At 44.5% G+C, this 1024902-nt stretch overlaps 7 protein-coding genes and 1 non-coding gene across 36 annotated transcripts; 4 read left to right on the plus strand and 4 right to left on the minus strand.

Moving 5' to 3' along the window:
* Positions 1 to 6560: 6560 nt before the first annotated feature.
* Positions 6561 to 6631, minus strand: TRNAR-UCU (transfer RNA arginine (anticodon UCU)). The gene has a single exon. It is a non-coding gene; the product is annotated as a tRNA-Arg (tRNA).
* Positions 6632 to 20152: 13521 nt separating this feature from the next.
* GSG1L2 (GSG1 like 2) lies at positions 20153 to 25689 on the plus strand. The gene is given in 5 exon segments (XM_049860293.1): positions 20153 to 20174; positions 22368 to 22511; positions 22991 to 23041; positions 23044 to 23110; positions 25431 to 25689. Coding segments are annotated over 5 exon segments (543 nt in total).
* Positions 25690 to 28949: 3260 nt separating this feature from the next.
* Positions 28950 to 220533, minus strand: USP43 (ubiquitin specific peptidase 43). Of its 24 annotated transcripts, none has more exons than XR_007514248.1 (22): positions 219128 to 220533; positions 198606 to 198737; positions 191750 to 191850; positions 184259 to 184351; positions 181697 to 181832; positions 179462 to 179597; positions 178100 to 178214; positions 174973 to 175084; positions 165045 to 165148; positions 164154 to 164231; positions 162887 to 163013; positions 162436 to 162784; positions 150233 to 150391; positions 148485 to 148649; positions 130842 to 131078; positions 78771 to 79017; positions 74421 to 74522; positions 72343 to 72519; positions 66931 to 68782; positions 64746 to 64899; positions 64119 to 64238; positions 28950 to 31219 (listed from the first exon to the last, which is right to left on the minus strand). XR_007514248.1 is itself a non-coding variant. In XM_049861512.1 (15 exons), exons 1-15 carry the CDS (start codon positions 219632 to 219634, stop codon positions 129988 to 129990), a joined length of 3405 nt encoding a protein of 1134 aa, XP_049717469.1. In that variant the 5' UTR covers positions 219635 to 220533; the 3' UTR covers positions 129291 to 129987. The 24 variants fall into 24 exon arrangements, 7 of the variants coding, with proteins under 7 accessions (XP_049717472.1, XP_049717475.1, XP_049717473.1 ...); XR_007514246.1 differs by having other exon boundaries at positions 72343 to 73422; XR_007514250.1 differs by having other exon boundaries at positions 74380 to 74522.
* DHRS7C (dehydrogenase/reductase 7C) lies at positions 37164 to 74565 on the plus strand. Its single transcript, XM_049860294.1, has 7 exons — positions 37164 to 37317; positions 58840 to 58952; positions 61406 to 61408; positions 64744 to 64954; positions 66948 to 67040; positions 73233 to 73388; positions 74357 to 74565. The coding sequence occupies exons 1-7, from the start codon at positions 37164 to 37166 to the stop codon at positions 74563 to 74565; spliced, it is 939 nt and encodes a 312-aa protein (XP_049716251.1).
* Positions 220534 to 222547: 2014 nt separating the features above from the next.
* On the minus strand, positions 222548 to 279028 carry CFAP52 (cilia and flagella associated protein 52). 2 transcript variants are annotated; one of them, XM_049861520.1, is made up of 14 exons: positions 278831 to 279028; positions 266635 to 266834; positions 266105 to 266241; positions 260926 to 261054; positions 256711 to 256810; positions 256028 to 256144; positions 248695 to 248795; positions 244332 to 244502; positions 240747 to 240895; positions 238452 to 238597; positions 234049 to 234200; positions 230804 to 230906; positions 224127 to 224238; positions 222548 to 223061 (listed from the first exon to the last, which is right to left on the minus strand). In XM_049861520.1, the coding sequence occupies exons 1-14, from the start codon at positions 278898 to 278900 to the stop codon at positions 222886 to 222888; spliced, it is 1863 nt and encodes a 620-aa protein (XP_049717477.1). In that variant the 5' UTR covers positions 278901 to 279028; the 3' UTR covers positions 222548 to 222885. The 2 variants fall into 2 exon arrangements, with proteins under 2 accessions (XP_049717477.1, XP_049717478.1); XM_049861521.1 differs by lacking the exons at positions 266105 to 266241; positions 278831 to 279028 and having other exon boundaries at positions 266635 to 266801.
* Positions 279029 to 279864: 836 nt separating this feature from the next.
* STX8 (syntaxin 8) lies at positions 279865 to 623896 on the plus strand. 2 transcript variants are annotated; one of them, XM_049861531.1, is made up of 8 exons: positions 279865 to 279926; positions 288569 to 288668; positions 297462 to 297556; positions 304780 to 304890; positions 344671 to 344795; positions 366326 to 366418; positions 489922 to 490023; positions 623714 to 623896. In XM_049861531.1, the coding sequence occupies exons 1-8, from the start codon at positions 279910 to 279912 to the stop codon at positions 623779 to 623781; spliced, it is 711 nt and encodes a 236-aa protein (XP_049717488.1). In that variant the 5' UTR covers positions 279865 to 279909; the 3' UTR covers positions 623782 to 623896. The 2 variants fall into 2 exon arrangements, with proteins under 2 accessions (XP_049717488.1, XP_049717487.1); XM_049861530.1 differs by lacking the exon at positions 623714 to 623896 and adding an exon at positions 529458 to 531763.
* A 9370-nt stretch (positions 623897 to 633266) lies between these two features.
* NTN1 (netrin 1) lies at positions 633267 to 885628 on the minus strand. 2 transcript variants are annotated; one of them, XM_049861263.1, is made up of 7 exons: positions 885618 to 885628; positions 864709 to 865790; positions 717696 to 717884; positions 701832 to 701981; positions 700295 to 700348; positions 650173 to 650247; positions 633267 to 633895 (listed from the first exon to the last, which is right to left on the minus strand). In XM_049861263.1, the coding sequence occupies exons 2-7, from the start codon at positions 865724 to 865726 to the stop codon at positions 633567 to 633569; spliced, it is 1815 nt and encodes a 604-aa protein (XP_049717220.1). In that variant the 5' UTR covers positions 865727 to 865790; positions 885618 to 885628; the 3' UTR covers positions 633267 to 633566. The 2 variants fall into 2 exon arrangements, with proteins under 2 accessions (XP_049717220.1, XP_049717219.1); XM_049861262.1 differs by lacking the exon at positions 885618 to 885628 and adding an exon at positions 866247 to 866586.
* Positions 885629 to 914834: 29206 nt separating this feature from the next.
* On the plus strand, positions 914835 to 1016209 carry PIK3R5 (phosphoinositide-3-kinase regulatory subunit 5). Of its 3 annotated transcripts, none has more exons than XM_049861254.1 (19): positions 914835 to 914958; positions 978072 to 978187; positions 979336 to 979436; positions 985129 to 985197; positions 985900 to 986038; positions 998816 to 998885; positions 1002043 to 1002217; positions 1002766 to 1002919; positions 1004615 to 1004698; positions 1004960 to 1005674; positions 1005774 to 1005936; positions 1006455 to 1006580; positions 1007084 to 1007212; positions 1007382 to 1007475; positions 1007848 to 1007924; positions 1010198 to 1010291; positions 1010364 to 1010446; positions 1011008 to 1011120; positions 1011249 to 1016209. In XM_049861254.1, the coding sequence occupies exons 2-19, from the start codon at positions 978085 to 978087 to the stop codon at positions 1011394 to 1011396; spliced, it is 2637 nt and encodes an 878-aa protein (XP_049717211.1). In that variant the 5' UTR covers positions 914835 to 914958; positions 978072 to 978084; the 3' UTR covers positions 1011397 to 1016209. The 3 variants fall into 3 exon arrangements, with proteins under 3 accessions (XP_049717211.1, XP_049717213.1, XP_049717212.1); XM_049861256.1 differs by having other exon boundaries at positions 1011023 to 1011120; XM_049861255.1 differs by having other exon boundaries at positions 1006458 to 1006580.
* The last annotated feature ends 8693 nt before the right edge of the window (positions 1016210 to 1024902 follow it).

Genomic DNA, 1024902 nt, shown 5'->3' on the forward strand with positions numbered 1-1024902 from the left:
AATGAAAATCAAAGCACGACATACCAAAACTTATGGAATGCAGTGAAGGCCATGCTCAGAGGAAAACTTATAGCAATAAATGTCTCCATAAAAAAAAGAAGATCTCAAATTAACAGCCTAATTTGACAACTCCAGGACAAACCATCAGCTAGACTGACAAAGACGCAAATAACCAAAACAAAAAAAATGAAAGAGGGGACATTATAACTGACCCAATAGAAATAAAGTGAATTATGATGGAATATTAAGAACAACTGCATGGCAGCAAACTGGATAACCTAGATAAAATGGATGAATTCTTAGATGTACACAACCTACCCAAAGTGACTCAAGAAGAAATAGAAACTCTCAACAGACCCATAAAAAGTGACGAAACCAAGTCAGAGATCAAAAACCTCCCAACAAAAAAACCTCCCAACAATGGCTTCGTTGGGGAATTCTACCAAACATTTAGAGAAGAATGGACATCGATACTGTTTAAACTCTTCCAAAAGATAGAGAAAGAAGGAATACTCCCTAAATAATTCTATGAAGCAAAACCCAGACCCAAGCAAACATAACCTTTATACCCAACCAGACAAACACACTATAAAGGAAAAAAAAAAAAAAAAGAAACTACAGGCCAGTATCTCTTATGAATGTAGATGCAAAAACCCTTAACAAATTACTAGTGAACAGAATCCAACAGCATATTAAGAGTCTTATATCCCCAACAAGGCTAGCATTAATCCAAAAAACACAAAATAATAAATGTTGGAGAGGTTGTGGAGAGACTGGAATAATTATACACTGCTGGTGGGAATGTAAAATGGCACCACCACTTTGGAAATCAATTTGGCACTTCCTTAAAAAGTTAGAAATAGAAGTTCCATACCATCCAGCAATCCCACTCCTTGGAATACATCCTAGAGAAATAAGAGCTGTCACACTAATAGACATATGCACACCCGTGTTCATTGCAGCACTGTTCACAATAGCAAAAAGATGGAAACAACCTAGGTGTCCATCAACGAACGAATGGATAAACAAATTATGGTATATTCGCACAAGGGAAACTACGCAATGATAAAGAACACTGATGAATCTGAGAGGCATCTCATAACATGGCTGAATTTGGAAGGCATTATGCTGCGTGAAATTAATCAGTTGCAAAAGGACAAATATTGTATGAGACCACTATTATAAGAACTCGAGAAAAGGTTTAAACACAAAAGAAAACATTCTTTGATGGTTACAAGTAGGGGGGAGAGGAGTATTCACTAACTAGACAGTAGACAAGAATTATCTTAGGTGAAGGGAAGGACAATACACAATACAGGGGAAGTCAGCACAATGGACTAAACCAAAAACTAAGAAGTTTCCTGAACACAACCAAATACTCCGAGGGACAGAGTAGCAGGGGCGGGGATCTGAGGAACATGGTTTCAGGGGATATCTAGGTCAATTGGCATAACAAAGTTTATTAAGAAAATATTCTGTATCCCATTTTGGTGAGTGGTGTCTGGGGTCTTAAAAGTTAGCAAGCAGCCATCTAAGATGCATCAAGAGGTCCCAACCCACCTGGAGCAAAGGAGAATGAAGAACACCGAAGACACAAGGAAAATATGAGCCCAAAAGACAGAAAGGGCCACATAAACCAGAGGCTCCATCAGCCTGAGACCAGAAGAACTAGATGGTGCCCAGCTACCACCAATGACCGCCCTGACAGGGAACTCAACAGAGAGTCCCTGATGGAGCAGGAGAAGAGTAGGGTGCAGAACTCAAATTCTAGTAAAAAGACTGAGACTGGAGGGACTCCAGAAGACATGGCCCCCGGACTCTCTGTTAACCCAGAATTGAAACCTTTTCCAAAGCCAGCTCTTCAGACAAAGATTACACTGGACTGTAAGACATAAAATGATACTCGTGAAGAGAGTGCTTCTTAGCTGAAGTAGAGACATGAGACTAAATGGGCAGCTCTTGTTCAGAGGCGAGATGAGAAGGCAGAAAGGGACAGGAGCTGGTTGGATGAACACCAGAAATCTGGGGTGGAAAGGAGGAGTGTGCTGTCATGTTATAGGGAGAGCAACTAGGGTCACATTACAACGTGTATATAAATTTTTGTATGAGAAACTAACTTGAACTGTAAACTTTCACTTAAAGCACAATAAAAATTTGTGTGTGTGTGTTAGAAAGTAAGAAATAAGCTTTTCAACACTTAATATAGGAATGACACTGGCAACAGCAACAAAAAAAGAATATGCTATCTGATGTCTTTGAACTTTATCTCAAAAACATCCTTTTTCTGAAGGGACAAAGGTTGAGTCCACACGTGGCTTCCCCACCAGTGGGATGGGCGCCATCTAGTGGTAGAATATGGCAACTTCTCCTACCAGGATGTGCGGAAAACAAAAAAAAAGCACAACCTAAATGCACACAATTTATAAGGCAATTGTGAGCACGGAAACTCTGGTGGCATAGTGGTTAAAAGCTACGGCTGCTAACCAAAAAGCCAACAGTTCTAATCCACCGCTCCTTGGAAACCCTGTGGGGCAGTTCTACTCTGTGCGATAGGGTCATTATGAGTTGGAATCAACTCAACGGCAATGGGATTGAGAGCATATAAAACAGTTTCTCAAGCTTCGCCAGCAGGAAAGAGCAAACAAAGTGATGTTAACCCGGATTTCACCGCCCGTCCTCCTACCTGCCCTTGCAGGTATAATCTTGGTTACATCTGGGGTCTTCAGAAGGCGTCTGACATCTAACCAAGGGCCTGATTGTTCCAGATGCCATGTGGAATCTCCTGCTGTCTTTCTCCTGCCCTTGCTCCTTCATCATGTCCTTTGCTCCTTAAACACCCTCAGCATCAACACTCCTGCCACGGACACTCTGGTGAGGGCATCAGTGACGGTGCCCAGAGATATCTCTGCCAGCTTTGGAGGTTCCAGCATAGTGCTGAATTCTGCACCAGAGTGGGGGGCAGACTGTCCCTTCCAACTCTGCACAGCACACAGGCCCTGAAGCAGCCCCGCCTGTGTCTCGTGTCACTCAGAGTCCCCGGACCGAGCAGCCCTCCTCTGCAGTCCTCTCAGTAGGACTAGGCAAGGAACACACCCCATGCAATCTTCAGGAGTCCCTGTTTCTGGAACCAATACTGAGGGTCCTGCTCAATGCAAACCGCAAGGGTGGTACAGTCCCACCCGGACACCCATCAGCCCTCCCCTGGCTTCATCCAGAAACCAACACCTTGCAGCAGGCAATCAGACAGATACGTGTACACCCATGTTCATTGCAGCAGTATTCACAATAGCCAATGAGCGGAAACAACCCGAGTGTCCATCAGCAGGTGAACAGATAAACAAAATACGACACATCCGTACAGTGGAGTATTATTCAGTCAGAAAGAGAAACGAAGACCTGATGCACGCCACAACAAGGATGAACCTGGAAAATAGTACGCTGAGTGAAAGAAGCCAGTCACAAAAGGTCACATATCGTATGATTCCACTTGTATAACATGTCTAGACCAGATAAATGCGTAGAGGCAAAAGTTTACTAGTGGTTCCCAGGGGCTGGGGAAAGAGAGGAAAACAAAACAAAACCTGTTGCCATCGAGTCAATTCAGACCCATAGCAACCCTAAAGGACAGCGTAGAACTGCCCCATAGGGTTTGCAAGGAGCACCTGGTGGATTCAAACTGCCAACCTGTTGGTTAGCAGCTGTAGCTCTTTACCACTACACCACAAGGGCTATTGGTTAAGGGGCACTCAATTTCTGTTTGAGGTGATGAAAAACTTTTGTAACAGCAGTGATGGATACGTAACATGGTGAATGTAATTAATTTCACTGAGTTGGACACTTCAAAATGGTTAACATGGTAGATTTTACGTTACATATTTTACCACAATAAAATTAAAACAAACCATCACCGGTTGGTGTAGAGTCGATGCCGACTGCTGGTGACCCATGTGTGTCAGGATAGAACAATGCTCCACAGGGTTTTCAATGGCTGATTTTTCTGAAGCAGATCCCAGCCCTTTCTCCTCAGGCATGTCTGCTCTCCACTCAGACCTCCAAACTTTCGCTCAGCAGCCCATCGATTTAACCATCTGCACTGCCAGGGACTCCAAAACATACAAACAACAGAAATCCCAGAGCCCCCCTCCACACTTAGGTCCTGGGAGGACAGGAAGATGTCCTGGCTCTGTGCCTCTCCGCGTGGGCCTTCTCAGGTCACAGGTGCTCACGTGGACGCTGCACACTGGAGTACCTTGGATTCCGGGGCAGGAGGGTGTGAGGCGAGGCTCTATAAGGAGAACAATAGTAGTACCCACTTCCTAGGGTTGTTGTGAAGATTAAATGAGTGAATTCACACAAAGTACTTGAGACAGTGCCTGACACATTGATCATAGGTGTTTGTGTTTATTAAATGATAGCAATGACCATTCACTGTTGTTACCCAAGCTTTGGAGATTCAAAGATGGCTCCTCCCTAGCTCTGAGCTGTATCCCTCGTATTTCTCCTGCACTTTTAGGAGGTCTTGGAACAGAAGATTCTCTTAGAAAACAAATTTTCACCATCACAGATGGGAAGGGAGCTACCTTTACATAGCACTTACCACAGGCACAAACATGACCCTTGACAAGTCAGACCCTTATCCCAGGCAATCAGTAAAATAACCCGGAAAGTAGAGATTATTTCCTCAGCTCATGAGTGAGGAAATAGAGGCTCAGAGAGCTTCATGTCACAACCCTGGTAAGCCTGCTCCCCTTACCACCATATTACACCAGTTTCCCTCAAGTCAGCTCCAACTCATGGTGACCTTGTGTGTGTCTGAACAGAACTGTGCTCCATATGTTACCAATCGCCAATCTGATACAAAGGGTCCTTGTCTTTTCCCAAGCAAGACTATATGCGAAAGACAAGATTTATCTTCAGCAAGCTTTATTTTGTTTCAGTCAAGCAAAAGGAGTCAGTGGGGGACTAAGCCTCTCCAAAAGGCCGGCTGGAAAAGGGAACCAAGGCTAGGGTTTATATGGGATCAGTGGAGACAATAGAGTAATGAATATTTAGTGGGCTCCTTTCAAGGGGCGGGTACTTCTCAGAATAGAGGTGCATGTTAATTAGGTTGCGTGCACATCTGGAATCCAAGATGGAACCCGCTGATATTCAAGATGGAGTCCTCTTGGCAGCCCTTGGCATCACTTATTATGGGATACAGTGCAAGCGGACTGATCTTTGGCACTACATTGCCATCTTCAGAGAGATAAGGAAGGTGGTTAAGTGCAACAGCTGCTAACCAAAGGGTTGGCAGTTCGAATCTGCCAGGCACTCCTTGGAAACTCTACGGGGCAGTTCTACTCTGTCCTATAGGGTTGCTATGAGTCGGAATTGACTTGACGGCACTGGGTTTACTGGGTAAACAGCCATCACACTTTGTTCTTCTGCACATGCAGAGCCTGTAAAGGAGGAAGGGACTAAAAAAAAACACTAAGAAGGAGATAGTAATTCACGAGTTGTTTCAATCTTATCTCATGTTGACAGGATGTGGTTCCTGTTTACCCAACTTCTAGATGGTAATCTTTTAACAGCTCTTTTGTTCCACCAGCACAGTTAACCTTATCTGTCTCACATAGACTAATTTTTTTGCAGTAGATCACCAGGCCTTTCTTCCAAGATCCTCTGGGTGGACTCAAACCTCCAGCCTTTTGGTTAACAGCAGAGGACATTAACTGTTTGCATTCAGCCCCAATTTATCAAAATTTGCACCTTCTGTGGAGTTGGGCTTGGTGGTGGTGAGGGAAATAGTGAAGGAAAATGAAAAAGAAGAGGGAAGTGAGGGTGAACATTTAGAGCACATGTTTCAGAAAGGAGTGCTTTTACCTCACACAGAACCGAGAGTGAGGAATTCCACCTCTTGACATTCAGCGGCCTAGTTTCAGCACCCACCCTCCAGGGAAAGCAAGGCCCCCAAGGGTGAAAGTAGAGGACTCCCCTCCCCATCCCCATTTCTCTCCTGACCTCATGCTTTTGTCTAAGTGAGAGGCAGCAAGAATGAGTCTCTGAATGCTGCAGCCTCAGTAGTGGCGGCCGAGGGGCAGTGCCCTGTCTTACCTACTCCGGTGCCCAGGTCAGCACCGCAGCAGTGCCTGGAACTAAGGCTCCTGGAGGGGCCTCTCCCTGCACCCCACCTCTGGGAAGTGTTATCGTCCTGTAAGTCTACTCTCTCTTCATGGACAAACTCAGGAGTCTCACTACCCTGCATCCTGGAGGATTCCCAAGACAGTCCCAGGGTTTGGGTACGGAAAATATGATCACCATGTTGTTGTTGTTAGCTGCCAGCAAGTTGGACCCTGATTCACGCACAAAGGAACAAAGCATTATCTCCATGCATTGTCTCCATGATTGGTTGTGGATCAGACAGTTGTGATCCATGGGGTTTCCACTGGCGGGTTTTCTGAAGTAGATCACTAGGTTCTTCTTCCTAGTCCATTTTAGTCTGGAAGACCTGCTAAAACCTGTTCAACATCATAGCAACAAGTAAACCTCCACCGACAGAAGGGTGGTTGGTGCACGTAAATTGCATTGGCTGGGAATTGAACCCGGGTCTCCAGCATAGAAGGCAAGAATTCTACCACTGAACCACCATCGCCTTCATGGTCACCAGACCATCTCATGGTCACAATCTGAGGATTCTCTCCTTCTACTTCCACAGCTATATATACGCATCACGTTAGTTATCAAGTATCGTTGTGTCATAGATTGAATTATCTCCCCCCAAGATGTGTGTATCAATTTGGCTGGGCCATGATTCCCGGCATCGTGTGGTTGTCCTCCATTCTGATTGTAATTTTACCTTAAAGAGGATTAGGGTGGGATTGTAACACCGTTACCAGGTCACATCCCTGATCCAATATAAAGGGAGTTTCCCTAGGGTGTGGCCTGAACCATCTTTTATCAAGAGATAAAAGGAAAGGGAAGCAAGCAGAGAGTTGGGAACCTCATACCACCAAGAAAGCAGCACCAGGAGCACGGCACATCCTTTGGACCTGGGGTCCCTGTGCCTGAGAAGCTCCTTGACCAGGGGAAGATTGAAAACAAGGACCTTCCTCCAGAGCAGACAAAGAGGGAAAGCCTTCTCCAGGAGTTGACACCCTGAATTTGGACTTGTAACCTACTAGACTGTGAGGGAATAAATTTCTCTTTGTCAAAGCCACCCACTTGTGATATTTCTGTTACAGCAGTACTAGATGACTAAAACAAGGTATAAAACTCCATGTGTCCAACCCTGGAGATTATGACTCAGTAGGCCTTGGGTAAGGTCTAGAAACATGCATTCTTTTTTTTTAAGCCAACTTTTATATCTATATATATAGATACATAAGATCATATCATTTTGAAAGTCTTATAAGAAAAACCAGAAGTCCCTTGCCTCTTCCCATCCCTCTCTATAACCTAGTCCCACCCTTCAGGGAAAGCCACTTTTCACTTAGTTGTTTCTTCTGGTATTTGCTTCTATGTTTCCAAAAAATGGGCTGACATGTCTACAATCTTTATCTTAGATGTTAGCTATTGACTTCCTGTAATAATAGACAGGATTTAATTCTCTCACACCACCACCCCCCACAACACCTTGGCCATCACCCTAACTTAGTTATATTACTATTTTATTTAAATCAATTAAGCCAGTCATTTATTTTGTCTACAAAAATACTGTTCATTGCAGAATCAAGGGGGGTTCTATGATTACATTCTTTTTCTTGTTACAGCTTTTTGCTTTTCCTGGAATTTTGAATTACCTTTTCTTTTCCCATCCTTGGCATTTGTTTTTTTTTTCTCCTCAGGTCTCTATTCCCTCTGGTGATATCTGCATTTCAAACATGCACCCCTGCGATTATCACACACACCAGAGTCAGAGAAGTATGCCCCAGTGTAAGGCAAAGACCTTGGGGAAGAGGAGACTCGGAGCAGCATGGAGCCAACTGGCACACATTCACTTAACAACCTTACCTGTGTAGGGCACAGGGCTAGGTAAGCGAGCGACAGTCTTAGTTTCTCAGTGCTGCCATAACAGAAATACTACAAGTGGGTGGTTTTAAAGAAGAGAAATTTATTTTCTCACAGTTCAGGAGCCTAAAAGCCCTAATTCAGAGCGTAGCTGTAGGTAGAGGTCCTTCTTTATTCAGCTTCTAATAGCTGGCAATCCTTGGAGTTCCTGGGCTTGTAGATACATCTGCTCTCATGATCGTCAGGTAGCATAAGTCTTCCCCTGTTTGTGCTTCCTTATCTCTGTGTCTCTGCTGCTCCTTGTAACTCAGAAGCAATAAAGTTTAGGACACACCTTGCGCTGATATGGTTCCATTAACATGACAAAAAAAACCCTATTCCCAAATGGGAATGCATCCACAGGTATACCAAACCCATTGCCCTCAAGTTGATTCCGACCCACAGCATCCACAGGTATAGGGGTTAGGATTCCAGCATATATTTGGGGGGAACACAATTCAATCCATAGCAGCCACAGTGCTGAGAGCTAACGATCGAGCAGGAGACATCTGGGATAAAAAGAAAATAAGAAAAAATATAATGGTTATAACGGACAAAACTGCTTTAATTCTCCTGGAATCCAGATTTCTGGGCCGTAGAATTGAGGTGACCCGTCTAGGCCGTTCGCCCTTAAGTGTCCTTTTGAACCTTGAGCCTTTAGGGAACTGGTTCCCTAAAGTCACCTTCAAGTCTAACTATAGCTTAGTAAGCAGCTTAGCAGAGACAGTTTTGCCTTAGGCATTGAGTTCTTTTAGAAAATTATCTATGTGCAGCGGGCTTCAAGAAGCAGGATCTCCAGGGTCTGACTGTTGAAAAAAAACTGTTGTCATCGAGTCTATTCGATTCCGACTCATAGTGACCCTCAAGGACAGAGGAGAACTGCCTCACAGGGCTTCTAAGGAGTGGCTGCTAGATTTGAACTTCTGACCTTTTGGCTAGCAGCCAAGCTCTTAACCATTGCGCCCTCAGGGCTCCAGGGTCTGACTAGAGGCTGTCTTTTAGGATGTATGGCCGGTCCTTGGAGACTCTGTAGCCCACAGGCCCTGAAACCCTTCACTGTACTTTGATGCTATCTCCTGAGAAATTACCATAACAATGACACATATAACCTGCTTTCACTGTCTCCCCTTTGGAGCACCTTCCCTATACCTTCATACCTTTGGGTTGACACTGCCTGACTCAAATTTTATCTCTTCACAATAAGTATATCCTGTTACACTAGTTTTTGATGTTTCTCTGTGCATTTAGGTTTTTGACATAACGAAGACTCAAACATGACATGGGAATGCAGAAGAAGGAGAGGTTATTTACAGCTCCGGGGATGGAGAAGGCTTCACAAAGAAGTGGCCATTGTGCTAGGTCTCAGTGTAAGACTACCATCTTAACAGATGGAGATTGGAGGTGAGGACATTGCAGGCAGACAGCACTGAGTGAGTGAAGGTCTGAGGCAGGATAGCCCAGGTGTCGCATCAGAACACAAGGCAGGAGAGGGAGAGAAAGCCTCATCACAGAAGAATTTAACTCACAGGGCTCTTACATGTCACCTGAGGCAGCCTCTCCTCCTACACAATACAAGACTGCAATCATTCCAGCTCAAGGAAATGAGCAGGACGATATTCCCTAAAAAAAAAAAAAAAGGCTTAACTGGATAAAATTGGGAGCGTTACTATTTGTAATGTCAGGGGAGGCTGGGCATAGAGTAGAACCTGAACTTGAAGACAAGAATTAGAAAATTAGAGATATGGGAGCTGCTTCTCAGTGAACAGAGAACTGGGAGAAGAGGCTCTACATGAGTTGGTTTTTGGAAAGCGCCGAAGTGGAAACCTCATCTATTAAGTGCAATCAAGGCAAAGAATGCTTGGGGAAGATTGGAAGCAGCTATAAACTGTCTACCTGCATGCGGTGAGTACCTTACATATTCACACAAGTGCTATGCAGGTATATGATATAAACTGCTCCTGAGCTCTCTGATAAAAACTGTTACCCAGGCAGGGTGGGCCTTCTCAGCCTAAAACATATTTAAGGGCCCATGTGAAGACTTTTCTGGTTCCTTCCTCTAGAGACCAGGAGTTCCATTTAAGACAGATAGGGTTAACTGTGCTGGTGGGACAAAAAGAGCTCTTAAAAGGTTACCATCTGGAAGTCGGGAAAACAAGAATCACATCCTGTCAACATGAGGTAAGGTTGGAACAACCCTTGAATTACTATCTCTTTCTTGGTGTTTTTCTAGTCCCTTCCCCCTTTACAGACTCCGCATGCTCAGAACAAAGTGTGACCGCTGTTTAACCTTCCTTAGCCCTCAGAAGATGGTGATGTATTGCACTATATCCCATAATAAGTGATGCCAAAGGCTGCCGAGGGGACTCCATCTTGAATATCAGCGGGTTCCATCTTGGATTCCAGATGTGCGTGCAACCTAATTAGTATGCATAGCCATTCTGAGAAGTACCCGCCCCTTGAAAGAAGCCCACTAAATATTCATTACCCTATTGTCTCCGCCAAACCCATAGCAAAGCCCTAGGCTTGCTTCCCTTTTCAAGTCAGTCTTTTGGAGAGGCATAAGGCCCCACTGACTCCTTTTACTTGTCACAAGTAAAATAAATCTGTTAGAGCTGAACCCAAAATTGTCTCCCCTGTGTATCCTTACAAGAAAGACAAAGACTTATTGAGTCCAGAGGGCCTCCATTCCCTTGGTGGCAACAGCTTGGCACCTTTGCCAACTGTTTAGTCCTCAATGACACACACACAAACCCCACCTTCTCATTGATTACACCACTGAAGGGTATTTTATATGTTGGCAGGGACACACACTGAATTTTAAGGAGTACTGACATTCTCAATGATTCGTAGAAACAAAGGATGAATTTCTTGACCTCTTTCTGATTTATGGGCAACTTACATACGTCATGTCAGGACAGAAAGAGACCTTAGCAAGTGTTTAGCCGGGTTTTCTCAAAGATAATCCCACAGAGATGCCTTGTGAGATATTCTTTGTAAAAATAAATGAAAAGAGTTTGATAGTCAAATAAATTTGGAAAATGTTGCATATTACATTTTCTTCTTAGAAATTCAATGCACACTAGCATATTAAAATCTCTGAGAAATCTCACAATAAAGAAATTACATATCCCAGTGTTTCCCAAAATTAGTTGACCATAGACATCTCTGGTGGCACAAGCAGTTATGAGCTCAGCTGCTAACCAAAATGCTGGTAGTTTGAGTCCCCTCCCCGCTCAGAGATGCCTCTGAAGAGAGTCCTGGCATTCTACTTCCTAAAATCAGCTATTGAAAACCCTATTGAAAACAGTTCTACTCTGACACACATGGAGTAAAAAATTATAATAATTTAAATTTTTTTAATTAAAAAAAAAAAATTAGTTGACCATAGGAAAAAATATTGTATAAAATATGGATATTCGGTGAGACTAGTGTTCAGGGGAACATAACTTTGGAAAAGGCTGACATAGAACAATAGACTCATTTTGCAGATACGAAAACTGAATTCTAGAGGTGTACGTATCCCGTTGAAGGTTGTACAGCTGTCCTGATAGAGTTAAACATGGAGCTCTGTCCAGGCATAGACCAGTACTTGAAATTTGTCTCCAAAGAGACCAAAAGGAGTTCTGGTGGCACAGTGGTTAAGAGCTCAGCTGCTAGCCAAAATGCTGGCAGTTTGAATCCACCAGACACTCCTTGGAAACCCTATGGGGCAGTTCTACTCTGTCCTATAGGGTTGCTAGGAATCAGAATCTACGCAGTGGCAATAGGTTTGGTTTTTTGAAGAGACCGAAAAAAGAGGCAGGCAACTCCAGTGTGGTGGCAAAGGACTTTTTATTAGGGAGACTTACCTACAAGGCAGTAGTTCCCTGGCAGCAGCAGGACCAAAGCAGATCTCCGCACCCAGCAGTAGAGGGGGTGGAAATTCTATGTGGTCAAGGACATGCCAGGGAGTTACATAAGACTGTCTCAGCAAGGTCACATAACAGGGGCCTGGAAAAAAGCAGTGAACTAACAGAAAGCACGAGGGCAGCTGTGTGCCGCCTTTCAAGCTCAAATTTCTTAACTCTTAACCTAGAACTTTTTATATTATCCCACAATGCTGCAAAATTTAACTGAAGGGCAACCAATCTTCTAATTGTTGTGTCTTACATGGAGCAAGGACATGAATTTTGGGGGGGCCAAAGGGTGGCAGTGTCATAGATTGAATTGTGCCCCCCAAAAATATGTGTCAACTTTGTTAGGCCATGATTCCTAGTATTGTGTGTTTGTCCTTCACTTTCTGATTGTAATTTTATGTTAAAGAGGGTTAGAGTGGGATTGTAACATCCTTACTAAGGTCATATCACTGATCCAGTGTAAAGGGAGTTTCCCTGGGGTGTGGCCTGTACCACCTTTTACCTTACAAGAGATAAAAGGAAAAGGAAGCAAGCAGAGAGGAGGGGCCTCATACCAACCAAGAAAGCAGTTCCAGGAGCAGAGCATGTCCTTTGAACCCGGGGTCTCTGAGCACAGAAGCTCCTGGTCCAGGGGAAGATTGATGAGAAGGCTGACAGAGAGAGAAAGAATTCCCCTGGAGCCGATGCCCTGAATTTGGACTTTTAGCCTACTTTACTGTGAGGAAATAAACTCTTTGTAAAAGCCACCCACCTGTGGTATTTCTGTTACAGCAGCACTAGATGGCTAAGACAATTGTCAACAAATAGCTTTGTGTCTAAGCAATCTAAAAAACCTCTGCTCACATTTAATGTATTTCTAAATACATAAAGATGTAAACCAGGGTCTCTAAATATTATTATCACTTTATTAAAAAGTACACACTTAGGAATAATTTTTACTAAATAAAACTAAAATAATATCAAACATACTGGAGATTAAAACAAAAGCTATGTATCAGGGATTGAAAACTCAAATGGTTGTAAGAGATGGTAACAAAAAATGAGTGAAGCAGGGCTAGCTGGGAATGCCCATGACCTTGAAAACTCTTGCCTCAGCTGACGAGAACAGCGTCTTGCTCAGAGAAGCTTTGTGGTCATGTGGGCTTATGGGCCCAGGACTATCAGATATTTTGATTTTTCAAGGAAAGTATGACATCTGGATTTTTTTCTAAAAATATCTTTAAAACATGGCACAGGCCAGAAAAGCACGTCTACAGCAGAATGTGGCCTGAGGCCCCCAGATGGAGATTGCAGCATACAATCACCTGCTGTTTAGTCTAATTTATCTCCTGCATCTGGAAGATTTGGGGCTTAAGAAAGAAAAGGATTAGGACTGGAAGGTGAACAGGAAAGAACCCAAACTGTGTTTTAGAAAGAGGGTCACAGGACAGGAACCATTCCCGAAGCCAACTCTTCAGACATGGACTGGACTGGACAATGGGTTGGAGAGGGATGCTGGTGAGGAGTGAGCTTCTTGGATCAGGTGGACACTTGAGACTATGTTAGCATCTCCTGCCTGGAGGGGAGATGAGAGGGTAGAGGGGGTTAGAAGCTGGTGAAATGGACACAAAGAGAGAGAGTGGAGGGAGAGAGCAGGCTGTCTCATTAAAAAAAAAAAAAAAAAAACATTAGGGGGAGAGTAATTGGGAGTGTGTAGCAAGGTGTATATGGGTTTTTGTGTGAGAGACTGACTTGATTTGTAAACTTTCACTTAAAGCACAATAAAAAAAAGAAAGAAAGAGGGTCAGCAGCGGCAAGGTGGGCTCTGTAGATCTACCAGAAAGAGCTCCAGGGTGGGGCAGATGTTCCTTGGCCCCAAACAAGTTCAGGAAAGAGGCCTCTAGACATCTAACCACCTCCCAGCCCTGCCGTCCCCAAGGACTTCACCGGGTATTTTCCTTCCGAATTAGCTGTATCTCCATCTGCCGCCCCAAATGCGCTGCTGTCCAGTCAGTTCTGACTCACGGTGATCCCACGTATTACAGGATAGAACTGCTCTGTGGGGTCTTCTTGGCTGTAAACATTGTGGAAGCCGATCACCAGTCTTTCTTTCATGGTGCTGCTGGGTGGGTTTGAACCATCAACCTTTAAATTAGTAGTCGAGAGCAAAGTGTTTACACAACCCAGAGACTCAATCCCCCTAAAGCTGACCCTCCAGGGAAGCCCTTACCTAGAGGGTTACACGCCATCGTCTGTACACGCCATCTTGTAGTTGTCCACGTTCTCACCAATGCCTAAAATGCCTTCGAGAGGAGATAAGGGCTTTTATACCACACTCTGAAGTGCAAGTTTGAAATGAAAATTCCTGGCTGAGGCAGCACTCAGATGAAATGTCCTTTTCTGTGGGCGAATTGGGCAATCAACAAAACGTATGAATATTACATTCTATGCTGTTCTGCTAATCTCCAAAATTTCAAGAGCAGAGGGTCCTGGGCACCCCAAAGGAGAGGGCAAGGCTTAGAAGAGGGGCTTTGAGGGGAAGCAGGGTGGCAAGCAAATTGGAAATGCCGAAGTCAAGTGCTGAGGACTTGGATACCATTTCCTGGAGCTGGCTAGCTGCTTCGCTTGGCTGGAGAAGCACTCAGGAGCTATTTAACACCCGCCTCTGTGGCTTCAGGGATTTATAAAGATTTTTCCTTTTAATCCTGCTGGCCTCATTCAAAAGGAACACCATTTTCTGAGGATTTATATTAATCAAGGGGTCACTGTGATCTAACTCTCTTGGCCTGAGTTAAACTCAGCCTTCTAAACTATTGTGAAGTCTCTTAATCTCCTTGGCTGGCCTCCACGCCCTCCTTACCTTGCCCCTGGCTCTGCACCCGGCCTCCCCCTTAGTCCTATTGGAAAAGGTGACTCCCTTCAGAAGACGAGTTAGACTCTTACTCCTCCAGGCACTGTGTATGGAGACAGCAGGGGCTGATGCAGGAAAAGGGACTGGGTCTCAAGAGGGAAAACCCAGTTTGAATTCCAGACTCTACCAGTCTGTTAGAGCCTGGCTCCCAAATCTGTGAAACGGGAATATTGGTACTTGCCGTATCAGTAATGAGGAAACCCTGGTGGTACAGTGGTTAAGAGCTATAGCTGCTAACCAAAAGGTCAGCAGTTCAAATCCACCAGGTACTCCTTGGAAACCACATGGGGCAGCTCTACTCTGTCCTATAGGGTCACTATGAGTAGGAATCAACTCGATGGCAACGGGCTATCAATAATGAAATGCACACAAATGTGTAAGGCAATTCACAAAATATTTTCACAGCTTTCTCATTGGAGTACTTTTATTACGTCCATTTTGCAGATGAAGAAAGCAAGGCTGGGAGAAGTCATGAAACTTCTTGTGATTACCAACTGTAGCAGACCCAGGCATGGAAGCCAGGCCTTACAGATTTAAAGGCCCGTGCTGTCCGTGAGGTCTGTCCGCTGCTTTCCCTGCCGGCCTGACTCACGGGGTTGTGGGGAGGCCCCGAGGAGGTGACATGCCAAAAGTACTGCATTTCTTTGTTTCTCCATCTGCTGTACCTGAGGGCCACAACACGGTAGCTTAGAACAATAGAAATTTCTGGTCTTATGCCTCTGGAGGCCAGATCTCTGAATTCAGGGTGTGGGCAGGACCGTGCTCTCTCTGAGGGCTTGAGAGGAAGATCTTGTCTCTTCCAGCTCCTGCTAGCCCCAGGTGTTTTTGGCTTATGGCAACATCACTCCAATCTCTGCCTCTGCTTCACATGGCCATCTTTCCTCTGTGTCTCTTCTCCTTTTTTTGTAAGGACCCCAGTCATAAAGAGATTAGGCCCATCCTAATGACGTCATCTTAACTAATCACATTTACAATACCCCTGTTTCCAAATAAGGTCACATTCCCAGGTCCTGAGGGTTAGGACTTCAACATATCTTTTGGGGGCCACACAATTCAACCATAATAAGTCCTGAGTGCTCTGCAAGACAGCAAGGAATGAGTGTCATAATTCCCCAAAGCTAGGGGACCTCCCAGGTAGATTTGGGGAGCCTTGGACTAATTTTTGCTACTATAACTATGATATATATGGCTGCTCCTGCCCAAAACAGAGAATAAACCCAAAAATATTTCCAATTGCATAAATCCAAGGTGGACTTAGTTAAAAATCTGCAGAGACCGCTGTGACTGGAGATGAATGGTCTGGTTCCTGATTTTGTTGCTCTCAGCCCTGGTTGGGTAAACACCCGTCCTAATGCCATCTGTGTGGACAGTTATGCAACAAATGAAATCTTGCCTACCCATTCCATCGGAAAGTATCCCAGCCAATTGGTCGTATCATAAACCCACCCTTCGTTTCTCTTCTTTCCATAGCTCAGCAGAGGGGCAGTGCAGAAGTGTGAAGGATGAAGGCCATGGGCACTTGGGATTTCATGAGAAAGAACATGGTAAATCTCAAGGTTTATAGCCTTTAGACAAAAGACCAGGTGCCACTGAGTCAACTCCAACTCATGGAGACCCCATGTGTGTCAGAGTAGAACTGTGCTCCACAGAGTTTTCAATGGCTGATTTTTCAGAAGCAGATTGCCAGGGCTTTCTTCAAAGGCACCACTGGGTGGACTCAAACCTTCAACCTTTCTGTTAGCAGTCAAGTGTGTTAGCGATTTGCACCAGGGACTCTGACCTTAGACACATATCATCAAAAGCGTGTGCTGGCTGATATATGTGATGCTTCCCATTTGATCCCAAATGCAGTAGAAGGTGGATGCTAGGTCGTGGTAAAGAAGCAAAGAGATGGGCTCTGTGTTGGGAGGTCAGGTTGATGGAAGGGGGACATAAAAACTAGGAGGAGGGATGTGGTCTTAATGCTAGAGTAAACAGGGAGCCATTCAAGTTCTTGAAGAAGGAAGTTACCTAGAATTTTCTCTTCTATCAAAGAAAAGCATTTTCTGAAGCCTAAACATGCTCCTCTAACTTCCTTCTGATCCTGAAAACAACCAGAAAAGGTAGGTGAACTGACCCTTGCCTTTTGGGTACTCGAAGTGTAGGAATAAATAATGATTCGTACTTGCTACATGCAGAAGGACCCACAGAACTTATTTTATTTCAGTAAGATTTAAGTGCATATTAAATATAATAGAAGACTTCCCATCTATTAGCTCCTTTATCTTCAAAGCAAGGTTGAAGTGGAGATTACTGAGGCTGTTTTAGAGACGAAGAAGCCATTCCTTTGAAGAGTCCATGACATATGCCCCTGTATATTCCACACCTTGCTCTATTCTAGCTCCTACCAGACAAGACTGGGAGCACCTCCTGAGGCTAGTCATCTTTGCACTCCCTGGCCCTGTCCCTACCATCCACTGGATTGCACTGTGCCAGTGCTGGAGAGGAATGACTTCATCACATCTGAGTTCTAATACTAAAACTGCCACAGCCTGTGCTGTCCTGTACAAGTCATTTTCCCTTTGTGGTCCTTGGACTCCCTTTTCTAAACTGCAAGGATGAACCAGGTGATTTCCAAGGCTCCTCCCACTCTATGGTCTATGATTCCGTTTTGGAAGGAAGTGTTAATGAAGAGTGAGGCAAGAACCCTAGAGAGTGACTTGCTATGGTCTCAATTCCCTACCTGTCACGCACCCCCAAACCAGGATTTGATTACATCTCTACATCAAGTAGACATTCATGGACTTGGCTCTTTCAAAGGAATTATGTACCTAAGGCAAACTTTTCACCCAATGCGTGCAGCATGACAGGTGACACTCACATGCAAAGCACAGCCCCCAGGACCACATAACTAAGCCTGGTTGTGGGTTATGGGTTCTTCCCAATATCTGGCGCACGAATAATCCAAACCCATTGCCGTCGAGTTGATTCCAACTCATAGCTACCCCATGTGTTACGGACTAGAACTGCTCCATGGGGTTTTCTTGGCTGTAATCTTTATGGAAGCAGTTTGCCAGGCCTTTCTTTTGTGGAGCCTTTAGGTTAGCAGCCCATGGAAAACTGCTTGCACCACTCAGGGACTCAAACAATAACTCCTCCCTTTTCTTTCACACTCAGGAAAGCGCAGTGTAATGCAAGTGACTAGTGTTGCTAGTAACAGATAATTCTGAATCCGCTCTACATTAAAAAATAATAATCATTACAATCTTTATTACTTTCCCTGTAACCAGTAATGAATTATTTGAGACTCACATCATAACTGAGGTTGTTTCTGAAGCTGAGAACCGCTGGTCTAAGTCTCACAGTTTCCGTCCAAATGGGCTGGGTTATGCTGCAATAACAAACAACCCCAAATCCCAATGGTTTAAACCAGCATATTTATTTCCAGCTGGTGTTTGTGTACTTTTCTGGTTGATAAGAAGTCTTTCCTCATTGTAGCCATTCAGGTCCCAGGCTGATGGGGACCCATCTTGGTATGTGCTCCATAATCGCAGAGGCAAGGGAAAGAGAACATGGGGACAAATGCTGGGCTCTTAAAGCTTCTGACCAAAAGCTGCCTGCCTTATTTCTGCTCCCAGTTCACTGGCCAAAGAAAGTCATATGACCAGGCCCGAGTTTAATAGTGCAGGATTGTATCATGCTCCCATAGGGAGAGGCACCACATACATGTGAACAATGAAGTAGTCCACCACCTTCCCCATTCTTTGTTCAAAATGACCTGGGATACTATTTGTTGTTGGTATTTGCTGTCAAGTTGGTTCTGACTCATAGCGAGCCCATGTACAACAGCACAAAATGCTGCCCAGTGCTGTGCCGTTTTCACGATCTTTGGTATGTTCAAGTCTATCGTTTCGGCCACTGTGTGTTTTGAACGCCTTCCAACCTAAGGGACTCATCTCCCAGCACTATATGGGACAATATTCTCTTAGGATCCATAGGATTTTCATTGGCTATTTTCAAAAGTAGATGACCAGGCCTTTCTTCCTAGTCAATCTTAGTCTAGAAGCTCTGCTGACACCTGTCCACCATGAGTGACCCTGCTGGTATTTGAAATACCGATGGCATAGCTTCCAACATCACAGCAACACGCAACCTACGAACAAATTGAAATGGATGATGGGGGATACAATTAAGGGAATAGAAACACAGTTTCCCCCCGTTACGAATTGAATTGTGTCCCCCAAAAATGTGTGTCAACTTGGCTAGGCCGTGATTCCCAGTATTGTGTGATTGCCCACCATTTTGTCATCTGATGTGATTTTCCTATGTATTGTGAATCCTACCTCTAGAATGTTAATGAGGCAGGATTAGAGGTGGTTGGGTTAAAGTGGCAGGACTCAATCTACAAAATTAGGTTATGTCTTGAGTCAATCTCTTTTGAGATATAAAAAAGAGAAGGGAACATAGAGACGGGAGCTCTCACACCACCAAGAAAGCAGCACCAGGAGCACAGCACGTCCTTTGGACCCAGGGTCCCTGTAGTGAGAAGCTCCTCGAAGGTGGGAGATTAATGACAAGGACCTTCCCCCAGAGCTGACAGAGAAAGCCTTCCCCTGGAGCTGGCACCCTGAATTCGGACTTCTAGCCTCCTAGAATGTAAGAGAATAAATTTCTCTTTGTCAAAGCCATCCACTTGTGGTATTTCTGTTATAGCACCACTAGATAACTAAGGCAGAATTTGGTGCTGAGAGTGGGGTGCTACTCCAACAGATACCTAAAATGTGGAAGCAGTTTTGAAATTGTGAATGGATAGAGGCTGGATAATTTTTTAAGTACCTAATAGTAAAAGCCTAGATTACCATGAAGAGACTGTTGGTGGAATTATGGACATCAAAGATAATTCTGGTGAGGAATCAGGAGGAAATGAGGAAGGTTGTTACACTGGAGAGAGCACAGATGGCGAGAACCAGCTTCTGAGAAATGGCAGCCACTGAACCAGGAGACTGGCATGAGACAGTGCTGGAGCTGACCCATGGAGGGAGAGAGCTGAGTGCCTTTGTGCAGGAGGCTTCCTGGTGGAGTAGGGTGCCTTCCGGCATTTAACAGTGGAGATAGGCTTGCCGACCCACAGAGCAAGAGAGCTGAGTGCCTTCTGGCTGAAGTTTCCTGGCAGAGTGGGGTGCCTCCAGGCACCTATCACTGGAGCTACAGAGCATTGGAACACCTGCCCCAGCAGGGCAGACGTACCGAGGGGCCAAGGAACCAAGAAGTAGAAGCTGAAGAAACAAGGAACACAGAAAGAAGAGCTGCTTCAGTCTCAAAGGGTAAGACCACGGCCTCTGGGGTCCCCAAGAGTGGAGCCATGACCTCTGGAGTTTCTAAGGGTATGGCCACACCCTCCTAGGTTTCAAAGAGTCAGATCATCACCAACTCGGTTCCAGAGTGTGGGGCTGCAGTTCACAAGTGCCAGCAGGATGGGGCCTGATCTGCCGCCCAAAGCTGTGGGGGTGGCTTGCCATGCTCAAGGGGCAGAAGAACGGGGTCTGCTGGGTCTGGGGGTACAGTGACCACTCAGATGGACTAGGACAATGGGGCTGCCCAAAGCTGAGGGGACAGAGTTGCTGTTTCCTGGGGCGTGGAAGGCTAAGCTGAAGCCCAGGGCCGTGGGGCCTCCACCCAGAATCCAGAGAGTGTGGCTAACATCCAGAGTCTGGAGGGCAGGGCCACTCTATAAATGGTCTCAGAGAACAGAGGATTATTTTCCAGCCTTGAGAGCTAATGTAATGTGTTTGGCTGATGTAGTGTAATGTGTAATGCTTGGTGCCTGTTATCCCTTCTTTCCCTCCAATTTCTCTCATTTGTAATGGAAACGTCTAGCTTGTGGCTGTTCCGCCATCGTTCTTTGGAAGCAGATAACTCGTACTCTAGATTTCACAGATGAAGAGGAATTTTGCAGAAGGTGAGATTTCGAACTTGGAGATGATTTAAGACTTTTGCTGTGATGTGACAAGGTGAATGTGTTTTACATGTAGCAAGGACAAGAATTTGGGGGGACCAAAGGGTGGAATGTTATGGATTGAATTGTGTCCCCCAAAAATGTGTGTCAACTTGGCTAGGCCATGATTCCCAGTATTGTGTGGTTGCCCATCATTTTGTGATCTGATATGATTTTCCTACGTGTCATAAATCCTGCCTCTACTATGTTAATGAGGTAGGATTAGAGGCAGTCATGTTAACGTAGCAGGACTCAATCTACTAGATTCTGTTGTGTCTTGAATCACTCTCTTTTGAGATATAAAAGAGAGAATCGAGCAGAGAGACAGGGGACCTCATACCACCAAAAAATAGCACAGGGAGCAGAGCCCATTCTTTGGACCCAGAGTTCCTGTGCTGAGAAGCTCCTAGACTGGGGGAAGACGGATGACAAGGACCTTCCCCTGAGCTAATACAGAGAGAAAGCCTTCCCCTGGAGCTGGTGCACTGAATTTGAACTTCTAGCCTACTAGACTCTGAGAGAATAAATTTCTCTTTGTTAAAGTCATTCGCTTGTGGTATTTCTCATATAGCAGCACTAGATAACTAAGATGTCACGCTTCTGTCCATTATCATACCTCACAACTTGGACTGTTTTTATTGTTTTTGTTGGGGCTGGAGAAAAAAAAGATGAGAGAGTTATTTACGGTTGTTCCATGAAGTCAAGTCCAAAACCTAGAACCACAGGCTCCCCCCACGTGCTCTAGGGGAAGCTATGATTGGTAGCATTTGCTGATTCCCATGGTGTCAGTGCTCCTACTGTGGCCATTTTCAAGCTGTCGATGTGAGCTGAACACAGTAGAGAAGAGAAGAGCTCCAACACACCACCGCCTACAGCACACTTTCTTCTCTATAACACTCTTCAGGTTTGTAATTACTTTCTTACTGTTTTCTCAGCTGGAACATGGGCTTTGAGAAGGCAGGGATAATGTCCGTTTCATTCATTGCTACACCCCCAGTACCTAACTTGGCTTGTAGTGGGCCTTTTACAAATATTAGTTTCCTTTTCTGTCCCCTAGATTCTCCACTCCCCTCCACACCTGATAAAGTTCCTTGGAGCCAAAGACTGGATCCCATCCAAAGGGTAAACAAGTGGCTCCCACAGAAATAAATGGGTTTTGGTACCTCTAGGCAGAGCCCTTCAGCTCTCAGACTCCCCTGCTCTGTTTGTGTATCTTTTTCTTTACAAAGGCAAAGATAATGTCTTCTGGTGGATTTGGAAAAACATGTTGACTTTCTGGACTGGGAAGTAGAGGTCCTCAGTATTTCTCATGTTCTTAAATAAGGGCTTTGCTTAGCTCTTGCTTTGTTTTGTTTGTTTGTTTGTTTTCCTTCTTCCAGCTATGTGTACTCCTTACAAATTCCTCTTTCAGGCCCAAGGAGACCCTGTTCGGTACCAATGTTCCAAGATTCAGCAGAGCCATCTGATTTTCAGTCCATCGTGCTTATTTCAGAATGTAGAGGTGAACTAAATCAAAGGATTGAGCGTTGCACTACTCCTGAATTCTAAATGCCAGCACTTCTGCCATCTCCTTGTTTTACAGGTGTTTTGTGACTGTCCATAGGGGTTGAGATCCTGCATATCTTTCTGATATTGGCAAGTGCCATCCTCCTGGGCTTCAGAGTGACTTATCATGACTCTGGGTTCAACTGGCTCAAGGTGGATGCCTCTGTAGCCATCCTCATGGTGCTTGCAGATACATCTATCTCAGCCTGCCCCAGAGGGAAAGGCAAAACTTCAGGTTGGTTTTACCTACTGTCAAAGAACAGGCTGACTTTTTCCTGCCAATAGCCTGTTCAGCAGGAAAGCTGATCTACTGGATAAGTGACTGAATTAATCCCATTGGGTAGAAGCAATAGTGCTTTGAGTAAGATTTACAGATGTGTCTTTAGCACTATTCTGGGGAGAGGGTACACTAGCTCTGTGAAGAGAAATTGTGTTGTTTAGTTATAGTTGTTAAGCAGGAGTCTGTGGAGAAATCCTGCCCAGGTTCAGATCTCTGCTACTTCATGGTCGTGTGACACTGGGCAAGTATACATCTGAGACATGGGTGGCTACTTGGAAGGGTTAAGGAGGAGGATGCTGGAAGGCTGCCTTATATCAACTTCATGCAAGGTGGAGAAGCTCTTCCATTTTATTGCATTTAAAATGTATCTCACAAAGCTTTCCTCGCAGGGCTACTAGGCATGGTGGCCCACGTGAGGTACACAACCATTTTTAAATCAGAGTGAACCTTGGACCAGAAGATTGGAGGCCGCAGACATGGGACTATGGGTGATCATACTAGTAAGTTGCTGATCATGGGGCTTAAGCCCTGGTGGACCAAGAGGGATGCATGTAGGTTTTGTAGGGCAATGGACCTCGGCCATAGCTCTGCCACCTGTTACTCTTATGAATTTGGGTTAGTTTCTTAGCTTTTTTGTAGTTCAATTTCCTTGAATGATACCTGCCTTGCATATTTTTATAGAATTTAAAGAGATGGTGTTTATAAAATTCTTGGTGCATAGTAAGTCTTCAGGAAATTGCGACACTGTTTTTTGTTTGTTAGTTTGTTTTTGCATTTTTAAACAAAGCTGAGGGGAAAATGTCCTGAGATGTAACTCCTAAAAAATGCTTCAATGAGGGGAGATCCAGCCCGTTTCTAATAGAAAGACAAGAACATGATATAGAAGTTCTGTCTCTAATAGAAACTCTCAGCCATGTCATATAAGGTCACAGCAGTTCTCTTTGATGTGGACCTCAGAAGCATATCTACTTCTTAAAAATATGTGTAAGTGAACAGATACATGCACACCCATGTTCACTGCAGCACTGTTTACAATAGCAAAATGATGGAAGCAACCAAGGTGCCCATCAACAGATGAATGGATAAATAAATTATGGTATATTCACACAGTGGAATACTACACATCAATAAAGAAAAATGATGAATCCGTGAAACATTTCATAACATGGAGGAATCTGGAAGGCATTATGCTGAGTGAAATCAGTCAGTTGTAATAGGACAAATATTATATGAGACCACTATTATAAGAACTTGAAAAATAGTTTAAACAGAGAAGAAAATATTCTTTGATGGTTACGAGAGCAAGGAGGGAGGGAGGAAGACGGGTATTCACTAATTAGATAGTAGATAAAAACTATTTTAGGTGAAGGGAAAGACAACACACGATACAGGAGAGGTCAGCACAACTGGACTAAACCAAAAGCAAAGAAGTTTCCTGAATAAACTGAACTCTTCAAAGGCCAGCATAGCAGGGGCAGGGATTTGGGGACCATGGTGTCAGGGGACATCTAAGTCAATTGGCATAATAAAATCTATTAAGAAAAGATTCTTCATCCCACTTTGGAAAGTGGTGTCTGGGGTCTTAAACACTAGCAAGCAACCATCTAAGTTGCATCAATGGGTCTCAACCAAGGAGCAAAGGAGAATGAAGAACACCTAAGACACAAGGTAATTATGAGCCCAAGAGACAGAAAGGGTCACATAAACCAGAGACTACATTAGCCTGAGACCAGAAGAACTAGATGGTGCCCAGCTACAACCGATGACTGCCCTGACAGGGAACACAACAGAGAATCCCTGAGGGAGCAGGAGAGCAGTGGGGTGCAGACCCCCAAATTCTTGTAAAAAGACCAGACTTAATGGTCCAACTGAGACTAGAAGGACCCCAGAGGTCTTGGCCCCCAGGCCTTCTGTTAGCCCAAGACAGGAACCATTCCCAAAGCTTACTCTTCAGACAGGGGTTGGGCTGGACTGTGGGATAGAAAATAATACTGGTGAAGAATGAGCTCCTTGGATCAAGTAGACACATGAGACTATGCGGGCATCTCCTGTCTGGAGAAGAGATGAGAGGGCAGAGGCGGACAGAAGCTGACCAAATGGACACGAAAACAGAGAGTGAGGGGAAGGAGTGTGCTGTCTCATTAGAGGGAGAGCAACTAGGAGTATATAGCAAGATGTATACAAGTTTTTGTATGAGAGACTGACTTGGTTTGTAAATTTTCACTTAAGGCACAATAAAGAAAAAAATATGTATATGTATACTTACATTTTTATCTTAAATAGCAAGCTCTTATGTTACTCTCCTCTTTGTAAAATAAATAACCCTTTCAGGACTCACTCCTTCACCTTATTATTCTAGGATTTGGTGAACTCGTCTGTTTGCTGTTAGCTTTATGCTTCATGATTTATTAGATTTTGAACTCTTCTTACTTTTAACCTTCCCAATCTGAAAAAGTTATTTTTTACAAATATTTGTGAGTTAGAGATGACAACAACAAGCTATTATTATGTAGCAGACACTATGCTAACTAAGCACTTCCCACGTGAAACCTGACAACAACCCTGTGTGGAAAAATGAACATTACTTCAGTTTTGTGGATAAGGAAACTGATACCGAGAGGTGAAGTCATCAGTTCAAGGTGGCACAGCTAATAGGAGGTAGGGCATGGTGCCAGCCCAGGAGGATGACTCCAAAGCCTGTTCTCTCAACCATTGCACAACAATAGGTTGGATGGTCTCTGGGACTGTCCCAGTTGGGTACATTCAGGATCTGGGAATCATAGCCTCAAGCCCTTCCCTAACTGTGCCCTTCGCTGGCAGCCTCACCTGGGGTTCTTATGCCCTCTGCATGGCTGTATCGGTCACTGACACGAGGAAATACACATCACCCCATCTGGAATCCACAGAGGAGCAGAGGGTACAGAAGTGCAGTCTGTACCCTCAACACAACTTCCCAGAACCTGAGGCTCCGAAGAGTATTCAGGAAATAGGAGCTGCTTCCAGCCCCGCTCAACATGCCCTTGTGAATGGATCTGGGCACCTGCCACCAGGTGCCCCAGGCCGAGTGTCTGTGTGCTAGCCAATGCCTGTTAGTGTCAGCTCTGCACAGGCAGGCAAGCCAGGCACATGTACTCACAATGAGCATCTCGTGGGTAGGCTTTCAAAGGCTGCAGTCCACATACACTCCCCATCTCACCCCATACTAAAGACCTCTGGCTTCAGCATCTGATTCTTGTTAAAATACCAGTGTGTTTAAGTGAGATAATGGTTATTACTGGTCTCGACCATTTACACTGTAGTGTAAATCAGCTTACCAAGCTTTCCTGACAGTGAGTTTAATAAGGGTAACAAAGAAAGAGGGTGCATGTGAGCACTAAGGGGAAGAGAAGCTGAAAAAAGGAAAGAGCAAGGTTTTAACTACGAAGCATGCAAAAGGTATTGCCCACATAAGTTCGTTGATAGAAGACCTCAGAATTTTTTCTTTTTTTTCCTACTTGGCACACACAATGAAGTATGTATGGCTATCCCCAGGCTTACTTTATTTTAATCAAGAAGACAGAAACTTACAAATAAGTTTTGTGTTACTTTTGAAAACACATTTTATTTGAAATCTCCTAACTTCTAGCTTATAGTAAAATCACTTTGGAAGGATAGCCAAATAATAGAACAAAGATGAAAACACAATCAAATGGAATAGCATCTTATCACAGTTAAGTGGAACAAATGTTTGAATTGTCCTGCTTAAATTAACTTGCCAGCCACTTTTGTTTCTAAAAATAAATACTGCCAACCTTGAAAGTCTTGTTTGAAGCTGTGGCCTCCTGAGTGTTCCCTAATGTGTTCAGTTACAATCCCTGTATACATTTGATCCTCTATTTTAAGCTAGGATGTTACTGAGGCCACAGGTTGGTAGACACTGCACAGTATTAGCTTCCTAGGGGCTGCCATAACGAAATATCACAAACTGGGTGGTTTAACATACAGAAATTTATCGTCCCACAGTTCTGGAGGCTGAAGTCCAAATTCAGCGTGTCAGCTATATCAATTCCTTCTGAGGTTTTTGGTAAGGATCCATTCCATGCCTCTCTCCTAGCTTTGGTGATGGCCGGCAATCATTGGCATTCCTTGGCTTGCAGCTTCGTTGTGGTCACAGAGCCGTCTTCCTTCTGTACCTTTCTTTCTGTGTCTTTTCTCCTCTTTTACAAGGACACCACTCACATGGGATTAGGATTCACCCTACTCCAGTATGACCTTATGTGAACTTAACTGATCTTAATGTCTTCGAACAAGATCAAGTTCACAGGCACTAGAGCTTACAGCTTCAACATATATTTTTAAGGGACACTATTCAGTCTATAATAGACACATAGCTTGTGTTTTGCAGGGAAAGAGTGGACTGCCAAAGTCTAAAAACTCTAATATGTCTTAGTTTAGAATTGTTAAAAAAAAAAATTGTATTTATGTCATTAGTAAACATGTCAATTTGCTTGTCCTAAACTGTAAAAAGAAACACTATCATAGAATAAAGAGGAAAAAATCTGTTAACTTCATGTTTGGGGTTCGAGTCAAGTACCTACCTAACAAAGACTGGTTTCATGGCATTTTGTGTTTCCTTGCCCCAAGCATATCTGAAGAAATATAAAATGGAGTTTTGCCAGAATAAGCCAACCCAGAGAAGGCGTGCTGGCACCCTCTGGACGGTTTCCTCACGTAGAGCAGGATGTAAACCAAGGACTTCGGGTTTCCACAGTGTGTGCGTGTGCTTAGACGTGGTTTATCTCCATGGGTAGGTCCCGTGTGACGAACAGGCTATCAAGCCAAGGTCTGATTCTAGAGAGGTGGAAATTAGCCCGAACCGTTCCCAAAAAGACACTCTCTTAGTTTGCTCTTGGGGAAAAAAAAAAAAAAAAATCTGTGGAGATTGTAGTGGAAGGTGCCAAGGAAGAAACAAATGACTTGGAGCCACATGATTGAGGCTTGCATCATAGGATGGCACGAATGGCATTTGGGGAAAGGAGCCAGTAATCAGTTAGACACCAGGCAGAACAGAAAGCCATCGGTCACTGCAGCTCAAGTCAAAATCCGTTCTTTGTTCACAATGCCAAAGGGTGGAAACAACCCAACTGGCCATCAACAAACAAGCAAAATGTGGACCATACATTAAAAAAACCCATTGCCGTCAAGTTGATTCTGACTGACAGCAACCCTACAGGACAGAATACAACTGCCTCCTAGGGTTTCCAAGGCTGTAATCTTTACAGAAGCCAACTGACACATCTTTCTCCCACAGAGCGGCTGGTGAGTTCAAACAGCCGACTTTTTGGTTAGCAGCTGAGCGCCTAACCACTGCGCCCACCAGGCAAGCCTCCTTGGAACACACGTGCAATGGAATATTGCTCTGCATAAAGAGAAATGAAGTCCTGATGCATGCTACAACATGGACGAACCTTGAAAACATGCTGAGTGAACTAAGTCAGTCACAAAAGGACAAATATTGTATGATCCCACTTACGTCAAATATCTAGAATAGGCAAGTGTATAGAGAACTAAGTTTATTGGTGGTTCCCAGGGGCGGTCGGGAATGTAGGTAAAAGGGAGTCATTGTTTAGGGGATGCTGTCGAGTGTGATGGAAACTCCAGAACCCGGTTAATAGTGATGGCTGCACGACGTGATGAACACAACGTCACTGAACCGTACTTGGGAAGGATGCTGAAATGGTAAATGTTTCGTTATAGATATATTTACCACGATTTTAAAAAATGAACTCTTTGCTACGGCCTCTGGACCCCCAAGTCATTTTGTTTCGTTTTAGACTTTTTAGATGCTCCTTTGTTGAAGTTTAACATACATACAGAGAAGTACACACATCATGGGGTACAGCTTAATGACTTCTCCAAAAGTGAACACACCCCCATAACCATCCCCCAGGTCAAGAAACAGAACCACCCCATTTTTATCTACCTTTGCTGTTTTTTTTTTTTTTTTTTTTTGCTGTAAGGTGGACCCAGGTGGATTTTAATACCTCAGTACTAAAATAATTTTTTTTTTTATGTATCTATTCCTCCATTATAGATTGCAGACTTCTCTGTGGCAAAAACTGTTTTCTGTACTCCCATCATCTATAACAATGATTGGTAATTAGAAAATGCTCAAATATATATTTTACAAATATATGTATATATTAAACTTATATGTTGAAATATATTTTTATATATAAATAAATATATATTCAATATATATGTCTACTTGATAGACATATATGTATTTCTTTATGGCTATTTATATTTTTTTTATCAAATAGACTTTTTTTTTTTTTTTAAGCATTTTGTGGGAAGTAATATAGCTCTTTATTAAGACCATGGACTCTGGAGCCAGACTGCCTGGATTTAAATCCTGGCCCCTCACCTTGGTTTTGGGCAAGTCATATAATCTCTCTATGCCTCAATTTTCTCATGTGTTAAAAAAAAAGAGAGAGAGAGAGAGAATTGGGGGCAGTGGAGGTTCAGCGGTAGAATTCTCAAGTTTCATATGGGAGACCCAGGTTCAATTCCTGGCCAATCCACCTCAAGCATAGGCACCGCCCATCCTTCAGTGGAGGCTTTTTTGACTCTGATTCTGAGCAGGTTTCAGTAGAACTTCAAGATTAAGACAGACTAGGAAGAAAGGCCTGGCAATCTACTTCCAAAAATCAGTCAACAAAAACCCTGTGGATCAGAGTGGTCCAATTCACAACCGATCCTGGAGATGGAGCAGGAACGGGCCGCCTTTGGTTTCATTGAGCATGGGGTCCCCATGAGTTGGGGCCAAATCCGTGGCAGCTAAGGACAACAACAAAATGAGATAATAATCACATCTATCTTAAGGGTTACGAGGATTAAATGAGTTAACGTATGTGAAGATCTTTCAACAATGCCTGGGACTTAATAAGCACAATGGTGAATACAACTCCTGTATCCACCACGTGTGAGCACTAAGCTAGGCCCTGTGGGAGTACAAGGAGACCAGATAGAGTCCGAGCCTTTGCCAGCAAGTTGGGGAAACATTGGTGAAAATCTTGGTGACCGTGAATGGCAGAAAGCTGGGCTCAAAGGTGTGAAAATCCACCAGCCATTTTTAGCCTGGACACCATCATCCTTAGGTGACCACTCACTGAATTTTATCAGGTGTCTGCAATGTTCTAGGCATCACACCCTTTCTCCTGGAAGTAAGGGGTCAGGCTTTCTTCCTTTTATAGTATTAGCAAAATGTCTGTTTGGGGCCAGTCTTTCAAATACTGATCCATGTCTATTAATTACATCACCAGGCAGGGCAGTTTCCAGGGTGTCCCCGGTTCTGAACAACAAATACGCCATCACGTGGAACAGACTCTGGCCCTCCTGGATCATCCACAACCGAGTGCAGGGGACTCCAGAGGCAAAGGGTCCATGTTTCCTCCAAAAAGATGGGTCAGAGGGGTGGCAAGGAAGAGGCAGCAGCTGACTCAGGTGGCTGGACAGGAGTGAGCGATGCGTTCAGAGATGAAGCAGTGAGAAAGCTACAGTCCGAACCCAGCAATCCAACTATTTTTCCAAAATCGATCGATTCAGCCCTAAATCACTCAGTTGACTCAGAATCAGTAAACGATCCTTTTGATGCAATTGACAACTTAGCTGCGTTTCTGTCATAAGGTGAACACCCCTGGGAAGCACAGCTGGGTAGTCTGAGACTGAGAGGGACGTTACTGAAGACTGAAATTAGGTTACTAGGCCTACTTAACAAGACAAGAATTAGGTTTGCTCCTGTAAACATTTTCTAGTCATAAAACACCTATGAGGTGTGTGTGTACAAGTACTATGTGGGTGGATACAAGGGCAACTGAGAATCTGCCCCGAGAAACAATTGTGTGTGTGTCCATGTGTATCTGTGTGTGCATCTGTGTGTGTGTGTGTGTGTGTCTGTGTGTGTCTTTGTGTGTGCATATGTGTATCGGCCTGTCTGTGTGTCTGTGTGTATCTCTGTGTGCAAGGAGGGTGCGTGCATGTGTGCCCACACATATGTCTGGAGTTTGGGGGAAGATTGGAAAACAGCCCCATGATCTGAAGGTTAAAGGACACTTCAGTCACTTAGATGGCTGACCAACAAGGTTATTCACTCTCGTTGAATAAACTTTCTCCTTACTAAGTCTGGGTTTGTTTTTATTTGACATGGTCAAGCTCCTAATGAAATTGCGACCATCCCCAAGTCTTCTAGGGCAGTTCATGGCTCACAAAGCACAACCACCACACCCGTCATCTCGCCATTTCCCAGTGTCGTATTCAATCCCACTGCCACCCCAGAGGTGACTCTGGGTGCTTCTCAGGAAGCATGTTTAATTTTAATTAGTTATTATATGTACAATAGAAATAATGTAACCAGAATATACCTCAAATTACTTTTTAAAGAAATTTAAGTTTTTTTTTAAAGGAGCTGATTAAAAAACACATTAGCTTACAGTTGAGGTAGTGAGCAGAAATGTAGAATACCATGATGGGTTCCTCAAAGGACTGAAGTCTGGGAAGTCTGCATCTCTCCTGGGATGTCTATAACCTTATAGGGTGTGTCTTCTTACCGCCATTTAGAGATAACAAGTCTGAAAGTCAAAGAAGTAGCATAGCATATACTAAATAAATAACCAACAACATGGCTAAATACATGAGACTTACCCAGACCAAAAGGGGGTAATGGCAAACACCTAAAAGTCTGTAGGCTGGAGAGCAACATGCCAGATTTGGATTTTAACCAATCAGAGAGGGACAACACTGGAGGCGAAGGGGCAACCAAACCCGTTGCCATCGAGTCAATTCCAACTCATAGCGACCTTATAGGACAGAGTAGAACTGCCCCATGGGGTTTCCAAGGAGGGGCTGGTGGATTTGAACTGCCGACCTTTTGGTTAGCAGCCATAGCTCTTAGCCACTATGCCACCACGGTTTTCCAAAAATGAAGAGGGCTACCCAATTTTAAAATGCTCAAAGGATATGAATAGACATTTCTCCAAAGGAGGTACACAAATAGCCAATAAGCAAATGGAAAGATGCTCAATATCATTTGCCACCAGGGAATGCAAGTCAAAGCTGCAATGAGGTAGCACTTCACTCCCACTAGGATGGCTATAATACAAAAGACAGACAACCGCAAGCGTTGGTAAGGGTGTGGAGAAACTGGAACCTCATACGCTGCTGACGGAAATGTAAAATGGTGCAGCCCCTGTGGAAAGCAGCCTGGCGGTTCCTCAAAATGTTAAACATGAAGTTACCATATGACCCAGCAATTCTACTTCCAGGTGTAAGGGAAAATGAAAACATGTCCAGACAAATGTTTGTAACAGCATTATTCACAATAGCCAAAAAGTGGAAACAACCTAAGTGTCCATCAAATGGTAAATGGATAAATAAAAAGTGGTAAGTCCATACAATGGAATATTATCCAGCCGTAAAAGAAATGATACCTACTACAACATAGAGGAACCTTGAAAACAGTATGCTAAGTTAAGGAATCTAGTCTCAGAGGACCATATATTGTATGAATCCATTCATATGAAATGCCCAGAACAGACAAATCCAGAGAGACAGAATGCAGATTAGCGGGTAGGTCAGGGGAAGTGGAACTGATGATGGGTACAGGGTTTCTTCTGGGGTAATTAGAATATTCTAAAATTATGAGGATATTTCCGTAACTCTGTGAATATACTAAAACCCATTGAATTGTACACTTTAAACAGGTGAATCGGATGGTACAGGAATTATATCTCAATAAAGCTGATATTAAAAAAGAGAGAGAGACTGAAAAACTCAAATACAATCTCATTTAATTTTCTGTTAAAACAAATGAAAAAGGCTGAACTATAGCCACCACAGCAGAGATGGAGAGGAGAGAAGATAACGGGAAAATACATCAGAGATAAATTATCAGGATTTAGTGACACTGATGAGGAGGTGGGAGGAAGGCGGGATGAAGCCTGGCTTCCAGGTTTCCAGCTTCTGAACCATGGTAGATGGACATATCATTAACTGAGGCAGGCCTATGGGAGGAGGGTTGACTGGAGTGAACAGGGCAGGTGTGACCAGCAAGGGGAACATCTCGTCCATTAGCATCAGAGACTCCCAGGTATGCCTGGGTGATTAGCTCTCAGTCACCTAGATCCAGGTCAAAGACCTTGATAGACCACGACGGCAGTCATCCGAGGACAAGGGAGGAAGCTTGGGCTTTTAGAAAGAGTAAGGCACTGGTCTAGCTGAAGGCCTTCCTCCCCAAGGCAGACAGCAAATTGTGGAGCCTGGTAAGGAACAGGGAGCTGGGCTCTGGCACAGATGGCTACAGGTGCACGATGGACTCTCTGTTGGTGGGCGAGTCTTAGAAGCAAACCAAAAAACCGTACCAAACTCACTGCCGTTAAGTCAATTCCGACTCATAAGGAGACCCTATAGACCAGAGTAGAACTGCCATATCCGGTTTCCAAGGCTGTAATCTTTACAGAAGCAAATTGCCACATCTTTCTTCCATAGAGTGTAGGTTTGAACCATCAACCTTTTAGTTAGCAGCCGAGCGCTTAACCACTATGTCACCAGGGCTCCTCCTTTTTTTTTTTTTAAGATTTTTTTCCTTTTTTGTGCTTTAAGTGAAATTTTACAATTCAAGTCAGTTTCTCATACAAAAACTTATACACACATTGCTATGTGACCCTAGTTGCTCTCCCTACAATGTGGCAGCACACTTCTTCTCTCCACCCTGCATTCCCCGTGTCTATTCAGCCAGCTCCTATCCCCCTCTGTCTTCTCATCTTGCCTCCAGACAGAAGCTGCCCACAGTCTCCTGTGTCTACTTGAGCTAAGAAGCACACTCCTCACCAGTAACGTTTTATGTCTTATAGTCCAGTCTACTCTTTGAAGAGTTGGCTTCCAGAATGGTTTGTTTGGAGCTAACAGCGATTCTGGGGGCCATGACCTCTGGGGTGCCTCCAGTCTCAGTCAGACCATTAAGTATGGTCTTTTTGTGGGTATTTGAGGTCTGCATCCCACTTTTCTCCTGCTCCATCAGGGATTCTCTGTTGTGCTCCCTGTCAGGGCAGTCACTGGTGGAGGCCGGGCACCGTCTAGTTCTTCTAGTCTCAGGCTGATGGAGTCTCTGGTTTATATAGCCCTTTCTTTCTCTTGGGCTCATAGTTTTCCTTGTGTCTTTGGTGTTCTTCATTCTCCTTTGCTCCAGGTGGGTTGAGGCCGATTGACACATCTTAAATGGCTGATTGTTAGCTTTTAAGACCCCAGATGCCACTTACCAAAGTGGGACGCAGAATGTTTTCTTAATACACTTTGTTATGCCAATTGACCTAGATGTCCCCTGAAACCATGGTCCCCAGGTCCCCACCAGAACTCCTTCTTAGAAGGAGGGGATCCAGGAAAAGACAACACACAATCAACCAGCCTACAGAATCCTGGCTGGAGTTTGGAAAGAAGCCAAGTTTAGAGTTCTAGAGGGGAAGCTGAATAGAGTTAAGGAGAGTATTTGAGCCTCCACCAAGTAGGTAAGGGTTTGCATTCAGTCTTAGCAGACATCGAAGGACTAAGGCAGAAATGGAAACAGAAGCCTAATGACATGTCCTGAGCCAAACTAGCAGAAGGGGCATTCATTCACTCAACCTGCAGTTATTGAAACTTGTCCTGTGTCACACTGTGCCAGGCACGGGAAATAAAAACGGGAATTAGACAGAGTTCCCGTCCTCAAGGAACCCACAAATGAGTAAGGAAATGGACAAGAAATTAATACAATGTAATAAAGACTATCCACCACCCATCTTTCAGTTCGTTGTACTGTGGTGTCTTGCATGTTGCCATGATGCTGGAAGCTATGGAAAGCTCCACTGGAACCTGTCCACCATGGGTGACCCTGCTGGTATTTGGAATACCAGTGGCATAGCTTCCAGCCTCCTGACACAAGTCATCACAAACTAGCAGATGAGTTGTGGTAGCAGCAAATGTTAAACTCTAGAACAGACGTCTTCCAGGCATGACTGTTGTTGTTAGGTGCCGTCGAGTCAGTTCCGACTCATAGCGACCCCATGCACAACAGAACGAAACACTGCCCGGTCCTGCGCCATCCTTACAATCGTTGTTACACTTGAGCTCATTGTTGCAGCCACTGTGTCAGTCCGCCTCGTTAAGGGTCTCCCTCTTTTCCGCTGACCCTGTACTCTGCATGATGTCCTTCTCCAGGGACTGATCTCTCCTGACAACACGTCCAAAGTATGTAAGACGCAGTCTCGCCATCCTTGCCTCTAAGGAGCATTCTGGGTGTACTTCTTCCAAGACAGTTTTGTTCGTCCTTTTGGCAGTCCGTGGTATATTCAACATTCTTCGCCAGCACCACAATTCAAAGGCGTCAATTCTTCTTCGGACTTCGGACTTCGGATTCGTTGCCCAGCTTTCACATGCATGGGATGCAATTCAAAATACCATGGCTTGGGTCAGGCACACGTTAGTCTTCAAGGTGACATCTTTGCTCTTCAACACTTTAAAGAGGTCCTTTGCAGCAGATTTACCCAATGCAATGCGTCTTTTGATTTCTTGACTGCTGCTTCCATGGCTGTTGATTATGGATCCAAGTATGATGTAAACCAAAAAACCAAACCTACGACCACTGAGTAAATTATGACTCATAGCGACCCATAGAGTTTCCAAGGAGTGCCTGGCAGATTTGGACTGCCTTTGGTTAGCAGTCGTAGCCCTTAATCACGACACCACCAGGGTTTCCAGGCATGGTATAGCTTCTCTGAATTCCTGTCCTAAAGCAGAAACCTCAGCAAGAACGAATACTAACATGAATATTGAACAAATCTTGGCGCCTGACAGGACTTCCAACACCCAAGCTCTTGTCTTCATCTTCGCTTCCCCCTCCACCACAGCCCTGACACCTATGCATGAATAGCTCCGCCAGCGGGGAGCGCCTACCCTTCCAAAGGCAGATCAAGAGTGGGCAAGGGTTCACACAGCAGAAAAAGAGCTGGACCTGGCTGGAAAGAAGGACCAAGATAGCAGGAACTGCATTTCAGCCTATTGAACATTCGTGGGGGCCCCCACAATTTACTGTTTATAACAGTATCTGCCAGCCACAACAGGCCACATACTGTGTGACTTTATTTATATTAATTACCCAGAATAGGCAAATCCATTCAGACAGAAAGTAGACTAGTGGTTACCAGGGACTGGGGGGAGGGGAGAATGCAGATTAACTGCTGCTTTGTATTTTTAATCATTAAAGATTAAAGGAGACTTGGGGTTTGGGTTGGTGGTACAGTGGTTAAGAGCTTGGCTGCTTACCAAAAGGTTGGCAGTTTGAATCCACCAGCCACTCCCTGGAAACCCTATGGGGTTGCTATGAGTTGGAACCGACTCAATGGCACCTAACAACAGCGACAGTTTTCTTCTAGTCTATGCTAGGTTGATAATATGCAGTATCTTATTTTGTCCCAGCAAGCCTCCAGGATAAGACTGTTAAGCCCATTTTATAGTTGAGAAAGATAAGGATCAAACCAAAAACAAACCAATTGCCATTGAGTGGATTCTGACTCGTGGTGACCCCATGTGTTGCAAAGTAGAACTGCACTCTACAGAGGTTTCCTGGCTGTGACCTTTCACAAGCATATTGCTGGACTTTTCTTCTGAGGCATCTCTGGGTAGGTTTGAACCACCAATCTTTTGAGTAATAGTCAAGCACTTAACCAAGTATGGCACCCAAGGACTCCAGCTAAGGCTCGGAGAGGTGCAATAACTTGGCTGATGAAAAAACATTCCTTAGACAGGGCCCTTTCGAATATTTCACGCCACACCTCCAAGTTGTTCATCCTTCAACAGGCTCTCTTCCATTTAACAGCTTTTCTATGCTTTCCTCCCCCACCAGGAGGGAAAGTTTGGGCGACCTGACAGAGCTACCTGGAAGCTACCTGATCTGCGTGTTACAGGAAGCGAGAGCAAAGATGTTTGTGCTGAAAATCCCAAGTCCTGATCCCAAATTCTCAGCCCCTAACTGTGAAGGAAACCTCTAATTGCCAGCAAGCCAGGAGGGCTTTCAAAGTCCTGACAAGAACTGTGAAACCAGAGCCGGCCAGCATGTGTTTCCAAGTATCAGAAGAGACTATATTTACCCTGAAAAGTCCTTTAGAGCAACAGAGGGTTATAAATAGCCATTAGGGCCCAAGCAAGTGGCCTTAACACATGGATTCCCTTCCGACAATGCAGGCCCATTTTAATTAAATTATAATAAGCCTTGGGGGAGGGCAGGCCCCCTGGATTCGGTTTTGCCTTCGGAGACACCGTGAGTAACTTCCTATTCGTGGGGCCTTTGGGGATTAGCAGGCTGGCTGGGTGCTGGGCTCAGCCGCCGTCTACAAGCTTGCACAGAGCTGAGCTCCCGGGAAACAGGTCCTCAGGCTGGGTGCACCAATGCGTGTGGCCTTGCAGCCCTGGTCCTCCCCGCCCCAGGTGTCACCACTGGGTCTCCTTGAAAAGCCAGTTCTCTTTGCCGTGTTTCCGCAGAGCAAGATGGGAGTCATGGCAGTGCTGATGCTGCCCCTGCTGCTCCTGGCAATCAGCGGCCTCCTCTTCATTTATCAAGAGGTGTCCCGGCTCTGGTCCACGTCGGCCGTGCAGAACAAAGTGGTCGTCATCACCGATGCCATCTCAGGGCTGGGCAAGGGTAAGCTGGCTTCTCTTCCACGTGTGCCCACCTCTGTCCTGAGGGACCAGCAGTGGTAGGGTGGTGTGTGGGCGAGCCTGTTGGACAGGGGGTCAATCCTCTTCTAGTGTCTGTCATTAACCAGCAAGTTCCTTTTCTTTTGGAGCTGGCAGCTTCCTAGCCTGATACGGGAAAGGACAGGCTAACGGGTTGCAAATGCACTGCCTGAGGGCCAAAATTGGTCTGCAGGTGTGATTTGTTTTGCTTTCATGGGGTTTGCAGAAATTTTGAAGTGTATAATCCTTAGCTGGCACTGGGTTTTTTTTTGGGGGGGGGGCAATATAATTGCTACAAGCTTAGATTTGGGAGCTGGGTTTAATTCCTGGATCCAGTACTTACTGGCTGGGACATTTGGGCATGGTACTTAACTTCCCTACCTTGGTTTTGTCATCTGTAATAGTGATAATAGTAGTCTCTAACTCAGAATGTTGTTTCGAAGAACAAATGAATTAAAACCACTTGGTACCTGGTGTTGTAAGGGACACCAAGTATGATGATGATGAATAATTTTAGGCAGAACACTCCAAAGTGCCACATACCCTACTAGTCTAAATTGTGTCTCAAGCACTGATTTCATACTACCATATTACATACTCACCATATAACCTCCTGGCCTTGGAGGCATTTGTGTTTGCAACCCCTGAATTGGATGTCCTCAAAGGGCCCTTCCATTGGTGGCATCTGTGAGATGCTGTTGTTAGTTAGCTAGAAGATCTTACCACGTGACCCTTGCTATGGTCTTCAATGGATCCCTGGGTAGTACAGTTTGCACTCATCTACTAACCTAAAGGTTCACGGTTCAAGCCCTCCCAGCAGAAGAAAGGCCTGGTGATCTTCTTCCATAAAGATTATAGCCAAGAAACCCCTACGGAAGAGTTCTACTCTGTAATACATGGGGTCCTCATGAGTCAGAATTAACTCAAGAGCAGTGGGTTTGGTTTTTAGGTTTGGATAAGATCGTCACCATGAAGCCTTCCCTGCCACCTTAATTGCTCTTTCCCCTTGGATAGTCCTTGAATGATGGGCCTCTTGGCCCCGTGGCTCCTGTATAAACACACTGCCGTCAGCACACTTCTTACACCATCTGCATTTGGTGTGTTTCTCAGTTGGTCCACTAGACACAAGATCCCTGATGATGGAGCCCGTGCTTTGCTCACCCCGGTACCCCCAGCACCTAACTAAATGTTGGGCCTATAGTACCCCTGTAGTAGGCACTTAAAAGAAAATGTTTATTTAATGAATAGCCTTTTGATGAGAAAAGACCCTCATTTGGATAAGTATGTTCTTGTACATTTGCTTTATGGATTTCTATTGGATTCTAATATGGACAGAGAACATAGGCTGCATGAGTTCAATTATTTTAAATTTGTTGAGGTTTGTTTTATGACCAAGGATATGGTCTACCTTGGTGAATGTTCTATAGATGCTTGAAAACAATATGTGTTCTGCTATTTTTGAGGGGAGTGTCCTAGAAATGTCTAATACAGCCTGTGGGTTGATGGTGTCATTCGGTTCTGTATCCTTGCTGATTTTCTGTCCAGAAGTTCTATCTATTGCCGAGAGATGTCGTTGTTAGCTGCCATCAAGTCAGCCCCTGACACATGGCGACCCCACGCACAACACAACGGCTGCCTGGTGCTGCGCCAGCCCCACCATTCGTGGCTGATTGGATTACTGTGATTAATAGGTTCTCGTTAGCTGATTTTCCAAAGTAGATCACCAGGTCTTTCCTTCTTAGTCCGGAAGCGTCACTGAAACCTGTTCAGCGTCATAGCGACACATGAGGTACACTGTCTGGGAATCGCACCCAGGTTTCCCATATGGAAGGCGAGAATTCTGCCACGGAACTACCTCTGCCCTCGCTGAGAGATACATATTTAATAGTTTCGTCTATTTTTTTTAAATCATATTAGGTAATAGTCACACATTATACAAATGAGGTACCAAGAAATACATTTAGGAGCAAAATGGCATTTTCAGAGAAACAGGGCCTTGTTCCTGTCATGACCAATATCAGTGGTTTTGCAGTTTTTGTTTTTCAAACTGTATCTGATTGACCCACTCTGGAAATAAATGCAAAGCAGAAAAAAGAAAGTCCAAGTATTTAGAAGTAACTTGAGAAGCTGGGTGTGTGTGACCTTAAATAAATGTCCAGCCTGAATCGGCTACTGACCACAGTGACTGAAGGACCTAGCTGCTCCATTTCTCAGGTCCAAGGCAAGTAAAAAAAAAAAAGCGCAGCCACAGCCCACAGCATGGCCTGGTCCCCTGGAACCCGAAGGAGCCCAGTGAATATCACTGAATAGTGGCAAGGAGCCCAGAGCTCAGTTGCTTACTAAGGAAACCAAGCAGACAAAGACAGGGATATTTAATGCTCCCCTCAAACCCACACAACGCAGCCAAGTTTGGGAATTGTTCTTCTTGTCCCTATTGTGTCTACAGTAAGAGTACCAGCTGAGTTTCAGCCCTGCCTGTGTTTCATCGCTTCCAGGAGGAAGCTTCTCACTTTTACACATTTCTGGAATTGGGGTGATTGTCTTACAGTCAATGGTATTACAATCCTCACAGGCTATTCTTTTTCATTTTAATATCTCTGAAATCAGGAAGCATCTTTACCTTGGTGAAATATGGAAGTAAGGCTCAATTGATGTTTGTTAAGTGAAAAAGAAAAGGCCTGGTGCCAACTTGCTTGACACAAGATAAATGCTGAGCTGATGTTAGGTGGCATTGTATCGGATCTTATGTACAACAGAACAAAACACTGCCCGGTCCTGCACTATTCTCACAATTGTCAAACTTGAGCCCATCGTTGTAGCCACAATGTCAATCCATCCCATCGAGGGTCTTCCTCTTTTTCACTGACACTCTACCAAGCATGATGGACTTCTCCAGGGACTGGTCCTTCCTGATAACATGTCCAAAGTACGCGAGATAAAGTCTCGCCACCTTTTCTTCTAAGGAACATTCTGGTTGTACTTCTTCTGAGACAGATTTGTACGTTTTTCTGGCAGTCCATGGTATAGTCAATATTCTTCACCAACACCATAGTTCAAAGGCATCAATTCTTCTTCAGTCTTCCCTATTCATTGTCCAGCTTTTGCAGGCATATGAGGCGATTAAAAACACCATGGCTTGAGTCAGGAGCACCTTAGTTCTTAAAGTGACATCTTTGCTTTTTAACACCTTAAAGAGGCCTTTTGCAGCAATTTTGCCCAATGCAGTGGATCACTGGATTTCTCAATTGCTGTTTCTGGTTGATTGTGGATCCAAGTAAAATGAAATCCTTGACAACTTCAGTATTTTCTCGGTTTATCATGATGATGCTTATTGGTCCAGCTGTGAGAATTTTTCTTTTCTTTATCTTGAGGGGAGCCTCGATGGCACAGTGGTTAAGAGCTCAGCTACTAACCAAAAGGTCAGCTGTTTGAATCCACCAGCCGCTTCTTGGAAACCCTATGGGGCAGTTCTGCTCTGTCCTATTGGGTTGCTATGAGTCAGAACTAAATGGCAACGCGTTTGGTTTGGTTTTGCGTTTTGTATTTTGTTTTTTATGTTGAGGTGCAGTCCATACTGAAGGCTGTAGTCTTAGATCTTTATCAATAAGTGCTTTAAGTCCTCTGCGCTTTCAGCAAGCAAGGCTGTGTCATCTGCATAATGCAGGTTGTTAATGAGTCTTCCTCCAATCCTGATGCCCCATTTTTCTTCAAATAGTCCAGCTTCTTGGATTGTTTGCTCGGGATATAGATTGAATAAGTATAGTGAAAGGATACAACCCTGACACACATCTTTCCTGATTTTAACCCACATAGTATCCCCTCATTCTGTTCAAACAGCTTCCTCTTGCTCTATGTACAGATTCCACGTGAGCACAATTAAGCGTTCTCGAATTCCCATTCTTCATAATGAGCTGATAAAGAAATAAAAATAAGAACACCTGGGCATACCCAAGTCCTGGCTTCAGCAGAAATGACCCATTTGGGAGCGCTGACTCTGGGCTTACTGTTCCCAGGAAATGAGCGTACCCCTGAGCTCCAGCCTCCCTGTCCCACTCGGAAAAAGTGTCAGCAGCATAGAAGATGGAAATAGCATGGTGGGAGCACTCCTGGCTGTCTCTCCTACGGAGACTGAGGTCAGAGGTTTGGTCTGGTTCCTGGCCACAGGCCCCCTCAGCTACCCAGTGTCCTTATCATAAGATGGAGGGAGCATGTGGGTAGACAGTGATAGACCCCAACATGCTCCTTTCTCAGCAGTGGGGAGGTTGCCAAGGAGCAGGCCTCTTGGTTAGTAGCCAAGTATTTAACCATTTGTGCTAAGAACTTCTTATTACACAAACTTGCAAAGTCAAGTATTACAGCACTGTATTAGACACACTGTTCTGAATCTTTTTTGAATCTTACTATATCATGAACTTCTTCCTCGTCAGAAGATCCACTTCTGCAACATTGTTTTTTAAGGGCTTAGAGATATTCCCCATAAAGATAACTTACTTAACCAATCTCCTGTTGTAGGGGACATTTACAGTGATCTCCAAATTTTTTACTGCTACAAATGCAGCCAAGATAAACAATATTATAACTATGTCCATGAAGACATTCTTAATTATCTGCTTAGAATAAAAGCCCATAGATGAAATCACTGGGTCAAAGTCCTCACTTAGTTTTAAGGACACTGTCAAATTCTTCTTCCAAGAAACTCCAGCAATTTACATTGCCACCAACAGTGAGTGTAAAACCAGCCCCTTTTCTCATAACCTTACCAAGACTATTGCCATTTTTGCCTTTAATTTTTTGATCACTTAAAATTAGTGCTATAAACAGAAAACTCTAAAGAATCCTCAAGAAAACTACTGAAACTAATAGGACAGTTTAGCAGAGTATCAGGATACAAGATAAACATACAAAAATAAGTTGGGGTGGAGACAAGATGGCGGAATAGACAGACACTTCCTGCGAGCCCTCTTTACAACAAAGACCCGAAAAATACAAGTAAAATGAGTATATTTATGACAAGCTAGGAGTCCTGAGCATCAAAGGCAAGCTTAGAAAACAAACTGAGTGTTAGGGGCAGAAAGAGACTGTTCAGAAGCGGAGAGGAGTTACCAGACCTGAATCGCGGGGAGCCCTCAGGCACCATTCCCGGAGCGTGGCGGTGGGCTGGTACTAGCGTTCACCAGTAGTTTCCTCAGGGAGAAGCAGCCAGCCACACAGCCTACTCATACCTCCAGAACCAGAGAAGAATGTGCTCTCGGCAAAAGCATATACTTGCCTATATTTTACTGCACCCCCCGCACACTCCCAAGGCAGCTTCAGCAGCTGTTCATTTCCCTGGGCCTGAGATAGGCCCTGTAGAGAGCCTAGGGCCATGATCCCGGCCTTGGAGAAGGAAAAAAGGTTGCAATTGTGGGAATAGATAATTTGCCAACTCCACTAACCGGGGGAGCTCAGGGCAGAAGTGACTCCTGTCTAGCCATACGTGGTCCATGGACTTTGAGTACCTTTCCCCTCTGCATGGACCTGTGTGGGCCTATTTCAGGAGAATAGGCCCTTGTTGGCAGACTCCAACTGTTTCAGCTATGCGGCAGAGAGTTGGGTGTTTGATCTTTGAGTTTGCTTTGCCTATTAAACAGGGTACACACCTACCCACATCAGGGCCCTAAGGACTGGTAGCTCCACTCAGGTCCCCCAGCAACCTGCGACAGGGATCCAAGGATAACTGGTACCTCCCAGTCCTTACAACCAAAAACACTGGCTGCCCATGGTCCATCTGCAGAACCCACCCACCTGCACGCTCTAGGCATCACAGAGATGTTTTCCTCAGAGACCCATGGGGGACAATTCTCAGCCCCCTTCCTAGTTCAGGGTGTGATCCCCTCCTGCAACCAGATACCAGTACCTACACCAATCACCCCTGTCCCTCTAAGACTGTAGGACAGAGCCTGTACCACACACTTGATGATCAGCTACCTGGAAACCTGAGCTGAATTCATACAAGAAAACTGAATGTGACTCCTACACTGATATACCTGATAACAGCTCTAGCCATCTGGGTACAGGACGTCAGAGCTCCAAAGGTGAAAATAATCAGGTCAGCTCACTCAGGCAACCCATTTGGGCATATCAAAACAAAACAAAGCAAGAAGCTATGACACAGTAAGCAAACATAAAATAAACTAATACAATAACTTATAGATGGCTCAGAGACAACAGTCAATATCAAGTCACAGAAAGAAACAGATCATGATCACCTTAACAAGCTCTCAAATCAAAGAATCAAGGGATCTTTTAGATGAAAGTGCCTTCCTGGAATTATCAGAGCCAGAATACAAAAGATTAATATACAGAACCCTTCGAGACATTGGGAAGGAAATGAGGCAATATGCAGAATGAGCCAAGGAACACACAGATAAAGCAATTGAAGAAATTAGAAAGATTATTCAGGAACATAATGAAAAATTTAATAAGCTGGAAAAATCCATAGACAGACAGCAATCAGAAATTCAGAAGATTAACAATAAAATTACAGAAGCAGACAACTCAGTAGAAAGTCAGAGGAGCAAAATTGAGCAAGTGGACGGCAGAATTTCTGAACCTGAAGCTAAATCACTTGGCACTAACATAAGTGAAGAAAAATCAGATAAAAGTATTTTTAAAAAATGAAGAAAACTTAAGAATCATGTGGGACTCCATTAAGAGAAATAACCTACCAGTGATTGGAGTACCAGAACAGGGAGGGATAACAGAAAATACAGAGAGAATTGTTGAAGATTTATTGGCATAAAACTTTCCTGATATTGTGAAAGATGAGAAGATATCTATCCAAAATACTCATGGAACTCCACATAAGGTAGATGTTAAAAGAAAGTCACCAAGACATATTATAATCAAACTTGCCAAAACCAAAGATACAGAGAGAATTTTAAGAGCAGCGAGGGATAAACGAAAAGTCACCTACAAAGGAGAGCCAATACAAATAAGCTCAGAGTATTCGGCAGAAACCCTGCAGGCAAGAAGGCAATGGGATGACATATTTAAAAAAATTGAAGGAAAAAAATTGCCTGCCAAGAATCACAAAAAAAAAAAAAAAAAAAGAATCATATATCCAGCAAAATTGTCTCTTAAATATGAAGGTGAAATTCACACATTTCCAGATGAACAGTTTAGAGAATTTGTAAAAACCAAACCAAAACTACAAGAAATATTAAAGGGAGTTCTTTGGATAGAAAATCAATCATATCAACCCAAGACTAGAACATTGGGCAGGTGTCAACCAGAACACTGGGCGGAGCAATCAGAAGTCAACCCAGACAGGGAAATCAAAAAAATAAAGCAAAAAAAAAAAAAAAAAAGCTCAAAACAGGGTAATAGCGATGTTATTATGTAAAAGAAGACAACATTAAAACAACAGAGGGATTAAGAAATGTAGTCATAGATCTTCCATATGGAGAGGAAGACAAGGCGATACAAAGAAAGGAAAGTTAGGCTTAAATTTAGAAAAATCGGGGTAAAGAATAAGGTAACCACAAAAGAGACAAACTATCCTACTCATCAAAATAAAATACAAGAAAAAAATAGAGACTCAGCAAAAACAAAATCAACAACAATGAATATGAAGAAAGGACAACATATAAGGAAAATCTACTCAGCACAAAATCAAGTGGGAAAAAGAAACTCAACAACACACAAAAAAAGACATCAAAATGATAGCAGTAAATTCATAAACCAAAAACCAAACCCAGTGCCATCGAGTCAATTCCAACTCATAGCGACCCTATAGGATAGAGTAGAACTGCCCCATAGAGTTTCCAAGGAGCGCTTGGCGGATTTGAACTGCCGACCCTTTGGTTAGCAGCTGTAGCACTTAACCACTACGCCACTGGGGTTTCCGCTAAATTCATACTCATCCATAACTACGCTGAATGTAAATGCACCAATAAAGAGACAGAGAGTGGCAGAATGGATTAAAAAACACAATCTGTCCATATGCTGCCAACAAGAGACACACCTTAGACTCAGAGACACAAACAAACTAAAACTCAAAGGATGGAAAAAATTATACCAGGCAAACAAAAATCAAAAAAGAGTGGGAGTGGCAATATTAATTTCTGGCAAAATAGATTTTAAGTTAAATCCACCACAAAGGATAAGAAAGGACACTATATAATGATTAAAGGGTATACCAAGAAAATATAACCATATTAAATATTTATGCACCCAATGACAGGGCTGCAAGATACATAAAACAAACTCTATCAGCATTGGAAAGTGAGATAGACAGCTCCAAAATAATAGTAGGAGACTTGAACACACCACTCTCAGTGAATGACAGGACAGCCAGAAAGAAGCTCAATAAAGACACAGAAGATCTAAATGCCACAATCAACCAACCTGACCTCATAGACATATACAGAACACTCCACCCAATAGAAATCAAGTATACTTTCTTTTCTAGTGCACATGGAACATTCTCTAGAATAGAGTACATATTAGGTCATAAAGCAAGCCTTAGCAGAATATAACACATTGAAATATTACAAAGCATCTTCTCTGACCGTAAGGCCATAAAAGTGGAAATCAATAACAGAAAAAGCAGGGAAAAGAAATCAAACACTTGGAAACTGAACAATACCCTGTTCAAAAAAGACTGCATTATAGAAGACATTAAGGATAGAAATAAAGAAATTCATAGAATCCAATGAGAATGAAAACACTTCCTATCAGAACCGTTGGGACACAGAGAAAGCAGTGCTCAGAGGTCAATTTATATCAATAAATGCACATATCCAAAAAGAAGAAAGGGCCAAAATCAAAGAATTATCCCTACAACTTGAACAAATAGAAAGAGAGCAACAAAGAAACCCTCACATACCAGAAGAAAACAAATAATAAAAATTAGAGCAGAACTAAGTGAAATAGAAAACAGAAAAACAATTGAAAGAATTAACAAGACCAAAAGCTGGTTCTCTGAAAAAATCAACAAAATTGATAAACCACTGGCCAAACTGAAAAAAGAAAAACAAGAGAAGAAGCAAATAACCCAAATAGGAAATGAGATGGGCGATATTACAACAGACCCAACTGTATTAAAAAAAATCATATCAGATTACTACGAAAAACTGTACTCTAACAAATTTGAAAACCTAAAAGAAACAGATGAATTCCTAGAAACACACTACCTACCTAAACTAACACAAACAGAGGTAGAACAACTAAATAGACCCATAACGAAAGAAGAGATTGAAAAGGTAATCAAAAAACTCCCAACAAAAAAAAGGCCTGGTCCGGAAGGCTTCACTGCAGAATTCTACCAAATTTTCAGAGAAGAGTTAACAGCACTACTATTAAAGGTATTTCAGAGCATAGAAAAGGATGGAATACTCCCAAACTCATTCCATGAAGCCGCCATATCACTGATACCAAAACCAGGTAAAGACACCACAAGGAAAGAAAATTACAGACCTATATCTCTCATGATCTTAGATGCAAAAATCCTCAACAAAATTCTAGCCAGGAGAAATCAACAACATATCAAAAAAATAATTCACCATGACCAAGTTGGATTCATAGCAGGTATGCAGGGATAGTTTAACACTAGAAAAACGATTAATGCAATCCATCCTATAAATAAAACAAAAGACAAGAATCAGATGATTTTATCAATTGGTGCAGAAAAGGCATTTGACAAGTCAACACCCATTCATGATAAAAACTCTCAGTAAAACAGGAATAGAAGGAAAATTCCTCAACATAATAAAGGGCATTTATACAAAGCCAACAGCCAACATCATCCTAAATGGAGAGAGCCTGAAAGTATTCCCCTTGAGATCAGGAACCAGACAAGGGTGCCCTTTATCACCACTCTTACTCAACATTGTGCTGAAGGTCCTAGCCAGAGCAATTACGCTAGACAAAGAAATAAAGGGTATCCATATTGGCAAGGAAGAAGTCAAAGTATCTCTATTTGCAGATGACATGATCTTATACACAGAAAACACTAAGGAATCCTCCAGAAAACTACTGAAACTACTAGAAGAGTTCAGCAGAGTATCAGGATACATGATAAACATACAAAAATCAGTTGGATTCCTCTACACCAACAAAAAGAACATCGAAGAGGAAATCACCAAAATAATACCATTTACAGTAGCCCCCAAGAAGATAAAATACTCAGGAATAAATCTTACCAGAGATGTAAAAGTCTTATACAAAGAAAACTACAAAACACTTCTTCAAGAAAACAAAAGAGACCTATATAAGTGGAAAACATACCTTGCTCATGGATAGGAAGACCTAACATTATAAAAATGTCTATTCTACCAAAAGGAATCTATAGATTTAATGCAATTCCGATCCTAATTCCAACAACATTCTTTAATGAGATGGAGAAACAAATCACCAACTTCATATGGAAGGGAAAGTTGCCCCGATTAAGTAAAGCATTACTGAAAAAGAAGACAAAGTGGGAGGCCTTACTCTACCCGATTTTAGAACCTATTATACTGCCACAGTAGTCAAAACAGCCTGGTACTGGTACAACAACAGATACATAGACCAATGGAACAAAATTGGGAATCCAGACATAAATCCATCAACATATGATCAGTCCATATTTGACAAAGGCCCCAAAACAGTTAAATGGGGAAAAGAGAGTCTTTTTAATAAATGATGCTGGCATAACTGGATATCCATCTGCAAAAAAAATGAAACAAGACCCATATCTCACTCCACGCACAAAAATGAGCACAAAGTGGATCAAAGACCTAAATATAAAATCTAAAACGATAAAGATCATAGAAGAAAAAATAGGGACAATGTTAGGAGCCCTAATACATGACATAAACCGTAAACAAAACATTACTAACAATGCAAAAGAAAAACTAGATAACTGGGAGCTCCTAAAAATCAAACACCTATGCTCATCCAAAGAATTCACCAAAAGGGTAAGAAGACTACCTACAGACTGGGAAAAAGTTTTTAGCTATGACATTTCTGATCAGTGTCTGATCTCTAAAATCTACATGATACTGCAAAAACTCAACTACAAAAAGACAAATAACCCAATTAAAAAAAGGGCAAAGGATATGAACAGACACGTCACTAAAGAAGACATTCAGGTAGCTAACAGATATATGAGGAAATGCTCACGATCATTAGCCATTAGAGAAATGCAAATCAAAACTACAATGAGATACCATCTCACTCCAACAAGGCTGGCATTAATCCAAAAACACAAAATAATAAATGTCAGACAGGCTGTGGAGAGATTGGAGCACTTCTACACTGCTGGTAGGAATGTCAAATGGTACAACCACTTTGGAAATCGATTTGGCACTTCCTTAAAAATTTAGAAGTAGGACTACCATAGATTCCAGCAATCCTATTTCTTGGAATATATCCTAGAGAAATAAGAGCCTTTACACGAACAGATATATGCACACCCATGTTTATTGCAGCACTGTTTACAATAGCAAAAACATGGAAGCAACCAAGGTGCCCATCAATGGATGAATGGATAAATAAATTATGGTATATTCACACAATGGAATACTACGCATCAATAAAGAACAGTGAGGAATCTGTGAAACATTTCATAACATGGAGGAACCTGGAAGGCATTATGCTGAGTGAAATTACTCAGTTGCAAAAGGACAAATATTGTATAAGACCACTATTATAAGAACTTGAGAAATAGTTTAAACTGAGAAGAAAATATTCTTTTGTGGTTACGAGAGGGGGGAGGGAGGGAGGGTGGGAGAGGGGTACTCACTAATTAGATAGTAGATAGGAACTACTTTAGGTGAAGGGAAAGACAGCACACCACACAGGGAAGGTCAGCACAATTGGACTAAACCAAAAGCAAAGAAGTTTCCTGAATAAACTGAATGCTTCGAAGGCCAGCATAGCAGGGGCAGCAGTGTGGGGACCATGGTTTTGGGGGACATCTAAGTCAATTGGCATAATAAAATCTATTAACAAAACATTCTGCATCCCACTTTGAAGAGTGGCATCTGGGGTCTTAAACACTAGCAAGCAGCCATCTAAGATGCATCAATTGGTCTCAACCCACCTGGATCAAAGGAGAATGAAGAACATCAAGGACACAAGGTGATTATGAGCCCAAGAGACAGAAAGAGCCACATGAACCAGCGACTACATCATCCTGAGACCAGAAGAACTAGATGATGCCCGACTACAACCGATGACTGCCCTGACAGGTAACACAACAGAGAACCCCTGAGGGAGCAGGAGAGCAGTGGGATGCAGACCCCAAACTCTCGTAAGACCAGACAATGGTCTGACGGAGACTGGAAGGACCCCAGTGGTCATGGCCCCCAGACCTGTTGGCCCAGGACAGGAACCATTCCCGAAGCCAACTCTTCAGACATGGACTGGACTGGACAATGGGTTGGAGAGGGATGCTGGTGAGGAGTGAGCTTCTTGGATCAGGTGGACACTTGACACTATGTTGGCATCTCCTGCCTGGAGGGGAGATGAGAGGGTGGAGGGGGTTAGAAGGTGGCGAAAAGGACACGAAAAGAGAGAGTGGAGGGAGAGAGCAGGCTGTCTCATTAGGTGGAGAGTAACTGGGAGTGTATAGCAAGGTGTATATGGGTTTTTGTGTGAGAGACTGACGTGATTTGTAAACTTTCACTTAAAGCGCAATAAAAATTATTTTAAAAAAGCTAGAAATAGAACTACCATATGATCCAGCAACCCCACTACTTGGAATATATCCTACAGAAATAAGAGCCTTTACACGAACAGATACATGCACACCCATGTCCATTGTTTACAACAGCAAAAAGATGGAAGCAACCAAGGTGCCCATCAATGGATGAATGGATAAATAAATTATGGTATATTCACACAATGGAATGCTACCCATTGATAAACAACAGTGATGAATCTGTGAAACATTTCATAACATGGAGGAATCTGGAAGGCATTATGCTGAGTGAAATTAGTGAGTTGCAAAAGGACAAATATTGTGTAAGACCACTTTTATCAGAACGTGAGGAATAGTTTAAACAGAGAAGAAAATATCCTTTGATGGTTACGAGAGGAGGGAGGGAGCAAAGGTGGGAGAGGGGTATTCACTAATAAAATAGTAGATAAGAACTACTTTAGGTGACAGGAAAGACAACACACAATACAGGAGAGGTCAGCACAACTGGCCTAAACCAAAAGCAAAGAAGTTTCCTGAATAAAGTGAATGCTTCGAAGGGCAGCATAGCAGGCACGGGGGTTTGGGGACCATGGTTTCAGGGGACATCTAAGTCAACTGGCATAATAAAATCTATTAAAAAAACATTCTACATCCCACTTTGGAGAGTGGCATCTGGGGTCTTAAACACTAGCAAGAGGCCATCCAAGATGCATCATATGGTCTCAAGCCACCTGGATCAAAGGAGAATGAAGAACACCAAATACACAAGATAATTATGAGCCCAAGAGACAGAAAGGGCCACATAAACCAGAGACTACATCAGCCCGAGACCAGAAGAACTAGATGGTGCCCGGCTACAAACAATAACTGCCCTGACAGGCAACACAGCAGAGAACCCCTGAGGGAGCAGGACAGCAGTGGGGTGCAGACCCCAAATTCTCGTAAAAAGATCAGACTTAATGGTCTGACTGAGATTAGAAGGACCCCGGTGGTCATGGCCCCCAGGCCTTCTGTTGGCCCAGGACAGGAACCATTCCCGAAGCCAACTCTTCAGACATGGACTGGACTGGACAATGGGTTGGAGAGGGATGCTGGTGAGGAGGCAGCTTCTTGCATCAGGTGGACACTTGGGACTATGTTGGCATCTCCTCCCTAGAGGGGAGATGAGAGGGTGGAGGGGGTTAGAAGCTGGCGAAATGGACATGAAAAGAGAGAGTGGAGGGAGGGAGAGGGCTGTCTCATTAGGGGGAGAGCAACTGGAAGTGTGTAGCAACGCGTATATAAGTTTTTGTGTGAGAGACTGACTTGGTTTGTAAACTTTCACTTAAAGCACAATAGAAATTTTTTTTAAAAAGCAAATGAAAAGACAACCCACAGAATGGGAGAAAGTATTTGCAAATCATATATCTGACAACGGACTTATATCCAGAATATATAAAGAACTCTTACCACTAGACAATAAAAAAGTAAATAATGCAATTAAATAATTAACAAAGGATCTGAATATTTTTCCAAAGAACATATACAAATAAGCAATAAGCACATGGAAAGACGCTCAACATTATTAGCCGTTGTTGTTGTCAGGTGCCGTCGAGTCGGTTCCCACTCATAGTGTCCCTATGAAAAACAGAACGAAACACTGCCCGGTCCTGCACCATCCTCATAATCGTTGCTATGTATGAGCCCACTGTTGCAGCCACTGTGTCAATCCATCTTGTTGAGGGTTCTCTCCTTTTCCGCTGACCTTCTACTTTACCATCAGCCACTGAACCTGTTGCCGTCAAGTCAATTCTGACTCACAGCGGCCCTATGGGACAGACTAGAACCACCCCTTGGGCTTCTGGGGACAGGCTGGTGGATTCGAGCTGCCGACCTTTCGGTTGGCAGCTGAGCCCTTAGCCACTGTGCCACAAGGGCTCCCCGTTAGCCATTAGGTTAATATAAATCAAAACCACATTGAGATGCCACTTCCCATCCATGAGGAAGACTAAAATAAAAAGATAATAACAAGTGGAACCAACGATACGGAGAAACTGTAACTCTTATGTTGTTGGTGAGAACGTAAAATGGTGCAACAGTTTTAGAAAACAGTTTGGCAGTTCCTCAGAATGTTAAACATAGACTTACCCACGACCTAGGACTTCCACCTCTAGGTATATACCAAGAGAAATGAAAACATATGGCCACACAAAAACATGTATACGAATGTTCACAGCAGCATTTTCTTAATAGCCAAAAAGTACAAACAACCCATATATCCTTCAACTTATAAAATGTGGTAAATCTATACAACAGAATATTATTTGGTAATAAAAAGAAATGAAGTAACAATACTTGCTACCACAAGGATGAAACCTTGAAAACATTATAAATCACACACACGCAAACACACACATATCATATGATACCATTTATATAAAATGTCCAGAATAGGCAAGTCCATAGAGACAGAAAGTAGATCAGTGACTGCGCAGGGCTGGGGAGAGTGGAAACCCTGGTGGTGTAGTGGTTGGGAGCTACGACTGCTGACCAGGGGGTCGGCAGTTCGAATCCGCCAGGCGCTCCTTGGAGGCTCGGCGGGGCGGTTCTACTCTGTCCTATAGGGTGGCTGTGAGTTGGAATTGATTTGACTGCAACAGGTTTAGGGCTGGGGAGTGACTGCCAATGGATAAGGGATTTCTTTAGGGGATGATAAAAATGATCTAAAGTCAAATTGTGGTAATAATTGCACAACTTTGTGAATATATAAAAAACTATTAAATTGTAGACTTTAAATGGGTGGATTTATTGTATGTGAATTATATCTTAATAAAGCTGTTTTTAAAAATGGGCAAAAAAAAAAAAAAAAATCAGTTGGATTCCTCTACACCAACAAAGAGAACATCTAAAACGAAATCTCCAAATCAATACAATTACTATAGCCCCCAAGAAGATGAAATACTTAGGAATAAATCTAACCAGAGACGTAAAAGGTCTATACAAAGAAAACTGCAAGACATTACTGCAAGAAACCAAAAGAGACTTACGTAAGTGAGAAAACATACCTTGCTCGTGGATAGGAAGACTCAACATTGTAAAAATGTCTATTCTACTCAAAGCAACCTGTAGATACAATGCAATCCTGATTCAAATACCAATAGCATTTTTTAATGAGATGGAGAAACAAGTCACCAACTTCCTATGGAAGGGAAAGAAAGAGGCCCTGGATAAGTAAAGCATTACTGAAAAAGAACAAAGTGGGAGGCCTCACACTACCTGATTTTAGAGTACAGTATACCGCCACAATAGTCAAAACAGTCTGGTCCTGGTACAACAGATACGTAGACCAATGGAACAGAATTGAGAATCCAGACATAAATCCATCCACATATGAGCAGCTGACATTTGACAAAGGCCCAAAGTCTGTTAAATGGGGAAACGACAGTCTATTTCACAAATGGTGCTGGCATAACTGATATCCACCTGCAAAAAAATGAAACAAGACTCATACCATGCACAAAAACTAACTCAAAATGGATCAAAGTCCTAAATATAAAATCTAAAATGATAAAGATCGTAGAAGAAAACACAGGGACAATGCTAGGAGCCCTAATACATGGCATAAACGGCATACGAACCATAACAATGCACAAACAGCAGAAGAGAAACTAGATAACTGGGAGCTCCTAAAAATCAAGAACTTATGTTCATCCAAAGACTTCACCAAAAGACTGAAAAGATCACCTACAGACTGGGAAAAAGTTTTTGGCTATGACAAATCTGATCAGCACCTGATCTCTAAAATCTACATGATACTGCAAAAACTCAACTACAAAAAGACAAATAACCCAATTAAAAAATGGGCAAAGGATATGAACAGACACCTCATTAAAGAAGAGATTCAGGCAGCTAACAAATACATGAGGAAATGCTCTCGATCATTAGCCATTGGAGAAATGCAAATCAAAACTACAGTGAGATTCCATCTCACCCCAAGAAGGCTGGCGTTAATCCAAAAAACACAAAATAATAAATGTTGGAGAGGTTGCAGAGACTGGAGCACTTGTACACTGCTAGTGGGAATGTAAAATGGTACAACCACTTTGGAAATGGATTTGGCGCTTCCTTAAAAAGCTAGAAATAGAACTACCATACGATCCAGCAATCCCACTCCTCGGAATATATCCTAGAGAAAGAAGAGCCATCACATGAATAGATATATGCACACCCATGTTCATTGCAGCACTGTTCACAACAAAAAGATGGAAACAACCAAGGTGCCCATCAACAGATGAATGGATAAACAAATTATGGTATATTCACAATGCAATGATCAAGAACAATGATGAATCCATGCAATATCTCATAACATGGAGGAATCTGGAAGGCATTATGCTGAGTGAAGTTAGTCAGGTGCAAAAGGGCAAATATTGTATGAGATCACTATTATAAGAACTCAAGAAAAAGTTTAAACAAAGAAGAAAATATTCTTTGATGGTTAAGAGGGTGGGGAGGGAGGAAGAGGGGTAGTCATGAATCAGATAGTAGATAAGAGCTATTTTAGGTGAAGGGAAAGACAACACACAATACAGGAGAGGTCAGCGCAGCTGGACTAAACCAAAAGCAGAGAAGTTTCCTGAATACAACTGAATGCTTCGAAGGCCAGAGTAGCAGGGATGGGGGTCTGGGGACCGTGGTTTCAGGGGACATCTAGGTCAATTGGCATAACAAAATGTACTAAGAAAACGTTCTGCATCCTACTTTGGGGAGTGGTATCTGGGGTCTTAAACGCTAGCAAGAGGCCACCTAAGATGCATCAATTGGGTCTCAGCCTACCTGGAGCAAAGGAGAATGAAGAGCACCAAAGACAGAAGGTAAATATGAGCCCAAGAGACAGAAAGGCCCACATAAACCAGAGACTGCATCAGCCTGATACCAGAAGAACTAAATGGTGCCCTGCTACAACCAATGACTGCCCTGACAGGGAACACAACAGAGAAACCCTGATGGAGCAGAAGAACAGTGGGATGCAGACCTCAAATTCTCATAAAAAGATCAGACAATGTTCTGACTGAGACTAGAGAGATTCCAGAGGGCATGGTCCCTGGACCCTCTGTTAAGCCAAGACTGGAACCATTCCCAAAGCCAACACTTCAGACAGGGATTGGACTGGACTATAAGACAGAAAATGATACTGGTGAGGAGTGAGCTTCTTGGCTCAAGTAGACACATGAGACTATGTGGGAAGCTCCTGTCTGGAGGGGAGATGAGAAGGCAGAGGGGGACAGCAGCTGGTTGAATGGACATGGGGAATACAGGGTGGAGAGGAGGAGTGTGCTGTCTCTTTAGGGGAAGAGCAGCTAGGAGTACATAGTAAGATGTGTATATGTTTTTGTATGAAAGGCTGACTTGACTTGTAAACTTTCACTTAAAGCACAATAAAAAAAAAAGTGTTGTGTTCTAATTTGCATTTCTTCATTATTAGCATTGAACTCTTATCTTCTTTATGTTAGATCTTTGTGCTTCTCTTATGAAGTATTTACTCATGTCCTTAGCCAATTTCTTTATTGGGGTCTTTATTCTTTCCTTATTGATTAGTAAGAGTTCTTTGTATATCAAATAAATTAACCCTTTTCTGAATGTGTAGTCCCTGGGTTGTTCAAACAATCAATGCACTTGGCTACTAACCGAGAGGCAGGCAGTTCAAATCCACCCAGAGATGACTCAGAAGAAAGGCTTGGAGATCCACTTCAGAAAACCCTATCAAGTATGGCTCTATTCTGAGAAACATGAGGTCACCAATTGTTTTGTTTTTCTTGACATGTGGATTATAAATATCTTTCTCAATTTATTTTGCTCTTAGTTATATTTATGGTTTCTGCTTTAAGAAAATTTTTTAAGGGTAAAACTATAAATCATTTCTGTTACGACTTCTTTCATAGAAGATCTTTCCCCAGCACAAGACTACAGAGTCATCTCTACTTTCTTCAAATTCTTTTATGGTTCTGTTTTTACGTTTGACTATTTAAGACATCTTGTTGCGATGTATCTAGCTTTTTGTCCCTTCCAAATATCTGCAATGGGCTCAAGCTATAACAATGATTGTGAGGTTGATGCAGGACTCGGCAGTATTCCGTTCTGCTGTACTTAGGGTCGCTGTAAGTCAAAACTGACTCAATGGCACCTAACAACAGCAACAAATATTTATCCCACAGCCCAAATACCACTTTTTAAATAACAGATTCTTCTCCCACTGATACAGCGTGCCTACTTTTCATATTCCGAATTCTTATCAAAACTTGGCTCTGTTTTTATCAATATTTCTATCTATTCTTGAACCACTAACACTGCTTTAAATGTTCCTTGCTTTTCTTGCATATGTATCATTTCAAATAAAGTTTGTAAGTTACTCCAAATAAAACTTAGAATTCTTCTGTCGCTTTCCAAGACCTGTCGGGATCTCGATTTACTGCATCAAATCAACTTGGAGACGAGCTGACATCTTTACTGGGTTTTGCCATCCAGAATCATCATGGGCAGTCCTTTTCTCACTAAGCGTCTCCATTTGAGATATCTTCCGTTCTTGATGGTCCTAACAACTCAAGGTGACATCGCTAGCCCAGTGGCTTCTTGACTCAGGATCCCTCATTCAGCAAAGCGGACCACAGTACCCTTCCCTCCAGTTCTCTCAGTTGCACCCACAATACTGTTTTCAGGCTTCTCTGAGACCTCCCTTGCCTAGAGCCCTCTACTTCATTCTTTTTTCTTTGCTCTTCCTGCCTTCACTTCTCCCCCGCTCTGGCTGAGACTACATGGCCCAGCATCTCAACCGCTCTCTCTCCAATACTGCAATTCCCCTGCCCTCAATGCCCACTTATCAAACCCCAACCAACTGTTCTCTCCAACTGGCCCCCTTCTCTCCACCCACACCAGAGTGCTGAGCCCTGCAGGATAAATTCAGCCAGCATGAGATCACGTTGTCCGTTGCACTCATGGTATCCAGCCTCCAGGGGGCACTCTGTGCTGCTCAACTAGCCTTTGGCATCCCCAGTCATTCTGGGTCCACCACATCCTGCTGTAAATAGGGACAGCAACGGGTACATCCTGTAGTAGCTGCTATGAGTGACTACCCAGATCCCTGTACCTGGCCAGTTCACCCAGGTGCTGTGAGTGTTAGCTGCTAATGGCTCACCGATGCCCCTTCCCCAGAAATCTGGCTGTCAAGTCCAAAACCTGTGGGTCAGTGCACATCACCTGGCCCAGGAGTTACATACCCTCTCTACCCTCCCTGAGAGGGCCAGCCCTCAGCAATGCCTGATTGAGACAGGCACACCAAAGGCTAGTCCTCTTGCCCAAAAAGGGAGCCCCGGCGGTACAATGGTTAAGCACTAGGCTGCTAACCAAAAGGTGGGCAGTTGGAGCCCACCAGCCGCTTTGTGGGAGGAAAGACCTGGTGATGTGCTCTATAAGTTCCCCGAGTCTGGATCAACTTGACGGCACACAACAACAACTTGCCTCAAGGTGGGACAGCTCTACAGTTTGGCTTATGCTCCTAAGCCCTTGTCTTAGGTGTCTCTAGAGAAGCAGAAAGAGTATCAGAGAGAGAGATTTACTTCAAGGAACTGGCTGACACGATTGTGGGGGGCTGTCGAGTGCAAAATCTGTAGGTCAGATGACAGGCTGGAGACCCCTACTGGCTTGGGTCCCAAGGTGCACAGGCCAGGTGACAGGAAGAGTGCAGAGTAAAGACAGACAAAGAGTTCTGTCAAAACATCTATTTACAGTCTGGGGGCAGACCACATTCTAAGGGATTTCCTTTTCAACTGATTGATTGATTATGTTAGACTACAGCATGGAACAGCAACTAGACTAGACTGGCACCTTCCCCTGCCCTGTCCTGCTTCCCTCTCCCACTGTCAGAAGAGCATTGGCTCAGTCAATCCCACTCTCCTGAATCCTTGTCCCAGGCTCTGCTTCTAGGGAACCTGACCCGAGCTACTCCCTCATAAGGTTATTGTGAGAATTAAAAGTGCTAATATAAGTAAAGATCTTTCAACTGTTCCTGGACCCTCAAAATATGTTAGCTTTCGTTGTTTTTAAGTATCATTATTATTAATGTTATTACTACCCATCTGTCAGGTTGTCTTACTGTGATGGCTTATGTGTTGAAAACCCTATGGATCACAAGAGAATATCATCTGATATGGTGCCGGAAGATGAGCCCCTACATTGGAAGGTCCTCAAAATACACAGTGGCCACATATGGACTTGATCAAACTAATGACCATGAAGATGGCAAAAGACCAAGCAATATTTTGTTCTGTTGTGCATGGGGTCGCCAGGAGTTGGAACCAACTCAATGGCAACTGTCAACAATTTTTAGTATACAAGAATGCTCTGTCTACCAGGCATTGCTCAGTTTAGAAAGTCCTGTGTTGGGTGAGTCAGGAATTAGTTCAAAGTCAAATTAGACACATAAGCAATATGGAAGGAATTGGTGACATTTGGTCTGAAAAGACATAGTGGTGTTTCCAATGTCTTTAGATTTAGGTAAACTTGGAATTGTGGTCCTGGAGGACTAGGTGGACAAGGGTCATCTTTTTGTCTGGTATGAAGAGAATGTTCTCATAATCAGAATATTCCAGCCACAGAAGGGGCTGTTTCACCCAGTGGTGAACTCCCTATCACAGGGAGCAACTAAGCTGAAACTAGAAAAACGTCCAGCCCTGGGAGGGGGTTGAATGAAATGACCACTAAGATTCTTGAATTTGTAAGAAAGGGGTCCTGCCATCAGTGGTTCCATCCCCATACTGCCCCACTCTCTTTCCTTCTTCTCCACAGAGTGTGCACGTGTGTTCCACACCGCAGGGGCAAGGCTGGTGCTGTGTGCAAAGAACTGGGAGAGGCTGGAGAGCCTTTATGATGCCTTGATCAGCGTGGCTGACCCCAGCAAGGTAAGGCCTTCTAGCAGTGGTTTGAGCACGCTTAGCTTTCATTGATTGTTGAGGGGCAGCATTTTGCCAAATGTATTCTTTCAGTGAGGTGAAATTGGATGAGTGCTTGGGGAAGTGTGAGGTAATGGTCCCACTGCTCTTGACACAGGCATGTCTGCCAATCGCAAGAGGTCTATTAATTTTGAGCACTCACCATGCCAAAAATTTGTTCTGTGTCCATGACACCCCCACCATTCTATTTGAGTCAGACTCAAAGAGGATGTAGGAGATAAAGAATATCACGTTGTTATTCTTCTTAGGTGCCGTCAAGTCAATTCATACTCATAGCGACCCTATGTACAGCAGAACGAAACACCACCCAGTCCTGCGGCATCCTCACAATTGTTGGTATGTTTGAGCCCATTGTTGCAACCCATTGTTGCAGTCAATTCATCCCACTGAGGGTCTTCTTCTTTTTCACTAACCCTCTACTTTACCAAGCATGATGTCCTTCTCCAGAGACTGGTCCCTCCAGATAACACGTCCAAAGTACATGAAAGGAAGTTTCGCCATCCTCGCTTTTATGGAGCATTCTGGCTGTACTTCTTCCAAGACAGATTTGTCAGTTCTTGTGGCAGTCCACGGAATATTCCATATTCTCTGCCAACACCATAACTCAAGGGCATCAATTCTTCTTCCATTTTCCTTATTCATTGTCCATCTTTCCCACACATATGAGGCAATTAAAAACACCATGGCTGGCATCAGGCTCAGGTTAGTCCTCAAAGCGACATCTTTATTTAACACTTTAAAGAAATCTCTTGCAGCAAATTTGCCTAATGCAGTACGTCATTTGCTTTCCTGACCACTGCTTCTATGGGCGTTGGTGGTGTATCCAAGTAAAATGAAATCCTTGACAACTTCATTGTTTTCTCCACTTATTATGATGTTGCTTATTGGTCCAGTTGAGAGGATTTTTGTTTTCTTTATGCTGAGGTGTAATCCATACTGGAAGCTGCACTCTTTTCCTTCCTTCCTTCCTCCCTTCCTCCCTTCCTTCCTTTTTCTTGTTTTATTCTGCTTTAGCTCAAGTTAATTTCTCATACAAAAATTCGTACACACACTGCTTTGTGACCCTAGTTGCTATCCCCATAAGGTGACCTCACATTCCTCCATTCTGCCCCAGGTTTCCCATGTCCGTTCAATCAGCTCCTATCCCTTTCTGCCTTCTCATCTTGCCTCTGGACAGAAGCTGCCCATTTAGTCTCATGTATCTACTTGAACTAAGAAGCACACTCTTCACGAGTATCATTTTGTGTGAAGGCTGTAGTCTTTGATCTTCATCAGTAACTGCTTCAAGTCCTTTTCACTTTCACCAGGTGAGGTTGTGTCATCTGCATATCACAGGTTGTTAGAGTCTTCCTCCAATCCCGATGTCCCATTCTTCTTCATATTGTCCAGCTTCTTGGATTAGTTGCTCAGCATACAGATCAAGTAAGTATGGTGAAAGGAAACCACCTTGACACATACCTTTCCTGATTTTAAATGATGCAGTATATCCTTGTTCTGTTGGAACGGCTGCCTCGTGGTCTATGTATATGTTCTGCATGAGTACAATGAAATGTTCTGGAATTTCTATTCTTTGCAATGTTATCCATAATTTGTTATGATCCACACAGTCCAATGCCTTTGCATGGTGCATAAAACAGAAGTAAACATCTTTCTGGTATTCTCTGCTTTCAGCCAAGATCCATCCGATATCAACAATGATGTACCTCATTTCCATGTCCTCTTCTGAATCCAGCTTGAATTTCGAGAAGTTCCCTGTCAATGTACTGCTACAACCATTTTTTAATGATCTTCAGCAAAATTTTACTTGTGTGTGGTATTAATGATATTGCTTGATAATTTCTGCATTCTGTTGGATCACCTTTCTTTGGAATGGGCACAAATATGGATCTCTTCCAAATTTCTTGGCGTAGACAAGTGAGTGCTTCCAGCATTGCCTCCATTTGTTGAAACATCTCAGTTGGTATTCCATTTATTCCTGGAGCCTTGTTTTTTACCAGTGCCTTCAGTTTTTTTTTTTTTCAGTTGGCAGCTTGGACTTCTTCCTTCAGTATCAGCAGTTCTTGATCATACACTACCTCCTGAAATGGTTGAACATCGACCAATTCTTTTTGGTACAGTGACTCTGTATATTCCTTCTATCTTCTCTTGATGTTTTCTGTGTTGTTCAATATTTTGCCCATAGACTTCTTCAATATTGCAACTCCAGGCTTGAATTTTTTCTTCAGTTCCTTAAGCTTAAGAAATGCCGAACGTGTTCTTCCCTTTTGATTTTCCAACTCCAGGTCTTTGCACCTTTCATTATAATACTTTACTTTGTCTTCTTGAGCCACCCTTTGAAATCTTCTGTTCAGCTCTTTTTTCTTCATTTCTTCCATTCTCTTAAGCTACTTTACTTTCAAGAGCAAGTTTCAGAGTCTCTTCTGACATCACTTTTGGTCTTTTCTTTCTTTCCTGTCTTTTTAATGACCTCTTGCTTTCTTCGTGTATGACATCTTTGATGTCATCCCACAACTCATCTGGTCTTCAGTCATTAGTGTTTAATGCATGAAGTCTATTCTTGAGATGGGCTCTAAATTCAGGTGGAATATACTCAAAATTATACCTTGGCTCTTGTGGACTTGTTTTAATTTTCTTCAGCTTCAGCTTGAACTTGCACATGAGCAATTGAAGGTCTGCCCCACAGTTGGCCCCTGGCCTTGATCTGACTGATAATATTTAGCTTTTCCATTATCTTTTTCCCCAGAAGTATTCAGTTTGATTCCTGTGTATTCATCTGGTGAGGTTATGTGTATCGCCTCCATTTACGTTGTTGAAAAAGGTTTTTGCCAAGAATAAGTCATTGGTCTTGCAAAATTCTATCATATGTTCTGCAGCATCGTTTCTATCCCCAAAGCCATATTTTCCAACTACTGATCTTTGTTGCCAACTTTGGCATTCCAGTCACCAGTAATTATCAATATATCTTTAATCAATTTCAGACTGCAGACATTGGTAAAAATCTTCAATTTCTTCATCTTTGACATTAGCATTTGGTGCATAAACTGGTCTTCCTCTTAGGCCTATGGATACTGTCCTATCACTGATGGCATCGTACTTCAGGATATATCTTGAAATGTTCTTTTTGACAATGTACGTGACGCCATTCCTCCTCAATTTTTCATTCCCAGCATAGTAGACCATATGATTGTCTGATTCAAAATGGCCAATACCAGTCCATTTCAGCTCACTAATGCCTAGAGTATCTGTCTTCAAGCATTCCATTTCATTTTTGACAGCTTCCAATTTTCTTAGATTCATATTTTGTACTTTCCATTCTCTGATTGTTACTGGATGTTTGCAGCTATTTCTTCTTATTTTGAGTCATGCCACCGCAGCAATGGAGGTCTCAAAAGCTTTACTCCATCCATGTCATTAAAGTTGACTCTACTTTGAGGAGGCAGCTCTTCCCAAGTCGATTCTGAGTGCCTTCCAACCTGGGGGCCTGATCTTCTGGCACTGTATTAGACAATGTCTGCTGCTATTCATAAGGTTCCCACTGGCCAGTTTTTCTTTTTAGAAATAGATCACCAGGTCTTTTCTCTTAGTCTGGAAACTCCAGTGAAACTCGTCCACCATGGGTGACCCTGCTGGTATTTAAAATACCAGTCACATAGCTGCCAGCATCTCAGCAACACACAAGCCACCACATTACAACAAACTGACAGACAAGTGATGGAAGAAATATCATAAAACTAGTAAAACAGGTGCTGCCCAGTGGATTTCAACTCATGGCGACCCCGTGTGTGTCAGAGTAGAACTGTGCTCCATGGAGTTTTCAATGGCTGATTTTTGAGAAGTAGATTGGCAGGTCTTTCTTCCAAGATGCCCCTGGGTGGATTCGAACCATCAGCCTTTTGGTTAATAGCTGAGCGCTTAACTTTTTATGTCACTCAAGACTCCTAAGGAATGCCGTAAGTATGGGTTATTAGAAACACTCATGGCTGATTTTAAAAATAATAATAATACCTCAGATGACCTCTCTTGCAAAGAAATCAGAGAAATGATGTCCCTTTCCAAAAAGTCACCCAGGAGGTGAACACTTATTTCAACGTGGTTTCAGTTTTCACAGCATTTCTGGAGCTTTGTTTGGGGAATTGCCTTCAGAGCCCTCATCAGGATTTAAGGAAAAAAAAAAAAAAAAATCTTTGCCTTCGAGGTTGAATTTGACTTTTGGAAACAACCAAAAGTAATTCAGAGCTAAGTCTGGTATTTGAAGAGAGAGATCAAATAGAACAACACAGCATTCTCCAAAATGTGTTTCTTGGGATGTTATTAGATACTGGGTAAAAACGCATTTCTGCGGTCAGTTGCGTGGGAAACTACTGCAAGACTTTTCTGCACCTTTGATACAGTAATGTACATTGTGTATATCCAAGGAGAACATATAGAACTCTGCGTTTCCCAAACAAATTTGACCTGGGAACCCTCTTTTCTAGGCTGTCTGTCAAGCACTGGGGTTGTATTTATCACATGTATAATCAATTATCACAGCATCTCCCCCTCTAGACCATTAGAGTGAACTGAATGTCTAGGGCTGAACACAGAGCCTGGTGTGTAGTAAGATGCACTAAAAATATTTGGCCAACTATATGACTTTGGTCAAAAACAAAATGTGGCTACGAATTACTGTTGTTAAAAATAATCTAAACTCACCAAAGTTTGAATAAAAAGTTTGTTCTAAGCAGTTATTCTACATACATGTAGGGAGACCATTTTGATTCCAGAAAAGGGAAATGGCCGAAGAAGCTAGGTACAATGGGCTTACAAAGAGAAAGGAGGGAGAAATATGGAAGATCATCAATCATTCGCTAACCTTAACATAATTGATTGAACTCTCCCCTCCCCCTCTTACTGAGATCAAAGGATATAAATTCTCAAGATGGTCTCTGCCTCTCCACCCAGCCATATCTTTTGAAATTCAAATTTAGTAAGCCCATCCTCCAAACTCCTTGCCATCAAGTCGATTCCAACTCATAGTGACCCTACAGAACAGACTAGAGCTGCCCCATAGAGTTTCCAAGGAGCGCCTGGTAGATCTGAACTGCTGACCTTACAGTTAGCAGCCGTAGTACTTACCCACAACACCACCAAGGCCAGTCTTCCAGCAGGAAAGAAAAGATCTGCAACTTCGGGTAAGAGAAAAGCTGCTGATGGATTCATTTTGGTCAGGGGTTTCTTCAAAGTGATTATTTGGTTCTGTGGGTAAGAAAACACCAAAATCAAAGCAAGATATCTACTATCAATTTCTCTCTTTGACATTGTGATGGATTTTCTTGTGGCTTGTAAGCCAGTTTGGAAGGCCATTTCCAAAAAGAAGCTCAGAAAGGTTGTAAGTCACAAGGTCACCACTGGATAAGTACACAGCCTCCAAAGGGGACAGCTGTGAAGAGTGATATCCATTTGGATTTATCAGTTCAGGCAACCTTGTCGAAGGTTCAGAATTATTACTGCATATTCACATTAGGAATTTTTGTTGTTATAGTTGTCCTGGTCCCCAAGAATGGGTTATCCTTGAATCTCTCCCTCCCCCCTCCCCCCCCCCCCACCCCAGAGGCATTTCTGCTGCCTCCTGTTCACTTTTTTGGAGTTGTTCCATGAGTTCTCAGTTTCAGAAGGGGTGGCTATTAAATTGAGAGACCCCAAGGTCTAAGCCAAGAAGGTATTACCACAAGTGTGTTGATTCTCTCATTGGTTTCACCAGACCTTTACCCCAAAGCTGGTCCTCTTGGACTTCTCAGACATCAGCTGTGTCCAGGATGTGGCCAAAGAGGTCCTAGACTGCTATGGCTGTGTGGACATCCTCATCAACAACGCCAGTGTGAAGGTGAAGGCGCCTGCCCATAAGATTTCTCTGGAGCTCGACAAAAAGATCATGGATGCCAATTACTTTGGGCCCATTACGCTGACCAAAGGTCTCGTGAGTTTGACTTTCTGTGGGTTTCTGGACCAGCGGCTGCTAGGGAGGGCTCTGTTACATAGCCAGATGGTTATCTACTTCTGGGTGGACTCCTTAGGTACTCTTCCTCCTGAAAAAATTCCTACTTATTTGGTGAAAGCTTTCAATGTTCTGACTGTGAATTTTGATGAAGGAAAGGGGACTTTGAAAGTATCTTACTGGTATATTCCAACCTCCCTCTCTTTGCAACTCACGCTCCTCACCCAAGCCCTGTCCTTTACCCTTTTCTTCTTACTCCTATCCAAGAGACCCTGTATATTATCACCCTCTTTACAGAAACAGGGAAGTCAGGAGGATGTCGCCCCTGAAAGCACAAAATGATGGTTCTTATGAGGCATCTGGAAACCCTGGTGGTGTAGTGGTTAAGCCCTACAGCTGCTAACCAAAAGGTCAGCGGTTGGAATCCACCAGGCGCTCCTTGAAAACTCTATGGAGCAGTTCTACTGTGTCCTATAGGGTCGCTATGAGTCGGAATTGACTCCACGGCAATGGGTTTATGAGGCATCCAGGTGGAGATTTCTCACAGTCAAGTTCAAATGGTGATGTGAAATCTGGGAGACTGGGACAGGAGATGACTATGGAATAGAACCAAGAATGGAAGCACTTCTCCCAAAAAAAAAATACAGATTTATCAGAACAGAACTTCATTAGGAAAGGGATAGTACTGATAGTCACACAACATGGTGAATGTGATGTCACAGAATTTCACACTTAAAAAGTATTACAGTGGCAAATGTTTTGTTTTACATATATACTTAAACAAAATACAAGTTTTTTAAAGAAAAATTAAAAAAAGAACCTCAAAAGGGAGGATGTACACATGGGGGAAAAAAAATCTTGCATTTAGGGAGTGGAAGGCCCTGGCAGGGACTGAGAAGGCACAGTCTGAGAGTCATCCCCTCTTCAGCTGAGAATAGTCCCATACTGGGAACCTCTAATAACGGGATTCTGAGTTTTAGGACAGGTGAAGGGAAAGAAGCATTTGGAGCAAAGAGATGACTTCCAAGAGTCCCTAAAATGATGTTCCAAAGATAAGGGTTCCCCTAGCTCAGTCCCTGTGACCAAGCAGGCCAGCACAGGTGTGCCTTTCCATCAACCCCTGAAGGGGCTACTCACTGGCATTAAATTGAGGGATGCCAAAAGTGGAGTGGAAAAGACCAGGGCCGGTTTCTCTCTCTGTCTGGGCCTCTAACATGCTGAGGCACCTGAGTCTAGCCACCAGTTCTGGGCCTCAGTTGTTCATCTCCAATCTGGAGTGGGTTTAATCAACCATTCCAAAAACTGAGCCTTCTGTGTCTCGTCTTTTCCTTTTTTGCCACATCCCCACCTGTACTATTATTTGCTGAATATCCTTCCTTAAATTTCCTCCCTTTAAATGAAACTTACTTTAGAAGAAAACGTATACCACCATAAATTTAAAAACACAAACAAGATCTTTCACTCTCAATACATACAAGGCACCCTGAAAGCAAATCTCACCATCATCCCTTCTACCTTCTAACCAATGCTGGTAAATTCTCCCCCAAGAGAGCTTGAGAAAGCTTAGAGCTGAGCTCTTTCCTCTCTTTGTTAAAAGACAGCACAAGCAAGAGAGCTGTCAAAGACATATTAGCATCAAAATGAGACTTTTTTCTTGACATAACCGGAGAATTCAAAGAGAAATTCCTTTCTCACTACTGAAAAGAGTGCTAATTAATGGCTCATTGGTGGGTCATTTTAAAATTGCCCAGCAATTCACCAGCTGAACGTGGCCCACTCTTTGGAAACACTGGACAAAATGATGCCAGAGTCCTTCCCAACTTGGTCTTGCTGCACTCTAATTACCCGGAAGGTAGAAGAACCATTTGTGATGTCAGGTGTGGGGTGGGAGTAGGGAAAAGGGGATTGCCTGCTACTGCCCAGGTCGGTCTCAAATTTTTAACAGTGACTCACTGTCCTGTGTTTTCCAGCCCTGCTTCCCAACATGATCTCCCGGAGAACTGGCCAGATCGTGTTAGTGAATAACGTCCAAGGGAAGTTTGGAATTCCGTTCCGTACTGCCTGTAAGTCACTAAGACAAAAAGGCCTTCTTCAGAGATGTGATGTCCAGAACTAGGCCTCTGGTTACAAGGGAGGGAGGGGTCTGCAGAGCAGAGGGGTCTGCTGTTTTTTCCTTTCATTCCTCAGTCCCACTTTTCCCAGCACCTAGGGAATGCAGGGCACTATGGGAGCCAATGAGACAGAGAAGATAAGGTCCCTCTCAAAGTTGACATTCTCACATGTGCCAGCTGAACATGATCAATTCAGGAGAAGGTCACATTCCTGATGTGGGTGAATGGAACCCAGCTCAAATGTCCCTTCTTCCACAAAGATACCTTCAAAGGACTACAATTGGGAAAGGAAAGATGGGTGCACAAAGAGAGGAAGAAGGAAAAAAAGAAAGGGTCAGAATTCTAGGAAAGGGGCAGTTCCAAGGGAGAGAGTCCTTTAAAAAGCCCAAGGAAGAGAGGGACTTCTAGATGTATGTTCTTGGGTTCCATTTGGAAAAATTTTGGAGACACTCTCACCTCCCATGATGTACATCCTGGGAGGGTGCAGAGCATGTACTTCTTTACTGCCTGCAATACCACCTATCAGCTTGTCACCCTGTGGTTGTAACTGATCTATTAGCCGATCAGAATAAAGACAGATGCCACACCACCAGTTGCAAGGGAAACAGAAAGTGGAAATTTGTCTGCGCAGACAAGGAGCAATGCGGGGTCTAGCAACCATAAGGCCACGTGCTCGCTATGTGAGGGGGTTGGGAAGCTTTTTATTCACCATGGCATCTGGAGTTGGGTTTAGTGCACCAAGCTCTTCACCCTTAGCCCTCCCATGTCCACATTTGGAGGTCCAGATGTTGAATCATGTCGGTGATGTTCAGGTGATGTTGAGGACACAGCTCTTCAGGTCCTGCGCGTGCACCAAAATCTTGTGTGGGATTCTGGCACCAAATTCAAACTATGGCTAGGGCCGCAGTGTAGTCCTATTTTCCTTCCATGCAGTTAGAAGCCCTGGCTTGGTGGGCTGCTGGAGTGGGGGAACCCTGATGGAGCGGGTGGAAGTCTCGGCAAAGGCTTCATGGTGGCTCACTTGTTGCTGTGATGCTGGAAGCTATCCCACTGGTATTTCAAATACCGGCAAGGTCACCCACCCATGGTGGACCGATGTCACCAGAGCTTCCAGACTGACAGCAAGACCTGACGATCTACTTCCAACGATGAGTGAAAAGCCTGTGGATCATGACAAATATCATTTGATATAGTGCTGGAAGATGAGCCCTTAAGGTGGGAAGGCACTCAAAATGTACAGTGTCCGTGACAAGGGACTAGAGCATGCCAACAATCATGATGATGGTGCAGGATTGAGCAATGTTTTGTTCTGTTGTACATGAGGTCGACATCAGTTGGAGCCAAGTTGGTAGCAGCTAACAACAACACTGTGTGCAAAATAGGAGCTCAGTAATTGTTTGATAGATCAAGGGGTAGGATGAAAAAAGGAAGGAAAGAAAAAAGGGCAGGTCCCCCAATAGTGTTTGATTTTCCTCTTCCCTTGGCATTAGTTAGCTTAAGCCTAAGTCATGGTGCTATAAGACTATGACGTAAGAATGAAGAAGAGTATTTTTTTTCCATGCAGCGTCAGTGTGATGGTCCAGGTCAGCAGGCACCACCGCTCTCAGTCATTCAGGGACCCAGGATCATGCCAAGTCTTTGCTTTGACATCATCTTCCACACAGTCAAAGCTGAGTCCCTGCTCCATCCGGGTTCTGGCTGGGCAAAAGAGCAAGAGAGTGTCAAAGAGGCATGTCCAATGCCTAAAGCCCCAGAACAGGAAGTAGCACACATCACTTCTGCTCACATATTGTCCTCAGGAACTCAGTCACATGACCACACCTAACTTCAGGAGACACTGGGAAGCGCCATCTACCTGTGGCGCCAGGAGGAGGGGAAAAATGGAGTTTGGTGCACACTAGGCAGTCTCTCCACGTTCCTCATTTCCCTTTTCTTCCACAGGCCACTTCTGAATCTCACCACTATTCCTTCTATTTCTTTTTCAATTGTGATGAAAAAATATATATCGAAACATTTGCCTTTTCAACATTTTTTTACATATACAATTCACAGGCACAAATGTTCATTGCAGCACTATTCACAATAGCCAAAAGGTGGAAACAATCTAAATGTCTCTCAACAGAAGAATGGATAAACATAATGTGGTATACAGTATCCACACAATGGACTATTACTCAGCCCTGAAAAAAAATGAAGTCCTGATATTCCTTCTATTTTTAAACTCCACATACATGTTATTTTTCAGGAACTGGATAACTTTTCACTTTCCTTGCCTTCATTCATTCAACAGGTAGCAATTGGATGCTTAAAACCCGGTGCTGGGGTCACAGGCGGAGGTGATAGGATACACTGAGGTACGGGCATCCCAGTGGACACTTTGCTCACCAGCCAATATGGGGCATGTGGTTCCCTTGGAGCATCTCTGAAACACAACAGAAATGAGGACTAAGAATTCTAACCAGGCTGTCTCTACCTGCGCCTGCCAAGGTTTGGCATCTCTGCAACTAAGGAATTAAGTGGTGCAGAGTTCCCCATGTAAATGTCAGAACTGAAGAGATCCCAGCCTGGGCTAGCCCTAAGTTCTCTTTCTTCTTCCTTTGGGTCTGGCTTCTGACAGGCACTGGAACTCCTGGGGAGGGCATGAGTGTGGCCAGGGTCCTCTGCACAGGTAGGACCTTCGCTTAGCATTGACCCAGGTGGGGAGATTGGACGCCTTGGCAACCCACAATGGCTGGAGCTGGGCACCGACGTTGTGCTGTTTCCTTGCTGTCACGGGCACACACCCTTCTCACTGCACTAGCCCCACCACATGGAAATCACCCATCGGTGTGTCTGCTTCACCTGGGCTCTATGAGAGCAGAGCTACCTCTGACTCACCTCTTCCTCCCCAGCTCCTCGCCCAGAGCAGGTGCCCTAAACACGTGTGTTGAATGAAGGAATCAGGAAATTGGTGGATGCGTGAAAAACAAGCTGGTAACTGTTCATTTTTTTGGTAATAGCTTTATTGAGATATAGTTCACATACCATACAATTCACCCACTAAGAGCATTCAATTCCGTGGCCTTTAGTATATTCACAGAGCTGTGCATCCGTTACCACAATCAGCTTCAGAATATTTTCACTACCCCAAAAGGAAACTCACACTTAGTTGTCATTCTCCAATCTCCCCACACCCCAGCCCTAAGCCAAAAACCAAAACTGTTGCCATCGAGTGGATTCTGACTCATGGTGACCCTATAGGACAGAGTAGAACTGCCCCACAGGATTTCCAAGGAGGTCCTGGTGGACTTGAACTGCCGACCTTTTGGTTAGCAACCGTAGCACTTATCCACTGTACCACCAGGGTTTCCACCCCAGCCCTAGGCAACCACTAATCTACTTTCTATCTCTATGAGTTTGCCTATTCTGGACACGTCACATAAAGAGAGTCATATAATACTTGGCCTTTTGTGGCTGACTTGTTTCACTCAGCGTCATGCTTTCAGGGTTGATACACATTGTAGCATGCGCTACTACTTCCTTCCTCCTTATGGCTGAATGATACTCCATTGCATGTATGTACCACAATGTATTTACCCCTTCATCCCTTGATGGATATTGAGGTTGTTTCCATTTTTTGACTATTATGAATAATGCCACTATTAACATAGGTTTTTGTGTGGGCGTGTTTTCATTTCTCTCGGATATATACCTAGGAGTGAAATTGCTGGATCATATGACGACTCTATGTTTAAGAGTTTGAGGAACTGCCAGACTGCTTCCCAAAGTGGCTGCACCATTTACATTCCCACCAGCAGTGTTCCCATTTCTCCACATACTCGTCAACACTTGTTTTTGTCCACCTTTTTGGTTATAGCCATTCTAGAGGGTGTGAAGTGGTATCTCAGTGTGGTTTTGATTTGCATTTCCCTGGTGGCTATGCTAACCCTTTTCATGCAGACAAAATTGCATTCACCATGAACCACATGAAGAGCCAGGAGGCCTGGATTCTAGTCCAGGCTCCGCTACGTCTTGCTGTGCAACCTGGCACCGTTCACGTAACCTCTCTGAGCTCCTCATTCGAACTTATTCGTGAGGCAAGGATAATATTTCCTCTGCCTCCCTTGATTCAGTATATTACGTTCATGGGACAGTGAGCCACATAAGTGCAGATGATGTACGTAGTCATTGTATAAACCCGGGGGTCGGGGGGCAACCTGAGGCTGGTGTCCAGCTCGGTTTGGTTTGGCCAGCATGATGGTATTTTTAATTAAAATCCATTGCTCTCAAGTGATTCCGACTCATAGTGACCCTACAGGAAAGGGTAGAACTGCTCCATAAGGTTTCCAAGGCTGCGATCTTTACGGACGGAGCCCTGGTGGTGCAGTAGTTAAGTACTTGGCCGCTTTGCAGGAGAAGGATGTGGCAGTCTGCTTCCGCAAAGACTATACCCTAGGAAATGCTACAGGGCAGTGCTACTCTGTCCTATAGGGTCGCCACGAGTCAGAATCGACTCAACGGCAATGGGTTTTGGTCATCTTTACGGAAGCAAATTGCTACATCTTTCTTCCGAGGAGCAGCTGCTGGGTTCAAACTGCTGACCTTCTGGTTAGCAGCCGAGCGCTTTAACCACTGTGCCACCAGAGGTCCTTTTTTCTTTTGAACTAGTTGTCAATATTTAAATACGGGACATTTTAACAAATACCAGGATTTCCAGCTTCGCTTAAACAATCAGAAGATCTGATGCCTTGTGGAAAGGAAATAAGGAGCACAGAATTTCCCACATAAATGCCACAGCTAAAGGGATGCCACCCTGGGACAGCCCCAAGTTTCCCAAGAGGCTACCATCAGCTGGAGCCAAGTGGTGATGCTGCCTTTGGACAGGGCCCATGCTTCCTGGTCACCACGGCCCCACTGGGCTGCTCCTCTCCTCTCCTTCTCACACTGTGCACCACAGACAAAAAAAAAAAAAAACCCAAACCCGTTGCCATCGAGTCAATTCTGACCCCTAGTGACCCTCAGGACAGAGTAGAACTGCCCCATAGGGTTTCCAAGGAGCAGCTGGTGGATTCAAACTGCCAACCTTTAGGTTAGGACCTAATGCTTAACCACTGCACCACCAGGGCCCCATTGTGCCCACAGGCATTTTTAATTTGCAATCCTGCTGAAATCCAATCATGGAAATAACCGATTGCTGTTCAAGTTGACTTCAACTCATGGCAATTCAACGTGTGCCAGAGTAGAACTGTGCCCCACTAGGTTTTCAGTGACTCACTTTTCAGAAGTAGATCACCCAGGCCTTTCTTCTGAGGCACCATTAGGTGGACTCGAACCTCCAACCTTCAGGTAGCAGCCGAGTGTGTTAACCTTCTGTACCACCCAGGGACTCCCTTTGTGTCAGTAAAGTCCACGGTATGTCCAACCGCTGCCTCATTCAGCCTCCAATAAAGACCTGCAAAATGTGAAGTTGGGGTTCACTATATTCCAGAGACGGCTCCAACTTTCCTAAGATTTAAGGAGTGTCCAGTCTTTCTCCAATTTCTGGAACTATTGTTTACCTGACCCATGGCCTCTACGATTTGAATTGAATTTGATGAGTGGATTACATGGACAGGTTCTCTGAAGCAAAGGGGGGCAGGAAGCAAAAGTCATACAACAATCGCCACAACCCGGTTTTAGAATATTACCGTCACCCCCAGAAAGATATCTTCTGCCTGTTTGCAGTCAGTCCTTGCTCCAGGCCCACTGCAGCCACCACCTGGCCCAGGAACCTTGGACAAGTCACTCAGGTGTCCACCTTCCCAGCAAGGAAAGGGAATGGCGGCTTGTGCCAGCCATTTAATACACATTTGCTCATTTGGTCTTCACAACATGGCAAGGGAGACATTATCTCCATTTCGAAGATAAGAAAACTGAGCCTCAGAGAAGTAAAGGGACTTGCCCAAGGTCACACAGCTGGTAGGTGGGTAAGCTTTTTCCATCATACCCTGAAGAAGGCTGTTTCCTCATCTGTGAAGGGAGGGGCGGGGTGAGGGAACATCAGAGGCCCCTTCCAGCTCTGACCTTCTAGGAACATGGCATGTCGCCCCTCTTGTTCCAAGGTTCCCCCTGGGAAGCAGGGCTGGGGTCCCTACCGTACCCACTTCTGGCTGCTTTCTCTTCTAGATGCTGCCTCCAAACACGCTGTGCTAGGCTTCTTTGACTGCCTCCGGGCCGAAGTGGAGGAATACGACGTTGTTGTCAGCACCGTGAGCCCAACCTTCATTCGGTCGTACCACGCGTATCCGGGGCAGGGAAACTGGGAAGCCTCCATTTGGAAATGTGAGATTCCAGAGGGCAGCTGGAGGCACAGGGGCTGCAGAGGGACAGAGGCGCCAGGAACGTGGAGGGTGTGGGAGGGAGAGACCTCTGGGACAGTCTGGTTTCGTTGAGCACAATGGGGTGTTCTTGGAGCTTAAGACTGGAGGTGATGGGACATTGGCAGCCGGCTAACGGCAGGGAAGGGGCCCCAAACCTTAGCTCTGAGGCACCAAGTGGACAGAACCCTAATCTGTAAGCCAGTGGACCAAGGCCTGGTTGAGCTCAGTCACTCACTAGCTCTGTGACCTTGGTCAAGTCACTGCCTGTTTCTGAGCCTCAGTTCTCCAAGTTAATAACTAGGAGATGGTCTTTAAGAACCTTCCTGTTCTTTTTCACTAGGACACAACCCAGAGGTTAAGAGTCTAGAATCAGGCTGTTTGCCCTCAGAGATTGTGTCTGCCATGTTAGATGTTTGAACATGGGCAAGTCCCTTAATCGCTCTGTGCCTCAGTTTCCCCTTCAGAAAATGAGGGTTAAAGGGAACACCTGCCTCATAGAGTTGTTGGGGGAGTCCCTTGGTGGTATAAACTGTTAACATGCTCACTGCTAACTGAAAAGTCAGTGGTTCAAGTCCGCCCAGAGGCACCTCGGAAGAAAGGCCTGGTGATTTACTTCAAAAAGTCAGCCACTGAAAACCTCATGAACCAGAGCTTCACTCAGACACACATGGGTCGCATGAGTCAGAGTCACTCATCCAGTACTGGTAGCGTTGTTGGGAGGATTGAAGGTTACTGCTGTAAAGACTTGGAACGGCAACCAGCATGAAGTAAGCGCTCCATAAGTACACCTCACCGTTATTATTACTATTCTAGAATACTCTAAACTCTAGGCATTGCACACACACCCTCTTTGGGCACGCAGAGGGTTCTGGCCAGCTTGTTCCCGCTGAGGCCGTAACAGCCCCCACCCCCCCTCCTGGGGGCTTTCAGTTTTTTTCAGGAAGCTGACCTACGGGGTGCACCCGGTGGATGTGGCCGAGGAGGTGATGCGCACCGTAAGGCGGAAGAAGCAAGAAGTCTTCATGGCCAACCCGATGCCCAAGGCCGCCGTGTACATCCGCACCTTCTTCCCCGAGTTCTTCTTCGCTGTAGTGGCCTGTGGGGTGAAGGAGAAGCTCAGTGTCCCAGAGGAGAGTTAACTGCAGTAGCCCAGTGGGTCACCTGAGGGGAATAAAGGCTTTCTTGCAGGTGTTGGGTTTTCTGTCCTCTCAGCACAGAAGCTACACCCCCAACCCCGACCGGCTCGAGGGGAGATGTTCACATCCCAGTAGATGTCCCCGAGGCCAGCCCAGACGCTAGAGGTCTCTGGGTGTTTCCCACTCATCAGTCCCTGTCTTAGTCTCCTAGCACTGTTTTGACAGAATGCCATGTGTGTATGGCCTGAAAGAACAGAAATTTATTTTCTCACAGTTCTTGAGGCTCAAAGTCCAAATCAGGTTCATGGCCATGTCGATTCCTCCCTTGTCCATAGTACCAGATGTTCCCTGGCTTCCCGGCAATCCTCAGGTACACGGGTCTTCCCATGTGTGCCTCTGCCTGTGTCTAACCTATTCTTTTTATAACTCCGCAGTGATTAGCTTTGGGACACACCCTACGCTGACATGGCCTCACTAACATAACAAAGAAAACCCGCTTTCCCAAAGGATCACATCCACAGGCATAGGGAGTAGGTATAGGGATTAGGATTCCAACACATATTTTGGGGGACACAATTCAATCCCTAACATTCCTGGACACACTTCCAGAAGCTTCTACACTCTGTAGGTGACAAAGGAGCAGAAAAACAGAGCCCTTTTAACAGCCTACTGCCTCTTCACACTGTGACCATCAGCCTGCTCACTCAGAAAGCCACCTCCATGTTATACAAGGGTGACCTGCCAAGACACCATCCAAAAGTGGCAAGACTTGACAACACCTTAGGAGAGTGCTGCCCAGTAGAACGTTTTGCAACGATGGAAATGCTCTATATTTGCACTGTCCAATATGGCAGCCACTGGCCACACGTGGCTATTGAGTGCTGGATATGTGGCCCATGAGACTAAGAAGCTGAATTTTTTATTTCAATTTATCTTAATTAATTTACATTTTCATTTTATGTAATCTTAATTAGTTTACATTTAAATGTTCACCACACCTAGCAGTAATTTTCAGGCTGGGCAACACATCAGAACCGCCTGGGGAGCAGTTAAGTTGATGCCAGCTCCTCCCCAGAGAGACTGGTTTAACTGGTGTGAAGCAGGCCCCAGGCACCCATCTGGTGCTTTCATAACACAAATACCACAAGTGCGTCGCTTTAAAGAACAGACATTGATTTCCTCACAGCTCAGGGGGCTAGATCTCTGAACTCAGGGTGTGGCCCTAGGGAAAAGTCCTTCTTTGTCTATTTCAGGTCTAAACCCTGAACCTGCTGTTGAGTCAATTCTGACTCATAGTGGCCCTATAGGACAGAGCAGAACTGCCCCATAAGGTTTCCAAGTAGCAGCTGGTGGATTTGAACTGGTAACCTTTTGGTTAGCAGCCGAGCTCTTAACCACTGCACCACCAGGGCTCCAGCCTAGCAGCCAGCAGTTCTCAGAGCTCCTGAGCTTGTAGATGCATCTGCTATGTGTGTTCGTCTTTATGTGGCATCTTGCCCATGAGCGTCTGTCTCCATCTATTCTGCTCTTTTTATAATGCAGAAGTGATTAGGTTTCAGACCCACCCTATTTGAGTAGGCCTCATTAACATAACAAAGAAAACCCTATTTCCCAATAGGAGGACACAATTCAACCACGCAGCTCCTTTGAAAAATCCTTAGTTGGTTCTAATGTGTAGCAAAGCTTGAGAATCTCTGCCCGCAAACCGTCCACCTCACTCCAGGCTTTCTTACATCCTCAGAGCAAAACTCACTGCAAACTGCCATCCTTGCTCTTGGTGGATGTTTAGCTTAGCTTAGCTTGTCTTATACAAAATAGTTTATTATTTTCGGGCTTTTGTAAAGTGTAGGGTATGGGTCACTACAAGTAGGAATCGACTCGATGGCAACAGATAACGGGCAGGGGACGTTTTTGCTCTAATCTCATAACTGCTGAGTTAGCTCTTCTAATACGTGCAGACGAAAGAGGGCTCAGATTTCATCCCCGAAGGTACGTTACTTACAAAATGAATACATCTCCCTGGGAGGTGCACGTGGCTGACGCACTTGGCAGCTAAATAAAAGATTGGAGGTTCGAGTCCACCCAGAGGCACCTTGGAATAAAGTCCTGGTGATCTCCTTCCAACAAGTCAGCCATCGAAAAAATCCTACGGAGCGCAGTTCTACCCTGACACACATGGGTTGTCGTGAGTCAAAAACGACTGGACAGCATCTGTTTTACGGTGTGCACAGGGACACGTTTGTTGTTGTACGTGCCATCGAGTCAGTTTTTGACTCATAGCAATCCCATGTACAGGGGCAGATAATCCAACAAGCAGGGTAAGCACAGTGCTTACCTTGCTTACCAGATTAGCTGTAGTGAACAATTTCACATTTTTTCACATCAAAGACTCTGCTTCTAGATACAGCTGGCATCTGTCTCCCTCCCAACCCCACAGCACCTTCCTACAGAATCAAAGCCTCTTTTCGAATTTACAGTCCCTGACAGTTTATTGACAGGGCAGATGACCCAGCAAGCAAGGTAAGCACAGGTTTACTTGTGCTTACTTGCTAATCTGTACTTAAAATTGTTCACTACAGATTAGTGAATAAATCAACCCAAACCAAACCTGTTCCCGTCAAGCTGATCCCAACTCACCGCAGCCCCGTAGGACACAGCAGAACTGCCCCGTGGGGTTTCCAAGGAGCAGCTGCTGGCTTCCAGCTGCAGACACGATTAAATCCTGCTTACCTTGCTTATCAGATAATCCGCCCCTGCCCATGAGACAGAGCAGAACTTCCCCCATGGGGTTTCTTGGCTATAATCTTACGGAAGCCGACCACCAGGTCTTCTCTCCCACAGAGCGGCTGAATGGGCTCAAACCACTAACCTTTCAGTTAGCAGCCGAGTGTTAGCAGTTGTCCACCAGCCCTGGGGTCCCGACCTGCACTCTTTAGGGCCTCAGGTGACCCCAGAGTGGGACCCTGGGGGGGGGGGCGCTGAGAAGCGTCCACACTAGCACTAATGCCGCATTCTGAAGAGCGAAGGATTCCCCGGGAATTCCCAAAGGATGACGCCTGCCTCAACAGGACAGGAAGAAGGAACCTCCGTGTAAGGGCGGGTGGGGTGGATCGGCTCTGCTCTGCTGTTCCCCTAACAGCCGGCAGAGGGCGCCAGAGATCCGCGCACGGACCCAGACCCAGGAGGGCGGACTGGCAGGTGCCCCAAGCGCCTGCAGTTGAGTTTCCTGTCCGTGGTTGCCTCTATTGCCTTTCAGCTGTTCCAGTGTCCTCCCAGGCCCTGCTACCCTCTCAAGATGGCTTATCTCACCGGGTTAATAAAAGAAAACCCACAAATCATAGCGACCCTATAGGACAGAGCAGAACTGCTCCATAGGGTTTCCAAGGAGTCGCTGGTGGATTCCAACTGCCTACCTCCCATTTGGCAGCCGAGCTCTTAACCACTGCGCCACCAAGGCTCCAAATTATACATATAAGAAAAAGAAAATTATTTTAATGGTAAAAAAAAAACATGTCATGCAAGATCAAGAATGGCCACCAGGTGTCACTGAGGCTCCAAACATTTTATAGCTACACTTCTCGCCGCTGGAGTCCCCGGGTGGGTGCAAAGGGGTCAACGTGCTCGGCTGCTAACTGAAAGGCTGGGGGTTTGAGTCTTCCCAGAGGGGGCCTCAGAAAAAAGGCCTGGCGATCTACCGCCAAAAAATGAGCTATTGAAAACCCTGTGAAGCACAGTTCTATTCCGACACTCACTGGGGTCTCCCCAAGTTGGGGTCAACCTGATGGCAACTGGTCTTCTCTCCACTTTACCCCTGCAAAGCCAAGCAGAAATGGTCCCACATAATTACATTCGGTTTCACGGTCTTCACTGGGCGCTCCCTTCCAAGATCCCATTTGGTCTACCCATCAGCTTTGATTCACTGGAAGGACTGATATTTTCAAACCCATTTTACAGACGAGAAACTGAGGGCGATCACGTTCCGTGAGATACAGCAGCCAAGGGAGCCTGGGGGTGGTTAACCCCCCGGGGGACACAGAGGGACAAGGCTTTAGGGTCCGTGATGGTCCCAGATCACAGAGCGACCGCCCCAACCAGCCCTCACTACTCACCACAAGTAGACATTGTTTTCCTTCTGGCCCCCTCCCCTGATATCTATAAAAGTAGAAGACATGGGAACACATAAAGAGACAGAAGACACAGTCACGTACCCCGGTAAGCACTGTTGACAACTGGGCATTTTTCTGTACAGCACTAGAATCTTTACATAGTTGAGAGCAGATTACAGGCTGGTGTGACGATAGCAAAAATACAGACACGGTGCCCTGGGTATTCTCCACTTGTCCCTGCAGTTTCGGCAACTCTCCGTCTCAGTGCCCTGGAGGCTGGCCTTCGTGGACTGCTGCAACGGGCTCCCTCGCTTCTTGACTGTGGCTGGGTTCAGCCATTGGAGGCTGGCTGGCAGGAAGAGAACGAGGCTGGAAGGTTTAGTCTCTAGTTTCCTCCCATCAGGAGGCTGTGACTTGGTTGCCACCCCCACTAAGGGCCACAGGTCCTCCTAGGCCAGCTTCTCCTGTGGCCACACTCAGTAACTGCTCCCTCCTGTCACCCCCTCAGGCCTAGGGTTACTAATGGCTCCTGGCTGTTGTTAGACTTGGACACTTCATCATCCTTGTTGGCTTCCCTAATCTGCTCATCTTGTATCTTGTCCCTTCATTAAACTCTCCACCATCCCATCTGAGTGGGTACCTGTCTCCAGCCTGGACCTTGATTGGTACAGCCAATACCCAGAAGAAATTTGTGAGATTTCCTTAGGGATGTCAAGAACCAGAGGAAATGGGGCGATTCCTTCAAGGAGGCACAAAACATCCTTCTGAACACACTTGGGTGGTGCAAATAGTTAATATTCTTGGCTGTTAACCAAAAGATTGGAGGTTCAAGTCCACCCAGCAATGCCTCAGAAGAAATAGCTGGCAACCTGCTTCTGAAAAATCAGCCATTGAAAACCCTACAGAGCACAGTTCTACCCTGACACACACGAGGTCACCATGAGTCAAAGTCGACTCAGCAGTACCTGGATGCCAGCACCAACAACAAGGAAGGTGTCGGCAGCCCAGCCAAGAACGGTCCCGCCATGCTGCAGGCTCTCACCAGGCAGCCCCCAGCCCTGCCTCCCTCACCTCTCATGGAAGCTGAGGGTCTTGTCTGACTTGTAGTCCCTCCCAGGAGTGAATCAATAGGCTGATGGAGACACTCCATGACCCAACCAGTGTGGACCATGGGCCACCCTGATTGTCCTAAGCCCCTCAAACATTTTACCACTCCATCTCCTGGACGATTGGCTCCCTTACCCTCCTCAGTCCTTCTGGTAGCTCCCTGTGGGAACTGTCATTGCTGCAAGGAGCTCCCACCGCTACCCACCCTGCGTGCTAACAACTGTCAAAACCTTGACTCAGTAAGTAGCTTGTTTTACAACACTGTCATCTTGTGGCACTATCTTTTTCTCTGCTTAGCCCCAAAATCTCTTAAACCTACTACACAGGGTTTTTGTGAACTGGAATGTGTTGGGGCGCTTCTCCGTTCTCTCTCTCTCTCTCTGCACATAGTCTCTTGTCTGATTCTCTTTATCTGCCATATTTTTCTCTCCTCTTTGCAAGCTGTCTTCTTTTGCTAACTCAGGGTTTCTATTCTGGTTTCCACAAGGTCTTGACTTGCTGAGACGTCAAATCTGACCTAAATGTACAAAATCTCAGAGCTTAATTCTCTAGAGCAAGCTGACTCAGTCTCTCAAACCCCAGCTTGTCCCCCTTTCCCTCTGCCCCGCACTGCCACCACCATTCCAAGTTTCCAGGAAAGAAAAATTGGCCCAAGTTGAGTCAAGAGTACAGCCCTGACTCAGTCACCCCTAGGGCTGCCCCTTCCAATTCATGTGGATGAGACTGACTCTCCAAGGGAGGGGGAGGAAGAAGAGGGAACGAATAGTCAAACAAGTAGGGCAGAGCTAAGCTACAGAAAGACAGCAGTGGGACAAGTGTGTCAGAGCAACTGGAATGGCAACAGTTGAGTTGGGAGACATGTTAGGAGGTTGATGCAATAATCCAGGTGAGGGTAGGGAGAGTCAGGTAGAATGAAGGGCAGAGACAGGTAGGAGTGACACGGAAATGTGTAACTGGTGAGATTAGGAGTGAGGGGTAACGGAGGAATGGAGGTCAAAGATGGCTTGGAAGTTTTACTGGGAATCTGGGAAGCTCGATCATAGAAAAAAAGATGCTGAAGTTTGTGATATAGTGAGTTTGAAGAGAATCAGGATGTCTAGTTTGTGTTCACCCAAATCAAACAAATCAATCTACATCCTTGGGTGGTGTTTGGTTCACTCTTTCGTTCTGCACAATGAGATACGATATGGTTGTTTATCTTAGATGATGTTCCGATCAAGTTGAATTGAATTTCACACCCAAACTTACATCATCTGAGGTTTTGCAGAAGTGAAGAGTAAAAATAAAGATGAAGAAAAGAATTTAGTCAAATAGAAAAGTATGTCCAGTTTAGATATGACCACTGTCATGGATTGAATTTTGTCCCCCCAAGCTATGTGTCAACTAGGTTAGGCTATGATTCCCAGTATTGTTTGCCCTCTGTTTTGTGATTTACCTGGGTGTTATAAATCATAATCTCTGCCTCTGGTTAAAGAGGATTAGGGTGGGATGTAACATTCCTGATCCAATGTAAAGGGAGTTCCCTGGGGTGTGGCCTCCACCACCTTTTATCTTACAGGAGATAAAAGGATAGGGAAGCAAGCAGAGAGATGAGGACCTCATTCCACTAAGAAAGAAGCATAGCAAGCAAAGCATGTCCTTTGGACCCAGGGTCCCTGTGCCTAAGAAGCTCCTAGTCCAGGGAAAGATTGATGACAAGGACCTTCCTCCAGAGCTGACAGGCAGAGAAAGCCTTCCCCTGGAGCTGATGCCCTGAATTTGGATTTGTAGCCTACTAGACTGTGAGAGACTGTGAGAGAATAAATTTCTCTTTTTTGACACTATCCACTTGTGGTATTTCTGTTATAGCAGCACTAGATGACTAAGACAACCATTCATAAAAGAAAGGAGAACAAATTAATGACCCTAAACCCAAATAAATGGCCTTAAATTAAAATTTGCAAAGGCAGGAGGAGACAGGAAGGCTGGTAACAGGGAACCCAAAGTCGAGAAGGGGAGAGTGTTGAAAGTCGTGGGGGTGGCAAGCAATGTCACAAAACAATATGTACATTAATTGTTTAATGAGAAACTGACTTGCTCTGTAAACCTTAATCCAAAGTACAAGAAAAAAAGGAAAAATAAATAAATAAAATTTGCAAAATTAAAGATACAGACATCGAAGATAAAATTTAAAGTTCAAAAATAAGCAAAATTAAACAGTATCTTATTTCCGCATAAACATACTCATGATAAAAATATAAAGAAAATTCAGGAAGGAATTAACAGGAATACGGAGAGTGGTTGCCCCTGTGACAGGAGGGGTGGGGATGTGACCAAGGAAAGGCACAGGACTTCAGAGTTGGTGGCCCTTAAGCTGAGAGGTGGGTACACAGTGATTATTATTCTTAACGCTGTTTGCATATGTGATTCACATTTCCAAATTTATGATATATCTTATAACTTTTAAACGTTGTTTAACATGGAGGAACCTGGAAGGCATTACGCTGAGTGAAATTAGTCAGATGCAAAAGGACAAATATTGTATAAGACCAATACTATAAGATCTTGAGAAATAGTATAAACTGAGAAGAACACATTTTTTGTGGTTACGAGAGGGGGGAGGGAGGGAGGGTGGGAGAGGGTTATTTTACTGATTAGATAGTAGATAAGAACTACTTTAGGTGAAGGGAGGGACAATACTCAATACAGGGAAGGTCAGCTCAACTGGACAGGACCAAAAGCAAAGAAGTTTCCAGGATAAACTGAATGCTTCGAAGGTCAGCAGAGCAAGGGCGGGGGTTTGGGGACTATGGCTTAAGGGGACTTCTAAGTCAATTGGCAAAATAAATTCTATCAAGAAAACATCCTGCATCCCACTTTGAAGTGTGGCATCTGGGGTCTTAAATGCTAACAAGCGGCCATCTAAGATGCATCAATTGGTCTCAACCCACCTGGATCAAAGGAGAATGAAGAACACCAAGGTCACACAATAACTATGAGCCCAAGAGACAGAAAGGGCCACATGAACCAGAGACTTACATCATCCTGAGACCAGAAGAACTAGTTGGAGCCCAGCCACAACTGATGACTGCCCTGACAGGGAACACAACAGAGAACCCCTGAGGGAACAGGAGATCAGTGGGATGCAGACCCCAAATTCTCATAAAAAGACCAGACTTAATGGTCTGACTGAGACTAGAAGAATCCCGGCGGTCATGGTCCCCAAACCTTCGGTTGGCCCAGGACAGGAACCATTCCCAAAGACAACTCATCAGACATGTAAGGGACTGGACAATGGGTTGGAGAGAGATGCTGATGAAGAGTGAGCTACTTGTATCAGGTGGACACTTGAGACTGTGTTGGCATCTCCTGTCTGGAGGGGAGATGGGAGGGTAGAGAGGGTTAGAAACTGGCAAAATGGTCACAAAAGGAGAGACTGGAGGGAGGGAGCAGGCTGGCTCATTAGGGGGAGAGTAAATGGGAGTATGTAGTAAGGTGTATATAAGCTTATATGTGACAGACTGACTTGATTTGTAAAGTTTCACTTAAAGCACAATAAAAATTATTTAAAAAAATTATAAGCCCCAAAGACAATCTTTTCTTCAAATTTTAAAATACAATTAATGGATCTTATTATTCTATTTGGAAACCCTGGTGGCGTAGTGGTTAAGTGCTACGGCTGCTAACCAAAGGATCGGCAGTTCAAATCTGCCAGGTGCTCCTTGGAAACTCTACGGGGCAGTTCTACTCTGTCCTATGGGGTCCCTATGAGTCGGTATCAACTCAACGGCACTGGGGTTTATTATTCTATTTAGAAATTTTAAAAAAATTAACAATGATTTAAAAAAAAAAAGTTGTTTAAGAAAAAAGACAACAGCGTTTTTTACACCATGTATATATGTAGCTGTGGTGCTAATATACTCTCATAAAAGTATGGCAGATCCACCTCCCTGGACCATTAGGGAAGGCCATTAGGACCTTAGATAGGTTGTAATCTAAAAGAGGTTGAGAAGAGTTACGTCAAGTCTGGAGCTTCTAATTGTTCCTGAAATTACAAAGACCTACGTGACTGAGGTCAGACAAAACTGCCAAGAGTTCTGCCTGCAGAGCGTACTGGCTGTGTAATGTTGGGTAAGTTATAGGCTTTTCTAAGCTTATCATTGGTGAAATGGAGTGAAGCTAGTACTTATTTCACAGCATTGTTTTGGAGATAAATGAAGTAGTTTGAGTATCTGAAGATCTAAGAGTATTCAGGTGACAAGAACTCAGCCCTCACACCTTCAGCACCAGAGTGGCATTCTTTTAGCATCCTGCAAGTAGGAGTTATTCCTGAGCCACGTAAGTCAAATACATGGGTGTCTTAGTTACCTAGACTGCCAAGACACAAATACCACAAGTGGGTAGCTCTAAAGAACAGAAACATCTCTCTGTTTTGGAGGCTAAAACTCCAAATCAAGGTCTCAGCTGTGTTGATTACTTCCTAGTAGGTAATACTGGGCTTTCCTTGGTCCCTTGGATTATAGACAATTTTCAAAAGACATCTGTCTTCTACCTTTGTGTGTGCGTGTGTGTGTGTGTGTGTGTGTGTGTGTATGTCTAACCTGCTTTTTTTTATCTCAGAAGAGATTAGATTTAGCATCCACCCTATTGAGGTATGATCTAATTAACATAACAAAGAAAACCCAATTTCCAAAAAGGACCACTTCCACAGGTAGGGGGTTAGGACCCCAACACATATATCGGGGGAACACAATTCAATCCATAACAAGGGTCATGTAAATAAGGACGAGAACGAGATCTCTAAGAAGGGACCAATGATAAGGACAGACGGCTTGTAACATCTCACTGATTCCCACCTTATGGCTCTGGGTCTTGTTAAGTCTGGTCCTAGGTGGGGGCACAGGGGAGTAAATCACAGTGGATTAGTGGAAAGAAAAGACCTAAAGAGAAGTCGGAAGCAACAAGCCAAAACAATGAAGACACTAACTTTCAAATTTCCTAAGAATAACTTTTATTGTTCATTCATTTTACTCTAAGTAGTAGGAAAGCCTGGTGGGGTAGTGGTTAAGAGCTATGGCTGCTAACCAAAACATCGGCAGTTCAAATCCACCAGGCGCTCCTTGGAAACTCTAAGGGGCAGTGAATACCCACCATGTGCCAGGTGCTACAGGTGTTTCAAAGATAAATACGGCTCAAGGCTACAATCTCAAAGAGCTCTCAACGAACGTGACTCCTCGCATTGACCAAAATGTCTAAATAAGGCTGTCCATGAATTTTATTGTTATTTGATAACCAGCTTTGCTATTTCTTTATCAATTTATTTCTTATCGTGATGGAAATAAACACACTAAAACATTCATCCATACAACAATCTCAACATCCACAATTCAGTGACATTGACTTCCTTCCTCGTGTCGTACTGCCATTATCACAATCGTTTCCAAACTATTCCACCACCGTTAACACAAACTCAGTGCTCCCTAGTCTTTACTAATTTGTGTAGTAGTCAGATTAATAAGGAAAAAAAAAAAAAAAAACATTGCCGTTGGGTCAATTCCAACTCCTAGCAACCCTGTAGGACCGAGTAGAACTGCCCCATAGGGTTTCCAAGGAGTGGCTAGTGGATTCGAACTGCCGACCTTTTGGTTAGCAGCCATAGCTCTTAACCACCATGTCACCAGGGTTTCCATCAAATTAATACATGTTCATTAAAGTCCTATACAGAAAAGCATAGCATTGAAAACGAAATCCCCACCCTCTACTGCAATTCTGTCCCTCAGGGTTTCTGTTCTGGCAGAAATACCACGAAAGAAAAAAAAGGTCCTGTAAAGTCAACTGGTACCTAACTTCCCAGTTTGTTTTGAAGCATCTCACCGTGCCATACTGCTGCAGAACCTGCTTTCCCTTTTAGGAGTACGTCCTGGACATCTTCATTCACACACAGACGTAAAGGTCCGCCTCTTTCTTTTGGTGTAGTCGACACGCGGAAAATCCCTTTAAATATCATTTTTATAAAGATAATATGGGAACGTGGGGGAAAAATAACACAACAGAAGACTATAAAATGAAAGTAAAATTCTTCATCTAATCTCTTAACTTGCAATCCCAGTCTCCAGAGGTATCTACTATTTTGGTTAACTCTTTGATTAAAGTGTAAAATATGTAGAGAAAAGTGCACAGATCTTAAGCATCAAGATCAATGAATTGGCACAAAGGTAAAACATCTGAAACCAGCACTCAAATCAAAAAGTGGAGCATTGCCCCCCCCAAAAACAAACAAAACAAACCCATTGCCGCCAAGTCAATTCTGACTCATGGTGACCCTACAGGACAGAGTAGAGCTGCCCCACAGGGTTTCCAAGGAGCGCCTGGTGGATTTGAACTGCCGACCTGTACTGCATCACCAGGGCCCCAAAATTTCCATTAACGTTTCTCCTGTTTCTCCTCACTTATCTTTTTTAATTTTTTTTTTATTTTATTGTGGTGAAAATATACACCTCAAGTTGTGGGACCGCTGTCGCTATCCTTTTCCAAATTATTTTCTAAATCATTCTACCACCATTAACATAAATGCAGTGCCCCCTAAAGAAAAGCTCACCTCGCCCTCTTCCTCCTACCCCCAGTAAAAAACCAAGACCAAACTCTTTGCCATTGAGTCAATTCAGGCTCATAGCAACCCTACAGAACTGAGTAGAACGGCCCCATTGGGTTTCCAAGGAGTGGCTGGTAGATTGGAACGTCCGACCTTTTGGTTAACAGCTGAATGCTTAACCACTGAGCCATCAGGGCTCTAAGGTAACCACTCATAATCACTGGTTTCTATATACTTGCTTTTTCGTATAAATGAGATCATGCAATATTTGTCCTTTTGTGAATGACTTATTTCACTCATCATAATGTTTCAAGGTTCATCTGTGTAGTGGCATACATCAGATGTTCATTTCTCTTTATGGCATTGCATGGATACACCACATTTTGCCCATCCATTCATCTGTTGATAGATATTTCAGTTGTTTCCACCTTTCAGCTATTGTGAAAAGTGGTGCAATGAGTATTGGTCTACAGGTTCTCCTTGTTTGTTTTTAAATAATAAAAACTGATATTAAATATTTCAAAGTAAGATAGGTACAGAGTATAAAAACTCAGCTTATAACTAACTCAGTGTGTCATGAAAAGCTTGAGATTCTGCCCCACCCACCCGTCCTTACTCTCTTGATTTCCGCTTCTCAGAGGCAACCGCTCACAACTCTGTGACCCTGACAAACCCAAAAAGCCAAACCCAGTGCCGTCGAGTCGATTCCAACTCATAGTCTGTGACCCTTAGTCCTTTGATTTTTAGCACTGGGTGACTCCCGCCTAGTTCAACATTTAACACATCACGGGATATGCCAAATCCCTTTAGAAGAACAATATCTGTTTAAAAACAAGGTGAACCACTTGCTGTAATCAAGACAGTGTTTTGTTGGTGAAGGGATGGTCAAAGAGATGAGTGGAGCAGAATAGAAAGTCCAGAAACAAACCCACACAATACGTCCAATTGATTTTTGACAAAGGTGCAAAACTAATCCAATAGAGAAAGGATAGACTTGTCAACCAATGGTGCTGGAATATTTGAATGTTCTTATGGAAAAAAAAAAAATGAACCTTAATCTAAATCTCACACTTTATATAAGATTAACGTGAAAGGATTCTAGACTTAAATGTAAAACATGAAAGTACAAAAATTTTACTAGAAAATCTCTGGGACCTGCATTCAGCTAAAAGTTTTTAGACATGATCAAAAGCAAGAGTCATAAAAGAGAAAGAGAAAAAAAAAAAAAGTTAAATTGGACTTCATCAAAATAAAAAACTTTTGCTCTGAAAATGAGACTTGTAGAATGAAAAGACAAGACACAGACTTGGTGAAAACATTTGCAAATCACATATCTCACAAAGGGCTTATATCCAAAATATATAAAGAAGCCTCAAAACTCGATAGTAAGAAAACAAACAACTGAATTAAGAAATGAACAAAAGACTTGAATAAATACTTCATCAAAGAGGATATATGGATAGCAAATAAGCTCATGAAAAGTTGTTCATCATCATTAGCCATTAGGGGAAGGCAAATTAAAACCACAATGAAACACTACTACACACCTATTAGAATGACTAAAATAAAAACTACTGACAATACCAAGTGCTGACAAGGACGCAGAGCAACTAGAATTCTCATACATTGCTGGTGGGACTACGAAGTGGTACAGGTACTCTAGAAAACAGCCTGGCAGTTTCATGAAAAGCTAAACACACACATACCATGTGATCCAACAATCGCTTTCCTGGGTATTTACCCTAGAAGAATTAAAACTTATGTTCCTACAAAAACCTGCACACGGATATTTTTAGCAGCTCTGTAATTGCCAAAACCTGGAAACAATCCAAATTTCTTCAACAGATAAATGTATAAACAAACTATAGTTCATTCATGTAATGAACTATTATTCAGCAATAAAAAGGAACTAACTATTGATAACCGTAGGAGGCCCTGGTAGCACAAAGAGTTAAGCACTTGGCTACTAACCGAAAGGCTGGCAGTTCAAACCCATGCCGAGGTGCCTCAGAAGAAAGGCCTGGAGGTCTGCTTCCAAAAGGTCACAGCCATGAAAACTCCATGGAGCAGTTCTGTTCTGACACACGTGGGGCTGCCAGGAATCCGAATGGACTTGACAACAGCGGGTTTGGGCTTTTTTTGGTTGTTTTTTTTCTAATAAACACAAGTTTGAATGAAACTCAAAGGCATATGCTGAGTGAAAGAAGTCATTTTCAGAAGGTTAAATATTGTCTGATCCCGTTTATATGACATTCTCAAAAAGACTAAACTATGGAGAAGAGATCAGTGATCCCCAGGGGCTGGAGAGTGCTGGGGAGGGAACCATGAAGGGACAAGGGACTTGCTCTGTACCCCGATTGTGGTGGTGATCACAGGATTATACACATGGTTAAAATTCATAGAACCACACGCCCTCCTCCTGCAAAAGTTAACCTACTGCCGGTAATTTTTTTTAATTTTTAAAGCAAACCCAAAGTTCTAGCTAAGGAATAACTATTGTAAGCAACGGTCAGTATGACCCAATTCTGACATGACTCATCTACTGTATTTCATTAAATCTAAGGTGCCATTGATTTTTTTTTAATGTACACTGACGAATCAATAAAGACACAATGCTAAAAAAAAAAAAAAAAAAAAAAAAACGCTGCTGTCGAATTGATTGCAACTCATAGCGACCCTATAGGACGGAGTAGAACTTCCCCTTAGGGTTTTCAAGGAGCATCTGGTGGAATCAAACTGCCGACCTTTTGGTTAGCAGCTGAGCTCTTAGCCACTACGCCATCAGGACTTAGCACCCATTGTGGAACACTTCCCAATTTCATAGATGTTTAAGAGTGAAAAGTCGCTGGGTGCTGCAAATGGTTAACGCACTAGGCTGCTAACTGAAGGTTGGAGGTTCAAGTCTGTCCAGAGGTACCTTAGAAGAAGACCTGATGATCTAATTCTAAAACATCAGCTTTGGAAAACCGTGTGGAGCACAGCTCTGCTCTGACACACACGGGGTTGCCATGAACCAGAACTGACTTAACGGCAACTGGTTTAAAGTGTGAAAACACGTGTGCTTGGAATCACTGAAATACAGTACTTCCTTTAATGAAGACTATTTTTATTGCTCAAGGGCCATGGTACTAAGGATTTTTCTCTATGGCTTTACACCTCTCCTCATGTTCATGACAAGGAAGGCCATCTCCAACATAGTTACCTTCTAGTTGAAGATGCCTTTGGCATAAAATCTCTTTTCCCTGCATAGAAAATAGCAGTTTGAAAAGTTATGTTAGGTGCCTTCAAGTCGGCGCTGACTCGTGGCAATTTTATGTATAACAAAATGGAACGTTACCCAGTCCTGCTCCATCTGCACAATAGTTGCTATGTTTGAGCCCCTTATTGCAGCTTGAATGTTAGCAAATCTTGAATATTTAGCATTGCCACTCACCCTTTTCTGATATATAACTCCAGCTGTCCCCTCCCTAGATAAAGGATAGGAAAGATTTTAGAATGCACACGGGTCTAAAATGGTGTAAGGCCAGGTACAGGACCAAGCTCCACTCCAAGTCTGCGGCTCTCTCAGGCCACGCGGGGAGGCTGGATGGCATAGGGGTTAAGAACGTCTGCTTCAAGGGCAACAAGACCTGGGCCCTGCTTTGCCCTATCACGTACTGTGCGATCTTGGGAAAGTTACCTGGCCTTCCCAGACCCCCATTTCCTCATTTGTAGAATAAGAATAACGACAGTTCTTGCTTCTTGGGTATTAATGCAGGGATTAAAGAGATAAGGGATAGAAAGTGCTTTAAAAAAAGAAAAAACAGTTGCCATCAAGTTGATTCCAACTCATGGCGTCCCCATGCGCATCACTGTAAAACGGTACAGGGTTCTCAACGGCTGAGCTTTCGGAAGTCGATCTCCAGGTCTTCCTTTTCAGGCACCTCTGGGTTGATTCAAACCTCCAACCTTTCAGTTAGCAGCCAAGTTAATCTTATGCATCACCCTGAGACTCCCGAAACTGCTCAGCACTCAACAAATAGAAAGATTATAAACAGAGGGAAGGAGGTGCCTGCTTCTACAAAGCTCTGGCCAAAAGCATTCCAGGGATAGAGAAAGCTCTAGGCAGGAATACGTCTTTGAGCCAAAGAAGGGTTCTTTCACTTTACCCCTTTAGTGATTTTACATATATTTATGTACACTCACTTCTCACTTATCAACATGGATAGGTTCCAAAGCTCACTATGTAAAAATTGAAATTACACAAAAGTGGAGGATGACCACATTAGATCACAAAATGGAGGATGATTACATCATTACATACCTGGCAAATTACATCATTACATAACTGCCAAACCACTGAGAATCATGGCCCAGCCAAGCCGTCACAGCCAGTGTCACTTTCACCTCCCATCTTGGCATTCGTTACTACGAGACTTACATTGTTAATGCACAAAATGGCTGGATAGAAGATTTTTACTATTATCATAATGGGAAATGTCAAATAACGAGACAGCCAAGAAGCGAGGAGTAGGGATATGTGTGTGTGTGTGTATACATATATATATATACAAACATACATAAAACAATATTTTCCCAAAGGGTGCCTAAAAAGAGAAAGTAAGATTTGGGTGACCTAGTCTTGTACATCCTCTGTGCACTCTTGTAGGGGTAATGCAACAAGAAAAGAGAAGGAAGAGGAAAGAAAGGGTGGAGAAAGAAGGCACATGTACTGAATCTTGGGACATGTAAGAGCTTTTTGAGGCCTTCGAGTTCTGTTGTTGTTGTTGGTTACCGTCAAGTCAATTCCAACTCATGGAGAGCCCATGTGTGAAGAGTAGAATTACTCCATAGAGTTTTCAAGGCTCTGACATTTCGGAAGTAGATCACCAGACCTGTCTTCTGAGGCACCACTAGGTGGCTTTGAGCCACCAATCTTTCAGCTAGTAGTCAAGCACTCAACCATTTGTACCACCCAGGGACTCCCCTCCAAGTCCTAACTTCCTAAAAATGCAGGGAACCCTATGATATCCCTGATCACTCCTGCGTAACGCAGCCCTTTGACCATGAGCAGTGAAACCTAATAGAATGTACATGTTTTCAAGGAGTCAAGATCTGCCTCTGAGTACCTTTCTTTTTATTGGTCCTAGTTTGATCATCAGGGACAACTCAGAAAAAATGGAATCCCTCTTTAGTACGGTATCCCTTCGATATTTAAAGACAAGTATGCTGATCTCTGGAGCCCTGGTGGCACAGTGGTTAAGAGCTGGGTTGCTAACCAAATGGTCAGCAGTTCAACTCCACCAGCTGCTCCTTGGAAACCCTATGGGGCAGTTCTACTCTGTCCTATAGGGTCACTATGAGTCAGAATCAACCTGTTGGCAATGGGGTTTTGTTTTGTTTTGTTTTTTTGGCATCCCGATTCTTATGGAACCCTGGTGGTGCAGTGGTTAAGCACTCTGCTGCTAACTGAAAAGTTGGCAGTTTGAACTCACCAGCCACTCATGGGAGAAAGATGTGAGGGTCTGCTTCGGTAAAGATTACAGGCTTGGAAACCATATGAGGTAGTTTTACTCTGTTCTATAGGGTCACTATTGGCAACGGGTTTGGTTTTTGCATCCTGATTCATGATTCTTTTCACCAAGCTTTAAGTAAAATTCCTGTCTGCAAGCCTTCCAAATACAACATGGTTTCCAGCCCCCATTACCATCTTTTGGAGATGGTATAATTTGCCAATGTTCGCCTTAAAATAAGATCCCAAATGCGGTTTAAGTAGCCCAAAATATACAAGAATACTCTTGCCCTTACTCTCAGCTCAGATCTATCCTTAAATTTATTTACGCAGTTGGCTTTTTTAACTTGAAAGACTAAGTACACTAATCCATGTTACATTGTGCCTTTAAATCATTTTAACTCAATCGTTAAAGAAAAAATACATCTGCAAAATGGATAAACTCTGCCTCCATCGAGCTATGAACCAAAAAAGGAAAAAAGAGAGCTAAAAAAGGAAAGAAAGTAGCTTGAACCTGATAGCATTTATACGTCATGACTTGAGGCCACTAATTATTGAAACCATGACTGTATTAGGCTGGGTTCCCCTCAGAAGCAAAATCACTGAAGCATATATATAGAAAAAGAGATTTATCTCAAGGAAATGGCTCCCACAGATGGCTCCCGCAGTTGTAGAAGCTAGCAAATCCCAAGTCCACGGGTCAGGCATAAGGCTGGAGGCTTCTCCTGTCTCACGTAGCTGCAGGGGCTGATGAACTCAAAGTCAGCAGGCAATATGGCAGGCCACTGGTTCAAGTCCCAAGAACCAGAGGACAGATGACGATGAGCCAGATGCCGGATCTAGAGCAAGCAAAAGCCAAGAGCTTTGCCAGAATGTCCCCAAGGAAGCCACACCCCAAGGAAACTCCTCTTACACTTGATTGGCTGGTCACATCAGATCACATCATGGAGGTGGTTACATTATATCAGAAAATGGAGGATAGCTACATCATTACATAACTGCCAAATTATGTCATGACATAACTGCCAAACTATTGAGAGCCACGCCCCAGCCAGGTTGACATACAACCTTAACCATCACAATCCACTCCTTGTCAACTTGGTATCTGTACACATCTCCTTAAACCACACACGATCTCTAAATAAAGACAATTAAAAAGTCATGCTTGCTCCTAACATGATACAAGTAACATATGTGAACCAAAAACCCGCTGGACCCATTTATATTTTATAAGCGAAGAAAACAAAAATACTCGATGCACACATACAAAGAAGGAATACTCATAACAATTACAGTCCTCATTTCTGCAACTGGTCACATGGTTGTAACTGGTATTTAGAACTACCTTCTTCTACCGCCCATTCTCTATTCCCTTTGTCCTCAGCAAGCCTCTCAACTGGTCGTGGTTCTTTGCCTGGTGAGGTGACCCAAACCTTCATTTCTTTCTTTTTAAAAAAATTTTTTTATTGCACTTTAGATGAGGGTTTAGAGAGCAAACGAGTTTTGCATTAAGCAATACACATATTGTTTTGTGACAGTGGCTGCCAATCTCATGACATGTCAACTCTCTCCCCTTCTGACCTTGGGTTCCCCATTACCAGCTTTCCTGTCCCATTCTGCCTTCTCGTCCTTGCCCCTGGGCTGGTGTGCCTCTTTAGTCTCGTTGTGTTTTGTGGGCCTGTCTGCTCTTCGGCTGAAGGATGAACCACAGAAGTGACTTCATTACTGAGTTATAAGGGCGTCCTGGGCTATATTCTCATGGTTTCTCTAATCTCTGTCAGACCAGTAAGTCTGGTTGGTTGTTTTTGTTTTTGTGAGTTAGAATTTTGTTCTACATTTTTCTCCAGCTGTGTCCAGGATCCTCTATTGCGATCCCTGTCGGAGTAGTCAGTGGTGGTAGCCAGGCACCATATAATTTTGCTGGACTCAGTTTGGTGGAGGATGCGGTAGTTGTGGTCCATTAGTCCTTTGAACTAATATTTCCCTTGTGTCTTTGATTTTCTTCTTTCTCCCTTGCTCCAGACAGCGTGAGACCATTGGAGTATTTTAGATGGCTGCTCACAAGCTTTTAAGACCACAGACACTACTCATCGTAATAGAATGTAAAATACTTTGTTTATAAACTATGTTATACCAATTGAGCTAGATGTTCCCCGAGACCATGGTCCCCACAGCCTTCAGCCCAGCAATTCTGTCCCTCAGGGAGTTTAGATGTGTCTATAGAGCTTCCATGACCTTGCCTTGGACAAGTTGTGCTGGCTTTCCCAGTATTGTATACTGTCTTACCCTTCACCAAAGTTGCCACCTATCTATTGTCTATTTAGTGTTTTCTCTCCCACTTCTCCCCTCCCTGGTAACCATCAAAGATTGTTTCTTTTTTTGTGTAAACCTTTTCATGAGTTTTTACAGTAGTGGTCTCATACAATATTTGTCCTTTTGTGATTGACTTATTTCACTCAGAAGAACGCCCTCCAAATTCATCCACGCTGTGAGATGCTTTGCAGATTCAAGTTTGTTCTTTATCATTGCATAGTATTCCATTGTCTGTACGTACCATAGTTTATCCATTCATCTGTTGGTGGGCACCTAGTTGTTTCCATCTTTTTGCTATTGTGAACCATGCTACAATGAATGTGAGTGTGCATATGTCTATGCCTGTGACAGCTCTTATTTCTCTAGGATATATTCCTAGGAATGGGATTGCTGGATCATGCAGTATTTCTATTTCTAGCTTTTTAAAGAAGCCCTGGAAACCCTGGTAGCATAGTAGTTAAGTGCTATGGCTGCTAACCAAAAGGTCTGCTGTTCAAATCCACCAGGCGCTCCTTGGAAACTCTATGGGGCAGTTCTACTCTGTCCTGTAGGGTCGCTATGAGTCGGAATTGACTCGATGGCAGTGGGTTTTTGATAAAGAAGCCCCAAATTGTTTTCCAGAATAGTTGTACCGTTTTGCATTCCTACCAGTGGTGCATAAAAATTCCAATCTCCCCACAGCCTCTCCAACATTTGTTATTTTTTGTTTTTTTGATTCATGCCAATAACGTTGGGGCAAGATGGTATCTCTCATCATGGTTTTGGTTTGCATTTCTCTAATGGCTAGTGATCTCAAGCATTTCCTCACGTGTCTGTTAGCCACTTGCATGTCTTCTTTGGGGAAGCATGTGTTCATATCCTTTGGCAATTTTTAAATTGGATTATTTGTCTTTTTCTTGTAGCATTGTTGGATTTTCCTGTAGATTTTAGAGATTAGGCCTTTGTCGGATTTGTCATAGCCAAAAGTTTTTTTCCCAGTGTGTAGATTCTCTTTTGATGAAGTCTTTTGATGAGCATAAGTGTTTAATTTTTAGAAGATCCCAGTTATATAGCTTATCTTCTGCCATTTGTGTGTTGTTAGCTATGGTTTATATCCTGTTGATGCCATATATTAGGGACTCTATCATAGACCCTATTTTTTCTTTTATGACTTTATAGTTTATGGTTTTATATTTAGGTCTTTGATTCATTGTGAATTAGTTTTTGTGTATGGTGTGTGATATGGGTTCTGTTTCACATTTTTGCAGGTGGACATTCAGTTTTGCCAGTGCCATTTGTTAAAAAGACTGTGTTTTCCCTATGGACTCTGGGTCTTTGTAAAAGATCAGGTGACCGGAGGTGGATGGATTTAAGTCTGGGTCTTCAATTCTGTTCCATCTGTCAAGGTGTCTGTCATTGTACCAGTACCAAGCTGTTTTGACTACCTTAGCTGTATAGTAGGTTCTGAGGTCAGGCAATGCGAGCCCTCTTACTTTATTCTTCTTTTTCAATAGTGCTTTACTTATCCAGGGCCTCTTTCTTTTCCATATGAAATTAATGATTAGCTTTTCCATCTCTTTAAAGAATGCCGTAGGTATTTGGATCAAGATTCCATTTTATTTGTAGATTGCTTTGGGTAGAATTGACATTTTCACAAAGTTGACTCCACCTATTCATGAGCAAGGTATGTTTTTCCTTTTAGGTAGGTCTTTTTTAGTTTTCTTTGTATAGGTATTTTACAACCGTAGTTAGGTTTATTCCTAAGTATTTTGTTTTTTTACGGGCTATTAAAAATGGTATTGTTATCCTGATTTCCTTTTTGTCATTTGCTTTATTGGTGTACAGGAATCAAACTGATTTTTGTATGCTTATCTTATATCCTGCTACTCTGTTGAATCATTCTATTAGTTCCAGTAGTTTTCTCATGAGGTTTTTTGGGTGTTCTGTATGTTATATGTAGTATCATATCATCCACAAATAGGGACAGTTTTATTTCTTCCTTACAAATTTTGGATGCCCTTTATTTCATTTTCTTGCCTTATTGCTCTAGCTAGTACTTCCAGCACAATGCTAAATAGGAGTAGTTATAAAGGGCATCCTTGTCTTGTTCCTGTTCTCAAGGGGACTGATTTCAGCCTCTCTCCTTTAAGAATGATGTTGAATGTTGGCCAAACCTTCATTTCTGATGGGTCTGGGCCATTAGTAGTCTTGTCAAAACTAGGTTGCTGTAGTTTTCCATTGACTTTAGTCACAGGGCATAGGAGTATTAAGAGACATCCTAAGGAATTGCCCATATTTCAGACATACTCTTCTTTACCTCTACTATGTAATATCAATCTGATTTCTTCTTGCTAATTAGAATCAATCACACCAGCTAATAAGTAACTCCCTTCTTTGCCTGATAATCCAGAGACATGAGGAGCCCAAATTGGCTGGGTGGCATTCTTAACTTCCAGTTCGATGGAATTAGTGTTGTGTCTCCTTTGGAACTCAGACCTCTACACCAACAGAGCATAGGGTGGTGGGACAGGAAGCAAAAATTTTGTGAGTGGGTCACTAGGGATAATAGTGAGTGTTGTGACTCATATTTCCATCCCTTGATTCCTGGACCCATGAATCCTGGTTATGGAAGAAACAGTACCACATATCAGATGCTAGTTTAGAGCATATACAGCCTCCTGGAAAACATTTCCCCAACCCCGCAAGGTATTGCCACCTTGCTTGTACCATAATTGTGCCTTTAGAAAGCCATTCCATCATTGTATCAAGCCAGCTGCTTCAGGATGATGGAGAACATGGTAAGATCGGTGAATTCCATGAGCATGGGCCCATTGTCACATTTCATTTGCTGTGAAGTGAGTCCTTTGATTTGAGGTGATACTGTGTGGGATATCTTAACAATGGATAAGGCATTCTGTAAGTCCACTAATGGTAGTTTTAGCAGAAGCACTGCATACTGGGAAGTCAAATCCATATCCAGAGTAAGTATTCTGGTAGGAACAAAATGTGGTCCAATGTAATCAACCCACCACCAGGTTGCTAGTTGATCACATCAAGGAATGGCACCATATCAGGGACTCGTGTTGGTCTCTGCTGCTGGCAGACTGGGCAGTCAGAAGTGGCTGCAGTCAAGTTAGCCTTGGTGAGTGGAAGTCCATGTTCCTGAGACCATTCATAACTTCTATCCCTGTTACCATGGCCACTTTGTTCCTGAGCCCATTGGGCAATGACGGAAGAGGCTGGGGAAAAAGGATGAGTGGTTTCCACAAAATGCGTCATCCTATCCACTTGATTTTTAAAATCCTCCTCTGCTGAGGTTACCCTTTGGTGGGCGTTCACATGAGACACAAATATCTTCACTTCTTTGGCCCATTCAGAAAGATCTATCCACATGCCTTTTCTCCATACCTCCTAGTCACCAATTTTCCAATCATGTTCCTTCCAAGTCTCTGACCCGCCAGCTAAGCAATGGGCCCAGCCCATGAATCACTACACAATCACACATCTGGCCATTTCTCCTTCCAAGCAAAGTGAACGACCAGGTGCACTTCTTCAAGTTCTGTCCATTGGAAGATTTCCCTTCACCACTGTCCTTTAGAGAGGTCCCAGAAAGGGGCTGTAGTACAGCCATGATCCACTTTTGAGTGGTCCTTGCATATCACGCAGAACCATCTGTAATCCAGACATGAGTTTTCTCTTCTTCAGTCAGTTGATCCTGAGGAATTCCCCATGGGCCCATAGGTATAGACTGGGAGAAGGAAGGTAATGTGACAGGAGTGGGGACCATGGGCATTTGGGCCACTTCTTCATGTAACTTACATGTGCTTTCAGGTTCTTCTCAAGCCTGATCTTGTATATACCACTTCAATTTAGTAATAGAGTGCTTTTGTGCACATCCGACTTTATGATTCTGTTGGTTAGACAACACCTGGTTCATGATGGGCAGCTCAGGCTGCATAGTTACTTGGTGGCCCATGGTTAAGTGTTCAGTCTTTACTAAGGCCCAGTAATAAGCCAAAAGCTGTTTTTCAAAAGGAGAGTAGTTATCTGCAGATGGCGGAGCTTTGCTCCAAAATCCTAAAGGTCTGCATTGTGATTCACCAGTAGGAGTCTGCCAAAGATGCCAAAGAGTACCTCTATCTGCCACTAACACTTCAAGAATCATTGGATCACCCAGGTCACATGGCCCAAGTGGCAGAGTGGCTTACCTGGCAGCCTGAACCTATTGCAGAGCCTTCTCTTATTCTGGGCCCTCTCAAAAATAGTCAATTTTTAGAGGGATGCTGGTAAGGAGTGAGCTTCTTGGATCAGGTGGACACAAGACTATGTTGGCATCTCCTGCCTGGAGGGTAGATGAGAAGGTAGAGGGGGTTAGAAGCTGACAAAATGGACACGAAAAGAGAGAGTGGAGGGAGGGAGGGGGCTGTCTCATTAGGGGGAAAGCAACTGGGTGTACGTAGCAAGGTGTATACAAGTTTTTGTGGGAGAGACTGACTTGATTTGTAAACTTTCACTTAAAGCACAATAAAAACTTAAAAAAAAAAAAAACTACTCAATTTTTGAGTCACTTGATAAATAGGCCAAAGTAGCCACCCAAATAAGGGATATGTTGCCTCCATAATCCAAAAAGACTCACCAGGCATTATGTTTCCTTTTTAGTTGTGTGTGTGGAGGGGGGCCAGATACAATAATATATCCTGCACTTTAGAAGGAATATCTCAAAGTGCCCCACACCACTGGACCCCTAGAAATTTCACTAGGTGGAAGGTGCCTGAATTTTTGTGGAATTAATTTCTAACTGTGCCACCAGGGCCCCTTAGCATGCAGATGTTTTGCCAACAAGTCTAGAATCATTAGTACTTCTTCCTTACTAAGTCCAGTCAGTATAACGTCATCAATGTAATGGACCAGTGTGACAACTGGTGAAAAGGAAGGCAATCAAGGTCCCTATAAACTAAGTTACGACATAGGGCTGGAGAGTTGATATACCTCTGAGGTAGGGCACTAAAGGTGTATTGCTGGCCTTGCCAGCTGAAAGCAAATGCTTCTTGTGGTTCTTCGAAATCAGAAGCAAGAAAAAGGCATTGGCCAGATCAATAGCTGTGTACCAGGTACCAGGAGATGTATTAGTTTGCTCAAACAATGAAACCACATCTGGAAAAGCAGCTTCCATTGCAATCACCACCTGGGTAAGTTTGTGATAATCCTCTGTCATCCTCCAAGATCCATTTGTTTTTTTCACAGGACAAATAGGTGAGGGGATGTGGTAGGAACCACCACTCCTGTATCCTTCACGTCCTCCAAAGTGGAAGTAATCTCTGCAATCCCTCCAGGAATGCAGCATTTCTATTGGGTTACTATTTTCCCAGGTAGGGGAAGTTCTAATGGCTTCCACTTGGCTTTTCCTACCATAATAGCCATTACTCCACTTGTCAAAGATCTAATGCAGGGGTTCTGCTAGTTGTTGAATATATCTATTCCAATTACACGTTCTGGAAATGGGTTCACGGACCACTGGATCCACTATGAGACAAACCTAAGCTAAAACTCCATTAATAACCTGACCTCCATACACCTCCACTCTGACTGGTGGGCCACAGTGACATTTTGAGTCTCCTGGAATTAGCATCAGTTCAGAACCACTATCCAGTAATCCCCCAAAATCTGATTATTTTCTTTCTGCCAATGAACAGTAACTGTCATAAAAGGCTATAGATCCTCTTGGGGGAAGACTGGGAGAAAGATTAATGGTATAAATTTTTGGCATTGTATTGGGGTTCTTCCTCAAGGGGACCAAGCCTTCCCTTTGTTTAAAGGGTTGTGGGCCTGTAAACTGGCTCAAGTCTGAGAATTGATTGAGAGGCCATCGCTTTCTCTTTTGCCTTTCATTCACTTGATCTAGAATTCTTCCATTTGTACAGATGAAGTAAATATTTAATATTTTAATATTTTTCTCATCTATTTCACTCCTAGGAAAACCATGACTAAATAGCTAACACCATAACTCTATGTAAGTCAAATTATTCTGATTACTGTTTTGACTCCACTATACACTATGTGTGTTCTTTTGTGTGTGTATATACATATACATTTATAGAGAGAGAAAGAGAGAGAGATCTATCTCAAGAAAATGGCTCATGTCATTGTAGAGGCTGGCAAGTCCTAAGTCTGTGGGTCAGGCATCAGGCTGGAGGCTTCTCCTGACTCATGAACTCAAGATAGGCAGGTCAAATGACAAGCTGTTGGCTCAGAGACTGCAGACACTGATGAATCCAAGATCAGCAAGTAAGACTGCAGGCTGCTGGCTCACAGGCTGTGAAAGCTGACAAATCCCAAGATCGGCAGGCAGTATGGCAGGCCACAGGCTCAAGTCCCAAGAACCAGAGGTCAGATGATGACAAGCCAGATGCAGGATCCAGAATGAGCAAAAGCTGGGGAGCTTTGCCATAACATTCATATATATTAGATGCAGGCCACACGCCCAAGGAAACTTCCCTTACACCTGATTGGCTGATCACATCAGGTGGTTACATTATATCACAAAATGGAGGATAATTGCCAAAAACTACATCATTATATAACTGCCAAACCACTGAGAATCATGGCCCAGCAAAGTTGACACACAACCTAACCAACACAATGACTAAGATAATACATTCTCCTTTTTAAAACTTCCAACATTGTCTTGTTTTTTCCTTTCTGTCCCAGAATGGTTGGCCTTTAATTCCAATCTCCCAGTCTTCATATAGTCCTATTTTGTCACCTCTTAACTGAATCACATTTCAGCTGTCACTGGGTGACTCTGGGCAAGGCAAATAGCCATTTCCTTTTCATAGCTGTGAAAAGGGTTTGGTTGGACCAGATGTATTCCAAAGCCCCCTTCTAACTCTACATTTCCTCAAATCTTTGATATCTTAGGTCCCAGTATTTCTTGGAAAAATTTTCTCTCACATATATTGTGCACAAGGTCTACTCACTGGTCAGAAATATCTGCTACCCTTTTGGTTCCCACAAGGGTCCTCAAGCCAAATCTGACCAGGTTGTATGTCAGAATAGGAGCTTTATTTCTTTTCTTCTTTTGGAATGCTCTGGGAATAATCTCAAGATATCATTTACAGTGAATTATTTTAGCCATACTAAAATTCTAAACAGAAACTATTCAGTTAGACTACCTACTTATTTAGAATACCAGCTTGAATAAAATATTTTAAATAAAATATTTTAAAAGAGTTTGGGGAGGTTAGGCAGAATTTAGCAATACATTTTTAGGTCTAGCTCGACTGAGTATTTTACTTCTCAATTACTAATCCTGGATTTGCTTTAGTACAACCTAAGTTAGAGTGGGCAGAGGCTAAACCATTTTATGAAAGAAACACTAAGAGGCAGCCTGCTTTGAGACAAAGAATGCTGAGCCTGATAATTTGGAGACAGACAGTGGTGATGGTGTACATGATGAACACAATCAATGTCACTGAATTGTACATGTGAAAAACATTGAATTTCAAATATTTTGTTATATGTATTTTTACCACAATAAAACAATTAAAAAGAAAAACCTCGAGCCACAAACCAGGAGTCTTAGATCTGGTCTACATTCAGACATCATTTCCCTGTGCAACCCTGGGCAATTCGTTTGACATTTCTGGTCTTCAGTTTTCCTCACCTGCAAAACAAGTGTCTTAGAGTAACGTGACTCTAAGCCATCTTCTAGCCAGTGTTCTCATTGTTAACAAAGCAAAGAGACAAGCCCCAGACTGGCAGAAAATATTTGCAAATCACATGTCTGAGGAATAACTTGCATCCAAAATATATAAATAACTCTCAAAACTCAATAATAATAAAACAATCCAATTAAAAAATGGGCAAAAGATTTGAACAGATGCTTCACCCAAAGAAGATATATGAATGTCAAAAAAGCACATAAAAAAATGTCTAAAATCCTCAGTCAATAAGGATACTCAATTAAAACCATAATGAGGTACAACCACACATCTATCAGGATGGCTAAAATTAAAAAGACTGACCTTACCAGAGTTGGTGAGGAGATGGAGCAACTGGAACTCCCATGCACTGCTGGTGGGAATGTAAAATGCTGCAACCACTTTGGAAAACAGTTTAGTAATTTCTTAAAAAGTTAAATCATACAACTACCATATGACCAGCCATTCTGTTCTACGTATTTGTTGTTATCTGACATTGGGTCAACTCTGATTCATGGTGACCTTACGTACAACAGTACAAAACACTGCCCGGTCCTGTATCATCCTCACAACCACTGGCATGTTCAAGTCCATCATCCTACATATTTACCCAAGAATAATGAGAGCATATGTCCACACAAACACAAATATTTATAGCAGCTTCATTTGTAATAGCCAAAGCTGGAGATGACCCAATGTCCATCAACAGTTGAATAAATATATTATGGTATATTCATGTAATAGAATACTATCCAGCAGTAAAAAGGAATGAACTATTGATACAAACAACATGATGACTCTCAAACTAATTACACTTAAAGCCAGACCAGAAAAATTGCATACTGTATGATACCATTTATACGAATCTCTAGAAAACACAAAGTATAGTGACAGAAAGAAGATCAATGATTGCTTGGGGAAGGGGGTGGGGAGTGGGAGGAGGGACATGAGGAAACTTTGGGGGATGATGATATGTTCGCAGGGAGAAACCACCGTCATCATCTCTTCTTGTCTTTGTCATTATGAATTTATATATTTTTATTCCTTTGATATCATTTTGGAGAGTAGTGGAAGCTACAGGGACTAGCTCCTCTCTGCTAAGGTTGAAAGGAAGTGGGAGTCCTTTTCCTTCTTAACAGATAACAAAATGTATGCTTATTAAACAGTCACTGATTTATGTATGATCCCTGAAGACTTAAAGGGTTACAAGCAAATTCATATACCAAAATACTATATGGATCACAACTATGTAAAAACATGGATGACAGATCAGAAGCTAATTTATGGCAAGGTTTATAGGTGGTTTTGTCTATTTAGAATAAGCATTTTTTTTTTCCTCTAAAGTTACTATCTTAGTTATCTAGTGCTGCTATAAGAGAAATACCGAAAGTGGATGACGGCTTTAACAAACAAATCTATTCTCTCACAGTCTAGGAGGCTAGAAGTCCAAATTCGGGGCATTAGCTCCAGGAGAAGGCTTTCTGTCTCTGTCAGCTCTGGGGGACAGTTCTTGCCATCAATTTTTCCCTTGGTTCAGGAGTTTCTCAGTGCAGGGAACCCAGGTCCAAAGGATATGCTCCGCTCAACTCCTCCTGCTTGGTGGTAATGAGATCCCTGTCCTCTCTGCTCCCTAGTCTCTTTTATATCTCAAAAGAGATTGACTCAAGATACAACCTAACCCTGTAGATTGTGCCCTGCCTCATTAACATAACTGTTTCTAATCCTGCCTCATTAACATAACTGCTTCTAATCCTGCCTCATTAACATCATAGAGGTTAGGATTTACACATAGGATAATCACATTAGATCACAAAATGGAGGAAGACCATACAATACTGGGAATCAAGGCCTAGCCAAGTTGACACACATTTTTGGGAGACACAATTCAATCCATAACAGTTATCTACAAGCCCTTTTTAAAAAGTGTAGTATTCATCCACTTTAAAATAGGGCTTTTAGCAATGAAAAAACCCACCCACTGCCGTTGAGTCGATTCTGACTCATAGCGACCCTATAGGACAGAGTAGAACTGCCCCATAGAGTTTCCAAGGAGCACCTGGCGGATTTGAACTGCCGACCTGTTGTTTAGCAGCAGTAGCTCAATAATATAATTTCTAACTGTTGGCTTAAAAAAAAAAACAGTCAATTAAGAAAAGGGTACAGCAGGGTTTCTCATCTTTGGCACTACTGACATTTGAGGCTGGATAAGTTTTTGCTGTGGAAGGGTGTCCTATGCATTGTGGGATGATTAGCAGCTGGCCCCGACCCCTAATGGTTAGATGCCAGTAGCACTGCCCACCCTACTCCCACCCCCCAGTTGTGAGAATTGAAAATGTATCCAGACATTGCCAAAAGTCCCCTGGAGGGCAAGGTCACCTGCCCCCACTCCCTAACTAGTTGAGAACTGGTACGCATGAAGGTTATAAGAACCTGAATTTAAAGTGCTTGAAGACAATCTCACTTGCCCCCCTGAGATGAGCTGCTCTCAGAACCTTCTCTCTAGAAAAAGGGAACAAGATATTTCAGAGGTATGTTATTAAGAGAATAAGCTAGGAGCTGGGAGTAAGGCACCATCTTTCCCTCTTCCCTGCCTGGTGAACTCGTCCCCTCCTCCCTCTAAGCCCAGCTAGACAGCTGCTTGCTTTCTGAAGCTTTTCCCAATTTCTCAGCTGCAAATCTGGTTTCCCCACAGATGTGAGAGGGAGCTGAAAATTGTAGTGTCACAAATTTCAAAGAAAATGAGCTTTCCAAAAAGAAGTAATGACCCACAGTGTCAAATGCTGCTGAAATATGGAACAGGATTAGGATAGAAAGTAAACAAGGATATTTGGGATTTATAGGAAGCCATTGAATAAGCCTAGAGGAAATCACTGACAATTTAGCAAAAGCAGTTTCATAGCTTTGGATGCGTACAACTAATTGGAATGGCTTGAAGAGTGAAAGGAAATAAAGGGGGAGTGAAGGCATCCAGGACAGAGAAGTCAAGGGCAAGGATGAGGGAAAACTTTGGCTCCATGGCTCATGATCTACTCACCTTGCCCTCTTGGCACCCACTAGAGTCCTGGATTCAAACCTAACCATGTCATGTGTGAGCACACGCTTCTCTTCCTCCCAGCAATGAGTCATCTGTGTAGAACAATGACATGTCAGTCAGCCATAGAGACTGGCTCCTCTCTATTGAGGCTGAGAGGAGCTGGGGTTCCTGTTCCTTCTTAACAGATAATGAAATACTGATTGATGTGTGAACTCTGGAGATTTAAAGAGCTTTAAGTAAACTCCATTTCTTGGCTCGTGTTCCAGAATTCCACATGCCTCTCTTTACCTCTTACCTTCCTGTGTTTCTACAGACAAATTTTCCTCACAAACATATTTGTTATTCAAATAAGTACAATAAATCCTGTCCCAATTACTGCAATTTACCAATTAGACAAAAATCTTATAAAAAAGACCCAAATATTCATTGCATAAGAATTTAGAAGAGAGAATTTTAATAGAGAGAAAAGAATGTCTATAGTCAAAGGGGTTTGAACTGGAATCTGTAATAATCACTAATCATTTCCCAGTTGTTTTGGAACATCACCCTGCACCACTATCTGAAAATGCCTCTTGTTTTTTGTCTCTCCTTGATGAAAATGTAGGCTTCCTTAGAGCAGGGCTTTGTCTTCCCTTATCAGCAGAGTACTCCAAAATCCAGGACAATGTTTGGCATATAGTAGGTTGAATGGATGGATTCAAAGATTGGATGGATGGATGGATGGATGGATGGATGGATGGATGGATGGATGGATGGATGGATGGATGGATGGATGGATGGATGGATGGATGGATGGATGGATGGATGGATGGATGGATGGATGGATGGATGGATGGATGGATGGATGGATGGATGGATGGATGGATGGATGGATGGATGGATGGATGGATGGATGGATGGGTGGATGGGTGGATGGGTGGATGGGTGGATGGGTGGATGGGTGGATGGGTGGATGGGTGGATGGGTGGATGGGTGGATGGGTGGATGGGTGGATGGGTGGATGGGTGGATGGGTGGGTGGGTGGGTGGGTGAGTGGGTGGATAAATGGATGGATGGATGGACGGACAGACGGACGGATGGATAGATGGATGGATTAGTCAATTTCTCTCTATTGGACTCAATTGTGCAACCCTACCCAAATAAAGGCCCACTCAGACCCCCGTTATAATCTAACTCCATCCAAATACAACTGAGTTTTCAACATTTAAACAAGGAAAAGATGTTGGCTCACTTTTTTATCTTCTCTTCCAGATGCCTTCTCACTAGGAAATGGGGAAAAGGAACCCATTAGAACATTTCCTTCTTTTGATCAGTTATGAGTAGTTTAGAATCACTATCCAAATCTCAGGTCTAAATAATTACTTAAACCTGAGATTTCCTGTTGAGAAGACATTAGTCCCATTTTTCTTTGAGTCTGTGGGCAATGAGCCAGGGACCATGGAGGAGAGAGGAAAGCTACAAACCCATTCTTTTTCCATGCCCTGACCTGGCACTGTCCAGCTGTCAGGAAGTGAGAGAAATGTGGCTATTCCTAGGGTTTTCGACCAACAGAAAGGGTTCAGGTCCACCTCATCCCATGTGCATTCAATAAGAACATGCTTATTTTAGACATCAATGTACCTCAAGGGTTTACATAATGAATAACCTGGGATGTGAATAAATACCCTTCACCTTTTCTCTGTCTGCAGTGTAACCTTTTGAACATGACAGGCCACCTAAGTATTCTTGTTCAAATGAGATGCCACATGCTTTAAAAATAACTGTTTAAATTTTTGATCCCACTAAAAATTTGGACAGACCTCAACAACCAAATGGGGCTTGGCTCCCCAAGGGCCCTATATCCTCCTTTCAGCTCCACCACACAAGCTCACCGTTCCTTCAAAGCCAATTCTTCATCCACCAGTTCTACCAAGTCCTTCCTGATTATCTGCACTCCCCACGTAGAAACTCAACGTACTCCTAGAAATCCAAACTGAAAGCTGATACGGGAAAATCCAGTTATCCATGCATTGCATACTAACTGCACATGTACTTCACTCATGGAGGAGTGAACAGTGCAACTTGGCAAAGTACTGTGAAATGAGCAGAGAAATGAACAGGAGTGGTCTATGCTCAAGTCCCCACTTATCTCTTTCTTCTCAGTCATAACTCTTAATAACTCTTACTGCTTTCCTCAGCAGTACCCAAGTTAGGTGCTAAATTTTTCTCTGCTCCTTTCATGAGACTATAATGATTATTTTTCAATTATGCCACAATAATTCCTTTTTAACTACTCAGCTGCATATAACAGGGTCCAAAAATAATAATATATACATATATGAAGTCAAATTATATGGCTTAAAACCACTCCTTGTCAAGGTTTTTCGGGGTCTCCAATGTTTCCCCTTCCACTTTCTTAATGTTCCTGCAAGGGTGTGTTCACTTACCAGGAAGTCAAGGTCTTGGTTATCTTTCTCTGGATTCTGGGGCAGATGTTGTCCAAAAAAGAGTTTACTTTTCTCACCTCCAAGGGACGCACCTCATGGTAGACACCCTGCAGGAAAGGACTCCAGATAGGATCCAAATCAGGAGAAGAACCTAAGTCTTCCAATTCCAACACTGATGTATTCCTTGGACCATAAAAAACTAAACCAATCCCATTGCCGTCGAGTCAATCCCAACTTATAGTGACCCTATAGGACAGAGTAGAACTGCCCCATAGGGTTTCCATGGAGCAGCTGGTGGATTTGAACTGCCGACTTTTTGGTTAGCAGCCGAGCTCATAAACACTGCACCACCAGGGCTCCTTAGGCCATAACACAGAAAAATTAGATAAATTGGCTATTGTTTCATAAACACTGCATTGTGTGTGTGTGTGTGTGTGTGAATTTGCCAGTGTGTGCATTTCTGTGGTATTGACAGCCAGAGTTTTAAACAAAAGTCAATCTGGAAAAAAGATGAAAGGTCAAGAGCAATTTTTCAGGAATAAGAAGATCTCTGAGACATCAGGGCAAAGGAAAAGGCAAGACTCAATAGAGGATTCTTGTTTTCATTTCTTTGTCACAGCTCCAAATGCTCTCACCATTTCTGTTTTCTTCTATACTTTCTTCCTTATTTATTAATTTGAGAGCAACCATATAAAGGTTACAACTGGTTCAGTTGTCTAGTGCTATAATTAACTCATCTGTGGCCATAAGTGAATACTAAAAGAAACTACTTGAAACCAACTGCTCCATTTCTGTGTTGCTAGGCTCAGATATAGAACTGTATGGATAAAAGGATAAACCAAATGTGGTATATATATACAACGGGATATTATACAGCTGTAAAAAGGAATGGATTTCTGATGCCATGCTACAACATGGGTGAACCTTGAAAACATTATGCTGAGTGAAATAAGTCAGTTGCAAAAGGATAAATGCTGTATGATCTCACAACAAGAAATAAGCAAATATATAGAAACCAAAGATTATTAATGGTTGCCGGGGGTGGGAAGGAAGGGGAAGGAGGAAATTTTTGTTTGGAAGGTATTGAGTTTATATGAATGGTGCTGAAGTGTTTTGAATGAGGATAGTGATAATGGTGGCATAACATGGAAAATGTAATCAATGTCAGTGAGTTATAAATGTGGAAGTTGTTGTGCTGGTGGAGTTTTGGTGTGTGTGTTTTCACTGCAATAAAAAGAGAGAAAAGAATTGCAAGAACTCTAGAGCTGCATAGATGGTTTATAGTCAATTCTGTTTTAGTGAACTCACGAATTTTTTTCCTTTAATAAGGACTTTTTTTTTTAAAGGACCACCATGCCATTTTCACGCTTTAAAAATAATTCCTTACAATTCAACAACAAAGACAAACAGCCCAATTAAAAAATGGGCAAAGGACATGAACAGACACCTCACCAAAGAGGACATTCAAGTATCCAACAAACACATGAAAAGATGCTCACCATCATTAGCCATTCAAAAACAAACAAACTCATTACCATTGAGTCCATTCTGACTCATAGCCATTTAGAGAGATACAAATCAACACGAAAATGAGATACCATCTCACCCCAGCTAAAATGGCACTGATTAAAAAACAAAAAAACAGATAACAACAAATGTTGGTGAGGATGTGGGGAGATTGGAATCCCTCTCCATTGCTGGTGGGATTGTAAAAGGGTACAATCAATATGGAAAATGGCATGGTGCTTCCTCAAAAAACTAGAAATAGAAATACCTTATGATCCAGCAGTCCCACTCCTAGAGATAAATAAAAAAAAAAAATACAGACAGACATATGCACACCTATGTTCATTGCAGCATTATTCACAACACCAAAAAAATGGAAGCAGCCTAAGTGCTCTTCGACAGATGAACGCATAAGCAAAATGTGGTACATACGTACACTGGAATACTAAGCAACCATAAAGAACAATGTTGAGTATGCAGAACATACTATAACGTGGATGAGTCTGGAGGATATAATGTTAAGCGAAATAAGTCAATCACATAAGGAAAAATATTGTATGTTTTCACGTTTATAAAGAGATGAGAATAGATATATAGAGAGAGACCGATGTTCATTGGTGGTTACCAGGGATGGGTGGTGGGGGAGTGAGAATTACTCTCTAGATTGCAGATACTTGTTATTTTTTGGCAATGGGAAAAGCAGCAATGAATGTGGGTGCAATGAGCACAGCTTCAACAAAGTAAACGATACCGCTAAGAAGTTCACAAGAGAAAAGAATGTTCGTGCTAAGGAATATAACATATATAATTTGGTAGCAACATCAAAAAAACAAGTGTATGGTCACAATGTACGTATACAAACATATATGTGTGTGCATATGTGTGCACAGATAAAAGTATGTGTATGTCTACATATATGTGTGTGCACACATAGATGTTCATAGAGGACAGAGTTACAGATACTTCTCAGACATAACCAACCACCTTGTGAGAATGGTTTTCTGTGTTTGAAGGCTTAGGACCTTAGTCTCATAGGACAACTTAGGCAATTGGCATAACATAGTTCACAAAGTTCATGCTCTGCATCCTAGTGAGGTGAGTAGCATATGGGGTCTGAAAAGCTTGCAAGCAGCCTTCTAAGATACAACCATTGGTCTCTACTCATCAGGAGCAAAAGAGAAAGAAGGAAACCAAAGTGTCAGAGAAGAAACTAGTCTACAGAGATAATAGCCTACATGAGCCATGGCCTCATCTATCCTGAAACAAGAAGAACTAAATGGTGCCAGGCTACCACTACTGACCATTCTGATAAGGGCCACAATAGGTGGGCCCTGATAGAATGGGAGAAAAATGCACAGAGAACTTAATTTCTTAAAAAGTCCAGACTTACAGGACTGGTTGAAACTAGAGGACTCCCTGAGGCTATCACCCTAAGATACCCTTTAAATCTTGAATTGAAACTACACCTGAAGTCACCTTTTAGCAAAATAACAGATTGGCACACAAAATGAAGGATATTACCCATGAGTATGGTGCTCCATCAAAAAATCACCTAGGGAGACAGGGCCAAGAGGATGGAATAGCCAGATGCTTCCAGCGATCCCTCTTACAAAAAAGACCCAAAAAATCAAGTGAAACAATTATATTTATGACAATGTAGGAGCCCTGAACATCAAAAGCAAAGTTAGAAAACGGACTGAGCAACGGGGGGAGAGAGAGGCAGTTCAGAAGCAGAGAGGAGTTGCTGGACCTGAATTGCCAGGATCCCTCAGGCACCATTCCCAGGAGTGGCTGAAGCAGGCTGGTGGTAGTGTTCGGCCACAGTTTCCTCAGGGAGAAGCAGCCAGCTGTGCAGACTACTCACAGCTCCAGAACCAGAGAAGAACGGCGCTGTCCGCAAAAGCTAAGTACTTGTGTGTATTTTACAGTGCCACCAGCCCCTAAAAGCTGGCTTCAGTGGCTGATGATTTCCCTGGGCCTGAGATAGGCGCATTTGAGTGCACTGAGCCATGCTATCAGCCTTGGAGAAGAAATAAATTCACATGAGGGGGAAAAGATAATTTGCCAGCTCCACTAACCAGGGAAGCTCAGGACAGAAGTGGCTCCTGTCCAGGCAAGAACGATGCATGGACTTTGAGTACCTTTCCCCCTTGCTTGGACCTGTGTGGGCCTATTTCAGGAGAATAGGCCCTTGTTAGCAAACTGCAACTGTTTAAACTGTGCGGTGCAGAGGTGGGTGTTTGATATTTGACACCGCTTTGCCTGTTAAACAGGGTCCACACCTACCCACATGAGGGGCCTAAGGACTGGTGGCTCCATTCAGGTCACCAAGCCACCCACGACAGGGGTCCAAAGGTAACTGGTACCTCCCAGCCCTTACAACTAAAAGCATTAGGTGTTCATGGTCCATCTGCAGAACCCACCCACTTGTACGCTTTAGGGAATAGGGACATGTTTTCCTCAGTGATGCTTGGGGGACAGTTCTCAGCCCCCTGCCTTGTTCAGATCATGACCCCCTGCTGCAACCAGATACCGGTACCCAGACCAAACACCCCTGCCCCTCTAAGATTATAGGACAGAGCCTGTACCACACACTTGAAGACCTACTGCCTGGACATCTGAGCTGAATCCACACAAGAAAAGTGAATGGACCCATAGCTCATATACCTGATAAGTGCTCTAGTCATCGGGGACAGGACTTCAGAGCTCCAAAAATGAAAATAATCAAGCTAGCTCACATACCCCCATGTGTCTGTCAGTTTGTCATACTGTGAGGGCTTGTGTGTTGCTGTGATGCTGGAAGCTATGCGACCAGTATTCAGATACCAGCAGGGTCACCCAACGAGGACAGGTTTCAGCTGAGCTTCCAGACTAAGACAGACTAGGAAGAAGGACCCAGCAGTCTACTTCTGAAAAGCATTAGCCAGCAAAAACCTTATGAATAGTAGCGGAACATTGTCTGATATAGTGCTGGAAGATGAGCCCCCCAGGTTGGAAGGCACTCAAAAGATGACTGGGGAAGAGCTGCCTCCTCAAAGTAGAGTTGACCTTAATGACGTGGATGGAGTAAAGCTCTTGGGACCTTCATTTGCTGACGTGGCACGACCCAAAATGAGAAGAAATAGCTGCAAACATCCATTAATAATCGGAACCTGGAATGTACGAAGTATGAATCTAGGAAAATTGGAACTTGTGAAAAATGAAATGGAACGCATAAACATCAATATCCTAGGCATTACTGAGCTGAAATGGACTGGTATTGGCCATTTCGAATGAGACAATCATATAGTCTACCATGCTGGGAATGACAACTCGAAGAGGAATGGTGTTGCATTCATCGTCAAAAAGAACGTTTCAAGATCTATTCTTAAGTACAACGCTGTCAGTGGTAGGATAATATCCATACACCTACAAGGAAGACCAGTTAATGCAACTATTATTCAAATTTATACACCAACCACTAGGGCCAAAGATGAAGAAACAGAAGATTTTTATCAGCTGCTGCAGTCTGAAATTGATCGAACATGCAATCAAGATGCATGGATAATTACTGGTGATTGGAATGCAAAAGTTGGAAACGAAGAAGGATCAGTAGTTGGAAAATATGGCCTTGGTGATAGAAACAATGCTGGAGATCAAATGATAGAATTTTGCAAGACCAACGACTTCTTCATTGCAAATACCTTCTTTCACCAACATAAACGACGACTATACACATGGACCTCGCCAGATGGAACACAGAAATCGAATCGACTACATCTCTGGAAAGAGAAGATGGAAAAGTTCAATATCATCAGTCAGAACAAGGCCGGGGCTGACTGTGGAACAGACCATCAATTGCTCATATGCAAGTCCAAGCTGAAACTGAAGAAAATCAGAGCAAGTCCACGAGAGCCAAAACATGACCTTGAGTATATCCTACCTGAAATTAGAGACCATCTGAAGAATAGATTTGATGCATTGAACACTAGTGACCAAAGACCAGGCGAGTTGTGGAATGATATCAAGGACATCATCCATGAAGAAAGCAAGAGGTCGTTGAAAAGACAGGAAAGAAAGAAGAGACCAAGATGGATGTCAGAGAAGGCTCTGATACTTGCTCTTAAGCAGCTAAAGCAAAAGGAAGAATTGATGAAGTAAAAGAAATGAACAGAAGGTTTCAAAGGGCCTCTCGAGAAGACAAAGTAAAGTATTAAAATGACATGTGCAAAGAGTTGGTAATGGAAAACCAAAAGGGAAGAACATGCTCGGCGTTTCTCAAGCTGAAAGAACTGAAGAAAAAATTCAAGCCTCGAGTTGCAATTGTGAAAGATTCTATGGGGAAAATATTAAATGACGCAGGAAGCACCAAAAGAAGATGGAAGGAATACACGGAGTCATTGTACCAAAAAGAATTAGTCGATATTCAACCATTTCAAGAGGTGGCATATGATCAGAAGCCAATGGAACTGAAGGAAGAAGTCCAAGCTGCTCTGAAGGCATTGGCAAAAAACAAGGCTCTGGGAATTGATGGAATATCAATTGAGATGTTTCAACAAACAGATGCAGCGCTGGAGGTGCTCACTCGTCTATGCTAAGAAATATGGAAGACAGCTTCCTGGCCAACTAACTGGAAGAGATCCATATTTATGCCTATTCCCAAGAAAGGTGATCCAACTGAATGTGGAAATTATAGAACAATATCATTAATATCCCACACAAGCCAAATTTTGCTGAAGATCATTCAAAAACGCCTGCAGCAGTATATATACAGGGAACTGCCAGAAATTCAGGCTGCTTTCAGAAGAGGATGTGGAGCCAGGGATATCATCGCTGATGTCAGATGGATCCTGACTGAATGCAGAGAATACCAGAAGGATGTTTACCTCTGTTTTATTGACTATGCAAAGGCATTTGACTGTGTGGATCATAACAAATTATGGATAACATTGCAAAGAATGGGAATTCCAGAACACTTGATTGTATTCATGAGGAACCTTTACATAGATCAAGAGGCAGTTGTTCAGACAGAACAAGGGGATACTGATTGGTTTAAAGTCAGGAAAGGAGTGCCATCAGGGTTATATTCTGTCACTATACCTATTTAATCTGTATGATGAACAAATAATATGAGAAGCTGGACTATATGAAGAAGAACAGGGCATCAGGGTTGGAGGAAGACTCATTAACAACCTGTGTTATGCAGATGACACGACCTTGCTTGCTGAAACTGAAGAGGACTTGAAGCACTTACTAACGAAGATCAAAGACCACAGCTTTCAGTATGGATTACATCTCAACATAAAGAAAACAAAATTCCTCACAACTGGACCAATAAGCAACATCATGACAAACGGAGAAAAGATTGAAGTTGTCAAGGATTTCATTTTACTTGGATCCACAATCAACAGCCATGGAAGCAGCAGTCAAGAAATCAAAAGACATATTGCACCGGGCAAATCTGCTCCAAAGGACCTCTTCAAAGTGTTGAAGAGCAAAGATGTCATCCTGAAGACTAAGGTGCACCTGACTGAAGCCATGGTATTTTCAATCACATCATATGCATGTGAAAGCTGGACAATGAATAAGGAAGACCGAAAAAGAGTTGACGCCTTTGAATTGTGGTGTTAGCGAAGAATATTGATAACACCATGAACTGCCAAAAGAATGAACAAATCTGTTTTGGTAGAAGTGCGGCCAGAATGCTCCTTAGAGGCAAGGATGGCAAGATTGCACCTTGCATACTTTGGACATGTTGTCAGGAGGGATCAGTCCCGGGAGAAGGACATCATGCTTGGCAGAGTACAGGGTCAGCGGAAAAGAGGAAGACCCCCAACGAGGTGGATTGACACAGTGGCTGCAACAATGAGCTCAAGCATAACAACGATTGTAAGGATGGCACAGAACTGGGCAGTGTTTCGTTCTGTTTTGCATGGGGTCACTATGAGTCAGAGCTGACTCAATGGCACCTAACAACAACAAAAAAAGCTCACTTAAGCAACCCATTTGGGCACATCAAAACAAAACAAAGCAAGAAACTAGGATACATTAAGCAAACATAAAATAAACTAACACAATAACTTATAGATGGCTCGGAGACAACTGTTAATATCAAGCCACATAAAGATACAGACCATGATCACTTCAACAAGCTCTCAAAACAGAGAATCAATGGATCTTCTGGATGAAGGTGCCTCCCTGGAATTACCAGATGCAGAATACAAAACATTAATATACAGAACTCTTTAAGACATTAGGAACGAGATCAAGAAATATGCAGAGCAAGCCAAGGAACATACAAATAAAACAGTTGAAGAAATTAAAAAGGTTATTCAAGAACATAAGGAAACATTTAATAAGCTGCAAGAATCCATAGACAGACAGCAATCAGAAATTCAGAAGATTAACAATATAATTACAGAAGTAGACAACTCAATAGAAAGTCAGAGAAGCAGAACTGAGCAAGTGGGAGGCAGAATTTCTGAACCTGAAGATAAATCCCTTGGCACTAACATATTTGAAGAAAAATCAGATAAAAGAATTAAAAAAAAATGAAGAAACCTTAAGAATCACGTGGGACTCCATTAAGAGAAATAACTTACAAGTGATTGGAATATCAGAACAGGGAGGGATAACAAAATTACAGAGAGAATTGTTGAAGATTTCTTGGTAGAAAACTTCCCTGATATCGTGAAAGATGAGAAGATATCTATCCAAAATGCTCACTGAACTCCACATAAGGTAAATGTTAAAAGAAAGTCACCAAGAAACATTATAATCAAACTTGCCAAAACCAAAGATAAAGAAAGAATTTTAAGAGCAGCTAGGGATAAATGAAAAGTTACCTACAAAGGAGAATCAATAAAGAATAAGCTCAGACTACTGGGCAGAAACCATGCAGGCAAGAAGACAATGGGATGACTTATAAAAAGAACTGAAGGAAAAAATTGCCAGCCAAGAATCTTATATCCAGCAAAACTGTCTCTCAAATATGAAGGTGAAATTAGGACACTTCCAGATAAACAGAAGTTTAGGGAATTTGTAAAAACCAAATCAAAACTACAAGAAATACTAAAGGGAGTTCTTTGGTTAGAAAATCAGTAATATCAAGTATCAACCCAAGACTAGAACACTGGGCAGAGCAATCAGATGTTAACCCAGACAGGGAAACCACAAAAATAAATCAGGATTTAAAAAATGCTCAAAACGGGAACAGTGATGTCATTATGTAAAAGATAACATTAAAACAATAAAGAGGGACTAAGAGATGTAGTCACAGATCTTTCATATGGAGAGGAAGACAAGGCAATATAAAAAAAAAAAGTTAGGTTCCAATTTAGAAAAATAGGGGTAAATATTAAGATAACCACAAAGGAGACTAACTTTCCTACTCATCAAAATAAAATACAAGAAAAAAATAGAGACTCAGGAGAAACCAAATGAACAACAACGAATAAGAGGAAAAGACAATATATAAAGCTACTCAGCACAAGAAATTAAGTGGGAAAAAGAAACTGTCAACAACACACAAAAAAAAGACATCAAAATGATAGCATTAAATTCATACCTATCCATAATTACGCTGAATGTAAGTGGACTAAATGCACTGATAGAGAGTGGCAGAATGGAGTAAAAAACGCAATCCATCTATATGCTGCCTACAAGAGACACACCTTAGACTTAGAGACACAAACAAACTAAAACTCAAAGGATGGAAAAAGTATATCAAGCAAACAACAATCAAAAAAGAGGAGTGGCAAAATGAATTTCTGACAAAATAGATTTTAAGTTAAATCCATCACAAAGGATAAGGAAGGACACTATATAATGATTAAAGGGACAATATACCAGGAGGATATAACCATATTAAATATTTATGCACCCAATGACAGGGCTGCAAGATACATAAAACAAACTCTAGTAGCACTGAAAAGTGAGATAGCTCCACAATTATAGAAGGAAACTTCAACACACCACTTTCGGTGAAGGACAGGACATGCAGAAAGAAGCTCAATAAAGACACGGAAGACTTAAATGCCACAATCAATAGACTTGACCTTATAGACATATACAGAACACTCCATCAAACATCAGCCAAGTATACTTTCTAGTGCCCATGGAACATTCTCTAGAATAGGCCACATATTAGGTCATAAAGCAAGCCTTAGCAGAATCCAAAACATCAAAGTATTACAAAGCATCTTCTTTGATAAGGTCGTACAAGTAGAAGTCAATAACATAAAAAGTGGGGAAAAGAAATCAAACACTTGGAAACTGAACAATACCCTTCTCAAAAAAGACTGGGTTATAGAAGACATTAAGGATGGAATAAAGAAATTCATAGAACCCAATGAGAATGAAAACACTTCCTATCTGAACCTTTGGGACACAGCAAAAGCAGTGCTCAGAGGTCAATTTACTTCAATAAATGCACACATACAAAAAGAAGGGCCCAAATCAAAGAATTATCCCCACAGCTTGAACAAATAGAAAGAGAGCAGCAAAAGAAACCCTCAGGCACTGAGAAAGGAAATAATAAAAATTAGAGCAGAACTAAATGAAATAGAAAACAGAAAAACAATTGAAAGAGTTAACAAGACCAAAAGCTGGTGCTTTGAAAAAATTAACAAAATTGCTAAACCATTGGGCAAACCGACAAAAGGAAAACAGGAACGGAAGCAAATAACCGAAATAAGAAATGAGACAGGCGATATTACAGCAGACCCAAGTAAAATTAAAAAAATCATATCAGGTTACTACGAAAAATTCTACCTTAACAAATTTGAAAACCTAAAAGAAATGGATGAATTCCTAGAAACACACTACCTACCTAAACTAACACAAACAGAAGTAGATCAACTAAATGGACCCATAACAAAAGAAGAGATTGAAAGGGTAATAAAAAAAACTCCCAACAAAAAAAAGCCCTGGCCCGGACCGTTTCACTGCAGAGTTCTACAAAACTTTCAAAGAAGAGTTAACACTGCTACTACTAAAGGTATTTCAGAACTGAGAAAAGGATGGAATGCTTCCAAACTCATTCTATGAAGCCAACACATCCCTGATACCAAAACCAGGTAAAGGCACCACTAAAAAAGAAAATTACAGACCTATATCCCTCATGAATTTAGATGCAAAAATCCTCGACACAATTCTAGCCAACAGAATTCAACAACATATCAAAAAAATAATTCACCATGACGAAGTGGGATTCATACCAGGTACGCAGGGATGGTTTAACATTAGAAAAACAATCAATGTAATCCAGCAGATAAATAAAAGACAAGAACCACATGATTTTATCAATTGATGCAGAAAAGATATTTGACAAAGTTCAACACCCATTCCTCATAAAAACTCTGAGCACAATAGGAATAGAAGGAAAATTCCTCAACATAATAAAGGGCATTTATAAAAGCCAACAGCCAACGTCATCCTAAATGGAGAGAGCCTGAAAGCATTCCCTGTGATATTAGGAGGCAGACAAGGAGGCCCTTTATCACCACTCTTATTCAACATTGTGCTGGAGGTCCTAGCCAGAGCAATTAGGCTAGATAAAGAAATAAAGCACATCCAGGTTGGTAGGGAAGAAGTCAAAGTATCTCTATTTGCAGATGACATGACCTTATACACAGAGAACCCTAAGGAATCCTAAAGAAAACTACTGAAACTAATAGAAGAGTTCAGCAGAGTATCAGGATAGAAGATAACACATACAAAAATCAGTTGGATTCCTCTACACCAACAAAAGGAACATCAAGGAGGAAATCACCAAATCAATACCATTTACATTAGCCCCCAAGAAGATAAAATACCTAGGAATAAATCTTACCAGAGATGTAAAAGACTTATACAAAGAAAACTACACTTCTGCAAGAAACCAAAAGAGACCTACATAAGTGGAAAAACATACCTTGCTCATGGATAGGAATACTTAACATTATAAAAATGTCTATTCTACCAAAAGCAATCTATAGATACAATGCAATTCCGATCCAAATTCCAATGACATATTTTAATGAGATGGAGAAACAAATTACCAACTTCATATGGAAGGAAAAGAGGCCCTAGATAAGTAAAGCATTACTGAAAAAGAAAAACAAAGTGGGAGGCCTCACTCTACCTAAAAAAGACCTAAATATATGGAGAGACATACCATGTTCATGGATCGTAAGTATCAATAATGTTAAGATGTCAATTCTCCTAAATTTTTCCTATAGATTTAAGGTAACCCCAAGTTAAATCCCAGAACCTTTCTTATTAAAATTGACATGCTGACTCTAAATTTTATATGGAAACACAAAAGACCTAAAATAGCCAAATAACTTTAGCAAGGAACTAAAATAGCCGAAACAACTTTGAAAAAGAAAAAATAAAATATAAGCACTACCAGATTTCAAGCCTTTTATGAAGCAACATAATCAAGACAGTGTAGTATTGATGTAAACATAGACAAAAAGTTCAGTGGAACAGATTAGAGTCTAGAAATAGACCCACACATATGTGGTCAATTGATTTTCAGCAAATATTCGAAGATAATTCAATGGGAAAATACATTGTTTTCAACAAATAGTGCTCGCACAATTGGATACCCATATACTAAAAATTAAATTTCAGTCTTACACTATACACAAAAATGAACTAAAAACGGATCACAGATCTAAAAGTATAAAACTTCTAGAAGCAAATATAGAAGGAAAATTGTGACCTTGGGCTAGGCAAAAAAAAAATTTTTTTAGCTATGACACCAAAAGCATAATCCATTTTTAAAAATTGATAAATTGGACTTATTTTAAATGAAAAATTTCACTCTTCAAAAGACACTGTTGGAAGACTAAAAAGCCAAGTCATAGACCAGGAGAACATATTTCGAAGAATATACCTGATAAAGGACTTGTATCTAGAAAAATTAAAGAACTCTCAAAACTCAAGCTGGTGAGAAACAAATTCAGAGGTTAATTCCACAGGCTTCTGGATTACACTGACAGTTGAATTCACAATCTTTCCAAGTCTCCTGTATTAAAATCAAGGCATTGCTTGATAAAGAGTATAATGTGACAAGTTGGAATTAGGATATCTGGAAGAATTCAAAATACTTGGACTCTAGTGTGTCCCTTGACCCCTCTGAAATGATCTTCACTGGGCTTCTCTTCTGATTCAATTATGCCTGCCTTTTGGGAAACAGCTGATCATTTTTCTAATGCCCTGCCTTTCATTGCTGCTTCTCTAGTAACCAAAGTCAGAGTTCAATAGAGACTTTAGAACAAAATGCAGCATGGTAAGGGTAGGGCTGTAAGGCGCAGATAACTAGAAGCATCAGAAATTCTGCAAAAAGTGATTTTTTTTTAAGGAGATGAATTTCTAAGTAGTCAGCCAGGACAGATGAAATATAATTTTGGATGATGCTCAATGTATTGATATATATGACACACCCTACATACCATACCAACTGCTGTCGAGTCAACTCGGACTCACGGTGACCCCATGTGTGTCAGAACAGAACTGTGCTCCACAGGGTTCCCAATGGCTGATTTTTTTGAAAGTCGATTGCCAGGACTTTCTTCCAAGAAGGCTCTGGATGTACTAGAACCTCCAACCTTTCAGTTAGCAGCCAAGTGTGTTAACCATTTGTACCATCCAGGGACTCTGATGTTTAGATACATTTACCAGTAAATTCAAAGTCTGCTGGTCCGGTTAACACCACCCAGACCTAACTGTGGTCATAAAGAAATGAAATCTAAAGGCTCTGATTCCCTCAGTGCCGTCGAGTCGATTCCGACTCATAGCAACCCTATAGCGGCCCTATGGGACAGAGTAGAACTGCCCCATAGAGTTTCCAAGGAGTGCCTGGCAGATTCGAACTGGCAACCCTTTGGTTAGCAGCAGTAGCACTTAACCACTACGCCACCAGGGTTTCCAGGCTCTGATTAGAAGGAATTCATAGAGTTCAGAAGAGTGGTGCGTGTGGCTCTCTCCTTTGTATTCTGCCCACACACCACTTCTCGTCTTCACATGTCACCAATAGTACACAGGCCTTTCAACCTTGCCATGAGCGATGGAACGATGAAGGAAGCAACAAAGTCTATAAAAAGCACTTAACGGCTATCCTCGAGTTAAATAGGAATGGATAGGGCTGCTGTTCAAATGAAGAGCTTGATCTTGCTGGAAATGGGAGAAGCCCAAAGTGGCCACTCCCAGGTAACTTGGATGGCAATTAACTTTCAAAGGCAAAGTGGACAGTTGTGTGATAGGCTACAGGGCAGGCGTGCTAGTTAGATCTCCAGAAATTATGTAACATTGAGATAACTCTGGCTAGGGCTTGCAATCCCCAGAAACTAAATCAACAGGCAGGTTAGTCAAGTCTTAATTACTTGGAATAATCAAAAAATTCTCCAGGCCTGGAAATTTGACTTGCATTAGAGTGCCTTTTTATCCAATTCCCTGATCCGAGTCAGTTCACAAATCCAGACTTCCTTAAATGATGGGGTGGCTGGATACCATTGTGGAAAAACTCTGTTATGATACCACAGCTGTCCCATAAACCTTTTTCCCAGCCATTCCCAAAAGGAACTGCAGCCATTTACCTGGGCTGACCCCAATCTGCAGAAATCCATGCCACCACTGACTTTGTCAGCCTGAGAGGGGCATATGGTGACTCGGTAATAAATAGATGTCAGTTTGATAGCAACACTGAGGGGCAGTGGTGGGTGGGTCAGTAGTAGAATTCTCACCTTCCATGTGGGAGACTTGGGCTGAATTCCCCACCAATGCACCTCATGTGCCACCATCACCCACCTGTCAATAGAGGCTTACATGTTGCTATGATGCTGAACAAGTTTCAGTGGCACTTCCAGACTAAGACAGACTAGGAAGAAAGGCCTGGCAATCTCCTTCCCAAAATCAGCCAATGAAAATCCTATGAATCACAATAATCCAATCTGCATCTCATCATGGGGATAGGGCAGGACTGGGCAGCGTTTTGTTCTGTTGTGCACGGGGTTGCCATGAATCAGGGCAGACTGAACTGCAGGTAATAACAACCCAAGTTTGCATTGTGGCAGGTCCAGTGGAAACGGGGCCCTTTCTTGGGATATTGCAACATTCTGAGTGTATAATTGACAGGTTGAATACCCTCATTGGTTTCCCTTTGCCAAGTCTCATGTGATCCTGTTTATTTATCTCACAATACTTATACCACAAGTGGTAGAAGACTGAAGTAAGCAACAAGTCTTTAAAAAGCACTTAATGGCTATCCTTGAGTTAAACAGGAATGGATAGGGCTGCTGTTCAAATGAGGACTTTGATCTTGGTGGAAATGGGGGAAGCCCAAAGTGACCGATCCCAGGTAATTGATGGCAATTACCATAGTTATGTCTACTAGTTTTTTGTCTCTTCCAACTGTAAATTCCCTGAAGGCGAGAATCATGCTTGTCTCCTTTACTATTATACTCCCAGGGCCTGACCTCGAGCTCGGTACATGGTGGACCCTTAAATGTTTATTAAGTACATTATGGTAAGGCCAGGCAGGTGTCACCGGAGCAGACCCCCCTCCCCACCCCAAATAAGATGAATCAAAAGAAAACTACACCCCTGGAAGGATCAGAAATTAATGCCACCGAGATGTAAAACATGCAGTATTCTGATTCCTATCACATCACCACTCGGTTCCATGGTTCTACTAGCGCAAAAGGTTGACAGGTCTTGGAGAATAACTGCACTTACAAGATTTAATCAAGCAGTAAGTCTACTCACAGGGGCTTTTCCAGATGCAGTCTCCTTGCCAGAATAAATAAATACAGCTCCTGGCGCTTGGGAATAAGCTAGTGATCTGCAAATGCATTTTTCTGTATTTTGATGAACAAAGATCACCAGAGAAAATCTGGTTTTAATTAGCAGGGTTAAGCAGGATACCTTCAGAGAGGTGGTGTAGCCTAGTGATTCAGAGCATGGACCCCAGAGCCAGGATTACCTGGTGTCTTAGTCATCTAGTGCTGCCGTAACAGAAATACCACAAGTGGAAGGCTTTAAAGAACAGTAGTTTATTCTCTCACAGTCTAGGAGGCTAGAAGTCCAAATTTAGGGCATCGGCGCCAGGGGAAGGCTTTCTCTGTTGGCTCTGGAGGAAGGTCTTTGTCATCAATCTTCCCCTGGACTAGGAGCTTCTCCACGCAGGAACCCCTGGTCCAAAGGACGCACTCTGCTTCCAGCCCTTTCTTGGTGGTATGAGATTCCCATCTCTCTGCTCGTTTCTCTCTTTTATATCTCAAAAGAGATTGGCTCAAGACACAATCCAATCTTATAGACTGAATTCTGCCTCATTAAAATAACTGCCGCCTATTCCACTCACTAACATCATGGAGGTAGGATTTACAACACATAGGAAAATCACATCAGATGACAAAATGGTGGACAATCACATAATATTGGGAATCATGGCCTAGCCATATTGATACACATATTTTGGGGGGACACAATTCAATCCATGACACCTGGGTTCAAATTTTAGTCTGCTATTTACTGTGCGACCTTGGGAAAGTATTTAACCTCTCTGTACCTCAATTTCCTCATCTCTAAAACAGAGATGACGGTACCTACCTCAAAGGATTATCATTAATTAAATGAATTAATATTGTAAAGTGCTTAGAAGAGGTCTAACGCACAGTAAGTGCTATATAAATGGTTAGCTGTAACTATTAACTGCTATATCTGCAGCTCCGGGATGCAATAAAGTCAGCACAGGGCTTGATTAACTCACCATCCCTCAGGACATCAAGGTAGTGCTACAGATGGTACAGGTGAGATCCTGCTGATAGAATGTGGAGAGGCTGATGTAACACACACATCTTCGTTTGTTCCCAGAACTACACTTATGCAGCTACGTAAGTGCAACTACACTTATGTTCTCCCCTCCTCTAGTCTTCATATTTTTCTCCTCTGACCCTGAGGGTCCTTGGAGCTTCTGACCTCCCAGTCCAAGGTTCTGGACTTCAAAGCCCTTCCTTCCACCAGTGGAAGAAAAATGAAGGGGGTTCCAGACCTGGGGACACTTTAGGAGTCAGGGATGGCCTCTCACCATCAGACCAGTGATCATACCTCAGGCCACAGGGATAGAGGCAGGCAGAGCATTTGGGCTTCCAGAGAAGGAACGGGAGGCCCTTCCTGCCCCACTGAGCTAATTCTATCTTTGGTTACGCTCTGGCACAATGACTCTCAACATTTCCCTAGCCCCAACCTAAAAATTTCCAGGGGATCTTTGTGATTCGAAAAAGCATCCAAATCCCATGCTCCCTCCTTAACTGCCACTTGTCTAGATGCTGGTAGCCTTAGAGTCAGATGCATGGCCAAGCTGGAACCACAGTCTTAACATTCTTCAGTCTGGGAAGAAATTCCAGAAATTCTCATGCTCTGTGCTCACAGCCTTCCCTACCAGGGCCCTCTATTAGAGGGGGAAGCAAGCTCAGTTGGGGGATGTGCAGAGCATCCTTGTTTGAGATCTGGGATGGTTGATGTACCCACCAGGGTCCAAGCATGATTGCTTCTTTCTGAACCTCCAGAGTGAGGAGCCTGGGGTCACTGGTCCAATTTGTGGTGCACGACAGAGAACATCACTAGCAACCGGAACCTTCCCAAGATACCCCAACTATCCAAGAGTATGCTAAAGATTGAGGCCTTCTAGGAGAGAGACCTGGGGGCTCATGTCTGCGTCACAGCTCAACCCCTTGGAGAACACAGGAAGTGAGATTGAGTTTAGCAAGAGCACGGAAACTAAATATGACAAATTGTCCAGGGCATGAGCAGAGGAGAAAGAACCAGACAGAGAAGAAAGACTCCTAGATTTCTCCTATAACCCAAGAGGGCACGGACCACCATGTCTTCCACATTGCCTCAAATTACATCAATTTAAGACTTGGAAAGAACACTGACTGTTTTTGAAATGCCTACTATAAAATGGGTGTGTCAGACCTCATCTAACTTCAGGGGGAGGGGAGAAAATCAAGATCAGCATCAGCCCAAAGCTGATTCCTACGTGGTGGAACTCAGATATATTTCCATTCTCCAACTTTTTCACCATTTCTGACACCAGCCGTCCCTACCATGGCACTCTCTATTTCTCTGCTGGGTTCAAGACTTCATTGAAATGGCTACATAGAACTCACAGACCATACTCAAAATTACAGGATTTATTAGGGAAGTACCAGGTTACAGCTTAGGATCAGGACCAACTCGGAAGTAACAGGAACAACTCAGGAGACAGGATTACAGTTTGTCAACAGATTCCAATCTCTTAGCTCCTTCTCCACCATGCCTGCAGGCAGGCCTTGCTCTAGGCCGTGCCCACCACTGGCCCTCACTCTCAATCCTCACTCTCAGCCTCGGCCAAATGTCACAAAGCTCTTAAGCTCTGCCAACAAGTGCCCAAGACACCCCACTGTGCCAACAAGTCTCCTCCCCAAAAGTGCTCAGCTCTCCTGCTCCGTGGGTCAGGAAGCCCACTGTAGCTGCCTCACTCCATGGGCCAGGCAACCCACTGTGCCATCTCCTGCCAGTCTGCTGGTTCTGCTGCTGCCACTTCTCTGCCACTGGACTTTGCCATGCTTGCTGCCACTTCTTGCCATCTCACACTATCTCCAGTGTTACAGCTCTGTCTCCTGGGTCTAGGAGGTTCTCAGCAGAGGGACACTGGGTCTAAAGGACACACTCTGTTCCCAGCTCTTCTTGATGGTAGTGAGGCCCACCTCAACCTCTAAGATTGGCTCCCTTTAAGCCTAGAGGGATGGCAAAACTGGCCAATCCCCTACAAGGGTTCCATGCACCTTATTTGCATAACCTCACCCCTGCAAGGGTTCTATGGACCTTATTTGCACTAGCAAACTGTCCAATCCCCTTTGTGGACCATAGCACCTTATTTGCATAGCCACACCCAATCATTTTGCAAGAGTAGCCAGACCATGGCTATTGTTGTTAGGTGCAGTCAAGTCAGTTCCGACTCATAGCGATCCTATGCACAACAGAAAAAAAAACTGCCTGGTCCTGTGCCATCCTTACAATTGTTGCTATGCTTAAGCCCATTGTTGCAGCTGCTGTGTCAATTCATCTCGTTGAGGGTCTTCCACTTTTTCGCTGACCCTCTACCAAGCATGATGTCCTTCTCCAGGGACTAATCCCTCCCAGTAACATGTCCAAAGTATGTGAGACACAGTCTCACCATCCTTGCTTTGAAGGAGCATTCTGGTTGTACTTCTTCCAAGACGGATTTGTTCTTTCTTTTGGCAGTCCATGGTATATTCAATATTCGTCAACACAATTCAAAGGCATCAACTCTTCTTTGGTCTTCCTGATTCACTGTCCAGCTTTCACATGCATATGATGCAATTGAAAATACCATGGCTTGGGTCAGGTGCACCTTAGTCCTCAAGGTGCCATTTTTGCTTTTCAACACTTTAAAGAGGTCCTTTGCAGCTGATTTGCCCAATGCAACGCATCTTTTGATTTCTTGACTGCTGCTTCCATGGATGTTGACTGTGGATCCAAGTAAAACGAAATCCTTGACAACTTCAATCTTTTCTCCGTTTATCATGATGTTGCTTATTGGTCCAGTTGTGAGGATTTTTGTTGTCTTTATGTTGAGGTATAATCCATACTGAAGGCGTGGTCTTTGATCTTCATCAGTAAGTGTTTCAAGTCCTCTTTACTTTTGCAAGCAAGGTTGTGTCATCTGCGTAACAAAGGTTGTTAATGAGTCTTCCTCCAATCCTGATGCCCCATTCTTCTTCACACAGTCCAGCTTCTCAGATAATTTGCTCAGTATACAGATTGAATAGGTACAGTAAAAGGATACAACCCTGTCGCACACCTCTCCTGATTTTAAACCATGCAGTATCCCCTTGTTCTGTTCGAACGACTGCCTCTTGATCCATGTACAGATTCCTCAGGAGCACAATTAAGTGTGCTGGGACTCCCGTGCTCCGCAATGTTATCCGTAATTTGTTATGATCCACACAGTCAAATGCCTTAGCATAGTCAATAAAATACAGTAAACATCTTTCTAGTATTCTTTGCTTTCAGCCAGAATCCATCTGACATCAGCAACGATATCCCTGGTTCCACGTCCTCTTCTAAATCTGGCTTGGATTTCTGGCAGTTCTCTGTCCATATACTGCTGCAGCCGCTTTTGAAAGGTCTTCAGCAGAATTTTGCTTGCATGTGATACTAATGAATGATAGTGTTCTATAATTTCCACATTCGGTTGGATCACCTCTTTTGGGAATAGGTATAAATATGGATCTCTTCCAGTCAGTTGGCCAGGTAGCTGTCTTCCAAATTTCTTGGCATAGACGAGCGAGCACTTTCGGTGCTGCCTCCCTTTGCTGAAACATCTCAATTGGTATTCCATCAATTCCTGGTTTTTCGCCAATGCCTTTAGGGCAGCTTGGCCTTCTTCCTTCAGTACCAGCAGTTCCTGATCATATGTTACCTCCTGAAATGGTTGAACGTCGACCCATTCTTTTTGGTATAGTGACTCTGTGTATTTCTTCCATCGTCTTTTGATGCTTCCTGCATTGTTTAATATCTTCCCTATAGAATCCTTCAGTATTGCAGCTTGAGGCTTGAATCTTTTCTTCAGTTCTTTCAGCCTGAGAAATGCTGAGTGTGTTCTTCTCTTTTGGTTTTCTATCTCCAGGTCTTTGCACACATCATCATAATACTTTACTTTGTATTCCCAAGCCGCCCTTTGAAATATTCTATTCAGCTTTTACTTCATCATTTTTTCCTTTTGCTTTAGCTACTCGATATTCAAGAGCAAGTTTCAGAGTCTCTTCTGACATCCATTTAGGTCTTTTATTTCCTGTCTTTTTAATGACCTCTTGCTTTCCTCATGTACAATGTCCTTGATGTCATTCCACAACTTGTCTGGCTTTCGGTCAATAGTGTTCAACTTGTCAAATCTATTGTTGAGATGATCTCTAAATTCAGGTGGGATATACTCAAGGTCATACTTCAGCTCTCATGGACTTGTCCTAATTTTCTTCAGTTTCAACTTGAACTTGCATAAGAGTAATCGATAGTCCGATCTACAATTGGCCCCTGGCCTTGTTCTGACTGATGATATTGAGCTTTTCCATTGTCTCTTTCCACAGATGTAGTCAATTTGATTCCTGTGTATTCCATCTGGTCAGGTCCATGTGTATAGTTGCTGTTTATATTGGTAAAAAAAAGATATTTGCAATGAAGAAGTTGTTGGTCTTGCAAAATTCAATCGTGCAATCTCCGGCATTGTTTCTATCACCAAAGCCATATTTTGCAACTACCGATCCTTCTCCTTTATTCCCAACTTTCGCATTCCAATCACCAGTAATTATCAACGCATCCTGACTGCACGTTTGATCAATTTCAGACTGCAGAAATTGATAAAAAATCTTCAATTTCTTCATCTTTGGCCTTAATGGTTGGTGCGTAAATTTGAATAGTAGTCGTATTAACTGGTCTTCCTTGTAGCCATATGGATATTATCCTATCACTGACAGCACTGTACTTCAGGATAGATCTTGAAATGTTCTTTTTGACGATGAATGCAATCCCATTCCTCTTCATGTTGCCATTCCCAGCATAGTAGACCATATTACTGTCCAATTCAAAATGACCAATGCCAGACCATGGCTAGAAGGACCATATAAAGGCAGTTCACTGCACCACACTAACACACAGGTCTACTAGTATACATGTAGTCCTCTGGGTTATGGCAGGGTCTTCCTGCTTTCTCTATTATGTTAATTATTTCTATCTCCTGACTGATGCTCAGTTCTAGGAAACAGGAGCCAAGCCAAGCCAGTTGCCATCAAATCAGTTCTGACTTATGGCAACCCTACTTATGCTGAGTAGAACTGTGCTTCATAGGGTTTTCAGGGCTGTGACCTTTTGGAAGCAGATCACCAGGCCTTTCTTCTGAGCCTCTGTGCGGACTCGAACCATCAACCTTTCAGTTAGCAGTAAAACGTTTAACCGTTCTCACCACCCAGGGACAGTCAATTAATGGTGCATCAAGGCAGGCCTGAAACCCAGCAAGTACAAGAACTCTAGAGAGAAAGGAGTCACAAGTGTGAGCTGATAGACTTCTATTTCTTTAGAAAAAAGGAAGTACTTTTAATTAAAAGCATTTTCAAATTTCAGAACAACTCAAGTAACTACTTTCTGTATCAGTAGCAATGAACCAGGCTTACACAGTAGGAACAAAAATTAGTCAATCACAAACCTAAAAGAAAAGAAAAGAAAACAAACCACGTTGCTGTCAAGTCTATTCCGCTTCATAGCAACCCTATAGGACAGAGTAGAACTGCCCCACAGGGTTTCCAAGGAGCAGCTGGTGGATTCCAACTGCTGACATTTTGGTTAGCAGCCGTAGCTCTTAACCACTCTGCCACCAGCGTTTCCTCATTTATCATAAAAAAAAAAAAAAAAAATAGATGTCAATAATTCAGACAACCACTTGTATATTTCAGTGATGGACTTTTATTAAAATTATACATAGATCTCATAACTAAAAAAAAAAAAAACTTCCTTTTGTTCATAGTACCAAAATAGTTATCTTTTTAAAATACCTTGAAAAAACTTTAACACAATTAATTTATTATATATTAAATATTTTAAAACTTCATCTTTCCCATCTCTCTCCTAGAATTTTGCCTTAAAATCCCTATTACATTTTTTCTCTCTTTAATGCTTTATCCCAGAGAAGCATTAAAAAAGGAAGAAAAAGATTTTAAGTCCAACCAATGTTTAAAAAAAAAGATTTTTAAAAGGAGTTGCCAATGACAATATTTGATACAACAAAAATAATAAAGATTTTTATTAATTATGCTCAAAGGTTTACCTACATCCAAATCACTCTGGAGTACAGGTATTCAGGTCCTGAATTATTTAAACAAAAGATCAGTTCTTGCCCTGAAATGGTAATGCTGACCCAACAGTACCCTCTAGTGGCCTGGCGGTATAAAAGCACCCAACAATACAGGAAGATACTTGGACATTGGGTGCTGGAAGTCTAGACATGAAGAAGGGGGAAAAATAATCCACCCCCCGCCCCCACCCAAGACAACTGACTTAGCAAAAGCCCACTCAACACAGGCTACCTATGGGTGTGCCCTGACAATTGTAGCTACTCAGTGCAAAATTGCAAGAATGCCAGCCAGTTTCACACAACACTGGAATGGGCCTTCAAAAGCTGGATTCCGGTAAGTTCTTCTTCCGGCCTAAGGAAAGAGTGTGGTATTTCACCCTTTGCAAGGTGCTGTAGGAAGTCTGTTCCCCCGGGACACTCCTTTGGGAAGTGCCAAGTGCACTGCCCTTCGTGGGCCTGCTGGCCTTGCGAGGAAGGGGGAGAGAGCTGGGCGCCGAGCAGAGGTCCCTCTCCAGGTAGCTGGCCGGGCCCCTGGCCAGGCTCTCCCTAATCCCCAGGGAAGGGGACGGGCCTCGAGTTTGCGCCTCGGAAGCCGGGCTCAGCCTGCCACGCACCAGGGTGCCTGAGGACGCGTGCGGGGCAACTTCGGCCCTGTCGCTCTTCCTTTTGTTCTCCTTCTTCCGAAACACAGACCTCAGGAGGGAGAGCGTGCCCTGATGGAATCTGTCTGTCTCTGAGTCCCTTTCGTCCACATCGGCCCTTACCTTGGCTACCGTGTTCTGGCGACTGTCCTTGCTATTTCTATATAACCCCACAGCATTGGGCACCTCCTTGGGGGAGGTTACACTGCTATTGCTTCCCAGATGGCTGCTGGCCCTACAGTTCCCGCTCCTCTGGCCCTCGGGTCGGGCTGGTCTCTCAGTCTCAGCTGAGGGCGTCACAGTGAGGGGCAGGTCAAACTTTTTGGGAAGCCTGATATCCTGACTTATGTTTTCCTGTAGTTTTCTTGCTGCGTTTAGAGCGTCTGAGTTTCCAGGGACCGGACAGTGGTTGGCATGGGCCGAGAGGTGGGACACCCCGACCTGTGCGCCCCCACTGGCTTGTCCACTGTCTTCTTCATGCGCGGAGAGGGTGGAGTTAGAGCGCGGCGTGGGTGACCTCTCTTTCCTACCTGTGGCACGGGTCAGCAGCGGAACAATGGACCGACTTGTGGATCGAGGTCTCCGTCTGGACTCCAGGTACTCCACCAACTCCACGGATGCACCGGGTGGTTTCTCCTTGTGTCCAAAAGACCACCGGAGGGGCATGGTCTTGAAGGCTCCCTGCTTGGTTCGGGAAGGGGTGGGAGCCTTCATGCTGATGCTTCTGCCTTGGATGCTCCGTACCAATGGCCCGGACTCCAACCCTGCTGAAAGACACCAAGAGCGTTAGTGCCAGAGAATATTCCAGCCGCAGGAAGGGGAACTGCAGCACTGCCGTTCATAGGACAAGGATTTATAGCGTGCCTCTGACATATCTGGTACTAAGCGGCGTAGTGGTTAAGTGATATGGCTGCTAATCAAAAGGCTGGCAGTTCAAATTCACTAGCCGCTCCTTGGAAGCCCTATTGGCAGTTCTAGTCTGTCCTATAGGGTTGCTATGAGTTGGGATGGGCAGGGGTTCCCTGGGTGGAAAACCCTATAGAGCAGTTCTACTTTGTAACACGTTGGGTCATTGTGAGTGGGAATCGACTCAACGACAACAGGTTTTTTTGTTTGTTTCTTTTAGTATTCTAGGCATGAGGCATTAGTGGTTCTGTGGTAGAATTCCCGTGGTTTGATTCCCGGCCAACGCACCTCATGCATGGCCACCACCCATCTTTCAGCGGAGGCTTGCGTGTTGCTTGATGTTAGACTGGTTTTAGCAGACCTTCCAGACTCAGATGAACTAGGAAGAAAAAGCCTGGCAATCTACTTCCAAAAATCAGCCCATGAAAACCCTGTGGATCACAAAGGTCCCATCTGCAACTGATCACAGGGATGGTGCAGGATCGGACAGTATTTCACTCCCTTGTTCATGGGGTCACCATGAGTAGAGCCAACTCAATGGCAACTATCACCCACAATGCTAGATATAGGGGATACAGCAGTGAACAAGACCATATTGTTCCTGCCCTTGTGGAGCTTCAATGTTTTCATCCACAGTTCTATGGAAGTCCGTTGACATATATTTGAAATCACTGGGCAAGGTAGAAGGTACTTATAGGCCATGGTATCTCAGATTCCTGATAAAGTCCAGTCTCAGGGGCATCTAACTCCAAGATTTAACTTCATTTTCACCCATCTTTAAATTACTTCCATGAAATGGACTGCTCAGCAAAAGTCCCTGCTTTTCCAGGTCAAATTAGGGGACTACAGCTTTCAAACCCAAGGATCTCAGATGTTCATCCTGGGCTAAAAATGGAACTGTGTGTTTAATTTCATCAGAGTTGCCACACATACCTTCTTCCTTATTTGCCTTGAAATAGCTGTATGTACGTGGGAAGTTTTTGATATATACTGCTAAGTGACAAATAGAGTCTGGGGAAAACTAATGTAATCCCACTTGTAAAAATAATTATATACACATGCATACGTGTATAGGTGTGTACGTATGTGTATTACACATGCATGTGGAAACACATAAACGAACATGAAGAAATGAATGCTAAAACAACGAGGTGTGCAGGGGGCCAGGGGGTGCTATTATGGCTTACTTTCTTCTTCATTCTTTCCTGCATCAACAATCTAAAGCAAACATACTCATAACCAAACTGTGTGCTGAAGTTTAAGAAACACTCAGCCACTAGTTCTTGTGCCATTAAAATGCCTTGATTTACAGGATGCCTACAATCACCGAGAAAGAAACCTTCAGCAGAAACACACAGTCCACATGGTCAAGGAAAGTCACATGTGTTTAGGGAAGACTCAGTCAACAACACAAACCTTTCACGCAACTGTCCACTCTCAATATGCTGGATCCTCAAGGAGTATGCGAGCAACTCCAAAAATGAGCAAGGGCCACTGTCACAAAAAAAAGAGTTGTGACAGTTTATGTGTCAACTTGGCTAGGCTTTGGTTCCCGGCTGTTCGGCCAAACACTCGTCCAGTTGCTGTCACGGTGTAGCTGCAGGTGATTAGATCAGCTGGCCTTAAGTGAGCAGATTAGCTTCCATAATGTAACCGAATGTTGTTGTTTTGTTGTTAGCTGCCATCGAGCCTGTTTCCGCTCATGGTGACCCCATGAACAAAGGAACAAGATGCTACCAGTCCTGTGCAGTGTTTGGCTGTGGATCCATAGGGTTGTCATTGGCTGGCTTTGGGAAAGGGATGGCCAGTCCTTTCTTCTTCGTCAGGAAGCTCTGCTGAAACCTGTTCAGCATCAAAACAACACCCACTGATAGCCAAGTAGGGACGGTGCACGAGGTGCAGGGGCTGGAACGGCACCCGGGTCTCCTGCACGAAAAGTGAGAATTCTACCCTCGAACCACAAGTGTCTCCCGTGATGTAACATAACCACATCTAATATAATGTACTGTATTCACCTGCCATAATATCATCTAAGGGAATGTAAATAATCAATCAGTTGAGATCATATCAGTGTAGGGTAGACCCTAAACCTAATCACTTCTGTTACAAAAACACCAGAATAGACACATGGGTGACACACACGGGGAAAGACAGACACCAGGTGACGATCGCCTACAAGCCAAGGAACCAAGGAGTGCCCGAAGCTACCAACAAGGAAGCCATCCACACAGCAAAGACTCCGATCTGGACTTTTAGCCACCACAGCTGTGAGAAAATAGACTCCTGTTCTTTAAACCCACCCCCTGGTGTCTGTGCTCCGGTAGCACAAGCAAAGCGAGACAGTGGCGCTTTAAGGAGAAAGACCCCGGGCTTCCAGAGGCACAGCAGAGGGCTTGGGGAGAACAGAGGAACGGGGCAGGGTCCCTGTGAGCACCACGGGGGAAGCACAGTCCTCGTTAGCCAGGCTTCCCAGGAAGAAGGGACTGAAGAGGGGTAGAGCCTGTTAGCCACAGGAGGACTTTGACAGCACATCAGGGGTTCCTAGGACATTTTGCCTTTCAGGGTTTTCACAGATAATTTTTTTTGTATTTTTTTCTGCCCTCTTTTTTTTGTGTTACCAGCAATAGACACAATTGCACTCAAAATACTTGTAATTTCCATTTGGATTGATCTGGCTGCTCCCCCATTAAATTCCCATACCTCAGAAAAAAAGGTTCTGGTATCTGGGACATGTGTGAGATTTGTTCTGTCCCCCAGCCCCGGGAAGGCCAGAAGGGAGGCTTTGTGTGAGGAGGACAAAGCTGTGACTTTTAGCCTTTCAAAAGGAGAGAAGGTCGTCTGCAGCCCTCGCAGGTGGTTAGATGACTTGGCAGCCGACCTAAATAGCTGCCCTTCCTTTCTTCCTGGTATGAAAGGCCCTGCGGCCAGAGCTGACATCAGCACTTGAGCTATATTTCACAGACCTCGCAGAGGCCAGAGAAACTCGTTTCTCCTCTTTCTCAAGACAGCGCTGAAAAAGCCCCCTCGGCACTCTTTTCTTTCTTTCATGCTATTTATTGGACTATAACGCGATCTGAGAAAGAGCATTGGGTAAACTGAGACATAAATGGTGTAAGGACAGAAGGAAATGAGAACACAGCTGTCCCAGTTCCAGTTGCTGTCAACTCTGACTCATGGCAACCCCACGTGTGTCAGGTAGAACTGTGCTCCATAGGGTCTTCTTGGCTGTGGTCTTTACAGCAGTAGAACGCCAGGCCTTTCTTGTGGTGCCGCCAGGTAGATTCTAACTGCAAACCTTTCAGTTAATACCCGAGGGCAAACAGTTTGTGCTCTCTAGGGCCTTTAAGGCAGAGCCTGCTGCCATATCTACTAAGCAGCGCCCTTCTTGTCTGGATGCTCCCCGCTTGGGAAATGGACTTCTGGGATGCTGGGAGCTAGATGCAGGTGTGCTGTTCAGGCTCCCCCTCCCCGAATTCCCCATCCCCACTCCAAGAGGAGTCTGTGGCCTTGCTCACACCCAGTTTGAACCAGGAAGGACCCGGAGCCAATGAACAGTTGACATTAAGAATGTGGATAGCTAAGTTCTTCCTGAAGGTTATACAGGCCCCAGAGGACACAGGATGAGCTTCTCGGGTCCCGCGAGAGCCCTCTTTGCACAGCTGGTGCCTCTGCCCTGGTGGGCACGGCCGCACCCACAGGAGGGCTCTGGAACTAGTGGATACTGTCCTGAGAAATGCCATGCCTGTTCCTGTCCATGTAGCCACCTTGATTCCTATATGACTTTCTATCCTTGGCTAAGGAAATCGGGCATCTCCACCTCTGAGACTGAGACAATGGGACAAGGCTGTGAAGGAAAAAGGATATGCTGCAGTGGTTAAGAGCTACGGCTGCTAACCAAAAGGTCCACAGTTCAAATTCACCAGCCGCTCCTTGGAAACCCTATGGGGCAGTTCTACTATGTCCTATAGGGTCGCTATGAGTCAGAATCAATTTGACGGCAATGGGTCTGGTTGGTTTTGGTCCTACCACTGGCCATCGGCCATCGGGAGCCGAGACCACTGTGCCTTCCTTCGCTCCCAAGAATCACAGCCGGTCAGAGCTCCACTGGGCAGAAACAGAAAAATAACCACACATAGGGGTCCTGCAGCCAGAGAATTAAGAACAAACAGAACAAACCAATGGGTCAAGGAAGAAACCAAAAGAGAAATCAGAAAACACTTAGTCGAATGAAAAAGAAATATAACACCTTGAAACTTACGGGACACAGCGAAAGCTGTGCTCAGAGGGAAATTGATTGCTGTAAACACCTACATTAAAGAATAAACAGAACAATCAAACTACTAATGAAATAGAACCACTGGAGAAAACAGATAACTTAAAAATTCCTAAGGACATTCAAGTACAGAAGAACAAAATAACCCAAAAATGTGACTTCCAAGTTTTAAAATTGAGAAAATGAACTGAAAGATTGGTTACTATCGAGACTCAAATGAACAATCTGAAAGACAAAGTGAAAGAAACATCTCAGACCACAGAGCAAAATGGCAAAGAGATATGCATCACAAGGGAAAAAGGAGGAGGAGCAGGTACTTAGAGACCAGAAGACCCAACAGACAAATGGTAGGGATTTAGGAAGCAGGAGAGACAACAAAACCAGCTGCCATCATGCCCATTCTGACTCATGGCAACCCTGTGTGTGTCAGAGTGTAACTGTGCCCCACAGGGTTTCCGATGGTTGTTCTTCTGGAAGCAGATCACCAGGTCTTTCTTCCAAGGTGCCTCTGGGTGGACTCAAACCACCAATTTTTAGGTTAGCAGCCAAGTGTGTTAACTGTTTGCACCATGCAGGGACTCTGGAGAGACAATAATGAAGCAAAAAATAAATGAAAATTTCCCCTACAAAAAAGGCCTGAGCTTATAGAAAGAAAGGCCTCCCTTAGCTCTAGGCAGGGTTGATGAACGAAAACACCCTGGGCATATTCTGTAGAATTCCTGAACCCCAAGCTCAAAAAGAGAATCTGTAAAGCTTCCAGGCAGAAATAACAAGTGACTCTCACATCAAAAGGATTCTCACCTGCAATTCTGGGGCTTGGGAGACCGTGGGAAAGTCTCTACAGACGCCTGAGAGAAAAGGATGTCACTCCAGAGCCCTGCAGGCAACCGAGCTGCCACTCACTTGCAGGTGAAAGAAAAGATTTGTGGCTGGGCAAGGATTTAGAGAGTGTATCAGCCACATAGCTGAGAAAGAGCTCTGACCAAATAGGAATGAACCAGAGCCAAGCCTTCCGGGAGGGGATGACAAAGGGCAGAACAGCAGCGATGAGCTGTGGCCCTGCATCCATGCGGTCCGTTCTGCAGACAAGGACAGACGGACAGAGCATGGAACATCAGGCTGAGTCAGTGCGCTCGGGACAGAAGAGGGACCACAAGGGGCATTTGAATCAACACTGCAGAGTACTGACCCATCTCAGCAAAAGCTAAGAGTTGGGCGTGGGGGACTCTAAAACAGCCCAGAGGGAGGAGGTGAAAGGCAGGGAAAGAGTGGTGACACGGAAGTATTGTCTAGGTCTCACCTTATGGAGGAAGGAGAGGAGCTGGTGGTGACACAGAGTGCCTTGGGGGATTGGCCAGTTGCCATCATGTTGATTCTGACTCACAGCAACCCATGAGCGTCAGAGTAGAGCTACGCTCCAGAGAGTTTTCAGTGGATGATTTTTTGGAAATAGATCACCAGGCCTTTCTTCTGAGGTGCCTCTGGGTGGACTCGAACCTCCAACCTTCCTGCTAGCAGCCAAGCATGGTAACTGTCTGTACCACCCAAGGAATCCTCAGGGAAGTAGCTGGCCTCTGACATCCACATAACAGTAGAAAAATGTGTGAAGTAACAACAGCAGAACTTACAAATTAACAAGGGGGATAAAAAGGAAAAAGTAACAAGACCAAACCAGGAAAGATAAAAAATACAAATTCTCAGATGAAATCACGTTTTGCAGGTGTTACCTTAGATATGAATGAACTGCATTCTCCCATTACAAGACAGACACTGAAATTTTTACTTATTAAAAAAAAAAAAAAACCATAGGATGCTGTTTACCAGAAATCACTTAAAACTAACTCAAAAAGGTAGGCTCATAAAGCAATAAAGAGATGGGTAAAGACCTACCAGGCAAATGCGAAGAAACAAAAGGAGGAGGTGAAATTATTCATCTTGAACAAGACCTAACTTGAGGTTAAAAACACTAAACAGGATGAAGCACAACATTAGAAGGATAAAGGGCACAAGTTATGAAGATCTAATGGTCATAGACTTGTGAATACCTATTAACAAAGCAGCTTACAATATAACCCAGAAAGTATTAAGATTCAAGGATTACTTGATAAAAATACAGTTAAAGAGGAAGGTTTTATTATACCTCCTAAATCCAGGCAGAGCTAGATAAGGCAGATTTAAAAGCATAGGGGAATTGAATAAAACAATCACCTAACCTAATAGTTACGATACAAAACTCGCAGCCCGCAAACAGAGAACATACATTATTTTACAGGGAACATTTACAAAATGATCAGCATGTACTTTATCACAAAGACAACTCAGAATCAATAAAGGAGTAATTTTCTAAACCACGTTCTTGAATCATAAGCCACGAAATCGGAAATAAAGAAAAAGGTGACAAAAAAATGAAATAACTGAAACTAAGAAACAAACTCCCAGATAAACTTTTAGATCAAAGAGGAAATCAGAATTGAAATGCCTTCCTCTGCAGTAAACACTGAAAAGGAGAAAGCCAACCTCTGAGGCACAATAAAAGCCACAGAGGAAACTTTTATAATTGAAGGTTGTTATTATATGGAGAAGCTAAGGAGGCTGAAGTCTCGAACCCATAGGCATGTTTTTATAAAAATGGCACAATAAGGTATTTTTATATTTTTTTCTTATGGAGCACCACTCCCCCACCACTCCCAAGTGTATACGCTATAGCCAGGGAGCCCGTCAGTGGTGCAAACATTAATGCCCTTGGTTGCCAATGGGACGACTGGAGGTTCGAGTTCACCTAGAGGTGCCTTGAACTAAAGGTCTGAGGATCTACTTCGGAAAAATCAGCCATTGAAACGGTATGGAGCACAGCCCCTCTCTGACACACATGGAGTCACCAAGAGTCAGAGTCAACCTGAGGACAGCTAGTTTACTAGATATTCCCTACAAAACTTGGACTCACCCATCTCAGTTTAAGAAGTCTTCATTGTTACTATGTCCCGCCATAACCAGAGCCACCAGAAAGATGATGTTCTCAGGCCAGAGGCATAGCGAGGGGGACCAGAAATGAGCATTTGCCTGAAGGCACAAGTCCAAGGGGGCACCAGATGAGGCTGGCCGGCAAGCCCCACCCCCTGCCAGCATCATGGAGGAGGGAAGGGAGGCTGATTACCCTCGCTACGCCTCTGCCTTAGGCTTAACAGTGTTTCTCTAAAGTGGGGTGCTGACCTTGGTAAGGACAATTCTTTACTGACTGGTACCATCCCTAAGCATTCCAAAAAAAAAACCAAACCCACTCCTGTCAAGTAGATTCCCACTCATAGTGACCCTTTAGGACAGAGTAAAACCGCCCTACCAGGTTTCCAAGGCTGTAAACCTTTACAGAAGCCGACTACCACATCTTCTCCCGTGGAGCGGCTGGTGGGTTTGAACTGCCAACCTTTTGGTTAGCAGCCAAGCACTTCAACCACTGTGCCACCAGGCCTCCCCTGGGCATTGCAGGACACTAAATGCCAGTATACAACCAGAATGCTTCTTAGAAGCGGGGATGGCGAGACTTCAGCTCACTTACTTTGAACATGTCATCAGGAAAGACCAATTGCTGGATAAGGACATCATGTTTGGTAAAGTAGAAGCTCAGCAAAAATGAGGGAGACCCTCAAAAGAGATGGATTGACAAGAGAGCCACAGTAATGAACTTAAGCATACAAACGATCATGAAGGTAGTGCTGGACCAGGCGACATTTAATTCTATTGTACATAAAGTCGCCAAGAGTCAGAGCCAACTCGATGGCAACTAACGGCAAACGTTGGTGGCCTCCCTCTCTTCCCCAGCTCCTAGTAACTGTGATAGCCAAAAACACCCTCCCACATATTTCCAAACCCATGGAGGTGAGGGGAAGTGTTGGCACCAACTGTTAGTGAAAATCAATATCCTAGATTTTGATCTTGCCCAGGTTTATGAATAACAAGAAAACAAGGCTGGATTTTTCAACCATTTCATAGCCTTTCAAACAGGTTTCAAAATCTGTGAAGAGGGAAAGCTCCCCTTAGAGGCAAGGTTATTGCAGTGTCTGAATGGAAGAAACTCTAAGTTGGAATTTACGTCTGAGAGTCTCGGAGCTAGGACTGGCAACCAGAGGGGACTGAGGTCCATTTTCAGCCGTGCCACACCGGTGGTTCAGTGGGAGAATTCTTGCCTCCGGTGCGGGAGGCCCAGGTTCAGCTCCTGGCCAACGCATCTCATGCACGGCCGCTACCCATCTATCAGCAGAGGCTTCTGTGTTGTTGTGATGCTGAACAGGTTTCAGGGGAGCTGCCAGACTAAGAAGGAGGAGGAACAAAGCCTTGACGATCTACTTCCAAAAATCAGTCAGTGTAAAACCCACGGATCACAACTATCCGATCCACAACCAAGCTTGGAGATGGTGCAGGACGGCGCAGCCTTTTGTTCCGTTGTACGTGGAGTCGCCACGAGTTGGGGCCAACTTGACAGCAGCTAACAACATTTCCAGTAGGTGAGCTTATGGTTGGTGACTTCCGGGTTCCATTTTCTCCTCTGTAAAAATTGGCTATAATTGCGCCTCTCCCTGCGTTTTTGAGGACTACGTTAGATAAAGTAAGTGAAATGCCTGCCAGGATCTGGTGGAAAGTTATTCCTCAACAAATGTTACTTCCCACCCTGCCCCTCTGTTGCAAGCAGCAGAGATGGGGAGTTTTCCTGTGGCTGCGCCTGACCCCTATCTGAGCACCTTGTGAAAAGTTGGGCCATCCTTTGAAGTTGCCTCCTCAAGGGAGTGTCAAACACATCTCTCCGTGGGAGCCCTGAGAAATGGCCTGAGGTACTGCTCCGTAAGACAGAGCTGGGATGGATTTATGAGCTTGTCAGAGACAATGCTGATGGGAATGAACAAGCTTGGGAAAGTCTTTTCTGTTTCACATAAAAGAAAACAAAAAAAGTCGCTGTCAAGTCAATTCTGACTCATGGCGATCCTATGCGTGTCAGAGTAGAATTGTGTTTCAGAGGGTTTCCAATGGCTGATTTTTCAGAAGCAGATCACCAGGCCTTTCTTCCAAGTCTCCTCTGGGTGGGTTCGAACCTCCAACCTGTCAGTTAGTAGCCCAGTGCTAACCCATTTGTGCCACCAAGGGATTCCTTTGTTTTACAGGTGTTGCCCTAAACGTGCAGTCATGAAAATACGAGGGGAAAAAGCAATGCCCAGACAAGGAGAGCCAGACCACAACACATTAAACAGTGTGTCTGCACAGAAATGTATTCCAAGGAAATCAGACACAAATCCAAGATGCACGCAGAGATGCATTTTTTCTAACAGTGAAATATCGTGAGGCACAACGCCAAACACTGAAGAATAAATTAACCAAAATGTGAAACATAAACCATTGTAAACCAGAAGGTTGACTTAAATAATCTAAAACCATAGCTTGAACATTCTATTCTTGCAGGGTGATGGATTGCTTTTACATGGCCTTTCCCACCATGGTCTTGTAACTCCCACCAAATAACTGGGTGGGACTATACAGATGAGGTGTTTGTGGCCCACCAAGGGGCTTGGATAGCTTTCTAAAAATGTAAATAAGGTGCACGGCACCCTTGTGGGAGTGGGACCATGCAAACAAGGTGTATGGAACTCTAACGAGGGTCAGTTTTGCCATCCCACTAAGCTCAAAATGAGCCATCCCAGAGGCAGGAAGGAGGGACCTCACTACCACCAAGAGGAAGAGATGGAAGCACAGCATGTCTTTTGGACCTGGGGTCCCTGTGCTGAGAACCTCCTAGACCCGGGAGACACAGAAAGAGAGGTGCAATCACACAGAGGACAGCGAGAGAGGGTAGTGCAGCAGCAGCTAAAGCAATAGTGGCGCGAGGTGGCAGGAACGAGGAGGCCAGCGCGAGACGGCTGCAGTGAGGCTCACCAACCCGTGAAGCAAGAGAGCTGAGCGCCTTTGGGCCAAGGTTTACTGGTGGAGCAAAAGAGCTTTTAACACTTACCAAGCAGGGAAGAAGCTGGCCCAAGGGGCCGAGGGCCGGAGAGAGGTCTGCCTGGTGGCACAGCTGAGGGTAGGCTGTACTGATCCAAGAACTGTATCCTGAATCATTTCTAATCCTGAATTGTAACCTGTTCCTTCCCTAACAAACCCTATAACCTATGAGTTCTGCATGGCCACTGCAACGAATTATCAAACCCATCAGGGAAGTTGAGAGCCCCGTGGGAGGGATGGCTGGTGTCAGAACTGGTGGAAAAAAAAAAAAAAGTTTGGAGGGTAGAGGTATGTCTGACCTCCTCCTCAGAGGAATCAGCCTTGGGCTGTTGATCTTGACTCTCCTTCCCACTTGTGAAGTTAGAGGAGGTCTGATGCCTCCACCACACCATTTTTACGATCCCATTTATTCACTAATGAATATCTAATAAGAATCTGGTAGATGCCAGAACTGTGTTGAGTGCTTTGATACAGTGGCGTTATAAATACAAAAATAAGCAGCTGCTGCCCCAGCAAGTCCATTCCTAGTTATGCACTCATCAGAAATGCAGTCATAAATACAATGAAAGACATGAACAATTAAGTTCATAGCAGTAATTTTCCAAAGCAGCAAACCAGAAACAACCCCAATATCTAAATACAATAGAATAAATAAACAAAATGTGAAATACTCTTATAATTGGGAAATTTTGATGCTGGAAATGGTGCAATCCACCAAGGCAGAGGTGCCATGGGAGGACAGAGAAGGAGGAGCCACAGAAGGCATACACTGCACAGAGAGAACCAGGAGGTTATGGTCCACAGCAAGGATTTTTGGAGAACCCATAAATAACTCAAGAACCCAGAAATCCATAATAGTTCAAGATGTTTCCCCTGACGGTCAAGTCAAACTTTTCAGGTCAGACCACTCAGGGTGACCTCTGTGGTAGATTCTGGCCCATCAGTGAACCCAAGAAAAGAAGGAGGGGGCCACGCATATGATCATCTCTATGGATGCAGAAAAAGTGTCTGATAAAATCCAACACCTTTCTTGACAAAAATCCTAAAGAAGACTGGAGTAGAAGGGAAATTCTTCAGTATGATTCAGGGCATATATGAAAAGCCAACAGCCAACATTATACTTAATGGAGTAAGACAGAGCTTTCCCCTTGAAATCCGGAAGAAGACAAGGGTGCCCGCTCTCACCACTTCTATTCTATATTGTATCAGAAGTCCTAGCCAGAACAATAAGACAGAAAAATAAATAAAAGCTTTCAAGATTGGAAAAAAAGAAGTAAAATTATCTCTACTAGCAAATGATATGATTCTATACATAGAAAATTCCAAAGGGTCCACAAGAAAACTTCTAGAACTAATAGAGGAATATAACAAAGTTGCAGGGTACTAGGTCAACAAACAAAAATCAGTTGGACACTAGCAGTGAGAAATCTCAAAGGGAAATAGGGAAACAACCCCACTTACAATAGCTTCTAAGAGATTAAAATACCTAGGAATAAATCTATCCAGGGGCGTGAAGAACTTATACAATAAGTATAAAACATGCTGAAAGAGATTTAAGAAGACTTAAATAAATGGAAAGATGTTCCATGTTTATGGACTGGAAGACTTAATATTGTTAAGATGTCAGTACTACCCAAAGCGATCTACAGATTCAATGCAATCCCAATCAAAATTCCAACAGCCTTCTTTACAGAAATAGAAAAACCAAGCCTGAACTTTATATGGAATGGCAAAAGGCCCTGAATATCTAAAACAATGTTGAAAGAGAAGAACAAAGTGGGAGGACTTACACTTCCTGATTTTCAAATATACTCCACGGCTACAGTAGTCAAAACAGGCTGGTACTGGTATAACAATAGACATTTAGACCAACAGAATAGAATTTAGAGTCCAGAAATAACCCAGCACATCTATGATCAACTGATTTTTGACAAGGGTGCTAAGTCCACTCAATAGGGAAAGAAGAGTCCCCTCAATAAATGGTGCTGGGAAAATTGGATTTATACATGCAGCAAAATGAAACAGAACCCACGTCTCACACCATACACAAAAATAAATTCAAAATGGATTAAGGACCTAAATATGCAAACTAAAACCATAAAATTCTTAGAAGAACAAGAAGGGGCAACGCTGTCAGGCCTAGCTTTCAGCAATGGATTATCTAACATAATAACAAAAGCACAAACAGCAAAAGATGAAATAAATAAATGGGACCTCATAAAAATTAAAAATGTTCATCAAAAGACTTTACCCAAAAAGTAAAAAGACAAACTACTGACTGGGAGAATATCTTCAGAAACCTTATCTCTGATAAGAATCTAATAACCAAAAAATATATATAAAACTTTGACAACAACAAAAAGACAAGTAACCCAATCATAAACTGGGCAAAGGACTTGAATAGACATTTCACCAAAGAGGACATTCAAATGGCCACAAGACACATGAAAAAATGTTCAGTGTCATTAGCTGTCAGAGAGTGCAAATCACAACCACAATTAGATGCCATTTCACTCCTACTAGGATGGCTAAGAATGAAAAAAAAAAAAAAAAACAGAAAATAACAAATGTTGGCAAAGATGCGGGGAAATTGGAACTCTTATCCATCACTGGCTGGAATGCAAAATGATACAGCCATTGTGGAAATCAGTGTGGCAGTTCCACAAAAAACTAAAAATAGAACTACCATATGACCCAGACATTCCACTCCTATGTATATACCCAAAAGACTTGAAAGCAGAGATTGAAAAAGAGACTTGTATACCAATGTTCATTGCACTATTCACAATAGCCAGAAGGTGGAAACAACCTAAAAGCCCATTAATAGATGAATGGATACACAAAATGTAGTACATACATACAATGGGATACTACTCAGCCTGTAGAAGAAGCCTTGATACTACAGTGTGGATGGAGCTTGAAGACATTATGCCGAGTGAAATAAGCTAACCACAGGAAGACTAATATTTTATGACCCCCCCTTGTATAAAAAGACAAGAAAACATAAATGTATAGAGACCAAAGTTCACTAGTGGTTACCAGGGGCGGAAGAGAGGAAGAAAAGGGGCATTATCAGTGATGGAAAAATTGCAATGATTAATGGTAGGGTTGCACAGCTGATTATTGTAATTGCTATCAAGAAGTTGTACACTTGTAAAAAGCTGAATTGACAAAAGTTGTATGATAGATATATTTATAAGAAGGACAAAAAAAAAAAAAAAAAGAGTAGCTCCTGAGGCTGCTTATGTGCAAGCAAACACGTCACGGGATTTGGTTCCTTGTCTGGAGGTTTAGAGTCATGGTTTCACGGGATACCCCAGTTAACTGGCCTAATAACATATTTAGTGCTTCTGTTCTACCTCCAAGTTTGTCGCATAGAGCCTGGGGTCTTAAAAGCTTAAAGCAGCCATCCAAGGCACAACAATTGGTCTCTCTCTGTTCATCTAGATCAACAGAGGAAGAAGGAGAGTCAGGAATAGGAGGAGGAAATGGATATATGGCTAATTGCCTCCATGAACAACTGTCTCCTTTGCCAAGAACTGGATGGTGCCCAGCTACCATTATTGAACATTTTGATCAAAGATTCCATAGAAGAATCCTGATCAAAAGGCAGAAAATGCAGAACAGAATTTAAAATTCTCATGGACTCCAGACTTTCTGGAACCACAGGGTGGTAGATGAACCCCTGAAGCTATTGCCTGGAAATATAATCTTTAAACCTTAAACCAAAAATATTCCCTGAAGTCATCTTAAAACCAAACAATAGTTTCACTTACCTAGCAAAAAAGGTCTGCCTTGATCATTATGCTCTTTTAAGAACTATGGCACATATATGGTACAGTGGTTAAGAACTTGGCTCCTAACCAAAAGGTCAGCAATTCGAATCTACCAATTACTCCTTGCCTATGGGGCAGTTCTACTCTGTCCTATAGGGTCACTATGAGCTGCAGTTGACTCAATGGCAACAAGTTTGGTCTGGGTTTTGCATATGGGATCAAAGTGACAACAGCAACTAGAAAGATTAGATAGGAACCTTAGGGAGCAAAAAGTTTATGTTAATGAGGGACGAACAACTCAGAAAAGGAGCGTGAGAATGGTTGCACAACTCAAAGAATGTAATCAGTGTGCCTCAATGGTACATGAAGAAACTGTTGAATTGGTAAATAAAACTTAGAAGAAAAAAAAAGATGGGTTCCCCCAACCCTTTGCTCTTTCTTTTGCAAATCTCTGGATTTTTTTTTTTTTTTTTAATTGACAATAGTGAACAGTCAAAAGACAACAGCATACCTTTCTCTTTCTCATATATAACATAGTACGTAAAACTATATGTCTCTGAGTTATCTCTTTGACAAAAGGCATTAAATGAAAGAACTATTGCTACAGACCAAATATATATGTCTCACAATGTTAAGCAAAATAGGCTAAACAAAAAGAATGTATATAATATGATTCCCTTCATACAAAGTTCCAAAACAGGCAAAACTAATCTACAGTGTTAGAAGTCAGAATAATGCCTACTCTGACCTCTGGGGAGAAGGGAAATAGGAATGACTGGGGCAGGAGCAGATTTCTGGAACCTTCTCTATCTTAATCAGGGTGATAGTTACATGGGTACATTTACTTTATGATAATTCATCAGGTGTACACTTGTGATTAGTATACTTACTGTATGTATACTAGACTTTAATAAAAAAAAGCTTAAAAATTGAATACATGCGCTAATAGGAATCAAGAAAATTAAAGAGTAATTAGAATGTGTTACAGTCTTCTCACTGAAGGAGCACAGAGGCTGAAGACACATACACACCAGACCACACACACCCCCCAGACACTACACATATACACCCCCACATGCATACCACATACCCCATAGCCCACACACATCACACACACCACACTATACACACACACCACAGACACTATACATACATACATCCCACAAGCCGTATAACCCCACACATATCATACACAGCACACACAAACAGCACATGCTACACACACCACACATGTGCACACCATACATACACACCATACAAACGCACCATGTACACTGCATACATACATTCGACACCACACACACACACCCCACATACCCCATATCCCCACAAACACACACTCACACACACACCACACACACACACACCCCCCACACACCCCATCCCCCCACACACAAACACACACTCACACACACCCCACACTCAATGCATACACATATACACACCATTCTTATTTAAGGACCGTTTCCACAGTTATTCCCCCAGTCTCCTGCATCTTCCTCTCTCTCGCCCTCTAGACTGGATCATCTGAACACTAAGGTGCTCTATCGTCTCCCATTTAGCAAAGAAAAACAAAACCTGCCGTGAGCCCACACTCCTCAGCAGCCACCGGCCTTCTAATGACCATATATGGTGGCATTTACACCCACAGTCACCTCCTCAACCCCAGCCTCTTCTCCGTCTACTGCAGCCACGCTTCTAATCTTCCTCCCCTACACTAACTACAGATGAGCTTGGCCCGCGCTGGGCATCCTCCCCCGGTCAGCTCCATGGTCAGCTTCCGTCCTCATCTAGCTCAGTCCCTCGGTGGTATTTCACACAGCTGACCACATCCACGACCGTGTTCTTCTCGCATCTCTGAGTCACATTGGACTGGCTTTCTTCCCATCTCACTGGCTGCTCCTTCTCAGTTTCTTTGTCGGCCGCTTCACCTCTGCTCAACCAAGCTCCCTGTGGGGAGCTCCAGGGTTTGATCCTACGTTTTCACTGTTTTCTATCTTTACTATATCTCTGGGAGAGCCCAGCCAGCCCCATGGTCTTACATTCCACGCACGGGCTGATAATTTCCAAATTTTTACCTCTAGCCCTGGGCACACTTCTCAGCTTAGATTTGTGCTAGACAACTGCCTAATTATCGTCTTGACTTGGATGTCTTCCAGGAATCTCAAAATGACCATGTCAAACATTTCTTGATTTCCCCCAAAACTGACTCTGCTCCTTCCCAATCTTTCCATGTTATGAAATGTATCACTATTGACTTAGTTATTTAGGCCCTAACAAAGAGTCATCCTTAATTACTCTTCCCCTCACACCCCACAGGCAAAATCAGAAAATGCTGTTAGCTCTGTCTCCAAGATATATCCCGAACCTGACCATCTCTTACCTAACACACTAGTCTGAGGCACCACTTTCTCACCTAGATAACTGTAATAGCCTCCTAACTGGCACTCTTCCTTCTACTCTTGCCCCTCTATGATGTAATCTCCACTCAGCAGCCAGGGTAGGTGTTTTAAAAATACAAATAAGATCCCATCTTTCCCTGTTCAAAATCCTCTATAGCTATCCACTGCACTTCCAGTAAAATCCATGCTTGTACCATGATCCGAGGTCACGATCTAGCCCCTGCCTCCCTCCCATCGCCCTCCTCCTCATTCATCCTGCTCTGGCCACGACTCTGGTTTCCTTCTGCTGCTGACACCTATCCCATGCTCACTCCCACCTCAGATCCTTCACTGTTGGTAGTTCTCTGTCTGGAACACACTCTCCAGACTTCAACACGACTCATTCTCTCCCTCACTTCAGGTGTCTGCTCAAGTGCCACCTACTCAGAAAGGTCTTTCCTACCCACCTTATCTAACAGGGTCTTCTGCTCCCCTTCTCCCTCGTCCCCAGATCAATGTCTTCTTCCTCCGATTATCTACCACTTAGCCCTTGGTACTGCTTCTAGCCACATCACTCTATTAGTTTGCGTGTTTACACTTCATCTTCCCCATTAGAACGGAAACCCCAGAAGACCAGAGAAAGAACGCGCCTGTGGCTGGAGAGCAGTGGATGGGGTGGGAGAGGTGGGCGAAGGCTTGGTCAGGGAAGACCTTATTTGAGAGTCAAATAAACTCTCCTAACAACTGATTCTTTACACTCAAGGCTATAAAATGCAAACACTTTCATAAACATGAGAAATAATGGCCTTTGTAGAAAATGAAGTCAGCGATTTAAACAAATGTGGTAAAACATACCCTTTTCCTGATGGACGAGGCTGTTGGTGAAGACAGGAGAGTCGGGCATGGGGGGCAGGGAGGGGCAGGGGGCGGAGCTCCAGGACAGCAAGCTCCCCCTCGTGCTGCCATTGTTGCTCCCAAGCCTCAGGAGCCAGTGATCAGATAGGGAGGAGCTGACGGAACCTGCAGAGAAAACAGACAGGGAAGGCTAGATCCCGGCTTCATTGCTCCATTGTCCCAGAGAAGCTTTTCAAAGCCGTGCCCAGCCCCACTCCCCCATCTCTGAGCCCTGGAACAAAGAGAACCACAGCAGAATTCCATAAAAAACAGGCTTTTTAACTGTGATTAACAAAACCCCTGGGCTGTGCAAATGGTTAACACACTCAGCTGTTAACTAAAAGGTTGGAGGTTCAAGTCCACCCAGAAGTGCCTCAGAACAAAGGCCTGACAATCTGCTTCCAAAAAACCAGCCACTGAAAACCCTATGGAGGACAATTCTACTTTGACACACATGGGGCCACCATGAGTCGGAGTTGATGCCACAGTACCAGGTGATCCATTGTTCATGTGACCAAGCTTAAAAATCAGGGAAGGCATTTGGGCACAGAAATCAAAGTATGGTGATGAGTACTGAAATGGCTTTCATGAAATTACTTGTCACCAACAATAAATATGGTATATTTTCTATTCTTCTTTCAACATTTATCTTCTGTAAAAGAAAGCCAGACCTTGCTTAGGTTTGATTTAGACTTGCTGGAGATTCTTGGTGTTATTTTTCAAAAACTGTTGTGGAGAAAATCTGAGTAATAAAAAAAAATGCTTTCTTGTCTCAAAGATAAGGGTGGCTGGTGTGCAGAGTGAAATAAATCACCTAAGAAGGTCAAATTTGACTTTCTATCGCTAGACTTCCAACCAAGGTTGAGGATCTTATTCCAATAAACATATCATTCGGAATGTGGTTAAGGAGCTAACATTTCCTAGAAAAGGCCCTGCATCCCTTACAACTGGCCCTCCCTTTCTAGAAGAAGGACTAACATAGGTTTATATTATCTACCTATCCACTTGCTAGGAGCCCTAGTAGCACAGTGGTTAAAGGGCTCAGCTGCTAATCAAAAGGTCAATGGTTTGAGCCCATCAGCTGCTCTGTGGGAGAAAGACGTGGCAGTCTACTTCTGTAAAGACTGCCTATGGGGCGATTCTACTCTGTCCTCTAGGGTCTCCATGAGTTAGAACCAACTCAACAGCAGTGGGTTTTGATTTGTTATCCAATTGCTGTGGAGCTGACCCTAACTCACGGCGACCCCACATGTGTCAGAGTAGAACTGTGCTCCATAGGATTTTCAATGGCTGATTTTTCAGAAATAGATTGCCAGGCTTTTATTCCAAGGCACCTCTGAGTGAACTCAAATCACCAACCTTTTGATTGGCAGCCAAGCATGTTAAACATTTGTACAACCCAAGGACTCCTATTCTTATACTGCATGAGTTTAACTAAATCTGGCTTGACGGGAGTAAGACCAGGAATACAGAATTCCATACCACCAAGTGTCACCTGCCCCAGACATGAACAATTATTCTTTTCCCCCTTTTTGGATTTCAATATGTCTACTCCATATCCTTACAAACAGGACACTTATACAGCAACAACCAGGCTGCTTCTTTCTGATCCTTCCCTGCCTCTCCTCTTCACATCTTATTGAGCATCCTCCCAATTCCTAACGTGACTTCCCAACTCCCCATCTCCTGGAACAGGAAGCAGCACCTACCTCTCATGGAGCTGCTGGCCGACCAGGGAGGGATGCTGTCTCGTTTCTGATAAAATAGAATGTAAGCCCCTCGGGTATTGACCTCATCCTCTCGAAGCGGTTCCACTGTGCTGTCGTCGTAACTGTACCACCGACCATCCAGGGAGTTCCGGCAGTAGGCTGCAAAGGCCCAAACCCCAAGTCTCAATTATTGGAGCCCCAAAAGCCAGGAAGGCATTTCCCACTGGCAGAGATGAAAATTGGACCTGCTTGTAATGGAGTGAAAAAAATTAGTCCATTTGTAGCCATAAATGAATTTTGTAGAATTAGAAATGACCAGTAAGTTGTACTCTCACATTCTTACTAATACACTGATAAAGTATATTGTTATTTTAAATTGAATTCTTATTTTGTAGCTCTTGCTCAGTCAAAAGTCTCCAATAAAAGGAAGCGCCAAGTTATTTTAGCCAGAAATAATGTGAAGGAGGTGGGCGAAGATGGCAGGATAGTCAGATGCTTCGTGTTGTCCCTTTTACAACAAAGACCCAAAGAAACAAGTGAATCAGATATATATGACAATCTAGGAACCCTAAGCATTGAACACAAAGCTGAAGAATCAGATTGAATGACAGGTAGGAGAAACAATTCCAAAACAGTAGAAATGGAGAATTATGGATCACTGGCGTCCTGCTAGCCAAATCTGCACAACACAGACATATTGAGGCAAGTAGCATCCCAAGCCAAAACCCACCCCACCTGGTACAGTTAAGCAGAAGTGACTCTGCACGTACCTCCAAAGTCAAATAGGAGTGATACCAGACCTGCGAAAATTAAGTGCAAGCACCCAACACATCATGCACACCACAGCACCCCCGCCAGAGCTCCACGAGCTGAAGGGCACTTCCTTCCCCTCACCCATCGCCCTCCTCACTCTGACACCAGTCTGGTGACATTCAACACTGCCAAGCCCCCTAAGCCAGGAACTCGCGGCCCCGACCTGGACGTGCCCGTCCCTTTGCCCAGCCGCTGGTGCAGGTGGTGCATGGACTTGCAGCACCCTCCACCCCCTGCAATCAGCTGCACCAGCACCTTGCTGGCTGAGTCAGCACAGCATGTCCTCATTAGGACAAGGCAGGCAGGGTTCCCAGCCAAAGCCGGCTATCAGCAGCCAAGCAGGAGATACAGATCTGTTGCATTCAACATCGGCCAACCCTGAAGCCAGTAACTCTCTGCCTGGACCAAGGTGATCACCCCTCCACCCACCCACCCACTGGCACAGGGGGTCCACAGACTTACAGCACCCTCCAGCCCCTGCAATCAGCCACACCAGTACCTTGCTGGTCAAGCTGGCACAGCATGACCATATTGTGACATGGTGGGCAAAGTTCCAAGCTGAAGCCTACTTCACTTGTAGCAGTCAAGCAGGAGTTGTAGACCTGTGGCATTCACCACCATCCTGCCCCCAAGAAGGGAGCTCAACCAACCACACTGGGAGCCCGAGGGCTGGCAGTACCACCCATGCCACCCAGCTCCCATAATGGGGGCCTGAGGATCAGTGGTGCCCCTCAATCCCTCCAGCCAATGACACTGAGCATTCAAGGACAGGCTGCACAACCCCCCCCCCCACACCCAACCATGACATGCTCTAGCAGACAAGGGCATGCCCTCCAACCAGGCACCTGTGGGCAGTTGACAGCCCCCTGCCTCTCCTCTCACATCACCCCCCACTACAACCAGAGACTTGTACCTTCTCAGAACACCCGGACGTAGCCCTGCCCAACCAAGACTGTAACTGACAGTCCCCACACAGCACGCCTGGTAACTGATGACCTGGGCATCTTTGCCTCGACCATCCAACAAGCAGCAGAGCACACACACAACACCTAACCCAATGACCAGGGAGAATACCCCCTGTAGCCATGCCGGGTGACCAGCAGGACAGATACATTATCTCACCAAAAATGCCACCTACATCCTCAGCAGCCCTGCAAGAATAGTGAACAGTCCCATGCTCACACACCTACTACCTGCCCCACCCACACAGAGACAGGAGCTTCAACTTGGCCAGAATAGCAACTAGAGTAGCACACACGCACAGCCTACTGGATATATCAAAACAAAACAAAAATTCAGCATGCAATAAACAAACATAAAATAAATAAATACAATAGCTTCTTGATGCTTCAAAGACAACAGTCAATATCAAATCATATAAAGAAGCAGGACAAGATGGCTCCAGCAAGCAAACAAAATAAAGAACCAGAACACCTTCCAGAGGATGATAAGGCAATGGAACTACCTGATAAAGATTTCAAAAGACTAATACACTGAACTGTCTAAGAGGTCAAGAAAAAGATCAGGAAAAACACAGACAAAACCAAGGAAAACACAGACAAAGCAATATAAGAATTGATGAAAACAATACACGAACAAAATGACAGTTGTATGGTTTCTAGTATGGTTACAAGAAACCATATAAAAACAGCAACTAGAAATCCAAGATTAAAAATAAAATTTCAGAATTAGACAATTCAATAGAAGGATATAGGAGCAAAATTGAGACAATGGAAGACAGAATTAGTGAGACTGAAGACAAATCCCTTGACAACAATTTGTTTGCGAAAACCTCAGAAAAAAGGATGAAGAAAAATGAAGAAAGCCTAAGAATCGTGTGGGACACTATCAAGAGGAAAAACTTACGTGTGATCAGAGTTCCAGAACAGGGTGATAATGGGAAACAAAAAGAGAATTGTTAAACATTTGCTGGCACAAAACTTCCCTAATATCATGAAAGACAAGAAGATATCCATCCAAGAAGCTCAACGAACCCCATACAGGATAGACTCCAAAAGAAAGCCACCAAGACATATCATAATCAAACTTGCCAAAACCAAAGATACAGAAAGAATCCTGAGAGCAGCTAGAAAAAAATGAAAAGTCACCTACGAAGGAGAACAAATATGATTAAACTCTGACTACTCAGCAGAAACTATGTAGGCAAGAAGGCAATGAGATGACATACATAAAGCCCTGAAGGAAAAAAACCTGCCAGCCAAGAATTATATACCCTGCAAAAACTGTCTCTCAAATACAACTGCAAAATTAGGACATTTCCAGATTAACAGAAATTAAGGGAATATGTAAAAACCGGACAAAAATTACAGGAAATATTAAAAGGAGTCCTCTGGTTAGAGAACCAACAACATCAGAAAACAATCTAAGACTAGGACACAGGACAGATCAACCAGATACCAACCTACATAGGCAATTCTCAAAAATAAAGCAAAGCTAAAAGACTGAAAATAGGGAGCCAGAGATGTCAATATGTAAATGACAACAATGTCAAAATACAAAAAAGAGGGAGTAATGGTGTAGTCACAGAACTTCCATAAGGAGAAGTCAAGATGATATCAAAAAATAAAAGACTGGTTTAAACTTAGGAAAATAAAGTTAAATTTCAAGGTAACCACAAAGGAAGCAAAACAAACAAAACAAACAAACAAAAAAAAACCTACCCATCAAAATAAAAAAGAAGAAAAACAAAGAATCAGAAACACAAAATCGATAATGAAAAAATGAAAAGAAAATCCATAAACAAAAAGAACTCAGCATAGAAAATTAAGTGAAACAAAGAAATCGTCAACACCACAAAAATGAAAAATAAATTTTATATATATACACACACACACACACACACACACACAATAAAATGACAGCAGTAAACTCATACCTATTGATAATTACACTCAATGCAAATAGCTTAAAGGCACCAGTAAAAAGACAGAGAGTTCCAGAATGGATTAAAAAAACACGATCCATATATATGCCGTCTAAAAGAGACACAAAGACATAAACAAACTAAAACTCAAAGGATGGAAAAAATATATATATCAAGAAAACCATATAAAAAAAGAGCAAGAGTGCCAATATTGATCTCCAATAAAATAGACTCTACAGCAAAATCCACCATAAAGGATAAGGAAAGACACTATATAATGAGTAAAAGGTCAATACACCTGGAGGACATAACCATAATAGATATATACACACACAATTACAGGGCTCCAAAATACATAAAAGAAACTCTAACAGAGTTTGTTAAAACAGTTCCACAATAATAGTAGGAGACTTCAACACACCACTTTCAGTAAATGACAGAACGTCTAGAAAGAAACTCAATAAAGATACACAAAATTTAAATGCCACAGTCAACCAACTTGATCTCATAGAAATATACAGAACCCTCCACCTAAGATCAGCAAAGTATTCATTCTTTTCCAACGCACATAGAACATTCTCAAGAATGTTTTTTAGGCCACAAAGCAAGCCTCAACAAAATCCAAAACATGGAAAGAATACAAAACATCTTTTCTGATCACAATGCCATAAAAGTAGAAATCAGTAACAGAAATAGCAAGGAAAAAAAAGATCATATACATGGAAACTGAAAAACCTCTTGCTTAAAAACTACTGGGTAATAGTCAATCGCTTATTTCAATCACTTCATCCTTGAAGAACTCAAGGATGGAATAAAAAAATTATAGAATCAAATGAGAATGAAAAATACATCTTACCAAAATCTTTGGGACACAGCAAAAGCAGTGCTTAGAGGTCAATTTATAGCAATAAACGCAAACATCAAAAAAGGGCCAAAATAAAAACTTTAATCCTACATCTCAAACAAATAGAAAAAAAAAAAAAACCCAGTGCCGTCAACAGATAGAAAGAGAGCGGCAAAAGAAGCCCAAAGGCACCAGAAGAAAGGAAATAATAAATAGAGCAGAAATGAATGAAATAGAGAACAAAAAAACAATAGAATTAAGACCAAAAGTTGGTTCTTTGAAAAGATCAACAAAACAAACAAACCGTTGGCCAAACTTAAGAAAAAAAAAACAGAAGAAGCAAATAACCTAAGAAATGAGACAGGTGATATCACGACAGATCCAAGTGAAATAAAAAGTATTATAACAGAATACTATATAAAATTGTACTTCAATAAATTTGAAAACCTAGAGGAAATAGATAACTTTCTAGAAACACAATACATACCTAAAATAACATACACTGAGGTAGAAAAACTAAACAGGCCCATAACAAAAGAAGAGATTGAAAAGGTACTTTAAAAAACTGCAAACAACAACAACAAAAAAAAAACCTGGCCAGAGAGCTTCACTGGAGAATTCTACCAAACTTTCGGAGAAGAGCTCACACCAATACTACTCAAACTATTTCAGGGCATAGAAAAGGAAGGAATACTCCTGAATTTATTCTATGAAGTCAGCATAACCCTGATACCAAAGCTAGAAAGATACCACTAAATAAATAAATAAAACTACAGACCAATATTCCTCAGGAATACAGATGCAAAAGTTCCCAACAAAATTCTAGCCAATAGAATTTAATGCCATATCAAAAAAATGATACATTGTGACCAAGCAGAATTCACACCAGGTATGCAAGGATGGTTCAACATTAGAAAATCAATCAACATATTCCACCACATAAATAAAAGAATCGCATGATCATAATTGATGCAGAAAAGGCATTTGACAAAGACCAACACCCATTCCTGATAAAAACTCTCAGCAAAACAGAAATAGATGAGAAATAAAGGGTATTTATATAAAAGCAACAGCCAATGTCATTCTCAACAGAGACACAACATTCCCCTTGAGAATGAGAACCAAACAAGGATGTCCTTTATCACCACTCTTATTCAGCATTGTGATGGAAGTCCTAGCTAGAGCAATAAAAAAAAAAAAAATTTTTTTTTTTTTTATAAGGCAAGAAAAAGGTATAAAGGGCACCAAATTGGCAAGGAAGAAGTAAAGCTATCACTATTAATAGATGATATGATCTTGTACACAGAAAACCCTAAAGAATCCGCAAGAAAGTTACAGGAACTAATAGAAGACTTCAACAAAGTAGCAGGATATACAAGATTAACATAAAAAATCAGCTGGATTCCTCTATGCCAACAAAGAGGACTTCGAAAAGGAAATCATCAAATCAATACCACTTACAACAGCCCCCAAGAAGATAAAATACTTAGGAATAAATCTAACCAGGGATGTAAAAGACCTACACAAAGAAAACTACAAAACACTACTGCAAGAAACCAAAAGAGACCTACATAAATAGAAAAACACACCATGCTAATGGATCCAAAAACCCAATGGACAGGAAGACTCAACATTGTGAAACGTCAACTCTACCCAAAGCGATCTACAATGTAATCCCTATTCAAATTCCAACAGCATTCTTTAACGAGATAGAGAAACAAATCAACAGCTTTATATGGAAAGGGAAGAGGCCTCAGATAAGTAAAGCATTATTAAACAACAAGAACAAAGTGAGAGGCCTCACACCACCTGATTTTAGAATCTATCATACTGCCACAGTAGGCTGGTACTGTTACAACAACAGACAACACAAACCAATGAAACCGAATTGAGAAGCCAGATGTGAATCCATCCATCTATGAGCAGCTAATATATTTGACAAAGGGCCAAAGTATGTTATATGGGAAAAGACAGTCTCTTTAACAAATGGTGCTGGCATAACTGGATGTCCTTCTGTAAAAAAATAAAACAAGATCCATACCTCACATCATACACAAAAACTAACTCAAAATGGATCAAAGACCTAAATATAAAACCTAAAAGGATAAAGATCATGATAAAAAAAGATAGGGACAAAACTAGGGGCCCTAATAAATGGCATAAATACACTGCAAACCATAACTAACAATACACAAATGCCAGAAGAGAAACTAGATACCTGGAAACTCCTAAATATTAAAAACTTGTTGTTGTTGTTTTTAGATGCCATCAAGTCGGTTCCGACTCATAGTAACCCTATGCACAACACAATGAAACACTGCCCAGTCCTGAGCCATCCTTACAATCGTTGTTATGCTCGAGCTCATTGTTGCAGCCACTGTATCAATCCACCTCGTTGAGGGTCTTCCTCTTTTCCACTGACCCTGTACTCTGCCAAGCATGATGTCCTTCTCCAGGGACTGATCCCTTCTGACAACATGTCCAAAGTACGTAAGACACCATCCTTGCCTCGAAGGAGCATTCTGGCTGTATTTCTTCTAAGACAGATTTGTTCATTCTTTTGGTAGTCCATGTATAGTCAATATTCTTCGCCAACACCACAATTCAAAGGCTTCAACTCTTCTTTGGTCTTCCTTATTCATTGTCCAGCTTTCACATGCATATGATGCAATTGTAAATACCATGGCTTGGGTCAGGCGCACCTTAGTCTTCAGGGTGACATCTTTGCTCTTCAACACTCTGAAGAGGTCCTTTGCAGCAGATTTACCCAATGCAAGGCGTCTTTTGATTTCTTGACTGCTGCTTCCATGGCTGTTGATTGTGGATCCAACTAAAACAAAATCCTTGACAACTTCAATCTTTTCTCTGTTTATCATGATGTTGCTCACTGGCCCAGTTGTGAGGATTTTTGTTTTCTTTATGTTGAGGTGCAATCTATACTGAAGGCTGTGGTCTTTGATCTTCATTAGTAAGTGCTTCAAGTCCTCTTCACTTTCAGCAAGCAAGGTTGTGTCATCTGCATAACGCAGGTTGTTAATGAGTCTTCCTCCAATCCTGATGCTCTGTTCTTCTTCACATCGTCCAGCTTCTAAGATTATTTGCTCAGCATACAGACTGAATAGGTATGGTGAAAGAATACAACCCTGACGCACACCTTTTCTGACTTTAAACCAATCAGTATCCCCTTGTTCTGTCCGAACAACTGCCTCTTGATCTATGTAAAGGTTCCTCATGAGCACAATTAACTGTTCTGGAATCCCCATTCTTCTCAATGTTATCCATAATTTGTTATGATCCCCACAGTCGAATGCCTTTGCATAGTCAATAAAACACAAGTAAACATCCTTCTGGTATTCTCTGCTTTCAGCCAGGATCCATCTGACGAAAGACTTTATCAAAAGAGAACCTTCAGAGTAAAAAAAAAATTTTAGGTGTGACGTATCTGATAAGGGTCTAATCTCTAAGGTCTATAAAATACTTCAACACCTCAACAACAAAAAGACAGATAATCCAATTAAAAAATGGGCAAAGGATATGAACAGACGCTTCACCAAAGAAGACATTCAGGTGGCTAACAGACACATGAGAAAATGCTTATAATCACTAGCCATTAAAAAAAAAAAAACGAGAAACACAAATCAAAACTACAATGAGATACCATCTCACCCCTACATTATTGGCACTAATCCAAAAAACAGAAAATAACAGATGTTGGAAAGGTTGTGGGGAGAGTAGAACTCTTAAGCACTGCTGGTGGGAATGTAAAATGGTATAACCACTATGGAAAACAATATGGCACCTCTTTAAAAAGCTAGAAATAGAAATACCATATGATCCAGCAATCTCACTCCCAGGAATATACCTTAGAGAAATAAGAGCTGTCACATGAATAGACATATGCACACCCACGTTCACTGCAGCATTATTCACGATAGCAAGAAGATGGAAACAACCTAAGTGCCCATCAATAGATGAATGGGTAAACAAATTATGGTACATGCACACAACGGAATACTACGCACTGATAAAGAACAATGAGGGATCCAAAGAACATCTCACAACATGGATGAATCTGGAGGGCATTTTATGCTGAGTGAAATAAGTCATTCACAAAAGGGCAAATTTTGTATGAGACCACTATTGTAAGAACTCAAGGAAAGGTTTACACACAGAAAAAAAAACATTCTTTGAAAGTTACCATGGTGGGGCGAGGGGAAGATAAAATCACTAACTAGATAGTAGACAAGCGTCAACTTTGGTGAAGGGAAAGACAACATACAATATAGGGGAAGTCAGCACAACCTGATGAAGGCAAAGCCACAGAACTTCCTTAGACACATCTAAATAACTTGAGGGATCGAGTTGCTGGGGCTGAGGGCTGGGGATCATAGCCTGGGGGAACATCTAGGTCAACTGGCATAGCAGAGTTCATGAAGAAAATGTCCTACATTCTACTTTGGTGAATTGCATCTGGGGTCGTAAAAGCTTGCGAGCTGCCATCTTAGATACTTCTATTGGTTCCATCCATCTGGAGCAAAGGAGAATGAAGAAAACCAAAGAAACGAGGAATATATTAGCCCAAAGGCCTAAAGGACCACACGAACCACAGCCTCTACCAGCCTGAGCTCAGAAGAACTAAATAGTGCCCAGCTACCACCGCCAACTGCTCTAAGACAGGGACCACAATAGAGAGTCCTGGATAGAGCGGGAGAAAAATGTAGAACAAAATTCAAATTCACAAAAAAAGACCAGACTTACTGGTCTGACAGAGACTGGAGGAACCCCCAAGACTACAGCCCCCGGACAGTCTGCTAACTCAGAACTGAAGCCACTCCAGAAGTCCGCCTTCAGACAAAGATTAGTTAGGCCTATAAAATAAACAACAGCACACGTGAGGAGCACGCTTCTTAGTTCAATCAAATGTACGAGACCAAATGGGCAGCTCCTGCCCAAAAGCAAGATGAGAAGGCAGGAAGGGACAGGAACTAGACGAATGGACACACGGACCTGGGGTGGAAAGGGGGAGAGTGCCGTCCCATTGTGGGGTTTACAACCAATGTCACACGAAAAAAAAAAATATCTATAAATTTTTCAATAAGAAACTAACTTGAGCTGTAAATTTTCACCTAAAGCACAATAAAATTTTTTTAAATTTAGAAGAAATAATGTCAACACTCTCCCCCATTTCTTCTGAGAAACTTCCAAATGCACAGCTCTAATGAAGTGTGTAATAAAGTAGATTACAGTGCGCTTAGAAGAAAATATTTTAAAGTATTTTTAAAAGTGGAAAAGTCTATGTTATTCTCGAATAGAACAGACCAGGGAGCATCAAATGTAGTAAGAGTGACTACTCTTGAAGCTTCTGTTTAGTATGTATACATGTGTATGTTTACAGGTAGTCTCCGACTTACGATGTATTCGAGCTGTGATGAACTGCACTTACTAACGTGTTTGCTTTGCTTTGCTTTGTTTTGTTTTGTTTTGGCGTACATCTTATGGTTAGCAGTATGTACTACATACAGCATTGCAGCAGAGTTTGCTGATGTTATCTTTCTCAGACGTTCACTCGCAGAGGTTCAATGTTATGATTTATAAAGACACTGATAATAAAAGGCAATAATAATGAAAAAAAAAACAAGGTATGCAACTTACATCAGAATAGACTTAGAATAGAGCCACTGGAATGGAACCCCATCGTAAATTAAGAATTCCCTGTATAAGTATATGCATATATACATAAACTCACACACATACACACATAAATGGGTGAGCATACTGGGTCATACTGATACCCAATAAGTCAAGAAATTCAGTCAACTTATTTAGGTAGGTGGTACCTTATTTGAGTTCAGTAAAAATATTTTAAATTTATTTATGACATGTTAAGTGGGGGAAACATTGAAAACAAAAATATATCCATGATATGACAGCAATTATGTAAAACATGGTACATGGAAGCTACAAAATGTTGAGAGTCTCCACTGTGAGATGCAACTGGCACACGTTAGGTTTAATCATAAGCATCCCCACAAGGCAGGTACTATCCTGCCCATGTTGCAGAATGACAGGCTGGTAATTACATGGACAAGGAAGTAGTGAAGAGAGCTTTGGACATGAAAGAGCCATTTGGGTTACAGAAAACTAAGCTACATTCCTTATACCCTAGAGGTTGAAGTCTGAGATCCACACCTACCACACTGACATCTGCACAGGCTCTTGCCCTGGACTGCAATGGATAAATCCTGACAGCCTTGATGGTTTTCTGAAGGTTCCATACAGCCCACCCCTCCTGGTTAATACACTCTCCTTCGACACAGGCTCTGGCCTTCCCAAGGTCCCATCATTGGCTAAAGGCAAAACCCGGAGTTCCCAACTTCCGGTCCACAAGGGGTGGAAAAGACTAGGCTCAGCAGCTGCAGAAAGAACTGGACGGCAGCATGAACCAGCTGCCTGGGAAGTAGGGGCCACTTTGGTCACACCATCATGTTAGGCCTGACCAGCCCAGGCCGGCCCAGCATCTCTCCATTCTCCTAATAACTTTCCTCCCACTCCTGCGGTCCCTGCCTGGTAGTACATTGTCCTTTCTCTCTCCACGGGTATCTGTGGTCTCCTGCCATGGCAGGGACTATGTCTGGACCTCTCCGAATCATAAGGATCTGTCTCCACTACGATACACACAGTAGTTATACTCAGTTACTATTTACTGCTGCCGTTTACAAGTCGCTCTTGTACAGCCTTGCTGTTAACCATTTCACTGCATGGGTGGGGAAGAAACAATGAATAACAATGGAGAAAAATGGCCAATCATGATGCTCTTTCCAGTGCTTAAAAGGATAATTAGGCACAACTGAGAACACTGTGCAACTGTTCGTTTCTGTCCTTCCACTAGTCTACTGCTCTCAAGTTTCCCTGAGGGATTACATACCCCACAGATAAACAGAATAAACCACCATCCATCTGTTATTTTGTGAGACTCTGGTGGCTTGTGTGTTAACTATGATGCTGGAAATTCTGCCACCAGTATCTCCAATACCAGAAGGGTCACCCAAGATGGACAGGTTTCAGTGGAGCGTCCAGACTAAGACAGATCAGGAAGAAAGACCTGGTAATCTACTTACAAAAATTAGCCAGTGAAAACCCTGTGGATCACAACAGAATATTGCCTAATATAGTGCTAGAAGATGAGACCCATAAGTTGAAGGCAACAATGGACTCAAACACGCTCACGATCATGAGGATGGTGGCGGGACTACTCAGTGTTTTCTTCTGTTGCACGTGAGGTCACCATGAGTCGGAGCTCTCTCAATGGCAATGAACAACATCATAGAATAAAAAACACCAAACCCAGTAGGTAAGTCTCCTTGCATTGAATCACAGATGAAGATCAATGTCACTCTCTCAGCTCCAACAACTACCATCCTGCATTTGACATGATCTTAAATTCAGGCTGGAATTAACTCTACCTTCCAACCACCAACCTAGCTCTGTGGTTTGGGCTGGGTCTCCTCCCTCTTGCATGCGCCCAGTGTGCAGTGAGGACTCAGCTCACGCTGAGGGCCTGAGTGAGCTCAGCCTTCCAGGCTCTTCCCATGGTGCCCCGGTGCTTAGCCCCACAGCCACTACACGTGAAACCCCTACTGTGCACCGAGAGACCAGGCTCACCTGTGTAATGCCCACCTTGGAGACTGCCGTGGTGGTTGCAGACAGCATACAAGTCATACAGGAAGTCCAGTGGGTACCCATTGGGCAGGCAGGCTGGCTGCTTCCAGGAAGGCCAGGGGCCTGAGCCGGGCTGGGGGCCAGTGCTTCTTGGCGCCACATGGGGGGCCATGTTGAGGCCGGAAAGCGGAAACTTCACCAGCGTGGAGAGCTTGTTTCTTCTCTCCCCGACCTGGCAGAACCTTTTGAGGTGGATGATGAGGATGTCGGGTAGGGTCCACAGACTCAGCTTCACTGTCCCCTGCTGGAGGACTTTGCAGTGGGGACACTTCCACGCATCATCCTGGGTCAGCTGGAAAGGAAGCCACCAGGACCCTGAAGCCCCCTGGCAGACGGCCAACCCACCGCAAAGCAGCCAGCCCCCTTCCCACTGGGGTGTGTGCCCAGGGCAGACCTGCTCCTCCTTGGTGTAGAACTGGAAACACTCATCCAGGGTGCAGCTGGGCTGCTGGTGTGCCTGCTGCTGCTGCCACACACTCTCCGCATCCTGGACCCGCTCCTCCTGGAGGCTCCCAAACAGGCTGCACGGGGAGAAGACCAATGGGCAAGGAAGGCTCCTCACCCTGAAGGCTGGTTTATCTATGGCTCTACAACCAATAGGGAGGAGGGCATCCCCAGGGGTGGCTACAGCGCCTGTCCAGAGGGTTCCTGGGGTGCCTCATGCATACGTCTGACTTTGCACTCACTCCATTTTACTGCGGCTGTCTGTCTCCCCCACCAGCTCCTTGAAACACCAAGTCCTTGGCTTAATCACCAATGTCTTCCTCACCCTACACAGGACCTGGCACCTCATACATCAGTAAGTATTTGTTGGACTGAACAAGATACTTTTGCAAAGTAAGACTGATGTACTCATCGTTATAGAGGTAGCCAGGCATGATGATTAAGAGCATGGCCTCATGCCAGACAGCCTGGGTTCAAACCCCTGCTTTGCCAAGTACAAGCTGTGTGACTGAATAATTGCTTAACCTCTCTGTGTCACAATTTCCACTGAAAAATATGGATTAAAGCAGTGCTTTCTTTATCAGCTGTACCGAAAATGAAACAGACTGTACAAAGGTACAGTGCTCAGGAGGGCGATGGTGGCCCAGTGGTAGAATTCTCGCCTTTGACGTGGGAGACCCGGGTTTGATTCCCGGCCAATGTACTTTATGTGCAGCCACCGCCCATCTATCAGTGGAGACTTGCGAGTTCTGATGCTGAACAAGTTTCAGCAGAGGTTCCCGACTAAGACAGATGAGAAAGAAAGGCCCGGCAATCTACTCCTGAAAGTCAGCCAGTGAAAGTCCCACGGGTCACAACAGTCCCATCTGCAGCCAATCATCGGGATGGCACAGCATCAGGCAGCATGTCATTCAGTTGTGTGTGGGGCCGCCATGAGTTGAGGCCAACCTGATGGCACTAACGGTAACGCTGGAAGTGCTCGGAGCAGCGCCCGGCACAGGGTAGAGCTCCATAACTGTTACCGCCACTGCGAACACCACCACCACTGTGAACACCACCACCACCACCGTCACTCTCCCCAGGGTTTCTCAAGGAATGGCGTGCACTGTATCAGAAACGCGTGCACACTGCCTTACACTCACGCTGGGTTCAGGGAAGACCGATCTGTGGAGGCAAGGCCTGTCTTCCCTCTGCTGGAGGCAGTTCAGTTAACTCACCGCTCCTTAGCACAGCTATCCCATTCCACCGCCAGCTTCACGTGTGGGGGGCCGCCCGGCCTCCTAAGGTGCAGAGCCCTGAGCAGAGAGCAAGGAAGCCATCAGGAAACAGAGAGCGTCCTGCCCACAGCTCTACAGGCCCAACAGTCTGCCTCCAGCCCCAGGACTGGTCTTCCAACCAGAAATACACAAATGGGCCATAAGCCAAAATCAGGTATCTTGACGTAAAGAAAGAGACAAGATCCCAAATCCTCCATTTTCACAATGGAAGGAGGGAGGAAGCCTCCAATTGGAGAAGATTAATGTATAGAGCAAAACTGCCACTTAGATACAGTACTGGCCAAGCCTGTGTAGCTGCTGAGTCTGCTGAAGGCTTGGTCCTAAAACAGCCTCACAGTCCTCTCCCCTCACTCCCTTGGAAGCTTTCAAGCTCTGAGGACTTGGGTGACTGTAGGGATACAGGTCAAATCTCCCAAGGCAGCCCCAGCTACCTACTTGAACGTCCTACACAAATACCCAACACGGGCAAGGCCTAAACCGAGTTGCTCATCCCCCTCCACCTGGTGCTAAAGCAGCACCCACTAGCAGCTGTGCAGAGCATCCTTGAAGTGTGTCTGTCTAGACGTAACGGTTGAAAACTCAGCATGTGTAAATGCATGTAACATGATGGTTGTCACCGGCGAGGCAAGTGATCAAGAGCAGCTAACACTGTGATCAATTTCATTAACACACTGCCTCAAAGTCAGGTATATATTGTACCTATTGATACGCCGCCTCAAAGTCATACACATTTTTGTATGTTTATGTATTTATTAACACATAGCCTCAAAGCCTCATACTCATATAATAAGGACACCTTCATGCTCTAACTGAATCTGGTGTACCACTTACCTGTCAACGGCCCAGTGACAGAGGGGCCGACCGTCCTGCGGTGATAAGTAACTGCAGGCCAGGGAGAGCCCCACGACCCGGATGGAGAACGGCACCCCCAGGTTCTGCCAAGACAGGAACAGAGGAAAGGGGTCATCCTGTAGTGCCTACACTGCCTTAAATCAAGACTCCAAGTGGCACATAAACTACTCAACCATGTATCTTTTTTTTTTCTATAGTCTATTTTGAATATTCTCTTAAGAACTGGTATTCAAAAACAAGACAAATGAAATGCTTTGTTTTTAAAAAATATCCATACTACATCTTTTAATGTGTGATCTAATGCTATGTTTAATACATGAAACTTCTCCCCCCCAAAAATGAACACAGTAAGTTCAAACAACAAGTGTTTAACTGGGACAGATACTAAAGTTGTCACTGATGACCTTGGCTACAACTGGAAAAAAATAAAATTTTCTTCCAAAATCTGACAAAGGTAAAAGGCAGAAATTCTTACTTAAAAAATAATAATAATGATGAAAGATAGGTTGAACTTAGGGGAAGAGGAAAGCACTATAATTCCAGGAAAGAGGAACAGGCCCTGGGAAGACAGAATGATCCAAAAAAGAGAGAGCGAGCTCTGAGTCCTTTGGTGGTGGGCAGACCAGGTGGGCAGGGGAGCAGCAGGACGTGAGGTCAGTAAGGTAAATCAGAACCAGGCTGTAGACAGTCCTGAGTGTGAAGCTCAAAGAGTTTGTATGTCTAACTGGACCTTTTTTTTTTTTTTGTATTGTGCTTTAAGTGAGTTTACAAATCAAGTCAGTCTCTCATACAAAAATTTATATACACCTTGCCATGTACTCCTAGTTGCTATCCCCCTAGTGAGACAGCACATTCCTTCTCTCTACCCTGCATTCCCCATGTCCATTCAGCCAGCTTCTGTCCCCCTCTGCCTTCTAATCTCCCCTTCAGACACGAGCTGCACATAGTCTCACGTGTCTACTTGAGCCAAGAAGCTCACTCCTCACCAGTATCATTTTCTATCTTATAGTCCAGTCCAATCCCTGTCTGAAGAGTTGGCTTTGGGAATGGTTCCAGTCTTGGGCTAACAGAAGGTCTGAGGACGATGACCTCTGGGGTCCTTCCACTCTCAGACCATTAAGTCTGGTCTTTTTATGAGAATTTGAGGTCTGCATCCCACTGCTCTCCTGCTCTCATCAGGGATTCTCTGTTGTGTTCCCTGTCAGGACAGTCATCAGTGGTAGCTGGGCACCATCTAGTTCTGGTCTCAGGCTGATGCAGTCTCTGATTTATGTGGCCCTTTCTGTCTCCTGGACTCATGTTTACCTTGTGTCTTTGTGTTCTTCATTCTCCTTTGCTCCAGGTGGGTTGAGACCAATTGAAGCATCTTAGATGGCTGCCTGCTAGCGTTTAAAGCCCCAGATACCACTCACCAAGGTGGGATGAACCATGTTTTCTTACTAGATTTTATTATACCAACTGACCTAGATGTCCCCTGAGACGATAGTCCCCAAACCCCCACCCCTGCTACTCTGGCCTTCGAAGCGTTCAGTTTCTAACTAGACTATTTAAAAAAAAAAAAAATCCACTGCTGTTGAGTTGATTCCAACTCATGGTGATCCCATGGGTTACAGAGTGGAACTGAGCCCCATAGAGTTTTCTTTTTTTCTGAACATGTTATTGTAGTTTGGGTGAAAGTTTACAAAGTAAATTCATTTCCCATTCAATAATTTATACACATTTTGCTTCATGACATAGTTGCAATACCCTCAACGTGACAGCACTCCACCCACTTCTTCCCTGAGTTCCCCATTTCCATTTGCCCGTCTTTCCTGCCCCTTCCTGCCTTCCGAACTTTGTTTTTGGGCAAATGCTGCCTTTTTGGTCTGTTATGATTGATCGTTTTCAGGAGCATGTTTCTCACGGGTGTTACTGTTCACCTTCTAGGCCTGTCTACTGTTTGCCTGAAAGGTGATCTCCAGGAGTGGGTTCAATTCCAGGGTTGAAGAGTATCTAAGAGCCATGGTCTCAGGGGTTCTACCAGTTTCTGCCAGACCAGTTAAGTGTGATCTTTTTTATGAATTTGAATTTTGTTCTACATTCTTCTCCCACTCTGTCCAGGACCTTCTACTAGAATCCCAATCAGAGCAGTCGGTATCGGTAGCCGGGCACCATCTAGTTCTTCTGGTCTCAGGCTAGTGGACGCCGTGGTTCATGTGGTCTCCATAGGGTTTTCTTGGCCGTAATCTTTACAGACGCAGATTGCCAGGCTACACTTCCATGAACTGCTGGATGGGTTTGAACTCCTAACCTTTTGATTAGTAGCCAAGCACAGAAAGGTCTGTACCACCCAGGGGACTTGTTGATCTATAGCTTGGACAAAGAGAAAATCAATGGCTGACTTCAGGGGGCTTTGGTTCAAAGGTGGCCACTGAAGAGAGGGAGAATATTACTTAGATCTGGGGAAACCTTTTCCTTCTGTCATCCCTACATCAGAGCCCCAGTGTTCAGACGACACAGGTGTGCATAATCAGACACCAACAACTGCATGGAGGCAGCCTTCCCTCCATGCAGGGTAAGATCCAGTGCTGGCCTAGACCCTCAAACATTTTTGCTGATGACAAATCTTTTTTTTTATAACGCATGTAAATTAATTCCGCAAAATGTCTATGATTTGTACAAGAAATTTCCCGTCTTCTATTATTGGCTACAGAAATCTGTTTCAGAGCCTTCGACACACATTCACCACTTTTAATCTCTTCAGTTCCAGTGTTAAGAATTCTGGATATGTTCTTCTCCAACTTTTATCCTATTGAGCCAGTACTTAATATACTACGAAAAGGAGTCCCTGGGTAGTGCAAACTGTTAAGTGCTTAACTATTAGCAAAAAAGTTGGCGGTTCAAAATCACGCAGAGGCGCCTCAGAAGCAAAGGCCTGGCGATCTACTTCCGAATGGTCACAGCCATTGAAAATCCCCTGGGGCGCAGTTCTACTCTGTATCCAAGGGGTCTCCATCAGAATCAACTGGATGGCAACTAACAACAAGAAAAGCATTATAGGCTAAACAGGTGGGCTAGCTGGGAAGCTCACAGCCATTTAGAACACATTATTCCTAAGGAAGATCCCTGGGTGGCACGATGGCATTGGGTTTTTTGGGGATACCAACCCACCCAGTGGTGCTGCAGAAGAAGGGCCTGGCGGTCTAATTCCATAAAGGTTACATCCAAGAAAACCCTATGGAGCAGTTCTACTCTGTAACATATGGGGTCGCCATGAGTTGGAATCGCCTTGACAGCAACGAGCCTTTTTTTCGTTTTCCTAAGGAAAATCATGCCCAACCACACATTTGCCAATGGGTCTGTCGGAAAGCATCTAGTGCCAGGATGGAAGTTGCCTGTATTAGACTTTTGCTGCCCCCAGTGATTGCCTGATCAAATTCTAAAATAAAAATGAATATAGAGGTATGGAGGTGAAGGTGCATGGATATGAGCAGGTGCAGTGCAGTGATTTACTTAACATGGCCCTTCTAGCTAGCCACAATCTTTGTGACTCCCACACGATGATTAGATGGGACTATGCAAATAAGGTGCCTGTGCACACCAAGGGTATTGGATAGCTTACTAATAATGCAAATAAGGTTCATGGAACCCTGCAGGGTAGGACCATGCAAGTAAGGTATATGGAACCCTAGTGAGGGGACTGGTCAGTTTTGCCAGGCTGTCAGGCTATCCCAGAGGTGAAAAGGGGGGACCTCACTGCCACCACGGAGAAGAGGCAGAAGTAGAGTGCGTCCTTTGGACGCTGGGTCCCTGCACTGAGAGCCTCCTAGACCCAGAAGACAGAAAGAGAGCTGCAACACTGGAGATGGCGCAAGACGGCGAGAAGCCGTGGCAAAACAACAGAGCCAGAAGACCAGCATAAGACAGAAGAGTGGGTTTCCTGGCCCATGGAGCAAGACAGTTACAGTGGGTGTGCTGACCCTCGGGGCGAGAGAGCTGAGCAGTTTCCGGCCAAGGCTTACTGGCACAGTGAGGTGCCCCTGCAGCACTTATTGGCAGAGCTAAAGAGCTTTGTAACACTTGTCAGAGCAGGGCAGGGTTCCCGCCCAAAGCAAGTGCCAGAGGGAGAGGCCTACCTTCCCGCACGGCTGATGACAAACTGTTCTGATTGAAGAACTCTATCCTGAGTCATTCCTGATTGTGAATTGTACCCTGTTACTTCCCTAACAAACCACTTACCTGTAAGTATAGTGCATGAGGTCTGTGAGACATTGCAGTGAACTATAGAGCCCAAACATCAGAAGGAGAGGACTGAGGGGAAGGGAAGTAGCTGACACTAGGACGATGGAGTGGGACAGCAATCTGGAAAAGTTGAACATTTAGAACATCCTTAGCCTCTGCCTCACAGAAACCAGCTTGGTGCTGATCCTTATAAAAGAAATTATTCATTTAGTTGGTGTCAGAATGACGGGATTCACTACAACAGCCCAGACTTGCTGGAATATGTGGTTTTGGAAAAAGGTGGATAAATGGGAGAAGGAGAAACCTTAGGTTTCTGGATGGGATGAAAAACACCCATGGATGAACGCAGCTGTGACGTTGCCATCAGTTAAGCAAGGCAAAGGCTATTCATGGAAGTAGGAGTGGTGGATCTAACTCCTGAGCAACTGGCTAGTTGGATGAATGTGGAAACACAGAGTGATAAGGAAAGGGCCAGACACACAATTCCTTGGTTTCTGTTATCAGTAATAGCAGCAATGGCAGGGAAAAAGACTGTAGGGGCAAAGCGGAGCACTGAACCAAGCCCGGATCCAGTCCAGTTTAGTCTCTGAGGCCAACCCAGAAAGGAAAAATCAACAGGAAGTACCCCCACCACTGCTGGCCACCAAGAAGGTAGTCCAGGAGGGGAACAGGAAAAACCAAGAAACTACAGAAACCCGGGGTGGTGTATAGTGTAAAGGAGTTGCTTCAATTTGTCGATCGCTATTTTCAGCTTCCTGAGGAACCATTATTAACATGCGTTGTGAGGGTGACTAATTTAGGGGTAGTGTCTTTAGTTTTGGAAACCCTGGTGGCATAGTGGTTAAGCGCTCCTTGGAAACTCTGTGGGGCAGTTCTACTCTGTCGTATAGGGTCGCTATGAGTCGGAATCTACTCGACGGCACTGGGTTTGGTTTTTTTGGTTTATCTTTAGTTTTGAATGCTGCAGAATGTGGAAGAGTATGTTTGGGTTGATTCAAGACCCACAGCTCACTATGGAACAGTCAGGAATGATGATTCAGGATCTAGTTACACAGCAGGTTAACCCGATGTGGACGGCCAGCCTGGTGGACTGAATAAAATTTACAGTGAGATTTGTGTACCCTAAGAAGGGAAACCGCCCCTCTTCCACTCTAAACACCCAATAGAACATTCCAAAAGAAGCAGTTGATGTGCTTACGCAAGCCATGCTGGGCTGGCTTTGGGTGATTAGGATATTCATCCAACGAGCACGTCCCTTACACAGGTCGTGGCAGATACCGTAATCAAGGGAGCCCCTCCTATACAGGGGCACCCCATGTAACCTTGCTGCTGCAGAACAAAGCAACAATCCAAGAAACCTGGTTGAATGTGCTGGCCCAGCTTCTCCGCATGGGTCTTCCAGATGTGAGAAACATGAGGGTGATTCATTGGAGAAATGCAGAGGCAAGGGAAAGAACTTACCCCAGCAGGACAGAGGTTTTTAAGTGGTTACTAGGAAATGGGGTGAATACAGCAGACATTGATGGAGTTGAGACAAAGGCTCTAATGCAGCACTATAGGAGGCTGGGTGGACCAATGGAAGCGCCTGCTGGTCACCCAACGTTAAAAAAAAAAAAGAAAGAGGCCTAAATAGGTCCATTCTATTCACCCTAGTCAGGAAGAATTTAGTGATGGGAAGTCCCACCTGGGATCATTTGAAGCAGAGGCTTAGTCAATCAAGATAAGGATTAACCAGGGGGCCAGGGTTTTTGGTCCAGCCCCCAGCAGGGGACCTGAGGCCACATGCATGCGTGGGGTGAGTGGCCCGGAAGTGGGCAAGAGACCTTCTTGAGGTTCCTGGACACAGGAGCCTAATGTACTGTAATTCCAATTCCAGTATTGATTATTGTACTATAATCTATAAAGTTTTGAAGGGGCCTAAGGTTAGACTGGAGGGATTGGGGGATACAATGGTTGATGGGACTAAAGTGAAAGTCTGGATGAGAATTAGAAGATTTAAACAGATCTTGTATGAAGTAGTTGCATCTCCCTTACCTGAATATATTATTGGTGTGGATATTATGTCTAATTGGGGAACACTCCTTCTACGTGATATTGTAAAACTGAAGGCACGGAAGTCTGCCCTTAGGCCAGTATTGATTGGACATGCTAAATGGGAACCAGTAGAATTGCCCAAACCCATGCAGGTTGTTAACAGTAAGGATACCAGGTGAACAAAAGGAGATTACTGCTTTGATTAACAACATGCTAAAGGCTGGAGTGTTGGTGCCAACAAATTCTGTGTTTAGCAACCCCTGTATAAAAAAAAAAAAAAAAATGCAGATGGCTCACAGAGGCTGACAGTAGACTATCGAGGGCTAAATAAAGTAGTACCACCTGTTGCTTCAGCTGTTCCAGACATGGTATCAACGGTGCAGAAAATACAGCAGGCTAAAGGAGACTGGTACTCAGTTATTGAGCTTGCAAATGCCTTTTTCTTAATCCCAATCTTGGAAAAGAGCCAGCTGCAGTTTGCTTTTAAGTGGGAAGGATCCCACTTTACTTTCACTGTATTGCCACAAAGTTACTTGAATTCACTGGCTTACTGTCATTGTATGGTTAGAAGAAAATTGGACTTGGTGCAGATCTCAAGTGTGATAACACATTATATTGATGATATTATGTTAGTATCAAACACTGGAGAACAGGCTAGGGCTGATTTGAATACAGTGATGGCCCACATGACCAACGAAAACCCCAAAAAAGCCCAACCCGCTGCCGTCGAGTTGATTTCGACTCATAGGGACCCTATAGGACAGAGTAGAACTGCCCCATAGAGTTTCCAAGGAGCACCTGGCAGATTTGAACTGCCGACCTCTTGGTTAGCAGCCGTAGCACTTAACCAGTACACCACCAGAGTTTCCTGACCAACAAAGGCTGGTTAATAAATTCAGCATAGATCCTGGGCACTGCCCAAATGGTAAAATTCCTGGGTATAACTTGGGCAAAAGCCACCCACAATGTTCCACAGGCAAGCAAGGATAAGCTGTTGTCACTACCTACCCCCAAGACTAAGCAGGAGGCCCAATGTTTGACTGGTGTTTGATTGGTTTATTTGGATTTTAGAGAACACATATTCCACATTTGGGAATACTGCTCGGCCCCCATCCATAAAACCACTCAGGGGGCCAGAGCCACAGCAGGCTATGTCTGAAGTACACAAAGCGGTCTCACTCTCCCCGCCTTTAGGCTCTTACAATCCACATTCAGACATGATTTTGGAGGTGTCTGCCACACGTCCTTAAAAAGACTGGAGTTTATGGCAAAAACCTGAGAATGCTGCCCTACGGTGACCACTGAGATTCTGGACTAGAAAGTTTCCAGGTGCTGCATCACGGCACGTGCCATTTGAAAGACAATCACTTGCCTGCTGTTGGGTTTTGATTGAGACTGCCTCAATGGCAGAAGGACATAAAATTATTATGAAACCTGAAATAACCATAATGTCTTGGGTGATGTCAGAGAAACACTCCAATAAGGAAGGCAGTGCCCAAAATATTTCTATAATAAAATGGAAATGGTCGATACAAGAACAAGCTACTGGGGGAATGCAGGGAGGCACCCGCTGCCATATCCACGAGCAGGTAGCCTCTTTCCCATAGGTCCTACCCTAGAATCACCCGAGAAGCTGTCAGAGCCCACTGCCACATGGACAGTGCCCTGGGAACCACTTTCTGCTGACTAGTGGAAGGCTGCTTGGTTCATGGATGGCAGTCCCAGGGCAGGTGGACAACATCTGATGTGGAAAGCTGCAGCATTCAGACCAGGAGTTGGAAAGACCCTGATTAAGGAAGGTAAGAACAGGTCAGCTCAATGGGCTGAGCTGCATGCTGTCTTCCTAGCCGTGGAAAAAATTGGGCAATGGTGGAGTGGGGTGCTTCTGGGCACTTACTGGTGGAGCTAAAGAGCTTTGTAACACTTGCCAGAGCAGGGCAGAGGCTGGCCCATGGGGCTGAGGGGCCAAAAGCCAGAGAGAGGCATGCCTGTGGGCACAGCTGAGAAGAGGCTGTCCTGATAGAAGAACTGTATCCTGAGCCGTTTCTGATCCTGAATTGTAACCTGTTACTTCCCGAATAAACCCCATAACTGTGAGTGCGGTCTGTGAGTTCTGTGTGGCCACTGCAATGAATAATTGAACCCAGCAGAGAAGTAGAGAGTGCCATGGGAGGGACGGTTGGTGTCAGAGTTGGTAACAAGGTTGGAGAGAGGTGGCATTTCTGACCTCTGCCTCGTAGGAATCAGCCTTGGGCTAATAACCTTGATTCTTCTCCCTTGTAAAGTTCAACGAAGAGGTCTGACGACGACTACGCTGCTGCCATGCCATTTTTAGAGCAGGTGAAGATCAAGGACAGCTGAGCTGCGTGTTCACATGAAGGTGGTTTTATCCAGTTTCAACAATCAGGGGCACAAGGGCTGCAGGATGTAGAAGCTATTACTAGATACCCTGACCTACTTGCGAAGAAGTGAGGATTTCTAATTCTGGCACTCTGACAGATATGCTGTGCAGGACATAGCAGAATCCTTCAGAGATAAAGGTGGCAAAGCGTTTAACGAAGTGATATGTGGTATACATACTGAATCAAACATATGGTTTTCCCTGAGCAGGAAGGAACTAATTGTGAGGATTAATCTCCGAAATAAGTTTGGTATATCCCCCAAATGCAAAGCTCTTACTAATACAAAAAAAAAAAAAAAACGATGGCTGTTGATCGATTCTGACTCATGGCAGCCCTACGTGTTACAGAGTAGAACTGCTCCATGAAGTTTCCTTGGCTTTAATTTTCATGGAAGCAGATGGCCAGGACTTTCTCCCATGGTGCTGATGGTTAGGTTCGAGCTGCCAACCTTTAGGTTAGTAGTCAAGCACAAATCGTTTGTGCCCCCCAGGGACCCTACTGCTTGGGGAAAACAAAATTCAGATCCTATTGGACTGTTCCCAAAAAATTCAACATCTCCTCTGTCAAGCAAACATCCGAATTGTTTCTGATACTATAGGGCTAAAAGTAATGATTTCAGGATGTATTTTTTTATTATTATTAAGAGACTATCAATCTACGAATAAATAAATGAACAAGGCAAAGAGGTGTCTTCCTTTGAGTTTCATCTCAGCTTTTCGAAAACTGGACGATATTATTTTAGTACCTAGACTTTTATATTGGGGTATAATGATCAATTTCATTTTTTCACAAAAATTTGTACCTTAGCCCCTTGCAATTTTTGATCCAAATATGTTACCATTTATTACAATATGCTATCCTTGAGAAAAAACTATGAAAAGCCGTAAATATACAAAACTGAGAGTTAACTACGTAAACCCCAGTCGTTAACCCAAGAGTGTTTTGAAAGATTTAAAAAGAAAAAGCTCTGTCCCATGAAAGGCATTCCGTAATGTCACAGAGAGTAAAATACTACGGGTCGTAAAATGGTTACTTCCCAGAGCATAAATTAAACTTGTTTTATGAGCCGATGGGGGCCCTCTCATTAACAGCAAATTCTTCTCCCTCATAAGCTACGCCTGGAATCCCCACCCCTACCCCTTCACATACACGCACCATACACACACACACGCCACACACACACACACACACGGCACACAAGCCACATGCACACACGCACACACGCACACACGCCACACACACGCACTGACCTGCAGGGGGGCCTCCCTCTTCATGAGATAGCAGACTTTACTGAGAATACACTGCTGGAGCTGGGGCCAGGAAATGCCTCTGTCTTCCCTTACCAGGAAAGGTGGCCCAAACCTGAAAACCCAAGGAAAACAGGTCATTTCAGTAAAGGAAAAACCAAAAATATCAGACAGTCGTGAGTGTTTGCTCAGCTCACGGGCTCCTCAGTTGGATGATGGAGGAGTTCAGCACGAAATACAAGGCTTCGTACACAGTAGGTGCTCAGTGCAACTGCCAACCATACACCCAGGTCACACAGTCCTCGTTACACATGGAGACCAGCTGCCATCGAGTCGACTGACTCACGGCGACCCCATGTGTACAGAGTAGAACCGCTCCATAGGGTTTTCAAGGCTGTGACCTTTGGGAGGCAGATCACCAGGCCCGTCTTCTGAGGTGCTTCTGATGGGTCAAACCACCAAACTTTTCGGCTAGAAGTCAAGTGTTTAAGCGTTTGCACCACCCAGGGGCTCTGAAAAGGAGACATTAGGATGTAAATAAAGGCCCAAAGACACAAAACCTGAAAACCCTATGGAGTACAGTTCTACTCGGACAAACGGGGCCATCACGAGTCGGGAGTTGACTCAATGGCAGCTGGCTACAGCAGAGAGTAGAATAAAAGCACGATGGAACCAGAGGAAAGCAAGGCACAGATAAACCCAGAGGGAACCCAGTCCAGCTGACATCCTTGTCAGTTTTGTGTCTCAGGAATATTTTCATAACTGGGCATATTTTCAATATCCCAGATTCATAAGCATCCAGCAGGGAGGTAGCAGAGCCAAGAACACTATTTGTGAGCGTGGCTGTCAATCCTAGCTCTGCCACGGGCAACTCTGGACAGACCACCGAGCCACTCACTGTGCCCTGGCCACACATGAGGTAAGAATGTGAAACTGTTGGGTAAACTTTGGTCACACACAGCTCAAACACGAGGCGGGGTGTCTGTACCAGGGAGGTCACTGGGCGTTCATTGTGTGGACGGATCAGTTTATTTAACTAACCCTCTATTGACAGGCATGCAGGTGACTTCAAAGTTTTTATTTAAACAATGCTTGTTGATTTCAGGAGCTTCATATATTCTTGTACCTATATCTTTGGGTGCATCTGACCAAGTACTTCTTCAGGATAAATTTGCAGAAGTAGAACTGCAAGGCCAAATTTTTAAGGCTATTTCTTCCCAAACTGTCCTCCGGAAAAGTCATACCAACTTACCAGTGAGGTCAATACCCGATTCCCTGGCCTCTTGCCCAGAATGAGTATCGCCAATTTTCAAAAACTCTTTGACAATCTCAAAGGTTAAGAATGGTATCTTGCTATTGCAATCAGAAATTCTTCCACTACTGATGAGGCAGACTATGTTAACGTCTGCTTCCATTTCTTCCGTGAGCTGTTGTTAATCCCTGTGGCTCACGTTACTAAGAGTGTTTGTCCCTTAATCATTTGAGAGAGCTAGGTTTTATATAATAGGTCTCATTTCTTCACCTGTCGCATGGTGTAAGTATTTTTTACACTTGTCCTCTGCCTTTCAAATTTGCCTCTAGTTTCAAATTTGATATTTTAAATACATTTAATTTTTTCCTTTATAGCTCCTTGCCTTAGGTATTAAAACAGGCCCCTACCCAAAGACATAAATATTCCCTTATATTGGCTTCAGTAAGTTATTTTAAGGTTTCCTTTTTGTAATTCTCTCTCCAACCAACCCGGAATTTATATATGAGAATTTATGGTGGGAGTAAGAAAAACATCAGTTACCCAGTCTCGCTTATTAAATAATGCATTCATTCCCTAGTGGTATGAAGCACCATTTTTATCATAGGATAAAAATTTACATATAGTTTGACCTATTCTGTTCCCTTGATTTAATTGTATATTCTCTGACTGTATCACAATATTACAATAATTAAAACTTTATTCTGTTTTAATAGTACAATCCCTCATCCCTCCCCCCACCCCCATATTTTCTGAGTATTCTTACCAGTTTATGGTTTCAGATAAATTTCAGAAACATTTTGTCAATCTAAAACTTTTTATTGGAATTCTACCTTTACAAGAAAGTTACCTGGCTTTGTACATTTGTAATGTAACCAGTCACTTTCCTGAACTCTTTCATTGGTTCTAATCACTTTCCAGTCCTTGGTTTTCTAGACAATCATATAATCTACAAATACCGACAATTTTATCCCCTCTTTCCTTAGAGCAAGCTCCTTTTTCCTTGTCTTGTTATACCCTTATATCACATTGTAAACGACAGAGTATAAAAATTATGTTTTATATCATAAATATAAACACAAAACAATAGTGATGAGAGCAGGAACCTTGCTTCCCGCAATTAACAGGAAAACCTCCAATGTTTAATTTTTAAGGATGATGTCAGCTGTCTGCTTAAGGTAGGTATTTTTGACCCTCCTGATCAGGAAGTACTCCACACCCTATTCCTAGCTTATTCCTTGGGAATATGTTGTTAGCTACCATCAAGTAGCCCCCCAACTCCTGGTGACCCCATGCACGATGGAACAAAATGCCTCCCTGTGCCATCCCCATGACCGAGATCAGATCAGACCACTGTGATCCACAGGGTTTTCATTGGCTGATTTTCAGAAGTAGATTGCCAGGCCTTTCTTCCTAGCCCATCCTCAGTCTGGAAGCTCTGCTGAAACCTGTCCAGCATCACAGCAACACACAAGCCACTAACGACAGAAGGGTGATGGCTGTGTGTGAGGTACCTCAGCTGGGAATTGAACACAGGTCTCCCGCGTGGAAGGCAAGAGTTCCACCGCTGAACTACTACTGCCCTCACTTGGGAATATACGTTTCATTTTATCAAATTAGAATCACTCTAGACAGAATGGAAACCCTGGTGGCGTAGTGATTAAGTGCTACAGCTGCTAACCAAAGGGTCGGCAGTTTGAATCCACCAGGCGCTCCTTGGAAACTCTATGGGACAGTTCTACTCTGTCCTATAGGGTGGCTATGAGTCGGAATCGACTCGATGGCACTGGGTCTTGGTCTAGACAGAATCCCAAGTACATGTCAACAAATCTCTGATTTCACATTTAAAGAAAGATAATAAAAAGCATGAGCTACACATACCTGCTAGCCTGCTGCCCTGACCCCACCACGTTACAACAGAGGATCAGCACCTTGTTGCCTCGCTGACCTTCACGGGCTGCCAAGCGGGGGGAGACCGGCAGACCCGACGGATGAACTGGAAGACAGAGAGTTGCGTTTGCATTCTTAAAGCATCTGTTCGCTGGGTCAGAACCTCAGTCTCTCTAACCCCTCTTTCTCTTTGAGCATCTCTAAACCACCAGTGAGACAACACTAGAGGGCTTCAGGAAAGGACACAAGAAGGGTCTGGCACCTGGGTCACCTGCGTACAAAAATCACACAAAGGGTGGTAAATCTGCAGTTGCGTTCAGTCCATCCTTTCGCAATAAGGGCAGGGATTTAATGAACACTTTGCAAAGCCGATCTGACAAATACTCCAAAACGGTTTTGGTTGCTTTTTTGCCTGGATCAGAGAGCCCCAGAGCAGCCACTCTTTTAAAAAGTCAACAGAAGTAGTACACAGAAGGTGAGGATTGTTCCGCTAAAGAAGTAGGGGAAATGGACTACCCTCAATTCCCCGTCAGTTCTGAAATTTCGCCCCCGTGACAGAATGTGAACTGAGGTTATCGTGTAACCAGGGTCAGTCATGTCTAGTTACAGATTCCGGGCCCTGAGCCTCCCCGTAGACTTGGGGCAACTGAAGACGTCCAGTTTCCGCAGGCTGTTACCCAGGCTGGCTGAGGGTACGGGGCCAGGGCACAGGAGTCATCTGGGGAATTTGATAATGCTGGCACAGGACCCTTTAAACATGGGTCTCCCTGACTGGTTAATTGGTCCAAGATGTATACTGACCAGCAAGGAAAGACTGTCAGAAATGGACCACTTTAGCTAATCCAAAGCTTAGAGAAAGCTGGCATTTGGAAGTGAACTATTAGCAAAAAGTCACTAACTTCCACTTTTGTATCTACTGACCAAATTTGTAAGACTTTTATTCAAAGCACAGACCTTGAAGCGTAACAGCACCGAAGACAGAGATTACCCCGCACCTACACCACAGTGATTCTTCAAGTCTGGTCCCCAGAACCGGCAGCATCAGCATCACCTGGGAACTTGGTCAACATGCAAACGTCTGGACCCTGTGCCAGACGCACCAAACCAGAAACTTCACGGGTGGAGCCCAGCAATCTGCTTTAACAAGCCAGCCAAGTGATTCTGATACCCTCCAAGGTTTGGGAATCCTTGTATGATATTTTAGTTGAATTAAGTTTTAATACAATTGTCTCTACACCAAATATTAGGGGGAAAAAAACATAGTACATGTCTTATACCTTAGCCCTCAATGAGTGCTCTCTCAAACCTGTAACTCACAATATCCCCACAGAACGATGCAGAGCACTACTGTACCTGAGCGTCTCCCCTGGCCAGGTGACGAAGGACAGTGGAAAGCATACACGTTATCTCCCTCTGCAATGCTGTTCAAGTCATCGTCATCAAAGAAGGACCGATGGAATCCACTGGGATGCAGTTCAACCAAGATCACCTGGAAGGAGAAGGGTCATTTTCCCCCTTGATTTCTCAGAGAACTTGGCAAACAAGAAATCTGAAAGTGACTGACAGTCTTACAGCCCTCTTTGCCCTTTCCTTCGTTTTGACTAATTGCTTACTCGGTTTTACTAATGACACACAGTAGGTACAACAGATTGATCAAAGACATGTCAACTGCGACAATGGAGTATCATCTAAGTGTTGGAAGGAGAAGGGAAAAGAAACTGTGATCACAGTTGTTGTTAAGTGCCGTGGAGTCAGTTCCAACTCATAGCAAACCTATAGGACGGAGTAGAACTGCCCCGTAGAGTTTCCAAGGAGCAGCTGGTGGATTTGAACTGCCAACCATTTTGGTTAGCAGCTGAGCTCTTAACCACTATGCCACCAGGGCTCATAGTTAATAAGTGGAATAAACTTGCCAGTTAAAGAAAACAAAATATCAAAATAGATTCTAAGTTCCAGCCAAATATCTCCCTGAACAAACAGGTGTTACTGTTGTCAGTTCTCATGGAATGAGTCAATTCCAACTATCGGCAACCCCATGCATGCAGAGTAGAACAGGGTTTTCAAGGGTGTGACCTTTCAGAAGCAGATTACCAGGCCTGTCGTCCAAGGCACCTCTGGGTGGGTTTGAACCTCCAACCTTTTGCTTAATGCTTAACCACTTGCACCACGCAGGGACTCCAACAAACACATTTTACCTCTCGGATCCCTCAATGTCCTTCTACTCCATTATTTAAACTTGACCTCTCTCAGACGTCCTCATTTTGATCTTTTATTACTGCCATTTTTCCCAAGTGCCCTTACCCACTGTCCCACTCTGTCTCTCTCCACAGGTCCCTGTACTTTGGAGTTTACAAAGCAATATACATGAAGATTTTTCCATCTGATGCTCAGAAAGAGTCTAGGAGGTGATGGTACAGGTCAGAGGAGTGGACTGGGTGGGGGCAGCAAGGAGCCTGCTGAGGTGACGGAAATGCTTGATACCCATGGTACTTACACAGATGTAGGTATACGTGAAATTCAAGACTATACAGTTTTAAGATATATTAAACTTTATTTATGTGGTAAACCTTAATAAAAAAAATTTTTTTTTTAACTTAAAAATATCCCATGAGATAGTCAGGAAAATGACTCTTTCCATTTTATAGTTAAAGAAATAGAGGTTCAATCACTTTGTCTAAGGTCAGAAAGCTCCCAAGTAACTGAATGGCAATTAGAACCCCTTCCCTCACCCATAGTGGGGGGCCCTGCTATGAGTTCTGTCCCCTAGAGTCACAGTGAATCCATCCTATCACCAAAAAAACAAAAAAAACAAACCCGCTGTCATCGAGTCGATTCTGACTCATAGCGACCCTATAGGACAGAGTAGAACTGCCCCACAGAGTTTCCAAGGAGCACCTGGTGGATTCGAACTGCCGACCTTTAGGTTAGCAGCTGCAGCACTTAACCACACCACCACCAGGGTTTCCATCCTATCACCAAGGCCCCTTTAAAAAGAAAGAAGTCTCCTCTGTCATGCTGAGCACCCTCAGCTTCCTCAGTAGTTCCTCGTATCTCATTTGCCCTCCCTTGAGGGTCCTGGTCTGCTTCTCAGGAGTGAAAATGCAGCATAGTAGCTTAGGCTCTGAAATCAAGCCATCTATACCCAAATCTTGCCTCAGCAGCTTAGCAGCTGTGTGACCTTGGGCAAGTCACTTAACTTCTCAGTGCCTCCTTTTCCCTCATTGGTAAAATGAGGATAATTGTAGTATCTGTTTCACAGGGTGGCTGTGAGGATGAAATCGGCTAGGAATATAAAGTTCAAGGAATAGTCACACAGCGAGCACTACTGATGGGCAGCTGTTATTAGAATGATCACAATTATCACCACTTTCTCGGAAGACAAAAGTGTCCTTTTCTGGTCATTCTGTGTAATGTAGGGAGAGGCCAAGGCCCAGTCATCACAGGCCCCAGACACTAATCAAACAGAAACCCGTGAGTCACACTACAGTCACCTGGAGTCACTCATTAGCCTAACAACCTAGATGGCTGGCCCAGTAAACATGCCATCATCCAGTGACCAGCCCCCATGGAAGTGTAATTGCACCACACCTCGTCTGCAAGGACGTTGCCTTCGTCTGCAACCATCTTCCTCAAGGCTGCCACCGTGCTAAGGATCGGCACAGCCAGGCCAACCCGCAGGAACCGCTGGCTCTTAGATGGGAAGGCCAAGGTGACGCTCAAGAATCTGGAAAATAGGAAGAGGGCCACAGCCTTAGAGAACTGACAAGAACTGTCCCAAAACCAACAGCACTGACACTGGGCTGAATTCAGCACTTGGGCTGATCTTGGCTTCCTGGTTGGGACCCTGCACCTTAGGTATACTGTCACCAGGTGGCAGTGGAGAGACAAACTTCCCAGGGTCACAGCGGGGAGTGCCTGTGCTTTACCAGTGAGTTAAAAAAAAAAAAGTGGAGGGGGGGAATACTTGATTAAGAATCACCATACAGATCTACAATCTCAAGGATCAATTTGACAAATTGATAATCTTAAGGAGAAGCCAATGTAAAACAGTCAGGCTGCTGCTTCCAGTACAATCCAACGCCTTTAATGATGCTCTCCTTACTGAAATCCTCCCTGGGCACTGAGCCCTGGTGGTGCAACGGTTAAGCACCTGCTGCTAACTGAAAGGCTGGCAATTTGAACACACCCAGCAGCTCCAATAGAGAAAGAGCTTCCATAAAGATTACTAGGAAACTCTATGGGGTAGTTCTACTGCTCTGTCACATGGAGTTACGAGGAGTTGCAATCAACTCGACAGCACCTAACAATGACATGGGAACATAGCCATTTTGCCCCCAATTTTTCTAGTTCCACTTCCTACTAACTCCACCAGCACACCAAGGCTCACTGCTCCAGCTACGGTTTCTCCTGTTCTCCATGGCGCTAAGCAGGCACCGTTCTAAATACTTTAGATACACTCATCCAATCCTCACCCCAACCAACCCTCTGAAGTAGGTACTACCAGTCTCCTTATTTACAGATGAGGAAACTGAAGCACAGAGAGGTTAAGAAACTGTACAAGTCATATAGCTCATTGGTAGGGCTGGGATTTCATCCCAGGTGGTCTGGCTCCAGCACCAGTGAGCCTAACCACTGTACTGTTCTGCATCAAGTCCGGAATCTTAGGGCACGTCGATCAGGAGACATTATCTGAGATGGCAGTGATGATGACAGTCCGAGCCAGTGTTACATTTGTGGCTTCGACAATCAGTAGCACAGGATTTCAGAGCAGAAAGAGTTAAGTTGCCAAGTAAGGCTTTATGAAGATGTCAGGTCCTCAGCTACATCCTAAAAATCCAGGATTTCAGTGGGTAGAGGACAAGAGACATGGTATTGATGGAGATGGGAAGTACCTCCGACAAGGAGGCTAGTTACCAGGACACCAGCCATGCAGGACAGAAGTGAAAGTGACCGGTCTGACCGCAACAGACAGCAGTGAGAGAGGGAGGGAGAAGGAGGGCTGGGGTAAGCCATTGTCTCCTGGGTTGTGTATCGCAACATGAAGAAGAAATGTTGTTGTCGTTACTGTTGTTAGCTGCCATCAGCTCGAGTCCAACTCATGGCAACACTATAGGCAACAGAACAAAATACCGCCTGGGCCTACACCACCTTCATGACCATTGGTACGTCTGAGTGCAGCTAGACAATATTCTGTTCTGATCCACAGGGCTTTCACTTGATAATTTTCAGATCACCAGGCCTTTCTTCCTAGTCTTAGTCTGAATGCTTCACTCAAACCTGTCCACCATGGGTGACCATGCTGGTATTTGAAATACTGATGGCATAGTTTCTAGCATCATAGCAACACACAAGCCACGACAGTACAACAAACTGACAGATGGGTGGTAGAAAGAGGAAATGCCTTTATCTTAATGCCAGTGAAGGTACTTCATATAGGATAAGAACTCACTAGAATTTCATGACATTGACATTGGCCAGTTGCCTGAACGGTCCTTGCTAAGACCTGGGCTTCTACAGGCTCCCTGATTTTAGAGACCCAAGCCCCCACGTCTCTCACCCAACCCCACCTCCTCTTTTCTTTTCTCAATCTCCCCCAACCCTTTTCCTTTTCTTTGCACCTTAAAGAAATCTGTTTCCTACAGCCCACAAAGAAGAAAAAGATTTTAAAATAAAGCCGGGAAAATCAGGTGGCAACAGATTTTCTCTGGTTTGCCCCCGTCTGACCAAGTGATCCTAACTGGCCAGTGCCAGTTCCTGAACGGGCCAAAGACGCAAGCCTGGCAACGGTGCTGAACAACAAAACCAATCTGTCTATATCTCCTTTCTCAGCTAAGAAGGGACACAGTAACCTTTCACTTTAATTCACAATGTTACCCGGCTACAAGACTAATTTCTTGAGAAATGCTGGCTGAGAAGCAAAAGAGCAAACACTGCAGCTGCCAAGCTGGAAGGTTCCCAGTAATGAGCACGCACAAAGTGGAGCTCTCTGGGTGGAAGGTTCCCAGTAATGAGCACGCACAAAGTGGAGCTCTCTGGACGGAAGGTTCCCAGTAAGGGGCACGCACGAAACCGGGCTCTCTGGGCGGAAGGTCCCCCGTAAGGAGCACTCACAAGGCCAAGCTCTCTGGGCGTGCTGTGACACTCACATACCTGGTCTGGCGTAAGGGGATGGGTAGTGACACACACAGGAAAGGGTCGAAGGTGTTGCTCTGTTTCAGGCAGTGGGGGCAGGTCAAGGAAGATCTGTGAGGGAAAAGAAAGAGATTAAAGTTTAATCACACTTCGTAGTGCTGCAAAAGACCTCTTTAAAGTTTTGAAAAGCAAAGATGTCATTTTGATGACTAAGGTATGTCTGACCCAAGCCATGTTTTCGATCACCTCATATGCATGTGAAAAACGGACCATGAATAAGAAAGACAGAAGAACTGTCACATTTCAGTTATGGCACTGGCAAAAAATAGTGGGTATATCTTGGACTGCCAGAAGAACAAACAGGTGGGTCTTAAAAGAAATTACAACCAGAAGGGTCCTCAGAAGCGAGAATAGGAAGACCGACTTGCTTACTTTGGACGCATCATCAGGAAAGACCAATTGCTAGAAAAGGACATCATGGCTGGTAAATTGGAAAGCTGGCCTTGGATGAGACGGACTGACACAACAGCCGCAGTAACGGACTCCAGCATAGCAACAATCACACACACGGCGCAGGACCAGGCAACGTTCACCGTGAGCCGCAGCCAACTCGATGGCAACGAACGACAACGTCAGCGCACTGAGAACGGGAAGGGAGCTTCCACCCCTCCAAACAGAAGTACGCAGGCCAGCTTTCAAGCTGGAAGGGATCTCAGGCCCATTTATATACTTCCCTGGTTCACAGCACAACTGTGCCCCAGAATCATACAGGAAGCCTTGTAAAAATGCAGATGTCCAGGCCCTATTCCCAGAGATTCTGTTTCCACTGGGCTGTGTTGGGGCCCAGGCATTAGCATTTTTAAAAGCTCCCAGGCTGTTCTAGCCTTCCGCCAAGACGGAGAACCACTGAAGCAGTTCAGTTTCCTTACTGTACAGACAGATGCAGAAACAACCAAGTTCAGAAAATAGCAGCCAACAGTAGTTGCTAGAACTGACTTGAAGGCAACTGGTTAATAATCGCTAACACTTAAACAGTGTTTACTAAGTATGGGCATTGTTCTGAAGGCTATGCATACCCAAAAAAACCCACTGCCGTCGAGTCGATTCAGACTCATAGCGACCCTATAGGACAGAGTAGAACTGCCCCATAGAGTTTCCAAGGAGCGCTTGGCAGGTTTGAACTGCCAACCTCTCAGTTAGCAGCTGTAACACTTAGCCACTACGCCACCAGGGTTTCCTGGCTATACATACATAAACCCATTTATCACCCATAACAACCTTATGGGGGTAGGTACTCTGATTATCCCCATTTTACAGAGGAGAATATTGAGGCACAACGAAGTTAAGTAACTTGCCCAAGGACACACAGCGTTTAAGTGACAGAGCTAGGCCCAGGCTCTAGAGTCCAGGTTCGTCATCATTCCTGCAGAATCTTATATAAGGAAGTGAAGGGTCACTTCTTTTTCAGCGTAATATACACACAGTTATTTGTATCCTCTATACTCCCTTACTTTAACATATATTAGACTCATGGCGACTCTATGTGTGTCAGAATAGAATGTGCTCCGTAGGGTTTTTAATGGCTGATTTTTCACAAGTAGATTGCCAGGCCTTTCTTCTGAGGCACCTCTGGGTGGACGTGAACCTCCAGCCTTTCAGTCTGTAGCCCAGCATGCTAACCATCTGCACTACTCAGAGACTCCAGAAAAAAAAAACAGAGTGATCTAATTTCATGTTTAGAGAATGTACTGTTTTCGTAATATAAACCACACAAAGAATGTGAAGGGTTACCTGTTTCTCAGAGTGAGTGTGATCAACAGATCAGGAAGTGGAAGGAGAAACAGCTTCACTTACACAGAAAACGCCGGATGTTACCTGGCTACAGCAGTAGTCCAAACCTGGGAGGTCCTTGCATCCTAACTGTGCCCTCCAGAACATGGACAACCAAGTTCTCACCAGAGAAAGGGGAAGAAAATCACCCCACTGCCCTTGCCCACTTTTCTAAGGCATTCTCCTTATCAAATCGTATCTGTTACAAAGCGAATCCAGTCGGCTGCTGCCAGACTGAGTACTGCTATTTGCTTTCCACCAGTTGCAAACACCCAGAAATGGGCCCCAGGTTTTGATGCTGCCCGTTATGCCGTTCTGACCTTCCAGAGCTGCTGAATGCCTTTACCTGCTCACCAGACAGGGGAACGGGTATCCAGGTGAATGACGGTCATCATGACAACACGGAAACAAGGGTTCACCTTTCCTTGACGTGCCCTAAGAAAGCCTTCAAAAACACATTGTTGTGAGTCACCGTCGAGTCGGCTCCAACTCACGGTGACCCCACGCATGACACACAAAATGGTGCCCAGTCCTGCGCCACCTTCACGATCCTTGGCGTGTTTGAGCTCATCGTTGCAGCTACTGTGTCAGTCCGTCTCACGGATGATCTCCCTGGTTTGCGCTGGCCCTTGCTTTACCAAACACAATGTCCTTTTCCAGTGACTGATCAAAAATATATTCTGCCTAAAAGAAAACACTGCCTGCAACAGGGACCACAAGTTACACTTTCCATGAACAAAGGCTACTAATTACACGAAGAACTGAAATACCCACGCACACACACACACTCTCCCTCCTCTAGCCATAAGTCCAACGTAACAGATGTTTCTAGGTTGAAGTAATAACCAAATAGAATAACTAACGTTTATTCCAAAGGTCTACAACCTCCAGCGCATACTAGTAATCTTCCTTCTTTCCAACCAAAATCAAAAACCCAGCCCCCCATGGGTGATGGTCACACAACACAATTAACACAACTGATACCACAAAACTGTATACCTGAAAAATGTTGAAGTGGCAGATGTTGTAGTATACATATTTTTTAACAATTAAAAAAAAGAAAGAAAGAAACCCGGCCCCCTAAAAAGGGGAGAAGGGATGGAGGAAGGAGAACCTCAATGAGCAGAAGCCCTAAATTAGGCTATGATAGCACTGCCATGTCTCAACGCCATGATTTCATGGTACCTGAGCGACTTCCCATCCCGGGCAAGCCCTCCTCAGTGGCCAGGAAGCCAAAGAACAGCCAGAGCTGCAGGTACCACAGCTCATGAGCATAACTTGGGGCTGGGCCCCAGCGGCTGCTACGGAAAGTCACTGCTCGGACTTCAAGAGCCCCAATTAGATGGGTACGGGGACTTGCTTTTTCCTCTACTAGACTGTCAGGCACGAAGCAGGTGTTTTGAGCTGTCACCAGCCCGTTTGTGGTATGAACATCTCACCTCATAGTCATCAGCCTACGGGGGAGAAAGCTACCCAAACGGCACTTGTAGCCCTTAGAACCTGATCTGCTCAAATGTCACCTCCACCCCTGCCTGATTCGCCCCACACTGAGTCAGGTACCTGTAATATGCACATAAGAGCTCAGCAGTTATTACAGAAAAACCCAGATGTCACCCTAGGCTCTGGTCTTCCCTCAGTCCCTCTACCCCATTCCCTGAACCCATTAGTAAGTCCTGTTGAATCCACAACCAAAACACATGCGGAACCCATCCATTCTCCCCACCTTTACACCCCCTCTGGACTAGCCACCATCAGTCTTTCTTCTGATTTAGCTGCCATCGACTTGGTCCTCGCCTCAATGCACAACGGAACAAAACACTGCATCCCAGTGATCACTTAGGGATTGGGCCATCGTGATCCAGAGGGTTTTCACTGGCTGATTTTCAGAACCAGATGACCAAGCCTTTCTTCCTAGTCTTAGTCTGGAAGCTCCACTGAAATCCGTTCTGCATCGTAATAATACACAGGCCTCCACTGAGGGATGAGCGGTGGCTACGTATGAAGTGCATTGGCCAAGAATCCAACTCAGGTCTCTTGCATTCAAAAAAACCCATCGCTGTCGAGTCCAACTCACCGTGACCCTATAGGACAGAGGAGAATTGCCCCATAGGGTTTCCAAGGAGCAGCTGGTGGATTTGAACTGACAACTTTTTGGTTAGCAGCCAAGCTCTTAACCACTGTACCACCAGACCTCCTGTCTCTCGCATGGAGGGTAAGACCACTGAACCACCCCAGCTTCGGCATTCCCTTTCTGCATCTCCACTACTGCTCCTGCTTCTATTCTTCCCATAACAACCAGAGTAACCAGCTGATAGACAGCACCTGCTTTAAACTTTCCAACGGCTTTTGGTGCCAGTTAGGCTACAATCCACACTCCTTACCCATGGACTGAATTTCAGTCTGGCCACCAGGTCCTGCCTTCCTGTCCAGCCTCATCTCCTATCCACTCGCTGCCTGGCAGCTACGATGGCCTTTCTGCTCCTTGATCCGGCCAAGATTATTCCCACCTTAGGGCCTTCACCTTTGCTGTTTCCTCTGCCTGGAATTCTCTGTCCCCAGCTGGTTTGAGTGAGTGGTTGACACCTTGTCACTCAGCTCAAATGTCCCCTGTGAAAAGAAGCCTTCCCTGACCACCTTATCTAGGGTTGGCTGCCTCCCCCACCTCCTAAGTGACTCCCTATCATTTCCCTTATCACGATCACAAGTTGTTTATTTACCTGTGTATTATCTAACACCTCCCCCAACAGAATGTGAGCTCCTTGAGAACAGGCACTGGGTCTTGGTCACAGCTCAACTCCCAGCACCTAGAAATGTACCTGGCACATAAAGCAAACCATGTGCTACTGAGTCAACACTGACTTACTCATGGTGACCCACGTTACATCTGAGCACACCTGTGCTCTACAGGGTTTTCAACAGCTGATTTTTCAGAAGGAGACTGCCAGGACTTTCTTCTGTAGTGCCTCGGGGTGGACTCTAACCTCCAACCTTTCAGTTAGCAGCCAAGCACAACTGTTCGCACCACCCAGAGACTCTACCTGGCACACAGCAGGCATGAATTAAATATCTACATAATCAGTGAATACATATTTGCTCAGTATTTCTCTCTCACGGACAGGGAGCTTTGCCCCTCACTGTAACCACTGTACCAAACACAATAGCAGGCACCTAAACACTTGGATGACAGAAAGGGGGAGAGAGTTTGTGTGGATGAAAGGAGAAAAGGGCAGAGAAGAGTGTGAGTAGAGGAGTGAACTTATTTTACAACAAACCAAATGAATTCTACCCAGTGGCAACTATTGGAGACCTTTCCCTAATCTCTAGCATGCCCCCCTTATGTCCACCTTTCCCTTCTGGATTTTCTTCTTTCTCTTCCTCTATTTTTCTTTTCCTCTGTTTCCTTAATTGTTTCTAGTAACCTCTGCTTTCAGCGCCTCAAGATAACACAGATGCCCTACGAGAAGCCTTCGTGGCTACAGAAGGTTGATAGCTATTAGGGTTGAATTTTGACCCCCCTAAAAGATATGTTTGGAAACCCTGGTGGCGTAGTGGTTAAGAGCTATGGTTGCTAACCAAAAGGTCAGCAGTTTGAATCCATCAGGTATTCCTTGGAAACTCTAAGGGGCAGTTCTACTCTGTCTCACAGGGTCACTATGAGTCAGAATCAACTTGATGGAGACGGGTTTGGTTTAAAAGATAAGTTCAAGTCCTAACCCCTGGTACGTGTGAATGTGAACTTATTTGGAAATAGTGTCTTTGCAAATGTGATTAATTAAGATGAAGATGAACCCTAATCCAATATGGCTGGTGTCCTTCTAGGAATAGAAGAGATATAGAGACAAACACAGAGGATGGCCATGTGGAGACACAGACAGATTGGGCTACCCTGCCACAAGTCAAGGAACACTTGGGGCTACCAGAACCTGGACAAGGCAGAGAAAGATGACAGCTTTCAGAGGGAGTGTGGCTCTGTCAACACCTGGATTTCAGACCTCTAGCCTCTAGAACTTCAAGAGAATAAGTTTTTGTTGTTTTAAAGCACCCAGTTTGTGGTGCTTTGTTATGGCAGCCCTAGGAAAACTAATACAGTAGCCATGATATCTCGGTGTCCTGTATTCATACTTCATAGTTTGTTATCACACCCCTCAGGAAACACCTGGGCCTTTCTTCAGGTACAACAGTGAAATTTGGGGTCCTTTAGAAGAAATTTCCATAACTTAATATTCTAAGCAACCAAGGATAGAAACTGGGTACCCCTGGTCGTTCTGGCTATTTCTTCATGGTCCTCCTGTCTGATGGAGCAGAGCAAGAGAACATCAAGGGTGTGGATTTTCTGCTCCAGTGAAAAGCAACTCTGGTCTTCTTCCAAAGCGTTTCAGAGAATATTTGGTCTTCCTACATAAACAATCACCCTCGAAGACAGTGATCACATCCTATTTATTTTATTGGTGATTATTGAATATAATATAAATCCTAAATCAGTTTCTGGGCAATTTTGAGTGACCTCCTTTTCAAACACAAAGAATACAAATCTCCAAAATAAGTGGACAAGAAGTGTGGAAATAAATGGCTGTAAATGAATTCTAGAAGACTGAATGATCGTTTGAAGAAAAGTAAATAACATGAAAAAAACCCAAAAATGGCTGATGAAAAACTGCAGAGCACAAGGAAATGGTATTCAGGAGACTCAGAGACAAGTACACCTTTGAAGATGATTTAATGCAGTATTCAGAAGAAAACTATACATTAAATTTTTTTTTTAGTACTCATGTTAGAGAACAAGTGGGCATACGTTCTGTGTAACTGATATAACAGAAAATCACAATAAAAGAGAAGCCGGTGAGATAGGAAAGCAACAGAAGACGAAGAATTACAAAGAGAGCAAATCCAGAACTTGTGCTTCAGAGACAGAACAGAGGACACATCCTGGTTGTCACTTACATGTGTCCTTGGGAAAAGCCCAGCCTCCCAGATTGTAACATTCATGTCCTGAGGCTCTTTTAAGAATTAAATAAAACGTACATGAGCAAGCACCTCACCTGGAGGAGGTTCTCTGTAACCTGGCTTCCCCTAAGTCCAGATCACTGAGCACATCTCACCTTTAAGCTTATATTCACTCTTGTTGAATATGCTCCTACCCATTCAATCCTATTCACCCTTCAGAGCCCATCGAAAGACACACCTCCTCCATGAAGCCCAGGGGGATTTTGCCTCTCTCTGATCTCCCGCTATAATTAGTGTTCTGACTGAAGTGTGGTGCTTGAAAATGTTCTGCCTTGTATGATTCTCTGATACTGTCATATATAAAACCCCAATAGGAGGTACATACTTTCTGAAGTCAAAAGCCATGTTATTATCTATTTTTTAATAACCTCCACAATGCTGGTATTCGACTCTCTGGCTTGAACAGAAAATAAAGGACGGGCTCCCCTTACTTCACAGTGATTGCTCACTGGTAAGATCTTGGCCTCCGCATTCACATAAGGGGAGAGGCTGGAAGAAGGAGAAGAAGAATTACTAAAGGTCGGATAGGCATAAGTTGTTAAATGGAAATTAAAGTGGGAGAGAGAAGGATATTTCTGGGGTTTGTTTTTGTTTTTGTTTTTAATCTCAGGGTAAATCTGGCAAATAATTAGGCTGAGCCCTGGGTAATGAATTCTAAAGACATCCCATTCTTACCTATATTGTGCTTGAAAGTGGCTTTGCACAAAGCTTTGACCTAGAGGAAGCTGAGCAGTTGGTGACAGGTTCTCAGAGTGTTTACTGGCTTCAGGCTGAAGCTGCAAAGAAATGAGGAAAGGAAGGAAGATTAGATGTACCTCAATCACTCAACCTCCTCCAAACCATTGAGTCTACTGCCTCCTGCTGGCCCGTCATCCCTTTCGGGCCCTAGGCCCTGCACAGAATTTGCTGCCTGTACCATAACTCAATGCGCTTTCAATCCCTTGACCTCCTAAATTCTCTGACAGGCAGAAAGAAAATGACGAAAGAGCAAAACTGACGGGTAAACGTTGGCAAATGCTCACTTGTACTCACACAGCTCCAACTACCTCTCCTGAGCTGATGACCCCTCTGTTCTTTATCTCCAACCTGCTGGCCTCATGCGTCTAGATGCCACTTGGGTGGGCTGGCATCACCTCAAACACACCCACACCAAATCTTCCCATCTTCCACCCGCTAAACTGTTTCTGTCCACATTTTCCAGTCAGCCAGTTTGCACATCAACACCATTAGTCCTTCTGTGTGTTCCCCTGAGTATCAGGTTCCTGTGGCTGCTGTAACAAGTTACCACAAACTGGTGGCTTAAAATAACAGAAATTTATTCTCTCAGTTCTGGAGGCCAGAAGTTTTATTGGGCAGAAATCAAAGTGCCCCCAAGGCAGAGCTCTCCCCTGAGGTTCTATGGGAGAATCTATTCCTTGCCTCTTCCAGCATCTGGTGGCTGGCACTCCTGGGCTTATAACTGCATGACACCAGCCTTCAAGGCCAGCATCTTCAGATCGCTCTGCTCTGTCTTCATATGGCTTTTTCCTCTGTCTCTCAAATTTCCCTTTCTCTCTCGTATAAGAACGCTCGCATTTAGGACTCACGTGGGTGACTGAGGATCATCTCCCCACCTCAAAATCCTTAATCACGTCTGCAAAGTCTTTGCCATATAAGGTTACATCTAGAGGTTCCAGGGATTAGGGCCTGATACGTCTGGGGGTCATTCACTGTAAAATTTTGGAATACAGTATAGTAGACATACGTTTACCTGCTCAGCATTCCTTTCTTTGGGGAAACAACCTATCCCAATTCTAGAAAAGCTGTCTTTGGCCACATAATTTGTTGGAGTTTCACTACCACAGGTATCCAAACCAGGATGCCTGATTAAAATACTCCATTTTGCTGGCCACATGTCCATGGGTGGACATGCAGACCGAGATGAGACAATCAGGTCCTTCAGAGACTGCATAGCTTTGGGATTACAGGGGCCCTCTTGCCATCATATGTGCCGAGCTGGGCTGAGAAGCCAGAGAGAAGAGCTAAAGAGAGTCAAAGACCTATGGCATCGTCTGAGCCCTTGAATCCTGCCCTGTCTGAAGCTGACCCAACCCTTGGACTTCCTGGGTACAAAAGCCAGGAAATTCCCTTTAAGTTGCATCAGGTGAAATTTCTGTCACTCACAACTAAAAGGATCTAGATAAAATAAACAGAAAATCACAATAAATAAAAGAAAAATCACCCATAGTTCCACAACAAAGAGAAACCCCCATAAACTTTGGGTGTATCGTACATCCGGGTTTCATTGCAGCGGTGACCGTTTTGTTTGTGTGTTTTCGGGGTGATCTTGTTGCTATGTTGTCAGCTGCTATTGAGTCAGCCCTCGACTCACGGCAACCCCATGCACGACAAAACTGAGTGCTGTCTGGTCCTGCGCCGGCCCCGTGATCAGTTTCGGATTGGACTGCTGTGAGCCCTCGAGTTCTCACAGGCTGATTTTCGGAAGTAGGTCGCCGGGCCTTTCTTCCTAGTCCATCTCAGTCTGGAAGCTCTGCTGAAGCCTGCTCAGCATCGTAGCAGCGCACAAGCCTCCACCGACAGACGGGAGGTGGTTACACACAAGGTGGCCATAAACCAAACCAGGTCTGCCTCACGGAAGCGAAGAATTCTACCACGAACCACCACCACCAGCCACTCTGGGGATGCTGCTGTTGCCCAAGGTGCCACTGAGTCAACCACCGACTCGTGGCAACCCCGTACACAACTGAACAAAGCGCCTTCTGGCCCTGCACCATCCCCACGATCAATTGGTGATTGAACCGTTGTGGTCAATAAGGTCTTCATTGGCTGATTTGTGGAAGCGGATCACCGGGCCTTTCTTCCCTAGGGATGATGGGGGTTATTTCTAATATAAGAGTATAGATTTTCAAGTCAGACCCCCTTAAGCTTGAATCCTGACTGTCCCTCCTTTAGCTGTGTTGCTTAGGGAAGGTTATCCAACCTCTTTGATTCTTGGTTTATGAAATGGGAATAATAACCCTAGGAGCACTCTGTAAATGGCAGTGGTTATTCACAGTATACGTAATATTCCAATTTGTGATCGGAGAAGCACAGAGTACAGGACAGTCGTTACTTGTTCTATGCATTTTGACAACCAATTAATGCTGTTTTAGGCATTAAAACTGTTGTCACAGCTAGGGAAAGCTATTAGCTTTTAATAACATTATATTGTTGTTTTAAATAGGTCTATTCAAAACAACTCAAATGTCCATCAACAGATGAATGGATAAACAAAACGTAGTATATCCGTACAATGCAACATTATTCAGTCACAAAGAGAAACAAAGCTCTCACACCTGCTACAACACACAGGAACCTTGAAAACATCATGCTGAGTGAAATAAGCCAGACACAAAAGGACAAACATTCTATGATCTCACTTCTATGAAATATCTAGAATAAGCAAATGCATAGAGACAGAAAGTAGAGGAGCGGTTACCGTGGGCTGAGGGGAGGGGGAATGGGAAGTTTTTGCTTAAAGGGTACTAAGTTTCTATTTAGGGTGATGACAAGGTTTTTGGGAACAGTGGTGATGGTTGCCCCTGCACACACACAAATATAGGTCTCTTCTTACTTGAGACATACAGTTACATTCTTTAAGTTGCGAGTTGTCATTATAAAAGAGAAAGAAAAAAAGATGACATCCGGCTATGTGGGTAAAGTTGAAGAAAGAAAAACCCTCAGCTTGCTGAGCCTCTCATTCCTCTTATTCAGAGCAATGGGCTCCCAACAATGAAGGAATGGGAAGGTAGCCACTGACAAACCTCAAAATGACCTGAGAGGTTTTTAATTGATTCATGAGAGGAACAGAAATAAAGTGTCCAGATTCAAAAAAAAAATAAACTGGTATGGCAGTTCTCATGGTTGAGTCTAGCTCATTTGTGAAATACAACAAAAGTAACGCGTTGCTGATTAATTACCAAAGTCCGTGAAACCCCTTCTTAAATATTGTTGTCATAACTTTGCTCACTCAGTTTATAACTTCACTCATCTTTACTTTCTCGAGTGGGAGATAAAAGGATGGGATTAGAACATAACCCATCCTTGATTCTTGTTTAGCAAAGGCCACAGGGAACATAGTTGATGTATCAATTAACTGTGGCTAGTATCAATTATTATAGTCCTCTCCTCCCCCTAAAAAGGTTTGGGGTTTCATCAAAAACTGGAAATGCTAAATGCACACATGTGAAAATCATCCATCATGTGTCTTAAAAAAAAAGGCTGGGAATTGCTGCTCTGTAGGATAAATACCACCTTTTTACACAAATAACCTGCGCCTTCTACGTTTGTTTACCAACTGTGCCCTTCGCCCTCCTCCCCCCAGAGGTATTTTCATAAGCACCACTATATGAATTTTTTTTTACATGCTGCTGTTTAAAAAATTAGCATAATTAATTGGTCTCAACCCACCTGGAGCAAAGGAGAATGAAGAACACCAAAGACACACGGAAAATATAAGCCCAAGAGAAAGGGCACACACACCCAAGACTCCATCAGCCTGACAGCAGAAGAACTAAATGGTGCCCGGCTACCACCAATGACCGCCCTGACAGGGAACACAACAGAGAATCCCTGATGGAGCAGGAGAAAAGTGGGATGCAAACCTCAAATCCTAGTAAAAAGACCAGACTTAATAGTCTGACTGAGACTGGAGGGACCCCACAGGTCATGGCCCTCAGACTCTCTCATAGCCCCAAACTAAAACCATTCTCAAAGCCAACTCTTCAGACAAAGATTAGACTGGACTGTAAGACATGAAATGATACTGGTGAGGAGTGAGCTTGGCTCAGGTAGACACATGAGACTACGTGGGCAGCTCCTGTCTGGAGGGGAGATGAGAAGGCAGAGGGGAACAGGAGCTGGCTGAATGGACATGGGGAATACAGGGTGGAGAGGAGGAGTGTGCCTTCAGATTGTAGGGAGAGCAACTAGGGTCACATAACAATGTATGTATAAGTTTTTGTATGAGAAACTGACTTGAATTGTAAACTTTCACTTAAAGCACAATAGAAAAAAAAATTAGCGCAGCATGCTTAGGAAACTACCTCTTGAAGGAGGGTGCAGCTGGCAAACAAATGTAGAAGACATACATTATTTGCATAAAAATATAGTAACGGAACCCACAGTGGTAAATTGAGGCAGTACCATCTGAAAGTAATAAGGAATGGTACCCATGGTCTCCAAACGGCCACACTAACACACAGAATATGGACAAAAAGAAGGTTTTAAAAATGTTAAGCCAAAAGGAAACCCTATTCATTTCATCAGTCCCTGGGTGGTGCAAATGATTAACAGCTCAGTTGGAGGTTCAAGTCCACCCAGAGGTACCTCAGAAGAAAGGCCTGGCAATCTACTGCTGAAAAATCAGCCACTGAAAGAAACCCTATAGAACACACTTCTAATCTGACACACATGGGATCACCATGACTTGATGGCAACTGGTTTGGATAATCACTTTATCACTGGCATTCAAACCTAAACCAAACCCGCTGTCGTCGAGTCAATTCCAAATCACAGTGACCTCACAGGGTTTCCAAGGCTGTGCATCTCTTTGAAAGCAGTCTGCCACATTTCTCTCCCATGGAGCCGCTGGTGGTTTCAAACAGCCGACCTTCTGGTTAGCAGTCGAAGGCTTTAACTACTGCACTACCAGGGCTCCAAGAAATACTGCAATAGGAAGGATTGCCTTGTCTAAAGCACACAGAGCTCAGAGAAGGGAGTAGGGAAAGGCAGCCCTGGGTATACAGTAACCAGACTATACAGGAATCTAATTTTCAAGATTCAGTCATGAAGAACTAAATAAATATTGAAGGAAAAATTATAAATCAAACACAATTTGCTGTTTCAAGAGTGACGCCTGGAGGGAGGGAGAGGTGTTTTCACTAACTAGATAGTAGACAAGAACTATTTTAGGAAAGTCAATACACACTATAGGACAGGTCAGCACAACTGGACTAAACCAAAAGCAAAGAAGTTTCCTGAATAAACTGAACACTTCAAAAGCCAGCATAGCAGGGGCAGGGGTTTGGGGACCATGGTTTGAGGGGACATCCAAGTCAATTGGCATAATAAAATCTATTAAGAAAATATTCTGCATCCCACTTTGGAGAGTGGCGTCTGGGGTCTTAAATGCTAGCAAGCGGCCATCTAAGATGCATCAATTGGTCTCAACCCACCTGGAGCAAAGGAGAATGAAGAAGACCTAAGACACAAAGTAATGATGAGCCCAAGAGACAGAAAGGGCCACATAAACAGAGACTAAAACAGCCTGAGACCAGAATAACTAGATGGTGCCCGGCTACAACCAACAACTGCCCTGACAGGGAACACAACAGAGAATCCTTGAGGTAACAGGAGAGCAGTGGGATGCAGACCCCAAATTCTTGTAAAAAGATCAGACTAATGGTTCAACTGAGACTAGAAGGACCCCAGAGGTCATGGTCCCCAGACCTTCTGTTAGCCCCAGACAGGAACCACTCCCAAAACCAACTTTTAAGACAGGGATTGGACCAGACTATGGGATAGAAGGAAACCCTGGTGGTGTAGTGGTTAAGTGCTATGGCTGCTAACCAAAGGGTCAGCAGGTTGAATCTGCCAGGCGCTTCTTGGAAACTCTATGGGGCAGTTCTACTCTGTCCTATAGGGTCGCTATGAGTCGGAATCAACCCAAAGGCAGTGGAGTGGTTGGAATAGAAAATGATACTGGTGAAGAGTAAGCTTCTTGGATCAAGTAGACACATGAGACTATTTGGGCAGCTCCCACCTGGAGGGGAGATGAGAGGGCAGAGGGGGCAGAAGCTGGCCGAATGGACACGAAAATAGAGAGTGAAGGGAAGGAGTGTGCTGTCTCATTAGAGGGAGAACAACTAGGAGTATATAGCAAGGTATATATAAGTTTTTGTATGAGAGACTGACTTGGTTTGTAAATTTTCACTTAAATCTCAATAAAAATTAAAAAAAGAATGACGCCTAAAAACATTATGCTGAGTGAAATAAGTCAGACACAAATGGACAAATATATGCTTCCACTTATATGAAATACCTAGAATAGGCAAATGCATAGAAACAAAAGTTGGCTAGTGGTTACCACAGGCGGGAGGCTGGGAGGGGGGAACAGCAGTAATTGCTGAAGGGGAACTAAGTTTCTGCGTAAAAAAGAACCCATTGCCATCAAGTCAATTCTCACTCATAGCAACCTGGTAGGACAGAGTAGAACTGCCTCACAGGGTTTCCAAGGAGTGGCTGGTGGATTCAAACTGCCAGCCTTTTGGTTAGTAGCCAAGCTCTTAATCACTGGGCCACCAGGGCTCTGGGCTTCTGTTCAGGGGATGAAAACCATTTGGAAATGGATAGTGGCGACGGAAGCACAACATGATGAATGTAATTAGTGCCACTGAACTGTACACTTAAAAATTATTAAAATGACAAACTTCTTGTTACATATGTTATTTTACCACAATAAAAATTAAAAACAAAAAAAAGAGTAACTGACCTTGTCAGACACTCCTCTTTGGGAAGAGCCATCCAAGTCCTCATGCACACGGTCCAGCAGCCAGAGGAGGAACTCCAGGGCGTCGTGTTGGGAATTGCCTTGGAACTGAGACCCATACTTGGAAACAGCATTCTGGAAGGACAAAAAGAAATCTGGATGTTCAGCTTGGTCCTTTCAAACAACCAGCTAAAGAATCTACTAGCACTAAGTCTGCCGGTGGTCTTTATTCACCCCCAACCTGGGATGACAACAGAGAAAAATGACAGGGAGTACAACAGAAGGTCCTGGACAGAGCTGGGGAAAAAATGTACAACAAAATTCTAACACAAAAAAAGACCAGACTTACTGGCCTGACAGAATCTGGAGAAACCTAGAGAGTATGGCCCCCTCCGGACACTCTTTTAGCTCAGTAATGAAGTCACTCCTACAGGTTCAAACTTCAGGCAGAGATTAGACAGGCCCATAAAACAAAACGAAACCAAAGGCGTACACCAGGGCAGGGGGCAAGGACGAGAAGGTAGGAGGGGACAGGAAAGCTGGTAAGAGGGAACCCAAGGTAAGGGGGGAGAGTGCTGACATGTCATGGAATTGGTAATCAATGCCACAGAGCATTATGTGTACTAATTGTTCAATGAGAAGCTGGTTTGTTCTGTAAACCTTCATCTAAAGTACAATAAAAAAAAAAAAAATGCAGCGTAAGAAACATTCTTTCCTAATGAAGCCTGGGGCAGTGTCCCAAAATGGTACAAGGGTTCCCTGAATAGGAGAACCAGAACTAGTTGCCATGGAGTCAATTACAACTCATAGTGACTCCACCTGTGTGTCAGAGTAGACCTATGCTCCACAGCGTTTCCAATAGCTGGTTTTTCAAAAGTAGATCACTAGGCCTTCCTTCCGAGGCACCTTTAGGTTTTTGGTCAGTAAATTCAAAACCAAACCCGTTGCCATTGAGCCGATTCTGACTCATAGCAGCCCTGTAGGACAGAGTAGAACTGCCCCACAGGGTTTCCAAGGAGCACCTGGTGCAATCTTTTGGTTAGCAGCTGTAGCCACACCACACCTATGCCATCAGTGTTTTCTTTTTGGTCAGCAGCTGAGTGCATTAATCATTTGCACACTCAAGGACTCCCTACATAAGAAAAGGTACACCTTCTTCTCCGAAAAGACTACTAACATATGTCCTGTCCTTTTGAAAACCCAGTGTTTTCTAGGTTGAGTATCTTGATATTGTTGACTGTCCTGTGCGTCCTGAAGTGCCCATCCTTTCATCTCTGGGGCCCTGCACCCCCTTGCCATCCTTCCATCTGTCCATTCCCACGCTGTCTCTGCCCCACAGGTAAATAAGTGTTCCCCAGCCTTCCTGCCCTGCTCTCTCCCTCAGTGATTCCACTCACTCCCACAGCTTCAACTCTCTCTTCTTTGTGAGCACCCGACTCTCAACAGTGGGTCTAATGAAAACTTCCTCCTTAAATATGACCAATGTAGCTTCCTTACTGACACTTTCTAATACGCATGAAATTTAAGAGACACAATCAAACTTCTCTTCCTGTGGTCAGATTTGAAACCACTGAGCCAGCCCTTCCTTCCTTTAATAAATACTTATTAGTTACTGAGTACCAACCATGTGCTACAGGAGTCCCTGGGTGGTGCAAACAGTTAAGCGCTCGACTGCTAGCCAAAAGGCTGGCAGTTTGAAATGACCCAGGGGCTCCTCGGAACACAGGCCTGGCAATTTGCTTCTGAAAGTTCACAGCCTTGAAAACTCTATAGAGCAGTTCTGCTCTGCACACATGAGAGGCCCATGAACTGAAACTGACTCCACAGCAAGAAACAACAACGACCATGCTGTTCTGTTCCAGGGGCTGGGGACACAACCGTGACCAAGTCAGACGAGACTCCCTGCCCTCAAGAAACTACATTCCCTCGTCCCTCTGTGCTGTCCTTCTGTTAAATTGTATAACAACTTGGTCATTTTCTGTGTATATCTCAGCATTTTAAAAGTTTATTTCAGGAGGCGGAGACAAGATGGCCGAAGAGACAGACACTTCTGGCAAACCCTGTTACAACAAAGACCTGAAAAAACAAGTGAAATGAGTATATTTATGACAAGCTAGGAGCCCTGAACATCAAAGGCCAGCTTAGAAATGAACTGAGGGGCAGGGGGAGAAAGAGACGGTTCACAAGCGGAGAGGAGTTACTGGGCCTGATTCGCAGGGAGCCCTCAGGCACCATTCCCTAAGCGGTGGCGGCGAGCTGGTACTAGCGTTCGGCCGCAGTTTCCTCAGGGAGGAGCAGCCAGCCACACACCCTACTCACACCTCCGGAACCTGAGGAGAATGGCACTCTCGGCAAACACTATGTACTTGCACGAGGAGAAAGAGGGGAGGGAAGTACTACGCTATCTCATCAGAGGGAGAGCAATTAAGGAGTGTATAGCAAGGTATATGTAAATTTTCGTATGAGAGACTGACCTGATTTGTAAACTTTCACTTAATGCACACACACACACACAAAAAAAACACTAAGTACTCGCATACATTTTACCGCACCCCCCCCACCCCCAAGCCAGCTCTGGCGCCTGAATTCCCTGGGCCTGAGATAGGCACTGTTGAGCGCCTAAAGCCATTCTCCTGACCTTGGAGGAATAAAAAATTTGCAATTGGGGGAAAAGATAATTTGTCAGCTCCAGTAACTGGGGAAGCTCAGGATAGAAGCGGCTCCTGTCCAGGCATAAACAGCCCATGAACTTTGAGTACCTTTCCCCTCTGCATGGAGCTGAGTGGGCCTGTTTCAGGAGAACAGGCCCTTGTTGGCAGACTCCAACCATTTCAGCTTTGTGCTGGAGAGTTGGGTGTTTGATATTTGACATTGCTTTGCGTATTAATCAGGGTCCTCACCTACCCATATCAGGGACCTAAGGACTGGTAACTCCACTCAAGTCACCCAGCCACCCATGACAGGGGTCCGAGGTTAACTGGTACCTCCCAGTCCTTACAACCGAAAATAATGGGTGCCCACGGTCCCTCTGCAGAACCTACCCAGCTGTACGCTCTAGGGAACAGGGACACACTGTCTTCAGAGACACACAGGATGATTTTCAGCACCCTGCCTTGTTCAGAGTGAGACCCCCTGCTGCAACCAGATACCGGTACCTACACCAATCACCCCTGCCCCTCTAAGACTGTAGGACAGAGCCTGTGCTACACACTTGATGATCAGCTGCCTGGACACCTGAGCTGAATTCATACAAGAAAAGTGAGTGGACTCCTACACTGATATACCTGATAACAGCTCTAGCCATCTGGGGACAGGATGTCAGAGCTCCAAAGGTGAAAATAATCAAGCTAGCTCATTCAAGCAACCTATATGGGCACACCAAAACAAAACAAAGCAAGAAGCTACGACACAGTAAGCAAACATAAAATAAACTAATACAATAACTTGTAGATGGCTCAAGACAACAGTCAATATCAAGCCACATAAATAAACAGACCATGATCACCTCAACAAGCTCTCAAGTCAAAGAATCCAGGGATATTTTAGATGAAAATGCTTTCCTAGAACTACCAGAGGAAGAATACAAAAGATTAATATACAAAACCCTTCAAGACATCAGGAAGGAAATGAGGCAATACACAGAACAAGCCAAGGAACACACAGATAAAGAAGTTGAAGAAATTAAAAATATTATTCAGGAACATAAGGAAACATTTAATAAGCTGGGAAAATCCACAAACAGACAGCAATCAGAAATTCAGAAGATTAACAATAAAATTACATAAGTAGACAACTCAATAGAAAGTCAGAGGAGCAGAATTAAGCAAGTAGAAGGCAGAATTTGTGAACTTGAAGATAAAGTAATTGGCACTAACATATTTGACGAAAAATCACATAAAAGAATTAAACAAAATGAAGAAAACTTAAGAATCATGTGGGACTCTATTAAGAGAAATAACCTACGAGTGATTGGAGTACCAGAACAGAGAGGGGCAACAGAAAATACAGAGGGAATTGTTGAAGATTTGTTGGCAGAAAACCTCCCTGATATTGTGAAAGATGAGAAGATATCTATACAAGAAGCTCGTGGAACTCCACATAAGGTAGGTGTTAAAAGAAAGTCACCAAGAAACATTATAATCAAACTTGCCAAAACCAAAGATAAAGAGAGAATTTTAAGAGCGGCTAGGGACAAACGAAAAGTCACTTATAAAGGGGAGTCAATAAGAATAAGCTTGGACTACTCGGCAGAAACCAAGCAGGCAAGAAGGCAATGGGATGACTTATAAAAAGAACTGAAGGAAAAAAACTGCCAGCAAAGAATCTTATATCCAGCAAAACTGTCTCTCAAATATAAAGGTGAAATTAGGACGTTCCCGGATAAACAGAAGTTTAGGAAATTCGTAAAAACCAAACCAAAACTACAAGAAATACTAAGGGAAGTTCTTCGGTTAGAAAATCAATAATATCAGGCAACAATCCAAGAATAGAGCACTAGACAGAGCAATCAGAAGTCAACCCAGACAGGGAAATCACAAAAATAAATCACGATTAAAAAAATACTCAAGACAGCGGAGCCAAGATGGTGGACTAGGCAGACGCTACCTCGGATCCCTCTTACAACAAAGACACGGAAAAACAAGTGAATCGATCACATACATAACAATCTACGAACCCTGAACAACAAACACAGATTTAGAGACGGAGAACGAACTAATACGGGGAAGCAGCGATTGTTTCCAGAGCCTGGAGCCAGCGTACCAGTCAGGTACGGCACAAGCACAGAGACCTGCTCCACCCCCCTGAACTAACCCCGAGAGGGAGACCAGCCGGTTCCACTGGCGGCGTGGGACGCAGCCGGTAGAAGTCCCCGGGAGGCAGTGACTGGTCTTGGAGCAGGAAGAGCAGCGTCCCAGCCGGGGAACCGTCTCGCCGGGATTTGGACTGGACGCAGCGGATTTTCTGGAAAAACTAGTTTCCCAGTGATGGCTCGGAGACAACAATCCATATCAAGCCACTTAAAGAAGCAGACAATGACATCTTCTCCAACCCCCCAAACAAAAGAATCAAACTCTTTCCCAAATGAAGATACAATCCTGGAATTATCAGATACAGAATATAAAAAACTAATTTACAGAATGCTTAAAGATATCACAAATGAAATTAGGATAACTGCAGAAAAAGCCAAGGAACACACCGATAAAACTGTTGAAGAACCCAAAAAGATTATTCAAGAACATAGTGGAAAAATTAATAAGTTGCAAGAATCCATAGAGAGACAGCATGTAGAAATCCAAAAGATTAACAATAAAATTACAGAATTAGACAACGCAATAGGAAGTCAGAGGAGCAGACTCGAGCAATTAGAATGCAGACTGGGACATCTGGAGGACCAGGGAATCAACACCAACATAGCTGAAAAAAAATCAGATAAAAGAATTAAAAAAAATGAAGAAACCCTAAGAATTATGTGGGACTCTATCAAGAAGGATAACCTGCGGGTGACTGGAGTCCCAGAACAGGGAAGGGGGACAGAAAACACAGAGAAAATAGTTGAAGAACTCCTGACGGAAAACTTCCCTGACATCATGAAAGACGAAAGGATATCTATCCAAGATGCTCATCGAACCCCATTTAAGATTGATACAAAAAGAAAAACACCAAGACATATTATCATCAAACTCACCAAAACTAAAGATAAACAGAAAATTTTAAAAGCAGCCAGGGAGAAAAGAAAGGTTTCCTTCAAGGGAGAATCAATAAGAATAAGTTCAGACTACTCAGCAGAAACCATGCAGGCAAGAAGGGAATGGGACAACATATACAGAACACTGAAGGAGAAAAACTGCCAGCCAAGGATCATATATCCAGCAAAACTCTCTCTGAAATATGAAGGCGAAATTAAGATATTTACAGACAAACACAAGTTTAGAGAATTTGCAAAAACCAAACCAAAGCTACAAGAAACACTAAAGGATATTGTTTGGTCAGAGAACCAATAATATCAGATATCAGCACAACACAAGGTCACAAAACAGAACGTCCTGATATCAACTCAAATAGGGAAATCACAAAAACAAACAAATTAAGATTAATTAAAAAAAAAATACACATAACAGGGAATCATGGAAGTCAACAGGTAAAAGATCGCAATAATCAAAAAGAGGGACTAAATACAGGAGGCATTGAACTGCCATATGGAGAGTGATACAAGGCGATATAAAACAATACAAGTTAGGTTTTTACTTAGAAAAATAGGGGTAAATAATAAGGTAACCACAAAAAGGTATAACAACTCTATAACTCAAGACAAAAGCCAAGAAAAAGTAACGACTCAACTAACATAAAGTCAAACACTACGAAAATGAGGATCTCACAATTTACTAAGAAAAACGCCTCAGCACAAAAAAGTATGCAGAAAAATGAAATTGTCAACAACACACATAAAAAGGCATCAAAATGACAGCACTAAAAACTTATTTATCTATAATTACCCTGAATGTAAATGGACTAAATGCACCAATAAAGAGACAGAGAGTCACAGACTGGATAAAGAAACACGATCCATCTATATGCTGCCTACAAGAGACACACCTTAGACTTAGAGACACAAACAAACTAAAACTCAAAAGATGGAAAAAAGTATATCAAGCAAACAATAAGCAAAAAAGGAGTAGCAATATTAATTTCTGACACAATAGACTTTAGACTTAAACCCACCACAAAGGATAAAGAAGGACACTATATAATGATAAAAGGGACAATTGATCAGGAAGACATAACCATATTAAATATTTATGCACCCAATGACAGGGCTGCAAGATACATAAATCAAATTTTAACAGAATTGAAAAGTGAGATAGATACCTCCACAATTATAGTAGGACACTTCAACACACCACTTTCGGAGAAGGACAGGACATCCACTAAGAAGCTCAATAGAGACACGGAAGATCTAATTACAACAATCAACCAACTTGACCTCATTGACTTATACAGAACTCTCCACCCAACTGCTGCAAAATATACTTTTTTTTCTAGCGCACATGGAACATTCTCTAGAATAGACCACATATTAGGTCATAAAACAAACCTTTGCAGAGTCCAAAACATCGAAATATTACAAAGCATCTTCTCAGATCACAAGGCAATAAAACTAGAGATCAATAACAGAAAAACTAGGGAAAAGAAATCAAATACTTGGAAAATGAACAATACCCTCCTGAAAAAAGACTGGGCTATAGAAGACATCAAGGAGGGAATAAGGAAATTCATAGAAAGCAACGAGAATGAAAATACTTCCTATCAAAACCTCTGGGACACAGCAAAAGCAGTGCTCAGAGGCCAATTTATATAGATAAATGCACACATACAAAAAGAAGAAAGAGCCAAAATCAGAGAACTGTCCCTACAACTTGAACAAACAGAAACTGAGCAACAAAAGAATCCATCAGGCACCAGAAGAAAACAAATAATAAAAATTAGAGCTGAACTAAATGAATTAGAGAACAGAAAAACAATTGAAAGAATTAACAAAGCCAAAAGCTGGTTCTTTGAAAAAATTAACAAAATTGATAAACCATTGGCTAGACTGACTAAAGAAATACAGGAAACAAATAACCCAAATAAGAAACGAGAAGGACCACATCACAACAGAACCAAATGAAATTAAAAGAATCATTTCAGATTATTATGAAAAATTGTACTCTAACAAATTTGAAAACCTAGAAGAAATGGATGAATTCCTGGAAAAACACTACCTACCTAAACTAACACATTCAGAAGTAGAACAACTAAATAGACCCATAACAAAAAAAGAGATTGAAACGGTAATCAAAAAACTCCCAACAAAAAAAAGCCCTGGCCTGGACGGCTTCACTGCAGAGTTCTACCAAACTTTCAGAGAAGAGTTAACACCACTACTTCTGAAGGTATTCCAAAGCATAGAAAATGACGGAATACTACCCAACTCATTCTATGAAGCCACCATCTCCCTGATACCAAAACCAGGTAAAGACATTACAAAAAAAGAAAATTATAGACCTATATCCCTCATGAACATTGATGCAAAAATCCTCAACAAAATTCTAGCCAATAGAATCCAACAACACATCAAAAAAATAATTCACCCTGATCAAGTGGGATTTATACCAGGTATGCAAGGCTGGTTTAATATCAGAAAAACCATTAATGTAATCCACCACATAAATAAAACAAAAGACAAAAACCACATGATCTTATCAATTGATGCAGAAAAGGCATTTGACAAAGTCCATCACCCATTTATGATAAAAACTCTTACCAAAATAGGAATTGAAGGAAAATTCCTCAACATAATAAAGGGCATCTATGCAAAGCCAACAGCCAATATCACTCTAAATGGAGAGAACCTGAAAGCACTTCCCTTGAGAACGGGAACCAGACAAGGATGCCCTTTATCACCGCTCTTATTCAACATCGTGCTAGAAGTCCTAGCCAGGGCAATTAGGCTAGACAAAGAAATAAAAGGTATCCGGATTGGCAAGGAAGAAGTAAAGTTATCACTATTTGCAGATGACATGATTATATACACAGAAAACCCTAAGGAATCCTCCAGAAAACTACTGAAACTAATAGAAGAGTTTGGCAGAGTCTCAGGTTATAAAATAAACATACAAAAATCACTTGGATTCCTCTACATCAACAAAAAGAACACCGAAGAGGAAATAACCAAATCAATACCATTCACAGTAGCCCCCAAGAAGATAAGATACTTAGGAATAAATCTTACCAAGGATGTAAAAGACCTATACAAAGAAAACTACAAAGCTCTACTACAAGAAATTCAAAAGGACATACTTAAGTGTAAAAACATACCTTGCTCATGGATAGGAAGACTTAACATAGTAAAAATGTCTATTCTACCAAAAGCCATCTATACATTTAACGCACTTCCGATCCAAATTCCAATGTCATATTTTAAGGGGATAGAGAAACAAATCACCAATTTCATATGGAAGGGAAAGAAGCCCCGGATAAGCAAAGCACTACTGAAAAAGAAGAAGAAAGTGGGAGGCCTCACTTTACCTGACTTCAGAACCAGTAGTCAAAACAGCCTGGTACTGGTACAACAACAGGCACATAGACCAATGGAACAGAATTGAGAACCCAGACATAGATCCATCCACGTATGAGCAGCTGATATTTGACAAAGGACCAGTGTCAATTAATTGGGGAAAAGATAGCCTTTTTAACAAATGGTGCTGGCATAACTGGATATCCATTTGCAAAAAAATGAAACAGGACCCATACCTCACACCATGCACAAAAACTAACTCCAAGTGGATCAAAGACCTAAACATAAAGACTAAAACGATAAAGATCATGGAAGAAAAAACTGGGACAACCCTAGGAGCCCTAATACAAGGTATAAACAGAATACAAAATATTACCAAAAATGATGAAGAGAAACCCGATAACTGGGAGCTCCTAAAAATCAAACACCTATGCTCATCTAAAGACTTCACCAAAAGAGTAAAAAGACCACCTACAGATTGGGAAAGAATTTTCAGCTATGACATCTCAGACCAGCGCCTGATCTCTAAAATCTACATGATTCTGTCAAAACTCAACCACAAAAAGACAAACAACCCAATCAAGAAGTGGGCAAAGGATATGAACACACACTTCACTAAAGAAGATATTCAGGCAGCCAACAGATACATGAGAAAATGCTCTCGATCATTAGCTATTAGAGAAATGCAAATTAAAACTACGATGAGATTCCATCTCACACCAGCAAGACTGGCATTAATCCAAAAAACACAAAATAATAAATGTTGGAGAGGCTGCGGAGAGATTGGAACTCTCATACACTGCTGGTGGGAATGTAAAATGGTACAACCACTTTGGAAATCTATCTGGCGTTATCTTAAACAGTTAGAAATAGAACTACCATACAACCCAGAAATCCCACTCCTGGGAATATACCCTAGAGATACAAGAGCCTTCATACAAACTGATACATGCACACCCATGTTTATTGCAGCTCTGTTTACAATAGCAAAAAGTTGGAAGCAACCAAGGTGTCCATCAACGGATGAATGGGTAAATAAATTGTGGTATATTCACACAATGGAATACTATGCATCGATAAAGAACAGTGACGAATCTCTGAAACATTTCATAACATGGAGGAACCTGGAAGGCATTATGCTGAGCGAAATTAGTCAGAGGCAAAAGGACAAATATTGTATAAGACCACTATTATAAGATCTTGAGAAACAGCAAACCTGAGAAGAACACATACTTCTGTGGTTACGAGGGGGGGAGGGAGGGAGGGTGGGAGAGGGTTTTTTTATTGATTAATCAGTAGATAAGAACTGCTTTAGGTGAAGGGAAAGACAACACTCAATACATGGAAGGTCAGCTCAATTGGACTGGACCAAAAGCAGAGAAGTTTCCGGGATAAAATGAATGCTTCAAAGGTCAGCGGAGCAAGTGTGGGGGTCTGGGGAACATGGTTTGCGGGGACTTCTAAGTCAATTGGCAAAATAATTCTATTATGAAATCATTCTGCATCCCACTTTGAAATGTGGCGTCTGGGGTCTTAAATGCTAACAAGCAGCCATCTAAGATGCATCAATTGGTCTCAACCCACCTGGAGCAAAGGAAAATGAAGAACACCAAGGCCACACGACAACTAAGAGCCCAACAGACAGAAAGGGCCACATGAACCAGAGACTTACATCATCCTGAGACCAGAAGAACTAGTTGGTGCCTGGCCACAATCGATGACTGCCCTGACAGGGAGCACAGCAGAGGACCCCTGAGGGAGCAGGAGATCAGTGGGATACAGACCCCAAATTCTCATAAAAAGACCAAACTTAATGGTCTGACTGAGACTAGAGGAATCCCGGCGGCCATGCTCCCCAGACCTTCTGTTGGTCCAGGACAGGAACCATCCCCGAAGACAACTCATCAGACATGAAAGGGACTGGTCAGCGGGTGGGAGAGAGACGCTGATGAAGAGTGAGCTAATTATATCAGGTGGACACTTGAGATTGTGTTGGCAACTCTTGTCTGGAGGGGGGATGGGAGGATAGAGAGAGAGGGAAGCCAGCAAAAAAAAAGAAAAAAAAAATACTCAAAACGGAAACAGTGATGTTATTATGTAAAAGACAACATTAAAACAATAAAGAGGGACTAAGAAATGTAGTCATAGATATTCCATATGGAGAGGAAGACAAAGTGATACAAAGAAATAAAAGTTAGGTTTAAATTTAGAAAAATAGGGGTAAATAATAAGGTAACCACAAAGGAGACAAACTATCCTACACATCAAAATAAAATACAAGACAAAAATAGAGACTTAGCAGAAACAAAATCAACAACAACAAATACGAGGAAACGACAATATATAATCTACTCAGCACATAAAATTAAGTGGGAAAAAGAAACTGTCAACAACACACAAAAAAAGACATCAAAATGATAGCACTAAATTCAAACCAATCCATAATTACACTGCATGTATAAAGACTAAATGCACCAACAAACAGACAGAGAGTGGCAGAATGGATTAAAAAACAAGATCCATCTCTATCTTGCCTACAAGAGACACACCTTAGACTTGGAGACACAAACAAACTAAAGCTCAAAGGATAGAAAAAAATATATCAAGCAAACGACAATCAAAAAAGAGGAGGAGTGGCAATATGAATTTCTGACAAAATAGACTTCAAAGTTAAATCCATCACTAAGGATAAGGAAGCACACAATATAATGATTAAATGGACAATATACCAAAAAGATATAACACCATATTAAATATTTATGCACCCAATGACAGGGCTGTAAGATACATAAAACAAACTCTATCAGCGTTGAAAAGTGAGATAGACAGCTCCACAATAATAGTAGGAGCCTTCAACATGCCACTTTCAGTGAAAGACAGGACATCCAGAAAGAAGCTCAATAAAGACACGGGAGATCCAAATGCCACAATAAACCAACTTGACCTCACAGACATATACAGAACACTCCACCCAACAGCAGCCAAGTATACTTTCTTTTCTAGTGCACATGGAACATTCTCTAGAACAGACCACACGTTAGGTCATAAAGCAATCCTTAGCAGAATCCAAAACACTGAAATATTACAAAGCATCTTCTCTGACTATAAGGCCACGAAAATGGAAATCAATAACAAGAAAAGCAGGGAAAAGAAATCAAACACTTTGAAACTGAACAATACCCTCCTCAAAAAAGACTGGATTATGGAAGACATTAAGGATGGAATAAAGAAATTCATAGAATCCAATGAGAATGAAAACACTTCCTATCAGAATCTTTGGGACACTGAGAAAGCAGCGCTCAGAGGTCAATTTATATCAATAAATGCACACATCCAAAATGAAGAAAGGGCCAAAACCAAAGAATTATCCCTACAACTTGAACAAATAGAAAGAGAGCAACAAAAGAAACCCTCGGGCACCAGAACAAAACAAATAATAAAAATTAGAGCTGAACTAAATGAAATAGAAAACAGAAAAACCATCTGAAGAATTAACAAGACCAAAAGCTGGCTCTTTCAAAAAATCAGCAAAACTGATAAACCATTCGTCAAACTGACAAAAGAAAAACAGGAGAGGAAGCACATAACCCGAATAGGAAATGAGGTGGGTGATATTACAACAGACCCAACTGAAATTAAAAGAATTATATCAGATTACTATGAAAAATTGTACTCTAACAAATTTGAAAACCTAGAAGAAATGGATGAATTCCTAGAAACACACTAGCTTCCTAAACGAACACAAACAGAGGTAGAACAACTAAATAGACTCAAAACAAAAGAAGAGATTGAAAAGGTAATCATAAAAAAAAACTCCCAACAAAAAAAAGTTCCAGCCCGGAGGGCTTCACTGCAGAGTTCTACCAAACTTTCAGGGAAGACAACACCACTACTACTAAAGGTATTTCAGAGCATAGCAAAGGATGGAATAGTCCCAAACTCATGCTATGAAGCCACCATATCCCTGATACCAAAACCAGGTAAAGACATCACAAAAAAAGAAAATTATAGACCTATAACCTTCATGAACTTAGATGCAAAAATCCTCAACAAAATTCTAGCCAATAGAATTCAACAACATATCGAAAAAATAATTCACCATGACCAAGTGGGATTCATGCCAGGTATGCAGGGATGGTTCAACATTAGAAAAACAATTAATGTAATACATCATATAAATAAAATAAAAGACAAGAAAGGCATTTCACAATGTTCAACACCCATTCATGATAAAAATTCTCAGCAAAATAGGAATAGAAGGAAAATTCCTCAACATAATAAAGGGCACTTATGCAAAGCCAATAGCCAACATCATCCTAAATGGAGACAGCCTGAAACATTCCCCTTGAGATCAGGAACCAGACAAGGATGCCCTTTATCACCACTCTTATTCAACATTGTGCTGGAGGTCCTAGCCAGAGCAATTAGGCTAGATAAAGAAATAAAGGGCATCCAGATTGGTAAGAAAGAAGTATCTCTATTTGCAGATGACATGGTCTTATACACAGAAAACCCTAAAGAATCCTCGAGAAAACTACTGAAACTAATAGTTCAGCAGAGTATCGGGATACAAGATAAACATACAAAAATCAGTTATATTCCTCTACACCAACAAAAAGAATATCGAAGAGGAAACCACCAAATCTATACCATTTACACTAGCCCCCAAGAAGATAAAATACTTAGGAATAAATCATACCAGAGATGTAAAAGACCTACACAAAGAAAACTACAAAACACTTCTGCAAGAAAACAAGAGACCTACGTAAGTGGAAAAACATACCTTGCTCATGGATGGGAAGACTTAACATTATAAAAATGTCTATTCTACCAAAAGCCATCTATACATTTAATGCAATTATGATCCAAATTCCAACGACATTTTTTAATGAGATGGTAAAACAAATCACCAACTTCATATGGAAGGGAAAGAGGCCCCGGATAAGTAAGGCATTCCTGAAAAGGAAGAACAAAGTGGGAGGCCTCACTCTACCTGATTTTATAAGAGCCTATTATACCGCCACAGTAGCCAGCACAGCCTGGTACTGGTACAACAGATACATAGACCAAGGGAACAGAATTGAGAATCCAGACATAAATCCACCTACATATGAGCAGTTGATCTTTGACAAAGGCCCCAAAGCAGTTAAATGGGGAAAAGGCACTCTTTTTAACAAATGGTGCTGGCATAACTGGATATACATCTCCAGAAAAATGAAACAAGACCCATACTTCACACCATGCAAAAAACAAACTCAAAATGGATCAAAGGCCTAAATATAAAATCTAAAACGATAAAGATCATGGAAGAAAAAATAGGGACAACGTTAGGAGCCCTAATACATGGCATAAACAGTATACAAAACATTTTTAAGAATGCAGAAGAAAAACTAGATAACTGGGATCTCCTAAAAATCAAACACCTATGCTCATCCAAAGACTTCACCAAGAGTAAAAAGATTACCTACAGACTGGGTAAAAGTTTTTAGCATGACATTTCCGATCAGTGCCTGATCTCTAAAATCTACATGATACTGCAAAAACTCAACTACAAAAAGACAAATAACCCAGTTAAAAAAATGGGCAACAGATATGAACAGACACGTCACTAAAGAAGACATTCAGGTAGCTAACAGATACATGAGGAAATGCTCTCGATCATTAGCCATTAGAAAAATGCAAATCAAAACTACAATGAGATTCCAAAGCCCTGGAATGGTAGATTGGAAAGTGGCATAGTGAGCACTTTCAGGAGACTGATGTGGGAGATTGCATTATTGCCAGGACAGTAGAAAGCAACACACATTCAAAGTGCCGCAGTCCGCCACAGTCTTTGAGCCAGGCACCGCTGTTTCTGACTCTGCCAGTCAAGAGGATTGGTTGCTATGCAATGAGCATGCTGCCCTTGTTTTCTAAGAGGTAGATTAAGTTCCTAGCAGGGCCTTAACCTGTAATTTTTCCTGTTTCAGGTACTCTTGTGGTTCACCCACATTTTAAAAAATCGAGTCCATTAGGGTTTCTCTTCATTGGCCATGACCGTACTGGGCAGAAGAGGTTCAAAGCCCTGGTTCAAATCCACCAGCCATTCCACTGGAGAAAGACGTGACAGTCTGCTTCTGTAAAGATTAACCCATTGCCGTCAAGTCAATTCTGACTCATAGTGACCCTAAAGGACAGAGTAGAACTGCTCCATAGGGTTGCCAAGGAATGTCTGGTGGATTCGAACTGCCAACCTTTTGATTAGCGGCCAAGCTCTTAACCACTCTACCACCAGGGCTCCTAGGAAACCCTATGGGGCAGTTCTACTCTGACATACAGGCTTGCTATGAGCTGGAATTGACTCAACGGCACACAACTATATGTGTATATGTATATATATGTATCTGTATGTATACATGCATATGTGTGTATGTAGGTTTATATGTCTGTGTGTGTTATGTATGTACACAGTCCTGGGGTGGCAAATGATTAATTCTGTCAGGTGCTAGCAGAAAGGGCCTGGCTGTAATCTACTCCTGAAAACTCAGCCGTGGAAATCCCTATGGAGCACAGTTGTCTCTCACGCATGAGGTCACCATGAATCAGAGTTGAATCCATGGCAACTGATGGGGTACACATCTCCATGTAGCAAAGTTATTTGGGGGAAAACTTAACAGCATGCCCATAGTAACCAAAAAAAACCGAACCCAGTGCCGTCGAGTCGATTCCGACTCATAGCGACCCTATAGGACAGAGTAGAACTGCTCCACAGAGTTTCCAAGGAGCGCCTGGCGGATTCCAGCTGCCGACCCTTTGGTTAGCAGCCGTATCACTTAACCACGACGCCACCAGGGTTTCCATGCTCATACTAGGTGACTCTAAAACTTATGTTTGAAGAAACACTGATGGGGAAAGAAAACAAATGATCCTGTTAAAAAAAATACAAAGAGTGCAAAAATATGTATTTGGGATTGTTTTATACATATTTATAGAAAGAAAGATAAAAGACCAGAAAATAGATGCCAAAATATTAACAAATGGTTATCAGAGGATGGGATCATGGGTGATTGTTTTTATTTGTACGTTCCTTTTTTTTTTTTTTGTTACAGTGAATGTTGTTTTTTATTGGTCTTTTTCCAGTTATAACAGTACCTGGCAACATTTCCCAGGATTTTTTTTTTTTTTTTAAATAACTTAACCTATTTATTCCTACTGAAGACATTCCATAGACAGTCTATTGAAATGTGACTACAACTGTATTAGAGCTGAATACTAATTTTGGAGGGATGACCAGCAATATTTGGTATTTCTGTCCTATAGGGTCGCTATGAGTCGGAATCGACTCGATGGCATTGGTGTTTTGGTTTATCCTGCAACATGGTACGACTCTATCATGTGTTATTTTCTCTCCCAAAGACAAAATTTTTTATATATTTCTTATTAAAATTATTCCTAATTATTTCATATTTCTGAACTTTTATGAATGGAATCTAATTTTTATGTATTCCAAATAGCTATTGCTTCTGATGTCTTATCTGGTATCTAACCCCGTCAGTGACAGCAATAATTATAAAATATGGATTTCTATAACTATTTAGCAATTTTCTTTCTGTTTAATGCTTTTTAGGCTATTTACATGTCAAGTCTTACTGTTTTGTCCAGAATTTCCAAAGCACAAGACTGATGAAGAAAGCGTCATTGTTCTTCCAAAAATGCTTCTAGTACCTCTTGAGGAATACTTCTGGCTGCAGGTCTGAAAGTGATCCTCACTGCACATAAGCCGAGATAAACTCCAGATGGCTGAAATCCCTAATATAACCACAGAGAGACTAGAAGTACACAAAATAGAAACTTTATCCAAAGGTTTGCTATAAATAAGTCTGAAACTGCCGATATCGGGGTAGGAGGAGGAGGGAGACAATTTGGGGAAATTATTTACGGCAAATACAACAAGGGATGAGAACTCAGAAAAACAAGTAAAAAGGACATCATGACCCAGGCAGAATGCATCGATAAATGACACCAACAGGAAGTTCCCAAAAGCAAACTTTCCAAGCAAACAGGAAAAAATCCTCTACTTTTCTCCTAATCAAAGAGATAAAATGTTATATTTTCTTTTCTTTGATAAATTAATAAAAAAGAAGAATATTCCAATGCCCAGGAAAAGACATATCATTCTGAAACTTGACATAATTTTTTTTGGAAAGAAGTTTATCAATATGAGTCCTAAAAATGACTATATCCAATAAAGGTGATACAAAAAGTAAAAAAATACTTAAAACTGTGGTGGCGATTACACGTATAGGTAATACACATTTGTCAAACCTCACTGAATTCTACAATTACAATGGGTTCATTTTACTGTTTATAATTTATACCTCGACAAAGTTGAACTAATAAATAAAAAGGAAGTAATAAAGTAGTCATACCTCTGCTTTCACCATGAACGCTATCTCTAGGAATTAAGCTTACGAAAATAATCAGAGCTGAGGGCCATGATCTCACTGCAGCATGAGAACTGGAAAATTGATAGTATGTAAATGTCTCCATAATGAATTAGTTAATTCTGATTAATTTAGTGAAATATTATACAAATATTAAGTTTTAAAGGATATTTTTAATGACCAGGAATAAAGTCTCAAGGAAAGACTTAAATGAAAAAGGCAGAACAAAACCTAGAATTCCAATGGTTTGCATATGCTTATAACATCAATGTGTTCACAATGGTTATCTCTAGATGGAATCACAGGTCTTTCTTTTTTTTTCACATTTAGTACTCTCAGACTCTTAGAATACACATATTCAATTACATCATCAGGAAAGCCAGGCACTACAGACAATAACGAGGACAGGAGTTCCTTTCCGTATTTATTCATCTGCTGTTAAAACAAATTGTCGTCGTAGGTGGCTCCGGAAGGGAGAGCACGGAAAACCCACTCCTTAACTTACTCTGGGATGCAGGCCCCTCCTCAGTTTCCTTCCTTCCTTTGTCTGAAGCTAACAATCTGTCTTAAAGACCAACTCCTTAATATGTGCTATCAGACCTTATACAACCTGTCCCATTGGCTTTCACGGATTCACGTCTCCTAGCCTCCCTAAGGGGCTCTTAGCTGACCCTTCGTTCTCTAAAATTCAACTCACTGGCCCTCCAGCTATAACCCATTGCCTACAAGTCGATTCCAACTCATATTGACCCTATAGGGCAGAGCAGAACTGCCCCATAGTGCTTCCAAGGAGCCCCTGGTAGATTCCAGCTGCCAAACTTTTGGTTAGCAGCTGAGTTCCAAACCGCTGCACCACCAGGGCTCCCCCCCGGCCATAGTGCCATGTGTTTTCCCTTTCCAGCATTGTCACCGTGTGCCTGTGTGATCATTTAATTAATATTCATCTCTCCCACGAGGAGTCCTGGTGGCACAGTGCTTAAGTGCTTGGATGCTAACCAAAAGGTTGGAAGTTCAAACCCACCAGCCACTCTGCAGGAGAAAGATGTGGCAGTCTGCTTCCGTAAGGACTTACAGCCTTGGAAACACTATGGGGCAGTTCTACTCTGTCCTATAGGGTCGCTATGAAGTCAAAATGGACTCTAAGGCAATGGGTTTTGGGTGTGGTGTCTCTCCCACTACATCGTAAATTCCCGGAGAGCAGCCCCAGGATCTGGTTTTCTACTTATCACTCATCAGTATTCCATGCTCTGGGCACAGTGTCTGGACACCCCATAAATATTTGTTGAATGAAATTAATGTTTCCTCATCTGTAAAATATGAAGAACCCACCCAGATTTCAATAGGAAAGGTTTTTAAAAACCTGGATTGTGGAATCCTCCAGGACTGGCTACTCCAAAGCCCCAGGAAACTCCAGGTTAGGTCACCCTCATTAACATGTTAACTACTAAAAAAAAAAAAGGTTAACTACTAAGTTACACTTAATTCCCCAAGGTTTGAAGGGAGCTTCCAGGCCTCAGGGACTTGAGAGCAGAAGATAAGAAACCCTGGTGAGTCACCAAGGGTCATAACCTGGAACTTTTTTTTCAAGGTACTCCAGCCTCTCCCATCAAGGCAGTAATTGGATGGGACTGCATCTGGCAAGAAAAAAGCAACACAAGGAATACCTCCCTCCCTCCTCCAGGTTTCTGCAGGTGAGAAAGTATATTCATAGTGACAATAACAAACACTTCCTGTGGACCAGGCACTGTTCTAAGTGCTGTACATATACAACTCATTCATTATGACCCAATTTTGCAGATGAGGAAAGTTGAGGCCTGGCCAAGTTTAGTAACTTCCTCAAGATCACAAAGCTAAGGAGGGCTCTAGGATTCCAGCTATAACCACTATACTGTCTCTCGCACTAAAAAAATAAAATAAAATGTTATCCAAAAGAGGCATTAATGACATTTGCTTGATGATCCACTGACTACTCAGAACACTACTTCGCTAAAGACATAGGAGAGAGGAAGGTGGGGGCTGGCCTCCTTCTGGGTCACAAGGGCTGCTTTCTCAGGCTGAAACTCAAGAGCCCTAATGCCTGTGGAATGAACACTGACAGGTTCCCCCCTCCCCCAAAGAGCAACAAGCACTGGTCTGTGGGCAGCTTCTGCTCTCTGCCCGGGCTGTGGTTTTCCAGCAGGAAGCCAGCCATGGGCATCCATTATCATGAACTCTACTCCAAACAGACCCAAACGCTGTGTTTTACCCTGGGTGACGTAGTACAATTCACAAAGCCTCCTCCCTGCAGCATCCGCAGCAGGTCGACGTGATCCTGGGGTCACTGGATGCAACCCCATGCTAACACATAGTAGGGCATCAGGCCAAAGGATGTCATCTCCAAAATGGCGCACCACTGCCTCTCCTGGGCACTCAATACAGTGCCTGGCCCACAGTGGGTTCTCAGCTTCCACTGGACTTAGAATAAAATTCGAACTCCTTACCATCGCCTCCATGACCGTACTGGCTCCAGCCACCCTCACCTCCCTCCTTATCCCCCTTAGCTCCAGAGACAGGAGTTTTCTTTCCTGCTTCCAGTACTCAGCTTTCCTGGCCTGTACTGTTGCCTCTCCTGGATTACTCCCTGATCTTGGCCTGGCTCCGTGCTTCTCATCACTAGGGTCTCAACCCACCTCCTTCCTCCCAGGCCTTCCATGAACGACTCCCCGCTCCCCACCCCTGCAGACCGGAAGCTCCGTCACTAGCATTACAACACTGTCTGGCCCATAGGCCTTCGACGCTTCAACAAATCTATTTGTTAGATAAACTCAGAGCCCCCTCTCGGACCTCCCCACCGCGCCGCCGCTCAAAATACCTGGGAGAAATTAATTCACAAAGAAAATACAGGCAAGTGACAAAACATCAAACTAACTCAAGACAAAGGCGGTAAGCGAGGCTGAGCTGGTCCTTGCCATCTGAAGAAGGCCCAAGAAAACCCTTCCCTGAACATGCACTTCTCAAAAAGCGAAACCAGAAGGGCCGGCTCGGGGCTGTGGCCGCACGCTGCCTACCTTGAACTCGGCGGAAAGTTGGGGCGTGTATTCGCGCGTCCAGAGCGCGCGCACCAGCGCCGCCAGCTGCTCGGTGACCTCGGCGCGGCCCGGCGCTGCCCGGTAGCGTCCCAGCGCCAGGAACTCGGCCAGCAGGTCGGTGTTGCTGAGGCACTGCACCACGGCGTTCATGAAACAGGTGTTGCCGTGGTTCTTCAGCCCCTGCGCGCCTGGGGGCCGCGCCCCGTCGCCAGCGGGGAGCTGGGGCTGGGGTCTGGGCTGGCGCTCCTCCCCGGGGCTCCCGGGCGCGGACGGAGCCGGGACCCGGGCGTGGGCAAAGCCCCCTTCGCCTTCGCCGTTGCAGGATCCGGGCCGGAGCGGCGAAGCCCCCGGGCGGGCGCGGCTGCCCAGAGCCAGCAGGAAGCGGCTGAGCAGGCGGCGTAGGGAGCTGCGGCGGCGGGGCAGGGGCGGCCCCTGTGCGCTCGCATCCCCCGGGCCGGCCAGTTCCGCTCCCGGGTCGGGGTCCATGGCTCCCGCCGGCGCGGCTCCCCGCGCAGAGCCCACGGGCCCGAAGCGGGCGAGCGGCTAACAAGCTCTTACAGACTCGGAGAGGGGCCGGGGCGCCGGCTACCTGCGGGCCAGGTGTGCGGGAGCGGGCGGGGGTGGAGCTAAGGGCAGGGCTGCTCCGCCCCTCGGGGAATCCGGCCCCAAGGCCAGCCCCGGGCTGTGCCCGGCCACCCTACTGCGAGTCGCTGCTGTCACGGTCCCAACCCTTCCTTACCTCTGAGAAGCCAACGAACCTGGGTTTAACCTCTGCCTCGGTTTCTCCGCCACCATAAACGGGGGGGGGAAAAAAAAAAAACCAAACCCGTTGCCGTGGAGCCGACTACGACTCAGAGATCCTATAGGACAGAGTACAACTGCTCCATAGGGTTTCCAAGGAGCGGTTGGTGGATTCGAACTGCAGACCTTTTGCTTAGCAGCCAGCTCTTAACCACTGCGCCTCCAGGGCTCCTCCCCTACCACGGAAGAATGATAAACTTGAAAGCCCCTAGTAAATCGCAAAGCCAGGGCTATTTGTAGGCTTCTTGAAATTACGTCCAGGTGAATGAAGGAAAAGGGGAGATGGCCTTAAAAGGGCGGCCTCAGGAGCAGTGAGAGAGGTGCACAGCTGCGAAGGGTGGGGAACGTTTCAGCGACTGCTAGTTCCTCCGCAGACTCAGGTGTGTGCGGGCACGCTGCCCCCTTGGAAAAGAGCCTTCGCTCTGCCGCGCCCTCCTGGGATCAGACCTGGGAACCGCGTGTTACCCACTGAAGAATCACCCGGGTGGCTGTGGTTTGTTTTTGGAAGTACAGACCAAATCACTCATTGTCCCTAAAACTTCCAAGTGAGACTTGATCGTCCTCGTTCTAATTGGTGGAGAAACGGGCTCAGGGAGGTTTAACTTAGCGTGCAGGAGCTCAGCTCCCGGCTGAGCACGAAAGCGGAACTGGAGCCCGGTGCTGCGAACTGCCCCGCGCAGGCCCTTCCCACAACCTCGGTATTAGCTCACCAGGAAGTTTTCCGGCTCTCAGGCGCGCCCCCTACGCGCTTTCCTGTTCACTCCTTAACACGAAATCCTTGCTGAGTCGTCATCGTATCAGAATGAGTTTGGCCTTGCCCGGCCCTTGATTCCCTGGGTAACTCCGGGGCCTCTGCTCACATCATCCTCTGTCAGGTTTATAATTAATCAGGCAAGGTCTTGCAAAATGAATTTCTCATCACTTTTTCGCTTAAAAAGAGATCACCAGGATGCATATTACATCAACGCCCTGAAATGTTGCTTGTTATTTAATAAGCGAGCATCCTTTATTAAATATCCTTCTTGGTATTTCAAATAGGATAGCGGCAGTTTTCCTGATGCAAAAAAAAAGAAGTACTCGTTGAAGAATATTCTTAGAACAAAAGATTGTGAGTGGAGTCCTGAGGTGTTTCTGGAAAACTGCCTTCATTTACCCTGTCTGGAAAAAAACGGTCCCTTCCATCACCTCTCTGGTAGTAAGCATGGAAGAAAGATTTTATGACCGTCCCCAACAAAACATCTCTGAAATTCCATCTTTGGTAGTCACCCCAAGATTCCTAACTGTCATAGATTGAATTGTGTCCCCCTAAAATTGTGTCAGCTTGGCTAGGCCATGATTCCCAGTATTGTGTGGTTGTCTTTCATTTTGTAACCTGATGGAGTTATCCTCTGTGTTGTGAATCCTAATCTCTGCCTGTGGTAAGCGAGGCATGATTAGGTTGTGTTAAAGAGCATTAGGGTGGGATGCAACACCCTTACTCAGGTCACAGCCCTGATGGGATGTAAGAGGAGTTTCCTTGGGGTGTGGCCTGCATCACTTTATTTTACAAGAGATAAAAGGAGAAAAAGGTGAGCAGTGAGTTGGGGAGCTCATAGCACCAAGAAAGAGGTGTCTGGAGCTAAGCGTGTCCTTTGGACCTGGGGTCTCTGTGCTGAGAAGCTCCTAGACCAGGGGAAGGTTGATGACAAGGACTTTCCCCCAGAACTGACATAGACAGAAAGAATTCCCCAGGAGCTGGCATCCTGAATTCAGACTTCTAGCCTCCTAGATTGTCAGAGAATAAATTTGTTTGTTAAATCCATCCACCTGTGGTATTTCTGTTATAGCAACAACCAGAGAACTAAGACAATAACAAACACATTTAACTTGCCAACACAGAATAATTCACATTTCAGTCTATACTCTGTGCCAGGAATTCCACTGCTGCTTTTAACACATTATTGTTGTTCTTGTTTTTGTTAGTTACCATTTAGTTAGCTCCTGACTCATGCTGACCTTGTGTGTAACAGAATGAAACATTGCCCAGTCCTGCAGTCTTTGTGACCACTGGCATCCTTGAGTCCCTTGTTGTGGCCATGGTGTCAATCCATCTCATTGAGGGTTTCCCTTGTCTTCGTTTGCCCTCCACTTTACCAAACATGATGTCCTCCTCCAGTGACCCATCCCTCCTGATGACGTGTCCCAAGTAAGTGAGTTGAAGTCTCGGACAACACTCTGTGATCCACAGAGTTTTCACTGGCTAATTTTTCGAAGTAGATCTCCAGGCCTTTCTTCCTATGTCTTAGTCTGGAAGTTCTACTGAAAGCTGTTCACCATGGGTAATCCTGCTGGTATTTGAAATACTGGTGGCATAGCTTCCAGCACCATAGCAACATCACAGTATGACAAACTGACAGACAAGTGGTGGCTTTAATACATTGTATCACTAAATTCTCACAATAACCTTTTGAGCAAGAATTTATTCTCACTTTACAAAAGAATAACTGAGGCTCAGAGAGTTAAGAAATCTACCCGAGATCTGGATTCAAACCCAAGTCTTGCCCCATGCAGCTTGACTACTGAAGTGATGATTAAGAATGTAAATTCAGCCCGCCTTAATTTTAGGGGGTAATAGCAATGCTATCCGGGGAAGGGCTGGGGCTTTTCCACAGAAAAGAGCTGATGACAGGGAACAAACAACTCGGATTTAGTCACAATAGAAAAAAACGCTGTTTTAATTAGTCTAGATATACCATTCTTGAGCACATTTCAATTTTAATATAAAATTTATGAATGTGAAATGCATTCTACAAGGGAAAGGAGAAAATTAGACGTAAGATAGTTGGGCTAAGGAACAAAAACACAGGCATGAGAAATCCAGACCAGTCTTGGAGTGACCTAAGCTCAGCCTTCAACACAACTGGGTGAGGCGGTGGCTCCAGGTGGTCCAGGCTGCTTCATGAGGCATAGGGATACTTCCACCTCAGGATGGCTCCGTCGCCACTTACGCTGACAATGTATTGGTTGCCTGGGCTTATCCGGATGCGTGTGATGTTGCCACTATGTCCCACTCCAACATGAGTCACTTCACCCTCGTTATAATCCCAGACTTTCACCAGGTGGTCATTTCCACCTGAAAAAGACAAAGTTATCTAATAATGCGGCAGTAGTGCCTGGATGGAGAGAAACAGCCCTGATTTCAAATAACTGGATTGTTTTCTAAACATTCTTCGTGTTTAGACGAACACTTTCCCCTGATTATAAAAATCTATGCCTGTTGTAGTAAATTTGGGAGGAAAAAAATACAAAGAGGGTAAAATCACCCTTAAACTCACCACCCAGAAAAACCATAAATAACATTCTTGGTTTAGTTCCTTTCAGTCTTTTTTCTCCAAGTGTTGTTGTCGTTGTATGCCGTAGAGTCGATTGCAACGCATACCCACCCTATATGGCAGAGCAGAGCTGCCCCACAGGGTTCCCTAGGTCTTTTCTCCCTCGTGGCCTGGAGGGTTCGAACTGTCGACCTCATGGTTCCAGCCGAGCATTTGGCCATTGTGCCACCAGGGTCTCTTTCTAGAAGTGTACAGGTAAGCATATACAACTGTGTGCCTAACTGGAATGACACTCTGTCTAGTTTTATAGCTTTAAGTTAATATATTTGTGACGCGTTAACTCATTTGGAGCATTTACTTCTTAATATCTTGGAGGATCAAAATGCCTGGCAAGAAACAACGTTGATATTGTTCCAACTGGCATGTTTTGTGATAAATGACCCCTTGAAATGCTGATTTATTCATTTATTTTGGTGGAGGGCATAGTGTCATTCCATAATAAAAGTGAATAAAAAGACTCACATTTAAGGCTTTGGCAGGAAATAAAATAGGAAGGCATCTGAATAGACCAGGCCATTTAAAGTTCCATTTTTATCATCAGTGGCCACCAAAGAAAAGTAAGCCCACAATGGAAGGCTGATCTTTTTGTGTGTCCCTAATGTTCCTGTGCAAACATTCCTGTCTTTGAAAGGCAACTTTTGGATTTTTCTTTTCCAGCCATGTTAGCTGCAGTGTTCAAGTCCGAGTCTAACCAGGTTGCCCTTTAGACCCTTTTGTGGTCTCTTCGACTTGTCTCCCACCTGAGATTCCCATGTTCCCATCTAAGGAAGCCAAGCCTGACGTTTTTTTCTGATCCCAAGACTAACCTGTAACAAAATGCACTCCTTCCACTGTGATATCCATCCCATTTATTGACCCAGACAAGGAACCTTCCAGCTCTCTGATTACCGACCCATCAAATACTTCCCAGTAAGCAATCTGGAATTCAGGAAAGAAGCATTAGGCAGGATTCAGCTCAGTGGGATGGTCCACGCACAGGTTCCCAGAAGATGGCTTGACTTTATATAGAAGGTAGTAAAAATACACTGAGGGGTGAGATGGGCTGAAATTATAAATAGGCAAAGGCAGGGGGAGGAGAAACCATTACCCTATTTTTGTATTTGTTTAATATTTTGCATTCTATTTCAAGAGATGTTGATATGCTGATAAACCTGGATTGGGGCAGAAAGTGCTTTTGATAAGACTAAGGGGATTGAGTCTGAAGCAAGCTGTAAAAGAAAGAAAACAGCAAAGGCACCCGGGGTTCCAGCTTTTGTTCTGAAACAGAGCCAGGACAAAGCATTTCCTTCCTTCTGATTGGGGAATGAGCGGTCTGGAGAGTTTCAGGAGGCAGGGCCTTACCAAGTCACCTTCCCACTGTGGCTGGATTCTCCCTCTTCCTCCATCACCACCACCGATGCCATCAAGTCTGTCTGACTCATGGCGACCCTGCATGTGTCCGAGCAGAACTGTGCTCCACAGAGTTTCTAATGGCTGATTTTTCAGAAGTAGATAGCCAGGCCTTTCTTCAAGGTGCCTCTGGGGGCCAGCCTTTGGGTCAGCAGCCAAGAATGCTCGCCATTTGCACCCCCCAGGAACTCCTTCCTTTTCCTCACCCCACCCTTAGTTCAACTCTTTCCTCTTCCTTGAAGCAATAAAGCATTCAGCAGGGTGGGGTTTAAAGACAGTGATAACATTGGACCCCTCCCCAGGAGGGAAACTAGGATAGGGAGGCTGGGAGAAGGGCCGAATGGAAAGAACTCTTTCTCTGAATATACTGTTGCTGAACTTTGAAACTTGTGAATATACAGCCTACTCAAAAATAAAACTTCTTTCTAAATGAAGAGCAGGTTGACCAGGAATCAGGAGTGTTGGGCATGTATTACCCCACTTATCTTTGCTTCATGTTGGTGGAAACATGCTGTGTTCCAGCCCTTGTGCTTAGAAACTGTGCTCTTCTGAGCCTAGCTACAAACTGGGTATCCCACTTAAAGTATTTTTTCCTTATAATTTCTACTGATGCTTAAGTTGCTTTAATAAAAAGTTCTGTTTTCATGGTAGAAACACAAAGAAGTATATGAGAACATACCAAAATCCATGCTTCTGAGGAGTCACACCCACAGAAGTAGCTGGGGCTTGACTACCTGCCTTCCATGGCAAGGAAGTCAAAGCCACGCTTTCCTCGGTAACCCTATCAGGGGCTCAGTCTTTCTCCAGCTTCCTCTGTCTGGGATGCTCTTCCCTTGGATCTAAGGCCTCAGTCAAATGTCACCTCCTTAAAGGAGGCTTTCACCCCTGACCATGCTAGCTAAAGGAGCTTCCCCCCACTCAGCCAGTGCACATATAACTTGTTCTCTTTCCTTTTTGGAGTTCCCAGGTGATACAAACTCTTAATGCACTTGGCTGCTAACCAAAAGGTTGGAAGTTTGAGTCTACCCAGAGGCACCTTGGAAGAAAGGCCTTGTGATCTACTTAAAAATCAGCCACTGAAAACCCTGCGGAGCACTGTTCTACTCTGACACACACTGGGGAGCCATGAGTCAACTTTGACTCAACAGCACCTGCTGTTTCCTTTTTAGCCTTTCCACCATCCATATCGTCTTGTTCATTTATTACTCATTGTTCACTCATTTATCCATCTACATGTGTATTGTCCAAATCCGTCCCCTCCCACCCAAAATAAATGAGGAAATAAATAAAGTAAGCAAGCTCCACAAGAACAGGGACATTGTCATATCCCCAGCACCTAGAATAATGCTAGGTTTACCGATTTATTCCAGACTACAGACTGAATGTCCTGGTGAAAGTTCTAAATTCCAATAAGAGGAGAATAGACCGTTCATGGAGGTCGTGTCTCATAAACGGGAATCTAGAATATGGCAAACATCACACTAATTTAGAGATTTGATGCGCCATACATCCATCATAGCATTTATTGTGATATCATGATTGATTCCCTAATACCCATTCCACCCCTAGTCCAAGCAGGGGCCTAGTAGACCATAACTCAGCCATGGGGTTGAAGGCTGGGCAGGTATAAGTCAGCTTGCACGGGCAGGTATAAGTCAGCTTGCACTGGTGAGACACAAAGAGGCCAACATGGCCAATCATTAGAGACTAGAAATGTGGCAGACCTCCCTGCCCACCCCGCCGGCCCCCTCACCACCCCTCCCCCCGCCATGATTCTGTCACTGTAGGGAAAATCCTAGCTTGGGCCAGGTAGCATTTCTTGGGTTTTGATGACAAAGTATTTTTGGACAGGTGTTTCCCAATCTGGGTTGGCATTGCAATCACCTGAGAAACTTCAGAAGGAATAAAGGCCCACTCCCAGATTCTAACTGGGTGGTGATAGTGAGAAGGGGAGGAATCTATGTTCAGAAGCCACCTTTTATACTTTTAAAATCATCAACCTTCTCTACAGCTGGTGAGAAGATAAAATGCAACCTATTTGTTATGGATTGAATTATGTCCTCCCCAAAATACGTGTTGTAAATCCTAACCTTTATGCTTGTGGTTATAATCCCATTTGGGAATAGGTCGTCTTTGTTATGTTAATGAGGCAGGATTAGTATAGGGTGTATCTTGAGTCAATCTCTTTTGAGATATAAAAGAGATTAATAAACAAGTGAGCAGAGGAGAGATGGGGGAAGAAAGATGCCAAGCCACACGCAGATTGCCCAGGAGCAAAGCTCAAAGAGACAAAGATCTTCCTCCAGAGTCCACAGAGAGAGAGAAAGCCTTCCCCTAGAGCCAGCACCCTAAATTCTGACTTCTAGCCTCCTAACTATGAAAAAACAAATTTGTTTGTTAATGCCACCCCCTTGTGGTATTTCTGTTATAGCAGCACTAGATAATTAAATCAACAACATCTGTAGAAAGTAATGAGGGAAAAAAGCTCAATATCATTAGTCAGAACAAGGCCAGGGGCCAACTGTGGAACAGACCATCAATTGCTCATATGCAATTTCAAGTTGAAACTGAAGAAAATTAGAATAAGTCCACGAGAGCCAAAGTACGACCTCGAGTAAATCCCACCTGAATTTAGAGACCATCTGAAGAAAGATTTGATGCGTTGAACACTAGTGACCAAAGACCAGACGAGCTATGGAATCACATCAAGGACATCATACATGAAGAAAGCAAGAGATCATTAAAAAGACAGGAAAGAAAGAAAAGACCAAGATGGATGTCAGAAGAAACTTTGAAACTTGCTCTTGAAAGTCAAATAGCTAAAGCAAAAGGAAGAAATGATGAAGTAAAAGAACTAAACAGGAGATTTCAAAGGGCAGCTCAAGAAGACAAAGTAAAGTATTATAATGACACGTGCAAAGAGCTGGAGATGGAAAACCAAAAGGGAAGAACTCGCTCGGCATTTCTCAAGCTGAAAGAACTGAAGACAAGATTCAAGCCTCAAGTTGCAATTGTGAAAGATTCTATGGGGAAAATACTAAACGATGCAGGAAACATCAAAAGAAGATGGAAGGAATACAGAGTCATTGTACCCAAAAGAATTAGTCGCCATTCAACCATTTCAAGAGGTGGCATATGATCAGGAACTGATGGTACTGAAGGAAGAAGTCCGAGCTGCTCTGAAGGCATTGGTGAAAAACAAGGCTCCAGGAATTGACGGCATATCAGTTGAGATGCTTCAACAAACGGATGCAGCGCTGGAGGTGCTCACTCATCTATGCCAAGAAATTTGGAAGACAGATGCCTGGCCAACCGACTGGAAGAGATCCATATTCCCAAGAAAGGTGATCCAATTGAATGCACAAATTATTGAACAATATCTCATGCAAGTAAAATTTTGTTGAAGATCATTCAAAAGAGGGTGCAGCAGTTTATCAACAGGGAACTGCCAGAAATTCAGGCTGGATTCAGAAGAGGACGTGGAACCAGGGATATCATTGCTGATATCAGATAGATCCTGGCTGAAAGCAAGGAATACCAGAAAGATGTTTACCTGTGTTTTATTGACTATGCAAAGGCATTTGACTGTGTGGATCAAAACAAATCATGGATAACATTCTGAAGAATAGCAATTCTAGAACACTTAATTGTGCTCGTGAGGAACCTTTACATAGATCAAGAGGCAGTTGTTTGAACAGAACAAGGGGATACTGATTGGTTTAAAGTCAGGAAAGGTGTGTGTCTGGGTTGTATTCTTTCACCATACCTATTTAATCTGTATGCTGAACAAATAATCCGAGAAGCTGGACTATATGAAGAAGAATGGGGCATCAGGATTGGAGGAAGACTCATTAACAACCTGTGTAATGCAGATGACACAACCTTGCTTGCTGAAAGTGAAGAGGACTTGAAGCACTTACTAATGAAGATCAAAGACAAGCCTTCAGTACGGATTACACCTCAACATAAAGAAAACAAAAATCCTCACAACTGGACCAACGAACAACATCATGATGAATAGAGAAAAGATTGAAGTTGTCAAGGATTTCATTTTACTTGGATCCACGATCAACACCCATGGAACCAGCAGTCAAGAAATCAAAAGAAGCATTGCATTGGGCAAATCTGTTTCAAAAGGCCTCTTTAAGGTGTTGAAAAGCAAGGTGCGCCTGATCTAAGCCATGGTATTTTCAATTGCATCATGTAAGACCGAGGAAGAATTGATATCTTTGAATTGTGGTGTTGGTGAAGAATATTGAATATACCATGGACTGCCAGAACAATGAACAAATCTGTCGTAGATTCAAAGTACAACCAGAATGCTCCTTAGAAGCAAGGATGGCAAGACTACATCTTACATACTTCGGACGTGCTGTCAGGAGAGATCAGTGCCTGGAGAAGGACATCATGCTTGGTAAAGTACAGGGTCAAAGAAAAAAAAAGAAAGACCCCAATAAGATAGATGGACACAGTGGCTGCAACAATGGGCTCAAGCATAACAACAATTGTGAGCATGGGGCAGGACCAGGCAGTGTTTTGTTCTGTTGTACATAGGGTCGCTATGAGTCAGAACCAACTCAACAGCACCTAAAAAAACCGACAGCAGATAACTAAGACATTATTTTTCAGTTGTCTGAAAGTCATTTCATAGTTCAAATTGTTGTTGTTAGGTGCCATTGAGTCGACCGATGGTGACCCCATGCATAACAGAATGAAATGGGGCCCAATCCTGCACCATCCCATGATCAGTTGCAGATCAGACAGTTATGACCCATAGGGTTTTCACTGACTGACTTTTAGAAATAAATCACCAGGCCTTTCTTCCTAGTCTGTCTTAGTCTGAAAGCTCTGCTGACACCTGTTCACTATCACAGCTACAGGCAAGTATCACTGACGGGTAGGTGGCGGCGATGCATCAGGTACATTGGCTGGGAATTGAACCTGGGTCTTCTGCATGGAAGTAGTCTGAGTTAAACCTGTTGCTGTTGAGTTGATTCTGACTCATAGCAACCCCATAGGACAGAGTAAAACTACTCCATAGGGTTTCCAAGGAGCACCTGGTAGGGGAATCCAAAGTCATTAATTGGATGTGCAAGTAATGTGGCTGAGATCTGGCTGATCTCATACGGCTGTCAGGTGGATGACCTCTTAGCATTCTACGTCTCTCTAAGGGGAAACCTTCCCTCAAAGAGAAGGACCAATCTTCATCCAGGGGCATAGACTTCTCAGTGCAAGAGATTTTAATACATTGATGAATTAGAGAGATCAGAGGTGAGAAGCTCTATTATCTTTCAATTTGAATTTAACCAAAGTGACACCTGGCTTGGGCATAGCAGTTTGGTTTCAGCCTCAGGAATTTCCTGATAATAAAAGCTGATTTTTGTTGAGTACCTACTATGCGCCAGGCCCCTTGCTATAAGCATTATATATATGTATGTATGTATGGAAACCCTTATGGAAACCCTGGTGGTGTAGTAGTTAAGAGGTATGGCTGCTAATCCAAAGGCTGGCAATTCAGATCTATCAGGTGCTCCTTGGAAACCCTATGGGGCAGTTCTACTCTGTCCTACAGGGTCGCTATGAGTCGGAATCGACTCAACGGCAATGGTTTTTATATATATATATATATGTATGTATGTATGGCTTTAATCCACACAGCAACTCTACAATGTCAGTGGTATCATCATACCCATTTTACAGATGAGCAAGCTAAGGCACTGGAAGGGTACATCAACATCAACCAAGAAAAAATAGTTGCCATTGAGTCAGTTCCAACTCATAGAGACCCAATGTGTGCTCCATAGGATTTTCGATGGCTGATTTTTTAGAAGTAGATCACCAGGCCTTTATTTTGAGGAACCTCTGGGTAGACTCAAACCTCCAACATTTTAGTTAGCAGCCAAGCACATTAACCGGTTGTACCACTCAGGGACTCTACAAGGGTACACAGCATTTCCAAAGTGACACAGCTGCTCAGCAGCAGAACCATCCTTTGAACTGGCGACACGTCTCAGGAGGCTGCACCCTCAGCCACAGTGCTTCACTGCTTTGCTTTTGTACAAGAAGGATCTCGAGCCTTGCTGGGAGTACGTACCTTTCTGTCTGTCCCACTGGTAATGATCTGAAACTCTTCAGGATGATAGCAAACGCACTGGAATAAGGTATTGGCCAGGATCATCTGATTCCTCCTAAGACGCCTGAAAAACAGATTCTAAAGCTGTGAAAGTCGACTTTCTCTTCCCCAGAAAACTGACTATTCAAACTAGATTTGGCACAAGCTTGGATTGGTTTATCTATCCCCAACAGCAAACACTGCTGAGCACAATGGCATTTGTATTTTCTCAAAATAGAGTTCTGGCTATTCTGTCTACTCCATTATGTGACCTGGCATTGCACCTAAGGGCGGCTGTCAGAAGATGGTGGGCAGGGCCCATTTCTAAACACAAAGCACAGAACTCAGCACGGATTCCCCTAACTCAGACTATGAGGTCATTGGCGGCTCAGTGGTAGAATTCTCCCCTTCCACGTGGGAGACCTGGGTTTAATTCCCAGCCAACATAGATGCATAGCCACCATCCATCTGTCAGTGGAGGCCTGGGTACTGCTCTGATGCTGAACAGGTTTCAGCAAGGAAGCCTGGGTTCTGACTAGAAGGAAGTAGGAGAGGCTGACCTCACAGCCAACATGCTGTCTCCCGCACGAGATAATTTTATTCTCGAGGCCACCACTTGGAAGAAGAGGTCCCTGTAGGCTGAGTGACTGACTAAGTGTGGGGAAGGGCTTTTTTTTTTTTTCTCCCACTTTTCTTTTCATTGTGGTAAATATATATGCAATAAAACATTTGCCATCTCAACATTCTCCATGTGTACGATTCAGTGACATTAATCGTTTATCATGTTGCTCAACTATCACCATTATCTGTGTCCAAATTTTTCTACCACCTTTAACAGAAGCTCAGTGTCCCCTGAGCACTAAGTCCCCCTCTTCCCCTCCCTCTTGCTCATCCCTGGGAACCACTAATAAACTTTGGTCTCTATATACTTGCCTATTCTAGAAATTTCATACAAATGGACTCATAGAATATTTGTCCTTTTGTGACTAATTATTTTATCCATATTGTAGCATGTTTTGGGACTTCATTTTTCTTTAGGGATGAGTAATATTCCATTGTACGTATGTACCACATTTTGTTTATCCATTTATCTGTTGATGGACATTAGGGTTGTTTCCACCCTTTGGCTGTTACGGAGAGTGCTGAAGTGTACAAGTATTCGTTTGTGTTCCTGCTTTCAATTCTTTTGGGTCTATACCTAGGAATGGAATTCCCGGATCATATAGTAGCTATGAGTCGAAATCGGCTCAACGGCAGCGGGTTTTTTTTTTAATGACAATTCTATGTTTAACTTTTTTGAGAAACCAAGGCAAAGCACGATGTCTGCACCAGTTTACATTCTCACTAGCAATGGAGGAGGGTGGAGAGGGCCTTTGAAAAATGGGTGTTGTTGGGCTCCTCCCATAAAGACTCGGATTCAGTTCGTTGGAATGAGGCCCACAGATTTACATTTTAACCAGCTTCTCAGTTGAGTCTTATGTCCATAATCATTTGAGAATCATTGCTGTAGATACTACACCAAGAGATATATAGACATCGTTTCTTTTTCCATAGACAATAGTACTGGGTAACCGTCTCACAGGCCAGGCTCTAGTCGCTAAAAACGCACCTTCTTCACAGTTTCTTCTTGCTATGGAAGAGCTCAAACATAGCTGAGGGTTTTTAAAGATTTTGGTGCCAACGATTCCTGCTAAACAAGAGGGAGGCTGTAGGGATTTGAGATGGTCACAACCAGTCATCGAAATAAGTGTAGACATGCCCTTCTAGTTACATGTTTTTTCCCAGTGGGAAGTTCAACTGTAGGCTAACACCTTCCTATAAGAGTGGTCCTTGGATCAGCACCACAGGCATCACTTAGGAGCTTGTTAGAAACGCAGAATCTCACTCCTGGCCTATTGAAACAAAGTCTACTTTCTACAAGATCCCCAGGCGATTGGTGCACGTAGTGAAGTTGGAGACACACCAGGCTAGAAGACAGAGGCTTACTTTTGTTTCTATTTTTAATGTGTTAAATGAAAAAAACTCTCTGCCTTTGCCTTTCTTGCCCATTCTCTTGTCTCCAACAAGAACATTTCACATTCTTTTGCTGTATATATCGTCTTCCTTCCAACTCTGACTTATTCAAGTCTATTATGCAGTTATACAGAGGCAATGATTCTTAGGAGTGGTACAGGGGTGCAGGGCAGGGGTTGGTGGAACAGGGTCCAATTCTAAAATAAAAGCACACAACAAAAATGCTTACTGTCAAAAATTCAAAATTTACCCTTGAAAATCCTTGAATCACTCCTACAATCAAGTCTACGTGCTTCGGTCTAGTTGACTTGGATTTGGGCATCCTGTGAAAACTCGTTGCTGCCAAGTTGATTGCAACTTATGGCAACCCCATTTGTGTCAGAGTAGAACTGCGTTCCACAGGGTTTTCAATGGCTGATTCTTCAGAGGTAGTTTGTCAGGCTTTTCGTCCCAGGCTCCTCTGTGTGGACCTCCAAACTTTCAGTTATCAGTCAAACACATTAACCATTTCTACCACCTAGGGACTCCTAAGCACCCCACGAGGGTAATGATATGCTCACTTTATAAGAGATCCCGGGAATGCAGCCAACTGAAAAAAAAAAAAAAAAAATCAAAAAACCAGTTGCCGTGGAGACAGAGTAAAAACGCCCCATAGTGTTTCCAAGGAGCAGCCGGTGGATGTGAACAGCAGACCTTTTGGTTAGCAGCCATAGCTCTTACCCCCTGCACTAGTGGCCAACTGAAGGAGAGGGCAAATTTATGCCACCACTGCTGCCCCATCACACGCTCCTTCTGGGCTTGACTTGACTGGATGAAATGGCAAGAGGAGCTGAGCTGTCTGCATTACTTTAGTTAGTTTCCTTGCTTCCTTTTTTTCAGAAAACTTGAATTTGTGTAAGTTAAATCATTTTTCACTATGTATATTCAGAAATCTACTTCCCCCTCCATCCAGAAACTTCTAAGATTCAGTTCTCCGCGAAGCTATACCCTTTCCACCAGCATCCGTAAGCCTTGAATGCCAAGGAAGAGTGACAGAGATGAACGCCTTCTGATGAACGTTCCTTTTACTGTCGCCTTAAATAAGATTCCTACTCTTCATTTGAGCCTTCTCTCAAGTTCAATGAGATGCTGCAGTTGTTGGGTTTTGTCCTGTGTAACACTAGATTCTGGTGCTTAGTCAGTGTCGCTTCCTCCTCCCCATCACAGGAACCTACACAAGATCCCAAATGATGCAAGTCCCATCTGTGCTGGCTGTGACGCACTCCTCGTTATTCTTCTTCACTCTGATGCAGGACACAGAGGACTTGTGTTCCTTCAGGGCCTCTTCCAGCTTCTGGGTCTGGCAGCCTATCTGCCATACCCTCACCTGAAACCACAAAGCACATCCTCTCAATACCAAAACCAAAAAACCAAACCTGTTCCCTGTTGAGTCAATTCCAACTCATAGCGACCCTACAGGACAGAGTAGAACTGCCACATAGGGTTTCCAAGGAACGTCTGGTGGATTTGAACTGATGGCCTTTTGATTAGCAGCCGTAGCTCTTAACCACTACACCACCAGGGTTTCCATCCTTTTAATACAAGCTTAGTTTTGTTTTTTTTTTTTGTAATTTTTTGTGCTTTAAGAAAAAGTTCACAAATCAAGTAGGGCTCTCATTACAAAAATTTATAAACACCTTGCTGTATACTACTGATTGCTCTCCCCCAATGAGACAGCACACTCCTTCCCTCCTCTATTTCTTTTCAAATCCATTCAGCCAGCTTTTGACCCTCTCTGCCTTCTCATCTCCCCTTCAGACAGGAGATTCCAACATAATCTCACATGTCTACTTGATCCAAGAAGCTCATTCTTCACCAGTATCATTGTCTACCCATAGTCTAGTCTAATCCCTGTCTGGAGAGTTAGCTTAAGGAATGGTTCCTGTCTTGGGCTAACAGAAGGTCTGGGGACCATGGCTTCCAAGGTCATTCTAGTCTCAGTCAGACCGTTAAGTCTAGTCTTTTTACGAGAATTTGGGGTCTGCATCCCATTGCTCTCCTGCTCCCTCAGGGGTTCTCTGTTGTGTTCGCTGTCAGGGCAGTCATCGGTTGTAGCCAGGCACCATCTAGTTCTTCTGGTCTCAGGCTGATGTAGTCTCTGGTTTACGTGGCCCTTTCTGTCTCTCGGGCTCATAATTACCCTGTGTCTTTGGTGTTCTTCATTATCCTTTGCTCCAGGTGGGTTGAGACCCATAGATGCATCTTAGATGGCCGATTGCTACTGTTTAAGACCAGAGACACCACTTGCCAAAGTGGGATGCAGAATGTTTTCTTAATAGATTTTATTATGCCAATTAACTTAGATGTCCCCGCAAACCACGGTCCCCAAACCCCCGCCCCTGCTACACTGTCCTTCAAAGTGTTCAGCTTGTTCAGGAAACTTCTTTGCTTTTGGTTTAGTCCAGCTGTGCTGACCTCTCCTGTATTGTATGTGGTCTTTCCCTTCACCTAAAATAGATCTTATCTACTATTTTATTAGTGAAAATCCCTCTCCCTCCTTCCCTCCCTCCCCTGCCTTGTAACCATCAAAGAATATTCTCTTCTCTGTTTAAACTATTTCTCTGACTTCTTAAAATAGTGGTCTTATACAATATTTGTCCTTTTAAAACAAGCTTGATATTTTTGAAAAGATAAGAATCCCAAGAGCTTTTTAACCTCTGCTGTGCTTGACTTTTTTTTTTTTTTTTCGTAAATTCCATGTTCTCATCTCAGTTGTATGGAGTGGGAATGCTAAGTTGAAGGCCAGGAATATTCATGCATAAAATATAATCATCTTCCATGGAGCCTGTACCTGTCTCTACCTTCAGGCTGAGAAATTTATCAGACATCCACTACTAAAACCAATAATGCAAGGGCCACGGCTAAGCCAAGTGAAATAATTTGTCTACCGTATTTTTTCACAAATAATGCACCCATGTAAATAACGTGCCTACACAGAACAAGGCCAGGGGAGAATTGCAGAACAGACAATCAATTGCTCATATGCAACTTCAAGTTGGAGCTGAAGAAAATTAAAACAAGCCTACGAGAGCCAAAGTATGACCTTGAGTATATTCTACCTGAATTTAGAGACCATCTCAAGAAACATTTGAAGCACTGAACACTAATGATTGATGACCAGACAAGTTGTAGGATGACATTAAGGACATCATATGTCAACAGAGCAAAAGGTCATTAAAAACACAGGAAAGAAAGAAAAGCCTAAAATGGATGAGACTCTGAGACTTGCTCTTGAACATAGAGTAAACAGTTAAAAAGAAAGGAAGAAATGATGAAGTAAAAGAGCTGAATGGACGATTTCAAAGAGTGGCTTGAGAAGACAAAGTATTATAATGAAATGTGCAAAGGCCTGAAGTTAGAAAACCAAAAAGGAAGAACATGCTCGGCATTTTTCAAGCTGAAAGAACTGAAGAAAAAATTCAAGCCTCGAGTTGCAATATTGAAGTATTCTATGGGCAAAACGGAGTCCTAGTGGCTCGGTGGTTAAGAGCTACAGCTGCTAACCAAAAGACTGGTGGTTCAAATCCACCAGCCACTCCTTGGAAACCCTGTGGGTAGTTCTACTCTATCTTATAGGGCCTATATGTTGGAATCAACTCAACGGCAATGGGTTTGGTTGGTTATCATGGGCAAAATATTGAAGAATGCAGGAAGTAACAAAAGAACAATGAAGGAATACACAGTCACTGTACCAAAAAGAATTTGTTGACGTTCAACTATTTCAAGAGGTGGCACATGATCAAGAACCGATGGTTCTGAAGGAAGAAGTCCAAGCTGCACTGAAGGCATTGTGAAAAACAAGCCTCTAGGAATGGATGAAATACCAATTGAAATGTTTCAACAAATGGATACGACACCGGAAGTGCTCACTCATCTATGAGAAGAAATTAGGAAGACAGTTACCTGGCCAACCGACTGAAAGAGATCCATATATTTGCTCATTCCAAAGAAAAATGATCCAACGGAATGAGGAGATTGTTGAATAATATCATTAATATCATACTCAAGTAAAATGATGCTGAAGATGATTCAAAAACAAGTAGCAGTACATCAACAGGGAAATGCTAAAAATTCAAGCCAGATTCGGAAGAGGATATGCAACAAGGGATATCATTTCTGATGTCAGATGGATCTTGGCTGAAAGCAGAGAATACCAGAAAGATGTTTACCTCTGTTTTATTGACACACTCCTCGTTATTTGATTGTGTGGTTCATAACCAATAATAATATTGGGAAGAATAGGAATTCCAGAACACATAGTTGTGCTCAAGCAGAACCCGTACATAGACCAAGAGGCAGTCATTGGAACAGAACGAGGGGATACTGCACGGTTTAAAAACAGGAAGGTGTGCCTCAGGGCTGTATTCTTTCACCATACTTATTCAATCCGTATGCTAAGCAAATAATCCAAAACGCTGGACTATATGAAGAAGAATGCAGCGTTAGAATTGGAGAAAGACTCATTAACAACCTGTAACATGCAGATGACATACTCTTGCTTGCTGAAAGTGAAGAGGGCTTAAAGCACTTACTGATAAAGATCAAAGACTAGAGCCTTCAGTATGGATTACACCTCAACATAAGGAAAACAAAAATCCTCACAACTGGACCAATAAACCTTGGATCCACAATCAATGCCCACGGAAGCAGCAGTCAAGAAATCAAATGATGTAATATTGGGCAACCCAAACTCTCAGCCACTAAGCTTTATTGTCTAAACTCTACTAAAGGCTGCATCAGGATGCTGTTTCTTCTCCCCAAGAAGCTTTTCCTATGACAGTGTCAAGAAGAGAAGGGGAAAAAATGCGTGCAGCTAAGAAAAAACTGACAGACAGACAGAATTCCTAGGTAGAGGAAGGGAAGACTTTGGGATACAAAATGAGCCGGAGGCCTTTTAGACTCCTTGAAGTGATGGAAGAGAAGGCTGAGTGTAATTACAAAATAACAGTCAAAACCCCTGGTTGCATTAAAGGGTTAGTTTTAAAAATATCATCTGCCTTAAAAGATAAAGACTTATATAAAAATTTATATAACTGTGGTCCTCGGGAAAAAAGGAGTTACCCCAAATCTCTGGCAAAGCACCACCTTGGAATTTGGACCTGGGGATTATGAACGGATGTCCCTTTGCCACCTGGTTAACAGGCTGCCGAAAGCCATGGAAGGTTTCTTGAAGAGAAAATAACCCCTTTGAAGCTGAATTTGCAAAATAAATTATGAGATGACAATATGTGCCAGTAAAAACCCCTTGTCCATCCTATCCCCACCCCACATGTGACAGTCTATCAATGTGGACCTGGCAAAGAGTAAGCACTCAGTGTTCGTGGATTCATAGCTCAACTCTATATAGAATCAGAATTCACGCCTGTCTTTTCTCAGAACAAATATATTTATATGTATAATTATATTATTAGGATTTTAATTTATGATGTATTTTAGAATGTAAACAAAATCTTCATTTGGTCCTGCCAGAATCCTAGTACAGGTATGTATTTAAAAATCAAATTGATGGCCTCCTGTGGGCCAGGTGCTCTAAATCAAGGGCTCTGTTTTAGAAAGAGTCTGCTTTCAGAAACAGTACCTCTCCTTCCCCACCGCCACTGATGACCCTTTTACAGTCGCTGGTGGTAGCGATGGCAGTCACTCTGATCCTGTGAGCGCTGTTAATGACATACATCAGTCGGCCTGTCTCTGGGGCGAAGGCTCGGATTTTACCGTCATCCCACGCTGGCATGAAAGGGAAACAAAAAGCAGGCGGGATCAGTAGACTTGTCCTCTCCACAGAGTGCTGCTGTCCTACATCATCAGGTCTGGGGAGTATGAGGGTGATAGAAGAAAGAGGAAGCCCCCACAACTGCCAGTAATTACATCCCTGTTCCCCCTAATGTCCCAAACTGGTAACACCTGGCTGAGGCAAAAAAGTTCTTTGTCTTGGTTGAACTTGCCTCCAGGTGTATCCCACCCCAGGTAAGGGAGGTGGGAAGTGAAGGAAGTAGGGAGGCCAGCTCCCATCTCTCCATGAGCTGCAGACTTGTACACACAACTTTCTAGTTGATATCGCCCCTGGGATGTAGAATTTCCCATATTTTCGGATAAAGCACTGACTTTCTGCCACACAGCCTTAAATCTGATGCTCCTTACCCCACCTTCTTCCCCATCTTAATAGAAGATGACGTCATTCATCAGTTGCTCAAGCCAAGAAGCTCAGAGCATCTTTGATTCTGCTCTACTCCACACTGCCCCCCACCCCACACATTCAATCTATCCACAAGTCCCATCAGCTGTACCTTTAGAAAACATCCAGAATACAATCACTTCTCAACCCTTCCACTGCAACCACCCTCGTCCAGGCCACCACCACCATCTCTTTCTCGGATTATTAGAACAGCCTCCTCTGGCTTCCACCCTTGCTCCCCTACAATCCGTTATCTACACAGGAGCCACGGTGAGCTTTTAAAACCATGTCACCTCCCTGATTAAGACTTCCAGAAGTTTTTCTCACTGCACTCAGAATAAAAATCCAAATTTCTTAATCCTACGCAGTAACTACTATCCTCCCCCTACCTAGCTTTTCAACCTCCCCTAATACTACTAAAGCTCCCAATACACTACCCAGTGATTTCCCATCCCCAGGGCCTTTGCACTTTCTATTCCGTCTGTCTGGAATGCTCTTCCCAGGTCTTCCTAAGGCTGGCTTTAGTGTCACCTCTTGACCAGTTTTAAATAGGATGCTCAAGGTAGATCTCAGTTCACCAAAGATTTGAAGGAAGTGGGGGAGTGCAGGAGTGAGCCATGGGGGCCTCTGGGGGAAGAACATTCCAGGCAGACAGAACTAGAGCAAAGTTCATATGCCCAGTGTGTTTGAGGAACTGCAAAGAACCAAGGATGGCTGGAAGGGTGAGGAGTAAGAGAAAAATCAGAGGTAAGAAGGTAGAGGTGGCAGAGAGACATCATGTAGGGTCTTGTAGGCCATTTCAGGGACTTTGTCTTTGGAGCTTTAGAAATGATATAATCTGCCTTACATTTAAAAACAGAATAGACTGGAGAAAGAGGGTAATGGGCAAATGTACACACAGGGAGTCCTGGTAGGAAGCCATTAGAGTAAGCTAGGAGAGAGCTGATGGTGGCTAGGACTAGGGTGGAGATAACAGAAGTGAGAAGACGTGCCTGAGAAAGAAGCCAACATGGAGGAAACAGAGCCAAGAAGAGAGGGAATGAGATGGGTTCTTGATCTCATCATGTTAATAGCTGCATCTAAAGATCCAGCCTCTTGACTTTTCATTGATGTGAACCAGTAAATTTATTTTTTGACCACTGAGAAATTTGCATATGTATTGGACGTAAGAAAATATTAAGAAATTGTTATTTCATAGGAAAATATTATTTTTTGAGATGCCTGCTGAAGTATCAAGAGGTGGAATATCATGGTGTTTGTAATTTATAGCTAAAATACTTTGGTATAAAATAATATATTGAATTAAAAATAAACTCCCTTGGGGGCATAACTTGGTTTGATTTGGATTTGTATCTCGGGTTTTTTTGTTCGTTTGTTTTTTTGTTTTTGTGCCCTGTGCTCAGTAAGTCCTCAAAACCACATTGTAATTGCATTTACTAAATTTCTGTGCTCTAGAGAAAGATAATGTGCTATATGCAGCAATCTGGGAGAAGAGAAATTACTGTTTGGTTCTTCCTAGCTCTGAAAGTCTCCCAGCTGGAGGAGAACTCAAAAGAGAGTCTAGATTATAAGAAAGGAGAGGGGTAGGCAGTGGGAGGCTATTCCAGGTGACTCCCACATGGAGACTACTGTAGAAAGAGAATGACGAGAATCAAATCCATGGCCGGAGCCCGAATCCGAATCTTGACAGGGGGATGTTACCTGAAACAATGCTCTTCCCATCTCTCATGAAATCAATGCCGTGGCAGGTCATGTTGGGCACAGTGATCCGCAGCAGCTCCCTGTTGGACAACGTGTGCCACACTCTGATGTCTTTCTTGGCACAGGTAGCAAATAGCTCAGCAGTGCCACTGCAAAGACACCATAAAGAGGCTGAGAGGTGCGGCCATAAAAGACAGACACTGCTTCTCAGATGCATCTCTGACAATAAAATGTGTTTCACCAGGATATAGGGAAGGGTGCGTTTTAGATTTCACTGACTCTCCAAAGGCTTGATGATCTTAAAAGTTTCTGGTGTAAAATAGCTTTCGATGCCCTCAGGTCATCTGTGGTCAATTTTTTGTAGTCCTTTTCCTTTAGGAAGGGTAAGGCAAAGCTGCTCAAAAACAAAAAATCAATTTAAGAATCTCTCAATGCTCTGGTAGACTAGAGGCCGGTAAGTAACATCTCTTGAGATAAATATATCTGTGGAATATTTATATTAAAAGAGGCTCAACAAACCCTTAAATGTAAAGTAGACAATCTCACTAAAACTTCAAAGGAGAAAATGATAAGGGTGCTAGGATTTATGTTTGCAGACAACCCAGACACTTCTTTGCTTAGTTTTGAGGAAATAATGAGATGTGGGCAAGGAAGAAAAGCCCAGTAAATTTGTCTGCCAGGTTTTTTTTTTTTTTAAAAAAGGATAACTTGTAAATAGACATATAAGAAAGTACCAATATGTCAAAAGATTGTACACTTTATGTTGATAGTGGTGGAATAATTCAGAAAAGGATAGTGAGAATGGTTGCACAAAATGAAGAATACAATCGATGTCACTGAATTATACGTATAGAAATTATTGAATTGGCAAATGTTTTGTTAAGTATATTTTTACCACAATTAAAGTAAATGATTGATTTATTTTCAAATACAGATTCATACGGTGAGAAAACACCCACCATGTTCACTATTAGAAATATTCGTAAGAACCTAATCATAAGGACTCAGGGAATCCCGATCTCATGATCTCAGGATTGAGTTTTGAAAGTGAGTCTCACTAATCTAAACAACAATGCTTTTGAATTTCGTAAATTCAAGCTAAATAATGAGGACGTTCAGAGCAAAAACTGTCTGACCAACTTCCTGGAATGGATCTTACCAAGGACAAAATGTGTTTCATCATCAAATAATGGCAAACCATGACCGAAGTTCTTTTTGATGGTGTTTTAGGCTGGATTCTCTAGAGAAGCAAAACCAGTAAAGTGTATAAATATATATAGAGAGAGATTTTTATCAAGGAAACGGCTCAGATGATTGTAGAGGCTGGAATGTCCCAAATCCCTGGGTCAGGATAGGGGCTTCTCCTGATTCACATAGCTGCAGGGGCTGGCAAACCCAAGATCAACAGGTCAGAGGGCAAGGCTCTTTCTCACAGGCTATGAAGACCAACAAATCCCCAGATCAGCAGGCAAGACGGCAGGTAAGCTGCTACCTCAAGACCCAAGAACTGGAGGTCAGACAAACAGGAGCCAGTTGCAGGATCCAGGGAAAGCAAAGGATCCAGGGAAAGCAAAAGCCTTCAGCCTTGCCAGAGAGTCCACCTATATGGGATGCAGGCCACACCCCCAAGGAAACTTCCTTTCGACTGATTGGCTACTCACAGCAGATCCCATCATGGAGGTGATCACATTATATCAAATCTCATCGTGGAAGTGACCACATCATCATACAACTGCCAAACCACCGAGAATCACGGCCCAGCCAAGTTGACATACAATCTTCACATTCACGGATGGCTATTCGCTTGTTCTGTGTGGCATTTACCGAGAAATACAGCCACTAGATCCGGGAGGCCTCTTATGCCCACCACCCCCAGGTCTGCCAAATCTGGAGAACCAAAGACATACAAACAAATGACGTGAAAGAGGTTTGCAAGAAGGTACCACTAAGCTTATTCCAGACAGCACTGAGAAAAACATAGAAAAGTTCTGCTAGTCTGTTATATTCTTTACATGATGGGTTTACTAGAAAAGTCAAAATTCTAAAGAAGCCCAAATCTGAGTTGGGAAAACTACTGTAACTACATGGTGAAGGCAATGGCAAGTCTGTTAAAATAATTTCACTACATCAGAGAATTTGAAAGAGATGCAGTGCAGCGAATTACTTAATATAGCCCTTTTAGCCGTAGTCTTTGTGACCCACACACAATGACTGCCAAAAGAATGAACAAATCTGTCTTGGAAGAAGTACAACCAGAATGCTCCTTAGGAGCAAGGATGGCAAGACTACGTCTCACATACTTTGGACTTGTTTTCAGGAGGAATCAGCCCCTGGAGAAGGACATCATGCTTGATAAAGTATAGGAAGGCCCTTGATGAGATAGACTGATGCAGTAGCTGCAAGAATGGGCTCAAGCATAGCAACACCTGTGGGGATGGGGCAGGACCAGGCAGCGTGTTGTTCTGTTGTGCATAGAGTCACTATGAGTTGGAACCGACTCAACAGCACCTAACAACATGCAAAGAAGGTATATGGAAGCCTAACAAAGGGAATGCTCAGTTTTGCCCTCCTGCTAGATTTAAAATGAGCCCTACCAGAGGTGGGAAGAAAGGATCTCACCACCACCAAAAAAGAAGAGCCAGGAGTGAAGTGAGTCCTTTGGACCTGGGAGTCCTGGGCTGAGAAGTTCCTGGAACCAGGAGGCTGAGAGAGAGAAAGACAGAGCTATAAAAGCAAAGACAGTGAGAAGCAGGGGCAGAAAAAGGTGGGCAGCAGAGGCAGGAAACCACAGGAGACTGGCAGGAGATAGTGCAGTAGGCTTCTGGGTCCACAGAGTGAGAAAGCTGAACACCTTCAGGCAGGAGACTTCCTGGAGGAGTAGGGTGCCTCCAGGCACTTCATGGAGCTAGGTTTGCTGACCCAAGGAGCTAGAGCTCAGCGCCTTCAGGCTGGGGCTTACTAGCAGAGTGGGGTGCCTCAGGGTACTTATCAGGAGAGCTAAAAGAGCTTTGTAACACTTGCCAAGCAGGGCAGAGGCCAGGCTGAGGGGCGGAGGGGCGGAGGGGCGGAGGGGCAGAAGGGCCAAGGGGCCGAGGGGCCAAGGGGCTGAGGGTCAGGGAGAGATCTACATGCCGGCACTGCTAAGAATTTCTCCTAATCAAAGAACTGTATCCTGAGCATTCCCGAACCTGAATTGTAACTTGTTATTTCCCTAATAAAACCCACAATCATGAGTATTGTCTGTGAGTTCTGTGTGACCATGGCAACGAATTATCTAACACAGTAGAGAAGTAGAGTGTGCCGTGGAAGGGAAGGCTGGTGTCAGAATTGGTAAAGAAGGGGGAGAGAGGTACGTCTGACCTCCACCTGAGAGGAATCAGCCTTGGGCTGTTGATGTTGATTCTCTTTCCCTCTGGTGAAGTTAGCAGAGGTCAGGCTCTGGCCCCATGCTTTTTACACGAGAGAAATCATAATTATATGAAGAGATGTTGAAAATAAATTAATAAAATTAAATTCCCTTGTACAAGGCATCATATATACGTGATCTCAATGCTTAGGATGAAAATGTTTTTCTCTTCTACTTACAATGGAAAGACAATATCCTGAACAGCTTCACAGTGACAAGTAGCAATGAGAGTCTCTTTGAAATCTGTGAAGTTGATGCGATAAATGTGCGATTCTTCTGTCCCTACAAAAAACTGGTGTCCTTCACCTCGAAGTGTGATGGAAGTGATGCCACCTTGTAGCTGGATTTTCCTTTAAAAAGAAAAAAAGCAAAGTAGATTCATTCGATCAATCACAAATACTTATTAACCATCTAAATCATTGTTGTATGCCATCGAGTTGATTTCAATTCATAGTGACCCCAGAGAACCAGAGTAGAACTGCCACGCAGGGTTTCCTAGGCTGAAATCTTCACAGAAACAGATCGCCGGGTCATTTTTTCCTTTGGAGACACTGGTGGGTTCAAGCTGCCCACTTTTTAGTTAGCAGCTGAGTGCTTAAACATTGTGCCACCAGGGCCCCTTATCTAAATCGTTACGGTGTACAAATCCTGCACGTATCCTGGGACATGACCTCAAGGAGATGACACAGTTGTAGAGGCAGGAATATTGTGCACCCCATGGTCAGCAAAGGTTAAATAAATAGTAAGGGAAGATTCATCAGCGGGATACAATCTGAAACGTGTTGTGCAACGCAGGTAAAATATGAACAGAGAACATTCCGGGTAGGCATATGGGTGCAAATGACCAGAACCATGGCAATTAAACACTCTATTAATTCCATTTCTGGAAACTAATCCTGAAATCATAAAAAAATGATATTATACCCTTGTTTAAGAGAAAAAGTTGGAAACAATCTAAATAGCCAACGGTAACAGAATGGTTGAAAGATCTATGAGCCATCAACTTCATAGAGTATTTAGCTGGCCATTCAAATGATGGTTAAAAGGCTACTCTGTAACATTGAAATGTTTATGAGGCTTGCGTTAAGTAAAAAAAATCGGGATGCAAAATTTTATATTATTTAAAATTTATATGAATAACAAAGAAAAAATAGTAAAATGTCACCAGTGGTTGTCTTCACTAGAACTTGCAGGGATTATTTTTTTCTTCTTCCACACTTTAGACTCCACCCCCCCCCCCATCTTTAATGAGCATGAAGTGTTTTGTCTGGTTTACAGAATGTATAAATAAGTGAGGCCAGGAGCACAAAACCTTGCTCTGCAACTAATTTAGGTTTTTCGTTTTTGTTTTAAGGGGAAAATAGCATCTATATTTTGTCGAAAGTTCCCACTCAAGAGCCTACTCTTCTTTTTATTTATCTGAATTCTGTGCCTATTTGTCCCTCATGAGGAATTGTGTGTGTGTGTGTGCGTGTGTGTGGTGAAAATACACACAACAAGAGACACACCAATTCAACAACCTCCTAATTTAGTTTTGACAATAAGCATTCAATGGGGGCTTTGGACAAGGAAGCAGACTGAGAAATGCAGTGTTTTAGAAAGGTTATTTGTTGGTAGGACACAGAACAGTTAATGAAGAAAGAACGTTTAAAGCAAGGATTTTAATAAAATGGACTCCAAAGAATATTCCAGCTTCTTCACTAACTAGAGCTCTGAGACTCTCAACAAGTTGCCTCAGTTTACTCAATCACAGAGTTGTAGGGAAGATTAGAGGCAATGGAGGTAAAGCACGAGAGCTCATAGGGAGCAACCAGGAAGCACTGGCTATGGCATAAGGGATCCCGAGAAGACAAGGGGAAGCCCAGAGCTATGGCATAAGGGATGCCCCAGAGCAAAGGAGGGTAAGGCCAAAGGCATCACGACTTTAGCAGTCTGTTCTGAGCACATTCCTTCCTTTTTTAATCTCCACGACTTTTCATGTGAGCTGCTTTATCAATCTACTAAAATCTAAGGAGGCAGAAATCCCTGCATCCAATTTGAGCCTCTCTGCCACACAGGGTTATTTTGGAGACATTAATAGCATATTTTCTGGAGGCAGAATCTTATAATAATTGCGGAGTCTCATTATCTTCATCACAACGTGAGCAACTGCATATTAAAAACAAGAGGTGACACTTTGGAAAGTGGCGTCTGGGGTCTTAAACGCTAGCAAGCGGCCATCTGAGATGCATCGATTGGTCTCGACCTACCTGGATCAAAGGAGAATGAAGAACACCAAGGACACAAGGTAATTACGAGCCCAAGAGACAGAAAGGGCCACATGAACCAGAGACTACATCAGCCTGAGACCAGAAGAACTAGATGGTGCCCGGCTACAACCGATGACTGCCCTGACAGGGAACACAACAGAGAACCCCTAAGAGAGCAGGAGAGCAGTGGGATGCAGACCCCAAATTCTCATAAAAAGACCAGACTTAATGGTCTGACTGAGACTAGAAGGACCCCGGTGGTCATGGCCCCCAGACCTTCTGTTGGCCCAGGACAGGAACCATTCCCAAAGCCAACTCTTCAGACATGGATTGGACTGGACAATGGATTGAGGAGGGATGCTGGTGAGGAGTGAGCTTCCTGGATCAGGTGGACACTTGAGACTATGTTGGCATCTCCTGCCTGGAGGGGAGATGAGAGGGTAGAGGGAGTTAGAAGCTGATGAAATGGACACGAAAAGAGAAAGTGGAGGGACGGAGCGGGCTGTCTCATTAGGGGGAGAGCAATTGGGAGCATGTAACAAGGTGTATATAAGTTCTTGTGTGAGAGACTGACTTGTTTTGTAAACTTTCACTTAAAGCACAATAAAAATTATTAAAATAAAAAAACAAGAGGTGAAAAAAATAGAGAGCTAATTTATTATGGAAACCCTGGTGGCCTAGTGGTTAAGAGCTACGGCTGTTAACCAAAAGCTTAGCAGTTCAAATCCACCAGGCACTCCTTGGAAACCCTGTGGGGCAGTTCTCCTACTCTGTGCTATAGGGTCACTATGAGTCACCTCGACAGCAACAGGTTTGGGTTTGTCATTTATTATATTCACCTCATGTATCCAAAGTCTGTCCAGCATTGTTCTACAGTCCTCTCCCTCCTTATTCTTCCTCATACAGCCACTTTAAACTGGTCAAAATATATTTTCAATAAGACTTACCCTGACCACTAAATGTAAAATTGCAACCTGATCCCCCGCTGCCCCCCTTTAAGCCCCAATCCCCCTTAAACTACTTCATTCATCTCCATTATACTGATCACCCTATAAAACTACGTACTTTTCAGTTTATCTTGTTTATTACTTATTGTATTTTCCCTTCTGCTAGAATATCAGCTCCATGACGTCAGGGACCTCTTTTCTTCTTTGTTTACTTTATTCATTGATATATCCCAGGCACCTAGAATAGCGCCAGGCACACAGCGAGTGCTCTGCATATGTTTGTTTGAGTGATGACAGCTGATGCTTGTATCTACGACACACATGCTTTCTAGGAGCTAGCTGAGGCCATATGGAGCAAGTCTAGGACTGGCTGGCTTTTTTTAGAGCTGAGCTCAACTTCTGCCTCTGTTTCTCTGTGAAGACTCTTCCTCGACTTCTGCAGCCCAACGTGATCCCTCCCTTCTCTGGTCTTCTCTCCAACACCCATGGTATTTTTTACTTTATCTGAACCATGAAGTTTGTGCTTATGTACCATCTTGTAGTGTAGTGACTGTTTCATGTGTATATATTTTATCCCCAAACCAGATTTTAAGCTCCAGGGGAACAAATACCACATCTTATTTTTCTTTACTATTTTACTGTTTAGCACATTGGTTTGGACAGAAGAAGTACTCAATAAATATCTGCTGATGACAATATATAAGGTTCTACTTTATTTTATTTTAATTAGATAAACCATGACAAGTGCACAGCATACTGTCTGGCGTATAGAAATTGCTGGTAAATGTTGGCTATTTGTGTTAAAGTTTGTATTCAAATGTATTAACTACTAGCACAGTGCCTGGCACATAATAAAAAGTGCCCAATAAATTTTGTTGAATGAACCAATTTTGAAAAGTTTGAAATTTGGGGTTATTTGTTGGATATGTTTGTAACAGCACATTTCCTTTGTGATGGCTCAATGCACTAGCTTAATAATAATGTGTCTATTAAAAGGACAGTATCCCCTTTAGGTAGGTTTAGAGCTCAACTGTTAATCAGAAGTTCTGCAGTTCAAAACCCCAGGAAACCTTATGGGGCAGTTCTACTCTGACCCTTAGCATTGCTATGAGTCGGAATCAATTCAATGGCAACAGGTTTGGTTTTGGCTTGAGTGGACATAAGCTGTTGTCTTTTCATTGGCAGAGAAACCATCATTTATTGTGATTCCAACTACTCATTTTAACACCAAGATGAAATTGTTTCACCAAATGTCAATTGGCCAATATCACTTAGTTGCTAGCTTGAAGCAAACCGCCCTCTGGTGGGTGTCTCCCCATCACAACCCTGTCGGGCCCAGAACTTACTTGATGACTTTGTAGCTGGGGCTTTTACAGAAGACGAGCAATCCAGCTCCAGAGCCCAACAACAGACCCCCCATCTTCAGGCACTTGACAGCTGACACCCCCTGGGGGGAGAAACACCCTTTAAGAACAAGGCCAAGGAGTCTTATCATTAATATTCAGTGCAATTCCACCTGAGAATGGGAACCAGACAAGAATGCCCTTTATCACCATTCTTATTCAACATAGTACTGGAAGTCCTACCTAGAGCAATAAGGCAAGATAAGGAAATAAAGGACATCCACCTTGGTAAGGAAGAAGTAAAACTATCTCTGTTCACAGATGATATCATCCTATACAGAGAAAATCTAAAAAATTCCACAAGAAAGCTACTGGAACTAATAGAAGGATTCAGCAAAGTAGCAGGATACAAAATCAACAACCGTTGGATTCCTCTACACCAACAAAGAGAACTTTGAAAAGGAAATCAGGAAAGCAATACCATTTACTATACTCCCCCAAAAGATAAAATACTTAGGATAAATCTAACCAGGGATGTAAAAGCCTATATAAAGAAAATTATAAAACACTACTGCAAGAAACCAAAAGAGACCTACATAAATGCAAAAACATACCACGTTCATGGATAGGAACACTCAACATTGTGAAAATGTCAACAGTACCCAAAGCGATCTACAGATATAAAGCAATCTCAATCCAAATACCAACGGCACTCTTTAGCGAAACGGAAAAACTAATCACCAACTATGTAAGGAAAGGAGAGAGGTCCCGGATAAGCAAAGCATTATTGAAGAACAACAAGGCAGGAGAGTTTACACTACCTGATCGCAGAACCTCCTGTACAGTTGTTATGGACTGAATTGTGTCCCCCAAAAATATGTGTATCAATTTGGCTAGGTGATGATTCCCAATATTGTGTGATTGTCCACTATTTTGTCATCTGATGTGATTTTCCTGTGTGTTATAAATTCTGTCTCTATGATGTTAACGAGATGTGGTTAGTGGCAGTTATGTCAGTGAGGCAGGACTCAATCTACAAGATTAGATTGTGTTTTAAGCCAATCTCTTTTGACATAACGAAAGAGAGAGGCGAGCAGAGAGACAGGAGGACCTCTTATCACCAAGAAAGTAGCACCAGGAGCAGGGCACGTCCTTTGGACCTGGGGTTCCTGTGCCTGAGAAGCTCCTAGACCAAGAGAAGACTGATGGTAAGGACCTTCCTCCAGAGCCAACAGAGAAAGTCTTCCCCTGGAGCTGACACCCTGAATTTGGACTTCTGGCCTACTAGACTGTGAGAGAATAAATTTCTGTTTACTGAAGCCATCCACTTGTGATATTTCTGGTATAGCAGCACTAGATGACTGAGACAACAGCTATAGTAGTAAAAACAACTTGGTACTGGTACAAAAAACAGACACATAGACCAATGGAAAAGAATCAAGAACACAGAAATCCATCTACCACCTATGGTCAGCTGATCTTTGCCAAAGTGCCCAAGTCCATTAAATGGGGAAAAGACAGTCTCTTTAACAAATACTGCTGGCATAACTGGTTGTCCCTCTGTAAAAAAATGAAGCAAGGTCCATACCTCACACCATACACAAAAACTAACTCAAAATGGATCAAAGTCCTAAATATAAAACCTATAACTATAAAGATCATGGAGGAAAAAAATAGGGACAACACTAGGGACCCTAACATATGGCATAAATAAAATACCAAACATAACTGAAAACACACACAAAGCAGAAGATGAACTAGATAAATAAGACCTCCTTAAAATTAAACAATTATGCCCAACAAAGGACATCTCCAAAAGAGTAAAAAGTGAACCTACAGATTGGGGAAAAAAATTTTGCTACAACGTATCCAACAAAGATCTAATCTCTAAAATTTACAGAAAACGTCAACACCTCTACGAACAATCCAGTTAAAAAAATGGGCAAAGAAAATGAACAGACTCTTCACCAAAGAAGACATTCAGGCAACTAACAAACCTATGAATAAATGCTCACGATCATTAGCAATTAGAGAAATGCAAATCAAAACAACAATGAGATACCATCTCACCCCTACATTACTGGCACTGATCAAAAAAAACAGAAAATAACAAATGTTGGAGAGGCTGCAGGGAGACTGGAACTCTTATGCACTGCTGGTGGGAATGCAAAATGGTATGACCGTTCTGGAAAGCGATACGGTGCTTCCTTAAAAAGGTAGAAATAGAAATACCATACGATCCAGCAATCCCACTCCTAGGAATATATTCTAGAGAAATAAGAGCCTTCACACAAATAGACATATGCACACCCATATTCACTGCAGCATTATTCACAATAGCAAAAAGATGGAAACAACCTAAGTGCCCATCAATAGATGAATGGGTAAACAAATTATGGTACATGATACGCACTGATAACAAACTGTGGTACATCCACACAATGGAATACTATGCAACAATAAAGAACATTGATAAATCTGTGAAACACCTCACAACATGGAAGAATCTGGACGGCATTATGCTGAGTGAAATAAGTCAATCACAAAAGGACAAATACTGTTTTTGTATGAAAGACTGACTTGATTTATAAACTTTCACTTAAAGCACAATAAAAAAAAAGGATAAATACTATACGAGAACTCTATTATAAAAACTCATGAAAATGCTTTCACACAAAAAGAATCAATCTTTGATGGTTACCAGGCAGGGGGTAGGGAGAGAAAAACACTAATGTACGTGACCCTGGTGGCACAGTGGTTGAGCATGTTGCTGCTAAACAAAAGGTCAGCAGTTCAAATCCCCCAGCTGCTCCTTGGAAACCCTATGGGGCAGTTCTACTCTGTGCCATAGGGTCACTATGAGTCGGAATCCACTTGATGGCAACAGGTTCAGGTTTTTTTTGGTTTAGATAGTATCTAAGTGGTAACTTTGGAGAAGAGTGAGACAGTACATAATACTGGGGAAGTCAGCACAGATTGACCAGATCGAAGTCATAGAAGCTTCACAGACACATCCAAAGTCCCTGAGGGACCGAGCTACTGGGGCTGAGGGCTGGGGACCAAGGTCTCCAGGGACGTCTAGCTCAACGGGCATAACACACTATAGAGAGAGAATGCTCTACCTCCAACTGTGGTGAGTAGTGTCTGTGGTCCCAAAAGCCTGCAAGTGGTCATCTAAGGTACATCTACCGGTCCCATCCCATCCAGAGCAAAGGAAAATGAAAACCAAAGACACAAGGCAAAGATTAGTCCAAAGGCCTAATGGACCAGACAACCAGCACAACCCTCCGCTAGACTGAGCCTAGAACAACTAGATGGTGCCTGGTTACTACCACTGACTGCTCTGGCAGGGATCACAATAGAGGGTTTCAGATAGCGCAGGAGAAAAATGTAGAACAAAATTCAAATTCACAAAAAAAAGACTAGGTTTGCTGGTCTGATAGAGACTGGAGAAAGTCCCAGAGTACGGCTCCCGGACAATCTTTTAACTCAGAACTTAAGTCATTCCCAAGGTTCATCCTTCAGTCAAGATTAGACAGGTCTATAGGACAAATAGGAAACCCTAGTGGCGTAGTGGTTAAGAGCTACAGCTGCTGACCAAAAGGTCCGCAGTTCAAATCTCCCAGGCGCTCCTTGGAAAACCTATGGGGCAGCTCTACTCTGTCCTATAGGGTTCCTATGAGTCGGAATTGGCTCTACAGCAGTGGGTTTGGTGGTTTTATACGGCAAACAGTAACGCATGTGAGGAACATGCTTCCTAGTTCACTCATGTATGGGAGACTAATGGATAGATACATCAGCCCAAAATCAAAGACGAGAAGGCAGGAAGTGACAGGAAAACTGGACAAATGGAAACAGGGAACCCAGGGTGGAGAAGGGGAGAGTGTTGACACATCACAGGGTTGGCCACCAATGTCACAAAACAATTTGTGTATTAACTGTTTAATGAGAAACTAATTCGCTCTGTAAGCTTTCACCTAAAACACAATTCAAAAGAAAAGAAAAGGAAAAACAAAACAAAACAAAACAAAAAAACGCTTGAATGAACATTCTCAGCATTTGTTCACGGACTGTAAAGTTTGAGGAAGCAAGGAGTATAAAGCATTAGAGCCTCTAAGCTACATATGTGTAACTTCTAAATGAACTTTTTAAAAACTATAGATGACAGTGGTTAAGCGCACAGGTTCTAGAGCCAGCCAGTGGCATCACTAAGAGGGTTCAGGGGTGCAAATCGCACCTTCTAACACTGTCAGAGGGGTACCACCAAAATGACCCCAGAGTCCGAGGTGGCGGTGGGCAAGCTGGCGCCGCTGGGGAGGGGCACCAAGGCAGTGGTGTCACTGGAGTTGGTGTCGCCCATCACGCAGTGCAGTAAGACAGACTAGGAAGAAAGGCCTGGTGATCTTCTGAAAATCAGCCAATGAACCCTGTGGATTACAACAGTCCCATCCCTTTGTACATGCGGTCACCGTGAGTCAGGAGGCAACTCGACAGCAACTAACAACAAACTATTGCAATTCTTTACTTTTCTAACCACAGGGAAAATATCTAAGAAGGGTTTAAAAATGGGTAACTGCCCAAGATCACTTGGTACTCAAACCAAAAGTCTTCAGTGGTGCCCCATCCCCTCTTTCCATAAGAATGATTTTCTTTCCACCCTTATAGGAGGCATCCCATTGCTTTGTGGAATTTACTGTCTGACCTGAATGGTTAGGAATTAAAGCATACATGTGAGACGAAAATGCTAAAGGTGTGAGGATGCTAAAACAGCCAGCCATCTTTTCTGGACAGGCATTTGGTCCCAAGTACTAGGAATCAGAAATATCCAGATCACATCAGTTGATCCCAACCCACATGGAGCAAAGGAGAATGAAGAACACCAAAGACACAAGGTAATTATGAGCCCAAGAGACAGAAAGGGCCACGTAAATCACTGACTACATCAGCCTGAGACAAGAAGAACTAGATGGCGCCTGGCTACAACCAATGACTGCCCTGACAGAGAACACAACAGAGAATACCTCATGGAGCAGGAGAACAGTGGGGTGTGGAACTCAAATTCTAGTAAAAAGACCAGACTTAATGGTCTGACTGAGACGGGGGAACCCCAGAGGACATGGTCCCCAGACTCCCTGTTAGCTCAAAACTAAAACTAAAGTCAACTTTTCAAAGATTAGACTAGACTATAAGACATAAAATAATGCTTGTGAAGACAGTGCTTCTTAGCTCAGGTAGATACATGAAAGTAAACGGGCAGCTCCTGTCCAGAGGTGAGATGAGAAGGCAGAAAGGCACAGGAGCTGGTTGAGTGGACACGGGAAATACAGGGTGGAAAGGAGGAGTGTGCTGTCATGTTATAGGGAGAACAACTAAGGTCACATAACAATGTGTGTATAAATTTTTGTATGAGAAACTAACTTGAAGTGTAAACTTTCACTTAAAACATAAAAAAAAAAAAAAAAAGAAGAAATATCCAGATCAGTAGTTTTCAACTAGTATTTTATGGAGCCCTTTGGAGGTGTGTCAGGAGTCCCCGGGTGGCACAAACCGTTAAGCCCTCGGCTTCTAACCAGAAGGTTGGAGGTTTGAGTACACCCAGAATTGCCTCAGAAGAAAGGCCTGGCAATCTATGTTTGATAAAAATCAGCCATTGAAAACTCTACGAAGCACAGTTCTACTCTGACTCACTTGGGGTCTTCCAGGAGTTGGAACTGACTCAGCGGCACCTGGTTTAGTTTTAGTTTTGTCTCAAGTGTCGGAGCTGGCAGGGCTCTGAGTCTTGCCTTCTTTTAACCTGATCTTCTTTGCTTTTCTCTACTAACATGTTGGAATCCCTCTCCTAAAAGTAATTAGAAGAACCCTGACCTCTTGCGGAGTCTTTACCTATACACTATAGCTCTCTCCCATTAATATAAAATCCGTCACTGTAAAGTTGATTCCGGCTCATAGCAACACCATAGGACAGAGTAGAACTGCCCCCATCCGGTTTCCAAGGCTGTAAATCTTTACAGGAGCAGACCACCACATCGTTCTCCCTTGGAGAAGCTGGTGGATTCAAACCACCGACCTTTCAGTTAGCAGTTGAGAACTGCACCACTGCGCCACTAGGGCACCTTCCCATTCCTATGTTGTTGTTAGGTGTCATCGAGTCACTTCCGACTCATAGCGACCCTATAGGACAGAGTAGGACTGCACCATAGGGTTTCCAAGGAGTGCCTGGTGGATTCAAAATGCCAACCTTTTGGTTAGCACCCAAGCTCTTAACCACTACACCAACAAGGGTGTCCCCCATTCCTACAGGTCACCTTAAAATTTGGATATTAAGTGATTATGTGATTAAGAAAACTGACATTTTCTTAGGTACATGGCACAACATTTCAAACCTTCTTGGGAATATCTGCTAAGTGGAAAAGTAAGCTTAGTTAAAACCATCTGTTCTGTTATCAGAATTGAGACAGGCAGGTGCAGAACCCAGTATAAGCTTCAAACACAAAGTTTAGAAGAAACAGCCTTTGGAACTTTCTGAGGTGCCAGAAATAACCCTTACTATATAAAGTTACCCTTTGATTGTAGTCTTTCTATTTTGGTTTAAATACAAAGTCTCTCGCTGGACTTTTAACCAGAATTATCAGAAATTCTGCAAATGTAAGCAATTGGCAACATCTAGGTCTTTCTCATTTCTTATAAAGTCAGCTGAGGTGAAAATCTGATCTGAGTTATTAAATTAGGGAAAACATACGTATATAGTCTTGTAGATCAAGGAGCACACTTCTTTTACCCGGGACGACTGGGCTGCCCCAGTGTTGGGCCAATCGGTCACAAATCACAAAGCCACGGGCCCCGTGCCTTCAAGATGTGAAAAAAAGATGTGGTTTGATTTCCAAATTGAGGACACCTAAACCAATTTCTGTCAAGTCAGTTCTGACTCATGGCGACCCCATGTGTGTCAGGGTAGAGCTGTGTTCCATGGTGTTTTTTTAATGGCTGGTTTTCCAGAAGTAGATCGCCAGGCCTTTCTCCTGAGATGCCTCTGGGTGGACCTGAACTGCCAACCTTTCAACTGGCAGCTGGGCGCATTAACCATTTGCAGCACCCAGGGATTCCTAACGACACCTAGATAGATGTGCCTTTATCCCGGATGTGAACTGGAGATCAGGGCTCAGAGAACTAGTCGATGCACCTTTTGCTAATTTAAGTGTGGCCTCGGTTATATCACAGACTTTTTCCTGTTTGTTCTTCCATAGACCCTTTCTTAATGCAAGTCTGTGCTACCTGTGGAAAGAAGAAACGGCTAGGAAAACAGCAGGGCGGAACAGTGCCCGCTGTCTCTGCTTACCAGGCTGAATTTGTCCTTCAAGGGGCCAGTGTCCGTCAGCAGTTTAGTCCTGGGGTTCATTTTGAAAATGTCTCCAGTTGTGGTGCCCAGGTAGAAAAAGCTATCATCGTCGGCCATCTGGGGAAGAGAGTGATATGCCATGAGCACCCGTGGTCAGCAGTGGGATGAGCTTTCCCTGAAGACCTCATAGGAGTGCTCATGGCTATTTCCTCAGGCTCAAAGGCGAGTTAGAGCAGCGCTGAGAGGAGCAGAGCCAGGACCAAACACAGATCTGAAGAAGATACTGGACCCGACCGGCCTGTGCACTTCACCTGAGGTCTATGTCTGATGTTAACATGCATGCTCTCTTTCTGTCTTTTTCCTTCCCTCTCTCCCTCCCTCCCTTCCTTTTTTTCTGTTAGTAATTTCCAGGTAGGTGTGTATTTACTTTTTGTTGTAATCTTTCTGTGCCCATAGGTTTTAAGTATGGTCTTTTGCCATATGCCCGGGTCATCATCTCCCCATCCATGGCTACTGCACCATCAGTACAAAGAAGAGGAGACATTTACCTTCCAGGACCCCCCAGCACGCATGCACACACACACACACACACACACACACACACACACACACACCTTGGTCAGCACTGTTAACAAGAGCTTGCACCAACAGCTACTCAACGTAACACTTAAAGTAATGCTTACTGTAATACTCATCACTATTCTTTTCATCTGTCCCGTTTGGCACTCAGTTGGCCAGATTTTTCGATTTGGGAGATCCAGTTCCCATACTCGAATTGTCCCACTATAAAAAAAAGATTTCACAATCAAATAACTACATATTTGATAACTGTGTCATCTCTTCTCTGTGTTCTGTGTTCTGTTGAAGAAGCTGAAGGGCAGAGAACGAAACATTTCTGAGGCCTTGCTACAGCTGACAGCTCTACAATTAAGCTTTCATTAAACACTCACAGTGATCCCATGAGGTGGACTTTACACAGAGCGGAGCAGGGACTCTCTGAGTCTGAAGTGAGTGCTCTATCCACTATACTGAAAACAAGCAGGCATATAAATAAGCAAGTAAACAAATGAAGAGCAAACCAGCGTTTCTTGCAAGGTTTTTTTTTTTTTTGAGGGAAAAAATTTTCATTTTAATTTTATTGTGCTTTAAGTGAAAGTTTACAAATCAAGTCAGTCTCTCATACAAAAATTTATATACACCTTGCTATGTACTCCTAGTTGCTCTCCTCCTAATGAGACAGCGCACTCCTCCTCTCCACCCTGTATTCCCTGTATCCATTGAGCCAGCTTCCGTCCCCCTCCGCCTTCTCATCACCCCTCTAGACAGGAGCTGCCCACATAGTCTCATGTGTCTACTTGAGCCAAGAAGCTCACTCCTCACCAGTATCATTTTCTATATCTTAGTCCAGTCCAACCCCTGTCTGAAGAGTTGGCTTTGGGAATGGTTCCAGTCTTGGGCTAACAGAAGGTCTGGGGAACATGAGCTTGGGGTCCTTCTAGTCTCAGTCAGACCATTAAGTCTGGTCTTTTTATGAGAATTTGGGGTCTGCATCCCACTGCTCTCCTGCTCCATCAGGAATTCTCTGTTGTGTTCCCTGTCAGGGCAGTCATTGGTTGTAGCTGGGCACCCTCTAGGTCTTCTGGTCTCAGGCTGATATAGTAGTTTTGAGGAAAATTTTTTAAAGAGGAGCACTTTAGTATGGGGAGTCCCTGGATGGCTCAAACAGTTAAGTGCTCAGCTGCTGAGAGGTCAGTAGTTCCAGTTTGAGGTGCCTAGAGGCATGTCAGAAGAAAGGCCCTGCGATCTGCTTCCACAAGTCTGCCATTTATCAGCTATGGAGCACAGCTCTGTTCTGACATACATGGAGTCCCCTTGAGTCGAAATCAATTTCACTGCAACTGGCTTTTACTTTAGCATGGAGACTCCTGTCTTTAAGGAAGGCAAAATGAAGCTAAGCAACTCAGAAAGTTAAGGGAAGTCAGCCCTTCACACAGGGCCTGGTTTATGGTTGGCATTTAATCACTGTATGTTGACTTAATCTGAACTGATAGGTGTATAACAATTTCATAGTCAATATCACAGTCAAAAGATTTCAGCTAACATCCTAAGGCAGAAAAGATTGATTAAAAAATATGTTGATCAGGCTCAGTTTCTCTCTTTTTTGTTTTTCTTCTTTTGCTCCTCCCCACCCCGAGTTATGTACACAGTAAGTGCTTAAAAAAAAGCCATTTTTCCATGGCCTTCTGATAGATATAATCTAGATGCTAAAGTTTTTAGTTAGAATTTACACCACATCTCATGAGAACAATATAATGGAATACACGAAATTGGGACTGTGGTGGAGAACCCAGGGTATATGGGTGCCATGTCAGAAGTCTTATTTACAGGGTCAATTTCTCCTCCGTTATCAGTATCACGTGAAATTGAGGCAGACCTAGAATATCAAACCAGTTGCCGTAGAGCGAACTCTAAACCATGGTAACACCATGTCTGTCAGAGCTGGACTGTGCCCCACTGGGTTTTTTGTTTATTTATTTTGTTGTTGTTGTTGAGAGTATACACAGCAAAACATACATCAAATCAACAGCTTCTACATGTACAAATCAGTGACACTGATTACAGTCTTCGCGTCGTGCAGCCATCCTCACCCTCCTTTTCTGAGCTGTCTCTCCCTCGTTAACATAAGCTCACTGGCTCCTGAGATTCCTATTTAATCTTTCCAGTTGCTGTTGTCAATTTGATCCCAGATCCATAGTCCTTAAAGGAGCATAATGCTCAGGGAAGACATATTTTACTAGTTAAGCTAGGCTACTGTTTGGTTTTAAGAAGACTTCAGGGGATATTTTTGTTTTAAAATTTAAAGATTAACTTACGGCAATAGTTTCAGGAGTTTTTCCAGCTTTTATGGCTCCAGGAAGTCTGGATACTATAAGAATAAAAAATTCTGTTCTGCATTTTCCCCTTTTTGATGAGGATTCCTCTATAGAATCCTTGATCAAAATGTTCAGTGATGGTAGCCAGGCACCATTCAGTTCTTCTGGTCTCATGGTAAAGGTGGCGGTAGTTCGTGGAAGCAATTAGCCACCCATTCCATATCCTACTAGGATTCCTGCCTCTTCTTCCTCTGTTGCTCCAGGCAAATAGAGATCAGTTGTACCTTGGATGGTAATTACAAGCTTTTAAGACCCCAGGCACTATGCAACAAGCTAGGAGCCAGACCAGAAGCATTAAAAAAAGTTATTAGGCCAATGAACTGGGATGTCCCATGAAACCATGACCCCAAACCTCCTGAGGAACCAAATCCCATAAGGTGTTTGGCTGTACATAAGCAGCCTCAGCAGCTACAGTTTTTTTTTTTTTTTGTCATTGTTGTAAATATATCTATCACACAACTTTTGCCAATTCAACTTTTTACAGGTGTACAACTTCTTGACAGCAATTACAATAATTAGTTGCGCAACCGTACCTCCATAGGGTGTTCAGTGGCTGAGTTTTAGGAAGTAGGTCATCAGGCCTTTCTAGCGAGGTACCTCTGAGTGGACTCGAACCTTCAACCTTTTGGTTATCAGCTGAGCACATTAACTGTTTATACCACTCAGGGACTTCCCCTAGAATACAGATTGTACTAGATTGTGTGTGTGTAAGATTCAGTGTTTGACTCCTGGAGGAATGCTGTCCATAGACATCAGGATGGGCCAGCTCCTGCCATTTTTTTTTTTTTTTTTGAGAGATCTCATAAAACAAAGGCTTAGTCAAACCACTCTGTAAATGTGAACAGAGTTGAAGGGCTTCGTGGGCACTGGTGGGTGGCCTCAGAAGACAGGGAAGAACACGGTCTGCTGCTTTAGGAGTAAAGCACTGTCCTACTAAGATTTGCTCGACGGGCCTGGCATTCAAGTTGGCCAGTTAGTTTCATGGTCTCTTCCTTTCTCTTAATTTGCCTCTGAACAAATGCATGCTGCATACCACAAGGTGCAGCCAAGAAACAGTGCAGACCTGGAGCGGCATAAATTCTTTACTCCCATGAGAAAAGTAACCAACAATGTGTGCCGTTCACCAATGGGAGGCCTCAATGACATTTTCATGAGGGTTGGAGAGGATGGTTCTACCCAACCTATACTTCAACCCTACGTTTTCCGACTGACATAAAAAAGGATGGTTTTATACATGTCTAATATTCACTTCAAACTCTACACAGGGCTCTGAAGAGTGAATCTGTAAATTAATTTCTTCTCTTGGACAGATGCTGGCCTCTGTTCAGGCCTCCAGCTGGGTTACAATTAGCTCGTTCCAGCTGGTCCTATCAGAAATGATCTCATGTAACTAATGGTCAGCCAGCTGAATCTTCCTGGCACAGTTCATTCACAAACTATCATTTCGTGAGTGGTTAAGCGCTCAGCTGCTAACTGAAAGGTTGGGGTTCGAATCCACCAGCTGCTCCACAGGAGAAAAATGTGACAGTCAATTTCTGGAAATATTTACAGCCTTGGATACCCTGTGGGACAGTTCCACTCTGTCCTATAGGGTCACTATGGCAACTGGTAAACCAAGAGCAGGTGGTAAGAAAGGTCAACCAGTGGGTGAATCTTTGCAATTTTGCAAATTAGTCTGTGAACATGGATTGAGCATAATGTGTTATCAGTGGCAAACAAGAACCTGGAATGCATTTCACAGATAGGCAGAGTTTTTTCCATAGGAAGCACAGGATTTTTGATAACCGTAATTTAAAATATTTTCAGCTAAAAGGATTTCTAATGACTACAAAATTGTGAAAATTATGGTAGAAGGTATTTGTCCAGGATGAAAGACATGTTTCCCCAGATTGTAATTAACTAATGTTTTCTAGACAAGTAAATAGCGATTTATGAGTTCTGGAAAGACAGAGCACTGACACGTACTTTCCAGCAGTAACAAACATCTCATCCTGGCAGTGTGAGAAGATCACGGTGGTGGCGTTGCCGACATTGAGGCCGGCGGCAGGGCTGCCACAGATGGCATCTCTCCTGGCTATGCTCCACACCACCACACTGCCAAAACGGGAAAACAAAACAGACTTTAAAAACAAGAAACAACTAGTTTAGTGGTTCCAGAAAGGAAAAAAACAAAGGAATAAAAAAATTACACTGACCTTTCCCAACCCAACCCTCCCGCCCCCCAGCTCCTCAATAACACTGGATATCAGGAAACAAATGGGGTGACATGTAACACGTTTTGGAGGGAAATAATTATGAGGCTAGCATCCAGGGAGCCCGTCAATCAAGTCTGGTGATAAAATAGACATTTTGCAGCAAAGTGTTAAAGCTTATTACCCACTTATGCCATGTAAAAGGTTTCCTTGGGGAAGTGTTACAGCAAAACAAAAAGAAAGAAAAAGAAAAAAAATGGGAGAGGATTCAATAAAGAATATAACATAAGGCAGTGTTCCCCAAAACAAGTGAGCATCACATTGATTTAGAAGGACTGTTAAAACAGTCTACTGGGTCCACCTCCAGAGTTTCTGATTCAGTAGGTCTAGGTTGGGGCCCAAGAATTTGTTTTTCAAATAAGCCCCAGGTGATGCTGAGGCTGATGGATCTGGGGGCCACACACTGAGAAGCACTGATTTAGGGTTGCATTTCCTTCTTCCTGGGTGCAATCATATGACTTAGTCCTCAAATGAGTAAACCCCTTGCCGTGGAGTTGATTCCAATTCACGGCGACCCCTTGTGCTTTAGAGTAGAACTGTGCTCCCAGGGTTTTCTTGGCTGTAGTCTTATTTCGACTCGATGGCACTGGGTTTTGGGTTAGTCTTATGCAAGCAGATCACCAGACCACTCTTCTACAGCACCGCTGGGTGGGTTCAAACAGCACCTCTGGGTGGGTTCAAACCACACCGCTGGGTGGGTTCAAACCGCACCGCTGGGTGGGTTCAAACAGCACCTCTGGGTGGGTTCAAACAGCACCGCAGGGTGGACTCAAACAGCACCGCTGGGTGGACTCAAACAGCACCGCTGGGTGGGTTCAAACAGCACATCTGGGTGGGTTCAAACAGCACCATGGGGCGGACTCAAACAGCACCGCTGGGTGGGTTCAAACAGCAGCGCTGGGTGGGTTCAAACAGCTAACCTTTTGGTTAGTAGCTGAGGGCAAACCGTTTGTCCCACCTAGGGACTTCCTAAAGTGAATAGTGTTTGGATAATAATACCAAAAATGCTGGGGAGGGGGTGTTGCGTTAAATAGTTGGTGCAAAATATTAAAGAAAAAGAATGCAAATGTTACAAAAGTAAATAATATAAAAACACGTACGTCTGTGTTTGCCAGACTTTCTGCATGTAGAATGTGTTATCGAAGGTTGTCTAAAATCACGTTACAACCAAACATAACGGGGAACAGGGAGCTAAGAGGTGGTATAAGCACCACGAACGATTCCTTTTACAGTGGGAAATTGATAGATAGCATCTAAAGTGGACGAATGGAGAGAGAACTCACTTAAAAAGTTACAATGATGAAGTAAAAAACAAAGACTGTGAAAACCAAGGTCCTCATGCCTGAGAGAAGACGCATGTTCAAACGAAATCTTGTATGTGAATGTTCACAGGCGCATTATTCACGATAGCCAAAAAATGGAAACAACCAAATGTGCGCGGACAGATGAATGGCTAAACAAATAGTGTCGTATCCATACCAGGGCACAGTATTCAGCCACAGGAAGTGAAGTACCGATACGACATGGGTGAACCTTGAAAAATTATGCTAAGCGAAAGAAACCAGACACAAAAGACCACATATTATATGGTGCCATTTATATGAAAGCTTCAGAATAGGCAAATCCATAGGGAGAGAAATACTTTAGTGGTTGCCTGGGACTGAGGTGGACGTGGGAGGGAGTGAGTGGGGATGAGGTGTGACTGCTAATGGGTACTGGGGTTCTTTTTGGGGTGTTAAAAATACTCTAAAATTGATCACAGTGATGGTTGCACAACTCTGTGAATATATTAAAAACCACTCAACCATATCCTTTAAGCAGGTGAATTTTATGGTATGTGAAGTACTTCTCAATACAGCTGTAAAACAAAAAAACAAACTCAAGTGCTTCTGGAGAGTGGAACTCTTCATGACCGAGGGGAGAATTTGAGGGGTGGCATTAGTACCTCTACTTTTGAATTTTGGCTTCTTCTGCATAGTAGGACAATACAGGGTCTCTATAAAGACACCCACATAGACAGCTGGTAAAATAAACCCCAGCGCATTCAATCCATTCAATGGAATACTAAGCAGTTATTGCAAAGAATGAGGTATAGGTCTCTAGATACACACATATAAGATGTCCATGGTGCAAAGGTAATTAAAAAGCAGGTTGCGTTACAACATGGATAGTATAACATCAAGGCAAAAAAAGTTACATAAATAGGTTACAACTGCAAACAGTTCCCAGGGTCCCTTCTGTTCCTCCCCTCTGTGTGGAAGCCAGCTGGTTTGGGGAGAACGGACCCCTCCCACAGTTTCACGGTTGATCTTGATTGTCCAAAACGTTCAGCATAAGCCCCACCTCCTCACCGCAATGCGGACTCAGGGATGGGTCTCCTGCGTTTTCCTAACACAGAAAAGTTTCTCTTTCTTTCTTTAGGCTTCTCAACATTCCCCAAATTTTCTGCAAGTGAGTTTTAGATAGCCTAAAATCGAGCTGAAAATTACAGAGGAGATGGACACTTTTGCAGATTAACTTTGTTTAAAGGGCATTTCTCTCCTCCAAGGCCTAGCCTCCGCATCTCCCTGGCAAGGTGCAGGGGTGGGGATGGGCCAGTGGCTAAGCTCCAAGAATCTCTGGGGGTAGAACCCAGGCATCAGTAGTTTTCAAACCTCCCCAGACCATTCCAGTGTGCAGCCGAGGTTGCAAACATCTGCTTTATGTTGAGCTAAGAATGTTAATACTATGATGTTACTAGAAGATTTCTGGATACATTTTTCATCCAAAACAGTCAAATGGGGATGGCTCCTGGGAGGCGTGACTACTTAGATGCAGATGGAAGGAGGAAATCTTAGGAAAATTTTGTTGACTCACTATACATTAAGAGGAGAACTGTCAATACATATATAAATACATAATATATGAGTACATATAAATGTAATGTCCTTTTTAATAAACCTGTGAAGCTCAAATGAGAAAATATATGTGAAAGTACATCAAGGTATTAAAACAGACACAAGCCTCAGGGTTACTATTTTTCTTTAGACTATATTCCTTTGGAAACCCTGGTGGCATAGTGGTTAAGAGCTATGGCTGCTAACCAAAAGGCCGGCAGTTCGAGTCCACCAGGCTCTCCTTGGAAACTCTATGGGGCAGTTCTACTCTATTCTATAGGGTTGCTCTGAGTTAGAATTGACTCCACAGCAATGCGTTTGTGTTTTTTTTTTTTAAATGTTCTTTTAGCATTTACTTAGGAGTACATACTGCATTGATTCTTGTCCCTAATATAATGCTTTTAAATATACTTTTTTTTTTTTTTTTTCATGTATATGTGTTCTCTTTCTACCAAAGGTCATGTCTTGGTGAGGAAAATTTAAAATGTCACCTCTGGACACCTGACACTACCAGGGTTTGTAACCCAGCTCTGCTATTTACTAGCTGGTGACCTTGGTTCCTTGTCCGTCATTGTAGTTGTTAAGTGCCCTCGAGTTGGTTCTGACTCATAGCAACATTGTGTACAACAGAACGAAACATGGCCTGGTCATGCGCCATCCTCACAGTTGTTGCTATATTTGAACCTTTTTTTGCAGCCACTGTGTCAGTCCAGCTCGTTGAGGGCCTTCCTCTTTTTTGCTGACCCTGTACTTTACCAAGCATGATGTCCTTCTCCAGGGACTTGCCCCTTCTGATAACATGTCCAAAGTATGTGAGACAAAGTCTCATCATCCTTGCTTCTAAGGAGCATTCTGGCTGTACTTCTTCCAAGGCAGATTTGTTTGTTCTTCTGGCAGTCCATTCAATACCCTTCACTAACACCATAATTCCAAGGCATCAATTCTTCTTCAGTCTTCCTTATTCGTTGTCCAGCTTTTGTACGCATATGAGGCAACTGAAAATATCATGGCTTGAGTCAGCCGTACCTTAGTCCTCAAAGTGACATCTTTGCTTTTTTTTTTTAAAACACTTTAAAGAGATCGTTTGCAGCAGACTTGCCCAAAGCAATACTTCGTTTGATTTCTTGACTGCTGCTTCCATGGATCCAAGTAAAATGAAATCCTTGACAACTTCAATATTTTTTCCCTTTATCATGATGTTGCCAAGAGGCAGTTGTTTGAACAGAACAAGGGGATAGACACTTTGTAATTTAAAATCAGGAAAGGTGTGCGACAAGGTTGTGTCCTTTCACCATATTTATTCCATCTGTACGGTGAGCAAATGATCCACGTAGCTGGACTGTATGAAGAACTTGGCATCAGGATTTGAGGAAGACTCACTGACAACCTGCGATATGCAAATGACACAACCTTGCTTGCTGAAAGTGAAGAGGACTTAAAGCACTAACTGATAAAAATCAGAGATGACAGCCTTCCGTGTGGATTGTATACCTTAACATAAAGAAAAAAATTATCTGCCATATGGCATCAATAAGTCCCAGTTCATAGAGTTGTTGAGAGGCTTAACTGAGACAATGCCATTAAAGTGTTCAGTACACTTGTGACACATTAAGTGCTCAATTTTAAAACAATTAGCTCTTCTTCATGAAGACAAGGGCAACAACAATGACACTGATGTCTTTCTTTGACGACAAGGGTTTTCAAAATTGGCTGCACATTAGAATTACCTGGGAATCTTAATATTCCTAAAGCCCAGACCATAGCCCGCACCAATCAAGTCAGACTCTCTGAAGATGGGAACCAGGCATTAGTAATTCTTTAAACATCTCTTGCTGATTTTGATGGTAGGCTAGGTTTGAGAAGCACTGCCCTCTGGCATTTTTCTCACAGGTTTTTTACACAACACACACTCAAAAACGGACTGGCCAACAGAGAACGCTAGACAGGAGAGGGTACTTGGCGTTTACCTGTGGAAACACACCTGGTAGAAAAGTGTAAATGTGTTTAGCTCATTACCTTCCATCATCTGGTCCTCCTAGCGACACCAAGTACAAATCATTTGGTGAAAAAGCCAGAGCCTCAATTTTGCCCTTGTGAAGTGACAGCCGAGCAACCAGCTCCCTTTTCTTATAATCCCACAAAATGATATCTGCCTGGGGGAAGAATACACTGTCAGAAACGTAGACAGGTTTTAAAAAGATCTGAGAAGATAGGTACCCCTCTTGGCGAAAAGGCATCAGTAATAGTTACTTCTCAAGAAATGAGATCATGTTTTACACACATGACAGCAACCAAACGGGAACATTTCTAACAACAGTGACTTTTGCTCCTGAGCATTACCACACATGCCACAAAATACGGTGTAAAAACATCAGATTCCTTCGCTCCCAGCCTGATAAAATGAAATGAGCAGAAAGAAGAGTCAAGGATATAAAGAAAGAAGAAGAAAAACACATGGCCACATAGAGTTAACAGCCCAAAGTGGTAGTCTGTCAATGTAGGTACCTCTAAATGTATTCACAATGAGTTATGTTCAGTGTACTCACCTTAAAGCCCATGAAGGTGACTTGTCCAGAGGCAAGGTAAACTCCACTCTTGGAGACGGCCACGCAGGAGACATTGTTACCATGGCCGTGCAGGAAATTCTGTTCGTTAGTATTTATCGACTGAATGAGGACTGTGCAGCCCAAAGGGTAAATCAGATGCTCCTGGTCAGGATGGCATTTCAGACCATTGGGCACGTGTCCTAAAAGAGAGAGAAGATTAAAAAAATAATCAGGTACGTAAGTGGCTGGTAATTGCTCACTTGAACACCAAAAAGAAAGGTTTTGGGAGGGGTGTGGCACACTGGTTTAGCACTATGGCTGCTAGACAAAAGGTCGGCACTTTGAATCCTCCACGGCTCCTTGGAAACCCTATGGGGCAGCTCTACTCTGTCCTGTAGGGTCACTGTGAGTCAGAATTGACTCAACAACAATGAGTTTGGTTTTGGTCATTGCCATGGATTGAATTGTGTCCCCCCAAAATATTTGTCCACTTAGCTGGGTCATGAATCTCAGTATTGTGTGATTGTCCACCATTTTATGTGATTGCCTATCGTTTTCTGTGATTTTCCTATATGTTGTAAATCCTATCACCGTAATGAAAGAAGACGGATTAGCGGCAGTTATATTGATGAGGTCTACAAGATTAGGTAGTGTCTTAAGCCAATCTCTTTCGAGACATAAAAGAGAGAAGCAAGCAGAGAGACATGGGGACCTCATACCACTGAGAAAGCAGTACCAAGAGCAGACCATGTCCTTTGGATCTGAGGTTCCTGTGCAGAGATGCTCCCAGATCAAGGGAAGACTGATGACAAGAACCTTCTTCCAGAGCTGACAGAGAGAGAAGGCCTTCCTCTGGAGCCAACTCCCTGAGTTGAGACTTGTTGCCTACTGGACTGTGAAAGAATAAACTTCTCTTTGTTAAAGCCATCCACTTGTGGTATTTCTGTTATAGCAGCACTAGATGACTAAAACAGGTTTTTGTTGTTGTTGTTTATTTAAGGTGGGGAAATCACTAACTAGATAGTAGATAAGTGGTAACTTTAGTGAAGGGAAAGACAGCATTCATTACAGGGAATGTCAGCACACCATAACCAAGGCAAAGTCTTGGAAACTTCATAGATGCATCCAAACACCCTGAAGGATGAAGTTACTGGGCTAACGGCTGGGGATCATGGTCTCAGGGACATCTAGGTGAACTGTCATAAGATAGTTCATAAAGAAAGTGTTCTGCATATCTGACTTTGGTAAGTAGCATCTGGAGTCTTCAGCGGCCATCTAATATACATCTACTGGTCCCAACTACCACAGCCTCCACCACTCTGAGCCCAGAACAACTAGATGGTGCCCGGCTACCACCACTGACTGCTCTGTTAGGGATCGCAATAGAGGGTACTAGACAGAGCAGGAGAAAAATGTAAAAGAAAATACAAATTCACAAAAAAAGACCAGACTTACTGGTCTGACAGAGAATGGAGGAACCCTGAGACGATGTCCCGCAGATACCCTTTTAACTCAGAGTTGAAGTCACTCCGGAAGTTGACCCATCAGCTAAAGATTACACAGGTCTATAAAATAAGCAATAACACCTGAGGAACGTGCTTTTTAGCTCAATCATGTAAATTAGACCAAACGGGCAACATCTTTTCAAAAGCAAAGAGAGAAGGCAGGAAGGGACAGGAAAATGAGACAAATGGACACGGGTATCTTAGTCGTCTAGTGCTGCTATAACAGAAATACCACATGGGGGTGGCTTTAACAAAGAGAAATTTATTACCTCACGGTAAAGTAAGCTAAAAGTTCAAATTCAAGGCGTCACCTCCGGGGAAGGCTTTCTTTCTCTGTCGCCTCTGAAGGAAGCTCCTTGTCCTCAATCTTCCTGGTCGAGGAGCTTCTCAGGCAAGGGACTCGGGGTCCAAAGGACACGCTCTGCTCCTGGTCCTGCTGTCTTGGTGGTATGAGGTCCCCAACTCTCGCTTGCTTCTCTTTCCTTTTATCTCTTGAGAGATAAAAGGTGGTGCAGGCCACACCCCAGGGAAACTCCCTTTACCTTGGATCAGGGAGGTGACCTGAGTAAGGGTGGTGTTACAATCCCACCCTAATCCTCTCAACATAAAATTACAATCACAAAATGGAGAACTACCACACAATACTGGGAATCATGGCCTAACCAAGTTGATACACACATTTTGGGGGGACAAAATTCACTCCATGACAGTGCGGAACCCAGGGTGGAAAGGGAGAAGAGTGTTGACACATTGTGGGATTGCAACCAATGTCACAAAACAATTTGTGTATAAATGAGGAACTAATTTGCTCTGTAAACTTTCACCTAAAGCACAATTAAAAAAAAAAAAAAGTTTTGCAATAAGCCTTGTTGTTGCTGTTAGGTGCCTTCGAGTTGGTTTCGACCCGTAGCGACCCCATGCACAACAGAACAAAACACTACCCGGTCCTGCGCCATCCTTACAATTATTGTTATGCTTGAGCTCATTGTTGCAGCCACTGTGTCAATCCACCTCATTGAAGGTCTTCCTCTTTTCTGCTGAGCCTGTACTCTGCCAAGCATGATATCCTTCTCCAGGGACTGATCCCTCCTGACAACATGTCCAAAGTATGTAGGATGCAGTCTCGCCATCCTTGCCTTGAAGGAGCATTCTGGTTGTGCTTCTTCCAAGACAGATTTGTTCGTTCTTTTGACAGTCCATGGTATATTCAATATTCTTCGCCAACACCACTATTCAAAGGCATCAGCTCTTCTTCGGTCTTCCTTATTCATTGTCCAGTTTTCACATGCATATGATGGGATTGGAAATACCATGGCTTGGGTCAGGCGCACCTTAGTCCTCAGGGTGACATCCTTGCTCTTCAATACTTTAAAGAGGTCCTTTGCAGCAGATTTGCCCAATGCAATGTGTCTTTTGATTTCTTGACTGCTGCGATAAGCCTTAGTGTAACTAAAAGAAGCTGGGCTGGGGATGGGGGAGAGGGGAAGTGATGGTAACAGTTCATTCTGTTCCCTCGACAAGGAGGTTTGTGTAATATGTTGTTGTTGGGTGCCTGTCGAGTCAGCTCCCTGACTCATGCACCGTGGAATGAAATGCTGCCCGGTTCTGTACCATCCCTAGGATTGGTTGAGGATTGGATGGCTTTGATCCCTAGGGTTTTGACTGGCTAATTTTCAGGAGCAGATCACCAGGCCTTTCTTCCTGGTCCTCTTAGTCTGGAAGTTCCACTGAAACCTGTTCAGCATCATAGCAACACACGAGCCTCCACTGACAGGTGGGTAGTGGCTGAGCATGAGGTACATCGGCCAGGTTTCCTGCATGGAAGGTGAACATTCCAAGAATGCCCCCACATATACTGGTCTAGTACAGTGCTTCTCAAACTTTAATGTGATAAAATCCCTAGTTGTCATTAGGTGGCATCCCGTCGGTTCTGACTCACAGAGACCCTACTTACAACAGAACAAAACACTAACTGGTCCTGTGCTATCCTTACAATCATCGAGATGTTTGAGGACATTGTTGCAACCACTGTGTCAATCCATCTCATTGAGGGTCTTCCACTTTTTCACTGACCTTCCACTTTACCAAGCATGATGTCCTTCTCCAGGGACATGGTAACGATGTCTTCCTGCGTGGCCATCTCCAAAAGTGGAGATTACCTTGCCTCCAGACAGTCACCTTTGGATAACATCTTGTTTGGGATAACTTATCTAGTGCTGCTATAACAGAAATACCACAAGGGGATGGCTTTAACAAAGAGAAATTTATTCTCTCACAGTCTAGGAGGCTAGAAGGCTGAATTCAGGGTGCCAGCACCAGGGGAAGGCTTTCTTTCTCTGCTAGCTCTGGAGGAAGGTCCTTGTCATCAATCTTCCCCTGGTCTAGGAGCTTCTCTACACAGAAACCCTGAGGCCAAAGGACATGCTATTCTCCTGGCTGTTTCTTGGTGGCATGAGGTCCCCATGTCTCTCTGCTCTCTTCTCTCTTTTATATCTCAAAAGAGATTGACTCAAGATGCAACCTAATCTTGTAGATTGAGTCCTGCCTCATTAACATAACTGCCCCTAATCCTGCCTCATTAACACAATAGAGGTAGGATATATAACACATAGATAATTACACTAGATGACAAAATGGTGGGCAATCACACAATACTAGGAATCATGCCCTAGCCAGGTTGATACACATTTTGGGGAACAGAATTCAATCCATGACAGATGACATGTCTAAAGTAGGTGAGGTGAAGCCTCACTACCCTCACCTCTAAGGAGCACTCAGGCTGTATTTCTTCCAAGACAGATTTGTTCACTCTTCTGGCAGTCCCTGGTATATTCAATATTCTTTGTCGACACCATAATTCAAAGGCATCAATTCTTCTTCAGTCTTTCTTATTCATTGTCCTGCTTTCATATGCATATGAGGTGATTGAAAATGTCATGGCTTGGGTCAGGTGCACCTTAGTCTTCAGGGTGACATCTTTGCTTTTTAATACTTTAAAGTGATCTTTTGCATCAGATTCGCCCAATGCAATACATTGTTTGATTTCCTGACTGCTGCTTCCGTGGTGTTGATTGTGGATCCAAGTAAAATGAAGTCCTTGACAACTTCAATCTTTTCTCTGTTTACCATGATGTTGCTTATTGGTCCAGTTGTGAGGATTTTTGTTTTCTTTACGTTGAGGTGCAATCCATACTGAAGGTTGTAGTCTTTGACCTTCATCAGTAAGTGCTTCAGGTTCTCTTCACTTTCAGGAAGCAAGGTTGTGTTATCTGCGTATCTGCGTATACTTACGGATAACATTGTGAAGAACGAGAATTCCAGAACAGTTAATTGCGCTCATGTGGAACCTGTACATAGACCAATAGGCAGTTGTTGGAAGAGAACAAGGGCGTGCTGGGTAGTTTAAAATCAGGAAAAGTGTGCATCAGGGTTGTATCCTTTCACCATATTTATTCAATCTGTATGCTGAATAAATAATCCCAGAAGCTGGACTATATGAAGAAGAATGTGGCATCAGGGTTGGGGAAAGACTCCTTAACAACTAATGAACAAAATCCCAGAGGATACCTTTAAAAGGCAGAATCTGATTTCAGGTCAGGAGTGGGACCTAAGATTCTGCATTTCTGACAGCCTCCCAGGTGATGTGATGCTGATTCGTGGATCAGACTTCAGGCAGCAAGGCCCTAGGGCCAATTCTTGCAATTCCAAAAAGCCTTTGGTGTTCCCAGCAGCCTGTCTGGGTGAGGTCACAGGCTTAGGTAGGATGTGAATCCACTGCCTTAGCCAAAAGTTTGGCAAAGATAAAAATTTGGCTTCAGTTCTAAGTAACCACCAGGTCCATCCTCCCACAGTGAGACCCCATTCCTCTGGCATCTCCCTGTCCTTTAGATAGGTGGCTGCAAAAAACCACCTTAATATTTACAAATCTTTGTACTAAATTTTAAGATGAAATATACTTAGGTCCTCCATTAGCATTCATCTTTGGTCAGAATTTTTATGTTATTCTTGCACATTTATTTTATAACATAAACTTTAAAATCAGATTGTCTAGTTAAAAAGTCATGCTTGTATTTTTATTAGGAAGATAAAATGTATAGATTAATTTAAACAGAAATGATTTTTATAAGGATATATTATGGCACTTTCCAAAAACAGAGTATGTTTTTCCATTAAGTCTCTTTTTACGTCCTCTAGTAGCACTTCCAATTTTTCTTCATAAAGATCTGATATATTTCTAAGTTTATTGCCAGGTCTAGTATGATCGATGGCTTTTAAAAGGTCTTTCTTGCCACAGTCTTGTAATCCCCACTAAATGATTGGGTGTAACTATGCAAATGGGGTTCTTATAAGGTTCTTATAGGTCGCGAATAATGCAAATAAGGTGCATAGCACACTTATGGGGGTGTCACCATGCAAATAACGTGTATGGAACCCTAACAAGGGGATGGGTCACTTTTGCCATCCCACTAGGCTTAAAATGAGCCATCCCAGAGATGAACAGGGAAGGACCTCACTACCACAAAGAAAGAAGAGCTAGGAGTGAAGTGTTTCCTTTGGACCCAGGATCCCTGTGCTAAGAACCTCCTAGACCCAGGAGATAGAGAGAAAGCTGTAACACTGGAGATGGTGAGAAGCAGCTGCAGAAAAATGGCAGCAGTAGAGGCAGCAGAACCACGAGGCCATCTCAAGATGTTGCAGTGGGCTTCCCGGCCCATGGAGCAAGGCATTTAAAGAAGATGTGCTGACTCGTGGAGTGAGAGAGCTGAGTGCCTTTGGGCAGGAGGTTTCGTGGTGGAGTGGGGTGCCTCTGGCCATGTGTCAGGGAGCCAGGCTTGCCGACTCATGGATAGAGAGAGCTGAGTGTCTTCGGGCCGAGGCTTCCTCAGAGAGTGGGGTGCCCCCAGGCACTTATTGGCAGAACTAAAGAGCTTTGTAACACTTGTCCAAGCATAGCCGAGGGTTTGCGGTGCTGAGGGCCAGAGAGAGGCCTGCCTGCACACAAGGCTGACAAGAGGCTCTCCTGATCGAAGAACTGTATCCTGAGTTCTTCCTGATCCTGAACTGTAATGTGTTACTTCTCTAATAAACTCCATAACTGTGCGTATGGCCTATGTGGTCTGTGTGGCCACTGCAATGAATTATCAAACCCAGCAGAGGAGTAGAGAGTGCTGTGGAAGGACGGTTAGTGTCAGGACTGGTAAGAAGGTTGGAGAGCTGAGGTATGTCTGACCTCCACCTCACAGTAATCAGTCTTGGTCTGTTCATCTTGATTTGCCTTCCCTCTTGTGATGTTAGTGAAGGTCAGATGCCTCCATCATGCCATTTTTACACTGGGTATTTTCTGTCTTTTTGTTGTTGTTGTTGCTATTTCCTTCCCCATCAAAGAGTCAAAAATATTTATTAATATTGTCTTCTGTTTTTAAATGATTTTTCCCCCATATTTAACTCCCTCTGGAATTTATTTTGGTGCATGACGTGATTTCAGTATTTAAATGAATTTTTTTTTTCCTCAAATGGCTGAAAATGTAGTTATGGCCTCCCCCATTCATTTCCCTTTAATTATGTTGATTTTCGTTAGGCACTAAGTTCTTATAATACTAAGTTTGTTTTTGGGGGCTATCTATTTCTGCAAAATACATGTATTTAAACTCTTTTCCTAATTGTAGGCTCCTTATAAATAAATCATATGACTATCCATATGGAAAAAAGTAAAATTAGATCCCTACTTCACACTATTCACAAACAATACATTCCAGGTAAATCGAAGAACTAATTATGAAAAAGGAGACTCAAGGTATGCACAGGTGTAGGAAATGACTTCTTAACCATAACGCAGAAAGACCTAATCATAACAGGAAAGGCTGATATATTTTTCTGAATACATTACAGTTTAAAAGCTTCTTATGACTAAAGACAGAATGAAAAGTAAAACCAAAATCAGGAGAGGATATTTGCAACTCTGCTTTGAAAAACAACGTGTCCACATTGAGTGTAGTTGAAGATGCACATACCCTAGACCAAGCCTTTCCACTTTTAGGTGTATGGCCTAGAGAAATTCTTCCAATTGTTCCCATGGGTCATGTACAAAGGTGTTCACTGCAGCATTATTCATAGTAGTAAAAAGTTGGATACAAACTAAATACTCATCTCTGTTAGCCATCTAATGCTGCTAATAACATAAATACCACAAGTGGATGGCTTTAACAAAGGGAAGTTTATTCTCTCACAGTCCAGGAGGCTAGAAGTCTGAATTCAGGGCGCCAACTCCAGGCTAAGACTTTCTCTCTCTGTTGGCTCTGGAGGAAGGCCCTTGTGACGCATTGGTCTTCCTTTGGTCTAGGAGCTTCTCCACACAGGAACCTCAGGTCCAAAGGATGCACTCTGCTCCCGGCACTGCCTTCTTGGTGGTATGAGGTCCCCATGTTTCTCTGCTTGCTTCTCTCTTTTATATCTCGAAAGAGATTGGCTTAAGGCACTACCTAATCTTGCAGACCTCATCAGTATAACTTCCACTAATCCGTCTTATTACGTCATAGTGATAGGATTTACAACATATAGGAAAATCACATAAAATGGTGGACGATCACATAAAATGGTGGACAATCACACAATACTAGAATCATGGCTCAGCTAAACTGACAGATATTTTTGGGGGACACAATTCATCAGAAGGAAAGAGAAAACTAATGTTGGTATATTCGTAAAAGGGAACATAGTATTGGAGTTAAACAAGTGAAATCAACATGAGTCAACATAGACATAACAAATAATTTTGGGTGAAAAAACACAGGTTTTAAAATGTGCACAGCATAATACTATTTATGTAAAATTTTCCAACATGGAGATTTATACTATAAATTCTGTATATATAATACATGCACCATAGTACATTCAGTGTTATATATACATATAGTAAAATTTAGAAAACATAGCTGGGAAGAGTACACATCAACTTCAGGATAAGTGTTGCCACTAACATGGGGGAAAGGAGAGTGATAGGAGTGGAGACTTGAATTGTACATTTTCTTTCCTTAAAAAACTAAACAAGGAAAAAGATCAACATTTACTAATTCCATGTGCAGATACAGAATTATAGCTTCCTCTCTAATTTTCTGTAGGAAAATATTAAAATATTTATGATAAAAATAAACAAATGTGAAAGTGTCCTGCAAAACCCTGTCCTGGGAGATAGCCATTGTTAACGGGTGTGCATTTCTTCAGATGTTTTTTCTGGGCTTTTAATTATGAGGGTTCTTGCTTACAATCAAAGAGAGCCCTGGTGGCACAGTGGTTGAAGTACTGACACAAAACAAAAAAAAACAAAAAACCCACTGCCATTTTTTTTATTGAGTCGATCCCGACTCATAGCGACCCTATAGGACAGAGTGGAAGCGCCTGGTGGATTTGAACTGCTGACCTCTTGGTTAACAGCCCTAGCACTTAACCACTACATCCCTAGGCTTTCCGAAGTACTGACAGCAACCCAAATTCGGGGTTTTGAAATCACCAGAGGCTCCACAGGAGAAAGATGTGGCAGTCAGCTTCCCTAGAGATTTACAGCCTTGGAAATCCAAGGGGGTGGCTATAAGTCAGAATACACTGAGGGCAATGAGTTTGGTGGTTGTTTTTTTTGTTTGATTCCTATCAAGAAGGGTCAACTTCCGCTAACATTAGCAGAAAAACAATTTTATGGAAGGAATACAGATAGCTCCCAGAATCCACAGGAAGTGTGAAAATCACACTTGAAAAGTGGGCAGGGCCAATGAGACCGCAAGACCAAGCAACCATCATCTTACAAAAGCTCACAGCCCCGCTGCTCCACTGTTTGACTCCCTGCTCTCTCCCACAATGCTCTGCTTCTTCGCAGCTCCCTTTAAGCGTCAACCAAATTCTGAGTGGGAACTTACAGGGTTTCCAAGGCTGTGATCTTTAGAGAGAGAAGCCCTGGTGGTCCAGTGGTTAAGTGCTTGGCTGCCAACCAAAAGGTCCGTGGATTGAACCCACTAAGCTGATGCATGGAAGAGAGACGTGGCAGTTGGCTTCTGCAAAGATGTACAGCCTTGGGAAACCCTATGGGGAAGTTCTACGCTGTCCTATAGGGTCATTATTAATGCCTCCACGGCAATGGATTCAGTTTTTTTTTTTGGTTTATCTTTCTTCCCACAAAGTGGGGCTGGTGGGTTTGAACCCACCTTTCGTTATCAGTTGAGTGCTTAACCACTGCACCACCAGGGTTCCTTGTTCAAAACAAATAGGCAGACATAGTCAAAACTGACTGGAAAAGATTCATATTTATGCCTATTCCCAAGAATGATCCAACCGAATGTGGAAATTGTAGAACAATATCACATGCAAGCAAAATTCTGCTGAAGATCATTCAAAAACGGCTGCAGCAGTATATCGACAGGGAAGTGCCAGAAATTCAGGCCGGTTTCAGAAGAGGATGTAGAACCAGAGATATCATTGCTGATGTCAGATGGATCCTGGCTGAAAGCAAAGAATACCAGAAGGATGTTTACCTGTGTTTTTTTGACTATGCAAAGGCATTCGACTGTGTGGATCATAACAAATTATGGATAATGTTCTGAAGAACGGGAATTCCAGAACACTTAATTGTGCTCATGAGGAACCTGTACGTAGATCAAGAGGCAGTTGTTTGGACAGAACAAGGGGATACCTATTGGTTTAAAGTCAGGAGAGGCGTGTGTCAGGGTTGTTCTTTCACCATACCTATTCAATCTGTATGCTGAGCAAATAATCCGAGAAGCTGGACTACATGAAGAAGAACGGGGCATCAGGATTGAAGGAAGACTCATTAACAACCTGCGTTATGCAGATGACACAACCTTGCTTGCTGAAAGTGAAGAGGACTTGAAGCACTTACTAATGTAGATCAAAGACCACAGCCTTCAGTATGGATTGCACCTCAACATAAAGAAAACAAAAATCCTCACAACTGGACCAATGAGCAACATCATGATAAACGGAGAAAAGATTGAAGTTGCCAAGGATTTCATTTTACTTGGATGCACAATCAACAGCCATGGAAGCAGCAGTCAAGAAATCAAAAGACACATTGCATTGGGTAAATCTGCTGCAAAGGACCCCTTTAAAGTGTTGAAGAGCAAAGATGTCACCTTGCAGACTAAGGTGCGCCTGACCCAAGCCATGGTATTTCCAATCGCATCATATGCATGTGAAAACTGGATAATGACTAAGGAAGACAGAAGAAGAACCGACGCCTTTGAATTGTGGTGTTGAAGAAGAATATTGAATATACCATGGACTGCCAAAAGAACAAACAAATCTATCTTGGAAGAAGTGCAGCCAGAATGCTCCTTCGAGGCAAGGATGGCGAGACTGCCTCTTACATACTTTGGACGTGTTGTCAGGAGGGATCAGTCCCTGGAAAAGGACATCATGCTTGGCAGGGTACAGGGTCAGTGGAAAAGAGGAAGACCTTCAATGAGGTGGATTGACACAGTGGCTGCAACAATGAGCTCAAGCATAACAATGATTGTAAGGATGGCCCAAGACCGGGCAGTGTTTCGTTGTGTTATGCATAGGGTCGCTATGGGTTGGAACCAACTCGACGGCACCTAACAACAACAATAGCAACAGTCAAAACTAAGATTTTAACAAAGTGACAAGGCTTCCTCTGATCAAAACATCACTCCAGCTTGCCATGGATTCCATCTGTTTCTTACCAAACAACAACAACAACAACAAAACCATTGCCGCCGAGTCTATTCCAATTCATAGAGACCCTATAGGACAGGGTAGAAATTGCCCTGTAGAGTTTCCAAGGAGCGGCTGGTGGATTCGAACTGCTGACCTTTTGGTTAGCAGCCTGAGCTCTTAACCACTTCACCACCAGGGCTCCAAATGGTGACCTAAAATCCTTCTCTTGGCTTAGAGGACCAAGATCGTCCTCTAAATAGGTTGCTCAAACACACATCCTTTCGCCAGCGTTTTCTCAATAGTACATCAGCTGAGATTTAGAAGGGGCCGACACAGAAGGCAGCATCCGGTGGTTAGGAAGGTCGGTGCTCTGCGGGCTGCGTGGGCTTAGAACCAGGGAGGGGTGTCCTAGTGGGAAAGGGTTAAAAGAGGAACCTCTCATCATTAGCTCTTCGGCCAGAGCCAATTCCCACCCCCTTACTCATCCTTCCAGCTCCGAGAGACATTTAGTCCCTTTTAGGTGCTAGAGGAGGAGCCCTCGTGGTGCAGTGGTTAAAGAACTCAGCTGCTAAGCAAAAGGTGGGCGGTTCGAACCCACCAGCCGCTCTGCGGGAGAACGATGTGGCAGTCTGTTTCCATAAAGATTTACAGCTTGGAAGCCTACTCTTGTCCTACAGGAGAACGATGTGGCAGTCTGTTTCCATAAAGATTTACAGCTTGGAAACCTACTCTTGTCCTACAGGGTCGCTACGAGTTGGAAAGGACTCCACGGCAGTGGGCTTGGTTTGGTTTTGGTTTAGGTAGTAGAGGGTGTACAGCTCAGAGGGAGGAAGTGACTCTCCAAGGTCTTCGGACGGGAGAGGCCAGGCTGGACCTCGGGCCAGGGCTTTTGCCGGTGACGTCCACCCCATCCCGGCCCCAGGTGCTACCCAGAGTCTCACTGTCCCTGTTTGCGCTACACGTTCCCGGGGTTCCTAAACTACGCAGCCCAGAGATACTCGAGGCCTCACCATTGAAGCCGATCACCGCCTCAAGCTCCAGCTCGGCCACCTCGGCCTCGGGCGAAGTTTGGGTATCCATCCCCGGACCGCTCACTTTTCTTCTTAGTCTTCTTGCCGGTGCAGCGTCTTCTCGTCGTTATGGTAATGGCAGCGCGCATGCGCACCAGATCTACTTTCCTGAAACCCGGCCAGGGCTGGTCCAGTTGATTTTCCTTCTTGCAAAAGGGGCACTAATTTTCCCCTTCTCTTTCTCTGGAAATTATTTAAATAATTTTTATTATTTAAAGGCACAAAAGTGACACTCCCTTCCTTCCCATATAGAGTCTGTGACATTCTTGGTAACTATATAATCAAGCACCTAGCGAGATTTTTTTTCTTTATAATCCAATTTAGAGGATTGCCTCTGATGGGAAGGGAGCCCTGGTGGCACAGTGTTCAAGAGCTCTGCTACTAACCAAAAGTTAGGCAGTTCGAATCCACCAGCCGCTCCTTGGAATGTCTATGGGGCAGTTCTACTCTGTCCAGTAAAATAAAACATAATTGATAGTTCGTTCGACCCCTTGTTTAAAGCAGGATAAAATTTTAAATAACATGGTTAAGCGCTAGGTCACTAATTGAAAGGTCGGTGGTTCAAATCCACCAGTAGCTCTTCGGGAGAAAAAACTCTGCTTTCTTATAGATTACAGCCTTTGAAACCCTATGGGGCAGTTGTCCTCCGTCCTATAGGGTCGCTATGATTCAGAACCGATTCCAGGGCACACAGCAGCAGAGAAAGGTCTAAAGGCGCTCCTACGTTCCTGCGAAAATAAATGCTTAGATTTTGCTCAGCTGCAATTTCATTTTAATTGCACATAACAGTTTGCGTTTCTTAATAGGCACAGATTGCTGCAACGTACCGTTGCCCAGGGGAGCGCTTTCTTTTTTTTTTTTTTTTAAGCGTAGTTTTCGGGCCCTGGCGTTGCGGTTCCCCCCTTGGCAAACTCCAGGCGCCCCGGCGCACGGCGGAGCCGCGGGGTGTGAGCCGCGTGGGCCGCCGTAGTCAGCGGCCGCAAACAGGAAGTGCCCCAGCCTCTGGCGGAGACCGCGCCATGGCGCCCGACCCCTGGTGAGCCCTGGGCGGGGGCGGCCGTCCGCGAGGCAGCCTGGCGGGAGGCCGGGCGTCCGGGGAGCTGGCGGCCGCCCGGCCTGAGGGCTGGAGGGCCCTCGGGGTGAGGGGAAGGGCCGCAAGGGCCCGTCCTCTGTGGAGGGCTCAGCCGCGTCCCGCCACCCCGGGTCTTTGCGGCGGCGGGTGGCCGCGGAGGAGACCGGGGGACCCCTGGGGACCGGAGGGCGCGGGTCGGATCTCCGAATGTTTCCCTGGCCCTTCCGGGGTGCCTTTCGCTGCGGGGTTTCCCGCCCGTCCTACTGGGGGGCCGGCTGGTGTAGGCTTTCCCCGAGTCCTGTCAAAGTGAAGTAAAAGTAATCTTGTGGGGGGACGTCCGTCCAGCTAGTGAACCTCCTTATTTCACAGATGGAGAAACCAGGGCTCAGAATCCATCGTCCCCATCCAGTTGGGGGTAGGACCTAAATCTCGTCGTTGAGAAAATTTGTAGGAACCTGGGAGGAAAATTACGCACTTTTTTGTATAAGGTATTTTACTCTGTTGTGTGTAATTATCACGAAGACTCGTTTCAGCAACGTCTTCTGCAGTAAAACATCAGCTGATAAGGGCGATTAATAACGACGAACCGTTCGGTCTCAAGGACTGAATGGTCAAAGACAAGCTCTAATTCCGAGGAATTCATCCTTGTAGCATATTGAACTTGAACTTTTTGTTTAATAATTAAAAATGTATTGTAGCATCATAAAGTTCTTGTTGGCGTATATGTTTTATGTTGGTATTTTAAATATAGGTTATGATTGTCTAGGTTGCAGGCGGTCTGGATATTAGGAGAATGGATTCCAAGATCAAGGTGAAAGCAGCTGCCTAATATCTACATCATTTGTGTCAGTCTCATCATTGGTGTAAAACTAATTTTAACAGTTCTGTACACTCGGGGTAGAAAATTTAGAAAATAGTGAAAATTTGTAGAGAATATATAGCATCTTTAACTCTACCATTTGGAAATAGCCACTATTGATTTTTCAAATGAGTTCCTTACTTTAATCTGTGTAATATATATATTCCAAAACAGAGCATATTTCCATGTGATTACATATTCTCTGAAAACAAGATTTTTATGGTGTTAAAATAGTCATATGAATGACTTATTTAACCAATATCCTCTTTGTTAGAGTAGGTAATTAATTAATTAAAAAACAAAAACAAACTATTGCAAAGGCTGGCCCATTGTTCCATCTCTTATTCCTTGAGCTCACTGTCTAAAAGTGAAACTGTTGGGTTCAAGAGTATGAACATTTTTTAGTCCCTTGATACATATTGCTAAGTTGCCTCCACCTCCTGGAAGCCAACCCCTTCAGTTTACACGTAATACTAAAAACCAGTTGTTGTCAGTCGGTTCTGATTCATGATGACCCCGTGTGTGTCAGAGTAGAGCTTGTTCAAAAGGGTTTTAAATGGCTGATATTTGGGAGGGACAAAAAGCCAGATGCACTGCACCAAAATGTACTACAGTGCTAAATGTGGAAACAGAACCATAAAAGAACTAGAAAAAAGTAGTGATGAATATACAGCCTTGTGTTGGAAAAGACCTCATGTGCATCACAGTGGAGTAGTGCTCCATAGGGATTTCAGTGGCTGGGTGGACTTGAACCTTCAACCTTTCGTTTGTAGCTGAGCCTGTTAACCGTTTGTACCACCAAGTGACTCCCAGTTTACACCCAACCCATTTCTGTCAAGTCGATTCCGACTCATAGTGATCCTAGAGGACAGAGTAGAACTGCCCCATAGAGTTTCCAAGGAGCACCTAGCGTATTCGAACTGCCAACCTTTTGGTTAGCTGTAGCACTTAACCACTACGCCACGAGGCTTTCCGCAGTTTACGCAGAAGGTAGGAAATAAAGCCCAGAAATAAGGGACAGGCCCAACACCATTTATTTAGATTGACGGAAGCCGTAACTGGGGACTCAGGCCTCTTCCATTGTTAATGTTGGAAAAGCATTTATAATATTTTTCTGTTATCCACTAGTTTGAGTAAGTGGCTTTCTCATTTGACCTTTGGGAGTGACACAGTAAGGGACCTCTGCTTTGCTAGTGTCCACTAGTTTTTCAGAGTGGACTGCCGAGCTGCTGATTAGGAGGTAGAGAGGGGTGCGGAAAAGGACTTTGGAAAACCTGTAAAAACAGATTTGACTGCAGCTTTACCCGAGCGCTGTTGGCTACAGCTTTGCCCGTGTGCTGTTGGCTACAGCTTTACCCGAGCGCTGTTGGCTATTAGAGGTCACTGAGGCCTCACTCTTGTGTAGTGTTCTAATGCTTACCAGTTCCGACTCATGATGACTCCAGGTGTTTCACTATAGAACTGTGCTCCACAGCGTTTTTAACGGCAGATTTTTCAGAAGTAGGTTTGCTAGACCTTTCTTCCAAGGCACCTTTGGGTGGATCTGAACCTCTTATACTGGAGCCTCCAACCTTTCTGTTAGCAGCCAAGCAGACTAGCCATGTGTACCACCTAGAGAATCCGGTTCTATTGTTTACAATGGAACAGTAGTTACTACTTTAATGGCAGGGTCCCTAGGTGGAGTCCCTAGTGGTACAAATGGTTAGCACTAAACTGAAAGTTGGCTATTTGATTCTACCCAGATGTGCCTTGGAAAAAAGGCCTGGCGATCTGCTTCCAAAAAACTAGCCATTGAAAACCCTGTGCAGCACAGTTCTACTCTGACACACGTGTGGTTGCCGTGAGTTGGAATCAACTTGATGACAACTGGTTAGTTACTGTTTTAATGGCATATTAAAAACAAGTGATAAGCTCATTGTTTAACAGAAGTAGTAAGTTATTGCCATACTGTGTATGAACTGGTTCTTTGCTAAAGTTAATTAGCTTTATCACTATGGCAGCTGGTTTGTTGATGACATATTTCTGAAAAAAAACCGTAAGACCTCCATAATTGTATACTATAGTTGGACATTATTTTTTCCTTGTAACCTTCATTAGTACAAGAAATAAACATTTCAGAGTAAAGGTATTAGGGAACAGTGGATGTCAGTAACGTTCTTTTTTTCGTCTTTATTTAAATAAAATTTTTATTATGTTATTAAGCTAAAAAAAAAAAACCAAGTATAATAGTATAATGAGCATCTTTATTCCCATCACCCAATTTCTGTAACTATTAATATTCTGCAATTCTTGTTTCATCTTTGCCCTCCACACCTTTTTTTTTTTTTTTTCTTTTTGCTGCTGTATTTTAAAGTCAGTTCCACATACTCTTAGTTGCCCTCAGGTTAATTGCAACTCATGGCGACACCGTGCGTGTAGAGTAAAACAGCTCCATAGGGTTTTCGAGGCTGCGACTGTTCAGAAGCAAATTGCCAGGCCTTACTTTTTGAGGTACCTCTGGGTGGGTTTGAACTGCCAACCTTTTGGTTAGTAGCCAGGCACTACTAACATGCAGTATTTTTCTGATAGAACAGAGGTGTACTTCATAGTTCAAAGTCTGAAAAATTATTTCACTTACCCCTTTCCAGTTCTTCTGTCTCTGTGGAACAGTGGTTAAAGCATTTGGCTGCTAACTGAAAGGTCAGTGGTTCAAACTCACCAGCCACTCTGAAGGGCAAAGATGAGGCAGCCTGCTTGTGTAAAGATTTACAGCCTTGGAAACCCTATGGGGCAGTTCTACTCTGTCTTATAGGGTTGTTTCGAGTCGGAATCTACTCGATGGCAGCGGGCTTTGTTTAGTTTTGTCTGTTAGTGGCATCACCACCCTCTTAGTCACTTGGACCTGAGAACTGTAATCATTCATTTTTTAAATAATTTATTTTTGTTGTTATTGAAAACATACACAATAGAACATATACCAATTCAGTAATTTATACATGTACAGTTCAGTGACATTGATTACATTCTTCGAGTTATGCAACGATTCTCACCTTCCTTTTTGGAGTTGTTCCTCCCCCATTAACATAAACTCACTGACCCCTAAGTTCCCTATCTGATCTTTCTAGTTGCTGTCTATCAGTTTGATCCCATAGAGATAGTTGTTAAAGAAGCACAGTGCTCAAGGCAGACATTCTTTACTAGTTAAGCTAAACTACTGTTTGATTTTAAGAAGACTTTTTCAGGGGATATTTTTGGTTTAAGGTTTAAAGATTATCTCAGGGCAATAGTTTCAGGGGTTCATCCAGCCCCCTGGCTCCAGGAAGCCTGGTGTCTGTGCAACTTTGAAATTCTGTTCAGCATTTTCTCCCTTTTGATCTGGATTCTTCTGTAAAATCTTTGATCGAAGCATTCAGTTATGGTGGCCAGGCATCATCCATTTCTTCTGGCCTCCTGACAAAGGCAGCTGTTCGTGGAGGCAGTTAGCCACACGTTCCATTTTCTCCTCCTCTTATTATCTTTATGGAAGCAGACTGCCACATCTTTCTTTCCAGAGCAGCTGGTGGGTTTTCAGTTAGCAGCTCAGTGCTTAACCACTGCACTGTGAGGGCTTTACCTCAACATAAAGAAAACAAAAATCCTCACAACGGGACTAATAAACAATGTTATGATGAACAGAGAAAATACTGAAGTTGTCAAGGATTTCATTTTACTTGTGTCCACAATCAGTGCCCATGGAAGCAGGAGTCAAGAAATCAAACGATGTATTGCATTGGGCACATCTGCTGCAAAAAGTCTCTTTAAAGCATTAAAAAGCAAAGATGCCACTTTGAGGACTAAGGTGCGCCTGACCCAAGCCATGGTAATTTCAGTTGCCTCGTATATGTTCAGAGCTGCACAATAAATAAAGAAGGCAGGAGAAGAATTGTTGTCTCTGAATTATGGTGTTGCTGAAGAACATTGAATATACCATGGACGGCCAGAAGAATGAACAAATCTGCCTTGGAAGAAGTACAGCCAGAGTACCCCTTAGAAGTGAGATTTTGCCTCACATACGTTGGTTATAAATATCAGGAGGGACCGGTTCCTGGAGAAGCCCGTTATGCTTGGTAAAGTAAATGGTCATCGAAGGAAAAGGAAGACCCTTAATGAGATGGATTAACACAGTGGCTGCAACAATGAGCTGAAACATAGCAACGATTATGAGGCGGGTGCAGGACCGGGCCGTGTTTTATTCTGTTACACATAGGGAGGGCACCTAATAATAACAACGAGCATATCCTTGTATGTATGTATGTACCACGTTTTGTTTATCCATTCACCCATTGATGGACATTTAGGCTTTTTCCACCTTTTAACTATTGTGAATAGTGCTCCAGTGAACGTTGGTGTACATATAGTGTTTGTGTCGCTGCTTTCAAGTTGTTTGGATGTTTTCCTAACGGTGGAATTGCTGGGTCCTATGGTAGTTCTGTTTTTAGTTTTTTGTGGAACCACCGCACCGTTTTCCACAATGGCTATACCATTTTGCATTCACATGGACAATGGGTAAGGGTTCCAGTTTCCCCACATCCTCACCAACATTTGTTCTTTTTTTTTTTTCTTAGCCATCCTAGTGGGAGTGAAGTGGTATCTCATTATGATTTTGATTTACATCTGTCTGATGCCTAATGACATTGAGCATCTTTTTATGTGTTTGGTGGCCATTTGAATGTCCTCTTTGGTGAAGTGTCTATTCAAGTCTTTTGCCCATATTTTGACTGGGTTGTCTTTTTGTTGTTCAGGTGTCCGTGCTTTATATATATATATAGGTTTTTAGATTCTTGTCAGCTATATGTTTTCCAAAGATATTCTCCTGGTCAGTAGCTTATCCATTCACTTTTTTCGTAAAGTCTTTTGATGAGCAAAAGTTTATAATTTTTATGAGGTCCTGGTTATTTATTTTGTCTTTTGCTGTGTACGCGTCTGCTATCGTATTTGATAATCCATGGTTGAAAGCTAGGCTGGGCAGCATGGCTCCTGTGTTTTCTTCTAAGAACATAATGGTTTTAGCTTTCACGTTTAGGTGTTTAATCTATTTTGAATTTGTTTTTGTGTATGGTACGTGGCATGGATCCTGTTTCATTTTTTTGCACGTGGAAATCCAGTTTTCCCAACACTGTTTATTGAAGAGGCTCTTCTTTCACCATCAAATGAATTTAGCACCTTGTCAAAAATCAGTTGACTGTAGATGTGTGGGTTTATTTCTGAACTCTCAGTTCTATTCCATCGGCCTATGTGTCTATTGTTATGCCATTTCCAGGCTAATTACTGTAGTTGTATAATCTGTTTTGATACCAGGAAGTGTGAGCCGTCCTACTTTGTTCTTTTCTTTCAGCACTGCTTTAGCTATTCAAAGCTCTTGCCATTTTATATAAAGTGGAGGATTGATTGGCTTTTGCATTTCTGCGAAGAAGGCTGTTAGAACTTTTATTGGGATTGTGTTGGATTTACAGATCGCTTTTGTTAGTATTGACATCTTTACAAATTAAGTCTTCCAATTCATGAACACAGAACATCTTCCCATTGATTTGAGTCTTCTCTAATCTCTCAGCAGGGTTTTATAATTTTCATTGTATAAGTCTTCTAATCATTCACTTTTTCTTTAGTCGTCATATCGAATTAACCACTAAGCTCCACTGACTTTATTTCTTTTAAATATCTCTGACATTTCTTTTATGTGACCTGTTTCTACCATACATTTCAGAAATATCCTTTATCTTTTCCACAATACCTTGTAGATACGAGTACTCAGTAGCTAGTTATGGAATTAAATAGCTGGAGAAATCTTCCAACCGGTCTCTGGTCATTATGCTGTCACTTTCAACTATTTATGTAAGTGGATGTCAGGTGAATTTTCCTAAACTTGTGCTTTAGGCACCTGTATTCTTGACACCATAATGTGGTGCCCATTACTTCTAAGCTAAACCCCAGTACCCAGTGCTGTTGAGTCGATTCCTACTCATAGCGACCCAGTGGTCCCCAAACTTTGTTACAGGTTGAAACCACCTGAGGTGCTTTTGAAACTCTTGCCTGGGTCTCGTACCAACAAAGTCAGAATGCCTGGGGTTGGGTGGCAGGTATTGTTATTTTTAAAAAAGATTCCCCAGGTGATTCCAATGTGTAGCAAAAACCCACTGCCTTCTAGTGCTAAAGATATATATCTATATGTATGTATACACACACACACAAATGATGCTATTTAAGAGCATAGTGGTTAAGGTACAGCTCTGGAATAAGACTCTGAGTTTAAAATGGGCTTCACGCCTTTAAAACTGGGAAAATTTTTAGTATTTTTATAAACTTTTAAAACTGGGAAAGCAACTTATAAAGGCTTACTTACCTTATAAGTGAAAGAGGGATAACAATAGCACCCATTCCGTGGGAGTTCCTGGGTGGCACAAATGTTTAAGAGCTTGACTACAAACGAAAAGGATGATAGTTCGAACCCATCCAGAGGCGCTTTGGAAAACAGTTCTTGTGATCTGCTTCTGATAGGTCACAGCCTTGAAAACCCTATGGAGCAGTTCTACTCTGACACACATGGAGTTACCACGAGTCGAAATCGACCCGACAACAACTAACAACAGCATAGAATCCTTATGAAGTTTAAAGTGTAAAGCTCAGCGTGGCACCTGGCCCAGATCAGGCGCCTAGTTATTAGCTGATGGGAGATCATTTTTCCTTCATTCAGAGAAACATCAGTGTACAAGTGATATGTAGCAGTTCAAAGATTTTAGAAAATGGATTGTTTATTTTCTCAAGTGAAAATTAGGACATCATAGTTCCTGCTCTAGGAGTAGACGGTCTGGTAGGAGAGGTGAAATAAATATACATACTTTAGTGTTTTTCTCTGAACAGGATAGAAAGTCAAAATGCTATAACGGAAGGAAAAATAAAGGGCTCCTGGGAATTCATCATGAATCCAAGAGAGCCCCAGCACAGGTGAATAACAAGTAGGAGCTCAGTAAATTTTTTGAGGGAATTCCGGAAGGCATTGCTGTCAGGTGTGTGTGTGTGTCCTTGTTTTAGGATACACAGTACTTGCCATTCCTGCCCTATAAACCCATCCCCTCACCCGCACCCCCAACTGTTGGCATGACTGACTCCCTTACCTGACCTCAGTAGCACCTCCCCTCTCCTTCTCTGTCCCTTTGTGTGCTTATTTTTCTTAGCACACATCAGCACCTGACATACGGCGCATTTATTTGTTCTGTGCCTATCACCACTAAAAGGTAAGCTCCTTGAAAGCAGGGGCTTTGTCTATTTTGTTTTCTGTTGTTTCCTTCAGGGCCTAGAACGGTGCTCAGTACAGAGGAGGCCCCCGGTAAATGTTTGTTGACTCTTTCATGAATGAATGAATACAAACACTTTGTCATAGGCAGAATAACGGAGTGGTTAAGAACACAGGCTCTGGGATCAGACAACCTTGGTTTGAACCTGGCAGTACCACTTGGCCTAGTCACTTACCCTCTCTGGGGCTCCATTTCTACCCCCCATAGTGTTCTTTGTGTGAATTAAGTGAGTTGTTACAAACAATGCATTCAAACAGTGCCTGGACAAAGGAAGTACCATTTAGTACACGCTGTTACTCTTATTAACTCCTCTTCTTAAACTTATGCTATCCATCTCAGAAGATTGAATTTTGACGAGAATTAAAAACTTAAACTTAGATAATACAGAGATGTCTTGTATAGAGACAAACATTTTTCTTCTTTTGACTTTGATGCAGGTTCTCCGCATATGATTCCACTTGTCAAATTGCGCAACAGATTGCAGAGAAAATTCAACAAAGAAATCAGTATGAAAGAAATGGTGAAAATACAACCAAGGTAAGACCGGGAGAGGGTTAGCATTTAAAATGATTTGCTTGAGTTTTGAGGTCTGAAGATACATACCTAAATAGACGTACAGGCTCAGAAGTAGTAGGAGCCCTGGTAGTGCAGTAGTTAAGAACTATGGCTGTTAACCAGAAGGTTGGCAGTTCGAATCTACCAGCCATTCCTTGGAAACCCTATGGGGCAGTTCTACTCTGACCTATAGGGTTGCTATTATGAATCAGAATTGACTCGATGGTAATGGGTTTGGTTTGGGTTATATGAGTGTATATGCGTATAATGGCCTGTATGCTTGCCTACATTGAATTGACATTACAACGAACCAGTTAATAGTCATTTGATCGCTGAGACAAGATGAAGCATGAAATTCATTTAACTTCTCCTGTTTTATCTTAAAAGTTTCTTCCAGTTTTCTAGTCTAGTTGAGGGGTTAGTCAACTTTCCCCATATCTTTTAGGCTTTGCAGGCCAACAGGCGATGTCCTTAACCCTTGACCAACTATCCTCACCAAAAGGATAATAGTCTTTTTTACACTAAAAAAAAAATAAAAGCCATCCTTAGCTCTCGGGCTTTCCAAAAACAGCAGTAGATTTGGGCTGGGAAATAGTTTTTTTTTTTTTTTTTAATCATGAGTTCATACCAATACCGTCCATTCATCCAGCACCACAGGTTTCTTCCCAATTTTTCCTGCTCCATCTTCCATTTTCCTTCTCCTGCAGTGAGAGCCCTGGTTTCCAAAAGCATCAGTATATTGTTACTCATTTGGTCTGTGCTTACAGTTTACAGAAAATAGTTTAGGAATTACTACACTAGTACCACTACAGACACTCAACGTTCAAGATTTGTGTCTTTTTTGAGCTTAGAAGATACCCCACTAAGAATACTCAGGTTATTCTCTTCAAAAGTTCTTACAGTTGATTCTTTGTGTGTGTGTGTGTGTATGTGTATTATACTATCTTTTGTTTCTGTTTGTATTCTTTTTTAGGATTGGTTTTCTTTCTCCCAACCTTTTTGATGTAATATAAAAAAAGTGTTACGTTGTTCAAAAGTCAAAATTATATAAAAAGGTACATTCAAAGTCTTGTTTCCATCCCTTTTTGTACTTCCCTGTCTTCATCTGCTGCTTTTAAGTAACCATTTTTATTAATTTCTGGTTTATTTTTCCTGTGTTACTTTTTGCAAGAATAAGCATATGTGTGTGTGTACGTGTGTGCATGTGTCTGCTCATGTGTGTACTCTTATTTCCTTTCTTTTTTCTGCACAAAAGATGGCGTACTATGTATACTTTTGTACCTTACTCTGTTCACTTGATAACATGCCCTAGGAATCTCTCCATATTAATTCAGAGAGAGCTTCTTTGCTTTTCTTTATGGCTGCATGGCGATCTGTTGTGTGGGTGTACCACGGGTCACTTAACCACTCTTCTAAGGATGGGCATTCAGATTAGTTCCAATCTTTTGCGCTTATGAGTAATGCTATGATAGATGACTTTGTGCTTTTTTTAAAAAAATTTTTTTGGTGGTATCTTTTAAGGGTGAGTTCTTAGAATCTGGATTTTAGGGTCACAGGATCGAAAAGGAAACCCTGGTGGCGTAGTGGTTAAGTGCTACGGCTGCTAACCAAAGGGTCAGCAGTTTGAATCTGCTAGGGTCTCCTCGGAAACTCTATGGGGCAGTTCTACTCTGTCCTATAGGGTTGCTATGAGTCGGAATCGGCTCGACGGCACTGGGTTTGGTGTTTTTGGTTTGGTTTAGGGTCGAAAAACCAAAAATCCAAACCTGTTGCCATCAAGTCGATTCCGACTCACAGTGATCCTGTAAAGGCATATGTAATTTGTTAGCAGATTCCTTTCCCTGAGGGTTTTCACATTTGCCACCCCCACCAGGAATGTGTGCGTGTCTGTTTCTTTACCGCCTGGCCATCCAGAGGGTGGTGGCAGTCTTCTGAATTTTTGCCAATCCGAAAAACGAGAGACTATTTCAGTGTAGTTTTGAATTTGCATTTCTCATACTAGAGTCAAGTAGAGTATGTTCTCCATCGTGTAAGGGCTCTCCAGTGAACTAGCTTCTCATCTTTTGCCCATTTCTCTGTTGGATCATTGGTCTTTTCAATTTTAATCTTTAAGAGATCTTTATATATTAGGGAGATTATCACTTTGTGATGTAATTGTTTTCTCTTCTTATATCATTTGTCATTTGACTTTGCTTGTGGTATTTTTGTCATGTAAAACATTTTTTTTGATGTAGTTGACATCTGTGTTTTCCATCATAGCTAGGTTTTTGCTATTTCCAACTTATGAAGGAATTTATTTGTTTTCCTCGAGTAAATAGATGGTTTTATTTTTTACATTTAGGTCTCTGATCCATTTAACCAGTGTCTTCCCGTTGGTCAGTTCAGTTATTTCTAATTACAAATGATTTTTCAGTGTAGCCAAATTATTGCCCATATTAGAACAAATTCCTATATGTGGAATTCCTAGATTTAGGCTGTGTAAAATTTTAAGCCTTTTAAGCATTTATATTGCAGAATTACATTTCTACGGCAATAGCAATTATCTTTTAGAAATCTTTGTCACTCTGATGGGTAAAAGTATTATGCCACAATAATCGAACATGCATTTTTCTTACTGCTTACACCATTCAGTAATAATGGCCTGTAGTTATGGGAAATTGTGCTTCTTTTATGAATTGCCTGTATATGTCCTTTACCTATTGCTTTATTTGAAAGTAATCTCTATATATGTTAGCTAAATTAAGCCTTGATTTGACATATTTGTTACAATCTTTTTTCTACTAATTTGGCTTTTGATTTTGTAAATGACATCTTTTAACGTTATGTGTTTTGAAAATGCTCCTGAACTTACCAGTATTTTTATTTGTGGTCTATTCTTGTGGGAGAGCATGCTTAGAAAGGCCTTTCACACCCAGACAGTGTATAAGCAGTTTACCTAATGATCGAAATTTTATTTTAGTTTTTTTTTTTAACATATGAATCTTTAAAATATTTTAAGTTTATTTTGGTATGTTGTAGGCCTCTAACTTTAGTTTATTTTTTCCATCTGTTAAATTATTCACCCCACTCCTGGTATGAAGTGTCCAGTGTTCCATTCACTAAATCTCACACTGCTGCACCGTTTCTGGGCCTTCTGTTCTGTTTCACTAACGAAGCTGTTGAAACTGCCAGCATCAGACTCTTGCAGTTCTTGGTTTTTCATAATGATTGTTCAATGCCCCCGTTATTACTCAGCTTCATGGCTTTTGCATATTCTCCTTCTTTTTTCTTTCGTTTGGAGTAATGTAACAAAACTTTGGTAGGAAATCTTTGTACTGAGTCTCAATTACCACCCTGTCCCCCATAAAAGAACTCCAAAAGGGATATTGAAGAGACGTGTCGTATATTTATGGATTAAATTGAGAAGAATTTCTATTTTTATAGTATTATTTACTTCCACTTTTTTCTTCAGCAATATCTAACGTGCAGTAACTGTATGCCAGGCACTATACTAGATACTTTTTAGATTTTCTTGGTATTATTAATGAAGTTTAAAAAATACGATTTAAAAAATTCTTACTAGTTATTACTTAAATTTAGGATTGCCCTTGATGTTTTTCACATTATGATTGATGACCGTACAGAACTCCCTTGCCGTTTCTAATGGTCTTTCGGTTGAGTCTCTTCGGCTTCCCAAGTAGACTGTTATCAACCAGCAAACAGTGATTAGTCCATCTGCTTTTAGGAATGCCACCCCCCTTTTTTTTTTCAGTTTATAATTGATCATTGTACTCAAACTCCTGGTTTCTCATAATCTTTCTTTTTTATTGTGTTTTAGGTGAAAGTTGACAGCACAAATTAGTTTCTCATTCAAAAATGTATACACCAATTGTTTTGTGACGTTGGTTGCAATCCCTGCGGTATGTCAGCACTCTCCCCTTTTCCCTTTACCCCCCAGGCTCCCTGTTGCTATTGATCCAGGTTTCCTGTCCCTTCCTGCCGGCTCTTGCTTTTGGGCAGGTGTTGCCCATTTGGTCTCATATACTCCATTGAACTAAGAAGCTCTTTCCTCAAATGTGTTATTGTTTGTTTTATAGGCCTGTCTAACCTTTGGCTGAAAGGAGGACTTCTGGAGTAGCTTCAACTTTGAGTTAGCAAGGCCGCCCGGGGGCCATAGTCTTCCAGTTTCGGTCAGACTAGTAAGCTGGTGTTTTTTGTGAATTTGAATTTTGTTCTACATTTTTCTCCCGCTCTGTCTGGAACCCTCTATTGTGATACCTGTCAGAGCTGTCAGTGGTGGTAGCCAGGGACCATCTAGTTCTTTTGGCCTCGCACTGGCGGAGGCTGTGTTTCATATGGTCCATTAGTCCCTTCAGACTGATATTTTCCTTGTGTCTTTCGTTTCCTTCATTTTCCTTTGCTCCAAATGTGACGGGACCAGTAGATGTATTTTAGATGGCCATTTGGAAGCTTTTAAGACCATAGACACTATTCACCAAAGTAGGATGTAGAATGTTTTCTTTATGAACTGTGTTATGTAAATTGACCTAGATGTCCTCTGAGACCTTGGTCCCCGCCCCTCAGCCCCAGTAACTTGGTCCCTCAAGGTATTTAGATGTGTCTAGGAAGCTTCTTTGGCTTTGCCTTGGTCAGGTTGTGCTGACTTCTCCTATATTGTATGTTGTTGTTCTTTTTACCAAAGTTAACACTGGTCTCTTATCTACTTAGTGATTTCCCCTCCCCCTCCCCATCCCTCATAACCATCAAAGATTGCTTTTTCCTGTGTGTAAACGTTTTCTTGGGTTTTTATAATACTGGTCTCATACAATATTTGTCTTTTTGTGATTGACTTTTTTCACTCAGCATAATACCCTCCAGATTCATCCGTGTTGTGAGATGTTTCGTGGATTCATCTTTGTTCTTTATTGTTGGATATTATTCCATTGTATGTATGTACCATAATTTGTTTATGCATTCATCTGTTGATGGACACTTAGGTTGTTTCCATCTTTTTGCTATGGTAAACAATGCATGGGTGTGCCTGTGTCTATTCACGTGTTGGCTCTTATTTCTCTAGGATATATTCCTAGAAGTGGGACTGCATGATCATGTAGTATTTCTAAGTCTAGTATTTTAAGGAGGCACCATATTATTTTCCATAGTGGCTGTACCGTTTTACATTCCTACCAGCAGTGTATAAGTGTTCCAGTCTCCCGCAACCTCTTTAACATTTTTTTATTTTCTGTTTTTTGATTAGTGCCAGTAATGTGGGGTGAGATGGTATCTCATTGTAATTTGGATTGCTGTTCATCCACCAGCCTGCTCCTTAGAAACCCTGTGTGGCAATTCTACTCTGTCCTGTAGGATTGCTACGAGTCAGAATCAACTCCATGGCAACGGGTTTGATTTTAGGGGGTTTAATGGCTAATGATCGCTAGCATTTCCTCATGTCTCTGTAAACTGCCTGAATGTCTTCTTTGGTAAAGTGTCTGTTCACATCCTTTGCCTATTTTTTAATTGGATTATGTGTGTCTTTTTGTTATTGAAGTATTTTACAGATTGTACAAATTAGACCCTTGTCAGATATGTGGTAGCCAAAATATTTTTTCCTGTCTATAGGTTCTCTTTTTACTCTTTTGGTGAAGTCTTTTGATGAGCCTACGTGTTTAATTTTTAGGTGCTTTCAGTTATCTAGTTTATCTTCTGGTGTTTGTGAATTGTTAGTTATGGTTTGTATTGAATTTATGCCATGTATTAGGGCCCCTAGCATTGTCCCTATTTTTTCTTCCATGATCTTTATCATTTTAGGTTTTATATTTAGGTCTTTGATCCATTTTGAGTTCGTTTTCGTATATGGTGGGAGGTAGGGGTCGTGTTTTTTTTTTTAAAGATAGACATCCAGTTTTGCCAGCACCATTTGTTAAAGAGACTGTCCTTTCTCCATTTAATGGACTTTGGTCCTTTGTCAAAGATCAGCTGACAATAGGTGGATGGGTTTATGTCTGGGTCTCCATTCTGTTCTGTGATGGTCTATGTGTCCATCATTGTACCAGTACCAGGCTGTTTTGACCACTGTGTCTGTAGAGTAGGTTCCAAGCTCAGGTAGTGTGAGGCCTCCTACTTTGTTCTTTTCTTCAGCAATGCTTTGCTTATCTGGGGCCTCTTTCTTTTCCATATAAAGTTGGTGATTAGTTTTTCCATTTTGTTAAAGAATGCTGTTGGTATTTGGATTGAGATTGCTTTTTATCTGTAGGTCACTTTGGTTAGAATTGACATTTTCACAATATTGAGTCTTCCTTTCCATGAGTGTGGTATGTTTTTCCATTTATGTAGGTCTCTTTTGGTTTCTCGCAATAACATTTTGTGGTTTTCTTTGTACATGTCTTTGATGTCCCTGGTTAGGTTTATTCGTAAGTATTTTATCTTTTTAGGGGCTATGGTAAATGGAACTATGAGTTGGAATCGACTCAGCGGCAGTGGGTTTGATAAATGGAATTGTTTTCCTGATTTCCTTTCGAAGTCATTGTTGGTGTGTAAGAATCCAGCTGATTTTTGTATATTGCTATTGTATCCTGCTACTCTGCTGAATCTGTTTGTTCCAGTAGTTTTCTTGTGGAATTGTTGAAATTCTTTATGTATGGGATCATATCATCAGTGAATATATATAGTTTTAGTTTTACTTCTTCCTTTCCAATTTGGATGCCCTTTATTTCTTTTTCTTGCCTTATTGCTCTAGTTAGGACTTCCAACACAGTGTTAAATAGTAGTGGTGATAAAGGGCATCCTTATCTTATTCCCCTTCTCGAGGGAATGCTTTTAGCCTCTCTCCACTAAAAATGATGTTTGCTGTTGGTTTTGTTTAGATGCCCTTTATTATGTTGGGGAATCTAGTAATCTTTCAGTTGATTCTCTTAAGTTTCCAAGTAGACCGTCAGTCTGCAATTAATGGTTATTTCATCTCCTTCTAATGTATTTCTTTGACTTGTCTTATTGCATTGGTTAAAATTTCTAGAGCACTGTTAAATAAAATTACAGTTAAGGTAGTAGTGTTTGGTTCTTAGTTTTTCTCCTTTGCTTTTATTAGAAATTAATTTTAAAGGAATTTCATCCGCATAGTATTAATCACATATTTATTCTGCTTTAACCATTAACACTGTGAGCTTTATTAATACCAGCCTGCTCTTAAATTACTAGAATAAATTCTACTTGGTTATGATATATATTTTTTTAATGTAATTCTGATTTTGCTTTAAAAAGACTTTTACATTTATAATCCTTAAGTGCAATTGGCATGTGATTTCCGTTTTCTGCTGTCTCTGTCTGTGGTTTTTATCAGGGTTATGTTAGCTTGCAAAATGAATTAGGCTTCCCATCTTTTCGTGTGCTTTGGAAACCTTCTGTTTAATTGTGGTAACAGAAAATTTTTCCAGATAATAAAAGTAGTCATTTTCTTATAAGATGCTAAGAAATCCGACTACTTAAGAGAAAACCGTACATGGCATTTTGGTGTACCTAATTCCTGGGCAGTTTTTGCCTATGCGGGTATACTTATACTCTACAGTTCATCTTATGGCTTGATTTTTTAAAAACAAATCGTGATGGATATATTTCTATGTTAACAAATTTGGATTTGCGTCATAATTTTTATGGCTATACACTTCTTCATCTCTTGGATACTTTTGGTCTTTAATTCTGTAGACTCTTTAATAAGCCTGTTGTGTGTATATCGTGTTTTTGTGTTTGCTTTTTTTACCCTTTACTCCTCGAATTAGGTCTTTCTCTGATTCCCAGAAGTATTGGCATAGTTAAGGTCACACTTGTCTTGTTTGCTGACCCCTCGGCAGGTTGCTAGGTTGTGCAGCCAGGGCCAGCCCCTAGCGTTCTGCAGGTTTTCCTTCATGGGACCCTGTTGATCTCAGCAGGAGCACCTGGTTCTATGGCAGTTATATAATTGCTACTTTTAATAAAATAGCAACTTAAACCTTTGATATTCTGTCATTTTAAAGTAATGTCACATCTCTCTGATTTTATTCATCCATGGTTGATTATGTTTTAATTTAAATGGGCAGCTTTATTGTTTATATTTCCAAATTCCTGAGATGCCCCCCGCCCCAGAACCTTTAATGTAGCATTTAGAGTCACAGTGTTTGTGAACAGTGTTTGTAGAACGACTGGAGAAAATTCACACACTCCTGGAAAAAGAAGTCACGTGTAATTCACATTCCTCTTGTGAAAAAACCACATTGCTATGAACTTTTCAGTGGGAGGTAAATATACCAGGCTTTTAGAGAAGAATGGCCAGGAAGGCCAGGGGACTTGAAGCCCTGTTGTTTGAAGCGTGGTTGAGGGAACTGTGGGAGAGAAGACTTGGGTACACAATTGCTGATGTAAAGTAGTTGAACACCTTTGTGTGAAAGGAGGATGATGACACTTTTCCTTCATGGCCCTGAGGTAGAGAAGTAGGATCAGAGGGCAGAATCCCAGGGTACTGAGTTCAGCTTACTGTGAGGGCGAGCTGACAGAGGGCGCCTTGGAAGTAGCGAGTCAGTGCAGAAATTCATGGTGGGCTGGTTTACCACTTGGTCAGGTTGACGAATGGATACAGGTATCAGATGGGTGGCTGGATCAGGTGGCCATTAAGCTTCTTTACAGCCCTGAGTTTCTGTCATTTGGAGACTAGACATGTCTTGCAACCCGTCCTTGGTAGAATCATAGAATGTAAAGCACAGTGTACATAATGTTACTTGGTATACACCTCTGGACTGGAATACTTAGGATGTGTTCTTTTCGTTTCAGCTTACCGTGACAATCAGAGCTTTGTTGCAGAATCTGAAGGAAAAGATCGCCCTTTTGAAGGACTTATTGCTAAGAGCTGTGTCAACACATCAGATGTATCCGTGTAAACATTTCCACCTCTTTTCTAGAGTGGGAGGAAAAGCAGTCTTATTTTAAGAAGGGAAGGAATCTGGGCCACCCAGATTTTTTTCCACAGTTTGAGGAAGACCTGGTTTCCAAAATATTGCCTATAATCTTGATTTCTATTTTTAGTGTCTGTTATATGTTTTACAGTGAATATGCTGGCCAAGCAAGACCTACTGAAGGAATTAATTTATTTGGGTGTAACCTCTACAGAGCAGGAAGCTAACGCTTTCCATTAGTACTGTATTTATGCAGAGCGGTGCACTGCCGCCTGTCTAGACTGCCGTGAAAATGGCTAGTTACTCTCCAACAGGAAAACTCCCGTTACAATCCTAAGCTGATTCTGCTTCTGAAGTTTGCAGGGTTTTAATGGTACGTTCTGTTCTTGACGAGGCCAGTGCCAGTTGAAACCATACATCTTTTTTTTTTTTTCTGTTCACGTAGCTGTTTGGGATGTGACTGGTTTGCCATGTTATCCTAGAAACCCGGCTCCTGTTTCTGGTTTGTGGGGAGGGCACTTGCTTGACGCAGGTCGTGCTATCATCTCAACTTCCCACCAGCACTGTCAAATATTAGCAGCTTTGTAAGAAATTTATAATTTTATCAATTTAGGAAAAAATACATGTGACTTGTTACCTGAACTAATCCTTTAAACCTGAGTTTATGTTGGTTTGGAAACTGACTTCAAGCTGGTCTTCTCTCATCGTTGCATTGAATTATCAGCAATCTGTTCTAAAGCCCCCGAAGTTCGGTATCTCAGGAAATGGTTACTGCCTGGTTTTAAATATGGGAAAATGTAGGAATATAAGTTTTTAGGTAAAACATTAAACAAACAAACAAAAAAAAACCATTGCTGTCGAGTCAATTTTGACTCATATGACCCTACAGGACAGAGTAGAACTGCTCCATAGGGTTTCCAAGGAGCTGCTGGTGGATTCGAACTGCTGACGTTTTGGTTAGCAGCCAAGCTCTTAACCACTGTACCACCAAGGCTCCAGGTAAAGTAATACGAGATGTTAAAAAAAAGTTTTTCCCCCAAGTGTAAGTCCTTTATGTCACCAGGGAAGTTGGTTTAGATTAGTTGCATAATTTTCCAGATATTCAATTATTAACCTACTAAGTTTCAAATGGAAACCCTGGTGGCGTAGTGGTTAAGTGCTATAGCTGCTAACCAAGAGGTCGGCAGTTCAAATCCGCCAGGGCTCCTTGGAAACTCCATGGGGCAGTTCTCCTCTGTCCTTTAGGGTCGCTATGAGTCGGAGTCGACTCGACAGCAGTGGGTTTGGTTTGGTGGGTTTAAGTTTCAAATAAAAGCTTAATTTCAGTAAACAAGTGGGGTCTTATTTTTTAACATAATTGGAATATTATGATACATTTAGTTTGTAACTTTCCTCTCTGTCTCAGTATCATTTGTTAGTGCACAGTTAATCTATTATATAGAGTTTTCGTTTTACCAAAATTAACAAGTCTTAATATGTAGACCTCAGGTAGTTTCAGGTGGTCAGGGGTGTTTTCTCCACATTCGGAACTGAGTCCAGAACGTCTGTGTAAACTCATTGTGGTGTCACCCAGAACACATGCACTAAAATGCCTAAATATTGTTTCACAGTATAACATTCATAACTGTGTATTTGCTGTCTTCCCTTAAGGTAACTGGTTGTTATTCATTTTATAAGTTTATGTGATAAACTTGTCAGATAAGAAACATATAAAAATTAAGTTTTACTTTTTTCTATTAATAATCTCTAAAAAAAAAAATAATCTCTACTAGTTAGTAATTATAGAGTCTTAAGCATTCCACAGTCCTAACTCACTTTGTTTTCCTGAGTGCTTACAATCTGGCTATCTTTTGAAATCTCAGACTTTGGATTTGTGGGGATCTCAGAATTACACCCCAAACTTGCTGAATTATGTAAAAACATTAAAAACACTGAACAGAAATGATTAAACACATGAAGAAAATAAGGAGCTTAATGTGGCTAATTCAGAATTTCCTAAGGAGAGAGAAAAAAAAACTCAACTGGAATCTAACAGTCTTATTTAAAATCTTATTTATTTTTGCATCGTGACTAAGGGGTTGGGTCCATTTCTACTCTAACTGCAGTCGCTACTTGGGGATGGAACTAGAATAATCTACCACACGGGGGTGCTCATAGCCTTCTGAATTTTCAGGGAGACCATTTTTCTTTCGATAGTCTAGGAAGGAGGAAGTAAGTAACTTCTGTATAATGAAGGCCTCTTTTTAATTCTCCTTTTATTCCACCATCTTGTGTTCTCTTCTCTTCACCTCCTTCCTCTTCCCAAATACTTTAATAATTCTGTGGGAATTATCATTCCAGATTTAAGATCTATCAGACCCCCTAACCTTATAGTATTATTTTGCCTTGGTGGTTCTTTCATTGAGGCTGAGTCCAATTTTGCACCTCAAGTCACTGAGGGAGTTGGAAAGAGAATCCAGCACTCCAGCAGGGGAGTTTTCTACACTGAGGAGAAGAATGTTTGAGAGCTTAAGTAATCTACTCAGGACCCCACAGCTGGGAAATGGACGAGCCAGGATTCAAACACTGGTTGGTCTGACCACATAGCAAGTTTTTTAATTTTTATTTTTTTTTGTTGTGCTTTAAGTGAAAGTTTACAGACCAAGTTAGTCTCTCATACAAAAACTTATATACACCTTGCTGTATACCCCTAGTTCCTCTCCCTCTAATGAGACAGCACACTCCTTCCCTCCACTCTCTATTTTCTTGTCCATTTGTCCAGCTTTTGACCCCCTCTGCCCTCTCATCTCCCCTCCAGACAGGAGCCGACCACACAGTCTGATGTGTCTACTTGATCCAAGATGCTCACTCTTCACCAGTGTCATTTCCTATCCCATAGTCCAGTCTGACCCCTATCTGAAGAGTTGGACAAAGCAAGTTTTTTAAGAGCTGAATTCTACTTTAGTAGAAATAATACAGTCAGTGTCACCTGGCACATCCTCAACTAGAATTCCCCGTTACTGTAATGAGCAGGTTGCTGTAGCACCAAGACAAATCCTGTTTATAATGGCAGTCTTCAAGAACCTTCTTCATCAGAAAGACGAAACGGAGTTGACTTGTTCAATAGGGTGTATTAGATATACTTTGTGGATGTTCTAATTCTTAGACTTCATAATCCTTTTTTGAGGTATAATTAATGTTGGTAATTTTTTTACTGTGAATATTTGAGTATCACATTTCCTTACTGTGCCAGGTAGTTGAGCATTTATGACCCTTTACTTAATAAATTTATGCCTTCCTGCATCAGTGGGGTTTTCCAGAGAACACTAAGAGTTGCCAGAAACATAAGTCCTGTGAAAATGCCTTCTACACAATTAAATTCATGGAGTTTAGGCATAAATGTTTTTGCTCTTTCCTGAAAAGGTAGTTTTCTGCTGGCAAGAGTAAATGTGAAATTAAAATGAAAGTTCTGTACTTTTGAATGAGTTAGCTTGCGATTCCCAAACCAAAGTCCTATAGCCAGAGAGTTTAAAATCACTGGAAAACATGCACCTCTATTGGCAGTGCTTCTTTGAGATGTAATTGTGATCACCTTGACAGCTGAGGAGAGGTGTGCACTGCAGGGGGCTGTGCGTGAACGTCAGGTAGAGCGGAAGTTATTGTTAGAATTGGCTTTAAGGGAAGCCCGTCTTTTTGTTGGGCTTTGAGAGACAGCACTTTTACGGCTTTGAAGGGAATAAGAAATCTCTTTACAAAGGGGGTTCAGTATCACAAGGTGTTTTCGTGTTTTCAGGGACCCACAACACACCACCCACTGCCGTCAAGTCGATTCCGACTCATAGGGACCCTACAGGCCAGAGTAGAACTGCCCCATATAGTTTCCAAGGAGCGCCTGGTGGATTCGAACTGCTGACCTTTGGGTTAGCAGCCGTAGCTCTTAACTACTGTGCTACCAGGGTTTCCGTTTTCAGGGAAGGCCTACAGAAATAATTAAAAAAAAATCTCTAACTTTTCTCCGCTTGGTATTTTAGGGCAGAAAGATAGCTAGCTAGATAAGTAGGTGGGTAGAGAGGTAGACAGAATGCTCTAGGTGTGGAGAGAGGCCAATTAAATCGATTTTTGAGGTATTTTGTGGCTCCAGCAGAGGTAAAGTGGTTCTCAAACAGTGCATCTGCTCGTGACAGAGTTTTCACTGGTGTCTGGTAAAACCAAAAACCAAACCCATTGCCATCAAGCTGATTTTCACTCAGCGACCCTATAGGACAGAGTAGAACTGCCCCCTAGGGTTCCCCAGCCTGTAAATCTTCACTGAAGCAGACTGCCATGTCGTTCTCCCGTGGAGCTACTGGTAGCTTCCAACTGCTGTCTTTTTGGTTGGCAGCCGTTGAAAACCCTCTTGAGCACATTTCTGCCCAGACACACGTGGGCTCGCCGGGAGTTGGAATGGACTCTGCAGCAACTGGTTACTGTTTTAAGGGCTCTTCTAGCCTGGAAAGTCTGGGATTCTGTTCTTCGGTCACTAACCTATAGACGTAGTCATCAGATTTCACTGGGGAGGGGTGGCTGGTGGGTTCAGACTGCCGACCCTTCGGTTAGTAGCCGAACGCTTAACCACGGTGCCATCAGGGCTCCAGGTCTCTGTATAGATGTGTGAATATATTGTAGGAGAAAATCCTGCTGAAACAAAATGCCTTTTAAATTTTGCTAGATATTTAGAAAACAATCTGGCGGTTGGTCGGACCTGTCTACATTCTCGTCACGAGTGTCTGAGAGCGCTCAGGTCCGCATCTTTCTCCGTAACTGTCCTGTCATGGCTCCGTAACCCACATTTCTTCTGCTCGTGTGAGGCGTGTCTCCATTTGAGGAGAGTTATTAGTGTTTCTTTTTTTTTCCTGCGCTTCGTTATGTACTTTTTATTTGCCGCTATTAATTTGTCATTTGCAATTTTATTTTGCAAATATTTAAAATTTTTATATAGCCAGATTTATATACTTTTTTTCATGGCCTCTAGGTTTCAGTCTTGCCTAGAAAGGTTTTCCCTACAGGATTATTAAGAAGTTCTCCTATGTCTTCTTCTTAGGATGCTTTTACACTGTCATTTTCTGTGTTTAAATCCTTGAGCCGTTTTGAATCTGTGCTTGTTTTAATGTTAGATTGCAGAAGAGCAGATATGTCTGCGTGGTTGGTCAGACACTGAAGTGCTACCGGGCAAAGGTTGCAAGGGAAGGTTGAACAGGACACTGTGACACAATCAGTAGTTTGCATAACTTAATATTTCCATTTTGTCTTGTGTAATTCCTGTCACAGCTTCTGACATTTTTTTTTTTTTGAGGAGCTTCTTTCAGATGGCAGGAAAACTATTGGTAATTTACCACAAATTCAAAACACGTATGTATTGTTGATAGTGTATTCATCAACAGGGTAACGTTTGGCCCTTATTAATATTGAGGAAGTACTTAAGCCCCCTGTTTCTTAATTGTCGTTGCTACGTCAAGGTTTCCAAGATGGTTCGCTTGGAACTGGGAAATAATGGTAGTGATATGACTCAGAAAAGTCTGGCGTTGTGGAATGCTGACAGAATCCTTTTTTATCTTTTCATCTGAAGCCACTAGCCCTGTTCAGCTACACTGGTTAGGAGGTTTATGATTTTCTAATTACTGTCTGTTACTGGATCCATCTACTGTTCTACTAGCTAGTCAGCTTTTGTTTGTTTTTTTTTTAAATCAAAATGATCACTGAGAAATTATAGACTCACTGGACCCTGGTTTTGCACCCAGGGAAATGGTGATGCTATTATTTGAGTCTGCCAACTTCTCAGAAACTTTTTTGGGCCTAAACGTAATGTTTTAAAATCTTTTTCTCAAAAGAAAGTTATAAATCTAAAGTATCCATTTCATTAATGGCTTGCCATTACTAGAACTAGGAAATTGTGCCCAGGGGCTATTTTGAATCATCAATGTTTTAGCTTTAATAAAAGATAGGACATTTAATAAAAGAGCAAAAGCCAGGTAAAGCCCAAAGAGTAAAGGTAGCTTGTTTTTACTCTCATTTTTTATGCCTGGGTGAGATATGTCCGTTCGAAAATCGTCATTAGCTTTCTCCGGTTCTCTTCAGTTTTCTCCGTCAACAATTCCTTTATTTTGGTTTTTAAAAAACACACACACACACACACGTACGATTTAGCCTAGAAGAGCTTGTGTAGCTTTATTCAAGAAAACTAATATATAAAACTAGGTTTAGTCATGCCTTATTTTTTTTAATGATCACTAATGGATTGTGCTGGCAAAGGTGTTAGAGATTATTTGACCTCATATATAAGGAAACAGATCCAAAAAGGTGAAGTAACCTTTCCAAAATCATATAGATAGTACTCGAAATAGGACTAAAACTCTGGCATTTGAACTCCTAGTCTGGCATACATATTAGAATAACAAAACTGATTTTTAAAGCAATTTTCTTTGGAGCTAAAGATCATATATTTAATTAATTAACTGATGGTGGCAATTTTAAGAGTAAATCTGGTGCACAAAATAGCATTTTATAAAATGTACTTCAGGTATATTAATAGGTGTGTTAATACGAAAGAAAGGGCATTATAGAGAACCCTTTTTTTTCCCCCTAAACAGAGCATCTTAGGGCATTAATGTTCAGGAAAACACTCTTTGAGCACTGACGCTTAGAACTTAAAATCTAAGGCATCGCGGAGCCAGATTGCCTTACTGACAGGAATACTCACTTAAATATTGGTCGCTGAGAGGAAGAGGGAAACCCTGGTGGTGTAGTGGTTAAGTGCTATGGCTACTTACCAAAAGGTCGGCAGTTCAAATCCACCAGGCATTCCTTGGAAACTATGGGGCAGCTCTGCTCTGCCCTGTAGGGTCATTATGAGTTGGAATCGACTCGACAGCAACAGGTTTGGTTTTTTTTTGAGAGGAAGAGAATATTTATTTAGTATATCTCTCAGTGAAAGAAGCCGTATCGTGGGTCTGTGTCTGTGTTTGTAAATTCTCTGCTATGGCACTGTCGAGGTCCTAAGCTTGAAGGATCAGTGAAGTGGAAGGTCAGAGTGGGGAAAGGATAAGAATGGTTCAGATACCTTTTGGATGTTGTTGATTAGAGTCTGTAAAATTACCACTGACTTGGAGAGCTAACTTAATCACGTAACTGGTAAAATGACGCAGCTCATCCACTGTTGCACCTTAACGAGATATCTGCAGAACCCAGCTTGAAGGGGATCGAAGACAGAACCTATTGGATGATCTTGTAACTCGAGAGAGACTACTTCTGGCATCCTTTAAGAATGAGGGTGCAGAACCAGATCTAATCAGGTATGATGTTTTCACTTACAGGGATTACTTGGTGGGTGAAAATTTATTGGCACAGATGACAGCTTTTTCCTGAATAGTTTAATTTCTTTAACTAGTAAAATGTATTCTGTTCACTTACGGTGTTTGACTACAATTTTTATTCAATTTGGTTTTCATTCGTTTTCTAGGTTGAATAAAGCAGGTATTTTCAGCTGGTCCCATCTTGGGTGGATCATGCTTAGGTAGAATACAAGACTAAGTCGGAAAATTTCTTTTGCATTCTTTGGTTGAGCTTTCTGCTCTGTTAGTTGACTCTTAAACTCTTGAAGTCATTTGAGTTATCTGTGCAGAGAAACGAGTTTTTTATTGGCATGTTGAAAAAATGTCTGTAAAATAAGACTGCAGTCCAGCGTTCAAGGAGGCCGAGGAGCAGGTAGTTGAATTATTCTCACTGTTTGTTGCCAGTGAGTGATTCACACTATACAGTTGACAGCTGCTCTGAGCTCAGCTCGGCTGGAAGACCCAGAGAAGCGGTCCAGCTTTCCAAGGCTGAGGTTAACGAACCATAAATTGTTACGTCTTTAGCATTGGGTTCCCCCTTGCTTCCAGCAACTCCCTTGACTTCATTGTGGGAGCCATAACAGAAGGAAATGAGCTTAGGATAGAAACTGGCCTCTCGCCCTCTTCCCCACTAGGGATGATGCTTTCATTTGTGGAGAGGCAGATTGTTTCTGCCTCATTCCTAGTTAGGAATAATCTGGCTTCCCAAGAGGAATGGTTTTTGACCCTGCCTACGCATTCCTGAACCCCACCTCAGACCAATTAAGTCAGACTAGGGGTTGGGTAAAGGGGGTCCTGGATGATTCTAACACGCGGCTGGGGTGTGAGCCACAACCTAGGGCAAGCGTAAGAGGATGGAGCTTTCTTTTCTTGTCGGCCCAGTCTTCTCAGTAACGAATGGTCCAATATTTTCAGAAGGAAACTACGACATTTGGGAAACTAAATGAAATTTTAAGTCATTACTGTGGGAGTCAGTGAGGGAGGAATAGCTTGTGTTTACTGTTTGGTCTCTGTGTGCCAGGCACTGTGCTTAGCTCTTTCCGTACATCTGTTCAGGGCGTCTTCTTTTACAGTCGCCTTTTGAGGTAGGTGCTGCTGATACCACCAGTTCACCAAGAAGAGACCGAGGCCCAGAGGGTTCAAGTAACGGTTAGAAGATTGCAAAACGACTAAGTCTCAGCCTGAATTTCATCTAGATCTCTATGCTGCCAGATCTAAACTCTTGACCATTGTACGGTAAAAAGAGCTGAACTGGGGTTAGAAGGTCTCAGCTCTATTGTTTATTATCACCCCACTATCTGGGCTTCAAAGTTGTTGACCTTAAAATGGGAATACACATCTGCCTATTTCTCATCGTTGTTGGCATCAAATGAGGTGATAGATGGCTGAAGCCTGTTGCTGTCGAGTTGATTCTGACTCATAACAACTCTACTGGACAGCGTAGAACTGCCCCATAGGGTTTCCAAGGAGCGCCGGGTGGATTTGAACTGCTGACCTTTGATTAGCAGCTGTAACTCTTAACCGCTACGCCACCAGGGTTTCCAGGGGTTTCCAGAGAGGTGAAAGCTTTGTAAATACTGCAACCTTTACAGATTTGGAAAACAGTTGCCGCTGAGGCAGCCTCAGCTCGCGGACCTCGTGTGTGTCAGAGCAGAGCTGTGCTCCGTACAGCTTTTGGGGACTCGTGTTGGAGAAGTAGGTCACCAGGCCTTTCTTCTGAGGCACCTCTGGTTGGAGCTGAACCTCCAGCCTTTTGTGTAGCAGCTGAGCGTGTTACCTTTTTGTACCATCCGGGACTCCTTTACAAATGTGAAATGTATGAGATGTTATTATTGAAGTGTGTGCTGTCATCAGACTCGGAGTGAGTGTATGCTGCCCCCTTGCTTCCCAGAGGCCTCCTGTCCCTCCTCAGATACCCTCTGAGTGCTCCAGAGGGACCTGGTCCCTTGACCTCTACTGCTCCATGTTCTGCACCTGGTCCCCTACACTTTCATCCTTACCTTTCAAATCTAATTTGTCTGTCAGTGCTTGGCTTGCTGCTCGATGTCTTATCAGAAAACAGCTTCACGTTAATTCTAGCAATGGAGCCAGTGGCTGGCAGTGACTTATCTCCTGAAGCCTCCTTGAGCGCCAGGACTTAAACCGAAGTGAATTAATTGATGGGAGACTTTTAGGGAATTTGGCCGGTTAGTGGTAACATGTCCTCAGGCCTTCTGAGGACATATTAAGTCCTACCCCTACGGCTGCCCAAACGGTGGTCCTAAAGGTGTTGCTCTTTGGTGAATGGTTAGGGGGCAAGAGGCCAGGGGGACCAGATAGAGGGGAAACTGGGAAGGACTTTGAAACTGAGGATTTTGAAATAATCAAGGCAACTGACCAGGCATATTGACATGCTCTCAAAATGAAAATGAGGGCAACATATATATCGTTGTGGTTTTTTTTTTTTGTTGTTGTTATTCAGGAACAGAAGTCTAGAATAGTTCAGAATAAGCTTCTAGAAGAATTCTGTTTAAAAATATGTAAGTACTGTAGAGATGCAGCAGTGGGCTCAGACACAGCAATGACTATGAAGATGGCGCAGGACCGGGCAGCATTTTCTTCTATTGTACACGGGTGGCTGTGAGTCAGAACTGACTCAGTGGAATCTAACAAAAACAAATAGAGGAGAAATGAGTCCTGAGGAATAATTTGAAGAAGGTAAGAATGGGCGTAACAGTGGTCATCCAGTCCAGGTGACGTGGGTCTAGGCTGAGAGTGAGAAACCAGTGTGGCAACTGGGTATTGATCACCTTGAAGAAAGTAAGTCATTGCAAGTAAAATGAGGAAGGAGAGTAACGGGTGACCTGGGAGGTGAGTTCCTGCGTCATTCTGGTGAATCCTTTTCAGGCTGGGATTGCTTTAGATTGTACCTACCTGTCATGGATTGAATTGTGTCCCCCCCAAAATGCATATCAATTTGGCTGGGCCATGATTCCCAGTTTTGTGTGGTTGTGCTCCATTTTGTGACTGTAATTTTATGTTAAAGAGGATTAGGTGGGATTGTAACACCCTTACCCAGGTCACATTCCTGATCCAAGGTAAAGGGGGTGTCCCTGGGGTGTGGCCTGCGCCACCTTTTATCTCTCAAGAGATAGAAAGGAAAGGGAAGCAAGCAAAGAATTAGGACCTCGTGCCACCGAGAAAGAAGCACTGGGAGCAGAGCGCGTCCTTTAGACCTGGGATTCCTGCTCAGAGAAGCTCCTAGTCCAGGGGAAGATTGATGAGAAAGACTTTCCTCCAGAGCCCACAGAGAGAGAAAACCTTCCCCTGGAGCTGACGCCCTGAATTTGGACTTTTCGCCTGCTTTCCTGTGAGGAAATAAATTTCTCTTTCTTATGGCCATCCACTTGTGCTATATCCGTTATAGCAGCACCAGGTGACTAAGACACCCCCCTAACCGGAATGCGTCCACATATACCTGTCCAGAAAGTGGAAGTCCTATCGACGTTCCAGGGGAATCTGGTCAGTAAGAAAATGTGTTCTAGATAAGATCATTCTCAAATACTGTGTAGAAGAATCCTGGGGAAACTTGATCCAGCACTATGGAAATGGACACTAGGTAGTGTTGACCTAACTAGTCAGGGAGGATAGCCCCAATATGGACCTACTAGGGGCAAGTACTGCATGTAAAGATGAGTTCATGAATGAATGTTAAAGTCAGTAGGTTGATAGGAATAGATTGTCTTAGATTTGACGTCAGAGTGGCTGGTCTTTGACTTACTCACCTGCCTATGTCAGTGTTATTTTTGCCTTTTTTCCCCCCTAATCCCCAAGCTCGAGGCCTCTCTTTCCATCCTCAACTTCTCATACCATAATCATTCTTTTGCTTGCACCTAGTCTTCTGAGGCTCTGAATTCAGTTGTAGACATGACCAATTTCAGTTCACAGTTCAGTTTTATCCTTTGCTTCTTGATTGTCAGATTGTCTCATCATTTCTAACACCAACTACAGGGACCTTTCAGCCGTGTCTCTGGAGAAACCTCATTTCCTTCTCTGCCGGTTGGATTCTCTGCTGTCTTCAATGACTCACAAAGATTTCCCCAGTCCTCTCAACCGTTTATTCCTGTTTTTGGGCTCCTCCAACATTTTTGTTTGCTTCTGTAATTCTTGATCTCAGAGAGGTCAGTGTGGGCTGCTTTGTCACTTTGGGAGCCAGGCACACGTCTTTTCCTTAGGTCATACCTACAGAAACACATTAACCATAAAACCTTGTCAGAACTGGGAAATGCTATAGACATACTCACTGCTGCACATTTTGTCATTAATGCTAGGCTATGACAACAACACATTTACTGTTGGAGCTCTGGGGCTGATCTGCTGCTCATCAGTATTTCCAGGCCCTGTGATTACCGACAGCAACAACAAGATCAGTCAGCCCTACCAGAACTCACTGGGAGCCGCGTGACCGTCTCTTCTGCTGGAATCCCCTACCTCTGTTTCTCTTTTTCCTGTTTGCTTTGTGTAATCCTCCCCTGACTTGCCCTTCACCTCGGCCACTCTTGCCTAAACCCTTGAGTCTCCTCTGTCTGTCTTCCCATCCCTTGTTCCCAGGAGTCCTCCTGTCCCTGTTCCCTTCATCCTCATCTGTGACCTTATTAAGGGGAGAAGAGTCTTGTCAGGATTCGGTTTGGATTAGCATTTCCTTCAAGCAGACATTAATGTGGCAATCACATCACTGAATGCGGGCCTGTCATGTGACAGAATCTTCGTTTTACCTTAAGGATTACCGATCATTATTCTAAAGCAGTAAGCCTTGATGTGAGGCCTTGGACTAAATAAGCAATGGTTGACTAATTTAGGGTATTTGGAAACTTGTTAAAGAAGTCTCTGTGCAGCACTGTCTCTTAGAAGAAGATAAGCCCCAACTTAGCAAGCAGTGACACAGCTTCAGATTTAAAAGTCCATTGCCCCTTTATATCTGAGGGCATTGCTCAGTCTCACAATTAGTTAAATCTTTGTCAGTAAAGAGAAAAAAAAATCTTCACATTCTCCACTGCCCTGTGACCATCTCAAAGGTTATGTGATTAAGTTGGCTGTAGTGGGTGGCTAATTGGCTGAGCTTTAGTCTTCACACCACCAGCTCTGTTGGGGATTTTAGGAAACAGGAAGTTAGGCAGAGTTTGAGATGGTAGTTATATGTCAGGAAGGCTCTATTGACAAGCAGAGCCAATTACTAAAAGCAGAAAAAAGAGCAGGAGATGATAATGAAGTATTCACATTTTCTTAGACTAGAAATTTTAATTTTAGGTATTTGCTTTTTCTTTGAGCTACTGACAAAAGCATTATATTTCCAATTTATATTTCTTATCACTGTATTGGAAGCCAAGATGGATAAAAGAAAAATCCACATTAAATCTTATATTAAAACCACCCCGCCCCCATTTTACGTCATTGAATGTGTTCCTTGGGTTTAAGTCTGTTTTATAAGAGGGATGATTTGTACCTGATAGCACTTAGATTTCGTAAAGAATCATTGATTTATGCTTTTTGTTGCTTAAAGTTATTAACATACGACCCACCTAGTCTTCTAGAAGTGGGAAATTGCTAAGGAGTATACATACATATGAATCATTAGCCTGATCATGTGAGACAATAGAAAAAACCAAAAACCGTTGCCATCAAGTCGATTTCAACCGTAGAGGACAGAATAGAACTGCCCCATAGAGTTTCCAAGGAGTGTCTGGTAGATTTGAACTGCCGACCTTTTGGTTTGCAGTGGTAGCACTTAACCACTACACTACCAGGGTTTCTGAGACAATGGAGAAGCCTTAATTATTTCTCCCTTTTATTTATGCCCCAGAAAGACACTAACTTTCTGGTTTTTCTACCATGTAAAAAAAACCAAACCCAGTGCCGTGGAGTCGATTCTGACTCATAGCGACCCTATAGGACAGAGTAGAACTGCTCCATAGAGTTTCCAAGGAGCGCCTGGTGGATTCAAACTGCTGACTCTTTGGTTAGCAGCCGTAGCACTTAACCAGTACGCCACCAGGGTTTCCACCGTGTAAAGGATGTGCTAAAATTACTAAAGCTTTGCTTTTTTCCATTTAAGTGGACCCAAGAGTAATTGAACCAAGAATGTATTAAGTACAGCTAAGAAAAAGAAAATGTTCTGCTAATTTAATGAAAAATAGGTAAGGAAGCAAAACCATTGTGATGAAGAGGAACCTTCTTTCATTAAAGAAATGTTTATTGAGGGCTCACTGTGTGCTAAGGACTGGTACTGGGAATGTCGTGGCAAAAAAACAAACAACAAAGAACAGCTAGTGTTTTGCTTTTGAGCTGTGTATACTCCAATGAAAGAAATGGCCATGAATTAAAGAACCACACGAATAAGTAAAATAAATTAACAGGAAAGCACATTGTGCTTTGAGCAGGTATCAGGGGGAACCAGTTTAGTTACGGAGGCAGCATGGTTAGTACTTAACTGTGTTTCTCTTTTCTTTGCAGTGTACATTTTGTTTCTCCATCTAGATTTTAAATACCTTGAGGATAGGGACCAAAGCCTACCTCAATGCTTAATAAATATTTTCTCAACGACTGATTGTCTTTACTTTTTTTCTGTCTCTCCTTTAGTACCCAGGACAGAATTGGATATATAGTAGGCACTCAGCAAATTTTTGTTGATTGATGGATTGAATGAGTCAGCATGTGATAGCTATGCTCTAGCAACTAAACATACCTGGAAATCTTAGGAGGTTAACACCTGAGAACTGTTTTGCTTCCCTCTTGTAAAATCTGGTGATTCTCCAAGACTGTTCCCTTCAAACAGTGACTCAGGGATTCAGGTGTCTCCATTTAATGGCTGTGGTGTCTTGACACAAGATCTCCATGTTCATCACTACAGGAGAAGAGAGAGGTGTGGAAAACTCACACCCCTCATATGCTTTGGTCTGCAAGTGGCATAACGCAACCAATGGCTGTAACTAATCACATGACTCCAACCTAGCTGCAAGGGAGGCTGGGAAATGTTATCTTTTTTGCTCAAGAAAAGGAAAGTGCTCTCTGCTCAAGAAGAGGAAAGTGAAATGAAACTTGGTGAAGCATGTATCCTTATATCTGCCTCACTTATTATTTTGGGTCGTTTGTTGGAAAGATAAGTAACTTTGGTACATAATCTTGCTACTTCCTTAGTAAGATTAGAATCATAGTAAAATTAAAATCAGGAGTTCATAGAAACAAATGAGGTGGACTGAGAGGTGACCCTTGTATTTGTTCATTATTTATAATGCTTGGTTCTTGAAAACTTCAGTCAGGTGGTGGTTGTTGTTAGGTCCCATGGAGTTGATTTTGTCTCGTAATGATCTCCTGTGACAGTACAGTTTCCCCATAGGGTTTTCTAGGCCGTAATCTTTATGGGAGCAGATCGCCAGGTCTTCTTCCCTCGGAGCAGCTGGGTGGGTTCAAACTGCCAGCCTTTTGGTTAGCAGCCTAGCTCTTAACCATTGTGCCACCAGGGCTCCTTTCAGTCAGAAAGGGGAAACATAAAAACAAAGAAATTACAGTGCAGTGAAATATGTGCAAATGGACACGTGTAATGTGCTACGAAGATTTAGAAGAGGAGATTGTTTCTGCAGTAGTCAGAGGAGGAGGACTAGGTACAGTCCCTAAAGGTCTGAAGGAGATGGTGTTTATCATTCTTACCACCCAAGCCAGCATTTACAAAGTGGATGGCACGCTAGTCAGGAGCCTCAGCCACACGTAACAGATAACCCTACTCAAAATAGCTTAAATAGGGAAAGTATCTCACAGAATAGTAAGTTTCAAGTTAGAGAGGTGGGAGGGTTGGTTAATTCAACAGCCCAGTGACGTCAAGGATCTCGGTTCTTGCTACCCCTTTGCTGTGCCTCCGTCAGGGCGTTGGCTTTGTCTTCAGGCTGACTCCTGTTACCCTCTCAGGGCAGCTGTAGCAAGTCCCAGCCACACAGCCAGACATACTACCAAGAGGAGAGGAAGGACATTGTGTTTTGCATGAGTAATACATTCATGTGGCTGAAAGATTTTTTAAAGTGTCTGACAGCATCAGTGAAAGGCTTAACCTCACACTGTGTTGCCCGCTGCCCGGCATAAGTGATCATGGTTAATAATTTCTGGTGTATCCTTTAAGTGTATACCAGCAAATATAAATACATTTTCTTCCATGTTTTACACAAATGGTAGCAGATTATGCATATTATTCTACAGCTTTCTTTTTTCACCTCATCAAATATCTTGGAGGGCTTCCCAAGTCAGCACATTAAGGTTTTTTCATTAGTTTTTATTGCTTATAATATTTCATTGTATGCATGTACCATACTTTATTTAACCAGTTCCCTACTGATAGATGTGTGTATTGTTGCCAATCTTTTTCTGTTAAAAAATACAGCAGCGAATTACCTCATACGTGAGGGATCGTGAGTATGTGAAAGAATACCTCTACATAAGTTGTCAGAAGTAGATGGCTAGGTCAAAGGGTATATAGGTACCCCCACTTTTTGAAAGTTTACCTTAAGCTATTTTGCTTTTATAAAAGACCTACATTAGTACCTGTTTTCGCTAACCGAAAGAAATCCAAAGAGGATTTTTGCTTTTATGAAAAAAGGCAAAAAACGGAAACAGTGTTCAGTGTTCGTTTTGCAGCGAGCCATTAAAGAGGCAGCTTGCACCTCAAGCAGCAAGAGCAGCTTTGCCAAGCTCCTTCCCTGGGGTCTACAGTTACAAAGCCGCCATAGCTTTGTTAGTGTGATTTTAGGTTTTATGTGTTATTTGGTAGGTTATTTTCTGGGTCTGGGAACTCTCAAAAATTTTTTCTATATAAATTAATGGTAATTGCTTCTTCGCATTACCACATTTCAGCATATGAAAGGTTTTATAGGAACACTCTACTTTCAAATATCGAGGGAGACCTGTGAGCATTTGTAATTTTGATAGCATTTGGCACATTGCCCTCCAGAGGGGTAGAACCAGTTTATACTTCTGGCAGCAATTTATGTCAGTGCCTGTTTCCATATAGGCTTCCCTGAAAAAAAGAGAGTGCTATTAACCTTTTGAATCTTACTCTAATCCGATATATATATATCTGTGTGTGTGTATATATATATATTTCTAGCTATACATTTCTATGTATGTATCTCTCTCTCTCTCTATATATATATATGGTGGTGCAGTGGTTGAGAGCTACGACCGCTAACCAAATTCGAATCCACCAGCCACTCCTTGGAAACCCTACGGGGCAGTTCTGCTCTGTCCTATAGAGTCACTGTGAGTCCGAATCAACTTGACAGCAATGGGTTTTAAGGGCGTATATATATGAATAGTTTTATATAGTTATAGCTTAGAGTTTTATGTAGTTATTATATATAATTATAGTGTATCCAAGGCTATAATGAAATTCTCCAGTGTATTTTTTCCCTTAATTAATAAACTTTATTTTATAGAGCCGTTTTAGTTTTACAGAAGATGGAGCAGACGGTAGAGAGTTCCCATCTACCCCTTATTGCTGACATCTTGTGTTAGTGTGGTACATTTGCTACAGCTGATGAGCCCACATCGATGCGTTCTTATTAACTGTAGTCCGTAGTCCACATTAGGGTTCTCTCTGTGTGTCGTACAGCCCTATGGGTTTTGACAAATGCGTAATGCCATGTGCCTACCATTACAGTATCACGCAGAATAGTTTCTCTGGCCTAAAAATCTCCTATGCTCTGTGGACTCTTGCCTTCCCTCCACCCAAACCCCTGGTACTCATCTATTTACTCTCTCTATAGTTTTGCCTTTTCCAAAATGTTATTTAATTGGAATCATACAGTATTTAGCCTTTAACTTTCAGACTGACTTCTTTCGCTTAGCAATATGCACTAAAATTCCTCCATGTCTTTCTGTGGCTTGATAGCTCATTTCTTTTTATCACTGAGTAATATTCCATTGTATGGGTTTACCACAATTTGTTTATCCATTCACCTATTGAAAGACCTACTGGTTGTTTCCAGTTTTTGGTGAGTATGAATAAAGCTTCTAAAAACACTCATGTGCATGTTTTTGTGTGGATGTAAGTTTTCAACTCATTCGGGTAAATGCCTAGGAGTATGATTGCTAGATCATGTGGTAGGACTATGTTTATCTTTGTAAGACATTGCCAAACCATACCATTTGTTTCTGTTCCGCATCCCTGCTAGCATATGATATTGTCAGTTTTTGGGATTGTAGCTGTTCCGATAGGTGTATAATAGCATCTCATTGTTGTTTTAATTTGTAGTTTCCTAATGACATACGACCATGAGCATCTTTTCATATGTTTATTTGCTATCTGTGTATCTCCTTTAGTGAAGTGTCCAGATATTTTACCCAGTTTTTAATTGAGTTGTTTGTTTTCTTACTGTTGAGTTTAAGAGTTCTTTCTAAATTTTGCATACAAGTCCTTTATCAGATAAGTGTTAAAACAAATATTTTTTCCCAGTTTGTGGCTTGCCTTTTTATTCTCTTAACAGTATCTTTTGGAGAACGGAAGTTTTTAATTTTAATAAAGTTCAACTTACTGGTTTTTTTCTTTCATGAATCATTCTTTTGTTGTTGTATCTAAGGTCACCTAGATTTTCTCTGATGTTGTCTTCTAGGAATTTTATAATTTACGTTGTCGTTAGGTGCCACCGAGTTGATTCTGACTCATAGCGACCCTGTGTACAGCAGAACAAAACACTGCCTGGTCCTGCGCCATCCTCAATCTTTGCTAAGTTTGAGCCCACTGTTGCAGCTACTGTGCCAATCCATCTTATTGAAGATCTTCCGCTTTTTCACTGACCCTTTACTTTGCCAAGCATAATGTCCTTTTCCAGGAACTGGTCCCTCCTGACAACATGTCCAAAGTAAGTGAGATGAAGTCTTGCCATCCTCACTTTTAGGCAGCACTCTGGCTGTACTTCTTCCAAGGCATAATTTATGTAGTTACTATATTTCCAGAGCCCTGGTGGCGTAGTAGTTAAGAGCTTAGCTGATGTCCAAAAGGTCAGCAGTTCAAATCTACCAGCTGCTCCTTGGAAACCCTGGGAGGCAGCTTTACTCCATCCTAGAGGGTTGCTGTGAGTTGGACTTGAGTCGATGGCAGCAGGTTTGGTTATTATATTTCCCAAAACAATATATCGTTTGATTTCTTGACCAACTTCCTTACTTTGGACACGTCATCAGGAAAGAACAATTGTCAGAAAGGGACATCATATCTGGTCAAGTAGAGGGTCATCGAAAACGAGGGAAACCCTCCATGAAATGGATTAATGTGGTGGTTGCAACAGTGGGCTCAAACACACCACAATTGTGAGGATGGTGCAGGACTGGACAGTGTTTCACTCTGTTATACATAAGGTCAGCATGAGTCAGAGTCGACTCAGTGGCAATTAACAACCACAACAACAACAGTTATTATATATAATTATAGTGTAGCCAAGGTTATAAAGAAATTCTATTTTTTTCTAGTACTTTCATGGTTTTATAACTGTTCAACTATTTGATCCATTTGGAATTTAATTTGGTGAAGGGTATGGCTCACATTTTTTTCATATTTGATTACCCTATTTTTTGACTGGCTTTTTAAATAATTTTTATTGTGCTTTAAGTGAAAGTTTACAAGTCAAGTCAGTCTCTCACACAAAAACCCATATACACCTTGCTACACACTCGCAATTACTCTCCCCCTAATGAGACAGCCCGCTCTCTCCCTCCGCTCTCTCTTTTCGTGTCCATTTCGCCAGCTTCTAACCCCCTCCACCCTCTCATCTCCCCTCCAGGCAGGAGATGCCAACATAGTCTCAAGTGTCCACCTGATCCAAGAAGCTCACTCCTCACCAGCATCCCTCTCCAACCCATTGTCCAGTCCAATCCACGTCTGAAGAGTTGGCTTCGGGAATGGTTCCTGTCCTGGGCCAACAGAAGGTCTGGGGGCCACGACCACCAGGGTCCTTCCAGTCTTAGTCAGACCATTAAGTCTGGTCTTATGAGAATTTGGGGTCTGCATCCCACTGCTCTCCTGCTCCCTCAGGGGTTCTCTGTTGTGTTCCCTGTCAGGACGACAGTCTTTTTAATAAATGGTGCTGGCATAACTGGATATCCATCTGCAAAACAATGAAACAAAACCCATACCTCACACCATGCACAAAAACTAACTCAAAATGGATCAAAGTCCTAAATATAAAGTCTAAAATGGTAAAGATCATGGAAGAAAAAATAGGGACAATGTTAGGAGCCCTAATACATGGCATAAACCATATACAAAACAATACTAAAAATGCTGAAGAGAAACCAGATAACTGGGAGCTCCTAAAAATCAAACATCTACGCTCATCCAAAAAGTTCACCAAGAGTAAGAAGACTACCTACAGGGTGGGAAGAAGTTTTTAGCTATGACATTGCCGACCAGCGCCTGATCTATAAAATCTACGTGATTCTGCTAAAACTCAACCACAAAAAAATAAATAACCCAATTAAAAAATGGGCAAAGTATATGAACAGGCACTTCACTAAAGAAGACATTCAGGTAGCTAACAGATACATGAGGAAATGCTCACGGTCATGAGCCATTAGAGAAATGCAAATCAAACTACAATGAGATTCCATCTCATTCCAACAAGGCTGGCATTAATCCAAAAAATACAAAAGAATAAATTTTGGAGAGGCTGTGGAGAGATTGGGGCACTTATACACTGCTGTTGGGAATGTCAAATGGTACAACCACTTTAGAAATCGATTTGGGGCTTCCTTAAAAAACTAGAAATAGAACTACCATACGATCCAGCAATCCCACTCCTTGGAATATATCCTAGAGAAATAAGAGCGTTTACATGAGCAGATATATATACACACACCCATGTTCACTGCAGCACTGTTTACAATAGCAAAACGTTGGAAGTGACCAAGGTGCCCTCAACCGATGAATGGATAAATAAACTACGGTATATTCACACAATGGAATGCTACACATCGATAAAGAACGATGTTGAATCCATGAAACATTTCATAACATGGAGAAATCTGGAAGACATTATGCTGAGTAAAATTAGTCAATTGCAAAAGGACGAATATTGTATAAGACCACTATTATAAGAACTGGAGGAACAGTTTAAACAGAGAAGAAAGTATTCTTTGATGGTTACGAGAAGGGGGAGGGAGGGAGGGTGGGAGGGGGTATCCACTAATTAGATAGTAGATAAGTTTTATTTTAGGTGAAGGGAAAGGCAGTACACAATACAGGAGAGGTCAGCACAAATGGAGCAAATCAAAAGCAAAGACGTTTCCTGAATAAACTGAATGCTCCAGAGGCCAGCGTAGCAGGGGCAGGGGTCTGGGGACCATGGTTTCAGGGCACATCTAAGTCAATTGGCATAATAAAATCTATTAAAACATTCTGCATCCCACTTGGGAGAGTGGCACCTAAGGTCTTAAATGCTAGCAAGCAGCCATCTAAGATGCATCAATTGGTCTCAACCCACATAGAGCAAAGGAGAATGAAGAACACCAAGGTCACAAGGTAAGTATGAACCCAAGAGACAGAAAGGGCCACATAAACCAGAGACTACATCATCCTGAGACCAGAAGAACTAGATGGGGCCCAGCCACAACCAATGCCTGCCCTGACAGGGGACGCAACAGAGAACCCCTGAGGGAGCAGGAGACCAGTGGGATGCAGACCCCAAATTTTCCTAAAAAGACCAGACTTAATGGTCAGACTGGGACTGGAGAGACCCCGGAGGCCATGGTCCCCAGACCTTCCGTTAGCCCATGACAGGAACCATTCCCAAAGGTAACTCTTCAGACAGGGATTGGACTGGACTATGGGATAGAAAATGATACTGGCAAAGAATGAGCTTCTTGGATCAAGTGGACACATGAGACTATCTTGGCATCTCCTGTCTGAAGAGGGGATGAGAGGGCAGAGGGGGCCAAAAGCTACACGAATGGACCCGAGGAGAGAGTGGAGTGAAGAATTGTGCTGTCTCATTGGAGGGAGAGCAATTAGGAGCCTATGGCAAGGTGTATGTAAATTTTTGTTTGAGAGACTGATCTGATTTGTAAACTTTCACTTAAAACACAATAGAAATTAAAAAAAAAAAAGAAACTAGGATAGTTAACACCATATGTCATCCTGATGAGGTTTACGTACCTTTGAAGAAGAACCCCCTTACCAGTGATCCGTACATTCTGTTTTTTAGAACTGCAGACAGATGATTGCTTGCATTTGTTAATTCTTGTTAAATTACATTTCTGGAGTCCGTAGCTTCTGATCTTGTCTCCATATTCTGTACGAATGTAAAGGTTAATCTGATGTGTGAACTGATACTGAGTATGACGTCAAGAGGGAATATTTTATACACACACACACACACACACACACACACACACACAGAGTTATGCTGTGAACAGACCACAAGATGGGGATGTAGGTAAATAGAAGGGGAGAACTTTTACTCAGGCTATCTCCCAGTTGTGGATTTTGAGGAGCTGGGATTTTTCTCCCTTGTGAGAGAGGAGAGAATGATAAGATTATTCTTGACTTCCTAACTTTATAATAGAAATCATATCACCTTTATAAACATCTTTCAATTCTCTCTTTAATTTTCTCCATCTGTGTAACTGCAGACCTGTTTGTCATTTTTACTCTTCCTCCTTAATGACTTCTTACAGGTTTTTGTCCCATCCCTAGTCTTTCTTTGTTTCTTCCTGTTTCCCTCTCATTTAACTTCCTTCTTTACTTTTTCCTTTTATATCTTTTGCTTTTTCCTCCTAGGAATGTGTTTGGTTGGGCGTTTCTCAATTTTAGTTTTTATTTCCTATTAATTTTAAAAGAAGAGGGATGCTTTCAATTCCTCTAATTGTCTCCACCCAAGTTGTCTTTTCCTCACCTGGGTCTTTGTTGCCCTGTTATCTTCTCTTCCTCACTCCCTTCACACCTCCTATGGGGAAATGAACTTTCTTGAATTGGATTTAAAAAAAGTTGTGAACATGATACCTGCTTATTATAATAAGTCAGATTGTTATAATTTAGAATGAATACATATAACCCAAAAGTTAATAGTCTCCCTTTTCTTCCCTCCAGTGCCATTCTCTCGAAGTAACCTGAATTAACTGTCTGGAGGTTTTTTCCCCCACTTCTATCTGTGCTTGTACAAATATTTACAAATTTATCTACGTAAATACGGGTTTTCCTTTCCTATTTTCTATGAAAGTAAAATTGTATTACACATATAAGTCTGTAATGTACTTTTTTCACTTAAATTTGGCCATTTCTCCAAACGAGTAGATGTAACAAATTGTTTTCAATACTTACATAATTCCACAATATGAATATATAGGTATTTTTTCAACTACTCCCCATTTGATGGATATTGGGGTTTAGGTTTTTTTTTTTTTATTTTTTTATTGCCATTAAAAGCAATGTTGTAATTATCCTTAGGGACTGTTGTTTTGATTTCTGTAGGATAGTTACCTACAGACAAAACCCATTGCCATCAGGTCAATTCTGCCTCATAGAGACCTTATTGGACAGAGTAGAGCTCTTATATGGTTTCTAAAATGTGACTGGTGGATTGGAACTGCAGACCTTTTGGTTAGGAGCCAAGCTCTTAAACCACTTGGCCACTAGGGCTCCATTGTCACATCTGTTTCTTAAAAGTTGCAGGGCTTTCCATTCCCAGCAGCAGCACACCTGCAAGGCTTTCCATTCCCAGCAGCAGCACACCTGCAAGGCTTTCCATTCCCAGCAGCAGCACACCTGCAAGGCTTTCCACTCCCAGCAGCAGCACACCTGCAGGGCTTTCCACTCCCAGCAGCAGCACACTTGCAGGGCTTTCCACTCCCAGCAGCAGCACACTTGCCGTGCTTTCCACTCCCAGCAGCAGCACACTTGCAGGGCTTTCCACTCCCAGCAGCAGCACACTTGCAGGGCTTTCCACTCCCAGCAGCAGCACACTTGCAGGGCTTTCCACTCCCAGCAGCAGCACACTTGCAGGGCTTTCCACTCCCAGCAGCAGCACACTTGCCGTGCTTTCCACTCCCAGCAGCAGCACACTTGCCGTGCTTTCCACTCCCAGCAGCAGCACACTTGCCGTGCTTTCCACTCCCAGCAGCAGCACACTTGCAGGGCTTTCCACTCCCAGCAGCAGCACACTTGCAGGGCTTTCCACTCCCAGCAGCAGCACACTGGGGATACCATTTTCATACATCTGAGCCATCTGTAGACGTGGCAGAGCTTGTTGGGCTTTGCTCATCTGATGGATATCTTGTTTTGAATTGTGGTCCGTGACTATTGTTATAGTTGTGACTTTAGTTCAGGAAAGTAAAAGGGTTCCCTACCCTTATATGTAGGTCCCTGGGTGGTGCAAACAGTCAGCCACTGGGCTACTAGCTGAAAGGCTGGCCCTTCAGACCCACCTGGGGTGCCTCGGAAGACTGGCCTGGCAGCCTGTGTCTTAAAGATCGCAGCCTTGAAAAACCTATGAAACACAGTTCTGCTTTGCACACATGAGGTCACTGTGAGTTGGAGTCAACGTAATAGCAACTAACAACAGCAACAACCCTTACACATATTCATTCTAAATTGTAAAAATCACTCAGAAATTGAAAAAGGAAGAAAATTCCCACCAATTAATTAGCAGGAAGAAGAAAGAGGACTTACCTGTAAAACTTTATGTTGATTAAAAAATGTTTAATACTTTCCAATTTGTAGTTTTTATAAATACATTTTTAATTAAAAATATTTTGTTGTTTTGCTAAAAAGAGTTTTCTATTTCTCTTCTCTGTGTACCAATTTTTATGTACATTATTTTGTTTAACACTCATAGTGATCTTTTTTTAAAAAATAGCTTTATTGAGATATAGTTCACATACCATACAATTGCTAATTTAAAGTGTACAATTCAATGGTTTATAGTATATCCACAGATACAAGCAACTACCACCACAGTCATTTTTAGAAAATTTAGAACGTTTTATCACCTCAACAGCAGCTCTGCACCTGTTAGCTGGCACTCCCCTGCATCCCCAGCCCTAGGCAACCGCTAATCTGCTTCCTGCCTGTGTGGATTTCCTTGTTCCCTATATTGCATATGAGTGGAATTATGCCATATGTGGTCTCTTGTGATTGGCTTCTTTTACTTAGCGTACTGTTTCCAAGGTTCATCTGTATTGTAGCACATATCAGTACTTCCTTCCTTGTGGCAGGAGTGTCATCTTCCATTGTATGGATAGCCTACGTGGCCATTATCCATTCATCAGTTGATGGACATTTGGGTTGTTTCCACCTTTTGGCTGTCATGAATAATGCTGCTGTGAATAGTCATGTGTAAGTTTTTTTTATAGGATTTTTTTTTTTTTTATGTTTTTATGTCGTGGGTATATACCTGGGAGTGGAATTGCTGGGTCATGTGGCAGCCATTTCACAGACATTGATAATAATCTTAAGAGATGATTAGAGAAGGGGTTTTTTTTTTTGGTTTACAGATGCTTCTCAGAGAGGTCATTGTGTGCACAGAGAATGAATGGCAGGGAGAACTAGGACTTCACTCTCTTGGTTTTGGTTTCTTACCATGGTTCCCTTTTGTTGTTGTTAGGTGCCATTGAGTCAATTGCGACTCAGTGCGGAGCCCTGGTGGTGCAACGGTTAAATGCTCGGTTGCTAACTGAACGGTTGGTGGTTAGAACCCACCTCGTGGGAGAAAGACCTGGCGCATAAAAAGTACAGCCTAGAAAATCCTATGGGGCAGTTCCAGTCTGTCACACGGGGTTGTGATGCGGTTCCCTTTTAGGGGCCATCGTTCATCTCTTTCTCTGGTTTTGAGTACTTTGTTCTTTGGACATTGTTATCCACTACCGTGCGTTGAAGCAGCATGTTGTTAATTTTGCACGAGTAATTCAGTGGAAGGAACAAAGGAGTTAGAGTTAGAAGACCTGGGTTTCAATTTTGACTCAAGATAATAATGACTCCCCAAAATATTGTGAAATTCAAATGAGATAAAAATATGAGAAGGTACTTTGTGTTCTGGAAAGTGCTTTATTGACACCAAGTACTTGCTACCACTGATCTTAGCAGAGGAGAATGCAGAGACTGCAGGACCTCTGGGGAGACTGTTTTATCCTGCAGAAAACAATTAGAGAACAGTACACGGTAGTGTATAATGAAGCGCTGAGTTGTGTGGTGTGGACCATAAATGGCTTAGGCTAGAAAAGGGAGAGACTGGTGCAAGGAAGAGGAGGTTGAGGAGACTGCGGAGGTAACGAGACTTGAGATAGCCCTTACAGAGTAGGCACGATTTGTATACCTTGTGTTTTCTCTCTTGTCTCGTGTACTTTCTCTAATCCTCCCCTTTCTAGACCATTAGTTTCCACTGGTGCCCAGCTGGTTGCCTAAAAATCCGCTGGAGAAGCTTAAAATACAGATTGCTGGGCCCTAGCCCAGAGGGAAGGAATGTCATAGGGAAGAGCATGAGTTGATATTGGTGTAATAAAAAGTAGGGATACTGAGATGAAAATGGTGCTTATATAGGCAGCCTTGGCTTTTGTGCGTCCTGAATGTATGCTCACTATTCATTGCTACCCCTGAACAGTCTTTTAATGCCAGATTTGGGGTTTTGTACATCAGCTGACAGACAACGCATTCCTGACTCCTGTTGGTGGCTCTGCTGCCAGCCAACAGTTTAGTTTCAATAGACTTGCCATCTTTGTCCATACAGCAGTGTTAATTTACATAAGCAATAGAATATTTTATTGCATTTCCTCTTTATTTTTTTAAATGAATGAAAATGGAAACAAATATGCTAAGTAAGGGGAAACAGTAGAACTGAGACAAAGATAGAAGTCATCAGGCGTGCCCAGAGCAGCAAATTGTTAGCCTCAATCGGACACTCATTGGATTTGTTGTCTAACCGCGTTCGCTTTTGAAGAATAAAGTCAAAGAAGATATAGAGCTGTTGGAACGATGTTATCAAAGGTTGTGTCGAAAAGGCGCAGCTCATAATATCCAGGCAGACTGTTGACTTTTGCTCAGTCTGTATCTGCGCGTGTTTTCAAGAGCGCACTGTGTAATAAAGCAGGGAATCTGGTGGGGCCAGCAGTTAATGCATTTGGCTGCTAATGGAAAGTTTGGAGGTCCCAGTCCACCCAGAGGTTTCTTGGAAGAAAGGCCTGGCAATCTACTTCTGAAGAAGCAGCCACTGAAAACCCCGTGGAGCTCAGTTCTACTCTGACACGCTTGGGGCATGAATTGGAGTGAGCTCGCAGCAACTGGTACCCATCATTGAATTGCTTAACACACGTTTTGTAGCTGAGCTTTAACTGCTGCCCAGCAGATGGCTCTCAGGCACCACAAACTTGGCAGAGCAGCTCTTGATTTTGCTAACGCATCACTCACTTGGAATTCTTGCATTCCTATTGTGTGTTACCCCCTACTGCCCATTTTCTTTCTTTTTGTTGTTGCTGAGAATATACATATATGCACAGCAGGATATATGTACCAATTCAGCATTTTCTATGTGTACAATTCAGTGGCGTTGTACAACCATTCTCACCCTCTTTTTCTGAATTGTTCCCCCCCATTAACATGAACTCACTGCCCCCTAAGGTTTCTGTCTTATCTTTTGACTTGCTGTTGTCAATTTGATCCCATACAGATAATTCTTAAAAGAGCACAGTGCTCAAAGCAGACCTTTCTACTGGCTAAGATAAACTATTGTTTGGTTTTAAGAAGACTTCAGGGGATGTTTCTGATTTAAGATTTAAAGATTATCCATCTCAGGGAAGTAGTTTCGGGGGTTCACCCAGCTTCCGTGGCTCCAGAAATTCCGTTCTCTGTTTTCTATCTTTGATTGGAATTCTTCTATAGAACCTCTGATCAAGACATTCAGTAATGGTAGCCGGGCACCATCCAGTTCTTCTGGTTTCATGGCAGAGGAGTCAGTTGTTCATGGAGGTGGTTAACCACATATTCCTGACTCTCCTTATTCCTCTTCTGCTCTAGGCAAATAGAGACCAATTGTTGTACCTTGGATGGCTGCTTGCAAGCTTTTAAGACCCCAGACACTACGAAAGGAACTAGGAAGTAGAAGCACTAAACACGATGTTAGGCCGGTTAACTGGGATATACCATGGAACCATGACCCTAACCTCCAAACCAAGAAACCATATCCCGTGAGATGTTTGGTTTTACTGAAGCAGCCTCAGCAGCTGCCGTTTTTTGTGGTTGTAAATTTATCTATCACACAACTTTTGGCAATTCAACTTTTTACAGGTGTACAACTTATTGACAGAAATTACATTAATCGGCTGTGCAACCCTGCCTGTAATCAGTGCGAATTTCCATCACTGTAAACAGAAGCTCAGCGCTCCGTAAGCAATGACTCCCCCTCCCTCTCCCTCCCACCTCTGGTGACCACTGATAAACCTTGGTCTCTGTACACTTGCCTGTTCTTGTGTTTTTATCTAAGTGAGGTCATACAATACTTACCCTTTTGTGACTGACTTATCTCACTCAGCTGGATGTTGTCAAGCTCCATCTATGTTGCAGCGTGTATCAAGACTTCATTTTTCTTTTTGGCTGAGTGGTACGCACGCACTGCCTTTTGTTTATTCTTTCATCCACTGATGGGCATTTAGTTTGTTTATGCCTTTTGGCTGTTGTGAATAGTGTTAAAATGAACACTGGTGTATATGTCTGTTTGCGTAACTGCTTTTAAGTAGCTTGGGTATATTCCTAACAGTGGAATTGCTGGGTCATATGGTAGTTGTTAGTTTTTTGAGGAACTGCCACTCTGTTTTCAACAATGGCTGTACCATTTTCCATTCCCCACATCATCGCCAACATTTGCTATTTTTTGTTAGTAATTTTTTTTTTTTTTATCTTAGCCGTTCTGTGGGAGTGAAATGATATCTCATTGTGGTTTTGATTTGCATCTTTCAAATGTCTAATGACATTGAGTGTCTTTTTATGTGTTTGGTGCTGTTTAAATGTCCTCTTTGGTGAAATGTCTATTCAAGTCCTTTACCCATTTTTTATTAGATTGTTTGTCTTTTTGTTGTTGTCGACATTTTATATATATTTTGATTGTTACATTCGTATTGGATATATGGTTTCCAAAGATACTCTCCCAGTTGGTAGCTTGTCTTTTCACTTTTTTGTTCAAATTGATGGACAAAAGTTTTGAATCCTCTCTTCTCCTTTTAAGACACCTCACAATCATACATTTAAGAGAAGGAATAGTTCCTTCTGAGTTTATTTGCTTGATGTCATAGTGCTTGGATGACTCTCTCAGGAATAGTAAACAGGGGTTTCTGAAATCTAGGTTGGTGCTCAACATAATGACTTCTGATGGCCTTTTACACCTTGTATTTTTATTCTTCTGTGAACTGTTTTGTTAAGGTTTTATTTTAATGTTAAAACTTTTTATTGGTAAATTTGACCCCCAGTGGAAACCCTGGTGATATAGTGGTTAAGAGCCACAGCTGCTGGACAAAGAGTCAGCAGTTCAAATCCACCAGGTGCTCCTTGGAAACTCTATGGGGCAGTTCTATTCTGTCCTGTAGTGTTGCGGTGAGTCGGAATTGACTTGACGGCAGTAAGTTCGGTTTGGGGTTGGCCCCCAGTGGGTGGAGAAAAATGGGATTGGTTTAAAGTAGAGAAAGATTTGATTGTGCTAGATTATAAAGATACGCGGTGATTAAGAGCTCAGGCTGCTGACCAAAAGGTTGGCAGTTCGAACCCACCAGCCACTCTTTGGAAACCCTATGGGGCACTTCCACTCTGTCCTATAGGGTTGCTATGAGTAAGAATCGACTCAACGCAATTAGTTTTGTTTAGGTTTTTGGGTATGGTGAAATCTGTGAATATGTAAGATATTTTTCACATTTGAGTTCTTCTTTATTTTGCATTAATACTCAATAAGATTATTTATTTTAAAAATTTATACAATATATGAAGTGTTTACACAATGTTAAGAATTGATTGTCCCTAGAGTATCAGCCTGCCACTTGTCTGGCAGTTTGTCGTACCATGGTGGCTAGCGTGTTGCTGGAGGCTGTGCTACCAGTATTTCAAATACTAGCAGAGTCACCCATGGCGGATAGGTTTCAGCAGAGCTTCCAGACAAAGACAGACTAGGAAGAAGGACTTGGTGATCTACTTCTAAAAAAAAAAAATTGGCCAGTGAAAAAAACCTTATGAATAGACAAGGGAACATAGTCTGATCCAGTGCCGGAAGATGAGTCCCTCATGAGGCACTCAAAACATGACTGGGAAAGAGCTGCCTCTTCAAAGTAGAGTCGATCTTAATGATGTGGATGGAGTGACGCTTTTGGGACCTTTATTTGTTGATGTGGCATGACTTAAAATGAGAAGAAACAACTGCAAACATCCATTAATAATTGGAACATGGAATGTATGAAGTATGAATCTGGGAAAATTGGAAGTTGCCACAATGAAATAGAATACTTGAAGACAGATATCATAGGCATTAGTGAGCTGAAATGGACTAGTATTGGCTATTTTGAATCAGATACTGATATCATCCACTGTGCTGAGAATGACAAATTGAAGAGGAATGGTGTCACATTCATTGTCAAAAAGAACATTTCAGGGTCTATACTGAAGTACAACGCTGCCAATTATAGGATAATATTCATATGCCTGTGTCTTAGTTATTTAGTGCTGTTACAACGGAAATACCACAAGTGGATGGCTTTAACAAAGAGAAATTTATTCTGTCATAGTTTCGGAGGTCAGAAGTCCAAATTCAGGGTGCCAGTTTCCTGGGAAGACTTTCTGTCTCTGTCAGTTCCAGGGAAAGTCCTTGTCATCAATGTTTCCCTGCTCTAGGAGCTTCTCAGCGCAGGGACTCTGGGTCCAAAGGACGCACTCCCCTCCTGGTTCTTCATTCTTGGTGGCATGAGGTCCCCTCTCTTCTCTTCTGGATTCTCTTTTATATCTCAAAAGGAATTGACTCAAGTTATAACCTAATCCTGTAGATTGAGTCTTGTCTCATTAGCATAACTGCCTCTAATCCTGCCTCATTAATATCATAGAGGTAGGATTTACAACACATAGGAAGATCACATCAGATCACAAATGGTGGACAACCACACAATGCTGGAAATCATGGCCTGGCCAAGTTGATAAACATTTTTGGGGAATCATTTCCATCCATAACACCTACAAGGATAAGCAGTTAATACGACTGTTATTCAAATTTATGCACCAACGACTAAGGCTAAAGATGAAGAAATTAAAGATTTTCACCAGTTTCTGCATTCTGAAGTTGATCCAACATGCAATCAAGATGCATTGATAATTACTGGTGATTGGAATGGGAAAGTCGGAAACAAAAAAGAAGTGACAGTAGTTGGAAAATAATGGCTTAGGTGGTAGAAATGATGCCAGACACCACTTCGAAGTATGCTGTCTGGGGTCTTAAATGCTAACAACCGGCCATCTAAGATGCATCAATTGGTCTCAACCCACCTGGATCAAAGGAGAATGAAGAACACCAAGGTCACACAATAACTATGAGCCCAAGAGACAGAAAGGGCCACATAAACTACAGACTTACATCATCCTGAGACCAGAAGAACTAGATGGTGCCCGGCCACAACCGATGACTGCCCTGACAGAGAGCACAGCAGAGAACACCTGAGGGAGCAGGAGACCAGTGGGATGCAGACCGCAAATTCTCATAAAAAGACCAGACTTAATGGTCTGACTGAGACTAGAAGAATACTGGCGGTCACGGTTCCCAAACCTTCTGTTGGCCCAGGACAAGAACCATTCCCGAAGACAACTCATCAGACATGGAAGGGACTGGACAATGGGTTGGAGAGAGATGCTGATGAAGAGTGAGCTACTTGTATCAGGTGAACACTTGAGACTGTGTTGGCATCTCCTGTCTGGAGGGGAGATGGTACAGTAGAGAGGGTTATAAACTGGCAAAATGGTCATGAAAGGAGAGACTGGAAGGAGGGAGTGTGCTGACTCATTAGGGGGAGAGTAATTGGGAATATGTAGTAAAGTGTATATAAGTTTATATGTGACAGACTGACTTGATTTGTAAACTTTCACTTAAAGCACAATAAAAATTATTTTAAAAAACAAACAAAAAAGAAATGATGCCAGAGATTGCCTGATAGAATTTTGCAAGATCAATGACCTGTTCATTGCAGATACTGTTTTTCAGCAACATAAACCATTACTATACATGTGGACCTCACCAGATGGAATACAAGGGAATCAAATTAACTATATCTGTGGAAAGAGATGATGGAGAATCTCAATATCATCAGTCAGAACAAGGCCAGGAGCTGACTGCGGAATAGATCACCAGTTGTTCATGTGCAAGTTCAAGTTGAAGCTGAAGAAAATTAGAACAAGTCCAGGAGAGCCGAAGTACAACCTTGAGTGTATTCCACCTGAATTTAGAGACCATCTCAAGAGTAGATTTGATGCATTGAACATTAATGACCGAAGATCAGACGAGTTGTGGGATGACATCAAGTATATCATACCTGAAGAGAGCAAAAGGTCGTTAAAAAGACAGAAAAGAAAGAAGAGACCAAAATGGATGTCAGAAGAGACTCTGAAACTTGCCCTTGAGTGTAGAGTAGCTAAACCTATTGGAAAAAAATGATAAAATAAAAGCTGAACAGAAAATTTCAAGGGGCAGCTCCAGAAGACAAAGTATTGTAATGAAATATGCAAAAATGCAGAGTTAGAAAACCAAGAGAGAAGAACACAGTAGGTATTTCTCAAGCTGACAGAACTGAAGAACAAACTCAAGCTTCATGTTGCAATACGGAAGGATTCTACAGACAAAGTATTGAACAACAGAGGAAGCATCAAAAGAAGACGAAAGGAATACACAGAGTCACTATACCGAAAGGGGCTGGTTGATGTTCAACCATTTCGAAGTAGCATATAATCAGGAACCAATGGTACTGAAGGAAGAAGTCCAAGCTGCTTTGAAGGCATTGGTGAAAAACAAGGGTCCAGGAACTGACGGAATACCAGTTGAGATGTTTCAACAAACAGATGGAGTACTGGAAATATTCATTTGTCTATGCTAAGAAATTTGGAAGACAGCTGCCAGGCCAGCTGACCGGAAGAGATCCATATTTGTGCCTATTCCAAAAAAAGATGATCCAACAGAATGTGGAAATTATCGAACAGTATCATTAATACCATCCCAAAATGCACTGCCGTTGAGTCGATTCCGACTTATAGCGACCCTATAGGACAGAGTAGAACTGCCCCAGAGAGTTTCCAAGGAGCGCCTAGTGGATTTGAACTGCCAATCTCTTGGTTAACAGCTGTAGCACTTAACCACTATGCCACCAGGGTTTCCATTAATACCATAAGTAAAATTTTGTTGAAGGTAATTCAAAAATGGTTGTAGCAGCATATCAACAAGGAAGTGCCAGAACGTCAAGCCAGATTCAGAAGAGGACGTGAAACGTGGGTATCATTGCTAATGTCAGATGGATCTTGGCTAAAAGCAGAGAATTCCGGAAAAATGTTTACTTGTGTTTTATTGACTATGCAAAGACATTTGAATCTGTGAATCATAACCAATGATAACATTGGGAATAATAGGAATTCCAGAACACCTCATGGTACTCATAAGGAACTTGTACATAGACCAAGAGGCAGTCATTTGAACAGAACAAGGGGATATTGTGTGGTTTGAAATCAGAAAAGGGGTGTGTCAGAGTTGTATCTTTTTACCATACTTGTTCAGTCTGTATGCTGAGCAGTTAATCTGAGAAGGTGGACTATATGAAGAAGAATGTGGCATCAGGATTGGAGGAGGACTAATTAATAACCTGTGATATGAAGATGACACAACCTTGCTTGTTGAAAGTGAAGAGGACTTGAAGCACTTAATGATGAAAATCAAAGACTATAGCTTTAGTATGGATTACACCTCAGCATAAAACAAAAATTCTCACAACTGGACCAATAAGCAACATCATGATAAATGCAGAAAAGATTGAAGTTGTCAAGGATTTTGTTTTACTTGGATCCACGATCAATGCCCATGGATGCAGCAGCCAAGAAATCAAGCGACTTATTGCATTGGGCAAATCTGCTGCAAAAGACCTCTTTAAAGTGTTAAAAAGCAAAGATGTCACTTTGCGGGCTAAGGTGCGCCTGACCCAAGTAATGGTATTTTCAGTTGCCTCATATACGTGTGAAAGCTGGGCAATGAATAAGGAAGACCAAAAAAGAATTGATGCCTTTGAATTATAGTGTTGGCGAAGAATATCGAATATGCCATGGACTGCCAGGAGAACAAACTAATCTGTCTTGGAAGAAGTACAGCCAGAATGCTCCTTGGAAGCAAGGATGGTGAGACCTTGTCTCATGTATTTTCAACATGTTATCAGGAGAGACTAGGCCCTGGAGAGGGACATCGTGCTAGGTAAAGTAGAGGGTTAGTGAAAAAGAAGACCCTTAATGAGATGGATTGACACAGTGGCTATAACAGTGGGCTCAAACATAACAACAATGGTGAGGATGGTGCAGGACCGGGCAGTGTTTCAGTCTGTTGTGCATAGGGTTGCCATGAGTCTCTGTGAGTCGGAACTGACTCAATGGCACCTAACAACAACAAAGAGTATCAGTTCCATGAGGTCAGGTATGTGTCTCTTTTGTTTATTCCCAAGCCCATAGATTAGTGTCTGACACATAGAAGGTATTCAGTAAGTGTTTTTAAGATGGATGGATGGATGGGTGGGTGGGTTGCAACGAAAAGAATAAGACAGAGGACTGGACTTAAAGAAGTTAACAGTCTGGTAAAGATGGTTACAGTTATCCACACATCCATAAATCATGTTCTTAAAGGAGCAGTTTTACTTTGGGGTTGTTGTTAGGAGCTATGTTGAAGCTTGAGAAAATTCTGAAAGGAAATGAAAATTTCCCCTCTCCCTAAGTCATGTCAATTCTCCAAGTCACCCAGGTTTGGAATCTTTACCCCATAGCCAGCCTTTTCACCAACACTGTGGAGTTTTCCTTTGAATCGCTGTGTTAGTTGTCCCTTTTGCCCTGTTGCTTCTTGTTATTTCCCTTGTCCAGGCCCGCCTCACTCACCCCTGAATTACTGCACCAGCCTTTGGGCCTCCTTCCTGACTGCAGCCTTTCCGCTGTGTAATCCATTCTGCATATTGCTGCCAGACCTTGTCTCCAAAGAATGCATGTCAGAGAATCTATTTCTGATTGAAATTTGAGCCTCTGCTCATCTTTGTATTTTCACAGAATGAAGCTACAAAAAAAAAATATTCAGAAGGAATTACTCCTTTCCTACCATAGCAGCTTTTTCACATCTAGAGGCAAGTCCAGCTGCAAAGATTTGCAGACTCCACTGAATTCACTGACACCCTGGAAATACCTTCTTAGGCCCAACGGCAAACCTCCCTGTGGCCTGTGAACCCTCAAACACTGATATTTTTTCAGACAAAACAAACATTTTATAGAGTCACTTTGACATCATTTTGAAATGCTAAGAAAAGCGAAAGAAAGCTACCTCTTGGAATTCACGGCTTTTTAATTTCTATATTCAGTTGATAACTCCCTGGAAACCCAAACTTCAGCTTTATTTTTGTCAGCAGGAAAATATGGATTTATCTGTTCCCCACATTATTTAATATTATAATTTAGTAGTGTTCATTATTTGCTAATTGGGATGAAAATTAGATCTTTTTATGTCTTTAGAAGTAGCCATGAAAACTTTTTGATAAAACCTTTGTAAGATAAAGATACTATTTAGTCCATTTATTCATATGGTGTTTATTCGAGAAGTTCCATTTGTTAGAAAAGTTCCATCTTAAAAGAATATGGATAAAAATTATTGATTTAAAATAATTAAAAAATTCTCTCTTAAGCTCAAACACATAATATTTAGCATTTCCTTTCTTTAACTTATGTTCCAAGAAGAAACACTCCTTAGTTTTTATTCCAAAAGTGAGGTTGAGCTACAGAAGGGTTTTACTGATAGAATCCCTTTCTGGTAATGTCTCCAAATTCTTGAACTTCATTGCCCACTGTCTTTACTGCTGATGTCTTTTGAAGGCTGGTAGTGGCCCTGGTGGTGCAACAGTTAAGCTCTCAGCTGCTAACCAAAAGGTTGTGTGGTTGGAATTCCTCCAGTGGCTCCGTGGGAGAAAGCCCTGGTGATCTGCTCCCATGAAGATCAGAGCCGGGGGAACCCCACGGGCAGCCGTGCGTGGTCACATGGGGCTGCTGTGAGTCCAAACCAACAGCGGCAGTAGATGAAGGAGCCCTGGTGGCGAAACGGGTAAGTGGTCAGCTGCTAACTGAAAGGTAGGAGGTTTGAACCCATCTGGCGGCTCCGGCTCAGCTCCATGGGAGAAAGCCCTGGCGATCTGCTCACTGAAGACTGCAGCCTAGAACACCCTCTGTGGCAGCTCTACTCTGTCACAAATCAACTCGAGGGCACCTAACAACAGCAATAGCTGTTGATCAAGTTTTGTGTTTTGTTTAACTTATTTTTTTTTAAATCTCTCAAGATAGAAATGCTAAATACCACTCTCATTTTGTCTCTCTCCTGCTTAAAAACCTCAGTGGTTTTCCTAGTTCTGTTTTGTCAACATTTGCTGCATGCTTTATTCTCTGGCATACTCTGAGGCTCTGCTTTTGGTGCCGGGGATATAAACATGACTGTCCTGCGGCCTCCTTCCTTGCAGAGCTCATAACTCAGTAAGGGAGACAGATGAGTAAATAACTGACTACAATCCGGCTTGATAAACGCCACGTCGGAGGTTGTGAGCAAAGTGCCCTGGGAGCAGCAAGGAGTGATTGATTCAAGGGAAGGGGGTGGGGAGAGGATCGGGGAAGACTAAACAGCACAAGTGACGTTTGAGTTGAGCCTTAGGGGATGAATAGAGTTTTGCCAGATGGACAAAGGGGTGGGGGCGGGGACCCTCCAGACTCACACAAAAACCTGAGAGTGTGAAAGTTTGTGCCTTTGTCTAAATAGTGGTGAGCAGCCTGTGGAGCTGAGGACGAAGTCGGGTGTATAAAGGGGATGTTGGGATCTGAGGCTGCTGAGATACTCTAGGGCCATATTGTATTGATCAAGCTTCGACTTGATCTATAGCTTCTCAAGATTAGTGAAGAAAAATAGATTCCTATTTTAAAGTAGGGAAATGGCGTGGTGAGATCTCTGCTTTAGATGGATGATTCTGGCAGCAGTTGTAAGGTGATTTGAATGGTGGTGCCAGGGGACAAGAAGACCAGTCAGCAGGCTACTGCCGTGTTCTGCACAAGAGATGAGGGTCTGAGCCAGTGCGGGACCAGCAGTGATGGAAATGAGGGCACAGATTTGGAAACCATTTCTGAGGGGGCCTTGGTAATTGATGACATGTGGGAGAGGGGGCCAAAAAAATTGGCCTGGGTAACTTGGGAATGTAGTGATGCTGCTAACCAAAACAGGGAGCCTAGGAGAAGAAACAGCTTAAGGGGTGAAAGTGATGAATTTGATTTTGGATATATTGAGTTTGGATGTGGAATACCCGGTTGGAGATGCCAAATGAAAAGCCATAAATGCAAACGTAGAGCCTGTAGGAAAGTATCTTGGGTAGAGATAAGTTTATAATCCTTTAGCAAAGTGATTTTCAGTCAGGAGGAGGGTGGGAGGACATTGTTCTCCTGAATTTTGATATGTGGGATTTCTTTTTAACTATTTATATGCTGTTCTTCCTCCCCACCCCAGGTTCTGATATTGCCCTGCTAGAGTGTTCCCCACTCACCCCCAGTTGAGAATCCACCACCATAATGACTCATAGGTACATGTCCTATTTCATTTGTGTTGGGGCATAAAAATGTTTAAGCACTGTTAGCATCTTTTCTTACAGACTGAAACCAGAGAACAGACCTAAATAGACTCCCTGAGGACCACCAACATTAAAGGGGCAGATGGAGAAGAGTTACCTGCAAATTAGAGAGGAGGAACTGTCATAGGAGAGAGTGAGGAAGTGGGGAGGAGAGGTTTCATGGATAAGGGAAGGAGGTCAGCTGTGACAGTTGAGACCTTGAAGGGGGCAGAGCGAGCACTGGGAGGCTTTGGGGTGAGGAGGTCATGGGTGCGAGCAGTTTCAGTGGAGTGATGGAGCAGAAGCTGGGTTATGCAGCGGGTTGAAGAGTGAATGCTGTTGGGAAGTGGAACTGGTGAGCATTGTTCTTTTTTTGTAAATGATATTTTATCGTGTTTAAGGTAAAAGTTTACACAGCAAATTAGGTTTCCATTTAACAATTTCTGTACAAATTATTCAGTGGTATTGGTTACCTTTTTCACAACGTGTCATCATTCTCATTTATTCTGTTCTAGTTGTACCATTTCCAGTACTCTAGTTTTCCTGCCCCCTGACCTTCTCGGCTTTGCTAATTTTGGACCATTCAGTCTCCTATAGATGATTTTTTAATGTCACAAGAGGTACTCTTTATTTTATGAGCCAATCTGTTATTTAAAGGTGATCTCAAAGAGTATTTTTAGTTTAAGGTTTAAAGAGTATCTCAGGGCGATAGTCTCAGGGAGTCCACTGGTCTCAACCAGTCTGGTAAGTCTGGACTTTTTAACAATTTGAGTCTATTCTACTTTTTTCTCCTATTTTACCAGGATCCATCTATTATGGCCCTGATCAGAATGGTCAGTAGTGGTAGCCAGGCACCATCTAGTTCTTCTGTTCTGTGGACAAGTTTTTTCTCTGAGCCTTTGGTTTCCTTCTTTCTCTTTTGCTCTGGACGAGTAGAGACTAATAGTTGTATCTCAGATGGCCACTCAAAAGTGTTTAAGACCCCGGCCACTACTCACCATGTGGGGATGTAGAACCAGTGGTATCACTAGGGTTTGTGTCACCCCGTGCAGTAACTCATGGTGTCATCCTTCCCTGCCATGGACCTCCTCCCATGGGCCTCCTCTCATACCAGACCATGCAGAATCCTTAGTAATATTTATTATCAATTTTAATCATAGGATAATATTTGATAAATATAGTTGTAAATTGCTTAAATGTAATATTTCTTAGATTACATGAATACTAACAAAATTATTTTGTAAAATCTACATTGGATTACAACATTATCAGTAACTGAGTAGAAGCCTTTTTTGATTTTTCTCCTTTTCCTTTAATTACTACTTCATTCTTTAAAAAGTTACTGATACAAGTTTCAAATACTAGTTACCACAATAATGTAGCTAAAACACCAGAAAATTTGACAAAATTGGCGCCTATAAATACACCAGCGACAATGAAAACAGCAGCGCATGCTTGTAGTGCGCGCAGATGGAACCACGTGATTCGAAGCGTCATTGTAATTGGGTGATAGTGACCACGTGGCTGGAGCATGTCAGAGGTTCCAAAAGTAAATGAGCCTAGAGTTTTAGCCTTGTAGGTATATTGATGCATGTAAGCTGGGCTTACAAAAAATGTTTTTGTTGCTAATAACTAACTACAGGGATATTTTTATAAAAAAATAATAAATTTCTGCTGAAACACTGCACAACAAATTTATGCACAGTCATTTTGGTGTCATCCCCTCTGACAGTGCCACCGAGTACAGTCCATATCCCCTGTACACGCCCCCCCGCTCCCCCCCATGATGCCACTGTGGAGAACACAGACTTCATGAACTGTATTACGCCAGTTAACTGAATTGTCCCATGAGACGATGGTCCTAAGCCTTCAAACCCAGAAAACCAGTCTCGCGAGGTATTTGGTTATGTCTAAGGATTATCTGTAACTATGTCCGCTATGTGGTTTATTATACATATATATGAATATACATGCATGCACACAGATATCTATAAGTACATATACCTACAGACACATCTTTCTGTGTACACGTATGTACCCACATATTCATACCAATACACATATATGCCTATATACATATTTGTGTAACCACACACATATTTTTTGGTTGTAGCTGGTGGTGTTGCAAAATTATATTTGTCACGTCCTTTACCAAAAATGTTCTTTTCTCTTGTGCGGTTCTTAGTGACATCATTTACCTTGGTCAAGCTGTGTTTACTTCACCCACATTTGATGCTGCCTTTTCCATCACCGAAAATAATAAGTGTCTGCTGTCTTGAGTGTGCTTCCTCCTGTCCCCTCCATCCTCGATAGCACCTATGAGCGTTGGTCTCTGTGTATATGTCTTTTCTTTTCTTATAAAAATGCGGTTATATAATATTTGTCATTTTGTGATTACCATCCTCCAGGTTCATCCACGTTATGTTTTGAGGGCTCGTCATCATTCTTTATGGCTGCATAGTATTTCGTTATAGGCATCTACTGCATTTCGTTTATCCATTTATCCGTCGTTGGACCACTTATTTCTTAAGGAAATTTGGCTGTGAATGGGAGAGAAAGTAGTTGCTTAAGAATTTATATGATGGGAAAGAACTAATGGAATGCTAAAATGATAAGATTCTGGATGAGTGTGAGGATGAAAGGGTTAGGAGAACCTATAGAGGCTTGCTAAATCTTCCTGCCTTGGTATTAATTCCTTTACTAGATCCAAACAAAACGAAAGACCATTTGCGTTGAGTCAGTTCTGACTCATAGTGTCAGAATAGAACCGTTTGGTCCATGGGGTTTTCAATGACTGTGATCTTTTGGAATTAGGTGGCCAAGCCTTTCTTCTAAGATGTCTCTGGGTGGATTCAAACCTTCAACCTTTTGGTTAGTAGCTGAGCATTTAACCGTTTGCACCCGGCCCCCCATAATCTGGCCCACTCTTTGCTTTTATCCCACGCACAAGTGGGCACACATTCTCTGCCCTGGAGACACCCTTCGTGCTTTTACCCTTTCTTAGAGTGTGTTGCCATCGTTCCGTCACATCTCTAAACCGTATCCGTTCTTCAAGGCTGTCGTGAGTCTCCTTACCTTTATGGAACCTTTCCTGAATTGGTAGTAAAAAGGAAGTGCATTGGATTAAGTGTCAGAAGATGTGAGTTGAACCCTTAGCTCTGCCACAATGTGTATGACCTTGAAAAAGTCACTTGATACCTCTTTGCCTTGGTTTTCTTGTCAGTAATGCCTGATCTGACTTACATTCAGGCTTGTTTAAGACTCAGGTGAGATCATGTTTGTGAAAGGTCTTTGAAATTTCAAAACACAGCACCAGTGTGTGATGTTACGATTTCCTGACTACTTTTTAAAAAATGGGTTTCATTCATTTACTTACGGTTTTTACTGAATAAATTTAGTCATTCATTATACCGAGGGTGTAGTGATGAACAAGTCCCTGTCTGTGGGGCTTCGGTTCTATTGCTGGAGAGAGAAAACAAACAAGTATATAATGTTTGGTAGCTTAAGTGCTATAAAGAAAAATAAGGTGAGATCAGGGGGTGGGGACTAAAGAGTTAACAGGGAAGAGTGCTGTTTTAGATACTGTCGGCAGGCAGGGAAACCTCTCTGAGGTGACATTTGAGCAGAGATTAAGTAAGGGAGCAAGGCCGAGTGGCCATCTGGGGGAGGAGTGCCTTCACAGGGGGGAGGGCAGCAGATGCAAAGGCCCTGAGATGGGAACATGCTCAGTGCGTTCCAGAAACAGCAAGGAGGCCAGTGTGACCTACAGGTTACCCTGAGGATGTTGTATTTTATGCTAAGGGTGATGGGAAGCAACTGGAAGGTTTTGAGCAGAGGAAGGACTTGCCTTTATTTATATATTTATTCATTTATATTTTGCTTTTTATTGTGGTAAAATGCACATACCATAAACGTCACTCTTTTTTAATGTGTGTTGTTCAGTGGCATTTAGTACATTCACAGTATTGTGCAACCATCCCCACTATCTAGTTCCAGAATGTTTTTATCACCCCAGAAGGAAACTTCAAGCCCATTAAACAGTTATTCCCCATTCGCCCCTCTCCTCCTGGCAGCCACTGATGTGCTCGCACCCTGTCTCTGTGGCTTTGCCTGTCTGACCAGGCTTGCGTGGACAGTGCCCACTCTGGCCTCCGTGTGGGAATGGACTGCAGAGGGTAGGCGCAGAAGCAGGAGCCAGAGCTCTGGGATCGTGGCAGAGGACCAGAGGAGAGAGGGTCAGATTCTAGACATGGTTTGAAGGTATCGCTGATGGAATTTGCTAATGGACTAGATGTTGGGGAGTGTGAAAGAAAAAGGGGAGTAAAAGTGATTCCACAGTTTTTGGCCTGAGCCAGTGAGTCAGTGGTAGGCTTTTACTGAATAGGGAAGACCGGGGAAGAGGGAATGGGTTTTGGGGGGAAATTGATCCTTTTTTGGTGATCTTGTTTATACAAAGATGTCACCTTGAAGACTGAGGTGCGCCTGACCCAAGCCACGGTATTTCCAGTTGCATCACATGCATGCAAAAGCTGGACAATGAATAAGGAAGACAGAAGAATTGATGTCTTTGAATTGTGGTGTTGGCGAAGAATATTGAACATACCATGGACTGCCTAAGGAATAAACAAGTCTGTCTTGGAAGAAGTACAACCAGAAAGCTCCTTAGAAGCAAGGATGGCAAGACTGTGTCTTACGTACTTTGGACAAGTTGTCAGGAGGGATCAGTCCCTGGAGAAGGACATCATGCTTGGCAGAGTACAGGGTCAGCGGAAAAGAGGAAGACCCTTAATGAGATTGATTGACACAGTGGCTGCAACAATGGGCTCAAGCATAACAACGATTGTGGGCATGGGGCAGGACCGGACAGTGTTTCGTTCTGTTGTACATAGGGTCGATGGCACCTAACAACAATGACAACATTTATATAATTTAGAACTTAATGAGAAAATTTTAATTAAAGCTGTAAGGATCTTAGAGATCATCTAGTTAAAGGTGGAAAATAATATGTAAGATTAAAAAAAGATACTCGTGCTCTGAGACCAGAACTGGATGGTGCTTGGCTACCATTGCTGCACATTTTGATCAAAGATTCCATAGAAGAATCCTGATCAAAAGGGAGAAAATGCAGAACAGAATTTCAAATTTGCATGGACTCCAGAATTCCTGGAGTCACGGGGGCTGGGTGAACCCCTGAAACTATTGCTCTGAGATAATCTTTAAACCTTACACCAAAAAATATCCCCTGAAGTCTTCTTAAAACCAAATAATAGTTTAGCTTAACTAGTGAAAAAAAAAAAAAAAGGCCTGCCTTGAGCATTTTAAGAACTGTCTATGTGGGATCAAATTGACAACAGCAACTGGAAAGATTAGATAGAAACTTTAGGGGACAGCGAGTTTATGTTAATGGGGGAGGAACAACTCAGAAAAGGAGGGAGAGAATGGCTGTACAACTCAAAGAATGTAATCAATGTCACTGAATTGCAGATGTAGAAACTGTTGAATTGGTATGTGTGTTTTTCCTGTGTATATTCTCAACAACAACAAAATAAATAAAATTTAGAAGGAAAAAAAAGGATACTCGCCACCTCCTATCAACATGGTGAATCTTTCCCACTCACCCCCAGCCCCTTCAGTGTTTGTTGACTAACTGCTGTTAACAAGTGTGTCATATTCCTCAAGTGTTGGGCCAGAAAGAGGGTTGAAAACCACTAACCTACTTAGATCCCTTATTTTATGCATGAGAAAACCAGGGCTGAAGAGCCCAAGGATTCAAAGTGAGCTGTTCTCTTAGTAATTGCTTCATGTGCGTTAGTCTTTCCTTTTAATTTGATCATAAACTCCTTGATAGCAAAAATTACGTCTTAAATTCTTTCCACTTTTCTTTGTACCTAGAACAGTGCCAAATAATAATAGGCATCACCCCAGATTGAGCATAAAACCTAATGAAGAAAAGAAGTCCGTAAAATAAGAACTGTGGTCTTACCCACTCTTCTTAGTAAAGGCTTATTCAAGGCTGGATTTCCCAGTAGGTTTGGGGCACCAGCAAAAAAGAAACACCAAAGCAAACAAAAAAGAGAGAGTGCTAGAGATTGATTGATCCGGTTTTGAAGAACTAACCAAACATTTGGAATTGGATAACCCAGAGAGAAGGCACTAAGAAATGATTTTTATTTCCTTAGAGCATGTAACTTCTGTGCACGACAGTTCAGTATTGCTTTGATATTGAATTACATGGGGGTGGGGCCAAAATAATTTTCCCAGTGGTTAAGATTTTAGAGGTGTTACTCAGCCCTGGGGACTCTTTCATGTATGTCTGGTGCTTTCTCATATGTGTGTTTGACATCAGTATTAAGTTGTGCCCATTGTCGCTGTTATTCTCTAATTGGTGGTTGTTTAAAAGCATGCAATTAAAGGCTGTAGCTCTAATTTGCTGTGTTTTGAGATGGCTGAAAAATTCTTATGTTTTTTCCCCTTTCATGCTAATTTTAAAAAGTAATACTTTTTGTGTGACAAGAGCTACCAGTGGGACATTCCAGCATTAACATTAAATGAGAAATGTCACCTGGGATAAAAATCAAAAACCAAACCTGTTGCTGTCGAGTCGATTCTGACTTACGGTGACCCCATGTGTTACCGAGTACAACTGCTTCATAGGGTTTTCTTCACTGTAACCTTAATGGAAGCAGGTCACCAGGCCTTCCTTCGGTGATACTGGTGGGTGGGTTTGAATACAATAGACTAACTTGAATGGATGCTCACAGCTGATCACTGATGTACTTTAGAGGCAACTTTATATACCTCTGACCCATGGTACTGGTTTTCAGCCCTTGCTTTTGCAATGAACGGTGCATACAACCCCGGATGCCTTTTTTTTTTTTTTTGTACAGGCATACAATTTATTTATTTTAATTGTGCTTTAGGTGAAAGTTTACGGAACAAATTAGTTTCTCATCAAACAATTAATACACAAATTGTTTTGTGACATTGGTTGTCAACCCCGTGATACGTCAACACTCTCCCCTTCTCCACCCCAGTTTCCCTGTTCCATTTGTCTAGTTTTCCAGTCCTTCCCTGCCTTCTCGGATGGTGTATCCATTTAGTCTCGTATACGTGACTGAACTATAAAGCGCATTCCTCATGTGTGTTATTGTTTGCCTATAGCCCTGTCTAATCTTTGGTTGAAGGATGAACCTTGGGAGTGACTTCAGTACTGAATTAAAAGGCTGTCCGGGGGTCATACTCTTGGGGTATCTCCAGTCTCTGTCAAACCAGTAAGCCTGGTCTTTTTTTTTTTGTGTGTGAATCTGAATTTTGTTCTACATATTTCTACTGCTCTGTCCAGGACCCTCTATTGTGATCCCTGTCAGAGCAGTCGGTGGTGGGAGCCGGGCATCATCTAGTTGTTCTGGGATCAGTCTGGCAGAAGTTGTGGCAGTTGTGGTCCATTAGTACTTTAGACTAATCTTTCCCTTGTTTTTTTGGTTTTCTTTATTCTCCTTTGCTCCAGCCATTAGATGTATCTTAGATGGCCACTCCCGGATGGTTTTTTTGATCTAAAGCTGGCTCTCATAGGCTGGCTTAAGAATTAGGGATACACTTTGATTGTAAACTTCCTTCCTTCCTTTCTTTTCCCATTGCCTTCTGTCCCTGGCTTCAAAGCTAGATAAAACTGAGTGATCGTTAGAGGGAATAAACCTGAAACCTTGACATTTTGGATACTTGGGGTCAACCAAGTACAGCAAGGCTTATAGAAACACATCTGTATTTTCAATAAAGTAGAAAAAAAGCTATACTTGTGTTTGACATGTTAGTACTTTTGAGTAGAGAGACCAGCTCTGTGTTTAAAATTTTAGTCTAAGGAATCAAAAATTTTCTTTCTGCTTTACTTGAGTTTGTTTCTTAATATATATGATATTTTTCTATGGGTTTTATGGTTCTAAACTAAAAATGAAATTGATATGTCCTTTTAGGACATATTCCTTCATTCAGAAAATAATTTTTCAGTGTCTTCTGTGTATTTTCTTTTTTTTTTTTCTGTGTATAGAATGCAACAGTTGGTACAATGATAAATTGTTGATATTTATTATTATCTTCTAAGATTATTATCTTCCAAGCACTGACTGCGTTAGGCGTTTGCATACATTTCACACATTATTCCCCCAACAGTATGAAAGCAGTAGTCCTAACAGGAATGTGGAGCTCTGGTGGCACAGTGGTTAAGAGCTCAACTGCGAACCAAAAGGTCAGCAGTTTGAATCCACCAGTTGCTCCTTGGAAACCCTGTGGGCAGTTCTACTCTGCCCTATAGGATCACTATGAGTTGGAATTGACTTGACAGCAATGGGTTTGGTTCAGGTTTGGTAGTAAGAATATATGCTTTGTTAAGGGCAGGGGCTCTTCTCTGTCTGTGTTCTGTTTCTCCTTTATTTGTGTTGATGAGAACAATGCCTGCCACATAGTAGGTACTCAGCAAATGTTTTTCTAACAAATGAATTATTTTTTGTTTAATTCTCAGGACCACCCTATCAGGTAGATGTTACTCTTCATATATTGCCATTGGTAGCAGAGCCAGGATTCAAGGTTATGCTCTTAGCCATTCACTCCATGTTGTGTGAAAGGTAATTTTCAGTTCCTGCTTCTACATAGTAGACATGAAGCACATCAATATAAAAGGTTGAACACTAAGGCAGCAGTTATTTCTATACAAGAGATGTCAAAAGGGCTGGAAGAATTAAAAGCAACTGAGATATGAGTAACCAAAACCAAACCCAACCCACTGTCGTCGAGTCAATTCCGACTCATGGCAAGCATATAGGACAGAGTAGAACTGCTCCATAGGGTTTCCAAGGAGCACCTGGTGGATTTGAACTGCAGACCTTTTGGTTAGCAGCCGCAGCTCTTAGCCACCAGGGTTTCCCTGAGATACGGGTAAGTACATGTAAATCACCTAGAGCTGGTTCTGTACACAATAAATGCTTTATGTGTTGACTATTACTGTCACTACCCTTGTATCGGCATCGTTATCATCATTGTTATTTTTATGAATCCTGTGGGCTGTCTAAAGTATGTAAAGTGTCCATGTCTGGGTTGAAGTGGTCAGAGCTGGTTTAGTGAACAAGAGGATCCTTGCAGCTGGGACAGAAAGTGGGCAGGCAGGGTCAGGAGAGGAGATGCCGTTGATGAGAAGGTTCCTATAAACTTGGACTGATGCAAACGTCTCTGTTCCCTCTTCCTCGGACAGTAAGGAGACCAGTATGTCTGGCCCCGATGGGGTATGTGGGTTACTAGGGAGAGTAAAGATTAAGATTGACAATTGGGAATTGTTTATTTTGTTATGAATGCTACACTGTATTCGTAAAATTGGATTTGAAACCCTGTGAGCAACCAAATATCCTTTAAAGCAAAACAAAATTATATGGTCCTTTCTTATGCTAGAATCTGTAGTCACAATATTGTATCTGCTTGATAAATAATATTGCTGCCTTTGGTGTCACGTGGCCTGTGAGACAAACTTTGTCCTAATAAAAAGGTCACTTCCATTTGGCCTTGAATGGAAGTTTTTGAAAGTTAAGAACCTAATTTACCAACGTCTTCCACAGTGATTGACTCAAATGTATCTGTAAGGATTTGTAAGCGTTTATAGATGCGGCCGTAGACTCCTTAACAGGCTAGAACTGTCTAGGAGACCAGGCTTGTGCCTTGTCCATCCTTGTCTTTCTTCCAGCATTGACACTGTTCCTGGCATACAGTAAGAATGCAGTAAACTGTAGTTGAATTGAATTTTTGAAGCCCGTGAGGCTGGCCACTTTTGCATTTGTGGGACTGATTTGCACCTGAGCTATATTTTTGGGATCTGTAACCCCTTTAATGTTGTTTTAGGTCCAGCCTGATGACTGGAGGGGCTAAGCGAGGAGCTTCCAACCCGTGGCTCCTTGAGGAGCCGGAGGAGACCAGAGGCTTGGGCTTTGACGAAATCCGGCAACAACAGCAGAGAATTATCCAAGGTACTGACACCCCCGGAGTGTGGGCTCAGAAGCCTGGCCAGATTTGGACTCCAGCCACAAATGTTCCTTATCCCCATTGAAAATCAGAGTGAAAACTGTTGGTCTTTCACAGCTCTTGATGTTTTTGTGGCTTAGGCATGCCTGGGGGAGAGATAGCTGCTGTCATCTGTTGGGAGAGCTCACTGAGGCAGTGATTCTAAGTGGCCGAGAGCAGGGAGAGCGGTGGGGAGTGTACTATGCCCAGGGGAATCAGCTGTTTGTGCCCTCCCTTTTCTTTGCCATCAGGAGTTATTCCCTGAACACAAGACTCCATCTTTCTTTTGTATAAAAATAAGTCAATTTGGCTTTTACCTTTAAGTTCATCTTGCCTAGCAGCTGTTAAACCTGCTAATTATTATTATTTATTGTGGTAAAAATATATATAGGCAGTCCCCAGGTAACAAATGAGATCCATCCTAAGTGTGTCTTTAAATCTTTAAGTCGAATTTGTAGGTAAGTCAGAATGGGCGCATCCAGTTGTTAGTTAGCCTTAGTTTAGGGCAAGAAAAGGCTCGAAGCCTTTTAAATGATGTAAAAGCTGGATGTGCAGTGAGCGGAGGTGATTGTGATAAAGAATTTGTTGTGAGCAGGGGTTGGTTCAGTCATTTCAGAGTGAGGGCGAATTTACATAACATTAAAGAGCAAGTACCAGCTGTCTATATGTCAGAGATTCCTAACCCGAGGACTGCCTATATAACAAAATGTTTGCCCTTTCACCGTTTTTTTTGTTCAGTGACATCAGTTACGTCACCATGTTGTACAACCATCAACCCTATCTGTTTCCAAATTTTTCCTCAGCCTTGACAGAAGCTCAGTGCCCCTTAAGCAGTAACTTCCCATTTCCTTCTCCCACCCACCCCTGGTATACTTTAGCTTCTATACATCTGCCTCGTCTAGATATTTCATATAAGTGAGATCATGCAGTTGTTCTGTTGTATCTGACTTACTGTATTTTTACACAAATAAGGCAAGCCTTATACGGTTGTTTGCCAACCACACTTCCCCCAGCGAGGTATTTTCCTAAGTGCCGCTATGCCAGTTTTTTTTTCACATGTTGCTGTAAAAAATTAGCATAATTCTCATAAGACCAGACTTAATGGTCTGACTGAGACTAGAAGGACCCCGGTGGTCGTGGCCCTCAGACCTTCTGTTGGCCCAGGACAGGAACCATTCCCGAAGCCAACTCTTCAGACATGGATTGGACTGGACAATGGGTTGGAGAGGGATGCTGGTGAGGACTGAGCTTCTTGGATCAGGTGGACACTTGAGACTATGTTGGCATCTCCTGCCTGGAGGGGAGATGAGAGGGTGGAGGGGGTTAGAAGCTGGCGAAATGGACACGAAAAGAGAGAGCGGAGGGAGAGAGCGGGCTGTCTCATTCGGGGGAGAGTAATTGTGAGTGTATAGCAAGGTGTATATGGGTTTTTGTGTGAGAGGCTGACTTGATTTGTAAACTTTCACTTAAAGCACAATAAAAATTATAAAAAAAATTACCATAGCGTGCTTATGCAAATACCTTGCTGGGGGAGCGTGGTTGGCAAACATAGAAGGTGTGTGTCATTTGCGTAAAAATACGGTATTTTACTCAGCATGTTTTCAAGGCTCATCCATGTCGTGGCATGTATCAGAATTTCATTTCCCTTTATGGTTGAGTAATATTCCATTGTATGTATATACCACATTTTGCTTATCCATTCATCCACTGATGGACATTTGGGTGGTTTTGGCTATTGTGAATAGTGCTGTAGTGAACAATGACGTACAAGTGTTTGTGTCCTCGCGTTCAAGTCTTTTAGGTGTATACCTAGGAGTGGAATTGCTGGGTGCAGTGGTTAAGAGCTCACCTGGTAACCAAAAGGTCAGCAGTTCAAATACACCAGCTTCTCCTTAGAAACGCTGTGGGGCAGTTCTGCTCTGTCCTATAGGGTCACTATGAGTCGGAAGTGACTGGACTGAAAAAAACTTTTTTTTTTTTAATGGTAGTTCAGTGTTTAACTTTTTGAGGAACTGCCAAACTGTTTTCCACAGCAGCTGCACCATTTTACAATCCTACTAACAGTAGATGAGGGCCTGAGATTCTCCACATCCTTGCCAACACTTGATGTTTTCCGTTTTCCTAAAAATAGCCATCCTAGTGGGGGTGAAGTAGTATCTCACTGTGGTTTTGATTTACTTTCCCCTAATGAGCCCTGGCGGTGCAGTGCTTAAAGCAGTCAGCTGCTAACCAAAGGTTGGCAGTTTGAACCCACCAACCATTCCTCAGGAGACAGATGTGGCACCTTACGGGGCAGTTCTACTCTGTCCTACTGGGTGGCAATGAGTTGAAGTCAGCTCAATGGCAGTGGATTTTTTTTTCCCCTTTGGTAATGAATAGTGACGTTGAGCATCTTTTCATGTACTTGTTGGTCAATTGTATATTTTTGCTAAACCTGCTAATTATTTTTTAAATTTTCTCCTTTTTAAATTTCAGAACAGTGCATGATTGTTATTTAAAGGTAAAGCAATACAAGGCTATATAAAAAGAAAAACCCTTCTTATTGTTTCTCCAAGCCCAAACTGTAAATGGGTTAATATGTATTTCCCTGGATGTTTTTTCTATTCATGTACATGCGTATATACAGTACAAACACACACATTTTATATAAATGGGGTCATGATATACTTTTTTTTTACTTAATATGTGTCACGGACATTTTTTCATGTCAGTATGTACAGATACGTTATTCTTTCTAACTCTCCCTTTCTTAAACAGTTTAAATGAGGTATAGTTGATACAGTACAAATTACACATATTTAAAGTGTATGATTCTGATAAGTTTGTATTTGTTTTTTTGTTTTTAAGAAACCATGTACCCATTAGCAGTCACTTCCCGTTCCTTCCTCCCCTGACTCCCTGGCAACTAATCTACTTTGTGTTTCTCTGGATTTGCTGCTTCTGGATATTTCATATAAGTGGGATCATATAGTATTTGTCCTCTTGTGTCTGGCTTCTTTCACTTGGCATAATTTTTTTTTTTTGTACTTCAGATAAAGGTTTACAGAATAAACTAGCTTCTTCTTAAACAATCAGTACATGTATTGTTTTGTGACATTGGTTACCAACCCCACGGCATGTCAACGCCCTCCCTTCTCGACCCTGGGTTCCCTATTACTAGCTTTCCTGTCCTCTCCTGCCTTCTAGCCCTTGCCCCAGGGCTGCTGTACCCATTTAGTCTTGTTTTGTTTTATGGGCCTGTCTAATCTTTGGCTGAAGGGTGAACCTCAGGAGTGATTTCATTACTGAGCTAAAAGGGCATCTAGGGGCTATACTCTCAGGGTTTCTCCAGTCTTGTCAGGCCACTAAGTCTGGTCTTTTTTTGTGAGTTTGAATTTTATTCTATGTTTTCCTCCAGCTCTATCCCAGACCCTCTGTTGTGATCCCTATCAGAGCATCGATGGCGGTAGCTGGGCACCATCTAGTTGTACTGGACTCAGTCTGGTGGAGGCTGTGGTAGTGGTGGCCCATTAGTGCTTTGGACTAATCTTTCCCTTGTTTCGTTAGTTTTCTTCATTCTCCCTTGCTCCCGATGAGGTGAGGCCAGTGGAGTATCCTAGATGGCCACTCACCGGCTTTAAGACCCCAGACGCTACTCACCAAAGTAGAATGTAGAACATTTTCTTTATAAACTATGTTATGCCAGTTAAGCTAGATGTTCTCCGAGACCATGGTCTGCACACCCCTCAGCGTAATTAAAAATATGTATATTTTATTGTGTTTTAGGTGAAAGTGTACACAGCATATATAATATATATGATATATAATGATAATACATATATATATAATATACTGGCCCAAAAAATAAACAATAACACTTGTGAGGAATGTGTTCCTTTAAACAATGAACTATACAAGACCAAAGGGTAAACATTTACCCAAAAGCAAAGATGAGAAAGCAAGGGGCGGCAGGGAAACCAGTTGGATGGAAACAGGGCAGGCGGGGTGGAAATGGTGAGAGTGCTGACACATTGTAGGGGTAGTAACCAATATCACGTGTCCCAGGCAATTTTTGATCTACTTCTGTTACTCTAAATTAGTTAATATTTTGTATAGTTTTATGTAGGTAGAGTCATACAGCCTGGCTTCTTTTACTGAGCACGTACTGTTTTGAGATTCGTCCATGTTGTGTGTGTCAGTAGGTCATTGTCTTTTGTCGCTGGGTAGTATTCCATTGTACAGATTTACCACAATCAATGTATCCATTCACACGTTGATGGACGTTTGGATTGTTTGTAGTTTTTGGCTATTACAAATAAAACTGTTATGAGCGTTCATGTTCAAGTCCTTGTATGTACATAAGATTTCATGTGTCTTAGGTAAGTACCTAGGAGTGGAATGACTCAGTCATGTAGTAGGTTTATGTATAACTTTTAAGAAAAACTGCCAAACTAATTTTGAAAGTGTCTGTACCATTTTACATGCCCGCCAGAATCATATAAATGTTCCATTTGTTCCAGACGCTCACCAAGACTTGGTATCATCAGTCTTTTTAATTTTTGCCATTCTAATAGGTGTGTAGCGATATTTCATTGTGGTTTTAATATACATTTCCCTAATGACTCATGGAAGCCCTGCCGGTGCAGTGGTTAAGAGCTCACAGTTTGAATCCACCAGCTGCTCTTTGGAAGCCTAGGAGGGCCTCGTTCTGCTCTGACCTGTGGGGTTGCTATGAGTCAGAATCGACTCTACGGCAGTGGGTTTGGCGTTTGGTTTAAAGCCCAGTGAATCTCCTTTGCATGTGCTTTTTTATTGTCTGTGTGTCTCCTTTGGTTAAGGGTTTGTTCAGATGGTTTATCCATTTTCAACTGGATTATTTGTTTTTTTTTTATTGAGTTATAACAATTTCTTATATATCCTAGATCCAAGTCCTTTGTCAGATGTGTTTTAGAAATATTGTCTCCTAGTCTGTGTCTTACTTTTTTCAGTCTCTTAACAGTGTCTTTGAAAGAGCAGAAGTTCCTAATTTTGGTCAAGTCCAATTAACTGATTTTTTCTTTTATAGATTGTGATTTTGGATATATATAAGAAATCTTTGACTAACCTAAGGCCACAGAGGTTTTATCCTAGAAATTTTATAGTTTAAGGTTAAAAAAATTTTTTTTTTAAGTTTTACAGTATTTTATTGTATTTTTGGTGTAAGTTTGCACAAATTAGATTCCCATTTAAAAAGTTCTATACACATATTGCTCAGTGACATTGGTTACATTTTTCACAATGCATAAATATTCTCATTATTTCCCTTCTGGTTGTTATGTTCTCATTAATCTAGCTTTCCTGCCCCCTTTATCATCTCATCTTTGTTTTAGGCTAAATGTTGACTCTTGGTCTCATATAGATGATTTTTTTTGAAAGCTCAGTAACTCACTGGTGATATTGTTTGTCTTATGAGCCAATCTGTGATTTAGCCGAAAGGTGCCCTCTGGGAGTAGTTTCTGTTCCAAATTTAAAGGATATCTCAGAGTGACAGTCTTGTGGGTTCCTCTAGTCACTACTGGTTCAGTAAGTCTGATCTTCTATAAGAATGTGAGTTTTGTTCTACATTTTTCTCCCGTTCTATCAGGGACTATCTATTGTGTCCCTGTTCAGTTGGTAGTGGTAGCTGGGTACCATCTAGTTCTTCTGGTCTCAGGATAGATGAGGCTGTGATTCGGATGGACTCTTAGTCCTGTAGTTTCTTTTTTGAGTCTTTCGTTTCATTTTTTCTCTTTTGCTCCAGATAAGTAGAGACCTATAGTTGTATCTTAGATGGCTGCTTACAAGCTTTTGACTCCAGGTGCTACTCACCAAACTAGGATGTAGAACATAAACTTTATAAACTATGTTATGCCAGTTGACCAAGTTGTCTCACAGGACTATGGTCCTAGGCCTTCAAATCCCGTAAACCAGTCCCGTGAGGTTATGTCTAGGAAGTATCCGTAACTGTGCCCCCTACGGGCTTTATTATATATATGAATATATATGCAGCACACACAAACATGTATATGCATGTGCCTGCAAATACACCTGTACCTGCACATGTGGATACTCACATGTGCCTTCCTGTACACATACATGCATACGTATCTACCTGAGTAACCACACGTAAATCTTTCGGTTGTTATTGCTTCGGAGCCCTGGTGGCACAGTGCTTAAGAGCTATGGCTGCTAATGAAAAGGTCAGCAGTTCAAATTCACCAGTTGCTCTTTGGAAACCCTATGGAGTAGTTCTACATTGTCCCATAGGGTCATTCTGAGTCTTTTTTTTTTTTTTTTTTTTTGCTGTTATTGCAAAATTGTGTATGTCATGTAGAATTTATCCCTTATTCTTGTATGTGCATATTTAACCCATGTTGGGTATTGCCTTTCCCATCACCAAAAATGACAAATATCTGCTATTTAGAAAGTGATTCCACCTCCATCCCTCTCCCGCCCCTGGTAGCCACCAAAAAACATTGCTTACCGTATGTACACCTATTCTTGTCTTTTTATGACAGTGAAATCATACAATATTAGTCCTTTTGTGATTGACTTATTTCACTCAGTATACCGATTCATCCGTGTTGTAAGATGTTTTGAGAACTCATCATTATTCTTTATAGCTGTGTAGTATTCCATTGTATGCGTGTACTACAATTTGTTTATCCATTCACCTGTTGATGGGCACTTAGATTGTGTCCATCTTTTTGCTATTGTGAATTAAGCTGCAACGAACATAGGTGTGCGTATGACTGTTCGTGTCACTGATCTTATATCTCTTGGGTGTATACCTAGGAGTGGGATTGCTAGATCATAAGGTATTTCTATTTCTAGCTTTTTGAGGAAGCCACCATACTGTTTTCCATAGTGATTGCACCATTTTACAATCCCACCAGCAGTAGATAAGGGTTCCAGCCTCCCTACAACCTCGCCAGCATAGTTTAAGGTTTTACATTAGGTCTTTGACCCACTTAGAGTTAATTTTTTATATATTAGGGTATGTTGAAATTCATCGTTGTTTTTAATATGCATATCAATTTGTTATTGAGCCATTTTTTAAAACAATTATCTTTTCTCTACTTTTGTTAAAATCAGTTGACCATGTATGTATGGGTCTATTTCTGGACTCTCTGTTCTGTTCTGCAGGAGAAAGACATGGCAGTCTGCTTCCGTAAAGATTTTCAGCCTTGGAGACCCTATGGAGCAATTCTACCGTGTCCTATAGGGTCCCTATGAGACAGAACTGACTTGACGATATTGGGTTTGGTTTGAGTTTTGTTCTGTTCCATTAATCCAATTGTTTATCTTTATATCAATACCCCACTGTCTTGATTATTGTACCTTTATAAATCTTTTAAGTCAGTTGGTATAAGCTTTTCAGCTTTGTTCTATTTCAAAAAATTTTTCACTGTTTTAAGTCCTTTGCATCTCCATGTGAATTTTAGAATTGCTTTCAATTTCTACAAAAAAGCCTCCTGGGATTTTGATTGGGGTTATATTGAATCCATAGGTTAATTTGGAGAGAACTGACGTCTTAATAGTATTGAGTCTTCCAGTTTGTGAATGTGGTCTATCCATTTATTTAGTTCTTCTCTAATTTTTCCTCAGAAGTATTTTATAGTTTTCAGTGTACATACATGTCTTGAACATATTTTATTAGACCCATCCCTAAGTATTTCATATTTTTATTTTATTGTAAATGACAAAATTTTTAATTTCTAATTGTTCCTAGTATATAAAAATTGATTTTTGTACATTTATCTTGTATCTTGCCACCTTGATAAACTCACTGATTTGTTTTGGTAGCTTTTTTGTATACCCTTTAGGATTTTCTATGTAAGTGATCATGCTGTCTGTGAATAAAGGCAGTTACTTCTTTATTTCTAATCTGGATACCTTTTATTTCTTTTTCTAACCTATTGCACTGGCTACAACATCCAGAACAATGTCGAATAGGAGTAATGAACACAGACATCCTTGCCTTATTCCTGATCTTAGGGGAGAAACATTTAGTCTTTTACCATTAAGTATGATATTAACTGTAGGTTTATTGTAGATGCCATTATGTCAGGTTGAATAAATTCCTTCCACTCCTAGTTTGCTAACAGTTTTTATCAGAAATGACGTTAAGTTTTGTCAGATGCTTTTACTGCATCTATTGAGGCTAATGGAGCCCTGATGGCTCAGTGGTTAAGAGCTCGGCTGCTAACTAAAAGGTCAGCAGTTCGAATCTACTAACTGCTCCTTGGAAACCCTGTGGGACAGTTCTACTCTGTCCTATAGGGTCACTATGAGTCAGAGCTGACTTGATGGCACCTAATAATAACAACAACATTGAGGCTATTGTGTGGTTTTTCTTTTTTAAGTCTGTTAATATGATGAGCTACACTTACTGGTTTTCATATGATGAATCAACTTTTCATTTCTGATATGAATGCTACTTAGTCATGAGGTATTTTCTTTTTAATATATCGTTGGAGTTGATTTGCCAAAATTTTGTTACAAATTTTTGCGTCAGTATTTTTGCATCTAATACTGGTAGTTTGTATCTCTTAAGGAGTTTGTCCATTTCATCTAAAGTTGTCAAATTTATTGGCATAAAATCATTAATACTTTGTTATTACCATTTTAATAGCTGTAAAATCTGATTTTAATTTGTGTCTGTTCCCTCCCACCTGTCCTTTTAGGCTAGACACTATCAGATCATCTCAAAGAACTACTTTTTAGTTTGATTGATTTTTTTTTTCCCTGTTTTTCATTTTACTTATTTTTGCTCTGATCTTTATTATTTTCTTTTTTCTCTATGGATGGGATTTACTTTGATCACATCATGCCTTCTGAGGCTTAGTCAACATCAGTCCCGATGGTCACTCTGGATCTGGTCAGCCCTCACTCCTTGGCCTCAGGTGTGTTCTGGCTCTCAGGAATCAGGACCAAAGACAAATTGTTCACTGCAAGGGGGCTCCATACCTTGCAATAAACATTTAGGATTGTTTGGTCCTCTTGATGCATTAACCCCTTTGTCATTATGAAATGATCCTCTTTATTCCTACTAATAGTCTCTACTGTGAAATCTACTTTGATATTAATATAGCCACTCCCACTTACTTTTGATTGGTGTTTGCATGGTATGTATTTATTCACTTTTTTTCTTTTAACTTATTTAAAGTGCTATTGTTGTAAGCAGCATATAATTGGGTCTTGCTTTTTTATTCTCTCTGACACTGTCTTAGTTACCTAGTGCTGCTGTAACAGAAATACCACAAGTGGATGGCTTTTAACAAAGAGAAGTTTATTCTCTCACAGTCCAGTAGGCTACAAGTTTGAATTCAGGGCGCTGGCTCCAGGAGAAGGCTCTCTCTCTCTGTTGGCTCTGTAGGAAGGTCATTGTTGGTCTTCCCTTGGTCTGGGGGCATCTCAGCGGAGGAACCTCAGGTCCAAAGGGTGCGCTGTGCTCCTGGCGCTGCTTTCTTGGTGGTATGAGGTCTCCATGTCTCTCTGCTCTCTTTTATATCTCAAAAGAGATTGGTTTAAGATACTATCTAATCTTGTAGATCTCATCAATATAAATGCCACTAATCCATCTTATTACATCACAGTGATAGGATTTACAACACATAGGGAAATCACATCAGATGACAGAATGGTGAACAACCATACAATACTGGGAATCATGACCTAGCCAAGTTGACAGGTACTTTGGGGAGGCACAGTTCAATCCATGATAGACATGCTCCACCTTTTTCATCTGTTTAGACCTGATATTTACATTTAATATGGTTGTTGATGCGGTTGGATTTAAATCTACCATCCTGCTGTTTGTTTTCTATTGTCCCATCTGTTCTTTATTGTTTTTATCCTCTTTAGAATATTTTTTATGACTCCTTTTTACTTCCTTTTTTTGGCTTGTTAGTATAACTTTTTGTTGCATTCTTTCATTGGCTTTTTTTTTTTTAAGGGTTTATAGTGTGTATTTTTAACTATCGCAGTCTTAACTTCAAGTGCTATCAGACCACTTCATGTGTAGTGTAAGAACCTTTCAATAGCCCACTTCAGCTTCTCTCCTCTTGGCCTTTGTGCCGTTGTTGTCATCCGTGTTCCTTCTATACATGTTATAAACTCCACAGTACAATGTGACTATTTTTGCTTTACACAGTCTTTATCTTTTAAAGGCATTTACATGTTAAGAGTAAAATTCTTCTATGTTTACCCACACAGTTATCTTTTTTTGGTGCTGTTTGTTCCTTTGTGTAGATTAGATTTCCATCTGTCATCCTCTGACTTCTGCTGGAAGGACTTGCTCTCAACATTTCTTGTAGTGCAGGTCTACCGCTGATGAGTCCTTTCACCTTTTGTAGGTCAGAAAGTCTTTATCTTGCCTGCATTTTTAAAAGATATCTTCGCTTGGCATAGAATTCTAGGTTGAAAGGTGGGTTTTGTTTGTTTTTAAAATTTAAGTATTTTAAAGATGGTGTTGTCTTATGCTTTAGGTTGTTTCCAACCGGAAATATGTCATTCTCTTTTCCTTCCTCTTGCCTTTTTTTCTTGTCTGCTTTTAAGATTTTTTATTTATCACTGGTTTCAGTGATTTGATGATGATGTGCCCTGATGTAGTTTTTTTTTTTTTTCATGTTTCTTATGTTTGGGGTTTATTGAGGTTCTTGGATATGTGAGTTTATAGTTTTCACAAAGCTTGGCAAATTTTTGGCCATTGTTTCTTTTTTAAAAAAATTAATTTTTTTGTTGTTGAGAATGTGCTCAGCATAACATACAACAATTCAACAATTTCTACATGTGTAATTCAGTGACATTGATTACATTCTTCAAGTTGTGTGACCACTTTTCCTTTTCTGAATTGTTCCTCCCCCATTAACATGAACTTACTGGCCCCTAAGTTTCCTTTCTAATTTTTATTGAGGTGCTGTTGTCAATTTGGAAACCCTGGTGGCTTAGTGGTTAAGTGCTATGGCTGCTAACCAAAGGGTCGGCAGTTCGAATCCGCCAGCTGCTCCTTGGAAACTCTATGGGGCAGTTCTACTCTGTCCTATACGGTCGCTATGAGTCGGAATAAACTCGACGGTGCTGGGTTTGGTTTTTGGTTCCATATAGATAGTTTTTAAAAGAGCACAATCCTCAAGGCAAACATTGTTTACCAGTTAAGCTAAGCTATTGTTTCGTTTTAAGAAGACTCCTGGGGATATTTTTGGTTTGTTTAATGATTATCTCAGGGCAATAGTTTAGGAATTCATCCAGCATCCATGGCTCCAGAAATTTTGTATTCCATGCGAATTTGAAATTCTTTTCTGTATTTTCCTCCTTTTTATCATGATTCTTCCATAGAATCTTTGATCAAAACATTCAATAATGGTGGCCGGGCACGATCCAGTTCTTCTGGTCTCATGGCAAAGGAGGCAGCTGTTCATAGAGGCCGTTAGCCACTCATTCTGTTTCTTCCTCCTATTCCTGACTCTCCTTCTTCCTCTGTTGCTCCAGGTGAATGCAGTCTAGTTGTTGTCCCTTGGATGGCCACTTGCTAGCTTTCAAGACCCCAGGCACTCTGCAAAGAACTAGGAGGTAGGACAGAAGCACTGAACACAATAGTAGGCCAATTAACTGGGATGCCTCATGAAACCATGACCCTAAACCTCCAAACCAAGGAACCAAATCCCATGAGGTATTTGGTTGTACATAAAAAAAAAAAAAAAAAATTTTTTTTTTTTTTTTTAAGTAGCCTCAGCAGCTGTTGTTTTTTTTTTTTTGGTAAATTTACCAATTCAGCTTTTTCCAGGTGTACAGCTTATTGACATCAGTTACATTGACTGACTGTTCAGCCATTACCCTTAATCACTGTGATTTTCCCATCCCGTAGGCATAGCCACCCTTCCCCTATCCGTTCTGCTCCTGGTAATCACTAATAAACTTTGTTCTCTGTGCATTTGTCTATTCTCATCTTTTTGTATAAGTGAGGTCATACAATATTTGTTGTTTTGTGATTGACTTATTTTACTCAGCGCAATGTTGTCAAGCTCCATCCATGTTGTGTCAAGGCTTTGTTTTTCTTCCTGGCTGAGTAGTAGTCCTTCATATGTATGTACCACATTTTGTCTATCCATTCATTCATTGATGGGTATTTAGTTTATTTTTACCTTTTGGCTATTACGAATAGTTCTGCAGTATGCATTGGGATACATATGTCAGCTCACATTGCTGCTTTCAAGTCCCTTGGGTGTATTCCTAACAATGGAATTGATGGGTCATATGGTAGTTGTGTTTTTAGTTTTTTGAGGAACCACCACACTGCTTTCCACAGTGGCTGTACCATTTTGCATTCTCACCAGCAATGGATAAGGGTTCCAATTTCCCTACATCTTCAGCAACATTTGTTATTTTCTGTTTTTTTATTTTAGCCATCCTAGTTTTTTTTTAGTGAGAATGAAATGATGTCTCGTTGTGACTTTGATTTGCATCTCTCTGATGGCTAATGACTTTGCATTTCTTTCCGTGTGTTTGGTGGCCATTTGAATGACCTCTTTGGTAAAAGACTATTATTTCTTAAAATAAATTTTTTTTTTGTTTTTGTTAGGAGCTCCAATTGATTATATGTGTATCGGGCCACATGAAATTGTTCCATAGCTCACTGATTCTCTCTTTTTTTTTTTTTAAATGTTTTTCCCTTCTGTATTTCATTTTGGGTAATACCTGTTACTATGGTTTCAGGTTCAGTAATCTTTTCTTCTGCAATTTCTACCTGCTGTCAAATTCATTCTGTGTCTTTGTCTTCTTATACATTGTAGTTTTCTAGAGTTAACAATTTGGTTCTTTTTTTAAAATATCTTCTCTATTTTTGCTTAACATGCTGTCTTGCCTCTAGCTTCTTGAACATACAGAATAGAGTTATAGTAACCATTTTGATGTTCTTGTCTACTAATCCTATCACATGTTTCATGTCTGGGTTGGCTTTAGGTGACTGATTTGCCCTTAACTGAGTGTGTTTTCCTGTGTCTTTGCGTGCACTGTTTTGTTTGGATGCCAGATACTGGAAATATTTCTTTGTTCAGTGCTAAGTATTTTTATATTTTTAGGAATATTGTTGAGATTTGTTCTAGGATGCAGTTATTTGGATTTTGCTCTGTGAGGCGGATCAGAGCAGCATTAATTCTAGAGCAGGGCTTAGCAAACCACGGCCTGTGGGCCACATCCTGCCCCCACCTGTTTTTGCATGGCCAGCAAGCTAAGAGTGATTTTTGCATTTTTAAATAGTTGAAAAATAATCACGAGAATAATGTTTTGTTACTTGGGAAAATTATATGAAGGTCAGAGTTTAGGGTCTGTAAATAAAATTTTATGGGATTACAGACACCCTTATTTATTTACATATTAGCTATGGCTGCTTTCCTGCTACAACGGCTGAGCTGAGTAGTTGCCCTAGGGACTGCGTGGCCCACAAAGCCTAAAATATTTACTATCTGGGCTTTTACAGAAAACATTTGCTGACCCCAGTCTGGAGGTGATTTACTCACTACTGAGCCAGAACCATGCCGAGTACTCTTACCTGATGCTCCGTGAATTATGAGCTGACCTGGGTGGTGGGAATAGGAGCTATGCTTGAACTTACTTGAGCTCAGAGGAATCATTTCCTCTACCCTTTGGGTGGTTCTTTCCCCATCCTTGAGGAGTGTCCTTGAGCACCCTGACCAACACTCAGCTGAAGATTCCAGGTGGACCCTCTGGTGCTCTGCCCTGTGTATTCTAGCCTCATTGGCCTATTTGGATCCTCCTTACCTCCGGGAGACTGCTGGGCTCCACCTGGGCTGCTTCTCCCTTTTCACGAGTACAGACCCGTGTTCCTGAGTCAGGTTGCAGACTTTTATTCACTAGTACTCTGTTTGTGAGGTTTTTCTTAATTGGTTCCATCTAGCCCTTTTTTTTTTTTTTTTTTTTGCAGACCCATTTTATTTATTTTTGAAAAATAACAACAATTTATTAATTCGATCAAGTCTGGCATGAGTAAGCATTCAGATTTTCTCTTTTTTTTTTTAATAATATTTTATTGTGTTTAGGCAGAAGTTTACACAACCAACTAGGTTCCCCTTTAACAATTTTTATACAAATCGTTACATGCCATTGTTATAATTTTTACAAAGTGTCAACATTCTCCTTTATGTATTTCCCCTTTGTTCCGTTTCCATTGATCTAGCTTCCCTTTTCCTCCTTGCCTTCTCATCTTTGCTTTTGGGTAAATGTTGACCATTTGATCTCATATAGTTAATTGTTTAGGGAGCACATTACTCACAGGTGATACTGTTAATTTTATATGCCAATCTATTTTTTGGCTGAAAGGTGACCTGTAGAAATAGCTTCAATTCCAAGTTCAAAAGCTACCTTTGGGCAATAGTCTTGGGGGTTCCTCTAGTCTTTATTAGTCCAGTAGGTATGGCCTTTTTTTTTTAGGAATTTAAGTTTTTTTTCTACGTTTTTCTCCCATTCTATCTGGAACTTTCTACCGTGTCCTTGGCCAGAACATTTGGTTGTGGTAGCTGGGCACCAAATAGTTCTTCTGGTCTCAGGTAGAAGAGTCTGTGGTTCATGTGCACTGCTAGTCTCATGGACTAGCTTCTTCTGGAACCTTTGATTTCCTTCTTTCTCTTTTGCTCCATATAAGTAGAGACCAATAGTTGTATCTTAGGTGGCTGCTCACGAGAATTTAAGACCCCAGACACTACTAACCAAACTAGGATGTAGAACATTATCTTTGTGAACTATGATACGCCAATCAACTAAGTTGTCCCCCGAGACTGTGGTCCCAAGCCTTTTAACCCAGTAAAACAATCCCAAGGGTTGTCTAGGCGTATCTAGGAAGCCTCTCCATCTAGTCTTACCGTAATTCTGTAGATGTTCTTCCTAGATTCTAGCAGAAAGTCATGCATTAGTTCTAGATTTCTGTGTCCTTAGGTCTCTCAGTACTTTCATATGAAGTGGTAGGGTTGGGAAGAGTGGCTAACCAGACTCCATGTTACACTGGGCAATCTTAGTAGCTAATCTTTGAACTCTTGCAGTCAAGACTTTTCAGACAACTTTCTTTGAAGATACCCTATCTTGTAGCTGTTACCTAGACCAGAAGGATTCCTTCTCTAAAATCTTAAAACAAACAAAAACGCTGTCTTTTTTTTTTTTTTTTTTTAGTTGTCTACTGCTGCTATAAGAGAAATACCACAAGTGAATGGCTTTAACGAACAGAAATTTATTCTCTCACAGTCTAGGATGCTAGAAGTCTGAATTCAGGGTGTCAGCTCCAGGGGAAGGCTTTCACTCTCTGTTGGCTCTAGGGGAAGGTCCTTGTCATCAGTCTTCCCCTGGTCAAGGAGCTTCTCAGTGTAGGGACCCTGGGTCCAAAGGATACACTCTGCTCCTGGCTCTGCTTTCTTGGTGGTATGAAGTGCCCTGTCTCTCTGCTCGCTTTTCTCTTTTATATCTCAAAAGAGGTTGACACAAGGTACAGCCTAATCTTGGAGATTGAGTCCTGTGTCATTAAGATAACTGCCTCTAATCCTGCCTCATTAACATCTTAGAGGTAGGATTCACAACATGTGGGAAAATCACGTCAGATGACAAAGTGGTAGACAGTCACACAGTACTAAGAATCATGGCCTAACCAAGTTGACACACATTTCTGGGGGACACAATTCAATTAATAACAAACACCAATTCTTAAAGCTTGCTCCAAGGGTCTTTTCAAAGTAGTGATTAACTTCTTTAACCACCTTTACCTAATCTTTCCTTATTTGTCCCTGTTGTTGTCATTGTTAGCTGCTGTCAAGTTGGCCCCCAACTCACGGTGACCCTTTGCACAATGGAATTGGACTGTTGTGATCCACAGGATTTTCATTGTCTGATTTTTTGATAGTAGATTGCCAGGACTTTTTTCCTCGTCTGTCTTAGTCTGGAAGCTCCACTGAAACCTGTTCAGCATTGATTATAAAGTAAACCCTGATTTATCCAGATTGTTTAGAGACTGGACTGTTCTCCTTTTTATTTGCCAGATAATTAGGCATTCCCATTCATAGGTTACAAGTTAGAATACAGCAAAAATATACTTCAATCAAAAACTGAATCAAACATGATTTACTTTTTCTTTGGCTGTTTGGAAGACATCTCAGCACAGTGATTCAAGCTCATTTTATTTTCTCCCTGATATGTCTGATCAGTTACCACCTGCTCCTATTTATCAGGTGGTTTACATTTTTTTTTACATTGGAACATCTCTAAGATGGCCCTTCCTCTCCTCTCAGGAATGCTGTTTTAGGACTTGGAGAGCCTCAGGTCATCGGAATGAATATCATTAATACATACACATTGTGGTTATCTGGGCCTTCTGTGGCTTTTAATAATGGAATGGAAAATTTATGGTAGCACTTAACGTGGTGAGGCAGTGCTAAGGGTGAATAGAAATTATTTGAGCAGAGCAGAATTTTTAGCCCTCTTTCTGTTTTGCAAGGAGCCCTGGTGGCGCAGTGGTTAAAGCTATCTACTGCTAACCCGAAGGTCAGCGGTTAGAAACCACCAGGTGCTCCGCTCCAAGGGAGAAAAATGTGGCAGTCTGTTTCTGTAGAGATTTACAGCCTTGGGAACCCTTTGGGGCTGCTATGAGTCGGAATTGACTCGACAGCGGTGGGTTTGGTTTTTTGGATTCTGTTTTACGTTAGAGAGATGGACTCTAGGTAGTTGAGTCAGATAATGAGCCAAATTTGATAGAGCATACTGGTGGGAATGCAAAATGTTACAGCCATTTTGGAAAATGATATGGCGCTTTTTTAAAAAGCTGGAAATAGAAGTGCCATACCAGCAACCCCACTCCTAGGAATATATCCTAGAGAAATAAGAGGTATCACATGCATAGCCATATTTATGCCAGTCCATTAGTTTAAAATAAATTCCAGATGATTTAATGAGTTAAATGTAATGGTTTGTAGAAAGATGAGGAAAAAAATGTAAGTATTAATGTGATCTTGGGCAAAAAGACTTTTGTGATTTCATTGCAGCATTATGCACAATAGTGAAAAGATGGAAACAACCTAAGTGCCCATCAGCAGATGAATGAATAAAAAAACTATTGTACACACACATAATGGGATACAGCACAACGATAAAGAACAATGATGAATCTGCAAATCATCTCACAACATGGATGAATCTGCAGGGCACTATGCTGTGTGAAATAAGTCAGTCACAAAAGGACAAATACTGTATAAGACCATTATTGTAAAAACTCCTGTAAAGGTTTACACACAGAAAGAAATAATCTTTGATGGTTAAGGGGGCAGAGGGAAAAACACTAAACAGTAGGTAGGTGGTAACTTTGGTGAAGGGTAAGACAGTATACAATACTGCGGAAGAGCACAACTTGACCAAGGTGAGGTCATAGAAGCTTCATGGACACATCCAAACTGAGGGACAGAGTTACTGGCTGAGGGCTGGGGACCATGGTCTTAGGGGACATCTAGCTCAATTGGCATAACATGGTTTATAGAGAAAATGTTCTACATCCTCCTTTGGTGAGTAGCATCTGGGTCTTAAAAGCTTGTGAGTGGCCATCTAAGATACGTCTACTGGTCTCACCCCATCTGGAGCAAGGGAGAATGAAGAAAACCAAAGATACAACGTAAAGATTAGTCCAGAGAACTAATGGACCACAGCTACCACAGCTTCTACCAGACAGAGTCCAGCATAACTAGATGGTACCTGGCTACTACCACCGACTTCTTTGACAAGGATCACAATAGAGGGTCCCGGACAGAGTAAGAGAAAAATGTAGAACAAAATTCAAACTCACACACACACACAAAATACCATACTTCCTGGTCTGACAGAGACTGGAGAAAGCCTGAGAGTATGACCCTTGGACACCTTTTAACTCAGTACTGAAGTCACTCCTGAGGTCCACTCTTAGCCAAAGATTAAAAAAAAAAAAAAACAGGCCCATAAAACAAAACAAGACTAAATGGGCACGCCAGCCCAGGGGCAAGGAAGAGAAGGCAGGAGGGGACAGGAAAGCTGGATGAGTGGAAATAGGGAACCCGAAGTTGAGAAAGGGAGCATGTTGACACATTGCAGGGCTGGCAACCAATGTTACAAAACAATATGTGCATCAATTGTTTAATGAGAAGCTAATTTGCTCTGTAAACTTTCACCTAAAGTGCAACAAAAAATACATATAAAAATTTTTTTTTATTGTACTTTAGATGAAGGTTTACAGAACAAACTAGTTTCTCATTAAACAGTTAGTACACATTGTTTTATGACATTGGGTAACAGCCCCATGACATGTCAGCACTCTCCCTTCTCAACTCTGAGTTCCCTATTATCAGGTTTCCTGCTCCCTCTTTCCTTCTAGTCCTTGCCCCTGGGCTGGCGTGCCCCTTTAGTCTCGTTTTGTTTTATGGGCCTGTCCAATCTTTGGCCGAAGGGTGAACCTTAGGAGTGACTTCATTACTGAGCTGAATTGGTGTCTAGGAGCCATACTCTCAGGGTTTCTCCAGGCTTTGTCAGGCCAGCAAGTCTGGTCTTTCTTTTTGTGTTAGAATTTGGTTCTATATTTTTCTCCAGCTCTGTCAGGGACCCTCTGTTGTGATCCTTGTCAGAGCAGTCAGTGGTAGCCGGCTACCATCTAGTTGTGCTGGACTCCATCTGGTAGAGGCTGTGATAGATGTGGTCCTTTGGACTAATCTTTCCCTTGTATCTTTAGTTTTCTTCATTCTCCGTTGCTTCCGAAGGGGTGAGACCAGTGGAGTATCTTAGATGGCTGCTCACAGGCTTTTAAGACACCAGATGCTACACCCCAAAGCAGAATTTTCTTTATAAACTATGTTCTGCCAACTGAGCTAGATGTTCCCCAAGACCATGGTCCCCACAGCCCTCAGCCCAGCAATTCAGTCCCTCAGGGAGTTTGGATAGAGAAGATTATAATCTAGGTATTTTTCATTCATAACCTGTGTCTCTACTGCATAAAGCAACTTCAGAACATTAATGACTCCCTAGTTGAAAACCCTGGAAGAATCTCCTTTCCTCTTTTTAAATTGTTTGACCTTTTCATTTATGTTGACACTTGACCCCCAGTTCTATATATAGATTATTCTTTGGATGCGTTTGGAATTTTAGTACAACATCGGCCATCCTAGAGTAGAACTAGGTTGAAGATAGGTTTATCTTGGAGGCCATCCAAGTGGTTGTTACTAAAGACCCCAAAGAACCTCATTATAAAGTGATTTTGCTATAAAACGATTACTTGGAACAATCCCTAGAGACAACAGGCTGTTTCTATGGTTAAAAAAGTGTATAGTGTCAAAGTATGTCACCAAGGGGTCCTTACCTCACACCATTAGTTTAAATAAATTCCAGATGAATTAATGAGTTAAGTGTAATGGTTTAATTCCATAAAAAGATGAAAAAAATATATAATTATTAATGTGATCTTGGGTAATAAGACTTTTGAGATTTCTGCTTTTATAGATCGGTCTTTCTGTGAAACAATTCTTTTTAAAACCCCATAAAAGAAGCGAGAGACCACCTGGCATATTGCTTGGGTAAAAACAGTCATTGCATTCAGCCTCACAGGTTTCTTCCTAATGCACCCGAAAGCAAAGGCGAGAAGTTCTCACAAAGACACTTCTGAGACAGCCTAGTTCAAAAAGCCAATATCACATTTTAAACGAAGGCTCTTGAGTTATTTGAGTTCTTTTCTCTCTAAGTTTTCAAAAAACCAGAAAAGGAATACATTTTCCTTTTTTAAAACAAAAGCACTGTTTTACTTTACATGGTTTTGTATCCTGCCTTTTTATTTGTTAACATACTATAGGCTCCTCTCTACATCAAAATACACTTCTGCCGTTGTTTTTAATGGCCATATAGTGTTTCATTATATAGATACACTATAAATTGTAACCCAATCCCTGTGTTTGGGCATTTTTAGGTAGTTACAGTTTTTTCACTGTTATGAATATGTCAGTCTGGGTGCAACTGGGAGAGAATTTTGAACAGAGCAAGTTTAGTATACAGACTCGTTAACTGTAATGGGGATCAGAGTGAGCGTAGATGAGCTAGTGAGAAGTAAAGCCAGCAGCAGCTGCTGTTGAGGGGATCCTGGCCCACAGCACCCCGTGTGTGTCGGAGTAGAATGTGCTCTATGAGGTTTTCAGGGACCGATTTTTTGGAAGTAGATCTCCAGGCTTTTCTTCTGAAGCACCTCTGGGTGGACTTGAACCGCCAGTCTTTCAGCTAAACAGCCAAGTATGTTAACCGTTTGTACCACCCAGGGACTGTAGTCCAGTAATTGGCATAAGGAGCAATCACAGCCTCTGGGGCTAAGACAGCATACTCAGGGAAGGGCACCACACCCCCAAGGCTGAGATTCAGACCTTGTTTTAGAGGGCACAGCTGGGATTCCTGGATGGCAGAGAAGTCACTGTGGTGCTCGAAGAACTTGCTGGAAATCTGCGTCCTGGGGTGCCAGGGAAAGCTGTTCATGGGGAGCCGTCTGGCTGCAGACACTCTGCTACAAATTGCCAGTGAGAGGGTATGTCAGGAGGGTTTGTTTTGGGAGAGGTTGCTGCTCACCGGGTGCTGCTGGCTGCTGTGCAGGACCTGTACTGAAGCGCACAGCATCCTCTCAGGAGAGCAGGCTGGAACCGGAAAGCAAACACCCTTTTCTTCCTGCAGTGTCTCTCCAGCGCCCTCAGGTGACAAAGCTGGCAAAGGAAAAAATATTTTAAGGGTCCAGATCCATTTTGACAGAGCAGTCAAAAAGGGTGAATTTGGAGCTGAGAGGCAGTAGATTGATAACCAGCGTAGCAAGCAGCCTTTCAGGGAATATCCTTATATAATATCGTTACATACCGTCTGAACATGATATTACTATATATGCCTAGAAACAGAACTGATAGATAAAAAGATGGGCCGGTTTGCCCTCTAGAAAGGTGTATCCACTTACCCTCCCATCACATGGTACATAGGAGCCTCTAGTCCTTCGCACTTTAGTTAGCCCTGGGTATTATCATTTTTTAAAATCTTTACAAATCTGATAAGCCAAAAGAAAAAAAAAAAGTAGTAAGGTCAAAAGTTTTATTTATTTTCTGTTTTTTATTCTGTTGTGAATTTCCAGTCTATATCCTTTGGCCATTTTTAAAATTGGGATATTAAGTCTTTTTTTTTTTTAATTGATGTTACGTGTTCTTTACATGTTATATGTTGGAAAGTTTAAATGTTTATGTAGTCAAATCTTATTTTTAATATTTAGAAACAAATTATCTGGACATCATTTTAGTATAAGGTATGACTTATTTAATTTTTTCTTTGTTATGTTCTGATAATGTTAACTGTTTTATCTGTCTTTTCCTGAGTGACTTAAAATATTAGTTTCATCATATATTGAATTGTGGTACATTCCTGAGTTTAAATTATCTTTCACTGGTTTTCAGTTAGTTGATTGTTTTTCTTTTTCTTCCAGAACAGGATGCAGGCCTTGATGCCCTTTCTTCCATCATAAGCCGCCAAAAACAAATGGGGCAGGAAATTGGAAGTGAATTGGATGAACAAAATGGTAAGGAGAAGTCTGAGATTGACCAGGTTTGCAATTTAGTGTATATATTAAAGGCTGAAATATTTGTTGAGTCTTCTTATTATTATGAAACATGTAAAGTGGTTTAACACTAATGGAATGGATTATTATAGTTTAATGTAATTGAGGGTGGTTTGTGACAGATTTAGATTGTAGTTATTAAATACTGCATAAGGAAAATTTGTTCAAAAAATTCCAGTTCTCAGTAGCTGCTTTTAAAAATATTTTGCTTTATGATCCATTTATCTGAGCTTTACTTTCACGCAGTAATCATGTGGCATTGCTCAGTGCTTTGTACACTGTGAGGCTAGGACACTCAGGCTGCGTGTACTTCATATCATCAGTACACCCAGTGGATTTGTCATAAATGCCAGGCTGCAGGGGTCGGGGCGGGGGGGAAGTGTTTGAAGATTTTGTTCAGGACTTGGTGTGACAAATCTGATTGGAGAAAGAATAACTTGCAATCTCAGGCAGGATGGATTAGGGGAGACAGAGCTTTAAGTCAGGGAGGTGGCCGGAAAGGCTCTGTGCTTGAGGTTTGTGGTGTGAGGTGATGAGTGCCTGAGCGAGAGTTGTAGTAGCAAGAATGGGAAGGAAAGGATGGATACAAAGGACTGACGGCACTTTTAATGTTACGAATGAATCCGGAGAAATAGAGAAGGGTCACTGGTTTGTGAGTAGGATCCTACGTCCAGTTTGGGGCATGTCTCATTAGAGGTACCCATGAGAGATCCAGGTGGAACTGTCAAGTAGACAGTTGGAGGTACAGTACCAGAGCTCAGAGAGAGGACAGGGCCAAAGAAAATAAATGTGAGGAGCTTTAGCATAGAGGTGATGTACGAAACTATAAGAATAGTTGAGTTTTAGTGAAACTAACGTTTATCGAAAGGCTCTACTATGTGCTAGGAAGCACTTTCTTAGAAGTCGATGTGGTACGGTGAATTACATAATATGGCCCTTTGTAACTCTCACCAAATGACTGGGTGAGGACTATGAAAATGAGGTGCACCAAGACAATTGGCTAGCTTGCTAATAATGTAAATAAGGTGCATGGCACCTTGTGTGGTTGGGACCATGCATATAAGGCATGTGGAACCCTAAGGAGGGGGTTGGTCCGTTTTGCCATCCTGCTGGGCTTAAAAGAGCAGTCGATCCAGAGCAGGGGGGGACCTACCACCACCAAGAAAGAAGAGCTAGGAGTGGAGCACGTCCATCAGACCCAGGATCCCTGCGCTGAGACCTCCTAGACCCAGGAGACAGAGAGAGAGAGAGGTGTAACACTGGAGACAGCGAGAAGCAGTGGCAGAGAAACAGTGGCAGCAAAGGCAGCTGAACGAGGAGACTGGCAGGAGACGGCATGGTGAGCTTCTTGGCCCACTGAGCAAGACGATTACAGTAGGTGTGCTGACCCATGGAGCAAGAGCTGAGCGCCTTCGGGCACAGGGCTTCCGCGGAGTGGAGTGCCTCTACGCGCTTGGCAGTAGAGCTAGGCTTACCAACCCATGGAGTGAGAGAGCTGAGGGCCTTTGGGCCGAGGCTTACTGGCAGAGTGGTGTGCCTCCAGGCACTTAGCAGAGCTAAAAGAGCTTTGTAGCACTTGTCTGAACAGGGCAGAGGGCAAGGAACCAGAGAGAGGTATGCATACAGGCATGGCTGAGGAGAGTCTGTCCTGATTGAAAAACTGTATCCTGGGTGTTGCTGAACCTGAATTGTCCCTAATAAACCCAAAAATCCTGAGTCTTGTTTATGAGTTCTGTGTGGTCATTGCAACAAATTATCAAACTCAGCAGAGAAGTAGAGACTGCTGTGGGATGGACAGTTGGTGTCAGAATTGGTAAAAAGGTTGGAGGGTGGAGGTATGTCTGACCTCCTCATGGGAATCAGCCTTGGGCTGCTGATCTTGATTCTCCTTCCCCCTTGTGAAGTTGGAGGAAGTCAGACGCCACTGCCATGCCATTTTTACAGTCATTTTATTTAATCTGTACAATGACATCATGAAAGTCATGTCACCCTGTTTATTAGAGATGAAGGTCGGAGAAGCTGAGGAACTTGTCCAATGTCTTATCGCTTAAAAGTGTCAGAACTGAAATTCAAACTCAGGTCTTCTTATTCTAATTTGATTGCCTTTTTGAGTATGTTAGCTTACTCTCTAAGGAAGACAAAGTAGGGAGGGAAAAGTAAAAGGGTCTAAGGGTTGAGCTTTTGGTGATAGTACTCATGATGGAATGGCTTTCAAGAAAAGTTGTGAACATCCAGCTCAATTGGCATAACGTAGCTCATAAAGAAACCGTTCTACATCTACTTTGTTGACTAGTGTCTGAGGTCTTAAAAGCTTTTGAGGGCCATCTTAGATACATCTATTAGTCCCATCCCATCCAGAGCAAAGAATAATGAAGAAAACAAAAGGCACAGGAAGATATTAGTTCAAAGGACTAATGGACCACATGAACTATAGCTTCCACCAGCCTGAGCCCAGAGGAACTAGATGGTGCCCAGCCACCACCACCGATGTCTCTGAAAGGAGTCATAATAGAGGGTCCCAGACAGAGCAGGAGAATAATGTAGAACAAAATTCAGATTCACAAAAAAAGACCAGACTGGAGGAACCCCCGAGACTGTGGCTCCCGGATACCCTGTTAACTCAGAACTGAAGCCACTCCTGAAGTCCAAAACAGACAGTAACATGCTTGAGGAATGTGCTGCTTAGTTCGATCAAGTATTCAAGACCAAATGGGCAACACCTGCTCCGAAGAAAAGATGAGAAGGCAAGAAGGCAAGAAAACTGGATGAATGGACAGGGGAACCCAAGGTGGAAAGGGAAAGGCGGGGAGTGCTGACACATTACGGGGATTGCAACCAATGTCACAAAAAAACTGTGTATAAATTTTTGAATGAGAAACTAATTTGCACTGTGAACTTTTACCTAAATCACAATAAAACTTAAAAAAAAAAGAAAAAGAACAGTTGTCATCATTGTATAAGTGACAGTTGAAGCCCTGAGAATGGATGAATGCTGCCCTGAAGGGGAGACTGCACTTGTTGAAATCATACGAGTGCTTCCTTTCTCCTTAGGATACCTAGGAAGAATGAGTTCATTTGTTACCACAGTGCTATTTATTCCTTTCAGCTATTGTGAAAACCCTGATGGCGTAGTAATTAAGTGCTATGGCTGTTAACCAAAACGTTGGCAATTTGAATCCACCAGGTGCTCCTTGGAAACCCTATGGGGCAGTTCTACTCTGTCCTATAGGGTTGCTATGAGTCAGGATCAACTCAATAGCAACTGTTTTTTTAATCATAAATGAGTAGATTACTAAAGCAAACTGAGAAGCCTTCTCCTTTCATAATCCTAATAGTGGTTTTTAATAGTTTAAGCACAGGAAGGAAGACAATTTAATAATTTTCCTGATGGTGCCAATGTGAATATAGTACAGTGAAGCCTGTGAGAACCGAAACTCAGTGGGACTGCCTTGTTTTTCTGAGTCTCCCAAGTTTTCTGCCTTTGACAGAGTGCAGCCTTACCACTTTTCTATTGCTCATTTTAGTGGAAAATATTTGAGTTTTCCTTTTCTTACAGTTTTCTGCCTCACACAGGTTCCGGCTTTTGCAGGTTTTCCTGTAATATAACAAATATTGTAATATGTGTTGTATATAATTACATATATATATAATTATGTTATCATATAATCCAGTTTTTGGTTAGTTTCTTCCTCGAAAGACAGTTTTGACAAGAAAATAAGCTCTATAGAAAATCTGCGTAATTGTTGGTGTATAATTATTCTTTGTCCCAAGGTAATTCAGTGGGTCAGACTAGAAGGAACTCCAGCCACCAAACTAGTGAAACGTGCGTATCCTGGGATGTGTTTAGATTGTCCTCGGTGTAGCAGTCTGTGAATAGATGATGAAGAATTGATGGTGCCTGATTTGCTGGAGTGATTTACTAATTTCCCAGATCACATCACTGCACCTTATTCCAGAGTAGGAAATACCACCAGCAGTCCTTAGTCTTATCTTTCCTCTGCTTCAGAGTTAGCACACTGTGCTACATATTAGAATCACCTGGGGAGCTTTTAAAAAACCCCAAAGCCCAGGCCCTACCTGCGTTAGTTTTCTGTTTCTGCTGTACAGATTACGATAAGTTTAGTGGTTTAAGATAACACCAATTTATTATCTTATAGTTCTGTGGGTCAGAAGTCTGACATGAATCTCATGGGCTAAAATCGAGATGCCGGCAGGGCTGCATTCTTTTCTGGAGACTCTAGGGGAGAATACATTTCCTTGCCTTTTCCATCTCCCAGAGACCACCCACATTTCTTGGTTCATGTCCTTTACACAATGCTGAAGACTTGTCTTGGTCCCTTCTTCCATCTTCAGAGCCAACAGCAGCGCGTTCAGCCTGTCTCACATCGTATCTAATTTCCGCTTCCTTCCCTCTTCTACTTCCGCGTACCTTTGGGGTTACACTGGGTCCGCCCAGGCAATCCAGGGTAACCTCCTTGTTTCAAAATCAGCTGACGAGCAACCTTAACTCGCCGTTGCCACATAACCTGACACATTCAGCAGTTGTGGGGCTTAGAACATGGACGTCGCTGTTGTTGGTAGCAGCCGTGGAGTCACCAGTGCGCAATGGACTAAAACGCCGCCTGGTCTGCGCTGCCCCCGTGATCGGCTGCGTATCGGACCATTGTGATCCGTAGGGTCTTCATAGGCTGATTTTCAGTAGATCACCGGGCCTTTCTTCCTAGTCAGTCTTCGTTTGGAAGCTCCGCTGAAACCTGTTCAGCGTCGTAGCAACATGCAAGCCTCCACTGATAATGAGTGGTGGCTGCATACGAAGTGCATTGGCTGGGAATCGAACCTAGGTCTCCCACATGGAAGGCAAGATAGGCAATATACTGTCATAGTCACAGTCAGAGACTCTTTCCCCTAATCACGAATTTCCCCCCCCCCGTCGTTTTCGCTTATTCCCCCCCGCCTCCCCATTCCAGACTCAGATGGATGTGTGTGTACAGATGTGAGGTATTTTTCCATGAGTTGTCTAAATAAGCTGGATTTTCTCTGTGGTGGCCTCCCAGAGAGAACCCAGTTATGATGGTGGTTTTCAAATGTGCATATTTGCTCCTCAGAAATAGGGCAGAGTCAGCCATTTTCTTTCACAATAACCGAATGACTCTGAGGATAAAAAATTATATCCCTGCCAGGGCCATAACAATCCTTTATTCGTTTAGTTAAAGTCAAAATAGGCCATCATTATGTCTATAGGTGTTCGGAACAGGATTGAAGCCCCCTCTGGATTTTTGCTGTGAGCCAAGCGTGTAAGGAGTCGTCGAGAACTCTGGAGAAGGATACCGTGTTTGTTGTAACCATCACTGTGTGATTTAGTGCCCTGGTGAATTATTCTTTTGTTTTTCATTAAATGAAAGCAACAGTGGGCTTGGATAATGGCCAAATAGGCCGTTTTGGAATTAAGTATGGAAACCTTACTAACAAAATACGTTGTACTTAGAGCATAACAATAAAGCTGAAGGGCCAATTTAACATCAGTTAGGAATTCAGTTTTCAATCTTCCCATGTAGAATTATGAAGGGCCTGAGTAACACCACTAATTACGTTGTTCATGTGCCAGTGACCAAGCCTAATGTCCAAAAAGACTAGCAGTTAAGAGAAAATGACAGTGATGGAAGACAGTATATGAGGGTTGGGGCGCTGGGGAAGGTGGCAGGACGGCAGGAGGGAGGGATGGGGAGGTAAACCAATGAGATCATCTCATAAACCCATTGCCGTCGAGTTGACCCCAACGCATAGCCACCCTAGAGGACAGAGTAGAACTGCCCCGTAGCGTTTCCAAGGAGCGGCTGGGGGATTTGAACTGCTGACCTTTTGGTTAGCAGCCAAGCTCTTTTCCACTATGCTACCCAGGGCTTGCCAGTTTAAGGTGAACTGTATGAATGGGTGGACACCAAGGACACATACCGGATGACCCAGTTGCTGTTCCATAATGAAGAGTTGTGGTTCTGGTTTACTGAAAAATTCTTTAAGGTTAATATTCAAGAAGACTGGGCCTTTTAAAAATTAGAATACCAAAACAAGAAAATGAACAGGTATCATGGATTGAATTATGTCCCCCCAAAAATGTGTGTATCAACTTGATTAGGCCATGGTTCCCAGTTTTCTGTGGTTATGCTCCATTTTGTGATCGTAATTTTACGCTAAAGAGGATTAGGGTGGGATTTTTATCACCACCTTTACCCAGGTCACATCCATGATCCAAATGTAAAGGGAGTTTCCATGGGGTGTAGCCTGCACCACCTTTTATCTCTCAAGAGATAAAAAGGAAAGGGAAGCAAGCAGAGAGTTGGGGACCTCATACGAGCAAGAAAGCAGCACCAGGAACAGAGTGCATCCTTTGGACCGGGGGGTCCCTGCGCCTGAGAAGCTCCTCCACCAGGGGAAGATTGAGGACAAGGACCTTCCTCCAGAGCCGACTGGGGGAGAAAGCCTTCCCCTGGAGCTGAGGCCCTGAATTTGGACTTTTAGCCTACTTTACCATGAGAAAATAAACTCCTCTTTGTTAAAGCCATCCACTTGTGGTATTTCTGTTATAGCAGCACTAGATGACTAAGACAATAGGGCTCAGTTATGTAAATGGAACAGGTGTTTCTGACACCTCATTTTGGCATTCGTGAAACCTTAAAGTCAGCACCAGGAGGAACAGCAGAGGCCTGATTCTCATGGATGAAATAGCACGTAGAACAGGCTGTGCAACAAAGCCCTGCGGGCGTGTGCTGGTCCGCGTTATTCTTCTTGTTGCTCAGATTATCCCTGATTTGGCCAGTCCTTTTGGTGCCTCTGTGTGTGTGTGTTTGCAAAGTCAGGACCTCTCAAATGCATCCCATTGTCACCACCATTTGTATCAAATCAGCCCAGGGAGGCCAAGACCATCCACCTCTGATGCCAAATGAGGAGCTCTGGTGGTGCAGTGGTTAAGTGCTCGGCTGCTAAATGAAAGGTTGGCATTTTGAACTCACCAGCGACTCTGTGGGAGAAAGATGTGGCAGTCTGCTTCTGTGAGGATTACAGCCTTGGAAACCCTGTGGGGCAGTTCTACTCTGTCCTGTAGGGTTGCTATGAGTTGGAATCGACTCAACAGCAGTGGGTTTTTTTGGGGGTATGGGGGGGATGCCAAATGTGTAGTGGATAATAAATCCCATTCCACACACCAACTGCATCCTCTGGAAATCTCAGCTTCCCTTCCCTGGTTAGTTCAGACCCCAGCTACCAGTGCAGCCTTTTCTCCAAATTCTGTCTTAGTCATCTAGCGTTGCCTTAACAGAAATACCACAAGTGGATGTCTTTAACAAAAAGAAATTTATTTCTCACAGTAAAGTAGGCCAAAAGTCCAAATTTAGGGTGTCAGCTGCAGGGGAAGCCTTTCTCTCTCTGTTGGCTCTGGAGGAAGGTCCTTGTCCTCAATCTTCCCATGGTCGAGGAGCTTCTTAGGTACAGGGACCCCCGGTGCAAAGGACATGCTCTGCTTCTGGAGCTGATTTCCTGGTGGTATAAGGTCCCCGACTCTCTGCTTGGTTCCCTTTCCTTTTATCTCTTGCTCTCATCCCCACTCACCTGGGCCTAGGTCAGCAGGTGCTGACCCATTTTCTTCTCATCCCCATTCACCTGGGCCTGGGTCACCGCGTACTGGTAATTCATTGGAGTGACTCACAAACTCCAGGGAAAGGGCCGTCTTTAATCTAGCAGGAAGAAAGGGTACAAGCACATAGGGCGGGCAGGTCTGAGAGGGTCTTGGTACAGAGCTTCCATGTCCCCACGTCCCCAAGGGATGCACCTACCCTCCCGAGAGCAGATGTTCACTCTTCTCCACTGAGGCCCCATCTTCCAAGGCCTTTTTTGGCCTCATCACATCTCCTGAGGCTTAGCCATCGTCGGTCCCCAGTGGCCCCGCTTGGTCTGGTCGGCCCCCACTTACTGGCTTTAGGTGTGGTCCAGCTTCCAGAAACGACGACCAAAGGTCAAATTGTGTACTTCAAGGAGGTTCTATGCCTTGATGTGTGGTAAATATACATATAACAAAACGTCTGCCATTTCAACAGTTTTTGTGTGTACAGTTCAGTGACATTATGTTCGTCTTGCTGTGCATCCGTCACCACTGTCCACACCCATGTTTTTCCGTCACCCTAAACAGAACTCTGTGTCTGTGTCAACCTTTGAGCACTTCCCTGCGTTTTACAAGAATACAGTGTTCTAGACTCGCCTTGTTCCTGTCCTGGCCTGGAATCAGCTATTTCTTCAAGGAGCTCTGGCTCTTTTCACCAAGGACTAGTGTTTCGAAACCAAGACTTCTCTGCGGGATATACTTATTGTCACTGGGGTATCATTGCTTCTAGGCCTTTTATCGTTAAGATTCCAGATACTTTATATGTGATACTTGATATTTTTCCTCTCTCTGGAACCCTTTAGGATCTTTTATTTATCCCTGGTGTTTTGAAATGCCACGATCGTATGCCTTGATATAGGTATATTTTTATTCATTGCGTAGGATGATTGGGAATCCCCTACAATCCCAGTGTTCCATTCTGGGAAATTTTCTTGTAATCCCCTTCTATTTTTCTTCATTTTCTCTTTCTGTAACTCTTGCTTGTCAGATGTTAGATCTCCTGGATCAATTCTCTAAGTTTTATCTTTTCTAAGTTACTATCGGTCTGACTTAGTGTTTTCCTTTCTGATTTCAACAACAATAACAATACACGCATGTATTTTTTTACTATTTAATTTGAGAGTTTTTCCTGGGGAGGCAGAATAGATATATATAAATACATAGTTTAAGCCAGTGTAAATTCCCTATGTCCATGAATGCCTCCTCCATCTATCCAGTTACTCTTTCTTCACCCATCTTTGGTGAGTCATCAAATTCTGCCAGTTGCCCCCTTAAAGACCCACTAGAATTTGTCCACTCTTTTCATGGCCATTCCTTAGTTTGGGCCACTGTCATCTTCTGCTGTGATTACTGGGACAGCCTGATACCTTGCCTCGTGTCTTATCTCTTCTCAGCCTTTTGTCACCGTGCATCAGAGTATTCTTTTTAGAACACAGGCCTGGTCACATGGTTAATTTTGTGTGGCTGCCCTAATTGGTCACAGCGGTCTGGTCATCGCATACTTCTCCCTGGAATTACACACTCCAACTGTATTGATCTGCTTCCGCTCCTCAGCTGGGCCAGGACACGTGGCCTGGCTCGTGCTGCTTTGCTTAAGCTTTTTCCGTTGCCTGGAACGTCTCTCCTCTCCTGCCAGGAGCTGTTCCTCCCTCCCTGCCGCACTCCCCCTTCCCTACCGACACATTTTACTGTGGCTAACATGGACTCGTTCTTCTCCTTTCAGCTTAGGGTGGTACGTCATTTCCTCTGGGAAATCTCCCCTCCTGCACGCTCCCCTGTTACCTTACGTGTCCCTGGTTGTGTTGTTGTTAGGTGCCATCGAGCTGATTTTAACTCACAGCGACCTAGTGTGACAGAGTGAAGTTACAGTTTACAGGAGCAGGTCACCAGCTCTTTCTTCTGCAGAGCTGCTGGGGGGTTGAAACCAGCAACATTTAGGTTAGCAGCCGAGTGGTTAACTGTTGTGTCACCAGGGATCCTTCTCCCTAGTCATAGCATTCATCATTTGGTATTCTAATTGACATTTATCTGTCTCTGTTTTCCATTGGGAGCCCTGGTGGTGCAGTGGTTAAGAGCTCTGCTGCTAACCAAAAGGTTGGCAGTTGGAATCCACCAGCGGCTCTTTGGAAACTCTGTGGGGCAGTTCCGCTGTGTCCTGTAGGGTCGCTATGAGTTGGAATTGACTCAACGGCAACAGGTTTTTTTTTTTTTTTTCTTTCCATTGTACTATAAGTTACTTGAAGGCAGGCACTCTATTCTTTGTTGTTGTTGTTGTTAGCTGCTGTTGAGTTGGGCCCTGACTCATGGTGATTCCCTGTGTTACAGAGTAGAGCCGCTTCATAGGGTTTTTTGTCTGTAAGCTTTATGGAAGCAGTTGGTCAGCCCTTTCTTCCGCAGAGCTACTGCGTGGGTTTGAACTGAGAACTTTTAGGTTTGCAACCTGTTGCAAACTGCTTGCGCCACTGAGGCTCCTCGTCACCATTATATCCACACTTTCTAACTCACATGGCAGGGAGTTAGTGATGGATAAATACTTGTTAAATTAGGGAATACAGCTTCAGAAATTGGTATTTTAGATATTTCTAAAAGTCAGGATCATTATAGCTAAAGGTGTTCACTACGTATTTGCTGTATTGAATTAGAAAATTTTGCTAGGCATTTGTGGAAGAGATTACCACTCATGAGGCAGCAGTCCAGCACCACCGTAGAAGCTGACAGACCTGTGGGCACATCTTACCGCAGCAGGTCGGTCAGTTGGTAGAGACTCTTATTTCTGACTCAAGTTGCTTCATATTCCCACCCCACCTCTGACCCACATGCCAGATCACTGAGTGTTCACTATGTTTCCCTGAAGGACAGAGCGGGGACTAATGAGCCAGGGTGGGCATGGCCTTGGTGGTCTGGGGGGCACACTAGTAACAGGGTGGTAGAAAAGGCTACTTGGATGGATGGCATTGATACTGGGATGGAAGAGACCAGTGTGTCCTTTGAAAGAGCTAGAAGGTGCAGCTAGACTCCTTGAATGATACCAAACGATAAAGCTTTTACATTTGAAAAAGGTAAAACAGTGGAGTAACATTGTAAGGGTCTGTTAGAACCGTTCACCTGAATTTCATGTGAAAAGTTTAGAAAAGTAATGTGGTAGACTGAATAACAGCCCCCCAAAGATGCACGACTTAATCCCCATACCTTGTGAATACTGCCTTACGTGTGGCTGAAGGGACTTCACGAATGTGATTAAGTTAAGGGTTTTGAGATGGGGAGATTATCCTGGCTTATATAATCACTAGTGTCCTTATGAGAGGGAGGCGGAGGGAGACGGGACACAGAAGAAAGCAGTGTACTGACTGAAGCAAGGTGCTGTGCTGCCGGCTTTGAGGATGGAGGAAGGGGCCATGAGCCAAGGGATGCAAGTACTGCAGCTCTAGAGCCTGGAAGAGGCCAGGGAAATGCATTCTCCCCTGGGGCCTCCTAGAGCACGTCCCTCCGGACACCTTGACTTTGGCCCAGTGTAACTGATTTTGGACTTCTGATCTCCAGAACTGTGAGAGAATAAGCGTGTGTTGTTTTAAGCCACTAAGTGTGTGACTATTTGTTACAGCAGCACAGGAAACGAGTACGAGTAATCACTGTGTCTTTTTGCCAGTCGTCGGTGAGTTTAGGCTGACGACTTTTATGCCAGAAATGTACATTGAGCCATCCACAGGTCTGTAGCCCCTCTTACCTTTTGAAGAGAGTGTACCTAGCCCTTTGATAACAGAATTTAGTCTTGCACTGGAGAAATGTATAGGCAGTTTGGTGAAGGAATCTCTTTGTGGCTTACTCATTATAAAACCTTCCCGAAGTGTGTTAGGCAGGCTGGTTTTAGGTAACATGTAGAGAAGCATTTTACTTGTCAATAGTTGTATATCTCAATGTGTGATGGAAGACAAGAGGACTGGCGCGTGAGACCTGTGATTTCACAGCGGTGTAAGATTTCCTTATTCGGTTGACTTGGATAAGTAGAAAAATAACAGCGAGTTGATATAAAGAAAAACATTAAGTCTGTCTGGTCCAGGTGAAAGAGGAGTCCAGCAGAAATTCTGAAGGTGGTGTTTGAAACTCTGATGTCGGGAAGTGCTGCTGTAAGAAGATGTTTTTGTTTCAGTCTGGAGTGCTCAGAGCGCGGACTTCGGTTTCAGCCGTACCCTAGGTCGATGCTGTGTGATTTACTTGCGCTCTTCCCCTTGGCCCTCCTGGTGCGGAGATCACGTCTGAGCTGAAACGACGCCTTCTAGGTCCGTGAGTTTGTAGTTAGTAAGGCAGTGGCTGTGGAGGAGTGACGTTGTCTGACACTGCACCCTCAGAACCTAATGTGCTTGCCTTCTGAAAGAAAACAAAAATCCTCGCAACTGGACCCATAAGCAACATCATGATGAATGGAGAAAAGATTGAAGTTGTCAAGGATTTAATTTTACTTGGATCTACAATCAACACCCATGGAAGCAGCAGTCAAGAAATCAAACGATGCATTGCATTGGGCAAATCTGCTGCAGAAGACGTCTTTAAAGTGTTGAAAAGCAAAAAATGTTACCTCGAAGACCAAGGTGCTCCTGACCCAAGCTGTGGTGTTTTCAGTAGTCTCATATGCATGCGAAAGCTGGACAACGAATAAGGAAAACCAAAGAAGAATTGATGCCTTTGAATTGGGGTGTTGGTGAAGAATATCGAATATACCATGGACTGCCAAAAGAATGAACAAATCTGTCTTGAAGAAATACAGCCAGAATGCTCCTTAGAAGCAAGGATGGCGAGACTTTGTCTTGCATTCTTTGGACATCTTATCAGGAGAGATCAGTCCCTGGAGAAGGACATCATGCTTGGTAAAGTAGAGGGTCAGAGAAAAAGAGGAAGACCCTCAATGAGATGGACTGACACAGTGGCTGCAACAGTGGGGTCAAGCATAACAACTATTGTAGGAATGGTGTAGGACCGGGCACTGTTTCGTTCTGTTGTACATAGGGTCACTATGAGTTGGAACTGACTCGACGGCACCTTAACAATGACAACAAGGAGAGGATTAGTGGAGTGACTTCTCAAGTCCGCATTTCCTGCATAAGTAGATTTGTGAGTTGTCTGGTCTCAGAGAATCTTGGGCTGGAAAGGAGTTGGTGAGACCATTCTCTCCCCTCACCTCTGCCATCTTTGGGAAGAACCACAGTGAGTCATCTCTGATCTATAATCATCTCCTTCTCTCGACAGTCTTCCCAGAAGGTGTCATAAATTCTCTTGTTGTACAGAATTATCATCAGTGTTAGAACTCACCTTTCTTCTGCCCGCATTTGTATACATGTTTGAACATGTTACTGGATAGCTCCATAACTTTTCTGTATCTAGATTAAATAAACGTTTACTACTAAGTTTTTCCCACAAATCCAAAATAGTATTTTTCCTTCTTTAGTACATTCTCCAAACTGTTCATCCATTCAACCAATATTGAATGCCTATTATGTACATAGTGGTTAAGAGTTATGGCTGCTAACCAAAAGGCCGGCAGTTCAAATCCACCAGGCGCTCCTTGGAAACTATGGCACAGCTCTACTCTGTCCTGTAGGGTGGCTATGAATCGGAACGGACTTGATAGCAACGGATTTGGGTTTGTTTTTTTATTATTATTATGTGCTAAACACTGCACCAGAATCCACATATACAACGGTGGGCAGAAGGCATGACTCCTGTCCTCAGGGAGCTTTTGTCCTAGTGGGGAAGTAAGATTTTGGAGAGGTGATTACCTTGTATGTAGTAAAAAACAGCAGTAGCAGCTACAAATAAAATCCCTTCCTTTGTGGCTCTTACCGTTTGGCTGGGGGAGACTGACGTTGAATGACCATACCCCAAAATAAAGGTATTATATCAAACTGTGCTAAGTGGTGTCAGGGAAAAGAATAGGCTGCTGTGACAGGGAATGATAGGAGACCTAATTGTGAGTGATGGGACAGAGCTGAGGTTTGAGGAATGGGCAGCAGTTAGCCAGTGAAGGAGTAGTGGGAGATGAAACCTGCAAGGGAGAGAGGGGTCATCTGTGTGAAGGCCTGGGGGCTGGAGAGAACTGTGCAAGTTTGGGGAATCTAAAGAAGGCCTGTGTGGCTGGAAATGAATGCGCAATGAGGAGACTGTACCAGGATGAACTGGCAGAGGGGTTAGGAGCCAGGTCTGGGGAAAGAGGGGTGCAGGGCTCTGTGTGAATAGCTTGTAGGCCCTGCAAGCTACAGAGAATTTGTTTTCCTGGGAAGGACTTTGGTCATTTTAGCCACAATTAGCAATCTTAGTCATTGTATGTCAACAGTAACTTTGAACAGGACTATGACTCCTTACTAATTTACGCTGTTTCTTCTTTCCATATATACAAAAGGCTAGACATTCTCCTTTAGATAGCTCCTCTGTACCTCGCAAATACTGATGTCTAGTGCTTTTATTATCATCTCCTACCTAATGTTTTATAATCGCCATTGATTTTTGTCTTTAATGCATTACTTCAACATTTTCAAACATACGTGTTTTTAAACCATCTTTTTATTGTGGATTTTCTGATTGGAATGCACAGGGGCCAGAGGGTTATGCTCTGGGTGTTACCAGTTCTTCTGAACTTGCTAAGATTTCCTTTGAGGTTTGGTAACACAATTTTTAGTAACTATTCTAATGTGTGGAGCCCTGGTGGTGCAGTGGTTAAGAGCTCTGCTGCTAACCAAAAGGTCAGAAGTTTGAATCTACCATCCGCTCCTTGGAAACCCTATAGGGCAGTTCTACTCTGTCCTGTAGGGGCACTATGCTTCAGAACCTGCTCAACCAAAATGTTTTTTATTTTTGGAGGGGGGTAATTCTAAAGTGTAGGAGCCCTGGTGGCGCCGTGGTTAAGGTGATTGACTGCTAACCGCAGGTCGCAGGTCGGCTATTTGAAACCACCGGCAGCTCCTCGGGAGAAGGATGTGGCAGTCTGTTTCCGTAGAGATTCACAGCCTGAGAAACCCTGTGGGGTCACTGTGAGTCGCAATCCACTCAACGGCAGTGGGGGTGGGATTCTAATGTGTGCCTGCGAAGAGTGTGTGCGCTCTAGTCTGATGGAGACAAGGTTTTATACATATTTTTAGATCAAGCTTTTTAATTATGTTGCTTACATCGTCCATATTTTTACTGCCTGTTTGCTTGCTCTGTCAGTTTCTGAAAGCAGTGAGTAAAATCTCCTTCAAAGCTTGTGAACTAACAACATTTCCTTGAAATTTATAAAGAAAAAATTGATCCAATAATCTCAAGGAAATGTTGTTAGGCGCATAGACATACATGATTGTTTTATCTTGGTGGTGGCTGTATCTTTCTATCACTATGGAAGTATCTATCTCTAATGTTTTTCAGCCTTAGGCCTGTTAATCTGATATTAATATCACTACATAAGCCTTCTTTTGGTTAGTATTTATCTGGTATAGTAATTCTCAAACTTTGTGGTCTAAGATCTCTTTATATTCTTAAAAATTGTTGAGAACATCAGCGAGCTTTTATTTATGTGGGTTATAGCTAGCGATTTTAACTGTATTTGAAATGAAAATGGGGAAAGTTAAAAAATTAATTCATTTAAAAATAACAATAATAAATAATTACATGTTAACATAAATAAATTTTATGAAAATAGCTGTATTTTCCAAAACAAAAAGATTAATGAAAAACAGACACATTGTTTCATGTTTTTATAACTGTCTTTTTATGTCTGGTGTAATAAAAGACAGCTGGGTTCTTGTGTCTGTATTCCTTCTGTTGCAATATTTTGTTCCGGTTGAAGTATATAAAATAAATGCCACAGAGATATGTAATTGAAAAAAGGAGGAGTTATTTTAGTAGTTTTCCTGATATTGTAAATACTCTTCTTTGATATTATGCCAAAATTTGTCTTAAAAGTTTCTTAAAAGTTAGTTGCAATGTGGAACTCAAACATATCTACCTGAAAACCTACCAGTTAATTTTTTGTACTCGTTACATTTCAATCTCGTAGTCTATCTTGTACTTCCAGTGGATCTTTTACCTATGCATGCTTTTGTAAAATGCATTGATCATTCGGAAAATATTGATTCACTGAGTTAGGCAGCTTTTCCAAATATTGACATATTTCATTACAAAAAATGAAATAAAAGAAATTTTTTTCATCATCATGTAACTACCAGTCTTATCAGGAAAGTCTTCAGGTATTTAGAAACTGCCAAGATCATGGTGGCAGATACATTCTAATTTCCACTCAAAAGCTTAGATTTCGCCATTGGCAGCCAACACTGTCAGTTGTTTTCCTTGAAGTAACTGGCTTACTTTATTCATTTTCAAGAAATTATGTCCCAAATACCCAAGCTTTTTAGCTTGCAGATTTTGTTCCTATTGTCTCCTTTTTCACCTTTTTTGTCCTTTATTTCCTAAAAACAAAAAATCCCTATGCCATTATTTTCAGAGCGTTTGTAGGAAAGAGCAGAGGCCAGTAAGTATCTTCAGTCTTGCATCTTTAACCAGAAATCTACTTGATTTGTCATCAAAATCGCTTCTTCTCCTTTTGTACTGACCTTTCCTTGCCTCACAGATTCTGTTGCTTTCCTGACCTTGTTGAGAATTTTAAACATTTAAAACCTGTCCCTGACTGTGCTGTTGTAATAAAGTTCTTTGAGGGTGACTTTTTCTTTATTGCTTTGCTGATTTCTCTCACGGTGACTCCTCTTACTTGGGAATTTTTCTGTGTTTGAACTTATCTTTGACCAGAGCTATTTCCTATAGAGGGTCCCACGGTGGGTTTTGGATTATAGAAGCATCCATATGGTACAGTTTTGGGGCTGCTACTGCTAGCATCTTATGGGGACATTGGTTGCAGACCAGTTTTTCTATTAGTTTCTTGGCTTGGGTGAGAATTTAGATCCTTAGCCTCAGGGAGCACTCGCTAGGCCATCTAGTCTCTCCTGGGTGATTCTACTGGTTTGGAAGTTATATATTCTGTTTGTCTTTTAGTTAGTTAGTTATCCACCCCCCTCTCCTTTATTTTTTTCATTTAGAAAAGTAGCCGAGAGGCTGTATCAGTCAGGATATTTTATTCTATGGTAGCAGATAGCCCCCAAATGTAAGTGACTGAAAACCCCAAATGCTTGTTTTTCTCTCTATACGTGTCCATCGTGGGTCAGCAGTGGGCATAGTTACTCAAGATCCCTGGATGATAGAGCAGCCACCATTTCAATCATTGCCGATCACTGTCCCAGAGGTTAAGAATGTGCTCGGGTAATTAAATGCTCTGGCCCGGAAGTGACACATACCACTTTGAATCACAAGGCATTGCCCAGAACAAATTATATGACCACACCGACCACTAGGAAGTGTAATCCTGCTCATGTGTCTGGTTGGTGTCTGGTGGGGGGTGGGGACCAAAAATGTTGAATTGCATGGATGAATATCAGAGTGGCAGCAAAGTTTAGTAGTTAGGAGCCAGACTACCTCCGATACTAGCTATGTGACCTTGGCAAGTTACTTAATCTTTCTCTGCCCTTTCTCATCTGTAACCTGGGCATTAATAGTACTTCCTTTATGGGTTTGTTATGGGGCTTAAATAAGTTATATATTCGAAGTTCTTAGAATAGTCCTCTTTCATACATTGTAAGAACTCTAAACATGTTTTCCATTATTATCTCTTATTATTCACAATATAGACTTTTGATCAAAATGGTAGACTGAGCCAATGGGGGAGTGCCCCCATTCATCTTTCCAAACACATGAACATGCTAGTTGAAACATCTTAAAAAATTGTTTTAAAATTCTTAGCTGATGGAGAAACCCCGAGAGTATGGCCCCTGGACACCCATTCAGCTCAGTAATGAAGTCACTCCTGAGGTTCACCCCTCAGCCAAAGATTAGACGGGCCCATGAAACAAAATGAGACTAAAGGGGCACAACAGCCCAGGGGCAAGGATGAGAAGGAAGGAGGGGACAGGAAAGCTGGTAAGGGGAACCCAAGGTCAAGAAGGGGAGAATGTTGACATGTTATGGGATCGGTAACCAATGTCACAAAACAATATGTGTACTAAGTGTTTAACGAGAAGTTAGTTTGTTTTATAAACCTTCATCTAACGTACAATAATAATTAAAAAAAAAAATTCTTAGTGAACTTGAAAGCAAAAAAGCGAGCTCTCTAGGTGCCAGACACGAAGACACTAGCCCACAGCAGTGAATGGAATTGAGACTTCATGGCCCTCAGTGAGGCTGAACCGGATACGGACCTTACTGACTAAGGTTTTGACACCTGCGGAGATGGGAATTGAGTCTGCTTATCTGTGCATTGGGAGGGGCTGAAAGGGGGCGCTCCCTATAAAGCCAGGAGGTAGGAAATGGCAGTTTTATGGAAAAACTAATTTCTTCCACCCTCAGCCAAGAATGGGACACTCAGTCAGGCCACCCACCTTGGGCCACAGCCACCCTAATATTTTAAACATGCATTCCTAAATTTATATTTTTCTATCAAAGTCTAAATCAAATAAACATCTCTGAACAAAGCAACTTTAGAATTCTTAAACTCCCCTTCACACTTCAAATCTTCTGTGTTGTTTTAAAATGAGCTTCTCCCTTTTTTCTACAATCAGTATTTTATTTATATTTACTTACATGTCTTATTGACTTGTTCTCATAATTGTCGTATCCATTCTATTACTCAGCTCTTCTAATTTTTTAAATTTGGGAACTATAGTTCTAAACACCAAGAAGTTTTTAATGCTCACAATGTCTTTTTTTTTTTTTTCCATGGCAGTGTGTTTTTTGTTTTCAGGTCATGAAATCTTTTTAACCTCTAAAGGATACTGATTAGAACCTTAGACATTATCTCTGCCCCTTGAAACTATTTCTTTTTCCTCCAGGTAAGTTTGGGTTTGCTTGTCTTCATCTTTCTCTTCGATAGTACAGGTTTTTCCTTACATACCTGCTAATTCTGCACGGACTCTTCATATTTATGAATGAAGGACCATGCTGATTAGTATTGGTAACCAACACAGACTTTGTTTGCGTTCGGGTAGATTTATTTACCCAAAAGGCTTTTTTTCCTGAATGAGGTGAGTACGTACGCTGTGTAAGGAGGCTATACTGATAGGCAAGTTTCTCTTTAGGGTATGTGGGTAGATAGAAGAGAAGGCAAGCAGATTCAGGATCCTTTGCCACGCCCCTTTCACGTTTCCTAACATTGACACCAGTACCATGGGCACTCCACAGGCAAAACCTCCTTTCTAGAGAGAGCTGTCTGCGGCTCCCTCCAGCTGTTAGCAAATACTACGTCTGCAGGATCCACAGGACAGGGGAAGGGCTGACTGGCTCAGGTGTTCTGTAGAGAAGGCTCCGCTCAGATACCCCAGTTACTGCCTTACAGCCATTTTTTGGTAGGTCGTTCCGTGTCTCCAGTAGCCGTTGACTCCAAGCTTTGAGTTTCTCCAGGGTTCTGCCAGGAGGAGAGAGCTTCTCTCTGTCGCCTCATGTATTTCAAGTTGCAATTTGTTTTCAGTTTTGGTTTGGTCGTCAGGACCAGCTATCTTCCTTTTTTAAGAAAGCCTTCAATGTTATTTCTGCACCATAGTACTCTTTTGTGTTTTTCACTGCCACCTGGATTTAGTCTCTAAAAAAATATCTGTAGTGCCATTTGATTGTGCTCCTGGGAGGAAAGGAGGTGGCCACATGTGCTGTCTTGAACACTAAGTCTGTCTTCCGTTTTTCACAAAGTCAAATTATCTACAGGAATTGTTTTGCAGAAGCAGCTGGGGTTCTGGAGGCTTCGATAAAACAAGGTTTTGATATAGTCTGTGAAGATGTGTTCTGGGGCTCCTGTGATTTGAGTGATGCCTCCAAGTGATCATCTGATGTGTTTGTGGGTGAATTTGACTAAAGATGAGACAATACAATTGCAGATATGGAAGACTGTGGTTATTGTCTATGCATTTGTGGCATTAAATATTTGGTGATCGGTTCTTTATCGGAACATTCGATTTTGTGTACTAAAAATAAAGTTCCTTTCGAGTTGATTCTGACTCACGGTGGCCCCATGTGTGTCAGTGGAATTGTGTCCCATGGAGTTTTCAATGGCTGAGTTTTGGGAAGTAGATTGTTAGGTCTCTCTTCTGAGACACCTCTGGGTGAACTTGAACTTCTGGCCTTTTCTTTAGCAGCTGAGTGCATTAATCATTACACCACTCAGGGACCCTAATTTATGTATAGGAGGGGAATTTACAGGGGCTGTTGTTGTTGTTAGGTGCTGCCTAGTCAGTTCCAACTCACAGTGACCCTATGCACAACAGAACAAAACACTGCCCAGTCCTGTGCCATCCTCACAGTTGTTAAGCTTGAGTCCATTGTTGCAGCCACTGTGTCATTCCATCTCATTGAGAGTCGTCTTCTTTTTTGCTGACCCCCTACTTTACCAAGCATGATGGGCTTCTCCAGGGACTGGTCCCTCCTGATAACATGTCCAAAGTACATGAGATGAAGTCTCACCATCCTTGCTTCTAAGGAACATTCTGGTTGTACTTCTTCCAAGACAGATTTGTTCGTTCTTTTGGCAGTCTGTGCTATAGTCAATATTCTTTGCCAACACCGCAATTCAGAGGCGTCAGTTCTTCTTCGGTCTTTCTTATTCATCATCCAGCTTTTGCATGCATATGATGTGATTGAGAACACCACGGCTTGGGTCAGTTGCACCTTAGCCTTCAAGTTATAGTAATCTGGGGAGGCAGGAGAGAGAGAGAGTCAGTGGGTGAGTGAGGGTAAGGAATCCAGATTCTCAGAATTTGCTGACTATGCTAAGAAGACACTTTAGATGTAGGCACAGGGTCTATCACACGGCTTTGCTGCACGGTGTCTATCACACGGCTTTGCTGCGCGGTGTCTATCACACGGCTTTGCTGCGCGGTGTCTATCACACGGCTTTGCTGTGCGGTGTCTATCACACGGCTTTGCTGCGAGCTTGAGTTCCGATGATGACCTGAACCTTGCCCTGCTTGACTCACAAGGACTTCTTTTGCCCTCTGGCCTAATACTTCCTTTAGCCCTTTCTCTAGGCCCTTAGTCTCAACCCTTGCCATTTAACCAGTTGGAGAGGCCAGAGAAAGGCAAGGGTTTTCCAAAGGAAAAGCTGTGGAAAAGCTTGTCAAGGAAAAGGACATTTATCCTCAAGCCCTAGAGCAGCTGGGCTAGGTTCAGGCGTCCTTTCCCCTGGGCTTCATGTTTTAAGGTTTCTGTTTGATCTCCAAGAGGGCTGTTGTAGGCCCATCCAACTGTAGCAGCTGAATTGGAGGAAGGACTACAAAAGGCAAGCCGAAAAGAGAGGCCGAAGAGAATCTCCAAGGAAAAGGCAAGCAGTCACACTGCACAGGCGCAAAGAGCTCTTAGCAAGCAGCACGGGAAGCTCCACGTCCTACCACTCTGGCCCAATAATGACATTGTTCCTTTTCCTGGGTGCCTTTGCCAGGAGGGGAAACCTGGAGCTCTCCCTGGAGGCTATGTTGGGAGTCCCCAGGACCACCCCAAGGTTTGATGATGGGATGAGGACTCACAGAACTCAGTGTATAGTTGTACTCACAGCTATGATGAAAGGAAACAAAGCAAGACCAGCAAAGAGAAAAGGTGCATGGGACGAAGTCCAAGGGAAACCAGGAGCTAGCTTCCAAGGATCTTGCACCCGTGGAGTCACATGGGACACAGTTAATTCCCCAAGCAGCAAGTCGGGACAGCACATGTGAAGTGTTGCTAACCAGGGAAGCTCATTAGACCCTTGGTCAGTGCCCAGGGTTTTTATTGGGGGCTGCTCATGTAGCCACCCCCTGCCTGGCATGTACCCAAATTCCAGACTTCTAGAAGGAAAGCCCATGTTCAGCATAAACTATATTGTTAGTACAGGTTAGTCACAGTGAGCCACTCTTATCACGTACGGGATCCTCCCAAAGTCAGAGTTCCCAGATACGAGCCAAGGGCCAACCATATAAAAAAGCCTGTCTAAGGGTACAGTTAGGCCTGTTCTGTGTACTGTTGTCTGCGCAGAGCCCTACACCAGATACAATTTGTTTATTGTGTTAACTTTTCTCTGTGATAGGAAGAATGAGATCACTGATTCTTGGGAAAAGTAGGAGTGTGTCCTTCAGAAGGGAAGGGATACAGGAAGAAGGTGAAAGCTACTGAAGACAAGTGTTAGCTCTTCACAGCTTCATCTAGAGTACGTGAAGGCCAGTCACCTTATTGAAGACCTTTAGGTCCTTTGGCTCTTCTTTAGGGTTCTCAGAGAATGTGGGAGTTGTTCAGCAGATGAGGTGGTGAAAAGGATTGAAGAACTTTGGTAATAAAAACCAAAGCAGCAGGAAGGAAGTGGCCTGATTAGAACCAAGTGCTTAAGCAGGGAAAGAGCATAAGAAAGGAACTGAAGTTGCTGAGTAGTTGTTTTGATTGATTTAGAATCCTTAAAGGAGCTTGAGCAGGAAGGTATGTGGTCCTGGAAGTTTATTTTGGGGAGGGACACAGCATTCTCATTCTAAACTGGACAGTCTGGCCAAGAGGGTAAAGTCTTAGGGAAAATATTTTGATGCCATGATAAGGACCCTGTATTATTATTATGACCGTTTTAACTAGTGGTTTAGGAACTGAACTGACATCAGATTGGTCAGTCTGAAATCCATAAGTACAGCTTTAAAAAGTCTTCATTATATACGGAATTAACAACTAGTCATTTTCAGTACTGTGTTTCTAATCAGCTGTCTTGCCTTTGAGTATATTTCAGTGGCGAGGTTGTGTGCCTATGATTGACTGAACTTAAGGAGACCCCTAGTGTGTCTCTGTACCCTTTTGGGGCATTCGCACAGGATAATCCTGAGCTTCCTTTCATGTCTAGGAGCGACCCTCACTTCTGCCTTCCAGCTCATGTAGGACGGGGCTCTTAAACTCCTTCTAAGCCTGGCCTGTCTCCAGGGGTGGGAATAGGGTGAAGACTCATTTCACTGTTCTCTTTTGTCATCCAGCTAAAGGGCATGAGAACAGCCATTTTTGCCTTCCTTTGGTGGTCGTGGTTGTTTTAAATATAACACTTTCCCTATAGGCAGAGTCTAGGAAGAAGTCATTGTGTTTATGTGAGATGTGTTTAAGGTAGGCCCATGGAGAGGTCGGGCTGGAAGTCGTGGTTTAGGATATAAAGTAACGAGGTGGTCATACTTGTTTTTCATCTTATATCATTTTCATACATGTAACCTGAATAATGCCAGTGTAGTTAGGCCTCAGTTTTCCAAGTGAAGGAAGAGGAAGAGACATGGAGCATCTTCAGGGTGTGAGGGTAGGGTGTGTGTGTGTGTGTGTGTGTGTGTGTGTGTGTGAGAGAGAGAGAGAGAGAGAGAGAAGGGCAAGGGTGGCCTTGGACCCTTCGGGGTGTGAGGGTGTGTGTATGTGAGAAAGAGAAGGTAGCGTTAGACCCGGATTCGAGTGGATGGTGACACTGCTCGCCCAGCTCCCTGGGGAAAGTGAAAGCTCCACCTGCCTTGCTGAGCCTTCTAGTTTTCTTCTTTATCCAGCTGTAATCATGCAGGCGTCCAACCCAGGCTGCTGTGCTCGGGCTTTATCTAGGTTAAATTTTAAAGACCTATTGGGATGTAGGTTGTGTAGAGAAGAAAAAGTACCAAGATAGTTAGCAAAGCTTTTTTTTTTTTTTCACCCCACTTGTGCCACTTACCTTGAAACTGGGATTTCTTTTAGCCACAGAGGTTTTGAGTCACAGGCTGGATTCTCAGGGGAGCAGACTTAGGGAGGGAGTTAAGTGCGGGATTTTGTTAAGGAGGGCCTTGGGATGGTCACCTGTGGAAGAGGGGTGATGAAAGCCAGAGTGGCCAAGGCAGAAGTCGAGCTTGAGGACAGCCTCAGCCAACCCCGCTGGGAACTTTGCAGCTAAAATGGCCTTTCAGACTTGTCCTATAGCTGAGTCTTTATGCCACCGTCTTGATCAGTTATTGGATGATAGACGCCCTGGGAAGGAGGTACCACTGGGCGAGGCGGCTCTCTTCCCTTAAGAAAATTCCCGAAGAGGCTGACAGCTGAAAGGCTGTCTGCTGACAGCACGCCCAGTAGCTGGGGCAAAAAGTCCTTCCCTGGTGGGGGAACTGGATGAGGCACCTCCATGGCCACCACACATTGGGTATGTACCTGTCAGTTTTAAGCATTTGCGGGTGTTTGGTGTAGACTAAGAAACTGACCAGGCCAGATGGGGAGTGCATTAACTAGAATGTACATCTTTGGAAATTATGCCCCATAACCAACATTTTAAGATAGCGCAGTGGTTAAGTGCTCAGCTGCTAACCTAAAGGTCGGCAGTTCGAACCCACCAGATGCTCCGCAGGAGGAAAGACTTGGCGATCTGCTCGCATAAAGATTACAGCCTATGAAACCCTGTGGCGCAGTTCTCCTCTGTCATATAGGGTTGCTGTGAGTCAGAATCGACTTGGTGACACACAGCAACAACAACCCAGCATTTTTGCAAGATGTTTATAAATTCTTGAAGTCAAACCAGTGTATTGCTTCTACCCTGTTTCTAACCATAGCTTTTGTTAGTTAAACCAGTTGCCATCGAGTTAACTCTGACTCACGGTGACGCCATGTGTGTCAGAGCAGAACTGTGCTCCGTAGGGTATTCAGTGGCTGATTTTTCAAAAGTAGATCACCAGGCCTTTCTTCCAAGGCATCTCTGGGTGGACTCAAACTTCCAGCCTTCTGGTTAGCAGCCGAGCACGTGAACCCTTCGCACCACCCTGGGATTCTGCCTTCGTTAGTAGTGATATTAAAAATATGGAACATTGTGTCTTTTCACCTTTGCTTTTTGGAGTTAAATATGTATTATTATGGGAGCTTTATGTTTTAGGGCTTTCTGTGTTTACATACTTATTCAATTACAGCTTGTTCAAAAACAACTAGAATCTGTCAGCCAGATACAAAGGGCCCTCTCCAGGGAATCAAAAACAAACAGTAGAAATTATTTGCTGCATTTTGTAGGGGTAATGTCCTACTAAGTACAGCTTCAGCATAGTGAGTGCTCCTTTTACTTTACAAAAGAAAATCAGTGAGATTTTATCATTTCCTTCTTTTTAAAATTTCACCCTTCATTGGTAATTCTTGCTGTTAATTAATTAAGGGAAAAATGAAAAGGGTAGATTTTGAATTGGGGACAGGTAAACTTCCCCACAAGAAACCACTTAAAGATTCTAAGCCTTCGTCTAGTTTCCTAGGAACTAGGTTTTGTGCTCTTTCTCCCTTTTATTTTAAATGGAACACAGTAGCTACTTTCCCCAAAGTTGTGTTCTGTATCTTATATTAACTGCCAAGAGAATGAACCAATCGGTCTTAGAAGAAATACAACCAGAATGCTCCTTAGAACTAATTGAGGATGGCAAAACCTCGACTTGCTTACTTTGGACATATCTTCAAGAAAGACGAATCACTAGAAAAGGACATCATGTTTGGTAAAGTAGAGAATCAGTAAAAATAAAAGTAGAGGGTCACCAAGAATGAGGGAAATGCTCAATGACACGGATTGAGACAATAGCCACAGCAATGGATTCAAACATACCGACCGTGGTGAGAATTGTGCATGACCGATCTGTGTTTTATTCTGTTATACGTAAGGTCACCATAAATTGGAGCTGACTTGACAGCAGTTAACAACAACAGTATTAACTCAGGTCTGTTATGAATTGAATTGTGTTCCCCAAAGATGTGTGTCAACTTGGCTAGGCCATGATTCTCAGTATTGTGTGATTATCCTCCATTTTATGTTCTGATGTGATTATCCTATGTGTTTTCAATCCTAACTTCTGTGATGTTAATGAGGCAGGATTAGAAGCAGTTATGTTAATGAGGCAGGACTCAATCAACAGGATTAGGCTGTGTCTTGAGTCAATCTTTTTTTTTTTAATTGTGCTTTAAGTGAAAGTTTACAAATCAAGTCAGTCTCTCATACAAAAATTTATATACACCTTGCTCTGTACTCCTAGCTGCTCTCCTCCTGATGAGACAGCACACTCCTTCCCTCCCGTCTCTATTTTCGTGTCCATTCGGCCAGCTTCTGACCCCCTCTGCCCTCTCATCTCCCCTCCAGACAGGAGCTGCTCACATAGTCTCATGTATCTACATGAGCCAAGAAGCTCACTCTTCACCAGTATCATTTTCTATCCCATAGTCCAGTCCAATCCCTGTCTGAAGAGTTGGCTTTGGGAATGGTTCCTGTCTTGGGCTAACAGAAGGTCTGGGGACCATGACCCCCGGGGTCCTCCTAGTCTCAGACCATTAAGTCTGGTCTTTTTATGAGAACTTGAGGTCTGCATCCCATTGCTCTCCTGCTCCCTCAGGGGTTCTCTGTTGTGTTCCCTGTCAGGGCAGTTGTTGGTTGTAGCCGGCCACCATCTAGTTCTTCTGGTCTCAGGCTGATGTAGTCTCTGGTTTATATGGCTCTTTCTGTCTCTTGGGCTCATAATTACCTTGTGTCTTTGGTGTTATTCATTCTCCTTTGCTCCAGGTAGGTTGAGACCCATAGATGCATCTTAGATGGCCGTTTGCTAGCGTTTAAGACCCCAGATGCCGCTCTCCAAAGTGGGATGCAGAATGTTTTCTTAATAGATTTTATTATGCCAATTGACTTAGATGTCCCCTGAACCATGATCCTCAAACCCATGCCCCTGTTACGCTGTGCTTCGAAGCGTTCACATTATTCAGGAAACTTCTTTGCCTTTGGTATACTCCAGCTGTGCTGACCTCTCCTGTATTGTGTGTTGTCTTTCCCTTCACCTAAAATAGTTCTTATCTACTATCTAATTAGTGAAAACCCCTCTCCCTCCCTTTTTCCCCACTCTCGTAACCATCAAAGAATATTTTCTTCTCCATTTCAACTATTTTTTGAGTTCTTATAATAGTGGTCACATATGATATTTGTCCTTTTGCAGCTGACTAATTTCACCCAGCATAATGCCTTCCAGATTCCTCCATGTTATGAAATGTTTCACGGATTCATCATTGTTCTTTATCGATGCGTAGTATTCCATTGTGTGAATATACCATAATTTATTTATCCATTCATCCATTGATGGACACCTTGGTTGATTCCGTCGTTTTGCTATTGTAAACAGTGCTGCGGTGAACATGGGCGTACATATATCTGTTCATGTAAAGGCTCTTATTTCTATAGGAAATATTCCAAGGAGTGGGATTGCTGGATCGTATGGTAGTTCTATTTCTAGCTTTTTAAGGAAGCGCCAAATCGATTTCCAAAGTGGTTGTACCATTTGACATTCCCACCAGTAGTGTATAAGTGTTCCAGTCTCTCCACAGCCTCTCCAACATTTATTATTTTGTGCTTTTTGGATTAACGCCCTCCTTGTTGGAGTGAGATGGAATCTCATCGTAGTTTTGATTTGCATTTCTCTAATGGCTAATGACCGTGACCATTTCCTCATGTATCTGTTAGCTACCTGAATGTCTTCTTTAGTGAAGTGTCTGTTCATATCTTTTGCCCATTTTTTAATTGGGTTATTTGTCTTTTTGCAGTTGAGTTTTTGCAGTATCATGTAGATTTTAGAGATGAGGCGCTGATCAGAAATGTCATAGCTAAAAACTTTTTCCCAGTCTGTACGTAGTCTTTTTACTCTTTTGGTGAAGCCTTTGGATGAGCATAGGTGTTTGATTTTTAGGAGCTCCCAGTTATCTGGTTTCTCTTCTGCATTGTTACTAATGTTTTGTATACTGTTTATGCCGTGTATTAGGGCTCCTAGCATTGTCCCTATTTTTCTTCCGTGATCTCTGTCGTTTTATATTAGTCAATCTTTTTTGAGATATAAAAAGAGAGAATCCATCAGAGAGGAGGGCGACCTCATACCACCAAGAAAGTAGTGCCAGGAGCTGAGTGTGTCCTTTGATCTAGGGTCCCTGCTCTGAGAAGCCCCTAGACCGGGGGAAGATTGATGACAAGGACCTTTGCCTAAATCGTCTCAGAGAACAGAGGATTATTTTCAATCCTTGAGAACTAATGTAATGTGTTCTGCTGACTTGCTTGGAGCCTGTTATCCCTTCTTTCCCTTCATATGTAGAACAGGGATCTACCTTATGGGTTGTGGATTAAGCTAAATAGGATAATGTATAAACAGTGGATAGGCACGGTGACTGCCCGAGATTAAGTCCTGTAAGTCCTCACTACATGGCAGCTATTGTTGTTGCTGTTGTTGTAGTTATCAGATACAACGTAGAGTTGCTCACTTCTTTGTACTTTGTGGTGACAGGCGTGCTGCTTGCAGGCATGTTGAAACTTGCCTTTTTTAAAGTTCGGTTTCTCCAGGTGATCCCGCACACCTGTGATATGGCTGATCTCGGGGTATAAATTTCTCCAGCACACAACGTTGCCTTTTCACCACGTACAGTTCATTTCTGATATCAGTCACTGAACTTGGAACCTTCTGGTTTTGATTGGCCAGTCAGGGTTCACCGAGGCAAATTCTTTCCTGAGATTGCTCGGTGTGTTCAGGAAAAGGAGTGTTTATGAGCTGCATAGGCCGTAACGTGGACACGAAGCCAGAAGACAGCAGTGTGTTGCCATTTTCAGCTACTCCCAGTGGACAGCCGGGCAGGATGATTAATATTTTAGCATCTTTGTTCTTTCTGTTTAGTTATAACACTAGGGCTGTTTAAATCACTCTGAAAATAACATGCCTGACATTTCTCCAGTTAAAAAAAAAAATATAACTGAAGTAATAATCCTCTGTCTGTTACCGAGGAAGTGTTCTTGTGAGAAAGGAAAGAGAATTGGATGACTCTGGGGAGCAGGGTAATGCTGAACAGCTTCGTGACGGAGAATACATTAACTCTGAGGCAGCTCAAAGGCGTGACCGAGAGTTTGTGTGTCAGAGGGTGAGATTGGCATCGAGGCTCCTTATGTTCCGTAGCTCGTCCCTGTGTCTGGCTCTCACGCTTGTTTTGAACATTCGTTAACTTGCCCACTTAGGACACTCTTTACTTCTGACACACTCTTGAGATTTTTTAACACGTTGAGCCTTCCAGAAACCTCAGTATTGTACTTAGTAAGTTCTACAGGCCAGAGATCAGGGTTTCATTTTATATCTCAATACTTTTCTTTCCTCCATGTGCTATTTTATAAATCTAAAAAAAAGTTGTCCAGCAGTCATTTGTCCGTCTCCCACTCTCTGAGGTATTGAGCTAAGTTCCAGACTTGGGTTAAGGATCCTAGCCAGCAGTAGGTTTGTAACAGAGGTATAAATATTTGCCTTGTGTCATGGCTGTCTTCTTAATGTGGGTGTGTGTCATAATTGCAAATCACAGTTTAAATCCCTCAGCACACCTTTCTATTTACAGGACTACCTTAGAAGATCTTTTGCTAAGACAACTACTCTTGTTTGTAATTGTTTCTTGCAGCTGCTGGTGTTTGAGAATCAGAACGAAGTATGGAGCGGTGTGGTTACTGTCTCAAAGTAGACAGTTTCATCCCTGTGATCAGTAAATAAAATACTTGCCTTTGAACTGGAAAGTTATAATCATTTTATTTGGAAGAAATAATTTAAGAATTTTTTAAAAAGCCTCAATGAAGTAGATTCTATTTACTGATACGTTTCGTTGTCAGTATCTGTGTTATCAGGTGAATAAACATCAGCACGGCTGTGGACTGGGCGCCTGCCCTGGTTCGGGAGCATTTCCTCACGGTTTATATGAAGCATCATGTTGAGTCCTCACAGCAGCCTTGTCAGTGGCAGTGCTATTCCTATTTTATAGATGAGGAAACAGACTCAGAGAACTGAACGTTTTCCTAAGGTCACCCAGTTAATGAAGTGGCATTTGTTTTTGTCCTGGAACTGTGTATATGGTGAGAAATGTACAGTTCTTCTTTTAAAGAACTCTGATTTTGGTCGGAGAGGTGATTATACTACAGAAAATCATCGTAGTGCACTGAGGTGAGTGCTGCCCCAGAGGCAGGACCCTCGAAAGAAAGGATGGGACACATCTTTCTTAACTAGGCTGTCGATGCAGGAAAAAAACAAACAAACAGGTGAAGGCCAGCTTAATAAATTTTATGGTGGCGGTTAGTTAACCTTCACAACCACCACTTATGAGATAAGTACCATTATGATGCCATATGATAGCTACGGACAGGCTGAGGGAGTCTAAGGAACTTGCCAAAGTCACACAACTACTAAGTGTCAGAACCAATATTTGAACCCAGGTCGGTCTGATGACAAAGGATGCCCTTTTAACCACTGTACATATTCATCGCTTTCCTCCAGGATCAAAAAGTTACCGTGAATTTGGTAATTCTTTTTAAAGGATAGTTGACATACAAGTATGACTGTATTCTTGTCTACCCTTCCCTCAAGCCTAAAAAAAAGAATGGACGTGACAGTAACATCCAAGAACTTAGAACTAAATATTGTGATGTGATTGTAGAGGGAGGAAGCAATTACAGCCCTGAAGCTAAATAAGAAGTCCAAAATGTGAAAGCTGTTTTTAAAAGCCTTTAAATATGCTCTGAAGCCCATTCACCTCCTTTATCATTCTCAGAGAGGTACTACCAAGTTACAAAGAGACAAATGCTTATCGCCTCTGGAATCACAGGGTAGTTGCTTGTTGTTCTCCTTATTTAGCTGTTGTCTCCCAGCTCCAAACAGTTCTTCCATCCTCTGCTTTGTGATGCTGAAGCCACATTTCTAGCAACCCATGGAGTGGACTTCTCAAAGTCCTGAGTACTTTTTTTATTTTTAATTTTATTGTAGATGGAGATATATACACACACACATAGATATATCTCCGTGGTTTCATATATATATATATACATAAAACAAAACAAAAATTACCATTTTAAGTGTAGCATTCAGTGACATTAGTTACAAATACTATGTTATGCACCCATCACTACTATATTTCCAAAGGTTTTTTTCATCATCCCAAAGAAAAGCTCAGTACTCCTTAAGCAATAACTCCCTATTTCTCTTTCCCCCCTGGCCCCTGGCAACCACTAATCACCTTTGGTCTCCATGCATTTACCTATTCTAGATATTTCATGTAACTGGGATCATACATCGTTTGTCCTTTTGTGTCTGACTGACTTCACTCAGCATAAAGTTTTCAAGGTTCATCCATGTTGTAGCATGTGTTAGGACTTCATTCATTTTCACGGCCAAGTAATAGCTCAATGGCAGCTAACAACAACAACATTCCATTCTATGTATGTACCACATTTTGTTCATCCAGTCGTCTGTTGATGAACACTTGGGTCATTTCTATCTTTTGTTTGTTGTGAATAAGGCTGCATTGAACATTGGTGTACAAGCATCTGAATTGTCATGATTATTTTTGACAACGCTGTCATAGTATTGAGGAGTTTTCTTTTGATAGAAAACTTTGAATTTCAACTCAACTTTCCTGTCCTTAATAGCCAGCCAGTGCATCTATATCTACACATATGATAGTAGTATATACAAAAGTATTTATAGTTAGAATAAACCCATTGCTGTCGAGTCGATTCCGACTCAGAGTGACCCTATAGGGCAGAGTACAGCTGCCCCATAGGGTTTCCAGTGAGTGGCTCGTAGATTTGAACTGAGGACCTTTTGGTTAACAGCTATAGCTCTCAACTGTTGTGCCACTAGGGCTCCATGATTAGAATACATAGTAAAATTCAAACTGAGCCTCAGTGCTCTTCATAAAAAAAATCATATTCATTATGACTCTTTGACATCCATCCCACATTATTAGTCTATGTCAATCATGAAAAAGCTGTTTGTTTTTTTTGCCAAAAATTGGATTAGTAATGGGCAGTTGACCCATCTCAGCCAATTAAACATGAAGGAAAATCTGCTCTAGGACTTCTGGGAAAGGTTTCTTTCCTTTGAAGAGTGTCACAAGAAAGAAATGGCTCTCCCTTTTCTTCCTTTGGAAGGTAAATCTGCATGTGACACCTGAAACTACTGTAGTAACCATCTTATGACTGTGAGAGGAATCAGCCTAAGGGCAAAGCTGTCATGGAGGCTGGAGAACAGAGACTGTGGTAAAAAGAATAATGACCCCCAAAGGTGTCTACCACCTGTCCGTCACACTGTGGTGGCTTGTGTGTTGCTATGATCCTGGAAGCTATGCCACCAGTATTTCAAATGTCAGCAGGGTTACCATGGTGGACAGGTTTCAGTGGAGCTTCCAGATTAAGACAGACTAGGAGGAGAGAGGCCTGGTGATCTGCTTCTGAAAATTAACTAATAAAAACCCTGTAGATCACAACACACTATTTTACAATACAGTGTGGGTAGATGAGCCCCCTAGGTTAGAAGACACTCAAAATATGCAGTGGCTGCAGCAATGGACTCAAATGTATCAATAGTTGTGAAGATGGCACATAACCCTGTTGTACATGGAGGTGCCGTGTGTGGGAGCCAACTCAACGGCACCTAACAACAACAAAGATGCTCACGTCCTAATCCCCAGAACCTGTGAATATGTTATTTTATGTGGCAAAAGAAACTTTGCAGATGTGATTAAAGGTACAGAATTTGAGATGGGGGGATTATCTTGGATTATCTGGATGGGTCCAATGTAATCACAAGGGCCCTTAAAAGTGGAAGAGGGAGGCACAAGACTGCTAAGCCTGTGTGTATCAATCAGGGCAGCTTAGGCTACAAGTAGCAGAGACTCTCTAAGCGGAATGCAAGCAGGCTCTAGGAGCCGAAAAAGGCAAGGTAATGACAGATTCTCCTCGAGAGCCTCCAGAAAGGAACATAGCTCTGCTGACTCCTTGACTTTAGCCCAGTGGGACTCATGTCAGATTTCTGACCTCTAGAATTGTAAGGTAGTAAACCTGTGTTGTTTTAAGCCACTTAGTTTACAGTGGTTTGTCACAGCAGCAGAAGGAAACATAGAGAAATGAGAAGAACCTGGGTACTTCATGGCTTGTTGAACCTCCAAATCAGCCTACTGTGGACGTCTCCTCCCCCCAAATTTCTTACCATGTGAGACAAGTCTCTGTGTTGTTCAATCCAGTTTGAGTCAGATTATCTGCTACTTTCAGCCTAATTGATGTATCATAATTGATTAGAATAATTGATGTCCTAATTCATACATACGTAATTAGCACAAACCAAAAGAAGACCAAATCCATTGCCCTTGAGTCAATTCTGACTCATAGCGACCCTATAGGACAGAGTAGAACTGCCCCCTAGAGCTTCCAAGGAGCGCCTGGTGAATTCGAACTGCCGACCTTTTGGTTAGCAGCCGTAGCACTTAATCACTACGTCACCAGGGTTACCCATGATTAGCATGGTACTGTGTATACCCATAACCACCCGTTGCTGTCGTCGGACTGTGTATACGGTAGAATTCAAATGAGTATTTGTTGAATGGTGAAGAAAATGTTGGAGCAAAAACCCAGAATCCACATCTAAAAAACAGAGCTGTTTTCTGAGTCACAGTATAGTATAAGACACAAAAGGCGTTTGGAAGGATGGATAAATTGTTTGAATACCGGGATGGCCTGGAATGTCAGCAGGTGCACGTTCAAATTGCCGGATTCATTTCCCATTGTGACCTCCAGGCATCCAGATTCTCCTTTCCGAAATAACGTTTCAGCAGGCTCTGTGAACATGCCAAGAAGTGATTATTTTTACAAATCCAGATGATTTCCTCATTTAGAATAGCTCAGGCACAGGTAGAAATGAAGGGAAACATAGACCCTTTTCCCGCCTCCACAAAGCGGGAACAGCCGTCGCGCTGGTTTTAACCAAATGCTGCTGACAACTATGAAGGCAGTTATCATCTGCCAGCTGTTCACTGGCCTCCGTGAACTCAGCTGGAGGCTCAGCCTGGCTTCAGATCAGAGAGGCCAAAGATCAACTGCTATTTCATGTTGTTTTCCAAGCCTTTTCTCCACCACTTCTGGGTTTCCAATTAGTTCTTGTCATTTGTGCTTCAGAGACCATCCTGAGACCCACAGTCATCCTCTGCACTTGCCTTGTCCCTCATCTCCTGGATACACGTGCTCGGCCTTGCCTCCTCCTCCTCCCTTTCACCAGCAAACTTTTTCGAAAGTAGACAAAGATCAATATGGGTCCCTGGGAGCATGGGGTTCTCTTCTCAGGGTGTCCTGCGCCTGCCCTGTGTAGTTGGGGCCTCCTCTAATGGTTCCAAAAAACCAGACCTGTGGCCATCAAGTCGATTCCAACTCATGGCGACTCCATGTATTACAGAGTAGAACTTCCTCATAGGGTTTTCTTGGCCGTAATCTTTACAGAAGTGGATCTCCAGGCCTTTCTTCTGTGGGGCTACTGGGTGGGTTCAAACTGCCAACTTTTAGGTTAGTAGTTAAGCGCAAACCATTTTTGCCAGCCAAGGACCTTCCTCTAATGGTTGCATATTTAATGTCCTTGATCATGATGGTCCCTCCCTGAATCTGAATCCTTTTTGACTAGAATTGTATTGTTAGCCAAGTGGGAAGGGGGTGTTGGTAATACTAATAAAAGCACAGAGCGGGTGTCGGTAGAGTTTTTCATTTAAGAAATGATCGGAACCCTGTGTAGACTTCCTGGTCGCAGACTTTCCCTTAGAGCAGCAAGTTACAGAGTTTTGTAAATAATTTTCATAGAGCCTTGGGTAGAAGATTGTGTGTATATAGTGAGCCCACTCTGTGAATAAAAATGTACTGTCTGCAAAGCACGTTTTCTGTATTACTAGAGGGTCTGTGTTCTTGTCCATAGTTTGGGTTCCTCCTTTCCTTCCCTTCTCTTCCCTTCATGATACCACTGTCAAAATTTTACTGTTTTTGATTCAACTGCTCTTTTTATTACCTACTACATTGTAATCTTTTCAGTTGTGCTTTTTTTCCACTTCAGCATGCCACATTGTGTTCCTGGCTGTGCCTTACCCCTATCCGCAAAGCCTTCACTATTATTTGTCTACTGATGTAAAAATGCATACCTGAATGTGTGCCTGAATATAACATAGTTCCTTATTTTTCCACAGAGAAGACTCCTCCAAAAGTTTTTTGCCCAATTTGAATTATATTTACTTTTAGGTCTGTAGTTGACATAATCAAAAATCTACTTAGGATATTCAATTTGTTATTTAAGTATTTTTTATATATATATATATATATACATATATATATATATATATGTAAAACTTAGGAGTCCCTGGGTGGTGCAAGCAGTTAACACGCTGGGCTGCTAACCAGCACCTGGGAGGTTTGAGTCCAGCCAGAGGCACCTTGGAAGAAAGGCCTGGCGACCTACTTCTGAAAATTCAGCATTAAAAACCCTGAGGAGCACAGTTCTTCTCTGACATACATGAGTCACCATGAGTCCGCATTGACTCAGTGACAACTGTTTTTTTTGTTTTTTTTTTTTGCTGGTTGTAAAATAACTTAGAAAACATATTTAGAGATACAGCTTTTCCACTTTAATTTTATGAAATATTTTTTTTCACCCTCCTCACATGAATCTGTGGCATCACTGTTTTTGTCAGCAAAAACAATGTTAAACATAGCAGTATCCCACAGCCTTCCCTTCCCTCTTCTGCGTTTACAATCTACACTTACCTGTCACCTATAGTCTGGACCAGAGGCTTTTACAGAAGGTTCAGAGGGTCTTAACAATAAGTCCTCTTAAGAGAGCAAGAGACTCATGGTTTATTTTATTTAATAATTCAACAAACATTATCCAACATCCACCAGGTATGCTGTGCTAAGTGGTTTACCTGGAGTTTTACATTGGGTTGGATGAACCTACCCTGTGAAGCGGTGTTAGTGGGTTTCAGGGCCTAGGAAATAGCCATTTGGATCTCCATACAAGGGTCAAGCCAGGCTGGGCTATAGGGCTTAAAAGAAGGCTGAGGTTCCAATGCTTATCCTACTCAGGCATGTGGCTATCTGAGAGTACCCAAGCAGATTTTTTAACCTGGAAGTCATCGACAGCTGAAGGGTTATGGAAGTTCACGTTCCCGAGAATGCTCGTCATGGATCTGAACCTTGCACGTGCCAATATTTCAGGGGTGCTCACCTATATCGAAGCACCACTCATTGTACAGCTGCTGCCATCTAGAGAGCCAGAAGTCACTCTCAGTTTGGAAGGGCTACCTGCCCCATGTGTTCAGACTCGGCTTCAGTTCCCAAAGGTGGGCACTGCTTGCCATCTCCCTGAACTCGTCAGAGCTGCAGTGTGCTTTACATGACTGATGCCCTTTCCCAGGAAGCATTATGATTGAGTAACTGAGATCAGTGTTTAGAAATAGGAATACACTTATATTTAACTAATAGTTAAGATTATTTTTCTGGATTTGGTAGCTAAATTTCCTTAAAGATTGAACAGAATTTTTCTTCTCTTAGCTCATCTTTCTCCGGAATCAATTAACGCCCCACAACCACAAAAGTGGTTTGAATGAGGGGAAAATAGAGCTAATCATGGAGGCGTTTCTGGGCACACAGAGGCTCCATCAGGAAGCTTGGGTATTGAGAGTACCCAAGTCGATTTTTTCACCTGGAAGTCACCGACAGCTAAAGGGGTATAGAAGTTCATTCCCTGAGAATGCTCGTCATGGACCTGAACCTTGCCCATGCTGATCTTTCAGGAGTGCTGACCTCAATTATAATGCTTCTGGGGTGAAAATAAAATACTTGCTCAGAATAAAACATCAAAGAGGAACCAGATTATGTACTACCTACTAGTGAGTAACTAGAATTTGAGTCACGTACCTGCCCCGTCATAGTGATAATGGAACTGCCATTGGGACAGATCTTATAGTTAAGCATTATTGCTTGACCCCAATAGAAAACTTCATGTTCCTTATATTAAGAGAGATTACTTTGCTTCTGTATTTTAACTGTAAATTATCAAGGGAACTTAATAGGATTAAGAGAAAAGCATAAATCAGATATAGCTTTAATTAAACCAAGGAAGAAAAAGAAAGCAAATTATCAAACTCAGATTTTCTAAGCAATGAAACTTCTGTTCATTTTTCTAAGAATCCAGGGAATAAGTGTGTGTATAGATACATGTATGTGTGTCTCTCTGTATTTGTACTTGTATATGTATATGTTTTTGATATATATATACATATGTATTATGTATATATTGTTACATATATATACACAGACATATTAACACACACATATATATTTAAATCCCACATTTGTTTCTTATGGAGTAGTCAAAAATCAGTGATCATTTTGGGAAAACACCAACATCTTGGGTATTTTTCCATTCTTCCTGAAACAATCATTTTTTTATTGAAACGAAAACTTTGAGATAGGTTTATTTATACAATTGTAAAAATAGTTCAGTCATTTATGTAAGAGTTAAATTATAACTCTTAGAATAGGGATTCTATTTACTTTGAATTGACACTATATATATATATATATATATATATAAAATATTTTAAGTAAGTCCTGTAGGTCATTAGAAAGCATGAGCTCTAGGAGGGGCCGTATCTTTTTTTTTTTTTTTTAATTGTGCTTTAGATGAAGGTTTACAGAGCAAATTAGTTTCTCATCAAACAGTACACATATTATTTTGCGACATTGGTTGCCAACCCCACAAGATGTCAGTACTCTCCCTTCTCAACCTTGGGTTCCCCATTACCAGCTTTCCTGACCCCAGGAGGGGCCATGTCTTATGCCAGAGGTGCTATTTGATTTAGAAAAATTGTGAAAACCATTACACCCAAAGGGAAAGAGTACTGACTTTGGAAGATTACATTAAACATTGAAAGAATGCCTTGTGTAAGTTCTCAAATGGGATTGCCCATGTCCCGAGATAGCACGCTTAGTAACAGAGTGTGCGGTGAGAAGATGTGATGAAATGATACCGACTTCTATGACCCTGCTCTTTCTCTGCTAGGAGATAGAAGTGGAATCAAGCTGACTACTCTTTGAGTCAGGCTTTAAGAAGTTGATGGGATTATGTTGTGGATTAGGTCTGGGAAAAGTGGGGAATTCACATGATAAATGGTGGAAGGGAGGGACAGTATAAACAAAGGAGAGAGTTTTAAAATATAACATATGCCAGAAGTTTTGAGGGATAAAGTTCGTGTGGACAGCATTGCCTTAGGAGAGAGAGAAGGCATGAGGTGAATATGGTTGCCTTACTCAGCGTTGCGTTCCTGGTGCAGAGCACAGGACCCGGTACACAGTCCCTGCTCAGTGAAGGTTTGCTGAGTGGCTGGAGTAGGGGAGAAGGCAGCAGCTTTCATGGAGGAAGGCCACTAAGAGGGTCTTGCTTCAAGATGTTAGTCGGAGTTCCTCCGTTGGGCGTTAAGAGCACATACATCTACCAAGTCCTGAGAATACAACCAAGAGAAAACACTGCTTCATGAGAGGTGCTGCTGCATGGGCAGGAAAAAGCTGCTGGTCTGAAGTTGGTTCATGGGCCTGGCCGTGCCACGTCACCATGCTGGTCTTTGCCGGAGCTGCAAAGTTAACCCAATTTCTAGAAATCATAAATTTATGCGGTAGCTATATAAAAATGTGCCTGCGAATACTGGTGAAAGTCAGAAGTAAATTCGAAGGGACGTCTATCATTAAAGCATTACTGTCCTTTCGTACCTTTTTTTGTTGTTATTCTTGCTAGGTTCTACCCTTTTCAGTGAAAGAATTCTGTGAATTTTGACTAATATGTACAGTCAAGATATAGACCAGGTTCATCACCCCAGAAAGTTTCCTCATGCGCCTCACTAGTCCAGTCTCTCCCACCTCCAGGCCCTGGCCGTCACCGGTCTGCTTTCTATCCCCGGGGTTTTGCCTTTTCCAAAATGGAATATAAGTGGAATCCTACAGTTGATAGCTTTTGTATCCTGCTACTTTTACCAAGCGTGATGCATTTGTAATGCGTGCGTGTTGTCCCGTGTATCACTAGGTAGTCCCTTGTTGCTGAGAAATAGCCCATCGTAAAGCTGTACCACAGTTTGTTTCTTCATTCACCAGGTGAAGGACCTTGGGTTGTTTCCAGTTTTAGGCAATTTTGAATAAAGCCACTATAAACATTTGTGGTCAGATTTTTACGTGGATAAGTATTTTTATTTCTCTTGGGTAAATAAATCCCTAGGAGTGGGATTACTGGTTTTTATGGTAAGTCTGTTTAATTTTCTAAGAAACTAAACAGTTTTCCAAAGCGGCTGTACCATTTTACCATTTTGCATTCCTACTAGCAATATTTGCACCTCATCCTTGCAAGTACTCAATATTGTATCTTTTTAAAATTCTTAGGCATTTTTAGTACCTGTCTTAGTCATCTAGTGCTGCTGTAACAGAAATGCCACAAGTGGATGGCTTTAACAAAGAGAAGTTTATTCTCTCACAGTCAAGTAGGCTGCAAGTCCGAATTCAGGGCGTCGCATCCCAGGGGAGGGCTTTCTCTGTCAGCTCTGGAGGAAGGTCCTTGTGATACATCAGTCTTCCCTTGATCCGGGAGCATCTCAGCGCAGGAACCGCAGGTCCAAAGGACGTGCTCTGCTCCTGGCACTGCTTTCTTGGTGGTATGAGGTCCCCATGTCGCTCTGCTTGCTTCTCTCTTTTATATCTCAGAAGAGATTGGCTTAAGACACTCGCTGAACTTGTAGCCCTCGTTAGTGTAACTGCCACGGATCCATCTTACTACATCATAGTGATAGGATTTGTAACACGTAGGAAAATCACATCAGAAGATAAAATGGTAGATAATCACACAATCATACAACCTAGCCAAATTGACAGATATTTTGGGGGGGACACAATTCAATCCATGACAGTCTCCTTTAAAAAATTGGTACCGTGAATAGTTTTTATAATGTAGAGCACTTACCCTTACCTTTAAAAAGCAAAACCTCTCTTTGTCTGAGTAGTGAAAGTTTTGTGTTCTGGCCATTTAAAAAATAATCTTTTTTATATTTTAGAAAGTACTTAAATTTAGTTCAATTTAAATAATGATTTGTAGTGATTTGGTTTAATGCCAAATATAATAATAATTATTTTTTATTCCAATACATTGATAAGAAAATCAGCTTGCCAAACCAGGACCATTCAGTGTGAAAGTTGCTTGAAAAACACCTCAAAACCTTACTCAGATTCTGTAAGCGCAAAGACATACTCTTGATTTTACGTCAGAAGATCCCAGTCAAACATATAAAGCACACACTTCATTCTTACAAAGTAATATAAAATGTTGACTCAGAATTTTGTCATAGCAATGGCTCTAGGGTGTGTGTTTAAATTCACAGAGACAGATTAATGCACTTACCAAACCTCCATTGCCTAAAAGTAATTATAAGTTTTCTAGATTGACTGCCAATATGATATAGGCCCCAAAGAAATCACCCCTCTTTAGTGAGACAGAACAATAAATTGGTTTTCCTGAATACAGTGGGTAAAGAATCCAAGTTCCTGACCTTGAACATTTCACCGGTAGTGTTCTATGCAGTAGGGAACAGTCAGGATGACATTTGCTGAAATGTTGGAGATTTATAATATAATAGCTTAAGCATATGTGCCAAAAAATAAAAATCTTAAGTCCTATCAAATCAAGATTAATCACCTATTAAAATACTAACAAATACTATGATACAGGTGGTGTAACAAGCTGTCTTTCTTCATATATTGTTACAAAACAAACTATTTTGGCGGTGACATGAAACATCGTGTATCTTCTATCTCACTCGCAGTGGGAAAACGGAAAAAAAAAGGCTACTCAATCACTCTCGGTGTGGATTTTGGCATTTCATTAGGAAGTGCTATCACAAACCCTTTCACTGAAAAGCATACGAAACTCTCTGGAAACTGCTAAATTTCCCGGCTTTGTACTACTGCCAAAAAACTGTTGCTTCTCCCCGTCATGAACTACTACACATTTATTCCTTTCTGCCTTTGTGGATAGTAACCTGTGCAGCACTCACACCAAAAGGAAAACAGTAGTTTGCTCTCTCCCCCTCACTAGCCTGGGAGACATTAATCCCAGGGGCTACATTGCTGCGTTACATCCAGCTGTATGTTTACGCTAATAGTTCTAACTGCGGGCCAAGTGGTAATAGCAGAAATGGTGCAGTCACGATTGTGTTTCTTCATTAAAATGTTTGTGGGAAATTGTGGGAAAATTGCTCGTGAAATTTTGTCATTAAACCTACTGACTGACTGACTGAGCCATTGCCGTTGAGTCAAATCCAAGTCATGGCGCCCCCATATGTGTCAGATTAGAACTGTGAAAACCGTAGGGTTTTCAGTGGCTGATTTTCTAGTGGTAGATCACCAGGCCTTTCTTCCAAAGCACCTCTGGATGGACTTGATAGTATGTAATGGTGGGCTAGGATAATAGGTAATGGTGTTGCTAATTTGGCTTCCGACAACAACAACAACAAAAAAAACCAAAGCTGTGGCTATCAAGTTGATTCCAACTCATAGTGACCCCATAGGACAGAGTAGAACTGCCCCATAGGTTTCCAAGAAGTGTCTGGTGGATTCGAACTGCTGACCTTTTGGTTAGCAGCCATAGCTCTTAACCACTAGCCACCAGGGTTTCCTTCCGGCAAATAGTCAGCAAATATTTAATGAGGACCTAGATTGTATCAGGTGTTCTTCTAGGCTTTGGCAATACTGTGGTGAATGAGGCTACCCCTGACCTCTGTGTAATAATTCCACTTTTTTGTGTTAAATGTCTTTGGTTGAAGTATTCATTATTGCAAGATAATGGAAAAGAAGTGGAGAAAATAACTACTGAGATATTAATGTACTTAAAACATCATTATGGTTGAAAGAACAAGTAGTAGGCTGAAAGTGCTTTTTTTTTTTAATAAATTATTTTGTTGTTGTTATTGAGAATATACACCAATTTAAAAGTTTCTACATGTGCAGTTCAGTAACACTGATTACATTCTTTGAGTCGTGCAGCCGTTCTCACCTTCCTTTTCTGAGTCATTCCTCCCCCATGAACATAGAATGTCCCCTAAGTTTCCTATCTAATATTTTGAGTTGCTGTTGTCAGTTTGATCCCATATAGCTAGATCTTAAAAGAGTACAATGCTCAGGGCACATGTTTTTTACTAGTTAAGGTAAACAGTTGTTTGGTTTTTTGTTGTTGAGAATATACACAGCAAGAAGTATACGAATTCAAGAGTTTCTACATGTACAGTTCAGTGACATTGATTATATTCTTCGAGTTGTGCAACCATTCTCACCCTCCTTTTCTGAGTTGTTCCTTCTCCATTAATATAAACTCATTGCCCCCTAAGGTCCCTATCTAATCTTTTGAGTTGCTATTGTCAATTCGATCCCATATAGATAGGTTTTTTTATTTTAAGAAGACTTCAGGGGATATTTTTTGGTTTAAGGTTTAAAGGTTATCTCAGGGCAATAGTTTTAGGGGTTCATCCAGCCTCCTGGCTCCAGAAATTCTGGATACCATGAGAATTTGAAGTTCTGTTCTGTATTTCCCCCCTTTTGATCAGGATTTGTCTATAGAATCTTTGATCAGAATATTCAGTAATGGTAGCTGGGTACCATCCAGCTCTTCTGGTCTCATGGCAAACTAGGCAGTTGTTCATGGAAGCAAGGAAGTGTGTTTTTTGTGGTTTAAAAAAGTGGAAAATTTAATAACTCAAACATAAAAAATAAAGCATATCACCAGGTTGATCTGTTTTTCAAATGGTACCTTAGGTGCCAGTTTTCTTAAACAAGGAGATAGGTCTTGCCTGCTTATATGGTGTTACAAAGCTCTGCGTTTTATGAGCCTTTGTCCCCCTCCCTATTCTGAAAGAAACCCAGGCAACACTGTTCTCTTTCTTAGATCCTGGACTGTCTTGCTATGGGTGGTGTAACAAGCTGTATCTCTTCATTTGTTTTTACAAAACAAACTCTTTAAGCAGTGACATGAAATATCATGTCTCTTCTTTCTCACTCGCAGTGGGAAAAGAAAAAAGAAAAAGTTCCTGGGTCATTTTCTTTGTGGATTTTGGCATTTCATTGGAAAGTGCCAATAGGTATTCATTTTTTATGTTGTTCTGGAAAGCTGTAAGCAGCCTTGTAAGTCACAAAGCAAACACAGCCCCTAACGGTTTTCCAAACTCAGGTCAGGAAGGTGAGAAACTTTATTTTTCTAGGCAGGGAGTGCATGAATAATGCACTTGCAACCTGCTTAGCTTCCCCAAGCTCTCTTCAGCCAGCTTCTCCTCTCAGAGAGCTGCATATGAATCTGTCGCTGATGGCCAGCGGTGAGGCAAAGAGCCAACGTTATTGTGAGCCTACAGCGGAATGACTTGCTTCCCAGCTGGTGATCCATCTGGGTTAGACGGCAACATGTTTGCTTCTACAAATGAGCTGGACCCCTCTGCCACCGATCTCTGCCAACTTTTGAAAGAAAGAGTCTGTTTCAATTCTCTTTGGGAGTAAAGACAAAAAGTCTGTCTCCCTTTACACATCCAGCTATTGAAAAATCCATGCAAATATTCACAGCCAGTATCCTAAAGAATTGCCTTGAAAGATCAGGGAAGTCGTACTAAAAGCATTAATTAAAAAAAAAAAAGTATATATGTGTACACACATACACGTATGTATACACTCACATGTAAATACAAGATAAATATCTTTTGTTTGTCTTTAGTAAAGATGATACGTTTATGATACTAGTTATACCATCTCTGGAGACTGCGTACTTAAATAAAAACATCCTGGGGTTTAGGATTTTAGTTGACTTCACCAAGCTCAAGGTGAAGCCAGTGTTATGATGTGGCTGTGAAAAATGCTACAGAACTTTGAGGTGTATTGTTTTTATTATTGTTGTGGGGCCCTCGGCAGTGTAAATGGTTTGTGCTTGACTACTAACCTAAAGGTTGGCGGTTGGAACTCATTCAGAGGCCCCATGGAAGAAAGGCCTGGCAATCTGCTTCCATAAAGATTACAGCCAAGAGAACCTTATGGAGCAGTTCTACTGTGTAACACATAGAGTCACCATGAGTTGGGATTGACTCAATGGCAACAGGTTTGGTTTTAGTTTATTATTATTGTTATTCATTGAGGTACAATGACTAGATCTGGGATGTAAATAGTTCCATGGAATGAGTACTAATCAGAACACATATAATGTGCTTTACCAGTTGTGAACTTTTACGAGAAATCTTCCTTAAAGTTTCCTGGGGTGGGGAGGGGCCAGAATAGTCCAGAAACCATGGCGTAGCAGAAGGACTTGAGTTGGTAGATCTGAGGAAGTAGCTTAAGGGAAGAATGCATGGAAGGGTATGTGGATGAGGAATGGCATAAGGAATAGTGGGTAGGAAGTGGAAGTGTAAGGAAGCCTTTTTATATCAAATTAGCTGTGATACAGTGCTCTGGTGTTTTCAGGGCAGGTGTGAATGAATTGATGATAACAGAGACGAGGGAATTATTTAAGGATAGCGGGAAACAAAGTGGAGAACTTTCAAGAAAGTTGGGAATTTAGTAACACGAACTGTTCTTTCTTGTCTATGATTACTTAACCCGCTGGATACACAGATTCTGTTCAATTGTCATTTAGCCCAGAGATATAAAGGAGCAATGGGACATTGCGCACTTTGGTCAGGGTAAATGGAGTATGTCATTTCTCCCTAGAGAGTGATGATCACCAAACCCATGGAGCAGCCAGTAAAATAAGACAGATAAGGTGGAAAGAAGGGAACTCTGGAAGAAGAGGGTGGAAATCACTTAGGCCTCAAACTGCTGTTCAGCGGGGCATTCCACTGGGTTGTTGAAGGAATTTCTGGGGTTGGTAAGTTGGTTACATTAAATGAGCCTTTTGTTACCTTCCAGTACCATCCTGTGTGTAACTGTAGCAAACTGTACCGCGTTGCTGAATTTAAAGTTCCATCGGGCTAGGGACTGTGGCAGATCCATCTTTGTGTTCTCCACTTACAAATAGTCGGCACACAGGAGATGCGTGAAGGATGAATGAACCAATCCCTAGTTCTGTTCTGGCAGAGAGAAAAGAAGTGAAGAACCTACCGCTAGTTTTAGTAACTGATTCAACTCGTCATCCCCAAACAGGGATATTCTCAACTCGTAAAATTAGTGTGTTGCCCTCCTCATATTGGACCCTCCTCCTCCCCAAGTCTGCCTTTGAAGGTGTGTAGGGAGGACGTGCCGCAGAAGGGCGTGATGATTGACATTATCTGCCAAGATTGGGAGTATCTCCCCACATATCTAGTCAACTCTTCATAGCCCCAGTTAACTCTTCCATCTTTGAAATTATGTAGTTATCAATCTATAACCAGAATATCTCCAGATTTCACCAGCTTTTGAGTATAAATGAATTTATACTCACATTAAAGCCCAAGGAGTTTATATTAATGTCCAAATGTCCAAATCTCATTGGTTTTCCTTTTTAAATATTTTTGTGAGTTCCAAGAGGCTATCTCACATGTCCTCTGAGCTGCTGATACCACTTCCCCTGTTGCTGCAAGATGACCAGTTACATTTACAGGAAGAAGAAATGGTTTTGGATAATGTGGATGATGAACAGGAGAGGGTCAGGATTAAAGGCAGGAAAACCAGCCAAGAGGTGATTTGAAATAGTCATGAGATGATATTGGCCTAGACTGGAATGGTTGGGGGTGGTGAGGCTATGGAGAGAAGTGGACAATTTGAAACCAAAAAAAAACCAAACCAAACCTACTGCCATCGAGTCGATTCTGACTCATAGCAACCCTATAGGACAGAGGAGAACTGCTCCACAGAGTTTCCAAAGGAGCGCCTGGCGGATTTGAACTGCCGATCTACTTGAGGGTGCATTAGGTTCTGGCTTGTGCAGTTGCATAGATGGTAATGCCGTTAGTTACTGATAGAGGGCACATAGGAAGAGGAACGTGTACCTGCAGGTCAGGTGGGAAGACTTTGAGTTCAGAGAGGCCTGAGGCACTCTCAGGTTAGGTATGCAAGTCTGGAACTGGGTGGGGAGGGCGGGAGTGGGGAGCATAACCTAGAAATTTACATCTGAGAGTGAGCCTATGGATGGTGTAATCAAAGCCATGGTACTGAATGTACAGAGAAGCTGTGGTACTGAATGTAGAGAAATGCTGAAGTCCTAGGGCAGAGCTCTAAGGAACACCATGATTTATGGGAAGTAGCAGCCAGATAAGTATAAGGAAAATCAGGGGAGCTCAATTAACAAGGTCAAATGATTTTTGACTAAATTTCTAAGGTCCCTTCTCATTGTAATCTATTCTGTTCTGTTGTGCCCATTTTAGCATTTGCCTTTCCATACTCAGGATTGCTAATTTTCTGAGTAGCTCTGTACGTTTGTTACTTGGCCTGAGGTGGAGATGTTGAGCACAGCTTGAGTGAAGCAGGTGAGGGAAGCAGGTAAGAAGGACTGAGAGACATGGGAGTAAAACATACCCCTGGGTGCTAGAGACCAAGAGGAGGCCAGTCACAGTGAAGTGAAGGGTAAGTGAGCGAAAGCTTCAGAAAGACTTAAGAATGAATAGGATATGAAGCGAATATTTTAAGTATTGGGAACTACTGAAGATAGCTTAGAACAACAGCGACAGTAATAAAAACAAACAAAACAAAAAGCAGTGATTAATTGTGGATTTAATCAGGCAGAGATGTGAAATATCGTGGATGTCAGTGACCAGTTGGAGACCACTATAGTAAGTCTGAAGCCCTGGTGGCACAGCGGTTAAGAGCTCGGCTGCTGACCAAAAGGTTGGCTGTTCAAATCCACCAGCTGCTCCTTGGAAACCCTATGGGGTGGTTCTACTCAGTTCTGTAGGGTCACTGTGAGTCAGAATTGACTGGCAATTGTTTCTTTTTTTTATATAGTAAGCCTGGGGTGAAGCAGTAACTAAGAGAGTGGCAGTAAGAATAGAAAGAAGGGATACTTGAGAGAGATCATAAAGGAGGAATCAGCAAGCTCTCGTGTTGGATCCGAAGGTCAGTCCAAGGGGAAGGGATGCATCAGAGATGATTCCCAGGCTTTGAGGCCATATAACTAGATAAGTACAATGACAACTAGATAAGAGGTGATGTTGTGTGCTGCGGAGTTGATTCTGACTTCTAGTGACTTTATATGACAGAGTAGAACTGCCCTGCCCCGTTGGGATTCCAAGGAGCGGCTTACGGATTTGAACTGCTGACCTTTTGGTTAGCAGCGGAACGCTTAACCACTGAGCCGCTAGGGCTCCATATATGCTAACAATAAGCTATTATTCAGCCATTAAAAGGGATGAAGCTCAGATACATGCTACAACATGGACGAACTTTGGAAACATTATGCTAAGTGAAATAAGCCAGACACAAAAGGACAAATAGTTTATGATTTCACTTATACGAGGTGGCTAGAATAGGCAAATTTAGTGAAAGAAAGTCGAATAGAAGTTAACGGGGACTGGGGACGGGGAAATGAGGATTATTGTTTAATGGAGATCTTGTGAAAACACAGATTCTGATTCAGGAGGTCTGTGGTGGGGCCTGAGAGTCTGCATTTCCGGCAGGCTCCCAGGTGATGCCAAAGCTGCTGGTCCTTGGACCACACTTTGTGTTGTAAGGGGCCAGCTATTTAAGAAAAAAAAAGAGGTGTGGTATAGAGGAGAGATTATAGAGATTATCAAATTTTAAAAGTAGAAATATGCTTGCCCTGCCTTACTCTAAGGAACCCTGGTGGTGCAATGATTAAGGCGCTCAACTGCAGTTTGAGCCCAGCATCCACTCCACAGGAAAAACATGTAGCAGTCTGCTTCTGTAAAGATGACAGCCTTGGAAACCCTACGGGGCGGCTCTACTCTGCCCGGCTGGGTCACCACGAGTCAGAATGGACTCCACGGCAACAGCTGCGTCACTCTAGAGGCCAACACTAGGGCCAGAGGGTGCCAGCTTTGGCTTTTGCCTCACGAAAAGCTTTCTCATGGTTAAAGATGAGCCACAGTTGCTGCAAACCAAGGCTAGGTTGGGAGCATTAGAGGTTCCTAAGCTGGGAAAATGGCTGCACTGGATGCCTTAGGTCCCATCCCACTTAGTGTCTTTGACAGTGAGAAGGTGAAGAGAAAATCCGGAAGTGGGAAATCACTTTCTTGCTCATAGATACAAAGTTTAGCCTAACAGGTATGGTATCATGCTTGGACTAATCGCTCTTAAATGGCGCGACAGCTGGTCTCCCTTTGTAGCAGGAAGGACAGTATTAAATGAACTCCTACAGAATAAACGTTTAGCAGTGACTTTTATAATTTAGTTTGTCCTTAATCGATCTATGGGAGTTGGCCCTTAAACGCACGGGAAAAGCTGTGGTCGTTGGACTCACATAATTTCATTTGTTCACTTGTGAACCCGTGAAAAGATAATCCCTGCCCTTCTTACTCTCCATTTGGGTTACTTCCCCCCGGATCCCCTTCCCCTTCCTGAACTCTGTTAATATCAGCCTTATGAATGGATCCATACTTGTAGGATCTCCCAGCTGCAAATCATTTGAGGCCTGACGAGTGAATCCTCCTGTTAATGGCTCCTTTAAGAAGTACTTAATAAGAAAAAAAGAAAGGAACTGGCCATTTTGAGCGAGCCAGTAAATGTTGGGAACTGTAGCCCATTTAGACAGATGAGTGAGTCGTGGCATATTTAAGCCACCTGATGTTTAGCTATTGATGAATACTTTTGAAACCATAAAACTCATTAAGTTACTGTAGGACTCTGTGCTCAGAATCCAGTGAGTGGCTGCAGTAGTGGTCTCATTGTATGTTTCTACTCTGAGTGCTTTTCATTTCAGTTTGTCATGGGCCTTTACAGACATGATTTATGCTTCCTTATACCCCAGGGAGATTACTAAGTATTCTCATATTTATTGCCCTGAAGAGCATTCTGTGATTGCTTGCCTGTCCTAAAATCTGTTTGGCTGGAAAAGGACACAAGAATTCTGACCTCAGCTCTCCATCCAAACCAGGAGTCAGCACTTGAAAAATGTGAATCAATATCTTGCCCAGAGAGTCTGCTTCATTCCACTAACCTGGGGGAAGAACAGATGGTGGGAGGCCACATACAAACAATGCTGCTTTTTCTCTTGTAAATCCGCCTGGGTCCCTACATCCCAGAGCGGGGCCGCACTGATATCAGCCAAACATGTTTCAGCTCTTTCAGACTTTTCAGAGAGTTCGTCATCATCCACTATATTATATTCATCACCATCATAATCATTATCCTGAGTATCACAAAGAGGCAAGGTTCTGTCCTAAGCACGTTGGCCATATTACCTTCAACAGATGTTTTCTTGTATTGATATTTTCCAAAACCATAATCATTTTCCATGTCCAAGCCCTCTTCCTTTTATCTCACGTATACCAGGTCTCTTACCACTTTTGAAACTAAGCAGACACCTTTGTCTACTCTTCCCATTCTACCTGTCTACATCTTATTTGCCTTTCTTGCAATCATTGGACTTACCATGGTAACACCAGAAAGAGAAACAACCTAAAAAAAACAACAGGCAAAGGCTTCGAACAGACATTTCTCCAAAGAAGAAATACAGATGGCCAACAAGCACATGAAAAGACCTTCAACATCGTCAGTCATTAGGAAAATGTCATTCGAAACCACATGAAATACTACTTCACACCCACTAGAATGGGAGTTAGAGAAAAAAAAAAAAAGAAGAAGTGCTGATCAGGTTGTGGAGAAATTGGAACCCTGGCCTATTGCTGGTAGGAATGTAAAATGGTGCAGCCTCTGGAAGAAACTTTTGTGGTTCCTCAAAAAATGAAACATAGAATACCGTGTAACTCAGCAATTCCACTCCTAGGTATATACTCAGATGTATTGAAAGCAGGAACACAAATAGATACTTGCACACCAGTGTTCATTGCAGTGTGATTCACAATAGCCAAAAGGTGGAAACAACCCAAATGCCCACCAACAGATGAATGGATAACCAAAATGTGGTATACACACACAATGGACGAAAAGGAATGGCGTTCTGATACATGCTATGACAGGAGTGAACCTTGAAAACGTTACGCCAAGTGAAATAAGTAAGACCCAGAAGGGGATTGTATGATCCCTCTTACGTGAAATATCTAGAATAGGCAAATGCTTAGAGACAGAAGTAGGTTAGTGGTTACCATGGGCTGCGGGGAAGGGAGATGGGAGTTACTGCTTAATGGGCACTGAGTTTCTATTTGGGGTAATGGAAAAGTTTTGGAAACAACAATGGTGATAGTTTCACAACATTGTGACTATAATTAATGTCACTGAATTGTATACTTAAAAGCAGCTAAAACAGCAAATTTTATGTTATATATATCTTACCACAATGAAAAGCACACAAAAAGCAACTCAGATTGTGTTATTCTCAGGCGAAAAACCTCTGGTGGCTTCCTCTCACATCTGGGCTAAAATAGCAATGGTAAGAGGTTGGACACTAAGGCCCATCTGAAGCCCTAGCCGGCCTCATCAGCTCAATGTTAAGAGGTTGGACACTAAGGCCCATCTGAAGCCCTAGCCGGCCTCATCAGCTCCATGTTAAGAGGTTAGACACTAAGGCCCATCCGAAGCCCTAGACGGCCTCATCAGCTCAATGTTAAGAGGTTGGACACTAAGGCCCATCCGAAGCCCTAGACGGCCTCATCAGCTCAATGTTAAGAGTTTGGACACTAAGGCCCATCTGAAGCCCTCGCCGGCCTCATCAGCTCCATGTTAAGAGGTTGGACACTAAGGCCCATCCGAAGCCCTAGACGGCCTCATCAGCTCCATGTTAAGAGGTTGGACACTAAGGCCCATCCGAAGCCCTAGACGGCCTCATCAGCTCAATGTTAAGAGGTTGGACACTAAGGCCCATCCGAAGCCCTAGCCAGCCTCATCAGTTCTGTGGCCTCACTGGGTTCCGCAGTCTTTGCTATGACTTCTTACCTTCTCACATGCTGTTCCCACTGATGTGGTGCCCTTGCTGAGTCCTCATGTAAAAGACACAGTCACAGTTCAAATGCCACCTTTTCACAAAACTCCTGCTTTCATAGGAGGGTTTTCCTGCTTTTCGAAGAAGGGGTTCTTTGGACCCCCACTATACTCTGTGCAGTACTCACTATTTTAGATTTTTTTTTTTTCCTGTCCTAATATCTGCATGTTCCTTAAGAGAAGGGACTGAATTTGATTCATCTTTTTATCTCCAGCGAGCACAGTAGACAGTTGGTGACCGAGTGAACGAATGAATGTGTAATGAGTGATGTGGCGGGTGGAAGACCCGGGGGCGGGGGAGGGGCGGCTTTGTGAAGGAGGATCCGCTTGACTTCATCCGAAGCCACTAAATGAGCATCTACGCCATGCCGATGCCCTCAATAAAGCCATAGAGTGAGAGGTATTATTCCCATTGCGCAGATCTAGAAACCACGTCTCGGGTTAAATTATTTGGTTAAGGCCACATAGCTAATAAGTGAAGGGAGTCATGGTTTGAACCCACACTGCTCTGTGGCCCAGGCTCCTCTTGCCTTGTCTAATGTGTCAAAATGTTAACATCAAAGAATAAATCTGAAGGGTATATTAGAAGGCCCTCGATGAGTACACCGATTTCCTGATGATAAAGCGCCTGGGAGCCTGCGAAGGAAGGTTTTTATCGGCCTAGAACTCTTTTCACAACTGGTTGCCGGGACTGTGTCCATACCTGTGTGGCCTTATTATTGTTTTACTCACAAAGGGAAATTGTTGATTCAGAATGAACCAGTTCAACTTTTCTTCTCCTCGATCTCAAGAGTATTCCGTGGAGGGAAATGTTTTAAACCGCACCTGAGCCATAAACAATTTATTCTGAAGGTAACAGTGTTAGTCTTGCAGTATGTAAACCTCTAGCTAATAAAAATCAAAGGAGCCTAATTTGGAAAGTACACGGAAGGTTAGAGGGAAAGCTTGTAAAGTTTTCAAAGACTCTATACTTAATTCTATCACCAGCTAGCATAATAAATAGCCCAGCTGCCAGCTCTGAAACAGACACGTGTTGGAAACGAAATGTTAATCGTTTTAATGCATTGGTCATTAGAAATCAAAAGGAATGCGGAGTACACTTTCTAGTTTATGAGAAACGAGGTGAAAGTTCCCCCCCAAACATTTGTGGTTACCGTGTTTAAAATTGCTTCCTCACCTTTAATTTTAGTGGCTGATATTTAGCATGGGATGCGTGTGACTATGGGGCATTTTTTTTTTTTTTTTCTATTTGGTTGCAAAGGCTTGGGAATAAAGGGAGAGTGGGAATCAGGAGTTGTAAAATTCCACTTTTCCATGTGTTCAAGCCGTTTGCCGTAGATTGCAAGCTGCATGCCAGACTCTTCAGAGGAATGGGAGGTTACTTTCAATAATGTGCTGAGATTGACCTGAAATTTTTAGCCAGCACATCTGCTTGCAAGCACTGGCCTTACGTGAGGAGGTTACAGTGGAATTAATTAACACTGTTTGGTGCTCTGAAATGTTGGCCCCACGTCGTCTTCTGCCATAATAAAACTTATAGAATCAGTGGGAACTTATTGTTCTTTGAGAACTTAAAAAAAGAAATCTGTGAAAGCAGTGTTTTCTTGTTGGAAGAAAAGGTTAGAGAATAGGCTTTAGAACTGGAATTTTATTCCTTCAAATACTTGTTTTTAACTTAAAATTATTGTATAGTTGTACCCCTTTCATCCACTACAGCAGTGCCATTTAAAAAAATGTGTAGTTTGCTTGTTAGAAAGAAAACAAGGAGACAGAGTAGAGGGGAATCTACCGTTTGGTAAGGTACTCACAACATTAGGAGACATTCTGTGAACCAAAAGTCGTAAGAACACGCCACCTTCAGAAAGGAGAAGGAAGGAAGGTTTCTGGGAAACGTCTACTCACTCAGCCTTGACCCGTATTTGGAGAGTGCAACATCCATGGTCCTAACACCTGAATGTCTGAATGTTGATCTTGGCCTTACAGTTGCTGTTAGTCTACTAATTAAACAAGTCAACTTTATCCTGTCAATTATCTATTAATTAAATAAATCAGCTTGTTTTAATTAAACAAGTCAGCTTTACCTTGGCACTTTCGCAGTTAGTAAAGCTAGGAGAGCCTTCTAGAACTCTACTGCAGCGTCAGCATCATGATGGTTTTCTCTCTTCCCTAGAACCTGCCACCCATTGACATGCTCACCAACTCATTATTTATTCAATAAAAACCAGGCGCAGTGGTTAAGAGCTTGGTTGCTAACCAAAAGGTCAGCAGTTTGTATCTACCAGCTGCTCCTTAGAAACCCTATGGGGCAGTTCTACTCTGTCCTGTAGGGTCACCATGAGTCGGGTTTTTGGTTGGTTATAATGAGGGAATGGGATGTTCTGATTAACTCATGTTCTGCATAATTATGGATTAATACAGTTTTGTAGTGAAACTGACCAAGTCAAAGGTACCCTTTCCTGGAGTATAAGAATATGACCTTGAAAAGCATTTGTGTGTGTGTGCACTTCGTTGGGTTGTATTTTCTTTTGATTATTTATCTTTAGAAATAGGATGCCTTGCTGTATACAGGACTTGCGAGTAGAATCGTGCTGTCCAATAAGCCACAGGTGGCTCTGAGCACCTGCAATGTGGCTAGTTCAAATTGAGAGGTGTCGTAAGTGTAAGACTTAGTACCCCCCAAAAAAGAATGTAAAATATCTTGTTAATATTTTTATATTGATTACGTGTTGAAATGATAATATTTTGGATATATTGCGCTAAATAAAGTATATGATTAAATATATTTGTTTCTTTTTACTCTTCTCATGTGGCTACTAGAAAAGTTAAAATTACACACGTGCCTCACATGCCGTTTCTTTTGGACGGTGCTGGTCTGGGAAGCAGACTGACCCACCCAAGATTAACTTACTTTTCAGAGAGAGTGGGAATCATTTCTGATGGCTAAGAAGAATACAAGAAAGTTGCCTGAATCAGTGTGGATGTCGAGAGAATTTACCCCTGGAGGATGGCTGCCCCTGCTGTAATTCAGAATACTTGGAAACGGGATGGAACCCTGGTGGCGCAGTGGTTAAAGCACTTGACTGCTAAATGAAAGGCTGGCAGTGTGAAACCAGTAGTGGCTCTGTGGGAGGAAGATGTGGCAGTCTGCTTCCGCAGAGATTTACAGCCTGGGAAATCCTGCAGGGTCACTATGAGTTGGGATTGACTCGACGGCGGTGGGTTTGGGAATGGCAGGCCTGGGAAAGGTCCTTCTCGGCCAGGCGGCGAGCTCCCAGGAGTCCGCAGTTTATCCGCTGCACCTCGTAGCTCTGACACAAACCCAAAGCCGTCAGGTCACGTGTGACCCTGTGAGCGGAGCTGTGCTCCGTTGGGCTGGCTCTTCAGCACTGGGGCACCAGGCCTTTCTTTAGAGTTGCCTGTGGGTGGACCCAGACCACCAGACTTTCAGTTAGTAGCTGAGCGTGTTACCTTTGCACAACCACGTTAGCTCAGCGGAAAAGTAGAGGAACGGCATTGGTATCTCCTAGAGGCTGGATTGGCTCTGAGGCAGTCTTTGTTGGGCGAAGGGAGTGGGAATCGCAGGATAGAACAATACCCTTCAGCAGGGAAGGAGAGGGCCCTCACAGACCACAGGTGCCCTTTCACCTCTATTTTAAGTCAATTAAAAATGATCAGCTGCACCTAGCCAGGGCTCCTTCCCCAGAGAGGACACCCCCAGCCTTGCCATGCTCTGGGTTCTGCCTCCTGTGCCCACCTCAACAGCTGGTTCAGAACTTCACTGTGTCTGCAAACCAGCATTGCCAGCCCAGTGTTGTGCACATGATTAATATCCCCGGAAGCAGCCACAGCTGAGCTGCTTGCCGGGGCTATCCAGCTTATTAATTATTCTTTTGGTTAGTGCTCTGGTTACAAAGTTATATAAGTTCTGAATGGTCTACCTGAGCCCCGTTTTCCACCATAAGCCCTGTAATTTTTAGAGTGTGGTTTTCCAGGATGTGAGGTTTTCCGGAATGTACATACCATGTTAGAGCAGAAACACCCATGGGAATTTTGCCCTCCTCCTTCAGTAGCCAACTCTCAGGAGGCCAAGGTGATGGTCACAGCCAAACTGGGAAGACGAGTTCCTGACGTCTCACAGGAGATCAGATTCAGAACTGTTGTATGTGATGATCGTTATGTATTTTTGGTTGCTGTCGGGTTGGCTCTGACATCTAGTGACCTGATGTATAACAGAACATAGCGTTGTCCAGTCCTGTGCCAAATTCATGATCGTTGCTATGTTTAAGTCCATTGTTTCGGCCACTGTGTGACTCTGTCTCAACGAGGGCCTCCCTCACCATCACCGACCCTCCACATTACCTACCATGATGTTCTTTTCTAGCCCTCAGGTATGGTTTATTTAATATTGTTATTCTTTTCTTTTTCAAAATTGAGGTGAAATTCACATAACATAAAATTCAGCATTTTAAGGTGAACAGTTCAGTGGCATTTAGTAACTCTCAGCATTGTACAACCACCTCTCTCTAGCTCCAAGACATTTTCATGCCCCAAAAGAAAACTCTGTATCTGTTAAGCAGTTGCTCCCCAGTCCTTGGAAACCACCAATCAGCTTTTTCTTGCTGTAAACTTACTTATTCTAGATATTCTGCATAAATGGAATCCTACAGTAGGTGATACTGTCACTCTTAAGTTGTGGTAAGTAGGTTTTGTGGGCTGCCTGGGAACTGGTTTTCCATATATACAACAGCATTTCTATGGGAAAATGTATTCTGGCATTCTTAAGTTCGAAACAACCACATCACTGATAAATTTTGGGGGTTCATTCTGTTCGTGAGTTGGTGAATGCCTGAAAACCCACAGAGAACAAAAATCTCTCATCTCCAACCACTTCGTAAGGAGAAAATAGGAAATGTAAACTTTGAGAAGCTGAAGATTGTTGTGGAAATCATAGAAATTAGGGGGTAATTAGTGGTAAAAGAGGAATTTCAAGCTACCTATCTACCTTTTGGAAGCCCTGGTGGTGTGGTGGCTAAGTGATACAGCTGCTGACCAAAAGGGGCAGTTCCACTCTGTCGTATAGGGTCACTGTGAGTCAGAATCGACTCAACGGCAGTGGGTTTTTGGGATCTACCTTTTAGCTAATAAATACACCTAGACATAACTTAGATTGAATTATTCTGTCTTCTCAGTTCAAAACCTCTGAAAATCTCCACATAATATGGTTTCTACTCCACTTCTTTATTAACACAGAGGACATCATTCAGAAGGTGAAATTAAGGATTTGGGGGCTACTTTGGCATTGTAACCCTGGTGGCGTAGTGGTTAAGAGCTATGGCTGTTAGCCGAAAGGTCAGCAGTTCGGTTCCACCAGGCACTCCTTGGAAACTCTATGGGACAGTTCTACTCTGTCCTATAGGGTCGCTGTGAGTCGGAATCGACTTGAAAGCAACAGGTTTTTTTTTCTTGGCACTGTATCAAATTAAAAGACAGATTGTCTGCATTTTAGTTAACACAGTGTTTTTTAGTGGTTGGCTGATCCCACTTGAGAAGAGAGAGGATATTATTACATGATAAAGGATGTGACTTTGAAGCCATGTTTAGCCGTGTGTGTGTGTGTGTGTGTGAGACAGAGAGAGAGAGAGATTGATTCTTCTATAAACATCCGGTCTTCAGACATGTGTATTGAGCTTTTTTGCCTGAACTGAACTCAGTCACTCCAGTAGACGCTAGGATCTGGGCTGAGGAGGGCAGCTTCAGTAGACTACCTCAGGGAGCCTTCCCTGCTCGGTAGAGCTGTGAAGCTGAACAGTTAACGTGTCACTTAACTAGAAGGAAGAACTAAATCCTGCACTGCAATTAGTTTGCAAGCATTACTGGAGATAACATCTTAATATATTGACATTTTGCTCATGATGGATCATAAGGAAAGTTTTTAAAATGATTTACTTGTTGCTGTTAAAATCTCCAGGTGGCGATGTTTAAAGTCCACGCAGTGCTGGGCAGCTATTACCATCATTAAGTGCAGTTATTAAGTGACGCGCTCCTTGTTTTAGGTGCACGTCTCTTTGTTTTAATGACAGTCAGAGAAACCATGGCGTTTGTCATACAGGTATTAATAGTATACATGATTGTTAAACATAATGGCTATATGAAATATGGTTAATTATACTATTGAAAAGAAAGAACCTGAATCAGGCGGTGGTGATAAATTCAGAGCTTTTGAGATTTCATAGTGGGTTGAATGATGGCTCACTAAAAGATGCGTTTCCTCTGCACAACACGGGATGATATAGTGTTTCAGGCAAAAACCCCAGCTGATTAGAAAGAACATTTTGACAAGAGGCCAAATTTACTCACTGTTTATATATAGGATTTGAAAAATATACCTTCTCCTGGTCAGAAACTATGGCCTGCATCCCACCGCATAGAAATCCTGATCATTTATCAGTATCCACCTCAAAGGCCGCCTCAGACATGAATCTCTTCCTCTGTTTTCCCAGTTGGATATGATCTCTTTATTCCTTAAACTCCATAGCACTTTGTCCCTCGCTTGTGTCATGTAGTATTCTTTGCCTTGAATTATTTATAGTTATTTCTGAACTTGTTTCCTCTCTACTCAATTTCAAACTCCTTAAGGGCAGGGGACTGTCACGTCTTTGCATCCTTGGTGAATGTACAAAGTGTCTTGCATGTAGGCAACACCAAGACAGATATTATTTTCAATTTTGGATCAGTTCTTCTGTTAATTTGATTTGTAATTTTGAAGAAAATACACTGAAAATATCCATCGTGCCCCCAGCCACCTGTCCAGGACGCTTCTATGAGAAAGCTGATACTGTAACTAGGGCTTGATCAATAATGGGCCATGTCTGACCCAGAGGGATGATGATTGAGGATCAGGAAACCAGAATTTCACAATAGGAGAGCAAAGATCCAGGAAGAATGGAGATGGTAGCTACAGGTGAAGGCAGGAAGGCCAGGCATGTACTTCAGGAAGGGTCTCGCGGGAGACCCGAGGCAGGCAGAGGGAGAGAGGCACTGGTCAGTCTGGCGTCTGCAGTGGGTGGGTGTTCAGTGTGGCAGATGACAGCTCCAGCAGCAGGTTATGGGGACCCAACGAAGGGAACAGGGTTCAGGACAGACAAGGTCAAGAGAGGAAGGCAGTGACCCAATTTTGTAGGGCCCCAGAACAAAGCAGAAGCTTAATTAAGCCCCAAGGAACAAGAATGGGCAAGCTCCTAGCACTTGGGCACAAAGGGTGTGGGCTTGGCATCAGAGCCTTGGGATCGAGAAGAGGCTGTAAACTCAGCATGGGCCAGATGCAAAAATGCCCGCCACTGGGCTGGCCCAGGACCGGTGCCCGACCTCTAGCTGGGCATCACTCAACCAAGGAGCCACACGTGTAGCTATAGTCAAGGGCTGGGGAAAATACCGTCTCAGAGCAATTCTTTCACAGCCTGTGGTAGGTGGCAGTTTTATGAGGTCAGCACATCTGGAAAATGTTTAGGGACCACGAGGCGACATAGATAAACCCTGCAAACTGACCTGTCATGGCTGACTGGCGTGTTGAAGTCCAAGTCGCCGCTGTACGCAGCTCTGGCAGTGGCAGATTTGCAGCGTCCTGTGTCTGACAGATGTGTACGCTCTTCAGTAATAATCAACAGAACCCTCAGACTGAAACTCAGCGTGGCTGACACGGGCAGCACCGTACAAGATGTCTGGCGCGGTGTCCGGCTTTCCTGGCAGGCAAATATCTAACCTGGGGGAGAGGGTTTTGCTTGTTCCTGTCTAGGATCACTGACTTCAAGGGCAAAATAAAAATAAAAAGCTCATCGAAATATATAACTTATGTCAGATTTTAACATAACATTTTGTTCTGAAAATTTTTTTATTTTGTTCTAAAAAATATAATTTTATATTTTTTAAAGGTAATTTTTAAAATTATCTTTTTCATTGTTCTAAATACAGAGATTTATAAATACGAGAAATAAGCGAACCATAATTTCCTCATTCAGTTTATACCTATTGACATTTAAAAGAGCATAAAGAAATATATGCATATGGTTAGAATTTCAGAGCATATGGAAGGATACAAAATAAAAAGTGAAAGTTTCTTGCAATTCTGGAGGAAATTTTATGCATATCTGTATATATGTACTTATTATTTTAAGAAAAAAGAAATGTGTGCTACAAACATTTGCTGTTTTATCCTAATGAACCCCAGAGATTGTTCCCTATCAGTGTAGACATATTGACTTAACTTTTAGGAGCTGCATGGTGCAGTAATTCAACCAGCCCTCCAATGATAGACATTTTGTTTCCAGTATTTTCTATTTCACACAGCACTGCAGTGACCATTAAGAAATTAATTCTCAAAACTGCTACTTCTGAAGGTAGAGGAGGGGTCTGATCCAGGAGTCAGGGAATTTTTCTGTAAAGGGTCAGATTGTAGCATTTGTGGCTTTGCAGGATAGGCCATATGGTCTCTGTTGCAACTACTCACCTCTGTGGGTGTAGTGCAAAAAAAGAAAGCAGCCGTAGTCAATGTGGAAGTGAATGAGCATGTTGTATTCAAATAAAACATTGTTTACAAAAAGAAGGGTTGGGCCAGATTTGGGCCAATTTTGATAGTGTGATGGTTGGATTAAAAAAAAAACCCAAACCCAGTGCTGTTGAGTTGATTCCAACTCATAGCGACCCTATAGGACAGAGTAGAACTGCCCCATAGAGTTTCCAAGGAGCACAGCACCTGGTGGATTTAAACTGCCAACCCTTGGTTAGCAGCCGTAGCACTTAAGCACTACGCCACCAGGGTTTCCGAAGATTGGCTTAGGCAGGTCTAAAGACTGGGTAGGTGTAAGAACTCAAGGCAGGGAAACAAGTTAAGAGGCTATTGCAGCAGTCCAACAGTGTTTCTTCGCTCTTGGGGAGGTCGTAGACCTTCCGAGAAGCTGATGAAGCTATGGACCCTTCTCTGCTCCCAAATTTATTTATGTGCATACACATAAGTATTTGTATGTAAAAATGCCTTTCCACAACCCCGAGTTGAGAAACCTTGTTCTAGCTGAGTAAAACGAGAGCTCTAACTCCAGTAGAGCAGCAGTGAGGAAGTTAAGTCCAGGGTTCTGAGAAGCTTTAAGTACTGTGGAAAAGTCAGTAGGATGAAGACTGACAATAAGCACTGGAATCCTCCAGGAGGTCTTTAATTACCTCAGCAAAAACAGTGTCTCTAAAATAATGGAGCCCCAGGTCTAGTTGTAATAGTTTGGAAGTAAGTGAGGATCCAAGTAGTGGAGACAGAATTGTAGACTCTCCTCTGAAGAGGCTTGGTATTGAAGGAAAGAAGGAAGGTTTAAAAAGCATGAAGGTGGAGGGCTGGTTTTTTAACAGGAAGGGTGAGATTTGAGCATGTCACCAGGCTGAGGAAGGAGCCAGAATCTAGAAGTGGAAGATGTAGGAGAGAGTTGTGGGTGAAGCAAGGTTCAAAGAAGGTGGGGGCATAGTGGGATCCCACATTCAGGTGGAGGGCTCACCTTCGGGGAGAGAGAACATAAAGATGGTGGTGATGGGCATCTATAAGTAAGTGTAGAGGTGGAGCGAGGAGGACTTGGCAGAGCTCTTTTCTAAAGGCCCTCTTTTCCTGGTGGTAAAAATTGACTAGGGCGCTTGCTGAGAATGAGAAGGGAGGGATGTAAGGGGTAAAGGACGTAAGGAGAGTTTTTTAAGGAAAGGTTTAGGGCAGCTGCTCTGGGCAGGGACTCCGAGAGTCCCTGATGGTGGATGTTGACTACAATTCATGAGTTCCTAGGACTCATTCAGATGACAGATGCCTACTGAGTGTGTTCTGTGTGCCATGAATTCACCATCTAACAATACTTACTGAGACCATGCTTTTCCAATTTTTCAGCAAGAATTTTGTGAGTATGAGCAGTGTTATTCATCATCTAGGCAGCCCAACACCCTTATTATGGAAGGGTTCAGCAGGTTAGTTCATAGTAGTTTAATTTCACCGCACAAGTACTACAGAAAAAAAAAAAGTAGTCATCAAATGAACAATAAGGATGACATTTGTGCAATTGTTGAAAAGTTAACCTATACTAAAATAAAAGGTCTATACATAGATAATTTCTAATTTGTCTGAAGTTTTTGTGAATCCTATGGAATATAGTGGAGCCCTGGTGGTGCAGTGGTTAAGTGTTGGCAGTTCAAATCCATTAGCCACTCCTTGGAAACCCTACGAGGCAGTTGTACTCTGTCCTAAAGTGTCCTACGAGTCGGAATCGACTCTGACGGCAATAGGCTTGGTTTTTTTGGTATGGGATATAGTAGCTTTTTGTTTTTATTTTTATAGTAGCTAGACTTGATGCCCCTCCCTCTCCTATGGTTGGTTTATGTTTTTCTGGGAGGGTGGTTGGTAGCAAAAATGTTTTCCAGTAGAGCTCAGACACTGAAAAGAGCTTTATCAGTGGAGGTATACCTGACCCTTTCAGTTGGGCTGAGTCCTGAAGCCAGTGACTTTGTTTATGGACCTAATGACCTAGCAGCTCTCTGATAACAAAAGGGCTTTCTGTTCCCAGTGGGAGAAGCCCTTGGCATTCTTGGGTAGGGCATTCTTGATGTATATGTAGTCCTTGTTGTTCCTGAAATTTACTTCCTTCTTCCACCTTTCTCCTGTGAATAATCCCAGCCATGCCATGTATTGACTGGAATCCATGGTGTGCCCCCTTGCTAGAAACATAACTGTTTACTAACAAGCGTTTATAAGTTAGAGGCTGTTAGTTTTCAACTGAAACATTTTCTTGGTATCAGAAAAATGGGGAGAGCATCACAGTCAAAGGGCAAGCTCTGAGAGACGAGTCCGTTATATTTTATATCTTGAATAAGCCTTCCTGGATTTGTCTCTTTTGGAATATCACTAGAACCAATCTTCTAGTGGGGATTTATCTTAAACACTTTCCTTTAGTGCCTCGTTTTTCTCCAGAATAGTAGTTGTAGTGTTTACCCAACCCTTAAAAGTCTCCGAAACTGTTTTTTCATCTTAGTAGAGAAATGATTGGTTTAGTCACTTGTGATGTGAAAACCTTTTTTTTCCTTCAAGATAAACACTTAAAAATGTACAGTATTTTTGCCACAGTAACAAAAGATAACTGACTAAAGAAAAACGTATGTAACATATATGAAAGTAAAATACGTGACATACTAGCATAAAAGAAAGGAGAGAGAATGGAAGTATACAAGATCTGACCACTGTGTACATGAAGTGGTATAATTTTGTGTGGAGGTAAACTGTAATGAAGATACATATTTTAAATCCTTGAGTAAAAAATGAAAAAACCAAACCCAATGCCATTGAATCAATTCTGACTCATAATGACCCTGTAGGACAGAGTAGAACCGCCTCAGGGTTTCCAACGCTGTAATCTTTAAGGAAGTAGGCTGCCATATCTTTCTTCCTTGGAGTGGCTGATGGGTTCGAACTGCCAACCTTTCAGTTAGCAGCTGAGCACTTAATCACTGTGCCACCAGGGCTTCTCAAACTCTTTTGAGTAAAGAATAAAAAAAGAGGAAGAAATGAAACAAGCGTCACTAATAAGCTAATCCAAACCCCAACCAAACCTACTACCACTGAGTCAATTTCGACTCAAAGAGACCCTATAAGATGGAATAGAACTGCCCCATAAAGCTTCCAAGGCTGTAATCTTTACAGTAGCAGACTTTCTCATCTTTCTCCTGAGGGGCAGCTGGTGGGTTCGAACCACTGAACTTTCAGTTAGCCAAGCACTTTAACTACCAGGGCTCCTTAATAAGCTACTAGAGAAGGTAAAGTCAAATACTAAAAAGTAATTAGTCTAAGAAAACTCTGGAGTTAGGAACAACAAGGACAAGAAAGCAAATAGTAAGATGGCAGATTTAAAACCAACATAATCAATTATTACATTAAATTTAAATAGATTAATCACACCAATTAAAAGGCAGTGACTCTCAACCTCAACACAAAATCAAGACCCAACCATGGACTTCCCAAAGAGCACATTTTAAATATAAGGACGCAGATAACTTAAAAATAAAGGATGGAAAAATATGGGTTATGAAAATAATAATGGATGAAAGCTGGAGTGGCAATATTGGAAAAAAAAAGAAAACCAGACAAATTAGAAAAAAAAAAAGTAAAATTTCTCTCGGGAAAAAAGAAGAACAAAGTCTACAATAAGATTGTTGTTCTAGATTTGTGGCCATAAAGTAAAACGGATGTTTATTTACTATTTAATAAATGCAAAGAACCACGATAGCTGTCGGAGGAGATGAAAAGAAGCTTAAGATGCAGTTATTTCCCTCAAGAAGTCTTAACGTAGCCGGGAACTTGGTATTAGACTCAGGGCTTCTACCTGCAAACTAACTATTGGTTAGGAGTGTATGCTGAGGCTCTGCTGCGTGCCTGGCAGTGTGCGTGGCGGTGTAGGTGTTGAAAGAGAATTATAAAATACGCTCAGTCTTCAGAGAGCTTGCGTTACAGTCGGGGAGGGGAGACTGACACAGTCAGCAGGTAACACAGGACTCTGCGTGGTTAAGCACTAAGGCATGTCGGTACATGAAGTCTTTTTAAACCGAAATTTACCGTGGACTAGGAAGTTGTACACAGCACTGAGAATAAGAACGTCTGATTTGGAGTGATAGATGAGTTCAGATTTAGACATGTTGAGCTGTGTACAGAGAATCGTCTGGGAAGTTTTTAAAAATCCAAATGTCCAAGCCACACCCCAGATCAATTACATCAGAACTTCCGGGAGTGGGAACCAGGCATGTATATAAATGTTTGTTAAATTTTATTGTGGTAGAATATATCTGTGTAACTGCAAGTTCTGAGGTTCAAACCTACCAGCTGCTCCTTGGGGGAAAGACGTGGCAGTCTGTGCCATAAAGATGACAGCGTCGGAAACCCTGTAGGGCAGTCCTGCTCTGTCCTGTGGAGTCGCTGTGAGTCAGAATTGACTCGATGACAGTGGGTTTGGTTTGGGTTTGGAGTGTGGCATTGTAGTCAAGTTGATTTCAACTTGTATATAAATTTGCCATTTTATCCTTTTTTAAGTACACAGTTCAGTGGCATTGTGAACTATCAGCACCATTACTTTTTTCCAAAACTTTTTAGGTGTGTGTATTTTTAAAGCTTACCCAGGTGATTCCAGTGTGCAGCCAAGGTGGAGAAGCATTGTTCTAGGGCAGTGGTTTTAAATGCTTCGTATTTAAAACAAAACAAAACAAAAACCCTACTAAAGCCTGGGTTTTTACAGCCCTCTAGCCCAGTTACATTGAAATCTCGGAGTATGAGACCCTGGTGTTTTATTATTTAAAAAGGCCCAGGGCATTCTGATGTGCAACCAGGGCTGAGAGCACTTGTATAAAGTAAGGGTGAAACCTTCCCATTGACATGGAGGTGCTTGGAGATAGGGGACTAGAATGCGAGGGGAATGACTGCCTGCAACTGTCCATGTAGGGGTCACTTCCAGGTTATAAATACGTCCAGGGGAACTCTTTAATTTTACAAGGTATGAGGAGCTAGGACACAGACTTGGGGGAAACTCTACAGGGAGAAAAGATGCCAGCATAGAAGCTAGAGGCACGATACAGCAGAAGCAGTTCATTCGGTATGTTTTCATGGGATTTGTTAGAGGAGAGTTTCAAATACGAGATGGACAGCCTGTTTCAAAAGCCATGGAGGGTTTGCGTAAGATAATCAGGAAAAAAGCCATTGCTTTTGAAATAGTCTGTCATGGGGCCATTGATGAAGGAGCACTTTCACGAGAATGTGTCAGGGTAGAAACCAGGTTCTGGGAGGTTAAGAAGGACCTTACCTGGAGAAGCCAGAGTATCCACAAGGGGTAGACACTGTATGCCAGGAATTTATCAGCGAAAGGGAGGTGCGAACCAGGGCAGGCGAGAACCAGTGAGGTCATCAGCGTCAGCTGAGGAAGCTTGAGGTTTTGTTTTATAGTAAGATTCGGACACAAGGAGAGGAACCCAGACAGATGTCAACATTTAAAGGAAAGGTGTCTGGAGAAAGGAAAAAAAGATTGAAGCTGCTAGAGAAAGAGGCAATCATTTATCAGCCTTATCTACAAATATTTATTAAGGCCTATTGGTCTTTCCCAAGAAGCCCTGGTGGCACAGTGGTTAAAGTGATTGACTGCTAACAAAAAAGTCAGCAGTTTGAAACCACCAGCAGCTCCGAGGGAGAAAGATGTGCCAGTCTGCTTCTGTAGAGATTACAGTCTCAGAAACCCCGTGAGGTCGTTATTAGTTGTAATCGACTTGATGGCATTGGGTTTGGGTTTGGGTGTTGGTCCTTCCCAGGCTGTGGGAAGGAGTGGACTCTGGAAATCAGGCAGTTGGTATCAAACCAAATAAGCATGAAAAGCTATGTTTTGTGACTGGGGAGGAAGATTTAAAGCAGACACGAACAGATCTGTGGCATGACCAGTTCTTGTAGTTGACCATGGTAAGGGCTGTCTGGCCCCATGACGCTCTGGGTATCAGCTATAGTTCTAACTGAGCACTTCAGGAGTACAAATAATGTGCTATTCTGCACATGGCCTCAGGCACGTCTCCTAGCCCATAGTGTGGTTACTACACCAGTGCTGGTCCTTGAACTGTTTGTCACCAGTTCATAAGGAGGCAAGCGCAGAAACTGAGAGTAAGAATTCAGAAACCTTTGCAACATTTGGACATTGCCACAGCATCCACATGCATTTTTCTGGTAATCCTTTTTTATTATATTTTGTAAAAGCATTGGCCTGTGACAGATTAGAAATGAAAAAAAAAAAAGTCCTGTACCACAGAGTGTTTTGAGAAGCAGTGTCAGCCGCCTGCACTCCAACCCTGTTGATGTGCTTATGCCCTCTTATAGAAACTCTGTAGCTGTCACTCATCTCCACTCAGGAGGAGCCTGTGTTTTCCTTGATTTTCTCCAGTCTCGGATGCTGGCATTTGCCTTCAAAGTTGGATGGATGGATGGGTGGGTGAGTGGATGAGTGGATGGGTGGATGGATGGGTGGGTGGATGCGTGCGTGGATGCGTGCATGGATGCATGGATGGATGGATGGATGAACAGAAGGAAGGGAGGAAGGAGGGAGGGAGAATACATACATTCATGGCTGTCCTTACAAGTTCGTTCTGTCCAGATATATACAAGCCCAGCCTTCTGCCAATGTTGGCAGCCCCTTTCCTGTAGCCACCTCAGCCCTGCCTTCACTGAGGTGCTCTTGCTCTTGAGCTTCTTTATATAGTGTATTCATTCAGCAAATATTCCATGCATATATGTGCTGTTGGGATAGTTTGAAACGTTGGAAACCTGCAGAGAGTCCTCTAGGATTGAAACTTGTTCTTTAGGCCTGGGGAATGCCCTGCCAAGATAAATGAGAAGAGAGAAGAAAACAATGGAGAAATTAAGGCTAACCATTCAAAACCCTATGTTTCTCAACCTGTGCTGTGGAATTATTGATGCTCAGGAACTCTCTTCCCGAGTGCTCTGGTGAGCACGTCTCCCACATCTCAAGAAGCAGATCTCCTGTATGACATTCACAGCTGTATCCCAGGAACCACAGTGCCACATCCCACTGCCATCAGCCTAGGACTTCAGCCTCTCCCTTTGCTCCTTACCTTTGGAGAGTGTTGAGTAGTTTATATCTCAAGTGAAAACATCAGCATAGCCCTAGTGAGTTTGCCTGGGAACAAAAATTTTTCTTCTCACGGTGACAATTTGGGTGAGTTTCGCACCCCAGTGTCTCTCCTCCCTGCATTCCCAGTCTGCGTCACTGGCCTAGTTCAGCTCCTCTGTACTTTGTATATTTTCTCTTGAGGTCAGGGGTTGTGTCTGTCTCAATTACTGCTGTATCTCTGGTACTTAGCCCAGTGTCTGAGATGTAGTTGGTGTCCAGTAAGTATTAAATAGGTACTCTTTTTCTTTTTTTTTTCTTTTTCCTGCTGCCATTTTTCTTCCTAAAGCAAACATCTACTCATGTCCTGAAACTCTTTATCTTTTCCTTTGATTATGCCCTTTCGCTACTTCCTATCTACTTACTCTTTGGCTCAGCGGTTATCGACATATTTTCATCATCTTCTACCAGAAGTCCCAAGACAAATCATGTTACATGGGAAGAGCATTCTGTGAACAAACATGTATTATAACAAAAAAAAAAAAAACTCATTGCCATCGAGTCGATTCCTACTCATAGCAACCCTATAGGACAGAGTAGAACTGCCCCATAGAGTTTCCAGGGAGTGCCTGGCAGATTCGAACAGCGAACTGTTTGGTTAGCAGCCATAGCACTTAGCCACTACACCACCAGGATTTCCATTATAACAAAGGCTCTCAAAATAATGCAGGAAGGTGGTGGTGGTTGTTAGGTACCATCAAATCGGTGGCATCAAGTCAGTTCTGACTCCTAGTGACCCTTCGTACAACAGAATGAAACACTGCCTGGTCCTGTGCCATCCTTAACAATCGTTGCTTTGTTTGAGCCCATTGTTGCAGCCACTGTGTCAGTCCGTCTTGTTGAGGACCCTCCTCTTTTTTGATGACCCCCTACTTTACCAAGCATGATGTCCTTCTCCAGGGGTGGATCCCTCCTGATAACATGTCCAAACTATGTGAGACAAAGTCTAGCCACTAAGGAGCATTCTGGTTGTACTTCTTCCAAGACAGATTTGTTTTTCCTTTTGGCAGTCCATGGTATATTCGATATTCTTCTCTAATACCACAAGTCAAAGGCATCAATTCTTCTTTGGTCTTCCTTATTCATCATGCAGCTTTCACATGCATATGAGGTGACTGAAAACACCATTGTTTGGGTCCTTGAGATAACACTAATTGCCACTATTAAAGGTGCATACTGTTGTTCTGTATATTATTAAAAAAAATTTTTTTTTTTTATATTATAGGATGAGATAAATACTGTATTTCTTTTTTTAATTGCATCCTTTTTTTAATTTCTGTTTTTAGGAGTCCTATTTATAATATATAGAACAAAAGTATGCACCTTTAATAGTGGCAATTAGTATTATCTCAAGGACCCAAGCCATGGTGTTTTCAATATTAACAGAAGTTGTAATATTTTCTTTCAGCATTTGAATGAATCGTCTTACACGCCCTGGTTTGTAGATTATTGGCTTAAATTACCTTTCTTGGCTTACATTTCTTCCTCCTTTCCTGACAGAAATGGAACCTCGTGAGGAAATGATGCTGTTGTTATGTGTATCGTTTTAACAATGATTCTCTTGGACTATGTAGTGTATGAATTTTCTGTGTGCAATTTGGAAATAGCTGAACTTCTGAGAATCTTGAAAACCCAGTTTACTTGAAAACTTTGTGATTAGTAAGGAAAAATGATCTTAAAGCAAAGCTGTGGAGGAAGTTTTTCTTGAGGTTAAGAGACCATTAGCCTTATAACCAAGAATTTAAATCTCTATACCGAACAAATGCGTTTTTAAGATCTAGGCACAGTGTGAAAAATAAGGCTGTTTGCAAGGTGCTTGGGAAATTTCTAAGTAGCTCCCATGTGGGTAGGCCTTTGTTCTGGGGGGAGAGGCCTAACCTCAAGGGTTAATCAGAAGTTCACTGGAAACATCATTCACCACTGCTGTGGGTCAAAGAGAAGAGTTCACGTCTGGGTGTTACTGACCGCCAAGCCCTTTCTCGTGGCTCTTGCAGCAGTGATATATGGTTACGCACCCCAAGGGCACAAACCTCTAAGGTAGATTTATTGAGGAAAACTGCTCCTTGTCCATGTGATATTTACTGGCTTTGAAATCCAGGTAGGGAAGTATTAGGACTTAGGGATGCTTACCTTACTTGTAGAAACATACTAGCAGGCAATACTTGCTAAGTGTTCAGATTCACACGTAACACAGTGCCTAGCATATAGTAAATGTTTGCTGATCACCTGGTTGAACGAATGAGTTTAGGTTTTTAAGAGGTTGCTTGGTATTTCATTACGATACCAAGTTGGTCAAGCACAGGATGGTTATAGAGTTTTTGCTCTGTGCCTGTTAACTGTACGTGTCCTTTTTTTGCATTTCTCTTTGCACGTTACACCTCCTGATAAAAATGTTTTGAAAAGGCTTAGAAAAAAATGTCATGAAGTAAATGCATACCCAGACTGTTTCCTTTAGAGGTTTATCGGTAATGTGCTTAAATTCCCTTTGTCAAGTTGAAGTGTAAACACAAGAGTGTTTGCCTGTCGACACATGGAATACAGTAATTAATTTGTATGTGGAAAACCCTTTCCAATTTGAACATTTTAGGGAGCAAGTTTTCCAAGTGTGTCTTGCTAACAGCCAGGAACAGCTGCAATTTGCATAGCTTTTCAGATGGCGTCTCTGTGACATCTGTGAAAATAGACAGCTTTGGTAACGAAGCATGGCCTGATTCTGTGGCATGTTACAGCAGTTTATGATGTATGTATGGGGGCCAGAACCTCCGCAGCAGCCGAGTGGTGTGCTGATTTGCACAAAAATGCTTATATGGTCTAAACTGCAGTTTTCAATTTGATGTTTATTAGATAGACGCTAAGGGCAGAAACTTCCATTTTAGCACAAAGTGTAAAATACATCATTTAATATTTGGTGATTCAAGCTTAAATTAGAGAATAAAAAACATTATTCCTGATCAATAGACTTAATTCAGAGTGCACGTCGCAAATCAAGGGTAAACAGTGATGCCTTACCTTGCAGTGGTGTTGAGACAATTATTAGTCAGAAATAAAAGGGAAGGTCAGAATCTGTAGCATTCATGTAAGCGTGACATGGAATTCCAGAAAAGGCATCTGGGTGGGATGAGGGTCAGAGGAGCAACACCTGCACACCAAGTGCTTTTGTCTGTTCTCTTGCCAAAGCTTTTTTTTTTTTTTTTGATTTCTTTTCCTTGAGTTCCATTTCTTTTTCCCCTAACCCCAGCCTTTTATATTTACAGTTCACAGGAAAAGATAAGATCCATCTTTTAACCATAAGCTCATTAATTATAGGTGACCATGTAGTTTCTGAGTTTATAGATGTTTATATGATTCGCTGGGCAAAGGAGATTTGTTTTATAGAGACCGCCTTAGTTTCTGCTAGTAAAAGCGTTCACGAGGGAGAAACCACTGACCCGGCCTCTCCCCCCCACCCCATCCCACCCCAGTGCTTCCAATTAGGGATCTAGTATCTCATTCCAGATAATTGGAAAAGGATATTCAAAATCCTACTTTATGTAAATACGGTTTTTGCCTGCGTTACATTACTAGGCATTCTGAACACATCTGGAGAGACGGCGGCCCCAGGGATGTTAAAGCATACTGTTTTGGTTGGCACGGTGACATTACAGTGTATGCCAATTTGTAATGGCTTTTGGAAACAGGCAGTTTTAAACTCTCCCTGAACTATTCCCCTGAGAAATTATTCAATTAAGTACAACTAAAATTAATGTTTAGCATTTTTAGTTTAAATAAAATAGGCAGCTGTAGAGAGGAGCCTGTGGTTCATGCCCTTGCTCTTATTTTACCCTGAAATCTAGCAGAGAAAGGATTGGGTGCTCTGGAGTCAGTGCGTTGCCGGAAGATGCATAGCTGCCAGGCCCTCCTCAGCACTTTATGCTGCACTCGTGGCTCTTCCCGCCAGGCAGCCTTGGACGCCTGGGTAGTTGCCCCGTTTCTACCCCTTCGGGCACCAGGGGAAAAGCCAGAGCCAGAGGACACCTTTCTCCACCTTCTCAGTCAGTGCCTCTCAGACTTTAATAGTCATAGGTGTCCCCTGGGGATCTTGTTAAAATGCAGATTTTGATTTCTTAGGTCTGGGGCGAGGCCTGAGATTGGGCATGTCTAACAGGCTCCCGGGGGCTGCCCCTGCTGCTGGCCCCAGGACCACACTTGAAGTAGCCAGGTTCTCAGCAATAGTGGGTGTGTGTGGGTGTGTGTATGTGTGTCCAGGACTTATTTGATTTCCAATTTGTAGCTTGGCCTGAGTGCATTCAGGTAGCTATACTCTTTTGTTCCTAGTATATCCTTACTTTCTCAGAATTCCTGATTTTCACAGACCTTCACAGGGTCCCTAGAGGGCTGTTTTCTGGAATAAGACATGCTTCTGACTGATGACTAGCAGGAGATAATAGCTTTGGTTCATTTGTCATGTGTCTTTCTGAAACCCAGATTCATTTTCTACTCATTTTCTCTGATCCATCTTTTGTAGCCATGTTGTAAAGGAAAAACAAAAGGTTAATCTGATATTCCCTAGTATGTGTTACTGAACATGCAGGCCAGAGCCCTGGTGAGGGAAAGGATGTATGGGCAAGTGTGGCTTTGTGGTTTTCACCAGGGACCATTACTTTCCAGGCTTGGCTTCTCAACTCTTAGGGCCAGAACTTTGATGGTCAGCTTAGTCAAGGGTGGTCTACCAGGACATGGCTGAAGTCCACACGAGGTGGAATCTCTTGAAAGACTGATTTATCACCCAGAGTGTTTCTTTATCCATAAAAATGAGATGTTCTACAAGAAAAACTTCAATATTTATGTCTCCTGGACTGGCTGTCTCCTTCCTTGTATTGAAAACTAATTTATGGTCGGAATTACTAGATGCATAAAGACTGAGACATCCTTGTAGGAGCCACTCCTATACCATTCCGGTGTTCCTGCCACAAACAGAGTCCAGAGTTCTCTTCCCTCAGATCTGTATGATGTTCGTGAGAAATTTCTTGCTGATTTTCTTACCTTCAAATTCTCTCTCTTTTGGTCTATCCTTTGTTTTTTCTAACCAAATAATTTTCTTTCTAAAATATAGTTCTAATCAGGTGACTTCCTTGCTAACCCCCTTCAGTGATTCTTCGTTGCCTAAGCGGCGTTCCCAAACCCTTCATGACTTTTGCCATACTCACCTGTGATATTCATTTAATGTTCTTCTTTGGACTTAAATTTTAAAATTTACATTTTTATGAAAATAATACCTTTACATAGTTTGAAAACACAAAGAGAATTAGAATGCTTATGAGAAACAGGAGTTTTCACCATCAGCCATCCCCACCCCAAAGTTCTATTCCCCCACTTCTGATTCTTCCAGCGATTTCCCCTACTATTCACCTCTTCATTTCAAAATAATACACTGCTATTTCTTAATGTTTTCAACCTTAGATGTCTGTTGATTTCTTCCTAAGGAAGATGCTAATTTAACCTAGAGCAATCCCACACATGCACACTTCCCCTCCTCTACCTTTAGGTCACAGATTGTAGTTAAATCAATGCTGCCAGCATTATGACAATGCAGATGTTGTTCACAGCTGAGCCACAGGGTGTACTACAATCAGATTTTATTTCATTACACACTTTTCCCCTAAAGTCAGTCATTGCCTCTTATGTTTTTTATTTGCTCGGTTGTCTTTATTGATGCTCTTTCATCCCCCATACCTCTAATAGAAATGTGGAATTCCTCTTGATACAGAGTCCCTGACTTAGGACCATCTGTTGTTGTTTTTTTTTCTTATACCTTATGGTTTGTAATATATATCATATACGGTGTTGAAGTGTATAATTTGCTGATGTTATTGTCAGATGCTCACTCTCAGATGTTTGATGTTATGATTTATAAAGACACTGATAATAAAAGGCAATAATAATGAGTACTAAAAAAAGAGAAAATGAGGTCTTCAGCTTACATCGGAACCGACTTATGACAGTCATTGGAATGGAACCCCGTTGTAAATGGGGGACTACCTGTATAGACAAACACTGTAGGTAATCGGTCAGTTTCATCCTTTGATTGGAGACCCCCCTTCCCTGTCCTTTGTCCCCTGGTCCAGTTTGGATGAACTGTAGTCAGGCTCTGCCTGGCTGTTCCTCCCTTCCCTCTCTCTCTAGTTCCTGTAATCATCAGTGTTGGCCCTCAAGAATTAATCTTCCATTTAAATTTTTTCTCCTATTTTTCACTGCTTTTTTTTTTTTATCATATTACTTTATTTTCTGAATGATGTCCTAAACCCTGTCTTGCTTCCAATTCCCTCCTCCCCCCTTGCTATCCTATCTCTTTTTCTTTTGAAATAATGATAGATTCACAGGAAATTACAGAGATAGCACAGAGGTCCCATGTACCCTTTACCCAGTTTTCCCCAGTGGTTACATCTTATATAATTATAGCACACTATCAAAACATAAAAAAAAAAAAAATTTTTTTTTTTTTTAATCAAAACAAGGAGTCAGACGTTGATGGAATGTGTGCATATAGTTTGTGCATTTGGGACTGAGAGGCAGTATCACTTTATCACATGACCACAATCAAGATATAGAGCTATTGTTGCTGTCCTAATTTAATTCCTAAGAACCCTATTGTTCTCCAAATGTTTCTTTTTCTACCCTTCTGTTATTTGGTGGATAGTTGTCTTCTCTTACCTAAGGGTGTGTGTGTGTCTTCCAGTTTTCTTTTGCTCCACAGCCCCCCACCAGTTTTTTTGGAGCTTTGTTTCAAATGCCTGTTGACTCTTGGTGAAAGAGTCTCCTTTAAAAGTGAAGCACCAAAAAGCTGATTGGAGGGACCTTGTGCAGAGTACAGTTTGCTAACAGGTACATTACCATACAGGACAGTGGAAGAGGGATCCTGCCACTTCACTGTGAGAGTTTCAATATCAGAGCACGGTGTATACACACGTGCATATGTGTGTGTGTGTGTGTGTATCTATGTATGTGTATGTATCTTTTTCTTGAGCTAGCCTGTTCCTGGAGAATAATCCTCCAGCCTTCTCTTGGAGAGTATCTCCTGCTAGAGTTCTGGATGCTGACTGGGGAAAGAGGTTCGGGGTATGGGGTGTGAGATAAGCTTCCTGTATGTCAGTAGGCAGACTTCACACTTAGTACCCCTACTTCCCCCACGCCATACCCACTTCCTCAGCTGCTCCCGGTGTTCCTGGACACAGAGCCCCACAGCTGGGATCCGGGCATCACTGGAGGAGGTGTGAACTTCTCCACAGCCCACTGGATGGCAGAGAAGTTTGCAGGGTTGCGTGGGCCAGAGCTGGCCTACAGTCCCCAGGTAAGCAGGAAACACTGCTCCTGGGCAAAGGTGAGCTGAGGCTGGCAGACAGGTGCCACAGCCAGGACTGACAAACTGGAAACATCCTTCTGGGGTAAAAGCAGGCCGAGATGGGTAGGCAGGCATACAGAGGGAATCAGGGCTGTGGAAGCCTGCTTACTGGCAGGGTGTATGAGGCCTGGGGTGTGTGGTGCCCACGTCAGTAGGGCTGTGGCATGGTGGTCACTAGGCCAGGGCTGTGACTCGCTGAGGGACTGTGGACTTGGCTGACGACTGGATCAGGGCACTGCTGGATGTTTTCTTCATCCGTGTGTCCACTGCTCCAGCCACACAGTACTGGGGAGAAGAACAAGGCAGGCAAACCAGATCCAGGAGAATCCCCTTCCTCCTGCAGCGTCCCTTCAGTGCCCTCTGCTGATAAAGAACAACCTCGTACTCGCTGCAGAGGAGAACGGGCCCATGGAGCTCAGTCCCTCACCGCAGAGGAGGTACTGGTGGGTGAACTTGGAGCCGTGAGGCAGCAAACTGATAACTGGCACACCGGAGGAAAATGAAATTTAGAGTATTAGTGTATTATATGTTCTATAAAACTGGGACCTTTTCGAGTCAGCAGCCCTTTAATTAACGGGACCCGTGCCTTCCCCCGCTGCTTTAGCTGCACTAGATGTTATTTAGTACTTTGCACTGTGCTTGGAGAGAACTCCAAGAAGCAGTGTTGGAACAAAATGAGACATTGTATACATGAGATTTAAAAATACATATAATAATACAAATTAAGACACAAGCAATATACAGGTATATATAATCAGAAAGTCACAACCACAGGGTGCACTGAGGCGCCAAGAGCTGTGTCTAGAAATGCCTGCCTCGGGAAAGTGCTGGTCCCGTTCTTTTCCCCATAGACCCTTTTTTTTTAGAATGGAGAATTTAGAACACACCTAAAAATCTGTCTGAAGTGTGAGGGCTACTTGGACAGAAGGTCGATAACTTTTCTGCAAAGGAGAAATGTCTTCTTAAATAGGGAAATGTGTCTTCTTGAAGTTATTTGTTTTTTTAAGACTACATGGTTACCTTCAGCTTTCTGACCAATAGATGTCACAGTACTGAATCTCTGAGAACCTAAGTATTAACCAACCATCTGGACTGTAGCAGAGATCTTCTGTAAGAAAAGGAACTACAAAGAAATCAAGGTGTTGTTACCATGGAATGGGAAAAATGCAGACTGTGTTTAGTCTGGACTTAGACATAGACCTGAAATGTGAGACACAAGAAGCATGTAACACTGGGTAGAGCATTTGGATTGGAATCCAGAAACTTGCCTTCTTGTTAACAGAGTTAACTACCTCTTATTAACGGAGTAACTTGGGCAAGTTACACATTCTGTGTGGGCCAGTGTTGACATGTATAAAACTACGACAGTTTCCCTATCTACTTTTCGGCATTTTCAGGAGGATCAAATGACATAAGAAATGGTTACAATGCTTTACAATTGCAGCTTGCCATCATCATAAAAAAATTTTTTTTTTATAATTTATTTCTTGTTTTTCAGAATATGTTGTTGTTAGGTGCCATCGAGTCAATTCCGACTCAAGTGGCCCTGTAACAGAGTAGAACTGCCCCATAGGGTTTCCAAGGAGTGGTTGGTGGATTTGAACTGCCAACCTTTTGGTTAGCAGCCAAGCTTTTAACCACTATGCCACCAGGGCTCCTTTCAGAATATACACAGCGGAATACGCACCAAGTCAATAATTTCTGCATTTATAATTCAGTGACATTGATTACATTCTTTAAGTTGTACAACCATTCTCACTCTTCTGAGTAGTTCCCATTAACATAAACTCACTGCCCCCTAAGGTTCCTATCTAATCTTTTGAGTTGCTGTCTTCAGCTTATTCCCCTATAGATAGACCTTAAAAGAACACAATGCTCAAGGCAGACATTCTTTACCAGCTAAGCTAAGTTATTGTTTGTTTTAAGAACATTTCAAGGGATATTTTTGGTTTAAGACTTAAGGATTATGCCAGGGCAGTAGTTTCAGGGGTTTGTCCAGCCTCCATGGCTCCAGAAAATCTGGATTGCGTGTTAATTTGAAATTCTGTTCTGTACTTTCTTCCTTTTGATCAGAATTCTCTGTAGCATCTTTGATCAAAACATTCAGTTAGAGTAGCCAGCCACCATCCAGTTCTTCTGGTCTCCTGGCCAAGGAGGCAGTTGTTCATGGAGGCAATTAGCTGCACATTCCATATCCTCTACCTATTCCTGACTCTCCTGTTTTCTTTGTTGCTCCAAGCGAATGAAGACCAATTATTGTACCTTGGATAGTCACTTGCAAGCTTTTAAGACCCCAGGCACTATGCTTCAAACTAGCAGATGGGACAGAAGCACTGAACACAATATTAGGCCAATTAACTGGGAGTCCCATGAAACCATGACCGTAAACCTCCAAGCCAAGAAACCAAATCCCGTGAGGTGTTTGGCTGTAGTACATAAGCAGCCTCAGCAGCTGCTCTTTGTTGTAGTTGTGAATATATCTATTACACAACTTTTCCTAATTCAACATTTTCTGGGTATACAGCTTATGGACATAATTACATTAATTGTCTGTGCAACTATCTTAGGATGAGTTCTCTAGAGGAGCAAAACCAATGAAGCATATATATAAACATAGAGAGAGATTTATTTCAAGGAAATGGCCCACGCAGTTGTGGAGGCTGGCGAGTCCCAAATCCATGGGTCAGGCATCAGGCTGAAGGTTTCTCCTGACTCACATGGTTGCAGGGGCTGATGATGAACCCCAAATCGGCATGTCAGGCTGAAGGCTGCTGGCTTACGGGGTTTTCGGGAGCTGGCAGATCCTAAAATCTGCAGGTCAGGTGGCAGGCTTTTGTCTTACGTCCCAAAAACTGGAGGTCAGAGGATGACGAGTCAGATGCAGGATGGAGAGAGGTGAGTTTTGCCAGAACATCCATGTATACTGGATACAGGCCACACCCCCAAGAAAACTCCCCTGTGAACACTGGTGTACATATGTATGTTTGTGTCACCGCTTTCAAGTCCCTTGGGTATATTCCTAACAGTGGAATTGCTGGATCGTACAGTAGTCCTATTTTTAGTTTTTTGGGGAACCACTACATTGTTTTCCACAACCTCTGTACCATTTTTCATTCCCACCGGCAATAGGCAAGGGTTCCAATTTCCCCACATCCTCGCCAGCATTTGCTGTTTTCTTTGTCTTAGCCATCCTAGTGAGAGTGAAATGGTGTCTCATTGTGGTTTTGATTTGCATCTCTCCGATGGCTAATGGCATTGAGCATTTTTTCATGTGTTTGGCAGCCATTTGAATTTCCTTTTTGATGAAGTCCCTTTTCAAGTCTTTGCCCATTTTTTGGATTGGGTTATTTGCCTTTTTGTTGTTGTCAAAGTTTTACATATTTTTTTGGTTATTAGGCTCTTATTGGAGATACGGTTTCCAAAGATGATCTCCCAGTCGGTAGCTTGTCTTTTCACTTTTTGGGTAAAGTCTTTTGATGAACACAATTTTTAATTTTTATGAGGTCCCATTTATTTATTTTGTCTTTTGAAGTTTGTGCTTGTATTATTAGATAATCCATTATTAAAAGCTAGGCCCAACAGCCTTGCCATTAAATTTTCTCCTGAGAATTTTATAGTTTTAATTTTTACATTTAGATAGCATCATAAATATTTAAATAAAAAGCTTCATTTATGTAAGATTAGGTGGAAACAGGGAGGGTAAGCCCTACCTTAGAAATAATGTAGTTTTATGAACATCATAAAAAGCTAATCTGTTTTGTTGAGATCTAACTGGAAGAATTCAGAAATAATATTCAAGACTTTTTTCATTCCTGTTTTCTTTTTGTTTTACATGTTTTGTTCTAACCATGTTATAAGAATTTGAACATGCTGTAAATATGCGGTAGCAGGGGCAGATATGGGAACTTAAGGCTGTGATTCTGTGAGCATTTCTGAGTCCCAGAGTAAAGAAAATTATTCAGGCGCACAGATTCTGTTGGATTTGAAGTGTAGGCTATTTTTCAAAAAGATCAGAGATTCAGTTTTTTGGGTCTAGATATTTCGTGAAAGACTTTCTAGAAGCTTGAGTGATAAAATAGAGAACAAAAAAATTATCCAGGGTTTTCTATAGTGAATTGTGTTGTTGCTCTTAGGTGCCATTGAGTCTATTCCTACTCATAGCAACCGTTTGTACCACAAAATGAAGCACTGCCTCGTACTGTGCCATGCTTGAGCCCATTGTTGCAGCCACTGTGTCAATCCATCTCATTGAGAGTCTTCCTCTCTTTCACTGGCCCTCTACCTCTACTTTACCAAGCATGATATCCTTCTCCAGGGACTGATCCCTCCTGACAACATGTCCAAAGTATATAAGATGCAGCCTCCCCATCCTTCCTTCTAAGGAGTATTCTGGCTGTACTTCTTCCAAGACCGATTTGTTCGTTCTTTTGGCAGTCCATGGTTTTGGCAGTCCATGATACATTCAGTATTCTTCACCAACACCACAATTCAAAGGTGTCAACTCTTCTTCGGTCTTCCTTATTCATTATCCAGCTTTCTCATGCATAGGAGGTGATGGAAAGTATCATGGCTTGGGTCAGGCGCACCTTAGTCTTCAAGGTGACATCTTTGCTCTTCAACACTTTAAAGAGGTCTTTTGCAGCTGAGTTGCCCAGTGCAATGCAATTAATTGTGAGGAGGGAAAATATACACAAATGACCTTGGCTTACAGTTGTTGATTGTATTCTTGACCAAGGATTTGACATTTAGATAAATCATAGTTTTGACCAATAAGATACAGCATAACAACCAGTAACAACTGTATATATTTGTAACAATTAAAAATAAGTTTGTATTTTTAGTTTTATAGCATTTAAATAATTCCACTGACTATTAAAAAAAAATTATTACAAAGTACAGGTAGTCCCCAATTTATGACATATTCACGTTACAACAAACCACCTTTAAGAACATCCCCCCTTTTTTTTTTTTTGGTACATCTTATTGTTAGTAATAGGTACTACATATAGTGAAGCAGCGTGTAATTTGCTAATATCATCATAGCTGTGAGTTTATATGTAATGTTTCCAACCTCAAAAGACAAATATATATTTATAAAGATACTGATAATAAAGGCAATAATAATGAAAACTAAAATAAAAAAGAGGTATTCGATTTACGTCAGAACCGACTTACTCTCAACTGGATCATAAATTTGGCCTGAAACTTGTGTGTTCATTGCGGTGGATACTAACTAAACATTTACTTAACAATAGTTTAGAAGGTACTTATGAGGAAACTTGAAAGATCCATCTTTCAAACAAAACAAAACAGAAATAGAACAAACAAGGCAGTCCTGTGATGCTTGATCTGATAGCCTCTTTTTCCTTTCTGAATGTTGTAAAAATGCCTCAGGAATTGGAGAGATTGCAATTCACACCCAGCATTGCCACTTACTAGCTGTGTAACTTTGGAGAAATCACTTAACTTCTTCAAACTTGCCTCATGGCTTATTGTAAAGGCTGAAGATAATAGTCCCTTGCTCACTGGAGTCACTCAGGAATTAATAAGTTCTCTTACTGTATTCTCACTCTTGCATATAAATAGGGATCCTAAGAATATTAAAAGGAGCCCTGGTGGTGTAGTGGTTAAAGCACTTGGCTGCTAACTGAAAGGCCGGAGGTTCAACCAACTGCTCCATGGGAAAAAGATGTGGCAATCTGCTTCCTTAAAAAACAAACAAAACCTCGTTGCCACTGTGTCGATTCCAACTCACAACAATGCTATAGGACAGTAAAACTGCCCGATAGAGTTTCCAAGGAGCTCCTGGTGGATTTGAGCTGCCGACCTATGCCACCAGGGTTTCCCTGTAAAGATCAGCAAACCAAAAAACCCATTGCCTTTGAGTCCAATGCATAGTGACCCTATAGGACAGAGTAGAACTGCCCCATAGGGTTTCCAAGGCTGTAAATCTTTTTTTTTATTTTTATTGTGCTTTAAGTGAAAGTTTACAAATCAAGTCAGTCTCTCATATAAAAATTTATATACACCTTGCTATATACTCCTAGTTGCTCTCCTCCTAATGAGACAGCACGCTCCTCTCCGCCCTGTATTCCCGTGTCCGTTCAGCCAGCATCTGTCCCCCTCTGCCTTTTTCTCTTTCCTCCAGACAGGAGCTGCCCACATAGTCTCATGTGTCTACTTGATCGAAGAAGTCCACTCCTCACCAGTATTGTTTTCTATCTTATAGTTCAATCCAATCGCTGTCTGAAGAGTTGGCCTTGGGAATGGTTCCAGTCTTGGGCTAACAGAAGGTCGGGGACCATGACCTCCGGGGTCCTTCTCGTCTCAGTCAGACCATTAAGTCTGGTCTTTTTATGAGAATTTGAGGTGAGCACCCCACTGCTCTCCTGCTCCATCAGGGATTCTCTGTTGTGTTCCCTGTCAGGGCAGTTGTTGGTTGTAGCTGGGCACCATCTAGTTCTTCTGGTCTCAGGCTGATGTAGCCCCTGGTTTATGTGGCCCTTTCTGTCTTGTGGGGCAAGGCTTAAATCTTTAGACTCCTCTTCTGAGCTGTGCCAACTCCTCAGGCTTTCCTTCTTGATGACCTTGACGGTTTTGAGAAGTCCTGGGATGCCCTAGTATTGGAATTTGTCTGATGCTGTTATCATGATAAGACTGGGGTTATGGGCTATTAGGAGGAAGACCGTAGAGGTGAAGTGCCATTTTCATCACATCATATCAAGAATTTTTACTATCAACATGATTTGTGACTGTTAATATTGACCTTGATCACCTGGCTGAGGCCGTGTTTGTCACATTTCTCCACTGTACAGTTATTCCGTTCTCCTATCCTGTTTTCTGTAGTCTGCTCTTTGGAATGAAGTTACTGTGTACAGCCCACGCTTAAGGAGTGGGGAGTTATGCTTTCCCTTGTGGGCAGCAGAGTATGTACCTAAGTTACCTGAAGTTCTTCTGTATGGGAGATTTGTCTCATCTCCTTCATTTATTAATTTATTCAGTTGTTTATATCGATATGAACTCATGGATATTTACTTTATACTTTGGGTTATAATCCAATGCTACTTGATTATGTTGCGGAATTGTTCCAGCTTTGACCTTTGGGAGCTCTTTTAGTTGGTTCCCATGCTCCTTGGACGTACCCCCATCAATGTGTTTTTGTTATTTTAGCACTTCCTTACTTCCTGGCAGTACGTGATGCTCTGGGCTCATCTTGTGTATTTCCTCACTCAGTCCTAAAATCAGCCTTTTCTCCAAGGAGCCCTAGTCCCTGTCACTGGAGAGTGATATTACTAACCACGATCTGGGTGCTCAGGGTGCTTGTTGCTACTGGAGTGTTGTTTCTTTTAGACTCTCTCAGATGACAGAGCACTAAAAAATATATGTGTGTATACTCACCTGTATATGTACACCTGTAGATGATGTTGCTTATTGGTCCACTTGTGAGGATTATTCTGGCTGTACTTCCTCCAAGACAGACTTCTTCTGACAATCCATGGTATGTTCAGTATTCTTCGCCAGCACCAAATTTTATGTTAAGCCAAACATGAGTTCATACTTATGTCTTCTACTCTAATCCATTACCACATGTATCGTTCTAGCCTTGATCCCTTGCTTATCTGTAAATTCCTGTTCCAGTAGTGAGAAAACTGGCTCCCACCGTCTGTCATCCATTTACTTAGTTTTTAAATTTCAGTATACAATAAGCAGCATCATGGTAAATGGAGAAACTATTGAAGTTGTCAAGGATTTCATTTTACTTGAATCCAAAATCAACGCCCATGGAAGTGGCAGTCAGGAAATCAAACGACATATTATATTGGGCAAATCTGCTGCAAAAGACCTCTTTAAAGTGTTAGAAAACAAAGATGTCACCTTGAGGACTAAGATGCACCTGCCCAAGCCATGGTTTTTTTGATCACCTCATATGCATGCGAAACCTGGACAATGAGTAAGGAAGACTCAAGAAGAATTGATGCCTTTGGATTAAGGTGTTGGTGAAGAATATTGAGAGTACCATGAACTGCTAGAAAAACAAGCAAATCTGTCTTAGAAGAAATACAGTCCAGAATGTTCCTTAGAAGCGAGGATGACAAGACTTCATCTTCCTCACTTTGGACATGTTATCAGGAGGGACCAGTCCCTGGAGAAGGACACCATGCTTGGTAAAATAGAGGGTCAGTGAAAAGAAGACGACACTCAACAAGGTGAACTGACACAGTGGCTGCAACAATGGGCTCAAGCATAACAACAGTTGTGACGATGGAGCACGACTGGGCGGTGTTTCGTTCTCTTGTACATAAGGTTGCTATGAGGGGGAACCGACTTAATGGCAACTGACAACAACATACGTGTATACCAGTATCAGAATTCTTCACGCATACTCCTGTGGGGAAAAAAACTTGCTAACTAGAGTTCAGCACTGCATGCGGTTCCTCTGGCCTTATTCTTACAGGCTCCACTCATTTCCAGCGTTACTTAAGTCAGTACCTTGTCCCCACCTGTTTCGGTGAGGCTGTTCCTACGTTTGTAATACAGTTAGATGCTCTTGTCAGTGTGCATTCCTCCCTGGGATCCTCTGGCTTTCTAAATTACTCTTTTATTTGCATACATTAAGGTTCACTCTTAGTGCTGTATAGTCCTATGGGTTTCTACAAATGTATACTATCATATATCCACCATTGTAGTATTACACAAACTAGTTTCACTGCCCTAAAAATCCCCGTATTTCCCCTATTCTTCCCTTCCTCCCAAATCCTTGGCAACCACTGATGGTTATGTCACCTCCACAGTTCTGCCATTTCCAGGATGTCATGTAACTGGAAACATACAGTGTACTTTTCAGACTGGCTTCTTTCACTTAGCGGTATCCGCTTATGGTTCATCTGTGTCACTCTGTGGCATAATGGCTCATTTCTCTTTATTGCTGAATAATATTCCATTGTATTTTTAAATACAATGAATTGAGAATGAATTTATTGCTGAATAATAGCCACAGTTTATCTACCCATCTATCAAAGAACATCTGGGTTCTTGCAGTTTTTTGGTGGTTATGAATAAGCTGCTATAAACATTTGCATGCAGGTTTTTGAGTGAGCCTAAGTTTTTAAAGGAAACCCTGGTGGCATAGTGGTTAAGTGCTACGGCTGCTAACCAAATGGTCGGCAGTTTGAATACACCAGGCTCTCCTTGGAAACTCTCTCGGGCAGTTCTACTCTGTTCTATAGGGTCGCTATGAGTCGGAATCGACTCGACGGCACTGGGTTTGGTTTTGGTTTTTTTAAGTTTTTAAATCAATTGTAAATACCTATGAGTGAAATTATTGGATTATACTGTAAGATGATATCTAGCTTTGAAAGAAACTGACCGTCTTCCAAAGTGGCGATACTATTTTGTATTAGTACTAGCTATGAATAATGAATTAGGGTTTCTGATGCTGGTGTCCTCATCAGCATTTGGTATTGTAAGTCATTGTATTTTAGCCATTCTCTTTATTTTTATAATAGGTGTGTACATTGTAGGTGTTTCATAGATGTCATTTATCACATTGCAGACATTCCCTCTCATTCCTAGTTTGCTGAGAGCTTGTATCATGAATGGCCATTCATTCAAATGCTTTTTTTTCTGCTTCTATGAGGTGATCGTGTGGTTTTTCTCTTTTATTTTGTTAGTGTGGTGAATTACATTGACAGAATATTTACACTAAACTTTCATTGATGGGATAAGCCCTACTTGTTCTCGGTATTCCCTTTTTATATATTGCTGAATTTACTTTGTTAATATCTTGTCAAAGATTTTTACACCTATATTCATATGGATATTTAATATATCTTATTTTATGGCCTAGCATATGGTCTTTCTTGGTGAATGTTCCATGTGTACTTGAAAAAAATATGTTTTATACTACTATTGTGTGGGATTTTTTACAAAAGTAAATTACATCAAGTTGATTGATTATGTTCTTCAGATCTTTTCTCTTTACTGATTTTATATTTATCTGTTCTATTAATATCCAAGAAGGAAGATAAAAAATATAACTATGATTATAGATGTATATTTCCCTCTTCTGTTACTTTTTACTCTCTATCTTTTGAAGTCCTATAATTGGATACATTCACATTTAGGTCTATTATATCTAGAAGAACTGAGCCTTTTAAATTATAAAATATTCTTCTTTAAAGGGCCAAAATCAAAGAATTATCCCTACATCTTAAACAAATAGAAAGAGAGCAACAAAAGAAACCCTCACGTACCAGAAGAAGGCAAATAATAAAAATTAGAACAGAATTAAATGAAACAGAAAAACAGTTCAAAGAATTAACAAGACCAAAAGCTGGTTCCTTGAGAAAATTAACAAAATTGATAAACCATTGGCCAAACTGACAAAAGAAAAACAGGTGAGGAAGCAAATAACCTGAATAAGAAATGAGGTGGGAGATATTACAACAGACCCAACTGAAATTAAAAGAATCATATCAGATTACTCTGAAAAATTGTACTCTTAACAAAATTTGAAAACCTAGAAGAAATGCATGAATTCCTAGAAACACCTACCTAAGTAAACTAACACAAACAGAGGTAGAACAACTAAATAGACCCATAACAAAAGAAGAGATTGAAAAGGTAATCAAAAAACTCCCAACAAAAAAAAAAGCCCTGGTCCGGACGGTTTCACTGCAGAGTTCTACCAAACTTTCAGAGAAGACTTAACCCCACTACTACTAAAGGTATTTCAGAGCATAGAAAAGGACAGAATACTCCCAAACTCATTCTATGAAGCCAGCATATCCCTGATACGAAAACCAGGTAAAGACTCCACAAAAAGAGAAGATTACAGACCTATATCCCCCATGAACTTAGATGCAAAAATCCTCAACAAAATTCTAGCCAGTAGAATTCAACAATATATCAAATAATTCACCATGATGAAGTGGGATTCATACCAGGTATGCAGGGATGGTTCAACATTAAAAATACAATGTAATCCATCATAGAAATAAAAGATAAGAACCACGTGATTTTATCAATTGATGCAGAAAAGGCATTTGACAAAGTTCAACACCATTCATGATAAAAACTCTCAGCAAAATAGGAATAGAAGGAAAATTCCTCAGCATAATAAAGGGCGTTTATACAAAGCCAATAGCCAACATCGTCCTAAATGGAGAGTCTGAAAGCATTCCCCTTGAGATCGGGAACCAGACAAGGATGCCCTTTATCACCACTCTTATTCAACATTGTGCTGGAGGTCCTAGCCAGAGCAATTAGGCTAGAGAGATAAAGAACACCCAGATCGTAAGGAAGAAGTAAAAGTGTCTCTATTTGCAGATGACATGATCTTATACACAGAAAACCCTAAAGAATCCTGCAGAAAACTGCTAAAACTGATAGAAGAGTTCAGCAGAGTCCAGGATACAGGATACACATACAGAAATCCATTGGATTCCTCTGCACCAACGAAAAGAACATCGAAGAGGAAATCACCAAATCAATACCATTTACAGTGGCCTCCAAGAAGATAAAATACTTAAGAGTAAACCTTACCAGAGGTGTAAAAGGCCTGTACAAAGAACACTACAAAACACTACCGCAGGAAACCAGGAAAGACCTTCATAAGTGGAAAACCATACCTTGCTCATGGTTAGGAATACTTAACATTGTAAAAATGTCTATTCTACTAAAAGCGATATATGGATACGATGCAATTCCGATTCAGATTCCAGCAACATTTTTTAATGGATGGAGAAACAAATCACCAACATCACATGGAAGGGAAAGAGGCCCCGGATAAGTAAAGCATTACTGAAAAAGAAGAATAAAGTGGGAGACCTCACTCTGCCTGATTTTAGCACCTATTATACTGCCACAGTAGTCAAAATAGCCTGGTACTGGTACAACGACAGATACATAGACCAATGGAACAGAATTGAGAACCCAGACATAAATCCATCCACATATGAGCAGCTGATGTTTGACAAAGGCCCCAAGTCAGTTAAATGGGGAAAAGGTAGCCTGTTTAACAAACGGTGCTGGCATAGCTGCATATCCATCTGCAAAAAAAATGAAACAAGACCCATACTTCACACCATGCACAAAAATGAACTCAAAATGGATCAAAGACCTAAATATAAAATCTAAAATGACGAAGATTGTGGGAGAAAAAATAGGGACAGCGCTAGGAGCCCTAATACACGGCCTAAACAGTATACAAAACATTACTAACAGTGCAGAAGAGAAACTAGATAACTGGAAGCTCCTAAAAATCAAACACCTATGCTCATCTGAAGACTTCACCAAAAGAGTAAAAAGATTACCTACAGACTGGGGAAAAGTTTTTAGCTATGACATTTCCAGTCAGTGTGTGATCTCTAAAATCTACATGATACTGCAAAAAGACAACCCAATTAAAAGATGGGCAAAGGATATGAACAGGCACTTCACTAAAGAAGACATTCAGGTAGCTAACAGATGAGGAAATGCTCACGATCATTACCCGTTAGAGAAATGCAAATCAAAACTACAATGAGATTCCATCTCATTCCAACGAGGCTGGCATTAATCCAAAAAACACAAACTAATAAATGTTGGAGAGGTTGTGGAGAGACTGGAACACTTATACACTGCTGATAGTAATGTCAAATGGTACAACCACTTTGGGAATTGAATTGGCGCTTCCTTAAAAAACAAGAAATAGAACTATCATATGATCCAGCAATCCCACTCCTTGGAATAACTCATAGAGATTTAAGAGCCTTTACACAAACAGATAGACGCACAGCCATGTTCATTGCAGCACTGTTTACAATAGCAAAAAGATGGAAGCAACCAAGGTACCCATCAACGGATGAACGGTTAAATTATGGCATATTCACACAGTGGTGTACTACGCAACGATAAAGAACGATGAATCTGTGAAACATTTCATTACATGGAGGAATCTGGAGGGCATTATGCTGAGTGAAATTAGTCAGTTGCAAAAGGACAAATACTGTATAAGATCACTATTATAATAGCGGGAGAAGTAGTTTAAAGAGAAGAAAATGTTCTTTGATGGTTGCTAGAGGGGGGAGGGAGGAAGGGAGGGCGAGAGGTTTACACTTATTAGATAGTAGATAAGAATTATTTTAGGTGAAGGGAAAGACAACACAGTACAGGTGAGGTCAGCACAACTGGACTAAACTAAAAGCAAAGAAATTTCCCGAGTGAACAGAATGCTTCAAAGGTCAGCGTAGCAGGGGCAGGGGTTTGGGGACCACGGTTTCAGGGTACATCTAAGGCAATTGGCATAATAAAATCTGTTAAGAGAGCATTCTACATCCTGCTTTGCAAAGCGGCTTCTGGGGTCTTAAATGCTAGCAAGTGGCCATCTAAAATGCATCAGTGGGTCTCAACCTACCTGGAACAACGGAGAATGAAGAACACCAAAGACACAAGGTAATTATGAGCCCAAGAGACAGAAAGGACCACATAAACCAGAGACTACATCAGCCTGAGACCAGAAGAACTAGATGGTGCCTGGCTACAACCGATGACTGCCCTGACAGGGAACACAACAGAGAACCCCTGAGGGAGGAGGAGAGCAGTGGGATGGAGACCCGAAATTCTCGTAAAAAGACCAGACTTAATGGTCTGACTAAGACTAGGAGGACCCCGAAGGTCATGGTCCCCAGACCTTCTGTTAGCCCAAGACAGGAACCATTCCCAAAGCCAACTCTTCAGACAGGGATTGGACTGGACTATTGGATAGAAAATGATACTGGTGAAGAGTGAGCTTCTTGGATCAGGAAGACGCATGAGACTATGTTGGCATGTCCTGTTTGGAGGGGCGATGAGAGGGCAGAGGGGGTCAGAAGCTGGCGGAAAGGACACGAAAATATAGAGTGGAGGGAAAGAGTGTGCTGTCTCATTAGGGGGACAGCAATTAGGAGTATATAGCAAGGTGTATATAAATTTTTGTATGAGAGACTGACTCAATTTGTAACCTTTTACTTAAAGCACAGTAAAAATTTAAACAAACAAAAAAATTCTTCATTGTCTGTAGTAAAACTCTTCGTCTTCAAATTTAACCAACCAGTTAAATAGGTTCCAATTCAAGGCAGCCTCCTGTGTGTCAGAGTAGAAATGTGCTCCATAGGGTTTTCAGTGGCTAATTTTTTTTGGAAGTAGATCTTGAAATTTACTTCTTGTTGTTGTTGTTAGGTGCTGTTGAATTGCCTTTGATTCATAGCAACCCTGTCTGCAACAGAACAAAATGCTGCCTGGTCCTGTGCCATCCTCACAATTGTTTCTATGTTTAAGGCCATTGTTGCAGCCACTAGGCCGGTCCATCTAACTGAGGGTCTTTCTCTTTTTCACTGATCCTCTCTTTACCAAACATGATGTCTCCAAGGATGGGTCCCTCCTGATAACATGTCCAAAGTAAGTGAGATGAAGTCTTGCCATCCTCGCTTCTAAGGACATTCTGGCTGTACTTCCTTGAAGGCAGATTTATTTGTTTTTCTAGCAGTCCATGGTATATTCAGTATTCTTTGCCAACATGGTAAATCAAAGGCATCAATTCCCCTTTCCTTTTCCTTATTCTTTGTGCAGCTTTCACATGCATATGAGGTGATTGAAAACAAGAGGCACACCTTAATCCTCAAAGTGACATCTTTGCTTTCTAACACTTTAAAGAGGTCTTTTGCAGCAGATTTGCAGAAATGGAACGCGCCCTTTGTTTTCTTGGCTGCTGCTTCCATGGGCATTGGTTTTGGATTCAAGTAAAATAAAATCCTTGACATCTTCAGTAGTTTCTACATCTATTATGATGCTCCTTATTGGTCTAGTTGTGAGAATTTTTGTTTTCCTCAAGTTGAGATGTACTCTATACTGAAGGCTGTAGTGTTTGATCTTCATCGGTGTTTCAAGTTGTCTTCACTTCCGGCAAGCAAGATTGTGTCACCTACATATTGCAGGTTGTTAATGAGTCTTCCTCCAATCCTGATGCCCCGTTCTTCTTCATACAGTCCAGCATCTCAGATTATTTGCCCAGCATACAGATTGAATAGGTATGATGAAAGGATACAACCCCGACGCATACCTTTTCTGATTTTAAATCACATTGTATGCCCTTGTTCTGTTCAAACAACTACCTCATGATCTATGCACAGGTTCCACATGAGCACAGTTAAGTGTTCTGGAATTCGCATTCTTTGGTTATCCATAATTTATTATGATTCACAGAAATGCCTTTGCGTAGTCAATAAAACACAGGTATACATCCTTCAGGTGTTCTCAGCTTTCAGCCAATATCCACCTGACATCAGTGACGATATCCCTCGTTCTATGTCCTCTTCTGAACCTGGCTTGAATTTTTGGCAGTTTCCTGTTGATATATGGCTGTAGCCATTTTTAAATTATCTTTGGCAAAATTTTGCTTGCCTGTGATATTAATGCTATTGTTTGGTAATTTTCACATTCCACTGGATCTCCTTTCTTTGGAATGGGCGTGCGTATGGATCTGTTCCAGTCAGTTGGCTGGGTATCTACCTGTCAAATTTCTTAGCACAGATGAGCGAGCACTTCCAGTGTTGTGTCTGTTTGTTGCAACATCTCAGTTGGTATTCTGTCGGTTCCTGAAGGCTTGTTTTTTGCCAGTGCAGCTTGGAATTCTTCCTTCAGTACCACTGGTTCTTGATCATATGCTACTTCCTGAAATGGTTGGATATAAATCTTGAAATATACTTTACCTGATAATAGTATAGCCAACCTTGTTTTCTCATTTTTAGTGTTTACGTGGTATATATTTATTTAGTCTCTTACTTTCAACCTATGTCTTTGTGAAGAGCTTATATTTGAGTCTTTCCTTTTATCCAATCTGATCATCTCTGCCTTTTATTTTGGGTGTTTAATCCAGTTACATATAACGGTGGCGCAAATAGTTTGCACTTGACTACTAACCTAAAGGTTGGCAGTTTGAACCCATCCAGTGGCGTTGCAAAAGAACGCCCTGGTAGTCTGCTTCTATACAGATTAAAGCCAAGAAAACCCTATGGAACAGTCCTACTCTGTAACCCATGGGGTCGCCATGAGTCGGAATCAAAGCGATAGCAACAGGCTAGGTTAGGTTATTTTTTATTTAGTTTTATTCATCCAGTTTGTTCTTTGGTCCTTTAGTCTTGCCTTCTCTTTGAGTCAATTGAGTTTTTTTTTTTAGCATTCCATTTTATCTCTTCCATTGAATTTTTAGATATCTCTGTGTGTGTGTGTGTGTATTTAGAGGTTGTTCTAGAGTTATGTTATCCAATAGAATAGCTACTAGCCACATGTGGCTATTTAAATTAATTAAAATAAAATAATTAGTTCCTCAGTCACACTAACTACATTGCAAGTGCTCAGTAGCCACATCAGAGGTCTTCACAGCTTGGCTACCAGCTCTTTGAGTCTCTGGGAAGTATTCCCTGTTAGTTGTCTTGAGAGATCCTTCCTGACACGGAGTTCCTTGGAGGTGTTTCTCTTGGCTTTCCTAGCCCACGCCCAGCCCTTGACAGCAGAAAGCCCAGAATGCTATGAAGGGGTCTATGTTTTTTGGGTATCAGAAACCACCTGAGGCATTGTCCTGCCTCTCTGGCTCCTACTCTAACAGTAATTATGCCTGTGGGCAGATACCACTGCTGCCCAGTGTTTGGCCCAAATGGGAAACCAGTGTGTGGATATGGCTTAAATCTGTCTCTGTAATTACTCACCCAGCAAATGCCGTTGAGTCCTGTCCCTTTTCTTATATACAGTGACTCTAGACTTGGAATCCCTCACATTGTGTTTTCCTCTGACTTTATTTCTCTGTAGAGAAGATGCTGCTTTCAACGTTTTATGGCCCATTACGTAACTCATTTTTTTTTTTATCCCCCCCCTTGGCTGGTATGGATTGATACTCTTGGTATATATCTTTCTTGCAGTATCATGGAATTTAACATGGGAAATAGATGAATTTTGCAGTCTTCCATCTTGTTTCATTTGCCCCTAGTATTTCTCTAAGGTTCTGAATCTTAGACCTAACCCAGAGTCCAGTTTGAATTCTCCAGAATTTATCTTAACCCATTGTGATCTGTATTTCATGGCAAATCACAAAATCTTTAAGAATAAGACCCTTATAGATAGTTAATTAAACTGAAGTTCATTGGGGCACAGCTCTGCCAGGCAGAACATGTATGAACGTTTGATCATAGGAAGATACCTAAGCAACCAACCAACATTTACTGGGAATGTATGTAGATGTTACAGCAGTGAAGTCAACAGAGAGCCTTGAAGATGTAGTGAAGCTGGATGATGGGTGTAGGGGCTCGTTATACTATTCTGTCTACGGCTGTAAAAAGCTTAAAAAAAAAAATGTGGAGGCTAACATGTTGTGTTTCTTGACTGTAGATTATGAGATACAAACATTAAGAGGTAGACTGAGCCAGTGTGCAGCACCAGGATATGGGGTGAGCAGAGTGGGCCTACAAGCCCAAGAGGCAAAGTTATTGACAACAGCTGCTATAAAAAGTAGCTTCAGCCACCAATTTTCATGCATGCATGATGCTACAGAACACGTGGTGATTATCTGTAAACTGCTTCACCCCGAGCAGAGCACATTACCACCAGGATTCCAGTCTTCTATAATGACGGAAAGCATTCTTTTGTCACCTTGTTTAGCGAAGATTCTGATTTGGTTTATATATTTTTTTTTATTGTGGTTAAATCTATTTAACAAAACATTTGCCATTTTAACCATTTTTAAGTGTACAGTCCAGTGACATGAATTGCATGCACCATGTTTTGCATCCCTCGCCGCTACCCATTTTCAAATGTTTTTCATCCCTCCAAACAGAAACTGGAAGCCCCAGTAGTGCAGTGGCTAAGAGCTATGGCTGCTAACCCAAAAGGTCAGCACTTCAAACCTACCAGCTGCTCCTTGGAAACCCTATGGGGCAGAGCTGTTCTGTCCCATAGAGTTGCTACGGGTCAGAATTGACTCGACAGCAATGGGTTTGGTATTTAAACAGAAACTCAGTATGCTTTCAGTAATAATTACCCATTTCCCTTCCCCACAGTCACGGGTAACCACTAATAAACTTTCATCTCTATGCATTTGCCTATTCCAAGCATTTTATATAAGTGGGATCATATAGTATTTGTCCTTTTGTGTCTGACTTACTTTGTTCAGCATAATGTTTTCAAGGCTCATCCATGTTGTAACATAGAGCTTCATTCCTCTTTATGGTTGAATAATATTCCATTGTATGGATACACAACATTTTATTTATCCATTAATCTGTTGATGGATACTTGGGTTATTTCCACTTGTTGGCTGTTATGACCAAAGCTGCAGTGAACACTGGTGTACAAGTATTTGTTTGAGTTCTTCTTTTCAATTCTTTTGGGTACATTCCTAGGAATGGAATTGTTGGGATGTTACGGTAATTCTATGTTTAGATTTTTGAAGAACTGCAAAAGTTTTTCCCCTGGCTTACATTTAAAAAAATAAACTTTCTATTAAAGGGCCAAGAAAACTGGTGAGGTCTTATTTTACCTGCTATAGGGTTGTTCAATGCCTCCATGAGATAATGTATGTAATGTTTTTAGCACTGTGTCCCGAATTGGGGTTGACAGGTTTTGTCTCTGGACTCTGGAAATTCTTTTATTGTTTTTTGTGTTTCCACGCACAAAAATGTGATAATATTCAAACATTAACATTCTGGATCATCTGGATGACCACTGTGTTATCTTTTTTTTTTTTTTTAATTTTATTGCGCTTTAAGTGAAAGTTTACAAATCCAGTCAGTCTCTCACACAAAAACTTACATACACCTTGCTACATACTCCCATGAGAGCCAAAATATGACCTTGAGTATATCCCACCTGAATTTAGAGACCACCTGAAGAATAGATTTGACGCACTGAACACTAGTGACCGAACACCAAACGAATTGTGGCATGACATCAAGGACGTCATCCATGAAGAAAGCAAGAGGTCACTGAAAAGACAGGAAAGAAAGAAAAGACCAAGGTGGATGTCAGAGGAGACTCTGAAACTTGCTCTTGAGCATCGAGCAGCTAAAGCAAAAGGAAGAATGGATGAAGTAAAAGAACTGAACAGAAGATTTTAAAGGGCATCTTGAGAAGACAAAGTAAAGTATTATAATGACATGTGCAAAGAGCTGGAGATGGAAAACCAAAAGGGAAGAACACGCTCAGCGTTTCTCAAGCTGAAAGACCTGAAGAAAAAATTCAAGCCTCGAGTTGCAATAGTGAAGGAGTCCATGGGGAAAATATTAAACGATGCGGGAAGCATCAAAAGAAGATGGAAGGAATTCACAGAGTCATTATACCAAAAAGAATTAGTTGATATTCAACCATTTTAAGAGGCGGCATATGATCAGGAACCAATGGTACTGAAGGAAGAAGTCCAAGCTGCTCTGAAGGCATTGGTGAAAAACAAGGCTCCAGGAATTGATGGAATATCAATTGAGATGTTTCAGCAAACAGATGCAGTGCTGGAGGTGCTCCCTCGTCTATGCCAAGAAATATGGAAGACAGCTTCCTGGCCAACTGACTGGAAGAGATCCATATTTATGCCTATTCCCAACAAAGGTGATCCAACCGAATGTGGAAATTATAGAACAATATCATTAATATCACACGCAAGCAAAATTTTGCTGAAGATCATTCCGAAAGAGCTGCAGCAGTATATATCGACAGGGAACTGCCAGAAATTGAGGCCAGTTTCAGGAGAGGACGTGGAACCAGGGATATCACTGCTGATGTCAGATGGATCCTGGCTGAAAGCAGTGAATACCAGAAGCATGTTTACCTGTGTCTTATTAACTAAGCAAAGGCATTTGACTGCATGGATAACAAACTATGGATAACACTGCGAAGAATGGGAATTCCAGAACACTTAATTGAGCTCATGAGGAACCTTTACATAGATCAAGAGGCAGTTGTTTGAACAGAACAAGGGGATACTGATTGGTTTAAAGTCAGGAAAGGTGTGCGTCAGGGTTGTATTCTTTACCATACCTATTTAATCTGTATGCTGAACAAATAATACGAGAAGCTGGATTATATGAAGAAGAACGGGGTATCACAATTGGAGGAAGACTCATTAACAACCTGTGTTATGCAGATGACACAACCTTGCTCGATGAAAGTGAAGAGGACTTGAAGCACTTGCTAATGAAGATCAAAGTTATACCTCAACATAAAGAAAACAAAAATCCTCGCAACTGGACCAATGAGCAACATCATGATAAACGGAGAAAAGATTGAAGTTGTCAAGGATTTCGTTTTATTTGGATCCACAATCAACAGCCATGGAAGCAGCAGTCAAGAAATCAAAAGACACATTGCATTTGGGCAAATCTGCTGCAAAGGACCTCTTTAAAGTGTTGAAGAGCAAAGATGTCACCCTGAAGACTAAGGTGCGCCTGACCCAAGCCATGGTATTTTCAGTCACATCATATGCATATGAAAGCTGGACAATGAATAAGGAAGACCGAAGAAGAGTTGATGCCTTTGAATTGTGGCGTTGGCAAAGAATATTGAATATACCATGGACTGCCAAAAGAACGAACAAATCTATCTTGGAAGAAGCGCGGCCAGAATGCTCCTTAGAGGCAAGGATGGCGAGACTGAGTCCTACCTACTTTGGAGATGTTGTCGGGAGGGATCAGTCCCTGGAGAAGGACATCATGCTTGGCAGAGTACAGGGTCAGCGGAAAAGAGGAAGATCCTCAACGAGGTGGATTGACACAGTGGCTGCAACAATGAGCTCAAGCATTACAACGATTGTAAGGATGGCGCAGGACGGGGCAGTGTTTCGTTCTGTTGTGCGTATAGTTGCTATGAGTCGGAATCGACTCGAGGGCAACTAACAACAACATAACACATACTCCCAATTACTCTTCCCCTAATGCGACTCCCCGCTCCCTCCCTCCACTCTCAATTTCCGTGTCAGTTTCTCCAGCTCCTAACCCCTTCTACCCTCTCATCTCCCCTCCACACAGGAGATGCCAACCTAATCTCAAGTGTCCACATGATCCAAGAAGCTCACTTCTCACCAGCATCCCTCTCCAATCCATTGTCCAGTCCAATCCATGCCTGAAGAGTTGGCTTCAGGAATGGTTCCTGTTGTGGGCTAACAGAAGTTCTGAGGGCCATGACCCACTGGATCCCTTCTAGTCTCAGACAGACCATTAAGTCTGGTCTTTTTATGAGAATTTGGGGTCTGCACCCCACTATTGTCCTGCTTCCTCAGGGGTTCTCTGTTGTGTTCCCTGTCAGGGCAGTCATTGGTTGTAGCCGGGCACCATCTAGTTCTTCTGGTCTCAGGATGATGTAGTTTCTGGTTCATGTGGCCCTTTCTGTCTCTTGGGCTCATAATTTCCTTGTGTCTTTGGTGTTCTTCATTCTCCTTTGATTCAGGTGGGTTGAGACTGATTGATGCATATTAGATGGCTGCTTGCTAGTGTTTAAGACCCCAGATGCCACTCTTCAAAATAGGATGCAGAATGTTTTCTTAATAGATTTTATTATGCCAATTGTCTTAGATGTCCCCTGAAACCATGGTCCCCAAACCCAGGGGCCTTCGAAGCATTCAGTTTATTCAGGAAACTTCTTTGCTTTTGGTTTAGTCCAGTTGTGCTGACCTCCCCTGTATTGTGTGTTGTCTTTCCCTTCATCTAAAGTAGTTCTTATCTAGTATCAAATTAGTGAGTACCCCCTCCTACCCGCCCCCATAACCTCAAAAGAATGTTTTCTTCTCAGTTTAAACTATTTCTCAAGTTCTTATAATAGCGGTCTTATACAATATTTGTCCTTTTGCAGCTACTAATTTCACTCAGCATAATGCCTTCCAGGTTCCTCCCTGTTATGAAATGTTTCACAGATTCATCCCTGTTCTTTATCCGCCCCCCCATAACCACAAAAGAATGTTGTCTTCTCAGTTTAAACTATTTCTCAAGTTCTTATAATAATGGTCTTATACAATATTTGTTCTTTTGCAACTGACTATTTTCACTCAGTATAATGCCTGCCAGGTTCCTCCATGTTATGAAATGTTTCACAGATTCATCACTGGTCTTTATTGATGCGTAGTATTCTGTTGTATGAATATACCATAATTTATTTATCCAGTCATCTGTTAATGGGTACCTTGGTTGCTTCCATCTTTTTGCTATCGTAAATAATGCTGCAATAAATATGGGCGTGCATATATCTGTTTGTGTAAAGGCTCTTATTTCTCTAGGATATATTTCAAGGAGTGATATTCCTGGATCCTGTGGTAGTTCTATTTCTAGCTTTTTAAGGAAGCGCCCAATTTCCAAAGTGGCTGTACCATTTTACGTTCCCACTAGCAGTGTGTAAGTGTTCCAGTCTCTCCACAGCCTCTCCAACATTTATTATTTTATGTTCTTTGGATTAATGCCAGCCTTGTTAGAGTGAGATGAAATCTCAGTTTAGTTTTGTTTTCCATTTCTCTAATGGCTAATGATCGTGAGCATTTCCCCATGTATCTGTTAGCTACCTGAATATCTTATTTAGTGAAGTATCAGTTTATATCTTTTGCCCATCTTTTAACTGGGTTATTTGTCTTTTTGTAGTTGAGTTTTTGCAGTATCATGTAGATTTTAGAGATCAGGCGCCGATCAGAAATGTCATACCTAAGAACCTTTTCCTTGTGTGTAGGTAGTCTTTTTACTCTTTTGGTGAAGTCTTTGGATGAGCACAGGTGTTTGATTTTTAGGAGCTCCCAGTTATCTAGTTTTTCCTCTGCATTGTTAATAATGTTTTGTATACTGTTTATGCCATGTATTAGGGCTCCTAACATTGTCCTTATTTTTTCTTCCATGATCTTTATTGTTTTCGATTTTATATTTAGGTCTTTGATCCATTTTCAGCTCGTTTTTGTGCGAGGAGTGAGGTATGGGTCTTGTTTCATTCTTTTGCAGATGGGTATCCAGTTATGCCAGCACCTTTTTTAAAAAAGACTGTCTTTTCCCCATTTAACTGTTTTGGTGCCTTTGTCAAATATTAACTGCTTATATGGGGATGGATTTATGTCTGGATTCTCAATTCTGTTCCATTGGTCTATGTATCTGTTGTTGTACCAGTACCAGGCTGTTTTTACTACTGTGGCGATATAATAGGTTCTAAGATCAGGTAGAGTAAGGCCTCCCACTTTGTTCTTCTTTTTCAGTAATGCTTTACTTTTCTGGGGCCTCTTTCCCTTCCATATGAAGTTGGTGATTTGTTTCTCCATCTCATTGAAGAATTTCGTTGGGATTTGGATCGGAATTGCATTAAATGTATAGATAGCTTTTGGTAGAATAGACATTTTTATAATGTTAAGTCTTCCTATCCATGAGCAAGGTATGTTTTTTGGTTTCTTGTAGAAGTATATTGTAGTTTTCTTTGTATAAGTCTTTTACATCTCTGGTAAGATTTATTCCTAAGTATTCTATCTTCTTTGTGATTTCCTCTTTGATGTTCTTTTTGTTGGTGGAGAGGAATCCAACTGATTTTTGTATGTTTATCTTATATCCCAATACTCTGCTGAACTCTTCTATTAGTTTCAGTGGTTTTCTTGAGGATTCCTTAGGGTTTTCTGTGTATAAGATCATGTCATCTGCAAATAGAGATACTTTTACTTCTTCCTTACCAATCTGGATGCTCTTTATTTCTTTATCTAGCCTAATTGTTCTGATCTGGACCTCCAGCACAATGTTGAATAAGAGCAGTGATAAAGGGCATCCTTGTCTCGTTCCCAATCTCAAAGGAAATGCTTTCAGGCTCTCTCCATTTAGGATGACGTTGGCTGTTGGCTTTGAATAAATGCCCTTTATTACTTTTTTTTTTTTTTTTTTTGGTGGTTTGATTACATTTAGGAATTTTCCTTCTCACTATTTTGGTGAGAGTTTTTAACATGAATTGGTGTTGAACTTTGTCAAATGCCTTTTCTGCATCAATTGATAATATTGTGTGATTCTTTTGTTTTATTTATGTGGTGGATTACATTAATTGTTTTTGTAATGTTGAACCATCGCAGTGTATCTGGTATGAATCGCACTTGGTCACGGTGAATTATTTTTTTGATATGTTGTTGAATTCTATTGGCTGGAATTTTGTTGAGCGTTTTTGCAACTAAACTCATGAGGGATATAGGTCTGTACTTGTCTTTTTTTTTTGTGGAGTCTGTACCTGGTTTTGGTGTCAGGGATATGCTGGCTTCAAAGAATGAGTTTGGTAGTATTCCGTCCTTTTCTATGCTCTGAAATACCTTTAATAGTAGTGGTGTAACTGTTCTTTGAAAGTTTGGTGGAACTCTGCAGTGAAGCTGTCCAGGCCAGGACTTTTTTTAGTTGGGAATTTTTTTATTACCTTTTCAATCTCTTCTTTTGTTACGGGTCTATTTGGTTCTTCTACATCTGTTTGTGTTAGTTTAGGTAGGTAGTGTGTTTCTAGGAAATCATGCATTTCTTCTAGGTTTTCAAATTTGTTTGAGTATAGTTTTTCATAGTAATCTGATTATGATTCTTCTAATTTCAGTTGGGTCTGTTGTAATATCGCCCATCTCAGTTCTTATTTGGGTTATTTGCTTCCTCACCTGTTTTTCTTTTGTCATTTTGGCCAATGGTTTATCAATTTTGTTGATTTTTTCAAAGAATCAGGTTTTGGTCTTGTTAATTCTTTCAGTTGTTTTTCTGTTTTCTATTTCATTTAGTTCTGCTCTAGTTTTTATTATTTGTTTTCTTCTGGTATGTGAGGGTTTCTTTGTTGCTCTCTTTCTATTTGTTCAAGTTGTAGGGATAATTCTTTGATTTTGGCCCTTCTTTTTGTATGTGTGCATTTATTGATATAAATTGACCTCTGAGCACTGCTTTCGCTGTGTCCCAAAGGTTCTGATGGGAAGTATTTTCATTCTCATTGGATTCTAGAATTTCTTTATTCCATCCTTAATGTCTTCTATAATCCAGTGTTTTTTGAACAGGGTATTGTTCAGTTTCCAAGTGTTTGATTTCTTTTTCTTGCTTTTCCTGTTATTGCTTTTCGCTTATGGTCAGAGAAGATGCTTTGTAATATTTCAGTGTTTTGGATTCTGCTAAGGCTTGCTTTATGACCTAATATATGGTCTATTCTAGATAATGTTGCGTGTGCACTAGAAAAGAAAGTATACTTGGTTGCTGTTGGGTGGAGTTTTCTGTATATGTCTATGAGTTCAAGTCGTTTGATTGTGGCATTTAGATCTTCCCTGTCTTTATTGAGCTTCTTCCCGGATGTCCTGTCCTTTACCGAAAGTGGTGGGGTTGATGTCTCCTACTATTATTGTGGAGCTTTCTATCTCACTTTTCAATGCTTATAGAGTTTGTTTTATGTATCTTGCAGCCCTGTCATTGGGTGTGGAAATATTTAATATGATTATATCTTCTTGGTATATTGTCCCTTTAATCATTATATAGTGTTCTTCTGTACCCTTTCTGATGGATTTAACTTTAAAGTCTATTTTGTCAGAAATTAATATTGCTACTCCAGCTCTTTTTTGATTGTTGTTTGCTTGATATATTTTTTTCCATCCTTTGAGTTTTAGTTTGTGTCTGTAAGTCTAAGGTATGTCTCTTGCAGGCACCATATAGACGGATCTTGTTTTTTAATCCATTCTGCCACTATCTGTCTCTTTATTGGTGTACTTAGTCCATTTACATTCAGCGTAATTAGGGATAGGTATGAATTTAGTGCTGTCATTTTGATGTCTTTTTTTGTGTGTTGTTGACAGTTTGTTTCCCACTCAATTTTATGTACTGAGTAGACTACCTTTATATATTGTCCTTTCCTCAGATTCTTTGTTGTTGATCTTGTTTCTTCTGAGTCTCTATTTTTTTTTTTCTTGTATTTTATTTTTATTAGTAGGATTGTTTGTCTCCTTTGTGGTTACCTTATTATTTACCCCTATTTTTCTAAATTTGAACCTAACTTTTATTTCTTTGTATCGCTGTATCTCCTTCTCCATATGAAAGATCTATAATTACATTTCTTAGTCCCTCTTTATTGTTTTAATATTGTCTGCTTTTATAGAATAACCACCGTTACCCTGTTTTGAGCTTTTTTTTAATAATCTTGCTCTATTTTTGTGATTTCTCTGTCTGGTTTGACATGATTGCTCAGTCTAGTGTTCTAGTCTTGGGTTGATACCTGATATTATTGATTTTCTAACCATAGAACTCCCTTTATTATTTCTTGTGGTTTTGACTTGGTGTTTATGAATTCCCTAAATTTTGTTTATCTGGAAACGTCCTAATTTCACCTTCATATTTAAAAGACACCTTTGCTGGATATATGATTTTGGCAGGCAATTTTTTTCATTCAGTTTTTTATATAAGTCATCCCATTGCCTTCTTGCCTGCGTGGTTTCTGCAGAGTAGTCCAAAGTTATTCTTATTGACTGTCCTTTGTAGGTGACTTTTCATTTATCCCTAGCTTCTCTTAAAATTTTCTCTTTATCTTTGGTTTTGGCATGTTTGATTATAATATGCTTTGGTGACTTTCTTTTAGCATCTACCTTACGTGGAGGTTGATGAGCATCTTGGATAGATATCTTCTGATCTTTGACGATATCATGGAAGTTTTCTGCCAACAAATCTTCAGCAATTCTCTCTGTATTTTCTGTTATCCCTCCCTGTTCTGGTATTCCAATCACTCGAAGGTTATTTCTCTTGATAGAGTCCCACATGATTCTTAAGGTTTCTTCATTTTGTTTAATTCTTTTGTCAGATTTTTCTTCAAATATATTAGTGCCAAGTGATTTATCTTTGAGTTCAGAAATTCTAGCTTCTACTTGTTCAATTCTGCTCCTCTGACTTTCTATTGAGTTTTCTACTTTAGTAATTTTATTAGTTTTCTGAATTTCTGAATTGCTGTCTGTGTATGGATTTTTCCAGCTTTTTAAATTTTTGATTATGTTCCTGAATAATCTTTTTAATTTCTTCAATTGCTTTATCTGTGTGTTCCTTGGCTTGTTCTGCATATTGCCTCATTTCCTTCCTGATGTCTTGAAGGGTTCTGTATATTAATCTTTTGTATTCTGGTGTGATAATTTCAGGAATGCACTTTCATCTAGAAGATCCCTGAATTCTTCGTTTTGAGAACTTGTTGAGGTGATCATGGTCTGTTTCTTTCTGTGACTTGATATTGACTGTTGTCTGTGAGCCATCTATAAGTTATTCTATTACTTTATGTTTGCTTACTGTGGCATAGCTTCTTGCTTTGTTTTGTTTTGATACACCCAAATGGGTTGCTTGAGTGAGCTAGCTTGATTATTTTCAGCTTTGGAGCTGTGACATCCTGTCCACAGATTCCTAGAGCTGTTACCAGGTATATCAGTCTAGGAGTCCATTCACTTTTGTTGTATGAATTCAGCTCATGTGTCCAGGTAGCTGATCATTAAGTGTGTGGTAAAGGCTTCGTCCTACAGTCTTAGAGGGGCAGGGGTGATTGGTGTACGTAGCACTATCTCATTGCAGCAGGGGGTCACTCTCTGAACAGGGCAGGGTGCTGTGCTGAGAACTGACCCCCGAGTGTCTATGAGAAAGGCACATTCCTGTTCCCTAGAGCGTGTAGGTGGGTGGGTTCTGCAGACTGACCACGGGGACCCAAGTTTTTCTGTTGTAAGGACTAGGAGGTACCAGTTATCCTTGGACTCCTGTCGTGGGTGGCTGGGTGACCTGAGTGAAGCTACCAGTCTTTAGATTTCTGATGTAGGTAATTGAGGACCTTGTTTAACAGGCAAAGCAATGTGAAACATCAAACACCCACCTCTCCACCACACAGCTGAAACGGTGGGAGTCTGCCAACAAGGACCTATGCTACTGAAATAGGCCCACACAGGTCCATACAGAAGGGAACGTTGCTCGAGGTCCACGGACGGTTTATGCCTGGACGGGAACCACTTCTGTCCTGAGCTCCCCTGGTTAGTGGAGCTGGCAAATTATCTTTTCCCCCAATTGCAATTTTTTTTCCTTCTCCAAGGCCGGGTGGATGGCTTTAGTTGCTCAACAGGGCCTATCTGAGGCCCAGGGATTCAGCCGCTGAAGCTGGCTTGGGGATGGGGAGGCGCGGTAAAATATATGCAAGTAGTTAGCTTTTGTCAAGAGTGCCATTCTTCTCAGGTTCCAGAGGTGTGAGTGAGTTGTGTGGCTGGCTGCTCCTCCGTGAGGAAACTGCAGCCAAACGCTAGTACCAGCCTGCTACCGCAGCTCCCGGAGTGGTGCCTGAGGGCTCCCCATGATTCAGGTCCGGTAACTCCTTTCCGCTTCTGAAGGGTCTCTTCCTGCCCCTGCCCCTCAGTTCATTTTCTAAGCTTGGCTTTGAAGCTCAGCGCTCCCAGTTTGTCACAAATATACTCATTTCATTTGTTTTTTTGGGTCTTTGTTGTAAAGAGGGGTCACTGGAAGCGCCTGTCTATTCTGCCATCTTGGCTCCGCCTCTGTGTTTTGTGTTGTAATGCTATCCCAGCCCCCATTTGTGTTTGTGTGTGTAGTTATCTTTGATCCCAGTAGTACTTCACTGATGAGAAAAGAAGTGTACTTAATATATAAATCAAACATGAGCTTCCAAGAGAAGGCCAAAAGCTGTCATTATGCACCGTGTAAAGGCTATCTTCACAGCTGGAATAAAGAAACTGGAGGGGAAAATGGAGTGTTCACATAGCCCACAGTGGTGGAGCAGGACAAACCCAAGGGACCTATGTCATAGTCACCTTTCAAGGTGCAGTTTAGTAATCACAAAAAATTCTTTACCTGTCAACATTAAATTATTGTTGTAAACAAGTTTTTTTAAAAAAAAGAATATTTGCTTTTAACACTCTAGAATGAAGAGCATTAAAAACAATGCACACCTACATTTGTTCTTATGTTTAATTAAATTATTTAAATAAAATAACATCAATACTGAGGGGTGTAGACTTTTTTTTTTTTCAACTTTAAAAGGGGTCTCCATATGTGGCACAGTGGTTAAGAGCTCAGGCTGCAAACCAAAAGGTCAGCAATTCGAACCCATCTGCTGCTCCTTGGAAGCCCTATGGAACAGTGGTACTCTGTCCTATGGGATTGCTATGAGCTGAAATCGACTCAGTGGCAACGAGTTTGGTTTTTTGGTTTATGTGCAACTCAAGATTGGGAATAAATGGCTTAGTGCATGGTAAGTCTTCAGTAAATATTAGCAGCTATTGTTATGGTTTTAAATAACAGGGGCTTTTAAAAATAAACCAGTGTAGTCTGGCTGTCTCTTCTTCCCCACATTTGGCATGCATTCACTGTTGCGACTCAGGGACATCACCCTCGCCCACCCTCGCCGCCCACACACAGAGCAGCTCTGAGCTTGGTCAACACTGACTGCCTAATTGCCCATCCACCAGACATGGAATATGCCACACTCTCTTCTTGATAGGCTGTCCTGGGTGAAACATTCTCTTCTGTTGTTTCTTTAAACCTCCTTCTTTCTTTTTTTTATTTCTCTTCATCTGTAAGCACTACGTTTGATGAGATTCTGCGTTTACCCATGCCTCTCTGTTCATTATATTTTTTATTTCAATTTTTACATTAACTTACAGTAAAATGACCCTTTCTTGTGTGTATAGGTTGGTGGATTTTAACACATGTATGGATTTGTGTAACCACTACCACAAATAGGACCCAGAGTTCCATCACTCCAAAACACTCCCTCCTGCTGTTCCATTGCGGTCATACCCTCCCCCCATCTCCAGCTGCTGGCACCCACCCACTGGTCTCTTCTGTATCACTATAGGTTTGTCTTTTGGAGAATGTCATATAAAAGAAATCATACATGTCAGCTTTTTTAGTATCCCATATTAGTTTTTCCATTGTGTTTTTTTTTAGTGGTGGTTCTAGGGATGGGATTATACATACTTAACATTTTGTAGTCTACACCTTTAACTGGGGTGTGGAAACGTTACCACCTTTAACTGGGGTGTGGAAATGTTACCACCATGTAGGTCCCTTTACCCTCTCCCCTTTATGTTGTATTTGTCATATGTATTGTGTTTACATACACTGAAAATCAGACATAATAAGTTTTGCTTTCAGCTGTCAAACATATGTTAAATAACTCAAGTGGAGAAGAATAGTCTGCTCCATTTACTCAGATATTTACCATTCCCGTTGCTCTTCCTTTGCTCCCGATATTCCAAGTGTCCTGATAATCATTTCCCTTTTGTCTAAAGAACTTCTTTTGACAGTTCATTTAGAGGTCTGCTGACAATCGATTCTCTTAGTTTTTATTCTTCTGAGAGTATCTTTTTTTCACCTTCATTCCTGAAGGATATTTTTGCTGGATATAGAATTCTGTGTTAATAGTTCTTTCCTCTTAGCACTGTGAAAGTAGTGTTCCACTTCCCTCTGGCCCCCATGATTTCTGATGAGAAATCCAGTCTTTCGGATCTTTGTTCCTCTATAAATAATGTGCCGGTTTTCTTTAATTGCTTTCAATTTTTTTCTTTGTCTTTCGTGTTCAGTAGTTTAATTATTATGTGTCTGGGCATGGATTTCTCTGGGTTCATCTTATTTGGGGTTTGCTGAGCTTCTCGAATCTGTAGGTTTATGTTTTTTCCCCAACTTTAGGAAATTTTCAGTCATTTTTCCTTCATATTCATATATATATTTACATTTCCTCCCGCCCTCACCACATTCTTTTCACCCTTTCTGGAACTCTGATGTCATGAATATTAGACCTTTGGCATTGTCCCATAAGTCCCTGTGGTTCTGTTTGTTTTGGATATTTTTCCAATCTCTTTTCTTCTTATTGTTCAGATTATATAATTTCTATTGACCTATCTTTCCAAGTCTTTGACTCTTTCCTTTGTCATCTCCATTCTGCTATTGAGCTCACCCAGTGAGTTTTTCAATTCAATTATTATATTTTTCAGTTCTAAATTTTATGTTTGTTTCTTCTGTATATCTTCTGTTTCTTTGCTGAGACTTTCTATCTTACCATTTATTTCAATACTTACATGTTGGAACATTTTTATTATAGCTGTTTAAAGTCTTTGTCTGATAATTCCACTAACTATGTCATCTCAGCATTGGCATCTTTTGAATGTCTTTTCCCATGCCACGTGAGATTGTCTGGTTCTTCATGTGCTAAGTAATTTCGGTTTGTATCCTGGTCATTTTGATTATTATGTTATGAGACTCGAATTTTTGTTTAAATCCTGTGGATAATGTTGATATTTTTGTTTTATCAGAAAATTGACCTAGTTGGGTTCAGGCCACAAGTTCCGACAGCCTTCTATGCACTGTGATTCCAGTGTCGGTTAAGTTTTCATAGCTTTTGCAGTGGTATTCTGGGTCTGCTCTGCATGTGTGCCAGTCAGTGGCTAGTCTTGGGCTTGGGTGGTTTTCAGTTTTCTGTGTCTGTGTATGCTATTTAGGATCTGTTCTATGCATGTACAGCTCAGGGCTGAATCTAGTAGTTCATAAACACCTTTAAGGGGTTGCTTTCCTAAGCCCCTCCCTTTACATGATCTTCTTGGTACTTTTTGTTTCCTCCAGCCTCCCCTTTTGTTCCTCCAGCTTGAAATCTGGGGCTTTAGTTACCCCATTCTGCCTTGCACTCCTACAGTATATAGTAGTAGGGTTTCTTTTTCTTTTTTTCTTTAACCTAATCCAAGTTTTTGGCTTTTTTTGGTGGGGGTGAGGGCTTTTTATTTAAAAAATTTTCCCGAACCTACAGAAAAGTTGAAGGTATGCCTGAAGGGCATACTTGGCTACCCTTCGTCTAGATTTGCCAACTCTTAACATTTTAGCTCTTCCTTCCTTTCTTGCTCCTTCTCTCCTTCCCTGCCTCCCTCTTTCCTTTCCTTTGTGTGTAATATTTCTGTGAACCATTTAAAAGCAAGGTGAGGGTGCCTCACACTTAAGTATGTATCTCCTAAGAACTAGGATATTCTCCTGCGTAACCGCAATATCATTAGTATATTCAAGAAACTTAACTTTGATATAATAATATTGTTTAATATAGAGTCCAGAATTAAATTTCTTCAATTGCTGCAATAATGTCCTTTATCACCTGGGAGGCTGTGCTCTAGCATTCGACCATTGCATTTAGTTGTTGCATCTCTTTAATGTCCTTTAATTTAGTTCTCCCCCTTTTTTTTTTGCCACAGACATTTTTAAAGATGTCCACGCGAATTATTTTGTAGGAGTTCCCACAATCTAAATTTGGCCAAGTGTTTCCTTATGATCACATTCACGTTAAATATTTTCGGCAAAAAGACCACATAAGTAAAGCTGTGTACTTTCCATTGCATCACACCAGGAGATCTAAAGTGATGGCTTGTTGCATTATTGCTGATGCTTTCTGCTTACTTGGTTGAAGTGCATTGTCCATGTTTCTTTGCTGTAACTAATAAGTAATCTGTTGGCTAATACTTCGAGATTATGAAAATATTGCATCCCAACAGCCTTTCACCCTGTGGTTTAATATCAATAGATGATCCTTCCCTGAATCAGTTATTACATTGGTGGTTGCAAAATGGCATGAATCATTGACTTTCTATAGGTGGTAAAACTATAAGGAAAAGCATGGAAGTGATTATATAAAAATCAGAATGTTGAGTACTTGGGGAGGAGAGGGAGGATGTAGTGCTTAGATGGGGACACATGGGTGGCTTTTGAAATGTTAGCAGCTTTTTTTTTTTTCCAACTGTGTGATAATTAAATGAATGTTCACTTTGTGATAACTCATTAAATTGTATACTTTAAAAACTTATTTTGTTGAGAAATGTACAGCAAAACATATACCATTTCAACAGTTTCTACATGTACAGTTCAGTGACACTGATTACATTCTTTGAGTTGTGCAACTATTCTCACTCTCCTTTTCTCAGTTGTTTCTTCCCCATTAACATAAACTCACTGCCCCCTAAGGTTCCTATCTAATCTTTTGATTTGCTATTGTCAATTTGATCCCATATAGATAGTTGTTAAAAGAGCACAATGCTCAAGGCAGACATTCTTTACTAGTCAAGTTAAACTATTGTTTGATTTTAAGAAGACTTCAGGGGATATTTTTGGTTTAAGGTTTAAAGATCATCTCAGGACAATAGTTCAGGGTTTCATTGAGCCTGCATGGCTTCAGAAAGTCTGGAGTCCATGAGAATTTGAAATTCTGTTCAGCATTTTTCTCCTTTTGATCAGGATTCTTCTATAGAATCTTTGCTCAAAATGTGCAGTGTTATGGATTGAATTGTGTCTCTCAAAACTGTGTATCAACTTGGCTAGGCCATGATCCCCAGTGTTGTGTGATTGTCCACCATTTTGTCATCTGATGTGATTTTCCTATGTGTTGTAAATCCTGCCTCTATGATGTTAATGAGGCAGGATTAGAGGCAGTTATGTTAATGAGAATGACAAATGACTCAATCTATAAGATTTGCTTGCATTTTGAGTCAATCTCTTTTGAGATACAAAAGAGAGAAACAAGCAGAGAGATAGGGGGACCTCCTGCTACTAAGAAAGCAGAGCTGGGAGCGGAGCGTGTCCTTTGGACCTGGAGCCCCTGTGCTGAGAGAAGCTCTTAGACCGTGGAAGATTTATGACAAGGACCTTCCTCCAGAATTGACAGAGAGAGAAAGCTTTCTCGGGGAGCTGGGTTGCTGAATTTGGACTTCTAGTTTCCTAAACTCTGAGACAATAAACTTCTGTTCCACCCACTTGGGGTGTTTTTGTTAAAGCAGCACTAGATAACTAAGACATGCAGTAATGGTAGCCGGGCACCATCTGGTTCTTCTGGTCTCATAGCAAAGGAGGTAGTTATTTATGGAGGCAAATAAGCTACACATTCCATACTCCTCCTAGTCCTGACTCTCCTTCTCTGTTGCTCCAAGTAAGTAGAGACCAATTGTACCCTGGATGGCTGCTTGCAAGCTTTTAAGGCCCCAGGCACTGTGCAGTGAACTAGGAGGTAGAACAGAAGCAATAATTAGCTGTGTAACCCCACCCTGAATCAGTGCGATTTTTCCGTCCCTGTTAACCAGCCCCCTTCCCCATCCAGCCCGTCCCTGGTAACCACTAGTAAGCTTTGGTCTCTATACATTTGCCTTTTCTTGTCTTTATGTAGAAGTGAGGTCATAAAATATTTGTCCTTTTGTGATTGACTTATTTCACTCAGCATAATGACTTCAAGCTCCATCCATATTGTATAAATTGTACATTTTTAAAAATACTTCTCTTTATGTGACTTACATTTCACAATGAAAAAGTTTGTGTTAATATTAAGTTTCACAACGTTAGATTTGTTTTGATGGATTCGTTGCTTACCGTGATTTGTTTTATGTTATACCGTGATTCACCTAGTCTTGATTTCCTTTTTCATTCATTTCTTCACCATCTGAAAATACTTAAAATTTTTTTTCAAGAATGATACTTTTGAGTAGTATACACACATACTTGGGGGGATGGTAAAGTGTCATTTGTCTCTCAAATATTTTCCTAAAGGTCATTTTATTTTATATAAATACATATATATACACACACATATATAGATATAATTTATATATATGTATATATAATACACACATACACCCATGTAATAGTTCATTTCAGTACCGTACCCACTGCTGTCGAGTCACGTCTGACTCATAACAACCCTATAGGACAGTGTAGAACTGCCCTATAGGGTTTCCAAGGCTGTAATCTTTATGGAAGCTGAATGCCACATCTTTCTCTTGGGCAGTGGCTGATGGGTTCAAATTGCAAACATTTCAATTTAGCAGCTGAGTGCTTAACCACTGTGCTGCCAGGGCTCCTATAAGCCATTACCCAACCAACAAAACCAACCCACTGCTGTTGAGTCGATTCCGACTCATAGCAACCCTACAGGATAGAGTAGAACTGCCCCATAGAGTTTCCAAGGAGCGCCTGGTGGATTCAAACTGCCAACCTCTTGGGTAGCAGCCATAGCACTTAACCACTACACCACCAGGGTTTCCAATAAGGCATTAGAGAGATGCAAATTATAACTACAATGAGTTATCGTCTTACCCCTGCTAAAATGGCACTGAGTTAAAAGAAACAGGAAACAAATGCTGGCAAGGAAGTGGAGAGATTGGAACCCTTATCCACTGTTGGTGGGGTTGTAAAATGGTATAATCACCTTGGAAAACAGTATGGTGCTTCCTCGAAAAATAGAAATAACACTACCTTGTGATCCAGCAGTTCCACTCCTGGGTATGTACCCTAGAGAACTAAAACTACTGACATGAGCAGATATATACACACCTATGTTCATTGCAGTGTTATTTACAATAGCAAAAAGATGGAAACAATCTAAGTGCCTGTCACAGATGAATGGGTAAACAAAATGTGGTACATACACGTAATGGAATACTACACAGCCATAAAGAGTCTGGAGCAAAAGAGAAACAAGGAGGCCAAAGACTCAGAGAATAGTCTACAGGACTAATAGTCTACCTGAAATTCAGAAATTTTCTGAAATATTTCTAGACCTTTCTCATTAATTTTGCGTGGAACTTGGTGAGGTTTTTTTTAATAGGAAGACTCAATTATTTTTTCAGCTCAAGGAAAATTTATTGTTTATTTGGTTATTGTGTTTGTTCCTGTTTTCCTAGATCTTTATCCCTGTCTTTCCCTCTCCCCTACCCCGCCCCCGGTCCACATTTTCTACTCTCCAACCCTTTTTGCGTGACTTCTGGGAGATTATTCAAGCCTTTTTTAAAAAAATCTGTTTTACAGTCCGCCTAACTGCCTTCTTTGTGGTTTTTAACTTGACAAGTATGTTTCTGTTTTCAGTAATCTTAAAGTGTTCCCTTGTTGTGGCTTTCTGTTGTTGAATTGATTTAGTGTCCTCTTGAATATTGTTTAAAAAAAAAGAAACCAAACAGTTTCTCAAGGTTTATCCTTTTCATGACGGTATTTTATTTTCTAGGCAGAAGGAGGAAGAGGGAGAGGACATTCTGTCTGATCTTCCTCAGGTCATTCCTTCATTTTGAACTCTTTATTTCTGCCTGTTGTCTGTTTGCTCATCGGCAGATAGCAACCCATGTCTGTCCATTATTAGAAGTTGGGAAGGATTCTAGCTTAGGGAAGGCCTCTGCTACATATATTTAGACCCAGATGAAGAAGGAATGAAAAGGCCTTGGTCTGTGGTGGGGAGGAAGGAGAGAAGGAACAAGAGCCTTTCTGTTGAACCTGGCCCATTTGCTGTGATAAGGTGTGAGCTGGTGTGGCCCAGGGGAGTTTCTCCAAAGCCAGAGTTCTTCCCAGAGGCTCTCCTGGGATCTCCTGAGTGGCCAGCTGGCTTCCTTGCTACAGGGTGCCATAGACAAGCTGTTACCTTTCCTTTGCTGGGACGCAGATTGGTCTTGCCTTGTGTTCCTGGTTTCTACAATATATATGTCAACTTCTCGTAGGGTGTGGTATTATTAGAGATTCCCCCTACTTTATTTTAGTTGTCACTGATAATTTGAAACGTGGTTCTAATTGTAGGGAGTTGTTAGGTGCTGTTGAATCAGCTCTGACTCATAGCAACCCTGTGCACATCAGGACAAAACACTGCCTGGTCCTGCTCCATCCTCACAATCATTGCTGTGTTTGTAGGGAGTAGAGGGTGTTAAGCTGATGCCTCCAGGAAGGCTCTTTATTCACAGTTTTGTTTCAGCATTTTCCTCAAATATTACTAGCAATGGTCTTAGTTACCTAGTGCTGCTGTAACTGAAACACCATAAGTGGTTGGTTTTAACAAACAAATTTATTTTCTCACAGTTTAGGAGGTTAGAATTCTGAATTCAGGGTCCGAGCTCTAAGGGAAGGCTTTCTCTCTCTGTGGGTTCTGTGGGAAGGTCCTTGTCTCTTTAGCTTCTGTTTCCTGGTTCCTAGGAGATCTCCATGTGCTTGGCATCTATATTTGCTCCATCTCTGCTTGCTTGCTTGTCCCAATCTTTTTTTTTTTTTTCTCTGAAGAGACTGACTCAAAACACACCCTACAATAATCCTGCGTCATTAACATAGCAAAGACAACCCATTCCCAAATGGGATTATAACCACCGACAGACATGGAGGTTGAGATTTATAACACATATTTTGGGGGGGACATAATTCAGTCCATAACAGTAATATAAGGGAAAGTCATAATGACAAATGACTTTACCACTGCTAGCATCCATTATGAGCACAAAAAGGCACCAAACTCATTTGAAAATATATAGCACACTTTCTGCCTTTACACAGCGTTTGTGGAGACTGTAATTAGAAGTATAGAAAAATGATGATGTATAATTGGAGTCAGGTATTTTGATGCCATGTGATATTCTTACTGCTTTTGATTCTGTCAGCTTCCTGTCAAACTTTACATTGTCTGTTTTTCTGTTCCATGCTGGAATGGCACTCAAGTGTCTCAAAGCAACACATTATAGAAATACGAGCTCCTTCTTGAAACCAAGCACAAATACTTACTGGGAAGCCACATATCGGTTTTTCTTTGGAGGCTTTCTTCTCAGGAACCTGAAAACAGTCATCTGTTTGTTTCACAGCCTGTGCTCTCAAACCTGTATTTAATTTGTTCTTAATAGGCTGAGGTGAGGGGAGTTTCCACCCAGTGGTCTGCCAGGTGGGAATTCCCCTAGGCTCCCTGGCTGAGGGAATCTCCTTTTGATATTGCAGTGACTGACAAGTGGAGTGAATTCGATTAAACCAGCCAACACTGGCAGTATAAACCTTTAAAAAATAATTGGCAATATGTTTCAAAGTCCACGCTGCAGTCATAGTCACACTTCATTAACTGAAAGAAATGATACAAAAGAAAGAAAATGACATGCAGGGAAGTAGTCGTTGTATGGAGCCCTGGTGGCGCAGTGGTCAGGAGCTCAGCTGCTAACCAAAGTGTTGGCAGTTGGACCCACCAGCCACTCCTGGGAAACGGCATGTCCTTACAGGGTTGCTCTGAGTTGGAGTCGAATCGATGGCAACAGGCTTTTGGTTTTGTTCGTTGCCTACTTAGAAATATAGGAGCATTCTCAGTATCCAGCAATGGGCCATTATTTAATGAATGTTATGTAATGGATTGAATATTTGTAACCATTAAAAATTGTAACTGAAGACTATATCACTACATAAAAAGCACAAATGACATCATGTTAAGGGAGAAAAAGGCTTTTATATATGTTACAATTACATAAAAATGTATACGTTTATGTAAAATCTTTCAAGGGAAGTGACTACAATAGTTATTATACTGGGATGTTTAGATAATGATTGACGTTTTTTCCTCTCTCATTTTAAACTGCTATTAAGTTTTGTAGGGTTGCTATGAGTTGGAATTGACTCGACGGCACTGGGTCTAGAGTCTATTAAGTTTTATAACTTAAAAAATAGAGTTGTTGAAAAACAAACAACAACAACAAAACCTAGTTATCAGAAGAGGTTTCACTGGCAACCAAAACGAAAAACCTTGTGTTTGGTCTGAGTTAAAACCTTCCCCTCTTCAGCGTTGTCTGTTGTTGACTACTGAGTTTTGCTGCATTAGTCTGCGTACACCTGAAGCCAGTTTTCAACTGCAGCAGCCAAGGGGGAGCTGCAGATGTGTGACATTTGACACCACCCTGCTCCTTAAGGGGCCTTACCCACTGACACCAGACCCTGAGGCCTGGTGGTACCACTCACTCCATCTAGCCACCCATGACTGGGCTCTGAGAATAAGTGGTACCTCCCAGTCCCTCCAGCCAAGAGTATTGGTTGCGCAAGGACCAGCTGCAATACCTGCCCCCACCATGCGCTCTAGGGGTCACGGACATGCCCTCCACCCAGGCACCCAGGGGCAGCCTTCAGCCCCCTGTCTTGCTCCGTACATAGCCCCCTACTGCAGCTAGATACCTGTGCCTGCTCCAAACACCCTATGCAGCCCTGCCTGTCTAGGACTATAGGTGAGAGTCTGTACCACACACTTGGTGGCTTACAACCTGGACACCTGTGTCACACCTCTACAGGAAAAGTGAACAGACTCCTGGGCTCACATACCTAGTAGCTGCTCTAACCACCTGGTGACAGGACTTGAGAGCTTCAAAGACGCCAATAACCAAAGTAGCTTACACACCCAGCCTACTTGGGCATATCAAAACAAAATAAAACAAAAAGTTAGGACACAGTAAACAAGCATACTATAAATAAGTATAATAACTTATTGATGCCTCAGAGACAACAGTCAATATCAAATCACATAAAGTAGCAGGTCAAGATGGCTCCAACAAGCGACTAAAATAAAGAACCAGTTAACCTTCCAGAGGAAGGTAAGGTAGTGAAACTACTGAGATAAAATTCAAAAGACTAATATACAGAGCTCTCCAAGAGATCAGGAAGGAGATCAGACAAAACTCAGACCAAGCCAGGAACACACAGACAAAGCAATAGAAGAGCTCAGGAAAACAATACAAGAACAAAACGACAAAATTAACAGGCTGATAGGATCCACACAGAGAAAGTCACAAGAAATCCAAAAGATTAACAATAATATCTCAGAATTAGACAACTTGATAGAAGGTCTTAGGAGCAGAATCAAGGCAATGGAAGTCAGAATTAGTGAGATTGAAGATGAACCTGCTGACACCAATTTATTTGAGGAAAAATCAGAAAAAATAATTTAAAAAAATGAAGGGCATAAAAAAGAATTAGGGGGCAGTTTGTCATATTGTGGTGGCTTGTGTGTTGCTGTGATGCTGGAAACTATGTCATCGGTATTTCAAATACCAGCAGGATCACCCATGATGGGCAGGTTTCAGTGGAGCTTCCTGAAGACAGACTAGGAAGAAAGGCCTGGCAATCTGTTTCTGAAAATTAGCCAATAAAAACCCTGCTGATCACCACAGAACACTGTCTGACTCACTTGCTGGTGGACATGACATCAGAAGGTATCAGTTGCTAGAGAACATCATATTTGGTGAAGTAGAGGGCCAACAAGAGCCCTGGTGACACAGTGGTTAAGTGCTCACCTGCTAACGAAAAGGTCAGTGGTTTGAGCCCACCAGCTGCTCTGTGGGAGAAAGATGTGAAAGTCAGCTTCCATAAAGATTTATAGCCTTGGAAACCTTATGGGGCAGATCTGCTCTGTCCTGTAGGGTCGCTATGAGTCAGAATTGACTCAACAGTAAACAACAACAGGAGGCCGACAAGGACATGGAAGATGAGGTGGATTGGCATGTTAGCAGCAAAGATGGACTTGAATATGCTGGCGGTTGTGAGGATGACACACGATTGGACAACATTTTGTCCTGTTTAGATAAGGTCATCATGAGTTGACAGTAGTTAACAATGTCATGGTTATGAATATTCACAAACTTTAAAAAAACTCCCTAGAAACTCAGATGACATGTAACAGTTGACATAGTTGGTGTCAGACAAAGAATAGTTTGCAGCTGGCTTTCTGATAATGGCAGAGGCTTATTAAGCCTGAATTTTATAACGTATTGAGGCATTAAAACATATCATGCAAACCTGACTGTAATTAGTTGCAAAAGAACAATGTACGAAGAAATGTGCAAAGCAAAACTGTTACTGTGGAATATTCTATCAGGGCATGAGAAATGGATCATAAAAATACTCACTTTTATATATATGGTGGCACAGTGGGTTAAGTGCTGCAACTGCTAACCGAAAGGTCAGCAGTTCAAATCTACTAGCCGCTCTTTGGAAACCCTGTGGGGCAGTTCTATTCTGTCCTGTAGAATAACTGTATATAAACTCAACTATATTCTTTGCTGACCAGAAAAAAGCTGAAACCATGTATCTGAGTCCTTGAATCATGTTTTAGGAAGAATACTGCCTGAATTTAGCATCAGGGTGTCACAAGACCTGGAAATCACTTCCTTAGGGGATCTGCTAATGCTTGGAGCTTAGAGAAGACTGAGATATATTGGGAGAATTGTCTTGTGAAATAAGGAACACTGGTATGTGTTGTTCTAGAAATAACTAAGGTGAAAGCTGAAAGCAGGCAGGTTTTCAGCTCAGTATAGAGAACTTTATAGTAAGTAGAGCCATCCCCAAGTTCAGCCATGGAACTGATTGTGTCGTGAATTTCCATGTTACCAGTCACTGGAAGTGTTCAGCCAAAGGTTAAACATCTAGCTGCCAGGCGTATTGTAAAAAGCATTCCTGTGTAATGGCCCTTCCATCTGCAAACTGGTTCAGTTCACCTAGTAGCTCTAGTAGGTGTAATGAATAGATTCCAACAAACAAATGGAACGTCAGATTAAGAAGAAAATGGGAAGAGGCAAGGTGACTCTGAAGATTTCTAGCTTGGGCAAGCAAATGAATGGTTGTGCCATTAACTGAGACAGTTGCTTTATTGACTATCATAGGACTTCCAATACAGTGTTGAACAGAAGTTACCAGAACAGATATCCTTGCCTTGTTCCCAATCTTAGGGAAAACGTACTCAGTGTTTGACCGTAAAGGATGATGTTAGCTCTACGTTTCCCAAAGATGTCCCTCATCCCACTGCAGATGTTCCCTTTCATTCTTATTTGCTGAACGTTTGTATCATGAATGGGCAGTGGACTTTGTCAGACCCTTTTTCCACACATACTGAGATGATGATACACTTATTTCCTTTAGTCTGATAATTGATTTTTCATCCTTCTTCTTTTCTAATGTATGTACTTAGAGCAATAAACTTCCCTGGAAGCACAACTTTATTTGCAACCCACAATTTTATTTTGGGTTGTCATTATCAACATTCTGTTATAACTTATTATTTCGTCTTTGATCCATGGGTTATTTAGAAACGATTCCCTTAATGTTGGAGGGTTTTCCATTTTCGTTACATGTGTCTGTGCATAATGATGAAAGGTTCCTTTTTATCTCTGGTAGGACTTCCTGCCTTGATGTCTCCCTTGTCTGATATTAATATAGCCATGCTGGCTTCTCCTGTGCAGACACTGTCTCTTCTTTATATTTACAGTGAGCTTCTGGTAAAAGCATATCCTTGGATCTTCCTTTTTTTTTTTTTTTTTTTTAAATCTTGTCTAACATTCTGTGACTTTTAGCTGAGGACTTTAGTCTATTGAATTTAATGTGCTATTGATATGGTTGAGGCATCCCTGGGTGGGGCAAATGCTTAAGCACTCAAAGGTTGGTGGTTTGAACCCACTCAGAGGCACCTCAGAAGACAGGCCTGGTGATCAGCTCCCAAAAGCTCACAGTCTTGAAACCCTTGTGGAGCAGCTCTACCCTGCACACGTGGGGTTGCCATGAGTTGGAACTGACTCAACAGCAAGTAATAATGACAACAACATCCATATGGTCGAGGTGAAGTCTGCCATCTAGATACTTGTGGGGGTTTTGTCCTATTTGCTCTTTGTGCCTCCTTTTGGGTGAATTGTGCATTTTTTTGTATTTCATTTTATTTCCTCTATTTTTTTTAAAGCTGTATCTCTTCGTGAGGTGTATGCATATGTTTGGTTTTCTTCTTTTAAGTGATTGCTTCAGAGCGGCATTGTTCAGTACAGTAGCCACTAGCCACATGTGGCTGTTTAAATTTTAATTAATTAAAATATGAGAAAACAATATGTTCCTGGCTGTAGTATAGAGAAGGAGCCCCAGTGGTGCAACAGTTAAGTACTGGGCTGCCAACCGAAGATTGTCAGTTTGAGCCCACCCTGTGGCTCTGCGGGAGACAGATATGGTGCTCTGTGTGCATAAAGATTATAGCCTAGGAAACCCTATAGGGCAGCTCTGCTTTGTCATATGGGGTTGCTATGAGTTGAAATAGACTCAGTGGCACCGAACAACAACATACTATGGAGAATGGGTTGAAAGGGTTCAGGACTAGAAACAGGAAGATAAGTTAGCACATCGTTTCAGAAAGACTGGCACAATTTTGTGAGATATTAATCACAGTTTAAGAGAATGATAGGATTGAGAGGTACTGGGGAGGCAGAACCAACAACAGTGGCTAACAAATGGAACATCAGATTAAGAAGAAAATGGGAGGAGGCAAAGTGACTCTGAAGATTTCTAGCTTGGGCAAGCAAATGAATGGTTGTGCCATTAACTGAGACAGGGAATAGAGGTTGTTGTTAGGTGCTGTCTGACTCATAGCGACCCCAGGTATAACAGAACGAAACACTGCTTGGTCCTGCGTCATCCTCACAGTCATTGCTATGTTTGAGCCCACTGTTGAAGTCACTGTGTTGTGTCAGTTCATCTCGTTGAGGGTCTTCCTCTTCTTCACTGACCTTCTACTTTACCCAGCATCATATTCTTCTTCAGGGACTGGTCCTTACTAATAACATATCCAAAGTACATGAGATGAAGTTTAGCCATCCTTGCTTCTAAGGCGCATTCTGGCTGTACTTATCCCCAAACCGATTTGTTCCTTCTTCTGGCAGTCCATGGTAATGTATTCAATATTCTTCTTCCTCTTCTGTCTTCCTTATTTGTTGTCCAGCTTTCACATGCATATGAGGCAGTTGAAAAGACCATAGCTTGGGTTAGGCACACCTTAGCCCTCAAGGTGACATTTTTTATTTTTAACACTTTTAAGAGGTTTTTAGGAGCACATTTGCCCCATGCAATAGGTCGTTTGATTTCTTGACTGCTGCTTCCATAGGCATTGATTGTGGATCCAAGTAAAATGAAATCCTTGACAACTTCAAACTTTTCTGCATTTATCATGATGTGGCTTATTGGTCCAGTTGTGAGGGTTTTTGTTTTCTTTATGGTGAGGTGTAATCCATACAGAAGGCTGTGGTCTTTGATCTTCATCAGTAAGTGTCGCTCCCCACAGCTCCCCACTTCTCCCATTGGCCAAGGTGGAGACCCTCCTCTCTGCCCAGTGGCGGGCGCCAGGGCCCGGTTGCTTGAAGTTGATGGGAGGCGAGTGGTGGTGGCGGCGACGAGCTACCGCACTGGGTAACACCAACCCTAATGATGCCACTGCTATGGCAGCCCCTCCCATGGTGCTGCTGCCCACCCGCTGCCACCGCCACTGGTGGACACTGGGGTCATTTTGGTGTCATTCCCTCGGACAGTCTCGGGGGTACAGACTGCACCCCCTTAGTGATGCCACAGATTACCATTAGGTTAACGTCATCCAGGTTTATCCCTTTGGCTTTGTAAATATAAAAGATGGCTAGAAATGATTAGGATCATACTGTATCTGCTATTTTAAGTTTTGATAAGTGCTTAATTTCACTTTAAAAATTAACATAAAAATGATAAACTTTACAGCATTGATTCCTTAGAAGAGATAGTAATTAGTAAAAGGTCCATAGAAGGTTGAGTAACTTACATGCAACGCTGAAGTTCTGGTCATTTAAGAAAGCTGTAAGTTTCACTGTGTTTCACTTTTCAGCAACCAATGCAGCCTTTTCATGAGTGATGAAGCTCAGTGGCTTCAACCCCTTTCCCCCTTTCTTCTCTCCTCAACTGCTTCCTGACTTCTCAGTCATAGTTACTCTGCTGACTCTTTTAACGTTAGGTATCTTTCTGTAATGTAATCCAGTGTTTTATTCTTAGCTCAGTATTTAAATGGATTCAGTTCTATTATCTCTTATGACATGGTCTCTCACTTCTCCATTCTAGATTTTTTTTGTTTTTGTTTTTTAATACACTTTGTAAGACTTTGGCTGCTAACTAAAAGGTCAGCAGTTTGAATCCACCAGCGGCTCCTTGGAAACACTATGGGGCAGTTCTCCTCTGTCCTCTAGGGTCACTATGAGTTAGAATTGACTCGACGGCCACGGTTTTGTTTTTTAGAGCAGTGCTAAGTATACAGAAAACTGTGCAGAAAGCGCAGGGTGCTCCCTATACCTGCTCTCCCCCAGACAGTTTGCTCTGTTAACTTGCACCTCTGTGGTGCATTTGTTCCAACTGATGAGCCAGTATTGATACATAGTTATTAACTAAAGTCCATAGTTTACATTTGGGTTCACTCTGTGAATCTTGACAAAGGCATAATGTCATGTGTCCACCATTACAGCACGCAGAATAGCTTCACTGCCCTAAAAATGCCGTGGGCTCCACTTTTTTCATCCCTCCTCCCATCCTGAACCCCTGGCAATCACTGGTCTTTTTATTGTCCCTATAGTCTTGTTTTTTCCAGAATGTTACTTAGTTGAAATCGGATAGTTTGTAGCTCCTTCAAACTGGATTCTTTCACTTAGCAGCATACATTTAAAGTTCCTCCATGTCTTCTCACACGATGATACTTCATTTCTCTTTAATGGTGAGTAATAATACTCCATTCCCCCACGTGTCTGTCAGTTTGTCGTACTGTGGGGGCTAGGCTGTTGCTGTGATGCTGGAAGCTATGCCACCGGTATTCACATACCAGCAGGGTCACCCATGGAGGACAGGTTTCAGCTGAGCTTTCAGACTAAGACTAGGGACAAGGACCCGGCAGTCTACTTCTGAAAAGCATTAGCCGGTGAAAACCTTATGAATAGCAGCGGAACATTGTCTGATATAGTGCTGGAAGATGAGCCCCCAGGTTGGAAGACACTCAAAAAATGACTGGGGAAGAGCTGCCTCCTCAAAGTAGAGTCAACTGATTGACATGGATGGAGTAAAGCTTTTGGGACCTTCATTTGGTGATGTGGCACAACTGAAAATGAAAAGAAACAGCTGCAAACATGCATTAATAATCGGAACCTGGAATGTACGAACTCTGAATCTAGGAAAATTGGAAATCGTCAAAAATGAAATGGAACGCATGAACATCAATATCCTAGGCATTAGTGAGCTGAAATGGACTGGTATTGGCCATTTTGAATCAGACAATCATATAGTCTACTATGCTGGGAATGACAACTCGAAGAGGAATGGTGTTGCATTCGTCAAAAAGAATGTTTCAAGATCTATCCTGAAATACAATGCTGTCAGTGATAGAATAATATCCCTATACCTACTAGGAAGACGAGTTGATACGACGGTTATTCAAATTTACGCACCAACCACTGGGGCCAAAGATGAAGAAACAGATTTTTATCAGCTGCTGCAGTGTGAAAATGATCGAACATGCAATCAAGATGCATTGATAATTACTGGCAATTGGAGCGCGAAAGTTGGGAACAGAGAAGAAGGATCGGTAGTTGGAAAATACGGCCTTGGTGATAGAAACGATGCCGGAAATCAAATGATAGAGTTTTGCGAGACCAACAACTTCTTCATTGCAAATACCTTCTTTCACCAACATAAACTGTGAGTATACACATGGACCTCGCCAGATGCAACACACAGAAATCAAATTGACTACATCTGTGGAAAGAGACAATGGAAAAGCTCAATATCATCAGTCAGAACGAGGCCAGGGGCCGACTGTGGAACAGACCATCAGTTGTTCATATGCAAGTTCAAGGTGAAACTGAAGAAAATCAGAGCAAGTCTATGAGAGCCAAAATATGACCTTGAGTATATCCCACCTGAATATAGAGGCCATCTGAAGAGTAGATTTGATGCATTGAACACTAGTGACCGAAGACCAGGCGAGTTGTGGAATGACATCAAGGACGTCATCCATGAAGAAAGCAAGAGGTCACTGAAAAGACAGGAAAGAAAGAAAAGACCAAGGTGGATGTCAGAGGAGACTCTGAAACTTGCTCTTGAGCATCAAGCAGCTAAAGCAAAAGGAAGAATGGATGAAGTGAAAGAACTGAACAGAAGATTTCAAAGGGCCTCTCGAGAAGACAAAGTATTATAATGACATGTGCAAAGAGCTGGAGATGGAAAACCAAAAGGGAAGAACACGCTCAGCGTTTCTCAAGCTGAAAGAACTGAGGAAAAAAATTAAAGCCTCGAGTTGCAATAGTGAAGAATTCCATGGGGAAAATATTAAATGACGCTGGAAGCATCAAAAGAAGATGGAAGGAATACACAGAGTCATTATACCAAAAAGAATTAGTCACTATTCAACCATTTCAAGAGGTGGCATATGATCAGGAACCAATGGTACTGAAGGAAGAAGTCCAAGCTGCTCTGAAGGCATTGGTGAAAAACAAGGCTCCAGGAATTGATGGAATATCAATTGAGATGTTTCAGCAAACAGATGCAGCGCTGGAGGTGCTCCCTCGTCTATGCCAAGAAATATGGAAGACACCTTCTTGGCCAACTGACTGGAAGAGATCCATATTTATGCCTATTCCCAACAAAGGTGATCTAACCGAATGTGGAAATTATAGAACAATATCATTACTATCACACAAGCAAAATTTTGCTGAAGATCATTCAGAAAAGGATACCGACAGGGAACTGCCAGAAATTGAGGCCAGTTTCAGAAGAGGATGTGGAACCAGGGATATCATTGCTGATGTCAGATGGATCCTGGCTGAAAGCAGAGAATACCAGAAGGATGTTTACCTGTGTTTTATTGACTATGCAAAGGCATTTGACTGTGTGGATCATAACAAATTATGGATAGCATGTGCGAAGAATGGGAATTCCAGAACACTTAATTGTGCTCATTAGGAACCTTTACATAGATCAAGAGGCAGTTGTTTGAACAGAACAAGGGGATACTGATTGGTTTAAAGTCAGGAAAGGTGTGCGTCAGGGTTGTATTCTTTCACCATACCTATTCAATGTGTATGTTGAGCAGATAATAGGCGAAGCTGGACTATATGAAGAAGAACGGGGCGTCAGGATTGGAAGAAGACTCATTAACAACCTGCATTATGCAGATGACACAACCTTGCTTGCTGAAAGTGAAGAGGACTTGAAGCACTTGCTAATGAAGATCAAAGACCACAGCCTTCAGTATGGATTATACCTCAACATAAAGAAAACAAAAATCCTCACAAGTTGACCAATGAGCAACATCATGATAAATGAAGATTGAAGTTGTCAAGGATTTCGTTTTATTTGGATCCACAATCAACAGCTGTGGAAGCAGCAGTCAAGAAATCAAAAGACGCGTTGCATTGGGCAAATCTGCTGCAGAGGACCTCCCTTAAAGTGTTGAAGAGCAAAGATGTCACCCTGAAGACTAAGGTGCGCCTGACCCAAGCCATAGTATTTTCAATTGCATCATATGCATGTGAAAGCTGGACAATGAATAAGGAAGACTGAAGAAGAATTGACGCCTTTGAATTGTGGTGTTGGCGAAGAATGTTGAATATATCACGGACTCCCAAAAGAAGGAACAAATCTGTCTTAGAAGTACAGACAATGCTCCTTAGAGGCAAGGATGGCAAGACTGCGTCTTACATACTTTGGACATGTTGTCAGGAGGGATCAGTCCCTGGAGAAGGACATCATGCTTGGCAGAGTACAGGGTCAGCGGAAAAGAGGAAGACCCTCAGTGAGGTGGATTGACACAGTGGCTGCAACAGTGAGCTCGAGCATAACAACGACTGTAAGGATGGCGCAGGACCGGGCGGGCAGTGTTTCGTTCTGTTATGCATAGGGTCGCTATGAGTCAGAACCGAGTCGATGGCACCTAACAACATCACAACAACAATACTCCATTGTGTGGATGGACCACAGTTTGTTTATTCATTCACCTAGTGAAGGACATCTTGGTTGTTTGCGATTTTGACGGGTGTGAATAAAGCTCCTATAAACGTGTGTGCGGGTTTTCCTGTGAATAGAAGTTTCCAGCTCGTTTGGGTAAGTCCCTAGGAGTACAATTGCTGGGTTTTGTGGCAGGCATATACTTCGCTTTGTGTGAGAAGCCCCCAGGCCCCTCAAAGCGGCTGTACCACTTTGCCTTTCCCCCGCCGGCAGGTGAGAGTTTCTGTTGCCCCACATCTTGTCTAGCACTTAGTGGTGTCAGTGTTTTCGATTTTAGCTGTTCCAGTAGATGTGGCTCTGGGTGACACAAATGGCCAAAAAGCGTTGAAAAAATAGCCGAAAGTTTGGCTGTTCGAACCTACCTAGAGGTGCCTCAGAAGACAGGTCTGGTGATCTGCTTCCAAAAGGTCACAACCTTGAAAGCCCTTTGGAGCAGCCCTACTCTGCGCTCTGGGGTGTGCTGTGAGTAGGGATCAACTCCATAGCAAGTGACTGCAGCAACAAGAGGTGTGTAGCGGCGTCTCATTGTTGCTTTAGTTTTTAATCCCCTAAGGACATGTCATGTCGAGCATCTTTTCATATGCTTATTTGTTGCCTGCGTGTCTTCTTTGGGGAGATGTGTATTAATATCTTTTGTCCATTTTTTTAATTCAGGTTGTTTTTTTTTTTCTTGTTTTTGAGTTTTGAGTTCTTTATATCTTGGATATAGCCTCTTTATCAGATAAATGTTTTGCAAATATTTTCTGCCGGTCTCTGGCTTGTCTCTTCATTCTCTTAATAGTGTCTTTTGCAGAGCAGAGGTTTTCTAATTTCAGCAAAGTCCACCTTACCGATTTTTCTTTTTATGGATTAGAGTTCTTTCTTTTTAGTCATCTCTTGGTTCGCTAGATTTCATCGTCACCGGGTTTTCACAGGAAGCACCCAGGTGTTCCTTGAAGTCTTCTGTATTTTCTGTTGCCTTTTTACTGACAGGACAGGTTGGCTGGGCCACGCTTTCTTTTCCCTAGAATGTATTGACATTTCTCCTCTGTCACCTGGAATTGTGGGAAACCAGTTTTTTTTTTTTCTATACTACTTTTTTTTTTTTCTTTTTGAGCTAGAATTGCACTTTTCAAAGAATTTGCATGCGTTCTTTACCTTTTTACTTACTGGACTTGAGAGAATTTTTTCCAGGACTCTACCGCAGCTGTATTGCTTTGATGTAAACCGTGGTATTTTTAGAGTGCTAGTCATGCCTCTTTGTCTTCCTTCCCAGAGATAATTGACGACCTTGCCAACCTGGTGGAGAATACTGATGAGAAGCTTCGCACTGAAACCAGGCGTGTGACTATGGTGGACAGAAGGTCAACATCTTGTGGTAAGACATAGCCGTAATTACTGTTTTGCTCCTCTGACTGCTTGCAGGTTTACTCTGCTTAGAGTTTCCCGCGTTTGTCTAATTGCTGTGGGGATTTGGTCGCTCCTCCGATACGGACAGTCCCATTTGATGAAGCATTGACATTGCTAAAGGATCCTTAAATCAGGTTAAAATGAAGGGAATTGTTTTAGATTCAGAGGTAGTATAATACATTGTTAACTTTTTTTTTTTAATTAGGAAAACTTTATGTTTACAGCGGATATAGTTTGGGAAATTGTATGACATCATACAGGTGGTTGGTTGGGGACTTTTTGAGTTTAAAGGTGACCTAGCTTGCCCTTTGCAATCATACGCTTAATTGTTCAAGCTTGGACTGCAGAGTAGTTAGACACCAGGTTCTGAAGTCCTCTGGGGTTCCAACCCTATGTTTAAGTAATGTTTTATTTGAACAAGTCACTTTACGTCTTGATACCTCATGTGAGGGAGCCTTGGTGATGCGGTGGTTAAGCGCTTGGCGGCTAGCCGAAAGGTCAGCGGTTCAAACCTACCAGCCACTCTGCCCCAGAAAGATGTTACAGCCTGCTTCCATAAAGATCACAGCCTTGGAAACACTATGGGGCAGTTGTACTCTGTCCTGTGGGGTCACTATGAGTTGCCATCAACTGGACAGCATGGGCTTGGTTTTGTTTTGGATGCCAAGATAAGAATCACTTGGAGTACTTGCTTAAAGTATTGATTCCTGGGCCCTCCTCTGGAGATTCTGATTGAGAAGGTCTAAGGTGGTGTTTCTAGAGCCCTGGTGGTGCAGTGGTTGAGTGCTCAGATGCTAACTGAAAGGTTGGCAGTTCGAACCCACCAGCCGCTCTCAGGAGAAAGGACCTGGTGATCTGCTTCTGTAAAGATTAAACCCACCCAAGAAATCCAATGGGGCAGTTCTCCTCTGTCATAGAGGGTTGCTACGAAAGTATTCATTATTTAACAAGTACGCCAAGCAATTCTGATGCAGGTACCGATGTGCGTTGTTTAACGTCCACCATACGTTCTGTGAAATAGGACATTATGTGATTTGGATGTTGTACAAACATCCTATTAAAATCTTAGAGGAGCCCGCTTTTGGTCATCCCCGTCCTTGCCCCAGTCCGCACCGCTGCCACTGCTGCTGCTGGAGCGGCCGCAGAGGCCAGAGGAACAGGCAGCAGCAGCAGCAGCAGCTGAGAGCCCAGAGGCAGGAGAGCAAGAGGAAGCGAGGGAGGCGGAGCGGAGCGCTCCGAGCCCAGCCCCACTGCCTACCCAAGGACTTTCAAAGCCCAAGCTTGCGCCCAGAGCCTTGTCCTCTGCCTCACCTGCCTGTATCCTGCCTGTGGTCCAGTGCTGCAAGAGTCTGGGTCTGAGGTCTTTAAAACCATTGGGGGAAATAATAAAGGAAAGAAGAGCCGCTTTCCCTTTAAAAAGAAATATGCGGTATATGCGGTAGGATGGTGGGATGTCGCCCAACTGACATTAAGCAAGGCTTACCTGCACTTGTTATTCCGCAGTCATTCAGATGCAGATTTCTGTGAGGTGTAAATCATTGTCTGCCTACAGTGCCTTCCCCAAAGGCAGGTGATAATAAATGGCCTGACAGCAGCGGTAATCAGCACTTGTTCTCAGAGGCGGACCAAGTGTAAAGCTAACCTCTTCACTAAAAGTAGAAATACAACAGGAATAAAAACTAGTGATCTGAGGACATGCTTTGCCTAACTTTTAGCCCTTTTGATATGAAAAATGGATCCAATCTCTCCAGTTTTAGAACAAGTACCTCAGTACAAGGGTGACCTGAGATGTACGGCTGGAGAATCATTCATTACCTTCCTTGCCTGTGTTTGCTGGTTGAAACTGAAAACTCTACAACAACAGGTGTCAGGCAGACAGCTACCTGGAAGTTGGAGGCACTGGAGCCCTGAGGGGCCCTGCTGGTTTTCTTTTTATCACCTGGCTCTGCTTCCCCTCCTGCTAGCAATTCTCCTCCTTCAGATACCAGCCCATGCCTTCCTGATTCTGTTGGAATTGTCCTATGCTCGTTTCTGCTTCCTGGCAGAAGCAAACCCACCCTGATTTTGCTTTGCCAGTTTTCCCACATAACTTATGTCTATGGAAACTTTGTTTTTCACACTAAATCCTAAAACTTGAGAGACAGAGAGATGTGGGTTCACTCGCACCACTGTCTCTTATTCTCTTTGACTCTTGTATAAACAATCTTGCTGAGCCTTAGTTTCTTCAGCTGTAAAAAAGTGGATACCTGGTTGTCAAAATTCAGTTGTACAGAATATGTGAAATGTCTAATGCGGGCCAGCCTCCCTGGCTCTCCATATGTATGTGGAGAGGCACTATAGCCTTGTGGTCAAGGGTGTGGACCCTAGAGCCTGGACTCACATCCCAGCTCCACCACTCACCCCCTGTGTGACCTCAGGAAAGCCACTCAACTACCCTTTGCCTTGGTTTCCCCATCTCCGAAAAGGGGATAATAATGTCGTGTACCTCAGAGGGTTGTTGTGAGGAATAAATGAATGTAAATATATATACACATACATACACACACCTGTGTGCAATTTTGTGTACGTGTGTGTTTTTTATATAGATCAGTTAGAACGGTGTTTGGCACGTTGTAAGCAGTGAGCAATTATTAGCTTTTATTATTGTATGTCTCAAGTAGGGAGAGTGTTCACAGATTAAGTGACAACTTTCCTGAGGCCGTATTTGTGTGTTGAGCAACCATATTGCTATTAATTTGGAATGAACATTTTTATTGATATATTGGTAGTTTTTTATATTTGCAATATAGTGGTCCTCAGCACATATTCTTTTAGTGGAAATACTTTAGAAAGAAGTTCTTCTCTTATCCCTTCAGTTCTTTTTTCTAATATTTCCTTACTGTTTCACTGATATCATAGCTCAACAACCAAAAAGCGAGCCTTGTATCATTTCTGATGGCTGATACCTGGAAAGGAAAATAACTTGAATTTTTATTTTTTTAAGGGAAGTTTGCAGTTACATATGCGTTTGTTGACATGCAGTGCTAGTTTTGCATATTGATGGTTTCAGGATATGACCTCTAAAGCTCTGGGGAGATCAGACTTGTATTTATGACACCTAACTGGGTGAACAGTTTCCTTCTAAGTCTTCAACTGATTACTGTTAACCCTATGAACACAGGCATATTGTGGAATTTCCTGAGTAGATCCAGTAAACCCTTGGCAAACTGAGACTGATCATTGTCTGATCATTGTTTTGTGTCCAGCCTCTAGACTCTTAGGTATTTTCCTGTAGTCTCTTTCTTTATCTGATAAAGCCCATTTGCAGGCAGGAGTCAGGAACCTCCATAGCCTGAACAGGCAAGCGAAGGGGGAGGGGGGAAATTAAGGCCAGGAGCCCACTTAAATTGGGAAGCGTAATAGACCCTTTTCACATTAAGCTGGGACCCCAGAGAGCCACACCTTCAGGGTAAAAGTGAACGAAATGTGAACTTTCTCCATTCTCTCCAGCTATTGGAGATTGTTGCAGCCTTGGCATTGAGCAGAATAGAGGAAAAAGGAAAGGAAAAAAGACAGTTCCTGACAAGCTGTGGTCACAGAAAGGCCCTCTGTATGGATTTATACCCTGTGCATACATACGCAGGGTGGATCAGGCACCAAAATCAAATGAAATACTGCTCTGGAGGAAGGCATATTTATCCTAGGTCTTTAAGAATCAACTAAAAGTAATTTTTTAAAGGCAATGACCAGCACACACTCAAAGATAGCCTAAGCATACATGTAAACAGGACAGCCTGACCAAGGACCAGCAACAGGCTGTGGAAACCAATCGCATTGACTAAAACAATGTTAGAATTATCAGACACGGATTATAAAATAAACTATGCTTATTCTGTGGAAAGAAATAAATGACAAGCTTGAAAGTATATTCTGAGAACAGGAAACTCTAAAAAGTAACAAAGCAAATTTGAAAAATCATTAAATGGAACTTAGAGAAATGAAAAATAGCTGAAATTTAAAACTCGGTGGACGTATTGGGTAGCAGCAGTACAGAGAATCAACCACAGGACAGATCAGAAAAAAGTAAACCCTGTTCCCTTTGTATAAATGCTAGCGTTTAGAAGAGGATGTTCAAAGCCGTGCAAGTTCATTTAAGACCTTAATAAGAAAGTCATTTGGGAGGCAGGAGATTAGTCCAAGAACCTCAAGACGTAACACAGAGTTAATCACCTGGCCTTCCCAAATTCAAAGCTAGATTGATCATTATATATTTAAAAAACACATGCATACACAAAATTGCAGGCAGGGTATGTTTTAACTATTCGTATGTGTGCAGTTGAGTGGGGATTCAAGTGCATGTCGATTCCAGTGTGTTCACACTGCACTTGGTTACAGTTTAACCAGAGGACTCGAGTGAGCTGGGGATAGCAGCCTGTGTATCATCACTTTACTCAAAGGGGTTCAAAAATAGACGATGAGCTATGAAATGTTCTTTAGTTTTCCTGCCCTCGGCATTTCTTCCTTGCTGGTCTGATAGATCACAAATAGATGCTTTAGCAGCGAGTCCATTTCTGGTTGTAAATACAGACCAAATTGCGAGGGGGCCACCCACAAGAAGGCCCTGACGATGAATTTGTTTATTCAGTTGTTCACAAAGGACTCAAGCACCTCTTTGTGGACCTTTCACTTGGAGCCCCCACTTTAGACATTTCCACGATCTCTGCGTGGTTTTCCTTTTTCCTCTCCCCTCCCCCACCCCATTAGTACTATAGGACAGAAAACAAGATATTTTTTTCTAGCTTTTAAACGTACATTAGACTGATGTTTTCCTACCGGTGCCGACCTGTGTTTTCAGGTCTGTGACTTGTATTTAGGAAAAGAAAGAAATAGGGCATTTCTGTAAAAGCAGGACCTGGATCTTGTAATTGCAGTTTAAATATTCAGCGCGCCACGTCCTCATTAGAATTCAAAATAGAGCCTTGTCTGGGTCTGACTGAGGGAGCCAATTGTGAAAGCTCAGACTAAGAATTCTGAATGACTCGGGCTGAGGGACGGTATTGTTTCTCAGCATGTTGACTATTACGTAATGTTGTCTAAGCACATTTATTGTGATTTTAGCAATGTTTCAGTTTCAGTGATGTGGTTAGAAATAAGGCCAGCGGACACAGCAGCAATACTCCCACAGCCTAGAACCATTGATTTTGCCTTCCGGCTCTTCACAACATCCTCATAGTCTTAGGAAGATGGAGTAGGCGGTACTCAGGCCCCTGGGCATGGGGCCAGACAAACCTGGGTCAAAACTTGGCCCCTGCCACTTACAGCCTGCAGAAGTGAAGAGTTACTTGCCTTCTCTAATTCTAAATGAGCATAGAGATTACTAGCAGACACAGTTATTTTGTGGATTAAATGAGAAAATGTAGCTGAGCATAGTGACCGGTACTAGTGAACCCTCAGTAAATGTCAGCTATGAGAAAAATGTTCCCAACCTGCCTGATCAGTTCGGCATACTGTGGTGGCTTACGTATTGCTGTGATGCTGGAAGCTATGCCACCGGTATTTCAAATACCAGCAAGGTCACCCATGGTGGACAGCCTTCAGTGGTGTTTGTAGAGTAAGAGACTAGGAAGAAAGGCCTGGAAATCTACTTCTGAAAATAAACCAATGAAAACCCTATGAATCACAACAGAATATTGTTCAATATAATGCTGGAAGATGAGCCCCCTAGATTAGAAGGCTCTCAAAATACGCAGCGGCCTTCACCATGAACTCAAGCATACCAATGATGGTGAGGATGGTACAGGAGTGGGGAACGTTATGCTCTGTTGTACAGAGTTGTTGTGAGTCACACAACCAATTAACGGCAGCTAACAACAACATTTTAAAATACAGATTTAAAAGGGTTGCTCTTCCTTAGGCTTCTAACTCTGAAGCATAGTGACCCCATAGGATAGAGTAGAACTGCCCTGTAGGGTTTCCAAGGAGCAGCTGGTGGATTTGAACTGCTGATCTTTTGGTTAACAGCTGAGCTTTTAACTACTGTGCCACCAGGGCTCTAGCATAGAAGGCCCTTTAAGGAGAACAGTGATGACTTGAATAAGTTATGCAGAGATATTCCGAAGCTAAGAAGGTAGCATCATCCTCTGAATAGAATTTTTTTTTTTTTTTTTTTTAAATAAACTCAAATTTAGAATTTTGTGACTGAAGCCTGCTCTCAGTCATGGAATCAGTAGATGCCACCTCTAGTGCGGATGTGGATGGTAATGGTGCTTCCTTACCTTTACGTGGCACTCAACATACTTTTCTTATGTGAATTCTTTTGAACCTTAAGAAACCTAGGTAAGAAAGTGGGCTCCAAGTTGTCAGACAGTTTATCTGACTGACCCTAGGGACTCTTTAGTCCTTCAAAAAATTGTTTTAGAAACCTTACCACGAACACTAACAATTTGGAGCAAAAGAATAACTGTGTGAGCTTTTTTAATTACCTCTTACTGTTTACCAAGACTATTTCTTCTTGGTTACTCTTCCCCTACTTTTCTGTCTCTCACCATCCTTTGCTGAGATAATCTAGTTCAGTTCCTCGGACCCCTTCTTCTTCACATGCATGGTGTCATCTCTAAGGCGGTCCCGGGTGGTGCAGGCAGGTTGCCGTCAGCTGCTAACCAAAAGGCTGGTGGTTTGGGCCCATCCAGTGGTGCGTGGAAGAAGGGCCTGGCAATCTGCTTCCATGGAAATTACAGCCGGGAAAACCTATGGCTCAGTTCTACTCCATAACGCCTCGGGTCAGCATGACTCGTAATCAAATAGGACAGCAGACAAGCTTGCTTGATTTGGTGTCTGTCTCTGTACCCTCTGTGTTATCCTTAATTCAGCCTCGCTGAAAAAACGCTCAGTCCTTCAGGCCTTGTCTGCACTCAGAGCTGTCTTCTCCTCAAGCTTATTGCTACCTCATTCAGTGCTTTCATCTTTCATGGCACCGTAGTTATTGTCATCGTCTGTGTGCCAGGCACTGGGCTAGGTACTGGAGCTAAAAGGTAGGGAGGGCGCAGCCCCTGCTCTGAGGACACTCAGAGTGTGAATCACTAATGCCTGCGGGTTACACAGCCTGGAAAGGGCCTCCATAAGCCTAAGTATTCAGAGTCTTCCCAGAAGACATGACACTACAGCACAGGTCTGAAGAATTAAAAAAAAAAAAAAAGCTGCCGTCGAGTCGATTCCAACTCATGGCAACCCCACGTGTGTCAGTTCTACTCTAGGTGGACTAGAACCTCCAATCTGTCCGTTAGCAGCCAAACCCTTTAACCATTTGTACCACCCAGGGAGAATGAGTAGAAGAAGCTTCTTCTGAGTGTGGGAAGTGAAAAAGCAAACCCAGACCGAGCAGAATGTGTACAGTATGACCCCTAAATGGGGGGAGGAGAGAAAGGCAGAGAAGAGAGACCTCATGAAGTTCCGTGTAGAAGTGTTTGTGAGAGCGTGAAGTTAAGCAGAGAACAGGTACACGGCGGACTTAGTTAATGTTGGTTATTTCAGCGCGGTGGGTGGACAAGGCATGGGCCACGGGACCTTGTTAAAGTTTTCTTTATGTGTCTTGAGAATATTTTATAGTAAGCCTGTATTACTTATGTAATTTAAAAATTAATTTAAAATTTTAAGGAAAAAAATTCACATCTACTCTTAATATTTTGGTACTTTATTTCTAGTCATTTTTTTCTGCAAGATTATAATACTGTACTTAAAATCCTTCCCTTTGTCAATGTTTTAAGGTAAGCATTTTCCCTGTTGTCATAAACAAATTTTTTTTTTTTTAGTGGTTAGTACTGTTCTGTCAAGTAGAGTGGCCATCGTTTAATCAAGCAGCTCTGCTTGGGGACGTTAGATATTTCCGCATTTTGCTCTATATAACCATGCTGCACTGGCTGCACAAAACTTTCCTGTGTTTAGGATTTTTTCTTTCAAGTAGGGTATCGGTTAGGGTGCTCCCACATGCCGGAATCAGAGGCTGACTCGTGACAGTCTTATGAGATGACAGTGGGGACCTGACGGGAAGGTTTTGTGAGACCCCGAGCATTGTCAGCAAGCTGGGGGTGGGGCAAAGCAGCCGTCTCTGGGCAGGAAGAGCCTGGTTGGGTGCTGAGGCCAGCCACCGCCACAGCCATGTGGTCAGAGGGGGCACTGCCCAGTTGACCAGACCTGGCAACTTGGGCATGTCCCAGGCAGAGGTGATGCCCTGCGGGACTTCATGTGATGGAACACCCTCAAAACAGGAAACGAGTTGGATCTGGACAGCCAGAAAAGTAAAAAATAGTTATCCATTACAGACACACTATTTCCCAAGTAGATTTATTTAGCCACAGTGTGCAAGTGGTGTTAAGCCTTTTGATGTATATTGCCAGATTATTTTCTAATAATGTATCAGAAACTATAACAGTTAGGTCAATTGTTGACAGATTCCTGCCAACATTCAGTGCCTCTCTTCTGTCTTCATTCTCTGTAACTTCTGGCATTTGAGGTGGTTCTCTCCATCAAAAATAGCTCTTCTTCCTTAGTTTCTGTGACCCAGCATTATCCCAAGATCTATCCTACCACTCTAGGGGCTTGCTGCTTTCCTTGCTTTGCTCTGTTATCATTTAGTGAGTACCACTGCATGTCAGGTTCTGAGGATAAAGCATCCAATACAACCTGGCCTCTGACCCTGATCTCTGACCTCCTGGAGGACTTAGGCTAGTGGGAAGACAGCAAACTCAGGACAGTGTGGTAAAAACTCTAATACACAGGACATGTGGAAGCAACCTGGTTGGGGCAACTCTTGAACTAATTTTAGAAAGTTGAATAGAAATTTAACAAAAGCAGGTAGGAGAAATTGATTTCAGACAATGGGCAATACAGGCTTGAAGAAGGCACTTCACAGGAAACAACACACACTTTCTCAAACTGGAAGTAGAACTGTCTGGCTAGGATTAATGGTGCCTGCCGAAGAGACGTGGAAAACGAAGCTAGAGCTAGGCTGGAACAAGATCATGAGGAACCTAGGGGGCTAACTCAGTCTTTGTGTCTCTTTGGTTTTTCTTCCTCTGCCTCCTCTCTGTTGAGGACAACGTTTAGGTCCCAGTCTTCTGCCCTCTGTTTCTTGACACTTTTTCCTGAAGCTGGTTCATCTACTCTCCAGGATGCTGTCACAACTAACACTTCTACACTGTAAGGCTGTACCTCGCCTGAAGCTCAAGGTCTGTCTCATCTGCTGCCAGTTTCTCCTCACTGCCCCCAACAAGCTCGTACTCACTGCATGTTTTGGGGAGACGTGTTAACTTTATCCCCAAATCAGCTTCCTCTCCTATGCTTCCTATTTTTCCAAGTTCAAAGCTTCCTTCATCCCTTCAGATGCCTTCAGGGACTAGACAGGAACAAGACAGGAGCCTTTATGAATGAAACAGGTAGCTCTGATTGTCCCGTGGCAAACTAGAGAGTAAGCAGCAGATTTCCGCCAAGTGGGAATGTGAGCCTAGAAATGCCAGATCATCTGTTTTTTTTTTTTTTTAAGAGAAGCCTGAAATCTAGATCTTTAAGGGAAATATCCCAATTTTTTAGCTTCAATAATAAATTCGCATTTTAAAAAAGTACATGTGGGTCAAATAAAAATGTATCTGTGGTATACTACTTTGGGACCACTATTTCACATCTACCTAGACAACCCCTATCTGTTTGTTCTCTCTCTGACATTTCTCTCTTTCCTCTTCATTACTTTCTGCTCTCACACCCTATTTCTGGTACTTACCACCTTTACGTGGCCATTATAAATGATAATGGAGAAATTGGAATGCCCGTTCATCGGGAGCGTCCATTGGTGGGAATGTAAAATGGTGCAGCCACTGTAGAAAACATTGTGGCAGTTCTTAAAAGGTTAAATACAGAATTACCGTGTGATCCAGCAATTCCACTCCTAGACATACATGCAAAAGACTTGAAGGCAGGAACTCAGACAGATTCTTGTACACCTGTGTTCATTACACCATTATTCCCAATAGCCAAAAGATGGAAACAACCCAAACGTCCATCAGCTGATGGTAGATAAACAAAATGCCATGTACACATACAATGGAACATGACTCAGCCACGAAGAGAAGTGAAGTTCTGATGCATGCTACAACACGGATGAATCTTAAAACTATTATGTTGCGTGAAATAAGCCAGACATAAAAGGACAAATATCTTGTGATCCCACTTCCATGAAGTATCTAGAATAGGTAAATGCGTAGAGACAGAAAGAAGATGAGTGGTTACTGGGGGCTGGGGGGAGGTGGAGAAGTTAATGTTTAAGGGGCACTGAGCTTCGGTTTGGGGTGATTAAAAAGTTTTGGAAACCAATAGTACTGATGGTTACAAAACATTGTTACTGTAATTAATACCACTGAATTGTACACTTGAAAATGATTAAAATGGCAAACTTTATGTGATGTATTTTACCACAATAAAAAAAATAAAATAACTGATAATGTAGAAGTCTATTTATTGGCACAGAAAAATGTGCGTGATTGTAACTTCGATCACATTTATGAAGACTGTAAACCCCAACTTATGGCTTTGGTACGTTAATGCAGAAAACATCCACCCAGCTATCAGTATTAACAAAAGTAAATAAGATGCTGCTGTTACTGAAACAAACCTTTTTCAATTGATTTAAAACTATGTCCCCCTTTAGGCATATCTGGATTATTTTAGAAAAATGACCTTTTTTCCGTCATGGAGATAACAGATACTAAATGTTGTTGTTTGCTACTGTTGAATCAGCCTGCAGCCTGTGGTGTCCCGGTGCACAACAGGGTCAGGCCGTTGTGATCCATAGGGTCTTCACTGGCTGATATTCAGAAGTAGATCACCAGGCTTTTCTTTCTAGTCTTAGTCTGGAAGCTCCGGTGAAACCTATTCAACATCAGAGCAACACACAAGCCCCCAGTGACAGACAGGTGGTGGCCAAACATGAGGTCCGTTGGCCGGGAATCCACCCCAGGTCTCCCGCAGGAAGGTGGGAATTCCACCACTGGAGCCACCCCTGCCCCCAGACGTGAAGGAGTGAAGTGATACAGTGTAAAAGGCATCGGAGACCTGCTCGTGCGATACAGGAGAACACTCAGATGGCTATTTGGAATTGCTTCCTTCTCACTTCAGGAGGTGAATTGTATAACACGTGGACCTCCCCCTTTCTGTTGGCACCCTAAAATACCAACTCCCATGTCCCGTGGTTGCTCATGAAGTTTGTATAACGCACATGCTAAGTGTTTGTAGTCAGAACGTCCTTTATATGGGACCCTATCACGGTTGTCTGTGTTGGGTTTTTACTGGGGAAAGCCTGTTTTTCTGCCAACAGCATTTATTTGGGGAGTGGGAATAGCAATAGGAAGTTCATTGTTGATGCTTCAGCTTCATCCAGGCAAAATGAAGCCTCTGAGAGAAGCACAAAATGGGAAAGCCTTTATTTAATAGAAAGTGACTGATACGGGCTGACAGCCTCAGAGCTCTCTCCGTGACCACCTTGGAGACCACCACGTTTATCATCTGTTACGAGGCAGTGATTTTTGCTATCATCACAGGGTCAGAGATGATCACAAAGTTGAATTGTTTTTTGATGATTGTTTTTGCTTGGTGTGGTTTGGAAAGATAAGGTGTGATTTCTAGGAGCAGTTTCTGTTCATACTGAGTAATAATTACACTGTTTGGGACTTGAGTGATGATATTACTTATGTTCGTGTTTGTGCGTGTTCTCTGGTAATAGTTGTTCACCAGTTAATTCATCTTCTTTCACCCAGCCCTGTGGGGACAGCAGATACTGGCTGGGCTGAGCAGCATCCCCCGTAGTCCCGAGACAGTGAGTTGTGCGTGCTCACAGTGCGCGTTACCTACTATTCGTGCGCCTACTTAAGGGGCAAAGGGCACCCCAACACCTGCCCGTGTGTGAAGTGAGCGTCATTATTGCCATCGCTCATTCTTATCGCTTCTGTTAATATTGGTAAAGCACACTTAACTGATCACTGATATATACACACATCCAAAATACCGGCAATTTATTTTTGAAGCCTAGATAGAAAATTAAAATTTTATGCCTGGCGTATTTAATTTGCAGTGACTTCACCATTCTTATTTAACAGTTCTCTGACTTTATACTCTTTGAATGATTTCACTAACATCAACTTTTTTAAATCATGTTCTTTATATCCTTGATAAATAAAGAATGCCATTTATTCCATTTTGCTACTCTGACTTCCATTTTGTTTATAGATAATCATGTTTGAAAGAATTAGGGGGTATGCTTTTCATCTTGGTAGGCGACAGGCATATTCTCTGTGACACTGAATTTCTTGTTTTATACTTTCTGTTCCTTAAAAAGGCTAAACTTCCAGTTCTCCCAAAAAACAAAACGAACAAAAAGATGATTATCTTATCTGTATCCATTTTACATTCCTACCAACAATGGACGAAGGTTCCAATTTGCCTGTTTTTTCAATGCTGCTTCTCTCTCTTTTATAAATGTGTTTTGGAACTACCACCTGGGTTTTTTCCTTGTGTAAGTATTTCTTAAGCCGTGTCTCATATCCTTGGTGCCACGTGATGGCTCCAGTCTATTTAATGGTCATAATGTTTTTGTTGTTGCTTAATGGTTATAATGTTTTTGTTGTTGTTAGGTGGCATCAAATCAGTTCCAATTCATAACGGCCCTGTGTACAACAGAACAAAACACTGCCTGGTCCTGCGCCATCTTCACAATTCATTGCTATGTTTGAGCCCATTGTTGTAGCCACTGTGTCAGTCGATCTCTTTGAGGGTCTTCTTCTTTTTCACTGACCCTGTACTTTACCAAGCATAATGTCCTTCTCCAGGGACTGGTACCTCCTGATAACATGTCCAAGGTATGTGAGATGAAGTCTCACCATCCCCACTTCTAAGGAGCATTCTGGCTGTACTTCTTCCAAGATAAATTTGTTTTTTCATTCTGGCAGTCCATGGTATATTCCGTATTCTTCACCAACACCATAATTCAAAGGCGTCAGTTCTTCTTTGGTCTTTCTTTTTCATTGTCTGGCTTTCGCGTGCATGTGAGGTGATTGAAAATACTGTGACTTGGATCAGACTCACCTTACTCCTCAAAGTGACATCTTTGCTTTTAACACTTTAAAGAGATCTTTTGCAGCAGATTTCCCCAATGCAGTACATGGTCTAATTTTTTGACTGCTACTTCCATTGGCATTGATTGTAGATCCAAGTAAAGTAAGATCGTTCACAACCTCAATCTTTTGTCATGATGTTGTTTATTGGCCCAGTGGTGAGGATTTTTGTTTTCTTTATGGTGAGGTGTAATCTGTACTGAAGACTGTAGTCTTTGGTCTTCATCAGTAAGTGCTTCAAGTCATCTTTGCTTTCACCAAGCAAGGTTTATCATCTGCATATCACAGGTTGTAGTTAAGTTTAAATATTCCTCCATCCCCTCAAAAAAATACTTTTACACCAGTAGCAGATGGTAGGTGGATTTTTCAGGGGGAAAAAAAAAAGCCAGCAGACTTTAAGCACTAAATAAACATATTTCCAACCACTTTGCAAAGTAGAGATTATGATCGTGAAATAATTTTATATTTGAAGGAAAAGGAAAAGAAGAATCAACTAGAAAGGCTTCTCTTTCCCCTGTGGTTGCTTCCTCTAGCCTTTGATAAGCTGAGCATAACTTGTTTTTAACAAATCAGAATATTTACCTATTTAAAGGCATATATGGGTTTTTATGGGTTCTTCAAAAAAAGGGGAAATAAAATTACTATAGCTTATACCAATTCGTTGTTATATTGTTATGTTGCCATCAAGTTGGCTCCGACTCATGGTGGTGATCCCACATAGAACAAAATGTTGCCCAGTCCCGTGCCATCTTCATGATCGTTGGTATGTTTGAGTCCATTGTTGCAGCCATGGTGTCATTCCAGCTCACTGAGGGTTTTCCTGGTTTTTGTTGGCCCTCTACTTTACCAACCATGATGTCCTTTTCTAGAGAATGTCCTTTCCTGATGATGTGTCCAAAGTCAGTGGGCAAAATCTCACCATCCTCTCTTCTAAACAACATCTGGTTGTATTTCTTTTAAGACTGATTTGTTCATTTTTCTGACAGTGCACAGTATACTCAGTATTCTTTGCCAGCACTATAGTTTGAATGCACCAATGCTTCTCCTGTCTTCCTTTTTCATTATCCAACTTCCACATGAATATGAGGTGACTGAAAAGTGGTAATTCTCAAAATGAACCTAGTAGTTTTACTATATAAGGTGAAATACAAACTCTTTTTTATCTACAGTGCTCATTTCAGATAAACCCAATCAGGTGTCTTTGGCATTGCTGAATACTTGGAGAACTGTTGGGTTTGTAGGTGACAAAAGGTTATAAGGAACCCTTTGGAGAAATTCTTTTTGGGAATTCGAGGTTCTCTATTTAACCTTTCCTCCCAGAGATGATGTGTTTTTTTGAGAATAGTAACTTCGCAGACAGTAATCTCTTTTCCTCCATGTTAATGATCAAAGTCCAGGCGACGCTCCTTAGCTTCAGTGAGAACATGCTAGAAATAATCCCAACCAGGTCCCTCTGAGCGGACAACCCTGGAGCATGAACAACTGATGGGCTCTGGATTGTCACACATACACCAGTCAAGGAGAGCCTTCATCCATCCATCTTTAAATTACATCTCCTGCCCTGCTCCCGGGCTCTCTCCTGCCTTCCTGCCTTCCACCCGCCTTCTCTCCTCTTTCCACTCTTCTCGCTCTCTTTTTCTCTTCTCCATAACTTTTTAAAAAACGCCTCATATTTTTAAAGAAAAGTCATCTTTTTTTTTTTCTCTCTTCTGTTTTCTCTCAGCCCCTCAGTCTTCCTCTCTTCGCAGCTCTTCTCTGTTCGTTATCTCTGTCAAGAATATTCCTTTCAAAGGCCCCCCACCTCATCCCACCCTCTCAGCCGGTATCCATGAAACCATGCCATCCTGTTTCATTTTTTCTGTCCCAGCCAGCAACTCCCTCTCCGTGATGTGTCAGAGAGCATGCAGCCATCTGGCAGGGTGTTACAGGATACATTAGAAGATAGGAATGGTCCTAGAAATGTAGGTTTTAAAATGTTGTTATGTAATATTTTTACGATATACTCTACAACTTACTTTTAAACAAACCCCTTACGTACCTGTTTTCCTGCCATTTTCATTACCTGTTTTAAAAGTGTGTCACAGATAGTGAGTCAACACCTGGCTGATGTAGCACGGCTGCCTTTTTTGCAAGGTTGAAGATTGACGCACCCTTCTTGCAGCTCAGTTTCATCTCTTCATGAAAGGGTGTTTCTTTTTTGTTTTTGTTTTTGTCATCTTGCAATATGCAAACCATTTTCCTTATTTTTTTTTGCATCAGTCACAACTTATGAAGGGGGTCTGTTACTCACCTGGCTGCTTATTCTGGAAATGAGTGGATATCCACTTTAGTTCACATCAGGATAACTTTGCCATCTTCTAAAGGTGTAGGAATGTAGAGGGCTTCCTTCACCTGCTTCCTGCAGTTGGGCCAAATCAGATCACAGTCCCCTAGACTGCCAAGTCTGCCCAAGACGTCAGACACCAGCCATAAGCCCAGGGAATCCCAGGCCACCCTCACTTCTGACCAGCCGGCTACAAATTCGGGGAGTTCTCACTCAGGTTTGATAATTTGCTGGAACGACTCACAGAACTCACTGAAAGTGCTACACTTATGATTACAGTTGTGTTGTAGCCAAAGGATGTAGATCAGAACCAGCCAAAGGGAGAGGCTCATAGGGTGAGGTCTGGGAGGGCTCTCTCCCTGGGGCATCAGGACGTGTCACCCTCCTGGCACGTTGACATGGGACAGTACAGAAGAATACTAGCAATCAGGGAAGCTCACCGAAGCCTCAGTGTCCAGAGTTTATACTGAGGATTCATTGCATGGACATTATTGATTACATCATTGGCCATGTGATCAAGCACAGTCCCCAGGCCCCCTTCCATTCCTGTGGTCGGGCTGATGTCTTGTGGCTCCAAACCTCTGATCACGTGGTTAGTCCTTCTGGCGTGGACAGCCCCATCCTGAGTCATGTCATTAGCAGAAACTATCCAGGAGCCCACCGGGAGTCACCTTGTTAGCACAAACCATCAGGTGTAGTCTCGGAGACCCACCAGGAATTATAAAGACATTCCAGTCACTTGGGAAATTTCAAGACTTTAGAGGCCACCTCCCAGGAACCAGAGACAAAGGCCAACCAGATTCTGTATTCCACAATAACTTTATCTGTAAACAGAAACCCTGGTGGCACAGTGGTTAAGTGCTACGGCTGCTAACCAAGAGGTTGGCAGTTTGAATCCACCAGGCACTCCTTGGAAACTCTATGAGGCAGTTCTACTCTGTCCTATAGGGTCGCTATGAGTCGGAATCAACTCGACAGCAACGGGTTTTTTTTTTTTTTTTTAATCTGTAGGACAATTTAAGTCAGACTATACTTTTGAAGTCATAACCGTAGATGAGGCTTTGTGCCTTTAGCTCTTTCTGCTAATGAAACTTCTACAGGCTTTTTTAAAAATCCCTGAAGGAGGCTATGTGAGTCAGGGGCCAGTCAGGAAAAAGAGAAACCATAGTAGATACTTCACCCAGAGGAGATTTAATACGGAGAACTTGTTACAATAGTGTCAGAAGGACTGAGAGAATGCAAAGGGGCAATTAGTAACTGTGTAAAGCAGCTACCACCTGTAGATCCAGGAGAACAAAGATGTGGAAGAAGTCTTACCAGAGCCCAAGAGCACACTCACTGCTGTACTCCTGGGACTGCTGCTCAGCCATTGCTGGAACCTCCTCGGAGGGGCTCCTGGGTTAATTCTGGGGCCATGAAGAGATGCCCCCAGACCAGAGGAGGGGCTGCCTTACTCGTTCTGGGGCTGCTAAAGAGAGGCTGTCACAGCTGAAGCGGGGAACACTGAGGCAATGTAGACATTTCCAGAGACACTGCTAGAAGCAGATGGGGAAAGAGAGGAAGAACAGCTTCACCCCTCTTCTTGCTTTCTGAACTCCTGCCAATACCTTATATTGGTAGAACATAACAGGAAGCCAGCTGGCAAGAGAGCCAGGGAAGAGTAGTCTATGACTCGAAGCTCCAGTATGACAACGGCGAAGTTGAGAAGGGCAGGCGTGGGGCTGAGAGGCAACATAGGCCAACAGTGGTGACAGCGTTCTTTGGATAGGGAACGTTGAGATGTTCTGTACCTATTTCACTGAAAATTGTCTGAGATGTTTCCCCAGCCTTTGATGTTTCTTTCAGAGTTTTCAGGTTCTTCATGGACCTGTTGCACTGGAAGAGGCTTATATGTATTCTAAAGGACTGTTGGGTTAGAAGTGTTCTTCAAGTCATGCCGGGCCAGGTGAATTTCAAAATACTCCAAAATCATTGTAGTTAGTAGAAGATTGGAAGATAAAGTTGAGGAGATCTTCCAGAAAGTAGAGCCAGAAGACTAAGGAAGGATATAAAAATTAGGGGATCTGTCCAAGATCCAAAAAACAGGAATGCCACCATGAGAAAATAGGACGGAGGAAATCATCAAAGAAAATAATATAGAGATCTCCCTAGAACTGAAGGAGGACGTAAGTGACCATTTTGAAAGAGCCTACTAGGTACCCAGATTAAGAAATGAAAAAAGGTCAGCGTGAATTTCGTAACATAATGACATTTCAGAACACCCAGATGAAGAGAAGCTTCTACAAGCTTCAAAGGGCTGGAAAACAAAACAAAATGAAAACAGATCATGTTCATAGGATCTGAAATCAGAATGGCCTCCAATAGTATAATAGAAACACTGGATGGTAGTGGACTATCGCAGGAAGCTACTGGCAGACATTTCTCCCTAAATGGGGAAGTAACCTCAGCAAGAAGGTCTGGGATGCCAGAAATGAAGGAATTCCCGGAAGGATAGCAGTGGGAAGACCCAGGATGTCAACTGTGCAGTAGACCAGTAGACCATTGTCGGATGGCACTGAAGATCAAGGGGAAAACAATGATGTGTTTTGCTGTATGAGGATGTGAGAAGGCTTAGCTGGAGGGAATCTAAGCAAATGAAAAAGTGAGGCCATTGTTAACTCCAGGGAAACAAAAAGGAATACAAAGAAAGGAAACATGATTATAGTATGTTATTTGAGTTAACGGTGAGTTTATATATAGCCATAATTAGATGTTAATTTGACCAAATTATATGATACAACTATAAGGAAGATGGGAGAGGGAAGAGGTGCAGTGTAAGAGAGCTAAATTCTCGTATAATCTAAGAAAAGTGACTATGTACTATCTAAAACTGATGAAATTCAGAGACTATAGTATGGGTGTATTATTTGTAGAGGTACATAACACAAACAGCTAAAAGAAGTGAAAAATGAATGTCTACTATAATAATGGGGGTAGTCAGAAGGAGTAGGCAGAGATTGGTGAGTCTTTTTATTGCTATCCTTTGTAGAATTATTTGACTTTTTTTTATTTGTGCATGAATCATTTTGATAAAATACTTTTTTATATTGAGGTTCTTTAGGTATGTAGGTTCTGTTGTGTCTCGGGGGATAAACTTACAAATAGTAAACAAAGATCTGTTAATTAAAAAATACAGAGTTCATTCAGAAAAAATAAAGTCAAATAACTTCTAAACAAAGTACTTCGTACACCCTTTGTTGGGTGTATTCTGAGGGCAATGAACTGTAGAAATCTCGAACTTTACTAAGTAGATTTGTTGTTGGGAGTGGTATTAGTAGAGAAATTCTGGAAAGACTTTGTGTGTTTACAGGAGAGACTGACTAAGGGTATTGATGCTGTTGGGAACCAGGATGGTACAAATTGGAAAAGTTAAGAAAGAACTTTGTGGTGTGTATTAGTTCTCTAGGACTGCCATAATAAAATACCACAAACTGGGTGACTTATAGGGACAGAAATTTATTGTCTCACAGTTCTGGATGTTAGGAGTCCACTCACCTGTTGGCCCGACCACGCTTGGTCTGAGTCTGTAGGAAAAGATCCTTTCTTGTCTTTCCCAGCTTCTTTTAGCCCAGGCGTTCGTTGGTTTGTAGATGCGTCATCACATGGCCGTCCTTCCTGTGCCTGTCTGCATCTCTTCTCCTTTATAGAACACCACTCAGATTGGATCAGGACCCATCATACGCTAGTATGACTTCGTGTTAACATAGCTGATAACATCTTCAAAGACCCTATTTCCAAACAAGCTTATACTTACAGGTACCAGGGTTAGGACTTCAACATATCTGTTTGAGGGACCCAGTTCAATCCATAGCATAGTGTTAGATTTGAATTGGAAATGTTATTATGAACTTGTAATTTAAAAATAATAATTTTCCTATCTTTAACCACTGAAAGAGCCTAGAAGCAATGATACTCCAATGGCAGTGAGCACAATTAGCACCCAGATTTTGGTTTCTAAATACTATTCACCATAAAAAAGGAACCAAGGCTGCTTGTAGAAAAACTGATTCCAGGTCTAGGACAGGGAAATATAAGGCAAGTCTAGAACCCCCTGTGTCAGAAATCAAGGACATACTCAAAGAATAATGAGGTCATTTCCAAGGAACACAGGAGCTGGCTGAAAGGAACTCCTGCTGGTCACACATGGGGCAGATGAGGCAATAAAAAGAATCATGATGGTAATGGGTTATAAACACTGGATTAACAGGTATATCCGTGAATCCACAGTGATGCTGAAGATAGGTAAAAGTGAGGATGGGGAGAGGCTTTTTGCCAGTAATAAATGTCGAAGGGTGATAAAGTCAGAAAATCACCACTTGACAACCACCAGTGTGAATGTTTCAGAATTAGAATGAACGCTAAAACTATGGGGTAAAAGGTTGTGGGAAGTAGCATACTCACCTTTCTCACAGTGTTTTACCCCACAGATGATTCATTAACTACAAAGGAGGAAAGAGACTTGTCTTAGGTATCTAGTGTAGCTGTAACAGAAAGACCACAAGTGGGTGGCTTTAACAAACAGAAATTTATTTTCTCACAGTTAGGAGGCTAGAAGTTCAAATTCAGGGTGCCGGCTCTAGGGAAAGGCTTTCTTTCCCTGTTGGCTCAGGAGGAAGGTCCTTGTCTCTTTTTAGCTTGTGTTCATCAGGGATCTTCAGGTGGCTGGGCATCTGTCTTCCCTCACCTCTGCTTTTGTATCTCAAAAGAAACAGACTGAAGACATACCCTACACTAATCCTGCCTCATTAACATAATCAAGAAAACCCATTCCCAGATGGGATTATAACCACAGGTACCGAGATTAGTATTTACAATGCATAATTTTGGGGGACACAGTTCAATGCATAGCAACACTCTAACAGAGTGACTGAACTGAGCATCAGCAGTAGTGACGAGGTGGCGTTGTGTGGCTCCAAACGGACGCACTGGGGAGCACCAGAGCATCACCTGCATAGTGTTTGTGCCACAAACGTGAGCTTCAGCCTCATCAGCCCCCTCCTCCTCCAGGCGACATCCAGTCGCTTCCCACTCACGGAGACCCCACGTGTGTCAGAGTAAAACTGTGCTCCATAGGGTTTTCAATAGCTGCTTTTTTGGAAGTAGGTCATCAGGCCTTTCTTCTAAGGTGCCTCTGGCTAGACTTGAACCTCCAACTTTTCTGTTAGCCGTCAAGTGCGTTAACCATTTGTACCACCCAGAGGCTTTTAATCTGATGAAGACAAACAATGAGCGTGATTCAGATTGGGGGGCAGCCTGTAACACAACATCCTGGATTGGGGGGCAGCCTGTAAGACAACATCCCGGACTGGGGGGCAGCCTGTAAGACAACATCCCGGACTGGGGGGCAGCCTGTAAGACAACATCCCGGATTGGGGGGCAGCCTGTAAGACAACATCTCGGATTGGGGGGCAGCCTGTAAGACAACATCCCGGATTGGGGGGCAGCCTGTAAGACAACATCCCGGATTGGGGGGCAGCCTGTAAGACAACATCCCGGATTGGGGGGCAGCCTGTAAGACAACATCCCGGATTGGGGGGCAGCCTGTAAGACAACATCCCGGATTGGGGGGCAGCCTGTAAGACAACATCCCGGGTTGGGGGGCAGTCTGTAAGACAACATCCTGGATTGGGGGGCAGTCTGTAAGAGACGTGGACACTAAATGCAATTTGTGATTTTGATTGGATTCTAGATTGGAAAAAAAAACAGCCAGAAGTACATTATTGTAATAGTGAGGACATTTGATTAGGAACTGTATTAGATAATATTGTATGAATGTTGAAGTTCTTGGACGTAACAATGCTGTAGTGATTTTGTTGGAGAATGTCCCTGTTCTTAAGAATGCTGAAGTTTTTAGGAATGAAGTGTCACAGTGTTTGCGGTTTACTTTAGAAAGTTTTAGCAAAACATACACACACACACACACACACACACGCACATATAAAGAGAAAGCAAATGTGGCAAGATGTTAATTGGCGGCTCTCAATGAAGGGGATATAGGTGTTCATTGTACTGCTTTTTCTACGTAGGTTTCAAATTTTTCAAAATAAGAAAGGAAAAAGGGAAATATAGACAGACAGTGAAGTTTCACAGATTAATGTCTTTGTTCACGTTTTGATACGTTATCTAAGGAGAAAATGAATGTTGTTGGTTGCCACTGAGTTGGCTCTAGCTCATGAAAATCCCACGGATAATAGCACAAACCATTGTCCAGTCCTGCACCATCTTCACCCTCATTGGTATCCTTGAGTCCGTTGTTGCAGCCACTGTGTATTTTGAGTGACTTCCAGCCTAAGGGGCTCATCTTCCAGCACTATATCAGACAATATCCTGTTGTGATCCACAGGGTTTTCATTAGGTAATTTTCGGAAATAGAACTCTAGGCCTTTCTTACTAGTCTGTCTTAGTCTGGAAGCTCTGCTGAAGCCTGCCCACCATGGGAGATCCTGCTGGTATTTGAAATGCCGGTGGCATAGCTTCCGGCATCATAGCAACACGCAAGCCACCCCAGTACAACAAATGGATACCTAGTGAAATTTCTAGCAAGCTCTTTCAATCTAGTCTGAAATCTCAGGAAGATATGTGAAGACAAATGCATCTTAATGTGGGCAAGGCATTGCCGTAGCAAACATAATAGGTGCCTCACCTATAGGGTTGTAAGGCTCCAGCCACTGAAGAAAGCAACACCGATTCCACTGTAGCCTTTTTCTTAGAAGAACTTGGACGTCGAGAAGAAGCCAAAGCATTTTAGTCCTTGTACTAAGCTAATGTGCTCCCTCAGCTGGAATACTGTGTGAACTTGTCACTTAGAATTTAGATTTCCATCCTGAAAGCTGGCACTCTGTGGTGAAATTGTTTATCTTCTCACTAGGCCTTGAGCTTCTTGAGGGCAGTAACAGTATCTCTCTGATTCCTAGCAAGCAGCAAAATGATTGGCTTTGAATTGAATTTCTGCAAAAGGCAACTGAGATAACAATGTGAACGGAGATTTTCTGAGTTGTCACACTTTTTGTTTCCAAGGTCTTGTCAGTCTGGAAGGATGAAATTTGAACAGGGATGGAGATTTTATCAGATTATGAACGGTCTATACCAAATCCAAGGGTATACTTGGATTTGTCCCCCATAGTTGACAATGCTCAGATATTTAGGATAAATGAAAACAAGCCACATACTACCCAAAACCAAACCAAACCAAACCAGTCCCAGCCACCATTGTTTGTTTGTTAAAAGCTTCTGCACACACCATCCAATGGTGTATTATTCAGCCATAAAAAGGGATGAAGTACCGATGCACGCTACCACATGGATAAACCTTGAAAACATTGTGCTGAGTGAAAGAAGCCAGACACGCAAGGCCACATTTTGTATGATTCCGTCTATGTGAAATATTCAGGATGGGCAGATCCATAGAGACAGAAAGGAGATTAGTGGTCGCCAGGCACAGGAGGGCTGAAGTTTCCACTTGGGGTGATGAAAAAGCTCTGGAACAAGATAGCGGTGATGATTGTACGACATTGCAAATTTACTTAACGCCATTAAATTGTTCACTTTAAAATGGTTAAAATGATACATTTTGTTATGTGTATTTTACCACAATATTTTTAAAAATGGAGAAAAGGCTTCCACACACAGCATTCCTCCGTTAAAAACAAGGACCGGTTTTCATAAAGAGTAATTTTTCTATGATCCCTTGGTTCCGGGCAGCCCAGGCAATTTGGGAAAGCTGGGGGTTTCCTGGTTTCAAGGATTAAGAACCGCTCTCTGTAGTATGATAATGGATCACTGCAGTAAACTAGGGTAAGTTGGGGGCACATCTAGCCTTCGAAGCTGCTGACAAGGAGAGGCGTTCCTTTTTGCAGCGTGTCCCTCTGTGTTACCGTCAGAAAACCGGCAAGGGAGGAGCACCAGGTCTGACTCAGTGTGGCCGCTCCTGTGGTCTTACTAGCGCCAGTCAGCAAGTTAGGAGCACAAGGGAATCTGCTCACTTCCTGGCCTCCTGGTTTCTGAGTTTATTTTCTTTTTCCCAAAATACTTTATTTGGATACATATGAAATCAGCCCTTAGACCTGCACAGGCTGGAAGGCTCTCCATTGAGTGTTTGATAAAGTTTTTTAGTTTTGTAAAGAACAGTGACCAGATGTGAGCAGTGTTAGTGGTTTGTGGTCCTTGCTTGCTAAACTGATTCTTTCCATGGAACCTCTCAAAAGTTCTTAATTTTCCATGACACACCAGGAAGGCAGAGCACTGAGCAGTGAGGTTGAGTGGGATGGACAGCAGACTTCTCAAAGATGTGTGCTCCTGTGGTAATCAATGGTTGAGTCGAGGCGAGAGAGATGAGGAGGAGAAAAGGAGAGGTGAGAGGAAGGACATTTAAAAGACGAGAGAGGAAGAAAAGGAGAGAAGAGTGGGACCGAGAGGGAAAGAGAGGTGCTCAGTCAAGAAGGCCCCCATGTCCCTGCGTGGAGTCTGCTTCCTCTGCCGTGATTGCCTTTCTTTGTCTTAATAGAGAAGGGACCACCAGTGACTTATTTTTAGAAGATTTCCTGAATCAATTTTAACTGTGAAGAATATGTATGTATTTGGATTAGGCATTGCAGACGTTCAGATATATAGCAAAAAACTAGAAAAGACCCCTACGTTAAAGTATTTCTTCTCCCCACCTCAATGAAATTTGGCATAGTGTTTAAGAGCTATGGCTGCTAACCAAAAGGTCGACAGTTCAAATCTACCAGGTGACCCTCCGCGGGGCAGTTCTACTCTGTCATATAGGGTCACTGTGAGTTGGAATCCACTTGATGGCAGTGGGTTTGGTTTTTATTGCTGTTATTTGGAGAAGGAACCTTGGTGGTGCAGTGGTTAAAGAGTTTGGCTGCTAACCTAAAGGTTGGCGGTTCAAACCCACCAGTTCCTCCGAGGGAGAAAGATGTGGGAGTCTGCTCCCGTAAAGATATACTGTCTGGGAAACCCTATGGGGCAGTTCTACTCTGTCCTGTAGGGTTACTATGAGTCGAAATTGACTTGATGGCAGTGGGGTTTGGTTATTTGTAGACTCGTTTAGGCTAGGGACCACAAATTCAAATGCCAGTCAGGAGAAGAAAATGAGAGCCACAGACAGCCGGGAGTGGTGGGTGCCCTGCAAACTGACTGGGTGCCTTAGGCTGAGATCTCTAGAGAAGCAAAACCAGTGATGCATATATACATTTATATCCAAAAAACCAAACTCAATGCCATTGAGTCAATTCCAACTCATAATGACCCTAGAGGTTTTCAAGGAGTGGCTAGTGGATTTGAACTGTGGACCTTTTGGTTAGCAGCCAAGCTCTTAACTACTGTGCCACCAGGGCTCTGTGTGTGTGTGTGAGAGAGAGAGAGAGAAATGGTTAACTCAGTTGTAGAGGCTGGCAAGTCATGAATCTGTGGGTCAGGTGTCAGGCTGGAAGCTTCTGACTCATGTAGCTGCAGGGACTGATGAACCCAAGATTGGCAGGTCAGACGGCAGGCTGCTGGCTCACAGGCTGTGGAGGCTGATGAATCCTGAGATCGGCAGGCATTGCAGCAGGCTGCTGGCTCAAGTCCCAACAACCGGAGGTCGAATGATGATAAACCGGATGCAGGAACCAGAGCAAGCACGCGAGCTTTGCCAGAATGTCCATGTATACATATATTGGATGCAGGACACACCCTCAGGGAAACTCCCCATACAACTGATTGGCTGATCATATCATGGAAGATGACTGTATCATTATATAACTGCAAATTACATCATTACATAACTGCCAAACTACTGAGAATCAGAATCATGGCACAAACAAGTTAACACACAATCTTAACCATCATACCAGGTGCTATAGATTGAATTGTGCCCCTGAAAAATGTGTGTCAACTGGGCTAGGCCATGATTCCCAGTATTGTGTGGTTGTCCTCCGTTTTGTGATCCTGATGTAATTATCCTATATGTTGTATATGATATAAAAGAGGCAAGATTAGAGGCAGTTACGTTAAAGAGGCCGGGCATAATCTCCACAATCTTTATAGGATTAGGTTGTATTTTGAGTCAGTCTCTTTTGAGATATAAAAAAAAGATGCAAACAGGGAGGAGAGTGACCTCATTACCACCAAGCAAGCAGAGCCAAGAGCAGAGGGTGTCCTTTGGACCCATGGTCCTTGTGCTGAGAAGCTTCTAGACCATGGGAAGATTGATGACAAGGACCTTCTCCCAGAGCCAACAGGGAAAGCCTTGCCCTGGAGCTGGCGCCCTGAATTCAGACTTCTATCCTCCTAAACTGTGAGAGAATAAATTTCTCTTTGTTAAAGTCATCCACTAGATAACTAAGACATCAGGTATATGACAGTCGGGAGTGGTGAGTACCCTGTGAGCTGGAGAGCTCCTGCCCATGTAGAGATGGGGGCTTGCTGTCCACCCCCATTGATTGTTGCTGCTTGAAACTGGGGGTCCAGGGCAACTAGATCTGGTGCCCTTTTTTTTTTTTAAGAAAGAGAGAAACCTGGGTTTATGTGAAATTTGCCAATTTTTACAACACTGCCCAGCTCAAAACATACCTACAAATCAGACTTGGCCCCTTGGCTGCCAAGTAATGATCCATGGTGTAAGTCAACAAATTACTAACACAGGTGAAAAGGTTGAGTTTGGTGTTGCGTAGAGGGAGGTCATAGAGCTTGTTATTCATTTTAGAGCATTTTTTTTAATTGCCAGGAAATCATCCATGTTAGGGGAATTGGTTTATTAGTGGGAAAATGATTTTATAATTTTATAATTTGTGGAGATGAGGGGAGACAGGCTAGATGAGGTGGCACTGTGAATCTTATAGGCTGGGGACAGCTGGGATAGCCGGGTACCTGGGAGCTGGGCAGAGTAGCACTAGGGGTTGGGAAGCGAGCACAGAAAGAAAGAAGTTTAGTATCAAAGGCAGGCTGCCCTGGCCTCAGCATTGTACCTGGAACTTCCACAGTCTTGGAAAGTAGTCTGGGTAGTAAACCTTCCAGAGCTCCCACTCTCTTCACCCCTCCATGCCCAAGTCAAATGGGGCACCTTAAGAGGTGACACCTACAAGGAACATACCATGGACTACCAAAAGAACAAACAAATCTGTCTTGGAAGATATACAGGCAGAATGCTCCTTCAAAGCAAGGATGGTGAGACTACATCTCACATACTTTGGACGTGTTATCAGGAGGGACCAGTCCCTGGAGGAGGACATCATGCTTGATAAAGTAGAGGGTCAGCGACAAAGAGGAATTGACACAGTGGCTGCAACAATGGACTGAAACACAACAATTGTGAGGCTGGTGCAGTACCGGGCAGTGTTTCATTCTGTGGCACATAGGGTCGCTAGGAGTCGGAACCGACTTAACGGCACCTGACGATGACAGCAACAAGGAAGTGCAGGGAAGGCTTCTGTCCCTGTGCAGCACAAACCCTGGGACACGAGCAAGGTAGATTCACTTTGTAACTTAAATTGCTGTGCCATGAGTCAGTTCATATGTACTCATTGTTTGTTGCTCATGTAACATGTTTCTCTCCTTTAAAAAAGGTTAAAGGCAGAGGATGAAAATTAACCTTTATTTTTTAATAGTTACAGTTGATTAACCTGATTTTTTACAAAAGAACCCAAACCAAGACGATGGAAGGCATGGAAGCGCGGAACCCAGAGAGCGTGAAGAGGGAGCGAGGGTGGCAGGTTGAGTCTGAACAGGAGCAGCCCGTGAGAAATCTGGAAGCAGCCGTTGCCAGTGAGCATACTTATCTGTTCCCAGTTGGGAATTCCACTCCACCTCCCCACCCTTGGTCTGACATCCATCTCCACTGCTGCTGCCACCCCTGATCCGATGGCAGGATTTATAGCTTGGTTCTGTAAAAGTGAAAGGGCCTGGCAAGGGGGTGCATGGGAACCAGTTGGGAATTGATAAATGAAGGCCTCTTTAGGGCCCAGGACTATTTTGGCATCTTCCACTTTTGGGTTCTTTGTATGAGAGGCTTTGAGAAGCAGAAATATGGCTAAAAGTATGTTGTGTTTTAAGAGAGAAAACAGTTACAGTGATCATTTCGGCTGTTTAAATAGAGCTAGCTTTGTCATGGCTTCATTGTGACTCTGCCCCTCACAGTAGAGACAATAGTTGCAATGACCCCCTTTCACCAACTTTTACTGTCCCTGGGTAAACTGAGCCCCATCCATCATTCCAAAGGCTAAGTAAAAACTTGGAGTTGTTGGGAGTATCCAGGGTAACAGTTTGGTTTGGTTTCTACAGCTACTTATTGAAGAATTAAATCTCTGCTGTTTCTTGAGACGGCGTAGAAATGTTTCTGGGTTTTGTGGTGCGTTTCGTCTTCAGCGTCCGCTCTTCTTTCTCAGGGGTCTTCTCCATCCCTTAGCTCCAGCTGTCCGCACAGTTCAGTGCAGACCTGTGGTCACACCTGTCATCTGAGTGTGTTCTGGGCCCACACACCCTCCTCTCGATCATCCTGTCATTTTCTGGCACTCGACATGTGTGAAACCAAATTCATCATCTAACCCCTCACCCACTACCATAAACACACACGCACACGCTCACACCTGTACACGTGTGAAGCCAAAGCAAAGGGCTAGTCTCGCTCCAGTATTTGTGTTTCGCGCCAATGTTCTGCCAGTGGCTCGAGCCCGGACCTTTTCTTTCACATTTGATTCCTTCCTCCTCATCTTCCTTCATTACTGCTCACTGGGCATACGTAGCAGTTCTCAGCCACTCGGGTCTCTCCCTTCTGCATCCTCAGTGTCACCACTCTCAGTCGGCCATGAGGGCTACAGCTGTAGCTTCCTGCATAGGCTCCTCTATCTCCCTGTCTGCCCTCGCTTCTCTTCTGTGCACCTTAGATACAGCTACCACCTTGACCATCCTGACCACTGCTCTTCTTCTGCCAGGCACCTCACAGTGAACCTTCCAGAGTGCCTGCCTGCCCCAGAACACAGCCCACACTGCACACTCTTCTGCCCTGGATCTGAGGCCTTCACAGTCTCTCCACCTGCGGTCTTGTCCGCCACCTTGATCCTGTGCCCCTATGGAAACCTTCCGCTCGTGCCTGTGCCCCTGTGGAAGCTTGCCATTCAGCCAGACCACTTCGTTTCCACTCCTCCAAACATGGTGTCGTTAGCAGCTGTCGAGGCAGCCCTTGATTCATGGCTACCCCACACACAATATGGCAAAATGCTGCCCAGTCTATCCCTGTGATGGGTTGCTGATCACACAGTTGTGATCCATAGGGTTTTCATTGGCTGGTTTTTGGAACTAGATCAACAGGCTTTTCTTCCGTGTCCACCTTAGTCTGGAAGCTCCGCGGAAGCCTATTCAGCGTCAGAGCAACACGCAAGCTTCCACGGACAGACCGGTGGTGGTTGTGCTTGAGGTGCATCGGCTGGGAACTGGACCCAGGTCTCCTGAATGGAAGGCAGGAATCCTACCAGTGAGCCACCAATCTCTGCCCGCCTCTGCGAGCATAGTTTGTGCTTTTCTGCTTATCAGCATTTGCCCACACTGGCGTCCTCGCTGCTTCAAATCTTCTTCAGCGTCACTTAAGAGTTGTGTCTTGTTGTAGCTAATACTCTATTTTCTCTCTGTGCTGATATGTTTTTACTCTTCGGTTTATTAAAAATGTTTGGACATGAATGTCTTTGGGAAAGGAACCGTGCCTTCCTCTGTGTTCACCACAGGGCATCAGATGCCTGCAGAAGTGGGGCAGGGACAGGAACAGGTACACTTTGGAGTGGAGAGGCGTTGGACTAGAGACCCCATGCCCTTTCACAAGGCGTGAGCCACAGGTGACTGTTGCCAGGTAGCCATGTGGGCCCGATAGTGCTGTCTCTTCTGATTTTTCAAGGAAATCCAGAAATCTGAATTTCCACGTGAAATTGCTTAATTTAAAATTTTTGGCAGCATACTCTTAAGGTGGTACAACCAGAGGAACCCAGTCTCTTACAGTTACGACTTAGAGACGATTCCACATGCAGCGTGGCCATTAAATGTTAATATGCTCAGTGTACAAATCAAAATAAGGAGAAGAGCAGTTCCCCTTTTTGGAATGGGTTTGGGATCTGTAAAAGTAGATTTTTCTGGAAAATCGGGAATCGAATATTCATACTATGGATTTGGGATTTAAAGGATAGGAGAAAAACACGCCAGTGTTTATCACTTTTACGTTTTTACGGTTGAGTTTAGTAATAAAAGTCTCCGTTAATTCATATAACCAGATGTCTTTAATAATCTTTTTGTTATTTTCATTTTACAAAAATTCAGTGCAATGAATTTTTAAATGGAATTTCACCAGATTGAGATTTGGGGGTTTGGGGGGGTGTTAAATGCTGAGAGTCTCTGTGTATGGGGATGGGGGGCAGAATCACAGCCCTTTCATGGTCCAATGAGGCAGAGAGAGTCACAGGAGGGAATGAAGCAGCTCCCTCTCTGATAGGCTGAGAAAACAGAAGCCTCAGGCCTCAATAGGTGTTTGGAGAATTCCCACACAGGTCCAGGTTCCAAGCCAACTAGTGGACATTACCTTTAGGCTCCTGTGATGTCTTTGTCTTTAGCCCACGCATCACATTTTTATTCAGTCCCTTCCATACCGCTGTGCTCCAGGGAGGACACTGAGGTGCAGAAGCTGTGGCCCAGCCTCTAGTTTGCTTGAAGTCTAACGGAGAGACCAAGAACCATCACAGCCACCAGAATACAAGACAGAGCTGCAACCGCCATAATGTGTGATTAGTGTTTTCCCCGGGAGGTGCGAACTGATAATGTGCTCGGCTGGTGTCAGAAAGGTTGGAGGCCACCTAGAGGCGCCTTGGAAGAAAGGCCTGGTGCTCTCCTGAAAAACCAGCCGCTGAAACCCTTGTGGAGCACAGTCCTACTCTGACACACATGGGGTCCCTGGGAATCCGAATCAACTCAACAGCATCTGGCTTTTTTTAAATGACAATTTAAAAAAATTAGTGATAGTAACAGAGGTAAGGCATTCTCAGTTTTACAGCATACTTGCAGATATGCATAATATCTGTTTTTGTCCTTACCCAAGCTGTAGGAAGGTTTGGATCCAGCCTGTTGATTACCCATGATGAGGGAAACCAGGCACATCCCCCACTCTTGCAGAAAAAGCCCTTTCTGAGCACAGACTGGGTTCAAGTCAGGAACGAGGAAGTGCTTTTCTGCCGTATTTAATTAAGGCGTATACGGTTTTGTTGTTGTTGGTTTTGGAAACACCTTGATTTAGTTAATTTATCATGGATTACTAGAGAGAGAAAGTCAAGACATTTCACTTACTCAATTCCTGAGTAATAGTGTGCCAAGGATGGGGTGCTGAGGTGCAATGTCAGGTTCTAGGATTCTAAAGTGGCCCCAGGTCTCCAGGAGACCGTCATCTTGTGCAGTGATTCTCTAGCTCTGGTACTCATGACAGTCACCTGGAGTGCTTTGGGAAATGTAAACATCTGGGCCCCATGCACAGAGAAACTGATTCCATGGGTCTTGGGCCTGGGAGTCTGCATTTTAACAAGCACACTCTCCCCCCCATAGGTGATCCTTGAACTACTCTTTGACAAGCTTTGGTCTGGGAGTAGGAAAAGAAACCAGAACAAACCCATTGCCATCAAGTTGATTCCGACGCATAGCGACCTTATAGGATAGAGTAAAGCTGCCCCGTAGGGTTTCCAGGGACCGGCTGGTGGATTCGAACAGCTGACCTTTTGGTTAGCAGCTGAACTTTTAACCTAACTTCAGAAATAAAGCAGCCTGGTAATAAGGGCCCTGTGAGTGTTTCATCCAAAGTGCTGTTGAGTTCAGGTCCAGAGAGGGGTCATTTCCAGCCACAGTGACTGGAAGGCATTTCGAATCCAGTTAGTGCAGAAAAGATGGGTAGGATTTTGATAGTTTGAAATGAGTAAGGAGTTTCAGGCTAAGGCAAGGGTGGATTATCCAACAAGCTTACTTACTGATCTGTAGTGAACAATTTCACACGGGTTTTACCACGCTACATCAAAGTGAAACCCATGTGAAACTGTTCACTACAGATTAGTAAATAAGCACAAGTAAGCCTGTGCTTACCTTGTGTATTGGATAATCCACTCTGGGCCAAGGGAATGAAATGAGCTAAAGCCCTGAGGCCCAGGGGAACAGCGTGTCTTCAGGAGGTATCCCCAGAGGGCTCAGGGAATCTGAGTCATCTCTAGCTGAAAAACCCTTCAGGGCACCCCAGGGCCCTTAGGATAAAGTCCAAACCTCTTAGCATGGTTTACATAGTTTAGCACTTCTTTCCTCCCTCCGACTTCCTCTCCTGCCATACTGCACCCCCCTCCGCCCGCCCCCCCCACCACACATTCTTCTCTCCAGGGGACTGTAGTCTGGCCATCCTGAACTAGTTGCTACCCCCCACCCCCCAGGTCTTCTTTGATCTTGGTGGCTTTGCACAGGTAGCTCCGTCTGTTCAGAATACCTGCTTTTTGCTGCCTCATTTCTCTTTGCTAACAGTTCAGCACTTCGGCATTCGGTTTAGAAGGCACATCCTCAAGAGCAGGTCATTCAAAGCCCTTGGGGCTCTTGTTAAATACGGACTCGGCCTCAGTGGATCTGAAGTAGGGGAACTGAGAATCCAACAGGCTGGATTCAAACCTTCCCACAGTTGGGGTAAGGACAAAAACAGATATTATGTAGCAGCTGCCAGGTGATATGGAGTGGATGCTGCTGGCCCAAGGCCCGCACACAGACGCACACTAAGTGGAGAGGCCCTAGAACAGCAGTTCCCTGCTCTCGCTACACAGCAGAATCACCTGGAGAGCTTTAAAAGAGAACAGTGCCTGGAGTCCCCCTTCCTGTAAATTCTGATGTCATTTGTCCGGGGTGTAGTAAATCAGGATTTTAAAAGCTGCCCAGATGACTCTAATGTTCAGTCAAGCTGGAACGACTGTGGTAGAAAACCTTCCCGACACCCTTCTCTCCACATCTGGGTGATGGTGGACACATGCCTGTGTGTCCTCATGGAACAGGATGCCCCTCCTCAGTCAGGTACTGACTTTGTTGTTGTTGTTGTTGGTCGCCGTCCAGCCAGCTCCGACTCATGGCGACCTTGTGTGTAATAGAATGAAGCCTCACACGGTCCTGTGCCATCTTCGTGATTGTTGGTGTGTTTGAGTTCACTGTTGAGGCAACTGTGTAGTACCTTCCAACCTCGGGGCTTGTCGTCCAGCATGACATCGGACATTATTCGTGTGTTGATTATTTGTGTCCTTCACTGGACTCTTAGCTACCCCTCAGCAGAGACTATGAAGATTTCAGCCTGGGAAGCCCTATGATGCAGCTCTCCATATGGGGTCACCGTGAAATCGGAATCACTCAAAGGTGACTAAGGGTCACTACAATCCCATTGCCACAGTCGATTCCAACACATAGTGACCCTGTAGGACAGGGTAGACTGCCCCATAAGGTTCCCAAGGCTGTAATTTTTATGGCAGCAGACTGCCACATCTTTCTCCCGCTGTGGGGCTGGTGGGTTTGAACGGCCACCTTTGGATTAGCAGGCGAGCGCTTTAACCACTGCGTCACCAGGACTCCTTAACAATCACAACTCTCATATTCCAGAAGATATTACTATATGCTTAAATTATTATGCTGTACTTGAGTAATTAAGAATGAGAGGCTTGAAAAACTTATCAATTAATAAATAATAAAAAGAGGGAGAGGCATGGAAAAGAAGCGAGTGGCCCAGGAGAAAGTCAAGGCAGCCTCACAGACGGGGAGAGAGAGGGTCCCTAGGGTTTTGTCCTGCTGTCCTGCGGCTGTGGAAATTAGAATAAATCCTCACCCTCCTTTGAAATACCAGTGAGCTGCTGCTTCCACAGCTTCAACAGTGTCTTGTACTCAGAGAAGCAGCTCTTTCTCTTTAATTTTTGTACTTCAAAGTTTATTTTAAGAACCAGTGTGTATTTTCCCTTGGAATTCTCAAGATATTTTTTCACATTCATTTGAAGAGATGACATGTTTTAGAAATCTATCTCCAGTCCTCTTAGGCGTTGTCCAAGAGTCTTCTTGATCTGCCAAGCTCTGGGTTCCCTTTGATTGTTTCCTGAGCAGTTAGGACTACCTGATTCCATTTTACGGGAAAGTTACATTTTCAAGGGAATGTTTTGAGCTGAAATAAACATGTATTTAATTGTTCTGAGCCTCAAGCCCTCCACTCATTTTTAGCTGTAGCCTTGTAGGAACAAGAGAGGAAAGGAACCACAGAACAGGAAGCGAAAGGGGAAAAACCTTGATGAGTAAATATTGCCAGTTTTCCAGTTTCATCCTGGAGTTTTTCCTCTCAAGTATATTTATTACCCCTCTAATTAAAAAAAAAAAAAAAAATTTTTTTTTTTTTAAGTATCCAATTAAAAATTTAAGGTAAGGGTTTATATTCCTAATTCCCAACGTGGTAATTTTGGGCCTATAGATTTCTGAAGTTATATTTGGCACCTAGATCTCTAATGAAGGGGCCCTGGTGGTGCAGTGGTTAAGCGCTAGGCTGCTAACTGAAAGGTCAGCAGTTTGAACCCCCCGGTCCCTGTTTCGGGAGAAAGATGTGGCAGCCTGCTCCTGTTAAGATCAGCCTTGGAAACCCCGTGGGGCAGTTCTACTCTGTCCTAGGGTCGCTAGGAGTCAGAATCGACTTGACAACAATGGGTTTGGTTTTTTTGGGTGGCTCTTTTTCTTCAGCATTCCTTTTGACTGCTCCTCCCTAGTGGAAAGCCTTTTCACGGGTTTGCTCTCAGTATTTGCTTTTCCGCAAGGCGCTGAATCCTCATACTGCAAAAGTTCATAAAGCACTTTAGAAGGGTTTTGAAATGCTAATTTACAGCTGTTGACAGGTATGAATACCCATCAGCCTGGAATGTCACACCTATTCAGAGTAACTGAGCATCCTGGAGTAAAATCTCCCTTAAAACACGGAAATGTGAAACCGGATTGCTTCAAGCTGAGAGAGAAAAACTTCCCCGAAACTTGTGTAGCGGTCTCCTGTCAATAAGCAAAAAGATACACACTTACCCACAGAATCCGCTGAGATGTTGCCGCATAGCCTTAGACGTGTACACCCACGGAGAGAGAGAGAGTGTGTGTGTGAGTGTGTGTGAGTGAACATACACCACCTGGGGTGCCTGTTGTTGTATTGACGTAACTGTAATTTATGTTTCAAAGCTCTTGAGGCGGAGACCCCTGCGTTTACTAATACATTATCTTTTCATAAACGGCTTATTGAAGGTTTTCTCTGATTATAATTGTAGATTTACTGTAGAAAAATAGTTAAGTAGAGAACAGCAAACAAGAAAAATAAAAACCTATCACTTACACTATTAACATTTTAGGTATATTTTAAAATCTTTTTTCTATGTGTATATATATAGACACGTGTTGACCTTTTTTAAAACCGTTGTAGGATCATACCTTATACACCATATGATTTGTTTTTTCTCACTTCCTGAAGTCTGAAGAATTTCTGTCTACATATTTTCCAACAAAGCGTCTCTAATGACTGTGTAACTTTTTGAGAATGTGTATATTATATATGTTTACATGATCTCCAGCTTTAAGCAAGAGTAAACATGTCTACCATTTATTATAAGGTACGTTTTCGCTGGAAAGTTGGGAACCACAGGAAGCTTGGACTCCTGTATTCGTTTTCAGTAGAGAACTGCCCCCATACGGGAAGAACTGAGTCTTGTTCTCATCTCATAGCCCTTTAGGTGTGGCAGCTGGGAGCTTTCAGAGACATTGCATTTTCATAAAGGCAGGTAAAAATAACATTACCTCGTTTGACAAATGGTTTTTGGCTTCTGGTGGGCGCTGTGTGAGGGTTCAACAGTGATCCCTGTCCTCATGGAGCTTATATCACAGCAGCGAGGGAGGAGAGACAGTCAACAGTAAACAGACACAGAAATACAATAATTTCTGATTGTGATACAGTCTAGACAGCCAGGAGGCCCTCTGGATCTAGACTCTGAAAAATGATACAGTTCTGCGTTACTTATTTATTAACATCATTAAGATTTTCACCAGAGAGTGGTTTGGATAACATAAAAAAAACATAAGAGCGTTTAAATAATTATGGCAGCTGAATGAAATACACCACCAATAACTCCATTTTTATGTGTTATAATATAGTCTCCAGTTACTCGTCAACGTGGGGTAATTGAAATGTCATTGAAGATCTAGATCTCTAGAGGAAGAAGGCGGCTGTTTTTGTTGCCTAGTTTGGTGAGTCTGGTCCCCCTTACTTGGTGGGTGACGCGGGTTAGTTAACCAAAGCCAGGGTATTGCACTCGTGATTTGTAAACTCTGTCTTCATTGTTCATTGGTGCTTGGAATGAAGGAAAAATGATGCGATCTTTGCCTCTTAGTCATCCTCCCTGACTCCAACTCAACCCTCATTCCGATTCACCCCTGTTGCCATCACGGAGAAAAGACTGCGAAAGGCTTGGTTTATTTACCTAATAAACTGGCTCTTCAGTTGCCTGGGAAATGCTAAATTTTTTAGCCAAGAGATCCCAGTAACAAGCAAACAGAGGTTCAGCAGTCAGGTCTGAAGAAACAGCAGATGAAGGTCAGCTAATATCGCCATTCTTCTCCTTCCTGGTGGCCCTGACAGCGAGGCCGTTTATTTGAAGATCCCAGACTTCGAATCACTGCTCGCATTGTTCGCCGCCCAAGTGTCTTCGGCTGTGCCAACAGTTTCAGATATTAGTGTGTTCTAGAGATCAGTGAATGAAGAATTCCTCTGCACTTTTTTCCTTTTTAATTTTTTTTCCCCCCTTTCCATACACTTTGTTTGCGGTGTCTTTGTCTGCCAGACGTTGCTGGGCATTTCTAATGAGAAAGCAAAGAATTGCAGGAGGAAAAGGCAAAGGGGGGAGGGAGGGAGAGAACAGGCAAGGAAAAACAGGGCGTGTTTAGCACTTTAACAGTGAGGTGACGTTTTTACAAGCTGGTCAGGTGCACAGGACCCACCGGGGAGAGCTGAGAAGTGGCGGTGCAGATTCAGAGCAGAAAGCTCATTTACGGCCATGCCTGACTCATTGATTAGCTTCTTGCAACAAAAACGGACCCTGATTTTTGAGCATCGTTTTCCCCACAGGACAGCCTGCCTCAGTGTGGTTTTAGTATTCATTCCAGCTTCATTATTGCGTCCACCTCCCAACCCACCCTGGGCAGCTGCTAAAAGGGGGAAAAATTAAAGCAATTCATACTCCCGGTGACTTACTGCTGCAGAATAATTGGTTTCTGTTTGCAGAGAACATTATCACAGCAAAGCCCGGAAAACAGAAAGGCCTGCCTGAGAGAGAGAGAGAGAGAGGGCTACTGGGGATTGGACGGAGGGGGGCAGGTCGTCGGGGAGGTGAGAAATCACATGCTTGAAAAGGCAATTAGATAATAATTGTTTTTTTAATATCGTCCCACCCTAGGACTTGTGTTTAAGGGATACATGTACGTTATGCTGGTTTTTCAGCGTATTCTTTGATACCTATGGAAATGGTAGTGAGGCTAAGCCAGTTTAAAAGCTCTTTAGACAGTGCCGTGCTTTGGGGAAGGCCGGAATGACACGCAGACCCTCCGAGGCCTTCCCTGACACACAAGCAGTCCCTTTGTTTCCTGTTTTAGAAACCAGAGGCCTGTCTACAATTGCAGGGAAAGTGAGAGGAGCCTGAAGAGTTGGCGCTGGAGGCTCGGCTTTCTGTATTTAAAAAGAGAAAAATGGTCAGCTGGTTATTGGTGCCTGGGTTTGATAGGCAGTGTAGGGTGTTTTTGAAGTCCTGAAGGAAGGTTCTCTGAAGATGTGAGGAGGCTCTGTCTTTCACTTAGACTTAATTAAGAAACTTGCTGGCTTTGTCTGTAGGGGACCCATTACGCACAGGCTCCAGTCCCCTCTGAATGGGGGCCCAGCCCGGAAAGTGTATACATGCCATACTGCCTTTGTGTGGTGTTGCCAAACTGGAGACAGGAGCAAGTGCGAAGGAGGCTTTGCCAGAGGTCACCCCATGTTGTTCATGGATGTGAACTCACGTCCCAAACAGAAAGCTAAAGCAAGTGTACGGCCAGTTCTCAGGGACCTAGAACTAATGAACCTTTTATGAAACGAATATAATCAACAAAAAAGTGGTAGGGGGTTGAAAATAGCGGGTCTTGCTTTCCAGCATCTTGTTCATAAATCCTACCGATGGGTTGGAGGGCTAACACAAGAGATAAACAGTGTCCTCCAGGGCTTTGTATGTAAACCAGGGGTGGCTAGAGCCCGGCTCCAGGCACAGTCTCACCCCCAACTTGATTCCATCCAATGTAGGGAGTAATTTTACTGTGGTCACTGTTCTTGTAACCTTGAGAATAATTTCCCCCTGGTGGGCTACTGTGGCCTAGCCTATTTAGAACAAAGTTACTGAATGCTAGAGAATAAAGAACAGTTGGAAGGCTGTGAACAGTGGTTAATCAGCTAATTCGCATTTCAAAAGACGCTAATAAGAGGTGATAAATTCAAATAAAGCCCTGGGTATGAGTACTAGGAGGCACACGGAGCCTCTCTCCTTCTGCTTCTCTCCCTGCCTATCTCTCCTTTTCTCTTTGAATCTGCCAGGACCTCCCAGGGGATCTGCACCCTCGCCTCACTCAGAGCAGGGACCTGTGGGCTGTCACCATAGCGTCACCTTCCTTCCGGCTGTCATCAGTAGACCTGGAGAGCAGGCACCCTTTGGGGTTTGCTGCTCCTAGCAACCCTGGTGGTACAGTGGTTAGGACCTTGCCTGCTAACCGTAAGGCTGACAAGTGGAATCCACCAGCTCCTTCTTGGACCCTATGGGGCAGTTCTCCTCTGTCCTGTAGGGTCCTTATGAGTTGGAATCAACTTGATGGCAATGGTTTTTTTTTGGTTTGGCAACCACCCTGGCTGGCTTTCTCAGACTTGCCAGACCCTGGCCCTTGTTTACCAGGACCCTCGTGTTCCTTTCCACCTTGCTGGGACCCAAACTCTCATTCTCTCATCTTTGCCTCTTCTGATCTGTGCTGCTCATCCATTTGCTATTTACTTGGTTGTGATTTTGTTTCTTTACCATTAAGTGCTCTACCCTCTGGGTTGTAGTTATAGCTGCCCCAATGCCCTGGCTCCCTGCCCTCCTGACTTTGTGATTGCCCAAGTTGTCAGTGGGTCCCTGGGTAGGGCAGACAGTTAAGCCCTCAGCTACTAACCGGTAAGTTGGCAGTTCGAATCTGCCCAGAGGCGCCTCTGGCAATCTACTTAGGAAGGTTCACAGCCAAACCTTACGGAGTGTAGTTCTACTCTGAAACACATAGGGTCACCGTGAGTTGGAGTTGACTCGATGGCAACTGGCTTTTTGTTTTCAGTGGCCTGATAGGACTCAAAGTGGTTCTGTGTCTCCTCGGCCCCTCCTCGCCTGCCTGCTGTTGGGTGGTGTGGGCTCCTCATGAGTGGCCTTTCTGCTCTCATGGAATGATGACCCTGCCCTGTGCCCAGCGTCACTCACACAGTGACTGCAAGTTCACCCAGTCAGCTAGGTGGCCCTCTAGAGACAGAGCAGTAACGTCAGAGATCAAGTGATTTTGCTTCAGCTAAGAGTTCAGTTCAAGTGCTGGAAATTGAGTTTGGCTCAACTCTCTGTCCCGTCTCCCCCAGCCCCTGGCAAAATTTTGAATATTGTTGTTGTCACTTTTTAAACATATTACTTACTGATAGAACATGCCTGTGGAAGGTAAAGAAAATAATTTCCTGGAGCATCCTTGACCCAGAAGCCAGAGGCAGCATCACCACGTTCAGCATGTCTGTTATATTCCCACGGTCATACTATTTGTGTGCCATCTTTCTAGGTGGTCCCTGTTTATTAGGTTTTTTTTTTTTCTTAGCCCATCCTGCTCTGGAAGTCCATCTGGGGCTCAGCCACCATCTTAATTACATACCTGGCACTTCATATTCTGGCCATGAGTGATGCGACATTTCCCTGAACTTCATCCTTGACAATTTAATGACAGGTAGGGATATCCTCACAAGCCCTAAGATGACCACTGACCCTGAAGGTTATGACTGGAAACTGCCCAGCCTTAAGATTTGTCACCTATGATAAATGCTTTCTGTTTAGTGTGCCCTCTGGTTATCAGGGGGGAAATTTTTTTTTTTTTTACTATTGTCCAGATCCTGAATTATTTGTGAAGGATTCCTGCTTTTAGAAAGAGTGTGGCCCAGATGACCTTCAGGGTCCCCCCACGTGGGACAGCTTGAGCGCTCATGTCCGGCACCAGCCACAAAGAGCCCAGCACATTTGCCCTCAGGACACAGGGCCCATTTGCTAACAGCTGAGGGATTCCCTGGGCAGCAGGTCCAGAATGTAGCTCTTGGACAAAATAAAGCTCTCTCTAAAAAAACAATGATAAGGAATTTGTTATTTTTATTGCTGTGTGGCCCGTAATTGATTTTCCCCATCAAGTTCTCTCTCTCTCTCTTAAACCCAGGGAAGGAGAAATTTCCAAGGGTTATTAGTTCATTAGCTGTTAGAAGAAATAATTGATCTGACAACTGAAAGGATTTATGAGGATTTGGCTCACAGAATTCCTGAAAGCAGTAGCGTATGTTTATGTCCTGTATGGAAAGAAAATGTTTCAGAAGGGGCTTCCCCTTAACTTTTTGCAAGATAAAGATTAGCACCACCTCTCTAGTGAGGAAAGGTCCCCTGTTTTTAAGGTCCTCTCAGTTTTCAGGAGCTATAGCTGCAGTGTTCGCACCCACGCCTGGAATAACGGCAACTGCATCTTCCTCACGAGAATGGATTATAAGCATTAGAAAGCCTTTGGTTTCTTCTACTGTTATTTTTCTTGCAAAAAAGAATGAGACACAACTAACATTTCTTCAACCTGAAATGAGTTTGTTTTTTTTTTTTTAAGCAAATGCACCCAAATTGAGTTTGGTTCCCAAAGGAAAGAATGACTGCAAAGCTAACAGACCCATCATGAGCCATCCCTGCCCTCTCAAATGGCCTCTCCCTTCCCATTCCTCACAATGTAGGACTAAGGCCCCAAACAAGGGATCCAAGAGAGCTCTGGACAAGTAATATACAATGGAGTGGGATAAATTTCTTTAGCATAAATAGCAGTCTCCAAGGGTGACTGGTGTGAATGGATTCCTGCTGTGAGGGTCTCTGTGCTTACAGAGGAGATCTGTGGCTTTAAGAGCTGTGGTCCCACCCCCCGGGCTGGGGAAGTGCTCAGCCTCCCCTCTGGGCCTGGTCCACAGGCCCCCTGTGGGCCTCCTCTTTCCTTTCAAGCTGTGAGTCCTAAGGAACTCAGTGACAGCTCCTCTTTCATTCTGCTCTGCAAATCCTTGAGCTGTTCCTAGTTCTTTCAAAAGGAAAATATAAGACATTTCACTTATTCTGTCTAGCAGGAACATGGACGTCTGGTAAGACCCAGGGTTATTCTGGCAGTGGGGAGATCTTCCTCTTTGTGATGATTTGTAGTAGAAGTTCCCTGAGATGACCAGTAGCTCACAGTTTAAACTTCCTACATCATACATACGCTGTGGGGCGCTGTTTGGGTACCGTTCCCCTAGGACTTGTGTACTGCCATCCCGTGTCTGGATAACCCAAGGACAGAAAATAAGATGAGTAGAAATCAACGTATCTAGTAGTACATGTTAAAGGTTAATTTCTTGGTAGTCATGAGCCAAAAATTCCAGTTTCAGAGTAAACATTCATTTTTTAACCTTTTAACATAATCAAATAATACATGTGCACAGTTTTAAAAAAAATCAGCCAGACCTCTGCTGTCAAAAACTTTGGACTATTTTTTGTTTTGCTTCTTCTGGTAATTACTTCTTTTTTACTTAATTATGTGTGTATACTCACTATTTTTTGATTTCTCAACTTTGTTGATGTGGTTGTTAGTTTCCCGTCGAGTTGACCTTCTGTTTAACACAATGAAATGTTGCCTGGTCCTGTGCCATCTTCATGATCCTTGGTATGTTTGAGTCTATTATTTGATTCCAGAAGTTAAAAGATAATAAATAGCTTCCATATTATTATGTCTATATGAAAAACCAAGAATTGAGCCATGTTGATCCCATTTCCTTTTCTATAATTCCAAAGTCACAATCCCTGTGTTAATCAAAGGAGATTGATACATTCCATCATTGGCTTAAAACCATGCTACATTTTATTTTGCTAAGACAAAAATTCTTTTTTTTCAGATTTGATGTTTTTTTCTTTTTTTTTTTTTTTTTGTAGTTCTTCTCATTGTTTTTCTTTTGGGAGAAGAAACGTGTGCCTTCTTTACCATACCCCTGATATCTTCCAGTTTTAAACTCATTCTGTTACTTAGAAGCCATTCCATTCTTCTAGAATCCCACTGACTTCCCGTTCTTATTTGCTTGTTCTAAGTGGCTTTTTGTCTATACTAAAAATTTTTAATACTGCCTTTTATATTTCCTGGAGTTTCCAATTACCTTTCTTTTTTTCTTGCATTCTTTGCCTTTATTATGTATTAAAGGTTTTCTGAACTGAATTCCTTTTTTTTTTTGTGGAGACCTAGATCCTAGAGTCCTTAGACTTCTAATCTGAGTGGGATCTTGACTCTGTAAATATTGTTTACTAGTATTAAGTTATATGCTGCTATTACATTTTCTGTTTTGTTAATGTTTTGATTTTCCCGGTGTTGATAATTCCCTTGTTTCTTCTGTTTGGGTTTCAGTGCACTTTTGGGTAATTTTTTCCAAATGCATCAGCATCTTTATAAAATGCCTTGCAATACTGATTTCCACATTGGAAAATTCATCAGATAATCTATGAGAGTATTTATTTATATTTTGGTTTGTTTGTTATTTCCTGTTTTAACTCGTTGGTTTATTTGTTTTCCAGTGGAGCCCCTTTCTAGACCCCTTCTGCTCCAATCTGAATAATTGGTTTTTTGTTCGGTTTGTTTTTTTCTTGAGCTTATTACACTTCTTGTCATCCTGGCATTTCTATTCATTGTTACCCTGGGTCTTTATACTGTTTCTCTGATCTCATGTCTTCCTTTTTCTCATTTTTTTTTTTTTTTTTAACCTTCATTTTGCTGGACTAGATCCTCGACTTTTTTTTTAAAACAGGAGGTTATGAATGGTATGTCTTATAAATACTTATATGTATGAAAATTCTTTGTTCCCTCATGCTTAATTGGTAGTTTGACTAAGTATAGAATTCTAAATTGCAAATTATTTTCCTTCAGAACTTGCTTTAATGTCTACTACTATCCAGGGTTGCTGAGAAGTCTGATGCCAGTCTGATTCTTATTCTTTTGTTTGTGACCTGCTTTTATGTATCTTCTTTTTGTCATTTTGTTTGTCTTTCATCCTGGAAGATTTTGGGGTCTTTGCTTTATTGCTGCCATTCTGAAATGTCTAAATATCTGGGTGTGGGTGTTTTAATTCCCTAGAGGCTTTCTTATCCTTGGTTCTCTTCCATTGGATCTTGTCCTTTTTTTTATGGGTGCAATATTTTCTCCAAACCTTTTCAAGGATACTAGCCAGCATTTTTTTTTTTGTCTTGTTTTATCTTGGTTTTAAGTTCTCTTCTGTTATCAGAATTATTTCCGTATTCTCCAGGGTCAATTTTCCTATTTGTTTATCTTGTGCTTTTTGTGTTGTGCTTTAGGCTTTGTTTAAATGCTTGATGAATCTTGGGGTCTAGTTCGTATGTAAGAATTTGGAAATAGGCTGTTGGGAAGATCTGTGTATAAATGGATCTGGTTAAGTGATAACCCTCATAGCTAGGTTGCTGGGGGATACTCCCCTTCTCCAGTACACCAAAAAGCAAGAGGATTCAGCTTAGGATGGCAATATCCACACCAGCAGCTCTAGCGCCCCAGAAATAGTTTGCTGAATTTCTGTAGAGGAAACACGACAGCTTCTGGTCGCCTGGCGGTTTTGTCACTCTGTAAGTAGGAGGGGGTCGTACAAAGATCTTCAGTGAATTCCCCTGCTTGTAGCCCCATTTCTCACTCTCGCTGTCTCTAAGTCTGGAATCTCTCAGGGACGGTGCTTGGCCAGTTGGCACCCTCTTCAGTTCTGGCTCCCCTATCCCATTTACCACTGTCTTCAAAAAATCTGTGGAGGTCTCCCTTTCATTGAGGATTCCTCTCTAGTTCTTGTCTTTTTTGCAGAATTCTATAGCTTTTTCATTCCTCTCATCCTCATTATCTCTTCTTAAGAGGGAGAGGAGACAAACATATGACTACAGTCTGCTTTCTTAAACCATAGCTTTTCCAGAGTCAATCTGATCTAATGTCTTTTACTGTGTTTCATCTGCCCAAACATTTCATACAAAAATCTAATAGGTAGACAACCTTAGTGAGACAAAGTTCAGGCTCATCCGCATGTCCCAGATAATAACGACTTAGGTCAATAACCATTCTTTGTGTATGTACTATATTAGGCATTATGGAGTATATAAAGATATAAAAGATATATTCCCAACCTCATCCTTTAGGGAAAAGCCCACAGTATAAGTATTATAAACCCAGTGCCATCGAGTCGATTCTGACTCATAGCGACCCTATAGGACAGAGTAGAACTGCACCATAGAGTTTCCAAGGAGCCTTGGCAGATTCAAACTGCTGACCCTTTGGTTAGCAGCCGTAGCACTTAACCACTACGCCACCAGGGTTTCCATAAGTATTATAGGGCCTAGAATTATAGACATTTTTAGAGGTTTACCATTTTGGTTAGAATGAGCCTCAAACAGATGGGCTGGCCATCTGGCAATCCTTTTCCTCACAGACATTGGAAATCTTAAAGTGATGTAGTGAAAGGTACGTAATCATTAATTCTTCATTCATCAAAGATTTTTGGAATACAAAATACTGATCTAGGAGCTGAGAAGAACACAAAAGTCGGTCAGATATATACCTTGCCTCAAGGAGCTTAGTTCCGTCCAAGATATGAGAAACACATGTAAATAATTTTTAAATATGAGGCAAAAAGAGATTAATGATGTAACAGCAATGTAGGTAAGATGCTTTGGGAATTTAAGGTAAAGGGAGCGATGACTTGCTGTAAGTGTATGTGGAATAAGGGAAATTAAAACTTGCTCCTTGAAAAATGGCACTTTGAGAAGATAAGGTGAAATGAAAGTAAGGAGAGGGAGTTACCCCAGGTAGACAGACCACTGTGACAACAGGCTTGAACTTGTGTGAGTCTAGGGCACATGGAATACTTCATCTTGACTGGAACCAGAATTCCAAGGATGCTTATAATATTTTAAGGATGCCATTATCAAGTAATGTCCTTTCCTAGAACATTGCTTCCAGCTCTACATAATGAAAATCTAGATTTCCTTTCCAGCACATTTCTGTCACTTTGTCGTACTGTGGTGGTTTGCATGTTGCTGTAATGCTGGAAGCTGTGCCACTGGTATTTCAATTCCAGCAGGGTCACCCATGGTGGATGGGTTTCGGTAGAGCTTCTAGGCTAAGACTAGGAAGAAGAACCTGGTGGTCTACTTTGGAAAAAATTGACCAGTGAAAACCTTATGAAAAGCAGTGGAACAATGTCTGATACAGTGCCAGAAGATGAGCCACTCAGGTTGGAAGGCACTGAAAATACGACTGGGGCAGAGCTGCCTTCTCAAAGTAGAGTCGACCTTAATAACATGGATGAAGTAAAGCTTTTGGGACCTTCATTTGCTGATATGGAACCACTCAAAATGAGAAGAAACAACTGCAAATATCCATTAGTAATCAGAACGTGAAATTGTGAAGTATGAAACTAGGAAAATTAGAAGTTGCCAAAAAGTGAAATAGAACACATAAAGATCGATATCCTAGGCATTAGTGAGCTGAAATGGACTGGTATTGACCATTTTGAGTCAGACAGTCCTGTGGTCTACTATGCCAGGTATGGCAAATTGAAGAGGAATGGCATCGGATTTATTGTCAAAAAGAACATTTCAGGATCTATCCTGAAGTACAACACTATCAGTGATAGGATAATATCTATATGCCTACAAGGAACACCAGTTAATACGACTATTACATTTACGTGCCAACCACTAATGCCAAAGATAAGGAAATTGAACATTTTTACCAACATCTGCAGTCTTAAATTGATCAAACATGCAGTCAAGATGCATTGATAATTACTGGTGTTTGGAAAGCAGAAGTTGGAAACAAAGAAGGATTGGTACTTGGAAAATATGGCCTTGGTGATAGAAATAATGCCAGAGGTCGCATGATAGAATTTTGCAAGACCAATGGCTTCTTCATTGCAAATACCATTTTTCAACAACATAAATGGGGACCATACACGTGACCTCACTAGGTGAAATACATGGGAATCAAATCACCTACATCTGTGGAAAGAGACAATGGAAAAGCTCAATATCGTCAGTCAGAACAAGGCCCGGGGCCAACTGTGGAACAGACCATCAATTGCTCATAGGCAAGTTTAAGTTGAAGATGAAAAAAATTAAAACAAGTCCATGAGAACCAAAATACAACCTTGAGTATATCCCACTGAATTTGGAGACCGTCTTAAGAATAGACGTGACACATTGAACACTAGACCAGACGAGTTGTGGGATGATATCAAGGACATCATACGTGAAGAAAGCAAGAGGTCATTAAAAAGACAGGAAAGAAAGAAGAGACCAAAATGGATGTCAGAAGAGACTATGAAACTTGCTCTTGAATGTGGAGTAGCCAAAGCAAATGGAAGAAATGATGAAGTAAAAGAGCTAAACAGAAGATTTCAAAGGGCAGCTCCAGAAGACAAAGTAAAATATTATAATGAAATGTGAAAAGATCTGGAGTTAGAAAACCAAGAGGGAGGAACATGCTCAACATTTCTCAAGCTGAAAGAGCTGAAGAAAAAATTCAAGCCTCGAGTTGCAATTTTGAAGGATCCTGTGGGCAAAATATTGAACGACACAGGAAGCATCAAAAGAAGATGGAAGAAAAACACAGTCATTGTAACAAAAAGAACTGGTCGACATTCAACCATTTTAGGAGGTAGCATATGATCAAGAACCGATGGTATTGAAGGAAGAAGTCTGAGCTGCACTGAAGTGATTGGTGTAAAACAAGACTCCAGGAATTGATGGAACACGAACTGAGATATTTCAACAAACAAATGCAGTACAGGAAGCTCTTACTTGTCTATGTCAAGAAATTTGGAAGACAGCTACGTGGCCAGCTGACTGGAAGAGATCCATATTTGTCCCCATTCCAAAGAAAGGTGATCCAATAGAATGTAGGAATTATCGAGCAATATCATTAATATGACACATAAGTAAAACTTCGTTGAAGATCATTCAAAACTAGTTACAGCTGTGTATTGACAGGGACCTGCCAGAAATGAAAATGGCACAGGATGGGCAGTGTTTTGTTCTGTTGTACATGGGTCACTCGCTATGAGTTGGAAACAGCTCAGCGACACTTTCTGTCATCCCTCCTTTCTCACTCCTCCCAGACCTGCTCTTTAACCTCACAGTGACCTTCAGTCTCCTGATCCTTCCCTATTCGAACACATCAGCCCAGCTTGCTTGCTTTCCCTGTAAGCCTCAACCCCATGGCACTAATTTCAACTCTTGTTGTTGTTAGGTGCCTTTGAGTCGGTTCCGACTCATAGCGACCCTGTATACAACAGAACGAAACATTGCCTGGTCCTGAGCCATCCTTACAATCGTTGTTATGCCTGAGCTCATTGTTGCAGCCACTGTGTCAATCCACTTCATTGAGGGTCTTCCTCTTTTCCGCTGACCCTGTACTCTGCCAAGCATGATGCCCTTCTCCAGGGACTGATCCCTCCTGACAACATGTCCAAAGTATGGAAGACGCAGTCTTGCCATCCTTGCCTCTAAGGACCATTCTGGCTGCACTTCTTCCAAGACAGATTTGTTCGTTCTTCTGGCAGTACATGGTATATTCAATATTCTTCACCAACACCACAGTTAGAAGGCATCAGCTCTTCTTCGGCCTTCCTTATTCATTGTCCAGCTTTCACATGCATATGATGGCTTGAAAATACCATGGCTTGGGTCAGGCGCACTTAGTCTTCAGGGTGACATCTTTGTTCTTCAACACTTTGAAGAGGTCCTTTGCAACAGATTTGCCCATTGCAATGTGTCTTTTGATTTCTTGACTGCTGCTTCCATGACTGTTGATTGTGGATCCAAGTAAAATGAAATCCTTGACAACTTCAATCTTTTCTCCGTTTATTGTGATGTTGCTCATTGGTCCAGTTGTGAGGATTTTTGTTTTCTTTGTGTTGAGATGTAATCCAAACTGAAGGCTGTGGTCTTTGATCTTCATTAGTAAGTGCTTCAAGTCCTCTTCACTTTCAGAAGCAGGGTTGTGTCATCTGCATAACGCAGGTTGTTAATGAGTCTTCCTCCAATCCTGATGCCCTGTTCTTCTTCATATAGTCCAGCTTCTGGTATTATTTGTTCAGCATACAGATTAAATAGGTATGGTGAAAGAGTACAACCCTGATGCACACCTTTCCTGACTTTAAACCAATCAGTATCCTCTTGTTCTGTCCGAACAACTGCCTCTTGATCTATGTAAAGGTTCCTCATAAGCACAATTAAGTGTTCTGGAATTCCCATTCTTCGCAGTGTTATCCATAGTTTGTTATGATCCCCACAGTTGAATGCCTTTGCATAGTCAATAAAACACAGGTAAACATCCTTCTGGTATTCTCTGCTTTCAGCCAGGATCCATCTGACATCAGCAATGATATCCCTGGTTCCACGTCCTCTTCTGAAACCGGCCTCAATTTCTGGCACTTCCCTGTCGATATATTGCTACAGCCGTTTTTCAGCAAAATTTTGCTTGCGTGTGATATTAATGATATTGTTCTATAATTTCCACATTTGGTTGGATCACCTTTCTTGGGAATAAGCATAAATACGGATCTCTTCCAGTCAGTTGGCCGGGAAGCTGTCTTCCATATTTCTGGGCATAGACGAGTGAACACCTCCAGCGCTGCATCTGTTTGTTGAAACATCTCAATTGATATTCCATCAATTCCTGGAGCCTTGTTTTTGGCCAATGCCTTCAGAGCAGCTTGGACTTCTTCCTTCAGTACCATTGGTTCCTGATCACATGCCACCTCTTGAAATGGTTGAATATCAACTAATTCTTTTTGGTATAATGACTCTGTGAATTCCTTCCATCTTCTTTTGATGCTTCCCGCATTGTTTAATATTTTCCCCATGGACTCCTTCACTATTGCAACTCGAGGCTTGAATTTTTTCTTCAGGTCTTTCAGCTTAAGAAACGCTGAGCGTGTTCTTCCCTTTTGGTTTTCCATCTCCAGCTCTTTGCACATGTCATTATAATACTTTGTCTTCTCAAGATGCCCTTTGAAATCTTCTGTTCAGTTCTTTTACTTTCATCCATTCTTCCTTTTGCTTTAGCTGCTCGATGCTCAAGAGCAAGTTTCAGAGTCTCCTCTGACATCCACCTTGGTCTTTTCTTTCTTTCCTGTCTTTTCAGTGACCTCTTGCTTTCTTCATGGATGACGTCCTTGATGTCATGCCACAATTCGTTTGGTGTTCGGTCACTAGTGTTCAGTGCGTCAAATCTATTCTTCAGGTGGTCTCTAAATTCAGGTGGGATATGCTCAAAGTCATATTTTGGCTCTCGTGGACTTGCTCTGATTTTCTTCAGTTTCAGCTTGAACTTGCATATGAGCAATTGATGGTCTGTTCCACAGTCGGCCCCTGGCCTTGTTCTGACTGATGATATTGAGCTTTTCCATTGTTTCTTTCGACAGATGTAGTCAAATTGATTTCTGCGTGTTCCATCTGGCGAGGTCCATGCGTATAGTCAGCATTTATGTTGGTGAAAGAAGGTATTTGCAGTGAAGAAGTCACTGGTCTTGCAAAATTCTGTCATTCGATCTCTGGCATTATTTCTATCACCAAGGCCATATTTTCCAACTACTGATCCTTCTTCTTTGTTTCCAACTTTCGCATTCCAATCACCAGTAATTATCAATGCATCTTGACTGCATGTTTGATCAATCTCAGACTGCAGTAGCTGATAGAAATCTTATATTTCTTAAGCTTTGGCCCTGGTGGTTGGTGCATAAATTTGAACAATAGTTGTTTTAACTGGTCTTCCTTGTAGGCGTATGGATATTATCCCATCACTGACAGCGTTGTACTTCAGGATAGATCTTGAAACGTTCTTTTTGACGATGAATGCGACACCATTCCTCTTCGAGTTGTCATTCCCAGCATAGTAGATTATATGATTGTCTGATTCAAAATGGCCAATACCAGTCCATTTCAGCTCACTAATGCCTAGGATATTGATGTTTATGAGTTCCATTTCATTTTTGACGATTTCCAATTTTCTTAGAGTCATGCTTTGTACATTCCAGGTTCGGATTATTAATGGATGTTTGCAGCTATTTCTTCTCGTTTTGAGTCATGCCACATCAGCAAATGAAGGTCCCGAAAGCTTTACTCCATCCATGTCATTAAGGTCGACTCTACTTTGAGGAGGCAGCTCTTCCCCAGTCATCTTTTGAGTGCCTTCCAGCCTGGGGGCTCATCTTCCAGCACTATATCAGACAATGTTCCGCTGCTATTCATAAGGTTTTCACTGGCTAATGCTTTTCAGAAGTAGAGTGCCGGGTCCTTCTTCCTAGTCTGTCTTAGTCTGGAAGCTCAGCTGAAACCTGTCCTCCATGGGTGACCCTGATGGTATCTGAATACTGGTGGCATAGCTTCCAGCACCACAGCAACACCCAAGCCCCCACAGTAGGACAAAGTGACAGACACGTGGGGGATTTCAACTCTTACCAGCCCTCAATTTCCTCAATCCTTTGACCTACTTATGCATCTTCTGCCTTTTAAGCTATCCCTTAAAATATTCTATGCTGGTCTAGGTTTCTCCCCTATAGTTAAGAGTAATTTTAGCTGATACTTATAAACTGGTTGCTATGATCCAGGCACTTTTCCAAGCACTTTAACCTATGAATTCATTGAATCCTCACCACAGTCCAGTGAGACAGGCACACTTAATGTCCATATTTTACAGATGAAGAACTGAGGCACAGAGAGCTTAAGTAATTTGCCCAAGGTCACACACCTAGCTAGTTGTTGAGCTGGGATTTGAATAGTTCATGTTCTTAATAATTATACTGTATTTGCATTCCCTCAGTCTACTATAGTCAAAATTGACATGGGAATACCAAGATATCTGTGCATCTTTACCTAGGTATCAAAAACATTTTTTTCCTGTTTAACTATAAATGATGATTAATATTTCACTGTTAATGTCACCTATTAAGGTTTATACAAGCAATACTCCATTAATAGAGCCACCAAATTTTTTTCTGTTTTTTTTTTAAGTGAAAACTGCTTCTTTCTCCCTTCTGTATTATTTCCTTGATGTACTTTCTGATTTGAATCTCAAATCTGTTTTGAAATATACTGTTATACTATTGCAGATAAATGTTTCAGACAGCAATTGAATAGGTAGGGTGATGTTTTTTGTATATTATCTCAACTTGCTGGTCCTCTTTCAAAATATCAAATTTGTTATATCCAGTAGTATGTATTCTGATAAAGTACAGCAAATTTGGAATATCAATTAGTACTTTTTTCTCTACTGTCTGGCACAGTGGTCACCAGCGGCTCCTTGGAAAGAAACCGTATGGGGCAGTTCTACTCTGTCCTGTAGGGTTGCTATGGGTCAGAATCGGCTCAGCAGCAGTGGATTTGGTTTTTTTTGTTTTTGGTCTTTTAGGGTAAGTTTTTTTTTTTAGTGTAGTGTTTTTTTTTTTTTTTAGTGTTTAGACTTTGGGTTCCAAAATCAGACAGACAGATTTGAAATCCAGCTCTAGCATTGAGCTTCTGGTATTTTATCTATAAAAATGGGGATAACCATATTGTAAATTGAGTGTGAACAGATCACCACAGACCACCCCCAACTCCTGCCCCACAAGGCTAACCTCAGCAGATTATATCACAAAAAAAAGTTGCCATCCAGTCGATTTTGACTCACGATGACTTCATGTGTATAGAATAGAACTGTTCCGTAGGGTTTTCAAGACTGTGTGACCTTTGAGAAGTAGAATCATCAGACCTTTCTTCAGAGGTACCTCTGGGTGGCTTTGAACGACCAGCCTTTCAGTTAGTAGTTGAGCACTTAACCATTTGCAGCACCCAGGGACTCCATATCACACTCTCCTCCAAAAATAAGCACATACTCCTTATGTACATGTAAAACCGGCTCCAAGAATTTTTGAAAAATTATATGGTTTGCTGAAGGTTTCGTATTCAGAGAGAAGAGCAGGCTGGATTAAAAAATAAGAGGAGACACTACTTTTTCATCCAGTGCTCTTTCCCCAGCTGCCCTCCTCAGCCTCAGTGGTCCTCGCCTCTTGTTCCATCCGACCACCCAGCAGAGACTCTGCTCACTCCAGGTCTTCCACTTTATCCAACCAAAACCAAAAGCCAAACCCACTGCCCTCGAGTCGATTCCGACTCAAAGCGACCCTATAGGACCGAGGAGAACTGCCCCATAGAGTTTCCAAGGAGCACCTGGTGGATTTGAACTGCCGAGCTTCTGGTTGGCAGCTGTAGCACTTAACCACTACACCGCCAGGGTTTCCCTTTATCCCACAGGTGGGAGGAGACCTGCATTCCTGGGAGTTAATGACTATGCCATTTGTACAAGAAGAAGCAAAAGTGTTTCATTCTATTAAACAGGCTCAGGTGTGCTTGTTAGCTACCTTCATGTTGGCCCCAGACTCCTGGTGACCCCATGCACGATGGCGCAAAATGTGCCCATTCCTGTGCCATCCCATGATCTATGTACATGATCAGCTGGTGATCAGACTCTTGTGATCCCCAGGGTTTTCAGTGGCTAATTTTCAGAAATAGATTGCCGGGCCTTTCTTCCTAGTCAACCTCAGTCTGGAAGCTCCACTGAAACCTGTTCAGCATCATACCAAAAACAGAAACCAAACCTGTTGCTGTCGGGTTGATTCCGACTCATAGCGACCCTATAGGACGGAGTAGAACTGTCCCATAGGGTTTCCGAGGAGTGGCTGGTGGATTTGAACCACCAGCCTTTTGGTTAGCACCCGAGCTCTTAACCACTGCACCACCAGGATTCCGTTCAGCTCATAGCAACATGCAGTCCTCCACTGATGGGCGGTGGCTGTACTTTAGGTACATTGGCTGGGAATCGAACCTGGGTCTCCCACATGGAAGGCAAGAATTCTACCACTGAACCACCATTTGCCCCATCAGTTTTACTTAGAGAGTTGGTAATTCTTTGAGTATTTTCATGTGAGTGCTCTGCCATATTTTGGATAACTCGGGTTGCTCTTGTGCTCCGTAGTTTATCTGACTGTTCACAACGCAGTAGCTGCAAGTATAAATTCCACACTGATCCTAAGAGTCTTACAGTGAAGTTCTCTTATTTAGATTCAGGTTATCAGAGCTCCTGGTTGGTTGGTTTGTTCTTTGTTTTTGCTTCTTGCCAGTTTTGAGGGTTTATTTTCTTTCTCCAGCTCATGTCTACATTTATTCAAGTCCCTTTCCTGGACATTTTCTTTTCAAAAACGTCATTTCAGGCTGTTCATCAACTTGATTAGTAAGGTCATCAACACCTCATAAGGAAGTACTTCTAGAGGAAAGCCTGTTTTTGTCACAATAGATTGAAGATTGTTGTTAATTGAACGCTAAATGGTTTCTACTCATATGAAATTATGAGGTTAACGAAAAGAAGTAAGACCATATTTTCCAAGAGTAATCATTTTATTGCCTTTAGGTTTGTACTTTTATTATTTTGAAATGTAAAAAATATTAGCAGTCTGAAACCTCCTTTCTTTTAATTTGCGTATATGATGAATGTCACTCATCAGGGCCACAGAACTGTTGGAAAAGTTAAATGAAAATTCAGCGGAGTGGGAGTATTTATTGCCTCCAAAGAAGGTTCTTCATTGCAGATGATCCAGGAGTCAGTAATGAATGTGTACTATCAAGGGCCAGGAATTTAGGGGGATGAATTTCCCAGGGTTTAATCATTTCATAAGGCCTCTGAGTGTGACTTTTTCCCCAATAATCTACTTATCTCAGTAATTTAGCCCTCCTGCTGCCTTGCAAGGAAAATGAGTCTCCCAGGTTGTTTGCATGATAAGTAGCTGGGAATTGTGTGAGCCTTTCAAGAAGCAGCCCTGAGTTAATTGTAGCAGCCTGAGCTAATGGTTTCCCAAGTTAGCTGGCAGGTTAAGTGGAGAAGAGGGCTTGAAAACACCCTTTATCACAAGTACCGTGCATTTGAAAAGCTGAAATCTGAAAAATGTTTGCTTCATGGAAGATATTCTCCCTCACAACATAAATGAGTGAGAAAAATGTCCATCCAGAGGTAGGACTAGCAGTTTGGCAAATAGCTCTGGATGTTGGCTGCTTGGAAGTGGGGAGGTTTTTATTTTTCCAATGGACCATGCTAATTTGCCCCACCCCCCCTTTTTTTTTTAGTTGAATGAGAATTTAAAGAATAATCTAGTTATGGCAAGCAAACAACTAGACAAGATCACTGCAGAAAAAATGAAATATACTTCTTGAAGTTTTTTTATTTTTTTTTTTAGGTTCATTTCACATTTATTTTTTTAAAAATTCAATGCCATCAGCTAACAAGTACAAAATAGATTTTCTTTTTAAATATATATATATATCTCATTAGAATACAGTGTAGTCAGAGAGAAGGAATCCGAATATTCTGCACTGTGTCTTTAAAGGACAGAGGGATACACACAGTCTTTTTGAAATGAAAGTATGGAGTGTGATGAGGTTGATTCAAAAATTGGGTCAGAACAAATATGCTATATTGCCCACATCACATAGCTATTAGGGAAAACTCAGAAAGTTCAGAGGGAGGAGAGCAAATTCCTGCCCAAAGGAAGGCTCTCGGAAAAGAGAAGGACCAGAAGCACCTGCCTCCTCTCTTTCTGTTCAACCTCTCACTTCCTCAGGGGAGCCTTTTCTGACTTCCATACCAGGGAGTTAGACACTCCTACACTTCCTTCCATAGCGCTTTTCCAATTGCAATTTCACATTTTTTGTATGATCAAATTATTATCTCTCTCTCCACAAGAATTTAAACTCCTATGAGTATGCAAGGATCTTGTCTGCTTTTACACACCATTGTAATCCCAGTACCTGGCCAATACTAAAAAAAAAAAAAATTTGCTGGATGGAGGGAGGGAGGGGAGGGGTGAGAGAACAATGGTTAGGAAGATTTCTGACAAAGGTTATTCAGGTGAGTTAAGTAGTAAAGTGATGGCTATACAGAAAAAATTTAAGAGGCTTATCAAAAGGAGAAAGAAGGAGGAAGAATCATGAATTTGGAAAGTCAAAAGATACTTTGAGAGCAATAATACTGTGGCATGTGTGCGTGTGAAATATTCCCTGAATAAACTGGCCTTGGGATCTCAAAACAAGAAAATAATAAAATTTTTATTTTTTTAAAAAAACAGATGAGTGAATTTATCAGCCAGGTTTCCAGCAGGAAATATATGGCACACTAAACTGGGATTTTGGAAATAATTTAATCTACAGAGGTATGGGCAGGGATAAGGGAACGAACAAGAGATATTGACGCACCTAGAGACTAGCAGTAGTAGGAAGCTGTTACTACCCCTGGACGCAAAGGAGCAAGGGGGAAAGCAGTGCTGTGGGAACTCCTTAAGACTAGAGCCACACAGAAGGGGACAGAAGACAGGAGGTATGGTTGTAAGGGGATGCAGCCATTGCCAGAACCACAGTGCTGAAGCAAGGAAGAAACAGGAGAAGAAATACCCCAGCCTCTCTCCTGACCTCAGTCCGCTAGCCTGTGCCTCCATTGGCAGAGCCCAACAGGAAACCAGAAGGTTGGAGAGCCCTGGTGATGCAGTGTGTAGCAGTCAGTCCCCGGAAACAAGGTACAGAGAAGAGTGGAGAAAGGATCTAGAGAGACAAATGGAGAATAATCAGCCCAGTGGTGAAACTTTAGATTCATGGTTTTTTGTTTGTTTTGTTGGAGTGGTAAAAATATTTGTAAATATGGCAAAACCTGAGAAAGCCAGAACCTGTGTTAAGGCAGGAACCTGTCAGAGGAGGAAAACTCAAATATTTCCTATTAAACAGGGAGCGATAAAAAAGGGGTAATTGCACCCTATCAAAGGCAGCAAACTTGCGAGACCTGGAAAAGGAAGGCAGTCCCGTCAAGTTCTGGCGCTCACGGGTGTCACTGCATCTCAGCTCTACATTGCAGCAACACTGATCATTTATGGAGAACATTGGTGAAGGAGTCATTTTAATTGTCAACATTTTCAATACCCGTAATTTTACTTAAATTTTTTTATTATTGTATTTTAGATAAAGGATTACAGAGCAAATTAGTTTCTCACTAAACACTACACATCGTTTATGTGACATTGGTTGCTACCTCCACAACATGTCAGCGTTCTCCTCTTCTTGACCTTGGGTTCCCTGTTACCAGCTTTCCTGTTCCCCCCTACCTTCTTGTCCTTAATCTTGGGCTGGTGTGCCCATTTCGTCTCATTTTGTTTTATGGGCCTGTCTCATCATTGGCTGAAAGGTAAACCTCAGGAGTAACTTCAGTACTGAGTTAAAAGGGAGTCCAAGGGCCATACTCTCAGGGTTTTCCCAGTCTCTGTCAGGCCAGTAAGTGTCTGGTCTTTTTTTGTGTGTTAGAATTTTGCTCTACTTTTTTCTGCAGCTCTGTCCAGGACCCTCTATTGTGATCCCTGTCAAAGCAGTCATTGGTGGTAGCTAGGCACCATCTAGTTATGCTGAACTCAGTCTGGTGCAGGCTATGGTAGTTGTGGTCCATTATTCCTTTGAACTAAGCTTTCCCTTGTGTCTTTGGTTTTCTTCATTCTCCCTTGCTCCAGATGGAAAAGGACCAGAGTAGTATCTTAGAGGAAACCCTGGTGGCATAGTGGTTAAGTGCTACGGCTGCTAACCAAAGGGTGGGCAGTTCGAATCTGCCAGGCGCTCCTTGGAAACTCTATGCAGCAGTTCTACTTTGTCCTATAGGGTTGCTATGAGTCGGAATCGACTCGACAGCACTGGGGTTTTTTTTTGGGGGGGGGGGTTGGTATCTTAGATGGCAGCTCACAAGCTTTTAAGACCCCTACTCACCAAAGTAGGATGTAGAACATTTTCTTTATAAACACTGTGTTGTGCCAGTTAAGCTAGATGTTCCCTCAGACCATGGTCCCCAGCCCTCAGCCCAGTAATTCGGTCCCTCAGGGAGTTTGCTTGTGTCCATGGAGCTTCCATGACCTTGACTTGGTCAAGTTGTGCTGGCTTCCCCAGTATTGTATACTGTCTTACCCTTCACTACTTAATGTTGTTTCCTCCCTACCTCCCCCCTCCTTTGTAGCCATCAAAGATTGTTTCTTTTGTGTGTAAACCTTTTCATGAGTTTTCATAGTAGTGATCTCATACAGTATTTATCCTTTTGTGATTGACTTACTTCACTCAGCATAATGCCCTTCAGAGTCATCCATGGTGTGAAATGCTTGACAGATTCATCGTTGCTCTTTCTCTTAGTGTAGTATTCCATTGTGTGTATATGTACCATAGTTTGTTTATCCATTCTTCTGTTGATGGGCATTTAGGTTGTCTCCATCTTTTTGCTATTGTTAATAATGCTGCAGTGAACATAGGTGTGCATATGTCTATTCGTGTGATGGCTATTATTTCTCTAGGATAGTGGGATTGCTGGATCATAGCTTTTTAAGGAAGTGCCGTATCGTTCTCCAAAATGGTTGTACCATTTTGTATTTCCACCAGCAGTGCTTAAGAGTTCCAATCTCCCTGCAGCTTCTCCAACATTTATTATTTTCTGTTTTTTTGATTCGTGCCAGTAATGTCAGGGTGAGATGATACCTCATTGCGGTTTTGATTTGCATTTCTCTAATGGCTAGTGATCATGAGCGTTTCCTCATGTGTCTGTTAGCCATTGGATTGTCTTCTTTGGTGAAGTATCTGTTCATATCCTTTGCCCATTTTTTAACTGAATTATTTGTCTTTTTGTTGCAGAGATGTTGGACTTTCCTGTAAATTTTGGAGATTAGACTAAGTTTTTAAAATTTACTTTTTATTTTGAGTATATACTATAAGGAAACCCTGGTAGCATAGTGGTTAAGTGCTATGGCTGCTAACCAAAAGGTCAGCAGTTCAAATCCACCAGGCGGTCCTTGGAAGCTCTATGGGTCAATTCTACTCTGTCATATAGTGTCACTATGAATTGGAATCAACTCAACGGCAATGAGTTTATATACTATAACCACCAATGTAGTGAAGAGTATACTCTGTGAGTTTCACTCCCCTCTCCCTGTCTTCCCCACTCCCCTCTTCCCCATATAACCACTTTTATCAACTTCTCATGTCTCCTTCTAGTATTTCTTTTTGCAAATTCAAGCAAATATATATATATATATTCTATGTGTATGTGTGTGTGTATATGTATATATATATATATTCCGCATATGTATGCATGTGGAAACCCTGGTGGCGTAGTGGCTAAGTGCTATGGCTGCTAACCAAAGAGTCAGCAGTTCCAATCTGCCAGGCACTCCTTGGAAACTCTGTGGGGCAGTTCTACTCCATCTTATAGGGTTGCTATGAGTTAGAATTGACTCGACAGCAATGGGTGGGTATGTATGCGTGTATATATATACATTCTATATTTCCTTTCCCTTTCTTATATGAAAGGTAGCATATTATGTATACTCTTCAGCACCTAGCAGATAAATCATTTTATATATGTGTAGGATTATCATTCCTAGAAGTGGAAATTTTGATAAATTTGCCCGTTTGCTCTCCGTAGGTATTAAACCGTTTTATAATCCCGGCAGCACTGTATTAGTGTCTGCTGCCCCCACAGCCTCACCAGAAGAGTGTGTTGCTCAGCTTGTAGAATTCAGTCAGCCTGATAGATGAAAAATGCCATTCCATCGTATCAGGCCTAGACACGTAAAATTGCCATCGCGTAGATCAGAAATTGTTAGACGTTGGTAATTTCATATGACTTGACCTGATAGTTTTTATTTACTTATCTTATTATGAGTGAAGTAGAATACCTTTTGATATATTTGTATTTCTTTTTTTCCCCTCAACTGTCTATCAGCGTTCCTGGTGCATTTTTCTATAGATCGCTGATCTTTTTGACTCGACGGCAACGGGTTTGGTTGTTTTTTTTTTAATTAGGGAGAAAAATCCTTTGTGATAATGAGTTTCAAGTTTTTTTTTTTTTTTTCCTAATTTGCCATTTGTCTTTGCTTGTGATATTGTTTTGTTGTTTAAAAGTTTCTAATTTTTATGTAATTATAATTGTCAGTCTTTTCTTTTATGACATCCAGATTTTGAATAGTTGACTCCAAGGATATAAAGGAATTCTTTCGTGGATTTTTTTTCTAGGACTTTAAAGATTCTCTTTGTTGTGTTTAAATTTTTGATCTTTTGGAGTTTATCCTGGTGTGAGATAAAGGTTCAACTTGATGTTTTTTCAAATGGCTACTCAGTTGTTCCAGCACCATTTATTAAAAAAGTTCGTCCTTATTCCTACTGATTGTAGATGCCACCTTGATCACTGATTTTGAAAGGTTAATTTTTAAGTGCTAGAAATTTATTTTAACTTTTTGGCTGAAAATATATCTAAAATATGTGACATTCCTTAAAATATCTTCTTTTAATGTTGTAAAATTAATGCATATTTCTGAAGAGAATACAAACAAAACTTGAAAGATGAAGTGACTCTAATTCTGCCATTCCCCAGTGCTAACACTTTCATGTCCATATAAATTCCTTAAGAAACCAGATCTTTCAAATCAAACATATAAAGAGATGTTAGTAATAGTCCAAAAAGCAGCATTCATTGCCAGCACTGTTGATAGGGTGGAGAGGTACAGAGTATTGACAAACCCTGATCTGTTGCCGTCAAGTCCATTCCTACTCATAGCAACCCTATAGGATAGGGTAGGACTGCCCCTAGAGTTCCTAGGCTGTAATCTTTACCCAAGCAGACTGCTACCTCTTTCTTGCATGGAGTGGCTCATGGGTTCAAACCGTTGACCTTTCGGTTAGCCGCTGCACCACCAAGGCTCCTTCGGGCATTGACGGGGTAGCGTAAGTGCTCTGTAAACTTGGGCAAGGACTCAGTCGTTTTTCGTTTAGAGACTGCTGTTAGGATAGGTCAGATGGCATATTATGCCACAGGGGAGGCTAATGAAAAGGCTAATCTGTAACTTTTGCAAAAGGATGACTATTTAAGCACAGTTATAAATTAGAATGGAAACTCTGGGGGCGTAGTGGTTAAGTACTACAGCTGCTAACCAAAGGGTCAGCAGTTTGAATCCGCCAGGTGCTCCTTGGAAACTCTATGGGGCAGCTCTACTCTGTCCTATAGGGTTGCTATAGGGTCGCTGTGAGTCGGAATTGACTCGACGGCTCTAGGTTTGGTGTTTTGATTTTATAACTTAGAATCCTCACAGGAATAGAAGAATATAAACCAGAAAAATGAGAGTAGATAAAGTGAGGATTTTACTTAAGAATTTAGACCAAACCAACTTAAAGAATGAAGGACAAAAAAAGGTCATTACGTTTGAAAACATATAAATGGTAGGTTTATTAATAAAAATAAAAGCTGCCTCTTTGGAAAGTCTAATTAAATAGATTGGAAGAAAGACCTGGTTAACTATTTAGGGGAAAAAAATCAGCCATTGGAAACCCTATGGAGCACAGTTCTACTCTGACACACATGGGATGGCCTTGAGTTGGGGTCAACTGGAGGGCCACTGATGGTGGTGGTGGAACTAAATAGATAAATGTATGTTAAGCATTATAACAAAAAAGAAAAAACCCGCAAGGACACCATATTAAGAATGAGAAAGGGGATGTAAAACACAAATGCTGAGATTTTAAAAATAGGAGAATATGACATAGATTTATGCTAATTAATAACTAAATGAAGATGTTTTCTAGGAAACTACTAATTTCCAAAATAGTTTAAAGAAGAGCTACAAAACTTGAACAGGGTAGTAACTGTGAAAGAAATTTGAGAAGCATACAAAGAATTATCTACCAGAAAATACCCTGGTGTTAGGCAGTCGTATAGGAAAATTCTTTCAGGCTTTCCAAGAACAAACACTTTCCAGGCTATATAAGCTGTTCAGGATACAGAAAAGAAGGAAAGCTTCTCGGTTCACTTTATGAAGCTAGAATAACTCTGGTATCAAAACCCAACAAGGATAACATTACACACAAATGTACAGGCCAGCCTCACTTATGAATATAATTAGAAAAATCCTAAATAAAACACTAGGAAATTGATTCCAGTTCTCTACTGAAAGATCAAAACACTGTCTAAGTCAAATTGATCTAAAAAATATAACCAAAACCCTGTTGCCATCAAGTCGATTCTGACTTACAGCGACCCTGTAGGACAGAGTAGAACTGCCCCATAGAGTTACCAGGGAGCACCTGGTGGATTCGAACTGCCAACCTGAACTGCCAACCTGTTGGTTAGCAGCTGTAGCTCTTAACCGCTATGCCACCCGTTTTCCCGAAAGTATGAAGAGAGCTTATATTAGGAAATATATTAACATAATTCATCACATTATTAAACTGAAGGAGAAAAGCCATGTGATCAACATAGTAGATGTTAAAAAGACATTGATGGAGCTCAGTATCTGTTCCTAGTTTAATAAAAAAAAAAAAGAACTGTTCAGAAACTAGGACTTAAAGTGTACTCCATTGCCACACTAAATTGTAACTGTCACAAACTAACACCAAAAAAAACTGAACCCATTGCCATAGAGTCCATTCGGACTCATAGTGGCCCCAGGGTAGAATTGCCCCACGGGGTTTCCAAGGCTGTTAACTTTACAGAACCAGAATGCCACATCTTTCTCCCACTGAGCTGATGGTGGGTTTCAGCCCCAACCTTTCGGTTAGCAGCCAAGTGCTTAATCACTGCACCACTAGGGCACCTTAATGACAAATTAAATACAATCATTTTGCTTAATGGTGAAAAGTTAGGAGATCGAGTCAGGGACAAAACAAGAATGTCCCTTCTCACCACTGATCTATATTAATTTGGAAGACCTAGCCTCTGCAGTAAGCAAAGGAAAATAAAAGAGGAGAAAGGAAGATCACCACATTTGCAAAGGGGTAGGATTTCCTGTGTCCACTCAACCAGCTCCTATCCTTATCTGCCTTCTCATCTCGCCTCTGGAGAGGAGCTGTCCATTTAGTCTCCTGTATTTACTTGAATTAAGAAGCACACTCTTCACCAGTATTATTTTATGTTTTATAGTCCAATCTAATCTTTGTCTGAAGAGTTTGCTTCAGGAATGGTTTTAGTTCTGGGTTGACAGAGAGTCCGGGGGCCGTGTCTTCCGGGGTTCCTCTAGCCTCAGTCAGACATCAAGGCTGGTCTTTTTAGGTGAATTTAAGTTCTGGACCCCACTTTGTTCTTGCTCCATCAGGGGTTCTCTTGTGTTTCTTGTCAGGGCAGTCATTGATGGTGGCCGGTACCATTTAGTTCTTCTGGTTTCAGACTGATGGAGTCTCTGGTTGATGTGGCCCTTTTGTCTCTTGGGCTAATATTTTCCTTGTGTCATTGGTGTTCTTCATTCTCCTTTGCTCTAGGTGGGTTGGGACCAATTGATGCATCTTAGATGGCCGCTCCCAAGCTTTTAAGGCCCCAGGTGTCACTCACCAAAGTGGGATGCAGAACGTTTTCTTAATAAACTTCGTTATGCCACCAGTTGACCTAGGTGTCCCCTGAAACCATGGTTCCCAGACTTCAGCCCCTGCTACTCTGTCCCTCAAAGTGTTTGGTTGTGTTCAGGAAACTTCTTAGCTTTTGGGTTAGTCCAATTGTGCTGTCTTCCCCTGTATTGTGTGTTAACCTACCCTTCACCTAATTCTTGTCTGCTATCTAGTTAGTGAATTCCCCTCTCTCACTCTCTCTACCCTTGTAACCATCAAAGAATGTTTTCTTCTGTGTTTAAACCTTTTCTTGAGTTCTAGTAATAGTGGTCTCATACAGTATTTGTCCTTTTGCGACTGACTGATTTCACTCAGCGTGATGCCTTCCAGATTCATCCATGCTGTGAAATGGTTCAAGGATTCGTCATTGTTCTTTATGGTTGCGTGGAATTCCATTGTGTGAATATACCATAATTTGCTTCTCCACTCGTCTGTTGATGGGCACCTAGGTTGCTTCCATCTTTTTGCTGTTGCGAACAGTGCTGTAATGAACGTGGGTGTGCATATATCTCTTGGTGTGACAGCTCTTACTCCTCTCGGGTATATTCCAAGGAGTAGGATTGCTGGATTGTATGGTGCTTCTATTTCTTGCTTTTTAAGGAAGGGCCAAATAGTTTTCCAGAGTGATTGTACCATTTTACATTCCCACCAGCAGTGTATAAGTGTTCCAGTCTCTCCACAACCTCTCCAACATTTATTATTTCGTGTTTTTTGGATTAATGCTAGCCTTATTGGGGTGAGATGGTATCTCGTTGTAGTTTTGATTTGCATTTCTCTATTGGTTAATGATCGTGAGCATTTCCTCATGTATCTGTTAGCCATCTGAATGTCTTATTTGGTGAAATGCCTTTTCATATCCTTTGCCCATTTTTTAATTGAGTTATTGTCTTTTTGTTGTTGAAGTTTTACAGTATCTTACAGATTTTAGAGATGAGACCTTTATTGGATATGTCGTAGCCAAAAATTTTTTCCCAGTCTGTAGGTTCTCTTATTACTCTTTTGGTAAAGTCTTTTGATGAGCATAAGAGTTTGATTTTCAAGAGCTCCCAGTTATGTAGTTTCTTTTCTGATGTTTATTTATTGTTAGTTATGTTTTGTATTCTCTTTGTGCCATGTATTAGGGATCCTAGCATTGTCCCTATTTTTTCTTCCATGATCTTTATCATTTTAGATTTTATATTTAGGTTTTTGATCCATCTTGAGTTAGTCTTTGTGTGTGGTATGAGGTCTTGTTTAATTTTTTGCAGATGGATATTCAGTTATGCCAGCACCATTTGTTAAAGAGGCTGTCTTTTCCCCATTTAATGGATTTTGGGCCATTGTCAAATATCAGCTGCTTATAAGTGGATGAATTTACATCTGAATTCTCAATTCCTCCATTGGTCTAAGTATCTGTTGTTGTACCAGTACCAGGCTGTTTTGACTACCGTGGGGGGTATAATATGTTCTAGTGTGATACCTCCCACTTTGTTCTTCTCCTTTAGTAATGCTTTACTTATCTGGGGCTTCTTCCCTGTTCATATGAAGTTGGTGATTTGTTTCTCCATCTCGTTCAAAAACGTCATTGGAATTTGATTGGAATTGCATTGTATGTATAGATTGCTTTGGGTAGAATGGACATTTTCACAATGTTGAGTCTTATTATCCATGAGCAAGGTATGTTTTTCTGATTATGTATGTGTCTTTTGGTTTCTTGCAGTAGTGTCTTGTAGATTTCTTTGTATAGGTCTTTTACATCTCTGATTAGATTTATTCCTAAGTATTTTATCTTCTTGGGAGCTACTGTAAATGGTATTGATTTGGTGATTTCTTTTTGAAGTTCTCTTTGTTGGTGTAGAGGAATCCAACTGATTTTTCTTTGTTTATCTTGTATCCTGATACTTTGCTGAAATCGTCGATTAGTTCCAATTGTTGTGGATTCTTTAGGGTTTTCCGTATATAAGATCATATCATCTGCAAATAGAGACAGTTTTACTTCTTCCTTACCAATTTGGATGCACTTTATTTCTTTTTCTAGCCTAATTGCTCTGGCTAGGACCTCCGACACAGTGTTGAATAAGAGTGGTGATAAAGGGCATCCTTGTGTGGTTCCCGATCTCAGGGGTAATGCTTTTAGACTCTCTCTGTTGAGGATAATGTTGGCTGTTGGCTTTGTATAAATGCCCTGTATTATGTTGAGGAATTTCCCTTCTTTTCCTATTTTGCTGAGAGTTTTTATCATGAATGAGTGTTGGGCTTTTCTGCATCAATTGATAAGATCATGCAGTTCTTGTCTTTTATTTATGTGATGGATTACATTGATTGTTTTTCTAATATTAAACCATCCCTACATACCTGGTATGAATCCCACTGGGTCATGGTGAATTATTTTTTTGATATGTTGTTGAATTCTATTGGCTAGAGTTTTGTTGAGGATTTTCACATCTATGTTCATGAGAGATATTGGTCTGTAATTTTCTTTTTTTGTGGTGTCTTTACCTGGTTTTGGTATCAGGGTTATGCTGGCTTCGTAGAATGAGTTTGGGAGTATTCCATCCTTTTCTATGCTCTGAAATACCTTTTAGTAGTAGTTGTGTTAATTCTTCTCTGAAAGTTAGGTAGAATTCTCCAGTGAAGCCCTCTGGGCCAGGGCTTTTTTTTGTTGTGAGTTTTTAAATTACCTTTTCAATCTCGTCTTTTGCTATAGTTTTATTTAGTTGTTCTACCTCTGTTTGTGTTAGTTGAGATAGGTAGTGTGTTTCTAGAAATTTTGTCCATTTCCTCTAGGTTTTCAAATTTGTCGAAGAACAATTTCTCATAGTATTCTGTTATGAATCTTTTAATTTCAGTTGAGCTTGTTGTGATATTGCCCATCTCATTTCTTATTTGGGTTATTTGCTTCCTCTCTTGTCTTTTCAAAGAACCAGATTTTGGTCTTGTTAACTCTTTCAGTTGTTTTTCTATTTTCTATTTCTGCTCTAATTTTATTATTTCCTTTCTTCTGGTGCCTGTGGCCTTCTTTTGCTGCTCTCTTTCTATGTGTTCGAATTGTAGGGTGAATGTTTTGATTTTGGGCCTTTCTTCTTTTTGGATGTGTGCATTTATTGCTATAAATTGACCTGTGAGTACTGCTTTTGCTATGTCCCAAAGGTTCTGGTAGGATGTGTTTTCATTCTTACTTGATTCTGTGAATTTCTTTATTCCATCCTTAATTTCTTCTGTAACCCAGTAGGTTTTGAGCAAGGTGTTGTTCGTTTTCCATGTATTTGATTTTTTGTCCTTGCTTTTTCTGTCATTGATTTCTACTTTTATGGCTTTATGGTCAGAAAAGATGCTTTTTTAATATTTCAGTGTTCTGGATTTTGTTAAGGCTTGCTTTGTGGCCTAATATGTGGTCTATTCTGGAGAATGTTGTACCTGTATTAGAAAAGAAAGTATGCTTGGCTTCTGTTGGGTGGAGTGTTCTGTATATGTCTGTGAGATCAGGTTGGTTGATTGTGGCATTTAGATCTTCCGTGTCTTTATTGAGCTTCTTTCTGGATGTTCTGTCCTTCACCAAAAGTGGTGTGTTGAAGTCTCCTATTATTGTTGTAGAGCTGTCTATTTCTCTTTTCAGTGCTGTTAGAGTTTGTTTTATGTATTTTGGAGCCATGTCATTATGGTTATGTCCTCCTGGGGTACTGACCCTTTAATCGTTATATAGTGTCCATTATCCTTTGTGGTGGATTTTGCTTTAAAGTCTGTTTTGTCAGAGATTAGTATTGCCACTCCTGCTCTTTTTTTGGTTGTTGTTAGCTTGATATATTTTTTTCCATCCTTTGAGTTCTAGTTTGTTTGTGTCTTTGAGTCTAAGGTGTGTCTCTTGTAGGTACCATATAGACTGAGTGTGGTTTTTTATTCACTCTGCCACTCTCTGTCTCTTTATTGGTGCATTTAATCCATTTACATTCAGTGTAATTATAACTTTTTTTTTTTATGAGTTTAGTGCTGTCATTTTGATGTATGTTTTTGTTTTGTTGACAGTTTCTTTGTTCCACTTAATTTCCTATTCCGAGTCATTTTTCTTTATGTGTTTTCTTTTAATCTTTTTCATTGTTGTTGATTTTGTATTTGCTAGGTCTTTTATGTTTTTCTTCTTTTTTATTTTGATGTATAGGATTGTTAGTTTCCTTTGTGGTTACCTTAATATTTACCTCTGTTTTTCTAAGTTTAAACCAATCTTTTATTTCTTAATATGGCCTTGACTTACTCTCCATATCAAAGTTCTATGACTAAATTATTTAGTCTGTCTTTTTTGTTTAACGTTGTCATCTTTTACATAATGGTGTCTCTGTTTCCCTATTTTCAGTGTTTTTGCTTTGATTCATTTTGATTTCCCTATCTGGGTTGATATCTGGTTGTTCTAGTCTTGGGTTGTCATCTGATGTTACCGGTTTTCTATCCAGAGGACTTCCTTTAGCATTTCTTTTAATTTTGACTTGGTTTTTACAGATTCCCTTAACTTCTCTTTATCTGGAAATGCTCTAATTTCTCCATCATATTCAAGAGACAGTTTTGTTGGGTATATAATTCTTGGCTGGCAATTTTTTCCTTCAAGGCTTTATCTATATGTCATCCCATTGCCTTCTTGCCTGCATAGTTTCTGCTGAGTAGTCAGAGTTTAGTCTTATTGACCCTCCTTTGTAGATGACTTTTCATTTTATCCCTAGGCACTCTTAAAATTCTCTTTATCTTTGGTTCTGGGAAGTTTGATTATAATATGTCTTGGTGACTTTCTTTTGGGATCTACCCTGTGTGGGGTTCAATGAGCTTCTTGGACAGCTATCTTCTCATCTTTCTTGATATCAGGAAAATTTTCTGCCAACAAGTCTTCAATAATTCTCTCTGTGTTGTCTGTTATCCGCCCTCCCCCCTTCCCCGCCCCGTTCTGGTATTCCAGTCACTCTTAGGTTATTCCTCTTGATGCAGTCCCACATAATTCTTAGGGTTTCTTTATTTTTTTAATTCGTTAAATAAGTTGGTGCCAAGCGCTTTATCTTCAGTCTCACTAATTCTGACTTCCATTGCCTCAATTCTGCTCCTATGACTTTCTATTGAGTTGTGTAATTCTGAAATTTTATTGTTAATGTTTTGGATTTCTGTTTGCTGTCTCTATATGGATTTTTGCAGCCTATTGAATTTGTCATTATGCTGTTGTATAACTTTCTTATGATCCTCTGTTGCTTTGTCTGTGTGTTCCTTGGCTTGGTCTGCATTTTGCCTGATCTCCTTTCTGATCTCTTGAAGAGCTCTGTATATTAATCTTTTGAATTCTACCTCTGGTAATTCCCAGAAATTATGTTCCTCCAGGAGATTTCTTGGTTCTTTGTTTTGAATCTTGCTGAAGCCATTATGGCCTGCCTCTTAATGTGATTTGATATTGACTATTGTCTCTGAGCCATCAAGAAGTTATTATATTTATTTTATGTTTGTTTATTGTGTCCTAGCTTGTTGTTTTGTTTTGATGTGCCCCAAATAGGCTGGTCACGTGAGCTGTTTGATTATTGGTGCCTTTGAAACTTTCACATCCTGTCATCAGGTGGTTAGAGCTATTACTAGATATGTGAGCCCAGGAGTCCATTTACTTTTCTTGTGTGGATTCAGCTCAGGTGTTCAAGTCGTCAGTCACCAAGCTTGTGGTACAGGCTCTCATCTACAGTCCCAGATGGACAGGATGGAGAGGGGTGACTGGAGTAGGCACAGGTATCTGACTGCAGTACAGGGTCATGTGCTGAGGAAGGCAGGGGGCTGATGACTGCCCCTGAGTGCCTAGGTGGAAGGCATGTCTCTGTTCCCTAGAGCACATAGATGGGTAGACTTTGAAGCTGGAGTTTGGGTACCCAATGCTGTTGGCCAAGGACTGGGAGGCACCACTTATTCTCAGACTCCTGTTGCAGGTGGCTAGGTGGAGTGAGTGGAACCACCAGTCCTCAGGCCCCTGATGTGGGTGGGTGAGAACCTTGTTCAGTGGGCAGGATGGTATCAAATGTCACAAATCTGTCACCTCCCCTTAGCTGTTGCAGTTGAAAATAGGCTTCAGTATATATCCTGTTGTACTGTGCTAATTAGAGCCTACGCTGTTGAAATGAGCCCCCACAGGTCTAGGCAGGGTGAAAGGCATTCAAATTCCATGGACCCCTTATGCCTGTGCCTAGGCAAAGGGCTGTGGCTGCCCTAACTTCCTGGCTTAGGGGAGCTGGCAGATTATTTTTTCCTCTCTGTTAATTTTGTTCCCTCTCCAAAGCTGGAAGAATGACTTGGGGTACATGATGGGTCCTACTTCCGATCTGGGGGCTGTGGCAATCGCTGAAGCTGGACTGCGCCCCTGAGCAGAGTGGGGAGGGGACAGGTAAATGGACGAGAAGTGCTTCTGGGGGGGGGAGGATTTTTTTGATCTGGTGCTGTAGGTTAGAGGCTTATACTTAACTTTCACTGATTCAGCACCACTTCTCCCTGGTTCCGGAGGCTTGAGCAGACTCTCCACTATGCAGTTTCTCCCGATGTGGAAAATGCATCCTAAGTGCTACTGCTTGCCTCAGCCCGTGCATGCCAGGCAGTCCAGCCTGCAGGGTATGGGCCAGGTCTGGTCTAGCAAATCCTCACAGCTTCTGAACTGTCTCTCTCTCCCCCCGCCACTCAGCCTAGCTCCTTAACTTTGTCTTTGATGTTCAGGGCTCCTAGATTGTCATATATAATTGATTCACTTGTTTTTTCGGGTCTTTGTTTTAAGAGGGACCACAGGAAGCGTCTGACTATTCTGCCATCTTGGCCCCACCAAAAGTGTCAGTTAAAAAAAAAAATGTTTGCATGGGAAATAATGTTGGTAAGAAAAACCAGCAATTGTATTTTGTTTTTGTGTTTGCAAACGGCATGCTTCTGGGAAAGTAAACCCATGTCTGAAAAGGAAAGAGAATGTGTAACACATGATAGGGCTTTGTAAATATGTGTCATGCCTAATTTCTTCAGTTTTTGAAACAGTTGGGGGAATTTTCAACTCTGAAAATTTGTAAAAAGAGGCAAAATCAATGTTGATCTTTTGTGATTTATGTTCACAGCATGCCTGGGTTCAAAGATCTCTACTAGATAACTACTTAAAGATCTCTTCATCCTCAAGTGTTGGAAAAATTAGTTGATTAAGGTAAACCCAAACAGAAAGTAAAGGTGTTTACATTAAGTTCAGAGTAATAAAAAACCTGAAAGGATAGATTCTAAAGACAGAAAACCCTGCTCCACTGATTGGAAGCAAGAAGTGATATGATCAGTGTTGAACAGTGTGAGAATGGTGCAGAAACAGGCACGTCTCTCCTTCAAATAATTGGGATTTTATAGCTAAAATCCAGTTCTTCAGTTTGCTTTGCAAATGATATGCAGATATGGTGAGATTCAGCATTCTGAGTAGCATGTGTTCCGAATTAATCAGGTAACCACATTCGCACCAGCTGAAGTTGCAGCTTAAAAAAGTGTGGAAAACTGTGGTGAGATAGGAATCTGAGAGAGAAGGTCACAGTGCCTGTGCTGAACGCATGCTGGAAAGAGCTTGTCCTGGTCACCAGTGCCGTCTGAAGCACAGAAGCATATGTGAACCCAAGGTGGCCTTCAGACTGTGAACCCCAGGCCAAAGGGAAATGACCTTCTTGAGCTAATGGAGAGCGAATGAAAGTAAGAGCCCTCACAGAACACAGACAAGAGAAAAACCAGGTGGTGGTAAGGTGAGCGCATCTGGCCGATTGGTCACAGACTGTAAGTTTCCCTCAAGCATCTTTCTTTTAAGCCACATCTGCCCTCACTACTTATACTTAAAAGGACCTGGGTCCTCTGAGAGGTGGCGGAGGAATGTTCGCAAGCGTGGATGCCACTCAGATTTTTTTCCTTTTTGAAGTGGAACAACAGAAGTATGTCTGCTTACAGAGAAGTCCTTAGACGAGGGAAAGGATAAGGCAGGAATAGGATAGGGTGAGGGAGAAGGTGAAGGGACACTTAGGAAAACCTCAGTTAGTTTCCCTGCCAGCTTTTCCATTGCCAGATCCTCTCTTACGCCTGTGGGTTCCAGCGCTGGCTCTGGGCAAAATGAAGGATGTGGGAAAAGTTCCTTTTTTGTGCCCAACCTTTTTGCCGAGGCCCACCCCCACCACTCCTATGCTTAACCACACCCACCCCTCCTGCAGTCGCTGCGCTCTTTCCACATCCACCTCTTCTGCTCAAGAGGAAAGGACTCCAGTGGGTTGATTCATGCTCAGAGGAATCAGCATATCGGGGACTGAATGGGTTTTTCCAGCCAGCAATATTTCCATTTTAAATGGGAACAGAGGAGGAGAAGGACCATGACCCAAACAGGCATCCACCTGGGTGGCAGAATTTCAGGCACCCTGATGCTGTGCTGGGAAGATATTTGGGAGCAGAAAGGACTTCCTCTGAGTCATCAGGTTAGGCCCGTGTGGGTGACCACTTGGTCTAGCCTTGTAAGGTACATAGACGGAGCTTTGTTTATAAAGGAGCACTGGGAGCCCAAATGGCTGTCCAGAAAGTGCCTTCTAATCGTGTCCCTGGTTAATAAACATGTGTTTAGTACCCGTTCTTGCCTGGCACTGAAGCTGTAACACCTACCCAACTAGTTTGAGAAGTCACATATGCTAAAATTAAGAGCTTCCTTTTTTCATTCCCACGTATCAACCAAAGAAGCTTTTCAAATCTTTTCTATTGCCTCCCTTATCCCTGCTTGTAACTCTAAACTTACTAGGCATTTTAAGTAAGTGAAGAGTCAGGAAAGACGGTCATTTACCCCGTTAAACTAGAGTGGCGGTAACGAGATTCCTAGATGAGTCCCACTTGCCCTGGAGTTGATTCTGACGCGTGACCACCCCGCGTGTGTCAGAGTAGAACTGTGGCCACAGGGTTTTCAGTGGCTGATTTTTCAGAAGTAGATTGCCAGCGCTTTCTTCCAAGGCACCTCTGGGTGGAGTTGAATTGTCAGCCTTCCAGTTAGCAGGTGAGGGTATCAACTGTTTGCACCACCCAGGGACTCTTGAGATTCTTATACTCAGCTTTAAAGGGGAGTTGCTGTGTTCACTAAACTGTACTGGGAGCAGCAGGCACGTTTTTCCCCCTTAGGTTGGACATATATTACCAGGCTATATGAAAAATAATGTGTAAGGTTTGAACATCTGTGAATCAGTTTTAGAATTGCAGTGAAATGAGGCCACCATACCTGCATAATGAGAGCTGACATTTGCGGAGGATCTGTGGGCATCGGGCACGGCAGAGCTGAGTGCTTCACAAGCATGTGTCGTTTAGCCTGTATACCTACCCTGTGTGGTGCTGTTGTTGTTGTTGGGTGCCACTGAGTCGATTTCAGCTCATAGCGGCCCCGTGTAATAGCCTCATAGGGTTTTCTTGGCTGTAATCTTTATGTAGGCAGATCACCAGGTCTTTTTCCCATGGAGCCATTGGGTGGGTTCAAACTGCCAACCTTTCGTTTAGCAGCCGAGCATGTAACTCTGTACTACCAGGACTCCTTACCGTGTGGGTCTAATAATAGTACCCTATGGGACAAATACTATTATTATTCCAATTTACGAGATAGGGCAACTAGAAAATTATCCAGTTCTTCTTACAGTTAGTACACTATTCTGTGTATGTATTATACCGAAAAAAACCAAACCCAGTGCTATCGAGTCGATTCTGACTCATAGCGACCCTACAGGACCGAGTAGAACTGCCCCATAGAGTTCCCAAGGAGCGCCTTGCGGATTGGAACTGCCGACCTGTTGGTTAGCAGCAGCTGTAGCACTTAACTGCTATGCCACCAGGGTTTCCATATGTATTATACTTCAGTAAAATTTATGTTTTTTAAAAAAAAAAAAAAAAAGAAAGACGGGGCCTTTGAGGCCCAGAGACGTTAAGTAACTTGCCCAAAGCCACCCAGTGGGTATTAGCAGAAACAGGATTTGGTCATGACGATTCGGCCATGACCTTTTTCTCACTCTGGAGCCGCCTAGCCCCTACTCTGTACTGCCATCCTTTTCATTTAATTATAAATCACAGTCATGTTGCATGGTAGGTGGTAGTTCATGCAAATAACCGGTATTCGTATTCTCTCACACAGCTAATCCTTATTTTGTCATTTCTTCATTATCTAGAAATGACCTTACTTATTTTAAATCTTTTCATTCAACAATTTACTTCCTTTTTTCCCAGCCCTTTACTGAGGCATCTATCCTGTGTTCCCTCTGCACGTGCTGTTTTTAAGACTCCTTCCCATACATCCTGCTTGACCCAGGAAGTCTTTAAATAGTGATCCAACTTTTCCTTGCTTTCTGTTCTAAGGAATGTAAGACAGCCAAAACGCTTGCTTACAAAGCCTCAGGCTTTGGCTGGTCCACCATCGTCCGAAGCTGGCCATGGTGGAGAATCAGCGATTGCTTTCTACTCAGGGACCTTCTCTTTCAGGGATTCTGTTCTGTCTCCAGTTCTCCCAGCCATTGGGGCCCACAGTAAGGGCTCAGAAAATGTGAGTTCTCCCCTTTCCCCTTTAGCACCACCAGGCCTTCCAGCTGGAGTTCTATTTCTCATTTCTTGTGTTCTGCCGCCCTTCTTGCTAGTAGTTCTTTGGTGGCCCTGTGAGTCAAGTCAGCATGATATAGTGGCAAACAGCGCTGTAATAGGTGTCTCAGAACCCAGACCCTAGCCACCAATGAGCTGGGCAGGTCACATCATCTTTCTGAGCCTTAGTCGCTTCATCTGTAAAATGAAGAAAAAAAAACTTATGGCTACAAGTTGTGACCAATTAAAAAATTTAAACAAATATAACACCCTGGGGTTATTGCAAAGCTAAAATGGATAATATATAAAGATTCTTTGCCAGGTACAAAGTGCAGTATTCATTTCAGAATCGATTATAATATTTTATTTTTATAATGTTTTCTGGGTAGATCATTGGACCTTCTCACATCTCCTGTCTCACTGTAGTTACGTACTAGAAGGAACTTAAATCTTTGAGAGTTCTGTGAAGCTGTCTCATACATGTGAACCATTTGTCCCACGTGCCCATTCGCGTTTTATAAAACACTTGCTAACGTTCCAGACCTTCTGTGAACCCTTCCTAAACTGATTTAAAAAAAAAGAGAGCTGCAAATGGCTTCCCCAGGAGGCTGTGGAACACAATAGTTAAGAGTGAGGGTTCGGCAGCCAGACTTTCTGCCTTTGAATCCAGCCAGCTCTGTTAGTGCCAGCTTTGTGGCTTTGAGCAAGTTAGGAGTCCCTGGGTGGCACAAACAGTTAACGCAGGCAGCTGCTAAACCAAAGGCTGGCAGTTCAGATCCACCTGGAGGCATCTTGGAAGAAAGGCCTGGGGATGAAATGAATTAAATTCTTTATAGCCCTTAAAACAATGCTTGGTACATCGTAAGTGCTCAATATTAGTGACTTTTTCTCATCTTCCCGGTAGACATGAAGGTATATGACTACTGCCTCCCCATGGTTATTTGGTGGTTCAACCCAATTCAATAATGTTGGTGAGTTGAATTTAAATTAACCAACCAGTACCCATGATGAAAGCTAGCAAACACTCATGCTCTATACCATTTTTCATCACTTTGTTTAAAAATTTTAAACCGTATTAGAAATAGTTTTCACAGAACCTGCTGACCAGGAATACAGCTGTATGTTTTTGAGGGCGGGGGTGCGGAATGCCATTTGCATACCTACTGGTATTTGAAGACTGGGGGCACAAGAACTGGGCCAGGCAGGTTCTGAAAGACAGCCAGAGGACAGAGAGTGAAGGGAAGCCTTGTTGGCTCAAAAAGAAATTCCACCTTTTGCAGACCTGTGCAGGGTAGTTAACAAGATGATTCTGCAAGCCTTAGTAAGCTAGAGCCAGGACTGAAATCTCTGCTGCTGAAGGGCTTCAATGTCAGAGTCAAGAAGGGGCATTCTTTTAGTTGGAGGTGGGAAGAGGGAATTTCTCCCTGTAGGCCTTAGAATGAAGCCTGCTAGAGATTAGCCATTAGCAGGTAGCTATTTTTTAGAGAAATATTTTTTTTTTTAGAGAAATATATGGGTGCTAAAGTGATTCCAAGGAACCCTGGTGGCACAATGGTTAAGCACTCAGCAGCTAACCAAGGGGTCGGCCATTTGAACCCACCAGGGGCTCCATAGTAGAAAAGACCTGATGATCTGCTCCCGTAAAGATTACAGGCAGGAAACCCTGTGGGGCAGTTCTTCTCTGTCGTATAGGGCCACTATGAGTCAGAATTGACTCAACAGCACACAACAACAAGGTGATTCCAAGGTCCCTGGGTGGTGCAGGCAGTTTGCAGTCAGCTACTAACCTGAAGGTTAGGTGTTTGAATCCATCCAGTGGTGCTGTGGAAGAAAGGCCTGGCAATCTGCTTCCATAAAGATTACAGCCAAGAAAACCCTATGGAGCTATATATGGGTGCTATAGGAAGCTATAATGTTTAAGAGTGCTGTAATATATATGGAGCTATTTTTTTTTATATATATGGGTACCAGAACACTTAATTGTGCTCATGCAGAACCTCTGCGTAGACCAAGAGGCAGTCGCTTGAGCAGAACAAGGGTTTAAAATCAGGAAAGGTATGCATCAGCGTTGTACCCTTTCACCATACTTATTCAGTGTATATGCTGAGCAAATAATCTGCGAAGCTGGATTATTTGAAGCAAAATGACACAACCTTGCTTGCTGAAAGTGAAAAGGACTGATGGAGATCAAAGCCCCACAGCCTTCAGTATAAATTCCACCTCAACGTAAAGAAAACAAAAATCCTCACAACTGGACCAATAAGCAACATCATGATAAACGGAGAAAATATTGAAGTTGTTGAGGATTTCATTTTACTTGGATCCACAGTCAACGCCCATGGAAACAGCAGTCACGGAATCAAATGAGATACCTCTTTGGAGGTGGAGCCAAGATGGTAGTATAGACAGATGCTTCTGGCCAGCCTTCTTTACGACAAAGACCCAAGAAAACAAGTGAAACAAGTATATTTATGACAAGCTAGGAACCCTAAAGGCAAGCTTAGAAAACGAACTGAGGAGCAGGGAGAGGAAGAGATGGTTCAGAAGCGGAGAGGAATTACCAGACCTGAATCGCAGGAAGCCCTCAGGCACCATTCCCGGAGCGGAGGTTGTGGGCTGGTACTAGCGTTCGGACACAGTTTCCTCAGGGAAAAGCAGCCAGCCACACAGCCAACTTGCACCGCTGGAACCAGAGAAGAACTGCGCTCTCGGCAAAAGCTAAGTACTTGCTTATATTTTAACGTCCCCCCTCCCACCCCCACTGCCCCTGCCCAAGCTGGCCTCAGTGGCTGAATTCCCTGGGCCTGAGACAGACCCTGAAGAGTGCAGAGAGCCATCCTCCCGACCTTGGAGAAGGAAAAAATTTGCAATTGGGAGAAAAGATAATTTGCCAGCTCCACTAATCAGGGGAGCTCACGACAGAAGTGGCTCCTGTCCAGGCATAAACAGTCCATGGCCTTTGAGTACCTTTCCCCTCTGCGTGGACCTGTGTGGGCCTATTTCAGGAGAATAGGGCCTTGTTGGCAGACTCCAACCGTTTCAGCTGTGTGGCAGAGAGTTGGGTGTTTGATGTTTGACATTGCTTTGCCTATTAAACAGGGTCCTCACCTACCCACATCAGGGCCCTAAGGACTGGTAGCTCCACTCAGGTCACCCAGCCACCCGCACCGGGGTCCAAGCATAACTGGTACCTCCCAGTCCTTACAACCAAAAACACTGAGTACCCATGGTTCATCTGCAGAACCCACCTATCTACGCTTTAGGCATCACGGCACACTTTCCTCAGAGACAAATGGGGAACAATTCTCAGCCTCCTTCCTTCTTCAGAGTGTGACCCCCTGCTGCAACCAGATACCGGTACCTATACCAGTCACCCCTGCCCCTCTAAGACTGTAGGACAGAGCTTGTACCACACACTTTATGATCAGCTACCTGGACACCAGAGCTGAATTCATGCAAGAAAAGTGAATGGACTGCTAGACTGATACACCTGATAACAGGTCTGGCCATCTGGGGACAGGATGTCACAGCTCCAAAGGCAAAAATAATCAAGCTAGCTCACTCAAGCAACCCATTTGGGCATATCAAAACAAAACAAAGCAAGAAGCTACGACACAGTAAGCAAACATAAAATAACCTAATACAATAACTTATAGATGGCTTGGAGACAACAGCCAATATCAAGTCACATAAAGAAACAGACCACGATTGCCTCAACAAGCTGTCAAAACAAAGAATCAAGGGATCTTCTACATGAAAGTGCATTCCTGGAATTACCAGAGGAAGAATACAAAAGATTAATACACAGAACCCTTCAAGACATTAGGAAGGAAATGAGGCAATATGCAGAACGAGCCAAGGAACACACAGATATAGCAGTTGAAGAAATTAAAAAGATTATTCAGGAACATAATCAAAAATTTAATAAGCTGGAAAAATCCATAGACAGCAATCAGAAATTCAGAAGATTAATAATAAAATTACAGAAGTAGACAACTCAATGGAAAGTCAGAGGAGCAGAATTGAGCAAGTAGAAGCCAGAATTTCTGAACTGTAAGATAAATCACTTGGCACTAATATATTTAAAGAAAAATCAGATAAAAGAATTAAACAAAATGAAGAAACCTTAAGAATCATGTGGGACTTCTATCAAGAGAAATAACCTACGAGTGATTGGAGTACTAGAACAGGGAGGGATAACAGAAAATACAGAGAATTGTTTAAGATTTGTTGGCAGAAAACTTCTCTGATATTGTGAAAGATGAGAAGATATCTACCCAAGATGCTTATTGAACTCCACATAAGGTAGATGTTAAAAGAAAGTCACCAAGACATATTATAATCGAACTTGCCAAAACCAAAGATAAAGAGAGAATTTTAAGAGCGGCTAGGGATAAACAAAAAGTCACCTACAAAGGAGAGCCAATAAGAATAAGCTCAGACTACCTGGCAGAAACCATGCAGGCAAGAAGGCAATGGGAGGACTTATTTAAAAAATTGAAGGAAAAAAATTGCCATCCAGGAATCATATATCCAGCAAAACCGTCTCTTAAATATGAAGGTGAAATTAGGACATTTCCAGATAAACAGAAGTTTAGGGAATTTGTAAAAACCAAACCAAAACTACAAGAAATACTAAAGGGAGTTCTTTGGTTAGAAAATCAATGATATCAGGTATCAACCCAAGACTAGAACACTGGGCAGGGCAATCAGAAGTCAACCCAGACAGGGAAATCAAAAAAACAAAGCAAGATTAAAAAAATGCTCAAAACAGGGTAACAGCGATGTTATTGTGTAAAAGAAGACAACATTAAAACAATAAAGAGGGACTAAGAAATGTAGTCATAGATCTTCCATATGGGGAGTATCAGCAGAGTATCGGGATAGAAGATAAACATACGAAACATAAAAAATCAATTGGATTCCTCTACACCAACAAAAAGAACATCGAGGAGGCAATCACCAAATCAATACCGTTTGCAGTAGCCCCCAAGAAGGTAAAATACTTAGGAATAAATCTTACCAGAGATGTAAAAGACTTATACAAAGAAAACTACAAAACACTTCTGCAAGAAACCAAAAGAGACCTCCCAGAAAAAAAAAGACCCAGTGCCGTCGAGTTGATTCCGACTCATAGCGACCCTATAGGACAGAGTAAAGAGACCTACGTAAGTGGAAAAACATACCTTCTTCATAAATAGGAAGACTTAACATTATAAAAATGTCTATTCTACCAAAAGTGATCGGTAGATTTAATGCAATTCCAATCCAAATTCCAGTGACATTCTTTAATAAGATGGAGAAACAAATCACCAACTTCGTATATAAGTAAAGCATTACTGAAAAACAAGAACAAAGTGGGAGGCTTTACTCTACCTGGTTTTAGAACCTATTATACCACCACAGTAGTCAAAATAGCCTGTTACTGGTACAACAACAGGTACATAAACCAATAGAACAGAATTGAGAATCCAGACTTAAATCCATCCACATATGAGCGGTTGATATTTGGCAAAGGCCCCAAAACAGTTAAATGGGGAAAAGACAGTCTTTTTAGCAAATGGTGCTGGCATAACTGGATATCCATCTGCAAAAAAATGACACAAGACCCATACCTCACTCCATGCACAAAAACGAGCTCAAAATGGATCAAAGACCTAAATATAAAATCTAAAACAATAAAGATGATGGAAGAAAAAATAGGGACAACATTAGGAGCCCTAATACATGGCATAAACAGTATACAAAACATTACTAACAATGCAGAACAGAAACTAGACAACTGGGAGCTCCTAAAAATCAAACACCTATGGTCATCCAAAGACTTCACCAAAAGCATACAAAGATTACCCACAGACTGGGAAAAAGTTTTTAGCTATGACACTTCCTTGCAGCACCTGATCTCTAAACTGTACATGATACTGCAAAAACTCAACTACAAAAAGACAAATAACCCAATTAGAAAACAGGCAAAAGATATGAACAGACACTTCACTAAAGAAGACATCCAGGTAGCTAACAGATAGGTGAGGAAATGCTTAGGATCATTAGTCATTGGAGAAATTCAAATCAAAACTACAATGAGATTTCGTCTCACTCCAACAAGGCTGGCATTAATCCAAAAAACACAAAATAGTAAATGTTGGAGAGGCTGTGAAGAAAGTGGAACACTTACACACTGCTGGTAGGAATGTCAAATGGTACAACCACTTTGGAAATCAATTTGGCGCTTCCTTAAAAAGCTAGAAATAGAACTACCATACAATCCAGCAATCCCACTCCTTGGAGTATATCCTAGAGAAATAAGAGCCTTTATACGAACAGATATATGCACACCCATGTTCATTGCAGCATTGTTTACAATAGCAAAAAGGTGGAAACAACCAAGGTGCCCATCAACAGATGAATGGTTAAATAAATGATGGTATATTCACACAATGGAATACTGCACATCGATAAAGAACAGTGATGAATCTGTGAAACATTTCATGACATGGAGGAATCTGGAAGGCAATATGCTGAGTGGAATTAGTCAGTTGCAAAAGGACAAATATTGTATATGACCACTATTATAAGAACTTGAGAAATAGTTTAAACTGAGAAGAAAACATTTCTTTTGTGGTTATGAGAGGGGGGAGGGAGGGAGGGCGGGAGCGGGGTACTCACTAGTTAGATAGCAGATAGGAACTACTTTAGGTGAAGGGAAAGACAACACACAATACAGGGGAGGTCAGCACAACTGGACTAAATCAAAATCAAGGAAGTTTCCTGAATAAACTGAATGCTTCAAAGGCCAGTGTAGCAGGGGCAGGGGTTTTGGGACCATGGTTTCAGGGGACATCTAAGTCAATTGGCATAATAAAATCTATTAAAAAAACATTCTGCATCCCACTTTGAAGAGTGGCATCTGGAGTCTTAAACGCTAGCAAGCAGCCATCTAAGATGCATCAATTGGTCTCAACCCACCTGGAGCATAGGAGAATGAAGAAGACCAAAGACACAAGGTAATTATGAGCCCAAGAGGCAGAAAGGGCCACATAAAGCAGAGACTACATTAGCCTGAGACCAGAAAATCTAGATTGTGCCTGGCTCAACCAACGACTGCTCTGACAGGGAACAGAACAGAGAACCCCTGAGGGAGCAGGAGAGCAGTGGGATGCAGACCCCAAATTCTCCTAAAAGACCAGACTTAATGGTCTGACTGAGACTATAAGAACCCCAGTGGTCATGGCCCCCAGACCTTCTTTTAGCCCAGGACAGGAACCATTCCCAAAGCCAACTCTTCAGACAGGGATTGGACTGGACAATGGGTTGGAGAGGGATGCTGGTGAGGAGTGATCTTCTTGGATCAGGTGGACACTTGAGACTTCGTTGTCATCTCCTCCCTGGGGGGGATCTTCTTGGATCAGGTGGACACTTGAGACTTCGTTGTCATCTCCTCCCTGGGGGGGAGATGAGAGGGTAGAGGGGTTTAAAAGTCGGCGAGATGGACACCGGACGAGAGAGTAGAGGGATGGAGCAGGCTGTCTCATTAGGGGGCGAGCAATTGGGAATATGTAGCAAGGTGTATGTAAGTTTTTTTGTGAGAGACTGTCTTGATTTGTAAACTTTCACTTAAAGCACAATAAAAATTAAAAAAAAAAAAAGAAATCAAACGAAATATTGCATTGGGCACATCTACTGCAAAAGACCTCTTTAAAGTGTTAAAAAGCAAAGGTGTCCCCTTGAGGATTAAGATGTGCCTGACTCAAGCCATGGTATTTTCAGTTGCCTCATATGCATATGGAAGCTGGACAATGAATAAGGAAGACCCATGAAGAATTGATGCTTTAAATTATGGTGTTAGCAAAGGATATTGACTATACACCATGGACTGCCAAAAGAACGAATAAATCTGTCTTGGAAGAAGTATAACTAGAATGCTTCTTAGAAGCAAGGATGGTGAGAGTTCGCCTCACGTACTTTGGACGTGTTATCAGGAGGGATCAGTCCCTGGAGAAGGAAATCATGCTTGGTAAAGTCGAGGGTCAGCGAAAAAGAGAAAGACCCTCAGTGAGATGGATTGACACAGTGGATGCAGCAATAGGCTCAAACATAGCAACGATTGTGAGGATGGTGCAGGACTGGGCAGTGTTTTGTTCTTTTGTACATGGGGTCAGTATGAGTCAGAACCAACTTGATGGCACCTAACACATAGGTTAACACGTGGGATTGCCATGAGTCAGAATCAACGTGACTGCAAGGGGTTTGGTTTTTGGTTTAAGGCGATTCAGCGGCAGAATTCTCACCTTCCGTGCGAAAGGCTAGAGTTGGATTCCCAGCCAGTGCACCTCGTGTGCGACCACAGCCTGTCCATCTGTGGTGGATCCCATGTTACTGTGGTGCTGAACAGGTTGCACTGGAGCTTACGGACTAAATAGACTAGGAAGAAAGACCTGGCAAGGTACTGCCAACAACCAGCCAATGAAAACTCCATGGATCACAATGGTCTGATCTGCAACTGCTCACGGGGATGGTACGCGACTGGGCGGCATTTCCTTCCGTCGTGCATGGGGTCACCATAAGTTGGGAACCGACTTGGCAGCAGCTAACAACAGGGAAGTATATGAGTGCTTCCTCTTTATTTTGTCTGCTGTAAAAGTTATCTTTCTGAAGTCTGTGTTGTGTTATGAAAGAGACAAGGTTAATAAAAACAGATTCCATTTTTGTTCTGAGCTATGGCTTAGAAAAGCTTTTGAAGTCCCTGAAGCAGAAACCCACTTGGTTCTATGTGCCTGTTACTCTCTGTTCCGCCACATGGTGGTGACACATCTAAGCTGCAGGGGCTAGTCTCAAAGCCAATCAACACTTGAAGCCCCACCAGTTGGCACCTCCCTCCGGATTGTGTCACTGAATTTAAAAGCGCTTCTGCCTTTACCCTATATGATTCCTACGTTCAGTGTCTATTTATTTGTCTGGTGCTTTTCCTTGACCGTGAAGAGGAATTGCCGGGGGGCAGGGACAGCATCTATCCACGTTTAGCCTGGTTCTTACCTCCTGGATTCTCAAAGTGCATCAGCCCCCAGCTCTGACATTCATTCCCAAATTCTAGTTCTGGTCTAGTTAGCTGGCACCACCATATCCAGTACTCAGGAATACGTAGACATGAAAAAAATAAATAAATAAATTCCTCTTTCCCTTAGTTCAACTAAGGCAAGGCTGGAAGATTTTAAAAAGAACTTTTCCTTGGAAACAACAGCAAAACATACACAAAAGCATAAATAAATGGGTAAGTTCACAGAGTTTAGCTTGTAGAGTATCCAAAGCCCCATTTCTTCCTCTGGCCTCAGTCTCTAAGAACCTTGTAGAGAAAACCAAGAAACATAGCCCAGCCTCTCTCTCAGGATTGATTTTATTTATAATTTGTAAACCTCCATATTTCAAAGACGACATGGGGTAACTTATAATAAAAGACATTTATATAACCAAGCTGTAAAAGAAAATGTTTAAAGATTAAAAAAAAAAACCAAAAACCCAGTTCCCATCCAGTCAGCTCCAACTCATGACGACTCCATGTTTGTTAGAAGGGAGTATAAATACAATATATCAAACCCGTAAACTGATAGCACATTTGATCCTTGAGTTTAGCACCGAGAACCCTGGAAAACCAACACAAAAAGGGAAATGTGATGTGTTACATAATGATAACGTCTCACAGAAAAAAAAAAAAAGGAAACACTATTCCAAGAGAGGCAAGATTTTTCCGGGTACTCAGTGTTTGTCACGGTCATTAAAACACGTAACCCCACAGTAATTTGACAGAACACACAGAGACTTGCTCCATTTGGTTGATAGCAAGGTTCATTTGAGTTGACACTCTTGGATCTGATGGAGTCCTCATTTCTTCCCAGCACTGGTTTCCATCCTCACCTCACTGTGAGGCTTCCCTCTTCGAAGCTGACCTTCCCTAAGTGGTAGAGGTCCCACCGGGTAGCCTCCTCAGCACAGGGTGCTAGACAGGATTGAGCCTCCTGGAGAAGGGAGTTTTCAGGGCCTAATAGGAAGGGTATGTGCTTGGGAAAGGTCGTTTCCCCAGTTCCTTTTTTCCAGATGGGAGCCTTGAGGAGCAAAACCAGGTTTTCCTTCTACCTTTGTTTGTTACAGTGGATGTGTTGCAGGTGATTAAGTTTGTCATTTAGTCATAGTATGGACCAAGTTGGGAGTCCAGAGACCCAGGACTTGTTGAATGGAGGTCCCAGGACATTCCCTGTGTATACAGTAGCCAGATGTGATTTGAGACTTTTTTCCCTTTGGGAAGGAAGTTGTTATGGACTGAATTCCTCCCCCACCAAAAAAAATAAAATACGTGTTGTAAATCCTAACCTCTAAGCCTGTGGTTATAATCCCATTTGGGAATGTGTTGTCTTTGTTATGTTTATGAGGCAGGATTAGTGTTGGGTGTATTCTGAGTCGGTCTCTTTTGAGATGTAAAAGAGATTAAACAAGTGAGCAGAGGAGAGATGAGGCGAGAGAGAAGCCAAGCCAAGTGAAGATCACCCAGGAGCAGAAGTTCAAAAGAGAGAAGGACCTTCCTCCAGAGCTGACACAAAGAAAAAACCTTCCCCTGGAGCCGCACCCTGAACTCGGATTTCCAGCCTCCTAAACGGTGAGAGAATAAATTCCTTCTGTTAAAGCCTCCCGTGTGGGGTGTTTCTGTTACAGCAGCGCCGGGTAACTGAGACAGAGGTGCATGCAGTTTCGGCTGCACATAAACAAAAAACAGAAATAAAAAAACCCATTTGCCGTTGAGTCGATTCCACCCCGTGGCAACCCCGTGTGTGTCAGAGTAGGACTGTGCTCCACGGAGTTGTCAGTGGCTGTGATCTTTCTGAAGGAGATCACCCGGGCTTTCTGTGAGGCACCTCTGGGTGGATCTCAACCATCAACCTTCTGGTTAGCAGCCAAGCGCCTAACTACTTGTGCCACCCAGGGGTTTTGTTGGTTGCACATGGGAGGGCCATGTTAAGCAGGTAGATGTATGTTAGATTATTGAAATTTTGTGTATGTGTGGGTTTGTGTGCCGGGCAGCCGAGGGGATCCTTGCATGGACATCTGTCTTTGTCTTCTGTCTTGTACCCACTGTCTGCTTGTTCCATGTGGTTCAGATGAAGTGAGACTCACCCCTCTCCCCCACACCTGCCCTTGATCCCCAGGCCAGACCACAGAGGTGAGCTTTTAATGTAGAACCTGGCCTGGTGATGGATCAAAATAATATCTGGGCATAGTTTTAAAAGACAAATAGTACTACGGGGTGTATTTAAAAACAAAATAGAAACCAACAGTTACTTGTTCCACTCTCCTTTCCCCATTCCACTCCCCAGAGGCAAGTACTTCCAACTCTTTTGTCTTCTACATGTTTCTTCTGGTTTTACTTCCATATTTCTATATAATATGCTGAAGCTAATATGCTTTGATTTTCTTAAAATTTTAGATGTTGTCTGTTAACTTCCTGCTATGAAAGATGTCAAGTTAGTCGTCTCCCTCCCCCATTCCACATACAGGTACTCCTCCCTCCACGTGTTAATAGGGGGAAATCACAGTTGTTAGTTGATCCTTATTCAGTGATTTCCATTTTGACTATAGCAACATTATTAGGTGGCCACATAGTTTACTATAATTAGATTTCCTTTTTTTATACACTATTTTGTTTTTCCTGGACTTATCATATTTCTTTCCTTTGCTTCTTACAATTCTTTCCCTAAATTACTGCAGAGCTATGAAATTCTTCTGGATATGGTCAACACTCATCCAATAATCTGTCTTTTCCATGTATTCCTTGGAGCCAGCCCTCCAGGAACCTCCATCCTTCTGTTCCAATCTGAAATGGCCGTTCTCGAGGAGGCCTACTGTTCTAAGACTTCTCTTCAATATCTTCCTGAGAATTGCCATCACCTCTCTCTTTTGTCAGAGCCCCTGTTTCCTCGAACTCATATCTTCTTCCTTGTTTTACAGAATCCTTCATTGTGATGGAACATGTCTTCCCCCTGGCTTTCTCTTATTGACTCTCCTTCGTAGGTGACTTTTCATTTATCCCTAGCTGCTTGTAAAATTCTCGTTTTATCTTTGGTTTTGGCAAGTTTGATTATAATATGTCTTGGTGACTTTCTTTTGGGATCTACCTTGTGTGGGGTTTGGTGAGCTTCTTGGATAGATATCTTCTCATCTTTCACGATATCAGGGAAGTTATCTGCCAACAAATCTTCAACAAATCTCCCTGTGTTTTCTGTTATCCCCCCTGTTCTGGTACTCCAATCATTCGTAGGTTATTCCTGTTGATAGAGTCCCACGTAATTCTTAGGGTTTCTTCATTTTTTTTTTTTTAATTCTTTTATCTGATTTTTCCTCAAATATGTTGGTGCCAAATGCCTTATCTTCAGTCTCACTAATTCAGACTTCCATTGCCTCAGTTCTGCTCTTAGGACTTTCTATTGAATTGTCTAATTCTGAAATGTTATTGTTAATCTTCTGAATTCCTGTTTGTTGTCTCTCTGTGGATTCTTGCAGCCTATTAAATTTGTCATTATGCTCTTGTCTAATCTGCTTAAGTTCTTCTAATGCTTTATCTGTGCACTTCTTGGCTTGTTCTGCATTTTGCCTGATCGCCTTCCTGATCTCTTGAAGAGTTCTGTATATTAATCTTTTGTATCCCACCTCCAGTAATTCCAGGAGGTTCTCTTCATCTGGAAGATTTCTTGAGTCTTTGTTTTGGGAGCTTTCTGAAGCCGTCATGGTCTGCCTCTTTATGTGATTTGATATTGACTTTTGTCTCCAAGCCATCGATAAGTTATTGTGTTTATTTTATGTTCGCTTACTGTGTCCTAGCTTCTCATTTTGTTTTGTTTTGGTATGCCCAGATAGGCTGCTTGAGTGAGCTTGTTTGATTATTGGCACCTTTGAAGCTCTAACATCCTGTCACCAGGTGCTTAGAGCTGTTACTAGATATGTGAGCCCAGGATTATTCGCTTTTCTTGTATGGATTCAGCACAGGTGTCCAGGTAGCCAGTCACCAAGTGTGTGGTACAGGCTCTCACCTACAGTCCTAGACAAGCAGGAATGATGGGTGTAGGCACACGTATCTGGGTGCAGTAAGGGGTCACACAGCTGAGCAAGGCAGGGGGCTGACAACTGCCCCTGAGTGTCTATGAGGAAAACATATCCCTATTCCCTAGAGCGCGTAGGTGGTTAGGCTTTGCAGCGGAACTGTGGGCGCCCGGTGCTGTTGGCTGTAAGGACTGGGAGGCACCACTTATTCTTGGACCACTGTTGGGGGTGGCTAGGTGTTGTGGTGGAGCCACCAGTCCTCAGGCCTCTTAGGTGAGTAGGTGAGGACCCTGCTTAATAGGCAGAGCAGTGTCAGATCTCACAACCCTGCTTCTCCACCATACAGCTGATACAGTCGAGGTTAGACTTCAGGCATATACCCTGTGCTAACGAGGGCCTACCTATGCTGTTGAAATGGGCCCACTCAGGTCTGTGCAGAAGTGAAAGGCATTCAAAGTCCATGGACAGCCTAGGCAAAGGAGCTGTTTCTGTCCTGAGTTCCCAGCTTAGGGGAGCTTGTAGATTATTTTTTACCTGTTTGTTAATGTGTTTAGTCTCCAAGGCCAGGAGAATGGCTCAAGGCAAGTGCAGGGTCCTTCTTCCGGCCCAGGGGATCAGCCAAGTGGGACCCAGTGCAGAGTAGGAAGGGAGCAGTTCAGTGAGAGAGAGGTTTTTCCCAAAGAGGTATTTTTGGATCCGTGAGGTAGGTTAAACTCAGGTAGTTAGTCTATTGCCGATTGAGCACTGCTTCTCACTTGGTCTGGAGGGTTGAGCAGACTCTCTGCTGCTCGTTCTCTCCCAATGTGGAAAAGGTGTCCCAAACACCACTGCTTGCTTTACTGCTCTCCAGCCAGTGGAATTGGCCTGTGGGGTGTCGGTTCCTGCCGGGTCAGGTCTTGCAACTCCTTACAGCTTCTGTACTGTTTCTCCCTCCCCCTGCTACTCAGTCCAATTCCTCAACTTTGCCTTTGATGTTCAGGGCTCCTAGCTTATATATAATCAATTCACTTGTTTTTTCAGGTCTTTGTTGTAAGAGGGACCACAGGAATTTCCTGACTACTGTGCCATCTTGGCCCTGCCCCCTCCCCTTAGCTTTCTGAGAAAGAGTATGTGAGAAGTAAATTTCTTGAGATATTTACATGCCTGAAAATATCTTTATTCTTCTCCTTTCAGTTGATTGATAGACTGGCTACAAGTAGAATTTTAAGTTGGGAACAGTTTGCTCTTGGAATTTGGAAGGTATTTTTCATTGTCTTCTAGCTTCCAGTGTTGATGGTGATGCATTCTGACTCCTGAACCTTGTTGCATGCTGCTTTGCCTTTGAGAGCTTCTCCTCAGCCTCAGTCTGCATTTCACAGAGAAGGCCTTAGAGTGACCCCACCCCTCTTTGGTTGAGTTGAGCACTTTGTAGACACTTCAATTCAGAAACTCATGCCCTTCTTTTCTGAAAAAAGTTTCTTATAGTGTAACTTTGATAATTTCCTGCTGTGTTTTCTCTTTTCTTCCTTTTGTTTGGTACACCCATTAATTGGATATTGTGCTTACTGGTTTAATCCTTTAATTTCCATATTTTTTTTCTCCCCTATTTTTTATTTTTTTGTCTTTTTTGTTCATTTCTAGGGCATTTCTTCAGGTGCATCTTAAAATCTGCCTATCAGATTTCTTTACTGCTGCTGTCTTATTTTTCAACTTTCAAGTTTTGTTTTCTAATCTTTTAATGCCATTCTATTTTAATTTAGTTTCATAGATACAAAATCTTTTCTTACCTCTCTGAAGATATTGATTATACTTTCTTTGAAGTTTTCTTTCATTCTTTGCATTGTATCTTTTCGCTGACTTCCGTTTTTTGTTGTTTGGTGGGGGAGAGGGGGAGCTTGTTGTTCTTTTGTTTTCTTGTTTCTGTTTCACCTCCCTCAAATGTCTAGTGATGCTTGGCCCCCTATGAATGTTTAAAAATGAAGCACTAAAAGAAACATTTAAAAGTGCTACATGTATGGGTGGCACCTGTTGTAGGTTTCAGAGGAAGATGATCAGGTAGGGAAGGACCTAGTCATTTTACTAGGGGATCCCAAGTATCTGAAGGTCGTTTCTCTTTGGTTGGTCCATTTTGGCTAAGAAGACTGGAGGAGTAGAAGCTTAGCTGTTAGTGCTCTGGAAGCCTGACAAGGGAGGGGACAGTGAGCTCCCCATTCTATGTGAAAACTTTACTTAATCACCCTATTTTCAGCCTCTTTCCTTACTCTTCCTTCTTCTGTGCCTGTTATCCTCGTGGTCCAGTTTCTTGGGTGAACCTCTCTTAAGAGGACAGGGAAGTAGTTTACCTGACTGTATGGGGTGCAGGAGGGGTTCTGGGTGTACCTGGGCCTCATGTAGTCTTTAACCAAAGCACCAGTTGCTGTCAAGCCAAGATGACCCCACGTGCGCAGAGTAGAAGTATGCTCCATAGGGTTTTCATAGCTGTGACCTCTTGGAAGCAGGTTGCCAGGTCTTACTTCTAAGGCATCTCTGGGTGGGTTCGAGCCACCAAGTTTTAGGTTAGTGGCCCAGAATTTAACTGTTGGCGCCACCCAGGGATTCCAGTCTTTAACCAGCCCCCCGTTTCCAGCTCTGCCTTCAGAAGTGCCTCCTACCACTCAGCTTCCTGCTTTGGATTCTCACCCCGTCCCCACTCAGCTCCTTGGTATCGTCTTCCAGTCTAAGTCATTTCTCACCTGTGCATTTATTTCCCATCTCCAACACGTTGTTGCTAAATCTGATCTGATGTCACTTTCTCTCCTGTTCGTCTGGTTTATGGATTTATGCCATTTTCTCTCCTTTCAGTGGAGTTTTGGGAGGAGGCAGGATAGCCGTGGGTGTTCAGTTTGCCCTGTCCAACAGAAGCCAGCGTATCACACACATCCTCCCTTCCAGGCCTCAGTACAGCCCTGTGAGCTAGGTCATGTCAATCCCCCGTTGCAGATAAGGAACTAAGCCTCTGAGAGGTGAAGGCCCTTTTGCAAGGTCCTGTAGCTCAGCAGTAGCCAAGTGGCAGTCTGAACCCAGGTATGCCTCTGAAGCCCACGCCCTTTCTCCCACGTCGCACTCTTCCTGATTTTCTGGATCTCTCAAGGATTCCGCCTTGCCACACTGAGCAGTGTTAATCAGTAATACATACCACACACAATCCCGTGGGGCCGTGTGGTTCAGCTAACAGGGCTTTTTTTCCCTTTCCTTTGTTCCCTGAAGCCATAATTTCTTTATTTCATTTAAAGACCTGACCTCTGCAGCTGTGGCAGACAGCTTAGAGTTGTGTGAAGGTTGTAGAGGAGAACCAAAGCCATGAGCTTATAAGCTATCAAACTTGAAAGATGTATTGAGTTGAAATACCACCGTAAAGCCTCCTCACCAAACCTTTTTTAAGTGCTCTTTCTTTCCAGAATGAAAAAGATCCGCTTGTACTATCCATGCATAAAAATCTTCCGTTCTGGCCGTGCTGGAGACAAGGTTTTTTTGTAACTGACCACCCCAACATAGCAGGCAGCGTAGGTTTCCAAACCCAGAATCATTGTGTGTTGCTCACCGATACCTAGAGGTCAAAGATCAGTATCTGGCGGGGGGCGGGGGGCGGGGGGCGAAACGTGCTTTTCCTTCTCCCTTTTGGAGTAGAATCCTGTGTTAACAGTTAAATAACTTTCTTTTCATACCGAATATTTAAGTTGCGAATCCGAGCCATGTGGGCAGGGGTTTGAAATCAAGACAGCTGAACTGCCACGGTGCTTTTGGAATCCACCCACTTGGCTGGAGTGCACGCTACCTTCATGGGTAATCGTTCAAGTGGGGTTTTTCATCCCACTTAGGACCTTGCCTATTTTCTCAGCCCTACCGAGTCTGAAATTTCCTTTGGCATCACCAGAGGGGCCCATATAGTTATTGGCAGTGTGAGATGCTGTACCATGGGAATTCCAGAAGAAATTCATTACAACTTTTCAAAACTATGGAGTAAAGTCAGCACTTTTGAAGGAAAAATGTGCAAGTATTGTTCGTCTTTCAAGTATTTGTTTTTCTGAGCACAAATGCCTTAGCAGCCGTATGTGAGGATGGTTTATTCCAGCAGAGTTTGTAGTAAACAACGTGTTCATTTACCACCAGACTATGGTGGATGTGGTAGCTTTGTTTGCGATTTCAGGCGTGATATAACCTGCCTATAACCATTCCAAGGCATTTTACCACTCTGTATTTATTTAACCAAGGGAATCACTGTTTCCAACTGCCAGACTTGCATCCATAGGCACTCTAGATCTGTGCCAGACAGGGGCAGAGAGGCATCTCTCTGTCAGTAATACTTTGGGCTCGACCCTGGCCTCAGAGAGGTGGTCCCATCCAGGTCAGTGGACAGCCTGGAGTCCCAGGTGGACTGAAATGTCCTGGATGCCGCTCCTTTGTATCACGACTTAGGATCTCAGCACAGCTCTCCCTGGTTCCTGTTGTTTTACATCTGACACGTGCAGAATAGAGCCTGGAGGCTCATCAGCACCAAGGGCAGTGTTTCTGTCAACCAGATGCTGCCTAAGCTACTTGCTAAAAATGCAGATTCCTGAGCCTAACCTCAGACTTATTGAACCTGACTCTCTGGGTCTTCAGGCCTGGGAATCTGCCTCTCCCTCCAAGCAGCCCCTGGTGAGTCTTAGGCAGATCTTTCGTCCAGGGGCCATGTTTCCCAAAGTTCCTTGATGATAAGAATCACATGATGTTCTCGCTAAAAATACAAAGTCCTGGGCCCCATCCCAGAGCCACTGAATCAGAGTCTCCAGGGGAGGAGCCTGGGAATCTGGGAGAATGAACCCTGTATTCCAGAAAACTTACGATCTTAAGGCCAAGGTTGCCTGCTGGAAACCATCAGAGGAAAGAAACAAAGCTCCACCCGTCACTTTGAAGGACTTTGTATATGTCAGTTTAAAACAAAGCTATGGGGAGAGGCCAAGGAGAATGAGGGTATTTGAGCCCCAGGCAAGTCCAACCAGGTGCTTTTTTAGGTTAATTTTACCCATTTACCTCTACCATTCCTAAGAACTTTGGGAGTGCTCTAATTCTGCTAAGTTGAAGTTGAGATGCAAAGTCCTTACTATTCTGCTGACTGAAAGATCTAGAGGCAACTTGAAATGTATTTTCTTTTTGTTAATTATTTTAAAAAGTACATTTCAGTAACTCGAAGAATGTAGTCAGTGTCACTAAATGGTACATATAGAAACTGTCAAAAAAATAGCACATTCTATTTGCCTTGACTTTGTAAAGGCAAGACTGGCTTTTTATGCTTTAAAAGGAACTTTTTTAAACACCTGTCATTTACTGAATCTTCTGAAGTCTTCTCCCTCACCCATATGTAAACTGCGAGCCTCCGAGGTCCACAGGAACATGTGTTGTTTACCTCTGTATCCCCGGTGTGTGGATCTGTGCCTGGCACGTTACATGAGTGCTATACGGATTGAGGGGAACAGATTTTCTTTTACGCTCTGGGTTTATTTTCTTTAGCTAAGATCTTCAGAGTTAACCTTTTCCTTTTCTTTCACTTTCGTTATTATTATTATTTTACTCACTTGGTGAGGCCTCTTACATGTGGTTGGTTATTGGTCTGTTAGAAGATTTATGGAGGTAAAATGCTGATTTTTCTAAAAGAATAAATAAAACAGAGAGAGACAAACCATACAATTGTACATACCTGAAAAGAGATGCCCATATCCCCTGTACCCTGCTCAGGAAATTTCATTGCATAAATGGGTTACTATTAGTTGATGGAAAAATTAACTTAGCTGGAATCCCCAGTTCACCAATTGTACCAGTTAACTGAGGTATTAGTGTCCTGTTTAAAATCTCAGAGCTATTAAATTAAATGGTCGTGACATGAAACCTCAGAAAAGTCTTATTGTTGTCCAGCAAGATTGTGTACAGGTGTTGCTAGTCTGCCCTAGGATAAAAAAAAGGCTTCAGTATTCTCAAAAATCATTTCCTCTCCTGAGGAAACGCACCCCAGTCAGAGAGCCGTGCCCAGTACCGTGATTGCTGGCTCTCAGCATCAAAAGAAAATCCCTGATACTATTCTGGCTACAGTTTCCATCAAACTTCTCTGAAGAGACTATAATAATTTTGTGTATTTGATTAAGAAAATGATTCCAGAAAATAAAAAGAACTGTAATTTAATCCATATAGACTGAGAAGTTGTTGGAAACCTTTGGTACTTATATATATATTTATAGATATACATATATTTATATATATATAAATTTTAAAAGGTGAGTACGTTTTAAGCGTATTAAATGAACAGAGTATCACTCTACCATTGCAAAAGCTCTGCATTCCAAGGTGCCCTGGTCGGCACTTGTCTTGAGGTGATACTGTAACCCCAGTGAAATGAGAACTCTGAGAATTCCGTCTCAAACACTGAAGGCTGGGTATTTATATAGAAAGGGAAAAAAACTCTTCCATTTAAAAAGAGTAATCTCTGATTACCCACAACTTTTTGACAGAGTGAAGGATATTACTTGATGGCAGCAAGATTCAGGACTTTCTACTGGCAGCCCCGTGAGCTTCCTAAAGTAGATCCTCTGAGATCCTGCTCACTTGGGGTCACAGCCAGTTTGTGAACCTCCATTTTTTCCCACTGAAGATGCTGTCAGAGTTTCTGGACTCCTTTATTCCCTGGGACCCCTGTCTGTGTTCCACAACAAGTACATAAACTCTCTTGCTTCGTGACTTTCTACCACCTTGTGCCAATATCATAGATATCTGTTGGCTAGAAGCCAGATATGTGCAAATCCTCACTTGGCGGGTATTGGGGGTGGGGGGTTCATCCTTCTAAAGCTACTCTCTCATTTCATGTATTCAAATTTGCAAGCTTAGCTCTTGCCTGGAAATTCCCTCTCAGAATTATTCTTTCAGTTAGGTGTGCTGCCACCAGGTGAGCAGGAGAATCTCAGTTCTGTTCTTCTTGGCCAGATAGACTGACCAGGTAGGAGTCTTAACAGAGAAAAAGGCTACCTTTCCTTTGGCTGACCTTTTCCCCTCACACTCTGATAAACAGCTAAGTATAGGGATTATTGTTCGTTGCCCTCAGATCAGCTCCGGTCCATGACAGCCCCATCTTCAACAGAAAGAAACGTTACCTGGTCCTGTACCGTCCTCATCATCCTTGGCATGCTAGAGTCTATTGTTGTGGTGTATTTTAAATGCCTTTCAAGCTAGGGGGCTCATCTTCTAGCACTACATAAAGGACAATATGCTGTTGTAATCCATAGGGTTTTTGTTGGCTAATATTCAAAAGTTCTGGCCTTCCTAGACTGTCTTAGTCTGGAAGCTCAGCTGAAACCTGTCCACCATGGGTGACCCTGCTGGTATTTGAAATACCGGTGGCATAGCTTCCAGCATCATAGCAACATGCAAACCACCACAATACAACAAACTGACAGATGGGTGGTGGAATATATAAGAATTAGGGTGATGCAGGTAGTTATAAGTTAAGAAAACAGACACTTAGAGACTTTCCTGAGCACTAAGGCTTCGATTCCGACTCATAGCAACGCTGGTGGCTTAGTGGTTAAGAGCTACGGCTCCTAACCAGAAGATTGGCAGTTTGAATCCACCAGGTGGTCCTTGGAAACCATATGGGGCAGTTCTGTGTCCTACAGCATCGCTAGGAGTTGTAATTGACTGGACGGCAATGGGTTTTTTTTTTTTTTGAATGCTTCGTTAATAAATAGGATGGCTTCCAGTAACATGCCTTTCTGTTGAAAACTTTCTTACCATACTTTGAAACAATGTAAGAAATGAAGGTATGTACTCTGGAATGTCAAGGGGGAAGAATTATAATAAGAAAATATCATCAAGCATCAACCAAAATGTACAAAAACATAAAAGTGTCCATTTGGGGAGTCTTGGGGTAAAGGGAAGAAAATGGAGAAATGACATCTGACTTGGCTCCCATAGGATAGCAGCAGAAAGTTCCCAAAGAGAGCCTGCTGGGGAGGCCTCTACCAGCCAGTGGTGCTGGACCATGTCCTAGCCCTCTTAACACTTTTGTAATTGCTTCAAAGGACTATATCAGCTTCACATGTAGGATGCTAAAAGTAGGTATAGTTCTTCCCCCAGCCCCCACCAGATAGGACATTTTCCCCAATTGTCTGCCAGCCCAAAAGACAAGTTCTCTGCAGTCCTGGTAAAGAAAACCAGTACTATACTGTCAAAGGCTTGTTCAGAGTAATACCTAGCATGTCCAAAACTGATTTCCTGATCTCCAATCCTGCTTTTCTTTCTCTGTTTTCTTCTTTGGAACCCTGGTGATACAGTGATTAAGAGCTACGGCTGCTTACCAAATGGCTGGAAACCCTCTAGGGCAGTTCTACTCTATCCTATAGGGTCGCTATGAGTCAGAATCGACTCGATGGCAACAGGTTTTTGGTTTTATTTTCTACTTTGATAAGCGAGACCACCAACCACTCAGTTTCTCAAGGCAAATACCCGGGAATCATTCCTGCCTCTTCCTTCTCGCTCAGCCCCCCACATCCAATCTGTCGCCAAGTCTTGTTGGTTCTCCCTCCTTTTATCTATGCAATCCATATCCGTCATTCCACCCCCACACGCTGAGTCTTGTTGGTTCTCCCTCCTTAATATGTATACGATCCGTACCCGTCTTTCTGTCCCCACACGCAGCCTTAGCTCGGGTCCCTCTCATCTCCTGGGTTCCCATTCATGCCCATCTTTCCGTCCCCACGCTCAGCCTTAGCTCAAGTCCCTCTCATCTCCTGGGTTCGCCCTGCTGTTTCCTAATTGACCTCCCTTTCTCCAGCCCAGCTCCCTTCCAGTCCTGTCTCCACACTTAAGCCTGAGTGAGCTCTGGAAAACACAGATTTGCTTTTATCAGCCCTTCCCTTTCTTCCCTTTCACTCTCACTTCTCCCCCTAAAACCTCTCAGAGGCTCCCTGTTGCCCAAACTCCTTGTGATGACACTTAGGACCCTCCAGGATCTGCTTCCCTTCTTATCTCCTGCACATGCACCCACATACACACATAGCAACGTACAGGCTTCCTTGTAGCTCCTCACGTTTGCAAATTGCATTTCATCTCAGGGCTGTTCCCTTTCCTTGGGATTCCCTTCCATCCCCTTGATCCTTCCTTGATTTCTAACCCACGCCCCACTCTTTCCCACCCACTCTCGCTCAGTCTCACCTTGGCTTGGTTCTCCTCTCTGCTCCCACTGCATGTTTTACATGTTTCTGTCATAGCCCTTGTCACAAACTCTGGCTGTCTGTCATCTCTCTCATTAAACCAGGGGTCAGCGAACTGCAGCCCATGAGTCAAATCTGGCCGGCCACCTGTTTTTGTACAGCCTGCAAGCTGAGAATAGTTTTCACATTTTTAAATGGTTGGGAAAAAATCAAAAAAGAAGAGTAATGTTTTGCAACATGTGAAAATTGTTCGAAATTCAAATTTCAGCATCCATAAAGTTTTATTGGAACAAAGCCACGCTCATTCGTTTACATAGTGTCTATGGCTACTTGCCATTTACGATGCAGAGCTGAGTGGTTGTGACAGAGATGTGTGGCCCACAAAGGCTAAACTATTTAAAATCTAGTCGTTAGCAGAAAAAGTTTGCCAGCCCCTGAGCCAAATAATGAGCTCATAGAGAGCCTCTGTCTTATTTGCCTCATTGTCCCAGGGCCTAGCCCAGCACCTGGCACATACAGAATGCTAAATATATGTTTGTGGACTGCATAACAAGGAATCTATAAGTGAAAACAATTGATACCAGATCCTTTCCTCTTTGAATTGAAAAAAAAAAACAGGAACGAGTTTGCCATGGAAGTAGAGTTTTCGTGGCTTAGAAGGCAGACTTACCTGCGCAGCTTTGCCTCACGTTGCCCTGTTGGTTTCCAACAGGAGCTGCTTCTAGAAGCATTCGATTTGCATCAGTGCATGTGTTTGGGTAGTGGTGCCCACCAGCTCTATCTGAGTGACTTCTGAATGCGTGTTCTTTAGCTTTGTATTTCATTTTCAAAATAATGTATTTTTTCAAGGCCTTTATCAATTTCATCAAATGTTACTCATTGTAATTCAAAATATTGGAAACACACACCAAGTGCTAATTGCTATTTAAAAAAAAAAGTTGCCATGGAGTCGATTGGCACATGGTGCCCCCATGTAGATCAAAGTGGAACTGTGCTCCGTAGGGTTTTCAGTGGCTGAGTTTTGGGGAGTAAATCGGCAGACCTTTCTTCCAAGGCACCTCTGGGTGGACTCAAACCTCCAGCCTTTCAGTTAGCAGCCAAGGATGTTAACCGTTGGCACCACCAAGGGACTCCATTTGCTATCAACCAGTGCATAATCACTGTTTTGTCATCAGATTTTCACAGAGTTCTCTCCGCTCACTGTGGAGCTGCCTCCGAGAAGAGCCATGGGGGAGGGATGATGGAGGGGAAGATGGGAGGATGGACTCTTAGGGAGAATATGGAGCACCCTGACACAGGATTTTTAAAGCCATTATTCTTACGCACAAATGCCCAGCAGCCCCGGTAGGGTGCTGCCTGTGGGGTGCTGCTCTGTCCTGGGGAGGCCCTGGGAAGCAGGTGCACCAGTCATATTCCTTTGGTCCGAGCTGTAACCAGTGGTTCTGAGGTTTTTCACAGGAGAAGGAGATGACAAACTAGAGATTGGGGCTTTGGTGATTCTGACCTGATTTCCACCAGGTTTGGGAACGTGAATAGGGACATACCTTCTGGGGCAAAATTGGTACCAGTCCAGAGGGCCACGTAATAGCTTTGTGTTTTGAGGGGCAAAGCTACTGGCCTTCTTCATGCGACAAATAACCCAAGAAGTTGGAGGAAGAGTGTTCTCTCCATTTTCCCTCCGCCTTTTTCGAACCCACCTGTCGGTTTGTTGTACTGTGGTGGCCTGCATGTTGCTGTGATGCTGGAAGCCTCGCCACCAGTATTTCAGATATCAGCAGGGTCACCTATGGTGGAAAGCCATTTTTGATTGGAACCTTTTCCTGTTTTCGCTTTTCTTTTTACAAATCTTTCTTGGAAAAAAAAAAAAAATTAAAGATCATCAAAAACCTGAAGTCCTGCCAGCCAGAAATAACCACTGTTAATTAATGCATTACATTCTGCTCCGCTTTTTGTCTGTTTTCTTTATTATTATTATTTATCTAACAACAATGAGAAATACCATGCTGTATTTTCCAGTGTGCTAAATCAAATAATATCATGGGGGAAATTTTCTGTGTCCATTGTAAGTATACTCTACAATATGCTTTTTAATACCTATATAATATTAAATTTTATATACATATATTTAACCTGCCCTTTTTTGTTGTTGTTGTTGGACATTTAGGGTATTTTTAATTATTTCACTCGTAAACAATTCTGCAGCAAGCAACTATGTAAGTACCTTGTTCTGTGCCACCACATTTATTTCCTTAGAATAGATTCCACTTTCTGAACCTCTCTAAGCCTTAGTTTCCTCATCTGTAAAATGGGAATAGTCCTAGTGGCCTCACAAAAAAATTGGCAAGTTCCTGAACACCCAGCTGTTATTTTTAATATAATTGATTTAGATGTTTATATTAATTTAGAGAGAACTGACATGCTGACTTTATGGAATCTTCCCATCCAGGATTAGGGGAATGTCTCTTTTATTATTCAGATTCTCCTTTATGTCTCTCAATAAAGTCGTAGAATTTTTAAAACATCAGCTATGTACGTTTTTGTTAACTCCTTTGTCCTGTGTTTCTTAGTTTAGTTATTAATAAACTTGTTTCATTATGTTTTCTAATTGTGTCTGGTTTATAAGAAAGCGGTTGGAATTTATCCAGTTATTTGTTAACCAGCCTCTTTCCTTTAGTTCTAATAGTAGTTCTTGAGGGGAAACTAAGGAATAGATGTGGTTAAACTCTTGAGTTCATAGTTAGGAAGAAGGTTGACTTGGACGGCAAAAGGGAGGCACACAGCTACAAGGGGTGTTTTATGGTAGAGACCAGAGAGACGACGGGAAGAAATCCGGAGCAGACTAGGCTGGAACTGAACAGCAGGCCGCGGAGGCAGAAGAGATGGTTTGCAGGTTGGGTTATCGGCACTCTTAGGTCCTTTTGTACTTACACGCAGCCTTACCTTTATTGTAAACTCTTTATGGCTATGACTGTTGGAGTTAATCAAACCGGGGTTCAAAGCCCAGGTCCAACACTGAAGAGCTCTGAAACCTTAGATAGATTGCTTAACTTTTCTGAGCTTCGGACCCCAGGTTACTCAATGACCATAACGATACCAGTGTTCAGGACTGTTGTGAGTACTAGAGATGATGGACGTAAAACAGCACTGTGCTGGGCACACGGTAGACACTCAGTAAACGCCAGCTGTCGTGGGTACTGCCGCTGCTGTCGTCTTCAGATAGTGGTAGAGCCACAGACGTCCTTTCAGTCCTCTCCTTCACCAGCTCTTGGTCCTAGCCTTAGAAGCCCCCAAACTTGGAGCTCCTGCTCTCTACCCTCCCCATTCTTACCTCCTCCTGCTGCTGCTCCTCTCCCCACCAGGGCTCCGCACCCCCCAGGATGTTTCCTCTCTCCACTCCTGTTTGGCCTCACAATCTGTCACCATCATCCCGACAAAGACCTCTCTTCTGAGCTCCAGATTGATACTGCTCACCCAACTACTTATTTGCTATCTCAACTTAAATCCCTCTACAGCGTATCTGTACTCCACCGCCTCCCCGCCCAGTATTCTCCGTCTCAGTAGATGGTATCCTACTGACCCAGTTATTCAAGGTGAAAATCTTATTTTCTTTCACCACTCCTCTCCCATTCTTATGCAGAAGGAAACCCTGGTGGTTCTACTCTAAAATACCCCGTTCCTGGCCACCCTCTTACCTGGATACTGCAGTAGTCCTTTTGAATGGTCTTGCTGACTTTACTCACAGTCCCCTCCAATCCCATCTCTACACAGTGGCCTAAATGATTGTATTACATAAATCTGCTTAAACTCATAAGTGTATTCACTTGTACTTAGAATAAAATCCAACTGCTTACCATGACCCCCAAGAGACTTAAGAACTTGGCCTTTGCCTTTCTCACCAAACTCGTCCTGATCTCTGTCCTCACTTGCCAATTCTAGCCCCAGTGGCTTCCTTTCTGGTCGGTGGAATCACCAAGTGCTCTGTGCTCCTCCAGCTGGTATGGTCTTTACCCAGTTTTTCCTGTAACTGGCTCCTTAACTTTCAGGTCTCAACTTATCACCACCTCAGGAGGCCATACCTACCCAACTACCCACCCCATTAAAGCAGTTCTTATCATAGCACCGTTTGTTTCCTTCTTAGCACTTGTCCCTGATTTGCGATTTCTTAAATTGTGTGATTATTTGAATAATGCCTGCCTTCCCCATTTGCATGTTCTTCGGGGGCAGATGTCCTGTCCATCTTGACCATTGTCGTATTACCAGCACCTAGCATGGTGCCTGGCACATAGTAGGGGAGGGATGGATGGAGGAGGACTGGCTTCTCTTCTGTCTACTCAGCCTAGACTCCCCACTTAAGTTCTGCCCTCACTAACCAGTTGTCATTTCTGGCTATCCCTTTTCCTATATCTCCACCTATACCCTTTTCTCCAGAGAGCTTCAGGCTTTCTTATTTGAAAAGTAGTGGTAGGGATACTCTCCAGAGTGACAAGGAAGTTAATCAGAACAGAGTTTGTTCTTTACTCACCTTAAACCATGAAGTCTTTTATCCTGATGAAACCTACAGACAGCGTAGAACCTGGGCTGGAAATGCAGGTGGATGTTAAAAGGCGGCTTTGACTAAAGCTGATATTGTTCATATCTTAAGCATGTTAATGGCCCAAAAAAGTCTAATTTCAGAAGTGATCGAAAGCTTTCTATCCATCTTGCTGATGACCCCAAATTTTGCAGTTAGAAATTTATTCCTTTAATCAAAATCTGTCTTTTGTTAAAAGTGCCTGTATCTATAGCATAAGATACAGTGAAACCTGTAAAAGCTAGAAGTCAGTGGGACTACCTTGTTTTTCCGGGTCTTTTCAAGTTTTCTGCAGTCTTACCACTTTTGTACCGCCTGTTTAAGTGGGAAATATTTGAATTTTCCTTCTTTCACGGGTTTCTGCCTTACACAGGCTCTGGCTTTCACAGGTTTTACTGTATAAAAAAAAAAAAAATTTTTTTTTAATTAATTAAGGCTTTTTCTTATCGGGATCTTTGGGTTGGGAAAAAAAGCACACAGAGAACCACTCACATTACAGTAGGAGAGGTAGACTTATCTTAAGGACACAAGTTACCGTTGTCAGGACTGAGACAGACCTGGCAAGCCTGCATTGCTCCTTATTTTCTAGTTTTATTCCAGAGAAAAGAATCTCATTACCCAGCTCAGCTCACGTGCTGGGCTATAATGGGTCACAGGCGGCTGGCCAGCCTGTCGATTGTATGCCCAAGTCACCCATGGCTTGATGGCTGCAATCATGGGTATAAACCACAGCTGCCTTTGCTCACCCCTCAGCCAGGATTTTGGTCAAAATAGATCCCATTTGAAGAGGCTTGTAGGTATACTGTGAAACGTGTGAAGCCTTCGTTAGAAGAAAAGCGAGTGTTTATTGAGCACTTACTGTGTTACACATACTCTTCCCAGCATACTGAATATACAGTAAAACCTGTGAGCGCCGGAACGCAACAGGACTGCCTTGTTTTTCCAGGTCTGACAAGTTTTCCACCTTTCACAGGGTGCAGTCTTACCTACCACTTTTCTATCACTCTTTTTAGTGAGTTTTCCTTCTCTGACACTTTACCCAGGTTCTGGCTTTCGTAGGTTTTACGGTACTACTGTTATCCTCCTTTTACAAGTAAGACCCAGACGGGTCAAGTGGCTTGCCCATAATCACCCAGAGAGGGGGTGGGTAGCTAGGATTTGAGCCCAGGCAGGCCGGCTCTAAAGTCCATGTGTTTGACCACTCCGTAGAAATCACTGGGAGTCATCAGGTAGTCCAAACAGTTAACGCACTTGGCTGATAAACAAAAGATTGGAAGTTTGAGTCGGTGCAGAGGTGCCTCAGAGGAAAGGTCTGGTGATCTGTGTCCCAAAAATCATCTCTTGAGAAGCCCTGGGGGGTGCAGTTCTCCCGTGACACACGGGGGGTGGCCAGGAGTTGGGGCCGGCTTGACAGCAACTGGCTGCTGGCTGCAGGTCACTGGCACTGTACGGATAGAGAGGGGATGACAGGGTATATCAGTGGGTGAGGGGGAGCCCGGGGAGGGGGCTCGGAAGGAGGAGTCAGGTGTCGGGGGGCAGCTCTATTTACAGCGATGGGGGAAGCCCTAAGGGACGGGAGCGCAGCCTGGGCGGTGGTGGAGAGCTCGTGAATGCTTGGAGTGAGAGTGGCAAAGAAGCCAGGAGCTCTGGGTAGACCACTCCGTCCTGCCGGCCAGAGCTAACGAGAGCGTCGGTGTCATCAGAAGCAAAAGAAGAGGAACAGAAGTAAAGAGACCATTAAACTTTAATAGTCAAGTCATTAAGATTTTGGTGGCTTCTATGACTTGGTGACATTCGATACAACTATTTTAGAAGACTTTGTTTAAACAAATGTGGCTATCACCCATAAATCTATTTTCTAGACATTTATTCGTAGAAGTGATGAACAGAAGATAAAGCTGGTATCAAGTTCTTCCTGGAACGGAACGTTGATCGAGATCATATCCCCACCTGAGCCAACAGGCAGGTGACACATCTGAACGGGAAGATGTGTCTGTCCTATAAACAAACCAAACTAGATCGAAATACAAAATGGGAGAGTAAAGAAGCTAGTTCAGTTGGCAAGCCTGGCCGCTTTAATAAGAAGAAGAACCTTCTTGCCTGACTTTCTTGCAGAGAATGCTCAGAACCACGCACTAGTTATGACTGGTTTTCCAGAGCCAACACGGTCCTGTAGTGATAACAATGTGGGTTGTGATTTGCTTACTGTAATCTTATGTTTGGTGCCCTTCAACGAGAAGGAAAAAGCAGCGCCCGTCATGTCCAGGAACCTGTCAGAAGGGACCGCTCCCAGCAGCTTGCAGAGCATGTTAGACTATACACCAACAGAGACGCTGAAGTGAGGTCTAGCCACGTAAACACAGGCCCGCTTCGAGGCCAGACTGCGCAGCTTGGACTTCCAGCACGAGGCTCGGAACCAGTGGGGAATCGCCAAAGCAGAAAGGCCTCAGGCCAATTATGCAATTAGCCAATAGCCTCTGCTGGCCTCCATGTTTGTTTAGATAAATTTTGCAATCATCAGTTAACTTGTGAGCCAGATTCTTCCCTCCGTGAGGAGAAAACCAGACTATATAAACCTGCACAGCACCCGGCAATATGGGTGTAGGGCAAGTTCTGTTTCCACCCCAGGCAGGAGCAGAGAGACCTCTGTTTGTGTGTGGCCGCCTGGCTCGGTCCTCACTAGAGCGGGGGCAGGGTCGCTGCCAAGGGTGGCGGCCGGAGCTGGCCCTCGCCGCCGAGCTGCCATAATCACACTGCACGCCTGGTCTGCCACATGGCCCACCTCAAGGCTCACCCGTGCCACCTTCGAACCTTCAGAGGGGACGTTAATGAGCCATGACTGGAGGTCCAGGAGAGGAGGCAGCGTTTAGTCCTCTCCATTCCAAGAAGATGACCTTTTGGACCCAGATTGGAGAACTGGGCTCCAGTTGCACTTATTCAAGGCCCTCAGAGTACTTCCCACGTATCTCATTTATCCTCATGACACCCCAGAGAGGTAAGCTTGTTTGAGATTTATAAAAAGTTATGATTATGCCTATAGATTTGAGTTCCTGCCTCTCTGTCATTCTAAACCTTGAGTCTCGTCCCCATCTCACTTTTCCTAACATAACTAAACCCTTTGGGGAATGAAATGTCTCAGGCGCTCGCCTAGCCAAAGGGTGATCGCCCTGCCCCCCGCCCTTCCTTCTTTGGTGTTGTTAAGTTTGATTTATTACTTAGCATTCTAGCCAGGCTCCACGGATGTTCGGAATATTATAAATAATGTGGATTGAGAAGATTGTGCTGAAATGTTTATTGCATTCTTAGAGAGCGAGCAGTGGTGTGGAGAGCGTGGCCGTGGTGAGGGAGGGACATGAGCAGGGAGGGAAGGCGGGTCCCGCTTTAGTGTGTCAATAAAGACAGTGCTCGGGAAAGAAAGAACTCCTCTCGTAGCCCTGCCATCAGGAATGCTGCAGAAGTGTTCCAGCGGGTGTAAAGAATGGAAGGCCCATAAGGAACTAATCATTAGACATTCCCTCTCTCATTTCCTCACCCACGGCGCTCTGAGAGGCTGGGGTACTTGGAAACACGCTCTTCAGCAGGCCGGCCTTGGTGAGCCCCCGTGATGACAGGCAGCTATGGCTAGCTGTGTGTGAGTGAGGGGCAAAGCACCTCTTTATTTTGCACCCAGCACTTCAGAATCTGGAATCTTCAATCTTTAGGTGCCCTGGAAATAACAAGATTAGGATCCAAGGTTCGGATCCCTGTGCGGGGAAGTAGATTTCACACTGGGCCTATCGAATCACATTTGAAGCGGAAATCACGCCAGCCGCTTCCTGCCCTGTTGTCCACATCTACAGCTCTTCCTGCTCTCTAGAGCCTTTTCTGTTAGAAAGAGGAGTTCCTTAGCAGCTAAGGCCATCTGTGTTAACCAACCTGATGCCAGGTAGAAAAGTCCAGCATTCCAGTCGAAGTTATTCTAAGCAAGGAGCAGTCTTTCGGTCACTCCATCTGCTGCTATGGGTCCTGCAGAACTCCTCAGAACAGAACGTTCTTGTCAAGAGGAATTGAGGCCCAGGCAGTATTGGCATGAGGGTGGGGGTGATTATGAGGGCAAATGAGTTTTGAGGGTCAGACACGTCCTATGGTGCTCCACGTCATTGCAAAGTGGTACATCCAGCAGGGACAGTCATTGGGTGCCTGCCTTGCCCTTAGGACTGACCTTCCCACCAACTGGGGACGCTGCCATGAGCTTCTGTGATTTATTGCCTCCATCCTGTTCTCTTCCTGGTACCCAGGGAAAGCCGCAGCTCTTCCTGTCACGTCGACAGACAAGATTTCATTTTGTGGTGCAGAGCTTTTGATTCTGACCTCTGAACCAGTGGTTCTCCCACTTGCACCAGAAGAATCACTTGGAGAGTTTGTGAAAACACAGATTCCTGGGCTCGCTTCCAGAGATTCTGACTGATTAGGTGTGAGGTGGAGCCCTTGATTTTGCTCTCAGGTGACGCTGATGCTCCTGGGCCCCCATCATACTGTGAGTAACCTGCTCTAAACACAAACATTAGCATTTCTATTGTCGTGTAACTTTTGGTTACTTCCCAGGAATGTCTGTAGTTGTAAAGTTGTATTCCATAGCCTAGCCAAGTTTACAAGTAAAATAAGCCATCACAAGGGTGATAGAAAGTTACAGAGAATGAATGGAAGGTGAACTGGGACAGTTTGATGAGATACAAAAAAGGTCCACTTGGCTGAAAACTCTGAGTCATTGGTGTTAGAAAAAAACCAACGAGGGTTTGGTAAAACCCTGTAGCAGGTTTTCTCACGAGGCTGTTTCACACAGAAAGGGTAGAAAGTGGGGAAGGGTACATTTCGGGCAATCTCGTAGACATCTCACTAAAATGTAACTCTGTTCATTTATTTGAAAGATAAGTATAGAGCTGCACATGAGGCGTAATGGCAGGGAATTGAATCCGGGACTCCTGCATGGAAGGCAAGGATTCTGCCACAGATAAATTTGGTGAAGGGTAAGGTAGTACACAATACTGGGGAAGCCAGCACAACTTGTTCCGGGTGAGGTCATGGAAGCTCTCTGGACATATCCAAACTCCCTTAGGGACTGAATTACTGGGCTGAGAGCTGTGGGGACCATGGTTGTAGGGAATATCTAGCTCAATTGGCGTAACATTTTATAAAGAAAATGGTCTACATTCTACTTTGGTGACTAGTGTCTGGGGTCTTAAAAGCCTGTGAGCAGCCATCTAAGATACTGCACTGGCCTCACCCCTTCAGGAGCAAGGGAAAATGATGAAAATCAAAGACACAAGGGACTACTAGACCACAACTACCATGGCCTCCACCAGACTGAGCCAGCACAATTAGCTACCACCACTGACTACTCTGACAGGGATCACAATAGAGGGTCCCAGACAGAGCTGGAGAAAAATGTAGAACAAAATTCTAACTCAGAAAAAGACCAGACTTACTGGCCTGACAGAGACTGGAGAAACCCCGAGAGTATGGCCCCTGGATGCCCTTTAGCTTAGTAGTGAAGTCACTCTGGAGGTTCACCTTTTAGTCTGAGATTTGACAGACCCATAGGACAAAACGAGGCTAAGGGGTCACACGAGCCCGGGGGCAAGGACTAGAAGGTAAGAGGGGACAGGAAAGCTAGTAAAAGGGAAACCAAGGTCGAGAAGGGAGAGTACGGGCATGTCATGGGGCTCTTAACCAATGTCATAAAACAATATAGATACTGTTTAATGAGAATCAAGTTTGTCCTGTAAACCTTCATCTAAAGTACAATTTAAAAAAGAGTTCTACCACTGAACTGCCAATGCCTCAGGTATATGTATATGTAATACATATATATGTGTATATATACACACACGTATAACGTACAACACACATATAACATGTATGTATGTATGTGTGTATACATACATGTATATGTGTATATGTAATTTGTCAATCTCTGCTAGGCACGTGTGGATACCATGTTGGGGACACAGATCATAGAAACGTGGTCTGTTCTCCCAAAGAATTTACAGCCTATCAGGGAAGGTGCATCATGAACCAAGTAGTTAACTTCTGTAATGTAAGTGTTCAGGATGCAGAATAACTATAGGACAAGCTTCTAGGATTGCCTTGGGCCTGGGAGAGAAGGCGTCCCTGGGGAGGGAGTATCTTTTACCCAAGGCCTAGGGCGTGTCAGCTTGCTGGGGTGTAGAAGCAGGCGGAGGACGTGGGAAGCAGTGTGGAAAGGTTCTACCAAGGCCCAGAGTGGGGGCGAGTGTGGCATGATGAAAGTGGGGGGCCAACATGGGAAAACTGGGTAATTTCCTTGGGAATGCGTCAGAAATAAACTTTATTATTCTGCTTTGAAATGAACTCTGAAGTATCTGACAGACCATGTTGGATGAAAACCAGCAGATACCGCAGAGCCAAATCGAACATTTTGAATTGTCTGTGCTGCTTCTTTCCAGGGTACTGGGCAAGCAGAAGTTGCTGACATTATTTTAATATTATTCTTAAGCACCTTTGATTAGTTGCACCAACAACACACACCCGAAGGGCAGATATTTTGTGTCCTTGTGTGTGGTACTGATAGGCAAATGCCTGGTATTACCATAACTCATGACACACGGTTGTGGCCTCAGTATGCCTCTTCACAACTCTGTCTCTCTGGCCTATTTAAGACCCTTCCACGGTGAACACCTTAGGAGGAAAGGACTTTTACCTGGGTTGCTCTATCCCTGGAAGTGACTTAAGCCTGGTTTCTTATAACAACAGCACTCCAGCTGGTTTCCTTGGGTGAAGCCATTTCCCTGACTTTCAGCTCTGCCAGTGAATCCTTGGGCCTCAGATACTTCTCTCCATCCTTCTTGCTGGTAGAAGCCTTGTTCAACAAGTTTTGGCCTGACCATATTCTAGAATTTGTGGTTTGCCATCTCGCCTGTTTGTTCTTGGTAGGCTCGCTGGTGACAGGGTTGAATCTACTCCTAGAGCCTGTGGGGCTGTGTCCAAGACCCACGTAGGGGCATTGCAGGGCACCAGTTCCTACTCTTAAGTTTTCACTTGGGACCACTGACCGTCAGCCACTCCACGACAGCAAACTCTGAAAGTATCAGCCTCCCTGTATGCCAAGGTCATGTTTTGGGGATCATATTCTCCTCATGGAAGGATCTCTTTGGGGTGGTGGAAAGTGTTTGTGAATAGGACTAGATGGTGGTGACATAACTGCAGTGTTCCATCATGACGAAGGAGAGGCTGCTTCACTCCACAGTGTGAGCATGTCTGTTCACACCTTGCCTTGGTGCGAGGGCTCTGCAGCCTGTCACTGTGTCTCCCACGTATTTATTTCCTTGAATGAACTGCGTGCCCCAATGCTGCATTTGGTAAGAGGCCCTTTTGCCTGACCCATGTAGAGCAGTGTAGAACTAAATCTCTATTTCGTTCTTACTCCACTGCCCTTGGTCATGCCTGTTCCAGGGCCCCGGGTCTGATGGCTCTCTTCCTGCTACTAATGAAAAGTTAGCAGTCGGCCTCTGTGCTGGGCCACTGTCACGCTGTCCCCACCATCCAGTGTCTAACTGCAGTGATGCTGTTGGGTTAGCGTCCCAGGCGTGGAGGGGAGACCACCAGGGCACTCTGGGTAGAAGAGACACGTCCTTTCTGATAGAGTAAATAGGAACTGTATTTTATGGAGGTGTTCTTTCTTAATTTAGACATACAGGCCTTTGGAGAAGCCTGTATGACAGTCTTTGAAGAGTGAGCTAGAGAAGATTTTCAAGCAGTGATGGCAACCACGTTTGGTTACACGGATGGCAGTTGTGCCTGAGGGCGGGCAGTGGCTGACTTCCCCTCCAGCCCTTTCTTGCTGAGTGTCCTGCAGTGCGGAGGGCATGGCAGCCCTAGAGACTCAGACTCTGACAAAGCAGTGCCTCTGTGACAGCCCCCATGACGTGGTCACGGTTAGGGAGTGGGTCAGGGTGCCTTCTGTCTAGGGATTGATGGTTGTGAATGCTACTTTTATAGCAAGAACAATTTCTAGCAGGTAATGATAGCAGCTAATATCAGTCGAGAACTTACCATGTGCCAGGTGATGTGCTCAGCATGAGCATGAAGCATTATCTTGGTTTGTCTCCATGACAACTCTGTGGCTAACAGTTGTTATTTTTCCTATTTCAGGCTTAGAGGATTCAGTAACCAGCTGCGGTCAAGTCATTTCCAACTCATGGTGACCCTGTGTGTGTCGAAGTAGAACTGTGCTCCATAGGGTTTTCAATGGTTGGTTTTTCAGAAGTTGCTCTCTAGGCCTTTCTTCTGAGGCACCTCTGGGTGGACTCAAACTTCCAACCTTTTGGTTAGCGGCTGAGTACACTCTCCATTTGCACCACCCAGGGCCTCCAAAGAATTGGGTGCCTTACCCCAATGACAGAGCCATGATTTAAATGGAAGCCGACTGACTTCACAGGCCGCAATACAACTTCAGTTGGGACACTCTAGGGCTTCCGAGAGAGGGCAGCTTTGCATCCACATCCACGCTCGGGCCCTCCGCCGTTTTGTTGCGCCGCTGGGAAGTCCCACATATGATGCAGGAAGTCAGGGGCCATAGATCTTAGGACCACTTAATGGTGGCCTCTTGAACACAGTGGAGTTAATTTTTCTGCCTCAATGATGCGTATAGGTTTCGCAGCCAAACTGAATAACTATGATGTATGTTCTGATTGATTGAGAAAAGATGAAGCTTTTTTTTTTTCTCTTCTTTCACAGCCCTTAACAGTCATCTTTCTTCTGCCCTCCCTACTGTGGCTCTTGATTATATATAATGCATGTCACCTTGGAGGCCAAAGGAATGCCAGGATTAAAAACCAAACCAAACCCATTGCTGTCGAGTTGATTCTGACTCATAGCAACCCTGTAGGACAGAGTAAAACTGCCCCACAGAGTTTCCAAGGGGCACCTGGTGGATTCGAACTGCCAGTTGTAGCTCTTAACCACTGCACCACCACAGTTTCCAGGCCAAGGTTAGGTGGGAGGAAATGTGGCCTCGAAAATGACAGAGTAGCTCTCCACCCAAGGGTGTTCTAGTGCTTGCAGCCCCCACTGTAACTGAAATGCGTTTGCTCGAGTTCTTCCAAACTTTTGCTGACATTGTGCGTCGACTATCTCATCCTCCTCCTACCACCACAAATTGGCTGCCTTCTGATTTCAGCAACCAGCTGGTGGCCAGCCCTTTGCAACCCTCAGCTAGTATGAAGTGCAGTGGCCCCTAATAATGGCACAGAGCTGTCAAAACAGCCCTCCAAGAGGTAGCCGCTCTCCAGGAAGCAGCATGCCACTTCTTGCTTCATGTTAGACCACATGTTCCAGCAGACCAAGCAGGTACCAGAGCTGGCGGGCCAGCATACCCTCTCCTGGAAAGTGCTGGGAGCCCATCGACAAGTCCTTCCTCTCCAGTTCTCCTTTTTCTACACTCATAATAAGTCTCCTTTCTGTTTCCAGTTGTCATTACATCACTCTTCATTCCAACCAACTTGCATAATGTGTTATTTCTAAGCTTACATATTGTTGACATTTAAGGATGGCAGTTTCCTGATGCCATGTAGGAAGGCACCCTGATCTTACCCGCAATATGTTTCCAAATCCCACTGTATGACTGCTCGTGTCTGGGAAGTATTAGCGCTCCCTCCCGCATATGCCCCTAGAACCTGAGGGAAAGGGGCTGTGTATCTTTCAGCTACCATCTAGGAGGCACAGTGGAAGAGATAAGTTGTGTTTTTCTTTATGACACTTACCACCTTCTAGTTCACTACATAATTTACTTATTTTGTTATCTCCACCCTTGCCACTACCATAAAAAAAAAAAAAAAAAATCTGTTGCCGTTGAGTCAATTCTCATGGCGACCCTGTAGGACAGTAGAACTGCCCTGTAGGGTTTCCAAGAAGCACCTGGCAGATTTGGACTGCCAGCCATTTGGTTAGCAGCTGAAGCACTTACCACTACACCACCAGGGTTTCTACCGCTACGATACTAAAATATAAACTCAATGAGGGTAGGGACTTTTGTCTGTTTTGTTCATTGCTGGATTCCCAGTGCCTACAACAGTGCTGACACCTCTAGATGCTCTATAAATATTTTTTGAATAAATTAAAAGCCACCATAGAGATGCAAAATAGGATATCAAGATTGGCCTTGCTTTACTAACCACATCCAGAGTGGCGACCTCCCATTTCTTTGTCGATTGAAGTTATTGAGCAGGAGATAATGAGGGCATCAGCAATGGTCATCATCACGGCTCTTGTGAGAAGCACTGTAGCAGAAGGAAGACTGTGCATTTGTCTGGGACCTGCCTGAGCCAGGCAACTGATGTGCCCCGACACAGTGCTCCCTGGGGAAGGAGGAATCCCCAACATGCGGCTACTTCACCCTATCCAGGGTCTTCTTGTTAGCTTTGATTCCAGTGGGTGAACTCTCCTGGCCTCATCTTTGCTCAGGACTTGAGCCTATCTTTTTTATTTAGTTTGACTGTTTGGGGCTACATCTGCATCATTAATCAAAGCATACTTGTAAATTAATAGGATATGTGGCTGAAAGATAAGAGTTTGGTATCGGGAAAGGCCTCTTAATGGCAATAGCTAGTCTGTTGTGGCCCTAACTAATCAGAGTTAGGCTTGATGCAGCAGGAGACTGTGTGTCCCGAGGAGCAGTGCCGTTGTACAGTCCTTTCAAGACAAAACTAGGAAAGCAAAGTTGTTCCCATGTTACTCTTATATTTTTTTTAAGTAACTAGAGACACATAGTTATTTTTGATGACCTCTTTACCGAAAGCTCTTGGTTACAATTAAAAGGAAATGACTCTGGCTCACTGGGGGGTTTAAAAAAATGTAATTTATTTGAATAAAGTTGTGAGAATCTCAGGAAGTGTGGGAATTTAGGCAGGTCCTGGCACTTTCCAGCCTGAGGTTGTGGGCCACTTCTCCCAAGTGTTACCACTACTGTAACTCAGCCCCAGCTGGGCTCAGTTCAAAACCCAGAATTCCTGGAGAGGAGAATGCAGTTGGCCTCACTGTAAGCTCTAGACCAGTCAGCTACGTCTCTGGAGGCAGGGTCAAGTGGAACAGACATGACCCTACGGAGTGTTGTTGTGAGGTTTGGAGCTCAGAGGCCTGGTTCAGATCTCCTACCCAGTAGCCTCTTTGCATTTTGGTCAAATGCTTTGCTTTTTTAAAAAAAAATCACATGGAGAAGCATTTGATGTATTTAAGAAGCATCCACTCGATGGCCGTGCCTCTCTGCCCTGCCTTTCTCCACCTGAGTGAGAACGTTGACAACTGTGCCCTCTGTTACCTGTCTGGGTATTCCTAGCTGGTGCCAGCTTCTGTGTCCCAGTCCACAGAAGACAGATGAAGGGATCAGGAATGGCGAATCCATAGCCTTACTGGAGCCATCCAGACATCGTTTGACACACCGTCAAGGGGGAATTGTCAAAACAAGATATCCGTAGCAGAGTTCCTGACTGTCTTTTCAGAGACGCTTGAATTTCTGCCAGACTCCAGGCAGACTCACGTTCCCAGGAGTAATACTCAGCGGCCCAACGAGGGGCTGTTCCCTAGCAAATACTGATGCGTCAGAGAATTGGCATTAAATTATTGACTTGACAGGTCCTAATAAGATACTTTTGCTTGCTGATAGGAAGGATTATCTATTTACAAGTGAGCTCTGCTGTTGGACTGTGGGGATTGCTAGGAGGAACTCATTTCAGGGACGGGAAGTGAATAACATGTTAAGAGCACAGGTAGGGCCTAGAAACTCTTTGGCATTTTCCGTGGAGGAAACAACGGTGAGTTTTTACACTCTCCCTCTGGGAACAGTTATCACTGGCAGAGCTTTGTTTTGTTTGGGGGCATGGATAGGGCTGACTTTCTGCCTCTCTCATGAGACCGTGAGGCCCGCAGAGAGCCAGGTGGACATCTTAGCATCCAAAGGGCCTGACCCATAGTAGTGTTGTTGTTCAGTTGCTGTCGAGTCGGCCCCTGACACACGGCAACCAGTGACCTCCATACACAACAGAACAAAACGCTGCCCTGGTCCCAGACCACTGAGATCTGCAGAATGTTCATTGGCCAATCTTGGAAGTAGATTGCCAGACCTTTCTTTCTAGTCTGTCTTAGTCTGGAGGTGCTGCTGAAACCTACCTATTCAGCATCATAGCACCACGCAACCCTTCACTGACAGACAGGTGGTGGCTGCACTTGAGTACCTTAGCCAGGAATCAGACCTGACTCTCCCACATAGAAGGCAAGAATTCCACCACAGTCGTGTCGTTAGGTGCTATCATAGTGATGCCATGCGACAGAGTAGAGCTGCCCCGTAGGCTTTTCTAGGTTGTGATCTTTACGGGAGCAGATCAACAGGTCTTTCTCCTGTGGGGACACTGGGTAGGTTTGAACCACCAACCTTTCAGTTAGCATCTGAGTGCTTAGCTGTTGAGCCACCAGGGCTCCTTCACCATGGTAGCAGGCAGCAAACAAACATTTGCCAGATTCAGTTCTGCTGTGGGTAAGTCGAACTCCGGGACTCCTCTCTAGGACAGTGCTTGTGACCAGCTGCCCGTCGAGACAGCTTGGCCAGCAGGTCTGAAACTTTCCTTGCAGCCTGGTCAGCCCTGGGCTGGCGAGATGCGCTCTAATGGCCAGGCCTCCAAGGCCTTTGGGTTCTGCTGTTGCTCCAGAGCCACCTGACGTCCTAGAGGTGCCTGGGCCCTGGACTCCAGACCCCAGGAGCTGCCTCTCACACAGCCAGCGCCCAGCTCTTCTGCCCCGTCTTGTGCACTCCTAATCCCCTTTAATTTCCTGTTGCTAGGCAAGTCCTTTTTCTCTCCTCCCAACCCCCACTCCTCAGGTGACCTTACCCTGATTCCCACTTCCTGCCTGAGAACGCACTCACTCTCTCTGGGCCCCAGATGTGTCTCCACACTGCCTGCCGTCACCTTCCTGAGAGCTAATTCTCTTCCAGTTTCTGTATTTTCACCGCGTTACCGCTCGTCCACATTGAGGTGGGGGACCAGGCTGGGGACTGGGGAGGTGAATTTTCACCAGGTGGGAGCTTGGCCTTTGGAGGACAGGGGTGTGTTGCCAGTGTAAGGAAGGCCTCTCCCAGGGTCATCTCAGCTCAGCCCAGACACACCCGGTGGCACTGGGCTGGCCACTTCACAGAATGACCTCAGAGAAAAGCACAGTTCTGACCTTCAAGAAGCTTGCACTTTTTAAAAGAAAGGAGCCAGCCTTTAGTCAGCACTGGCCGTGTGCAGACAAAACGTCATGTCATCCTCCCGCGGCCCTGGGAAGTGTACGTCATCCTGTTACCCACGAGGAACCCGGACTGCAGCAATGTGGGCCACCTGCCCACACAGGCTGGAAAGGCCACCTGGAGCCAGGGCCCCTCCCCTGCCCACTGCACCGTCCTCTAGGCCGTCATCGTTTTCAAGGCATTCAGTGAGCATGGTATAAAGATCTGGCTGGTTCAGGTGTTTGTTTTCAGTCAGAACCAAAACAATGTTTGGTGACGATCCTTTGCCTTTTAATGTATTTCTTTGAGGAGTCATGTTGTCACTTCTGTGTCAAAAACCTTGTTTTCTACCTTTGTCCTGCAGAACTCCCATGTTCTGTCCTGCTCCCCAACAACCCAGGCAGGCTGAGCCCCGGGGTGCTCCCTCCCAGAGAACATGGTCATTTCTGCTGCTCTGCTGTGGGCATGCTGCCTTCACAGGGCTCTCTCCAGGGCAGCATGGGGGCTGGGGCTCGCTGGGAGGCAGGAGGAGAACTGGTTTCTAGCCTCGGTTCTTTGCTTCGCTCTCTGGGGTATGTTGCTTAACCTCTGAGCCTCCATTTTCATACCTGTAAAATGGGGAGAATTGTTAGTGTACTAGCCTCATTGCCTTACCATGAGAATAATACAGAATTTGGATACTGTCGAACTTTCTGGTAGTAACAGTAGTTCTTAATACCGTGACTTCTATTTCCTGTTATGTTTCTGTTACTATTATCATTGTTATTACTACATGTGGCAGCATGGTCAGACTGCCCACCCCTGCTTCTTCTCTGTGCTGTTGGCCACGTTATAACGTCAGGCACGACGGCAGAGCTGCCCTCAAGTTTTCTGTCAGTCTTCCAGGTTCCCCTTTTGGTTTGCTTTAGCCTTCTCTTCTCCTGCCTGTGACCCACCCTGAGTGCGTGTCCTGCCCTGACCTCGGCTGCCTCCCTGGCAGGCCTTTCACGTGGCTGTTTTTCACAGCTCCCCTCACCTGGTGTCCACGGGATTGTGTGACGCCGCCTTTTGACCGAAGCCAGGATTTAGCCCCGAGCAGCTGCCCTTCCTGTGGCTAATGACTTCAGCGGATGCTGCCAGATCTTCCACTCTGAACTTCCAGCCTTTCGTGATGCCCGTCATCACCACCCGGCCGTGGTGTAAACTGGCCTCTTTGCTTCTAAACTGAATGCCAGCCAGGTGTCTCTCTGTTTTTGCTCCTCTCCCCTCTGTTTTGGAGTGAGTGACGTTTTATTTCTGTTGTTAACCTGAAACTGGCTTTCTCCAGAACTCTTATGGAGTGTTGGCCGTACACAGTCCCCGTTCTGAGGCAATGGGTTATATATACCAGCAGTAATCATTGTTATTGTCATAGCTACCATTTATCGAGTGCCAGCTATGTTATAGAAGTTTTATATTAAAAAAAAAAAAAAAAGTTGCCATCAAATCGATTCGAATTCATGGTGACCACAGGTGTGTCAGAGTAGAGCTGTACTCCATAGGGTTTTCAATGACTGTTTTTTTTCGGGAAGTGGCACCTCTGGGTGGACTGGAGCCACCAACCTTTTGGTTAACAGCCAAGTGCGTTATCGTTTGCCACACACAGGGGCTCCACAAGTTTTATATACATCATCTTACTGAATCCTCATGACAAGCTTGTGAAGTCAGTATTTTTAGTCTCATTTTATAAACTCAGAGAGTTCAGGGACTTTCCCAACATTGCATAGGTACTAAGTGGCAGATTGAATTCAGGTCTGCTCGATGCCAAAGCCAGGGCCCTCCTACCCCACCAAACTGTATGCTCCCTGTTTGTGGAGATCCTACCACCTAAGGAAAAAATAACATAAGAATTGAAAGATGGAAGACAAGGAACTGTAAATGCTTCTCTGACTTTGGGGGAGGCCAGAACTTGACCGCAGAAGTGGAATCTGAGCCGAGCCTTTGAGACTTTGGCCCTGAGATGGCAGGAGAAGGGAATGGGGTATGAGCAGAGGGACAAGAGATTGTAAAGTCTGTCTGGGAGGTGGATGGTGGCCCCGCTGAGCCGCAGAGAAATGGCTAGCCACGGAGCAGAAAAAGGAAAGCCTGAAGGGATAAGCTGGCTAAGAACCAAAACCAAACTCAGAAAACCAGATAAGACTTTTGCACAGTGTTTTCCTGAAAGCACTGTCTGGGGGAAATTAAAAACTGTGGTACTGCCGGGTAAAATAGATTCAAAAGGGGAGAACAGGGAAACAGGAAAGCGCCCTTTGCCCCCACCAGCGTGCCGGCAACCCCAGCTCCCAGTGTTGGCTCCTCGACCCAGCTGAGCCTCTGGGCCCCCAGAGAGTGGCTGGCTGCTGGTGACTGTGAAGCGGACTAAGTCAGCGTCAGCATGGGCAGGTCCTGGTAGGGCAGTGACCTGGAGGGGAGCTGTAGCCCTCAAAGCATTCAATCCGAAAATCAGAATGTAAATATGTTCGCCTTCTCTGCACAGCGTCTACCCTATTCTGAGCTTATTTGCCCAGTAATGGGATTAAAGAGGACATTTACATGAACTTTTGAAAACAAATATTCCAGTTTTGTCTTTTCTCCTACTTATTCCCCACCTAAACTCAGGAGTCGGCTGCAAAAATTCTGTTTGATCAGTGAGAACCGACTGGTTAATTCATAAGCAAATGTCACTTATTGACAGGCAGAACTGGGGCGGGGGGGCCCTCCATGAGTCTTCCATGAACGTCCCCTGTTGGTCTTTCCCGTATGAGCTACGTGGGGTGGGCATGGTTGGTTGGCCCTGACTTTTCCAGTATGAGGTACAAGAGGATTCATATTTTGGTTCAATGCAACCAACAATAACAGGCAGCCAGTATGGCTTTCTCTGGGAGTCCCTGGGTGGTGCAAACATTTGACACACTCGGCTGCTAACCAGATGGTCGGAGGCTCAAGTCCACCCAGAGGCACTCAGGAAGAAAGGCCTGGGAATCTCCTTCCCAAAAATCAGCCATCGAAAACCTGCGGAACACAGTTCCCCTGTGACACGGGGCATTGCCATGAGTCGGAGTTGACTCCAGGGCGCCTGGTTTGGTTTTTTTGGTGTGTGTGTGTGGCTGGGGCGGGGGGGTGGGGGGTATTACACAAAGCCAGATAAAAGCACTTTCACATCAAACTGCCCTCAAAATCTCCCACCCCACCCACCCCACCCCATCCCGTGCTCCCATGATTGTCTTCCCACATCCCCCATAGCTAAAGGGTGGAACCGGCCAGTACAGAGATCCACGGTCACTCTCTCAGGGTACGCAGGACCTCATGTTTCCTCCTCCTCCTCATCTTCCTCAGATGTCAGTTAGTGCTAAGAGCTGTTACCTGTGCCCAACTGTGGCAGCCTCCGGAATTTCCTGGTTTCCAGTCTTTCACTGGAAAAAAAACATGAACCAGATGAATGATCTTCAGAAAACACAACACCGTTCCTTTCCCAGTTTGGAAAGGAGTTTGTTTTCTTACATCTTTTTTTAATTGCTATGAGCTGGACTTACAAATATTGTAAGTGGTTGAGTAATACTCATCTGGTAAACTGACCAAAGGAAGCGGACATTTTTTTCCACTCTGGAAACTCTGGCCTCCCATTACTGCCCTGGAGAGGGATACTGGGTACTGGAAGGGAAAACCCGCCCCTCCAGGTGCCCGCAGGCCAGTGCACAGAGCTGAGTGACGCCTGGTCGGAGCTGCTGCCAGGTGTTCTTGTGCTCAGGTTGGTGGCAAAGAGCACCATTGTCTAAGAATTTGGCAGGTTCCCAGAAATTCAGTTGTCTTTCCTCGTTCTGAAATGTCAGACATTTCCTTCGCTGGGGATGGATGACCAGCTCCCCTGAGGCTTAAGCTATTCGGAGGCAGAAGAAATAAGTTCCCTCCCTCACACGTGACTGCGTATTATTCAAGTTCTCCTTGTGTCCGGCAGGAGGGTCTCCCTATCCACTAGGATGAACCACTTGCCTGCATCCCAGCCAGAGGCTCTTCTCTGGCTCTGTCTTCAAGAAATAGCAAACTGTTTGTGGCTGTGTGGGGTGTGTGTGTGTGTGTTTTGTTTTTTATAATTTTTATTGTGCTTTAAGTGAAAGTTTACAAATTAAGTCCAGTCCCTCACATAAAAACTTCTATACACCTTGCTGCATACTCCCAGTTACTTTCCCCCTAATTAGACAGCCGCTCTCTCCCTCCACGCTCTCTTTTTGTGTCCATTTCACCAACTTCTAACCCCCTCCACCCTCTCATCTCCCCTCCAGGTAGGAGATGCCAACATAGTCTCAAGTGTCCACCTGATCCAAGAAGCTCACTCCTCACCAGCATCCCTGTCCAACCCATTGTTCAGTCCAATCCATGTTTGAAGAGTTGGCTTCAGGAATGGTTCCTGTCCTGGGCCAACAGAAGGTCTGGGGGCCATGACCACCGGGGTCCTTCTAGTCTCAGTCAGATCATTAAGTCTGGTCTTTTATGAGAATTTGGGGTCTGCATCCTACTGCTCTGCTGCTCCCTCAGGAGTTCTCTGTTGTGTTCCCTGTCAGGGCAGTCATTGATTGTAGCCGGGCACCATCTAGTTCTTCTGGTCTCAGAATGATGTAGTCTCTGGTTCATGTGGCCCTTTCTGTCTCTTGGGCTTGTAATTACCTTGTGTCCTTGGTGTTCTTCATTCTCCTTTGACCCAGGTGGGTTGAGACCCATTGATGCATCTTAGATGGCTGCTTGCTAGTGTTTAAGACCCCAGACGCCGCTCTTCAAAGTGGGATGCAGAATATTTTCTTAATAGATTTTATTATGCCAAATGACTTAGATGTCCCCTGAAATCATGGCCCCCAAACCCCTGTCCCTGCTACCCTGACCTTTGAAGCATTCAGTTCATTCAGGAAACTTCTTTGCGTTTGGTTTAGTCCAATTGTGCTGACCTTCCCTGTATTGTGTGCTGTCTTTCCCTTCACTTAAAGTAGTTCTTATCTACTTTCTAACTAGTGAATACCCCTCTCCCACACTCCCTTCCTCCCCCCTCTCATAACCACAAAAGAATGTTTTCTTCTCAATTTAAAGTATTTCTCAAGTTCTTATAATAGTGGTCTTATACAATATTTGTCCTTTTGCAACTGACTAATTTCACTCAGCATAATGCCTTCCAGGTTCCTCCATGTTATGAAATGTTTCACAGATTCCTCACTGTTCTTTATCGATGCGTAGTATTCCATTGTGTGAATATACCGTAATTTATTTATCCACTCATCCGTTGATGGGCACCTTGGTTGCTTCCATGTTTTTGCTGTTGTAAACAGAGCTGCAGTAAACATGGGTGTGCATATATCTGTTCGTGTAAAGGTCCTTATTTCTCTAGGATGTATTCCGAGAAGTGGGATTGCTGGATCATATGGCAAGTCTATTTCTAGCTTTTTAAAATAATAAAAAAAAAATTTTTTTAATCGATTTCCAAAGTGGTTGTACCATTTTATTTCCCAACAGCAGTGTGTAAGTGTTCCAATCACTCCACAGCCTCTCCAACATTTGTTATTTTGTGTTTTTTGGATTAATGCCAGCCTTGTTGGAGTGAGATGAAATCTCATTGTTTTGATCTGCATTTCTCCAATGGCTAATGATCATGAACATTTTCTCACGTATCTGTTAGCTACCTGAATGTGTTCTTTAGTGAAGTGCCTATTCATATCTTTTGCCCATTTTTTAATTGGGTTACTTGTCTTTTTGCAGTTGAGTTTTTTCAGTATCATGTAGATTTTAGACATCAGACGCTGATCGGAAATGTCATAGCTAAAAACTTTTTCCCAGTCTGTAGGTAGTCTTTGTATTCTTTTGATGAAGTCTTTGGATGAGCATAGGTGTTTGATTTTTAGGAGCTCTCAGTTATCTAGTTTTTCTTCTACATTCTTTATAAGGTTTTGTATACTGTTTCTGCCGTGTATTAGGGCTCCTAACATTGTCCCTATTTTTTCTTCCATGATCTTTATCGTTTTAGATTTTATATTTAGGTCTTTGATCCATTTTGAGCTCGTTTTTGTGCATGGAGTGAGGTATGTGTCTTGTTTCATTTTTTTGCAGATGGATATCCAGTTATGCCAGCACCATTTGTTAAAAAGACTGTCTTTTCCTCATTTAACTGTTTTGGGGCCTTTGTCAAATGATCAGCTGCTCATATGTGGATGGATTTATGTCTGGGTTCTCAATTCTGTTCCATTGGTCTATGTATCTGTTGTTGTACTAGTACCAGGCTGTTTTGACTACTGTGGTGGTATGATAGGTTCTAAAATCAGGTAAAGTAAGGCCTCCCACTTTATTCTTCTTTTTCAGTAATGCCTTATTTATCCGGGGCCTCTTTCTCTTGCATATGAAGTTGGTGATTTGTTTCTCCATCTCATTAAAGAATGTCGTTGGGATTTGGATCAGAATTGCATTAAATGTATAGATCGCTTTTGGTAGAGTAGACTTTTTTATAATGTTAAGTCTTCCTATCCACGAGGAAGGTACGTTTTTCTACTTAAGTCTCTTTTGGTTTCTTGCGGAAGTGTACTGTAGTTTTCTTTGTATAAGTCTTTTACATCTCTGGTAAGATTTATTCCTAAGTATTTTATCTTCTTGGGGGCTACTGTAAATGGCCTTGATTTGGTGATTTCCTCTTCGGTGTTCTTTTTGTTGGTGTAGAGGAATCCAACTGATTTTTGTATGTTTATCTTGTAACCTGATACTCTGCTGAACTCTTCTATTAGTTTCAGTAGTTTTCTGGAGGATTCCTTAGGGTTTTCTGTATATAAGATCATGTCATCTGCAAATAGAGATACTTTGACTTCTTCCTTGCCAATCTGGATGCCTTTATTTCTTTATCTAGCCTAATTGCTCTGGCTAGGACCTCCAGCACAATGTTGAATAAGAGTGGTGATAAAGGGCATCCTTCTCTGGTTCCCGATCTCAATGGGAGTGTTTTCAGGCTCTCTCCATTTAGGGTGATGTTGGCTGTTGGCTTTGTATAAATGCCCTTTATTATGTTGAGGAATTTTCCTTCTATTCCTGTTTTGCTGAGAGTTTTTGTCATGAATGGGTGTTGAACTTTGTCAAATGCCTTTTCTGCATCAATTGATAAAATCATGTGATTCTTGTCTTTTGTTTTATTTATGTGGTGAATTACATTAATTGTTTTTGTAATGTAGAACCATCCCTGCATACCTGATGTGAATCCCACTTGGTCATGGTGAATTATTTTTTTGATATGTTGTTGAAGTCTATTGGCTAGAATTTTGTTGAGGATTTTTGCATCTACGTTCATGAGGAATATAGGTCTATAATTTTCTTTTCTTGTGTTATCTTTACCTGGTTTTGGTATCAGGGATATGGTGGCTTCATTGAATGAGTTTAGTAGTATTCCGTCCTTTTCTATACTCGGAAGAACCTTTAGTAGTAGTGGTGTTAACTCTTCTCTGAAAGTTTGCTAGAACTCTGCAGTGAAGCTGTCTGAGCCAGGGCTTTTTTTTGTTGGGAGTTTTATTACCTTTTCAATCTCTTCTTTTGTTATGGGTCTATTTTGTTGTCCTACCTCTGTTTGTGTTAGTTTAGGTAGGTGGTATGTTTCTAGGAATTCATCCATTTCTTCTAGGTTTTCAAATTTATTGGAGTACAATTTTTCATAGTAATCTGATAGGATTCTTTTAATTTCAGTTGGGTCTGTTGTAATACCGCCCCTCTCATTTCTTGTCCGGGTTACTTGCTTCCTCTCCTGTTTTTCTTTTGTCAGTTTGGCCAGTGGTTTATTAATTTTGTTGATTTTTTCAAAAAAGCAGCTTTTGGTCTTATTAATTCTTTCAAAGGTTTTTCTGTTTTCTATTTCATTTAGTTCTGCTCTAACTTTTATTATCTGTTTTCTTCTGGTGCCTGTGGGTGTCTTTTGTTGCTCTCTTTCTATTTGTTCAAGTTGTAGGGATAATTCTTTGATTTTGGCCCTTTATTCTTTTTGGGTGTGTGCATTTATTGATATAAATTGGCCTCTGAGCACTGCTTTTGCTCTGTCCCAAAGGTTCTGATAGGAAGTGTTTTCATTCTCATTGGATTCTATGAATTTCTTTATTCCATCCTTAAGGTCTTCTATAATCCAGTGTTTTTTGAGCAGGGTATTGTTCAGTTTCCAAGTGTTTGATTTTTTTTTCCCGTTATTGATTTCTACTTTTATGGCCTTATGGTCAGAGAAGATGCTTTGTAATATTTCAATGTTTTGGATTTTGCTAAGGCTTGCTTTATGACCTAATATGTGGTCTATGCTAGAGAATGTTCCATGTGCACTGGAAAAGAAAGTATATTTGGTTGCTGTTGAGTGGAGTGTTCTGTATATGTCTACAAGGTCAAGTTGGTTGATTGTGGCATTTAGATCTTCCGTGTCTTTATTGAGCTTCTTTCTGGATGTCCTGTCCTTCACCGAAAGTGGTGTGTTGAAGTCTCCTACTATTATTGTGGAGCTGTCTATCTCACTTTTCAATGCTGATAGAGTTTGTTTTATTTATCTTGCAGCTCTGTCGTTGGGTGCATAAATATTTAATATGGTTATATCTTCTTGGTATATTGTCCCTTTAATCATTATATAGTGTCCTTCCTTATCCTTTCTGATGGATTTAATTTTAAAGTATTTTGTCAGAAATTAATATTGCCACTCCTGCTCTTTTTTGACTGTTGTTTGCTTGATATATTTCTTTCCATCCTTTGAGTTTTAGTTTGTTTGTGTCTCTAAGTCTAAGGTGTGTCTTTTGTAGGCAGCATAGAGATGGATCTTGTTTTTTAATCCATTCTGCCACTGTCTGTCTCTTTATTGGTACATTTAGTCCATTTACATTCAGGGTAATTACGGATAGGTATGAATTTAGTGCTGTCATTTTGATGTCTTTTTTTGTGTGTTGTTGACAGTTTCTTTTTACCAGTTAATTTTATGCGCTGAGTAGATTATCTTTATATATTGTCCTTTCCTCATATTTGTTATTGTTGATTTTGTTTCTGGTGAGTATTTTTTTCTTGTTATTTTATTTTTATGAGTAGGATAGTTTGTCTCCTTTGTGGTTACCTTAGTACTTACCCCTATGTTTCTAAATTTAAACCTAATTTTATTTCTTTGTATCACGGTAACTTCCTCTCCATATGAAAGATCTATATTTACATTTCTTAGTCCCTCTTTATTGTTTTAATGTTGTCTTCTTTTATAGAATAACGGCTGTTACCCTGTTTCGAGCATTTTTTTGTTATAGTCTTTCTTTGTTTTTTTCGATTTCCCTGTCTGGGTTGACTTCTGGTTGCTCTGCCCAGTGTTCTCGTCTTGGGTCGATACCTGATATTATTGATTTTGTAACCAAAGAACTCCGTTTAGTATTTCTTGTAGTTTTGGTTTGGCTTTTACAAATTCCCTCAACTTGTGTTTATCTGGAAATGTCTTAATTTTTTTTTTTTTTTTTATTTAAGAGACAGTTTTGCTGGATATATGATTCTTGGCAGGCAGGTTTTTTCCTTCAATTTTTTAAATATGTCATCCCATTGCCTTCTTGCCTGGATGGTTTCTGCCAAATAGTCTGAGCTTGTTCTTATTGGATCTCCTTTGTAGGTGACTTTTCGTTTATCCCTCGCTGCTCTTATAATTCTCTCTGTATCTTTGGTTTTGGCAAGTTTGATTATAATATGCCTTGGTGACTTTCTTTTAACATCTACCTTATGTGGAGTTTGATGAGCATCTTGGATAGATATCTTCTCATCTTTCACGAAATCAGGGAAGTTTTCTGCCAACAAATCTTCAACAGTTCTCTCTGTATTTTCTGTCATCCCTCCCTATTCTGTACTCCAGTCAGTGGCAGGTTATTTCTCTCAATGGAGTCCCACATGATTCTTAAGTTTTCTTCATTTTTTAAAAATTCTTTCATCTGATTTTTCTTCAGATGTATTAGTGCCAAGTGATTTATCTTCAGGTTCAGAAATTCTGCCTTCCACTTGCTCAATTCTGCTCTTCTGACTTTCCATCGAGTTGTCTACTTCTGTAATTTTATTGTTAATCTTCTGAATTTCTGATTGCTGCCTGTCTATGGATTTTTCCAGCTTATTAAACTTTTCATTATGTTCCTGAATAAACTTTCTAATTTCTTCAGTTGCTTTATCTATGTGTTCCTTGGCTTGTTTTGCATATTTCCTCATTTCCTTCCTGATGTCTTGAAGGGTTCTGCATATTAAACTTTTGTATTCTGCATCTGGTAATTGCAGGAATGCACTTTCATCTAGAAGATCCCTGGATTCTTTGTTTTGAGAGCCTGTTGAGGTGATCATGGCCTGTTTCTTTATGCGACTTGATATTGAGTGTTGTCTCCAAGCTATCAATAAGTTATTGTATTAGTTTATGCTTGCTTACTGTGTTGTAGGTTCTTGCTTTGTTTTGTTTTGGTGTACCCCTATGGGTTGCTTGAGTGAGCTAGCTTGATTATTTTCACCTTCAGAGCTCTGATGTCCTGTCCCCAGATGACTAGAGCTGTTATCAGGTATATCAGTCTAGGAGTCTATTCAGTTTTCTTATATGAATTCAGCTCAGGTGTCCAGGTAGCTGATCATCAAGTGTGTGGTACAGGCTCTATCCTACAATCTTACAGGGGCAGGGGTGATTGACGTATATACCAGTATCTGATTGCTGCAGGGGGTCATGCTCTGAACAAGGCAGGGGCCTGAGAACCAACCCCCAAGTGTCTCTGAGGAAAGCATGTCCCTGTTCCCTAGAGTGTGCAAGTGGGTGTGTTCTGCAGACAGACCATGGGCACCCAAAGGTTTTGGTTGTAAGGACAGGGAGGTACCAGTTATCCTTGGACCTGTGTTGCAGGTGGCTTGGTGACCTGAGTGGAGCTGCCAGTCCTTAGGTCCCTGATGTGGGTAGGTGAGGACCTTGTTTAATAGGCAAAGCAATGTCAAATGTCAAACACCCACCTTTCCACCACACAGCTGAAATGGTTGGAGCCTGCCAACAAGGGGCTGTTCTCCCGAGATAGGTCCACACAGGTCCACGCAGAAGGGAAAGGTGCTCAAAGTCCACAGACAGTTTATGCCTGGACAGGAGCTGCTTTTGTCCTGAGCTCCCCCGGTTAGTGGAGCTAGCAAATTATCTTTTCCCCCAAATGCAAATTTTTTCCTTCCCCAAGGCCTGGAGGATGGCTCTAAGTGCTCACCAGAGTCTATCTGAGGCCTAGGGATTCAGCCGCTGAAGCCGGCTTGGGGGTGGGGTGGGGCGCAGTAAAGTATACTCAAGTGCTTAGCTTTTGCCCAGAGCACCGTTCTCCTCAGGTACTAGAGGTGTGAGCAGGCTGTGTGGCTGGCTGCTTCTCCCCGAGGAAACTGCGGCCAAATGCTAGGACCAGCCTGCCGCTGCCGCCGCTCCGGGAATGGTGCCTAAGAGCTCCACGTGATTCAGGTCCAGTAACTCCTCTCCGCTTCTGAACCGTCTCTTCCTCCCCCTGCCGCTCAGTTCATTTTCTAAGCTTGCCTTTGAAGCCCAGGGCTCCCAGCTTGTCACAAATATACTCATTTCACTTGTTTTTTCGGGTCTTTGTCGTAAAGAGGACTCGCTGGAAGTGTCTGTCTGTTCCGCCATCTTGGCTCTGCCTGTGTGTGCCTTAATGATGCCTGACCTTTTAGTGGGAGTCCCTTGGTGGCACAGATGGTGTAGCGTGGGCTATTAATCAAAAGCTTGGCAGTTCGAGTTCACCCAGAGGCGCCTCAGAAGAAAGGCCTGGCGATCTACTTCTGAAAGATCACAGCCATTGAAAACCCTTCAGGCGCAGGTCTACTGTGACGCATGTGGGGTCACCAGGGTTTGGGATTGATGTGACAGGAACTGGTCTGACACTTTTTGTTGTTGTTACCTTTTAGTGATACTTGCTGGAGTATTTATAGAAGAAATATGTCTGGGATTTGCTTTAAAATAATACACTGGGGGCGGGGTGCAGGTGAAGGTATAGGTAAAGCAAGATAGGCCATGAACCAATAATTGTTAAAGCTAAGTGATTAGGTGCCATTCATTACACTAGTCTGTCTACTTTTGTATAATGTTTAAATTTTTCCATAATTAAAAATTGAGGGAGGGGGGAAGGAAAGAAAGAAGAGGGAGAGAGAGAGAAAAGAAAGTAGGAAAAAGAGAAGAAAATCTTCATCTCAGTCTTTCATCCTGAAGGATGAAAGCCTCTCTCCCTGATAAAGCCCACTCTGTTATAAGTTGGGATCCCCCGGCAGGCTCCCTTGTGTGCAAGAAAGGGTTAAAGCATGGACTGAGGGACCAGACCCACCTGGGTTCCAGTTCCAGCTCTTCCTCTTACCAGCCATAGGAGTTTAGGTAGGTTAGCCTTCTAGAACCTCAGCTTCCTCGTGTACAAACTGGAGCGAGGAGCTCTTTGTTGGGGAGAATCAAGCAAGGTGATATACCTGTAGCGCTTGTACAAAGCCTACAGGTGTGAGTATTAATGTACGGTGTGGCATAGCTGTCCCTGGTTTTAAAAAGACCCTCGGTTACTCACTCCGAAACACCACCCTTCAGAGGAGAGAAACTCTACTCAGGCGAGGTGCCAGGGCTGTGATCGTATTCCAAGAAAGCCAAATTTCTCCAAAAGAAAGGATTGCACTGATAAGGTGTGCAAACACCTTCTCTTTGACCAAAAGAATCTAAAGGGCTACAATTGATTTTTGCTTATCACCGTCACTTGCCATCGTAAAATGACTTTGTCACTTGACCCTGAGTGCATACCAGTTTACTTAAACCTGTTGAACTTCTCCTACCTGGAGGACCCCTGTTTGCTCTGAAAGGGTTTAGAATGTAAAAGTCATATTTGTCACTGCTCTTAAAGTCCCACTTTTCGTCTTTGAACAAGAGCCTGGTTTATCCCATATCATCAGGTTCCTATCTCAGATGTCACAGCTGAAGTGCAGGTTCATTTTCCACAAGTCATACCTTTACTTTCACTATGGCAATGGGAGGGAGTCCCCGGGCAGAGCAAATGCTTAATTAACGTTCTTGGCTGCTAACTGAACGGTTGGAGGTGTGACTTCACCCAGGGGTGCCTTGGAAGAAAGACCTGGCAATCTACTGAAAAATCAGGCATTGAAAAATCCATGGAGCACAGTATTACAGTGACACACATGGGGTCTCCATGAATTGAGGTCAACTACATGGCAACTGTTTTTTTGTTTTGCTTTGTTTTTTATGGCAGAATTAGAATAATTTAGTTTCTGTGATGGAAAAATTAGCAGCTGTGAAAGAATCACTACATTAATAATGGTTTGTATAAACCCAGCCGCCATTTGCTAAAACTGTCCTCTGTCCTCATCCCCTTGGGCATTTTGTAGTGTTCGTTGGTGGTATTGACCACTTCTTGAATTTTCTCTTCTCTCAGCCTCCTTAACATATTTTCTCAGTCTCTTCCCCCCTGCTGACTACTACTTCTGTGTTTTTCTTATTGGCTCCTCTCGTTCCTTCCAGGTATTCAATACATATACTCATTTATTCAGAAAAATGTTGGAGCTCTTTTGTGTGCCAGGCTGTGTTCTAGGTCCTGGGGATATGGTGGGGACAGGACGGGCACAGTCCCTCTGTAGAAGCTCACGTGCTGATGAAGGAGACAGATGAGAGACAGCTCAGCACACGTGTGGTGATGGAATAAGGGCAGCTGCGGCAGAACCAGGGGATGGAAAGAGCCAATGTATGGAGGTCAGGAAGGAGTTCCTTGAGGAGGTGACACTGCTACCAAGTTTTGAAGGACACGTGGGGATTAACTAAGCCAGAGAGAAGAGTGCGCTTGGGGCGCAGAGGACACACGGGAGAGCCAGGAGGCGGGGAGGAGCACAGCGTGCGGAAGGGACAGGAGCAGGGTGCCCGGTCACAGGGCACGGAATGTGGCTGCAGGGGCCAGACCGTCAGTGCCTTCTAGACCACAACCAAGAGTTTGCATTTCAGTGGAAGCTGTTGGAGGGTTTTCAGCAGGAAGTAGCATCATGTTACGTACGGCCTAAAAAGATCGGTCCTGTTGTTACCTGCCATTGAGTCACCACCAGCCCCGCCCCAACTCATGGAGACCCCATGCACAATGGAAGGAACCGCCGCCAGCTCGTGTGCCACCCCTGTGATCGTTTGCAGATCTGACCGTTGTGATAAACAGGGTTTTCACTGGTTGCTTTTCAGAAGTAGATCGCCGGACATTTCTTTCTAGTCCACCTTAGTCTGGAAGCTCTGCTGGAACCTGTTCAGCGTCAGAGCAACGTGCAGGCTTCCACTGACAGATGGGTAGTGGCCGTCCATGAGGTGCGTTGGCCAGCCATTGAACCCGATCTCCAGCTGGAAGGTGAGAATTCTACCACGGAACCGCCACTGCCCCACCTAAAGGGATTTCCTCCAGCTAACCTGTGGAGAATAAATTGAGGAAAGCAAGCGCAGGTTAGCAGATCATGGTGGTGGTCCACACAGGAGATGGTGGTCACAACTGATACTGTGAGGCCTCTTCCCTTGGATCTCAAGCTTCACGTGTATAAACTAAGACTGGTTGTATGGTTTTTCTCTCCCACCCAGCTGTTCTTGGTTTCTTTGTTTTCATCACTTGTTCTTCTGTTCACATAATCACCCAAGGTCACGTTTTAAAAATGATTTATTCATAGCCATCCCTTCCTTATCTCACTCTCCTGGCCTCAGCTGTCTCGTCAGGCCATCGTGACCTCAGTCCAGAGCCCTTGCTGTAGAAAGAGCTTCTCTGCTCAAGTACTCTCCCCACTGTGATCCGTGAGCAGCAGTAACAATGCTTCTTCCTAAAACATCACTCATCACCTCCCTGGTTTTCAGAACTCAGCTCCTCCCTGTTGCCTGTAGGGTAAGGCTAGGCTCCGGGGTGCCATTAATGCTCCCAGTATGGCTCCATCCCAGCCCATCCACCCCTCTGTCTCCATTATTTTCTCCTGATACTGTACCACGTAAGCCTTCCATTCCAGCCTGGAACAAGTTTTTCACCAAACATCATGTACGTGGCAGAATGACCAAGAATTAGTGTGACTCCTGCCCAGGTGAAGCCTTTGGTCACCCTGAAGATGTGAGGCTGAAGTAAATGAAAAGGACATTTGTTCTCCTGGTTTTGGCAACAAAGTGGACTAAGATAATATTAACACACACACCACGCAAACAGAAACCTAGCTACAAACATCTTGAAATGCTGGATAAAACATTTCACCCCTTCCTCCAAATTGTTAATGCATAGCTGAATTTGCGAGGAAGAAAGAGTAACCCCCCCACTGAGAGAATGGAGAGAGAACAGGAAGCCAGCAGTGCCCGAGTGAAGGGGTGCAGCCATGATGGTGGAGTGGAGGGGTCGGCACACGTGTTGTGTAAAGGGATGGGCAGTAGTGGTTTAGACTCGTAGGCCGCCTATGGTGTCTGTTACATGTTCTTCCTCCTCTTCAGTTTTTTTTCTTTTTTTAAAACCTATACAAATGCAGAAACCATCCTTAGCTGACAAGCTGTACAAAACCAGACCACAAGCCATATACGGCCCATGGGCCATAGTTTGCTGACCCCTGATATAGAGGCTTGAGTGTCCGTCCTCAGGAAGCCAGGAGAAAAACCCTTAGGGCCCTGAGGGAGAGGACCCTCCAAGGCTATATCCTCAGAGAAAGAAGGCGTATTAGGAAACATTTATCTGCCATCACAGGGAGATGACAGGGAAGCATGGCATGTATTTTTAAGTTGTTTCCCAATATTTAAAACCACAGGCTAAAATTTACACTACCAGACCTCCGTGAACTCCAGGGATCAGTGGATAGAATTCAGGGAGTCCATGAACTTGGATGGGAAAGAAATTGCATTTTTGTTTTCACTAGCCTCTAATTAAGGAGCACGATGATGCAGCGGTTAAAGCGCTCAGCTGCTAACTGAAAGGCAAGCAGTTTGAACCCACCAGCTGCTCCCCAGGAGAAAGATGTAGCGGTCTGCTTCCATAAAAAACACAGCCTTGAAAACCCTCCGGGGCAGTTCCATTCTGTCCTACAGGGTCACTCGGAGTTGGGAGCAACTCAACAGCAATGGGTTTTGTTTTTTCATTTTGGTTTTGGTTTGGTTTTAACCTCTAATTGAGGGTTAGTATTTTCTTAAATTACAAATGTAGGCAACAAACCATAGCAGTATTAGTAGTACTTGTGACTTTATCATTAATGGAAGTCACAGGTGTTTTCACATCAAAGTCTAGCACATGTATTATCTCAGAATTAAAAACAGGAAGGTATTTTGATAAGCATGCTTTAATATACTTGCAAATTCAAAACCACACCTCTAAATAATTATTGGGCCAAAGAAGAAATCATCATTGAAATTTTTTAAATATTTAGAATTTAGAAATCAACAACAAATGACGTTATGCCATATCAAAACTTACAGGCTTAGAAGGTAATATGTAGGAGGAAGATGGAAAACGAGTTAAGTTCCAATTCAAAAGTTAGCGAAAGAGCAATAAAGTAATTCCAAAGAAAATCTATGAGTACAGTTAATAAAAATAAAAGCAGAAATTAATAAAACAGAAAACAAAGAAACGAGGTGATCAGCAAAGTCAAAATTTGTTCTTGGAAAAAGTTACTAAAAATAGACACAGTGTGGCAAGCAAGGGAGGCCAGGAAAAAGAAGGCACAGCTAACGGATGTTAGGAATGAAAAGGGCGTAGGTGCAGCGTCCGTTTTAAATTATAAGAGAATATATAATGAACAGCTTTATGCCAATAATTTTGAATATTCAGAAAAAAAATGGGCAGCTTCCTAGAAAAATTATAATTTAACAAAACCAACTCAGGAAGAAGAGAATGCAGAACTCGTAAAAACTACCCAAGTATAGAGTGAGGGTTTAAAAGACATGGGGCAGCCATTCATTCATGTATTCTTCAGCACATCTGTGTGGCGTCTCCACTGTGCGCCAGGGCACTGTTGTAGATGCCGAGGATACAGGGGTAAATAAAATAATCAAAACCCCACAGCAACACCAGTGCTGTCCAACAGAACCCTCTGCAATGATAGGACTGTTTTCTGTCGTCCCATATGGTAGCCTTTAGCCACATGTGGCTAGTGAGCACCTGAATATGGTTACTGCAACTGAGAAACGGAGTTTTTAATGTAATTTAATTTGAATTAATTTAAATAGCCACATGTGGACACTGTCTCTCTAGAGTCCAGCTCTAGCTAATAAGATAAATAAATAAAATTATTTAGTATGTTAGTGATATGCCCCAAGTAGAAAATACTAAGCAGAGAGAGGTATAGAATGTGTTTTTAGATCTGGTACCAGAATTGGCCTCTCCAGGCCTATGACACAGTCTGACAGATTGGATGTGGGCCCAAGAGAAGGGAGAAACCAAGGATGGTAAGGGTCTTAATTGAAGCAGCTGACCGGGCGAGGCTGCCGTTTGCTGAGAGGGAGATTGGCATGCCAGTCAGGTGTCCAGTGGGGCTAAGTGGGTCGCGGGTGTTTTATTTTCTGTTCTCTGATTAAACTTTTAAATACATACAAGACCTCTCAGTCCAAGATGGTCAATGACAATGGCCAAGTGAACAGGACAACCGGGCGTATGCCCAGAGCTCAGGGACGATGCCAGGATTCCTGGAGAGAAAGGAATACATCTTCCACTGGGCCTGAGAAGTAGGTGGGACTTGACTGGGCAGAAGGAAGTGAGGGCCTTTGGGAACAAGGCTGGGAGTGGGGAAAGGATGTAGGTTCTGGCCAGGGAAGACTGTCCTGGAGCAGAGTAGTCACAACAAAAGCCAGCATCCCCAAAGTGCATGTTATAAAGTCAGGTGCTGTGCCGGGGAGTGTGCTAGCTCACTGCCAACAGCGGGGGAGAGAAGCCCATGCTGAGGGCAGGGCCTGTGCACATTCCCACAGCCTCTCCACGGCACCGCCGCTCGCCCTGGGCCTCCTGTTCTCCTTTCTCTCCCAGTGTTGCAAGAAGGAAGACACTTTGTCAGAAGATTGTGTGGTCTGAGCAGGAAGTAAGGAAACTGATTCCCTATAGCCCTCACAGTGCCTACACGGAACATCCTTGGTGGGCTCTGCAGCTGTCCCCTGAGGGATTGCGGGAGGAAGGTCTTCTGACAGGGGCCTCCTGAGGGACTGTGGGAGGAAGGTCTTCTGACAGGGGCCTCCCCAGGGCATTTTCACATCCTTGTCTCGTCTGTACCTGACTTCCATCTTGGGCCATCTGTAGCCCAGGGGCTCTTCAGCCCACCAACTTGGGTGAGTGCTCACCTTGTAGCAATAAGCTCTAGCCCCTAGGCTGTAACTACATTGCGTCTGGTGCCTGGCTCTTGGTAGTTGTTAGCTGCAGTCCAGTCAGTCCCAGCTCGTGGTGACCCCATACACAATGGGATTGGACCATTGTGACCTATAGGACTTTATTGCCAGGCCTTTCTTCCTAGTCCATCTTAGTGTGGAAGCTCTGCAGAAACCTATTCAGCATCATAGCCACACGTAAACCTCCGATGACAGACAGGTGGTGGTTATCATGAGATGCATTGGCCAGGAATCTATCCCAAGTCTCCCGCATGTGAGGCGACATTTCTACCGCTGCTTCCCATGACACGTGGGACGCGCTCATTAAATACCAGGTGAGTAAATGTGGAAGACGGGGCACTAACTGAGTGTGGGCTGTGTTCTCTGGGGCCTGATTCATCAAAGTCACCCTGGGGGGGTGAGGCAGCGTTGGGTTCAGAGCAGACTCGTTGGAAGGGCTGATGCTCACCTTGGTGTTTTCCAGCCAAACGTTTTATCTTATTTGGAGACTGCGAGTGAACTTTTTTTTTGTAATTGTGCTTTAGGTGAAGGTTTACAGAGCAGGTTAGTTTCTCATTAAACAATTCATACACATATTGTTTTGTGACATTGGTTGCCAACCCTGCAACGTGTCAGCACTCTCCCCTTCCTGACCTGGAGTTCCCCATTTCCATTTGTCCAGCTATCCTGTCCCCTCGCTGGGCTGGGGTGCCCATCTAGTCTCATATACATGGTTGAGCTGTGTGTACTATTGTTAGTTTTATGGGCCTGTCTGATCTTTGGCTGAGGGATGAACCTCAGGAGTGTCTTCGGTACTGAGTTGGAAGGGTATCTGAGGGCCATACTCTTGGGGTTTCTCCAGTCTCCATCAGACCAGTAAGTCTGGTCTTTTTTTGTAAGTTTGAATTTTGTTCTATGTTTTTCTCCACCTCTGTCTGAGACCCTTTATTGTGATCCCTGTCAGAGCATTCAGTGATGGTAGCTGGGCCCCATCTGGTTTTGCTGGACTCAGTCTGTGGAGGCTGCGGTAGTTGTGGTCCATTGGTCCTCTGGACTGATCTTTCCCCTGTGTCTCAGTTGTCCTCATTCTCCCTTGCTCCACGTGGGGTGGGACCAGTAGACATATATTAGATGGCTGCTTACAAGATTTTAAGAACCCAGACGCTACTCACCAGAGTAGGATGTGGAACATTTTCCTTATTAACTATGTCACGCCAGTTGAGCTAGATGTCCCCCGAGACCATGGTCCCCAGCCCTCAGCCCAGTAACTCAATCCCTGAGGGAGTTGGGATGTGTCTGTGAAGCGTCTATGACTTTGTCTTGGTCAAGTTGTGTTGCCAGCCAAACATTTTAGGAAATAAAACTAGAAAATACCAATTCCAAAAATAGTAAGAAAAAGTCCCTCTATTGAGGACTGTTTTTACAGATAGTGATATCTTAGACTCAAGAAGAAAAGGTGAAGCCATGTGGCTAGGGGAGAAAATGGACCCTAGAATTAATGTTTTGTAACTGAAGCCCTTTACTGTGTCTATGCTTCATCAATGCAAAAGCTGACTGGGTCATGAGGGGGCATTTTCAGCAGCTTCCACTCTCCCAGATCCCCCGAGTCTTGCAGTCAGCAGTCCTGGCACTTTGCTGGCACTACTCTTGAGGGGGCTGGGCTATTTCTGGTTTCCCTGGAGCACCTCCCCACCACTACCAGCAGCCTGCAAAGCCAGGGTTGAGAGCCCGCTGCTGACCCCTATCCCTCCCCAGAACACTTTCCTCAGAGAGGCCACTGCTGACCGCTGTCCCCCTTCAAGAAGACTGTCCTCAGAGAGGCTGCTGCTGACCCCTTTCCTCCCCCCAAGAAGACTGTCCTCAGGCTGTTGCTGATCCCCATCCCCTCCCCAGAAGACTGTTCTCAGAGAGGCTGCTGACCCCCATCCCCCCCACAGAAGACTGTCCTCAGAGAAGCCGCTGCTGACCCCTGTCTTCCCCTGCAGAAGACTGTCTTCGGGCTTCTGCTGACCCCCACCCCCCCATAAGACTGTCCTCAGAGAGGCCACTGCTGACCCCTGTCACCCCCCAGAAGACTGTCCTCAGAGAAGCCACTGCTGACCCCTGTCCTCCCCCCCCAGAAGACTGTCCTCAGAGAGGCCGCTGCTGACCCCTGTCCTCCCCCCCGAGAAGACTGTCCTTAGAGAGGCTGCTGCTGACCCCCATCCACCCACCAGAAGACTGTCCTCAGAGGGAGTGAACATGTGGAGAGCTGGGCCACCCTCTTCTCCACACACAGCTGACAGGGCGTGCGAAGATTTCAGGTAGGAATCATTAAGGAGATTTTCCGCTTGTCTTTCAGGGATGATAGTGGTGATTTTATTGCTGCTCGTGGCTATTGTCGTCGTGGCAGTCTGGCCTACCAACTAATGCAGCACGGGCTGCCACCTGCTGACACCGGATCAAGGCCCGGCACCTCCTGGTACACAAAACCTGCCTTCAATAAACGCCCTCTGTGCTTTGAACTCTCCATGTGCGTTGTTTCAGAAAGGGGGCCAGGAGGGGCAGGCCTCGTGTGGCCGAGCTCCTCGGGGGACCGTGCAGAGGCTCCTCAGTGGTCACTGTAACCAGGGCAGCTGGCCACGGCCACCAGTGGACTCTGGCCACCTGCCCTGTGCTGGGCATCCTGGGGTACAGAATTAATAGGCGGTTTGTAATGCCCAGGATCTGGTCGGCCTGGGGAAGCACATGCCCATGTATGCAGCAGCTAGTGAACAGTCAGGGTCATGGGTGTACAGGTAGGGGAGGAGCAGGGTGAAGGCGTGGGGAGGGGCGGTAGGCTGCCACCTGGCTGGGCATGTGGCCCCCACACCAGGACTCCCACAGGGGCGCTGGCACTGTACCAAGCCACAGCACTCCTTTTGGTGGGCTCGCTGCCATTGCTCAGAGGTACTCTCGGGCTCTACTTTGGGAACCACCCTCAGAACTGGGAGCACATCCTTTTCTGGTTCCTCAGTGATAGGGACTCCTCATTTTCCAAGGTGGATGGGGCGGGGTGATCAGGCTGGCGGCGTGACAGGAAACGCCTGACTTTAGGAGAACAGGGTCTGTATTTGGCTCCTATACTGGCTCTGAGCACGCAGTGTGGGGTACATGTGCACACGCGTGCGTGTGTGTGTGTGTATAAAACACGGCAGACACTCAGGGTAGGCCCGCAGAGGATACCAGCTCACAGGCGCATTGGTGAGGTCTGAGGTGGAATGGGGTGGGGGCCGTACTGTGCCCTTTCTCTTCTGCATCGGGAGGCAGAACGAGCCAACAGGCCGGGCAGGCCCACCATGGCATGAGGAAAATGAATTGGGGTTGGTGGTGGGCGGTTTCCAAAGCCCAGGGTTCCACTGATTTCACACTTGAGAAAAGGAGAACGTGGGCAGGTGGTGGGGCCTGTGGGACCCTCTTGTGGATTTCCCAGATACTGCCTGCCTCTGTCATCAGAAGTCACGACCGGAAGCCCCCTCTGGACAAAGATGGCCGTCAAGAGGAAAGCCGCAGTGCAGCCTGCCTGGCGTTATGTCCTAGGACCTGGAGACCTTTGGTCCTGAGACCCCAGGTGCTGAGAAGAGCCATGGTCTGGGAGCCCAGGCACCTGGCTGCCTCAGAGGGGATCCTGCCTTCCAGTGTTTTGGGAGCTGTACGCAGTGACGTCCTGATGGCAGCTCTCCCAGAGAGGTGCTGGTCACTCCCGGCCCTGCCCGCCCTGCTTCACCTGAGCAGCCCTGCCTCCGTGCGCTGCGTGCACTAGCTAGTGACCCTGTGCTTCTGGAGGCAGCCCAGCACGTGGGTTAGGGTGCGGGCCCTGAAGGGGACTGCCTGGCTCATACCTGGGCCAGGGGCTCCAAACATGTCTCCTCATCCAGAGCCCAGGCTGGTGGGACAGCCGCCGTCTGGACTGCCAGGTCTCTGGAGCAGAGAAAGAGAGGGCTTTGGAAGGTCACCTTCACCTTTGCTCACAGCTCACCGGGCAGAACTAGTCCCATGGCCCTCCTTAACGGTGAGGGGACCAGGAGGTGCCCAGACGGCAGAGAAAAGAAATGTGTGCAGGGACTTGCCCTAGGGACCACCACACCACTCACAGCCACGTGACCAGAGGCAGAATGCCCTTTCTGTGCCTTCTTCTTCTCAGCCTGGAAGATGGAGATCAGAACATTGGGTCGTTGTGAAGAGCGAGTTAGTAGCACATGTCAGCACACGGCCCCCTGTTTGGCCCGGCTGAAAAAAGGGTACTTCCTCTACCACAAGTCTAAAAAGACAGTGGACCAGATGGCCTCCGAGCAATCTCAGCTCCAGAGTAAGGGGTTCTAGCAATGCTTTCAACCGAGGCACTAGAACAAACCAGCATGAGGACAGACAGTGGACAGAAACTATGGTGAGGACAGACACATGAGCCCAGGCTCCCGTCTGTTCAGACCCCAGTCCGGGCTGACCTCCAGGGTACCAGCCACACGCAGCCAAGGCCTTGGGGTTTAGCTAGGCAGATTCCACAGCATGGCCAGGGCCAAGCTACGCCTGGAGAGGGCAGAGCGGTGAGAGGGTGGGGAGGTGAGCCTGAGGAGGGTGAGCCCTGCCGTCAGGGAATCGGATGGTGAAGGGAAGTCACTTGCCCTGGAAAGCACTTCCCTGGTCGGGGGTGGGTGGTTGCCACTAGATCACCCGCTGGAAGAGCAGGAATCTGCAGGGCCGTGTCTCTTCGTTCTGCCATGTGAAACCCGGATCTGGATAAACAGCCGTCTCTGGGGACTCCCCCACTTTGGGGCTCCTGCAAGGCGGCATTGAAGGTCTGTTTGACTTTCTCACCTCCTCTTGACTTGCTCAGCACGGAGCCCCGGCAACTCGTAGGGTGTCTTTGAGCCAGAGCCACAGAGTCCTGGCTCCGTCCCATTGAAAGGCCTTTTCAGCCACAACACCGAGCCCATGTGTGCACACAACAGCCTCTGTTCTCTGGACCGAATGGGCCCCAGGCCCAGCCCCCACACTGCTAGCTGTGTGGCTCTGGACACGTTACTTCACTTCTCTGGTCCCACAGGTGGGGAGGATGGATTGTGAGGCCCCGATGTGGAAGCCTCAGGTGGTGTCAGGCAGCAGAGGTGGGGAGGTGCCAGGCAGGAAGGAGCTGCTTTCCTTGGTTCATCTCCCTCAAGGTGGGGGCTTCTCCCGGGAGACCGCCACCCCAGTCTTAACTGAAGGGCAGACCAAAAGTGGCACAGATACCCAATCCCTGGATGGGCCTCTTTTGGGATCTGTTGCATCAAGACCCATCCTAGCTAAGGTGGCTAATTTGAAGGTGGCATTTCCAGTCAGGTTTGGCAAGGCATGGCCTTTTACCCCAAAGGTGTCAGGACTGCAGTCCCGGGTGGCCTGCGGTGCTGTGGACATGATGGGTGAGCCTTGAGCCCGCACCCCAAGCATAAAGAATAGAGGCAAGGCACAGCCTCGGCCCTGGGCTTTCTCAATGAAAATATGCTTTGTTAAAATAACAGTGTAAGTATTGTTTAACTTACCTGATTATTAATTATAAACACTTTAAGTCTGGATACCATATAAAGAAATACAAATATCTGGGTACAACTGGTGCTTTTGTTCCATCTAAAGTTGGTGACCATTAATAACTGTAACTAAGTCTTAGCTCTTGTTAGCCCCCAGAAGTGCTGTTCAGGAGCCCGCAGGCCTGGCCTGGACACAGTTGGTTGTGGTTTGATGTGAAAGATACTCCAGCTGCTTTCCTCAGCTGCCCGCAGCCTTCTAGCCGAGATCCCTGGACCTTTCCTCCACGCGACCGCTGCTGAAATCCTGGCTGCCCTGTGTGCGGGGACTGCCAGGTCTCTCCCGACGAGTGGACAGAAAGAGAGCCGCGGTCTTACCTCCACGTTTGCCTCCCCACGGAAGCGTCCCTCAGCTTCCTTAGACACCTGTGCTCCCGGCTTCCTCAGGTTCAGAGTTCCCCTGAGCCTCTGGCACAGACTAAAGATCACCTCCTAACTAGCTGGGTTTTCTAACCTTGCCCTGCTGAAGTTAAGTATTTGTTTTCTTCTTATGTCAAAAGGAGGCTAAGACTTGTCTTTCCTCTCACTGCTTCAGACAACCCCACAGACTCCCTCCAAACCTCATGCCAGTGGCAGAAAGCATTTGCCTCTTCCCTGAAGTGACTGTCCTGTGGAGCCTCCCGTTGATAAGGCAGCGAGCTAACCCACCCGTACACTGTACTTCTCGCTGGCACTCTGTTGGTCCTTTCCCTCCCAGCGTCTCTTGGCATATTTCTCATGTCTTTAGTCCCAACAGAGCATAGGAAGGGATGGCCGTACATCAGAACCTGAAACCTACGGGTGTCTCTACCCTGAGTGGCCAGTACCCATTCCAGGCACTCTCTCTGGGGGGCTAAGAAGGGAGGAGAAGAGGAGCTTTCCACATGTGTGAGTCCCCTGGAATGTCAGGCAGGCCCCAGGGAGCTTTGTGACCTGGCAGGGGCCTGGGCTTTGGACTGGACTGCCCTGGACCCTGGGTCCCTGATGGGGATCACTCAGCAGTCCCATCTCTAAAATGGGCTTTTCCAACCATCCTGGGCCTCTAGGTCGCTGAAGCAGCTTACTTCCCCTACTGTTTGAGTTGGGCGGATGTTAAAGACTTCCCTTCCCACCTAGAGTGTAAGCCCCCAGGAAGCAAGGGTGAATGAGCAGCCTGCAGCAGAGCTGTTGACCATTCACATTCTGACAGAGTCTCTGGTCAACAGTGTGCTTCCTCTAGGCCTGGGCATGGGGTGGCAGCTGCCCCAGGGATTGGCTGTGGGGAGTCCCAAAGGAAGCACTGCATCCTCAGAAAGGATGAAGATAGCTACATGGCCAGCGTCCTTGAGAACCAAACCCTCGAGTAAAACGACGAAAACTGTGTGTGAGTCAGACTTCCAAGAGCAGCACAGAAGTCTCAGTCCCCGTCTCAGAGGGGTCTTCAATTACGCAAATGCTCCAGTTGGGTATGAGTTGGCCCTAGGGAGAGCCTGAGACTGCACAACAGGCTGCCAGACCCCCTGAGACCTGCATCCCGGGTCCTGTCCCTGCCAACCCACTGCCAGGCACGGCATTCCAGCAGGGACATCAAGACCACACATGTATCCACCGGCCCCAGAAGGAGGCTGGGCTGGACCTGTTTCTTCTGGAGAAGGAGCTCAAGGCGTTTCCAGCCAGCCCTCCATGCAGCAGGGATGTGCTTTTCATGCCTCCGGGGCCAGCTGAGCCCAAACTGCCTAGGGGCTGACCATGCCCCATGGCTGAGGCTTCTCGTCAAAACAGCTGGGTGCAGAAACCACGGCTTCCTGGTGATGACCAGCTCCACTCTGCGTGGCAACACAACGTGTTCCTAATGACTGAGTTGTTTATTTAATAAAGAAATCACAACCATGCAGAGGTTTAAATATAGCCTCTCCAAACTCAGCAAGCTCAGCTCCAGGGGGCTGCCGGCACTGGCGTCTGCCCAGTCTCTGGCTGCACGAAGCCTTGAGCAACGGTCTGAAAAAAACTCTTGCCAGATCTCTTGAGCGTCACTAATCCTGTCGCATTTTCTTATGAGCCTTTATCTGACTCTGACTAGAGGAAACTGGTTATGTGAAAGGCAGGAACCTTGCTGGCAGGTTCTGAGTCACAAGGGCATGTTCCAGGGTCCCCTTTGCCCTGCTGTTGTTTGGGGGGCAAGTGGGAGGAGCCCCTCATTTCTCATTCCTGTATTCCCCCCTGTCCTGGAGCCCCAGGGAGTGGCAAGGAGAGCACCCAGGGATTGTTTCTTGGGGAACTGAAATAGAGATGGTCCCACTTGAGGGCCTTGTAGCTCAAGATTTCAGCAAGCCCCTGGGACTTCCCCAGTGAAGCTTCCTTATCCTGCCTTCTCAGGGTGAGTTAGGGTTCTGTCCCGTACACCGAGTGAAAACCCTGGGGTCTCTCTCTTGCCGGGAATTCCTAGGCCAGAAACCACATTCCTTAAGGGGTCTGAAGACTCGCCATCCTTCTCCTCCCTCCCACACGCCCGCCACCCCAGAGACCTGGCCACCAAGGAAGACTGGGAGATAGAGAACAGTGTACAAGAGTTTATTGAACTGATATCTGAATTTAGTTCTATCATGTGGGGCCCACGTTACAAGTTCCATCTGGGTCCATTACAACTCTAGCCAAAAAAAAAAAAAAAAAACTTAAAAAAGAAAAGAAAATCCACAACTTTTTCCATGTCATTAAATATATTCATATATAATAACCATAATATATTAGTATGCATTGGGAAGGAACACTGACCCAAACAATATGTCATGGTCACAACTAAACATTTACAATAATTTTGAGGGAACAGAAATCCGACATCCAGGAGGGAGCCAAGGGAGGATGGAAGTGCATCTGGGAGCAGGGACTGGGAAGAGGTGTCCAGTGACACCAGGGTGGGGGTTTGTTTTTGGCAGGGTAAGCCCCAGAGATACACATTTGGGTACCCCTGGGGTATGGCACGGCTCGGGCTCTTCAGATGGCCTGTCCAGGAGCCGTGATGGCCCAGTGACCCCATGAGTCTAGTCTGTCCACATTCTATGCCTCAGGGGGGCTCCCCTTGGATGTTGAGACCCCAACATTCTTCAGTTTCCTAAAGGGACCCCTTAGGGTCTCTTCTTGATTTCAGTCTCATTCCAACCTGGGGCAAGTCCAAGAAAGTCTGGACCCATTTTCTACCTGCTACTACTGAGGCAGAGTCCCAGGAGGTCACTCGGGACCTGGGGGTAACTCCCAGCTTCCCTGGGGGTTGACCAGAGGTGTCCTTTCCTCCAACTTGAGGGCCCCGAGGACGCCACCTACAGGTGGGTCCAGGGTCCCACTGTCTTCCTCAAGTCAGGCAGGATGGGGTGGGGGCTGCCCCATGACCCCCCTTCCTCCACCCCAGGTCCCCAGCATGGCTGTGTGTCAGTAAAGCAGGCAATCAGCTGTCAGAGCCACCAGACCACCCAGCAGATAAGAAAAGGGGCAACTGGGGAACCTGTTTTTTTTAAAAAAACTAATTTGATATGTTTTTCTTCAAACACCTACATAGCACAATTCTGGTTAATACACTCTTCAAAATCAAATCTATCCCATTTTACATCCCTTCCTAACTGTACAACCGGAATACCTCCAGTCCTATTTCTGTCTCTTCCTTGGGGCCAGGGGTGAGTGGGGGGGCTTCCCCAGGGACAGGGCCTCCCCACTGAGGGTTGGTGGCTGGACTCAGAGAAGAGCAAGGGTCTGTGATGTGGGGAAGGCAGCCTGTGATGACTGGGAGGTCCCAATAGTGACCTCTTCTCCTACCTGACATATCCCCGGGAGCCAGGCCACGAGGTGGACAGCCTTTCCCTCTGGGTGCTAGAGGGCAAGGCTGGAGGGTGGTTGAATTTAAGCAAGATACCATGTTGCCTGCCGGGCTGCTGCCTGTGGAGCTGGAGGGGCCTCGGAGGCCACAAGTACAAGCCCCTCATTTGCCCCAAGAGTGAGACCCAGGGTGGGCAGTGAGACCCAGAGTGGGAAGTGTTAGGGCCAAGCTGCCATCCAGCTGAGAACAAAGAAACTCAACAAGTGCCCTAGAAATCCTTTCAAGGACTGGCCCAGGAAAACGCAGAGGCCTGACATATTAACAGCAGCCAGCAAACCAGCATCACCTTCCGGCCTCAGGGGCCTGGACTCAGGGACATCAGATACCCCTTCCCAGGGCCACTGGGTCTTCTCCTGGCCACTGGGTCTTCTCCTTGCCCCTGAAGTCAGCTCCACCCGACTCTGCTGGAATCCCTCCAACCAGCCCCAAGCAGCTAAACCTCCTTTCTGATGACTCTTGGGAACCACCAAGGGCTACCTTCCTGGTGCCCCACCCCACCCAGCATGGGCTGTCCTCTGACAAGTCTACACCCCGCTTCACCCACAGCCCCTGCTGCCACCTCCAAAGGTGTTATTGTGCCCTCCCTAGCCCCCAGACTTCTATTCTCCAGGCCAGATGCAGGATCTTAGGGGCAGTAACTAGGGTGTCTCCATGGCGCCCCCTGGAGCCCACCCAGGAGCACCCGCTGCCTGCTTTGGGAGGTAAGTGGGTGAGCTTCTGAGCAGTGTGCAGGGCCAGGCCGCGCGCCCGTGATTAGAAAGCCTGGCTCTGGGGTCTGGACCCCAGTTCTGCCACTGACTAGCAGAGCCACCTGGGGCGTGTGTGCTTCCATTTCCTCACCGGTGAAAATGACAGAGCATCTCGCCTCCCAGGGCTGTCACGAAGATGACATCACGTGTGCAAAATGCCCAGCCCAGAGCAAGTACTCAGGGAACAGCAGCCATTATACAGGCAGCATCAGGAGGCCAAGGGAAGCCAGCCCACCGAGGGCTGAGCTTCATTCCTGGTACAACGTGTTGAAGCAACCAAATTCAGGCAGAGAAAATGAAACCAATTTTCTGACTGCGGGGGGGTGCCAGGCCTCCGATTCAGTGCGGGGGGTGTAGGGACAGCTAGTGGCCCTTCGGCAGTGCATAGAGCTGGGGAGGTCAGGAGCCTGGAGGCCCAAGAGCACAGGAATATGAGGCATCTGGCCAGAAGGCCCAAGGATGCCTGCTTGGGGGCAGTGTCTCTAGGAGGCTCTGGAAGGGGGTCTTGGGCACACTGGGGGTATGGGAGTCAGCAAGGTGCAGCCCAGGCTAGACCAAGACAGCCATGGGCACAGCCCCAGGGTGGGGGTGGCTGCTGCAGGCTTTCTTGGCCCAGCAGCCTATGTTCCTTCCCTTGGGGAGCCGAGAGGGAGAGCAGCAACAGGAAGTGGTCATGGCTTCCTTGGCCCCAGAAAGCTGGCCGTCCCTGCCCTGCCTGTCCGTGGCACTCGCTGGGCCAGCAAATGCTCCCCTGACCCAACAAGCCCCTTCCCCCCCGGCTGGACCCACCCACCCTTCCAGGCTACATTTCATGCCCAGCCAGGCCCTTCCAGCTGTTGACATTGCTGAGGGGCCTTGTGGGAGCTGATGTCATTATACAAATAGTGTCACTGCCCTAAACCCAGCCAGTGCCCCCATCCCCCTTCCCTGGAAAATGTCATAAAAGGCGCTGGTTCCAAGTTTCCAAAAAGGAAACTCTCTGGGAGGTTTTGCCTTCGTAGTGCCTCCTCAAACAGGCAGTGCCAGCATGAGGCAGTGACCACCCGGCTCGGGCTTCTCAGGGGTGTCCTTGGGCACAGTGCCCTCTGCATGGGCCACAGTCTCGGGCCAGCTCCCAGTCCCCTGCTGGACAAGGGCAGGTACCAGAGGGGTCTTCTGTCTCCCACCCCAGGGCCCCACCCAGGGAGGACCAAGTCAGCAGGTGGCAATGGAGACCTCCAGGACACGTGGGGACTGCTTCCCCTTCCCACAAATGCTTGCCAGGCCCCTCCACATAGGCCCAGGTCATCCCAGCCAAGCCCTCTGTGGGACTTCCCAGAGAAAGGCTGGGGAGAAGGGACGGAGCTTTGCCGGCTTTCGTGGTTGGGGTGGTGGTTCCGCTGGGCTTGCTCAGCCCCTTCCCCCCTCCCCGTGGCTGCCGGCCTGAGACTTCACAGTTCTCCCTCGCCGGTCCCCTTCTCGCAACCATCAACGACCCCAACCGTGCGGCTCTGGGCCAGTCCCTCGGGCCCCAGGTCAGGCCCCCAACCCCTCCACCGCCACCCCGCCCAGCCCTAAGGAAGCGCGTCTCAGCTCTGGAAGGAGCCCCGTGAGGTAGCTAAGTGTCGTCCTCATTTCTCCAGGGCCTCGCCCGCTCGCACCGCGCACCGCGCACCAGGCCGGGGGCTCGCAGGGGGCGGGGAGGGGCCGCCCAGGCCCCGCCCCCGGGCCGCCCACCGCCCCTCCCCACCCCCCACCCCGCTGGGAAAGCCGGCACCGGCCCAAGTCCCTGCCGGGCCGTGGGCGTGGCCGGGCCGTGGGCGTGGCCGTGGCACTGGGCGTGGGCGTGGCCGGGCCGTGGGCGTGGTCTGGCCGCGGTACTGGGCGTGGGCGTGGCCGGGCCGTGGCCCTGGTACCGGGTGTGGGCGTGGCCTGTGCGTGGGCGTGGCCTGGCCGTGGCCGCGGTACTGGGCGTGGGAGTGGCCGGGCCGTGGCCGTGGCCGGGGCCGTGGCCCTGGGCGCCTGCGCGCTCGCCGCCCGCCCGCCCCGGCCGCCGCCGCTCCGCTAGGCCTTCTTGCACTTGCCCTTCTTCTCGCGCTGCTGGAACTTGCGCAGCCGCCGCGCCCACGTGTCCCGCCACTGGATCACTAGGCTGCTCTTGTCGGCCACGATGCCGCTCTGGTCGGGCGAGTCCTCCGCGTTGCCCAGGAGCAGGTACTTCTTGAGAGGCTTGATCTTGGGGCACTTGCAGGCGATGTCCCGCGAGCGGACCCACAGGCTCTGGTCACCACGGCGGATGCGGCTGGTGCCCTGCTTGTACACGGAGATGATGTTGACCGTGAACTTCCACCAGTCCCCCGCTTTGTCGGCCTTCAGGATGTGAATCTGGACGGCTGTGAGGAAGCACAGGCAGCGGGTGGGCCACGGGCAGGGGTGCACCTGGGCCCCCAGCTCCTCAGGCTGTGTCCACCCTGCCTGCAGAGGGCGCCTGGGGGAGGGGCAGCCCGGTTGGTCTGAGGAAAAGGAGACCCAGAACTGGGGGTGACTGCACAGCGTACCCCACAGTGGTGGCAATGCCGATCCTGGAACCCTCATCCCCGATGCCCGGGCCAGGGCCACTGCTCCAAGAAGCCGTTCCTGCCTGTGTCTCCCTGTTTTGAAAGTGCCACCCAGCACTACCCTCGGGGACGAGCCCCCTCTTGGCAGTTGCTTCCCACCAAGGCCCAGGAAGGCCAGAGGAAGCCTATAGGTGCCCTCAGAGACCAGTGCCAGCCTCTCCTCACAAGCTGGGGACATGTCAGTGGCCCCCAGACATTCCCCCATCACTTCACACCCGGCCTCCTGACACCCCACACATGCCCTCAACCCAAACTCAGAAAACCAGAATGGGGGCCCAGTGCCCACATGCAGAAGGTACTGGAGTCTGGCCCTGTCTCCTCAGCCTTCTCTGAAGAAACACAGAGCCTTCTTCCGGCATCAGGGTCCTGTGCTGACACCTCCTTCCCTCCTGACCCTCTCATGTCCCCAGATTACTTCCTGTCCTCCCCACTCCCTGACAGCATGCCCCCTGCTATGGGCATTCTCAGACTGGAGTGTGGGTGAAGATCACCTAGAGGGTTTGTGAAAACACACATTCCTGGGCCCAGCCCCAGAGTTTCAACAGATCTGGGGGCAGGGGAGGAGGGCAGGATATCCACTTCTGACAAGTTCCCAGGTGATGTTGATGCTGCTGGTCCAGGGAACATGTGGGAGCATCACCGCCCTGGTAAATTTTAACCAACGTTATTTCTGTAGGATATTAAGAAGTGTTTAGAAAAAAGGAGGAAAATGCCCTTTAAAAAAGAGGGGGAACCTTGCTCAATAAATTTGTGCAGAACTGGAATAATCAAAGGGAACAGGTTTCCTTACTGCAAGACTTTTCAGAGCCTTTAGTCTACTGCTTTGTGTGTGTGTGTGTGTGTGTGTGTGTACTAGTTTCTCAAGCAGTCCACCTACCCAGGAACCTTTGGCTGGGGTGCATCTCAGTCACCAGAGCATCGTGGACCCCACATGGGAACTCCCCGTGGGACACCTGATCACTCCCCCTCCCCAGTCCAGGGGAAATGGGGAGGCTGCTGCCCCACTACCGTCCATTCAAGGACAACTTGGCCATCTTCCCCTCCCTCCTGGCACAGCTCAGAGCGAGGCCTCTTGCCCCTGCTGAGCCCGCCCACCGTGCCCTGTCCCCTCCCCCGCTGAGCAGAGAGAGACTTGTCCCCTGGGCCAGGCTGAGGACTGCACTGGCTGCTGAGCAGACTGAGCCCAGCTGAGCAAGGAGGAGTAGTTTGCCCCTCTTGGTGACCTCCACACCCAGCCTGGGACAGCCACGAGGCTGCATCCCCCAGAGAGCGCCCATGGAGGCGGACATCACTCCCAGTCGTGTATCCAGGCAGCGTGCCCACCCCCAGCTCCCCTGCCTCCCCGTGCTGCCAGTTCTTCCCCAGGTCTCTGGGGACCACTCTGCCCTCCTCCCAGGGGCCCTTGGGGCTCTCCTCCTGTGCTCACGCTTGGACAGGGTCATGGGGAGGGGCAGGGGCCAGCAGGGCCCAGGGGCCCAGCAAACACCATCTGACTCATCCTTCTCGGGTGCGAGAAGTGGTGAATTGTCCCATATTTTTGTTTCAGCTGTTCCTGGGCACCCTGAACTTTGCACTCCAGTCTGAGGGCTCCAAAGGATGGCTGCCATGGCAACCGTTTCCATGTTTTTGTCACCAGGGGACTCAACACTTAGTATGAACTCGGAGAGGGGGCGGGGAGTCCTCCAGCCTGGAGAAGTGGCTGGGCTGTGTGTGTTTGACTGTGCAGACCAAGGTCGCCGTGGCAACTGAGTGCCCCTCCGCTAAGCAACAGGGGAGACCCCTCCCACCCCACGTCCCTGAGAGCCCTGGTTTCCTCTCCCCAGGGCTGAGCCGAATGCAGAATGAGCCTCCCTCAGTGTGTGGCTGTCTCCCTGTGCGGCACCTCAGACCCTGGCCGGATCACAGTGTCCCCCTGGCTGGGGAGGTGCCTCTGGCTGAGGCCCCGGAGAATGCAGCTTCGAGGCCACGCACCACGCACCTCTGGGGTCTTGGTAGGCCTCAGCTCAGGGCGGCTGCGAGGGCAGATCTTGCTGAGCAGCGACCTCAGAGAGAGCTGGCTGGACAAGGTCTGCCCTTGGATTGGCCTTCCAGTCCCCCAAGGGACCTCCTCACTCCCTGGGAGACCTTCACAGCAGGGGCTAAGTGACCCCTGCTCCACCTTCCTGGTCTTTGGACTTCACCCTTCCCTCAGTGAACGCCCAGAAACCCAGACAGGACCCTCACTGCCACCCCAGGGTGTGCTGCAGCAGCACCTGAGCAGGCTCCCTGTCCCCAGGCATAGCCAGCACAGGACCGAAGATGACCTGATTTGCCACTGGGGACACAGCACTGAGAGGTGCCCTCCCTGGACACCTTGCTGTCCTCGAGAACCCAGAGGGACAGAGAAGTCGACACAGGTCAACGGGGACAAAGCAACTGGCCCTTGTTCTCCTCCCACCCTGGACGCACCCCGGGTGGGAGTGGCCCCCGCCCCCGCCCCCGGGGAAGGGTGATGGTCGGATTCATGTGACCCTGCTGGAAGACATCCACAGTTCCGCCGCACTTGGCAGCGCCCAGCGCATTACACAGCCCACCAAGTATGAGCTGCGCACGCGGTGCACGGGCCAAGTCCCCACAGTGCACACACAGCTGAAAATATTCACAATACACGCTGAGCACTGACCTCAGGCAGGCCTGCGCCGCACGCTTGGTGGGGGCGGGCAGCAGCGCGCAGGCTCGTGGCCAGCGCTGCCGCCACCGAGGACGGCCCTGTTTGGCTGCAAGCCGGCAACCACCAGGGTCTCGGGGCTACAAGGAGCCTGGGGCCCCACCAGCCCAGACATTCCTGTGGGATCGCCCAGCCCAGGACCGGGGGCACAGGCAGCCATACCTCATCGTATGACCATGGCCCCCCAGGGCAGCCCCCTTAGACCCACGCTACTGAAACTTACCCCGAGCCACTTAGCCTCAGCTCGTAAGACACACAAACCCCACTGCGCGTGCTTGCACTCCTGTCCTCAGTTGTCCTCAGCCAGGCCCAAGCACGGGGCTACAGTGTGGACCCCTCACCCCAATTCAGAAGTGAGGAAGATGAGGTCACCTCAGAAAGACCAGGTGCTGTCAGTGGACTCGGACTCCTGGCCACCCCAGGTGGGTCACAGGGGAACTCTGCTCCACAGGGTTCCAGTGACTGCTCACCAGGTCTTCCGAGCCACCTTTGGGTGGACTCAAACCACCAACCTTTTGGTTAGGAGCCAAGAGTGTTAACCACTGGCACCACCTACTGAGTCCACCCTCACAAAGGCAGACCACGAAATCAGACCGGGTGTAGGGCTGCACTAAGTGCCCTTCAGGGGAAGAGACTGTCTATAGGGAGAGGTACCAGCATTAAGTGGGAGCAACCATCTCCTGAAGTCGAGACAAAGAGTCACTGAGGCAGAGGCTGGCACGGTCCCCAGCCTTTCTAGGGGAGTGGGAGCCAGGGCTGGTACAACTTGAGGTCCATGTTTGAATCCCTCCCTTCCTCTGAGTCCTTGTTCACCACACAGAATGAGGGCTCAGGCTGGGTCTAGAAGGGTTCTTTGAGAGTCTCATAGCTTGTCCCCCAGGCTCTGTCCCGGAAGAGACCTCTGCTCTTGGTATAGACACGGTCGGTGCTGGGGTTTGAGAACTGGAGCCCGAGCAGCCGACCAGGTTAGGCTGGCTATGGGAAGCCCACCTGAGGGCAGTGGCACCCCCCCCCGCCCAGGGCCCCAAGCAAGCTGTGGGGGCAGAGGGTCTGCAGGGTAGAGCAGGCCCCCAGGAATACAAGAGAAAAGGCAAAGAGCCGGCCTCTGCGGTCCAGGACTCTGTGGAGCAGAGCCCAGGCCAAGCTGGACTGTGTCTCCTGCCTGCATGTGAACCCTCGTTCCTCTAGCTGGCCCCCCAGGACCGTTCACCAGGCCAGGCAGACAGCAGCCCCCACCTCAACCAGCAATTCTCGGGTTCACAGAAAAGATTTCTGTGCAGGGAACCCTTCTCAGCCCCAGGGCAGGAGGAGTATCAGGGCTGCCTCCCTTGCCCTAACCCAAGGGCTTAAGCATTGTGGCTGGCAGTGGGCACTTACTCTGTTTCTCGGTACCCACACCTGGCTCTGAAGGGCTGGCCAGGGCTGTAAGGGGCTGAGGAGGAGGCTGAGGGCCAGGCCCATGGAGACCAGGGTTGGGAGAGGCAGACTGTATTGGGTTGGTTCTGGCCAAGGATGCAGGAGGCCAGGAGGCAGGGCCAGGGGGAGCTGAGTGTCTTGAGGTGCACCCTCTTGGGCAAGAAGGGCAGAATACAGCCTGCCCTGCCTAGCACCCCTGTGGGCCTGACTGCCACACCTTGGGCCACATTTCAAGGCACCTGCGTGTCCTCCCACAGAAGCAGGCCTGGCCATCCTTCCCAGGGTCCTTGACCTTCCCAGAGTCCCAGTGTTGGGGGCATTATCAGGCCACCAAGTGCAACAGCTTCAGGTCACAGCCTTGGCATGGATGCCTCCAAAAGGTGGCTTGCTGCCTGCAGCACCCCTGCTTTCTGTCCAGAGCCCTGGGGATCCAAAACCTGCTTCCTCCCCTCCCTCTTTCCCTCTCCGACCCCAGGAGCCACCAGAGCCTGTCACCTCCGGGCCCTCCAAAAACCTGGTATTGCCACCACCATGGAAAGCTAGTGGCTGGAGGCAGCTTGGCAGGGACTGCCGGCCTTGCATGGGTTGGGGACCTCCTGCTGGGATCAAAGCTCCCACTTGGGCCGGGCAGGTTCTGGTGGAGCTGCTTGGCCATCGTGGAGAACCCAGATGTGCTCACTCATCTGCCTGTGGGGAACCGACGCCCAGCAGGAAAATAACCTGCTGGAGCGCCTCCCCCAGCCAAGCTTGGGGACACGCCTGCAGGGAGTCTTCCTGCCTCCAGGAGGTCTCCTGGATTTATGGGATGCTCAGGGTGGCCCAGGGACCTTGCAGCGCTGCCCCCCAAAGGAGGCTTGGGTGGTGAGTCTCTGACCGCACCACCCCTCCCCCCACCCCAGCCATACCTTCCTGTTAGGCCCGTCAAGCTCAGGAAGGCTTGTCACCCATCAGCCTCAGGGACAGTGGCCAGGACTCAATGGGGGAGGACACTAAGCTCACAGCAACCATTAAAACCGCACAGCCCCATAAATCTCCCAGTATAGAAAGCATGTCATGAGTTCCAGCTGCCTTCATAAAACGCAGCTCTGACCACATGTTTCCCAGCCGCCTATGAAGGCAGAAACCGCCAGCAGAGCCAGGTCCTGCATTCAGGGATACGGCTGTGCGGGGGTGAGCAGATGCAGCAAGGGCGCCAGGGGGTGCTGGGCGGGGGTGCTGGGCAGGGGTGCTGGGCAGGGGTGCAGGGCGGCCCAGGCCAGCTGACACCCAGGACAAGGTGTCACTACAGCCCTGCCCCACTGCCATTAGTGAGGTGGAGGGATGGAGGTTCACTGTGAACAGACCCCGCCCACCAGCCACAGCCACCAGCTCCGGGAGTCCTTGGGAATTGGGGCAGCCACTTTCTGCCATGCCCCGCACCCCCCCCCCCCCGCCCACTGTATCAGGTCTTGGAAAAGGAGGAATCCCCAACTTAGGCCTGGCCATTGGTTTTCCTCTTCAGCTAAAGAAATAATGGTATGCCCCTCACTGAACCAACACGGATACTGCCTCAGTTTCCCCTGCTGGGTCCTGGTGCTGGGGGGCTTTTCTCAGGAGAGGAGAGGGGTGCCGAGCTTGAGACCATCTATCACTTGCTGTGATCCCAGGAGGAGGGACCGTCAGAAGGTTCAAGTGCTGGGCTCCAGGAAGGACACTGGCCCTATTCCCCAGGGGGTGGCCCAGTCTGGCCCAGCTTGGCCACCTGCACCCCCAGGCTCTCGGGGAGGAGAGAGCACCCTACTTTGCAAGGGGCTCCAGCTTGGTAGAAGTGTGCCACCGGCCCCCACCCTGCCTCATCCCAGGGTGGAGGCTGGTCCCGCCCACAAAGCAGCCCAAGGGAGGCTGCCTCGCTCTCCCTGTGTGCCCAGGAACTGGAGCGGCCCGGCTGACTCCTCACCCAGTGCTCTTCCCCCGCCCTTGAGGTGGGCTGCCCAGGGCGGGACATTAGAGGACAGCCCCTTGAGAGGTCTCCATTGCCCAGATCCTCAGTCCAGTGTTCGAAGCTTGGCTGGGCAACCCAACCCAGCCCCGCCCACAGACGGGGGCGGGTGGGGCCTTCTGGGTGCGGGGAAGGTCTAGCAGTGAGGGTTCTCCCAGACCAGGGCCCTTGGCATTAATGAAGCTGGGCTCTGGAGGAGGAGAGGTGAGAGGGCCGGCCTACCCAACAGGGCCTCAGCCCAGCCCCCTTCATCCCTGGGTCCTTCCAGGGTTCACAGGAAGCTTGGTGCAGAGGGTGTTTCTGGCCAGAGGTTCATCAGGGTTGCAAATTCATGCCCATACCGGAGAGGAACCCACCACTCGTCTGTCAGTTTGTCGTACTATGGGGGCTTTTATGTTGCTGTGGTGCTGGAAACTATGCCACCGGTATTTCAAATATGAGCAGAGTCACCTGTGGTGAACAGGCGTCAGGGGAGCTTCCAGAATAAGACAGACTAGGAAGAAAGACCTGGAAATCTACTTCAAAAGCAAGCAATTGGATCGCTATGGATCACACAGAATATTGTTCAATATAGTGCGGGAAGATGAGCCCCCTAGGTTGGAAGGCACTCAAACTACACAGTGGCTACAAAAGTGGATTCAAGCATACCAACGATTGTAAAGGTGATGTAGGAGCAGGCAGTGTTTCCTTCTGTTGTTGGCGAGGTCACTGTGAGTCGGGACCAACTCGAAGGCAACTAACAACAGGAACCACACGGAGGGGAGCAGCCCATGGGGAACCCTCATGTAACAGACCTGCCCACAGCCCATCCCCACATCAAGGCCCCACAACCAGTGAGCCCCTCTGCATGAGAACAAAGCGGACCCCCTCTTCCCCCAGCTGGCCATGCAGGGCAGCGCTCCCTACCAGCTCCAGGACACGGCCTGAAGCCCAGCCTGGGTCCCCCCATGCACCCTCATGTGCCGCACCCTCTCTGAGCACTTTCTGTCCATCCCTAAAAGTCAAACCCTCCTCAAGGATCCAACCTGCTTCCCCAAGGAAACCCCAAGAACATGCCCCAGGTTCTGGAGACAGGAACCTAGGAAGACCCCGAGGAGAGAGGTATAGTGGAGCCCTGCTAGGAAGCCCCAGGTTGGGGGGTGACCTTTGTCAGTCACACGCACTCGGATGGGTCAATGCTGGTGCTTGAGATGAAAAGGTGCCTCCTGATCTCACGCCACACCCCCTACTGGTAGGAGGGTGCAGGGTCCAGGGCAGCCTCAGAAGGGCGGGTCTGCCCCATCTCTCATGCGGGGGGCGGGGGGAGTGGGGTGGTGGGGGGTTGGGGGTGGGGGTGCTGCAGAGCCGGTCTCAGGGAGGGAGCCTGGCAAGAGCATTTGGGGTGCTGGAATCCTGGAGGCCATAACACAGTAATCCATGGAAGGCAGGTGGAGTGTCAGGACCCACCACACCACCTGGTGCACTTCCTGGGAAACACACACACCCCATCCCGCCTCGGGTTAAGGGGGAGCGCTCTGTGATCACAGGGGGCCTGGTTAGCAGCAGGGCTGGCTGGTGGGCTCTCTGTCACCTTGGACAGGTCCCTAACCCCACCCTACCCTCTGAGCCTCAGGGTCCCTGGCTGTAAAAGGAGAGACCATACCTTTCATTCGACAACCTTGAGGCCCCTCGGAGCTTTCCTTGCCCACTCTTCCTTCCTAAAACCAGAAGGCTCAGAGCAGGGGGGACCCAGGTATGGAGACTTCAGGAGGAAGGACATCCCAGGGAGAACAGACTGATGAGGGCTGGGCCAGACTTTGCCCATCCAGGGCAGGCCACTCTGGAGCCCACCCCTCCCTCAACACAGCCCCTTGCCATGCTCTGGGGAGGCCTGAGCTGAGGCTCTGTTGCCCTCACTGTGGGAGTGGGTAGCTCTGCTGGGATGGGCTCTGTCCACCCCAGACCTGGCCACACAGGAACCCCCTGGCACACAGTGCCCCCACAGCCTGGCCCTCAGTAGCAGAGTGTCCTGTGGGCTCGGGGGCTTTCTGTCAAGCTGTGACTGGGCCCAGCTAGCTCTCCCTGCTCAACCTGGTGGTCACCACATCCTGAGACCTCAGGCTGACTCACACGAATCCAGCTCCACATCTGGACTCCATATGGGGCTGGCACTCATGGGGGGAGGTCACATCTGGCTGGGGAAATTGGAGGATCCCCAGGAGGCCAGTGACCCCCAGGGAAGGGTCAGAGAGCCTCTGAAATACCACGCCACGTGCTGCTGCCTGGTCTCCTGAGGACAATCCCGGGAGGTGGCCTCTCCAGCCACCACTGCCAGCTGCCTCCCTGGCCTCAGCTGGGGCCCTGTCAACTGCCTGCCTCCCCATGTGACCCTCCCATTGGGGGACAGCCCCCGAGTGCTACTCTATCATCTGTGCCCACACCCAAGCCCCAAACTCACGCCATGCTCTCAATGCAGGAGCTTCACCCACATGCTGGGTGGGTAACCTGTCTGTTCTCAGCACTTGAAGGGACCAACCCTGACCCGAATAGCTATTGACCCCCAGGTCAGAACAGGAAGGGGAGGGGTGTAAAAAGGGAGGAAAGGCCACCATGTGAGAGGCCCCATGTCCCCTGGGCTAGATGGAGGAAAGAGGTCCAAATTGTGTGACCCCCCTCACCACCCCGACTCCCCTTCTATCCAGCAAAAGGGACCAGACAAGAGCTGGAGGAAGATGGGGCTCCACCTGCACCCCCACTGCCACCTCCATCCCTACCACCACTGACACTACGATCTAATCCACATCCAAAAGAACTCAAGTCACTTCAACTCCGAGCGACCCCACGTTACACAGTAGGGCTGCTCCAAAGGGCGTTCTTGGCTGTGATCTTTACAGAAGCAGACTGCCAGGACCTTCTTCCACAGCGCGACTGGGTGGGTTCAAACCACCTACTTTAGGTTAGTAGTCAAGCGCAAGCCATTTGTACCACCCAGGGACCTTCGATCCACATCAGCACCCTGGCAGTCTCCACCATTTCCACCATTAGCCTATCTCCACCTCACCTCCACGGGTGGCGGGACTGGCCACCAGCCGTCACAGATCTCCCCATAACCTTCCTCCAGCCCCATGGCCATGCCCGTCGCTGGAATGGTCAGGCCAACCTCACCTCTCCCAGCATCACTGACAGCCCCCCCACCACGGAGACCGTTCCTGGCTCTGTCCATGAAGGTGTCTTTGTGGCCTGTCTGCCGAGGCTGACCAAGAGCCAAGAGTCAAGAATCCCGTTGGTCAAGGGAGAGTCAAGGTACCAGTTCTGGAGCCTTCTAAGGAACTGCTGTGCCTGCTCCCCATGCTGCCAAAGGCTCAGCTCCCTGGTAGGAGGGAGGAGAAAGATCTCAGGCCTTGGAGTCCTGGTCTTGGGAGTGTTACATATCTGGTTGAGCCTCGGTGTCCCATCCACAGGGATAAAACTCCCTCTGTCGCACCACATTGGTGAGGGTTCAGTAGGGATGAGAATGAAGGGGGTGAAATGCCTAGTCCAGTGCCTGGCCAGGACAGGAAATGGGAAACCCTTCTCCTGGATTTCTGTTGCCTCAGAAGGTGCCAGAGCACACAGGGGGTGGGGTGCATGTGCTGATATGTCATAATCTTGCTTAGGTCCCCAGACCACCCTCTGCCACCAGGCCCCCAAGAAAGTCCACAAGCACACAGCCTAGCAAACCAGCTTCTCCCCACAGATGCTGACAGGACTTGCCCCCTGAGCGGCGTCCTCAGGACTAATCCTTATGGGATCTCAGGATGAAGACTGGAGACAAACCATCTTGTGACAAGTATTTTGATTTTTCCATCTGGCGGTGCCAAACTGTCTTTCAACAAAAGGGGTGACTAATAAACATTTCTGGGAATGGGTAATTTTTCCAGGAACTGGCAAAATTGAGATGATCTCCCCTTTCAGAGTGAACGGTCCATCTTCCCCGTTGTCCTGAATCCCAGGGTGGCAGAAGGGGCAGGCAGCAGCACCCAGGCCATGCTGGGGTTCAGGCAGGAGCCCCGTGTGCCCCCCAGCCAGAGTGGCTCTCCATGGGGTGAGAGTGTTATTGGGGCACAGGCTTGCCCTGAGGCCTTCCAGGGACCCTCCCTAGCCCCCTCCATCCTCCCTGTGCTGCTCCCTTGTACCCAGCATGCTCCCTACCGCCCACTCGCTGTTCTCTGATTTCACGGCCTGTTTCCAGCTTCTGTGCCCTGGAGAACTTCCCCCTCTGCCTGGGATCCCTGCTTTGCTGGTAAACACTGGCCCCTTGGGCACCCACCTCGGGCTGCACCTGTGCTGACACCCACGGCACCAACCACCTTCTGTGGCTCTCATCTGTGTCTCTGTCCCCTCCTAGACTGTAAGCTCCGTGAGGGCAGAGGCCACGTAACCTCACACATGCAACCTCAGCACCACGCTGGGACGGGCCTGCAGCTGCTGCTCAATGAACGATGAACGTGTGGAGGGAAGGCCTGGGGGCATGGGCGTGTGAGCAGCCAGGATTTCTTGAGACGTGCATCCCTGTGCATGTGTGAGTGTGTGCATGTGAGTGCTCATGTGTGCATGTGAGTACGCACATGTGTGCGCACGTATGCAGTGTGTGCTCATGTGTGAGTGTGCGTACGTATGGGTGCATGTGGGTGTATGTGGTGTGTGCTTGTGTGTGTGGAGGGTGCCTGTGGGCTACAGCTGTGGGAGGCGGGGAGGAAGCAAGTGAAGGCTGCAGGACAGTGGAGCCTTTACGCTCCTGTGAGCAGCTGCATCCAAAGGGGACAGGGACAGACAGAATAAAGACAGCAGGGAGCTGGAGGAGAGAGTGCAGGGGGCTGGGGGAAGGCCAATGAGCCTCTTACAGCCGGGGAAAGGGTGCGGAGTGGGGAGAGGACCTGCCAAGAGGGGCTGGGGGCATTCACAGCAGAAAGCCAGGAGAGCGGCAAAGCCAGGACCTCTCTTGGCTCCCAACTTCCGTCTCAGGCCAGAGCAGAGGCTAGAGGATGCTGTTTTCTACACCAGCCAAAGAATATTCCAGGTTCCAAACCTTCGCCAGGCCTCAGCCTAAAGTGCCCAGCCCCCACTCAGGCCTGGTCCAACATCCCTAACAAAAAACCCAGGTTTGGGGACCATGAGCACAGGGAACCAGTGCCATCCTCACTGCCTTGAGTCAACTGGTGAAGCCTGGTTTCCGGGTAAATGCCCCATCAGACAGGCATTTAACCACCACAGGGAGGCGCTCTGCCCATGGTTCGCAGGCCCAAAGGAGGCAAACTGTGTGTGAGCACATGCGAGCACGTGCACCACACAGCACAGTCACGCACACACATACACACTCACACACGCACGCGTGCACAACTCAGAGTTTTTCCAGAGAGGAAGGGCCCTCTGAGGTTAGGCTTCCCTGGAGAACTTGGCAGGAAATGCTAAAACGTTTGAAAATAAGAAAACCCCTCTTCCCTTTACTTGGCCTTCTGTTCGGCTCTTTTTCAGGCATTTGCAAGGTGAACTGGATTCCCCTAGAGGGCAACAGAGGACAGAGGTGGCACCCCAAGATGTGAGCAAGGGAGATGGCAGCGTCCCCACTGACCCCGGTGCCTTACAGATGGCGCCTGGCGTGGTGGGGCCTTCTCAGTGTCTCATCTGGAAAGGCGCCATGTCCCCAGGTCACATTGCCATTTGATGAGTGAGGAAACTGAGGCCCAGGCTGTCCAAAGTCCCACAGCAAATTGGGAATCACATCTCCAGACTCTTGGGCCAGTGCTCCTTGCCCTACAGATGGGCACAGGCCACGCTTCCCTGTCACGGGGTCTCTCCATGTGAGACGCATGGCAGGGCCTTAGCTTTGAAAACAAAACAAAACAAAAAAACCCCATCCCATTGTCATTGAGTTGCTTCTCACTCACGGCGACCCCATGTGCTGTAGAGTAGAATTGCCCCATAGGCTTTTCTGGGCTGTAATCTTTACAGAAGCAGACTGCCAGGCCTTTCTTCTTCAGTGGCACTGGGTGGGTTTGAACCTCCAACCTTTACGTTAGTAGTTGAATGCAAACTGTGTGCGCCACCCAGGGACCTAAGGCGGCCCCCAATTCCTTCTCACCTTGCTCAGTGCTCATCCCAGCCCTCCTTGGTTGGGCCCTCTCTCATTAGTAAACAGTGCCAGAGAGATCACAGGGCAGGACCAGCCCACTCCAGGCCACTTCCCAAGCCCCCTCCCCACCTGTCATGCACTGGCCCCTTCACAGGGTCCGTGAGGCCCAAATCTATGTGCTCCAGCCACACAACATCAAGACCCTCCTCAGCTGGCCTTGAAACAGGAAAGGGGTCCTGGGGCTGCTGGGGGTCTGTCAGAGCAGGGCTATGCTGGCCCTGGGCCTTTCCCTCCCAGCCCTCCTTGGCCTGGCCTCACCTGCTCTCTGGCTCCTCCTCCTCTAGCTCCTCCTTCCCCCAAGGGTGGCCCAGGTCTGCCCAGGAAGCAGAGAGGTATGAGAGGGGTGCCCCTCCACACTCCATGCAAAGTCTCCACACGATCAGGTAGACCCCAACTTAAGACCTCACTCCCCAGCTCAGAGCAAGGCCTGCACCTGCTGCCTGGGCTGCCCCCACCCACAGCCCATGGACCCTGGGCTGTTCCCATTGCCCACCCAGGCCCTGTGGGTGTCACTCCCTGAGGCGCCGCCCCCCTCAACAAGCCCAACACTCATTCAACCCCATCCTGACGCTTTCTTTGTCCTGCCTCCTGCCTGAACACATGAGCCTAGAAGCTGAGCTGGGGTGGGCATGACTCCCCAGCTTTTGACAAGTGACCCCAAGAATGCCAAGGACAGCTCTGGGGACTAGAAACCCTAGAAAGGGTACAGAGGGGTTTTGGGGAACGACGGGGCAGTGCCAGTCCCAGCCTTGGGGAGGCAGACTGGGGACCTGGTTAGGAGGACGTTAAGGCTGACAGCCCAACTGCTTCAGCTCCATCAGCTCCCTGAGGCGGCACCCGCTTCTCCCCACCCCACGCGCTGCTCCTCAGTCTTGTCCTGCAGCAGGAATGTGGAGGTCCCAGCAACACTCCAGGAAGGACCATGGTGGCCAGGTATGGTGAAGTCTGGAAGGCTGGGCACGCTCACCTCTCTTGGTCCTGTGACAGGTATGGCCCTGGGGCCTAAAGGTGGTGGGGGAGGGACAGCCCTGGAAAGGCAGCACTGGAAGGAGAGGGAGGCTGGGCCACCACCTGGCTGTGGCACTAGGCTGTGTGACCTTGCCTGGCTGGGCCAGCATCCCCATCTGGGACATACATGAGAGAATGACGCTGCTATCTGAAGCTGCTATCTTTGGCACCTGCTTTCACACCGATAACCCATGAGGAAGTGAAAAGGACAGGTGAGGTGTGGGGCCTGAGGTGGGTCAGGGCAGGGCGGGGTCAGGCGCACAGGGCAAAATGGAACCCAGAGGCCCTCCCCTCCCCGCCCCAAGAGGGCGCCGCCAGCAGGGGCTAAGGGGCTCTTGAGGGTCTATAAAAGAGAGGGCCAGGCCCCCTTCAGCAGATAGAGGGGGCTTGCCTGCTGGTGTGCGAAGGGTCCAGGGCCACACCAGCTTATTTTGACACAGCCTGGGGCCTCTCTATGCGGCTGCCATCCTGGCTTGGAGGCAGCACTTCCTTTATCTTTAAACAGTCTCACAGTGTGTTTGCAAAATCAGGATTTCTTTTCCCGTGGGAGTTTCCATACTACCTTGGGCCACAGGCACTTTAACGGGGCTGTTGAGAATTTACTGTGAAACCCAGAGGGATTATGAAGGTGGACTTCCACAGCCCCATGAATTCTGAAATGACACGCTGAAACCTGCCAGCTTGCTCTGGCTTCATCCTGGTGGGGTAGGGGTGGGGGATCAAGCAACCTGGGGGGTGGGTGAGCCTCAGTGTGTACTCTGTATGTATGTACATGTGCACACACACACACATGCACGCGTGCACACACACAATAAAAAGAGAAAGTTTTAGAAGTTCTCAAAATTCCTTTAGGGTCCTTGGGGCCTCATCATTCATTCCATTATGATAAAATTTCCTGACCATTTTCCTTATTAAAGGGAAAAAGCCCTTAAATCTGGTTTCCAACAGCTGGACCAGTTAGGACCCACGGGGCTGGAGTTCCAAGGTAGGGCTGCCAGACCCCCGGCCCCGGAGCTCCCCACAGGCCTTGGGGACGGAGGCGGGGCCCTGGACAGTAACACTTCCTCCACAGCTGGTCTTCCCTTCCTCACCTATCTCTTCCTTCCTACCTTTCTCACAACTTCCTTGGGACCAACAGTGGTAGAGGCCATTCCTACTGGGTCCCCAGTAGGTACCCTGGACGGCAGTGCTGGGTGCTTTCCACACCGGCGCAGCAGGTGGTATCATCTGTTTTACAGACAAGGAAACTGAGGCTCATATAAGCGCCAGCCTCACCCCAGGTCCCACTGGACTGGAACCCACGTCTGAGTGGTTCTGAGGCCCCCTTCTTGGAACGTACGGGGGCTATGCTGTGAGCACTCTCCTTCAAACGGGGCGAGAAGGAAGAGGAGTGTGATGCGGTGGCCTTGGGAGGCTGGCTGGCAGAGCAAGGCCATTCTATCCCCCCAGAGGATGCCAGGCTCATGCTGGGGTTGCGGGGCTGCCGAGGACTTGGGCGGGAACTTGCCTCCAGGACCAGCGGGAGAGGGGACAAGCAAGACAGGACGGGGCGGGGAGGGAGGCAGGCAGATATGCAAAGAGCAGGCACAGCCCTGGCCTGAGGCAGCCAGGCTGACCAGGGTCGGGATGAGGGCCCCATGGTGGAAGATCCCAGGCCCCAGACAGCAGGACCACACACAGGGACCAAGCCCCACAGAGCCTGCCACAGGCTGGGGTGGCTGACGAGAGCCTCAGCAAGTGCTCAGAGCAGGCAGGTAAGAAGGGTCAGATGGAGGGGGGTCCACTGTCACCGGGGCCAAGGAGGATGGGGTGCAACAAGAGTGGGGACAGGACACGCTTTCCGGTGAAGGGAACCGGAGGGTGCGGCTGACAGGGAGGCCCTCACCTGGGAAAGGCCCTCAGGGATCCCCCCTTGCAAGATACTCAAACTGCAAGTGCATCAGAATTACCAGTTGTTGCTGGCTGCCATGGAGTCAGGCCCCCGACTTACGGTGACCCGCACGTACAACGGAATGAAACACTGCCCCGTGCTGCACCATCCCCACAATCAACTGCAGATCAGACTGTTGTGATTTATAGGGTTTCACTGGCTGATTATTTAATGGTTGCCAGGTCTTTCTTCCTAGTCTCTCAGTCTGGAAGCTCCACTGAAACCTGTTCAGCATCACAGCAACATGCAGGCCTCCGGTGGCTGTGCGTGAGGCGCATTGGCTGGGAATCGAACTCAGGTCTCCCACATGGAAAGCAAGAATTCCATCACTGAACCACCAAAAAGTGCAGCTCCCCCCACGCTACCTCGGCCTTGCAGAAGCGCCTCCCTGAAGGGTGCAGCCTCAGGGCCTGCATGTAAAACACACATGGAGTTCCCACCCCTTTCTGCCTGCCTGGAGGACTGCACTCTGAGAAACACAGACTCAGGATCAGTACGGTACAGATGAGGAAACTGAAGACCAGAGAGGTAAAGCGATTGGTATACAGTCACAAAGTCCATTGGGGCAAAGTGGGGAACCAGAGCCCAGCTTGGAAATCCCAGCCTCTGGACTGCTCTGCTGGCCTGAAGGCCTCCCCACAGGCCAGCTGGGGCCCCCTCACACCCCTTGCCTCCGAGGGCCAAGATGGAAGAGATGAGAAATCCCTGGGCATAGAATCCATCCGGCTTGTCGCCTGCCTGTGTCCACAGGTTGGGCTCCTGGCCTCCCACACCCACCCAGGGCCACCTGCACCCCAGCCCCACTCCCCACTGGTCCTACAGTCCCTCCCCCTCCCCAGACACTGGGGATCCCCTCACTCACCATAGTCCTTCTTGCAGTACTTTTTCATGTTAATCTTCAGCTTCCCTTTGGAGGCCTTGCAGTAGGAGTCGCAGTCTGAGGGCAGGGGAGAGAGCAGAGACAGAAGCTAATTAGGCTGGCGATGAATAGCCTGGTGGGGCGGGTGGGAGGCCGCCTCTCTGAATACCCGCAGCCCTGATACCCCTCGGCCAGGCCTCGGCGCGGGCTCAGGCAGGCGGCCATTCAGGGCAGGCCCGGTCTTCTAAAGAGGCATTGGGACAAAGGGCCCCCAGCCAGCCCCTCCTCTGGCCTGACGAATCCTTTAGCCGCTGCCTGCAGGCCGCCCCAGCCTTCGTGAGACTCCGGGCACTCGTATTGTGCCACCCAGGGCTTCTGAGCGCCACACAAATTCCCCCTGTTCTTAAGACGCAACTGGAGCCTGATTAAAGCCGATAGAGGCCTCATTGTCACCCCGCGCCCCGGGTCTGTGTCAGATGCTGGCTTTCACAGCACAGAGCCTCTGGCTGGGGTCAGGCCCCAACAAAAGGGGTCACAGAGGAAATTAGCAGCCCATGAAGCATTAGAAAACCCCTTTGGTGTCCACTCTACTGGAGTGTGCAAATAAAATGCCCCACGGAGGGAGTTCAGTTCTAATGGGCTCTACTGCTGAGAGGCAGGGTTGCCCAGCCTGCTGCTGCTGGTGTCACTTCAGGGGCTTCCGGAGCCCGGAACGAGCAGGCAGCGTGTGCGGGGTGCCCAGGCCTGCCAGCAATCGGACTGCTTCTTCTGGGGCAGCTGGCATCTACCCCAGATACAGACCTCCATCCCACCCCACCATGCCCTCTCCCTGCCGCCTCTTCCTGCTCTTTGGGAAGGTGATGTAATTCTGTCACTAGGTCCTCATGCCTGACAAGCACCCCCAACACTTTACATGTGGACTGTATCCCATTCTCACAACTATGCCTCAATGTGTTATTCCTATTCTGCAGACAAGAGAGCTGAGGCCCAGAGAGAGCATTCTACCCGCCCAGTGAATTACAGACAGTGCCAAGACTGGGCCTTGAACTTGGGTCTGAGTTGCCGAGGCCACTGGGCTCTTGGTATGTCAGGCTGCATCTGGATAAACTCCAATGGAGTCCCACTCAGTGCGAGCCAGGTGTGAAGCACAGCTGGAGACCAGCAGCCAGGCTGTGTTCTAGGTGTCGAGGTGAGGCACAGCTGGTCATGTGGGCTGGGTGTGTGCTGGTGACGGGTGGCCAGAGGGCAACTGGGCATGTGAGGGGATACACACACACATCAACAGGTGACCTCTCAGGAGCAGCTGCCAGCCCCTCATCCTGCATGGTGAAAAACCCAGGCTCAGGTGGGGGAGGGGAGACTTGCCTGGGAGCACAGGGCACAGCCAGGCCCCCCAGCGCCCCTATGGCTTAGACCAGCAGGGAGTATTCAGAGGACAGAAGAGCAAAACTGGAGACGTCCCCCATCCTAAGTCAGCACCCTGGCCTCGTGGGAGGCAGCTGCCTCCTAAACTCTGGGGTGCACTGACTGCAGCCTCAACTAAAGTCGATCCCACCCAGTGTCCTGCAGCCGTGGGCCTAGCAGCCCCCTGCCCCTCCCGGGCCAGTTCTTGGACCCCAGTTAGCAACCAGTCCCAAGAAGTGAGAGAAAATCAGCCCCTTCCCACTGCCCTGTGGGACACAGGGATGGCAGAGTACAGAGATAGTCCACCAGCTGGAAGACTGGCTGGTTATCCAAGTAGGGCCCTGTTGGGACGGAGGGGCTGGGTCATCCAGGGTGACCTTCATTCTACTATGGCCAAGCCCGAGGAGTCAAGATGAGAGGTAACGGCAGTTCTGATACACAGATCAGCACGTCGTCACCACCATCATCATCCCTTCCCTCAACTACGTCTCTCAGCCGTGTCTCTGCCAGCTCACGGGGCAGATGACGCACAGCAAAGCCACTATTGTGGCTGAACCCGGCTGTGAGCAAGTCCTGGCAGTCCTGAGTGAGCCGGCTGGGCTCGCCCCACTTGCGCCACTTAGGAAAGTGTACTGGAATGCAAGCAGGCTGAGTGACATCCCCGCAGGACAGCCATGAATCCACTCTAACGTCTTTCTTGTTGGTCTTTAAGGAAGGCTCTCGCCCATGTCAGGACTTAATTCCCATCACAGGAAATCACGAGCTGCCTCCTCTCAGCGGGTCGGGACACGTTGCTGCGTCCTGGCCCTGCTGTCAACTGCCTGGGCTCACAGAGCGCCCCTTAGCATGTCAGCCCTTCTGAGCCTCAGGACACCTTTGCGAGAGAGGTGTTGCTACTCTCACCTTGAAGATGCTATTCCCAGCCACAGCTCAGACAGACACTAGACGGGCCTCCCAAATCCAGCCCTGCAGTGCGGGGCAGAGGGCAGCAGCCGAGTCTTCCCAACAGTCTGCCGTCTGCATCGCCAGCTCACCTCCTCTCCTTCCCTCTGCACCACTCTCCCGGCTGGGGAGGATCTTTGTTGTTGTTGAATGGCAACCCCACATAAGACAGAACGAAACACTGCCTGGTCACGTGGCGTGCTCATGACCACTGGCATGCTCCAGTTCACTGGTATTTTCCAACCTATGGGCTCATCTCCCAGCACTTTATTGGACAGTATACTATTGTGAGCCATAGGGCTTTCACTGGCTGATTTTTGGAATTAGTTTGCCAGGCCTTTCTTCCTAGTCTTAGTCTGGAAGTTCCACTGAAACCTGTCCACCATGGGTGACCCTGGTGGTATTTGAAATACTGCTGGCACAGTTTCCAGCATCTAGCTACATGCAAGCCACTACAGGATGACAAACGATAAACGGTGTTGGAGTAACCCATCTCCATCTAAAGCTCCCATTTTCAGAGCCAAGTATCCACCTGGGACAGAACTTGTCCAGAAGGTGTGGCACCCATTGCTGGCCAATTAAATCAAGCTCCCAGGCCCTGTCTTGACAAATCACAAGAGTGACTGAATGAACTGTGATAACAATGAGGAACTGATGAATACCAAGAGTCTGCACCTCAAGAACCGCAGCCACAGACATGGCGCTTTCAAGATGTCACTGTTCTAATGGTTTACATGGCTCCTCTCAACTCTTCCTTTAGCCCATTTTACAGAGGAAACTGAGGTACATAGACCTCAGGGACTTGACCAAGGTCCTGTGGCTAGTGAAGCAGCCTGGCTGCAGAGTCTACGCTCTCAACCCAGTGGCCCCCAGTGCTGCTGTACAATGGAACCACCAGGGAGCTTTAGAGACCACAGATGGCCTGGGTCGCACACCCACAGATTGTGATTGAGAGAGCAGCCTGAGGGTCTGCATTTTCAAAGCTCCCCACTCGGAGGATTCTCACAGGCAGCCGGGGTTAGAGCCCCTGTCGTAACCAACTGTAAGATGTCAGGAGGGCAGGCCCGGGGTCTCTGCATCTAAGACGTACACAGAGCACCAGCTTCCTGGATGAAAGGCCTGGACGGGTGCTTTACTGACTTAAGCTGGAAGAGAACCTCGAGCTGTCTACCCTTACAGCAACTGGCGTCAGCCTCGGAGTGCTGGCAATTATTTATTATTTTTGGTGGGTTTACCGTCTTTCCTCTCAGTCAGCTGAAAATTCTTGTCCAGTGTGCTTGTTGCAAAGCGTCCCCTACTTCCTTCAGATCTGCTGACTCTAACTCAGTTGTGCCATCACCCACCTGTCAGTTTGTCCTACTGTGGTGACTTTCATGTTGCTGTGATGCTGGAAACTGTGCCGCTAGTTACTTCAAATACCAGCGGGATCAGCCACAGTGGGCAGGTTTCGGAGGAGCTTCCAGACTAAGACAGACTGAGAAAAAGGCCTGGTGATCTACTTTCAAAAACCAGCCAATGAAAACCCTATGGATCACAACAGAGCACTGCCTGATATAGCGCTGGAAGATGAGCCCCTAGGATGGAGGCACTCAAAATACACAGTGGCCGCAACAACGGACTTGAGCACACCAACCATCGAGAAGATGGCTCAGGACTAGGCGATGTTTTGTTCTGCTGTGCGTGGGGTAACCATGAATCCGAGTCCGCTCTACAGGAACTAATAAAGACAAATCCGTTGTGAGCTACGACGATTGAAAAACCAAGCTTGTTAGTATTGTATGTAAAACATGGGTAGACAGTCTTGGGGTGAGAGACTGAAATGTCCTCCTTCGGGGTAAAATGAATAACCTTCAGGATGTGGACATTGTAAGAACTGCTTGGCTGCTTGGGAACTACTTGTTTTGGTCATATTCCAGATAGCTGCATTGGACAAGTGACCCTGGATAAGAGAATTATTCCTGTAATTTCTTCCTCTATCAAATATACACCCAGCTTACAGAGACAGCTTTAGGTAGACAAACCACAGCTTTCACATGCAGCTTTGACTTTGTCTTCAGAATGGTATCTGCTTGGCAGCAACCCACATAGGCTCTCCCAGTTCTGTTCTAAAATAGCTATTAAGACAATGAAAGAACGAAAATTCGCAGTAACACCAAAAACGAAACTGATAGATGACCCCATGTTGGAATCTGGGAGCAATCTCCAATAATTAGAGGCAGATGGGGGTGGAATAAGCAAAACCTGCCCAGGTTTTACCTCCAGACATAGCCCTTTGTCTGATGAAGAGAAAGATCCTGGAAGGAGGGAGGATGACAGACAACCACCAGGAAACACGTGGGCAGGGGCCATGGTGGTGACGCCATCCTACAGGGAGAGGAAGCTCAGGAGGGGAGGCAGTGGTGGCAGTGCAGATGTGAACGTGCATCTTGATCTAAATCACTGATGCAAAGACTCAGAAAGTCAGTCAATGGGAAAAGGGCAAAGATATCACTTCCAGGGAGCAGAAGTGACTCTACATAAAAGCCTAGTAGGAACAGGAAACTGGAGACGGAGGTGGGCATGTCCCCCTGCCACCCAGTGTGGATTTGAGACAGGAAGCCAGCCGTCACTCTCTAGTACAAGGGTCAGCCATAGACGGTAGGTAACCCAATGGAGGTGGCAGACTTAAGCTCTAAAAAGACACAGCCTCTGTGAAATAGGGGCAGAAAACCATAAGGAGAGGCCAGGCTGTGCTGAAAAGGCCGTGTAGTGATATAAAAAGGGCCATACAAGACAGAAAGAAGAGTTGATAAAACAAAAGCTAGAACAAAAACCTAAAATCCCAGTAGCTCAATTAAAATCCACTTTGGAAGCAGTAATGGGAAATGATATTGTAGAAAATTGAATCAGAAACGTGGAGAATAAATTGGAAAAACTCTCACAAAGTTTAGGGGAAAGCAATAAAGACATGGAAACTATGAAAGAAAATGATAAAAATCTGAGACAGAATGTGAAGGGGTGACATGTGATTAGTAGAGAACCAGGGCAGAGGTTAAATAGAGTAGAAACAAAAAGCAAACATAGGATTCCTGTGATGAAGGCAGACCTAGGTATCTGGAAGGGAAACCCAACCCATTGCTGTCGAGTTGATTCTGACTCATAGAGACCCTATAGGAGAGAGTAGAACTGCCCCATACGGTTGCCAAGGCTGGATTCTTAATGGAAGCAGATTGCCACATCTTTCTCCCATGGAGCAGCTGGTGGGTTTGAATCACCGACCTTTCGGTTAGCAGCCGATCACTTAACCACTGTGCCACCAGGGCTCCTTTGCAAAAGGGAAGGGCTACTCGAATTCTTGGAAAAATCAGGGAAAAGAGACCAACATGTAGACATACATTGGCAAATGTATGAAATACGGTATAAGGGAAAAATGTAAAGATTAAGAAAATAAATAAAAAACAAGTGGCCAAACGACCACGGAGCAATGTCTATAAGGTCTTGAGGGGGAAAAGTTTGTGACTGGAGAATTTTATACCTAGCTAGACTGTCTTATATGTGTGCAAGCCATAATAACGAAAAATATTCTCCACTGTGCAAGGTTCAGAAAATACTCTGATCATGCATCCTTTTTTGAAAAAAGTACTTGAGAATGTTTTTCAATCAACTGAAGTGAATCAAAAATATGAGTTTAAGAGGGGAACGTCATGCTATAAATGGGCTATGATGAGCACTGAACCAGTGAACAAACAGATTTCAAATTTGGTTTTAAAAGTGAATACAGACATGAAAATAAATTTTAAATGTCCGAGAGGAAATATCAGCCTACACAGGCGTAAATAACTATAAAAACTTAGTTTGAAACTTTAGATCATGTTGACAAAAGCTAAGCAGAATGAGGCAGGGAACAAAAGTGCTGTGTCCTGTGTTAAACACAGAGAACGCAAAAGGTGCTATCTTATGCTTGACTCCGACCAATAAGAGCTAACAGATCACATAATGCTTTTGAAACACTAAAATATACCCACAAAATACTGGAAAGATAGGAAATAAATAGTGATTAATATGTCAAAAGGCAAACCAGAAAATAATAGAAAAGATAAAAAGCAAGTATGACAGATTAGGATAACAGAAAAACAACCACCTGAAAAATAAAATAATAACTCTAATGGACTCAGCTCTATGGGAAAGCTGATTTAAAAATATTAAATAATGCTAAATAAAGCGATTTTAGAAAAAGCTCATAACGGAAGCAATGGCAAAGGCGTATCAGCAAATGAAAACCGAAGACTAAAACAACAGGTGCAAACGCTAATATCAGACAGAGCAGAACCCAAGGCCAAAGAATTTAAGACAGACAAAGCAGACGCCCTGGCAATAAGCACATTTATCGTTTTGTGTGGAATAACATCTCAAGGAAATAGATTAAGCAAAAACTGATAGAAATACATAGCGCAACAGAAACACGGAAGTAGTGAGAGGTGGCTAAATGAATTCCAGGAAGCTGAAACTGTACAGGCCACATCTCCTGACCATGGCATAACAATAATTTTCCATCATTGAACAAGAAAGAATGAAAATAAATGAAGCGTACTTAAGTCTAGAAGTTAGAAGATGAGTAAACAAAACCTGAAGAAAGCAAGCAGAAGGAATTAATAAAAACAGAAGCAGAAATTAGAGTGCTTACTGAAAAAACTCGAAAATTACAAATACATCCAAGAACTGATTTCCTGAAAAGCCACAAAACAAACAAACAAACAAGAAACCCAACAAAACACTGTCATGTCTAATTATGAATAAAAGAGAGAAAACAGGCACAATATAGCAAGCAATGAGAAAAAGGGCATAACCACAATGCAGAGAACACTTTATAAATTTTAAGACTATAATATACGACTGGAGACTAAAATTTTGGAACTCTGAATGCAATGCATTATTTTTTAAGGAAGATATAAATGACCAGGTTGAGCTAAAGAAGAGATATAAAATCTGAATAGACTAATAGTCTTAGAAATCTTTGGCTCTAGACAGTTTCAGACAACGGTCCATTGAAACATTTAAAAGGCAGTTCATTTTTATGCCATTTGATCTGTTCAGAAACACAGCAACAAACAGAACGCTATTAGGCTGAACGACTCGAAATTGCCGATAACCAATTATTCTTCAACTACAAAAAAAAAAGAAAAACACGGTTCAGCCTTAATATAAAAGCCTGTTGTTGTTTGTTGCCGTCAAGTGGATTCTGACTCATGGCGACCTCCTGCGTGCAGGGCAGAAAGGGTTTTCAAGGCTGAAACGGTTCAGAAGCAAATATAAAAGCTAGCATAACCTTAAATGCACACAAGCCCTGTAGACTAACTGATCCATCTCATTTTTGAGTAAAGACTGATCCCCATCACCTGGCCGAGACTCTTGTCCAGTGGGTGCTTACTCCGCTTGCTCAGGGGACCCTTGGGGCTGACATAGAGGGTGCAGGTAAGTACTGGCTGACCTGCAGGATCACCCTCCTGCCCTCCCTAACAAGAGACAGGAGTTGCCAGGGCTGGGTCTGGGTACCGCCTGGCTCCCTACTTGCACACGCTCAGTCCCAGGGAGAGCCGCTGAGACCGGAGGCCGCCATCTGCCCAGCTCACAGCGGGCCCATCCTGGCTGGCTGGCATCCGGCTCCTCCCGGGAGCAGCCTGCCCTTCCTTTTATTCCTCCCACCTGCTCCCCTGGCCAACCTACAGCCAAGCGCCAAGAGGTGGCCCTGCAGGCCCAATCCCAGTGGCCAGCCCTCCCGCCCTCTTCCTCCACCTTGGGTAGCTCGCCCTCTGGTCTGTTCCTGGGCGCCAGGTGCCAGAAGCCTGCTGGGCAGGCCTGCTCACCGATCGGAGCTCATCTCCCAGCATATGGCAGGCAGAGCCACGTCCCACCACCGGAGCCAGGGCCACCGCATCTGGCACCTCCCCTTGGTGCAGGGCGGGGAGCTGGCAGGGGTCTCGCTCTCAGAGCCCCAGCACAGCACCTCTGCTTCTCTGCCTCTGGGCTGTCGGGCTCAGGAAGGCGGGTGGTGGGTGTAATGAGTGATGGACACCCCACCAACATCCTTCCTCCCCAGGGCAGAGAAACCTGGAGGGTTGGGGTTTCAGGCGCCAACAGGAAGGGTGGGCATGGTGAGGGGCCCTGGGTGAAAGAGCTCAAGAAAAAGGGGGGTGGGGTTAGGAGGGGCAACCAGCATTTTGACTTGGCCTCTCTGCCTACCAGCAGGTGACAAAAGGCAGGTGAGGCCAGGCTCCCCAGAGAGTTTTGGCTCCACCTGACCTGGAGCTGCAGAGTTGCTTGGGATCTGCCAGCCGGTGAGCCCAATTTTCAATGTGTTTGATTGTCAAGGTGCTGCAGGTGTCTGTGGGTTTGACGACAGCCATCACAGGGAAGGCTCACTGAGGATGGAGGAGACACTCCCCGCCATGCCAAATCTCGCACCCTGGTCCTGGGCTGCAGGTGGCTCCATGACTCTCCCCCATCACCACCCTCTTGCTGCCCTCACCAACAAGCACTTTGTCCAGTGGTCTGGCCACCTCCCTGGGACAGCCAAGTCCACAGGCAGTTCTGTAGCCCCCACGTATCTCTCCAAGCTTGTGTTGGTCTCGTGCACCCACTTCATCACCCCCAAGCCCTACCTGCCTTGATAGCATAACGTGCGTTTAACTTTGTGGTCTAGGGCATAGAGACCAAGAGCCTCCCACCCCTGCACATGAGGCATTCTCTAGCAATGGACTGGCAGGGGGGCTAGGCGTGAGGTGCTTTGTGACTTATGAGGGCAAACGACTGGTAAAAAAAACAAAAAACAAAAAAAACAACCCTGTAACATAGCAAAAGATTGGTATCTTTATAAAGAATTCTTCTGAATCAATAAGAAAGATAGCAATCTAAAGTACAAATGAAAGAATAGCTAGTTTACAAACCCACCACAAGGGGATGAAAAAATGTTCTACTTCAAATAATCCAAGAAACACATCTTAAATCACCAGGAATATACCACGCTTGCCTAGGAAGTTAGCAAAAGCAAACACACACACCCAAGTGGTTGGGGGTGCAAATTAATACAGACTTTCCTGAGAGTACCTGGCAAGCACACACACCTTTGGTGCAGCAACCCCACTTCCATGAATGTATCATCCATTCCCCCCATGTGTCTGTCAGTTTGTTGTACTGCGGGGGCTTACGTGTTGCTGTGATGCTGGAGCTATGCCACCGGTATTCAAATACCAGCAGGGTCACCCAAGGTGGACAGGTTTCATCGGAGCTTACAGACTAGGAAGAAGGACCCAGCAGTCTACATCTGAAAAGAATTAGCCGTGAAAACCTTATGAATAGCAGTGGAACACTGTCTGATACAGTGCCGGGAGATGTGCACCCCAAGTTGCAAGGCACTCAAAATATGACTGGGGAAGAGCTGTCTCCTCAAAGTAGAGTCAACCTTAATGATGTGGATGGAGTCAAGCTTTCGGGACCTTCACTGGCTGATGTGGCACGACTCAAAATGAGAAGAAACAGCTGTAAACATCCATTAATAATCGGAACCTGCAATGTACGAAGCATGAATCTAAGAAAATTGGAAACTGTCAAAAATGAAACGGAACACATAAACATTGACATCCTAAGCATTAGTGAGCTGAAATGAACTGGTATTGGCCATTTTGAATTGGACAATCATAGAGTCTACTATGCTGGGTATGACAAATTGAAGACAAAAGGCGTTGCGTTCATCGTCAAAAAGAACAATTCAAGATCTATCCTGAAATACAACACTGTTAGTGATAGGGTAATATACATACGACTACAAGGAAAACCAGTTATTATTATTATTCAGATTTACGAACCAAACACTAAGGCCAAAGATGAAGAAACTGAAGATTTTTACCAACTTCCGTGGTCTGAAATTGATCAAACATGTAGTTAGGATGCACTGATAATTACTGGTGACTGGAATACAAAAGTTGGAGACAAAGGAGAAGGATCGGTAGTTGGAAAATACGGCCTTGGTGATAGAAACGATGTTGGAGATCACATGATAGAATTTTGCAAGACCAATGACTTCTTCATTGCAAACAACTTTTTTCACCAACGCAAGCAGCAACTATACATGTGGACCTCGCCAGATGGAATACACAGGAATCAAATTGACTACCTCTGTGGAAAGAGACCATGGAAAAGCTCAATATCATGTCAGAACAAGGCCAGGGCCAACTGTGGAACAGACCATCAATTGCTCATATGCAAGTTCAAGCTGAAACTGGAGAAAATCAGAGCAAGTCCACGAGAGCCAAAATATGACCTTGAGTACATCCTACCTGAATTTAGAGACCATCTAAAGAATAGATTTGACGCACTGAACACTAATGACTGAAGACCAGACGAGTTGTGGAATATCAAGGACGTCATACATAAAAAAACAATAGGTCATTAAAAAGATAGGAAAGAAAGAAAAGACCAAAATCGATGTCAGAAGAGACTCTGAAACTTGCTCTTGAATGTCAAGTAACTAAAGCAAAAGGAAGAAATGAAGTAAAAGAGCTGAACAGAAGATTTCAAAGGGTGGCTCCAGAAGACAGAGTAAAGTATTATAATGAAATGTGCAAAGACCTGGAGGCAGAAAACAGAAGGGGAAGAATACACTTGGCATTTCTCAAGCTGAAAGAACTGAAGAAAAAACTAAAGCCTTGAGTTGCAATAGTGAAGGATTCTATGGGGAAAATATTAAACGATGCAGGAAGCATCAAAAGAAGATGGCAGGAATACACAGAGTCACTATACCAAAAAGAACTGGTCGATGGCCAACCACTTCAGGACGTAGCATATGATCAGGAACCACTGGTACAGAGGGAAGAAGTCCAAGCTGCTCTGAAGGCGTTGGCAAAAAACAAGGCTCCAGGAATTGATGGAATATCAACTGAGATGTTTCAACAAACGGATGCAGCACTGGAAATACTCATCCATGCCAAGAAATTTGGAATATAGCTACGTGGCCAAACAACTGGAAGAGATCCACATTTTTTCTATTCTCAAGAAGGGTGATCCAACAGAATGTGGAAATTATTGAACAATATCATTAATATCACACGCAAGTAAAATTCTGCTGAAGATCATTCAAAAGCGGCTGCAGCAGCACATCGACAGGGAACTGCCAGAAATCCAGGCTGGATTCAGAAGGGGACGTGGAACCAGGGATATCACTGCTGACGTCAGCTGGATCCTGGCTGAGAGCAGAGAATACAGAAGGATGTTCACCTGTGTTTTATTGACTATGCAAAGGCATTCGACTGTGTGGATCATAATAAATTATGGGTAACATTGTGAAGAATTGGAACTCCAGAACACTTAATTGTGCTCACACAGAACCTGTACACAGATCAAAAGGCAGTTGTTCATACAGGACAGGGATACTGTGTGGTTTAAAGTCAGGAAAGGTGTGTTCAGGGTTGTACCCTTTCACCACACCTAGTCAATCTGCATGCTGAGCAAATAATCTGCGAAGCTGGGCTATATGAAGAAGAAAGGGGCATCAGGATTAGAGGAAGACCTGTGTGATGCAGATGACACAACCTTACTTGCTGAAAGTGAAGAGGACTTGAAGCACTTACTGATGAAGATCAAAGACCACAGCCTTCAGTATGGATTACAGCTCAACATAAAGAAAACAAAAATTCTGACAGCTGGACCAATAAGCAACATCATGATAAATGGAGAAAAGACTGAAGTTGTCAAGGATTTCATTTTACTTGGATCTATAATCAACACCTGTGGAAACAGCAGTCAAGAAATCAAACGATGTATTGCATTGGGCAAATCTGTTGCAAAAGACCTCTTTAAAGTGTTGAAAAGTGAAGATGTCACCTTAAAGACTAAGGTGCGCCTGACCCAAGCCGTGGTGTTTTTAATCGCCTCATATGCATGTGAAAGCTGGATAATGAATAAGGAAGACTGAAGAAAAATTGACACCTTTGAATGGTGGTGTTGGTGAAGAATATTGAATATACCATGGACTGCCAGAAGAATGAACAAATCTGTCTTGGAAGAAGTACAACCAGAATGCTCCTTGGAAGCAAGAATGGTGAGACTAAGTCTCGCATACTTTGGACATGTTATCAGGAGGGATCAGTCCCTGGAGAAGGACATCATGCTTGGTAAACCAGGGGGCCCACAAAAAAGAGGAAGACCCTCAACGAGATGGGTTGACACAGTGGCTGCAGCAATGGGCTCAAGCGTAACGACAATTGTGAGGATGGCACAGACCAGGCAGTGTTTCGTTCTGTTGTACATGGGGTTGCTATGAGTCAGAACGGACTCGATAGCGCCTAACAACAACAACATGAATTCACTCAGAGTTTTATTAGGCACCTCCACATGGCTGGTTCTGGAAGCCACGGGGTATATCCTGCAGCTAATGGGAGAGTCGTGGCGGCATTAAAGCAAGGGACATGTCAAGCAATCAGGGGGCAGCGGTGGGTCAGTGGTAGAATTCCCACCTTCCATGCAGGAGACCCAGGCTGGATTCTCGGTGAAAGCACCTTAAGGACAGCCACCACCCATCTGTCAGTGGACGTTTGAGTGTTGCTGTGATGCTGAACAAGCTTCAGCAGAGCTTCCAGACTAGGACAAACTAGGAAGAACCTGACAATCTACTTTTGGAAAATCAGCCAGTGAAAACCCTATGGATCACAAGGGTCCAATCCTATTGTGCGTGGGGTCGCTTTAAGTTGGGGCTGACTTGGCAATAGCTAACGACAACAGTCACACTCATAAGAGTGGCATGAAGACAACAGGCAGGATGCGTGGTGGAGAATGGGGGACAAGGGTGGAAACCTGCTCAGATGTGCTGGCCAGCCCTGGAGGTAACATTTGGGATGAGGAGCCAGCCCTGGCAAGTGTAGAACAGGCGCATCCTAGGCCCCACTCGGTGCTGAGCCCCCAGAGTGGGAAAGGAGAACCCAAAAGGAGGTGAGGTCAGAGCTGGGAAGGGGGAGACTCCAGCCAGGGATGAGGCTATGGGGCTCACAGGGGGTCCCTGGGGACTTGCCAACCAGGGCAGCGGTTTGGATTTTAGCCTAGAAGAATATAGTACACACTAAAGTGTTAACAGTGGTGATCTCTGGGTGACAGACAGAACGTCAGCTAGTTTTTACAGTCTTGCTTTGCCTTAGGAAACCCTGGGGGCATAGTGGTTAAGAGCTATAGCTACTAATCAAAAGGTTGGCAGTTCAAATCCACCAGGCACTCCCTGGAAACTCAAATGGGGGCAGTTATACTCTGTCCTTCAGGGTCACTATGAGTTGGAATCGACTTGATGGCAAAGGGTTTGTTTTTTTATTTTTTGGCTTTGCCTTATCTCTCAGTATATATTCTTAAATTTTAAAGTTCGCCATTTTAACCATTTTTAAGTGTACAACTCCGTGACATTAATTACATTCACCGTGTTGTGTTCCCATCACTATTATCCATCACCCCAAACAAATCAAAAACTCAGTACCCCTTCGCCAGTAACTCTCCATTCCTTCCTTCCCCCAGTCCCTAGTAAGCAGGAATCAACTGCCGTTTCTATGCATTTGCCTGTTCTAGATATTTCAGGTAAGTCGGAACAGACGATATTTGTCCTTCTGTGTCTGACTTATTTCACTCAACACAATGTTTTCAAGGTCCATCCACGTTGTACTGTAGCATGTATCAGGACTTCATTTCTCTTTATGGCTGAGTAATAAAGCTTATCCATTCATCTGTCGACGGACACTTGGGTTGTTTCCTTATCTTTATTTTTAATTTTACTACAATGTGGATACAATTCGTGCATTTAACAAAAGCACTAAAAATATTCTTCAACGAATCCTTTCTTTGGTGAAGATGAAGAACACCTACTTATGGGGGGCCAGGAATCCTGTAACGAGGTGATGTCTGTATTCAATGAGGTGACGTGTGTATTCCTAATCCATGGGGCTTCAGCAGCTGGGCAGTGCTACAGCCTTCTCTGAGAGATGGTGGGTGTACGTGTGTGTGTGCCTGTGAGCGTGTGTGTGTGTGAGAGAGAGAGAGAGGGAGAGACGTTTTACTCTCTCCCAACCCCGCACATGTCAACACCAAGGAGGGTCAATGGAACAGCGAGCAGTGGGCCCACAGAAATTTACCGCATTTCAGCTGCGTGCACCGTGCCAGTTGCATGGGTAAGGGGAGGACAAACTAGATAGAGCTCCTTGCCTTCAAGGAGCTCCTAGGCTTGTCTGGGGTGAGGGGGCGGGGGGGAGGGAAAAATAATAAGCACAGGCAAAAATGGTTCCCGAGATAATTTCAGGTCCTGGGAACACTTTGGAGACACTTCACTGGGTGCTGTGATTGGGAGTGAAGACGCTGCTCTAACGAGGTGGTCACAAGGGTGAAAGCTGACCAGGGTGAAGGAGAAGGAGACCGGGCTGAGGAGCTCTGAGGGAAGAAGTTCCCAAGCAGGAAGAAGAGCTTGTGCAAAGGCCCTGAGGCAGAACAGTGCCCAGCATATTCCAGGGGCTGAATGAAGGCTGGGTGCCTTGTGCAGAGGAGCAGAAGTGAGTTACAAAGCCCAGTGGGCCGTGTGGGGCTTGATAAGGTTTGGATTCTATTTTAAATGCAAAGCCACCAGAGTTTCCGGGCCGGGCCTGGACCACCTGGGGCTGCTGGGTGTGAGGTCTTTAGTTGCACGGGGCTGAGGCTGGCTTTCATGTTCTCACTACCCAGAGTGGGTCCCCTGCGCTGACCAGGCCCACCCTCACACCTGAAGTCACCAGAACATGAGCCCTACTGTGTGTTGTGGTTACAAAGAGCCAGTTTCTAGGCTCTTAGAAGTCTAACAGCCAGTTGCCATTGAGTCGACCGACCCCGACTCCTGGTGACCCACGTGTGTCAGAGCAGGACTGTGCTCCACAGGGTTTTCAATGGCTGGTTTTTCAGAAGCAGATCACCAGGCCTTTCTTCTGAGGCACCTCTGGGTGGGCCTGAACCTCCAACCTTTTGGTTAGCAGCTGAGCATGTTAACCACTGCACCACCCAGGGACTCCCTGAGAAGCCTGAACTGGTCTGAGTAGAAAACTGCCATTTCCCGCAGGAGCCTCCCTCCGGGTAAAGGAAGGCGCACAAACGCCCTGGGTAAAGAAGCACAGACGTGCGTGCTCTGTCCTGGCAGACTCAAGCGCTGGATGCTCCTCCAGCATCAAGATGGGTTCCGGGGGCTCTGCTGCAGCCCCCACTACTGTGCGCCCCCCAGGGAACCCCTGTCCCCTTCTTTCTGTCCCTTCTCCAGTGTGGCCACCTTTACCTTGACTTCACAGACAGTTCCTTCGCTCTACCAGCAGAAGTAAGGCAGGTCCCCTGGCGTCCTGGAGGGCGCACAACTGTACAAGGGCACACCCAGGCCAGCGCTCTCCTTTCTGGGTGCTTTACTCTAAAGCCGCCTACTGTGACAGCCGCGACCGTCAGGCCTAGGTTTGATACGTCTGCTACTGCCTCCCTGACACCCATTCTCCTTTTTTTCCCAAATAGCAAACTCAAAGCTTCTAGATCAAGAAAGTCTCTAAAAACTCTTTTACAGCTCCCCATGGCCACAGAACCCACTTCTGGCCCAAGGATGCAAGTGGAAGTCTACCGAGTGGGGCTCCAGAGACAAGTCTTTCTTGTAAAAAAGGTATCACTGCACCAGCCCTGTGATCTGGGGCCCTTGGCCATTCTGAGCCTCAGTTTCCTCATCAGTAAAATGGGACAGCAGTGATAATGAAGAGTCCCTGGGTGGCACAAAGGGTTAGCTGCTTGACTACCATCCGGGAGGATGGCAGTTTGTACCCACCCAGCGGCACCTCGGAACACAGGCCTGGCAATCTGCTTTCAAAAAGTCATAGCCAGGAAAAACCCGGAACACAGTTCTACTCTGCACACATGGGGGCGCCATGAGACAGAACTGACTTGATGCAACTAACGACAACAGTGATAATAATAACTGTCCTACCCATTCACAGAATTTGGGGGTGAAGGACTATGGTGCCACCACCCATCTGTCAGTTTGTCAGACTGGTGGCAGGCATGTTGCTATGATTCTGAAACTATGCCACTGGTATTTCAGTTACTAGTAGAGTCACCCATGGTGGACAGGTTTCAGTGGAGTTTCCCAATTAAGACTAGGAAGAAAGACCTGGTGATCTGCTTCTCAAAATCAGCTCAAGAGAACCCTATGGGTAACAACAGAATATTGTCTGACATTGTGCTAGAAGATGAGTCCTCTAGGTCGAAAGGCACTTAAAATACATAGTGGCCACAATCACGGGCTCAAGCATACCAACAATTGTGAAGATGGCACAAGACTGGGCCACATTTCATTCTGTTGTATATGGGGTCACCATGAGTTGCAGCCGACTCAATGGCAACAACAATGACAACTAAGGTGCAGGAACAGAGACGAGGGTGGTCAGAGACAGTCTCTCAAGAAGATGGCCTCTCATCCAGGACCCGAAGGGGATGAGCAGGTGCTGCCAATCGGGTGTGGTAGGCTCAGAGAGTGAAGGGGGAACGAAGACAGGACAACAGGAGAGGCGGGGCCAGGCGGGTGGGGCTTCTATGGCAGGGAGAAGGGTTGAGTTCTGAGAAGGAGTCATTGGCCCTGGTCCTCAGCAGAAACTACAAACAAGCCAAGAAGTGGTTGGCGTGGCAGATCTGAACGATGAAGCCTGTCCCCCCAGTAGGTGTGCACCTGCCTCCAAGGCCCTGTTTGGCTGTGCTGTGGCCCCAGAGGCCAGGCAGCGGGGGAGGAAAGGTGCCCGGGATAAAGATGCAGCCCTTGTCGATGCCTGCAGCCTAGAGTCCTAGAACACTTGCTCCACTAACTCAGATGCGTCTTTTTCTCCAACAGGGTGAATGGTGGCTGAGTCCTTCCGCTTGCTGAGTGTCTGGACAGAACAGGACCTAACCCCATGGATACAGGGAGATGCAGAGACTTCACTGGGGCCATTCACAGGCACAGCCAGCACACCTCGGCCTCGAGTACCTTTCCTCTCGGGGAACCCCAGCGCACGAAAACCCGTCCCCGAGCCATTTCCCTGTGAAGCCGTCTCTCCCTTCCTCTCTGCCCCCAAGCACAGCTGGGCACCCCCGCTGTTCTCAGCACCCACCTCAGAGCCCAGAATTGTCTGTCTGCCTCCTCCCTCAGTGGTGAAGTGGTTCTTGTGCCCCAGCACCCAGTGAAGTGTGGGTGATGGTGGGTGCACTGCTGTATGCTTCTTGGACCCATTGAAACATAAGCACTGAGTTCTCCAGCACGATCCTGAACACAGCAGACTAAAACATGCTGGGTGCTTTGCCCCTGTAAGATACCAAGGCTGCCTGAACAGAAAACCCTCAGACACACGCTCCCCAAACAAATACATTGGTCAGCTCCCTTTGCAATAATTCTGGTGACATCCCTGAGCAAGGCTGGGTAAAGGGCTTATGCATCTTTTAAAAGCAGCTAAGCTCTTTCATGTTCAAACCCTGGTGACATGGTGGTTAAGAGCTCAGCTGCTAGGGAAAAGGTCAGCAGTTCAAAATCCACCAGGCGCTCCTTGGAAACCCTACAGGGCAGTTCTACTCTGTCCTATTAGATCGTTATGAGTCTGAATCGACGCAACAGCAACAAGTTTTTTTTTTTTTTTTTTAAAGCTCTTTTACAACAAAGAGGGCATGGGTTGGGATGGAGAGGGCTAGAGTGGCACCCGACATCAGGAGGCAGAAACCTCGGTCAGGCTCCACAGCCGATGCCTGAAAAGTGGCCTGTTCGAGCTCTGAATCGGAAGGCTCTCTGGCTAGACCTGGCCGGCTAACTTTGGGGTGTGGAGTGTCAGTGCGCAGACCTAGATGCCAGCATGAGAGGAGCCCGGGTGGCACAATGGTTAAGTGCTCAGCTGCTAACTGAAAGGTCTGCAGTTTGAACCTACCAGCTGCTCCTTGGGACAAAAGGCCTGACAATTTTCTTAAGTAAAAGTTACAGCCCAGGAAACCCTATGTGGCAGCTCCACTCTGTCCTATAGGGTTGCTATGAGTCAGAAGTGACTCGATGGCACCCAGCAACAACAGATGTCAGGACACCATCAGCTGCCCCAACTTTCAGGATGGGAATCCGGGAGTGGAGAGAACCCGGCAAGTCATGGGGTAGCAGCAGGCTCCGTGACTCGTCAGCCATGTGCCCACGTTGCTGGACTTCTTACACCTCAGAGTCCCCATCTATTAAATGAGGACTCGAGTTTGTAATCGTTTAAAGGTCAAGCAACATGATAAGCACTAAAAATTGTTACCTATTATTGTTTTTTTAATTTCTCAATTTGTCGTTCCCAGCACAGTAGACCACACGATTGTCTGATTCAGAATGGCCAATCCAGTCCATTTCAGCTCACTAATGCCTAGGATATTAACCTTTATGCGTTCTGTTTCATGTTTGACGACTTCCAATTTTCCTAGATTCATACTTTGTACTTTCCACTTTCCACTATTAATGGACATTTGCAGCTGTTTCTTCTCATTTTGAGTCGCGCCACCTCAGCAAATGAAGGTCCCGAAAGCTTGACTCCATCCATATCATTAAGGTCGACTCTACTTTGAGGAGGCAGCTCTTCTCCAGTTGCATTTTGAGTGCCTTCCAACCTGGGGGACTCATCTTCCGGCACTATATCAGGCACTGTTCTGCTGCTGTGCATAAGGTTTTTACTGGCCAATTTTTTTCAGAAGTAGATCGCCAAGTCCTTCTTCCTAGTCTATCTTAGTCTGGAAGCTTAGCTGAAACCTGTCTACCATGGGTAACCCTGCTGGCATTCAAAATACTAGTGGCATAGCTTCAGCACCACAACAACAAGCAAGTCACCACAGTGTGACAAACTGACAGAATACTTCAAGCTCTATGCTGAAGTACAACTCTGTCAGTGATAGGATAATATCCATATGCCTCAAGGAAGACCAGTTAATACGACTGTTATTCAAATTTATGCACCAACCACTCATGCCAAAGATGAGGAAACTGAAGATTTTTGCCAACTTCTGCAGTCTGAAATTGATCACACATGCAGTCAAGATGCATTGGTAATTACTGGTGATTAGAACGCAAAAGCTGGAAACAAAGAAGAAGGATCTGTAGTTGGAAAATATGGGCTTGGTGATAGAAACGATGCCAGAGACTGCATGATAGAATATTGCAAGATCAACCACTTATCCATTGCAAATACCTATTTTCAATAACATAAACAGCAACTATACACATGAACCTCACCACACGGAAAACAAGGAATCAAATGGATTACATCTATGGAAAGAAATGATGGAAAAGCTCAATATAATCAGTCAGAACAAGGTCAGGAGCCAACTGTGGAACCAGGCCATTAATCGCTTATATGCAAGTTCAAGTTGAAGCTGAAGAAAATTAAATCAAGTCTGCAAGAGCCAAAATAGGACCTTTAGTATAGTCTACCTGAATTTGGAGACCATCTCAAGAATAGATTTGATGCACTGAACAGTCATGACCAAAGACCAGATGAGTTGTAAGATGACATTAAGGACATCATATATGAAGAAAGCAAAAGGTCATTAAAAAAGACAAGAAAGAAAGAAAAGACTAAAGTGGATGTCAGAAGAGATGCTAGAACTTGCTCTTGAACATCAAGTGTTAGTTGTTGTTAGGTGCCCTTGAGTTGGTTCCAACTCATAGCGACCCTATGCACAACAGAGCGAAACACTGCCCAGTCCTGCGCCATCCTTACAATCGTTGTTACGCTTGAGCTCATTGTTGCAGTCACTGTGTCAATCCACCTCATTGAGGGTCTTCCTCTTTTCTGCTGACCCTGTACTCTGCCAAGCATGATGACCTTCTCCAGGGACTGATCCCTCCTGACAACATGTCCAAAGTATGGAAGATGCAGTCTCGCCATCCTTGCCTCGAAGGAGCATTCTGGCAGTCCATGGTATGTTCAATATTCTTTGCCAACACCACAATTCAAAGGCATCAATTCTTCTTCGGTCTTCCTTATTCATTATTCATTCATTCATTTCACATGCATATGATGTGATTGAAAATACCATGGCTTGGGTTAGGCGCACCTTAGTCTTCAGGGTGACATCTTTGCTCTTCAACACTTTGAAGAGGTCCTTTGCAGCAGATTTGCCCAATGCAATGCGCCTTTTGATTTCTTGACTGCTGCTTCCATGGCAGTTGATTGTGGATCCAAGTAAAATGAAATCCTTGACAACTTCAGTCTTTTCTCCGTTTACCATGATGTTGCTCATTAGTCTAGTTGTGAGGATTTTTGTTTTCTTTATGTTGAGGTGCAATCCATACTGAAGGCTGTGGTCTTTGATCTTCATTAGTAAGTGCTTCAAGTCCTCTTCACTTTCAGCAAGCAAGGTTGTGTCATCTGCATAACGCAGGTTGTTAATGAGTCTTCCTCCAATCCTGATGCCCCGTTCTTCTTCATATAGTCCAGCTTCTCATATTATTTGTTCAGCATACAGATTAAATAGGTATGGTGAAAGAATACAGCCCTGATGCACACCTTTCCTGACTTTAAACCAATCAGTATCCCCTTGTTCTGTCCGAACAACTGCCTCTTGATCTATGTAAAGGTTCCTCATGAGCACAATTACGTGTTCCAGAATTCCCATTCTTCACAGTGTTATCCATAGTTTGTTATGATCCACACAGTTGAATGCCTTTGCATAGTCGATAAAACACAGGTAAACATCGAGTAGCTAAAGCAAATGAAGAGATGATGAAATAAAAGAGGTGAACAGAAGATTTCAAAGGACAGCTCAAGAAGACAAAGTATTATAATAACATGTACAGACCTGGAGTTAGAAAACCAGAAGAGAAGATCAAGCTCAGCATTTCTCAAGCATAAAGAACTGAAGAAAAAATTCAAGCCTCAAGTTGCAATTTTGAAGGATTTTATGGGCAAAATATTGAACGACGCAGGAAGCATCAAAAGAAGATGGAAGGAATACGCAGAGACACTGCACCAAAAAGAACTGGTCGATGTTCAACCATTTCAGGAGGTAGCATATGATCAAGAACCAATGGTACTGAAGGAAGGAGTCCAAGCTGCACCGAAGGACTGACGAAAAACAAGGCTCCAGGAATTAACGGAACACCAACTGAGATGTTTTAACAAACAGACACAACGCTGGAAGCGTTCTCTTATCTATGCCAAGAAATTTGGCCAACTGACTGGAAGAGATCCATATCTGTGCCCATTCCAAAGAAAGGTGATCCAACAGAATGCAGCAATTACCAAACAATATCATTAATATCACACACAAGTTAAACTGCTGAAGATCATTCAAAATGGGTTGCAGCAGTACATCGACAGGGAATGGCCAGAAATTCAAGCTCGATTCAGAAGAAGACGTGGAACAAGGGATATCACTGCTGATGTCAGATGGATCCTGGCCGAAAGCAGAGAATACCAGAAAGATGTTCACCTGTGTTTTATAGACTATGCAAAGGCATTCCACTGTGTGGACTATAACAAATTATGGATAACATTGGGAAGAATAAGAATTCCAGAACACTTAATTGTGCTCATGTGGAACCTGTACGTAGACCGAGAGGCAGTCCTTCGAATATAACAAGGGGATACTGCATGGTTTAAAGTCAGGAAAGGTGTGCGTCAGGGTTGTACCCTTTCACCATACTTATTCAATCTGTATGCTGGGCAAATAATCCAAGAAGCTGGACTATATGAAGAAGAACAGGGCATTGGGATTAGAGGAAGACTCATTAACACTTTATGATACCCAGATGATACATCCTTGTTTGCTGAAAACAAAGAGGACTTGAAGCACTTGCTGATGAAGATCAAAGACCACAGCCTTCAGTATGGATCATACCTCAACAAAAAGAAAACAAAAATCTTTAAAATTGGACGAGTAAGTAGCATCATAATAAACAGAGAAAAGACTGAAGTTGTCAAGGATTTCCTTTTACTTGGATCCACAATCAACGCCCGCGGATGCAGCAGTCAAGAAATCAAACGATGTGCTGCATCGGGCAAATCTGCTGCAGCAGACCTTTTTAAAGTGTTGAGAAGCAAAGACGTCACTTTGAGAACTAAAGTGCGTCTGACCCAAGCCACGATATTTTTAATTGCCTCATAATCATGTGAAGGCTGGACAATGAATTGATGCCTTTGAATTATGGTGCTGGTGAAGAATCTTAAGCATACCACAGACTACCAGAAGAATGAACTAGTCTGTCTTGGAGGAAGTACAGCAGAGCACTCCTTGGAAGCAAGGATGGTGAGACTGCTTCTCACGTACTTTGGACATGTTATCAGGAAGGACCAGTCCCTAGAAAATGACATCGAGGTTGGTAAGTTGGAAGGTCAGAAAAAAGAGGAAGACCCTCATTGACATGGACTGAACAGTGGCTGCAACAATGGCGTCAAACACAGCAACAATTGTGAGGATGGCACAGGACCAGGCAGTGTTTTGTTCTGTTGTATACAGGGTCTCTATGAGTCGGAACTGACTCAACAGCACCAAACAACATTATTGTTTTTGGAGTCCCTGGGTGGTGCAAAAGGTTAATCGGCTCTGCTGCTAACTGAAAGGTTGTAGGTTCGAGTTCACTCAGAGGTGCCTTAGAAGAAGGCCTTGGCGATCTACTTCCAAAAAAGCAGCCATGAAAAGTCTATGGAGCACAGTTCCACTACGACACACATTGGGTTCCCATGAGTTGGAGTCGAGTCCATAGTAACTGGTTTTATTATTATTATTACTATAATTTAGGGGACAGAAAACTCATCTCATTGTGTTTCTGGCACATCCAATTTGTTTTGTATACCCAAAGATATTTCTCGCTCAAGCAGGCACTTACTTCACGCAACAATGACTGACCTTTGGCTATTCCAAAAGGCAATCCATCTTCAGAGGACCCGATTCCTTCACAGCACTTACCACTTATTTTTCAATTTGGTTTCTTCATTGTCTGTCTTCCTCTCTGAAGACAGGGACCAGAGTCTGTTTCACTGGCTCATCCCCAGGGCCCAGGACACACAACAAGCACTTAATAAGTGTTTGTTGAATGAATTGGATAAAAGGGGGACCTAGGGGTCCTGGTGGTGCAGTGGTTAAAGTACTTGTTTGCAAACCAAAAGGTCGGCAGTTCGAACCCACCAGCCGCTCCTTGGGAGAAAGATGTGGCAGTCAGCTTCCGTAAAGAATACAGTCTTGGAAACCCTATGGAAGAGCTCTCCTCTGTCCTGTGGGGTCACTATGAGTCGGAATCAACTCTGCTTCACACAACGACAACAGCCGCCACCACCGCGTAGCTGGCAAAGGAACGCACGGCCCCAGACAAGCCCTGCACTCCCTAGGCAAAGGGTAGAAGACGCAGACTCTGCAAAGAAGCCTGGCACCAAGAAGCAAGTCTGCATAAACAACAGGGCAGCAAAGGCCTAAAGCAGGATTACCGAAAAAACACAGAGAGCACAAAAAGGCAATTTTGGAAAACCCTGTTAAACACAAAAAGCTGAGGCTTAGAGACTGCAGCTCCTCCCACGGGGAATGCAGTGGGAGCCAGGGCATCTTCCCTCTCCAGGGAGCTTTGCAGGGCTCCAGTGTTTTGTTTGGGCTTTAATCATGCAGATTGTAAATCCACCGCTATCTGAAAGATTGGCGGTTCAAACCCACCCAGAGACACTTTGGAAGAAAGGTCTGGCCATCTATTTCTGAAAGGCCACAGCCATGAAAAGCCCTATGGTGCGCAGTCCTACTCTGCACACACAGGATTGCACTGAGCTGGAATCGACCTGACGGCAACTGGTTTGGGTTTCTTGTTATAAAAACACACGTGCGGGTCTGAAATCATTGGCCTTGGGTTCTGAGGACAGCTCTCACAGGAAGAGTCAAGGAGGTGCTGGGCCAGCTACCCTTGTGGGAACGAGAGTTCCTTCCCAGGTCGTCTGGCTCAGAAGCCCATCCTCATTTTGGCCCTGCCTGGTACACTGGGGTCCCTGAAGGAAAAGAAAACAGGGGTGTGCACAGGCCAGCTTTCCTAGGACTGGACAAGCAAACCAGCAAGACTTCCCACCCCTAGTGGGTGTCCCCGCCCCAGCCCCCACCTCACAGGGCAGGGCAGGCTGCAGCCTGGTTTGCGGGTACGGTAGCAAGCCGGAGAGGTCGGGCTGCGCTGACCCTGTAAGGCAGGGAAGCAGTCCGTCTTCTCTACCTGGAACAAGAGGGTGCAAATGAGCACCCAGCACGCTCTTTCTTCTTACTGAACAAGATGGATTGGAAAACAAATTGGTTCAAATAAAGCATGTAATTAGATTAAAGCCTCTTGCTCAGAGCCTTTGGGACTGAAAAAAGCCCTCTTGACTGGAGGCTGGAGACCTCAGCAGACTGAAACAGCTCTGGACATCCAGAATTTTCTCTGGACCCTCGGCTGCCCACCCCCAATCCTAGTGTCACCTACACTGAGGGGATTAATTCTAGCCCACACATCACCTCAGACCTGCTCTACCACCTGTCCCCATAGATCTTGGGTCACCCCATTTCCTGCCTGCAGATCTCAGCCTCGGAGGGCAGCTGTGTCTAATCCACGTGACCCACCAGGAGCTCAGCCGTCTCCAGAGGGAACACCTGAGATGCTGATGAGTCTACAACCCACCAGTAAAGCCCATTACCATGGAGTCAATTCCAACTCATGGAGACTCCATGTATGTCAGAGTAGGACTGTGCTCCATAAGGTTTTCATTGGCTGATTTTCAGAAACAGATCACCAGGCCTATCTTTCGAGGTACCTTTGAGTGGAGTCAACCCGTCCACCTATCAACTGGCAGCAAAGCACCACCCAGGGACCCCCTACACCTCTGAAAACCTCATTTGGGCTGCACAATGACCCCGTAAGTCAGCAGGGTGGGTATTATTAGAACTGTCACATCCATTACACACATGAGAAAACTGAGGCCTAAAACTGTGCTGGTGGGGCACTTTCCCCAACAGCAGCTGCACTTCACTCCAGCTCAGGGCCACTCAGAGAGGTCTCTGTCCCTGAAGCCATGGACAATCTGATGCCCACTGAGCACTGACTCTGGCCTCCCACACCCCAATGCAAGGGGTAGCCCCTTCTCATGGGCCCATCCTCTCAGCTTCCGTGTCCCCACTCCCATCCATCCCTACTGTCATACCCCTTCCCCGAACACCAGCTTCCACCTGACGCCCCCTCCCCCTCTCCCGCCAGCCATGCCCTCAGGAAACACAGCTGTGTTCACAGCCAGCCAGAGAAAGGAAGGAGCAGATAGGCCACATCCAAAGGACCCAAGATGTCTCTTCCCTCAGTGGTATCAGAAATGGCAGACCAGACTTCTGGCCCTTGGTGACTAATGAGAGCCCAGGCAGGCAAGAGGGAAAAGAAAAAACAGGAAAGCAGGTATGAAACTCAGGGTTCCTAGTTTGAAAGGCTTGATGATGAGCAACTTATCTCTGGAAAAAATGAAGATTGACAGAGGAAGTAATCACTGAGAGCAAGTACCAAGGCCAGGGAGAGTAAACAGGTAGCACACAGGCCACCAGTTTCCCTGTCCAATCTCATAGCAGACATCACTAATCAACTGCAGAACCCTAAAGGGACCCAGAATACTCGATAAGGTGCTCCTAGTTGCTTGATATTAAAGGTGACATGTTCTTGCCATCCCTGATCTATTCTGTCACTTGCAACTGACTGACGGACTGGACACAGGCCACAGAACCTACCAATTCAGAGTTGAAAAGGTTCTAAAAGGTCAGTTCACCTTGCACCTCCTGTTGTCACTCTTGCCACCTGAGTCTGCCTTACCACCTATCCTAGGGTTAGACAGGACTTCTGTCAGCTGAGTCTCCCCTGCCTTTCTATAACATCCCCCCGATGGCCTTGGTTCCACCTTCTGGAGCATCCCAGGATAGCCAACCACCTGCTTCACCCAAAGAATAGCTCTCAAGGTTTTTGGAGGAAGTGCCCCCCTTCTTCCAAGTTTCTCTGCTTCCTTCGTCAGTCCTCAGGGGTCATGGGTTTTAGAAACCTCATCATGCTGGTCACTCTTCTACTTCTTTTTTTATTTTATTGTGATAAGTATATATATAACAAAACATTTGCCATGTCATCATTTTCTTACATGTATAATTCAGTGACATTAACTACACTTAGCAAACTGTGCAACCTTCACCACTAACCATTTCCAAAGTTTTCTATAGTCCTTAAAAGAAGCTCAGGACCCCCAAACAATAACTCTGTCTTTCCCCTTCTCTCCTTCCTGCCTCTGGTAACCACTAATAAACTTTGGTCTCTCTATACTTGCTTATTCTAGGTATTTCATACAAGTAGGATCATACAGTACTTGTCCTTTTGTGACTGACATTTCACTTGGAATAATGTTTTCAAGGTTCATTCATGTTGTAACGTGTATCAGCACTTCATTTCTCCTTATGGCTGAGTAATGTAGAGATGGACCACATTTTGTTGATCCATTCATCTGTGGATGGATATTTGGGCTGTTTCCACCTTTTGGCTATTGTGAGTAGTGCTGCAATGCACACTGGGGTACATGTGTCTGTTTGCATTCCTGCTTTCAATTCTTCTCGGTATATACCTAGGAGTAGAACTGATGGATCATCTGGTAATTATGTGCTTAACTTTTTGAAGGACCTCCAAACTTTTCCACAGCAGCTGCACCACTTTACAGTCCCAGCTGGCCCCTCTTCGTAACTTCTCTGCTCCTCAGTTCTCTGATGTGAGAATTAAAAAGCCTCATCCCTCGCCTTTTTACCTTACAAACCCCAGTGCCGTCGAGTTGATTCCGACTCATAGTGACACTATAGGACAGAGTAGCACTGTCCCATAGAGTTTCCAAGGAGTGCCTGGCGGATTCGAACTGCTGACCCTTTGGTTAGCAGCCATAGCACTTAACCACTACGCCACCAGGGTTTACCTTACGGACATCTATATCGAAGGTGAAAATTCTTCAGATTTTTTAGAAGGTACAATGTAAATTGAATATAGTGCTCATGACTGTAAAATCTCATTTAACTGGAGGCCACTTGTCTGTTACTGTCAATCCTCTAGAACACAGATGAGAACCAAGGGGGAAGAGGGCTAAAGCAGTCAAACAGTTATCACAAAGGAAATCCCTTCAGGCCCTCACCCATAGTTTATTTACTCTTTGTTTACGAACAACGATAGTAAACGTTGGTATCACCACTTCTAGAACATAGTACATTAGAATCAATACAGTTAAAGGACAGGCAACCTTCTAGAGACAGACACATTGGCAGGAAGAAGGAACAGCTAGCAAACAGAGAACAAAGAAGAGCTTTCTGCAAGAAACTATGAAGAGCAGACGTAGAATAGCCAAGGGCCATTTTTTTTTTTTTATTAACTTTCATTGTGCTTCAAGTGAACGTTTACAAATCAAGTCAAACTGTCACATATAAGTTTACATACACCTTACTCCGTATTCCCACTTGCTCCCCCCCTAATGAGTCAGCCCTTCCAGTCTCTCCTTTTGTGACAATTTTGCCAGCTTCCAACTCCCTCTACCCTCCCATACCCCCTCCAGACAGGAGATGCCAACACAGTCTCAAGTGTCCACCTGATACAAATAGCTCACTCTTCATCAGCATCTCTCTCCTACCCACTGTCCAGTCCCTTTCATGTCTGCTGAGTTGTCTTCGGGAATGGTTCCTGTCCTGTGCCAACAGAAGGTTTGAGGACCATGACCGCCGGGATTCCTCTAGTCTCAGTCAGACCATTAATTATGGTCTTTTTATAAGAATTTGGGGTCTGCATCCCACTGATCTCCTGCTCCCTCAGGGGTTCTCTGTTGTGCTCCCTGTCAGGGTAGTCATCGGTTGTGGCCGGACACCAACTAGCTCTTCTGGTCTCAGGATGATGTAGGTCTCTGGTTCATGTGGCCCTTTCTGTCTCTTGGGCTCTTAGTTATTGTGTGACCTTGGTGTTCTTCATTCTCCTTTGATTCAGGTGGGTTGAGACCAATGGATGCATCTTAGATGGCCGCTTGTTAGCATTTAAGACCCCAGATGCCACATTTCAAAGTGGGATGCAGAATGTTTTCATAATAGAATTATTTTGCCAATTGACTTACAAGTCCCCTTAAACCATGGTCCCCAAACCCCCGCCCCAGCCAAGGGCCATTTTTAATAGAGGTGAACTGTCCTGAAAACAGCTGAATAAGCTGCAAGGGTACGACAGTGTTACAGCACAACTCCTTCTTAGGATGCCTGAATCATCCTGAAAGGTGAAATTATGTTCAGTGTATATTCCTTAATAAGGCAGGATAGTTGGTGAAACATTGGGAAAAGATTTCCATCCAAAATGCTTTTAAAAAAAAAAAAAGTTTTGTGGCATTTCAATCAATTAAACTTCATGTATCTGAAAGCCGCATTTATGGGGAACAACTCAGTCCGCAACAATGTCTGAACTATGGCAGGTACCGGAGTCCTCCCTGACAAGACCAAAATCTGCTACCTTGTCGTACGGAGAATAAAGGCATTGTGTTTGCTTCAGGGAAGTAAAGAATTCTCTACATACTCCAAGTAACAATAGACCCCACCACCCGACTGTCAGTCTGTCTGACTGTGGTGGCTTGTGTGTTGCTGTGATGCTGAAAGCCACACTACCAGCATTTCAAATGCCAGCAGGGTCACCCATGGCGGACAAGTTTCAGTGGAGCTTCCAGACTAAGCCTAGAAAGAAAATCTAGTGATCTACTTCCCAAAATTAGCTAATGCGAACCTTGTGGATCACAACAGAACACTGTCTGGTTTACTCCCTTTGGACACGTCACCAGGAGGGACCAATCGCTAGAGTAGAACATCATGTCTGCTGAAGTGGAGGCCCAGCGAGGTCAAGGGAGACCCTCACTGAGATGGACTGATACAATAGCTACGATGATGGGTTCAAACACACCAGCAATCGTGAGGATGACACAGGACCAGGCAACATTTTGTTCTGTAGTAGGTGAGTCCGAGTTTGAAGGCAACTCGACGGCAACTAACAACAACAACTTTATGCATCATTCTTGCGTAGTAAACCCTGAGTCCCCAAAGCAGGGATCCATGGTCTACTCATCTCTCTAACTCCAACGCCTAGCCCAGGTCCTCAGTAAACGTGTGGTTGATGAGTGAATGAACAGAAATGAATAAATGAACAAAGGCAGGAATCCTCTGATCAGGCTTCCCAAGATTGCTGGGAGTTGGTGGGGGTAGGGGGAAGTACTAAAAACCACTACCAAGCCTGGGTGAACAAGAAATCCCCCATTTTCAGCCTGTAGCCCGGGAAAGGCCAAGGGAAGGATTTACAGAGCACAGGATCAGTATTTCATAAACCCTTCCAAATTGCGAAAAAGGCTGCACCTGCCTCTGTCAGTCTGTGGCTGCTAATCTCCTGGAACGGCTCTGTGCCCTCCATTCTATCTCCCACTCGGCGGCAGAGTTATCCTGTATAGTCGCCTTTAATAAGCTGAAGCCCTTGGTGCACTGTATTCACTGGTATCTGCTCCCATCAGGCCAGCCCCATGGGGTCTCCCTGTCGGCTCTCTGAGTGAACAGGGGATTTTGTGTTCAGCGGGGAAAACAAAGCTGTCCCAATGGGGATCCAGTTGGCACATACTCCACCAGTGAGAGCCAACGGTGGACACAGCCTGGAGCTGCTGCTGACACTGAAGGGTGATTCAGCCGAGCAGAGAATGGGAAGCTAAGCTGGGGCTCCCTGGGGTGGTCATGAAAGAGAGGGATCCTTGCGTCCACCTGGCCAGTTCGCTAGCCGATTAGCTCAGCTAGTTCAGCCAGTACCAATGAAGTCATGCCCTGGAATCTGGTGTCACCTTTGCTTACTTCCCTGGGGGTCCCTACACCCCAGACCTAGTCAGCTGTCAGGCAGGGCACATAGCCCTGGGCCAAGACTGGGCTAGATGCTTCCTACACAGAGAAAGGCCCTTGAAGCTCACACATCACTTTCTAACACCTATGACTGGACACCATGGTGGCCACAGACACCGCTGGAGTCAGCTGAGTGAACAAGAGTCTACGACAAAGGCTACATATGGTCGGAGTCCTTGGCTGGCACAGATGGTTAAGCTCTCGGCTACTAACCTAAAGGTTGGAGGTTCAAACCCATCCAGAGGCACCTCTGAAGAAAAGCCTGGCAATCTGCTTCCAAAAAGTCAAAGCCTTGAAAAACCCAGTTCTATTGTGAAACACATGGGGTTGCCATGAGTTGGAATTGACTCGACGGCAATTGGTGTGGTTTTATATAAAAAACCCACTGCCGTGGAGTCAATTCCGACTCATAGCGACCCTACAGGACAGAGTAGAACTGCCCCATAGAGTTTCCAAGGAGCGCCTGGTGGATTTGAACTGCCAACCTCTTGGTTAGCAGCCATAGGACTTAACCACTACACCACCAGGGTTTTCGTGGTTCTATATATGGTCACCAAACACCATTTTATTTTCCTCCTTGGCATACAGACTGTATTACCCAGCACCCTGTGCAGTTGGGTGTGGTCATGTGCCTGAGTTCAGGACAATGGAATGTGATGCACAACAGGCCTGGCTCATAAAAGTCTCCCATGGGATCCTTTATGCTCTCTCTTCTCCATCTGCAGACAGGATGCAGAGAAACCAGCGGATGACTCTAAGTCCCTAGCAGATGGCAGAGCCACATGATGGAAGGGGCCTGGGCTCCTGACTCACTGCTTGGAAGGGAGCCGTTCAGCCAGGAGCACCTGCAATAACTGCTGTGTCAGCAAGAAACTGCTGAACTGTTGGGGCTATTTGTTACAGCACTTAGCCTGCCCTGACCAAGACAGGGCTGGTGCGAAGTAAAGACAGCTTGACTTAGGACAGCAGCAGCTGTTGTGTGGATGGAAGAGAAGGGCGATTTCAGCGATATCAGGAAGACTGAGTGACTAATTAGGTATCAGCAGGAGAGCACAGGACCCTAGGTATTTACCATCAGGTCTTTGCGCACTGTAGGGCTGATGCAGAGTAGACAAAACATAAATCCACAGATGGTTCCAAATCTCAATAAAATTTCCCTTCCCATCAAACTACTTACAGGTACAGCCTGGCCAACGTACTCCATGCGCAGCTACCACCTGTCTGTCAGTGGAAGCTTGCATGTTACTATGATGCTGAACAGACTTCAGGAGAGCTTCCAGACTAAGACTGACAAGGAAGAAAGGCCTGGTGACCTACTGCCGAAAATCAGCCACTGAAAACCCTCTGGATCACAATGGTCTAATCTGCAACCAATCATGGGGGTGGCTCAAGACCGGACAGCGTTTAGTTCTGTTGTACACGGGGTCGCCTTGAGTCAGGGCTCACTCGACAGCGGCTAACAGCACCATGCTGATAAATGCTTAACAATCAGCTCTCTGAGGAGAAAAAGGCTGGATTTGTAGCATTTGTCAGTTTCCAGAGTGTAAATATTCCCACCGTGGCCCAATTTCAAGCTACCTGTACGCTGCCCTGAACACAGAGCAGGGCAGAGAGAAGTGCCATCAGCTCTCACGAGTCAGCCAGTGCATCCCAGCTCCAACACATCCATTTCAGACCTTGGTTCGCTTCAAATCTCTGCCAACCAAAGGACTCTCTCCTTTTCTCATGAGACCACAAACCAGTGTAAATGATAGCAGCCACGATCTCCCCTGGAGAGGAGCTGACCTCCCCAGAAGGTCCGCTGGAGAAGATGGTCCCCACTGCTCCAAGAACTACTGACTCACTGCTCTTACTGAGGAAACCCTGGTGGTGTAGCAGTTAAAAGCTACAGCTGCTAACTAATAAAAAGGTCAGCGGTTTGAATCCACCAGGTGCTCCCTGGAAACCCTGTGGCGCAGTTCTACTCTGTCCAATAGGGTTGCTATGAATTGGAATCAATGCAACAGGTTTGGTTTTTTTGGTTTCTGCCCTTGCTGAAGTGGAAGCTCGGGCCTGAGTGGCAAAGATACAAGGGTCAAGACTGACAGGGTCAAATCTCAGCCATGTCTCGGGGCAGAGGCAGTAGGCTTGTTTCCTGTGGCCACCCTGTAGCTTCAGGAGAAGGGAGAGGGCAGCAGAGAGGAGAGACCTCTCAACAGGCGGTGGTGGTGCGGGAGGACATTCTAAGCATCCTACCAGCCGTGGAGGGAAGCAGCTGGTAGCCTCCCAGCCTCAGCACTGTGGTGGTCCCTTCCAACTCTGATGGTCTGCGTCTCCACCAGCGAGGCAACCCAGCATCTTCACCTCCCTGGAGCAGGCACCCTTCCTGACCCAAATCCCTCTGCAGTCCCCTCAACACAGCCCTGAGAGAGGCCCCCAGGCAAGTCCCTGGGTACTGTGGCTAAGCACCCAGGGCCCCTCTGCCCACCAGGCCCTGCCCAGCTGCTGAGCTGCAGACTGCACCCTGGGAGAATGGGAGGGCAGTCTTGGTAATCCAGTCGCCTCCAAACTGGTCTTCCCCAGTGCTCCAGCTGGGACTCAGGGATTCTGAACTGGGAGGGGGCCAAACAGATTGCCTAGCCCAGCCCCTCCATTCCATTGAGAAGACTGAGCCCAAAGCTCTCACAGGGCTTGTAGAGGCCTTCACTAGGGTGTGGGTAAAAAAACCTGGGTGGGGGTCATGAAATACTCAAAACTCACGACCTGAAGTAAGAGATTGAGTTTATGGCTGCTGTGGTTGTCGTCATTACTGTTATTACTTTAAGTTTAGAGTGGTTTTACATCTGGCAAGGTATTTAGGGTAGCAAAGAAACCATTGTGGGTACTGCCCACCCTCATCCCTAGGGTTATTGGTGGTGGAGGGTGGAGGAGCTTTACTTCCTCCAGGTCAGGGACTATTGAGGTTCTGCAGGGCTGAGACCAACAGCAGTTGGGGGCTGAAGGGGGCCACCTGTGCACTGGAGGTCCACAGGACACGATACCTGCATGGCCCAGCCACTGCGTGTCCCTCCCCACCACAGCCAGCCCAGGACCCTGGCAGGAGCCCCCAGAGTGTTTCCCAGCAGAGCTCTGGGGCAGAGGCCGTCCTGGGGGGTCTCTGCACCACCCCCGCCTCAGCCCAGCTCTGTAGACCACAAGCCCCCTTCTCATAGTCTGCCAGCAGGACGCTGTGACAGCTGCGTGACACGGGGCGGGTCCCAGGGATTGCGATCCTCTCTCTCTCGCTGACACCTGTCACTTTTTTCCCGTTCCCATCAACCAGCCCCCTGAGCCTCCAGTGGGAAGAGCTCCCAAGAAGAGCTAAATATTCCGCCCCCACTTGCTCCTCTGGCCTCCCTGCTCATCCCTTTATCCCCTCAGGGCGGAAGGCAGCTCCACCTGCAAAGGCCCCCAACAGGGGAACAATGGGGGTCCTGAAACCCCACAATGCAAATGGCTCCCTTTGTGCTCCTTGGGGTGACTGAAGCTCCTGGCCACGGGGCGGCGGGGGGCAGCATGCTCTCCCGGCTCCTGCTCACCCCCAGCCTGACCTCTGCCCCTGCCCTTTGTGCAGACCCCAACCAGAGCAGCCTTACTGGGGGGAGGGCGCAAAAAAGGGAGAATGGAGGGGGGGAGGGGAGGAGGTGTCCAGGGAGAGTGAAGGGGAGGTGGTGGGGGTGGAAGCAGAGAAGACAGACAGACAGAGCGAGAGAGAGAGAGAGATAGAGGAAAAGCAGAGACAGAGACAGAGCCTGAGAAAGTGACTGAGAGAAAGAGACAGAGCAAGAAAAAGAAAGACCAGACAGAAACTAATTCACGAAGGCTTTCCCGAAGCAGGGTCTCTTGGCCCAGGGGAAGCTAACATTAAGTTGGACCATATGAAACTGCCATTTTTGTGGGTCACAAATGATCCAGTACTGGCAATTACATATGGTTCAGCTTAATACCACGTGGGATCTGTCTGGGCTCAAGCCAGCGAGCTGTGAACAGGTTTCCCTTGCTAGAAAAGTCCCAGGCTCCCTTGGGTCAGTCTCTCGATGAGCTTTTCAAGATGAGAGCTCTGGGAAATGGGCTGAAGCCGGTCAGGGCAGCTGGGTTTAACCCAGTGCTTCTCAACCAGGGGCTGCTGTGCCCCCAGGGGACATTGGGCAATGTTTGGAGATGGTTTTGATTGTCACAACTGGCCAGAGGGCAGGGTAATGGCATCTACTGGGTAGAGGTCAGGGACTCTGTTAAACATCTTACAGTTCACGGGGCAGCCCCACAACAAGGAATTTTCTGGCCCCAAATGCCGCAGTGCTGAGGTTGAGAAAGCCTGGTTTAAATCCCTGCCCGTGATGGGCACCTTGGATGACTACTGAGTGTCTTTTATCTTCCGCACCCTCTGCTTCCACCGACAGGAGGCATGACGTGTATTTCTGATGGTGTCTTGCTCCCTTATCCCCTCTGCTGCAGAGGTGCCCCTTCTTCGGGGACATCAACTCTGAACAAGGCTGAGCTCGCACCCCCACAAAGCCACAGGCACCCGAGTTTTGCCTGGACGCGCACTGCCCCTTCTTTAGGAGCCTGTGGGGTTAACGACAGGAGCCCTGGTGGCACAGCAGTTAAACACCCAGCTGCTAAATGAAAGGTCAGTGGTTTGAACCCACCAGCTGTTCTGCGGGAGAAAGATGTGGCAGTCTGCTTCTGTAAAGACCTACAGCCTTGGAAGCCGTATGGGGCTGCTATACTCTGTCCTGTAGGGTCACTGCGAGTTAGTATCAACTAGATGGGAATGGGGTTAATGATGACAACATTAAGTGGGTACCACTTCCCATTTTATACACCACTTCACACCCATTATATTCTCAAAAGCAGCCATGACTGAGAGGACAGATGTATTTCTAAATACAATACTTCGTATGTCACACTATTGCACAATGTTTTAATAATTGAACCTCTGAACAAACCAGCTGTAAAAGGCACTTTTGGTAAAGCCAAGAAATTTTGAATACGGATTGGGTATTAAAACAAAAAACCCTTTGCCATCGAGTTGATTCTGACTCATGGCGACCCCGTGTGTGTCAGAGTAGAACTGTGGTCCGTAGGATTTTCAATGGCTGGTTTTTGGGAAGTCAATCACCAGGCCTTTCTTCCAAGGTACCTCTGGGTAGACATCAACCTCCAACCTTTGGGTTAGCAGCCAAGTGGGTTAACCTTCTGCACCACCCAGTGACTCCTGGAATTTTGATACATGATGCCAAATCAGCCATCATAAAAGTGGTACCAAGCTACCCTCCTACCACCAGAGTAGGTAAGTGCCTGTTTTCCAACCCTCTGTCCCTGGGTGGTGTAAATGGTTTGCACTTGGCTGCCAACCCAAAGGGTGGCAGTTTGAATTCACCCAGCTGCACCACAGAATAAAAGCCTGGAGATGTTTCCATAAGATTACAGTCAAGAAAACCTTATGACACACAGTTCTACTCTGAAGCACACAGGGCTGCCATGAGTCTAAATCAACTCAATGGCAATGGTTTGGGTTTTATTTTTTTCCAACATGGAGAATTATTTTTCATTTTCAATAGTACCAATCTCACATTACCATTCTTTTGTGCCATTGAGTCAATTCCGACTCATGGCAACCCCAGGTGTTACAGAGTAGAACTGCTCCTTAGGGTTTTCTTGGTTATAATCTTTAGGGAAGTAGATGCCAAGCCTTTTCTTTTGCTGTACCTTTGGGTGAGTTTGAAATGCCAACCTATTTAGTTACCAGCCCCAGGCAAACCATTTGCTCTACCCAGGGACCTTATAGGTTCTAAAAAATTGTACGCTTGTTATTTCTTTGATTATAAGTAAGCGTAATAATTACTATGCTTATTACTATGGTTCTTTCCTAAATTTCCAGTTCATTTTCTCAGCTCAGTTTTGTAGTAGGGTCTTTCTCCCTTATTAAAGTATAAATGCTCTTTATTTACTGAGGATATTAATCTTTGGTCTGCCATTTCACAAATATTTTTCATAGCTTTTTTGAAGTACAGAAGTTTCCCATTTTTATCTACTCAAATCTCTCCCTTTCTGATTTCTGACTTTTGTATCACATCTAGAAAGCTTTTCTCACCCCAGGATTACATTGATACTTATATATATTTTATTCTAGAACTTTTATGGATTCATTAAAAATATATATGTGTGTAGTCTGTTGAGGATTTTGTATATACCATGAAGTAAAAATCTAATTTTATTATATTTTTAAATAGCCAGTTTTCCCAACACTACTCACTGCCAAAAGAACAAACAAATCTGTCTTGGAGGAAGTACAACCAGAATGCTCCTTAGAAGCAAGGATGGTGAGACTGCGTCTTACATACTTTGGACACGTTGTCAGGAGGGATCAGACCCTACAGAAGGACATCATGCTTGGTAAAGTAGAGGGTCAGCAAAAAAGAGGAAGACCCTCAACAAGATGGGTTGACACAACGGCTACAGCAATGGGCTCAACCATAATGACAATTGTGAGGATGGTGCAGGACTAGGCAGCCTTTCGTTCTGTTGTACATGAGTCACTATGAGTCAGAACCAACCCGACGGCACTGATTAATTTATCCAACATTAATGATGAACTTATCCTTTTCCTCACTGATTTACCATCACAGCTCTACCATATACTCAGTTCTTGTGTTTACGTTTGAGCCTTTCTGGAGTTCCTGCTCAGCTTTAGTGATTTCTGTATTCCTAGGCAACTACCACACTACCTTAAATACCATGTTTACAATATTTTAAAATATCTGGTAGGGTAAGTCACCCTTTGTTATTCTTCTTAAAGTATTCCTGGCTATTCTCACTCATTTGTTCTTCCAGCTGAACTTTAGGATCATACCCCATCCTATTGGGGCTTGGACTAGAATTATGCAAAATTTGTAGATTGACTGTAGAACTGACATTTTACTGTGCTGAGTCTTGCCCTCCCACAACATGGGAAAACCCTCTATTTTCTCTAGTCTTTGTTAACCTCCATTGAAGTAGTATCTTTTTTTTCCTGCACAGGCTGTCCTTTTATTGCTACATTTATTTCTGTGCATTTGTTATTTGTCCCTATTAGAAGTGAGATTTTGTTTCCACTACAGGTGGTCCCCGGGTTACCAATGAGATCCTTTCCTAAGCGTGTGTTTAAATTGAATTTGTAGGTAAGTCGAAACAGGTACATATGGTTCTTATCTAACCTTACTTTAGTGGAGCCCTGGTGGCACAGCGGTTAAGAGTTCAGGCTGCTAACCAAATGGCTGGCAGTTCAAATCCACCAGCTGTTCCTTGGAAGCCCTGTTCCTGGAAGCCTTTTCAGTGATTTAAAATGATTTTCAAAGATTTCAAAGCTGCACAGGCACCAAGTGAAGGTGACTGCAGTGGAGAACTTGTTGCCAGCAGGGGTTGGTTCAATTGTTTCAAAGTGAGGGCAAATTTACACAACATTAAAGGGCAGGTTTGAGTTGCTGTAAGTCAGACAGACGGCGGTAACCCAAGACTTGCCCTATCATGAAACGATGTACGTTTACTGAGCTCGTTCTACAGCCAGGTAGCCCACTGTATGCTCTTGCCCACTTAACTAGTTACTGCTGACATGAAGAGACGTTGACCCCGTGTTAATTCTGTGATGGCCCCCTTGGAGAATTCGCCTATCAGTTCTAACAATTTCCAGTGGATTTTCTTCCCGTGTTTTTCCGTTTGTTCTTATGGCTCCCAACAAGTGCTGTCCTGTGTGTGTGTGAAGAGGGCACCATGGCCCTCCCGCCCCAGCCCGTCCCCTGCCAGCTTTCCGGTACTAGCTGATTCATCTGTCCCATCTGACAGGGCCCCCTTGTGACCAAAGGGACAGGCTGTGCTAACCGCTTTGCCCATGGCCTGAACTGATGGCCTCAGACACTCTAGTCTCCACGTCAGTACCCTGACCACACGCACACGAGCCACTTTAACGGGTACCTTCAGGAATACCATTTGCCATTGAGTTGACTCATCTCATGATGACCCCGTGTGTATCAGAGCAGAACTGTGCTCCACAGGGTTTTCAATGGCTGGCTTTTTGGAAATAGATCCCCAGGCCTTTCTTCTGAGACACCTCTGGGTGGACTTGAACCTTCAACCTTGGTTAGCACCCAGGGACTCTGGCACCACAGAAGATTCCAGCTTCTAACTGGTAACCCTTATCTCTACCTTGGTTTCTCGTCCCTGTGAACACACACGTTTGTCTTCTCTCTCGTTAGGACGTTACCACAGTATGGGTCAGAAATGTAAAAATTTACCCTAAACTGACTAAACAACACTCTGCTTCTTGACAGAATGACATGGTGGTCAATATCACTCGCAGACTCTGAGGCCAGGCGACGTGGGTTAGAATCCCAGCCCCACTGCTTGCTCGTGCTTAGTAACCTCTGTACCTGTTTCCTCTTACGTAAAACAGGGGCTGAAGTAAGCACAGTACTTACTTCATATGGGTTGACAAGATGGTTAAATAGTTACCAATGTAAACCATTTAGAACAGTGCCTGGCACAGAGCAAGCATTATATACAAGTTGTCTCCTCTTTCTTTTAGCCAGAATGTATTTATCTTGTATTAGATTTTATTAGATTGGTTCTGGCCCAATCTGTCCTTGGGATAAAGCTTGTCTGGTGATGTTCTTTACCTCACTAGCCCTCGCTGGGGAGGTAAACAGCCTCATACCTCGTTTCATTCCACACTCTGGAACCCAGTGTCTTGGTCAAGTAACAGACCACCTTCTTACAAGCAGCCAGCTGCCTGCATGGCCAGTGATCCTTGCTCCCTCCACCAGCCCCCTCTGCGGGCCCCACAGGTGCCTTTCTGCTATGCCAGGATTATTGAAGGCTCCTCTGCTTGGGCCCAGGGAACGGCACCTTCCCCAGATGACTCCAAGAGAAGGAAGAGGCAGCGAGCTGTGAATCTGGACTCTCCAGTACGGCATGAGGCAGTGCACCCACTGCTGTACGTCTGGAAGGCAACGGAGGGTGTCCACCATTTTGCCGGGTTGGCTGAGCTACTCCTGCTTAGGGACGAGGGGCTGAGAAACACCCGCTGTCCTGAAAAGGCTCTGGTGAGTGAGAGGACAGGAAGGCAAACATGTACCCAGCTCCTCCATTGTGGCCATGCCCCAGTGCCCCGTTACCACGGCCACTGCTCTCTACCCATCTCAGCCACGGACAAACCAGACTCGCTCCAGTCTTGGGCTCTGACCTCAAGCACTTAACCTTTTTAAAAATCATGGTAAAATATACATAATATAAAATGTGCTGTTTTAACCATTTTAAAGCATACAGTTCAGTGGCGTTAAGTACATCCACAACGTTGTACAACCATCACCACTATTTAGTGCAAGAACTTCTCATGGAACAGAAGTCAAATTCACAACAAAAGACCAGACTTAGTGGTCTGACAGAGACTGGAGGAACCCCCGAGACTACAGCTCCCAGACACCCTGCTAACTCAGAACTGAAACCACTCCCGAAACCCACTCTTCAGACAAAGATTAGACAGGCCTATAAAACAAAATATCACATGTGAGGAATGTGCTTCTTAGTTCAATCAAGTACACGAGACCAAACGGGCAACTCCTGCCCCAAAGCAAGACGAGAAGGCAGGAAAGGACAGGCACTGGACGAATAGGCACAGGGAACCCGGAGTGGAAAGGCAGAGTGTGCTGTCACATTGCAGGGATTGCAATCAATGTCACAAAACAATGTATGTATAAATTTTTGAATGAGAAATTAACTTCAGCTATGAACTTTTACTTACAGCACAACAAAATTAAACAAACCAAACAACAACAAAAAGAACTTTCTCGTCACCTCAAAAGGAGATCCTATACCCATTAAGCAGTCACTCCTTGCTCCCCCTAGCCTCTGGCAATCACCAATTTCTCTCTGGATTTGCCTGTTTTAGACATTTCATTAAAACAGAATCAAGCAATATGCCATCTTTTGCGACTGGCTTCTTTCAAGAAGCACGTTTTCAAAGTTCACCTCCATTCCTTTTTATGCTGAACAGTATTCCACCGAATAGATGTCATCTGGGGGGCTAGGCCTCCGAGGTCTTCCCTAGAGGCCTCATCCAGTTGACACTCCACACCTGTCCCCATGCTGACAACTCATCCCACCTCCCTGGATGGAGGAGCTGACATGATCTTAGACAGAGCTCAGTTCAACCCCTCGCTATACTGTTGTGTTTGTATTTTTCATTGGGTTTTATTAAGCAAGTACCTACCCACGATAGGCCCCCCAGTGGATCAAGGGCTTTACGTGGATCATCCCATTTGACCCTCTCCACAACCCTCCAAGGCAGCGCTATCATTGCCCTGTTTCACAGAGGAAAGAGGAAGCCACGGGAGATCAGGCAGAACTCAGGTCTTAGGCTCCCAATTCAGTGTTCTTTCCTCCCTCCTCTCCCTGCCCATGTCCCCCCTATATCTTGCCAATACTGCATTCAAGTCTTACTGGCACGACTTCCCGTATTTCGCAGCCTATTCCCTGCCTTGAGGGCAATGGTGGTTCGGTGGTAGAATTCTTGCCTTCTGTAAGGGAGACCTGGGTTTGATCCCCAATCAAATCACCTCGTGCACAGCTACCACCCGTTTGTCGGTGGGCGTTTGCGTGTTGCTATAATGCTGAATGCCAGATCCTGGTGGCACAATGGTTAAGTGATACGGCTGCTAGCCAAAATGTCAGCAGTTTGAATCCACCAGCTGCTCCTTGGAAACCCCACAGGGCAGTTCTACTCTGCCCTATAGGGTTCTATGAGTCGGAATTGACTCGACAGCAACAGGTTTGTTTTGTGGTTTGGTTTCTCATGCTTTATGATGTTCGGTTTATGATGGTTTATGATGCAGGTTTCAGTGGAGCTTCCAAACTAAGATGGATTAGGAAGAAAGGAAGTCCTAGCGATCTACTTTCAAAAATCAGTCAGTGAAAACCCTGTGGATCACAACAGTCCAATCCAAAACTGATCATGGGGATGGCACAGAGACTGGAAGCATTTAATTCCATTACGCATGGGGTTGCTCTGAGTCAACTTGATGGCAGCTGACAACAACAACTCCTTATCTTTAAAAACAAAAACCTAAAATTAGAGACTAATTCATGCTTATCCAGGTTGCAGGATCTGTATAAACAAGGGCTTTGACCTCTTTGCTCTAGTTCAAGCCCCTGCTGAGAATCTGCATTTCTTTTTTTTTAATTTTTATTGTGCTTTAAGTGAAAGTTTACAAATCAAGTCAGTCTCTCATACAAAAATTTATATACACCTTCCTGTATACTCCTAGTTGCTCTCCCTTTAACGAGACAGCATGCTCCTTCCCTCCACTCTATTTTCATGTCCATTCAACCAGCTCCTGACCCCCTCTGCCCTCTCATCTCCTCTCCGGACAGGAGCTGCCCACATAGTCTCATGCGTCTACGTGAGCCAAGAAGCTCACTCTTCACCAGTACCATTTTCTATCCCATAGTCCGGTCCAATCCCTGTCTGAAGAGTTGGCTTTGGGAATGGTTCCTGTCCTGGGCCAACAGAAGGTCTGGGGACCATAACCTCTGGGGCCCTCCTAGTCTCAGTTAGACCATTAAGTCTGGTCTTTTTAGGAGAATTTGAGGTCTGCATCCCACTGCTCTCCTGCTCCCTCAGGGGTTCTCTGTTGCGTTCCCTGTCAGGGCACTCATCGGTTGTAGCAAGGCACCATCTAGTTCTTCTGGTCTCAGGCTGATGTAGTCTCTGGCTTATGTGGCCCTTTCTGTCTCTTGGGTTCGTAATTACCTTGTGTCTTTGGTGTTCTTCATTCTCCTTTGCTCCAGGTAGGTTGAAGCCAACTGATGCATCTTAGATGGCCGCTTGCTAGCGTTTAAGACCACAGACACCACTCACCAAAGTGAGATGCAGAATGTTTTTCTTAATAGATTTTATTATGCCAATTGGCCTAGGTGTCCCCTGAAACCGTGGTCCCCAAACCCCCACCCCTGCTACTGTGGCCTTCAAAGCATTCAGTTTATTCAGGAAACTTCTTTGCTTTTGGTTTAGTCCAGTTGTGCTGACCTCTCCTGTATTGTATGTTGTCTTTCCCTTCACCTAAAATAGTTCTTGTCTACTATCTAATCTATTTCGTGAATACCCCTCTCCCTCCCTCCCTCCCTCCCCACTCTCGTAACCATCAAAGAGTATTTCCTTTTCTGTTTAAACTATTTCTTGAGTTCTTATAATAGTGGTCTCATACAATATTTGTCCTTTTGCAACTGACTAATTTCACTCAGCATAATGCCTTCCAGATTCCTTCATGTTATGGAATGTTTCATGGATTCATCATTGTTCTTTATCGATGCATAGTATTCCATTGTGTGAATATACCATAATTTATTTATCCATTCATCTGTTGATGGGCACCTTGGTCACTTCCATCTTTTTGCTATTGTAAACAGCGTTGCAGTGAACATGAGTGTGCATATATCTGTTCATGTAAAGGGTCTTATTTCTCTAGGATATATTCCAAGGAGTGGGACTGCTGGATCCTATAGCAGTTCTATTTCTAGCTTTTTAAGGAAGCACCAAATTGATTTACAAAGTGGCTGTGCCATTTTGCATTTCCACCAGTAGTGTATAAGTGTTCCAGTCTCTCCACAGCCTCTCCAACATTTATTATTTTGTGTTTCTTGGATTAATGCCAGCCTTGTTGGAGTGAGATGGAATCTCATTGTAGTTTTGATTTGCATTTCTCTAATGGTTAATGATCGTGAGCATTTCCTCATGTATCTGTTAGCTACCTGAATGCCTTCTTTAGTGAAGTGCCTGTTCATATCCTTTGCCCATTTTTTAATTGCGTTATTTGCCTTTTCTTGCTGAGTTTTTGCAATATCATGTAGATTTTAGAGATCAGACGCTGGTCAGAAATGTCACAGCTAAAAACTTTTTCCCAGTCTGTAGGTAATCTTTATACTCTTTTGGTGAAGTCTTTGGATGAGCATAGGTGTTTGATTTTTAGGAGCTCCTGGTTATCTAGTTTCTTTTCTGCATTGTTAGTAATGTCTTCTATACTCTTTATGCCATGTATTAGGGCTCCTAGCATTGTCCCTACTTTTTCTCCCATGATCTTTATCGTTTTAGATTTTATATTTTGGCCTTTGATCCATTTTGAGTTCATTTTTGTGCATGGTGTGAGGTATGGGTCTTGTTTCATTGTTTTGCAGATGGATATCCAGTTATGCCAGCACCATTTGTTAAAGAGACTGTCTTTTCCCCATTTAACTGACTTTGGGCCTTTGTCAAATATCAGCTGCTCATATGGGGATGGATTTATGTCTGGATTCTCAATTCTGTTCCATTGGTCTATGTATCTGTTGTTGTACCAGTACCAGGCTGTTTTGACTACTGTGGTGGTATAATAGGTTCTAAAATCAGGCAGTGTGAGGCCCCCCACTTTGTTCTTCTTTTTCAGTAATGCTTTTCTTATCCAGGGCCTCTTTCCCTTCCATATGAAGCTGGTGATTTTTTTATAATTTGCATTTCTAACAATATCCCAGGGAGTTATACATAAGAGTCACCTGGGGATCTTGTTAAAATGTAGATTTTGATTCAGTATATCTGAAATGGAAATTCTCAGTAGGGGTTCAAACTGGAATGAACCAGTTCAAAGCCCTGGTATAAACCCAGTTGTCTTAGATTTAAAAAACAGGGGTACTGAGAGACTGCCAGATGTGATGTCTCTAAGGTCACCCCTTACCCCACCACCAACACACACACCAGGTAACACCAGAGCTTGTTTGGGCTCAGTTGCCAGTCTGCCATGGGTTCTCCTGGAGGGCTGTGAGGGCTGCTCTGGAAGTCCCCCACCCGCACCCCCAGGCTGGGACCAATAGAGCAGATAGCAAAAGGTACTACATAGGGCTCCAAATGGGGTGAAGGTAATGGGGAGACAGGGCCATGAGAGAGGACCCAAAGAGGTTGGTGGTGCCCAGGAGTAGACTCTTCACTCTTGTACCTCAACCCCGGGTCCAGCTCCTACTCAAAAGGCAGCCTTACCCCTTCAAACCGAGGAGGTCAGCAAAAGATCAGCAGCTTCTCACCAGCAAAGGTGGCCCTTCATCCCTCTGAATTTCCTCATCTCGGTGTCAAAATTCCACTTGAGGCATCCGGGGTTTGGGGGGGAGACAGTGGTGGCTGGAGTCACGTGGGCTCCAAGAACCAATTATACATATCGTCTCAATTCCATGCTCAGTGACATCATGATGGGTAGCCTGAAGTTGGCCATGGAGGGAGTATTTACACCAGGGAAACTGGCATTCCCCTGAACAGCCAGTTGTTAGATACTTACTGGCGCACCTCTGCCCACTGAAAGGGCTTGCATATGGGGCTTGTCAGAGGCATCTCTGATGAAATCATCACAGAAGAAGAGGGTCATTCATTCCTACTGCATGAGAAAACTCACTCTGCCCCAGAGAACCAGGGGAGGGAGGGCTCCAGGGGGCACTTATTCCCACTCCTTCATGTATCAAGGGAGGTAGAAAGGCCCCCAGCCTCACAGCTAGTGAAGAAAAAAATAATAATAATAAGTCCACCCCAAATCTCTTGGCTCCTAGAACAGGGCTCCCTCCACTAAGCCAAGCACCTCCACCAAACGGAATAATGTGCAAACCAAGAACAACTGTTGAGCTAGCTGATAGACGGAGGGGAAGGGAAGGCATACGGCCCCCATCAGCCCCAAATGTGGAGGTCTCTCCAAGCACTAAGCGGGTGTGTGCTGGGAGCTCTGAGCACAATTCCTTTTGGGTGGGGGGTCTCTATCTCCCTTCCTGTCCAATTCCCCCACCTGTCCTTCTCCAGACCTCCCACCGCACGGTGTTCCTCACCTCCCTGCTGCATGATGGGCTGCCGACTAGCTTGGCGGGCAGGTGAGGACATTCCCCGAGTGAGCTGGCCCTTCAGGAGGAGGGGTTCAGGGTGAGGTTATGTCCATCAGCTTTCAGGACAAATTCTTGGTTTATTAATCCTCCTCCATTGCGCAGGCAAAAGTAAATAAGCTTTTCTTGGGCAGCCTTGCACAGAGCCTTCCTTATTCAAACCTGCAAGACTCGACAGGCTTGGAAGCACTGAGCTTCCTGGACCTGCTTCCCAGGGGGCCTCCTGGCCCCCTGCCGACAATGTCCTGGCCTGCTGAGACAAGGCCAGCCCAGCCGCTTTGTGGTGGGAGGCTGACAGAGCCCAGCAGCTGGGTCTTAGGATGGCCTGTGTTCCCCAGAGACACCAGGAGAGGGTCTGGGAATCTGGAGGCCACTGGAACAGGTCAGACGGGGTCTCTGGCCGGAGAGTCCTGGAGCTACAAGACTGCACCTGCTTCATCAGCCCCTCTGTGAGGAAAGCACCTTATAAGGACGTTGTTTATCCCAGGGTGGCGAAACAGTTAAACATCTGGCTACTAACCAAAGGTTGGCAGTTCAAACCCAGCCAGTGACGCCTCTGACGGAAGTCCTGGCAATCTGCTTCTGAAAGGTCACAGCGATGAAAACCCTAGGAAGCAGCACGGTTCTACTGTGACCTGCATGGGGTCGCCGTGAGTCAGAATTCAACTGTTTTTCGGTTTATTAACTGCTAGCTTCAGATTAAATTATGTTTTTCAAGGTTCAGAATAAAGAAAAGAAATTAACAGTAACAATCAAAAGGAGTCAGAAAAGCTAATCAGTCAGCAAAGGTGGCTAAGGAAAGCATTTCAGAGCAGGGAGCTACGAGGGTTTACACGCAGCTGCTCAGGAATCTTGGCTGGTTGAGCGGAGACCGTCCGAGCTTTATTCCCACTTGTAGCCTGTGCAGAAACTTCATGGGGCTTTTTCCTCCTGACCCCACCCCCCCACCCATGTCCCATTTTTGATTTGGAAGGGAAAAGGCAAAAAGCCATTGTAAGTTGGAAGAACCACGGAAACATTATGTTGAGTGAAATCAGTCAGCCACAAAAGGACAGATATACGAACCCACTTACATATCGAGAATGGAGCCCTAAGCAGCTCCTGTCCTGAGGTGGGACGAGAGGCACAAAGGGACGGGAGCTGGTTGAATGGACTCGGGAAACACAGGGTGGAGAGGAGTGTGCTGTCACATTACAGGGATTGCAACTAGGGTCACATAACAATATTGTATAAATGTTTGTATGAGGAATTAGCTTGAGCTGTAAACTTTCACCTAAAGCACAATTTACAAAAAAAAAGAAAGAAAGAATGGAGCCCTGACGGCTCAGTGGTTAAGAGCTCATCTGCTAATCAAAAGGTCGGCAGTTCGAATCCACCAGGCACTCCTTGGAAACACTATGGGGCAGTTCTAGTCTGTCCTATAGGGTCACTATGAGTCAGAATTGACTCGATGACAATAGATTTGGTTTTGGTTTTATATATCCAGAACAGGGAAATGCATAGAGACAGAGCTTATTAGTGGTCGCCAGGGAGGGGAAAAGGGGGACTCACTGTTTAGGGGACACTGCACTTCTGTTAAGGGTGATGAAAGAATTTGGAAATGGATAATGGTAATGGCTGAACATGATGAAAGTAATCAATGTCACTGAACTGTACTTGTGAAAAATGTTGAAATGGTAAATGTTTTGTTACATACATATTTGTTGTTGATATTAGCTGCCATCATAGCCCCCAATTCATGGCAGCCCCATGCATAACAGGATCGGACCGTTGTGAGCCACAGGGTCTTCACCGGCTGGTTTTCTGGAAGCAGACCACCAGGCCTTTCTGCCCAGTTTGTCTTATTCTAGAAGCTCTGCTGAAGCCTGTTCAACATAATAGCAAAACACAAGCCTCCAAAGACTGATGGGTGGTAACTGGGCATCATGTATATCGGATGGGAATCCAACGCGGGTCTCCCACACGGAAGGTGAGAAGTCTACCATTCAACCACCAACGCCCCCCTACATATATATTTACTACAATTAAAAAAAAAAAAACAATGTAAGAAGCTCAAAGTCAAGCTGCAAGAACTAGGAAAGTGGGTCGCGGGAGAGGTCTTAATGCCTGCCTAGTCCTTGGATGAGCCACGTACACAGCGCTGCTCGGAAGCGTCACCTGAACAAGGACGCACAGCCCCAAAGATCTTGTCCAGGTGAGTCCCGCTCAGGCAAATCACTGTGAAGTTAGACAATGACAGACATCAGATCAAGGAGAGCTAGGATTGAGACTTCATTTTGTGCATTATAGCTTCAAAACGGCTCTACCCTAGAAAAAATCAGTTTCTGTCCACTTGATTCTGATTCGTGACAACCCCATGTGTGTCAGAGTAGAACTGTGCTCCGTAGGATTGTTGATGGATGATTTTTCCAGAAGCAGATTGCCAGGCCTTTCTTCCGAGGTGCCTCTGGGTGGACCCCAGCTGCCAAATTTTCCATTAGCAGCCGAGCACATTAACTGTTTGCACCACTCAGGGACTCTGCTCTACCCTAAAGCTGACCTCATGTGGGATGGTTCTTCGAATCGTGGTTTTAGAGAGAGCACTCCTTCATTCTCTATTTTATCTTCTGTCGCCCAGCAGCCCTGCTCGCCCTGACGATGCTCCCTTCAGGCCACTCTCATTGATGTTTTTCCTGAAAGGAGTATCCCCTGCCACTCAACCAAAGGTGACCAACGACTCTGCAAACAACCCAAGACCAAAACACCTCTGGCTTTCCCCAGCGTGGCCTCGGGCACTCTGAAAACGCACGCTGTCCTTTCCGTTTGCGGGCTGTTTGCTGACTGCATCTCTGCAAGCTCTGAATCTGCTTTCTCTCAAATTCCCAGTGCACCGCCAATACTCACAGTATCCACAGTCTTTATGGTGAAATATTCAGGTGACCACAGGGCTTGCCAGCCCTTCCCCCAGCTCCTACAGTCCTATCTGGAGAGGGAAAGGCTCCCAGAGCTGGCATGAATGTCCACGCGGGGATGCCCACTGTCACTCTTTCTGCCCCCCTTCCCACGCCTACTCCGAGTCCCATGTGACTCCAGAAGCAGTGCTTTGAGTGCAGGCCTGGGCTGCTCTCAGCACGACGGCCCGTCCCCAGGCTCTAAGCCCTCTGCATGCCCAAAGCTAGGGGTGCGTGACCTCTTCTGTGCCAGGGGCCCCTTTGACAACCTGCTGAAGGCCTCGGCCCCCTTCTCAGAATAATAATCTTAAATGCATAAAAAAGAAGATATAGGTCTACAAAAGAAACCAATAATACTGAAATACAGTTATCCAAATATTTTTAAAAACTCAGATTTATGGTACCGTTTCATTATGTACGTGCTTCTTTATTAATGTGTTGTAAATCATCACCTAATGGTGGGTCTAACAATGTCTGTAATTTTGGAGAAATAACGAGCATAAACACTACTTCATGCTATCTGCAACAACTAGAATGTGATGTAAAAATTGCTGTGATTTCTACCGGCGGCCAGGTCACAGGTGCTGCTAATCCTGCTGTGGTTGGTGGCCCACATTCGTCATTGAGGAAATGCTAAATTTCAGTTAAAAAAAAAAAAAACAAACAGCTGCGGTCGAGTTGACCCCGACGCGTGGCGACCCCACGTGTGTCAGAATAAAGCTGTGTTCCATGGAGTTTTCAGTGGCGATTTTCTGAAGTAGATTGCCAGGGCTTTCTTCCACGGCACCTCCGGGTGGACTTGAACTACCAGTTAGCAGCCAGGCGCTTAACCATTTCTGCCACCCAAAACCCGTTGCCTTTGGGTTGATTCCGATTCATAGCGACCCTACAGGACACAGTAGAACTGCCCCATAGGGTTTCCGAGGAGCGGCTGGTGGATTCAAATGGTGGCCTTTTGGTTAGCGGCCGAGTTCTTAACCACTACGGCACCAGGGCTCCTGTGCCACCCAGGGACACCTTGGTCAAGCACCAAATTTCAGTTAGAGGTGAGTAAAAGCAGGGATGTGTTTTTTTTCCCTGTCCCCCTTCACTACCTCCCACCCACTGTCCTACCATGCATCCCTGTGTTCAAGAACTCTTTCTTCATTGCCATCATTCAGCCCCTTCCTTTTCTGTAGCCAAGTGGAGCCTTGGGAAGGAGTACGTGCCCTCAGCTCAGATGGCGTTGGGCTGGCGACCTTGATGGACACGTAGAAGGAGCTCAATTTGTGGGGCTTTTTGGGAGGCCAGTCTGCCGTGGCCCCAGCAACTTTCCCCTAGACCACCTAATCAGAAGCCTTGGCCCCAGAGCAGTCCCTGATAATGCAGGCTGAAGGCTAAGCTTCTCGCTCTGTCTCCCAATTTCTTCTCCTTATCAAGGAACCTCTCCCTGTTCTGGGTACAGAGTAAACTCTCTTCTCTGCTTTTGCCATGTGTGTCACCTGGTACTTGGTCAGCCCCGTTTCCATATCTGTTCCTGGCGGGGAAGGAATGAGTTCCTTCAACTGCTGCACGAAAGAGGGGTGCGTGTAGAACACCAGCCCTGCATCAACTGCAAAGTGAGACCCGCTGGCCACGGGGAACTGATGTCCATGACTGAAGCTGACCTTGCTCTGTCTCTTCTCTGTGTGAGTAAAGCCTTGTTCTAACCAGTGCCTGTGTGTAACTCATGTCTTTCCCAGTGACCTCAGACCTTAGCTCAACAGGTTTTCAGGCCTGGGGTAGAGGCTTGGCCTCTGACATCATTAATCCCCGCCGTCTTTTATTCTTGGAGGAGGAGTCACCAATGCCCTGTGGATCCATCCCTCCTCCACATCACAGCCTAGAGGGCACCACTCCAGTTGAGCAGTGCCGAGATGGTGGTTAGCGGAGGACCCCATCCTTACTAATGCCCCCCTCTCCGGCCCCTCCCCTACCCACCACAGAGCAATGGCAAGACATGAGAAGCTAAAGGGGAAACCTACCCTCAGGCTCCTCCACACTGCTGGCTGCTGTGGTCGGTGGTGCTACAGGAATCTCTTCGTGAGGTTCAGGATGGGAGGAAGAGAAAACAAGGTAAGAAAACATTATTTTTGACCTCAGAGAATAAGCACAGTGCCACCTCCTCCCAACCTTTCTGGGGTGGGCGCCTACCCACAGAAAATGTCGCCTATGGCAATTAGCTTTAAATTGCTGGACAATCTCTTACAGCTGGTGATGGAAGCTATGATGGCCAATAGAAACTGCTCATTGGCACCCCTCCTCAAGCGGCGCCCAGGGCACATGCCCCATCTGCCCTGCCTTGGTTGCACCTCTGCCTGGGGGCCCCCCTTCTCCCTTTCCTAATCGACAGCTCAAGAAGAGAAAGTCAGCGAGAAGAGCGAAGCCAGGAGCACAGCTGGGGACATGGCATGTGGTAGAAGCTGGAGCTATCCCTGCCGCTGGCTGGCATGGCAGCAGCCCCTGGTTGGTGAGGAGGGCTGGGAGTCAGGGAGAAGGCAGGGGCATGCCGGCACGTGGAGAGCTGCCCTTGCTCCTAGGCCAGCGAATTCCGTGTGTGTCTTACAGGGTCTCAACTATTTGGGTGTCAACAACAGGGCTCAGTCCCTCCAGCAGCAGAGAGGGGCTTCCCAAACCCACCTGCTCAACATGATGGGGTTACCTGGGCCCTGCTCACCTGTAACCTCCACTCATTGGTGGAGAAGGATCCCATGGCAGGGGTAGCCTATGAGGGGGATGGAAACCTGCCCAAATGGGCCCAAGTTTACCAACCCCTGGTCTAGAGAATCAAACTTCATCCCTGAGGTCTCCCTAGTTAGCTGGGACTCACTGCTTCTTCCACGCTCCTTTCTTGGTCTAGGTCAGCCCAGCAGAAGGAATCAGCAAGGCCAAGGGCAGGGGCCAGCTCTCAACCAGGCTTGATTCTTCGAATCAGGGCTAATCCTCACTGGGGTGACCCTACTGGTGATAAACTACTGAAACCCTTCTGAGTGACCCCTGCCATCTGGACTACCACCTCCCTACATTCCAGCACTAAAGGGTTAATGCCTGGTCTAACAGGGCCCCTAGGACCCTTCAGGGACACCCTTCAGAAGTAGCGACCTGGGAAGCGGGTGCCAGGCCCAGGAGCTCTGCCCAGCTCCCCTCAGAGGCCTTGGGTTTCCAGTTCTTCCTGTTCTGAGTCTGCTGGGGGCCGTAGGAAGGCTGGGATCCCACGGCAGTGGCAGCAGCAGCAGTAGCAGTTCCTAGTGCAGGCCGAGCCAAGGTCTGGGTCAAGGTGGAACGTGGGAAAGGACCCTGGGCTGAGACAGGGATTTGCTGGGCCAGGCTGGCTCAGCTGATCCCATAGCTCTTGCTACAACAATCCCACAGGCAGACAAACACGGTCTCATTGAGCACCAGGCACTGAACACAGAGATCCATGCTGATGAGTGCTCAACCCACTGGGACACCAGGGACAAGCGTCCTGAAGGGGTTGCCCCCAGTCCCAGCCAGGGACTTCATAAAGATGGAGCCACGTACTTATGCAGGGGGCGATGGGGGACCGGCTCTGCTGGTAGCCTTTGGCACAGCGGTTGCAGGTGATGCCCGTCACGCCATCCTTGCAGGGGCACTGGCCTGTGGTCTGGTTGCAGGTTTTGCCAGCGGCGCCCACGGGGTGGCAATCGCAAGCTGAGGAGAACACACAATGAAAGGGTCAGAGATGTGGGCAGGGGCCCCTGAGAGGCCAGCCAGGCCCAGGGCATACACTTCCCAGGCCCTTCCCCACCCGGGAGCGCCCAAGGGACCCCAGCCCAGTGGATGAGCAGCCAAGCCTGCACACATTCCAGAAACTCTGACCCTGGCCACCCACCTACCTGGAAATGGGGAATGAAAATCAAAATTAACAGACTTGAAAGGACTGTTTTTGTGGCAGGAACGTGAAGCTGGGGAGCCCTTCTGATGTTCCAGGAGGAAGGCCTACGTTCAAACATGTTTTCAGGAATGCAACGGACACAGCCCTGATGGTCAGCGCAGGAGTCAGCCTGTGGAGGTGCACTTCCCTGGACAGGGTAGATGCATGTGTTTTAATTCCTCCAGCCCATGGGTTTCCTTGCTGACCCTTTGGGTGGGAGTCATGGGGTCTGGGGCCTGATGGAGCCATAGCTGTAGAGTTCCGTCACGTCAGAGGGAGTCACAGGGAGGTGCGGCTCCCCCAGGCTGCTGCTCCCACCCTACTCTGCCTGTCCACCTTGCTTTGCAACCAGGGCACCCAGCTTCTGGATCATAAAACCCATACACTGTAGCAGTAGAAACAGCCACAGTGTAATTTATAATCTATAACCACAGGGATAAAATGTGCAAACTAAGATTGGAGACTTACAGGAACTTCCAGGGTCTCGGAGAAGGAGGGCCTAGCTGGAGCCGAGAGGCCCCCGATTCTCAGTGGGTGGCCACTGCATCAAGGGCAGGCTCCACGACCCTCCACCCGGATTCAAAGGGGTAGAGAGTAGGGGTTGTCCCTCATCACGCTGCCCCCCGAGGCTCCCTCCCTGTGTTTCAGGAAGCCCATCTGAGTGATGTGGTGGCCAGAGGGCTTTGGGAAGACGTCCCCACCAATACCGTGACATTCTGGGCAGGAACAGCTATGCCAGCAGGTACCAAAAAAAAAAACAGCTGCTGTCAAGTTGGCCCCGACTCATGGTAACCCTGTGTGTGTCAGAGCAGAACTGTGCTCCACTGGGTTTTCAACAGCTGCTTTTTGGAGCCCTGGTGGCACAGTGGTTAAGAGCTCAGGCTGCTAACCAAAAAGTTGGCAGTTCGAATCCCCCAGCCGCTCCTTGGAAACCCTATGGGGCAGCTCTACTCTGTCCTATAGGGTTCATATGAGTCGAAATCGACTAGAAGGTAATGGGTATTTTTCAGAATTGGATCATCAGGCCTTTCTTCCAAGGTGGACTCGAACCTCCAACCCTTCTGTTAGCAACGGAGCGTGTAAATTATTTGCACCATCTGGCAACTCCACCAGCAGGTACAAGGCACCAGAATTGCCAGCTAAAGCCTGCCTCCCTGTCTCCAGGCAGTGGCCTCCTCGCATGGGTGCGGGAGGGGACAGCAGGACTCAGGAGGCAAACCAGAGAGGGTGGGGACTCTCTGCAAGACGGCATTCTGCAGCAGTCTCGATTGGCGCCACAAGCCGCTATTGTCTCTACTCCAAATGGGGAAAGATATCCAAGAAAATAAGTGAGAGCAGAGATCTCACAAGCACTAAAAGAGAACTCCCCCTGCAAGCACTGCTCAGCGTGAGGGCACCAGTCTGCAGATGGAAACGGCCTCCCCAGCCAGCGGTGAATGCGGAGAACTAGGAAGAGGGAGGAGGGAGGAAAGCGGAAAGGAATGTGAACAACTGTTTGTTGAAGGTGTGTCTGGACCTGGGAGAGCTTCTGAAAACGCTCGTAATGAGGGTGCTAGCCATGGGTGCTCTGTCAGGTCAGGAAGGGGATGGGGGGACAGGCCCAGGGGACAAGCCCTAGGGTCCCCAATCAGGCAGCCTGTGTGACAGCTGGCTTCTCCCATTTGAGGATCCACATGGAATAAATAGAACCGTTTCATCTTGCCCCTCGTAGGCAGGAGTCATGCCTTTTTTTTTTTTTAATTGTAGTGAAAATACACATGACAGAAGAGACAAAGACTCAGTAGTTTCTATGCGGACGACTCAATGACATTGATTACATGCTTCAAGTTGTGCAACCATTCTCCCCCTCCTTTCCGAATCGTTCCACCACCATTCAATAAACTCACTGCCCCCGGGGCACAAACTGCCCCCTCCCCATATAAGAGAGCCCATACAGTATTTGCCCTTTTGTGACCAACTTATTTGGCTCAGCATGATGTTATCAAGGTCCACCCATGTTGTGGCATGCATCAGGACTTCGTAACTCTTTATGGCTCCATTAAGGAGCCCTGGTAGCACAATGGTTAAGTGCCAGGCTGCTAACCAAAATGCCGGCTGATGGTTGGAACCCAGCCAGAGGCTCCAAGGGGGAAAAGAGACATGGCGCTCTGCTCCCATAAAGAGTACAGCCTAGGACACCCTAGGGGCAGCTGTACTCTGTCACATGGGGTTGCTCTGAGCAGGAATATTCCACTGCGTATATATAAGGAGTAATACCATTTATTCGGAAATAGTCTGCTGAAATCTACTCAAAATTTAAGTTCATTCCCTGTTATTTTAAATTTAGTAAGAAGAAAAGGAGAACCCAGGAATTCCAAAGGTTCAGCCTTGAGTGTTCCTGGGGCATGCTGACAATGATGATGGCAGGAAGGGGTGGCGGGAGAGGGTGGAGAGTTGAGATGACTGCTTTTGACCTTTCCCTTCATTTCCAGTGGCCGTGGAGTGGACGCCAACTCCTGGCGACCCCGTGTGTCAGAGCAGAACTGTGCTCGGTAGGGCTTTCAATGGCTGAGTTTTCAGAAGCAGATCCCCAGGCCTTTCTTCTGAGGTGCCTCTGGGTGGACTTTAGTCTCCGACCTTTTGGTTAGCACCCAAGTGTGTTCACTGTTTTTACCACCCAGGGACTCCGATCTTTTCCTAAGGCCTCTTAAATCTGTCCCCATGACAGGAAAGGTGACTGAGCATGGGGGACATCTCTAGGCTGGCCGTTTGAAAGCAGAGGGCCACAGCTGTCCCAGGCCACTTGACATGGGCGTGGACACTGGGCGGATGTGGACTCCGAGGCTCGGGCCTGCTGACCTCCTTTGGCATGCTTCGCGAGCCTGCTGGTAAATCCTAAAATTCATGCCAAAACGCTCTCCCTTTGGTGCTGATGGGACACAGCTGTGCATCAGTAATTTCTGGCTCCTCGGACTTGGCTGACGGAGCCCTGGTGGTGCAGTGGTTAAAACTGCTCAGCTGCTAACCGGAAGGTCAGCAGTTTGAACCCACCAGCTGCTCTATGGGAGAAAGATGTGGCAGTCTGCTTCCGCAAAGATTTACTGCCTTGAAAACCCTATGGGGCAGTTCTACTCTGTCCCATAGGGTCATAATGAGTCAGAATTGACTTGATGGCAGTGCCTTTGGGTTGGACTTGGCTGAAGGGGGGTCACTAAAGGTTGCTCAGTCACTGAAGGTGTAGGACCAAGTCATACACGGGCGCCACCTTGGCCCTGTTGTCCCTCTTGGCAGGAACTGACCCAGAGCAGAATGTGGGTACAGCTTGGGGGGCATGCCATTGTTCTCACACACTACCCCCCTCCCAGCGGTGGCGACTGGCTCAGCTGCTGGTGAGGCGCTGGGGCTAGCTGAGGTCTGCTGGGGCTGAGGGCCACCCCCAGTGATGACAGAGCGGCTGTGGCTGCGTACTTCGTAGGGGCCCATCCTTTGATTAAATGTGAGGAGGTGCCAATCCTTTTCCCAAGATTCTATAATAATCTGAACAGTAGCCCCTTGTTGTTGTGAGCTGCCACAGAGTCAGCCTGGACTCATGGCAACCCCAAGCATAACAGAACACTGCCTGGTCTTGTGCCATCCCATGACTGGCTGTGGATCAGATCATTGTGACCCATGTGGTTTTCACAGGCTGATTTTTGGAAGTGGATTGCAGGTCTTTCTTCCTAGTTCATCTTAGTCTGAAAGTTCCACTGAAGCCTGGTCAGCATCATAGTAACACACAAGCCTCCAGTAATAGACGGACGGTGGCCGTACATGACTAGCCTTGGCTGGGAATTGAACCTGGGTCTCCTGCTTGGAAGGTGAGAATTCTACCACTAAACCACCAATGCCCCCTCTTACCTTGGTCTAAAAGAGGTGGCAAGTTGACTTGTTCCTCCATGCCAGCATATCATTGTTCCAGAAAAAGAAGCCATCAGAGTCCCAAAGGGTGGGTGGGTGGAGCCTCAAAAGGGTACTTGGGTCTTCTGCAGTGCAGTGTGACAGAAAACCCACCGACTTCATTTTGCCAGAGGCAGAGCATTCATCTAGCAAGTGTACTACCGCCCATATATTTGTAAACCGCCTTAGGGCAGCCATACTCTCACAAAAGGCATCTCTTCTGATCCTCCTAACAGCTGATGAAATTAGCATGACTCCACAGAAGAGAAAGCCAAGGACTAGTGAGGAAAACCATAGGCTGAAGGGGTGGGGAGTGCAGAGATGGAAAGAGCCTGGACCTCGGAGCGCCTCCCAAGGCTCCTTATCCAGTCTGCCTGCCCGCCCACCTCTATACTTTTTGTTCTGCCAGGAAAAATAAGCTCTTACTTGTTTAAAGCATGCTAGGTGGGTTTTCTGTTTCTTGCAGCCAAATGCAATCCTAACATATATATGCGTTAAACTCATCCTCAATTCCTAGCAAAATGACCCAAAGTAAGGATGTTTCCCAAACACTTGTTGTTAGGGATGGCCCAAATTATACCCTCTGTGCAAAGAAGGGTGAGTTCAAGGGGTGGAGGGAGTGGACAGAAGGTAACGCCTCATAGTGAGTTCCTCTACCACCTTGGAGAAGGGAATCTGCCTAGCAACGTCAAAAAAGAGTCCACGCCCAGTGGTTACCAAGGAAGCCCCAAACCCTGACCCCTCGGAAGGAGAAAACCAAAGGCATTCCATCCGGGTGCATCCCAAAACACACGAAGACACATAGAGTCACAACACACATACATTCCGACAAACTCACACACCACACAGTCAGACTTATGCATGCACGCACACACACACACACACAGGTTCACAGAGAGCCACAGTGGGCAGGGTTGCCGAGAGGTGGGGCTGAGCCAGGGAGAATGTGGGTTGAGGTGAGGCCTTTTCCTCTGCCGGGGTGTATGGTGAAGAGACAAAGAAAGCCTTCCTAATTCTTCTGAGAATACGCTCCAGGTCAGAGCGACTTCTGCCAGAGGAAGGGCCTTTGGTGACTCCCATTTCCCTGGAAGTCAGCCATTTTCTTCAGAGGGGTCAGTCCTTTCCACGGAGGTCACTCCTGGGTGGATGGAGCAGGCTGCACCTGGGCCTGGGAAACAGGCTACCCGAGCCTTTTCCATAAAGAGCAAGGTGAGAGCAGACGGAAGCCTTAGGTCCCTGAGAACTAGGCAGAATTAGGCTTCTCACAAACGCAGCCAGCTGGAGGCCTTCCCAATGAGGAGGAGAACCCAGACTGTCCTTACTCTGGGTCATCAGACAGAGACACACAGCTAGGAGACCCAAATGGTTTCAGATGGGGGTCAGGAAAGCCAGGCCTGGCCTCTGCTCTGCCAGTAATTCACCATGGGACCTGGATTAGTGCCTTCCCTTCTCTGGACCATGGGTGGCTCATCTGTAAGGAAAGGTCTATGCTCACTCAGGTCACTTCCAATCCATCAGTCTATGGTTTGCTTCCATATTGGCTCCAAAGGAACCAGGGTGGTGGCCTGCCCCCTGGACCATCGCCCCCACTTCCACTGTTCATTTTCGTGTCCTAGCCGAGGGGACAGGGAAACTAACTGTGCTGCAGGGCACATGAGGCCTTTGGCACACACCTACCGGTGGCCCTGTCCTGACACCGTGACCTGCCCTCATTGTGCCAAAATCTTTTTGTTGAGACTTGGTTTGCCAGTGAAGAAAAGCACATCCCAGGACTTCCAAGAGCCCCGGCAAAGCTAACCTAGACGCGTATTAAACCAAAACACCAAACCCATTGCCGACAAATTGATTCCAACTCGTGGTGACCCAGTGTGTTGCAGAGAACTGCCCCACAGAGTTTTCAGGGCTGTGACTTTTCAGAAGCAGATTGCCAGGCCTGTCTTCCGAGGTGCCTCTGAGTGAGTTTGAACTGCCAATCCTTCAGTTGTCAGTCAAGTGCTTAACTGTCTGCACTACCCAGGGACTCCAAAAGTACATTAGAAAACCTAAAAAAACAAAAACAAAAAACCAGTTGCCGTTGAGTTGATCCCAACTCATGGCAACTCCATGCATGTCAGAATAGAACTGTGCTCCACAGGGTTTTCAATGGCTGACTTTTGGAAGTAGATCATCAGGCCTTTCTTCTAAGGTTTCTCTGGGTGGACGAAAACCTCCCGCCTCTCAGTTAGTGGTAGAGCACGGTAAAACTTTGCACCAGTTGCCTTTTCTAGAATGTCTTAGAGATGGAACTGTACAGTGAGCAGTTCTGTACGACTGGTTCCTTCCACTGAGCACATGTATTTGAGATTCACCCACATTGTTGGGTGCCTCAACAGTTCATTCATCTTTATTGCTGAGTAATGTTCCAGTGTATGGATAGACCACACTTTGTTCATCCGTTCACCTGCTGACGGACATTTCTGTTGTTTCCAGTTTCTGGACACTATGAATAATGTTACTACAAACACTGGTAATTCAGGTTTTGTCATGAACATAAATTTCCATTTCCCTGGGGTAAGTACCTAGAAGTGGGATTGCTGGGTTACATGGTAAGTATATATTTAACGTCATAAGAAACTGTGAAATGGTCCTCCAGAGCGTTTGTACCATTTTGCACTCCCACCAGCAGTGTAAGAGAGCTCCAGTTTTTCCATATCCTCGCCAGCTCTTGGAATTGTCAACACTTTTTATTTTACACATTCTTATGCGGTGTGTTGGTATCTTACTATGGTTTTAATTTGTATTTCCCTAAGGACAAATGATGTTTCATATATTTTTTTGCTATCCATATACTTTGGGTGAAGTGTCTGGTCAAGTATTTTGCCCATTTCTAATTGTTTGTTTTCTTATTGTTGAATCTTGAGAGTTCTTTATATATTCTGGAGCCTCTGGGTGATACAAACGGCTAATGCGCCGGGCTGCTAACCAACAGGTTAGAGGTTCGAGTCCACCCAGCGGTGCCTTGGACGATAGGCCCCGCCTGAACGAAATCAGCAATTGAAAACCCTATGGAGCACAGTTTTACTCTGACACACGTGGGGTCGCCATGAATCAGAATCAACTCCACAGCAAATGGTTTATATATTCTGGATTCAAGTCTTTTGTCCAACATAGGATTTGCAAAAATTTTCTCCCCATCTGTGGTTTGTCTTACAGAAGGGGCTTCTTGCAAAGTAAGCCAGACAATGCCATTCATGTCACCCCTGTCCTTAAAGACCCCCAGCGGCTTCCAGTGGTCTTAGAATAGAACCCCACTTCCTCTCCAGGTTCCAGTGAGCTGACCCTGCCCTCTCTCCACCTTCAGACACCTGCTCCCTCCTTCGCATCCCTTCAGACCAAGGGCCCGCCAGGACCTTCTGCCTCCAGGCTTTCCCATTTGTCTTTCCCTCTGCCTGGACTGTTCTTCCCTCAGCTTCCTCACAACTGTTCGGTGCTCACACTCCAGCTCTGACTTCAGGCGTCCTTTCCTCAGAGAGGCCCTCCTAGACCCCCTCACAGAGACTATTGCCACCCTGTTTATTTCCTTCATGTAACTCACCACAATCTATAATTATCTTCTTGTTGTTTTCTTCTTTATTGTCAACCCTCCACCAGTAAGCAAGCTCCAAGGGAGCACGTCTGTTTTAGTCACCGCTGTAGCCCCAGCGCCTAGCATACAGTAGGTGCTCAGTATTTGCTGACTCCATAAGCAAATGGTCTCTATCAGTTCAGACATAATTCAGGGCAGATCTGCTGCCCTTCCCGTGGGGAAAAGCCATTTCAGTTACACCGTGCATCTGGAGGAAGGAAGTGAGGGGGCAGGAGGAGAGAGAACCCCTCATATCCTAGATCATCTGCAACCTCCACCGTGGCCGCTCTCTGCTCTTCCATCCTCCACGCTAATGAGGGAGCCGGGATAAGCTAAATCCACAGGTAATCCACAGACTTGGTGGCAGCTGTCCGTGTCAACCTCCTCCGCAGCTATGCTTTCTTTCCCCAGCAGTCGCTAACGAGGCACAAAAGAATAAACGTTTCAAGTTGCTCGACCTTTCCTTTCCCCTGCCACTTTCAGATCAAGGTGCAGACAGCAGGAAGTGAAGGGGGAGGGGAGCCCGTAATCCCAAACTGGGTTATTTGACCCTCAGTGATCTAGTTAACGAGAGTCTTCCTGCACCTGTTTCACAGCTGAGGCGTAAGGCACAGGTTGTACAGATGGTTCCCATAGTCGGACTGTGAGTGTGTGTGTCTGTGTGCGGGATTATGTGTGTGCCTGTGTGTGGAGGGATGTGTGTGTGTGCCTGTGTGTGGAGGGATGTGTGTGTGTGCCTGTGTGTGGAGGGATGTGTGTGTGTGCCTGTGTGTGGAGGGATATGTGTGTGTGTGTCTGTGGGGGGGTTGTGTTGGGGGAAGACACTTGTGCGTCTGTGTGTGGTGTATGTCTTTATGTCTGTGTATATCTACATGCGTGGTGTGTTTGTGTGTCTGTGCATGTGAGTGGTGTGTCTGTATGTCTGTATGTATGTATATGTGTGATGTGTCTTTGTGTGTACATGCATGTGTGTCATCCAGCTTCTAGCCCCAGGCTGGTCAGGGAGCCTCCTCAGAATGGTGTCTGGCTGCGCAGCTACCCTGCCACCTGTCCCCACCTCTGCCTGGGCCTGCAGGAGCAGCTGCAGGGCACTCGTCTCTGCCATCAGACTCCTTCGTCATTTGTGCTCTCAAAGCGTGTAAATCCTTTACCAGGACAGTGCAACGGTGTTAGGGCAAATCCCTGGGGCCCTGCCTGCTCCCGTGGGAATCGCGTCAAAGTGCGCCCCAGGACTGAGCCCTTCAGTGAGGGGGCCAGGTGGCAGTTCTCCCAGCACCAGAATTGCCTGCATTGTGTGTGTACGCTGGCAGTCAATGGTAGACTTGAGAGTTATTGTATTGTTCTTTATCTGAACAAGTAGTAATAGCCGTCCACATTCAGGGAGTGCATGCTATGACAGACACCCAGAAACTTCTCCTACGCCATCTCATTTAATCAGCACGGTAACCGTAGGAGGCAGGAGGATCTACTATCACCCCCAGTTTCAGATGCGAAAACCGAGGCTCCCAGGAATAAGTCACTTGCCCGGGGTGGAACTTAAACTCTTTCTGAGTAAGTTCAAGGTCCATGCTTTTAAAAGTTATTCACCCTGAGTCTGTTCACTGGGGCTGAGGTGCTGCTTTCCCTTATGTTACCAGTTCCCAAGTGAAACGCCCTCAGCGCTCTGGTGCTGAGCCTGGGGCCCCATTCACTGGGGGTAGCTCAAAGACCAGGGGCCTCTTCTCTCCAGTGCAAGGGACCCCTGGGATCCTCTGGGAATGTCCATGTGGAATCTAGGGGATGAGAGAGGACCCAATAGGCAGGAAGACTGACACCCACGGCGGGGAAGGCACTGGCCACGGGTGAGCTGCAGGGCTGGTCCTGGGAGATTCTGATTCAGAGTGGTGACCACGTGGGCTGAGTCTCCAGATCAGGGACTGTCATCATTTGTAAAGACCACGGGACAATACCACCTCCACCTGATTTCCCGTTCCCCAGCTTTTCCGAGTTATTGGACCACACACTTCACTGCTACAAGAAACAATCACGTTGTACCAGGGACTCAGAGAATTTGGAGAATTTTAAAAGAGCATGCAGAACACGGAGTGTCAAAGCTGGAAGGGAGGCAGAGATCGTAAATCCAGATACAATTTTATACATAAGGAGACTGAGGTCCAGGGAGGTCACATGGCTTCTCCAATGCCCTACAGGCTTTAAACATGGAGTCAAATGTGGAGACCAGGGTACTGACTCCCACATTCCCTAGGCAACAGGCAATAGATGCCCCAGCACAGGCGACAGCTGGAGTTGTGCTCTTTCGTTGACTGCAGGACCTGAGGCACTGCTTTCTCTTCCACGGGTGCTGGTCTTAGTCACACCCTAACGGAGTCCACCCCTGAGGTCATGGTCTCTGTCCTCTAAGCTGGGAGCCATACGAGCCACTGCGTACCTTCCTGCTTAAGATGACCAGCCCCTTTCTCTAGAGCTCCAGAAAGTTATGAAGAAATGGAAAAGTGGCAAGGGCCTCACAATGTGAAAGGCCACTGCTGAGGTTCTGAGGCCTTTCCAGGCTGTGTGGACACTACCTTGGAGTCAGGAAGGCCAAGAGGGGGGTCTCAGGTACTTGACTGTGCTATACCTAAACCCTCAACTGATCGAATCTGCACACGCATACACACACACAGGCACACCCCATACCTGCAGGCATACACACCACACGTGTGCTCACGCTCACATGCACACACGCGTACACATACATGGATAAACATACACGCACGTGTACACGAGTGTGCACACTACACATACATGTACATACACACCATATGTGCACACACGCATGTGTACACATGTACACTCACACGCGCACACTACACACACATGCATGCACACACGTGCACACACGTGTACGCATGCACACACTACACATACGTGCACACACACACTCGCACACAATCTGGCAGCAGTGAATCCTGATCCCAGGCCCTGATTTGGACACTGTAACACATATCAGGCCGCACTAGCGAAGCTCCCAGCCCTGCCGAGCAAGACTTGAAATTGTAAATACCCTGGTTTTCATCAACAGAGTCATAAAAACATTTAAATCCATTGCTAATAAATCTCTCCCCTCAAATCTCTTCCCTTTACCACCAGCACGAAGAGCAACTCAACATCCACATTTCTTATTCTTCAACTACAGTGATTCTCAACTTGGCTACACAACAGAATTAGCTGCGGAGTTTTTAAAATTCCCAACGCTCAGGTCTCACCTGGACTACGAATTAACCAGGGGGTGGGGACAGGAAGGGGGACCAGGCACCGGTATTTGTAAATCTCCACAGCCAAGGTCGACAGCCACGGCACAAGTCAGAGACAAATGCGCTGACTGTGCCAGGAGGTGAAGGTCAAGACTGCCAGAATGAGCAAGGCGTGGGGAGCTGCCACCACAGTTCAGGGAGCCAGAGGAGGCTAGGCTAGGGCTCACTTCCTCCCCAACCCAGCCCTTGGCAGACCGGCCAGAACTAAAGGCAGGAGAGGAGCTGTAAACACACACTGGCAAAGACAGAGACAACGATCCATGCTTCTGCTACTGACTGTGTCTTCTTGGGACTTGGGCATCTTTTTAGTGGCCTTCATTCTGCTCTGTTAACTGTCGACGTGAAGGGGGCAGGGCAGGGCCTGCGAGAAGCAGGCTGCTCAGTGGGACGGAACGTGAGCCCTTTGTACAGCGGTACTGGATGCGGTGGTTCATTTCTTCATTCTCATCGCAATTCGGCTCACGGGAGACTCCTGGAATGTCTTTATCCATCACAGATGGTTTGGGAGGATGATAAATTAATATGGCTATCAATGGAGACATGGCTGAAATGGTTAAATGGCCACGTCTTCAATGGCGGCTTTAAAGAGAAAGAGCCTCCAAAGTCCATAAAGAAGACAAATGGTAAACAAAACCTTCTCTCTTTTGACAGATTCCAGGACGAGTATCATTCACAAACCATTCTGCGGAGAAAAGGAAGAATTCCTCCCCTCTGACTCGGTATAGGAGGACAGCCCACACCATAATGAGGCCTTCCCAGCGCTGTGAAATCGTGCTGAATAGCCGGAGAGTGCAGCCGCCTGTTCCCTGGGCATGTTTATCACGGCCCTTTGTATGCACCAGCACCGCCAGCCTGGCTTGGGTATAAACTAGGGGAGGCGAGAAAGAACCAAACAAATTTGTTGCTATGAAACGTCCCAACTGAGGGCCTGTATAATAATATTTGGACCAAACGCCCTTGCTCAGAGCTGTTCTTGTCCAGGCCCGGCCCGGCTCTAAACTTATCAAGGTCCTGAACCAGCCAATTGCCAGCACTGAATGGGTGGCCTCAGCCCCCACCCTGGCCTCCCAGGCCCTGGGAAGTTAAGAGGTAAAGAGGGCCCAAGACTGTTCCCAAGCATCCTCAGGTCAACCGCCAACTTGGGAGTCCAGGGCCCCTGCCAGTCACCCCAGTTCCCCCGTGTAATTTTTCTAAAACAGAGCAAAGTGGTGCAGCTTTCACTTGAGGCCCCAAATAGGGACCCCTGGGACAACCCAAGGGGGCTCAGGCCTGGGCTTGCTCCATTCCCATAAGATTTGGAAGGCTCTGAGAAAAAAACACCTTTACATTGGAGACCGAGATGATGGGGCCAAAGTCTTCCACCAAAGGAGCCATTTCCTTAAGCCAGAGGTCCTGGAAGGATAAGGTAGAGGACCCTGTGATGGAGCGTGATGGACAAGCCCCGTGTGAAGATCTCAAGGGAACACAGCCCCCTGCTGGAGCCGGAACTTCTCCAAAGCTGTTCCAGTCAAGATCTCAAAGTCTCTCATTTTGGCAGGGGCTGTCCCCTGGGGGAACTTGGGATCCAAAGTCCCCATATCCCCCAAGGTGGTGACGTCAGAACAAGGACAATCTGTAACTTACAGGAGACGCCTTTCTTCACCAATCAAATGGCAGGACTTTTCAGGTCGTGTTTTTTTCTCAACAGTTACATAGCAGGATCTTTTAGGCAGTGTCTTTTCTCACCAATCCTGTGGGTAGGGCCTTTCCAGGAATCCTTTTTCTCACCCAGTCTGTGGTAGGACTGATCAGATGGTGCTTTCCTTCACCCACCAGGTGCCAGGGCCCTGGAAAGCATGTCCAGTCAGGTAATATTCAGGGTCTCACCTTTTCCTACATTTCCTCAACAGGGATGCAGGTAGGTCCTTCTAGAAAAATCCATCTTTAGGTTCTCCTCTCCTGCGGGTTCTTCTCCCAGCATTCTCGCCAAAGCTGGGGCAGCTGCTGTCCAGGGGCTGGGAAGGAAGACCCAGCCACCTAGGCTGGCTACAGCAGTGGAAAGAATAAAACAAGACCACATTCTCCTCTGCCCACATCTGTTCCTCTTGGAACCAGAGCAGGACATTTCCAAGCCACCAACCAAGTGAGCAGGGCCCTGTGGTTTCCCAGCATCTCCCACACCAAATAGTGAGAGGCAGCACTTCTCCCTTGCTCTTCGTCCCAGCGACAGAGGAGAGGGTGGGGAGCAGACGGCCCAATGACCCAGGCCCTGCTCATTCCTGCCTCTCAGGAGACATGCTTTGCTGGCACAGCAGGAGATAACCGGTGCCCTCCCATGTGGAATCCAGCAGCAGCTCAGAACATCTCACCCCTGGGCACAGGGCAACCCACCTCTGCAGAGCAGCCTCTGTTGATTAAAATTTCTTGGCCAATCCCCCCTGAAATCTATGTGCAGGCCAGTTGCTGACAAGACCGCAGCCTCAATTTTTTCTGTAAAGAAGAGGCAACAGACACTTTGGGCCCAGGCAAAGGAGCTGGAGGTGTTCCAGTTTCATCTGTAAAAACCCCAAACCTTCTGCCCTCTTCCTGCATGACTTCGGTCCCTTTGGCGGCACCGCCTTCCTGTTCTCTGCTCAGTTTCCCGGGGGAATTCTCGCCAGGCTCGGTTGTTCTCTGACATGGAAGTGTCCAGCTACCTTGATGCTCAAATTTCTCTTGGCATCCAGCAGAGGTAGAGGCAAGTCCACAGAGGTAGAAGGGGAGCTTGCTAGCCTTCTGGGAGCCACTCTACTCATCACCATTCATTTTGAATTGCAGGGATTTCTCCTGGAGGAGACAGATGGGGAATCTGGGTTTATTGGGAAAAGTGTCCCAAGAAGCAGGCGGCTACTTGAGTGGGCGACCTGTGCAGTTGCATGGGAACCTAAGCTCAGAAAGGCCTGCACGTGTTTTATCTTGAAATTCTTAATAATTTTTGCACTGAGCCCCACAAAATATGTAATCGGTCCTGTACACAAGTGCCCTTCCTCTGGGGGATTTCTTGTTAAGAAGATGACACTTTGCTTCCTCCAAAGGCTCAGCAGTGGCCACGAAGGGTTTCTCTGCTGCAGCTCATTGCTGTTGTTGTTATTAGCTGTGGTCGAGTTGGCCCCTGAGCATGGCGACCCTGTGCATAACAAAACAAAACGATGCCCAAACCTGCACCATCTTCATGATCGTTGGCATGTCTGAAGTCCACTGCAGCTGCCACTGTGCAGTGCCTTCCACCCTAGGGGGCTCACCTTCCAGCACGATATCGGACAATAATCTGTTGTGATCCACAGGGTTTTCATTGGCTAATTTTCAAAAGTAGATCACCAGGCCTTTCCAGTCTTAGTCTGGAAACTCTGATGAAACCTGTTCAGCATCATAGCAACACACAAGCTCCCAATGACAGACGGGCGGTGGGTGCGCATGAGGTACCTTGGCCAGGAATCAAACCTGGTCTCCCACCTGCAAGGCAAGAATTCTGCCACTCAACACCTGGGCCTAATTCTGTAACGGCAGGGGTCCCTCCCGTATCAGGGTGCACCCTGGTCCAAGTCAGGACCCCTTCTTCCCCATCCATGCTGGGTTGTGGCCTAAGAACTCTCTGAGACAAATACCATCTTGGGAAGCCGTGCTCACAGCAGGCCCTGGCCCTCGGCACAACATTTTGGACCAGGAAAGCCCTGGTTCCTCACATTTTCAAAAGCTGATGTGGGAATTCCAGGTCCCACTTCTCACACTCTCCCAAAATCATAAAAACCAAACCCACTGCCACTGAGTTGACTGCAACTCATGGCGACCGCATGTGTTACAGAGTAGAACTGTTCCATAGGATAGTCTTCGCCGAAATCTTTACAGAAGCAGGTCGCCAGGCCTTTCTTCTGTGGCGCTGCTGGGTGGCTGTGAACCGCCAAGTTTAGGTTCGTAGTCGAGCCCAAACCGTTTGCGCCACCCAGGCACCTTCCTCACCCCCAACATCACCTAACTCCCTGGCATTCCGTCAGCTCCTCTGAGTCATCCAACCATTGCTTTGGTTTTGTTGGTGGCAGAAAAACAAACAGCAGAACGTTAAAACATTAGTGCTTACTTCAGTGAACGAAAATGGTCTCCTGTCTCTTTTAATTTTTTGTCCCAAGAAGTAAACCTATTTGCAGATGGATTAAATGTTCCTTCTGCCACCCTGCCCCCTGAAGCTGCCGACCTGCTGCAACTGTATGTGTCTGTGTGTGTGTCTGGGGGGGAAAGGGGGGGCCACACATCCAAAGAAGTACGTCTGCGTGGGTTTGGTAAAAGAGAGTCCTTTGTCCCGACACTAAGCCTGGCGAACATGACTCCGGCTGCTCTGGTATGCAGCACACCTGTGCGGATGAGAAGCCCATAGGGGGAGGGGAGGTGTCGCAGGGGCCCGCGAGCCCTGCACCTTCGCAGGTATCACACCTTCTCCTTTCTTCTCCTTTGAGCCATTTCTCCATCGCCCCTTTGTTTTTGCTTGCACCTCCAAATACCAGGGAGGCTGCGTGTGTGTGTACCTGCTACGCTGATCTATATGAGGGCTAGAAAAAAGAAATAGAGAGGGAGGAGCAGAGAGGAAAGAGAGGGAGGACTGGTGTTCCCAAGGCCCCAGGCTTGGGGGCAGTGCCCAGCCCCCACGGCCCACCCTGAGCACCACCTACCTTTGCAGGCCTTCCGGTGGGTGATGGGCTTGCCCATGTCTCGGTAGTAGCCCTCCTTGCAGTAATGGCAGTGGCGGCCGGCCGTGTTGTGGCGGCAGTTGAGGCAGACACCCCCGCTCTTGCGCCCCGAGAGTTTGTAGAGCTCCATGTTGAAGCGACAGCGCCGGGCGTGGAGGTTGCAGTTACAGGCTGAGGGGGAGAGAGGGAGAGGCTGTTAGGCAGAGGTACTCAAGGGCACTGGGCGGGCAGGTACCCACGGGGTCCAAGAGACATCTCCCTTCCACTCCACTGCTGGACACAGCCAGGCTCTAGTGCTTCAGAAGCCTTCTACTTGGTTCCACTATTGGTGTCAGTACACATTTATTGGACAACTAGCAGGACGTACTGGGTTGGGTTTAGTGGGACCTGGACCATACCTGAGCCTCCTCTTCCCTCTTGTCATGGATTGAATTGTGTCCCCCGAAAATATCTGTCAACTTGGCTAGGTCACGATTCCCTTGTATGATTGTTTGGTTGTCTACCATTTTATCTTCGGATGTGATTTCCCTGTGTGTTGTAAATCCTATGACTATGATGTAATAAGACGGATTAGCGGCAGTTATGTTGATGAGGTCTACAAGATTAGGTAGTATTTTAAGCCAATCTCTTTTGAGATATAAGAAAAATGAGCAGAGAGACATGGGGACCTCATACCACCAAGAAAGCAGTGCCAGGAGCAGAGCACGTCCTTTGGACCTGAGGTTCCTGCTCTGAGATGCTCCCAGACCAAGGGAAGGCTGATGACAAGGACCTTCCTCCAGAGCCGACAGAGCCTTCCCCTGGAGCCAGTGCCATGAATTCGGACGTCTAGCCTACTCGACTGTGAGAGGATAAACTTCTCTTTGTTAAAGCCATCCACTTGTGGTATTTCTGTTATAGCAGCACTAGATGACTAAGACATCTCTCAAATGAAAGCTATTCATTTACTTCAACCCCACTTAGTCCCCAAACCTCCCCCATGCCACTTACACACCTCAGAGATGGGAGGTGAAGCTGGCACCCTCCTTGTTCCAAGTACTACTTCCAAGGTGCTATGGACAGAATTGTGTCCCCCTCAGAAATACACTGAAGTCCTGACCCCCGGCACTTGCCGATGAGACCTTGTTTGGAAATAAGGTTTTTGAAGGTATTAGCAGTTAAGTTAATGAGGTCATGCTGGTGGAAAATCTATTGCCGTCGAGTCGATTCTGACTCAGTGACCCTACAGGACAGAGTAGAACTGCCCCATAGGGCTTCCAAAGAGCACTCCTGAATCTGAACTGCCGACCTTTTGGTTAGCAGCCGAGCTCTTAACCACTGCACCACTAGGGTTCCATACTGGAGGAAGGTGGGTCCTAACCCAAAGAGGAGGAGAGACACAGAGACTGACACATGGGGAGGAAGGACAGCCATGTGAAGAGGCATCTACACACCAAGGTACATCTGGGCTATCCGAAGCTGGGAGAGACAAGGATCCCTGAGAGCTTTCAGAGGGAGCAAGGCCCAGCTGACATCTTGAATTTGGGCTCCTGGCCTCGAGAAATGGGAGGCAATCGATTTCTGTTGTCTAGGCACCTACTTTGTGGGACTTTGTTACAGCAGCCCTAGGAAGCCAATACACAGGCATTCATCTCTACCCTCACACACAGTCCCCACTTGATCAAGGCTCAGGCTGCCTTCTTCTGCTCACCCACTGAGCCCTCTGGACCCACAGCTCCACCTTCCCTTCCACATCAACTTGGACAATTCTCCCACCACATGGGTGGTCCAGCCAACACCTGGTCTCTGGGTCTCTGTCCTTCTCAACACCACCCTCTTCTGGTTCCCAATGGTCTCCCTCCCTGGGGAGTCTCTGGGTGGTGCAAATGGTTAACATGCTTGGCTGATAACCAAAAGGATGGATGTTTGAGTCCACCCAGAAACGCCTCAGAAAAAAAGCCTGGTGATCTGCTTCTGAAAGGTCATTTATTATTTTTATTTGTGACTTAATAAACACTTGCCTCTTTAATTTTTCTCTCTGACATTATGGTAAGCTTCTTTAAATGCTCTTCTGAAAGTCATCATCCAAATTTCTCACTTGTTAGTCATGTCACCAGCAGGAATGGATGTGGTATCAGAGGAGGTGCCGTGGGGGACACGAAAGACCGCGAGAGAAGGCTCAGCTCACGCCCTGAAGTCTGGAAGCAGCTGGAAGCCAAATTAGGCTGAAGAATGACTCCCAAGAGCTTCACCAAAGGTCCCTCAGCACCTCCAGCCCTTGGAGCTGAGTTCAGGCAGCTACAAAGAAGAACACTCCCTTCCCTCTGGCACAGAGGACTGTCCTGCCCACCCAAATTCAGTGTGTCTTTGGACTCACCCAAACAGACAAGGGTGATGGTGGGGTGCTCGGAGGGGTTAAATGACTAGCGCAGCCCAGGACCACGGAGACGATAACCGGGGGGGCCAGGACAGGAGGAGCTCGGGTCTTCTGCTTCTGGCCCACTGCCCCAGTGGAAAGGACCCACATCACCAGAAGTCATAGCTGGGCCTGGACTACAGCCAGAATCTGGATCTTTCCTACAAGCACAAGAGCCAGGGTGCCTGGCACATGGGCCTGCGGACAGGGGTCTAGAAGGGTCACTCGGTCTCATGCCCTCAGGCCTCCCTTGTACAGAGGGCAACCTCAGGAGCAGCATCTTCTGGTCTTTCTTGGAGGCAGACGCTACCATGTCCTCCCCTGTCAGGGCAACGCCAGCTGTCCTGCATCCCCCAAAGGGCTGGGCCCAGCCTCTGAGCCCCCTTCCCCACCCATGCAAGGGGGTGTTAGTGCTGGGGTCTCCCTTCCATACGCACTTTACATCAACAAAGGGCTCTTCCCAAACAACTGGTCATGCAAAGGAAACACAGAGGCCGAAAATAAAAGCCAGGGCTACCCTCCCTGCTCCCCTCCTCCTGGAGCTGTCAGAAGGACATCAAGTGGCAATTGCCCACACTCAGGCTTCTCCAAAGTATTTTATGGCTTGTTTTCTTTTCTCTTTGTTTTATTTTCTCGACACAAACGGAAAAATGCACCGGGCAGAGCAGCTCACATCTGGACCCATCAGCTGCACACAGAGTGTCACCCAACTCCTGGCTTGTCCCCAGCCCCTTCCTCGCACAGACACCTTAATCCCTCAGGCCTTCCTGTTTATCTCCAGCTTCTCTCAGAGGCAAAAATATTGGGTATTAGTTTCATTATCGGATTTCAAGCGGGGAAGGGAAGGGCAGCTCTGTAAGAACAGAGAGGTCAGGTGGCTAATCTCGCTCAGCAGCCACCGCCTGGCCTGGTCCTGCCAGAGGAGCAGCCAGGGGGCCAAGGAACAAGGGGACAGCAGGGCAACTGCTGAGGGACCAGCATGGGGCCAGGAAACGAGGGAGCGGCAGGGCAACTGCTGAGGGACCAGCGTGGGGCCAGGGAACGGGGTGGTGGCAGGGCAACTGCTGAGGGACCAGCATGGAGCCAGGGAATGAGGGGGCAACAGGGCAACTGCTGAGGGACCAGCATGGGGCCTGGACAAGGAGCTGTACCTGGTTTCTGCAGCGAATCCTGGGATCCCCCAGCCACCTGGCTAGATCTGGTCTGGTCCCTCCCTCAGCAGTCATGTGGGAATCAGTGAGGATGACTTCCAGGCACAGGGGCATAACAAGGAGCAGGGAGGCAGGAGGAAGGGATGCTCCCCACCTAACTCCCTACCTAGAAACCAGACGGGGAGAGGGACCCACTTAAAAGGGCCCCCTCGTCCTATTCTAACAAATGCACATCACCAATTCTGAGCTCCCGTTGATCCTTGGGCTTTTCTGAATCTCCCCCACCAAGCTGAAATTGCCCAACCATCTACCACCCCCAGGTCAGTTAAGTTCAACACACACTTGCCTCTGGGTGATACAAATGGTTAACACACTTGGCTGGTAACCCAAAGGTTGAGGTTCGAGTCTACTCAGAAGAAAGGCCTGGCAATCTAGTTCCAAAAACTCAGCCAGTGAAAGCCCTGTGGAGTACAGTTCTACTCTGACACACATGGGGCTGCCGTGAGTCAGAACCGACTTGATGGCAACGGGTGTCTGGTGCGAGCTAGGTGCCAGGCACTGTGCCACTTACTAGGGGGGATACAGAGAGGAGGCACACTCTCAGCTCTCCAGGGGCCCCATCTAACACTAGCAAGCTCCTAGATCAAGTGGGACAAGTGCTCTCATCAACTGAGTTGGTGCCTTGAGGGCAAGGACTGATTGTCCTTATATCCTGGGCACCTGACCCAGAGCAGCCTCAGTAAATTTTTGTTGTACAAATGAGCAGGGCTTCGAACAAGTTCCCAGGAAGGTATACATAAGAATCACTGGGGATCTTGTTAAAATGTAGATCCTGATTCAGTTTATCTGGGGTAGAAATGCAAGTTCTCAGCAAGGAACTTGTTAGAAATGCAAATTCTCAGCAGGGGTTCAAACCGGCTGAACCATGTTGTTTGAAACCCTACAAATGAGACACAGAGAAAAACCAATGAGAGGATGTGAGTAAGAGAGAAGGCTAGATACAAAGATAAAGATAGGTGAGTAGATGGTGGTTGGGTGGGTGGATGGATGAGTGGGTAGGTACATGGATGGGTGGGTGGGTAGGTGGGTGGGTAGGTGGTTGGGTTGATAGGTGGGTGGGTGGGTGGATGGGTGGGTGGGTAGGTGGGTAGGTGGGGTGGGTAGGTGGGTGGATGGGTGGGTAGGTGGGTGGACGGGTGGGTAGGTGGGTGGATGGGTGGGTGGGTAGGTGGGTGGATGAGTGGGTGGGTAGGTGGGTAGGTGGGGTGGGTGGATGGGTGCATAGGTGGGTAGATGAGTGGGTGTGTAGGTGGGTGGATGGGTGGGTAGGTGGGTGGATGGGTGGGTAGGTGGGGGGGTGGAAGGGTGCATAGGTGGGTAGATGAGTGGGTGGGTAGGTGGGTAGGTGGGGTGGGTAGGTGGGTGGATGGGTGGGTAGGTGGGTGGATGGGTGGGTAGGTGGGTGGATGGGTGGGTAGGTGGGTAGATGAGTAGGTGGGTATGTGGGTGGATGGGTGGGTAGGTGGGTAGATGAGTGGGTGGGTAGGTGGGTGGATGGGTGGGTAGGTGGGTGGATGAGTAGGTGGGTATGTGGGTGGATGGGTGGGTAGGAGGGTGGATGGGTGGGTAGAAGGGTGGATGGGTGGGTGGGTGGATGGTTGGATGAGTCAGTAGTTGGATGGATGGAAGAGAGGAGGAAGGAGGTTAGACAGGAAGGACAGATGGGACAGTCAGAAATATATACTGCCTAAACCACACCCTGGCAAGATGAGGCCTTAGGATATTTGTGATATTTCTTTTACTATTATTTTGAGCTACTTTAAACTTGCCTTGCTGCTTTAACTCAACCATTCGCCTCTGTCTGCTCAAGCAAACTGCGGTCCTTTAGGAGAAAAACCCGCATCTAAGGTGTTCTGGGCTCCTCCTTGGACACTGAGTGGAGCCTTGCACACAGTAGGGACTGGGTCTGTTGGACGCTGAGTGGAGCCTTGCACACAGTAGGGACTGGGTCTGTTGGACGCTGAGTGGAGCCTTGCACACAGTAGGGACCGGGTCTGTTGGACGCTAAGTAGAGCCTTGCACACAGTAGGGACTGAGTCTGAATCCACAGGTTTGATGAGCTTATCCAGCACAGATGCTGGCCTTCTCCCAAAAGATCCTGACGAACTAAGCCCCAATCCGCCAGGGCTACCCCAGGCCCACAAAACACGCAGCAGGCATTGGTGAGCCATATTCAGGCCCAGTCTCTGGGGCTCTGACCCTGGCTCCCTCAGTCACACTTCACGTGGCCAGGGGTGCTCTCAGTGGAACACGGAGACCATAGAGCCCCTCCTATCCTCAAGCGCACAGGCCCACTCCCACCATTCTTTCCTCCCTTCTGGGGCAGGGCCTTGAGAATGGGCCTGTATCATTTCTGCAGCATAACAGGGAACTCGGGACTGAAGTGTCTACAGCTTAACCAAAACCAAAACCACTGCCATCGAGTCAATTCCAACTCACAGGGACCCCATAGGACAGAGCAGAACTGCCTCATAGGGTTTCCAAGGCTGTAATCTTTACAAAAGCAGACTGCCACATCTTTTTCTCCCGTGGAGCAGCTGGTGAGTTCAAACTGCCAACTTTTGGTTAGCAGCCGAGCGCTTTAACCAGTGCAGCTGAACTGTCCAAAATATCTGCAGGCTGGGGCTCTCTATGCAGGAAACCCAGGCTACCTGGGCGCCTGGGCAGGCACAGCTCTCAGGCCTGTCTTGATGCGCAGCACTGTCGCCAGGTCCAGGTCACAGGGTAGGTTGGGGCGCACTGGGCACTTGAATGCTTGGGAGAAGGGCCTGCTGCTTCCCTTACCAGCTCCTTTCCTAGTTACATCTGTGGCCACTTGGTAAAGGCCACAATATCTACTCACTCCTGCTGCCTCATTCTTTCTGCCTAACCCAAGGCCATCGAGTCGATTCCGACTCATACAGGGTCGCTGTGAGTCGGAATCGACTCCACGGCACTGGGTTAAGCAGAAAGAATGAGGCAGCAGGATTGGAGGAAGACTCGTTAACAACCTGCGATATACAGATGACACAATCTCACTTTCTGAAAGTGATGAGGACTTGAAGCACTTATCAATGAAGATCAAAGACCACAGTCTTCAGTATGGATTATACCTCAACATAAGGAAAACAAAAATCCTCACAAGCGGACCAATAAGCAACATCATGATAAACGCAGCAAAGGTTGAAGTTGTCAAGGGTTTCATTTTACTTGGATCCACAATGAACACTCATGGAAGCAGCAGTCAAGATATTAAACGATGCATTGCACTGGGCAAATCTGCTGCAAAAGACCTCTTTGAAGTGTTGAAAAGCAAAGATGTCACTTCGAGGACTAAGGTGCACCTGACCCAAGTTTGCTGTTTTCAATCACCTCATATGCATGTGAAAGGTGGACTATGAATAAAGAAGATCAAAGAATTGATGCCTTTGAATTATGGTGCTGGCAAAGAATACTGAATATACCATGAACTGCCAGAAAAACGAACAGATCTGTCTTGGAAGAAGTACAGCCAGAATGCTCCTTAGAAGCAAGGATGGCGAGACTTCCCCTCACATACTTTGGACATGTTGTCAGGAGGGGCCAGTCCCTGGAGAAGGGCATCATGCTTAGGAAAGTAGAGGGTCAATGAAAAAGAGGAAGACCCTCAACGAGATGGATTGACACAGTGGCTGCAACAATGGGCTCAAGCATAAAAGGTTGTGAGGATGGCGCAGGACTGAGCCGTGTTCGTGCTATTGTACATCAGGTCACTATGAGTCTAAATCAACTCGACAACACCTAACAACATCCACAAAGTGCTCTTACAACTTCCCCAAAGTGGGACTGGAACTATGGTCCTCAACGAGGGGAAAAATCACCCCAGTGGATATTTGGCAATGCCTGGAGATATTTTGTCTGTCACACTACGAGGTGTGCTAAGGGCGTCTAGTGGGCAGAGGCCAGGATGCTACTAAACATCCTACTCTCCACAGGACAGCCCCTCACCACAGAGTTATCCAGTCCAAAATGTCAACAGTGCTGAGGTTGGGAAACCCTGGGTTAGAGAGACTGTGACAACCCCTCGCCCCAGGGTATTTAAATTTTTATACCCTTTTGCTGCTGCCTGGGAGTCCCCAAGTGGTGCACATGGTTAACTCGATCAGCTGCTAACCAAAAGGTGGCAGGTTTGAGTCCACCCAGACGTGCCTGGGAAGAAAGGCCTGGTGATCTATTTCCAAAAAAATCAGCCATTGAAAACCCTACGGAGCACAGTTCTACTCTGAGACACATGGGGTCACCACGAGTTGGAATCCACTAGACGGCAACTGGTTTTGTTTTTTTCTGTTTGTTTTTTGCTGCTAAGATGGCTGTCTCCAAGTGCAAACTCTGCAGCCACCCTTTGTTGTTGCTATTGTCAGCTGCCATTGAGTCGATTCTGACTCATGGTTGACCCCATGTGTGCAGAGTAGAACTGTTCCATAGGGTTGCTTTTTAATTATACTTTATCGTGCTTTTTGGTGAAGGTTTACATAGCAGTTTAGGTTCCCAGTCAACAATTTCTACACAAATTGTTCGGTGACATTGCCTACATTCTTCACAATGTGTGAGCATTCTCATTATTTCTGTTCTGGTTGTTTCCTTTTCCACAGGGTTTTTAAGGCTATACCCTTTGGAAGCAGATAGCCAGGCCTGTCTTCCAAGGCACGTCTGAGTGGGTTTGAACTGCCAACTTTTGGTTAGTAGTCGAGCACTTAACCGTTTGTGCCACTTAGGACTCCTTCCGAGTCCAGTTTTGAGCTTCTCCTGAAATGACCAGCTCTTGCCAACACTTGAAATGGTAGAGCTGGTAACATTCTGAGCTGGGCTTTTGTCATAGATTGAATTGTGTCCCCAAAAATATGTGTCAACTTGGTTAGGCCATCATTCCCAGTATTGTGTGGTTGTCCTCCATTTTGTGATTGTAATTTTATGTTAAAGAGGATTAGGGTGGGATTGTAACCCTCACTAAGGTCACATCCCTGATTCTATGTAAAGGGAGTTTCCCTGGAGTGTGGCCTGCACCACCTTTTATCTTACAAGAGATAAAAGGAAAGGGAAGCAAGCAGAGAGTGGGGGACCTCATACCACCAAGAAAGAAGCACCAGGAGCAGAGTGTGTCCTTTGGAACCCGGGTTCCTGCACAGAGAAGCTCCTAGTCCAGGGGAAGGTTGAGAACAAGGACCTTCCTCCAGAGCTGACAGAGAGACAAAGCCTGCCCCTGGAGCTGACACCCTGAATTTGGATTTCTAACTACTAGATTGTGAGAAAATAAACTTCTCCCTGTTAAAGCCATCCACTTGTGGTATTTCTGTTATAGCAGCACTAGATGACTAAGACGGCTTTCAAAGTTCTCCGTTTAGGAAAGGGGTCAAGCCCGAGCTGAATTGAGCATTTCTGGGACCTGGACCCTCTCGTATCTACAGGTGAGCTGTCGTTGGGAACTTCAACCCACCCATCTGTCAGTCTGTCATACTGTGGTGGCTGGCACGTAGCTAAGATGCTGGAAGCTGTGTCATCGGTATTCAAACACCAGCAGGGTCACCCATGGTGGACAGACTGCAGCGGAGCTTCCAGACTAAGGGACTAGGAAAAAGGGCTGGTGATATATTTTAGAAAATTAGCCAGTGAAAACCCTAGGGTTCCAACAGAAACCATTTGCACCACCAAGGGACTGCCAATGTCACTGAACTGTACATGTAAAACTGGTTGAAATGGCAAACATCTTGTTATGTGTATCTTATCACAACTTAAAAAAAAAAGAGGACATTTGGCTCTGATGATCTCTCCGTTCCTTTCCAGCCTTGAAGGTTCTGTAACTGCACAATGCCTAAACTCTTACGGGTGAAGGGACAGGTTCCCGTCAGCAGGGAAGCCTCCAGGAGGGTCCTGGGCATTCAGGAGGGGTGGGCAGGGGTGAGGTAACGATGCTGTGGACAGGTCACGGGGTGGGACTGCACGTGGCAGTGACAGGGCTGAGAGAAGAGCAGTAAGACTCCCTCCAGCCTGCAGGGCTGATCAGAGATGGGGCAGGATGATATTATAGCCCCGAAGGGAGCCCTGCACACTCTCCATGCTCCAGGCAGGAGGTAACAGGCCTGCCGCAGAGTAACAGCGTCAGAAGGGACACAAGTCAACAGGACTGGGGCCCACCTGTGTCCTGGAGAGAGAGGGTGTGGCTGGCTAGGACACCGGGTAGACGGAACCATTTTCTTCCTCCCTCCCTTCCTTCTTTTCCTTTTTTATTGTGGTAAATACACATGTAACAAAACATTTGCCATTTCGCCAACCTTCACACACACACTCAGTGACATTAATTATGTTCGTCATGTTGTCCAACCGTCACCCTTATCTGTTCCCAGTTTTCTCTGTCACCCTTCACAGAAGCTCAGTGTCCCCCAAGTGCCGTGTCTTCCTTTCCCCCTCCTGCCCGCCCCTGGTAACCACTAATAAACTTTGGTCTCTGCACTTGTTCGTTCTAGATAGTTCACGTACATGGGATCTTACACTATTTGTCCTATGACTGACTACTGCACTCGGCATAATGTTTTCAAGTTTCATCCATGTCGTAGCATGTATCAGGACTTCCTTTCTCTTTATGGCTGAGTAATATTCCATTGACTGTACGTACCACGTTTTGATTATCCATTCATTTGTAGCTGAGGAAGAAAAAATAGTCTGCTTTTGACAGGTGAAAGGCTTGGTGAGAAGGTTTTCAGGAGGACAGTTGGCAGCAGGAAGCTTCCCTGTTCAGCCTGGAAGCCCCTGAAGCCAAGTTCTTACAGAGATGCCCAAACCCAAACCAAACCCATTGCCATCAGGTAGATTCCAACTCATAGCAACCCTGTAGGACAGAGTAGAACTACTCCCATAGGGTCTCCAAGGAGTGGCTGGTGGATTTGAACTGCTGACCTTTTGGTTAGCAGCCGAGTCTTAACCACTGTGCCACCAGGGCTCCAGAGAGATGTCCACCTGTCTCTAAATCGCTCTTGGACGGCGCCTCCTCTTGGCAGACAGAAGATATGCAGAACCACACATTTCTTCAAAAGCGCCAACTTCCCAAACAAAGTCTCTGACCCCCCGGCCTGTGCTTTATCTCCGCTATCAGAAACAAAATCGACAAGGGGTGGACCTAGGCAGTAGGGAAATGAAAAACCGGGAAACGCTTTCAGACCCCAGTCCCCAGCGTCAGCCGGGGAAGCTGGAGTTTCCCTGCTTGCCAAAGACAGGCTTTAGATGGTTTCTGATAAAGTCCCTGGAGATAAGTGGCCTGTGTTTGTCGAGGGCTTAGAGAGCTTCAGCCAAGTCTGAACACAAAGGGGCCCTCTGTCAACAGCCCTCCCGGCCACTCACAGGGCTGAACAAACACTACAGTAACAAGTTCTTCACACCTGTAGGGCTTGGGAAAAGCCCGGGCCCCTTTGTCAAGATGTCAGACAAAAGCGCTATTAGGGGTGTGGGCCCCCATCTAGCCAGACCCTCCTGGGCTTCTGGCGAAGGGGTTGCAGGAGGGATAAGTCTCGAGTTTGGTGGGTCTTGCCTTCTTCTTCCAGCAGAAATGTGAACTTGAACTGGGCAGGGAGGCCGACCCTATTAACATCGTCTCCACAAAGAGTCTGCTGGAGAGCAGACAGCACAGGGAATTTCAGGGGGTTGAGATCAGGCCCCCAGGCAGGATCAGGGGAGTGGGGTCAGAGGCCACGCCTTCCAAAAAAGCACAGCATGGCCTTGTTGCTCTCCTGCTGTGTGGGGTACAGCCCCACCCCCGCTGGATGCAGGGCCATCCCCCAAATCCTCTTGCCCTCACTGTCATTTTTTCCACTGACTTTTTTTTTCTCTGTAAACATCTTAGCCTTTCTTTCCCCTGCCCTTTTTTGGCTGCTGCATCTCCCCCTACAGCTTTGAAATCATCCCCTCCTAACGTCTCCCAGGCCCTCGGCTGCTAAGGAATAACTCAGGGCTTCTGCTGCACAAACACCCTCATTTCGCCGGGCGGGTAGGCCCCTCTCAGCGGAGGAAATGCTGAGCAGGCTTTGGTAAGCCCTGAGCAGTCATCAATTCGTTGTCTGCAGCCTTCCTCAGATCCTCCCTCTGTGTTCCCTTCCCAGAGCCCCGCCCCAGGCAGCCGCACCCTGTCACCTCCCTCAGACTTCAGCCCTGGCCCCACTCTGTGGCATTCCCGACTCGAGGCTTCCCTTACCCCTAGTCGGCCCTCCACCCCAAATCCCTCCCTAAACACTCTTCTCATCTTGTCACTCCAACGTTCTGGAACCTTTTGTGGTCCTCAGCCTGTCACTCCAATGTTCTAGAATGTTCCGTGGCTGCCCATGGCCTACAAGATACAAACTCTCTTCCCCTCAAGGATATTGGTTTCAAAATGGAGTTTTGGATACAGGGGTCTTGCTTCTTCCTTAAAATTGGTCCCTAAGTGAATACTCCACCCCATCCCCATCCAGGCCCCAAGATCTATCAGCCAAATAGGGGATGGGGAAGTTGCCTGCTGAGGACAAAAAACAGGATCTCAGTGCTGGTGCGACTTCAAAGTTTTCCTAGCTCACCCTCGCGTCATAGAAAAGATGAGAAAAATGAGGCCCCTAGAGGCGGAGCCTTTGCCGAGGACCTGGAGCTAGTTAGTGGTGACTCCCAAAACGGTGCTTTCTGTGACCTCCAGCGTGGCTAGGGTGGCCCAGCCTTGGGCAGCAAGAAGCTTGGTAAACCCCCCTGGCTGTTGGAATTCATTCCTGGAGGCAGAGAATTTTCCAAGTTTAAGGCGTATTTGAGCAAAGCTACCCGGCAGCCTGTGCTGCCCGGAAATCATCTCCGCCTTGTGACTGGTCCGCCCAGGCCAGATGCCTGCTTCGCAGCAGAGGGGCCCCCTTCCAATCTCTTTTCCCCAGAAGTGGCGCACATGCCGGCTGTGCTTTATTAAACAGACATATGAGGGCTGTCTTGCCAGCTGAGCAGGCCAGGCCTGGCTCCCAGCTCCCTGGAGTCATTTCCCATTCTGTAAAGGGTCCCGTCACTGGGTGGGGTCCATGCCAGGCAGGTGGCGAGGGAGGCCTAACGACTTGCAGTCGATTCTGTTCCCCTGACACCAGCCAGGGAAACATGCAATTCCCGGGACACCTTCCCTACGCCCACCCTTCATTCCCCACTGTACCTACCACAGGCAGCATCCCTCTCTGCTTACTTAATTCTTTAAGTGACTCTGGGTCGGAGGCCAGACAGCTTTTCTGCCCATCAGTGCTATCTGAGTTGGGTTGTTAAGTTCCAGAAACCAGGGCACCAGGCTAAACTGCTCCCAGGATCCAATACTGCACATGGGGTCACCAACCCAAGAGACTGAGGTTCCTGATGGGGACGGGGACAGGTGGAAACCCAGGTCCTGGAGAGCCACTACAGGTCAACACCAATTCAGATTCCAACTAGGTTTGCCAGATTTAGCAAGCAAAAATACAGGATGCCCAGGGAAATTTGAATTTCAGGTAAACAGTGAATAATTTCTAGTATAAGAATGCCCCAAATATTGCATGGCAACCCTCTCTCTAATGCCTTCCAGACCCCCATCAAACATATGCTTAGCCTACAGTGTACAGTTTTTTTTGAAATTTATTTTTGTTGTTGTTGAGAATCTACACGGCAGAACATATGCCAATTCAAGAAATTCTACGAATACAATTCATTGACACTGATTACACTCTTCAAGTTGTACAACCATTCTCACCTTCCTCTTCTGAATCGTTCCTTCCCATTGTCATAAACTCACTGCCCCCTAAGTTTCCTATCTAATCGTTTGAGTTGCTATTGTCAATTTGATTCCAGATAGATAGTTCTTAAAAGAGCATACTGCTCAAGACAGACATTCCTTACTATTTAAGCTAAACTATGGCGTATTAAAGACTTCAGGGGATATTTTTGGTTTAGGGTTTAAATATTATCTCAGGGCAATAGCTTTGGGGGTTCATCCAGCCTCCATGGCTCCAGAAAGTCTGGATTTCAGGAGCTTCTGAACTTCTGTTGTGCATTTTTCCCCTTTTGATCAGAATTCTCCTACAGAATCTTTGATCAAAACATTCAGTAATGGTAGCCGGCACCATCCAGTGCTTCTGGTCTCGTGGCAAAGGAGGCATACAATGTGTGATTTGACAAGATGGTTTTTATCAAAGTAACTCTAATATTCATGACACCTCAAATCCCAGAAGAGGTTAAATAAAAGGGTCTCTCAATTCACCAGGGCAGGAGGGAAGAGGCCTATTTGGGTTTTCTGAACTCAAAGCGTTGTGATTCAGTTTCTGTCTGGTAAATGCCAACTTGTCATTTCCTAATTGCTTCCCTTTCTCCAGGTGCTAACCAACCAGCTGCTATTCAGTCAATTCCAATTCATGGAAATCCTACGTGTGTTGGAGTAGAGCTGTGATTCGTAGTGTTTTCAAATGGCTGGTTTTTCAGAAGCCAGGCCTTTCTTCCAAGGTGCCTCTGGGTAGATGTGAACCTCCAATCTTTTAGTCAGCAGCCAAGTGTATTAACTATTTGCACCACCCAGAGACTCCCCACCTGCTAAATGGGAACAAATCCCATGCCTGAGAGGCTGTCCTGATGGAAGAACTGTATCCTGAGTGTTTCTGAACCTGAATCCTGTTACTTCGCTAATAAACCCCATAACTGTGAGTATTGTCTGTGAGTTCTGTGTGGTCACTGCAACGAATAATCAAACCTAGCACAGAAGTACAGAGTGCTGTGGGAGGGGCAGTTGGTGTCAGAACTGGTAAAGATGGTGGAGAGAGGAGGCATGTCTGACCTCCGTCTCCTGGGAATCAGCCTTGGGCTGTTATCTTGATTCTCCTTCCCCTTTGTGAAGTGAGAGGTCAGATACCGTCCCCATGCCATTCTTACAGATTACAATGAAAGACTTCAATTAAAAATCATATCACTGTAGAACTTAGGTGGCCTACCACAGAACAGAGGGAGTGATAGGAGACAGCAGATTCCAGGTCACTCCACGGGAGTTGAGCTGACCAAGAACAGAATGTGCCACCCTGGGAGAGAATGTTCTCTCTGACTCTGGGCACATTCAAGTAGAGGGCCACAGGACAGGGGGTTCCAGCTCTGGGGAGGAGGGCCCCTCTCAATTCAAGAGACTTAGAGGAGACACACTGCTTTGCCCCTGTGCTGAGACGCTCCAGGCTGAGGCTTCCAGTGGCCATGTTAACATTCTTATACAGGAGTTAGTGAAAGGGATGTCCCGGCAAAATCGTCCACTCTCTGTTGTTGTTGTTAGGTGTTGTTGAGCTGACTCATAGCGACCCTACGTACAAGAGAACGGAACACTGCCCAGTACTGCACCATCCTCACAATCGTTGTTATGATTAAGCCCACTGTTGTAACCACTGTGTTAATCCACCTCGTTGAGGGTCTGTCCTTCTTCAGGGACTAATCCTTCCTGATAACACAGGTCCAAAGTATGTGAGACGTAGTCTCACCATTCTCGCTTCTAAGGAGCATTCTGGCTGTACTTCTTCCAAGACAGATTTGTTCATTCTTTTGGCAGTTCACAGTATATTTGATATTCATTGCTGACACCACAATTCAAAGGTGTCAACTCTTCTTCAGTCTTCCTTATTCATTGTCCAGCTTTCACATGCATATGAGGCGATTGAAAAAAAACCATAGCTTGGGTCAGGTGAACCTTAGTCCTCAAGGTGACATCTTTGCTTTTTAACACTTTAAAGAGGTCTTTTGCAGCAGATTTGTCCAACGCAATGGTCGTTTGATTTCTTTCTCTTTTTTTTTTCTTATTGTACTTTAGATGAAGGTTTACAGAACAAGCTAGTTTCTCGTTAAACAGTTAGTATACATACTGTTTTATGACATTGGTTAACAACCCCACAATATGTCAACACTCTCCCTTCTCAACCTTGAGTTCCCTGTTACCAGCTTTCCTGTCCCCTCCTGCCTTCTAGTCCTTGCCCTTGGGCTGGTGTGCCCCTTTAGTCTCATTTTGCTTTATGGCCTGTTCAATCTTTAGCTGAAGGGTGAACCTTGATAGTGACTTCATTACTCAGCTGTAAGGGTATCTGGGGGCCATACTCTTGGAGTTTCTCCAGTCTCTGTCAGGCAAGCAAGCCTGGTCTTTCTTTTTGAGTCAGAATTTTGTTCTACATTTTTCTCCAGCTCTGTCTAGGACCCTCTATTGTGATCCCTGTCAGAGCAGTCAGCGGTGGTAGCTGGGTACCATATAGCTGTACTGGACTCCGTCTAGTGGAGGCCCATTAGTCCTTTGGACTAAACTTTCCCTTGTGTCTTTAGTTTTCTTCATTCTTCTTGCTCTTGAAGGGGTGAGACCAGTGGAGTATCCTAGGTGGCTGCTCATAGGCTTTTAAGACCCCAGAGGCTACTTACCAAAGTAGAATGTAGAATATTTTCTTTATAAACTATGTTATGCCAATTGAGCTAGATGTTCCCCAAGTCCATGGTCCCCACAGCCCTCAGCCCAGCAATTCGGTCCCTCAGGGAGTTGGGATGTGTCTATGGAGCTTCCATGACCTTGCCTAGTACAGGTTGTGCTGGCTTCCCCAGTATTGTGTACTGTCTTACCCTTCACCAAAGTTACCACTTACCTATAATCTATTTAGTGTTTTTCCATTCCCACCTCCCCCCGCTTTGTAACCATCCAAGATTGTTTCTTTTTGTGTGTAAACCTTTTCATGAGTCTTTACAGTAGAGGTCTCATACAATATTTGTCCTTTTGTGATTGACTTACTTCACTCAGCATAATGCCCTCCAGATTCATCCACGTTATGAGATGCTTCACAAATTCATCCTTGTTCTTTATTGTTGCATCGTTTGATTTCTGGATTGCTGTTTCCAGTGGCATTGATTGCGGGTCTGAGTAAAATGACCCTAAGTCTTTGGGGTAGGGACTATCTACATTGGAAGAAGACAGGTAGAGAAGCTTCCCTGCAGGCAAGTATGGGGGATTTGTTTGTGGAAAACAAATGGTCCTTCTGGAATGATGTCCTAAGTTATCAGTTACAGCCAGGGAAAAGCCTTCGGATTACTGAAAACGCTTTCTCGTGGGCAGATAACGGCTCTGCCACTGAGCAACTACCCAAACAGCTTCTGGGCCTTCTGAAAGGACAGTGACGGAGAGGGGGTACGGCTGAGACAGAGGGACAGCAGTAGCTTAGTTAAAAAAAAAAAAAGGCAGTCACGCTTTCAGAGTTTCAAATGCTCTAGGCCAGGTGACTCTCCTGGGAACGCCACAATATGGCTATACACAGCTGGCATCTAAGTGACAGGGTGGTGCCATGAAGTACCGGCTGTTAAATATTTTGAACTTCTCCTTGGCTTCAGAGACCACAAGCTACCCCAATCCCTAGTCCTGCCATGCTGAGACTCCCAGGCAAGCATCAAAGCAAGGAACTGACCCTTCCAGGGAATGGATAGGAGAGACCCTGATGAGTTGGTCCCTGTACCTTCCTCCTCCAAAATGTCTTAAGTGCCAATAGCTTGGCTGAATACCTAGCTCGCTAACCATCAAAGGTGGGCTGCTGCCTTGGTCCCTGGCTGAGCCACCCAAGGCATGGCTGCTGGATTTCCCCCAGACAAGTCCAAAGGCTGGCGGGTCCTTCCAGTTTGCTAATTAATGGGCAGAAGATTTTGGGAGGTAGGAGGTGACCAGACTCTCCTGCCCAGATCCAGCAGGACCACCTGTGCTAGAGCTCTGCGGGGTGCAGAAAGAGCAAAGGGGCTCCATTGTCTTCCAGATGTGGTAGGCGGTGGGTGGGAAGGAGAGGGTGGGTGACGGGAGCCAAAGGAGGCTCTCAAAGATGGAACCACTGCCGGAGCATAACCCAAAAGAACTTACAGCAGGGACTCAAACAGATATTGGACATTAATGTTCACTGCGGCACTATTCACAACAGCCAAAATGTGGAAACAACTCAAGTGTCATCAAGAGATGAGTGGATAAACAAAATGTGGTATATACAGACAATGGAATGTTACTCAGCCATAAAGAGAAATGAAGTGCTGAGACATGCTACGATATGAAAGAGCATTGAAGACATTATGCTGGGTGAAATAAGTCAGTCACAAAAGGACTAATATGGTATGGTCCCACTTCTATGCAATATCTAGGGTAGGCAAGTGCCTAGAGGTAGGAGTTTATTAACAGTCACCATGCACTGGGAGAGAGGGCAACAGAGAGCGCTTGCTGAAGGGGCACTGAGTTTCTGTTTGGGCTGATGAAAATGTTTTAGAAATCAGTAGTGGTGATGGGTGCACGACATGGTGAATATAATTAATGCCACTGAATCGTATACTTCAAAACAGCTAAAACGGCAAATGTTCTGTTATACAGAATTTACCATAATTGAAGGAAAAAAGATGGAGCAGCTCACACCTGCCCATCTCTGCTCACCTTAGCCAATGAAACAGTAACAAGCTACCTGCTGGAGTCATCATGGTGTACCAGGTAGCCAGGTAAGTACCTGACATACACAGTTTCAAGTCACAACCTCCCCATGAGGCAGGGATGGTGGGTGTCTGCACCTCGAACCTTACTAAGCTGCTTCCCTGTCACATCCTCATAAAATCCACGCACCACCACCCTGAAGGTATGTCACGAAGGTAAATGAGGGTGTTGTGAAAGGCTATGGGGCCCTCCCGAGAGGTCTCCCAAACTTTAGAGCTCAAGCAGCCCACCTAATGACCTGGCAAAGGTGATCTCCGTATCCCTCTTCCTCTCCAGAAGTTCAAACCGTGCCACGGAATGCTTGCATAGAAAGCTACTACAAACCTATCTGCCCTGCTAAACACTCCACGCTTTTCAACTTTGCTTTCTCTCACAAAGGAAAGCATTAAAAACCAAACAAACAAAAAAGATAGAGACACCCCACCCAGTATTCTCCCAAACACCTGGTGAGGAAGGCACTATGATCCCATTTTGCAGATGAGGATGTTGAGGTCCAGGCTGAGCTCACACTGCTCACAGGCGGTGGGTGGTGGTGCGGGAAGGCTCAACTTTGGCTCCAAATCCTGACCCCTCCCCTCCTGTTTGGCTACGAATGGAGAGGCGTGGTCCTCCCCCAAGGCATCTTCACCAAGAACTCAGCTGGTTTTATAACCAGAATAGAACTATTTAAGGCTGCTGGGTGGGGGCTGTTTAATGACAATAGTTCCCCTCGGGTAAAGTTTTTAGAAATGTTTTTTCTTGCCCTAAAATTAGGGGGTTTGGGAACCAGACAGGCCCCTTGTAAATGCAGAGGGACCCATATGTGAATGCCCCACACTTCCTGGCCTTGGTGCTTTTGGCTGCTTTGGGTTTGGCGAATTCCCCGGGCATCTTCTGTCATTCCACAGTAATATGGCTTTAATTGTCCCCAAAGCAGAACGCTCTTCCTTTATTGTGCAGCAAATTTCCCTGCAGAGTTCAGGTTTCATGCGCCGGCACAACTGCGCGGGCAAGCGGGCAGCCGGCCGGCCTGGGTAGGAGGCACCGCCTTCCTCACTGCCTGGCCTCCAGCCCTGGTCAGTCTGGCCCCTTCTCCTCCCTCCAGTCCTCTCTCCATTTGGGGCCATGCAGCAAGCTGTCTGCAGGGCAGATGTCACAGCCTCAGGGGAGGCACACACTCGGAAAGGAGGTAGGGACACTGGTCTGTGGTTCTGTCTGGAAAACGCATTAAGATGACAAATGCAAACAAACTGCAACAGTTGGGCTCGTGAGGCCGGGCATCAGGGACGGGCTTCATCCACTGGCTTGTGCATGTCACCAGCAAACACATCCTAAGGCAGAGGGGTGGGACATGGAGATGGGGCCCTGGGGCATGCGCCAGCCAACCTTCCACCTGAGCGGCCAGGGCTAATTGCCTGGCCTCCCTAAGTCATTACAAGCACCTCGTTATCACATGAGATAAAGCTCCTATTAAACACTTACCCAGAGCTTGCACCCTCTCGACAAGTGCTGTTGTTGCTAGCTGCCGTGAGCTGCCCTGACTCATGGCGACTCCATGCACAACAGAACGAAACGCCTGATCTGGCTCCATCCCTGTGATTGGTTGTAGACTGGACCGCTGTGATCCAGGCCGTTTTCACTGGCTGATTTTCAGACGTAGTTAGCCAGGCCTTTCTTCCTAGTCTGACTCAGTCTGGCAGTTCCACTGAAACCTGGTCAGCATCTTAGCAACATGCAACCCTCCACTGACAGATGAGTGGTACTGCACACGAGGTGCCTTGGCCAGGAACTGAACCTGGGTCTCCCACAAAGAAGGCAAGAATCTAACCACCAACTTGGAGACGAACAGGTTGAGCCTGGAGTGGATACATGAGTTCAAGTCCAGTCTGTCACCACTAGCCACCATGTACTTGACCTTGGGCATGTTTGTTACCCTCTCTGTGACTCTGCTGCCTTATCTGGGAGTGAGGACAATGATGGTGCCCACCCATTAACAGTGGCTGACACAGGGGAAAAGCTCAGCTGAAATTATTGTTGTCGTTACTGATAGCAGCGCTTCAGGCATCTGAATAGATCTACTGGATGCTAGGGACACAGAGTAAGAAATAGTCTATGCCCTGGATGAGTCCGTTATGGAGGGACAGAGACAAAAGCAGGTAACAATACACCCAGAGCAGCACCACAACCATGGTTCACCTCAGGGGAGGCCCTTGACTGTCCAGGCCTCAGTCCCTGAGGAAGTAACCCCAGCTCATCTCTCAGGGACCTCCAGATTTAAGACATGACTGTTCTAGCATTGGCCTGACACGGCTTGTGCCCACAGTTTTAAGGGATTCTCATTGTGACAAGCTTTTCTTTCCAGAATGTAAACCATCTAGAACAGAGTCAAGAACAGAAAGTAAGAAAAGAATCTCTCAATATATGTCTATACGTCTATAACCAAAACCAAACCCCTGACCATTGTGTCAATTCCAACACATGGTGACCCATGTGTTACAGAGTAGAACGGCTCCAAAGGGTTTTCTTGGCTATAATCTTTACAGAAGCAAGCTGCCAGGCCTTTCTTCCTCAGCACCACTAGGTAGGTTCAAACTGCCAACCTTTAGGTTAGTAGTTGAACATAAACCATTTGCACCGCCTAAAGAAAACGCCCAACTTAAACCAACCCTACAGGACAGAGTAGAACCACCCCATAAGGCTTCCAAGGAGCAGCTGGTGGATTCGAACTGCTGACCTCTTGGTTAGCAGCCTAGCTCTTAACCACTGCACCACCAGGGCTCCCCATTTCTCTATAACCCAAAAACCAATTTGTATAAAGAGACAGTAAAAAAATCAGTGGTTGCCAGGAGCCTGGGGGTGAGGGGTGGAGGGAAAAGGGGTGACTAGGGGGAGCACAGGAGATTTTACAGAGGTGAAACTGTTTTGTGTGATACTGTAATGGTGACATCTCTCAAAATCCATAAGACTGTACAACACTAAGATTGAACCCTAGTGTAAACTATGGATGTCAGGTAACAATGTATCAATATTGGTTTATCATTTGTAATAAATGTACCACAACAATGCAAGATGTTACAATAGAAGAAACCATGTGCAGGGGAGAGAGGGCATATGAGAACTCTCTATATTATCTGCTCAATTTTTCCGTAAACCTAAAACTGCTCTAAAACATAATCTAGTAACTAAAAAAAAAAAAAAATTCTGAGCTGTCGAAATAGTTGTCACCAATTTTCCATACTAAGATTGATGCTACAAAAGTAGTCCTTCCCCAGGCTCTCTTTACTCTTACTTCACATCATAGCAAGAAGGAGGGAGAGTTGAAGTCTGGCAGGCAAAGAAAGAATCAAAACTAGCATAGCAATGTGAGGGCAGAAGAGGGCAAGCTGCCTAGCATACCCCAGTATTCCTCTGTTGCAACAAAATAATTGATATTTACAGAGTGGTGGAGCTGGGCACACTGGCAGAGACCTTAGAGAATGGTCCCATGCACCGCTGACATTCCAGCTGAGAAAAATGCAGCCCTGGTATGCTACCAGGAGATTTCTTCTCCCATCATGGGCTATGCTATTCCACCCCCTCCCAGTCACATTCCCTCACAGCCTCTTGGTCATGCCTCTGCTTTCTCTCCACTCCTTGCCCTACCACCATCTTGGGTCATAAAAGCATCTACATGAACAAACAAGTCAGTGCTCAGATGCCTTCAGTCCATGGCCCCTTCATCTCCATGACCGGTCCCTCCATAGATCCATGACCACGTCTCCCCAGCCAGCCACGCATCACTCCCCACCTCCTCACTTCTGAGTTGTCCCATCTCAGTGGGGCAGGCCCTGACCACCCCATTTAAGATTACAATCCCACCACCGCAGCCCTCTCGAATGCCTCCTCTGTTTTATTTTTCTCCATAGCCTCTCCAAGGTGTGTAACCACCTGGCAGAAAGTCATTTGGCCTTTGTTCTCGGTTCTTTCAAACCATACCAACACCTGAGGCTAATGAGTGGGGGCTTACCAGACCGGGGGAGTCCAGTGGTGACTAGCCTCATAGCCATGATGTAATCTATCACAGTCATGTGGTGAGGATGATAAAGGCCTCAGAAACCAGAAACTTGGGGAGCTTCCTGGTGGTGACCATGTTTGAAATAGGGTGGCACTTCCCTCTTTGGGACATGGAAGTTCTGCAGTGACCCCTCCCAGACCTCACTCTTTGTGTCTCTTTGTTTGTATCCTTTTTGGTTGTAATAAATCTGTAGTAAGTATGGTATAAAACCAAAAACCAAACCCGTTGCCGTCGAGTTGATTCTGACTCATAGTGACCCTACAGGACAGAGTAGAACCACCCCATAGGGTTTCCAAGGAGCAGCTGGTGGATTCAAGCTGCCAACATTTTGGTTAGCAGTTGAGCTCTTAACCACTGCGCCACCAGGACTCCAAGTATGGTATAAAAAAAATACTCTCCATGAATTCTGTGAGTCATTCCAGCAAATTGTAGGACCCAAAGTAGTAGCATGAGCTGGCTGATCTGAAGTGGAGGGAGTTGTGTGGACTTCCAAGCTTCTGGCTGGTATCCAGTGATCTAGCCCCGGGTGCCTAGGGTCAGAGAGAAGGGTTGTGCGGGCAGCTGGGGTCTGAACTAAACAGGGAAAAGAAGCTGAGATTTCCACAGGTCTCAGTTGGTGTGTGGTGTGGGATTTGTTACCCATCACAGAATGTGGCGTCAGGGTGGGTTTAGTCTCCCTGAACTGGTTCATGTAAGATCTGTCATCTTACAGCATGCACATACTGTACGTACTAACTTTGTTATATCATCTGGCAGCATACTCATACCTTACACACTGGTTTTGTTTATTATGCCTCCCCCGCTCTGGAACGTAAGCTCCATGAGGGCAGGGATGTTTTATCTATTTTGTTCACTAATACATCCCCAAGGATGAGAACAGTGCCTGGCATACAGCAGGAACACAGGGATATCTGTTACATTCATGAATGAATGGCTCAGTCCTTGAGTTTTCTTGGGAATCCTGCTTGCTTCTCTTGCCAACTCTCTCTCCCATCACCTCCCTGTAAGACTACCTGTTTCAAACCGTTCCGCCCTCTTCAAGCCTCCAGCTCAGCCATCTTCCTCCTCAATCTGTACACGTGCAATTTACGGCCCCACCTCCCACTTCTCAGAGGAACTGGCAGCCGTTAGACAAGAACTCTGACAACCTCCTGATACCCAACCTGGAAGCCACTTTCACTAGGACCCCAGGCTCCTTCACCCCCAGCTTAGGGCCAGTTGCCCACTGTGTTTTGGGCCCCACCCCTTCCTGCCTCCTTCAGAAACAGACGCTACGTTCCCTGCTCTCTCTCACCGACTCAGTCTCTCCCTTTCGTTTGCTCTAGCCCACTGGCATTTAATTTGCTCAATTTGTGGTTGTTGCCGTCAAGTCAAGTCCAACTCATGGCAACCCCATGTATGCTTGAGTCCACTGTTGTGGCCACTGTGTATTTTAACCATCTTCTAACCTAAGGGGCTCATCTCCCAGCACTGTGTTGGACAATACTCTGTTGTGACCCATAGGGTTTTCACTGGCTCACTTCCGGAAGTAAATTGCCAGAACCTTCGTCCTAGTCTGTCTTAGTCTGGAAGCTCCACTAAAACTGTCCACCATTGGTGAACCTGCTAGTATACGAAATACCAGTGACATAGCTTCCAGCATGACACCAACACTCAAGCCACCAAAGTATGACAATGTGACAGTCAGGTGGCGGACACTCCAACTGCTCCCCTCTTTATAAGTTCTTCCCCCACCCCACATAAGCTAAGCCTCTCCATTGCCTCATCTCTTGCTTCTCTGCTGCCATTATTCCGCCAGAACACCCATGCTAAGGACACCCTTGATCACTGCACTGCAAACCCAGTAGATGTTTCCATCTCTCTTGCTGGATCTCTCAGCAGTTTTGACACGGCTCACCACATCTCTTCCTGCAATCCTCTCTTCCTTTGGTGTTCACGGCAGCACAAGCACTTGGTTTTTCTCCTGCCTCCGTCTCCCTTACATGCTCACCCTTCTCTATCCCATAATGAAAGCTGGAGTCCCTCCAGGAGAAGCTGGGCCTCTTCTCTTGCTTCACTATCTCCCTTGGTGATCTCATGCAGTTCACTTATTATCTTCTTGCAGAGAAATGACTCTCAAATTTATCTCCAGACCAGGAATCTCTGAGCTTCTGGTACATATATCTAACTGCCAACCCCACATCTTGGATCTCTTAAAGACAATTCAAACTTCATATGTTCCAAGATCAAACAAAGTCATGATAGCCCCTCCCAAACCAGTTGTCTTCCAGGAAATGACGCTTTCATCTACCCAAAAGTGCAAGCTGGAAATCTAGGAGTCACTTTTGTCACCTCCCACTCCCTCTGCCCCGTTAGCTGAACCATCAACAAGTCCTTTATATTGTCAATTCTCAAATTTCTCTCCAAGCTGTCCACTTCTCTCCATCTGCACTGCCACCACCCTAGTCCAAGCCACCATTATGTTTAATCTGCACAAAAAACAGTTGTCATGGAGTCACCTCTGCTCATGGTGACCTCACGTGCCTCCGAGTAGAGCTCTGCTCCACAGGGTTTTCCATGGCTGATTTTTCAGAAATAGATTGCCAGGCCTTTCTTCCAAGGTGCCTCTGGGTGGACTTGAACCACCAACCTTTCAGTTAGCACCTGATCGTGTTAACCGTTTACACCACTCAGGGATTCTGTTGACCTGCACAGGTACCACGAACATGGGCCTTACACCCACCTGCAGGCTGGCTCATGGCTATGAATAACCAAGGGGCATCATCTTTTCTCCTCCACTTAGCTTGAAGGTCAAAACAACCTGCGTTCCTTGCTCTCCCTTCTGCAGGGCAGATGTGTTTCTCATGTACGCTTACACTGAGAGTGTGGCAGTCTCCTGGTAGACTTCCTACACTGGGGGAGCCCTGGTATTACCTCAGGTCTCTGAGATCCACACAGCCATCACACAGAGCCTCAAGGTCACAAGGGGTTGACAACCATCTTCCTGTTGAAAGCCAGCTCCAGGACTTGCTCCATGAAATCTGCTTTCCCTTTTTGGACCTTGTGATGGGTTGATTTGCGTCCCCACAAAAGATACGTTCAAGTCTTAATCCCCAGTACTTGTGAATGTGACCTTTTTTGGGAACACAGTCTTTGCAGATGTCATTAGTGACGTTAACATGAGGTTATATTTGAGTGGGGTGGGCCCTAATCCAATATGAGTGGTGTCCTCATAAAAAGAGAGGTCGGCAGGTGAAGATTCCTCCCTTGGGCCTTCTGAGGGCGGATGGCTCTGCAGCACCTTGATTTTGGCCACTGGTCTCCATAACTGTGAGAGGACAAGCATGTTGTTTTAAGCCGCCCAGTTTCGTTACTTTGTTATGGCAGCTCTCAGAAACAAACGCAGGCCTCAACGGGTTCCTTTACTCTCCTGCCAGCTCAGTGGTGCATTTTTTAAGCTTCTTTTTTTGTTTGTTCATTTAAAAATATTTCACCGTGTTCTTTGATTCGGCAGTTGGCAAAGGCAGGGAATCCACTCTACCACGCTGCCAGAGGTGACGGTGCCAGTATCAGCCGGGCAAGCTTGCCTGGTGACCCAGAAAACACACGGTGACCACAGCACATGGCCTCCACCAGCCCGCAGAGACGTTCCGCGCACACAGCTCTCCCAGCCTGTCTGCTGCGTGGTGTGAGTCCCCTAGCATCAACTCTCAGTGCACCAGGGCTTATCAAACTGCAGGTAACAGGCCACCGGGGGGTCATGGGATCCGTTTTGTGGATTATGAACAGCATGAAAAAAAAAAAAAATCTAAAACCAAACCTGTTGCCATCAAGTCAACAGAGTGATTCAGACTCAAAGTGACCCTAGAAGACAGAGTAGAGCTGCCCCACGGGGTTTCCAAGGACCAGTCGATGGATTCGAACTGCTGACCTTTTGATAAGCAGTCTGAGCTCTTAGAAAATGTCAGAGTGGACCATACATACCCAAGGGCTTATTAAACTTTTATTTGGATAAACAGATAGACAGACAGACATAGACAGATAGTTGCTGTTGTTGTTAGGTGCCATTGAGTCTATTCCAACTCATAGCAGCCTTATATATAACAGAGCAAAACGTTGCCTGGTCCTGTGCCATCCTCACAATCGTTGCTACGTTTGAGCCCATTGTTGCAGCCACTGCGCCAATCCATCTTGTTGAGTGTCTTCCTCTGTTTCACTGACACTCTACCTTACCAACCATGACGTCCTTCTCCAGGGACTGGTCCCTCCTGATAACACGTCCAAAGTACTTGAGACAAAGTCTTAACATCTTCACTTCTAAGGAGCATTCTGGTTGTACTTCTTCCAAGACAGACTTATTCATCCTTCTGGCAGTCCATGGTATATTCAATAGTCTCTGCCAACACTATAATTCAAATGCATTAATTCTTCATTGGTCTTCCTTAGTCACCGTCCAGCTTTCCCACGCATATGAGGTGACTGCAAACACAATGGCTTGGGTTAGGCACACCTTTGTCCTCAAAGTGACATCTTTGTTTCTAATACTTAACAGAAGTCTCTTGCAGCAGATCTGCCCAATGCAATGCGTTGTTTGACTTCCTGACTGCTGCTTCCACGGGCATTGTGGACTGATTGCGGATCCAAATAAAATGGAACCCTTGACGACTTCAGTCTTCTCTCTGTTTATCATGATGTTGCTTATGGATCCACTTGCGAGGATTTTTGTTTTCTTTATGTTGAGGTGCAATGCATACTGAAGGCTATATCTTTGATCTTCAGTATGGATAGACTTAAAAAAAAAAACAAAAATCACAGTTGCCCTTGAGTCCACCACGACTCACAGTGACCCCATGTGCACAGAGCAGAGCTGTGCTCTGTAGGGTTTTCCAGGATGTGACCTTTTGGAAGCAGATCACCAGGGCCTTCTTCTTGGGCACCTCTGGGTGAGCTCGAACCTCCAACCTTTCAGTTAGCAGTTGAGCACATGAACTCTTCGCACCACCCAGTGACTCCAGATAGATACACAGATGCATATAAACCCTAAACCCACTGCTGTCGAGTCGACTGCAACCCATAGCAACCCTATAGGACAGAGTAGAACTGCCCCATAGAGCTTCCAAGGAGCGCCTGGTGGATTCGAACTGCCGACCTCTTGGTTAGCAGCCATAGCACTTAACCACTATGCCACCAGGGTTTCCACAGATCCATATATTACTGGGTCATGATTCGTAACAGTATATATATTTTTACAGTGGATTATGGTCCAAAAACGTTGCATTTAAATTCCACTGAATGTGGTTATGGTTTGTCTTTACGGACAAGTGCCATGTTTTTTTTTTTTTTCTCTCACTAAACGTAGAAGCATGCTGGGCTCACAGGAGGTTCTTGGCAATACTGAGAGACACTGGATTGATTGGGTTTCTGGAGAAGGTGAAGGAATCATTGGAAAAGTGAAACCTTGGTTTGAGGGGGAAGAAACCCTGGTTTGGGGAAGGGGGAAACTGAAGCCTGTTGGGTCCCAGCAAATGTACCACCTGGACCTTGCCAGGTGAAGGGAAAGTCTGTGTTCTCAACTTTCGACTCTGAAGCCAGGGTTCAGTGAAAAATGGTTTTCCTCGGTGTCCTGCCTGGGTAGGAGGCTGACAGCTGTAGGGCGCAGGTGCTAGGCTGAGAGACTGGGGCTGCCTGTAAAAGGCCCCTCCCTGTCTGCCCTCATTTGGCCCACAGATGGGGTGTCAGGCCTTGGCCACTCGACAGGTCTAGGTCATCTCTCTGATCAAGCTGCTTATCTGGTTAGAGACCTGCCCTGATTCCACAGGGTCTAAAGGAAATGTCTAGATTCCTTGGCTTGGCACGGGAGGCTCTCCACAATCTCGCCCCAACCAACCCTGCTGGTCTCATCTCCCACAATGGCTCTCCACTGAAAACTGTGTTGCAACCACGCCCGCTTCTTCACTCTCCCCTGAAGACTCTTTCACCAAACCCTCTCCAGGCTGTTCAGAGACTAGCCCAGAGCAGCCTTCCAAACCTCCTCCACTGCATGCCACACCAAGAAATGATACTATTTGAACAGCACATTCATGTTAACCCAAGGGACCTGAGCCCTAGGTCCGCTTGCTGCTGGAGACCAGCCAGGCTCCCCAAGACACCCCATGGCCCTGAGGGCTGAGGGAACCAGCAACCTGCAGCACACCTGGGGGAAGCTCAGCTCTCAAGGGGTCCAAACCTATCTTCAAGACCCTCCTCAAACCCCCGTCTTCAACCCGGCATGGCCTCAGGCCCAAAGCTCGGTCCCCCTCCCCAGAGCTCTTACTGCCCATCCCCTCACCAGGTACCTAACACAGCTGTCTTGTCTTGTCTGCACTGCCCGTAAGTCAGGGTCTTATCTCCTGTGTCTTATGCTTCTTTGTCAGCCAGCACACACACAGCTGTCAAGACCTGGGTGCTCACGCAATAAGTAGGTGTGGATGGACTGACTGACAAGGGGGATGCCAGAGCCCAGGTGGGAGCGAGGGTCTGTCTGGCCGCTGTCTCCCGCCCAGGCAGGGCCGTTAGTGACAGCATGCTGGGGAGGGGAAGGGACAGGCTGAGGTCAGGGAGGGGCAGCATCTGGGGTACAGCCGTCGAGCCACATACGACACAGGCCTTCTGGAAGCACATTCTTATCTTCCTCCTGAGACTGCCTAGCCACAGCCCTTACAGAGAGAGGCACGTGCTCCGGTGAGACTGACCCCCTCACAAGGCATCTGGGCTGTGCTGCCATGACAAGGTCTATTTGCGCTTCCTATACCCAGGGCAAGATCTTGCCACTAAAATTTATGCAAATGAAATAATGAGCAATTTGGAGAAAGGAATGAAATGCTGAGCAGTGATCCAAACCACCCCACACACCCGCCTGGAGGGGTTTTCAAGTTGAGCAATCATTTCAAAGACGATTGAAAGTCAGTCACTCGCTGGAAAAAACACACCAGGATTCATGCAAATCAGCAGGCCTTGTGGCTTCAGGAGGCCACCTGCCTCACTGTTGGGAGCAGAGGAGGCTGGGCTGGGGAGGGGACGAGGGACACACCTTGTTGCCCATTCTACTCCATGAGTGGACAAGCGTGACTTCAGTGGAACCTGCCCTGGGCTTACTGCAGGGACATGAGCCCCAGCCTGGGCATCCTGCAACACCCACCTCATTCCTGGAGTTAGACGCAGGCAAAGCTGCTGGGCCAGCCCAGAAGGCTCCAAATGCTCACCAACTTTTACTAGTCAAGACCTGCCTGCCCCAGGGCAAGGGCACCGTGTGTATTTGCTCATTCATTCATTCACTCATCACATCTTAACCGAGCGCCGCCGCGGGCAGGTTCCAGGCTAGGTGCTGGAGACACAAAGAGAGCACATTTACTCAGCAAACACCCACCATGCACTGCTCCACACTAGACATTGACCTAGGAAGAAGGGCTGGGGGTACCAAAGCGAGCGGCACAGCCCTGCACAAAACAGTGTGACAGTTCCCCAAAAGGCTACCCAGAGAACTGCCATGTGACCCCGCAATTCCGCTCCTAGCTATATACCCAAAAGGACTGAAAGCAGTGACTCACACAGAAGCTTGTACAGCCATGTCATGTGTAGCCCTACTCAAAACAGCCAACAGGTGGAAACAACCCAAGTGTCCATCAACAGATGAATGGACAAACAAAATGTGGTGCGCACATACATACAATGGAATACTACTCGGCCAAAAAGAGAAACAAAGTCCTGATACATGCTACGACGTGGCTGAACCATGAAAACATGCTGAGTGAAATAAATCAGACACAAAAAGACAACTATTGTATGACACCACTTAAATATCTAGAATAGGCAAATGCATCAAGACTAAAGTTTACTGGTCAGTTATCAAGGGCCGGGGTAGTGGGCAGTGGGGGTTTTCTTTAAGGGGTACTGAGTTGAGGGTGATGAAAAGCATTTGAAAATGGACAGCAGCGATGGTTGCCTAACGCAGGGAATGTAATTAATGCCACTGAATTGCTCCCTTAAAAATAGTTACACAGGCCCATTCTATGCTCTACATATTTTACCCCAATAAAATAAAAAAGTGAATATGAGATGCCATCTGTCGCTGCCTCCGCAAGTTTACAATGTGATGGAAGGGAATGCAAGTGGGCATAACTCAATTCCAGGCAGATGGTGGACCGTCCTGACGACGTGAGAGGAGGACTTGGAAAATTGAGAGGCCATTTCTGAAGGGGCATCAAGGAAGGCTTCATGGAGGGGGTATCACTTTAGCCAGGCCTTGCAGGACACATAGGAGTTGAGTGCCTGATGGAGGGGAGAAAAGCATTCCAGCCAAGAAAACAGCACAGGAAAAATGAAGACCACCTCCTGAATAAACTGAATGCTTCGAAGGCCAGCGTAGCATGGGCAGGGGTCTGGGGACCATGGTTTCAGGGGACGTCTAAGTCAATTGGCATAATAAAATCTATTAAGAAACATTCTGCATCCCACTTTGAAGAGTGGTGTCTGGGGTCTAAACACTAGCAAGCAGCCATCTAAGATGCAGCAAAGGAGAATGAAGAACACCAAGGACACAAGGTGATTACGAGCCCAAGAGACAGAAAGGGCCACATGAACCAGAGACTACATCAGCCTGAGACCAGAAGAACTAGATGGTACCGGCTACAACCAATGACTGCCCTGACAGGGAACACAACAGAGAACCCCTGAGGGAGCAGGAGAGCAGTGGGATGCAGACCCCAAATTCTCATAAAAAGACCAGACTTAATGGTCTAACTGAGACTAGAAGGACCCCGGTGGTCATGGCCCCCAGACCTTCTGTTGGCCCAGGACAGGAACCATTCCCGAAGCCAACTCTTCAGACATGGACTGGACCGGGCAATGGGTTGGAGAGGGATGCTGGTGAGGAGTGAGCTTCTTGGATCGGGTGGACACTTGAGACTATGTTGGCATCTCCTGCCTGGAGGGGAAATGAGAGGGTGGAGGGGGTTAGAAGCCGGCGAAATGGACACGAAAGAGAGAGTGGAGGGAGAAAGCAGGCTGTCTCATTAAAAAAAAAAAGTCTCATTGGGGGAGAGTAATTGGGAGTATGTAGCAAGGTGTATATAAGTTTTTATGTGAGAGGCTGACTTGATTTGTAAACTTTCACTTAAAGCACAATAAAAATTATATTAAAAAAAATAATAATGAAGACTACCACAGGATTCCTGACCATCAGACTTTCCATGTATCCCCACAGTGGATGATTTGTCTGAGAGAAGGGCCCCTCTACTTGCTTTTCCTCACCCTCCAAGTGCATTCCTTCACATTCACGGCAGAGACCCGGGCTGACTGTAAAGGGCTGCTCTCTGTCCTCGTTCGGCCCACAGGTGAGAGGAAGAGCCTCAAATTCCACAAGGAATGTGTGACGGGAGCAGAGGTGAGGGCCTGGCCTTTGGTTCCCACGTCCTTTCCTCTCTCCTCAAAGTGTGTTCCCACTTTGCAACGCTGGGGTGGGGTTGTGGGGGAGGGGCTTCATAAAGACCAGTTTCTTTAAAAAAAATACTGTTAAGATCTGGTAAAGCTGGTGGGCAGACAGCATTCATCACACTATCCCTGATCCTTAACTATTTCAGAATAAAATAAATTTAAGTTCGGTTTGGTCTTGTTTTTTCAGATCTGAAATATGAGGGAAAGCTCTTGTCCTGCTGACCCCAGCAACTGGCCTGAGGCCAGAAAATTTCCTGCCCACTCCTTGCAGGGCAAGCTGTCCCTTCCACGGCCTGTGACTCAGCTTCCCCTCAATGGGGGCTGGCTCTAGGAAGATTCCAGAAAGCAGTGTGACTCAGAACACCAGGAAGATGGGAAGAAATGGGCTCAGAGTTTCCCAGGAGGGAGTGAGGAGGACAGGTATCATGTGCTGCATGGTGTGTGCGCACACTGCACTCTGTAGCTGGGGGTGTTGGCACTGCATGTGTGTTTGCACATGTGTTCACGTGTGTTCATGCATGTTCACACATGCATGTTGAGCTCAGTCAGCAGGTGTGAAAAGGAGCTCAGAGAGTTAGTGGGGGGACCAAGGACTGGACCTCTGGTCCCTAAAAGCAAGGCCAATGTCCTGTCCACTCTGAAAGCCAAATCCAGATGACCAGGGAGGGGATTTAGCAGCAAAGACTCCACTGTGAGTACCCCAGGGAGCTCCAAAGCCTTAACCTGCAGGTGAGGCACTGGCCCCACAGACACAGGAGTCCAGTCTCTGCAGAAAGAGCAGGCTCCACATAAACCATCTGAACTCCACCGTGCCAGGCCATCTTTACCATCCAGGAGGAAGATGATGGGCCCCCAGGGAAGAGGACTCTGGCTAATCCTTGGCGTCAGGGATCAGGAGAGGGTCTGATGGTCAAGCAGGAAGGAGCTGACCCCTGCCAGTGGCTGACAAGCAACTGCTGGGAGCAGGAGGCAAGCCGAGTCTTCCAAGAAGGGACACGCAAAGGCTCAGCAGCGAGAAGCGGCAGTGCATGGCGGAGAACCACGTCGGCGCAGCCTGGTTGGTGTGCGGGCTACACCGGGCGGCAGCTAGAGACGGGCGTGGAGGTGGCCCCATTTCAGACTCAGAAGACAGCTGCTCTCCAAACCTTCTAGCCAGGACAGTGACCCTCTGGTAGGAATACAGAAGGGGCCAGCTAGGCGACGAGGGTGAAGATGCAAAGAACAGACAAACGTAGGGGACAGCAAAGACCTCAGTCAAGCCGGCAGGGGAATGGAGGGACTGCTGGGGAGAGTCAGCGATGAAGGGAATTGTGCCTTACTGAGTCCCCTGAGGGGACTGGGTGCCAGTTTCAGGGGTAAAGAACTCCGAGGGTTTGATTTAGGGCATGAGAGTTAGAGGGTCGGGGGGCATGTGGATGGGGGTGCCCACCCAGGAGGCAGCACTCCTGAGTCTGGAACCCAGGGGTAGGCTTCCTCACCTCTCTCAGGAACCAAAGTAGGGACAGAAAGGAAAAAAAAAAAAAAAACCAGGTTCCATCAAGTCGGTTCCAACTCACGGTGACCCATGTGCGTCAGAGCAGAATTTTGCTCCACAGGGTTTTCGGCAGCTAAATTTTTGGAAGTAGATCACCAGGGCTTTATTCCAAAGCATCTCTGAGTGGACTTGAACCTCCAATCTTTTGGTTAGCAGCCGAGTGCATTAGCCATTTGCACCAACCAGGGACTCCAGCGGCAGGAAAGGACTCTTTATGGAGCACCAGAGATGGCTGAGTCCTGGCTAGGTTCATTTCAGGTCACCAAATAAAAATATCTATCAAGCTACCACCATTAAAAAGGCCCTAGGCCTCAGGCTTAAGCACTATGGGCTCAAGGATGCAGGGACTGTGGCTGACGTTCACCTTGCACCTGGAACGTTCTTGGCAGGGCAGTGAGCCACAAGTGCCTTCGTGTGAAATGGAACCCCCAAAAACACAGGGCTGCACAAAAGGAATACCTGATTTGGAGAGGAGAGCAGTTGTCTATTCTGGCCGTTCTCTGCCCTGGCTGCACATTAGACTCACCTGGAAAGCTTTAAAAAGGAAAGCATACGGCCCCACCCCCGGAGTCCCTGATTTTTTGAGAGGGGTCCAGGCATGGGGAGTTTTAAAAGCTCCCAGGTGACTCTAACACACAAGGATGAAGAAGCCCCCATCTAACCGAGCTTTGTTTTGCACATGAGATCACTGGTCTGGGGGAGAGATGGAGGCGACCTCAGCAGTGCTAGGAACACAAGGGGGTGCACGTGAGGCTGGGGAAAGGTGAGTACGCAGGTACTCAAAGGAGGGACTGGCAGGAAATCAGTCAGCTGGGCTTCAGGAGGCACTGAGCGCTCACTCCCCGGGAACAGAGGGGTCCCACAAACAGCCTTTGAGGAGATTCTCATTTCTGTGATGGGCAGGGCTTTTAGACATTCACTGGGAAGGTCCTCGTGAAAAACAGAAGACCACGGCCCACCTGCTTTCCAGCTAGGGCAAGAATGAGCCAAGGGGACCTTGCTTACACACCCCCAAGGCTGCTGCAGGAGGAAACACAACCTGCTGAGGGAATTAGGCCTAGGGTCAGAAACAGCAGTTGCCTGGGGGCAAGGTGGTGAGCTTGCTCTGTGCCTGCTGGGCTGTCCAGGTCCTTTCACACAAACTCAAGTAGACATCCGACCTCCTGGCCACAGCTCAACAGGTCCAGTGAGTGAGGAGAACTGCAGCCAAGCCACCTCTCTGGAGGGGTGCCTCAGGATAGAGGACCGGAGCTGCCAGCTCAGTGTCCTATGCCTGACTTCTCAGAGACCTCCTGTGGATTCTTATCAGACCAAGGCAATTAGCCTTGTGCCTGGGACTCACCCCTGGAAACATGCAGCTTCAGAGCACTTTGAAGGGAAGGGAAGGTGTTGTGGAATGAACTGTGTCCCCCCAGAATATATGTTGGAATCCTAACCCCTCTACCTGTGGATGTAATGTAATACAATCATCTTCCACAACGCAATTTAATAGGATAGAATCTGTCATTTGCGGTCATACTGGTGCCGGGTAGAAGAGCAGCACAAAGACAGAAACACGCACCAGCAGACAGTGGGGAAGACAAATACTATCTAACCAACTCCAAGAGCTGTGGGCTAAGACAGAAATAGGAAGCAGATATAAACCAAGAAGCACTTCCCCTTCGGGCCACACCCTGAATTCAGACTTCTAGCCTCCTGAACTGTGAGAAAATAAATTTCTACATTTTAAAGTCACCCACTTGTGGTATTCCTGTTACGGCAGCCTAGGTAATGAAGACAGAAGGGAGTGAAACAGTTGCCCAGGGCCTGGAGAAGTTGGCATGGCTCCCCTGGCCATCGCTGGGTGAAGGCGTGGTCAATGGGTAAGGGGGAGAACCTCATCTCGGACTGCGAGCTTTTACAATCGGGATGTGGCCGGAACCCTTAACCAAAGGCATTTAAAATGCTCTAGGGGTCAGGCTGAGCCACGTCACTCTGACCCTCAGTCAGTGGAGCTTTGCAGTCAGCGTGGCCAAAACGTTCATTGCTTTGCTGACTCGCTACACACCCAGGACAACCTCACAGGTGAACAGGATGGTGGCTGCACTTGGAAGGTTCATATTCTAGCAATGGAGACAGGCCTGGTGTGTGGGAGCAGGCCCCTGCTGGGGGGAGGTACAGGGTGTGTACTGGGGACGAGGGTCCAAAGCAGGTAAGGACCCATAGGAGTTTTCCAGGAGGCCAAGGGCGAGTTGTTCCCCGCAGGTGAGACAGTGGGAGCAAAGGCCTGGAGGTGGGACCACAGGATGTTCCTGAAAGCGCATGGATGGTTAGCGCTCAAAGCGCAGGGGTGATGAAATAAGCCCAGAGCGTGAGCGTGACCACAAGCGTGACCACGAGCGTGAGTGTGAACGTGAGCACGAGCAGTGTGTGTGAGGAGTGTGTGGGGCTGAGGGATAGGGGGGAGCAGCTGCTTAGGCTGTGGCAGGTTATAAGGGGTTGAGAGAGTGCTATGCAGAAACCATCCCAAATGCTAGCCTGTCAAAGACCAAAGTGATGTGGCCAGACTTGAATTTAGAGACAGGCTTCAGATGGAGGCTGAGATAACAATTCATTCATCAAAAGGGAATCAAGGACCAGTCTGAAAACATTATATACTGGAGCTGGCAAAAGCAAAACTACAATAAAAAGTTCAGTGGTTGCCAGGAGTTCAGCGGGAGGAGAGAGGGGTGAACAGGTGGAGCACCGGGCAGTGACACTACTCTGCAGGATGCTGTAAGGTGGACACGCAAGCATTATGCGTTTGTGAAAACCCATAGGATTGTACAAAACCCTAATGTAAACTAGGAAACTCTGGTGGCATAGTGGGTAAGAGCTACGGCTAATAACCAAAAGGTCGGCAGCTCAAATCCACCAGTCATTCCTTGGAAACCCTATGGGGCAGTTCTACCCCGTCCTACAGGGTCGCTACAAGTCAGAATCGAATCAAGGGCAGTGGGTTTGATATGGTTTGGTTTAATGTAAACAATATGTGGGCATTCGGGTGGTTCAGTGGTAGAATTCTCGCCTTCCATGCGGGAGACCTGTGTTCAATTCCCAGCCAATCCTGTCATCGGAGGCTTGCCTGTTGTTATGATGCTGACCAGGTCTCAGTGGAGCTTCCAGACTAGAAAGAAAGGCCTGGCAATGTACTTCTGAAAATCAGCCAATGAAAACCCTATGGACGAAAACAGAATACTGCCTGACAATAGTGCTGGAACACCAGCCCCCTAGGCTAGAAGGCACTCAAAATATACATTGGCCACAACAATGAACTCAAGCTGCCAGGAATCATGAAGATGGCAAAGGACTGGGCAACACTTCGTTCCATCGTGTGTGGGATCACCTGAGTCAGGCCGACAGGGCGGCAGCTAACAGCAACAAAAGACATACATTTCCCCGCGTTTTGCCACCTCTAGAACCACCGTCAGCCAGGGAGAAATAGCTGCTGTCTGCACGTGTACAAAAAGGAGCCCTGGTAGCCCAGTGGCTAAGCACTCGGCCGCTAACTGGAAGGTTGGTGGTTGGAATCTGCCATCCATTCCGCAGGAGAAAGATGTGGCCGTCTGCTTCTGTGAAGATTTACAGTCTTGGGAGCCCCGGGGGCAGTTCTATTCTGTCCTATAGGGTCACTATGAGTTGAAATGGACTTAATGGCAACGGGTTTGGTCTTTTTTTTTTTGGCACATGTTCATCAAAGGCAAAGCTGAAAGAAGACAGGGAGGCAGCAGCGGAGCCTTCTTTTAGCAAGTTGTGTTACCTGCCCTCTTGACGGCACGGAGGATGACAGGGCATAGAAATGACAGGCATCGCCAACTCGCACCAGGGGAGTCAGACGTTGAATGTGCCACAGCTGGGGGATTCCTTATGTTATTTGTATCTTCCTTTTAATACACACACAAGTAAAAGAATCTTGCTGTTGTTGTTAGTTGCCATCAAGTCAGCTTCGACTCACAGCAACCCCACGTACAACAGAAGGAAACGTTGCCCGATCCGGCACCATTTTCACAACTGTTGGTGTGTCTGAGCCCGTTGTTCCAGCTATTCTGTCAGTCCAGCTCGCGGGGAACCTCTCTTGTTTTCACTGACCCTCTACTTTACCAAGCGTGATGTCCTTTTCTAGCGACTGGTCTTTCCCGTTAACGTCTCCAAAGTAAGCAAGCCAAAGTGTAGCCATCCTCACTTCTAAGGTGCGTTCCGGCTGTACTTCCTCCAAGGCTGACTGGTTCATTCCTCTGGCCGTCCACAGCATATTCAATATCCTTCGCCAACACCGCAATTCAAATGCAATTGTCAACTCTTCTTCCACCTTCCTTTTTCATTGTCTAGCTTTCACATACACGTGTGCCGACTGAAAACACCATGGCTTGGGTCCAGAACATCTCAGTTACCAAAGTGACATCTTTGCTGTTTGACACTTCATAGAGATGTTTTGCAGTAGATTGTCCCAAAAGAATAAGTCATTTGATTTCCTGACTGCTGCTTCCATGGGCATTGATTGTTGACCCGAGTGGAATGAAATCCTTGACAACTTCCATTTCTTCAGCAGAAATTCAGTATTTTCCTTAGAAAGTTGGCCTTGAAGGGACCCCTTCCTCCCAGAGAGGAAAAGTGATAAAGTGAATGAAAATAACTAGTGAGCAACAGCACTCGGACCAGAAGCCACACTGGAAACCCACCGTTGAGCATTCTTTCCACTACATCAGACATCAGGCGCTCACCTCCCCTGGCTCAGGGCCCCTGCCTTCCTTCTGACTCTGCTCACCCAGCGCAGATGGCTCTCTGGGGCCCTTCAGGTAAAGTGCCTTTTAATGAGGCCCAAGGAGTCCCAGAGCTTTATGAGCAGTGGAGTCTTGCGATGGGGTCTCTGACGGGCCCACTGTAAACCCAGCTCCACGCTGGCCTGAGTGTTTTTCAATTTCCTCAGGTCTGAGTTCTGCAAAGACGTAATGGAGGGTGTTAATCTCCGCCCTCTCTTTTTTGCTGGACGAGGTAATGAAAGTCATCATTGCATCGGATAGTGTTACCACAGAAAAGGACTTGCAGATCACAGAGCCAAGCCCTAACTCTGCAAGTGACGAAACGGAGGCCTTGCCCCAGGTCCCGTGTGGCAGCGGCAGTAATGGAATGGCAGTGCAGACCCCTGGGTTCCTTTTTAAATTGTTTCTTCTGTTCTCATAGCGGCTCAATGGCAACGGATTCAGTTCGGTTTGGTTTCTTCTGTTCTACATCACCTCAGATGAAAGGCAAATGGGTTTTTAGCTTGACTCTGGGGGCTGTGTCTTTCTGCTCTCTCAGGGCCAGGACATCCCAGGAAGATTCCTATCATGGGGACTTTGTGGTAGGGTAGGGGACCTCCAGCCAGGCAGCCTGGGGATGGGGGAGGGAGCATTATAAGGGGTGGGAATACCAAACGGACCGGCCATGCCAAGGACCTTGGGTCTTTCCTCCTCTCAAGATCCGAATCCAAGGAAAACATCCACATGCAGCCTTGAGGTTTAGAGGAGAAAAAAGACAGTCAGGCGGGGGGAGGTGGGGGCAGTCTCAGTGCTTTGCTCGAGGGGCTGAGGGAGCCCGTGGCCCAGGGTAGATGTCAGGCTGGGGAGCCACCTCCTGCATCCCTCCAGCTGTTGCCCTGGGCCCAGGGCTGACTGCTAGCAGCGGCATCCTCTCTACTTCACTGGTGAACCACAGGACAGTTCTGAGGCGGGGCTGGGTCAGATCAGAAATTCCTGTCCCTGACCCCCGGAGGCCAAGGGTAGCCTGGGATGTCCTTAGACAAACGTGAGCGCTCTATTCCTGAATCAGTCCTAGAATTAACCCCACCCCAGCCATTCATGACCAGTTCATTAACAGAATCACTGGCTGTGGCATACAGTTTCTGAGAAGACATTCCCCGGTTCCCAATCCAGGGCCACGGCTCAGGACATCTAGGGTACCTGGGACTTGGCCCCCCAGCCCCTGTGCCCACAGTGATTTTTAAGACCAAGTGTGCCCAGTGCAGGCAGAGTGCCTCCAGGGCTGGCAGCTGGTCCCTCTCTCTGCGTCTGCCACCCCTTTCACTGTCCCCTCTCCTGCCCTCCCCACGGGCCTGGGGCCACCTCCTAACCTGTCGCAAAGACGAACAAAGAAGCCATTGCTCCCGTTCCTGCCACAAGACCTGTGTCCTCCAACAAGTGGCCACAAAGCTCCAGCATGGAGTGGGGAGGAGGACCCATGGGACCTTGTCTCTTTCCTTTTGCCCCCATGAGTAACCCACCATGTTGTGGGGGCATCACCTCCAAAGTATATCCCAAATGTGCCAACTTCTTTCCACCATCCTTTCTACATTAGCCACCCTCCCCTCTCCCTGGCCACTTGCAGGGCCTCCTCACCACTCTCCCAACCCCCACCTGCCTCCTAAGTCCATTCGCCATGGGGCAGCCCAAGCAATCTTATCAAAACTGAAACAGGAGCATGGGGCTGCTGGCTTAACGCACGTCCCTCCCGTCCCTTCACACCTGGAACAAAGTCCAAACACCTCTGGCTTCACATGGTTTAGCCCCTGACTACCTCTCTGACCTCATCTCCCAGGCTTCCCTCTCCCACTCTGCTCTCTCCAGGGCTATCTTCTACAGGTCCTTCTCCCACATGTGCCTGGGACACAGGATAGCATGCTACACACATCCACCCCGGAGGTGAAGACAAACCCTTACTCAAACACCCATCCTGGCTCCCCATTGCCTCGTCGGTCAGACACAAACCCGTCGCTGATATGTGACTCTATGCTGTCTCTCAAGGCCACAACTCCCCAGTACGCCTGGTTTTCACCCCCGTGTGTGCTTCACTCTGTGACTCCTGACCACACACCTCCTACGTGTCATCAGAGCCTAACTCCAAGCCCTCCTCCCTCCAGGAACCCTTTCAGAAAGCTCTGGCCACACTGAGCAGGGCAGAGCAGGCCAGGCAAGAGCGTTGGCCTGGGGAGGGGCGGGAATTGAGTGTTTTAACCCCTTCCATGTACCAAGCACTTTCCACACCCTCTCTCTCCTAATTTCTACAGCAAACCCAAGGGCAGTGAGGTCTACTCAGCTCCAAAAAGCCTAGGCCCCTCCCTCCTGAATACTGTTAGCCCTTCCCCTGTATGCCACCTCTTCACTGGGTTCTATTAAATCCATGAGGTGCCACATGATCTCCAATGTTTGAAATGCAGTTCTCTTGCTTCCCCAGCAAACTGATCCCATCCAGCACCCACCACTGCCTGTGTCTCGCTATAAGGGAGGGAAAGAATGGGCTCTGGAGTCAGGGCAACTGGTGACGAGTCTTGGCCCTGCCACCTGTCCGCAGAACAACCTTTGCCAAGTTACTGAAGCTCCTTGAGCTTTGGGTTTCGCATCTGTAAAATGGACATAAGATCTAATGTAAAGGCTTTGTGAAAGATTAAATCGGATGTGCCAGAGTCCACCACAGTAAGTGTTAAGAATCATTCTGCACTCATTTTATCAATTCAGTATACATCCGCTGAGTGCCCACTGTGTGGAAGGGTGAGCGATGGTGAACACAAAAGAGTACAAGGTTCTCAAGGCTAGACACGCTAGAGGTGTAAGACATATGTGCACACAATGACAACAACCACTACAACAATACCAGCAAACACTCGGCGTGTGCCCAACCAAAACTAGTTGCCAGCGAGTCAATTTCCACTCACGGCAACCCCAAGTGTGTCAGAGTAGAACTGTGCTCCACGGGGTTTTCAGTGACTGAGTTTTTGGAAGTAGACCAGCAGGCCTTTCGTCCAAGGCACCTCTGAGTGGACTCAAACTTCCAATCTGTCTATTAGCAGCTGGGTACATTAACTGCTTGCACCCAGGGACTCCTAACCAGACACTATAAATGTCCACATGTTACCTCACATAATACTTACATCAGCCTTATGGACCATTATCCCCATTTTACAGATGAGGAAAGTGTGGCACTGAGTTTCATATAGCAGTGGCAGAGTCAGGGTCCAACCTGAGGCAAGGTCTGAGTGATCAGTCACTTGGCTCTACTGTCGTATCTAACAGGACTCCAAAGAGTGAAGGGAAACACTGAGGAACAGGTTTCTTTTACCATCTATCACAGTTTAGGGCACAAAGTAGGCAGGTGCTCTGTGAATTAAATGATGGTCTGTGAACAGGAGGCCCAGCCAGGATTTCCAGTCCATCACCTCTACCACTGTCTGGTCACCATTGAGCACATCATCACCGTCGTCCTCAGCATTGGAAAAGCAAGCTCCACCAAGTGTGGCCTGAGAGTGGCCCAGGCCCTGCACAAGGTGTGGCCGACCAGCCCTTGGAAGTCTGGGTAGACCACCCAGCAGCTTCCCACCCACGAGCTCCCATCCAAGTTCCGGAAGTGGAGTCCAGAGAGAAGCTGGTGGGAGGAGGGCACAAGCTAGAAACCTCTCAGTCTACGGTCTACGGGCCTGCCGTCATGGCAACACCCTGGGGCGGGAGCAGCGAAGGGGCGTTTAGCTTGCTCAAGCTCGGTGTCCTCCACCACATTTCCACCCCGAATTCCCACTTCGAGAAGGAAAAAACAGGGACCGTGCCCAGCACACCCAATTATGGAAGAAAAGACTAGGAGGCAGAGAACATGAGTCAGCAGAGTGGGGCTGCTGATTTTTTAAGAAAAACGGATGTGATCATGAGATGCGGTGGTGGGAGTGGGGATCCATGCTGACGCAGGCCCAGCCTTTCCTGGGTGTCGGGGCAGCGTGCTTGTCGGGGGGGGCAAGCTAAACACGCCAACAAGACCTGACCACTCCCTGGTTCAAAGGGCGAAGTTGCTCTACCCAGGACCCTTGAAGAGCTTTAAAAATCGCAGACTATTTATTCCCATGAGGAGGGCCGAGGGGTGACGGTAATCGCTGTAAGTGTATTCAAAGACTTGGGACAAGGACATTAATATTCCTTTACGTTCTGCCTGGTGTTTTATGTTCACACAAGTCTCTTGAAGAGACCACAAGAATCAAAACAGCATGAACTGGCATAAGAATAGAGAGAAAACTCAATCAAATCGTAAATCCAAAATGAGATCCACTTATATGATAAACTGAGGAAAAACTGGGGGGAAAATGACAGACTGGGTAATACTTAGTGCTGGAGTAACTAGATAACCATTTGAGAATAGTTATATTCTACCTTCGTACCTTATACCAAGAGATTTCAAACAGATTAAAAAGCTTAAGTGTAAAAATGGAAACAGGGAAAATTACCAGAAGAAATTATAAGTCAATATTTATATCATCTTGGGATCAAGAAGGCCTTTCTAAAGGATGACACCCAAAGCAAAAACCATAAAATGCATATCTGAATAGACAACAATTTTAAGCTTCTATATGTCAAAAAGTATCCAAATTTTAAAAAATCAACAACAGCTTGGGAGAAATATTTTTAAGACCAAAGATGACCAAAAAGTTTACACCCTTAATAGATAGCAACTTCATTAAGAAAAAAGGTGAACTCTTAATAGACGAATATATTAATGCCCCAAACAGATAATTCATAAAATATAACTTCTGAAAAATGTTCAACCTTGCTAATTAGCTATCAAAGAAATACAATTTAAAATGATCAAGTGTCACTTTTTGCCTTTTAAACCAGCCAAAACTTTTTAGGGTGATGGAGCCCTTGTGGCGCAGTGGTTAAGCTCAGCTGCTAACCAAAAGGTCAGCAGTTCGAATCCATCAGCCACTCTTTGGAAACCTTATGGAGCAGTTCTACTCAGTCCTACAGAGTCGCTATGAGTCAGAATCGACTCGACGGCAATGGGTTTGGTTTTTTGTGGTACACGTGAGGATATGACCAAAAAACCAAACCAAACCCAGTGCCATTGAGTCAATTCCGACTCATAGCGACCCTATAGGACAGAGTAGAACTGCCCCGTAGAGCTTCCAAGGAGCACCTGGTGGATTTGAACTGCCGACCCTTGGGTTAGCACCTGTGGCACTTAACCACTACGCCACCAGGGTTTCCGTGAGGATACGAGGCACTGGTAATTCAGTGATAGAATTCTCATCTTCCATAAAAGAGACCTGGGTTCGATTCCCGGTCAATGTACTTCATCTGCAGCCACCGCCTCTCTATCAGTGGAGGTTTGCGTGTTGCTGTGATGCTGAACAGGTTTCAGCAGAGCTTCCAGACTAAGATGGACTAGGAACAAAGGCCTGGCAATCTGCTTCCAAGAATCAGCCAGTGATCCTGTTGTGCATGGAGTCACCATGGGCAGGGGGTCCAACCCCACAGCAGCTAATAACAATGAAGTACAAAAAGGTCTAGGAGGCAATAAACGCCGTAGTGTCATTAACTGTGACTTGCATTTTCTTATTTTTTCCTAATTTTTATTTTCTCATTTTTCTACAATGACCAGGTATTACTTTCATAATATGAAAAATAAAACAATAAAAATAGTTTAACCAGAAACAAAAACACAGGATTGTGGGGGCTGGCATCGTACCTTGACACCCAGCCACTCAATGGTGTTTAACGCCCTCCTAGACCCACCTGCTCTGGGTCAAACTTCACAGCACAGAGAAGCATGAAAGTGCTGCAGGTGGACACATCAGGTGGGTGGCTAGAGGTCGTAATTTAAATTCCCCTGAGGACGAGCTAGTCATAAAGGGAACTCAGTCCACACAGCCCACTTGTTAATGAAAACCCCCCAGTGGCGGTAAAATGCCCTGTCTGGTCAAGAGTATTACTGGGAAATAAAAGCCATTGCCCTAACCCCAAAGCCTCCAATCCAAATATTCATTTGCTAGTTATAAACAAAACCGTAGGGGCTCTGAGGTGTGGGGAGAGTGTTGCTGCTTTAAGAAAAAAAAAAGCAATTCTGAAACTAACTCTCTAGAACCTGAAAAGTCTATAGAACAAGAAAGATACTATCCCCTTTGCAGGGACTAGATCACATTCCAGCTTTCCTCTTATCAAGAGGGGTGCTGACAAATTGGAGGGTGTCACGAAGGTAGCTGAGACAATGAAAGGTCTGGAAATGGTCCCCCAAAACCAAACCAAACCAAACCAGCTGCCATTGACTCTGACTCATGGCAACCCTATGTGTGTCAGAGTCGAACTGTGCTCCACAGGGTTTTCAATGGCTGATTTTTGGGAAATAGATCACCAGGCCTTTCTTCCAAGGTGCCTCCAGGTGGACCCGAACTTCCAACCTTTCGGTTAGTAACTGAGCACGTTAACTGTTGACAGCACCTGGGGATTCCTGAAATGGTCATAGGAGGACTGATGTGAGGAAGTAGGTGTAATTACCTAGGGAAGAAAAGATGGGGAGGTGTGTGTGTGGTGGTGGGGGAACAGGGGGAGGGACTCTACTGTCCAAGGGAAGCCAGTCCCTGTCCAGAGCTGTGTACCCCTGGATGGGGCCTTCGTGTGGCCCATTAGCTGAGCTGCTGGGGGACGCTGCAGACCACATTCCTATGGAGGGCTGGGTGGGTGGAGAGGGACCAGCTGGATGGCTCACAGGCAGTAAAGAAGAGGGGCAGCCAAGCCTCTACAGAGTGCCAGTACGATAATCACAGATATGCACAGAAGTGCCGCGAGGGTCCAGAGAACAAATAAGTGGCTGCGCTGAGTGGGGAAAACCACAGAGGAGGCGTGCTCTGAGCAGGCACGGAGTAGCAGAGAAGATGGGGGAGGAAACCAAAAATAGGATGAGGCACAATTGCCTGATATATTATACCGCGGCAGGAAAAAGTAACTACCCCCGCACAACCAGGAGAGGGAGGCCAGGGAGGTGCTAGTTCAAGGGGAAAAGAAGTGAAAGGCACCATGAACCTAAATCTGAATATAAATGGCTTCTAGGAAAAGAAGAGAAAATGGTCCTTTGGGAGGACATGGCATTTTATCACCACTGGGGTGTTTTCATTAACAAGTTGGCTGTGTGGAGGAGTTCACTCTGCAACCAGCTCATCCCTCAGGGGGTTTAAATGATGACATCCAGCTATCTCCCTGACATGTCCATCTGTGCCACCTGCTTCCTTCTCTGTCCTTGAAGTGCCCGGCCCTGTACTAACACAGGGACAACCCTACCCCCTTGTCCCACCACTTGGAGTGACATTCACCCAGGTGGTTTAATCAGCAAGGTCCCTGGTATGATTCCTCCCTTGAGGCTCACATCAGGTCTCCGGGGAGGGCCGGAGGAAAGACCGAGGTGAAATGCTAGGGTCAAACCACGCCTGAGTCCGATCATCACCCAGAACTTAATTTATCGATTGATAAACCCGAGTATTTTTAAGTAAAAAGAGAAGGAAAAGGAAAGCTCCTACAGAGCCAAAGGACCACCTCAACAGCAAGCAGCTGCTACAAAACAACACAGAAAGGATGGGAGACCAGGGGAACTGTAGCCACAAGACAAAGTCACCATGACCGGTTGGAGGGGCTAAGGGGCCAGCAGAAGGGGGACGCAGCAGAACATGTACAGTCCTGACAGGCCCCCATCAGCACCGCACATGGCGATCCACACTCCCCTCAGCAGCCTCTTGTGGGTGCTCGAGGATGGACAGAATCCAAATACTGAGCAACACTGACGTTAACACCAGGGGCAACCAGGTGTGGGCAGCCAGGTGTGCCCTACTATAGGGACTTCGCAGAAGGCAACGTGGAAAGGGTCAGGTAAGAGACTGGCCTGCAGGTGGGGGCCAAAAGTCCAGCCTCTCCCCTAGAGGAGGACTATCTGAAGAAAAGGTGAACTACCCACCCCAACATGTTGATGCATTTATGTAGGCCCCCTCAAACCTCCGGCACAGGTAGGTGGAAGCTGGTATCCCAGGTCCTGGAGAATTTTTTTTTTCTCATTTATTTATTTATTTTTTATTGTGCTTTGCTTTAAGTGAAAGTTTACAAGTCAGTCTCTCATAAAAAATTTATATACACCTTATATAATCCTAGTTGCTCTCCCCCTAATGAGACAGCACACTCCTTCTCTCCACCCTCTATTTCCACGTCCATTCAGCCAGCTTCTGACCCCCCTCTGCTTTCTCATCTCCCCTCCAGACAGGAGCTACCACATAGTGTCATGTGCCTACTTGATCCAAGAGGCTCACTCCTCACCAGTATCATTTTCTATCTTATAGTCCAGTCCAACCCCTATCTGAAGAGTTGGCTTTGCAAATGGTTCTTGAGTTGGGCTAACAGAACATCCAGGGACCATGACCTCCGGGGTCCTTCTAGTCTCAGTCAGACCATTAAGTCTGGTCTTTTTACGGGAATTTGAGGTCTGCATTCCACTGTTCTGCTCCTTCAGGAATTCTCTGTTGTGTTCCCTGTCATGGCAGTCATTGGTTGTAGCCAGGCACCACCTAGTTCTTCTGGTCTCAGGCTGATGTAGTCTCTGATTCTGGATAATCTTCCTAACAGGAACTTACACAGCACTTCCCAAGAGGAAGGCATTCCTTCTAAGCACTTCCAAGAACTCACTTACCAATTTAAAACATGGGCAAAGGATCTGGATAGACATTTCACCAAAGATCTACGAATGACCAATATCCATATGAAAAGATGTTTAAAGTCATCAGATATCAGGGAGGGACATGCAAATCAAAACCATAATAAGATAGCACTTCACACCCACTAGGATGGTTGTTATCAAAAAGAGATGATAACAAGTGTTGGCCAGCCTGTGGAGAAACTGGAACTCTCAAGCATTGTTGGTGGGAATGGACAATGGTGCAGCCACATTGGAAAAGAGCCTAGTAGCTTCTCAAAAGGTTAAATACAGAGTTACCATATGACCCAGCAATTCTACTCCTAGATATACACCCAGGAGAAAAGAAAACATACATCCATCCAAAGACTTGAACATGAATGCTCAGCAGCATTATTCATAACAGACAAAAAGCGGAAACAACCCAAATCTCCTCAATTGAAAAATGGGTAAATACACTGTGGTATATCCATACATTGGGATACTATTCAGCCATAAAGAGGGATGAAGTACTGATACACACTACAATCTGGATGAGCTCGAAAACACCGTGCTGAATGAAAGAAGTCAGTCAAAAAAGACCACATATTATATGATTTCAATTATCTGAAATATTCAGAATAGGCAAATCCAGAGAGACAGAAAGTAGTCCTGGTTGTCGGGGGCGGGGGGGCATTGGGAAGAAATGGGGAGTGACTGCTAAGGGGTGTGAAGTTTCTCTTGGGGGTGACAAAAATGATTGGGATGATGGTTGCACAACTCAGAATATACTAAAAACCACTTTAAATGGGTGAATTATACGGTATGTGAATTATCTCTCAATAACACTGTTTAAAGAAAAGAATGAACTTAATCTTCACATCCCTTTGAGGCAGGTACTGACATTATCCCCCTGTTAAAGCTGAGCAGAGGGAGCCCTGGTGGCTGGTAACCGAAAGGCCAGTGGTTTGAACCCACCAGCTGGTCCACGGAAGAAAGATGTGGCGGTCTGCTTCCGTAAAGACTTAAAGCCTTGGAAACCCTACGGGGCAGCTCTGCTCTGCCCTCTAGGGTCGCTATGAGTCAGAATGGACTCCACGGCAATGGGTAAAGTTGAGGAAACTAAGGCACATGAGAGGAAGTAACCTGCCCAAGGTCACACACTTAGAAAGGCAGAGCCAGGATTTGAAGCCGGACAGTGTAGTTCCACAGCCCATGCTCTCAAGCACCCCTGGGAACTCCTCGCTTCTCTTCCAACATGGGGGTGGTGAGCAAAAATGGCAGATTCCACTCATCTCAGGCCTTTCCAGTGAAGGTCTTGGGCAAGATGGCTTCCCTTCCACAACGGTGAACTATGCCCTCCACCCCAAAGGCTTGAAGGTGAAGGGGGATGAGGGGGTGGGGGACATAAGCCCTGCACAGCTGAGGCTTCGCAAGTCAACAGTTCACACCCTCTGGGCGCAAATCAGCAGTCCCTGAGTGGTGCAACAGTTAATGCGCTTGGCCACTAACCAAAAGGTTGGCAGTTCCAGTCCACCCAGAGGCACCTCAGAAGAAAGACCTGGGAAGCTACTTCCAAAAAACTTCAGCCATGAAAACCCTATGGAGCACAGTTTTACTTTGACACGCATAAGACCACCATGAGTGAGAATCGACTTGACGACAACTGGTTTGGTTTGGTTTTCTTGGGCTTGGGCACAGACCAGGGGCCGGTCTCAGATGGTCTGGCCTGTGTCACGGGCCATTCCACGGTCCTGCACCACCACCCTCGGCCATCCTCCCTCCAGTCGGCAGCACGGCCAGCTGCCAGGCAGCTCCTGCTCCTGGCTCCCCATACCCATCTGCTTCATATCCTTTCTGCCTCCTTCTATTCACACAGTTTCCCTAGACGCTGCAGTTTTTCCTATAACATCATGTCTGATGCAGACTTCCCTAAAAGCACCCTTTCACTCCTAGCGGATTCACTGGGTGTGTGTCACTCACCCACCTGGACCCATAGCACTGGTGCCCCTCCTGTGACAAGGGGGCCACCCAGCCCCTTGCCCACACCCCATTCAGGGAGTCACAACACACACTTTCATCTCAAAAGCCACCCCTTGTGTCTTGGCTACAAACCTTGAAAGCAGGCAAGGTATTTGCAACCAATGATAATTCAAATAAATAGGAAGTATTCAAAATTTAAAAAAAAAAAAAAAATTTTTTTTTTATTCAAAATTTTAAAATATTTATGCCCCATATTTGGATTTTAATATAATGGAATAGTCCTCCACCTGGTCGGCCTTTAAAACAGCATGTTTCTTATCACCTTTTCTGGGGAGAAGAAGGAATTCGTGCACAAGTTCTGTGAAAGGGCAGACCCCAAGCAACACAAACAAGACTCTGTATGGAGAGGCAAACGGAGCTGACCTTCTCAGGGTTCTAAAGAGACAGTGAGAACGCAGTGGATGAGAGCTCTCTCTGGCCCCACTGTTCAAGCTGAGGCAACACCATCTTCAGCTCCACTATCCATGGAAAGGCTTGGGATTTAAACTTTGTAAAGCTTCTTACGAGTGAGGATGGAAAGACTTCGTCTCGCTTTCTTTGGACACGTTATCAGGAAAGGCCAACCCCTAGAAAAGGGTACCATGTTTGGTAATGAGGAGGGTCAGCGAAAGCAAAGGAAACCCTCAACGAGAGGGACCAACACTGTGGCTGCAACAATGGGCTCCAACATAACAACCGTGAGGAAGGTGCGGGGCGGAATGCTGTTTCATTCTGTTGTATGTAAGGTCCCATGAGTCGGAGCTGACTTGACAGCAACTAACAACAACGATGAAATAGGGGAAGTCAGAGAGGTGTGGGAAGACAAAGGGGGCAAGGGGAGGAAGGACCCTCAGGAGGAAGCACCCCATCACAGCTGCCCCTTAATGATTCACAGAATCAGACAGCTAGTAGGGACCCCAGAAATCACCCATTTGACCTTCTGGAACAAAAGATGGAGAACGTAAAGCCCAGTGACGTGAAGGAGCGTGCCCGAGGCCACACAGCTAGTTGGTGGGGGGGTGGATCCTGGACCACTGCTTCCCGACTCCTGTGGCGGCTCTGCCCACTTGCCACACTGCTTGTCCTCACCAAGGAGCACCTGTTCCATCAGGATCACAGGGTATTCCCAGAGCCACCGGCTTCTGTGGACAAAGGTCTGAAAGGCTCCCAGCTGCTCCTCCAAGGATAACAGAGCCCACGCCAGCACCAAGAGGCGGTGAGCTCGGTTAACCAAACAAGATGACGAGACCCACACACTGCTCGCTGGGCCTCTAAGGAGTTTTTCTGCCGTCAGCCCCCTGGAAGAGGCGAATGTGCAGAGGCTGAAGAAACGGCCACCCAGCCTGTCCCTGGGGCCTCCACCCTGTAAGCTCATGTTTGTGTTACTGATGAGAGGAAAATCCTCAATCTGTTCACAGAGGGGGAGACATGAACCTCCTTCCTCTGCGGCTTGAAAACGCCAACGCCTGGGCTCTACTTGCCTCGCAGGCTCCCCTCCCTGCGGGCAGGCCGCTCAAGGGCAGCAGGCTCCGTCCAGTGCTACCCAGACACCTCCGAGAGTGCCCCACCACAGCCCACCTCTCTGGGAGCTGTGGCCGTGCCACGTCAGGGACCTGTGTCACTGCTCCTGGTGGCAGGAGGAGTCAGGCACAAACTCAGCTCCTGCCTGCCTTCTTCCTTTCTTGTGATGTCGCCTGATGGTGTCCCGGAAGCTGATTTTTAAATTAACTCTGGTCCACATGGATGGGAGCGTTCATAGCATTTATCGAATTGTTCTCCGGATTTCAGCTGGGATCTGTCCAGCTCCAGGAACCTCCCGTGGACAAGGATGTTGTTTCAGCCTGGGACACAGCTTTCTTTTCCGGACAGTGGACTCTGAGACAGAAAACTTTTCTCCCAGTCAACGCAGCTCACGTGCAGCCACCACCTGTCCCTCATTGGGGGCTTGTGTGCTGCTGTGACACTGAACAGGTTTCAGCGGAGCTTCCAGACTAGGACAGACTAGGAAGAAAGGCCTGGTAATCTACTTTTGAAAATCTGCCAATGAAAACCCTACAGAACACAACGGTCCAATCCACAACCAATCGTAGGGATGGCGCAGGACCAGGCAGCATTTCACTCCATTGCACACGGGGTTGCCAGGAGCTCACACAGACTCGACAGCAACTAACAACTACAAAATACACATAACAGGAAATGTGTCATTTTAACCATTTTTGAGCATATGATGTAGCGACATTACACAAGAAGGACTTTTTTTTTAATAATTTTTATTGTGCTTTAAGTCAAAGTTTACAAATCAAGTCAGTCTGTCACTTATAAACTTATATACACCTTACTCCATACTCCCACTTACTCTCCCCCTAATGAGTCAGCCCGCTCCCTCCTTTCAGTCTCTCCTTTCGTGACAATTTTGCCAGTTTCTAACCCCCTCTACCCTCCCATCTCCCCTCCAGACAGGAGATGCCAACACAGTCTCAAGCGTCCACCTGATACAAGTAGCTCACTCTTCGTCAGCATCTCTCTCCAACCCATTGTTCAGTCCCTTCCAGGTCTGATGAGTTGGCTTCGGGAATGGTTCCTGTCCTGGGCCAACAGAAGGTTTGGGGACCATGACCGCCGGGATTCCTCCAGTCACAGTCAGACCATTAAGTCTGGTCTTTTTATGAGAATTTGGGGTCTGCATCCCACTGATCTCCTGCTCCCTCAAGGGTTCTCTGTTTTGCTCCCTATCAGGGCAGTCATCTGTTGTGGCCGGGCACCATCTAGTTCTTCTGGTTTCAGGATGATGTAGGTCTCTGGTTCATGTGGCCCTTTCTGTCTCTTGGGCTCTTAGTTATCGTGTGACCTTGGTGTTCTTCATTCTCCTTTGCTCCAGGTGGGTTGAGACCAATTGATGCATCTTAGATGGCTGCTTGTTAGCATTTAAGACCCCAGACGCCACACTTCAAAGTGAGATGCAGAATGTTTTCATAATAGAATTTATTATGCCAATTGACTTAGAAGTCCCCTTAAGCCATAGTCCCCAAACCCCCACCCTTGCTCCGCTGACCTTCGAATCATTCAGTTTATTCTGGAAACTGCTTTTGGTCCAGTCCAGTTGAGCTGACCTTCCCTGTATTGAGTATTGTCCTTCCCTTCACCTAAAGTAGTTCTTATCTACTATCTAATCAGTAAATAACCCTCTCCCACCCTCCCTCCCTCCCCCCTCTCGTAACCACAAAAGTATGTGTTCTTTTCAGTTTGTACTATTTCTCAAGATCTTATAATAGTGGTCTTATACAATATTTGTCCTTTTGCATCTGACTAATTTTAGTTTTTTTAATTTCACTCAGCATAATGCCTTCCAGGTTCCTCCATGGTATGAAATGTTTCACAGATTCGTCACTGTTCTTTATCGATGCGTAGTATTCCATTGTATGAATATACCATAATTTATTTAACCATTCATCTGTTGATGGACACCTTGGTTGCTTCCAGCTTTTTGGTATTGTAAACAGTGCTGCAATAAACATGGGTGTGCATACATCTGTTCGTGTAAAAAAAAAAAAATTTTCTCTAGGGTATATTCCGAGGAGTGGGATTTCTGGGTTGTATGGTAGTTCTATTTCTAACTTTTTAAGAAAATGCCAGATAGATTTCCAAAGTGGTTGTACCATTTTACATTCCCACCAGCAGTGTATAAGAGTTTCAGTCTCTCCGCAGCCTCTCCAACATTTATTATTTTGTGTTTTTTGGATTAATGCCAGCCTTGCTGGAGTGAGATGGAATCTCATCATAGTTTTAATTTGCATTTCTCTAATGGCTTTTTTTTTATTATTATTAATGGCTAATGATTGAGAGCATTTTCTCATGTATCTGTTAGCTGCCTGAATATCTTCTTTAGTGAAGTGCATGTTCATATCCTTTGCCCAATTTTTGATTGAGTTGTTTGTCTTTTTGTGGTTGAGTTTTAACAGAATCATATAGATCTTAGCGATCAGGCACGGGTCGGAGATGTCATAGCTGAAAATTTTTTCCCAATCTGTAGGTGGTCTTTTTACTCTTTTGGTGAAGTCTTTAGATGAGCATAGGTGTTTGATTTTTAGGAGCTCCCAGTTATCTGGTTTCTCTTTGTCATTTTTAGTAATGTTTTGTATTCTGTTTATGCCTTGTATTAGGGCTCCTAACATTGTCCCTATTTTTTCTTCCATGATCTTTATCGTTTTAGTCTTTATGTTTAGGTCTTTGATCCACTTGGAGTTAGTTTTTGTGCATGGTGTGAGGTATGGGTCCTGTTTCATTTTTTCGCAAATGGATATCCAGTTATGCCAGCACCATTTGTTAAAAAGACTGTCTTTTCCCCAATTAACGGACACTGGGCCTTTGTCAAATATCAGCTGCTCATACATGGATGAATTTATATCTGGGTTCTCAATTCTGTTCCATTGTTCTATGTGCCTGTTGTTGTACCAGTACCAGGCTGTTTTGACTACTGTGGCTGTATAATAGGTTCTAAAATCAGGTAGAGTGAGGCCTCCCACTTTCTTCTTCTTTTTCAGTAATGCTTTACTTATCCGGGGCTTCTTTCCCTTCCATATGAAGTTGGTGATTTGTTTCTCCATCACATTAAAAAATGACATTGGAATTTGGATCGGAAGTGCATTGTATGTATAGATGGCTTTTGGTAGAATAGACATTTTTACTACGTTAAGTCTTCCTATCCATGAGCAAGGTATGGTTTTCCACTTACGTAGGTCCCTTTTTGTTTCTTGTACTAGTACTTTGTAGTCTTCTTTGTATAGGTCTTTAACATCTTTGGTAAGATTTATTCCTAAGTATTTTATCTTCTTGGGGGCTACTGTGAATGGTATCGATTTGGTGATTTCCTCTTCGATGTTCTTTTTGTTGATGTAGAGGAATCCAAGTGATTTTTGTATGTTTATCTTGTAACCTGAGACTCTGCCAAACTCTTTTATTAGTTTCAGTAGTTTTCTGGAGGATTCCTTAGGGTTTTCTGTGTATAAGATCATGTCATCTGAAAATAGAGATAATTTTACTTCTTCCTTGCCAATTGGGATGCCCTTTATTCTTTGTCTAGCCTAATTGCTCTGGCTAGGACCTCTAGCACAATGTTGAATAAGAGTGGTGATAAAGGGCATCCTTGTCTGGTTCCCATTCTCAAGGGGAATGCTTTCAGGCTCTCTCCATTTAGAATGATATTGGCTGTTGGCTTTGTATAAAAAAAAAGATGCCCTTTATTATGTTGAGGAATTTTCCTTCAATTCCTATTTTGCTGAGAGTTTTTATCATGAATCGGTGTTGGACTTTGTCAAATGCCTTTTCTGCATCAATTGAGAAGATCATGTGGTTTTTGTCTTTTGTTTTATTTATATGGTGGATGACATTAATGGCTTTTCTAATATTAAACCAACCTTGCATTAAAAAAAAATGTATAAATCCCACTTGATCGTGGTGGATTATTTTTTGATATGTTGTTGAATTCTATTGGCTAGAATTTTGTCGAGGATTTTTGCATCTATGTTCATGAGGGATATAGGTCTGTAATTTTCTTTTTTTTTTTTTTTGGTGTCTTTACCTGGTTTTGGTATCAGGGATATGGTGGCTTCATAGAATGAGTTAGGTAGTATTCCATCATTTTCTATGCTTTGAAATACCTTTAGTAGTACTGGTGTTAACTCTTCTCTGAAAGTTTGGTAGAACTCTGCAGTGAAGCCGTCCAGGCCAGGGTTTTTTTTTTTGTTGGGAGTTTTTTTATTACCTTTTCAATCTCTTTTTTTGTTATGGGTCTATTTAGTTGTTCTACTTTTGATTGTGTTAGTTTAGGTAGGTAGTGTTTTTCTAGGAATTCATCCATTTCTTCTAGGTTTGCAAATTTGTTAGAGTACAATTTTTCGTAATAATCTGATATGATTCTTTTAATTTCAGTTGGGTCTGCTGTGATATGGCCCATCTTGTTTCTTATTCGGTTTATCTGTTTCCTTTCCTGTATTTCTTTAGTCAGTCTGGCCAATGGTTTATCAATTTTCTTAATTTTTTTAAAGAGCCAGCTTTTGGCTTTGTTAATTCTTTCAATTGTTTTTCTGTTCTCTAATTCATTTAGTTCAGCTCTCATTTTTATTTTTTGTTTTCTTCTGGCGTCTGATGGATTCTCTAGTTGCTCACTTTCTATTTGTTCAAATTGTAGGGACAGTTCTCTGATTTTGGCTCTTTCTTCTTTATGTATGTGTGCATTTATTGATATAAATTTGCCTCTGAGCGCTGCTTTTGCTGTGTCCCAGAGGTTTTGATAGGAAGTGTTTTCATTCTCGTTGCATTCTATGAATTTCTTTAGTCCCTCCTTAATGTCTTCTATAACCCAGTCTTTTCTGAGCAGGGTATTGTTCAGTTTCAAAGTATTTGATTTCTTTTCCCTGATTTTTCTGTTATTGATTTCCACTTTTATGGCCTTGTGGTCTGAGAAGATGTTTTGTAATATTCTGATGTTTTGGAGTCTGCAAAGGTTTGTTTTATGACCTAATATGTGATCTATTCTAGAGAATGCTCCATGTGCACTAGAAAAAAAAGTATACCTTGCAACTGTTGGGTGGAGTGTTCCGTATAAGTCTATGAGGTCAAGTTGGTTGACTGTAGCAATTAGGTCTTCCGTGTCTCAACTGAGCTTGTTACTGGAAGTCCTACCAAGAAGGACTTTTTTAACTAGTCAGAGGGAAGCCTGAGTACCCCAGCCCAACCCTGGGGAGACACGCTAAGCTGACACCAGCATTGTGGTTCTTCAAAGAACACCCCTGAGCTGCCTCCATTTCCTACTTCTCATCCCAAACCCGAAGGTTTTTCTCAAAAGCCTTAACTCTCAAGATGCCTCTGGCTCACTGGAAGAGCAAGCTCAGGTCTGTGGGTCTCTCATTCCCCTGCTTCCGTGGGAACCTCACGTGCACCCTCGGGCTGGAGGAAAGGGAGCCCTCACGGCTAAGCTGGTGGGTGGGAAGACGCAGCGTGTGGGGCTGTGGGCTAAGCCAGGCCAGTGCCGTCTTCCTGCACCTCTCCCACCACCAACCCACCCAAGCAAAATGCACGGGGCATCTCGCCTGAGCCTCCCACTGTGGCAGGCTCTGGAAATGTAGAGAATGCTGTCAGGTGGGTACAGTCTGCAGAGACAGGTGGGCACAAACACAGATGTTGTCACGTGCCATCGAGTCGGCTCCGACTCACACTGTGAGTAACAAACAACACGTGAGACAGGACGAGACGTGCCCGGTCCACGCCAACCTCACGACTGTAGCTGTGTTTGAATGCAGTCACTGCATCCGTCTGTCTCACTGAGCATCTCCCTCTACCAGGCACAATGTCCTTTTCTAGTGATTGGTCTTTCCTATGATGCGTCCAAAGCAAGGGAGCCGAAGTCTCACCATTCTCGCGTCTAAGGAGCACAAATAGGTACAGCAATGTTGCCAGTCGGGTCCGAACCAGGGTATGAAAGAACCTCAGAGAAGGAAGTGCTTCCCAACAGTTTGCCATGCTCATGGTTTTTTTCCTTATGCCTATTTTTTTTTTTTTTCTTTTAACCCAAGTAACACATGTTATCAGTCAGGATAAATCCCTGGAGAAGGACATCACGCCCGGTAAAGTAGAGGGTCAGCAAAAAAGAGGAAGACCCTCGACCAGATGGATCTACACAGTGGCTGCAAGAATGAGCTCAAGCATAACAAGGACTGTGAAGATGGCACCTAACAACAACAGTACATCAATACATTTCTGCAAAAAATAAAACACTGCAGAAATCTATGCCTTTTATATATTACAAGTAACTTTCACTCCTACCTTAAGTACTTAAAATAATCATCCAGCCCTTTTTCTAAGTAAACACGCGTACATTTTTTTAAAAAAGAAATAAAAATTCTTACTGCTTCTGTCTCTTATTAAGTCAATAAATAATATACAATACTTTTATGAATCATACATGGTTCACTGTGTGGCCATGTTAGAGTTTATGTAACTAATCTCCTATTGTTGGACCATTTTTTTTTTTTGCTATCATAAACAGTGCTGTAACAAACATCCTTAAAGAAAATTCACTCCTTATGGTGTGCTGTGTGAATTTTGATCCTGGACTTAGATTTTCGTTTTCTTGTCATCTTTCCCTATATTCCATCTCCAGTCCCAGTTCATGCAGCTGCCTTTTAATCTCAGATCTCTACTAAGGGATGTCTGCTTTAGCTTCACAGAGTACGCGTCTTTTCTTGCAATTTGAGGGTACCGATCTCCTGACATTTTCTCCTAGTTCAGCAGTGTAATCATTTTTAGAGGCGGGCTCTTTCAGATGGAGCCCTGGTGGTGCACTGCTTAAGCGCTTGGCTGCTATACTAAAAGGTCAGCAGCTCAAATCCACCAGCTGCTGCTTGGAAACCCTAAGGGGCAGTTCTACTCTGGCCTGTAGGGTGGCTATGAGTCGGATATCAACTTGACAGCAACGGCAATGGCATTTCTTTCAGGTGCCATTCTCTTTCCTGTGTTCTGCAGCATTTTTCCGTGGGTCCCGTTTATCTTCCCTTTGCTTATCCTCAAAAGGGCAGGATCTGTACAAACGAAATGTCTGCTAACAGAGTAGTCGGCCGGCACCTGTCGCCACTATAGGCCACTCTGCAGGCCTACGATCACTGCTCAGCTCCACAGAAACGTGAAAAACCACAATGTCCAACATGTCCCCCACTCCTCTGTGGAGGGACTACAGCTCCCAGAATACACTGCCTCTCCCAGGAGGCACTCCTGCTCCTCCACAGCACTGGACCCTCCCCCGCCACACACACACAGACACTCTGCTTTTAGCCTGGTCGTTCTCTGGGATGCATAGTTTTTGCCTAGTGTAATAGGTTGAATAAAAAAACAAAAACCAAACCAGTGGCCGTCAAGTCGAGTCTGACTCATGGTGACCGCATCCATGTGTGTCAGAGTGGAATCATGCCCCCTAAGACTTTCGATGGCTGACTTTTCCAAAGGAGACCGCCAGGCCTTTCTTCCAAGGCACCTCTGGGTGGATTGGAACATCCAATCTTTCGGTTAGCAGCTGAGCACTTTAACTGTTTGCACCACTCAGGGACTCCTGGTACGTTGAAGAATGGCCCCAAAAAGATATGTCCAAGTCCTCACTGCAGGAACCTGTGAGTGTGACCTTATTTGGAAAGTGGGTCTTTGCAGATGTAATTAAGTTAAGGATCGCAAGATGAGATCATTCAGGAGCTAGGGTGGACCCTAAATCCAACGACAAGTGTCTTTAGAAGACACAGGCAAGGAGAAGACACGGAGATACAGAGGAAAGAAGGCCATGGGAAGAAGGAGGAAGACATTGGAGTAATGTGTCTACAAGCCAAGGAACACCAAGGATTGCCAGCCATCACCAGAAGCTAGGCAAGAGGCATGGAACCCATCTCCTTAGGTTTTGGGCTTCTGCCCTCCAGAACAGTAAGAAATTGCACTTCTGTTCTTTTAAGGCTGCCAGTTTGCGGTCCTTTGTTGCGGCAGCTCTAGGGCTCACTCTACCTAGACAGCGAAAGAAGCAGGAGGTGGCAAAGGGGAGGAGGGGGTCTTGGGTTTTCTCACTGACACAGACCCTGAGGTTCTAAGTCAGGTGCATCTGGGGAGGAAGCATTGCTGTGGCCTCATTCAAGCACTTGCACGAAATAAAATCAAGTCAGGGAACACAAAGGGCAGCAGGAAAGAGGACCGCACCAGACTGGGAGAAAATATAGGCACCATGTATAACAGACAAAGGGTTAGTACCCGGAATACATAAAGAACTCCAACAAATAAGAAAAAGACAGCCCAATAACACACACACACGCTACACATATGCATGTTACAGACAAGGAAACGTGAATAGTTGATAAACATTAAAAGATGCTCAGCCTCTCTAGCAACTGGGCATATACAAATTAGAACAACAATGCAATGCAAACTTAACCTACCCATCAGACTGGCAAAAATGCACATGTTTAATAATACCAAGTGTTAGCTAGAATGTGGGGAAGGAAAACTTCCATGCAGAGCTGGTGGGAATTCGTGCAATCCCCTGGGAGAGCAGTGTGGCAGTCACCAGCCAAGTAGGGTAAATGGCACCAACAGTGGATTCAAACATACCAGCAATCATGAAGACAGCGCAGAAAGAGAGCGGAGGTGGCAGCTCCCTTGGTGGCTTATTCTAGGGGTGGCTTGAGGAGTCTGTTCCTGAAAGATCAGCCTAGAGTCTTTTTCTTCAGTCCCTCCCAACAATTCTGAGAGCTAGCTAAACTCTTCAATGAATCCCTTTCTGCTTCAATTAATGGATTCTGTTATTTGCTACTAACACCCCTGCCTTCTGCAAAGGTACTGAATATTGCTTTTTATCAAGCATATGATCTGTGATTATAGTTTTTTTCTTACGAGTCCACAGTCCTGGAGCTACCATTTCTTACCACTATGATCAAAACATGTTTGCTGGATGAATGAACCAGTGAATAAATGAATGGATTTTAAACATTTAGGACAGATAGCAGAAAGAAAACTTATGAAACATTATCCAAAAAGGTGATATAAGCCAGGGGATGGCAAACGTTTTTCTGTAAAGGGTCAGAGAGTAAAGATCTTTGGCTTTGCAGGGCAGTCTCTATTCCATCTACTCAACTCTGACACTGTAACATGAAAGCATCCACAGACAACAACACATCAACAAATGGTGTGGATGTGTTCCAATAAAACTTTATTGACAAAAACAGACATGTGGCCAGATTTTGCCTATAGGCTTTAGTTTGCTGGCCATAGCCTGGAAGAAAAGTCGGAAGAAGTCAGCTATACCCTGGGCATTTATGTCACATCCACAGCTGAAAGTCCTCTGAGTCTAACCCTCTGTCTTCATGTTCACAGAGGGCTTTTTCCCCAAACGTCCTGTCTCTCTTAAAATGTACAGTCTGAATCAGTCATAACTGGGGAGTGAGCACCCATGTCCTTCACATTTCTGCAAGAGCATAAATCACGTTTATTTGGGCTTCTAAGTCTCTTTTTTTTCCCAACTGGCTGAGATACACAAAATTCCCACTTCGGTCTTTAATTAAAATACATATGGAAGCTTAAACTGATACAGATATTAGTGTTTGTGTTATAAAACGTCTTGATACACTTCAGCATATGGTAATAATAATAAAAAAAAATCTGGCACTTACAGGCTAACTCTGCCCCAGAATCACAGAACTGGGAGAGAGTCACAAATACAAAATGTTCTACTCTTTGACCTAAGCTCCCGGAGAGAAGGTAAGTGTGCTGCTTAGCTTACCTGGATAAGTGAGATGTAGATAGGTCCAAATTCCATCTCTCTTATGATCTAAATGAGTGGCTGTCAGCAAGTTACTTATCTGCCTGAGCCTCAGTTTCCTCAAGTTTAAATGAGATTAATATGTGGTCGGTGTGACAAATGAGACAACTTAAGTGTTTGGCCCGGGGCATGGAGGCCACTTAAGTGTTCAATAAATGGTCAGGGCTGTGAGGATGATGATGAAGAGCATGATGACGCAAAGAAATATGTTTGAAATGCCAGTGGCTAGATGGCAAAGGGAGTCCCTTGGTAGCACAAATGGTTAAGCGCTCGGCTACCACCCGAAAGGTTGACGATTTGAATGCACCCGAGGCACATCTGAAGAAGTCCTGATGAACTGCTTCCCAAACGTCCCAGCCATTAAAAACCCAGTGGAACACAGTTCTACTCTGACGGACGTGGGGCCCACTCAAGGGCAACTGGTTTGTTTTTGTTTTTTTAGATGGCAAATTTGTGACCAGAACCAAACCCACAGCATTTAGGGTATTTAGCTCTGTGTGTTAACTCCGAGGAAGCCTGGTGGCGCAGTGGTTAAGTGCTATGGCTGCTAACCAAAGGGTTGGCAGTTCGAATCCACCAGGCGCTCCCTGGAAACTCTATGGGGCGGTTCTACTCTGTCCTATAGGGTCACTATGAGTCGGAATCGGCTCGACGGCACTGGGTTTGGTTTTGGTTTTGGTTAACTCTGAGTCAGGTCTACAATTTCACAAGTCTATCATCTTCCCATGATGACAGCTCACATAAAAATTCTGTCCTCAAGATACAAAATGCAAATGGATTCACCCAGGCACAAATCCTTAGTACCCAGAGTCAGGTACTACTGCCCTATCTCATCTACAAGGCAGGTGAGGTCGTGGACTAGAGTCCCACCTCTGCAATTTACCACCTGAGTGACCACAGACAAGTCACTTCCCATCTCTGTTGAGTGCTTCTCAAACTTCCATGTGCAGCAAATCACCTGGGATCTTGATAGAGTGCAAATTCCGATTCAGCAGGCCTGCGGGGGGCCCAAAATTCAGCATTTCTAACAGGCTCCCAGGTGATGCTGATGCCACTGGTCCTTGGACCACTCCTAGTGAAGCAAAGGCCTGGAGCAGTGGTCCTTAAACTTTAGAGGTCTTGTGATCCCCAAAGGGCTTATTAAAATACACTAGAGTTTCTGATTCAGTAAGGCTGGGGTGGGGCCCAGTGAGCATTTCTAACAAGTTCCCAAGTGATACTGCTTTGGGAACCAAGGGCTGATATGATCTCTTGTCTCCCCCAAGGCTAGCAAGCTTTGATAAGGACACTAGGACAAGTCTGTTCTCCATTTACTTTCTTTCTCCTTCTCGTCAACCCCTTTGCCCATACCTTTGGGTCTTTTCCATCCCCACCTAGGGGTTTGGGGGAGGGTAAGATTCTCAGTTCCTAAAGAACCAGTGGTAACCAGTAATAGCCAACTGGCTGTTCTTTACCAACAGGATGACACAAGAAAGCAAGAGAGTGTGCCCAGATTCAAAGGAACCAAAACCTTTTTGGGGCAACCTGGCTTTTCCTTAGCGTGGAGCCCCCACCCCACTCTCCCTGCACAAGCCAGAGGTAATATCACACACACTGAGGAACTCCCACGCCTCACAGATTTATAACAAAACTGTCTGTCATGGAAAATTATTCTGGATTAATGCCTCCTACGTCCCACCTGCCGGCTGCAGGCATTCTTTTCTCAGCCCCAAAATGTTCCTCAGCCTTCCGGGGCCTCCATTCACACACACTAGGCTCCAGGTAGAAAAGGCCTGGGGAAGTGACTGGCTGCCTAAAGAACAAGTCTGGGGTTGGGTGGTGGAGAGGGAAAATCTGATTTGTTAGGGCTGGGTAGACAGCTCGGGCTGAGCTGACCCATCTGAGCTGGCCTGCAAGTCCAGGGGCAGAGCCTTCCTGGTTTCTCCCTCAATGCCATCTGTTTGAAGGCAGCTTTTCTGGGAACCCTGTCCCAGTTGGCAAGAAGGTTAACATCATACCTCCCATATCTAAGTGAATTCTCAAAACAAGGCACTTGGTCACAAAGCTCCCCAGGGTTCTGGCCCCAGAGAGGCAGCATGAATGCTTTCCCCAATGGGGCTGGAGAACAGGTGTTTCCCCAAGACCCCAGAGTGCTGGGTCTCCGACAGGCCTCATGTAGTTAACAGGGTCTCCTACCCATAGTGAGGCCCAGGACCGGTACCCCCCACCTGCCCCACTTACAGGTCCTGGCTGTAATCTGGGGCCTGGGGCCTGGGGCCTAGTGTAGTAACGCTCCGTAAGTGTTCAGGAATTTGAATCTGACTCTGAAATGTCCTCTGGGCAGCGGGCCCTTGGATGTCAGGCCAGGACTGTGGTCCCAACTTCTCACGCCACAGAATAAAGCCCACGTGGGAAATTCAGCCCTCCCACAGGCCAGATCACCTCATCTGAAGTCTCCCCGGTCTCCAGGACATGCCCAAGATGCTGCAGCAGGTTTAGAAAGCACCCAGACCAGGGCGTTTTGGTGTTGAATGTTTGGCCCAGATATGCCAGGGAGAGAAAAGTTTCATTCTAGCTGGCATTAGCACCTTCAAGTGTGCCAGCTTCTACATGTCAGCCTATTTGCTTGGCTGTTCTGATGCCATTCCTGCCTCCAAGGTCAAATCAGGCACTCCCCACCCCGGAAGGTTTTCCTGGGTCCCTCTGCCCCTAGAGCCCGTCCTGGGCTCAGCAGCAGCACTTTCTGCTGACACTTCTCACCAGTCCCTCAGTGTTGTCGGCGGCCATGGAGTGGCCTCCAACTTATGGTGACCCTACACACAATGGACTGAAACACTGCCTGGTCCTGTGCCATCCCCATGAGGGGCTTGGGATCCAATTGTTGTAATCCGTAGGGTTTTTACTGGCTGATTTTCTTAAGTAGATTGCCAGCCCTTACTTCCTGGTTCTCCTTAGTCTAGAAGCTCTGCTGAAACCTGTTCAGTATCACAGCAACACACAAGCCTCCATTACAGACCGGGGGTGGCTGTGCATGAGACGCAACGGCTGGGCATCGAACCTGGGTCTCCCACATGGAAGGCGAGGATGCCACTGACCCATCAATTCCCACCCCGCCGCCCAGTCCCTCAGGAGAGCTGGCTTTGTGCTACCGGTCGCTTGACAACTTTCTAGTAACATATAACATTCGTCAGAAAATTGCTCAGAGATGGGCACTGCTCAGAGAATTTCCACTGACAGGACCCACCCAAGTAATCAGCACCCAGATTAAGGAACAGAACATTACACAGCCACCCCCCAAAAGCCCCATCATGCTGTCCCTTCCACAGTCACTACCCCCGGCCCCATCCCCAAACAGGGTAACCTGACTTTCAACCACATACATTAACTGGGCCTGATTTTTTTTTTTTTACCTTACATAACTTTACTGGTTTTTAAATGGAATTGTAGAGTATGCGCCTGGCTTCTTTTACTCAACTACAGGCAACTTTGCACATAGTTATGGGTTCTCTTTCTTATTATTGTATGGTATTCCATCACACGATATATGACAATTGGTTTTTCCATTCTATTGTTGATAGGCATTGTTACGGATTGAATTGTGTCTCCCAAAGAAATACGCTGAAGTCCTAACTCCTGTACCTGTGAATGTGAATGTCTGGGGAAGTGGGGTCTTTTTTTGAAGGTTTTATCAGTTAAGTCACACTGGAGTAGGGTGGGTCCTACTTCTAACCTTTCTGAGTGGTGTCTTATGAAAAAGGAGAACAGACACGAAAATAGGGTCACAAACAGGAGAAAGATAGCACACAAGGGTCTGTCTACGAGCCAGAAGCTGGAAGAGACAAGGCAGGATCTTCTCCTAGACCCAACAGAGAAAGAGCATGGTCCTGACAACGGACACATGGGATTCAGACGCTGGAACTGAGAGAATAAATTTCTGCTCTGTAAAGCCACCCACTTTGTGGTATTTGTTATGGCAGCCAAGGAAACTAAGACAGGCATTTATGGGTATGTCCAGTTTGGGGCTATTAGAAATATTGTTGCTATGTACATTCAAATGCATAACTTGTGGTGAGCGTGTGTACACACTTCTAATGGGTACATGCCTGGGAGCGGAATTGCTGGGTCATAGGGTGTGCGTATGTCAACTCTAGTAGATCCTGCCAAACAGTTTTCTACAGTGGTTGTACCAGTTGACATTCCCACCAGCAGAGCACTTCACCAACACTTGATATTCCCTCTCTTTTTTTCTTTTTTAGCTCTTCTGGTGGGTATGTATTAGTAGTGCCTTGTGGTTTTAATTTGCATTTCCCTGATGGCTAATGAAGTTGAGCACCTTGTCATGTTTATTATTTCCTCTTATGTTTTAGGCACAGGTCACAAGCCCCCAATAAAAAGGTACAGCAGAGGTCTCAACATCTTACATAGCTGGGTCTCCCCAAGCCTCCCACCCAGCCAGGGATTGGTAATGAAATCCAGTCTTGCTCTGTGTCGCATAAGATGAGGCTAGGTTCTCCACTCACCTGGCCAGGTCCCTGTCACAGGCTCTGGGCTGGACAAGACATGGCTGGCCAGCTCCTCAATCACTCTGTTTGCCTACAACAGTCTCCCAGGGATCAGGCCTTTTGCCAAGAATGCCAGATATCACTGACTGTGCACCAGCTTATGCAAAAAGCTAAGGACTCCATAAATAAAAGTGTGCAATTTTTAAACAACAAGTTCCTTTTTGGAACAGACATCACAAGCAATATGGAGAATTCCACCACCAGTAAGGAGCTCTGTCCCACCAACCAACCCCCTGAGCTAGACTTGATCCTTTGGTCTACCCAAATTCAACTTGATTCAATCTAGTAAATATTTACTGAGCTCCTACTACCTGCCAACCACTGAGCTGGATACCCGAAACCAAACCTGCTGCCATGATTCCAACTCACAGCCACCCAATGGGACAGAGCAGAACTGCCCCATAGGGTTTCCATGAAGCAGCTGGTGGATTCGAACTGCCAACCTTTTGGTTAGCAGCTGTAGCTCTTAACTACTGTGCCACCAGGGCTCCCTGAGTTGGATGCTACTAGGGTAGTGGACATGGAAGACAGTTCTAGACCTCAGAGAGTTTAGAGTCTACATGGACAAAACTGTGCTATAACGCAGAATGTGATAAATGTTATAAGCAATGTACAGAAGCAGACTGCCACATCTTTCTCCCACAGAGCAGCTGGTGAGTTTCAACTGCCAACCTTTTGGTTAGCAGCTGAGCGCTTTAGCCACTGAGCTACCAGGGCTCCAGTAAGGTATGAACATAATACAAAACAAACAAACAAACAAACCCACTGCCATTGAGTCAATTTCAACTCATAGCAAACCCTGTGGGACAGGGTAGAACTGCCCCACAGGGTTTCCAAGGCTGTTGTTTTTATGGAAGCAGACTGCCACATCTTTATCTCACAGAGCTGCTGATGGGTTCGAACTGTCGATCTTTCGGTTAGCAGTCGAGTACTGTAACCAGTGTGCTACCAGGGCCCCTTGAACATAATACAAGCAGAACCTAATGAATAGAATGAAGAGAGAGAAACTGACTGGCTATAGAAAGTTAAGGAGGCTTCCTGGAGGAAGAGGAACTTGATACAGACTCCAAACATTGGCTAGGAGATCTCAACAGCGGGACATTTGTGGGGATGGTCCTCCAAAAGAGAGGAACAACGTGAACAAAGACAAAGAGGTAGGAAAGTAGAGACCAACTAGAGAAAGTTTCAGTTTGCCAGTAGACCGACAAATGCAAAACACATGAAAAAAACAGTAACTGGTTTGACGGCATAAAAATTAAAACCTCTGGATTAAATTTAATACAAACAAACATAATTAAAAGGCAAATACCACACTGGAAAAATTATTTGCAACACTTAATATATTGTGACAATCTTTGTAAATAAGGAAATACCAATCCCTCCCTGGATTGACACAGTGGCTACAACAGTGGGGTCTAGCACAAGGACTGTAAGCATGGTGCAGGGCTGAGCAGTGTTTCGTTCTATGGTGCGTAGGGTCGCTATGAGTGGGAACTGACTTGACAGCACCTCGCAAGAACAACAACCACAAGCCCTCATTATTCCACTGAATGCACACAACGTAATTTACTTGAACAGTCCCCTATGCACTTAGGATTTTCTGGTCCTTTGCTATAACAAAAACAGCTGTGGTGAACATCCTTATAAATATAAGCCTCTGCTTACATTTTAAAAACGATCTCTCCCCCTCTTTCTATGTGTATATGTACATATATATATCTTCTAATTTTCTGCTGTTCATCTTCTTATGCTGACCTTACCAAGAAAGAGAACAGGTAAGCTACATAAAATTGAATGTAAACTAAGAATAAATAAGTTTTAAAAGGGGGGGAAAAAAAAGCACTAAACTGTGTGAATAGCATGCTTCTATCAGTGTAAAAAAATTGAAGATACACATATTCATGTATGTCCTGGTACACACATAGTATACACCTGGACGGATATAAAAAGTCACTTTAGTGGCTGGTTTTTCAGGTATGAAAAGCATTTGGTGTGGGTGGAGCTCTTTTTATTAGAGTGTTTGAATTTTTTGCTTTTAAATTTTTACTTTTGTAGTGTCTGAAATTTTTTCCATGTTCACAAATTGTGACTTCAATTAAAACATCAGGTTAAAAAAAGGAAAAGGGGAGGATAACTTTTAGAAGTTGACTCAGTGACAAAAGCAATAATTGATAACGGAAGGCTCGGCAGCAAAAGAAAAGATTTAAGAAAAGTTTCAGTAAGTCAGTAATGCAAAAGAGAGAGAATGAGAGAAAAACATAAGTCTGGGACCCACTGATTCCTGATGATCGTGCTGTATTATATTACAATTTTAAAGTATATCTTAACAGCGCCTTCTGAAGCACCAAAATAAGATTAGGTTGCATTTAACACTCTTTAAGAAATTTACAACAGTAGAGACATTTCCACTTGAGTCAGAATTAAGGCAAAGATGCCTGCTATCACTCCTACTACTTGAAATTGTTCTGGGTGTTCTAGCCAATGCAATAAGACAAGAAAAGGGAACCATACAGCAGAAATGTTAGAAAGGAAGAGACAGAACAATTGTTATTTGAAGGTGTTATAATATTATACCCATACAACCCAGAAAGACAGTCCATCAGTTCAGTGAGAAGACCAGTTACTAAATAAATATGTGAAAACCAATTTATTTGATATATATCAGCAACAAACAATTAGAAAATACACTGGGAAATGACTCCATTTAACATGGCTGCCAATTCAAAATGCCTAACTTTAAACTTAACAAGAAACACACAGAGACCCACATGAGAAAACTACATGGACTTCTGATGGACACACTAAATTCCAGATAACCTGTTGCCGTTGAGCTGATTATAACTTATAGCGACCCTGTGGGACACAGCAGAACTGCCCCACAGAGTTTCCAAGGAGCACCTGGTGGATTCGAACTGCTGACCTTGTGGTTAGAGGCTGTAGCTCTTAACCACTACACCACCAGGGTTTCCAAGTTCCAGACAAGAAGATTCAATATTATAAAGATTCCCACTCCCTCAATATTCATCTATAAACTTAATGTCATTTCAATCAGAATCAAAAGGAATTTGTTGTGGTTGACCAAATAGCTCTAAAATTCATCTGGTTTAAAAAGAGAGCAAGAGAAGAGGCAAGAAATTTTTGCAATCACGGGATTCATGACTTAAAATAATTAAAATATTAAAACAGTGTGATACTGGCAAAAGAATATAGGTTCACAGCATCGAGCAGAAAGAACTCCAAGAACAGACCCAAGATTATACACGAGAAAGGGGGCGTTCTGAACCAGTGGGAAAACAGAGACAATGTTGGGAACCTACAAGGTCAGATTCTTTACCTCACACTAGACATCAGATCATTTTAGAAATGGATTCAAGACGTTCATGTAAAAAAATCAAGCTACTGGAATTGCTAGAATAAAATATAGATGAGTATCTATGACATCTTAGAGAAGCAAGGTCGCTAAGAGTGACCACTGAAGCAGATGATACGAAGAAAATACTTTGAGATGTCTCCACATAAGAAACGCTTTGTTTTTAAGGACAAATACTGTATGACCCCGCTTATATGACCCCACGTACATGAATTATCCAGCACAGGCAAACGCATGAAGACCAAAGTTCATCAGTGGTTGCCAGGGACAGGTGGGAGGGGAAGAAGAGAAGTGATTGCTGGAGGGGCGCTGAGTTTCTGAGAAGGATGACGAAGAAGTGTGAAGACGGAGAGTGGTGATGGTTACACGATACGATTGTTATGTAATTAACGCCCCTAAACTGTGCACAGAAAAACGGCTGAAATCCCAAATGCTCTGTTATATTTATTTTACCACAATAAAAAAAAAGCTTTTTTTTTTTTTTACATCGACAAGCAATAGAAGCAAAACCAAGAGGCCAAGGACAGACTTGGGGAAATTATTTGCAACAGGTTTAACAAATAATTTATATCCTAAAGATACAAAGAATCCTTACGTATTAATAAAATATTAATCCCCCATAGAAAAATACAGAAAGTTCATGAATAAGCAGTTCCCAAAAGAAAGAATACAAATGGCTGACATATATACAAAAAAAAGTTGAAATAAATGTATACTTTTTAAACCAAGGTGCTCTTTTTTACCATTTAAACTGACCATTTTTTTAAATGACAACGCACAGTATTAGTGTGGGTATGGAAAGCCGTTACTCTTCAGTGTACCAATGAAAATACACAAACAAATAAAACTTCTCTAACAAGAATTTTGCCGGTATGTATAAAAGACTCAGGGCATTGGTGGTTCAGCAGTAGGATGCTCACCTTCCACAGGGAGACCTGGGTTCGATTCCCAGCCAACACGCCCTCATCTGTCCGTGGAGATTTTCACGCTCCTGTGATTCGGAACAGGATAAGAAGGAAAGGCCTGGTGATCTGCTTATGAAAATCAGCCAACGAAAACCCTACAGATCACAACGGTCTGCTCCACAGCCAATCGCAGGGATGGTGCAGGACCAGACGGCCTTTCATTGCTTTGGCATGGGGTTACCTTGAGTCAGGGGCTGACGTGATGGCAGCTAACAACAACAATAAAACACATAAATAAACCCATGCTGTGGAGTTGATTCTGACTCACAGCAACTCTACAGGACAGAGTAGAGCTGCCCCATAGAGTTTTCAAGGAGCGCCTGGTGGATTCGAACTGCCGACATTTTGGTTAGCAGCCACTTAACCACTATGCTACCTGAGTTTCCATAAAACACATATGACATAAAATTTGTCATTTTAACCATTTTGAAGTACAATTCGGTGTCATTAATCACAGTTACCACGTTGCACAACCATCACCACTATGCATTTCTGAAACTTTTCTGTTGGGCCCGGGGTCGCCATGAGTCGGGGGCCTACTCGATGGCAGCTAACAGCATAAAAGACTCAGAAAACTTTAGGACGTACATAGGCCCTGACCTATCCGGTGTGGTTCTAAGAATCTATCCCAAAGAAAGAATTAAACATGAGCGCTGAGGGCTAGCTCCAAGGACGCACTTCACGTGCTGTTGGTAATAGGAGAAAACTTGAAGGAAAAAAAAAAGAAACCTTAAGTGTAAAGCTGGTTAGAATTTATGGTACATTCATGTAACAAAATGCTAAGCAATCATTAAAATTATGGTGCAGTAGGATACTCAAGATATCAGTAAGTTCAAAAAAGTGGGTTACAAAATAATCCTTGTTTGAATATAAAATACTGTTTTTAAAAACTGAAGGTCTATGCATTGAAAGGTAAAAGGGAGTGTATATACCAAAATGTAAACAAAAGTTTCCCTGTATAACAGGATTGCGGGTCACTGTCTTCTTTTAGCTTATCTACGTTTTCTAAATGTTCTAAAATGAATATACTACTGAAATAAGAAACACATTTTAAAAAGTTATTGGTACCATGAGGTTCTTTGAGCTTTTTGGATTTGGTTTTGGTTTGGAGGACTAGGGTCATGGTTTCATGGGACATCCTAATAAATTGGCCTAGTAACACGCTTAGTGCTTCTGTTCTACCTCTTAGTTCACTGCATAGTGCCCGGGGTCTTAAATGCTTGCAAGTGGCCATCCAAGGCACAACAATTGGTCTTGTTTGCCTGGACCAACAGAGGAAGAAGGAGAGTCAGGAACAGAAGGAGGATATGGAATGTGTGGCTAACTGTCTCCATGAACGACTGCCTCCTTTGCCATGAGACCAGAAGAACTGGACGGTGCCCGGCTATCATTACTGAGCACTTTGGTGAAAGGCTCCATAGATGAATCCTGGTCAAAAGGGGGAAATATAGAACAGAATTTCAAAACCTCACAGACTCCAGACTTTCTGGAGCCACAGAGGTTGGATGAATCCCCGGGACTATTGCCCTGAGATAATCTTTAAGTCTTAAATCAAAAATATTCCCTGAAGTCTTCTTAAAACCAAGCAATAGTTTAGCTTAATCAGTAAAAAATGTCTGCCTTGAGCAGTGTGCTCTTCTAAGAACTATCTAAATGGGATCAAATTGACAACAGCAACTTGAAAGATTAAACAGGAACCGTAGGGTGCAGTGGATTTATGTTAAGCAGGGAGGGACAACTCAGAAAAGGAAGGTGAGATTGGTTGCACAACTCCACAATGAAATCGGCATCACCAAATTGTACGTGTAGAGGCTGTTGAATTGGTGTATGACTTGCTGTGTATATTCTCAACAACAACAACCAAATAATTTTTTTTTTAATTCACACCAAAAAGAAAAAAGTTATTTTGTCAAAGGAAGAGTGACACATAAAATAGTTCCCTCCTAAAAGCTTGGATTCTTTGGAAAAGTCACTTAGGAACAAAGGCTCGCTCACTGATAATGCCAAAGAAAGGAGGTGTTAGTGTAGAAGGTGAGACATGACCCCCACTCCAGAGACCTTTCATTTGGCACCGCCAACTCTGTAGCCTGGCATGCAGATCCTTCTCGAGCCAGCTCTTCCTCAGCCCATCTCCTTGGGTCGGCTTCACCCGCCCCTGCCCTGCCAGGCTCCTGGGCTGCACGGGTTCCGTGGGAGGATGCTGGGGCAGAAGCAAGCTCCTGCCAGCCCTGATCTGCCTGCTCCACCTCAGGCTCTGCAAACCCCAGAGAGCACTGAGCCTCCTCACCTCCTGCCTACTTCCCTGCCCCCTTCTCTTGGCGCCCAGTCTGCAGAAGCATTTGACTTTCTAATTCCCCCGTCCTTACAACAAAAAGCTCAATGTTCCTCAGGCACTTGGCCTGGTTTCTGTGCCCGAGCAGAGAGATGGCCAGGGAGGGAGGGCAGCGAGAAGCCAGTCCCAGCACAGTCTCCAGAGCAGCAGCCTCGCACCCATCAGGCTTCATGAACCAGCATCAACGTCCCCATCTCTCTGCTCAAAAATGGCCCCAAGCATTAAAAGGCTTCCTTGCTCAATGTCGACTGCTTTGGAAAGTGACAGAAATCAACAGTCCCCCTCAGGACGCCCATGCCCTCCCTGGTTCTCACCAAAAGATGAAGCAATGACTGAAGTTGGGAGGAGGCAGGTGTGAACACCAGGTGCTGTCCACCCACCCGTGGCCTGTGGTCAAATGCTCAACCCGCCCCCCCCGCCACTCGCTCTCAACCCCGCAGGGCAGACAGGTATGGGCGGACGCGTGGGCCTTGGATTTCTCAGGGATGGAAGATAGCAGTGTTAATTTTGCTTAGTAACCACAAGGCTGTGTTATAGCTTTGTTAGTGCATCAAAAAAAAAAAAGTCTATTTGGTCACTCTAACAAGTCCTCGCCAGAAACTGCAGGAGGCTGGTGGAGGGAGCCAGGTTGTAAAAGGGAGATGAAACCCCTGACTGGAAAAAGACTGTCACAGGCAAGTGGCTGGCTGCAGCTGAGGACACAAAGCTGTGTCTCCAGGTCTGCAGTGTTGGGGGTGAGCCGGAGAGAGATGGTCCCCAAGTGGCCGAGTCACCGACACGACACTCAGGGTGGCCTTTCCAGGAAGGAAGGAGAGGCGTTAGAGGAGGGGTCCTCAGAAGTGGCAATTAGCACATTCCGACCAAGAGTGAGAACCCCCCCGGGGAATTAGAAGAGGGTGCATCTGAGAAAACTTTAGCAAAGACTTCCATTACCTTTGGGGTAAAGAAAAACTTTAAGAAATGGTTAGTGGCGGTGGCTTACAACATGGTCAATGTAATTAATGCCACTGAACTGGACACTTCAAAATGGTGACTCTGGCAAATTTTATGTCACAATATTTTGTTGCTGTTGTTAGCTGCCATGGAGTGCACCCCCGACTCAGGTCAACCCCGCGTACAACAGAACGAGACATTTCCAAGCTACACGTGGGTTTGATTGTGCTCACTTACTAATCGGTACTGCACAACGTCACTTGGTTTTCACCACACTGAAAGCCAGGCAAAACTGTGCACTACAGATTCGTAAGCACAATTCAGCCTGTGCGTACCTTGATTACTGTAAAATGGTGCTTACTGGTTAATCAGCCCCTGTCCACAGGGTTTTCACTGGCTGGTTTTCAGAAGTAGATCTCCAGGCCTTTCTTCCTAGTCTGTCAGCTCTGCTGAAATCTTTTCAGCATCATAGCAACACGCAAGCCTCCACAGAAAGGCAGGCGGTGGCGACACATGAGGTACACTGGCCGGAAATTGAACCCCGGTCTCCTGCATAGAAGGTGAAAATTCTACCACTGAACCCCCAATATACTTTACCACAAAAAAAAAATTCCCCAAAAAAGGCACTAAAAAAACCCAAAAAACTCAATACGAAGTCAAATTAAAAGGCCATTTAATTAAAAAATAACACTTTCATTACTGTGTACTTTACCGAGAAACCGTCATCATCTAGAACATTGCTGCAATTTGTTTATCAAGGTAGAAAATAGAAAGTAACCAAAATACTTGTTGCTAATTTGTTAATAAAGAGTTAAAGTGGAAATGAGGCTCCCGATGCCTCGAGTTCTCAGTTCTCCATCACGGAGCAAAGTCTATCTCCTTGGCTAGTTATGTTGACTTCAAATCAGTCGCCACCATTCCGATGGCGGCCACCCAAGCGCCAGGCATGGTGCTGGGAGAAATTAATCAGCAAACCCAACCGTTTAAATAGTTCAGACACATCCCATGTGGCAGGGCTGGACAGGTGCGAGAGAGGGCTTCATGACGGTCGACCACAAGAAACCCAAAGCATGGCTGCTTCTCTGTGTTTAGAATTGCTCAAACTCTTGATACTGGAAGAAGAACAGATTTCCAACCCTGAGGTCCTCCATGCCTGCTTCCAACCAGCTCGGAAATAGACACCCGGTTCAGCCAAGCTGCCAGCCCCGTCTGAAAACCCACAACCTGCAAAGAAGATAATTGAAGCAGAAAAATCCTCCATCTGCGCTATCTGAACATGTTCCAGGCTTCTGGGTCTGCACCGAGGTCTCAGTCCTCAAAGGCATAATCCACCTGGGAGCGGTGTAGAGGCTGGACTCTGAGCCCATCCAACCATCTGTTCATCGCTGGGGTACTGGGAGTTCCAGAGAATTGTACAGCATCTCAGCTGGAGGGGACTCAGAGGACATCTAAGGCCAACCCTTCATTTCCCAAAACGGTGACCGAGGTCAAGAGAGGGAAGGGATTGGCCCAACGTCACACAGTAACTCAGTGATAAAGCCTAGGCCTAGGGCCCAGACCTGGTGCAAACAGTTAACACACCTGGCTGCTCACCTAAGGTTGATGGTTCAAGTCTACCAAGAGGCACCTAACAAGAAAGGCTTGGTGATCTACTTCCAAAAAATCAGCTACTGAAAACCCCATGGAGCATAGTTCCACCCTAAGGTCACCATGAGTCAGAATCAACTCAATGGTAACTGATTTTTTTTTTTTTTCTGTCGGTTTGTCATACCATGGTATTGCCATGATGCTGTAAACTCTGCCACTGGTATTTCAAATATCAGCAGGGTCACCCAGGGTGGACAGAGCTTCCAAACTAAGATCGACTAGGAAGAAAGGCCTGGTGATCTGCTTCCAAAAATCAGCCAATGAAAATTTTATGGATCACAGGCTACTGTCCAGACTTCAACTCACTTATCTTGAACACATCATTAGAAGTAACCGACGGCTGGAGAAGGACATCACGCTTGGTAAAGCGAAGGGCCAAGGGGGCTGAGGGAAACCCTTACTGAGATGGATTGACACAATGGCCACAACAATGGGCTCAAACATACCAAGGATTATGAAGACGGTGCGGGACCGGGCAATGTTTTGTTCTGCTATACATGGGGTCACCATGAGTCGGAGCCAAGTCCACAGCAACTAACAACAATGGGACCCAAAACTCCTGATCCCAACGCACCAGGGATTCTTCCAAGTCTTCAAGGGCAAGACAATGGGAAACTTCAAGTCATGAAACACTCCTATGGTCAAAAGACCCCTGAATTCAGTTGACCTGCAGACAGATGCCCACCTGGGCACCCACCAACTCCCTCACCCAGGCCTCAGAAGCTGCTGTAGTTTTCTCCTGCCTCTTGCTTCCCACCAATGCCAGCTTGATGGAGTTGGGGACCAGGCTGACCCACTCCAGTATGGCGATGTGGCACTCGGCTCTGGATGTGGCAGCCTCGTTTTCAGGAAAATCACAGAAAGCTATGCCACAGCCTGAGGGAAGGAGGGGACAGAAGAGTCTTCCTTCAGCCTCTTGGTAGAGCCGGTGTTTCTACATCTGCCCCTGACTAGATTATGAGCTCTCTGAGGGCAGTAAGCCCAAGGAGCCATCTTTGTTACCTGGAGAACTTAGGAATTTCCAACTATGGACCTCTCGGCCCAGACCCTAACCCTTTAAGAGGAGTATTTAGGATCCACTCCACCATCCCTGAACCCCAGGACCAGGTGTGAGAAACCAAGCTGCCACAGCGCAGCAGCACTCAGGGGAGGACTCTGACTTAAATCCTCTGATTCTCCATACCACAGGATCAGTCCCAGATAGGATCAAGTCTAGGAAGCACGGTCTGGCTGAATGTGTACCTTGTCTTTAGCCTTAAAAAAAGAAAATAAATAGGAGACAGAGGCTATCGCTTTCTTGAGTAGATCATGAATTCACTTTAAAGCTATCAGGGAAATCAGCACGGGTCTAGGGTCCCAAACAAAGTCAGAGGCAGCAGTCCTGAGCAAAGAGTGCAGTGAATACTGCCTCCCAGCTTGAGTTCTGGGCATCTGAGGGGACAAGCCCCTGGGGGGAAGCGAAAGATGGCCGTATTTGCAGAGGTGACCCCTTCCTCTTTCAGCCCCAGGGCTCTCAGATGAGGAAGGGAGTAGATGGTTCAGACCCCAACTGCTATCTTCCTGCCTCTGTCTCCTCTCCTCAGCTCAGTGTCCACTGAGCAGGCCAGTCATCTTTCTACAGCCAAATTCAGTCATGTCCTCTTCTCCCATCCCTCACTTAAAAACTCTTTAATTATCTTCTTCCTGTTGTCATCAAGATGGAGTCCAAATGCTTGATATGGCGGACAAGGGCTTGAAGGATGGGACCATCCTCCACCCGCCAGTCTCATCTCTCACCCCTTACCCTCTGCAGTGCAGCCACCCAGAGCCTCTCTGGGTCCTAACCTGACCCCAGCTCTGTCATCCTGGGCCTCTGTGCTGAGATCCCCACTCCCTGGAATGCTTCTGAACCCCTCCCTACCTGACCCCAACCCACTCAGCCAACTCCTGCTCATCCTTCTACTGTGGTAGGTAAAAACAAGGCTTGACTTCTAAGTCTGACCCTAAGAAACCTACTGTGACCCTTGGTCAAGCTACTTAACTTTTATGAGTCTCATCTTCCTCATCTCAAAAATGAGAATAATTACAGGATCATGGGGAGCAATAAGTGGGAGAATGAAGGCAAAAAGCTTTGCACAGTACCAAGTACATTGTAGTAGGTACCCAATGAATGTTAACTGCAATGATGATGGTGATGGTGACGATGATGATGGTGACAGTGATGACAATGGTGATGAAGGCAAGCATGATGACAACAATGATGATGATGGTGATGGTGATGATGGTGGCAGCGATGACAATGGTGATGAAGGCAAGCATAATGATGATGATGGTGATAGTGACTCTGATGGGGACAAGAACAGTGATGATGATGTCAGTGGTGGTGATGATGGCGATGACAATCGTGGTGATAATGACAGTGGTGGTGATGACTTATCTGATGATGATTTCACTTCCTCCAGTAAGCCTTCTCTGACCCAGTCCCACGACTCAGGGGCCTCCTCCTCCTGCTTCCATAGGACCACCTATGGCACTTATTATCCTAGATTTCATTATAATAGCTGGAGTGTGGTCCCCCCTAGAGTGTCAGTTTCTTGAGGGCAGGATCCACGTGGTGGTCTCCACCGTATTTCCATCACCATGCACCGAGATTAGCATGAGACGATGCTTAGGAAATAGTAACTGAATTTTTTTAATGTCTGTTAGTTTGTTTTTGGTTATGAAGATGCCATGATAACTTACCACCCCACACCTACTTCCACTTGATACCAGTAAATAATAACAACCTTCATGAAAAAAATGGGGGAAAACTGTCATTTTTTTTTTTTTAATGAGAAAAAAATGAGATGCTACCTGGTGTTTATTAAATAGCTTTATCAGTTGGGGTGGAAATGCATCTCCCTTAGGCTCCATTACTTACTGCAAGGGACCACCTGGAAGGCTACTGCAGACAGCCCTGACTTGGAAATCACGCGTACCGTAACAGGGAGAACCGGGAAGGAGAGTGGCTAGGAGAGGAGACAGTTCTCCTGGAGTGTGAGCTGCCTGTCTCCCCACGAGAAAGCTAGCCCCATGAGGACTGGGGCTTTGGTCTGGTTTGTCCACTGCTGAGTTCACAGTGCCTTGAACGTGCCTGGCACCTTGTAGGTGTTCAAAACTTATTTCTTCATTGACTCAATGAAAACAGCTATACTGGCAGCTATCACTTGACTATGCAGCTATGTGTGGGGCACTGTGCAAAGTCCTTTCATATGTGTCATTGAGATTGGTAGTTTTATCATTCCCATTTCACAGAAGAAGGAACTGAGGCTTAGAAGGGTTAGGGCTAGGGCTGGAGGGACTGTTAATGATCCTATGGACTTTGTTCTATACATGCAGGAACTGCGTGGGGCTCTGTGGCAGAGACAGCTAATTGTCCCCAGTATCCATTCCTTCCCTTCTTTTTAGTTATTGGGGGAACGTGGCCACCAGCTAGATCTAGACCATACTTTCCAGGATACCTTGCAGCTAGGTGTGGCCATGTGTCTAATTTGGAGGCAACAGACTATGAGGGGAACTGACATGTGCAACTTCCACATCACTTCTTTAAAGGAAATTGTTCTTCTACCACTTCCTCTCTTTCCCTCTTCTGGCAGGCTGTAAGGAAGACGGTACTGGTGGACCAGCTTCCACCATGAGGATGAGGACTACATCCTAGAGGGTGGCAGAGCAACAGGGTAATTGTTGGGTCCTGCAAGACATCATGGAGCAGAGATGACTACTCACTCAGCCACCCCCTTTTTGTTAGGTGCCATCAAGATGGTTCCAGCTCATACCGACCCCACGTATAACAGAATGAAACACTGCCTGGTCCTGCATCATCCTCACAGTGATTGGTATTTTCAGACCGTTGTTGCAGCCACTGTGTCCATCCATCTCATTGAGCATCTTCCTCTTTTTCACTGACCCTCTACTTTACCAAGCACGATGTCCTTCTCCAGGGACTGGTCCCTCCTGATAACATGTCCAAAGGATATGAGACAAAGTCTCATCATCCTCACTTCTAAGGAGCATTCTGGCTGTACTTCTTCCAAGGCAGTTTTGTTTGTTTTTCTGGCAGTCCATGGTATATTCAATATTCTTTGCCAACACCATAATTCAAAGGCATCAATTCTTCCTTGGTCTTCCTTATTTATTATCCAGCTTTCCCATGCATATGAGGTGATTGAAACTATCATTGGGTCAGACTCACCTTAGTCCTCAAGGTGACATCTTTGCTTTTTAACACTTTGAAAAGGTCTTTTGCAGCAGATTTGCCCAGTGCAATGCGACGTTTGATTTCCTGACCATTGTTTCCCTGGATGTTGATTGTGGATCCAAGGAAAATGAAATTCATGACAACTTTAATATTTTCTCCATTCATCATGATATTGCTTATTGGTCTAGTTGTGAGGATTTTTGTTTTCTTTATGCTAAGGTGTAATCCATACTGAAGACTATAGTCTTTGATTTTCATCAGTAAGCACTTCAAGTCCTCTTCGCTTTCAGCAAGCAGGGTTGTGTTGTCTGCTTGTTACAGGTTTTGTACTAAGTCTTACTCCAATTCTGATGCCGCATTCTTCTTCATACAGTCCAGCTTCTCAGATTTGCTCAGCACACAGACTGAACGGAAACCCAGGTGGCATAGTGCTTAAGTGCTATGGCTGCTAACCAAGAGGTTGGCAGTTAGAATCCACCAGGTGCTCCTTGGAAATTCTATGGGGCAGTTCTACTTTGTCCTATAGGGTCACTATGAGTCGGAATCAACTCAATGGCAATGGGTTTATACAGACTGAATAAGTATGGTGAAAGGATAAAACCCTGACACACACCTTTCCTGATTTTAAACCATGCAGTATCCCCTTGTTCTATTCGAACGACTGCCTCTTGGTCCATGCACAGGGTCCACATGAGCACAATTAAGTGTTCTAGAATTTCCATTCTTCACAATGTTATCCATAATTTGTTATGATCCACACAGTAGAATGCCTTTGCATAGTCAATAAAACACAAGTAAACATCTTTCTGGTAGTCTCCGCTTCAAGCCAAGATCCATCTGACATCAGCAATGATATCCCTTGTTCCGCATCCTCTTCTGTATCTGGCCTGAATTTCTGGCAGTTCCTTATCAATGTACCGCTCCAACCGTTTTTTAATTATCTTTAGCATAATTTTACTTGCGCCCATACCCTACCCACTGGCTATTAAGTGAGAGAAAAATAAACATCCATCTTGCTTAAGCCAAGAGTCCCTGGGCAGCACAAATAGTTAAGTGCTCAGCTGCTATCTGAAAGGTTGGAGGTTCAAATCCACCAGAGGCACCTCAGAAAAAAGGCCTGGAAATTTACTTTCAAAAGATCCCAGTCATAAAAACCCTCTAGAGTACAGTTTGTTTCTGATATACATGGAGTCACCAGGAGTTGGAACTGATTCCGCGGCAAGCAGTTTTACCTTTTTTTTTTTTTTTAAATTTGCTTGAGCCAATGTGTTTTGAGGTCTCCGTGTTACAGTAAGGAGCCCTGGTGGCGCAATGGTTAAGCGCTAACTGAAAGTTTGGCAGCTAGACTCCACCAGCCACTCTGTGGGACAAAGATATGGAAGTCTACTTTTGTAAAGATTAACAGCCTTGTTCAGTAATGAAGTCACTCCTGAGATTTACCCTACAGCCAAGTATTAGACAGGTCCATCAAACAAAGCAAGACTAAATGTGCACACCAGCCCGGGGGCAAGGACGAGAAGGCAAGAGGGGACAGGAAAGCTGGTAGTAGGGAACCCAAGGTCGAGAAGGGGAGAGTTGATGTGCTGTGGGGTTGGCAACCAATGTCACAAAACAATATGTATATTGTGTGTTTAATGAGAAACTAGTTTGCTCTGTAAACCTTCATTTAAAGTAAAATTTTAAAAATTAAAATAAAAAATAATAATAAAATTCAGAGAAAAAAAAATGATTACAGCCTTGTGACCCAAAAAAAGAAAACACAGGAGAGGAAGCAAATAACTCAAATAAGAAATGAGATGGAGGGCATTACAACAGACCCAAATGAAATAAAAGGAAGTCATGGCAGAATACTTTGAAAAATTCTACTCCAACAAATACGAAAAACCTCGAGGATATGGGCAGATTTCTAGAAACATTATCTACCTAAACTAACACAAACTTGAGATAGAAAATCTAAACAGATTTGTAACACAAGAAGAGATTAAAGAGATAATTTTAAAAAACTCCCAACAACAACAACAAAAAGCCCCAGTCTGGATGGCTTCACTGAAGACTTCTACCAAACATCCTGAGAAGAGCTCACACCAGTACTAGTCAAACTATCTCAGAGCATAAAAAAGAAAAAATGCTCCCAAATTCATCCTATGAAGCCAGAAGAACCCTAATAACAAAGGCAGGAAAAGACACCACAAAAAAAAGAAAATTAAATACCAATATCTCTCATGAATATAGATGTAAACATTCTCAACAAAATTCTAGCCAATAAAATTCAGCACCATATTAAAAAAAATAATAATACACCATGGCCAAGGTATGGGATTCATACCAGGTATGCAAGGATGATTCAATATTAGAAAATCAATCAACATAATCCACCACATAAATAGAACAACAAAAAAAAAAGAATTACATGATCATCTCAATCAGTGCAGAAAAGACATTTGATAAAGTCCAATACTCATTCCTGATAAAAACTCTTAATAAAATAGAAATAGAAGGGAGATTCCTCAACACAATAAAGGGCATCTTTGAAAACCCTGGTGGCGTAGTGGTTAAGAGCTACGGCTGCTAACCAAAAGGTTGGGAGTCCGAATCCACCAGGCACTCCTTGGAAACCCTATGGGGGCAGTTCTACTCTGTCCTACAGGGTTGCTATGAGTTGGAATTGACTTGACAGCAAAGGGCTTGGTTTGGGTTTTGTACAAAACCAACAGCCAATATCATTCTCAAGAGAGAGAGACTGAAAGCATTCCTCCTGAGAATGGAAACAAGATAAGGATGCCCTCTATCACCACTCCTATTTAACACTGCGTTGGAAGTCCTAACCTAGCTAGTGCAATAAAGCAAGAAAAAGAAATAAAGTGCATCCAGATTGGAAAGAAAGAAGTAAAACTATCCCTTTCACAAATTATATGATTTTTTTTATACATAGAGAACACAAAAGATTACACAGGGAAACTACTGAATATACATACCCTAGAGAAATAAGAGCCATCACATGAATAGACATATGCACACCCATGTTCATAACAGCATTATTCACAACAGCACAAAGATGGAAACAACCTAAGTGCCCATCAACAGATGAATGGATAAACAAATTATGGAATACTACACAACAATAAAGAACAACAACGAAACATCTCACAACATGGATGAATCTGGAGGGCATTATGCTGAGTGAAACAAGGCAATCACAAAAGGACAAATATTCTGTAAGACCACTATTATAAAAACCCAAGAAAAGGTTTATACACACAAAAAAGCAATCTTTGATGGTTAAGAAGGAGGAGAGGAGCGGTAAGGGAAAATTACTAACTAGAGAGCAGACAAGTGTTAAATTTTGGTAAAGAGAAAGACAACATACAATACAGGGGAAGTCAGCACAACTTGACCAAGGAAGCTTTCTAGACACATCCAAACACCTTGAGGGGCTGAGTCACTGAAGCTGAGGGCTGGGGACCATGGTCTTGGGGGACATCTAGCTCAACTGGCATAACATAGTTCATAAAGAAAATACTCTACAACTACTTTGGTGAGTAGCGTCTGGGGTCTTAAAAGCTTGCAAGCAGCCATCTAAGATATATCTATTGGTCCCGTCCTGTCCAGAGCAAAGGAGAATGAAGAAAACCAAAGACACAAGGAAAATATTAGTCCAAAGGACTAAAGGACCACATGAACCCCAGCCTCTACCAGTCTGAGCCCAGAAGAACTAGATGGTGCCCAGCTACCACCACCAACTGCTCTGACAAGGATCACAACGGAAGGTTCCAGACAGAGCAGGAGAAAAATGTTGAACAAAATTCAAACTGACAAAAAAAGACCAGACTTACTAGTCTGACAGAGACTGAAGAAACCCCAAGACTATGGCCCCGAACACCCTGCTAACTCAGAACTGAGGGCACTCCCCAAGTCCACCTTTGAGCCAAAGATTAGACAGGCCTATAAACAAACAACACATACATAAGGAACATGTTTCTTAGTTCAATCAAGTATAGGAGACCAAATGGACAACACCCACCCAAAAGCAAAGATGAGAAGGCAGGAAGGGACAGGAAAACTGAACGAATGGACACAGGGAGCCGGGGTGGAACAGGAAAGGGGGAGAGTGCTGACACATTGAAGGGATTGCAATCAATGTCACAAAACAATTTGTGTATAAATTTTTGAATAGGAAACTACTTTGTGCCGTAAACTTTCACCTAAAGCACAATTAAAAAAAAAAAAGACTACAGCCTTGGAAACCCTACTGGGCAGTTCTACTCTGTCCTAGAGGGTCGCTAAGAGTCAGAATAAACTCAATGGCAAAGGGTTTTTTTTTTTTTTAGTGTTACAATAATGAAGACTGCTTGCTCAGGTCACACAGCTCATTTCTTTTGTTCCTTTCCATAGCATGCCACCTGGTTTTTATTCAGCAGCTTTAATACATTATCGATTGAGGCAGAAATGCATCTTATTTAGGCTCTGTTACTGGTACGAGGGCACATAGCTGCTTCCTTCACTTGTTCCTGTAAGCACCAGAACCAAAAATCCAGTTGCCATCAAGCCAATTCCAACTCCTGGTGATCCTACGTATGTTTTCAATACCTCCATAGGGTTTTCAATGGCTGATTTTTTGGAAGTAAATCGCCTCTGAAGCAAGTGTTAAAAAGTGCAAAGAGCAAAACCAAAGCTGTAAGAGGCCCACAGAGGCTGGTGAATGTCCAGAGGTCTCCTCCCACCAGTGCTCTGGAGTGTGGCAGGAAAAAGTAGCCAACACTCAAGGGACACTGGACCCCAGATGGACATCTCCTGCGATAAGTCATTCCACACCCCCTGGAAGGGCCATCCCGTGACAGCATCTTGTGGAAACAGTGCTTTGGTGGCTGTTTCGACACTGGAATGATGACATTTGGGATTTGGGCATCTCCCTACCGAAATAACAAGACGAAAGAGCTTCTTTTTATTCAAATCGTCCCAAACCCTTGTGAAAACTTTTTCTTGCTATTCCCTGCATGTCTGTGGCAGCTACACGTGTATCTTATCTCATGCAAGACATGTGCTCCCGAAGCTAACAACAACCTGCATTTCTACAAACCTTAGACTTTCAAAAACGTATCTGATGAGGTTTCTATGTAAACAAGTGCTATTGTGAGTCTGTGTATAAAACTGGATCGTCACCTCCATTGTATTTGCTTTTTAAACCTGGAGTGCACGAGCCTTCTCTACCAGCAGCTCTTTTTAAGTCGCCCTGCAGTTCCTCGGTCTGCCTCTAAAAGTCCAGGGCTCCGAAGCAAATGCGATATTCCAAAGACATCTGTCTCACACCGAGGAAGTAAGGGTTCCCACCTCCAGGGCAACTGAGACTCTCTATGTGTCATGGTGGGACAATGGTTAAGTGCTCAGTTGCTAACCTAAAAGTCAAACCCACATAGGGTCACTCTGAGTCGGGAATGACTTGACAGGGTGTGCACACACACACACAGACACACCAAGTAAGGAGGCAGTGATGGTTTAGTGGCAGAATTCTCACCTTCCATGCAGAAGTCCTGAGTTCAATTCCCAGCCATTGCCCCTCATGTGCAGCTACCACCTATCTGTCAGTGGAGGTTTGCGTGTTGCTATGATGCTGAACAGGTATCGGTGGAGTTTCCAAACTAAGACTAGGAAGAAAGGCCTGGAGATCTACTTCCCAAAATCAGCTGATGAAAACCCTATGGATCACAACAGTCCAATTCACAGGTCATTATGGGGACGGTGCAGGACCAGGAAGGGTCTCATTCATTCACGGGTCACTGTGAGTCAGGTGGACTCCACAGCTGCTAACAACATGTGCCAAGTAACCGAAAGTTCTATTCTAAATGGCTCACACACCTCAGAGGATTTCACGGGTTCAGGTAAGTGAAAGGTCCAAAGACAGATCCGGTTTTCTTCAAGGAGGTCAAAAAGGACTTGGTTTCACCTATCTGTTCACTAGGCCTTCACAGTATTGGTGTCGTCCGAGGGTGGGTGTCCCTTGTGGTACAAAATGGATGCAGAAATTCTAGATTCATTTCCATACACCACATCATCCAAGGTAAGAGGGAAGACTGGCTTCCAGAATCTCCCCAGAAGAGTTAGGAAAGAGTTACAGAAAGCCTCCAGCCAATGCCCTCTCAAGTCTCATTAGCCTATACTGAGTCACATGCCTGTTCCTGAACCAATCCCTGTAGCCAGGGAAATGCTGTGTGTTGACAGGCTCAGACCTGGTTTATCTGAACCAATCACTATGGCAAGGAGGAGAGAATCATCTGATTAGATTAGATAAATCCAGTACAATTCCCCCAGAGTCATATGGCTGTACACGGAGGAGGAGGGATGGAACGGGTATGGGTGGATGATCAGCATGCCCTACAGCCTCCCTGTTTCTAGACAGCTACAGTGATCTAAGACTACATTAACCTTCCTTGGCAGCCGCACTCCATGGGTGACTCATGTAAATCTTCCTTTCAGCTCAAACCCTTAAGTCTCCCCTATGTGCTGCCGATATGAGTATCCACCATTCTGTAATGGTGCAATCCATTTTTTTTTTTTTGGACCTGAGGCAGAGATTTCATATTTATCCCAAAATTTTTCATCTGATTAGATTGTTTCCATCATTTTAGTAAGCCAAGACAAGTTTCAAAACTGATTCTGTTATGCAGTCTTTAAAAAAAAAAAAAAAAAAACCACCTCTCATGACCAATCTCTGGTTTAATTTACATGTTCCTTTCTGTGTTAGTTACCTAGTAGTGCTGCCTTGCCTTGGAAATCCTGGTGGCATAGTGGTTAAGTGCTACAGCTGCTAACCAAGAGGTCGGCAGTTCAAATCCACCAGGAGCTCCTTGGAAACTCTATGGGGCGGTTCTACTCTGTCCTACAGGGTCGCTATGAGTCGGAATCGACTCAAGAGCAGTGGGTTTGGTTTGGTTTGGTTTAGTGCTGCCTTAATGAAAAAGACCACAAGTGGGTGGCTTTAAAAAACAAATTTATTTTCTCATAGTTCTGGAGGCTAGAAGTCCAAATTCAGGGCATCAGATCTAGGGGAAGTTTCTTTGTCTCTTTCAGCTTTTAGTCCAAAAAACCAAACCCACTGCCATCAAGTCAATTCTAACTCATAGCGACCCTAAAGGACAGAGCAGAACTGCCCCATAGGGTTTCCAAGGCTGTCAATCTTTACAGAAGCAGACTACCCCATCTTTCTCCTGCACAGCGGCTGGTGGGTTCGAACTGCCAACCTTTGGGTTAGCAGTTGACCACTTTAACCAGTGCACCAGCAGGGATCCTTCCAGCTACTCATAGCTGCTAGCAATCCTTGGTGTTCCTGGACTTGAACATGTATCTGCTTCTGTTATCGCACGGCATCTCCTCCCTGTGTGTGTCTGTGTCTCTTCAGCTCTCTTCATAAGACACCACTCAGAAGAGATTAGGTTTAGGCCTCATTAACATAAAGAAAACCTCCATTTCCAAGCAAGGTCTATTTAGAGGTACAAGGGTTAGGACTTGAACATAACTTTTGAGGGGACATAATTCAACCCATAACACCTTCTCTCTGTAAAACCCACCAACCAGTGCCCACAGGAAGGTGTGTGCTCCTCAAGGCTGCCAGGCTCCCCGTGGTGTTCTGAGCAATCCTGCACTTACCAGGCAGTTGTGTGTGTTGCCAAACAGCGTCATTTCAAACAGCGTCAAAAGTTGTGCTGTTTCTAGGAAAACTAAGCTGGAAAGGCTCCACGAAAGTCACTAAATTTAAAAAAGAAGTGCTGTCAAATGAGGTATGAAAGAGATACCCAGAAAAGACGGAGGAAAAATTATTTTTAAAAATATGATTTTGAACTTGGGTAACCTCACAAGCGTCTCTAAGGAATCACTTCACTCTCATGAAACTGAAACCCAAGGCTGCAGACAATGTATTATGGGCAAAGTTTATGTAAGAAAGACAACACAGAACCCAACCAGCAATCCATGCTCAAAGAAAAAGTCTGGGCCCTGTATCAAAAGCTTGGCGTTTACACATCTTAAGTTAAAATATATTATTTAAATATTTATCTGACTTATGTGATTATCCGGCCAACTCATGCCTTCAACTCTGGGACATTAAAGAGCTTCCCCTGTGGCTACCCCACCTCTCCCCCACTCCAGCTTCCTGCCATTCATAAATTTGGCCAGCCTGTCATCAACCTTCTCCTCAAAGACGTAAAAATGGTGAGAAAGGCAGGCCTGAGACTAGAACTCTCTCTGTCCCTCAGGTTGGCTTCCATGTAGATGCTATCACAATGGGAGGCGGTACTTCATGACAGAGGGTGGTTCTGAGGTGCAGGTGGGATTGGAGAGGAAAGTAAGAGGTAAGAAGACTAGCTGGGAAGACACCAGGTGCAGAAAGCCTGGGTATTGGCAATAAGAACGGAAAGGAACAGGTGTAAATGGGACCTAACAAAGGGATAATTAACAAGACCAGACAACGAGTTGAGAAGTCGAAGAAGAAGGCAGGGCTCTCATTGGCATCAGTAGAAAAGACCACGAGGAAAGGGCATTTCGGTTAATAAGATGAAAAGTTCCACTTCAAGCATCCTGAGCTTGACAGAACAATATTTGATGTTTCAGAAAAGCCTGGAATCTAAATGAATAATTTGGAATCATCTTCATCTCAACCATAAGGATGAATGGGGTCTTTGAGACAAAAGGTGTGGAGAGTTAAGCAGAAGGCAGGGCTTACCTCAGGAAGCATATACCTTTCAGGAGCTGGAGAAGGAGGGCAAGCCAAGGTGACAGACAAGGCCTGAGCAAAGACATAGAGGAGGGCAGGTGAATGAGTATATGATCACTGAAGCCAAGGCTGAAGAGAGTTTCAGAAGAGAAGGAGAGGTCAGTATGGCCAAAGCCTCAGAGAAGTCAAGCAGGACAAGGGCTAGATGGAGCCCCTGGACTTATCTATCAAGGTCATTGGTTACCTCTGTTTAACAGTTTCAACAGTGTGCTGAAGACAGAAGACAAACTGTTGAGAGACAGCGCAGACTCAGGAAACATGGCTGCCTCGGAGACCACTCCTTCGGGGGCTAGTAAAGGAAAGGGAGAATCAGAGAAGTAGCTAGAAGGGTGCTAGGTCAAGGGATGGTTTTCAAGGAAAAAGGAACACCACTTAACGTTGACGCCATCAATACAGTGGGGAAGGAGAAAATAAGCTCCCCGCTCCACTCTGCTGTGCAAGACGCTGTGTAAAGGGGAATAGGAAAAAGCCCAAAGCTCAGGAAGAAGCATTCCAGATGCTGAAGCAGCAGCCAGGGTGGAAGGAGATAGCACGTAACTCACCTAGGCTCACCCACTGGGTGTCTGCCTCCCCCAAGAAGGACTAACCCCACTGCCATTGAGCAGCGACATGGGAGCTGCACAAGGGGCACTTCTGTCAGGACCTCAACTCTGGGCTGCACAAAGGATTCTGGGAGTCACGTACGGTCAAGTTTCTGCTTCTCTGCCATTGGGAGACCTGCTTCCTGCCAATGGGTCTTCTCTCCCCAGGATCAAGGCAGATGTGTGGGGGAGAGGCTGGAGAGCTATTAGGAAGAACTACAGAAGCCACCAAGAGCACGCCTAGATGTTTGATTTCTTCCCGTGGGGGCTCAGCTGGATTACCCCAGACCTCTTAAGTCAGTTTCTATGTACCCCAAAGAAAGAGTTCAAAGTAAACTAGAAGCCTAGGAGAGAAGACCTGTGATCTTGGGCAAACCACATCACCCCTCCACATTACTAGCTCCATGCGGACTTTTGTGTCTGCTTGATTCACTGGTGTGTCCCCAAGTACTAGAACTGGCCCTGGTACATAATAGGTGCTCCATAAATTCTTGTTGTTTGGCTTGTTTGTTGAATTCTTTAGGTTGAAGTTTTTGTATCCACAAAAGGTAGGAGTTTTGCTCCTGGTGTCTAAGGTCCCTCCCCATCCAGGGTTCATTTTGTCTCAGACACTTCACCTGCACTGCTTCCACTGTGTGCTCAGGCCTGGGCCCCAGGCAGAACAGGGAACATCCTGCGGGTTGCAGGGACAAGGGCTCCGAAGGTGGGGGATGGATGGGCGGATGAATGGATGAACAAAATTCTGAGTGGTAACAGGGAGTGCTTGGCCACTGTGTGGTACTTATGCTGGGTTCACGTCCCAACTCATCTTCTGCTCCCCGTATTATAAAACATAGACCCTCTCTGAAGCACAGGATCTGGTCTAGGATTTAACCAGCTCAGGAATGGTAGCTCTTCTTTCCCGGGAGTTTCCTCTCCTAGACTCAGTTTTATTCTAATAACTTCCGATAGCACCTGTGTTTACACTGTTTTACATACACTGTCTCATTTAATCCTTACAAAAACTCTGAGAGGCAGGGAACATTATCAGCCCTACTCTACAAGTCTGGAAACCAGGCTCAGAAAGGTGAACTACCAGGTCATGTAGCCAGTAAGTGGCAGAGCTGGGATTCGAACCCAGATCTACCCAGCTCAAAGCCTCTGGGCCATGCCATCCTCTGCCTCCTCCCAGGATGCTCACCTGTGAAGTCCAAGGCACTCTGTGGCCCTTTCTGAGAAGTTCAGAAGGGTGACTCAGGTGATCAAGTTTTCCCTGGAGACACTTCAGGGATCGCATCTCTATCGCAGAAACCCACCTTGTTGTTAGCTGCCATTGAGTTGGCTCCAACTCAGTTTCATTCTGTGAAACACTGCTCATCATTTTTTTCTTATTTTTTACCTCATGTTGCCCGGGTGTTAGACTCAGGTACCTTGTCTTTCTAGAGAGGGGGACGCTGGGCAAGTCGTGCTCTAGAACGTAAAACCTCAGCCATAAGGAAGAACTTAGAATAGCAGTCACTCTGCCACGTGGTGAGACTGATGCTAAACAAATTTCTCCCAAAGTATAAGGAGCCTCCTGGGTCCTCCTCTTAAGATGTTGCTGGGATTCTAACAGCCAGAGATATTGAAAGACAGAATGCTTGTGCTTCACTCCCCACCTGCTCAAGGTTGGACTGGCCTTTAAGTAAGAGGACTTGGAGAGTGCCACATCTCTCTCACCTCTGGGTCTCTGCACTGGTGGTCCCTTTCATCTGGCTAACCCCTCCATGTCCTTCCTCCCAGGTGATGCTCCTACCACCCCCGGGAACTGGGCCTGGTATTCAAATAGCAACCTAGCCTTCCCCTGTTGCTTCATCCCAGCTTATAATGCTTACTTATCTAACTCCATACTAGACTGTGTGCCCCTTGCAGGCAGGGACCATGACTCCTGCTCACCACCATATCCCCAGTGCCTGACACAGATCAGGGGCTCAAAAAATCCTGGATGGATGGACGGACAGATGGACAAAATCCTGAGTGGTGACAGGGAGTACTTGACCACTGTCTGAGAATGGGAACAGCAGTGTTGAGTGATGATAATTAAACCTGTTACTGTAGTGCCCAGTGCAATACGTCATGTGCAAAATGCGAAAGACCTCTTTGGAGTTTTAAAAAGCAAACATGTCACTTTGAGGATTAGGGTGCGCCTGACCCAAGCCATGGTATTTTCAATTGCCTCATATTTATGCAAAAGCTGGACAATGAATAAGGAAGACCAAAGAAGAATTCATGCCTCTGAATTATGGTGTTGGCAAAGAATATTGAACATACCATGGACAGCCATAAGAATGACCAAATCGGTCTTTGAAGCAGTACAGCCAGAATGCTCCCCAGATACGAGGATGGCAAGACTTAGACTTGCATACATTGGGCGTGTTATCAGGAGGAACCACTCCCCGGAGAATGACATCATGCTTGGTAAATAAAGAGTCGGCAAAAAAGAGGAAGACCCTCAATGAGATGGACTGACAGGTGCCTGCAACGATGGGCTCAAACACAGCAATGACTGTGAGGATGGCACAGGACTGAGCAGTGTTTCGTTCTGTTGTACGTAGGTTCACTATGAATAGGAACCGGCATGACGGCACCTAACAACAACAACGCTGCAGGTCATCTTCCTTGGGATGAGCTCCACATTCCCAACACGAAGCCCAGTGTCCTATAAGCCGCCATGGATGCTGTGACTAATAGATGATCCTTTAGCATCAGCCCTACCACATCCCCTCAGAGGGATTCTGAGCTTTCCTGCAGGGTTGAGGTTTGTTGATACCTAAACTAAAGAAATGGGTGGTTTATGCATCATTTCCCCTGCCTTAAATTTTCACCGATAACATCTCTGGCGTTTTTCCAATCTTTCTAGATATTTTACTAGCAGTTTAATCTTCCCAATCTTTACTCACTTTGTTGTTTCCAGCAGAAACAGCCATTAATAATAATAATAACAGTTATTAGTATTATTATTCATACACCAAACTTGCTGCCGGTGAGCCAATTCCAACTCACAGTGACCCTACAGGACAGAGTAGAACTGTCCCACAGGGTTTCCAAGGCTGTAACTTTTACAGAAGCAGAATTTTGAACCATCAACCTTTCGGTTAGCAGCCCAGCACTTAACCACTGAGCCACCAGGAGCTTCATTATTCATACAGCACCTTAAAAATAAAGTATGGCCTCTTTGTCTTAGCCTGCTTGGTTTTCACAACTACTTTGTGAGGGAGCTGGGGATTATTATCTCCATTTTACAGGTGAGGAAAGTGTCGCTCAGAAAGGTGAAGTGACTTGCTCCAAGTGCAAACATGAGTTGATGGTATGGTCTGAATCAGAAACCAAGTCTCTTGACTCCCAGCCCAGGGCTCTGGCTCCAGTATCCTGTTGCCTCTGGGTGCCCTCCCTGTCACCTTTAATGCATCTGACCTTATGTTCTCCTGGGTTTGCTCCTCAAACAACATGGAGCCCCAAATCTTGTCCTTCTTCTGGGCCAAAATCTACAGAATTTCTTCCCCTTTTTTTCTTTCTTTCTTTCTTTTTTTTAATATTTCTATTTCCAACTGGAGAGTTAGAGCTGGTTGCCCAACTATTGGACACATTTTAACTGCAGCTGTTATCAGTTCCTTCTTCTCTCTCTTCCTTTCTTAATTCTGTCCTTATTTCTTAGATGCCCAAAACAGGACAGAAAACAAGCACCACAGCCAACTCTACACTCATCCAACTGTCTGACCATTACCTGCCACAAGAACAGAGAAGGACCCATTTCCAGGAAGAAGAGAGAAAAGCAGCAACGTGGCCAAGATTTCGGCTCCAAAAATGCATTCTCCACACCCCAGTCCCCCGACTTCCAATATAAGTGAGCAAAACATTCAGATTCACACTTGGGACACAAAACTGGGAGACAAGGTGCTTCCAAAAACCAGCCACTGAAAACCCTACAGAGCACAGTTCTACTCTGACACAAACGGGGTCTCCACAAGTAGGAATTGACACAAATGGCAACAGGTTTTGTTTTTTGTTTTTTGTTTTGATACATTCAGGTTCCATGTAGGATTTTGTCAACTAAAAGTCTGCCAACCACTGACCAGCTCAATGGCGGGTTTTTTCTCCAGGGAAACATGTTTTCTTCTCACTTCTGTCCTGCCCCTTTGGTGCTAAGATTGGCATGGAGCCATGCCTTCAGGTGGCTGCAGACTGAGGCAGGACCACATACAGCCCCAGCCTGAAGCCTAGGTCTGAAGTCCCTGAGGTACCCAAGGCCTCCTCCCAAGGCAGCTAAGGGAGGGGCTTCTGACAGGAGGATGCTGAAGGCCCTCTCCACCTTTCCATTCCTGTCACCTCCAGGCACAAACTCATCTAACTAACCTAACACCACAACCAGATAAGAACTCTTATAGACTCCCACTTTCTACATAGAGAAACAGGCACAGAGGTAGGTAACCTGTTCAAGGTCATACCATCATGAAGTAGTAGAGCTGGGATTTGAACCCAGAGTCCATGCTCTGAATCACAATGCTACAGTGCCACACAAAGAGACTCTTTGGTACACAAACCACCTAGGCCTGAGTACAAAGTGGCAAGGTTGACTTTTTAATGAGCCAGAACAGCCACATCTACACATTCCTTTGAGTTAGACTCTTGGGTATAGGGTGAGAACCGCTCAGTTATTCCATCGATGCCACCACTGCCTAAAACATTGCCAGGACTTGTGTTTGGGAGCTGCCTTCAGGGACTTCTGAACATCCCAGGTGGGGGCAGCTCCTCGCCCTTGGAGCTGGATAAGACTTTCACATCCAGCCCCAACCCTGATATGTCAGATCTCGTGAACAGGCTTGGGGATCAAGCTTGGATGATGCTGTTTTTGGATGAAAACTAACAGTGCTGTAAAGTAACAAGACTGACTTTTCCCATAGGAATGGTAAAATGGCTCCACAGGCCAGTGGGAGAAGTGTTTCACCTCCCAAGGTGGCTACTAAAGTGGACAGGACACTCAAGTGGATCTGCCGACTTGGGTCTGTTTGGTGAAAAACAAAAAACTCGGCTCCATCTTTCGCAGTCACACCTCTGACGCCAACAAGTCATGAACTTGGAGTTGTTTTTCCAATGGTGGAGATGAATTTCCACTGATTTGCACACTCGCTCACCCGCTCGTAAGGAATGACACACATTTTCGAGAAGGCTGGCCAGGTGAGGAGTTCAGCCCAAGGCCATGCACAGAGAGACACTTGGTGACCCTTGATGAGAGTGAGTCACAGCCCTGAGCTCCAACAGGAGCGAGCTGGCCGCTTCCCATCCCTAAACCCTCAGAAAAATGCAGCTGCTGACCTTACAGGCGGTCTTGCGGGAAGCCACCCTCGCCAACATCAAGTTTCCTTCCTGCGCTGGTTTGACTTCAATGCTGCGAGTGGCCAGCACCAATGCCATCTCTCAGATGCTCCCTTCATTGCTTAAGTGGTGCCCTCTGCCTCTGAGGCCAGGAGACCAAGCATCTGAAGTCTTCACGCAACATATCCACTATTTCCTGGGCCTCCCAAGCTGGTCAATGCCCCCAAAGAGGCCAGGGTGCTGGGACATTGGCAACAAGAATCACACACCTTTCAGGTCCTGTTTCCAAATGGCTCCCTTCTTTCTTGTTGCCTTTGCAAGACCATTGAAAAGTGGTGGGGGCCTGGCTCCAGAAAACACCCAGGCAGGGGATACTGAGCCCACTACATCAAGGAGAACCGAGAACCCCAATGGGCTGCCATGCCAAAGGGAAAGCAACCATCTTGCTCACCTGAAGAATCTACCATGTGCTGGGCACTGACCAAGCTGGACCATTCCTCTCCATGGTCCCAGAAGGCAGAACCTGGATCAACAGGTAGAACTCCCAGAATCTCTCTCCAAGCACTGGCCTTTGGAGAGCATGAACACTCGTCCCTGGAGGTGAGAAAGCACAGACTGGATGTTCTTTTTGGGGTTAAGGGTAAAGGGGATTCCTGCATTGGGCAGGAGGTCAGAAGTGCAATAATCTCTATGGTCCTCTCAATCCCTAAAAAGTCATCAGTCTGTGAAAATCTAATGCAAGAAAGCATGAACACGCACGTGCACACACACACACACCCCGCACACCCACCCTACCACCAATGTCAGTGCCTTCCCTGAGAAAACGGAGATTTCCATCACAGTGGGGAGGCTGCTGTCACAGCGGGGAGGCTGCCGTCACAGCGGGGAGGCTGCCATCACAGTGGGGAGGCTGCCCTAGCGTTTGTACCTGGCCTGCTGAACTCCCAGGGCAGGGGTGATGGACAACTCCCAGAGGGCCCAGCCTCCAGAGTTTAGTTTCTTCCCAGATGATTCATTTTCAGGTTCAGCTTCCTGAACCATATTCACCTTCACCCCCAGCTCCAACTTCTACCTTCCACCCCCATGTCCCTGCATTCAGGAAGCAGGTGTCTGGGGCCTAAGTGGGAGACCTTGACTCCTCAGGGCCACTGTCTGCAAACTCAGTCCCGTACGCCTCCACCTCCACCTCCACCCGGCCAGGCCTCCCTGGTGCAGAGTGCTGCTCGGCTGCCAGTCTGCTTTCAATATCCCCTCGTCCCTCACTGGCCTACCAATCAGACAGTCCCCCCAGCCCTTGCTCTTTGAAGAAAAGTTGATTTAATTTCATGAGACTTTGGGTAATCATGTTATGATCTTCAACATTAACCAGGACCAACTCCCTGCTACAGGAGGGTGGGGAAGGAAAGAGGAAGAAAAAAGTAAACAGTTCCCTCCACGATTGCCAGAAATGAGAGGAAAAAGAAAATCACAGCAGCTGCCTTGCTGGTTCCACTGATGAGGCCTGGCCTCTGCCAGAAGCCGGGCCTGTGTGCCAAGGTTTCTGAAAACAAGGAAGTTGGGCTTGGCAGGGCCTCCGTTTCTACAGGTTAATCGGCTCCATTCTGGGGGGAGAGAGACTGGTTTTCACTCTTTAGCCTACCTTCTCCTCTTCTCCTCCCTCCCATTCCCACCCCACCCTCCCCCACTCCCAACCCTTCCCACCCCAACTCTGCTTGCCCCCCTCAGGCGGCTGACATCTCTCTCCTGAGCTCAGGCCATCTCCCAGCCTCCACTCTGAGGCCGGTGGCAGAGAGGCTTTGCAGATCAGGTCAAGCAGCCACTTCAGATTTTTCCTGACGTGCTTCATCTCCAGGCCTCTCCTGCCTACCTCACCAAGCTTTTAAGACCACAAAAGGAGGCTGGAGGAGAAGGCCAGGTTGGGAGAAGGCAAGAATAAGTCAGGAGGGGGTTTTGGGAAAAAAAAAAAAAGAAGTCAGGGCCACAAACCCAGAATAGTGCATCTAGGGGTTAGCTGGAGACAGGGAGAATTCTCATGAACAATGGTCCCTCTTGGCAGACAGTTGGAGGGTGTGGTGCTCTCTTGAAAAAACAGCAAATAACCCAGGCTCCAGGGCCACCAGAGACGGGGCTGGAGTGAGGCTAGGAAGCCGGGGTGAAGGACTTCACTCAGACACCCGGGAAACGGCAGGTCACACTGCGAAAGTCCTCCCCTTGGGGTTGCTTCCCAGGAAACATCTGCCAGACCTCAGTGCAGGAGGGGTGAAAAGCTCGCTGCCCACCCTGGCTTCCCGCCCATTTCTCAGAGCTGCTGTCTGCTCAGCCCCTCACAGGCAGATGTGGGCTCTCTCCTCTCTGTAGATGCTGGAATCACAGGCTTTGCGAGTTGCCCTGATACGTAGGGACCAGGGTGCCAAGGGAAGCGCCTCTCACACCCCTGTCATTCGGCAGACGCCTGCATCCGTTCAGATTTGAAGGCCAAGCTCGGAATGTCTTAGGGATTCGGGAGGGACACCAGACCCTAAACATGGCTTTGGAAGCATATGTTTGCAGCTGAAGTGCTTTGCTAGGGGGTAGGGGCATTGGCCATTACATGACGGGCACGTTGCCACCCCCCGCAACAACCCGGCCTCCATGGGTGGGCACTGTGCCACTCAGAAAGGCAGGTGTGCACCCTCTTCAGCAAAGGGCTGGTAGCTCGGGCCAGTGGCTGTATTAGTCTCCTAAGGCGGCTGTAACAAATTACCTCAAACAAGGAGGCTTGAGACAACAGAAATGTATTTTCTCACAGTTCTGGAGACCAGAAGTCCAAAATTGAGGTGTCAGCAGGGTTGGTTCCTTCTTTGGGCTCCAGAGGAGAATCTCTTCCATGCCTGTCTTCTCATGTCTGGTGGTTGCCGACAACCCCTGTCTCCTGGCTTGTGACAGTAACTCCAGTCTCTGCCTCCATCTTCACCTGGCCACCTTCCCTGTGTGTGTACCTGTGCCTCTATATCCAAATCTCCATCTCTTTTCTCTTATAAAGACACCAGTTCTTGGATTCAGGGCCCACCCTAAACCCAGAATGATTTTATCTCAAGATCCTTAACCAGCCCTCTCTCCAAGTAAGGTTACATTCCGAGGTTCTGGGTGGACATGAGTTTTGGGGGACACTATTCAGCCCACGGGGCTCTGGTGGCACAGTGGTTAAGAACTTGGCTATTAACCAAAAGATCTGCAGCTCGAATCCACCAGCCGCTCCTTGGAAACCCTATGGGGCAGTTCTACTTCATCCTATAGGGTGGCTAGGAGTCGAAATTGACTCCACGGCAATGGGTTTGGTGTGGTTTGGTTTTATTCAGCCCACTACTATAGTGGCTCAGCCAAGTCCTTGGGCCCCGGTGAGGGCGTGATAGTCTGGGCTTAGGAACTATAATTCATTCTAATGCTTTTTATTTTCTTCACAAACAATGTTTTTGTTCTTTAAACTTTACGTTAAATTTTTAATTTAAGATAAAGGTCAAACAGAGTAGAATGGAGGGATTACAAAGTCTAATTACAGATCATGAGAAGAGATATTAGAAAAGTGATCAAAACAGGCTTAGAGTGAGCCTTGGACCATGTCAGGAGCTTAATACGGCGGTTCCAGAGGCTGCCCTTTAAATACTTGAGAAATACTAAAGAAAATCACTCTGTCCACGGGCATCAGTGTTCAGTCAGTCCATGTTACCTCAGAAATAGATGTGTCCCAGAGAGAACAGGCTCGCTCACGGCAGCTGACAGAGGTTGAAAAGAGCTGAGTTCATCAGTCCTATTGCCTGTTGGCTTGTGGCTATTCTCCCACATGGAAAGTTCCAAGGAGTTGGAGGAATTGAGGCCTGTGGGGAGTGGGGTAAAACGTGGACCAGTAGAAAAGCTCTTGAGGAAAACAATGTGGTGGTCACACGTAACAGGAACACTTTGAAACAGTATTCCAAAAGTCCTAGGAAGACCAAATTGTGGGTCTAACCCCCACAAAGTGACAGCTTTGATACATCAAGCCTATGTCTTTGAAAAGTAAAGTATAAATCAGTGGCAGCTTAGGTTAGTGATCAGAGTACTGGACTAGGAGGTAGGAGATAAAGGTTCTAAATCCATATTTTCACCATATTTCAGTTTTCCAAAATCTTAAGAGGATTAGACTAACAGTAATTGCCCTATGTTTACTTCCTAGGCCTCTGTGACCTCTCTAAACAGAGAAATGAGTTCAGATAAAAGTAAAGCAAAATTCACTTTCTAGCGGGGAGAAACAACCACAGATTAAATTTTCTGAGTCTTCCTAACTAATGTTGTTATTGTTATTAGCTATCATCGAATCAGCTCCGACTCATGGCAACCTTACGTGTAACAGAACAAAATGTTGCCCGGTTCTTGTGCCATCTTTATAATCATTAGTATGTTTGAGTCCATTATTGCGGACATCATGTCAACCCACCCCATGAGAGTTTCTCTTGTTTTCACTGGCCCTCACGTTACCAAACATGATCTCCTTTCCTAGTGATTTAGCTTTCCTGATGACGTGTCCAAAGTAAGCAAGTTGAAGTCTCACCATCCTCACTTCTTGGGAACATTCTGGTTGTACTCCTTCTAAGACTGATTTATTTGCTTTTTGGGGAGTCCAGTGGCTTAAGTAAAATCTACTCAGAAGGTCATAGCTAACGTTTATCAAGTGCTTGCTATGAACATTGTTCCAAGCACTTGAATTAACTCATTTAATTCACAAAACCTGCCCGAAGTTAGAGTTGGTAGGCGGTAGAACTGGGTTTTGAACCTAGACAACCTGGCACCGAAGTCCAGCTCTTAACTCACAAGACAACATGGCCAACTAAAGAAGACGCAAGGGCAAGATGCCCAGCTTGCTCCAGCATGAAAGCTCTCAGCCATTCGCACAGGAACATTGCCAGACTGATTAATGTTTTCCTCCCAAGGGACTGCTTGCTTGTATTTGGGTTATCCACAAACTCTTCCCAGGAGGATAGTCCATAGGCGGTTCATTTGGTTTATGGCATGACATGGGGTGTTGCTATACTCACCAAGGGAGGCAAAGGTAGAACAACCATATTGTAGTCATGAATGTGGGAGCAAGACTTCATTTTGTTAACAGAGAGGTCAACCTTACCAGTCTTTCTTCCTTCGGGGCAACCAGTAGCCCTGAACAACACTTCTCCTCAGGGTCTACACATTCTTGCTTCAAGTGGCTCCTGCCTTCTGGCCTCTCTGGCCCCAAATCCCAGTTGGTTACAAGAAGATGGGTCCTTGAGATGCAGACAGGGCAAGACCTCCAGTGTGACAAAGATGGGAAGAGTAAGGGAAGATGCTGCTCAGAAGACCCAAAGGCCTCTGAAAAAGAAAATGCCTTTCTTTGGCTCCATCATTTTGCTTTTAACACAGTGAAAGTGATTCATCTATATTCAAACTAAAATAGCTTCACGCAGAGTCTGCTGAGGGATTTTAATTACGAAATATGAAAAAAAAATGCACATTCTTCTGCTTTGGAATAACAAAAAGCCAATAAAGTGGAAATCAAACTGATCTTTAATGACCAGAAAGAAGTGTCCTTAAAACTTAATTTCTACTCTTTTTCTTTCTTTAATTCCCAAAACTATAAACTAGTTGAATAGACCTTTAAAATATTTTAATAGGAAAATTCCTGGAAGGGGAAGTGAGATCTTAGTGCCTAGGCGATTCAAATGTAACGGCTGAAAAGAGTGTTTTAGCAGCCGGCTCACCTCACGGGATTGTGAAATCCATCAGCACCATGCACTTGGTACCAGGTCTTCGTGAAAGATGGAGGAAGCCAGGCTGGGAGGCCAGAGACTACTTGCAAGGGTGGGAAATTTCAGCTTCCTGCTTTGAAGATCAGACAAGTTTATTTCTGGACTCATGGATGTGTGTCTGGAGTCCAGAGCACCAGCCAGAAAGAGAGCCATGAGTTGCTCTGTATCTCTGTCGTATGATTTAGAAACCAGCCTCTCCTCTTTCTGCATCTTAGAGCCTCCACCAGAAATTTGAGGTTGACACTCTGTTCCCTCCCAAGGGTCTAAAACGAGAAAAGGCCTATAAAAAAGATCTTTACTAGGGGACATAATCTGACTGTCTGGTCACACTAAAAACCTCATGAATCCCTTTTTAGCCTGGCCATTTACACATTTATCCAGTCAATAAACATTTATTAAGTGTCTCCGATGAGTAAGAGGTTACAGAAGGTACTAAGGCACTGTGCTTAAGGTCAAAACCTAAACTCCATGCAGGCAGAAGCAAATATGTGGGTTTGTGCCAGAGGATTCAGCATCTGGGCAGAGAGCCTCCTGGCTGATAAGCAACTGACTTGGCACTCATCCCCCAAGCCTGAGCCCCCGCCCCCATCTCACCTGTTGAGAAGTCGGACAGACAGAGGACTTGAAGAACAACAGACACAGACCCAAGTGTACTTGCCCAGCACAAACATAAAGAGGTTGGAAAGACAGGTGGTTTGGGACAGACAGTACACAGAATGGGATTCCACGCTAAGCAGCTGGGATTGATGCTGTAAGAGCCAGCGATGGAAACTCAGGGTCATGTAGGAAGATGGCTCTCGTTGCAGGGGGCCCAGTGCAGAATGGGTGTACGTGGATGCACCTGTAATATGTCTGAATATAATGTACCTTATCCCACCCACGTATTTAGTATAATGAAAAGTGCTATCTTATGATAGCCTGAGGGTCCAAGACATTTACTGAATCACTTGGAGCCCTGATGGCGCAGTGGTTAAGAGCTTGGCTGCTAACCAAGAGATCAGCAGTTCGAATCCACCAGCTGCTCCTTGGAAACCCTATGTGGCAGTTCTACTCTGTCCTATAGAGTCACTATGAGTTGGAATCGATTCAAAGGCAACAGTTTTTTTGTTTGTTTGTTTATGGTTCACTTGGAGTCCCTGAATGGCACAGTTAAGCACTAAACTACTAACCAAAGGTCACAGCCTTGAAGACTTAGTGAAGCACAATTCTACTCTGCAGCACACGGGGTCACCATGAGTCGGAACTGACTCCACGGCAGCTGGTTTGGTTTTTTTGGTGTTATGTTTCACTTTGGGGGCAGTGGTTGTTCAGTGGTAGAATTCTCACCCTCCATGAGGGAGACCCAGGCTCAGTTCCCAGCTAATGCATCTCACCACCCATGTCAATGGTGGGCTGCATGTTGCTATGACACTGAACAGGTTTCAGTGGAGTTTCCAGACTAAGATGGGCTAAGAAGAAAGGCTTAGTGATCTACTTTCCAAAAATCAGCTAAAGAATACTCTATAGATTACAAGACTCTGATCCACAACTGATCATGGGGATGGCACAGGGCTGGGAAGCATCTCATTCGGTTGTGCAGGGAGTCGTCACGAGTTGGGGGCTGACTCAACAGTAGTAACAACAACAGCAACATGGTTCAAAGCTGCCCAGAACAACTAGATGGTGCCTGGCTACCACCACTGACTGCTCTGACAGGGATCACAATAGAGGGTCTCAGACAAAGCTGGAGATAAACGTAGAACAAAATTCTAACTCACAAAAAAAGACCAGACTTACTGGTCTGACAGAGACTGGAGAAACCCCAAGGTATGGCCCCTAGACGACCTTTTGACTCAGTGCAGAAGTTACTCCTGAGGTTCACCCTTGAGCCAAAGATTAGACAGGTCTACAAGGCCAAGAATAATACACGTGAGGAACATGCTTCATAGTTCAATCACATATACGAGACTAATGGGCACACCAGCCCAAAAGCGAAGACAGGAAGGGACAGGAAAACTGGATGAATGGAAACAGGGAACCCAGGGTGCTGAAGGGGAAAGTGTTGACACGTTGCGGAGTTGGCAACCAATGTCACCAAACAATTTCTGCATTAACCGTTTAATGAGAAACTAATATGCTCTGCAAACTTTCACCTAAAGCGCAATTTAAAAAATAAATAAATAAAACTCAAAGCTCACATCCCTTCTTGATATTCATCTGCCAGCTACACTCTAATGCAGGTGTATTATGTAATGACCTTCACAGTCATTACTGCTTGCATTCCTACCAACGTTTCTATTTTCCACACTACTTACGTTACACAGTTCATGCGTTCGATCCTACCACTCTGAATTTCTGCCATTGAATTTCCTTGGTTTGACCCACACAGAATGTAACTGATGCAAGCCTACGATGTCTCTAACACAACTAGAAATTTTCTTCATCAGACAATAACATACATTACAGTATTTCTATCCATATTCTAATGTTTTATTAATACAGTCACATTGGGACATTCATTCTACTGCCTTCCCACACGTAGATATTGTACCTATATTTTGTACCTTTTTTACAGACATGTATGAGCTTAGATAATCCCAGGCTAAAGACAGATATTCTAGCAGAGAAGCCAGGATTAGCAAAATGATAAAGGAGGGGTTTGCTCATTTAGTCAACTTTAAATGTAATAATTTGTTTAATAAGCCTTCTTGCCTTTCTTGGAATTAACTGTAAACTGTATTAAAATTTCTACATTCTTCTCACACTGTAACACGGTCAACAATTTCACATGCCAAAGAGCCCAGCACAGTGTTCTGCTCATGGTCATTCGTGTCTTCCCTCAGTGCACAGAATCCTACTGAGCCGTCCTTGCTTCCTCTTCCTCTCTCATAGGCTACCCTCAGGACTCATCCAGGGAGCAGGCACAGCGATCCCCAGACAGAATCTGTGCCCGCCTGAATCGCCCTTAAACAGGAACTCGCGGTGTCAGGAGACCAGCATTAAATGAGTGAACAAACACATAAACAAGATAAATTCAGACTGTGCAAACAAGATGATGCGATGACATGGGTGTGGGGGTTCACTTCAGAGCAGGTGGTCAGGGAAGGCCTCTCTGAGTGAGGCATTTGCGCTGCAGTCTTAGAAAGGAGAAGGAGTCAGCCTAAGGTGACAGAAGGAGGAGCTGTGCAAGTCTGAGGGGGAAGCCAGTGCAGCTTCAGGGTGGGGAATGCAGAGATGAGAGGCAGGCTCCTGTCAGGTCAGGAGTCTGCACTGCAGCTCAAGGGAAGCCATTCAGGGTCTAAAGCAGAGAGTTTTACCTTTTAGTAAGATCACACTGCTGCCATGTGGGAACAGATGAAAGCGAGGCATGAGTGGAAGCAGGAGACCAGGGAGGAGGCCACCGCAGCTACCCAGGTGGGTGATGGTGGTGGCGGTTTGAGAGATGACATGATATATAGACTGATGAGAAACACTGTGGAGATAGGACTTGGTGATGAACTGAATTGGGGGAAGTGAGAGAAAAAGAGAATTAAGGGTGACTAAGTATTTGGCCTAAGCAACTTTGAGGTGCCTATAAGTCACCCCAAGTGGCGGTAAGAAACAGGAAGTTGTGGAGTCTGGGGTCAGAAGAGAGGCCAGGGACAGAGGGGTAAAACCGAGAGGCTTTGCATGGCTTTATGTAAGGCCAAGAGCATAGATGAGATTCTCTACAGAGATAATTTGTAGACAGAAGAGAGAGAAGGACCCTAGGGGAATCTCCTAAATGTGGAGGAGGAGCCAGGAGAGAAGTCTGAGCCAGAAATGGATGGACAGATTGGATGGACAGACAGACGGACGGACGGATGGACGGATAGATGGATGGTAGATGGATGGATGGAGGGGTGGGCGGGCAGGTGGGTGGATGAATGGATGGAGAGACAGATTTATGGGCTAACACCCCCAACCAATTACTGTAAGCATCACAGTAAATAATATTATTTACTCAATATACTCATTTTCCTCCCCACCGACTGTTTGGTTTCTACATACCTACAAGACAACATAGCCCCTCTTTCCTATTCCCTCAAGGAGAGCAATAAACTACAACTACCCACTGGACCTTGAGCAGAAAAGGGACCTATGTAAATAGGATGCTCTATGTCTTACTTAATAACTTAAAAAATAAATAAATCATACTGGATACCCTGGGCAAGTGATCAAGGTGTACTTTTCTCATTTCCATCAGCAGTGGGAGGGAACAATGGCTCATCCTGCAGACATGCACCCGCCTTGGCTAAAGGAGACAATTCACTCTGTGACACCACGTACTGAACCTCATCACAGCGGGGGGTGGAGGGGAGCCTTTGGATTGACGACTAAGCCTTGCCTTTGAGCTCCGACCAAGGAGAAACACCATTTCATGCTTATTGTGGCAAAAACACAACTAAGTTTTCAAAGTCATTGGTGAAAACACCTATAAGAGGCCACAGAATGGAGGAAAATTAGAGTCTTATTCTAAACAACAATTTTTAAAGATATTGATGGTAATTTCTGGGGCAGGATTTCTCAGTGAAAAACAAGAAAAGTAGAAGTTCGAGAATATGTGCTTTCAGATTTTAGACAGACATTAAAACAGGTTTTATAACGTATTCTGAAACTGTCTGCCACAATCCTGCTTTTTTTTTTTTTTTTTAACATGAGGACAATGGTAGAAAATAAGTAAGATTTCTACTACGAGCTGACACTCTCACATCCACAGATACCACTGGGTGTCAGATACCCCCATCGCATGATACTTGAAAGGCAGTGTCTGAAAACCATTTTATGTGCTATTTTCTGAGCTTTCTCTGGAAGAGCAGGTGACTTCTTGGGCGGCAGCAATTTACCCTTCACGTTTCTGTAATAATCAAGGATGCCTGATTACCCTGAATAACTTTCCAGGCTGTCAGAATATTTTATCGCTCCAAATTAGCATTTCAAAACCCTTTGAAGCCAAAGGTAGGAGGGCTTTTCCCTTAGCTAAAGGTTCCGCTGGCTGCAAAGAAGCAAGTGTGAAGTGCACACCTGGAGAAGCCTTTGTTCTGTATGGGAAGAGTGGATAGGGACCTCAAAAACCTATCAGAAACACTGGCTCAATAAACACAGCCTGAAATTTCCAGAAAGGGTTTAAGCCCCAATATTCTCTTCAATATCCTTAAAAGTCACTAAAAGAAGTAAAAAAAAAAATTTTTTTTTTTTTTTACATCCTAAAAAATCCTGACAGTTTAGGCACAGGAACAGCAATTTCTAGACTGCTTCTCCAGTCCAGGAAGTAATATAAAAATCTTCTGTTAGGCCACAGCTCCGAAAATTTGGAGTTGGGAAAGCTCCGTATTAAGAATGCCTATGCTTATCAAAATATAACAATGGTCTCAAACCTGTTAGAGGTTGAGCCAAGTCAAGCCGGTTGCTAGAGGATTGATTTTAACTCATGGCGACTCCATAGAGGTTAAGTACTGGGGGCTAAAAATCTGAGGTGACGTGAGATTGATTCAGGAACAAAATCATCTGCTTTAAGGACTTATTGCTCCTATAGCCATATTCAGTGGCCACCATTATCATCAGGATTGTCCCTGTTTCCCCATTGCCTACGTCAATGATTCTCAAAGTGTGGTTTCCAGACCAGCAGCATCAGCACCAGCTGGGAACTTGTTAGAAATGAAAATTCTGGGGTTCCACCCAGACCTACTAGATCAGAACCTCTGAGGGTGAAGTTCAGCACTCTGTGACTCTGATGCATGTTGACGTTTGAGAACTACTTGCTTACATAAATCCCACATTCCTTAACCTGACCGCCATCTTGCCGAAGCTGTCTTACTCAAGCACCTTGCTCTGCTCCATCCTCCACTGCTCTCCCACTTGGGGCCTAAGTTCTAGCCAGATGGTCTTACAGACTGTATGTTCCCTTAAAATGCCAGCTCCACCCTTTGTCTTGGGAGTAACTCCTCTCACCAATCTAGAATCAGCTGCCTTCTTCACCTCATTCTTCCACCTCCAGTCAACTCCTGTACTCTCTAGGGAAAGCATCCCAGGCTGAGCCCTCCCTAGTCTCTTCTACCAGGGCCTCTCCACCTCCCCAGGAGCTGTGAGTTTCTGCTTGTCATACCGAAGTGTCCTACCACCACAACAGAACACGGTAGTCTTTCACGAGCACAAATCAAACAAACTAGCGTGGCTCAATTAAGGAAATGAATGGCCGGGTAATTAGCTGTACAGAGTCCCCGGCCGGTGCAAACACATGCTTGGCCACTAACCCAAAAATTGGAAGTTCAGGTCCACCCACAGGCTCCTCAGAAGAAAGGTCCGGTGATGGACTTACAAAAACTCAGCCACTGAAAACCCTGTGGAGCACAGTTCAGCTCTGACGCACACGGGGTTGCCGTGAATCACAACTGACTCCACAGCGACTGGGTTGGTTTTTTTGTTTGTTTATTAATCAGTTGCAAAGCAATTTTCTCAATTTTAAGTTTTCCTTACGTATTTTCCCTAAGCCTTTGTTGCCTGCTCCTTGCGACCCCACATCAGTGCTAGCTAATGACAGAGCAGATGAAACCACTAGGGGTTTCACAAAGAGCATTATGACTCCCTGTATTGTCTTCCACACACGCCCTGGCGCCCACTGTCACTGCCATTCATTTGGCAATTAATGGCGACACCTTGGACTGCCTGCTCATTCTCTTCAGATATAAAACATGTGCCTTGGGAAAAAGGAACTGTCAACAACACACACAAAAAGACATCAAAATGACAGCACTAAACTAATGTTGTTGTCGTTGTTCTTAGGTGCGTCGAGTCGGGTCTGACTCATAGCAACCCTATGCACAACACAACGAAACACTGCCCAGTCCTGAGCCATCCTTACAATCATTGTTATGCTTGAGCTCACTGTTGCAGCCACTCTGTCAATCCACCTCGTTGAGGGTCTTCCTCTTTTCCACTATTCACAAGTACGCTGAATGTAAATGGACTAAATGCACCAATAAAGAGACAGAAAGTGCAGAATGGATAAAAAAAACTTGATCTGCCTATATGCTGCCTACAAGAGACACACCTTAGAGTTATAGACACAAACATACTAAAACTCAAAGGATGGGAAAAAATACATCAAGCAAACAACAATCAAAAAAGAGCAGGAGTGGCAATATTAATTTCTGACAAAATAGACTTTAAAGTTATATCCACCGCAAAGGATAAGGAAGGACACTATATAATGATTAAAGGGACAATACACCAGGAGGATATAACCATGCTAAATATTTATGCACCCAAAGACTGGGCTGCAACATACATAAAACAAACTCTAACAGCATTGAAAAGTGAGATAGACAGCTCCAGAATTATAGTAGGAGACTTCAACCCACCACTTTCAGTGAAGGACAGGACATCCAGGAAGAAGCTCAATAAAGACACGGAAGATCTAAATGCCACAATCAACCAAATTGACCTCATAGACATATACAGAACATTCCACCCAACAGTGGACAAGCATACTTTCTTTTCTAGTGCACATGAAACGTTCTCTTGAATAGCCCACATATTAGGTCATAAAGCAAGCCTTAGCAGAATTTGAAACATTGAAATTATTACAAAGCATCTTCTCTGACCGTAAGGCCATAAAAGTAGAAATCGATAACAGAAAAAGCAGGGAAAAGAAATCAAACACTTTGAAACTAAACAATACCCTGCTCAAAAATGACTGGGTTATAGAAGACATGAAGGATGGAATAAAGAAATTCATAGAATCCAATAAGAATGAAAATACTTCCTATCAGAACCTTTGGGACACAGTGAAAGCAGTGCTCAGAGGTCAATTTATATCAATAAACGCACACATACAAAAAGAAAAAAGGGCCGAAATCAAAGGATTATCCCTGCAACTAGAACAAATAGAAAGAGAGCAACAAAAGACACCCCCGGGCACCAGAGGAAAGCAAATAATAAAAATTGGAGCAGAATTAAATGAAATAGAGACCAAAAAAACAATTGCAAGAGTTAACAAGACCAAAAGCTGGTTCTTCGAAAAAATTAACAAAACTGACAAAAGAAAAACAGGAGAGGAAGCAGATAACCTAAATAAGAAATGAGATGAGCAATATTACAACAGACCAAACTGAAATTAAAAGAATCATATCAGATTACTACGAAAAATTATACTCTAACAAATTTGAAAACCTAGAAGATATGGATGAATTTCTAGAAGCACACTACCTACCTAAACGAATACAAATAGAGGTAGAACAAATAAATAAACCTATAACAAAAGAAGAGATTGAAAAGGTAATTTAAAAACTCCCAACAAAAAAAGTCCCCGGCCTGGGAGGCTTCACTGCAGAGTTCTACCAAACTTTCAGAGAACAGTTAACACCACTACTACTAAAGGTATTTCAGAGCACAGAAAATGATGGAATATTCCCAAGCTCATTCTATGAAGCCAGCATACCCCTGATACCAAAACCAGGTTAAAAAAAAAAAAAAAAAAAGGCACCACAAAAAAAGAAAATTACAGACCTATATCCCTCATGAACTTAGATGCAAAAATCCTCAACAAAATTATAGCCAATAGAATTCAACAAAATGACCAAGCAAGACTCATACCAGGTATACACGGATGGTTCAACATTAGAAAAACAATTAATGTAATCCATCACAGAAAAAACAAAAGAACCATATGATCTTATCAATTGATGCAGAAAAAACATTTGACAAATCTCAACACCCATTCATTATAAAAGCTCTCAGCAAAACAGGGATAGAAGGAAAATTCCTCAACATAATAAAGGGCATTTATACAAAGCCAACAGCCAACATCATCCTAAATGGAGAGAGTCTGAAAGCATTCCCCTTGAGATCCAGAACCACACAAGGATGCCCTTTATCACCACTCTTATTCAACATTGGGCTGGAGGTCCTAGCCAGAGCAATTAGGCTAGATAAAGAAATAAAGGGCATCCAGACTGATAAGGAAGAAGTAAAAGTATCTCTATTTGCAGATGACATGATCTTATACACAGAAAACCCTCAAGAAAACTACTGAAACTAATAGAAGAGTTAAGCAGAGTGTCAGGATATAAGATAAACATACAAAAATCAGTCAGGTTCCTCTACACCAACAAAAAGAACAACGAAGAGGAAATCACCAAATCAATACCATTTACAGTAACCCCCAAGAAGATAAAATACTTAGGAATAAACCTTACCAGAGACATAAGAGACCTATACAAAGAAAGCTACAAGACACTACTGCAAGAAACCAAAAGAGACCTACATAAGAGGAAAAACATACCTTGCTCATTGATAGAAAGGCTTCACATAGTAAAAATGTCTATTCTACCAAAAGTGATCTATAGATACAATGCAATTCCGATCCAAATTCCAACGACATTTTTTAATGAGATGGAGAAACATTATCATCAGCTTCATATGGAAGGGAAAGAGGCCTTGGATAAGTAAAGCATTACTGAAAGAGAAGAAGAAAGTGGGAGGCCTCACTCTACCTGATTTTAGAACCTACTATACCGCCACAGTAGTCAAAACAGCCTGGTACTGGTACAACAACAGATACACAGACCAATGGAACAGAATTGAGAATCCAGACATAAATCCATCCACATATGAGAGCTGACATTTGACAAAGGCCCAAAGTCAGTTAAATGGGGGAAAAGACAGTCTCTTTAATAAATGATGCTAGCATAACTGGATATCCATCTGCAAAAAAACGAAACAAGACTCATACCTCACTCCATGCACAAAAACAAGCTCAAAATGGATCAAACACCTAAATATAAAAATCTAAAATGATAAAAATCATGGAAGAAAAAATAGGGACAACGTTAGGAGCCCTAATACATGGCATAAACAGTATACAAAACATTACTAACAATGCAGAAAAGAAACTAGATAACCGGGAGCCTCTAAAAATCAAACACCTATGCTCATCCAAAGACTTCACCAAAAGAGTAAAAAGATTACCTACAGCCTGGGAAAAAAAATTTTAGCTATGACATTGCCGATCTGGGTCTGATCTCTAAAATCTACACGATACTGCAAAAACTCAGCTACGAAAAGACAAATAACCCAGTTAAAAAATGGGCAAAGGATATGAACAGGCACTTCACTAAAGAAAACATTCAGGTAGCTAACAGATACATGAGGAAATGCTCACCGTCATTAGCCAGTAGAGAAATGCAAATCAAAACTACAATGAGATTCCATCTCACTCCAACAAGGCTGGCATTAATCCAAAAAACACAAAATAATAAATGTTGGAGAGGCTGTGGAGAAACTGGAACACATACACTGCTGGTGGGAACGTCAAATGGTACAATCACTTTGGAAATCGATTTGGCGCTTCCTTCAAAAGCCAGAAATAGGACTACCATACGACCCAGCAATACCACTCCTTGGAATATATCCTAGAGATATAAGAGCCTTCATACAAACAGATATATGCACACCCATGTTCACTGCAGCACTGTTTACAATAGCAAAAAAGGTGGAAACAACCAAGCTCCCCATCAGTGGATGCATGGATAAATAAATTATGGTATATTCACACAAAGGAATACTACACAACGATAAGGAACAGTGATGAATCTGTGAAACATTTCATAACATGGAGGAATGTGGAAGGCATTATGCTGAGTGAAATTAGTCAGTTGCAAACGGGCAATTATTGTACGAGACCACTATTATAAGAACTCGAAAAAATAACTTAAACAGAGAAGAAAATATTCTTTGATGGTTAAGAAAGTGGGACGAGAGGAAGGGAGAGAGGTTTTCGCTAATTAGATAGTAGATAAGGACTATTTTAGGTGAAGGGAAAGACAGCACACAATACAGGGGAGGTCAGCACAACTGGACTAAAGCAAAAGCAAAGAAGTTTCCTGAATAAACTGAATGCTTCCAAGGCCAGCGTAGCAGGGGCAGGGACTTGAGAACCATGGTTTCAGGGGACATCTAAGTCAACTGGCATAATAAAATCTATTAAAAAAATATTCTGTATCCCACTTTGAAGAGTGGCTTCTGGTGTCTTAAACGCTAGCAAGCAGCCATCTAAGATGCATCAATTGGTCTCAGTCCACCCGAGCAAAGGAGAATGAAGAACACCAAAGACACAAGGTAATTTTATGAGCCTGAGAGACAGAAAGGGCCACATGAACAGAGACTACATCAGCCTAAGACCAGAAGAACTAGGTGGTGTCCGGCTACAACCGATGACTGCCCTGACAGGAAACACAACAGAGAACCCCTGAGGGAGCAGGAGAGCAGTGGGATGCAGACCCCAAATTCTCATAAAAAGACCAGACTTAATGTTCTGAGACTAGAAGCACCTTGGAGGTCATGGTCCCCAGACCTTCTGTTAGCCCAAGACAGGAACCGTTCCCAAAGCCAACTCTTCAGACAGGGGTTGGACTGGACTAAGATATAGAAAATGATACTGGTGAGGAGTGAGCTTCTTGGATCTAGCAGGCACATGAGACTATGTGGGCAGCTCCTGTCTGGAGGGGTGATGAGAGGGCAGAGGGGGTTAGAAGCTGGCCTAATGGACAAGAACATAGAGAGTGAAGGGAAGGAGTGTGCCGTCTTATAAGGGGGAGATCAACTAGGAGTATATAGAAAGGTGTATATAAATTTTTGTATGAGAGACTGACTTGATTTATGAACTTTCACTTAAAGCACAATAAAAATTTAAAAAAATGTATATCTTTAGATATCTTACAGTGATTACAATGGCCACTATTTTGTATAACTGTGCACACACACATTTACTTACATGTATACTGTGTGTCCACTACTGGTCTGTCAGCTTGTCACAATGTGGTGGCTTGCATGTTGCTATGATACCAGAAGCTATGCCACTGCTATACCAGCAGGGTCCCCCATGGTGGACAGGTTTCAGTGGAACTTCTAGACTAAGACTAGGAAGAAAGGCCTGGTGATCAACATCGAAAAATTACCCAAGGAAAGCCCTGTGGGTCGCAAGAGAATACAGTCCAATATAGTGCCAGACGATGAGCCCCCCAGGTTGGCAGGTACTCGACAACAGCCGCAACAATGGACTCAAACATACCAACAATCATGAAGATGGTGTAGGACCAAGCAACATACTGTTCTGTTGTACGTGGGGTAGGCGTGAGTTGGAGCTGACTCAACAGCTCAGACCACATGTGTGGTTTATCCAGTTTCCAGTGTGCTCTGACAGAGGTCAGCTCTGGCCACCCTGCCACTCCCCTCCCCATGCTCTCGTGCTCACAGACACCCTCACTCAGCCACACGTGGCCCCGGTGGTTTGGACTTGAGCTCTGGGGTCTTCCCATCTGCCTGAGTCATTTTTGTACCTGTTTCATTCTCCCCCAGGGTAATTTGTGGGCCAGAACCACACCTTGGGCACCTTCATATTATACTCAGGCCCCGGCATATGCCTGCCACACACGCTGTCATAGAGGTTGACCATGTGCCTGATGAAGCCCAGTCCTGCTCTGACACATACAGGGTCACCAAGAGTGGGAATCGACTCGATGGCAACTAGTTTTTTGGTTTTAAAGCACTATACCATCAGCCTCTCTTAGGTTCACCTTTCCCTCAACAGCTTGAGGACAAATATTAGGGGGAAGAGGAGCTTCCTGAATGCTCAGGACTCAAAAAACTAAAATCAGGTCAAACACAGTAAAAGAACTCATGATGGAAAACATCCGGCCTCCGTCTATTGCCACTTTTCATTCTTTTCTTTAAGCTATCTTTTTCTTTTTTTTTTTGAGTGCCTACCATGGGCCAAACCAAAAACCAAACTCGTTGCCATTAAGTCAATTCCAAGTCATAGTGACCTTATAGGACAGAGCAGAACTGGACCACAGGGTTTCCAAGTAGCAGCTGGTGGATTTAAACTGCTGATCTTTCGGTTAGTAGTGTTGCTTGTAACCACTGTGCCACCAGGGCCCTACCATGGGCCACGTAGGTCCTGATTCTCACAAAATCCTGTAAGGTAGGTACCATTATCCCTGTTTCATGAATAAGAAAAGCAGGGCTTCTAACACACACAATACTAACTCTTAAGACTTAGCTGTCTGGGATGATTAGGGCCAGAACATTGAGGCCTACACACCTTGGTGCACTAGAGACAACATAACAGATGATCTGAGCCATTAAGAAAAAGCTAACTTAGAGTTGGAGCACTCTGTTTAGGAAGGTAGGTAAGTATAAAGTGTATTGCAGAAAGATTGTTATTCAAAATGAGTAAAATGAAATAAAAAGTGCTGCACTTAAAGGAATCATTTGTAATTTTCAGGAAAATTCTCTTACATGGAACCTCTCAAACCTGATCCTGGCCAGCAGGCCAATGAAGCTTCGCTGTGGGTCAACAGTCCTGCCTTCCAGCCTGATGGTTTTATGGAAGTCTTTTGTAAACGGCAGTCAGAGAATGCATTACAAAAACAAGAAAGAAACCAAAGCCAAAATATTATGGGATGGAAAATGCCTCAGAAATCAATGGCAACAGGGACAAAGGTGTGCTAACCAAGAAGGGAATCAGGTTGTGCAATGGGCCCTGCAAAGCAAATCACCAAGAACAGCAAAAAGCAAACAAGACTTGATGACCCTGGGTAATCACTAGGGAACAGGCTCCGGGGGTCATGGGACCTGTGTGCAATCAACCAGTCACACGTAAAATTGAAGATTAAGTGATGACATTATTTCAGCCAAAAGACCCCAATTGTCTATTGTTTACATAATAAATTCGGTGAGGTCAAAAATGAAAGGTTATACCAGAGTTGGCCCCCCACAATATCACAGGGTGGTCTCTGATTAACACAAAGAGTCCCCGGGTGGCATTAGCTGTTAAGGTTAACATAAACAGCTGCTAACCAAAAGGTTGGAAGTTCAAGTCCACTCAGAGACACCTTGAAAGAAAGGCCTGGAGGTCTACTAAAAAGTCCGCCATTGAAGACCCTATGGAAGGTCCCTGGGCGAAGCAAACAGTGTACACTCAGCTGCTAATCAAAATATTGGCGGTTCAAACTCACCCAGTGGTGCAGGGAAAGAAAGGCCTGGCAATTTGCTTCTGTAAAGATTACAGCGGAGAGAACCCTAAGGAACTCGGTTCTACTCTGTAACACGTGAGGTCGCCATGAGTCAGAATCAACTCCACAGCGGCTAGGTTTTTGGTTGGGTGGGATACAAATCCCTGGGGATAAGGAAGCCGCACGGTCTACCAGCTCCCTGCACTAGAAGGGAGATTCCTGAGGCCAGGAATCTTTTCTGGGTCAATGCTGGGTTCCAGTCTGGAGCCTGGCATGCAGTAGGCACCGGATGGCTACTTGGCGAATAAACTGACCCCTGTGGATCAGAGCAGCAGAGAGGTGCAGATGGGGCAGGTCTTGTGAGCTCCAGCAGGAGATGGAGTATAGAGAGGGGAAGTAGACCAGGATGCCCAGGGGTCACCAAGACACAAGGCTGGAAAGGACAGTCCGGGCAGGCCCACAGGGCCTGGTCCCCTCGGCGGGAATGTGGCTCTTCTCTGATGGTGTGCTTCTCTAGGTCTTCTCTGCCTAACAAACCAACTATAGCACCCTGCCACCAGCAAGGCTACCAAACAAACATCTGGGTTTCAACAAATGCAAAGGGAGAGGGGCTTCCAGACTCAATGAGAACTTAGGAGACAGGTCAACAGATTGAAATATGTGGAGCTTATATGGACCCTGATTCAAAGAAACTTTTCTAAAAAATTCATGAGACAATGGGGAACTCTGGACACTGATTGGATATTTAATGATATTAAGAAATTATTGTTCATTCTATAGGCGTATAATGGTATTATGACCATGCTTACAAAAGAAGAGTCCCAGTCATTTAGATCCATACTGAGATATTTATGACTGAAACGATAGGATCTCTGGGATTTAAAGATAATTGGAAGGGAAGAGGATTATGGCAGGATATAGACAAAGCACAACTGACCAGGAGATGAAAACTGTGCAAGCTGGATAACAGATGATGGCTTTTTATACTATTCTCTCTATTTTTACAACCAAAACAAAAAACCACTGCTACCGAGTCGGTTCCAACCCATGGCGACCTTATAGGACAGGGTAGAACTGCCCCAAAGGGTTTCCAAGGCTGTAATCATCACGGAAGTAGACTTCCACATCTTTCCTCTGCAGATTGGCTGGTGGGCTCGAACCATTGACCTTTCAGTTAGCAGCCAAGCACTTAGCCACTGCACCACCAAGGCTCCTTCTCTACTTTTTAAAAAAATTTCCGCAGGTTAAGAAATCTTCCCACTGGTATCTAACTAGTAAACTACTCAGAGTAGAACTATGCTCCATAGGGTTTTCAATGGCTGATTTTTTAGAAGTGGATTGCCAGGCCTTTCTTCCAAGTTATCTCTGGGTGGACTCCAACCCCCAATCTTTCAGTTAGCAGCTGAAAGCATTAACCATTCGTACCATCCATGTTGGTATCTAAACAAACAAACAAAAAAAAAAAACCCGTCGCCGTTGAGTCGATTTCGACTCATAGCAACCCTACAGGACAGAGTAGAATTGCCGCGTTCGGTTTCCAAGAACTGCCTGGTGGATTCAAACTGCCGACCTTTTGGTTAGCAGACATAGCTCTTAACCACTATGCTACCGGGGTTTCCGTTGGAATCTAAGACATCCTATAAACGGCCCCAAGTCCATCCCCATGCTCCCACTTGGTCTGGGAAGTTTCACCCCATCACCGTCCAACCTTCAAGAATCTGAAACATTTCCTAACTGTCCCAACCATTTCTCATCTCTCCCCAGCCATCCTTTCGTATGACACTCACACCACATTTCCCTTAAACTGGCATATTATCCACGTATCTTATCTCTCTTTCTAGACTACAAGGTCTCTGTCCTCAAGGACTAGGTCTGATTGATCTTTGTTCAATCGAGGTTCAAATCCTGGTTCTCCCACCTGTTCACCTGTGTGCCCTTGGGCAAGTAATTTAACTTCCCTGAGTCTCAATGAACGCATCTATGAAATGGGGAGAAATCATGTCTACTCTATAGGGTTCTCCTCTAAAGATTAAATGAAGTAACGCATGAAAAGCGCCTGTGACTTTGGTCGCCCAATTTCCTGCCATTTAAAGAGTATAAATAGTTCCTGACTTTCTTAGTAAATAAAAAACCAAGGCTCTCCAGCTCCTCTTTTACCCTCACACCCTACCCAAAAGCAAAATAGCTAAAGGAGAGAAGCCGGAGCTAGGGAAATTCTTGTGAGCTCTAGAGCGGATGGTTACCTAACAATGCTCCCACTCCCAGCCTCGAACTCCTGTCCCTCTGCAATCCGCTCTTTCTGTTCTTCCCTCTGAGCTACTCAGTCTTACCAGCTCATACCTCTTTGTCTATGACCAAAGTTCTTATTTCTCGAACCACATTCAGCTCCATATTTTTAAAAGTCCAATGCCTTCCAGTGGCTTCTGATACATTCTCCAGGCAGCAAATATTTACTGAAGACTTATACCCAAACCACATGCATAAAGCCCTAAAGCATCCAGAGGACTAGTTCTCAAAGTATGGCCCCAGGACCTCTCGGGTCCCCCAAGACCTCTTCAGGAGGCCCATGAAGTTATTTGCCCTTTTCAGTCTCATGAGTGCACAATGGAGTTCTCTAGAGGCTACTTGATATGTGTTGATATCATCAGTCTGGCTGCTAAGGGGAGGTGTATTCATGTGTTTAAAAAATTTCCCAGTTTTAACCACAGCCTCTACCAGCCTGAGCCCAGAAGAACTAGACGGTGCCCCACTACCTCCACCAACCACTCTGACAGGGATCACAAAAGAGGGTCTCGGACAGAGTGGGAGAAAAATGTAGAAAAAAATCCAAATTAACAAAAAAAAGACCAGACTTACTGGTCTGACAGAGACTGGAGGGACCCCTGAGATCACGGCGCCCGACACCCTGCTAACTCAGAACTGAAGCCACTCTCCCAAGCCTACCTTTCAGCCAAAGATTAGACAGGCCTATAAAACAAACAGTAACACACGTGAGGAATGTGCTTCTTAGTTCTATCAAGTATACGAGACCAAATGGGCAACATCCGCCCAAAAGCAAAGACGAGAAGGCAGGAAGGGACAGGAAAACTGGATGAATGGACATGGGGAACCCAGGGTGGAATAGAAAAGGGGAAGAGTGCTGACTCGTTGCCAAGATTGCAACCAATGTCACAAAACAATTTGTGATATAAATTTTTGAATGAGAAACTCATTTGCGCTGTAAACTTTCACCTAAAACACAATATAAATAAATAAATAAATAAAATTTCTCAGATTTAATTACTAGTACACTAATGTCAGTAGATAGAAGCCCATAAGGAAGCTCTTTGGGGTCCTGGAAAATTTTTAAGAGGGGGCCCTGCGCCGGCAGACTGGAGCACAGACCCAGCCCAGCACGCCCAGTAGATGCTATCTCATCTCTCCCGCTGCTCTTTGTCCTTGATACTGGACCAGCCCTAACCCTACTAACTCTTCCTTCAAAGATCTCACTTCCTTCTCATCCCCTGTGCCACCAGCCCAGGCGAGCCTGCCCTCTCCTGCCATCTGGCTTCCTGTGGCCAGCTCTCCCGGCGGCCGGTCCACCCTCTTCACTGTTCACCCACCTGGAGCACGCTCTCCTGGTGTCACCGGTGGCCTAAAGGGTCAAAGGATCCTCGCTGGCATCAGGAAGTGTCTCATGGCGCTCTGGACCTGCTTATTGGTTAGCAACAGCCTGAGCTGAGAGGAGAGGCTCTTGCGGTATTACCACCTCGTCTCAGCGAGCCAATAATTTCTCTCTTGTCCTTCCCACAGTAACTACAACACCATTACCCAAGTCACGTACTGAGGCTCGATCAAAGGCTCCTCACCATTCCCTAGGAACCCTGGTAGTGCAGTGGCTAAGAGCTATGGCTGCTGACCAAAAGGTCAGCAGTTGGAATCTACCAGCCGCTCCTTAGAAACCCCAGGGGCCAGTTCTAGTCTGTCCTATTGGGTCGCTATGAGTCGGGACTGACTTGAAGGCAGTGGGTTTGGTTTTTTTGCGGGGGGCAGTGGGGGTGCACTGGAGACCAGGAGTTGCTGAGGTGGCATGATCCCCTGAAAGGAGAGAGGTGAGCCCAGGCGTATGAACACCTTTCCTTTCAATTTCAGCGTTTGATAACTTGGTAACTAAATTCGCCTCTGCAGGCTCTGTGTCTTCACCACATCCCACAGGGTGGAAATCATAGTTCTGGATTCTCAGGAGACCCTGGGCCAGCTGAGGTGAATGTTCATCTGTTTCAGCTATCACAAGCTGGGACCAGGGGCATGTTCCCCACGAGCTGGGCAAATGGCCTCACTTGTCTTCTGGCTGGTGCCTAAACCCCATAGGTGCCCTTCCTTAGCCCCAAGCTGCCTGGGACCATCCCTCAGGTTACCATCCCACACACTCTGTCTCAGGCCAGCCAGCCCTGGATCAGAGCCATCAGAGCAGACACCCTGGGCAACCTGTAAGTCACACCATCCAGCCCAGGCCCCTCCCTGCTTCTCCTTTGCCCCTATTCTCTGCCAGCAGCCAGACCGGCCACTGTCCTACCTAAACCCCTCCCACTGTTTCCCAGAATATAATCTAAACTTCTAAAGTGCAACACTCATCCACTGCTGGGGGGAATGTAAAACAGTACAGCTGCTGTGCAAAACAATTTGCAAGTTCCTAAAAAATTTAAATATAGAATTACCATAAAGATTCCGACTCATACAGACCCTATAGGACAGAGCAGAACTGGCCCATAGGGTATCCAAGGCGTGGCTGGTGGATTCAAACTGTCAACCTTTTGGTTAGCAGCCGAGCTTTTAACCACTGCATCACCAGGGCTCCCAAATTACCATGTGGCCCAGTAATTCCATTCCCAGGCATATACCCAAAAGATGTGAAAATAGACGCATGTACACCAATGTTCACTGCAGCATTATTCACAATAGCCAAAAGATGGAAACCACCCAAGTGTTGTCTGTCAACAGATGGCTGGATAAACAAAATGTGTACATCCATACAATGGCGTATTGCTCAGCCATAAGAAAAATGAAGTGCAGATACGTGCTACGAAACAGGTAAACCTTGAAAACCTTACGCTGAGTGATGTATGTAAGTACGACACAAAAGAACAAATAATGCATGATCCTACTGACATGAAATACCTGGAATAGGTAAATCCTTCAGACAGAAGATTAGTGGTTACTAGGCACTGGAGGGAGAAGGAAATGGGGAGTTAGGGGGAAAAAAACTGAGCAAGATAATAAAAGGCAGCAAAGAAAAAAAAACTAACTTCCTTACCATGCCCCCAGAGCCAGTCATGATGGCGGCCCTCTCGCCTTCCTCTCCACCTCTTCAGCCACCTCCCCCCCCCTTTCTCCTCACTGACCTTTTTTTCTGTTCCTCGAACAAAGAAAGCCCCTTTCTGAGCCAGGACCTCTGCACTTGTTCTCTTGACCTGGAACGGTCTTCCTCCTAATCTCCAAATGTTTGGCTCCTTCTCCTCACTCAGGGCTCAGTTCAATGTCTCCTGCTCAGAGAGGCCTCCCCGGCATCAGGCGTAACATGCCCTTCTCTCGCTACCTGGTATTCTCTCTCACCGTGGACTTCTTTAACATCTGTCTTCCCCATAGAACGTCAGTGTCACGAGAGCAGAGGCCCTGTTTGTCCACTGTGGTGTTTGCAATGTGCAGAACTCTGCCTGGATGCTGACTGAGTAAAGAGATGAATGAATGAATGCAGTGAGGTGGGTAGAAGCTCCTCAGATCAGAGAGGTGCTCACCTAAGCACCTAAGTCAAGTCGACTCCGATTCATGGCGACCCCACGTGTGTCAGAGTAGCACTGTGCTCCATAAGGCTTTCAATGGCTGACTTTTTGGACGTAGACTGCCAGGCCCTTCTTCTGAGGAGCCCCTGGGTGGACTCTAACCGCCAGCCTTTCGGTTAGCAGCTGAGTATATTAACCGTTTTCACCACCCAGGGACTCCGGCGTTTTGCCCAGTGTGGCTAAAACCCAGCAAACTCCAGCCCAGCCTCGAATGAGCCGTTCTGGGACCCATTTAACTCAACCACGATGCTGCCAAGAGGGCATGTGTACTCCATTCCTCTTTTTCATAACACAGATAAAACTTTTACACTGTCCATTTAAGCTCCCATTGTTTGGTCCTCCCCAAGGAAACTTCAAAACTAAAATTCCTTTCTCCCTTCATTTTGCCCCTTTGTTATGACAGAAAGGCTCCATTTAGCATTCCTAAAGGGCCATTAGCATCCCAAAGCTCCTGTTGTGCTGCCTGGCTGGAGGCTTGTGCTCCTGACGGACGGGCGCTCCCGCTCCCCGAGCTGCGGCCACCAGGGCCAGACTAGACGCTGGGGCTAAAACTCAGCCCTGAAGGTCCCCCACACTCGGAGTCATCTCTCTCCTCACTCACCAAGTTCAAGTTGCCCTCTCACTGCAGATACGTAGCATTTATTCTCGTTCTCCCGCTCTCGTTCTGAAGAATTTCTCTCTCTCTTTCTTTCTTTCTGCCTAATAAGGGCACCTTTTGATAAACACTGCCTGGCGGAAACTTTTTCATTGCAATGAAAGACCCCCCTCGACAAGGCAAGATGAATATACTGATTATAGAACAAACAAGGGGGAGTTAATCCTTCCCTCGCTGCCCCCACATACCCCACCCCCCCACACACCCCCCTCCCCCCGTGTCACCCTCCATCCCTGTTCAAAGAGAAAACAGAAGCGGGTTCTCCGTGAGGCAAGTCTAAGGAACCTGGGCCAGAGCGCTCCATAATGAGGACCCTCATGCTTCCAGGCCCTGGACAGGCCCTAGTAAGTGACGCCTCCTCAAGTTAACATTTCGGCTTGTCAGGGATGTCACTCTGTGTGGCACATTGTTCTAGATAATCACCCTGCTGCTGAAATTAGCCTGTGAATCAGACAAAAACCCTTCTGGAAATGCTAGCCCAGTTGCTAGGTTCTCCAGGACAGAGAATCCTGTTCGCTATCTACCCTTTAGTTCCCATCAGACCGAGTCTTCTTTTTCGTGGCAGCCTCCCGTTTCCTATGTACAGCCTAAAACATCAAATGTCGGGCCCCCTGTGGGGATCCCTACCAAGGCAAGCCCACGACCACCCAGCCCCCAGGAAACACAGCTCAGCAGCCTCGAAGAGCATGTCCTGGAGTGATGGGTACTTATGTCTCTGGATCTGTGGGGTCAAGGCATTCACAGCAAGCTGGACCTGCTCCAAAGGACACCTAGTTCACCCTCCCTCTTCTCAGCCCTCTAGCAGTTATTGTTGCCAGCTGCCATCAAGTCAGCCCCTGGCTCATGGGACCCCACGCACAATGAAACAAAATGATGCCAGTCCTGCACCATCCCCATGGTCAGTTAAGGATCAGATCATTGTAATCCACAGGGTTTTCATTGGCTGATTTTCAGAAGTAGATCATCAGGCCTTTCTTCCTAGTTTGTCTTAGTCTGAAAGCTCCCCTGAAACCTGTTCAGCATCATAGAAAGGCCAAGCCTCCACTACACAAGGGTGATGGCTGCACATGAGATGCACTGGACAGGAAACAAACCTGGGCCTCCTGTCTGGAAGGTGAGAATTCTACCACTGAACCACCAAGGCCCTCATAAGCCATGCAGCTAAGAAAGGGAGCCTTAACCCACAAAGGCACCAGACTCATGAGCCATTTGCTAGCCTTTAATTAATAGATTTTCTTAATTTCTGGCTAATGCTCTCTGGATAGGGCAAGACACTAAAGGTGCACTCTTTTTTATACTGTGTGCTGGGATCCTGCTAAGCCCTGAGGACAAAAAGACAACAGCCAGAGTCCTTGTCCTTGAGGGGATCAGAATCTGCTGGGGGACACTCAGGAAACAACACAAATGCCCACAGAGAAATGACATCACAGAGAACTTTTGCCCCAGGATTTAATGTGTGTGTTGGAAGGACAAGGAGGTGTTTTTAACTGATTAATTTAAACTAAAATAACCATCAGTCCAGATTTTTACAGAGAGCGCTTCCAGCCTCCAGGGAGCATTAGTGGTTCAGTGGTAGAATTCTCACGTTCCGTATGGGAGACCTGTGTTCAATTCCCGGTCAACACACCTCATACACTGCTACCACCCATTCACTGGTGGAGGCTTGCATGTTTCTGTGATGCTGAACAGGTTTCAGCAGAGCTTCCAGACTAAGATGGACTAGGAAGAAAGGCCTGGAATCTACTTCTGAAAATCGACCAATGAAAACCCTGTGGATCACAATGGTCCAATCCACAACCGATCATGAGGATGGCGCAGGACCGGGTAGAATTCGTTCCGTGGGCTCGGGCAGACTCAATGGCAGCTAACAACAGCAACTCCAAGCCCCACCAAGTCATACACAACAGCAGGAGGCGCTAATTCCGTTCAATATTCCCCAGGTACTGAAAAAACTGGGCTGGTTTGGGAGAAGGGCTTAGGATGTTGTCAACAAACTTTTTCTGTGAAGAGCCAAATAATAAATATTTTGGGCTTTGCAGCCGTAAGGTCTCTGTTGCAACTACTCAGTTCTGCTGTTGGACCCCGAAAGCAGCCGTAGACAATGCGTAAGCAAATGGGCGTGGCTGTACTCCAAAAAGAGTTTACTCGCAAAAACAGGCCGCGGACAGAATTGAGTCCACAGGCTGCAGTCTGCCAGCCCCGGCCTGGGAGACTGGATGTCATCCAGTGTAGCACTGAGAAAGAAATCAGCTTCGGGCCTGGTTCTTCATTAATCCTCATGATAACAGCAAACTCAGCTGAGTCACAAGTTTTCTGAAACTCGTGCTATTTCAAAAGGGCTTGCTTAGAGCTGGGCTAGCGAGGGATACAGAGATGAGGACACGGCCCCTATGTTCAAGGGCTCACTGTGTGTCAGTGCGCGTCAGCTCCGAAGTGGTATCCTACTGCATGTACTGCTGTCTATAGATCACGGGGCCCTGTCCGCGACAGCACTTACAGTCTTAGGTTTTGACCTCCGGCATTATGTTCCAAACATGTATACACCAGCTCGTTTAGCCATTTACCTACTGTTTTCTCTCTCTCTCTCTCTCTTTTTTTCTCTTTTGGGGGCCAATTACCAATAAATCCGGGAGACCTGCACATGCCTGGCTGATGATGACGGAGCAGAAGCACTCCATAGGGTTTTCAATGTTGTCACCTTTCGGAAGCAGATCGCCGGGCCTTTCTTCCGGGGCTTATTCTGCCAACAGCTGAGACCAGGCTACAGCAGTGGGTTAGAACTGCCAACCTTTCAGTTAGCAGATAAATGCTTAGCCATTTGCACCACCCAAGAACCTCATGTGTTCTTCTAGGGTGGGCACTGAGAGGGGGAATTGGCAGGTTGTAGGGAAGCACACTTAAAATGTACTCTGGTTATTCCCGGGGTCCCTGGGTGGTGCCAACAGTTAACACACCGGGCTGCGAACCTAAAGGTTGGAGGTTCAAGTGGACCCAGAAGTACCTTGGAAGAAAGGCCTGGCAACCTACTTCTGAAAAATCAGCCAGTGAAAATCCTACAGAGGCCAGTTCTACTCTGACACACATGGCGATGTCATGAGTCGAAGTAGATTCAACAGCAATGGGTTTTTTTGTTTGTTTGTTTTTTGGTAATTCCAATGTTTTATGATTATGCCCTTAACTATAGCTCACCCTCTTACAATCGTGTGCCTTTGGTCACATGGGGGGATCCAACTGACAGACTCTGGGGGACCTACGTAAAAACACAGGCTGAAAAACTACCCAAAGTACCTGGCCCAATGGGAACCTGAGACTACCTACTTTTTGCTTTATCTTGAATTAGGAAAACCATCCCAGCACACACACCTACATCCTGCAAAGCAGGCAGGGTTAGAATTGAAGACAGGTAGGGGGACTACCAACCTTGGGCCTGTGGCCCAGTCTCAGCTGTCGGCAGAATAAGCGCCCTGGTTGCACCGGCTATTACTGAATGTTGGTGAATACAGCCCAGGGGTTAACAACAGGGCGCAGGTCCTGGTGGGGAGCTCTAACTTGGGTTCTTGGCATTCCTGGAGTGGGGGCTGGGAAGCCACCAGGGACGGTCTGGCCTGTCTGCGAGCTCTGAAGAGTTGGATTTCTGGACTCAGATGCCAAGCTGAGCCTGGCACTGGCCAGGTTGAGCCTTCCTTTGTGTCTGAAAACCCTTTTTGTTTGATGTTGGTGTAACTTTAAGCAGCCTGCCAATGAGAGCCTTTGAGGAAGTTTCCCAGGCCAGGCTGCTCTGCTGGGGCTTGGCCATTTCAAGGGTCGCCTCCCCTCTCCCATCCTGTACCTTTTCTCAATTGCCAGACCAAGGTGCTTATATGGCTCCCTGCCAGACTAAAAGAGCCTGTCTAGGTAGGACTGATTCCTCTCTCCCAAGGCAAGAGGGGGACTGGGACCGAAGGGTGGAGGGAATCTCTCTCAGCAGCTATAAGCAGTTGCCATTGAGTCAATTCTAACTTGTGGTGACTCCATGTGTGTGTCAGAGAAAAAATGTGCTCCACAGGGTTTTCAATGTAGACGGTCAGGCCTTTCTTCCAAGGCACCTCTGGGTGGATTTGAACCACCAACCTTTTTAGTTAGCGGTCAAGCATGTTAACCGTTTGCATCCCCCAGCAACTCCCCTGAGCAGGTATAGACATGTGTATACATTTCCGGAGCACCTGGTATACACAGGCACTGCACTCAGCATTTTACACAAGCCTTTCATTTAACCCTCCAACAATTCCAGGACATAAGCAGCAGTCAAGAAATCAAACGACAGACGATAAGCCAGATAACTGGTGGCTCCTAAAAATAAAACACTTATGCTCATCAAAAGACTTCTCCAAAAGAGTAAAAAGAGAACCTACAGGCTGGGAAAAAATCCTTGGCTACCACATATCCAACAAGGGTCTAATCTCTAAAATCTATAGACTAGCTCAACACCTCAACAACAAAAAGACAAATAATCCAATTAAAAAATGGACAAAGCATGTGAACAGACACCTGACCAAAGAAGACCTTCAGGCAGCTAACAAACACATTAGGAAATGCTTGCCATCATTAGCCATTAGAGAAATGCAAATCAAAACTACAATAAGATACCATCTCACCCCGACATTACTGGCAATACATAAATAAATAACAAATTAGGTTGAGGGGAGATTGGAACTCTTATGCACTACTGGTAAGAACGTAAAATGGTACAACCACTATGGAAAACAATATGGCACCTCCTTAGAAAACTAGAAATAGAAATACCATATGATCCAGCAATCCCACTCTTAGGAATATATTCTAAAGAAATAAGAACTGTCACATGACTAGACATATGCACATCCATGTTTGCTACAGCATTATTCACAATAGAAAAAGATGGAAACAACGTAAGTGTCCACCAACAGGTCAAGGGATAAACAAGTTATGGTACAGACACACAATGGGATACTATGCAACAATAAAGAGCAATGATGTATTCAAAAAACATCCACAACATGAATGAATCTCGAGGGCACTACGCTGAGTGAAATAAGTCAATCACAAAAGGACAACTATTGTATGAGACCACTATCATAAAACCCCAGGAGAAAGTTTACACACAGAAAAAAATAATCTTTGATGGTTACAAGGGTGGGAAAGGGTGGGGAGGGAAAATCACTAACTAGACAGTAGAGAAGTGTTAACTCTGGTGAAGGCAAAGACAACACACAATATAGGGAAAGTCGGTACAACCTGAACAAGGCAAAGTCATAGACGCTTCCTAGACACATCCAAACACTTGGAGGAACTGAGTTACTGGGGATAAGGGCTGGGGATCACGGTCTCGGGGGCATCTAGGTCAACTGGCATAACACAGTTCGTAAAGAAAATGTTCTACGTCTTACTTTGGAGAGTAGAGTCTAGGGTCTTAAAAGCTTGCGAGTGGCCATCTAAGACACATCTATTGGTCCCATCGTGTTTGATGCGAAGAAGAATGATGAAAATCAAACACACAGGGAAAATATCAGTCCAAAGGACTAAGTGACCACATGAACCACAGCCTCCACCAGCCTGAGTCTTGAAGAACTAGATGGTGCCTGGCTACCACCACCAACCGCTCTGGTAACAGAGCATCCCAGACACAGCGGGAGACAAATGTGGAATAAAATCCAAATTCACAAAGAAGATCAGACTTACTGGTCTGACAGAGACCGGAGGAACCCCCGAGACTATGGCCCCTGGACACCCTGTTAACTCAGAACTGAAGCCACTCCCAGAGTCCACCTTTCAGCCAAAGATTAGGCAGGCCTATTGAAACAAACAATAACACATGTGAGGAATGTGCTTCTTAGTTCCATCAAGTATACAAGACCAAATGGGCAACACCTGGCCAAAAGCAAACACAAGAACTTAGGAAGAGACAGGAAACCTGGAAGAATGGACAGGGAGAACCCAGGATGTAAAGGGAAAGGGGTGTAAAGTGCTGACACATTGCAGGGATTGCACCCAATGTCATGAAACAATTTTATATGAATTTCTGAATAAGTAACTTGCACTGTAAACTTTCACCTAAAACACAATAAAATTTAAGAAAAAGCAAGGAATCAAACAATGTATTGCATTGAGTAAAGCTGCTGCAAAAGATCTCTTTAAAGCGTTGAAAAGCAACGATGACAGTTTGAGGACTAAGGTGCACCTGACCCAAGCCATAGTGTTTTCTATCGCCTCACATACATGTGAAAACTGGACAATGACTAAGAAGATCAAAGAAGGATTGATGCCTTTGAATTACGGTGTTGGCAAAGAATATTGAATATACCACGGACTGCCAGAAGAATGAATAAACCTGTCCTGGAAGAAGTACAGCCAGAATGCTCCTTAGAAGCGAGGATAGTGCGACTTTGTCTCACATACTTAGGACATGTGATCAGGAGGGACTAGGTCCCGGAAAAGGACATCATGCTTGGTAAAGTAGAGAATCAGTGAAAAAGAGGAAGACCCTCAAGGAGATGGATTGACACAGTGGCTGCAACAATTGTGAGGATGGTGCAGGATGAGGCAGTGTTTCGTTCCGTTGTACACAGGGTCGCTATGAGTCAGAACCAACGGGACAGCACCAAACACGCACACACACACAGAGATGTGATTATCCCGATATCAGAGATGAGAAAACTGAGGCCGAGAGGCTCAAGACCTAGCCGGTAGGTGATGGAGCTAGATGTCCAGCTGTCTGATTCCAGAGCCAGATGGTGGTTTCTATCATTCCAATGGTTTTCCAACTGGAAGTGGTGATGCTCTAGGGGAGTGATTTTTTTTTTTTTTCAACTTGAGATCATTTTAGACCAAAAAAAGTAGCCAAAATGGTACAAAGACTTCCCATACACTCTCCACCCACCTTGCCCACGTGTTAATATCCTACATACTGATCGTACAATTTTCAAAACCAAGAAATTAATATTGATACAATACTATTATTTAACCTACAAGCTTTACTCAAATTTTACCAACTGTTCCAATAATGTTCTTTTCTGTGCAACGAAGGATACAGGATCCTACATTATATCTTATATCATGTCTTCTCAGTCTCCTTCTATCTGTGACAGTCTTTCTTATCTTTAATGACATTGGTACTCCTGAAGTGTCCTGGGCAGTTATTTGGTAGAACGTCTTTCAGTTTGGGATTACCTGATGTCTCCTCATGATTGAATTCAGGTTATCCACTTTTTGTTTGAATCCCACAGAAGTAACATGTTCTCCTCAGCGCATCCTATCGGGAGGCACATGATGTCAGGATGTCCTAGTACTGGTAATGCTATCCCAATACTGGTAATGTTAACCCAGTTCTGGTAATGTTAACCCAGTTCTGGTGATGTTAACCCAGTACTGGTAATGTTAAGGCGGTACCTGGCAGGTTTCTCCACTGTACAGTTGCTAGTTTTCCTTTTGTAATTATGGGAAGATACTTTGACAGTATGTAAATATTCTATTTCTCATCCTATTTTCACCCACTCATTTTAGCAGGAGTCCTGGTGGTGCAATTGTCAAGCACTCGGCTGCTAACCTTAAAGTTGGTGGTTCAAACCCCCAGCCATTCTGCAGGGAAAAAGACCTAGTGATCTGCTCCCATAAAGACTACAGCCTAGGAAACCCCATGGGGCAGTTCTACTCCGCCCTATAGGGTCTCTGTGAGTTAGAATGGACTCAACAGCACACAACAACAACAATTTTAGCAGACAGTGTGATCTTTGACTGCAACAATGAATACTATGATTTTTGTCAAATGGTGATTTCCTATTTCCATTCTTCTTTCCACATTTAGGAATGGGACTCTCCTGAAACACAGAGTGCACAGTGATTGCTAGAACTCTGTATCCACTGGTTTCATCTAAGGCTTTGGCTAAAATGCAGATTCCCAGATTCCAGCCCCAGAGATTTTATTTTATTAAGCCACAGAAGGGACGGGAAATACACATTCTAATAAGCATTTCCCCCTTCCCCATAAGGTTTTCTTTAATTGAGATATACCCTAAAATTTACCCTTTTAGAGTGTTCAGTTCAGTGGTTCTTATTATACTCACAAGGTTGTGTATCACCACTATCTAATTTTCAAACATGTTCATCACCCTAAAGAGAAACTCCACATCCATGAGCAGTCACTCCTCATTCCCTACTCTCTCAGCTCCTGGAAACCACTACTTTCTGTCTCTATGGATTTGCCAACTCTGGACATTTCATATAAATGCAATGACTACAACATGTGGTCTTGTGATGGAGTTTTTTCACTCAGCATAATGTTTCCAAGGTTCATCCATGTTGCAGCATCAATCAGTACTTCATCCCTTTTTATGGCTGAATAATATTCCATTCCGTTTGTACCGCTGTTGTTGTTAATTGCCAAGAGTGCAGTCTGGCTCACGGATATACCACGTTTGTTTATCCATTCATCAGCTGGTGGCCATTTGGGCTGTTTCCACTTTTTGGCTATTATGAACATTTGTTACAGGTTTCTTTGTGGACATGTGTTTTCAATTCTCCTGAGTATATGCCTAAAAGTAGAATTGTTGGGTCATATGGTAACTCCACATGTAACGTTTTGAGGGACTGCTCATTTTCCAAAGTAGCTGCACCATTTTACATTCCTACTAGCAAAGTGTGAGGAGTCCACTTTCTCCACATCCTCTCAGCACACGTTATTGTAGTTTTGATTCCAGCCGTCCTAGTGGGTCTGAAGTTATTGTGGTTTTCATTTGTACATCCTTAATGACTAATGATGTCAAGCATCTTTTCATGTGCTTATTGGCCCTTTGTATATCTTTGGAGAAACGTCTACTTAGATCTGTTGTCCATTTTTTAATCAGGTTTCTTGTCTTTTTATGTTTGAGTTCTGAGAGTTCTTCATGCATCCTGGATAGCAGACTCTTATAGGGAATCCCTGGGTGGTGCAAACAGTTAACACGCTTGGCTGCTAACCAAAAGGTTAGAGGTTCAGTCCACTCACAGACACCTCAGAAGAAAGGCTTGGTGATCTACTTTTTAAAAATCAGCCACTGAAAACCCTGTGGAGCACAGTTCTACTCTGACATAAACGGGGTTGCCAGGAATTGCAGTCAACCCAATGGCAACTGGTAAGACCCTTATCAGCTACACCAAAAACCAAAACCCGTTGCCATCAAGTTGATTTTGACTCATAGCAACCCCACAGGACAGAGCAGAGCTGCCCCATACGGTTTCCAAGGAGCGGTTGGTGAATTCGAACTGTCTACCTTTTTGTTAGCAGCCACAGCTCTTAACCACTGTGCTGTCAGGGCTCCATCAGCTACATGATTTGCAGGGGTTTTTTTCCCACTGTATGGGCTGTCTTTTCATTTTCTTGGAAGCGTTATTTGCAGCACAAATGATTTTAATTTTAATAAAGTCCAAGTTATCTATCTTTTCTTTGATTTCCCACAAGATTTCGATGCAGAGAATCTATGGACCACTGTATGGAAATATTCTAAGGGCTTAGGGAAAATGGTGCAGAGGTCACAGTTTTAAAATGTATTAGCATAAAGTTGTTCACAGTATTACCATGTTCTTTTTTTTTTTTTTTTCAGTTCTGCTGTATCTGTAGTTATATCTCTTTTTCCATTCCTAAGGTTGTTTATTTGTGCCTTCTCTTTTTTTCTTGATCAATCTTTCCAAATATTTATTTTATTCATCTTTTCAGACAACCAGCTTTTGGCTTTGGTTGATCCTCTCTACCGAGTATTTGTTTTCTAGTTCCTTGACTTCTGATCTTATTTTTACCTCTCCTTTTTTTTCCAGGCTTATTCTGTGTTTTTTTTTAATTTCTTAGACACTTAGTTCATTAATTCTCAGTCTTTCTCATGGTTCTGAGGTTCTGTGAAACACGCTCCTGTCTTTAGCATTCCCTCTTTCTTCCATGAATCCACCACACCTTGGCAAGAGGGTGAGGAGAAATAGAGGCAGGAGTAGAGCTGGGTACCTGCCCATTTCAGTAGGAAACTGCCTATGGAAATACTCTTCTGGGGTGCTAAGAACTCCTGGGGATGCTAGTGTATTCCAGAGTCAAACCAAGCCATTTGGGGTTATATTTGATTAAGGGAGGTGGCACCTGTATCAGTGAGTCCTTGTGGTCTCACCATCTTGTCCTTGCAGACTGATTTCTATTTCAGCAAATCTCCTCTGCCAGGCCAAAAGGCAATAAGGCAGATGCTCACGCAAAGACAGGCAGGAGCCAAAGCAATAAACTCGGCCCCAGCTGTCAGCTCAAACTGCTCCAGCTTCGGGCTAGAAACCATCCTGTCCTTTTCTGTGCTTCTAACCGTTATTCCCAGTTAATTCCAACCTTAGTATCACCTAACAGTAACCCCTAAAACCTTCATCACAGAATGTGTACGCTGGAAGGGGCCTGAGAAATCATCTGCCCAGCTCTTTCTTTTCACCAGGAAGGAGACGGACGGCCCAGTGACAATCAGCACATTCAAGTTCACATCACTGTACATTTTTTCTGAAATCAGTGCAAAATAGCCAGTTTTGTCCCATTTAAGTGCATCCTGCTCTAAATTCTATTCTGTGACCCTTGCTTTCACTTTGTGTTCATTCCCCTTATATACTTCTGCACATCTCTTAATTTTTAAAAAGCTGGTAGACTTTGCCACTTAATCTGTTAAACATTGAGAGTGATGTGTTAAAGTCTCCCACTAATAGTGTGCTTTTGCCCCAAGCAGACAGAAAGGAAAACCAGGAGATACAGTATCTGAAGAATACACTCAATAAGGTTAGTTTAATAAATATATTGAACTCTGTACTCTAAAAACAAAGTTCTCTTTCAGCTCCCATAGAACACCGACAGAAGTGATTTTACACACGCACACGAGATCATTACAAAACCAAAAACTGTACCAGCTGCAATAAAATAAAACTAGACAGTAATAACAAAATATGTAGTTTTAAGGGCCTAATCCCCTGGAAAGGAAGTCCAATATAAAAATAACTCCAGGAGCAGAAACCAAACCCACTGCTGCCGAGTCAATTCCAACTCATAGAGACCCTACAGGACAGAGTAGAACTGCCCTATAGAGTTTCCAAGGAGAGCCTGGTGGATTTGAACTGCTGACCTTTTGGTTAGCAGCTATAGCACTTAACCACTACGCCACCAGGGTTTCCCCAAGAGCAAAGGTAATTTAAAAACTAGGATAACACAGTCATTGCAGCAACAGGGGCAATGACAGGAAGATGTGTCAAAGCTATTCTAGAAGGGAAAAGTCACTGCCTTAAGTGGCTTCACTGTGAAACAGGAATGACAAAATAACGAAATTAATTTAACTTAGCATTCAATTCAAAAACTCAGGGGGTCCACCAAAAGGCCTAAATAAGAAATTAGGAAGATAAAGGGGGGAAATCAGAGCATTAGAAAACAATAGAAAGTGTTCAAAAATAAGTGGCAGTCTAGAATAGCAAGCAGACAGGAGCGCCAGCTCTGAGAGCAGAGAGATGCTATTTGAGTTCCAGCTCTGGATTTTGTAGCTGCGTGACACCAGGCAAGCTAAATTTCTTAACTTGGGAACCACTTGTAAAGTGGGAATAACAGCACTTAACTCATAGAGTTGTAAAGATTTTAAAAATTAAACAGCACAAGAGGAGTACTTAGCAATGGGCCCAGCGCACAGTGAGTGTTCGATAAATATTATCAGCTGCTGCTATTATCACCTTCAAAAATGCCAAGAAAACAACCAAATCTAGGCAATGAGAAAGAATATATGACCATTATTAGAAATCAGGAAGGTGCTATAGCCACATAGGGATTTTTTTTTTTTTTTTTTTTTTAGAGATTACTAATATAACACTCCATGCTTAAAAAATAAAAACCCGGGTAAAATTAATTATTTTCCAAGAAAATAAATCATCAGATTTGACTCAAAAGTAGTTGAAAAATTCCTGAATAAACACGTAAGCATGGAAAAAAATGAAATGGTTATCAAATTACTCCTTCCAAAAATGGCACCAGGCCCAGATGGACTAATTCTAGCAAACTTCAATGAACAACTATCTCTCGTACTACTTAAGCTATTCCAGACCACGGAAAAGAGTAGGAGTTTCCCACTTCGTTTTATAGGGTTAGAACAGTCCTGATACAAAAGGCAATATAAAGTGAGAAACATTCAGGCAAATCCTACTTTTGAACAGATGTAACAATCCAAAATAAAATATTAGCAAAGACTAATATAACATCACCGAGTAGACTCTATTTCAAGAATACTAGGATGGCTAAAACTTAGGAAATCACAAAACCACAGTGAGATAACACTTCACACCCACCAGGATGGCAATAATCAAAAAGATGGATAATAACAAATGTTGGCGAGGAAGTCAAGAAATTGGAATCCTCACACATTGCTGGTGGGATTGTAAAATGTTGCAGCTGCTGTGGAAAACAGTTTGGCAGTTCCTCAAAAAGTTACACATAGAGTTACCATATGATCCAGCAATCCCACTCCTAGGTATATACCCAGAAGAATTGAAAACATATGTCCACACAAAAATCTGTACACAAATGTTCATTGGAACATTATTCATAATGGTCCAAAAGTGGAAACAACCCAAATGTCCATCAACTGATAAATGGATAGATGTAGTATACAAACGTGGTATACATCCATACAATGAAATACTATTCAGCTAAAAAAGGGAAGCAGTACTGATACATGCCACAACATGCATGTAACTTGAAAACATTATGCTAAGTGAAAGAAACCAGTCACAAAAGGCCCCATATTGTATAATTCTATTTATATATTCTATCTATGCACATTAAAGTCCAGATTAGGCAAATCTAGAGACCCAAAGTTGATCAGTGTTTGCCTACGATTGTGGGGCAGCAGGGAAGGGTGTCAGGAGAAAATGAAGAGTGACTGATTGGGGGTACAGGGTTTCTTTTTGAGATGATAAAATATTCTAAAATTGATTTTAGTGATGGTTGCACCACTCTATAGTATACTAAAGACCACTAAACTATACAAATTAAATGTGTCAATTGTACGGTATGTGAACTATACCTCCATAAAACTATTTTAAAAATTAGGAAACTAATGCAATTCATTGTATTAATAGTCAAAGCAGAAAAACTATATGATCATTTTGATTGACATCTAAAGGATTAACATTCCTCCTATATTCCTGATTTAAAAAAAAAAAAAAGAACAAACCTCCCAGTAAAGTAGGAATGTGGAGCACAATAAAGAATATCTATCTGAAACCAGTAGCAAACAACATATTTAATGATGAAATACCCAGTTGGAAAATAAAATACGAATAACAGTAATCAAATTTATAAATACCTAGAAATAAACTTTTTATAAAAAATGTGCAAGACTAATATAAAGAAAAGTATAAACTCTGCTGGAGCACATTAAAGACACAAATAAATGAAGAGATGTTCTGTGCTTCTGGGTTGTAAGACTTAAAATCACATAGGCATTTACAACATTTCTATTAGAATGGCTAAAATGAAAAAGACTGATCATATCAAATGTTGACGAGGATATGGAGGAACTGGAACTCTCAAGCACTGCTGGTATGAACGCAAAGTGACACAATCACTTTGGAAAATAGTTTCTTAAAAAGTGAAATATACACCTACCACAGGATACAGTCATTCCACAAGATGAAAAATGAAAGTATACGTTCATGCAAAGACTTGTGCAGGAATGTTCATAGCTGCTTTATCTGTAATAGCCAAAAATCAGAAATAACCTAAATGTCCATCAGCAGGTGAATGAATAAACTTTGCAACATTTACACAATGGAATATTGCCCAGCAATAAAAAGGAGTAAACTACTGATGAACACAACATGAATGAATTTCAAAATAGTCATGCAGAATGAAAGAAGACAAAAAGAATACATACTGTATGATTCCACTTATATAAAACCCTAGAAAATGCAAACTAATATATAATGACAGAAAGCACAACAGTGGAAACGGGCAGGAGTAGGAAGGAGAGATTGCCAATGGGCCTGAGTAAGCTTTTTGGGGTAAGGAATATGTTTATTATCTTGATTGTGGTGGTGGTTTCACAGCTACATACATTTGTCAAAACTTACTAACTTGTACTCTTTAAATATGTGCAATTTATTGAATGTCAATTATACCTTGATTAAGCTGTTTTAAAAAATTAGTCTGGAAGAATCAAAGTGAAACACACCACTACAATTTATTATTTTGTCCAGACTTAAACCCAACCTTTTTTATTTCCAACTACCCTAATGAAGGCATTTAGCTAACCGAATCATTAAGTGACAACAGTCATGTTGACATGCGTACAATTAAAATATTATAAAGCTATCAATTATCACAAAGTTTCTATTTAACACCACTGTCATCAAAACACCAACAGTGTTTGTACTAAAAGCTGACAAATTGATGTAAAGCCTATGCACAAATAAATAAATAAACAAGAATAGCAATGAGTATAACCAAAAAAAGAATAAATGAATACTGACCCCACCAGACACTGAAATGCACTACCCAAACAAACAGGAACTGGCAGGAAAACAGATCAGTGAAACAAAACGGAAAATCCAGAAAACAGATTCAATTTTATATAATACTTGAGCATTTAATAAATATGGCATCTCAAATTAGTAATCAAAGAGTGATTTTTTTTTTTAATAACTGTCAATGAATAACTGGCTAAATATTCGATGGGGAAAAAAATGAGATCCTTATCTCACACCATATGTTAGAAGTAACTCCACGTGAATGAAGTGTTAAAATACACAATTTTGAGTTTTGGCAACAAGGTGGGCTAAGCTAACGAAGAGCCTCTACCACTGAAATACTAGGTAAAATACAATTTAAAAAAGATTTAATACAGAGTGGGTCTCATAAAAAATAAAAGGGGAATCTGAAAGCCAAAGTATTAAGGGAAACACTGAGACACCACAGTGATCATGAGACGTGTGATAAGTGGGCAGGGAAAGAGAGGGAGGAGAAAGATAAGAGGTAAGAAAGACTGGTTATTAGCCCTAGAAACAGGTCTTGATGGCTTTGGGCTTGGGTTTTAACACCCACACACCGACAGGAGATGAGGAGCTGGAAGTGAGTTGGCAATAAGACCCCCTGCATTCGTTCCCTTGGCAAATATTTTATGAGTACCTACTATATGCATATAGTAAGAAAAAAAATTTTTTTTTCTTTTTTTCTTACTGTATGCCAGCTCCCCTATGAAAACAAAACAGACAAGGATCTCTGCTCTTTAATAAATTTACATTCTACCAAGTGTTAGAATGGAACAAGGAGGGGGATAAGAATACAGAATAAATAAATTAAATAGTGTGTTAGAAGGTGGTAAGTATTACAGAAAAATGGAGACAGTAGAGCAGGATGGGGGGGTCAGGAGAGCCTGTGTGTGTTTGTGTGGAGTGTGTGTGTACGAGACAGACAGACAGCCAGACACGGATGGGAGAGATATTTGCAGGATTAAATAGGATAGTTCCAGCAGGCTTCCCTGAGAAGTGACATTCAAAGACCTGAAGGAGCCAAGGGAGTCATCCACTCGGACACCTGGGCAGAGGGAACTGCCAGTGCCAGGTTGGTAAGGTGCGCACCTCTCTGGCATGTTAAAGCCAGGCAGCCTGGTGGCTGGAGCAGAGTGAGCGCTAGGAAACAAGGACAGAAAGGAAGCAGGGGCGACTACACTACACTGAAAGGGCTCCGGTGCTACTCCGATGAGCAGGAGCTGAGGCACTGGCCATTCCCTCTGGCTGCTGGGTTGAGAACAGACTGGGGGTTGGACAAGGGTAGAGGCAGAGACCAGGTAAGCAATTGAAGCAATAACCAAGGTGGCATAAAGTCTGGACCTTCCAAATGCATCCTCCATGAAAGGAAGACTAAAAATCTTTGTCATTTAACCCAAGATGACAGCCAAAGTTTATCTCTACCCCAAGCTCTGAGTAAAGTGGGGAAAAAATCTACAGTGAAAAAACAAAACCTCAGGCCTGGGAGGGTTTGGAGTTCAAACACAGACTACTCATTTGATACAAGAATTTCCAAGATGATTAATTAGTGGAAAAATCACTCCCAGTCAAACGATAGCTCTAACATGTCTGGCAGAACCAAACGCAAAATCACTCGATAGAGGCATTTCCATAACTAAGAATAGTGGGAGTTCCACAAAATCCCAAATAAAGATACATTTACAGTCAGAAAGTATAAAAATAATGAGGAATTCATTCACCATGAGCAAAGGTCAGCACACAAAACAAGCAAGAGAAGCCGTATCCCCAAGAAGTTGGTATCATCCATCATGCTAAAAGCGACTATAAGTTACGTTTCAAGACTATTCACAAGGAAATAATGCTGAGCAAAAGACGCCAGACATCAGAGTCCATACAGTATGATTTCATTTATATAAAGTTCGAAACCAGGCAAAACTGTATCTATGGCTTGTTAGAAGTCAACATGGCGGTTACCCTAGGGAGTGGTGATCGGCAGGGGCATAAAGAGGCCTTCTGCAATATTTTACTTCTTGATGGCCATGCTAGCTAAAGAGGTCAGTTCACGGGAAAATTCACCCAGCTGAACATGAATAATAATTTGAAGAGAAGTCTGCCTAGCTGACACAGTGGAAGGTCCCAGTTCTTCCCTTTCTCAAGGGGGAGAGCCAACAAGTGACAAAGAGGGCAATGTTCAACAGTTTCCAAGGGTAGGCCCAAGTGAGGTCCCCCAGTTAGAACCTGGACAGTCTTTTGAGTAAACTCCAACAGGATGGAGAGGACAGGAATACATCATTCAAGCTGTCGAGCTGCTCCAGTTGAGAGGGGATGGGGTGGGGTGAGTAATAAAGATCAGAAAAGTCCTCAGGCAGGAGGCAGCATTCCACTGGACCATAGCATATCAGAGCCGTACATGGTCTTAGTAGTCCAAACCCTCAGTTTACGGAAGACAACTTGCCCAAAGTCACCTCTGTCCCCTAGAATTAGCATTTTCCCTGACAGGGCTATATAGATTGAAGACAACAGGCAACCTAGCACAGGGGCAAAAAATAAGACTCCAGAGCCACACTGCCTAAATTCTAATTCCAGCTCCACCACATGCTAGCTGTGTGACCTCAGGCAAGTTACTTCACCTCTGTGTGCCTCAGTTTCTTCACCTGTAAAATGGGAGATTATAAGAGTACCTACCAAATGTAACTTTGTATAACCACTTTCTCCTAAAATCACCACTAACTACTAAAGCTGAACAGATAGCTACCCTACCCACCCAACCGGCCATCAAGTCGATTCTGACTCATAGCGACCCTATAGCTACCCTAAAAAAAAAAAAAATTGATCCAGCAATTCCACTTTACGTATATACCCAACAGAAACATATTCACAAGTGCATCAAGTTATACATGTAGAAATTGCTGAATCCGGGAACGTTCCGGTGTGTGTATTTTCACCACGATATACATGACTGAAAGATAAAATAAAACTCATGGATAAGTACAGTCATAGCAGCGCTATGTTTAATAGCTGAAACCTTAAAACAAACTAAATGCCTTCATAAGTAGAATGGATAAATAAATTGTGATACATTTATACCATAGAATATGATACAGCAATGAAAACTAATAAATTACTACTTGTTATTGTTAGTTGCCATCAAGTCAATTCCAACTCAAGATGAACCCATAGATAAATCTCAAAAAGATAGCGTCAAGTAAGAGAAGCCAGATACAATTCCATTTATACAGAGTTCAAAAACAGTCGAAGCCAATCCATGGTAGGGAAGGGGCCAGAGTGATTGGAAGGGAACACAAGGGTAGCTTCTGGAGCAGGTAATGCTCTTAACCTGGGTTCTGCTCATGGGGGCTTGTTCACGCTGTGAAAAGTCTTTGAGCTGTATACTTACGTTTCATGATTGTTGTTCTTAGTTGCCATCGAGTCAGCAGAAGGAAATGTTGCCTGGTCCTATACCATCTCCACGATCTTTGATTTGCTCCAATCCATCATGGGGGCCACTGTATATTCTGAGTGCCTTCCAACCTAGGGGGCTCATTTTCCAGCACTGTATCACATAACATTATGATGTGATCCATAGCATTTTCACTGGTTAATTTTTGGAAGTAGATTGCTAAGCCTTTCTTTCTAGTCTGTCTTAGTCTGGAAGCTCTGCTGAAACTTGTCCACCATGGGTGATCTTGCTGGTATTTGAAATACCAGCAGCATAGCTCCCAACATCACAGCAACATGTAAGCCACCACAGTATGGCGAACTGACAGATGGGTGTTACCGATTTACGATTATAACTGTGCTTTTCTCTGTGTATACTTCCATAAAGAAGTCTACTTAATAACAGAACCTATCCCACAGGGCTGTTGCGAGGATTAAATGAGGTAGTATTTGTAAAGCATTCAGAACAGAGCGTGGCAATAGTACAGAAATGTGTACTGACAAAAGCAAAAAAATCTAGGATCATAGCCCTGCCTCTGGGTCTTTTTCCTACTCTCCTGCCCTAAGCCCTCTCCATGACACAATGCAAGGGATCCTGACCTCTCCATCCCACCCAACATACCAACGTGGTCTTGAGTTGGGCTCCCAGGACACTAAGGAATCAAAGGCACAGAGAGGTTGAGTAACTTGCCCGAGGTGACACAGATAGTAGAGGCGGTGTTTAAGGCCAGGCACAGCGAAGCTGGAGCTGGGTTCTCGTCAACCATAACACCCACCACTTATATGCTGGTATCTCCTCTGTTATGACAGAATGCTGCGCTCTCTGCTCATGACTTCAGAGCTGAGTACTTTCTGTGGGTCAGGGAAAAAAAGGACTTGCTCTTCACTTACATGTGGGTCATATGCTTCTGTGGGCCTCTTTAATTAAAAAAACAACTCCAACCCCAGGTTCAAACAAACTGGGGTGAGACCTTCAGAAGATGGCTGAACCTCGTTCCTCCTGGCAGTTCTGGGTATCAGGATGGCCAATCTGCCCAAGAAAGTGGTTTTCAAGGGATTGGTTTCTGGGGACTGGAGTGGGAAGCAATTTCCTTCCTCGTGGCAGCTGAGAAGGCTGAGCACTTTCTCACCGTGATTTCCCCTCAGGTCTGAGACAGGGCTGGGTGTGGGAATAAAGAGTTGGCTGAGATCTACCTGCCCACCTCTGAGGCCTGGCTCAGGGAGAGAAAAACAAGTTGGCCACAGGACTGACGGCTGAGGGCAGGGGGGCCAAAGTCTTCAACCGCCCTGCCCTGGGGCCGCCCAACCCAAAGGTACTTTCACGTTGCAGACGCCAAATTCTGTATCTGTAAACACAATGTGTTTCCTTTTTCATGCTGGGATCGGAGCTGTTATTGTTCGGCACTTTCTGTGTGGGCCCAAATGTGAGCAGAGTGCTGAGGGAAGACTTGTGAAGAGTCCTTGTCCCTCAATACCGCAAAGACGTGATTCTGAGTAGAGGGACCAGCCTCTCGGGTGGGAAAAGCCCCAGGAGGCCTCAGGCATTGGGGCTCTGACCCAGGCTGGGGCATAATTTAATTTCCTTCGAGTTTCAGGGCAGCGATGGGCTTTTTGTCTCACACACCAAGGCCGTCCTGGAACTCAGCCAGCTCAGAGGACCTGCACAGGAACTTCAGGGTCGATATTCCCAGGAAAACTGCCTTTTTCAGAGAACCAAGGTCTGGCCAACTCTTAGCATTGAAGAAAACAAAACACTACGATAGGACAAGTATAGGAGGAAAACGTGAAGTGAACTAAACCCCAATCCTTCCGAGGCACCGGAGCCAAATACGTCCCTCCTCCCCTACCCTGGAAACCCTGGTGGCATAGTGGTTAAGTGCTACAGCTGCTAACCAAAGGGTCGGCAGTTTGAATCCACCAGGCGCTCCTTGGAAACTCTATGGGGCAGTTCTACCCTGTCCTATAGGGTTGCTATGAGTCGAAATCGATTCGACGGCACTGGGTTTCGGTTTTGGGTCCCCTACCCTGACACACGTCAGGTGGCTACGAGTCGGCAAATGGTTGGTTTTTCCCTTGAGAAACTCAGTACCTCTCATGCGCCCTGTGCACGCAGCAGAGCGCTTCCCACGTGCACAGTTTAGTGCAAGTGCTCAACCTTTTCTACATGCACAACCTTCCGATGATAACATATTCCACCTGTGGGAGACAGCCACCTCACACTTCTTCGCATCCCCTGACCCAACACAGCTTCCTGAAGAGTAAAGGCTCCATAAATGTCTATTTACAAGGTGCTTCTTTAGTCTGTTGGCGCAGCAGTTAAGAGCGTGGCTGCTAGCCAAGTTCGAATCCACCAGCCACTCCTTAGAAACCCTATGGGGCAGTTCTACTCTGTCCTATAGGGTCACCACGAGTTGGAATTGACTTGATGGCAATGGGTTTGGTTTTTGGGTGTTTTTTTTTTTTCAGTCTGTGGCGTCCCCGGGTGTGCAAACAGTTAATAAACTTGGCTTCTAACTGAAAAGTTGGTGTGTCAAGTCCACGCAGAAGCACCTTGGAAGAAGGGCCTGACGATCTACTTTCAAAAAAATCAGCCATTGAAAACCCTATGGAGCAGCTCTACTCTGACATACACGGGGTCACCGTGAGTTAGAATCAACTTGACAGCAACTGGTTTGGTTTTGGCTACCAAACCTACAGAGCTTTCTTTCTTCTGGATCATCTTTGCGTGCATAAATGCACTACAACATGAATTCATTTCAACATCACTGCAGCTAGTCCTAGTTCTGACAGCAGAAGGCTCAGGGAGCCTCAGGGATGGCCCAACACAAGCAAAGGGAGAGCCCACCTCTCTGCTCCTTGACGGTACTCCTGAACGATCAGAATACCTGGCCCTTCAAGTGACATCTTCCTTTGTAGCCTGAAAGCCAGCGGATGCCTCTGATGGAAACATCCGTCCTGAAGGAGGCTGCCTACCTACAAGTCGGGAGAGAAAGGCTCTGACAAGACACAATCTCTTTCCACATCCAAACATCCCATGACGAGTTGCTTCTGTGTCAGGGGACAGAACCGCCTCAGGGCTGAACACACCTGGCCCAGGCCTCCCAGGCCCTGGAGACGGAGAGGGAGCAATATCTCTATAGGCAAAGGACTGAGAATAAGAGCACACCTCTGCCTCTGAAAAACTGCCTCTGACATGGGGGAAATTCACACAAGTGAGAGACACTTTTAAAGGCAAATTAATATCTCATTCTGAGTCTACAAGAGGGATACATTTTTGGAATAAGAATAAAGAAATTCAATGCTGAGCTCACTACACTGTTTTGCACTAGTCAAATCGCACACCAGCGGAGAGCACAGAGGCAAGTATGTCTGCGTCTATAGACTCCCTCCCTCACCCGTGCCCCCAGCGCCAGCAGTTCGGTGATATCTAGCACAATTCCAAACAACTCTCCCTTGCAATTGGTTACAAAAGGACATGGCTGTTACATGGTGGAGGCACTGGGGCTTCAGTGGCAGAATTCTCCCCTCCCATGCAGAGGCCCAGATCCAGTTCCGGCCAAAGCAACTCAAGCTCAGCAGGGTCACCACCGGCTGTGTGTCAGCGGAGGCTCGCGTGTTGCTATGATGCTGAACAGGTTTCGCTGGAGCTGCCAGACTAACATGGTCTAGGAAGAAAGGCCTGGCAATCTACTTCTAAAAATCATCCAGCGAAAACCCTATGGATGACAACAGTCTAATCCGCAACCGATCACGGGGATGATGCAGGACCCGGCCGCATTTTATTCCTTGGTGCACGGGGTCCCCTTGCGTCCGGGCCAACTCAATGGCAGCTCACGACAACAACAAATTTACTTGATCAGCTTTTGAAATAAATGCTGCTGATGCCCCTTGCTCTCTCTGTATGCAGTAGTGCTGCTGAATAAGCCAAGACGTGCCCTGCAGACTTGCGTACGCTTTGTTCTGTTTGTATAAAAACTGCCCTTTGGTGGCCTGAACATCTGTTTTTGAAAGCTTCCATACCTCGTGGCTATCTGACTAATTGAAACAAAGCACATATAGTGCACCTAGCACATGAAGTAAAGGTTTGTGGTCTGTCTTCAGAACTCTGGCCTCACCTCTGACCGACATTCTAAACTCTGCAGTTCCCCAGCCATCAAGCCACCTTCCGAGGCTGTGGAGCCAGCAAGGGCTCAGGCGAGGCTCTCCAGACGACAGGCAAAGTGCGGTGGGCCATTCTACCAGTATGAGGCTTAACTCCTAAGAGTTTCAAAAGCCCTCTGAGATCTGGGGGCTTCCCATAATGAAAAGCCCTGCAGAAACCCACAGTATGATTGTCGCTTACAAAAGGGAGAGAGAAAAAAAAAAAACCCCGGCTCACAAAATATCTGTACTTACACATTGACAGATAAGACCGCTTGATAATCCAGTTCCCCAGAGAGCCATTTATTTTGGTGAAGCCAGCGCGCACAGCAGACACCGTAGAAGCCATCAAGATAACCCGAAGAACAACCCAGTGGACTTTTGAAGTGTAAACATAAAAGTCTATTAAGAATACAATGTTGGTTTAATCCCAAGACAAAAAATTTACTTAATGAAAAGCACAACTCATCTCAAGAAGGAAATATCGATACCAGCTGTGAGCAGAAAATGAGGGGATTCCTTCCAGGGAACATCTGAATTTCAACCCACTGCCTTTCCAATATTTACTCTGGACATAAAGTCTCAAATACTTTTCCGAGGATCTCATTTTTCTACAGGAGGAGGTCAGAGAGAAGTCTGGGCAGGGCTACAGGAGAGCTTGGCAAGGCTGGAAACGCAGACCCAGCCCAGAAGGTCTGCTCCAATGGTCTCTGCCTCCCTTCCTAGAGTATAGCAGGGAGCAGCCTCCTTGGACTTTTGGCCACCTGGACACATGTGTCCAGAGATGCCAGGGCTGGGGGGTTCCTGCCCATCAGGCACTAATGAGGACCCCAGCAGAGACCCTCTCTTCAGCTGCTACACAGCCCAAGGGATGAATGACAGCCCTGGGCTGCTGACATACGTGAACATCTCCTACCAGCACCACACCAGCGACCAAGACATGCCACTCCCCACCAAACCACTCTCTTTAACAACGCTTCTTAACCACGTCCTAGACTTCAATATGTTCCCGAGAACCAACGGGATGCTCAGCACTGGGACAAAAGGAGAAGTCTTATAAAGAGGGTTTTCTGACTATGAGCTCTGTTCTGTTTCACCACCTTTGAGAGAGATCACAGGCCCTGATGCCAACAGACGTGGCCATCAGCTACATCTGTGGAGGCTGAGAACCCACAGATAAGTATTTAAATCCCTTTCACTTATATTCCAAGGAGTTCTAGTGGTGCAGTGGTTAAAGCACTCATCTGCTCACTGGGAGGTCGGCAGTTCCAACCCACCAGCCACTCCACGGGAGAATGATGTGGCAGTCAGCTTCCGTAAAGATTTACAGCTTTGGAAACCCCACGGGGTAGTTCTATTCTGTGCTATAGGGTCACTATGAGTAGGAATCAGCTTGACAATAATGGGTGGGTCACTTACATTCCTCCCAGTTCCCACTAGGCCTGATGGTTAAGATAAAGGACTTCTTATTACATGTTCATATTTAAGCATGTATGAATAATGTAATATATTCAACTAGGGAACCACCTCTAGTGCTAGCAAAAAATAACAGGTTGTTCCAGCTGTTCTCCTATACGCGGATGTGCAACTCCCACCCATCCATCCGTCCATCCATCCCCGATCCACCCATCCACCCATCTACCCACCCTTCCTTCCTTCCTTCCTTCCTTCCTTCCTTCCTTCCTTCCTTCCTTCCTTCCTTCCTTCCTTCCTCCCTCCCTCCCTCCCTCCCTCCCTCTCTTCCTTCCTTCCTATGGGGAACCACCACAGAAGATGCAATGAAGCAATGCATAAGCACCAGGCTGGAGCCCAGCTCCACCACCTACTGGCTATCTGGCTTTGGGTAAATCATTTAATGTCTTTAAGCCCCGGCTTCCTTAATTGTAACAGAAGGACAATCATAGTACCTATAGTCACAATGATGAGATGATTAAATTAATGAGAGTGCTTGGCAAAGAATAAGCCCTCAAGGGTTAATCATGATAATGATGATAATTATCATAATTATTACACTACTAAAAAACATCCACTGATCTACAGCTATGTGCCAGGCTCTGAACTAGGCAGTAAATAATTTTAGCCTTCTGGTTTTTCCAAAGGTCTTTAGCAGGGCATTGGATTTCATAGGGCAACATCTCAATAGAACCTCGTTCTCTTGCCTGAGATGGTCAGTGGGCCCAAGCACAAGCGCCATTTACAGCATGGGACCACACCCCTCCACTCACACCCAAGCCATGTTTAAACAATTACCAGCATCACATTGCAGGTGCCCATGACCATAGGAGGCCAGCCCGGCAGGGTGCTCATCTTGCAGGGACGTCTTTTGTGTGGGTTTTGGGTTACAACTGGGCAATGCAAAGCCACGGAGTGAGTCGCAAAACAAGTTTTCATAAGCTTGCCCTGTCACAAACCGAGCAGGGGCTGATGCTGACATCCCACAGTAAGATTAAACAGCATGCTTCGGCAGGCACTAAATACTAACACAGCTCCGACGTCGGGGGGACACTGATTAAAACTGATGTCAATAATTTATGAAACACAATATGGTCTTCAGATGCTCTTTTGAAAGAAAGGAAGGGGGAAAAAGGGCCTAGCAGCCCAGGTGGTTAAAAACTGTTCATGCATTTTCTCTTGAATGTACACACCCCCCCCCCACCATGCATGGATGATTCTTTACACGATGAATGTCAGTGCACATGTGAACGGAGGCCTGTGAACACTGCTGATACATATGGGAGGAAGAAAGTATTTAGTTATTCCGCAGAGAACTGTCGAGGCTGTAATGTTATACATACTCTTGTCTTTCATATTGTTTGGAAGGTTTTTCTTTTCTTTCTCCCCCTTTTTTCCAGAAGAAATCCAAAATTCCTTTTAAAATAAAATTGGGCTTTACAAAAGTCCACGTTTAGTCCATAGAGAACTCAAGCTTCAAACACCACTGAACAGAAAGCTGGACCAAAAAAATCTTCTAAGGTGCATTGTGCATTTCTTAATAATCTGAAACACTTCAGCCCCATGCTGAAGAACCATTTGTTTTAAAGTTTGGGGTTTTTTTGGGGGAGGGGGAGTTTTGAGCGGGGCGGCTTACCTTAGGGAAAGATGTCACGTCAGTCTATTATAAACCACATATCGTTACTTTATAAAGGCAAAGGCAGAACGGGACAGTGATAATGCTTCATTTTTATCAAGACTGATTTTTGGAATGAAAAAAATATATACTTCTGTACTTTTCTGCCTTAGTTGTAAATACTCCGGGTAGCTGGGCTTCATACGTCAACAGTGAAATTCGCAGAATGGGATTATGTCGGGGGGAAAAATCTCAGTCGATGATGGTACCAAAGTTAGTGTTTGAAGGATTTATTAATGTTTTTTCCTAGCACAGTGCCCTTTAGTGTCTCGGAACACCTGTTAAATACTAATTCATTCACATAGCTCCGCTACAGGGCCTTTTCATAAAAAGCTCGACCTTTCATTGTAAATCACTCTGAAATTGTCCTTGCTGGCTTTCTCTTTTGCAGAATGATGGAAAAATCACGAAGGCTTCAATTAAGACTTTATGGAACTTCAACCTGATGTTCCCAGCTAAATCTACAAGGTATCGGAGCATCTATTAAAAAAGAAAACTATAAATAACCTTAGCAGAATTAAACTGGCTTTGCTTTTATGAGACGACTGAATCATTGGCAAGATGCGAAGATACTTTAACTACTGAGAACTAAAAATCACTTCCGTAAAACCTAGAAAATGTTGTTCACCGAACATTTGTCATGTAGATTATGCAGTTATTTGGCCTAATTAATCTTTTTGAACAAAACCAATTACTAATGACATTAGTTAATATGCTGACTGCTCAATTTGACCAGAATGGTCAATCCAATTTGTGTGCCTAGTTAGTGCTTTGGCCACAAAGACAAAATCCCAAACTACAGGGATGACTTCAAGTGGGTGACTTCCACGATAGCAAGCGCGGTTTGGGTCTCCCTCCACAAGCACACTGACGTGGGGAATGGGTAGGTGGTGACCCTGAACAATACCAGCAGCTAAGACGAATCCTCGAGCCAGTCACATTTTACCTCAGCATCGTATTTACTTGTTTCAGGGTATTCACTTGACTTTGTCCAACTGGAGCCTGCTGGTGATAATACAGAGTCATCTTTCATATGTACATACAAACTAAAACTGATACAGCAAAGCCCTGGAACACTCTTTAAATGTCAATAAAGGACTTTTTCCACACAAAAGAAAGAAAAGAAAAGAGGCAGGGGGAGAAAAAAGAGAAGAGATGGGAAAAACCAACATTTCTGAGGGAATTGAGCAGATCAAAGGGATTTTATTCTCGAAGACCACTAAGTTGGGGCGTAACTACTACCCCTCTGTGGAATACTGAAAAGTCTCTTCAAGCTCGCACCCGTTCTGTCCCATGAAGGAGGGCAAAGAACAATTAGGTCTGCAAACGCGGGACATGCAGTGCAAAAATGGAGGCCTGGCCGTACAACAGGAGGCAAAGCCGCTGCAGACAAGGCCGGCCTGGCTGGGCCTCTGCGCAGACCCGGCCCTCCAAGACATGTTTTCCATTCGCCTGCTCAAAAGCCTGCATCCACAGTCATGAGGCGCAAACTATTCGACAACAACATGACACAATTAATCAGAACCAGACCTCAAAATGTGTGTTTGTGGGGACCAGCGAACTATGCAATGTGCCTCAGAGGGGGAGGCAACTCGAGAGAGTGTCACTGGCGGTTTGGGGAGGGGTAGAAAAAATCTACAAGTTCACAAAAGGTGCACGCCAAATGCCGTAGTGACAGACCAAGTAATTTTCGTTCAAGTAAAAGGTTAGCTGCTATAGTTATTCCACTTTTGTAAAAACGAATGGACAAACCCTGTGCAATAACAGACAAAAATAAATAAGCAAAAGGCCAGGGTTTGGAAGTTTACATCTCATACCAAAAATTTTTAAGTACTAATGCTCCCTTCCCCCACCCCCCCTTTTTTTTTTTGGTGGGGTAAGTAATTCTCATTAAATTAAAATGTTACGGTTTGGAAGTTTACACTCCATACTAAAAAAATTTTTGTACTACCCCACCCCTCACTTTTTTTTTTTTTGGCAGGGGAGAAACTGCTGCCTGACAGCTTCTACAGCAGCTAAGTAGAACGCACCCTTTTTTTAGCCTCATTTTTGACCCAACAGTATTCAGCAGTGCTCAGTTTTGTCAGATTTCTCTTTCAGGAATTGAAACCCCATTAAAAGGGAGAAGCTGGGCCCTTTAGTTAATTCAAAGCTGTTTAATTTCACCAAACCCTGAAGCTAACAAAAAAATGTGGTGGGCTTTTTTGGACCAGGACTGAATTAGTTTAAAATAATTACGGGCCTCTCCTTTGTAATCTGTAGACAGCAATTAATTGAAATCACATCACTCTGCTTTTGCTAACACAAACACACCGTTCAAAAGGAAAAAAAAAATTTTCTCTCTTCAAACCATAAAAGACAAATGGAAGACGGATAAGCGATACTTGTCCGGTACCAAACTGGCCCCAAGCTGCAAAGAGTTCTGTGCCATTTCCCAAGGGATTTGGGATTGTGGAGCTGGAACTTCCCGGGAACGAGGCCGGGGTCCCCAACCGCGCGGCCAGCTGCAGCCTAAGGAAAGGGGGGGTGGGCGCAGAGGTGGATCCCGGGCTCTAGCGAAACCTAGGGGAAGGCAGTGAGTGTCTGCGTTTCGATCAGGGGCTCAGGGGTACCTGTGGGCAAATTTTCTGCAGCTCCCCCTCCAAGCCGCCCCCCCACCAGCATTTCTCCTATTTTTGAACTTCGCAGAGCGCAAGGGGTGCAAACCCTGGGGTCCACAGCAGGCACCACGCGAGTCGAGGGGACTCGCTCTGAGCCCTCCCGGGTCCAGGATATCCCCAACGCGCCTTCCACGGCTCCCACGACGTCCACGCGGCTGGCAATCGCCAGGTGTGGCCACCACCCGTGCTCCCGAGGACCCGCGGCTGTGAGGCCTGGGAGCCACCGCCCGCGTTCCCGCCCCGGCGCCCCACTCACCCACGCACTCGTTGGCCTCGCGGGCCGTGGCTCGCTGCCAAGGCCGGTCGTAGTGGAAGGGTTTGCAGCGGTCGCACTCGGGGCCGGCCGTGTTGTGCCTGCAGTCGCACACCAGGCTGTCGTCGCGGTCGCGCATGCAGCGGGCCGCGTGGCCATTGCACTTGCAACGGCCTCCCACCTGCAGGTCTGACACCGCGTAGAAGTAGGAGTCGCGCGCGAGCTCCGAGTCGTCCTCGTTCTCATCGCCGAAGGTGTGAAGGCGGCTGAAGGCCACGCGGATGTCGGTGGCCGTGACCCAGTCCTGCAGCACCGGCGAGTTGTCGAAGTCGTGCGCCGAGGGGCGCCCGTCCAGCGTGCTGAAGGCGATGAGGCCGCCCGAGAGCGGGCGCATGTCTGTGTGCGAGTCAGTGCACACGGCCTCCTGCTCGTTCTGCTTGGTGATGGGCGCGCGGTGCGGCCGGTTGTACATCCTGCGGCACTGCGTGGAGTAGAACTGGAAGGGCACCCACGTGCGCCCGTAGTCCATGGACTTGTAGATGGCCATGGACTCGGGCCGCGGCGAGCAGAACTGCAGGCTCACGTAGGTCACCTCGAACTTCTTGCCGAGTGACAACGTGAGCGTGACGTTGTGCGGGAACTGCAGGTAGTTCTCGGACTGCCAGCACGTCAGGTTGTGCGGGTTGTTGAGGTCGGTGAGGAAGGCCGGCGGGTGCGCCTTCTTGGGGTCCGAAGCGTTGCAGAGGTGGCAGGAGCGCAGCCGCTCCTCGCCGCGCTCGCTCACCACACAGTAGCGCGCCGGGGGCCGGCCGCAGGTGCTGGACACGCGCACGTCCTTGCCGAAGGCCGCGTTCACGAAGTCCGGGATGCAGCGGCGCGGGTGGCCGTTCTCGTCCGAGCAAGGGTCGGGCTGCGCCGCCTGGCCCGCGAACATGCTCAGCCCGGGCCCGCCGCGCACCGCGCCCACCAGGCACGCCACCGCCGCCAGCGCCGCCAGCGCCTCCCACACTGCGCGCATCATGCTGGGTCCAGCTTGCCCCGGCCCCGCCGCGCCGAGGAATCGGTCCGCCCGCCGCTGAAGGCGCCTGCGGAGAGAGGGGAGCTGCGCTCAGCCGGCCCGCCCCGCGCCCTCCACCCCCGGCGGGGCGGCGAGCGGAGGCGCGGGCGAACGCCCGGCTTCCCCAGCACTGAGCCCGCGGCCGAACGCCCGCCTCGCTCCCCAGAGTCCCGCGGGCAGGCGAGTCCCGGTGTTCCTGAGCCCGCATTACCCGCATCCCTTCCTCCCAGCAGGGCGGTGAGCTGGGGCCGCTGGCGAACGTTCGGCTTCCCAGCTACCGCCGCCTCCATGCCGCCCAAGAGGCATCCCCGCGCCCATCTGCCTGTCTCCAGCCAGCCCGCCTCGCACCCAAAGTCCCGGACGCAGGAGAGCTCGGGTGCCCCAAACCCGCACGGTCCGCGCCCCTTCCTCCCGTAGCAGGGAGCTCCCTCTCGGCTTCCCCAGATGGCGTCCCCGCCGGAAAGTCTGCGTTCGGGGACTTTACCTCTGGAGAGGGCAAAAGAGAAAGAAAAGTTTGTCTGGCCCCAGCCAGGAGTCCGCGCGCCGGACGGCGGAGAGCTTCTTGCTCGCTGCTCCCGGCGCGTCCTGTCTCAGCGCGGGCTTGCCAGCTCCATGCCCGGCGCGGCCGCCGCTGCCCCAGCCTCGGCCGCCGCCGCCGCCGCTCGCGCCCTGGTGACGCCGCAGACGACCGGCTCCGCCGCTCCCGCCGAGGTCGGAGTCCTGCCCTGCCCGCGCCCGGGGCGCACACACACTCCCGCTGGCTGGCGCGCACTCACACACACGCACGCACGCCCCCGAAGGCTCCGCCGCCGCCGCCGCCGCCGCCGCCGCCACTCGCGCTGAGAGTGGGGGGCGGAGGGGAGCGCGGGGGCGGGGGGCGGGGCACCGGGCGGGGCGCCGGCCAATAACGTCTGCGAGCAGCCGCCCGCCGGAGAGCAAAGTTTTAACCCCGGGAAAGAAGAAAGTTAAGGGACCCGGCTCGGGCCGCGAAGAGAGGGAGAGGGGGCGCGGCGACGGAGCGAGGATGCGAGCGGGTGGGAACCGGGGAGCCCGAGAAAGAGAAGCAGAGACAAAGAGAAAGCGAGAGGGGCGCCCGGGGAAGCCCCGGAGAGGGGGCTGGGCCCGACGCGCCCCGCGGCGGGGGGCGAGGGGTGGTCGGCCGGTACTGTCAACCTCGCCTCGGCCCGGCTGCTTGAGATCTCCGCAGGTTTCCGCCGGCCCCCGCGCGGGGAGCGCGCCGGCTGGGGGAGGGGACGGTTTTCTCTCTCCGGTCCCAGCCAAACACATCTGTGTTTGTTTTTTTTTTTTTTTTTTTTTGCAGCGCCGAGGTCGGGCCTTCCTCTAACCCAGCCTCGTGGCCCCTGTGGCACCGCATTCAGGGCCCTGCCCCTGCGGGCAGACAGCCTGGATCCGCGAGGAGGAAGAGGTGGCCTCTGCCTGCTCTCCACTCCTGCCCAAGACCCTGGGGTCTGGGGAAGGAGCTGCTTCCCACCCTCCAGTTGTCGCTGTGAGGGTGGCCTATCTATCCAGAACGCGGCTTCGCGCCAGGGTTCGCTGTGGCGGGCAGGAGTCTGAAGGGGCGAGAAGCCGAGGGCACCTGGGCACTGGCCAGTGCCCCTCCCAGACTGCTCTGCAAGGCTTCAGACTGGGAGCAGCCTGGCTCTGCCCAGCTCCCCTGAGGCGTGTTTATTACCTAACTCGGTCTCCCCTGCACTGGACTACCTCATGAGATCCCCACAACAGCATTGCAAAGAGTAGGCATTAACTCCATCTTGCAGATGAAGAAACTGAGGTCTCAGGAGGTCAAGAAACTGGCCCAAGATCTGCCAGCTAGTAAACGTTAACTCCAGGAATAGAAACCTGGGCTCCTTTCACTAGGCCACATTTGTCAAGTGGAGAATCCCACCCAATTTATAGTCTCATGGGGCATCAGCTTCTCTCTGGCCTTATTCTCTGCCAGTTTTAACACAAGAACTGAGGACAGTGACAGCATTCTCTGGCCATCTTGCAGGAGCGGCCAAACAGCTTTGGGAAAGAACACAGTGGGCTGAGAGTTTGGAACTGAAGTCTCTGTTGCTTTGGTACTTTTAGATGCCTGAGCTAGTAATAGACTTGGATGGAAAGCCCCAGTGCCTGGTGTTGGCCCTTCAGCTAACTTGCTGCATTTATCTCCGTTAAGTGCCTCATTTTGTCTTATTGGTATTGTCATAAATTCAAAAACTCTATGCTTTGGAAGGGGCTTCAGGACTCATCTGGCCCAGCCTTCCCGAGAGACACCATCCAAGTCAGCACTTCCAGGGATGGGAGCTCAGCACAGCACAAAGAAATAAATCCATTCCATTGCAGGGCAACCTGTGTTCTTCCTCTCCCCTGGAGTGGTGCTTTCACTTTGCCTTTCTTGCGCCATTTACCACTCTCTGCACTGTTTATTTATGCCTTGCCTTGGGGAAGACAGGATTTCAGGTGACTCACAAGCGTACTGAAAATATGGCAAAGTGACATAAATTAGAAGTGAAGCAAAAGGAAATAAAGGAAATGTTTAACTACCGTGGACAGTATACAATAGTATGCTGAAAGTCAGCATAGCAGTTAAGAGGACACACTTTGGAGCCAGAGGGGGTGGGTTCAAATTCCGGTTCTACTGTGTGACCTTGGCAAGTCTATTAAATTTTCTGTGCCTTGGTTTCCTCATCCGTAAAAGGGGGACGATAGTATCTACTTCATAGGGTTGTGAGCATCAAATGAGTCAACACATATAAATATCACAGTTACATAACATATATGTATATTATATAACACAAGTGTGTATATTTTCACATGGAGTCCCTGGGTGGTACAAATGGTTAGTGCACTTGGCTGCTAACCAAAGGGTTGGCAGTGCAAGCCCACCCAGACGTGCATTGGAAGAAAGGCCTGGCAATCTACTTTCCAAAAATCAGCCTCAGCCACTGAAAACCTTATGAAGCACAGTTCTACTTTGACACACATGAGTTGGAATTAACTCCACAGCAACTGGTTTTATTTTTACATACATGCATATATAAATACGCATAAAGCCAGGGACATAGTGAGTGGATGTAGAAATGTTAGTTATTAGTATTGAATTGTTATTAGTATTAAATTACTAGATCTATAAAAAAAATTTTTTAATTATGTTAAAGAAGAATATTTAATTAATGGAAAGATGTTCATGACATAAAAAGTAAATTGCATAACGCTGTGCAGGAAACCCTGATGGTGTAGTGGCTAAAAGCTAGCCAACCAAAAGTTCGGCAGTTCAAATCCACTAGGTGCTCCTTGGAAACCCTATGGGGCAGTTCTACTCCGTCCTATAGGGTCGCTGTGAATTGGAATCGACTCGGCTGCAATGGGCTTTCTTTGGTATGCCCCGAAACGAGCCCTAGTGGCACAGTGGTTAAAGTGATCAGCTGCTCGCTGAAAGGTCAGCAGTTCGAACCCACCAGCTGCTTCTTGGGAGAAAGACGTGGCAGTCTGCTTCCCTAAAGATTACAGCCTTGGAAAGCCTGTGCAGCAGTTCTACTCTGTCCTACAGGGTCGCTACAGTGGGAACCAACAGCAACGGGTTTGGTTTGGCTTAGTTTTATGCCCCCCAAAAAACACTATGCACAGTATAATCTCATTTTTATTAAAAAACTATAAAATGACAGCTTTGTTAATAGTGGCTGTCACTGGTTAATGAGATTACAGGGGATTTTTATTTGTTTGTATGTTCTAGATTTTGTACCATGAAATAAGAATGAAAGCTAAGAGGAGAAAGAAAAATGGAAGGAAGACAGAGTAGGGAGAGGAATGAAGCTAAACGGTCCTGGGATGCCCTATTCACCTCCTGTGGGTGGGCTGCAGTTTTATCCCTAAGCTTTCCCGCAGCCAAAATGAAAAGGAGACCATGTCAGTTACACAATTCCCAGTGTCCACGAGATAAAAACAGACCTATTGCTCAAGAGAATTACAACCATTCTTGCTACTAAAATCAGACAGGAATTTCTCCTGGGGGGCCTCATAAAGGGAACACAGTGTGAGGTAATGAGCAAACATCCTCGACAACATCCCCACAATAGACACAACAGTGAGGGGTTTCTGTGATCAGCCCTCAATGTGAGCTGATGGCATCACACCAAGACCTAAGTCAGGAAAAGACATTCTGGTAAAGAGGGGTCCAAAAGAGGCCAATCGGGGTGCCCAGGTCACTGCCCATCAACTTGGGTATATTCTGGAGTATCTAGAAGGCCGGATTGGCAAGTGCACACCAAGCCTTCCTCCCGCTATATTGTTTCTATCAGCAGGGTTTTTGATGGCTCTTGTGTGGCAACAAGTTTGAAATCGCCCTCCCTGGAGTGTGGCTATTCCAAGTCGTCAGCTAAGCTTAGGCCAGTGTGTTCAGTGGGGATGGGGCTGGGGTGGGGCACTTTCTACTATTATTGTGGTCAAGTAGGGCTACATTGATCTCATTTAGTAGTTCCCAGTAGGCAGGATTGTTACACTCACCTTGGAGGTACAGAACTTCTGGAGACATAGTAGGACCGCCCTACCTCCATTCAAAACCCACCTCCCTGTTATTTCTATATTTGGTCCAATTCCAGCCTACATAGCAGTCCTGACCCAGTCTCTGCCTCTTCACATTTTTGAAACCAGCTCTCTGTCACCCTCTGAATCTCTGGGTGGTAAAAACATTTAATGCTCTTGGCTGCTAACTGAAAGGTTGGAGGTTTGAGTCCACCTAGAGGTACCTCAGAAGAAAGGCCTGGCAATCTACGTCCAGAAAATTAGCCATTGAAAACTCTATGAAGCACAGTTCTACTGTGACACACATGGGGTCACCATGAATGGGAGTCGACTCAACAGTAACTAGTTTGGGTTTTTATTTTATTTTGTATCATCCCTCAGTTCTCATAGTGATTTCTGACTGGTCATTGCTTTTAGATCACATGGTAGTTTCCCAATGCCCTCTAATTTGTCAGTGTCCCTTCCTAAAGCAGGCTGTCTTTTGATGGGACAAATGAAAAAAACAGATGTCCAAGTGTTGTGAGAGCCTCTCAAAGTGGGGTTATAAATACACACCTACAAAGGCAGGTCAGACTCGGAGCAGCAGGCTCCACGGTACAAAACGGAGTTCAAAACACAATAGTGGGGCTGGGGGGGGGGTGAGAAAGCAAATTCCCAGGTGTGTCTGCAAGGAATGCGGTGGGAGGGGGAACCATCATTCTTGGCACACAGACAGCCTTACCTGCGAAGCCCAAGGGATCACCCTGGGAAGGGGAGAATGTGGCCGTTTCTAGAAAACTTGGAAGTAGCCAGAGCAGGAAAAGAAGCAGGAGAGTCAGGTGTTCTGGAAACCAAGGGGCAAGAATGTTGCAAGGAAGGGGGAGCCCTGAGCACTGTCACAGCCTGGGAGTTGAAGATAAGATCTGAAAAGAGTCCTCGGGATTAAACTACTTAAGGAAGTCATTGGTGACCTTGACAAGAACAGTTGAAGAGAGTGGTGGGGACAGAAGCCAGCCGGCCTCAGGTTATGGAGTGACTGGGAGGTGAGAAAGCAGAGATAGTGTAGGCTACTGCTTTCAAGAAGTGTGAATACAAGTGGGAGGGAAGAGATAGGGGTGATGGCAGAAAGGTGACATGGGATCCAAGGAAGGTCGGGACTTTTTATTGTTGTTTATAAGATAAGGTTATTTGAACACGTGTAAATGTTGATAGGAAGGAGCCAGCAGAAAGGGAGGTTGAAGACAGATAAAATTAGCCTTGTAAAATTAGCAGGGTGGGTCGGGTGGTCTGCAGGCTTCTCTTGTTTCAATGAAGTGGGAAATGACACCATCTGCTGAGAGGAAGGGAAGCAGGAGGGAGCATTGGAGGTTAAAGGATGGGAGAAGCCTTGTTAAGGTCATTACGGAGAAGAAGATAATCTTTGCTGGGTGGAATTAAAGGTCCTACTGAGGTTGAAAGGAGCCCTGATGGGACAGTGGTTGACCGTTTGGCTGCTAACTGAAAGATCGGAAGTTCAAACCCATCAGCCACTCCATAGGAGAAAGATACGGCAGTCTGCTTCTGTAAAGATTACAGCCTCGGAAACCCTATGTGGCAGTTCTGCTCTGTCCTATAGGGTCGCTGTGAGTCGGGATTGACTCAAGGACAACAGGCTTTTTTTTTTTTTTAAATTGAGGTTGAAGAGCCTTGGTGGCACAGTGGTTAACAGCTCGTGTGCTAACCAAAAGATCGCCAGTTCGAATCTACCAGCCACTCCTTGGAAATCCTACGTGGGGCTATAGGGTCACTATGAGTCAGAAGCGACTCGATGACAATCGGTTCGGTTTCAGGTTTATTAAGGTTAGGGAGTCCCTGGGTGGTGCATATGGTAATACACTAGCTGCTAACTGAAAGGTTGAAGGTTCAAGTCCACCCAGAGGCTCCTGAGAAGAAAGACCTGATGATTTACTTCTGAGAAATCTGCTACTGAAAACCTTGTGGAGCAGTTTTACTCCGACACAGGTGGGGGCGCCATACGCTGAAATCGACGGGACTGTAACGGCGATTGAGGTTGGCGAACATCCACGAGAAAAAATGCCAACCAGCAAAGTCATGGGACGCCCCCACCCCCAGCAATGCTTAGCAGCCCCAGCGTAGGCCCAGAGGAAGCAGACAGCTGGAGTGGTCCGGGGCTGAGGTTCGCTCAGGAGTCAGCAGGCGGGGCAGAAAAACAGGGATAGGAATGTGGCTGATGGGGGGGACCACGGAGATGAAGCCAAGGAGAGAAGGAAGTAAAGACAGGACCGTTATGGACTGAGCTGTGTCTCCCCAAAATCTGTGTTGTAAATCCTAGCCTCTATGCTGTGGTTATAATCCCACTTGGGAATGGGCCGTCTTTGTCCTGTGAATGAGGCAGGATTAGTGTAGGGGGTGTCTTGAGTCAATCTCTTTTGAGATATAAAAGAGATTAAACAAGGGAACAGATTAGAGATGGGGGAAGAGAGAAGCCAAGCCACATGAAGATTGCCCAAGAGCAGAAACTCAAAAGAGACAAGGACCTTCCTCCGGAGCTGACAGAGAGGGAAAGCCTTCCCTGGTACTGACTCCCTGAATTCAGACTTCTAGTCTCCTAAACTGTGAGAAGATAAATTTCGGTTTGTTAAAGCCACCCACTTGTGGTATTTCTGTTACAGCAGCACTGGATGACTAAGACAAGGACAGAGCTGCAAAGAGGAAACAGAGGGGCCAGGGCTCTGTAGCTGTGCCGTAGCCGGTAACCATATGTAGCTTTGTCAATTTCAGCTTGAATTAATTAAAATGAAATGCAATTTAAAATTCAAGTTGCACTAGCCATCTTTCAACTGCTCAATAGCCGCGTGTGACAAGGGGCCCCTGATCGGACAATGCAGATAAAGAGCATTTCTATCCGCTCAGGAAGTTCTATTGGACACAGCTTGCCCAGAGGGTTCAGGAATATAGATGAAGAGATGGGGAGGGGATAACAGAGGAAGTTCTCTTCCCAAAACGGATGTCTGAACTGATGATTCCAGAGGTGGAACAGCTGTGGGTGATGACAAGCGCAAGAGGGGGGGTTCAGCTGTGAAGCAGAGGTGAAGGTGATTGGAGATGAGGAGACCAAGGTGTTGGGTGGGCTGTCCATCTGGGTATTAAAGTCACCTGGGCCAGCATCAGAGCTTGGGGCAGAGATGAAGACTGGTCCAGGTGTGGCTGTCTTCAGCACAAAAGACAGTGACTAGACAACAAGGTGATTCCAAGGAGATGCAGAAGGTGGAATCGCCGCTGGCTCTGGTCTTAAAGGAGCAGTGTTTCATTGCTGTTGTTTTAATGAAGATAGAAGGAGCACTGGGGATGGAGGAAGACCACAGCTTCCACCTCCTGAGCCTGGGGTGTGTGTGGTGTGGGAGGAAGAAGACCCCACTAAAGAGGGCTGCAGTGCCGGTGGAGCCTCTGGGGAGAGCCAGGTTGTGGGGTAAGCATAAAGGTGGGGGAAGCAACCAGGGAGGGAACAGGGTGAGGATGCAGGGGAGGGGACCCCCAGGGGCTGGGGGCCCAAGATGGCACAGATTAATGGTTTATGAGGAAGGAGGATAGAAAGAGAGTAAGGGCTTAAGAGAAATGAGATAACCAGAAAAGCCTTCCTCTTGGACATGACCAAGAGTTTTATTTTTAAAATCAAGCCTTTACGTAATGCTTACTATGCGTCAGGCACCGTTTAAACACTTTAAAATCATGAACTCATAATCCTCATGACAATCTTATGAGGTAGGTATATTATCATCTCCATTTTACAGATGAGGAAACTGAGACACAGAGAAGTAATTTGGCAAAGGCCACGTCGCTAGTAAGTAGAGGAGCTGAATTTTGAACCAGAATGGTCTGGTTCCAGAGCTTGGAGTTCTTAATCGGCACCCATGGGCAAGACAGGGAGTGGTAGTTCAGTGGTAGAATTCTCACCTTCCCTGCGGGAGACCCAGGTTCAATTCCTGGCCAGTGCACATCGTGAACATCTACCACCCACCCGTCAGTGGAAGCTTACGTGTTGCTCTGATGCTGAACAGGTTTCAGTGGAGCTTCCGAACTAGGACAGCCTAGGAAGAAAGGCTTGGTGATCTACTTCTGAAAACCAGCAGCAGAAACTCTATGGGTCCAATGGTCCAATCTGTTGTGCATGGGGTCGCCATGAGTCGGAGACCAAGTGGATGGCAGCTAATAACAAGAACAACACGGGCAAGACAGGCCGGGCTGGTCGTAAGCTTTCCAACAGAAATGGATCTCAGCCATCCCCCAACAGAGGGAAGGGACTCATCCCTATCGGAAGTATGAACTGTGGCCTGGATTAATTGGGCTTCTAGGTGATCTGGTTCCCAGACCCCAGATACGGAATGGAAAGATCAGCAGCATCTGGTGATCGGGGGCATCTGGCCCCTCCAAAAGGGTCAGCTGTGGCCTGGGTTGATTGTATTTCCTTCAGAAATGGAAAGAACCTGACTTAGACAAGCCTTGATTCAAATCTATAGATAGATAGATAGACAGACAGATAGAGAGATAGATAGAGAGACAGATAGAGAGACAGAGAGAGAGCTAGATAGCTAGCTAGCTAGATGACAGACTGATAGACAGACAGACAGACAGATACCTGCCATCAAGTCGACTCCAACTCATGGCAAACAGGCACAACAGAACGAAACGTTGCCCAGTCCCGCGTCACCCTCAGGACTGCTGGCCGGTCGGTCACTGTGACCACTGTGCCAGTCTATCCCCCGAGGATCTCCCTCGCCCTGTTGAGCCTCTGCTTCATCAGACATGACATCCTCCTCCCGAGACTGGTCCCTTCTGATGTGTCCAAATCAAGTGAGTCAGATAATGTTCTGTTGTGACCCGTAAGAATTTCAATGACTAATTTTCAGAAGTAGATCACCAGGCCTTTCTCCCTGGTCTGTCTTTGTCTGGAAGCTCTGCTGAATCCTGTCCACCACAGGCGACTCCTGGTATTTGAAATACCAGTGGGATTGCTTTCAGCATCAGAGCAACACACGGGGCCACCGCGGTATGACAAACTGACAGACGGGTGGTTAGATTCTGATTTATCGCTTATTAATTCCTGTGGCCTTGAGCAAGTTGCTTTACCCATCTGAACATCGGTTTTCTCACGGTGAAATGGGGGAAACCACACTTACCTTCCAGGCTTATTATGGGAATTAAAAAACGTATCTGAGCAGCTGGCATGTAGTTGGGGCTCAATGCATGATAGTTGGATTTTGTTTTGTTTTGCGTGTAAATGATCATAAGCCTCAGCTCTAGTGACCAAATCTCTCACCCTGGCATCCTTTTTTTTTTTTTTTTCCCATTCCAGCCTTCTAGTAACCAGCTCACCTGACCAGCCTCATGGCTGACGCTCAAGGGATCCCAGGTCTCTTGACAGGATTTCGGAAGGTGTGACTATTCTGGAAAAGGCCTCGGAATATGGAAGGACAGCTTGACAGTGTGCATCTAATTCCTCCGTGCTGTTCATCTGCATTTTCAGCCTAGGCCTCCCCTTTTGCAGGCTTCTGCTTCTCGGCTGAGGACTCCGGGGTTGGGCATAGAAGCCCATACAAACCCCAAATCCGCCAAATCCTTTAATCTACCAGAACTCTTTGAAGGGGTGAAAATGCCTGTGGATAAGGGGAACCAGCAGATGTAGTGTATTTTCATTTGCAAAAAGCTTTTGACAAGGTCCCACCCCAAACGCTGTTAAAATAAAGAAAATGGGTCACCATGGGGGGAAGCTTTGTCATGGATGGAAGGCTGGCCTTGAGGAAGGAAACAAAAGGTGCAGATAAAAGGATGGTTCTCTGGGTGGAGAAAATAGTGGGGGGCCTCTGAGCCCAGAGTTGGGGCTCAGCTCATGGATCATTTATACGAACTCTGAAAGAGGGAGTCCCCTCGCCGTCACCTCAAGGCTTAGAGATGACACTGAAGTGATGCCATAAAAAGGGGATAAATTGAAGAAGGATCTCAGGAGGCTTACGACTGGGCCGCAGAACACAGGCAGATTTAGTCAAAGATGATGTATTTGGGGAAAATAATTTTAAGCACCCTTACAGGAAGAAAGGTTGTCAGTTAAGGTTTTAGGACTCAAATACAAAGTGTTTCCTTAAGTGTTTCTCCATGGAGATGCTATTGGCATTTGGGGCTGGAAAACTCTTCATTGTGTGGAAATGTCCTGTCCACCACAGGACATTTAGCATTCCTGACCCCTGTCCACCCCTGCCAGTAGGTCCCACACCCCCTACACACATACACCGGTCATTACGACAGTCAAAAAATGGCTCCTCACGTATATAAATAACCCCTAGAGGTGCTACACTGCCTCCATTCTGATCCACTTGAGTTACTAAGACCAATAAAAGGCTAAATACATTCCTAGAAAGAGAACTGGAAACAAAACAGGACACACTTAGGTTCTTCTGGGAAGTTCTAGTCATCAAGCCTCAAAAAAGTGTGTGGATGTGGAGACTCCAGGAGAAGAGCAATTAGACTGTGAAAAGTGATTGGACAAAAAACAAAGCAGGGGAGGTGGGGCTGAGACAAGATAACTGGGGAGGAGAGGGTCGTGGTGATGGTTCAGTGGTAGAATTCTCACCTTCTGTGTGAGTTCAGTTCCCAGCCAGTGCACCTCAGGTGCAGCCAGCCCTGTCTGTCATGGAGGATTGTATGTTGCTATGATGTTGAACACGTTTCAGCAGAGTTTCTAGACTAAGAAGGACTAGGAAGAAAGGCCGGGTGATCTACTTCTGAAAATTAGCCAATGAACAGCCCTACAGATCACAACAGTCTGATCCATAACCAATCATAGGGATGGCACAGGATAGGGCAGTGTTTCATTCAGTTGTGCATGGGGTCACCATGAGTCAGGGGATGACTCGATGTCAGGTAACAACAGCAATTAAGGAGGGTTTCTCTGAGAAGGATCTAGATAAGAAGAGTGACTAAGGAGGAAGGGAGCCATGAGGATACAATGGGGCTGCAGGGGTGCATTCCAGGCAGAGGGAACAGTAAGTGCAAAGGTCCTGAGGCAGAGCTTGACTGGTGTAAGGACAGGAAGGGACCAGCTTGGTGGGGGCTCGGTGAGCAAGAGGGAGTGGTAGAGAGGTAGGTAGGGGCCAGGCCATGCTGGTCTTGCAGACTTTGAAAAGGAGTTTGGATTTTACTTACTGGGACTCTTCCAGGGATCCCTCCTGGTGCTTCCACAGCCCTGTGCTTGCTTTTCCATAGCTCTTAATACCATACTGGCTCCCTGACTTACTCATGAGTTTGCTGAGGGAGGAGCTGCATGTTTCCCCTCTGAATCCCCAGTATTAAACAGGTTGCCTGGCACAAAATAGGCACATACTACAAATTCGTTAAAGTTAATCAATTAAAAACCACAGCATCATGGACAACTGAAGGGGTGACCAGCTGCGCTAGGCTGGGGAATGGCCCCCCAAAAGATATCCATGTCTTAATCCCTGGAACCTGTGAATGTTACATTATATGCACACACACACACACACACACACACACCCCGACAACTTTGCAGATGTGATTAAATTAAAGATCTTGAGGAATTCTGAATTATTCATGTGGATCCCAAATGCAATCAAAGACTTTCTTGTAAGAGAGAAGTAGAGGGAGATCTGACAAGACAGAAGAGGAGAAGGCCATGTGAAGATGCAGGTAGAGATTAGAGTAATGTGGCCACAAGCAGAGGAATGCTGGCAGACATCAGATGCTGGACTAGGCAAGGAACAGATTCTCCCCTAGGACCTCTGGAGGGAGTGCTGTCTTGCCGACACCTTGATTTCAGACGTCTGACCTCCAGAACCACAGGAGAAGGTGTTTCTATTGTTTTAATCCACCAAGTTTGTGGTAAATCGTAGCAGCAGCAATGGGAAACTAATACACCAGCGAGTCCCCAGAATGCCAGGATTAAGAGGGTCTTCTTCAAATCTTAAAATGCACGCTTGGGGTAAATGGAAGGATCAAAAAGAAAAACCAGTAATACTCTGGTCTTGAGACATTCCTAAAGGCTTCTTTCAGTTTTCTTCTCGTGAGCAGTGATAACATCTTAAAAAATTACGGTTCCTTAAAAACCATCTGCCACTGAGTTGACTTAGAGGCACCATTCCGGGTGGACTCGAACTTCCAACCTTTTGGTTAGCAACTGAGGGCATTAATCATTTGCACCAGCCAGGGACTCCAAAACCAGTTTCCGCTGAGTCAACTCCCACTCATGGTGACCTCCTGTGTGTCACAGCGAAACTGTGCTCCGTAGGGTTTTCAATGGCTGATGTTTTCAGAAGTAGATCTCCAGGCCTTTCTTCTGGAGTGCCTCTATGTGGACTTGAACCTCCAATCTTTCAGTTAGCAGCTAAGCATGTTAACCATTGCACCACCCTTAACCTCCCCATAATGCTGAGTTCAGCACCTTCAATGGAAGTTTGCCAAGTGCTTACTGTTTTTCTTAAGGCACTGTAAACTCTCTTTTCTGGAGGCCAGGGTTCCAGCAACCATATTCAGAACACGTTCCAGAAGTAAGAAAATAGCCTCATAGGCATTTGAGAGAACAGTAGCCACAACATCAGAGAAAGTCCACAGGAGACATCAGAACCTCCTCACTTAGAAGTGTTGGTACGCTGAGGTCAGCCATCTTCTGCTCTTCCAGGGTCACAGGGAACCACAGACTAGGACCCTTGGGGAACAGGTGACAGCTGAGCACTGACAGTCTGAGAAGTGACAGCTGACAGGAGAATCTGTCCCAGGCACCATCTAAGAATTCAGGCAGGTCATGCAACCACCAAGAATTTCTGAGGGCACTACTGAATTTGAGCCCAGAAGAATTAGAGAAGAATGGGAGCATACCTTAGAGAGTGTCCTGTCCAATGCTCCCAGTTTACAAATGAGGAAACTGAGGCCCGGGAAGCTGAGCAAATTGCCCAGGAACTTAAGCAACTTGCTGAGCAAATTGTGAGTCATCAAAATGGATTGTGGGTCACCCATTCAATAACACTTAGAAGGTACCTGCTATATTTGATCCCACTAACTTTGTTGTTGTTTGCTGTTGGGTGCCACTGAGTTGGTTTTGACTCTTAGTGACCCTGTGTACAACAGAACCCTATGCACAACAGAACGAAACGCTGTCTGGTCCTGCGCCATCCTCACAATCATTGTTACGTTTGAGCCCATTGTTGTAGTCATTGTGTCAATCCATCTCATTGAGGGCCCTCCTTTTCACTGACCCTCTACTTTACCTAGCATGATATCCTTCTCCAGGGACTGATTCCTCCTGATATAAGATGTCCAAAGGATGTGAGATGTAGTCTTGCCAACCTTGAATCTAAGGAGCATCCACGAACTTAGGTGGGGAAAAAAAATCATGATTTTGATAGAAAACATTTTTTCACGAATAATGATGACATAAGGAATTTCCATGCTAAAGGAGGTTTCCACTAAAGACAAAAATCGATTGTGTGGAATAGGTCATTTTCCCTAAATACTACTAAAATGAGATATTACTGGTCTATATGTCACACGCAGAGAAAATTTAGGGGACTTAACTCCAGGAGGTGGTACAGGTGGTAACGAATAAAAACAGACACGGACCATTGATTCCAAACAGAATGGGTAAATGCATGGATTATTCAACCAACATAAAGAAAGCGAGGATTTGGGGCAGAGATAGGGACCGCTCCCTCACCTACGGAAGCTGGTGTTAGGCAAGGAGGGCCATCATGCCAGCCCGTGGAATCATGCCAGAGACTAGACACAAGCTTGACAGACATGATCTGGCCTAGTAACTTCCTAGCCTCTGGTCAAATACCTGCTTTACGGGGTCTGCCAGAGAGCCCGGGTTCTTAGCACTGTTTGCAGGGAGCTCCTTGGTGGGTCGGCAGGGTGGGGCGCCCAAGGGCACTATTCCAACTGTGTTTCAGTCATGCACTCTCCCCTCTCTTAATGTGTCTGTGATGTTGGGTAAGTCACTTCTGCCCCTCTGAGCACCAACTTCCTATTCTGAAAAATGTGGGGAGTAGTCTGGCTTGCCTCCTTCCTTCCTTCCACCCCTTCTACGGATATCAGGAGTGCTGGGTTAAAAAGCATATGCAAAGGACATTGAACTGTCCTAAACAAATACAACTTTTATAAAGTTATGTGGAACCAGATAACCCAGGGCCACTCCCATCACCATGCACCACAAGGACACTGTCCCTTTAGAGGATGACAAACTGCCCTGGGCAACTGGAGATCATGTACAGGACAGTCATGACGAGCACTACAGAAGTTCTGAGGTTTAGTATTAATGAGCATCAATAATAAATTGCTAATTAATAATTAATATGACAATAAGCATGAATAATAAATACCAATAAAAAGTATCAGCTTCAGCTTGGGGTCAAGTAGATCCCTCAAGACAGGAGTCATAACCCTACTGGCACTTACTGAGCACTCCGCGTCAGGCCTGCTTCTGAAAACTGGTGTGTTGGGCCTCAGCAAAGGGGCTTGGTGGGGCGATGGTGGTGGTGGAGAAGCTTGAAGTGAAATTTTGAGAAGAAGCTTCTCAGGGAAGACAGGATGGGGAAGATAAGCCAAATTGTAGGTCCCATGAGAATGGGTGTTACATCTTTCTGTCTCAGTACAATCCCAAACTCCTAGCACAGTGGTTGTTGGTACATAGAGTAGGTATTAAAAAAACATTTGCTAAATGAACACACCACCACCCATCTGTCAGTTTGTTGTACTGTGGTGGCTTTCACGTTGCTATGATGCTGGAAGCTATGCTACCAGTATTTCAAATACCAGCAGGGTCAGCCATGGTGGATAGTTTTCATCAGAGCTTCTGGGCTAAGACTAGGAAGAAGGGTCTGTCAATCTACTTAGAAAAATTAGCCAATGAAAGCCCTATGGATTATAACAGAATATTGTCTGATATAGTGCTAGATGTCATCAGGAAAGACCAATAGCAGAGAAGCACATCATGTTTAGTAAACTCGAAGGCCAGTTGAAGCAAGGGAAACCCTCAACGAAATGGATTGACTCGGTGGTCACAACAACAGTCTCAAACACACCAATGATCATGAAGATGGTGCAGGACGAGGCAATGCTTCATTCTGTTGTACATGGGGTGTCCACGAGTCAGAGCCAACTAACAAAAACAACAGCAAATGAACGGAGGGTCCCAGCCAATGTCTTTGCAGATACAGAAGATGGGTTTTTTTGGTGTCCAGGAGTTGGGCTCGAGTTTAGTTGATCTGATGCAGTTGTCCATCCATGAGCCTTCTTCATTTCCCACAGTTCCTCGTCCACATAAACAAGACTCACATTGCAGGGCACGTTGGCCTTGCACTAGAACTCAGGCTGTCCTCGGCGTCATCCAAACCTCAGCCTGTGATGTGTACCCCTCAGCCCCCAAGTCTCCTGGATCCAGGGTGCAGAGTAGGAGCCAGCCCTTTGCAATGGGAGCCAAGGCCCCGCTCTGTGCTGGGTGCCCTCACCCAGGATCCAAAGGGCTCGGGAGACAGCTGTCTCCTCCCTGGGCCCCCTCAGCTAAGATCTGATTTTCTCATCATCTGGATAGTCTCAGCGACTCGAAGCAAAGGGATGAACTAGCCTGACCTTTCTGGAGGTTTGTTTAAAGCAGAACAATGTTTGTCTTGTCCAAACACTATGAATTACTCCAGAGAATCCTGCCCAGTTTTACAATCCACAGCTACAAACGGCTGACACAAATAAGACTCGTCCCCTCCCCTTCCCCCCTCTCTTTTCCTAACGGCTTCTCCTCTGCTCACCGCTTGCTTTCTTCCACTCTTCCAGGCTTTCCCCGGCCCCCCTTTCACACCTCCTTCCCTCCGAGCCCCAGAGTGGTGAAGAGGCAGGTGTTGGGTATGTGGGCCCCAGCTCACACCTGGGTTATTGCTGGCACAGATCCCCTTGTGGCAGGCAGCTCTGTCCCCAGCACAGGCAGGGTCTGCCTTGCTAAGGAGAGCCTTTGGGCACATTTGTGCCATCTGTGTGGGGCCTGCAGTATGCAGCGTTCGGTCCAGCTGTGAGAGCGTGTTGGTAAGAGGAGGCCTCTGGGTTTGGAGGCTCAGTCCCCAGTCTGCCAGCAGCCTGCACACTAATACCATATGCTGTCCATCAGGGTGCTCAGCCCCTCCCCCCGCACAGTCTGGGGGATCCTGAGGTATCCCCACCTACTACAGCCTGGTGGAGCTGGTGAGGGACAGATCAAACACAAGCCACAGAAAAGCGGCTGTTGGGGGCAGAGCCCAGTTTCGGCTGCATCTCCCTAAGGGTGGTCCTTTACCAGCTGCGTCAAAATGCTTTGGGAGAAATCTGGCAACTGATATTGGTAATGGTTACACAACATAATTGACGGAAATGGTGTACCGACTTGTACACATGAAAGATGCCGAATTGGCAAATGTGTTATCTACATTTTTACATCAATAAAAGATGTTCAAAAAACGCTTGGGGAAGCTTGTTTAAAATGCAGATTTCTGGGCCCTTCCCCAGGCCTAGGGAAGCACCATCTAGGGGTGGGGCCGTGAGCATTAGGGCCCAGAGGCCAGGAAGTCCACTCCAGGTCAAACCCTCTTGCAAACACAGGCTGGGTGACATACACAGGCAAGTGGCTTCAGGCCTTGGTATAGCCATCTGTACAATGGCTCTCGAATCCCAGAAAGGCCCCTTCCAGCTCTTCCCCTCTAGGAGAACTCCGTATCAGAATCCAGAAGCAGGTGAGTGGAGGAACATTCTAAGAGGAAATTTGGGGACTGAAGACTCAAGACTGGTTGCCCACGGAGTCGCTCTGACTCATGGAAACCCCACGTGTTACAGAACTGAGTTCCACAGGGTTTTCTTCCTTTCTTCCACGGGGCCATTGGGTGAGCTTGAACCGCCAACTATCAGCAGCCAAGCAAAAACCGTTGGTGCCATTGAAGACTCAAGGACTCACCAAAGCTCCAAGGGAAGAAGCTGGTGTAAACTTTGGGAGAAGCCAGGAGAGAGTGCAGCAGGACTGGTGGCTGGGTTGTGAGTGGTGTGGGACTCGGCCACTGCGTGTGGAGCACCGGGGTCGAGGGCTTCCCAAGTATGAGGGCATTTCATCCCTTGCTTTGCAAACAAGGAAGCTGAGACACAGGGGAGCTTCCTTGTTCCACTCATGGAATTCCACCTGCTGTCTACATCATGTGGCCATTCCAGAAATCTCTTCACCCCAGCGGTTCCCCTTGCTACTGCAGCTTCGTACGGAGCCTAGGTTCAGCCTTAGAGCCACAGCTCCACCTCTTCACAGGGCAGGAGTGTTGCACTGGGCGGAAGAGCCCACAGCCAAATCTGCCTCATGAGGTGGACACACCGCGAACCCGGACGGCTGGGAAATCAGGTCCTGGAGCGTCTCGCTAGATAGAGCCAGGCCTGCCCACCCGGAGGCTCCACAGCCTGGCTGGGGGGTGCTGTCGTGAGCTCTCCACCCGAAGGGGGATCTTCCGTGGTAGGGCGGCGGCTGGAGCCCAAGATCCAAAGGGCAGAGGGCGCCTCCAGCGAAAGGCTCCGTGCACTTGGGACCTCTAAGGCCGTTTGCGCCCAACTCTCGGGGGAGATCCCGGGCACCGCGCGGGGTCGAAAAGGGGTCAGAGAATAAGGCGTCGTCCTCCGCTCAGCTGACGTTCCCGGATGGGCTCTAGGGTCTGGGCAGTGATGGCGAGCAGCAGGCCGCAGAGGGCTTCGGGTCACCTCCCAGGCCCCGCGGGCGGACAAGCTGGTACGAGAAACCCGGAATAAAATATCAGTGTGCGGGTCGGGACGGCACCGGCCGGTCCCTATATCTGTGATCTATACTTGTGCGTTAATTCGATTCACAATTTGGGAAACTCAGAGGCTTGCTGTGTGACCTCGAGCGAGCTATTGACGGCTCTGGGCGTCTTCTGCGTTTGGACGGCTGCCCTCTGAATCGCAGCTCCAGTGTCTGCGACTTGAATTCGCCCCAGGCCGCGCCTCCTTATAGTTGAGTATTTTATTTGATAATCAGTCTCTTTGTCCCCAGAGGCCTTACCCCGAGCTTCCTGGCTCCCCGCTTCCCCTCGGCCCCCGCCTTGGTCCCGCTCCCGCCCGACTTTCCCGTCGAGCAGGAGAAGGCACTCGAGTGAGTGATTCCCGGAGCGGAGGCCGAGGCCCGCGGGTCCGCGGCGCGGGCCGGGCTGTATGGAAATGGCCCGAGAAGCCGGCGGGCGCGGCGGCGATTTATTCTAGGAGTGACAGCCCCTTTGAGCGCTCGGCGAATGGCATTTTCTGTCTGTGAAAGCCTTTCTTCCCACCTCTGTTCAGATTAGCCCGGGGGATGAATGCGCCCATTATCCAGCCCGCTGACCATTCTGAAACGCCAAATTAATTACTAAGCACTGAATCAGGCGCCGGGACCGGGGCACTGGGAGGTGCGAAAACAGCGAGCGGCTGGAGATGGGCAAGGCGAGGGGCGCGGCGCGAGAGGCCCGGCGGGGTGGCCAGGGGCGCGGGCGCGGCGGGGCCGGGCCGGACTGGTTGCCGAGCGCGACCTGCCGGCGTGACCGTGCGCGACCGCGGGGCGGGCAGGCGCGGAGCCGGGGGCGCGGCCCGGGGCAGGCTGGGCTCGCGGGGACCGCGGCCAGAGGGCGCCAAGCGCGCGGGGCCTCGCCCCACGGTCGGCCCGGGAAGGCGCCCCCAGACGGCCCCGACCCGCGGCCGCCCAGCCATTCCCGCGCAGGCTCTGCGCCGCTCCATCTGCCCTCCCCGGCCTTCCCCAAACTTGGGCGCCGCCCGCCCGCAGCCCGGGCCGGAGCTTCCCGGGCGCGGGGCCGCACTGGGCGGCCCCCACCGGCCCCGAACTCCCGCCCGGCCGACCGCACTTACCGCCCCAGGCGCCCACGAGAGGAGGCGGCGAGCTCTCGGCGGCTCCTGCCGGTGTGCGTGCGCGCGGGGCGCGGAGGAGCGCGCCTTTGAGACTCTTCCCGGAGACTCCGCCAGGTGGTGTCAGGCCGGCCGACCACCGCGGCTCCGCAGCCCCCGGCCACCCGGCTTCCCAGCCCGCCCCGGCAGAAGCCCGCCACTCGCTCGCACCCGCGTCCTGCCGCGCCGGCTCCCGCAGAGCTGAGCCAGAGCACCGAAGCGCAGGGTGGCTATCAACTGGGGAGCACCGGAGCCCCAGCGAAGGCCACCCATTCCACCCACTTTGGCTGCCCTGGGGGCTGGATCTCCCACTCTATTTTTTTTTTTTTCTGATCGGGTGCCGGGTGGTGGGAGGGGAGGGAGTGGAGAAGTCTTATCCGAAGACGTGCGATTATGTCCCTCTGGTCACCACCTCAGGGCGGAGTCTCAAGGCTCTGCTCCACTGGTCCCCTCGCCCTGGCTCCAAGATGGCGAGCTGACACGCCTCCCCCCAGTTACCACCGAAATGACTGAACAGATAACACAGAGACTGTAGCCACCAAAAACTAGGGGAAGGTGTCATTCACGCTCCTAAAACTTAGGAAAGTTGAAGATGACCAGAGGGGAGGTTGAAGGAACCCTCCATTCATCAGACGAGACGCAGGAAGCCTTCTGGGAAGGGCAGAGAGCGCCCGCTCCCCGGAGTGTCTCCTCCAAGCTCCAGTGCCTGGGACAGTTCAGGCGAGGCCAGCACGGGGAGCCCTCCTCAGAGCTCGAGGCTCCTCCAGGGCGCAGGTTTGCTGGCATAAACTAGGATTCTAGCTTCAGCCCGTTATTAATAGTTTCCCTCAAGTGTCTTCTCTTTCAAGAATTACTTTTTGACGTTTGTACTAAGACTGCAAACTGCATTAGCAACACAGTTTTTCTGTCTTCATTATTTACTGGTGTTTCTTTTTATACTTCCTCACTCCTGAGTTCCTTATTTTGATTAATTTCTCACACAACTGAAATAGTACTTTGAGTAAGCCTTAGGGGAAGGGTGTAGAGCCGGTGGACTTTTTGCCAGTCTGAAAATATCTCTCCGTTAACTTAGACACTAGCTAGATGTAGGATTCTAAGGTCATAACCCTTTCCGCTTACAGCTCTGTTAGCATTAAATGAGACAATGAAGGTAAAGTGCTTACTTTACTCTGAGGCTAGAACATAAATGGATGGACTTAACTATAACTGTCAGTTATTAGTTATTGAATTATTGTCTTCTGGTTTTTACTGTTGCAGAAACTTCTAGGTTTTCAGAGGATAATATCATTCAGACCTTTAATCTTTTTTGGTCATCTGGCTTTCGTTTACTTTCTTTAAAGAAAAAAAATAGGTTCTGTTACTGCCTCCTTTACTAATTTTGACCTTGGTTTGCTGACTTCACTCTTCACCTTTATTGCTTCTCCTGTAAAATAAACAATCGGCCCAGATGATTGCTGTGGTCCTACCCAACTCCAGCAGTCTGGGAGCCTATTCAAACCAAAACCAACGCACTGCTGTAGAGTCAGTTCCAACTTACAGCAACCCTATAGGACAGAGCAGAACTGCGCCATGGGGTTTCCAAGGCTGTAACCTTTACTGAAGCAGACTGCCACATCTTTCTCCTGCGGAGCTGCCGATGGGTTCCAACCACTGATCCTACAGTTAGCAGCAAGCGCTCAGCCACTGTGCCACCAGGACTCCTCTGGGAGCCTGTTAGTCTATGATTAAAAAGCAATGGCCCATCACAATTAGATACCACTTCACACCCACTAGGGTGGCTGTAATAAAAGAGACAGATAATGGCAAATATTGGTGATGATGTGAAAAAATTGGAACCCTCATACAGTGCTGGTGGGAATGTAAAATGGTGTGGCCACTTTGGAAAACAGTTTGACAGTTCCTCAGTAAGTTAAACATAGTTATCATATGACTCAGCAATTCCATTTGTAGTTATAGACTCATCCAAACCAAACCAAACCAAACTCAGTGCCGTGGAGTCGATTCTGACTCATAGCGACCATACAGGACAGAGTAGAGCTGCCCCACAGAGTTTCCAAGGAGCAAACGGGCCGATTCAAACTGCCGACCCTTTGGTTAGCAGCCGTAGCACTTAACGACTACGCCACCAGGGTTTCCTATAGACCCATAAGAACTGAAAACAGGTGCTCAAACAAAAATTTGTACATGAATGTTCACACCAACACCATCCACAATAGCCAAAAGGTGGCAACAAATGTCCACCAGCTGGTGCATGGGTAAGTAAAATGTGATATATCCATACAATGGAGTGTTGTTCAGCCATAAAAAGAATGAAGTACTGATGCATGCTATAACATGGATGAACCTGGAGAACACCATGCTAAGTGAAAGAAGTCAGGCACAAAAGACCACATACAGTACGTTCCATTTATATGGAAAGTTCAGAATAGGCAAATCTGCAGAGACAGGAAGTAGACTAGTGGTTGTCTAGGGCTGGGGGCGAAGGTTGGGAGAAAAGGAGGACTGAGTGCTGGTGGGTACTGTTTTTTTTTTTCATGGGGAGGGTGATAAAAATCTACTGTGGTAATGGTTATACAACTCTGTGATTTTACTAAAGGCCATTGAACTGTACACTTTCTATGAGTGAATTGTGTGGAATGTGAATTATATCTCAATAAATCTGTTAGGTAAAAAAAATTATTTATTGAGTATTCAGTACCCCTCAGACCCTGGGGTAAGTACTGCTGATACAGAAGTGAACAAGGAGACACGGTCTCTGTCCTCGTGGAGCTTAGAGCATAACTGAGGATTTAAGCGTTTCAAAGGTGGAGCCCTGGTGGCGCAGTGGTTAAGGGCTTGGCTGCTAACCAAAACGTTGGCAGTTTGCATGCACGAGCTGCTCCTTGGAAGCCCTATGGGGCGGTTGTCCTCTTCCTCCTCACATGCACAAAGATTTCTAGGGTCCACACAACGGCAAGACTGTTCTGAACCTTACCATGTCCTGATACCTAGGTTTTAACTTTCTATTCTTCCTTCTCTTTGCAATCCCCCTGCCTTGAAATAAATGGCTGCAGATAGCTCCACACACTCAGCATAACCTTTGACTCTCAGAAGAGTGTCTCCTAAGAGAGTAGTCCCTGCAAGGCCATAGTGGGGTAAGTGCAGCAACTGTGGGGCCAGACCACCGGGGTTCAAACTCCAGCCTGCCCCTCCCTAGCTACTTGAACACAGTCAAGATACTTACCCTGTCTGTGCCTCAGTTTCCTCATGTGAAAAATGGGAATAACAGTGACTACTTCACAGGGATTTTGTGAGGATTGAATGAATTAAAATATGTAAAGTGACGACCTGTGGTAAGCATCCTATAAGTGTTAGCTGACGTCGCCATTATTCATGTTATTATCGTTATCTTTCTGCAAATTACAGCGCTTCAACCTATTTCACGGAGCCCTGGTGGCCAGTGGTTAAGCAGTGGGCTGCTAACCGAAAGGTCCCCGGTTGGAACCCACCAGTCGCTCCGCGGGAGAAAGATGTGGCAGTCTGCTTCCATAAAGATTTACAGCCTTGGAAATCTTGTGGGGGCAGTTCTACTTTGTCCTGTAGGGTCGCTATGATTTGGAATGACTGGAAGGCAACGAGTTTGGTGGGGTTTTTTTTGGTTAATCTTTTTCACAGGTCTGCTACTTTCCCATGGCCCACTAGGTGGCGCAGGCACACCATTTCAGGCAGAGAAAGTGGCCTCTGGGTCCCCTGCACAGTTAACGTATGGCCTTGGTTAACAATGCAACTTGGCTGATGCTGTGGCTGTGGCCCTAAGCTGCTGTATATGGCAGTATCACCTAAAATGTGGCAAATTTCTCTAATCTGTGTCAATCACTGGAAGAGGGGTTCCATGGCACTCTCCCTTGCTGCCGTTGTTTATTTTCTCTTATTGCAAAAAAAGCACCCTTCTTTTGGAGCCCTGGTGGTGCAGTGGCTAAGAGCTTGGCTGCTAATAAAAAGGTTGGCAGTTCGAATCCATCAGCTGCTCCTTGCAAACCCTATGGGGCAGACCTGCTTTGTCCTGTAGGGTCGCTATGAGTTGGTATCGACTCGATGGCAGTGGGTTTGATTTGGGTTTGTTTTTTTTTTTAACAAGAAATATTTTATAACGCTTTCCCTTATCATCCTGAAGTGAAAATTGTTGATAATATAGCCTTCCCAAGCCCATAAATTCTTTCCCCATATCAACATAAAGGAAGAGTAAAATCAAGTCATTTATTGTACAATTACAAGTATTTCAATGTGAAAATGCTTTGGCACAATTCCATTAGATGACAGAGTGAAAAAGTCAAATGTAGCATCTATATATAGAATTATCAAGAAGACTACAGGAACAAATGAGGTCTGATACAGGTTGAGTGGCATTGCCCAGGAAAACACAGTTTTCTAAAATGGTCGATAATTCTTGACTAAGTGGCACCTGAAGATGAGCAACACCTGTCACCATCAACAAAAATGCAGTACCCTCTGGCGGTGAACAGGGTGGAGTGGCTTCATATGGCCACACTTTCATGCTTGTGCTTTATTCAGCCTTTAAAATAACATGATGAGACACGGGGAGGAAGACACTATGCTACCACAGGCCTAGTTATCAGGCCGAGACACTGGGGCATTCTAAGCAACATCGTCGATCACGTAAAGTTTCCTTCCGGAAGATTCTAGGCTGGGAATAAAAAGAGCTTAGAACATTAGTACATGGTAGTAGTTGCCCTTCTGGGAAAGGGGATGTATGTTAAAAAATATGAAGAAACCTTAGTGTTTGTGGAGTCTTTGCGTGGCACAAATGATTAAGCCCTCAACCACCCAGAAAAGCCTTGGAAGAAAGGCCTGGCAATTTGCTTCTCAAAGGTCACAGCCTTGAAAACCCTGTGGAACAATTCTATTCTGCACACATGGGGTTGCTGTGAGTCAGAACTGACTCGATAGCACCTGGTTTTGTGTGTGTGTTTATAGACAAAATAAAATTAGGATCTAAACACAGGTGATTTTTCATCCACATGAATGTCCAGTGGGTCATTCAAAAGTTGTAAAGGAAGAAGAGTTCTTTGTCGTATACGCGGTCCCATACGTGGAATGTGTTGCAGCTATCTGGCATCTCTGGCCCCTAACTACTAAATAATAGTAGTACCCCTCCAACCCAATGCCACTGTATGAAACAATGGCATCTCCACTGAGAACCGCTGGTCCAGGGTCAAACTTGTTTTGGGCATTTCTAGTAAACCTGGTACTTGGTCTGCTTGAGGCTCGACTTGTAAAAAGTATTCTCTTTTCTCTAGTCCACACAAATAGACTTAGCTGAGACTAGACCCAGGACTCAAAGGGGGTTCCAGAGAGAGGGGGGCTGTGGGAGGCGGCCTTTTCCCCTGAGTGTCCGCCTTCATGTTAGCTGTTTATCCAGAAAAGGGGAACCTGAGGGAGGCTGGGCCTCTCCTGTTAATCTCAAGCTCAACCCAGTGGTCTTTTTGAGGCTTTCCGTGAAACCCAGCTGGGAAGTAAATCAGCAGTCATAATCCTGATTCAGCCACAGGGACCAGAGCCTCTGACCAAACCCCTGGCTTGTGAGAATTTCCGGCTGTACATTGGCTTGGCATGTCAGCTCCAAGCTCTCCTCACTCTGCTCTCTCAGGGATGGAGCTAGCGAGACCAGGGCTCCTTGGGATGTCGTTTTGACAAGTTGGCATGAACAAGCTTGCTCACTGGGCTCCATTAATTATGTCTACCTCCACCTGCTATGGGGCTTTTCTGGCCCAGGCATCTGGCCCTTCCTTTCTCTTGGCAGTTATGGCACCTCCCTGCCAACTTTCGGCTTGTTTGTCCTGAGAAGCAGGTATGACATGACCCAATCCCCTCCCTGGTATCCTTGGAATGCAGCTGATTTAGCATAAGGAGCTCAGGGTCTCTCTTGGGCAGGGCAGCTTAGTCTTTCTGGACACATTCCACCCCCTCTGCCAACTGATGTCTCAGGGCCAGCTGGCCACCTGCAAAATGGATCTGACTCCTCAAGCATTCCCTCCCAGACTGTCTGGTCTAAAAGGAACAGATGAAGGACCCAGAACTCTTCCCCAAAAGGATTAAATGCCTGCAACTCTGTTGATGTCTGCTATTCAGACAAACAGTCCAGGTGTCTTCTCACCCAAGCATCCATGCACCTGCAGCTGTAAACCTGTGTGGTTTATTTAGTCCACAAGCACTTATTGAATTCCTCTTGAATGCCAAGCACTATGGTGGACCAGTGGGAACTGAGAAGACACAGTTCCCATACTCACAGGTCTTACAGCCTAGCTGGAAAGACAGACATCCAACAAACAGTAACACAGGTAGCTATGTCATTGCAACTTAGGTAGGCATTACATTACGAGAAAGCACAGGACCCATGGGCGAGAGCAGAACAAGGGCTGGGATGGCCCGGGGGTGGGGGTGGGCTGGGCAACCCTGAGGAAGTGACATCTAAGTTGAAACCTGGGGGATGAGAAGGTGAAGAGGGTGGAGAAGGGAGCAGCACAGGTGAAGGCCATAAGCCAGGAGGTAGCTTGGAATGTTCCAGAAATCAGAATAATAGCCAGCACTTAATTGATCACTTCTATGTACCCAGCCTGTTCCAAGTGCCGTACAGGTATTAATTCTTCTAATCTCCTCAATGCTATGAAATAAGGTACTGTCACCCTCGTTTTACAAACGAGGAAACTGAAGCACAGAGAGGTAAAGTAATTTTCCCAAAGTCCCACAGCTAGAAAGTGACAGAGCCAGCATTGGGAGCCAGGTCCTCTGACCCCAGAGTCCATATCCTGAACCTTTATGTGAGAGTCCACAGTGAAGACAAAAAGTCAGGGCATTCTAAGAGCTGAATAGCATAGTACCTGCGTACACACAGGCACATGCAGGACATGTATAAAAGACTGACGAAGCCACATTCATGGTAGAAAGGACCTTAGACATTTAGCTGAGGCTCAGGGAGGGGAAGTGACTTGGGCAAGGATGCACGGGTACCTCAAAAGTAGGATTAGGAGCCAGCTTTCGGACTCCCCCTCCAATGCTTGTCCCACTCTTTTCCCCAAGAAAGGTCATTCGGGGGAAAGAGGGTCAGGAAGTAGTTTGGGGCAAAAAGGAATGGACTCTGAAAAAATGGGAAAGAGAGCCTAATTCCTGAGAGAAAAACAGAGTCATGAAATGAAAAAGAAAGTGGAGTGTGTGTTGACTAAGTGGAGACACAGATAGAAGGACTTAGCTGAGGTATTTTATTAAACTGATGCCAATTACTAATAATAGTAAAATCTCAGTTGGTACTTACTATAGACCAAATGTACTTGTCACTTTTCTGTCTATCATCTCATTTAACCCACATAACAACCTTATGAGAGCAGTATTGTTATTACCTCCATTTTGGAGATGAAGAAACAGAGGCACAGAGGGTTTAATAACTTGCCTAAAGTCAAATAACAAGTAGGTGGAGGAGCTGCGGTTTCTTTCTTTTTTTAAATAATATTTTATTGTGTTTTTGGTGAAGGTCTACACAGCAGTTTAGGTTCCCATCCAATAATTTCTACACAAATTGTTCAGTGACATTGGTTATACCCTTCACAGTGCATGAACATTCTCATTATTTCTGTTTTGGTTGTTCTATTTTCATTAATCTAGTTTCCCTGCCCCCCATACAGTCTCATCTTTGTTTTAAAGTCATTGTGGACGGTTTGGTTTCATATAGGTGATTTTTGAAAGAAGCATAATACTTACAGGTGATATTATTTTTTGAGCCAATTTGATCTTTAGCTACAAGGTGACCCCAGGGGTTAGTTTCAGTTCAAGGTTTGAAGAGTATCTTAAGGCATTCTCAGGGAGTTCTCCAGTCTCAACCAGTCCAATAGGTCTGGGTTTTTGTTTTTTAGGAAATTGAGGTTCTGTTTGACATTTTTCTTCCATTCTATCAGGGTCATCTAATTGTGGCCCTGATTAGAACATTTGGTAGTGATAGCTGGGCACCATCTAGTTCTTCTAGTCTCAGGATGGATGAGCCATGTTTGTGCAGACTATTTGTCCTGTGGACTAGTTTCGTCTTTGAGTCTTTGTTTTCCCTCTTTCTTTTTTGCTAAGGATGAGTAGAGACCACACACACCTTTAAGACCCCAGACACTACTCACCAAACTAGGATGTAGAACATAACTTTATGAATTATAGTCTGCCAATTGACTGAGATTTCCCACAGGATTATGGTCCTAATCCTTCAGACCCAGAAATCCAATCCTGTGAGGTGTTCGGATATGTCTAAGAAGTATTCTTGATTGTGTCCCTATGTTTTTCATTATATATATGAATATATGTGCATATAACCACATGTATATATATGAATATATATATGCTTACGCCTATGTATATTTTTTTAATGTATACACACGTATATACATACCTATACACATATATGCATACATATATACCCATGCATATATTTTTTGGTTGTTTTGCTGTTTTTTCAAGATTATCTATTCCATAGCAATTACCAATAGGTCCTTTTTTCTTGTGTACTTTTTTAATGACACCATTTACCTTCATCAAGCTGTGTACTGGGCTGCGGTTTCTAACTCAGGTTGTCCGGTACCTGTTTTCTTCTTCAGTTAGCCACACAGCCTCTCAAGTAATTTCAAAGCTGGTTCATTGAGCAGTGGGAGCACAAGGTGGGGATGGCTCTTGGCTTTGCATGTGGACGAGGACATAATGATATAATCAAACTCTGTCCCAAACGGAAGTTATTTCTACTCTAATTCTGAGAGGCATTAGGAAGGCCCCAGGAATCTGAAAAATTCCCCGTTGCCATCCAGTCGAGTCCGACTCAAAGCGACCCTATAAGACAGAGTAGAACTGCCCTATAGGGTTTCCAAGGAGTGACTGGCGGAGTTGAATGACTGACCTTTCGTTAGCAGCCGTAGCTCTCGGCCACTGCACCACCAGGGCTCCTGTGAAACATAGGCAGCTCCGATGGTCATATTATCACGACTTAAGGTGCGGGCAACTTGCAGACCTTCATCCTCTCCTGAGGGGCTCCCAAATCTGGAGGTGAGAATATTCCAGAAGGCAAGTGGCTATCTCCTTGGCATTTATCCCTATGAGCCCTGGCTGCCCACTAGCAGCAGCAGGGGGGCAGGGGCCCTGGGAGCACAGTCTGCAATATTCTTGTGGGTTCCTGCTGGCCCAATCCCTGGAGTCAGGACCATCTTTACAGCCAAGGACCTAGACCTGGGCAGCTGCACCTGGTGCCCACTCTGTCTGCACACCCCTCTGAGGGCTGGTCCACAGAAATTCACCTCAGGAGGCCTTCTGGGTGAGCTCCGGGCAATTACACCACGAGTTGTGGCTCCACTGTCCACAGGGTGTACGTGTGGGAGTTTGGAGGTGCGTGGAAGGGGAGGAGGAGATGGTCTAGGGCTGCAAAGTAGACAAGCTGCAGGAATCCGATTCTGAGGCCTGTCAGAGAAAAGGCGGGAGACTGTCACGGGCAGTTACTCTCCATCAGTTGGAAGGGTATGCTCCTCTTTCTAAAAACCAGAACCCCCTAGTGCGAGCTCGTTCCCCATTCTCACTTCACGCTTAACCTGAGGCCTCTGAATTTAACCGTCGCCTTGGGTGAATTTGGATTCACAGAGACTCTATGGGACAGAGAACCGCCCACAGGGCTTCCAAGGCTGTAATCTTCACAGAAGTAGACTGTCACATCTTCCCCCTGTGGAGCGGCTGGTGGGTTTGAACCACCAACCTTCTGGTTAGCAGCTGAGCACTTTACCACTGCACCCCCAAGGCCCCTTCCCCTGAACTTAGGAGGGGAAAAATTGTGTCTTTATTTTCACTCACCTCCCACTGACATTTAGTACTTCCTTTAATAACGAACCCAGGCAACAGACCACAGTGGTATCAACAGGCAGTACTGTGACTTTGTCCCCAGTGGGATAACAGGTGTTTTCTTCTCACATGGCAGTCGCTGTGGATGACTCGAAATATCACTAATGCTTCCACAACTTCAAAATTGTGCCTTTAGATCCACCACAGATCGTGTTATTTAATGCATTAATAAAGAAACACGTACATTACTAGATGATCCATTTTTTATGTAAAGACTCTAAGTCAGTATCGTTGGTGTCCTTTGTAATCCTATGTATTTTGTTTTCTGCAGTTAAAACATTATTCTAAAAAGGGGTCCATAGGCTTCACAGGACTGCCAAAGGGGTCTGCGACTTAAGAATGATGAAGGACCCCGGCTTTAGAAACAGCTGGTTTAATCAGGTCATCTTCTGCTGTTGGGGTAGGGGCTGCTGACCAGACAGGGGCTGTGGACCCATAGTACGGGTGTGGGACTCAGGACAGCCAGGATCAAGGCGAGTGTGGATGACAATGAGTACAACTGTTTTCAAGGACGATGCATAGTTGACACAGTGACTTGAGAAGAGATATCAAAATCTGGAATCCCCAAAGCCTGCTGGTGCTGGTGTATGAGGGTGGCAATAGGGCTCCTCCCGGTGCTGTCAAGTCAATTCCGGCTCATAGTGACCCCGTAGGACAGAGTAGAACTGCCCCATAGGGTTTCCAAGGAGCACCTGGTGGATCTGAACTGCCAACCTTTTGGTTAGCAGCTGAACTCTTAACCACTACACGACCAGAGTTTCCACCCAGGAGTCAGCAAACACTGGAGGTGAGGCTGCCTTTTGAGAAAAACGGTAAGATAATATGGTGAGACGGATTTGAGCCTCAGCAGACTGAGACAGAATCAACTTAAGGGAGGAAACGGCTTCCATTGTTAACACTGTAACACGTAACATTGCTGCATATGTTGACACAATGAAAAAGATGACCCCTTTCAAAGAACTTAAAAATGTTTTCACTATGAAATACGGCATACATTCAGAAAAGGGCATACGGCAGATATTAATAGCTTAATAAATAATTATAAAATACATAACTACTACCAAGAAATAAATTATTATCTCTCTTATGTTGGAAATACCTTCTCCAAGTTTGAGATATGTTTTTCACTTTCTTTATAGTGTCTTTTCATGAACAGAGATTCTTAATTTTAAGGTGATTAAAATATTTTAATCTTCTTTTATGATTAAGACTTCTGTGTCTTGTTTCACAAATCCTTTCTTAACCTACCACCATAAAGATATTCTCCTATATTTTCCTTTTAAAGTTTTAAAGTTTTGTTTTTCACATTTAATCCATACGGAGACTTTACTTCCAAGTAGAATGCAGTAAGTAGTGGCCAGCTACTGTTGCAATAAGTAGAAACAACTGCATTAATTACACAAAATCATATTTTTAAATACATCAAAGAGCTGTGGAAGCCAAGAGAACTAGATTAACTAAAATTCTAGAAAAGGAAGCATACGTTTTAGGTAAGCTGAGATCATCAGGCCTTTTTTTCCAAAGGGCATTTGGTGAATCTGAGTACAAACTGAGAATCAGACTTGTCATAGGGGCAGGAGACCAGCAGAGGAAAGAGAAACCTCTGTAGAAAAATTTCAGAAAAGTCCAGTAAGTCTCCCATGCTTTGACAAGTGGCTTTGTGTGTGTGTTGTGGCATGCCTTCGAAGTTCTAGCAGTTTTTAACTCTGCCCTAGCTTTCACTTCCTGCTTGTGCAGAGCCTCAAGATCAGCTAGACATAGAAAGTAGGGCCTTCTCAGGTTTCCCTTAGATATGTGAACATCCACCCACATGTATGCAGCCTTCTAGATCCCAAGGAATATGTCAAAGCTTTTTAAAGTCCCCATATGGACATCAAGTGCTGGGCTAGCTCAGTCTGTACAGCTAGAGACTCTTAATCTTAGGATTATGGGCTTGAGCCTCGTGTTGGGCATTGGCTTTTTGGAAACCCTGGTGGCATAGTGGTTAAGTGCTATGGCTGCTAACCAAAAGGTCGGCAGTTCAAATCCACCAGACACTTCTTGGAAGCTTTATGAAGCAGTTCTATTCTGACCTACAGGGTCGCTGTGAGTTGGAATCGATTCGATGAGAGCAGGGTTTTTTTTTCCCCCTATGGACATCTCATTCCCCAGATTTTCCTTCCAATTTTTTGGCCACCTTCTTGTGTGTCTCAACTGGTATTGCTGCTTTAGGCAGCTGCACTGTCAAATAATCGCTGCAGAGTGGTTTCAACAAGCGTCCTGGGAGTAGGGCTTTCCTCACTGAGCAAGCTCTGAGTCAGGTCAAACAAAAACACGCCCTGCGGATGGAGCTTTCACAGGGAGCTTCCAGACAGCTCAAATAGTGACAATTCTCCAGGGAAGGGGCTTTTTGGGGATGCTCCAAACCTGTTCTGCTATCTCTAGTGGCTGCTAGGTTGCTCATTTTCACAGCTACCATGGTGTTAAGGCTGCTCGTTTCCAAGTCTACCATGGAGCTGGGGAGAGAAGAATGAGAATAGGGCAATTTAAAACACCACAAAGCTCTTCGCCGTAGAGACGATCTTGACTCATGGTAGGTCCATGCGTTATAGAGAAGAACTGCTCCATTGTGTTTCCTCGGCTGTAATCTTTATAGAAGGAGATCACCAGGCCTTTCTTTCACAGCATCACCGAGTGGGTTTGAACTGTAACCTTTAGGTTAGTAGTCGAGTGCAAACTGTTTGAGCCGCTCAGGTTCTTCAATAACACGATAGAATTTTCTAATGTTGAAATACCCTGGCATTCCTAGGATAAACTCATGTGGTCATAATGTATTATCATTTTTGGTTTCCTAATATTTTTCCATCTAGGCTCACAAATAATTGCCCCTAATTTTCTTTTCTTCTGCTATCTGATGGTGCAGTGGTTAAGAGCTCGGCTGCTAACCAAAAGGTCAGCAGTTCTAATCTACCAGCCGCTCCTTGGGAACCCTACGGAGCAGTTCGACTCTGTCCTGTAGGGTCGCTATGAGTCTGAACTGACTCAATGGCACCTAACAACAGCAACAATATTTTTCTACCTAGCCTCAGAAATGATGTTACCTGTAATTTCCTTTTCTTCTACTATCTTTACCTAGTTTGGGTATCAAGGTTAAGATGCCCTCATTAAACGAGTTGGGGAATATTCCTTTTTCTTCAATTTCTGAAATGTATAGATTGAAACGATCTGTTCCTTGAAAGTTTGCTAGAAATCACCTATAAAATGGCCTGGGCCTGGGGTATTTCTTATAAGAAGATTTTAAATTACTGCTTCCATTTCTGAATAAGTTATGGGACCTGTAGGCATTGTATCCCTTCCTTCTTGAGCTGGTTTTATTTTTTTCCAGGGGAAAAAAAAACTCCATTTCATCTAAGTTTTAAAATTTATTAGCATGAAATAGTTCATAGCATTATATTATTAGTTTTGTAATCTACACTGCATTTGTAGTTATTTCTCCTTTTTAATTCCTAATATTATTTATTTCTGCCTTCTATTTCTTACCTATCTTGCCAGAAGTGTTTGTCTTTTCATTTAACCATCTTTTGGCTTTAGTTGATTTTCTCTGTTGATATATGTTTTCAATTTCATTGATTTCTGCTCTTATTTTTATTTTCTTCTCTTTTTTTTTTATTCTGTTGCTATTTTCCTAACTCCGTAGACATTTAATTACTTTTTAGCATTTAATAGGCTGTGAAAAAAAATTTTTTTTTTCATTTCCTACCAAGTACTGCTTTTACTGCTTCCCCCAATTTTTTTTCCTTTGTGAGAATTTTTTTTTTAATTAATTTTTATTGTGCTTTAAGTGAAAGTTTACAAATCAGGCCAGTCTCTCATACAGAAATTTATATACACCTTTTTTTGCTATAGGGGGTGGTTATACACTCCTAACTGCTCTCCCTCTAATGGGATAGAACAGTTCTTCCCTCCACTCTCTCTCCTTTTGTCCATTCAGGTAGCTTCTGGCCCCCTCTGCCCTCTCATCTCCCCTCCAGACAGGAGGTGCCAACATAGTTGTGAGAATGTTTTTAAGTATAGATTTAATTTCATTAATACATATAACACCAGTCAGATTTTTTATTTTATGTGTCAGTCTTGGTAAGCTGTGTTTTCCATGAATTAGTCCATTTCATCTAAATTTTCAAATACATTGGTATAAATGTATTCATATTGTCATCACATATTTTTGATGTCTGTAGTAAATATTTGTGGTGACATTCACTTTCATTTCTTTTTTTTTTTTTTTTTGATTGTGGTAAAAAAAAATTTTGCCATTTCAATCATTTTTACGTGTACAACTCAGTGACGCTAATTATAATCCGTGTCTATCCATTCCCAAGTGATTCCACCACCATGAACAGAAACTCAGGGTCCCTAAGCTGGGGCTCCCCTTGCCCCCTCCCTCCCATCCCCGGTAACCACTGATAAACTTTGGTCTCTATACATTTGCCTGTTTCATATAGTTTGGATCATAAATATTTGTCCTTTTCAAGGTTCATCCATGTTGTAGCGTGTATCAGAATTTCACTTCTTTTTATGGCTGAATAATTTTTCATTGTACGTATATCCACAGTATATTCATCTGTTCATCTGTTGATGACAATTTTGGTTGTTCTACCTTTTGGAGGCTGTGAAAAATGCTGCAATGAACATTGGTGTACACGTGTCGGTTTGAGTCTCTGCTCTAAATTCCTTTGGGTGTATACCTAGAGGTGGAAGTGCTGAGTCATAGGGTAGTTCTATGTTTAACTTTTTAAGGAACCACCAAACTGTTCTCTGTAGCAGCTGCAACATTTTACAATCCTACCAGTAATGGGTGAGGTTCCAATTTTTCCATGTTCTCGTCAGCATCTCTTTCTTTTTTAAAAACAGTTTTATTAAGGTAAAATTCACACACTATACAATTCACCCAACTAAAGTGTACAACTCAATGGTTTTTAGTATATTCACAGACATGTGCAACCATTAAAAAAAAATTTTTTTTTTTTTAAATTTTAGATCATTTTGATCACCTCTGAAAGAAACCGTGTACCCTTTAGCTCTCACCCCCGTTTCTTCCCCCAGCCCTAAGCAACCACGAATACACTTTCTGTCTCTAGATTGGCCTGTACTAGGCATTCCGTGGGATTTGCTTGCACAGTGGTTAAAGAGCTTGATTGCTAACCAAAAGGTCAGCAGTTTGAAGCCATCAGCTGCTCTTTGGAAACCCAATGGGGCATTTCTACTCTGCCCTGTAGGGTCGCTCTGAGTTGGAAATCGACTCAACAGCAATGGGTTTTTGAACATTTCATATGAATGAAATCATAAATACGTGGTCTTTTGTGACTTGTTTTCTTCACTTAGCTCAATGTTTTCAAGGCTCACTCCTGTTAGCATGTATCACTAGTTCATTTCTTTATTATTATTAACAGCCGTTATTTTTTAAAGCCTTTTTAGGTTTATAGACAATTGAGTAGACAGTACGGAGAGCTCCCACATGCTTCCTCTAGCACCCTCACGGTTTCTCTGATTGTTAATATCTTGTTAGTGTGGTACATTTGCTACAACTGGTGAACCAGTGTGGATACATCATCACTAACTAAAGTCCATTGTGATTATTAAGGTTGTGTGCCAACTTGGCTGGGCCAGGATTCTCAGTGATTTGATGGTTATGATGCAGTTTGGTAGTCGTATGATGATGTGATCACTTCCGTGATGAGATTTGATATAACTTGATCACCTCCATGATGGAATCTACTGTGAGAAGCCAATGAACTGAAAGGGAGTTTCCTTGGGGGGTGTGGCCTGCGTCCAATATAAGTGGACTTTGTGGCAAGGTTGTTGGGCTTTTGCTCAGACTGCATCCTGCAGCTGGCTTCTGTTCATCTGGCCTCCGGTTCTTGGGACTTGAGCTAGCAGCTTACCTGACGTCTTGCCTGCCTATCTTGGGATTCACTGGTCTTTGCAAGCCTGTGAGCCAGAGCCCTGCTGTCTGACCTCTGGAGCTTAGGCTTGCCAGACCCTGCACCTAGGTGAATCAGGAGAAGCCTCCAACCTGACCCATGTTCCAGCCTCTACAACTGAGTGAACCCACTTCCTTAATATAGATCTCTGTATATATACATTTCTACGCTTTACTGGTTTTGCTTCTCTAGAGAACCCAGCCTAGAATATCCACTGTTGACATGAGAGTTCGTTCTTTGTGTTGTACCGTTCTGTGTATACACCATAACGGTATCATTCAGAATAGTTTCACTGCCTTAAAAATTCCCTGTGCTCCACCTATTCATCCCTATGCTCCTCCTCCCGAACTCCTGGGAACCAATAATCCTTTTCCTTTCTCTATAAACCAAACCAAGCCAAACCCACTGCCATCAGGTCGATTCTGACTCATAGCGACCCTGTAAGACAGAGTAGAACTGCCCCATAGAGTTTCCAAGGAGCGCCTGGCAGATTCGAACTGCTGACCTCTTGGTTAACAGCCATAGCCCTTAACCACTACGCCACCAGGGTTTCCACTTTCTCTATAGTTTTGACTTTTCCAGAATGTCATATAGTTGGAATCACACAGTATGTAGTGTTTTCAGACTGGCTTCTTTCATTTAGCAACATGCACTTAAGGTTTCTCCACGTCTTTTTGTGGTTTGATAGCTCATTTCCTTTTTATCACTGAATAATACTCCACTGTGTGAACATACCACAGCTTGTTTATCCATTCGCCTTTTGAAGGACAGCTTGGTTCCTTGGTTTTTGGCAATCATGAAGTTTCTGTCTTAAGCTGAGTTCTCTAGAGAAGCAAAACCAATAAAGCATATAAATATATACAGAGAGAGATTTATATAAACAAAATGGCTCACGGGTTGCAGATGCTGAAATGTCCCAAATCTGTGGGTCAGGCTGGAGGTTTCCCCTGATTCATGTAGCCACAGGGGCTGGCGAACCCAAGGGCTCTTGCTCACAGGCTGCGAAGACCAACGAATCCCAAGATCGGCAGACAAGACCACAGGCAAGTTGGTAGCTCAAGTCCCAGGAACCAGAGGACAAATGAACAGGAGCCAGCTGCAGGATTCAGAGTGAGCAAAAGCCCATGAGCCTTGTCAGAGAGTCCACCTATATGGGATGCAGGCCACACTCCCAAGGAAACAACGTTTCAACTGATTGCCTACTCACAGCAGATGCTACCACAGAGGTGATCACATTATATCAAATCTCATCATGGAAGTGATCACAGCATCATACAACTGCCAAACTACATCATAACTGCCAAACCACTGAGAATCATGGCCCGGCCAAGTTGACAGACAACATGTAACCGTTAATGTGCAGGTATTTATATGGACATAAAATTTCAAGTCATTTGGTAAGTGCCCAGGAGCATGATTGCTGGATTGAGGGTAAGACTACGTTCGGCCTTGTAAGAAACTGGCAAACCGTCTTCCAGAGCGGCTACCATTTTGTCTTCCCACCAGTAATGGAGGTGAGTTTCTGTTGCTCCACGTCCTCACCAGCATCTAGTATTGTCAGTGTCTAAACTTCAGCCATTTTAATAGTGTGTAGTGGTAGCTCATTGCTATTGTAAGACGCAATTTCCTAATGATACATGATAGGCATCTTTTCATAGGTTTATTCGCCATCAGTATGTCTTCTTGGTGAGGTGTCTCTTCAGATCTTCTGCCCATTTCTTATTTGTGCTGCTTAATTTCTTATTGCTGTGTTTAAGTGTTCTTGGATACAAGTCCTTTTTCAGTTATATGTTTTACAAAGATCTCCCAGTCTGGGGTTTGTCCTTATCATTTTCTTAACAGTGTCTTTTGCAGAGCAGAAGTACCATAAACTGTGTCATTTTATTTTAGTTTTTGTACTTTAGATGACGGGTTACAGAGCAAACTAGTTTCTCATTAAACAGTTGATATACACATTGTCTTGCCAACCCCACGACTTGTCACACTCTCCCCTTTTCCACCTTGGGTTCCCCATTATCAGATTTCCTGTCCCCATCCTTGTCCCTGGGCTAGTGTGACCATTTAGTCTCATTTTGTTTTATGGACCTGTCTAATCTTTGGCTGAAGGGTGAATCTCAGGAGTGACTTCATCACTGAGCTATAAGGGTGTCGGGGGCCATACTCTCAGAGTTTCTCCAGTCTCTGTCAGACCAGTAAGTCTGGTCTTTTTTTTTTTTTTTTTTTTTTAATGAGTTTGAATTTTGTTCTACATTTTTCTCCAGCTCTGTCCAGGACCCTCTATTGTGATCCCTGACAGAGCAGTCAGTGATGGTAGCCGGGCACCACCTAGTTGTGCTGGACTCAGTCCAGCAGAGGCTGTGGCAGTTGTTGTCCATTAGTCCTTTGGCTAATCTTTCCCTTGTGTCTTTGGTTTTCTTCATTCTCTCTTGCTCCAGACGGAGTGAGATCAGAGGAGTATCCTAGATGGCCGCTCACAAGCTTTTAAGACCCCAGATGCTACTCACCAAAGTAGAATGTAGAACATTTTCTTTATAACCTATGTTATGCCAGTTGAGTGAGATGTTCCCCGAGACCATGGTCCCCACAGCCCTCAGCCCAGCAGTTCAGTCCCTCAGGGAGTTTGGATGTGTCTGTGGAGCTTCCATGACCTTGTATAAATTGTGCTTTCTTACCCTTCATCAAAGTTACCACTTGCCTATTGTCTGTTTAGTGTCTTTCGCTCTGAATCCCTCCCCTCCCTCGTAATCATCAAAGATTGTTTCTTTTTGTGTATAAACCTTTTCATGTCTTCTTATAACAGTGGTCTCATATAATATTTGTCCTTTTGTGACTGACTTATTTCACTCAGCATAATACCCTCCAGATTCATCCATGGTGTGAGATGCTTCGCAGGTTCATTGTTGTTCTTTATTGTTGCGTAGTATTCCATTTTGTGTGTGTACCATAGTTTGTTTATCCATTCGTCTGTTGATGGGCACCAAGGTTGTTTCCATCTTTTTACTATTGTGAACAATGCTGCAACGAACATGGGTGTGCATGTATCTATTCATGTGACGGCTCTTATTTCTCTAGGATATATTGCTAGGAGTGGGATTGCTGGATCGTATGGTATTTCTCATTATATAGGGTCACTATGAGTCGGAATCGACTCGACGGCAACAGGTTTGGTTTGGTTTTTTAATGGTATTTCTATTAAACTGCACCATTTTAATGAAGTCTAACTTAACAATTTTTTCTTTCATGGATTGTGCTTTTGATATTTTATCTAAAAATTCAAACCCAAGGTCACCTGGATTTTCTCCTATTTTTTTTTTATGTTCTAGAAGTTATATCATTTTGCATTTTACATTGAGTTTTGTGATCCGTTTTGAGATAATTTTGTGAAAGGTATTAGATCAGTGTCTACATTTTTTTTTTTTTTGCATGAAGCCATCCAGTTGCTCCATCACCATTTGTCAAAAAAACTATCATTTTCCATTGAATTACCTTTGCTCCTTTGTCAAAGATTAGCTGACTATATTTGTTTTGTCTTTTTGGGGGATATTTTGTTCCATTGATCTATTTATCTTCTTTTGCCAATACCACACTGTCTTGATTATTGAAGCTTTATAGTAGCTCAGAGGGTCCCTGGGTCGCACAAACAGTTTATGGTCTACTAACCAAAAGATTGGTGGTTTGAATCCATCCAGCAGCACCACAGAGCAAAGGCCTGGCAATCTCTTTCCATAAAAATTACAGCCGAAGAATCCCTATGGAGCTCAGCTCTACTTTGTAACACATGGAGTCGCTTTGAGTTGGAATCGACTGGATAGCAACCTATTTTTGGTAGTTTTTAGTAATTAAATGTGGGTATTATACCACATTTTGTTTGTCATTTCATGAGGTGATAGACATTTGGATTGTTTTCACCTATTGGTTATTATGAATGATGCTGCTATAAACACTCATGTACACATTTTTGTGTGGACGTGTTTTCATTTCTCCTGGAATGAAAGGCCGGGTCATTTGGCAACTCTGTTCAATTGTTTGAGGAGCTGCTAGACTACTTTCCAAAGCGGCTGCACCATTTTACATTCCCACCAGCAATGTGTGAAAGTTTCGATCTCTCCACATCCTTGGTAATATTTGTTATTATCTAATTTTTTGATCCCAGCCATCGTAGTGGGTGTGAAGTGGTATCTCATTGTGATTCTGATTTGCATTTCCCTGAAAACTAATGGTGTCGAACTTTTTATCATGTGCTTATTCATTATTGTATAGCTTCTTTGCAGAAATGTCTACTTAGCTCCTTTGCCCATTTTTTTTTTATTGGGATTTTTGTCTTCTTATTATTAAGCTACATATGGTTTTATATGCTATAGATATAAATCCCTTATCAGATATGTGATTTGCAAAAATATTCTCCCATTATGTGATTTGTCCTTTCACTTTGTGTGTGTGTGTGTGCTTTAGGTGAAAGTCTACAGAGGAAATTAATTTCTCATTAAAAAATTAACACACATATTGTTTTGTGACATTGGTTGCCAACCCCACAATACGTTAGCACTCTCCCCTTCTTGATCTTGGGTTCTCCATTTCCATGTGTCCAGCCTTCCTGTCCCTTCCTGCCTTCTCATCTTTGCTTTTGGGCTGGTGTGCCCATTTAGTCTTGTACACATGGTTGAACTACATGTGTTATTGTTTGTCTTATAGGCTTGTCTAATCTTTGGCTGAAGGGTGAACTTCAGGAGTGAATTCAGTGCTGAGTTAAAAGGGTGTCCGGGGCCCATATCCTCAGGGTTTCTCCAGTCTCTGTCAGACAAGTAAGTCTGGTCTTTGTGAGTTAGAATTTTGTTCTACATTTTTCTCCAGCTCTGTGTGGGACACTCTATTGTGATCCCTGTCAGAGCAGTCGGTGGTGGTAACCAGGCACCATTTAGCTGTGCTGACTCGGTCTGGTAGAGGCTGTGGTATTTGTGGTCCATTAGTCCTTTAGACTAATCTTTCCCTTGTGTCTTTGGTTTTCTCCATTCTCCCTTGCTCCAGATGGGATGGAACCAGTAGATGTAGCTTAGATAGCTGCTCGTGAGCTTTTAAGACCCCAGATGCTACTCATCAAAGGATGATGTAGAAGATTTTCTTTATAAACTATGTTGGATCAGTTGAGCTAGATGTCCCCCAAGACCGTGGTCCCCAGTCCTCATCTTTTCACTTTCTTGATGGTGTCCTTTGAAGCACAAAAATTTCTAATTTTTTAAAAAAATTTTATTGTGGTTTAAGTGAAAATTTACAAATCGAGTCAGTTTCTCATACAAAAATTTATATACACCTTGCTATATACTCCTAGTTGCTCTCCCCCTAATGAAACAGCACACTCCTTCCCTCCACTTTCTATTTTCGTGTCCATTCGGCCAGCTTCTGTCCCCCTCTGCCCTCTCATCTCCCCTCCAGACATGTGCTGCCCACATAGTCTCATGTGTCTACTTGATCCAAGAAGCTCATTCCTCACCAGTATCATTTTCGATCCCATAATCCAGTCCAATCCCTGTCTGAAGAGTTGGTTTTGGGAATGGTTCCTGTCTTGGGCCAACAGAAGGTCTGGGGACCATGACCTCCAGGGTCCTTCTAGTCTCAGTCAGACCATTAAGTCTGGTCTTTTTATGAGAATTTGGGGTCTGCAACCCACTGCTCTCCTGCTCCCTCAGGGGTTCTCCTTTGTGTTCCCTGTCAGGGCACTCATCGGTTGTAGCCAGGCACCTTCTAGTTCTTCTGGTTTCAGGCTGATGTAGTCTCTGTTACGTGGCCCTTTCTGCCTCTTGGGCTCATAATTATCTTGTGTCTTTGGTGTTCTTCATTCTCCTTTGCTCCAGGTGGGTTGAGACCAATCGATGCATCTTAGATGGCCGCTTGCTAGCGTTTAAGACCCCAGACGCCACTCTCCAAAGTGGGAGGCAGAATGTTTTCTTAATAGATTTTATTATGCCAATTGACTTAGATGTCCCCTGAAACCGTGGTCCCCAAGCCCCTCCTCCCCCCGCCTCCACCCGCTACACTGGCCTTTGAAGTGTTCAGTTTATTCAGGAAACTGCTTTTGGTTTAGTCCAGCTGTGCTGACCTCTCCTGTATTGTGTGTTGTCTTTCCCTTCACTTAAAATAGTTCTTATCTACTATCTAATTAGTGAAAAACCCTCTCCTTCCCTCCCTCCCCACTCTTGTAATCATCAAAGAATATTTTCTTCTGTTTAAACTGTTTTTCAAGTTCTTGTAATAGTGGTCTCATACAATATTTGTCCTTTTGCAACTGACTAATTTCACTCAGCATAAGGCCTTCCAGATTCCTCCATGTTATGAAATATTTCACTGATTCATCATTGTTCTTTATCGATGCATAGTATTCCATTGTGTGAATATACCATAATTCATTTATCCATTCATCTGTTGATGGGCACCTTGGTTGCTTCCATTTTTTGCTATTGTAAACAGTGCTGCAATGAACATGGGTGTGCTGATATCTGTTTGTGTAAAGGCTCTTATTTCTCTAGGATATATTCCAAGGACTAAGTTTTTAATTTTGATGAAGTCCAATTTATCTATTTTTTTCTTTTGTTGCTTGTGCTTTTAATGTTGTATCTAAGAAACCATTGCCAATTCCAAGCTGTTTTATTCTAAGAGTCTTAGCTCTTACATTTAGGTCTTTAATCCAATTTGAGTTAACTTTTGTATACGGTGTGAGGTAGGGGCCAGACTTCATTCCTTTGTATATGGATATCCAGTTGTCTCAGCACCATTTATTGAAAGACTATTCTTCCCCCCACTTAATTGTCTTGGCAGGCTTGTCGAAAATCAATTGACTGCAAATGTGAGGGCTTATTTCTCAACTGTTAATTTTATTCCATTGATCCATACTCATTGCTGTCGAGTTGATTCCAACTCATAGTGACCCTGTAGGACAGAGTAGAACTGCCCCATGGCATTGATCTATAAATCTATATTATGTTAGTATCCCACTGTTTTGGTTATCATGCTGTAGCTTTGGAATAAGTTGAAATGAAAGTCCTCCGACTTTATTCTTCCTTTTAAAAATTGTTTTGTCTATTCTGGGTCCTTTGAATTTCCTATCTTCAGGCTGGGTTGAGTGAGCTCTATTTTCTATTATATTTTGCATTTGGTCATTGCTGATGTATAAAAAGCTATTACATTTCATATAGTTATTTGTGTGTCCAGCTTTACTTTACTGACCTTTACTGAATGCTGTTATTACTTCTAAATATTCCTCAGTCTATTAGCTAGGGATTCTCAGGTAGACAGGGATATCGCTTGCAAATGATGATAAACTTGACTCTTCCTTCCCAGATTTATGGCTCTTGTTTATTTTTCCTCTGTTACTGTTTTGCTTTGAGTGTCAGAATATTGTCAAAACTATTCACAATTGTGAGCATCCTTGTTTTGCTCCTCATTTTCCTAGGACGGCCTTTGTTGACAAGGACTGTATGTGTCTTCTTTTCCAGGTCATCACTAAAAATAAACCAAAAACCAAACCTGTTGCCATCGAGTGGATTCCAACTGATAGCGACCCTATAGGGCAGAGTAGAACTGGCCCATAGAGTTTCCAAGGAGGGGCTGGTGGACTCAAACTGCCGATCTTCTGGTTAGCAGCCAAGCTCTTAACCACTACACCACCAAGGCTCCAGGTCATCACTAAGCATCAAATTATCTGTTGTACTGAGATAGATATTATTTATCATGTTGACAAACTCCCTTTTTATTCCTAGTCATTATGAGTTTTAATCAGGGACATCTTATCAGGACAACTGTATGGTTTTTCTCCTGTGTCCTATTAATGTGGTGGACAACATTAATAAGCTGTTAACATTGATACCTCCTTGTATAAACTGTCTCTCGAGCCAGTGGGAACAATTAGCTCATACTAGCAGAAATAATTCAGGTTTCACTGCTTCATGCTCCTACCTATATAATATAAAACAGATGTCATAAGTCAAAAGCCAGTAGGTCACATGTGGTTTGGCCTGCAAAGGGTTTTTAAATACTGTTTTGAATTAGTTGCCAGCATTTTATAATCAGGAGCTCTCAGATAAGAATTCCAATTTCTCCTTTCTCTTTAGGACTTCTGGTGGTGCAGTGGTTAAGCACTCAGTTGCTAACGGAAATGGAAAGGTAGGCAGTTCAAACCCACTAGTTGCTCGAAAGAGAAAGATATGGCAGTCAGCTTCTGGAAAATTTATAGCCTTGGAAACTCTATAGGGCCGTTCTACTCTGTCCTATAGTGTCGTTAGGAGTTGGAATCTGACTTGACAGCAACGGGTTTGGGTTTCTCTTTAGAAATTTTAAGGTCTACACTATTATAAGAACTCAAGACAAGGTTTAAGCACAGAAGAAAACATTCTTTGATGGTTACGAGGGTGGGGAGAAAGGGAGAGGGGAACTCACTAGCTAGACGGTAGACTAGAATCGTCTTAGGTGAAGGGAAGGACAACACACAATACAGGGGAAGTCAGCACAATGGACTAAACCAAAAGCTAAGAAGTTTCCTGAACACAATCAAACACTTCAAGGGACAGAGTAGCAGGGGCTGCAGTCTGAGGACCATGGTTTCAGGGGACATCTAGGTCAACTGGCGTAACAAAGTTTATTAAGAAAATGTTCTGCATCCCACTTTGGTAAGTGGCATCTGGGATCTTAAAAGCTAGCGAGCGGCCATCTAAGATGCATCAATTAGTTCCAACTCATTTGGAGCAAAAGGGAATGAAGAACACCAAAGACACAAGGAAACTATGAGCCTAAGAGACAGAAAGGGCCACATAAACCAGAGACTCCATCAGCCTGAGACTGGAAGGACTAAATGGTGCCCGGCTACCACCAATGACCGCCCTGACAGGGAACACAACAGAAAGTCCCTGACAGAGCAGGAGAAAAGTGTGGAGCAGAACTCAAATTCATGTAAAAAGGCCAGACTTAATGGTCTGACTGAGACCGGAGGGACCCTCGAAGCCACGGTTCCCGGACAATCTATTAACCCAGAACTAAAACCATTCCCGAAGCCCCCTCTTCAGACAAAGATTAGACTGGACTGCAAATCATAAAATCATACTTGTGAAGAGTGTGCTTCTTAGATCAAGCAGATACATGAGACCAAATGGGCGGGTCCTGTCCGGAGGCAGGATGAGAAGGCAGGAAGGGACGGGAGTTGGCTGGATGGACATGGGAAACCCGGGGTGGAAAGGGAGAGTGTGTTGTCACATTATAGGGATTGCAACTGGTGTCATATAACAATATGTGTATAAATTTTTATATGACAAATTGAGCTGTAAACTTTCACTGAAAGAACAAAACAAAAAAGCATACTAATAAACGTATACTTTGTCTCATTTAAAGAAAGAAAATCGTAAGGTCTAACCACACCAGTCTTTCATTCCCACATGGCCATAGTGGGCTGGAGCTGAGTGCAGAGCCCCCTTCAGAGGCCCCCTCATTTACGTCCTCATTTGCATCCTCACCATACCCTATTGTCTCCATCCCCTATTATTCCCCTGACATCAGGGTACAGGGTCATTGCCAGTTTTTGCATTTGGGTTATTGTTTTTCTTAGAATGGAAGTGAGATGAAAGTGAAGTGTTTCTCGTAATTCTGCCTCTATTCAAATGTGGAAAAAAAATAAAAGAAGCCAAGAGAGCTACGTGATTCAAGAGCACATTTCTTGGCGGAAGTGAAGACTATTCCTATATGTTTAATATGCAAAGTGTGTCTGTTTAAAGAATGCGACATAAGATGCCACTAGGAAAGAATTTCTAGGACGAATCTGGAAAAGCTGTGTGGGGAAGGAAAAACTTATTGACCTGGAAAAAATGACTGAAATTTCAACAGGGTTTGTTTCAGGAGGCACAGAGCATAAACAACGCTGCTGTGATGTGTCATAACATATTAAGGGAACACCATCTCACTAGCTCTGTCTGAGTTTCTACGACCCCTTTGGCCCTTGGAGACATGTGAGTTTCTGACCCCTGCTCCAGCTCCCTGAAAGCCTCCTCAGTTATTTGTGGGTGTCCCCAGGGTGGTCTCACAGCAGTGACTGTGCCGGGGTCAGGCTCCCGTGCTCCCGAGGGTGCAAGGCTTTGTGGTTTCAAGACAATGCTTCTCCTGAAGTCTGCACAGGGCCAGCGGGGGCAATGGTGGTTCAGTTGTAGAATTCTCATCTCCCACGCAGGAGACCTGGTTAGATTCTCGGCCAGTAACCTCGTGCAGAGCCACCACCCCTCTGTCGGTGGAAACTTACACGTTGCTATGATGCTGAACAGGTTTCAGTGGAGCTTCCAGACTAAGACAGAGTAGGAAGAAGGGCCTGGCCATCTACTTCCAAAAATCAGTCAGTGAAAACCTTATGGATCACAATGGTCTGATTCACAGCTGATCATGGGGATCGCATCGTTTCATTCCGTGGTGCCGTGGGGTTGCCGTGAGTCGAGAGAGTCTACTCAATGGCAGCTAACAACAACACAGGGGGCAGAGCCAAAGCGTGTGCCTCCTCCACCCTCTCACCCAGTTGCTCTGCTGCTGTGACCCATGTCTCAAAAAAAAAAAAAAGACCCCATGAAATGGCTCATTTTGCTTCTGCTTGCAAATCTCTCCCCAAAGGGTTCAGATGCCTGGGACAAAGGTCAGACCTCCATATGTAGCAACACCAAGGGACTGGCTTTGGGGGAGTGGAACATGAAGGTTGGCCCCACTCCATCAGCTCCTCCCAAAACATATAATCTAAGTTTAAAAATAGTGACCCTAAGTCTATCGTCTTCCACCCGTCTGTTAGTTTGCTGTACTGTGGTGGTTTGTGTGTTGCTGTGATGCTGGAAGCTATCCCACCAGTATTTCAAATACCAGCAGGGTCACCCATGGTGGACAGGTTTCAGCGGAGCTTCCAGGCTAAGACAGACTAGGAAGAAAAGCCTGGTACTCTACTTCCAAAAATGAGCCAAGGAAAACCCTATGGATCATATCAGAATATTGTCCTATACAGTACTGGAAGATGAGCCCCCTAGGTTGGAAAAAAAAAAAGGCACTCAAAATACACAGTAGCAACAACAATGGACTCGAGGGTACCGACGGTTGTGAAGATGGCGTAGGACGGAGCAACGTTTCATTCTGTCGTACGTGGAATTGCCATGAGTTGAAGCTGACTCAGTGGCAACTAATGATAACAAAGCCTATCCTGTGCTGACATTTTGGAGCTTCCACTGGAGTCCGCTCTTTATGTCGCACCCCAGGGCCCGTTCATAAGCCCTCTGCCCGGTCCCTGACTTTTAACCAGATCAGTGCAGACGGTTGTGGACGACCAGTCCTGCTGAAGCATCCAGTATGTCTGAGTCCTTTAGGCTCATCCAGGATGTCAGCATTCCTTGAACAAAGTGGTATGTAATCAGGTGCGGAATTAATGACAAAGGCGCCCTTCCAAGTCTTACCAGCCACTCTGGGGAGGCAGGGAGCAGAAGAGGGGAAGAATGTGCCTGGTGGCTGTAGTTCTAAGTTCTGGCCACGAGGTGTCAGGTGCTGATTACATCTCCTGATTGGCAGGCTGCCCTCTTAAAAAAAAAACCAAACCTGTTGTCCAGTGATTCCAACTCATAGTGACCCTACAGAACAGAGAACTGCCCCATAGGGCTTCCAAGGAGCAGCTGGTGGATTTGAACTGCCGACCTTTTGATAGTAGGCAAGCGCTTAACCACTGTGCTACTAGGGACAGAGAAACACAGGTGGAGTTGGGTGTTTGAGGGGGAAAGGAACACACAAGCTCAATCTCTGAGTCACAGCTACTGGTGGAGCAGAGAGTACCCACCTCTGAGGTGATGCAGGATGGGACCCTGTTAGCTTCAACAGATGCTGAGCTCCCTAGGAGTGAGCACTAACCAGCAACTCTGGTTTGGCTTTCCCCCATCACAGTTTTAGGAACACCAAGGATACAGCCCATGGAAGAAGAAATCAAGAATCCCATAACTTCTCTAGCATTATCTTGACCTTTCAGAGTGCTCTCGTGATCCACCATTTTGATCTGGCACCCACTGGCATTCTTGCTACTCAGTTCCCGATTCCAAATCAGTTTCTAACCCCTCTTTTCTACCCTGGCCGCCTCCAGGCTGTTTCCACCTTCTCCTCTCTCTTCCTCCAAATGCTGGCATTTTTTTGTGGTGGAAAAAGCAGGAGTCTGGGGAGACCAAAACCTAGAGTCCTTATTCACTCTTATCAAGTAGTATGACCTTGTGCACATCCTTACACAGCTCTCCTTATCTGTAAAATAAGGTGGCTCTGACTTGTGGTGACCCCATGTGTGCAGAGCAGATCACCAGGCCTTTGTTTTGATGTGCCTCTGGGTGGGTTTGAACCACCAACTTTCTGGTTAGTAGTGGAGGACTTAATTGTTTTCGCCACCTAGAGATTCCAGCTGTGGAGGAGAAGAGTAGAAGTCGCAGTCAATGGGTTTGGAGCTCTCTTCCATTTCTAACTACAAGCTGGAGCAAGTCCTGTGTTCAGCCGAGAGTACAGTTTCTATTCCTTTGGGGAAGTTGCCTTTTTTCGGTATTTAAATATTCAGGAAAAGAAGTCCTTGGCGGTCAAGTCTCTCAAGGCCTCAGGCAGGGTTATGGCTTCCGATGACCTTGCGGCCGATTTGGGATGTCTCTAACAGATATTGCAGAGCCCTGGTGATGCAGTGGTTAAGAGCTACGGCTGTTCACCAAAAGATAGGAAGTTCGAATCCACCAGCAGCTCCTTGGAAACGCTATGGGCCGTTTTCCTCTCTCCTATTAGGTCGCTATGAATCAGAATCGACTCGACGGCAACGGGTGTTCTTTTGTTTTTTGGTTTTAACTGATATTGCATCACAGAGTCCCAATTAATACTGGCAGTGGAAATTCCAGCTTTACCCTTTGTTAACCCTTAAATAAACTGCTATTCTTTCATTGCCAGTACTGCCTGCGTGCGCAGAAACCAACCTTCTTATCCGCACTTTGAAAATGCGGAAACTGAGGCACTGGGAAGTGCAGTGACTTCTGGGATTCCGTGATGACACCATCTGCCCTGTCAGCTGTAGGGAGAAGGCGAGAAGCAAGTAGAGGGCCTGACCCTGGAGGCAAGACCCCCAGGGGCTGGGAAATGGAGCCCGCGAGGAAAGGTGGGAAAGTCAGACCCAGAGGCTGGAGGAGCAGCGCTGAGAGTCTGGATTGGCTGATATTTCTAGGAAGGGTTCTGCAAAAGGGGGAGAGGGATCACGGAGACCGGCAGCACAGCAGAGGTGAAGGCATTTTAAGGGTTAAAAGAAAATAGAAGTAGGAGGAGGAAGTGGGGCGCTGGGTCGCAGCGAGAGAAGGAAGCCGTAGGTCGCAGCTTCCCCTTTCGCCTTCTTCCCCAAGCCCCGACCCCAAGCCGCTCCCCTGCTCCGCCCACCCCTCCCGCGGGGCCAAAGCCGGCTTCCGCCTGCCTGGTCAAAGTCACCTTACTACGGGGGCGTGTCTGGTGTCTGGCCTAGGCCGCCCATCCGCAAGGCCCGATCCTTGCAAGGACAGACGCACCGGAGCGGGGGGCTGCTTCCGAGATGCTTGCAGGCTCCGGGGCGTGAAGCGCAGGATGCGCTGGCCCGGCCCGCACCTCGCTGACACTGCCCGGCCACCAGGTGGCGCCGCTGAGCGGAGGGCGCGGCTCAGGCCCCGCCCCTGCGCCAGCCCCGCCCCCAGGCCGCGGCCCCGCCCCTGCCCCACCCCGGGTCGGCCTGCCCGCCGGAGGGGCGGGGCCTGGGCAGATGCCGGCACTTGGCGCGAGCCTCCAGGCCCGGCGCGGTGGTCGTGACTGCAAGCAGCCCTGCAGGGAGTCGCCGCTGGAGAGGGGCTGGGCGCCCGGCGGGGACTGCAGGTGTGTGGCTGGGCGGTGGGCGGCCGAGGGGGCATGGGTGGGGGCTCAGGGCACAGCCGAGCAGGCTGGGCACCGTCGGGGGACAGTGGGCGCTGACAGGAGCGGATGCCCGGGCGGCTGGACAGATCCTGCGGTCTTCTGGCCCCGTGGGGAGGGTCGGTAAACCGCGTTCCCGGTGATTCCGGAGGCGGAGGGGCGTCCCGAGGACGGTGCCTTGCTGGTAGGTGACCCCCGCTGGTGCCTCTCTAGGTAGGTGACCTCTCGCTGGCGCCTCTCTAGGTGGGTGACCCCCGCTGGCGCCTCGCTGGGTAGGTGACCCCCGCTGGTGCCTCTCTAGGTAGGTGACCCCCGCTGGTGCCTCTCTAGGTAGGTGAACCCCGCTGGCGCCTCGCTGGGTAGGTGACCCCCGCTGGTGCCTCTCTAGGTAGGTGAACCCCGCTTGTGCCTCTCTAGATAGGTGACCTCTCGCTGGCGCCTCGCTAGGTAGGTGACCTCTCGCTGGTGCCTCCCTAGGTAGGTGACCCTCGCTGGTGCCTCTCTAGGTAGGTGACCTCTCGCTGGTGCCTCCCTAGGTAGGTGACCTCTCGCTGGTGCCTCCCTAGGTAGGTGACCCTCGCTGGTGCCTCGCTGGGTAGGTGACCCCCGCTTGTGCCTCTCTAGGTAGGTGACCTCTCGCTGGTGCCTCGCTAGGTAGGTGACCCTCGCTGGTGCCTCTCTAGGTAGGTGACCCCCTCTGGCGCCTCGCTGGGTAGGTGACCCCCGCTGGCGCCTCGCTAGGTAGGTGACCCCCTCTGGCGCCTCTAAGCGACCCACAGCTTCCCGCATCCTGCACAGGCCGCTCTGTGTCATGCGGTCCAGGAGACTGCGCCCCTCTGGTGGGAACTCTTGGCGAACTTTGGCATCAGGGGTCCTTTGGCATCAGAACCTGGGAGTCGTGGAAGTGCCTGCCTGAGGCGCCCGCCTTTGGGCCTCAGCTTGCCCCTCCCTAGTGAGTGTGGGACCTCCAGAGCGTGGCCGCTGTTCTAGGGAAGTGCACGCTACGCGCTGTCAGGGGGTTCGTGTTTACACCCCGGTGTCTCTGCGTGACTGTGTGTGTGCACGCGCACGCGCCGGCCCGTCCCAGGGCTGGGGTAAGTTGGCAAGGAGTTCAGGTCAGTAGGAGGAAGGAGATTGTTCAGTGGGAAAAGGAAGGCGAGGTGAAAGCAGCAGGAAGTGGTACAAAATGAGTTAACAAGCCTTCGCGCAGAGAGCAGCGGTGGGTTGAGGCAAAAAGAGGGCTGAAAGTAGGACGAGTTGGCCTCCAGGGTCCGTCTGGATTGCCATTCTCTCTCCCTCCTTCTGCCCTCGGGAACACCTGCTAAGAGCCTGGTTCCCAGAGCTGTCTGCACTTCCGGCTCTCCCAGAGTGCCCCGGACCTGCAGCGCAGTTTTCCAGGAGTGGGGTCTGGAATCTGTATTTTTCTAAATTTGTTGTATGCTCCTTAAGTGATGATGCTGGGGCCATTTCTTGGGAACGGTGTGTGATAGGGAAAGGAGACCTACCTTCCAACCAGGCCTAGCCTGTGACCTTCAGCATCTTACTGGCACTCTCCCATCCCACCCTGACTCCTATCTGTAAAATGGGCTCTAATCCCTACCTCACAGGGCTGTGTGGAAAATTAAAAGTGTTGAAAGCAGCTGCACATGGGAGATCCTTTACGGATGTTTGCAGAATGGAAAGGGGGCATCCAGGGCTTACTTACTTCCTGAGTGTGACCACAGTGGTGTGGTTGTCAGCCCAGGGGCTGTGGGAGACAAAGAAGACAGTTAGGATGGTCAAGCTCCCTCTTCCTGCTTCGGGATATGCTCCCCTGCTTTCTGAGGCACAACTAGTCAGAACCGTGGGGGCAGGAAGTCTTGGGGTCTTTGTGTACCAGGCCTTGTTTGGGTTTTCCAACCAATCAGTTGCTGTCAAGTTGAGTCCATGCCATGCATGTCAGAGTAGAACTGTGCTCCATAGGGTTTTTAATGGCTGACTTTTGGGAAATAGATTGATCGTTGGGCCTTTCTTCCAAGGTGCCTCTGGGTGGACTCGAACCTCTGAACTTTTGGTTAGCAGCTGAGCATGTTAACAGTCTGCACCACCCAGGGCCTCCTATTTGGCTTTGAGGACGCCATTCCCTTACCTCCAGCTTAGGTGAGAGATGATTGTTTTCCCTCCCCAAGCTGCAGTGGAAGCAGGCCGCCTCTGCCTTTCCCGCCTCCCCTTCCTCCTTCTCGTGCACCCCTTTCTGTCTCTTTCAAGAATAATAGGGTGGAAGTTAAATGGTTGCGCTGGGTGAGAAGCCTCTTTGGGGTTGATGGAAGGGTGATGCTGAGAAGGCAGCAGTGAAGGAGGCTGGATGCTGGAGGCTGATCCACGGTCCCAGGTCAGTCACTGCTCATGGGGCCTGCTGGCCTAGAAATGACAGAGGACCTGTTTGGCCTCAGCCGTAGGTGTGGTGAAAGGCTGGGTCAGCTTCTTAAATAAGGAAACTTCTGGAGCAGAAAGATAGAGTGATCACTGGCAGGACAGGAAGAGGTATTTAATTTTATTTTGGAGCCTCTGGCATAGATTGAGGAACAAAGAAAAGACTACACCTGACTCCTGCCCAAAGGGAAGACGAGACATTCTCACAGCAAACATATGTTTCATCTTAGGATATCCCATTGACTTGAAGATGTACATATTTTCACATTTTAACAACCCTGAAATTAAAAAAAAGCATCTTAACAATCTCTTGCTTCTTGCCTCTTACAATTATAATAAGCAAAAAAAACCCAAAAAATCCAGTTACCATTGAATCAATTCCGACTCATGGAACCCCGCGCCCGCCCACGTGTCAGAGCAGAGCTGTGCTCCATCAGGTTTTCAATGGCTGTAATCTTTTGGAAGTAGATCACCAGGTGCTTCTGGGTGGATTCAAACCGCCAACCTTTTGTTAGTAGCCCAGTGCTTAGCCATTTGCCCACTCACAGACTCCTGACCCCCGCAGATACCAAAACCCATGGATGCTCAAGTCCCTTATATAAAATGGAGTAGAGTTTGCATATAACCTACGCACATCCTCCTGTATACTTTAAACCATCACAAGATTACTTATAACACCTAATACAATGTAAACGCTATGTAAATAGTTGTTATACTCTATTGTTTAGGGAATAATGACAAGGAAAAAAGTCTTTTTTTCTGAATATTTTCTGTCCGTGGTTGGTTGAATCTGTGAATGCGGAGAACCTGCGGTTACAGAGGGTATAATGTTGCTGTCGAGTGCTGTTGAGTTGATTCCAACTCAGAGTGACCCTGTGTGACAGAGCAGAACTGCCCCATGGGGTTTTCTTTGCTGCAATCTTTACTGAAGCAGATTGCCAGGTCTTTCTCTGCAGAGCCGCTGGGTGCGTTTGAACTGCCCAGCTTTTTGGTTAGCAGCCAAGCGCTTAGCCATTGTGCCACCAAGGCTCCTTTACAACGATAATAGACAGTGGTATTTCTTTTCTAGTGGCATAAAATAATGGTGTATCTTACAGTCGATGGCATCTTAGATTCTCTTAAGCACGATATATTTTACAAATCTCTTTGGATGCTTTAAATGTACGCAGGTACACACAGAATTATATCATTCCTCTAGGTGAACTTGCTTGCATTAGTTTTTTAGTAGCTCTCCCTTGTAAACACCGAAACTTTTCATTAAAACCATCTAAAGGAAATCCTTGTAAACTGTATGATTTAATAACTTTCTGAAAATATCAAATGGTTCTAGCCTGCCATTCTCCTTTGTACTTTGGGTCTGCTCAGGATACATTTTCTGCCCTTTCTCTTCCATCCTTCTGTTCGTTGTCCTGACCCTTTAGTTATGATTTCATGGTGTTGGGCCCTGTCTAGGTACTTCGTGTCCTTTCATCTTCACAGCCGCGCTGTTGTCCCATTTAGCATATCAGGAAACTAAAGGCCGAGGCCGCACAACTAGAATGTGCCAGAGCTAGGCTGACTCCGGCGTCCACTCTTAACCAGAGAGAACCAAGCCCGAGGGGCCGGCAAGAGCCCCTCTCCTGGGTGTAAAGCGCATGCCGTATGGGACATGAATTCCCTGTGGGACATGAATTGTGGCTCTTCACACGCCTTTTTTTTTCCTTCTAGGTTTGCAGCCAGGTTCTGGATCGTTGAGGTCATCAGTTTCTAGACTTCTGGGTAATTGAGATATGGCTGTAGAAAGGTGCAGCCGATAGGGATAGGTGGGTGGTGGCTGATGAATGGGAAGGAGTGTGTGACTCTCTTGGCACAGAGTAGGTAGTGAGTCCATCCTGAGTCTACTGTGCTACCAACTCAGGGGCTAGGTTTTGGGCTTTAGAGTTTGGTATCAACAGGAGATTCTTGCCTCATCTCCTGATGCTCCGGCTCCCTGAGCTCCTGCTGCTACCTGAATACCAAAAAAAAAAAAAAAAACCCAAACCCGTTGCCACTGATTCTGACTCATAGCAACCCTGTAGGACAGAGTAGAATGTCCCATAGGATTTCCAAGGACCAGCTGGTGGATTTGAACTGCTGACTTCCAGACGATTTCAGACCCCTGTGCCTTTGCACGTGCGGTTCCTTTGGCCCAGATTGTGCTTCCCTTCTTGCATCTGCCTGGTGAGCTGCGAATTCCTCCTTCACTGCCCAGCTCAAGCCTCATCCTCTGACATCTTCCCCAACCCCATCCCTACCCCTGGCACTGACCAGCCCTTCTTCTGTCCTCACCTTGCGCTTGGTGTCTTCCTCCCATAGCACGAGCCCCTGACGTACAGGGTCTGACCCAATGACTTGGCACAGCTGTGGCTTGCTCGCCGGAGCCACCTGTGTGGCTGTTAAGGTGCCACCAGGAAAGTCCCCTGGTTCTCCTAGGCAAGAAGTCCACGCACCACCCGTGGAAGCTGCCCGAAAGCAGGAAGGGTGTGGAGGGCAGAGTGGGGTCAGGAGGGAGTGGTGAGCTTTTCATTTTCGTGTCCTCAGAGACTTGTTGTTGTTGTTGACCTAGGCAAATAAGCTCGTGTGGGTTCCTTGTGGGGTGCAGGGCAGGCGTGAGGGGGAGGGTGGCTTCCAGGTCCCTCTCTTCTGTGGAGTCAGGGGGCCTTGTGGCTGTCTTATTATGCCACTCCTGCCCAGGTGACCTCTGGCAAATCCGTGCACCTCTCTGGGGTCAGTTTCCCCACATATAAGATGGACGCGTTGCGCTAGAGCCTCCCTGTTCTAACATTCCAAGCATTTGCTTGGCGTGTTTGTATCGAGCACATTTCTGTGTGCAAGGTGTGGGCAAGGCTCTGAGCAAGACAGACAATATTCCTGTCCTGTCTAGTGGGACAAACACCAGACACATGTCTTATTCAGTTACAGTTGTGAGAATTGTGGGGTACTGTGAAATGATGCAAAGGGGCGGGCCCTAATATAGTCGGGGGTTAAGGAAGGGCTCCCCTAAAGAAGTCATATTAACTTGAGACTCGAGAGATAAAAAATAGAAAGACAATAATAATGATAATAATAATAGTACCTAACATTTGGTAGAAGCGCTGGTGGTGCGGTGGTTAAGAGCTACGGCTGCTAACCAAAAGGTCCACAGTTCAAATCCACCAGGAGCTCCTTGGAAGCCCTATGGGGTGGTTCTATTCTGTCTTATAGGGTTGCTATCAGAAGTCCAGATCCTGATTTTCTGTACCATGCTAAGAACTCACCTGTTCAGCTCCCACATTCTTTTCATTCAAAGTAATCTACCCAAACTATGAAGTCTCTGCAGCTGTACCACTGGGCTTTTGGTCTGAGCAGTTGTTCCTGGATGGCTCAGTGGTTTTGACTCCTGTCAGGATCGTCTGCACCTAGGCGTTTCTAGCAGCTTGTGAGGCAACCAGCCTCCTTCTCACTGTGTGTTGGTTTTCTGCTTAGTTAGATTGCATCTACACCCACGGCTCTTAAGTGAGGATTTCAAACTCTCTCTAGATAACAGGCCCTCTGAAAACGGATGTAAGCTATAGATCATCTCTTTCTCCACCCCCAGAAAGGTGTGAGCGTGCGCACATGTACAGACATACTCACACAGACACGCACATGCACAGACACACATACACACACACACACACAACACATATATGCACACGTACAAACGCGCATACTCAGTTTCTCCTCTCTCTCTTTCAAAGTTTTGCATGAAGTTCCGGGGTCTTCTCAGACCTCTGAAGTCCACGAAGCAACCCAGGTAATCACCGCTGTTATAGAAAACAGGACTTTCCTCACGCCAATTTCTTTCTCTAACACCCAGCTCAACTCCGTTATCAGAGGCAGGCTGGTGGTGGTGATGGAGAACGAAAGCCTGCAGACTGGGGCAGAGGACCCCGTGATGTACCCGTGAGACTTCGTCTTGCGCACTGGGAGGGCCAGCTCCCCGACTCCTAGCCAAGCCACTGCAATGCTTACACTTTCTGAATTTCTCATCAGGGCCCATTTTCAAGATGAATAAAGAGCATTACTTTTGCAAGTGGAGACCCTTCTGCTGTGTCCTGCAACCAGGTTTAAGGTTAGGACTGAGAAACAAAGAAAATGTATGTTTGTGTCTGTCACACCCCACAGCAGTAGAAGTTTCTCCAAGGGGGCAGGGCACAGGTAGGATTCTGAAAACAGAGGCAGTAAAAGCCAAGGGAAAAAAAGGTTCCCCTCCCCCCATTGGTTGAAATTCTCTTTTTAATATTTTATTGTGTTTTTGGTGAAACCTTACACCGGAAATTAGGTTCTCATTTAATAATTTCTATACACGTTGTTTAGTGACATTGGTCATTCTTCACAATATATCAACCTTCTCATTATTTCCATTTTTGTTGTTTTGCTTCCATTAATCTAGCTTCCCTGTCCCCCCTAGCCTTCTCATCTTTGGTCTGGGGTAAATGTTAACCATTTGTTTCCATCTGCGTGATTAGTTTGAGGAGCACAGTACTCATGCGTGATATTGTTTATTTTATGGGCCAGCCTGTCATTCAGCTGAAAGGTGACCTCTGGGAGTGGTTTGGCTTCCAAGTTTAAAGAGTATCTCAGGGCAGTTGTGTTGGGGGTTCATCTTGTCTCTACCCATCCAGTAAGTCTAGAGTTTTTTTTCGGAATTTGAGTTTTGTTCTACATTTTTCTCCCATTCTGTCTGAGACCATCTATTGAGTCCCTGGTCGCAGCGGTCATTAGTGGTAGTCGGGTACCATCTAGTTCTCCTGGTCTCTAGGCAAGTGATGTCATTGTTTATGTAGACTACTGGTTCTTGTAGACTAGTTTTTTCTTTGAGTCTTTGGTTTCCTTCTTTCTCTTTAGCTCCGGACAAGTAGAGACCAGTAGTTGTATCTTAGATGGCTGCTCACAAGCTTTTAAGACCCCAAATGCTACCCACCAAACTAGGATGTAGAACAGTGTCTTTATGGACTATTTCATGCCAATTGACTTAGTTGCCCCACGAGACTAAGGTCCTAAGCCCTCAAACCAAGTAGACCAATCCGTGAGGTGTTTGGTTGTGTCTAGGAAGTATCCATAGCTGTGCCACCTATGTGCTATATTTTGTACTTGAAAATATATGCAGCACACATAAACATGGATACGCATATGCCTACAGTTACTCATATATGCCTTCCTGTATGTATTTGTGCGTTTTTTTTTTTTTTTTTTTATATCATGTATCTATGCTAGCAAGCACATATTTTTTTAGTTATTACTGTGGTTGCAAAATTGTATATCCGCCCACATAAATTGTTCATTGACGTTAGTTACATTTATCACAGTTTGTCAGCGTTCTCTTTAATCGTGTTTGTACCCTTCTATTTGTGCTCAAACACGCGCCTTTACTATGGTTGCGCTGTGCTCAGTACTTCCACGTTCGGAGCCACATTTCCCATCCCCATAAGTAACAAGAATCAGACAAGGCTTTATTAGGGAACTTAAATACGGAGATCAGTGCCAAAAGTCATGCGACGGACAGCGAAGCACCAAGAGTTCTCCGGGTAGAGGTCTGTGCACAGTGGTGAGGACTGGGTATTTATGTACAGTATCGTCTAAAGCTAACGTGTAGGGAGACAACGTGCCTACGTGCAGAAGAGTCTACACAATGATTAAGGAGGTTGTTTTTGTGCTAGTTGATGTCGTTCAATTAATGTTACCATGAAGTCAGGTGTTTGGTATGTTTTTCCTGGCCCAGGTCACTACTCAGTAAGGTACTCTGGTTCTCTCCCAGAGTCCTTTGTGGGCAGAATCCATCTTGTATTTTTCAGGCCCTCTCAGGGTCCGTACGTGTGAAGAGAAAAGGCCCAGGAATCAGGGAGAGACGGCCTTTGCTGTGTCTTTACCACAGACATTTGTAACTTCCCTGAGATCCAAGTGTCTGGCATGAGGTTGGGGCTTCATTTCTTTGATGTGGTCTCAGTTCTTGAGAACCAGCGCTGTGAGGTAATGTGCCACACATTAAGGAAGCGTTCTTCAATTCCTCATTTCTAAGAAATTTTAAAGCATGAATGGAAGTTAAGTTTGTCAAAAAACTTTTTTAGCGTCTATCAGGAGATTTCTGTATTCTTTTGCCTTGTGATACATTTACGTGATAAACTACACTGCTCACTTCCTTACAGCAAGCCCTCCTTGCAGCTCTGGAATAAACTCAATTTGGTCAAGCTGTTTTATCCTTTTGGTAGAGTGCTAGGTTTGACTTGCTGTGATTCTTTTTAGGATTTTGCATCTATACTCATAGGTAAGTTTGGCCTATGTTTTCCTTTTCTGTGCTGCTCTTTTCAGGTTTTCATATGCTAGGTTTCCAAAGTGGTTTTAGAAACATTTCATCTTTTCCTGCACCCTGGGACAGCTTATAGAACAAGGGAATAATCTGTCCCTTGAAAGTTGGGGGAATGGCTCTGGGCTTTACGTCCTTTACTGCTGGACCCTTATCCTTACACTCCCCATGCCTTCCTTTTCTGTTCTCTCTTCCTCAGCCCTCCCAGATACATACTTATCACCTCAGCGGTCCCAAGCTAAACCTGAGAGTCATCTTTGATTCTAAGTCTCCAAGACCCAGTCACAAAGTCCGATTAGATAGTGGCTGCCATCAAATTGACTCCAACTCATGGTGAACTTCTGTACAACAGAATGAGACGTTGCCTAGTCCCGTGTCATCCTCACAATTGCCAGATGTTTGAGTCCATCATTATGACTATTGTGCCAATCCATCTCACTGAGGATCTCCCTTTCCCTCTCTGGCCCTCTGCCTCACCAAACATGGTGTCCTTCTCCAGCAGTTGATCCTTCCTGATGGCATGTCCGAAGCAAGTGAGTCAGACGATATTCTGTTATGATCCCTAGGATTCCCACTGGCTTATTTTCAGACGTAGATCACAAGGTCTTTCTTCCCAGTATGTCTTTATCTGGAAACTCTGCAGAATCCTTTCCAGCAGGTGAAAAGTGACTCTCCTGGTATTTGAAATATCGTAGCATAGATTCCAGCATCATAACAACATACAAGCCGCCACAGTACGACAAACTGACAGATGGGTGGTGGGAAGTCACACTGGTCCTTACAGTATATGCCCTTCAGTTTATAAGCAGACCTGTTTCCATGCTGAGTAGGTCAGATCCATCTGGAGTGCAGTTCAACTCCAGGTGCTGCACTTAGTGGGGATGTTGATAAACCATTTTATACCCAGAGACTATAACCAAGTTGGTGATGGCATATAAGAAATGATTAAAGAAATAGAGATGTTTTTCTCTGAGAAGAGGAAACAAGGGGTCTAACACCTGTCTTTGGATGCTTGAAGAGCTTCATCCTTTGGAAGAGGTAAAGACCTGCTCCGTAGGGGTCATTCTCCAGGGTAGAATAGGGACCAGTGAAGAGGAATGACAAGGAAATAGATTTCAGCTCGCTGCAGGGATGAGCTTAGGGAAAACCAGAGCAGACTGACAATGGAATGGGTGCCCTTGTGGTAGTGAGCTCCACCCCAGGGGAGGTATTCAGGGAAAGATAATGGCAGATGTTGTAGGAATGATAGCCATGAGAATGGTGACTGAGAGATAGTTAGTCTGAAGCTCCCTTCCTAAGAGTCCTTAGTTCTCTGAATCATAGTGGCCACATCTGACTGACTGGGATAAAAACTGGTTCTTCTGAGAATATACTTTAAATTTAAAAAGCTCGGTGGCCTTGGATAACCAAATCCCAAAGCTGGGCAGTCCCCTCAGAAATCTCACAGCTCTGTTTCACAGCTCATTTCCTCAGAGCAAGAGCATCTTGGTGGTTAGAAAACCCTAACCTTCCATGGTGAGAGCCCCTGGTGCCCCCATGGGACTAGGAGATCCTCGCCCACATCCTGGGCTGGGGCAAAGGACTTGTTCTTGGCTCCTTCTGACATCTGGTGAAATTAACTAATTGGGCCCCACTTCAGAACCACCTTCCTCTCTGGGTGTCCCAGGTAAGCTCTCGGGCCAAGCTGCCCAAACCCCAAGTTGAGCAGTAATTCATGGCCTCTTGTTCTTGGGGTTTTCAAGCTCATGTTTCACAGAGGCCTTTGCATTTTGCATTAGCTTCTCTACTAACATCTTGGGAGTTTCATTTTGAGAAAGCTGAAAGCTCGGAGCTTTCCTTGGACTGTCACTGTGCTTAGGAGAGCACAGGGAGCTGCGGTGTGATGTACAGGCTATGGGATGGGGATGAGAGATGTGTTCTTCAGTCCTGGCAGCCCTCTTATTATCATCTCTTCTCTGGGCCTGCTTTCTCCTGGAGCAAATGGACTTGAAATCCTGACATCCTATGAATTTTCAAAACATGGCCTCTGAGTGTAGACTTGTAGGAGCTGCCCTGATGGGCTGAGCAGAGAGAGGACCTGCTCCTTTCCCCATGGAGCCTGCCTCATAGCAGGACCCTCAATGACTAGGACCACAATGGCAGCTATCCTACGCTCTAGCCCATCCTCCTCTTTTGGCTGGTTTCCTTCAAGGTCATTACTGGCTTTGCAATGACAAATTCCAGTGGCTTCTTTGCAACCTTCATCTTTCTTTGATGTTTCTGTAGCATTTGATGTCCACCACTCTCACTTTGTTGGCTTCTTCCTTTGTTGGTTTCTGTGATAGTCTCTTCTGGCTCTTCTACCACCTACATCTCCTGTCGTCCCTTTGCTGACACATGGTCTTGCCATGCCCGGATATGCTTCTCTCACTCACTCAAACCTTTGTCTCCAGTTAAGTGCTGGTTGTTTTCACTTGGATGCCCAATTGCAACTTAAACACACACCCACAAACTAACTGTTGCGCCACAAAGCAGCCTTCCTCTACCAACTTCCCCATTTCTGCCTCTGGTGAAACCAGACTCCCAGTCTTGAAGCCTTGGAGTCATCTCCAAGTTCTCTGCCTCCTTTGTTCTCCACTCTCCAGCACGCTTTGATGCTGCTTCCTTTCTCCATTGTTCTTACTCCTCTCACTTCCCCATTGTTCTCTCTGCCACTCAGTTCAGCTTTCGTCACCATATGCTTGCTGGTGGCCTTATGGGCCACAGTCTCTTCCTCACTTCACCAGGAGATTCTTGTTACGAAAACTCCTTTTGTCACCATGTTTCCCTGTTCAGAAGCCTTTGACGCCACCTTTTACCACATAGGGAAAGTCCAAAGCCCTTGGTCTTCTGTCCAAATTTCTGAAACCTACTCCCACTATTTTCTCCGTGAAATCTTCTCCCAGCCAGATTGCCTGACTCAGTTTCCCCAAGACCTACTGTATGTTCTTGCCTCTCTCATCCCTTTCCCGTGGAGGAACATTCCCAATCACTTGGTTCAGCAGGGGCCTGGCATTTGATGTGTTCAAGCAATGTTTGTTGATCTCGGAGAACATCTAGCTCAACTGGCATAGCATAGTTTATAAAGAAAATGTTCTATATCCTACTTTGGTAAGTAGCGTCTGGGGTCTTAAAAGCGTATGAGCAACCATCTAGGATATATCTATTGATCCTACACTGTCTGGAGCAAAGGAGAATGGAGAAAACCAAAGACACAAAGGAAAGATTAGTCTAAAGGACTAACGGACCACAGCTACCACAGCCTCCACCAGACTGAGTCCAGCACAACTGGACGGTGCCAGGCCACCACCAGCTACTGCTCTGACTGGGATCACAATAGAGAATTCCAGACAGAGCAAGAGAAAAACGTAGACAGAAATTCAAACTCACAACAAAAGACCAGACTTACTGGTCTGACAGAGACTGGAGAAACCCCGAGAGTGTGGCTCTCAGGCACCTTTTTAACTCAGTACTGAAGTCACTCCTGAAGTTCACCCTTCAGCCAAAGATTAGACAAGCCTATAAAACAAACAAGAACGCATGTAGTTCAATCATGTATATGAGACTAAATGGACACAGCAGCCCAAAAGCAAAGACAAGAAGGCAGGAAGGGACAGGAAAACTGGACAAATGGAAATGGGGAACCTGAGGTTGAGAAGGGGAGAGTGTCGACACATCGCAGGCTTGGCACCCAATGTCAAAACAATATGTGTATTGTTTAATGAGAAACTAATTTGCTCAGTAAACTTTCACCTAAAGCACACACACAAAAAGAAAATAAAAATGTTTGTTCATGTACTACTTCATAAATAAATAAAAACGTAAAGCAAACCTTCCCCACGATGATGCTAACATCCAAGCAGGCTTGGAGGGATCAGCCTCACAGATACAAAACCAGAATCCCACACAACCTCGTAGCAAACGAGCCCACAGTTCTGGCCTTTCACTAAGCCCAGCAGCCCCCATCCCCCATCTCTCAGTGCTGGATCGGGGACGGTCTCCTTTGTAACGGATGCAGGGAGATCAGGCCATGGTGCATGTTGCCCTTGTGGGTACCAAAGCCTGGCAAACACCACTTGGCACAAATGAACGCGATCGTAATGAACTGTACCATCAACTCTCGAGATACGTGTGGGACTGACTACATATCAGACATTTAGAATTTAAGGCGTGGATATGGGCTTTGCACATCATACCATGATTCCGAGAAAGGAAGGCAGGCGGGAGAGGTACTGAGGAGGATCCAGCCAGGGGGAAAAAGGGAAAAGAAGTGTTTGTTGAATGAATGATTGCTTGTTGAGCAACCAGCTGAGAGGAGGCCTGGACCTCAGCCATGGATGGCAGAGCACCCCATCTGATGATCTAGCAGGGTGGGCTGTGCACCATCTGAGACCTTTGTGGAGTTTAGTTGTCCTCCCCCTCAGGGACTGTGCCCACTAGGCATCTCGCTGGACTGGCCTTCTCTGGGCATCTGAAGGGACTTCAGATACCTGTGTCTTTGCCATCCAGTATTGGACAAGGCAGACATCCTCTTCTGGGATCCTTCAGACCCCGTGAACCTCTGAATGGTCCTGGCAAACTCCTCTGCTGAGATCCCCCTCTCCTTTGGGATCCTCTTCTCACCCTCCAGTTTAGTCATATTAACATGAGTAGTTCTCGAAGTCCAACTGTAGGGGAAGCCCTGGGTAAACCTTCGCCAAACAAACCACTCCCAGTCTGGTGGCAGCTTTTTCAGAGGAGCCTGGGGAAGTGTCTGTTTGCAACGTGGTGTTTACAAGGCAGAGGGGCTTCCTGCCCTCCCTACCCAGCAGACTATGGGGCAACCAGGAGTTGTGTTTTCAGGAGGAGTTGGGCAAGAAGTGGTTGGGGGGTTTCAGGGGGTCCTTCAAAGATCCCCAGGGGGTGCCTAGCCTTGTCGATCTCTGGAGGAGAGCAAAGAGCTATAGAACTCAGGTTTTTAAATTAGGAGCAAGTAAAGTACAGTGGCCCTCGGTATCTGAAGGGATTAGTTCCAAGACCCCGTGGATACCAAAATCCGAGGATGCTCAAGTCCCTTATATAAAATGGTGTAGTATTTGCACATAACCTACACACATCCTCCCATATACTTTAAATCATCTCTAGATTACTTATAATACCTAATGCAATGTAAATGCCATGTAAATAGTTGTTACACTGTATGTTTTAGGGAGTAATGACAAGAAAAAAGAAGCCTGTACGTGTTCAGTACAGACCAACCATCGTAGGCCTTACTACATAGTACAGGTCAGATGTGAGGCGAACAACGCTCGGAGTGCTGGAGGGAGACTGAGGGTCTGTAAAATGGTGGAGGCCACCGCAGCGGATGCCTAGTCACTGTTAGAGTGGATTCAGCCTAGTGCTTGGCGCTCCACAAATTTACTTTTTGGAACTTTCTGGAATTTTTTTTTTTCCCGAGTATTTTTGATCTGTGGTTGGTGAATCTGGGGATGTGAAACCTGTAGCTACAGAGGGCCGACTGTACGACTGATAATACGATTAATTTTCATATTGTGCTTTACAGCGCACCAAGTATTTTCCACAAATGTGGTTCTACTAGGCTAACGTGTAACCCCTAAGAGCAAAAAGAAACCCCCTTCTATCAAAGTAGGGCTAGGGTATACAAGGACAAGGTTCCTTTTTTAAATTTTTTTGAAGTGCAGGTTACATTTCGGACGGGTAAGAGGGCTTTCTGGGGTGGGGGAGAGCAGTGGAAAGGGCTCTTCCGGTTCCTATGCAGGATTCATCCAAGATGAGATGTGACACCTTCTTCTTGCATACCTCAGAAATGGGAGAAGGACTGTGGCTGGGATTACCGCCACAGCAGCCGCAAGAACAAGAGCTTATGTATCTGGAAAGCCTGGGAAAATGCCTCAGACTCACTTGGCTTGGAGACAGGACTACTCCATGTTCCCTGTCTAGTGTGTGGGTGATCCAAGCAATGCTGGAAGATGGGGCTTGCCCTTACCACCTGACAATTGAAGACCTGAGGGTGTGTTCTGTGGTGAATCCTTTCTCTAAAAGAGTATGAGCCGCCCAGCTCTGGAGGTGCAAAGCCTCTGTCACCTCAATATGTTAGTCTACAGGTCAAATGCGGTAATATTGGTTTGTGTAAGGAGGTTTGCTTTGAAGTGGAAAACCAAAAAAAACCAAACCCATTGTCATCGAGTCGATTCCGACTCATAGTGACCCTATAGGACAGAGTAGAACTACCCTGTAATGTTTCCATGGAGTGCCTGGTGGATTCAAACTGCCAACCTTTTGGTTAGCAGCGGTAGCTCTTAACCACTACACCACCAGGGTTTCCATGAAGTGGAAGGAAGAAGGAAAAAAAAAAAAAAATCAGAGCATGGTTCTCTAATGAAAGTGATGAAAAAACAAACAATGAAAAAGCCTTCCTTTTTAGAGAGACAGGGTTGTCCCGAAGAGTGGGGTTGAGGAAGGAAATGAGAGATGGGGTTGGGCAATGAGTAGCCAGGTGTGGGCTTCAAGAAAACACACTTCTGAACTTGTGAGGCTAAACTCAGGCCCAAGGCGTGTGAGAAGTTTGGGAGTCGGGTAAAAAGGTTGTCCTGGACTTCTCTGACAGGGATCACAATAGAGGGTCCCAGATAGAGCTGGAGAAAAATGTAGAACAAAATTCTAACTCACAAAAAAAGACCAGACTTACTGGCTTGACAGAGACTGGAGAAACCCCGAGAGTACGGCCCCCGAACACCCTTTTAGTTCAATAATGAAGTCACTCCTGTGGCTTACCCTTCAGCCAAAGATTAGACAGGCCCATAAAACAAAACAAGACTACAGGGGCACAGCCCTGGGGCAAGGACTAGAAGGCAGGAGAGGAGGGGAAAGCTGGTGGTAGGGAACCCAAGGTTGAGAAGGGGAGAGTGTTGACATGTCATGAGGTTGGTAGCCAATGTCATAAAACAGTATGTGTACTAACTGTTTAATGAGAAAGTAGTTTGTGCTGTAAATCTTCATCTAAAGTACAATTAAAAAAATAGGGAGAGTTATATTAAAAATCCAGCTTTTCTAGAAAAAAAAAAAAGAAAGGTTGTCCTGGAAGGTATTTGAGTCAGCTGAAAGAACAAAATGGTGGGAACTTGAGGGAATCAATAGAAGTAAAGCCCTCAATACTAGACCATGTATAGAATGCACAGGATAAAGGAGGATAAAGATGGTAGCAATCACCCACACTTATCCCACTTATCCCCCTCTCCCCCATCCTAAGGCATGGAGCTGCCATGATCCAATGTTCTCCTCTGTCCCCTTCTTGGGTCATGGCTCAACTCTACTGGGTTCCCATCAAGGCTCCTGTCTGGAGAATGTTGAAGGGTTTGGGCTGGGGCCACAATCATCATGTGTAGCAATTCTGCCTTGGGTCCAGAGCTCAGCCTCCTTCTCCCCTCACCCATCCAGCTCCTTGGAGGACTGAGGATTACTTCTCATTGGCTGTGTTATTAAGACCTGGTCAGTAGTTTAGTTTTTACTGAACTGTTTTATCTTGTTTAAGGAGGAAAAGTTTTATAATATCCATAATTTGTTCTCATGGTATCTTCTTATTAACCAGTAAAAGATTATCTCTGTGAACTACAATTACCCTCTCAACTTGAGTTGCTTCAGTACTGGCTGGCCAGCCCAGTTTGCTCTGAAGAATGTCTGACCTCCTTTAAATACTTCAGTCTCTGCTGCTGCTCTCCCTGGGGCAGAATACTCAGTGGCACCCATGGTATATACAAAATTTATTATACAATATTTTATGCTCTTCTCTGGAGAAGGACTGCAGCGTTTTTGAGGCATCTTCCCCTAGGAGATTTTGGATAGACCATGTAATCTGTATTTTAAATTAGACCTCCCATCAGCTGTATCTAAATAACACAGTAATAGACACACAGAAACATAATTTTGCTCGTGTAAAAAAAAAAAAGTTTTTTTTTTTTTAGATAACTAAGTATTGACTAAAATGTTAGTACATTGATTTGCCTGTTGTATCAGAACCAAAATAATAGTGGTTTAAGCAAGTTAGAAGTTTATTTCTCCCTCAAGCAACAGTCTGAGCATAACATGACAGCTCCACAGGTTGGGAACCCAGGCTCCTTCTATCTTGTTGCTCTGCCTTCCTCGGCACGTAGCTTGCAGCTCGTGGTCCAAGATGGCTGCTGTAGTGACTGCCATCACATCTGCATTCCAGCCATCATGAAGGAGGAAAAGGGAAGGGGAGGATGTGCCTTTTTCATTTTAAAAGTATGACTTGGAAATTGGAAATTGCATTCCTCGACTCGACTTATGTTCCATTGGCTAGAGTGTAGTTATGTGGCCACACTTAGCTACAAGAGAGTCTGGAAAAGGTAATCTAAAATTTCTATTGCTATAGAAGAAGGCAAAGTGGATATGGAAGGGCAATTTGGTATCTCATCCACATTAGGACTCTACTAGTTTGAGATTTTTTTTGGATCTTCGCTGCCACGTAAATGTTCTTTATCTCTTTTTTTGTGCAGTAGTCATGTCTCCCAAGCCCTATTGAAAACCATTTAAAAAAAAATGGCATGCTGTAAAAGACCAAAAGCAAGTTATCTGGCATTTTAGGAGAAACATTCCTAGAAATAAAAGTACTCAACACCCTTTGGATGCGGTTATTAAGCCAGTGATGAATCAGCCTATCTGTGTTACCATTCAGGTCACATTTTTCTACACTGTCATGAGACTATAGCAAGATTTACTAAAATTCAGATGTTCTGTTTTTATGTCCTTTTAGTTATTGTCTGTCTAGTTAGTGACCCATTCTAGCCCCTGGTGATCCCTGAATCCTTTTTTAAGTGTTCACAAACTGCCACTTCATGATCTGTAGAGAACGTTTAAAAACAAACAAACAACAACAAAAAGCCATCAAGTTAAGTCCAACTCGTGGAGACCCCATGTGTGTCAGGACAGAACTGTACTCTGTAGGGTTTTAATGTCTGATTTTATGGAAGTAGATCACCACGTCTTTCTTTCAAGGAGCCTCTGGGTGGACTTGAACCACCAAACTTTTGGTTAGCAGCTGAGCACGTTAACCATTTGCACTGCCCAGTGACTCCATAGAAAACATTACCAGGTGGATATCAGGCTCAGAGACTGTAGTTTGTAGGGTTCTACTTCTTTTCTCTTTCCAAAAATTAGGATGGCCTTTTCTAGTCTCTCTCTCTCCTTCTCGTACATCTTCCATTTTCTGATTCTTCAAAGATTAGCTGTAGAACTTCCCTTTCACAACCTCAAGTTTCTTTGTAACTCTGAGATGTCTTTATCCCCGTCTGACTAAAATGACTAAACTCATTTTAAACAGGTAGGCAACCTACTTGATTTCAAATCCCTCTATATCGCACACTTCCCCCCCATCTACGTCCACTCTGTTGCTGTTGTTGTCTTCTAAACCCCAAGGCAGGTGTGTCACTCACCAGCTTAAAATTTGACAGTGGCTCCACAGGGCTCTCGAGTAAACCTTTAGCCACTCAGCTTGCATAGAAGGCCTTTCTCAGTCTGCCATCCCAGCCCCTTAGCCTTATTTCCCAGCACTCTCTGTGTCATGCTTTATCCTCCAGTAGGACTGAACTTGGAGCCCCTGGGTGATATAAATGGTTAACACACTCAGCTGCTAACCAAAAGGCTGGCAGTTCAAGTCTACCCAGAGGCACCTTGGAAGAAAGACCTGTTGATCTACTTCCAAAAAATCAGCAATTGAAAACCCTAAGAAGCACAGTTCTACTGTGGTACACACAGGATCGCCATGTGTTAGAATCGGCTTGATAACAACCAGTGGTAGTGGTAGTGTGACTGGACTGTTCCTAGAGGAACCATGCTGTCTCATTCCCCTTGCCTCTGTCCACTTTCCTACCACCACCCCCAAATCCCCAGGCCAGCTCCTCCCTCCTGAAGAGTCACCTCAGGAGTTACCCTCTTGGAGAAGTGTTGCTGATTGAAGTTCTCCCTCCTCTAAGTTCTTATTTTACCTGTCACGTATTAACATCCCCTGGGACACCTAATACATTGAGTAGTTTCTAGTTTGAAGGTGATTATGGATGATGCTGCTTTCGGCATTCTGGTGCACATCCTTCGGTGAACATGTCTGTTGAGTTTATACCTAGAAGTGGAAGGTCTAGGTCGGGGTTCAGGTATGGTAACCAGTGGCTGTTGAGTTGATTCTGACTCCTGGCAATCCCCTTTCGGTTAACAGCTAATGCGTCAACCATTTGCAGCACCCAGACACTCCTTACTTATAGTAGGCACTGCCAAACGGATTTCCGTTTGAAAAGTAGCTGTACCAGTTTACACTCCTACCGGCAGTTGTGATGTTCAAGTTGTTCACGTTCTCACAAACACTGAGTGTTTTCCATTTTAGCCAGTGTGGTGGATGTGTAGTGATATCTCATTGTGGTTTTAATTTGCATTTCCCTTATGACTAATGAAATTGAGCACCTTTTCGTATGTTTAATGTGTAGTTGACAGGATTTGAACCTGTGTGGTGAGACCCCAGTAGATTTCTAGTCCATCACCTTGACCAGTCGTTGGAATCAACTTGACAGCAACAGGTCTGGTTTGGTTGTTTTGTTGTTGTTGTTGTTCATATGGTTATTGGCCATTTGGAGATCCTTTTTTATGAAATGTTTCTTCAAGTCTTTTGCCTATTTTTCTATTTGGCTGTCTGTTTTTTTCTTCTTTTCTTGTTGATCCTACCACCACGTAAGGTGACTAACTGTTCAGGGGCCATCTTTCCCTCCGATCATGGGCTCCTTGAGATTTTTGAACTCCCCCCTAAAAAAACCCAGTGCCCTCGAGTCAATTCCGACTCATAGCAACCCCAGTGCCTAGTAAAATCCCTCAAATAACAGATCCTCTGTACATATTTGGGAAACCCTAGTGCCGTGGTGGTTAAGTGCTACGGCTGCTAACTAAAGGGCGGGCAATTCAAATCCACCAGGCACTCCTTGGGACCTCTATGGGGCAGTCCTACTCTGTGCTGTAGGGTTGCCGTGAGTCAGAATGGACTCGACAGCAACGGGTTTGGTTTTGGGTTTGTATACATATTTGCCATTGACTAAATAAACCGTCTCTGATTCATACTTCCCAGTTGTATTACCATTCTCCTTGAGAAGAGAAAGTGGAAACAGAATAAGAATACTTTCTCTCGGGCATCCACAACTTGCCCTGTCTGTCCCTAGCAGTTAGCCTAATCACTCCTGGGTTGGGCTCTGAAAACAACTTTGTAGACCCTTGTCGACGTCTTCAGGGTTTTTCTCAAATCTTGCTTTTGTAACATTTTTGCTCACTCTCTTTTGTATCCATTCTCATTTAGGGACCCATGCTCCAAGAAGTCACAATGGCCCGTTACATCCTTCCGTCTTCTCCCTCGTGAGGCTGTGGCCGCGCCTTCAGATTTTGATGTTCAGGGCCCTCTGCCCCTCCTCAGCCGTCATCTCTGATTCCTGGCCTTTCAGAAATCTGCTTTCTTAAAGTCGAAGACGTGTGTCTGACTCTGTAGCATTTTCTTCCATGATTAGCACAAACGTCGCAGCCCTGTGGTCATTTTCTTCCTGTTTTCCTCTCACTTCTCTTCTACAGACCATTCATTGTTCTTGTCAGAATTAAAAACAGGAGATACTGGTTTTCTCATTGCTTTCTCAACCCTCCCAGAGATGGGATTATCAGAAGTGCAGGGCTTTATCAGATGGCCTGGTTTTGATTAATAAGACTTCTAGCTGGAGTCCAGGCCTTGGCTCTGGGTCAGTTTTGTGATTCATATAAGAAAGACCTCACCTATACCTCAGTCAAGCTGGGTGTATATAAGCCTGTGTGGTTCTCTCTTCTTTTTCTTCCTTTAAACTTGTTTACCATTTACTTAATCATTCATTTATTTGTTCATTCACTCAGTAAATACGTTCCAGGTACTTTTCTAAGCCCTCGCAGAGCTTACATTCTAATGAGGCTGGGCGTGAGACCCAGAGAGTCAACCCAATAAATAATATATAGTGTGTCAGGTGCTGATATGAGATGTGGAGGAAAATAAAACACCGGTGCCACAGGTGGGGGTTCTCAGGAGTCCTTGCTGAGAACACAACATAAGACTGAAAAGAGGGTGTGAGTCAAGCAGACATCTGGGGGAAGAACATTCCAGGCAGAGGAAACAGTAGGTGCAGAGGTTCTGAGGCAGGAGTGTACCTGCTGTGTTGCTGGGATTATTCTAGCCCTTATAAAGTGGCAACTTCTGTGCTGGCATCGGCAAAGCTCAGTGTTTGAAATGACAGACTGTGCGTTAGTCATCTTTGTACCTACCACAGCATCCAGCAAAATATCTTATGGACCATATTCACTTGATAAGAAAGGTTTCTTTTTTTTTTTTTTGAGTAACTGAATTTAGACTGGACAACCTCTAAGGGCTCTTCCCTCTCTGAATTGCTGTGATTATCTCAGCTGTCTGGTGGGTGGCCCCCATCTCCGAGCAGCTTTTTCTCCAGTGGTTCCATCTGGGCTCTTCTGAATACATGGTCCAGTAGTTTCCAGCCACATGACCTGTTCTCTATTGGGGTGTGGGGCTAGAGCACATGTGTAGGTTCTAGATACTATTGCTGTGTAACAAAATACCCCAAAGCTTAGTGATATAACTCAAGCCATTTTATCATGCTCATGCATTCTTTGGGTCATGAATTTGGACCGGGCCCAATGAGGATGGCTTGTCTCTGTTCAGTGATGTCTAGGGCCTCAGTTGGGAAGGACTTGAATAGCTGGGGACTGGAACTGTCAACTAGAATGCCTACAAGGGCCTCTCCATGTGGCTTGGGCTTTCTCACATTGTGGCGATCGTGGATAGTCACATTTCTAGCACAACGGCCCAGAGCTCCAAGTGCTGGTCTTCTAGCAAACGAGGCAGTTATTGTTAGCTTATTGTCTGCTGCCGATACAGCCTCTGTTGTCCTGGGCTCGCCAGCGTCGAAGCTTCTTTTATGAGTGAGGAGTACTCAAGGAGCAACTTAGGGTCTGCACAGCCAGACGCAACACAGCTCTGGCACCAGGTTTTCATCCCTCGAGGGGTGTGTGTGTGTCTTTGTTGTGAGAAGACCTGTTGGTTGGATAGGAAAGAATCCCCTGGAGTCTGTGTCCAATCACACGCCTGAGCCCACTGACTAGTTTCCTGGCAAATGCTCCTGGGTCCTGGCTCTGCCTCCTGAGTGGGTGAGAAGCCAAGATCTGTGTGAAAGTGAGCATTCCTGTAGCTGGAAAGGACTCAGTTCTCCCTTTCAAGTCAGGTGAGGAGGCCAAGCCAGGCTTTGGCTAGAAGCCCGTCAGAGCTTACACAGTAAGCGAGGCCCGTAGGCTCATTGGGCTTCCCCACAGCATGGCTGCCTGCAGCCCCAGGCACCACATTGTTCCTGGGGAGGAAGAGCCCTCCTGTGTCTTTCGTTTTTTGAAGCTTATTCATTTGTTATAAAATTATTGGACACTGATCTGTTAACCTCAGAGCTGGAAATTGTGGGACTAATTATCAAGGGATGTTCCCTAGTCCCACAGCTCAGTGCCCGGGCCTGGGACCCTGGATTTAATTACATGGATGCTGCTGTGACAAGGCTTCTGAGCAAAGGGTCACCAGACAGGAGACAGTCCCAGGGTTGGGCTCCAGGAGGATAAGGAATGTCCCTCTGTCTTTCTTCCTTCCATGATGCCTCCCACAGCCTGCCTCCTGGCCCTGCCCTGTGCAGGTGGGTGATGGCGGGGCTGAGCCGGGACCCTGCAGACCAGGTGCGCTCAGGCCTGAACTGCCTTGGCCTGAACAGGTGAAGTGAGGACGCTCAATTTTCTGTCCAGATGCACCCAAAGATGGTGCCTTTTCTCAGAGTCTGGGGCATCAGGACGTAGGTGACGCCTGAGGAGTTGGGAGAGGAGCTGTCTAGGAGGGTGTGGGTAAAGGAGGGAAGAAGCAGGCAGGGGGCAGGGAGGGGCTCCCAGGCCAGCTGAGTATTTCTGGCTGGGGTCAGGCAGGCAGGGGTGGGTGTGGTTTCCTGGGGAGGCTGTAAGAGGAGGCTGTGGCCAGGGTGAGAAGGGGCGGAGGTCTTGGGGTCAAGAGACTGATTTTCAGCTCTGCTTCAGGGTCTGCCCATCCCATAGGGGCTTTTGAAAGAAGGGGAGAAGCTGAATGGCAGCTGGTGGCTACCTTGTGAGGAGCCCCTGCCTGAGTTGTCCTCTCTGGAGAAACTCCGGGCCTCCCGGGAGCTCCCACCCCTCCTGACTGGAAATTCTCAGAGAACTCAGATAGACGTGGGAAAGCCCATACATGTAAATACCCCCAAAGTGGCTTCTGAGCATAGGGGGATCTTTCTGTTTTCCCCTGTCTTACTGAATATATTGTTGTAACTGTTAGTTGCTGTCTAGTCAGCTCCAACTCATGGCGACCCCACATACAACAGAACGAAACATTGCCCGGTCCTGCTCCATCTTCACAGTTGTTGGCTTGATCAAGTCCATTGTTGCGGCCACTGTGTATTTTGAGTGCCTTGCAACCTATGGGGCTCATCTTCCAGCACTATATCAGGCAGTATTCTGTTGTGATCCGTAGGATTTTCGTTGATTAATTTTAAGAAGTAGATCGCCAGGCCCTTCCTCCTAGTCTGTCTTAGTCTGGAAGCTCGGCTGAAGTATGTTCACTGTGAGTGACCGTGCTGGTATTTGAAATACTCGTGGCATAACTTCCAGTATTGCAGCCACACGCAAGCCACCACAGTATGAGAAACTGACAGGTGGGTGGTAGTGAGGATATTGATGCCTGCATTAATACAGCAGGAAGGATATAGGGAGACCGTAGGAAGAACTGACTGGCTGACAATAAGAAGCTCACAGTGAAAGGCTGCATGCACACAAGCATCCAGAGGTGGCCGTGGCTGGCCCTGCCCGGAGCTCCTGACCATGCCCAGCTGCGAGGGCCAGCCCCCCGCAGCTCCTAAGGGCTGCAGACCTGTGGCTGCCCCGCCACTTCCTGTGCCTTGACACTGCTTGGTGCTCTCGAAGCACAGGCCAGATGTGCAAATTCTGCGGCTCTGCCCAGGGTGCAGCACACACAGCTTGCTTTTCTTGGAAATCACTGGTGATTTGTTAGAAAAACAGGAAACATTGGGGCTGCTGGTGTACATTTTGAATTTTTGGTTTTTGTTTTTGAACTCCTTTCATCTTCCTGGGTCTCAGAAGGTTTCAGGGTGTTTCTGCTCAGCCCTGCCCTTCAAGCCTCCTCCTTGTCCGCCGTTCCTTCCTTTCTCCACTTCTGTGCATCTGCTTCTCTCTCCCGCTTGTCTTTGCCTCCTCCCCCATCTCTGCGGCGGGGGCGCGGAGGGCAGGTACAGGTAACCAGGGAAACAGATGTTGTGTCTTGGGGATGCTTGTCACTGTGGTCGTAGGCTTCCGAGGAGTCTGGCTTCCCTGCATCCGCCTCCCTCCCCTCACCCTTTGTTGCTGTGGTTAGACAGACAAGAGGCAAAGTGGTCTCTGCAGCTGGGGCGGCCCCAGGGGCTTCAGCTGTCCTGCTGACAAGCTGGCCAGGGGGGCTGGTGTGGCCGGGGAGGGAAAACCCTCACCCTCACCAGGTCAGATTGGAGCTGAAGGAACCCACAATGTCACTTTACCCTTGGGGACACTGAAGCAGAGAGGAGGGGCTCACCAAGGGTCCCCAGTGAGCTGCCTTTAGCAGCCTTGCACAGAGAGAAAGAACAGGCGGTGGGAGGAGATCAGGAGCTCCAGTTCTGCTCTGGCCCAGCCACTGGCTGGCTCTGGATTGTAGGTGGCAGGCAGGTGGGGACTGTAGTCACTTTGTGCATTGGGCCCTTATACAGTGCCAGAGAGCGCTTCTGCTTCCTGGTGTCCCTTGGTGAGGTTTTCCTGGGTCTCATCTTGTCAGGCCTGACCTTTGAGAATGTCTGGTGGTTGGTTTGGACTTGTACTCAAGCCTTCTTGCTGTTTGCTGCCACTCTGTAATATGCATACTGTGGAGAGTCCCTCCTTCCATTTGATGAATGAAGAAACTGAGGCCTAGACAGGCTATGTGCCTTACCCACTGCTCTGCTGCTCCCCAGGCAGGGCCCCCAGAGGTGAGAGGGGCTGGAGCTTCTCTGCCTCCCCACCCCACTTCCTGGGGGCTCTGCCCCTGGGCTGTCATCCCTGCTGGGATCTCCAGATCTTACCTTCAGCTGGGGCCTCCCCTGGGCCAGGGGAACCCGCCTTAGGGGCTGCCCTCCTAGAGTCATACAAGAAGTCTGATATGAGAGATTAGAAACTCCCCAGTCTTCTTTGGGGTGTTGTTTTTAAAAGAAATTGAACTGTCCAGAGAGAGACAGGATGTAAAACTAACCTAAGGCAGGGGGACTAGCATGAGATTTTGAAACACACTCTATTTAGGGAGCTGCCCAGGAAAAAAGAAGATTTGAGGAATTCTGGACTTGGGAAGGAGCTCTGGTGGCACAGTGATTAAGAGCTATAGTGACCTATAGCTGCTAACCAAAAGGATGGCAGTTTGAATCCACCAGCAGCTCCTTGGAAACCCTATGGAGCATTTCTGCTCTGTCCTATAGGGTTGCTATGAGTCAAAATTGACTTGATGCAATGGGTTTGGTTTCTTTTGGTTTGGACTAGGGAAGGTGACTCTGCACTCCAGGGACCTCCCTCCTCTCCCCACTCCCATTCCCTGGTCCAGCAGCTTCTGGGGAGCAGGGATTCTCACCCAGGGTCCATGAACTTGAGTGGGAAAATCTAACATCTGTGTCTCCACTCACCTCTAACTGAAATTTTGCATTTTCTTCCATTATGAACACACGTAACAAGCCACAGCTGTAGAGTAGCACCTGTGACTTCGTCATCAGCAGAAATCCAGATGTTTTCATATCACTTTACAGTTGTTACAGGTATATCCAAGGTCGCTTATGCTTTTTACTACTTCAAAATTATAAGTTATTAGACCCACTGCTGGATTTTATTATTTATTTTAATAAGATGATTTTGTTAATTGTATTTTGATGGGATTCATTTCCTTTGCAATTTTTTTGTGTGTATGTGTGTGCAATTAAAACTTTATTCTGAAGAGGGGTCTGTGGACTTCTTCAGACTTTCAAATGGGTGCATGAGGCAAAAAAGGTTAGGAATTCCTGCTACCAGAGAGATGAGGTAAAGAACTCTTGGGGGGCTTTGGCATTAGACAGACCTGAGGGTCACTATGAGATGGAATTGGCTCGATGGCAACGAGTTTTTTGTTTTTGTTTTTGTTTTTTGAGGAGCCCTGGTGGTGCGGTGGTTGAAGCCCTTGACTGCTAACCAGAAGGTCCGTAATTTGAACCCACCAGCCATTACCTGGGAGAAAGATGTGGCAGGCTGCTTCCGTAAAGAGTTACAGCCTTGGAAACCCTAGGGGACCTACTCTGCCTATACGGTCACTATGAGTTGGAATCAACTCAGAGGCAGTGGGTTTGGTTTTTGGGTTTAGACTTGAGTTAGAGTCACCTGCAGCAGACTCTGAGAAGGTGACTTCGTCTCTCAGAACCATATCTTCCTTATATGTAGAATGGAGATGAGTCACACCCACCTTGAAAGATTGTCCATGTTCAAGTGCCCGCCTGGTCCAGTGCCTTACAGGCAGTCAGCGCTCCATTGTGCGTAGTAGCTGGTGGCAGTAGCAGCAGTATATTTAAGCCCATGAGACTCAAAAAAAAACAAAACAAAACAAAAAACAGCTGCCATTGAGTTGGTAGTGACTCATGGTGAGCCCATGTGTTTCACAGTAGAACTCTGAACTATAGGGTTTTCAAGGCCGTGAACTTTTCAGACACAGATTGCCAGGCCTTTCTTCTGAGGCACCTCTAGGTGGGTTGGAACGCCCAGCCTTTTGGTTAGTGGCTGAGTGATTAATTGTCTGCACCACCCAGGGACTTCCAAGCATGATTCTTTTTATCAGAGAAGGAACTCCAGGCTGAGTTCACTTCTTAACTGTCCCTCATGCTGAAGGGTAAACCTGGGTCAAACCTGGATAATGTCTCTCACCTTTTTCTCCTGCTCTGAGCTTAAGCAGTAGTCTCCTGGTGTCTAATAGGAATCTTGGTCCATTAATTTAAGTACTTCAGAAATGGCTGTTGTTAGTTGCTATCGAGTTGGCTCTTACTCATGGCGACCTTATGTACAACAGTATGAAACGTTTCCCAGTCCTGCGCCATCTTGATAACCTTTGATATGTTCGAACCCAGTTTTTTAAGAAGTAAGTGTGGTATATCCATACAATCAAATGTTATTCATCAGTAAAAACGAATGAAGTACTGTTACATGCTACAACGTGGATGAGCCTAGAAAACATTATGCTAAGTGAAAGAAGTCAAATACAAAAGACCACATATCGCATGATTCTATTTATATGAAACGTCCAGAATAGGCAAATTTGTAGAGACAGAAAGTAGACTAGTGGTTGCTAGGGGCTGGGGGAGAAGAGTTGGGGAACAACTGCTGATGGGTGTGGGGTTTCTTTTTGGGTTGATGGAAATGTTCTGGAATTAGTGGCGATGGCCACTCAACTCTGTGAATATTCTACAGACTACCGAACTATACACTTTACAATGGTGGATTATATGTTATGTAAATTGTATTTCACTAAAAAGTCAAAATAAAAAGAAATAACCATTTCTGTATCAAGATCAACTGAAATCCAACCCTGAGCTCCATTCTGCTAGGAGCTGTCCAGGAGTTTAGAGTTTTAAACTTTCCTGCCACAAACCTCCCCGAGACTGGTTGCCTTCCTAGCATGGGACCCAGGTGAGGGAAGGGAACAGTGTACAGGAAGAAAGAAACGAATGACACTTTAAATTGTCCCCAGGGCCCTCAGGAACAACTCCTGGGAAGCTTGGTTCTCACCTGAGTCTCTTCCTTTGGAAATTGGGAAGGAAACAGGGTCTCTGAGGTGACCTGCCCACACTGTGGGTCACCCAAAACAGCTTGTTCAACACCTTAGAGGCTGACTAACTGGGAAGTTGCAATAGACGTAATTTCCCCTTGAGGCTTGAGGAATATCCCCTGACTGTTGTTGTGTTCATAACATTTTGGCCACATATTTGGGTGGGGTCTAGACGTAACTGTCCAGGGAGAATCTGTCCAGGCCCTGTGCCAGGTGCTCGGGTTAGAAAGGTAGATGGCTACTGCCTCATAGAACTGAAAGTCCAGTAGAGGAAACAGGGGATGACATACCAGACGACCAATGCAAGCATAGGGGAAACAGAGACCGTGGAAGCTCCAGGGAGCCGAGGGCATCTGCAAACCTAGCCTGGGGGTCAGGGAAGCCTTCCTTGAAGAACCAAGCAGTTGCCGTCAAGTTAACCCTGATTCGTGGCGAACCCATGTGTGTCACAGTAGAACTGTACTCCATAAGGTTTTCAATGGCTGATTTTTCAGAAGTAGGTCACCAGGCCTTTCTTCTGAGGGGTCTCTGGGTACACTCAAACCTCCAACCTTTTGGTTAGCAGTGGAGCACTTTAACCGTTTTCACCACCCAGGGAAAAAAAAATGAAAGGGCAACCAACCAAACTGAGGTGGAGAACGCCTGTGTGTTTGAAAGTGGAGAATTGGGGGCAAGTAAATGGTCAGACTAAGACAAAACTGTCATGGTTTACTTTACACGCTTATGCATTGCATGACTCTTTAAAAATATTTTTATCGAGGTGTGATTTACATTCAACGAAGTGCTCAAGTTTTATTGTACGCTTTGATGAGTTATGAAAAACCCACACACCTGTGTAGACTGTACTGTCAAGATATAGAATGTTTCCATCATCCCATAAAGTTCCCTCTTGCCCATTCCCGGTGAATTCCTCCCACCCCTTACAGAGGCAACCATCCTTTCGTTTCTTTCACTTAGATTAGTTTTGCCTGTTCTAGAACTTCATGTAAGTGGAATCATGGTCCACTTTTTTAGTGTTCAGTTTAATTCACACACATTTTTGAAATTCATCCATGTTGTTGTGTGTATCAGTAGTTTGTTCCTTTTTATTTCTTGTATTGATGAGTAGTAATCCATTGTATAAATATACCAAATATGTTTATGCGTTCTCCTACTGATGGGTTAGGTAGTTTTGAGTTCGGGACTATTTTGAATAAAACTGCTATGAATGTTTTTGCACAAGTCTTTTTTGATGTGTTTTAATTTTGGGGTGCAAAGGAGTCCAATTACGGGACCAAGGGGTTAGGTATTTTTTTAATTTTATGAAACTGCCAAACCAATTTTTGAAGTGGTTGTACCACTTTATAATTGTACCATTAATGTACATACAATGTATATAATGTATAAGCAGTATCATGATCAATGGAGAAAAGTTTGAGGTTGTCAAGGATTTCATTTTACTTGGATCCACAATCAACACCTGTGGAGGCAGCAGTCAAGAAATCAAATGACACGTCACATTGGGCAAATCTGCTGCAAAAGACCTCTTCAAAGTGTTAAAAAGCAAAGATGTTACTTTAAGGACTAAAGTGGGCCTGATCCAAGCCGTGGTATTTTCAATCACCTCATACGCATGTGAAAGCTGGACAGTGAATAAGGAAGACCGAAGAAGAATTGATGCCATTCAGTTATGGTGTTGGTGAAGAATATTGAATATACCATGGACTGCCAAAAGAACAAACAACTCTATCCTGGAAGAAGTACAGCCAGAATGCTCGTTAGAAGTGAGGATGGCGAGACTTCATCTCCCCTACTTTGGACATGTTATCAGAAGGAACCAATCCCTGGAGAAGGACACAATGTTTGGTAAAGTAGAGGGTAAGTGAAAAAGAGGAAGACCCTCAAGGAGATGAATTGTCACCGTGGCTACAACAATGGGCTCAAGCATAACAGTGATTGTGAAAATGGGGCCGGACCAGACAGTGTTTCATTCTGTTGTATGTAGGGTCACTACGAGTTGGAAGCGACTCTACGGCACCTGACAACAACCATTAATGTACGGTTGCTCCACATCCCACCAACTCGTTCTTGTCAATCTTATAATTTTGGCTATGCTGGTGTCGTGTTAGCCTGTTGTGATTTTAAATCTGCATTTTCCTGATGACTAATGATGATGAACATGAGCATATTTTCCTGTGCTGGGCCACTTGCATTTCTTTTGTGAAGTGTCTGTTTCATTCTTTTGCATATTTTATTGGGTTTTTGGATATAGGGTCACTAGGATTTGAAATGAGTTAATGGGTTTTATGTGTATGTGTATATATATATATGTAAGAAACCCTGGTGACGTAGTGGTTAAGTGCTACAGCTGCTAACCAAAAGGTCGGCAGTTCAAATCCACCAGGTGCTCCTCAGAAACTCTACGGGGCAGTTCTACTCTGTCTTATAGGGTCTCTATGAGTCGGAATCGACTCGATGGCAACGGGTTTGGTTTTGGTTTACATATATATGTATATATAGCCACCATGAGTCTGTCAGTTTGTCATACTGTGGGGGCTTGCGTGTTGCTGTGATACTTGAAGCTTTGCCACCAGTATTTCAAATACCAGCAGGGTCACCCTTGGTGAACAGGTTGCAGCAGAGCTTGCAGGCTAAGACAGACTAAGAAGAAGGACTTGGCAGTCTACTTCTGAAAAAATTGGCCAGTGAAAACCTTATGAATAGCCGTGGAACATTATCTGATATAATGCTGGAAGATAAGCCCCTCAGGTAGGAAGGCACTCAAAATACGACTGGGGAAGAGCTGCCTCCTCAAAGTAGAATTGACCTTAATGACGTGGATGCAGTCAAGTTTGAAGACCTTCATTTGCTGAGGTTGCATGACTAAAAATGAGAAGAAACAGCTGCAAACATCCATTAATAATCAGAACATGGAATGTATGAAGCATGAATCCGGGAAAATTAGAAGTTGCCAAAAATGAAATGGAACACATAAACATCAGTGTCCTAGGCATTAGTGGGCTGAAATGGCCTGATATTGGCCATTTTGAATCAGACAATCATGTAGTCTACTGTACTGAGAATGACAAATTGAAGAGGAATGGTATCCCATTCATTGTCAAAAAGAGCATTTCAAGATCTACCCTGAAGTACAGCACTGTCAGTGATAGGATAATATCCACAGGACTACAAGGAAAACCAGTTAATACGACTTTATTCAAATTCATGCACTAACCATTAATGCCAAAGATGAGGAAATTGAAGATTTTTTACTAACTTATGCAGTCTGAAATTGATCAAACATGCAATCAAGATGCATTGATAATTAGTGGTGATTGGAAGGCAAAACTTGAAAACAAAGAAGGATGGGTAGTTGGAAAATATGGTCTTGGTGATAGAAACGATGCCGGAGATGGCATGATAGAAGTTTGCAAGACCAATGACTTCTTCACTGCAAACACCTTTTTTTTCAACAACATAAATGGTGACTCTACATGTGGATCTCAGCAGACGGAAAATGTAGGAATCAAATCGACTACATCTGTGGAAAGAGACAATGGAAAAGCTCAATATCATCAGTCAGAACAAGGCCAGAGGCTGACTGTGGAAGACCATTAATTGCTCATATGCAAGTTCAAGTTGAAGCTGAAGAAAATTAAAACAAGTCCATGAGACCCAAAGTATGACCTTGAGTATATCCCACCTGAGTTTAGAGACCATCTCAAGAACAGATTTGATGCATTGAACGGTAATGACTGAAGACCAGACAAGTTGTCGAATGCCATCAAGGACATTATACATGAAGAAAGCAAGAGGTCATTAAAAAGACAGGACAGAAAGAAAAGAACAAAATGGTGTCAGAAGAGACTCTGAGATTTGCTTTTGAACATGGAATAGCTCAAGGAAATGGAAGAAATGAAGTAAAAGAGCTGAACAGAAGATTTCAAAGGGCAACTCTAGAGGACGAAGTAAAGTATTACAATGACACGTGCAAAGACCTGGAGGTAGAAAACGAGAAGGGAAGAACATGCTTGGCATTTCTCAAGCTGAAAGAACTGAAGAAAAAATTCAAGCCTCCAGTTGCAGTTCAAGACCAATGGTTTTGAAGGAGGAAGTCCAAGGTGCACTGATGGCACTGGCAAAAAATAAGGCTCCAGGAATTTACGGAATATCAATTGAGATGTTTCAACAAATGGATGTAGTGCTGGAGGTGTTCGCTCGTCTATGCCAAGAAATTTGGAAGACAGCTACCTAGCCAACCGACTGGAGGAGATCCATAATTGTGCTCACCCCAAAAAAAGGTTATCCAACAGAATGTGGAGGGTATCAAACAATATCATTAATATTACATGCAAGTAAAATTTTGCTGACGATCATTCAACAGAGAATTGCCAGAAATTCAAGCCGGATTCAGAAGAAGACATGCAATGAGGGGTATCACTGCTGATGTCAGATGGATCTTGGCTGAAAGCAGGGAATACCAGAAAGATGTTTAGCTGTGTTTTATTAACTATGGAAAGACATTGGACTGTGTGGATCATGACAAATTATAGATAACGTTGCAAAGAATGGGAATTCCAGAACACATAATTGTGTTCATGTGGAACCTGTGCATGGATCAAGAGGCAGTTGTTTGAACAGAGCTAGGGGATACTGTCTGGTTTAAAATTAAGAAAGGTGCATCCTTTCACCATGCTTACTCAATCTGTCTGCTGAGCAAATAATCTGAGAAGCTGGACTATATGAAGAATGTAGCATTAGGATTGGTGGAAGACTCATTAACAATCTGTGATATGCAGATGAGACACAACCTTGCTTGCTGACAGCAGAAAGGACTTGAAGCACTTGCTGATGAAGATCAAAGACTACAGCCTTCAATATAGATTACCCCTGAACATAAAGAAAGCAAAAATCCTTACAGCTGAACCGATAAGCAACATCGTGATAAACGGAGAGAAGATTGAAGTTGTCAAGGCTTTCATTTTACTTGGATTCACAATCAGTGAGCATGGAAGCTGCAGTCAGGAAATCAAACGGCATATTGCATTGGGCAAATTTGCTGCTAAATACCTCTTCAAAGTGTTAAAAAGCAAAGATGTCACTCTGAGGAATAAGGTGCACCTGACCCAAGTCATGATATTTTCAATCATCTCATTTGCATGTGAAAGCTGAACAATGAATAAGGCAGACCAAAGAAGAATTGATGCCTTTGAATTCTGGTGTTACAAGAATATTGAATACACCATGGACTGCCAGAAAAACAAACAGGTCTGTCTTGGAAGAAATATAGCCAGGGTGCTCCTTGGAAGGGAGGATAGCGAGACTTCGTCTCACATACTTTGGACATGTTATCAGGAGGGACCAGTCTCTGAAGAAGGACGTTATGCTTGGTAAAGTAGAGGGTCATTGAAAAACAGGAAGACCTTCAATAAGATGGATTGATACAGTGGCTGCAACAATGGGCTCAAACATAACAATGACTGTAAGGATGGCACAGGACCGAGCAGTATTTCGTTTTGTTGAACATAGGGTACCTGTGTGTTGGAACTGATTCGAGGGCACCTAACAACAACAACTACATATATATATGTTATGTGTCTGTGTGTATGTACACATACACACACATTTGGAGTGAATGTTATTTGTCAGATACATGTGTTGTGAATACTTTCACCCAGTCTGTCAATTGCTTGCTTTTTAATTTTCTTCATGGTGCCTTTCAAAGAGCAGAAGTTTTAAATTTTGATGAAGTCCACTTTATCAATTTTTTTCATGTTTCATGCTTTTTGTCTCCTAACTAAGAAGTACTTGCCTACACAAGATCATGAGCATATTCTCCTGTGTTTCTTCTAGAAGCTTTATAGATTTAGCTTTTTAGCATCTTGAACTATCTGAAAATCCACTGCCATCGAATTGATTCCCATTCATAACAATCCTACAGCACAAGGAGAGCTTCCCAATAAGGTTTCCAAGGCTGTATTCTTTATGAAAGCGGACTGCCACATCTTTCTCCCATGGAGCAGTTGGTGGCTTTGAACCACTGACCTTTAGGTTAGCAGCTGAGCACTTAACCACTATGCCACCATGCTCCCTCTAGAACTATAATTCACGTCATATTGACTTTTGTACATGGCATGATGTATAGGCTAAGCAAAGTTCCTTATTTTCTATGGGGACATCCAATTGTTCCAATACCATTTGATAAAAGACTTACCTTTCCCTATTGAATTGCTTTGGTGCTTTTGTTGAAATTCAGTGATCCTGTTTCTGAACTCTTGGGCTGCCTGTGTAATGAATTCACTATAAAAGCTGTGGACTCCAAAACATGGGTGAGCTTCTTGAATGGGTGACGCTCCATGTGTATTGTCACACATGGATGTTAGGAGGGTAACACATCCTGAAGACATCAGAAGCTTTGCAGTTAAAACCCTCCTAGACTTTCCCCTATGCAGCTCTTCCATTGCTTGGTTTCAATTTGTATCCTTTCCTTGTAAAAAATGTGACCATGAATATAATAGCTTTCAATAAATTTTGTGCATCTTTCTAGTGAATTAGCAAATCTGAAAGTGATTTTGGGAACCTCCAGAACTTGCACTTGGTGTCAGAAGCCTTGGACAGACTTGGAAGTGTGGAGGACTGTGCCTTTAACCTTGCAGTTTGGCTAAGTTGGAGTATTTGCTTGTCTGTATAAATAGACATAAACCTCAATGGAACAGAAGAACCCAGAAAGAGATCCACACAAATAATCTTGTCTCTATCTACTAAAAAATCTTGAGGTTTTAATAGGAATTCTGTTAAACCTGTATGTCAATTTGAAAAGAACTGAAATTTTTACAATGCTGAGTCTTCCAATTCATAGACACAATATTTCTCCATTTATTTAGATATTTTCAAATTTCTTTCATTAGCATTTTGTAGTTTTCAGCATACTAGTCCAATACATGTTTTACTAGATTTATACCTACGTATTTCTCTTTTTTTCAGTGATTGTAAATTATATTTTTAATTACAGTATCCAGGTGTTCATTGCTAATACACAGAAATACTATTGGTTTTTGTATATTTATTATATTTCCTGTGACATGAAGAACTCAGTTGTTAGTTCTAGGAGGAATTTTTTTTGTTTGTGTTTTAGAGTTCTTGGAATTTTCTACTTACATAATAATGTCATCTGCAAATAGGGACAGTTTTATTTCTTATTTTTCAATCTATATGCCTTTTATTTCTTTTTCTTGCCTTATTGCACTGGCTAGAATTTCAAAACTACATAGAATAAGAGTCTCGTGAGCATTCTTGCATTGATCCCAATCTTTTTTTTTTTATTGTGCTTTAAGTGAAAGATTACAAATCAAGTCAGCCTCTTGCACAAAAACTTATATACACCTTGCTACATACTCCCAATTGCTCTCCCCCTAACAAGACAGTCTGCTCCCTCCCCCACTCTCCCTTTTCGTGTCCGTTTTGCCAGCTTCTAACCCCCTCTACCCTCTCATCTCCTCTCCAGGCAGGAGATACCAACATAGTCTCAAGTGTCCACCTGATCCAAGAAACTCGCTCCTCACCAGCATCCTTCTCCAACCCATTGTCTAGTCCAATCCATGTCTGAAGAGTTGGCTTCGGGAATGGTTCCTGTCCTGGGCCAACAGAAGGTCTGCGGGCCATGACCACCACGGTCCTTCTAGTTTCAGTCAGACCATTAAGTCTGGTCTTTTTGTGAGAATTTAGGGTCTGCATCCCACTGCTCTCCTGCTCCCTCGGAGGTTCTCTGTTGTGTTCCCTGTCAGGGCAGTCACTGGTTGTAGCCAGGGACTATCTAGTTCTTCTGGTCTCAGGCTGATGTTGTTGCTGTTGTTAGGTGCTATCCAGTCAGTTCCGACTTATAGCGACCCTATGCACAACAGAATGAAACACTGCCTGGTACTGTGCCATCCTCACAATCATTGTTATGCTTGAGCTCATTGTTGCAGCCACTGTGTCAATCCATCTCCTTGTGAGTCTTCCTCTTTTCCTCTGACCCTGTACTCTGCCAAGCATGATGTCCTTCTCCAGGGACTGATCCCTCCTGACAACATGTCCTAAGTATGTAAGACACAGTCTTGCCATCCTTGCTTCTGAGGAGCATTCTGGTTGTACTTCTTCTAAGACAGATTTGTTCGTTCTTTTGGCAGTCCATGGTACAGTCAGTATTCTTCGCCAACACCACAATTCAAAGGCATCAACTCTTCTTCGGTCTTCCTTATTCACTGTCCAGCTTTCACATGCATATGATGCGATTGAAAATACCATGGCTTGGGTCAGGCACACCTTAGCCTTCAGGGTGACATCTTTGCTCTTCAACACTTTAAAGAGGTCCTCTGCAGCAGATTTGCCCAATGCAATGCGTCTTTTGATTTCTTGACTGCTGCTTCCATGGCTGTTGATTGTGGATCCAAGTAAAATGAAATCCTTGACAACTTCAACCTTTTCTCTGTTTATCATGATGTTTGCTCATTGGTCCAGTTGTGAGGATTTTTGTTTTCTTTACTTTTTTTTTTCTTTGAGGTGTAATCCATACTGAAGGCTATGGTCTTTGATCTTCATTAGTAAGTGCTTCAAGTCCTTTTCACTTTCAGCAAGCAAGGTTGTGTCATCTGCATAACTCAGGTTGTTAATGAGTCTTCCTCCAATCTTGGTGCCCCGTGCTTCTTCATATAGTCCAGCTTCTCATATTATTTGCTCAGCATACAGATTAAATAGGTATGGTGAAAGAATACAACCCTGACACATACCTTTCCTGACTTTAAACCAATCAGCATCCCCTTGTTCTATCCGAACAACTGCCTCTTGATCTATGTAAAGGTTCCTCATGAGCACAATTAAGTGTTCTGGAATTCCCATTCTTCACAGTGTTATCCGTAGTTTGTTATGATCCACACAGTTGAAAGCCTTTGCATAGGCAATAAAAAAACAGGTAAACACCAGGTATGCAAGGTTGGTTTAATATTAGAAAAACCATTAATGTAATCCACCATATAAATAAAACAAAAGACAAAAACCACATGAGCTTATCAATTGATGCAGAAAAGACATTTGACAAAGTCCAACACCCATTCATCATAAAAACTCTCAGCAAAATAGGAATTGAAGGAAAATTCCTCAACATGATAAAGAGCATCTATACAAAGCCAACAGCCAACATCATTCTAAATAGAGAGAGCCTGAAAGCATTTCCCTTGAGAATGGGAACCAGACAAGGATGCCCTTTATCACCGCTCTTCTTCAACATTGTGCTAGAGGTCCTAGCCAGAGCAATTAGGCTAGACAAAGAAATAAAGGGCATCTGGATTGGCAAGAAAGAAGTAAAATTATCTGTATTTGCAGATGACATGATCTTATACACAGAAAACCCTAAGGAATCCTCCAGAAAACTACTGAAACTAATAGAAGAGTTCAGCAGAGTCTCAGGTTACAAGATGAACATACAAAAATCACTTGGATTCCTCTACATCAACAAAAAGAACATCAAAGAGGAAATCACCAAATCAATATCATTCACAGTAGCCCCCAAGAAGATAAAATACTTAGGAATAAATCTTACCAAAGATGTAAAAGACCTATACAAAGAAGACTACAAAGTACTAGTGCAAGAAACAAAAAGGGACCTACATAAGTGGAAAAACATACCTTGCTCATGGATAGGAAGACTTAACATAGTAAAAATGTCTATTCTACCAAAAGCCATCTATACATACAATGCACTTCCGATCCAAATTCCAATGTCATTTTTTAATGTGATGGAGAAACAAATTACCAACTTCATACGGAAGGGAAAGAAGCCCCGGATAAGTAAAGCATTACTGAAAAAGAAGAAGAAAGTGGGAGGCCTCACTCTACCTGATTTTAGAACCTATTATACAGCCACAGTAGTCAAAACAGCCTGGTACTGGTACAACAACAGGCACATAGACCAATGGAAGAGAATTGAGAATCCAGATATAAATCCATCCACATATGAGCAGCTGATATTTGACAAAGGCCTAGTGTCACTTAATTGGGGAAAAGATAGTCTTTTTAACAAATGGTGCTGGCATAACTGGATATCCATTTGCAAAAAAATGAAACAGGACCCATACCTCACACCATGCACAAAAACTAACTCCAAGTGGATCAAAGACCTAAACGTAAAGACTAAAACGATAAAGATCATGGAAGAAAACATAGGGACAACATTAGGAGCCCTAATACAAGGCATAAACAGAATACAAAACATTGCTAAAAATGATGAAGAGAAACCAGATAACTGGGAGCTCCTAAAAATCAAACACCTCTGCTCATCTAAAGACTTCATCAAAAGAGTAAAAAGACCACCTACAGATTGGGAAAAAATTTTCAGCTATGACATCTCCGACCAGCTCCTGATCTCTAAAATATATATGATTCTGTTAAAACTCAACCACAGAAAGACAAACAACCCAATCAAAAAGTGGGCAAAGGATATGAACACGCACCTCACTAAGGAAGATATTCAGGCAGCTAACAGACACATGAGAAAATGCTCTCGATCATTAGCCATTAGAGAAATGCAAAATAAAACTATGATGAGAGTCCATCTCACTCCAACGAGGCTGGCATTAATCAAAAAAACACAAAATAATAAATGTTGGAGAGGCTGCGGAGAGATTGGAACTCTTATACACTGCTGGTGGGAATGTAAAATGGTACAACCACTGTGGAAATCTATCTGGCATTTTCTTAAAAAGTTAGAAATAGAACTACCACACAACCCAGAAATCCCATTCCTCGGAATATACCCTAGAGAAATAAGAGCCTTTACACGAACAGATATATGCACACCCATGTTTATTGCAGCTCTGTTTACAATAGCAAAAAGCTGGAAGCAACCAAGGTGTCCCTCAACGGATGAATGGTTAAGTAAATTATGGTATATTCACACAATGGAATACTACGCATCGATAAAGAACAGTGACGAATCTGTGAAACATTTCATAACATGGAGGAACCTGGAAGACATTATGCTGAGTGAAATTAGTCAGATGCAAAAGGATAAATATTGTATAAGACCACTATTATAAGATCTTGAGAAATAGTATAAATTGAGAAGAATACATTCTTTTGTGGTTACAAGAGGGGGGAGGGAGGGAGGGTGGAAGAGGGTTATTTACTGATTAGATAGTAGATAAGAACTACTTTAGGTGAAGGGAAGGACAATACTCAATACAGGGAAGGTCAGCTCAACTGGACTGGACCAAAAGCAAAGAAGTTTCCAGAATAAACTGAATGCTTCGAAGGTCAGCGGAGCAAGGGCGGGGTTTTGGGGACTATGGCTTAAGGGGACTTCTAAGTCAATTGGCAAAATAAATTCTATCATGAAAACATTCTGCATCCCACTTTGAAGTGTGGCGTCTGGGGTCTTAAATGCTAACAAGCGGCCATCTAAGATGCATCAATTGGTCTCAACCCACCTGGAGCAAAGGAGAATGAAGAACACCAAGGTCACACGTTAACTATGAGCCCAAGAGATAGAAAGGGCCACATGAACTAGAGACTAACATCATCCTGACACCAGAAGAACTAGATGGTGCCTGGCCATAACCGATGCCTGCCCTGACAGGGAGCACAACAGAGAACCCCTGAGGGAGCAGGAGAACAGTGGGATGCAGACCCGAAATTCTCATAAAAAGACCAGACTTAATGATCTGACTGAGACTAGAAGAATCCTGGCGGTCATGGTCCCCAAACCTTCTTTTGGCCCAGGACAAGAACCATTCCCAAAGACTACTCATCAGACATGGAAGGGACTGGACTATGGGCTGGAGAGAGATGCTAATGAAGAGGGAGGTACTTGTATCAGGTGGACACTTGAGACTGTGTTGGTGTTTCCTGTCTGGAGGGGAGATGGGAGGGTAGAGAAGGTTAGAAACTGGCAAAACGGTCACGAAAGGAGAGGCTGGAAGGAGGGAGCGGGCTGACTCATTCGCGGGAGAGTAAATGGGAGTATGTAGTAAGGTGTATATAGGCTTATGTGTGACAGACTGACTTGATTTGTAAACTTTCACTTAAAGCACAATAAAAATTATTTAAAAAAAGAAAGAAAAAAAACAGGTAAACATCCTTCTGGTATTCTCTGCTTTCAGCCAGGATCCATCTGACATCAGCAATGATATCCCTGGTTCCATGTCCTCTTCTGAAACTGGCCTCAATTTCTGGCAGTTCCCTGTTGATATACTGCTGCAGCCGTTTTTGAATGATCTTCAGCAGAATTTTGCTTTCGTGTGATATTAATGATACTGTTCTATAATTTCCACATTCGGTTGGATCACCTTTCTTGGGAATAGGCATAAATATGTATCTCTTCCAGTCCGTTGGCCAAGAAGCTGTCTTCCATATTTCTTGGCATAGACGAGTGAGCACCTCCAGCGATGCATCTGTTTGTTGAAACATCTCAATTGACATTCCATCAATTCCTGTAGTCTTGTTTTTCGCCAATGCCTTCAGAGCAGCTTGGCCTTCTCCCTTCAGTACCATCGGTTCCTGATCACATGCCACCTCTTGAAATGGTTGAATATTGACTAATTCTTTTTGGTATAATGACTCTGTGTATTCCTTCCATCTTATTTTGATGCTTCCTGCATCATTTAATATTTTCCCCATGGAATCCTTCACTATTGCAACTCGAGGCTTGAATTTTTTCTTCAGTTCTCTCAGCTTGAGAAACGCCGAGCATGTTCTTCTCTTTTGGCTTTCCATCTCCAGCTCTTTGCACATGTCATTATAATACTTTACTTTGTCTTCTCAAGAGGCCGTTTGAAATCTTCTGTTCCATTCTTTTACCTCATCAATTCTTCCTTTTGCTTTAGCTGCTCGACGCTCAAGAGCAAGTTTCAGAGTCTCCTCTGACATCCATCTTGGTCTTTTCTTTCTTTCCTGTCTTTTCAGTGACCTCTTGCTTTCTTCATGGATGACGTCCTTGATGTCATTCCACAGCTTGTCTGGTCTTCGGTCACTAGTGTTTAATGTGTAAAATCTATTCTTCAGATGGTCTCTAAATTCAGATGGGATATACTCAAGGTCATATTTTGGCTCTTATGGACTTGCTCTGATTTTCTTCAATTTCAGCTTGAACTTGCATATGAGCAATTGATGGTCTGTTCCACAGTCGGCCCCTGGCCTTGTTCTGACTGATGATATTGAGCTTTTCCATCGTCTCTTTCCACAGTCAATTTGATTTCTGTGTGTTCCACCTGGCGAGGTCCATGTGTATCATTGCCGTTTATGTTGGTGAAAGAAGGTATTTGCAATGAAGAAGTTGTTGGTCTTGCAAAATTCTATCATTCGATCTCTGCCATTGTTTCTGTCACCAAGGCCATAGTTTCCAAGTACTGATCCTTCTTCTTTGTTTCCAACTTTTGCATTCCAACTGCCAGTAATTATCAATACATCTTGATTGCACATTTGATCAATTTCACACTGCAGCAGCTGATAAAAATCTTCTATTTCTTCATCTTTGGCCCTAGTGGTTGGTGTGTAAATTTGAATAAGAGTCGTATTAACTGGTCCTCCTTGTAGGCGTATGGATATTATCCTATCACTGACAGCGTTGTACTTCAGGATAGATCTTGCAATGTTCTTTTCCATGATGAATGCAACACCATTCCTTTTTGAGTTGTCATTCCCAGCATAGTAGACTGTATGATTGTCTGATTCAAAATGGCCAATACCAGTCCATTTCAGCTCGCTAATGCCTAGGATATCAATGTTTATGCGTTCCATTTCATTTTTGACAATCTCCAATTTTCCTAGATTTGTACTTCGTACATTCCAGGTTCTGATTATTAATGGATGTTTGCAGCTGTTTCTTTTCATTTTGAATCGTGGCACATCAGCAAATGAAGGTCCCGAAAGCTTTACTCCATCCACGTCATTAAGGTCGACTCTACTTTGAGGAGGCAGCTCTTGCCCACTCATCTTCTGAGTGCCTTGTAATTGGGGGGGCTCATTTTCCAGCACTATATCAGACAATGTTCCACTGCTATTCATAAGGTTTTCACTGGCTAATGCTTTTCAGAAGTAGACTGCCGGGTCCTTCTTCCTAGTCTGCCTTAGTCCGGAAGCTCAGCTGAAACCTGTCCTCCATGGGTGACCCTGATAGTATCTAAATACCGGTGGCATAGCTTCCAGCATCACAGCAACACAGAAGCCCCCACAGTACAACAAACTGACAGGCACGTGGGGGAGGCTGATGTATTCTCTGGTTTATGTGGCCCTTTCTGTCTCTTGGACTCGTAATTACCTTGTGTCCTTGGTGTTCTTCATTGTCCTTTGATCCAGGTGGGTTGAGACCAATTGATGCATCTTAGATGGCCGCTTGCTAGCATTTAAGACCCTAGACACCACTCTTTAAAGTGGGATGCATAACGTTTTCTTAATAGATTTTATTATGCCAATTGACTTAGATGTCCCCTGAAACCATTGTCCCCAAGCCCCCGCCCCTGCTACGCTGGCCTTCAAAGCATTCAGTTTATTCAGGAAAATGTTTTTGGTTTAGTTCAGTTGTGCTGACCTCACCTGTATTGTGTGTTGTCTTTCTTGTCACCTAAAGTAGTTCTTACCTACTCTCTAATTAGTGAATACCCCTCTCCCACCCTCCCTCCCTCCCCCTCTCATAACCATCAAAGAATATTTTCTTCTCTGTTTAAACTATTTCTCGAGTTCTTATAAGAGCGGTCTTATACAATATTTGTCCTTTTGCAAATGACTAATTTCACTCAGCATAATGCCTTCCAGATTCCTCCATGTTGTGAAATGTTTCACAGATTCATCACTGTTCTTTATCGATGCGTAGTATTCCACTGTGTGAATATACCATGATTTATTTATCTATTCATCTGTTGATGGACACCTTGGTTGCTTCCATCTTTTTGCTATTGTAAACAGTGCTGCAATGAACGTGGGTGTGCATATATCTGTTCATGTAAAGGCTGTTATTTCTCTAGGATATATTCCAAGGAGTGAGATTGCTGGATCGTATGGTAGTTCTATTTCTAGCTTTTTAAGGAAGCACCAAATTGATTTCCAAAGTGGTTGTACCATTTTACATTCCCACCAGCAGTGTATAAGTGTTCCAATCTCTCCACAGCCTCTCCAACATTTATTGTTTTGTGTTTTTTGGATTAATGGCAGCCTTGTTGGAGTGAGATGGAATCTCGTTGTAGTTTTTATTTGCATTTCTCTTAAAAAAAATGTTTTTTTTTTTTAATGGCTAATGATTGTGAGTGTTTCCTCATGTATCTGTTAGCTACCTGAATGTCTTCTTTAGTGAAGTGTCTGTTCATATCTCTTGCCCATTTTTTAATTGGGTTATTTGTGTTTTTGTAGTTGAGTTTTTGCAGTATCATGTGATTTTAGAGTTCAGACACTGATTGGAAATGTCATAGCTAAAAACTTTCCCCAGACTGTAGGTAATCTTTTTATTCCTTTGGTAAAGTCTTTGGATGAGCATAGGTGTTTGATTTTTAGGAGCTCCCAGTTATCTAGTTTTTCTTCTGCATCGTTAGTAATGTTTTGTATACTGTTTATGCCATGTATTAGGGCTCCTGATGTTTTCTGTATTTTTTGTTCCATGATGTTCATCGTTTTAGATTTTATATTTAGGTATTTGATCCACTTTGAGCTCATATTTGTGCATGGAGTGAGGTATGGGTCTTGTTTTATTTTTTTTGCAGATGGATATCCAGTTATGTCAGCACTATTTGTGAAAAAGGCTGTCTTTTCCCCCATTTAACTGTTTTGGGGCCTTTGTCAAGTATCAACTGCTCATATGTGGATGGATTTATGTCTGGATTCTCAATTCTGTTCCATTGATCTATGTGTCTGTTGTTGTACCACTACCAGGCTGTTTTGACTACTGTGGCAGTATAATAGGTTCTAAAATCAGGTAGAGTAAGGCCTCCCACTTTGTTCTTCTCTTTCAGGAATGCTTTACTTTTCTGGGGCCTCTTTCCCTTCCGTATGAAGTTGATGATTAGTTTCTCCATCTCTGTAAAGAATGTCATTAGAATTTGGATCAGAATTGCATTAAATGTGTAGGCACTGTTCCCAATCTTAGGGGGAAAATGTTCCTTCTTTCACCATTAAATATAATGTTAGCTTTAGCTTTTTGTAGATGCTCTTTTCGAAGTTGAGGAAGTTTCCGTCTAATCTTATTTATTTTATTTTTTTTGAGTTTTTTTTTATCATGAATAGTTGTTGAATTTTGTCAAATGCTTTTACAGAAGCAGTTGATATGATCATGTGATGTTTCTTCTTTACCCTCTTAATATGGTGAATTACTTCAATTGGTTTTTGAATATTGAACCAACCTTGCATCCCTAGAATAAACCCCACTTGCCATGGTGTATGTATGTGTGTATACATACATATATATATATATATATATATATATATATATATATATATATTTTTTTTTTTTTAGGTGCCATCAATTCTATTCCAACTCCTAGTGACCCTATATGACAGAGCAGAACTGCTCCCATAGGGTTTCCAAACAGTGGCTGGTGGATTTGAACTGCCAACCTTTTGGTTAGCAGCTGAGTTCTTAACCACTAAGCCACCAGGACTCCTAATATATATGTATATGTATATGTATATGTATATGTATATGTATATGTATATGTATATGTATATGTATATGTATATGTATATGTATATGTATATGTATATGTATATGTATATGTATATGTATATGTATATGTATATGTATATGTATATGTATATGTATATGTATATGTATATGTATATGTATATGTATATGTATATGTATATGTATATGTATATATTTATATTGCTCAATTATATTTGCTAATATTTTGTTAAGGGTTTTTGCATTATATTCATGAGGCATATTGGCCTGTAGTTTCCCCTTTTTTGTACTGTCTTTGTCTGGTTTGGTATCAAGGTAATACTAGCTTCATAAAATAAATTGGAAAGAGTTTCCTTTTTTCCATTGTCTGAAAGAAAATTATAGAGTTGATGCTACTTCGTCTTTAAATATTTGGTAGAATTCTCCAGTGAATTATTCTAGACCTGAAGATTTCTTTTGGGGGAGCTTTAAATTATGAATTTGATTTTCTGAATAGTTACAAGGCTGTTTACTGTTTCAGTTTCATATTGGGTCAGTTGTAGTAGTTTGGGTTGTTGGTTGATTTGGTTAATTCCGTCTAAGCTGTCGAGTTTATGTGTGTAGAGCTGTTTGTAGTATTCTGTTCCTTTTTATCTTTTGGATGTCTGCAGAGACTGTGGTTGATACTCTCTGTTTCATTCCTGGTATTGGTAATATGTGTCTTCTCTCTTTTTTCTTTGTAACTCTTGCTAGTAGTTTGTTAATTTTACTGATCTTTTCAAATGATCAGCTCTTCCTTTCGTGAAGTTTCTCTATTGCTTCTTTGTTTTCAATTCAGTTATTTCTGCTTTTATTTTTATTATTTACGTTTTTCTACAAGTTCTAGACTTGTTTTGCTCTTCTTGTTTTCTAGGATCTTAAGGTGAAATCTTATAGATGTGAGATTTTTTCCTCTTTTATAGTGTACATATTTAGTGCTCTACATTTCTCTCAGAACTGCTTTAGTTGTGTCCCACAAATTTTGGTATGTTGTGTATTCATTTTCGTTCGGTTCAATGTATTTTTGTGTTTCCCTTGGGTCTTCCTCTTTGACCCATGGAATAGTAAAAAAAAAATTAAAATTTTTTTGCTGAAAATATACACAGCAAAACATACACTAATTTAACAAATTCTACATGTACAACTACTCAGTTACATTGCTTATGTTTTTGAAGTTGTGCAACAGTTCTCGCTATCTTTTCCGAATTATTGCACCACCATTAATATAATCTCAGTGCCCCCTAAGCTTCTCATCTAACTTTTCGAGTAATTGTTGTCAAATTAATACCATATATGTATCTATATGGGATCAAATGGACAACAGCAACTCAAAAGGATAGATAGGGGCCTTATGGGGCAGTGAGTTAATGGGAAGAAATAACACAGAAAAAGAGGATGAAAATGGTTGCATAACTCGTAGAATATAATCAATGTCACTGAATTGTACATGCAGAAATTTGAATTGGTATGTTTTTGCTGTTCGTATTCTCAACAACAGCAAAAATAAAATAAATTATTAAAAAAAATTGATACCATATAGATAAATATTCAAAAGAGCACAATGCCCAAGGCCGACATTCTTTACTAATCAAGCTTTGGATTTGGCATGGTATGGTATTACACCTCAACGTAAAGAAAACACAAGTCCTCACAACTGGACCAATGAGCAACATCATGATAAATGGAGAAAAGATGGAAGTTGTCAAGGATTTCATTTTGGTTGGACCCACAGTTAACGCCCATGGAAGCAGCAGTCAAGAAATCAGACAACGCATTTCACTGGGCAATTCTGCTGCAACAGATCTCTTTAAAGTGCTAAAAAAGCAAAGATGTCATTTTAAGGACTAAGGTGCGCCTGACCCAAGCCATGGTGTTTTCAACTGCATCACGTACGTACAAAACCTGGGCAATGAATAAGGAAGACTGAAGAAGAATTGATGCCTTTGAATTGTGGTGTTGGTGAAGAATACTGAGTGTACCATGGACTGCCAGAAGAATGAACAAATCTGTCTTGGAAGAAGGGCAACCAGAATGCTTCTTAGAAGCGAGGATGGCGAGACTTCATCTCATGTACTTTGGACATGTTATCAAGAGGGACCAGTCCCTGGAGAAGAACATCATGCTTGGTAAAGGACAGAGTTAGCAAAAAAGAGGAGGACCCTCAATGAGATGAACTGACACAGTGGCTGCAACAGTGGGCTCAAGTGTAACAATGATTGTGAGGTTGGTGCAGGACCGGGCAGTGTTTCATTCTGTTGCACACAGGGTCGCATGAGTCAAAATCGACTCAACGGCACCTAACAACAGTTGATAAGTTAAGGCTTAAATCTGTTCTTTCGGTTTTTCTGTTTTTTTTTTTTTTTTCCTCTCACTCTTTTGTTGTTGTTGTTGTTGTTTGTTTCTGATTTCTTTTTCCAAATTTTCAAATTTTCAGCTGTTATTTCTTTGAGTACTTTTTCAGCCCTACCCTCTTTCTCCTCTCCACTGGGACTCCAGTCACACACATGTTAGACCTTTTAGTGTAGTTCCACGTGTCCCTGAGGCCCTTGTCGTTGTTTTCAGCTTGTTTTCTCTCCATTGTGCAGACTGATGATGTTATTGTTCTGTATTCTAATCCGCTGATTTTTTTCCTGTGTCCCTTCTATTCTGATGTTGAGCCCGTCCAATGAGTATTTTATTTCGGTTATTGTATTTTTCCCTTCTAAAATTTCCATTTGGCTCTTCTTTATATCTTCTATTTTTTTACTGAGATTTTCTATTTCTTTGTTGAGACTTACTGTTTTTTTTTTTCATTTATGTCAAGAGAGTTTATAATTGCTCATTGAAACATTTTTAATGATGGCTGCTTTAAAATCTTTGATAATTTTATTGTCTTTATCATCTTCGTGTTGGCATCTATTGGTTGTCTTTTTGTTTTTAATTCAGTTTGAGATCTGCCTTGTTCTTGGCGTGACAAATTATTTTCGACTAAAACCTGGACATTTGGGGTATTATGAGAATTGCGAGGCTCTGGATCTTATTTAAACCTTCTGCTTTATCTGGTTTTCTCTGATACCACTTTGAGAGGGGAAGTGGGAGAGGGTAACACCTCTTTACTGCCTGGTGGAGGAAGAAGTCCAGATTTCATACTTAGCCCGCATTGACCTTGGTGCGGGGGGAGGCTCCTCATTATTTTTTGGGTCGGGTTGGAGTTTCAGCTTCCCACTAGGCCCCCACTGATAGCCCCTGGCTAGGAGGAGAAAGTGTGACACCACAGGGGTGATGTGACCTCATTACTTACTGCTGGGTGGTGGGGAAAGTCCTGACCCTTCGTTAGGCCCCTCTAACACCACCCCATTGAGGTGGGAGGTGTCCCTCTTTCCTGTATGGAAGGGGCAGAATTCCGGGCTGCTCAGCAGTCTCCATGGACACTCAATACGCCGGTGGGAATGAGAGATACCACCTATGGCAGGGGAGCTGGGGCACCTCATTATAGCCTGGCCAGAGTAGAAATCCAGGATCACCACTTAGCCTTCGTTGGTGAGGCTGGGGCCACAGTTTTTTCTATGTTGTTTTGGCTGGCATAGAGCAGTTATTGTCTGAAAGCTTTCTGTCTTGCTAAGTTGACCCTTTCCTGGACCTTTGGCTAGAGACAGCAGACTTTTGTTGGAGCTTTTTTTTATTTGCACCCATTAGCTGGCGTTTCAGCTTCAAGTCTGGGATATACGAATGCAGTTTGTCACAATCACAATCTTTTGTCCACATCCTGCGAAACCAGAAAGCTGTCCGTGAATGTGGATTTGGGCTTTTTTGAGTTTTTACCTTTACATTCTTTTGCTACTTTTTTACTCTGTGAGCAATTTGCTAGCAAACAAGACCAGCGTTAAATTGGAATGCGGTAGTCTGCAGTGCCAGCTGCCTGTGGTTTATTTAGCTTGAGGGCTGCCTGGCGTTTATACCTTGGTAAATTCATATAAAGTTACCCCATCGTGGCAGTAAGTTCAGTTTGCTCATTTCAAGCTCCATCATAGCTTCCTTTACACACACATTGTTGTTACCGTTAGCTGCCGCTGAGTCGGCCCCCAGCCCCCTGCACGGCAGAATGAAATACTTCCTGGTCCTGCTCCATCTCCGGCGTTGGTTACGGACTGAACCATCGTGATCCACAGGGTTTCCATTGGCTGGTTTCCAAAAGTAGGTCACCAGGCCTTTCTTGCTAGTCTGTCTTATTCTGGAATCTCCACTAGAACCTGTTCAGCATCATCACAACATGCAAGCCCCCACTGACAGATGGCTGGCAGCTGCACATGAAGTCCGTTGGCCTGAATTAAACCTGGGTTCTCTGCATGAGGCGAGAATTTTACCACTGAACCACCAATGCCTCGCTTTTATGTGTATTTAGAGGTAAATGCTTGGGGCATGCCAAGAAAGGACATACATCACTGGTCAGCTGAGATAACTCTCTGTGCCTCAATTTCCTTATCTATGGTATGAGGATAAGAGTGCCTACCTCATATGAATTCAACAAGTTAATGCCTATAAAACACTTAGAAAAGTTGACTGACACGTAATAAGCCTTCACCTCATACTGTTGTTAGGTGCTGTTGAATCAGTTCCGATACATAGCGACCCTATGAACAATAGAACGGAACACTGCCCAGTCCTCTGCCATCCTCACAATCGTGGTTATGCCTGAGCCCATTCAACCTGGGGGGTTCATCTTCCGGCACTATATCAGACAGTGTTCCGCCGCTATTCCTAAGGTTTACGCTGGCTAATTCTTTTCAGAAGTAGACTGCCAGGTCCTTCTTCCTCGTCTGTCTTAGTCTGGAAGCTCAGTTTAAACCTGTCTGCCATGGGTGACCCTGCTGGCACTTGAATATTGGCATAGCTTCCAGCATCACGGTAACATGCAAGCCCCCACAGTATGACAAAGTGACAGATGCTTCGGGGCACTTAATATTGGCTACTATCATTATAAATATTATATGCAAAGATAATATCAATCATCTCGTTTTCTTTTCAGTACTCTTCCAGGTGATTAACTGGGTAGAGGGGAGCTAGACAGAAATGGGTTCAAATTATGCTTGTGTTACTGACTAGTCATATGACCTTGGGCAAGTCATTTAGCTACTAGGAGCTGCGCTTGCCCAATCTTTGTATGTTCAGAGTTTTATAGGGTTGTTCAGAGGAAATGAGAGAATGTGTTTCAAGCCCTAAACAGAGTATCTGGTGCGGAGTCAGTGCTGTGTACGTATCAGTATTCTACTCGTTCCTCCATTTCTTACCCATTTCTTCGTCTTAACTACAACTCCAGTCTTTCTGAGCACTCTGTACTGTCTCCTGTGCCCTTGGTAAAGAATAGCTTGAACAAAGTTGGAAAGTGGGGAAAAGGCTTGTCTATGCTCCCATAATGGTTCTCCCTTTTTGCACACTTCTACCCCACCCTCCTCCCCCATCCCATCCCTACCTACCTTTTCACATTTCCTCTTTCTCTTGGCCCTGGAGTCCTTCTTCAGCCCACTCCCCATTATTGCTGGCTTAATATGCTCCTTAGGTAGCTAAATGTCCCTCCAGAAATCTTACATCTTGAAACATAAACTAGGACAGAAGAAGTGAGCAACCTCAGCACATGGAGAAAGAATCACTAAAAATGGAAACTCAGGCAATTTTTGTGCAAGACATCTTCCTTGGAAGCCTCAGATTATAACATGGAGGTGGAACAGCATAGAGTGCCTAGAAAACAGTAGAAATTATTTCCCGTGATCATAGTGCAGGAAGGAACGTGGGTTTGGGGGATCAGGCCAACTGTGGATGAGCTTCCTGCTCAGCCCATAGGAACTCTGACCACAGGAACTTGGGCAAATAAATGGCTTACCCTTCACAAACTGCAGGAACTGGGAATAATCATGATCATATCATGGGGTGATTAAGATCATTAAACTAGGTAATCAAGTGAAAATGCCCAGAAGAGTGCCTGACACAGAACAGTCACTCAGTAATTGCCTGCCTTCCTCCTTTCCTCACTTTCTTCCATTCCCTTCCTTCCTTCTTTCTCGTTGTCCCTGCTGAGACTTATTTACACCAACATCTTAATACCAGTTAGCAGATATGACGCTGTCAAGATCGAACAGAGACCTAAACAATTTCTCACAGAACCGCAAGCTCACAACACTGTGCAAATCTAGACCCTGTGCAGATGGATGAGCAAACAGAAAAATCAGCAGAGGCAAAAAGGAAGGGACCAACGTGAAGGGTTGGAGCAAATGATCTGCAAAAAATAGGAGGCATTAGACACGTCTTCAAATGAAAGATTTTGAAAGACATTGCATCCACGGAGAGAGCAATATTGTTTTTGATGGAAAAGATCACTGCTAGATTTTGAAACAAGACAGTGGAAAATAGATCAGATCTTGCAGAAAATGGAACTGGTGCATTCAACGTAAGGTCAATAAAATGTCCAAAAATTCAGAGGAAAAAGATAACGAAATGAATATGACAAGGGCCAACAGCTGCAACATGGCAGAAAGATCCAGAAGAATAAGCATGAGGATGCTAGGAGTTCCAGAAGGAGAGAAAAAGCTAGATAGAGGAGATACCATGACCAAAGAAATAATGTTTTAAAATTTCCATAAGCAAAAGAAAGACTCAAAGGGCTCAGTGAGTACCAGGTAAAATCAATCAAGAGATTTACATAAAGTAGCCTTTTCCTTAATGGTTTCTGGTTTTGTAGACATCATTAGAAAGGTCTCTTCCACTTTGAGATTACAAAAGCATTCCCCCGTGTTCCTTTATGGCTTCCATTTTTACACTTAAATCTTTGATCCTTTTGGTACCTGGCCCAGTGTGAGATATGGATCCAGGGTTTTTCCCCAGATGGCCAGCGAGATGTCCAAACACCTTTCATTGAATAATCTGTCTTTTCCCCATTGATTTGAGATGTTACCTTTCTCAAGCCAAAGTCCCTGGTTCAAATCCAGGATCTAGTCTTTACTAGCTGTGTGACCTTGGGCAAATAGCTTTCTGTGCCTCAGAGAGCTCATCTGTTAAAGGGGGGTGATAATAGTGCGTTCCTTATACATATATTGTGACGATTCAGAGAGTTAGAACAGTGTCAGAATGAGCTCTCAAAAGCGGTAGCAATATTCTTTGTGTTTAATTCCTACGTGTTTTGGAATCTATTTCTGGACTTTTTATTTTATTCTATTGACCTGCCTTTTCAGGGGATAGGATCGCATTGTTTTAGTTATTTTGCTTTATGATATATTTTAAAAACTGATAGGGCTAGTCTCCCCCTCATTGGTCTCATCTTAAAGAATTTTGCTGGCTATTCTTATTAATTATCCCATATGAACTTTATAATGAGTGTGACTATCCACACCCCTACCTCAAAATCCTTTGGTATTTTTATTGGCATCATGTTAAATGTACAGATTAGTTTATGGAGAATTGCCACTTCTGTTCCTATATGTCATAGCACAAAGATGTCAATTAAATCTTTAGGATATTGAATCTTCCTATTCAACATCATTTCCTTTTGACTTTCTTTGTGTTCCTCACAAGTTTTCATCATAAAAAAAATCTGGCATATTTTTAGGGTTTATTTTTTCTTTGCTTTTTGTTGCCATTAGAGTTGGAATCGTTTTTCAGCACAGTTTGTAATGACTCCTTGTTTGTATTATTGAAGGCTATTGATTTCTGTATTAATTTTATACTCAGCTACCTTACCAAATTCTATCCTTTACTATAGTAATTTTTCAGTCAATTGCCTTGGGTTTCTGTAAACATTTTGAGGGTGAAAAATTATGAATTATGTCAGTTCTATACTTGGCAAAAGCTCAACAAATAATAAGATATATAAAGCCTCAGAAAGTACATCACCCACATACACTCATCCTGAAATCACTCAAAGTACTCCAGCTAAGCAAGAAATGACTCAAAAGAAAGGACTCGTAAATAAGAATGACATGGTACGAAAACAAAATAAACAAACAAATAAAAAAAATAGTGAGCAATGAAATAAATAAAACTTAAAGGCACTGTTGAAAAGACTCCTGTTATCATTATTATTGAATTTAGTGCAAATATAAAAAATAATTTCAAAGGAATTGTGTTGTACTAGCCATAAGTGTGATGCAAATCAAAACCACAGTGAGATACCATTTTACTCCCACTAGGATGGCTAAGATTAAAAAACTGAAAATAACAAATGTTGGTGAGGGTGTGGGGAAATCGGAACCGTTACCCACTGCTGGTGGGAATGCAAAATGGTGTAACCAGTGTAGAAACAGTGGGGTGATTTCTCAAAAAACTAAAAATAAAACTACCACATGACCCAGCAATGCCATTTCTAGGTATACACCTAACCAAAAACCCACTGCCGTCGAGTCGATTCCGACACAGCGACCCTACAGGACAGAGTAGAATTGCCCCATAGAGTTTCCAAGGAGCGCCTGGTGGATTCAAACTGCCGACCCTTTGGTTAGCAGCCAAAACACTTAACCACTACGCCACCAGGGTTACCTACTCCTCACTTATCGACTATCTTGTTATTGGACATTTTGCATTCACGACAATAGTACAAAATCTGCTATCCAACTATTTTGCACGTTAACAACGTACATCTGGCAGTAACGAACACCGAGGTGCAAGACGAGGGTAATGCTGGCTGTGATGGTTGAGGTTATGTGTCAACTTGGCTGAACGTTGATTCTCAGTGGTTTGGCAGTTATGTAATGATGTCATTTGGCAGTTATGTAATGATGTATCGTCTTTCGTTTTGTGATCTGATGTGATCACCCTCCATTTTCACGTAACATCAATTTTCACATAATGACTTGCTCTTTGGAGCCTAACTATGGCGATCAGTGAGGAGTGGGTGTATACCCAAAAGAGTCGAAAGCAGAGGCTTAAATAGAGACTTGTACACCAATGTTCATTGCAGCAAGGAACCCTGGTGGTGCAGTGGTTAAAGCGCTCGACTGCTAACCACCAAAGGCTCCACAGGACAAAGATGTGGCAGTCTGCTTCCATAGAGATGTACAGCCTTGGAAACCCTGTGGGGTCACCATGAGTCAGAATCGACTTGATGACAGTGGGTTTAGTTGGGGTTTTGGGTTCACTGCAACACTGTTCACAATAGCCAAAAGCTGGAAGCAACCTAAATTGCCCATCAACAGATGACTGGATAAACAAGATGTGGTACATACATACGAAGGAATACTACTTAACCAGTAGGAAAAATGAAGTCTTGATACATACTACAATATGGGTGGAGCTGGAAGACTTTATACTGAGTGAAATAAGTCAATTAGAGAAGGACAAATATTATATGACCTCACTTGTATAAAAAGATGAGAAAAAGCAAATGTATAGAGAACAAAGTTTATTAGTGGTTACCAGGGGTGGGAGGGAGGGGGGAAGGGGGCGGTTAAGCAGAGGGTCAGCAAAAAAGAGAAAGACTCTCAATAAGATAGATTGACACAGTGGCAGCAACAAAGGCTCAAACATAGCAACAACTGTGAGGTGGTGCAGGACCCGGCAGTGTTTTGTTCTGTTGTACATAGGTCACTGTGAGTCAGAACCGACTCAATGGCACCCATCAAGAACAACAACGGTGGTGGAAATGTTGCAATGATTAAGGGTAGCGTTGCATAGCCAATTGTTGTACTTGCTGTCAACAAGTTGTACACCTGTAAAAAGTTGAATTGGTCAAGGTTGTGTGATAGATATATTTACAATAAGGAAAAAAAAAGGAGCTGCTGAGGCTGCTTATGTACAACCAAACACCTCATGGGATTTGGTTTCTTGATCTGGAGGTTTAGAGTGATGGTTTCATGAGACATCTCAGTTAACTGGCCTAATAATACGTTTAGTGCTTCTGTTCTACCTCCTAGTTCAATGCATAGTGCCTGGGGTCTTAAAAGCTTGCAAGCAGCCATCCAAGGCACAACAATTGGTCTCCATTCGCCTGGAGCAACAGAGAAAAAGGAGGATCAGAGTAGGAATAGGATATGGAATGTGCTGCTAATTACCGCCATGAACAGCTGCTGCTTTGCCATGAGACCAGAACTGGATGGTGCTTGGCTACCATTACTGAACGTATTGACCAGTGATTCTATAGAGGAATCCTAATCAAAAGGGGGAAAATGTAGAACAGAATGTCAAATTTTCATGGACTCCAGACTTCCTAGAGCCATGAAAGTTGGATGAACCCTGACACTATTGCCCCGAGATAATCTTTAAACCTTAAACCAAAAATATTCCCTGAAGCCTTCTTAAAACCAAACAGTAGTTTAGCTTAACTAGTAAAGAATATCTGCCTTGGGCATCATGTTTTTTAAGGTCTTTCTGTATGGAATCAAATTGACAACAGCAACTTGAAAGATTAGGTAGAAACCTTTGGGGGCAGTGAGGTTATGTTAATGGGGGAGGAACAACTCAGAAAAGGAGGGTGAGAATGGCTGCACAACTGGAAGAATGGAATCGATGTCACTGAATTGTACGTGTAGAAGCTGTTGAGTTGGTGTATGTTTGCTGTGCATGTTCTCGGTAACAGCAACAGCAAAATAAATAAAATTTTTAAAAGGAATTGTGAGGTAATACGAAAATGTTTAAAACAAATCAGGATCTGTTTTCTAATTATTAAATCCGTTTCTCACAGGAGTATGGTTAACGGTGTTAAAATGTTCAGATGAAGACAGGAGCTATAACCACAGATTCAGAAATAATTATAAAAATTATGTAGAAATTCTGGGTCCAGATCTTTGCTAGCGAATCTTGATTTTTTGGAAGCAGATCACCAGGTCTTTCTTCCAAGGCGCCTCTAGGTGAACTCAAACCAGCAGCCTTTCCATTCTTAGTAGCTGATCACTAACACTTTGCACCACCCGAGGGCTCCAAGGTTGCTTAGGTGAGCTCTTTTCTCCCCATCCCCTTCAACGCGGTTACGTTAATCATTCCTAATGCGGTTAGATTAATTTGTTATTACTTGTATCTCGTTTTGGTCCCCCTTCTTCCCTCATATCCTGGTGGGTCTGAATTATTTATTCAATCACAGGTATGTGAAGCCTTGCTCTTGTTCAGGGTCAAAGCCGTACAAAAAGGGTCCCCAGCAGAGTCCTGCTCCTCTCATTCCTCCTTCCAACCCCTTTCTCATCCCCACCCCCCAAAGTTAACGGATCTCTTTAGTTTCTGGTATATCCTGTGCAGGGAATGAGGATTTTTTTTCAGTTAGGTCACAGGAGACATTCTGGCTTGAGCAGTCAGAGCAGGAGAGTGGGGCAGAGAAGGGCGCATTAAGGAGCGGGTGGGGAGAGAGGCGGAAGAGCCACCCAGGGCTGGAGCAGCTGGGTCAGTACAGGCCCAAATGCCCTGGTGCTTCTCTCATTCCCACCTGTGGAACTAAGGCTTCAGAGCATGGGCCTGGAATATTCCAGAACATTGGGAAGCAGTTTGGGGTGCCAGCCAGGACCTGGAGGCCCATCCCTCCCTCCCTATAAGATACGGGCCCTCCAAGCATTGTTTAAGAAGCTCCCCAAGAAAAGAAGCCCCTCCCTGCCCTTGTGGGCTGCCTTGGGAGGTTGAGGGCACAGTTGGGCCTGGGCAGACCCTGTCCCTCTGACTAGCCTTGCACATTAGAGAAAATGACCCCTGTCTTGCACCCTGGGGTCATGTCAACCTGTGAAGAGGGGGATGGAACAGACCCCCCTCCCCCTGTGCCTTCCGGGGTCCCACTCGCCCCCACCCCTCCAGGCCTCTCTGTCCTGTCTGGGGTCCCCAGTAAGGAGTACGAGTATTTGCTGTCTCGAAGAGGAACTTGGCGATGGGGGAAGGCCCCACTGTTGAATGTTTCAACACCACCCCACCGCACACATTGGGGGTGGGGGGCACATTCCCGGCAGCAGCTGGGAATTTCACAACTTGAGCTTCTCTTAGGGGGCAGCGAGGTGGGGAGGGGGCTTCAGCATGCAATGCCAGGGGAGCCAGGCCTTGCTTGCAGGCTTTTGACAAAGGGCATCATCCTGGGGTGGGAGGTCCCACCTTCTCCCCTCTTGAGCCCCGCCCTGAAGCTGGTGGGGTTCTGCTGACAAGTCACAAGAAACGGCTGACAACTGACTCATCAGACGGAAATGAGTGTGCCAAGGGGCAGGTAGGAGCCACGGGATGCTGTGTCTGGCCCCCAGCGTAGCCGAGATCCCCACAGCCGGCTCCCTCTCCCACCTTCCATGAGCTCCCAGGCCCAGCACCTTAGGCAAATCCTGTCTCTAAGCAGAGCTTGGGGCAAGCTCGAGGTGGCCCAGGGTACCAGGGCGGCTGGCCCACTTGAAAGCTGCCCAGTGCCCCGAAGACATCAGCCTCTCAGCGGGGAAGGCCTTGATTGTCTCCACCAAACAGGAGGGGATACTGGGGCCAGAAGACGGGAAAATCACACGAGGGCACTGAGAAGGGAAGGGTTGGGAGGCATTGCAGAGGGGCTGGGAAGCAGCTTTCGCCCTCCGAAGCAGCCCCAGAACAGTTTTCCAACCCCTTGGGGACAGGAGCGAGGCAGAAGTGCCGGTGGCTGAGGGTGTTCATTTGTGTCTTTTGTTTGTGTTAGTTACAATGTTGGACACTGTCTGCAGGGTGAGTAATTCCTGCCTCGTGACATAACTGACTTGTCCATCACAGCATGGGCTGGGCAGAGGGGTGTCTTAAAACCCAGTTTGCACAGTTCAGCACTTGTCGCAGACTGGGAAACGCCTTGGCTTCACTGGCCACCATGGTCCCTGCTCAGGTCAGCCCAGAGAGATTTGTTCGGCCAATGTCCCCTCTCCAGCATCCACTCCTGGGAGCTCTGAACTCTGTGGAGGAGGGAGGGCAGTGGTGGGCAGCTGGTGTATACGGACATGGTAGATTCAAACTTCCCAGCAACTTGGAGTCTACCAGCTGCCATCAAGCGACTTTAACTCGTGGGAACTGTATGTGTGCCAGAGTAGAACTGTGTTCCATAGGGTTTTCAATGGTTGGTCTTTTGGAAGTAGATTGCCAGGCCTTTCTTCTGAGGCACCTCTGGGTGGACTTGAACCCCGAACCTTTCCATTAGCAGTTGAGCACATTAACCATTTCTACCACCAGGAACTCCTAGCTTGGAATCTAAGTCTCTTAAAGCAAGACTGTGGTATAGTTGGTTCACTGAGTCTTTACTTGTTGAGGTAGAAACACGGATTGGTTTTACTTTTCTTCCAGTAACTGTCTGCCCATGCCAAGGGGCCTTGTACTGTCATTCTTAGGAGCCAAACTCTTTGGGTTCATAGCCTGGCTTTGCCACCTCCCAGCTGTGTGACCGTAGGCCAGTTGTTTAACTTCTCCATGCCCTGACTTTCCCGTCTCTTCATCCTGCTCCCCCCAGTTTTCACCAGAGTTGGTCCAGCCTTCAGCCTCTTAGTGCTAAGGTTCCCTCACCCTTCTGGTGGCCCTCTAGGGTGAAGTATCAGCAAAAGCCCAGTTTTTGTTCCTGGCCCTCTCTCCACCCACGAGGTGTCATGTTGTTGCCTAGCCAGACAGTGGGCCTGCCTCTGCCCCTTCTGTCCCTTCTCTCAGCCCTGCCATCTCTCACAGGTCATCCAGGAGCTGATCAGGGAGTTTGCTGGCTGAGTAGATCATGAACCGGAGAAGATAGAGGCAGCATCCCCACCGTTATTATGAGGGATTCTCTTAAAGCCTCTCTGCTCTGGGCTTTGATGGATCAGTGGTAGAATTCTCACCTTCCACGTGGGAGGCCTGGGTTCAATTCCCAGACAATGAACTTCACATCAGCCACCACCTTTCTTGTTGGCTGGCATGTTGCTATGATGCTGAACAGATTTCAGCAGTTTCCAGACAAACATGGACTAGGAAGAAAGGCCTGGCAATCTACTAAAAATCAGCCTCTGAAAACCCCATGGGTCACTACTGTCCGATCTGCAACCAGTCATGGGGCTGATGCAGGACCAGGCAGCATTTTCACTCTGTTGTGCATGGGATCACCATGAATTGAAGGCCAACTCGATGACTGCTAAAAACTACCACAATAGCCCTTGGCTTTGGGGAGAGAAAGAAGAGCCCTCCCCGCATGGTTGACAGCTCTTTCTCAGGTTAGACCTGAACTTGAACCTGAACCGGTCTTTTTATATTGACGGAGGCAGGAAGGGGTGTTGCTGTGCCGGTTCTGAATTGACACCACAAACAAACCCACCAGGGTGGTCCCTGGCCCATCCGCCACAGCTCACTGTGGAGAGGGGGGATCTTAGAACTCTAGAATGTAGGACATTTAGCACCTTCTGTCTTTAGATTGGACACCCTGGTGGTGTAGTGGTTAAGCGCCTACAGCTGCTAACCAAAAGGTCAGCAGTTCAAATCCACCAGGCGCTCCTTGGAGACCCTATGGGACGGTTCTGCTCTGTCCTATAGGGTCACTATGAGTCGGAATCAACTCGACGGCAACGGGTTTTTTACAGGTCTTTAGATTGGAGCCTTGGTGGCATAGTGGTTAAGTGCTCGGCTACTAACGAAAAGGTCAGCAGTTCAAACCCACCAGGTGCTCCTTGGAAACCCTATGGGACAGTTCTACTCTCCTACAGGGTCACTATGAGTCAGAATCGACTCAAAAGCAGTGGGTTTGGTTTGGGTCCTTAGATTTGGGCATCAGCAGCAATGTGAGAGTATATGAAAAGTCCCTTTTGATACTCTTTTCTGTTTATATTGGTGTTAATTCTCTCAGCTCTGCCTCCATCCCTTAGCTGCCTTAAATAAGTTCCTTACTCTCTCTGGGTCTCATTCTGTAAAAGGAAGGACTCGTGGTGGCCGACCTCCAAGCTCCCTCCAAGTACTTGCCCACGGGCTATGGGAGAAGTCAGTCTGTGAGGACAACGGTTTGTATTAGTTTCCGAGTGCTTCCATAACAAATTAGCACAAACAATGCAGATTCATTCTCTCACAGTTCTGTAGGCCAGACTCCAACATCAAGGTGTTGGCAGTGCTGCACTCCCTCTTTCAGCTTCTGGTGGTTGCCAGCAATCCTTGGCCTATAGCTGCATCACTCCAATTTCTGCCTCCGTCTTCACATGGCCATCTTTCATCTGTAAGTGTCCGTCTGTCTCCAAAGTTCTCTCTCCTTTTAAGTACACCAGTCATTGGATTTAGGGCCCCCTACTTACTCCTAAAAAAAAAAAAAAAAAAAATTTTTTTTTTTTTTTACTTACTCCAGTAAGATGCATCTTAACTTGATTACATCTGTGAAGACCCTGTTTCCAAATAAGGTCACATCCATGGGTATGGAGGGTTAGAACTTGAACATATCTTTTTGGGAGACACAATTCAACCCACAACAGGTCCATTGAGTGCCATCTGGGCCAGTCATTCATCCTCCCAAACTCAACGTTTTCGAGGTGCCTGCCTGTTCTTTTGACTTGATGGCAATTTGGTTTTTTGGGTTTCTGGCTCTTTGAGCTTCTCCACTAGGCAGCCACTAGTTAGACCTGACTCTGAGCCAGGACTAAGTTTGAAAGGGTCTTGTATTTGGGCTGCCATCAGAAGTGGAGGAGTGAGACCTCATTTCAAATTTTAATTCCCACAGATGCTCATCCATGTCAGGCGCGTGGGAAGGGGTCTAAAAACCTGAAATCTTCCCAGTCTGGTTTGAACACTCAGGGTTAGTGGACTTATAACTTCTGCTCCCTGCAGGGGAGCCTGCAAACAAAATGCCCAAAGGCAATTGTAAAAGTTTCCATGGGAGGGTCAAGTATGTCTTTGGACATCCAGGTGCCATTAACGGAAACATCCAAATCCATAGTCCCTGTTATGGATTGAATTGTATCCCCCCAAAAGATACATTGAATTCCTAACTTTCACACCTGTGAACGTGACCCTGTTTGGAAATAGGGCCTTTGAAGATGTTATCGGACAAATTAGCATGAGGTCATACCATAGTAGGTTGAGACCTAACCCCACCTGTCCTATAAAAGAGAAGAGACACAGGGAGACAGGAAGGACAGCCGTGTGAAGATGCCCCTACAAGCCAAGGAATATCTGGGGCTACCAGAAGCTGGGAGAGACAAGAAAGGATCTTCTTCTAGAGCCAATAGATAGAGCATCACCCCCCTAACACCCTGAATTTGGACTCCTAGCCTCCAAAACTGTGAGACAATACGTTTCTGTTCCTATAAGCCAGTTTATAGGATTTTGTTGCCGCAGCCTTAGGAAGCTAATACAGTCTTAAATCACTGTTGAAAATTTTTATGAACTCATTTCACCAACTCAGCAGCTAGAAGGCTGGGGAAGGTGTTGAGACCTGTAGAGCTTATTAGTCTGTGCTCTAGACCAGCCCAGCAACCTGGCCCTGGCTCCGCAGTCTGAGTCCTTGGCAAGCTAACTCCTGCACCCAGAACTTAGCACATGCTGTCTCCTTTTTCTAGAATATTCTTCCCCCTCACTTTTCTCCTGGCTTCCTCGTCTAGCTTAAATGTCCCTTCTTCTGAGAGGCTTCCCTGACTTCCCAACAACCTAGAGCGTTGTTGTTGTTAGGTGCCATCGAGTCGACTCCGACTCATGGTGACCCTATGTACAACAGAATGAAACACTACTCGGTCCTGCACCATCCTCACAATCGTTGCTGTGTTTGAGCCCATTTTGCAGCCACTGTGTCAGTTCATCTCATCGAGGGTATTCCTCCTTTTTGATGATCCTCTGCCTTGCCAACCATGATGTCCTTCTCCAGGGGCTGGTTCCTCCTGATAACAGGTCCAAAGTACATGAGACGAAGTCTCGTCATCCTTGCTTCCAAGGAACAGTTTGGCTGTACTTCTTCCAATTCAGACTTGTTTGTTCTTCTGGCAGTCCATGGTGTATTCAGTACTCTTCGCCAACACCAGAATTCAAAGCCATTAATTCTTCTTCGGACTTCCTTATTCATTGTCCAGCTTTCACATGCATATGAGGTGATTGAAAATATCCTGGCTTGGGTCAGGTGCACCTTAGCCCTCAAAGTGACATCTTTGCTTTCCAACCCTTTAAAGAGGTCTTCTGCAGCAGATTTTCCCAATGCAATGCATCGTTTGATTTCTTTGCTGTTTCCGTGGGCGTTGATTGTGGGTCCCCACTATTCCCCCTTCCAGCACCATCACCTTTCTTCATAGCAGGTATGGCCTCCTGATTCCCTTTTTCTTGTGTGTTAATGTCTATCTTCCACCCCTAAAGCAGCATGCCGCTTTATTCATTGTTGTATCACTAACGCCTGGTACACAGTAGGTGGTCAGTAAGTGTTTGAAAGAACAAATGAATATATCCACCCTTCCCGCCTTAGGATGCATGTGCCACCCGTGGTAGTGACAAAATGATGCTGAACAGCTCACAAAGGGCTTATTTTTCATTTGGCACAGTTCCTCCCAAGCTGGGGAAGTGGGAAGATTTGCCTACGTGGCGGCCTACGTGTACTCTGGCCATGCAGCTGGTTCGAGTTCGGATTTCATATCTTTTTGCATGTCATTTGCATGGCTCAGCTCTGTGCTTCTGCTTCTGGTTTCCTGGTCCGTCACCAGATCCTCAGAGCTGGACCGCTACTTCCTTGGGTTGCTCCCCTGACCTGGCCTGACTGGCCAGAGATGGGGTCTGTCTGGAACGAATGAATGCAGCGTTTGTGGCAAAGGTAGTTATCATGTACTGAAAGTTTACTTAGTGCATCTGCTATGACATTTCATCTTCCCAGTGCTCTATGAGGTTAGTGCCATCGTTATCCCCATTTTACAGATACGTAAACTGAGGTTTGGGAAAGTTAAAGAATTTGCCCAAAGTCAACAGGCAAAGCAAATATCATACTTGAGATTTGAGCCTAAGTCTGCTGGATGCCAGAGGCCAGGTTTCATTGTTTCGCTGAACTGCCTGCTGTGACTTCTGGAAGGACCCGGGGACCCTCACACATAACAAGATTTTGGGCTGGCCCTGCCGGAGGCTCTCAGAATTCAACTTAGCACAGTTCCCTCTATGCTGCTCCAGGCTACTCAGTGGCCTCCCAGCCCAGGCTAAGCACCCTGGTTTCTCCTCAGTGGGGCAAGGAACAGGGCCTAGGCAGGATGTCTGGATAGCTGGTAATGTTGCCAAGCCTCAGGCATGGATCAGGGAAAGGAATGGCAAATGTGGAGGTTTGGGCAGAAAAAAAAACAGGTGCCTGTGACCTGGGCACCCCGCACAGGGGGTGTGGTGGGTGGGGGTGGGGCACGGGAAGACATCTTGCACCAGCACCCCAGCTGTGGATGCCTGGCTCGTTGAGAAGATCCCTGGGGCCTGGAGGCTTGGAGGATGCAGTCTTGAAGCATTCAAGAAAAGTCCCCAAGTGCTTCTGATTCTCCCCTGGGGGCCCTTCTGTCCAGCCCATTGAGGGGTCTGGTCACTCTCAGGCACTCCCTGGACTCTTGGTAGCACTCACCGCTACCCTGGGGAGCAGGCAGGCCCCTGTCTACCCGTTCGCTTTTATCCCTAATGCCTCACTTCTTAGAACTGTGTGCACTGTCCTGCAGCTCAGCTGTGGTGCTTCCTGAAGGTAGCTGTAAGGGCCCTGCGGCTGTACACACAGCACCGTGGTATGGTAAAACAGATGGCACTGAGCTGTGAGTGCCTGCTGCCCATGCCGTCTGCCCTGCTGCACCGTGTGCTCCCCAGCCTGGCGCTCTCCAGGGAAGGAGCTCATCCGTCTGGCTGACTGGTGTCTGTCCCCTGTGCAGGCAATGACTCAGGATGCAGCCAGGGGCCACGACGTGCACGGAGGACCGTATCCAACACGCCCTGGAGCGCTGTTTGCACGGGCTCAGCCTCAGCCGCCGCTCCACCTCCTGGTCAGGTAAGTCCAAGGGAACTGGGAGGGGTTCCTAGGCCCCAGAGGAGCCTCAGGGACCAGTGAGCACTGGCCCAGGTCGGCTGCCAGCAGATTCTTGATGAAACCCCTGAACCTCACCTGTGCAGGTGTCCCAGCACAGCACCTGATGTAGAGCAGGCCCTAGGTATGGGGCGGTTTCTCCTTCCCATGCTGTCTTCCTCATCCTCCTCAGCACGTGCAGAAAGTGATGTAGCTCCTTGACTCCATGGCAACTGGTTTTTAAGCTTATAGAATTTGGGGTGCCATCATTAAGTAAACTGGGTTTTTCACTAAGTAAAGGAATAAAAAAATCTGACTTTTGCAAATTTTAGAAAAACCTATCACCACTTGAACACGTTGCTAGGGGCCTTCCAAAGAAGGAGCCCATGCACGTGAAGGGCCTGGAGCTGTAGCCCCATGAAATTCAAGGTCATTTCACTTCCATCTAACTGCTTCACTTCCCACTACACACCCCTGCACACGCGTGCACATGCACACAGAGTCCTCCACGACCATCCCTTTAACTCTTAGGGGTTTACCCTTGCTGACTGCAGAGAAATAGAGATTGCCAAATAGGAAAGCCTGGAGAAGTTACGAAGTAAAAAACTGCCCATCTAGCTTTTAAAATATAAATGAATTTAGCTGCTTCTTCCTGAGCTTCATTGCCAGGCAGTCGTGGGAAGTTCCAGGGCTGTCCCAGACCTTGTGTTCCAGGGCAGAGCTCATGTGGCCCCCTTTATTCGTCTAGCGCACTCAGCTTCTGCCTCCTTCCTGGACCTGTAGGTCCCGGCACCTGCTGTAGAAAGCCAGGGAGGTGAGGCTGGGAGAACTGTGCTCCCCAGAGGCAGGGTGGGCAGAATCAAGTCAGGCTCACTGGCCTCCAAGGGGCCCCCAGCTGCAATATCCAATCCCTGTCTCTTGAGCCCCCTGTATGTGCAGGAAACTTATTGTTATGTCTTGATGGGATGTGGTAGGTTTGAGGGTTGGCCCAGCATTTTTTCCAAGTCTCTCTTGCTTTAGAAAGGAATGTTCCAGGACAGCCCCAGGGATACCTCTATTTCCTCACCCCGCCCCCACCTGAGGGCTGCTGAAAGAAACCCCTAACTGACCACTCGCCTGTCTCTGCCTTTCAGCTGGGCTGTGTCTGAACTGCTGGAGCCTACAGGAGCTGGTCAGCAGGGACCCAGGTCACTTCCTTATCCTCCTTGAGCAGATCCTGAAGAAAACTGGAGAGGTAAGGGCAGGTTAGGGATTGAAGGGCAGAGTGGGGACTGCCTCACAGAGTCGAGAAGTAGGCCCCAAGAAATGGCAGGTCTGGGGTGCCCAGACCACCGGGGGAGCTTGGCAAAGGCACTGGGAAGGTGTGAGTTTTCTGGTTCAGCGGTGCTTATAGACTGAAGGTTTCTAGGAAGAGGTGTAGTCCCTGGATAGTGCAAGTGGCTAATGTGGCTAATGTGCCTGGCTGCTAATCAAAAGACTGGAAGTTCAGGTCCACCCAGAGGTGCCTCAGAAAAAAGACCTGGCAACCTACTTCCGAAAAGTCAGCCATTGAAAACCCTATGGGGCACAGCTCTCCTCTGACACCAGATGGCAACAGGTAGCTGGAGGAAGGGGGTGGTCCTTTGGCAAGAACAAGGAATACGTAGGGCAGGCATTGCTTATGAATCAAGGTGTTGGTTAAAAAGGATGAAGGAAGCTTGACAGAATTCCTCTCCTCAAAACGATCCATAAAAGCAAAGAAGTAAAAGAGAGAACTGATGGGAAAGGGCAGAAAAGTAAACAGGTCTCCTCTCACAGTTTAATAAATAGGCTTTTGTGACTAAAAGAGAGGGGCACCTTTAACACTGAGCTGGGCTGGGGTTTTAGAACAACTGTGAATCCCAAAAGAGGATTCTGGCTATCACAAAAAAATTCTCTTTTAAGCTTTTTTTTTTTCTTCTTCTTCTTTTTTTAATACAGAGCTTAAGTGGGAAAGCACATGACTTTCTCTCTCTCAGGTAGCTATTCCTATAGGAAGAAAGTCTTTGTTCATCAAGACACCCGAGGTGATAATGCTGGTACCTCCATTTAACTGGTGCTGTTATACCCTGGAAAGTCCCTGGGTGGCGCAGTTTACTCTTGACTACTAACCTAAAGGTTGGTGGTTCGAACCCACTCAGCAGTGCCACAGAAGGAAGGCCTGACAATCTGCTTCTGTGAAGATTACAGCCAAGAAAACCCTATGGAGCAGCTCTACTGTATAACACACGGGGTTGCCTTGAGTTGGAATTGACTTGATGGCAGCGGGTTAGTTTGGTTTTGGTTTATTATATCCTGATCACAACCCAACCAATACAGAGGAGCTAAAGAGCCTCTGGAGTGCTTAACTTATAAAGCCAAATATAAAGGACCAAGTACCAGGTAGCAATAGGGGAAGGTTTTGGACTGAGTAGCAGTTATGGAGGATATATCTATTCAGGGTAAAGAGAAGGAGAATTCTAAGTTCCGGCCTGCTGAGGTTAGCAGGCACGGCAGAGAAGCTGGGGCTTTCCCTGTGTCTTCAGCCACCATGAGCGCCCGGATGGACTGAGAGACCTTTAGCATTTTGAGCAGAGAGTCTAAAACATGGGTACGTGTATATGTATGGTGTGTTGGGCTCTATCTAAACGCTGCTTTCCTAATGAAGAAGTAATTCACAAAAGAATACATAGAACTTGTAAACACATATAAAAAATGTTTAGCCTCAGTTATAATAAAATAAATGCAAATTAAGACCATAAAGACGTAGCATTTGCCTAGCAAACTAGCAAAAGTTATGATAACTAAGCCATGAACGGTGTGGTGAAACTGGTACTTTCATGTATTCGAAATATTAGAAATGGCAAGGTGCTTTTGGAAAGTGATTGGCAGTACATTTCAAAGGTCGTATATATGTTTTTAGTCTTTGATCCATTGATTCTACTTCTTAAAAAATAATGATCCAAACTATAGAAAAAAGAATGTGCACAAAAATGTTCTTTGCAACAACATATAAAATAACAAGAAAATGAACTCGTGTTAAAATTAAAATGATAAAATTATGGAGATCTACCAGAAGGAGTATTATACAGCCAATAGAGATGATGGGTGTTATCCAAGGATATAAACAAAATTTAATATAGAATAAAATCTAATCAGTAAAAAATTTTAGATGATTTAGGGGAACTTGACTAAACATTTGGAATAATACAGAGTGAGAGTCCTAACACCACACACCAGCTGAAATTCCAGATGGATTAAAGGTTTAAACTTAAGAAAATTAAGCTTCAAAGAAAAGAGCCAAACCAAAAACCAAACCCAGTGCCGTCGAGTTGATTCCGACTCATAGCGTCCCTATAGGACAGAGTAGAACTGCCCCATAGAGTTTCCAAGGAGTGTCTGGTGGATTTGAACTGCCGACCCTTTGGTTAGCAGCCATAGCACTTAACCACTACGCCACCAGGGCTTCCTCAAAGAAAAGGAGAAAATATATACGAATATGTATATGATCCTTGCATGCAAAAGCAAAACCCATAAGGGAAAAACGAACACACTTTCTGTGCCTCAAAAAATTCCACAAAATTAAAAGACAAAAAATAAACTGGAAAAAAATTTTCTTATTCGGGTTATTTGTTTCCTTTCCTGTATTTCTTTAGTCAGTCTAGCCAATGGTTTATCAATTTTGTTAATTTTTTCAAAGAACCAGCTTTTGGCTTTGTTAATTCTTTCAATTGTTTTTCTGTTCTCTAATTCATTTAGTTCAGCTCTAATTTTTATTATTTGTTTTCTTCTGGTGCCTAATGGGTTCTTTTGTTGCTCACTTTCTATTTGTTCAAGTTGTCGGGACAGTTCTCTGATTTTGGCTCTTTCTTCTTTTTGTATGTGTGCATTTATTGATATAAATTTGCCTCTGAGCACTGCTTTTGCTGTGTCCCAGAGGTTTTGATAGGAAGTATTTTCATTCTCATTGCATTCTATGAATTTCCTTATTCCCTCCTTGATGTCTTCTATAACCCAGTCTTTTTTCAGGAGGGTATTGTTCATTTTCCAAGTATTTGATTTCTTTTCCCTAGTTTTTCTGTTATTGATTTCTAGTTTTATTGCCTTGTGGTCTGAGAAGATGCTTTGTAATATTTCGATGTTTTGGACTCTGCAAAGGTTTGTTTTATGACCTAATATGTGGTCTATTCTAGAGAATGTTCCATGTGCGCTAGAAAAAAAAGTATACTTTGCAGCAGTTGGGTGGAGAGTTCTGTATAAGTCAATGAGGTCAAGTTGGTTGATTGTTGTAAGTAGGTCTTCCGTGTCTCTATTGAGCTTCTTACTGGAAGTCCTGTCCTTCTCCGAAAGTGGTGTGTTGAAGTCTCCTACTATAATTGTGGAGGTGTCTATCTCACTTTTCAGTTCTGTTAAAGTTTGTTTTATGTATCTTGCAGCCCTGTCATTGGGTGCATAAATATTTAATGTGGTTATGTCTTCCTGATCAATTGTCCCTTTTATCATTATATAGTGTCCTTCTTTATCCTTTGTGGTGGATTTAAGTCTAAAGTCTATTTTGTCAGAAATTAATATTGCTACTCCTCTTCTTTTTTGCTTATTGTTTGCTTGATATATTTTTTTCCATCCTTTGAGTTTTAGTTTGTTTGTGTCTCTAAGTCTAAGGTGTGTCTCTTGTAGGCAGCATATAGATGGATCGTGTTTCTTTATCCAGTCCGTGACTCTCTGTCTCTTTACTGGTGCATTTAGTCCATTTACATTCAGTGTAATTATAGATAAATAAGTTTTTAGTGTTGTCATTTTGATGCCTTTTCATGTGTGTTGTTGGCAATTTCATTTTTCCACATACTCTTTTGTGCTGAGACGTTTTTCTTAGTAAATTGTGAGATCCTCATTTTCATAGTGTTTGACTTTATGTTAGTTGAGTCGTTACGTTTTTCTTGGCTTTTATCTTAAGTTATGGAGTTGGTATACCTTTTTGTGGTTACCTTATTATTTACCCCTATTTTTCTAAGTAAAAACCTAACTTGTATCATTCTATATCGCCTTGTATCACTCTCCATCTGGCAGTTCAATGCCTCCTGTATTTAGTCCCTCTTTTTGATTATTGTGATCTTTTACCTATTGACTTCCATGATTCCCTGTTATGTGTATTGTTATTTTTTTTTAATTAATCTTAATTTGTTTTTGTGATTTCCCTATTTGAGTTGATATCAGGACATTCTGTTTTGTGACCTTGTATTGTGCTGGTATCTGATATTATTGGTTTTCTGACCAAACAATATCCTTTAGTATTTCTTGTAGCTTTGGTTTGGTTTTTGCAAATTCTCTAAACTTGTGTTTATCTGTAAATATCTTAATTTCGCCTTCATATTTCAGAGAGAGTTTTGCTGGATATATGATCCTTGGCTGGCAGTTTTTCTCCTTCAGTGCTCTGTATATGTCGTCCCATTCCCTTCTTGCCTGCGTGGTTTCTGCTGAGTAGTCTGAACTTATTCTTATTGATTCTCCCTTGAAGGAAATCTTTTTTTTCTCCCTGGCTGCTTTTAAAATTTTCTGTTTATCTTTGGTTTTGGCGAGTTTGATGATAATATGTCTTGGTGTTTTTCTTTTTGGATCAATCTTAAATGGGGTTCGATGAGCATCTTGGATAGATATCCTTTCGTCTTTCATGATGTCAGGGAAGTTTTGTGTCAGGAGTTCTTCAACTATTTTCTCTGTGTTTTCTGTCCCCCCTCCCTGTTCTGGGACTCCAATCACCCGCAAGTTATCCTTCTTGATAGAGTCCCACATGATTCTTAGGGTTTCTTCATTTTTTTTAATTCTTTTATCTGATTTTTTTTCAGCTATGTTGGTGTTGATTCCCTGGTCCTCCAGATGTCCCAGTCTGCATTCTAATTGCTCGAGTCTGCTCCTCTGACTTCCTATTGCGTTGTCTAATTCTGTAATTTTATTGTTAATCTTTTGGATTTCTACATGCTGTCTCTCTATGGATTCTTGCAACTTATTAATTTTTCCACTATGTTCTTGAATAATCTTTTTGAGTTCTTCAACAGTTTTATCAGTGTGTTCCTTGGCTTTTTCTGCAGTTTGCCTTATTTCATTTCTGATGTCTTGAAGCATTCTGTAAATTAGTTTTTTATATTCTGTATCTGATAATTCCAGGATTGTATCTTCATTTGGGAAAGATTTTGATTCTTTTGTTTGGGGGGTTGGAGAAGCTGTCATGGTCTGCTTCTTTATGTGGTTTGATATGGACTGCTGTCTCCGAGCCATCACTGGGAAATTAGTTTTTCCAGAAAATCCGCTGACTGGTACGCTGGCTCCAGGCTCTGAAAACAATCGCTGCCTCCTTGTTCGTTCTCCGTCTCTAAATCTGTGTTTGTTGTTCAGGGTTCGTAGATTGTTATGTATGTGATCGAGTCACTTGTTTTTCCGAGTCTTTGTTGCAAGAGGGATACGCGGTAGCGTCCACCTAGTCCGCCATCTCGGCCCCGCCTCCCCAGACTCTGGAAAAAAATTTTCATAGCACAATGGATAAATGTGTAACAGGGTGGGAGGGGAGTGGAGAAGATGGTCTTAGAGACCGTGTAGCAAAACAGAAATTCACTTATTATGTGCAAGAGATATCAAGAGTAAAAATATTCACACTATTATTATAACTTTACAGAAGAAAACGCATAGGGAAAAAATGGCATGAGGAAAAAGAAAAAAGTTTAAGCATGTTGAAAATATTAGCTGAGATTGAGTTTGAATGGGGGGTATTGTGAGTCACTAATTTTTTTTACATTTATTTTCCAAATTTTTTTGTCTTGTGGTGACATTACTTTTCACTTTAAAAACAAAAACAAACAAAAAAAACCAAGAAGGAACAGGACAAGACAGCGCTGCCCTGTGAATGAACCTCACCATTCCTCCCGTCCTCTCCATAGGTCCAAGAGAAGGGCACCTATGACCTCCTCGCCCCCCTGGCCCTGCTCTTCTACTCTACTGTCCTCTGTGTAAGTTCCAGAATGGGCCAGGCTGGGGGAGGCAGGGTAGAATAAGGGGGAACCGCCAATGTGGGGGACACAGCCCTCACACCTCTGGAGATAAACACAGGGAGAAAAACTGTCAAGCAATGATACTTGAGATGGGTTTCAACCCGCAAAATGTCTGTTTCCCCTTTAGAGCACCCATCTTGAGAGACCTCTAGTAACCCCACGTAGATGCCATTGTTCCTGGCGTATCTGAGCTCCCCATAGGAACCGCTGTCACAGCCTGTTCACAAGCCATGAGAGAGATTCTGTGGAAAGATTTTATAGTCCACCTATTTTGTACTGCAATGGTCAGTTTTACCCAATGTGATTACCCTCTTTATTTACCAGACCGGTGATTCCGAATGACTCCGTGTACATAGAATCAATCCACCCCCAAAGAATATACATTTGCCTCTATGAGGATATTTAAATAAAGGTGGTTAGGCATCGAAGACCATTCCCCAAAATGAATAGCAATGATGTTTGGTAAAAACAAGGTTCTTAGAGTACAGACATCCTGGGTACCATTTTGCCCATCTATAATTTTCAGTTCTTCCTGGCCTTGTCTTGGGAAATGTTTGTCCTTTATGGGACATTCCAGAAAAGGAACAGGGCCTGCTCTAGCATATCAGTGAGCTTTCTCTCATCCAGACCTCTCTGCTTGCGGCCCTCTCTCCATCCCAGACGCCACACTTCCCGCCTGACTCAGATCTCCTTCGGAAGGCAGCCAGCACCTATCACCGGTTCCTGACCTGGCCTGATCCCTACTGTAGCATCTGCCAGGAACTGCTCACCTTCATTGATGCTGAACTCAAGGCCCCAGGTAATTGCTGAGGCAGGGCACATGGGACCGGGGCACACGGTCAGGATGTTTACAGCTTTTCTTAAACTCTTCTTTGACTATGACCCTCCTCACCTAGAAGCCTCCTGTTCATCTCTGCCCAGGGCCTGGAGCAGAGTCTTGGAGTCTCCTCTTCATGGTGCACACAGTATGAGATGGCTGAAAGCAGTAAACAGGGGAGAGAACTTAAGGCAGAATTCTTAGAAGAAACTAGAGCCAGGGGCTCAGGGCAAGAAAACCCTACCACTTGGCTCTGCCTCTGTTCCGGTTAGTCTAGTGGACCCTGAGAGACTGCCTAGGTCAGACAGAGAGGTCGCAGGAATATTGACAAGAGGCCTTTGCTTGTTCTCTTTGCCCCAGGAGCAAAGAGGGACTTGCATGTGTGGGTAGACTTGGTTCTGGCCGGGGAAGGTGGGTGGTGCTAGGAATGGAAACGTCAGTGGCCACCATGACATGTGTGGACAAGGGGCTGGTGCTGTCGGAGTTTTCATCTGTGGGGTCTGAAGAGAAGGAGTTCTTGAGAAATTGCAGATGCTGTTCTAGAAGTGAACATGAGATCTAAGAAAACTATCACAGAGCAAGAGAAAACATGGTTAAGTATGATTTACTGAGAGGTGGCCCAGTATTAGAAAATCTATTAATGTAATTCACCACCTCGAAAGCTGAAAAGCATAAAGTCACATAAACATTTCAATAGATGCCTCTGAGACATTGAGTGCAATTCAATATCCAGTCCTGATATTCAAAACTCCTCAAATATGTGGAAACTATTAATATATGCAAACATCCTTCATATAATAACAAGGCGGTGAAACGCTGGAGGCATTTTCATTAAGGTTAATAATCTTCCTCTTTTTGCTTATAAGTACTTTGCCTATGCAAACAACAACAACAGCAATAAAGAATATTTCCTCTTCTGGAGAAGATAAAATTTTAACTATTTATAAATCAAACAATTGCTTACCTGTCAAGCCCCAGAGAATCACCTGAGGAACTCTAGGAAACAGGTAGCTTTCCTATATACTCTTAACCAGTAAGAAAACATAATAAATAATAAAAAAAATTGTAATAACAACTAAAAATATAAAATAAAAGATATGCGAACAACCTACATAGAGAAAGGGAACTTTTAAAAATCTTGTTGTCACTGTTGAGAATATACACAGCAAAACATACACCAATTCAACCGTGTCTACAGGTACGAGTCAGTGACACTGATTACACTCTTCGAGTCGTGCGACCATTCTCGCCTCCTTTTCTGAGTTGTTCTTCCCTCATGGACATAAACTCACTGCCCCCTATGGTTTCTATCTAATTTTTGAGATGCTGTTGTCCATTTGATCCCATATAGATAGTTCTTAAAAGAGCATAATGTTCAAGGCAGACGTTTTTTGGTAGTAAACCTAAACTAGAGAAAACAATTAAACTTTACTGGAGGAAAAATAATTGAAGAGACATGTTGCTGGATTGAAAGAATCAATATTGTAATGATGGCAGGTATTATGAAAAATATCAGTGCAGTCAAACAACCAACAAGAACCTTTTAAAATCTGGCAAAATAAGTAAAGTCTATTTGAAAGAATAAATGGTCTAGAATAGTATTCATTTATGCATTTATTGTGTGTTTATTATTTACTTATTAAAGAAGATTAAGAATGAGATATTTCCCTTATACATCTTTGAAGGTGCTATCAGGATACAATTATTAAAATAGCTCATTATTGATATAATAATAGATTAATGGACCAAAACATAATATCTAGAAACAGATTAAATACGTAAAAATTTGTTATATGACAAAGTGTCATCCTAAAAACCAACAATGAAGCAGTGGGTCATTTAATAAATGGTTATCAGGACAAATGGCAGACCATTAAAAAGAAAGAGCTGGAGTTGTGTCTCAAAAAAAAAAAAACGAAATTAAGTGGATTAAAGGTTTAAGTGTGGAAAACAAAACCATAAAAATATGTTACATCAGTTTGGAGTGGAGAAGAGTTGCCAACCATAGCCCCAAGGTGAAAATTATAAAGAAAAAGACTGACAGATTTGAGACCGTAATATTTAAGCTTTTATATGGGATGGAGGAGGAAAAGGTAAATGATAAACTAAGAAAAATATTTGCAATAAAAAATGAATTTATCAAACCCATGAAGAGTTCTCCTGATTCAATTAAAAAATAGGCAAACACACCGATGGGAATATAAGTAAGGGATATGATTCAAGCACATCAAAAATGAACCATAAATGACCAAGCAACACCCTCAAAAATATTCACCCTCATTAGCAATAAAATGCAAAACTAAACGACAGTAGACACTGTTGTGTTGTTGTTGTTTGGTTGGTTTGTCTATCAAATTGGCAAAATAAAAAAATGAAAATACTAGTATTGGTGAGGAAAAGGGGGGCCATGTTCTCTCTTGCCCTGCTGGTGGCCCCATAAATTGGTACAACCTTTCTGGGGAGCAATTTAGAAACAGCATCAGGAAGCCCCATACCATTTTACCCAGCAATTCCCCTCCTAGAAATTTATCTTGATGAATAATGGTGGATGCAAAGATTTAACTACAGAGATGTTCACCACTGTGTTCTTTCTAACCATCAGGCAGTCCCAACAAACCTAAATATTGAACATGGTTGAATAAGTTGTAAAAAAGTCATTTGATGGAATGTCATTAAATAGTTAAAAATGGTGTTGTACAAAAACGTTAAAAATTTTTTAAAATGAAGGTAATAAAAAAATGATATTGTAGAAACATAGTTACTGAGATCAAAAAATGTTGAGTAACTTGTTGATTAAAAAAGCAGGCCCCATTTTTGTTTTTTTCTTTTAAATCTATGTATGTACCAGGTCACGTTTAGTGCTGAGAGCATTTAATTTTCATCACACACAGAGGATGGAAGTACCAAACTCTATTCCGAATAACTCACTGACCCTAGGAAGCCCAGGGCTGAAGCTTTGCATGTAAACTCCTGAGGAGTTCATGACTTCCTTCCCCAGAAATTTACTAATCAGCCTGCCCCAACCAATCAGCTGTCTGTTGTTACAAAGGAGCAGAGCAGGCACAACAGGCTAGGGTTGGCCAACCCAAAAGCCTATCTATCCTATGGTCTCCACCTCATGATAGAGACTTGGATGGGAGAGTTAAGAAAGCAGGAAACTCTGGAGAGAAGGTGTCAGACTAGGAAAGGTGCTGGGGTACACAATGAATAGACAGTCTGCCAACCTAACTTTCCAAGGCGCCCTAAATGAGAAATCAGTTTAAGAATCTCTTTCATTTCCTCTCTCCCTGTTGCCCCCTCCAAACAAACAGATCTAGATCTCTTCTGGGCTTCTGGCTGGTGACTGGAATTCCTCAACAGGAGGCAAAGCTTTTCTACCTTCCCACGATTTAGAGAGACAGGATTTAAAAAGCAAATACCTTGGCAGGGCCTTCAGTTCATAGCAAAGGTTGAAAATGACTCTTGACTATTTTGAAATGGGTAAGGGAGCTCTTGGGTTAGGGGAGGGTGTCATCTGTGGGGAGACTGCTTCCCAATTTCAAGTAGAACCAGCTGCTCCCCTCAGCCGAGTGCACGCTGTGCCATGAGGTATTTTTGTGGGTGTCTGAAAAGGAATGCTTTTCTGGGCAGCCCAGCTAGCAGATGTGGGGCAGTGGGGTGGGCTGTGGTGAGCCCCAGATGCTGGGATGGTGGGATTCTAACCCTGGGAGCAAGAGCCAGGCAAACAGCAACTGGAGATGGCAATGGAATGAGGGGCCTATGGCCTCAGAGCATGGAAAGCCCTTTAAACTTCTGTCACTTGGACCCTCCCCTCAACACTGCTCCTCGGACTGTGCCGTGGTTTGTACCGGGGTCCCCTGTGAGGGGTGAGACATCCTGGTGACCTGTGAGGAGGCAAGTGCCTGGAGACGGTGCTCAGACCATGTTGCCCGTACTAGAAACGCCTCCCTTTAGAGAGAAAGCAGAACCGAAATAGGAAACCATTACCTCTCCCTTGGGTCACGGAACTATTTCCAAACACTTAAAAAAGTACAGTGAGCCTGTTTCATAGACATATTCAACTCATTAATGAGGAAACCCAAAGGATCATGGAGCTGGTTTAAAAGAGGGCATGAGAAATTGATATTGTCAGTGGGAAAAAGGGTGCTAGAATAAGATTGCAAAGTTAGATACAAAATTAGTTAACATCTATTTTAAAAAAAGAAACAAAAAAGTTGCCACCAAGTCAGTTCCAGCTCCTGGTGACCCCGTGTGTGTCAGAGGAGAACTGTGCTCCGTGGGGTTTTCGGTGGTGGGTTTTTCAGTAGATCGCCAGGCCTTTCTTCCAAGGCCTCTCTGGGTGGACTTGAACCTCCAACTTTTTGGTTAGCAGCCAAACGGGTTAACCGTATAGGGGAATAAAACTGTAACGTCTGGGGTTATCTTTTCTACCAGACAAAAATCACCTGAAACATGTCTCTAACTTACAGAGCCTGAGCCCTCATCAATAGCAAACAGTAAGTCAAATGAATTACTTTGTCCTACACGACCCTTAAGCAGGCTCGTTAGAAAATGGTTTAGTATGATTTTGAAAAGGCATGCAATAATCTTTTTGCCTTATTTCTGAATTATTTTTGCCCCTGATGATTTTTCTTAACGCTACCGTGCTGAGGAGGTAGGGTGAGGAAGTGGGGAGCAGGCTGGAAGGGGAGCGGGGAAACTTGAGCTCTCGGGGGAGAGGCTGCAGCACTCAGTGGCTATCAGAGCATCCTGGTTCTTCCGCTCACTAGCTGTAGGGACCCTGGGCAAGACATTTAACTTATATGAGACTCAGTTTCCTCATCTGTACAACAGGAGTAAGAATGCCTGCCTCTCAGAGCAGTTGGTGAGGATTAATGCTGGCCTTGATTTTGGAGTCCCTGTAAAAAAGCTTTTCTATGGCAGAAAAAACAAGTCGAAGATAAATGACAAACTAAGGAAAATATTTGCAACAAAAAATATACCAAACCCATGAAGAGTTCTTTTGGGTCAATTAAAAAATAGGCAGACACACCAATGGGAATGTGAGCAAAGGACGTAATTCGAGCACATCAAAAAAGCACCATAAATGGCTGAACAACGCCGTAAGTGGCTGTACAGATGGTTCATGCGTTAACTGAAAGGTTGGAGGTTCTAGTCCACCCAGAGACACCTCAGAAAAAAAGGCCTGTGATCTACCTCCAAAAAACCAACCTTAAAAAACCCTAGAGGAACGCAGTTCTACTTGACACACGATAGGTAAGCGTGAGTCAGGGCCAACTCAATGGCAACTGGCTGTATTGATTTCACAATCCATTAGTGAGCCATGAGCCACTGCTTGAAAAACACGAGTCTGGATGGTCCGTAAGAGCTGGGTCCTGGTGAGGTCACAGGGAGAAAGTGACAGGGACCTGGGTAGCTGGCATTCTACCCATGGAGCCTTAGGGAGCCAGTTGCCATGGAGACGAGTGAGACAGTTTACCCTGCTTTGATGTGGCTAGGTGGCAGAGGAAACAAGCCAGGTTATCAAGCCTGTGGGCCTCCCCCTTCTTCCTGACTCCACCTCCAACAGGGTCACCCACGGTCTCCACTCTGAGTGGGCAGGAAACCTCATATCAGTGCTGCTGGGTCCTATCAGGCTCAGCCCTCAGGCTCAGCCCAGAAGTTTACTGAATATTTACTCTGTGCACCCAGGGCAATATTTGCCTGCAAGGAATTTATCTGTAATCTTGAGGGGCGCCAGAGGGCATCATATGTGCGTGAGTTGCTCTGTAATTTACAAACCACACAAACCTCCTGATAACATCCTGCTCAGCCCACACTGCTGTGGGGAGGAGGGACAAGTAGCATTATTCTCAGTTTATACATGGGAAAACTAAGGCTCCGAGGAGTTAAAGTTTTCGCTATGAGTTGGGATCGACTCGACGGCACTGGGTTTTTTGTTTGTACCCAAGCTGTAAAGTCAAGTGTGAGAGAAAGAGCGTGAGCCTTGGTATAACAAAGACCCCTAAAACCAAAAAAACCAAACCTAGTGCCGTCGAGTCGATTCTGACTCATAGCGACCCTATAGGACAGAGTAGAACTGCCCCACAGAGTTTCCAAGGAGCACCTGGTGGATTCGAACCGCCGACCCTTTGGTTAGCAGCCGTAGCACTTAACCACGATGCCACCAGGGTTTCCACAAAGACCGCTAGACAATGAAAAAGGGAGGCAGAAGAGCTGTTGCATTCTGATGGTGGTGTTGGTGAAGAATATTGAACATACCACGAACTGCCAGAAGAACGAACAAATCAGTTTCAGAAGAAATACAAGAGTGTTCTTTAGAAGTGAGGAGGGTGAGACTTCGTCTTGCTTACTTTGAAGGAAAGCAAAGACCAATCGCTAGAAAAGGACGTCATGTTTGGTAAAGTAGAGGGCCGACGAAAACGAGGGAAACCCTCAGTGAGGTGGACTGACGTAATAATTGCAACAATGGACTGAAACATACCATCGATCATCGAGACTGTACAGGACCAGGCAGTGTCTCATTCTGTCGTACATAAGGTCGCCAGGAGCTGGAGCCGACTTGATGGCAACTAACAGCTCAAGATAGTCTAATTTGGGGACTGCGATACCTTTAGAGCTGGGATTAGCACGTTAGCAACCGTTGTCTCTGCGTCAGCTTGGCGCCTTATAAGAGGAAAACAGTTGACACGTTTTGGCTGCTTGCCTCACCTCTGCCCAAGAACCTTACAACGTCCTTAGCATGGACGCGTCCGTGTGTCATTAACTTGATGCCAATTCTTGCTCGATAACACAAGTCCTGATTTTCAAGCCTCCTCTGTCTTCATAGCCAGCTGCTCCATGAGAGTGGCCATCTGTTTACAACTTTAAGAAGGCAGATGACGCTTAAGTGGGCAAACAAGGCTTGGAGTATGAAGAGCTTGGAATGCCTCGGCAAGGAACTGGAACTTCGTTGTGACTGCTTGCTGCCTGCCCGCCCTACCCTGCCAGTATGCATGCTTCACGCACGTGGGGTGGCCCCTCTTGATTTCCTGGGGGCCGTGGTCGTTCAGTGGTAGAATTGTCACCTTCCATGCAGGAGACCTGGGTTTGGTTCTGAGGCAATGCACCTCATGAGCGGCCACTACCCACCTGTCAGTGGAGGCTTGCGTGTTGCTGTGATGCTGGATGAGTTTCAGTGGAGCTTCCTGACTGAGACTAGGAAGAAAGGCCTGTCAATCTACTGCCAAAAATCAGCCAATGAAAACCCTATAGATCACAATTCCAATCCCGTTATGCGTGAGGTCACTACCTTTTGATTTCCTGCTTGCTAGAACCTGACACAAGAATAAGCCAGGCAAATTTTTTGTTCAGCCCTTGGGCCAGCCTTGGTCTAAGAAAGTTGTTCCTCTCTGCTAAGATGACCAAGGAAGGGTGTGAGCTAAGATTAAAGGGGGAGGGGCATCTGTGAATTCCAGGCTCCCTAAGTCAGCTTCCCTGGGGAACTGAGGAGTGGCCCTGGGACTGATACAGCACCCTCCCCTCCCCCTGTCTTGCAGGATCCTGGGAGAGATTTCTGACCTCACAGCAAACATCAGCAAATGGGGAGTAGGCAGTACAATTTCTAAGCCCAGCTCAAAGGAGTCACCTTGCATAAAGGTTTATGTGAGCAAAACCTCTCTCCACATTGCAGTGTTCTAATTTGTTCCCAGCTCAGGCCCAGCCCCACCAATCCACTACCCCTAAACCCACAGCCCATAATAGGCAGCGGGGTCCATTATTGAGAAAGGCCAAGGAGGGGAAAATGGATGGTTGTCTAAGGGTGGGGATGTGCTCCATCTCGTGATCATATGCTCCTCTTAGGAACTGTTGGTATCTTGGACATTCAGCACCAGCCAGTCAGCTCTAGAAACAACTCTCTGTGGGTCAGGGCGTGCCAGGAGGCACAGATGTCCTTCTAAATATCCACCACTAACGCAGCAAATGGCAAGACGACATGGAGGCAACATGGCTGATATGAGGCAGCTACCAGCTCTAACTGTGCCACAATCCCAAAATGAGTCTATTAAAATATCCTAAGATAAACAGAGAGGGCAGTGGTGGTTCAGGGGTAGAATTTTTGGCTTCCATTCAGGAGATTCGAGTTCCATTCCCAGCCAATGCCCCTCAGGTGTAGCCACCGCCCGTTTCTCAGTGGAGGTTTGTGTGTTGCTATGACGCTGAACAGATTTCAGCGGAGCTTCAAGGCTAAGATGGACTAGGAAGAAAGGCCTGGCAATCTACTTCCAAAAATCAGCCATTGAAAGCCCTTTGGATCACCACAGTCTGATCTACAATCCACCATGGGGATGGCGCAGGACCCGGGCAGGGTTTGTTCTCTTGTGCATGGGGTCACCATGGCTCGACAGCAACTAACAGCAACAACAAGATAAGCAGATACAGAAATACGAGATTTTAGAGAAGGTTCCTTGTCACGGGAGCTAAAGGAGAAGAGAGCTTCAAGGAGAAAGTTGTCAACAGTATCAAACACTCATAAAAAGCAAAAACCAAGAAGTCAAGAAGAATGACAACAAATTGAGCTGTTGGGCTGTGTGGCTGGGAAAACATTGGTCAGCTTTGGGAGGGGAGTGTCGGGGGGCTGTGGGATTGGAAACCGATGGCCTAGCTTTTTGAGCAAATCGGATGTGGAGGCAAGAGTAGTCTCACAGCCCCCTGCTTCCAGTAGTGTGACCAGCTCTATGTCCTGGGTAGATAGAGGCAGAATTAGGGTGAAGGAATGGGCCAATCGGGTGCTGGTAAATGGTAAATGACGACAGCAATGAGGTCAAGAGAATATTTTGTTTGTCCATGTGTTTGCTTAGTGGTTAGGGGGATTAGGGAATATCAGTTTGTCTCCATGACAATATCAGATTGAGGGGCGGAGGGGTGGTAAGGGGAACATTTCTCTGTAATGCATATGAGCCGCTTCCAGATGGTATCCCAAGTCCTAATAGTAATAGTCACAGTTTCAGGGACTTTCGTATCAAAATAAACATAACATTAGCTTCCAAACATGTGACAATCACATAGAATAAACATCAAATGAAAGGCCAAAAATCAAAGCAAATTAGGTCACAAATGAGACTAGCATAAACTGGTAATTTTCTGCCATTTACTAAACAAATCACCACCCATCTGTCAGTTTGCTGTACTGTGGTGGCTTGTGTGTTGCTGTGATGCTGGAAGCTATGCCACTAGTATTTCAAACACCAGCAGGGTCACCCATGGTGGACAGGTTTCTGCAGAGCTTCCAGACTAAGACAGACTAGGAAGAAAGGCCTTGTCTTACTCATCTAGTGCTGCTATAACAGAAATACCACAAGTGGATGGCTTTAACAAAAAGACATTTATTCTCTCACAGCCCGGTAGGCTAGAAGTCCGAATTCTAGGTGCCAGCTCCAGGGGAAGCCTTTCTCACTTTGTTGGCTCTGGAGGAAGGTCCTTGTCATCAGTCTTCCCTTGGTCTGGGAGCATCTCAGCGCAGGAACCTCAGGTCCGAAGGATGTGCTCTGGTCCCAGCACTGCTTTCTTGGTGGTATGAGGTCTCCATGTCTCACTGATCGCTTCTCTCTTTTATATCTCAAAAGAGATTGGCTTAAGACACTACCTAATCTTGTAGACCTCATTAATATAACTACCACTAATCCATCTTATTACGTCATAGTGAAAGGTTTTACAACACACAGGGAAATCACATCAGATGATTAAATGGTAGACAATCATACAAGGGAATCATGACCTAGCCAAGTTGACAGATATTTTGGGGGGATACAATTCAGTCCATGACAGACCTGGTGATCTACTTGTGAAAATTAGCCAATGAAAGCCTCATGGATCACACAGAACATTTTCTGACTCACTTTCTTTGATCATATCATTAGGAGGGATCATTCGCTGGATGGAGACATCATATTTGGTAACGTAGAGGACCAACAGGGTGAAGGAGACCCTCAGTGAGATGGATTGGCACAACAGCCTCAGTGATGGACTCAAACATGCCAGCGATTGTGGGGATGATGCAGGACCAAGCAATGTTTTGTCTGTCATACATAATAAGGTTTCCATGATTTGAAGTTGACTCAACAGCAGCTAACAGCAACTAAGCAAAAATCAGGGCCTTTCTGTTTAGGTTGTTGTTGTTAGGTACCATCGAATCAGTTCTGACTCATACCAACCCTATGTATAACTGAACAAAACACTGCCTGGTCATGTGCAGTTCTCACAATTGTCACTATGTTAGAGTCCTAAAAAAAAAAAAAAAAAAATTTTTTTTTTTTTTTTTTAGAGTCCATTGTTGCAGCCACTGTGTCAATCCATCTTGTTGACGGTCTTCCTCTTTTTCGATGACCCTCTACTTTACCAAGCATGATGTCCTTCTCCAGGGATTGGTCCCTCCTGATAACATGTCCAAAGTACATGAGACAAAGACTTGCCATCCTTGCTTCTAAGGAGCATTCTGGCTGTACTTCTTCCAAGATATATTTGTTTGTTCTTCTGGCGGTCCATGGTATATTCAATGTTCTTGCCAACACCACAATTCAAAGGCATCAATTCTTCGGTCTCCCTTACTCAGTGGCCAGTTTTCACATGCATATGAGACGACTGAAAATACCATGGCTTGGATCAGGTGTACCTTAGTCCTCAAAGTGACACGTTTGCTTTTTAACACTTTAAAAAGGTCTTTTGCAGCAGATTTGCCAAATGCAATGTGTCTTTTGATTCCTTGACTGTTGTTTCTGTGGGCGCTGATTGTGGATCCAAGTAAATAAAATCTTTGACAACTTCAATCTTTTCTCCATTTATGATAATATTGCTTATTGGTCCAGTTGTGAGGACTTTTGTTTTCTTGATGTTGAGGTGTAATCTATGCTGAAGGCTGTAGTCCTTGATCTTCATCAGTAAGTGCTTCAAGTCCTCTCCACTTTCAGCAAGCAAGGTTGTGTCATCTGCATATCGCAAGTTGTTAATGAGTCTTCTTCCAATCCTCATGCCCCGTTCTTCTTCATATAGTCCAGCTTCTCAGATTATTTGCTCAGCATAGAGATTAAATAAGTATGGTGAAAGGATATAACCCTGGCATACACGTTTCCTGATTTTAAACCACGCAGTATCGCCTTGTTCTGTCTGAACTGCTACCTCTTGGTCTATGCACAGGTTCCTCATGAGCACAATTAAGTTTTTCTGGAATTCCCATTCTCCGTAATGTTATCTGTAATTTACTATGATCCACACAGTCAAATGCCTTTGGATGTCAACAAAATATAGGTAAATATTTTTCTGGTATTCTCTGCTTTCAGCCAAGATCCATCTGATATCAGCAATGCTATCCCTGGTTCCATGTCCTCTTCTGTTTATAAACCCGTTGCCGTCGAGTCAGTTCCGACTCACAGCGACCCTATAGGACAGGGTAGAACTGCCCCATAGAGTTCCCAAGGAGCGCCTGGTGGATTTGAACTGCCGACTCCTTGGTTAGCAGCCATAGCACTTAACCACTATGCTACCAGGGTTTCCCTTCTGTTTATAAAGTTGTCTCTAAATCCCAGCCTTGGCTCTGAATTTAACAGAAGGGATTTCCTTCTTGCTCCCAGCTCATACCTAGTCCAGCGTGGTGGTCATGATGACATCCAGCATCCTGGCCCTGCTCCCTGCCAGCCTCTCCTGGAGTTCTAAGTGATTATTTCCAAGCTCTAACAAAAAAGTTTAACAAAAAAAAGTGTCCGCCCCCTGAGTTCCTCACTCCCTGCAGAGTCAGCCTTTGTTTAAACTCTTGACCATGACTGACAGAGAACTGAATACATATTGTAAAGGAACTGTTTTCCAGCTACAGGACTAAGTTAAGTTGCAGAAAAAGGGAAAAGTGTTTGGCTCATTTCTTCTCAGCATGTTTGAAAACACAGGAGAGAGTGGTAGAAGGGGCTGGGAGGCAGGGTCTGTGGTGCAGACCCAGGAAGGAGTCAGCCTTACAGACCAGGTAACATGGCAGTCACCTGAGAGAGTCGGTGGAAACAGAGGCAGAGATGCGAAGCTGAGGTGGAAAGATGTGGACGCTTTTGCTGCCTGGCCTGTGCTGAGACTGCGCTGAGGCTGTGGGATGTGAGAGGACACGCAGGACCCTGAGAGGGGAGCAGCTGGGCTGCATGACACTCGGCCAGCTCCCAGGATCCCCTGCCTCAGAGGAGCAAACCCTGACAGGGTGGGTGGAGCCAAGGTGAGGCCTCAGAATCATAGACTGTTAAAGGCCTCAGAGCCCTCTGGCCTAATCTGCCGCTTACAAGGAGACCTAAGGCCCAGCAATAAAGTGACCTGCCCAAGGCCACACAGAAAAGCCAGAAAAGAACTCAGGTTTCTTCCTTGGGTGTTTCACCCTCAATCTGTTTTCTCGCCAGGCTGCCCCCGAGCCTGGGGATGAAGCTTGGGAAGAGTGGCTGAGAGGTTGGCCCTTAGGAAACTGATGCAGCCAGAGAGGCTGAGGAAATCCAGAGGGGAGCAAGGCCCAGGACAGAATTGGGGGGTTGTCGGCTGAGGTAAAAAAAAAAAAAAAAAAAAGATAAGGGTGTTTCTTTGAGGAACACATGAAACAAAGCGCCAGGCACACAGGAGGTGTCTGTCAGCTTCCTTCCCCCAGTTTCTTAGGAGCCTCATCCAGGAGCTTATAACTTAGTCTGGGCTCCCTGTGAGGCACAAGGAAGTGCTTGCTGAAGGAACAAGTAAACCCGTGAACTGGCTTCTTTTTTCCCACAGGAATCTCCTACCAGAGGCTAGTGAGGGCTGAGCAGGGCCTGCCCACTAGGAGTCAACGCAGCTCCACTGTGTGAGTGCCCTTGGGAAAGGAGGGAGGGATGGAGGAAGGAGGGACAGCGGGAGGGACAGGGAGGCTGGGAGGCAGCCTTGTGGGTAGGTGGAGTCCCCGCTACCCTTGCTTTCCCTCCATAACCGCACCTCCTCCCACCCCAGCGACAGCCATATTAATAATCACTATCATTTAACTGGGGGACATTGGTGGTTCAATGGTAGAATTGTTACCTTCCATGAGGGAAACTCAAGTTGTGTTCCTGGGCAATGCCCCTCATGCATGGCCACCACCCGTCTGTCCATGGAGGCTTGGGTGTTGCTTTGATGCTGAGCAGATTTCAGGAGAACTTCCAGACTAATAAGGACTCGAATGAAAGGCCTGGAGATCTACTTCTGAAAATCAGCCAGTGAAAACCCTGTGGATCACAACAGTCTGATCCACAGCCAGTTATGGGGATGGTGCGGGACCAGGGAGGCAGCATTTTATTCTGTTCTGCGTGGGTACAGTGGTTAAGAGCTCAGCTGCTAACCAAAACCTCGGCAGTGTGAATCATCCAGTCACTCCTTGGAAACCCAATGGGGCATCTCTACTCTGTCCTATAGGGTCACTATGGGTTGGAATCAACTAGACAACAGGTTTGGTTTGGGGTTGACAGTACTTAACGGCAACAGCAACACATCAAAGTTAACGGCACTTCTATCACAGGGCTCTTAGCCAGGGTCCGTGAACAAATGGGCTTCAAGGGGCCTCAGAAGTCACTGGTAATGTTTTATGCATAGATTCATTTTTCCGGGCTGAGGGTTCAGATCCTTAAAGGGGTCTGAGGCTTTAAGAAAAGGCTAACCCCAACCTACCAAGCACCAGGCATGGTGCCAGGTGCTGGGCACACATTATCTTACTTTGTCTCAACTTTTCAGATGAAAAAACTAGAGATCAGAGAGGTCAGGTAACTTCCCCCAAATCACACAGCTAAGTGTCTTACTGGAAAGCCCAGGATCTTTTCACGATGTCTTTCTGCACACGCACACACACACACACACAACACCTGAAACAATTTCATAAAATGAAACGTACCCTGACCATGTACGATGCACTTTGTCCTATTCTATTCTACTTCATTTAACAAAATTTATTTCATTACCCACTAATGGGTGCCACCTGCAGTTTGGAAAGCCCTAGAGAGAGAAGCCTATCCTGAGGACTCTCAGGCAGCTCTCTGGCCTCCGCGAGTGGGCTGGGAAATGATAGTCAGCCCCAGTTCCTCTCCCTCCTCTGCCCCACGTTTCACGTCACACTTCACGTCATTGAGCAGATATCCCTGGAGCTCCTCCTAGGTAAACAGACACCCAAACAACAAAAACAAAACCTGCGGTTGATTTTGTGAGAGGCAGAAAGGATTTAAAAATCCTGTGCCTCCCTCTGGTTTCGTGAGTAGATAAGACTCCCCGCCAGGGACTGAGGCGGGCAGGCTGGGGAGGAATCTGGTCTGGGAGTGATCCACACCTTTGGGCACTTCCTGCGCTCCAGGCACTGTTCTAGGTGCTCATTTAATCCTCATGGTATCCGATATTTCAGATAAAGAAAGAGGCAGAGAGAGGTGAGTAGGAAGAGAGGTTAGTAGGTGGGGCGATCAGTTCATTTTCACCCATTGCCGAGAGACTTTATGTTCGTCCCAACTCATAGCGATCCTATAGAACAGAGTAGAACTGCCCCCTGGGGTTTCCAAGGACTGGCTGGTGGATTCAAACTGTTGACCTTTGGTTAGCAGCCATAGCTCTGCGCCACCAGGGCTCCTGGGCTCGCCCTCAGTGTCTTTGAATCAAGAGTGATGGCACCTTCTTCCGCAGAGAAAATGTGCAAGGCCATGAGGTCAGGGACCCATTAGTCTCATCCTAGGATGGAGCCCGTACCCAGCACACTTCTGTCTGTCATCCATCCATCCATCTATCTGTCCATGGAGAGGATGGATCAGGTGCTCACAAGGGCTAGCAGCCCAGTAAAGGGTTGATTATGCACGCTAAGCTCCCTTTTCTTACAAATAGAGAAATCAAATGCCATTTCTCCCAAAAGGATGGGGACTCTGCCACACACCGATGTTGTCTCTGTGCCCTGGAGACTGGAGAAAACGCTACCTGCTGTGGTGCTTCTTTGCACTGTGTTTACAAGTAGCACAGAAATGTGTGTGGGTGTATGTGTGTGTATGTGAGAGAGAGAGAGCACCATCCATACTAAAGTATTCACGGATATAACACTGTGATAGCTCTGATTCACTTTGGAATCACACGGTGAGGGAGGGAGTGGTATGGGGAAGTGAGAAGGGCCATGTGTGGATAGCTGTTAACTGGGTGATGGACACCTGGGCTTCACTGTTGCTCTTAGTGTTTGGATATGTTGGCAATGCTCCATAATTTTCCACCCCCTCCCCTCAAAGCTTGATGCTAGCCCATAATGTGGCTTTGGGCAAATTAGAATACGCATCCCCTCTGAGCGGAGGAGGAGCACTGGCGGTGCAGTGGTTAAGCATTTGACTGCTAACCAAAAGGTTGGCGGTTCGAATCCACCAGCTGCTTCTTGGAAACCCTATCGGGCAGTTCTGCTCCATCCCATAGAATCGCTGAGTCAGAATGGACTCGATGGCAATGGGTTTCTGAGCGGAGGAATGAGATGCAGCCCTGCCTTGGCACCCCTTCCTCGGGCAGATGCCACCCCACGCCAGGACCCTTGCTGGAGGAGTGGTGTGGACCACCCGCCCAGGCCACACTGCAGGACAGTGTGTGGCTGCCCTGCCCCCACCACACCTCCCAAGGAAAAGATCACCTCACTTAAAATCACCTGTCCAAAACACAGTCCTGGGTTTGAGTAATCTCGCATCCTGTAGGAAATAGATTTAAGTAAGAATTAAGGTGAATTTTGTGTTAAAAAATTAAATTCAGTATTGAAAAGGTCTTTGAAAACTTGGGCTAAAAAATGTTCAAAAGCAGACGCCAAGCTTTCCCCTGGGAGCTGGGACCCCTGAGCCCCAGGCCTCGGGTCACTTCCTCAGGCCCTGCCTGGGCTGTGGGGAGGCCCAGGCCTCAGTGAGGCTGAGCACCAGAGGGCACCACGCGTGGGACCACCCCTCAGTGTGCTGTGCAGCCCTCCCCAGGCATCCACAGCGTATGCCCTGTGCCCCCAGCACCGTGCTATTGCTGAACCCAGTGGAGGTGCAGGCTGAGTTCCTTGCTGTGGCCGACAAGCTGAGCTCACCCGGACACTCGCCCCATAGTGCCTACATCACTCTGCTGTTGCACGCCTTCCAGGCCACCTTTGGGGCCCACTGTGACCTCCCAGGCCTCCACTGCAGGCTGCAGGTACATTCTGGGAGCCCTGGGGCCTAACACTGTCCCCTCCCCATGGAGCATGTCTCCAGACAGATGGAGCCCCTCCGCCGCTGCACCTCAGTGCCACAGTCTCCAGGGTACACTGCCCTGCCCAGAGGGCCATGGTGGGCCAGTGGCTGAAGGCCTGGCCTCATTGAGAGGGTTTCAGGCTGCTGGGTCCTGACCAGGACTGGGTGGCAACCTGGGGCTGGGCATCAATGCTTGGTGCCTCAGAAGATGGCTGGGCTGAGTGGGATGTAAATAAGCTTGGGACTGAAGCCAGAAATCCTGAGTTCTACGTTCCTTGCCCTCTCTGGGCTCCTGTACTGAGCTCTGAAGTCCTTTCTCTCATGGCCATTTTCTGGGAATAGGGGGAGGAGGAGGGGACCTGGCCCCCTAACCATCTGTGGACAGAGGTGGGTGATGAGGCCAGGGAGGGCTCTGATTGCTGCTGCCCACAGTAAGACCCTAGGAGCTGGAAAAAGGTGGGCAGCCAGGCTGTGGTATAGGAACAAACCCTGTCTCCTCCTGGGTTTCAGTCCAAGACCCTGGCAGAGCTTGAGGACATCTTCATGGAGACCGCAGAGGCACAGGAGCTGGCATCTGGCATCAGGGATGCAGCTGAGGCCCGGCAGTGGCTCAGGACCAAGCTGCAGGCGGTGGGAGAAAAAGCCGGCTTCCCTGGCGTCTTAGGTGAGGCTCTTGGGAGAACGGGGCTCTGCTTGCCTTCCCCAGTGCCCGTTCTCACTCCTAAAGCGAGTAGTCTGGTGGCTCTGCTCCACACAGTTATTCAAGGACGTAGGTTCTTCAACATCTTGTTGCTCTGCCATCTTCTGGGGCTCCCATCTACAGAGTTAGGATTGGGGTGCCCTCATGTTCCAACTTGTGGTAAGAGGAAAAGAGAGCACTAACTGAGGGCAAGGGGTTTCTGTAAGTTGAAGATATTGTAGAAGTTGTACACGTCACTTCTGCACACATCACTTCTGCACACATCCCGTGGAGCCCCCTCAGTCATATGGCCACACCCAGCCCCAAAGGAGCCTGGGAAACGTCATCTCTACAACTCCATTACCCTGGAAGAAAGGGAACAGATTCTGGGGAACATTTAGTAGTTGCTGTGAGTCAGAATAGACTCGATGGCACCAGGTTTGGTTTTTGGTTTATCACAATATTGGAAACCCTTGTGGCCTAGTAGTTAAGAGCTATGGCTGCTAAGGTCGGCAGTTCAAATCCACCAGGCACTTCTCAGAAACCCTATGAGGCAGTTCTACTCTCTTCTGCAGGGTCACTGTGAGTCAGAATCAACTCAACAGCAACAGGTTTGGTTTGGTTTTATCACAATACCGGAGCCCTGGTGGCACAGGGGTTAAGACCTACGGCTGCTAGCCAAGAGGTCAGCAGTTCAACTCCACCAGCCACTCCTTAGAAACCCTGTGGGGCAGTTCTGCTCTGTCTTTTATGGTCGCTATGAGTCAGAATAGACTCAATGGCAATGAGTTTATCACAATATTAGGAGCCCTGGTTGCACAGTGGTTAAGAGCTTGGCTGTTAACCAAAAGGTAGGCAGTTCAAATCCACCAGCCACTCCTTGGAAACCCTCTGGGACAGTTCTACTCTGTCCTACAGGGTCACTATGAGTTGGAATCAACTTGGTGGCAACGGGCTTGAGTATTTTTGTTTTATCACTATAGTGAAGGAGCCCTGTGGCCCAGTGGGTAAACACTAGGCCACTAACTGAAAGAAAGCTCAGTGGTTTGGACCCATCAGTTGCTAAATGGGAGAAAGATGTGGCATTCTGCTGCTGTAAAGATCTACAGCCTTGGAAAAACTCTGTGGGGCAGTTCTACCCTGTCCTGTAGGGTCACTATGAGTCGGGATCGACTCAACAGTAATGGGTTTCATTTGGTTTTATCACTATGTTGGAGTCCCTGGGTGGTGCAGTTAACACACTTGGCTGCTAACTGAAAGTTTAGAGCTTCAAGCCTACCCAGAAATGCCTTGCAAGAAAGGCCTGGCAATCTATTTCTGGAAAAATTAGCCATTGAAAACCCTATGGAGCACAGTTCTACTGTGACCCACATGGGGTCGCCACGAGTGGGAATCGACTCCACAGGAACTGGTGGTGTTGGATCACAGTATTCCTCAGAAACCCTTCTGAGATAGTACCATCGTTCTCCCACTTGGACATTGTAAGATGAAGCTTTGAGGTTGTGCCCTGGCCACATCCACACAGCTAGTGATGGGACCTCTGCCCATCTAGCTGTGGCCTTGTATGGGTCCTTCCCAACTCTGGTGTCTTCCCTTCTGGGACACAAGGGATAGGGACTGAACCAGCTGGTCTCAAGGTCCCTTCTCTGCCTTCATCTCCTGCCCACTCTGTTCCTACAGACACTGCGAACCCTGGCAAGCTCCACACCATTCCCATCCCTGTGGCCAGGTGCCACACCTACAGCTGGAGCCAGGACAGCTTCGGTAAGGAGCTGCTGGGGCCAGGTAGTCCCCCCACCCTGCCTGAGCTCTGTGTCTGCCCTTGGGTCTGTGCCTCCTACCCCCCAGAGCCCTCCCACCTGAGCAGGCTCTAGGCTGAGCAGGCGCAGTGCTGAGTTTGGCTGGCCCTGACCCTTCTGCCCTGTGCTCCTCCTCAAGTGTGTTCCGTCTGAGCCTGTCAACCTCCTGAGCAAGAGGGGGATGTAGGCCTAGACACCCACATGGTCCCTTCTGGCTTCTCTGCAGACATCCTGCAGGAAATCCTGCTGAAGGAACAGGAGCTGCTCCAGCCGGGGGTCCTGAGGGACAATGAAGGGGAGGAAGAAGAGGAGGACGAGGAGGACTTGGACACCGATGGGCACTGTGCCCAGAGGGACTCTCTGCTCTCCACCAGCTCAGAGGCCTCAGGTGACTCTGCCCTGTCGCTGGCCTCCTCCCAGGCCTCAGGGCCTGCCCTCTCCAGCCAGTTGCTGACCTCCTTCGTCTCCTGCCTCTCCGATGGCATGGACAGCGGGTATGTGGAGGACAGCGAGGAGAGCTCCCCCGAGTGGCCCCGGAAGCCCAGCAGACAGGAGCGCCGGGGCCACCGCAGGCCCGGGCAGAAGTTCAACAGGATCTATAAACTCTTCAAGAGCACCGGCCAGCTGGTGCTGCGGCGGGACTCGCGGACCCTGGAGGGCAGCGCGGACTTGGGCCTCCCACTACGGCGGGCTGAGAGCCTCTGCAGCCCCCTAGACGGCCTGGGCCTGCTCCCTGCCCGAGCCCAGCGCTCCCTCTCTTTGCCCCCGGCCAAGCTTAGCGCCCAGCTGCCCAGCTGGCTCCTGGCCCCCGCCTCACGCCGCCAGCCCCGCCGACCCTTCCTCAGCGGGGACGAGGACCCCAAGGCCTCCACCCTCCGTGTCGTGGTCTTCGGCTCAGATCGGATTTCGGGCAAGGTGGCACGGGCATATAGCAATCTGCGGTAAGAGCGCAGTAGTTGGGCTGTGGTGCTGAAGTACTCTGGGGCCTGAGGCTTAGCGTCTGAGGGAGCTTCCTTCTCACCGTCTTCTTCTCGTGCCAGGCGGCTGGAGAACAATCGCCCTCTCCTCACCCGGTTCTTCAAGCTGCAGTTCTTCTATGTGCCTGTAAAGAGGGGCCAGGGGACTGGATCCAGTGCCTGCCCAGTGTCTCCGAGCCAGACACCCCCAGTCCCTACGGACTCACCAAGGCACCCCAGCCCTGCAGTATGTTCCCAGCCCAGGACCAAACGGGGTGGGAAGATAGAGTGGGCATGAATGGGTTCCAATTACCTGACAGGAGTTGGCTGGAAGTCATCAGTCACCTGTATTTATGGGGCATTTCCTCCATGCCTTAGTCCCCAGGTGCTACAAATGGTTAACAGGCTCAGCTGCTAACGGAAAGGTTGGAGGTTCAGGTCCATCCAGAGGCGCCTCGGAAGAAAGGCCTGGCAATCTATTTCTAAAAATTCAGCCATTGAAAACCCCATGGAGCCCAGTTCTACTCTGACACATATGGGGTCGCCGTGAGTCAGAGCTGGCTGGAGGCAACTGGTTTGGTATTGGGTGTCCTCTCTGCCTGCCCTGGAGCCCTGATGTGGTCCCCGCCCTGCACTTGGGTGTGATGTGTTGCCAGATGACATGTACTGAACTCTGTCAGACTAGGGCGCAGGGGCCACCTGGGCCCTGGGACAGTGCTGGGCAGGTCCTGGGGACCTGGGAGTGACACTTGCCCCTTGCCCTAGCAGCTGGACTCAGTCCCCTGGGAGGAGAGCACCAATGACATCTCCCACTACCTTGGCATGCTAGACCCCTGGTACGAACGCAACGTGCTGGGCCTCATGCACCTGCCCCCTGAAGTCCTATGCCAGGTAAGTGGGCCCTAGGGTGGGGGGAGGACTGCTGGCTGCAGGCACCCACCTACTTAGAAGGCCTTGGGCTTGGGGAACCCAGCTTGAGGCCTCTGTGGACAGCCAGGACTAAGTTGGAAAAGAGCAGGGAAGGTGGGTGAGGGCAGGGCCAAGTCTGAAGCCAGGGCACTAGGGCAAGGGCTGGAGCACTTCCGTGACAGGGGAGGGTCTTCAGCAGTGTGCAGGCTGGGTTCTGCCGACCTTAGGCTTCAGCCCCCTTCCTCAGCTCCTCGGAGGCCCAGGTCTCAGGTGAGGCGGGGACGTGGAGGCTGGCGGCCATTCTGTTTCCCGCTTGCGTCTGACCATCGCCCTGCCTGGCTCTCTGCCTCTGCACCTCTGTTCTCTCTCTCTCTGTTTCTGGTGTACTGTCACTGTCTCTCGTCTGCCCGTGCCTCTGCCCCCTAAAAAAAAACCTCTACTATATTCTTCCTCTCACTCTGTCCATGTGTCCCTCCGGCCCGCAGCAGTCTCTGAAGCCGGAATCGCGCCCCCTGGCGGGATCTGCCGCCCCGCTGCCCATCCTGGCCGACATGCTGCTCTACTACTGTCGCTTCGCCGCGCGGCCAGTGCTGCTGCAGGTCTACCAGACGGAGGTACGGCCACCCGCCCGCCCACCTCACGCTGCCTCCTTGCCCAGCACGCGCTGGAGGCCGCAGCGCCCGCAGGTCCCACCCCCACCCCCAGCGCCAGCAGCCCTGGGCTGGAGGACCCTGGTGGCTGGGCCCCTCCCGCGGTCCACACTGATGCCCGTGCCCTCTGCAGCTGACCTTCAGCACAGGGGAGAAGACCACGGAGATCTTCATCCAGTCCCTGGAGCTGGGTCACTCTGCTGCCACCCGGGCCATCAAGGCTTCAGGTGAGTACAATGGTGCTGATGCGAGGCGGGGCCACAAGAGGTGGGACCATGGGGCGGGGCCATGGGGAGGCGGGGCCATGGGGAGATGGGCCACGGGAGGGGCCACCGGAGGTGGGGCCACGAGAGGTGGGGGCCACAAGAGGTGGGAACCATGGGGAGCGGGGCCGTAGGGAGGCGGGCCACTGGAGGGGGCCACAGGAGGCAGGGCCACGGGAGGGGCCATGGAAAGGGCCACGGGGGGCGAGGCTACAGGAGGCAGGGCCATGGGGAGGCGGGACCATGGGGAGGGGGGCCACAGGAAGCGGTGTCACCTGGTCTGTGCCTGGCAGAGGAAGTGAGAGGGAGTGAAGGGTCTTTCTGTGTGTGTCGCAGGTCCTGGCAGCAAGCGGCTGGGTATTGATGGCGAACGGGAGGCCGTCCCTCTAACACTACACATTATCTACAGCAAGGTAAGAGTGGTGCTGAGGCCCAGTCCCCTCTGCTGATCCTACCCACTGGGGCATGAGCCCAGAGCTGGACTCTTCTGTCCCTAAGCTGGAGGGCCATAGCAGGCTCCCCTGGGTGCTGTGGGAGGCGAGTGGAGCGTGGACATTCTTCCCAGCCCCCTCAAGGCCTCCCTCCCTGTCGTCTCCCATCACCTGAAAGTGCTCAGCAACTTCCATGAAGTGTTAGAGGGAGGGATCTGCTGGGCCTGGCTACAGGGCTGGGGGGGAAGGTGGGGCAAGGGGCGGGGGGTGCTTCCAGAGGCAGCATGAGGGAGAGGCCAGGGCCTCTGGGGCTGCTGTGCCTGGCCGGGTGCATGGGAGGTGGCACCGGTGTGAGACGGAGTGAGGGGAGCTATGGGTAGGGGTGGGAGGGTGAACTCTGGAGCGCACCAGAGAACAGAGTCTCCGACCATTGCTTGCTCCAGGTGGAGGCCGAGAGAGGCTTGCCCTCACCGACCAGGAGCCCCCGTCCTTCTTTTCTTCCTTCCTCCTCCAGCCATTCAAAAGATATTTATTTAGCACCTGAAAAAAAAATTTTTTTTTTCATGCCAAGCTCACTGCTGGGCAAGAGGAAATAGCAGTGAGGGGAGAAGGCTAGGCCCCCCATTTCACTCTGCTAGAGAAGGGAGACAGACAAGAAACGAGGAAGCAGTTAAGTGGCCAATTTCAGAGCAGTAGTTAACTGATGACAAGACAATCAAAGAGCAGGTACAGAGATGATGTGACTACTTTAAATTTGTGGTCAAGGAATTAGGCAGAAGGGCTGACACTCACTGAGCGCTGACTGTGCGCCAGGTGTTCGTTAGATACCTACTATGTCCGGGTGCTCTTCTAGACACAGGAGTGTTCTCAGGAGTGAGCAAAGAACAAACATGGTCCCAAGAGACCTGCTTACAGTCTACAGGGTGGTGAACACTGGCTAGAAGACCCCACAAGATGTGAAAGTACAGCTGTGACAAACAGATGAAGGAGCTCCCAGGACTGGGAGGATCCCTAAGGGGTGGATTCGATCCGGTCAGGAAACTGAGGGAAGGCTTCTTTAAGAAGAGACATTGATTTGATATTGGAAAGAGCTAATTAACTGGGAGTTAATTAGCCTAAGAAGAGAGGGACGCAGTCTCTAGGCAGGGGAAATAGCATGTGCAAAGGCCCTGTGGTGGGACGGAGCAGCTGTATCAAAAGGCGCTGAAAGAAGGCCAGAGTGGCTGGAGCAGAGGATGAGTGAGAACGTGATGATGAGGTGAGGCTAAAGTAATAGGCAGGGCCAGAATACCAAGGGCAGTGAGAGGAATTCTGTCTTGTCCTTTAGGGGTTTAGGCATGGGCTGGGGCTGGGAATGTGTGCGACATGATCGGATTTGAGGTTTTCAAGCATTGTCTAGCAACTCTGCAGAGAACAGACTAGTCCACAGGCCGTGCTGGAAGCCTATTGTGGTGGAGGCTATTCTGGTGGAGAGAAATGAGGGCAGTCTGCAGTGGGATGGTGGTGGTGGTGGTGGTGGTTGTAGAGTCAGAAAGAAATGGGAGCTGTGTGAGTTATGTGGTCAGCAGTGCTTGGATTAGAAAAGGAAGGACCAAAACTCTTGGATCTCAGTCTTTTGCCGTTGGCGGTACCATTCACTGAAGTGGGGAACACAGAAAAGGCCCAGGTTTGGTGGGGGGAGATCACAGTGTTGAATCTGAGGTGCTCATGAGAGGTATAAGCAAAGTCAGAATAGGAACTTGGATATATGGGCCTGAACTCCGGCGCAGAATATGAAGATGGGTATATAGGTGGTAATGAAAAAGAACGTGGACCAGATTCCCTAATGGAAAAAGCCTGGAGTAAAAAAAACAGAGGGCTGAGGAGACAACCTTGAGAGCCGTCCCCCGGTGGCTAGAGGATGGTGGCCCACAGGGAGAGAAACAGCAGCCAGAAAGGTGGTGTGAAACCAGGAGCATTCCAGCCGGAAAGCCCAGGAGCTCTGAAGTAGCGTGGCATAGCTTCCGGCATCATATCAGCACACAAGCCACCACAGTGTGACAAACTGACAGACGGGTGGTGGGTGAAGGTCTGTACAGATGGTAAAGGGCTCTTGGCGAGGAAGCCCACCCAGGGGGGTTAATGAGAGAGCTTCCTGGTGGCATGCTGACTGTAAGTTGCTCCTTGTCCTGCTGGTCCAGAGCTCCTGCTCTGAGGAGAAGGTACAGGCACTGAGACCTTTGGGCTGAGTGCATCAGACTTTGCTGTACTTCCAGGGGGCCATCAGTGGACGGAGTCGCTGGAACAATATGGAGAAGGTCTGTACCTCTGTCAACCTCAGCAAGGCCTGCCGGAAGCAGGAAGAGCTAGGTGAGTGGGCAGGGCAAAGGGAGCGGCGGCAGGGGGGTCCGGAGCCTGGCCTGAGCCATCCTTACCCTACAGACTCCAACATGGAGGCCCTGACGCTAACCCTGACAGAGGTGGTAAAGAGGCAAAACCCCAAATCCAAGAAGGGCTTCAACCAGGTAAGGGCTTTCCAGCCACACCCCCCTCAGTCCAAGGGCCAAGGGCAGGAGATTTACTGGACAGTGTGTGTGTGTGTGTGTGTATGAGAGAGAGGGTGTGCGTGCAGAGGGGCGTCCAAGGGAGGAACTATATTCTGGGGCAGGGCATGTGGGTGGGAGAAGGAGGGTAAAGGGTGTGGAGCGTTGTAAGGAATGAAGAGGAAGGGATGCCCTTGTAAGACTATTTGAGTATGTGAAAAGGTTCTGTGGTGGATTCTAGGAGAGGCTGAGTCTGAGGCAGAGGGACTGTCAGAGACCCCCATGGCTCTCACAGTGAGAGCAGTGGGGCGGGGGGGCACTTACTTCTTCTAGATGAGGAAAGGGCAGAGATCAGAGAGGAGGAAGGGCCCGACTGAGGCCTCAGGACCCCTCCACTGACCTGGTCCATTACCCCGGAGAGCCGCCGTCCAAATCCCCATCCCTACCCCTGAGACACGGATGGGCAGTTTCACGGGAAGGAACCACAGTGGGCAAACACTGGGGTGGCAGGGCTCTGGGCGCTGACCTGGGACATCCTCCCAGATCACCACGTCGCAGGTCAAAGTGGATAAGGTTCAGATCATCGGCTCCAACAGCTGCCCCTTCGTGGTGTGTCTGGACCAGGATGAGAGGAAGATCCTACAAAGTGTGGTCAGGTAGGAAGGAAGCGTACCCAGCTCTGCCTCAGTGAAGGAGGGTCCCAGGGGAGGGGTCAGCATCTGCCCCCAGAGGCAAGGAGCTGGAGGGATGGAAGGCCTGTCCTTACACCTGCCCTGCCCCACAGGTGTGAGATCTCACCCTGCTACAAACCAGAGAAGAGCAGCCTCCGCCCACCACCCCAGAGGGCCACCTACCCGCTGGCCCAGGCCTCACCTGACCTCTGCTCCCTCCTCTGCCTGCCCATCATGACTTTCAGCGGAGCTCTGCCCTAGTGCGGCCTCGGTGCCAGGCTGGACAGGAAACCCTGAGGCAGCCTCCTCTGAGCCCCCACTTCCCGCCGTCCACATTTGGTGATGAAGGTCTTGCTCCCTGTGGAGAACTGGATAGCACTGCACTGGGCCAGGGTCCTGCTTTGGGTGCTGCAACAGGCAGGGGACAGGAGGTAGATGGTTTCTGGAGCCTCAGGCTTTAGGGCTCTCCTTGGAAAGAACTAGGCAGTGGGGAGAGAGAGGCTCAGCCATGCAGTCCCTTAGATTCCTCAGGGTGGATGGGAAGGGACAGGTGGGCTAGTTACCATGGGCTAGGATGTTGTCTAGAGGAAAGATCTGAGGCTCTGGGGCATGGTGTAGGCCTCCTCTTCGAACCGTTGTTTGAGCTCACCTCTTATTTCGTCAAAGACGTGGGGAACCCTTTGTGTCTGGAATTCTGTCCCCTCTACTCTGAGACTCAGAAGGTAGAAACATTGACGAGATTTTTCTTTCTTAACCTTCAGTACTTCTCTCTCTTTCACACATAGACACACACACACACTCAGACTGACGTGTACACCCACATATACAAGCACACATGCATACACACACACACACACACACAATTTCTCTCATGTTCCCTGGGTCTTCTGAAAAACAGCACTAACACTTTACCTGTCTACTGTCAGGACCTGGTACAGATTCTCTCTTGAGGCCCTTTCTGGATCTATCTCTTGGGAGATAGGACAGGCTTAAATTCAGTAGTGGTTCGGTTGCTTTCTAGCTAAATGACCAGAAGGAAGTTAATTAGCTTCTTTCCACAGCACTAAAATGGGAGAAATAAAACCTTTTTAAAGGGTTGAAAAAAGTCCCTAGGTAGCATGAACTGTTTGCACTCAGCTGCTCACTGACAGGTTAGCAGTTCAAACCCACCCAGCGGCACCACAGAAGAAAGGCCCGTTGATCTACTTCCATTAAAGATTACAGCCAAGAGAACCCTATGGAGCAGTTCTGCTCAGTAACACGTGGGGTTGCCATGAGTCAGAATCCCCCTGACGGCAATGGGTTTGGTTTGATTTTTGGAAAAGATTGAAAAAAGATTATCTGCAGAGCACCTAACCCAGTGCCTAGCTCACAGGAGGTGCTCGGTAAAGATTAGTGGAAGTACCCATTGAATGCTGGTTCCTTCTGTCTTGGGCCACATAATACTCTCATTGTCTCTGGGATGCCCTTCATTTACTCCTTTTCATTTCACTGATGAGGGAGAACCAAGACAGAGGGGGTGAGCAGTGGTCACTTTTACCATCCAAAGGAGGAATTGCCTTTGTTGGGGTGATGGGGGTTGCTCAGGTGCCTCCACCCTTCAATCCTTCTCTACCAGGTTGGCCCAAGAACGCCCTATGCCCACCTCACTCCTTTGACTGGTGCACACTGCATGCAGTCTCATCCAACCCCAAAAGTTCACTGGTGCTATTCTGGTGTGTAGGCAAGACGGTAGAGGATGGAAGGCCTGGCCTTACGGAGCTTCGTGCCTGGTTGGGGAAAATGGAACTCATGCATAGGAAATGACCATCACGAGAGCCTGGCATTAAATCCTCCAGGTTGGAATGGTTGGAGAAGTTGAACCAAATGGGGTTAGGATGATAGGGCAGGATTTGGGGCCAGGATTTGGACTGGTAGAGGTGGGGAAAGTAGCCATGGAAGCATAAAATTGTCTCCTGCACAAAGGTCCTCCTTTCTTTTTCATCCTGCTCCAAAGGTCCTGGGCTTCTAGGAGCCCATGTAATCGCAGCCCAGAGTGCTCATAACTTGAGATAAGTGGACAGAGCCAGCTCCTACCTTTTATCACCATTCCTCCCCTTTCCTAACCATCTGTACTGGCTCCAGGCTCTGGAAGAGTGGTCTGCCCTGTACCTTTGATATTTTCTTGTGTGGGTTGGTTGTCCTGCTACATGTTGAGCAGGTATCCAAGAATAAACGAATGGAATTTAATATTATTGTCAAATAAAACATGACTAGTCTTGATTTAATGACCTACAGTTATTTTGCTGCATGACAATTAACTGCTAGTTGGATGTCACCTCAGATGTAGCAGAAGTAAGATTCTTGGGGGGTTATGTATTTATCTTATTTGCGATTTTCCACTCTGTAGCAAAGATATGGTCCTAAAATTTTCCCTGACACCCTGTTCCAAACTTACCCACAGAACAAATAATCCTGTATCTAAGGACTCAATACTTGGGATTGTGTCACCTCACTTGAGAAATATAAGCACATATATACAGCTGCCCCCAGTAACCCAAAGCCTCAGGGGAAGGATGGTCCTGAGGCTGTTGTTGCTGATGGGTGGTTCAGAGGACCCTGAACCTACCATGCTGCTGAGAGGAAGTAAAATGAGTGCTATGATGGCCCTCCGGATCTGGGGCTTTTTCTAGACTTGGCTCATAAGGAAGGAAGAAGAGGTGGAGGAGAACATTTGTAGGTACACACCAGTTTCCCAGAACAACTATTCATGATGGAGGGAGTACTGTGAGATACTCTAACTCTGCATCAGCTAGCTCTTGCAAACAATAAACCACCCCTAAAACTCAGCGGATTAAGATTTTGATAATTTATCCTTGCTCATATGAAAAAAAAAAAAAGACATCTAGGGTCACCTGATCTAGGCTGGGCTCAGAGTGACTTGGCTGCACAACACAGGTTGGGTTCAGGTCTTCTCTGTGTGTCTCTCAGATTCCATGGACCAGCATGCTAGCACAAGAGATCAAGCAGAGACATGTGATGCCTCCTAGGTCCTGGGCCTAGAGCTTGCACACTATGGCTTCTGCCAACATTGGCCAAAATTTATGAAGCACATCAACCCGTAGATTCTAGAAGCACAGCATACCTCGTACAGGGTAAAAACAAAATCAAATGAGGACACTTCACCTCTGTAGGATTCTTTCCAAAAACCCCTGACGACAGTCTAATTGTGAGAAAAACATCAGACAAACCCAGATTGTGGGACATCCTACAGGACACCTGACCAGTTTCCTTTAGAGTGCCAATATCATGAAAAATAAGGGAAGACTGAGAAACTCACAGACTAGCTGGAAATGTGACAGGAATTTCTGGGAGTTGAGACATCCATAGGGGTTTGATAAGCTGTTCGTGTATCCTGGGTTGACTGGAGGCTGTGCAAATGCTCGTCAGGAACCAGATTGGGCCCAAGCCATCTAAACATCCCTGGCTGATGGAGCCTAACACACATGCCGAGGATATACAAGGGAGAAATGAAAAGAAGAAAATGTGACCCATGCTTAGGAATTAAAATGCAGTCAATAGAAACTTTTTCTGCGTGTCCCCAGATGTTTAATTTAGTAGATGAAGGCTTCAAGCAGCTAATATAAGTATGTAAAAAAAAAAAAAGAAAAACTAGAAAATTTAAGGAAAATATGGTGACCATGACTCAATGAATAGAGACTCTCAATAAAATTTTAAAAAGAACAATAAGAAATTCTGGAGTTGAAAAGTACAATAACTGAAATGAAAAATTTGCTAGAATGGCTCAGTAGCAGATTTGAGATGACAAAAGAAGGAATTGGTGAACTTTAAGATATATCAATAACTATCCAGTCTGAAGAACATAAAAAAAAAAAAAAAAAAAAGATGGAAGAAAAATTAACAATAGTCTCAGAGACCTGGGGGGCAAGATGGCAAAGTGAATAGAGACTTCCATCCACTCCCCCAGCAACTAACCCACTGAACACCGAGTACAAACAAGCACAGACTGAGATCACAGAACTCCAGATGGCAGCTGAGGTGTGGGAGAGTAGGGATGAGTCCAAAAACAGGAGAGAGGAGGAATAGGGGTGGCACAGAAGCTGGCAGAGCCAACTTGCTAACATTGGGAGTGCTCTCTCATTGCGGCCATTTTGGGATGGGGCTGGGTAACACCCCAAACAGGGGACACAGAAAAGGAGCTAATCTGAGGAAGCCGTAGCCCAATTTTTTTTAAGGTGGCACAAATTGGCTGTGGGAGTTCGCGGGTTACACAGTTGGGAGGGGGAAAAGGGACACTGTGGTGCTGCAAGAGAGTGCTGTTGATTCTCACTGAGGCCTGAGACAGATGGGCAGTAGGACTGGGAGGAACAGTAGGGCAGTAAGGTGAGGGGAATACTTCAAACTGACGGGGCAATACAGAAGGAAGCAGCCCACAGCGGGGCTGACTCATAGTGACCCTGTGGAGCAGCCTGGAGCTGCTCTGTGGGGTTCTCAGGCTGTGAGTCTTTGTGGAGGGGGGCTACTGCATCTTTGTCCAGTAGAGTGTCTGGTGGATGTAGGCTCTGGCCTTCGGGTTGGCAGTTGAGCACTTGACCTCTGCACCACCAGAGTGGTCAATCAGGAAAATTTCCCTCAAAAACCAGAAGGACCAGTCAAAAATAAAACATGAAGAAGAGGAAATTTCTCCTGTGGAGGCCAGAATGGTGCAAAGGATTGATACTTTTCCAAATATGGTGCCAAATATGTTTAAAGAAAACAAAAATACATAGAAAACAAATTAGAGGAGATCAGGAAGCAAATGGAGGAACAAAATGAGAGACTCAACAAGGAAACTGAAAACATAAAAAAAAAAAACAAACAAACAGAACTACTGGAACTGAAGAATAAAACAACTGAATTAGAAAATGTAAGAAGGACACTCAACAATAGAGTCGAACAGACAGAAGAGAGAATAAATGAATTAGAAGACAAAATAACAACTTATAAAGTCTCCAGACAAGAGAAAAGAGCAAAGAAAAACAAACAAACCCAAAAGGAAGCATAGGATTCAATTAAGAAATCTAACAGAATTATTGGAATTCCAGAGCACCACGACAACAATAAAGGCATAGAAATGATTTTCCAAGAGATAACCAAATTTCCCAGATCTGAGCAGAGAACCAAGTTTACAAATTCAGGAAGCTACAAAATTCCAATTAAAAGAGACACAAAAAAGATCAACGCCATGCCGTGTCTTAATAAAAGCCCTGAAAGTCAAAGACAAGGAGAGAATTCTCAAAGCAGCAAAGAAAAATGCACTATGATATACCAGATATACTAGAGGCCCGAAGACAATGGAGCATCACATATAAAATACTGAAAGAAAGCAATTACCAACCAAGAATTCTTTACCCAGCAAAGTTTTCTTTCGAAAACAAGGGGGAAATCAAAACATTCCCAAACAAACAGAAGTTCTGTGTATTTGCCACCACCAGACCAGCTCTGCAAGTATTACTCAAAGGAATACTCCAAATGGAAAGGCAAGCCCATTAAATAAATTCTCGTATCTCTACATGGAAAAAATAAACAAAAGATAGAAGAGAGAGAGATCTCCAATAAATGCAACAGCATGGACAATCATAAGGATATTTTCAGGGAATAAACTCAATAATTAAATCCCACAAACAATATAACATCAAGTTTGTAAGAAATAAGTACAAAGTACTTATCAAATATAGGTTGCATATTGATGTTAATGGGGACAAACTAACAGAAATGCGGGAGGCACTAGCATATCAAGAATAGATTTATTGTGTTAAGGTTGTATGTTAACTGTTGTTCATATGTTAAATATTGTTGCAATTTTAATTGTGTAATGTAACTCATGTGGTAACTGCTAAGAAATTGCCAAGAAGAAACATTCAGAAGAAAAGAAGGAAGTTAGCAAATAGGCTCATCATAAGAAAGAAGCCAAATCCAAACAAAGATGATATGAAGCACTGAATAAACTAATAGCAAAATGAGTGAGGCAGCACTTCATTTTCAGTAATAACCTTAAATGTAAATGATGTAAACACCCCATGCAAAAGGCAGAGAGGGGCAGAATGGATTAAAAAACATGATCCATCCTTTTGCTGTCTATAAGAAACACACTTCAGACATAAGGAGACAAATGGACTGAAAAGGAAAGAGAAAAATATTCCATGCAACCAGTAAACAAAAAAGAGCAGGGGTGGCTGTACTGATATCGTATAAAATAGACTTTAATTAAAATCTATTACAAGAGATAAAGAAGGACATGACATAATAATAAAAATGTCAATCCAACAAGAATACATAAGAATTATAAATATATATGCACCCATCAGCAATGCTCCAAAATACATGAAATGAATACTGACTAATATGAAAGGAGAGACAGACAACTTCATAGTAATAGTATGGGACATCAACACATCACTTTCAATTACAGACAGAACATTTAAAAAGAAGATCACTAAGGACATTAAGAACTTAAATAAAACCATAAGTCAGTTGGACCTAACAGACATGTATAGCACACTTCACCCAACATCAGAACAATATACATTCTTCTCTAGCATACATGGATCATTTTCCAGAATAGATCATACGCCAGGACATAAAACAACTCTCAACAAATTAAAAAATATTGAAATCATACAAAGCAATAGCATCATCTCTGACCACAGTGATATGAAGCTAGAAATCAACAACAGGAAAAATAAGGAAAATAAATAAATAAATACACAGACATGAAATAATACACTATTAAAAAAACTATTGGGTCATAGAAGAAATCAAAAGTGAAATTTTAAAATTCCTAGAATCAAATAAAAATGAAAACACAATATATCAAAACCATTGGGACACAGCCAAAGTGGTACTCAGAGGGAAATTTATAGCAATAAATACCTACATTAAAAAAAAAAAAAAAAGGTCCAGAATCATTAACTTAAACCAATAACTTGAACAAATAGAAAAGGAAGAACAAAAGAAGCCAAAAGCTACCAGAAAAAAAAGGAAATAATAAAGATTAGGGCAGAAATACATGAAATAGAAAATACAAAAATAATAGAAAGAATCAATAAAACCAGAAGTTGGTTCTTTAAAAGGATCAATAAAATAGACAAACCACCGGCTAAATTGACAAAAGAAAAAAACCAGAAGAGGCAAATAATCAAATTAAGAAATGAAATCGGTGACATTACAACTGATTCAACAGAGATAAAGATCATAACTGATTACTATGAAAAATTGTACTCCAACAAATTTGAAAACCTAGGTGAAATGGGGAGACATGGTGTCTTAGTGGTTAAGAGCTTGTACCAAAAGGTCAGCAGTTCAAATCCACCAGCAGCTCCTTGGAAACACTATGGGGTAGTTCTACTCCGTCCAACAGGGTGGCTCTGAGTTGGAATCGACTCGACAGCAGTGAGTGAGATGAAGTGGGCATATTCCTAGAAATACACTACCTACCCAAACTAATACAGAGGTAGAAAATTTAAACAGACCCATTACAAAAAAAGAGCTTGAAGATGTCATGAAAAAATTACCAACAACAACAACAAGAAAGCCCAGGACCAGATGGCTATGCTGGAGAATTGTACCAAACATTCAGAGAAGAGTTGACACCAATCCTACTCAACCTCTTCAAAAACATACAAGAGGAAGTAACACTACAGAACTTTTTCTGTGAGGCCAGCATAACCCTGATACCTAAACGAGGCAAAGACATCAAAAAGAAAAGAAAATTGTTGTTTTTAGGTTCTGTTCAGCTGGTTTCAACTCATAGTGATCCTATATACAACAGAACATAACATTGCCCAGTCCTGCACCATCTGCACAGTCATTGCTATGGTTGAGCTCATTTTTGTGGCCACTGTGTCAATCCATCTCTTTGAGGGCCTTCCTCTTTTCACTGACCTGTACCTTACCAACCATGATGTCCTTCTCCAGGGACTGGCCCCTCCTGATAACATGTCCAAAGTACTTGAGACAAAGTTTTGCCATCCCGCTTCTAAGAAGCCTTCTGACAGTACTTCTTCCAAGACAGATTTGTTTGTTCTTCTGGCAGCCCATGATATATTGAATATTCTTTGCCAACACAATAATTCAAAGACATCAATTTTTCTTCAGTCTTCCTTATTCATTGTCCAGCTTTCACATGCATATGAGGGGATTGAAAATACCATAGCTTGGGTCAGGTGCACCTTAGCCCTCAAAGCGACATCTTTGCTTTTGAACACTTTTAAACCAGGCAAAGACCTTACAGAAAAAGAAAATTACCAATATCCCTTATGAGCATAGATGCAGTTTTTTCAACAAAATTCTAGCCAACAGACTTCAGCAACATATCTAAATAAATAAATAAATAAACCATACGCCATGATCCAGTGAGAGTCATACAAGGATTACAAGGGTGGTTTAACATTAGAAAATTCATTCAATGTAATCTGCCACATAAGTAAAACAAAGGAGAGGAACGATATGATCATATCAATTGATGCAGAAAAGGCTTTCAATAAAATTCAACACCCTTTCTTGATTAAAAAAAAAAAATTCTCAGGGGAATTTCTCGACATAATTAAGGGCATATATCTAAAACCAAAAGGACAGCAGTTCAAATCCACCAAGTGCTCCTTGGAAACTCTACGGGGCAGTTCTTCTCTGTCCTATAGGGTTGCTATGAGTCGAAATCGACTCAACGGCAATGGGTTTGGGTTTTTTTTTTTTTTTTTTTTTTTAATGCAAAACCAACAGCCAACGTTTTACTCAGTGGAGAAAGGCTGAGAGCCTTCCCTCTGAGAGTGGAAATGAGACAAGGATGCCCATTATCATCATTCTTATTCGACTTTATACTGGAAGTCCTAGCCAGAGCAATAAGACAAGAAAGAAAGATAAAAGGTATCCAAATTGGAAAGGAAGAAATAAAACTATATTTGCAGATGACATGATATTATACATAAAAAACCCTAAAGATTCCACAAGAAAGCTGCCAGAACTAATAGAAGAATTTAGCAATGTTGCAGAGTACGAGATCAACACACAAAAACCAGTTGGGTTTCTCTACACTAACAAAACTACTCTGAAAAAGAAACCAAGAAAACAATACTATTTATAATAGCCCCCAAATTGATAAAAATATCTAGGAATTAACCTAACCAGGGGCATAAAAGACCTACAATGAAAATGATAAAACACACTACAAGACACAAAGAGAACTACAAAAATGGAAAAACATCCCATGCTTATAGATTGGAAGACTTAATATAGTGAAAATGTCAATTCTACCTAAAGCAATCTACAGATACAATGCAATCCTGATATAAATCCCAACAACATCCTTTACTGAAATAGAAAGACTAATGACCAACTTCACATGGAAAGGAAAGAAACCTAGAAAAACCAAAGCAATATTGAAGAAAAAGAACAAAGCAGGAGGTCCCACATGCCCTAGTATCAGAACATATTATACTGCCACTGTAATTAAAACAGCCTGGTATTGGTTCAGTAGTAGACATAGACCAGTGCAATAGAACTGAGAGCTCAGAATTAAACCCAGCCAACTATGGACAGCTGATTTTCCACAAGGGTTCAAAACTCATTCAGTGGAACAGAAACAGCCTCTTTAATAAGTGGTGCTGGCAAAACTGGATATCCACTTGCCAAAAAGTGAAACAGTACCCATATCTCACACCAAACACAAGAACTAACGCAAATGGATCAAAGACCTGAATGTTAAAACTAAAACCATAAAATCCCTGGAAGACAACATAGGGAGAATACTATGGGACTTAATCTTTTGTAAAAATAGGATAACAAACATTACAACAAATGCATGAACAGAAGACAAACAGATAAATGGAACATCATAAAAGTTTAAAAACTTATGCTCATCAAAACATTTTATTAAAAGAATAAATAGACAGCCTACAGACTGGGAAAAAAATCTTTGGCAATGACTTATCTGATAAGGGTTAATCTCTAAAATCTATAGAAAGCTGCAACAACTCAAGAACAAAAAGACAACCCAATTACAAAATGGGCAAAGGATGTGAACAGAACCTTCACCAAAGAGGACATCCAGCAGCCAACAAATATATTAAAAGATGTTCACTAGAACTAAACAGAAGATTTCAAAGAACCTCTTGAGAAGACAAAGTAAAGTATTTTAATCACATGTGCAAAGAGCTGGAGATGGAAAACCAAAAGGGAAGAACACGCTCGGCGTTTCTCAAGCTGCAAGAACTGAAGAAAAAATTCAAGCCTAGAGTTGCAATAGTGAAGGATTCCACGGGGAAAATATTAAACGACACAGGAAGCATCAAAAGAAAATGGAAGGAATACACAGTCATTATACCAAAAAGAATTAGTCAATATTCAACCATTTCAAGAGGTGTCATATGATCGGGAACCGATGGTACTGAAGGAAGAGGTCCAAGCTGCTCTGAAGGCATTGGAGAAAAACAAGGCTCCAGGAACTGATGGAATATCAATTGAGATGTTTCAACAAACAGATGCATCGCTGGAGGTGCTCACTCGTCTATGCCAAGAAATATGGAAGACAGCTTCCTGGCCGACTGACCAGAAGGGATCCATATTTATGCCTATTCCCAAGAAAGGTGATCCAACCGAATGTGGAAATTATAGAACAATATCATTAATATCACGCGCAAGCCAAATTTTGCTGAAGATCATTCAAAAACAGTGGGAGCAGTATATCGACAGGGAACTGCCAGAAATTCAGGCTGGTTTCAGAAGAGGACGTGGAACCAGGGATATCATCGCTGATGTCAGATGGATCCTGGCTGAAAGCAGAGAATCCCAGAAGGATGTTTACGTGTGTTTTATTGACTATGCAAAGGCATTCGACTGTGTGGATCATAACAAATTATGGATAACATTGTGAATGCCATAACACTTAATTGTGCTCATGAGGAACCTTTACATAGATCAAGAGGCAGTTGTTTGGATGGAACAAGGGGATACTGATTGGTTTAAAGTTAGGAAAGGTGTGCGTCAGGGTTGTATTCTTTCACCATACCTATTCAATGTGTATGCTGAGCAAATAATACAAGAAGCTGGACTATATGAAGAAGAACAGGGCATCAGGATTGGAGGAAGACTCATTAACAACCTGGGTTATGCAGATGACACAACGTTCCTTGGTGAAAGTGAAAAGGACTTGAAGCACTTACTAATGAAGATCAAAGACCACAGCCTTCAGTATGGATTGCACCTCAACATAAAGAAAACAAAAATCCTCACAACTGGACCAATGAGCAACATCATGATAAACGGAGAAAAGATTGAAGTTGTCAAGGATTTCATTTTACTTGGATCCACAATCAACAGCCATGGAAGCAGCAGGCAAGAAATCAAAAGACCCATTGTGTTGGGTAAATCTGTTGCAAAGGACCTCTTTAAAGTGTTGAAGAGCAAAGATATCACCTTGAAGACTAAGTGTGCCTGACCCAAGCCATGGTATTTTCAATCACATCATATGTATGTGAAAGCTGGACAATGAACAAGGAAGACCGAAGAAGAATTGACTTTTGAATTGTGGTGTTGGTGAAGAATATTGAATATACTATGGACTGCCAAAAGAATGAACAAATCTGTCTTAGGAGAAGTACAACCAGAATGCTCCTTAGAGGCAAAAATGGCAAGACTGCGTCTTACATGCTTTGGACATGTTGTCAGGAGAGATCAGTCCCTGGAGAAGGATATCATGCTTGGCAGAGTACAGGGACAGCGGAAAAGAGGAAGACCCTCAACGAGGTGGAATGACACAGTGGCTGCAACAATGAGCTCAAGCATAACAACGATTGTAAGGATGGCACAGGATGGGGCAGTGTTTTGTTCTGTTGTGCATAGGGTCACTATGAGTCGAAACCAACTCTATGGCACCTAACAACAACAATGCCACTGAACAATTTGTGTGGAAATTGTCAAATGGGAACTGAACTTGCTGTGTAAACTTTCACCAAAAACTCAATAAAATATTATTAAAAAAAAAAGTCTCAGAGACCTGTGGCACAACATCTAGCATACCAACATATATGTGTTGGGAGTTCCAGGAGAGACAAGAAAGAGACAGAAAAATATTTGAAGAAATTATAGCTGACACTTCCCAAATTTGACAAATACCTGAAGCTCAGTGAACCCCAAGTGAAATAACACGCCTAGATACAACATAGTCAAAAGATTGAAACCTTGAAAGCAACAAGAGAAAAACAGCACATCATGAACAGAGGAACAATTAACAGATGATTTCTCACTGGAAACAATGGAAGCCAAAAGGCAGTTAGATGACATATTCAAAACACTGAAAACACAAAACAAAACAAAAAGTCAACCTAGAATTCTATATTCAGCAAAACTATCTTTCAAAAATGAAAGCAAAACTGAAAGAATTTGTGACTGGCAGAAATACCTTACAAGAAATGCTAAAGAAAATTCTTCGGGCTTAAAGGAAGTGATACTAGACAGTAAGTGGAATCTGCAGGGAGAAATGAAAACTGCTGGAAATGGTAAAAATGTGGGTAAATATAAGATTCTGCAAATATACTTTTTCTCATATCTTGTCTTCTTTAAAAGACATAAGATTTTATAAAGCAATATAACATTATATTGTTGGTTTTATAACATACACAGATGTAACATACAACCATAACAGCATAAAGGAGTTGGAAGGAATGAGAAATGTATTAAAGTTTCTATATTTTATCAGAATTAAATTAGTATTTTTCAGAAGTAGATTGTGATAAATTAAGATGTACACTGTAATCCGTAGAGCAACTACTACACGGATATACGTAAACCAAAAACCAAACCCATTGCCATGGAGTCAATTCCAACTCATAGCAACCCTATAGGACAGAGTAGAACAGCCCCAAAGGGCTTCCAAGGAGCAGCTGGTGGATTTGAACCACCAACCTTTTGGTTAGCAGCCAAGCTCTTAATCACTGTGCCACCAGGGCACACACAGATATACATGTGTAACACAAACTTTTAAAAAATCAACAGAAGTATGAAATGGTACACCAAAATCTATTATTTACGAAAAGAAGCCAGTAAAGGAAGAAGAGAAAGAAAAAAAATAAAAGAGACAAATGGGAAGCCAATAGCAAAATGGTAGCTGTAAATCCAATCATGTAAATAATTACATTAAATGTGAATGGATTAAACATTCTAATCAATAGACACAGATTATCAGACATGATAAAGAAAAAAGAAAACCTAACCATACACTGTATACAAGAGACACACCTTAGATTCAAAGACACAAAAAGGTTGAAAGTAAAGGGATAGGAAAAGGTATACCATGCAAACAGTAACTATGAGACCTACAGTGCCTATATTAATATCAGATAAAATAGACTTTAAGGGGAGAAATATTACCAGAAACAAAGAGTAATGTTTCATGATGATGCATAATATATCAGGAAGATGTAATTATTATAAATGAATACACTCCCAACAACAAAACCCTAAAATACATGAAGCAAAAACAGGCAAAACTGAGAAATAAAACAGACGAATCAACAAAAATAGTCGGAGATTTTAAAACCTGGCTCTCAATAATTGACAGAACGACAGACAGAAAATTGGCAAGAATGCAGAAGGCTTAAACAATGCTATCAACCAATTTGACCTATCTGACATTTATAGAACACTCCACCCAACAACTGCAAAATATACATTTGTTTCAATTTATAACATTATGCAAGCAGCTAAAATTCCCATAGAAAGCCTACCATCTTT

The sequence above is a fragment of the Elephas maximus genome, chromosome 19 (genome assembly GCF_024166365.1).
Source record: "Elephas maximus indicus isolate mEleMax1 chromosome 19, mEleMax1 primary haplotype, whole genome shotgun sequence".
Classification (NCBI taxonomy): Eukaryota; Metazoa; Chordata; class Mammalia; order Proboscidea; family Elephantidae; genus Elephas; species Elephas maximus.

Coding starts and splice junctions, on each gene's coding strand:
- DHRS7C (XM_049860294.1), top strand. CDS start 37,164: ATGGGAGTCATGGCAGTGCTGATGCTGCCCCTGCTGCTCCTGGCAATC. Junction 67,041..73,232: donor AATTCCGTTCCGTACTGCCT/GTAAGTCACTAA, acceptor TTTCTCTTCTAG/ATGCTGCCTCCAAACACGCT. Junction 73,389..74,356: donor GGAAGCCTCCATTTGGAAAT/GTGAGATTCCAG, acceptor GGGGGCTTTCAG/TTTTTTTCAGGAAGCTGACC.
- USP43 (XM_049861512.1), bottom strand. CDS start 219,634: ATGGACCCCGACCCGGGAGCGGAACTGGCCGGCCCGGGGGATGCGAGC. Junction 184,352..191,749: donor CACTTTCAAGCACAATATAG/GTAAGAATGGGA, acceptor TTTCCCTCACAG/ATCTTCCTTGACCTGCCCCC. Junction 131,079..148,484: donor CCTCGTCCATCAGGAAAAGG/GTATGTTTTACC, acceptor GGTGTCTTTCAG/CAGGGTTGGAGTCCGGGCCA.
- CFAP52 (XM_049861520.1), bottom strand. CDS start 278,900: ATGGATACCCAAACTTCGCCCGAGGCCGAGGTGGCCGAGCTGGAGCTT. Junction 248,796..256,027: donor TGAAGGACAAATTCAGCCTG/GTAAGCAGAGAC, acceptor TTCTCCCCCCAG/GGGGTGTCAGCTGTCAAGTG. Junction 240,896..244,331: donor CAGGATATTGTCTTTCCATT/GTAAGTAGAAGA, acceptor GTGTCTTTGCAG/TGGCACTGCTGAGCTATTTG.
- STX8 (XM_049861530.1), top strand. Junction 344,796..366,325: donor ACAGCAGAGAATTATCCAAG/GTACTGACACCC, acceptor TTTTTCTTCCAG/AACAGGATGCAGGCCTTGAT. Junction 490,024..529,457: donor CAGAAGGTCAACATCTTGTG/GTAAGACATAGC, acceptor TTTTTTTCTTAG/CCCATCCTGCTCTGGAAGTC.
- NTN1 (XM_049861263.1), bottom strand. CDS start 865,726: ATGATGCGCGCAGTGTGGGAGGCGCTGGCGGCGCTGGCGGCGGTGGCG. Junction 701,982..717,695: donor CCACCGGAAGGCCTGCAAAG/GTAGGTGGTGCT, acceptor TGTTCTCCTCAG/CTTGCGATTGCCACCCCGTG. Junction 650,248..700,294: donor CAGTGTGGAGGAGCCTGAGG/GTAGGTTTCCCC, acceptor CCCTGCCCTCAG/ACTGCGACTCCTACTGCAAG.
- PIK3R5 (XM_049861254.1), top strand. CDS start 978,085: ATGCAGCCAGGGGCCACGACGTGCACGGAGGACCGTATCCAACACGCC. Junction 1,007,925..1,010,197: donor TACACATTATCTACAGCAAG/GTAAGAGTGGTG, acceptor CTGTACTTCCAG/GGGGCCATCAGTGGACGGAG. Junction 1,010,447..1,011,007: donor CCAAGAAGGGCTTCAACCAG/GTAAGGGCTTTC, acceptor ACATCCTCCCAG/ATCACCACGTCGCAGGTCAA.